The sequence below is a fragment of the Perognathus longimembris genome, chromosome 3 (assembly GCF_023159225.1).
Source record: "Perognathus longimembris pacificus isolate PPM17 chromosome 3, ASM2315922v1, whole genome shotgun sequence".
Classification (NCBI taxonomy): domain Eukaryota; kingdom Metazoa; phylum Chordata; class Mammalia; order Rodentia; family Heteromyidae; genus Perognathus; species Perognathus longimembris.
In genome coordinates this window covers 94,423,028-95,550,409 of record NC_063163.1, presented here as the reverse complement: position 1 = coordinate 95,550,409, position 1,127,382 = coordinate 94,423,028, and the positions used below count along the sequence as shown (strand labels likewise).

The window sequence follows — 1,127,382 nt, the reverse complement described above, 5'->3', positions numbered from 1 at the left end:
TTCCTGCACAGCTGAGATCACCCACACTCTCTACCGTGCCCTGCTTGTTTGTTGAGATGGCATTTCCCCAGATTTTTGCCTGGGATGGCCTCAAACCATGATCCTCCCAACATTTGAGTAGCTAGGACTCTATCTGTGAGCAGCCACACCTTGCCCTTAAATAAGGTGCATTGGAACCAAAGCATCCATCCAAGATTGTATGTGGTGCAGCGGGTGGGAATGGCTTGAGGACATGTGCTTTCCTCAGGGGAGGGGCTCCTCAGCAATGCTGATAATCCCGGGCCATATCTGGAATGACATATATGGCCATGGCCCAGGATGAGAGGCAGCTTCACTAGAGGATTGTCTCCTTTCTGCCTCTCCCCTAGGCTACAGGCTGCCAGGCTGGGTCATGACACCCAATTCCCAGAGCGCTGTGCCAGCCCCCACCCCTTCACTCCCAGACCTCTGCCTGAAGCCTCTTAAACCCCAGAGCCCCAACTTCTAGCAGCATCAGCTCTACCTTTAAGACATCTTGTGTCTCTGAGAGTTAAAAGCAACAACAAAAACACCTCCTTTTTAACAAAAGCAGGGCACTTAGTTCCATTTTTATTTGTGTGTGCAGTACTGGGGCTTGAACTCAGGGTCTTCACTTTAGCTTTTGCTTTTTTGCTCCAGGCTAGTGCTCTGTTACTTGAGCCACACTTCCGGCTTGTTGCTGGTTAACTGGAGATAAAAGTCTGCTTTGTCAATAGACAAAGGCCTAATATCCATCATCTACAGAGAACTCAAGAAACTAACCCCCTCCAAACCCAGTAAACCAATTATTAAATGGGCAAAGGAGCTAAAGAGAGACTTCACAGGAGAAGAAATAAAAATGGCAAAGAAACCTGAGGAAATGTTCAACATCCCTGGCAGTAAAGGAAATGCAAATAAAAACAACCCTGAGATACCACCTCACTCCAGTTAGAATGGCCTATACTCTGAACTCAGGCAACAACAAATGCTGGAGGGGATGCGGGGAAAGAGGAACCCTTCTCTACTGTTGGTGGGAGTGCAAATTAGTGCAACCACTTTGGAGAATAGTATGGAGGTACCTCAAAAAGCTCAGCGTAGACATACCCTATGACCCAGCCATACCACTCCTAGGCATCTATCCTGAACAACAGGTCCCAGGATACCATAAAGACATCTTCACATCCATGTTTATTGCTGCACAATTCACAATACCCAAAATATGGAAACAACCCAGATGCCCCACTACAGATGAATGCATCGAAAAACTGTGGTACCTATACACAATGGAATACTACATAGCAATTAGAAATGATAAAATAATGGTATTCACAGGGAAATGGTCGGATCTTGAACAAATAATGTTGAGAGAGACAAGCCTAGAACACAGTGAACAAAGGCGCACGGTCTCCTTGATATATGATTGTTGGGGGTGGGGGAGAACAGTAGAGATCAGGTCTGCAAAACCAAAAACTTCTCTTTTTTTTGGCCAGTCCTGGGGCTTGGACTCAGGGCCTGAGCACTGTCCCTGGCTTCTTTTTGCTCAATGCTAGCACTCTGCCACTTGAGCCACAGCGCCACTTCTGGCCATTTTCTGTATATGTGGTGCTGGGGAATCGAACCCAGGGCCTCATGTATATGAGGCAGGCAGTCTTGCCACTAGGCCATATCCCCAGCCCCAAAAACTTCTTTTCAAATCGTATTTCCACGTTTGGGTCAGCGACTTTACATTATGTATCTAAAACCAAACAATTACTAAACAAACATAAAAAGGTCTAGGACAGACCTATCAGAGGATCACAATAGCTCAACAGCTATGTACATATGATTATATAAGATGAGGTTAAGCAAAATGACTCCAAGAGAAAGAAACAGGAGGATTTTATTGTTGTCATTATGTTTAATATACTAGGTGAACTTCCTTTGGCGTACCCCATGTGGTTACTGTATATGATTTTGGTACACTGGATATTGTACATATGCTTACCTGAACTAGGGAAGGGAAAGAAAAATGAGGGAGGATATAATAAATATGACAAGAAATGTACTCACTACCTTATTATTTAACTGTACCCGCTCTGCACATCACCTTGTCAATAAAATTTAATTTTAAAAAAAAGTCTGCTTTGTCTGGCTTCAGACATGATCCTCAGATCTCAACCTCCTGAGGAGCTAGGATTACAGGCGCGAGCCACTAGCTCCTGGCTTCCTCTTTCTTCCTTCCTTCCTTTTATTTTTTGTTTTTGTTTTTGTTTTTGTTTTTGCCAGTCTTGGGGCTTGGACTCAAGGTCTGAGCACTGTCCCTTGCTTCTTTTTTTTTTTTTTTTTGCTCAAGGCTAGCACTCTACCTCTTGAGCCATAGCGCCCCCTCTGGCCATTTTCTATATATGTGGTGCTGAGGAATTGAGCCCAGGGCTTCATGTATACAAGGCAAGCACTCTTGCCACTAGGCCATTCTCCCAGCCCCGCCTTCCGGCTTTTTCTCTTTATGTGGTGCTGAACATTCGAACCCAGGGCTTTGTGCATGCTAGGCAAGCACTCTACCGCTAAGCCACATTCCCAGCCCCCTTCCTTTTATTTTTTATGGTAGTACTGGAGTTTGAGCTCAGAGTCTCACGCTTGCTAGGCTGGTGTGATATCACTGAGCTGTACCTCAACGTCTTTTTTTTTTTTCCTGATTACTTTTTTTTTTTTGGCCAGTCCTGGGCCTTGGACTCAGGGCCTGAGCACTGTCCCTGGCTTCTTCCCGCTCAAGGCTAGCACTCTGCCACTTGAGCCACAGCGCCGCTTCTGGCCGTTTTCTGTATATGTGGTGCTGGGGAATCGAACCTAGGGCCTCCTGTATCCGAGGCAGGCACTCTTGCCACTAGGCTATATCCCCAGCCCTCCTGATTACTTTTAGGAAGTCTCGCTTCTGCCTAAGCTAGGACCTGTCTATTTTATTTTATATTATTTAATTTGTGCCAGTACTGGGGCTTGAACTCAGGTCCTGGTGCTCCTGCTTGACTTTTTTGCTCAAGGCTGGTACTCTACTACTAGGACCACACCTCCACTTCCAGCCTTTTGCTGATTAGTTGGAGGTAAGGATCATGTGGTTTTGTCTACTCTGACTGGCTTTGAACTTTGTTGTTGTTTTTTTGGTCAGTGGGTCATGGGGCTTGGACCTACCTGGGCCTGGGCGCTGTCCCTGAGCTCTTCAGCTCAAGGCTAGTGCTCTACCACTTGAGCCACTGTGCCGCTTCTGGTTTTCTTGTGATTAACTGGAGATAAGTGTCTCATGGACTTTCCTGCCTGGGCTGGCTTTGAGTGGGGCTAGCTTTGAACCCTGATCCTCAGATGTCAGCCTCCTGAGTAGCTATGATTACTGGTATGAGCTACCATCCATCAGTTGATCGCCTATTTTAGACTTCCTAGCGTTTCTGGAACCATGGCACATGCCACCATGCCCAATTTCCCTTTATGGAGATGGAGTCTTGAGGACTTTCTGCCTAGGCTGGCCTGGAACCATAATCCTTCCAATCTTAGCCTCCAATATAGCTTGAGAAGACAGACATACATACAGCACTATGCCCAGCTATGAACTGAGAAGGGGTCTCAAGAACTTTTCATTTCCAGCTGGCCTCAAACCTCCGTCTCCCCATTCTCCAGCCTCCCAAGTAATTAAGACTGTAGCTACAAGCCATGGCGCCTTGCTAAGACAAGCAGAATTAGGAGAAACGAGGAGGATGTATGTCCACAGGAAATAGTCAATTCCAGAGGAACCTAAATTGCCACACACATAGTTCTGCACACATAAGAACTGGTCCCACATAGGCGAGGAGCTGAGGTCTCTGGGGATCTGAACACACACACACACACACACACACACACACACACACACACACACACACACACAGATCAGACTGGAGGTACCAGACAGACTCCTCCTCTGAGCCTGCTCTGAACTCTGAAATTCTCAGTATGGAGTTCTGTCCCCCTCCCTTGGTCAACCTAGCTTTGGCTGGGGGGGGGGGGTTGTTATAGTCCCCCAGGAAGGGAGGCTGGCTCTGCTAGGCTGGCATGTAAACTTGACTGTGGAGGGCAAGGGACTGGCCTGCTACCTCTGGGTCTGTCTGTCTGGTCTGTCTGTCTCTCTCTGGCCAGTACTAGGGCTTGAACTCAGGGCCAGGGCACCCTTCCTTAGCTTTTTTGCTCTAAGCTGGCTCTCTACCACATGAACCATGCATGCAGCTCCACTTTAGCTTCCTCTGGAGTCTGAAGGCTCGTCCGGAAAACACTGGAGCAGAAAGTTTCTCTTGGGAAGACAGCACCAAACTCAAATGTAGTCCTTTACTTATTTCCTGGCCTGTTTCTCCAAGCCCTGGAGGCTCATCTAGCTTGAGGGCTGCTTACTGGTTACGCAGGTACTGAGGCTCGAACTCAAGGGCCTAGGAGCTGTCCCTTAGCTTTTGTTTTTCCCCTCGTGGCTGGTGCTCTGCCACTTGAGCTATAGTCTACTGTTGGCTTCTTGGTGGTTCATGGAAGAGAAAGAGTCTCACACTCTTTTCTCCTTGGGCTGGTTGCAAACTATTGTCTTCACATCTCAGCTTCCTCTCAGCAAGGATTACAGCACCTCCATAGCACCTGGCTTTCTCCAGCTTTAGATTCCCATGGATTTCACACCACCATGTGTGCGTGTGCACAAAAGCATTTCAGGACTTTAGAATCGTTCAGTGGCTGAACTTAGACCCTGGAGCAGCAATGTCATCATTTGGAGCTGTGTAAGCTTCCCTTGAAGTCACACACTTGGGGGCGGGGGGCAGGGGTAGCAATGGCTCTTACTGCATCAGCTTCTCAGCGATTCCCCTCACAGAAGATCCCCCATGATGCCACTGCCCTGACACACCCTTTCCCCCCCCCCCCCCCCACACACACACACTGAATTCAAGCCACATGAAAGGATAGGAACGAAGCTATGGGAACCCAGGCAGAGGCTGGCTGGTCCCCTGGGCACAGCATGGTATTGAACTTGACATAGATCGTCTTGATAAAGAAAGCAACTGGAACAATAGGGGGAAAGCCAGAAGCTGGGGCTCATGAACAATCTATCAGGGCTCTTAACCCAGAGCTTTCCTGAAGGGAAAAAAAGCATCATTTAAAAAAAAACAAAACTATTTCACAGTTACTACAACCAAACAATCTGGCTTTTCTTGCTCTCCATTTTATTGGCCTCTAAAAGGTCTGTGTTTCTAAAGATTAGCCTTCACTGGGGGGAATTAAAAAATGGCCAGGGGGAGGGGCAGGTAGCAAATGTTAGTTTCTCTCTCACAAAGCCATTCTTTTTTTTTTTTTTGACGGTTCTGGGGCTTGAACTCAGGGCCTGAGCACTGTCCCTGGCTCCTTTCTGCTCGAGGCTAGCACTCTACCACTTGAGCCATAGGCCCACTTCTGGTTTTTTCTATATATGTGGTGCTGAGGAATCGAACCTAGGGCTTCATGTATGCAAGACAAGCACTCTACCACTAGGCCACATCCCCAGCCCACAGTCATTCTTTTGAACTCGCTTTGTGCAACTTGTAAAACCATGGTGTAGACTGTAACTTAAGTTGGAGAAAGGCTTAGAAATGATCTGTTGAGCCAGGTAGCTCCTAGCTACTCTGGAGGCTGCGATCTAAGGATGGAGATTTGAAGTCAGCCCAGGCAGGAAAGTCCCCGAGACTCTTCTCTCTCATTAACTACCAAGATAAGCTGGAAGTGGAGCTATGGCTCAAGTGGTGGGGTGGCAGCCATGAGTGAAGAAACTAAGGGACAGTACCTAGGCCCTGAGTTCAAGGCCCAGTACCAACACACACACACACACACACACACACACACACACACACACACACACACACATCTTTGAATTTCAGGGAGACAAAACAGGAATGGCCTCAAGCTGGGCTTCCTCTTGAATCACAAGAAACATATTTCTACCTGGCCCAAATTCCCAAGGAAACAGCAGCCAGCCTCCCACGTGGTAGGGGTGGGGGGCGGCTTGGGGGTGGGGGGACATCTATGGTAACACGCACCAGCTGTGCCGGCAGGAGAGATCCTGACTTTTTTTTTTCTTTCTTCAATCCCTGATTATTCATTGTGTGTGAGAGATGTTCTGAACTTCAATAATATACAAGAATTTCCCGAGAGAAAATATACACACTCATTTTTTTTGGAACCACTTCTTAAGACAATCGTTGGGCAAGCGAAGGTTCATTTGGAACCAGATAACACATTTGTGAGTCTGGAAGCATGGCTCCGACAACTAGATGCCATTACAATAGAGATGGATGGGTGTGTTTTATTAGTCTCCGGCCACACACAGGTGAATGGCAGCCCATTGTTAGTCAACGATTTCATATTCTTTTTACATAAATCAACGTGACGCCTTAGAAGACTGAATCTTGAAATCAAGCCGCCCTTTCCTATTTGGAACATTTTGTTGGACTGTGGCCAAGAACGCTGGATCAAGAGGCCCACAGGCACTTTACAAGGAGAGGCTCCCCCTTTACGGCAGGATGTGGCCATCATGACTCACCATTCTTGCCAAGAAGAACCCCAAGTAAGTCTTTGCATCAGTCACATTAATAGTGGCCGTGACATACAGATAATGGAGGTAATAAATGACTCACATTCTCAGGAGAGAAACATGCAGGAGAGGTAGATCAGTTTCCAGGGGCAGCCCAATGAGCTGCCACACATGGGACCAATACAGGTCATTTCTCACAGCTCTGGAAGTCCAAGATCAAGGTGTTGGCACAGTTGCTTCCTCCTGAACCTACTCTCTTTGGCTTGTCTGTGGCATCTTCCTGAATTTTCACATGCCCATGTCTTAATCTCTTCTTAGAGGGATGTTGGTCATAGCACGCAGGCCTACTTACATAACTAATTTTGAATGAGCTACCTGCCTAAAGACTGGGCATCAGGGGCTGGGAATATGCCTAGTGGTAAGAGTGCTTGCCTCATATACATGAAGCCCCTAGGGTCGATTCCTCAGCACCACACATACAGAAAAGGCCAGAAGTAGTGCTGTGTGGCTCAAGTGGCAGAGTGCTAGCCTTGAGCAAGAAGAAGCCAGGGACAGTGCTCAGGCCCTGTGTTCATGCCCCAGGACTGGCAAAAGAAAAAAAAAATACTGGGCATCAATGGTTCACACCCACAGTCCTAGCTACTCAGGAAGCTGAGATCTGAGGATCATGGTTCCAAGCCAGCCCAGGCAGGAAAATCTGTGAGACGTATCTCCAATTAAGTACATGGAGCTATCACTCAAGTGACAGAGTGCCAGCATTGAGCAGAAACTGGAAGTGGAGCTGTGGCTTGAAGTGACAGAGTGATAGGCTTGAGAGAAAAAGCTCAAGGACAGCATGCAGGCCCTGAGTTCAAGCCTCATGATAAATACAAAACAAAAGGCTGGGCTGGAGATGTGGCTCATGTGGTAGAGCGACAGTAGAGTGAGTAATCAAGGTGTGCCAAGGCCTTGGGTTCAAAACTGGTATATGGGCGCTGGAGGGGACTTCAAATATAGTCCCATGCCACCCCAATACTGAGAGATTAGAACTTCCACATATGAATGAGGGTGGGAGTGCAACTCAACAAAGAAACAGGAGAACTGTGGAAAATGTTGGCATTTGTTTGATGCTGTATAAGAAAACAGAAAGGAAGAAAGGAACAGATGCTGCCTAGAGAAAGTCAGAGAGAGCAAGGATATTAAGAAATGGAATTCCAGCTGAGTGCTGGTGGCTCAGGCCTGTGATCCTAGCTACTCAGGAGCCTGAGATCTGAGGATCACAGTTCAAAGCCAGCCAGGACAGGAAAGCCTGTGGGACTCTTATCTCCAATTAATCACCAGAAAACTGGAAGTGGTGCTGTGGTTCAACTAGTAGAGCTCTAGCCTTGAGCTGAAGAGCTCAGGGACAGTGCCCAGGCCCAGAGTTCAAGCCCTGCAACCCACAAAAAAAAAAAAAAAAAGAAACAGGATGCTGGTGGTTCATGTCTGTAACCCTAACTACTCAAGGAAGCTGAGACTTGAGGATCCCAGTTCCAAGCCAGTCTAGACAGACAAATCCAAGACTCTTATCTCCAATTAACCAATAAAAATGCTGTAAATGAAGCTGTGGTTCAGTTGGTAGAAAAAAGCTAAACAAGAGCACAAGACCCTGCATTCAAGCTCCAGTAGTGGCACACATAAACATTAATGGGCTTCTAGAAGAAACTCATTAGCAAAGTGCAGAGCTCAACGGTGAATAACAGGAACTGCCCAGCCCTCATCTTCTGGAAGGAAGCACTTTCTGTGGTTTTCTTCTGACCATGGGAAGGAAGGAGTGAGAAAAATAGCAATCCTTAGACTCCCATGGAGGCAGGAAATTCACCATTCTCAACTCTGAATGGCACCATATTCTCTTCTAGATTCACACCTATGGTGGACTTGAATTTCTAAATTAAGCTCAGGAAAAGGTGAACAATAATCACTAGAAATAAAATAGGCAGATGGTAACAATATACTGCAACGAAAGCTACATGAATATGGTTTCTCTCAAAGAAACATTTTTTTTTCTTTGAGACAGGGTCTTACTATGTAACTCCAATTTAAGGTCCTCTTGCCCCAGCCTCCCAAGTGCTGGGATTATAGGTGTGCACCACCAGGCCCAGCTCAAAATGCCTGGTGGGATTGTACTCAGCCCTGTGGTGATGTGAGATCACATATGGAATTTAGTTTTTCAAAGCTCTGGAGGTAAAATCAAGGTGTAGAAAGGCTGGATTCCTCCTAACAGGGTGTCAGTGGCTCACAGCTGTCGTCCTAGCTACTCAGGAGGCTGAGACCTGATGATTGAGATTCAAAGCCAGACAGGGCAGGAAAGTCCCTGAGACTCCTTGAGACTCCTTCCCCTCCCCGCCCCCCGCAGTCCTGGGGCTTGATCTCAGGGCCTGAGCACTGTCCCTGGTTTCTTTTTGCTCAAGGCTAGCACTCTGCCACTTGAGCCACAGTGCCCATTTCTGGCTTTTTCTGTATATATGGCTAGGGAATAGAACCCAGGGCTTCATGCATGCTAGGCAAGCACTCTACTGCTAAGCCACATTCCCAGTACCCTCCTGCCCAGAGACTCTTATCTCCAATTAACCACCATAATCTGGATGGAGCTGTGGCTCAAGTGGTAGGGTACCAGCCTTGAGCACAAAAGCTAAAGGAGAGAGAGCATCTAGACTCTGAGTTCAAGGTATAGTATTGGCACACAACAAGAAAGAAAAGAAAGGAAGGATGGAAGGAAAGAAAGAAGGAAAGGAGAGAAGGAGGGAGGGAGGGAGGGAGGGAAAGGAGGGAGGGAGGGAAGGGAGGGAGGGAGGGAGGGGAAGGAAAGAAAGAGAGAGAAAGAAAAAAAGAAAGAAAGAAAGAGGGAGGGAGGGAAGGAGGGGAAGGGAAGGGAAGGGAAGAAAGAAGAAAAAAGAGAAAGGAAGGGAGGGAGGGAGGGAGGAAGGAAGGAAGGAAGGAAGGAAGGAAGGAAGGAAGGAAGGAAGGAAGGAAGGAGAAATGTGGCTGTATCCAGCTGAGTGGGGGAAATGCACACATGCTTTGGGGAGACTGAGCAGGCACATATGTTTCAATCCATCCCTGGAATGAATCCCTTGAGTGCTGAGCAACTGTGCTATGCTAGCACAGAACTGGAGCCCTCATGTCCTGTTCTATCAAAGGCTGAACAGTGGCTCAGTGTTCCCCATGAACTCTCCCTGCCCCGTCCTGGGGCTGTGGGGCTGGCAGCCCTACTTCCACAGTGAACTACAGTGACAGGCATTGCACCTCATGACAGTAGACATGGGAGCTGCCAAAGACAGAGAAAAGGCCAAGGGCAGATGCCGATCACAGGCTCTTACCTCTAACCCTAGTTACTCAGAAAGCTGAGATTTGAGGATCACGGTTCAAAACCAGCCTGGATAGAAAAGAGTCCATGGAACTCTTATTTCCAATGAACCAGAAAAAAAGCCAGAACCAGAGCTGTGGTAATGTCAGTGGTAATGTCAGCCTTGATGGGGAAAAGCTAAGGAACAGAACACAGGCCCTGAGTTCAAGCCCCACTGGTGCACACATACACAGAAAGGAAGGAAAGAAAGGAGAAAGGAAGGAAGGAAAGAAGGAAGGAAGGGAGGAAGGAAGGGAGGGAGGGAAGGAGGGAAGGAAGGAAGAAAGGAAGGAAGGAAGGAAGGAAGAAAGGAAGGAAGGAAGGAAGGAAGGAAGGAAGGAAGGAAGGAAGGAAGGAAGGAGAAAGTCAGAAAAAAAATAAAGGCATCCATGGGCAAGGTTAATAGGTAGATACCAACATGGATAGGTAAGTAGAGAGTTAAGGTGTTAGAAAGATAAATACAGGTAAGCACTGGTGGCTCACGCCTGTAATTGCACCTACTCAGGAGACTGAGATCTAAGGATCATGGTACAAAGTTAGCCCTGGTAAGAAAGTCTAGAAAACCAAAAGGTGGTGCTGTGTTGCAAAGTGGTAGAGTGCTAGCCTTGAGTGAAAAAAAACTCAAGGACAATGCCCAGGCCCTGAGTTCAAGCCCCCAAACCAACAAAACCCCAATTAATCAGCAAAAACAAAACAAAACAAAACAAACAGAAATGGAGATATAGCTCAAGTGGTAGAGTGCCAACCTTGAGCAAAAAAGCCAAGCTAAATGAAGTCCTGAGTTCAAGCCCCAGAACTGGCACACACAGAAAAAGCAAGCAAAATGCTGAGACGTCATGGCTGCCCAGGTAGAGCGAGGCCAGTTGTCTGGGTGGAGGGGGCTAGTTTCAAAGTGGAGTTGCTGAGCAGCTCAGGACATGGGGACTGAGAACAGGCCAGCAACTGGTGTGACTCAGTCCAGAAGCTCAAACTCCTGTGGGGGAGGAGGAGCATACCGTAAAACATCACCGACACAGTGGTCAGCTTGGCACCTGGCCCTCTCTTCTAGAGTCTTCCCCCAGCACTGCTGGGCAGCAGGCTGCACGCCCAGCCTCCGGGAAGCACCTGGACTGTTATCACACGACTGTCATCATCGAACAGAACACAGCAAGTGAGCATCCGGGTGCTGAGCCCAAAAGCAACACAGCAGGGGTCCGGGAGAGGCCGGAACTGGACTGGCCACGTGCACTTTTACAAACATGGACTCTCTGTCTGCCTTGACCCCTGGGGGGGGGGGCAGTGAGGATGGGATGGGGGGAGGCACGTGAAGGAGGAGGGCTCCAGTCCACCGAGTTCCTTGCCTGTCCTGGGGAAGCCTCTCCGGGTCCCCTAAATCTTCCATAGTTTCAAGAAATCTAGAGGTGAGATAGGGAGGGACTGATGGGAAAGGGATGAGAAAGAATTTTCCAGAACATTGGAAATGTTCTGTCTCTGGATGGGATGTGAGTTCCCCAAGGGTGTCCACCTGTCAAAACACCTCTGAGAGAAACAAGGTCTGTGTGTTTCATTGTGTGACAGTTGTGCCTCATTTAAGACAAAGCAAAACAGAACACCCCCCCCCCCAACACACACACACATACTGTCCCCTTAGCATGGCTGTTTTCCACTACACAGAAAACAGCTCCCATGGTCGGGGGGAGGGTAGGGGGAATGGGAGCTCATGAGCACTGTTGGAAGGAGGAGAAAATGGTGCTGGCACTCTGGAAAACCATTTCGCAGTTCAGATCTTTAGACAGTGAAAACGGAAGCCTGGCACTGGTGGTTCGCATCTGTAATCTTAGCAGGAGGCTGAGATCTAGAGGATTGAAATCTGATGTCATCCTGGGCAGGAAAGTTCCACAAGATGCCACCTCTACAATAACCAGCAAAAATCTAGACTGGAGGTATGGCTCAAGTGGTAGAGTACCTACCTAGCAAGCTTAAGGCTCAGAGTTCAAACCTCAGGACTACAGATTCAAAAAAAAAAAGGCCCATTTTTTGTTTGTTTTTAACATTCTACAACATTGACCTTGAGGACATTATGCTCAGTGAAACACATAGGTATGTACAAAAGTATGTAAATAAATAAATAGATCTGCTAAGTCTGCCTCTAGACAGTAGAGTTTATCAATTTATACACACAGGAAGTAGAATGGTGGTGGCTAGGGACTGGAGCGAGGGAGACAAGGAGTCCATTTTCAGGTTTGTTTTATGCCAGTACTGGAGCTTGAGCTCAGCCCTCTACCACTTGAGCCACATCCTTGCTTCCAGCTTTTTTGGTAGTTAATTGGAGATAAGAATCTTACCAACTTTCTTGCCTGGGTTAGCACTGAACCATGGATTCTCCCATCTCAGCCTTCTGAGTAGCTAGAATTACCATGTGAGCTACCAGCACTTAGCTGGGAGTCAGTGTTTATTGTGCACAGAGTTTCAGTTTTGCAAAGCGAAGATTTCTTGTCATAATGAAATAAATAGGTTAATCTCTGCCCCAGCATTCTCTACTACCCCCCGCCACACACACCAAAGTGCTCAGTCTTGCTTCTGGTGTGACTGTCAAGGGCAGACAGAACATGCTACTCTGTCCTGGCCTTTCCACATCAAGCCTACCTCTTCACCACGTGACACCATGTGGGAGGTTAGACACACCCCCAGGGGTCCCCAAGGACCAACCCTAAGCCTGCTTCCTGATCAACTGTCTTGTAGCATCTGTGGCCATCCTAATGAGTCTCACTGCAGGATGTTGAACAAGAGGGGATGGGAAAATACAGAGCAATAGACAAGGGTATTTGGGTTAAAATATAATATATATATACATCTGAAATTCCATGGTGAACCACCTTGGCACAATTAATATATATACTAAAAAAAAAAAAAAAGATAAGAACTAGGCACCATAAAGCTATTGAGCTGCAAATTCCTAGAAGAAAGCTATCTTAAAGTCAGGCTCCACTCTGTGCTGTGCCTGGCCTTGGGAAAGACTGTCAATTAGCCCATTTGGCAGGACAGCTTGTAAAAACCCAGACAGCCAACTCCCTTGATAATCTTTGACCGTCCTAGAATGCCCCTAGCCCCGAGCCAATCAGCCTTCAGTCCGTACCCTAATTCTGCCCAAACACCTCAGGGTTTCCTCCCTATCTCAGCTGCGTCGGTGTAAAGGAATGAGGCCCGAGTTGCAGCTCGCCTGAATAAAGCCTTGCTTTTGCATTTCAGAAAAAAAAAAGAACTAGGCACCAGTGGCTTACTCAGTGGCTACTCAGGAGGCTGAGATTGTGGACCATGGTTCAAAGCCAATCTGAACAGGAAAGTCTATGACTCATTTCCAATTTACCACTAAAAGCTGGAAGTGGAGCTGTGGTTCAAATGGTAGAGCACCATCCCAAGAATAGCATCTAGGTCTTGAGTCCAAGGCCAGGGCCAACACCAAATAAATAAATAAATAAACAAATAAGTGACATGAGAATAGAATAAGTATTGTTGGGGTCAGGTACCAGGAGGAAAGGAGAGGATTAACAAAAGGATGAATATGATTGAAGTAATTTATTTGCTTATATGAAAATAAAACATTAAAACCTGTTGAGATTGTTTTAAGAAAGGGCTAGGCGCTGGTGGCTCATACCTATAATCCTGTCCACTCAGGAGGCTGAGTGCTGAGGATCAAGGTTCCAAGCCAGCCCTGGCAGAAAATCTGAGAAACTCTTTTATCTAAAATTAACCAGCAAAAGGCCGGAAATACAACTGTGGCTTAAGTTGTAGAACATCAGCGTTAAGTGGAAAAAGCAAAGAGACAGTGCTCAGGCACTAAGTTCAAGCCCCAGTACCAACACACACACACACACACACACACACACACACACACACACACCAGGAGAGAAGAAGTTGGGATAAGGAAGAATGATAAAGGAGGTGAGGTTAGTTAGAATATATTGGATATATTTGTATATGTATGTGGAAACATCACAGTGAAATTCCCCTATACAAATAATAGATGCTAATGAAAGTATCTCTTTTTTTTTGTACTGGTCCTGGGGTCCTGGGTTAGTGTCCTACTACTTTGAGCCACAGCACCATTTCCAGCTTTTTGGTACTTGTTAGAAATAAGAGTCTCATAGACTTTCTTGCCTGGGATGACTTTGAACTGAAATCCTCAGATCTCAGCCTCCTGAGTAGCTAGGATTACAGGTGTGAGCCACCAACACACAGCAAAAACTATCTTTAAAAAAAATGTTTTCCTCCTGATATCTCTCCCCAGATCTGGTCCTCCTAGTGACATTGTGGCTTATCTTTAAGAGATCTCAGCTAAGTCAGCTTCAGGAACAGGGTGCTCTAGCAGCTTCTGACCACATCCCTCCCTAAAAATCCTGCCACTACTAGCACCCACTTCCCCTACTCTGATTAGCCCCAAATGTTTGAAATACTGCCATCCACCTGGATTTCTGTCATCACAGGAAGGTGGGGGGGCTCCATGCCCAGCTCAGCAATCCTCCTTTACGAAGTGCTAGATTATAAGCATTCTCAGGTGTCCAGACCACACAGTGTCTGCCACAACTCAACCCCCTCATTGCAGACACAGAGGTCCTTCAACACCCAGAAACACACTGTGTGACTTCCATCAAAGCCTCCCTGGCACTGGCCTTTCCTGTTCTTTCCATGGGTCATGAAATCTGCCCCCCCCCACAACAATACAACAAGCATTGTAAGCTCCAGAGCCACCTGGTCTGGTGGCTGTGGGATCCCACCCAGCTCTGCGCCCACATCGAGGTGGGCCCATCGCCAGGGGTCATCTTGGATCAAAAAGTGAGTCCCTCAGTTGACACCTACAGCCCAAGAAGCAGGGTGCAGAAACCTAGGAAGTCCATCCCCCAGCCTTGACTCAAACCTGGCACTGAGGTGTCCCTCAGAACCTCACACCCTTGGCACCTTCTGCAGACCTCTGGAACACCCTACCCCAAAGCCACCTGCACCATTTCCTCAGGAAAGTAACCTGGGGGCTGGGGATATGGCCTTGTGGCAAGAGTGCTTGCCTCATATACATGAGGCCCTGGGTTCGATTCCCCAGCACCACATATACAGAAAATGGCCAGAAGTGGCACTGTGGCTCAAGCGGCAGAGTGCTAGCCTTGAGCAAAAAGAAGCCAGGAACAGTGCTCAGGCCCTGAGTCCAAGCCCCAGGACTGGCCAAAAAAAAAAATAGGAAAATAACCTGGAAGTGGTCCCAAGGAAGCCACTTCCCCCAGGAAGAAAGGCTGCACTCAAGCATGCGCTCTAAGGCTCCATGCACAGGTGCACAGTCCTGATGACACAGGGGACAATGGCTGAGAGATACCGTGGCAGGTTGTTTCCAGAGGTTCCCAATGGGGCAGCCTGGATCCCCAAGGATTCTAGGTGATCCTTGGGGAGCACCACCCTACACAGAGCCGTCCTGGACAGCCAGGCCCTTCCCCGGGCCAGAAGTTCCCACTCCACAGCTCCAGCCTCATCTTTCATTTCTTCACCTATGCACACCTATGACAGGTGTGTAAGGATTGCGTAGGGCCAAATAGAGCAGAATCTCCACATCCACCCATGTGAACATTAGGATCTGTATCATTAGCAAGGCGATGGTGACTCATATGTGTAATCCTAGCTACTCAGGAGGCTGAGATCAAGGTTTGAAACCAGCCCAGGCAGGAAAGGCTGTGAAACTCTTATTTTCAATTAACCACAAAAAAAGATGTGTGTGGACTTTTATGAATGGAATGAATGTCACTGAATGATCCATGTAAGACAGGCTAGAGGCCTGAGCGTACGTCAGTAGCAGAGTGCTTGCTTGGCACACATAAGATTCTGGGTTCTATCCCCAGCACCAAAAACCAATAACAAAAAAGCTAAAGTTAAGCTGGGTGCTGGTGACTCATGCCTGTAATCCTAGCTACTCAGGTGGCTGAGATCTGAGAATCCTGTTCGAAGCCAGCCTGGCAGGAAAGTCCATTGAAACTCTTATCTCCAATTAACAACTAGAAAACTGGAAGTGGCACTGTGGTGCAAAGTGGTAGAGCAGTAGTCTTGAGCAAAAGAGCTCAGGGATAGCACCCAGACCCTAAATTCAAGCCCCACAATAGGGGAGGAAAGCACTAATGTTTAGATATCTGTTTTGCTTTTTTTGTTTGTTTGGTTTTGGTTAGTACTAGGATTTGAACTTAGATTATTTGGCTTAGTGAAGCAGACATTCTACCACCTGTGCCATACCCACAGCCCTTCTTGCTTTCATTATTTTTTGGATAGTATATTTATGCCCTGGCCAGCCTGAAAGGCAATCATCTTATTTACACTTCCCAAGAAGCTGGGATGACAGACACATGACACTATGCTTTTCACTGGCTGAGAGGAACTTTTGAAGAACTTTCTACCCAGGCTGGTCTCAAGCTGAGGTTTTTCTTCCTGTAGTTACTTTTGACTACCTTTGTATGTGTGTAGGTGTGTGTGTGTGTGTGTGTGTGTGTGTGTGTGTGTGTGTGTGTGCTGGTCTTAGAGCTTGAATTCAGGACCTGGATGCTGTCCCTGAGCTTTTTTTGCTCAGAGCAAATGCTCTACCACTTGAGCCACAGCTCCACTTCTGGCTTTTTTGGTGTTTAATTGGCGATGAGAGTCTCATGGACTTTCCTACCTGAGTTAGCTTCAAACCTTGATCTTCAGATCTGTCCTCTGAGTAGCTAGGATTACAGGTGTATGCTACCAGTGCCCAGACCTATTTTTTAAAGAAGAAAAAATTATCTCGGGAAAAAAAATCTGGGAGCCTTTCCAAGGTCATGCTTAATTTTTTTTTTGGCTTCCTAAGCCAGGAAATATGTAGCTTTGTAACTGATTTATTCTGTTCCCATCTTATCAACACTTCCAAAGAACTGAAAACATGGAATTGGAACTCTCATAGTCACTGGGCAAAGATGAGGAAAAGATTAGAGAAGCCAGAGCCTGCCTAGACTCTGGACACAATTCCTGACAGCAAAGGCATGGCTGGTCCACACTACCACGGGGACAAGTAGGGAAAAGGAAAATTCTGTGATTCCCCCACTCTGTTCTGTCAGGGGACAAGGACACAGCCAGTTGCCATTCCACTCAGTGACGCCACTGGATGAGACTCTGGGATTGCCACCTTTGTCCAGATAGCAGCCCCATAAGTCTATCCAAACCATGCTACTGAGAGGCACTACCAAAGCCTAGACATGGAGGGTTATGTTGCTGGACTGCCCAAGCCATGATGCCACCCTGCTGGATGCCTCCTCTGGTCCCCATCCAGTTCAGGGACATCATGAATATCTGGTACCCAAATGCCCTATGAGTTGGTGCTAATTTGGGTCTAGCTTCCCTGTCCCTGTTCCCTGGCTCTCATTCATGCACTTCCCAGCTAAGCTGGCTTCTTTCCTTGAAGTCCCTGTGCCCCAACAGAATACCACATGTGGCCAAGCACTGGGGCTTATGCCTGCAATCCTAGATACTTAGAAAGAAGATCTGAGGATCGCAGTTCAAAGCCAGCCCAGAGAGTAAACTCTGTGGGATTCTTATCTCCAATTAACCACCAGAAATCTAGAAGTGCCACTATGGCTCAAAGTGGCAGAGTGCTAGCCTTGAGCAAAAGAGCACTGGGACAGCGCCCAGGCCCCAAGTTTAAGCCCTATGACCAACAGAAAAAAAAAAAGAAGGAAAGAAAGAAATCTACATATAAACACACATGTGCAGATCTTGACATATCACAATGACTAGCACTGGAATGCATGGATGGCTCAATAGGACCTCAAGCCCTGGAAGAGACAGAGGTGAAGAAGGCGCCTGAGCCTTCAGAGCCTTGAGAGGACTGACACTAAAACAAATGAACTTGCCTCAGGTTTCCAGGTACCTTAACATCTTTGGCAGAGCCATCTAGTCTTCAGAAACCCCATTCTGAAACCTAAGCCCAGTCAGAAATAGCTATTATCAGCTGAGAGCCATCTCTCATGCCTGTAATCCCAGCTACTTGGGAGGCAGAGGTGGGAAGATCAGAGTTCAAGGCCAGTCTAAGCAAAAGGTAAGTGAGACTGTATTTCTACATAAGCCAAAATGATGGTGTCCGTCTGTATTCTCAGCTACCCAGGAAGCAGAAATAGAAAGATCATGGTCTGAGGCTGATCCAGGCAAAAGTTCAAGATCTTATCTGACTAATAACCAAAGCAAAAAAAGAAAAGCTAGTGGAGTGGTTCAAGTGGTAGAGTATTTGCCTAGCAAACACAAGGCCCTGAATTCAAGCCCAGCACCACCAACAAGAATGCAATGGCTTATTAGTGAAGTTTCCTAAACCTGATTCATGTAGAAGAAAACCAAAGGCTAAGTAAGCATGTTGGTTTTTAGTTTTCTTTTTTGTTGTTTCCCATTGCTCTTTATGACAATGTGCCAGCTTAGGCCAAGGAACAAAGTTGGAGACCTTCGCCAACCCCGCCTGGCATTTGTGATAACCCTTTACAGAACAAGTTGAGCAGCAGAAACAGGAAAAACCAACTCTGAGCCTTTACATAAATATATATTCTCTCAACATCTAAATTTAATCTAGTAGCTAGCACAAGACTAATCAAAAGCTCTCAGCCAGGCAGAACGCTATCTCCACGTCCGCTGGCTTCTGTACAATGAGAAGCTTTGAACTGTTTATAATATAAAACAACAGAAGCCAATCACACAAGAACATAGTTATTCTGCCTTTTGAAGCTGCCTGCCGTTAAGTATTATACAGGCAGGAAGTCGAAATCTGTGCTTTGATTTGTTTAAACTAAATTAAACAGACCTGGCAAGTGTGCTTCCTCTTATTCAGGCGAAGTTACATGTGGTACAGGAGACCAAAAATATCAGGTGACTTGGAAATGAAGACATTGGTTTTTTTATAAGCAAAAAAGTAAACAAACACTGGCCTTTCCAATGCATTCAAAGGCCTGGCATTTGGGAAGCTTGAAGATGTTAAGTCACTCAAATAATGTGCCTCAAGATTTTTATTCTTCGGGTTTTTTGGTTTGTCCTAGGGCTTGAACCTGGGCACTGTCCCTGAGCTCTTTTCCTTCAAGGCTAATGCTCTCCCACTTTGATCCACAGTACCACTTCTGGTTTCCTGGTGGTTAATTGGAGATAAGAGTCTCATGGACTTTCCTATCTGAGTTGGCTTTAACCCACGATCCTTATAGCTCAGCCTCTTGAGTAGCTAGGATTACAGGCATGAGCCACCAGCAACCACAGTGCTTTATGTTTTAGAAGCAAGCTTTTCTTTTGTTTCCAATTTTAATTTGAGCCAGGTGCTGGTGGCTTAAACCTTTCATTCAAGTCAGAAGGCTGAGTTCGGAAGATCTTGGTCCAAATCTAGCCCAAAGAGACAAATCCAAGAGATTCTTATCTCTAATTAACCTGCAAAAAGCCAGAAGTGGAGGTGTGGTTCAAGTGGTAGAATATCAGTCAGCTTTGAAAACAAACAAACCTAAGAAACAGTGTCCAAGCCCAGTACACACACACACACACACACACACACACACACACACACACACACACACACACACACACCTGCCAGAGAAGAAAACAACTGGAATGGGTGTGCCAGGCAGCAAACGTGGAACCGGAGCAGGGAGCTGGAGGGGGTTGTCCTCACAAGCGACTTGCAAGGCACACCGTGTGCTCTGATTTTTGAGCAGCAGAGAGACAGTGAGAAGGGAGGAGCAGAGGCAGAAGCCCGGGTGGAAAGCGCTGTTACCTGTCTCCCTAGGGAAGATTTGACAAGAGCAATCCCAGATTCAAGCAGCACTGAGGGTGGGGCTCATACCTGGTCTGGAACCTCCTGATCCAGGTGTGCAGCTTGAGCACCCTAGCTTTCAGTCCCCTTCACCAGGTGTCAGGAGCAAACAGCAGGCCTGGGACCCTCTGGGGTCCTGTCAATCATGGCCTCTGTCTAGTAGCACAGAGCTGAGAGGAAGGTGGGGTAAAATCGATGTAAGCTGGAGCTGGATGGCCACTCTGACAATGGAAATTTGGGCTTGAGCTATTACTAGGGTTTGAACTCAGGCTCTCACACTTGTTATGCAAGCACTCTACTGCAGAGCCACATCCCAGCATTTTTTGGCACCAATTTTTAAAATTATTTATTTGGTCCTGGGGCTTGAACTCAGGACCTACGCACTGTCCGCAAGTTATTGTTGCTCAAGGCTAGTGATCTACCACTTTGAGCCACAGCGCCACTTCCAGCTTTCTAGTGGTGAATTGGAGGTAAGAATACCATGGACTTGGGATACGTTCTTTCACTTACTCCTTTCTCTTCGTGGACGCGACTGAGGAAGCATCGCTCAGGTGTCTCTTCCTACCCTCCTCCTGCCGTCATGTCTAAGTCCGAGTCTCCTAAGGAGCCCGAACAGCTGCGGAAGCTCTTCATCGGAGGGCTGAGCTTTGAAACGACCGATGAGAGTCTGAGGAGCCATTTTGAGCAATAGGGAACCCTCACGGACTGCGTGGTAATGAGAGATCCAAACACCAAGAGCTCCAGGGGCTTTGGGTTTGTAACTTATGCAACCGTGGAGGAAGTAGATGCGGCTATGAATACAAGGCCACACAAAGTGGATGGAAGAGTCGTGGAACCAAAAAGAGCCGTCTCCAGAGAAGATTCTCAGAGACCAGGTGCCCACTTAACTGTGAAAAAAAAATTGTTGTTGGTGGCATTAAAGAAGACACTGAAGATCACCACCCATGAGATTACTTTGAACAATATGGGAAAATTGAAGTGATTGAAATCATGACTGACCGAGGCAGTGGAAAGAAGAGAGGCTTTGCTTTTGTAACCTTTGATGACCATGACTCTGTAGACAAGATTGTCATTCAGAAATACCATACTGTGAATGGCCACAACTGTGAAGTAAGGAAAGCCTTATCAAAACAAGAGATGGCTAGTGCTTCTTCCAGCCAAAGAGGTCGAAGTGGTTCTGGAAACTTTGGCGGCGGTCGTGGAGGTGGTTTGGGTGGCAATGACAATTTTGGTCGTGGAGGAAACTTCAGTGGTTGAGGTGGCTTTGGTGGCAGCCATGGTGGTGGTGGATATGGCGGCAGTGGGGATGGCTACAATGGATTTGGTAATGATGGTAGCAATTTTGGAGGTGGTGGAAGCTACAATGATTTTGGCAATTACAACAATCAGTCTTCAAATTTTGGACCCATGAAGGGAGGAAACTTTGGAGGCAGAAGCTCTGGCCCCTATGGTGGTGGAGGCTAATACTTCCCCAAACCACAAAACCAAGGTGGCTATGGCTGTTCCAGCAGCAGCAGTAGCTATGGCAGTGGCAGAAGGTTTAATTGTTGCCAGGAAACAAAGCTTAGCAGGAGAGGAGAGCAGAGAAGTGACAGGGAAGCTACAGGTTACAACAGATTTGTGAACTCAGCCAAGCACAGTGATGGCAGGGCCTAGCTGCTACAAAGAAGACATGTTTTAGACAATACTCATGTGTATGGGCAAAAAAACTCGAGGACTGTATTTGTGACTAATTGTATAACAGGTTATTTTAGTTTCTGTTCTGTGGGAAGTGTAAAGCATTCCAACAAAAGGGTTTTAATGTAGACTTTTTCCTTTTTTTTTCTTTTCTTGCAGCCATGCTGTTGATTGCTAAATGTAATCTTCTGATCATGACGCTGAATAAATGTGTCTTTAAAAAAAATATCATGGACTTTTCTGCCCAGGCTGGCTTTGAACCGCAGTTCTCAGACTTCAGCTTCCTGAGTATCTAGGATTACAGGCATGAGCCACTGGCACCCAGCTCAGACACTATTTTTGAGAGGGATCTCAGGTCCTACTTGGGCCAACTCCTGAACCAACCCTATTTTCTGCTTTCCACCATAGTTTAGATAACAGGTGGTTTCATGCTTCTTCTGAAATACCATCATACAGATTGTACTGCCTTGGCTGGCTTGGAACTGTGATCCTTCCAATCTTAGACTTGCATGAAGCTGAGATGACAAACACCCCACCCCTACCATGTCCAACTACTGGTTGAAAGGGAGTCTCAAGAACTGTCTCCCAAGTAGGTCTTATTTGTTTGTTTGACAGTACTAGAGTTTGAACTCAGGGCTTCATGCTCATTCAAAGTGCTTGCTCCTAGCTTATGCTCTACCACTTTGAACCACACCACCAGCTCTCCTTTTTGTTCTTTTGGGGATGGACTCTCTGTAACTTGAACCTTGATCCTCCAGATCTCAATTTTCTGAGTAGCTAGAATTAGAGTCACCAGTGCTCAGCTGTAAGGGGGGCATTTTAAATAATGCTTACGATGAATATGCTTTGAGCTTTTGGTAACTGAGTCAGGTGATGGACTGTCAGTCACTTCAACATGTGACTAACTGGAAGCCACTGTGAGAACTATACACAGAAACTCAAATGGGGCCAGGGGCATCTTAGACCTTTCCCTCCAGGGTAGATAGTGTGGGAGTTGAGATCATGCCATTTGTCTGCCCTTTAAGCCTCATGGGTTCCCGCTTGCACTCATGAGAACGCTCTCTTCAATGGCTGCAGTCCTTGGAGGCTCTGCCCCAGGAACTTCGTTGTCAATGGGAGAAAGTTTAGGAGAAAGTTCCTAGAAACAAACAATTATTTGAGGCCTATGGGAAATGAGTGTCATTCTTTTTCTAGTTTGTTCCAAAAGTGATCATAATAAACCTTTCATAATTAAGACATGAGATTTAGAGAACCACCTCATGCCAGCAGCCCATGCTATTCAAACTAGAGAATAATACCAACATAGGCAGGAAATGACCCACCACCTCCCACGGGAGCGGGGAGGAGGAGAGGAGGGTTGAGGGAGTGGAGGGGGGAGAAGCCACATCACCTCTGGCCTCGGGGGAAGAGCAAAGCTGTTAGGATCTAGGAGCTGGAGAATTGCCTATCACACAGCACAGCATCTACGTGTGTGTGAGTGTGTGTGTGTGTGTGTGTGTGTGTGTGTGTGTGTGTACTGGGGACTAAACTCAGGGACACTGTCCCTGAACTTTTTTTGCTCAAGGCTGGCACTTTACTACTTGAGCCACAGCTCCACTTCTGGCTTTTTGGTGGTTCGTTGGAAATAAGTGTCAATGGAATTTGTCTGCCCAAGGCTGGCTTTGAATTGTGATCATCAGATCTCAGCCTCTTGAGTCATTAGGATTACAGGTAGGAGGCACCAGCATCTGGCTTGAATTTTATTTATTTTTGTGCTGATCCTGTAGCTTGAACTCAGGGTCTAGGCACTGTCCCTTTTTGTTCAAGGCTAGTTAGTGCCCTATCACTTGATTCATGGCTTCATTTATGGGGGGGTTGGGGAGGTAGTTAATTGGAGATAAGAGTCTTACATTCGTTTCCCAGTCAGGGAACCAAAAAAAAGAGTCTTACAAACTTTCCTTTCTGGACTTGCTTTGAACTGTGATTCTCAGATTTCAGCCTCCTGAGTAGCTAGGATTACAGGTATGAGCTACTGCTGCCCAGCTTTTATATTTTATTGTTTCGGTGTCAGGGATGGAATCCAGGGCCTGGTCCATGCCAATTGAGCTATGGCACCAACCCCTCCCCAAGCCAGCCATATTTTAAAATAAAATTTTCTATTGCCATGGACTTGTAAGTTTACCATGTGAGGCTCTCCAGGCCTCAAAGCCACTCTTTGAACAGGAAGAGGAGCCTTAGGGACAATGACACTGGTTAGCCTCTGTTCCCTTTGACCCAGCCTTTGTTCAGCAGGATCTTGAAGGAATTCGAACCCTGTGGCCAAAGGACCACCACTACAAACAACAGTGAGGACATCCAGGAGTGACTCTAGGCTCAGCCCACAATCAGGGTCACTCACACATTGTTTGTGGTTGACTCTTGCCTGATTCCCTCAGGACCTTTGCACATGCAATGCCAATGATGTCACAGGAAGTATGGGAGGGACAAACCCCTCAGCATTGGTGAGCCCTGCCTTCCTGTTCTCTAAGATAAAAGGACTGCGTAGCATGATGTGACAGTTAAAGGACACTTGCCATTCCATACTACGTGCCGCCCCCCCCCCACAGCATCCCTCCCCCTGTCTGTTTGCAGCATCACAGGTCTGTATATTCTTATCCTTGTGGGTTCATTTGACTCAGCCTCAGTTTCCGGTCAGTATCTCACTGTGTTGATCTTTGTTGTGCCAAATAAATCCAAAGAGATCCAGATCAGGGCTATAGATAGCAATATGTGCTGATTTTCAGGGATGACTCCAATTGGCATTTATGGTGACAGCCTGCCAGGTGCAATATGTGTGTGTGTGTTTGTCTGTCTGTATGTGTGTATGTGTGTGTCTCTGTTCAAAGCCAGGCCAGGCAGGAAAGTCTGTGAGACTCTTATCTCCATTAATCACCAGAAAACTGAAAGTGGAGCTATGGGTCAAAGTGGTAGAGCGCTAGCCCTGAGCAAAAAAGCTCAGGGACAGCACCCAGACCTTGAGTTCAAGCCCCACAAGAGACAAAAAAATAATAAATAAATAAATAAATATGCTCTCCAGGAACTATTAGAGTCACAATGATAGGCATGAAAATAAAGAATTGTCTCAGCAAGGCACAATTGACTTCTGCAGAAAGGTGCACCATTAGCCAAAAATCTGCCAAGCAAGCACTCAGAGCAGGCAGGCTGCTCCCATTGATCCCCCCCCCCTTTTTTTTTTTGCCAGTCCTGGGTTCTTGAACTCAGGGCCTGGGCACTGTCCCTGGCTTCTTTTTGCTCAAGGCTAGCACTCTACCACTTGAGCCACAGAGCCACTTCCGGCTTTTTCTATATAAGTGGGGTTGAGGAATTGAACCCAGAGCTTCATGTATATGAGGAGAGCACTCTACCACTAGGCCATATTCCCAGCCCATCACTGATCCCTTATACAGCAGGCTCCATCCTTCTGCTCACAATGGTTGAGCTCAGGTTCAGAATCTACTCATGATTGGCTAGTTTGAATAGGGTAAAATGCATTTACATAAGGTGATTTGAAATAAGATTAATATACAGAGGTAATCTCAAAAATATATGAATCCTCTGCTGTATCTTGAACAGCCCCAGGTATGTCTTACTTCCATCTTGAAAAGAAACAAGATTAAGAAACCTTATCTTTCTTTCTTTCTTTCTTTCTTTCCTTCCTTCCTTCCTTCCTTCCTTCCTTCCTTCCTTCCTTTCCTTCTCTCTTTCTCTCTTTCTCCAGTCCTGGGGCTTGAACTCAGGGCCTGGGCACTGTCCCTGAGCTACTTTGTGCTCAAGGCTAGCACTCTACCACATGAGCCACTTACAGCTTTTTCCGAGTAGCTTATTGGAGATAAGAGTCTCACAGAACTTTCCTACCAGGGCTGATTTCGAACCGTGATCCTCAGATTTTAGCCTCTTGAGTAGCTAGGGTTATATGTGTAAGCCACCATTGCCTGGCAAAGTCTTACATTTCAAAAACCCTTCCTTATCCTAAAGTGTTTCCTCTTTTCATGAACAAGAGCTAAGCAGGAACTTTTAAGCAACACACTTTGACAGAAAAGACAGTTTTTCTCATACCACCAAAAAACAAACAAAACTCAGGGTGGGAGGCATGGCTCAAGTGGTAGAGCACCAGAGAAGCAAGCAAGCCCAGTGAGCTCAAGACTCTGGGTTCAAACTCCAGTTCAAGAAAAAGTCGTAAAAAGGTCAGGTTTTGTTTTTTTCTTTTTCAGTACTGGATATTGAACTCAGGACCTAGTGGTCAGTCTTCCACTGAATCATACAACAGGATGAGAGTCTAGTGATTTGACTAAGCTGGCCTCTAGCTATCATCCTCCTGCCTTGAAGATAGGACTGGAATTACAGGTGCGCAGGTTTACATTTGTTGTTGTTTTTCTTCAGCATTAAGTTTAAACTCAGTATGAACTGTATCCAGCTATTGGTGAAGAAGGGGAATCTTGAGAACTGTTTTCCCCTAGACTGGCCTCAAAAATGTGATCCTCCCTATTTCAGCCTCCCCATAACATTGTCCCTTTTGAGATAAGTCATGGCCAGGCGGTGGCTCACCCTTTTCTCTGGGCACGTGTCATCTCAGCTGCAGGCCAGAAAAAAAAAAAAAAAGATTATCTCTTTTGAAATATCATTTATCTTTCTTTCTTTTTTTTTTTTTTTTTTTTTGGCCAGTCCTGGGCCTTGGACTCAGGGCCTGAGCACTGCCCCTGGCTTCTTTTGCTCAAGGCTAGCACTCTGCCACTTGAGCCACAGCACCACTTCCAGCTTTTTCTGTTTATGTGTTGCTGAGGAATCAAACCCAGGGCTTCATGCATACCAGGCAAGCACTCTACCACTAAGCCACCTTCCCAGCCCCTGCTTTATTTTTATTATAAAAATATACGGAGCAATTACAATGACATGAGTCAGGTAGGAATGCATTTCCTTTCAGATAATGTCTTCTGTTTACTCTCTTCCAGACCCTCTCCTTATTTTTTTTAAAGTTGATTTATTTATTGTCAAAGTGATGTACAGAGGGGTTGCAGTTTCATACACAAGGCAATGGTACATTTCTTATCAAACCTGTTATCTCTTCCCTCATTTTTCTCCCACTTTCCCCCTCCCTAGTGCCCCCTTCTTTAAAGGAGTGATTGCTCTAAAGAAATTGAGACCTGAGCAAACATCAAATCTTGCTGGTCGTATACAGTTTTCCTTGATGAATATATAGGCAGCTCTAAATCTGTGAGCTTTCGGTTGGGATCCATTGCTTCCTTTTCCTTGAAGTGATCAGAATTTCATGTCTTGGATGGTTGTTAGCTTGGGCATGGTGAATGAGCCTGTAACTGGAATGCTTGTCTAGAATGCCACAGCTCCGCCGTTGGAAAGCTCATGGCTTTTGCTTCCATGAACTCCTTCATCCGAGCAGGATTTCTGTAGTTATCTGGATGTGATTCGCAGATAAGAAATGTGAGCAACAGGATCTGGCTAGGGACTCATAGCCCAGTGGAGGGAAGGCTAGGGCAAACACTCGCCCAGCCGCCCACACCACTGATAACCCACCAGCCGTTCATCATCAACCCCATCCTCCTGCAGCGATTTTTCTTTTTTTGTCTTTATTGAAAAGGTGTTTACTGGGGGTGGGGAGTTACAGTTACATAATTGAAGTGATGAGTACATTTGTTTTTGTTTGTTTTGTTTTTGTTGCCAGTCCTGGGGTGTGGACTCAGGGCCTGAGCACTGCCCCTGGCTACTTTTGCTCAAGTGTAGCACTCTGCTACTTGAGCCACAGCGCCACTTCCGGCTTTTTTCTATGTATTTGGTGCAGAGGAATCGAACCCAGGGCTTCATGTACATGAGGCGAACGCTTTACCACTAGGTCATAGGCCCCAGTACGTCTGTTCTTAAACACTCTTACCCAATCCCTCATTTTCTCCCACTTACTCCTCCCTATCTCCCTGCCCCACCCCCTCAGGATTTTTTTATTATCTCATTGAAGTCTAGTCCCCTGCTGGCCTTTCCAGGCCCAAGTCTGGCATCATTAGTCTCTACTTTTGGTCTCTAGGAAAGCTTAGCTACCAGCTAAGCCAGTAGCTCACACCTGTAATCCTAGCTACTTAGGAGACTGAGATCTGAGAATCATGGTTCAGAACCAACCCAGACAGGAAAATGTGTAAGATTCTTATCTCTAATTAGCCAGCAAAAAGCTGGAAGTGGAGCTGTGGCTACAAGTGATAGAATTCCAGTCTTGAATGAAAAATGCTAACTTAAGACAGTGCTCAGGCCCTGAGTTTAAGCCCTAGTACTGATACACACAAAACAGAACAAAAACACCTGACTCTGTTAGGTCTGTCCGGGACAGCAGCCCCTCCTCACTTCTTTACCTTCCTGAAACCAGTAATCACCTGACTGTGAGTCAGCAAAGGACCCCAGATTCTGAGGTCACTTCCTCATCTGCTGAGGTCACATCCTGAACTACCCTGGTCACGCCTTACTGGGAAGGGGAGAGGTTCCCCAAGCTTTGAGATCACTTCTGAATCCACTGTGGTCCTGTCTCTCACCTTCCCTATATAATCAACAAAGGGTCAACCTGAGTCCCCTTTCTTTCTTTTGCTCTTCTTCTCTTTCTCCTTTCTTCCCCTCTGTCTCCTCACGCCTCCATCTTATGTGGGCTCTCCCCCCATAAACTCTTTTCTGCCACCATGTGGTGGGGCTCCTTTCTCAGCAAAACGTACATTCCCTATATACCTCGTATAAGTCGAATCATATAATATTTCTCCTGTGGGTTGGGCTCATTTTACTTTTTCAAAGTTTATGCATGTAGCTCAGTGGCAAAGCACTTGCCTAGCAAGTGCAATGTCCTGGGTTTGATCTTCAGTACCAATAAATAAATAGTTTAAAAAATCCAAACCAGGGTTCTGGGAATATGGCCTAATGGCAAGAGTGCTTGTCTCGTATACATGAAGCCCTGAGTTCAATTCCTCAGCACCACATATATAGAAAAAGCCGGAAGTGGTGCTGTGGCTCAAGTGGCAGAGTGCTAGCCTTGAGCAAAAAGAAGCCAGGGACAGTGCTCAGGCCCTGAGTCCAAGCCCCAGGACTGGCAAAAATAAAAAGCAAAACCAAACAAACAAAAATTCCAAACCAAGTTCATGGTGTGGCATGTCAAAATATTACTCCTCCTTGTTAAGGTTGAATAATAATGCATTGTATGTGTAAGGTTTGCTGAAAGGAGACCACCATGTGGTTCAGGCAGAAAAGAGTTTATTGTGGGAGAACAAACTGCAGGCCTGCGCAAGATGGAGGGCAGAGAGTGGGAACTAATGGTGGAGAAATTATATAGGCAAAGGAGGGAAGGAGGTGAGACCACAGTGGATGCAGAAGTGATCTCAGACCCTGGGAACCTCTCACTGTCCAAAGGAGTTGTAACTGGGGCTGTTCAGGAAGTGACCTCAGAGACTGGGTCCTTTTCTGACTCACAGTCAGGTGATTGACAGTTCTGATGAGGCTATCACTAAGAGGAGAGAGAAAGGAGGATATTCCCCCAATAGACCTAACAGTATGGGTTAGGTATGGTGGCTTACACCTGTAATCCCAGCTACTCAGGAGGCTGAGATCCAAAGATGGAGGCTCAAAGCCAGTTCCAGCAGAAAAATCCAAGAAACTCTTTGATAACCTACTCCAAAAAAAACTGGAAAGGGAAGCTGTTGTTCAAGTGGTACAGCACTAGCGTTGAGCTAAAAGGCTTAAAGGTAGCACCCAGGCCCTTAGTTCAAGTCCAATGACTGGCACAAAAAAAGCAAAAAGGGGGGCTGGAAATATGGCCTAGTGGTAGAGTACTTGTTCGATTCCTCAGCACCATATATATAGAAAAATCCAGAAGTGGTACTGTGGCTCAAGTGATAAAGTGCTAGCCTTGAGCAAAAAGAAGCCAGAGATAGTGCTCAGGCCCTGAGTTCAAGCTCCAGGACGGGCAAAAAAGCAAAAAGGACTGGGTGCATGGTTCAAGTGGTATAGCACTTGCTTAGTGGGGCTCTTAGTTCAACATTCTGGTACTGCCCCTCATTCCAATCCATTCTCTATATAGATCCCATTTTGCTTACCTATTCATCCCCCTCCCCCCCCCACACACACTAAGATCTTTCCACCTTTTGGCTCTTGTGAACAATGCAGCTGTGAATGTGTATGTGTGTGTGTGTGTGCCTGTTTGAGTCTTTACCTTCAATACTTTCAGTGTACATATATAGAAGTGGTATTACTAGATCATATGATGGCAGTATCAATTTTTTGTGTGTATGTGCAGAATATGAGGTTTGAAACCAGAGTCTTGCACTCTTGTCAGCTTATTGCTTTCTGCTTGCTAATTGGAGATGGAGTCTTGAGTACTATTTTGCCTCAGAATTGGCTTCAAATTTCAATCCTCTATCTCAACCTCCAGAGTAGCTAGGATTATAAGCATGAGCCACCGAGCCCTGCCTGGTTCACTTGTGAGAAACAACCATACTGTCTTTCACAGTGGTACATTATTTTACATTCTCACCAGCAAACACATGCTTGCAATTTGTCCACATCCTCATTATCACTTGTTATTTTCTGTATTCTGGTTTTGTTTTGTTTTGGTTTTGTACTGGAGCTTGCTCTCTGGACCTCTTGCTATCACTCGGCTTTTTCCGCTCATAGCTGGAGCTCTACAATTTGAGCCACACCTCTACTTCCAGCCCCCCCCCCCTTTTTTTTTCTGGTTATGTAGAGAAAAGAGTCTCTCAGATTTGTCTGCCTAGGCTGGCTTCAAACCGTGGTCCTCTGATCTCAGTTTCCTGAGAAGTTAAGATTATAGGCATGAGCCACTGGTGCCTGGCTTCTGGTTTTGTTGTTGTTCTGTTTCGTTTTTGTTTTTAGACAAGTTTCTTGCCATATAGCCCAGACTGGCCTCAAACTCGTGATCCTCCAATCTCAGCCTTCCAAGTGGTGGGATTATAGGCATGTGTCACCACACCCTGTCATCTTTTTTATTAGTAGTCTTTTTTCTTTCTTTTCTCTCTGTCTCTGTCTCTCTGTCTCTCTGTCTCTCTGTCTCTCTCTCTCTCTCTCTCTCTCTCTCTCTTTCTCTCTCTCTCTCCAATTTGAAATTAGAGCCTCATGTTTGCTGGAAAAGTACATTTGTTATTTTGAGATAGGGTCTCACTCTTTGCCTGAGCCTGCTACCTGGACTGTGATCCTTCTACTTTATACTTCGTGCTGTAGCTGGGGTGATTAGCATGTGCTACTGTTATAAATATACTGTCCAAGAACCACTGGAGTCACAATGATAGACATGAAAATAAAGCATTGTCTTGGCAAGGTAAAATTTACTATTGCACAGAAGGGTGCACCATCAGCCAAAAATCTGGCAAGGAAGCACACAGAGCAAGCAGTTTGCTCAGGAATTTATTGCTAATGCAGCTGGCCCCCCCTCCTCTGCTCACAGTGGGTGAGCTCAAGTTCACAATCTACTTGCAATTGTTAGTTTGAACAGGGTAAAATGTATTTACATAAGGTGTATTTACATGGTTTTTGAAATAAAATTAACAGTTCACAAGTATCCTCAGAATATACCCACACCTGCTGCTATTTCTTGAACAGCCTGAGGTATGTCTTCATTCCATCTTGAAAAGAAACCCGTTTAAGACAAAACCTTATATTTTACAAATCTTTCTTAAAGCAATTCTACTTTTCCTTAACAAGAGTCCAGAGCTGGTGGCTCACACCTGTAATCCTAGCTACTAAGGAAGCTGAGATATAAGGATCAAACAAGAACAAGCTAGGGGCTGGGAATATAGCCTAGTGGCAAGAGCGCTTGCCTCCTACACATGAAGCTCTCGGTTCAATTTCCCAGCACCACATATATGGAAAACGGCCAGAAGGGGCGCTGTGGCTCAGGTGGCAGAGTGCTAGCCTTGAGCGGGGAGAAGCCAGGGATGGTGCTCAAGCCCTGAGTCCAAGGACTGGCCAAAAAAAAAAGCAAGCTAGCCCAGAAAAGTCCCTGAAACACTTATCACAGGAAAAGCCGGAAGTGGAGCTGTGGCTCAAGTGGTAGAGCTCTAGCCTTGAACAAAAGAAGCTCAAAGACAGTGTCTAAGCCCTGTGTTCAAACCCCAGGACCAGCACAAAAATAAATAAATAAATAAATAAATAAATAAATAAATAAATAGTGAGCCAAGTTACTAGGTCAAAGCAGGAACTTTTAAGCAATTACACTTTGATAGAAAAGACAGTTTTTCTCACACTATCATGCCCAACATCTGCCGAGACAAGGGATCTCACCAACTGCTTTGCCCACACTAGGCTGGAACCTTGATCTTCCCAAGCTTCCAAAGTTACTGGGATGACAGGTATGAGCCACTGTGCCCAGATGGTTCAAATGATGTAGGAGGATCTCATGATTTTTTGCTATAACAGGCCTTGACTTTTGATTCTCTCAATCTCTGCCAAGCAGCTAGGATTGCAGGTGTGAGCTATCATCTTCTTCTTACCTGGGGCTTGAACTCAGGGCCTGAGCTCTGTCCCTGGCTTCTTTTTGCACAAGGCTAGCACTGTACCACTTGAGCCACTGTGCCCACTTCCAACTTTTCCTGTGTGTGTGGTGCTGAAAATTGAACCCAGGGCTTCATGCATGCTGGGCAAGCACTCTACCACTAGGCCACACTCACCACTCAGTGTCCAGCTTCTGATATTGGCCATTCTAACTGAAAGAAAGTGGACTCTCAGCGGTGTTTGTTAGTTTGGGTGGTTAGTTTGTTTTGGGCATCTCTCACATGCTGCTTGGACATCTCTGGAGAAATGTGTATTCATTTCCCTTTCCCATGTTTGAACTAGATTGATTGCTTTCCCATTGTTGCAGAATAGTCTGATTTTTTTTAAAATGTGTTTTACCTTGATTTGGCAGCTTTAGAACTGGAAAGAAAAAAAGATAAGTCATATTCAAAAGCACATTGTTTTTTATTTCTGTGCCAATTTTTTTCCCTCAGGCTTGTTGCTCTAACACTTGAGCCACAGCTGCACTACTGACTTTTTGCTGGTTAGTTGGACATAAGAGTCTCACAGAGTTTTCTGCCCAAGCTGGCTTTGAACTTCAATTCTCAGCCTCCTGAGCAGCTAGGCATGAGTCACTGGCACCTGGCTTGTGCCCCAATTTTAATAAGAGTAAAACTTGACATTCCATTTGAGTGCTTGGAAATATAGAGAAATGAGGTTTACATTTCTTTCCATAATTCATAAACTACTCCACAGAAAACCTTTCTTTAATCATGAAGGATATGGATAAAACAATTTGTGTGTAACCTTGAAATCAAATGCTTGACCGAGAGACATGGTTCAGCTACTGCTGATCCTGTGCCTGCCTGGCAAGCTCCAGGCCCTGAGTTCAAACCTAAGCAAGCAAGGAAGCAAGCAAACTAACAAGGAAGGTAGGAAGGAAGGGAGGAAGGAAGGAAGGAAGGGAGGAAGGAAGGAAGGAAGGAAGGAAGGAAGGAAGGAAGGAAGGAAGGAAGGAAGGAAGGAAGGAAGGAAGAAAGGAAGGAAGGAAGGAAGGAAGGAAGAAAAGAAGGAAAGAAGGAAGGTGAGCCCTGGTAGTTCACACCTATAATCCTAGTTACTCAGGAGGCTGAGATCTGAGGATCACAGTTGAAAGCCAGCCAGCCCAGGCAGAAAAATCCATGAGACTCATCTCCACTTAACCACCAAAAAGGGACTTAAGTGGAAGAGTACCAGCAAGAAAGCCAAACAAGGGTTGCTAGGCCTTGAGTTCAAGCCCCAGTACTGGCATGAAAGAAAGAGAAAAGACAGACAGCAAGCAAGCAAGAGAGTCTCCCACATTCCTTCTGTCCTACGACATACATATCCACACTCCTCTGTTCTCTTCTCTGGCCCCTTGACCTTACCCAACACCACAGCCCCTATGTAACACACAAGGATCATTTCACATGAGGCCTTCCTCTCGGCTTCAAAACAGACACAGGAAATGGAAACACCTCAGAGTTTGAAGCCGGTAGCCATGCCCCTGACCAGCACAGACAGGAAATGACCTCAGGAACACCTGTGCAGTGGCCACAGCCGGGCTGGTCCCATTTGGATGTCATATGGGGAGGTGGGTGGGGGTGGGGAAAATGGCCTCATATTTAGCAATGTCCCCCTCTAGGCTGGCTGCACGTGGGCCCTGGCAGGTCCTTTCATCCTGGGCCCTTCCTTCCAGAAGTGTGTGCATACAAGCCATACTTACGAGTGCCATGATAGATCTGGGATCTGCTTCTAATTAATCCATGGTGGGAGTGGAGGCAGGGGCTGGACAAAATGATTGGATAATAAATGAATTGGGACCTGCTGGGGCTAGAGAGTGGGTAATGAGGAGCAAGAGGTGTCACTGTACCCTTCTATTTCTGTCTGAATGTACTTTTCTATTATAAAACTTATTTTTAAAGGAAAGAAGACTCAAACTGGGCCAGGGGTTCATGTCTGTAATCCTAGTTATTAAAGAAGTTGAGCTCTGGAGGTTCAAAGTTTGAGTCTAGCCCAGACAAAAAGTCTAAAAGAAGCCAGTCACCAGTGGTTCACGCCTGCAATCTTAGCTACTCAGGAGGCTGAGATCTGAAGATCACGGGTTTGATCTTTTCAGCCTGAGCAGAAAAGACAGGAACTTCTAGTGTCCAATGAACCAGCAACAAGCCCTTTTACTGCATTACAGGGTCCTGGGGTCCCACAGACCTGCTACCCTGACCATTGCCAACCTCCCCCAGACCCCGCTCCAGTCCTCACGAAGCTCCCAGGGGCTGTTCTGACTCCTCAGGCCTCAACTGGCTCTGTGTCCTGTCCCTGATGTTTAGCCCTGGTTGCTCAGCCCTGGGAAATCCCAACATGGCCCCACCCAGGCAGGAAGAGAATGGACCCAGCCCAACTCTGATTAATCAACCTGAGCACAGATCTCCCAATCCTGGTGCTTAGTAGCCATGTCTGTGCTTATCACTTGGGACACAAATGGACACATGGACAAATGGACACATCCTGTCTGAGTTGAAATTAAATGATCAGAAGAGACAAATGGAGACTGACTAGAGATGGGCAGCTGCTAGGGCTTCAAGGAGAAATGGGTGTGGCTGCTTAATGTGTACAGGTTTCTTTCTGAGGTAATGCAAATGTCTTGGCATTCTCTGGTGGGGAGAGCAGCACAGGTCTCTGAAGATGCTAGAAAGTGCCAAGTGCTTAGTGTTGCTGGGAGGATTGTGTGATATGCGAACTATATCTTGATAAAGCTACTACATAACAAACAAAAATAGAGAAGCCCAGCCTGTAGCTCACGCCTGTAATCTCAAGAGGCTAAGATCTGAGATTCGTGGTTCAGAGCCAACCCAGGCAGGAAAATCAGTGAGGCTCTTGTCTCCAATTAACCAGCAAAAAGCTGGAAGTGAAACTGTGGTTCAAGTGGTAGAGTACTAGCCTTGAGAAAAAAAAACAAAAACTCAGGGACAGCACCTAGGCCCTGAGTTTAAGCTCCAAGACAGGCACAAAAACAAAACAAAACAAAAAACAAAAACAAACAAAAAAATGAAAAGAAAGAGAAGGGGAGAGGGAAGGAAGGGAGAGAAGGAAAGAGGGATGAAGAAGACAAACATGCATTTAAGTTTTGTTGTAGTTTTTACTCTGTGTGTGTGTGTGTGACTTGAACTCAGGGCCCTCACGTGCCATCCCTTAGCTTTCTCCATTCAAGGTTAGCATTCTACCACTTGAACCACAGCTCCACACCTAGCTTTTTTCTTCTTCTTTTTTTTTTTTTTTTTGCCCATCCTGGCTTGAACTCTGGGCCTGGGTGCTGTCCCTGAGTTTTTGTTTTGTTGTTGTTTTTTTTTTTGCTCAAGGCTAGCACTCTACCACTTGAGCCACACACCACTTCTGAGTAGTTTATTGGAGATAAGAGTCTCATGGACTTTATGGCCTGGACTGGCTTCAAACTGAGATCCTTGGATCTCAGCTTCCTGAGTAGCTAGGGTTACAGGCGTGAGCCACCAGCGCCCCACCACCCCCAGCTTTTTACTGGTTAATTGGAGAAAGAAGTCTCACAGATTTTACTGGCTTTGAACCATGATTCTTAGATCTCAGCCTCCTGAGTAACTAGGATTACAGTCATGAGCCACTGACACCTACCTTATACCTAAGTTGTTGTTGTGCACGTGCATGCACACGTGTGCACACACACACACACACACAAACCCAACTACATTAATATTAAGTTTAAGATGACCCTCAACTTTGCAAAGCAGCATGAGAAATCCCCTTTCTTGCCTGCCACTCCTAGCATCCTGCGTCAGCTGTCAAGGCTGTACTTGACCATTCCTCGGGGTTCCCAGGGTGTAAGGTGGCCTGCCCGAGGGGCTCTCATCCAGACAAGACCACCCCTGCTGTCCAATTCAGTGACAGATTCCGAGGACATGTCAGCCAGTGGAGAGCTCTGGAATGCTCCCTCCTGGGCTGACCCTGGGCAGCCTCCCGAGATACTTCTGGGCTGAGATCACCAGCCAGACCTCTGCTCAGTTTCCCAGCAGGAACAGTGATTTCGCACACGTCACCGAGGTACTCTGTTGAACATGCGGAATCTAGTTCTGGCAAGTGCCAGGGACTCTCGGAACTTTGACATCTGGTGGGGGGGGGGGGCAGGTGTCATTCCTATGGGACCAAGATTGTGACTTCTGTTGGCTCAGGAAGGGTGAGTCATTGCTAGAAGATTCCTAGTGTATAGCTCCTTGAATAAAAACAGGTTTTCCCCACCAGGTCTTCCCTCCTAGTGGTGTCTCCGGATTTTGTTAGGTGACACTCTGTCTAGGGTTCTGGCTATTACCAAAGTCTTAGGGAGTTACTCCTGACCTTATACACCTGCCAATCACCCTACCATTGAACTGGAAGCCCTACAGCCCTGGCCTTAGAGGATGTCCAGGTTGTCAGCCCCAGAGTCTTACTTTGTCGTTTCCCCCCACCCCCGGCCACCCCAACTTCCCAGCCTCTGTAACTTAGATGGCGTTGATGGATTCAAAATGGAGTCACTTATGTCCAACCTAGGCAAAATGCAGTTGAGGAAGGCAGTGAAGGGTGGGATCTCACTCAGAACTATCATAAGAATTTTTTTCAAGCTATAGCCTACTAGCTGCTTAGATGAACACTTTCCTTGATCATCTCTCCCATAAACCCAATGCAACCCTACTACAGCTACAGCTTTAAGAGTTTAAGTACCATGAGACTGACAGGCTACCTACTGAATTAACACCTGAATTTAAGTGTTACCTAGCAACTGCCACCACTCACTAGAGCTAGAAAGCCCCTGAAAATACAAAGATATCAATCCAAAGACTAGTTTGCAAGGGCTGAGAATGTGGCTTGGCTGTAGAGTGCTAGCCTAGCATGCATGAAGCCCTGGGTTCAATTCCTCAGCTCCACATAAACAGAAAAAGCCAGAAGTGAAGCTGTGGCTCAAGTGGTAGAGTGCTAACCTTGAGCAAAAAGAAGCCAGGGACAGTGCTCAGGCCCTGAGTTCCAAGCCCTCAGGACTGGCCCAAAACAAAACAAAAGACTAGTTTGCAAAACAATTTAGAGGTGGGGCCCTGTTGGCTCAAGTCTGTAATTCCAGCCACTCAGAGGTTGAGGTGTGAGGATAATTATTCAAAGCAAGACCCTGGAGAAAATCTTGTCAAACTCTTATCTCCAATTAATCAGCAAAAGAACAGAAGTGGAGGTGCATCTCTAGAGGCTGGGCACCAGCTTTGAGTGGAAAAAGCCAAATGAAAGCCTAAGGCCCTAAGTTCAAGCTCCACTGACAGTGTGTACACACAAACACACACACACATCCACATTATATAAAGAATAACAACTCAATAAAGAAAAGGCAGCCCAAGGAAAACTCAGCAAAGGATACAATTTTCTCTGGAAGATTACATTTAATTAATAAACTCACAAGTCATTAACAGAGCATAAAGTACCCAAGAAAACAACCTTCTTTACCACTCAGAATGAGAGAAAATTAAGAGTGAAAGCCAGAGCTAAACTGGACACTGGTGGCTCACGCCTATAATCCTTGCTACTCAAGAGGCTGAGATCTAAGGATCATGGTTCAAAGTCAGTGCAGGCAGGAAAGACTCTTATCTCCAACTAGCCACCAGGAAACCAGAAGTGGCTCAAAGTGGTAGAGCTCAGGGACAGCTCTGAGTTCAAGCCTCACAATAAAAAATAAAAAATTGAGGGCTACTGAAGGTATGGGGAAATAGGCCATGGATAACATCTGCTAGAACTCTCAAGTATGTGTTGCCTGTGACCCAATAATCCAGTTGGAAGAACCCAGCCTACAAAAGTACACAAAGAAGTCTATGCACATAAGCATGCTTTGTGCAGTACTAATAGCAGCTAATCATAAACAATCTGGATGTCCTTTAACAGAGAAATTATTGAATAATTAAGATATATCCAAGTAATTAAATAGTTTGAAAGTCTAGAGGAAACACTGGAAAATATGCTAACAGGAATTTTTTTTTTGAGGATTGGATTTTTAGAAGAGACCTCATAAATTTGAATTGCATTTATAATTGGAGAGAAAATATCTTCCAAGGAAACCATTTGCTGAGGTAATGGTATGTATGGTCCCATTCATGTAAAATACACAACTAGCTATATGCATGTGTGTAAATATAGGGAAAGGATCTGAATCTGTAACTACTGACTATGGTTTAAAAATGTTATGATGAGCTGGGTTCTGGTGGCTCATGCCCATAATCCTCAAGGGCTTGGGACTAAGGATTGAGGTTCAAAGGCACCCCGGCACACAAATCTGGGAGACTCTGATCTTCAAGTAACAATTAAAATGTAAGAAGTGAAGCTGTGGCTCAAGTGGTAGAACACTAGTCTTGAGCAAAAAAAGCTAAGGGACAGTGCCCTGGCCCTGAATTCAAACCTCAGTATCAGCATTAAAAAAAAAAAAAAAAAAAGCTTTGTCTCCAATTACATGTTGAAAGGTAGAACTTTAGGGAAAAGATTGGGTTGTGATGCCGGGCGCTGGTGACTTACACCAGTAATCCTAACTATTCAGGAGGCTGACATCTGAGGATCGCAGTTCAAAGCCAACCTGGGCAGGAAAGGCCGTGAGACTCTTATCTCCAATTAACCACCAGAAAATCAAAGTAATGCTGTGGCTCAAGTAGTGGAACACTAGTGTTGAGCTGAAGAGCTCAGGGACAGTACCCAGGCCCAGAATCCAAGCCCCACGATGACAAAAAAAAAAAAAAAAAGATTGGGTTGTGAAGATTCTGATCTAATCAATAGATTAATCCACATATGAATTCATTATTCAATGAGTCCATTGGTAGGTGCTGGAAATGGTGGGAGGTGTTGAGTGTGCCTTTGAAGGGTACATCATCTCCTCTTCCTCTCTCTGTCTCTGTGCCTTCTAGCCACCATGAGGTGAGCAGCTCTCTCCCACCACACACCACACAACCTTTGTCAACCAGTTTATTTGTGTGTGTGTGCCAATACTGGAGTTTGAACTCAGAGCCTTATACTCTTACTTGACTTTCTCACTCAAGGCTAGGGCTCTACCACTTGAGCCACACCTCCATTTCTGGCTCTTTTCTGGTTAACTAGAGATAAGAGTCTCACAGATTTGTGTGCCTGGGTTGACATCAATCCTCAGTCCTCAGATTTCACCTTCCTGAGTATCTAGGATTACAGGCATGAGCTACCAATATCTGTCTCTGCCACTTTTTCTTTTTGTTTGTCATGGCACTTGAACTAAGGCCCTGGGCACTGTCCTTGAGCTTTTGTTCTTAAGGTTAGCTAGCCTTCTATCCCTTGAGTTACAGAACCACTTCTGACTTCTTTAGAGTAGTTTATTGGAGATAAAAGCCTCACGGTCTTTCCTGCCCAGGCTGATTTTGAACAACAATCCTCATATCTTAGCCTTTTGGGTAGCTAGGATTACAGGCATGTGCCACTAGTGCCTGGCTTGCCACTTGTTTTTTTGTTTTGTGGTTTGCTTTGTTGGTTTGTGTTTTTTGTTTTTGCCAGTCCTGGACCTTGAGCTCAGGGTCTGGGCCACTGTCCCTGAGCTTCTTTTTGCTCAAGGTTAGCATTCTACCACTTGAGCCACCATGCCACTTCTGACTTTTTCTGAGAAGTTTACTGGAAATAAGAGTCTTGCAGACTTTTCTGCCCAGGCTGGTTTCAAACTGCAATCCTCAGATCTTAACATCTTTTTTTTTTTTTTTTTTTTTTTTGCCAATTCTGGGGCTTGAACTCAGGGCCTGAGCCCTGTCCCTGGCTTCTTTTGCTCAAGGCTAGCACTCTACCACTTGAGCCATAGCTCCACTTCTGTTTTTTTCTGTTTATGTGGTGCTGAGGAATCAAACCCAGGGCTTCATGCATACAAGGAGAGCACTCTACGGCCAAGCCATATTCCCAGCCCCCAAGATCTCAGCATCTTAAGTAGCTAGAATTACAGGCATGAGCCACCAGCACACAGCTTTCCACCTATACTTTTTAAAATCTTTTTATTTTCAAACGGTTCAAATGCACCATTACAGGAGGTCCAAGGGGTGCTGAAATCAAGAGTCAGAAATGAGCATGCTGTGCATTATGGGTGTTAGTGAGTTGTTTACTTCCCCACACAATCACTTTCTCACAGCGATCCTGGACCACACAGGAACCACAACGTAGAGGAACTGCCTCATACCTCAGGTGGTAAAGTTATTTGGCACAGTGCCGAGTCTCTTCCAACATGTTGTCACGCCCTTCCCCACCCGAGCAAACACAAAGAGATGCATCTCATCGAGTCACCTACTTGGCTGAACTGTGTACCTGTAACCTCCTGGGGAGCTTCCTTCAAGGGGCTTTTTCTCTCCTATACAGAATGCCTATGACATAAGCAAGAATGGCAAAAACAGGAAAGTTCATGCTTGCAGAGAGACCAGGAGGAAAGGCATGCATTATCATGAGGCAGAAATACATCACTTCCACCTGAAATCACAGGATGGCAATTAGGTCTGTGACTCCTTTGCCACCCAGAACTATAGTAAGGATGAGCATGTGCTCATCAAGAAACAAAGGAATAAACATGTTTATCTTGAATGACAGCACAAATCATTTCCCAGATGTGATTGTTGGCAGCTGATATTCTGGATGCCTCCAGGAATGGAGTCCTCGCCTCAGGCAAAGGCACCTTGTCTTAGCCAGGAAAAATAAGATTAAGGAATAGACTTTGTCCATAGGAAATAGTTAGAAAACACCTAAAAGGTTTTACAAAAATCTCAGTGCCAGTGGCTGAGGTCTGTGATCCTAGCTGCTCAGAAGACTGAGATCTGAGGATCGCTGTTAACCCAGGTAGGAAAGTCTACAAGACTCCATCTCCAATTAAGCAGCAAAAAGCCAGCCAGTAAGGTCCAGGTCCCTGAATTTAAGCTCTATGATATATCCAGAGATTTATTACAGCCAACAAAAACCTATCTACTTAGCAATGTGGAACACATGACCATTTCCAGGTGCCTTAGTCAGCTGGACTTATTTATCAGAAATCTGCATAAGACGCTAGGTGCCTTCCTACTCTGGTGGCTCATACCTGTAATCCTACCTAATCAGGAGGTTGAGATCTGAGGACTGAGGTTAATCCAGGCCTGGCAGGAAAGTTCATGAGACTCTTAACTCCAATTAATCACCAAAAAAGCCTGAAGTGGAGATGCAGCTCAATTTTAGAGTGCCATCCTTGAGCAAAATAAGCTAAGGGACAGTGCCCAGGCCTTGATTTCAAGACCCAGAACCTGTACAAACAAGAAAGGAAAGAGAGAGAGAGGCAAGAGGAAGAAGGAAGAAAGGGAAGAAGGGAGGGAGGAAGGGAGGGATGGAGGGAGGGAAGGAGGGAGAGAAGGAAGGAAGGAAGGAAGGAAGGAAGGAAGGAAGGAAGGAAGGAAGGAAGGAAGGAAGGAAAAGAAAATAAAAGAAGGAAGAAAGAAAACAGGGCAATGTGCCCAGCAGCCAAAAGTGAGGTATCTGAACTGATATGTGAAGTTCAAAGCCTGATTCTGCCTCTCACTAACTGAATGATCTTTAACTAGTTACTCTCCATACTCCTCCATACTCCAATATGACTCTAACTTTGTCCTAACTAGTAGGGTTTGCATATGAAGCATTTTCTCAAACGCTCGTGTCTTCAAGGCTGGGTCCTCAGAAGGTAGATCCAATCATGGAGGGGTGGTTTGGTCCTTGAGGGCTCTGCCTTAATAATCCACTGATTCATCCACTGATCAATAATTAATGAATTTGGGCTGGGGATATAGCCTAGTGGCAAGAGTGCCTGCCTCGGATACACGAGGCCCTAGGTTCGATTCCCCAGCACCACATATACAGAAAACGGCCAGAAGCGGCGCTGTGGCTCAAGTGGCGGAGTGCTAGCCTTGAGCGGGAAGAAGCCAGGGACAGTGCTCAGGCCCGGAGTCCAAGGCCCAGGACTGGCCAAAAAAAAAAATAATAATAATAATAATTAATGAATTTGATAGCGTTATTGGGGGAGGTGGGAGGTGGGGATTGGCTGGAGGAAGTGAGTCACTGGGGGTGTGCCTCTGAAGAGTGTCTTGTTCCAGGCCCCTTCCTGTCTCTGCTTCTTGGCTGCCATGAAGTGAGCAGCTTTCCTCCACCATGACCTTCTATGATGTTCTGCTTCATCATGGACTGATTGCTATGAATCCATGAGCTAAAATAAATCATTCCACTTTGTGTGTGTGTGTGGACACACACACCCACACTGATGAGCACACACACTGGTTTTGGGACTTGAACTCATGGCCTTGTGCTCTCTCTTTGCTTTTTTGCTCAAGGGTAGCACTCTACCACTTGACCACTTGAACCACACCTCTACTTCCAGCTTTTTTTTTTTTTTTTTTTGCCACCTGAGCCACAGCGCCCCTTCTGGCCGTTTTCCATATATGTGGTGCTGGGGAATCAAACCGAGAGCTTCATGTGTAGGAGGCAAGCACTCTTGCCACTAGGCCATATTCCCAGCCCTACTTCCAGCTTTTTATTTTAACTGGCTAGAGATAAGATTCTCTTGGGACTTTCTCAGATCTCAGCCTCTTGCGGAGTTAAGATTACAGGTGCCTAGCTCATTGGGGGTCTCCATGTTTAATTCTATATTTCCTATATGTTTCATGCTGCAGGCAGACCAGCCTTATCTTGACATCTACCACCTTGGCAGTTGCTTGGTAACTATTTGTGAATCACCCCAACATTGAGATAGGCCCTGTCATCCCATTTTGCATGAGTCAAGACCACCAACGCTTTATTTTTAGTGATGTAGTGAAAGGACCCCAGACCATAGCAAATCATTATACCTTTAGATAGCTTCACTGGGATTCCTCCAGGATGCCATGCACCTGATGCATGGGACTGAACTTCATTCTCCCTCCTCATCCATACATCCCCACCCCCCTGCTCCCCACACTGGTCTCCTTCTTGACCTGCTTATGCCAGCTCCTGCTCCTACTAACCACCACCTTGCTCAGCCCTACCCTCTCTTCCTGGCACTTCTGTGACCAGCTTTCCCTCACAGCTTCTCCTCTGTATACCTGCTCCATGAGATACTCTGATTCCAAATCTCTCCTTTCCTTCCCTTTCTGCCTCCCCCAGCAACCAAAGAGCTTCTATTTATGCTCCTTCTGTACCCACTTCTGATTTTCTAAGCACAACACAATTCCCTGGCTTTCCAGTTCTTTCCCCTTCTGTCCTAGGTTCCCATTTTCCTGAAGTTCAGATCTCTCCTCTGGGCATCTCTCCCTGTTCTTAGCTCCACTATGTCTTAAACAAGGATGCCTGTAATTCTCTGCATTGCAAGCATACATTACCTAGGTTTGTAGCCATTTTCCCTGTCCAACCAAAGCACTTTGAGGACTGAGATGAGTAAACTCTTTTTATCACCCCTTGCTCCTCCTCTTCTTCCTCTCCTCCTCCTCCTTCTCCTTCTTTTTGAACCAGTACTGGGTTCGAACTCAGGTCCTGGGCTTCTGTCCCGTAGCTTTTTCACTCAAAGCTGGTACTCTACCACTTGAACTACAACTCCACTTCTGGCTTTTTGGTAGTTAATTGGAGATAAGAATTTCATGGACTTTCCTGCCAGAACTGGCTTCAAACTAGGATCTTCAAATCTCAGCCTCCTGTATAACTAAGATTACAGGGAAGAGCCACTGGTGCCTGGCTTTGTATTTACTTTTTTTTTTTTTTTTGCCAGTCCTGGGTCTTGAACTCAGGGCCTGGCACTGTCCCAGAGCTTCTTTTTGCTCACGGTTAGTGCTCTATCACTTAAGCTACAGCACCATTTCTGGCTTTTTCTGAGTAGTTTCTTGGAAATAGAGTCTCAACAGACTTTCCTGCCCTTGCTAGGTTTGAACTGTGATGCTCAGATCTCAGCCTCCTGTGTAGCTCCTGTGTGAGCTACCTGTGCCTACCTGTATTTACTTTTTAATCTTTGGGTGTTGACTGCCTAAAGCATGCCTGTGTTTGTTCGTTGAGTTTGGGGTGTGTGTGCTGGTGTGTGTGCTGTGTGCTGGTAGTGGGGTTTAAACTTAGGGCCAGTGAGATGTCCCTTAGCTTTTGTGGTCAATGCTCGCGGTCTACAAGCCTTAGCTCTTGAGCCACAGCTCCACTTTGAGTTTTTTGCTGGTTATTTGGAGGTAAGAGTCTCATGGAGTTTTCTGTCCAGGCTTTGAACAGCAATCTTCATATCCCAATCTCCTGGGTGGCTAGGATTACAAGGATAAGCCATCAGTTCCAGAGCATGGCTGATAATTGAAAGGTTGCTAAGGATGCTCAAATAGACCCAGAACTCCATCATCCCAGACTACATTTCAACCTGGAGCCACCGGAGCCTGTCAGTCATCATCTAGAAAATCTCTCTGGAATCATGCTTCCTTCTCTAACCCACTCCAACCCCCAAGTAAGGGACCTCACGATTCCCGGAAGTATGAGGTTATTCTCCTTCCTCCAGCATTCCCTTTGTACGACCGCAGTTCCTGTCTGGCCCCAGCCAGAGTGACTTCACTCAGTTCCACACCTGGGCACCCCTCCCCGCCTTCCCCTCCTTCCCCACCTCCCCCCACCCCAGTCACCCCAAGAACGCACCAGGAACACCCATGCCAGGTCACCCCCCTGGGTAGGGGGTTCGCTGCATGACTGCCCCTCCTCCACGCAGCGCTCCCACTCCCCCCCCCGCCCCCCGCCCCACGCCCGCTGCCCGGCGCAAGCGCGTGCGGCCGGTCACTCAAGTGGCCGCCCGTTTCCTTCCATTTAATCCTGTGCAGTACTCAACGCGCCGAGCGCTGTCCTCGGCTGAACAATGGGGATCAAGAGCTCCGGGAAAGTGACGTGCCTGGCCCCGAGCCACGCTGGATCGAGATTTCCCGATTGGAAATCTTATTTATCCACCACACCGAGCGCGAGGGCAGCCGTGAGGAGCCGCGGCCAGCTGTTTCCGCCCGTCCCCTTTGTATTCGGTGTCCTCCTGTACTCCGTAGACGGGACTATGCTCTCTGCACAGCTGAGGGGAGAATGGCGGGGAAAGGTGGCCGCGTGGTTGTACACGTGCGTAGGAGAGGCCCAGCCCGCTAGCTCACCTCAGACAGGTAGCTAGGGAGCTACGGGGACCCGCGCGCATGCGCTGTCTGGACGCCGCAGTCCGCTACAAACCCAGACACGCCCACCCCCGGGCATACGCATGCGCAGTCGCACTTTCCCCTGTGCCCTCTGACTCCCAGACTCCTGGCTTGGTCAGTTGCGAAGTATACATCAGAGTGGGAGAAATGGCAAGACTTTGGGTGTTGAGAGAGGCGGGGGTGGCGCAGTAGCAGGGGTTTGGGGGGATGGAAGCACCCTGTCCTCTGTAGCTGGGGAGGCTGTGATGTAAGTGGAAAGAAGGGACATATCTACTGAGTGCCAGGAGGATCAGAGACTCCTGGGTCCCCACTCCACCATTCCTGTGTCAAACTGATGTGTTCTAGGGACAAACTGATGCACTCAGGGACAGGAATAGCTACCTCAGATTTTTTGCATGCTCTTTGTGAAACCTGAGTTGTTTTTGTTTTTTTTACACCTCAGGCCTAAATTGCAGGGGTTTTACCTGTCAGATCCAGCCATTTGCCCTTGTTCACTGAATAAAAAGGCAGAGAAAGGAGATTTATTACACGACACAGGCAGCCATGGGAAAAGAGCACTTCTGTTCATCCTCCACTGTATTCAGGGTACAGACATGAGCTATAGGTTTAAATAGACAAAGAACTGGGAGGAGGGGAAAAGAAGTATGCCTAAACAGTCCCAGTCCCAGTCCCAGTTGGAGCTCAGTTGACCATGATATCCGTCTTGGTTCTCTGAGGTTTTGAGAAGTTGTTAGAAGGTGTTATCACTGTCATCTCTTAAGGGGAGCCAACAAATCATTGTTGCCTGGCAACAAGTCACTGTTGCCTGGCAGTGGTCTATCCTGAGTTTGAGTGCTCTCTTCTTTTCAGGTGGATTTGCCTTTTGTCCCACAAGGATAGAAAGAAGCCATAGCTCGGCCAAGGGGCATTTTGTATTTTGTCAAAGATGCTTATCCATTAATCTTGACCTTCGTGGAGTCCCTAAGGTGACTGTAGAGGTCAGAAGGGCAAGGAAAGGGGGTACACAAGGTAGAGGATAGAGACACAAAAAGGAGACAAAGATAAAAGGGTGTGTGTGTGTGTGTGTGTGTGTGTATGAGTGCATGCACACACATGCACTTACCAATACTGTGGCTTGAACTACTCAGGGCCTGGATGCTGTCTTTTTTTTGGCTCAAAGCTACCACTTGAGGGCTGGGGATATGGCCTAGTGGCAAGAGAGCTTGCCTCATATACATGAGGCCCTGGGTTCGATTCCCCAGCACCACATATACAGAAAACAGCCAGAAGTGGCGCTGTGGCTCAAGTGGCAGAGTGCTAGCCTTGAGCAAAAGGAAGCCAGGGACAGTGCTCAAGCCCTGAGTCCAAGGCCCAGGACTGGCCAAAAAAAAAAAAAGCCACAGTTCCACTTCCAGCATTTTGGTGATTAACTGGAGACAAGATTCTGATGGACTTTTCTTCCCAGACTGGCTTCAAACCACAGTCCTCAGATCTCAACCTCCTCAGTAGCTGGGATTACAGACATGAGCCACTGGCACCTGGCTAGGGTTGTAGCTTTTATCCTGCCTTTAGTTCATTCGTGGGTCCTAGACACAAGTCACCACTTTCCAGTAAAAAGCAGTGTAAGTACCACTTACATTCTTCTCTCCATAATTATGTTTGTTATTCCTGTTTGATTTCAAACCGATAGGCAGCTAAACCATGGCCATTGTAAGTACAGCTTTCCTGTGCCTCTTCTCTGTGGAAAGGAGCACAGCGAGCTCGAGCCAGACTCTTGGAGTGAGACTGCAGTTCTCCGGCTCGCTAGCCCTGTGACCTCACGTCCTCTGGGCTCGGTTTCCGCTGCTGCAAAAGGTTAGTGATCCTACTTCACAGGGTGGGCTGCTGTGAAGAGGAAATGACTTAATGTGAGTACAGCGGGAGAGCAGGACCTGGTGAGCACCGAGCGTCTGGTTTTGGGTGATATTATGACTGTTTGTACTAGAACAGTGTGGAGCCCAGCGAGTGGTGGACATCTGTAATCCCAGCACTGAGAAGCCTGAGACACAGGAGAAGGGTATTGGAGGGCAGCCTGGACTACATAAGGGAGTTGCAGACGAGCCTGAGCCACAGAGCAAGAGTCTCAAAAACATAGCAAACGGGCTGGAGTTCAATTCTTCAGTACCACATAAACAGAAAGAGCCGGAAGTGGCGCTGTGGCTCAAGTGGTAGTGTCTAGGCCCTGAGTTCAAGCTCCAGGACAGGCAGAAAATAATAATAATAACAAACAAAAAACAGTTAGGCACTGGTGGCTCATACCTGTAATCCTAGCTACTCCAGAGGCCAAGATCTGAGTATGGCAGTTCATAGCCAACCCAAGCAGGAAGGTCTGTGAGACTCTTATCTCCAGTTAACTCACAGAAAAAGCTGGAAGTGGTGCTGTGGTTCAAGTGATAGAGTACTAGCCTTGAGCAAAAGGAGTGTAGGGATAGAGCTCAGGCCCGGTGTTCAAGCCTCAGGACTGTCAAAAGAAAACCAACCAAGCACTAGTGGCTCACACCTGTAACCCTAGCTACTTAGGAAGCTGCATTCAAAGGCTTGTGACTCAAAGAACATGTTAGTAGACAAATTAAAAAGATTTTTTTCTCCAATTAACCAGTAAAAAGCCAGAAGTGGAGTTGTGACTTAAGAGGTAGAGCTCTTCCCAGCTTTGAGTGGGAAAAAGCCAAGCGAGGGCGTAAAGCCTTTAGTTCAATCCCCAACACACACATACTCTCATGCACACACACACACACACACACACACACACACACACACACACACACACACACACACACTGGGCTGGGAATGTGGCTTAGTGGTAGAGTGCTTGCCTAGCATGCATGAAGTCCTGGGTTTGATTTCTCAGTACCACCTAAATAGAAAAGGCTGGAAGTGGCACTATGGCTCAAGTGTTAGAGCGCTAGCCTTGAGCAAAAGAAGCTCAGGGACAGAGTCTAGGCCCTGAGTTCAAGCCCCAGGACTGGCACAAAAAACAACCCCCCCAAAAAAATACACCAAGAGCTGTGGTTTTGGCTCAAGTGGTAGAGTGCTTTCCTGGCAAGCATGAGACACTGTTTTCAAACTTCTGTACACTATCACCAACACCAAAAGGAAAATATATATTATATTATAAATTAAATAGCATAGTCTATGTCATGAAGTATTTCCTGGAACTGATGGTTCAGGGCACAGGGTGAGGACCCAGAGGTCTGAGTAGCCCATGCTGTAAAGTGAGTCCTCAACGTAGAAACACAGAGCTGTTGATTGGAGAGCTGCTGTCCCAAACACCATCACGCTACCTTTGGCCAGCATGCCAGGAGGAACTATATGTACTAGCTTTCCTCAGCATCCTTGTGGGTATAGATTAGTAGGGAGGGATGTGTTGAGTTATGAAAATCAACATAGCTCAAGAAAGTACTGGGAGGGTCTTAGACACCTAAATAAAAGAGGCCAAGCTGGGCATGAGAGCCCAAGCCTGTAATCTCAGCCCTAGAGAGGCTAAGACAGAATGATAAGGAGTTCCTGGCCAGCCTGGGCTACATAGTAGGACCATCCATTTAGGAGATAGATAGATAGATAGATAGATAGATAGATAGATAGATAGATAGAGGCACTGGTGGCTCATGCCTGTAATCTTACCTACTCAGGAGATCTGAGGATCATAGTTAGAAGGCATCTGGAGCAGGAAGGTGAGTGAGACTCGCTCCCCGCCCACCTCCCACCCCCATTATGGGGCTTGAACTCAGGGCTACTATCCCTGAGTTTTTCTGCTCAAGGCTATTGTTCTAAACTTTGAGCCACAGCTCCACTTCTGGTTTTCTGGTGTTTAATTGGAGATAAGAGTCTCATGGACTTTCCTACCAAGGCTGGCTTGGAACCATGGTCCTCAGATCTCAGCTTCTTGAGTATCTAGGAGCCACCAGCAACCAACTCTTTGAAATTCTTATCTCCAAATAACCACCAAAAACCCCCAGAAGTGTAACTGTGGCTCAAGTGGTAGACTGCCACCCTCGAATGGAAAAGGGACAGCACCTGAGTTCAAGCTGTAGTACAAACAGAAAGAGAACGACATATAGACAGACAGGAAGGAGAGAAGAATGGGACAGAAAGAAAAAAGGAGAGGGGAAGGAAGAGGAAGGAAAGAAAACAAGGGAAGGAAAGAAGGGAAGGGAAGGGAAGGGAAGGAAAAAGAAGGCAAGGCAAGGGAACAGTTTGACCTCTTTGAATATTTTAAAGAGCAGCTTCAAAATCATCCAAATGTTCAGTTACATGCTGAAAGCCCCTTTCAATGGCGTGAGCAATTTGCTCAAAAGAGCGCCCCCAAATGTCATTTCATGGAATATGCTAATCTAGAGTGGCAGCAGAAAAAGGGAAGGAAGGAAGGAGCATAACAGGTGCTGGGTCTGTTACAGTGTTTAATAGCTGGGACCAGTTCCAGAATACTTTGGTAATACTTGCTGGAAATAAACCCAGCCCTGGTACCTTCTTAGACTTGACAGGTTAAAAAAATGAATTAAGAAGGTGTTCAGAGAAGCTCACACTATTTAAGATAATCTGGTAATGGAAAGTCCTTTTGGTAGGAGCACCTGTGAACCTAAGCTGGAATGAACAAGCTTGAGTGAGAAGTGTGTGCGCTACTATGGGTTTCAGGTCTGGGTGGCTCCAGCAGCAGTGACTGTGGGGAATGTCCACCCAGTTCTGTTCCAGGACAGCCAAGGGTGTGAGTCACACATGAGCAGGCTTCCAGAGCAAGTACAGGTGACTAAATTCACACTGAAAAAGGTCCTGGAGAACACGTGGAGAGAGCTACCTACATGACGAGTGGGCATCTCAGAGGCCAGTGAAAGAAACCGAGCTTCTAGAAGCAAAGAGGGATCATGTGTTACCTCTCCTTCCCCCGGCAGAAATCATGAGCTGACAGGGAAAGAGGGAAATAAGCAATCCAAACCAATGCAGCAGAGGCTTCCAGGAAGGTTGAGGGTTTAGAGATCAAACCAACAGAAATCCCCAGGCCCATAAGGAAGTGGATGGCAGAAGAGCTATGCCAGTTTTTGCATGAAATAGCAAATGGGCATGGTTTGACGTTCATATGCTGGTTTTTTTTTTTTTTAACTGATTGTGGGAAATGTGACTGTCCTTAGCTAACAGATAACTGGGCCAAAGTTCAACTACTTCCTGTTGTGCAGAACCATTTCTGTGGACTCACACTGATGCTCCCTGCCCCTCTCCCTCCCCCCCACCCCGCCTCAACTCCCTACCACCACCCCATCCTCCATTAATGGGATCTTTCTTCTACATGAGGACAGCCCTAGAGGTTTGTGTACAAATGTAGACTCATTAGAATATAAAAGATTGTGTCCCAATTCTAGTTAGAAAAGTGGACATAGCTGGGCACCAGCAGCTGATACACGCAATCCTAGCTACTCAGGTGGCTGAGATCTGAGGATCATGGTTCAAAGCCAACCCAGAGGGCTGGGAATATGGCCTAGTGGTAAAGTGCTCGCCTTGTATACATGAAGCCCTAGGTTCAATTCCTCAGCACCACATATATAGAAAAAGCCGGAAGTGGCACTGTGGCTCAAGAGGTAGAGCACTAGCCTTGAGCACAAAAGAGGCTCAAAGACAGGCTCTAAGTTCAAGCTTCACAGCCTCCCCCCCCACAAAAAATAAAAGCATTACTCATATCAAGTGGGATTTACAACAGGCATGTAGGATTTAACACACAGTCATACTTTACTGAGCATTCTGGGCTTCCTAATATTGCTGAAATGACAGGACCACATCCAACCCTGCTTCCTTATATTGAGATAGAGTCTTTTCTGCCCAGTCTGTCCTGGAACCTTGAGGCCTCCCTCATAGTTTAGGGTAACAGGTGTATACCACGACTCTGAGCTATTAATTGAGAAGGGCTACAGTAGGCTTTTTTTTATCTTCGTCATGTGTCTTGAACTCAGGGCACTGTCCTTAGGCTTTTTCACTCAAGGCTGGTACTATACTACTTCTGGTTTTCTGGTGGTTCATTGGAGGTAAGAGTCTCATGGACTTTCCTGCCTGGAATGGCTTTGAACTGGGATCTTCAGAGCTCAGCCTCTTGACTAGCTAGGATTAAAGGTATGAACTACCAGCGCCTTGCTTTTTTTTGTTTCTAAACTGGCCTCAAACCTTGAGCCTTCCATCCTGAGCCTCCCAAGAAGCAAGATTTATAGGTGTGAGCCAAAAGCACCTAGCTGGTTAACTGATTTCAAAAAACTCCTAACTACATTCAATGATGGGGGAAAAATAGTCCTTTCAACATATGGTTCTGAGGCCAGTAGATATTCATATGCTAAAGAACAAACTCTTAGCTCAGACCATATAAAAAATTAGTTCAAAATACCTAACTCTAAATGCTGTAAACAGAAGCCTGGTGGCTCAAGCCTGTAATCCTAGATACTCAGGAAGCTAAGAGCTGAGGATCGCAGTTCAGAGTCAGCCTGGGCAGAAAAGTCTATGAGACTCGTATTTCCAATGAATGAGTAAAAACAACCAGAAGTAGAGTTGTGGCTTAAGTGGGAAAACACCAGTCTTGAGTGAAAAAGCTCAGAAACAACACCCAGACCCTGAGTTCAAGCCGCAGGACCAGCAATAAATAAATTAATTAGTTAATAAATCTAAAGTTATCTTTAAGTAATTGTATATGAGGGTTTCAATTTAAATCAGTTTGTAAGTACAATATTGGTATTTTGGTCAATGTCACCCCTTCCCTGGTTCTTGCCCTTCCATTGCTCATTACTCTTACATAGATTTTCCCTTTCTCCTGGATTCCTACTGCTATCTTCACCTTGGTGAACTCCTGTTCATCCTTCTACACCCATTGTAAGGAGCATTGATTCTTTCCAATTTCATAGCTTTCCAGATAGGTGGCCGGGTCCTCTGTGCCCAGCCCTTCTTCATCCTTTGATCCCTTGTCACTTCAATCTCTATGGTCTGTTCAGTGCATGGGAGTGCTGGCAGAAGACAAGCAAACACACAATCTTCAGTAATCTCTACAATGTATGTGGTTGCTTGGTCTGTAGAAGCTGCAGACTCAGGCTCAACCAAGCCAGGGAACACCTAGCTTGCACCTCTTTTGCAAGGAGTATCTGCAAGAGGCAAATGGAAATGAAGATCCCCGTGTGAACATCAGCATGCGTTACCTGCAGGCCTCCCCAGAGGGGCAGGCAGGTAGGCAGGGCAGTGGACCTCATTCTCCGAGGACATCATGGCTGCCTGAGAGCAAAACCTGGGCAGGACTGAAAGTCCTGGCGAGAGCTTTCATATTCTTGGTGCAGTCTGGCCAATAGAGGTCTGGCTCTGCCTTTTCTCCTTGTTTGGACAGATGCTGAGCAGGGTCAGAACTGGGCACCAAGTCTTGTGGTCGGGACAAAGGCAGGAGAGCCAGATAGCATCTGGGGGCAAGCTCCTGGGAACAGTGGGGGTGCACAGGTTGCCTGCCCGCTGTTTATTGCACAGTTTCCTGCCCGTGTGCTGTAGTCTGGCGAGCTGGGGTGTGGCCACTACAGTTCATCTGAGGAAGGCAAGCAGTGGGAGAGGGCATCCTCGCCCAGCCCTCCCTGTGGATGCTGCTCACTAGGCCCAGCCGGAACAGAGCAGAGCACAGCAACCTTTATAACAGTGCGAAGGCATCAAAGATCCCAGGACTGGGTGGAAGGAAGGTCAAGACACTAAGTTCCCATGCTATTCCCTTCAGGTGGTTACTGCTAAGATGACTTAGGGGAATGTAGGGAATTAAAGAGGGAACAAGAGAATGAATATGGTCATTGTACTTTATATGCATATGAAAATAGAATAACTCAGGCACTCATGGCTCATGCCTGTAATCCTAGCTCCTCAGGAAGCTGAGATCTAAGGAAAGACTCTTATCTACAACTAACCAGCAAAAACCACAAGTGGAGGTGTGGCTCAAGTGGTAGAGTACCAGCTTTCGGGGAGAAAAAGCTAAGGCCCGGAGTTCAAGCTCTAGTACTGGTGGTGCCTGTGCATGTGCACACGTGTGCACGTGCACACACACAAATAATGAACACTTGAAATTGTTTAAGAAGAGGGAAGAAAGATAAAGAAGGTGATTGAGGAGGGGTGTTAAGTGGATACATGGTCACAGTAAAACTCTCTTTGTGCACCTAGTGTATGCTACTAACTCTTTCTAAAAAATAGGAACATACCAGTTAATTTAAAAGAAGACACGAAGGCGGAATGGAGTATTTCCAACAACTCCAAATGTATGTGCAATCACAAAAAATGTAGAAGGACCAATCTGCCAGATAAAGAACATGATCACATCGTAGAAGGGGGACTGTCTAGCTTTATGCAATATCTTAGTGCATTTTCTGTTGCTAGAATAGAATGCCTGACATTGGGTAATTTATGAAGAAGAGAAGTTTATTTATTTAAGCTCCAGGTTCTGGAAGCCCAAAGAGCATAGCACCAGAGTGTATTTGGCTTCTTGTGGGGGCCTTGTGTGGCTCCAAATCATAGCAGAAAGTGGAAGGGCAGGGGGTGCATGCAGAAGAAGCAAAATGAGTGAAGTAACATTGCTTTTCAACAACCTGCCGTGTGGTAATTAATACAGAACGACAGCATTAACCCATCTATGAAGGCTCTGCTTCAATAACCCAGACCCTGTCCGCTTCCAAAGCCCCGCCTACTTCTCAGACCCACCCATTGCCTATGCCCTGCCTACTGCCCAAAGCCTCCTACAGCTCATCCAGTGGCCCCTCCCCGCCCATCACCCCCTATGGCTCAAAACTGCTGTATTGAAAAGAGCTGGAGTTTTGGTGGGGATACACCACGTTCAAACAATAGCATGCAATTACAGAAACATTAAAATAAATGATGGTCAAAGGAGAGAAAGATAAACTGTGAGAAAAAAAAAACAACAGGCATTAGTTGTACTAACATCAGTTAAAACAAAATGTAAAGCAATAAAGCCAATGTTTATTTGTTAGAAATACAAATATCAAGCTAAGTTGTGTTAATAATAAGAAGAGAGGAGGCACAAATTTAAGACAAACAAAAAGGCAGGGTAAGCTGGGAGGTACAAGTAGTTCATACCTCTTATCCTAGCTACTTAGGAAGCTGAGTTGCAAGAATGATAGTTCAAAACCAGACCAGGCAGAAAAATCTGTGAGTCTCTTATCTACAATTAACAAGCAAAAAGCCAGAAGTGGAGCTGTAGATCAAAGGGCAGAGCACTATCTTTGAACAAAAAAGATCAGGGACAGTGCCCAGGCCCTGAGTTCAAGCCCCAGAACTAGCAAAACAAATAGGATAAGATGGGCATTGATGATGCACACTTATAGTCCTAGCTGTTCAGAAAGCTGACCACTAAGGATCAAAATTTAAAGACATCCTGGGCAGACAAATCATGGAGACTCTAATATCCAATTAATCTGCAAAAAGCTGAAAGTGGAAATGTGGCTCAGGTGATTGCCAGTCTTGAGAGAGAAAAAGCCAAGTGTGAATGGGAGACTCTGAGTTCAAGCTCCATTATCAGCACAGAACAAACAAACAGGGACATAAAAGACCTGGGGGGTTTTTTTGTTTTGTTTTGACATGAGGTCTCACTATTTTGCCAAGAATAACCTGGCACTCTTGTGCTAAAATGATCTCCTGCCTCCACTGTGGAATAGCTGAGACTCCACCTTTTCATGCTGCCATACCCGACTAGAAAAGATGATACAAGGATCAGGTAAGGTGGGTCATGCCTGGAATCCCAGCAGTTTGATACACAGAATTCATGACACCTCATTTCAAGTAATAAGCTGGCTATGGTGACCTGCATCTTCATTGCAGCTATGTGAGAGGCCGTAGGGAGAAGGACTGCAGTTTGAGGCCACTGAGGCACAAATATGAGACTGTATCTCAAAAATAATTGAAGCATAAAGGTAAGGAGGTATGGTTCACGTGTTACAGTGCCTGTCTAGCAAGCACAAAGCTCTAAGTTTAAACCCTTGAATTGACAGTCAATGAAAGATTTAACCATAAATGCATGACTGAATGTAAGAAAACTGTTGCCAACTTTTTGCCCAACAAATTTGAAAAAAAAAAAAGACAAAGGAACTGGGTTTCTTAGAAAAACAGTTTTTCGGAACAAGATGAATCCAAAAGAAAATTTTGTTTTTAAAAAAATGTGATTGTTTTTCAACAATTACAGCGATGTAATCAGTGTTTTGAAGTCCTCCCAAACACTTCCCCTGCACACAGAATGTTCAAGTAGCTTTATAAACAAATTCCTCCTTTCAGTCTTTTACCAATTATTTCAGAGATCAGAAAAGTAGGAAACACTCCCATTTCAGTTTTCAAGGTTAATATAACCTTGACATGAAACTAAACAAGAATAGGAGAAAAAAATGAAGTTAACTTGTAAATCTCCCTCACAAACAGATACACAGAGTCCAGTAATAGAGGACCAACATAAATCATCCAAGCTGAGGGAGGCTTGTTAAAAAAAAAAAAAAATACTAGGTTGCGCTAGGCACTGGTGGCTCACGCCTATAGTCCTAGCTACTCAGGAGGATCTGAGGATCACTGTTCAAAGCCAGCCCAGGCAGGAAAGTCTGTGAGACTCTTATCTCCAATAAACTACTCAGAAAAAGCTGGAAGTGGTGCTGTGGCTCAAGTAGCAGAGCACTAGTCTTAAGAAAAGAGAAGCTCAGGGGCTGGGGATATGGCCTAGTGGCAAGAGTGCCTGCCTTGTATACATGAGGCCCTGGGTTCAATTCCCCAGAACCACATATACAGAAAACGGCCAGAAGTGGCGCTGTGGCTTAAGTGGCAGAGTGCTAGCTTTGAGCAAAAAGAAGCCAGGGACAGTGCTCAGGCCCTGAGTCCAAGCCCCAGGACTGGCCAAAAAAAAAAAAAAAAAAAAGGAAAGAGAAGCTCAGGAACCATGCCCAGTCCCAGAGATTAAGCTCTAGAACTTGGAGATGGGAGGGGGGAGGGGGGAGGGGGAGGGGCTGGGGCTGGGGGAGGGGAGGGGGAGGGGCTGGGGGAGGCTGGAGAGGTGGCCCAATTGGCAGAGCATCCATCTAGTAAGCATGAGGACCAACTTTAAACCTCAGTACCACTAAAAGTGTCTATGTAAACATTCTAAAATCTAAAAAAATTAAACCTGATACAGTTAATAAAAACAAACCTGTGAGACTTATGGTCTCAAATATTTCAGATAAAGGATACTCAACCTGTAACAACAAAAAGGGGAAAATGCAGTAATAAACATAAATTTTTTAAATGCAAGAGCTGGCATTAGTGGCTCATGCCTCTAATCCTAGTACTCAGGACGCTGAGATCTGAGGATTGCAGCTCAAAGCCAGTCCTTGTGAGACTGTTATTAATTTTTTTTATTTTTATTTATTTTATTTTTTGCCAGTCCTGGGCCTTGGACTCAGGGCCTGAGCACTGTCCCTGGCTTCTTTTTGCTCAAGGCTAGCACTCCGCCACTTGAGCCGCAGCGCCACTTCTGGCCATTTTCTGTATATGTGGTGCTGGGGAATCAACCGAGGGCTTCTTGTACACGAGGCAAGCGCTCTTGCCACTAGGCCATATCCCCAGCCCCGAGACTTTTATTAATTAACCACTCAAAAACTGGAAGTGAACTGAAGGACAGAGTAGGAAAGATGCTAGAACTTATAGGCACAGGAAGGAACTTCCTGAATAGAGTCCCAGGGGCACAACAAATAGGGGAAAGACTCGACAAATGGGACTACTACAAATTAAAAAGTTTCTGCACAGCTAAGGACATAGCCACCAAAACAGAAAGACAGCCAACCATATGGGAAAGGACAGCAACAGCACAGCACAGCAACAGACAAAGGCCTAATATCTGTCATCTACAGAGAACTCAAAAAACTAAGCCCCTCCAAGCCCAATAAACCAATTAGGAAATGGGCAAAGGAGCTAAAGAGAGACTTCACAAGAGAAGAAATAAAAATGGCAAAGAAACATATGAGGAAATGTTCAACATCCCTGGTAGTAAAGGAAATGCAAATAAAAACAACCCTGAGATACCACCTCACTCCAGTTAGAATGGCCTATACTCTGAACTCAGGCAACAACAAATGCTGGAGGGGATGCGGGGAAAGAGGAACCCTTCTCCATTGTTGGTGGGAGTGCAAATTAGTACAACCACTTTGGAGAACAATATGGAGGTTTCTCAAAAAGCTCAATGTCAATATAGACCTACCCTATGACCCAGCCATACCACTCCTAGGCATCTATCCTAAACAGCAAACCCCAAGATATCAAAAAGACATTTGTACTTCCATGTTTATCGCGGCACAATTCACAATAGCCAAAATATGGAAACAACCCAGATGCCTCTCCACAGATGAATGGATCCAAAAAATATGGTACCTATACACAATGGAATACTACATAGAGATTAGGAATGGTGAAATATTGTTATTTGCAGGGAAATGGTCAGAACTTGAACAAATAATGTTGAGCGAGACAAGCCTAGAACACAGAAAACAAAGGGGCATGATCTCCCCGATATATGCTGTTAAGAAAGGGAGACGGAGAGACAGTAGAGACCAAGTCTGTGAAACCAAAAACTGCTTGTCAAATAGTATTTCCCACAGGATTGGGGCAGCGACCCAACAGTATGTAACTAAAAACCAAACCATTACTCAACACATAAAGGTCAAAAATTGACCTCCCAGTGGAATACAATAGCTCAAAATCTATGTATGTACGTTCATATAAGACTACTGTTGAGGGCTGGGGATATGGCCTAGTGGCGAAAGAGCTTGCCTCGTATACATGAGGCCCTGGGTTCGATTCCCCAGCACCACATATACAGAAAATGGCCAGAAGTGGCGCTGTGGCTCAAGTGGCAGAGTGCTAGCCTTGAGCAAAAAGGAAGCCAGGGACAGTGCTCAGGCCCTGAGTCCAAGGCCCAGGACTGGCAAAAACAAACAAACAAACAAGACTACTGTTGACATATTGTCAAATATCGACATTGCATTTAAAGCCCTAGGCAAATTTTCTTGGGTGCGGCCACGTGGCTACTGTATATGTTCTTGATACATTGTATATTGTATATATGTCTACCTGACATAGAGAAGGGAAAGAAAAACAGGGCGTAAGATATCACAAGAAATGTACACACTCCCCTACTATGTAACTGTACCCTTTTTGCATAACACCCTATCCAAAAAATTTGTGTTCAATTAATAAATAAATTAAATTAAAAAAAAAACTGGAAGTGAGGGCTGGGAATATGGCCTAGTGGCAAGAGTGCTTGCCTTGTATACATGAAAACCTGGGTTTGATTCCCCAGCACCACATATATAGAAAATGGCCAGAAGTGGTGCTGTGGCTCAAGTGGCAGAGTGCTCGCCTTGAGCAAAAAGAAGCCAGAGACAGTGCTCAGTCCTTGAGTCCAAGGCCCAGGACTGGCGAAGAAAAAAAAAGAAAAACTGGAAGTGAAGCCATGGCTCAAAGTGGTGGCCTTGAGCAAAAGAGCTCTGAGACAGCTCCTAGGCCCTAAGTTCAAGTCCTACAACTGACAAAAAAAAATCTTAGAAAAGAAGACAGGAAGAAAACAGGACCAGAACCCAGTAGAACAAACACCAATTCCTGTAGATTTGTGTCTGTTAGGGTTTTTGTTTTTGTTTTTGTTTTTTGTGTTTTTTTTTTTTTGCCAGTTCTGGGCCTTGGACTCAGGGCCTGAGCACTGCCCCTGGCCTCTTTTTGCTCAAGGCTAGTACTCTGCCATTTGAGCCACAGAGCCACTTCTGGCCGTTTTCTATATATGTGGTGCTTGGGAATCGAACCTAGGGCTTCATGTATACGAGGCAAGCACTCTTGCCACTAGACCATATTCCCAGCCTCTGTTAGGTTTTTTAAAGTAGGTAGCCAGTAAAGGGGAACACCACGCGGTATTCAGGCAGGAGAGAAAGTTTATTACCGAACTGCTGGCCTGTGGCCGAGATGATCCATGGCCAGAGAGACCCCCACCCAGCCCTGCCTTATATCTAGGGCAGGGGCAAGGTGTGTGGCCAGGTGGATTAGGAGGTGACCTCAGGGAAAGGGGAGGTAACTGCCTCCAGGTCTGCAGGTTACCCAGGTAACTGGGTGGAGACTTAATGAGGTGGGGGCATCTGCATGTAGCCCTCAGGGAGAGGACTTTACAGTGTCCTGATTTCTGGGGCACACTATGGTGGTAATGATTTGTGGGCTCCAGAGATCTTGAACAGCTCCAGCCCTGTGGTTGCAGCCCACAAGGATTGAGCTGGCTCAACTGTTTCAAGCAGATATTCCAAGTTTCTGGCACTTCCAATATCCTGGGGTCTCCAGTAGGTCAGGTTTCCTCCTCAGTTTCATCTAAAGCCCTCTCAGAGGCTGCCTCCGGGGACTCCAGCCCTGTCAGGCTTTCCTTTGAAATCTGGAGGAAGCCTTCATGACCCCACCATTCTTGCATTTTGTATATCTGCCAAACAGCATCACATGAATGATGCGCAAGTCTGTCAGCAGACCTGAAGCTTGCTGGACCCCTTTGAACCACAGCTACATTAGATTCCGAGAGCCAGGAAAGCTGAGTGTGGTAAGATGAACCCCGAGGATACATCAAGGTGGCTCAGTGCAAGTGGGGTGCCTTGGAAACATTCTTCTCAAGGGAAAGACTTCCTTTTTAAAAATTTTTTTAAATTAAACTTTTTTCTTTATTGTCAAAGTGTAGTACAGAGGGGTTACAGATTCATATGTAAGGCAGTGAGTACATTTCTTGTTCAACTTGTTTTTTATTTTGTTTTGCTTTTTTTTGTTGGTGGTGGTGATAGGTCTTGAACTCAGAGCCTGGAAGCTGTTCCTGAGCTCTTTTGCTCAAGGCTAATGCTCTACCACTTCGAGCCACAGTGCCATTTCAGTTTTCTGGTGGTTAGTTGGAGATAAGAATCTCATAGACTTTCCTGCCTGGGCTGGCTTTGAACCTTAGATCTCAGTCTCCTGAGCAGCTAGAATTACAGGTGTGAGCCACCAGTACCCAACTTCTTGTAATTCTTTTGCCTTCACATCTAATCTTACTGAGACTTCCCCCCCACCTAAATTTATGCCAGTCCTGGGGTACAAACTCAGCTCCTAACACTGTCTGTTAGCTTCTTTGGCTAAAGGTGGTCTCTACCACTTGAGCTACAGCTTCACTTTTGGATTTTTGCTGGTCAGTTGCAGATTTCTGCTTCAAACATCGATCCTCAGATCTCAGCCTCTTCAGTAGCTAGGATTACTGGGGTTGAGCCCGCCCCCTTGCTGAAATTGAATTATTCACATCTTGGCCAAGTGACTCTTCTAACTCAGTTTTTCCTTTTCTTTTTTTTTTCTTTCTTTTTTTAGATCTCTTTAGATACAAGTCCTTGTCCAGACAAGGCTTGCAAGTGTTCATTACCAGCATATAGAAATAACTTTTGGATGTTGATATTGAATCCCTGTTATCTTTATAAATTTAACTATTAGTCCTGAGGCTTAAAAAAATACATACTAGAGCCAAGATGCATTGTACTCATAAACTGATATGTTGATTTAAAACCCCTTTGTACAGCTAAAGATTAAAAAAAGACTCCATGGGAAATCCTACATAAACAACGATGTCATCTGCAAATGGGGATAGCTTTAGCATTTCCTTGCTGATCTGTATCTCTCTGGTTTCCTTGTCTTGCTTTTTTGCCAGGGCTGGAACTTCCAGGTTGATAATGAAGAGGAGTGGCAAAAAACCTCGTCCTCTTTCCTCTTTGGAGGAAAGGGATCAGTCTTTTAGCAAGTATGCTGTTTGCTTTACCTAGGTGCTCTACCATTTGAGCCATGCCTCCAGACCCCTTTTGCACTGATTATTTTGGAGGTAGGGCCTCACCTTATACATAGGCTAAGCTGGTCATTGATCTTTGCTTCCAGAGGATGACAGCTCCCACCCCTGTTCCAGCCACGGTGCTGGCATGGTACGCCACACAAGTGCCACTCTACCTAAGTCAAGCCATTCATTGAGATGGAATCTCAAGGATTTTTTTTGTCAGTCACAGGACTTGAACTCAGGCCATGGGCACTGTCTCTGAGCTCTTTTTTTTAAAATTCCATTTTATTGTCAATGTGATGTACAGGGAGGGGTGAGCTCTTTTGCTCAAAGCTCACGCTCTGCCACTTTGAGCCATGATACCATTTTTGGTTTTCTGGTGGTTAATTGGAGATAAAAGTCTCATGGAGGGGCTGGGAATATGGCCTAGTGGTAGAGTGCTTGCCTCCTATACATGAAGCCCTAGGTTTGATTCCTCAGTACCACATATATCCAAAAGGCCAGAAGTGGCGCTGTGGCTCAAGTTGGCAGAGTGCTAACCTTGTGAGCAAAAAGAAACCAGGGACAGTGCTCAGGCCCTGAGTTCAAGCCCCAGGACTGGAAAAAAAAAAAAGTCTCATGACTTTCCTGTCCTGGCTGGCTTTGAAGTTTAATCTTCACATCTCAGCCTTCTGAGTAGCTAGGATCACAGGCATGAGCCACCCGTGTCTGGCAGAATCTCCAGGATTTCTGTTTGCCCCCACTGATCTTGAAATACTAATCCTCTCCTCTTCGCCTTCCATGTAGCTAGGGTTACAGGCATGAGCCACCTTAGTCAGTTTAACTACTGAGAAATTTGAGGTGAATGGGCTTAAATTTGTTTAGTGCTTCTATGTTGATTGATATGATCATATGATTTTCCTTCTTTAATTTACAATGATCTTTTCTCTTTGTGCCAATCCTGGGCCCTTGAACTCAGCACCTGGGTGCTTTCCTGAGCTTTTCTGCTCAAGGCTAGTGCTCAACCACTTAAGCCACAGCTCTACTTCATTGTTTTACTGATTAATTAGAAATAAGAGATTCGCAGACTTTCTTGCCCAGACTAGCTTGGAATTGTGATCCTCATATAGGATTACAGATGGAAGCCATTGGTGCCCAGCTAATCTCTGAATATTGAACCCGTTCTGTATTCCTGAAATAAATTCCATTTAATCATGGCATGCCATGATTTTTATATATTGCTAAATCTATTTCATAACATTTTGTTAAGAATGTTTTTGTGCCAGACGCTACAGCTCACACCTGTAATCCTAGCTAATCAGGAGGCTGAGATCTGAACATTGCAATTCGAAGCCAGCCTGGGCAAGAAAGTCATGAGACTCTTATCTCCAATTAACCACTAGAAGACCAGTAGTGGCACTGTGGCTCAAAGTAGTAGAGCACTAGCCTTGAGGGGAAAAGCTCAGGGACAGCACCCAGGCCCTGAGTTCAAATCCTATAATTGACCAAAAAAAAAAAAAAAAAAGAATGTCTGCATTGCCAGATGCCATTGGCTCACACTTGTAATCCCAGCTACTTAGACAGATCTGAGAATTGAGGCTTGAAGCCAAATTCGGCAGACAAATCCTAAAGACTCTTTGTAGAAAAAAAATTATTGTAAAGGTAATGTATAGTGGGGTTACAGTTACATACGTCAGGTATTGAGGACATTTCTTTCTGAACAGCGTCATTTCTTTCCTCATTTTCTCCCAGTTCCTAAAGACTCTTATCTCCCTCATCAAGAACTTGAGACATCCTCAGCTGTTGTCTCCAGTCTTGCCGAAACCTAGACTGTCAGCTCTTGTCAAGAAAGGGCACTGGAAGCCAGGTGCTGATGGCTCATGCCTGTAATCTTAGTTACTGAAGAGACTGAGATCTGAGGATCTCCGTTCAAAGCAAGCCCAGGCAGAAGACTTAGTGAGACTCTTAATTCCAATTAACCAGCAAAAATCTGGAAGAGGAGCTGTGGTTCAAGTGGTAGAGTACTAGCCTTAAACAGAAAAGTTCAGGGACAGTACCCAGGCCCTGAATTCAAGCTCTAGTACTGGCACACAAAACAAAACAAACCCAAAGAAAGGGCACCAGGCAGCAATGCACTGAGAGGTTCCCCAAACATCTACAGGAAACTTCTTTAACTGTTTCAAAGCCAAAAGATAGAAAGAATGTTGTTGTTTTTTCATTTCCTCTGAAATGAAATCTGTTAACTAGAACATTTCCAAACCCCAAAGCCCAGGAACCTGCCATCCAGATTTAGATTGGCCTTGGAAGGTCAGCAGGTCCCCCTGGGGCAGGGTCAGCCTGCAGCTGCTCAAGATAAACTTTGCTTTTCTGCAAACTCAGGCCTTTCTCTCACACAATTAATGAGATCCTGCTGCACTTCCCCTGGGAAAGCAGAACAATAGCTGTGAATGAGCAGGTGGCCTTGACCAGGCAGCCTGGCCATCCCCTCACCAGAGAGCAGAGATTCATTGTCCCTGCACAGCTCGTCTGGGGCCTAATCTTGACCTTCCTCTAGGATTGCATATGTGTGTGTGTGTGTGTGTGTGTGTGTGTGTGTGTGTGTGTGTGTGTGTGTGTGTACTATCCCCAAAATGTACACCTGAACCTCTAAGATCTCTCTGTCTCTCTCCTTGAACTCAGGGCCCTGTGTTCCCCCTTGGCTTTTTCCCCTCAAAGCTGGCATTCCACCATTTGAGCAACACCCCCAGTTCAGCTTTTTGCTGGCTAGTTGGAGATAACAGTCTCTCATACTTTGATCTTCAGATCTCAGGATTATAGGTGTGAACTACTAACACCCCACTTTTACCCTTCCTCATGTTGTACTAGAAATTGAACTAATCCAGGAAATGATTATTCATTTATGATGTTTATTAGTTTATTTGTCTTTGGGAGAGTAAGGGGGGGCACAGAAATGGAAAGACAAAGGGTGAACAAATGCAGCAGTAATACTCATTAGACAGTCTGCTAAAAATGAACCATACAATTTGTGGATGGGGACAGGAGGGAAAAATAGGAGAGAGCAAGGGAAGGGGTGACATTGTCCAAAAAGAAATGCACTCATTATCTGACTTATGTAACTGCAACCACTCTGTGCATCACCTATTATTATTACTACTACTGATAATAAATTTTAAGAAGCAATTAAACTCAGCCTCACACTGTACCACTTGAGCCACTTCGGGCCCCACCCCTATCCTTTTGCATTATTTATTTTTCAGATAGGGTCTGGAGTTTTGGCCTGGAGCTGGCACCAAAACATAATCTTACTACCTCTGCCTCCCAAGTAGCTGGAATTGCAGGCATTCACCACCAAGCCCAGCCTCACATCTCCAGGATTTTGTACCAGCATTTCCCTCTGCTTGCCAGGAAATTCTTCCCTGTATCCTGCTGAAATGTCACCTCTTCAGAGGGCCCTTTACCCTTCTCTTTTCCACCTAGTAGATCGCTGGTAGTTTAGCATCAGTCCCTTAAACTTCTTGTGCTTTGGGGAAGACAATGCCCAGTAGGTGAGCCACTTGGAGCCACCCTCAGTCTGGGGAGGTTTTGAGGTGGGCAGGGTCAGCCCTGGCTGTTCTCTCCACAGTGGTCCTGGCTCTGCTTCAGGTTGGAGCCAATGGAATCAGAGATTCCACCACTGAAAGAGACGTAAGATCACGGGGGCCACCCTAAGGATGGGCTTAAAATGGTGAGCTTCATAGGTGGGCAGGTGAAAGGGGAGAGAGTTGGGCTGGTTGACATCCAAGCTGGCTAGAGGGGCAGCAGGGACTTTCCTGTGTGGGGTTGGGGCAGGATGAGTATCTCTGGATTCTCGTACATATAAAAAGGAAGGTCACCTAGCTTAGACTTCTGGGAAGTGTCCAGCAATGCAACTTAGCTGGTAAGCAAGAATGAAGCCAGGAACACACACCACAGACAGAAGAGGCTGGGAGTGGAAAATGGACAGACCTGCTCAAGGCCTGCAGGAAGGCATTTGGTCAGAAGGAGGGTGTAAGCCTAGCAGTTAGACTGTCCAGGTCCAAGGCTTACAAGGATATGTTGATCTGGGCTGCTCCCAGGAGTCAAGTGTGTGTGTGTGTACATGCACATGTGTGTGCACACACACACCAATACTGGACCTTGAACTCAGGGTCTGCACTATCCTGTAGCTTTTTCATTCAAGGCTGCCATTCTACTACTTGAGCAACAGCTCAAGATTTTTGGTAGTCCATTAGTGGCTAATTGGAGATAAGAGTTCCCTGTCCCAGCTGGCTCTGAATCACAATGTTCAGATCTCATCCTCCTGAATAGCTAGGATTCAGCATAAGCCACTGTGTGCCCAGCACGGAGAGAGTTCCTAATGGGCAATGTGAGCCATAGAGGGTTATAAGCAGGGTATGACCCAAAGAGAGACCTGCCAGGACAGGCCAGCTAGGTAATGGCTTCAGCAGCCACTCCAGGTAGATGGTGACTAGTAGGAGAGGAGGGTGGGGTGAGGGGGAGGGAGGATTGAAAGGATAAGCCCCAGGAATAGAAGGTTGGGATGTGGGAAGGGCCTGTGGATAGAAAAGGGAGCGGTTCTCACTGTCTCCTGAAGGAGGAAAGCAGGAAGCAATGTGGTTGCTAGAGCCACCTATTGGCAGAGATTGGATAAGGGCAAGGTGGGAGATCAGACTTCTCCCCAACCTAGGGCCCATCAAACTTGTCTGTATCACCTTCTTGTGTAGGAGAAACAAGGATCTAACCCTACTTCCTTTACCCCTATCAGAACCATCTCAAGAAGGAGAATTTGAGGGCCCAGGAGGGAAAGATTTACTAAAGTTCCAGCCAATATGCCTGCCCCCAATAATACCATGCTTTCTCTATGGAAGCCAGAGCACTTCGGACCACAGGAAAGAAAAAACAAAAATGTATCCGGTCGCCTCAGCCCAGGGCTGGGAGTCCAGACAGCTGGAAACAAAAGGGCTGTTAGGGAATAGAGTAGAGAAGGCTGGAATGGGACTGGTGCCCTCATGGGGTTGTAGGTTGGGGGACCTAGCGTCCCCACCCGAGCCTCAGGGGGCCCACAGCATCCACCCCAGTGGACCTTTCAAGAAATGGCTGGGCCATTGTGCAGAAGAATGCCCGGAAATCCCGCACCTCCCTCCTCCAGCGAGGATGGGGGCTCTTCCTCCTGGCCAGGAAACTCCAAGTTGGCTTCCGGAGGGCAGCTTGGGGGCTGGGGTGGTAGGGCACCACTGATATTGGTGAGAGGACAGGGCTCAGCCCTTCATGTTCCTTTGTGTTTCTCTTGTCTGAAGATCAGGATCAGAGTAGGCTGCCCAGGCAGGACGCAGCTGGGTCACTGACCAACATTGGCGCTCTCTTTCAAGCATATTGCCTGACACCTGATGTGGCTGGGTCTCAAAGGATAGGAGATGGGCAGATTACAGCAAGATATTCAGACTGACAAGATTGAGGGGCCTGTGAACAGGGGATCATTCAGAAAAGGTCCTTGTGAGATGGGCTTTGTACCCAGGGCCTGAGGCTTTAGGGGAGGCAGAAAACAGGTGGTGGTGGTTGGTGTTGAGCAGGACAGGGAATGAAGTGAGGATCTGGAGTCTGACTCTCACAGGCTTCCCTGATGTCTCTGTTTGGTTGTCCGGTTTGAGGACTGTAGTAGGAACTAGGGCACTTTGGAGAATGCCCAGGGCAGGCCTGGATATCAGGGTGGGCCTTCTAGAGGCCTAGGTGTGTTTATCTCACCTGAGCAAAGGACTTAGAGATCCCCTTACCTCCACTCCTCGCCTTGCTCCAGGCCTCTGCGCAGTGGTGTGGGGGAGAGGGGTTTGGTCTGGGATGTAGGGGATAGTGCAGGTGGGAAAGCATGCAGCTCCTAAAGGGAGAGAGATGCACGCAGGAGGGGTTGCAAGACCGCTCGCACCCACCCTAGATCAGCCCAGAAAGCATTCAGTGCTCAGCGGGCACTAGGACCGCGGTCCGTACCCTCCCACCCCCACCCCCACCCCCACTCCCAGCTCCCCAGCTGCTGGGCTGCCTAGAGTGGTCCTGGCTAGGGAGTTTCCCTAACTCCACCTGCCAGGGAGGTTCGGACTGCCCGCTGGCCTAGGGCGGGCTCACGGATTGGTTGCTCCAACCCAGGAGGTTGGCCTGAGGGGCAAGGGTCGGCCCACCGAGCCTTCAAATAGGAAGCCCCCAAGAAGCGCGAGCAGAGAGCAGACCTGAGGTGGTGCCGGCGGCAGCTTTCAGGGCAAATCCGTTTGGATCACTTGGACGCTAAGGCTCTAGGACCAGCGCGGCCGGAGCACCGAGCCACACCTTCAAAGTACTGTCGCGCGAGTGCGCGCGCGCGCGTGGGGACCAGGCCCCCCTATAGGGCCACCGGGCGCACCTTGAACTTTCAGCCATGGGGTCGGCAGCGCTGGAAATCCTGGGTCTGGTGCTGTGCCTGGTGGGCTGGGTGGGTCTGATCCTGGCGTGCGGGCTGCCCATGTGGCAGGTGACCGCTTTCCTGGACCACAACATCGTGACAGCGCAGACCACCTGGAAGGGGCTGTGGATGTCGTGCGTGGTGCAGAGCACCGGGCACATGCAGTGTAAGGTGTACGAGTCGGTGCTGGCGCTGAGCCCCGAGGTGCAGGCGGCGCGGGCGCTCACGGTGGGCGCGGTGCTGCTGGCGCTGGTGGCCCTGTTCTTAACCCTGACCGGCGCGCAATGCACCACCTGCGTGGCCCCGGGCCCGACCAAGGCGCGCGTGGCGCTCACCGGCGGCGCGCTGTACGCCCTGTGCGGGCTGCTGGCACTCGTACCCCTCTGCTGGTTCGCCAACATCGTGGTCCGTGAGTTCTACGACCCCACGGTGCCGGTGTCCCAGAAGTACGAGCTGGGCGCGGCGCTGTACATTGGCTGGGCGGCGTCAGCGCTGCTCATGTGCGGCGGCGGTCTCGTGTGCTGCGGCGCCTGGGTCTGTGCCGGCCGGCCGGATCTCAGCCTCCCGGTCAAGTACTCCGTTCCGCGGAGACCCACGGCCAGCGGCGACTACGACAAGAAGAACTACGTGTAAGAGTGCCGAGTACCGCGGGGGCCATGTCCCCGTAGCCAAGCCTGTGCGCGGGAGGATCGTCCCGGGAAGCCGCGCTTGCGCAGGACTCGGAGGGATGCTAGGCTTGGCGCACCGACCAGACCGGCCCGCGCCCGAAGCTCTCGGAAACTCAGAGCCCAGCCTCAAACCCAGGCGGACTTGAGGACTCAATCTGGTTTTGTTGCTTGTTTTTCACGCAGCGCTGGTTAGGGCATAGGAGGGGCTCTCAGATTGTCTGCGAGTGGGCACTAGATTGCCAATGCCAATTCCTACCCAAGATCTGGAGGATCTTGGATACTGCCTTACTTTCCATCCGCTCCTGCTGATCTAGGAGGGGGCAGATAGGAGAGTCGGAGATCCCCAGGCAGGGTTGCCGGAGGTGTGTGTGTAAACTGTGTTTCCTTCTCAGCGGGGGCCTAAACCCAAGGAACCAAAGAAATTGGCCTGGATTTCCTTGCCTCCCTCACCAGTAGTCCCCGTGCCCCACCCCCCATCTCCTCTTGTGGGCACCAGAGCCTGAACATGGGGTCCTTGCAACTTGGGGGCGGGGCGGGGAGATTAAGAATTTGCTTAGTAAATGGTTTGAACACTCCCACGGTCTCCTGTCCTCTGTCCACTCACCCTGGGCCCAGCAGACCATTCTCTCCCCCATCTGCCAATGCCCCATCCTCAAAGGGTCCTGTGGAGGCTCTCAGGGCTGGCCCCTGGGTCCTGTGAACTTCTACCCAGGCTGCAGGTGCGAGTTTACTCAGCTCCAATGAATTGCAAGGCAGGAAAGCCCCACATGGGGCCAGGAGTGGGATGGGTGGAAGCAGCCTTGGCCCCTGGTGTGGTGTTAAGTGGCCACAGTATAGAGCACCGTGAATCCAGGATGTGTGCCCAATCTAGCAGGTCTTGCTGCAGTCAACAACGTTGCCATGGGAAGAGGCCAGTTGCACAGTGTCTTGGGCTCTGCTCCAGGCTCTTGTCCTGGCTCCTTTGCCAGTCACAGCATGGCTCCGTACAGCAAGGTCAGTGCCCCCACCCGCCCCCCACCCCATGAGCCCAGTAGCCAGCCAGTTCTGCTGTTCACCAGCACCTTTGTCCAGGCTCTCCGGCTGGAAGTGCCTGGTGTGAGGGTCCCACAGGGGCGAGGTCTAGGAGCCAGTGTTGGGATGGGGGAAAGGGGGTCCCAGTGGGCAGGAGCAGGTCTGTTGCACCCCACAGCTCATTGTTTCCAGTCCATTTCTACCTTCTACAAAAGACCAGGGTGGGCTGGGGATATGGCCTAGTGGCAAGAGTGCTTGCCTCGTATACATGAGGTCCTGGGTTCAATTCCCCAGCACCACATATACAGAAAATGGACAGAAATGGGGCTGTGGCTCAAGTGGCAGAGTGCTAGCCTTGAGCAAAAAGAAGCCAGGGACAGTGCTCAGGCCTTGAGTCCAAGGCCCAGGACTGGCCAAAAAAAAAAAGAATATGCTTGCCTCATATACAAAAGACCAGGCAGAGGAGAGCAGTGGCTGGGAGAAGAGATGGCTAGTTGGTGTCCAAGCCAGCCAGCAGGAAGACTTGACACCTGCCCCCCCAGTCCTGACTTCCAGGGCTCTGCCCAGAACTGGCTGGCCTATGTCCAGTAACAGGGAGTATCCCAGGCCTGGCCAGGCTCCCCACTGTGGGGAAGCAGGAGAGCCCCAATGATCTAGGAGGCTCAGAGCAGATTCTAGAGATGGCACCAGGTGGGACATCCGGGGAAGTTGGACTTTCTGGTGGCTTGAGTTCCCCAAATGCAACCTTCAGGAACAAAGACTCTAACAAGCCTCTTGACTCGGCAAGGCCTAAATGGCAGCTCTGCCCTAGCTATGTAGCAGGAACCAAGATCAGCCAGGTTTGGGAGCTTGTGGTCCTAGAACCATGGCCCTGTGCAGGACTAGGGTGAAGGTCCCTATACTTGGCAACTGGCCCTAGCCAGGTAGGGGCCATCAGTGTCTGGACACAATGCCCTGGTCCAGCAATGTGGGGCCCAGGGTGCTTAGCTAGGAACTCATTCCACAGAGGGGCTCATTTTAAGGGCAGCTGGGTTTGAGCTTTTCTAAATTGTTAGTGGGCAGCTTGAGGGCCTGGGAGAGCCAGCCCCACCTGACCCATGCCAAGGACAGGGGCAAACACCAACTCATGTCTGGTGCCACCACTGCAGTTCAGAGGCAGAGGAGCTAGCATTCAATTCAGCTCTGAGCTCATTGTGTATGCTGCCCTTTCCCAAGGGCCTCCCCATCCACTGCATCCTCATTCCCAAGTTAGTTTTTGTGGACTTGTCCCTATGAACTTAAAACTGACCACAGAAAGATTGTATTGAAGGCTAGCCTGGGCTACCTAGCTGAAACCTTCTAAAGAATAAACAAACTCTAATCACTGCTGTCTTGAAGAACTGCCCAGTTGGCTGGGAGCTGGCATCTCAGGCTTGTAATCTTAGCTACTCAGGAGGCTGAGATCTGAGGATCATGGCCCAAAGCCAGCGGGGGCAAGAAAGTTCGAGACTCTTATTTCTAATTAACCATCACAAAGCTGGAAGTGGAGCTGTCTAGTAAGCGCACACCACATCCAGAAAACATACCACAGGAGGATTATGTGTTCAAGGCCAGTCTGGGATACACAGTTGAGACTTAACACCACACACAAAGCACCCAAATCACTGCTGCTGCTTTCAAGGGTGGCCCAGGGCTGCTAGCCCTTACAGGTATACTCTCCTCACCTTCTAACTCCCTCCACACTCATTATGCCCAGGGGATGTCTGGGAGGGGTGATCCCACCCCCATCTGGGAAGGCTTTGAGGCTGTAAAGGCCATGGGGGCAGCTGAGGTCCCATCCAGTGTGGACCTTCCTTCTGTGACCAGGTTGTGGATGATGCAGATGGCAGGCCTTGGGGGACATAATGTGTCCATTCAGAACCTGCTAGTCTAGTCAGGCCCTTCCCAGCCCGAGGCCTTCCTGTTGCTGTCTTCCTCTTCTGCACAGAAGCATGTCCTTGGTGTTTAGGGACAAGGGCACCTGGCTGGAGATAGATGGCAAGATGAGGGCTTTGATGTGTCTGAAGAAGGGTCCGGGGGGCCAAGGGGATGATGTTGTCAAGACCAGGAGAAAATGACAGACAGGAAGCCAGTCAGCTCCCGTTGAGCATGCTGGGTACTGTTGGAGACCAGGGCTGTAGGGCCCAGCCTCCCTTCCACCCACTTGCCTAGAAGTCTGGAGGGGAGAGTGGGGAGCCCTTGTCCCTGGGGCCGTTAGGGGTCTCATCCCTGTGCTAGAGTGGTGAGTGCAGGAACCAGGTTCCCCTGGACCCAAGGGAGGGTCAGAGTACACCTGTGCTGGCTCCAAACCCAGAACCAAGATGGGGAACCAAACCTAAAACAAACATTTTATTCCATTAAAAGGCACTGTTCAAGCATTTCAGACTATGCTCACAAGTTACAATCTAAATAAAAGCCAGTAGATATAAATAAGAAGGAGGTCATTTGGGAAGAAATCAAATCCTGCAAAAGAAAAAAATATATCACAAACATTTTAAAGCAATTCTGATGTTTCCCAAATGTAACCAGTTCAAGCGAGGCCTCTGCTGCTTCTAAGCAGCTTCATTTCAACCTTGGGGTATCTATGGGGTAAGAGCCACCGCTGAACCACTAAGGTGCCCTTTGCCCTCACTACACCCCGTGCTGGGTCTGAGAGTCCCCAACACTCTGGATCCCCACCTCCACCCTGGGGTCATCCTCTCACTGGAGAGACCTCCCAGTTGCTAGTCTTGCTGGGCCTCTCCCCACCTGTCCTCCAGCACAGAGCTCCTCCCAACTCCGCCAGCCCACCTGCACCCTCCCTGAGTACCAACACAGGTAGCAGCATTGGCAAAATCACTGCTTCCAGCAGCTCCCCTGCTGAGGAACCTGGTGCTGATTACAGTACCACACCTAAGTGAAGAAGGTATCAGCCTCATTCTCAGAAGCAGACTCTGTCTAGTTAGGAACCCGACCCAAAGCCACTGCTAATGACCTACAGATCTGGCTGAAGACCAAGAGCCCCTTCCTTAACATGGCCCTGTGCACAGGGCTACCCTAAGAGAGGTGCCTGTGGGGTGCCTGGAGCCTCCTAGATCATTCTGTACTCTAGCCTGAAGGCACACTAGCTGAGCTTTGGCAGGGATACCTGCCACATAAATAGAGTTTAGTCCTAAGAGAGAGGCAGGGCTCCATGTGGACATCCACTGAGAGACAGCCAGACACAGGGCAGGCTCTGCACAACCATTTCCCATTCTCCTCAAGAAAGAGGGATTGTGCCAGGCACGATGGCTCATGCCTATAGTACTATTCAGAAGGCTGAGATCTAAAGATCCTGGTTTGAAGCCAGCTGGGACAGAAAAGTCTATGAGATTCTTACCTCAACTTAATCAGCAAAAAGCTAGAAGTGGAGCTGTGGCAGAGAGCCAGCCTTGAACAAAAAGCAAGGGAACAGTGGTGTCCAGGCCCTGAATTCAAGACCCAATACTAGCACAAAAAAGAAAGGTACTCACTGGACACTATGTTGAAAATGAACTATATTGCTGGGTGACAGTGGCTCACACCTGTAATCCTAGCTACTCAGGAGGCTGAGATCTGAGGATCATGGTTCAAAGCCAGCCCGGGCAGGTGAATCCCTGCGACTCATCGCCAATTAACCACCAGACAACCGGAAGTGGTGCAGGGGCTCAAAGTGGTAGAGCACTAGCCTTAAGCAAAAAACTCAGGAACAGTGCCCAGGCCCTGAGTTTAGGCCCCACGACCAACCGGGGAGGGAAAAAAAGAACCATACAACTTATAGGTGGGAATGGAAGGGAAAAACTGGTAAAGAGCAAGGGAAGGGGTGTCATTGTCCAAAAAGAAATGTACTCTTTACCTGACATGTAACTGTAACACCGCTGTACATCATGTTTATAACAAACATTAAAAAAATTAAAAAAGAAAGAAGGAAGAAAGGAAGGGAAGGGAGGGAGGGTAGGAGAGAGAAAGAGAGAGACTGTGCAGGGCAAGAAGGCCTGGCTGAGGTGTCCTGTCACTGGTTCAGAACAAGCATCTCAGGGCAGCCACACTGATGAAGCCTCAGGCAGAGCTGACATTTTGTGACTTGCAGCTGGGCAGCTGCCAACAGCTTTGCATTCAAGGATCAGGCACACAAAAGCCCAAAGAGCCTACTCAGTGAGTTCCAGCTGGGGCCCAACATGAAGGTTGTGGGGCAACAGGCTCTAAGTGGTCTCTCTGGTCAGCGCCAGGCAGTCTGTGTGTTACACGTGTCTCCCACACGCGGTCCAAGCCCATGGTGTGGCCAGTGGAGGGTGAATACCAGGTCTTTCTTAGGGGATCAAAGGGACATAACGAAATTAGCTCCTTCAAAAACGCTTCATTGTGGCTCTGCTGGCAGTCACAAGATGGACATTCTTGGGAAAAATGTACTGGCCCCAAATCTCCTTGAGATCTTGCTCTGAGGTGAAACTCAAGTACAAGCCTCTGTTGAGGGAGGGCAAAGCCAGGAGACAGAGTCAGGCTGGGCCACCCAAAGACCCCACTATTCCCCCAGCTCACCCTCAGGATAGCAGGGAGACAAGAGCATCCAAGAACTTGCTCCGGTCCTCAGCTTTCAACTCAATTACTAAAGTAATGAAAGAAAAACATCTTGTGAGAAGGGAGTTGTGAGAAAAACAAGGCAGGGCACATGAACTCCCGGGCCCCACCCCAACTGAAGCAATCCTCTGCCACATTCCAAACTGCACCCGCTCTTCTTCCACCGCCTGAAATAATCTGGAATATTTGGCTTCAACTCGTTCCCACTGTATTTCATCCTCATATCTGCTGGCTGCACTGAGAGGCCCAATCCATGGTCTCTGGGCCAAGGGTCATTAAGGGCCAGCAATGACAGGCAACAGAGAGGGCACAGGGATGTGACAAGTCCTAGGTAGAGATCTGGACAGGGACAGGCCTTCCCACACTGTCCAGCACAGACACTCACTTCCATAGTCAGTGAAGGAGGCCCATGCTGGGGCAGAAGGCCATTTCAACCCTGCTCTGCCCTGTACCTTAGCATGTGTCCTCTTCTTAAGGAGGAAAAGACCTAATACAAATTGTCTGTGTTTTTGGAGGCTACCAGGCATGTGGATTCCCATTAGATGAAAAAAAAAAAACAACAGGCTCTGGAACTGGACTGGCCTGGTCTGAGGAGCCACTAGGCTGCTGGCTACCTCCCAGGAGCCCTCCACACTCCCCTGGCTCTCCAACTGGCCAGTGAAGCCAGGCAGCTTCCCGGCTGTGCAATAAAGGCAGCTGTAATCAGTCTTCCTCCATCCCAGGTATGCAATGCCAAGCAGGTCTGCTGCTCAGGGTGGTCCAGCACCAGGCAGTGCCACAGGTATGACAGATAGCCCTGCCACAAATAGCCGAACCAAGATGGACACAACACCAAGTCTCCTAGGATACTGAGTTAGAAATCAGCAGTAGCGAGATGTTATGAACTAAAGTGTGTCCCCCAAACCCCTATGTTGAAATTCTAATCGCTAGCATCTCAGAATAAAATTGTAATTAAAACCGAGGCTTTTGAAGAAAGCAAGGTGCTGGTGACTCATGCCTATAATACTAGCTACACAAGAGGCTGAGATCTGAGGACAGTGGTTCAAAGCCAGCCTGCGAAGAAAAATCTGTGAGATGCTTTTCTCTAATTAACTTAAAAGCAGGAAGTGATGGCCTGGGAATGTGGCTTAGTTGTAGAGTGCTTGCCTAACATGCATGAAGTCCTAAGTTCGATTCCTCAGTACCACATAAACAGAAAAAGCCAGAGGTGGTACTATGGTTCACATGGTAGAACACTAGCCTTGAGTACAAAAAGGCTCAAGGACAGAGCCCAGGCCCTGAGTTCAAACCCCAAGACCAGTAAAAATAAAAAAATACATATATATATATATTTTTTAAAAAAGCAGGAATTGGAGCTGTGGTTCAAGTGGTAGAACACCAGTTTTGAGTGAAAAAAAGCCAAGCAAGAGTGTAAAGCCCAAGTTTTGGTGCATGCACAAACACACACACAAAATCAGGTAGACTGAGTATGGTAGTTCAAGCCTGTAGGGCTTGAGAGGGTAAGGTAGGAGAATTTCCAGAACTGAAGGGAAGCTTGGGCCACATATGAGACTTGTCTCAAAAACAAGTAAACCAAAAAGATCAGGAAAGATAAATATGGCTAAACATAAGGCATGTTCTAAGCCATATTTGGGGAAGCTGTTGCTAGGCAGGGCTCTTCCACTCTCTGAGCTCATCCTGAGCTCAACACTGAGGCCAGTGTTGGTTGTCACATAGGAGATGGTGCTGTGGCCCCAGGCTCTGGCCTGTGGGGATAGTGTTGCCAACCTTGGGTCACCATGGTCCATGCTGCTATCTGTCCCACATTGGCAGATGATGCTGAGTGGTCTGCCTGGGCCCCTGGAACTACCAGCAGCCATTTCCCTAGGCCTGGTGGGAGAATGATGTCATGACGGGACGCTGAAGCCATGGCCAGGCTTCCAGCGTAGTCCAGGGCTGTTTCTATGGAGATGAAATGGCTATTGGCCAGGTGCTTCCAACTTCATCAGCTTGCCCCATTCAGGACAAATGCTAGCCAGTGCTAGTCTTGAGGAAGGTCAGATGGCAGAGGTGTGGCAAATGGCAGAGACTCTCACCTGAGAGGTCAAAATGGTTGTGCAGGGTGCGGGAGCTGGTGCTTTCTGCAGCCTTCTCAAATGCCCGCCCAAAAAAGCTGCAGACGTAAAACAGACGTGTTGGGAGACAGGTTATAGATCCTTGCCACCCTCACTCCCATGACAGACACTGGAGGATAGATTTCAGTTGTCACTCAATGGAAGGTCCCCGCCCCTACTGTCCCCAGGGCAAGTGGAATCCACTTACTTCTTCCTGTCTGAGCCATCTGTCTCTGGGGGAATGCCCACCATGGTGACTGTGCCCTGCTCCATGCTCAGGGGGGCAGCCATCACCAGTGGCAGCAGTTTGCAACGCCGGTTCTTTGTCTGTAAAGACAGATGCCCTCATTCACATGACCAGCCTTAGCAAGATAAGGAGCTCACTTGGCACCCAGGAGCCCTGACAGCCAGGCCACTGCCCCCGGAACTCCAGGAATGAGTACCAGAGGCCAACGTAACACTTTGACCCCCCAGCCTCTATTATGCCCTGGCTGTCCCTCACAACTCCTTCAAGTCCTGCTGTCCCTGGCACCTGTTCCAAGAGTTCCCCCCGTACCCCAGATCCTTCCTGTGTGGTGTGTGCCTCTAATTTCATGTGTTCCTGCCCCACATGGTCCCCTCCTACATGCACACTGCCTTGAGATGGAGACCCTGAGTGTCATACCCACAGCTCCACACTCTGCTACCAAGATGACCTACTGTCATCTACTACTGGGCTTTATGCAGGACTGAGGATGTCCCAAGATGCAAACGGGGATGGTAGTTGTTCTAAAATGGGGCCCAGTGCATGCTGGGAGCCAATCAATGCCTGACAATTAAATGTCTAGATCCTATAAAGTGGCTGCTTGCTCATCAGAACATCACACACATGGTCATGAGGAGGCTGAACTTTGAACCCAGGCCACAGGACTTCGAAGCTCATGTGGACATTTTGGCCATTTCCAGGTATCCACAGGAGATTGGTTCCAGAACTGATACCAAAATCCAGGGATGCTCAAGCCCAGGATCTATGTACATCATCTTGTACACTTTAAACTCTCTTTAGACTATACTTACTACAATGCCTGTACATCACTTCACCTGCATAGATGCAACCTAGTACTCCATGTACAATAAATTCACGTTTTGCTTTTAAGAACTTTCTAGATTTGTGGGTGTATGTGTACGCATGCTGGTATAGGGCTTGAACTCAGAGCCCAGGTGTTATGCCTTAGCTTTTCCACTCACTCTACCACTTAAGCCATACATTCACTTCTGACTTTTTGTTGGCTAATTAGAGATAAGAATCACATGGAATTTCCTACACAGGTTGGCTTTGAACCACAGTCCTCAGATCTCAGCCTCCTGAGTATCTAGGCTTATAAGGTGTGAGCATCTCATGCCTGGTTAGAATTTTTTCCAGAAAGTTGTTGTTTTTTTAAAATTTGTGTTGGGGATGGAACCCAAGGCCTCATTCATGACAGGCGAGTGTTCTACCACTGAGTTACATCCCAGCCTTTCCAAAATATTTTTGGTCTGAAGTTGGTAGAGTCTGAGGAAACAGAACCTATGGAGCCGTGTAATTATCCTCACAACACTCAGTCATGACTTGGACAGTGAGTGATGAAATCAGAGCTTGTGGGACATAGAAGATGAGTACAATACAGTCCAGAAAAAGCAAGGGAAGCAAGGGTGCTAGTGGCTCATGCCTGTAATCCTAGCAACTCAGGAGGCTGAGATCAGAGGATTGCGGTGCAAAGCCAGTCCAGGCAGGAAAGGCCATGAGACTCTTAGCTCCAATTAACCACCAGAAAACCGAAGTGGTGCTGTGGCTCAAGTGGTAGAGCATTATCCTTGAGCTGAAGAGCTCAGAGACAGTGCCCAGGCCCAGAGTTCAAGCCCCACAACAGACAGAAAAAAAAAAAGCCAGGGATATGAGAAAGCCTCACAGCTAGAGAATAGACACAGTAGCTCTCAGCTATCATCTAACTCCTAGAGCATGCATGGAGCTTTGGTTCACTCCCCCTCCCTGCTGGCCCTGCGTGCAAAGTTCCTCACCGAGTACACAAAGGACTTGAGCAGGTTTCTGCTGAGCAGGCTCAGGGAGGCAGGTTTGGAGAACAGCATGACATCTGGAGTGCCCTGTGTGGCAGAGTGCAACAGACAGTCAGAGGAGGCACTGGTAAGCACGGTCTGGCTTTAGGCAAAGGTGGCACCTGCAGGTGGGGGCCTGTGCCATGCATAAAGACAAGCCTGACCTCCATGAGGGAGCAATAGAGGAAAGGTCCCTGGGAGATGACGAGATTGGTACACAGGCAGCTGGCGATGGTTTGCTGGGTGGCTTGTAGCTGCTTCTTGGCAAGTTCCAGGCCCAGGTACAACTTATCCAGGTTACTCCTGAAAGAAGGCAGACATTTGGCTTGCTTGTCAAGAACTGCTGACATAATGCCAAAGTCAATGTTTGTCTCTTGGTTCAAGAAGGGATTTAGGGGTAACAGTTTATCTTCTTAGCTAGGCAACTGGCTTAAGCCTCTATTCTAGCTACCTGGGGGGCAGAGATTGGAGGATTGCTGTTTTGAGGCCAGCCCAGACAAAATACAACTTTGTGAGACTATCTCAACCAATGACTAGGCAAGGTGGTACCCACCTGTCATCACAAGCTACAGGGTAAATACAATGGCTGGGCATAGCGGCACAGTCTCAAATAGGAACAGTGTAGTCAGGTCATTCTGGGCATCAAGACCCTATCTTGAAAATGACCAACCCAAAAATTGTTGGGGGCATGGCTTAAGGGGTAGAATACCTGCCCAGCAAGCACAGGCTCTGAGTTCCAACCTAGTAGCATCAGGAAAAAAGAAAAAGGAAAAAGTTTCCCTCCTGAGTTCCCCTTCATATAATAGAAGGAAGGGTGGGAAAAGGTGCTGGCATCAGAAGACAGACTAAAGATCCCACAAAGGAGGTCTCAGGAAGGCGCTGGAGGGTTCTGACAGAAAGGAAGCTTGGGCAAAGGGCAAAAGGAACACAGGGACCTCCATCCCACCCAGAAAGACTGTTACTCTTCTATGGACGAAGAGAGAGTTCCCCTCTGAATACGTGACGTGAACTCTCTGGAGAAATAGCTTCTATCTCGAGCAGTTAGGAGTATGAAAGTGTCCTAGTCGACTTTCTGTCTGCCAAGACGAAGTGACGTTTTCCAGCTTGCAAGCTATGTCTAGACATGAAGGGCTCAGGCAAGATTCCTAAACACACAGACACCAGACCATTTGAGAAATACTTATGGACTTATGGACTGTTTAAATTTTTTTAAAGTTTTTAAAAAAAGTGATCCTTAGATAATTAGACCTAGTATCTTCAGAGAGATTCGGATGGCTCTAACATTCCTAAATCAAGAACAGGATACTAGGAAAAAAAATAATCAGAAATCAGCTGGGTGCCGTTGGCTCATGCCTATAATGCTGGTTACTCAAGAGAATAAGTCTGAGGATTGCAATTTAAAGCCAGGCCAAGCAGAAAAGTCTGTTAGCGCTTGGCTCCAATTAACTACTAAAAAAGTAGAAAGTGTAGTTGTGGCTCAAATGATAGATCACTAGTCTTGAGGGGGAGGAAAAATGCCCAGGATCAGGCCCTGAGTTCAAGTCCAGGATTAGTACCAAAAAAAAGTTAGAAAATGTGGAGATTAAAATGTTCTTCAACATCCATAACAGACATATGAATTTTAAAATGTAAGGCAAAAAGTAATCATTCTGAGACGGCCAGAAAGCAAGAATAAAAAACACAGATGCTGGGCTGGGAATATGGCCTAGTGGCAAGAGTTCTTGCCTCGTATACATGAAGCTCAGGGTTCGGTTCCCCAGCACCACATATATAGAAAATGGCCATAAGTGGTGCTGTGGCTCAAGTGGTAGAGTGCTAGCCTTGAGCAAAAAGAAGCCAGGAACAGTGCTCAGACCCTGAGTCCATGGCCCAGCACTGGCAAAAAAACAACAAGACAGATGCTGCTGGGTGCTGGTGGCTCCTGCCTGCAATCCGAGCTACACAGGAAGCAGAGATCTGAGGATCACAGTGCAAAGCCAGCCTGGGTAGGAAAGTGTTTGAGACTATTATCTCCAATTAGCTGCCAGAAAACCAGAAGTAAAACTATGGCTCAAAGTGGTAGAGCACCAGCCTTGAACAAGAAGAGCTCATGGACAGTGCCTAGGCCTGAGTTCAACCTCCAGGAATAGCCAAAAAAAAGGTGTGTGTGTGGGGGCGGGAATTAACATGGTGTTACAAGTCTGTAGTTCAAGCACTCTAGAGGCTGAGGTAAGAAGATCACGAGTTTGAGGCCAGCTTGAACTACATAGTGAGACTCTGTCTCAAAATGATATAGGCTGGGGACAGGCTGGCAGTGAATCAGGTGTACACCAGTCATCCTCACTCCTAGGGAATCCCAGCCACTGACCTCCCTCCCTATATACTGTGAGGCCGAGGACCACGCCCAGGACCTCCCAAATTGGGGGGGGGGGCAGTCCCCAGCCACACTCACTACCTGGAGAGACTGTCTAGAGCCTGGATAAAGTGATCCGTCCCTGAGCCATCCTTCTCGGGGTTCTCCATCAGAGACATGGTAGCAAAGACCACATCACTGGCCAGGAATTTATGCTTGAACCCAAAATGGATGCTGAAAGTCTGCACACGCATGTCTTTCATCCTGTCACAAAAGAAGTAATACCCTTGTCAATCTTTAGTCAAAGGCAAGCTCTCCCAGCCAGGTCAGGCCAGCAACTACCTGAATACTCCTTACAGGCCCCCAATAATTTTCTATGACGATTGTGCTTAGAGGATGATGTAGGTCAGAATACCAAACATGCCAGCCCTGCAGACCAGAGCAGCTGGCCACCTGCCTACAGCTGCTTGGTTGGCCTTGGGCAGAGCAATATAAACAAGCATGGAAATGGGGGCGTGGTCCCAGTAGGTCAGCTGGCCCAGGCAGGAGTAGCCAATCACAGGGGACTTAGAAGCACCTGACTTCAGGTGCTTTCCTCCCTGACTTCAGGGAGGAAAGAGATGGTCAGTTTTAAAGCTCCAGGATTTAAGGATCCTAAAACTTACAGGCATTTTTTTAAAGGTATGTTTTTTAAGCCAAAGAGGATTCCAAAATCTCCAGAATATGCTTGTTTATACATTCTTAGGCCTATTTATTTTTCGTATTATTTTTGGAATAGTTAAAACAGGAGCCCTAACTTTAAAGAAATTTAATTTTAAAAAAGTATTTACCCAAATTTGTTTGCAGATTCTTCTATCATTTCTCTTAAGTTCTCCTTCAAGGAGATGTCCATGGACTGAAACTTCTGCTTGACTTGTTTCAGGGGTAGGCTGGAAAGAGCAAGCCCATGTCACATGAGTGAGGTGGCAGCGACATCATGAGGACAGGAAGAAGCCTGGCAGGGAAACTGCTCAAGGCTAGCCAGGGATGTCCTGGCATGCGCACTCAGGCAGAATCCTAGGATCTAAAGGATTCAAAGAACTCCCAGTGCAATAGGCAACAGCTTTTTTTTGGTTTATTTGTTTTGTTTTTGTTGCCAGTCCTGGGGCGTGGACTCAGGGCCTGAGCACTGTCCCTGGCTTCTTTTTGATCAGGGCTAGCACTCTACCTCTTGAGCCACAGTGCCACTTCCGGCTTTCTTCTATATATGTGGTGCTGAGGAATCGAACCCAGGGCTTCATGTATACGAGGTGAGCACTTTACCACTAAGCCATATTACCAACCCCCCACCCCCCACTTTTTTTTGGTGGTGGTCATAGTCTTAAACTCATGGCTTGGATGCTGTCCCTGAGCATTTTTGCTCAAAGCTAGCACTTTACCACTTGAGCCACAACTCCACCTCTGGCTTTATTTGGTGCTTAAAAATGGAAATAAGAGGGCTGGGGATATAGCCTAGTGGCAAGAGTGCCTGCCTCGGATACACGAGGCCCTAGGTTCGATTCCCCAGCACCACATATACAGAAAACGGCCAGAAGCGGCGCTGTGGCTCAAGTGGCAGAGTGCTAGCCTTGAGAGGGAAGAACCCAGGGATAGTGCTCAGGCCCTGAGTCCAAGGCCCAGGACTGGCCAAAAAAAAAGGAAATAAGAATCTCATAGCTACTCAGGAGGCAGCAATTCAGGGATGTGGTTTGAAGCCAGCCCAGGCAAAGTCCCTGTAGGACTCTTATCTCTAATTAACCATTCAGAAACTAAAAGTGATGCTGTGGCTCAAAGTGGTAGGGCACTACTAGCCTTGAGCAAAAGAGCTCAGGAACAGCACCAGGCCCTGAGTTCAAGCTCCACAACCAGGAAAAGAAAAAAAAAAAAGGAACCTCAGACTTTCCTGCCTAGGCTGTCTTTGAACTGTGATCCTCAGATCTCAGCCTCCTGAGTTGCTAAGATTACTAGCATGAGCTACCAATACCCCCACAAATAGCTCCATTTTTACAACCAAGCGAGCCACAGCAAAGTGGAGGGATTTCTCCTAGGAGGTGGTCACAGTGGGGGTTCAGACCACTGTCGTCACTTACCCCATGTCTGCGAGGAACTCCTGAAGCCGCTTCTGCCCATGCACAGACCAGAGCTTGAACCTGGCTGCAGTGTAGCTGGTGTTGCACAGACTGTCATGGAGGGACCAGTGCTGGTAGAGGGCCAGGCAGAGGCTGGGCCAAGGTCAAGGAGCACATGTGGTACTTGCTTCTTGTCACCTGCTCTGAGATGATAACCTGGGCATATATGGCCTCACCTATGACACTGTGCTGAGGGCGCTCTCCTTGCTAGGGCCTGCCTGTACAACCAGGTGTAGGACTGCCCAGGCAAGGGTGCAGTGTGGGGACCTCTGTAAGGAGCCTGTGAGGTCGTGAGCACACACCAAAATCCCCCACTAATGGATGACGGAACTAGCTGGGTGCTGGTGGCTCATGCTTGTAATCTCAGGAGACTGAGATATAAGGATAACCATTAGATGCCAGCCCGGGCATCTCCAGTTAACTACCAAAAGGCTAGAAGTAGAGACGTGGCTCAAGTGGTGGAGAGACAGTCGAGTGAAAAAGCTCAGGGACAGCACCTAGGCCCTAAGTTCAATCCTTAGTACTAGCATGCACACACACAAAACCATGAAAAAATGATGAAGAAACTAAGCTGCAGAGGCTCTGAAGAGCTTTCTGACGGGCACAGAGAGCAGTCAGGGCCACATACACCAGGGACACTGAGTGGCAAAGGCTCAGGTGGCTATCCTGGCCTGCCCACTCCTGGAAAATCTATTTCTGTCCACCTACTGTCCTCCTTGAAGCCCCCATTCTTATATTTTTTTGGGGGGTGGGGAGGCAGGAGCCAGTATGGGGGTTTGAACTCAGGGCCTGGGCACTGTCTCTTAGCTTTTCTACTCAAGGCTGTCACCTTACCACTTCAGCCATAGCTCTGCTTCCAGCTTTTTGGTTAATTGGAGAAGAGTCTTTACAGGTTTTCCTGCCTGGCTAACTTGGCACCTCGATCTTTAGATCTCTGCTTCCTCAGTAGCTAAGAGCATAGGTCACCGGTGCCCATCTTCTTATTTAGCTTTTTTTTTGGTCAGTCATGAGGTTTGAACTTGGAGCCTGGGTGCTGTCCTAGAGCTCTTTTGCTCAAGGCTAGCATTCTACCACTTTGAGCCACAGCTCCACTTCCATGTTTTGAGTGGTTCATTGAAGATAAGAGTCTCAAGAGGTCTTTTCTGCCCAGGCTGGCATGGTTCTCAGATCTGAGCCTCCTGAGTAGCTAGGATTACAGGTGTGAGCCACTAGTGCCATCTTACTTCTCTTCTTACGCTTGTCCTTCACGGCTTGAGGCTCCCTGGGGGTGTAGCAGTGACTGCGGATGGTCTTCATCACAGGCAGCACCGCCACAGAACTCAGGCTGCCCTGCTTGCTTCTCACTCACTGGCTTCTTGCCGGCACTCTGTAGGACACTCAAATGCCTCCCGCCATCGCTGCTGCCTCTCCTGGGTCCTGAGAATGCTGTCCTCTGCCTCTGAGAACTCCCTGCAGCTTCATATACAACCAGCCTATCTACTCTGGAAGGCAAACATGCTATAAGCCAGACTGATGGGAGCAGGAGCCCTGAATAGTGTGACTAAGCAAACAGCACCCACTGAATAACACCAGAGGCAGGGGGTGCTGCTTGCACCCTAGGATCTGAGCTACAAGGATACTCATACTCAAAAGAGATCCGAGTACAGTCCACGGAGAGTGTGTTCTCCTCATCCTCGTTTCGGTGATTGTGCCGGGACACGTGCCGCTGCAGGATGCCAACATCTGTCACATACTTCATTCTAGAAAGAAAATGCCTCACGCTGGGCTGGCTCCCGTCCAGGCTCAGGGCCTGCCCGCCAAACAGTGTGTTTCTGCACAATTACTGAGGAAGCCTGGCCACTTCTGCACAGAAGCAAAGTAGCCAAGAGGACAACAGCCCACAGAAATAGGCAGGGTAGACCTGGAGCCAGAGCTCACACCTGTAATTCTAGCTACTCAGAAGGCTGAGATCTGAAGATATGGATTTAAAGCCAGCCTGGGGCAGGAAAATCTAAGAGACTCTTGTCTCCAATTAGCCACTAAAAAACCAGAAGTGGAGGTATGGCTCAAATGGTAGAACACCAGCTTGTGAGCAAAAAAAGCTAAGGAAGCCAGGTACTGGTGGCTCACGCCTGTAATCCTAGCTACTCAGGAGGCTGAGATCTGAGGATGGTAGTTTGAAACCAGCCAGGGCAGGAAAAGTCAGTGAGACTCTTAACTCCAATAAACTACCGAAAAAAGCCAAAAGTGGAGCTGTGGCTCAAGTCATAGTGTTAACTTTGATCAAAAAGCTGAGGGACAAGCCAGGCACCAGTGGTTCATGACTGTAATCCCAGCTACTTAGGAGGCTGAGATCTGAAGATCATGGTTCAAAGCCATCCCAAGTAGGAAAGTCCATAAGATTCTTATCTCCAATTAAAAACTACTCAGAAAAAGTGGAAGTGGAGCTGTGGATCAAGTGGTGGAGTGCTAGCCTTGAGCACTGAGAAGCTCAGGCCTAGAGCCTAGGCCCTGAGTTCAAGCCCCAGGACTGGCAAAACAGCAACAACAAAAAAAAAACAAAACACTAAGGGACAAATGCCCTGGCCCTGCGTTCAAGTACTGGCACAAGGAATAAAAAAGAGAGAAAAAAAATCAAAAAAAGAAAGAGGCAGTGAGGGCTCTGGGCTGGCGACATAACCATCCTTAGTATTAGATGTCTCTTGAGAATAGAACCACAGGGGCTGGGGATATAGCCTAGTGGCAAGAGTGCCTGCCTCGGATACACGAGGCCCTAGGTTCGATTCCCCAGCACCACATATACAGAAAACGGCCAGAAGCGGCGCTGTGGCTCAAGTGGCAGTGTGCTAGCCTTGAGCGGGAAGAAGCCAGGGACAGTGCTCAGGCCCTGAGTCCAAGGCCCAGGACTGGCCAAAAAAAAAAAAGAATAGAACCACAGAAGCATGGCCAGCCTACTTGTCCACACAGTTAAGTAGCCACACCTCCTAAGTAACAGGAATCTACAGTAGAACATGCAGATCCACGAAGGTACCGAAGTGCAATGGGGACAGGCAGATCCCTTGTTACCTGACACTCCTTGCCAGGAACAGAGCCCAGCACACATATACTGGAGTGTTTCTGTTATACCCCAGGCTGTCCACACACAGAAGGACTGGTAGACAGGGCCAATGCAGTGGTCCAGGCAGCAGCTGGAGCACTGAGGCTTGAGTCTTTCAAACTCCCTGGGCAACCTGGCAGCCCCCATCCAGACAGGGGAGGAGGACAGGGGAGATAGGACATAAGGAACACAGAGGTTTCGGCAAACTACAGGAAGAACCTGGGAACACATAAAGGATGTGCTAGGTGACAGACTAAGGATGGGTGTGTGGGTGCCCTGGGAGAGGTCAGCACCTTGGGGATGAGGTCCCTATCAGTTCTCTTCCTTACTTGATAGATAGATGATAGGAGATAGATGAGCCTCAGGAGGGACAGAGGACAGAAGATGTCCCCTCCCCACATCCTGAGAGGACTGCTTTTCAGCTCATAGTCAGAGCCCAACAGAAGGGGAGCCTGTCCTCAACATTGATGGGCAAAAAAAAAGAAGCTGCTTCATGACAGCCCTCCTAAAGTCCTCTAGAACTTTCTCCTTGGTTGTTATCAACCCCATACTCTCTGGAAGGACCCCCAGGGGCCTCACTTCCCCCTCCACCTTTCACTCAAAGTCCTCATCACCAAGCTCCAGCCCTGGCACCTGCCTCTCAGCCTTGCCCTAAGAACAGGACACAGCCCTTCCTCCCACCACTTGCGCCACCTAGTGGCCTCCTTGAGTAGTAAAGCAGCTGTAAGACCTTTGGTGACAAGGATTCAATCAATACGAGGAAGGTCGGCCATTCCCCAAATGATGAGGACCCAAAAGATGAGAGGACATTGCCTCTCATCTTTGCTGCAAGTTCAGGGACTGCCACACATCCCCACAGCACAGGCAGACCGGGGATGCTGACCCAGAGAAGTTAAAAACATATCCTTACTGGGTAATTTTGTCTTGCACCCATTGGTCCGTCAGTCCAACGATGGCCCACCTAGAAGGAGAAGAGGTGATGAACTCAGGCTGCCTAGACTTGGCAGAGCCTCTAGGGTGGAGCTAGGTGGAGGGAGGGGCAGCACAGGCTCAACACTTTCAGGAGACTTCTAGTGTGGCATGGCCTCCTGACTCATTAAGCCCATGTAGAATTTGCAAGCAATAACACTGAAACTTCTTTTCTGCTGTGAGGGCATTTAGGATTTGTACCTTCCTTCTAAAGAACCAGGGGCTAACCTAGGCCAAGTGAATCCTGGATGTAAGTGGGAACACAGGTTGGAGACCAGTGCCAAAGTAATGGTCAGACAGCCATAAACCAGACATGGGTAAGACAGAGCCAACAGGCACCTGCCAATATAAACAAGTTTGCTATGAAAAGAACCCCGACTTCGCTGGAAACCCAAGATAACATGGAAGACAGGCGTCAAGGTTCCTACTAACCTTTCTGGGGGTCCCTCCATGTAAGACTCCTACCTGAGGCCTGAGACAACTAGATGGACACATGGATGAGTAGTGGCTCACAACAGAGAGACAAAAACCAAGGACTAAACTGGTTGCCAGTGACTCACGCCTATAATCTTAGCCACTTAGAAGGCTGAGATCTAAAGATTGAGGTTTGAAAGTCCATGAGACTCTTGTTTGTTTTGTTTATTGCCAGTCCTGGGGCTTGAACTCAGGGCCTGAGTACCGTCCCTGGCTTCTTTTTGCTCAAGGCTAGTACTCTGCCACTTGAGCCACAGCGCCACTTCCGGCTTTTTCTATGTATGTGGTGCTGAGGAATCGAACCCAGGGCTTCATGTATACGAGGCGAGCGCTCTACCAGTAGGCCATATTCCCAGCCCCCATGATACTCTGATAGCTACCAAAAAGCTATGGCTCAAGTGATAAAGCTAAAGGACAATGCTCAAGCCCTCACAAAAACAAAAAACAAAAAATACCAAGGACTGGCAGAGGCCAATAGGCCAGCACGCTCACATCCTGGCAATGATAAAGAGCCCTTAAGCCCAGTGATAGCCCCACACAGCCCGAGATTCTGATTCCACAAAGATCAAGCCAGGCCATCTCCACATTCTTCTCACTTAAAAGACTGCATTTTGTTTCCAGAGTAGACCAAAGCTACAGTCACTGGCCTTGACCTACTAATTAATCTATGTGCTGAAGGCCCTGCCTGCAGGCTACAAAGAGAAATAAGAAGCAAGGATGGTTTTCTGTATGTGATTTTTAAGTGTGCTTCTGGGTTTGTAAGGATTGCTCAGATCATACTCCTTCAGCTACTTGAGTCTACTAAACACAGGCAATGTGTCAGGGGTGGGGAGAGGGTAGCTGCACCTGAGCTGCACCATCCATGATCTGAGTTTGTGTTAAGGCCCCAGAGCCTCACACTTGACCTGAGGAAGATGAGGGGCATGCATGATCCCAGTCAGGGACAGCATCTGCCTGGGATTCCCAGGGAGTACCATGTGGCTCTGACCTTAGCTGGTGGCAGGGATCTCAACATGGAGGAGGCACGGGGACTACCTACCACAGCATGTCATTCAGGTCCTTCGACATCATCCACGCCAAGTCAAACATCACCATGGCCGACTACAAGGAAATAGAGAACCCTGAGGGCAAAGGCAGTTGTGCTCACAGGAAAGCAATGTAGTATCTGAGCCAGCAGGGTCCTATACAAGTTCTTGGATATGGGGAGCACTCTTCAGGGAGGATTCCAGCCTGGCATAAGGAACAAGCTCACACTAAGGTGCAGTGAAGACGAAAGTAATGCAGTTGGTGAAGACAAAAGTAATGTAGTTGGTCTGCACATTCTCTTCCACTGTCAACTCTGTGCATCTTATCATGTGTAAGGGAAGACAGTGCCCCCCTGGTGGACAGTCCAGGTGCAGCCCTGGACAGGGACCTATATATCTCAGAGTGATGATGCCCAAGGCAGGCGCTGTCTTTCTGTCCTATACCTATACTACTCCTGTTGGGCTAGCAGCCTCAAATACATTCCCAGGAAGGCCAGTGAGGCAAGAGGGAGGGACCAAAGGACTCTGTAAGGAAGGTCTTTCCATTGGTGCTTTCCGTGACAGAAGCACTTAGTAACCTCTGAGAGGAGGGTATGGGTTTTTAAGAGAATGAGAGAACAAGTGTCAAACCAGAAGATTCCAAAGCCATGGGCTTCCTCAGGGACAGGATTTCTAAGGGGATTCTATCTGGAGGGAGACAGGTATCATCTCTGAGTAAATGCCAACACCCTCCAGAGACCCTTTTGCTTAGAATTGTCCATTTGCAAGGGCCGAGCAGAGAGGACCAAAGGATGACAAACGATGCTAATTAGGATGTGAGAAACACAGTGTGAGTTCAAGATCTAAGGGTAAAATTCTAAGACTGAATACAGAATGTTTTATTGCTAACTTATTTCCTAGGGCTACTTAAGGCCCTGGGTTCTGTTCAATACTAAGAATCAACACAGGCCAGGTGCTGGTGGCTCATACCGAGCTACTCAGAAGGCTTAGATCTGAGGATCAAAGTTCAAACCCAGCCAGGACAGGGAAGCCATTCTGGGCATCAAATCCTTGAGCCTCTCAACTCCAATCAACCACCAAAAAGCTGGAAATACAGCTGTGGCTCCAGTAGTGGAACACTAGCCTTGAGCAAAAAAGCTAAGGGACAGTGCCCAGGCCCTGAGTTCAAGGCCCAGTATAAGCATGAAAAAAGAAAATCAACACAGGTTTTCTAGACAAAATTGTTTCATAACATACATAATGTGCCATTGGGCAAGTCCAGATTTTATCTTCTTGATATAGATTTAATTTATACTTTACAATGAGCAAAAATAGTAACTGCTGAGCCAGGAGCTCATGTCTGTAATTCTGGCTACTCAGGAGGCTGAAATCTGAGGATCATCATTTAAAGCTAGCCCAGGCAGGAAAGTCTGTGAAACTTTCATCTCCAACTCACCAGCAAAAAGCCAGAATTTGATGTGCACTGGTGGCTCATGTCTATAATCCTAACTACTCAGGAGGCTGAGATCTGAGATTCAGGGTTCAAAGCCAGCCCAGGCAGTAAAGTCCATGAGATTCTTATCTCTAATTAACTATCAGGAAGCTAGAAGTGGTGCTGTGGCTCTAAATGGTAGAGCGCCAGCCTTGAGCAAGAGCTCAGGGACAACACACCCAGGTCCTGAGTTCAAGCCCCCCACCACTAACAAGAAAAAAAGAAAAGCCAGAAGTTGAGCTATGGTTCAAATGTAGAGCACCAACCTTAAGCAAAAATATATAAGGGACAGCACCCAGATCCCGAATTCAATCTCCAATACTGACACACACATACCAAAACAAACAAACAAACAAACAAGCAAAACCGTAAGTCCAGGCACCCTAAATCCCAAAGTCAACAACCATCTGTATTCTTTCTCTTCACAGGAGTAGAAAGTTCAGAGGTGTTGCACCATCTGCTCAAGGTCACACAGCCAAAGGCTATGCACTAATGATTCAAGCCAAAATGTTATGGCTATAAAATCTTTGTTCCTGGGCTGGGGATATGGCCTAATGGCAAGAGTGCTTGCCTCGTATACATGAGGCCCTGGGTTCGATTCCCCAGCACCACATATACAGAAAATGGCCAGAAGTGGTGCTGTGGCTTAAGTGGCAGAGTGCTAGCTTTGAGCAAAAAGAAGCCAGGGACAGTGCTCAGGCCCTGAGTCCAAGCCCCAGGACTGGCCAAAAAAAAAAAAAAAAAAAAAATCTTTGTTCCTTCCTCATGTTTCAGGACATTGACCCCCAGAATCACAACTTTAGAGTGAACTGGAACTTACCGATGTCCCGTGATACTCATACTGCTCATAGTCAAAGAGGATGTCTCTCCTGTAATGACAGAAAATGTGGGTCTCAATTAGAAGACAGGAAGCACTTATAAAAAACATTAAAAACCTCTTTGTCTTCAAAGAGATGCAAAATTAAACCATGGTACTATTTATTTGCACTTAATAACTCTCCAGCAGAATGTATACACAGAATACTGAAAAGGCAATAAAGTCCACACAAATTGCTTGTGACAATGAGTAGCAGAAAATGCCCTTGCAGGAAAAACAATATGAAGGAACAAGTAAGACACACCTTGCTGTGTGCACGAAGTTATTAACTGTAGCCTTATTTATAATGGGAAAATACTAAAAGGAATCTGCAGTTCAAGTAAGGAGTAAAAGGCTAGGTGTGGTAGCACACACTGGTAGTCCCAACACTCAGTAGTCAGGAGGATTATAAATTTGAAGCTAACCCAGGGTATGAAGGGGTATGAAGACAAGCCCCGCCTCAAGAATAGAAAGTGAAAACCTGTCTGTTCGTCCTTCCTTCCTTCCTTCTTTCCTCTCTTTCTTTTTTGGGGGGAGGGGTTTTAAAGATTGAACCCAAGCAGTTGGATTCTATATCATATTGAGCTCTGTAAGTATATATAATTAACACCTTAGCCAAAAATAAAACATTAAATAAAGAGAAATTGGCACTTAAGTACTAAGCAGTTTACAAAGGTTGTTCAAAACTATTGAAAATGGCTATATTTAGGATGCTGGTGACTCATGCCTGTAATCCTAGCTGAGAGAGGGAGAGAGGGAGAGAGAGAAAGAGAGAAAGAGAGAGAGAGAGAGAGAGAGAGAGAGAGAGAGAGAGTTTGAAATCAGTCTGGGGAAGAAAATCCAAGAGACTCATATCTTCAATTAACCATCAAAAAGTTAGAAGCAGATCTGTGACTCAAGTGGTAGAGTGCTAATTAGCCTTGAGCAAAAAAGCTAAGAGATAGTGTCCAGGCCTTGAGTCCAAGCCTCAGTAATGGTTATATGCTGGGTGCCAGTGGCTCACACCTATAGAATTACAGGCTACTCAGGGAGTGAGATCTGAGATCAAGATTTAAAACCAGCCTAAGGCAGAAAAGCCCATGAGACACTTTTGTTCTGGTTAAGGAGCAAAAGGCTAGTAGTAGCGGTATAATTCAAGTGGAAGAGTGCCAACTTCAAGCAAAAACATAAAATGAAAGTACAAGGCCCTGAGTTTCATGCTGGTACTGGCACAAGAAAACAAAAGAAAGAAAAAAGAGAGAGAGAGAATTATAGGCCAGTGTGGTGATACAGAGCAAGATCCCAACCCTTGGGAGGCTGAGGGAGGAGGACTTGGAATTTGATGACAGCCTGAACTACATAGTAAGACTGTCTCAAAAATATTTTTAGCCTTATAGTCAGGCCAAAAAATGCGCATGCGCATACGTGTGTGTGTGTGTGTGTGTGTGTGTGTGTGTGTGTGTGTGCTAGTATTGGGGCTTGAACTCAGGGTTGGCCTTAGCTTTTTCACTCAAAGCAGATGCTCTACTATTTGCACAACACCTCCACCACTTGGAGGACTTTCCTTCCAGAGCTAGCTTTGAAGATCAATTCTCTGCCCTCAGCCTCCTGAGTATCTAGGATTACTAGGTGTGAGCCACTGGCACCTGACCTTAGAAGCATATTTTGATTATGTAAAACATACACAACTCAGGAAGAGAAACCCACTCTCAGAATCTCTTTGTACTGTATGGTGAGCTAATGAGTTATTTTCACTTATCTTTTTATTTGTTTTTATTTTCCTTAAGTAGTTGTACAAAGAGGTTTCAATTTCATGTGTCTTTCCTTACTTTCTGAGTAGTTGTACATCATTTCCTTAAAGGAAAGGGTGAGTCCTGGGCTGGACGGCAGGGAAGGAGAGCTGGATGACCCCATAAGGCCTTAGAATTCCCCCACCCCACAATGCGGCATTGCTGCATGTTCAACTCATGCTAGAATAATGCTTCAGATATTCCCATTTTAAAGCCTTTCTGTTTGCCTTATATTTGCAACAGGGAGAGAAATTGTGGATACCTAAGCTTCTGTTCAGAGTTCTTTTCTTCTATGAAAACTTTTTCATAATTGGGATCTACTTATGATTTATGAACATTTTGTAAATAAAAGTATTTACATCTGAAAACTGGGACATCTGCTGTCCTCGTTACTCAGGAGGCTGAGATCCAGAGGATCTTTTTTTTTTTTTTGGCCAGTCTTGGGGCTTGGACTCAGGGCCTGAGCACTGTCCCTGGCTTCCTTTTGCTCAAGGCTAGCACTCTGCCACTTGAGCCACAGCGCCACTTCTGGCCGTTTTCTGTATATGTGGTGCTGGGGAATTGAACCCAGGGCCTCATGTATACGAGGCAAGCACTCTTGCCACTAGGCCATATCCCCAGTCCCCAGAGGATCTTTATTCAAGAGCAGCACAGACTGAAAAGTCCTCAAGACTTCATCTTTAAAATAACCAGTAAAAAGCTGGGCAGGAGATATGGATCAAGTACTAGAGAACCATCCATGAAATAAGCAAGCAGAAAGAGTCCCCGAGGTAAAGCCCTAATATTGGAAAAACAACAACAACAAAGAAAATCACAACCTAGGTTCTAGTGGCTCATATCTGAGGGTCTTGGTTCAAAGCTAGCCCGGGCAGAAAGATCTGTGAGATTCTTATCTCCAATTAACCAGCAAAAGGACAAAAGTGGAGGTATGGCTAAAGTGGTAGATACCATCCTTGAGTAAAAAAGGCAAAGAAGAGTATGAGGCCTTGAGTTCAAGTCTAAATCCAGCACCACAGGGAAAAAAAATGTCCCTACATCTGAAAAGTCCAGTGATAAGGCAAGAGCTGGAGGACAGCACCCCTTAGGAGCCACGGACGACCTGTGGGCCTAAACGACTGTCACTCCTGGGATCCTACTTGGAGCAGCTGGCCCTGATATTGTAAAGGAATTTCCCTAAGATAGAAAACAAAACAAACAAGGAGGCAAATAAAAACTGCAGGCCACATGCAGGAAACACAAAAGGTAGCAGAGGCACCAGGAAGCCCAGGGAAAATGCTGCTGACACTGAGAAGATGTAAGGCAGCCTTACCGTCGAGCCTCCCACTCTCTCCGCTGCCTTCGCTTCATAGTTCGCTCCACTATCTCCTTGGACAGGAACAAAGAAAACAGAAAGTCAAGCAAATGTACCACAAATGCATCCCCATCTGATATGGACCTGAGAAGGTTCCATCTTAGACCCCTGAAGGAAAATGAGACCACCTTTGGTGCCCTGAGCACAGCCTGCTTCTGGAAAAGTGAGAAGTGGAGTCATGGCAGGGATGGCTCCTTCTGCTGTCCTGGCATTGTGGACAACAGGGACAGAAAATCAGAGGACCCTAGATGCCCAATGCCCACAGCTCATTTGTGTGTGTGTGTGTGTGTGTGTGTGTGTGTGTGTGTGTGTGTGTGTGTATACAGGGGCTTGAATTCAGGTTAGGCCGCTGTTCTTACTCATCTTTTTTGCACACAAGTGGTACTCTACCACTTGAGCTACAAAGACAAAAGAGAGAAAGAGATCCAGAGTAAGTGCAGTGGGCTTGGTGTTACACACCTGTAATCTTAGCCTTCAGAAGGCTAAGCAGGATGATTATAAGTTTGAGGCTGAGATGTCTGGGCTTCACAGCAAGACTATACTTCAAAAATAAAAGCCAACCAGGCTCCTGCCATCCTAACTACTCAGGAGGCTGAGATCTGGGGACTGTGGTTCAAAGCATGTCTGAGCAGGAAAGTCTGTGAGACTCTTATCTCCAATTAACCACCAGAAAACCAAAAGTGGCGCTGTGGCTCAAGTGGTAGAGCACTAGCCTTGAGCTGAAGAGCTCAGGGACAGAGCCCAGGCCCAGAGTTCAAACCCCATGACCGACAAACAAAAGCCAGGTGCTGGTGACTCACTCCTATAATCCTAGCTACTTGTGACTTGAAGGCAGCCTGACTAGAAAACTGAAATATTCTCATTTGCAATTAACCAGCCAAAAACCAGAAGTGGAGATGTGGCTCAAGTGGTAGAGTGCCATCCATGAGTGGGGGAAAACAATCCATAGCTCAGAGAGGTCCAGTAACTTGCCTGACACCACAAAAGAAGAGACCAGAGCCCAAGGTCCGTTCCCAAACCTGCTCAGTCCACTTCTCACCACCCCAGCTATGCCAAGGGCCCCCCAGCAGGCTGATCTCTGACTTCTGGGAATATAGTTTCCCTAGAATGCCGCAACGGACCCAAACATACCTCTTCTAACCGTGTACGCTTCTCAGAAGGCTCAGACCCATCACTGTCATTTCCAGAAAGCTCTTCATCCTCTGCTTCATCCCGAAAGATGTCATCATAGGCGGGAACTTCAAGGTCATCATCTTGCTTAATGAGTAATTTGATCTAAGTTTCAAACAAAAGACAATCAAGTTTCTCCTTGAACACAGGGCTTTTTGCTTGCTAGGCTGGCAAGATACTGCTGTACCCTACCTATAACTGTTTCTCTGTTGGTAATTTTTAGGATAGGGTTCTGCTTCCTATCTGAGGGTGACATACCTACCTTTATGCTTCCCATCATTGCTGGGTGACAGGCTTGCACCAACCCAGGTTCTGTCTTTAGATAGTCTCTAGAACTTTCCTGGAATTGCAATCCTCTCAATTTCAGTTTAGGATGACAGGCATCCCCTACCACAACCAGCTATCAGTTAGGAAAGGATCTTGGACAGGGTGCTGGTGGCTCACACCTGTAATCCTAGCTACACTGGAGGCTGAGATCTGATTGCAATTTGAACCCAGCCTCGGCAGAAAAGTCTATGAGACTCATCTCCAATTAACCACCTGAATAACAGAAGTGGTGCTGTGGTAGAGCACTAGCCTTGAATGAAAAAGCTCAGGGACAGCACCTAGGCCCTGAATTCAAGCCCCATGACTGACAAAAAAAAAAAAAAAGGAAAGGGTCTTGCTTGGTAGACTGTTAATATACCATGTAAGCCACAACTGGGAAGTAGCTCAGTGGCAAAGGGCTTGCCTATTAAGTACAACATCCTGGGTTTGAGCCCTAGTACCAAAAAAAAAAAGGATCTTGCCAACTTTTCTGCTTTGACCAGTCTTGCACCATGATCCTTCCGTCATCTCAAGTATTCTCTTATAGCAGACTAAGATGTGAATTCTTTTTTTCTTTTGGGCACCAGTCCTAGGGTTTGAACTCAGGGACCTGGGAGCTATCCTTGAGCTTTTTCATTCAAGGCTAGCATTCTACCACTTGAGCCACAGCTCCACTTCTGTTTTTTTGCTAGTTAATTGCAAATAATAGTCTCGTGGATTACCCTGCTTGGGCTGGCTTTGAACAGTGACCCTCAGATCTCGGCCTTCTGAGTTGCTAGGATTACAAGTGTGTATCACCAACACAAATCCTCTTCTATGTAAGTGACTACAACTCCTAATTTATCTTAAGTGAAGTTAAGGGGTGTCTGATACTTTGTGAGTGGAAGACTCAGTCAAAGTATGCTTAGGTAGTTGCTCTGGGCTAGGGTACATGCTCAGTGCTCAGGGATTCTAAGAGTAAGCGCAGTAGTCATAGCTTACTAAATTCTAATCCCTCCCCATCTCAAGCCAAGCAAATACCACAAGTGCATTCTGCACATATCCAAGTATGTGTGTGCCAACTCTGAGGCTGAGGCTATTCCTAGTCCCACATGGAAGATGGACATACACATTGCCCATAAGACCAGGTATAATGATGTATATGGCATAGAAAAATACAAACGAGCTAAGGGGAGAGCATACAAGACAAGAGGCCAAAAAGGCCTGGGTACCTGTGTGTCATTGTACACGTTCACAACATTGACTGGCCTGTGGGTATCACATATGAAGAATATGGTATCTTCATCAGGCTGGAGGATATCCAGGAGGTCTACATTAGCTCCACAGTTGATGAGAATAAAATAACGGAACTGAAAAAAAGAAGGGCATTAAAGTAAGTGCACTAAGGAGGCCCCTTCCCCTTGAGGCCTCTCAAGCCCTAATGCTGAGACATATACTCAGCAGGTTATTTCTTTTCCAAGATGGAACTGTGAGGCAGGCTCTGGGGCTCTTTCTGCTTCTGAGGGGCATGCAGAAGCTGGCCAAACCTTGACCCTCTCAGGCAGAGGGTCAAGAAGCTAATGAGGCCTACACCAAGATCCCAAACACATAATGAGGTCTCTCTCTATATCTTAAATGTGTTGTGTCGCCTCACTAGGCTAATAGTGTCATACAAGTTTAGGTTTTGAACAATGCTCAGGCATCCCAAACTTCTTTTGTTTTTATTTTTGGTGTCCTATTCTGGGACTTGAACTCAGGACCTCACCTCACTTGGCTTTTTGTTGTTGTTTTTCAGGGCTCATGCTTTATCGCTTGAGCCACACCTCCACTTCTGTTTCTTGCTGGTTAACTGGAGATAAGAGTCTCTCTGATTTGTCTGCCTGGGTTGGCTTCAAACTGCATGTCTCAGTTCTCGGCCTCCTGAGTAGCTAGGATTACAGGTGTGAGCCGTTAGCACTCAAAATCTCACACATTATGGGCACGTAAATATGAAGTCCTTTATCAGACTCTTGATATTATAGCAAAATCATTCTTTATTAATACTCAACTGAAGTTATAACTGACATTCCCAGGGAGGAGTAATCTCTGCCAAAACTATCCTAGAAGTGGCCACGGACTCCAGCTACCTTTTTCCATGCTCCAACCTCTCTCCAAAGGGCCCATGATGTCCCATCTCTCATTTGGCCCCATGCAGTAGCAGGAGAATCTTAGGCAAAGGAGGAATATGTGTTCTAAGATTTCAAGTTGGAAATTAGGCTGTATTTTCTTGATGAAATGACATAAGATAGGGTATCTTAAAATGCTTTAGAAACAAATTAAGCTTAAAGTTAGGTACTGTCCACCTTTAATATCTTAGGAAAGTCCTGTGAGACTCATATCTCCAATTAATCACCAAAAAGTCAGAAGTGGAGCTGTGGCTCAAACAGTAGAATGCTACCTATGAGCAACAAAGCTCAAAGACAGTGCCCAGGCCCCAAGTTCAAGCCCTAGAACCTGCACAATTTTTTTAAACTGCAATTCAGTAAACAGATTCTAAAAATGAACCTTTCATACCTGTTCTTTATGTTCAAGAAATGCTGTCTCAAGTTCTTGCCACCCAGAAACTGGAACAAGTGTATATTCCACGTGGTCACACTGAAACAGGGTCTGGCAAGACAGTATTTTAAAGCCGATGTTATTTAGGATGTCCATAATTGATCTTGAAAGACACCAGAAACAAAAACAAAAACACAGAGAAGCCTCCCTCCTCCCTCCCGGCTCCGTTACGTCCTAACCGCCCGCCTCTCACCCCCCCCCCCCCCCGCCGTCCTTGTCCATCTCTTGGGACCTGCCAAGCTCACCTGTAGGATCTTGCAAGAGCACAAAGCGTCCACGTCCGACGCCACGAACAGGAGGACCCTCTGTAGGGGAATGAATGTACAGGCTATCTGAGCAATCCCGGCTTCCACCCACGGCCGCTGGCCCGCATCCCTGCCCCTCAGATAATGCTTCCAGCAAGGTCTTGGATTGGTTCTCACCTGGTTTTGAACCAGCTCGTAGAACTCCTTACGGAAATCCGACACGAACATAGCCACAGCAGCCCGAAAACCTACGCTCAGGCTGACATTCAAGCCACTCCACCCACCTCGCGGCAGTCAAACTCCCGCCAGATTATGCCTCTTCTGATTGGCTGAAATCACCAACCAATCGTTGCCAGCCTTTCCTCCTTTCTGATTGGACCCTACTGGAGGTGGGCAATTAGCGCTCCGCCCTTCGCGACTAAGAAAGTCCGGACTGTGGGCAAAAGAAACAACATCTCTGAGGCAGGAAGCCGAAGAACCTGAGACTCTAGTTTACCCAGAAATCCCCGCGCTCCCGCGGACATCTTGACTTTGGGAAGAGTCTTCTACCTCAAACAGGGAAACAAACTGCCCCTCTCCCCAAATACACTTCCAGTCATAGATTAAATCCAGATACGCAACGACAAAGGGAGTAAATTAGGTTTACAAAGGGAATAAGTTAGGTCCTCGGTCCAGTGTAAAGGCGGGTGGGTATGTACCATATGGATTACTTCCGCTCGAGTACCGGAAGTTATCCATCACTCTGGGGATCGTAGTCCTTTAGGAGAATGGGCTCTACCAAATCCGTTTGGAGGAGGGAAGTTACTACCACAATATGATTTTAAATGACTTAACATTATCTATATGTGGAGGAATGGAGTCTTAAACGCTGTGCAACACTTGTTTTTAAATAATCTCTAGATTTTAGAGCCTTTGCCTGACTTTTTGCCTTTCTCATCCGCCTGCAGGCCTCTGCATTCCCCCCCGCCCCCGGTTGCTGCGTCCGGAACTTCCGGTGAGAGACTCAGCTGTGAGCGGCGTCTGGGTCTCTGTGCGCGGCGGCGCGGCGGCTACGGCGTCGGCGGCAGCGGCTGTGGAAGGAATTCGAGGGTTGCTCCCCTAACGTTCTCTGGGAGAAGCGGCGTCTGCGAAGCGGTGTCCATCATGGTAGGCTGGGTAGGGGGTCTGTGGTCAGGGCTCACGCCAGGGTCTGGCAGACGGAACCGAACCGGACGATGGCGGAGATGCCGAGTCACTGGGACCTGAGTCCGGCCCGTGGGCCGTGGGCTCCGGAGAGCCTCCGACAGTAGGGACAGTGTTTTGACCACAAACTTTGTCTGCACTGCCGCTTGTCCTAGGCATGGTTAGCATGACTTCAGCTGCACTTGAACCCTTTGAGAGTAGAAAATAACTACTTTTTTGTGTGTGCCCATGAGTCTCATTAAGTGCTCTACACGCAACAGGTTGTATGTATGTATGTGTGTGTGTGCGTGCGCGCGTGCGCTTAAAATAAACTCAAAAGTTAGCTGGAAGGTTCCTGAAGGTGGGGTGGCATCGGCACCCTCCGTGGAGAATCCGTTGGGGGCTTCCAGATCTGGTGACAAGTTCTGTGATCTCTGCATCTGGGTTCATGTCTAGCACCTACAGCCTGCTCAACTACTCAGTATGCGCCTACTCACAAAAGGAAGTAGAGATTTGAAGCCAAGTCTATCTGGATTCAGAGCTGTCTCATTACTACTGTAGATGGCATTGTCTCCACCTTTAAAACAAGAAACGAGTATCATATTTTATCCTGAGTTGTCATTAAAAAAAAATTTTTAGTCCTGAGGCCTGAACTCAGGACCTGAGTGGTGTCCCTGAGCCTATTTGTGTATGCTCCAGGTTAGCATTCTACCACTTGAGCCACAGCACCACTATTGGCTTTTTCTAAGTAGCTTATTGGAGATAAGAGTCTAATAGATGAGGCTGGGAATGAGGCCTTAATGGCAGAGTGCTTGCCTAGCATGCATGAAGCCCTGGTTTCATTCCCCAGTACTACATAAACAGAAAAAGCCCAAAGTGGGGCTGTGGCTTAAGTGGTAGAGTGCTAGCCTTGAGCAAAAGAAATTCAGGGACAGTGCCCAGGCAAAAGTTTAATGGATTTTTCTGCCTAGACTTTGAACAATGATGTTCATATCCCAGCCTCCTGAGTACTAGGATTACAGGTGTGAGCCACCAGCTCCCCTGATTCTGAGTTGTTATATTTCTGCTTCCAAGTCTCTGGGTTTTTTGTTTTTTTGTTTTTTTTTTTGCCAGTCCTGGGCCTTGAACTCAGGGCCTGAGCACTGTCCCTGGCTTCTTTTTGCTCAAGGCTAGCACTCTGCCACTTGAGCCGCAGTACCACTTCCAGCTTTTTCTATATATGTGGTACTGAGGAATTGAACCCAGGGCTTCATGTATGCGAGACAAGCACTTTACCACTAGTCCATATTCCCAGCCCTCTGTTTCCAAGTTTCTATGTAACAAACACTCAGTGTCTGGGCAGTGTGTCTTAGGAAAGTCCCTGAGACTTTTATCTCCAATTAGTCACCAAAAAGGTAGAAGTGGAAGTGTGGCTTAAGCAGTACAGTACCAGCCTTAAAGGAAAAATATAAAGGACAGCTCCCAGGCCCAGAATTAAAGCTCCAGTATGAGCACACATACAAATAATCATTAATGAAGGAAAGAAAGACTTGGAGTCAGGCCCCAGGGAGGGACTGGAGGGTCAAAGCTGTGGAGTTAAGGGTGTTGCTTAAGGCTAAGGCCAGAGGATTAGTTGAGCCTAGAAATTTGAAACAAGCCTGGTCAACATAGCAAGACTCTACCTCAAGAAAAAAACACCCATTTGTTACATTTGTTCTGTCCTAATATCAGCCTCTCTTTCTTCTTTCTAGTTCTCTTTCAACATGTTTGACCACCCAATTCCCCGGGTCTTCCAGAATCGCTTCTCCACACAGTACCGCTGCTTCTCCGTATCCATGCTAGCCGGGCCTAATGACAGGTCAGATGTGGAGAAAGGAGGGAAGAGTATGTGCTTGTTTTTATTTTGAATAGTAATCTTTCCTGCCCTAAGTCTTCAAAGCTTGTATTCTTCCCTGTTACTCCTTACTTTGCATATGGGCTCTAAAAGTTAGCATTACATTAAAAATGTCACTTGTCCCCGATTTGCTTAAGTGGGCATAGGTGGTGGGAGTAGTGTACTAATTATGATTATATTTATGATTGGGAACCATTCAGTCCCTTGAATCATACTAAATTAAGATTCCTTACAAAAGGTCATTGTTAAATTCTGGCTACCCTAAAAATATTGTTTAAAATTTGTAAGAAAAAAAATACTGTATCCTGCCTTCAGTCTTTTTTAGAAATTTTCCTAATGTTTCTTAAATATTCTTTCCACAGTTATTATGCCACCCTCAGCCCTCGATCAACTCAGTAAGTATATTTTAAATGACTTGACAACTTAGATACTGAAAACAGGGACATCATGACACAGGTGACTTTTGTTAACATGTCAGGAATCATCTGTGGAGGGTACATGTCAGCAGAACCAAGGCTGTGAATGCCTGAGACAAGGCAATGATTGCTTACTGTCTAGGTCCCGAATGTTGGGCTACATCCAGGGCGATGAGGTATTGTATTCCCTGGGTTCTTCCACTTCACTTGTCTCTGGACAAGTAAAGTAACAGCTAGTTTCAGTAGCTCACACTTAAATCCAACTACTCAGTAGGTGGAGATCAAATGGACGAGGTTTAAGGCCAGCACAGGCAAAAAAGAAAAAAAAAGTGAGACTTCATTTCAACTAAAAAAAAACCCCAACAACAACTAGGTATTGTAGTGCATGCCTGTCATCCTAGCCATGTAAGGATCATAAATAGGAGAATCATGGTCCATGACAGCCCAAGTATATACTAAAGGATGGGCCAGAGGGATGGCTCAAATGTAACACCTATGAGACCCTGTGTTCAACCCCAGTGCCACCAAAGAGAGAAAAAAATATAAGAAGTCATAATTGGTAAAATACAAGGTCACTACTGTAGTTGGAGGAATGAGAGGCACAAAGGACTTAGGCACCTCAGAGTTTACAGATTGGGTTTAGGGAATCTGGACAGCACCTTGGAGTCTCTTCTAACTGCAGCAGTCACCGTCCAGCTTTCACCAGTAGGTGGAGCTTTGGGAGCACGGGACTCATCATCTAATCCCTAGGCTTCTGGGCTGCCATCATCAATCACCTTGTGATGGTAGGGGCCATTAGTTCCCATCACACTTCCATAAGGACATGTTTCCTGAGCTTCACTTCAGCTGATTGGCTCCCTTACACTTTTAGGGGAGAGCCCAGAAGCCTATTTTACCTCCTGATGCTAAAGCATTTACCTAGCCAGAGAACCTCCAGTCTGTTCCAGTGGCAGAGTCTACAAACTTCAGCCAGCAGCCTGGGTTTAGATCCTAGCATCGCCACTCCTGAGCTGACCCATTCCAGACATGTTACTTCTTCCCCATGTCATTTGCCTTCTAAATCAGGAGTGGGGAACCTTTTTTTCTGTCAAGAGCCATTTAGATATTTATAACATCATTTGAGGGCCATATAAACTTAATATTATCTAATCATGTACTGAATATTTTATGGTCTTATTGGCAAACAGAATGGACTGTCCCTCTTTCTACTACTAAAAAGAGGATGATAGTACCACACCCCTACTAAGAGGATGGAACAAGGTCCCAAACACCATTGGCAACTTTTCAGCCCTCCTCCCCAGAATCCTGGCCTCCTAACCTATCTCTGGCCATGCATTCTTTTCTCTACCCTCTTGAATGAACAGGCCAAAAGTCCTGTTTTGCTGCCTTCTGCCCTTCAGGCAGCCCTTGCCTCATGGACCACCGGGTTAAGGAGATGCAATGACCTTGCTGACTCGGTGCTGCCTAGATACTAGATACTGTCTCATCCCAGTCTCCATTCTGTTCCTCACCACTCCCATACCTGGTCTGGGCCAGCTTGCCTAATTACCAGTCATTCCCCAAACTGGCAGGGGGGTTCTTCATTTTTTTTGCTCAGGAAACCCCTTCTCCCTGGGTTTTCTCCTTGAACTGCAGGCCTGGTAACTGGCCTGTAGGCCTGGGTCTACAGGATCCCAAGAACTTGTCCCCTGTTCCTTCCTCTTCCCCTATACCCTCATGTTCCCAGAGCACCAGTAGCATCTGGTCATTCCCACTCCCCTTCCTAAATAGAAACCTTTTAAGTTAGGCATGTTTGTATGCACATGGATAGCATTTAAATTACGAATGAATGAACATGTCACTTTTTAGAATTTCAGTTTCAGGGAACCAATCTGTACCAAAGTACCTAGCTTTTCCTAAGTTCCTCCTGGGCTATGTGCTGTCTGTCTGTCTGTCTGTCTTTCCTCCTCTCCTCTCCTTTTCTCCCTCCCCCTTCCCCCTTCTTTCTTTTTTCTTTGTGCCAGTACTGAGGCTTGAGTTCAACCCTGGGTACTCTCCCTTTAGCTTTTCGTTCAAGGTTGATACTTTACTACTTCAGTTAATCTGCTGTCTTCTTGAAGGGAGTGATAGCATCCTTGTGTCACACAGAAGTGATTGGTGGAGTCATATACTCAAGTCTAGGGGACAAAGTCTAGAGTGACAAAAGGGCTCCTTCTAGTTATTGAGGACACAGATGTTCCCTACTTCCAGGGGCTGTGTCTGGGGTACCTACCTGATTTCTGCCTCATAACCTTTTTCTTCTTAGGCCGACTTAACATTACCTATCCCATGCTGTTCAAGCTGACCAATAAGAATTCAGACCGCATGACGCACTGTGGTGTGCTGGAGTTTGTAGCTGATGAAGGCATCTGCTACCTCCCCCACTGGGTAAGTGGGGCCTCCAGGGCATCTGGAGAGTCTGCAGTCCTTGGTTTGTTGTAGGGTGGGGGCCTGCAAGGCAGAGTTGCCCCCAGCACATGTGTGCATGTTAAACAGCCTTGCCTTTAAGAAGAGTGGCCTCAAGAGGTGGGGGTTTGGAACAGTGCGCCATGCTGTGCCTTAAAACGTACTGTGGCTGTGGATACTGATCAGGTTGACTTAGATGTCATTTCAGACATGGGTGCAGGCATCAAGGGCAGAAGATCTGGCAGAACTTGGCCTGGGGCTGAGGGGTACTTCAGAAAAGCCAGCAGAACTACTTAGCATTTGAGAGAGTAGCCCACAGTGGCAGGCATTGCACACATGACATTGAATCATGCTGTTCCATTTCCTCTTTTCTCCAACCTCCTTCCTATCCTTTCCTTTGTGCTTGAATTGTATCAGATGGTCTGAAGAGTCCACGGGTGGCCTGGGTGGGGTGAGGGACACAAGTGCTTCACCTGCCATACTTCTAGGTCCTACTGTCATCAGTAGAGTGTTTTGAGGCTCAGCTCACCTGTCAGTTCCTGTTGTGGTGTTCGCTTGGTAATGGTAGAGTTCTTCATAACTGGCATAATTCACAGGGGTGGCAGTCATGGTTATACTTAATTTTCCAAGGTTTTTCATTCAGCCTTCTTCCTTTTAGATGATGCAGAATTTGCTGTTGGAGGAAGGGGGCCTGGTTCAGGTGGAGAGTGTCAACCTTCAAGTGGCCACATACTCCAAATTCCAGCCTCAGAGCCCAGACTTTCTGGACATCACCAATCCCAAAGCAGTGTATCCTTTTGAAGTAAGAATGTTCCTGTGTGGGAGGGCTACCCGCCATTCTTCATCTTGTGGATTTTGGTTATCTTGTGCCCGCTTTGGCAATTGGTTTGGATTCTAGTGATTTTTTAAAAAATATTCACCTCCGGGGCTGGGGATATAGCCTAGTGGCAAGAGTGCCTGCCTCGGATACACGAGGCCCTAGGTTCGATTCCCCAGCACCACATATACAGAAAACGGCCAGAAGCGGCGCTGTGGCTCAAGTGGCAGAGTGCTAGCCTTGAGCGGGAAGAAGCCAGGGACAGTGCTCAGGCCCTGAGTCCAAGGCCCAGGACTGGCCAAAAAAAAAAAAAAAAAAAAAAAAATTCACCTCTGAGCTTGAAAGCAAGGCGTATTTGTTTATAATGGAAGAGAGTGGGCTAGTGTGAGTGAGGGACATACTGCATGTGGGCTATGCTCATGAGCTCTAGTTTAGCCAGGTGCCAGTGGCTCAAGCCTGTAATACTAACTCCTCAAGAGGCTGAGATCTAAGGATCATGATATACTTATCTCCAACTTAGCAGCAAAAAGCCAGAAGTAGAGCTAGGTCTCAAGTGGTAGAGGGCCAGCCTTGAGTGAAAAAGCTAAAGGACAGTGTCCAGGCCTTGAGTTTGAGTCCCCAGTACTGGCATACCGAAGACAGAGGAAGGAAGGAAAGAAGTACTGGCACACAAAAGAGCGAAAGGAAGGGTGGGCTGTTGCCTGCTGCATTGGCTGCTGCTCACTCTTCAGGCTCCTTGTGGGGAACCTGCTGATGACCCTTTTCTTTCTAATCTTGCCCTAGATATTATGGTTTGTATTGAGCACCCTTGCTGGCTGGTCCCAGATAGGGGGTGTGTTGGGCACTCTGCCCAATGCTCATTCAGTGGAGTCTTCCTATGCTGAGCATAGAGGAGGCATCCTGTGGAAAATGTGTTAAACTTGTCTTTCAGAGCTCTGACTTGGAAGTGCTCTTTGCTGTTAGTGACCAGAAGGGACCCTGCCACCCTGTGGCAGTAGCCTCTTCCAGTCTTCATATTGTTACACATTACAATATACAATTATCACAGGATTGTTTTCAAAAGCTCTTTCTGTAGTTAAAGAGTTAGTGGAGGAGACAGGGTATTCTTGTCAGCTGAGTTAGCCTGAAATTCACAATTCTAAATAATAAACAAGATGAAGGCAGACTTTGCATTTAATGGGGGAAGGTTCGGAGCCGGCCACAATATGTGTCAAGGTGTAAGTTATCAGCTTCATACTCAGAGACAGAGTGATCTGTGTTTGGGTTCTCAGCTTGAGGAGGCTCCTCCATGTTTGATTGGCAGTCCAGGTACTCCATCACAGGGTCACCATTGTAACAAAGCTTCATAGTTTTAGTACCAATAGGGCACTCTGCTTATCTAAAAGTAATCATCCAGCCCTCACAAACACATGTTTCTCATTAAAGGTGTGTGTTTTGCCATGTTGCCTTGACAGTACATGTCTGCAGATTAGAAAATGCATTGAGAAACTTTGCCTGTCTCACCACCGGGGATGTGATCGCCATCAACTATAATGAGAAGGTAGGTGAGCCAGCATGGCCTATATCATCAACAAGAGCCACCAGCATTGTCCATTCTGGTGTTTAAAATGGGGAAATGCTTTCTCAAGCAGTATATGCCTGGATTTTATCACATAATCACTGCCTACTGTTAGCTTTTGAAAATCTTGATAGGTTCACATTTAGAGCCCCAAGTCACTCAGCAACTCCACTGATTATATTTATATGTGAATAAGCTTATTGCTGTTTACTTAATCATTTGCAAGTGTAATGATTCTGCCTCTTAAAAATACCTCTAATCCTAACTATTCAGGAGGCTGAGATCTAAGGATCACGATTCAAAGCTAACTGGGGCAGGAAAATCTGTGAGATTCTTTATCTCCAACTAACCATCAGAAAACTGGGAAGTGGTGCTGTGGCTTAAGATGGTAGAGCATTAGCCTTGAGTGAAAGAGCCCAGGGACAGCTTGCAGGCCCCCAGTTCAAGCCCCACAACTGACAAAAAGAAAAAAAAATTTTCACTGGCTCACTATGATAGTGAAGGCTTGTGATTCCAGCACTTAGGAGGCTGAGGAACCAAGATTGCACATTAGCAATCAACCAGCACTGTATATTGAGATCAGTGCTCACTTGGCATAATCATGAGATCCTAGCTCAAAATACAAATAAAATGGACTTCACCTATTATCTGTAAGCTAAGAGGCACCAGGAACAGTCCAGCTGTGTTGTTTTCCTTGGCCCTGCAGTGGAGCCAAAAACTGATGGTCACCTTGGAAGTAGAGCTTGACTCTGTCTGAGCACATTACTTCCTGGGATTGCCTTGCCTCATGGGAGCCCATATTTTCTTTGAGTTAGTTTTCCTTTAAACAGCTACTCTTGGACTGATCCTTCCTGGTGCAGGTCTTTTTGAGTCTGAAGGCTTCTGTGTTCACCCCTGATTCTATGTTGCATAGATGTTTGATTCTGGACAATTTAGCTATGAAGTGAAACAACTGATGAGTTCCCACAAAAGTTAAGAATACACCCACTTTCTAATTGTCTATAGAACCTGGGAGAGGACAGAATAGCTGGAAATTCTGCCACTTAGCTGTCCAATACTAGGCATAGAGCACAGCGATGGTGTCTCTTGTCCCTTGTGACAGTGGATGATTGCCCCTCTTTGTGTTGCTATAAAGGCTGACCAGCATTCAGGAGTGACTCCAGCCTGCCTTGCCCTGAGCCTAGTGCTCAGCTCCTGCATGGCACTTTGGGGCCCTCAGATGGGAGCCCACCACTATGCTATAAGATCCTGTAGGGCTGTCAGTTCTCTTTTGCAGGATCTAGAGGCCAAGTATCCCTGTGTCAGTGTAAGGATCCAGCAGCTACTTATCTGACCATATCCTTATACTTGAGGCACTTAGTAACTGTAATCCTTTTTGGGTTTTTGTTGTTGTTTTGGTCAGTTGTGGGGCTTGAACTCAGGGCCTGAGCACTGTCCCTGGCTTCTTTTTGGTCAAGGCTAGCACTCTAGCACTTCAGCCACAGTGCCATGTCTGGCTTTTTCTATATGTGTGGTGCTGAGGAGTTGAACCCAGGGCTTCATGTATATGAGGCGAGCACTTTACCACTAGGCCATATTCCCAGCCTAGCCCTGAGCCTCTTTGTGTTCAAGGCTAGCACTCTACCACTTGAACCACAGCGCTCCTTCCGGGTTTTGAATGGTTTATTGAAGAGTCTTGTGGGGACTTTTCTGCCTGCACTGGCTTTGAACCCCTGTCCTCAAATCTCAGCCTCCTAAGTAGCTAGGATTACAGGTGTAAGCCTCTGGTGCCCAGTTAAGAAATGGTTTTGTATTGAGCTTTATATCTTGGGTGTTAGCTACTTTACTTGAACATTCTAAGTTTTCATAATTTTTAGGAAGTTTCACATTGTTGTTCATGTTAAAGTAATAATATTAAGTATAACTGTTAATTTGAAGATAAACAATACTACTGGTGGATTGGATGTGTGGTTCAAGTGGTTCAAATTTCAGTACCCTACTAAAAGAGATACAAGTAATTTTGAACATTAAGGAAGGGAGAGTAGATAATATTGAGTATACATAGAGTTGAAGTATGGGTTTGAATGTGCACTTAAGACCAAAAGGAGTGGGGGAAATGAGGGAGGAGGTAAAAAGTAGAACAAGAAATGTACTAATACCTTTCATATGAATCTGTAGCCCCTCTGTATCACACTTTGACAATAAAGAAAAAAATGAGGGAAAAAAGACCAAAAAAGGTTGCTTTCTTCTCTTTATTTTATTCTTGTCCATACTAGGGCTTGAACCTCAGCCTTGCATTCACTTGACTTACTTGCTTATGGATAGTGTTCTACCACTTGTGCCAGGTCTCCAGCTGAGCCTTTCCCTGTATTGGAGATGGAGTCTCCTCTGACTTTTCTGTCTACGCTGGTTTCCAACCACCATCCTATAGGTCTCAGACTGTTATGTAGGTAGGATTACAGGCATGAGCAATAGCCACCTGGCCTCATCATCATCATCATCATCATCATCATCATTAGCTTATAGTGCTCGAGATTGAACCCAGAGCTTTGTGTTTGCCAAACATCGCAGGTCCTATCTTTCTTCATTTTTTTCCTTCTATTTTTTGTTTTTGTTTTAGCAGAGATTTTTTTTTTTTTGTAAAGCAGAATTAAAGTACGGAGAAAGAGAGAAACATTTCCTGTTTTGCAAGTAAGGTGATTCCTTTTTTTTTTTCCTTTATTTGTGCTGGTACCGGGGCTTGAACTCCAAGCCTCATACTCTCATTTAAGTTTTTCTACTCATAGCTGAAGCCTCCAGTGGCTTTTGTTGTTGTTGGTCTTGGGGTTACAGTGTCCATTTGGTTCATTGTGTATTGTGTGAAAAGAGATAATTTGTCGGTGATTTTTCCTGCATTAAAGTTATGTAATCAGTAAAGTTTTACATATAACACATGAGGCATAGACATATAACCCACATAGTTAATATAGTGTTAAATTTTAATCAATTAAGCTGTATAAACAGTTACTGAAATGAACTCTAATTTAGTTAGGACTCCATTATTTAGGTAGTTAGAAGCCTGATAAAAATTAACAGAAAACAATTTTTATCTTGATAGAACAAGATGTTTCCTTTAACTCAAGTTATTTGCAAATGTCACTAAAAGCAAAATGCTTTAAGACATAGAATTAGCTGTTTTAACATCAGTCAGTGCATTAAATCTTGACCCTTAAAATTTTTGGTAACTTTTAACTTACAACCAACTTAACTAAGTTATGTAGGCAATTGCCTACATAAACTTTATAACCTCCATCTTTAATATACTTTTCTAGACCTTATACATTCTGTACAACTTCCTTTTAGCCTCTTGTTGTTGTTTTGGTTCTTGCTTGCTTTTTCTATTTTAGAACACTGTTTAGGACAGAACTTAACTTTTTAAATCCTTATCCAAAAACATTTTCCTTTTTTAATTTTTAATTTTTATTTTTTGGCCAGTCCTGGGGTTTGGACTCAGGGCCTAAGCACTGTCCCTGGCTTCCTTTTTTTGCTCAAGGCTAGCACTCTGCCACTTAAGCCACAGCGCCTCTTCTGGCCGTTTTCTAGATATGTGGTGCTGGAGAATCGAACCCAGGGCTTCATGTATACGAGGTGAGCTCTCTTGCCAATAGGCCATATTCCCAGCCCACATTTTCCTTTTTAACTTTCTTTCCCTAATACATATCCTCATAACTTCCTATATCTTTCATACTTAAGAAATATCTCTTGTATGAGGAATTTTCTTTTTGCGCTTCTGTGTGTGTGTGCGTGGGCACACGCCCGTGTGTGGGCACACATGTATGTGCTGCTCCTGAGCTTGACCTCAGGGATTGGGTGCTGTCCCTGAGCTGTTTATGCTTAAGGTTAATGTTCTACCACTTGAGCCATGGTGCTACTTGTGGCTTTTGGTGGTTAATTGGAGATAAGACTCTCAGACTTTTCAGCCCCGGCTGACTCCAAACCTGGATTCTCAAATTTCAGCCTACTGAGTAGCTGGATCCCATTTCTTTAGAATAGAATATACCCTAATGGTGAGTCACCAGGTTTACTAATGGACTCCCATTCTCCTTTCTTTTTGTACCTTATGAGAGGCTAGCCAGTTTCTGTCACCAGAGAATAGATGGGCTTCCCTCAGCTTCCCAGCTTCCAGGAAGCTAAAATCACAGGTTTTGATCCCTGCATGAAAAGAATCTCAAGGTATCTCACAATAAAGGAGCATTTCACAGGATTTTCTTCAGTATATAACAAGGCTAAAAGTAGGGAGAAATAGAAAAGAGAAACATTTCATGCTCCCCACAAAGAAATGGGATTTAAAGATCTCTTTTAATCTTTTTTGAGATAGTGTCTTGCTATTTATCTCGGGCTGGCCTCAAACTCTTATTAATCTTATCACCTCTTTCTTCTCAGTGCTGAGATTATATGTGTGTGCTATCATGCTCAGTCCCCATTTTGTTAATATATCAACAAATATAGTTCAATTAACTTATCTATTGGTGAGCATGCTGGATAAACACTATTATTAGCAATATTGGAGTACACATTCGTAAAATTTTTTCTCCTTATGTACGTAAGCTAATTATGCCCTTAGAATACATCCCCACACCTGAACTTTCTGAGCCAAAGTAGTCTTCAGTATTATGCAAAACTATGTTGTCTAATTGGAGCCTCATATGAAGAATGGCATTTCCAGAGAGCAGTAGCATAAAGGCAGCCTACGCCACAACAGCATTGGCCTCACACAGTGTCATGGTGTGACAGTTGAGAGCCTAAGTGACAGATAGTGTGGTCCCTAGTGCTGTCTCAACTGTCCATTTGATTTCTGTGTTCCTTCTACAGATCTACGAACTCCGTGTGATGGAAACCAAACCTGACAAGGCTGTGTCCATTATTGAGTGTGACATGAATGTAAGTGCCTTTTCCCAATTTCAGTGAGATCACATCAGGATCCTAGGAGGATGTGACATAGCCCCTGGTTGAAGAAGAGAAAGATACTCTTAGAATATCATGAGGAGTCCATTTACTTACCTAGTGATCGATCCCAGGGAGCTGTGATCTCAGGAGGCTGAGATCAACCCTGTCATGGAGGGAATACTTTGCTCACTGAGTAGGAGCAAACTACTGATGCACACAACTCCTGGATGCTGAGCAAAACAAGCCATTGCAAATAGGACATGCTGCCTCCTTGCATTTCTACGACAATTCTTTTTTCGTGTGTCCCAGTACTGGAGCTTGAACTTGAACCAGGGTGCTGTCCATGAACTACTTTGCTCATCGTTAGGGCTCTACCATTTGAACCACACCTCCACTTCTGGCTTTTTTGATGACTAATTGGAGATAAGAGTCTTAGGGACTTTCCTGACTGGATTGTCTTCAAACCGCTGTTCTTCAGATCTCACTCTCCCAAGTAGCTAAGATTATACTCCTAGCTCCATGACATGCTTTTTTTTTTTTTTTTGGCCAGTCCTAGGCCGTGAACTCAGGGCCTGAGCACTGTCCCTGGCTTCTTTTTTGCTCAAGGCTAGCACTCTGCCACTTGAGCCACAGCACCACTTCTGGCCATTTTCTGTATATGTGGTGCTGGGGAATTGAACCCAGGGCCTCATGTATATGAGGCAAGCACTCTTGCCACTAGGCCATATTCCCAGCCCCCTCCAAGACATTCTTAAGGCATCAGAACTTGAGAAATAGAAATTAGTAGTTATCAGGAAAATGGGGATCCTAGTGGTGTTGGAACTGTTCAGTACCTCAGCTGTGGTGGTAGATATACAGAATACAGAAAGATATCCATGGTGATGAAATCAGATAGTACCAATTAACATCCAACTGGGAGCTTTGTGTTAGCAGTCTGTCAGTGTTGATATTGTGGCAGTAAGCTATACTGTAGTTTATACAGTGCTGCCACAAGGAGAACTGGGGACGAAGGCCATCTTTTGGTGTTATCTCTTAGGACTGAATCCTTATCTATGAAGACAGATAAGGAAGTTGAGTGTGCCTCATCTCACTATTACCTTTCATCTTGGGATATAGGTAGACTTTGATGCTCCCCTGGGCTACAAAGAACCCGAAAGACAAGTTCCTCAACAGGAATCAGTGGTAAGTGCTTCCCCAGTCCCCTATCCCTCCCTGAATGTGCTTTTGGTCCAGTGCTTCTTTGTGTGTGTCCTTTGCTGGGGCTGACCCAGTCACATTCTGCTTCTCTTTCACTCTGCCCCTGAGGGATGGTGTGTCCTAACTGGAGAGACTGGGGGCATCAAAAAGCTGAGCACTCCTGCTGAGCAGCTCCCCTGTTTCTCCCTGTCAGGAATGCGAAGCTGACCATGGTGGCTATGCTGGAGAGCTGGGCTTCCGGGTGAGTACCAAGTGACGTGTTTTACTCTTTATCTCCTTAAACCACACCCCTGTGATGCTCTGAGGACATGAGCCAGGAATAGGCTATGAGTGCCTGTACACACACAAATTAGGGCTTGCTCCATTACTAGACCTTTTCACATGCACTTGTCCTAGAGTCCTAATGACCCTGTCAGATGGCCAGCTTTTCTTACTCTTTTCAGAACTTACTAACCTAGGCTGGATATATAGCTCAGTAGTAGAGCACTTGTATGTGCAAGGCTCTGGGTATGATCTCTAGCACTATAAAAAACAAAACAAATTCCATTTATAACCACAGAGTCAGAGTAGTACAGTAGACACACACACACACACACACACACACACACACACACGTTGTTATCACATTTGCTTTCTCTCTGTCTCTAAAAGCCTGTCATGTTTCTTTGCTGAAGCTATTTCAAAGCAAGCTGTAAACATGACTCGTGTGGCCGCCAGACAGGCTTCTTAGGAACCAAGTAGAAGTGGTGCATGTGTGGACACTGGAGTGCCAGTGGCAGTGGAAGAAGGCATGACTGAAAAGTCAGGAAGTTGAGACTGCACAGCAGTCATGGCAAAGCCTTAGTGCATCCAAAGGACCTCAAGTTGGGTGGTTCCTGCAAAAATCAACTCATCACTGGCTGCTGGCTGCCCCTGGCTCCCACAGCTCTTATGCCTCCGAGAAGTCGTGACTGGCTGGGCAGAGAGATTGCAGTTGCCAACATTGCAGTAGCTGGGGAGGCCCAGGGGATCTAAGTAGCACCCCAGACTCACATCCCCATAGCAATATCTGAGCATAGGGCACCTATGGGTGCACTTTCAAAGCTTCCCATACAATCATCCTCCTTGCTTTCATGTCTAGGCCTTCTCTGGCTCCGGTAATAGACTAGATGGAAAGAAGAAAGGAGTGGAGCCCAGTCCCTCCCCAATCAAGCCTGGAGACATTAAAAGGTAGGCCTGTCCTGGCTGTGCCCCTGCTGGGTATGTTCCAGTTCCATGGGGTAGAATATTCTCACTCCAGCTCTGGAGATAAAGCTTGGGCCAGCAGGTGGGCTTAAGCCCCTGTTTGTTTTAGAATGGTAGAATAGGACATGATTGGGTCCAGGAACTTTGACACCTGGAGATACAGGTTCTTTTCCCTGCCTCTTAGAGTTAAGTGAGAATGTAGCCTTTGCAGAGGGATCTGAAAGTCTCAGAACACAAGTCTTAGCCAGGTGCTGGTGTAATTCTAGCCTTTCAAGAGATCTGAGGATCATGGTTCAAAGCCAGCCAGGCAGGAAAGTTCACAAGACTCTTAACTACAATTAACTACTGAGAAACTTCCAGAAGTAGAGCTGTGGTTCAAAGTGGTAGAGGATTAGCCTTGAGCAAAAAGAAGTCAGGGACAGTGCATAGGTCCTTAGTTCAAGCCCCATGATGGACAAAAAAAAGAACATAAGCCTTGGTGTGAGCCGGACCCAGAGTGTAGCCTCCCACATCCACCTACTGTTTTTACAAAACTAGGACATTGTTTGCCTCTGGTTCCCTGCTAGAAGAATACTTAGGGAGCACAGCAGGGACATCCCTGTACCCCAGAGTCATTGAGGGGACACTGAACTTTTCTCTCTGTTCTCTTCACTGTCTAAAGCAAATTATAATCCTTTCCTCTTGGAAATAACATTTCTTCTTGTCTGTCTTCATTACAGAGGAATTCCCAATTACGAATTTAAACTTGGTAAGATTACTTTCATCAGAAATTCACGTCCCCTGGTGAAAAAGGTTGAAGAGGTGAGTTTATTTTATTGATAATGAGAAATAATCTCATTTTCTCCTGGAAGGCCTTTGAAGTGTACTAAATAAGAAAGTTATTGGCTCAAAAACATTGGAATTAAGTGAGAACATCTTTTTGTGTGTGTGCCGGTACTGGTGCTTGAATTCAGGGCCTGGGCACTATCTTGTAGCTCCTTTGCTCAAGGCTCAAGCTCTACCATTTGAGCCACAGTTCCACTTCCAGATTTGTGTGTATGGTTAGTAGGAGCTCAAGAACAATGCCTAGACCAGAGTTCAAGCCCCAGGACCAGCCAAAAAAAAAATGATTAGTACATAAAAGATAATATGAATGATCCTCAACTTACCATGGTTTAATGTAGGTAGGGCTTTTTCACTTTACAGTGACATTTACATGGTGCACAGTATAACCATACTTTGAATTTTGATCTTTTCCTGGGCCAGCAGTATGCAGTATGACCCTCTCATGATGCTGGACAGTGGCAGCTAGCCAGAGCTTCCAGTCAGCCTCACAATCCAGAGGGGAAACAACCTCATGAGTGCATTATATTAAGCTAGGGTGACTGGTAGGTTAGGTGTGTTGAATGCATTTTCCCCTTATAATGACCTTATCAGGACAGAACCCCTCCATAAGTTAAGGAGCAACTGTATATACAGACTGAAAACTTGGTTGAAGGCTCATAGTTGTGATTATGTGGCTTTGTTTCTTAGTGTAATCATTATTTGTATCTATGTTTCATTTCTTATTATGAATAATGCATAAGTAAGGAAAATAGGTAGGTGGTCCAGGAATTTACAAAATAAGACCTCCAGGGAGTTTCTGAAAATGCTCTCTTTTCTTCACACCCAGGATGAAGCTGGAGGCAAATTCATCGCCTTCTCTGGAGAAGGACAGTCATTGCGTAAAAAGGGGAGAAAGCCTTAAGTCAGGACTGTTGCCTGGTTGGAAATAAAAACCCATTATAACATATGGCTTTTAGTTACTGGTTCTGATGAGAGTGCTCTTACTTAAGGTTTGTTTAGAGCTTCCTACAAATTACCAGGTTTGTCCTGGATGTGGGGTAGCAGGCTTTCGTGGTTGAGTGCTTAATTTGGGGAAAGAGAAGGAGCTGTCTCTGAGGTCCCATAGATGGCTCCCTCCTCTACTTCATGCTGTTGGCTCAGGGCTCTCCCACTGCCTCAGCAAAGTTTCCATGTTTTTGGCAAAACCAGGGGACTGAACTGTTATGCCTTGAGGTGTTCTTTCTTCCTCTTTCTGTTTCCTTTTCCCATGTCAGTTACACAGATGTTGTCTTTGGCCTAGAAGTAGTTTAAGTAGACAGGTGCTCTAAAAATACTGGCTTTCCCACTACTCTTTTGCATTTAAGTATTGGAGATAAGATATTTTAATTTTATTTCCAAAAATGCACATCAGCAGGAAAATCCAAACGAGTTCAAATTTTTTAATATAGAAATTTTTTCACATAGAAGTAGTTGGCTCCTCAGTGAATCTGTCCTATAATAAAATAGCTCCATGAAGTCAAATGTGAATGTTAGAACAAATAAATGTTAAAGATGTTTCCTTTCCCCTACCCCCAGGTGCCACTTTATTTATTAAATTATCTAACATCCTACTGACCTGTCTTTATTTTTGTATGGTTTTTTTAAGTGCAGGAATTAAACACAGAGTCTCATAAGTACTAAGCATGTACTCTACCACAAAGCTTCTCTGACTATGTTTATTAGTTTTAATTTGGCCTCATATCTTCACTTCCTATAACATGAGGGTTTTTTTTTATTCTAATTGAGTTATTTCAAATTTGTTCCTTCAGAATAATTCTGAGTCAAGGATATCAAATAAAAACAAGCAGTGAGTAAAACTTAAATGGCCTCTTTGATAATGTGGATTGGTGGTCAGGCTTACACTAACCAAAAGTTGGAGGAAGGGGCTGTGGATATGGCCTAGTGGCAAGAGTTCCTGCCTCATATACATGAGGCCCTGGGTTTGATTCCCCAGCACCACATATGCAGAAAATGGCCAGAAGTGACGCTGTGGCTCAAGTGGCAGAGTGCTAGCCTTGAGCAAAAAAAGAAGCCAGGGACAGTGCTCAGGCCCTGAGTCTAAGCCCCAGCACTGGCCAAAAAAAAAAAAAAGTTGGAGGAAAGCCCATTATATGTGCCCCACATGCCCCATGCTGCTATTTGAAAATGTTCCTAGCAAGGACTCTTAAGTGCCAAAACTTACCCTTTCATAGACAGAAGGGTCTTACTCTGGAGAGTACTCACCTGAAAACATAGGCTCACACCTGTAATCCTAGCTACTTAGGAGGCTGAGATCTGAGGAAAAGTGTTCAAAGCCCTGTCAGGAAAGTCCATGAAAGTCTCATCAATTAACCACCAAAAAGCTGGAATTGGAGCCATTCTAAATGCTATTCAGGGCTGTAAAAGCTACTTTGACACAGAAATGGAGGGACAAAGGGTGAACAAATGCAGCAGTGGTATTATCACTAGACACTGTTGAAAATGAACTATATAACTTGTGGGTGGGGATGGGAGGGAAAAATTGGGAGAGAAAGTGGGAAGAGGTGACATTGTCTAAAAAGAAATGTACTCATTACCTGACATATAACTGTATAACCCCTCTTTATATCACCTTTATAACAAAAAGATTGACTAAAAGAAAAAGGAAGTTACTTTGAGGCTCATGCTTATAATTAGATATTCAGGAGGCTGAGATCTAAGGATTACAGTTTGAAGCCAGCTCAGGCAGGAAAGTGTGAGAGTCTTATCTCCAATTAACTACCAAAAAAAAAAAAAGCCAGAAGTGGAATTCAGCTCAAGTAGTATAGCTCCAGCCTTGAGCATAAGCTCAAGGACAGTGCTCAGGCCATGAGTTCAAGCCTCAGGATGAACACACACACAGGAGAAGCTGTTTCTTCAGCCAGGTGGGTGGTCCCAGGGTTCCAAGTGGCTTTAGTAAGGAGTCTCAATGATATATTCTTTAGGTCTGGACTGAGCACACAAACCATCATTATGGTCAGGCACCAGTGCTCAAGCTTATAATCCTAGCTACCTGATGGCTGAGATTTGAGGATTGAGGTTTGAAGCCAGCCCAGACAGGCAGATCCAAGAGACTCTTAATCTCCAAACAGTCAGCAAAAAGCTTGAAGTGAAGGTATATCTTAAGTGGTTGAACTCTAGCTTTAAGTGAAAAGGTTAATAAGAGCTTGAGAAGAGTTCAAGCCCAAGTATCTGCACCAAAACAAAACTATTGCTAATCATAGACATGGAACATAGTTTAGGGAGGTATGAAGTGATGTGGTGACCCACCACAGTAGGAGGTCTTGGTTTTGCAGGATCATATTGGCCAGGAAATTAGGCATAGTAATGTTACTGTGGGTCCTGGCCTTGGGCTTTGTGTTTCCAAGCCACAACTCTTGTTTGCTTTTGTTTAATAGTTATTTTTCCTTTCAATTTTGTTAATTTTATCTTTTTTTGTTTATGTGGTACCAAGGAATCATACCCAGGGCCTCATGCATGCTAGGCAAGCACTACCCCTAAGCCACATTCCCAGTCCCCACAACTTTTTTTTTTTTTTTTTTTTGGTCAGTAATGGGGCTTGAACTTAAGGCCTGGGTGCTGTCCTTGAGCTCTTTCTGCTCAAGGCTAGTGCTCTACCACTTTGAGCCACAGTGCCACTTCTGGTTCTTGAGTAAGTTAATTGGAGGTAAGAGTTTCATGGGGACTTTTCTGCCTAGGCTGGCTTTGAACTGTGATCCTTATATCTCAGCCCCCTGAGTAGCTAGGATTACACGTGTGAGCCCCTAGTGCCCAGCCCTACAACTCTTACTATACATTGAAACTCCTCCTTCATCCTTTGCTAGATGCATACTTCCCTGCCTGGACCAGCGATGAACCCCATTGCTTAACCTTCTGATGACAAAGAAGTATAGTTACTTCCAGCTTGGGCATGGTTGTTATTTTTGCATCCTGGTGTGCAACCAACTCTCAGTGCCTTCTTCATATTTGGTAGGTAAGCCATGTACCTCAACAGCAAGACCCCTGGTAATGTAGCTTTAGTCTGACCCAGAATTTCCCTGGACTGTCCTAGCTGCATAAGGAGCTCCCCTATGGAGAGCAATTGTATTGGTACTGCAAGGCATTTATGCCAACCCTCCAGCTGTCTCTGCCTTCATTGCTTCTCTGCTGAAGATGTCCTTTCCTCAGATGACACTCGTTGTTGGGGGTACCTATAGAATGTCATCCCATGCCCTTGGCTCTTGTTATTTTCTTTATTTTAAGGTCTGAGACTGGAACTTGAACTTGGTACACGATGCTTTTGTTCATTGGCTAGTGCTCTACCAACTAAGCCACACTTCCAACCCCTAAAGGGTTGGTTCCTTTTTCTTTTCCTTTTTTAACTCAGGTTATTTTGTGATTCACTTCCAAGTAGGCCCTCAGGCTAGGTAACTGTTGCTGCAGATCTAGTATGTATTTACAAAAATGAGCCACTGGTCACAAGCCAAGATACCATAATTGGACATCCATGTTCGTCACTGCACTATTCATAATAGTCAAGTTATGTAAACAGCCCAGATGCCCTATAAGTGAGTCCAGAGAATGTGGTATCTATACATAAAATTTTACAAAACCATTAGAATAGTATGTCATTTGCAGGCAAATGGATGGACGTAGAAAAAATGTTAAGTGAGTTGATCCTAGCTTAGGCAGACAAAGGGAACTTGCTTTCTCTAGATCTAGGATATATTAGGGCATGATAAAGTATACTGGACTCTAGACATTCATGCAAAATAAGACCAAAGGGGGAAACAAAGTTGCAATGCCAATGTGCCTCTGACTATTCAAAATGAACTCCAGGAAACACAAACAGCAATGGCAACAACAACAACAAAAAACCTGCCAGATAAAAAACTCAAAAGCTATCAGAACTAGCCTGGACCCTGGTTTTCAGAAGCAGTGAGCCACGTGTCCACATCTGGCCAGGCCTCTGGCCCCTGGTGACTCCCCGGCCAGGCCCCACTCTCCGCCCTGTAGAACACCTCGGGCTGTCTAGTGGCCGTATATTGGCGTTCTCAAGGAGGCGGGCGAACACGGCATTTTGGAGTTCATTGCTCATCGTATCTGTCCGTCATGATGCCTTCTCCTTTTTATTGGCTAGAGCAGGAGCGAGGCGTGGTTTGGCGGGCGCCCAGACATGGCGGACGCCGGCAGCTGGCAGGTGAGCACCAGGCGTTCCCTGGGTCCGGTCGGGCCTGCGGCCCCGATGAATCCCCACTCTTTGCGGGAAAGCAAATGGGACGGGGTCGCGGGAGTGGGTCTCGGCGCTCGTGTCCTGCTCAGACGCCATCTCTTGCCGTAGCCGCCGCGGTCCTGCGAGGCCTACCGGGAGGAGTGGGAACTCTGCCGCAGCGCCCGGCACTTCCTGCATCACTACTACGTCCACGGCGAGCCGCCTGCCTGCGCGCAGTGGCTGCGCGACCTGACGAGCTGTCGCAATTGGGAGGAGCGCCGGAGCGCCGAGGCCCAGGTGCGCCCAGTAGGAGGCCGGGACGCGCGGCCTTCTCTCCCGCTGCCCGACTGTGTACCAGATGGCGGGAAGGAAGGAAGGCCGACCCTCGGCCTGCGGCGGGACGTGATAAGCGCTAGTCGTTCTCCTGCCAGCCTTCACTGAGCCAGGGTTATTAAGGCCTACTCTGGAAAGGAAGAAGGCGCCGACAAGGCGCTGGTGTCCCACACCAGCCAGTAGTCCTAGCCACACAGGAGGCTAGGATCTGAGGGTCGCGGTTCGAAGCCAACTCGGACAGGAAAGTCCCTGAGATTCTCTAGCTAACCACTAGAAAGACACACGTGGAGCTGTCTCTGAAATGCTAGAGTACTATCCTTGAGGGTGGAAAATGCTGAGAGACAGTGCCAGGCCCTGGGTTCAAGCCCTTACTGTGGGGGGGAAAAAAAAGTTATGTCTGTATGAGCTGTTATATACCAGTATGGGAAAATAAAGAGGGCTTCAAAATAGGAAAATGGAGGTTTCAAAGAAGCAGTTCACTAATAATAATAACGAAATAGCCATATATCCTAGTTAAAAAGACATACTGGGAGGCTGGAGATGTGGCTTAGAGTGCTTGCCTAGCATGCATGAAGCCCTGGGTTCAATTTCTCAGCACCACATACATAGAAAAAGCTGGGAGTGGTGTTGTGGCTCAAGTGGCAGAGTGCTAACCTTGAGCAAAATGAAGCCAGGGGCAGTGCCCAGGCCCTGAGTTCAAGCCCCGGGACTGGCAAAACAAAACAAAACAAAAAAAAAAAAAAACTGGTTTTCGTTCATGAAAAGTCCAAAGTCTTAAGGGGGCGGGGGGCGGACTGCAGGGTAATTTTGCAGTATTTGTGGGTTCTAGCCAAATATCAAATGCATACAGTGGACCTCAAAGTTTTACTTCTGGAAGTTATCCCAGAGAAACAAGTGGATAACAATGTACAGTTCAATGACTATTCAAAGTGTTCATTGTGTCACTATGATAGTACAAAAACTGAAGGCATCCTAAATTTCAATGCTATACGTTTGACCAAATACCTTTTTCTACACAGGAGTACTACAGAACCATTAAAAAGAATAGATATGAGGGAGTGAAGATCAGGATACATTGTTTACAGTCATGGAATGTCACAATGAAACCAAACCTTCCTTGTGCAACTAATGAATGCTGTTTTTTTTCTTGTTTTTTTTTGGCCAGTCCTGAGTACTGTCCCTGGATTCTTTTTGCTCAAGGCTAGCACTCTGCCAACTTGAGCCACAGCACCACTTCTGCCTCTTTTTATATATGGGGTGCTGAGGAATCGAACCTAGGGCTTCATGTATACGATCATGTATAGGAGGCAAGCACTCTTGCCACTAGGCCATATTCCCAGCCCCTGAATGCTGATTTTTAAAAGGCGGAATAAAAGACATTCTTGGAAAGCTATCTACAGAATTTAGCAAAAGAAAAAAAAAGTAGGAGACTAGGCAGCAAAAAATTATTCCACCTCGAGAAATCTGACATCTCTTTCCATCTGGACCTAGAAAGGCATTGGGGAAGCTGTTAACTGCCACAGCAAGGATGGGACTCTGAAGGGGTCTTTCATTTCCTATTTCATTTATTTGGTGGTGGCTCATGGCTAGAGTTCTACCACTTGACCCACAGCTCCACTTCTGACTTTCTGGTGGCTAATTGGAGATAAAAGAGTTCCATGGGCTTTCCTGCTTCCACTGGCTTTGAACCTCATTCCTTAGATTTCAGCCTACTGAGTTGTCAGGATTGGAGGCATGATCCACTGACACTAAGCTCATTTCCGGTGGCTTTTTTAAACACAAATATTTTGTGTTTAGTACTATAGCTTAATCCTGGAGCACTTAGTTACAGTACACAAAGTTCTAGGTTCAATCCCTAGCACTACAAAAAGAAGTGAAAATAAAAATGACTTGCGACAATAGAGCTTGAATATAGACAGGCAAGTAGGTTAAATGATCTCTGTAAAGAGGTCTGCATTGCATCTGCTACTTATCAAGGGTCCATTGCCAGAATCCCACTCTGTCATACTACACTGCTGGGTCTGTCTGTGTGGAGTCAGTGGCTGAGAGCAGCTGGTGGGTTGCAGGATCCTAGCACACAGCCTAGCCCAGCCCTGTACAGGTAGTATGGCTTCATTTTCATCCTCATAGCTGCACCTTGAGACTGTTCTCCCTACTCAGTTCCCCTAGCCTCAGGCTTGGCAGGTGAAACTGCCTCAGACTCACTAAGCCTGCCCAAGTAAAGACCCAGGAGATGTTTTTAAGTTCCTGAAATTAGGATGATAGACACCACAGTTTCTCATATTACCTTATGAGAAACAATTATTTAGCTAGATGGGGCTGGGAATATGGCCTAGCTGTAAAGTGCTCGCCTCATATACATGAAGCCCTGGGTTCGATTCCTCAGCACCACATATATAGAAAATGGCCAGAAGTGGCGCTGTGGCTCAAGAGGTAGAGTGCTAGCCTTGAGCAAAAAGAAGCCAAGGACAGTGCTCAGGCCCTGAGTCCACGCCCCAGGACTGGAACCAAAACAAAATAAATAAACAAATTTAGGTAGATCGATGTGTACTAATATAATATGGAACAGCTGTAAAGGTATACTAGAAGCACTGTATACTTGCATTTGGATATCTGTATTCAGAAAGATGCTGAGGAGGTAGGTGGTATGGGACCATGACAGCACTTGGGACTTGGGGCACCTAGCTGTGAAGCAGGAAGTGACCACAGTCTTGTTTGCACAGCAATCTCTCTGTGAGAGCGAGCGGGCCCGTGTCCAAGCTGCACAGAAACACACCCTGGTATGGACCCTGAGGCAGAAGCCCCCTGCAGGATGGCACCTTCCTCTGCCACAAGAGAAGGATGAGTGATGAATGACCAGCACCCCTGTCCTTGCCTGTGTGGCTTCCTTGAGTTCTTCTTGTGGGGCCTGAAGTAGCCCTAAGGACTGTGCCTAGCCCAAAACCCTGCGATCCTCTGAGCAAATGGCCTGACCTGAAATATAGAACAGAACCTGTCCAGCCCTGCCTGCCATCCCTCATTTGCACAAGGGCATCTTGCCATAGTGATGCTCCAAAAGCTCATTCTGGCTTTTTATATATATGTGGTACTGAGGCATTGAACCCAGGGCTTCATGAATATGAGGTGAACACTTTACCACTAGGCCATATTCCCAGCCCACAACACTAGTTATTGTAAGTCCCTTTATTTCTAATAAGATGATTCTGATGGCCGCACACCAGGTGTCATGTGGGGGCCAGTGTGGCACGTGCCCAGCACCCTCTGTACTTCCTTCCTGGCCATATCTCATTCTTTGAGGCCAAATCATTGATCACTTTAGAAAGGCATATATTAATATCTAAGATTTCCTCTCAAATGTGTTTTATCCTATATGTTCTATGAAAGGAGGTGGGTAATGTACTCAGCATCTCAAGAGCAAAGGAGAATGTAAAGAGACACCTGGGGGCAGGGGGAGAGGTATGGAGTAATAGAGGGGGTGAATATGATCCAAGTATATATGCATGAGTGGAAATATTACAATGAAACCTCCCTCATTGTATAATAAATATGCACTAATAGAGAATGTGCAAAAATAAACCAAGAGCTAAGTTAGCCCAACCTGGAGGCAGTCTTCATATATCTAAGTCAAACAGGGAGTCTCCAACCTAGTGGTTAATTTAATAATGATCATTTCTAACCAATGGAGAGCAAGAAGTCTGCTGGGGATACGATACATACTAGTAAACACAGGGAAGGGCCGTCTGAATGTTGTAATCTGTGATATGAGGAATTGGGGCAGCTATCCTGGAATACTGGTTGGAGAGAGACTGCTAGGGTACCAGTCTGCACAGTCTGCACAGGCTCTGCCTGTGCAGTTACATTGCATCACATCCTATCTGTTGCTTGTTTAGCCCTGTGCTGTATGAAAGCTTTGTGCAGAGTTACAATGTATTCCCCTTTCACCAGTCTGTGGGAATATTCTGGTCCTCTAAGGTACTACTATTGCATTGTCACTCCTCCACCTATGCAACTAGCTCCACACCAACAGATCATCTTTCTGGACAGAATACTCCTGCATTCACCCTATCTTCATTTTTCCTTTTCAACGTTGGGACTCAAACCTAGAACCTTGGACACTAAAGGCACAGGTCTACCTCTACATTCAAATCTGATGCATACTGTTACTTGTAGCCCATTACCACTGAAACAAGTTTCACAAAGACAATGTTTATCTGTCCCCTGCAGCATATACACACTGCCATTTTCATCCCAGTCAGCCAAGGTCTCAGTCTTTTTTTTTTTTTTTTTGCCAGTCCTGGGCCTTGAACTCAGGGCCTGAGCACTGTCCCTGGCTTCTTTTTGCTCAAGGCTAGTACTCTACCACTTGAGCCACAGTGCCCCCTCTGGCTGTTTTGTATATATGTGGAGCTGGGAATCAAACCCAGGGCTTCCTGTATACGATGCAAGCACTCTTGCCACTGGGCCATATTCCCAGCCCATGGTCTCAGTCTTAAAACTAACAAGTTGCCTTCAACAAGTTTCTCCTGTAATGTTAGGGAAAGACAAACATGAAACACTGGCAAATATGAGTCTCAGGCTAAGGATGCAGTTCAGTGGCAGACCACTTACCTACCATGTGCTAGGGCCAAATTCAATCTCCAGCATTAAATAAGTAGGTCTAAAATATGGTCAGTGTTAGGAAGATAGGGTATACAAGCCTAACATAGAAATGTCTTCTACACTTTTTGTAGAAACTTCCTTAGTAAACAAGTAAACACTCTCCAATCCCATACCTACTATTAAAATTACAGGCCAGGTGCTGGTGGCTCACTCCTGTAATCCTAGCTACTCAGGAGGCTGAGATCTGAGGATTGTGGTTCAAAGCCATACCCGGCAGGAAAGTCCATGAAACTTTTATCTCTAGTCACAGAAAAAGCCAGTGGTAGGACTCCTAAGAAGCAAGGATTATAGACATGAGCAACCAGCACCTGAATTTTTTTTTTTTTTTGCCAGTCCTGGCCTTGAACTCAGGGCCTGAGCACTGTCCCTGGCTTCTTTTTTCACTCTGCCACTTGAGCCACAGCGCCACTTCTGGCCATTTTTTATATATGTGGTGCTGGGGAATCGAACCCAGGGCTTCATGTATACGAGGCAAGCACTCTTGCCACTAGGCCATATTCCCAGCCCCCTGAAACAATTTTTAACTAAGATGCCAAGACCACTCAATGGGAGAAAGGACCTTTTTTACTGTTTTGAAACAATCTTGCTATGTAGCCCACACTGGTCTAGAACTTGTGATCTTTGGCCTCAGCCCCCAGATTTAGGGGGATTTCAGGAGTGCAAAGCCATGCCTGAAGGTAACTCCCCCCACCCCCATAGGTTTGAACTCAGGTCCTTGAGCTTGCTAGGCAGGTACTCTACCACTGAGTTATACCTCCAGCTGTTTTGTTTTTATTCTCTCAAGGCTAGCACTTTACCAGAACTAGCACTTGAGCCAAAGCTCCAATTCCCCTCTGTGTGTGTGTGTGAGATTAACTGGAGATAAGAGTCTCTGGCTTTCCTGCTCAGGCTGACTGAGCTACAATCTTCAGATCTCAGCCTCTTGAATATCTAGGATTTGGGGTGTGAACCACCAGGACCTGGCTAAAGAGGGTATTCAAAGAGGTTGTAGGGTGCCAGTGGCTCACTCTTGTAATCCTAACTACTCAGGATGCTGAGAGCTGAAGAGCTGAGAGCTGAGAGCTGCCTGCCCAGGCAGGAAAGTCCATGAGACTCCTCTCCAATTAATGACAAAAGGCTGTAGGTAGACCTGTGGTTCAAGTGGTAGAACACTTGCCTTGAAGCATGAAAGCTCAGGACAGTGCTCAGGTCTAGAGTTTAAGACCTGGGGCTGGCATTCAAAAGGAAAAAAAGAAAATAAGTCTTAGCACCAGTGGCTACTTGAGAGACTGAACTGTGAAGACAGCTGTAAATACAGCTCTGGCAGAGAAGTCTAGTCTTTTTTTTTTTTTTTGGTGGGCCATGGGGCTTGAACTCTGGGCCTGGGCACTGTCCCTGAGCTCTTCAGCTCAAGGCCAGTGCTCTACCATGTGAACCACAGTGCCACTTCCAATTTTCTGGTGGTTAACTGGTAAAGAGTTTCATGGACTTTTCTGCCTGGGCTGACTTTGACCCATGATCCTCAGATCTTTGACTCCTGCGTAGCTAGGATTACATGGATTACAGGTGTGAGCCACTGGTGCCTGGCTGTGAGACTCTAATCTCCAATTTACCAGCAGAAGCCAGAAATGGAGCCAGTAGCCCAAGTAACAGATCACCAGCCTTCAACACAAAAGGTCAGGCAGGGGACACCACACAAGTCACCCTTGACTTCAAGCCAGAACTGACACCAAAATGTAAAAAAAGGAAAAATCTTGCTAGAGTCTAAGTTGTTTAAGCCTCCTAGCCTGGTGTTTTGTTATGGCAGCCTGAACAGATAAATATATTAACCATTAACAACAGTAAATAAAACACTGTGAGCTCTGCTTCACTCGGGCCTCATGCCTTCCTGGAGGACAGAACAGCTTTAATGTGTCCCTGGCTTGCTCTACTCTCTTAAATCCTTCCTCCTAGTTCCTCTACCTGTGCCACTGGGAAGGTACAGCTTCTGGCAAAATCCTGCACATGCTTCACTTCCACTCCAGAGTTCCTCTGTGCCTCCGCAGGTGGCACTTACACTGCACAACTAAAATCTTCCTTTTTTTTTTTAAACCTGTATTCCCTCCCATTGGGGAAGAAAGGCTGATGTCATTATCATTCTCATCAAAGTACTTGGCAGAGGGGTGGCATCTCTTGCCCCATCCATCTGCAGGTGAGTTAATGATGATTGTAACACAAGACAAAGAGATACTTTTGAATATATTTTTATTTGTAACCAACATGTCTGGAAAACAGATTCAGCCCTGGTGATCTGAAACAAGTTCAGTTCTACCTTTTGAATTCTTGCTGTGTGTATACTGTGGTGATGTCATTGTATTTGCCTTCAGGGGGTTGGTAGTTAGATATTGGTGGCGTGTAATATGGCCCTTCCCTCTCAAAAGGGAACAGGCTAGAGTCCCGCTTGACAGCCTCCTCGTAAAGCTCTGGGGACTCAAGTCTCAGTTCCTGGAGAGCTTCTTGCTGGGCTTCTAGCATGGATGCAATGGCATTCCTCTCTGCCTCATTCTCTTGCTGCTTGTACCGTGACCACTTCTTCAGAAGCAGAGCTCTCCGCTCGCTTTCCTCAAAGGAGAGTTCCTCCTGAGGCCGCTGTCTGTATACACACAAATCCAGAGATGTGATGCTGGGGTACCCACCTTGCTGGTATGGGCGCCTGTGTGATTGCACTTGACTCAACCATCCCACTGCGAGGGATAGTCAAAACCCAGGAAAAAGCAATGAAAATCTCCATTCTTAACATTAGCCAGCATCATGTATTTATATTACCACCATTTATCCTGCCACTTTGAAGTAGGTTTGGCCTCTGAATTGGTACAGGAAAGGGAAAGGACAAGGGCTGCATAGTTTAGGAAAACTAGAAACAAACTGTTTTAATACTTATATTTGTAACTAATCTTACAATAACACCTGCTAGCGGTAGGCCCTTAGCCTGAAGCACATTTTCAGATATAAGAGAACAATGCTGTCATTCCTATCTTAATTCTTTGGCTCTTCACGCATCTCCAAAGAAATAGATTAAAGGACTATTCCTTCCCTTCATTTCCTATAAAATCTTATTTTAAATGAAATAAAGGTTTCCCAGAAAAAGAAAGTACACGTCTGGGACAAATTAAGGAATAGAATGTTGAAAATAGCAGAAACTACAATTAACACTGGGGATCAAGGGCATTTGCTTTTCCACCAGGGAGGAAACATCTCTGAGCAAACTGTGGCACCACTTTCTCTGCCTCAGGCAGTCTCTTTGTCAAGGTGATACTGGAGAAAAGTGACATGCACATCAAAATCTCAGGGAGACATGAGCCTAGTTCAGTCTTGGAAAACACACACATGGAGTAGCTGCCTATTTGCAAAGCAACATGCTGTTTTATGATACATGCTTTTTGTTTTGGTTGTGGGGCTTGAACTCTGGGTCTGAGCCCTGTCCCTGGGCTCAGTTCAAGTCTAGCACTCTACCACCTGAGGCACAACACCACTTCTGGGTTTTGGTGGTTAATTAGAGATAAGACTCTCACAAACTTTTCTGCCCTGTCTCTGTGGTTTTAAACCATGATCCTCAGTCTGGGAATATGGCCTTGGGGCAAGAGTGCTTGCCTCCCATACATGAAGCCCTGGGTTCAATTCCCCAGCACCACATATACAGAAAATGGCCAGAAGTGGCACTGTGGCTCAAGTGGCAGAGTGTGCGCCTTGAGCAAAAAGAAGCCAGGGACAGTGCTCAGGCACTGAGTCTGAGGCCCAGGACTGGCAAAAAAACAACAGCAAAAAAACCCCCCATGATCCTCATATCTCAGCCTCCTGAATAGCTAGGATTACAGGTGTGAGCCACCTGTGCCCAGCCTTTTACAAAGAAAGAAAAGCGGCAGCTGGAGCCAGTGGCTCACGCCTGTAATCCTGTAATCCTAGCTACTCTGGAGATCTGAGGACCGAGGTTCAAAGACAGTCAGGGCAGAAAAATCCCCATGAGACTTATCTCCAATTAATCACTCAAAAACTGGAAGTGGCAGCATGGCTCAAGTGAGAGAGTGCTAACCTTGAGCACAAAGAGGCTCAGGGACTGAACCCAGGCTTTGAGTTCAAGCTCCACAATCGACAAAAAAAAAAGAAAAGAAAAAGAAAGCAAGTCCTCCTAATTCCGCATACAACACAACTGCAACACACACGAACTATGAGCATTCACGTGTTGGGACAGACTTCAGGGTTGCAGAACGAAGGCTCATACCATGTGCCATGGCCAAGATTACTCACACAAATAAGCAACAATCCTTAGCACTGAAATTCTATTAGCATCTGGCTAGGATTCATCAAATAACTGTCTGTTATGGTGGTGGTTGGTTTTTTTTTCTCCCTATTAACAGCCAATCAAAAGGTTCAAACCAGAAAAACTTTCTCCAACTCCCAAAGGCACAATCAAGAAGAAAATTCAAGACTATGGCCAAGTCAACCCTACAGAACTATTATCATTACAAGTGTGAACTTCAGCATGAACTACCTTAGGTTAAGGAGATTCCTTCACCCAAAAGACTGCATGCCCACAGGATAACTCTTACCTTGATTTGTCCAAGAACTTCAGGGGAATAATAAAATCTTCAATAGGAATTAGCTCTTGGTTAGCTTTTTCTAGTTTTCGGATTCTCTTTTTCAAACGGTCTTTTGCTGCCTGATCTTTTTTAGGATCTACCTTCTTCTTCTTGCGCAGAGGTTCTGCTCTAATGGACAAAAAACAAACTAAGGGTGACATTGTCCAAAAAGAAATGTACTAGTGGGAGCTGGGAATATGGCCTAGTGGTAAAGTGCTCATCTTGTATACATGAAGCCCTGGGTTCAATTCCTCAGCACTACGTATATAGAAAAAGCTGGAAGTGGCACTGTGGCTCAAGTGGCAGAGTGCTAGCCTTGAGCAAAAAGAAGCCAGGGAGGGGCTGGGGATATGGCCTAGTGGCAAGAGTGCTTGCCCCGTATACATGAGGCCCTGGGTTCAATTCCCCAGCACCACATATATAGAAAATGGCCAGAAGTGGCGCTGTGACTCAAGTGGCAGAGTGCTAGCCTTGAGCAAAGCCAGGGACAGTGCCTTGAGTCCAAGCCCCAGGCCTGGCCAAAAAAAAAAAAAGAAGCCAGGGACAGTGCTCAGGCCCTGAAAAGCCCCAGGACTGGCAAAAAAAAAAAACCAAACAAGAAATGTACTAGTTACCTGACATATAACTATAACCTCTCTGTACATCACCTTTATAACAACAAAAAAAATTAAAATTAAAGCACGCTAAACCAGACATTATCCTTTTCAATCTGAGTTCAAAAAGATCTCACCAGACTTTCTGGTGAGAATTCTGTGAGTGCTACCAAATCCAAAAAGGGGTACAAGGGTGTGAAGGAGTATTGAGAATAACTAAGGTCAAGTCTGATCTTGTGAGATTCAGCTGTGTCTCAGAACTGCCCTGAAAAGTGAACATACTGAACTGGAAATTTAGTGGAGACAAGAGTCATAAAGATTTTTTTTTGCCCAGGCTGACTTCTAATTCTGTTCCTCAGAGTAGCTAGGGTTACAGGGATGAGCCACCAGTGCTCAGCATTAAAAAAAAAAAATTGATATGCAGGTACTAGAGCTTGAATTCAGGGCCTGGACACTGCCCTTAGCTTTTTCATTCATGGCTGGCACTCTACCACTTGAACCACAGCTCCACTTCCAGCTTTTTGGTGGTTAACTGGAGAGACTCTTACGGACTTCCCTGCTGGGCTAGCTTTGGGACTACAATCTTCAGATCTTAGTCTCCCGAGTAACTAGGATTACAAGGCGTGAGCCAATGGGACCCAGCAATAACCAAATATATTTTAATATTAAAATGTACTGATTCAAGTTTCTGACAAGTGTCCAGAGCTCTAGGTGGAAATACCTTTACTCTTTGAACCTCTCCCATCCAGGGAGTCTGAATGAGCAGGGAAGATGAAGGCCCACCTGCTCAACTGTGCCTTTTAAAAATCACAAGATTCTCTTTAAAGCTAATTCACAGCTAAACTGAACTGGGAGAAGCTTTATTTTTTAAATTATATTTTAAATTTTTTTTGCCAGTCCTGGGGCTTGGACTCAGGGCCTGAGCACTGTCCCTGACTTCTTTTTGAGCCACAGCGCCACCTCTGGCTTTTACTATGTATGTGGTGCTGGGTAATCGAACCCAGGGCTTCATGCATGCCAGGCAAACACTCTACTACTGCTAAGCCACATTCCCAACTTTATAGGTTACAAATTTTGCTAACCAAACAAAGATCTTGATTTGTTGCTCACACTCCCAAAGCGGTCGGACCCACAACTGAATTTACCTCATGGGAATGAGTTCCCAGAAGGATAACAGTGAAGCTCGCTGGTGGGTATCTCTGATCTGTGTCCACCTAGTTCCAGGAAGCCTGAAGGAGAGAAGACTATGTATAAATATTCTCCCCGATTAACACCAGAAGATACATAGGCACAAAATCACAGTGCTCGCTAAAGCCGGGGCATTTTTAAGTATTACACATGACAAGGTCAAGGTGGAGAATTTTCAAACTACCCGTTCACACCACGTACCACTTGGAAGAGGTTTGTAATCGCAAAAATCTTAAGATTTTCACCCACGAGAGCCACAGCTTCCTGATCCTTGAGGTACCAATGGACCAGGGTGAGAGGAAGCATCGAGAGGCCCCAGCTGCAAAAAGCCAGCCCATGCCCTGGGCACTCTGCCACACAGCTAGCATTGGTACTCACCCGCTTGGCGGGCGAAGCGCCCGCGCGGCACACAGCAGCGCCGCAGAGGCCATAGCTTATCCAGCGAATGACCTACCGGCGACTTCCGGGCGCGCGCCCCGTGCGGGTCCGGCCTGCGGTGCCCAGACGAAGGTTCGACTGCCGCGCCGCCCCGGACTCTCGCGTTCCGGCAGCTAAACCAATCCTGGCCACGCCCCTGACGCAGCCCCGCCCCCGGGCTTCGCGCCGCGCGCCAGAGGGGCGTCCATCTCCGGCAGGCTTCCAGGGCCCTCCCCTACTACGGCGGGAGCGGCCGGGCTAGGCTCCGCCTAGGTTCGGTCGGCCTCCCCTGCAGTGCCAAAGGAAAGGCCGGGAGGTGGTCACCCTGCTCCACCCGGCCCAAATGTTCACATCTGTAAAAGCGACCCCGAGCCTCTAATAAATGCGTTCGCTTCAGTCTCCACCGCCACCCTTCGAAAGGCTGGCCTGCTCTTTTCCCGCATTTGTTCGAGTTTGGGGCGGCGGCCGAATGCCAGGTGCCAACACGGGGCTGGCACTTGGCAAGATGCCCAGTAGTGCGCGTTAATGTATGACGGAAGCTAGTTAATAAGCCGGACTCGGAACCAGCGAGGTGGAGCTGGTGACAGGCTGTCCATAACACCCCGGCACAGCCAGTTTTCTGGATAGCCTGTCCCGCCTCGCTGCAACTCCAGGCTCTGCTAGCCTGCCGCTGTCCAGGCCACTCCATTCCTCGGTCAGTGGCCGCGCCCGGTCTGCACCCCCACGCGGAGTCGCCCTGCGCTGGCTGCCCCCAGCCTGCCAAAAGAGCCTGAGCGGCACGGTCCGCGTTGGGAGCGGTTTCCCGCCGGGGCGATTTGGCAGGTGCGCGCCGTGACTTCCGGCGTTGCCCGGGAGCCGCCGGAGGAGGAGCGGCGCAGGGGATGCGGCTGCGGTGGTGGCGGCGGCGGCCGAGCGCGGGGGGCGGCTGTGGCGGCGGCTGGGGTCGCGGGCCGGCGATGGCGCGGCGGCGCTGAGGGAGCAGGGTGGGCGGCGGCCGGAGGGCGGGCGGCACGGGAGGAAGCGACGGCGGCAGCTCCATGGCCCGGGCGCGCTGAGGGACCCGGCTCTCGCCTCAGACCGGCGGCGGCCGAACAATGAAGCTCCTGAAGCCAACCTGGGTCAACCACAATGGTGAGTGCGCACAGGGGTCGCGGGGAGGCAGAGCCTGGAGTGGGCTCTGCGGCTGGAGTCGGGTTGGAGCCGCGCGCAGGCCCTGCCGGTCTCGTTCCCGGGGTGCGGGGTGCCTGGTGCCCGGTGCCCGAGCTGCGGATACGGCCGGAGCGGACTTTGTCCTGCGCGCCGAGGAGCCAGCGAGCCCGGGCACGTGCTTTGCAGCGACGTCCGCCTTCGCCTAAGGCATTGGCGCGGAGTCCTGCGCAGCCTGCCCACCCGTAGTCCGCGGAGGGGCCTCGACATGGCTCCCGGGCGCGCGACTGGGCACCGGCCCGGTCCTGCCACCCATCTGCACTGGCCAGAATGTGTTCCCATGGTCCTGAGTGTAAAACCGGGACGGCATCCCCTTGTGGCTCGGTGGAGACCTAGATCTGCGGGAGGAACTGTTACTACCATTGCCGAGGCCTGGAACTGGTGACAGTGCCCCCATTCGGGGGACTGTCGTCCTGGAATGGGAAGGCTCAGATCAGAGTCCTATATGGGACCACGAAAAGGGGCATCATGGCAACTAGGATTGGGGGCTAGTGGCCCCGTGTGACCTAGGGCAAGGCGCTTCCTTAGCTCTGCAGTAGTGACCTCAAAGAATCGCCCCCAGGAGAAGGGACTCATCCGCTCTAATTAAGACCTCGCTCTGGTAAACTGAGGTTGGTGGTAACTAGCAGTTTTGCCCTAGTTGTGCTTTCTTGGCAGAAGAGTTGGTCTTTGCTCCCCAGGGAAAGGAAGAGAGAGAGCCCCTTTCCTCCACTGACAATACTGGATTATTATCCCCAGGGGGCACGTCACCCCTTTTACAAAAGGGTCATCCTGATACGGTCTACTTTGTAGTGCAACTAGAGGGAGCTACAGTTTTCTTTTCTTTTTCTTTCTTTTTGCCAGTCCTGGGGCTTGGACTCAGGGTCCTGAGATCTGCCCCTGGCTTCTTTTTGCTCAAGGCTAACACTACCACTTGACGCCACTTCCGGCTTTTTCTGTTTATGTGATGCTGAGGAATCCCAGGGCTTCATGCATTCAAGGCAAGCGCTCTGCCGCTAAGCCACATTCCCAGTCCTACAGTTTTCTTTTAAAGGCAGGAGTAGTAGATGCTTTTTGCCTTTTAAAAAAAAATGTGGCGTTTTCATTTCCAACTTGATCCGAGGTTACTCTCGACTCCTACAACCAAACTAACCTCAACATCGGTCTTGTGAGTGGTGTGTGTGTGTTGTTGTTGTTGTTGCCGCCAGAAGTGCTATCCTTCCAACTTACTGTATTACATCATTTTCATTTTTCAGGGGTCAGGTCAGGTCATCTTTCCTCCCCCCCTCCCATGCTTATGAGGCTTGAACTCGGGGCCTAGTTGCTGTCCCTGAGCTTTTCTGCTTGAGGCTAGTGTGTTACTATTTGAAGCCACATTTCCACTTCCAGTTTTCTGGTCTGTAATTGGAGATAAGAGTCTCAGGGACTTTCCTGCCTGGGCTTCAAACCTTAATCCTCAGATCTCAGCCTCCTGAGTAGCTAAGATTACAGGCATGAACCACTAGTGCCCACCTCTCCCCCCCCCCCCCCCCCGCCACTTTTCTTGGTGTTGGTCTTGGGGCTAGAAGTCAAGTCTAGGTACTGTTGCTAAACTGTTGTGCCAAGTTGCAAGACCACCCCCAAGAAGACCACCGAGATTCAGACACTCCGAAATGCAAAAGCAAGGCAAGGGTTTATTTAACGAGCTGCCAACTCGGGCCTCGTCCTACCCACCGACACAGCGGAGGTTAGGAGGAAGCCTCGAGCTGTGATTACACAGGGCTTATAAAGGCAAAGAACAAGGTTACAACAATCAGCTGTGCAAGCAAGATTAGAACACAGGTACAAATCTGATTGGCTCAGGGTTCGATTCTAAAATGGGGTTCACGTGGTGGGGCCTGACTTCAAAGTCTGGCACCTCATTTCCCCCTTTTTCTTTTTGGTACCTTGGGAGCCAATCATGGCTCCATTCTGTCCATTTCAATGGCTTGCATGTCTAGGGGATGATATAGAGGTAAGGCATGGGCCAGTAGGGCCAAAAGTAGTATCCGAAAATAACTCTGGTCCCTCGGTTTTAAAGGGGGGCTGATGGGTGAAGATCATCCATCTTCTGTAACTTCTTCAGGCTGACTCAGGGGCGTAGACCTTACCTAGCCAGGAACCTATAACCTTAGTCTCAGTCTTGAGGCGAAGGCAAAGCGGCTGAGTTGGGTGCTTGGAGACCTCCCATGTTCCATCACGGTAGTTGTCATCCAGGGCAAAGGGGTCAGCTGGCCTGGCGTGGAAGCAATGAACCCAAGTGGCGATGCCGTCTAGGGTCCCTTCCACCGTGGTTCTAAGGAGTTTAGTCTCCTGGGTAGGATTTCTTTCAGGATCTTCTTAGCCACTACATTCGCAGTCTCATGCTTTGTTGGATAGACTTCAACTCATCCTGAAAAGGTGTCTACAAAAACTAGCAAATATTTGTAATTTCTGTGAAATCTACTTCCCAATACACACCTGGCCTATTCCCACAGAGGCGAGCTCCTTTAGTAATCTGTTGATTGGGGGCATTGGTAAGCTGACAGATCTTGCAATTTTTAACAATATACCTTTGCAGGCCTTTAACAGATCTCAATAAGGACACAATCTCAGGTCTACAAGCTTTACTAAACAGATGTATGAGCTTAAAATTCTCACTGCCAGTCAGGGCTTTGAGTAAATGCGGGGGGTGAGATTTTAATCTATCCTCTCATTTGACAAACTTACTCTTACTAACCACTATCACAGATGACTGGCAAATTCCTGCCCAGTAGACAAGCTTTCTTTCCTAAACAGATGTATCAGCTTAAAATTCTCACTGCCAGTCAGGGCTTTGAGTAAATGCGGGGGGTGAGATTTTAATCTATCCTCTCATTTGACAAACTTACCCTTACTAACCACTATCACAGATGACTGGCAAGTTCCTGCCCAGTAGACAGACATGGGCATTGGAAAGGCATGCTTACGAACTATTCTTCTAGGACTTCCCGGCTTTAACTTTTGAAAGGCCAAACAGGAGTGACTCTAGGATCTGACACCATCTCTGCCATCCAAGCAGTGGCTTACTGCCTCTGGATGCTCCATCACTTTTGTCCCAGGAGGAGTGACTTTAGACTTGGACTCAGGGCCTGAGTGCTGTCCCTCAGCTCTCCAGCTCAAGACTAGCACCGTACCACTTTTGAGCTCCACACAACTCCGTTCCCAGCCCTCTGCTGGCTGATTAGAGACAAGTCTCTCACAGGGACCTTTCTTTGCCCGGGCTGGCTTCGAACCGCAGATTCAGATCAATGAGTCTTATAAGGGGCCACTTTACTCCAATTATAAGCAACAAGGTGGTCCACACAGAAGTAGTTTTTAAGCATGCTCTTACCTGGAACTTATTAAGGGTCAGTATTAGATCTTGACAAACTTGTAAGAATCACCTGTGCTTCTCTGTGGGCCTGCTGGAAACTGTTACAAAAAACCAACAAAGAAGCTGGAATGGCAATTAAACATTTTGGTAGCCATAATTCTCCTTTTCTCACTTTGCAATAATTATTTAGGACAATTTTACTTCCAAATTTCTTCCAAAAGGCTACAAAAACAAAACAATTAATACAAAAGGAGGAAAACACACAGGCCTAAGAAAAGCTACGAGTTGGAGATCTCCCAAGCTAGCCCACAACCTCCTACAAGGGTGCAGAAGGAATGGACCCGAGTTGGCCCACAACCTCCTGCAAGAAGGAGTGGACCCGAGTTGGCCCACAACCTCCTGCAAGAAGGAGTGGACCCGAGTTGGCCCACAACCTCCTGCAAGGGTGCAGAAGGAGTGGACCCGAGTTACGAGTTGGAGATCTCCCAAGTTGGCCCACAACCTCCTGCCAGGGTACAGGAGGAGTAGACCCAAGCAAAAGCAAAACAGACAGACAAATTACAGGACAAGACAAATGAACAGCGCTGTTTTCTTACCTTCGGAGTCTGGGATCTCGGGGTCTCTGGGGCTATCCCGGACGAGCCCCCAAATGTTGTGCCAAGTTGCAAGACCACCCCCAAGAAGACCACCGAGATTCAGACACTCCGAAATGCAAAAGCAAGGCAAGGGTTTATTGAACGAGCTGCCAACTCGGGCCTCGTCCTACCCACCGACACAGCGGAGGTTAGGAGGAAGCCTCGAGCTGTGATTACACAGGGCTTATAAAGGCAAAGAACAAGGTTACAACAATCAGCTGTGCAAGCAAGATTAGAACACAGGTACAAATCTGATTGGCTCAGGGTTCGATTCTAAAATGGGGTTCACGTGGTGGGGCCTGACTTCAAAGTCTGGCACCTCAAAACTTCTGTGACCAAAGGCTTGCACTCTACAACTTCAGCCACAGCTCTACTTCCAGGGCTTTGGGTGGTTTATTGGAGATAAGTGTTTCAGACTTTCCTGCCTGGGCTGGTTTCTCTGGTGATCCTCAGATCTCAGCCTCAGTCACTGGCACCTGGCATTAACCTTTTCCTTTTGAAATCAGGGCAGTGGAGTTATTCTACCACATGTGTTCTGTCCCTGTGCTTTGCCTTGTGTGGAAGTGGTGAATATTCTCGTTCCCCTTGGTATTCCCTGCTGAACTCAGCAATCTTTCATGTAATAATTATATGATAAATATTAGTTCAAACTAAGAAAACTGAGGTTTGCATAATTATGAAGATTCAATTAGGTTTTTTGCGCTTGCTAGTGAAATCCTTAAACTTTAGTTGAGTTTCTCCTGTTTCTCTTGGAGAACATTTCTTGATGTAAAGCGTATACATCTTTCCTTGTAGAAGTGGACATATGTTATAATTCTAAACTGTAGCTCTTGGGATCAGGAAAGGAAACATTTTGTTATAAATTGTTTGCTATGTAAGTGAAAGTCTGGAGTAATTTATGTATTGAAATGATTTGCCTAAATCCGTTTGTGTGTTTAGCCTTTTCCAGACTTTTTCCTGTCTTCTATCATTTGATTTCTTTGTTATTTTTTTTTTTAATTTGGTCCCAGTCCTGGGGCTAGAACTCAGGGCCTGAGCACTGACCTTGAGCTTCTGTGTTCAAGGCTAGTGCTCTACTTGAGCCACAGCTCTACTCTTTGCTTTTTGGTGGTTAATTGGAGATAAGAGTTTTAAGGACTTTCCTGCCTGGGCTGGCTTTAAACTGTAATCCTCAGATCTCAGCCTCCTAAGATTATAAGCATGAGCCACTACTACCTAGCTTGAGTTCTTCTTTTTGATAATCTCTTTTGTAGGACTATAGTTGTAAGCTGAGTAAACAAAAGTATGTCAAGGGGCTTAAGCAATTATATAGACAGCAATGAGTGAGTGTGCAACCAAGTCAGCAGCCTGGTAGGAGAATGTTTGGCCTGTAGCCTCTCCATGAGACTAGAATGGAGCTTGAAAATACCTGCTTTACATGCTTCACTATTTGATTATAGAGTTCAGCTGGGAACAAATAAAGTGCTTTAGGAAATCTAAGAGTAATAATATCGAGGCTTTAGCTGGGTGGGATTTAACTTTTGTTTGTTTGGTTTTGTTTTTGTTGACAGTCCTGGGGCTTGAACTCAGGGCCTGAGCACTGTCCCTGACTTCTTTTTGCTCAAGGCTAGCACTCTGCCACTTGAGCCACAGCGCCACTTCCGGCTTTTTCTATCTATCTATCTATCTATCTATCTATCTATCTATCTATTTATCTATCTGTCTATATGGTGCTGAGGAATCGAACCCAGGGCTTCATGTGTACGAGACGAGCACTTTACCACTAGGCCATATTCCCAGCCCTGGAATTTAACTTTTTTAGACTTATTCTTTGTCAGTTTTCTTCCTTTTAAAATCTAAAATCAAACTTGGTCTCATGGAGTGGCTAATAGGCCTATTAGGAGTAAAATTCAGGGCTGGGAATGTGGCATTGTGGTAGAATGCTTGCCTAGCATGCATGAAGCAATGGGTTCAATTCCTTAGCACCACATAAACAGAAAAAGGTGGAAGTGGTGCTGTGGCTCAAGTGGTGGTAGAGTGCTAGCCTTGAGCAAGAAGAAGCTCAGGGGAAGTGCTTAGGACTGACAAAAAAAAAAGAAGAAGAAGCAAAATTCACTATTCTAGAGGTCTTAATGTTGGTGTTGAGCAGGCCTTTAATAGCAAATAGTAATGGGAACTGCTTCCCAGCCAGAGCCTCAATGGTAGGTACTAGCCGGTAAACTTGTGTTTCCTTTGGATGGAAAAGCAAAAGCTGTGCTGCTTTAGGAGCACATTATTGCACTGTCTGGCTTCCTTGTTCTCTAGTCTTGTTTCCTGTCTCCTTATGCAGCATAAGTGCACTGTTTCTATCATCTGAATCCAAAAAGGGAAGGAAAAGAAAGCTCAGTGCTTGTCTCCAGGGTGACAAGTGATCCATTCAGACTAAGTAGAGAGAAGGCATCTACAATAGTGCTGGTTAAAGTGTTTTGTTGAATTGCAGTCATACTTTGGTCTTCATTTTCTTAGCTGAAAAAACCCTAAAATAGGGTTTCTCAACCTCAGTACTACTGGACATTTTCAGGGGAGTAATGTGTTACGGGGTTGTTTAGTAATGTCCCAGGTCTCTACCCATTAAATGTCAGGAGTACTTAGCCTACTAATATTTGTCACAATGAAAAATTATCACTACATATTGCCAATGTTTACTGGTAAACAAAAGCGGGGAGGTGTCTGGTCTATAATTGGCTTACTAATAAATTGGTATCATTAAACTTTGCCTTGGATGTGGAATTAAACAGGGTTCAAGATGCTATCATTTTGTTTAGGGGATGGGTACTGGGGCTTAAGCTCTTGCTTACTTAGCTTTTTCACTCAAGGATAGTGCTTTAGTGCTTCAGCCACAACTCTGCTTCCAGCTTTGCTGGTTAATTGGAGATGAGAATCTCTTGGAATTGTCTGCCTGAACTGACTTGGAACCAAGATCCTCAGGTCTCAGCCTCTTGAGTAGCTAGGATTACAGGCATGAGCCATTGGCATATGGCCAAGATGCCATCATTTACTAGCCTAGATTCTTGGTCTTATATCAAAAGTGGAGGTTATGGTAAGATTGCATAAATGTGAAGACTCTTCTCTTCCAATTCACCCTATACCCAATATAAAAGAGTGTCTTAGCTGGGTACTGGTGGCTCATGCCTGTTATAATACTAGCAACTTAGGAGGCTGATATCTGAGTATTGCCATTTGAAGCCAGCCTGTGCAGGAAAATCCATGAGACTCTTACCTCCAATAAAACATTCAAAAAAGCTGGAAGTGGGATGTGGCTCAAGTGGTAGAGCACTAGCTTAGAGCAAAAGAAGCTCTGGGACAGCACTCAGGCCCAGAGTTCAAGCCCCAGGACCAGCCAAAAAAATGCTTTAAATTAAGATATGAGGGCTGGGAATATGGCCTAGTGACAAGAGTGCTTGCCTTGTATACATGAAGCCCTGGGTTCGATTCCCTAGCACCACATATGTAGAAAACGGCCAGAAGTGGCGCTGTGGCTCGAGGCAGAGTGCTACTAGCCTTGAGCAAAAAAAAGCCAGGGACAGTGCTCAGGCCCTGAGTCCAAGGCCCAGGACTGGCAAAAATAAATAAATAAAACAAAGATATGAAATAATAGCTAATAACATTTGTCATTTATATAGAAGTTACGTGCCAGGTACTTTTCTACCTTTTCTCCCCACTCCCAACTTATCCACATATTTTATTGCTTTTGTTACAGTTTTCTGGGCATCGTTCTATTTTAGATTTGTCAAAATAAGCTTCATTTCTGAATTAAGATTACAGTTGGTAACAGGGAATATGGCTTATTGGCAGAGTGCTTGCTTAGCATGCTGAAGCCCTGGGTTCAGTTCCTCAATACCACATAAGCAAAAAAGACTGGAAGTAGACCTGTGGCTCAAGTGGTACACTGCTAGCCTTGAACAAAACAAGCTCAGGGACAGTGCCCAGGCCCTGAGTTCAAGCCCTAGGACTAGCAAAAAAAAAAAAAAAGCAAGACTGGGCTGCGAATATGGCCTTGTGTTAGAGTGCTTGCTTCATATACATGAAGCCCTGGGTTCGATTCCTCAGCACCACATATATAGAAAAAGGCAAAAGTGGCACTGTGGCTCAAGTGGCAGAGTGCTAACCTGGAGCAAAAAGAAGCCAGGGACAGTGCTCAGGCCTTGAGTTCATGCTCTAGGACTGGCAAAAAAAAAAAAAAAAAAAAGACTGCAGTTGAGCTCTGGGTATGGGGTTTATGCCTATAATCCCAGTATTCAGTAAGATCATGAGTTCAAAGCCAGTGTGGCCATTAACAAGACTTTTTTTTTGGCCAGTCCTGGGCCGTGAACTCAGGGTCTGAGCACTATCCCTGGCTTCTTTTTTGCTCAAGACTAGCACTCTGCCACTTTGAGCCACAGTGCCATTTCTGGTTTTCTGATGGTTAATTGGAGATGACTCTTAGGGCTTACCTGCCCAGGCTGGCTTCAAATCTGGATCCTCAGATCTCAGCTTACTAAATAGCTAGGATTACACTTGAACTGGGTAAGAGTGCATTTCTTTTTGGACATTGTCACCCCTTCCCTCACTCTCTTCCAGTCTCATCCCCACTCATGGCTCTATAGTTTATTTTCAACAAGACTTTTTTTAAATAAAGATATACAAGTTCTGGGTGTACCTCACTGTAAAAGTAACTGGAGTTTGTTTGTTTGTTTGTTGCCAGTTCCTGGCCAGGCTTGGACTCAGGGCCTGAGCACTGTCCCTGAGCTTCTGCTCAAGGCTAGCACTCTACCACTTAAGCCACCCTGCCACTTCTGGCTTTTTCTGTTTATGTGGTGCTAAGAAATCAAACCCAGGAGCTTCATGTGGGGTAGGCAACATTACCACTAAGCCACTTTCCCAGCCCTGGATTTTTGATTAAGGTTTCTAATTTGTTTGTTTAGTAAGATCGATGGCTATGCTCATCACTAGGAATTTTTTCTGGAATTCTTACTTCTTTTTTTTTTTTTTTTTTTTTTTGGCCAGTCCTGGGCCTTAAACTCAGGGCCTAAGCACTGTCCCTGGCTTCTTTTTGCTCAAGGCTAGCACTCTGCCACTTGAGCCACGGCGCCGCTTCTGGCCGTTTTCTGTATATGTGGTGCTGGGGAATTGAACCCAGGGCCTCATGTATACAAGGCAAGCATTCTTGCCACTAGGCCATATCCCCAGGCCCTGGAATTCTTACTTCTGAGCAGATAGTATTTTTTTTTTTTTTGTCAGTTGTGGGGCTTGAATTCTGGGCCTGGGCACTGTCCCTGAGCTCTTGAGCTCAAGACAAGCACTCTACCACAGTGCCAATTCCAGTTTTCTGGTGGTTAATTTGGAGATAAGAGTCTCATGGACTTTCCCAGGCTGACTTTGAAAGGTGATCTTCAGATCTCAGCCCCCTGAATAGCTAGGATTACAGAATGAGCCTCTGATGCCCAGCAAAATCTGCACTTCTGGAATACCAATGCATAAGGAATATCTAAGCATTTTATACAAAATGTTTGTATATTATTTGCTATATTTTATATATTACATAGAATATTAGATAACTGATACATTGTGAATATCTTAATATGATACATTATACATATTTTACATGTATACACATAGACATTTTTTCAGTGCTAGTCATGGAATCCAGGGCTTCTCTTGTGCTAGGCAAGTTCTCTGTCATAAACTATTGATATGTTTTTGAGACAACCTCATTATGCAGTCCAAATTGCCCTCAAACTCTTGATCTACCTGCTTTGGCTTCATGAATGTTGGGATTACAGAAATGCACCATCTTATCTAGCCATAAATACGGTTTTTTACATTGAGTTTACATGATGAAATGCTCAGAAACTATTTGATGAGTTTTGACAAAAGGTTATATTCTATAACCTATTCCTTGATCAAGATAAGGAGTATTTGCATGTCCCCATGGATCTGTTGGAAAGGTAGAATCAAGGTGGAAAGTGGAAGGTAGAATAAGGGAAGATAGGATTGCTTCTGTGAGAAGAGAGTTGCTTTCGGGGGAGCCCACTGACATTGAAAGGGGCAGCTTTGAGAGGGAAGCTTCCAGATTCAAATGTAGACCAAGCACAGGACCATCCTTCAGCAGCCATTTGATGAGTGTAACCTCACTTACCTTCTCCTTTTGGAAGCACTAAAGCTCCACTCTAAAGCTGTTGTTAAGGAAAAAAAATATATCTGGGTTTAATGCTTTTAACTTATAAATTTTAAAATACTTTTCCTAATGATAAAAACAACATATGCTCAATTTAGGAAAGATTCAAAAATACAAAAAGAAAATGTGCTAAAACTACTTTAGAGCCAAACACTGGTAGCTCATTCTAGTAATCCTGACTACTCAGGAGGCTGAAATCTGAGGGTTACAGTTCAAAACCAGCCTGGGCCAGAAAGTTTGTGAGAGTTTTATCTCCAATAAACTACTCAGGGAGACTGGGAATGTTCCTTGGTGGTAGAGTGCTTGCTTAGCCTGCGTGAAACCCTGGATTTGATTGCTCAGTACCACATAAACAGAAAAGGCCAGTAGTACTGTGGCTCAAGCAGTAAAGTGTTAGCCTTGAGCGAAAGAAGCACAGGGACAGTGCCCAGGCCTTGAGTTCACACACCAGAACTGGACAAAAACAACTTCAGACAACGCTAGCACCTGGCTTAATTTATTCATTATTTTGTGGTGGTAAGTTTTTTTGCTCAAAGCTAGTGTGCACTATATAACTTGAGTCACAGCTCCACTTCCAGCTTTTTGGTGGTCAATTGGGGATTCGAATCTCTAGGACCCTCCTGGAGCTGGCTTCATACCACAACTCTCAGATCTCAGCTTCCTTAGTAGCTAGGATTACAGTCATGACCTACCAGCACCTGGCATGACTTGGTGGTTTTTTGTTTTTGTTTTGTCTGTTGTGGAGCTTGAACTCTGGTCGTGGGCCCTGCCCCTGAGCTCTTCAGCCCAAGGCTAGTGCTCTACCACTTTGAGCCACAATGCCACTTCTGGTTTTCTGGTGGTTAATTTGAGATAAGAGTCTCAGGAATTTTTCTGCCCAGGCTGGCTTTGAACTGCGATCCTCAGATCTCAACCTCCTGAGTAGCTAGGATTGAATTACTTTAAGACCTTACCAAATCTTGGGCTGTGAGCCCTCTTTTTAGTGTGTATTATCCCAGCAGCCCATACTTGCACAGATAGTAGGGTAGGTAAACTTGTTGCTGTGCATTTTCCCTTGAATCCTATTTTTGTTTTATTGCTTCCTTTACTATGGTTGTTTTTTAGCTACCAGCATAGTAATGTAGAGCTACATCTTACTTGATTAAGTCCTATAACATCTCTTTTTGGTTTTGGCTGGTCCTCATGCTTGAACTCAGGGCCTAGGCATTCCCCTTGAGCCTATTTGTACTCAAGGCTAGCGCTCTACCACTTGAGCCACAGTGCCGCCTCCTTTTCTGAGTAGTTTATTGTAGATAAGAGTCTCAAGGACTTTTCTGCCAGGGCTGGTTTCAAACCACAATCCTCAGATGTCAGCCTCCTGAGTAGCTAGGATTATAGGCATGAGCCACCAGTACCCTGCATTCCTATTGCATTTCTAATGAAAGTAGATAGAAGATACTGGATTTACAAAAATTCATACTGCAGGAAATTTTTGAGGAGTATCTGTTCTAGAAAATCTAGAATTAAAAAGAGTATGAAGAAACAGTGTTACCAAAATTTTATTATATAGCCAGGTACTGGTGGCTCATACCTGTAATCCTAGCTACTCAGGGAGGCTGAGATCTGATGATCACAGTTCGAAGCCAGCCCAGGCAGAAAAGTCCATGAAATTCTTAAATTATCAAAAAAGCCAGAAGTGACACTGGCTCAATGGTTGAGTGCTGGGTTTGAGCAAAAGAAGTTCAGGGACCGCACCCAGGCCCTGAGTTCCAGCCTGGCACAGAGGGGGGTGGGGAAGAAACAAAAAACATAAATGGTTATATGGGGGCTGAGAATGTGGCTTAGTGGTACAGTGCTTGCCTAGCATGCATGAAGCCCTGGGTTCAATTCCTTAGTAATATAAACAGAAGAGGCTAGATGTGGTGCTGTGGCTTAAGTAGAAGAGTTCTAGCCTTGAGCAGAAGAATCTCAGGGACTGTGTTCAAGCCCAGGACTGGCAAAAAAAGGGTGGGCGGGGTTTATATGGCTGCTACAGTTTCCTTCCTGTGTTGAATTTTTGGTCTTAGTTATCTGACACCCATGAACTGTCTGCCATTGTGTGGTGCTTAATAAGAAAGACTGGGAGAAGTTTTTGTGGTTGAGGCTGGTAGAGATAACAGCAATAGGTGGCTTTGTGAGTCAGCCAAGTGTGCTCCCCACCTACAGGCAGTTGATGAAATCTAAGCCCACAACTGGGTATCAGAAGCCTGCCTTCCAGAGATTAGGGTACCCTTGACACTAAAGGAAGTTTGGATTTCACACCTCTAGGCTTTTCTTCAGACATTCAAAACCAAACTTCCTGATAGGTTCTAAGCCACTGGTCTCAGGCACTAGAAGTGAATCAATGAATTAAACACACAATTTTTAAGCTGTTGGGGCTGAGGGTTTACATTCCAGGATATAGGTACATAGCAAGACCTCCTCAGAGGGAAGGGAAATGTATGTAGCTAAGAAAAAAAGTCAGATTAGTCCCAGGTCAGTTGCTTGTGTCAGGTTGGGGAAATAATACTTTTGTTTTTGCAGGTAGCTCAAGTTGGCTTTGAACTAGTAATCCTCCTACTTTAGCCTCCTAAGTACTGAGAATAGGAAAGAATGCTATTTTTGTACTGTGTGCCAGAACTGGTGTTCTACCACTTGAGGCACATCTCTACTTCCAGCTTTTTGATGGTTAGGTCGAGATAAAAATCACATGTACTTCTCTGCCTTGGCTGTTTTCAAACATCGATCCCCAGACCTCAGTCTCTTGAATAGTAGATTTACAGGCCACCTACACCTTGCTAGGAAGTATGTGTGTGTGTGTGTGTGTGTGTGGTTTGTGTGTGTATATGAGAGAGAGAGAGAGAAAGAGAGAGAGAGAGAGAGAGAGTCTTGGGGCTTGAACTCAGGGCCTGGGCCCTGTCCCTGGGCTTTTTTGCTCAAGTATAGTACTCTACCATTTGAGCACAGCTTTACTTCCAAGTTTTTCTGATAGTTAATTAGAGGTAAGAGTTTCACAGACTTTCCTGCTTGGGCTGCTTTGAACCGTGATCTTCAAATCGTAAGCTATCTAAGGTAGGGTCTTTAAAGTAGTATAAGCAACTTAGAAGTATGATAGGTTGACATTAGCAAAGACTTGAAGAGGGGTGTGGAAGGGAGTTAGTTACTCTACATGTCTGGAAGAAGAGCTTTCTGGGCTTTGGGGGTAGAGAACATTACAAAGCCAAGGGGCAGGAGTGTACCTGCAGTTCGGGACCAGAACCTAAGTGGTGGTGGGGATGGGCAGGTGCTGAGGGTAGAAAAGCCCTGGTTGATGTGTATATGATGTAACTGTCATGTAGAGCCTGTTGGCTTCTCCTTTTTAAGGATAATCTTTTTTTCTTTTTTTCTTTTTTTTTGGCCAGTCCTGGGCCTTGGACTCAGGGCCTGAGCACTGTCCCTGGCTTCCTTTTGCTCAAGGCACTTGAGCCACAGCGCCACTTCTGGCCGTTTTCTGTATATGTGGTGCTAGGGAATCGAACCCAGGGCCTCATGTATACGAGGCAAGCTCTCTTGCCACTAGGCCATATCCCCAGCCCTTAAGGATGATCTTCACTGTGCCAGGTAGATCGTGGATAGGACAGATTTGGATACGGAGATGAGTTCCACTCTCGTGCCTGTTAGCTAGTTATAGGACACATAGCTATAGTCACTACGTAGGGTATATTAGTGTGCTTAGATAACAGAGGGCTTGTTGCTGGTTGTAGAATATGTACATTGTGACCTGCACAAGAAAAAAAATCCGGTTTATTGTGACTTAAGTTGGTGTTTTGATATTTACCTTTATATTAACACACACAAACTTTATATAAGCAACAAGGCCTTATTTTTGTGTTTGTTTGGTAGTGCTGTTGTAACCATCTGTTGTAAGGTAAATCCAGTTGTGAGAAAACAGAGAAGCCACATTTTGAGAGATGGAATCGGGAATCTTTATTAGAAAGCCGACATCAGCAGGCAGACTCTTGTCTCAAAGACCTGCAGCCCCACACAGTGCCTGCACCAAGGTTTTTGGGGTTTTTTTGGCCAGTCCTGGGCCTTGGACTCAGGGCCTGAGCACTGTCCCTGGCTTCCTTTTGCTCAAGGCTAGCACTCTGCCACTTGAGCCACAGCGTCACTTCTGGCCGTTTTCTGTATATGTGGTGCTGGGGAATCGAACCCAGGGCCTCATGTATACAAGGCAAGCTCTCTTGCCACTAGGCCATATCCCCAGCCCTGCACCAAGGTTTTAAACACAAAAACCACATGCTTGCTGGGCAGGGACTCTCTACCACTTGGGCCATACTGCTAGCTCTTTTTGCTTTATTTTTTTAACTGAGTCTTGCATGTATGCCTGTGTCCAACTAGAACTCAGTCCTCCTATTCTGATATAGCCAACATGTCATGTGCACACCGCCATACCCAACTTTTATTGGCTGATACAGGATCTCCTGAACTTTTTTACCTGGTCTACTCTTGAACCACAGTCCTCCTAATCTCATCCTCTTGAGTAACTAGGATTAAAGGTATGAGCCTAGCATATTTATTTCTCTCTCTTTTTTTTTTGCCAGTCCTGGGGACTGGACTCAGGGCCTGAGTACTGTCCTTGGCTTCTCTTTGCTCAAGGCTAGCACTCTGCCACTTGAGCCACAGCTCCACTTCTGGCCATTTTCTATATATGTGGTGCTGGGGAATCGAACCCAGGGCTTCATGTATACGAGGCAAGCTCTCTTGCCACTAGGCCATATTCCCAGCCCCAGCATATTTATTTCTTACTAAGACCATTGTAGATGAGTCACACAGTTCTATGACATGTATCTTTTATGCATTTTTTGCCTATTTTTTGCCTATTTTTTTCTCTTGCCACTAGGCCATATTCCCAGCCCCACATTTTGCCTATTTTCTTAGTAACATTTTTTATAATATTACATTTACATTGACACAATCTGCCTATCTTACTCAGATTCCCCTAGTGTTTGTTATTTGTACTCATTTGTATATGTGTGTGTTGAGTCCAGTATAATTTTATTACCTGTGTATATTCATGTATCTGTCACAAGTCATGATGGCCAGCAGTTCCAACACTTTTTTCTCTTTTGTTTTTCTATGTTAGTCCTGGGGCTTGAACTCAGGGCCTTGTACTCTTGCTTGGCTTTTTCAGTCACAACTGGTGTTCTGCCACTTGAGCAATACCTCCAGTCTGCATTTATGTTGGTTAATTGCAAATAGTGTCTTTTGGATTTGTCTACCTGGCTAGCTTCAAGCCACAGTCCTCTGGATCTTAGCCTCCTGAGTAGCTATGGTTACAGATGTAAGCCATTGTTGCCTGGCTCCATCCTGACCATTTTATAAGCATAAAGTTCAGTAGTGTCACACTTTACATTGTCATGCAATCAATCACCAGAATTTGTCATCTCATAAAACTATACCCACCAAGCAGTAACTCTTTTTCCCCTCTTCACCCACCCGGACAACCACCATTCTTCTGTGTGTTCCCATCACTTCTAGATACTTGGTGTATGAACACAAAAGCATATCTTGTTTGTCTTTTGTTTGTCTGTCCTATTTTTTTTTGTCAGAAACCAGGAGTCGAATTCAGTATCTGATACTTTTACTTATTTATTGTTTAGCACTCTACCATCTAAGCCATGCCTCTAATCTCTTGCCCTATTTTATTTAACATAGTGTTTTTGTTTTTTTTTTTTGGCCAGTCCTGGGCCTTGGACTCAGGGCCTGAGCACTGTCCCTGGCTTCTTCCCGCTCAAGGCTAGCACTCTGCCACCTGAGCCACAGCGCCCCTTCTGGCCGTTTTCTATATATGTGGTACTGGGGAATCGAACCAGGAGCTTCATGTGTAGGAGGCAAGCACTCTTGCCACTAGGCCATATTCTCAGCCCCTAACATAGTGTTTTTGAGGGCTATCCATGTCATAGCATTTATGAGAACTTCTTTTCTTTATAAGGTTCAATTATATAGACTATCACATTTTGTTTAGGTTGAGATTTACCTTTCTATATGATATATTTTGTGTGTGTATGTGTGTAATCATTGCCCAAACCAATGTCATAAAACTTCCCCTGGACATTTCAGTTGCTTAAAACCACTCAGCTACTACAAATAATGCATCTATGAACATAGATGTGTAAACTTTTTCAAGACCGTACTTTAAACTTGTCTGGACATGTACTTAGAAGTGGAATTGTTGCATTATAATCATAGTTCTATTTTTAATTTTTGATGAACTACAATATGGTTTTTTGTAACATGTACTACTTTATATTTCAAAATTACATTTTCATAAGAGAGTTCTATTTCCTTCACATTCTTGCCAACATTAGTGATTTTATGCTTTGCTTTATGCCTACTGATGGCTGAGGTGATATCACATTATTCCTAACGATTAGTGATATTGAGCATCTTCTTCATGTGCCTTTTAGGCATTTGTCTTCCTTGGAGACATGCCTATTAAGTTCTGTGTTCATTTTTTAATTGGTATTTTTTGTTGTTGTTGAGTTTTAGGATTTTCTATATATTCTGAATATCATTCCCTTATCAGATACATTTGCAAACATTTTCTCCCATTTGTGGGTTTTCATTTCACTCCATTAGTAGAATTCTTCAATGCACAAAACTTGTGTGTGTGTGTTTGTGTATGTGTGTGTGTTCATGTGTGCATGCGCACAAGCGCACACATGCTGGTACTAGGGCTTGAAGAACTCGGTACCTTAGTGCCGTCCCTTAGCTCTTTTCTCAGGGCTACTGCTCTACCACTTGAACTAATTATACTTCCACGTCTGGCTTTTTGCTGGTTAATTGGAGATAAGAGTCTCATAAACTTTACTAACCTAGGCTAGCTTTGAATTGCTATCCTCAGATCTCAGCCTCCAGAGTAGCTGGACCACCATTGCTCAGCAGCTTGGAGATTTTTACTTAAAAAATATATTTTACTGTTATTATGAGGATGTGCTGAGGGGTTGCAGTCAGGAATGTGAGTCAAGTAATGAGTTTATTTTTATTGTTATTATAAAGATGTTGTACAAAGGGGATTACAGTTACATAACTCAGGTAAAGATTACATTTCATTTTGAACATTGTCATCCCTTCCTTTACTCTCTCCCTGTTTTTTCCTCCCATCCCCACCCACAAGTTGTGTGGTTTATTTTCAACATAGTGTCTAGTGAGTACAACTGCTGCATTTGTTCACCCTTTGGCCCTCCATTTCTGTGTCCCCCTCCTACTCTCTCAAAGGCAGAATAATGGGCAAACAAGACAAAAGGGAAAGAAAATAAAAACAACTTGGTTGGGAAAAAACTCTTGTTTCTGTTTCCTGGAGTTCATTTTGATCAGCATTATTTTATAAGATCAGAGGCATAGATGTGGTGCCTTTGTGTCCTCACCTATCTTCTTTGGTCTCACTGTGTGAATGCCTAGAGCCCTTTATAATTTACTATGTCCCGGAGTATTTTAAATCTAGCTTCTACATGGGAAAGAAAACCTGCGCCATTTGTCTCACTGAGCTTGGCTTGCCTCACTTAACATGATTCATTCTAAGTCCATCCATTTCCCTGCAAATGGCATAATATTCTTTCCAATGGCTGTGTGAAATTCCATTGTGTATAGATTCCATATTGGATCCATTCATCTATTGTAGGGCGTCTGGGCTGTTGCCACAACTTGGCTGTTGTGAATAGTGGAGCAGTGAACATGGATGTGCAATTGTCTTTATGATATCATGGCTCGTGATGTTCTAGCTAGATGTCTAGGAGTGGTATGGCTGAGTTGTAGGGAAGATCTGTGTGTAGTTTTTTGAGGAACCTCCAGACTACTGTCCAACGTGGCTGTACTAGTTTACATTTCCACCAACGGCACAATAGGTTCCTTTTTCCTCATATCCCCACCAACATTTGTTGTTCAAAGTCGTGATATTGGCCAATCTAACTGGGGTGAGATAGAATCTCAGTTATTTTGATTTGCATTTCTTTTATGGCTAGGGATGTTTGAGCCTTATATGTTTCTTTGCCATACTTATATCTTCTGAGAAGTCTTTCCTTAGCTCCTTTGCCCATTTAGTGACTTCATTTATTAGCTTTGGGAGGGATTAATTTCTTGAGCTCCTTCTATATTTTGAATATTAGGCATTTGTTGGATGTATTATTGGTAAAGATCTTCTCCCAGGCTGTTGGTTGCCTTTCTAGTTTAGTAACTGTGCCCTTTGCTGTGCATCCCCTTTTTATTTTGATGTAATCCTGTTTGTTAAGTCTCTCTCTGTTTGCTGTGCCCCTGGGACTCTTTTGAAAAAGTTTCTGTCTATGCCTATTAAATGAGTTCTAGTGTTTCTCCTACTCCCTCTTGCAGTAACTCCAGAGTTTCAGGTCTGATGTTGAGGTCTTTGATCCACTCTGAGCCGATATTAGTGCATGGGAACAAACTAGGATCTACTTTTAGCTTTCTGCATACGGATGCCCAGTTTTCCCAACATTAATTACTATTACCTTATATCTTTCAGCCCAGATTCTCACGGGCTTTCCTGCCTAGGCTGGCTTTGAACTGTGATCCTCAGATCTCAGCCTCCTGAGTAGAGAGGATTACAGACATGAGCCACCGATGCCCTCTCAGGTCAGCCTGGAGATTTTTAAATGCCCAAACCAGAGGACAGCAGGACCTCTAAGAACAAAGGACTAGCTGTTATCAGTTGCACCCTCCAACTTCTCTGGCATCTCCCTCTGCTCCATTTACATTTATGCCTTTGCCTTTCTTTCCCTCTAGGAATCTTTCCTCTGATACAAAGGAGGAAATTATTCTAGCTGACCTTCCCAGATCATCATTCCAGCTTTTTTATTGTAACTTTATTCCTTGCCAGATGGAAAGCATTTATACTGCTGTCATCAAATCAGCAAATTCCCAGCAATACACAGTGACCAACTGTAGGCTGTATGGATGGAGTGTCAGTGGGGTAGGAGAGCATGTTTGGGCTAAGGAGAAATAACCTGAAAGCCCAGCCTTGGAGAAGAAAGGGACTGCCGTGGGTATGCAGGAACAGTGTTCTGTCCAGAGTTAATCCAAAGAGAAGGTTGTCTGGTATTCCTAGGTCTGTTAAGTTACCTTTTGTTTCTGTTTCTATACAGAGGAAGTTGGGGGTGAACTCATCTTTATTATTACCATGCCACAGGAAAAAGTTCTCTATTTGGCCAAGCTATTAGATTCTTTTTGTAGGATCTTCTCAACAGACCCCTTTCTTTAGAAATGGGACTTTCCTACTGACAGAATGATGCCCAAAAAAGCTGCAGAGCTGTAAGGAGGCACTTCCAGCCAGTGCTGTGCTAACAGGATGCTTGTAAGGATGAATATGTCCTTACTACTTTTTTCAGATTAGGAAACTCTTATTTGAAGAGATTCAATAAATTATTGCAAGCAACACAGCTGGTAGTAATCTGGGTTGAGCTTTGAACCCAGAGAAGTTAAGACTAAATCCCAAACCTGTTCCCAACACTCACTTCCACCTTTTCCCAGAAGCTTGTGGCCTCTCTCCTCACCCACCTCCCCACCCCCGCCCCAGTTTTCCATACAGTTATTATGGAACCACAATGTGATCTTATTTAACGTTGCCATTTGCTACCCCAAAGGTATCTTTAGAGGAGAGATCTGAGCTCCTGAATGGGGCCTTGACAGGCTTTGCCCACCTCTCTTAAGCTCTGATTTGCAGCAGCACTTTAGGCTTACTTCCATGTTGTATGTTCTCTGCTTCAAATTCTTCCCAACTCTTCTGGTTGACTCCCTCCCTCTCAACCTTTGAGACTTAGTTCAGTTGTTTCTACAGGAAGCTCCAGGCTGAGTTAGGTGGTGTTCTACCACGTAGCTGTCCATTACTGAACATTAACCAGTGGGGTTATATCTTGTCATTTTTTTGTTTTCTTTCTTTTTCCAGAGTTGAGGACTGAACCTCCAGGTGGGGGGGGGGGGGGAGCTTACACTTGCCAGGCAGATGCTCTTTCTCTGAGCTAAATCCAGGGGGTTCATATGATTACAATTCTGGAAGCTTACTGGGGGCAGCAGCTATGCCAGATATGTCTTTACTTTCTCATTGCTAGCTAACCATAGGTACAATCTAGACATCCACAAAAGTGAATGGAGTAAGAAAGTATCCAGTTGGGGCCGGGAATGTGGCCTAGTGGCAAGAGTGCTCGCCTCATATACATGAAGCCCTAGGTTCTATTCCTCAGCACCACATATATAGAAAATGGCCAGAAGTGGTGCTGTGGCTCAAGTGGCAAAGTGCTAGCCTTGAGCAAAAAGAAGCCAGGGAACAGTGCTCAGGCCTTGAGTCCAAGCCCCATGACTGGCAAAAAGAAAAAAAAAAATCCAGTTGATGTGCAAATGAATTTGTTTGAAAGGACATGGGTCATACTTGTACCCATGCAGCCAACAGGCATGGTCTGCCTCAGTCTGCATGTGTTCTTGGTCAGCAAGGTGACTTGTGATGTGCAGGTATTTCTGACATGTTTCTTTTTTTTTTTTTTTTGCCAGTCCTGGGCCTTGGACTCAGGGCCTGAGCACTGTCCCTGGTTTCTTTTTGCTCAAGGCTAGCACTCTGCCACTTGAGCCACAGCACCACTCTGGCCATTTTCTATATATGTGGTGCTGGGGAATTGAACCCAGGGCTTCATGTATATAAGGCAGGCGCTCTTGCCACTAGGCCATATTCCCAGCCCCATCTGACATGTTTCTTGAGAAGGCCAATATCAAATACTATCTCACAGACTTATGTGACTGGAAAGCAGTCCAAGAGCAAATGATTGGTCCTCCCTGATGCCAGTTACAACAACTCATGCTCTATCACATAGAACTGCTTTGGTTAAAAAGAAAATGCCTTCCTCAAGTTGACAAGCAGAAAAGTAAACAATTGGCATTCTGGGTTATACCTTGTTTTAAGACAAGTTACCCTAAACCTTTCATTATAACCATTAGATATTTTGCTTATGATTCTGTAACTTGATGGCTTAAATGGAATGCTTCATCACTATTCTCCACATATCAGCTTGGGACTTCTTGAAATAATGTTTTTTTTTTCTTTTTTTCTTTTTTTGATTGACTATGGGGCTTGAATTTGGGGCCTAGGTACTGTCCCTGAGCTCCTTTTTGCTCAAGGCTAGCACTCTACCACTTTGAGCCACAGCACCACTTCCAGTTTTCTGGTGGTTAACTGGACATTAGAGTGTTAGGGACTTTCCTGCTTATGGGGTAACATCTTTTTGGTTGAAGCGGGTCACAGGGCCAATTCTAATTCAAGGGAAGGACATAAAGACAGGAATCCTAACAGGGAGCTGGTGGCTCATGCCTGTAATTCTAATTACTCAGGAGGCTGAGATATGAGGATTTAGGCTCAAAGCCAGCCCAGGCAGAAAACTCCCAATGAGACTCTTATCTCCAGTAAACTACTCAAATAAGCCAGAAATGGCACTGTGGCTCAAGTGGTAGAGCACTAGCTTTCAGCAAAAGAAGCTCAGGGATAGTGCCCAGTCCTAGAGTTCAAGCTCTAGGACCAGCAAAAAAAAAAAAAAAAAAAGAAGAAGAAGAAGAAGAAGAGAAGACAGGAATCATAGAGAAATCTAGCAGTCATTTCCTGTGTAGCCTGTGGACTTGAAGTGTCCCACATAGCAGCAGGTCCAAGGGCTTGTAACAAGTCATCAGGAATTGATGTGATTGCCCACACATGGTCACGCTCCCCCATTTTTTTTCCTCCTTTGGGCTCTGTGTGACTTCCCTTGCCTTCATAGCAGCACTAGATGGTGTCACCTACCTAGGCAGCATGCCATAATATTTAAAGCCTTAAGCTCTGGAGGTGGAAATCTGGATTCTACTAGCCACTATGAGGTACAGATCAGATGCTCAAGGGCATACCGTAGGCTAAAGAGGGTTGATTTTATCCTTGGAAAGGCAACAGTTCATGAGATGTTTCCTAGCATGGCTCTGGCTCTTCTTTTTTTTTTTTTTTTTTTTTGGCCAGTCCTGGTCCTTGGACTCAGGGCCTGAGCACTGTCCCTGGCTTCTTCCCGCTCAAGGCTAGCACTCTGCCACTTGAGCCACAGCGCCGCTTCTGGCCGTTTTCTGTATTTGTGGTGCTGGGGAATCGAACCTAGGGCCCCGTGTATCCGAGGCAGGCACTCTTGCCACTAGGCTATATCCCCAGCCCTCTCTGGCTCTTCTTGAAGGCACCTCCAGAGATTGGCTGGCCTCTGGATCTCCCGCTTCCTGTTCTGATTCTTTGCGCACTTAGAGAAGTCTCTTCTGAATTTTATCGGTACTGTTTTGTCACTGCCCCTGGTGTCTGGCAGTACTCAGCCTAGGTCTCAGCCCTGGCTACCGTACTTGGTCTCATAGCTCTTTATAGCTATGGCAGCAGTGGCACCTTGCATGATAATTCAAGCCTGGACCCACAACCCCAAATGTCCTTTCTTTCTTCTCAAGACTTTCCCATGAGGGACTTTTTCTTAGTTTGGATGGGTAGAAATGCCATTGTTTTATAGTTACTTCTCTCCTACACCCTCAGCCCGTAGGAAAATGTGGCACCCAAGAAGAACATGGGCATGCTGGCATAGACTTGGGTACACAGAAAGCACAAAAGCCCTTTTGGACTATCTTACTGTGCTTTCAAGGCTTCTCTTCTCTTACCTCAGTGAGTGCTGTTTTCTGTATTCCTCTCCTAAAGATTAAGAGAAAAGTAATTGGTATTGCTCCTATCCAGACTCTGAAGGAGGACTGACTCACAGGCTCTCTCCACCTCTAAGGGCATCTTCTGTCAGATCTGCTTTTTTGATGCTGTATGGGTGCTTATCTCATGAGCCCTTAGGATGAAAGGTCAGAATAGACTACATCTGCTATGGAGACTGAGTCTCCTGTCTTTGGGACAGTTTTGAGCATGTTGCATATGTGCTCCAGGAAAGTAGTGAGCAGCTGTATAACAGAACTTTATTGTTTCCATGGACAAAACTGGACCACTGGCTCTTTCAATCTGGAGACTGCCAGCACAGTGGCAAAGGGTCTGTCCTATTAGTTTTTGTTGATTTGGAATTCAGTTTTAGAGATGTTAGAACATATGATTTCCAACTTAGGATTTCTTTCTGCTTTTTCCCTGAGACATAGTAGAATGCTTGTAATTGGCATGTCTGTATTAGTAGCTTTGCTACTCGCTACACATAGCTAAAAGAAAAGTATAGTTTCCTTGTCTTGTGAAAGTTTGTGTCTCGTTTAATTGCACAGATGAGACTCTGGAAGATGTCTCCTGGGACCCATGCTGGGCATTGCCTTTGAATACCAGCACTGTATTTTCCATATATGCATGGGAACTCTGGCACAGCTTTACAGCCCTCAGACAGCTACAACTTGCTCCATTCTACCTCACTTGTCATGTGAGTCTGCAGCCAGTGCTCCTCATCCCACTGTCCATATTGCCTTCTTTTTGGTGACAGATTCAGTGAGCATCCTCAATTAAGAGATACTTGCAGCTGGGTGCTGGTGGCTCACACTTGTAATCCTAGCTACTTAGGAAGCTGAGATCTGAGGATTGTGGTTCAAAGCCAGCCTGGGTAGAACTTGTGAATCTTCTGTCTCCAATTAACACAAAATACCAGAAGTGGAGTTATGACTTAAGTGGTAGAGCACTAGCTTTGATCAAAAAAGCTCAGGGTCATGGGTCAGGGCCCAAGCCCGGAGTTCAAGCCCCAGTACGGTGTGTGTGTGTGTGTGTGCACGCACACACGCACAGATACTTGCAGTAGCCCTCTGCCTGATGCTCACAGTGAACTAATTTGTCTTTTAACAAATATTACTGACCTACTACTCAATAGGCACTAGGCTGGAGGCTGGAGATAAAGTGATGAACTCAACAGCAACTAATGTGCCACTTGCAGCTCTTGTATTCTTGGCCTTAGAAGCAGACCCGAGAGCTGGACCTATGCCCACCAGGCACAAGGTCCTTGGATTACTTTCCCCAGACTAATTGGTTTCAGGCTCTTACAGCATTCTTCCTTATGTGGTCCACCCTGATAGCCACAGACTCCTCATGCAGGTCTAGGCAGCCACAGCCATTTCCCCTGAAAGGAAAAAGTGACAGTGAACATTTAGCAGCCAGTAATAAAGCTGCAGCCAGACAAGATAATGAGAAAGTGATCTTTCTGTGGAATTGGATGGCTTTCAGGCAGTAGGAGCTTGACAAGGGAAGCAAGGACAGGCATTGGTTCTGCTCAGCTTCAGACAACCAGTCAGGAAGAACAGAGAATACCCCTCTGTCCAGGCTGCCAGACAAGTGTAGATCCATATTACAGGGAGGGAGATGTCTTCAGGTATGTACTCTTTTCACTAAGCTCTTGTGTAACTTGGAGGTGTTTTTTGTTTTTGTTTTTTTCACCAACAGTTCTTAGCCTTTACAAATATGTGTCCCTTGCTGGGTGCCAGTGGCTCATGCATGTAATACTAGCTACATAGGAGGCTAAGATCTAAGGATCACAGTTCAAAGCCAGCCTGGGCAGGAAAATCCACGAGACTCTTATCTCAAATTAACTATTCAAAGCCAGAAATGGAGCTGTGGCTCAAGTGTTTGGGTGCTAGCCTTGAGCAAAAAAAAAAAAGCTCAAGGACAGCACCAAGGCCCTGAGTTCAAGCTCCAGAACCAGGAAAGTGTCACTAGGAAGTAGCAGGCAAAACCTTAGAAGTCCTGTGTACTTCTAACACTTAAAAGTGCCTATTGGACTTTGGTTACTTATAGAGTTTTCCAACAGTAGATCTAACTGTAACCTTCTTTACCATGGATAGTTTATCTATAGCTATTATTTTGTCCTTGGCACAACAATTAGAGATATTATTTAAATAATATTTTCAAATTTTGAGTCTGTTGCCTTTCCTCCAGTAAATAAAAGCCAAGTTAGATGTGTGTTTTTCTTCATTTCCAGGCAAGCCGATTTTTTCAGTTGATATTCACCCTGACGGGACCAAGTTTGCAACTGGAGGACAAGGTGCGTTCATGGAGTGAACAAGGTTGAGCATCACTGCCCTGCCTTCCTGCTCTGCTTTTCCTGGTTGTCCATGGCTAACTGTTAAGAAATAAGTTGCTGATTTTCAACACGGATGTGACTCAGTATAAAACATATACTTATAATTTGTTACCTGTATAAGTTAGATAAAACCCTTTCTAGGGGCTGGGTATGATTTCACATGTCTAATAATCTTATCACTTGAGAGGCTGAGGAAAAAGTATCATGAGTTCGAGGCCAGCCTGGGCAACAAGCAAGTTTGAGACCAGTTGGGACTGTGTAGCAATTCCCTGTCTTGAACAAAACAAAACAGTTTGGCTGTAGTATAATCTCTATAAGCAATTTGATTGTCCTTACCATTCTAATTACTACTTATTGAATTAAAGTTAAAGTAACTATGTCATAATATCCAGGCTTACTGAATGTGGAGGATAGCCAGTAGTCCCTATCATCCCCATGGGCAAAGACGCTGTCCATGTTTTTCTTACCTAAAAAGGAGAAGGGATGGTTAAAATAGGAAGTCATGTATTAGGACCAGTTTTTAGACAGGTTCTACTGGGTTAGCAAGAAAATATACTGTGGAAAAATAAGAATTCCCACAGCATATAAAAATACGATCCTACTGTTGACAGCATATATTGGAATCTTTGGGGGCAGCTTAGGTCCATTTAGAAAAACAAAACCATTTTCCAAGCCAGAAAACCAAGATACTATATATAATGATTGGAAATAGCATTCCTACAGGCCCAGCCCCCCATGGCCTTTCTCTAGCCAAGCCTCCTCAGGTGGCACCTGATAGGTTGTGCCTGTGTGGGGGTATCTTCAAATCAGGTGTGGGGAGGGGTTAGCAGCAGATCCCTCTGCCTGGAGTCAGGAAACATGAAAGGGAATACAGAGAAGGCAAGGAAGACTTTCCTTTTCTGTGTGCTACAAGAAAAGCCTATGTCCTCATGTACAAGTGTTAGATTTAGGTGGGGAAACTAAAGTGTTTCTCCACCTTCAAGGTAGGCACAATCTCTTACCACCCAGGATAGTGGGGAATAATAAAGTCTAGGAAAGATCTTTAAGAAATATTTTTACATACTGGCCAAGAAGAAACTTCAAATGTTATTTCTTTGGCATGTCAATTTCCAGGCATTCATTGTGTTTTCATCATTTTATTATTAGTAAAGGAAAACTTAATAAGAGAAATCACTAGTAAATGCACAGATATAGTTTTCGGCAGAGCCGTGCATCAGCTTATGAACCATAGGAATCCTAAATCCCTTTTTTTGGTTGATCTCCCATCTATAGGTGACTTCAAAGGGCAGATAAGAAGGTAACAAGCCCTTTTTCCTGTGTTCAGGGCATTTCAAATCTGGGTCTCAAAGCGTCCAGTCAGCTCTGAAAACAGCCATGGATCCAGGCAGCACCTTGAAGGGGAGGGAAACCCTGGTAGGGACTGTGCTTTTCTCCTTGCTTCCTCGGGTGCACATGCACAGGCCTGAAAGGGTCCTGGGACGTTGACTTTCCATCCTCTTTAGTTTGCAGATGAGGAGTCTGGGTCCTGGGCAGGGAAGAGAATCCTTAGGGGCCCCTGGGAGACTAAAGGCCAGACCAGAGCTCAGTCCTCTCCTAATTTCTAGTCCAGAGTTCTTTTCATAAAGTCAAGCTGGCCTCGCTACTATTAAATCCATACTGTTTTTGGGTCCCCATGACTACTTCTTTTTCTTCATTTCTTCTGTAGTAAATTATATTAGTAATTCAAGCTCTGTCTCCTTAAATTAATTAGTTATGATTTATGGAAGCTCATGAGGACTTCCCATAGTTAATATTACATGTTAATATCAAATTTCTACTCCTTGCACATTAAGCAATTTCTGCTCCTTCATTCCAGGGCAGGATTCTGGGAAGGTTGTGATTTGGAATATGTCTCCAGTCCTCCAGGAGGATGACGAGAAGGATGAAAATATTCCCAAGATGCTTTGCCAGATGGACAATCACTTAGGTATTACAGAGTGGCCCTTTGCAGGCTTTGAGTGTTGGCAGAGTGCCCAAGGTTAGCACATGTGTTTGTAATTAGAAAGATAAGGCCCCGTGCGGCGGTAACTCCCCTCGGCCTGCTGTCTGAAGGCACAGATGTTGGCTGCACACCTGGGTGAGTTATTCGGCAGAAGACTCGGCCCGCCCACAGAACCATCTTTGGACAGTCTGCAGGTACCTCTGGTGATTTCCTGCTCATGAGTCGTTACTGCCTGATTCCATGGGGCTTTGGGTCCAGCGACTTTGACATAGTAGGGTTCTGGGGAAGGGTGCATAAAAGACAACTCACTCAATCAAATGTATCAGATTGGCTCTGTGTCACTCCGAGGCTCTCTGCCAGGACTCTTTAGGCTGTTGGACAGTGCCATAGTTTCCTTTCCTGCTGCAGTGCCTAAGTGGCCCACCCCTAAGATGCCCATTAGCAATTACTGGTCTTGGGATATCAGCTTCTTCCTCTGCTGTGTGTGTTCTTATCCTCCCAGTATGCCTCTCAGAGTTCTTGGGCTTGGAGCACAGCCAGTTGTTACTCTTAGACTGTTTGTTGCGTACAACTTTATTCATCATATTTCACATAACCCAAAGACAAGGCTGTGTGTGCTCCTGGAGGCTCTGACCTAGCATAGGTTTGAAGGATTTCTGCTGATCTTAATGTACAAGTAACGAATCAATCTGTTATGATGATAAGTTTGGAAAATCCAAATTTTAAAGGTCTAGCTCTGACAAGTGGAATTATAGGTTTACACTCTACCAGTCTGGTATGGAAAAGGCACATTGACATTTTAAGCACATGCTTTCATTTTGAGAATATTCCGCAGTCGGAAATGCATCTCGTCAATGAATCAGCCCTTTTGAAATAATTAGATTTATTACTCTTCATGGAAATAAGCCTCCCGTTGTCTGCTTCATTCACCGCTAACAATCCTCAGATTATGCATATTTGCCCCCTCCAGAACTGTTTTGATAATTTATTACAGCACAAATGGGTTAGTGCTTCAATGGAATTGTTTCTCTGGGGCTTTCACACGGTAGATGCCTTAAGTAGATTAGATAGATTTTATAAACCCTTTACATCTTGCCGAATTCTGCATAAAGCAAATGGGCATGACTATTGGATTTTCATCATCCTATTTTTTTTCTTCCCAGCATGTGTGAACTGTGTGCGGTGGTCAAACAGTGGGATGTATTTAGCTTCTGGGGGAGATGACAAACTGATTATGGTGTGGAAGCGGGCTACGTAAGCATCATTTTCCTTTCTTCACATTTAATTTTTAGAAGCTTCTTTGCTGGTCTTTATCAAAGTCACCTCTCCCACCCTTGTACTAATGTCCCTAGAGCTCCTACTTCTTAAGTAAAAAGAAGCATACATAGGTCAGGAACAGACGGAGAACTGGAAGGCTACTGGCCTGCCTGCTGTCCTGATCAGCTGCCTCCTTGTAGGGATACAGGGCCTTTACCTGGAAAGGAACAATTAATCCCCTCGAGTGTTAACATGGTGGATTCATTTGTTTTTTTCTTCAAATGAAATTTCACATGGAACCTAGCATAAGAAACAGCTAAAGAGGTTCTGATGGTATAAGGTATGAGGGAGACAGAACTCCACCTCCCTTCACCACTCCATTCTTTGGCAGCCCCAACTTGAGGCAGCCCTTGCCCTGCACCCAAAATAAGCTAAACATCACCTGGGGAATCATTTTCCTTTTCTCCTTAGCAGAAGAAGTTTTTCAGGGTGAGTCCTGAGACTGTCCTCCAATAAGTTCTTCATGTGACTCTTGACCACTCATGCTGAGCTATCAGACCCAGCATCATTATTCAGCCAGAGTGGCTCTGTGGCCATGGCTTTGAGAGCAGAGGCGTGCTATCTACTGGGTCCACTTGGCTGCCTCAGGAGTTCTCTGTGGGTTGGTAGAAAGCTTTATGAAAACAAACCCCTTTGCTCACAGAGCAAACCCTTTGTTCAAGTAGTTCTGAGCCTTGGTGGTGCCTGTCTTCATGTGACTGCTCATCTGGACAGAGTTAATGCTTGAGGCTTCCCTAGTTTCCCTGCCTCAGATTGTATTTCATTTATTGTTAGGGGACTTAAAGATGCTATTGATCTTTGAGCTCCTTGTGGTGGTGCACGGCTATACCCCTAGCTGTTAGTAAGAAAGCTGAAGCAGGAGAATTGCTTGAACCCAGGAGTTCAAGGCTAGCCAGGACAGCATAGTGAGACTCTTCCTAGGAAAAAAAAGATTTTTGCTGCTTTAAATAACCTATGAATAACATAGTGAACAGCTTGGAAAGGTTTAAAAAAATTACATAAGAGGAAAAAAAAATCAGTCCTACCATGGACTGCCATGGCTAATGTTTTAGTACTTTGGTGTATATCCCTCTGCTCTACTTCATGCATAGATGATATTCACATTACATGTGTATTTTCCTTTGCATAAGGGGCATCGTTTTGCATATGATGTTGTGTGGCCTGCTTCTTTGAGTTAATCTATTGTGAACATTTAACCTGTGCAAGACTGCAATGGTTGTGTAACATTTCAGTGAATGCATGGATAACTTCCTTATTCAGCCTCTTTTGTCATACAACCCCGTGCTTTCCAGCCATTGTCTGCTTTTGCTTTGTACTATCTGCCATGATAAGCCATGCTACAGGGAGTATTTCTGGAATGCTAGAGATACCTGTCTGACTCCTGTCTCATACAGGTACATCGGGCCCAGCACTGTGTTTGGCTCCAGTGGCAAGCTTGCCAATGTTGAGCAGTGGCGGTGTGTCTCCATCCTCCGGAGTCACTCAGGCGGTAAGTAGGACTTTCCTGTTGGGTGGGTAGGCCCTGGCATTGGCCTTAGATCAGCAGCACTTCTACTTTCCCTATGCTACCATTTGGTCCTAGAAGCAGCCCTGTATCTAAGCTGTCCCTTTTCATCACCATTGGTTACCAGTTTGTCCCTCGTGGTTTATGCAGTCACTGGTTCCTGCTTATCCCCACCTTATCTCCACGCAGTCCCCCGTCCCTACTCTTTAATATCTAACTTCCCACTTCCTGCATTTTAGCTTCCTGAACTGAAGTTAGTACCTTTATTTGTGGACTACTAAACCTGTAAACACACTTGATTCCTGAGAGACCATCCTGCAAGTCCCAATAAAGTTTCTCAGCCTGACCTTGAGTGTGTTTTCAAAAGGTCTAGTTTGGAAAGCAGCACATTGGAAAGAGGTACATTTCAACCTTTTTAGGTTGATGAGGAAAATTGGTCTATAGGAGTCCAAAATTCACCCATGAGGTACCAGATACCAGGAATACAATTTGGATAAGTACAATTTAGGCTTATTTCAGAAAATAAGCCCCCAGGAAAAGAATATAAAGGGGTTTTATTAATAAATAAAACAGGGATACAGCAATAGGGACAAAGGCTTGATGTGAATGTTGGCTCTTGTGGCCTTTTGTTATGGCTAGATCTTTACAGACAAAGCAGGAAGCATGCAAAATGAGGCTGGCCAAGTATGCCAGGCCAGGTCATAGAGGACTCAGATGCCTTATTAGCAAGGGTTTCCTTCATCATGAAAAAGACAAGGCCATTAAAAGCTTTGGAGCATGAAGGTCATTCTGACATCTTCTGTGGAAAGGAAGTTTTAGTGGTTCAGATGAAAGCTGAGAGGGCTTAGACTAGGCCTGTGACCTTTGGAAAGGAGATGAAGAGAACAAAGAGACTATGTAGACAGTATTTCAGAGGGATGATGTAGATTCTTGGCCTACTGCCTTCACATCCCAAAGTAGAAATGGATATAAACTGGTTTAGTGCTACTACAAATCTTTTTTTGAGAGAGATATGAGTGACACTTCACAAATAGAAAGACTAAATAAAATACATCTTTTTCCCAAGCTAGTATTTGCTCATCTACACTACAAGTATTTATTGAGCATGTGTTGTATTCCAGACCCTTTTCTGTTCTCAAAGAGTTTTCTGTGAGATAGAAGCCTATCCTGTTTATAAGAATTTTCTACTCATGTAGGAAATTTGATGATCCCTAGTGAAAAGGAGTCATAGAACTAGATGGTAGGTGCCAGTGAGTACAACAAGGAGAGGACACCATTGTGAGCATGGTTCTCAAAGTCAGGCCTCACTAAGATGACATCTGAGGCAAACTAGACAACATTACGAAGATAGGCATGTTGCCTTCTATATGGAAGGAGTAGCCAAAGCAAAGGCCTGAAGCATGGATGTGTGCTTTATATGCTCAAGGAGTGGTGAGAAGCCTGGAGACCATTGTGGGGGCTTCTCTGGTCAAGATAGAAAGGCTCAGGAAAGGTTGGGGCAGAGAAGTTGAGAATACCTGCAGCTGTTTATGGAGCAGGGTGATGGGGGGCTGAGGGCAGCAGTAGGATGACCATTGAGAAGGCTTCTCTAGGGCTGGAACTATGGCAAAAAAGAGAGAGAGAGAGAGAGAAGGCTGCTCAATAATCTAGAGGAGACAAACCTGTAGCTCAGATGGGAATATAACACAAAAATGAGAGAGGCCCTGACACAGAGTATGAAACCAGCAGAGTAATCAAGACAGGCTCATGCTCTGTGGCCTGAACAATTAAAAACATGTAGTTCTATAAGCTGAGATGGAGACATCTATTTGTTAGGAAAAATGTTTCCAAGTTTGGAAATGTGGAAAGTGGACATGCTTCACAAGCATTTAGAAACAAGTCTTGAGTACATGAGAGAGATTTGATGGGAACAGGTACATGGGGGGAGCCAAGGTCTAGAGAGATGAAACCAGCAAGAAAAGATGAAAAAAAGCAAGTGCAAATAGTGAAGACAATATTTGAAAGAAGAAAAAGCAGTGTGTTCAGAGGTAAATTAAGGACTGAGAATTGACTTTTGGACTTAGTGTAAAGGATGTGGCCTTGGCAGGTGTGATTTATGTTGGTGTCAGTGAGTCAAAGCCTACAGGAGGGTGTTCAAGAAAGAGTAGGAAAGGATATGGCTACATCAAATCAGGCTGGCTTTCTCAGAACTTGTGAAGATATGAGAGAAGGGGAAAAACAAACAATAGTGACATCTCATCTGAAGAGGAGAAAGGTAAAAATGTGGGCAGGGTTGGCAGACAATGGAAGAAATGCAACCTCAATGGGTTATACATGGCCTGACAGTGTTTTCATAGTGTTGGAGTTGAGAGTGAGCTGGAGCTGATGGAGAATGGGAGGACTGGAAGGAAATGAGATGGCAGGCAAGAGAAGGGGACATGAAAAGTCTCTGAACATGACCATGGGCATGAATGTGGTAGAAACCAAGATCATTAAAAGACAACGTGACTGGTACAGGTGGCTCACACCAGTAATGCTAGCTATTGAGGAGGCTGAGATCTAAGATCACAGTTCAAAGCCAGCCCAGAAAGAAAGTCTATAAAATTCTTAACTCCAATTAACCACCAAAAAGCCAGAAGTAGAGCTGTGGCTCAAGTAGTAGCACCCCAGGACTGGCATGCGCACACGCGCACACACACACACACACACACACACACACGCACGTGCATGTTTAAGGGAGAATTTCTAAGAATGGTATGGCGCACACACACACACACACACACACACACACACACGCATGTTTAAGGGAGAATTTCTAAGAATGGTATGAGGCTGGGAATGTGGCTTAGTGGTAGAGTGCTTGCCTAGCATGCATGAAGCCCAGGGTTCAATTCCTCAGTACCACATATGCAGAAAAAGCCGGAAGTGGCACTGTGGCTTATGTGGTAGAACACTAGCCTTGAGCAAAAGAAGCTCAGGAACAGCACCTAGGCCCTGAGTTCCAGCCCAAGACTGACAAAAAAAAAAAAAAAAAGAATGGTATGAAAGTAGGGACCAGAAATTTAAATTAAGTGAACACCAGGTTTCCTATGTGTGCCAATCCACAGCAAGAAGGAAAGACAGTGGTTTATACTATTTATTTAAAGAAAAAGTCCAAACTTGAAGTTCAGAGCAAAAATTGTCACAGGTGTAGATTTACTGTAAAACTGGACAGAGACTCCAAAGTACTAGATAGATTTTTAAAAAGTATGATGAAGTTAGATGAAGACACTAAGTTATAGGTTTTAGAGAAATAACACTGAAGGAAGCTACAATGTACCTAAGAACTTGGTGTACTATAGGGAATCATCATTTATCACAAAGGGAACAAATTCTCCCCACACTTTAAATACAGTAACCATTAAGCAGTTTGTGAATTAGGAGAAATTAATTTAGATCCTCGCTGGATACAGCATGCACCAAAATAAATTTAGAGAAATTAAAAAGGTGAAGGATAATCAAACCAAGAATTAGAACTGAATATCAGACTTCTACCAGAGGAAACATTTTTGTTTGTGTGTGTGTGCGCCATTACTGGGGCTTGAGTTCAGGGCTTAAGCACTGACCCTTAGCCTTTTTTTTTTTTCCCCCTCTTAAGGCTGGCACTCTACCATTTGTACCTCAGTTTCACTTCTGGCTTTTTCATGGTTAATTGTAGATAAAAGAGTATCACTGACTTTTCTGCCTGGACTGTCTTTGAACTGAGATTCTTAGATCTCAGCTTCCTGAGTAGCTAGGATTGTAGATGTGAACCACTGAAGTTTGGCAACATTATTATTATTACTATTATTATTACCTTTTAAAAAATTTATTTTATTAATGATATTTTGTTGACAAGGTGTTGTGCAAAAGGGGTACAGTTACATAATAAGGCAGTGAGTATATTTCTTGTGATATCCTACACCCTCATTTTTCTTTCCCTTCCCTAGATCAGGTAGGCATATATACAATATGCCTTTAATGCATATATACAATATTACCTTTAAGTAGTTGTACAGTAGAGTTTCAACTTAACATGTCATTTTATGAGTACAATGCATCTTGATTAATGTCATCCATTAGAGGAGACATTTTTAAGATTCACAGATAGGGCTGGGGATATGGCCTAATGGCAAGAGCGCTTGCCTCATATACATGAGGCCCTGGGTTCAATTCCCCAGCACCACATATACAGAAAACGGCCAGAAGTGGCGCTGTGGCTCAAGTGGCAGAGTGCTAGCCTTGACCAAAAAGAAGCCGGGGACAGTGCTCAGGCCCTGAGTCCAAGGCCCAGGACTGGCCAAAAAAAAAAAAAAAAAGATTCACAGATAGTAGAAAGATAGATTTTACTATGTTAAAAAGTCTTAGCACAGCTGAATGCCAGTGGCTCATGCTTGTGATCCTAGCTATGCTGGAGGCTGAGATCTGAGGATTGTGGTTCAACGCCAGCCCAGTCAGTGAGACTCATCTCCATTTAACCACCAAAAAAAAAAAAAGCCAGAAATAGAGCTGTGACTCAAGTGGCAGAGTGCTGGCCTTGAGCAAAAAAATACTCAGAGACAGTACCTGGGCCCTAAATTCAAGGCCTAGTAATGAGGAAAAAAAAACAGTATAGGAAGGTGAATTGATGAAACTTACAGTTCACGTTTGAAGTGAGTAAGAGCCCCTGTAGCTCATCCCTGTAATCCTAGCTACTCAGGAGGCTGAGCTCTGAGGATCATGGTTCAAAGCTATCCCCAGTAATCTAAGGAACAGCATCCAGGCCCTGCATTTAAGTCCCAATACCAGCACACAATTACTTCACTTAACTGAGTTCCATCTGACTATATCCTCTATGATTTAGTACTTGGTTACTATAATCAAGTTGTGGGATTTAACATGCCTACCCCTGTGGGACTTTTAAAGTCCTAGACAAGGTTTCTGTTCTCTTCATTTCTGTAGTCACTGCAGGCATGTATGTTGCAACCACTGCTCAGAAAGACGTCCCAGCATACAGTCATAAGATAGAAGGGGAAAAAAAAATCATCATTGCTACTAAGGGAGTTTGGTTTGGTTTTGATGGGAATACCAAAGCTTGAACTTAGGGATTGGGTATTGTCCCTTAGTTTTTTCAGTCAAGACTGGTACTCTACCAGCCTTCTAGACATTCCTACTCATGCTGGCTTCACATCAAGATCCTCAGATATCAGCTTCCTGAATAGCAGGCCAGAAGCTAGCAGGAACACTAAGTGATTTTTGAAGCAGACATTCATATATAGAAGTGAGAAGACATAAGAGTCTTTGTAAAGCATTCTACATAGTGTTAGGAGAACACATGCCTAAGAAATGTTTAGCCAGGCACTGGTAGCTCACACCCATACTCGAGGAGCAACGATCTGAGGATCATGACTCAAAGCCAGCCCAGGCAGGAAAGTCCATGAGACTCTTATATCTAATAAACTATTCAGAAAAAAGCCAGAAATGGTGCTGTGGCTCAAGTGGTAGAGCACTAGCTTTGAGCACAGAGAGGCTCAGGAACAAAGCCCAGGCCCTGAGTTCAAGTCCCAGGACCGGCCAAAAAAAAAAAGAAAGAAAAAGAAAAAAGAAAAAAAAATGTTTAAATATTCTGCCCAGGATTCCCATGCTGGGATATCACTCTCAGATAACTAATCAGAGTGTGGCATACACACAGTAACATGAAGAATGGGAACTGTTTAATGTTCAGTGTTGAATTAGTTCTTTTTTTAAAGTAATGGGTGTTCTCAATGATAAAGAATATAGAGGAAACAAAAGAAGCTCCAGAGATCTCATAGGCAGTTAGAGGAAGCATAGGGGAGCCACAAAGTACAATGAAATATTGCGAAAATCCATCAAGCTGCACTGGATTTTTTTGTTTGTTTTTTGTGAGGGTTTTTGCCATTCCTGGTGCTTGAACTCAGGGCCTGGGCACTGTCCCTGAGCTTCTTTTGCTCAAGGCTAGCACTCTTACCACTTGAGCCACAGCACCACTTCTGGCTTTTTTATGTGGTACTGAGGAATTGAACCCAGGGCTTCATGCGTGCTAAGGAAGCACTCTACCATTAAGCCACATTCCCAGCCCCTGAATATTATTTAAGTAAAAAATAAGACTTTAATGGAATTTTTACCATTTTGCTTAACTATATCTCTTTAAAAAGTGTATCCTTGGCATATACCCAGAACATCACAAACCAAGATACCATAAAGATACTTGCACATCCATGTTTATTGTTGCACTGTTCACAATAACCAAATTATAGAAACAGCCTAGATGCCCTACAGTAGATATGTGGATCCAGAAAATGTGATACCTATCCACAATGGAATTTTACACAGTCATTAGAAAGAATAATATTGTGTCATATGCAGGGAAATGGATGGACCTGGAACAAATCATGTTAAGTGAGATAAGCCAAGCTCAGAGAGACAAACAGCGTGTGTTTTCTCTCATAGATGGAAGCTAGAACTACCCATGATAAATTATACAAGATTCTATGCGTTCACACACAGTAAGAGCAGAGGAGGATACTCTTAGGAGAAGAACACAAAGATGCAATGCCTATGTGCATTTGATCATACAAAATAATTATTGAAATGAACTCCAGGAGATAGAAACAAGAAGTTTTTTTTCTTTGTTACTGTTTTTTGTTTGTTTGTTTTTGCCTTGTTTGTTCATTTATCTGTCTTGGGGGGAAGGCAAGGGGGGCACAAAAATGGAGGGACAACGGGTAAACAAATGTAGCAGTGGTACTCACTAGACATGGTTAAAAATGAACTATACAACTTGTATGTGGAGATGGGAGGAAAAAATTGAGAGAGCGTGAGGGAAGGTGACATATCCAAAAAGAAATGTACTCTTTACCTGACTTATATAATTATTACTCCTCTGTATGTCATGTTTATAATATCAATAAAGAAAAAAATTAAGTATAGGGAAAGAGCTGTATGTCTATTAACCTTACTAGACTCTGAAGTTAGAAGAATTATTAGTAAGAGGACATCCTTCCCACTAGAACTACATGATAGACCTGCTCATCTGATCTTTCTTGATACATTGATATGCCTTGTCCTGCTAGAGCAGTTCTACACACTTAATCATTCTAACCCCAGGAAGACAGAATTTTGTATTCTAATCCTCACTTTACAGGTGAAAAAAACTGATCATAAAGAAATGAGTGTGAATGATGACTAATTCTGGGGACTCAGTAGCAAAGAGATATTCTAGCAGCACCTTGGGAGATGATATCAACTGTACCAGCCAGTAGCAAAGCCTGAAAATGACTTCATTCAGCTAGTCAGTTCCTCTTGATCTAATTGTATGCCAGGTGTTCCACTAAGTGCTTTGGTACTTAGAAGTTTCTCTGGGAAAGGCCCAGTTAGGAAAGTGTTCTAATTCGTACCTAGGCTATGATTCTAATACAGGGCTACATCACCACATAGCCCACAACTCTCAACCACCTCTTTTGTTGCTTTAGCTATAAAAAGAGTGGGGTGCTGTAGCCTATTCAGTGTTTTATTGTGTGTGTTTGAGAGAGAGAGAGAGAGAGAGAGAGAGAGAGTGTGTGTGTGTGTGTGTGTGTGTGTGAGTTCTGGGGGTTGAATTCAGAGCCTTGCACTCTCACTGGACCTGTTCCCTCAAGGGCTTTACAAATAAAGTAGCTATGGTGATCCCAGGTCAAGCATCTTTAAGACATGAAACAAAGCTGCTAAGTACCCACTGTCACCTAAGTGCCAGTCAAGAAATCTCAACACAAACCCTCTGTCTTCTTCTAGATGTGATGGATGTAGCATGGTCTCCTCATGATGCCTGGCTAGCCTCATGCAGCGTGGATAACACTGTTGTCATCTGGAATGCTGTGAAGTTTCCAGGTCTGGGCTTCTCCCTGTTGGTTGCCAGCAGAGATATGCTGGTGCCGGTACTGCTGCCTGTTTGTGTCTGGAGCAGGGTATAGGTGTGGGAGACTGAGCTACCTGTCTCATTAATCTTGTATTATAGTGGCTCAGGATTTGTGTGTTATCAATAACCCTTTTTTTTCCCTCTATCAGTTACATTGGCCCTAAGTTTTTGGGTTTTTTTTTTGTTTTGTTTTAATGGGCTGTAGGGATTAAACTCAGGGCCTGGGAGCTGTCCCTGAGCTCTTTTGCTCAAGGCTAGCTCTCTACCACTTTCAGCCACAGCACCACGTCTAGTTTTCTGGTAGTTAATTGGAGATAAGAGTCTCATGGACTTTTCTGCCCAGGCTGGCTTCAAACCACATCTTCAGATCTCAGCCTCCTGGGTAGCTAGGATTACAGATGTGGGTGAATGGTGTCCTGTTTGTTTTATTTTATTTTTTCAAAAGATTATGCTAGGGCTGGGGATATGGCCTAGCGGCAAGAGTGCCTGCCTCGGATACACGAGGCCCTAGGTTCGATTCCCCAGCACCACATGTGCGGAAAACGGCCAGAAGCGGCGCTGTGGCTCAAGTGGCAGAGTGCTAGCCTTGAGCGGGAAGAAGCCAGGGACAGTGCTCAGGCCCTGAGTCCAAGGCCCAGGACTGGCAAAAAAAAAAAAAAAAAAAAAAAAGATTATGCTAAAGAAATTTTGAAAGTCTCTAACTTGAGTGTGCTGATCATGAGGATGCTATGAGAACAACTGGCCTTGAGAACCATGGCACTCCCACAGGTGCTGTGTACACTGCCTGCCACACAGCTGTGGCCACAACTCAGTTGCTGTATCTCTAAAGCCTTCAAGCAGACATAGGCTAACACAAGCCTGGTTTTGCAAACAGTGACTTTTTATTATGGTTAAAGTCATTATAGATTTCATGATTTGGCATAATTAATTTCTTTAGTAAGCCACAACCAGCATGTGTGGGGACAGTTGTAGGGACTGGTAGTGTTCAGAATACAAATCTTTATGAGGTGCTCTTATGCCTATCTTCAGCAGTAACTTAGAAGAGTTTCTCTGCTGGGTGCCCAGGGATAGTGAGGTCATAGCTGAGGTGGGGTGGTAGTGGGGGAGGCTGGCCAAGGAAAGCTCAAGTCTCTCCTTAGATGTCCTTTCCTTGGCCCACTGCAGCTCCTATCATCTTTATAGTCTTTTTTTTTCTCTATGACATGCCTGTTCAAATTTCTTCCACTATTTTCTTTGTAGAAATTCTCGCTACTTTGAGAGGTCATTCTGGCTTGGTGAAAGGGTTAACGTGGGACCCTGTTGGTAAATATATTGCCTCCCAAGCTGATGATCGCAGCCTGAAGGTCTGGAGGACACTGGATTGGCAGCTCGAGACCAGCATCACGAAGCCTTTTGATGAGGTAACTAGAAACAGCCCAGTTTGCCACTACTCCTACCTGACCTCTGCACAGGGGAAACAGGCTCTGCTGGAGACAATGTGGGTAAATAGACAATGTCTGGAGCCTGAACAGGCCACTTATTGTTCTCTGAAGTGCACACTCAAAATTGAAAAATGAAAAAATGTTTTTCTCTCTGAGGTGTTAAATGTACAACTTTGAAGTACAAAGAATTTATATATTTTAAATCTCCAGAACATTAGAGCTGTCCTTATTGCATTGGATACTAAAATTATGGTGTGTAGATAAAACTGCTTTTTGTTTGCATCAGTGAAGTTTGAACTCAGAGCCTTGTGCTTGCTGCTTGCTAGGCAGATGCTATGCACTGAGCCATATCTCCAGCCTTTTTTTGTGTGTGTGCTAGCTATTTTTGCAAAAAGGTCTTGCTTTCTTCCCAAATAAACACCTAAACCATGATTTTTCTCTATATTTTGCTTCATGCCTTAGCTGGGATGAGCTTCCATTGAGTGGAATATTGAAAACTTTTCTGCCCAGGCTGGCCGGGAACTGCAAGCCTCCCCATCTTAGCCTCCTACAGAGCTAGAATGGCAGCTGTGTGTTACAGTGCTCAGCATCTTTTCAAGTTCATTCCTCCAAGTAACTAGGAGTATAGGTGTTTACCTTGAGCTGCCCTATTGAACGGCTTGTTGATGGGAGAGAATGCATGGAGGGGACTAGACTGAAGTTCTTGTCTATGCTTATGACTCAGGCCAGCTGACTTCTTTCTTTGGTGGTGTTAGTTTAGTCTGCAAAAAGGTGGAGATGAGACTACAGTGGCTTCTATAGTATTTTATTCTCTTTTACTTGAGTTCTTATTTAAGTACCTACTTATATAAAGTACTAGATACAGGAAATTAAAGTGAATTGAGATAGGGCAGCTCTCTACTTTATGCCTATAGCCTTGTGGGAAGGTCAGCGTCCACAGGAGTTTTAAGTATGGCGAGGGCAGCATCCTGTGCAGTAATAGCACAGGAAGGGAATAGCATCAGAATGGGCTACTTGAACTAAAGGTCCTGGATATTAAGTTTTGTAGAAAGAATAAGTAATTGCCCACAGGTCAGGACTTACTCCAAGAAGAGAGTGAAATTGTATCTTCTGTTCTTCCCAAACACACGTAAATTGCTCCTGGCTGGGTTTATGAGTTCCAGATTTTACTTAGTCCTACTCTCCTTGCCTGAAGCTACCTGAAATTCCTCATAACCTTGACTTCCAGGCAACAGAGTTCCACGTCAGGAGAATAGTGCTTTTCTGCTGTGTCTGTTAGAGTTTGTAAAGATGGTACCAGCCTCTTCACCTTTGTGGTATCATCATCATGCTTTGGGTGAGGCAACAGCTTCCAGGGAGTAGTGCTACCTTCTATAATCACTTTCTGCACTACTGACCTAGGCTCCCAGTGAGCTCTGAGGGTGAAGAGGATGTTTTCTCTGACACAATATGTTCAAGGATTATATGCCAACACCTTGTACTGCAGTTCTCAAATGCTATGCAAAAGCAATGGGTCAGTGGCCAGATATATTTGGCCTGCTCAGTTGATGGTTTGATAGGGTGGCCTTCCTACAGATCCCCTCTGGGAGTATATTGTGCTGTTATTCCATGTTCTGTCCTGTGAAGGAGTAGAGGATACTATTGTACCATCTGAGAGGGTGGGCTGCAGCCAGACTGGAGGTGTATACCCCGTCATCATGCATTTATAAATCACAGTGTGACTTTATCCTTTGGGGTGAGAGTATTGGCCAGAGTTGGCTTTGAGCTCCTTTCCAGCTCAGATGTTTCTTTCAGTGTGGAGGGACAACCCATGTGCTGCGGCTCAGCTGGTCACCTGATGGGCATTACCTGGTATCTGCCCATGCCATGAACAACTCTGGCCCCACTGCCCAGATCATTGAGCGGGAGGGCTGGAAGACCAACATGGACTTTGTGGGACACCGGAAAGCTGTGACTGTTGTGGTGAGTATGCTTTGCCTCAGAAGTCCTGGCAGCTAGCAGTATAATCCTGAGTAGCCTGCTGCAGCAACCACATGTACCTGAAGCCTGGGATATGGGGTTCTCCACAAAGCTCCTCCCAAGACTAGCTACATGTGTACTGAAGCTAGGTGGGGATTTTTTTGGGGGGTGAGGTGGGCTGGAGAGGTTTTGTCAACTAATGAATATCACCCAGATCAATGTGTCCTTAGAAACATTGTAGCTCTTCACTACTTTCAGACCTACCCAATCACAAACCAATCTAGATACCCACAGAGTGCCTGTCCCCATGCCTAGCAAAGATAGTCATGTTCATCCTGTTCATTCAGTCTTGATGTAGATGAAAAGGACCAAGATAGCTGTTGATCTTTCTCTCATTCCAAGAATGTCTGTGACTCTGGGAAACTTTAGCTGAAGAGTGTCCTTAGGGTGCCCAAGGCAAGCTATTCAAATAATTTGTGAAAACTTGGATTTTTCTCAACATTGGATGAACAAACAAAACAGATTGGTGGGCTCAAATTGATGACAGTAAACGTTTATCTGAAACTTGATCAAATCTGGCTCATTATTAAACAGATGATAAGTATAGTATTTTGTATCTTAAGATACAAATTTTATGCAAATAAAATGTTAATTATTTCTCTTGTATTAGAGTCCATGTCAGATTTTGTTTGAAGCTAGAATCTTATTGCTAAAACATTTGAAAATCACTAACTCAGTTCACATAGTCCTCTGGTTTTCTTGTGCAGTCCTCACGGACACTATAAGAGTACTCTGGCATTTGGCAATTCACACCTGTAATCCTAGCTACTCAGTAGGCTAAGGATCTGAGGATTATATTTTGAAGCCAGCCCAGGCAAGAAAGTCTGTGAGACTCAGTTATCTCCAATTAGCCACCAAAAAGTTGTAAATGGAGCTGTGGTTCAAATGATAGAGTGCTAGCCTTGAACAAAAAATGCTCAGGGACAGCACCTAAGCCCTGAGTTCAAGCTCCAGGACCAGCAACTACCACCCTCTCCCCCAGAGAAAACTTTTCTAGGGCTGGGAATATGGTAGAGTACTTAACACAACAAAACTGTTCTACAAGAAAATGACACCTTTCTTCACTGGGGCCCAGTGAAGCTCTGTAAGAGATAGAGCTTCCTCAGTAGTAGAGACTAGAGCTCAGGGCATGAACCTCTAGATTCCATGTTTTCTAGCATCTGTGCACCACTGGCAATATGAAGTGAAAACCCCTCTTTAGAGACATCAGTCTCTAAAGGAGTTTCACCCTTCATTGTCAGAATTTGGGATTCCAAGAGCTTTCCTCTTAGTCCAAGAAGGCAGGAAATAACTCAGCATGTGCATCCTGCCTTTGGTAATTTGACATCCAGCTTACCTAGGTGCTCAGCTCCTTTAGGCTGAACAGCCAATTAAGGACACCATTGTCCATGCCCTGGTCCAGTAGGATTATGAGGGCCTAGAGCTAAGTAGATCTCTGCTAGATAACGAAGTGACTGTGAATAACAAACAATGAAAGGGAAGAGAAGGCTTCAAATGGTTCAGATCTCTCCTGACAGTGCCTTTGTTCTCCCTGAAGAGATGGAGAATGAGCAGATCAAGGTTCATGTGGTCCCTTTGGAGGTTCAGCTCCTCCCCAAGCCCTGAGACAGAGCTTGCTATATCAGAAGTTGAAAGGGTCCGGTCCAGCAGCTCCCATGCCCTCCACCTGGTTCCAAAATGGTGTTAAGTAACTTCACACTCTTATGTCAGCATTTACTCAGTCAATCTGCACATTTTCTGTCCTTGAGCCTCCATTGCATCATCAGCAATTGAAGACAAAAATCATACATGCCTAGTGCTGAGCTCAGAGGCTCTTTGAGGCACTCCCTCTTGCTTGCTGGGAGTTGGGTTGGAAGTTGTTTCTATGCTTGGGCGTAGGGTACATGCTTTGCTTTTTTTTTTTTGGCCAGTCCTGGGCCTTGGACTCAGGGCCTGAGCACTGTCCCTGGCTTCCTTTTGCTCAAGGCTAGCACTCTGCCACTTGAGCCACAGCGCCACTTCCGGCCATTTTCTGTATATGTGGTACTGGGGAATTGAACCCAGGGCTTTATGTATACGAGGCAAGCACTCTTGCCACTAGGCCATATCCCCAGCCCCCATGCTTTGCTTTTGATTACTTTTTTTAACCTTTGTTATTTGGCTCTAGAAATTCAACCCAAAAATCTTCAAAAAGAAGCAGAAGAATGGGAGTTCCGCAAAGCCCAGTTGCCCCTACTGCTGTTGTGCTGTGGGTAGCAAGGACCGCTCACTCTCTGTGTGGGTAAGCCATTTGAGTTTTTGCTGAAAGTTGGAAGCTTTGGGCTGATAGGTGGTAAACCTGAAGAGAGACCCACTGCTTTTCAAAGTCTTCATTGTATACTTAGACCTGTACCTGAGTCTCCTCCTCCAAACCTGCAGGCTGTCTTGCTGTGTAGGAAAAAACACTGAAAACCCGGCCTGGGCCCAGCCAGGAGTAGCTACTCTGATCTTCAGCCTAGGCAACTTTGTGTCTAGACTCAAGGAATACTCTTAGCAGTCATTGCCACAGATGGCATATTATGTTTCCTTCCTGTTAGAAATACTTTGAATTGATATATAATATTTATAAAATGTATTTACCTGAAATAACAGTTCAGTTACATTGTTATTTATGTTTTCAGTGTGACCACTGCCCAGAACACTTTTTGGTAGAAAATATTCCACTCCAGTTGTACCCAGGCAGCCACTCTTATAACCCCTCTTCCCATTGATAAGTTTTGCTTGCTCTTGAACTTCATATAAAATGTACTTATCAGCTGGGCACCAATGGCTCATGCCTGTAATCCTAGCTACTCAAGAGTCCATGATCTGAGGCACACAGTTCAAAGCCAGCACAGGCAAGAAAGGCCGTGAGACTCTTACCTCCAATAAACTACACAGGAAAAGCCGGAAGTAACATTGTGGCTCAAGTGGTAGAGTGCTAGCCTTGAGCAAAATGAAGTTCAGGGACAGTGCCCAGGCCCTGAATTCAAGCCCTAGGACCAACACACGCGCGCACATGTGCGCACATACGCACACACACACACACTACTTGTATAATGTTTACTTTTTTGTATCTTGCTTTTTTTCTAACTTAGCTTTTTTATGTGTATGTGTGCCAGTACTGAAGGCTAAAACTCAGGTTCTAGACACTGTCCCTTTGCTCTTTCACTCAAGATGACTGACATTTTACCACTTGAGCCACACTACTGGCTTTTTGCTCTTTTTTGTTTGTTTTTGTTTTTTGTTTTTTGGCCAGTCCTGGGGCTTGGACTCAGTGTGTAAGCACTGTCCCTGGCTTCTTTTTGCTCAAGGCTAGCACTCTGCCGCTTGAGCCACAGCGCCACTTCTGACCATTTTCTGTATATGTGGTGCTGGGGAATTGAACCCAGGGCCTCATGTATACGAGGCAAGCACTCTTGCCACTAGGCCATATCCCCAGCCCGGCTTTTTGCTCTGTAATTGCAGAAAAGCGTCTTTCAGATTTGTCGACTCAGGGCAGCTTTGACCCAGGATCCTGAGATCGTATCCTCCTAAGTAGCTAGAATTACAGGTGTGAAGCACTAGTGCCTTGCTAGCATAATGTTTTTTGAGATTTGTTTGTTGTTGCATTCCACAGCAATTTATTCCTATTTGTCTGTGTGGTGTTTGAACATAACATAATTTGCTTGTGCATTCTTTTGATGGATATTAGCATTGTTTCAGTTGTGAAATATGACCAAAGCTGATAACCTTTTTGTGGGCATATATTCTCTCAGCGTTAGGGATCCAATCCAGCCAAGTCTTCCAACCGAGCTATGTTCTCAGCCCTTTGTTTTCTTGAGACAAAGTCTTGGCTTTGTAGCCATTTTTGGCCTCAGATGCGAAATCTGCCCCCTAGAATACTGTGATTGCAGACATGCACTGCCATGCCCAACTTGCTTTCATTTCTCTTTAGAGACATACCTAAGAATAGAATAACTAAAATTTGGTTAAAAAAAAGCATCTGGAGGCAGGTGCCATTGGCTCATGCCTGTAATTCTAGTTACCCAGGAGGTTGAAATCTGAAGTTTGTGGTTTGAAGCCAGCCTGAGCACTCCAATTAACAACCAAAAAGTCAGAAATGGAGCTGTGACTCTGACGGTAGAGCATTAGACTTGAGCAAAAAAGCTCAAGGACAGCACCCAGGCCGAGTTCATGTCTTCCTCTGCCCCTGAGTGGGTGGGGTAGGCACAAAGGGACAGGAACACCAGAAAAAGGGGAGGCAGGGATATGGCTTAAGTCGTAGAATACCTGTCTAGACCAATGCAAGGCCCTGAGTTCAAACTTTAGTACGACCGCACCCCAAGAAAGAACAGTGATAGTTTCTAAGTTAGGCTTCTGAAGCATTAAGTTCCTTATCACCAAAGGCTGGTGTTGCACGACCTCTTGCAACTCCATATTGGCACCAAGTACATACCTACCACCTTTTTTTTTCTTTTTTTAAATTTAATTTTATTGTCAAGGTGATGTCCAGTGGGGTTACAGTTATCTACATAAGATAGTATGTTTCTGTCATACCTGTTACCCCCCTCTCATTTTTCTTTTTTTTTAACTTCCTCCCTCATTTTTCCCCTGCTCCCCCCCTCCCCTTTGCCCTCTCCCTGCCATGAGTTGTACAGTTGGTTTGCACCAAATGGTTTTGTAAGTACTGCTTTTGCAAAGGATAAAAAGACAAACCTACCACCTTTTTTAAGGTCTAACAAAGTACACACAGAGGATTATTTTTATTTATTTATTTATTTTTGCCAGTCCTGGGGCTTGAACTCTGATCCTAGGCACTGTCTCTAAGCTTCTTTTGCTCAAGGCAAGCGCTTTACCACTTGAGCCACAGTGCCACTTCTAGCTTTTTTGAGTAGTTTATCGGAGATAAGAGTCTCACAGAGTTTCTTGCCAGGCAGGCTTTGAACCACAGTCCTCATATCTCAGCCTCTTGAGTAGCTAGGATTACAGGCATAAACCACTGGCACTTGGCTCACACATAGGAATTCTTTAATTTTATTTTAGTAACATTTTATAAGTAGAATAGATTTGGGGTTGAAAGTTACCCACCCTATGGCTACATTTGTTAAAATATGTTATAGGAAATTCCACTGCTGTGTATATTATGCCTTTTTTTTTTTTTCCCTGTCCTGGGGCTTAAACTCACGGCCTGGACCCTGTCTCTGAGCTTCTTTTGCTCAAGCCTAGCACTCTACCACTTGAGACACAGCACCATTTCCAGTTTTTCTATTTATGTGGTACTAAGGAATTGAACCCAGGGCTTCATATATGCTAGGCAAGCACTCTACCACTAAGTCACTTTCCCAGCTCCCCCCCCCCTTTTTAAGGGCCCCGTATTCATTTAATATCCACTCTGAAACTTGAACCTGCCATAGTTGACAGTTCAGAATGTGCTCTTTTTAGGGCCCATTCATATTTCTTAGAATCTCATGTCAAGTGGTTGGTCACATAGGCCCAGATTTCTGTGGGATCTTATAGGCACATTCATGGGAGGAAGACTTCATCCCACTTAAGGATATGGAATCCAGATAGGAACGAGATTCTTGTACATAGATTCTAGATAGCTCCGACTGCAATCTCTTCCCTAAGACTGGGACAGTCATATCTCTTCCTTCCTGCCACATTAGTCTCAGGATATGGGGAGCAGGCTCAGCAACTTAGCACTTCAGAATTTTTAGCAGCACCCATAGAAGTTCACTGCCCTGTGAAAGAAGTGTTTTTCCACCCAGGCCTGTGGCTCAGGGCTGGCCAATTAGCTGAGTGTGAGAGCCCACTATAATTATGGGCATGTGGAGTTCAGGGTACATGCCAGCAACATTAGAATGACTACCTAGTGAGCATGTTACAAATATTACACAAACGTAAAGTATTTTCACTAGACATTCAGTGAAATGTTCATATGTTAAATGAAAAAGCAGGCATAAATATGTATTGCCTCATTTTGGAGAATACATTTTTTTTTTTTTTTTGGTCAATTGTGGAGCTTGAACTTTGGGCCTGAGTGCTGTTCCTGAGCTCTTCAGCGCAAGACTATCACTCTACCACTTGAGCCACAGTACCACTTCCAGTTTTCTGGTGGTTAATTAGAGATAAGAGTCTCATGGAATTTCCTGCCTGGGCTGGCTTTGAACCATGATCCTCAGATTTCAGGCTCCTAAGTAGCTAGGATTACAGGCGTGGGCTACAGGACCAAGCCCACATTATTTTTAAAAGATAGTTTATCAAAGTTTTAGTAGTATACTTTGGGTCTGAATTAAGGGCCATTTCTACTGACTGTTGTATGTTGTGAGCTGATTATATACTGCAGAGTAAGCGTGTTGATTTATCTAACTGGTTACACTTGAGCCTTGGATAATATGTATCAGAATTCCTTGAGCCCAGAGATGTCCTGAGTTCCCTCTGAAGCTACATTATCCCCTGTTCTTTTCATCCTCTTTGATTGTCCTCCCCAAGATTAGACCATAGTTCTTCAGATCTCCTACCTTATGACAGAGACCACCTTAGTATGCATATCCCTGGTAGGCTTTGGTTTCCATGGCTTAGGGTGTTGGCAGTTGATGTCTGGATTGAGTTGAACATGTCATGGGTTAGCATAAACTGCCCAAAGCTCCTGGGGTAGTAGAGTGAACTGAGCTGAATATACAAACAAGGGTTCACAATAATGACTTTAACCTTTGGTTCTTTTTCTAGCTCACATGTTTAAAACGGCCTCTGGTTGTCATCCATGAACTGTTTGACAAGTCTATCATGGATATTTCCTGGTAAGGTGGATTCTTGTTACAGTACATAGACTATGAAAGAATATGAAGCTTCCTGCCCCATTCACAGGTGGTGCAGATCCCATGGTGGAGTTTGCACACAATTCAACATCAAGACTGTCCTCTAGATGCTTTTAAAAATGATTTTAGAGATCTTGGGCACATATTTCTAGAACTAAAGATTTGCCATTGGCCTTTAGGGCTTGATCCTTGCCCCTCTTTGAGCCACTTGGCATGGTGCTTTCCTTAGCCACTTGCTCCCATCCTGCTTACAGCTGTCTCTTTCAGGACTCTAAACGGTCTGGGCATTCTGGTGTGCTCCATGGATGGCTCTGTGGCATTCCTTGACTTCTCCCAGGATGAGCTCGGAGACCCCCTGAGTGAGGAAGAGAAGGTAGGCTGGCAGCCTGGATGCTGCTGCATGCTTTGTGGCTACAGAAGTAGCCACAATCTGAGACCCCTTCCATGGGACCACTTTCTTGTGGGATATGCACACGTTGTTTAAGTATTATAGGGAGTTTGCTTGGTTTTTGTGATTTTTTGGGTTTTTTTGTTGTTCTTGCTATTGTTGTGTTTTGCCAGTCCTGGGACCTGAGCATTGTCCCTGGCTTCTTTTTGCTCAAGGCTAGCACTCTGCCACTTGAGCCACGGCGTCACTTCCAGTTTTTTCTGTTTATGTGGTGCTGAGGAATCAAACCCAGGGCTTCATGCATATAAGGCAAGCACTCTATCGCTAAGCCATATTCCCAGCCTCAAGGGAGTTTGTTTTTTAAAGATTGTAATTTTTGTCTTTGCAAAATAAATAATCTATTCAAGTCAGAAACAACTTTCAGAATTAAGAATAATTGGTTGGGCTGGGAATGTGGCTTAGCAGTAAAGTGCTTATCTAGCATGCATGAAGCCCTGGGTTCAATTCCTCAGTACCACATAAACAGAAAAAGCAGGAAGAGGTAGAGTACTAGCCTTGAGCAAAAAGAAACCAGGACAGTGCGCAGGCCCTGAGTTCCAAGCTCCAAGACTGGCAAAAAAAACAGAGTAATTGGTATTTCTTTTTGAAATGGTAATAGTCTCTCTCCTCCCCCTCCGGGAGGAAGTCTTTTACCCTAGAGAGAGCTGGAGTCAGTCCCCAGGGCTCCCTCTTCTTGTCACTTTCCCTAACCCATTGTCTGGTAATGACATAGAAGCAATTATAACTATAACCTTAGTCATTCTTAATATTTCCTGTGTGTCAGAGTCTGGGCCATGTGCTCTGCATGTATATTTCATTTAAATCACACCAAATCCTTAAGGAGAGGGACTTATGGATACTGGAGGCCGCACTTGAGGCCTTACACATGCTAATCAAGTGCTGTACCAACTAAGCTGTATTCCTAGCTGCAGTAGCTTGCTTTAGCAAGCCTATTAAAATTTGAGATTCACTGGTGCAGTTAACTGGAAGACAAGGATCAGGAGCAGATGAATCCATGGAAATCTGTATATTATTTTTCTTTTTAAAATTTATTTTATTTATTTATTTTTCCAGTCCTGGGGCTTTAACTCAGAGCCTGAGCATGTCCCTGGCTTCTTTTTGCTCAAGGCCAGCAGTCTACCACTTCAGCCACAGCAACACTTCTGGCTTTTTCTATATATGTGGTGCTGAGGAATTGGACCCAGGGCTTCATGTATGTGAGGCAAGCACTCTACCATTAGGCCATATTCCCAGCCCCCAGATTTTTAAATTTTTGTTATAATAAAGATGATGTACAGAGGGGTTAAAGTTACATAAGTCGGGTAAAGAGTACTTATTTTTTGGCAGTCCTGGGACTTGAACTCAGGGCCAGAGCACTGTCCCTGGCTTGCTTCTTTTTGCTCAAGGCTTACACTCTACCACAGCACCACTTCTGGCTTTTTCTATATATGTGGTGCTGAGGAATTGAACCCAGGCCTTCAGGTATATGAGGCAACCACAGTAGACCATATTCCCAGCCCCAAGTGTACATTTCTTTTTGGACAACGTCACCCTTCCCTCACACTCTCTCCCCGTTTTTCCCTCCCACACCTACCCACAAGTTGTATAATTCATTTTCAACATAGTGTCTAGTAAGTACCATTGTGCATTTGTTCACCCCTCCTGTGTCATACATTTTATTTGTATGTGGCATTCTTTGTATTATACCTTCTTTTTCTGCTCTGTATCTTTTCTCAATCTCCTTTTTCTCATTTAGCTTATTTCTGCAGTTCTTTTCACCCTAAATGCCAAAATAAAGAACTGAGTCATTGGGAAGGAGGGATCTTTACCTGTTTCATTGGTGAGGTAACCATACCTCAGAAAATAACATGGCTCTTTGCAAGACTATACCGTACTGTGATGTACAAGAACAGAAATAAAACCAGGTTGATTGCCTTTAAGCCAGGCCTCCTCTCCTCTGTGCTCTGCTTGCAGCAGTAGAGCCTGTGTACCCTTTTTGGAAGGACTTTGGGAAAGGCTCTACCTTACTTACCATGGAAATAGAAAGCTGTGGTGCCTACCCACAGACCCTTAGTAATATATCATATTTAATTGTCTGGAAGGACCTGTATGAAAGTACAGCAGGTCAGCACTCTCCATTTAGTGAAACTCTTGCTTTGAGGAAGCTTCCTCTTAACCTACTGTAGGACCTTCTCCAAAAGATATAAATCCCGTGAACATAGGCATCTGCCTTGTGCACTGCCCCTAAAATGGGGCCTGCCACCCTTTGTCTTTTTTTTTTTTTTTTTTTTTTTTTTTTTTTGCCAGTCCTGGGACTTGGACTCAGGTCCTGAGCACTGTCCCTGGCTTCTTTTTGCTCAAGGCCAGCACTCTGCCTCTTGAGCCCCAGCACCACTTCTGGCTTCTTCTGTTTATGTAGTGCTGAGGAATTGAACCCAGAGCTTCATGCCTGCTAGGCAAACACTCTACTGCTAAACCACATTCCCAGCCATCTCTGTCATTCTTTAATGAAAGGATAAGTGTCTCCATGGGCCACTGTACCCAACTTTGCTTTGTACCCCCTTAAAGGGTGAAGGTGGGAACCTATTAAAAACCCCATCTAGCTTACCATTTTCCAAATCACTGCAGGGTTTAAGAAACACTAGAGGGCTGGGGATGTAGCCTAGTGGCAAGAGTGCCTGCCTCGGATACACGAGGCCCTAGGTTCGATTCCCCAGCACCACGTATACAGAAAACGGCCAGAAGAGGCGCTGTGGCTCAAGTGGCAGAGTGCTAGCCTTGAGCGGGAAGAAGCCAGGGACAGTGCTCAGGCCCTGAGTCCAAGGCCCACGACTGGCCAAAAAAAAAAAAAAAAAAAAAGAAACACTAGAGGAAAAGCCAGGCACCAGTGGCTCATGCCTATAATCCTAGCTACTCAGGAGGCTGAAAGTCTGTGAGACTTTTATGTCCTGTTTACAACCAAAAAGCCAGAAGGGAAGTTGTGGTTCAAGTGGTAGACCACTAGCCTTAAGCACAAAGGCACAGAGATAGAACCCAAAGGTGGAGTTCAAGCTCTAGGACTTAAACCAAAAGGACAGGGGAGAGGGGGAAGAGGGAGAAGGGAGAGGCATTAGGAAAACGTGTAGATCCTGTCTTGAGATTCCAGGAGATGAATTTGGGGGGTGAGAAAAGATTCCTTTCTAAACCTAGGCCTTACAGGAATTATGTCAACTATCCTTCTCTAGCCCCCTTCCTGGGAAGCTGCAACCACCCATACCTTTCCAGGGTCTTGTGGTATAAAGCAGTTGCCTGTTCACTACAATTCATGTTCTGAGCAGAATCTGAATATCCTGAAGGTCATTTGTATAGTTGTTCCTCATCATATTTAGAAGCACTGTTCACTGTAGTATCCTTTGTACACTATTCCTGCTCTCCTTGGGTTACTATCTAGCTATGGCACAGGACTAATAAGGCATAAGAGCATAGGAGGGGACTTTTTTTAGCAGGTCCACAAGACAGTAGACAAGGACCTCCCAAACCTGCTGTGCTAAGCCTCCCTTGCTCTTTTCTTTTTTTTTTTTTTTTTTGCCAGTCCTGGGCCTTGGACTCAGGGCCTGAGCACTGACCCTGGCTTCTCTTTGCTCAAGGCTAGCACTTTGCCACTTGAGCCACAGTGCCACTTCTGGCCATTTTCTGTATATGTGGTGCTGGGGAATTGAATTCATGTATACGAGGCAAGCTCTCTTGCCACTAGGCCATATCCCCAGCCCCCTCCCTTGCTCTTAAAGACACTGTTGATTCCTGCCATAATAGCTGAGGTCTGCTAACAAGAACAGACTGGTTCTAATGGAGTGTTGAATGTCCTTGAAGTAGCATAAGAGCCTTAAGTTAGCAATATGGGCCCTAGATATCAGTCAAGATGGTATCCCTTGCCATATAGTCTACACCCAGACCATGTAGTGTTTTCTTAATAGTATTTCACTATTGTCCTCAGCTATAGATACATAGAAGCAGTAATATATCATGAGTGCTTGAGACTTCAAGAGTTATCTGGACGGACAGAGAGATGGGCAGGAAATGATAGAGAACTGGCCTCTCAAACCCTTCTACTCTTAGAGCCAGGAGACTGCACATTGCACCCACTGGTGGGTATCACTGACCATGGTGGTATTCATCAGCATGTCAAATCAACCTCTCCCTGCTTCCGGCAGAGCCGCATTCACCAGTCCACTTATGGCAAGAGCCTAGCCATCATGACCGAGGCCCAGCTCTCCACAGCTGTCATCGAGAACCCTGAGATGCTCAAGTACCAGAGGAGGCAGCAGCAGCAGCAGCAACTGGACCAGAAGACTGCCACAGCCAGGGAGATGGGCTCAGCTTCCTCAGTAACAGGTGTTGTCAATGGAGAGAGTCTGGAAGATATCAGGAAGGTGAGGGATTGTCCCACGTCACTGAGGATGAGGCAAAGGGAACCGGCAGATGGGCCATGACATAGGCAGTCTGAAGAGAGCACCAAGATGGGGCCCTAAGTACAAGTGGTGGTGAAGAGGGTGTATGTTGAGCCTGAGATATGACCCATAATCATCCAGGACCCGCTGGTCGTTGCTTAAAGCTTCATGGGGGTACTAATAGGGCTCAAAGCATCTTTACCACCTGGGCACCAGTGGCTCACGCCTATAATCCTAGCTACTCAGGAGGCTGAGATCTGAGGATCATAGTTCAAAGCCAGCCCATGCAGGAAAGTCCATGAGACTCTTATCTCCAATTAACCACCAGAAAATGGTAAGTGGTGTTGTGGCTCAAGGCAGTAGAGCACTGACCTTGAGCAAAAGAGCTCAGAGATAGAACCCAGGCCATGAGTTCAATCCCCATGACCAACCCAAAAATAAAAAAATAAGGCACCTTTATCAAAGACATCCTTGCCTCAGGGAAGTCAAGAGGAGGTCATCTCTTAAAAGGAATCCAAGTATTCACCTGTCTACCTTTCTAAGAAATTCTATGTGCTGCAATAGTAGTTGTTTGGCTCTACCCTCAAAAGACTTCTGTGCGCCTCTTCTTCATCTGGAAGCCTTCGCTTACTAAGAAAGTAGGGAGTTGGAGGTGGGTCAAAAACAGGACAGGAAATGTTGAACTCACCCAGAGAACTAAGCCATTTCCAGGAGTTTGTGTTCACTGGCAGACTTCCCCTAGGTGATTCAGACAGAATATGGGACTGGGAGCACTGGTGTTTGAGTTTAGTTGAGAAAGTCCATTTGAAAGAAAGTCACCAGTTTGGTGTGTGTCTCACAAAGGCCTTGGTCCTTTGGTCTCCCTTTAGAACCTCAGGCTGTCAGGCAGAGGTGGCCAACTTGGCATTTGCTTGCAGCTCTGGAAGTCTGCAGCCCAGCAGTCTGTGGTGCTGATCAGAGGTAGAAAGTGGAAGCTGGTTCAGCTGGGAGCTTTGGGAGCTTTCTTCACTGCGCAGGAGCATATTCATACTCTGATAAAATTGCTGGCGCTCTGAGTAGCTGGTTTAGTTAGCTTCCATGTACTCAAAAGGCTGTAGAAAGGGGAGTTAGAATACATTTCCTTAAAGGCCTTAATTTCACAAACCTATCATAATGAGGTATAATTGACATATAAAAAGGTACACATATTTAACATTTACTCCTTGGCCATAAATCAGACGCAGAAGCATAAATAGTACTGGTAGCACTTGTATGAGAAATCTAGATTAATCAAACTCACAGAGCAGATTAGAATGGTAGGTACCAGGGGTCTTGGGAAGAGGAAATGGAGGTATTAATCAAAGGGAACAAAGTCTCATTCAGTCCTGTTAACAGTCCTTTATCACACACTTAATTTGCTGAGTAGAGCTTATGCTAAATGTTCTTATCACAAAGAAAAAAAAAAGAAACAACTTTATTTTTTAATTTTTAGAGCTAGTTAGCAGAAATGTTTCCATTTATTCATTTATATGACTTTACTTTCCCAGAACCTTTTGAAGAAACAAGTTGAAACACGGACAGCAGATGGTCGGAGAAGAATCACGCCTCTCTGCATAGCACAGCTGGACACTGGGTACTCAGTCATTCACCAAACTTTCTGTGACCTTCTCTGGGAGGTCTTCCTCTCTCCTTTAGCCAGTTAGCACTTTCCTAGTTAGAGTTTTCACAGACTCCTGGGCCAACCTGACTCCTACAGTGTGGAAGAGTCTCCAAGGCCAGCCTTCCAGAGCTCATCCTCCTCCTAGAGTTCTATGCCCTTGAGTCCTATGGAAGGAGAGAGGCCTGAAACAGCCTAGGCCAGATTGCTTCCTCAGGCTAGGGCTCTTACTGCACTCACCGCTGCGAGCCACCAAAGAACATGCAGGAAAAGAAGTCACAGATTTTTCTTTTCTTTTCTTTCCTTTTCTTTCATTCTTTCCTTCTCCTTCTACTTTTCTTCTTTTCTTCTCCTCCTCCTCTTCCTCCTCCTTCTCCTTCTTTTAAAATATACCTCCTTTTCTGATTTTTGAAAGGTATGTAGGCACATTATTGAAATTTTAGAAAATAGTAAAAGCCCCCAGAGTATAAGCATTCTCCATAATCCAGTCTCTGTCAACATTTTAATGTCTATGTTTCAGTCTTAACCCTGCTTGTTCCTACCCTTGACCTTTTGTTCACTTAAGTGGTTCTCTGCAGCCTTTGCTTGCTGACTCTCCTGATTCCTGTCCCATGAATGCACCAGAATTTACTAAAACTACTTCTAAATCGCAGACTTGGAGTTTGTAACCAGTTTTTCTGTTACAAAAATTTTTGTTATTATAAATTAAGTCTTTGATCATACCATGACTGTTTCCTCAGAATAATTTCTACAAGTGCAGCTGGAAAAAAAGTAGGGCTCTGAGACACATTTGCTTGTGAGAGCAAAGAGCAAAAGTGTGGATACTTTCCTCATGTGCCATTGTCTCCATGTCTGTAGTCCTGCTTGCTTTTGTATTTTTGTTCTCCAGAAATGACATGTTGATTCAGAGGATAGTAACAACCTGTGGGAAAGCAACAGACGCCCATTGTCAAGGCACCTCACCATATGTTTTATATTAACAAGGCCAGCCATCAAGGCATCAGGAAGTCCTTCACTGAAACCATACACAGCAGTCCTTTGTACATTGAGCTCGTCTTCTGTGAGCTGTTCCAAATCTCCCTTGAAAGCTATGAGATATCATCTATATAGTATGCTCACCCTCCCTCTGAAGGCACAGAGGGCCCAGAGGGTAGATGCCTGGTCAGAATCAGGTCCTATGACTCCCTTTTTTCTCTGTCTAAGCCTTTTTATGTGTGTACCTGTCCTGGGACGTGAACTCATGGCCTGGACCACTATTCCTAAGGTTTTTGTGCCCAAGGCCAGTGTGCCACTTGAGCCACAGCTCCATTTCTGGCTTTTTTGTATTTAATTGGAGATAATAATTTCACAGACTTTCTTGTCCAAGCTGGTAATACTCAGATCTCACCCTCCTGTGTAACTAGGATTACAAGTGTGAGTCACTGGTGCCTGGGATCTTTATTCCCATTATGACCCTGTAGGAATAAGGTCACTGCCTAGCTCTTATTATTATTACCACATAACACCAAATGTGTGAATGAGCTGTGACCACTGCTGGACCAATGGCAATAAAGGGAGATAGGAGGAAAGGGATAAGGGGCTTCATGACTGGACTTGAGCCATTTGTTTCTGGCACCAAAACTTGATTCTTTGTGGGTGTGTGCATGCACACATATGCACCTGTGCACGCGCACACACACACGTGCGTGCGCACACACAGTAGGACTTGAGCTCAGCCTCAGGTTCTCATTCCACTTTTTCGCTCATGGCTGGTACTCTGTCACTTGAGCCACACACTCCACTGCCAGTATTTTGCTGGTTAATTGGAGATGAATCTCTCAGATTTGTCTGCCCAGGCTGGCTTTGAACCATGATCCTCAGGTCTCAGCCTCCTGAGTAGCTAGAATTTTAGGTATGTGCCACCAGCACCTGAATGATAGCTTTTTTGTTCTAAATGTTCTTTTCCTCTTTGGGTCCTGTGTTCAAACAAATAGCAACCAATTAGGAAAATATTTGTTAAATCAAGAAAGAGAAGAGGAACAAATAAATATGCAGAGTGATTGTCAAGAGAAAATAATCACAGATAAAGAATAAATCAAGAGATGGGTGCTGGTGGCTCACACTTGTAATCCTAGTTCCTCAGGAAGCTGAGATCTGAGGATTGCAGTTCAAAGCCAACCCAAGCAAAAAAGTCCCTGTGAGACTCTTTATCTCCAATTAACTACTCAGAAACCAGAAGTGGAGCTGTGGCTCAAAGTGGTAAAGCACTAGACTTGAGCAAAAAGAGCTCCAGAACATTGCCCAAGCCCTAAGTTCAAGCTCTCCAACTTGCAAAGCAAATCAAGGGTTAGAGTCATGGCTGAGGTGGTAGAATGCCAGTCAATGAGCCAAAAACGTCAGATGTCAAGTTTGACTCCTGTTTGCTAAAGGAAAAAAAAAAAAAAAAGAATAAGCTGAAGGGCCTGGAGTAAGGCTTATGTAATAAGAGTACTTCCTAGCAAGCACAAGGCCATGAGTTCAAACCCTACTACCACCATCCCACCCCTACCCACCAGAAAAAGAAAGAGAATAAAAAATGAGAACTTTCTGCTGCACACTGTGCAAATAAATTTGAAAGTTAATTTTTTTTTTAAGACAAGAACTCACAATGTAGTCTGGGCTGACCTCTACATTGCTATATGGCCCAGAAAATAAAATTGCTAAATGTGAAGAATTGTTACAGAAGAAAAATAAGACATTTGTCAAAATGTTAATTCCACCAAAGCTAAGCCATCAAACCAAGAAGACATTACAAGGAAAGTCTAACAAACTTTTAAGGAATAGATAATTAATACTGTCTTACATATTCTAATGCATACACAAAGAAGAACAACTTGCAAGCTTTTTATTTTGTGTTTGTGCTGGTACTGGGATTTGAACTACACTGTCCCTTAGCTTTTTCTCTCAAGGCTGACACTCTACCACTTGAGCTACAGCTGCATTTTCTGTTTTATTGCTAGTTAATTGGTGATAAGGGTGTCATGGCTAGTGCTGCCTAGGCTAGCTTTGAATCATAATTCTTTAATCTTAGCTTTCTGAATAGGATTACATACATGAGCCACCAGCACAAAATTACAAATTCTTCTGTTTCAAGAACATAATAAAGATAGTGGGGGCTGGGAATATGGCCTAGTGGCAAGAGCGCTTGCCTCCTACACATGAAGCTCTCGGTTCGATTCCCCAGCACCACATATATGGAAAACGGCCAGAAGGGGCGCTGTGGCTCAGGTGGCAGAGTGCTAGCCTTGAGCGGGAAGAAGCCAGGGACAGTGCTCAGGCCCTGAGCCCAAGGCCCAGGACTGGCCAAAAAAAAAAAAAGATAGTGGAACACTATCCAGCAGGCTGAGACAGGACGATAACTTGAGCAGGGGAGTTCAAGACTAGCCTCTGCAACATAGTAAAGCTCCATCTAAAAAGAAAAAAAAATAATAAAGGTTGACATAATAATTACAAATCTATGTTATATCTTAGTGTTGGTAGAAAACTAAATAAAACTGTAATAAGTAGGACTTTGCAGCATGTTAAGAGGTTAGTTCTCATGACCAAATAAGTTTTATTTCAGGGAAGCAAGTAGGTTCAGATTTCTGAGAAGTATGAGTTTAAGTCTACATATCAAAAGAAATAGGAACTGAAAAACAAAAAAGAAATTTAAAAAAAAAAGAAGAAGAAGAAGAAGAAATAGGAACCACTGGTACCCTGTAAAGAACATGAGGCACTCTGAGTTAAAGCCCCAGTACTGCCAAGGAAAATAAAGAAGAGGGGAGGAAAGGGGTAAAAAGAGAAAGAGAAGAATGATATGGGGCTGGGAATGTGGCTCACACTTAACAATCTTTTTTTTTTTTTTTTTTTTTTTTTTTTTTTTTTTTTTTTGGCCAGTCCTGGGCCTTGGACTCAGGGCCTGAGCACTGTCCCCGGCTTCTTCCGGCTCAAGGCTAGCACTCTGCCACTTGAGCCACAGCGCCGCTTCTGGCCGTTTTCTGTATATGTGGTGCTGGGGAATCGAACCTAGGGCCTCGTGTATCCGAGGCAGGGACTCTTGCCACTAGGCTATATCCCCAGCCCACACTTAACAATCTTAGCTACTCAGAAGGCTGAGATCTGAAGGACAGCCCAGGCAGATAAGTCTGTGAGACTGGTAGCTCCAGTTAACCACCTAAAATCTGGATGTGGAGGTGTGGCTCAAGTGGTAGAGCTCCAAACTTAAGTGAGAAAGCCAAGGACAGTGTCCAGGCTCTCAGTTCAAGCCCCAGTACTAGCACCAAAAAAAAAGGTGGTACAAAAGAAAAGGAGTACAAGAATCAATTACAGCTTCAAATGAAATACCTAAAATGTAACAAGAAAAGTAAACAAAGAAAAAAATTGAGGCAATTTCACTGTAACATGAGCCAATTACAACAAACCATAACTTTCATCAGAAATTTGCCGGTGGCTCAAGCCTGTCATCCTAGCCACTCAAAAAGCTGAGATATGAGAATCATGGTTTGAAGCCAGCCCAGAAAGGAAAATCCATGAGATGCTTGTCTCCAATTAGCCACCAGAAAACAAGAAGTGGAGCTGTGGCTCAAAGTGTTAGAGCACTAACCATGAGCAGAAGAGTTCATGGACAAGCCCTGAGTTCAAGCTCCAAGATCAGGGCACACACACACAAAAAAAGATTCAGAAAGGTAATTTTCAAGTTGTTTGGAAAAGTACATAGGAGAGCTCCAGTATTTGTGAAACAAATGTTATTCAGGGAAGATTCTCCTCACCAGCAGTTAAAACAGTGGGGTACTAACACATAACTAGAGCAGTGGGACGTAATAATTTCCACAAAAGACTCAAATATTAACACAAGGTTTGAAAGTCAGGTTCTGTATCCATGTTGAAACATCTGCTGATTGAATAGATGAGAACCAGCACTACCGCTACCTACCATGCTAGAAACTGGATTAAATCCTAATTTCAAAACTAGAAACATATTAACAACTCAGAGGTTGGTTGTTTTGCTTTTGTGTGTGTGTGTGTGTGTTGGGTGTGTGTGTGTGTGTGTGTGTGTTGTTGTTGTTGTTGTTTTTAACAGTCCTGGGGCTTGGACTGAGGGCCTGAGCACTGTCCCTGGCTTCCTTTTGCTCAAGACTAGCACTCTAGCATTTGAGCCACAGAGCCACTTCTGGCTTTTTCTGTATATGTGGTGCCAAGGAGTCAAACCAAGGGACTCACGCTTGCTAGGCAAGCACTCTACCACTAAGCCACATTCCCAACCCCTTAATGTTATTTTTGTTTTGTTTTGTTTTGTTTTTTGCCAGTCCTGGGGCTTGAACCCAGGGCCTGAGCACTGTCCCTGTCTTCTTTTTGCTCAAGGCTAGCACTCTGCCTTTTGAGCCACGGCGCCACTTCCAGCTTTTTCTATATATGTGGTTCTGAGGAATCAATCAAACCCAGGGCTTCATGTATACGAGGTGAGCACTTTACCATTATAGACCATATTCCCAGCCCTTAATATTATTTTTTGCTGACTAAAATATTTTTGTTTAAAATGTGAGTAGAGTCCATAAAAAAATATAATCTCAAGAGGTCAAAAACTTTCTAAGCAAAGTGCCAGTGGCTCATGTCTATAATCCTAGCTACTCAAGAAGCTAAGATCTGAGGATCCCTAAAAGCAAACCCTGGCTGACAAATGCATGAGACTCTTATCTCCAACTAACTGGCAAAAAGCCGTAAGTAAAGGTGTGGCTCAAGAGGTCTAGCACAAGCCATGGGCAGAAAGAAAAGCCTCAAGAGGGCTGGGAATATGACCTAGTGGCAAAGTGCTTGCCCTGAGTTTGATTCCCCAGCACCACATATATAGAAAACAGCCAGAAGGGGCGCTGTGGCTCAAGTGGCAGAGTGCTAGCCTTGAGCAAAAAGAAACCAGGGACAGTGCTCAGGCCCTGAGTCCAAGCGCCAGGACTGGCCAAAAAAAGAAAAGCCTCAAGAAAGTTTAAGACCTGGAATTCAAGTCACACTACCAGCATTTAAAAAAACACGACAAAACATTTTTTTCTACAGATGAGATGAAAATTTGACCACAAAGCTAGGTACAAGTGACTCATGCCTATAAAACTAGCTACTCAGAAGGCTGAGATCTAAGAAGCACAATTCGAAGCCAGCTCAGGCAGTAAAGTCCCTGACTCTAATCTCCAATTAATCACCAAAAATCCAGAAATGGACCTGTGGCTCATGTGGTAGAGCACTAGCTTTGAGCAAAAATGCTCAGGAATAGCACCCAGGCCTTGAGTTTAAGCCCTAGGACCAACATACATACACAGAAAAGACATTTTGCTTCATGCCTATAATGCTAGCTACTCAGAAGGCTGAGATCTAAGAAGAATAACAATTCAAATCTCCATTGTAGGCAGGAAAGTCCATGAGACTCATCTCCATTTAACCAGCAAAAAGAAGTAGAGCTATTCCTCAAGTGGTAGAACATAAAATTTCAAGGGACAGCACCCAAGCTCTGGCACCAAACATTATAATGATAATAAATTTTAGGTGGACTTGATATGCACCTGTAAATTCTAGTACTCACCAGATAAAGATAGAAGTTTCAAAATTCCCAGACCAGGCTGGACTAGTAAAACATTCTCAAATAATTTTCTTAAAGCTTCCCATCTATTGACAAGCAAAAATGTACCATAAAGAGTCATAGTGGGGACTAGGAATGTGGCTTAGTGGTAGAGTGCTTGCCTTGGATCCATGAAGCCCTGGGTTCGATTCCTCAGCACCACATATATAGGAAAAGCCAGAAGTAGCACTGTGGCTCAAGTGGTAGAGTGCTAGCCTTGAGTAAAAAGAAGCCAGGAACAGTGCTCAGGCCCTGGGTTCAAGCCCCAGGTGTGAGCTACTATCAACTGGCTTCATTTCCTTTTGGCTTTTCTGTATTCCAAATTATCTACCCTAAGAATATATTGCCTTGCGGTCAAAAAAAAAGTATAAAGTACTTGATATCTTAATTTCTTCTATGGAATTTACTTATAAATTACCTGGTACCTTATTTTCCTGCTGACTTTTGTTCTCACTTCACAACAGGGACTTCTCCACGGCCTTCTTTAACAGCATCCCACTCTCCGGCTCCCTGGCAGGCTCCATGCTCTCCTCTCCTAGCAGTCAGCAGTTACTGCCACTGGACACCAGTACCCCCTCCTTCGGCGCCTCGAAGCCTTGCACAGAACCTGTGGCAGCCACTGGTGCCAGGCCTACAGGTGAATCTGTCAGTAAGGACAGGTTAGTGAATGCCAAGGTTTGGTTCCTTCCTTCTCTTGGGAAAGTTCAAATTTGGACATTGATCTTTGAGGGTGAGAATTTCATTCTGTTCTCCATGATCTCTTCTGTTTAAGAGATAAAAAGACTAAATGCTTGATTTTAGGTGAAGTTCTCAAAATGGAAGGCTTGTTCAGGAGAGTCTGATTCAGAGCTCCTGAGCACTAGGGTATAAAGCTTGGGGCCCTGCCAGTGAAATGCCACCTGCCATTGTCCCACTTTTTCACAGATTCACATTGGTAGAGGCCTCAGGTTTCTGGGGCTTTGTCCTCCACTTTATGCTGTGAGCAAACAGACACTAAAATCAAATTCACTCCAAGGCCATGTCTTCTCTGAACTTTAATTTTGTTAAGAAGGCCAGAGGGAAAGCATGAATAGGAGGCAGGCATGAAGGTTTGTCCCATACCTGCTCTGGGTTGGACAATTCAGGGACTGAGCATCCTCAGGCCATATACTCGTAGCTTCTTGTCTACAGGAAGGGTGAAAACTGATGGGAAAGAGGCAACCACAGTGTTGCAGGGTATATTCTGGAATCCATTGGAACAAAGTGGCAAGCCATGAGAAGGGATTGGTATGTAGATCTCAGGCTTTTCAGAAGGGATCTTGTGTTACTACTGCCTCCTGCTCTGGGTTCTGAGGCAGGGCTGTGCAGGCACACTGAGCATCAGGGATCACTACTCTTAGGAAATTGGAACCCTAGAGGTGAAAAGAAGGCAGCAAAGTTAGACTCATCAGGGAGGAAGGGTGTCTGGGAGGGCTGAGAAACCTGTCCGGATTGGCCTACAAGTCATCAGGTCATGAAGGACAAGGAAAGTACTGTCTGAGATGACTAGGTTTTTGGTGTGGAGATCACATTACCTGAATGTGATCAGCAGGCTGATCCCAGTGGCATTAGGCCTCTCAATTCTCTCTACAGTAGAAGGCAAAGGCTGTGTGATGGGTACCTGGTAGAGAGTGCTGAGAATTTGTCATTGTCACAGTGACAGATGAGAGGGGCCACCCAGAAAGGCGGGGGGGGGGGGTTGGGGGGAACGTGAGAATAAAGTCCAGGAATAAGCTATGGCTTTCAGGACCCCAAATAGGGGATTTTCTTGTCATAGCCATCATGAAAGTGGCTAAGGCTGGTAGTTGAAGTGGCCGAGGTAAACTTACTGTAGTCTGGTTGTAGAGATCCAACTATATGGTTAGCTACCCCCAGAATCTCTCAGAACACAAGAGAAAAATGTGAATGCATTTGCTCATAACCTTTTCAGGTAGCCAGACTTCCAGGATATTTATATATGTGTGGTTTGTTTTTTTCCAGTACTGGGGCTTGGACCTCGGGGCCTGAGCACTGTCCCTGGCTTCTTTTTATTCAAGGCTAGCACTCTACCACTTGGGCCACAGCACCGCTTCTGGCCATTTTCTATATATGTGGGGCTGAGGGATCGAACCCCGGGCTTCATGTATAGAAGGCAAGCACTCTACCACCAAGCCACATTCCCAGCCCCTTTCCAGGGTTTTTACTTGTGAACGTCCTAACAAAAAGGAATAAATTTCACTTTTAAATTTTTTAAGGTTTTAGAAGTTTAATATTTGTATCCATTTCAATAGGCTCCAAACTATGCAAGTCCTAGACTTCTGCATCCTTTAGGTGTGCTAACTTACCTCCCATCTTTATTCCCCAGTATGAATGCTACCTCTACTCCTGCTGCATTGTCACCCTCCGTGTTAACGACCCCATCCAAGATTGAACCCATGAAAGCATTTGACTCCCGGTTTACAGAGCGGTCCAAAGCCACACCAGGTGCTCCTTCCTTGACCAGTGTGACCCCAACATCTGTTGAAAGGTAAAGTGTTGGATGCACAGGGCCCCAAGAAACCAGGGGTGGAATACCTCCTCTTTTACTTTGTGCCTCCCGCAGGGGAATAAGACTGCAGAGACCTGAAGCTCCCAGGAGGAAGGAGCTGCTGAAAGATGGGAAGGTCTTTATGACCAGAGCTTCTGAGTTCTTGCAATTTATCTATTTTCATTTTTGTTGTTATTTTTAGTTATAAACTGAGGACCTGTCCGCTGTCCCCGAACTTTTTGCTCAAGGCTACCACTCTACCCCTTTGAGCCACAGCACCCCTTCTGGTTTTCTGGTGATAAGTTGGAGATGAATTTCACAGACTTTCTTACCTAGGCTGGCTTTGAACTGCAGTCCTCAATTCTCCGCTTCCTGAGTAGCTAGGATGACAGATGTGAGCCAGCCCTAGCATGCAGCAGCAAAAGACATGAGCTGTAGTTCTTTTATTTCTTGGAGTTGCAGTAGAGCATCCTCCTGAGACAGCCAGAACATGTGTAGCCTCCACTGACACTAAGCTTTGCCATCTCATGGGAGGGGCCTCCGCAAGCTTGCCCTATGCCAGGGAGCTTACTGTGCATCCCAGTGAGTTGAGGGCTAATGGAGCTAAACAGAGGCTGTGCTACCGTCCTCACCTTCCTCACCTTCCTCCCACAAGGGCAGTAGAACTGTCTTTGGGAGATAGACCCCACTGAGAGGCAACTAGAGTTCTGTTTTTTGCCAGTCCTGGGACTTGAACTCAGGGCCTGAGCACTGTCCCTGGCTTCTTTTTGCTCAAGGCTAGCAGCATTCTACCACTTGAGCCACAGCACCACTTCCGGCTTTTTCTATATATATGGTGCTAGGGAATCGAACCCAAGGCTTCATGTATAAAAGGCAAGCACTTTACCACTAGGCCATATTCCCAGCCTGCAACTAGAGTTTGACTGCCTAGGACAGAAGCACACCAGCCTGTGTCACAAGGTGCCAAGTAGGGGGACATTGTTCAAAGATTCCCAGTAGATGTCCAGCAAGATAGGCATCATTATAAGATACTGTCTCAAACAGTATCTTGGGGCTAAAACTAGTTTACTTTTGAGTTTTGCTTGTTATCTCAAAAGACCTTGTCTGGGAATAATTGTTCTCCTTGGAGAACAGTCCCTAGAGCACAGTGTGGAGGTACCACCCTTCAAGTCTATCTAAGAAGTTGGTGCAGAACCCCGAACTTAATATTATCATGCTTACATTAATATAAAAAATTCTATATAATCTTTTTATGTAGCAATTTCTGTAGCAATAATGGATTTTCCTTCATGAAATACTTTGTTTATAGTCCCCAGGAGCTCTGTAAGTGAACCAAAAATGAGCACACTATGTGTACTGGGCTGGGAGCTACCCAACTGTTGGCCAGAGACCTTGAGTTTTAATGAGCATCACCAATTCATTGCAATCTTTGGCCTGAGCCATGTAGGAATTGAAACTTAAGTCACCAGCATAAAGTCAAGCCATGGCACAGATCCCTTGAAAGGTGAATATTAGAACATAAAACTGACAGGTGACCCAGAAATATGGCAGACAAGTTGAATGTCTCAGCCTGGCCTTGAGTTAGGCAGGAGTCCTGTTGAGATTATTACTACAAGCCTATTCTTTTGTAGATGTAGGATCATTTAATTGGGGTGGTTCTTCTTCTTCTTCTTCTTCTTCTTCTTCTTCTTCTTCTTCTTCTTCTTCTTCTTCTTCTTCTTCTTCCTCTTCTTCTTCCTCTTCCTCTTCCTCTTCCTCTTCCTCCTCCTCCTCCTTCTCCTCCTCTTCCTCCTCCTCCTCCCCCCTCCCCCCTCCCCCTCCTCCTCCCCCTCCTCCTCCTCCCCCCCTCCTCCCCCCTCCTCCTCCTCCTCCTCCTCCTCCTCCTTTCTTCTTCTTCTTCTTCCTTTTTTCTTTTCCTGTGCTGGTCCTGGGAGCTCTGGGCCTGGGCACTGTCCCTGAGCTTCTTTGACTCATTCTACTACTTGAGCCATGGTGCCACTTCCGGCTTTTTCTGAGGTAAGAGTCTCATGGACTTTCCTTCCCAGGCTGGCTTCGAACCATGATCCTCAGATCTCAGCCTCTTGAGTAGTTAGGATTACAGGTATGAGCTACCAGTGCCTGGCTCTTTCTCTTTTTGAGACAAGATCTCACTATGTAGTCCATGCTAGTCTGGAACATGCCATCCTTCCACCTTAGTGTATATCATACAGGCTCTGGAGTCAATGAACACTACCCATGTCATCTAGAAATCACCAAATGGGAATTTTGCTTTAGTTAACATCTAAAAGTATTTAGCAAAGATGCAGATCTACTCTCTCTGTGGGGACATTCCCTGTTCCCAGGGCATAACAGCATTCTTAATAAGACATCACCTATCTTGGCAAGGGAGAAAGAGCTGTTAGTGTTTGGATTTAGTTTAGAAAAAAGAAACTGCGTTAAATAAATAAAGCACTACCTAGATGAACAACCTAACATTCAGAGTAGCAAAACACATGAAGAAAAAAAATCCATTGAGTACAAATGTAAGGGATGGAATAAACTGCAGGTTTGACCTTTGGTAAATCAAGAGCTTTTTGAAAGGCACTTAAAATCATGAAAGATCAAAATATGAAACAAAATTAATACTCTGTTCCACATGTAATAACTAGTTCAATGTGAATGAGAGCATGTAAGAACTAAAACTATACAACTCTTCAAAGTAAATACAGAAATCATTGTGAACTTATAGTAGTTGACGGTTTCTTAGATATGATATACCAAGCACCTACAACTAATTTTACAAAGAAGGTAAGTGAGATTTCATCTAAATTGAAATTTTGGCCTGGTGGTTCATACCTGTAATCATAGCTACTCAGGAAGCTGTGAGCTGGAGGATCACAGTTCAAAACCAAAGAAAAGTCCTAGAGATTCCTTCTCCAGCTAAGCCATGCTGGAAGAATGCTGAAGCCATGCTCAAGTGGAAGAGCAACAGCTATGTGCAAGAAAGTCAAGCTCGAACTCAAACCTCTAAGTTCAAGTCCTGGTACAAGCCAAAAAAATTTCTTTTAATTATCAGAATGAAAAGACAACCATCAAAATGGGAAAAATATTTGCATATCACAACTCATTAAGTTCTAGGCTCTAAAGTAAAGAACTCTTAGAATTCCACCATGAAAAGACTAACATTGCCATTTAAGAGTGGGCAACAGGCCTGGGTGTTGGTGGCTCTTAACTGTAATCCTAGTTACGCACGAGGCTGAGATCCTAAGGATCATGGCTCAGAACTAGCCTACAAGGCAGACAAATTCATGAGACTCTGGTCTCCAATTAACCAGCCAAAAGCCAGAAGTGGAGGAGTGGTAAGATCCTTGAGTATAAAAAGCCAAGCAAGAGCTCAAGGCCCTGAGTTCAAGTTCTGGTGCATGTGCATGTGTGCTTGAAAGAGAGGAGGAAGGGAAGGGTAGGAAGGGGAGAGGGAGAGATAATGGGCAAAGGGCTTAAATAGTAATTGCTTCAAAGAAGATATACAAATAACCCATAAGTACATAAAAACAGTCCATATCATTTGCCATTAGAATGAAGTACAAATCAAACGTACACCCTCAAGGATGGCTGTAATCCAAAGATTAGATGGTCAGAGGCTGGGAATATGGCCTAGTGGTAGAGTGCTTGCCTCGTATACATGAAGCCCTGGGTTCGATTCCCCAGCACCACATAGAAAACAGCCAGAAGTGGCGCTGTGACTCAAGTGGCAGAGTGCTATCCTTGAGCAAGAAGAAGCCAGGGACAGTGCTCAGGCCCTGAGTCCAAGGCCCAGAACTGGCAAAAACAAAACAAAACAACACAACAAAGATTAGATGGTCAGATAGTATTAGTGAAGCTAGAGGGAATGTAAAAAAATCCAGGCTGTTCCTCCACTGGTAACATGTAACACAGCAATTCTGAACTTGGCACAAACCCAAAGGAGTTGAAAGTAGATATTCATGCAATAACTCCTACACAAATGTTCATATCAGGGGCTGGGAATATGGCCTAGTGGCAAGAGTGCTTGCTTCGTATACAAGAAGCCCTGGGTTCAATTCCTCAGCACCACATATACAGAAAAGGGCCAGAAGTGGCACTGTGGCTCTAGTGGCATAGTACTAGTCCTTGAGCAATAAGAAGCCAGGCACAGTGCTCAGGCCCTGAGTTCATGGCCCAGGACTGGCAAAAAAAAAAACAAAAGAGCTCAGAGACAGAGCCCAAGCCCTGTGTTCAAGCCCCACGGCCAATAACAATAACAAAAAACAAAACAAATGTTCATATCATTACTTTCACAAGTACCATAAAGTAAAAGCAATGCAAATCTCCATTGACTAATGGGCAGCTGATAATATGGCATATTCTTTCAATAGAATGGAGTACTTACATATGCTAGATCAAGGACAAACCTTGAAAAATGAAAGAAGCCAACAATAAAGGACCACATATTGTGTGTTATTTGTGTTTGTATGAAATGTACAGAATTAAATCCATAGAGAATGCATTAGTTGCCAAGGCCTGAGAGTGATTGCTGATGGATACAGAGTTCTTACAAATACTCTAAAAACTACTGAATTCTATACTTTGAAATAAATTTTATGGTACAAAGTAAGTAGAAAATAAAACTAGTAATACATGATCAAAAAAACACAAGATAGGGCTAGGAATATGGCCTAGTGGCAAGAATGCTTGCCTCGCATACATGAAGCCCTGGGGTTCAAGTCCTCAGCACCACATATACAGAAAAGGCCAGAGGAGGCGCTGTGGCTCCAGTGGCAGAGTGCTAGCCTTAAGCAAAAAGAAGCCAGGGACAGTGCTCAGGCCTTGAGTCCAAGCACCAAGACTGGCAAAACACACACACACACACACACACACACACACACACACACACACACACACACACACAAAAAAAAAAAAAAAAAAAAGATGCCACTGGCTTATGTATATAGTCCTAGCTACTCAGGCGCATCTGGGGATCCTAGTTCAAAACCAGCACAGGCAGACAAAACCAATTAGCCAACAGAAAGCCAGAGTGGAAGTATGGTTCAAGTTACAGAGCCTGACCAAACCCCAATACTCATAATATTGGCATTGGCTAATTGCCTGCCTTGCCCTAGATGAGATAAGTCCCTGATACAGTAGTTTCCCCTGTGGACAGGGCTGGTTATGGAAAGTAGAAAGGTTTTGGTCATGTTTCAAAATGGTTGTCCTAACAGAGTGGCTCACACCTGTAATCCTAGAAACTCAAGAAGCTGAGATCTTGAAAATCTATGAGCCTCTTATCTCCAGCTAACTACTCAAAAAAGTCAGAAGTTAGCTGTGCTCAAGTGGTAAACTAGCCTTGAGCCAAGGATGCTCAGGGATAGTGCCCAGACCCTGAGATCCATTCCCAGGACACACACACACACAAACACACAAAATAGTTTGTCCCCCACCCCTACCCCCAAGTTCAGAGGACACAGGAAATGTGTAGGTATCCTCCTACCACTGGGCCCCCAGGAGCTTGCCCACCCTTAGCCTCCAGCAATGCAACAGTTACTTAAATTCTCTTGATGGATTTAAGAAGTGATGTTGCTTTTCTGATTTTTAGTCTCAGCCTCCAAGTTCTTTGTGTGTTGGAGTAGAAACCAGAATTCCTCTCTATTATTTTTTCGCATTTTGGGAACAGTGTAGGTTTTGAATTATGAAACCATACGTTTATTGTTTATAAAATTATCAGTTATACATTTGTTATTTGAATTATCAAATTATTTGTGTGGACAGTCATGGGTGTCTATGTTTGCTCAGGTTGAAAGATCAGAACCTCATGAAAGAGCTGAGGCCCCGGGACCTCCTGGAGAGCAGCAGTGACAGTGACGAAAAGGCCCCCTTATCCAAGCCCTCTTCCCTGTCTAAGCGAAAACTTGAGCTGGAGGTGGAGACTGTGGAAAAGAAGAAGAAAGGGCGCCCTCGGAAAGACACCCGTCTCCTGCCTGTGTCCCTGTCTGTCCAGGTGAGGCCCATGGGAACCTGTCTACCTGGCCCCAGCTCCCTGGGCTCAGTGCTGGGAGCCATGCAAGCCCTGTTACACAGTCAGTATGGGACGCTATAGGAGCCAGCTGCTTAGACACATATACGGAGGAATGTGATAGGCCATGCTCTTTCACACCTGCCCTTCACCCACCCAGAGTCCTTAAACAGGTCCCCTAGTGAAGCAAGAATGCTCTAGGAGCAGGCCCAGCCTCACTTCTGAGTGACAACCCCTATAGTGTTGTTGTGGGGCTCAGACTTGTCTGGCTCTTCCAGTCTCCAGCTACCCTGACTGCAGAGAAGGAGGCTATGTGTCTGTCTGCACCAGCACTTACATTGAAGCTGCCTGTTCCAGGCCCCCAGCGAGCATTCACTCTCCAGGTAAGTGTGGAGACCCTTCATCTATCCCTCTCTCCTCTGGGGGTACAACTGTCTTGAGGACTGGGCTGCAGTGGCTCTCCATTCTCCTTTAGGAGACAATCATCGGGAACCTGAGTAATTGTCAGTTTTTTCTTTTCTTTTTCTTTTTTCCAGTCTTGGGGCTTGAACTCAGTGTCTGAGCACTGTCCCTGAGCTTCTTTTGCTCAAGGCTAGCACTCTGCCACTTGAGCCACAGCACCACTTCTGGCTTTTTCTACTTATATGGTACTGAGGAATCAAACCCAGGGCTTAATGCATGCTGGGCAAGCACTTTACCACTAAGCCACATTCCCAGCATTCTTTCTTTTCTTTTCTTTTTTTCTTTTAAATGATGCCATATTAGAGTTTGAACTTAGGGCCTGGGTTTTTTACTCAAGGTGGCGCTCTACCATCTTCACCTTTTTGGTGGTTAATCTGAGATAAGAGTCTCACAAAGGGGCTGGGAATATGGCCTAGTGGCAAGAGTGCTTGCCTCACATACATGAAGCCCTGGGTTCGATTCCCCAGCACCGCATATATAGAAAATGGCCAGAGGTGGCGCTGTGGCTCAAGTGGTAGAGTGCTATCCCTGGGCAAAAAGAAACCAGGGACAGTGCTCAGGCCCTGAGGCCAAGGCCCACGACTGGCAAAAAAAAAAAAAAGAGTCTCACAAGCTTTCTTGCCTGGGCTGGCTTTAACCAAGATCTTCAGATTTCAACTTCCTGAGTAGTTAGGATTACAGGTGTGAGCCACTAGTGAGCCAAATCTTAATGCAGGTAGCTTCCAGTGCCCCATCTTCATGTCTCTTTCTTTCTGTGCCTTTGCCCTTGAAGTCTTTTTTTTTTTTTTTTGGCCAGTCCTGGGCCTTGGACTCAGGGCCTGAGCACTGTCCCTGGCTTCCTTTTTGCTCAAGGCTAGCACTCTGCCACTTGAGCCACAGCACCACTTCTGGCCATTTTCTGTATATATGGTGCTGGGGAATTGAACCCAGGGCCTCATGTATACGAGGCAAGCTCTCTCGCCACTAGGCCATATCCCCAGCCCCTGCCCTTGAAATTTTAACAGCCAAGGATAGCCCTTACTATGAGCCTTTATCAGGCTGCTAAGGTCCTTGGGACTCTGGTGCAGAAGAGTGGAGCAGGTAGAAGTGAAGGAGACCCATGCACTTTGAACTTGCTTCTAATGTGAGCAGAAGCAAGAGACATCTCTAGTGATCAGTAGCTGAGAATTCTCCAAACACTTAGCCCTCCTCCATCTACCACCTTGAACTTTCCTTGGTTCGAGGATGTCTAAAAAGAACATGGCTCCTGGCTGTTGTCTGCTTGGCTTTTGACACTGAACATCAGTTGGTCAGCTTCCCAGCTGAGTCCATTTGGCACTGGACACTGAATTAAGCCCATGTCACAGGTCTAATGTCCTGTTATGCTAAGGAATATCATGTTGCCTGGTTTCATATGAGCACATCAAGCTCTCTGCCACAGACTAGACCTGCCTCCCAGAACTATCATGGCTCTCCTTGTACCAAATACTAGTCTTTGGAGATCCTTCAAAGTAGGGGCTGAAAGTCTTAGGTCTTCACTCCCAGCTCTGTCCCTGCTAGAGTCTTTACATTGACTTCTTGGACCAATCATTCCTCTGAATGGAAGCCCCCTTCCCTGAACATCTGTTACCACGTTGGTCAGCCAACTAGACTGTCTGTGTCTGCCCTGCCTCAGAGCCCAAGCCTCTTACCCATTCTGCGACCATCTCCTGTACAGTTCACTGTCTCATGTTGGCTTTCCTCCATCCAGGTGAGCTCTGACCCTTCCATGTATATCGAGGTGGAGAATGAAGTGACAGCTGTGGGAGGAGTGAGGCTGAGCCGCCTCAAGTGCAACAGGGAAGGGAAGGAGTGGGAGACGGTGCTCACCAGCCGGATCCTCACTGCCGCAGGCAGCTGGTAAGTGCAGGCAAGGGCCTAGCTTGCCATGTAGAGCAGGCACCAAGTGCTGTGCCGTGGGATGCTGTTACTGTCCTGCAGTAACAGCAGAGAACACCTCTGTGCAGCCTGTCAGAGAACAGCTTGCACAGAGGCTCACACTGGGCCTCCCTCCAGGCCAGCATGTGCTTTTGTCATCTCAGTGAAGTGTCACTGTACTCATAATCTAGATGGAGAACCTGAGCACTTCCTTGAGAGATACCCAAGCTAAGAGTCAAACCCTGATGGTTTCATTCACTTGTCTGGCCAGATTCTGAAGTCTCAACTTCCAGACTTGCCTTGACAGATTCTTTGCCTTGACCCCAGATTTTCATTTGAGGTACACAGGTTGGATTAAACTGTCCTCAGAGTCACTTCTTTCCATAGCAAGGTCCTAACAAGTCCTAACTCAGTGGTTAATCAGCCAAGGTTTTCCATGGGCTCTGTGAGCTCCATCCTCCTGTACTTAGCCTATAAGATGACTAACATTTTTCTTAAGTCCCTACAAACATAGAGTCAGTCAAGATCATGTGACAGACACTCTTAACAGGACAGTAACACCATGCTCCCTCAGAAAATCATTGATTTAATTAGACCTTCCATCGTCTTTCATGAGATCACATACGCATGCTTTTGGTCGTGTCTGCCAACCCGAACCTTAGGTCAGAATTTTCATGGGCTTCAGTGAGTTCATAGCATTAGGCCCAGAAGAACCCCCCCCCCCACCCCCATTCTAGAGGAATAGGACTTCCCTCAAGACAAGCACACCACGCTCCCAAATACCTATGCCTTGGGTGCTGCTGTGGGCTCCCACTTTCCATCTCAGGTTTCAAGGCAGATATCAGTCCCCCACTGGGGACCAAGGATTCTCTTGTGGTAACACAGCAGCCACTAAGGGGGGCCTGCTAGGAAATTTGTACCTCTCTTTCTTACGTGCTTGCCCACCCAGGCTCAGCCTGGCAGCTTTCTTTACAGCAAGCTGGCTTAAGGAGGCCCTGGCCTTCAGTGATAAGCAGACAGAACCCAATCAGAACACCATAAAGAGCTCCGTTGCTTCTGGGTCCTGCTTGGAGTTCTCTCTGATTCATACTTTCAAAACAGTTGGAAACAGAGGCTGGGAATATGGCCTAGTGGTGAGAGTGCTTGCCTCGTATGCATGGAAAGCCCTGGGTTCAATTCCTCAGCACCACATATATAGAAAAAGCCAGAAGTGACGCTGTGCCTCAAATGGTAGAGTGCTAGCCTTGAGCAAAAGAAAGCCAGGGACAGTGCTCAGGCCTAAGTCTAGTCCCCAGGACTGGCCAAAAAAAAAAAAAAACAATTGGAAACTAAAGCATATTACTTGCCTCTCCCTTCTGAGTATACCTAGGTAGGAAGAAATTGGCAGAGCTCTTCCCATAGCTGACGTTTTTGCTATGGGCCTATTAGGGCAGGAGCAACCTCAGCCATGCCAGCCGTGGATCCACAGGATAGAAGTCATTGGAGGAGATTCTAGGCTGTCTTCTGTGGTCAAGACCTCACTGCACTGGTTGCACACCTATTCTGCTGCTGGGTTTTGGGCTCCAACCTCCCCTGCACTTGTTGCTGATCTCAGAGGACCCTCACTGGGAGGGAAGTACCTCCTTGTGTTGGGCCTGACCGAGAACCTGGTGGGTCCTTAAGTGAGGTGTTGGGCAGTGTCTGACTCTCTTGGGTGCATGGTTGGTGTGTTCTATGGAATCTCATACCAGTCGTCCCCACTTCTCTCTGCCTTCATCCACAGAGACTGTCCTATAGTCACTCTGACCTCTTGTGATGAGAGAGGCTCCCTTCTAGGTGATCACTGATGCACTGGCTTTCCCTATCCCTGTGCCCCTTGGGCAGTGTTAGTGAGCTCAGGATGACACTAGTAAGGATGGCCCTATGTAAGCAGGAAGACAGAATTCTCCTTCCGATGAGATCCCAGGCAGGCCCAAAGCAAGGCAAGGCTTTGCACCTTCAAGTTCTGCGTCTAGCCCCCATGACACCTGCCTACCTCTGCCTCAACAGTGACGTGGTGTGTGTTGCCTGTGAAAAAAGGATGCTGTCAGTGTTCTCCACCTGTGGTCGCCGCCTCCTCCCTCCCATCCTCTTGCCTTCCCCCATCTCTACTTTGCACTGCACGGGTTCCTACGTCATGGCGCTCACTGCTGCTGCCACACTGTCGGTCTGGTGAGAAATAGACCCAGGGTGGGATGGGCTCCAGGCTGGGCAGGGCAGAGCTAAGCAAGTTCTTGCTCTCTGTGAGGCAGGTGACATGGTGGGAGCAGGCAGCCACTGGGTTAAATTGGCCACCCTTGTGGCCTAACGGCTGGAGAGGCTGTGCAAGGGGAAGGAAGACAACCTCCTTTCCCTGCTCATCCTTATGAGAGCAGGCCAGGAGAGATCTCACTGCCCAACAGCATGTGCCAGTGTCCTCAGGGGATTGTCAACAATGGGATGTCAGCTGGCAAAGGGGAGCCCCACTCTCAGTGTGGCTTCTCCCAAAGGAGGTGTGAACGCTAGAGTGGCCCTGGAGCTGTTACCCAGAACCTATTTTGTACTCTGGGGCAGAAGGCTAAGGACATATGGAACCACAGTACCTGGGCAGCCAAGACACTATAAAGTATTTATGTCAAGTGGGGAGTAATGTTTTCTCTGTTTTCCTCTTAGGGATGTTCATAGGCAAGTGGTTGTAGTAAAAGAAGAATCTCTACACTCCATCTTGGCAGGTAAGGCCTGCTGTGGGCTATCGTCTCCTTCCTGGAGCATGAATTGCAGGTCCAACACAGATAGGCTTCCTCAGCCTCAAGGTCTAGCCCATGGCTCCCAGGGGCAGGGCTATGCTCTCATAGAAAGAAGACACATTCTGTGGGTCCCTAAGAGGTGACAAAGATCCTGGTGGGGTTTAGAACTGCTCACCAACAGCACCAAGCAGCTCTCCCTAGTTGCCATACCCATTAAGGCTTGTTAGGGGATAGTGGGAGTCAGGGTCCAATATGTAAATGCTTACTGATCAGACCACATGGAACTTATTTCTGTGGTGTCCCCCCAGGAAGTGATATGACAGTGTCACAGATCTTGTTGACGCAGCATGGAATCCCGGTGATGAACTTGTCTGATGGGAAGGCATACTGCTTTAATCCGTCACTCTCTACGTGGTAAGAAGCCAGACCCCAATCCCTACCCCCATTGGATCCTTGGGAATGTCATTCTGCACTAGGTAGCTGAACAAAGGTCCTGGATCCTGGTGGTCAGGCCTGCCTGGCCCTGCTTCTGAGAGGTGGCTCCTGGACTGACTCTTAGTGACAGCCAGTACATGCCCTGCCATCTCCAATAGACGCTGCTGCCCCATGTGCAAGGGAGTCCTTTGACATAATTTTCTGGGGCCAGCTAATTACCTTGTACATTACAGATTTTTATTTGTGTGTGTGTGAGAGAGAGAGAGAAAGAGGGGGGGGAGGGAGAGAGAGAGAGAGAGAGAGAGTGTGTGTGTGTGTGTCCTGGGCACTGTTCCTAAGTCTTTCTGCTCAAGGCTAGCACCCTGCTGTTTGAGCCACAGCTCCACTTCTGGTCAAGGACTTTCCTGCCTGGGCTGGCTTTGAACTGCAGTCCTCAGATCTCATCATCCTGAGTAGCTAGGATCACAAGTTGTGAGCCACTGGTGCCTGGCTACATCACAGATTTTAATTTCTGTAAATTATATACCAGCCACTCCAAGGAATTCTTTTTCTCTGTCTATATCTTTGGTTTTTCAAACCCAAGGCTTGCTATTTTCTAGCCTCCTTTCTTTTTTTTTTTTTCCTCAGTGCTGGAGCTTGGGACTCAGGGCCTGAGCATTGAGCTTCTTTTTGCTCAAGGGTAGCACTCTACCCCTTGAGCCACAGCACCCCTTCTTAGCCTCTTTTCTGTAAAGATTTTCCAAGCACAAGTTTATATTCGTACTATGAGTTTAGTATCCTTGTTTTTTTAAAGAAAAAAATAAACCTCTACCACCAGCTTGCTTAAATTGTAACAAGCTGTATATTATGTATGATTACTTTAATAATGGAAACAGCAGGGTGCTGGTGGCTCAGGCCTGTAATCCTAGCTACTCAGGAGGCTGAGAACCGAAGATCGCAGTTCAAAGCCAGCCCAGGCAATAAAGTCCATTAGGCTCTTACCTCCAATTAACTACCAGAAAACTGGAAGTGGCACTGTGGCTCAAGTGGTAGAGTGCTAGCCTCAAGCTGAAGAGCTCAGCAACAGCACCTATGATCAGAGTTCAAGCCCCACAACCCACACACAAAATAATAATAATATAATAATAATAATAATAGGAATAATAATAAAGAAAGGACAGCTGAGTGTTGTGGTGCATGGCTATAATCCAGCACCTAAGGAAGTTGAGACAGGATGATTTAGAGACTGGGGCTAGTATGACCCTGACTTTTTCAAAGAAAAAAAAAATAGACATAATTGTTTGTTTGTTTTAAACACATTTGCAAAAACTCAACAGTTGTTTTATGGAGAATTTTTTTTAAGAGTGATGTTAAAGGGGGCTGGGAATATGGCCTAGTGGCAAGAGTGCTTGCCTCGTATACATGAGGCCCTGGGTTCGATTCCTCAGCACCACATATACAGAAAATGGCCAGAAGTGGCGCTGTGGCTCAAGTGGCAGAGTACTAGCCTTGAGCAAAAAAGCCAGGGACAGTGCTCAGGCCCTGAGTTCACGGCCTAAGACTGGCCAAAAAAAAAGAGTGATGTTAAAGGTCTCTCCCTTAGAATGAGGAAGAACTGCCTGCCAGGGCTATTGGAGAGGCACAGGATGGTTAAGGGCCTGGTATTCCCAGGCTGCTGCATCAGGCTTCACCCACATAGGCCCCTGGGTAGTCAGGACACTGTGAGCCAGGCCTCCAAATTACACCGTATGTATAGAGGCCCCTCAGTCATCAGGAATTAGGCCTGTAGCTGAAGTGTTCCATGAGAGCCCTGTTGGTGATCTTTCTTTGGGAAAAATTACCTGTCCGGCCCATGACTCAGAAACCTGCCACTGGTGGGCACCAATGTTGGAGGGCAGTGTCTCAGCCTCCCCTGGCAGGCCTTCTAGTTTTCCTGACCTCTGTTCTGCCTTTGCTTCCCCAGGAACCTAGTTTCTGACAAGCAGGACTCACTGGCGCAGTGTGCGGACTTTAGGAACAGCCTACCATCCCAGGACGCCATGCTGTGCTCAGGACCGTTAGCCATAATCCAGGGCCGCACCTCCAAGTACGTGAGCTGAGAGCCATGGCCACTGCCAGAACGGCTGCCCCTGAGAGGTGGCTGGGCCTGCACCCCAACTGCTTCTCAGCATGGGCAGAATGTCAAGTTGTGGACCCTCATCAAGTAGTACCTCAGGGGTGGCTGGAACACAAGCCTTACCACTTCAAAGGCCCAGGTGACAGTGTATGAGTGGTAAAGATCGATGATCTTTAATCTGTGATCTATGGTCTGTAATCTTTACCAGCTCTTTGGGCAGGGGGAATGGGCTACTGACCTGTTACTTCAGGGACCTGGATGGCACCTGCAGAGCAGGAAAATCCTAGAGTGCCAGGTAACCTAGCTGGGATGAGGATGGGCAGGTCAGCAGTCTGTGGCATCTGCCAAGAGACTGGCTTATCGATGGGAGGCTTCAGATATCCCACATGCCTTGATGTTACTCAAGCACATAGAAATGCTTGTGCTGTCCTGTGCCTCATCAACCCTGCTTTTTCTACAGCTCTGGAAGGCAAGCTGCCCGGCTGTTTTCCGTGCCTCATGTGGTACAGCAAGAGACCACGCTGGCCTACCTAGAGAACCAGGTGGCAGCAGCACTTACCCTGCAGTCCAGCCACGAGTACCGCCATTGGCTCCTCCTCTACGCACGGTACCTTGTCAATGAAGGTGAGATCAAATGTTGACAGCATTCCCTCCCTTCTCTGAGCCTTTCCTGAAAGGTCATGCCTGATGACCAGTAACTCCCTATGGCCCTCTAGCCTAGGCCGTCCCAGAACTCTCAGAGCACTTGTGTCCCCTTGGCAGCATCCCGTACAAAAACCAAGTGTGCTGGAGGAGGCAGCTGTACTCTTTGTGAAGTAACCTCTGGTCAAGACTCTCATCCTGTCTTAACAGCCATTCCTCTGACTGGGGCTAGGCCTGTAGGCTCTGGCATATGACAAGTCCTCCCCAAACCACTCCCTATAACCTGCACAGGCCCCATATCTAGTTCAAGTGTTTCTTCTACAGCCTTTCCTGGTCTTTTTACTTTGTTCTTGTCATCACCTTCCCCATTCTGATTATGAGTTAAAGGAAGAAAAAAAATCCAGGTGCCAGTGGCTTACACCTTAATCCTAGCTACTTGAAAAGCTGAGATCAGAAGGATGGTAGTTTGGGGCCAGTACAGGTATACACATGCAAGTCCCTTTTTAAACCAATAGCTGGCTGAAATTGGGAGGAACATACTTCAGGCCCAGCCTGGGAAGAAAAAAATCCTTAAGACTCTTCTCAAGGGAAGAAGCTGCGCATGGAGGCATATGTCTGTGACCCTAGCTATGACAGGAAGCAAAAAAAAAAAGGTGAATTGTTGGCCAGACACAAACGAGGACAGAAAAAGAAACCTCTCAAAAATAACTAGTGCAGCCAAGCACCAGTGGCTCATTCCTGTAATGCTAGCTACTCAGGAGGCTGAGATCTGAGCATTGGAGTTCTAAGCCAGCCCAGAAGGAAAGTCCATAAGACTCTTATCTCCATTAAACTACAAAACAAGCTGGAAGTAGAATTGTGGCTCAAGTGGTAGAGCACTAGCCTTGAGCACAAAAACTCCAGGACAGTGCTCTGGAATAGAGTACCTGCTTTGTACTTGGCTAGACAGATACTGAGTTAAAACCCCATTATCAAAAAGAAATACAGGGCTGGGGATATGGCCTAGTGGCAAGAGTGCTTGCCTCATATACATGAGGCCCTGGGTTCAATTCCCCAGCACCACATATACAGAAAATGGCCAGAAGCAGCGCTGTGGCTCAAGTGGCAGAGTGCTAGCCTTGAGCAAAAAGAAGCCAGGGATAGTGCTCAAGCCCTGAGTCCAAGCCCCAGGACTGGCAAAAAAAAAAAAAAAAAAGTACAAAAAATAATGGAGAATAATGTACCAAATGCCAACTTAAAATGACCCCTATAAATCTGCCCATGTGTGTTTCTCTATACATGTACTAACAACAGACCTTGCTGGTTCTACTCTCACGCCCCCACCCCTCCCACAGTGACTGCTCTCTCACCCCACCTATGTAGCTGCCCCAATATATGTGGTTACCAGTTTTCCTAAGTACTCGGCCTCCCAGGTCCTGGTATACTCTAGTCACTTCTTGGGCCCTGCACCCATTTCCCCCAGAAACACCTCCTTTTCAGCTTGCCCTTCCTGGGAGTTGAGCAGGACTCATCCTGATGCCCACGCCTAGGCCCTGCCTCCTTTAGGCCCTACCTCCTATTGCTCACTGTCCTTCACACATGCTCCAGTGTCTCCTACACCACACACCAGTCCCGACTCTGGATCCCGACTATAGGAGGAAGAATCAGGAGGTGAGATCCCATTCACTTTCCAACATTCCTCAGGTTCTTGCTTCTCTGTCTCCATCTATCCTTTCCTATGGCCAAAACCCTCAGACTGCCACCAGCCTTTCTGGCAGCTCCGCCCACGCTGCAGTGGGAGATACTTGACATTTTCACACTTGGTGCTACTATATAAAGATGGGCCTTACCATCAACTCATTCCTGCAGGCCACCTCTAGCCCTCCTTATCACCTCTCCTACCAGCTGGCCAGTCTTCTCTCAAATAGATCCCACCGCCCCACACCCCTCCTGCCACATTTTCCCATGTTTCACCTCCCTGGGCAGTTCATCATAGAACGTCCCACGTCTCATTTCTCCTGGGCCCAGCCCATGGAGAAGATACTGCATGTATTGTCTGGGACTTGAGGTGAACGGCAATAAAAAGTTGCTTCTGTTTTGATTGTGATATATATATATTATAAAACAACAGCATTGTCTTTTTATTTCTTTTTATAATGTGTTCCTCTTTCTGTTTTGTTTTGTTTTTGTTGTTTTTCTATAATTAGGGTTTGAATACCGACTCCGAGAAATATGCAAGGATTTACTGGGTCCGGTTCATTGCTCCACTGGAAGCCAGTGGGAGTCGACAGTAGTGGTAGGTGCTTCTTTCCTTCTTGCCACACAACTCCTCTTGACACATGAAGGTAGAGAGTTCTTTCTTTCTTTCTTTCTTTCTTTTTTTTTTTTTTTTTTTTTTTTTGCCATTCCTGGGCCTTGGACTCAGGGCCTGAGCACTGTCCTTGGCTTCTTTTTGCTCAAGGCTAGCACTCTGCCACTTGAGCTGCAGCGCCACTTCTGGCCATTTTCTGTATATGTGGTGCTGGGGAATCGAACCCAGGCCTTCATGTATACAAGGCAAGCGCTCTTGCCACTAGGCCATATCCCCAGCCCCGAGGGTTCTTTCTTAAGCTAAAGTACTTTGAAAGTTCTCCCCATGAGATTTCAAGCCCCCTGTCCTGGGTCCCACATTCAGTGAGAGGCCAGCATGCTGGCCACTCCATGACTAGACAGGAGCTGGGCTTCGGGACTTAGGAGCCTGGAAGCTCTGTTTCCCTCTGCACCTAAGGAAGCTGTCTTACATGGCACTGTATTTGGTTAGTGTAAGGAGAAAAAAATAATTGCCTGTTGGTGGGGCACACAGTCTGGTAGGGAGGCACACATAAGTAGAGGAGCCTGAGTTCTAGAGCTCTTAGAGTTGGCACAGAAGTGACATGAACTGAAAGGAAAACTTATGATGACATGTCTTCTGCAGCAGTCCCAAGAATAGATATAGGTGTTTAGGCAGTGCTGGCCTTGGAGAAGCTCAAGGAGACAGAAAGAAAGTATGTTTTGGCAGTAGAGCCAACAAAATGTGGTAGGCGTGTAGGTGGATAGGTGGGGGGGTTATGTGAGTGGAAAGAAAATCATGGACTTGGCATCAGTGCTAGATATTTGAGGTAGGGACAAAGTTAGTATCATTGGCAAGGAATGGGAGAAGCTATGGATCCAAGTTAGCACTCAGTTTCAGTCATTCATTCATTCAGTAATTACTATGTGGGCCCTGCTGTGGTCAAAATGTTGTAAGCATGGTACAGCCTCAGTTTGTTTGCAAGACCATCTAAGTTCCCCTTTTGTGGATCTGGTTTCTTGTGGAGAGAGACAGACTCAACATAAATAGAATACACTGGAAAAACATAGTGAAAAAAAATTAAAGAAGGCAAGGGGTTATAGAGATGAATGATTAAAAAAAACCTGACTGAGCAGAGACAGGAAAGGGGCGGGGGAAATTAGGCTTGAGGGGAAAACATGTAGGTGGAGGAAGGGGCAAATGCAAAGGCCTGGGGTAGGAGAGCTCCAAGAGCAAAGGAAATAGCTAGCAGCTCAGAGCAGCGATGAGAGAGTGAACAAGAGTGAACATTGTTGAAGTCAAGAAGGGTACAATGTCAGTTCTCACAAGCCCTTCAAGGCCTTGTGGTATACAGTAGCTACCTCTCCTTTAAATTTTAGTTCGCAGTACTTGTGTTTGGGCTCAGAATCATTCCTCTCAGATCCCTGCAGGTATTCTCCGGTAGACCTTTAGCTTCCAGTGCTGATTTCTATTGGTTTAAAAGTGTTTTGGGGGATTCTGTCGTCATTGTGTTGTTCTGGGCTGTTTATCGAATACAGGGTCTTACTGTGTAGCTCACCTGCCTCAGCCTCTTAAGTGCTACTATCACACAGGCTTGTGCCACTTCCTGATGTGGTGTCGTGAAGATTCTCAAGCTCTTAAGTCTGTATCTTTCTTTCACTTGATAGAAACATCAGTGATTTTCTTTCCTTCTTTCTTTGAGTATATCTCCTCTTCCACCCCCACCCCCACAAAAAAAGTAAAGCTGAGCACTGATGGCTGTAATCTTAGCTACTTAACATGCCTGTAATACCTGTAATCCTAGCTACTCAGGAGGCGGAGATCTAAGGGTTGTGGTTCAAAGACAAGCAAGGCAGGAAGGTCTGTGAGACTCTTATCTCCAATTAACCACCAAAAAAGCCAGAAGTGGAACTGTGGTTCAAGTGGTAAAGTATTAGCCTTGAGCAAAAAAGCTAAGGGACAGAGCCCAGGCCCTGAGTTTAAGCCCCAGGACTGGTACAAAGAAAAAAGCCTAAATTATTTTTTTATACCTTTAGTTCTCTACTGAATTTTTTTTTTTTTTTTTTTTTGGCCAGTACTAAGGCTTGAACTCTGGGGCATGAGCACTGTCCCTGGCTTCTTTTTGCTCAAGGCTAGCACTCTACCAACTTGAGCCACAGCGCCACTTCTGGCTTTTTTTATATATATATATGTGGTGCTGAGGAATCAAACCTAGGGCTTCATGCATGCTAAGTAAGCACTCTACCACTAGGCCATATTCCTAGCCCCTCTCTACTGAGTTTTTATTTAGCCTTTTTCTACTCAAGGATGGTAAATTTAGTTATTTTGTTTAGCATTTGTGTCCCTTTTTTGTGTATTAGAAACCCTAATAGATGTTTCTGTTACCTATTATATGTTTCTATTCTGTCTTGTCCATTGTCTTATCTCCTCGTGTTCCTGGCTATTTTTTACTGCTTGTCAAGGGCTCTGAAAATAGGACAGTCTCAGGGGTTTTACCTTCTTCCACAGAGCACTTTGACTTGTTACTTGCCACTTCTCAAGGTACCCACAGGTCTACAACCATATCAAGGGCAGGGGTTTGCTGGGCTGACTAGGACTTCAAGCTGGATGCTTCTAAGCACAGGAGCCAGTGTGCTCCCAGTTGACTTATCCCTTAAGCACCAGTACAAAGGTGAAAGGGGTAAGTTAGCAGGGGAACCCCTTTTCCCAGCTTTTTAGGCCTCAGCCCTAGCTTTGGCTCCCATGTGCTCTCAAGTCTGGTAGAAGCTGCTACCTGTTCTTGGAAACTACAAGCAAGCTACCTGAGTGAGTTACCGCTCGGTGTGGTCTCACCCGCTTCTTGTCTTTTCTAAACTGCCTGAAATCATTGGTATGCTCTCAGTCCCTGTACCCAGGATGGATACCTACAGCTCTAGTGGTAGCTGAAGTCCAACAAAACCAGTCATCCCAAGGCAGGTGGGGTCTTGTATCTTTGATTCTCTTGAGTTTTCCTGTATGGTCATCAAAATTCAAGGAAGAGCTGGGTGCCAGTGGCTCTTGCTTATAATCCTAGCTACTTAGGAAGCTAAGATCTGAGGATTGCGGCTCAAAGCCAACCCAGGCAGGAAGATTTGTGACTCTTATCTCTATTGAACCACCAGAAAACCGGAAGTGAAGCTGTGGCGCTAGCCGAAAGCAAAAAGAGAAAAAGCCATATATACACGGGGGGCGGGGGGGGGGGAGAAGACAGTGTCGGAAGTGGTGCTGTGGCTCAAGTGGTAGAGTGCTAGCCTTGAGCAAAAGAAGCCAGGGACAGTGCTCAGGACTGAGTTCAAGGCCTAGAACTGGCAAAACTAACAAAATAATAATAATAATCACCAAAAACAGGAAGCTTTGGTTTGAGTGTTAGAGTGCTAGCCTTAAGCACAAAAGAAAGGGATAGCACCCAGATCCTGAGTTCAAGCCCTACACAGGCACACACACACCCCCCCCAAAAAAAAAAAAGAAAAGAAAAGATTGAGCCAAGTGCCATTGGCGCACACCTGTATTCCTAGCTACTCAAGAGGCTGAGATCTGAGGATTAGGGCTCAAAACCAACCAGAGTAAGAAAGTTCATGAGAGTCCAATTAAGCACCAAAAAAGCTGGAAGTAGGGCTGTGGCTATAATTTAGCCCTGAGCACAAAAGCTCAGACAGCACCCAGACCCTCAGGACCAGCTCAAAAAAATAAAAGAAAACACACATTGAGGCCAGGTGCCTGTGGTTCATGTCATGTCTGTAATTCTAGCTGCTTAGGAGGCTGCAATCTGAAGATGAATTGGAAACCAGCCCAGGCTGCCTTGACGACTTACCTCCAATTAACCAGCAAAAAGCCAAAGTGGCCATGTGGTTCAAGTGGTAGACCACCAGCAGTGAGTCAAAAAGCCAGGCATGAGTACAAAGCTCTTGAGTTCAAACCACAATACTAGCACAAGAAAAAAAAAGAGAGAAAACAACTGGGTCTGTATGTCACAAGCAAACCTAAAACTCTCTTGATCCGTATACCTGAGGATGCTGAGATTATAGGTAGCCACCACTATTCCTGGCTACAGTAATATAGGTTTCCATAGTTGTCCCTGTGTTAAGCTCTACTGGGACAAAGTTATGTGTTATTTATCCTTTAGTTACAACTTGACTTTCCGGAGAAATGTGGGTGTTGTTGTTGTTGTTGTTGTTGTTGTTGTTTTCTGTTCACAATCCTAGGGCTTGAGCACTGTCCCTGAGCTTTTTGTTTGTTTGTTTTTGCTTTTTTCAAGTTGAGCCACAGCTCTGCTTTTCTGGCAAATTGCAATTAGAGGTCTCATAGATTTGTTTGCCCTGGCTAGCTTCGAACCATAGTCCTTCAAGGTCTCGGCCTCATGAGTAGCTAAAATTACAGAGTGCTTGGCTACTTTAAGAAATTTGTCTTTTAGGGTTTTCCTTTTTCTGTTTGTTTGCTTGTTGCCAGTTCCAAGCTTGAACTCAGCCTCACACTCTCACTTAGCTTACTTGCTCATGGCCGGTGCTCTACTACTTCATTTCAGCATTTTGCTGGTTATTTGGAAATGGAGTCTTATAGACTTTTTTGTTAGGTCAGGCATTGAACCATTGATCCACAAGTAACTAGGATTTCAGGTATGACCCATCATTACCCTACATCCTTTAGGATTTCCAAAAACAGTAAGCCAGAAACTGGGGGCTGGGGGCTCGTACTTATAATCCTAGTAACTCAGGAGGCTGAGATCTGAGGATCGAGGATCAAAGCTTAGTCCAGGCAAGAAAGTCTGAGAGACCCTTATCTCCAATTAACCACCAGAAAACTAGAAGTGGTTATGTGGCTTAAAGTGGTAGAATGCTAGCTTAAGGAAAAAGAAGCTCAGGTACAGGGCCCCAAGTTCAAGCCCCACCACCAAACACATACATACACTAACATAGACACATAAAAGAAGATAAGCTAGGCACTATTAGCTCACACCTGTAATCCTAGCTACTCAGAAAGCTGAGATCTGAGGATTATGGTTTAAAGCAAGCCCAGTCAGGAAAGATTGTTAGGCTTTACTTCTAGTTACCTGGGGGGGGGAGATGGGGGAGGGCAGGAGGAGCCAGAAGTAGGTCTGGGAGTGCTTGCCTAGCATGCATGAAGCTCTGGCTTCCATTCCTCAGCAACACATAAACAGAAAAAGCTGGAAGTGGAGCTGTGGCTCAAAGGTAGAGTGCTGACCTTGAGCAAAAAGAAGCTCAGGGACAGTGCTGAGGCCCTGAGTTCAAGCCCAGGACTGGTAAAAACAAACAGATTATGAAGGGTTTCTCTCCCCTTCCCATCTTTCCCTTTTTGTCCTCCCCTCCCCCCCTTCTCTTTCTCTCTGACAGGGTCTTTTGTAGCCCAGGTTGGCCTAGAACCCACAGTCTTCCTAACTTAGATTCCTAAGTGCTGGTATTACAGGCATGTACCACCATGCCCAGCAAGATCTTTTTTTCTAATATGTTAAAAATACTAATATATTGTGAGTTTGTTCTTTTTTTTTTTTTTTTTTTTGTCTTTTCTTTTGTGGTACTGGTGATCAACCCAGGATGTTACACTTGCTAGGCAAGCGCTTTGCCACTGAGCTACATGCCAGCCCTTCGGGACTTCTCTTGAAGGCAGAATCAGTACTCTACAGAGCCTTTCAGTCTAAGATTTTCACTTTCATCATATGAAGTCTTCTGATATTATCTCTTTACATATTTTCTTCTCCCTCTGTGGACCCTTTCTTTCATGCAGCTCATGGAACCCACTGCCACCCTGTCTGCCTCTACTTTGTGTGTGTGTGTGTGTGTGCGCGCGCGCGTGCGTGCGTGTGCGTGTTCCAGTCCTAGTACTTGAACTCTGGATCTAGGACTTGAGCCATCATGCTACTTTTTTTTCTGAGTAATTTATTGGAGATAAGAATCTCACAGACTTTCCTGCCTAGGTTGGCTTTGAACTACAAGTCTCAAATCTCAGCCTTCTGAGTAGCTAGGGTTACAGGCATGAGCCACTGGACCCCAGCTATCCTCAGTTCTTTTCAGTTCTTTGTAGCTGTATTTAGAAGTGTGTTGTCACATTTGGTTCCAAGTCTTGGGTTTCTCTTCCTGTTGCATTGTTGGGCTTACCACTTCCCCACGGAAGCTGCTCTCCACCTGTGCAGCAGAGAATCTGCCAGTCAGTGCATGCTGCAGCCAAGCCAATAGCACCTGCCAGGCACCAGGCACCTGCTCTCCCCTCGGCTTGACCTCCAGTGCCTAGAGAGTATCAGCTCGCGGAGCAGCGTGTCCTCCGTGTCCACCCTCCTCGCCTCAGCCCTGCTGAGACCCAGGCAGGCAGAGGATCAACACCTGCTTTTCTCCTTTACCCAGCACTGCCACTCCCCCACGTACATGCCCAGCTGGCCCAGCCCACCACAACGCTCTACCTGGGGTCATCACATGCGGAGGAATCGTTCTTGGCCTTCTGTGGTCTCACCAGTGCTGAGCCAAGAAAGTCCCCCATGATCTAGGCATCCTCCCCAACAGTTTCACTCAGCTGCCACTTTGTGTCCACAGGGGCTGCGGAAGAGGGAGCTGCTAAAGGAGCTGCTGCCGGTCATCGGGCAGAACCTCCGATTCCAGCGCCTCTTCACCGAGTGCCAGGAACAGCTGGACATCCTGAGGGACAAGTAGCCTGCCCTGGCCTCAGCTGCAGCATGGGCAGGGCCGTGCTCTCACTGCCGACAGTCGTCCCGGGCCAGCCCCCAGCTGGCCGGGCTGCAGTGGGATGAGGAGACACTGGCAGGAGATGGGCTGTCCTGGGCCAGTGCCAGGCTGGGCGTGCCCTGCGTCCTGGGCCTGATGTCCCCTCAAAGAGGGGAAGCTCATCCCTCCAGGGCCCTCCACAAGGCCGTGGGACCGGGGCTCTGCCCAGCTGCCTTGGGGCCAGCAAGGCCCTCCCAGGCCTGCTGTCTCCAGCTCAGTCCTGAGGTGGACACTAGCCCCTTCCACCACAGGGGCCACGCTGCTTCCACCATGACGAATGAGCCATTTGTGAGAGCAAGAACCCAGAAACATTAGGTATTACACAGTCAGCAGACTGACCTAAGACCTGTGTAAGAGGAAAGCTGTTCCAACACACGGACTATTTTTGTACTAGAATTTGCTAACTTGTAATATGGAATTTTCTTTGGCCAATAATCAGGATATCCCTATAAGTTACTTGGACATTGGTTACTTGTAGGAAATTTAAACTCTAATTATGACAGCTACACTGAAAAATAATTGTACTGAAATTAACTTGTCTATCTCCATTTGGTTTAATTTTTAAATGTTTGTAAAAAGAGACTTTTTTGGGGGATGGGGCAAGGGGGAGGGTAATTTCTTTTTTAAGTGTAAAATAAATGAAGACGCATTGGATACCAAACCCATCTGGCCTGGCCTGCCTTTGCCTTTGCCTTCACCTTCTAACATCTACTGGCCTCTGCACAGTGCCTCCTCGAGTGCACAGTAACAGAACGTTGGACCTGAAAGGACCTTGTTATGTCGTCTGGCCCCTCTTTTCCCCCCGCAGATCATCTCTTTCCTCATTTGGTTTGCCTGGTACCAAGGCTTGAACTTGGCCTTTGGCTCTCACTTGGCTTTCTTGCTCCCAGGTGACACTTGAGTTTGGTTCTACACTTCCAGCCTGGTTTTTCTACTGGTTAACTGAAAAATGAGAATCTCGAAGAATATTCTACCAAGGCTGATGTGGAGCCTTGATCCCCCTGGTCTTAGCCTCCTGAGTAGCTTGGATGATAGGCATGAGCCATCAGCACCCCACTACAAGTTCACCTCTCAACAGGGGGTCACTTCAGGCTCATCTGGAGCCGGCAGAGGACACCTCTGACATGATCCCCAGTGAGGTCCTAATGCTAGACTGCCACTGCATGCTTGGCCAGTTCCCAGAAAAAAAAAAAAAAATCAGTTAAGCACAAACGTGTGGTGATACAGACTTGTAACCCTAGTACTTCAGATGTGGAAGCAGGAGGGTCATGAGTTTTGAGGACAGCCAGGCTACAGAGACCCTTTCTTAAATGATGGGTAAAGCTAGGTCTTGCTTGGAAAGTAGATGAGACACTGATGCACATCAGAGGAGTCAGATTAACAGAACCTTCAGGGTGACCCTGGACCCCATCATTCACATCCTGCCAGCTACATGTGATCCTGCGTCTAGTAAAGGAACCCTAGACAAGGCCTGGGTGGCTGTGACCTCAGACATCTCCTTCCCTGTCTAGATCCCTTCTCCCTGCTTCACATGTCCCAGGTCTGGATGGGACCCAGAGACACATGCATACTTGCCCAACAATGCCTGCATGTGGTGTGTGGGCCCTGGACAGCAATAGAAGCTGTGTTACATAGGAATTGGCCTAAGGCACTGTCCCTGAATTTCATTTGCTCAAAACTTAGTGCTCTCCCACTTGAGTCACAGTGCCACTTGTGGATTTTTCTAAGTAGTTTATTGGCAAGAAGAGTCTCATGGGCTTTTCTGCCCAGGCTAGCTTACAGGCATGAGCCACCAGCACCTAGTGCTACCCGGGAACTTTCCTTGAAGAAGGAAAGTCTGAGACTCCTCCAATTAATCACCAGAAAACTGGAAGTGGCGCTGTAGTCCTAGTGGTAGAGCGCTAGCCTTGAGCTAAAGAGCTCAAGGACAGTGCCTAGGCCCAGAGTTCGAACCCCACGACCAGAAGAAAAAAAAAAATTGAGAACTTTGTGCAGCTTCTGTGTGACGTCCACCTGGACATCAGGACTGGCAGGCTTGACTAGGGTCCAAAGCTGCAAGCACCAAGCCCTCATTTTTTTTCAAAAGAGATGAGGGGAAGAAAACATTTGTTATAAGGACAAATGGATGGGATAGGCAAAGGCCTGACCTCTGGGAAATGCTCCCTTCAGCCCTGCCCTGGTTGCTCATGACTATAATTCTAGCAACTCAGGAAGCTGAGATCTCAAGATTGTGGTTCAAAGCCAGCCTGGGCAAAAATGTCTGAAACGCTTACCTCCAATTAACTAGCAAAAAAGCCAGAAATGGAGCTGTGGCTTAAATGGTAGAGCACCAACCTTGAGGAGAAATATGGCTTAGGGATAGCACCCAGGCCCTCAATTCAAGCCCCTAGACTAACACCAGAATAAAAAATTAAAAACCCAAGGACTGGGAATGTGGCTTAGTGCTTACCTAGCATACATGAAGCCCCGGGTTCAATTCTTCAGTACCACATAAACAGAAAAAACTGCAGGTGGTTGAGTGCTATCCTTGAGCAAAAAGCTCAGGGACAGAGCCCAGGCCCTGAGTTCAAGACCCAGGATAGGAAAAAAAAAAATGTTGGCACTTGTACTCTTAATGCTACTGTTAGGAGAGGAAAGAGAAACAAGAGGCCAACTTGCCAAGATGGACTGATAGAGGCTAGATCTACCCTCCTACCTGAAACAGCTGTTGAACCAGTCACCATTCAGGAAATGATACTTTCATGACATTGAATCTCGAGGGAAAAAGAGATAGGGTCACGAGGTAGCTCAGTGGGGCATTGCTTGTATAGCAAATGCAAGGCCCTGAGTTTGCTCCCAGCTTTACCAAAAGAAAAATAGACTGGCAGAAACCAGAGGTGGGGAGATAAAGAGTGACAAATTTTTTTTAATTAAAAGAAAAAAAAAAACAGCATATTATCTGGAGAGTTTCCATACCCCAAGAAAGGGGAGGCTGAGAGTCCACAAAAACCAAGGCAGCTATATCCCTGAACAGGAATTCTATAGCTAGCTGTGCAGGTCACATCTGTAGTCCTAGCTACTCAAGAGGCTGAGATTTGAAGACAGGGGTTCAAAGCCAGCCTGGGCAGGAAAGTCCCTGAAACCTCTTATCTGCAGTTAACCACTAAAAATCTGCAAGTAGTGTTTTGGCTCAAGTGATAAAAGCTGAAGAATAGCATCCAGACCATGAGTTCAAGTCTATACTGGGAGGGGGATGAAAAAAAATTTAAAAAGCCCTAGATTCTTCAGGGCAGCAGAGAACACGCTGCTGTGTGTTGGATCAGCACCTTGCATTGAGGACGCTACCATGTCAGAAAACCAATGTGTTCAGGCAAAGGGGCCATCTGGAAGGAAGAAGCTATGTGGCTCCGCTCAGCTGGGAATAGTCCCTTGCATGGAAAAAAAAAAGGGGGGGGGCATAACCATCGGCTTGGAGTAAATCCTTGGAAATGTTTGCCTCATACTAGAAAATAATGAAAGCACTATGCAGGATCCATCTAACAGGAAAGAAACGCAAGCCTCAAAGGACCCAAGAAACAATTATGTTGCAAAGATCAAGGAGAACATGAATCTTCAACATCCAATAAGGTACAGGTGAGACAGTTAACTGTGTCCAATAGCCAAAGATAAAGGCACATGTTAAACAGGGAGGAGGCTCTGGATGAAGGTGAGTAACCGTATATTCAATCCAAATTGACCAAGAATTTATACTCAAAATTAGCAGAGCCAAATGGACCTGGACATGTCCCTGAGCTGCTGCTGCTCAAGGCTAGCACTCTACCACTTTGAGCCACAGCACCACTCTGGCCTTCTGGTGGTTTATTGGAGATAAGAGTCTCAGGGACTTTCCTTCCCAGCCTGCCTTTGAACCGTGATCCTCAGATCTCAGCCTCCCAAGAGGCTAGGATTACAGGCATGAGTCACCAGCACCTGGCCCCATTTAACATTTTTACCATTTCACTATCTAAATTGGGTCTACTGCATCTTGCTTGTGGTATCTTATTTTTTTGAGAGGTTTCATTTTTCTGGGAAGAAAAGAGGTGTGCCAGAATATTTTTCTAACCTTAATAGAAACTGACATATAAGGGCACAGAGCCCACAGCATATTGCCCATGCACCATTGTCCACAGTGATGGCACACATCTTTCCTTCCACTAATCTGGATAAGTACGTATATGGAAGGGGCACCAGTGGCACACACCTGTAATTCTAGCTACTCAGGAGGCTGAGAGCTAAAGATCATGGTTTAAAGCCAGCCTGAGCAAGAAAATACATGAGACTTCAATTAATAAAAAATGGGGGGGGGGGCTGGGAATGTGGCCTAGTAATAAAGTGCTTGCCTAGCATGCATGAAGCCCGGGGTTCAATTCCTCAGCACCACATACACAGAAAAAGCTGGAAGTGGTGCTGTGGCTCAAGTGGTAGAGTGCTGACCTTGAGCAAAAGGAAGCCAGGGACAGTACTCAGGCCCTGGGTTCAAGCTGTAGTACTGGCAAAAAAATAAAAAGGAAGGACTGGGAATATGGCCTAGTGGTAGAGTGCTCACCTCGTATACATGAAGCCCTGGGTTTGATTCCCCAACACCACATATATAGAAAACGGCCACAAGTGGCGCTGTGGCTCAAGTGGTAGAGCACTAGCCTTGAGCAAAAAGAAGCCAGGGACAGTACTCAGGCTCTGAGTTCAAGCCCCAGGACTGTCAAGAAACAAAACAAAACAACTAAAAGTGGGGCTGTAGCTCAAGTGACAGAATGCCAGCCTTGAGCAAAAAAGCTCACAGACAGCACCCAGGCCCTGATTCAAGCCCTAAGACCAGAACAGAATAAGAAAGAGTGGAAAGAAAGAACGAAAGAAAGAAAGAAAGGAGGGAGGGAGGGAAGAAGGAAGAAAGAAAGAAGGGAGAAAGGAAGGAAAGAAATAAAGTGAGAGAAAAGAAGCAGTAAGGAAGGAAAGAAGAAAGACAGAAGGAAGGCAAGGCGGCTTTTCTCACCTAGAGAAAACAATAGCTTTTCTCACAATGGGGCACCTAGCCTAGTTAAGTTCATACAACAAACAATACAATAATGGGAGAGTCTAGGAGATGGAGAGTTGATGCTCAGATTTCAGAATAAAAAGAGCTGATGGTGGTGATGGGTGAGGTGGTGGGCTTAGGGCCTTGTGGTGGGCATGGGGATGCCTAGTGGCAGTAGCCGCACGGTTTGCATGTACTTACATCACTGCACGGCACACTTGAGAATGATTCAAGCAGAGTGCGGGTAGAGCTCAGTAGTAGACACTTGTTAGCCTGTGCCAGGCCCTGAGTCCATCCTCAGCATTGCAATGACTACATAAGCAAATAAATAATAAAATAAAAACAAGATGGTAAATTTGATGTTGGAATCACAGTTCTTGATGGGAAAACATCATCTTATGCTTGAGGTACTTTTGTCTTTTTCAAATGCACATACATACTCTTATATAAGGAATATAACTCGGCTGCTAAGGTTTTTCTCTTCTATTTTCTTTTTTAGCTGCTTGGTAGTGGGGCTTGATCTCTAGAGGATTGGAGTGAAATTCACACCCATTGCCCATATGAAAGGAACGAGCTCTCCCCCTATCTGGAACACCCCAAGTTCTCAGCCTGTTTTCCTCTGTGTCTACTGTTTCCTTCAAGATCCTTCTCTGCCTTGTCCAGGAATGGCAAACTATCAGGAGAGATATCTAGGCAGTTGGATTTAGTTCACCTGCAGCTTAGGAAAAGATATTTTATTTGAAACTTACCAACAAGCTTTTCCTAGTGTAAGGAGGGGCTTTGAAAATGAAGCCAGTGGAAGATAAGGACACAATTTAATTCAGGGACAGCTCACTTTCAGACTGCCCTGTGGACACTCCCACAAAGTATGCCCCTGCAGGATTGCTGTATTACTAAATGGGTGCCTAAGACTCTATATTTGCCCCTGTTAACTGTCAACAAGTTGAATTCTAAGTCAGGTGCTGGTGGCTCACGCCTGTAACCCTAGTTACTCAGGAGGATGAGATCTGAGGATCTTGCTTCAAAGCCAGCTCAGGCAGGAAAGTCAGTGAGATTCTTATTTCCAGTTAACCACAGAATACAGGAAGTGGTACTGTGGCTCAAAGTTGTAGCACTCTAGCCTTGAGCAAAAAAGTCTGTGGGTCTGGCCCCTTCTAACCAGCCTGAGACACCTTCACAGTGGAAATGCATGTGTCCTTAGCCTGACCGTTGCACAATAAACCCCTACTTAAGGTTTCATTGCATCTCTTACATCTACTTGAAATTATGAGAACAGCTGGGGCCAGATAGATAGCTGATGCCTATAATCCTAGTTATTCAGGAGGCTTAGATCTGAGGACTAAAATTCGAAGCCAACCTGGGCAGGAAAGTCTATGAGACTCTTTTCTCCAATTAAGCACCCCCCCCCCCCAATAAAAAAGCCAGAAGTAGAGCAGTGGCTCAAGTGGTAGAGCACTGGCCTTAAGCAAAAAAAAAAAAAAAAAAAAAACTAGGGACAGCACCCAGGCCCTGAGGACAAGCTTCAGGACTGGCACCAAAAAAAAAAGGGGGGGGGGGGTTATGGGATGGTGTTAGCCCAATAGCCTCCACTCATCTTAGCATGCTCTTTCCCCAGGCAACGCCAGGCCCATTTAGTAAATAGTTAGCTTCTACCTTCCTTTACCTTGAGATAGCACTCCTTTGGAGTAGCTATAGCCATACAAGGCAGCGAGATCCCCCCAAAAAACGCAGGTCATGTACAGGTGGCACTCCTTTGGGACAGCTATAACCATAGAAGGCAGCAAGCTCTCCCAAACCTCAGAGGTTATAAAGGTCACCTAACACATTAGCCAGCACTTCTCACCTCTCTTGTGAGAAAGGGTCTTGCCTGTCCCTTGGCTGGCAATAAACCTTTCCTTTGTTCTTATACCTGGATGTCTGTGTGGTTCTCTGGCAAAGTCTAATTTACTCTAACAGATGGCAATATTACACATGCAAAGATCTCTTTCCTCCAAAAACTGCCAAGTCACTATCCTTTGTTTCCTTAAGATCAGCCTACTGCCCTTACTATGAACTCGGCCCATATTTCCGGGAGTCATAGAAAGATGAAATTTTGTAACCATGCTCTCACTCTTGAGTGACCCCTGAACTGTGTACTTTCCCTTTCTTTGTTGAATTCCTTGGCTTGCTACTTCATTTCCCTGTGTGTCATCCTTCATTCCTATGCTGGAGATGTCAAACGTGGGGTCTTTACCTCCATAGCCATGATCACCCACCAGTAACAGTACTGGCTAGTGAACCAAGCCACTGCTAAGCAAGCGCCCTCTGCTGAGAGGGTGTGAATATGGCTGGCTTACTTAAACAACAAAACCAGTCTCCCTGGACCCCCAAGAAGAATGGCAGCTGTATGAGGCATGCATGCCCAGCTCCATACAGAGACCCAAACTGTGCCTTGATGGCTCATACCTGTAATCCTAGCTATTCAGGAGGCTGAGATCTGAGGATCAAGCTTCAAAGCCAGCCTGGGGTGGGGGTGGGGGGAAAGGCCATGAGTCTCTTCGATTCTTCTCTCCAATTAATCACACACACACATACACACACAGGACCAGAAGTGGAGCTGTGGCCAAGACCACTGCTTCAAGATGAAGCCAGAGCTAAATGCTTACTCCAGCATCCTGGGAGATGAAGCCCTGGACTGCAGAGTCTCCTACAAGCCAGCCCCACCACACTTACAGTCACTGATGACTGGGAACTGCGGCCTTGGATTGGACATTTTGTCCCTGCCAAGTCAGTGTGCACCTCCATCCGCAGATCTCACTAGCTGCTCGGTGATCACGCTGTTTCCACACGTCCCTGGACAATGCTGAGGACTGGGAGGGCAACACGGAAGTGTGGCGATCACAGGGGCCACCGCCTGGCCAGCTCTCTCTCCTTTGTGCTAGGGGTTTGGAATCCTGCTTGACCATAAACATCAGCTCAGTGGGCAGATTCCTCAGAAGATTACTTCTTTCTTTCCTGCTTTTCCTCCTTCTCTTTCTCCTTTCCCCCTCCTCCAGTTCTAACATTTCCTGGTCCTCCTTCCTCATTGGCAGCTGGAGTATTCCAGTGGCCTAAAGGATTTGATCAAAACCACTGATCCCAGACTCTGTGTGTGTGTGTGTGTGTGTATGTGTGTGTGTGTGTACCTTCAGGCAAATGTGACAAGCAAAAGCCAGGTACTGGTGGCTCATATCTGTAATCTTACCTACTCAGGAGGCTGAGATCTGAAGATCTTAGTTCAAAGCCAGCCCAGGCAGGACACTCCATGAGATTTTTTTGGGGGGTGGGGGCAGAGGGAGTCATTTGTGGGACTTGAACTCAGTGCCTGAGTGCCTGGCTTCTGTGAGATTCATTTTTTTTTTTTTTTTGGCCAGTCCTGGGGCTTGGACTCAGGGCCTGAGCACTGTCCCTGGCTTCTTTTTGCTCAAGGCTAGCACTCTGCCACTTGAGCCACAGCGCCACTTCTGGCCATTTTCTGTATATGTGGTGCTGGGGAATTGAACCCAGGGCCTCATGTATACGAGGCAAGCACTCTTGCCACTAGGCCATATCCCCAGCCCACTGTAAGATTCTTATCTCCAATAAACTACTCAGAAAAAGCTGGGGGCTGGGAGTATGGCCTAGTGGCAAGAGTGCTTGCCTCCTACACATGAAGCTCTCGGTTCGATTCCCCAGCATCACATATATGGAAAACGGCCAGAGGGGGCGCTGTGGCTCAAGTGGCAGAGTGCTAGCCTTGAGCAAGAAGAGGCCAGGGACAGTGCTCGGGCCCTGAGTCCAAGGACCAGGACTGGCAAAAAAAAAAAAAAAAAAAAAAAGGGATAGAGCACTAGCTTTGAGCAAAAGAGCTCCGGGACAGCACACAAGCCCTGTCCTTGTGTTCATGCTCCAGGACCAGCACACACACAAAAAGTGAAAAGCAGCTATTCAGTAGACAATAAGAACAGGCATGTTCCCAGTGCCTGTGTTACACACATACCTACAGACACAAACACATGTATGTATTCACTTCAGGTTTGTACCTACTACCTGGTACTCAGGAAGTACAAAGAGCTCTAATCCCTGTCCTTTTCTCTCAAGGCTGGAACTCTACCACTTGAGCTACAGCCTTACTTCTGACTTTTTTTTTTTGTAGTTAATGGGAGATAAGAGTCTCATGGAAAGCCAGGGACCAGTGGCTCACATCAATAATCCTAGCTACTGTGGAGACTGACAGCCAAGGATGGCAATTCAAAGCCAGCCCAGACAGGAAAGTCCATGAGACTCTTTTTTTTTTTTTTTTTTTTGGCCAGTCCTGGAGCTTGGACTCAGGGTCTGAGCACTGTCCCTTGGCTTCTTTTAGCTCAAGGCTAGCACTCTGCCGCTTGAGCCACAGGGCCATTTCTGGCCATTTTCTGTATATGTGGTGCTGGGGAATTGAACCCAGGGCCTCATGTATATGAGGCAAGCGCTCTTGCCACTAGGCCATATCCCCAGCCCCCATGAGACTCTTATCTCCAATTAATCATCAGAAAATCAGAAGTGGTGCTGTGGCTCAAAGTGATAGAGCACTAGCCTTGAGTGAAAAAGCTCAGGGACAGTACCCAGGCCCTGAGTTGCCAGGCCCCAGAATGAGTCTCATGGACTTTCCTGCCTGGCCTGGCTTTAAACCTCAATCCTCAGACCTCAGATCTCAACTTTCTGAGTAGCTAGGATTACAGGAGGTATGATCATCAGCGCCTAGCTCTAGGAGATGGACGGATACCGACCAGATGAATCATGGGAGGGCAGGACCAGCCTGCCTACATTTCAGCTATTATTTACTGGGGGCTCCAGTGACTGGCTTCTGGGTTAAGTAAGCCAGCATCATTCATAGAGCCAGCCTGGTCCCCTGTGTGTGCTTCCTCCAAGCTCAGCTGTGGAATTGCCCTCAGAGATGAAGCAGAGATTTGCAGGTACAAGACCTTTGTGGGCTTCTTTGGTGATTTTCCAGCTCGGAGGCCCCCTGTTGGCAGAACTTGAATGTCTCAATCAGCTGACTTCCTTTGTCTAGTCACTGTTTATGCCCTTGTGACAGCCCAGTGCCTCATTGGAGCTGGAGTGCAGTGTTGGGGCCACAGAGCAGACTGTGGCCCAGAGGGGAGTCCTGGGCCTCTTAGGCTCCTGTGGTTCAGGGAGCCCAGGGAGCCTAATCTCTCTCAGATACCCAGAGCACACAGTGGCTGCTGGATATTCTGGTTAGAGTGCCCAAAGGACAATGTGAGAACAAAACGCTGATTCTCCACAAAGAGCCTGGGCAGTAAGCATGTGGTCAGCTGAAGATCCCACCTCCCTCAGGTACCTGGACAATCTAGGGGATTTAATTCACCAATCGTCTAAGCTACTCAGGAGGCTGAGATTTCGGATGACAGTTGGAAGCCAGCTCAGCCAAAAAATGTTTGCTAGATTCCATCTTCAAGTCAGGGTGTGACTCAAGTGGTAGAGGACCAGCCTTGAGTTAAAAAAAAAAAAAAGCCAGAGCATGGCCCCGAGTTCAAACCACAATACCAGCACACACACGCAGTCAAGGACCGAGTTCAACCATTTTTATTTGTACTGGTCCTGGGGCTTGAACTCAGGGCACTATTCCTGAGATTTTTTTTTTTTTCTGATGACTTGCCTTGCGTACATGAAGCCCTGGGTTCGATTCCTCAGTACCACATATATAGAAAAAGCCAGAAGGGGCGCTGTGGCTCAAGTGGTAGAGTGCTACCCTTGAGCAAAAAGAAGCCAGGGACAGTGCTCAGGCCCTGAGTCCCAAGCCCCGGCACTGGCAAAAAAAAAAAAAAAAAAGAATAGTATTCTACCAGTTGAGCCATAGCTCCACTTCTGACATTTTGGTAATTTATTGGAGATAAGAGCCTCATAGACTAGACTTTACTGACCAAGCTGGCTTTGAACTGCGATCCTCAGATCTCAGCCTCCTGAATAACTATGATCACAGACATAAATCACAATTTCCTGGCTGAGATTCTTTTTAAGGCTAGAGTTCTACCACTTGAGCCATAGAGCCACCTCCAGCTTTTCCTGAGTAGTTTATTGGAGATAAGAATCTTACATAGTAGGGCTGGGAGTATGGTCTAGTGGCAAGAGTGCTTTCCTCCAACACATGAAGCTCTTGGTTCGATTCCCCAGCACCATATATATGGACAACGGCCAAGAGGGGGTGCTGTGGCTCAAGTGGCAGAGTGCTAGCCTTGAGCAAGAAGAGGCCAGGGACAGTTCTCAGGCCCTGAGTCCAAGGCCCAGGACTGGCAAAAAAAAAAAAAAAAAAAAAAAAAGAATCTTACATAGTTTCCTGCCCCGGCTGGCTTCCAACCAGATTCTCAGATCTCAGCCTCCAGAGTAGCTAAATTTGTAGGTGTGAGCCTCCAGCGTCCAGCTTTGGATTCCACTTTTATCTCTACTGAAATTATCTGCTTGTCTTCTGTCCACTTCTTTCAAGCCTAAGATGTTTCTTTGTGGGATATATATACATATATACAAATATATGTATATATATACATATATATGTGTGTGTGTGTGTTTGTTTGTTTGTTGTTCTGATACTGAGTCTTAAACTGGGGACCTGGGTGCTTTCCTTTAGCTTCTCATTCAAGATTGGGGCTCTGTAACTTGAGCCAAGAGTGGAACTTACATGTAAAAATTACTATTTTGTCAGACATGGGGCTTAAACTCAGGGCCTGGGTTTGTTGCTGAGCTTTTTATCTCAAGGCTAGTGCTCTACTATTTTGAACCACAGCACTACTCCCGATTTTCTGGTGATTACTTGGAGATAAGAATCTCATGGACTTTTCCTGCCCAGGCTGGCTTTGAACTATGATCCTTAAATCTCAGCCTCTTCAGTAGCTAGGATTACAGCTGTGAGCTACCAGTACCCAATTAGCTTCCAGATTTTAAATTGGAGATAAGAGTTTCATGAACTTTCCTGCCAAGGTTGACTTTGAATGTAGATCCTCAGATCTTAGTCTCATGAATAGCTAGGATTACCAGTGCACCTACCTATGCCTGCCTGCCTGCCTTCCTTCCTTCCTTCCTTCCTTCCTTCCTTTCTTTCTTCTTCTTCTTTTTTTTTTTTTTTTTTGGCCAGTCCTGGGCCTTGAACTCAGGGCCTGAGCACTGTCCCTGGCTTCTTTTTGCTCAAGGCTAACACTCTGCCACTTGAGCCACAGCGCCACTTCTGGCCGTTTTCTGTATATGTGGTGCTGGGGAATTGAACCCAGGGCCTCATGTATACAAGGAAAGCACTCTTGCCACTAGGCCCATATCCCCAGCCCCTTTCTTTCTTTCTTTCTTTCTTTCTTTCTTTCTTTCTTTCTTTCTTTCTTTCTTTCTTTCTTTCTTTCTTCCTTCCTTCCTTCCTTCCTTCCTTCCTTCCTTCCTTTCTTTCTTTCTTTCTTTCTTTCTTTCTTTTTCTTTCTTTCTTTCTTTTGCCAGTCCTGTGGCTTGAACTCTGGGTCTGGGCACTGTGCTTGGCTTCTCTTTGCTCAAGGCTAGCACTGTACCACTTGAGCCACAGTGCCACTTCTGGCTTTTTCTATATATGTGGTGCTGAGGAATCAAACCCAGGGCTTCATATATATGAAGCAAGCAGTCTACCACTAGGCCATATTCCCAGCCCTATCTATTTGTCTAGATATCCATCTATCTATCTATCTATCTATCTATCTATCTATCTATCTATCTATCTATCTATCATTTATTTAGCCAGTCCTGAGGCTTAAACTTGGTGCCTGGGCTCTGTGCTTGAGGTTCTTTTGCTCAAAGCTAACACTCTAGCACTTGAGCCTCAGCACCACTTCCAGCTTTTTCTGAGTAGTTTATTGGAGATAAGAGTCTCATGGACTTTCCTGCCCTAGCTAGCTTTGAATCCGGATCCTCAGATCTCAGCTTCCTGACTAGTTAGGATTACAGTCATGAGTTACTGGTGCCTGGCTTAGGTTACCATTTTTGGTGTACCCTTTATTCTGAAGCACTTTTAGATTTACGGAAGCTAAGGTTTTTTTGTTTGTTTGTTTGTTTGCCAGTCCTGGGCTCAGACTCAGGGCCTGAGAACTGTCCCTGGCTTCTTTTTGCTCAAGGCTAGCACTCTGCCACTTGAGCCACAGCGCCACTTCTGGCCATTTTCTGTATGTGGTGCTGGGGAATCGAACCCAGGGCCTCATGTATACAAGGCAAGCACTCTTGCCACTAGGCCATATCCCCTGGAAGCTAAGGTTTTGAATGTTTATGATAATCAACTTCAGACTTCATCATCTTGAGGATTTGCCTTTAGATTTGATACATGCTTTCCAACTTTCCTAAAAACATGGAACAATGAAAGACAGGGAATAAAGCTGGTTTAAGATTCTGTGAGGCTCTACCTTGGAGTTCACAGGCCTCAGACACTTTTCTCGATGTCCACAGGCTACTGGCTGCGCTGTGGGGTGAGCTCATGGGGACGCTAACTCTGCCCTTAGCCACAGCCATGGAGACTTTGTCCTCCCAGGTTCGGTGTGGCTGTTCCTTGTGTCTGTCCTGTTGACCTGCAGCCACCTCCTGATGGGACACTCCACTGAAGAGTGTCTGCTAGCAAACATTAATGACTCAGGCCTGCTGTGCTAAGTGTGTGCATCAGAACCTTATTTTGCTAATTTTCCTTACAGGAAGCTGAGTCTTAAGGTTACTCCAGCTTGAGCATTCTTTGTTCACTCAAACAGAAAATGGAGTTGGGTGCTGGTAACTCACTCTTGTAATCTTAGCTCCTCAGGAGGCCAAGATCAAAGGAACACAGTTCAAAGCCAGTCAAGGCAGGAAAGTCTGAGAGACTCTTATCTCCAATAAACTGCTTAAAGAAGACAAAGAAAATAAGCCAGAAATGGAACTGTGGCTCCAGTGGTAAAGCACTGATCTAGAGCACCAAAGCTCAGGGACAGTGCCTAGGACCTGAGTTCAGGCCCTAAGTCTGACACAAAAAAAGAAAAAGAAAAAGAGTGTCATAGACTTTTCTGCCTAAACTAGCTTTTAACTTAGATCCTCAGATCTCAGCCTGTTGAGTAGTTAGGATTTTAGGCATGGTTTGTTTAGACTTTTATATCTTCTTTGGTTCAGGTTTTTTTGTTTTGTTTTTTAGATTTTTGTCCATGGTGGGGCTTGAACTCAGGCCTGGGCTCTGTGCCTGAGCTTTCTGCTTAAGGCTAGCACTCTACCACTTTGAGCAATGGCACCATTTCTGGTTTTCTGGTGATTAATTGGAGATAAGATTCTCACAGACTTTCCTGCCTGGGCTGGCTTTGAACCTCAAGCCTCACATCTCAGCCTCTTGAGTAGCTAGGATTACAGAAATGAGCCACCAACACCTGGTGTTGGTTCCGTTTTTGTAGGATATGTATGTCTGGAAATCTGTCCATTTCTTCTGTACTTTCAAATGTACTGATTGGTAATTTTAAAAATATTTCCCTATGATCCTAGTGATATCTTCTGTGCTACTCCTTTGTGCTTCTATTTTTATTTATTTGGAACATCTCTTTTCGTGTGTCTGTCTGTCTGTGTCTGTGCGTATGCGCTGATCCTGAGGCCTGAACTCTGGGACTGGGTGCTGTCCCCTAGCCTTATTGCTCGAGGCTAGTGTTCTACCACTTGAACCACCCCTTGCAGCTTTTTTTCCCAGTTAATTGGAGGTAAGAGTCATGGATTTTTCTGCCTAGGTTGGCTTTGAACTGAGATCCTTAGATCTCAGCCTCCTTGGTAGTTAGAATTATAGGTGTGTGCCACTGGTGTCCAACTGCTCTGCCTCTTCTTCTTTTTTATATGAAACCACAGCTCTGGCCGTGGGCAGGAATGGCCGGTGGGTTTTGCCTCCTGGGAAACTGCCTGAGCGAATAGTCAAGGTGAAGCACATGGCTCATGTGTGAGGTTTGTGGGAAAGAAGGTGAGTTACTTAGCTATTGTGTTCTCTACTAGGTCAGTTCATGTTTTCCAAGGTCTGTGGATTTCTGGGGGGAGCATGGACAGGTCACACTTTACCACAGCCCTTCCCACATGGACACATTCTCCATGTTAAAAAAAAAACAAATTCTAGAGCTAGGAATGTGGCTTAGCAGTATGGTGCTTGCTTAGCATGCACAAAGACCTAGGTTAGATTCCTCAGCACCACAGAAACAGAAAAAGCTGGAAGTGACCCTGTGGCTCAAGAGGTGGAGTGCTACCCTTGAGCAAAAAGAAGCCAGGGACAGTGCTCAGGCCCTGAGTCCAAGCCCCAGGACTGGCAAACAAACAAACAAAAAAAGTATTTAAATGTTCAGTTATGCCTTTGGATTCCTCCCCTAAGGGTATCATCCTTTAGTCTGTGTGTGAATGTCTAGTGTCCTTATAACTTATCATGCCCCAGAGTATTTTATTTTATTATTTTTGTTTTGTTTTGTTTTTGCCAGTCCTGGGGCTTGAACTCAGGGTGTGGGCACCATCCCTGAGCTTCTTTTGCTTAAGGCTAGTACTCTACTTCTTGAGCCAATGCCAATTCCGACTTCTTCTGTTTATGTGGTACTGAGGAATCAAACCCCGGTCTTCATGCATGCTAAGCAAGCATTTTCTACCACTAAGCCACAAGCCCAGCCTATTATTATTATTATTACTATTATTATTATTATTATTATTATTGTCGGTTATGGGGCTTGAATTCAGGGCCTGGGTGCTGTCACTGAGCTTTTTTCACTCAAGGTTAGAGCTCTATCACTTTGAGCCACTGCCCCACTTCCAGTTTTCTGGTGACTGATTGCAGATAAAAGTCTTATGGACTTTCCTGACTGGGCTGCCTTTGAACCTTGATCCTTAAATCTCAGCCTCCTGAATAGGATTATAGATGTGAGCCACCAGTGCATGGCTTCTGGTATATTTTAGATCTAGCTTCTGCATATGAGAGAAATGTGCCATTTGCCTCTCTGAGATTGGCTTGCTTCACTTAACATGAATTGCTTTAGGTCCGTCTATTTCCCTGTAAATGACATATTCTTATTCTTTCTAATGGATGAGTAAATTCCATTGTGTGTATATACACACAATTAATCTATCTATTGTAGGACATCTGGTCTGTTTTCATAACTTGGCTATTATGAATATTTTTTTTTTTGCCAGTCCTGGAGCTTGGACTCAGGGCCTGAGCACTGTCCCTGGCTTCTTTTTGCTCAAGGCTAGCACTCTGCCACTCGAGCCACAGCGCCACTTCTGGCCATTTTCTGTATATGTGGTGCTGGGGAATCGAACCCAGGACTTCATGTATACAAGGCAAGCACTCTTGCCACTAGGCCATATTCCCAGCCCCCTATTATGAATATTTCTACCCTGGCTTTTTTTGATAATTGAAGATAGAGTCTCAAGGACATTCAACCAGGCACCAGTGGCTCACAGTCATCCTAGCTACTCAGGAAGCTGAGATCTGGAAATCGTGGTTCCAAGCCAGCTGAGACAAGAGAGTCCCTGAGACTCATCTCCAATTAACCACCAAAAAGCCAGAAATAGCACTGTGGCTCACATAGTAGAGTGCTATCTTTGAACAAAAAACTCAAGGACAGTGCCCAGGCCCTGAGTTCAAGCCCTAGGACTGGCACAGAATATAAAAAATAAAAGTGTCATGATCCTCTGAAATCTCAGCCTCCTAAGAGCTAAGATTACATCTGTGAACCACCAGTGCCTGACTTTTAGTTTTCTTTTCTACAAAGCAGAGTTATTGCCTTGTCTCCAGTCTTGGAGGCCCAACAGAGATGACGTGTGCGACATCTTCAGCACAAGACAGAGCTGCTGTCCTTATTGATAGTTCTGCTGGCACAGTGCCTGGTGCTTCGTGTCCTGATTCCTGGCCAGTGACCTTGCCTGTGCTGTCTCCTAGTGTAGCTCCAGTGAGGGCCTTGTACAAATGCCAGCACCTCCAGGCAGCCCACGTAGCCCTCCACATTCAGGATGACCGAGGTTTCAAATCTCAGAACCTTAGCCAGACATAAATACATGTCTCTTGCAGATACCAGCCTCAGAAAGACTGAGAGGAGAGTATGGTAGGCCATGCCACCCATAGGGACCTGGGGTGCTTTATGATATATGCTCTATGGGTGTGTTTAAAAGGGGTTGAGTGGGTAGACACCCTTGCCTCATGCCCATAATCCTAGCTTACCAGGAGGTTGAGATCTAAGGATCATTGAAGCCAGCCCAGATGATCAAATCCTCAAGACTTCTATCTCCAATGAACAAGCAAAAAGCCAGAAGTAAAGCCTGGCACTGGTGGCTCATGCCTGTAATCCTAGCTACTCAAGAGACTGAGGACTGAGATCTGAGGATTGCTCTTCAAAACTAGCCCAGGCAGGAAAGTCCATGAGACTCATCTCCAGTGAACCACTGGAAAACCAGAAGTGATACTGTGGCTCAAAGTAATAGACTGCTAGCTAGCCTAGAGCAAAAAAGCTTAGGGACAGTGCCCAGGCCTTGAGTCAAGCCCCATGACTACCACCACCACCACCAACAACAACAAAAGCCAGAAGTAGAGGTATGGCTCCAACTGAAGAGGGAAAGGACAGAGGAAGAAAAAGAGAAGAGAGAAAGATAGAAGTTGAGAATAAGCTTGTAGCAGTTGATGTGCCAGACCAAAGACCCCCCCCCAAGAAACCACCAAGGAGCCAACCTGATACAAGGACAAGAGAGTCGTTTAATTCAGCTGGAGCTGGTCCCACAACCGTCCATGGCAGTGGCCATGCAGTTGTGAGCACACTTCTTTGTTCAGCAGGGTTTTTATTGACCATGGTGGGGATAGCCACAACAATGGCTTTGTGATTGGGTGGGGGTTTGCGGGCTTACACCTGACTGGCCAAGTAAGCTGTCTCAGACTCATTGTCTAGGGGTGTGTTCCTAGGCCTCTGAGCAGGAGGAGGGGCTGGGGAGATAGTGGGAATGGAGTCAGCTTCTGTCCTCTTTTGTTGGCCAGATCTGACCCGCACATTACACAGTATCTCATGCCTAGCTACCCAGGAGGCTGAGATCTGAGGATTAAGATTCAAATCCAGCCAGAGCAGAAAAGTCCATGAGACTAACCACAAAAAGCCAGAAGTGGGGCTGTGGCTCAAGTGGTAGACCACTAACTAGCCTTGAGCATCAAAGCTCAGGGATTGTGCTCAGGCCCAGAGTTCAAGCTGCAAGGCTGGCAAAAAAAAAAAAAAGCTGAGAGTAATCATAGAGGGCTCCTCCCTACCTTCCTCTCTGAAGATCCCCTTGGGCTCTGCATAAGTAGGAGTCACCTAGACCCCAGCATTGCTGGGGGCAGCGGGAGGAGTTCCACGGCTCCTCTGCCAATCCCAGCTTGTCACGAATACTGGGCATGTTTCACAGACATCTAAGGACCCTGCTCTCACACACACCCTCTCAGACACTTAGGCCTCACAATCTGAACAGCAGAGCCTATGCCAGCGGTGGTCAGGAGGGCTGCGGTTGGCAAAGCTATTGAGTGACATCAGCCAGTGGGATAATGGCAAAAGATCAATGAGGAAAGCGCCAAGAGCTACAGAAGCCTGAACAGACCTTGAAAGCTAGGAGGACAAGCCTTCCTGATGACACAAGGGATGCCCACACAGGCCCAGCCCAGTGCACTGGGGGCTGCTATGTGGCTCACCCACAGCCTGAACACCCCCCTTTTTGGCTACGAGCATTCACATGTAATTGCATGCATTATTAATGCATTCACCCTGGAGAGGCCTGGAGAATCTGCTGCAATCAAGGCATGCTGATGATTTCTTTTGGTGTTGAGATAGATTCTAGTTCTCCATCAGAAATGGCATAAGTATGGGCTGGGAATATGGCCTAGTGGCAAGAGTGCTTGCCTTCTATACATGAAGCCCGGGGTTCGATCCCTCAGCCCCACATATATAGAAAATGGCCAGAAGCGGTGCTGTGGCTCAAGTGGTAGAGTGCTAGCCTTGAGCAAAAAGAAGCCAGGGACAGTGCTCAGGCCCTGAGTTCAAGCCCCAGCACTGGCAAAAAGAAAGAAAGAGGGGCTGGGGATATAGCCTAGTGGCAAGAGTGCCTGCTTCGGATACACGAGGCCCTAGGTTCGATTCCCCAGCACCACATATACAGAAAACGGCCAGAAGTGGCGCTGTGGCTCAAGTGGCAGAGTGCTAGCCTTGAGCAAAAAGAAGCCAGGGACAGTGCTCAGGCCCTGAGTCCAAGCCCCAGGACTGGCAAAAAAAAAAAAAAAAAAAAAAGAAAGAAAGAAAGAAATGGCATAAGTAAAGCCAGGTGTTGGTGTCTCAGGCTTGTCATCCTAGCTACTCAGAAGGCTGAGACCGGAGGATTGTAGTTTAAAGCCAGCCATCCCAGGCCAAAAAAAAAAAAGTCAGTGAGATACTTACCTCTAATTAACCAGCAAAAAGTTGGAAGTGGGGGCTGGGGATATGGCCTAGTGGCAAGAGTGCTTGCCTCGTATACATGAGGCCCTGGGTTCAATTCCCCAGCACCACATATGCAGAAAATGGCCAGAAGTGGTGCTGTGGCTCAAGTGGCAGAGTGCTAGCCTTGAGCAAAAAGAAGCCAGGGACAGTGCTCAGGCCCTGAGTTCAAGCCCCAGGACTGGCCAAAAAAAAGTTGGAAATGGCGGTATGGCTCAAGTGGCAGAGCACCAGCCTTGAGTGAAAAAGCTAAACAAGAGTGTGAGGTCCTGAGTTCAAGCCCCAAGTAAGAAAATAAAAAAGATGGTGCAGTGGAGTTATGGTGATATGCAGAAGCAGAGTAGAACTTCTGGGGTTTTCCCACCTACACTCACTCCTATTTCTGAGTACGGAGTTCTGTTACCAAGCCCTGCCCTTCTATTTGATTGCAGACTTCTGCTTACCAATAACTCATTTCTGGTGCTGTCTCCCGAGCTGCACCACAATGGGATGGTCCATTTCTTTTCAGCAGAAAGCTCGCTATAATTCCATGTGTTAGGAAAATGGAGGAGAAAGGGAGGAGACAGGCCGGACTCCATCTTCCACAGTCCAGGACTGTTTATTGAGATAGAGCAGCAAGGGACACAGCCTTTCCGCGGGCTTGGAGACTGTGTGTAAGAGCTGGGACAAGAGCTGGGTTTTATGAGATTTCAGCAAGGAGGCAGAGGTGAATGAAAAAGCATTAGGTCAAGGGAGGCAGGGGGCTTTTCAGCTAGGCCCACAGTGGAAAGTTTACAGCCAGACTTAGATAGATTGCCCTGCGAGAGTCAGACAGTCTGCACTTACCTTTGGTTGCTTGCCTGGTATCTGTACGCACCTGGGAAAAGAGAGTGGGAGTCAGTCCTTCATATTCTGTCTTTGGATACATAGAAAGAATGGGTCTAGATGGGTGCACCATGGAGTTATAAGAGCAAAGCACAGTGGCATCATCATGTCCACAGAAGAAATGTGTATGTCAGCTCTGCCAAGGCCACCTGAAAGGAGGCACCTTTAGAACAAGTTTTAAGCCAGGCACTGGTGGCTCACTTTTGTAATCCTAGCTACTCAGGAGGCTACTATCTGAGAATCACTGTTCAAAGCCAACCTGGAGAAGGAAAGTCTGTCAGAGCCTCATTTCTGATTAGCTAGCAAAAAGACAAAAGTGGAGGTTTGTTTCAAGTGACAGAGCACCAACCTTGACCAAAAAAAGGTAAGGGACAGTGACCAGGCCCTGAGTTCAAGCCCCAGTTTTGGCACAATGAAAATAAATAAATAGGGGCTGGGAATATGACCTAGGGGTAGAGTGCTTGCCTCTTATACATGAAGCCCTAGGTTCAATTCCTCAGCACCACATATATAGAAAAGGCCACAAGTGGCTCTGTGGCTCGAGTTGGCAGAGTGCCTTGAGCAAAAAGAAGCCAGGGACAGTGCTCAGACCCTGAGTTCAAGCCCCAGGACTGGTAAAGTAAACAAACAAGCATACAAATAAAGCAGTCAGATGCTGGTGGCTCAAGCCTGTAATCCTAGCTATTCAGGAGGCTGAGATCTGAGGATTGGGGTTCAAAGCCAGCCTGGGCAGGAAAATCCGTGAAACTCTTATCTCTAATAAACTACTCAGAAAAAGCTAGAAGTGGCACTGTGGCTCAAGTGGTAGTGCTAGCCTTGAGCACAAAAAAGCTGAGACAGACCCTGAGTTCAAGCCCTTGGACTGGCAAAAATAAATAAATAAAACAGGCCTTCCTTCCTTCCTTTGTGTGTGTGTGTGTGTGTGTGTGTGTGTGTGTGTGTGTGTGTGTGTGTGTGTGTGTGTGTGGCGGGAGGTGTTCAGGTCTTCAACTCAGGGCCTGGGCTCTGTCTCTGAGCTTCTTTTGCTCAACACTAGCACTCTACCACTTTGAGCCACAGCACCACTTCTGGTTTTCTGGTGGTTGGTTGGAGTCTCCTGAACTTTCTTATCCTGGATGGCTCCAAATTGCAATCCTCTGGTCTCAACCTCCTGAGTAGCTAGGGTTACAGGTTTGAGCTACTGCTGCCCAGCTCAGACAAAACAGGTTTTGATGGAACCGCCCTCCCCGAGGGCAATTTCAACAGACAGTTTATCAAACTGCTTTAAGGCTCTGATAGAGGTTTGCCCCTAGTTGAGCTAGCACGAACTGAGCAGCACACACAGTACTCTGTGAAACTGTGGCTTCTAGTTTTGGGTAGAAGAGGCCCTGTGGCTCCTGGCAATGGCTCCTGCACACCTTACACCTTCTGTAGTGTGTCCCAGGTGGCTTCTGCCAAAATTCCCCTGGGTAAGCACCGTGGAGTGCCTTCATCACTTTCCTCCGTTTATCAGCAGGCAGCTGGATCTGGTAAAGTGTTGCCTTTTTTTTTTTTTTAATCCCACATCAGGACTGGGCCTGTGTCACAGTGATTCCTTTCTCACCATAGTGTTGTCTTCTGAGCGCATGAAGACATCTATCAGTGCCTGCGACAGTGTTGACCCCATTGGCCTGACTCTGCAGCTCGAACCAGGAGCTAAGTGAATGAACATGCATAGCAGCCTCTGATGTGGATCCCCAGCACAGAAACACGATATGGAACCTGGTAAGAAGGACCATTCTATAAGGTCAGTGCCGCGCACCCCAGGTCCCTCCCACCCAGCCACCTCTCTGTGTTTCCTGAAGACTTAGAGGTGATAGTGGGGAGCTCACAGTCTTCCTGTTTCCAAAGATCCCTCTGTGAGCTTCAGGAGATTCTTGGGGGGACAGGGAGGTGAAGAGACTGATATTGAGGGGACATTTTTTAAAACATGAAGTGCATGTTGGGAGGGAATCTAAAGCCCCTTAAAAATTATTTGTGAGCTGGGCACATGTGGCTCATGGATATGATCCTAGCTACTCAGGAGATGAGCTCTGAGGACTGAGTTTCAAAGGCAGTCCAGGCAGAAAAGTCCTGTGAGACTCATCTTCAATGAACTAGCACGAAGCTGTAAGTAGAAGCAATTCAGGTGGTAGAGGGCTAGCCTTAAGTGAAAAATTCAAGTAAGAGCAAGAGACTCTGAGTTTATATCCCAGGCAGGCACAAAAAGAAAGGGGCTTGGGAGAATCTATATTAAACCAGGCTCTGGTAGCTTATGCCTGTAATCCTAGCTACTCAGGAGGCTGAGATCTGAAGAGCTGTTTGAAGTCAGCCCAGGCAGGAAAGCCCAGGAGACTCTTATCTTCAATTAACTACCAGAAAGAACTGGAAGTAGAACTGTGGCTTAAAATTGTAGAGCACTAGCCTTGAGCAAAAAAATCTCAAGGACAGCTCCCAGGCCCTGAGTTCAAGCCCTACAACCCACAAAGAAAAAAAAAACATATATTAAACTCATGTTCAGACATGAATGTGCACTAGTGAGAGAAGGCTCTGTCTTGATTTTAGACCTGACTGAGAATTTGGCAGTCGGGTTGGGCCAGATGGATGGATTGCCAAGATCCTGAAGGCACTGTGGCTCCCTGCCCCACCTGAACATCTCCCCAGTGGGACAAAGCAGAGTTGCACAAGGGGCCCTTGTGGAGGATGTAAAGTGGATTCCCAAGAGCTTCATACAGCAGGATCCCGGTGCTCCATCAGGCAATGAGCTTGAGTGGAGAGGCCTACTTCTCGTGGTCATCCTCAGGCAGGCCCAATTATCTTCCCAAGACACCTGTATAGCAACTAGCCCTCGCCCACTGGGCCCAGGGGCCTCACTCTTATGCCCTTCAGGCTGCAACACAGACCATCAAGTGTCAGACTTATGCTTTTTTTTTAAATGAAATTCTTTTTTTTTTTTTTTTTTTTGCCAGTCCTGGGGCTTGGACTCAGGGCCTGAGCACTGTCCCTGGCTTCCTTTTTGCTCAAGGCTAGCACTCTGCCACTTGAGCCACAGCGCCACTTCTGGCCACTTTCTATATATGTGGTGCTGGAGAATCGAACCCAGGTCTTCATGTATACAAGGCGAGCTCTCTTGCCACTAGGCCATATTCCCAGCCCTTAATGGAATTCTTGTCTCTGGGCCTGGGCACTGTCCCTGAGCTCTTCAGCTCAAGGCTAGTGCTCTACCACTTGAACCACAGTACCACTTCCAGTTTTCTGGTGGTTATTAATTGGAGATAAGAGTCTCATGGACTTTCCTTCTCAGGTTAGCTTTGAACTGCAATCTTCCGATGTCAGCCTCCTGAGTAGCTAGAATTACAGGCATGAGCCACCATCTCATGGCCTAATTACTTTTTTTTATGTGTAGGTCCTGGAGCTTGAATGCAAGGCCTGGCTACTATCCTGAGCTATTGTGATCAGGACTAGTGCTCTACTACTTGAGCCACAGCTCCACTTCTTGCAGGTTTGTTTTTTTTTTTTTTGTAGGTTATTAGAAAGAAGATTCTCATAGACTTTCCTGCCCAGATTGGCCTTAGGCGACACATCTCAGTGTCCTGAGGAGCTAAGATTACAGGAGTGAGCCTTTGGCCCCTGACTCAAATGGATATATCTTAAGCACTAATGGCACCACTCTACCAGTTCTGTGTTGGATCTAGCTTCAGGGGGGAGCCCTGACTGGGGTCTGAGCAAGTGCTGCCTCTGCAGCCCCTGTGGCAACCCAACATATGAACATTGCACCCAGTCACTGGAGCTGAGGAGAGCCGGTGCCTCCCAGATGCTATGTCTTCGTGGGCTACCTTAGGGCACTTCAGCAGTGCATGAAGAGGTCCCTCTCTGCCCTACCAGAAGAGAGCAGGTAAAGCCTCAGCTGGGTCTCCATCTCTGTGTGCAGGGAGCCCACTCTGTGCATTTGCTTTTGCTGTAGGACGATGCAGAGTCATGCCAATCCTGAGCTAGCCAAGAAGTTCTGCTGTGGAATCAGGCAAGCAGTGTGCCTTGAGCCCTGGAGTCTTCTCCAGGACTCAGCTTAAGTCTGGCCCAGAGATGCAACCCACGGATTTCACTGTGCCCTGCTTTACCCAGGTGATAAGGGCATGCCTATACAAAGTAGGTACTGGCCATACTGTGGCTCCCTTGTGTGGCTCAGTCAATCCTTGGTGCTGACTCTGGCTCAGGTTTGCAGGGACCTGGTTGCAAATCCACTTGAGATGAGTCCTGAGGGCCCACTCAGCCTGGCCCTGCCTTCTAGAATGGACTCTTCCACAAGTGGTTTTCTGTCCAGTTCTATGATGCTCTAGAAAAATCCCCTGGGAAGCCAGGTACCAGTGGCTCATCCTGGTAACCCTAGCTACTCAGGAGAATTGCAGTTCAAAGCCAGCCTAGGCACAAAAATCTGTGTAACACGTTTTTTTTAAATTTTGTTCAGTCAAGGGGCTTGAACTCAGGGAATGGGCCCTGTCCTTGAGCTTTTTCCACTTAAGGCAGCACTCTACTACTTTAAGCCACCCACATAGCCACTTCTGGGTTTATTGGTGGTTAATTGGAGATAAGAGTCTTTTTTTATTTTTATAATTTATTTATTAATTAAACAAATTTTTTGACAAGGTGTTGTGCACAAGGGGTACAGTTACATAGTAGGGCAGTGTGTACATTTCTTGTGATATCTTTTTTTTTCAAATTTTTATTATCAAACTGATGTACAGAGAGGTTACAGTTTCATATGTTAGGCATTGGATACATTTCTTGTACTGTTTGTTACCTTGTCCCTCATGCCCCCCTCCCTCTTGTGATATCTTACACCCTGTTTTTCTTTCCCTTCCCTAGGTCAGGTAGACATATATACAATACACAGAGTAGGGGCTGGGAATATGGCCTAGTGGTAGAGTGCTTGCCTCGTATACATGAAGCCCTGGGCTCGATTCCTCAGCACCACATATATAGAAAAAGCCAGAAGTGGTGCTGTGGCTCAAGTAGTAGAGTGCTAGCCTTGAGTGAAAAAGACACCAGGGACAGTGCTCAGGCCCTGAGTTCAAGCTCCAGGACTGGCAAAAAAAAACAAAACGAGGAAAAAAAATACACAGTGCACCAAGAACATATACAGTAGCCACGTGGCCTACGCCAAAGAAAATTCGCCTAGAGCTTTAAATGTAATGTCAACAATAGTCTTATATGAACGTACATACATAGCTTTTGAGCTATTGTGATCCACTGAGAGGTCTATTTTTGACCTTTATCTGTTGAGTAGTTGTTTGGTTTTAGTTACATAATGTAGGGTCGCTGACCTAAACCTGTGGGGAATACCATTTGACAAGAAGTTTTTGGTTTCACAGACCTGGTCTCTACTGTCTCCCCCTCCCCCCTCCTTAACAGTCATATATCAAGGAGATCATGCCCCTTTGTTTTCTGTGTTCTAGGCTTGTCTCTCTCAACATTATTTGTTCAAGTTCTGACCATTTCCCTGCGAATACCAATATTTCACCATTTCTAATTGTTATGTAGTATTCCATTGTGTATAGGTACCATATTTTTTGGATCCATTCATCTGTGGACGGGCATGTGGGTTGTTTCCATATTTTGGCTATTGTGAATTGTGCAGCGATAAACATGGAAGTGCAGGGCTGGGGATATGGCCTAGTGGCAAGAGCACTTGCCCCGTATACTTGAAGCCCTGGGTTCGATTCCCCAGCACCACATATACAGAAAATGGCCAGAAGTGGCGCTGTGACTCAAGTGGCATAGTGCTAGCCTTGAGCAAAAAGAAGCCAGGGACAGTGCTCAGGCCCTGAGTCCAAGGCCCAGGACTGGCCAAAAAAAATAAAAACATGGAAGTGCAAATGTCTTTTTGATATCTTGGGACCTGTTGTTCAGGATAGATGCCTAGGAGTGGTATGGCTGGGTCATAGGGTAGGTCTATGTTGCGCTTTTTGAGGAACCTCCATACTGTTCTCTAAAGTGGTTGTACTAATTTGCACTCCCACCAACAATGGAGAAGGGTTCCTCTTTCCCCGAACCCCCTCCAGCATTTGTTGTTGTCTGAGTTCAGAGTATAGGCCATTCTAACTGGAGTGAGGTGGTATCTCAGGGTTGTTTTTATTTGCATTTCCTTTACAGCCAGGGATGTTGAACATTTCCTCAGGTTTCTTTGCCATTTTTATCTCTTCTCTTGTGAAGTCTCTCTTTAGCTCCTTTGCCCATTTCCTAACTAGTTTACTGGGCTTGGAGGGGCTTAGTTTTTTTAGTTCTCTGTAGATGACAGATATTAGGCCTTTGTCTGTTCCCATATGGTTGGCTGTCTTTCTAGTTTGGAGGTTATGTCCTTAGCTGTGCAGAAACTTTTTTTTTTTTTTTTTTTTTGGCCAGTCCTGGGGCTTGGACTCAGGGCCTGAGCACTGTCCCTGGCTTCTTCTTGCTCAAGGCTAGCACTCTGCCACTTGAGCCACAGCGCCACTTCTGGCCATTTTCTGTATATGTGGTGCTGGGGAATCGAACCCAGGGCCTCATGTATATGAGGAAAGCACTCTTGCCACTAGGCCATATCCCCAGCCCTGTGCAGAAACTTTTTATTTTGTAGTAGTCCCATTTGTTGAGTCTCTCCCCTGTTGTGCCCCTGGGACTCTCTTCAGGAAGTTCCTTCCTGTGCCTATAAGTTCTAGCGTCTTTCCTACTCTGTCCTTCAGTAGTTTCAAGGATTCAGGTCTGATGTTGAGGTCCTTGATCCATTTTGAGTTGGAGATAAGAGTCTTATACTATGTAACTGTACCCTTTTTGCACAACACCTTGTCAAAAAATTTGTGTTCAATTAATAAATAAATTAAATTTTTTAAAAAAGAGTCTTATAGACCTTCCTTACTGGGCTGGCCTTGAACTAGGATCCTCAGATATCAACCTCCTGGGGGCTGGGGATATAGCCTAGTGGCAAGAGTGCCTGCCTCGGTATACCCGAGGCCCTAGGTTCGATTCCCCAGCACCACATATACAGAAAACGGCCAGAAGCGGCGCTGTGGCTCAAGTGGCAGAGTGCTAGCCTTGAGCGGGAAGAAGCCAGGGACAGTGCTTAGGCCCTGAGTCCAAGGCCCAGGACTGGCCAAAAAAAAAAAAAAAAAAAAAAAAAAAGATATCAACCTCCTGAGTAGCTAGGATCACAAGAGTGAGCCAACAGCACCAGCTTATATGAGACTTTTTTTTTGCCGGTCCTAGAGCTTGAACTCAAGGCCTGGGCTCTGTCCCTGAGCCTGTCTGTGCTCAAGGCTAGCACTCTACCACTTGAGCCACAGCACCACTTCTGGCCTTTTCTGTTTATGTGGTACTGAGGAATCAAACCCAAGGCTTCATGCATGCTAGGCAAGCACTCTACCACTAAGCCACATTCTCAGCCCCTTTTGTGAGACTTTTATCTCCAATAAATTACCCAAAAAAGCTGAAAGTGGAGCTGTGGCTCAAATGGTAGAGCACTAATCTTGAGCAAAAAAGCTCAGGGACCATGTCCATGCCCTGAGTTCAAGCCCCAGGCCTGACCAAAAACAAAAAATGAATAGGAAAGAAAATGTGGAAGGAAGGAGGGAAGGAAAGAAGGAAGGAAGGAAGGAAGGAAGGAAGGAAGGAAGGAAGGAAGGAAGGAAGGAAGGATAGATAATCCCCCGAGGAACTAAATGCCTGTAATCCTAGCTATGTAGGAGACTGAGAACAGAAGGATTGTGGGTTGAGGCTAGCTGAGGCAGAAAAGTCCTTGAGGTTCCGTCTTCATGAAGGGGAAGCTGGAGGCAGTGGTGTGTGTGTGCCTGTGGTCTTAGTGATAATAGGAAGCCTAAAAGGAAGAAGATCATGGCTCTGGTATGTGCCCCAACACTAAAACTCTATCCTAAAAATAGCCAGTGAAAAGCAAGGCTGAAGGCATGCTATCACACCAGCCTTAGCAAGCATGACACCCTGAGTTCAAACCCAGTACCTCAAAAAAAGAAAAGAAAGAAAAATCACCTGGGACAATGAGTAGAACGGAGCACTTGCTGACACAGCAGCTTGTTGAGAGCCCAGGGCTTCATCAGCAACAGCAGGTGCCAGCTGGCTGTGGCAGCTCCCTGGTAGAGCCTCCAGTACACAGCCTATTGAGCTCCATGTGAGCCAGGCTGTCTCTCCTTAGAGAACACCCACTGGAGTCTGGATACACAACTGATGGTGACCCTTTTACTGAACATGAGCATGTGACACATGCTGACTCCTTTCTAATAGATTTTTTTTTTTGCCAGTCCTGGGGCTTGAACTCAGGGCCTGAGCACTGTCCCTGGCTTCTTTTTGCTGAAGGCTAGCACTCTACCACTTGAGCCACAGCCCCACTTCTGGCCTTTTCTACGTATGTGGTGCTGGGGAATTGAACCTGGGGCTTCATGCATGCTAGGCAAGCCCTCTACCGCTGAGCCACATTCCCAGCCCCTCAATAGATTCTTATTGGGTATCAAACATCCCTTAGGGAGTCCCTGTCTGGAACCTAGATTTAGCCATTGTCCAAAGATCTGTATCAACTGGCCCAATTCCTTCCTTCCTTCCTTCCTTCCTTTCTTCCTTCCTTCTCTCCCTCCCTTCCTCCCTTCCTCCCTCCCTCCTTCCTTCCTTCCTTCCTTCCTTCCTTCCTTCTTTTCTCTCCTTCCTTCGTTACTTCCTTTCTCCCTCCTTCCTTCCCTTTCTCCTTTCCTCCTTTTTTTCTTCCTTTCTCCCTTCTTTTTCTCCTTCCCTCCCTCCCTTCCTTCTTTGGTTTTTGTGCCAATACTGAGTCTTGAACTCAGGACAAGGGCACTGTCCCATTTTTTTTTATTCAAAGCTTAGCATTTTACCACTTAAGCCACAGCTCCACTTATGACTTTTTGCTGATTAATTAGGGATAAGAGTCTCATGAACTTTCCTGTCCAGACTGACTTTGAACTGTGGTCCTCAAATCTCAGCCTCCTGAGTAGTGAAGATTACAGGCATGGGTCACCAGTGCCTGGCCACTTTCTTAGAATGCTTTCTTGCCTGTCTACCCATGCCCTGAGCCTGCCTCAAGTCAAGTGGGGGCCTGAAGCCAGTCCTTCCCAGGCTTCTTCTTTTTCTTTTCCTTCCTTCTTTCCTTCTTGTTGATGCTGGCACTTGAACTCAGATTCTGGGTGCTGTCTCTGGGCTTTTTTGCTCAAGGCTAGTGCTCTACCAATTTGAGCCACAGCTCTACTTCTGGTTTTGGGGTGGTTAATTACAGATAAGTCTCACAGACTTTCCTGCCTGGGCTGGCTTTGAACCACAATCCTCAGATCTCAGCCTCCTGAGTAGCTAGGATTACAGTTGTGAGCCACCAGCTCCCTAGCCATGCAGAGGCTTTTTGCTGAAGTGTGAGGGAAACAAGCCTCCATAGCTAGTATGGACTAGAAAGAAAAAGGAGCAAGGGGCTTGCAAGACCGCTCTGGCCTGAAGAGCTCACATTAGTGACTCCAGAGTCGCCCTCATAGAGATCATTCAGGGCCACTGCTCTAAATGGGCACAGGAGGCTGGGATTGGATCCCATCCCATAGCATGTCTACTTGTGAGGCTTCTGGTGACTTTCAAAAGCTTAAGGTAAGGACATCCTTGGTCATCTGGACGGAACTGCCCAGGGGAGACAGATTGGATTTACCAAGATTCCAGATTCCTCCTGCTGGGGATGGCACATCCATCCCTTCAGGTGTCTTGGCCAAGTGGAATTTGCCTCGGGCACAAACTGCTGGCTCCCATGAGTGAACTGCTTTTCCCCTCCCTGTGCTGCCTTGGCCTGCAAGTGGTTCCTTTCAGAGGCCCTGAGTAATAAAGGCCACACGTGGCCCTAATCTCTTCCTGCCCTATGGATTAGCATGAGAGGAACTCAGGCCCACCCACACCTCAGAGTGTGTTCCTTGTCTATGTGGATGATGTTTATCCTTGGCCAGCACTGTAGCCACACAATTAACCCAGGGTTGTCCCAGGATTCCCAGACATTGTCACTAGCTCTGGGAAATAGTATTGCCATTCATTGGGCCTGTCAAAGTGGAACAAATCACACCTGTAATCCTAGCTACTCAAGAGGCTGAGATGTAAGGGTCATGGTTCAAAGCCAGCCTGAGCCAGAAAGTCTATGAGACTCTTATCTCAAATTAAGCACCAGAAAACTCAAAGTGGCCAGAAAACTGAAAGTGGTGCTTTGGCTTAGAGTGGTAGAGCCTTGAGCAAAAGAGCTCAGGGACTGCCTACAGCCTGAGTTCAAGCCCCAGGACTGACCGAAGGGGAGCAAAAAGCAACAAGGGTTTCCCAATTGGTGATGTAGCGGCCTTGCTTTCCTTTCTGCTGAAACTGGGATCCCACAGAGTCAATGCGGCAGAGCTAGAAAAGTGAGGTCCTGAACAAGAAAGCCATGACCCCTCCTGACAGGAAAGATGGGCTGGAGCCCAGCAATTCATCTGAAAGATCTGCAGGCCAGGGGCTGGGAATACGGCCTAGTGGTAAAGTGCTCGCCTTGTATACATGAAGCCCTGGATTCGATTCCTCAGCACCACATACATAGAAAAAGCCAGAAGTGGTGCTGTGGCTCAAGTGGTAGACTGCTAGCCTTGAGCAAAAAGAAGCCAGGGACGGTGCTCAGACCCTGAGTTCAAGGCCTGGCACTGGGGAAAAAAATTTACAAGCCAATTTATTCCTTCCTTCCTTCCTTCCTTCCTTCCTTCCTTCCTTCCTTCCTTCCTTCCTTCCTTCCTTTCTTGCTTTCTCTCTCTCTCTTTCTCTCTTTCTTTCTTTTGCCAATCCTGGGGCTTGAACTCAGGACCTGGGCTGTGTCCCTGAGCCTCTCTGTGCTAAAGGCTAGCACTCTACCACTTGAGCCATGGCGCCACTTCCAGCTTTTTCTGTGTATGTGGTACTGAAGAATCAAACCCAGGGCTCCATGCATGCTAGACAAGCACTCTACCACTAAGAAACATTCCCAGCCTCCCCCCTCCCCCTATAGAGGGAGCTACAGGCCCCCAGCTGAGGCCTCAGCCAGCAAACCCAAAGGACAGACTATGGGGCCATTGTGTGTTCCCTGCTCCTCCCTCACCTCGGCCCTGGCTCAGGGCCAGAGGAGTTGGCAAGGCACTGGACCTGATTGCTCCAGATCCAACATTTTGGAAGCAGGGTGCTATGGTCTTCTTCCTCTCTCGGGCTTGTTTGGGGGACTCCTAGTGGCTTCGTTGCTGCTTTCCTGTTAGCATAGCTCCTCCTCTGAAGGTCCCTCATGGCACCAGCTTACCCTGTTCCCTGCCCGGCCTGGGAACAATTACTGTCCTCCAGGGTGGAGTGTCCCAAGTGTCCAGTGACGAATCTCTTGGGACCACACAGACTCCTCTGGCTAGGAGGGGTGGGCAGCCAGGGCTGGCTGGCTGGCGACAGAAGTGGGCAATGTCCAGAATGCCGTCCCAGCCCTGAGGATCCATACACAGTGGTATCTGTGTGTCCTGAGGACAAATTGGAGCTCAAGAGTCATCACTGCCCACGGCCACAGTGCACTATTGAAGTGTGGGGCTGGAGAAGCCACCAAGGCTTCACCAGGGCTCTACAGGATGCTTCGTCTCCACCTCATCCCTTTCCCTGAATTGGAGATGGCATAGGGTGTGGAGTGGACTGCTGGAGTGTCCTCAGCATTTCACTCCTCTGGAGAGCTCCATGGTGAGGCCTACCATCCCAATGTTCACTGAGAAAATAGGACTGTGCTGCTCAGGTGGGGGTACTGATGGGCATCTAACTCTTTTTATGTTTTTTATATTTTTGGTGCCAATCTTGGGGCCCAGGTGCTCTCCCCAAGTTTTTTTGTTGAAGGCTAGCAATTTACCACTTAGGCCACAGGTCCCCTTACAGTTTTTTAAGTGGCTAATTGGAGATAAGAGTCTTAGGGACTTTCTTGCTCACACTGGCTTCAAACTGTGATCCTCAGATCTCAGTTCCTTGAGTAGCTAGGATTACAGGTGTGAGCTACCAGCAGTGAACCATATCTTATATTTGAATCAGAATTCTCCTATTGCTCTTTTTCTGCCTGTATACTCCCTATTTTCTAACACCTTTCAGTGAGATTTCTTTTTATTTTCTTTTGTTGTTTGTGGAGCTTGAACTCAGGGCCTGGGTACAGTCCCTGAACTTTTTTTTTTTTTTTTTTTTTGGTCAGTCCTGGGGCTTGGACTCAGGGCCTGGGCACTGTCTCTGGCTTCTTTTGCTCAATGCTAGCACTCTACCACTTGAGCCACAGCGCCACTTCCAGCTTTTCCTGTTTATGTGGTACTGAGGAATGGAACCCTGGGCTTCATGCATACTAGGCAAGTACTCGATTGCTAAGCCACATTCCCAGCCCCTTTCCCTGAACTTTTGCCCTCAAGACTCTACCACTCTAGAGCTCTACCACTTTGAGCTACAGCTCAACTTCTGGTTTTCTAGTGGTTAATTGGAGATAAGAATTTCATGGAGTTTCCAGCCTGGGCCGGCTTCAAAATGAGATCCTCAGATCTCAGCCTCCTTTAGGATTACTGATGTGAACCACCAGCACCTGGATTTCAGTGATTTTTTTTATATCTGCATCAATTTGGGTCTTTGAGATTTTATTTTGGAAGGGGATAACTGTGGATTGAACTCAGTTGTCTCATGCTTTCTAGGCAGGGGCTCTACCACTTTAGCCTCTAGGTTCTTTTGTCTTGTTATTTTCAAGCCTGGACGTCAATCCTCTTACCATGCTTCCCTGGGTTGCTGGGGAAGATAAGGCATGTGCACAGCCCTAGAATGAGATTGATTTACTTGAATTATTATACTGCCGTCCCTCAATCTCCACCCCCCTCCCCCAAGTCGCTAAGATTACAGGTTTAAGCTACCACACCCTGCTTTGAGATTTTGTTCTCTGGAGACCAGCTTGTCTTCTAGACCACCTCTAGAGAGGATGTTACACTGTAACCTCCAGCAAGTTGTCTCCCTGCTTCAGGCTCAGCAGATAGGACTGATCCTAGCCATCCTACTCTGTGCTCTCTGGGCCCCTGGCTACTTGGGGTGGCCTGCAAGCAAACAGCTCCCTCTTCCCACAAACACACAGGCAGCAAGAGCCTGGCTCACTGTGAGATCCTCCCCCTGCAGGCCGGCAGCTGGCACTGACAGCAGGCCCTGTGTGGCCAGTCCCTGCAGGTTTTCCTTATGGTTATCCTTCTGGCTCCTGGCTACACTCCGCCTCCTTTGTGTGTAATAGGCACCCAGTATCCACACCCCTCCTCTCACCAGTGATTAACTTCTCCACAAAACGTGGCACTCTGGAAGCTGGAGGACTGGGAGTAAGAGGCAGGACATCTGGATATTATTTATTTTTGCTGAAGCCAGTGATGGCCTCTGAGTCATCATCCCAGAGCCTGAGGAGGCCAGGGTGGAAAAAAAAAAAAAAAAGAAAAGGACTACCCAGCAGGAGACGGACCCTGCCTCTAGGCCTTGGACTGGAGCCAGGCATTGTTAGGAAGGTTCTAATCTGTAGGGATTTCCAGGAGCTCCTGGGAAGGAGCATGAGAGAGACAGAGAGAGAGAGAGAGAGAGAGAGAGAGAGAGAGAGAGGTGGGGGGGAGGGAGGGAGGGCGGGAATACACACTCCCACCTGTACTGGGAGCTTGAATGGATTTTTTATTTTATTTTTTGCTGGTCCTGTGGCTTGAACTCAGGGCCTTGGCAGTCACTGAGTTTCTTTGTGCTCAAGGCACAAAGGCACTCTACCCCATGAGCCACAGTGCCACTTCTAGCTTTTTCTGAGTAGTTTATTGGAGAGTTAAGAGTATCACAGACTTTTCTGTCCAGCCTGGCTTTGAACTGTGATCCTCAGATCAGATCTCAGTCTTCTGAGTAGCTGGGATTACAGGCATGAACCACCAGCACCCAGCTTTAAACAGGTTTTTAACTGGAGGTAAGGGTCTCATGGACTTCCCTGCCTGGGCTGACTTTGATCCACAATCCTCAGATCTTAGCCTCCTGGGTAGCTAGTGCTACAGGCATAAACTACCAGTGCCTGGCTGCTATCATGAACATTAAAATGGGTTTATCAAGGCAAAGCTGTTGTTTTTATGGGTGCTTATGTGGGTAGGGGGAGACAGGGCCCAATTTACTAGGTCTCACAGCCTATTAAAGATTTGCTGGGGCCTCCTGGAGGAAGGGAGGACCTGCGTCTACCCAGAAAAGGTCCCTAGGAGAATGCAGCTGGGTTGTATTTTAATATTCTCCTGACCAAGTTCGGAGCAGGAGGCTCTCAATTTGGGGGTGCAGGGTGGTAACCACACAGTCCCTTGGGGTGTCCTCAGACAGCAAGGGATGGGGCTGGTTGCCTGGGTCTTGGGGGAAGTCCCCCGCCTCCAGGCTCTCGGGGAATCCGGTCCCTCGTGGCTGACCTGGGCTACAAAGCCATCTTCCTCCCTGAGAGTCCCGGCTCAGCTCCGGGCGGGTGGAAGCTGCACCTTGACCCACAGCTCCGCGCCCGGGCACAGCCCTGCCTCCCGCAGACCACGCCCCCTGCCGCGCCGCGCTCCGCAAGCCCCCAGTAGCCATTGGCTGCGCTTCGGTCCCGCCCCGACGCCTGCCTAGGAGCGCCCCGCCCCAGCCTCAGTTTCCCGGCCGGCACGGGGCGGGGAGGGGGCGGGGCCCTGCTCAGGCCACGCGGGGCGGAGCTCAGGAGCTGACGAGGCCGCCCCGCCCCCGGGACCATAACCGGTCACCGTCGCCGCCGCCGCCGCCGCCGCCGCTACCTCCCCGGTACCCAGCGCCCGAGGCTCGGACCCCAGGCCGACGCCGGGCGCCCCGCCTCCTGCCCGCCATGGCTGCGCCCCGCGCCCCCCGCGCCTTGGCGGCCGCCGCGCCGGCGTCCGAAAAGGCCAAGCTGACGCACCCCGGGAAGGCGATCCTGGCAGGTGGGCCCCCACCGGGACGCGAACCCCGGTCTCAGTCGCCCCGCCGCGCTTCCGGGTGGGCCCGGGACACCGAGGCCCCGCCCCACTTCCGGGTAGGGCGGGGGTTGGGGGGCGTGGGGGGCGCGGCCCTGGCTCCCACCCGGCGAGTGGGCTCGCCCCGCGGGTCGCCCCTCGAGACCCCGGGGTGGGAGCGTGGGGACCCAACCCGGCCTCCTCGGCGCTGTGGACGGCGGCGGCGCCGGGCAAAGTCCGCGCGGGGGAGGGGCTGGGCCCGCCGCCTGGGGCGTCTGCGGACCGGGGTGCCCTGACCCCCCGCAGGAGGCCTGGCGGGCGGCATCGAGATCTGCATCACATTCCCGACCGAGTACGTGAAGACGCAGCTGCAGCTGGACGAGCGCTCGAACCCGCCGCGGTACCGGGGCATCGGTGAGCCGGGGGACGGGGGGGCGGCCGCGGGGCGGCGGGTGGGAGCGGGCGGCGGGCATCGGCGAGCCCCAACCGCCCCCTTCCCGCCCCCTTCGCAGTGGACTGCGTGCGGCAGACGGTCCGCGACCATGGCGTTCTGGGCCTGTACCGGGGTCTCAGCTCCCTGCTGTACGGCTCCATCCCCAAGGCGGCCGTCAGGTGAGGCCGGGCTTGGCCCTGGGGCTGCCCACGTGAGGGGCTCTCGGAGGTGGGCCCCCTTCCCTTACTCCATCCCACCTCACCCCCAGGTTCGGAATGTTCGAGTTCCTCAGTAACCAAATGCGGGACTCCCAGGGACGGCTGGATAGCACGCGCGGGCTGCTGTGTGGCTTGGGCGCCGGCGTGGCAGAGGCCGTGGTGATCGTGTGCCCCATGGAGACGATTAAGGTGGGGAGGGGAAGGGTGTGGGAGAGGTGATTAAGTCGAGACGGGTGCGGTGGCAGATTACAGTGGGGAGAATCTCCAATAGGGCTAGAGGTGCAGGGGAACTGGTGGGGAGGGTCTTCTGTGGACGCAAAAACAAGACACACATTCGTTACTCAAACTGTGGGAAAGAGCAGCAAACGTAGTACTGTTGAGAGACGCCTTGGCCGAGTAGGCCACTAGTGTCCTGAGGCCTCCTGGGTTGGTGTTTCTCGGATCTGGCCAGATTGGCTCTTTGTGAGGGAGAGAGACGCACCTCCCCCCACCCCTCATACCCCCCACACCCCCGCCCCAGCCTCCCAGTGTAGGCCCTTTGCCTTGGAGGCAAAGGGCCAAGTATACCCATCAAGTGGAGGCCTGGAGGCCAGCTCCTTTGCTTCCCTCACTCTCAGGTGAAGTTCATCCATGATCAAAATTCCCCCAACCCCAAGTACAGAGGATTCTTCCATGGGGTAAGGGAGATCGTTCGGGAACAAGGTGAGCCACTCCTGGTCAAGGACTGTGGGCAGGCTGGCACTTTCCCTTCCCTCTCCCCATCCCCCAGCTGGGTCCTGGGAGGCACCACAGTGACTCCATGCCTTCCTGTCTCCAGGACTGAAGGGGACTTACCAGGGCCTCACAGCCACTGTGCTAAAGCAGGGCTCCAACCAAGCCATCCGTTTCTTTGTCATGACCTCCCTGCGCAACTGGTACCGGGGTAAGTCTGTACCCCCCAACCCTGCCTCCAAATACTGCAAGCCAGGCTTCGCCCTTTGTGCTTCACCCTTATGGAGAAGGGGGACTGTCACCGGCCCTGCTCCAGGATTGTCCTCAACCCTCAAACCCTCCCCTCCTTTTCCTTCGTAATCTTCTCTGACCTCAGTTCCTCTTCACATCTAGGGGACAATCCCAACAAGCCCATGAACCCACTGATCACAGGGGTGTTTGGAGCGATTGCAGGGGCAGCCAGTGTATTTGGGAACACACCTCTGGATGTGATCAAGACCCGGATGCAGGTAGGGGGAGCGCCCTGGGAAGGTGGGGAAGGGTATGGCTTGAGACAGGAGCTAACTTCTGAGCATTCTGGCTCCTGCAGGGCCTGGAGGCACACAAATACCGGAATACATTGGACTGTAGCTTGCAGATCCTGAGGAACGAGGGACTCAAGGCGTGAGTAGAGAAGGGACAGGACTGTTGTCCCCACTCCAGCCATCCTGCTCCAGGCTATCTTCTTCTAGGCCTTGGTGTTCCTCTTCCAGTTTCTAGGGGGAGGAGTGCTTTTTTTTTTTTTTTTTTTTTGGCCAGTCCTGGGCCTTGGACTCAGGGCCTGAGCACTGTCCCTGGCTTCTTCCCGCTCAAGGCTAGCACTCTGCCACTTGAGCCACAGCGCCGCTTCTGGCCGTTTTCTGTATATGTGGTGCTGGGGAATCGAACCTAGGGCCTCGTGTATCCGAGGCAGGCACTCTTGCCACTAGGCTATATCCCCAGCCCCGGAGGAGTGCTTTTTTAGGGATACTATCCTTCCTCCACTCACTTATCCCCCTCCTCCACCCAGATTCTACAAGGGCACTGTCCCCCGCCTGGGCCGGGTCTGTATGGATGTGGCTATTGTATTCGTCATCTATGATGAGGTGGTGAAGCTGCTCAACAAAATATGGAAGACGGACTAAATCCAGAGACTGGGGGGACTATCCCAGACGCTCCAGACCAACTCCCACCACTGTGTCTCTTATGATTCCAGTGCAGTTGTGCCAAAAGGACCCCTTGTCCCTTGAGCTCCGTGGCGTGGTCTGTTTGTGGTGGCCATCATGTGTTCCATAGTGCTGTGTCTCCCCTGTGGTCTGTACGTAGCATCACCCTTGTGTCTATGTGTCTAGCCCAGCCATGGCAAGTGCCCCTCTGGCCTGTGAATCTGTGCCCACTTATCCATGTGCTTGTGAGCCATGTACTTGTGTTTTGTGTTCTGTGTCACATGGCCCTGTGCCCCACTACCCAGGGTGCCCGTGTGGCCTAGGTCCTCGGCCCTGTAGCCATATTCCGGTCACAGTCCGGTGCCTTCCACCCTGGGTGGCAGGAGCACCCTGCTCTCTGGCCTACCACAGCTGCCTCCGGGCTTCAGCCTGGCCTCACCGCATTCCAGGGGCTACATGCCCCCTGCTTCTCCCGCCATTGGCCTTAATTGGCCCTCGGGCCCTCCCTCCGCCCGGGACAGGGTGGCACCTGCCACTCTTAGGACCACCCTGCCAAGGCAGAATAAACCGGATCCTGTTGTAGTTCCTGCCCCTGTGTCCATCCCTTTTTGGTCCCAAGTTTGTGGGGAGCAATGATGTCCAAGCCTCCCCAGGGAGGGTTATCTGAGAAAACTTGAAATAAGATAGGATGACAGACAATCCTAGTGTCCACTCTGAACAAGGCAACCACAGCCACACTATGAATTTCCCAAGAGCCCAAATTAGGTAAGTCCAAGGATTTAGGGCTGCTTCCAATCTTCCTGTGGGAAGGTCCTTGGTCAGCTGAAGGGGATGTTTCCCAGGCCTTTGGATAGTCATCAGAGGGACAGCACAAAGAAGCAGAGCAGAGGCTGGGCCTGGGGGAGTACTTTCAGAATCTGTAACCCTTCACCTTCCCCTGGGGAGGAGCCCAGGAAAATCAGGTACAGAGCTTCTCTTACCCCAGCCTGTGGGCCTCGCCTTCCCCTGGGGAGGAACCCAGGAAAATCAGGTACAAAACTCTAACCCCAGCCTGTGGCATGGCCCACTTCAGCCCCCTCAGCTGGTGAAATGGGCTTTATGCAGGGAGGGACATGTGAGGTGCTTGAGGCCCTCAGTGGTAAAGTCAAGACATCCACATTGTCCTGAGGATGGGGGAGGGGAGTGCCTTCTCTGTTCCTTCCCTCAAAATGCCAGGCATGCCTAGCTAGTGACTTCTGGGTGCCTCACTGTATTCCCTTGGACCTCAGGGAGTTATCCTGCCCTTCCTCTCCCCCGCCCTCCCCCACCCCGGAGTGTCTGGAGTGTCCTGCCAGGTCCAGATGGGAGCCAAGCCTAAAAAGTTGCAGAGCTCTGAGGAGCCTGGCTGTTCCCCCTCCCTACTCCCCCCCCCCCTTGGCCCCTTTCAGAGCCAAAAGCTAAGCAGAGGATCCCCTACACAGGATGCCACCAATTCATGTTCCGGGTTGTGTAAGTGGTAGAAACCTTCCTGCTCAAGTGCCTCTGTGGGGAGAAGGCAAACAAAGATTGGCTGTGACCTAGGATTCTCTGGCCAGCAGGAGCCTCTGGGCAGACAAGTCCCATTGCAGGAGCCATGGTGGAGAATGAGTGGCACCAGAGGCCTCACATAGGCAGCCGTGTTTCCCTGAAGTGCAGGGCTGGCATGCAGCAGAAGAGTCAGGTGCAAGACAAGGTGCAGAGTGCAAAGGGTCCTGGGCAGATCGGAGGGTCCGGTGTGGGCTTGAGATGAGGTGCACAGTAAGCACAAGGTGTTGGAGGGAACTTCAGGCAGGTCACTACACAGCCTGAATTCTGGTACTTAGACTATGTGTTCTCAACAGACTTCCCAATCTGCTGCTACAGAGAGGCCCCCTGTAACCTGCCCACCACAGGGCTGTCTTTGCCTCCTCCTTCCCTCTCTTGCTCCACCCCCCCCCGCCCCCAGCCCTACACAAAGAGCTTCTCTGTCCCCATGACCCAGGCCTCAAGCTTGGCTGTGGGGGTGGATTCAGCACTGTCTGGCTCTGGGCTCCTCCTGGGGCTTGCCCCTAGGCTGCAGTACCCAGGAAGTAGAGAGGATGGAGGCAGAGTCAGGTTCAGACTTTAGATGCCCAGTTTGCTGTGTGACTTTGCACAAGTCACCTAACTGCAACCTTGGGGGGCGCGGGCAGAGCCAGTTTGGGGGCTTGACTCAGCTTGGGTGCTGTCCCTGAGCTTTTTGGTTCAAGGCTAGAGTTTACCACCTGAGCCACAGTGCCACTTTCAACTTTTTTGGTAGTTAATTGAAGATAAGAGTCTCACAGACTTTACTGCCTGGGCTGGCTTCAAACCTTGATCCTCAGATCTCAGGCTCCTAGCTAGCTAGGATTATAGGCATGAGCCACCAGTACCTAGCTTAACCTCAGCCTCTTAATCTGAGAAATGGGGTTACTAGAGAATTGCCTCAGTTAATGAGGTACTTGGCTACATGCTTAGCCCAGAACAAGCTACTAAGGCATAGCTTTCTCTTGCAGTTGCAGATTTTTTATAGTATCCCTATTCCAGTAGCTGCCAAGAGGGAACCCCAAATCTCCAGATACCTCCAGAGAAGCCAGCCTTTCTCTGCACACCTACATAGGAAGGGAAGTGCTTGTTCCCATTCCACCTCCATAAGAAAGAACAAGGCTACACAGGGCCGAGGTCAGGGTTCAGGATGATGTGTCTACATCTCCCTGAGACTATGCCCAGAACCTGGCTCCCCTACTCAGGAGAAGTAGGGGCCCTATCATCCCCAGGACCCCCTTGCCTGTGTCTTGAAGTTTAGGGTGGCCATCAGGTAGCTCAGAGATGCTGACTGGACTGAGCCTGATTCCCCAGGACTGAGTGCAGAGGAGCCATTTGCCCTGGGAAGCCACAGCGTAGGCTGTATGCCCTGTCATCTGAAGGAGGCAACCTCAATTCTGTGAGGGGAGGGTGTTCACATGCAGGAAAGAGTTGGATGCACCTCAGGGTTGGAGGGAAAAGAGAAAGCCCAGAGCAGCTGGAGAGACAGACAGGGCTCTGGAAGAGCCATCTGCACTTAACCAGGCTAGAGAAGAGGATGATGGTAGGAGCCCAGCCAGATCCAAGGCCACTTGCTGGGACCAATGCCTGCCCATATAGCAATGGGGACCAAGGAGCTAAAAGATACAGGTTGTCTTTCAGTGAATGTGGAGGCAGAAGAGGCTCCAAATCCTGCTTGGGGCATTATCTCTCCACACACCACCAACCACTAAACTAGAGGCAAAGCCAATGCTGGAGAGAACCTCTGGAGGTGGCTGGGTTTGCCTATGGGGGGGGGGGGTGCATGTGTGTGTGTGTACTCCAAGTCAGTATGTTCTACCACAGCCACATCCTGAGACCAGCTGGAAGTCACAGTCAGCCTCCACTCAGCTTAAGAAACTTCCAACGCTTGGCACAGACAAGAGCCTGTTAACCTCAAGCACAGTGCCCAAGAGAGACAATGGCCACAGAGACTAGGGCAAGGGTCAGAGCTTGTTCAACATCCAGCCCTGCATTCAGTACTGTGGAGCCGAAGATGGGTGGCTGCACCTCCCAAGCTGGGGTCCCCACACAGCTGTCCTTCTCTGCTATCCCAAATTCCTTGAAGCTTCTCTTAAAGCTGCACAGGCAGCTCTGGGATTTTTTTCCCCACATGTCCCTTGTGCAGGTAGTAAATGACAAAGCTTGGTACTTACAAAACTTAATCTTGACAAATGGGTTTCTTTTTTTGTTGCTGGTTGGTTGGTTGGTTGGTTTTTGCAGTGTTTGAGGACCAAACCAGGGCCTTTGTACATGCTAAGCACGCAGTTTTCTACTGAGCCATACTTCCTAAACCACCACCACCACTCCACCCCCATATTAAGAGAATCCTGGAGGGCTGGGAATAAGGCCCAGTGATAGAGTGCTTGTCTCACATACATGAAGCCCTGGGTTCGATTCTCCAGCACCACATATATAGAAAACAGCCAGAAGTGGTACTGTGGCTCAAGTGGCAGAGTGCTACCCTTGAGCAAAAAGAAGCCAGGGACAGTACTCAGGCCCTGAGTCCAAGGCCAAATAAAAAGAGAGAGAGAGAATTCTGGTTTTCCAGCTCTATCCCTCTCAGCACTCATAACAAGCCCAATTTTGGTTGAATAGTACTTTGTTGCCTTTTACCTTTTTTACTGTGTTTCAGAGTCACTGGAAAGGAATCTTGGAACTTTAGGTAAAACATATAATTAGGGGTCTGAGGCACTCCTGATCTCAGATCTGAAGATCTAAAATCAAGGATTGGGCACATCTGGGATCAGGGACGGAGATTCAGGCTTTGGAGAGGACTGGCCTGAAAGCATGAAAGAGAGCCACAGGAAAGCCCAGGGAGCATTAGCCAGATATCAGTGGCAGATGCCTATAATCCTAGCTATTCAGGAGGCTGAGATATGAGGATCTTGGTTTGAAGCCACTGGAGTAAGAAAGTCCGTGAGACTTAATCTCCAATAAACCACCAAAAAGCTGTAAGTGGAGTTGTGGTTCAAGTGGTGAAGCACCAGCCTTGAGCAGAAAAGGTTCAGGTCCTAAATTCAAGCCCCCGTGCCTTCTCTCTCACACATACAGCCCTGGAGCAAATATCCCCGAAGGCAGTCTCCCTGCAGCTGTGTGGCAAGCCCTGACCCCTGGACGCTCCACAATGTGGCCCTTATACAAGGGTCTCCTTTGAGGAATTGGCCACGCTCATCTATCCCGCATTTCATCCTCTGTTGGCCGGGTTTAACCTGAAGGCATTACCTGAGTGGCCCCACTCGGGTCGAAAGAGTGTCACCTCCTGAAATTACCGCAGGGGACACACCATATCACCCTTTGAGCTCCGCAGTTCTGCCCCAGTGCCTAGTGGCGGAGGCTCACTAGCTCGCAGAACAGTGCTGCCTCCTGACACTCCTGAGCTGGGGGATGGGAGGCGCGGTTTTCCCGAGCTGACCCGGCTGGGCCGCCCAGGTTCTCTGCCAACCTCAAGACGGCTCGCACAGGCCGGTCGCCCACCAGGACCCTTCCCCGACCTCCGAGTCACCTCCGGGTCATCTTCTTCTCTAAGTCTGGGAGGCTCCCCCAAGGATGAAATCGAGGGGTGGGGTGAAAAATAAGATAACCGCGATGGTGACCAGGGAGCCAATCCTACGGGACAGACCAGGGCACAGCAGAAGAGCCTGGAGGAGAGTCACCTCCGGTGAGGAGATCTGGGCATGGTAGCCGACAGGCCCGCAGGTGGAGGGGGAAGCGTAGATGGCCCCACCTCTGAAGGAAGAGTCCGGTTTTACTGGCCACTTGGACCGAAGAGACATGCGAAGCTCACCGCTTTCCTCGGGGGCCCAGACAATTCAGGGCCGCCGTCGGGACGGCGCGCGCTTGATGGCGTCACGAGGATGCGCCGGGACGCGCAGAGTCGCGCACGCGCTCTGCCTGCGATCACAGGCACTGGAGCTGCGCGTTTCCGACTCCGGCTGCCAATGCGACCCGTGGCTTTGGCCTTCGGTCAAGAGGCTGGGCTACCTGGAGGCCCCTCGGGCACTCCCACCACTCCTTGGGTCCTTGGGTTCCATCGCGAGACCCCTCTCCTGGCCTTGCTGTGCTTGGTCAGTTTAGCCACCGCTGTCCACCCTCAGGAGTCCCTGATGGCGCCTCTCTGGACGACCGGCTGCCAAGCTGGAGGCCGCTCAGGGCCCTACTGGCGCGCTAGCTCGAGGAAACACTTTCCAACCTTCCGCCTCAACCCTCCCCCTCCACTCCAACCGGAGGTGCCGCCTCATCCCAGCGCCGGACTTCTCCACGCCCCACTGACATGGCTATTTTCTCCCACGATGCTCTCCTCCTCCCACCCTCTTTTTGCCCCGTGACTCCTGTGTAAATGAGGAGGCCTGTTCCTCTTTCCCAAACTGTCCCTTCATTTGGTTGTCTTTCTGTGCCCTCACATCCAAGCTCCCAGTTGGTTAACAAACAAACAACAACAAAAACTGGGGCCTGTGATGCCTCTCCCCAGTTCGTGCTGAAGGAGGGAAGCCTTACACTGAGTCATGGGCTCTCCCCACCCCCCACCCCTTGTTGATTTATGCCTAGTGTTTCTTTATTGCTCCAGGGCCTCTTGTTCTCAGCCTTTGGAGAGGAGATGGGGCCTCTCCAGTGCTACCCAAATCCACCCAACCCTCCCCGCCAGCTGCATTGCTCAGATGAGAAAACCCAACTGGTCATAAAGGATGAAGACACTGTCTCAGCCACTACAGCCCCACCCTGCCTGGGAAGATAAAGGGGCGGGGAGGCTGTGGGTGGTATCACAGAGGCCCTGACAAGAGTAGGTCAATCAACACCTTCAGTGACCCATACCCTGGGAAGGAATCTCAAGAGAAAGCCAAGGTAGCTTTTGGGTTTGTCATCAACCACCTAGCTTGGCAGCCTGCTTCCTCGGCCAAGCGCTGTGTTCAGTTAGAGGGGTAGAAATGTCTCCTTTTGCCTGGGACAGGAAAGGGTGGGGCTGTTTTCCCCAGATGATGACCCAGGAAGGCTACTCAGTTCACACTTCTGGAATTGTAGAAGCGACTTTGGCTGGATGACAACCGGGGAAACTGAGCCCTGCTGCCTAGACTCTACTCTGAGGTGTCCCCAACCCAGGTGATTTCGGCTCTTGCGTTCTCTGGTGACAATTGAGCGGCGAAAGCAGATTAACCCGGGTGCTAATCCCCCCTAATGGTTTCAGAATCCTTGGCGCGAGGAGCTAAGCCGGCCTTTCTCCGCGGCTGCTGTCGGCCCTCTCTGCGGCGTGCGCCTGAGACTGGGCCGATACTATCTCAGCCAGCCCGGCCTCGGACTTGCCGCTAATCCCCGCGCTCGCTTTCTTCCCTTGCCTGCCCGAGATCGGGCCGATTGGCGTTTGATTATGGCTGCTATCGAGGGCCCCTTTGTGCGATTGGCCCTAAATCCCCTAATTCCGTGATAAAGGCGGCATTAGAGAGAGTTTGCTGTAGAAAAAGGCACCGGCATGAAAGAAAGCAATCAGGGGAATACTGAATGGCCTCGCCCGCGCGTCCTCAAGCAGCCACAGAAAAGGGAGCAGGAATGGGGGGTGGGTGTCAGAAGAGGGGGGTAGCATGACCCAACGGAGGCCATCCTGGGATCTGATTTCAGCCTCGCTCTGCTTCTTCTGAAGTTCTGAGCCGTGGTATCGGGGACTGCTTTCCACTTCTGCTTTGGCAGTCTATCATTTGGCTTCTAAAACCCCCTGGACTCAGATGCAGAGAGCTGGCTATCCACCTGGGCCCCACCTTTGTTTTGTGTTGTAATAGGGCTTAAAATCAGAGCCTGAACGCTGACCCTTAGCTTGAGCCACAACTCCACTTTCTAGTTAGTGGTTAACTGGGCATAGAATTTCACAGATACTGCTGACTGGACTGGCTTCAAACTCCAATCCTTGGTTCTCAGCGTGTTGAAAAGCTAGGATTACAGGCATGAGCCCCTAGCAGCCAGCCTGTCCTCACCTTTATGCTTTTAGAACCTTGGTTCTGGCTTCACTGCTTTACCTTTCAGCCTCTGAAGTCTAATAATGGCTGCCCTAAGGCTTATTCTTTTACCACCCCTGGTTCTCCAGCATCCCCTGCAGGTTCATGCCCTGTCTTTTGGCACTGACTGCTTTGACCAGACCGGACTGGGAAAAGCAGCCAAGAGGAGCTAGAATTGTCCCTGGAGGGTATACTAGGAAGAGGGGCGGTAAGCAGGTGGGGTTACCAGGAAAGTCTCTCTGTAGAGGGTCCCATAGAGACAGAACAGGCATGATGGCAGTTCACTGGACAGGTAGTAGGCAACCAAACGTAGGAGGAAGTAAGTGACTGGCTGAGAGACATGAGATGGCAAAGAGCAGGAAAACCATTGACCCTGGAGGATTGAAACAAGGATACCCCAAGCTTGAACTCCTGTCTGTAGAGAAGATGTGATCACTCGAGGTTCACCTTGGGGAGTGGGGTTAAGAGAGAAAAGTTGCTAAAAGTGGGTTAGAAAGCACTGGAGAGGGAGAGACACATGTGGCAGCATTGAGATAGCAGTAGCACAAAGAGAGCGAAACTGGATGAGACCAAAAGGAGGTGAGTAGAAGGGGGAGTGTCCAGCATAATTATAGTCAAGCAGGGGTTATTCATGATTGACTCCAAGGGTTAGCAAGGTTTTTCCAAGACAAGAAGGTAAATTTCAGGGTCATTCACCTGGATGAACAAGTGTATATTTACCAAGAATAGGAGCCAGGCGCTTGTGGCTCACACCTATAATACTGCTGTTTAGGAGGCTGAGATCTGAAGATTGTGGCTTAAAGCCAGTCTGGGCAGGAAAGCCCTGTGAGACTCTTATCTCCAATTAACCTCCTGAAAACCAGAAGTGGAGCTGTGACTAAAAGTGGTAGAGCACTAGCCTTGAATAAAAGAGTTCAGGGACAGTGCCCAGGCCCTGAGTTCAAGCCCTACAACCACCACCAAAAATAAAAATAATAAACAAATAAAAGAATAGGAGTTTAAGTATTCATCTAGGTGAATAAATGGGAATGACTGCCATTTGCCAATGGGTACAATTGATGGGTGTACACAGGTGGCCCTGTCCTCATCCATCTCCTTTAGTGATCCTCCAGCTGTTGAGAGCTGACTGCTGAAGACTGCCTTCATCTTGGGGTGGTGTGTGTATGTGTGTGTGTGTGTGTGTGTGTGTGTGTGTGTGTGTGTGTGTGTGTGTGTAGCACAATAGGAGTCACACAACAGCCTTCCAAGCCTGGAACAGAACTTTGCCTATGAGTAACTAAGTGAAGCTCAAAAGGCTCATCTTGTAGCCAGGTGCTATTGGCTCATGCCTGTAATCCTAGGTACTAAGAAGGCTGAGATCTAGGATCTTGGTTCAAAGCCAGCTTGGGAAGGAAAATCCATGAGACTCTTATGTCCAATTAACCATCAGAAGACTGGAAGTGGTGCTCAAAGTGGTAGAGTGCTAGCCTTGAGCTGAAAGGCTCAGGGACAGCACCCAGACCCAGAGTTCAAGCCCCATGACTGACAAAAAAAGAAAAAGAAAAAGATCATTTTTTATTTTCCCATAGGGTAGTTCTATGTCTGCCTCAACACTTTTTTTTTTGTCAGTCATGAGGCTCAAACTCAGGGCCTGGGAGCTATCTTGCTCAAGGCTAGCACTCTACCACTTTGAGCCACAGTGCCACTTCTTTTTTTTTTTTTTTTTTTTTTAGGCCAGTCCTGGGGCTTGGACTCAGGGCCTGAGCACTGTCTCTGGCTTCTTTTTGCTCAAGGCTCTGCCTTGCTCAAGCACTCTGCCACTTGAGCCACAGCACCACTTCTGGCCATTTTCTGTATATGTGGTGTTGGGGAATCAAACCCAGGGCCTCATGTATATGAGGCAGGCACTAGGCTCTTGCCACTAGGCCATATCCCCAGCCCCCACTTCTTATTTTTTGATAGTTCATTGGAGGTAAGAGTCTCACAGACTTTCCTGCCTGGGTTGGCTTTGAACCTCGATCCTCAGATCTCAGCCTCCTGAGTAGCTAGGATTACTGGCATGAGCCACCAGCATTTGGCCTGCTCCTGCAGTTCTGAGTAGAATTACAGTCATTCCTCGTTATATCATGTATCACTTATTGTGGCTTCATTGTATCACGGTTTGTTTTTTAAGTATGTAAATAGTGATCCTTCACCTATCTTGGGAGTTAAGTTCCAGAGACACACACACAAAATAGGTGAAAATCTGCAAAGAAGCAATAAGTAAATGGTGATATAGCAAGGGATGACTATCTACTGTTCCTGAGCTTTGTTGCTCAAGGCTCTGCTACTTGAGACACAGCTCCAGTTCTGGCTTTTTTGGTGATTAATTGGAGGTAAGAGTCTCATAGACTTTCCCTCCTGGGCTGACTCTGAACCACAATCCTCAGATCTCAGCCTTTAGATTAGCTGGGATTACAAGTATGAGCAAATGGCACCTGGCTCCTATGATTGCTTTAAAAGAGCATTTGTGATACTTGGTAAAGGCAGACCTGGGGAACTGATTTCTCCCAAGAGAACACTTTCCCAAATAAGTCATTTGAACAAGAGTCCACATCAGACTTTGCTTCTTAGGACCTTGACCTTGACAGCTGACATCAGGAATGGGCAGCCCTAATCACCAAGGCTGACTATAGTGGTACTTATTCCTTTTTTTTTTTTTTTTTTGCTTTGTTCCAGTACTGGGGCTTGAACACAAGGCCCGGATGCTGTCCCTTAGCTATTTCTCTCAAGGATGGTGCTCTACCACTTGACCACAGCTTTACTTACAGCTTTTTGGTTGTTAATAGGAGGTAAGAGTCTCCTGAGCCAGGTGCTGGTGACTCACCTGTGTAATCCTAGCTACTCAGGAGGCTGAGATCTGAGGATCACAGTTCAAAGATACCCTGGACTGTAAAGTCGCCAATTAACCAGGCCCTGAATTCATACTTCATGACTAAATAAATAAATAATCTCAGATTTGTTTTCTGCCTTGGCTGGCTTCAAACCTTAATTCTCAGATCTCAGCCTCCTGAGTAGGATTATAGGTGTATGCCACCAGTGCCCAGCTCATCTATTTATATTGAAATGCTACACTGTACCTCATAAGCACATATTTACTACATGTCAGTTAAACATATGCACTTATTAGTTTAAAAATATTTTTTGGCCTGGCACCAGTGGCTCATGTTGATAATCCTAGGTACTCAAGAAGCTGAGAGCTGAAGTTTCAAAGCTTGAAGTTATCCCAGGCAGAAAAGTCTTTGAGACTTTATTTCTAATTGACCAGCAAAATGATGGACTGGAGGCATGTCTCAAGTGGTAGAACACCAGCTAGCCCTGAGTTCAGGTCCCAGTAGCAGCACACAAATTTTTCTTGCAGTGCCAAGGACCAAACCAGTGGCTTTGTGCATGCTGGGCACTTGCTCTACCACTGAGCTGCATTCCCAGCTTCTCTTTTTTTGTTTTTTTCTGTTGGAGGTGGTGATGGGTATGGGGCTTGAGCTCAAGTACCTGAGCTGGTTTTTGCTCAAGGCTAGTGCTCCACTTTGAGCCATGGCTCCACTTCTGGTTTTCTGATGGTTAATTGGAGATGAGTCTTACAGACGTTCCTGCCCAGGCTGGCTTTGAACTGTGATCCTCAGATCTTAATCTCCTGAGTAGCTACTAGGATTATAGGCATGAGCCACGAGCACCTGGCTCCCATTTTTTTAATTTAAAAAAGTCAGAGAGCTAAAGGTTCTTGCTTAGTTTGTTTGCTTCAGGCTAGTCCTCTATCAGTTGAGCCACACCTCTATTTGGAAATGGTTTGTTAGATGTGGCACCAAAAACACAAGCAAGCACAGAAAGAACTAAATCAGACTTTTTCAAGATTTAAGTGTGAGTGTGGATGTGTGTGGATGTGTACATGCATGTCCATACTGACGTGTGAACTCAGAGCCTTGTGTTCTCCCTTACAATTTTTGCTCAAGGCTGAGCTACCCCTCCACTCCTGGCTTTTGAGTGGTTAATTGGACATGAATCTCACAGACTTTTCTGCTCAGGGTTGGCTTTGAGCCACAATCCTTAAATCTCACCCTCCTGAGTAGTTAGGATTACAGGCATGAGTCGCTGGTTCCTGGCTGTTTTTTGCTTTCATGATGGAAGCAAGAGAACTAAATCTTGGCAGGCATGTTTGAAGGATCACAGTTTGAAGCCAACCTGGGCAGGAAGGACTGTGAGACTCTTTTTGTTTGTTTGTTTGTTTGTTTGGCCAGTCCTGGGGCTTGGACTCAGGGCCTGAGCACTGTTCCTGGATTATTTTTGCTCAAGGCTAGCACTCTACCACTTGAGCCACAGCACCATTTCTGGCTTTTTCTGTTTATGTGGTACTGAGGAATCCAACCCAGGGCTTCATGTATGCGAGGCAAACACTCTACCACTAAGCCATATTCCCAGCCCCGTGAGACTCTTATCTCCAATCAACCACCAAAAAGCCACATGCAGAGTTGTGGTTCAAGTGATAGTGCTCCAGCCTTGCACAAAAATAATGCTAAAAGAGCACAAGGCCCTGAATTCAAACTTCAGTACATATGCACATATGCGCACATATACACACAGTGAAAAACATCCCATACAATGGGAAAAATATTTGTAAATTATGTAATAGGTATGGGACTGGTATACTGCATATATAATGAACTCTCACAACACAGTAATGAAGCAATAAAGAGAGCCAGGTGCCAGTGACTCACACCTGTAATACTACTCAGGAGGCTGAGGTCTGAGGATCTAGGTAGGAAAGTCTAAGAGACTTTTTTTTTTCTGATCCTGGGGCCTGAACTCAGACCTGGGCTCTGTCCCTGAGCCTGTCTGTTCTCAAGGCTAGCACTCTACGTCTTGAGCCACAGCACCACTTCCAGCTTTTTCTGTTTATATGGTACTGAGGAATCGAACCCAGGGCTTCATGCATGCTAGGCAAGCACTCTACCACTAAGCCACATTGCCAGCCCCATGAGACTTTTTTATTTCCAATTAAACACAAAAAGCTAGAAGAGAAGCCATGGCCTAGAGCATAAAAGCTCAAGTCCCAGAATGAATTTAAGCCCCAGGATATGAGAGAGAGGTGTGGTGGCGGGGGGGGGGGGGGGGGGGGGGGGGGGGAGATCAGGTCTCTAGGACCAGTGGTTGGGGATATACTGGAAAAGCAAGTTACTGCATCCGGCTCCTATGTGAGAATGGTACCACAGGCCATATGGGGGTGATCTAAAGGACCTCAACTTTGAGTAGAGCCCGGGATAGGAAAGGCATCGGACAACAGGTTTTGGCTGTAGCTCTAGCATTCCTAGCCTGTCCATGATCTGACAGAGAAGAGGCAAATCTTAGAGCAGAATGTGTGTGTGTGTGTGTGTGTGTGTGTGTGTGTGTGTGTGTCCATCTTGGGTCTGAACTGGGCACCTGGGTGAAGGACTTGGCTCTCCCCTCTTGGCCCAATTGTTTTATGTATCTAAAGTTGGAATATGAAAGATTGACCCCCACCCTATTATCTCAGATGCATCCAGACCCCAAGTATGTGCAGATGTGCAGGCAGGACAATCCACCTAAGCCTGGCTGTAAACATTCCATTGTGGGCCCAACCCAAAAGCTTCCCCATCTCCCAAGATCCAATGGCTTTTTCATTGTCTGGCTACTATCCCATGAAAAGATCAATTCCTTTCATACCTCTTTGAAGTCTACAAGCCTGCGGGATGCTGGGGTGGTGGTAGGGGCTCGTTGTTCCTCAATAAACAGTCCTAGGGGCAGAAAGATGGGGTCTGGCCTGTTTTCTTCCTTTGGCCTCCATTTTCCTAACACTGGGCACTGTCCCTCAGCTCCTTTAGCTCAAGGCTAGCACTCTGCCACTAGAGCCCACAGCTCCACTTCCTGCTTTGTTTGGTAGTTTAATGAGGAAAAGGGTCTCACAGACTTTCCTGCCCGAGGTTGGCTTGGATAAGTGATTACTGAATCTCATCCTCTTGAGTATCTAGGATGACAAGCCTGAGCCACCAGCACCTGACTCCCAAACTTCTTCCCTGGGGCTTGAACTTCGATCCTCAAATCTCGTCTTCCCGAGTAACTAGGATTACATGCTGGAGTCACCACACTCAATTCCATGTGCTTATTTTGTCAACTAACGTGGTAAATTTGATTTTTTAAACTGTGTTTTCGCACCACCATCAACTCAGAGCATAGTTTCTCCTCGCCACAATAGAAACTGAGTAAACAGCGTTGGGGTTCACCGGCGCGATCAGGGGGCTGCCAGGGTCGGGGCGTCCCAGAGGCAACTTCGCTCCATTCGAAGAGGAGATGCCGGGCTCTGCCGGCGGCGGGGAGGCCACCCTCGGCGCCCTCTTCCTGGGGTCCCCCGTGGGCGATTGCCGCCCCTCCTGGACGCCAAGCCCTCCCCGCACCGCGGCCAGCCCCCGCGCACCGAGGCGGAGCCGGCTCTCCCTCCACCGCATTCGGGGATTAGCGCGCGCCTGGCCCCGCGGCGGGATTAGCCCGCGTGGACTCCGCATCCGGGCCGGGGATTACCGCGCGCTCCCTACGACGTATATATGCCCGTGGCGGCCGCCCCAGGGTTGGGTGGGCATGGCGGCGGCGACGGGGGCCGCTCCGAGCCGCGGGGGGCCCGGGCGGCCCTGCCCCTTCTCCATCGAGCACATCCTCTCCAGCCTCCCGGAGCGGAGTCCTCCGGTTCGATCCGCCCGGCCGCCGCCGCCCAGCAGCCGACAGAGCCCCGCCGAGCCCGAGGAGCCCGGGACACCCGAGGTTGTGCCGTGCGCCTGCTGTTGCTGCTGCGGCCCCCGCGCGGTGCAGCGCCGACCCCCGGAGGCGGCCGCGGGGCTGGGTGAGTGGGCGCGGGGCCGGATCGGGGGACTGATCGGGGGACCTAGCCCCTGAACGTGACGCAGTCGGTGGAGACCTCAGTCCCTGCGTGGGCTCCTTACCGCTCCTTCGTCCCCAACACAGGCTCGCGTTTGTCGTGGCCCTTGAGGCTGGGCCCCGCGGCTCCTTCGCCCTTGGCAGCACCGGCTGGAGGTTCCGGGACGCTGTCCGGTGCCGCTGGTCCCGGCCCGCAGCGACGCACGCGACGCCACCGCACCATCTTCAGCGAGGAGCAGCTGCAGGCGCTCGAGGCGCTCTTCGTGCAAAACCAGTATCCAGACGTGGGCACGCGGGAGCGCCTGGCCGGCCGCATCCGCCTGCGCGAGGAGCGCGTGGAGGTGAGTGTCCCGCCCCGCGGGGCTGCGTCTCTGAAGTTTCTCCGATCGCCTTGATTGCTCGGCCGAAGCCCGATCTGGGAGCTGTGAGGCCCGTCGCGGGGGAGGGAGAGGCAGAGGCTCCCGGGTGGCGCGATCGGGGCGCAGGGCCAGTGCCTAGGCGGGGGTGGGGGGTGGGGGTGGTGGGAGGGTGGGGTGGTGGTGGTGATACTCGTTAGCTGTCAGAGCAACTGCAAAGGTAGGAACGGGCAGTTTTCTTTACCTTTGTTTTAAACCTCCTCACGCTAAAAGAGGCATTCGTTCACGTTCCAGATTTTTTGGGAAGTTCAGAAATGCACAAGTCTGCAAAGAGGGGTCCCGGTTGACGCTAAGCAGACTCTGGGAGGGTGGGAAAGGGATTCCCATTCAATCCCGGCGCCACTGTCAGCATCTGCCACGGATAAGGGCAGGTGGCAGCCAGGCCCTGGCGGTCCACATCTGTAATCCTTGCTACTCAGGAGACTGAGGTCTGAGGATCGTGGTTTGAAGCCAGGCGCGGCATTCCACGAGATTCTTAGGTCCCCTTAAACACCAAAAAGCAAAAAGCTGGGAAGTGGGGCAGTGACTCAGTGGTAGAACACCAGCTTTGAGCAGAAAAGGCCAAGGAACAGTGCCCAAGCCCCGAGTTCAAGTCCCAGTACTGGCATAGACACGGAAGGTAGCACTCACCCCTGGCTGGCCACACCCTTATCTTGACCCTTTGACACTCTCTCTGGAACCGGTAAGATTGGGCCCCGATCCTGGAAGCCTGAGCAGTCCCCTCTTCTTCCCTCCTTATTCTTAGGTTTGGTTTAAGAACCGACGTGCCAAGTGGCGACACCAGAAGCGGGTATCATCGTCTTCAAGACTCCTGTCAGGCCCTAAGAAAGCTCCCAAGGACAGCTGCTGCTGATCCCCCAAAAGCCACTCTGGCCTTGGCTGTGACCTTTGGACCCCACACAGAAAGAAGCCAGACCTCTCTGATGAACAAGGACTCTAGGAGAGGAGCAACCTCCTCCAAGAGTCTCCACACCTTCCTGTCACAGGAGCTCGTGCTGGTGTGCGCGCATTTATGTGTGACAGAGACAACTACCCTCTCAAGGGAGGGCATGCTAAGCACCTGGGTGCCCTCTCCTCCCGGAGGACAGGAACCAGGAAGATTCCTTTGTAGGTAGAACAGGGGCATGGAACAGGTTAGCCTCCTCAATACCCACTGCCCAGGGAGGCATTGACTCCACCCCAGGGCAGGAACCATTGCTTATCAACACAGGGCCCAGAATCTTCCCCAGTGGCCTCTACTCCAGGGCATGCTGATCTCCTTTTTCTTCTCCTGTAGTCATGGACCCCCTTTGATACTGGATCTGCATCATTTGGACTCACTGTCTCTTCAAATTTCCTGCACTAGGCTGTGACCTCTGCACCTGCAGAATAAGGTTGGAAGTAATTTCCAGCTTTTCACCTGCATCTTAGTCTTTGAGCCCTGCTGATACCACGAAACACACAAAAACTACAACTGCCACAAAGGCAGTCCAGAGTTCTATATTCACCCGAACTCCATGTCCACACCCAGCTGGTAGCTGACCCTCCTCCCTCCTTCCTAGGGTGTTATGTGTGTGAAGACTGGGGTGTTTGGGGAACACAGAACAGTGAGTCATCTGTATCCCATGCCAAATGTCCTCCAGCAGAGTAAGGTAACATAGACAGTGGCAAGGTCCCCTGGGGGCTACTGACCTGCTTCATGAATACAAGCCCTTGGCATCCTCCTTCTAGGGATTTCCATGCCATCGTAGGCTGGGGCAAGATGAGGTTGGATCCAGGAACTCCATCCCTGCAACTTTGGAAAATGTTACCCCCTTCCCTCTCCCATCCTGGCTAGTGGGCCCCAAAGTTCCCAATGCCCCATCTGGCCTGGACAACTCATTCTGTCTCCTTGAAGGTCCTGGTGAGTGTGGGTAGTATCTTTAAGAGATACAGGAACCAACATCATAGATCTTGGGACTCTCAATGTCTGGCTAGTTTGGATATCTCTTAAGTTGGCATGTGTCCCCCAACCAAAGCTACCCCAATACTGATGGGTGCTGTCACTACCATCTCCCTAGGACACACCATTATGGCTGTCACAAAACCCTTCTAACTGAAGGCTGACTTTGCCTATGAACACTGTATAGTAATGGAAAACTATATCCTGGTCAGTTTCCTGGACGCTGGGATGCTCAATCAAACTAGTTTCCAGGCGACTTGTTCTCCTTAGCTGAACAGTCATTTGTCATCTTTTAGGGCAATTGTGGTCAACCAACCATGTCAGGTGTGTCTGAGCTCTACTTTCCAGGCTCTACTGCCCTTCTGAATTGTCTCCTTCCTTTCCCAACTGCTCTTTGGTTGCTGACCATCCTCCCCCCACCCACAAACTACCATTAATGCAGACCTCTGGAAGCTTATCTCCTCATATTCATTCTCTTCTTGGTTTATCTTTTCCATCCTTAGCTCCAATTCTATTCTCTGCCACATTTCCATTTCCATCTCCAATCCAGGACTCTCCCTTGAGTTAGATACTTATGTCACACTGCCCCCCAGACTACTCCACTGGAAGTCCACAGGCTCCTCGGGATCACCTTGTCCATAATGAGTGCTCCCTGTTCAAACCACATGCACGAACTGGAGTCCCCCTGTCCATTATATCTGGTCCAAGAGCAATTCAATGTTACTTGAAAAGAAACACATCATCCCAGAACCCAGTTTCTTTCCAACTCCAAATGCACCAACCATCACGTTTCACCTTGATGAAAAAGTCATGAGCACCTCTCAGCCTAATTATGCCTTTTTGGCAGCATCTCATATCTCACTGCATTCTATGTGTATCCCAAAGTCTGCGTTGTAACTTCCCTTGCTCCCTCCTACCACTAGACTTTTGAATAAGCTCTTTACATTCCTTCGTCCATTGCAATGCATTGATCTTTTGGATTCACAGTCACTTTCTGTCCAGGAAATGTCCTCTGATTTTCCCCACTAGATAAAGATTCTCTAAGTACAAATTCTGCTTGCCTATTACAACTGCAGTTTTACATTTCTGGGTTTGTCTTCTCCACTGACTGAACTGTCAGCTCTATGGAAGCAGTAACATCATCACAGTCCCCGATGAATCCCAATGAATCAAGAGGTGGCTGCATATCTAAAAGCAAAGTTGAATTCAATCATTTGGGGGGCAGAGGTTGTTGGTTTGTAATAATTCATAATCTCCCTTTAGGAAGAACTTCCTGAAAAATGCTTGGTAGATTTCTGTTTCATTTCAATGAGAAATGGCCCTTTTGTGGGAAGACCACTCTGAAATTTAAAGGGGGTAATCTCTAACCAGAAATTTCTTTACTGAACAACCATCTTCCCCACTTTACTTCTCTTTTGTTATAGTGTTCAAGGAAGAATTAGCTTACTCTTTTTTCCTTGCGTAAAGTTTGGAATTCGTATGTAACCACGTTTTCTGAAGAGAGCGTTTTTGTTAATACTATTGAAGTGCATTGAGTGATTATTTGCGAGAATTTGGAAACCCAAAACCTTTTAGTGCTAAAATTTAACAGTGTGACCTATATGTCAAATAGCCCTCACAACAGCGCCCCATTGCGTCTACAGCCCAGACAACGCAAGGAAGGGAGAAAGACTACAACTCCCATAAGAGCAAGCGTCCTCGTGACGTCACACGAAGCGACATCGGTCATTAAAAAAAGTGCTGTTTTCCCATTGGTTAGTTGGCGTAGGCGCCTGCGCATATGTTGCGTTCCCGCTCCCGCCCCCAACCTTGTGACGCGCTTGAGTCGCCCGAGTAGTTCTGGGATAGCGATGGGGACGCCGGGCGCTTCGGCTCGGGCTCTTTTGCTGCCCGCTGAGTCCCGGCCCCCAAGGAAGCGCGCGGCGGGTGACACTGGAACTGCGAGGAGCAAGCAGAGGGTCCTGGATGAGGAGGAATATATCGAGGTATGACCTCACTGCGAAAGTCGGCGACTTCCGGGTCCCTCCTCTGTTTGGCACTCCTCTCGGGTCCCTGCATACCCATCAGCTTGTGGAAGTGTTAACAATTGATTCCAGTTAACTAGTGCAGAGGGGAATTTCCTTACTTTGGGGAGGAACTAGCTGGAGAAACGAGGGGGAGGGGCTGTTCTGTTGTATGTGGTAAGGATCAAGAAAGCAAAGTTTTCCATTAAACTGTGTCTCAAAAGGCTGATACGCTTGAATGATGATGGCAAGAAATGACTTTCTAGAAGGCAGTGACAACAGATGTAAAGGCCAGGAAAGGGGGTTTCATGGAAATCAGATGCTATTGTGATGGTGTCTTTGAGTGGGTGGTCCACGGATGCCCCTCTTAGTAGGAGTTGGTTGTCGCTGGGATTGGAGGCAGCCAGTTTTTTTTAACCAGGCCTGGGCTTGAACTCAGGGCCTGGGCACTGTCCCTGAGCTTCTTTTGCTTAAGGCTGGCTACTCTACCCTTGAGTCACAGCTCCACTTCTGGCTTTTTTTGTGTGTGTATGTGGTACTGAGGAATCTAATGCAGGGCTTCATGCATGCTAGGCAAGCACTCTACCACTAAGCCACATTCCCAGTGTTGTGCCAAGTTTCAAGACCACCCCCAAGAAGACCACCGAGATTCAGACACTCCGAAATGCAAAAGCAAGGCAAGGCTTTATTTAACGAGCTGCCAACTCGGGCCTCGTCCTACCCACTGACACAGCGGAGGTTAGGAGGAAGCCCCGAGCTGTGATTACACAGGGCTTATAAAGGCAAAGAACAAGGTTACAACAATCAGCTGTGCAAGCAAGATTAGAACACAGGTACAAATCTGATTGGCTCAGGGTTCGATTCTAAAATGGGGTTCACGTGGTGGGGCCTGACTTCAAAGTCTGGCACCTCATTTCCCCCTTTTTCTTTTTGGTACCTTGGGAGCCAATCATGGCTCCATTCTGTCCATTTCAATGGCTTGCATGTCTAGGGGATGATATAGAGGTAAGGCATGGGCCAATAGGGCCCAATGTAGTAACCAAAGGGCCTGTCACCATTTCTTACAAGAATAGTCTCTGTACCTCTGTTTTGCATGTCTCTAGTTTATCCTGCCTCATCTTCCCAAAAACAACTCTGGTCCCTTGATTTTAAAGGGGGGCTGATGGGTGAAGATCATCCATCTTCTGTAACTTCTTCAGGCTGACTCAGGGGCGTAGATCTTACCTAGCCAGGAACCTATAACCTTAGTCTCAGTCTAACTTTCTTTTCTTGAGGCGAAGGCAAAGCGGCTGAGTTGGGTGCTTGGAGACCTCCCATGTTCCATCACGGTAGTTGTCATCCAGGGCAAAGGGGTCAGCTGGCCTGGCGTAGAAGCAATGAACCCAAGTGGCAATGCTGTCTAGGGTCCCTTCCACCGTGGTTCTAAGGAGTTCAGTCTCCTGGGTAGGATTTCTTTCAGGATCTTCTTAGCCACTACATTCGCAGTCTCATGCTTTGTTGGATAGACTTCAACCCATCCTGAAAAGGTGTCTACAAAAACTAGCAAATATTTGTAATTTCTGTGAAATCTACTTCCCAATACACACCTGGCCTATTCCCACAGAGGCGAGCTCCTTTAGTAATCTGTTGATTGGGGGCATTGGCAAGCTGACAGGCCTTTAACAGATCTCAATAAGGACACAATCTCAGGTCTACAAGCTTTCTTTACTAAACAGATGTATGAGCTTAAAATTCTCACTGCCAGTCAGGGCTTTGAGTAAATGCGGGGGGGGGGGGGTGAGATTTTAATCTATCCTCTCATTTGACAAACTTACCCTTACTAACCACTATCACAGATGACTGGTAAATTCCTGCCCAGTAGACAGACATGGGCATTGGAAAGGCATGCTTATGAACTATTCTTCTAGGACTTCCCGGCTTTAACTTTTGAACGGCCAACAGTAGTGACTCTAGGATCTGACACCATCTCTGCCATCCAAGCAGTGGCTTACTGCCTCTGGATGCTCCATCACTTTTGTCCCAGGAGGAGAGACTTTCGACTTGGACTTAGGGCCTGAGTGCTGTCCCTCAGCTCTCCAGCTCAAGACTAGCACCGTACCACTTTTGAGCTCCACACCACTCCGATCCCAGCACTCTGCTGGCTGATTACAGACAAGTCTCTCACAGGGACCTTTCTTTGCCCGGGCTGGCTTCGGACCGCAGATTCAGATCAATGAGTCTTATAAGGGGCCACTTTACTCCAATTATAAGCAACAAGGTGGTTTTTAACCACCACCACTTTAACAAGTAGTTTTTAAGCATGCTCTCTTACCTGGAACTTATTAAGGGTCAGTATTAGATCTTGACAAACTTGTAGGAATCACCTGTGCTTCTCTGTGGGCCTGCTGGAAACTGTTACAAAAAAACCTACAAAGAAGCTGGAATGGCAATTAAACATTTTGGTAGCCATAATTCTCCTTTTCTCACTTTGCAATAATTATTTAGGACAATTTTACTTCCAAATTTCTTATCTAGAAATGTATTCTTGATTTCCAAAGCCTTTTTAACACTAACACAACACTTTAGCTTTTATCTGCATCGGAAAAACTGAAGCTCACAGGCAATCTGAAACCAGGTGCCACCCTTTGCTTACGGGCTGCTTGTTCCAAAAGAGCCTCTTTTTTTTTTTCAGTTCCAGTTACTACATGGCATGAAGACCTTTGAATTTAAACTTAGTTTTGCATCATACTGCAGTCTTGAACATGTTCACACTCACACATGCACACACACATACATTTTACAAAAGGAGGAAAACACACAGGCCTGAGAACAAGAAAAGCTACGAGTTGGAGATCTCCCAAGCTGGCCCACAACCTCCTACAAGGGTGCAGAAGGAATGGACCTGAGTTGGCCCACAACCTCCTGCAAGGGTGCAGAAGGAGTGGACCCGAGTTACGAGTTGGAGATCTCCCAAGTTGGCCCACAACCTCCTGCCAGATAAGCAGAAGGAGCAGACCCAAGTACAAGGTGGGCGGGTTGAGTCTCGTTTAGGAGGCCCTCCTGGTCAGTTCCAGCCAAAAACCAAACTGACTCGCGCCCTACAAGTATAAGCAAAAGCAAAACAGACAAACAGACAAATTACAGGACAAGACAAATGAACAGTGCTGTTTTCTTACCTTCGGAGTCTGGGATCTCAGGGTCTCTGGGGCTATCCCGGACGAGCCCCCAAATGTTGTGCCAAGTTTCAAGACCACCCCCAAGAAGACCACCGAGATTCAGACACTCCGAAATGCAAAAGCAAGGCAAGGCTTTATTTAACGAGCTGCCAACTCGGGCCTCGTCCTACCCACTGACACAGCGGAGGTTAGGAGGAAGCCCCGAGCTGTGATTACACAGGGCTTATAAAGGCAAAGAACAAGGTTACAACAATCAGCTGTGCAAGCAAGATTAGAACACAGGTACAAATCTGATTGGCTCAGGGTTCGATTCTAAAATGGGGTTCACGTGGTGGGGCCTGACTTCAAAGTCTGGCACCTCACCAGTCCTGCTAGTTTGATTTTAGATTGGTTAAATATGAGACGACGAACAGGGTGTAAGATATCATAAGACATGTACACACTGCCCTACTATGTGACTGTACCCTTTTTGCACAACACCTTGTCAAAAATTGTGTTTAATTAATAAATTACAAAAAAATTAAAAAAATATGAGACGACGTACAGATTTTGCAGCTCAAGAGCAAGATGTGGCTGGAGGTGACGACAGGAATTTCACTGGTGGTGGTGGTGGTGGTGGTGGTGGTGGTGATTGCTTGAAGTCACTCAGGAGGAGATTAGAAATAAGCTGGGCCTGGGTGGCTCACGCCTGTAAGCTACTCTAGAGGCTGAGATCTGATTACCTCTATTTGAAGCCAGCTGGGGCAGGAAAGTCTTGACATTCTGATCTCAAATTAGCTACAAAAAAAGTGAAGCTGTGATTCAAGTAGTAAAGCACTAGCTTTGAGCACAAAAGCTCAGAGAAAACTGGGAGCTGGTGACTCACACCTAACCCTAGCTACTTAGCAGGCTGAGATCCCACCTGGTTCAAAGCCAGCCTGAGCAGGAAATTCTGTAAGACTCTTCTTTCTTTCTTTTTTTTTTTTTTTTTTTTTTGGCCAGTCCTGGGGCTTGGACTCAGGGCCTGAGCACTGTCCCTGGCTTCTCTTTGCTCAAGGCTAGCACTCTGCCACTTGAGCCACAGCACCACTTCTGGCCATTTTCTGTATATGTGGTGCTGGGGAATTGAACCCAGGGCCTCATGTATACGAGGCAAGCACTCTTGCCACTAGGCCATTTCCTCAGCCCGAGAGACTCTTATTTCTTATAAACTACTTAGAAAAAGCTGGAGGTGGCAGTGGAAGTGGTGCTGTGGCTATCACCTTGAGCAAAAAGAAACTAAGGGACAGAGCTCAGACTCAAGAGTTTAAGCCCTGGAATGGACACCATAAACAAAAACACATAGCTAGAAGAAAGGTGGCAGCATCCACATTGGTCTCATTTGTGTGTGTGTGAAGCTGGAGCCAGCAAAGGAGAATTAAAATGATGAGTTAGTGGGAAGAAAAGCAATATTAGATGTTGCAGCAAAGCTACAGGGATGTCAAGTTGTTTTCCCAAGTGAGTGCTTGTTAGCTCCCTCACTTGAGCTCCCATAGTGGGTAAACATGCTGAAAGAGGTGGGGCAGGGCTTTAGCAGGCAGAAGAATAGTGAACTACGAGGCAGGCCACTAAGGCCACTCACTCTGCCTTTTTTTGGCGTTGATCTCTCCTGATAGGGCCTCCAGATGGTCATCCAGAGGGATTTCTTTCCTGATGTGGAGAAGCTACAAGCACAAAAAGAGTATCTGGAAGCTGAGGAGAATGGAGACTTGGAACGCATGCGCCAGATTGCTATCAAGTTTGGTTCTGCCCTTGGCAAGATGTCTCGAGAACCCCCACCACCCTGTAAGAGGATTCTGTGGATTGGTGGCAGAAGAGAACAATCTTTGAGTGTCACTACAGGCTCACTTTTATTTCTTGTCTTTCCCTAGATGTGACTCCAGCCACATTTGAAACCCCTGAGGTACATACTGGCACTGGAATTGTGGGCAATAAGCCCAGGCCCCAGGGCCGAAGCCTAGAGGATGGTAAGCGCTTACTCTTTTGGTCACATGGTTAGGATCTGAAGCCCTCAGGAATGGTCCTGGGGCTGCAGGTCACGTTATCCCTAGAGGGTCTTCTGGCCTAAATAGTAACCTGTGGGATTCAACAGCACTGGCCTAGAAGCTGAAAGATCTGGGTCTAGCTTCAACTGTGAAGGTGTTCCTTTATTCACTGTGTATCAGCCTCTTCCCTGTGGGCTGTATGGACATTAGAGGGCTTCTTTCACTGCTGTCTTCTGAAGATGCCTGGGGCCCTTGTGCCGGTTTTACATTGGTCCTTTCCCTCAGATAAATAACATGCTTTGCTCTTTTTTTTTTTTTTTTTTGCCAGTGGGGCTTGGACTCAGGGCCTGAGCACTGTCCCTGGCTTCTTCTTTTGTTTTTGCTCAAGGCTAGCACTCTGCCACTTGGCTTTGCATTTTCTTTTTCTATAAGTCTCCACTCAGATATCTGTTCAGGGAAAATGTTCCTGACCTTTCTGTGTAAAATTGAAACAAGCTTAGTGTGCTGCTTTTTTTTTTTTGCGGGGGGCGGGGAGGGGTTGTGGGGCTTGAACTCAGAGCCTGGGCACTGTCCCTGAGCTCTTTTACTCAAGGCTAGCTCTCTCTACCATTTTGAGCCACAGCCCTTCTTTCAGTTTTTGAGTGGTTAATTGGAGAAAAGAGGCTGGGGATATGGCCTAGTGGCAAGAGTGCTTGCCTCGTATATATGAGGCCCTGGGTTCAGTTCCCCAGCACCACATATACAGAAAATGGCCAGAAGTGGCGCTGTGGCTCAAGTGGCAGAGTACTAGCCTTGAGCAAAAAGAAGCCAGGGACAGTGCTCAGGCCCTGAGTCCAAGCCCAGGACTGGCCAAATAAATAAATGAATAAATAAAAATTGGAGAAAAGAGTCAAAGGCAGCTTGGGCTGGCTTTGAACTGTGATTCTCAGTTCTCAATTTCCTGACTAGCTAGGATTACAGGTGTGAGCTACCAGCATCTGGCTTTTTTTTTTTTTTTTTAACATTGTCTCATTGTTTTGCTTTTTTAAAAATAAAATTGTAGGACATAAATTTGTGTGTAGCTGGGCACCTGTGGCTCATTCCTGTAATCCTAGCTACTCAGAAGGCTGAGATCTGAGGATTATGGTTCAAAGCCAGCCATTCAAAGCCAGCCCAGGCAGGAAAGTCCGTGAGACTCTTCAACAAACCACTCAGAAAACTGGAAGTGATATTGTGGTTCAAGTGGTAGAGTGCTAGTCTTGAACCCCACAACTAACAACAAAAGTGTGTGTGTGTGTGTGTGTGTGTGTGTGTGTGTGTGTGTGTACTGGGATTTGAACACAGAGCCTTAATGCTGTCCCTGAACTTCTTTGTACAAGGCTAGCACTCTACCACTTGAACCACAGCTCTACTCCTGGCTTTTTGATAGTTAATTAGAGATAAGAATCTCACAGACATTTTTGCCCAGGCTGGCTTTGAACAATGATCCTCAGATTTCAGCCTCCTGATATGGTGGTGTGAGCCACCAGTGCCCAGCTCAGACATATTTTAGAAAGATAAATATCTTAACCTAATTAGCATCTACGCCAAAATGAGAAGGGACTTGGACTTGCTTCACATCTGGAGTAACAAGTAGTGTGTGTAGACCTTCACAGATACAGGTAGGGTAGATGAATGAGTTGCCTTCAGCACATTCACTGGGGCTAGAGACACAAAGGTGTATAGGAGACATGCTAGCTTTAGCAGGAAATCTCTTTAGGGAAGAGCATCCTCTTTTAAGTGGGATTTCAGCTGAGTCAGTTGATCTTTTGGTCATTAGAAGAATTTTGTTGCACCTACAGGTGAGCAAGATACTTGGTTCTTTCTTGTCTTTTTTTTTTTGGCCAGTCCTGGGGCTTGGACTCAGGGCCTGAGCCCTGTCCCTGGCTTCTTTTTGCTCAAGGCTAGCACTCTGCCACTTGAGCCACAGCGCCCCTTCTGGCCATTTTCTGTATATGTGGTGCTGGGGAATCGAACCCAGGGCCTCATGTATACGAGGCAAGCGCTCTTGCCACTAGGCCACATCCCAGCTCCATCTTTCTTGTCTTTTTTTGTTTGTTTGTGGGTTTTTTTTTTTGGCAGTCCTGGGGCTTGAGCTCAGGGCCTGAGCACTGTCTCTGGCTTCTTTTTGCTCAAGGCTAGCACTCTGCCATTTGAGCCACAGTGCCCCTTCTGGCCTTTTTTTATATAAGTGGTACTGAGGAGTCGAACCCAGGGCTTCATGTATACGAGGCAAGCACTTTTGCCACTAGGCCATATTCCTAGCCCCTGTTCTTTCTTTTAAACCAGGTTCTAGTCTATATTATATTGTGTTAGTACAGATGTGCAGTGTGTTCATACATGTTTTCTGCTTTCCAGCTCAAGCTTGCTGCCAGTCCTTGTTTTTAGAACTTGCTTCTCAATTGAAATGCAGGATTCAAGCAACAGATCTATGTGTGTGCATGTGTGCATCTGCCAGTACTGGAGCTTGTACCCCTGTTCAGTTTTCTCACTCAAACCTACTTGAGCCATAGCTTTACTTTTGAATTTTTGTTAATTTTGAAATAAGACTCTCATAGTCTTTTCTTCCTGGACGGGTTTTGAACCTTGATTCTCAGATCTCAGTCTCCTCAGTAGCTAAGATTACAGGCATGAGCCACCAATACTTGGCTAGCTTCACAGGGCTTTGTGATGATTCTTTTCTATTTATAAATATGCACCCTGTATTTTAGTAAATCTTGGAGTTCTTTCAGTATCTAAGTTGTAAATACCATTGTTATTCATGTTTACAAATGAAGAAATAGGCTCCTTCATGGAGTAACTTCTGTAGATCTCAGTGGTCAGTGGTAGAATGGAGCTGGAGTCTCTGTGTGTGTGTCAGTCAGTGTCAGTCTTGGGGCTTGAACTCAAGACCTGGATGCTGTCCCTGAGCTTTTGTGCTCAAGGCTAGTGTTCTACCACTTGAACCACAGCTCTACTTCCAACTTTTTGGAAGTTTATTTGAGATAAGAGTCTCATGTACTTTCCTGCCAGGCTGGCTATAATTCTCTTAGTTCTTAGCCTTCTGAGTAGCCAGGATTTCAGGTGTGAGCCATCAGTGCCCAGCTCTCGCTTCTCTTTCTTTCTTTTTGTTCTTTTGTGCCAGTGTTGGGGCTTGAACTCAGGGCCAAGATGCTGTTCTTTAGCTTTTTCACTTAAGGCAATGAGCCTACCATTTGACCATAGCTCCACTTCTGGCTTTTTGGTGGTTAATTAAAGATAAGAATCTCACAGACTTTTCTAGCCTGGTTGGCTTTGAACTGCAATCTTCACATCTCATCCTCCTGCATAGCTAGGATCATAGGCATGAATAACCAGCTCCTGTGTGTGTCCTCTTCCTAACTCCAGATCTCAAACTCATCCCCTGCTCTACTTTGCAGTTTAGCATTTTGCCAGTGGTCAAGACTATCAGAACAGAAGAGAAAGATCTTCAGGTGATCCCACTAAAATTTGCAGTACTATCTTTGGAAGGATGGTACTTTCCTCTTTGAGGGTACCACTTCTATGGTAGCTGGAGTGGTTGAGGTTATATTCTAAAATCTACAAGCCCTGAACCATATGATCTTGCCTTAGGGTTAGCTGGCATACAAGTTCCAGGAAGGGAAGAAAATTAGGATAAAGAAATCCCAGGGAGGGAAAGAGAGTTCTCAGGGCTTAGAGTGAGATCCTTGGGATGAGCAAATTCTAGTGACCAACAGCTGCTGAACTTTGTCATCAAAAACTCTTGCATTGGGGCTGGGGATATGGCCTAGTGGCAAGAGAGCTTGCCTCGTATACATGAGGCCCTGGGTTCGATCCCCCAGCACCACATATACAGAAAACGGCCAGAAGTGGCACTGTGGCTCAAGTGGCAGAGTGCTAGCCTTGAGCAAGCCAGGGACAGTGCTCAGGCCCTGAGTCCAAGGCCCAGGACTGGCCAAAAAAAAAACCTCTTGCATTAATGCCTCTTTCCTTCCAGATTGAACACTTTTCTTGGCATCTAGCAGATGAAAATGCTGCCCAGGCTGCCACAGAGTGCCCCACGAGAGTTCCCTGGGCCTTTGGGTGTGGGTAGATTGTACATCTGTGGGGGTATCATCTAGCAGAGGCAGGGATTTTGGTTCTGCTTTTGGGTGCTGTGATTCTAGGGTCTGGGTACACTGGCCTCTCTTCTGCAAAGTGGGGTTTAAGCCGTGATGGTATTGTGTTGCCCCCACCTGCAACCCCTGAATAGGAGAGGCTGGAGAGGAAGAGGAGAAGGAGCCACTTCCCAGCCTGGATGTCTTCCTGAGTCGTTACACGAGTGAGGACAATGCCTCCTTCCAGGAGATCATGGAGGTAGCCAAGGAGAAGAACCGAGCCCGCCATGCCTGGCTCTACCAAGCTGAGGAGGAGTTTGAGAAGGTATTTCTGGCGGTTGGGGACATAGTTGTTCTCTGATGGGATTGAGGAGTCCCAGGGACACAGGTGCAATGCCTAGTGACTCTCCTGACCTCCACTTTCCCCCATGTGATTGTAGAGGCAAAAAGATAATCTTGAACTCCCATCGGCAGAACACCAAGCCATCGAGAGCAGCCAGGCTGGTGTGGAGACCTGGAAGTACAAGGCGAAGAATTCTCTCATGTACTACCCAGAAGGTAAGCAGCAGGGGCCCAAGGGGCAGGACAAGGAGCCAAGGGGTACAGCTATCTGTGCTTGGCTCTATTAGGGAGTTGCTGTCAAGAGTTTGCCGGGGTTTTTTTTGTTTGTTTGTTTGTTTTGTTTTGTTTTTTGTATGTTCCAGCATAGTCCTAAGAGCTAGGGTTGTCAGAGTGTGTATAACTGAATAGTATAGGCCTGGTTTGCCTGGTTGGGGTAATGAGTTCCTTCCAGCTTTATCCAGGCTTTGTGGTTGTGTGGACTCTGAGATAGGCTAGCTAGAGATGCTTCTGTTCAGTTGGAAGTATCTTCCTGAAGAAAGAATGTTTGTTTTTTGTATTAGTCCTGGCTCTCGAACTCAGGGCCTGGCCACTGTCCTTGAGCTTTTTTGCTCAAGGCTAGCACTCTGTCACTTGAGCCACAACATTTTTGGGTGTTTTATTGGAGATAAAAGTCTCTCAGACTTTCCTGTCTGGCGACTTCAAGCCGTGATCCTCAGATCTCAGCCTCCTGAGAGTAGCTATTATGTCAGGTGTGAGCCACTAATACTTGGCTTTTTTTTTCCTCTCTCTCTCTTCTCTCCTTTTTTTTTGGCATGAGACTAGGACTCAAACTCAGTACTTGAGGCTTTCACTCACTGGCTGGTGCTCTACAAACTGAGCTACGCCTCCAATCTTGGAAGTGTTCTTGACCCTCAAGCCACACAGCTGCTGATATTGGCTATCTACTGCTATCTCTGCTTCCTCTTCCAGGTGTCCCAGATGAAGAGCAGCTTTTCAAGAAGCCCCGGCAGGTGGTGCATAAGAACACACGATTCCTCCGGGATCCCTTCAGCCAAGCCCTGAGCAGGTCCCAGCTCCAGCAGGCAGCTGCCCTCAATGCTCAGGTAAGCCAGCAGAGCCAACTGTGGGCTGGGGTCACATGTGGCTGGGCTGGTTGTGGGCAGGCATGACCATCCTGTCTATCCCCTTTAAGTTAGAATTGTCCTTGGTGGGTGGAGTTAAATAGGCAGAAGTACCAGAGTCACTGTGTAGCAGGGCCCTTTATATCTTCTCAGCCTGTACAGGTTCACCAAGACAGTGCCAAGCCAAGGGCACTATGGTCCAGATCCATGTCAGCTTCTTTGACATCAGGGCCCAAGAGAATAGAAGCTTATGAGAAACAGCCCAATCTCTGTCTGCATACCGCCCTTCAGGCCTGATTGTAGATAGACAATGGGCTAGGCCAGCAAAGGAGAGCAAGTTGCTAGAAGGGAGCCTGACCCCAGAGGGCAGGCCATGGTGGGACAGTGCTTGTGGTGGCAGTGTGAATCAGTATGGGAGCAAGATGAGTACTTTTTAAATAGTGACTGTGGCGGTCATGGTTACAGGGTTGGTAGCAAGAGGTGGAAAGACTTAGACACAGCCCACACCTGTCTTGTTAACATTGTACTCAGGCTGTGGGTACCAGCACTGCCCTGGATGGGTGATATAGGGGACCAATTGCTTGGCTGTCCACTCTGACAGGTCCTCAAGGTCTTTTTTTTTTTTTTTTTTTTTTAATAGTCCTGGGGCTTGAACTCAGGACTTGTGTGCTGTCCTTGAGTTTTTTTTGCCCAAGGCTAGTACTCTACCACTTGAGTCACACCTCCACTACTGGCAGTTTTGGTATTTATTGGAGATAAGAGTCTCTTGGACTTTTCTGTCCAATCTGGCTTCAAACCATGATGCTCAGATCTCAGCCTCCCGATTAGTTAGGATTATAGGCATGAGCACTGGCACTCAGTCCTCAAGGTCTTTAGAGGGTGGGATGAGATCCTTCTTTTTCCCTAAGTGGGCTGCCCATCCTAGAGCTCCAATTTTGTCCTGAGGAGGGGAAGTGTTTCCAACGACACCTCTGTATCTGCTCTACTAGTTGAGGAGAGTCCCTCTGATGATATCCTTTCTGGTTGTTCCAGCATAAACAGGGCAAGGTGGGCCCTGATGGCAAGGAGCTTATCCCCCAGGAGTCTCCTCGAGTGGGTGGATTCGGATTTGTTGCTACTCCTTCTCCTGCACCTGGTGAGAAACGGATCAGGTACCTAGGCTGGTTGGGGTTGTGGGTGGGCTGGACACACAGCAGACCTAACCTGGGATGTTAGGGGTGCTGCGTTTTGTTCGGGACTTGTCAGAGGGTTCCCTGTAGGGAGAGAGCTCTGGGTGCTGGGCATACAGCCTTCCTACAAGGTGGTCTTGGGGGCCTTTGGTGCAGGGGCCACCCCTCTGTCCTCCATGCTGTGCTAGTTGCTACGAAAGGGCTAAAGCATGTGGAGGTGCAACAGGATTAACCTGAGTTCTAGGAGGTGGAGAGTCTATTGCATCTCTTCCCTTGGGGGTGGTATGACTTCTAGCAGTTTCCGTGGTCCAGTGCTAGGATAAGGTCCAGCTAACCCCGTGTCCTTAGGCACTTCTGTTTTGGGTCAGCTGAGAGTGAGTTAGCATTCCCTCTCAAAGGATAAGGAAGAAGATAAGGGAAGGAGAGAAGAAGGATGATAAGGGAAGGAGAGAGGGCCAACGTCTAGCCTTGATGCTACCTAGAGTACACAGAGGTAACTGGCTCTGGTAGTGGGGAGGTCACAGGGACCCAGTGGGATCCCTAGCCCGAGATGACTGTGGGCTTTCCATCTGTAGGTGTGAATGAGTCTCCACTGATGACCTGGGGGGAAGTTGAGAACACGCCCCTGAGAGTCGAAGGGTCAGAGACACCCTACGTGGACAGGACCCCAGGACCAGCTTTCAAGGTGAGTTGTGAGCAAGGGTGAGAGTTGGTGTGGGTGCCTTAGGAATCAGGTGCCTGCTGCTCAAGACTGAGCATAAGAGGCCGAAGCAGGCCCTTGTGATGGGCCACACACTGGTGCTTTGGAATGTCAGTGTGCTGCATTCGATGGTGGTCTTTCAAGGAGGACTTGGTGGAGTTGGCTGATCTTCCTTAGGGCTTTGGAGGCCCAGGGTCCATTCACAGATGTGGCAGGACAGCCCCACAGATCAGAAGCTTCATTTGCCTTGCAAGCCTGAGAGCCTTGGGACAGGGTTTGCGTCCTCAGAAGGTTGTATGCTGGCACAGCAAGGCCTTGGGTTACAGAACACTCACCCCAAATGGTGCAGTTCAAGCCCAGCATTATAAGAGTGAGTGAATGGTGTATGTGAGCCAAGGGCAGGTAAGGAAAGCTCCTTATGGATTGTGCATTGTGTGATGACCCTGGGTGCCTGGAGGGGTGGGAAACTGATGACCTTGGATAGCAACATCAAGAGTGAGTGGGCAGGTATGGTCCGGAGATGTGTGTGGAAGACTAGACATCTGAGGCTGCTGGGTGTTTGCCAGTGAGACTGAATTGACTGGGTTTGGGGGGGAAGAAGGGACTGCTAAACCCTCCAGGTGCTAGGTCACGTTGGTGGTGTTGCAGAGGCCATTTGTGAGTGACATTGCCTACTTTAGAGACCCAAAAGAATCAGGCGTAGAATCTGGAATGAATGCACACAGGTCTAGTTCTAGTTCAATGACTGGGTCAAAGGTCAGTCATTTAAAACAGTCCTTTCAAACATCGGTGATGATCAGTTTGAGGTGTGCTGGGAAGAAAGATCACTTGGTTAGCAGTAGAAGCAGAACTAGAGCAACATAGTTTTCATAAAGAAAACCGCTGGCCAAGCATTGGTGGCTCATGACTGTAATCCTAGCTACTCAAGAGACTGAGAGCTGAGGATCATGGTTCCGTGCCAGCCCAGGCAAAAAAGTCTATAGAACTCTTGCCTTTAATTAACTGCCAAAAAGCTTAAGTAGAACTGTGGCTTACATGGTAGAGGGCTAGCCTTGAGTGAAGAAGTTAAGGGACAGCACCCAGTCAGTCTCTCTCTCTCTCTCTCTCTCTCTCTCTCTCTCTCTCTCTCTCTCTCTCACACACACACACACACACCCCTACACCTCTCTCCCTGGTGAAGTGGCTTATACTTACAATCCCAGTTATTCAGGAGATATCAGGAGGATCGCAGTTTGAGACCAGCATGGGCAGAAAGTTAGTGAGATTCCATCTCCACCAATAAGCTGTCATCCCAGTTACACAGGAAGCATTAGTAAGAGGATGGCAGCCAGGGCAAAACCATGGGACCCTATTTGAAAAATAGTCAAAAGAGATTAGGGACTTAAGTGGTAGAGCACCTGCCTAGCAAGTGTTTAGGCCCTGAGTTCAAATCCCAGTACTGCCAACAACAAAAAGAAAAAAGAAATCACAAACCTAGACTTGGACTGCAGTGCTGAGGAGAACATCAGCGCACTGACAGTTTGGCCTGTGCTGAAGAGCTAGGAGCCTCCCCCTGCAGGGCACTCTGGTTCTTCCTCAGAGCAACTCATAAGTGTACTACATACCTACACAAACGAATAACCACAGCAAACCCAGGAGAGGAATAGCTGAGACACCTGTGCTATCAAACATTCAATTTATTCTATGGTAGCATGGATGAAAACAGAATAAAACCTGTTGAATTGTCTTATTTTTTTTCCAAATTTTTATTATCAAACTGAGGTACAGAGAGGTTACAGTTTCATACATTAGGCATTGGATACATTACTTGTACTGTTTGTTAGCTCGTCCCTCATACCCCCTGTTGAATTGTCTTAGGGAAGGGATTAAGGGAGAGTGATAGAGTTAGATTGGATGGAATACATTGTATATATACATGAGTGGGTGAAATCTTTCACTGTGTAACTAATGTATGATAATAACAACAAAAAACATGTATTACAATCCTAGATCTACTACCTACTAGCTAATAGCAAAGGAAATTCTGGCTTGACCCTGGTGACTCACACCTATAATTCTTATTGGTATCTTGTTTCTTTTAATGGTTTTGAGATAATTTCTGAGAAGCTAGATTCTGAGACCAGGGCATTTTACATGACTCATTGTTACAAACAATTTGTATGGGTTTTATTGCCTTCCTAGTGTTGTGTGTACACTTCCTTCTGAAGCATTAGTAAGAGCAGACACCATGATTTAATTTGCATCTCTTTGAAGACAGGAAGATTTTAGCAGTTTTCCAAATGGATCCTTTCTTGCTTCTATTAGGTTATTATGGAAGGCACACCATTGGGGGACTTTTATTTTTGTTGGTAGTGGGGCTTGAACTCTGGGCCTGGGCACTGTCCCTGAGCTCTTTTGCTCAAAACTAGTGGTGCCTACAGCACCACTTCCAGTTTTCTAGTGGTTAACTAGAGATAGGAGACTCACAAACTTTTCCTGCCTGGGCTGTTTTCTAACCGTGATCCTCAGATCTCAGCCTCCTGAGTAGCTAGGATTATGTGAGCCATTGGTGCCTGGCCAGCGGGACACACTTGGGAAACACAACTGGAGAAGTGATGGTGGGTTGCTGGGATCATTAGCCCAGAGGAAGAGGCTAGTGCTCATATTAGCTGCTCTTCTTCTGGGTGAGGGATTGCCTGATTGTGAGTGGCAGGTCCAGTACAGACATCCCGTGTCTACTTCCTTGTAGATCTTGGAGCCAGGACGTAGGGAGCGGTTAGGCCTGAAGATGGCTAATGAGGCAGCTGCCAAGAACCGAGCTAAGAAGCAAGAAGCTTTGCGGAGAGTGACAGAGAACCTAGCTAGGTAAGGAGCAGCCAGACCCTTGATTGAGCTGGCAAAGGTTGGACTGGTTTTTGCCCTGACCCTACTCTACCCACCCCCAAGCCATGTGGACACACGGTCTTTATGGCACTCACTGCCATAAAGGTAGCCACATGTGAAATAGGCTGTGGACCCTTCATCTTTTTTCCTCCATAGCTTCCTTAGCCCATCTTTAAGAGATGCCTCGAAACCCTTTGCCCCACCCTGGGACCTTGTCAGCCTGTGGAGTCAGTGTTACCATTCCCCTCTTAGAGCTCTGAGATGTTTAGGATCCACCCACAGCCAGAGGCAGCATGGTCACTGACCTCAGGTTTGACCTTGCTGTGTGCCAGGCTGCCTGGTGTCATCTTGAGCTGTAAAGCACCATGCCTCTGACAGGCTCTTCTGGAAGGGCTGTGTGCCAGGCTGCCTCGTGTCATCTTGAGCTGTAAAGCACCATGCCTCTGACAGGCTCTTCTGGAAGGGCTGAGGGATTTCTTGTGTAGGCAGTACCTAGCCCACTTAATCCTGCTTTTCTCTCTCATTCCTCTACCCCAGCCTCACCCCTAAAGGCCTGAATCCAGCCATGTCCCCAGCCCTACAGCGCCTCGTGAACAGGACAGCCAGCAAGTACACAGATCGGGCCTTACGAGCCAGCTACACACCATCCCCAGCACGCTCTGCCCACCTCAAGACCCCTGCTGGTGGGCCACAGACCCCCACGAGTACACCAGCCCCTGGCTCTGCCACACGCACACCCCTCACACAAGATCCGGCCTCTATCACAGACAACTTGCTACAGCTCCCTGCCCGGCGCAAAGCCTCAGACTTCTTTTAAAGCCAGATCCAGGCTGAGCTTGTGGATGCTTATGGAGCCTGCAGGGCAGCTATCAGGACACTCAGCAGAGGACTCCAGACTCTGGGGACCCAGGCCCAGGCCAGAGGTGGAATCACAGATACAAGGCACTGTGTCACAGCCATGATTGCATGGAACATACATCCACTTCTAAGTACAGCACCTCTGCTGTTCCCCAGGACCTTCCTGAAACTTTTCTATTTAATTCCTGCCCGAACTGTCATTAAAAAATAGAAGGCATAGTCTGGCCAGGCTCCCTTCTATCCTGTTCCCTGAATGGGCCCTGGGGCCTACATTGAAATCCCAGGATCTCAGGACTTAGGGCCTGGAGGCAAGCACTCCTAGGGGACAAAGCTGTGAGTGGCTGAGGGAACTGCCTTCTAAGCTGAGCAGAGCTCACATGTGCTTCTCTCTGACCCTTATCCCTGCTTCCACAGTGATGTCTTTCTGCTTTGAAGAAGGATGGAGCCCTTAGAAGTTGTACGCCTCCTGAAGTGGCACTGTGGCTCAAGTGGTAGAGTGCTAGTCTTGAGCACAGAAAGGCTCAGGGACAGAGCCCTGGCCCTGAGTTCAAGCCAGGGAAATAAAGCTGTACCCCTCAGGGTCACCTGAGTTCTGTTCCAGCAGGGCCTGGCCTACTTGGTTTGCTGGTCACAGGCCAGGTCCTGCATATGAGGTCCCACACAGCATGAGTCATTTCCTTGTGGCATTAGCTGTCACCTACCAGCACTTGGCTTCCAGCTCATCATGTGCAGACTAGGCTGTTTCCACCGTCCTGCCCTCTTCTCTCCCACTGCTCTTGGCTCTGTTCACTGAGCTCTGAGGCCTGAGCCTTACTCTACCCTGGGCCACAGTGTAAAAAGAATTGGGGCCAGGTTCTCTGCAGACTCAGTAGTGCCATATGCACATATCCAATGTGTACTTGTTGGCTGAGGGCAGGTTGAGGATGCCAGTGCTTGGCCTTTAGGTGGGTGGTAGTCAGCTGGGCCCATGGGATTGCTGTTTATAGAGCTGAGGGGCCCCCTGCCCTCTGGGCTTAGCTTGATCCAACACCATGGTCTAGCCCAAGCCAATGTCTTCAGGCATCAAGTGTGTGTGTGGGGGGGGGGTTTTCACAGGTTGTGCCCTATGGATACCTGGGAGCTTGTGCTCAGGGGGCTTTGGTCTCACCTGGCTGCTTTGAGCCCTGTGTGTGCTGTGTGCTCCAGTCTTCCTGCATTGGTTCTCACCCCTTCCCTGAGCCCTGATGTTCCCTGGAAGCTAATCTGGGGCCAGATACCTGCTATCTGTCTACAGCCTCTACTAACACCCACAGTGAGTTCCTGTGGTCTTTTAGGGTAGGGGCTTTTGCCTCTTAGGGAAGGTTGAACTTGAACTCAATGGAACCCATCAGAAGTGGAAAGCAGAGAAGAGGGTTATCCCAAGTGCTGATTACTTACCTCAAGCCCATGTGAGGAATGTGGTTTGAAGAGGTTTAGTAATAGGAAAAATGAGAATGGTGCAGCACCATTACCAAGGGCTGTTCCCTGGGGCTTGCAGACCCACAGGGTGAGGAGGGGTGCCCATAGGGAATGGTGGGGGGTGAGGCTGTAGCAGCCAAAGGACACCAGTCTCAAGCCCCCTGGGTTAGGGGAGGCCCTTGAGCAAGGGGCTGTGTGGGCTGCTATACTGCATGCTGAGGGAGAGGCGTGGAACTGCCTGGCAATGGAGGCCTCTGGAGAGAGAGGGCAAGTCCGAGGCAGGCAAATGAGAGCCTAGTGAGTAGACCATGATAAAGGTCCTCTCCTTGCCATAGAGGCCTCACCATGAATCTGCCTATGCCTGAGCACTGGTCCCTGGACCCCTACACTGGAGACACTCCGCGCTGGCTGAGTCCTAGAGAAAAAGACTCCTCACTGGGCACTCTGGATGCTTGTATACACTTTGTGGTTTATTTGGTGGTCAGTAGGTAACGTCTTTGCTACTAAGTGGAAGAAAGCTAATAGAACGTAATCAAAATAGTGGTTTAATTGACAGATTTTACTTGTTCCTTGCACCTGTGCCTTCTTCAGCTCCTACCTGCCTACTTAGTTTTTATGTGAGTGCCATGTGCACCATGCCCCCCCACCTCCCCTCCCCTGGGGCCCTGTCCACCACTAGGTGCTTGCCTTCCCCACCTCAGCTCCGGGGATGTGATGGTCTTTAGCTCTGGAGGTCTCGGCCAGCCTTTCCTCCATTCTGTCCTCATTCTCAGGTGCCACCAGCAGCCGGTGCTGGGTTTTGGCCCCCAGTTTGTGATCAGGCCGGTGTTCGGGTCTTGAGCCTGGCCGGGTATCCAACTTGCATTCAGCCCGGTACTTGCCCTCTCCCTCCCTCTTGAAGGAGGCAGAAGACATGGCTTTGGGTTTGGGGGGCTGCAGCCAGCAGTGGCTGAGGATCTCATCGATGTGCAGCCGCCGGTTCACATCGGGCTGCAGGATGCGGTAGATGAGGTCCTTGCACTCGCCCGTCAGGTTCTTTGAGCGGGGGAAGTCCACACGGTGCTCCTTCTGAATGCGCAGCATCTTTTTGATGTCAGAATCATCGTAGGGCATGGAGCCACAGACCATGATGTACAGGATCACGCCAAGGCTCCAGATGTCATACACCTTGGGCTGGTAGGGGATACCCTGCAGCACCTCGGGGGCTGCATATGCTGCTGAGCCACAGAAGGTCTTGCTGAGGACAATGCGCCCACTCCCATCCCGCAGACAGCGCTTGGAGAAGCCAAAGTCAGACAGCTTGATGTTGAAGTCTTTGTCGAGCAGAAGGTTCTCACACTTGAGGTCTCGGTGGACGACATCCAGGTCATGGCAGTACTTGACAGCAGAGGACAACTGGCGGAACATCTTGCGAGCCACATCCTCATGCAGGGCTCCTCTGCACTTGATGAACTCAAGCAGGTCACCCTGGACGCCCAGCTCCATGACGATGTAGATGCGCCCATCAGAAGTCTCGAAGATCTCATAAGTCTTGATGATGGAGCGGTGGTTGACAGTTGCTAGGATGTCCATCTCCCGAGGAAGGAATCTTTCTACGAAGTCAGTGGGTGTTTTCTTGCGGTCGATGATCTTAACTGCTACGTTGAACTTAAGGCGCTCAGAGTAGGCGGATTTGACTTTTGCGTAGGAGCCTTTGCCTAGATTGATTCCCACGATGTAACCCTTCTTCCTTAGGACCGCGGCATCGTCCATGGTGCCAAGAGCGGCCGGTGCCGCTGCCTTCTACATTTCTTCCCCACACGGGCCGGCAGGCATTGTCTTCATTTCCCCTGTGGGGAGGCGTCTGGCTGGGGCTGGGCTTGGACTTGGAGGGGTGGAACGCTCAGCATTGTCGCCAGGTGACTTCAGCAAATGAAGTCATAAAGCCAGGCTGCCTGGAGTGGGGACTGGGCTGGGGGGAATGAGGCCTCTAGAACCCTAGAAGCCAGGCTGCCCTGGAAGGAGCACCCCCCCTCCCCTCCCACTGGAATGAAGCTGGCACCCAGGCCTGTGGTAACCCTCTCTGCTCCTCTTTCTTGCTGTGGCTTCCCCAATACCAGTTAGGTCCAAGGGGAGGTGGCCCAGGTCCAGCCAGAGTCCCAGCTCCATTCCCATTTCCCTCTCCAAGCTCTGGGAACTGACTCTGCATTGGTCCTCTTCTCACTAGGACCAGTTTCCTGCAGCTGCTTCAGGGGTATGGAGAAAACCCCTTGTAGAGTTAGTTTGTATCCTTGGAATCAATGGTGCTTGATGCGGTCCAACCAGGCTAGGGGTGGTTCCAAGCCTGTTAAGGACACATCTCTAGATTTGGGATGAGGAGCCAGCAGCTCTTTGGACTAGTGTCCTGGGCAAGGTAAATTGGTGGTGGGGGCAGGCAATGAATGAATGCCAAGGGATGTGCAGAGGCCCCATCTGGGTGGCCCAGGGTCCAAGCAGGCAGGTCCATGTCCTGAGGGAGGCCCAGGCACAGAGAATGGATTGGGGAAGTGCTTGCATAGTACATGACAGGAGGGAAGAGAAGAATGTTGTCTTTTTTTTTTCTCTCTTAAGTAATGGGCTACTATTGCACAACCCAAGTCCTATTTTAAGGTGGTCAGTGTCAAAACGCGAACATAATTGGCTTTGGGGTGGGTCTGGAAGCCAGTACTGGGACCAGGTCTGAAGAATCTGGACTTCTGTGGGTCAGAGGGAACCAGGCAAAAACCAGTCTGGATCTGGTCAGTGGTGGGGAATGGAGGGGCTGAGTGTTGACAGCACTCATAAGCATTGCACGTGAACAAACTTTGAGTGGTGCGGGGCATCCATGTAATCCCAGCACTTTGGATGTGCGCAGTGCACAGGGGTTACTCTCAAGACGCCCTTTTGTACTCCATGCATGTATATTGGCTTTGGAAAATAGCATTATGTGTGCCTTGATGGCCACTTATCCATCACAGGCATCCTGTGTCTGTGGAGAGCTGTCAGGACAGGTGAGCCAGTGGTGCTGTGTTCTGAGGGCAAGTCAGGAAGACAGTTTCTATGAGGTGATTGGTGAAGGGGAGAAGGGGTGGTAGAGTTCAATAAGAAGGGGATGTAGGGGGCTGGGGATATAGCCTAGTGGCAAGAGTGCCTGCCTCGGATACACGAGGCCCTAGGTTCGATTCCCCAGCACCACATATACAGAAAACGGCCAGAAGCGGCGCTGTGGCTCAAGTGGCAGAGTGCTAGCCTTGAGCGGGAAGAAGCCAGGGACAGTGCTCAGGCCCTGAGTCCAAGGCCCAGGACTGGCCAAAAAAAAAAAAAAGAAGGGGATGTAGGAGCCCAGGTGCAGATCATGAGCGCTTTAACAGGTGGACGCAGTAGGCAATGCTGTGTCCTCATCCAAAGCTTACACTTGGTGAGCAATGCTCTAGACACTGCTCATCCCCAGGCCCTTCAGCACCAACTGTGTGCTCAACACCTGGAGCATGTAAGGCACACCCTGTATGCTGCCAGACTGAGAGAGAATGGATAGGATGGGCTGGTGCCCCCGTGGTGACAACTTGCCAGCAGCACGTCCCTCTGGCTCCATGGCATTTGTGGTTAGTAGCTTAGCTTGATGCATTCCTTTCTCCTGGGCATTTACTCCTTTGTGTTCTAGAAGGGACTGGCTGTTAAGAGCCTCAGTCCAGGTTCTTGATACGTCTCCCCCACATTCTAGGCACTCTGAGTGCTCTGTCTGGGGCATCCCTCCTCTTATGGATACAGTTCCCTCAAATCCTGCTTTTGCCCAGGACAGTGTGTTTGGTCTCTGGTTCTCAAGGGATATGCCAGAGGGTCAGGTTGGCACAAGCAGAACTGCTAAGGACATGGCATGGGTAGCTTCATGTATGAAGCCCTGGGGTACCTGATGAGTTCCAGGGAGAGGGTTAGATCAGACTGAAGACCTCCAGGGTGACTCCAGTGTTGGGAGGCCTGTGGGCCAGAAGCCTGCCTGCTGAACTCCACTGCCCTCCAAGCTTGGCTTTCCTACTGACGCATCCATCCACAAGCATTTGAGGATCTTGTTTTAGGTGCGGAAGGACACTGATAAGCTAGAAACAGCCATTCCTGGAGCCCAGAGGCCAGGGAAACAGCAACACACCAGCCAGTGTTGAGTGCAAGATGGTAGCTGTGCCATGGTACAGAGGGTCATGGGAGTGGTGAAGACACAACCTGGGATTGAGCTTCAGGAGGCTTGGGGGTGGCTGAAGTCCGAGGAAGCAGCCAATTGGAGGATGAGGATGGATAATGCTTGTAATGGTGTGTGGGTCACCTTGTGGAGGGGATATGAACAGATCATGGGGCTATAGTTTTAAGGTTTTGGTCCTAAAGCCTCTGAGGGCCCCTAAAGTGATGAAGCCAGGGCTAAGCAACCCACAGTTGTCCTGCAAAATGACATCTGTGGAGGCATAGGCTTCAGTCAGCTGACCTGTTGCTCCAGTGCTGTGCGCTCCTTCACGTCACCTGTAGAGCACATGGAGGGGGTGTAGGTGCTCCTTTTGTTGGGATCCTGTTCCACTATGAGTACAGGGCTCTTCCAGGGTTCCTCAGGGCCTGTTCTGCACCTGGATCCTGGGCAGTCAGGCCTGCCAGATAGAATTCACAAGAGCAGGCTGTGGAGCACTGGTAGCCACCTTCAAAGGACACCATGGAGGCCATGGCCCCTGTTCTGTTTTGTTTTTATTTGTGTTTAGTGGGTTGTAGGACTTGAACTCAGGGCCTGGGAGCTGTCCCTGAGCTTTTTCTGCTCTAGGCTAGCACTCTACCACTTTGACCCACAGCACCACTTCCAGTTTTCTGGTGGTTAACCAGAGATAAGAATCTCATGGACTTTCCTGCCCAGGCTGGCTTTGAACCATGATCCTCAGATCTCAACCTCCTGAGTGGCTAGAATTACAGGCATGAGCTACTGGCGGCAAGCTTCTTTTAATTTTTTTTTAATGTGTGTTAACACCCCCCCCCCCCGGTCCCCATGAGGTTGTGAAGAAAAATGGGCCTCCATATCAAGGTGAGGACCACCTTGCAACATGGTACAGGCAGGGGTAGTGGCACATGGCAGCCAGTGGTGCCAGTGTAGGTCAGACACCCATGGTGGCTTTGTACTGAGCACAGACCCAGGGCCACTTTGTGAAGATGCCTGTCATACTTGCTTCCTAACTCTGACAAGGATGTCACCCCAGGGGACCAGCTGGGATTTGGGGGTGGGGGAGGGACCAAAGTCACATGAGACTGTGGGATGTGCTGTTCAAACCAGTGGGGCCCCTCATGAATCCTGGGCAGGCAACTCAGCATTGTTGAGAACTGAGTGTTGGCTTGATGTGGTGGAACATCCTATGGCAGATAGCAAACAAACCCAGTCACCTCTCAGGTCAGGGAGCTCAGAGGGAGTGCATGGCTAGACCACATGTTCTCTATAGTCTTCCCCAACCCCTGCTGTCAGGCTGGCTTATGTGGATGGATGTACTAGTGTGATGACTATATATCTGCCTGGCCCCTCATCCCCAAATTCAGACAGCTCTAGTTCTTCCAGGCCTGCTACATCTGCAAGCAGCCACCTCCTTCCCCTCTTCCTTTTTGTGCCAATCCTGGGCTTGAACTTAGGGCCTGGGACCTGTCTCTTAGCTTTTTTGCTCAAAGCTGGCATCTATCACTTGAGCCACAACTCCACTTCCAGCTTTGTGATGGTTAATTCAGAGTCTTACAAACTCCTGCCTGGGCTGGTTTCAAACCAGTATCCTCTGATTGCAGCCTCATGAGTAGCTAGGATTACAGGCAGGAGCCACTGGTGCCTGCCCACACCACCCTTTTTGGTCTGTCCTCTCCTTCCCTCCCCCCACATCCTTCTCAGTGAGGTTCTACCCTGCTTTCTGCCTCTCCAGCTTCTGACTGGTGCAACTGCCTCAGCCTGAGGCCAGCATCGGAGTTGGGTGCACTAGGATGTATTTTCCTACAAGTGAGGATTTGAGTGGCAAGCTAGGTGGAGCCCAAGATTATAGTTAGATGGGGAAAGACATTCATTCACCTTAGGGTCTGCACTAATATAGTGATTTATTGCTGCTTTAGCCATGTGAGTTACAAGTTCAAAGGGAGAGAGAAAAACACGAAAAAAATAGCGGCTCATCCGGGACTGTCCACCTTCTTTGGGTTGTCCCTTGACTTCTTCCTGGCTCAGGCTTCAAGCCAGGAGTCCTGCCTCGTTCCCTGCTGGCCCCCTGGGCCCACAGAACCTCGCTAAGTCTCTGGAGGTTGTTGGGGCGGGACTTCCTCTTTCTCCCTGGGCAGCTGCTCACTGCTTAAGCCCAGGGGCTCTGACTGCTTGGCCACGTGTGCTGCATCTTCCTCGGGTTTTGTCTCAGGCCGGGCCTCTTCCCGAGGTTCCACCTTGGTGGCGGATTTCTTCTCAGAGCCAGGTTCAGGGGTCCATGAAGGTTCAGTGCCCCGGGAACTCTCCCCCTCCTTGTTGATGGCCGCAGAGGATGACAAACCTCGTGCCTTAGGCTGCACCCAGCAGTGACTGAGGATCTCATCGATGTGCAGTCGCCGGTTGACATCTGGCTGTAGCATGCGGTAGATGAGGTCTTTGCACTCTCCTGTCAGGTGCTTGGAGCGTGGGAAGTTGACACGGTGCTCCTTCTGGATGCGTAGCATTTTCTTGATGTTGGAGTCATCGTAGGGCATGGAGCCACAGACCATGATGTACAGGATCACGCCAAGGCTCCAGATGTCGTACACCTTGGGCTGGTAGGGGATACCTTGCAGTACCTCAGGGGCTGCATATGCTGCTGAGCCACAGAAGGTCTTGCTTAATGTTAGGCGGCCACTGTCGTCCCGCAGGCAGCGCTTGGAGAAGCCAAAGTCAGAGAGTTTGATATTGAAGTCTTTGTCGAGCAGAAGGTTCTCACACTTGAGGTCTCGGTGGACGACGTCCAGATCATGACAGTACTTGATGGCTGAGGAGAGCTGGTGGAATTTCTTGCGAGCATCATCCTCTTGCAGGGCTCCCCGGGTTTTGATGAATTCGAGGAGGTCACCCTGGACCCCGAGCTCCATGACGATGTAGACCTTCCCATCTGATGTCTCAAAGATCTCGTAGGTCTTGACAATGGAGCGGTGGTTTAGCATGGCCAGAATCTCAATTTCCCGGGGAAGAAATTTCTCCAGGAAGTCCGTGGGGGCTTTCTTGCGGTCGATGATCTTGACCGCCACGTTGAACTTCAGGCGCTCAGAGTAAGCGGATTTGACTTTTGCGTATGAGCCCTCTCCCAAATTTATCCCCATGATGTAGCCACGTCGCTTCAGGACGGCAGCGTCATCCATGGTGCCGGGAGCGCCCGGTGCCTCTGAGGCTGCCCTCTACATCCCTGCCAGACATGGGCCAGCAGAGTCCTCATTTACACTGTGGACAAAGAGTCCTTTGGGCTGGCCGGGCCTGATGGCCCTGCCTCTTAAGACTCCAAGACTCTAGGATAGAACATTCAGCACTGTCTCCCAGGTGACTTCAGTGGGTGAAGTCACAAAGGAAGAGTAGCCTGGGGGAATGATGCTCTGGCCTGAGCAACTAGGACTTAGAATCTTGGAAGATCTGACATTGGGTTGGAGTGGACTAAAGATCCAGAGTGGCTTAGTGCTTGCCTTGCTTGACCTGAGGTATAAGGGGGATGTAGGTGACATGAAATTTTGCCAATGTTCCTGAGCCATGAAGCCAGGACTGCTTATGGAGTAGTTGCTAATGACTGCAATCTAGATCAATCCAGGGAATCTAGGCTCTGGGGTCCTATCAGGGTTCCAACAGGAAACAGAAGACAATACTCAAAAGTGAGAGCAGAATGTAAGGAAGAAGGAGTAGAGAGAGTATGGAGCAGGGTACTTGAGAGAGGCAGTGGCCTTTGGTGGGAGGGAAAGAGCCAGCTGCCATCACCCTATGGGACAGTGACAAGGTAGTCCTTGATTTCTTTTCCCTTTCTGCTCTTGACTCTGTCTATATAGGCAGCACATAGCAGGGTTGAGAAGGATAAAGGTGAAGCAGGAGGCACAGAAACACCCTGTCCCGTGGTTGCTGCAGCTTGGGAAACCATGACTCTGCCCTGTTATGTGGTTTGGCTGGATTTGTCACCTCCCTATGCTTTTTTTTTCCTCACCAGAACCTTTGCTGGCCTGCTTCTTACTGTGGCTCTACAGGGAGATGACTGGCAGGAATTCTGCTCTTGGCTGTGAGTCAGGGATAGGGACCTACCCAGCGCATGTCCCTGGCTAGGCTACCAGGGAAGATTTAGGACTGGAACACTGCGGGGAAGGGTCAAAGGTTGAACCTGGATCCTGAGCTGGGCACTGACAGATGCCCCTGATAATGCTCCAAAAAAGATGCAAGCCTCAATGGCAGCACTGGAAAAAACAATGGTTTCTGCTGCCTGGGGTGCCCCTCTGTTGTGACAGGACCATTGTTTCGCTCCTGTCCTGAGTCAAATGCTGGGAGCATAGGAGCTCTTAAAGTTCTGGACTAACGTTGGAATTGACCTTGGCCTTGTCTACTTATGGTGAGCATGTGTCCGTCCCTCATTCACATGATCCCAAGTGTCACACGTTGGAATCCTGGGAGCTTCAGGAGGATAGGCAGGAGTGAGTCAAGAGATGGAGGTGAGTCAGACTGGGCTGTGTCCCCAGCAGCTTTGGCCTTCTTTCCCCTTTTTCTTTACTTTTTATCTTTACCTTCTCTAGCCTGGACCACCCACTGCAAGGCCCATGTGCATGGCTGGTGGTCTTTCTCCTGGACAGTTTGTTTCTCCTACTTGCTGAGGATTTGCCACCTGCCCTCTCTCCTCCCGTTTCACCACAACAGCCTGAAAGTCAGCACTTGGAGCTCTGTTCTCAGTGAATGTAGCCCCATTTCTACCCAGGATGTCCTTCATGTGTGTAGGTAAGTCCTTCCTTCACAGAAGGCCAGCTTTGCTTCTGTCTCAAGGATCTGGGCTTCCCTGGGATCTCTCTGAGTGATTATGTCCCTTTAGCCATTTTGACACGTTTTCCATTTTCTGTGCAGGTGAAGCCACATCTACCCCTTGCCCTGGGGACTTCCGCCCTCCCATTTTCTTCCTCCTCCGTAGCAATTCGTCCTCAGTGAAAAAACCGGCTTAGGATGCACTTTGGGGGTACTGGATGGGACCTGGGCCCGCAGGTGTGAAGTCCCTTCGCATTTCCAGGTGCTGCTCGGCCACTTCGGTTTCTCACTACCGGGAGGCCCCACTCTGCCCGCTCTGTGGCCCCACTTGGCCCCGCCCCCAGGCTGCGGCCCTTCCGGTGAAGGCCGTCTGCCCCCACCTCTGCCCCCGCCCCGCCTAGTACCGTGGGACCCAATGCCTTAGCCTAAGCTCCGCCCCTCAGCCCCACCTCTCGTATTAGCCAATGGTACGCTTCATTGCTAATAGTCCCGCCTTCCCCTCTGGGTCCGCCCCTTAGTCTCCGCCCTCTGCTGTCCCGCCCTTAGGCCTCGCCTCTCCTGGGTCCTGCTATTCGGGCCCCGCCTCCCTGCCCGGTGCTCATTGGCTGCGCTGGCGTCGCGGGAAGGAGGCGGGGCGGCGCGGGCCCGAACAGGACGGCCGCCATCTTGCGTGGAGTCCGAATAGGAGCTCGAGGCGTCGGGCCTAGAGTGCACGCAAGTCCGCGGCCCTACCTTGCTGTGACTCGGTGTCGCCGCGGTTCTTCTGGCTCCTTCGCCCGCCATCTCTCCGTGTCAGGCCCAGGCCCGGCTCCTAAGCCCTCAGCCCGGCCCGGTCCGGCCTCCCCGCGGGGTTACGCGGCCGCCTCGGGGACGATGAACGGAGGATAAATGGTGCCCAAGGCAGACAGCGGTGCCTTCCTGCTGCTCTTCTTGCTCGTGCTCACCGTCACCGAGCCGCTGCGGCCAGGTGCGCGGCGCGGTGGGGGAGGTGGGGCGGCCGGGGGCGCGGCCGGGGGCGGGGCAGGACGGGCGGCCGGGGGTGGGACCCTGAGTCGGGGCCGGGGTCGCCCCGGACCTCTTTTCCACCTGCCCACACATCTAGCAGGCTCTGCGTCCAGCTGGGGATGGGGTCAGCCAGGTTTGATTTGCTGCTGGCCACCAAGCGCGAGGGGCTGTACCTGGGTTCGGAGCCCCTCGCACGCCGTGCCTCTCTGCCGTCGAGGATGTTGCTTCTGGACCCACGTCCACGGGGCACTGACTGCTCTGGGAGCCACAGGCCACTTGCTGCGTCTGTGGTTTACCTTTCTGCCGGCCGGGCCTGGGGGTTGAGTGGAGGGCTTGGGTACCGTGAGCATCTCTCAGAGGCACCTGGTTTCTCAGGCCCAATTATGGCCTCGTGCCATCCTTTCAGTCCTGGACAGCAGTGGCTGGGTGGCATGTTGTCACCAGTAAGGCGCTGCACCAGAGAAATCCTCACATCACAGAACCTGGCCCAAAGGAGGTACTAGGAGTCCTCCAAGCATCGTGTGCTGAGGGTCTCAACGTTTCTGAGAGTGCCAGGCACTTGTAGTGGTTCCTCTGTGTGAAGTGATTAAATGCTTTTGGAACTCCCCCTTGAAAGTTATTGTGTGTATGTCGCTGGTGGGGAAGCTGAGGGCTTGTTTCTACCTATTTTGGATGCCCCTTAACTGAGCCAACAAAACTAACCATCCCAAAGACTGATCTTCATGTATAGGAGGAAGACACAGGGCCATGAGCACTGTATTTTTAGGGGCTGGTAAAAATGTTTTATAATTGGCAGAAAAAAATTAGGAGAAAGAAAACGTGTTAATACAGTTATCTCTGTGCCATTTCACTGGACAGTACAGTTCTTACTATTTTTTCTTTTTTTTTGGCCAGTCCTGGGGCTTGGACTCAGGGCCTGAGCACTGTCCCTGGCTTCTTTTTGCTCAAGGCTAGCACTCTACCACTTGAGCCACAGCATCACTTCTAGCCTTTTCTATATATGTGGTGCTGAGGAATTGAACCTAGGGCTTCCTGTATACGAGGCAAGGACTCTTTGCCACTAGGCCATATTCCCAGCCTCAATTCTTACTATTTTTTAATGGAGGAAGGTTCTTGTGAAGGTAGAAGCCACGGTCATCTTTTGTGAGTGACACTAGGCTGGGTGTGGGAGCACAGGTGTACACTCCTGTTGTGTCCTGGTGAGCACACCTAAATTGCACCTTTTACCTCTGTGCCTTTGTCATCTGCATGGAATCTCTGCCTCTTCCCCATTGTGCCTACCTGGTGGCCAGAGCCCTAGGCTCATGCTCAACCTGGACAGACTCACCTGGGCTCCCTGAATACAGCGGGGTGCTCACTTCAGCTGAATTGTCTCTGCCTAGTAAGTGACTGAGATTGTGAAATGGCTTTGGTAGGAAGCCAGGAAAAGAATGTGGATAGGGATGCCATATAGACTTTCTAGAGATAGAGCAAATGGGTTTGAGGGTTCTAGTGGTTGGATTCTTTGTAAACATATATATATATATATACACCTGTAGAGAGATAGAATGTCATCCTGTTGTTTTCTGGGTCCCAGTTTTGCAGATGAGGTCACTGAGCTTCCAGATGAAGCCCTATACTATTCTGTCTTCCTTGTACCTCTGGCTCCACGTCCAGCATCACCTGCCTAAATCACAGAGATGACCAATGTCCCTAACTCCCTTTCTCTTGCCAGTCTATTCACATATTCTGCCACCTGACCTGAAGCAGTTGAGAAGTATAGGTGAGTTCTTGCTACTTGTTCTTCACTAGGGATGGTCAAATGCAGAGAACACACCCTCCCTTTGGGAGTGTCCAAAGAAGAAGAAGCTGCGTATAAATCAGTCATGTATTCCTGTGTTTATACTCATTCTACCCTTGAGTGTGGATAAGCAGATGACAGGTACACAATGGGAAAGTTCTAGAGAGACCTCAATGTGGTACCTAAGTAGGACAAGGAATTTATTTGCATGGCTCCTGGAGAGGAGATGAAGTTATATTTTTCTTTTGGTGCCAGTACTGGGGCTTGACTTGACCTGGGCATTGTCCTTAGTGTTTTCGTTCAGGGCTAGTCCTTTTCCACTTAAACCATAGCTTCACTTCCAGATTTTTGGTGGTTAATTGGAGATGGGAGTCTAACTGACTTTCCTGCAAGGCTGGCTTTGAACTGCAGTCCTCAGATCTCAGCCTCCCGAGTAGCTAGAATTACAGGCATGAGCCACAACGTGCCTGGCAAAGTTATCTTTTTAATTCTCCATAGCTCTCTAGACCAGAAATTTGCAATAGCCTCCTGGTGTAGTGTCTTCAGTTGCCCTGAAAAACTGAGGTGCTCCAACTGGCCCCTTGACTTTCTTGGACAAGAAAGCAGGTATCACTCTTAGCCAGACCTTTTCTTTGTGTGCGTGTCTTTTACTTCCCGAGAATACAAGGCAGGAGTCTGTCTGTCTGGTGCTTTCTAGAGGAAGGTGCTTTTCCAGTCTTGGTATTTATGCTGTCTGTCAGGATCCTAACTTTGAACAATATTTTGGAGGTACTGGTTAGAACCTGTGAGGCAGGTGGAGTGGGTGCCCTCTGACTCCTACCCTGAGGACAAGCCAAATTAGTTTGGGCTCCTCTCTGGTGCAGATCAGAGCTTTCAGAGTTAGGGGATCGGGCAGCATGTATGTACAGAACTTGACTTTACCAAAGCTTATTTCTTTTTCTTTCTTTTCTTTTTTTAAAAATACTTTTCCTGGGGTTTGAACTCGGGGCCTGAGTGCTATCCCTGGGCTTTTTTCCTCAAGGCTAATGATCTACTTCCAGCTTTTTGGTGATTCTTTGGAGATAAGAGTCTCATGGGCTTTCCTGCCTAGGCTGGCTTTAAACCAACTGTCCTTAGATTTCAGCCTCTTTGTACCTTAGGATTATAGGCCTGAGCCACTGATGCTTGGCTCCTAAGTTTGTTTTTAATGTACATTTGATGTTGGTTGATTACAGATGTGTTATGTGTCAGATCCTGTTCTGAGCATTGTTACATATTGATCAACTCTCAACTGGTCCCTGCTAAACTGTTATTTGCCCCATTTTACAGATAAAGAAATTGAAATGTAGAGCACTCATAAAGCTGTGACTCCGATGTGATTTTAACCTTAGGAGTCTGGCTAGTCCTGTGAGTATGCACCCTTGTCTGGGTCCCTGTCCATTCTTGCTCTGTCTTGTCTATCTTTGTCCTCAGGAGAACCTCATGTTATGCATTGAACTATTTTAACTCCCAGCAATGGAGCCTTCCCAGGTAGCCTCTGCCCCCTGATAGGTATCAAGGGTTCTCTACATGGATCTGAATACTGTGGTCTGAGCATATCTCCTTCTGTGGTTAGTCATATTGATCATGGGTGATGTGTGTTGTAGCTTCTTAAGCAGTGGCTAGAAAGAGAGGTCAGGACCTCTGAAGTAACTGACAATGAGTTGGGAAGGACTACTCTGGGAGCCACTGACTATCTTAGTAGACTTTTTTCCCAACTGTGGGAATGAGTTAATTGCTCATCCTAAAACTAGATTTTTCTAGCTTTAATTGGGAAACAGAATCATGCCACGTATCCAGTCATAGCTCTGGTGACCCCATTATACATAGCTGAAGAAACTTGCCTTCTCAGGAAGGCTGAAACTGAAAGACCCTGTCCCTGCTGATCATTTAAGAAGTCTGTGAGCCAGGCGCTAGTGGCTCATGCCTGTAATCTTAGCTACTGAGGAGGCTGAGATCTGAGGATCATAGTTCAAAGCTAGCCTAGGCAAGAAAGTCTATGAGACTCTTTTTTTTTTTTTATGATACTCTTATCTCCGAAGTAAGTGGCACTGTGGCTCAAAGTGGTAGAATACTAACATTGAGCTGAAGAGCTCAAGGGCCCAAGCTCAGAGTTCAAGTTCCACAATGGAGCTGGGGGGGGGGGGGGGAAGGTGTGTGCTCCCCAGGGCCTTCTAGTGAGGAGCAGGACTCACTGCTATCTTTCTTATATGGCCTGCAAAGCTAATTGGGAGAGGCAAGTGACTTAAGATCACACAGCTATGAGGAGTACAGTTTGGGTCTCTTTAGGGTTCTTTGCCACTGGAGCACACAGTTCTTTTTCATGTGGAGTAGCACATAACTAGCAAGTTGTCACAAGTGGAAGGGGCTGGAGCTCTGGTAGATCTGGACAGTTGAGCCTGCACTGGTCTTACTGAATGCTTCTTGGGGTTTGAGTGCTTTCTTGTACAACCCACTGTCCTCTCTTTATAAAATTGAGATTAACAACTGGTCACTGATGGTTCATGCCTGTACTCCTAGCTACTCAGGAGGCTGAGATATTGGGATTATGTGGGCTCTGGGGATGTGGCTTAGTGGTAGAGTGTTTGCCTAGCATGTATGAAGCCCTAGGTTCAATTCCTCAGTACCACATAAACAGAAAAAGCCAGAAGTGGTGCTGTGGCTCAAGAGGTAGAGTGCTAGCTTTGAGCAAAAGGAAGCTAGAGATAGTGCTCCGGCCCTGAGTCCAAGCCCCAGGACTGTCCCCCCAAAAGAAATCCTTTATTTGGAAATACTTTCAAATGCATTGAAAAGTTTCGAGACTAGAATTAATTCAGAAAGCATTCTTTTACTATTTCACCTTTTGTTAGCATTATACATTATTTTGCCTTGTCTCCTCCCCACCATGTATACACTTAGATATATCCTGAAACAGTGTTTTTCTTGAACTAGTGAAGAGTAAATTGCATCCATATATCATGGCCCTTGACCCCTGATCATGTGAGTCATTGCAGGGAGAAGGAGGTGGTTCCTACCACTTGTCACTAAAACCTGCTCTCTGCCAAGCAGTGCATTATGTCAAATACAAAGACTCTGAGGGCATAGGAAGTCCTGAAGGTAAAGCTTAGGCTGGCCCAAGTGTAGTCAAGGAAGCATCTATATATTAGGGTTATTATTTGAGTTGGTTGTTTGGGTCTTAGGAATGAAGACTGCTGCTGTTGACTACCTGTTGTTGGGCTGTGCTTTCTTATTCATTCTTGGGCCAGGCCTAGTTACAGATATTTTATCCCAGTAATGGATATTTTTCATACCATTTTAAGTGTTTACTGAAGGTACCAAATGATTAGGTACTCTTAGCACTAGTAGAAGTTATTCTAGATGTGTGTGTCCTATGAGTGATGGAAGATGATCTAGAACTACTTGGGTCCTTTTAGCATGGGAAGTGATCTGTCTGCACATGTGTGTCCTCTTAGTGGAGGGAGATGATTTAGCTCTTAGAGTAGTGGGATGTGATCTAGTCCAAAGTGGATTCTCTTAGAAGTAATGGCCAGTAATCCAGCTGTGTGGATCTTCTTAGCAGTGGTTGGAGGTGATCTAGCTATCTGTAGGTTTTCCTCAGTGATTGTAGTGACCTAGTAGTTGGTTTTCCCCTTCTGGACCTGACCTTCAGAGAATTCCTTTGCCTACCTTTGTATTTGGCTTTTGGAAACATAGTAGTCCTGTTTGTTTTCTTCACTTATTCCTCCCTCCCTAACCTTACTGGAGCTTGAACTCAGAGCCTCTTACTCTTGCTAAGTTTTTTTGTTCAAGACTGAGGCTTGAACAAAAGCAAAAAATGAAAAAAAATTAGAGTCACACCCCCATTCCTGGAGGGGTTGGGGGTGTGGCTCGTGGTAGAGTGCTTGCCTAGCATGCATGAAGTCCTGGGTTTGATTCCTCAGTACCACATAAACAGAAACCTGTGTGACTTGCTGAAGGTCCCCAAAACAGCCACCATGCTTTTCAGTGCTAGGATTGTTCACATTGACAGTTTTGGTTTTTTTTGCCAGTCCTGGGCCTTGGACTCGGTCTGAGCACTGTCCCTGGCTTCTTTTTTGAGCCACAGCGCCACTTCTGGCCATTTTCTATAGGGCTTCATGTATATGAGGCAAGCACTCCTGCCTCTAGGCCATATTCCCAGCCCTGACAGTTCCTTTTTATTTGTTTGCTGTTTTTGTTGGTCACAGGGCTTGAACTCAGGGTCTGGGTGCTGTCCCTGAGCTTTTTTGCTCAAAGGTAGTGCTCTGCCAGTTTGAACCACAGTGCCACATCCAATTTTCTGATAGTTAATTGGAGGTAAGAATCTCATGGACATTCCTGCCCAGGCTGGCTTTGAATCATGAACCTAAGGTCTCATCCTCCTGAGTAGCTAGGATTATAAGCGTGAGTCACTGGTGCCCCGCAACATTGGCAGGTTTTCCTTTGTTATATTCCAATGTATCCCTTTGACCTGCTCAGGCACAAAGCTGGCAGTCAGAAATCAGTTTACTGAGCTGTGAGCTGGTGGCTCATGCCTGTAATCCTAGCTACTCTGGAGGCTAAGATCTGAGGATCCCCATTTGAAGCTAGCCTGGACTGGAAAGTCTGTGGTACTCTTATCTCCAGTTAATCAAGAAAGGCAGAAGTAGAACTGTGGCTCAAGTCGCTGAGTGCTAGCTTTGAGCAAAAAAAAGCAACAACAAAAGAAAAACAGCAAAACATCTCAGGGGCAGTGCCCAGTCCCTGAGTTCAAACCGCAGGTTTGCACACATAAAAAAAAAACAAAAACCAGTTTACTGAACAAATGTACAAATATATATATATACACACATATAGAGAGAGAATATATTTATAAAGCATATATATATATATATTGTCAATTGTGGGGCTTGAACTCAGGGCCTGGGCACTGTCCCTAAGCTCTTGTTGCTCAAGGCTAGTGCTTTACCACTTTGAGCCATAGCATCACTTCCAGTTTTCTGGTGGTTAATTGGAGATAAGAATCTCACGGACTTTCCTACCCTGGTTGGCTTTGAACCATGATCCTTAGATCTCAGCTTCCTGAGTAGCTAGGATAGACTATATTTTGGCATGAAGAATAATAGCTTCTTTTGGCTAGCTGGCTTTGCAGCTGCCCTCATTAAGGGTGGTAAGGAGGATGAGGGCCTTGTGGCCATTCTGTAAGAATGTCAGGGGTGGAGGAGCAACAGAACCAGCTGTCCTGGGCTTCACACTGGAGATTTCCCTTTTGCTGTCTGATGGACTGAGAGATAAGAAAGGCTAGGGCTCTTGCCAATGTGTATGTATCCTCCCTGAAGTTGAGCAGCTCCAGTGGGGGTGGGTACAACTCCAAGGGGGTGGGGCTGAGAAGCTGATGGGATAATTGGACTTCTATGCTAGACTTGCCTGGCACCTGTGCTTAGGAACAGTGCTGCCCCACAGGAGGTTTTTTGGCTAGCTTCTCCTGGTTAGCTCATGTTTCAGATCATGATTGAGTGCCAGCTGGGTGTGAGGGCTACATACACATTCTCTTGGCTTTCTCTCCCTTAGCCTGCAGAAGCTGTTGTCTGTTATCCTAGACTGTTTTTCAGCCTTAGTACATGCTCATGTCCCTGCCCCTTTTGGTTCTCCCTGTAGACTGACTTTCGCTGTTCTCTGGCCAACAACCATCAACCTTGCTTGTCTGTCTTCCTCAGTGAATTGCTGCATATTGGGCGGGATAGGACTGAGGTCAGGGCCCTGCTCTGTATGCTTACCTGACAATCCCTGTCCCCCTTTTTCTCTGCCTCAGAAGAATTATTCCCTGAGGAGCTTGCCTTAGCAGTTTATCATATTTACATGTGTGCTGTCTCTATGTGTGCATATTCATGTGCACTTTCAGTGCAGTAACTTTCTAGTAGCAACAACCATGCCAAATACCATCTCACATGAAAAGGAATCAGTCCCCAGTGCTCCATGACAAGCTAGGCTGGGGCAGGAAAAGTATGAAAGATATCCAGTAATAAAGATGTTCAAATGGATGACAACATGTGAGGACGCAGAAGCCATCCTGAAGGAATTGTACTTGCCAAACCAATCATAAGCATAAAAAGGAATGACAGAGTCAAGTTCTGGTGGCTCACACCTGTCTATAAGAGGCTGAGATCTGAGGATCACAGTGAGACTTCTCTCCAATTAACCACTAGAAAACCAGAAGTGGCACTGTAGTTCAAAGTGGTACAGTGCTAGTCTTCAGTAAAAAAGAGCTCAGTGACAGAGTCCAGGCCCCGAGTTAAGCCCACAACCTACAAAAAATAAAAATAAAAAAGCCAGGCAATGGTGGCTTATGCCTATAATCCTAGCTACTCAGGAGGCTGAGATTTGAGGGTCTCAGTTTAAAGCCAGCCTGGGCAGGAAAGTCCATGAGATTCTTTTCTCCAATTAGCCACCAGAAAGCCAGAAGTGGTGCTGTGGCTCAAGTGGTAGAGTGCTAGCCTTGAGCTGAAGAGCCCAGGGACAGCGCTCAGGCCCAGAGTTCAAGCCCCAAGAACACCACCACCACCACCAACAACAAAAAAAGTGAATGACAGTAACCAGTTTGACACATTGTTTAAAAACAATGTGTGTCAGGCACCATTGGTTCATGCCTATAATGGTTCATGCCTAGCTACTCAGGAGGCTGAGATCTGAGGCCTGTGGTTCAAATCCAGCCTAGGTAGGAAAGTCTGTAAGACACTTTATCTATAATTAACTACCCCCCCCCCAAAAAAAAGGACAGAAGCAGAGCTGTAGTTCAAATGGTAGAGCTCTAGCCTTGAGAAAAAGAAAGCTCAGAGACTGCTCCTAAGACCAACAAACACACACATAAAAAAATTGTGAATCCACTAGGCACACTAATATAAACTTATAGTTACTGGGTAGAAATAAATTACTATGGTTTTGCTGCTGCTGTTTGTTTTGTTTGTGGCAGTACTGGGGTTTGAGCTATGTGCCTCACACTAGCTAGGTAGATGCACTTACTTCTGACTTCTGAGCCACACACCTCCAGCTAATCCTAATTAACTAAGTGGGATGTGGATATCTGGGATCAAGGCTAGCCTGAGGCTAAAATTTTCAAGATTTTTAAATTTTTCATTGTTATTATAAAGGTGATCTATAGAGGTCTTAGAGTTACATAAATCAAGTAAAAAGTGCATATGGGGGCATTGGTTGTGGGGTTTGAGCTGTCCCTGAGCTCTCTTGCTCAAGGCTAGCACTATACTACTTTGAGTCACAGTGCCACTTTTGGTTTTCTGGTAGTTAATAGGAGCTAAGACTCTCACAGACTTTCCTGCCTGGCTGGCTTTGAACTGTGATCCTCAGATCTCAGCTTCCCAAGTAGTTAGGATTACAGGTGTGAGCCATCAGTCCCAGTTAAGAGTACATTCCTCACTCTTCCCTGGTCTTAATACATTCTTTTTTTGTTGTTGTTTTGTTTCGAGCTCTGTTTTTAAATTAAATTTTATTGACAAGGTGATGTACAGACGAGTACAGTTACATAATAAGGTAGTGAGTACATTTCTTGTCATTTATTACACCCTCCCTCATTTTTCTTTCCCTTCCCTAGTTCAGGTAAGCCTATATACAATATCCAGTGTACCAAAATCACATACATTTTTGTATAATTTTTAAAATTAAAAACAAATCCAAGCGGGGCATTGATGGCTCACATCTGTAATCCTAGCTACTCAGGAGGCTGAGATCTGAGGGTTACAGTTCAAAGCCAGCCCAAGCAGGAAAGTCCATGATACCCTTATCTCCATTTAACCACCAGAAAACCAGAAGTGGTACTGTGATTCATTTGGTAGCGTGCTAGCCTTGAGCTGAAGAGCTCAGGGACAGTGCTCAGGCCCAGAGTTCAAGCCCCACGATTGACAAGACAACAACAAAAAAACAACCCAGAAGGTCCAGAGACATAGTTCAAGTGATAGAGTGCCTACCTAGCAAGTGTAGGGCCCTGAATTCAAGCCCTGGTAGTGCCAACCTCCAAATTAAAATACCATCATAACCATTTTTAAGTGTATAGTTCTGTCATGTTGCCATGACAGAAACTTAGAAAGTTTTCATTTTGCAAAAACAAAACACTGCCTATTGAACAACTGTCTCTCCTCTTCCTTCACTCCTGGTAACTACCAGTCTGTTTCCTATATCTGAGAGTCCAGCTACTTTAGATACCTGATACATCATACAGTATTTATATACCAGATGTATCATATTTGCCTTTTTTCCCAGTAAGCATAATGGCATCAAGTTTCAGCCACATTGTATTATGAAGTATAGCTCTGTGTGTGTGTGTGTGTGTGTGTGTGTGTGTGTGTGTATGTGTGTGTGTGTGTATGTATATGTATATTTGTCCTGGTAACAGGACTTGAACTCAGGGCCTCATCCTTTACTACTGGAGCCACACTTCCAGTCCCACATATTACTGATTAATTGGAGATTGAGTTTCACAGACTTTTTTTGCCCAGGCTGGCTTGGAACCTCCATCCTCCAGGTCTCAGCCAGGCATGGGTATGAGCTCCTGGTGCCTAGCTTCAGTGCTATTTCATTGAACATGTTTACCGCATTTTGTGGTAATTCACCCATGGAAGGACAGACGCTTGGGTTCCTTCCTCCTTTTGGCTATTGTAAACAGTGCCACTGTAAACATTAGAGTAAATTTGTGTGTGTGTGTGTGTGTGTACATGCGCGTACATGCATGTGTGCTGGTCCTGGGGCTTGAACTCAGAGCCTGGGTACTGCCCTTGAGCTATTTTGCTCAAGGCTAACACTGTCACTTGAGCCACAGCTTCTTTTCTGGCTTTTTTTGGTAGTTTAGTGGAGATAAGTCTCACAGACTTTTCTGCCTGGGCTAGTTTTGAACCTTGAGCCTCCTGGGTAGATAGGAGTATAGACAAGAGCCACTGTCGCCTAGCCAGAGTACAATTTTTTTTTTTTTTTTTGGTCAGTTGTGGGCCTTGAACTCTGGGCCTGGGCTCTGTCCCTGAGCTCTTCAGTTCAAGGCTAGCCATTTACCACTTGAGCCACAGCGCCACTTCGGTTTTCTGGTGTTTAGTTTGAGATAAGAGTCTTACGGACTTTCCTGCCCAGGCTGGCTTTGAACGGTGATCCTCAGATCTCAGCTTCCTGAGTTGCTAGGATTACAGGCATGAGCCACCAGCACCCAGCTAGAGTACAAACTTTTAAAGGACTCTATACTATTCCCTAATGACATACCATTTTATATTCCTATTATTAATGCACAAGGTTTTAGTTGTTCTACATGCCCTCATTAGACCTGCATAATGGAATGAGAAAATGTGTTTAAGATTTAGAATATTTTCCAAGCACTTGGTACACCAAGTGAAACAAAATAAACATTCAAGAATCTGGTTCTAGCTGGGCATTTCAGGCTCATGCTTGCAATCCTAGCAACTTAGGAGGCTGAGATCTGGAATCTCAGTTTGAAGCCAGCCCAGGCAGACAAAAGTTGAGAGACTAACTCCAATTAACCAGCCAAAAAGCCAGAACTGGAAGTGTGGTTCAAATGGTAGTGCACCAGCTATGAACAAAAACACTGAAAGAGCACAAGGTGCATGCACGCACACACACAAACCCATTTTGCTATGGTGGGTATTCTTATTGATGTGAATGGGTAGTACTGTATTTGGTGATCAGCTGTCAGGGGAGTGTTAGATGAACTCAAGGCCTTAAATTTTCACTCTTCTTATCACTAATGGCCATCCTACATTACTTGAACCATATTTCTACTTTTGGCTCCCCCCCACCCCCCGTTTAATTGGAGATGAGAGCCTCTTGGATTTGTCTACCCAGGCTGGCTCCAAATCTTAATTCTCATATCTCAGCCTTCTGAGTAGCCAGGATTGTAGGTATGAGTGACCATCCCCCATCCTGCCCCCTCTTCTTGTGTTGGCCTTTTCCGAGTTTCTGAGCTCTCTTTTCTCTCCCATTGAGCATCCACAAATTAGAAACTTACTGAAGAATTTTTTTCTTGAAGAGTATCATTCACTTAATGGACATGCTTGAACCTTGCCTGTCTTGCCTTCTATGATTATATCTTTTGCTTAGGGCAGATTTAGGAAACCTTTGAGGGGGAGGAGGGGAGACTTTGAACTCAGTACTTCATGCCCTTGCCTGGCCTGCTTGCTTAGGGCTTGTGCCCAGCCATGCTTCCAATCTGGCATTTTGCTGGTTAATTGGAGAGAGAGTCTTGTAGACTTTTCTGCTAAAGCTCCCTTCAAATTGCAATCCTCCAGGTCTCATCCTCTAAAGTAGCTAGAAATATAGGTGTAAGCCATCCATGCTGGGTTAAAGGCCACCCCTCACCCCTCCTTCCATACTAGGGCTTGAACTCATGGTCTGATGCTGTCTCTTTTCTTTATCTGCTCAAGGCTAGCACCCTCACTTGACTTACATTTCTGTATCCAGCTTTTTGGTGGTTAATTGGAGATGAGTCTCATGGACTTCCCTGCCCTGGGTTGGCTTCAAACTGCAATCCTCAGATCTCAGCTTCCTAAGTAGTTAGGATTATTTATAGGCATGAGCCACTAGTGCTCAACATAAAGGTTACTTATTTTAAACTTATTTCTTTTGACTGACCTGTCAAAGAAGAAGCTATAGGACAAATGAGTCAATAGGTTCATGAGTATCTGTATAGGTGGTTATAGGTGATGGTCATTGCATCTCTTAGATATAGAAGATGCTTGTTATTTATAAGGAATGAATACTTCCATTTAGCTCTGTCACTTTTTTCTGGTGTGACATTTTCCAGTGTCATTCTTTTGGTTCCCTGACCTAGGCCCTACCTAGAGGCCCTACCTCTACCACTGTGATGGCAGAGCTGCTAGATCTCCAGTGACAGAAATTGAGGAACTCTGGTCCCTGAGGTGGAGTCATTAGCCAGGTTCTACTTGCCTGGAGGTATATAGAAATAAGTCACAGTTACTAAAAGTACTATTGCCATCCAGGGAGCCTGGTTAAAAGATGCTGAAGGCATTTCAAAACAATAGCAGGTGTGTTTATGTTTTCTAACATCCCTGGTCCTGTGGTCCCAAACTGTTGGCCAGGCACCATGCCTCCTGGTTCTCTTAACACTTCATCCAGCAATCACTTCACAGAAGCTGTATACTCCTTAAGCTTTCTGTCTTCTGTCTCAGCAAAGAAAATGGTCAGAACTGGAAAATTTTGACTCATCTTACTGTGATGTAGTCAGAACTTGAGATATTCTGCTGGGAGAGCTCTGCTGAGAGTAATTAGAAACAGGCATTTGAGTGAAAGAGCCTGGCTTCTAAGGCCTGTTCTGTGGACTAACAAGACTGGATGAGTGCTTCGATAACTAGAAGAACCTCAGGCCCTCTTTCCTTTCTGTTAGCGAAACTTACAGTTCTTTCATGTTTATGAATTGTGTACAACACTCTGCTTTGAACGATGGGGCCTTCTGGGTGGCAATTGCCTGGATGGATGGACCCTGAATTCCTTCAGTTGGATGTTGAGTTGCTGGTGTCCTTGGGGCTGTGACCTGGTGGCTGGAAGAGCAAAGAATGTCTAGACTTCCAGGTAGCAGTAGCCATCATCAGGCTGCTCTGTGGATACTCATAAGGAGGACATGCCATGCAAAGGGTGATCTGGATTTTTTTTTTTTTTTTTTTTTTTTTTTTGCCACTCCTGGGGTTTGAAATCAGGGCCTGTACACTGTCCCTTGCTTTCTTTTGCTCAAGGCTAGCACTTTACCATTTGAACCACAGCGCCACTTCTGGCTTTTTCTGTTTATATGGTGCTGAGGAATCGAACCCAGGGCTTCATGTATGCTAGGCAAGCACTCTACCACTAGGCCACATTCCCAGCCCTCCTGGAAATATTCTTAGCCACAAAATATGCAAAACTAGCACTGTTTAAGTAGTTTTCTCCTTTGGGCTTCCAGAACTCCTAGGGAAGTCAGGAGGGTGGGCAGAGCAGGGACAGTCACCTTCATATTCTACAGATGCAGGAATGGAGCCTGATATGGACAAATAGTTCCTCAGTCCAGGAGCTGAGGCCTGTTGTTTGTCTTTTGATGGTTCTAGAGCTTCTTTCCAGCTGGTCTCTCCATATGTCATTCCAAGAAGCTTCAGAGGCCAGATAGTTACTTGTAAGCATACTGGCAAAGAAGTGGTAGTGACCAGAAAACTACAGAGGTTGAAGTGGAAGAGTTATGAGGAATTCTAAACCAGAGGACAAAAAGGTGGGAAAACCTTGGGAAAAAGCTAGAGGTGATCCTGGTCCTCATTAAAGCATGAATACTATAATGCCCTTTTGAGATGGTGGGGAGTTTGTAATATGATGACATTCAGTTCTAGAATGATCTGCGTACCATTCTGAATGCCTGGCCATGCTTTTCTCTCTTTCCCAGTCTGACCTCTCCCTGATCTCCCCAGTCTGCTATGGACAGTAGGTAAACATTCTGATGTTGCTGTCTTGTTTCCAGCTGCATCCCGTCTTAGAGCCATAGCATCCCTTCTCAGAGCCATAGAGTACTATCCACCTTCCCTATTTGGCAACCCTTGTTTAGGCTGCACTGCCATCCACTGGCCTGCCCCAGGGTCTCTGGTGTTTCTGATGCTGTTTGTCAGTCTCTGTTCAAGGCTCTTCTTCAGCTTCTTACATCAGGACAGAGGTGACAGCAGGGTGCCCTTGTTGCCTGTTTTAGATTTTTGTGTGTGTTTTAGTTATTTGTGTTGGTGACAGTGCTCTTTGTTTCTTTAAAGGTGTCCTGAGAAAAGACTACCGGTCCAGGTTCTGGGGTGTTGGGTACATCCTCGCATCTGTAGTTCGCCTCCTATTGCTGTATGGCCACTTGGCCAGGAGACCCAGCCCACAACTGTTTCCAAATCCTTCTGCTTCCCCCGCCCCCTCTCTCTTTTCCCTAGGACTTAAACTCATGGCCTGGGCATTGTCCCTGAGCTTCTTTTTGCTCAAGGCTAGCACTGTACCACTTGAGCCACAGTGTTACTTCTCGCTTTTTCTGCCTATGTGGTACTGAGGACTTGAACCCAGAGCTTCATGCATGTCAGGCAAGCACTCTACCACTAAGCCACCTTTCCAGCCCCTCCAGTATCTTTTTTGCAGATGTACTTTGCAGAGAAGGTAGATTGTAAGCTGGGGAGAGATCTGACATAAGCACCTGCTAGATCTGTCCCAGGTAGAATGTCTGGACAATAAGAAGGTTCACTGCTCAGCTGGGAACAGGCCAACAGGGACCCTAGGATTTCCTGGGACCACCCTTGCAGGGTGTGGATGGCCACCACTTCAGGTGTAGAAGGCTACAGCTGAGACATCTCATTCCACCATGGTGGACCCCATCTGAATGGGCTGTGGGTAGTGGGAGGAGGCCAAGTAGAACTTTCTCTTCTATTTCCCTGCTGCAGTTTTTTTGGTTGCTTTTGTGATGTTAAGTGTATACATATGTACTTCTGCTAATACTCTGTCTTCCCCTTGGACAAATGTTGAAGAGAAATCAATTCCAAACAATTTAGGCAGCATACTAAATTTTATACAGTAATTTGAGACAGCTCAGTTTACATAATTTAAAATGAGGCCAAGGCTTGCTGACAAAGAAGAAATTGAATCTAGAGAAATCTAGAGAATCTGTATTGCAGTAACTCCTGAATTCCACAGGACATGAATCCTCCATTTCCCATGCATTGCATAGTATAAAGTAGTAGTTTTCCTAGTGCCCAGAGGCCTCCAGGGCATTGCTTACCTTTTCAGGGGATCATGAAGAAAATTATTATTTTCATCATCAGTGGCATTTACCTCTTGAAAGTATACAGTAGCATTTTCAGAGACTACATGACATCATTGCCTCATGGTATATTCTTGAGAATTCTCTTTCTTTTATCTCTATTTTTAATTTACTTATCTGGTACTGAGGTTTGAACTCAAGGCCTCAGGCTTGCCTGGCTTGCTTCCTTAGCTGGTACGTACAAGCCACACCCCCAACTGACTTTTTGGTGGTTATTTTAGAGATAGAATCTCTAGGACTTTTTTCCCCAAGATGATTGAACTGAAGTCCTCCAGATCTCAGTCTCAGCTATAATTACAATTATGAGCAATCAGTGCCTGGCTTCTCTCTCTGTCTCTCTCTGTCTCTGTCGGTCTCTCTGTCTTTCTCTAACTCCTCCCTCTACCTCTGTCTCTCTCTCTGGCTCCTCTCTCTTTGTCTTTTTCTTTGTATCTGTCTCTGTCTCTGTCTCTCTCTCACCAGTCCTGGGACTTGAACTCAGGGACAGCCTGAGTTCTGTCCCTGAGCTTCAGCTTCACTTTCAATTATTTTGGTAGTTTATGGAGATAAGAGTCTTACAGACTTCCCTGCCTGGCTGGCGTCAAACTGTGATCCTCAGATCTCAGCCTCTTAATTAGCTAGAATTATAGTTATGAGCTACCAGTGCCTAGCCTCTCTCTCTTTTTTTTCACCTAAAACAACCATTTCAATCATTTTGTATACAATCTATCAGCCTTAAACAATTCACCATATTTTAAAATGAATCTTTACATATTTAGATTAAATTCTATTAGTATAGTGTAAATTGTCATGTTTCATGTATTTTTTTTTACTTGGAACCATACAGGATTTATTTTTACTTTTTTAGTGGGTTTCATTTCTATTACTATGTTTTTGGTCAGTCCTGGGGCTTGAACTCATGGCCTGGGCGCTGTCCCTGAGCTTCTTTTGCTCAAGGCTGACACTCTGCCACCTGAGCCAGGGCTCTGATTCAGCTTTTCCTCAATAGAGGATTGGGGGTAGGAGTGTGAGAGGCGCTGTTCCCGCCAGCCCTGCTTTGAATCTCGGCTCCCGCAGGACCCTTGGTGTGGCCTGCTGAGTACCGCAGGCCAGGCAGTGCCTGCTTCCCTCTCCCAGTCGCTGCTATGGCCTTGGCCGCTGTTGCTGCCCTGCCCTCCCGCTGTCCCTGCTGCCTCCCGCCCAGCCCTGGCCGCCGGCCGCTGTCAACCAAGGCCGCTGTTCCTCCTGCCAGGTCCGGGCTGCGGGCTGGCGGCCTGTGCCCAGGCAGCGGGCCGGGGAAGAAATGCAGCCGGCGTCCCGGGAACCTCGCCATCTGCCAAGCACAGCGTCAATCAAGTGCCCGCTTGCGGGGACCAGGCTGGGACAGAACCAAACAGCACTCCAAGGAGGGACGGCCAGGGCTCCGGGGTGCTGCTCCCTGCTTCTGCCTCTGGAGCTGCCATGCTGAGCCCGCTAGCCTCTCTCTTAAAAAAAAAAAAATCTTATTATTGAGGTGTTGTACAGAGCGGTTACCATTTCCCAAGTCAGGTAATGAGTACATTCCTTTTTGGACAATGTGTATCCCTTTGTCTGCTTTCCCCCAGTTTCCTTCTCCCATCCCTCCCTGCCCACAAGTTGCATAATTCTTTCTTTCTTTTTTTGCCAGTCCTGGGGCTTGAACTCAGGGCTTGAGCACTGTCCCTGGCTTCTTTTTGCTTAAGGCCAGCACTCTGCCAACTTGCACCACAGCACCACTTTTGGCCTTTTTTTTTCGCCAGTCCTGGGGCTTGAACTCAGGGCCTGAGCACTGTCCCTGGCTTCTTTTTGCTCAAGGCTCGCACTCTGCCACTTGAGCCATAGCGCCACTTCTGGCCTTTTCTATGTATGTGGTGTTGAGGAATTGAACCTAGGTCTTCATGTATACAAGGCAGCACACTCTTGCCACTAGGCCATATTCCCAGCCCCAATTATTATTATTATTATTATTTTTTGTCCAGTCCTGGGCCTTGGACTCAGGGCCTGAGCACTGTCCCTGGCCTCTTCTTGCTCAAGGCTAGAACTCTGCCACCTGAGCCACAGCGCCCCTTCTGGCTGTTTTCCATATATGTGGTGCTGGGGAATCAAACCGAGAGCTTCATGTGTAGGAGGCAAGCGCTTTTGCCACTAGGCCATATTCCCAGCCCAATTATTTTTCTTTTTAAGAATTTAAAAGAAATTGTGAGCCGGGCATTAGTGGCTCAAACCTGTAATCCTAGCTCCTCAGGAGGCTGAGATCTGTGGATTTTGGTTTGAAGCCAGCCTGGGCAGGGAAACCCATAAGACTCTTTCTTTCTTTCTTTCTTTCTTTCTTTCTTTCTTTCTTTCTTTCTTTCTTTCTTTCTTTTTTTTTGCCAGTCCCGGGGCTTGAACTCAGGGCCTGAGCACTGTCCCTGGCTTCTTTTTGCTCAAGGCTAGCACTCTGCCACTTGAGCCACAGTGCCACTGCTGGCCGTTTTCTATATATGTGGTGCTGGGGAATCAAACCCAGGGCCTCATGTATACAAGCCAAGCACTCTTGCCACTAGGCCATATTCTCAGCCATAAGACTCTTTTATCTCCAACAAATCACCAAAAAGTCAGAAGGGGAGCTGTGGCTCAAGTAGTACTAGCTTTGAGCAAAAAGCAGTACATGACAAAAACAAACAAACAAACAAAAAAAAACTCAGGGACAGTGCCCATGCCCTGAGTTCAAGGCCCAGGACCAGCACAAAAAGAGAAAAGGAAAGAAAAGAGGAAGGAAGGGAGAGAGAGAAGAAAAAAAAGAAAGAAGAGAAAGGAAGAAAGAAAGAAAAAATTTGATCATGGAACCAATGGAACAGTGATACTCACAAGACACTATGTGGGAAATGAACTTTACAACTTGGAGGGAAGGGGAGTTGGGGGTGGGGAGGGAAAGTGGGAAAAATGAAGAAGGGGGTAAACAGTGTTCAACAAGAATTGTACTCATTTCCTTATGCAATTGGAATCCCTCTGTATATCACCTTTACAATAAAAATTTTTTAAAGAAATTGTGATTAAATACACATCATATAAAAATTTAGCATTTTAACTATTTTTATCTTCTGTTTGGGCTTATACCTAGGGCTTACATGTTAGGTAATTATACTACAACTGAACTACACATCCTAGTCCTTAACCATTTTTTATTTTTATTTATTTATTTATTTATTTATTTATTTATTTATTTATTTATTTAGGCCAGTCCTGGGGTTTGGACTCAGGGCCTGAGCACTGTCCCTGGCTTCTTCTTGCTCAAGGCTAGCACTCTGCCACTTGAGCCACAGCGCCACTCCTGGCCATTTTCTGTATATGTGGCGCTGGGGAATCGAACCTAGGGCCTCATGTATACGAGGCAAGCACTCTTGCCACTAGGCCATATCCCCAGCCCTCCTTAACCATTTTTAAGCCTACAATTCACTTTCCTGCCTGGGCTGGCTTTGAATCACAATTTTCATATCTGAGCCTCTTGAGCTAGTATTACAAGCATGAGCTACTAGCACCTGTCTCTAGCCATTTTTTAATTGAATAATTAGCTTTTTTTAATTGTCAAGTTGTAGTGGTTCTTTATTCTAAGTGTTTGATACATGACTTACAAATATTTTCTCTCTATGAGTTTTTTTTTTTTTTTTTTTTTTTTGCCAGTCCTGGGGCTTGAATTCAGGGCCTGAGCACTGTCCCTGGCTTCCTTTTGCTTAAGGCTAGCACTCTACCACTTGAACCACAGCACCACTTCTGGCTTTTCTGTTTATGTGGTGCTGAGGAATCTAACCCAGGGCTTTATATATGCTAGGCAAGCACTCTACCACTAAGCCACATTCCGGCCCCTCTATGAGTTGTTTGTTCACTCAGTGATAGTGTCCCACAATATGCAAAAGTCTGTATTTTTCATGAAGAGAAGTCTACATTGTCTTTATTTTTTCTTTTGTTGCCTTTTGGTATTATATCCAATAATTTTTTTAAGTTGAACATCAAGATGTATTCTCCCTTATGTTTCACATAAGTTTTATAGTTTTAGCTCTTAAATTAGCTCTTTGATTCCTTTGGAGTTATTTAAAAAATTTTTTTTTTAAATTTTCGCTTATCCTGGTGTTTGAACTCAAGGCTTGGGCTCTTTTCCTGAGCCTCTCTGTGCTCAAGGCTAGAGCTCTATCACTTGAGCCAGAGCACCACTTCCAGCCTTTTCTGTTTATGTGGTACTGAGGAATCGAACCCAAGGCTTCATGCATGCTAACCAAGCAGTCTACCACTAAGCCACATTCCCAGCCCCTGGAGTTAATTTTTATATATGGTTTTAAGTGAGCACAATTATTGTCTGGCATAATTGTTGAAGCCTGTCTTTTCCTCTTGAATGGTATGTTAACGAGCTTTTTATCACTGACCAAATACCTGAGGGAATTTACTTGAGTTATTTTGGCTCATGATTTTAGAGGTTCTAACCCAAGGTGGGTTAGGTTCATCACTTGCCAGGGGCAAGACAGTCTCATGACTGTGAGAGTGTATGTGGCAGAAGAGTGTCATTTTATGGCATCCAGAAAACAGAGAAAGAGGAAGGAGTGATGGGAAAATTCCAGTGACCTACTTCCTCCAGGTAGGCCCCACTTCCAGGAGTATGCAGCTGTGAATGAGTGCCCTTGTGAAACAGGCTCTCCTCAAATAGTGCCATCAGCTGGGGAATGTGAGCCTTTATGGGAGGGACATCACATCCAAGCCACAGCAGATAGGAACCTGTAGGTAGAATTATGGACCATGTTGTCATTTTCTGTTAAGTCTATGAGTGTGTCCTGGGCACTGTCCCTGAGCTCTTCATCTTAAGGCTAGCGCTCTATCACTTGAGCCACAGCGTCCCTTGTGGTTTTCTGGTGGTTAATTGGAGATAAAAGTCTCTTTCATGTACTTTCCTGCCCCGGCTGGCTTTGAACCTCAGTCCTCAGATCTCAGCCTCTTGAGGTAGGTAGGATTACAGGCATAAGCCATTAGCATCTGGCACTTGTCACTTTCGTATGATGGCCTAGTAAGATGTAGGTTATTTCATGAAGTGCTAACAGTTCATTGGCTAGGAAGAGCTGGCCCACTGTTCGTAGTACAGCGAGGAGAGTCAACACACAAGTGGCCTGGTACAGGGCCCTGGCAGCACCGAGGGGAAGGGTGTCTCCCCTCCATGCCCCAGCCACTTGGAGGAGTAGTCTAGCCAGGCTACCTGCCCCTTTCCTGCTCTAGCATTAGCTCCCATTACCTCACAGAAGGTATGTTTGGACCAGCAGAGGGCAAATGGCTATCCTTAGTCTAGGTTAGGCTTGTACTCTGTGGAGTGAGCAATTCCAACAGTTCTTTCCCACCCCCACCCCACTTTTTTTTTTGGTGTATGCCAGTCCTGGGGCTTCTTGAACTTAGGGCCTAGATGCTGGCCCAGAGTGTCTAGAGCCTTTCGCTCAGGGCTAGTGTTCCACAGTTGAGCCACAGCTTTACTTTAGCCTTTTGATGGTTAATTGGAGATAAGAGCCTCATGGGCTTTCCTCCTTGGGCTGGCTTTCAGCTGTGATCCTCAGAGCTCAGATAGGATTACAGGTGTGAGTCACCATTGCTCAACTAGAATATTATTTCTTACTCAACTATTTCCTGAAACAATTGAAGGTAGCACCTCAAAACCTGTCTAAGCCTAGTATGCAATATGCCTGAGGAGATTTGAGGGCCTAAAGAGCCATGAAGTTGCCTTGACAACACTGTAAGAGAGAGAGAGAGAGAGAGAGAGAGAGAGAGAGAGAGAGAGAGAGAGAGAGAGAGAGTGAGTGAGTGTGTGTGTGTGTGTGTGTGTGTCTCCTAGGCCTTGAACTCAGGGCTGGGGCACTGTCCCTGAGCTCCTTTGGCTCAAAGATGGGGCTCTACCACTTGAGCCACAGTGCTACTTCTGGTCTTTTCTGAGTCGTTTATTAGAGATAAGAGTCTCAGGGACTTTCCTGCCCAGGCTGGCTTTGAACCGTGACCCTAAGATCTCAGCCTCCTGAGTAGCTAGGATTACAGGTGTGAGCCACCAGTGCACAGCACATTTTTTAAAAACAAAATTAGAGTGGACACTTAAAAATGTTTTGTTACAGGGCTGGCTGGAAGCATTACGTAAGTGGTAGGGCATCTGTTTAACAAGTACAAGGCCCTGAATTCAATCTTCTGTATTGCCAAATAACAACAAGAACAAAATGTTCTGTTGCTAATTTTTTCTACCCTTTTTTTCAATAGTTGGGAAATTTAGAAAATTTTATGATTTGTATTTCTATCATAAAATTTAGATGGAGTGGCTCAAGTGGTAGAGTGCTTAGTCTTGAGCAAAAGAAGCTCAGGCACACAGCTCAGGCCCTGAGTTCAAACCCCAGGACTGGCAAAAAATAAATGCATATAAATATAAATATATTGGGCTGGGAATGTGGCTTCGTGATAGAGTGCTTGCCTAGCATGCATGAAGCACCGGTTTTGATTCCTCTGCACCTCATAAACAGAAAAGGCCAGGAGTGGTGCTGTGGCTCAAGAGGTACAGTGCTAGCCTTGAGCAAAAGTAAGCCAGCCCCAGGACTGGCAAAAAAAATTTTTTTTCAGATGGAATACTTTTTTTGAGATAAGGTCTCACTATGTAGCCCAAGCTGGCCTCAAATTCAAGGTTTTCCTGCCCCAACCTTTACAGGTATTCAACACTGCCTGGCTTGAGTTAGATTTGTATCTAAATATTAAGTAATATAACTTGAATAGTGTGTTGCTGTTCTTTGCATATAGCACTTAGAATAATTAAAACTGAATTGCAGATAGTTTATTAGTAAGTACATGGTTTCAGCTGCAGTGTAAATTCACTTGAACAGGAGACAATAATCAAGTCAAAAGAATAAATATTTACTAGTCATCAGAATATTTATTGCCATTTGAGCTGTCACATAGAAATCCATAATCACTCAGGGGACAGATCTGTGAAATCATAATATATTTAATAGCAATTAATAAGGTGAGAGCTGGGAATGTGCTTAGTGGTAAAGTGCTTGCCTAGTATGCATGAAGCTCTGGGTTTGATTCCTCAGTACCATATAAACAGAAGAAGAAGCCCAGAAGTAGTGCTGTGGCTCAAGTGGTGGGGTGCTAGCCTTGAGTAAAAGAAGCTCAGGGACAAGTGTCCAGGCCCTGAGTTTAAGTCCCAGGACTGTCAGGGGAAAAAATGATATTGTAATTTTTTTTTAAGAAAAATTTTAACAATCCTGGAAGCCCTAGGATACCTTGGGAAGCATGGTGTGTTTCACGTACTTGAATTGTTAGGAACACAGACTGATTCCCTCATCAAAGGCTTTGTTTGCATCTATGGGGACTTAGGGTCAGGGCTTATGAGGGAGACCTGGCTCACCTGTTTTAGGGGAGGCAGCTTGGTTTTCCCAGATGAGGAAGCAAGTTGTGCAGTTTTTTTTTTTTTGTTTGTTTGTTGTTGTTTTTTGGCCAGTCCTGGGCCTTGGACTCAGGGCTTGAGCACTGTCCCTGGCTTCTTCCCGCTCAAGGCTAGCACTCTGCCACTTGAGCCACAGCGCCGCTTCTGGCCGTTTTCTGTATATGTGGTGCTGGGGAATCGAACCTAGGGCCTCGTGTATCTGAGGCAGGCACTCTTGCAACTAGGCTATATCCCCAGCCCCAAGTTGTGCAGTTTTGATGTAATCTTCATAAGGGTGTTTGTCAGTGTCAGGCAGATCTAGGCCAACAGCACTAATCTTGCCCTTTCAGCCTAATCATCATGTTTTCAGTATACCTCTGTTGTGGAAATCAGTGAACTTCAGTCTTCTTTAGGGTAGGTTTTTGTTTCTTACATTTTAAATTTGTTTCATTTTGACATTTTCATGTGTGTATGTAATGTACTTTCATCATATGCATCCTTACGATAGGTGGTTTTTGTTTGTTTTCCCAGTCCTGTAGCTTGAACTCTGAGCTTAGGTGCTGTCCCTGAGTTTTTCTGCTTAAGGATAATACTCTACCTCTTGAGGTAAAGCTCCACTTCCGGTTTTTTTGGTGGTTAGTTGGAGATAAGAGTCTTGTATACTTTTCTGCCAAGACTAGCTTTGAACTTCAATCCTTAGATCTCAGCCTCCTGAGTAGGCAGGATTAAAGGTATGACCCACCAGCACCCAGCCCCTGTACTCTTTTGTAATTTCTTCCACCACTCTTCCTTTCCTGACCTCCTTGGTTGTCATCATAGATGAATGATTATTTTTTAGACATTTACATAAATGGTGTCATATAGTAGAAACTTTGTGTGTACTGAGGTTTGAATGCAGAAGTTTGTGCTTGTTTGGCATGCACTTTACATTTGAACCATGTTCCCCTTCCCCTGTGTACTTACTGTCTCCTACTCTCCCTCCCACCCTCCCTCTTTTTCTCCTCCCCCACTTTTGTGCCTGTCCTAGGATTTGAACCCTGGGCCCCAGCCATGTCCCAGAGCTTTTGTGCTCAAGGCTAGTGGTCTGTCAAGCCACACACAGTTCTACTTCTGGCTTTTTATTCGCTAATTGGAGAAAAGAGTCGCATAGACTTTCCTGCTCTGGCTGGCTTTAAACTGTGATCTCAGATCTCAGCCTCCTGAGTACCTAGGATTACAGGCATGAGCTACTGGTATCTGTCTTCCCCAGCTCTTTTTGCTTTAGTTACTTTTCATATCACAATGCCCAGCTTATCTCACACCTTGCCTTACAGTCATGGTCCTCCTGATCCCTGCATTCCAAGTAGCTAGAATTTCAGATGTGATCTACTATAGTAGCAGGAACTCTTTTGACTAAGCACTGGTTTCTTTCACTCCTTTTGAAATGCATCTGTGTGGTTGCATGTATCTGTTCATTACTGGCTTTTTTTGGGGTTTTTTTTTTATGCCTGTCCTGGGGCTTGAACTCAGAGCCTGGGTGCTATCCCTAAGCTTCTTTTTCTCAAGGCCAGCATTCTACCACTTGAACCACAGCTCCACTTCCAGCTTTTTGGTAGATTATTGGAGATAAGAGTTTTATGGACTTTATTGCCTTGGCTGGCATCGAACTGAGATCCTCAGATCTCAGCCTCCGGTGTAGCTACCAGCACCCAGTTTTGGAATGAGTTTTTTTTTTTTTCCACTTTTTATTTGTTAGCTTATTTGCTTGGGTTGGGTTACTCTGGACACATTCATCTTTAGCACATTCTGTCTCAAGGAACAGGCTTTAAACAGTATACTTCTGTTTCTCTTCCAGATTTAGTAGTAGTGTCAGAATTGGACTTAGACATATGTTGTAAACCTCACAATGCTCACATGCACATTTTGCTTTAAATAATTCTAGGCTGGTAGTTTTTTCCTCTCAGAACTTAGTGCTTCTTTAAGTCGTGCTCTTCCTAGAGTGCCATTCCTATCTCATACTACATACTTGTTGATCCATCCCTTTCCTTAGAAACCTTGTTTCACCCCCACCTTTAAATATTCCAGAGCCCCTTGGTTGGAGATGGTTGTCTCCTTCATGTTGTTTTGGCATATTGTTTGATTGTACCATCATGACTTCCTCCATTTTCTCTGTCAGAAAGGTATGCAGGGCATGTCCCATTTTGAGTTGATATTGGTGTGAGGTGACAAACGGATCCAATTTTAGTTTCCTACATGTGGACTTCCAATTTTCCTAACACCAATAAATGACAAGGCTAACTTTTTTCCAATGTATTATTTTTGGCTCTCTTGTCAAAAATCAGACAATTTTATTTCTGAGTCTTCTAGTCTGCCATTGGTTTTTATGCCAGTACCAAGCTATTTGTTTTTGTTGTTTTAATTATAGCTGTTTAGTAGTTTGAGATCTGGAATTGTGATAATTCCAGCAACTGCTTTTTTGCCTGAAATTACTTTGCCTATTTGGGGTCTTTTGTGGTTTCTTTGAATTTTTGGATTGTTTTAACAGTGAAGAATGACATTGGTATTTTGATGGAAATTGCATTGAGTTTGTAGATTACCTTTGTAGTATGGCCATTTTCAAAATTATCTATCCATGAACATAGCAGTCTTTCCATTCCTGGTGTTGTCTTCCATTTATTTCTTCAGATTTTTATAGTTTTCACCATCAAGGTCTTTCGCTTCCTTGCTTAGTTTTATTCATATATATCTTCTTTCTTTCTTTTCATCAGTCATAGTGCTTGAATGCAGAGCCTAGGGGCTGACTCTGAGCTTTTTTACTCAAGGATAGTGCTCTACCAACTTAGAGTCACAGTACCACTTCCAGTTTTCTGGTGGTTAATTAGAGATGAGAACTGAGAATTGCAGTTTGAAGCATCCCAGGCAGGAAAGTGAGCCACTGGTGTCTGGCTTGAGTAATTTTATTTTTTTATAATTGTTCAATTTTGTTGGCAAGTATAGACCAGAAATTGGCCTATAGCTCGTTCATATTCTCTCTCTCTCTCTCTCTCTCTCTCTCTCTCTCATTATTGTAATGATAATGTACAGAGGGGTTGCACTAAAGAGTACCTGACTGAGGCTGGGAATGTGGTAGAGTGCTTGCCTAAGCATACATGATGCCCTAGGTTCCATTCCTCTGCACTACATAAACAGAAAAAGCTGGAAGTGGTACTGTGGTTCAAGTGGTAGAGTGCTAGTCTTAAGCAGAAAGAAAGCCAGGGACAGTGCTGAGTTCAAGCTCCAGGACTGGCAAAAAAAAAAAGTTCCAGACCGGTACTCATACTCCTCAGGAGCCAGAGATCTGAGGATCACAGTCCGATGCCAGCCCAGAAGGAAAGTCCGTAAGATTCTTAACCTGTGATGAGCCACCAGGAAACCAGAAGTAGCACTGTGGCTCAGAGTGGTGGTACACTAACCTTGAGTGAAAAAGCTCAGGTACAGTGCCCAGGCCCTGAGTTCAAGCCCTGTGACTGACTGGAAAAAAAAAAAAAGTACATTTCTCTCTCAGATTTTTCCCTCCCATCCCACCCACAAGCATAGTGTCCAGTGAGTACCACTGCTGCATTTGTTCACCCTTTGTCTGTAGTTCTCTTTTTTTGTTGGGTCCCTACCTTATTTTGAGATGAATGTAATACTGGTTTCAGAGAATAAGTTTAGTAGTGAGCCTTCTGTTTCTACTTCATAGAAAAGCTTGAGGAATACTGGTGTCAGTTTTTCTTTAAAGGTTTCATAGAATTTAACTGTGAATCCATTGGTACCTGGACTTTTCCTTGTTAGGAAACTCTTACTGGTTTCATAGAATAAGTTTACTAGTGAGCCTTCTGTTTCTACTTCATGGAAAATCTTGACGAATACTGATGTCAGTTCTTCTTTAAAGGTTTCATCGAATTTAACTGTGAATCCATTGGTACCTGGACTTTTCCTTGGTAGGAAACTCTTTAATACTTCCTTAATCTCATTGCTTGTTATGTCTGTTTAAGTGGTTTATATCTTCTTGGTTCCACTTAGGCATCTTATATGTCTCTAGGAATTTATCCATTTCTTCTAGATTTTCCATCTTTCTTGAGTATAGGTTTTGAAAGTAGTCCCTCATAACCCTTTGGATTTCTTTGATGTTTGTTGTAATGTTTCCTTTTTCATCTCTAATGTTGTTGATTTGGGTCTGTTCTCTCCTTTTATTCATCACATTAGCTAGGTGTTTGTCAATCTTTTAATTTTTTTTTAAAGAATCAGCTTTTTGTCTCCAGCCTCAGGGGTGGAACAAAGTTTCATGACGTCTCTTGCCTACATGAGACACTTACCTCTAGTGGTGGTGGTAGGGGCTCCATCTCTTAAAGTTCCACAGAACCTTCTTCATTCAACACCTACATGATAGTAAGAGCCACACTGCACTGCTGTGACTTTGTAATGTTCTTGGCCCTCCTTTGACTGAGAATATACAGGCCATCCCAAGGACAAGGGCTATGGGCAGCTGTCTAATCTCTAGCCAGCCTTGCCCGAATTGTGAGTGGCATGGTCTTACATTCCAGGTTTATTACGTCTACTGCTACTTCCTCAATGGTCTCTTACCCTTTGGTTCCACAGAGCTGCGGTGCAACCCTGGGCAATTTGCCTGCCGGAGTGGTGCCATCCATTGCATCCCCCTCCCGTGGCAGTGTGACGGCTTAGCAGCCTGTGAGGATAAGAGCGATGAAGCTGACTGTCCAGGTGAGTGTGTGGAGTATGCCCATGGCCCACTTGTTTATCCTAATTGGTGAACATGAAAGGTGGAAAGGTCTGACCTGGTAATCTGCGCTATCTCTGCCTCTTTTTTTCAAAAGCCAGATTCCTAGCATAGGCCCTCAGAACTCAATGGGCTGACAGGGCCTGAGGAGGGAAGTGAAATGATGCCAACACTGGGATCTTGTGACTCCTACAGGTGTGTGCCCTGGGTGCCTCTCTGGCCTTTTCCTTGCTCTGGCTCTGGCTTGAGTCCTGATCATTGTGTCCTTGCAGACTGGACTTGGCAGCCTTGGTGTGGGCTCCTAAGACTGTTTGACACGGCCACAAAAAGTCTCAACTATTTGTTTTCAGCTTGGGATATGTGGGAAGGATAGCTTCTTCTGTGTGGATGTGTATGTGGATATGTATGAGATACACATACATGCACATGTTTCAAGATCATAGATGGAGGTGGGCTCTGGTGGCTCACACCTGTAATCTTAGCTTCTCTGGAGGCTGAGATCTAAGTATCATGGTTTGAAGTGAGCTCAGGTAACAAAGTCCACCACCAACAACAAAAATGATCATAGATGGTTTTCATAAAGATCAAAGAAGAAGCCTAGTTTTATCCCAATTCAAAAATTGTAGTGCTGAGCTTTCTAGCTTGACTTTCAAATCGTCTAGCTAGTATAATTTATCGGTCTGATTTATTTATTTATTTATTTTGGTGGTGGTGGTGGTCGTGGGGCTTGGACTTGGGGGCCTGGGTGCTGTCCCTGAGCTTTTTCTGCTAAAGGCTAGTGCTCTACCACTTTGAGACACAGCTCTACTTCCGGTTTTCTGGTAATTAAATGGAGGTAAGAGTCTCATGGACTTTCCTGCCCAGGATGTCTTCGAACCACCATCCTCAGATCTCAACCTCCTAAGTAGCTAGGATTACAGATGTGAACCACCAGTGCCCAGCTGAATGACTTATCATTCTTTTCCCTTCAGTGGCTCAGCTGAATTGTTTTCTTTCCCCAGCACATTAACAGTTGCTTAACTGCATGCTTCCTTTATTTCATTTTGCTTTCCTGAAATTCCCTTGTTTTTGTTTCTGTTTGGACAGACCCTGGTACCTTTCAAAGCTTGCCTCAGATCTTAGCACAGTGAGAAAGTGTTTCTGTTCCTCTGGTTGAGTTGGCTTTTGCTAGCACTTGATCTGTTCTCACATGTCATCTAGAGTCATTAGTTTTCCCCATCTGTGGGGCTCATTCTTGATCTCTTCTTCCAGTTCTAGTTCATAAGCTCCCAAGTACAGGAGATTTCCCTCTTCCTATGAGACCTGGCCTAGGACTAGAAAGTGTGCCCAGGCACATCAGGGAGGGTGCCTAATAGAAGTTACCAGTTGAATTCAGCACAGTTCTTTGGGCTTCTAAAATAAGGCACAGAGCTGGGAGTGGTGGTACACAGTTGTAGTTTCAGCTACTCAGGCTGACACAGGAGGACTCCTTTAGCCTAAGTGTTTGAGTGAGGCCAGACATGGTAATAGAAACAATATCCTATCTCTTAAAAAGCAGAAGGAGAATGCCAGATTCCAGTGGCTCACACCTGTAATCTTAGCTACTTGGGAGACTGAGATCTGAGGATCTCAGTTCAAAGCCAGCCCAAGCAGCAAAGTCTATGAGACTTTTATCTCCAGTTCACCACCACAAAACTGGAAGTGGCACTGTGGCTCAAAGTAATACAGTTGCTAGCCTTAAGCACAAAAGCTCAGGGACAGTGCTCAGGCCCAGAGTTCCAGCATCAGAACTGGCAAAAAAAAAAAAAAAGGGAGGGTGGCATGGTTGAACTAAAATTGAGTGCAACTTAAAGGGACTTCCTGAATATCCTTTGAGCCTTTCTCCCTGTAACAGGTTAGACATGTGCTTTTCTGAGGAAGGATATGAATTGGTTGTGGCCTGGGAGGACCCCTTTGGCACTTGCTCTGTATCTGAGATTTGTTCTTTGAGTTAAAACCCAGAAAGAGTGGACTTCCCAACACTTGGCATAAATGCTTCATGGTTGGTCATCCTGGTGACGAGTATAAGGAGGAAAAAAAAAAAGGCCATGTGTGGACAGCCCAGGGCTGTTGTTAGGGTTATACTTTATTCCAGCCTTTCAAGTGAAAATACTGCTTATTTTCTGTTCTGTTCTCTCTCTCTCTGTGTGTGTGTGTGTGTGTGTGTGTGTGTGTGTCCATCTGTCTGTTCATCTTAGGGTTTTAACTTAGTGATTGGGCATTGTCCCTGAGCTTCTCTCACTTGAGCTACAGCTCCACTTCTGGCCTTTTTTGGGGGGTAATTTATTGGAAATAAGAGTCTACCATACTTTTCTACCTGGGCGGCTTGGAACTGTGATCCTCCGCTCTTAGCCTCTTGGATAGGTGTGAGATACTGATGCCCAGCTTGGCTTCCCTTTTAAGACTGTGTATAGTAACTTTATAGATACTATCACAGACTCCACAGACAGTGGTGGTCATACTTGTGCTTGTTGCGCTTCAAACCACATGGCCTGGCACAAAGGAAGCAATAGCTCTTCACTTACATAGACACTGCTCTCGCTCTAATTTTTTTTCCAGTCCTGGGGCTTGAACTCAGGGCCTGAGCACTGTCCCTGGCTTCTTTTTGCTCAAAGCTAGCACTCTACCACTTGAGCCACATCACCACTTCTGGCTTTTTCTATATATGTGGTGCTGAGGAATTGAACCCAGGGCTTCATGCATGCACTAAGCCACATTCCCAGCCCTGCTATATTTTTAGCCTGACAGAAAAATGCTGAGAGGCTACAGCCCATAGTACTCAAAACCCTCTGCCATGTTTTTGGGCTATGAGATGAATTTCAGGAAATGGTGGAAAGGGAGCTAGAGGTGGAAAGTTTTCTTCCCTTGGATTAGAGTTGCAATGGTTTTCACATTCCCTTACTAGTCAGCTATCTCAGAGCTAGTGAGCACCTGTGATATTGACAGCAATTTCCTGCATTACAGAAGCCGTAGCTATATCTGCTTAAGTATAGAATGTTAGTGATGCTCACTCTACTTGTACTGAGGGCCTCATATTTGCTAGGTAGACACTCTACCCATCAGTCTTGCCTCCAGCCATTTTGTATTGGTTATTGTAGGGTCTTGTTTCATTCCCAGGCTGACTTGGGCTGCACTCCTCCTTTTTTTTTTTTGGCCAGTCCTGGGCCTTGGACTCGGGGCCTGAGCACTGTCCCTGGCTTCTTCCCGCTCAAGGCTAGCACTCTGCCACTTGAGCCACAGCGCCGCTTCTGGCCGTTTTCTGCATATGTGGTGCTGGGGAATCGAACCTAGGGCCTCGTGTATCCAAGGCAGGCACTCTTGCCACTAGGCTATATCCCCAGCCCCTGCACTCCTCCTTTTTATGCTTCCTAGCATTGCTGGAGAATTACAGGTACACACAACTTCACCTAGCCACTGTGCTTTCCCTGTAGCTAGAACAACAAACATGCAACACCATGCCCAGGCATTGGCTGATGAGATGGAGTCTCATAAACTTTTCTTTTTTTACCTGGGTGGCCTCAAAACTAAGTCCTTTGATCTCTACCCCTTAAGTAGCTAGGATTACAGGCTTGAGTCAACACACTAAGCTTTCTTCCTCTTGTGAAACATGTAACTCCCTGTACTAAACCATGTTGCATTTGAAATGCCTAGCATGATTCTGTTTTGCCTGTGGAACCACTTTTTTTTTTTTTTTTTTTTTTGCCAGTCCTGGGGCTTGCACTCAGGGCCTGAGCACTGTCCCTGGCTTCTTTTTGCTCAAGGCTAGCATCTACCTCTTGGGCCACAGTGCCCTTTGGGCTTTTTCTATATATGTGGTGCTGAGGAATTGAACCCAGGGCTTCGTGCATACTAGGCATGCTGGTGGCTCATGCCTATAACCCTATAATCATGAGGCTGAGATCTGAGTATCTCTCTGAAGCCAGCCAGGGCAGACAAATCTGAAACACTCTTACTCTTCAATTAACTAGCAAAATACTGGAAGTGAAAGTGTGGCTCAAGTGGTAGATGGCCAGCTGTTAGTGGGGAAAAACAAAAAAACATGCCCAGATTGCAAGCCCTAGTACCAGCACACACACAAAAAAGAATTTCCTAGAAAAATCAACAGGATTTGATTAGTGGTTAGACATAAAAACATAACTTTTACCAGGTGCTGGTAGCTCCTGATAATTCTAGCTGCTCAGGAGGCTGAGATCTGAAAATCAGGGTTCAAAGTCAGCCAATGCATGAAAGTCTATGAGACTCTTATTTCCAATTAACGAATAGAAAACTAGAAAACTGGAAGTGGAGCTGTTGGCCTAAGTGGTAGAGGGCTAGCCTTGAGCAAAAAAGTCTCAGGGACAGTGCCTAGGCCCTGAGTTAAAACCCCATGACTGACAAAAAACCAAAAACTATTGTTTTAAGACTGCAGTCAGATACCAATTTACAAATACTTAGATTGGCAAAAAGTAAAAGGGTTTGTTAAAAGCAAATGTTAGAGGGGATGAGCCTTTCATTTGAAAGCTCTTCTCAGGGGTTTGGTGGGCCTTCCTCTGCTGTATACATCAGAGGTACTCAGAGTCCTGTGGGTAGTACTCCTGGAGGGTCAATCAGCTGGAATGTTTTGCTTGGATGAGGCAGATTTTTCTTGGGGTCTATAGTTTGGGCTTCAGGGACCTTGGTAAAATAATTACTTGGGTTTATCTCCCCTCTCTGAATAAAGAACCCTAACTTTGAGCTCAACTGGTGTTTCAGCTAGGAGACTTCCTGTTTTGTCTTCTCTCTAGTAAATCATCAATGGTTATGGGGAAGGACCTGGATATGTCTAGCTGCTCATCCACCACCACCACCACCACCACCACCATCACTATCTTTTAATATGAAGGATTACAGATATGCACTCATCACCTTTACCTAGACCCACCAGCTGATCATATTGTGCCACAGTTTTTCTGTGTGTTCCTCCCCCCCTTTTTTTTTTGGCCAGTCATGGGACTTGAACTCAGAGCCTGGGCACTGTCCTTCAGCTTTTTCTTTCTTTCTTTTTTTTTTTTCTCAAGGCTAGAGCTTTACCACTTGAGCCACAGCAGCACTTCCAGCCTTTCCTGTGTATGTGGTACAGAGGAATCCAACTCAGGGCTTCATGAATGCTAGGCAAATACTTTATCACTAGGCCACACTCCTGGCCTGTGTGTTTTTCTTAACTCAGAGTGTGTTAAGGATACTATGGCATTTCTCCTAGATGCTCTCATCTAACAATGTGAATGCAGTTTGCACATATAAGAAATTTACTATAATATCATTCATATAGTCCAAATTTAAGCTTTTTTTAATCCTAAACTTACAAGTTTTTAAAAATTTGAATATGTGGCTTAGCAATAGAGTGCTTGCCTAGCATGCATGAAGCCCTGGGTTCGATTCCTCAGCACCTCATAAACAGAAAAAGCTGGAAGTAGTGCTGTTGCTCAAGTGGTAGAGTGCTAGCCTTGCGCAAAAGAAATCCAGGGGCAGTGCTCAGGCCCTGAGTTCAAGCCTCAGCAGTGGCAAAAAAAATTTTTAAATCTGTGATTCATGCAAGAATTACATACTATATTTTATTGTCTTCTTGTTTAGTTTCTTTATTTTCATTTTTTATTTTTGCCAGTCCTGGGGCTTGGACTTGGGTCCCGAGTCCTGTCCTTGGCTTCTTTTTTGCTCAAGGCTAGTGCACTCTGCCACTTGAGCCATGTTGGGGTCCATCTTCCCCCTTGATGGAAGGGGCTTGATGCACCTCCCCCAGCCCTGGGGAATGCGGCCCTTCTACCCCCTCTGGACTGGAATCCAGAGGAACCGGTTGGGCAAACAGCCCCCAACCTAGCCAGCCCGGCGCGCTCGAGTGACGTTAGCCCTTGGGGGTCAGGTGATACCTTTCAGCCTATCGACATCCTGGCCAAACCCCTCCCTCGGAATCATCTCCCCTTGTCCTTCTCTCAATAAAGTTAGTTCGCTCTAAGAAGCTAGCCCCGTAGCATATGTACGCCAGCGTCCAGGGAAAGGAGGCGGACACAACTACGGCAGGTCACGTGCTCGTCAGGTCAGAGCGACCCCCACGTCCCACTCTAACTTACCTGCAGGCCAAGGGTTAGGGGAGAGGACGAAAGGAGGGTGGAAAGAAAGAAGAGTCCGAGCCGGGAGGGGCAAAAAACCCCAACAGAGCCACAGTACCACTTCTGGCCTTTTCTATATATGTGGTGCTGAGAAATTGAACCCAAGGCTTCATGTATATGAGTCAAGCACTCTTGCCACTAGGCCATATTCCCAGCCCTGTTTTGTTTCTTTAACCCAGAAGTCTTCTACAGTTACTATTGAGAGTAGATGAGGGTAGAGGTGGGTGTTTCATGACAGGTATATACATACACATACACACATATGTATGTAGAATATATGCACCTGTTTCTGCGCAAATAAAAATTACACACACACGCATTCCCACCCCCTCATACTGGGGCTTGCACACTATTCTTGAGCTATTTTTGCTCTACCACTTGAGCCACAGTTCTACTTCTGGCTCTTTGCTGGTTAATTGGAAATAAGAGTCTCACAACTTTCCTGCCTAGGCTGACTTTGAACTGTAATCCTCAGCGTGCGTTCCTGTGTGTGTCCTTGTGTGCATGTGTATGTGATGGTCCTGGGCCTCAAGACTGTCACTGAGCTTTTTTGTTGAAGGTTAGCACTCTACTACTTGAGCACTTTAGCTTTTTAAAATTGCTAGTCTCATAGACTTTCCTGCCTGGGCTTGCTTCAAACACCAATGCTCAGATCTCAGCCTCTTCAGTAGCTAGGATTACAGGCATGAGCCACCTGGTGACATTGATATATTTGAAGAGTATAGGCTAAGTTGTTTAGTAGAATTTCCTTAGTTTAGATTTGTCTGTTTGCTCACAATTTTTTTGTATTAAGCAGGAAGCTACATGGCTCTCTGGCCATTGCTTGGGTTTGTTTCATTAATAATGTTGGACTTTCTTAATTGACACTAGAAGTTAGTATTGTGGATGTTTTCCCTCTGTTGTATTAAAAAGCAGTTGTTGAATAGGCAATGAGAAAGTAATGCATAGGGTAGTGTTCTATGTGTGCTCGAATCCCCTCACAACAAGTTGTGTTCGTTTTTGTCTACATTCTCTACAACAGTAATGGTTTGAAACCTGTGATTTCTGTAATTGTCACACACACACACACACACACACACACACACACACACTCTACATCTTATAAGTGACACTCTGTTTTGTTTTGTTTAGACAAGACCTCAGTATGAAGCCCAGATCTCTCGATCCTTCTGCCTCATCCTCTTGAGTGTTGGGATTATAGGTATGTGCCACCACACTTGGCAATGATACTCTTTTTATAAAAAGCTTTCCTACTTCCTCTTCATTGCTTTCTGGCAGTACAGGTACTTTAGGTTCATCTTATATCTTACCTGCCCCAGCATGGACTCAGCCATTCTCCCCTTGCACTCCCCTCCCCAAGCATGCTCCCATTATGGGGAGTGGTATTGACAAACACATCTCAGTGTTAGCTGAGCTCATTTTTACTGGGACATATGTTGTGTTGTCTGTGATAGAGCTAAACATCTTTTCTTTTTTATTATTAGCTCATATTTATTGATCCATGTGATTCTTTTCTGCACAAGATTTCTTACCTCCCATTTCATATTTGTGCCTCCTTTTTCCACAGTGAGATCCTGGTCCCCACATCTTCCATTTGATTACAAATTTGGCAAATTCCACAATGAATGAAAAATAGTTTTGAGATTATACTCGTCTCTCTGTATCTACTGATTCCACATCTGAGGATTCTTCCAACCACAGACCAATAATATTTGTAGAAAATATTGTGCCTTTAGTCAACATATACAGACTTTGCTCCTTGTCATCACTTCCTAAACAATATAGTCCAACAGCTGTTCATAGCTGTTATGTTATAAGTCATCTAGAGATGATTTCCAAGTATACAGAAGGATATAGGAAAGTTATATGCAGATACTATACCATTTTATTCAAGGACTTGGGGGTTCTTGGACTTGGGAGTATTATATAGGAATGAGGATACTGGGACAATCCCCAATTCTGAGCAGTGACTGTACTGTACTACAATACCACTGCCCCTAACAAACCAGCTAAGTCAATTTCAGAAGCTATATTTATAGATCTTTGTGATGTTAGACTATTTCCTACTAGAAGTTTACAGTTACAGTTCTTTATTTAAAAGTCACTAGAAATCAGTTTTCTTCTTTGTGATGTTAACATTTGGGTCTTCTTGTTTGTATTTGGTCACAGGACATGAGATGACACGTTAATTCAAAGTTTTGAGCTGTGATTCATTTACCATAAAAGTCACTTCTTTAAGTAATACACCATTACCTTAAAAAATTTTTTTTTATGGTCATGGGGCTTGAACTCAGGGCCTGGGCGCTGTCCTTGAGTTTCTTTTGCTCTAAGGCTAGCACTCTGCCACATAAGCCACAGCGCCACTTCTGTGTATGTAGCACTGGGGAATTGAACACAGGGCTTCATACATGCTAGGCAAGCACTCTACCACTAAGCCACATTCCCAGCCCCATGTTTTATTTTTTAAGTATATTCACAAGGTTGTGTAAGATATTTAATTTACTTTTGGAATATTAAAAAATATAGGCAACTGGGTGCCGGTGGCTCATGCCTGTTGTGGTTACTCAGGAGGCTGAGATCTGAGGATTTGAAGCCAGCCCAGGCAGGAAAGTCTGTGAGACTCCTGTCTCCAATAAAACTACTTTAAAAAGCCAGAAGTGGCACAGTGGCTCAAGTGTTAGAGCACGTGCCTTGAGCAAGTGGAAGAGGTGGAAGAAGCTCAGGAACAGCACCCAGACCCAGAGTTCAAGCCCAGGACTGGCTTAAACAAACAGATAAATTATATATGGCTCAAAGATGGTGGTGCATGCCTATATTCCTAGCTATGTGAAAAGCATAGATTGGGGAGAATATGTCTGAGGCTAGCCCTGGGCAAAAAGTGAAACCCTACTTGAAAACTAAAAGCAAAAGAGGATGGGGCATGGCTCAAATGATGGAGGCTGCTTAGTAAATACAAGGCCCTGAGTTCAAACTTTAGCAGCACTCTGTCCCTAGAAAAGTGTGTGTGTGTGTGTGTGTGTGTGTGTGTGTGTGTGTAGACAATATCCAAAAATTAACTAGAAAACATTTTCTTAGAATTTCTGACTCCTATATGAAAATGTCATGTGAAACATCCTAATAAAAATGTTAAATAAGCTGGGCACCAGTGGCTCATGCCTGTAATCCTAGTTACTCAGGAGGCTGAGATCTGAGGATAACAGTTTGAAGCCAGCCTGGGCAGAAAGTCATGAAACTCTTAATCTCCAGTTAATCACAGAAAAAGCCAGAAGTGGTGCTGTGGCTCAAAGTGGTAAAGTGCTAGACTTGAGCAAAAGGAGCCCAGGGACAGTGCCTAGGCCCAGAGTTCAAACCCCAGGACTGGGGAAAGAGAGAGACAGAGTAGAGGGAAAGGGAGAGGGAGGAGAAGAGAGGTCATAGGGAAAAGAAAAGAACTTGTTTCCTTTCTTGACCCTTATTGTGCCCCTACTCATAAGATAAGAGTAACTTAATTTTATTAGTTTTTAGCTTTTCAGTTTTTCTCCAAAATAAACACATCAAATACATGTACACATACATATATCCTCCCCCCCTTTTTTTCGGTTGGTCATGGGTCTTGAACTCAGGGTTTGCACACTATCCCTGAGCTTTTTCAATCAAGGTTAGTGCTCTATCACTTTGAGCCACAGTGTGCCACTTCCGGTTTTCTGGTGGTTAATTGGAGATAAGAGTCTCATGGACTTTTCTGCCCAGGCTGGTGTTGAACTGCAATCTTCAGATTTCAGCCTCCTTAGTACGCAGCTGCCCATTCTTTGTAATATCAAGAAGCATCTTAGAGGTCCTGGGAATATGGCCTAGTGGCAAGAGTGCTTGCCTCGTATACATGAAGCCCTGGGTTCGATTCCTCAGCACCACACATATAAAAAAATGACCAGAAGTGGAGCTGTGGCTCAAGAGGTAGAGCCTTGAGCAAAAAGAAGCCAGGGACAGTGCTCAGGCCCTGAGTCCAAGCCCCAGGACTGGCAAAAAAAAAAAAAGCATCTTAGAGCCTGTGAGTGTAGCTCAGTGTTAGAACATTTGCTTAGCATGGCCAAAACATAGTTTTTGTTCCCTAGTACATACATACACACAAAAAAGTTTTATAGTGTGATTTTTACAAAGTGTGAATTACACTATGACTATTCTTGAAATTTCTTTGTGTTAGTTCCAAGATCTTAGCTCCTTTTTGGAGAGGGGGTTGATACTAGAGTTTGAACTCAGGCCTCATGCTTAACTAATAAGCACTGTATCATTTGAGCTATACCTCCATCCTGACTTTTTGCTGGTTATTTTGGAAATGAAGTCTCCTGCACCTTTCTGTCCAGTCTGGCCTTGCACTTTGATCCTCCACATCTAATCTTTCTGCGTATACTAGTACTATAGAAGTGAACTACATATAGCTAGCTTCCTCCTTTTTTTTTTTTTGCCAGTCCTGGGGCTTGGACTCAGGGCCTGAGCACTGTCCCTGGCTTCTTTTTGCTCAAGGCTAGCACTCTGCCACTGGCCATTTTCTGTATATGTGGTGCTGAAGAATCAAACTCAGGGCTTCATGTATACGAGGCAAGCACTCTTGCCACTAGGCCATATCCCCAGCCCACTTCCTCCTTTTTTTACAGCTACTTTGAACTCCACTTCAAGAGGCTACCATAACTTCAGTCTCCTGTAGGGGAGCCTTTCAGTTGTTCTCATTATTCTGCTGTTAAAAATGATACCAGGGGGCTGGGGATATAGCCTAGTGGCAAGAGTGCCTGCCTCGGATACCCGAGGCCCTAGGTTCGATTCCCCAGCACCACATATACAGAAAACGGCCAGAAGCGGCGCTGTGGCTCAAGTGGCAGAGTGCTAGCCTTGAGCGGGAAGAAGCCAGGGACAGTGCTCAGGCCCTGAGTCCAAGGCCCAGGACTGGCCAAAAAAAAAAAATGATACCAGGGGCTGGGAATGTGGCTTAGCAGTAGAGTGTGCTTGCCTAGTATGCATGAAGCTCTGGGTTTGATTCCTCAGTACCACATACACAGAAAGTGGCATTGTGGCTCAAGTGGTAGAGTGCTAGCCTTGAGCAAAAGAAGCTCAGAGACAGTGCCTAGGCCCTGAGTTCAAGCCCCAGGACTGGCAAAAAAAAAAAAAAAATACCAATATTGCCAAAAAAAGAAATGCACTCATTACCTAACTTTTATGAAATGGTAAGCTCTTTGTATAACACCTTAATAATAAAATTATAAGGGGCTGGGAATATGGCCTAGTGGCAAAAGTGCTTGCCTCGTATATATAAAGCCCTGGGTTTGATTCCTCAGCACCACATATATAGAAAAGGCCAGAAGTGGCACCATGGCTCAAGTGGCAGAGTGCTAGCCTTGAGCAAAAAGAAGCCAGGGCGTGTTGTTCAATGTCACCCCTTCTCTCATTCTTCCCCCATCTCCCCTCACATCCCTGACCTCCAGTTACATAGTTCAGTGTGTATAGAGTGTACATTGAGCACAATAACTGTATTTGCTTACCCTTCCTTCCTCCATGGACATGGTTCAGCTTCCTAGTCTTCATTTTGTTAGACAGTTTGTTCGTTGCTCAAAGGAGTTACATCATTGAGTTCCTCCCCTAAGTATATTTTTAGTTGATTTGTATGTTTATGAATATAACCCTGGATGTTATCACATATGTTTGTATTTTAGATCTAAGTCCACATATGAGAGAAAGCATATGTCTTCTCTTGGAGCATGACTTACTTGACTTAGCATATCTTTTGCCCTAGGCCCATATCTTTCCCTGCAAATGACATGGTATTATTATTATTTCTGATAGATGAATACATTTCTATTGTATACATATATCACACACACAAAAAAGAAGCCAGGACAGTACTCAGGCTCTGAGTCAAAGCCCTCAGACTGGCAAAAAATAAAATAAAATAAATTAAAAAATAATAAAATTATAAAGAAAAAAAGATGCCAAAACAACACGAAGACACGCAACAAAAAAAGATAATCTCCAGATACCAGTGGTTCATGCCTATAATCCTAGCTACTCAGTAGGCTGAGACCACAGGATCAAGGTTCAAAGCCAGTCCAAGCAGGAAAATCTGTGAGGCTCTTATCTGTAATAAAGACCACTCAAAAACAAAACAAAACAAAAAAACCCAGAAGGGGCTGGGGATATGGCCTAGTGACAAGAGCGCTTGCCTCGTATACATGAAGCCCTCGGTTCGATTCCCCAGCTCCACATATACAGAAAATGGCCAGAAGTGGCGCTGTGGCTCAAGTGGCAGAGTGCTAGCTTTGAGCAAAAAAAAGAAGCCAGGGACAGTGCTCAGGCCCTGAGTCCAAGGCCCAGGACTGGCAAAAAAAAAAAAAAAAAACCCAGAAGTGGTATGAGACTCTTAAGGCTAATTAACCATAAAAAATCTGGAAGTGAAACTGTGGCTCAGGTGGTAAAACACAGAATACACACACACACACACATACACACACACACACACACACATCAATAGACAGATGAGAGGGAAGAGAAATAGATTCTGAGAGCAGGTGGGAGCAAGTGAGAGGGGAGTGTACCTGGGAGGAGGATAAAAAAAATTGAAGCTGGGAATATGGCCTAGTGGAAGAGTGCTTGCCTCACATACATGAAGCCTTGGGTTTGATTCCTCAACATCACATATATAGAAAAAGCCAGAAGTGGAGCCGTTGCTCAAGTGGTAGAGTGCTAGCCTTGAGCAAAAAAGAAGCCAGGGACAATGCTCAGGCGCTGAGTTCAAGCCCCAGAACTGGCACAAAAAGAAAGAAAATTGAAGCTGGGCCCCAGTAGCTCACACCTATACTACTCAGGAGGCTGAGATCTGATTATCATGGTTTGAAGCCAGCCCAGGCAGGAAAGTCTGTGAGACTCTTATCTCTAGTAAGACTACTCAAAAAAAGCCAGAAGTGGCATTGTGGTTCAAATGTTAGAACATTCTCTTGAGCAAAAGAAGCTCAGGAACAATGCCCAGGTCCAGAGTTCAACCCTCAGGACCAGCAAAAAAGAAAATTGAGGGGCTGGGAATATGGTCTAGTGGCAAGAGTGCTTGCCTCCTACACATGAAGCTCTCGGTTCGATTCCCCAGCACCACATATATGGAAAACGGCCAGAAGGGGTGCTGTGGCTCAGGTGGCAGAGTGCTAGCCTTGAGCGGGAAGAAGCCAGGGACAGTGCTCAGGCCCTGAGTCCAAGGCCCAGGACTGGCAAAAAAAAAAAAAAAAAAAAAAAAAAAATTTGAATATTGTCAAAATAGACTATTCACTATTATGAGAATGGAACAAGGAGGAAACCTGTTAGAAAATATGTTTCTTGAAAGGGTGTAGGAAATGTGATGGGTGCGGTGAAACTGATTATAGCTGTTAACATATATGGGACTGTAACAGTGAAATCCTTCCACATAAAATTGATATAAGCCAATAAAAAAAACGAGGCTTCAGGCGCCAGTGGCTCACAACTTAATCCTATCTACTCGGAAGGCTGAGTTTTGAGGGTCACAGTTCAAAGCCAGCCTAGGTAGGAAAGTTCATACTATGATCTCCTATTAACTACCAAAAAAGGTAGAATGAAGTTGTGCCTCAAGTGGTAGAATGGTAGCCTTGAGCAAAAAAGCTCAGGGACAATGCTCAGACCTGGAGTTCATGCCCCAGGACCAGCTTACACACACACAAAAAGATGCCAGAGTGAACAGTCTTTATATATATATTTATTCACGTTTTCCCCCCTGAATTGTTGGAATATATCTTTCCTATAGATTGCTAAATGTAGTATCACTGGGTAAATGTATTTGTAATTCTGTTAAGTATTGCTAGATTTTATTTTCTACCCATCTTTTGGGCTCAAGATTTGGCTTAATGTGCTATACTAGAGTGATCCATTTCAAGGCTGGTTAATTTCAAGGCTGGTTAATTGGAGACTTGCCTGTCTGAGGTGGCTTTGAACTAACTGCACTCTTCAGACCTTCCTAGCTTCCTAGCCATTCAGCATTTTCCACCAGCCTTCTGTTAGTCTGGTTTCCAGGCTTCGAGCTATCAGCACCCACATGTGTCAGTGCCCATGTGACTAAGGAAACAATCTCTCTCAGTGACCTTTTCCTCTTCCTCTGTCCTAGATTCATCTTGTGAGCAGTTTACCAGGTACTGAGTGTGGTTTGGGGAACTTGCCAAGATACAAAATGAAATCACAGGTCTTGCTCCATTGAGCAGACAGAGGGAGATGTGGAATTTAGATAGAGTGAAATATGCTTTAGCAATACCTGAGCTTGTCCTACATGTGCCTGCCTTTGCCCTTTTCCCACTGCTGTAGAGTGCTTTTTTTTTTTTTTTTTCCCTCACCTAATTTCCTGTCTGAAGTCTGGCCATGGCTCAAAAGCTGCAGGGGCTGGGGGTGGGGGAGATAAGCTCTTCCCTTCCCTAGCCAGCTCTTAGACACCTGTACCAGTAACCTTCCTCTGCCTGCCTCCTGTGTCGCAACTCATCCGTAGGGCAGGATGCTTTAGGACAAGAGATAGGATGCTCAGTCCTGGAGAGCAGCATTGAATCAGGCCTGTCTTTGTGATGGGCTGTCTCCCATAATAGTGGCAATAACCAAGGTCCATTACTAGGTTGGAAATCACTGAATTCAGCACAAGGGTACTTCACTAACTCAGTGATTTCCAGTCTAGTAACAAGTGAATTCACATGCCTAAGGGAAGCATGAAAACACTTGTTGCTGAGTAAGTGAGGGAAGGAAGCAAAGGTGTGAGTATCCTAGCTATTCAGGTAGTAGAAATTGGGAGGATTGAGGTTTGAGGCCAGCTTGGGTTTTTAAAACCCTATCTCAACAAATAGGCCAGCCTTGGGAATACTTGCAGGCTATCCCTCACCACATTTCTAGTCTTCTGTCTCAGGCAGAGCCTACCTGCTGGCAGGTGCCTTGTCTTTCTGTCTCACTGCAGACCACGTTTTTCGGTCATGGACTTGACCTTGCTCCAGGTGCCTTTTACCTGTGCAGATGGAGTGATAGGTGGTGGACTCAGGAGTGGCATCACCTCTGGCTCTCTGCAGTTCTATGGCCTTGGATAAATCACTTTACTTCTAATATGCTCCTCACCTTTGAGATGGGAAGACAGTGGTTCTCAGACCTCCTGGGGGTTGGAAGACTCCAAAAGAGACTGGAATTAAAAAAAGAAAACCACCTGCAAGTTATTTTTGGAGCATACTACATAAAACTGGAATACCTCTTCCATCCTATGCATGCTGTTCACATTGTTCAAATGTATATTGAGGCCCACTGCTTACTAGGATTTGCCAGATGCCAGGTACCTTGTAGCCAGATGTAAACATACTAGGCCCTGGCCTGGAATCTCCTGCAAGCCTCAGCTAAACAGGTGGCGCAGACCTAGTGACTGACAGTGCAAAGAAGGGGTGCACATTTGCTTCCCCCTTCACAAAGGAGGAGGTAAGGGTGAGGAGAGGGTACCCCGGGCTTGGACAGAGCTTTCTTACCCACCATCTGTGAGATTGGCACTGCTGAGGACTGCAAAGCAGGAATGACAGGCCCTCTGCTGTGCTAGTAGTATTTATTAGAAAATACAATGAAAGAGAGACCCTTCGTTTCATAATAGCAATTAAAAAAAGAGAAAGGCAGGTCTGGGCACTAGTGGCTCATGCCTATAATCCTAGCTACTCAGGAAGCTGAAATCTGAGGATTGCAGTTCAAAGCCAGCCCAAGCAGGAAAGTCTGTGAGATTCTTATCTCCAGTTAACTACCACAAAACCAGAAGTGGCACTGTGGCTCAAAGTGATAGAGTAATAGCCTTAAGCACAAAAATCTCAGGGACAGTGCCCAGGCCCTGAGTTCAAGCATCATGACCAGCCAAAAGGAGAGAGAGAGAGAGAGAGAGAGAGAGAGAGAGAGAAAAGCAGCCAGGTACCAGTAGCTCACACCTGTAATACTAGCTCTCAGAAGGCTTCGATATGAGCATCACAGTTCAAAGCCAACCTGGGCAGGAAAGTCCGGGAAATGGCAGAGCACCAGCCTTGAGCAAAAAAGCCAAGAGACAGCGCTCATGGCCTGAGTTCAATATCCAATACTGACACAAGTAAGAGAAAAAGGAATACTGACAAGGTATAATTCTCATAAGAAGCACATGTAACCCATTTGTTTTGGGCAGCAGCATCTTTTTGGAGATCCAAAGTAAACCAGAACAAATTGACTCTGCTGCCACACCCTGCCTCTCTCTATCCCTAACCCTTTCCAGCCCTAAGTAGTGTGAAGTGAGTGGCTTTTAAACTTGGCACTAGCTGAAGAACTGTCAGGCTATGTCCTGGCTGTCAGACCAGTGGGGCTTACAGCACACATCTTTTTGCTTTCAGAAGTAACCGGGGAGGCACGTCTTTACCATGGGAAGGAGGCTGTGGATCCGAGACAGGGGCGGACCAGAGGAGGCGACCCCACGCACTTCCACTCAGTGAATGTGGCACAGCCTGTCCGCTTCAGCAGTAAGTTGCAGACCTGCCCCAATCATGATGCCCACTGATGTGTAGTGCACCTCAAACTTGGAGCCAAAGACTCAGCCCCATCTCTCCCATTGCATTATGAGAGGTGGGGTTGTTTCCTAAAGCAGCTTGAAGATGTTGGGAGGAGGCATGAATGAGGCAGCATGGTGACTGGAGCAAGGTCATCCAGCTCTGGAGTAGTAAAGTGAGACTTGTACTCAGGCTCCAAAGCCATGGCAGCATGCAGGCTGGCAGCCCTGGGAAATTTCATAGCTAGCTGTGCTGTTTACTTTTATAGATGAGCAATCAGTTCTGAGAGATTAGGTAGAGCTGACAGTCCACATGGGAAGTCTGTCTCTCTCTTTAATTTTAAGTAATTATTGAATAACCTGTGATGTTAAATTTTGAAAGGAAAATAACAAGGTTAAGGAGGGCAGGAAAAGCTTTATGCTGAGCATACATGCTCATGATGAAGACCTGCCAGGATTGAGGCAGGAAGAACTGACCTTTACTTGCCTGCTGCAGAGCATAGAGGTCTGATCCCCTAGACACAGCACTGGGGAGCATCTCAGAGAAACTTTGAGGTGCTAGCCTCTGCTGACCAACCCACAGCCTTGAGCTAGACTGAGCCATAGTGGTTCTGTGGCAATCTGACTCTGTCAAGAGTAAAGAGGCCTTGGAAATTCACACACCTGCAGGCCTCAGCACTCCTTTTGGCTCTTACCCTTCAGAGAGCCTCAGTTCTTTGTCTATTGAGGACTTAAGGGAGGGGGTGTTCAGGAAGAAGGCATCTCGTGCGTGTGAAGGAATCTTTGCAGTAAGTGTTACCCTGTTCGCACCCTCAGTTGGCACACCAGTCCTATAGCATTATGCTACTGTCTCTTCTAGGGCTGGCAATTAGTCTCACACAGCCAAGTGTAACCAGCCAAACCTTAGCAATGGTGCTATCCAGCTTTCTCCTTACACAGAGTACTGTGGACATGCCTCAGCTGCTCAGGGCCCTAACTTGCCATTTCCTTCCTATAATCTCTGTGCCTTGGTTAATAAGTCACAAGTATACACATTTGTATAAAATCAGCAAAAGCTGGATGCCAGTGGCTCACACCTGAATTCTTAGTTACTCAGGAGGCTGAGATCTGAGGCTAAAGTTTTGGACTACCCAGGCAGGAAAGTCCATGAGATTCTTAATCTCCAGTTAACCACACAAAGCTGGAAATGGAGCTGTGGCTTAACTGGTAAAGGAAGTGTAAGCACTCCAACCCTAAGTTCAGATTTTACAACTGGACACACAAAAATAAGTAGATAAGTAAAATCAGCATAAACTCATAAATAAGAAACTTTACAAGGTCTATAGCACTTAAATGCATTTAAAAATAGCATTTTTTTCTTTTGTGCTAATCCTGGGGCTTGAACTTAGAGCCTGTGCACTGTCCCTGAGTTTTTTTTTTTTTTTTTTTTGGTCAGTCCTGGGCCTTGGACTCAGGGCCTGAGCACTGTCCCTGGCTTCTTCCCGCTCAAGGCTAGCACTCTGCCACCTGAGCCACAGTGCCCCTTCTGGCCGTTTTCCATATATGTGGTGCTGGGGAATCGAACCGAGAGCTTCATGTGTTGGAGGCAAGCACTCTTGCCACTAGGCCATATTCCCAGCCCTGTCCCTGAGTTTTTGTGCTCAAGGCTAGAGCTCTACCACTTGAGCCATAGCTTCACTTCTGGCTTTTTGGTGATTAGAGTTTACTTAATTGCTAATTGGAGATTAATTTCATTAGTTAATTAATTGCCCAGGCTGGCTTTGAACCACAGTCCTCAAATCTCAACCTTCTGAGTATTTAGGATTATAGGCATGAATCACAAGAGCCTGGCTAGCTTTATTATTATTATTACAACTGATTTTGCTAAAAGTAGATATCCTTCAGTATACTAATAGGAGGCATTGTAACATGTGAAAGTTATAGATTCCATAAAGCAAACCAGTCACTTTGTATCTGGTAAGCTAGACAGTATAGCCTTCCCTTTTCTTGGGGCAGGTTGACAAAGTGAAAAGATGCCAGCCTGTCTGAGGGAGACAAAGTTCTAGCTGGTTCTTTCCCCAGCTGCAGCACCCTGAGGCCTGACTCAGGAAGCAGTTGGCTTGCTGGCAGCAGAGGCAAGGATTCTAGGCATCAGGCTTATTTCCTGCTCACTCCCAGCAGGGTCTCCCTGAGAATATGTGGAGTATATGTGCTGTTTTGTTACCAGATTTGATCAGAGACTGAAATCTGTATAGAAATAACTCAGCAGCTGTTGACTACTGAGTAAATTAAAAGACCTTGTGGACATGGGACCAATCACTGAATGTACATCATGGGTTCAACTTGTGTCTGATAGAAACTTGAACATTTCTACAAGTATGTGACCATGGGAGCACAAGCTTGTCACCCTGATCCTCAGTTTCTCTAGAATGCTATCTGAGAGGTCTGGTCCTTACACAGCACATATAACTTTGTTTCTGAAGTCAAGATCCTAATTTTGGGGACAACTCCCCTTCCGACCTTCATGTTTCCTAGGGAAGTGCCCAACAGGGTGGCACCACTATGAAGGCACGGCTAGCTGCTACCGGGTCTACCTGAGCGGGGAGAACTACTGGGATGCTGCACAGACCTGCCAGCGTGTGAACGGTTCCCTTGCCACCTTCTCCACTGACCAGGAGCTGCGCTTTGTTCTGGCTCAGGAATGGGACCAGCCAGAGCGAAGCTTTGGTTGGAAGGACCAGCACAAGTGAGTCCTGGGGGATTGGAGTTGGTTCACCACTGAGCTTTGTGTGGACGTCATGATGGACCTGGGGGTTTGTGAAACAGATGATGGTTTGCTGGACTCTGACTTGTGGGACCATGATCAGTTCCTTTCATTGGTCCCCTTCTGTAGATGCAGCTGCATTTAGTGAGTATGGCCAGAATGTACCAGCCTGTATCTAAAGGGATACTCACTTGGGCTTTATGAGTCTGGTGTGAAGGGTGCACCAAGAGATCTAGGTTCCAAGAGCTTTTCAGAGCTCTCCTAGCTCTGTGCTCATTTTGTTCATTACTCTTAGAAACCTCAGGATCCCAGGGTAGGTGACTGGACACAGTCTTACCCTGAGAGCCATAATTCTAGCTCTGGATCCCCAGGCTCTGTGCATAGAAATGACATCTGTCCACACATCTTCCTGGACCAGCATTTGGGTTGTTTATGGGACAAGAACATGCTGAGGCCTGCAGTGTGCCACCTTGGAACTGTACAATCCCATGCATGCTGCTAGGGTTGGTGGCTGGATAGTGGCAGCCAGTTGACGTCCTATTTGAGACGGAAGCACAACTCTGAGGCATCCAGAAGATGCTCAGAGCCAAGACAGGTGGACAGAGGGCCATTTCAAGACATACTGGGTTTCATGTCCAGTTACATCCTGTGTGATGCTGCTGTTTCTCTTTATATAGACCATATGCTGTTTCTCTTTATATAGACCATATCTGCCTGCGAGTCCACCCGAGAGGCATTAGCCAGTATATGGAAGCCACTGGTAGCCATGTGTTGAACAGGCTGAGGACAGGGGAAACAAACTTGCTTAGTGCTTATAGCAAATCCCACTGGGGGCTTGAGGCAGGCTGGCTGTGTGTTGGGGATTCAGCTTGGCCTTGAAAGGGGAAGGGCAATGAGAGTGCTCCCAAGACGCTGCCCTTCCCCCAGCTCTAGGGCAATGTGGAAGTAAGCCACACCTATCTCCTTCTGGGTCCGGAACCAGAAGGGGTAGCTTTGAGAACGTCCCCCCTCCTTCTGGCTTCAACCAGAAGAGAAGCCCCCGCCCCTGGGGGCGAGCACATGTTGTCATCATGGCGGCCGGAGACCAGAGGCCCGGTCCTTGGGGGGCTGTGGTCTCTGCCCATAGAGGAAGTTCCATGACATCACCGTGATGGACAGTCCATTAGCCAATCGTTAATAGCCCCTTTCCTCCTCATCTCTGCTGGTATAAACTGTTAGCCCCTCCCTTGAATAAACCAGAACATCCTTTGAGAGTTCTCCGGGACACCCACGTGCCCGTGTCTTCCTTGGCGGGTATGGGGGGGTCTCGCGACCACGCGCCAACTGAGGCTACCCGTGGCCTCCACTCACACAGTTAATTCCTTACTGGTCAGGGGGATGTGAGAGAGGGGCAGAGGACCACACACGGAAGAGGCAGAGAAGCCCAAGACCACTACGTAGATGGAGGGTAGAGCGAAGCCCGGCAGCTGTGTGCAAAACCAACCGGTGCACAAGTCTTTAGCCAACTTCGTAGTGAATATGGATAGGTTTTTGTTTCTTCATTAAGATGTAATTTACATACAATGCAGCCCATTCCTTTAGATTATATTGTTCTGGGGTTTTAATGTATTCAAAGTTATGTTCCTAGGCTTTGTGTCTATTAAAAATAAACTTGTGGGACTGGGAATATGGCCTAGTGGCAAGAGTGCTTGCCTCCTACACATGAAGCTCTCGGTTCGATTCCCCAGTACCACATATGTGGAAAACAGCCAGAAGGGGCGCTGTGGCTCAGGTGGCAGAGTGCTGGCCTTGAGCGGGAAGAAGCCAGGGACGGTGCTCAGGCCCTGAGTCCAAGGCCCAGGACTGGCCAAAAAAAAAAAAAAAAGAATAAACTTGTCATGGCTTAAAATGTATAAGCGTCATGGGTTTAGCTAATAAAAACAGGCTTAGCATGGATTATTAGAGGTAAAATGTTTTTTGGCCTATATATTTATTGTTTAGAATTTTAATTTTTTCTGTTTTGTTTTTGTTTCTTTATTTTGGTCCAAGAGTACAACTAAAACTCAATTCCTGATGCTTTAGCTCATTGGCTAGCACTACCAACTGAGCCATGCCTCCAACTCCAAGAGTTAAATGAATCTTAGGTTGTACAAGTTCATTTTTTCAGAGGTGAAACATGGACATGGAGCTGGAGGTGTAGCTCAGTGGTACTGTCCTCACCTAGAATGCATGAAGCCGTGACTTCAGTCCTTACAACCAAAAAATATAAACACAAGAACAAATGAGTAGATAAGCAGCTTTGGTACCACTACACAAATAAATGAAAATATCTAGTCCTGGTTGGATGCCTCTCTCCTGGTGCTGAGGTATCTCTTTCTGTTCCCTGCAGACTGTGGGTTGGCTATCAATATGTCATCACTGATCGGAACCACTCCTTAGAAGGTCGCTGGGAGGTTGCATTCAAAGGTAAGTCTTTTTGAGTTTGAAATTGAAGAGCAGCATACCACTCCTGGATATATACCCAAAAGAGTCAAAATCAGCTACGTAGAGACCTACACATCCATGTTTATCAGACATTATTTATAATAGTGAAATTATGGATTTAGCCTCAGTAACCATCTGAAGATGAATAGATAAAGAAAAATGTGGTTTATATACACAATGGAGCTTAATTCAGCTGTTAAGAATGAAATGAATGAAACCAAGCACCAGTGGTGGATTCCTGTAGTCCTAGCTACTCAGGAGGTTGAGATCTGAAAATTACAGTTCAAAGCCAGCCCAGAGATCTGAAAATTACAGTTCAAAGCCAGCCCAGGCAGAAAATCCATGAGACTCTTATCTCCAGTAAACTACTAAGAGCCAGAAGTGGTGCTGTGGCTCAAGTGGTCGAGCATTAGTCTTGAGTACAAATAGGCTCAGGGACAGCACCCAGACCAGACTCTGTGTTCAAGCCCCAGGACCTGCCTCCCCCGCCCCCACCCGGAAAAAAATTATATGCATCTATGAAAATACGGTGAACCCCCCTTGTTGTGTACAATTTCATAAACACCAGTTGACTTTAAAAAAGAAAAAGGAACCACGTACCCATGGCTCACACTAGTAATCCTAGCTACTCAGGAAGCTGAGATCTAAGGATCACAGTTTATTTTATTTTATTTATTTATTTATTTTGGCCAGTCCTAGGCCGTGAACTCAGGGCCTGAGCACTGTCCCTGGCTTCTTTTTTGCTCAAGGCTAGCACTCTACCACTTGAGCCACAGCACCACTTCTGGCCATTTTCTGTATATGTGGTGCTGAGGAATCGAACCCAGGGCCTCATGTATATGAGGCAAGCACTCTTGCCACTAGGCCATATTCCCAGCCCAAGGATCACAGTTTAAATCTAGCCTGGACAGGAAAGTCCATCAGACTATTATCACCACTTAATCAAACACAAAAAAAGCTAGAAACAGGGCTGTGACTCAAATGGTAGAGCACTAGCCTCAAGCTGAAAAAGCCTAGGAACAGTGCCTAGGCCCTGAGTTCAAGCCCAGAATCAGAGGACTTTGCAGGGGTCTCCCCTACTCCTACCCACTATTTCCTGTCATGTTTTCAGGACAAAAAAATGTTGGAAGAGATAGATACATTTTGTTACACACTGTAAACATGCATGGAAACATCACTTGATATACCACTATATGTACAATTTTAATGTATCAGGTAAATTTAATGAGCTTAAATTTGTTTTACATGGATAATAAATTAAGCTGCTGGTATAGCTCAGTGGCAGAATGCTTACCTGGCATCTGCAAGGCCCTGGGTTTTAATCTCAGTAACACACACATGGAATAAAAAAAGACTTTGGAGTATATAAGTGAGCATTTAAAGAGTTCTGTTGACATGGACTAAGGACAGACTTTTTTTTTTTTGCCAGTCCTGGGGCTTGGACTCGGCCTGAGCACTGTCCCTGGCTTATTTTTGCTCAAAGCTAGCACTCTGCCACTTGAGTCACAGCACCCCTTCTGGCCTTTTTTATATATGTGGTGCTCAGGAATTGAACCCAGGGCTTCATGTATAGGAGGCAAGCACTCTTGCCACTAGGCCATATCCCCAGCCAGGACAGACTTTTTAGGTATAGAGAAGATTTACAGGTGTTAGAGGTGTGGCTTTGTTGATAGTGTGCTAGCCAGTGAACCCTGCTCTTCCTGAAGGGCCATGGAGAAAGGCAAACAGCTGGGGAGGTAGGTGTCTAGGAGTCATTGCCAGTGCAGTGCGGAGGAGAAGCCTTGCGGAGGAGAAGCCTTGCCTTCTTTCACACCTCATATTCTTTCAGAACTCAGATTCTTAACACTGGTCATCAGCCTTGAAGTCTCCCTTCCAGTTATCATTCACTTAGTACTCCATAGTCCCTCATGCACCTGCTGGAAGATCCCTTTCTCCTCAGCTCCAGCCCTTCCTTCATGCCTCTGATTTGTCACAGCCATAGTCCTCATCAAGGAGAGCCCTCATCCTCTGCCAACACTCACCACCCCAGTTCTTCTCTCCAGTCCCAATGCTGCTTTTCTTTTTGCTCCCACTGCGATCCCTTCCTAGGATGCTCCTGCCCATGGTCAGAGACCACCAGGTCTTGATTGTGCCTGGAAATTTGGCAGCAACACGGTTTTGCTGGCCACACCAGCCTCAGTTGCACAAGCCGTGTGACTTCCAGCAGGCATCTCCTTCCCTATTCCAGTCTGCACTTTGGGCAGGTAGGGGTTGCTCCTATGATGAGCAGCACAGTCAGCACCTTGGACTCTGGTCATTCACAACGTCCATGGGCAGATACGATGCACACATGTAGATGAGGTTTTCCACCTGGAAGTGAGGTTTTCTGTCCTTTTACTCTTGTGGCTCTATGTGGCCTTGTTTTAGGGTCTTGTAGGAACCCAGCCCTATTGGATGCTGGAGCCACACTCCAGTGTCCTGATGGTCATTTCTGGCACAAGTAGTTGTGCTCAGGAATGCTGGGTTGGCAATTATCCTCAGTCCTGAATACTTGTGGTTTGTTGTTGTTTTTTTCTTTTTTGTCAATCGTGGGGCCTGAACTCTGGGCCTGAGCTCTTCATCCCAAGGCTAGCACTCTACCACTTGAGCCACAGTGCCACTTCTGGTTTTCTGGTGGTTAATTGGAGATAAGAACCTCACAGATTATCCTGCCCAGGCTGGCTTTAAACAGCCATCCTCAGATCTCAGCCTCCTGAGTAGCTAGGATAATAGGCATGAGCCACCAGCACCCAGCTCTTGTGTTTTTGTTTGTTTGTTTTTGTCAGTCCTTGGGCTTAAACTCGGGGCCTGAGCACTGTCCCTGGCTTCTTTTTGCTCAAGGCTAGCACTCTGCCAACTTGAACCACAGTGCCACTTCTGGCTTTTTCTATATATATGGTGCTAAGGAATCAAACCTAGGGCTTCATGTATACGATGCAAGCACTCTTGCTACTAGGCCATATTCCCAGCCCTGTTTTGGAGAGAGAGAGAGAGAGAGAGAGAGAGAGAGAGAGAGAGAGAGAGAGAGAGAGAGAGAGAGAGAGAGAGAGAGAGAGTGTGTGTTTTGTTTTGTTTTTAAGGTAGAAAGGAGACCTCATTTTTTTCAGTTAAAAAAAAAAAAAAAGAACAAAAAACAAATAGTGGCTGGGCCTGATGGTGCTTGCCTGGCTGTAATCCCTGTAACTTCAGAGGCCAAGACAGGAAGATCTCAAGTTTGAAGCCAGCTTAAGCCACATAGCAAGACCTGCCTGTGAAATATATATGTGAAGGGGCTGGGAATGTGGCTTAGTGGTAGAGTGCTTGCCTAGCATGCATGAAGCCCTGGGTTCCATTCCTCAATACCACATAAACAGAAAAGGCTAGAAATTATGCTATGGCTCAAGTCAGTGCCCAGGCCAAGTTCAAGCCCCAGGGGATCGAGGGGGGGAGGGAGAAGAATGTGTGTGTGTGTGTGTGTGTGTGTAGAGAACATAGGAATCAGTTTTTAAAGGAGAGAGCCTATCCAGGGATTCTTGAGGAAAGACAGTGTGGGGTGCAGTGTATTGGTGCAGCCCCTCTCTGAGCATCAGTGTAACCCCTCCAGATGGTGTTGAAGAAAGTCTCCAGGGAGCCAGCCTAGTCCTCTGCCTGTAAACCTGTCTCACACATGAGGCAGGCAAGATACTAGCCCAGGTGCCCTATAAAGGTGCCCTTGCCATTCAGCCAGGATAGGCCTATGCTTCCTGAAAGCCAGTCATCTTGCCCCTGCAGCACAATCAGCCTCAAGACATGACAGCAGTTGGCAAAGTGAGATCTGTGTTTACTGCTGGGAGGAAATAGATCAAGAAAGTGGGGATTCCTGGCAATTACTGTGTCCTGTGGAAGGGATAGATCACATTAATGTTTTCAGGAATGAGCTTAAGTTGTTTGGTCATAATTCTGCTTTCTGAGAAAGGTAGCATTTGTATTAATCTGTATTGGATTAGAAAAAAGAAATCTTGGTGGCCTAATCTGAAAAAGTTGTTAAAGGCTAGCAGTCCCTTCCAAAATCATGCCCCATGAGTGTGTTTCAGATCACTCAGTGGGAGCTAATTAAATGGCAGTTTGCCCTGAACTGGGACAGTGTCCTAGGGAACCAGTACTTTGCAGGTGACACTGGCCAGCTAATGTCTCAGAGGGCTGTTAGAACTTAAAGTTCTGCCCTTGTAGCACAGGTGCATGGAGAATTTCTGAATACTCCATTTGTTTACTGAGTGTGTTAGTTTTTCATCATTGTGACAAATTCCTGAGAGAGATGACTTAAAATGTTCTAGTGCCTGGTGCTGACTTCCAGGAGGTCAAGGGGAATGGTTGGGCATACCTGTAATCCCTGCGTTCAAGAAGTTGAAGCAGGGGCTGGGGATATAGCCTAGTGGCAAGAGTGCCTGCCTCGGATACACGAGGCCCTAGGTTCGATTCCCCAGCACCACATATACAGAAAACAGCCAGAAGCGGCGCTGTGGCTCAAGTGGCAGAGTGCTAGCCTTGAGCGGGAAGAAGCCAGGGACAGTGCTCAGGCCCTGAGTCCAAGGCCCAGGACTGGCCAAAAAAAAAAAAAAAAAAGAAGTTGAAGCAGGAGGATCACAAATTCAAGGCCATCCTGAGTTCCATAGTGAGATTCTGTCTCAAAAAACAAAAGAAGGTTATACTAATTTATTGTCAATTACAGTTTTAAGGATTTCAGGCCAAGGTTGACTGGCTCCATTGTTTTGGACTAAGCAAGGCACAGTAGAACATGGCTGCAGGAATGTTTAGCAAAGGCTGCTCAACTCATAATGGCCTGGAAGTAGAGACAGCAAGGACCTCAGGACAAGAAACAACTTCTAAGAACATGCCTCTAGTGACCTCCTAACACCAACTGGGGCCTACCTCCAAAAATTTCTACGACCTCCCATCAAAGCCATCAAATTATAAATCATAATCCATTGGTAAAGACCTATCCCTCATTATCTAATCACTTCTCAGTGATTGGATCTACTAGCTGGGACCAAGTCTTCAATACATGAGCTTTTTGGGGAACACTTCCTACCTAAACCATAATCCTGGGTGTTGGTGTCTTAGAAAACATCCCCTTTCTGTTCCTTCAGCACGAGCTTCTGCATTTTAATCCAGTGTTTATTATTCATGCTGTTGTTCTGACTTTAGCAAGCCTAGAATATCACCATCTCACACCCCTTTTCTTGGGTTCCTCTTGTCACCAGGATTTTCTGTTTTTGTTTTTGTTTTTGTTTTTGGTGCCAGTCCTGGGGCTTGAACCTCAGGACCTGGGCACTGTCCCTGAGCTTTATTGCTCAAGGTTAGTGCTCTATCACTTGAGCCACAGTTCCACTCTGCCTTTTTGGAGTAGTTAATTAGAGGGGCTGGGAATGTGGCTTAGTGGTAGATTGCTTGCTTATTACTATGCATAAAGCCCTGGATTCGATTCCTCAGTACTACATAGACAGAAAAAGCCAGAAATGGCACTGTGGCTCACAGGTAGAGTGCTAGCCTTAGCAAAAGAAACTCTGGGACAGTGCCCAGGCCCTGAGTTCAAGCCCCAGGACTGGCAAAAAAAAAAGTCTTAAGGATTTTTCTGCCTGGGCTGGCTTTGAACCTTGATCCTCAGATCTCAGCCTCCTGAGTAGCTAGGATTACAAATGTGAGCCACCATCACCTGGTAGGCAAGATTTTCTTCTACCTATGTTTGTTGAGGCCCTCTGAGGCCCACTATCTAGAGCTGACTTCCAGGAGGTCACAGGAATTATGGAGCTGGAGCCACAGGGACTACTACCATCACTTAGTGGTCAATAAGCTCTTTGGTTGATGGTACTGTTGACACTGTAGTCCCCTTGAGGACTGCATGTGGAATGGTTGCTAATGTTCTGTTGTTGCCAGTCCCATCATTTGTTTCCCTTCCAGGCTCGTCACAAGTGTTCCTTCCACCAGACCCCATCTTCACCTCTGCCATGTCTGAGAATGACAACGTGTTCTGTGCCCAGCTGCAATGTTTCCACTTCCCCACCCTTCGACACCACGACCTGCACAGCTGGCATGCTGAGAGCTGCTATGAGAAGTCTTCGTTTCTGTGTAAAAGAAGTAAGTTCCTGGAGCCTGCCTTCTCAGAAAACCATCAGGGCCCTAGGGTCAGCCTCTGCAAGCTGCTCTGAGGTAGAACAAACCCAGCTGGCCTTTGTAGCTCTGTGGCCTGAGCAGCTATGGACATCTCTGAGCCCCTAGTTTTCTTTCCTGAGTTAGAGACCATAATTCCTACCTTACCCACTGGTGTGTTGTTAGGAGATGAATTGGAACTAGTGATCTAGGACTTAGCAATCCCAGGGTACCAGTGAGCATCTGAGTCCCTCCATCACCTCTCCTGTTTCTCCATGAATCCTTCCCTCAGCTTTTTTCTTTGCCTTATCTGGATAATTCTTTCCTTGGGTTGTGGTATCACAGTCACCCAAAATCCACATAGAGGCTCTTTTAGCTCTTGGGGTTTATGGTATGGTTGTGCCACCCAAAGGCCAAACTTAGCACCCATGCATCTGCAGTGGGAGTAAGAAGGATATAATCAGCTTTGGCAGCTCTTGATAGCTGCTGATGTAGGAATCCTGTTCAGCTAATGATCTCGGCTCTTCTCAAATGGACCATCCTCCCTCCCCTACTGATAGACCACATTTCTGTCCTCATTCTGACCTTTGGCTCTCTGTCAGTCCTGTGTCAATGTCACGGTTTGATCCATACAATAGCTTATGATGGATCTCAGTAGCTAGCATTATTTCTCTCTTTGTGACAATTATGTTGCCTTTTCTTTACCTTTCCCTCTTCTAAAATTCTGTATGAATGTTAGGATTTTTTAAAAAAAACTTCTCTATTCTTTTAGTGTGTACATTTTCCTATATTAGTGTAGATAGGCTATTTCAGGTTTCTTTCAAGACTTTTACTTCTTTTCTACTCTTCCCCAGTGTTAAGTTCTCTGACCTGAGGTCTTGAGCACAGTTGATCAAATAGGGTAGTGTGAGCAACTTAAAACATTGTACCTTTAGAAGTAAACATTAGACATGCTTTCTGTAGCATTTTAGAACAAAAAAGGAAAATATTTACATTTTCAAGGTAAAATCAAATCTTATTTTTTATATTCTTAGTTGATATAACAGTAGTTTGATCAAAATAATAACATATTTGGAAATTATAGGTAATAACGTGAATAAAATAAATAATAGTCATATTATAAGGATGGTGAAGTAAAATGAGAATATTTTGCTACCGCCTTCTGTGATAAACCTTCCTTTTTTTTTTTCCACCCCCCGATGCCAATACTGGGGCTTAAACGCAGGACTTAGGCACTCTCCCTTAGCTTTTTCACTCAACACTGATGCTCTGCCACTTGAACCACACCTCTACCTTCAGATTTTAGGTGGTTAATTGGAGATAAGAGTTTCACAGACTTTTCTCCACAGGCTGCCTTCAAACCAGGATCCTCAGCTCTCAGCCTCCTGAAATAGCTAAGATTACAGGCATGAGCCACTTTTTTTTTTCTTCTATAATATATCTTTATGAGGTTTAAAAATTACTTTTGTAATACTTTGTAATGGGCTGGACACAACTATCCCAGCTACTCAGGAGGCAGAGATGAGGAGAATTTAAGTTCGAGGCTAGCTGGCTGTTGGTGTATCTCAGGAGGTTTATTCAGGGGGCTAAGATCTTAGGATTTTAGTTTGAAGCCAGCCTAGGCAGACAAATCCAAAAGATTTTTTTTATCTCCAACCATTATCCATTACCTCTGCCCTCACTTCTCCTGAGAAGTGATTTTTTTTGTTTTTAAATATAATTTTTTTTTTATTGTTAAGGTGTCATACAGAGGGGTAACCATTTTATAAGTCAGGCAGTGAGTACAATTCTTTTTGGACAGTGTCACCCTCTTCCTTCCCTTAGCCCTATTTTCTCACTTCCCACAAGTTTCATACTTCATTTCCACATATGTATACTGAGTGCCATAACTGCTTTTGGAGAAGTGATTTGTTAATCTTATTGGGGTCTTCTTGTAACTAATCATTTTCTGTTTGTCAGACTTTTAGCATTTTTATTATACTGTGTTTGTGGATTTCTTTTTTCTTTTGTGGATCTTTTACATATATCCTATTGTTAGACTACTTGTTGCATTTCCCGGATATGTAGATCTTTGTTTTTTAATTAATTTGACTATTCCTTTCTGCTTCTTTCTTTTTGGTACTCCCATTTCTTATGTTGTGTTCTTAATAATGTGCTATGCTTCTTTGATGACTCTTTTCACTTTCTTCATTCTTTTCTGTCATTTACAGTAGAGGGTAATTTTAGGTGCCTTTGAATTCCTCCAGGAATTCCTAACCACATGGGTGACTTAGATTTGACAGTCTTAACCTAGACACAGACCCATAGTTGTGAGAAATCTTGAGTCCTTTTCAAGATATCTCCACTGCATATGGAGACTGGAACAAGCTTTAATCTCAAGTACCTTTGCCTCTCACTGAGAAAGTGTCCCTTCACCTCTCCCCAGGCATCTGTTATGTCAGCCTGACAGACATAACAAGGCTGTAATTGTTCCTGTTTTCCTATTCTATTCTCATTTCAGTTTACTCCATGTGTCTCAGCTCCAGAAAACAGTCTTCTAAAGCATAACCTGCAGCTTTTTTGGCAACACATCTGATTTTAAAATGGTTAAGTGTTCATAACAGCTGCAATTCAGGAAATCTCCCAGATAAACTACTTAGTCAACTTAAAAGCAAATGCTCATCAGGTACTAGTGGCTCATGTCTGTAATCTAACTACTTAAGAGGCTGAGATCTGTGGATCATGGTTCAAAGCCAACCTAGGCATGAAATTCCTTTTTTTTTTTTTTTGCCAGTCCTGGGGCTTGAAATCAGGGCTTGAGCACTGTCCCTAGCTTCTTATTGCTCAAGGCTAACTGGCATCTACCACTTGAGCCACAGCACCACTTCTGGCTTTTTTCTGTATATGTGTTGCTGAGGAATCGAACCCAGATCTTCATGCATGCTAGGCAAGTACTGTACCACTAGGCTACATTCCCAGCCCCCCAGATGTGAAATTCTTATATCGAACCACCAAAAAGCTGAAAGTAGAGCTGTGACTCAAGTGATAGAACACTAGCACGAAAGAACAGGGACAGTGTCCAGACTCTGAGTTAAAACAAACAGGAAAAAAGCAGCTGGGGGCTGGGGATATGGCCTAGTGTCAAGAGTGCTTGCCTTGTATACATGAGGCCCTGGGTTCGATTCCCCAGCACCACATATACAGAAAACGGCCAGAGGTGGCTCAAGTTGCAGAGTGCTAGCCTTGAGCAAAAGGAAGCCAGGGACAGTGCTCAGGCCCTGAGTTCAAGGCCCAGGACTGGCCAAAAAAAAGAAAAAGCAGCCAGGTACTGATGGCTCACATCTGTGATCCTAGCTACACAGGAGACTGAGATCTGAGAATTGAGAGTCAGAGTAAGCAAGGGCAGGAGAAAGTCTGTGAGACTCTTATCTCCAATTAAGCCCCTGAAAACCAGAAAAGGCTGTGGCTCAACGTGGTAAGGCACCAGCCTTGAGGAAAAAGAGCTCAGGGACAGTGTGCAGAACCTGGGTTCAAGCCCCATGACCAACAATAACAAAAAAAGCAAATGCTTTTGCAGGATCCTTCACTCTGGAATATGGTGTTATCTGTCCTGGCTCCCTGGGCTCTGTGGGTTCTACTTGCTGTGACTGCTCTGTTGTAGCAGTTTGTTGCAGTGTTTGCTCTCAGACAATACAATAGAACAGCATTCTAGCTCTTAGAGGACTCTCAGACATCTGGCCAGTTATGCTGTTCCCTCTAAAGGTCTAGTGAGGCGGGGGAGAGCAGGGGATGGTGGCTAATTTTACTCATTTTACTAATAGTGTACACCTGTGCCTATTATAGGTCAGACATGTGTTGACATCAAAGACAACGTGGTGGATGAAGGATTCTATTTCACTCCCAAGGGGAACGACCCATGCTTGAGCTGCACCTGCCATGGAGGGGAACCTGAGATGTGTGTTGCAGCCCTCTGTGAGCGGCCCCAGGGTTGTCAGCAATACCGTAAAGACCCTAAAGAATGCTGCAAGTTCATGTGTCTGGACCAAGGTGAGACTGGTGGGAAGGAGTCAGCCCCCTTCTTCAGGGCCAGAAACTAGATGCCCTTTTACTTTTCAGACAACCACTGCCAGCACAGTAGAGCAGATCTACAGCATTATAGCCCAGGAAGGACTTTCAGACATGACCTGGCCAGCCTGGCAAGATTCACAACAGCTCACTCCACCTGACACAGCAGCAATGCCAGAATTTCCTCCCATAGCTGATTCAGAGGCTTCATCAACCAGTTTGCTTATGTCCCTGACCCCTGTGACTGCCACCCTTCACATTGTGTTATTCCTACTCAGGCAGCAGATTCCATTCATGAACTTGAATCTGAACTTGAACTTGAATTTGCACCTGATTGTTCACATACCATCTACAATTGGAAGCTTCAAACCTCTCTTCTCTTTTTAAGATTCAAAAGGAGACTTGCAGTTTATGTCCACGTTTTTTCCTTTTTATCATGGCATGGTGTAGAGAGTGTAGTAACAATTGTTCTTATGGTGGTCAGTGTGTACTGATAGACTCTTCAAGAAGAGATTCAGTATTACCTTCAGTTTGAAGATTACAACTCCTCACCACTAGGTGGTGCTTTAAGTAGATGCTAAACGGGATTCTGGTTTCAGGATGCCCCTCCCTCTTCCATTTACAACAAAAGAGCTGCAGGGGACAAGGTGTCTAGTTTGTGGTAGCACACTTACCTACCCTTCAAATAAATAGAAGCCCGGTGCAGGTGGCTCACACCTGTAATCCTAGCTACTTGGGAGGCTGAGATCTTAAGATCACAATTCACTGCCAGCCCCGGCCCAGGGAAGGAAAGTCCTTGAGACTCTTAGGTCCAATTAACCACCAGAAAAATGGAAGTGACGCTGTGACTCAAGTGGTGGAGCCAGTAGTCTTGAACTGAAGAGCTCAAAGATAGTACCCAGGCCCAGAGCTCAAGCCCCATGACTAAATAAATAAATAAATAAAATATAAATAAACAGGTGCCAGTGTCGCATGCTGTAATCCCAGTTACTCAAGAGGCTGAAATTGGAGGATCATAGTTCAAAGCCAGCCCAGGCAGAAAGTCTCCATGAGACTCTTATCTCCAATACTCAAAAAAACAAAAACAAAAAACAACAAAACCCAAGTGGCACAATGACTCAAGTGGTAGAGCCCTAGCCTTGAGCACAGAGAGGCCCCCCTGGGCCTCAGCACCCAGGCTCTTGAGTTCAAGCCCCACAACTTGCAAACTAAGTAGATAGATAGATAGATAGATAGATAGATATAGTAGAGTCCAGCTCCCTGGGCTCATCAGCACCCATGGACACCTTATATGGCATACTTCCTTGCTATACACCTGAGATGCTGTCAGCTCTGTGTGGATTCAAGTGCCAATGGAAGTAAGAATCAGAAGCATGAATTTGTTTCTCTCTGGGTACCACAGTATGAGATTGATGCAGTAGAGACTTGTGGAAGCCCCTGAACTCATAAATCCTGCAAAATGGCAGCTTAGGCAAGCTCTATCCCCCAGGGGCTCTGTGGAACAGAGCGCTATTGTATGAGGTGTCAACAGTGAAAGCTTCCATGAATAGTTATCAGTTATCACCAGCCTCCTTCACACCAGGAAGGCTACTGAGTGGAAGAATAGAGCCATCCTTCAGAGGCTGTGTCTGAGGCTTGGTAGAAGTGGGCTCTCTGGCACATGTACCACTAGACCTGTGCAGCTGATGAAGTCATATCCACTGAGAAAGCCCAGAGGCCATGTTTGCAGGTGAGCCCCACTAGGATCAGGGAACTTGAGATCAGTGAAGGTGGTCACTTGGCCTTTTCCCTTTCCATAGAGCAGACAATTTTCTGCTCCTGTAGGGTAGTAAAATAATAGTGATTGAGTGCCTACCATGTTTCTGTGCCCCTAGCTATATCACTCCAACACTCCAGCTCAGTTACCATCTATAGGAGTCAAATTCTGTCTTTCACAAACCATGTCATCTGGGTTCCTCATTCCATTTTTTTTTTTTTTTGGAATTTTCCCAGTACTACCCTTCTGTTCTGTCTAGACTTTGTAAAAATGACCAAGATTAGAGAGGATGGCCCATCTATGGCATATGTAGCCTCTTGGGCCTGCCTAACCCAAGGATTTCTCAGTAGAGAGGTTCTCAGTGCATCTGGATGAGCCACTTTGCTGCACAGTTAGAACAGCTTAGGCAGAACCCACTGTCTGTGAACTGGCTATGTTTCTACAGACCTTTTTTTTTTTTGCCAGTCCTGGGGCTTGGACTAAAGGTCTGAGCACTGTCCCTGGCTTCTTTTTGCTCAAGACTAGCAACTCTACCACTTGAGCCACAGCACCACTTCTGGCTTTTTCTGTTTATATGGTGCTGAGGAATTGAACCCAGGGCTTCATGCATGCTAGGCAAGCACCCTACCACTAAGCCATATTCCCAGCCCTCCATAGACTTTTTACTCTCCCAGAGGTCCTTTCCTGGAAAGTGCCAAGGAACAAGACTTTGCAACCAAAAGAGGAAAAAACTAGGACTAGGATATCTCTGTTACCTTCAAGGGTATTTGCTTTCACCTCTCCATTGAGCATTTACTCAAGGCAAAAAGGAAGCCATGTCAGAAGGCAGGAAGAAGTGAAAGGCCTTCAGATTGGAGGGGTAGAATTAAAACCAGATAGTGTGTGTGGGGGGGGTGAGATCCAGGTACATGACCTTTGATCTCTGCTGACCCTCCCTACCTGCTGTCTTCTTTCTAGGAGTCCAGGGCTGCATTGAGAAACAGCTATGTCATGGGTCCCCCTGGACCTCTGGATTGACCTGGGTCCTGAGACAGGTTCTCTTCTTTATGCCTGACTGCAACTGGCTTCTCTTAAGAGATGCTTCTTCTGGTCCCCATTGTGGAAGGACTGTTTGGACCTTGACCATGTCCTTGAGATTATTTTAGAACTCATAGGAATTAGTCATCGCAATGGGGCTGCTTTCTTAGTTGCTTCTCTGGGAACTCTGAGCTGGCTGCCAATTAAAAGACATGTCACTAGTCTCTTGGGCCAATGGCTTTCTTCCCAGGAGCAGGAATGAAATGTTCCCTGGTGGAGGTCAGAGGCCTGGAGAAAGCAACTAATTAGTGAGCAGGTGTATCTTTTTCACACGTGTACTTTACGAGTGTCAGCAACAAATGTAGCTTTAAGAGATACTTCCTGGTCACATAGGAAAAGAGCAGTAGCCAGCTCTGGCCACCTGTGTTGTGGAGTGAGGCAGGGGCGACTTAAGCGCTCTGAGACCCACTTTCATGTGGGTCATGAAGTATTTTTCAAGGCTGGCTTTGGGGTATATGCTTGCTTAAAAATAGCCTGCTTCCTTCTTGCTGAAGTTCAGTAGGGTCCTCCTGCTTTCAGGAGCTGACAGGCAGCTCCTCCCATTGAAGCTTGTCATCAGTCTGTGACATTGTGTGAGTCACCAATATCATCTAGGTTGAGAGCAAGTGGAATTTTAGTCACAGTGTAGGCACTTAGCAGTATAAGTTCCCTTCTTTCACATCACTCTTCTAACATAGCAGCTCATGATTGACACCTAAGGAAACCCTAGTATGGCTCAAAGCAGGACAAGGTATCACTTCTATCACCTGCCATACTGACCTGGGCATATTAGGATATCAATCAGCACCCCTAAGCTCTACTCTCACTAGGTGCCAGTAGCACCCTTTCTCAAGCAGTGATTACCAAAAGGATGGGGGGATGGGTGGGGTGTTGGAAAGGGGTAAGGAAGGCTCTACAGCCTGGATCTGTTGCTTCTTAGCTCCTGGCCCAGCTGGAGGTCAGTTTGATGGCCTCTTCCCTACACTAGCCCAGCAAAGACATACAGCTGGTGCCACACTAGCCCCTCCTACACCCGCATAGGTGCACAGGTGCACTACATGAGCCGGAGAGAATTTCTTCATTGTGCACCTGTGGGGAAGGCCAACACTGATTCCCAGTGTTCAGCTTCACCATTGTGGCAGTGCTGGTGTGCAGTGGAACTGTTTTCTCTACTGTGGCTTGCTAAAGAATGAGGACACATTCACAGCTGAAGTGGATGCCCATTTGTGAGCAGTCCAAATTGACTGTCCTTTGTGAGCCTTATCCCTGACAGTTGGAGGGACAGTTCCTGGGGGAAGCCCAGACTGCTCTTTGGATGTCCTCCCCTTCTCTCACCATCATGTCCTGGCCTCTGGCATTTCCTCCCCGTGCTCCTCTGTAACCCATCCATATACAGCACCCACCTGGACCAAATTCTGCAGGGACATCACAGTCCACATTGTCCATGGTCCCATCAATGAAGGGCTCCGCACTTGGGGATAGGGTGCTGCCTGGCCCCACCCCGAGTCCTTCTCTCTGATTGCTGAACTTCATCCTTCACAGCACAGTGGGCCTCAGATAGCAAGCAGCTGGCCCTAACTGTCCTTTGTCTTTCTCCTTTGGTCCTGCTTCCTTGTTTTGGGGAATGCACTGGGCATAGATAAAAAATAATGTTGGGACTCACATCTGTTTCTTAGACATGTAAGCAAGGGAGGCAGGTATGGTGACATCATGCCCTATTGAACAAGGAGGGCACAGACAGTGACTGGTGTACATATGGCCTTGCACCTGGAGAAGCAATGGGGCCTTAGCAGGAGTGTTGCACCCCAGCTGCACTTGCATACACAAGTGCTTATGCTTGGTTCCCTAGAAATTCCACTCTCAGGATGGAAGTCTCCACTTGGCTTGCTTAAGTGACAGATGGAGGGACATTTGCACAGGAGCTCTTCAAAAGAAACTGCTCAGAGAAAACCTGCCAAGTGAGGCCTGGTGAGCAGGACAGTGGCCCCCACAAGCAGCACTTGTGTGGAGTTCCTTTTTCTGCTTTCTGTGTCATTACAGTATTCTGTATTTTGAGTTTTAGTCCACCCTCCAGCTTACGATTCTCAAGTATAGCAGTGTCCTTCAATGTGAGCTTGTCTTCATGTGTCTTGCTAGGGACCAAGCCCAGGGCCTCATGTATGTTAGTATTTGCTCTACCACTGAACTGCACCTCTAGCCCTGTAAGGTCTTTTTCTCAGAGCCGCCGGCTTCCTTCCTCCTCACAGACGGCAACAGCCTGTTCGACTCTATGGCCAGCGGAATGCGCCTGGTCGTCAGCTGCATCTCCTCCTTCCTCATCCTCTCGCTGCTGCTTTTCATGGTTCACCGGCTACGCCAGAGGCGCCGGGAGCGCATCGAGTCCCTGATCGGAGCAAACTGTGAGTGCCCTCTGAGGGCCGCAGCAGGGGGCCTCTCTGGGTCTCAGGACTCCCCTGTCCTGGGTTATACCCCCTCTTAGGAAGAGGGTAAGACAAGGTGCAGTAGTTTTATTGGTGAATGAGTTAGAGAGGAAGGGGATGGTGAGCCCGTCTGTGTTGGTGGAGAATGCAGGGGTGTCCCTGGGGAGGCAGAGACACAGGTAAGCACTTAAAAAAAAAAAAAAAAAAACCCAAACCAAAAACTGTCCATGGCTGAAATTAGAGACAGGCCCTCCATCTTCTGACCCTTGAACCACTTTTTGTTTTTGTTTTTTTGGCCAGTCCTGGGGCTTGAACTCAGGGCTTGAGCACTGTCCCTGGCTTCTTTCTGCTCAAGGCTAGCAGTCTACCACTTGAGCCATAGCGCCACGTCTGGCCGTTTTCTATATATGTGGTGCTGGGGAATTGAACTCAGGGCTTCATGTATAGGAGGCAAGCACTCTTGCCACTAGGCCATATTCCCAGCCCCCATCTTCTGACCCTTAAAGCTGAAAGAACAGTCTTGTTCATTAACATAGTGATGTCCCTTTTCAATGACCCAAGCTGTGAGTGGGGGCCACCAGCCAGAAAAGCTCTTGCCACCAGCAGCCACACCAGGCAGCTTGCATAGTGTGTCTAGCCCTCTTTACCCTCTGTTCCTCAGCAGGCTTCTCTGCAGTGTGGGAGTGGGGGCAGGTGTGCCTCCCTCCGTCTCTGTGAGGGAGCTTTGATGTCTCCTAGAGCACCTAGGCTGAGTGGAAATCTCGCCAGTTTTCAACCATGAGCAGGAGCCTTCCTCCTGAGCCTCCTTCAGGCTTCCTGAGCTCCACAGTGGGTAGAACCCAAAGGCATTTGAGGGTTGGACACCAAGAAGGACATTAGAGCCAGAGGGTGTGGCAGTCCTAAGACTTGCTTTGTCAGTGAAGGGACAGGACAAAGTGACAGATTGCCTATGGGTGAGGGGTAAGGGCACATTGGTGAAGGAAGCAGGGATGGGGTGGAGGAGTACAAGACCCTAAACTCAAGGCCTTGTGCTTGCTAAGCAAGCAAGTGCTCTACCACCTAGCCCTTTTTATTTTTACTCTTCAAATAGAGTCCTCCTTTTTGCCCAGGCTGGCATGCACTGCCATCTTATTTATGCTTCCTATGTTGCTGAAATAATAAGCCCCATGCTACCTTGCCCAACATTTTATTGCTTGAGAATAGGATCTTTTGGGTTGGGTTTTTTTTAACTGTATTTTTTTGTGTTTTCTTTTTTGGTACTGGGGATCGAACCCAGGACGTTGCACTTGCTAGGCAAGCGCTTTGTCACTGAGCTACATCCCAGCCCAGAATAGGATCTTTTTGCCTGGGCTGGCTTGAGCCAGAATCCTCCCAGGCTCAGCCTCTCAAGAAGCTGGATTATAGACATAAGCTACCAAGTCGGGCTCCAAATTAGGCTTCTTATGTGACATATGGATGTCCATCTGGTTATAGGAGTGTGGCACTCTGGTGGCAGGCTCAGTCTTGGGAGGGAGGTTTAGGAGCCAGGAAGCCTGCCTCCAAGTCATATATTCTACCCCTGTTTCTCACTCTTCATGATCCAGTGCACCACTTCAACCTTGGCCGGAGGATCCCTGGCTTTGACTATGGCCCAGATGGGTTTGGCACAGGCCTCACCCCACTGCACCTTTCTGATGATGGGGAAGGTGGGACTTTCCACTTCCATGACCCTCCACCTCCCTACACAGCTTACAAATACCCAGACATCGACCAGCCGGATGACCCACCTCCCCCTTATGAGGCCTCCATCAACCCTGACAGCGTGTTCTACGACCCTGCAGGTACCTGCCACCCCAGGGAGGGCACAGGGGACACAGTCATCCAGTTGTCAGTCATACTGAGCCAAGACCACTGGTCTTTTTGAGCTCCAGAGACCTGGGCACCCTTGTTTCTTTTCTGTCCTTTTGGTTTTCCCCTAAGGGCTCTTCCCAGGATTGGTCTTACAGAAAGAAATTGGCCTCTAGTACATGGGACCACTCTCTCCTCCCTCCCCGAAGTACCTGCTGAGCAGTTTTCAGCGCCCACACTGCCCAGCTTTGTGAAGCAGTGGGGAGCCAGGCCATGGTGTACAGTGCTGGCCCTGACCTAGACCAGAGATCTAGTCTCTTAGCTCTATAGACTATACATATATGTGTGGAAGGGTGAAGAGACACTGTTGGGAGAGTCCCTCATATAATAACAGGAAGAAGCTAAGGAGGTAGGCCAGTTGCTTGAGTGTTTTGTAGTTTCAGGGACTGTGTAGCTAAGAAGGAACATCTAGTATGTTCCCTCTCTACCCACTTAGGATGGGAAGGGTAGGGGGGTCAGAGTGAGATAAACTACCAGAGTGGCAACAGGTCTCAGACACTATAAACCACATTGTCAATTAGGGAGTCTGTGGAGAATTGGCCAGGGGAAAGGTGCATTAGCAGAGCCTCTTTCTACCAGCTTTCTGAAGCAGCACATAGTAATGGGCAGTTAGCAAGTGGATTGCCTCTCCCCAAACTTCCTTTGAAAAAGCTCTCTGCTGATGTCTGTGCCTCTCACACTGGCTGCCTACTCCAACATGGTCATTGGTATAATCCAACTGAAGCCCTGAGTGTGCTGTCCCTGGCATCCCGTGTTCCTGCCTTCCTGCTGATTCTCACCTCCTATTGTCACTGTGCCTCAGCGTCCTGAAGCTGTGATGCACAGAGAAGCTATGCTGCTTTGTTCAGGGTGTGCAGGTCTGAACGTACAGGCCTGTGCATCTACTGACCCCAACCCCCAGGGAGCAGCGGGCACTCCATGGCCCATGTCAGGATAGCCTTCTCCCCAGTCCTGAGGACTAGGGGGTCAACCCAGCAATGGTAGGAGTGTTCAGGCAAGGGTATCTCCCAGTCTGCCCAGCTCTACTGTGTCCACTTGAGAGCCCTTATTTGCTTCTGACACCCCTTTATCTCCTGCAGATGACGATGCCTTTGAGCCTGAGGAGGCTGGCCCACCAGCCCCAGGAGATGGTAGCATTGAAGGTGCATTACCCAGGTGCCTGGAGCAGCCTCTGCCTCCTGCTGGGACCTCCCTGACAGACCTGGAAGACTCCACTGACAGCAGCAGCACCCTTCTTATGCCCTCTGATTCTTCACAGAGTGGTAGTGCCCCAGCTGCAGAGCCACCACCAGGAGGCAGCCATCACAGCCGTGGCTCCCTCAACACTGTGGTCTAGACAGCCCAGCCCAGCCCAAGGCCCCAAATGGGCCGGGAGCATCTCTTTGCTGTTGAGAAAACATCCATCCCTGCAGGAAACTTGGAGGGGCCCTGGGACAGCCTGGATCCCTCTCTACTGCCACTCTTCCACCAGTGAGCCCTTGTGTACATAGAGACTGCGGCCGGTCTCCCTCTTAGAGGAGCAAGCACCTGCACTGAGTTTCCTTGAGGGCTTCACAAACATGCATAGCTGTGGGTCACTGTCTCTTTAAATGGCAGAAGAATGGCAAATGCTGTCCATATCACACATTTCAGAGGAAGGGAACAGGAGCTACTGGGCCATGCTCAGCCCAAACATCTTGGGTTGACTTGCTCACTGCAGCGTGCCACTGAGGTAATGCGGCCAGCCAGCCAGTCACCAAGAAGGCACTGGGCCGAGAGTGGGTGATGTGTGGAGATCTCTGCAGTGTCTCCTATGGTGGCTGCCCTGAGGGGTGCCTGCAGACCAGCGCTGTTGATGCAAGGGGTGTGTTCCATGTAGACAGCCTGAGAGGCTGCTGTACAGCTTCCTCTGGGGATGGCCTCTAGAGTAATTGGACATTGAGGTACTGAGGAGGGCTTAGAAAGAAGTGGATCTCACTGCCCTCTCTAGCTGGGCCTTGCAGGCCTGGCTCCATAACAGGAGGCCCCAGCCCACCCCTCTCATCTCCATGGCATTGCTCTGCATGGCTCCCCCAGGAGTTGGGACCTCTCTGGAGGCCTGGGCAAGCTAGCTCCTTTTGTCACACTCTGGAGCCCTGAGATCTTGCCGCCTGTTTAATGGCCCCAGGTCTGAGACCTTCTCCCCATCTTGTTTGTGCCATAAGGGATTGTTTTATTGGGGGAGGGGTGGCAAAAAGAAGCATCGGGGCCCAACCATCTCCACCACTGGGCCCAGTGCCTAGTGGCCACATGCACGCTTCCCCACCCCCCTGCAGCTCTGAGTGTGGGGACTCTGTTGCCTGCTGCAGGCAGTGGTCTTGTCTCCTGACATGAACCTTTAGCATTTCTGAGGTTTGGAGATGAAGCGGGTTCTGTGCGATTTTTAGCACATCCATATCTTTTCTACATTGAATGTCTGGATCTTTTCTTTTGTATGTGTCCATGTGTGTCTATTTGTGGCCAAATGTTTCCAAGTAGTGGTGGCTCCCAGGAACACAGGCTGGAACCTCACTGTATGGAGTCAGCTGTTTCCTTGTGGGCTGCTCTGCGGCAGCAGCAACCATGTCTGAGCCTTTGCCCTTGGCAATGGTTGCTAAGGAATCTGGATAGGAGGGGTGATGATGCGGGCAGTCGTGTGGTGCTCACATTCTCACACTAGTTGGAGAGTCCAGAACTTCATCTCAGAGTTGGCAGGAGCTTTGTGGTTTGTCACTGAGCAGCCTGTCCCTGGGCTTGGCCCATAGGAACTAGATGCTGCTGGCAGTACTCCCCTTGCCAAAGGGCACAACTTCCTTCAAATCACGGCCACAAAAGCCTCATCTTTACTGCTGAGGACATGCCTGTGCCATTGCTGGGTGCTGGACGGCCAGGCTCCAGAAGGGCAGACATGTCTTACTAGTGCCCAGAGATGTTTGAGGGTCCTGAGGGCCCCCTAATGAGAGCCAGTGGGAGCCTGGCCCCACATCTGAGAAAGGCCTTACCAGGCTTCAGCTGTTTATAGGGCAAGGCAGCTGGCAGGTGTGTGGAATGGGAAGCTTCCTCTGGGGACCTAAGGACAGACACATAGGAGGCACTGAGGAAGGGGTGGCTCGCTTCAGGACTGGCCAGGGTTTCTGTCCAAGGTGTTCTCAGGGTTGCCTGGTGATTCCCCTCCCCTGGGGAGCATCAAGCCTCCCCAGGGGGCTCAGCCCACTGGCGCTTGAGGCCAGTCAGAGGGACCACTGCCCATTGCAGCTCCAGGCATGGGGATCTGCTCATCTGTCCTTACCTTGCCATCCTGTCTGCTACCCTCTTGAGATCTAATTGGTCCCAAGGCTAGTGTTTGCAGTCTTGTGTTCTTGTGAGAGATGTGCCCAGTGCCAGCCCCAGAGGGACAGGCCAAACCCCTGGGAGGCCTCACCCATGGACTGCCTTGCCACTGTTTCTGAGGCCAGGTGCCCCCTGACCTGCCCAGAGGTGGAATTTGATACTGTACATTGTCTCCATGCCTGTTTTTATGTTTTCCTTTCACTAAGGGTTTTAGTTTGGGTGTATTTTTGGTCGGGTTGGCACTAATCCTTTTCTTAAGATGCTGTGAGAACCATTTCATCCAAATGCCAAATAAACCAGTTCTGGAAGCAGCTTGGTTGATCCTTGATGTGAACCATCCCCCATGGTGGCAGCAGGTGGGGCACCATCTTTTAGCTGGATTCTCCTGGAGTTTACAGGCATCTAGAACAACCCCTGATGTCCTTGGGCTAAGGACCACACGGAGCTCAGCTTGGAGCCTCTGAGCAAAGTGTGCGGCAAGAGGGGTTGGCCCTGTGCTCAGCTGTGCCCCCCGGCACCCAAACCCTGTGCCTCAGAGAATGCTGCTTCACGTGGGGTCCACACTGTGGACTTCACATTCTATTTAGGCTGTGTGTTATCTGACGAGAGCCAGTGTAGAGGAAGACTTGGGACTTCACCTAGCCCCATTTCTTCTAACCTCCATCCTGGTAGCTGTAAGTATCCCCCCCACCCCACCCCACCCCTACAATCCAAACTACCTTCCTCTCTGGGGACTTTTCACACCTGTCCTGAAACCCAGCCAGGATATCCATAGGTCTCAGAGGATAGGGGGGTGGCTACATTAGAGACCCCAAGACCTGGGATAGCATATGCCTCTACCTCCCTAAATTTTGTGATGTTTATGGGGCTCAGGCCCTCTGTGGGACTCATCTCTAAAGTGGGCTGGGCATTCTTGCTCTTCTAGCAGAGCCCTGTAGCTCTAGAACAAGCAGAGCCAGTGATGGGCTTGACTTTACTGGGGCACAGTTGGAGCTGTGTCCTGCAGCACACAAAGCTGAGGCCACAGGCCCAGCTGAGTTGTGGCTCTAAAGCACTCTCACAGGTTGGGCAAGTGGAGCCTGGTGGAAACTAATGGGATTCTTGGACTCTCAGGCTCTACTCTCTTATTCTACTGCTGCACTTCCAATAAAACATACCTAACTCATGACACAGGAGGGAAGAGTCCTGGGTGACAAGTCCTAGGAGGGAACCTCAAGCTCACCTCCCTAACCTCACTTTTCTCCCCTGGAAGAGTCTGTGATAGGCCAGGCTCTGCCACATCTAGGCTGGGTGAAGGTAATAAACTGGAGGCAGGATGCAGAAGGGGTTAAAGGTGAGGAAGAAATTTGAGCCCTTTGACAGAAATTTCATTACTTCATCTCTTTGCTCGAACATATTTGTTGGGTCTGGCAGGGGTTCCCTGTGCCCTGCCAGTATCATGGACCATGCCTGAATCCCTTCACTAACACTGGAAAAGCTGGACCGCTGGCAGTTTTCCCCAGGGTGGGTGGGATGTCAGGGCCTTGCATGTTCAACACAAGCACTCTTACTGAGTTGCACAGGACACTGGGAAGCTACACCTACCTCACCAGCACTATAAACTGCAAGCCAGCCCACGTTGAGCTGACACCACAGGCACAGGGATGTGCAGTTGCAGAGCTCTCTCCGGGCCTGTCTCTCCTGGACACATTGCACAGCAGAGGAATCAGCCTGTTTTCCAGGACAGCCACCCAGAGCCCAAGTCTCCTGTGTGCAGGGGCAGAGCAGGAGGGCAGGAGCTTCCCCCAGACCCTTGGGTAGGGGAGTTCTTGAAAATAGACATCAGTAGGAAGGAGGCTGTGGTCTTGGGATGGGGTTGGTGTGAGAAATACCCACATACACCCTTCCATCTTTGCCCCTGGTGACTTACCCATTTCCTTGCTGGTGACTTTAGCAAGTCACCCCTGATCCCATCTCCATTTCCTCCACTATAAATGAGAAGGGTAGGATACACACACACGATTAATTATGGGCTTTATGCGGGCTTGCAACACATGCTGGCCTGTAGCCCTGGGATCAGAGTGCATGCCTAGTGAGTTTAGAGCCCTCCCTGGTGGCTCTGCTTGAGCACCACTCACACCCACCCTACCCAGGGCGGTCCCCAGGTAGCCACGCCTCTAGCCCACCCCACTAGTGAATATGTAGCAACTTCATTAGCAGGCTGGTTCCAAGGTTTTCCGCCACTTTCTGGTTCTCCCAAGTCATAGCTGCTGTGGCACCATGCGGGCCCTGGGTTTCCTGCTCCCTTTCCTTGAGGTGCAGCTGGTGGTGCGATCAAACTCTGAGGGTGAGCACCGTGACCCTATCCCTCTGGTCTCCAATCTACCCAACCCTTTGGTGCTCTCTGCCACCCACTGGGTTTTACTGGTGGGAGGGGGAGGGAGAGGAAATTTCAATGACTGGAAAGCAGGTTCTGACTCCTGGGCTAAGCCTGCTTCCCATTCCTGGACCCTGGGGATCGGGCTTGAAGAAGATTCAGTCTCTCAGCACGCTCTCCTGCTCACTGCCTGCAGGTGCCTGGTGCTACGACTCCCAGGACCCAAAGTGTGGTAAGGACAGTGTTGTATGAAGCTGTGTGAGATCACTCTGTCCTGAAGCCACTAAAGGGGTTCAAACATGGTTATCACATTTCTAGGGTCTCTGCAGGCCCACTTGGTGTTCCATGTGTGTGACTGTTCTTTGTGTGTGTCCTCATCTGCTGTGATGCCCACTCCTCTTACTAGTCAGGGTCTTTGAGCCTATTAGTGAGGACCCAATGTAGGTGTGTGACCATGAGCCAGATTCTCCTACTCTGTCTTGATGTGGGCCAGTGGGTCTACAGACTTAGTGACTAGGTCAGATGTAGGCAAGAGGTGGGGAAAGTGACCTGTCCAGGTATATGGAGGGAGAAAAGAGGACTTCCCCAAGCCTAGGCTATTTTGGGGGTGCGTGGTATCCATTCTCTGTGTATCCCCATAAACATCCCTGATATCCCCCCCTCCCATACAAACTTCAGATCTTATTTCCTTAGGCCCCACCCACTGGAAAGAACTAGCTCCTGCCTGCGGGGGCCCAGCCCAGTCTCCCATCAACATCGACCTTCGCCTGGTCCAGCGGAATACCACTCTAGGGCCTCTCATCTTTCGAGGCTACAACTCAATACCCCCAGGCCCTTGGACTCTAGAGAATGATGGCCATACAGGTCAGCATCCTGGAGTCAGGACCTCCCCTACCCCACAGTCTATGGTAGGAACTTCACACAAGCTTCTAAGAACTCCCATGGCTACACAGGGATCGGCACACTCGCACAGGAGCTGAGATAACATACAGAGATCAAGCTACTCACAGAGGTTAGGAACCTCTATGAGTCACTGATCCCCACAGTGGGCTTAAAAGCTCTGTACATCAGTGAGGACCCCTCCCATAGGAATCGAAGCCTCCACAAACAAGGCAGAACTTTCACATACAGTGGCTAATACATTTCTCCCCAATAGGTGTCAGAATAAAAACTGGGTGAGCACTGAGCTTACTCCTATAATCCTAGCTACTCTAGGAGACTACAATCAGGATCACAATTTGAAGCCAGTCCTAGCAGGAAAGTCTGTGAGACTCTTTATCTCTAATTGACCACCAAAAAAGTAGAGCTGTGGCTCAAGTTGTAGAATGCCATCTCTGGGTGGAAAAATAACTAAGGGACCATGCCCAGGCCCAAAGTTCAAGCCCCAGGCTTGACACCCAAAAAACAAAATTGACTGACTTTGGCCCCTGAAGACAGGACACACCCAGCAGTGGGGATCTCCCTCCCCTCAAGATCAGTTCATCTGAAGAAGAGTCTCAGTCCCTCCACCCCCACCACCATACAGCCAGAGCCATCTCCCTCCTCTGCCCAGCTAGCAAGCATTTCCCACAGCTGGTGGTCCTGAGTTCAAGGGGTGGAGGGATACCATATCATGTGTACTCCCTTCGCTTTAGTGCTACTCCACGTAGATGCTGGTCTGCAGGACCACCTGGAGATCCGGGGAGCAGGGCTGCCCTTGCCTGCCTACCGGCTGCTGCAGCTGCATTTCCACTGGGGAGCCTGGAGGCACACAGGCTCCGAGCACAGCCTGAATGGGCAGCGGCACTCCATGGAGGTAGGATGCTGAGGGGGGTGGGGGGTGGGACTGCATGGAGCTGAGGGAGGTGGGAGAGGGCAGCTAGGCACCTCCTTGGTCTTCACCTCCATAGATGCACCTGGTCCACATGAATATAAAGTTCCAGAGCGTGGCGGAAGCACGAAGGCATGCCAATGGGCTCGCAGTGCTGGCAGTGCTACTGGAGGTGAGAGGGGCCTGGGGACTCCATGTGTGTTTTCAAAAAGGGGTTCTATAGCTGGGCTTAAATGGTTCACACCTGTAAGCCTAGCTATTCAGGAGGCTGAGATCTGAGGATTGAGGTTCAAAGCCAGCCTAGGGAAGGAAAGTCTATGAGATTTTTTTTTTTTTTTTTTTTTTTTTTGCCAATCCTGAGGCTTGAGCTCAGGGTCCTGAGCACTGTCCTGAAGCTGCTTTTGCTCAAGGCTAGCACTGCTTCCAGCTTTTACTGTTTATGTGGTACTGAGGAAGCGAACCCAGGGCTTCATGCATGCAAGGCAAGCACTCTACCACTAAGCCACATTCCCAGCTCCCCAATTTTTTTTGGCGGGGGGGGGGGTCAGTTGTGGGGCTTGAATCTGGGCCTGGGTGCTGTCCCTGAGCTCTTCGGCTCAAGGCTAGCACTGTACCACTTTAGCCATAGCACCATTTCCTCTGAGACGCATCTCCAATTAACCACCAGAAAACCAGAAGTGGCACTGTAGCCCAAAGTGCTAGCCTTAAACAGAAAAGCCCAGGGACAGCTCCCAGGCCCTGAATTCAAGCCCTTGACCGACAAAAGAAAAAAAAGCCAGAAATGGAGGTGTGGCTCAAGTAGTAGAGCACCAGCCTTGATCAAAAAAAAGCTAAACAAGAGCAGGAGGCCTTGAGCTCAAGCCCAATACCTGCACAAACAAAACCAAAAAGGGGGCTCTAGTGGGGCAGAGGGATCAGGGGTAGGCCTTTGGAGTCTGTAGGGGTAGTGTGAAGGGTGAGTCTTAAATCTACAGAGTGCTAGGCACCAGTGGCTCACACCTGTAATCCTAGCTACTCAGGAGACTGAGATCCTAGTTTAAAGCCAGCTCAGGCAGGAAAGTCTGAGACTCTTATCTCCAGCTAACCACCAAAAAGCCAGAAGAGGAGCTGCGGCTCAAATGATAAAGTGCTAGTCTTGAGCACCTGGGCCCTGAGTTCAAGCCTCAGGATGCACACACATGTGCACACACACACACATACACACACACGATGTATAGGGTCTGTGGAATTTAAAGGATTCTGTTGGGAAGGGATAAGGGAAGGTGGCTCTAGCTAGGTCAGTGAAGGTGTAACCCATCATCCCTGGAGGCTTTCCTCTAGAAACTTCCCCGACCCCCAGAATTCCCATCTTTGGAGACCCCTCATTCAGAGCCCCTCATTGAAATTCCCCTCCCCAGGAACAGGACGTTGACAACCCCAGCTTCTCTACCATTGTGGCCAGCCTGACAAATGTATCTCTACCAGGTGAGGAACAGCACACATTTGGGCTGGACATTGCTGGCGGTGAAGGGTGACAGCATACGAAGGGGGGGTTCCAATCTCCTCTCCTCTTCCCTATCCAGGGGTCTCGATGAATCTGACACCTACCTTCCCACTGGCCTCATTACTGCCAGGTGCCTCCGGGCTCTCCAGATATTACCGCTACTTGGGGTCCCTGACCACCCCGGGCTGCGAGCCATCAGTGCTCTGGACAGTCTTCGAGCATACTGTCCCCATCGGACGTTCCCAGGTGAGGCCAGGGGCACTGACCACTGACCACCACAGTAATCCAGGGCCCTCCTGCTCGCAGCACCCCCCCTTCCCTGCCTATGCCCTCCTCATCTTGACCTGTCTTTGCCTTGAACCCTCAGGTAGCCCAGTTCCAGACTGTGCCCCAGACCCAGCTACCAGGTTTGCACCCCAGGCCACTCACAGATAATTTCCGCCCCCAGCAGCCTCTTGGAGGTCGCAGGATCTGGGCCTCTCCAGGAGCTTCCATCCGAGGTGCAGCAGGTCTGTCCTCCAGCTCCACTCAGGGAGGGTTGCACTGGGTTCTGCTGGGTTTGGGACTCAGCCTGTGGCACTGACATGGCCCCTAGGATCCAGGCATGACAATAAAGAGGGCTTAGAGTAATTCTGGCATATTGTTACTGGGGAGAAGGGGCTGGGATGGGATGAGTTGCCTCCCTCCAGGGAGGATTCCTGCGCCAATCCCTGTACCTCAGTTTACTATCTAACTAGGAGACCCCTGGGAGAGCCACCCTTTCCCCCACCACAGCTCAGTACCCTCCACCCAAATCTCCTGCTCTACCCCTAGATTCCTTCCAGAGTTGTCTGGTAAGATGGGAGAAAAACATCTGTCAGTAGCTCACATCTGCAATCCTAGCTCCTTAGGAGGCTGAGATCTGGAAGATCAAGGTTTGAAGCTAGCCCAGGCAGAATCTGTGAGACTTCATCTCTAAAATAGCAGAAAGCAGGGCTAGAGATCTGGCCATGAGCAAGCAAGCTGTGGGACAGCTTGAGTCCTTGAGTTTGAGCCACAGTACTGACAGAGAGAGAGAGAGAGAGAGAGAGAGGAGGGATGAGAAACAAAGGGGGGAGGAAAAGAAAGAACCATCTTTAGCTGGGCACCAGTGATTCATTGTGATCTGAGGATCAAGATTCAAAGCCAGCCTGGACAGAAAAGTCCCTGCGAGATTCTTACCTCCAATTAACCACTCAAAAACTGGAATTGGAGCTGTGGCTCAAAGTGGTAGAGCACTAGCCTTGAGCAAAAGAGCTCAGAGACAGCACCTAGGTCCTGAGTTCAAGCCGCACAACCACATACCACCCACCACCAACAAAATGATCCACTTTTATTCCAAGGTTATACATTTTATTTAAAAACCAAGCTGGGTGACCAATCTAGGGATAATATGCCCACTTAAATGACAACCTCAGGATGGGAAGTAAGAGGTTATTGGTTCCAGTCTTCATGGTGGTCCCGGCTGCACTGGGTTGCTGGGTCCTGGTGATGGACAGCTGGCCAAGTGGGGAAGCGACCCGAGTGCCCTGTGCAGTCTGGGAAGTAAGACTGACAGAGTGACACTGTTGAGAGATGCTAGTTTGTAAGAAACTGGGGTAAGTGTCCCTTGTGTCACTGCTCAGGAAGCTGAGTCCAAAGGACATAGAGTAGCTGAGACTGTCCAGTGAGAGGATGACACTGGCAGTCAGCAGAATAAGGCGAACTAGATAGGCTACCGCCCCGTGGTCGGCCTGTGGGGAATGTGTCCATGCGCTGGGGTAGCACTGTCTTCGGGTCACTCTGCCTCCGCCACCCACTTGCCCCTGGCATCCATTGCACAGTGTGTGGAGGTCTCCAATCCAGAGGCTGTTTCCTCCCTAGAACTTTCTAACTTGTAATCACAACACCCCACCCCTAGGAGTCAGATTGCAGACCCCCAGGCCGTGCCTGCTGCCCCATCCTGCCCCCACCAAAAAAAAAGGGGGGGGGGCTCTACGGGCTTCTTCCGGCCGACACTCAGTTTCCACCGGTGATCATCAGCCCCTGCCTGGTAGAGCCCTTCTCACCCCGCGTGGCCGGCAGCTTTTGTCCCCCACCCTGCAAGCGCACAAGCGCTGGCTGGCAGCCCCCGGAGTCTCCCTTTCAGCCGTGGAGAGGGCAGATGTGTCCATTTGCCCCTGAGGATACTAGAGCCTGTGGGCTAGCGGCAGCTCCCCCTGCGGCTCCTCCAGATCAGCCCCACGTGTGGCCGTCCTCAGTCTCCTCCTCCTCCTTGCTGGGCTCCGGGTGGCACTGGGGTTTTCTTATGGCTCTTCCGTGCCGGGACTCGATTGGCTCCGCCGCCGTCGTCGGCAGGGCCATCAGGGGTGTCGTCCGCAGGTTTCGTGGCTGCGGCCAATGCTAAAGCATTGACGGTTCCTAGAGCCCGCAGCAGGGTGGGGCCGCGGGGCGCGGCGCGGGGAGCCGCCCGGGGCTCGCGGCGCGGGGCCGGCGGGGCCTGGGGCGGCAGCAGCGCGCGCAGGGCGTCCAGCTCGGCCCGAAGCTCCGCGCGCAGCGCCTCGAGCCCCGCGCCCAGCTCGGCGCGCACGGCCGCCAGGCCTTCCTGCAGCCGCCGCTCGCTCACCTCGAGCACTCCCGCGGGGTAGGTGGCCCCGCCGCGGGGCTCCCCGCACACGGAGCACACCGAGCCGCCGCTGCGCGCGTCCGTCCTCTCCCCGACCCCCGCTGCGCCGGCCCCCGCGCGCTCCACCACCCGCAGCAGCCGCGGCGCCTCCGCCCGCGCCGCCTCGGCCCGGAGTTGTCCCCGCAGGCGAGCCAGGCGGCCTGGGGCCCGGATGTCCTCAGAGACTACTGGCCCATTGGGCTGCGAACCGGGGTCCCGTCGGCGCCCCGCGCCTCGCCGCAACGCTTCGCTGGCACCATAGGCGCTGCGCGCTTGAGTCCACGAGCGCCCGGGCTCCGCCGCCATCCTGCGCTGCCACCTCCCCACGACTGCCACCAGCACCCGACCTGTCGGGGAGCCCCAACCCGCAGCCTAGCGACCGACCCCGGGGGGGCCCCCGGGTGAAGAGCCCTGGAGAGGACCTCTGGGACGGCTGTGGGAACGACCAAGGTCCCCAAGGGAATCCAGCCTGGGGCCCGGGGAACCCCAGCAGAGCCAGGCCCTAGGCAACTGGGGTTCCAGGGAGCCCTAGGGGGCCAGGCCGATGAGAGTGGGCATGGGTGTGTAGACTTGCCCACTGGGGCCACATATGAGGCTCCGGCTGGTTTTTGGAAGGGATGACAGGACATGGCTGCAAAACTCAGGCACCCCCAGACTGGACTGAACCCCAGTTCAGATCTTCTATTAGAAGCTGCCATCGCCATTGTAGAGACCACACAGACCTCACTGGCTCAGGGTTATCACCTCCCTCCAGATGGACGCTAGACAAGCTCTCTGCCTCTGAGCTACACCTCCAGTCCAGGCCTCTCTAAAGGCCTCCTGTGTTCACACATGGCTGCAGAATTCCATCTTTGTCTGCCCTGCCAACTTCCTCAGACCAGATGTGCCACAGGGCTCACTAATGTTGCCCAAGGCCAGACAGTGGTGGCTCACGCCTATAATCCTACCTACTCAGAAGGGTGAAAGCTGAACATTGTTAGTTTGAAGCCACCTTGGGCAGCCAAGTCCAAGAGACTCATCTCCAATTAACCCACATAAAGCCAGAAGTGGTGCTGTGTGGCTCAAGTGGCAGAGGACCAGACTTAAGTGAAAAGGCTAAGGGACAGTGCCCAGGCCCTGAGTTTAAGCCTCAGTACCAGCAGCAAAAAATAAATCTGCCGAGGTCCTAATGTCTCACACCTTTTTTGTCTCTTCTTTTTTAGTACTGGGAATTGAACCCAGGATGTTGCATTTGCTAGGCAAGTGCTTTGCTACACAGCTACATCCTGGCCCTGGCTTTACTCTTTTTAAACTCTCCTAACTCAGCAACAACAACCTTCAACCCTCTGCAACTTTGCATAGGCCCCTGATGCCCTTAACCATGATTGTCCCCTGGTTCTCATTCATCCCACAGAGGCTTGAAGTCTCTCTCTCTCTCTCTCTCTCTCTCTCCCTCTCTCTCTCTCTCTCTCTCTCTCCAGTCTCAGAACTTGAACTTGGCCTGGGCTCTGTCTCTGAGCTTCTCTTTATTTATTTATTTTTTTGGCCAGTCCTGGGCCTTGGACTCAGGGCCTGAGCACTCTGCCACCTGAGCCACAGCGCCCCTTCTGGCCGTTTTCCATATATGTGTTGCTGGGGAATCGAACCGAGAGCTTCATGTGTAGGAGGCAAGCACTCTTGCCGCTAGGCCATATTCCCAGCCCTCTAAGCTTCTCTTTTGCTCAATGCCAGCTCCTTACCAGTTGAACCACAATTCCACTTTTGGGATTTTTGGGTAGTTACTTAGAGATAAGAGTTTCATGGGCTTTCCTGCCTGGGTTAGCTTTGAACCCCAATCCTCAGATTTCAGCCTGTATAGCTAAGGTTACATGTGTGGACCACTGGCACTCAGCTTCCAGAAGCCTTTCCCCACAGCAGGTAACACAAGTCCCTTACGCAGCACATGTCACAGCCTTTTCAATTTCATTTTATTATCATTCAGTTGGTGGTCCCAAGGTTTGAACTCAGGGATTCAAGCCTGTTCTTCTTGTTGCTCTCTACCACTTGAGCCATGCCTCTAGCCCTGATTTTTACTAATTATTTTAGAGATGGAGCCTAGAGAATTCAATCACAAGCCTTTTGTTGAGATAGGGTGGGGTTTTGCAACATTTCCCAGGCTGGCCTCAAATTTTTGGACTCAAGTGATCTACTTCAGCCTCTTGTGTAGCTGGCTATTCACCCACACAGTAGGGGCTCTGAACCCAGGACTAGGGTAGCCTGATGGGAGGCCCAGGACCAAGTTCTGGGAGTTTGCCAACTTCTCTCTTGTCCTCTGGCCAACTGGTCTACCTTCTCAGCCAGGCATCTAGACCTCCCAGAGCCCCTTACTCCACCCTGTTCTCTCACTGCCTTTGTTCATACCTCTGTGCATGCCATCATGGTGGGCTGTGAGACCCTCTAGAGGGCAGTATCCCTCCACCAGGCATGTTGTTCACACTGTATACACCCTAGGGGCTAGTTAGGACTCTGGGTGCTCTGGGCCCTGGGGCCTCCCCAGCAAACTGTGAGGAGGGAGGGACTGGCATGGATCCAGGTGGGCTGGATAAGGAGACTGTTAGACAGCCAATGAAACCTAGGTCTCTAGAGGGCATGGGGGCTGGCCACTCTGGAGTGTCTGGCTATGCGTATGTAAATACAGGGGACTATGGGATGCTGTCTACTTGTTTTTGGGCAGTCACTGCAGAAAGCCCCTGACTCCCCTTAACTTCACTCATTCATTCATTGCAGCTGTCTGGAAGATGCAGAGGGGAGATGAGAATTTGGTGTTCTGTCAAACTCTCCTCCCCCATTCCCGCTGAGTCACCTGCTCCTCCTGGGGACTTCGGCATCTGGCTTTGTGGATCCCTAGAGCCTCATTAACCATACCCCCACACCAGCCCTAATGCCTCAAGAGCCCTGGGTCCTTCCACAGGTCTGCTGAAGTCAGGCTCTGTAACCCAGGGGCTCTGCCATGGGTCATCCTGCACCCATGAAATGCAGGAGGATCCAAAGGTCACAGGATGGAATGGGTGGTGTAGGAAAGACTAGGTTTGCAGACCAGCAGATGGGAGTGTGAGAAATCAGAGGGACCTTGGCAGGGGGCAATGGCTAGTTTGATCTCAATGCTCTTGTCTAGGAGGTTTATAGACAGGCTGGGATACAGGCTCAATCTTTTTTTTTTGGTTAGTTATGGGACTTGGACTCAGTGCCTGGGCACTGTCCCCCGCTTCTTTTTGCTCAAGGGTAGCACTCTGTCACTTGAGCCACAGCACCATTTCTGGCCATTTTCTATATATGTGGTGCTGAGGAATCGAACCCAGGGCTTCACGTATATGAGGCAAGCACTCTTGCCATGTTCCCAGCCCTGTCCCTGAGCTATTTCACTCAAGGCTAGCTCTCTACCACTTTGAGCCACAGCTCTACTTCCTGTTTGCTGGTGGTGTCACAAACTTTCCTGCCCAGGCTAGCTTTGAGCTGCAATCCTCAGATCTTACCTCATGAGTAGCTAGGATGACAGGTGTGAGCCACCAGCACCCAGCACAGGCTGAATCTTTGTGATGAGTTCAAGTTGGGCCTGCAGATGCGGGGCCTCACCCTGGTGGCAGTGTCCCAAAGCCACGGATTGCACAGGAAAGAGGGATGGTGTGAAGTGGGTTAGTGACAAAGAAAGAAGGCAGATACCAATTTGCCCAGGGAAACACTTGTGAGCTCCATCTCCTGAGTTCTAGCTCTTCTCTAGTTCCTTCCATGGCCACTCCTCCTTGTGGGTAATTAGTAGTCTGGGATGAACCCTAGGGATAGAAAAACCCTGGGCCAGTTATAATCATATTGAAGCTCCTAAGCATCCTTAGCCTACCCTTTGCACAATTCCCCTCCATAAGGTTTTATGCCTATGCTTTACACCTCATACATACACAAAACTCTGAGAAGGCATCCTTGTACATGGCAGATACTTTCCCCAAAATCTACTAAATCATTTCCTTCATTTTCTTAAGATCAGCCCACAATTACTATGAACTACTTCCATATTTCCTGAACACTAGAAAACCGAAAAAGGTTTTGCCACATGCTTGGGTTTTTTTTTTGTTTGTTTGTTTTTGCCATTTCTGTGGCTTGGACTCAGGGCCTGAGCACTGTCCCTGGCTTCTTTTTTGCTCAAGGCTAGCACTCTACCTCTTGAGTCACAGCACCACTTCTGGCCACTTTCTGTGTACGTGGTGCTGGGGACTTGAACCCAGGGCTTCATGTATGCAAGGCAAGCACTCTTGCCACTAGGCCATATTCCCAGCCCATCACATGCTTGTTCTTGAACTACTTAAGGCCCACTGTTTTCCGTTGGCATTTTACTCTTTCTGTTAAACTCTTTGTGGGGTGTGTGTGTGTGTGTGTGTGTGTGTGTGTGTGTGTGTGTTCAATTGTTTGAGATGCCAAGAATATGGGATTTTTACTTCCATGAACACACGTGCTCCACCAGGCTTTCCTGTCCTGCCTATAATATTCTCCTTCATGTTGGAGCTGAGTATTCACCTGAGTAGACCCCTTTGAATGGTAAATAGCCTCTGGAGGACGCTGACTAGAACGCCGACTGACAAATGTGAAGCAACACATCTAATAGGGATTCTACCCCTCTCCTGCTTGGAGATATTTGACCTCTAGTAAAGAAACCCTGGGAGTTAAACCTCCTAGGCTTAGAGGTAGCCTTTTATTTGTCCATGAGTCAGACTCTAGCAATCCAATGGGTCTTCTACCTGGTTGTGATAAAATGCCAGCAGGTCCTGGGTCTGACAAGGGGATACCTGATAGGTCCCTAGGAATTCCTCCATACTAGTCATAGGGGGATCCACTTTCCTTTCTGGAGCTGCCCTCCAGAAGTTTCTCTGGGTTAGTAATAAGGGAAGCAACCCCTCCCCCACTGTCTAGACTTACTGATCTTCCAGATTAGTAATTGAGATTCTACTCCACCTTTCTGGAGCTGCTTCTCCTCCAGGGATGTAACGGGTGTTGCCCTCCCCACTTGCCTTCTTCCCTCCTAACATTATTCTAGGATACCCTGCCCCTCTTCTGGGTCAAGGTATAAAAAGCAAGTGATCTTCCAACCTTTGTTAACGAGTCAGACCTGACTGACAAGCCTCTACTGCACCTCGATTGTGAATGATTCATGGAGAAAAGTACTTACGTACTAAATGGAGAATGAAAAGCAGGAAGTTCAGTAGTTAGCCAGAAGGAAGTCATAGAGGTAGTAAAAGTCCTCCTTAAAAATAAAAATAATTCCCAGGGGCTGGGAATATGGCCTAGTGGCAAGAGTGCTTGCCTCCTACACATGAAGTGCTCGGTTCGATTCCCCAGCACCACATGTATGGAAAATGGCCAGAAGGGGCGCTGTGGCTCAGGTGGCAGAGTGCTAGCCTTGAGTGGGAAGAAGCCAGGGACAGTGCTCAGGCCCTGAGCCCAAGGCCCAGGACTAGCCAAAAAATAAATAAATAAATAAAAATAAAAAATAATTCCCAGGTTTGAGTAACCTCAAAGCATTCAAAGTGACAATGGCCCAGTATTCATTTCTAAGGTCTTACAAGGTTTGGCTAGGACTTTGGGAATTAACTACCCAGAACTCTGCCTGCAGACACCAAGCCTCAGGGAAAGGTGGAAAGAACCAACTTGACTAAATTGTGCCAAGAGAACTCAGAAAATGGACTCATTGTCTTGTTTATTTGCCCTGATCAGAATAGGAAATACTTTTAGGCCTGACACTCAACTCAGCCTTTCTACAGTGTTATGTGGCAGACTGTTATCCCACCAAAAGCTTTCTTGTTGGTCTGGAGGTAGAGGGCTTGGATAAAACACCAGAGGAAATCCCCCCCGCCACCATACACACACACACACACACACACACACACACACACTCTCTCTCTCTCTCTCTCTCTCTCTCTCTCTCTCTCTCTCTCTCTCTCTCTCTCTCTCTCTCTCTCTCTCTCTCTCTAGAAGGAGCTAACGGACATCTATTTCTGTGAGCCACTAGAGGACCTGAAACCCCTTTTCAAAGAGTCCAGGAACTCCTCTGTGTCTTAAGTAATGAGAAACCCAGAGGCCCTAAGGCACCCCTTGTTTTGGCTTGTGACTGCCCTATGTGCCCTTCCTGTCGCACTGGACTGGTACATAAGGAGTTACTATTTCCCTCTGGGGGAATTCTTCCTTCTGCTTAAAGGGGCTCCTCTCTGGTGACCCTCACAACCCTCTTTCTCTTCCCCTGTGGCCCCAGCACTGCCACAGATACAATTACAATCGCAGCAACAACTTTCAAGCTAACAGATGACTGGATCTGTGGGAAGGACCAAATAGAGATCATAGAATACTGTCTAAGACTACGGGGTCTTAGACACCAATTAAAGAATTAAAAAGGCAGGGAAGGGTTTACAGTAGACAGACAAGTTTACTTAAAAGTAAAAGGAAAGCAGTGAAATAATAGACTCTCTGTGGAGAGGTGCTCCAACAATGGTGGTCCAGAATCTCTTTGGTCTCATTAGATAGACCGTTCCTGGTTTCCTCCCTCCTCAAGAGCATATTCTTGGTTTGATTTGTTGAGAAGTGGTCCTGCATTATGGGAAGTCTTGGGATTGGTTGTTCTGCCTTGGAGCATGCGTGAGGAAGGGGTCCTCATATAGGTAGGTATGGGGGGAGCCTGGTCTGGGCACTGTCCCTGAGCTTTCTCAGCTCAAGGCTAGTGCTCTACTACTTGAGTCACAGCTTCATTTCTGGCATTTGGTGATTTATTGGAGATAAAAGTCTCATGGACTTTCCTTCCTGGGCAGGCTTTGAGCCTCCATCCTCAGATCTCAGCCTCCTGAGTTGATAGGATTACAGGCGTAAGCCACTGGTGCCCAGCTTAACCTATCAGATCTTAAATTTCTCTTTCTCTAACTCTCTGGCAAAAGGACTCCTGATGGCATCTTAGTAAAGAAAGCCTTGGGAAAGGAACTGAGGAAACAAAACTGGTGTCATCTGCATAAGAAAGGATTTGGAAAGTAAAAATTGTCTTAAAATGTTTGTTCCAAAATAGAAAAAGGGAGGAAGACAAACCCCAGAAAGTATGAATATGCAGCAGACAGTATGAGTATGTCTTTAAAAGATAAGGCTTAAACCAAAGTTCACTTAAGTGTTTGTTTATGTCAAAGTCCTTCAAATGAACACCTTTTAACTCAAATACCATTTTTCCCTGTTCAATACGTAAACTGCCTTGGGTACAGAGCTAAAAGGACACCAACTCTCGAATTCTTCTTTGTAATCACAAAGGCTAGTGACACCTACAATATCTTAACTTCAATTAGTATCCTAAAGTGTTATATTCAATCAAATGTAATTATATTTCTATTTGATCTCCTTGTTGCTTTAATTGGAAATAAAAATGGGTTTTTGTGGCAAAGATTCATCTGATCTGAGGATTGTAGTTCAAAGCCAGCCAGGCAGAAAATTCCTTGACTCTATGACTTAATTAACCAGCAGAGAGCCAGACTGGAAGCATGGCTCAAAAGACTCTCATCTCTAATTACCCAGCAAAATCCTGGAAGTGGTGCTGTGGCTCCAAGTGGTAAAGTCCGAGCCTTGAGCAAAAGTGCTCAGGGACAGTGCCAAGGCCTTGAGTTCAAACCCCATGGCTGACAAAAGAGATGCTAACTGGGATAAGCCATCCCAGCAATGAGCATCTAGACCCCTGGGACAAAAGCAAATACTGGAGTAAGAGGGGGTGGTGTCACATCCTAAATGGAGTCGCCCTTTCAAAATTACCCAGAGCCAGGAAATCAAAAGAGAAATAGTTCATAAGCTTGCCCATGTACTGTCCATACCTGACTACCTTCTAACTGGACAGGAACTTACATTCTTGCCTTTGTTACCTGCTATTTACAAGAAGTGATCAAGGCCTCTCACTGGCCAGTTTACCACTCCATTCCAGCCCTAGCTTCTGACTGGTTATGGGCTTATGCTCCCAATGGAACGTCGCTGGCTGTGGCCAGGGTGTGGTCTCCAGTGTCATTCATATCAACTGGTCCTGCCACCTTGTCAGCCTTTTGCCTAATCTCACCCTTTTCAGGTTTCTCTATAACAGGATAACAGCCCTCACTCACTCGCTCTCACCTGAGAGCAAGTCAAGTCCATCCTATTACTGCAGGCAACTGGGGGCTTCGCTTACACCGCCCTGCCCTGCCCAGTGCAGACCTGAACTCTGAAGACCCCAGCCCCAGTGACTCCTGGACACCACCATGTCAGCGGGAAGTAGCCAAAAAGACAACCGCCAAGCCCTTTCCTTGGTCTCCCCTCTTTGCCCAACTTTTTTTTTTTTTTGCCAGTCCTGGTCCTTGGACCCAGGGCCTGATCACTGTCCCTGGCTTCTTTTTGCTCAAGGCTAGCAGTCTTCCACTTGAGCCACAGCGCCACTTCTGGCCATTTTCTGTATATGTGGTGCTGGGAATCGAACCGAGGGCTTCATGTATGGGAGGCAAGCTCTCTTGCCACTAGGCCATATCCCCAGCCCCTCTTTGCCCAACTTTTTTGTTGTTGTTTTGGTGTGGTTTTTTTTGCCGGTCCTGGGCCTTGAACTCAGGGCCTGAGCACTATTCTGGCTTCTTTTTGCTCAAGGCTAGCACTCTGCCACTTGAGCCACAGCGCCAGTTCTGGCCATTTTCTATATATGTGGTGTTAGGGAATCGAACCCAGGGCTTCATGTACACGAGGCAAGCACTCTTGCCACTAGGCCATATTCCCAGCCCCACAACTTTTTTTTTTTAATGTATCTAAAGACCCTATATGAAGGACTTGCCTCTCACCTCTCAGTCTAATCTTTTTTTTTCTTCAAATTTTTATTATCAAACTGATGTACAGAGAGGTTACAGTTTCATATGTTAGGCATTGGATACATTTCTTGTACTGTTTGTTACCTTGTCCCTCATACCCCCCTCCCCCCCTCCCCCTTACCCTTTCCCCCCCTGAGGTGTTCAGTTCACTTACACCAAACAGTTTTGCAAGTATTGCTTTTGTAGTTGTTTTTCTTTTTTTACCCTGTGTCTCTCAATTTTGGTATTCCCTTTCAATTTCCTAGTTCCAATACCAGTATACACGGTTTCCAATATACTCAGATAAGATTACAGAGATAGTGTAGGTACAACCACAGGAAGGTGATACAAGAACATCATCAATAATAGAAGCTACAGATACACATCATTGCAGCACAATTTGTCATAGCGAGAATCTGGAACCAACCCAGATGCCCCTCAGTAGACGAATGGATCAGGAAAATGTGGTACATATACACAATGGAATTTTATGCCTCTATCAGAAAGAATGACATTGTCCCATTTGTAAGGAAATGGAAGGACTTGGAAAAAATTATACTAAGTGAAGTGAGCCAGACCCAAAGAAACATGGACTCTATGGTCTCCCTTATTGGGAATAATTAGTACAGGTTTAGGCAAGTCATAGCAGAGCATCACAAGGCCCAATAGCTATACCCTTATGAACACCTAAGATGATGCTAAGTGGAATGAACTCCATGTTATGGAGACAATTGTTATATCACAGTTGTAACTACTTTCAACGTCCCATGTATATCAGTCTAATCTTTTTCTGTATCTAAAGGTAGAATATGAAGGATTGAGGCCTCCATATTCCCTAGGGTCAAGCAAAGCCCCAGGTGTATGCTCATGTGCTTGTCCACAGGCAGGTCATGCCAACAGTCTTGGCCCCCACGAGACAAGGGCGGGAGCATTCCACTCTGGACCTGGCCAAGGACATCGCCGTTGGTCCCCAGGAGACCATAGCCCATTTTTTTATTTTCTGTTTCCTTGTTAAGGCCTATCTATATATAAGCCCACCCCCAAATCCAGTCCCTTGTACATCCTCAAACCTGCTGGAAGGTCTGGGCCCCTCACTGGCAATAAACAGTCTCACCTGTTGAGGATTGAGTCCGGCCTAGTCCTTTTTCGTTCTCCTCCATTTTCCTAACTCCCTCCAGTTTTCTTGTAGTTAAGTGAGATAAGAGCCTCATGGACTTCCCTACCCGGGTTGGCAGGATGGTCAGATCTCAGCCTCCTTGAGTAGCTAGGATTACAGTTGTGAGCCACCAGTGCCTGGCTCCCTGCCAGTGCTTGGCTTTTCCAGGAAGCAGATCTACCCTGGTAGCTCCTTGTACAGAGAGGGCTACTTGGGCCAGGTACGGTGGCAGTGAGGGGCGGTGGGCTGTGCGATGTCTCCCCACCCCCCCTGCCTCCAGCTCCGTACATTCAGGCAGGACCTCCTTCTAGGACCCAGGGCCTCTTGTTCACTCATTAACCATGCGGGAGGTGCTCCCAGTAGGCAGGGGTCTGAATGGGGCAATCTTCCTGGGGGGGCAGTTGTTCGTCACTCCTGGTTACTATTGCACTCTGTCCTGGAAACCACCAGGATCAGGAAAATTTGTTTCCCAGAGCCTGAGGGCATCTGGGAGCCAGGAGAGTACTCAACCATGTTTAGGGAGCCTTGAGGGGCCTCCCGGGAGAGGGCAACTGCCAGTGGGGGAGGGAGCAGCAGGGAAGCAGCAGTTTCACAGTCTCCCTGCCAGAGGCCCTGGAATGAAGAGGCATGTCTTTGTCTCTCTGACCACCAAGCTGAGCCAACCCAGTTTTCAGAGAGGCAGGGTCTGGATGGACAGTCAAAGCTAGCTCTGGGGAGCAGGGGAAGGCCTGAGCATTGAGCTGGAGGGTGATCTTTGAACTGGCTGGTAGAGAACCTCAAGGAAGCTCTGGCTGGTGCAGAAGACAGAGTTAGCTAACCTTGTTCTAATTTCTGTTGGGCCTTTTAATTCTTTTATTTATTTGTTTGTTTTTGCTGGTGGTGGCTTGAACTCAGGACCTAGGTGCTATCCCCGAGCTTCTTTTGCTTAAGGCTAGTGCTCTACCATTTGAGTTACAGCTCCACTTCTAGCTTTTTTTGTAATTTATTAAAGATAAGAGTCTCACACACTTTCCTACCCAACTGGCTTTGAACTGTTTTCTTCAGACCTTAGCCTGCTGAGTAGCTCGGATCGCAGGCATGAGCCACTGGCACCAGGTAATATATATCATTTTAAATTTCCCTGTTGCCTCGTCTCTCCATCCTGTTTCAAGAGCTCTGGATGAGTCTAAAATGGTCAGGAGATGGTGAGGACAGCAGAAGCAAGAAAGTGGGCAGGAGTGTGTGTTCAAGTGACAGGCAAGAAGGTGGGGGGAGTGTGTGTTCACATCGCAGGCAGGTTTATCAATGCTGGAGACCCAGCCTCTTGGACTCTTGGGCTACAGATAGGCCTTGTTCAAAGAAGCAGTCAGAGCCAGGTGCTGGTAGTTCACGCCTCTAATTCCAGCTACTCAGGAGGTTGAGATCTGAGGATTATGGTTCAAAGTCTTCGAAGCTAGCCTGGGTAGGAAAGTCCATTAAATTCAGAAAAAGCTGGAAGTGGCCCTGTAGCTCAAGTGGTAGAGGGCTACCTTTGAGCAAAAGAAGCTCAGGGACAGTGCCCAGGCCCTGAGTGTCAGGAGGAGGAGGAAGAGAAGGAGGAGGGGGGTGGGGAAGTGACTTGCTCCATGCCTTATGGCATGGTCTGGGGCTTCCTATGGGGCTGAACTTGGAGCATTCTCCCTCTTTCGTGCCCCTGGGCCCTGGCACTGTTTGTTCCCCCAGCTTCTTGTGGCGCTATTGCTGTCGACAGAGGTCTTCTCTGGGACCAGGTGGCTCTGCAGGGGTGGTAACTCATTACTCAGTAATGACCTTGTCTGACTTCTTAATGACTTCATTAACTGGTAATGGCTTTGTTTGCCCGGTCTTGGCGTCAGCAGCCGTACCCCCATCTACCCCAGGAATGTCTGGACTGAGGTGGCTCTGACCAGTCCATGCCACGGCCAGGCCATGGGCCTCAGCTCCTACAACCTGCCCCAGAGGGACAGGGGCATGGGACCATCAACATTTGTGTGGGCTTTGAGGGGCCAGATGTAGCTCCCAGGGGGACAACTTGGGCTCCTGACAGTCCCCTCTCAACTGCAGAGCCATGCAGATAAGCAGGTAATGCCCAGATCTGCCCACCCCACCACGGATGAGGGTGGTAGAGCTCCTTCGCTTGCTCAAACTTGATGCAAACCCATCACCTACACCTTCTAGGCCCATCTATGCATTTTTCTTTAAAATCCAGTTTTAGCAAGAACTCTGCCAAGTTGTTTAGCCCAAGTCCCCACCTCCTACCCTTCCTCCCCCATTAGCCAACCCTCCCTACCCAGCAGGCTCCGGGGCCTCCTCCATCCCCCAGGTGATGTCTAATCGCCTGGCCTGCCTCCAGCTACAACTCCCCAAACCCTGATGTCTCCCCTCATCCACTCCCATCACTGCCCAGCCCCGCTCCCCGGCCCTAAGTTCCCTTCACCCATCCATGTCAGAGTTGAGTACCATCTCTCCCCGCTGTGAGACTCCATTACCTCAGTTCCTGCTTCCTTCATGGTGGATCTGAGTGAAGTCTTCCTCGCTGTGCTTGCTTGGACGAGTGTCATTCCATTGATTTCCTTTTACCATGGAGACCAAAGAACATCAGCACGTAAGACAGCCACTGGGCAGTGTGGAGCCACCTTGGAGAGCTATGCCATGCCAGCAGAGGGGTCTTTCGTGGCTCCCCATCCCCCCCCCTTGCCTAGGGGGCTGAAGTCCCTGGGCCCAGGCCATCTCTAAGACGACCAGACCCTGGAGAACCTTGTTTGTTCTGCTGGGTCAACCTGCCCTGCGGCCCTCACTGCGCCCTCAGTGACAGTGACATGACCTCCTGTCCACATGCCAGTCCAATCCCACTCAGGGCCTTGTGCACATTCTGTTCCTGAGGCCGGGGCCCCGCTCCCCCTCAGGGGCCTCCTGCGTCCGTCCTCTGCCCTTCTCCAGGCCGGCGCTGTGTCTCACTGCCTGGCACGCTCTCCTCTTTGTAATTCTTCCCGACAGTGTGGTCTTTGTCCTCCCTTAGCTTTGGCTTCCAGGCTTTGGTGAGGACAGGGACTTCCTTATGTTCTGTGCCCTCTGGGAGAGGAGCTGGCATGACACATACATATCAGGTACTGTCTAGGCCAAGAGCTGGTGGCACATGCCTGCAATCCTAGCTACTTGGCAGGAGGCTGAGATCTGAGGACTATGGTTTGAAGCCAGCTTGGGCAGACAAATCTGAGAGTAGTCCTCCTATTCCTCCTTCTTTCTTTTCTCCTTCTTCTTTACCATAGGGCTTGAACTCAGGGCCTGGGTGCTATCCCTGAGCTTTTTTTCTCAAGGCTAACACCCTACCACTTTGAGCCAAAGCTCCACTTCCAGTTTTCTGGTGGCTAATTGGAGATAAGAGTCTCATAGACTTTTCTGCCCTGTCTGGCTTTGAACTATGGTCCTCAGATCTCAGCCTCTTGAATAGCTAGGACTACAGGCACAGCCACTGGCCCCCGGCTTTCATTGCTTTTCACGTTTTGGGGCTTGTTTAGGGATGTGTTGGGCCTCTCTTTCTCATCATGGAGCTGAGCGGTGGGGGCTGGCTGTACGTCCAGCTTGTGCTTGAAGTGACTGCGCCTGCGCAGGGTCCTCCCCAGCTCATTTGGGGTTTGAAACCCTCCGTCTTCATTTTGTGGTTGGAAAGCTGAAGCTTCACCCACAGAGAGAAGGACTCTGTGACCCCACCTATGGGTGTTCACAGCAGCAGAGCTTTTGCCAATTCCCCCCACCTATCCCCCTGAATCCCAGTTTGAGCCATTTTGCCTTGGTGGGTGGGAGTGAGGCAGAGCAGAGGTAGTAGACATGGAGCTAAACTTTGGATCAGATCTGTATCAGTTCATAGCAGACATTGTACATGACCTTGTAACTAACCCCCACCAAGGTCTTTTCTCTCCATCTTCCTGTCTCCAGTCTTGAAGGTAGTTAATTATTCTCTTTATTATGTGTTTATTGTAATGTGATAATGCATAAAACACTACCTAACAGCTACCTAAGGTAAAAGCATCCATAACAAACACCTATGAACCAGCTTCTTAATGGTGAACCACCCTTTAGTGTTAATGGCTGTTATGGCTGTTCTTCCTCTCTACAGGGACCTGCTTGCTTGTCATGATTTACTCCTGTGTGTGTGTGCATGTGTGTATGTGTCTACATTTGCTTGTCATGATTTACTCCTGTGTGCGTGCATGTGTGTGTATGTGTGTATGTTTGCTTGTCATGATTTACTCCTCTGTGTGTGTGGGGGTGTCTATGCATGCTTGTTATGATTTACTCGTGTGTGTGTGTGTGTGTGTGTGTGTGTGTGCGCGCGTGCCAGTTCTAGGGCTTGAACTCAAGGCCTAAGCACTATCCCTGAGCTTTTGTGCTCAAAGCTAGCTCTCTACCACTTGAGCCACAGCTCCACTCTGACTTTTTTGATAGTTAATTGGAGAGGAGAATCACAAGGACTTTTCCTTCCCTAGGCTGGTTTTGGGTTTTGGACTGTAATCCCCATTCAGCCTCCTATTTCAGCTATGTTTTTGTTTTTGTTTTTTTTGCTGGCTACTTTGGAGATGAGTCTCACAGGCATTTCTGGCCAGACTAGCTTCAAACCTTAATCTTCCAGGTCTCTGCCTCCTGAGTAACTAGGATTATGAGTATATGGCATCTGGCTTCCCTGGCTTTTTATAGATTTGTTCCTATGTGTGTCACATGTGGCTTGATTCTACGTGTTCCTACTGAGTGTGGATTTCATTGTGTGGCTGAAGTTCATTTTCACCACTGTATAACATTTCAGTGGATTAATTTATTCTATCGGTGGACTTTTGCATCACTTCTGTGTTGTTTTTTCTTTGTTTGTTTCACTCATCTTCTAGAGCCTATATGTGAATTCCTCAGAATATATTGAGGAATGGAATTGGTGTTTTGTAATTCATGTAAATATTAGAGAAAATGGCAAGTTGTTTACCAGTTTCCAAATTTATCAGTGGCATGAAGGATATCAATTCTTTATCTTAATTTTTTTTATAACCCAGTACTGAGGGTTGAACTCACACTTGGTCTTACTTAGGTTATGGCCTAAGCCCTTTCCTTTCTTAAAATTTGTTTCTGAGATAGGGTCTTGCTAACTTTGCCTAGACTGACCTTGAATTCCTCATCCTTCTGCTTCCACAAAGTAGCTGGGATTACAACTACGAATTATCATACCTGGCTGCAAGGATGTCTTGATAGATGGCCTCTTCAAGTTTGAATCCTGACAGAATTCTGTTTTGGGTTTTTTTTTGTTTTTTTGCTAGTCAAGTAGGTATAAAATGACATTTCGATTAAAAAAAATTTCCTCTACTGTTTAGTATCTTTTAGATGCTTACTAATCACTTATGGCTTCTGCTTTCTGCAGAAGTGCTCGTGACTTTTTTGTTTCCATTGTTATTTTGCTTACTAAATTGCACTTTATTTCATTAAGATAAGACTTAAGGAAAGCACAATGACTGGGTGTGCTATCCATGCCTGTCATTCCCAGTGGCATGGAGAAACTTAACTAGGAAAAACTCAGCCCAGGCTGGCTGGGGCATAGAACAAAAATGACCAAGGCATGGCTGGGTGCTGGTGACTCACGCCTGTAATTTTAGCTTTTCAGGAGGTAGAGATCTAAGGATCATGGTTCAAAACCAACCTGGGTAGAAAAGTCTGAGACTTTTCTTTTTTGGCAATCCTGGTGCTTGGACTCAGGGCCTGGGCACTGTCCCTAAACTTTTTTGCTCAAAACTAGTACTCTACCACTTTGAGCCACAGCGCCACTTCCAGTTTTCTGGTGGTTAATTGGAGATAAGTGTCTCATGGACATTCCTGCCCTGCTTTGCTTTGAACCGTGATCCTCCTGAGTAGCTAGGATTATAGGCATGAGCCACTGGCACATGGCTCTAGAACTGATTTTTGTGCTGGTTGTAAGCAAGAAATTCTATATTACCTTCCTTCCTACCTTCCTTCCTTCCTTCCTTTCTTCTTCTGGAAACTGGAGGCATTCTTGGGGTTTACCTTATTTATCTTCTATACTGATACATGAAAGTACCCAAAGAAGTACTAGCTTCCAAAATTACCAGGTGTTTCACAGCTTCTTTATTTATATTTTGTCCATTTGTTGTATTTTATTTATTCACTAATTGCTTACAGGGCTGAGGCTGCTTGCTAGGGAAGCACTCTCCCACAGAGCTACAATTTCAAGTTTTTTCTCCTTTTACTTTTCTGAGTTTAAAGCCAGGACTTCTGCTTGCTAGGTAAGAGCGCTGCCTCTTGAGCTACCCCTGCAGACAATGACTTTCACATTTTTTAGAAATGTAATTTTATCGTTACTAATTAAGGCATTGTACCGATGGGTTAACAATTCAGGTAATATGTACATTTCTCTTTTGGACCATGTCACCCCTTCCTTTGCTTCTCCCCAGTTTCCCTCTCCCTTCCCTGCTCTCAAGTTATACAGCTCATTTCCACAGAAATACGGAGTACCATGACTGTATGTGTTCACCCTTCCTCCCTCTGTTCCTGCGCCCCCCCTTAGCCCCTCCCCCCAAAGAAACAGAAAAAGAAAGTGTAAAAAAGAAAAAAGTATACAGGAATTATAACAACAACAAATAAATAAGCAACCTTTAATATTTTTAATCCCCACCACCACCGCCAGGGCTTGAACTCAGGGCCTGGGCACTGTCCCTGAGCTCTTTTGTTCAAGGCTAGCTCTCTACCACTTTGAGCCACAGCTTCACTTCTGGTTTTCTGGGTTTAATTGGAGATAAGAGTCTCACAGACTTTCTTCCCAGGCTGGCTTTGAACTGCAATGTTTTTTGTTTTGTTTTTTCTGTTTATGTGGTGCTCAGAATTGAACCCAGGGCTTCATGCATGCTAGGCAAGCACTGTAGCGCTAAGCCATATTCCCAGCCTGAACTGCAATCTTTACATCTCAGCCTCCTGAGTAGCTAGAATTATAGGTGTGAACCACCAGTGCCCAGCCACCCCTCTCTCTCTCTCTCTCTCTCTCTCTCTCTCTCTCTCTCTATTTTTTTATTTTTTATTTTTTTGGCCAGTCCTGGGCCTTGGACTCAGGGCCTGAGCACTGTCCCTGGCTTCTTCCCGCTCAAGGCTAGCACTCTGCCACCTGAGCCACAGTGCCCCTTCTGGCCGTTTTCCATATATGTGGTGCTGGGGAATCGAACCGAGAGCTTCATGTGTAGGAGGCAAGCACTCTTGCCACTAGGCCATATTCTCAGCCCACTTATGACCTTTTCTGTTTATGTGGTGCCAAGGAATCCAGCCCAGGGCTTCATGCATGCTAGGCAAGCACTCTACCACTAAGCCACATTCCCAGCCCCACCTTTCACATTAAAAAAAAAAAGTCTAGCTACTCAGGAAGCTGAGATCTGAAGGTCACAATTCTAAAACAACGCAGGCAGACAAATCTGTGAGACTCCAATTAGCAAGCAAAAAGCTGGAAGAGGAGGTATGGCTCAAGTGGTAGAATAGCCTGTCTTGAGGGGGAAAAAAGCCAAGCAAGAGTGTGAGGCTCTGAGTTCAAGCTCCAGTACTTCAGCCTGTTTTCATATACAAGGAATAGTTCTATCTACTCCATGGGCCAGTGCTAACCCAGATTTTTTTGTTTGTTTGTTTGTTTGTTTTGGCCAGTCCTGGGGCTTGGACTCAGGGCCTGAGCACTGTCCCTGGCTTCTTTTTGCTCAAGGCTAGCACTCTGCCACTTGAGCCACAGCGCCACTTCTGGCCATTTTCTGTATATGTGGTGCTGGGGAATCAAACCCAGGGCCTCATGTATATGAGGCAGGCACTCTTGCCACTAGGCCATATCCCCAGCCCGCTAACCCAGGTTTGTATGTGACAGAGCGAGACTTGTTTTTTGGTGGAAATTCAATGTCTGTAGTCCCTGTTACCACGTGACTGCTGGCTGGGCCTGTGTGGCCCTGTGTCTGACTGGCTGCTGCCTACCCAGAAGTCCACAGGATCCCACTTTGCCATCGCCAGAGACACATCTGACACGGACCCTGAGTTTTCTCCCTAGTTGCAGCCAGCACCACTGGGCCTGCACGCCACCACCGTCTGTCTCTAAATCCATGTAAGGCTTAGGGTGGAGATTTCCCTAATAGATTTTACTTTGATTTTTTTTTTTAATCCTCGACAATCTAAATTGAGATTGTTGATACAGGCTGCAACACCATCAACTTCTGCCCGAGTAGCAAGCTAAAACCAGGCGGACTAGTACCCAGGGCCATGGTGTGAGTGTGCCCCCTGATGGTTGGTGTGTTGGAATTTAATCTTCACTGTGAGGAAGGAAGGGGATGGAAACCATAGTGTTTATTTAGTTAGAAGTGGGGGCTTTGGGAGGTGATTAGAAGGAAGTAGAATGGCCAGAGGGAGCTCTTTATGATTGAATTACTGACAGCTCTATTAGGAGAGTTGGGTGCCAATGACTCACACCTACAATCCCAGCTACCCAGGAGGCTGATATCTGAGGCTCATAATTTGAAGCTAACCAGGAAAGTTTGTGAATCTCTCTCTGTGTCTGCCTCTCTCCTCTCTCACTGAACATAGGTCCTGGGTGCTGTTCCACTATACCAGTTGAGTCACAGCTCTACTTCCAGCTTCTACACGTACAGCTTTTTGGGGGTTAATTGGAGTTAAGAGTCTCACAGACTTTCTGCCCAGACTGGCTTTGAATGATGATCCTCAGATTTCAGCCTCCCGAGTAGCTCGGATTATAGGCATGAGCCATTGAAACACAGCCCTATTAATATATTCCTTCCTTTCCTTCCTTCCTTCCTTCCTTCCTTCCTTCCTTCCTTCCTTCCTTCCTTCCTTCCTTCCTTCCTTCCTTCCTTTCTTCCTCTCTCTCTCTCTCTCTCTCTTTCTCTCTCTCTCTCTTTCTCTCTGTTGCTTTCTTTCTCTCTTGATTTCTTTCTTTCTTTCACCAGTCATGGGACTTGAACTTAGGGCCTGGTCACTGTCCCTGAATTTCTTTTGTTCAAGGCTAGCATTCTACCACTTGAGCCATAGTGCCACTTCCAGTTTTTTCTGTTTATGTGGTACTGAGGAATGGAACCCAGGGCTTCATGCATGCTAGGTGAGAGCACTCTACCACTAAGCCACATTCCTTGCCCTATTTCCTTTTTTTTTTTCACTGTATGTCTTTTGTCTTTTTTTTCCTCCTTTGGTACTAGGGATCAAATCCAGGATGTTGCAACTGCTAGGCAAGTGTTGATCCACTGAACTACTTCCCAGCCCCAGTACCAACACAAGAAAATGTTAATAGACCCATATATTGTTTTAAAACATGAGTTGAATCCAAAGTAAATTTGCAACAGAATGAAAAAATATGATTTATCCAAATAATCCATTTCTGAGATCTAATTTGTTGTTCAATTTTAATATGTACCACTTTTTTTTTTGCTTTGGTTTGAGCCTGAATTGATTCCTGAAAGCCTGCATTTTGGTTAGAACTGATTGAAATAAGATAACTATTTTTTAAGAGTATAATAGTTTTTATATTAACTTTAAAATAGCAGTCTAAGGTCCATCTTTTATTTCTTTTGCCAGTCCTGGGGCTTGGACTCAGGGCCTGAGCACTGTCCCTGGCTTCTTTTTGCTCAAGGCTAGCACTCTACCACTTGAGCCACAGTGCCACTTCCGGCTGTTTTCTATATATGTGGTGCTGGGGAATCGAACCCAGGGCTTCATGTATATGAGGCAGGCACTCTTGCCACTAGGCCATATTCCCAGCACCACCACCCCCCCTCCAGGTTCTTTTTGCTTAAGGCTAGTACTCTACCACTTGAACCACTGCACCATTTCCAGATTTTTCTTTGGTACTAAGGAATTGAAGCCAGGGCTTCATGCATGCTAGGCAAGCATTTACCACTAAATCACATTCCCAGCCCATAGAGTGCTACTCTTGAACAAAAGCTCAGGGACAGTGCCCAGGCCCAGAGTTCCAACCTCAGGTCTAGCAAAAAAGAATAAAAAAAAAAGAAAAAAATGCCACCTGTAAGCAAGTTTATTAACTTACCTTCTAGCCCTAGGCTAGTTAGGAGGTAACAAGATGGTGCAGACCTGTGTCTGCTACTGTATTGCCACTATGGCTGCTATGGACTTGGCTGCTGGTAAAAGTGTGCCAGCCCAACCATGACAGCAGGATTTTTTTGCCTGTCTTGCTGAGTCCATGATCATTGATTTTTCCAAAGGATTGTCATATGAAATATATATGCCATGTAATAGCATGTAAGCATAGAACAAAGAACACACAAACTGGAATTTTTTTTCTCATGGGAGTCCCCAGAGGCTGAAGGCGGTGAAATCTGTTTAAAAAGCTATCCTAAACTAGTGAGAATGTCCTTAACTTTATGATGGCTGAAAGACAGATTTGCTCTGATCTTTAATCAGCAATACAAAAATGAGAGTGAAATACTTACCCTCAGGGCACAGAGTGGAATGGCTAAATCTTCAAAGAGTTAGAGTAGGAGCTGCAGAGAAAGCAGAATTTGAGCCACTTTTTTGACTAGTCACAGACAGGCTAGTCCTATAAGGTAGATGGGAAAACCTGTGTAGCAGGTACTAGAAGAAGAGGGGTCGGGTAAGAAACCAAAGGTCTATACAGGGTGGAAGAGTGGTACACAAGAGATCTGGGTATCATCTGAATGCCATGCACAGGACAAGACAGATCTATTACCTCTTCTGCAGGTCCAGATCTTGCAGAAGTGACATGACATTCTGGGCACAAGGGGACTTCGGGCTGTTTAGAGGCATTATGTTGGAAAATGTCAAATATGGGTTGGGAATGTGGCTTAGTGGTAGAGTACTTGCCTAGCATGCATGAAGCCCTGGGTTCAATTCCTCAGCTCCACATAATCAGAAAAAGCTGAAAATGGCACCATGGCTCTAGTAGTAGAGTGCTAGCCTTGAGCAAAAGAAGACAGTACCCAAGCCCTCAGTTCAAGACCTAGGACTGGCAAAAAAAAAAGTGAAAGAAGAAAGAAAGAGAGGAAGGAAGGAAGGAAAGAAAGAAAGAAAGAAAGAAAGAAAGAAAGAAAGAAAGAAAGAAAGAAAGAAAGAGACGCGTTAGATACCAGAAACACACAAGAAGAGATCTGGGTCGGAAACAAGAAAGCAGGAGACTCTAGGTAAACGGAAAACGTCTGAAGCAGTTCATCTCAACCCCAAATAGGAAGAAGGGAGACACTGAGTTGTCTTACAGTAGATTGGAGTCAGAAATAGATATATTTTATGAGTCAAGAAGTCATCCAACTGATGACCCCAAAATATTACCAGAAAGTTAGCACTGCTATCTACCTCAATCCTTGCACACAGAAAAGAATTCAGAGAAATCAAATGTAGGGGCAGGGAAGTTTTTTAGGAAACGAGTACACTTTCAGTAGCCTGAAAGAGGGCTCTCTCTAGGGTGACTCTTTGTCATGATTGTGTCAGTACTAAGAACACCGTGCAAGCCTGGTGCCAGTGGCTCTAACCTATAATCTTAGCTACTCAGGGGGCTGAGCTCTTGAGGATTACAGTTCAAAGCCAGGCTAGGCAGGAAAGTCCATAAGACTTTTATGTCTAATAAACTACTCAGAACAATCCAGAAGAGGCGCTGTAGCTCAAGTGGTAGAGCACTAGCCTTGAGCACAGAGAGCCTCAGGGACAGTGGAACAAAAACAAAGAACCAGGGTGTCAAGGTTGGGCCCACCATGCAGACCATCCTTTCTAATGAAGGTGGGCTGTGATCCAGGGCCACACCTGGGGCTATCTGTCCTGTAGGGGCATTCTCCCCAGGTCTCAGATCTGTGGATTGGCGGGGGGGGGGGGGGGGGGGGGGGGGCGGGGGAGGGGTTGGCAATGTGGACAGGATTCCTGGGAAACTAGAGGGCTGGCTGGTCTGTCAGTATTCCTAAGACTAGGGGCCTAAACCTTTCCTGCAGGAAGATATGAGAGCCCACTCCTAACCTAGCAATGTGGAAGGAGACAGGCAATGCCATCCTTATAGATACCCATCTCCTACTCTTGCGAATGGACCCCCAACGCTGCCATCTGCAGGAGCTGCCTCCTTAGGGATGCTTAGCTCTGTATCAAGCAAGGAGGGCTCAGAGCCCACGCTGCAGTGCCTCAAACTACATTTCCCAGAAGTGTGTGCTTCTCCGTGACCCAAGCTCCATCACCCTCTTGGGAAACAAGCCGGGCGCTGTACGGGGCGCAAAGGCTTCTGGAAAATGTAGTTCCCATCCATCATGCGCATGCGCATTTGTTGGGGGGGCACTGGGCTGTTCTTTGTGGTGGTCGCTCGTGCTTTCGTGGGAGTGTGGTTGGCTGGCCGGCAGGCTGGTCCTTCGGATGATCTTTCTGCGGGCCGTGCCTCTCGTCTGCTGGCCCGAAGCCTGACTCCATCTCCCCAGTGTTCTTCCGAGGAAAGAACGACGGGGTGATGGGGGCGTGTGTGGTCTGCAGAGGGGGAAGGGGTGTGCGTCTAGTTTGGGGTGCCGCGTGTCGTTGAGCGCGCCAGCGGCCCGCGACGCCGCCCTGCAGGCCAGGCCGCCCTCCCTGCGCCCGGGCCGTGCGCCCCTGCGCCCCCTGCATCCCGCGGCCCCGCGCCCCCGCCTGTGACCTGACCTGGGACCCCGCGAGGTTACAGACCTGCCCACTCCCCCCGAGGTCGCCATGAAGACCCCGGCCCCGACGCTGGAGGAGACAGGTATAGCTTGGCCCCCGTGGTGAGTAGGTTTGTGGGTTTGCTTCTGAGATTGCCACACACCATGTAGGTCAGAAGCACCAAAAGATCTGCTTCCTCCTGAGCAGCCATCTGTCCCCACTGTCAAGCGTGAAGTGTGGAGAACGACCCTGTTTTACTCATTTACTAAAGTTCCCCGGGGGAGGGGGAAGACACTGAGAGGCAGAATCACACCTTGATGCTAGACTAGGTTGTGCCAGATTTGGGGGCCCTCCCCCCCCCCCCCCGGACCTGCCTCCTCTCTGATTCCTCACTCTTGGCAGGGATGGGTGGGCAGATCTGACCCATTTCTTGACTCCTTCTTCTGTCCCCAGACCTTTCTGTTCAGGACCCTGCTCTTTTCCCCAAAGAGAATCCAGAGGATAAGTGCGGTAGGGGTCTCCTGGAAGCCAGACCTGAGGTGAGTAACATTGTTCTTTCCTTCTTCATAAAGAGGATGGGCACTTTCCTTGTCCATCTCTGGATCTGCAGGCAACCATTGCCCCAGAGCTAGCATCCTGTCCTCTTGAGTGGCAACAACTCTGGTTGAAGATAATTTGGATTCCAGCAGGTGGACACGAGGTGCACACTCCTTGCCAGCCAGATTCCGTCCCCTGGGCCCTGGAGGTCCAGGAGCTGTGTTCAGAGCCCTGAGAAGTGAATGTAGTATGAGGTCACTTTGCTCACCTCTGCTGTCAGACAGGACCTGGTGCAGATCCAGAACATGTTGGGGGAGCTACCAGGATGGGATCTGGGGTGTGCATGGAAGCACTGGGGTAAGAGTGATGGCAGGGGTACGATCCTGAGCCACAGGCTCCTGGAGGTTTAGAGAACCTGCAAGGTTCTACTAGGAATTGGCCATGAGCTCTGCTGCTAAGTGTGGCATAAATTCTCCCTTTGGCAAGAAATAATGGATCATACCAGGGTTAGAAGATTGATGATCCTTTGATTTTTTTTTCTTTGTGCCAGTACTAGGGCTTGAACTTGGGACCTGGGCACTGACCCTTGTCTTTTTCACTAAAGGCTGGTGCTCTACCACTCGAGCCACAATTCTACTTTTTCATAGTATAGAGTGTCATGGATTTTCCTGCTGGGGCTAGCTTTGCACTGGAGCTTCAGATCTCAGTATCTTGAGTAGCTAGGATTACAGGAGAAAGCCACCAGTGCCTGGCTACTTTGAAGGTTTTTTTTGTTGTTGTTGTTGTTGGTGGTGGTGGTGGTTATGGGGCTTGAACTCTGGGCCTGAGCACCATCCCTGAGCTCTTCAACTCAAGGCTAGTGCTCTACCACTTGAGCCACAGTGCCACTTCCAGTTTTCTGTTGGTTAATTGGAGATAAGAATCTCACAGACTTTCCTGCCTGGGCTGGCTTTGAACTGCGACCCTCAGATCTCAGCCTCCTGAATAGGTAGGATTACAGGCATGAGCCACTGGCACCCGGTTTTCTTTGAAATTTTTTATGTTTTGGAATTCTCAACCCTAGAAAGCCCAGGGTCTCTCCCAGTCACCTGTGGACTCTAGGGCTCCAGCATAGCCAGGGCCACAGTATCCATTTAGCTCTTACTTCCAGTACAGAAGGTGGGGTAGGGGTGCAGGTCAGTTCTCAAGCTCCCCACCTGCTCCCAGGCCTCAACCTAGCCATGTTTAGTGTGCAGAGCACAAGCTTTTTGTGCTTCAGAGGCTGGCCCATGTTCATGTTCACTTTGTTCTCACAGGGCATTCATCTATGGCTTCCTTGAAGCAATCTGGGACCCAGAGTCCCTCACATCCTGGGTGAGTGAGAATGTGTGTGTGTGTCATTTCAGGAACCAGTGACATTCAGGGATGTGGCTGTGGACTTCACCCAGGAGGAATGGGGTCAGTTGGACTTTCCTCAAAGGGCCCTGTACCGGGATGTCATGCTGGAGAACTACCAGAACCTTCTTGCCCTTGGTGAGCCAATCCCCCTCCCTCCACCAAAGCTGAGCTTTGCGCTCAGCTTCCTTCCACGTGGTCGCTGCTACAGAGGATCCTTCAGCAGGAATCCTGGTATCCTACATGGCATGACTTAGGAAACATGGTTTCAGCCTCAGGACAGGTGGGGCCAGGGGCTCAACCATACCAGAGGTTCCCACAGTGCAGCTGGTAGCTGACAGCATCCTTGCTTGGAGCTGTGATGGCACCAGCCCAGGGATGGTAGTGGGGAGGAAGCTCTAGGAGGGAAGAAAGGTGGGACCCAGGGTACTTTTTTTTTTTCAGTTGTGGGGCTTGAACTCTGGGCCTAGAGTGAGGTACTTAAAAAAAAAACACGTTTATTTTTATTTTCATGTTAGGGCCAGGGTGTTCTCCTTTAGCTTTTTCACCCAAGGTTGGCACTTTACCACTTCAACCTCAGCTTCACTTCTAGCTTTTTGGTGCTTAGTTGGAGATAAGAGTCTCGTGGATTTTCCTGACCAGGATAGCTTTGAACCTTGATCTGCAGAGCTCAGCCCTCTGAGTAGCTAGGATTACAGGTATGGGCAACTGGTGCCCATAAAGATACTTAAAACCCATCTGCCCTGGAACTTTCCTTAGGAGATAAAGGGAAGATGTTCTCAGAGTGTACCCTGTGCATTGGGTGTGCCTGTTAGACAGGCACTTTGGGGCTCAGAGGGCTCTTGTCCTTTAGAGATGGCACATCGTTTGCAGTACCTTGTCATTGTCCAAGGGTCACCTGTAAGCTCAGCTGGGCCCCAGAGCTGCAGCCCACCTAGTGCCACCCCTTTCTCCCCATGAGCAGGGCCTCCGGTCCACAAGCCAGATGTGATCTGCCACCTGGAACGAGGTGAGGAGCCATGGAGGGTGAACAGAGAAGTCCCCTCAGGGATATGTCCAGGTGAGCAGGGGGTCACAGGGTGACAGTCTCCTTACTCCTCACACCACCCCCACATACGTGGCCCTCCCCATCACAGTTACCACTTCCTCACTCCCACTGCTCTAGACCCATCTGTATCTTCCCCATGCCCTGATAGACCCTCCCCCCATCCCCTCAATATGTATTAAGCACTAGCTGTATGTCAGAAACTATGCTGGGAATACAGCAGTGAGCAAAACTGGCTAAACAAGCACCTGCCCCTGATGGTGGGAGGCAGAACTACAGCTGTCTTGGAGGGTTATTATGCCAGTCCTGGGTCTTGAACTCAGCACCGGGGCACTGTCCCTTAGCTTTCTCCACTCAAGGTTAGCTCTCTACCACTTGAGCCATAGCTCTACTTCCAGCTTTTTGGTGGTCAATTGAAGATAGGAGTCTTAAGGACTTTCCTGTCTGGGCTGGCTCAAAACTGCGATTCTCAGATCTCTGCCTCCTTAGTAGCTAGGATTATAGGCAGGAACCACCAGTGTCTTACTTACAGCCATGTTTGTCTGAGGTGCCCTGCCCTCCGACTGAAAGGGTGCCATGGGCAGGTCAGAGCAGGAGAATGGCATGGCTTTTTCTTGTTTCTCTCTCTTTTTTTTTTTTTTTTTTGGCCAGTCCTGGGCCTTGGACTCAGGGCCTGAGCACTGTCCCTGGCTTCTTCCCGCTCAAGGCTAGCACTCTGCCACTTGAGCCACAGCGCCGCTTCTGGCCGTTTTCTGTATATGTGGTGCTGGGGAATCGAACCTAGGGCCTCGTGTATCCGAGGCAGGCACTCTTGCCACTAGGCTATATCCCCAGCCCTTGTTTCTCTTTTTAAAAAAAATTTTAATTTATTAATTGAACACATTTTTTTTGACAAGGTGTTGTGCAAAAAGGGTACAGTTACATAGTAGGGCAGTGTGTACATTTCTTGTGATATCTTACGCCCTGTTCTTGTTTCTCTTTTTAAAGACTTCTGAGTTGGTTAACAAAAAAAAAAAGAATTAATGGCCAGGTGCTGGTGGCTCACGTGTGTAACCCTAGCTACTCAGGAGACTGAGACCTGAGGATCGCAGTTTGAAGCCAGCCCTGGCAAGAAAGTCTGTGAGACTCTTATATCCAATTAACCACAAAAAAGCTGGAAGTAGAGCTGTGACTCCGGGGGTATAATGCAATCTTTGAGTGAAAAAGCTAAAGGACAGTAGCCAGGCCCTGAATTGCGAGCATCAGTACTGGAACAAACACACACACATGCACACGCACACACACACACACACAATGAGAAAATAAACCCAACTTTGATTCTCATCCTAGCTGCTAATCACCTCTTTTCCAAAATTACATTCTTTTTTTTTTTCTCAAATTTTTATTATCAAACTGATGTACAGAGAGGTTACAGTTTCATACGTTGGGCATTGGATACATTTCTTGTACTGTTTGTTGCCTTGTCCCTCATGCCCCCCTCCTTCCCCCCCCTTTCCCTCCCCCCCCCAGGTGTTCAGTTCACTTACACCAAACAGTTTTGCAAGTATTGCTTTTGTAGTTATTTCTCTTTTTTTACCCTGTGTCTCTCAAATTTGGTATTCCCTTTGAATTTCCTACTTCCAATACCAGTAAACACGGTTTCCAATATACTCAGATAAGATTACAGAGATAGTGTAGGTACAACCATAGGAAGGTGATACAAGAACATCATCAATAATAGAAACTACACATACACATAGGACGTTGAAAGTAGTTACGACTGTGATATATCAATTGTTTCCATAACATTCTTTTTTTTTTAAAGTTCAGTTTTGTTCAACTAATAATATGTATCCTAAAAATTAGGATAATACAGAGTATTGAAATTCCCCACTGTCTTTTTTTTTTTTTTTGGCCAGTCCTGGGGCTTGGACTCAGGGCCTGAGCACTGTCCCTGGCTTCTTTTTGCTCAAGGCTAGCACTCTACCACTTGAGCCACAGCACCACCTCTGGCCATTTTCTGTATATGTGGTGCTGGGGAATTGAACCCAGGGCCTCATGTATATGAGGCAAGCACTCTTGCCACTAGGCCATATCCCCAGCCCCTTCCCCACTATCTTTCCACTCAAAGATAACCATATATTACTTCACCATTTCCTCTCACCTGGTCCTCCATACAGCCAGCCCTCCACCTGTGCAGGTTTCTTTACCCTTTTTTTTTCTTCTCTTTTTGTCAGTCTTGGGGCCTGAACTCAGGGCCTGGGCACTATCGTTGAGCTTTTTTTGTTCAAGGCTAGTGCTCTACCACTTTGAGCCACGGCACCACTTTCCATTTTCTGAGGGTTAATTGGAGATAAGAGTCTGGAGGGGACTTTTCTGCCAGGGCTGGCTTTGAACCATGATCCTCAGATCTCAGCCTCCTGAGTAGCTAGGATGACAGGTGTGAGCCACCAGCACCTGGTGCTTAAATATTTCTTTAGACAAATTTACATCTGCACAGGATCTGGTATGGCCACCAGGCAGTCCATCACTGAGTGACATTGTATCTTGACCCCCAGACTCCCAGAATGTGACTCTTTCTCAGCCCCTTTGGTATGCAGTTTAGGCTGCTCTTTTTGGGGGCATCACCTTGGCTTCTCCATCTATCTGGGTCTTCACATCCTCCCTAGCTCCTTCCGGTTTTCTCCTCTTTCCTTCCTTCCTGATTCTGCGCATATATTACCCTGGGTGTCTCCTCTGCATCATAGATTCAAGCCTGTTGTCTTTCTTGGGGTCTCCAGTTGGGATTCACAGGCCTCCCTTCCCCCTGCTCACAGAAAACTCCCTTCTGGATCTCTTACAGACTGGGAGCCCAGGCCTGCGATGAAGGAGGAGGGCTCTGCCCAGCAGAATAATCGCAAAGCACAAGTGGCCCAGGCGTGGCCGCAAGGGCCCAGCCTGGACGGGGTACGGGCCTGGGAGGTCCAGGTGGACACTCCATGGAGAAGGGACGCTGTGCCCCGAGGGGACTTCACCCCCCAGGAGAGCTGCTGGGGACACGGTGGGTCTGGGGAGGGTGCCCCCCGCCGGTGTCCCCGCGTCACCACGCCCAGCGTCCTTGCCAGAGGACACGCACCTGTCAGATGCCCCACAGCTGCCCAGAGCACCCAAGGCCACCAGCAAGAGCGCCCGGGCACCAAGGATTTGCGATCGGGGGGTGTACCAGGGCGGCGGCGCGGGGCGGGCGCCGGCGCGTTCCCGTGCGCCGAGTGCGGCAAGGCGTTCCCACGGAGCGCGGCCCTGGCGCTGCACCGGCGCTGGCACCGGCGCGAGAAGACGCACACGTGCGGGGAGTGCGGCAAGGCCTTCCCCTGGAGCGCCAGCCTGGCGGAGCACCAGCGGCGCCACAGGGGCGAGAAGCCGTTCCCGTGCGGCGAGTGCGGCAAGGCCTTCAGCTGCCGCTCGTCGCTCAACGTGCACCGGCGCCTGCACACGGGCGAGCGGCCGTACAAGTGCGGCGCCTGCGCCAAGGCGTTCAGCTGCAGCTCGCTGCTCGCCATGCACCTGCGCGTGCACACCGGGGAGCGCCCGTACGCGTGCGCCGAGTGCGGCAAGGCCTTCAACCAGCGCACGCACCTCACCCGCCACCGCCATGTGCACTCGGCCGAGAGGCCGCACCAGTGCGGCACCTGCGGCCGCGCCTTCCCCTGCCCCTCGGCCCTGGCCGCCCACCAGAAGACCCACAGCGGGGCCAAGCCGTTCCCGTGCGGCGACTGCGCCAAGGCCTTCCGCAGCCGCGCACGCCTCGCCCTGCACCGGCGCAGCCACACCGGGGAGAAGCCCTTCCCCTGCCCCGAGTGCGGCAAGGCCTTCAGCTGCCACGCGTACCTCGCGGTGCACCAGCGGATCCACAGCGGGGAGAAGCCGTTCCAGTGCACCGACTGCGGCAAGGCCTTCAAGTCCCACGCCTACCTGGCCGTGCACCGCAGGGTGCACACCGGCGAGAAGCCATTCGACTGCAGCACCTGCTGGAAAGCCTTCAGCTGCCACTCGTCGCTCATCGTGCACCAGCGGGTCCACACCGGGGAGAAGCCCTACAAGTGTCCCGTGTGCAGCCGGGCCTTCAGCCAGAACCACTGTCTGATCAAGCACCAGAAGGTCCACGACGGGGAGAAGGCCTTTCGGTGTCGCCAGTGCGGTGAGGCCTTCGGCTGGAGCGCGCACCTCCTGGAACACCAGCGGCTGCATGCCGCCCCGCCGAGAGGCCCTTCGCCCTGCAGCTGGGCCGCCACCTGCTGAGCACCTACTACGTGCCTGCAGACCTGCTAGGCACCGAGGACACGGGTGGTCGGGATGTGGAGCCCATGAATGCCCTGGAGGTGGCCAAGCTCTTGTGTGTGGTGCAGCCGCCACCCAGCAGGACTTCACCACCGGGAAGTAAGGCCAGCAGTTAGAGAGGATGGCCTTGGTCATGCCCTATAACTACAGGGCCGACCCCCACTGCAAGGCCTGGCCTTTGGGTCTCTGATGGGACCCCACAAGCCAGGATCCCAACCCCTCGCTCCCAGTTAGAGCTGGCCAGTTCCTGTCTCTTCCATCCTGTTTTCTTGGATGGGGCTGGAGGTCATTAATGAAGGGGATGGCAGTCTAGCCCGCAGACAAAAAAAAAAGTCATACTGGGAAGCTGTGGCTCACATCTGTAATCTGAGCTACTCGAATCGATCAAGATTCAAAGCTAGCTGGGCCAGAGAAGTCCATGAGATTCTCATCTCTTAATAAACACACACAGGAAAAGGCTGGAGGTAGAGCTGTGGTTTACGTGGTAGAGCGCGCTTTAAGCAAAAGATGCTCAGGGGCAGTGCCTAGGCTCTGAGTTTAAGCACACACACACACACACACACACACACACACACACACACACATACAAAAGAGGGAAGGAAGGAAAACATGTCAAATGCGCACTCCTTGAACAGTTTTATGGTTCCCATCAGGGAATTCCACACACCCCCCCTTTTTTTTTCTCTGCATGTCCTGGGGCTTGAACTCTGGGCCCCAACACTGTCCCTGAGCCTCTATGTGCTCAAGGCCAGCACTCTACCACTTGAGCCACAGTGCCACTTCCGGCTTTTTTTTGAGTAGTTTATTGGAGATAAGAGTTTCATGGGGTACTTTTCTGCCTGGACTGGCTTCAAACCCACAATCCTTAGATCTCAGCCTCCTGAGTAGGATTACAGGCATGAGCCCACCGGTTCCTGGCTTCCTCCACTTGGTTTGTCAGAGGGGAGGCCCCTCCATAGGCCTCAGTAAGGCAGTTGGCCTCATGCCATCCTGCAGTGGGTTATGGGAACAGAAGCCCTCCTCCACCCCCAGGAAGACCATATAGGTGTTCCACCATTTAAGATGGAGTTTGTCCTGATAAACCCATTGTAAATTGAAAATATGTTTTGTGTGTGCACCTGTATTGGGGTTTGAACTCAGGGCCTGTGTGCTATCCCATAGTTTTGGTGTTTTTTTGTTTTTTTTTTTTTCCTTTTTGGCTCAAGGCTGGCACTTTGCCACTTGAACCACTGCTCCACTTCTGACTTTATGCTTAACAGAACAACATGGTAGTATATGATTGCTTACCCTCATGACCATGTGACCCCAAGAGCTGCAGCTCAACAATACTGCCCAGCATTTTAAGAGACTCAAAGGGCCTATCACTAGCTCAAGAATAAAACAGTTCAAAATATGGTTTCTATGGAATGTGTGTCACTTGAACACCATCATAAAGTTATAGCATTAGAAATTGAACTATCGTAAATCAGGTTTCATTTATATTAATCTGAATCAATCTATGTCTACCTAATCCTATGCAAAGATAAGCTGCCTTTCTCTGTGGTTGTAGTTTGGTTTTTGTAAAGCGTGCTATGGCTAACAAAAAAAAAAAGTGCTATAGCTAATAAAAGTGCTTTTCTGTGACCTTTTTTAAATTACAGAGACAAAGTAACCATGTTTTAGAAAAGTGTAACTTGGGCTGGGAATTTGGCCTCATAATAGAGTACTTGCCTAGCATGCATGAAACCCTGGGTTCGATTCCACAGCACCACATATACTGAAAAAGCCATAAGTGGTGCTGTTGCTCAAGTGGTAGTGTTAGTCTTGAGCTCAAAGAAGCCAGGGACAGTGCTCAGGCCCTGAGTTCAAAAGCCCCAGGACAGGCAAAACAAAAGAAAAAGAAAGAAAAGTGTAACTTAAGAAAAATGAAACACCAAGAATTCTTTGCACTTTATGTTTTTTGTGGGGTTTTTTTGGGTTTGTTTGTTTTTTTTGCCATTTTGTGGGGGTTCAAGCCATTGGGCTTGAGCTTGGAGTCTGGGCACTGTCTCTGAGCCACTGTGCTCAAGGCTAACGCTCTACCATTTGAGCTATTGCGCCACTTCCACCTAATTCTGAGTGGTTTTTGGAGATGAGTCCCTAGGAGCCAGGCACCAATGGCACAGTCCATGAAACTTATCTCCAATAAACTACTCAGCAAAAGCTGATAGTGGCACTGTGACTCAAGTGGTAGAGCGCTAGCCTTAAGCAAAAAGGAGCTCAGAGACAGCACCTAAGTCCAGAATTCGAGACCCAGGTCTGGTAAAAATAAAAAATAAAAAGATTTTAACAGAATTTTTCTGCCTGAGCTAGCTTCAAACTGCAATCCTCAGATCCTAGCCTCCTGAATAGCTAAGATTACAGGTGTGAGCCATGGGCACTGGCTTGCTTGCCTAGCCTGCCTGCATTCCTTCTTCCCTCCCTCCCTCTCTTTCTCTCTCTCTCTTTCTTTTTAAAAATTTTATTGTCAAGGTGCTGTACAGACAGAGGGGGTTACAGTTACATATCTGTCTTTCCTTCCTCCCTCCTTCCTTTTGCTTCTTCCTTCCTTTCCTTTCTTCCTTTCTGTGCCAGCATTTGAATTCAGGGCTTCATTGGTTGCTCAGCTGGTACTGTACCACTTAAGCTATACCACCAGCCCTGCTTTTTTATATAAGTTTTACAGTACTTTAATGATTGTATTGGATCCGAGCATAGTGGTGCGGACCTCCGGCTACTTGGGAGGCAGAGATAGAAGGATCGGGGTCCAAGCCTGGCCCAGACTAAAGCACAAGACCCTATCTGAAACAAAACAGCACAATGGGCTGGAGACATGACCGAAGTAGTACAGCACTTGCCTGAGTTCAAACCCCTGCACTGCCCTCCAAAATGGTTTATAGATTATTTTTTCTTTATTCACTTAGCTCTGTAGCAGTCTTTTTCCCAAACAACTAAATGTCCTTGTTATAATTGTAAATGGCAGCATAATAACCTGGCTTATTAGATAATCTTTTCTTGTATGTACAAGTTATTTTTACTACTTATCATTATTGTAAGTCATTCAATGAGCCTCTTTTGCATTATACTTATGTATGTGCACACAAATGTGTGCCCATATCTTCACTTGAACTCAGAGCCGAGTTATACTTGAGTAGATTTCTAGAAGTGAAGATTTTGAGATAAAAGAATGCATATCTTAAGGAATTAAGGTATATTATTTGGTTAAATGCTTTCCATTATTCAATTGAAAACATGTATGTATACAATCCAAATTGAATTACGGAGAAATCAGTTTCAGAACCAGGTCTTGGTATTCATGCCTGTCATCCTAACTGTTGGGAGGCTGAGATCTGGGAAACTGTGGTTCCATACCATCTCAGGCAGAAGAGCCCCCTACACTCCACCTCAAAGAAGAAAAGCTGCCTGGGCCAGGGCTCATGCCTGTGGTCCAGCTTGGTCAGTGCAGCATGCACAGGTGCTGTTAGCGTCCTCAGGTGCCCGTGCCCTGCCTGGCCTCTTGCACGTAGGCCACACGGTGACAGCCCCTTTCTCCATGACAAATAGGAAGAGTCACATGCTGCAGCTGCATTCATTCCTATTATCACATTCATTCCTCTTACAGAAATTAAAATGGAAGTCACTTGTGGGTCCTGGATGGCATGCCAGCTCTCTGCCCTGTCACATGCGAACACAGTCGGCTGAAGGTAGCACCTTGGATAACCGATGGGACTGAACATATTCTTGTTCCTGCTCTTCCTTCTTAAAAATTGTTTTAATATACCTTTTGTACCTTCCAAAGGAATCTTGTTTTTTGCTTTGCCCAGCTTTCTTTTTGTGGTAGAATATACATCACATAAAATTCACCATTTTGACTTTTTTCTTGCAGGGGGGTGGTGGTGCATGCTGGGGTTTGAACACAGGATCTTGTGCCTGCTAGGCAGGTTCTCTACCACTCGAGCCATGTCCCAGCCCTTTTTGCTTTCATTGTATCTCATATGAAGTCTCATATTTAGAAGACCCGGATTGAGATCCTGCTGTGTATACTTACCGAGTAGCTGGGATGACAGGTATGGACCACTACACCCAGCTTTTTATTGCAGAGGGGGCAGTATCTCACAAACTGTTTGCTTAACCTGGCCTTGAACATTGATCTTTTCCATCTTAGCTCCTTCAATATCTAAGCTCACAGGCATGAGCCATGTGCTCATCTTATTTTTTCACTTTTTGTGCTGGTACTGGGGTTTGAACTCAGGGGCTGGGGCACTGTCCCTGAGCGTTTTTGCTCAAGGTTAGCACTCTGCCACTTTGAGCTCTAGTGCCACTTCCAGTTTTGGGGGTGGTTAGTTGGAGGTAAGAGTTTCATGGGGACTTTCCTGCCTAGGCTGGCTTTGAATCACGATCCTCAGATCTCAGCCTCCTGAGTAGCTAGGATTACAGGCCTGAGCCACTGGTGCTCAGCAGAAGCTAATTTAGCTATTTTAAGTGCATAGTTTACATTAAGGGCATTCATCACTTTTTTCAGGAAGTTTTCATGATCACAAACTGAAACTTTCTCTACTAAACCTTAGCTCCCATCCACAGCCCCTGGAAAGAACAGTTTTACTTTCCATCTGGAAAAATTTGACTATTTAGAGTAGCTGGTAAAATAGTCTTTCTTTGGGGGCTGGGGAGATGGCCTAGTGGCAAGAGTGCTTGCCTCATATACATGAAGCCCTGGGTTCAATTCCCCAGCACCACATATACAGAAAACAGCCAGAAGTGGCACTGTGGCTCAAGTGGCAGAGTGCTAGCCTTGAGCAAAAGAAGCCAGGGACAGTGCTCAGGCCCTGAGTCCAAGCCCCAGGACTGGCAAAAAAAAAAAAAAAAAAAAAGTAGTCTTTCTTGCCAAGAGCTGGTGACTCACACCTGCAATCCTTGCTACTCCGGAGGCTGAGATCTGAGGATCACAGTTCAAAGCCAGCCTGGGCAAGAAGTCCATGAGACTCTTATCTCCAATAAACTACTCAGAAAAAGCAAGAAATGGTGCTGTGGCTCAAGTGTTAGAGCACTAGACTTGAGCAAAAGAAGCTCAAGGGAAAGTGCCCAGGCCCTGAGTTCAAGTCTCAGGACTGAGAAAAAAACAATCCTTCTTCTCCTCCTCTTCCTCCTCCTCTTTCTTATTTTTGTGTCAGTACAGGGCCTCACACTCTTGGTTAGCTTTTCCACTCAAGACCAGTGCTCCCCCACCCGATCCACATATCCATTTCTGGCTTTTTGCTGGTTAATTCAAAATAAGAGTCTCTTGGATTTGTCTGCCTGGGTTGTCTTTGACCCAAGGTCCTTTGATCTCAGCCTTCTGACCTGCTGTGGCCATCCTTCTTTTACTTACCATAAGGCGCATCCAAGTAGTAGGTATGAGAGTTCCCCCTCCTCTTAGGGCCGCCACTCTCCTTGCTCTGGTGCCCACCAGGTGGAGAAGGCTGGTGCTGGAAGAACTCTGAGGAGGCCCATTTGTCTCCAGCAATATCCAGTAAGGAGACATCCAGGTTCCAATGCTCTTCATGCACAAGGTGCTCAGAATCCTCTTCAATTTTTTTTCTTTTTTCTTTTTGGTCAGTCGTGGGCTTGAACTCAGGGCCTGGACGCTGTCCTTGAGCATTTTCACTCAGAGCTAGTGCAAAGGGCTGGCATGTAGCTCAGTGGCAAAGCACTTGCCTAGCAAGTGCAACATCTGGGGTTCCATCCCCAGTATCCTCCCCCCAAAAAAAGACAAAAAAAAAAGCTAGTGCTCTACCATTGTGAGCCACAGCACCATTTCTGATTTTCTGGTGGTTAATGAGTGATAAGAGCCTATGGACTGTCCTACCCAGGCTGGCTTTGAACTGCCATTCCCAGCTTTTAGCCTCCTGAGTAGCTAGGATTACAGGTGTGAGCCACCAGCACCTGGCCCTTTTGATTCTCTTTTTTTCATTTTTTTATTGTCTAAGTTCTGTACAGAGAGGTTACAGTTTCATACGTAAGGCAGTGCATTTCTTTTTTTTTTTTTTTTTTTTTTTTTTTTTTGCCAGTCCTGGGGCTTGGACTCAGGGCCTGAGCACTGTCCCTGGCTTCTTCTTGCTCAAGGCTAACACTCTGCCACTTGAGCCACAGCGCCACTTCTGGCCATTTTCTGTATATGTGGTGCTGGGGAATTGAACCCAGGGCCTCATGTATACGAGGCAAGTACTCTTGCCACTAGGCCATATCCCCAGCCCGGCAGTGCATTTCTTATCCAACTTATTACCTCCTCCCTCATTTTCCCCTGCCTTCCCCCCCCCCCGCCCTGTTTGATTCTTACACGTCTACTGGTGTACACGGGGTCTTTTTTTTTCTGGTGTTGGAAGGAGCCCAGGTCTTTCGCTTGCTAGGCAAGCATTGTTTTACCCTCTGAGTTTTGTCCACAGTTCAAATGAGCAATATGTTCATCCAAGATTTCCTGGCACCTCGGGTTATAGCACGTTCATGCAAATCCTTCCCCTTGTCTTCTGGCTTCTCCACCTGGATATGCCTACCCTAGGAAATAACTTGAGCCAGGGGCCCCACACCTGCTCAACAGGCCCCTCTTGGCAATACAGACAACAAAATTGTATGACATTCAGCACAGGCCTTGGTACCCAGTATTGGCTAAGATGTTGCCACATATAACCACTAGATGGCGCCAGGAGTCCATTTCTACATCACTTGCTAGTTTTCACCCACATTTCAAAGGCTGTCTAAACCCGCAAGGATGTGGGAGGCACCAGAGGCCCCAGTGTGCCCCAGATGCCCACCTGAGCCTCCAGAATGAATGCTCAGTGCACACATCTTGCCTCCCAAGAGGTTTATTCGACCGTTAACAAAAGGGCTGAGGATATGGCCTAGTGGCAAGTGTTTGCCTTGTATACATGAAGCCCTGGGTTTGATTCCCCAGCACCACATGCACAGAGAACGGCCAGAAGTGGCGCTGTGGCTCAAGTGGTAGAGTGCTAGCCTTGAGCAAAAAGAAGGCAGGGATAGTGCTCAGGCCCTGAGTTCAAGCCCCAGGACTGGCCAAAAAAAAGAGGTTCATTTGACCATTAACAAAAGAAAAAAACGGGAATGTTGCCCTCACAATCACTACTCAGCAACCCTGAAAGATTTCTGCGAATCTCTGATCAAAGCTTGTTTCTAGCTCCATTATTCAGCCCAAGGCTATCACAAACCAAGGAGATCCATGACCTTATTCTGACTTAGAATTTACCCCTCTTTTGTGCTGTGCTGGGGATGGTACCCAAGGCCTCGCACACACTAGGCATGTGTTCTATCCCTGGCTCCCACTCCAGCCTAACCAACTGCTTGACAAACAACCAGGTGAGTGACCTCCGGCCTGCAGCTAGCCTCATCCTGTTGATGACATCACCCAAGGTTGATGCTGCCCGCCCAGCACCCATGAGCTCATTTCCGGGGGGGAAACCACCCACCATTCCATGTCCTCCTCTACCCCTGTCAAAGGTCTTTCCCACCTTGATATGCTGTCCTACTGTCTCCACTTGTCCTCCTTCTGCCCCGTACCATCCATTCTCCACATATTCGTTCACTGACCTTTTTGGGGAGAGGAGGAGAGGGACCCTAGGGCTTGAATTCAGAGCCTGGGCACTGTCACTTAGCATTTTTTCTCAAGGCTGGTGCTCTATCACTTAAGCCACAGCTCCGCTTTTGGAGATTCAAGGGAGTCTCACAAACTTTTCTACCCTGTCTGGCTTTCCATTGTGATCTTCAGCTCTCAGCCTGCCGAGTAGCTAGGATTACAGGTGTGAGCTTCTGACGCCCAGCTCACCTACCTTTTGCTTCTTTTGCTGTCGGCTCGCCAGACCTGTGCTCTCCAAACCCCAACCCTGACACACCACAGCTTTCTCAGGAGGATCCACATGCGTGGAACAGGCCAGGTTTGTTTGCTTTGGCCAGTCCTGGGGCTTGGACTCGGCCTGAGCACTGTCCCTGGCTTCCTTTTGCTCAAGGCTAGCACTGCCACTTGAGACACAGCGCCACTTCCGGATTTTTCTATATATATGTAGTGCTGAAGATGAGCCCAGGGCTTCGTGAATGCAAGGCAAGCACTCTACCACTAGGCCATATTCCCAGCCCCCAGGCCACGTTTTGAAGCAAATGACTTACGTCTATTGCTTTCCTATGCATATTGCATCAACTCCACCCTCATGACTGTGCAACTCTATCCATCTATTCAGCTGGCCACAGCTCCAAACTGCCTCCCCAGTGTTTATAAATTCTGTGCGTGTGTGTGTGTGTGTGTGTGTGTGTGAGTGTGTGTGATGGTGGCACTGGATTTGAACTCAGCTTTGTACTTGCTTGTTGTGTTGGTTCAGCTGGCATTCTGTGTCCTGCTTCCAGCCCTGGTTTTTGTTGTTTGTTTTTTGTTTTTTGTGCCCATACTTGGGCTTGAACTCAGGGCCTGGGCACTGTCTCTTATCTTTTTCACTCAAGGCTGGTTTTCTGCAGCCTGAACCACACCTCCACTTCTGGATTTTTGCTGTTAATTGGAGATAAGAGTTTTTGCACACTTTTCTGCTTTGGTCTCTTAAGTATCTTGTGTTACAAGCATGAGCTACCAGCTCCCAACCAGCACTGGTTTTAGTTGATTATTTTGGAGATGGATCTAGCAGATTTTTCTGCCCATGCTGGTTTCAAACCTTGTTCCTATGGGTCCTAGCTCTCTGATTAAGATGACAATAGTGAGCCACTGGCTACTTGCATAAATTCTTTAATTGATCTAAGTTCAAAATAAGCAAGCAAACCACATACTCTGTAGTCTCTCACTAACGGACACAAGACCTGTCTAAGCCATAAGCCTTTAAAAAGATCATCAAATTGGGCATTGGTGGCTCATACTTATAATCCTAACAACTCAGGAGGCTGAAATCTGAGGATCCCAGTTTGAAGCCACTCCAGGTAGCAAACCATGACACTCTTATTTCCAATTAATCATCAAAAAATACTGTGGCTCCAATGGTAGAATGTTAGCCTTGAACAAAAAAGCTCAGGGCTCTGGGGTCTGGTCTGGCCAAATCACATTGATGAGTATTTGGGGTTGGTGGGCAAGGGGGAGGGGGAGAGGGAGAAGGAGAGGATGGAACCAGCTTTTTCTGTATTTTATATTCTTCAACATGTAACCAATCAGTATCTTGTTAATATAGTCAGCCAAGCAATTGGAGGGGGGGTGGGGAAGCTCAGGGATAGTGCCCAGGTGCTGAGTTCAACCCAGGATTGGCGCGCGCGCACACACACACACACACACACACACACACACACACACACACGGATAATCAAGGAAGTGGAGCTATGGCCCAGGTCCTGAGTTTAAGTCACACAAGGGAGAGAGAGGAAAAAAAAAAAGATCATCACTCAGACAACTCAAAAGAAATTCAGATTGCCTGGTTATTTGGGAGATATGGAAAAAGAATAATTGTAGGGTTTTTTTGGTTTTTTTGATTTTTTGTTTTTGTTTTGTTTTTTAGGTTGTGGGGCTTGAACTCTGGGTCTGGGCGCTTTCCCTGAGCTCTTCAGCTCAAGGCTAGTGCTCTACTTAGTGCTCTACTACTTGAGCCACAGCACCACTTCCAGTTTTCTGGTGGCTAGAGTCTCACAGACTTTCCTGCCCAGGCCGGCATTGAACCATAATCCATAGCTCTCAGCCTCCTGAGTAGCTAGGATTACAGGCAAGAGCCACCAGCACCCCGTACCATGAGATTCATATATCCAACGAAACACCAAAAAGTCAGAAGTGAAGCTGTGGCTCAAGTGGTAGAGTGCTAGCCTTGAGCTAAAACAGGCTCAGAGATATCACCCAGGCCCTAAATTCAAGCCCCAGGACTGGCAAAAAGAAAAGAAAAAAAAAGTACTTGAAAACAAATTGAAAGCAGCAATGACTGGAGGCATGGCTCAAATGGTAGATCACCTGCCTAGCACCCTCAGATCTGGCATGCTGCCAACAATGGCTCACATCTGTAATCCTAGCTACTCAGGAGGCTGAGAGCTGAGCATTGTTGTTCAAAGCCTGGGCAGAAAAGTCTGCAAGACTCTCCCTCTACTTAACCAATTTAAAAAAAAAAAAAGCTGGAGTAGAAGCAGGATTCAGATAGTAGAGTGCCAGTGGTGGGTGAAAAGGCCAAATGAGAGCTCAAAGCCCTAAGTTCAAGCCCCAGTATTGTACACACACACACACAAATCAAGTTTTCATGATGCTACCTAGAAACAGAACAAACAAGGATGAGAAAGACACAGTGAGGAGCGAGCCTCTCAGGGAGGGCCCCTCGCTGCCACGCCAGGGCTCCCAAACTGCAAGAAATACACCAGACATGTTTTATTCACAGTGAGTCTGGTCCTTTAGGTTTGGCCATTTCTCAGAGCACAGAATGGAGGCTTCACATCCGTGATTTTGTGAATCACAGGACTCGACTCAGTGTGGCTGGGTTTAGAGGATTGCATATGGGCCTCCACCGTGTATGAGGGGTGGAGGTCTGTTACAATAAGTGGGTTTCAGAGGAAATGCTCACTTCTGGGCTGTGTGTACTTGTTTCCAGGGTGTGTGTGTGTGTGTGTGTGTGTGTGTGTGTGTGTGTGTGTGTGTGTATGTGTGTGTGTATGTGTGTACATACTAAGGGCTTCAACCCTGGACCTGGGAGCTGTCCGTCAGGCTTTTTTTCTCAGGGCTGTGCTCTACCCCTTGAGCTACGACATTTTTTGGTGGTTACTTTGACATAAGAGTCTCCCAGAGGGGCTGGGAATATGGCCTAGTGGTAAAGTGTTTGCCTCACATACATGAAGCACCACATAAAAAAAAAAAAGCTAGAAGAAGTGGCGCTGTGGCTCAAGTGGCAGAGTGCTAGCCTTGAGCAAAAAGAAGCCAGGAACAGTGCTCAGGCCCTGAGTCCAAGCCCCAGGACTGGCAAAAAACAACAAAAAGAGTCTCAGGGAGTTTCTTTCCAGCTGGTATCAAACCTCAGTCCTCACCTCCTGAGTAGCCAGGATTACAGGGGTGAACCACCAGTGCCTGGCTTCTCTGTTTGCCCATGGGATGCATGTGCTTCTTGGTGATTGTGCCACACACTTTCTGTGTGCATGCACTCATTTTGCAGAATGGTGTGTTGCTGAATGTGTAAGTGGATGTTTTGTGTGTGAAGGCCTGTTAGCTGATATAGAGATGTGTTTGGTCAGAGTGTTTGATCTCTTTGTTCCATGTTTCTATCTGGTGTTGATGGGACCAGGGTTTTTCTCTTGTTTCAGTGTGTCAAGAATTGCATATAAGGGCTGGGGATATTGCCTAGTGGCAAGAGTGCTTGCCTCATATACATGAAGCCCTGGGTTCAATTCCCCAGCACCACATATATAGAAAACGGCCAGAAGGGGCGCTGTGGCTAAAGTGGCAGAGTGCTAGCCTTGAGCAAAGAGAAGCCAGGGACAGTGCTCAGGCCCTGAGTCCAAGGCCCAGGACTGGCCAAAAAAAAAAAAAAAAAAAAAAAAAAAAAAGAATTGCATATAAGCCAGGCATCAGGGACTCATGTCTATAATCTTAGCTACTTAGGAGGCTGAGGTTTGAGGATCAAAGCCAGCCCAGGCAAGAAATCCCATGAGACTCATCTCCAATTAACCACCAAAGAGCCAGAGATAAAACTGTGGCTCAAGTGGTAGAGTGCTAGCCTTGAGCAAAAAGAAGCCAGAGACAGTGCTCAGGCCCTGAGTTCAAACCCCAGCACTGGCAAAAAACAAAACACAAACAAATAAAGGACTACTTGAGCAAAAATCTAAGGAATAGCACCCAGACCCTGAGTTCAAGCTCCAATGCTGGTACAAAGAAAAAGGAAAGAAGAAAGAAAGGAAGAGAGAGAGAGAGAGAGAGAGAGAGAGAGAGAGAGAGAGAGAGAGAGAGAGAGAGAAAAGAGAAAGAAAGAAAGAAAGAAAAAAGGAAGGATCGAGTGTGTGTGTTTCTGGGAATCTGTGTGTCTCAGGCAGATAGGCCATTTGTGTGTTGTTTCTGGTTTTCACCAGTCCTGATGAGGTATGTATACTTCGATACGTATTTGTCTCTTTATTCCTATGTTGTCTGGATAAATTGTGCAATGTAGTGTGTGGCTTTTCTGTTTCAGTGAGTTGTGTTTCTTTGTTTCTTTGGGTCCAGTTGTGGGGTGGGGGTGGAGTCCTTGGTGTGTTGGTTTCTGTCTTTCTGGGGTTCTGATAGTTTGTGTGTATGAATATGTGTATTTCAGGTTGAGCACATTGATGTTTCTGTAGTGTGTGTGTGTGTGTGTGTGTGTGTGTATACAGGGTTAGCAACTACTGGTTTGGCTGTGTGTGTATTGTGGTGTGTGTGTGTGTTGTGCAACACAGCCTCTCTGTGTGACATGGGCCTCCGTCTGTGCTGGAAAGCAGGCTGGGCCCAGGACCCTCTCCAGTCCCACATTCCTTTGTGCTCTGTGCTACGAAAAAATATTTGCGTTTTCCACGACTCATAATTTTTCCTCCTCAATCGCTACCAGATGTGGGTCCTGTGGTCCTGTCCCCATGACAACGAAGGTTCCAGCAGCCGCGGTTCCCTTTTGTGGCGCCTGCCCCGGGAGCTGGCATTGCTCTAGTTCCAAGGGGGTGGGGCAAGCCCACAGGGTGGGGAGGGCAGAGATGGTGGAGGGGCCCTCGTGGGGGGAGGAGGCTGCTTCTGGAGGGGAGTCCCTGCTCTGGGAAGTACTCACGAAGGAGCTCCTACAGACTGAGCTGCAAATGCTTGGGGGGCTTCCAGGTTTGAGAGAGAAAAAAAAACTGGACTCCCCAAATAATGCTATTCCAAGCTTTGGAAGAGAGAGCCCAAGCTAGGGGTCTGGGGTAAGAAAGAGGCATGGATGACATGATAGCTCAAGAGGGGGGCATGGATGACATGATAGCTCCAGAGGGGGGCATAGTCTGGCAAGGGTGGAGCCTGAGCCACTGTGCTGCCCAGCCCCACAGGACGGTCACTGTCCTGAGCTTGCTGAGTCCAGCTGAGCATCTGTCCCATCCTGGCTAACTTTGTGCCTGGGTCTTTAACCCAAGTAGCCCACATGGCCTGGGGCCTGAATGGATCAGAGGACAGCCAGCCACGGGGCCACAGCTGAGAATGTGCCTCACTGGCTCAAGAAAAGCTGTGTGACCCAGAAACAAGCAGCTTGTGATCCACACGTGCTGGCTGACCAAGCCAGGCACAGGGACTGCTCATATGGCCCCTGCCTCATGGCAGGAGGCCCTTTCCACTAAGGTGGCTGAGTCTCCCTATCAGGGGTCAAGGTGACCTCATGGGCTATCTGACTATATGGCACGCCTGCTGCCAGGAGCTGGCACTGGCGGCTCATGACTGCAATCCTAGCCACTCAAAAGCTTGAGATTCTGAGGATTAGTGTTTGAAGTCAGCCTAGGCAGAAAAGTGATTCTATGAGATTCTATCTCTACTTAACCAGCAAAACTGTCAGACCAGAGTCATAATTCAAGTGGTAGTGCACCAGCTGTAAGCAAGAGAGTGAGGGGCTCTGAGTTCCAAAGAAAGAAAAGGAAGGAAGGAAAGGAAGGAAGGAAAGAAGAGAGAGAGAAAGAAAGAAAGGAAGAAAGGAATGGAAAGGAAGGAAAGAAGGAAGGGAGGAAGAAAGAAAGGAAAGAGGTGGCTCTTCAGAAAGGTACAGGAGGGAACAAGGAGGAAGACAAATAATCAGAAGATGACCAAGGGGCTGGGAATATGGCCTAGTGGCAAGAGTGCTTGCCTCCTACACATGAAGATCTCGGTTTGATTCCCCAGCACCACATATATGGAAAATGGCCAGAAGGGGCGCTGTGGCTCAGGTGGCAGAGTGCTAGCCTTGAACGGGAAGAAGCCAGGGATGGTGCTCAGGCCCTGAGTCCAAGGCCCAGGACTGGCCAAAAAAAAAAAAAAAAAAGAAGATGACCAGGCCAGAGTAAGGTCTGGTCAAAGCCTCTTGAGTAAGTGAAGTGGGGAGTTGGCGGGATGGGGAGTGGCTCTGGGCCAGGCAGGCTCCCTGCCCCCCCCCCCCCATCTCTCCAGAAGGCAGGGGCAGCCAAGGAGTTTCCGGTTGAGGACAAGGAGCTCATTGAGAGGGACAGCAGGACCCCTTGCAGCAACAGACCTTCTTGTTTATGCCACATGAGGCCCAGCTGGAGGCTGCAGCCATGGCCCACTGGCCTCTTGGCCCTGGCCTCTGGCCCACCCCCAAACAGCTCTGACCTCCAAGTTTAACAGCGACAGTTTGTGAGAAAGGCACAGATCAGAAGCAAGCCCCACCACCTGTCCTTTCCAATCAAGGGTCCCTGCTTCTTCCATCTGCTGTAATCCATCCTTCCTCCCAGGCAATCAGCTCAGGACAAGGCAGGCCTGGGCAAGGGCCCCATAAACTTAGCAAACACATGGACAGCGCACTATCCATATGAGCCATGGAGATCCACACAAGGGTGCCAAGGCTAGATTCAGAGGAAAGGGTCCTGGTAATATGAGTTCAGGACACAAAAGGTTACATGCAGGGTTTTTAGTGGGACATCTTGGCCAAAGTCTGAAGGAAGTAAGCAATCAGAGCACAGGGAGGGGTGGGGAAGGCACTTTATTAAGAAAGCTTTGGCTGAGCCCCTGCCAAGAGGAGCCCATCCTGGGGCTCCCAGATGAGACGGGAGCAGCCCTGCCGGGGGCCTATAAATACATCTCCTCAGGCCACTGGAGTCACTCCTGGGGTTTCCAAGACATGTGGGATGGTGGGAGGCCATCAAAACCAGCTCGACAGCCAAGGGACAAGGGATGGGGCACAGGAGAGGGGGGAAGTGAGACAGGCAACAGGGCTCCAAGTCGCCTAAGGAGCAGAGACCAGCCCTCCTCCCCAGACTGGTCAACCAGATGCCCTGTAGCCCAGTCAGTGGTAGCCTCTGGCTACCGACTAGGAAAGGAACCGCTAGCCAGCAGCACCAGGCCCTGGCCAATGAGAGGCAGCCGGGGCAGAAGGGCTTCCGGGCTCCGCCAATGAGTACTCTTGGCCTGTAGGTGGCGGTCTCCAGGCAGAACCCTCCTGGACTTGGCCAATGAGACACGGGTTGCTCGAAGAGCTCTGTAATTCGGCCAATGGGAAGGGAACAGCCTGCTAAGGGCCTGTCAGGCCTCGAATAATAGGATGGGGGCTGCTGCTCCTGAGCACTGCTCCAATCGAGAAGCAGCTGCTGGAGCCCGAGCCAATCAGTCACAGCCTCCCGTCCTGCTACTCGGGGTCTGGGCCAATGAGAGGCTGTCAGTGCCCAGGCCGCGTGGGAAACGCGGGGGCACCGAACTCAGGGCGACAAGCATGGTGCTAAGCCGGGGGAAGAAGCTTCGGGCGCGTGGGGGCCCGACACCTGCTACAGAGTGGGCGCGCCCACCCTAACCATCTCTCCCGCCGCCTCCCTGCTCTTCTTGCGCGGCGGCTTCTGGATGGGAATCTTCTTCCGAGGGGTCTCGTTCGCCGGCGTGCCCGACCCTGCCTTGTCTGGCTCTGTAACCTCCGTCGCGGGAGACGCGCGGGCCGGCGAGGTGGGCGGCACTGACCGCTTGGCCTTCTGCGGCGGCGCCGGCTTCTCCCGGGGGCCCTGTGCTCCGAGGGCTCCCTCCGTGCGACCCAGACTTCGAGTCTTGCCGCGCAGCTCTGCCGCCAACATGGAGGCGGCCTCGGGCGCGCTGCGCGGGGGGCCACTGGCGTCCGTGGATTCCGGAAGACCGGGTCCGCGACCCCGCGCTCGAGCCCGGGGCGGTGAGGGAGCGGCCAGACCTGGCAGCTCCTCGGCCAGCCCCGGGGGCCGCGCCGACGTGTCGCTGGGTGTCCGTTTCCTCTTGCTGGGACTGGGCGCAGCCTCCGGACCCGGAGGGGGCGGCGAGGGCGCGCGGGCCGCGGCGGCGCCGCCGTGCTTGCCGTGGATCCAGGACACTTTGGGCTTGGTGGCAGGGTCGGGTGGCGGCGGCTTCCTGCGCTCGGGCGATGGCGAAAGCGACAGGCCCCCAGCCTCACCTTGGGCCCGGACCGGCCGGGCCTCGCGCCGGGCTACGCGGGCGTAGAGCGCCCCGCCCGGCCCCTCCACACTGGACGCCGAGCGCTCGCTGTCAGACGACGCCGGGAGGGGCGCTGCTTCCTCGGCGGACGCTCGAGTGCTCAAGGCCGCCGGGGAAGGCGCCGGCGCATCGGCAGGCACGGGTGTGGCCTCAGGTTCTCGGCTCTCCGTTGCGGCCTCTAAGGAAGGAAGAGGGCCGATCACCACCTCCAAAGGTGACTTTCCCTCTTCCTAAACCAGAGCTGGGCTGTCGCTGTGGCGCCCTGGCATCCAGGCGAGCCTGGCACGCACATGCCACCAACCATAAACATAGTTCAGAGTCACAGGGGGTGTTACTGACTGCTGGAGGAATGATGGACACATCTTCTGGGCTGAAGCCCAGACTTGAGCAGATTTGGGGCCTGTTCCCCACCACACCCCCAACCTCAGGAGCCGACACCATCAAATTTGACCTTCCAACATTCCCAAAGGAAGTCCACATCCTTCTTTAAAAAAAAAAAAAAAAAGGCTCCAAGATTAGGCACCTGCCCAAGGTCATTCACTGTCATGGTCAAGAGAAAAGACAGTCAGCATCCCAACGATTCAGTCTTTAGGTCAGTGGGCTGGAGGCTGCAGGCAAAGGTGTGTGTCCCTTTACCAGATGGATCCACTTCTATCTCCTCTGCCATGCCCTATCCAAGCCCAGAAATTTCTGTCTGGCTGCCCCTAGAGGTGAACTTGGCCTATGACTAGTGACAAGAGAGTCTACTTATCTCCCCAGGCCCCAGTCCAGATGGTTGCTGAGCAGCACAGAGTCAGGCCTGCAGCTGCAGCTCTAGTCAAGTTCCCAGCATCACCTAGGTCTCGCTCTCACCTTGTCTGCAACCCTGTTCCACAGAGACTTTAGGAGAGGAACATTTCGCTCTGCTGGAAGGATGCTCAAACAAGACCGTACTCACCCTCATGGGGGACACAGTACACAGGGCCTTCGTCTGTGGTGTCAAAGGACGAGAAGGAGGCTCGGGAAGACCAGGAAGGTGAAGGTTGTTCCAGTCCTGAGGGTGGTTCCAGGAAGCTGCAGTTGAGTGTGTTGTCCAGGTCGTGATGAGCCACTGGGGAAGGAGTGAGGCAAAGCTGCCAGGGGCTCAGCCTTGCCCCTGTTGGTACTCTCATTAACCAATTGTGAATGAAATGATAAAGATCAGCTCTGCTGTAAGACTGCAGCTGGGAATATGGCCTAGTGGCAAGAGTGCTTCCCTCGTATACATAAAGCCCTGGGTTCGATTCCCCAGCACCACATATATAGAAAATGGCCAGAAGTGGCGCTGTGGCTCAAGTGCCAGAGTGCTAGCCTTGAGCAAAAAGAAGCCAGGGACAGTGCTCAGGCCCTGAGTCCAAGGCCCAGGACTGGCAAAAAAAAAAAAAAAAAAAAAAAAAAGACTGCAGACAGGGTGAGAAACTTAGGTAGGGATAGCAGCAAAGTAGAATTAGAGAAGGGACAATGTAATGATGGAAGGCATGTGTGTGCATCTGGGGAGCTGGAAAAGGTTGGACTGGAGTGCTGGATAAAGGTCAGAAAGAAACAATTGGAGTTGGGTGCTGGTGGTGTGGACCTATAATCCCACCTACTCAGGAGGTTTCGATTTGAGGATCAAGGTTCAAAGCCAGCCTGGGCAGAAGTTTGTGAGACTCTTATCTCCAGCTAACCAGAAAAATTCTTGAAATGGAGATGTAGCAGAGTTACAGCCTTGAGAAAACAAAAAAGATAAGCAAGAGTGCCAGGCTCTGCATTCAAGTCCTAGTACCAATTCACACAAACAAAAAAGACAGGTGTAAAGAATTGGACCACCAGAGCTTGGAAGCCATGCTTTGGAGTCTATTTTGTGGAACTTAGGGAATCTTGAAGCACACCCTTTTGAGCCCCTCTCAGCCACCTGCACCCCCCCTTCAAGGATGCAGACCCCCACAGTGATGAATGCCAGAGGTGGGCTGGCTGTCTCCGACCTACACAGATGTGTCCATAGATGCCACATTGCTGTGTAAACCAAAGGATTTTTTTCCCTCAGCTGTCTCCTTCACCTCCTAAGAGCCTGAAGCCTCCCCCATCTTCCTTCAGAAACAGTGCAGACACATAGTGGTGGGGAGGGCCGGCCAGTGTGCCACTTTCCCAGAGGCGCTCAGAGCACCGGTGGGGATCCAAGCAGAAGGGTGGGTCTTGGGCCAGAACATTTCCATTCCTACATCCCTGTAGGCCAGCTCCTCACCAAGATGTGTATATAGTCCAGTCCTTCAGCCAGGTTGCCTGCTGGTCCTGTCATCCACACAAGGCTAATGCAACCACTCACTGCGCCCCAAACCTCCCCCCTCATGCACCTGCTTTGACATCTAGGACTCCTGCCTTCCTCTCTGGCCATTCCCCCCCCCCCCCCGGGTCACACTTCCAAGCTCACCCACATCAAAACTCAAGGTCCCCCCTCCCGTACATCACCTTTATAACACTTTTTACTAATGAAAAAATGAAAGAAAAAAACCACAATTTTTTAGGAACGATAAAGAAAAAACCCTCAAGGTCCCCCCACTTCACCTTATCCCTGGAGTCCCTTCACATCTATTTCCCAGGAGCCCCCTGCGCCGGGAAATGTTTTCTCCTGAGACCCCGCACTCTCATTCTTACCTACGACTTTGGGCAGCTTTTGCCTGCGGAGCGGGATTCGGGGCAGCTTCATGCTGATGCGGCTGAAGCGACCACACAGGCGTTGCGGAGCCTTCTTCCTACCGAGCGAAAGCTCCCTGCGGGGGCAGGGCCTGAGCGAAGGGGAGGGGCTGGAAGGGGCGGCTCGACCTTGCAGGGCGCTAAGGGTGGGGCTGAGCTAGTGGAGGGCTGGGCCGTGCCCCAGGGGCGGGGTCTGGGCCCAGCCAGTGCCGGCAACACCTAGGAGGAGGTGTGGCCTGAACCAAGTGGATGGGGGAGCGGAGTTTGTCAGGCCTCACCGACTCACGGGGTCCTTGCCGCGGCAGGCGCAGCAGCAGCCAAGCAGCGAGAGCAGGAGGCCCAGGAGCAAGGTGAGCAGCGCGCCCGCGCCCATCACGCCTTTGCGTTGGTTGGTTTCTGTGGGTGTACCAGGTAAGTGTGGGTGCCAGCATCCCTCAAGTTCCCTAACCCGATGTCCCTCATGCACTCACCCAAGCGGCAGGCACCAGTGACCGGGTCGCACGAGTCCTCGTGGCAGCTACAGGCCTGGGCGCAGTCCACGCCGTGGAGCCCGGGCGGGCATGTTACGTTACAGCTGCAAGGGCTCTAGGTCAGACCGGGCCACAGAGATGCCTCCCTCCCTTCTCCCAGCCGCTAGCGGGCCCTGGCCTGGCTATCCAGCTCCATTGTGTAACGAATGAAGCTCACTCCTTCCTGCGGCCAGGCACACACTGGGTGATCAATAAGTGGGAAGCGAATGTGGGTGCCATCAGTAGGAGCCGGTCTGGAGGATGGGGCGCGGCCACCCAGCCTCAGGATGTATCTGGAGCTAATTGTTGTGTCAGTGTCGACTACTGGCTAAATGGGGATCCTTGTCACTGTAGGCGCCATGTAAGGACAGGAAACCTACCCCCAATCTGCCACTCCCTAGTTGAGTTAGGTGCGAGGGCGGAGAGCCCAGCCTGTTCCACCTTGTCTGGCCCTGAGGTCTGGCTCGAGCCCCCGGTGTCCGGTACATACTTTCTAACCCCTATGGGTCCCAAGGGCACTCACTGAGGCCCGTGGACACCAGGGCTGCAAAGGCAGCGCCCGGACTGGAAGTCACAGTGGCCGCTGCCGCAGTCCGCGCACACGAAGGCACAGTCCTCGCCGTAAGTGCCGTTGCTGCACTTGGTCTCACACCTTGCCACGAGGGGAAGAAGCGTCAGCGGAAACCGAAGCCAGAGGACCCCAAACCCAGAGTCCTCCGCGGAGGGCCTTCGGGGGAGTAAGGCGGGGCTTGGTGCGGGGAGGTGGCGCGTCTGGATCGAGGGAGGCACCGGCTGCTCACCGGTCGCCAATCCAGCCCGCGTTGCAGCGTGTGCATTTGCCGGTGACGTGGTTGCAGGCGTGCCCGTCGCGACAGGGCGGGCAGCGGTGCTCGCAGCCCTCCCCGTAGAAGCCGGTAGCGCAGGGCTGATCGCATTTGGTTCCGTTCCAGCCTGGCTCGCAGGTCAGGCAACGCCCCTCGGCTACGGTGCACGGCTGCTGGCCTTTACACTGGCCGCACCTAGGGCGGGGTCAGGAAGTGGGGCGGAGCGGGAACCCCCCTCGTCCCCGCCCCCCTCGGCGGCCCGCCCTTTCCTCCTCGGCTTTCCCGGCAGGGGGGGTGGGGTGGGGGAAAGGACCCTCCTCCCCACGCTTACCGGCGGCGACAGCCCAAGCCGTAGAAGCCAGCGGGGCATGGCTCGCGACAGTACTTGCCCCGGTAGCCCGGCTCGCAGGCGCACGTGCCGTCCACGGGGTTGCAGCGGCCGCGGAAGCACTGGCAATAGCGATCGCAGCGCGCGCCGAACGTGCGCTCGCGGCACTGGCAGCGGCCGCTCTGCTGCTCGCAGGGCGAGGAGTTGCAGGCGCACTGATTGTTGCAGCTGCGGCCCCACCAGCCCGCGTGGCACAGGCACGCGCCGGTCTGTGGGTCGCAGCGCGACGTGGCGCTGCAGTAGCAGGCGCTGGCGCACTGCGGGCCCCACCAGCCGGGCTCGCAGCGGCACGCGCCGGTCCGCGGGTGGCACGTGCCGTGCTGGCACTGGCACGCATGCTCGCAGCGCGCGCCCCAGCGCCGCGCGTGACACGTACACTGGCCTGTCACGTCCTCACACTGCCCGTTCGGGTGGCAGCTACACCGTTCCTTGCAGTCAGGGCCCCAGAATTGGCGCGGGCATTCTGCAAAGACGCGGGAATGGGAAGCCTCCACTTGCTGCGTGGACGGCGTCCCCGTCCGCACCTTCCGGTCCGCACCCTCCCGCCGTCCCTTCAGGGGGACTCAACGCCAAGACTTGCAGCCTCAGTGGAGGGAGACCAGACTTCGCTCCACCCCAGCCCAACCCGCCTCCTCGTCTAGACTCCGCCCCATCTCTCTCGTCGGCAGCGCACGGGGCCCGGTACCCTCCCCACCCCGCGCTCACTGGTATCGCAGTTGGCACCGAAGTAGCCGTGGCGGCAGCGGCACTCGCCCGGCCTCACGCACACCTCGTTCTCGGAACACGTGGAGTTGCCTTCGCACACCGCTGCGGGAGGACACGGGCCGAGCTGCAGCGCATGCTCTCCCACCTCGAACTCCCACCCCCAGTTCCCAGGATGAAAAACTCACCGATCCCACACTCGTCCCCCTGCTGCCTCCAGCCAGCGCAGCACGTGGGCACCTGGGATCTGTGAGCCAAAAAAGGGCGACTAAGCTTGACCTGACCTCCTTCTCCCTACACCGGCTTCCCTAATCCTCATCTGCGGGGGGGTGGGGGGGGTGAGGGGGTACTTCCTCCCCACCCTCCAGCCCCCACTCCCAGCCAGCCTCTTAGTGGCCTTCCTGGGTACTGCCTTAGGAAGGTAGATGTGGTCTTGAGGTGTGCTGGGCACTATTACAGGTGCAGAAGACTCACAGTGAATAATACACACTAATTTTGGGGCTCAGGAAGTAGACACTGGGCAGGAATGAACAGCACCACAAGCAGCTCACCTCCAGTCCTACCTACAAGGGCTCCCCATCCCACCTAACTCCTCTGTGCCCTCCTGCAGGCCACTGGGCTGAGGAAAGGAGTCCGGAGTTCCAGAAGGTGCAGCAGGAGGGGCGGGGGTGGCTAGAGAGCAGATCCTAGTCTCAGGACCCCTGAAGAGGGGTCTAGGGCACCTCTTAAGGCTAGGGTCTGGCCAGATGGGGGTTAGTGACTCAGATGTGAAATGGCTGGGAGGGTACCAGGACCAGCTGAGCCAATGGACATATGTGGATGCCCAGGTGGGGCTTCAGGGTGATGGACAGCCTCTAAGCAACATGGCTCTGGACACAGTGAGACATTCTTTTTCAGAGGAGTCTCCTGTCAGGGGGCAGGGGTTCACCCATCTGCTGGGGGAGTGGGCACAAGAGCACCTGGGGGATCTCCATGGGCATAAGGTATAAGTAAAACAGGGCCTGGGGTGCCGGGGTAGGAACTTGAAGTGGAGGAAAGGGAGATTGATGAATCTACTTGTATTTATTGTTTTATTACAAAGTACTTGGTGTTATATTACTCCGTAGAAGATCTTGGGTTGTATTGTTTTGGCCATGCTGGAAGTGGGACCCAGGCCCCATGCATGCTAGCACGCATTCCACCATTGAGCTACATACACCCTCAGCTCCTAGAAGGCAATTTCTTCTATCGGTCTATATCTATCTATCTATTTTATTTTTTCTTGTGCCAGTCCTGGGGCTTGAACTCGGGGCTTGGGTACTGTCTCTGAGCTTTTGCTAGTACAGAGCTTGAACTCAGGGCCTGAGCACTGTCCCTAGCATATTTTTGCATTCCACCTCTTGAGCCACAGCACCACTTTTGGCTTTTTCTGTTTCTGTGGTGCTGAGAAATTGAACCCAGGGCTTTATGTATGCGAGACAAGCACTCTACCACTAGGCGATATTCACAGCCCCTGAGCTTTTTTTTTTTTTCCCCCTCAAGGCTAGCAACACTTTACCACTTGAGCCACTGTTCCTAATTATGGCTTTTTCTTTCTTTCTTTCTTTTTCTCTTTCTTTCTTTTTTTTGAACTGGAGATTGACTGGACATAAAAGTATCATAGACTTTCTTTCTTTGTTTTTTTTTCGTTTTGTTTTGTTTTGTTTTGTTTTTGCCAGTCCTGGGTATTGAGCTCAGGACATGAGCACTGTCTCTGCCTTCTTTTTGCAGAAGGCTAGCACTCTACCACTTAAGCCACAGCGCCACTTCTGTTTGTTTTGTTTTTGTTGCCAGTCCTGGGGAGTGGACTCAGGGCCTGAGCACTCTCCCTGGCTTCTTTTTGCTCAAGGATAGCACTCTATCTCTTGAGCCACAGAGCCACTTCCGGCTTTTTTCCATATATGTGGTGCTGAGGAATCGAACCCAAGGCTTCATGTATATGAGGCGAGCACTTTACCACTAGGCCATATTCCCCCCAGCTCCACAGCACCACTTCTGGTTTTTTCTATTTATGTGGTGCTGAGGAATTGAACCCAGAGCTTCATGTATACGAGGCAAGCACTCCACCACTAGGTCATATTCGCACCCCTCATAGACTTTTTTTTTTTTGCCAGTCCTGGGCCTTGGACTCAGGGCCCAAGCACTGTCCCTGGCTTCTCTTTGCTCAAGGCTAGCACTCTGCCACTTGAGCCACAGCGCCACTTCTGGCCATTTTCTATATATATGGTGCTGGGGAATCGAACCCAGGGCTTCATGTATACGAGTCAAGCACTCTTGCCACTAGGCTATATTCCCAGCCCCCTCATAGACTTTCTTATCTTGGCTGGCTTCAAACTTTGATCTTCAGGTCTCAGCCTCTGGAGTAGCTAGGATTATTGGCATGAGCAACCAATACCTGGCCTAGAAGGTAATTTCTAACTACAGTATTTCAGAATATCGTGGCTTCTGAAGCCACACCAGATGCCACATGAAAAACCATGCTAGTTGGAGAGGATATCTGGGGACTGAGGATATCATGGAACTGCCCATGTTTGTTTGTTTGTTTGTTTTGGGGGGGTGAAGGCTGAAAAAGGACGGCCATTGAGGCTGCTGGTTCCCAGAATCCCATCAGCCACAAAATTTTGCCTTAGTCTTATAAGAACATAGCCTCCATTTACACTTTAGAGAAATCTAGAACCAAGATGTGATGGGAGGGGGCCTGGAGAGCTGGATGGGTAGGAAGGGCTGAAAGGAAAAACTGAAGCTACCTTCACCATGCCCTGTACACTCCACACTCCCACCCAGACTCCAGATGCCTCCAACTTAGGATAATTGCAATACTCTGGATAGGGTTCTGAAGCACAAGAATGGTCCCTCACCAAAAGAGCCACTTCTCTAGGCCAATTGTGTGACCTGGTAAACAGAACCAATAAAACACTGAACCAGGGGTTTTATTTTGTACACACACACACACACACACACACACACACACACACACACAGGAAATCATAGACAAGAACATAAAAGAGGCCTGGATTTTCCTACCTTTATTGTCCCACCTACCCAGTCCTGACCCAGAGGCTCCAAACAACACACTTGCAGAGACAGAACCTACCAGCCCATCCTCCTCTCACTTCTGCCTTATCCTTGGTCTCAAGATGGAGATCTTCTACAGTTGTTCCTTTTTTAAGAAGCCCTGCCAGATGACCTGCTAAGGTGGTACCCTCCCCTGGATAGCCTGATATGGGGTGCTGTGACCAGGAGCCTGCTTTTATGTCCACACTCAACTGAATTTGATATCCAGGTCTGTGGCATGTTATGTGACCTCAACGAGGAAGCTTAGCCTCCCTGAGGTGCATGTTCCTTAGCTATGAGAACATGGCTTATGAATTTGGAGAAGTCAACTGCAGTGTTGAACATCTCTTCCCCCCCTTTATTGTCAAAGTGAAGTACAGAGGGGTTACAGTTTCATATGTAAGGCAGTGTGCACATTTCTTGTTCAATTTGTTACTTCCTCCCTCAGTGTTTCACATCTTCTAAGAGCTCTGCCATGGCTGTGGTTTGTGTGATTATCTGCTTTCTAGCCCATGCAGACCCTGGGAGTTCTGCAACTTGGCTTCAGGAAGCCTCTGAGGGCTGATGGTCATTCTCAGCAGTGCTGGCATCCAGGCCTCACACAGCAGAGCTGACACTACCAACAGACAGAGCCTATTTGGGTTCACCAAACACAAGAGTTTCCTTGGAAAGACTGACACTGAGGTTAGGCTGGGCTGGTAGGTTAAGTGATTAAAGATTTTTTTTTTTGCCAGTCCTGGGGCTTAAACTCAGGGCCTGGACACTGTCCCTGAGGCTCTTTGTGCTTAAGGCTAGTGCTCTACCACTTGAGCCACAGCGCTTCTTCTGGCCCTTTCTGTTTATGTGGTACTGAGGAATTGAACCCAGGGCTTCACGCTTACTAGGCAAGCACTCTATCACTATGCCACATTTCTAGCCCTGACTAAAGATCTTAGGAAGATGAGGTGGAGAGGAAAGCTGGTGCAGGGTGCATTTCCAACTTGTTTTCTAGTTGTGAGACTTAGGAGCCAGACCACAGCAACAAGAATGGCAGGCTGTGGGCTGCCCCTCTAGAGACCATTATACCTGCCGTGATGCATATATGCTGGGATCTCATCTGAGATGTAGCTCACTGCATCAGCACATAGCCCCGTTTGCTCCCTAATCAACCACAGAGGTTTTGCTACGAGCCATGCAGCCTCCTGAGAACTCCCCTAACTGACTCTTCCTGTCCCAGGACACCTCTTCTCTGGTTCTGTCCCAATCATCCCATCTCTCTTGTCTTCAGTTCCATCTACCTTACCTTCTTCAAGGAATTTGCCAGGTCACTTCAGAAAACAATGTCTTAGAGATCTCCTTGATGCCAGACTTGCAAATCCAACTGTCTACTGGATAATGTCACCACAGGGAAAACTCAAGAGTGTCTCAAAACTGACCTCTGTATTCCAAGTCTTTTCCATCTCAGGTCCAGATTGGGAGGCCAAGAATTCTAGGAGGCACCCCTGACTCCTCTCATGTCCTCTCCAGAGCCATTGAGAAACACTTGCTTTCTCTTCCTAAGGGGGGGGGAGGGGCTGATTCTCCCTTGCCCTCTCCCTCTCCCAGCCTCTAAAGACCCACCGTCCATTTTCATCATTTCTGTGGCTTCTGGCTGACCCCAGCTTCTACCCTTCTGCTACCAGGGTGCCTGCCACCTAGAAGCCAAGCCTGGTCAGAACCACTGGCTTCTGAAAACCTCATTTGACCCCAGGCCTCAGAGAAGACATCCAGGTCCTCAAACAGTGGGTGAACTGTGGCTTCCATTTCTCCTCCACTATTTCCCTGGGCTCTGTAGCCCCAAGGCTCCTTACTGTGACCCCAAGGAGCCTTTGGGTTGGGACCTTGTCTGGAACACAACTAGGGTGTCCCTCCCCTCTAGATTTGTGTACTCACCACCATTTCAGTGGATCTCCCCAAGTCACTGCATAGAAAGAAGCACCCCAAATTCAATAACTCTCCCCTAGTCCTTGTGAGATGTCTAGACCCTCTTGCTTCCTGAGCTGGTAGTCTCCTCTGCTTCTGGCACAGAGGTTTGGTATCTGCTACTGGGCCTTCAGTAACCCAGGCTCCTCACCCAGTAGGTGCACAGAATTCTATTGGCTGAGTGCAAGCCCCTCTCTCCTGCCACAATAACAAAAGGGAGGGGCTAGAACCGAGGTAGGCAGTGTCCAAAGTGACTGTCTTTGTTGGGAGCCCTCCCCTTCCCCCACAAAGCCACAGAAACTCCTACTCTCCAAACTCCTCCATGAAGTAATGTTCCATCACCAACCCCATTTTACAGATGTGGAGCAAAGCCCAGAAAGCTGAAAGACTTGCCCAGGTCCACAGCAGCTGGGAAGAACTAGCACCGGGATGTGATTGTAAACCCGGGCTCTTGGCTACATAAACAGCCCGGCGACTTGGGGAGGTCATCTGGCAGGGGGACCCGGGGCTTTGACGGATCCCACGCCCCAGCTCCCAACAGCTCCTACCAGATCCCCATCCCCGGACCGGGCCCCGTGGCGGGACGAGGCCTGGGCGCGTAGTCAGAGCCAGGCGACCAACGCGCCCTCCCCCTCTCCAGGCACGGCCCCGCCCGCCACCGCTGCTGCATTCCTGGGGCTGGGGAGGCCCGGGAGGCGGCGGCGGCGGCGTCGATGCGAAGCAGATGGCGAGCCAGGCCGGCCCCCGCCTCGGAGGCGGGGCTCGCAGGGGGCGGGGCCTGTGCGCCTCCAGACCCCAGTTCGGAAACCCCGCGCGGCCCTCGAGTAGCCCCTTGTCTACCTTGATTCCCCCACTCCATCCTCCCCCCCCCCCCCCGCCCAGCCGCTGGACTGGACCCTGGCCTTTCCCCGCCTTCCATCCAGAGCGCCCGAGGGGATCCAGCCCAGCGTCCCACTGTTCCTCTCCAGCTGCCCCCGGGAGCGGCGCCCCTCGACCCCCACCACCTCGCCTCCTCGCCCCGGTGCAGATACCCTTGCCCGCGCCCTGGCCTCGCACTCCGGTGCCCACTTCTGGCGCCCTGCCCTTGGCTTGGCTCATCACGAAAAGCCCTCCAGCCCGCTCTCCTCTGGGCCTGTCTGTCCCACACCCGCTTTCCCAGTCGGCGCCTCCTCGTAGCAACCCACCTCCGTGTCGCCCCTCCACGCGGCTCCTGTCGCCACCCTGGGAGTCGCAACGAGTCCACATATTCTCCAGCCCCCCACCCCACCCCGGGTCCAGCACTGTCCCTTTGGCTTCCATTTCTGAACTCTGTCTCTACGATGCTCACTCCCATCCCCCCCCCCCCGCAGTCATCCTCCCACCCGCACCCGTTCTTCCCAAAAACAGTCTTCACTTTTGCTCAAAACTTTCCTGGCTCCTCTCACCCCACTCGTGCCCAGAGCCTTTGCACATGCTGTTCCTTCTGCTTGAATGCCTTTTCTCTCCCTCTCCCCCAAGGCCTTCATAACCCAGCCCCCCCCCCCCCCCATGGCATTGGTTATCCCCTCAGGTGACTTCGGGTCCTGGGTATCCTCGGATGCCCCGTCGTGACGCAGGGCCCAGGCTCTGTCTGGAACGAAGCCAGGGTCGGCGAGGGTGGGTGACCGAAGGGGCCCACGCGTGTGACATGGGGACATCCAAGGCGCCCCACCACCAACCACCGATGCCTAGCGCCACCAGCTCCCCACCCCCCAGTCCCGAGCTTCTCCCTCCTGCTCCCCAGCCGGGCTGAGGTCCTACCCGGGCAGGCGACACACGTTGCGGCCTCGCGGGTTCAACTCCTGGGGCGTCGCGGGGCAGGGCAGTAGCCAGAGGAGCAGCAGCAGCGGCGGCAGCGACGGGGGCGACAGACCTCGGGCTCCCGGGCGCCGCGCCGGCCCGGCCCCCCGGGACCCTGCGCCCTCCATGCGGCGCGGGGCAGGCGCGGGTGGGCGCGGGTGCGGCCGCAGCGAGAGCGGCCGGAAGCGGAGTGCGAGGCCGGGCGGGGGGCGGCAGGAGGGGCGCCGGGCCGGGCAGGAAATTCCACATCGGCTCCCTGATCCTGGGCCAGCCGCGGCCGGCCAGGCGGCAGCGCCCGCCCCGTGCGCCAGACCCCACCCTCCGGCCGCGCGGCCGCCCCTCCGCGCGGCCCCCACCCCCACCTGGCCGCTCACAAACTTAGGGGCGAACTTGGAGGAGGCCCGCCGAGTGTTGAGGGAGGGAGGGGCAGCGGTGACCCGCCCGCGGAGCCCCTAGTTCCCGCTCCTTTCCTCGGCCTCCCGGGACATCCACGGGAGCGGCCGCCCCGGCGCGCTCACTGCGCGGCCCAGCCCCGGGTGGGGAGGGGGTGGGGGGACATGGCGCGATGCCCCCCCCCACGCCAGCGTGCCTAGGAACTGGCCACGGGGAAGTGGCCCCGAAAAGCCTCTGGCTCCTGGGAGCGAAGCCATTGTGGTTCCCCTGTGTGCGGTCAGCTTGTGTACTGGGGTTTGAACTCCGAGTGCGCAAAGAATGGACTGAGTAGGATGCTCCAGGCCTGAGGTTAGATCTGGTCTGGACCAGAGGCCTGGGAAAAGAGGGTCTCTGGCAGGGGGACAGACGGGAGAGATGGAGGTAGAATGGCCTAGCTATGGGCTCTAACAGAATATGGAAGGTACAGGCAGAATAAGGGGACAGAAATGAGACCCAAAAGCCAGCAGCCCTGGTCAAAGGTGAAAATGAACTAGGGGAGCCCAGATGAATGCTGCTGGAAAAGGCTATTGCCTCCTTCCCCCCCACCCCCCACCCCATGGAGAGGTCCAGATGGCAGAGTGGAGGCTGGAGAGTGGAAACCCCTCCAATGAAGCCGAGTGGGTTCACAGTAAGGTCACAAAATGGGTTAACTTTTCCTGGAAAACAAACAAACTGGGTTTCACTCCCCAAATAACTACTAGTCAACCTTATCAGGAAAAAGGAGACCAAGAAAAACTTTAGTCATTAACTTCTCTAGTCAGTAACCTCTTTTCAGATTTGTAGGAGCCAAGAGTGTCCAGTGACCTTAGATAAAATCCAGATGCTTGTCGGAGGAGCTACTTACTACAGAATTAGTGACAACCATGGTGCCCACCTGGCTGTGGTAAAGAGAATCCCTCAGGTCCCTTACTTTAGCTTAGTGCTGAGACCCCTGGGAAAGAAATAAAGAACTCTAGAGTCAAAACTCCTTGTATTCCATCTTGCCCACATGGGATCAGTAAGGGTCTCCTGCCTCGGGGCTCTGCCTAGGTGCTATCCCTGAGTTTTCTTGCTCAGGGCTAGCATTCTGCTACTTTTGGCTTTTTTTTTTTTTTTTTGGCCAGTCCTGGGCCTTGGACTCAGGGCCTGAGCACTGTCCCTGGCTTCTTTTTGCTCAAGGCTAGCACTCTGCCACTTGAGCCACAGCGCCACTTCTGGCCGTTTTCTGTATATGTGGTGCTGGGGAATCGAACCCAGGGCCTCATGTATACGAGGCGAGCTCTCTCGCCACTAGGCCATATTCCCAGCCCCTACTTTTGGCTTTTTGCTGGTTCATCGGAAGTAAAAGTCTCATGGACTTTCCTTCCCTGGCTGGTTTCAAACCACAGTCCTCAGATCTCAGTCTCCTGAGTAGCTAGGATTACAGGAATGAGTCATGGATACGCTACTCTGTCACTGTCTCCTGAGTCAGTGGCCTCAGAGAAGTGGATCTTTTAGGTTTACAACAGCATATGAAGAGGAGCTGAGGGCAAAGCACAAGCCCAGGAGCAAACTGAAGAACAGCCGAGCTCTGGGGGTGGGGGAGATCCACACTGGGCCCTCAAGGCAGGGAAATGAGAAGCACCAATGACCCCTATGAGCAATCAGTTTTAACAAAGGAGAGTTTGCCTTTTAAGACTGAGGGTGAGCCAGAGCAAGAAGTGAGAACCTGGGGCTGGAGATATGGCCTAGTGGCAAGAGTGCTTGCCTTGTATACATGAAGCCCTGGGTTTGATTCCCAGCACCACATATATAGAAAACGGCCAGAAGGGGCGCTGTGGCTCAAGTGGCAGAGTGCTAGCCTTAAGCAAAAAGAAGCCAGGAACAGTGCTCAGGCCCTGAGTCCAAGGCCCAGGACTGGCAAAAAAAAAAAGTGAGAACTTGCTTTCTCTTGAGTAGCAGGCACATACAGGTTAGAAGCCCTGCAGAGGGAGTGTAGAGAGTGTGGCTAGAGGATAAAGCTTGGAATCAGAACAGGCCTCAAAGCCATGGGCATAAGTGGCTGGCTGAGGAACAGGGCGGGGAGTAGGGAAGCTAGGGCTTGTCACTCAGTCCCTTAGTTGGGCTGGTGCAGGAAGGAGGCAGGGTGAAAAGGGAAGGAAGGGAAATCCTTCCAATGTGGTCATGAATGCAAACACTTCTCTGGGACAAGTAAACAGTCCAACCACTTCTGGGCAGCTCAGCCTGGGCACAGCCCTGACCTCAGCAGTGCCCTCCCAGGCTGGGGGCCCCTCCCTTCGGTCTTGATGCCAGCGGAGGCTCACAAGATTCATGTTGCTGCAGTCTGTCCTGGGTAAGCACTGCTTTTATAGGCACTGACCCTCTGGGCTGAGGCCTTCATCTCAGCTAGACCACGTTCATGCAGAGACACCACAACTCTTGTTCATTTTACCCCTTCCCAGAGATCTACTCCCCCACTCATCCCTGATGTCTGTGAGGGACAGGACCTGAATTACACCCTTATCCCACCAATCATACATTTTCAGTGGCTCAGATCTCCACTTATGCCTGTCATCTAGTTCGCTCCAGACAAGGGCTGTCCCCAAGCCTCCTCTCAGCCAGAGTCTCCGGATTCCATCGTAGACATCTTGCAGTGGCTGCTGACTTGAGGTGTCACTGGCAGGCTCCTAATCTGTCACTGCCATCATGTCAGCCCACACCCCCAGCAGGAGACTAAGCATAGGCAGGATATGGGTTCAGCCCCTGCCAGGCTTGGCTCCAGATGGACACGAGGGTGGAGAAACTGTAGGCCCACAGGTGCTCACAAAGGACTGATCATTGAGCAGGCAAACTAAAAAGCCCAGTACTGGCCAGGTGATTCTAGCTAGATGGCTTCCAAAAGGAGTTGGGCTTGAATGGTAAAAAAAAGGTTTTGCATGAGAGGAGAGCCTGAGAACCTGGCCACAGTAGAAGGCCTAGACTGGGCTGCGTAGGCCTAGGTGTGGAAGGAGATAATAGCCACGTACACTGAACAGGGGCTCTAGATGTGACAGTGGCAGTCTTGGCTGCTATCTAGCCTCTGCCAGAGCACTCTTCACCTTCCTATGTTCCTAAGATCTCAGCAGGAGTCAGCACTGATTCGCCACCCCAGTGCGTGCGAGGTATGAACTCATGTTTCTTCAAGACCTAAGAAAGTGAGGAAGGTTACACAAGCTACCTCAAGAGCAGCCTCTATCCCACAGCCCTTACTGACCAGAAAGGAAAGGCCAGAGCTTGTTTCTCCACTAAACTTCTGTGACAGAGTGCCAGTGTGAAGACCCACGCTCTGCTCAGCTGATGGGAGAGGACAGGCCTTAGGAAGTCTCCATCATGTGCGAAGTGGGGTAGAAGCCTGCAGGTGCAAGACCCTGTAGCAGGCAGGAGGGGAAGATGTTCAGATGGAATAAAGCTTTGTGTGGCTCAGGGCCAAGTGGCTACTGGTGAAGGTGGTACAAGCCATCTGTGTCGGGACACGGGCTATGCCTGATGGCTCAATGAGGGCCTACAGGCTTCACAGGTGTAGCCTTGAGACAGAGAATGTGCCTGAAAGTCATCTGGTAAACCTCAGGGAAATGTAGTCAGGATGTGGGGAGAGGCCCATACGAGGTGCCCCCTGTCAGGGCTGTGCTCATGTTCTCTTCCAATGACCCACTCTGCTTCCCTCCCCAGGTGCTGAGACTCCATTTGTAGACTGTCAGGGTAGGATTTGAATTGCCCTGCCCCACACAGATGTAATTTTTGTAGTTCTGGGGATTCAAACCTTGGGCCTTGCACATGCTAGGAACGTGCTGTACTACTGAGCCCCAACCTCAGCCCGAGAGAGAGCGCGCGCTAGAGAGAGAAAGAGAGAGAGAGAGAGAGAGAGAGAGAGAGTGTGTGTGTGTGTGTGTGTGTGTGTTTAGTCAGTGGGGCTTGAACTCAGGGCTGAGGCGCTGTCCCTAAGCTTTTTTGCTCAAGGCTAGTGTTCTACCACTGGGAGCCCCAGCACCACTTTCGGTTTTCTGGTGGTTAATTGGAGATAAGAGTCTCACAGATTTTCCTGCCCTGGCTGGCTTCAAATCTCAATCCTTAGGAGCTGGGAATATGGCCTACTGGTAGAGTACTTGCCTCATATATATGAAGCCCTGGGTTCGATTCCTCAGCACCACATATATGGAAAAAGCCAGAAGTGGTGCTGTGGCCCAAGTGATAGAGTACTAGCCTTGAGCAAAAAAAAAAAGGCCAGGGACAGTGCTCAGGCACTGAGTTCAAGTCCCAGGACTGGCAAAAAAAAATCTCAATCCTCAAATCTCAGCTAAGTAGCTAGGATTATCAGGTGTGAGCCACTGGTGCCTGGCTTCCCTTAAGGATTTTTAACTGGAGTTGGTTAAGAAGACTGGTGACCTAGTGGGTCCTCTTGGGGAGGACCAATCACAGCCTTTGGGAACATTTCTCTTGTAATAAGCTACAGCCAGAGTCTGCAGTAGCCTACAACAGGCTGGCCAGGGGCAGAAGTGAAGAAAGGGTGGCAGGACCCACAGGTGCCAGAAGTTCAACGGCCCTGGTTGGGAGAATTCCTCGCCAGACAAAGTGTTCAAACACCAGGCAGGGCAGTATCCTGCCCCCAGAGCAGGGCAGGTTCCAGGTTTCCTAGCGACCCCCATTCAGTCTGGAGAGTGTGCTATACTTCCCTCCGAGGCAGGGAGGTAGGATCTTGACCCCCTGCCATTCAGCCCAGGCAAAGCCTGGCTCCCAAGTCACAACCATCCCCCAGGGCAGCTCTGACCCTGACACCTATGCTCCACTGTACTGAGTGGGAAGAAACCCAGGCTGTGACCACAGGAAAACAGCTAACATCTTTTGTGTAATGCTTTATTTAATTTATCAACAACACGGGATCAGAAAAACTCAGCGGTAGGGATCTCCACCACTAGAATCAGTCCCAAGTAACTTTATGCACCTTTGCTCCTTCCACCCCTGGGAGTGCCCAGTCCCTGAAGGCCCTGGCTGCTGGTGTGCTGGCAGCTACAGCTACTCACCAGCCACTCTGTTCACAGAAAGAAGGGCTTTGGCCCTCGTCATTTGGGCTGCCAGCCCCCAGGACCTCTTGGAGAAGCAACCTTCTCAGCCCAGTAGGGACCAGATCCAAGGGGAGGGGGGAGGCCAAGACAGCTGGTGACACAAGTCCTCTTGGGCTGTGAGGAGGAAAGGTCGGGTCACTCCCTCAAAAGACCAAAACCTCTCAGGAACATTTCCCATTGTAACATAATTCACAGCCACAGAGTCAGCAACAGGCCTCATATGCAAGGTTGTCAAGGGCTGGAGTGAAGAAAGGGTGCCAGGAATGATAAGCCCCAAGGGCCTGGGAAAGGACCACCCACCACCCCAGATTCAGGTGCTCTGGCCCAGGCCCCATTGGCCTGGCTGCCCACGAAATCCCTGCCACCCCTCCCCAATGCCAGGCACCAGAGCCCTAGTCCTCGCTGGAGTTGTCAAACTCCTCCCAGTCTGACACACTCATCACTTCAGAGGCGAAGTCTGCGTCACCCTGGCTGCGGTCAGGGGTCCCACGAGGGGGCTCACGGAGCAGGGAGCGGGGCAGCGTGAGCACACAGGCTGCCAGGCCTGAAATGGAGTTGTCCAGCTGGGGCCCCTCCTCCCAGCAGTCCTTCTCCATGTCATAGATGTGCACGTAGCCCGTTCGGCTGCCACGGTTGTGAGAGCGGCCACCCAGCACGTAGATCCTGTTGTCCAGCACGGCAATGCCAGGCTCACCATGCCCAGCCGGAAGTGGGCAGACAGATGACCACTGCCCAGATGTGCAGCTATAACAGGCCACCTGCAAAGTCAAGGCCAGGGTCAACTGGGCACTAGCTACCAGCCCCCACTTCTGTCCAGGCAGCCTTAGTTACCTGCCAGTTTCTGACAGTCCACTAGAAGACTAGGATAGGGCCAGTGGTGAGACTATCGCAGAGAACAGGCCCACTGCAGCCCTCATTTGGAGCAGCACCTCTGGCCCTCAGGCACAGCCAGCCTTCCTCCAGGCTACCCATCCCAATGGCAACCTCTTGCTCCCATGTGTGGGGGCATCTCCTCCCAACATGTTCTGAGGAACCAGCTTCTCCCTGCTCCACAGGAAGACACAGAGCCCACTGAAATGTGCTCACCACCCCCTCCCCCCGCACTCATCACCAGTGGGGTACATATGGAAAGAGTTACTTGCTGACGAATCATGACCATCAACCTTCTCTTCTCTTCAAAATTCTCCCAAACTGTAAACAAAGACTTGGAAAAATGTCCGACCTACTTGCAAGACCAAAATGTCAACCATTAACTAGCAACCACTGGAAGAAAAACATCACAAAACCCAATGCTGGTGGGCAGTGATAAAGCCACACTACTTTGTGACATGGCAGGAAAGGAACTTTCCAATACATATTAAGAGACAGATCTGGTGTGGTACACAGCTGTAATCCCAGCACTCTGAAGTAGAAGCAGGAAGTCATGAGTTCAAGGTCAACTTAGGTGACAGAGCAAGACCTTGTCCTCCACAAAAAGCTAACGATAGGGGCTGGGAATGTGGACTAGTGGTAGAGTGCTTGCCTTAGAATGCATGAAGCCCTGGGTTCGATTCCTCAGCACCACATAAACAGAAAAAGCCAGAAGTGGTGCTGTGGCTCAAGTGGTAGAGTGCTAGCCTTGAGAAAAAGGAAGCCAGGGACAATGCTCAGGCCCTAAGTTCAAGCCCCAGGACTGGCAAAAAAAAAAAAAAAAGAAAGAAAGAAAGAAAGAAAAGCTAACGATACAGGTCAGCCTGTACCTCTGCCTGGAACCTGTGGATATTGCCTTGCATGGCAAAAGTGACTTTGCCGGTGGGATTAGGATGTCGATTTTGAAGTAGGGGTAAATTTTTAGGTTGCCCCATTTACTGTCAGTCCCTAGTTTAGGATGGTTTTGGCTTACAAGTTTTCAGCTTCTTGATGGTGCAAATATGATAATGCATTCAAAAGATATAATACCAGTACTGGAGCTTGAATTCACAGCCTCAGTCTTCTGGTTAGCTTTTTTTGCTCACAGCTAGTACTGTACCACTTGAGCTACACCTCCACTTCTGACTTTTTTTTTAAAGGTTAATGGGAGTTAAGATCTCTCTGATTTATCTGTCCAGGCTGTCTTTAAATTAAGATCCTCAAATCTCAGTCTCCTGAGTAGCTAGATGCTTAGTAGTGTGAGCCACCAGTACATTTTATGTGCTGGTGGTACCTGGGATGGTGCACTCTCAAGATGCAGGGCAGAGGGAGTGAGCTGTAGCTTCCAGTAAGCCGGTCTGTCTCAAGGAAATCATCTGAGATGCCAGGACACTGTACTGCTAGGCTATGTGGCTCAGTACAACAAACCCATTTCTTTATGGTAGTATCAGGGTTTGAATTCAGGGGTTCACACTTGCTAGCAGGCATTCTACCACTTGCTTGAGCCATGTCTCCAGCCCCCTGGAGAATATTTTTTAATAGGCTCTCACTTTCTTTGCCCAGGCTGGCTTGGACTGTGCTTCTCACCATAGCTAGGTGCATACCTCCATGATCAGCTTTTACTGGTTGAAATAGGGTCTTGCAAACTTTTTTTTGTCAGCCATGGGGCTTGGACTCAGGGCCTGGGTGCTGTCCTTGTGCATTTTTTTTTTTTTTTTTTTTTTTTTGCTCAAGGCTAGGAGTTTACCACTTTGATTTTTTTTTCTGGTTTTTAGGTGGAGACAAGAGTCTCACAGAGTTTACTGCGTAGGCTTGCTTTTGACTGTGATCCTCAGATCTTAGCCTCCTTTGTAGCTAGGATTACAGGTGTGAGCCACCAGCTCCCTCTTGCAAACTTCTTGCCCAGGCTGGCCTAGAACCTCAGTCTTCCCAATTATAAGCACAGAACAGGACCTCCTTCTACTTCTGAGGTCTGTGAAATTATATGCATTCACAATGGGGATGGGGTTACGTTCTGATAGCCCTATGGTAAATGGAGAATACCCTAGCTCAAAAATGTGTTTGAGCTGGGAATATGGCCTAGTGGCAAGAGTGCTCGCCTCATATACATGAAAAGCCCTGGGTTCAATTCCTCAGCACCATATATATAGAAAACAGCCAGAAGTGGAGCTGTGGCTCAAGTGGCAGAGTGATAGCTAGCCTTGAGCAAAAAGAAGCCAAAGACAGTGCTCAGCCTCTGAGTTCAAGGCCCCTGGCAAAAAAAAAAAAGTTTGAGCTGGATATAATGGTTCACTCTATAATCCTACCTACATAGGAGGCTGAGATCTGGAGGATTTCAATTCAAAGCCAGCCTAGGCAGAAAAGGCCATGAGCCTCCATATCCAAAAAGCAGGACTGAAGACATGGTTCAAGTGCTGGAGTGAGTAAGCAATCAAGCCAAGCAAGCACAAGTCCCTAGTAGTGGAAAAAAAAAAAAGTGGAAAGGGGAAGCCAGGCAGAAGTAAGAGGAAGTAAGGGAAAGGGGCCCTGGACCTATTCTGGCTGGCTTTGAAGATGAAATGGCCCTGAGTCCAGAAGTCTCTAAAAGCTGACAGCCAGCAAAGAAACCAGAGCTTCTTCCCACAGCCACCAGTGCCACAGCCTGAGTGAGTAAGGATCCTCCCTAGGGTCTCCATGAAGGAAACGCAGCCTGATACATCGTCTACCTTCTTTTCAGTCTGCCAGACTTAGGAAGAATAAATGTATGTGAAGTTGCTAAGTCCGTTGTGACTCATTATGGCATGAAAAGAAAACTCGGAGGCTAACCCAGGTTCTCCAACCCCATCCCCCAAGTTTCTGAATCAGGAGTCTGGAGTGGGGTCTGAGAACCTGCTTTCCTAAGAAAGCTGTTCCAGGTTAAGAGATGCTGCTGATCTGGGAACCACACAATTAAAAAAAACACTATGGGGGGCTGGGAATATGGCCTAGTGGCAAGAGTGCTTGCCTCCTACACATGAAGCTCTCGGTTCCATTCCCCAGCACCACATATATGGAAAACGGCCAGAAGGGGCGCTGTGGCTCAGGTGGCAGAGTGCTAGCCTTGAGCGGGAAGAAGCCAGGGACAGTGCTCAGGCCCTGAGTCCAAGGCCCAGGACTGGCCAAAAAACAACAACAACAACAACAACAACAACAACAACAAACCACTATGGGATCCTATACAGAGAATCCAAAATACTTGAAAAGCTCTTTAAAGCAGATATTACTCATGTGATGTGAGACCCGGCCAGTGCCACATCTGAAGCGTGCTCACAGCCACTTGGAGGGTGGGGGAAGGTGGTGGTTATTTAGGCTGAACATTAAACGAGAATGCCCCAGGCAAGGGTCAGTGAGAGAAACATACCAGGATTTTTTTTTTCTCTTTTGTCAGAGACCAGGACTTGAACTTGGGATCTGACGATTATCACTCACTGGCAGGCACCCTACCACATGAACCATACCTCCAAACCCTGGGAGAGTCTTTGTTTTTTTGGTGTTTGGGTTTTTTTTTTTTTTTTGCCAGTCCTGGGGCTTGAACTCAGGGCCTGAGCACTGTCCCTGGCTTCTTTTCACTCAAGGCTTCTTTTCACTCTGCCACTTGAGCAACAGCGCCACTTCTGACTTTTTCTTTATGTATTTCTATTCATGTATACAAGACAAGCACTTTACCACCAGGCCATATTCCCAGCCCCCCTGGGATAGTCTTCTGTTTGTTTTACCATGTAATGGAGTCTTACTATATAGTCCAGGATGGCCTCAAACTTGCAATTCTCCTGGCTCTGCTTCCCAAGGGCTGGGATCACAGGTGTGGACCACACCTCACTTGGGGTGCTCTTTGAATACAAATAGGCAGCAAACTATTCATAGGTAGAGACAGCAATCCTGTGATGCAGAGGCCCAGGTCTAAGTGCTTTTTCCTCATCCTTCATTACACTTTTGTGTAAACCCACAGAATGTGTAAAACCAAGACTGAATGTCACATGAGCTATGGACTTGGGATGCTAGTGTGGCAGAGAGTTCACTGACTGTAACATGTGTCATATATCTTCCCTCCTCCCCCGCCCCCCCCGGCCAGGGTAGAAATACTACAACAGAAGACTTAGGTGTCCAAGGGGTCAGGAAACACATGGGGACTCCTTGCACCTTCCACTCCATTCACTGTGAATCTTAAACTGCCTAAGTGGGCATCCTCAGCTCCAGCTCACCTGGTGCACGTCCCTCCTGTAGCTGGCATCATTGTTGCTGCCCCCAATCACATACAGCTTGTCGAAGAGAGAGGCCATACCATGCCAGGCACGCCGCACAGGCCCATCAGCCAGGGTGTGCCAGATGTTGCTGCCTGGGTCATAGCAGTGTGTTTCTTTCAAGTAGTCCTCCCCTCTGCGACCACAGGTAATATACATCTTCCCTTGCAGCGTGGTGCCTGCATGGGCGTACACCTGTGTAGAGCCACCAAGAGAGCAGGGATGGGCAAGAAGACAGCAAATAGAACATACGGGCAGTCCAGAGGCTGCTAATCGCAATCTCACACTGCCTGAGCACACTTAAAAGTCTCACCACATCTGGACTTGCTTTTCACATGATGGGGAGAATGCTCCCAGGATTCTGGCTGGAAATATTGTATTACTCACTGACTCAACCTCTTTCCAAGGGGGTAGGGGGCAATCCATCTACACCTAGAGATTAAACACCATCTTTGTCTTCCCTTTGCCCTTTAAGGAAATACGTGGATTCCAGAAGAAAAGAAATGAACCCTTTCCAGAGCCATTAGGGAGAAAGCCTGAGTTTATGGGCAATGATGACCTCAGCGGACTCCATTCTTCCCCTATTCCAGTGGCCAAGTAACCCTTTATCCCCGCTGACTTGGCTTTCCAGATTTGTCTATAGATAGCATCTATAGACTCAAAATATGATGTGGTCAGGAAAGAAATAAGATATGAAATCAAATACAGTTGAGGCTCTGTACCTGTGGGTTCCTTAACTGTGAATTCAACTAACTAAAGATCAGAAATAGTCAAATAAACATATTGTATCTGTACTGAACATGCATAATCCTTTTTGTCATTATTTCATAAATGTAACAGTTATTTACATAGTAATAAGGAGGATGTGTGCAGATTTTATGTAAATACTGTTAATTCAAATCTAGAATTGTGATAACTCCAATGTTGTTTTGACTAGGATTGTTTTTGTTATGGTGGGGTCTTTATGCTTCCATCTAAATTTTAGGACTTATTCTCCTATTTTTTTTGAAGAATGACAATTAGGATTTTTTTTTTTTGCCCATTCTGGGGCTTGAACTCAGGGCTTGGGTACTGTCCCTGAGCTTATTTTTGCTCAAGGCTAGCACTCTACCACTTGAACCACAGCACCACTTCCGGCTTCTGTTTATGTGGTACTGAGGAATTGAACCCAGGGCTTCATGCATGCTAGGCAAGCACTCTACCACTCAGCCAGCTTCCCAACCTGACAATTAGGATTTTGATTGCACTGAATCTGTAGATTGCTTTTGGCCCTATGGCTATTTTGATATTATTTCTGCCAGTCCATGAGCATGGAAAGTCTTTCCATCTTCCAGTGTTACTCAATTTCTTTAAGGTTTTACAGTTTTTTTTCTTCGTTGTTGTTATTTAGTTTTTATTTTTGTATGCTGGACCTGGGCTTGAACTCAGGGCATAGGCGCTGTCCTTGAGCTTTATCGTCCTACCACTTGAGCCACAGCTCCACTTCCAGCTTTTTGATAGTTAACTGGACATAAGAGTCTCATGAACTTTCCTGCCCAGGCTAGACTTTGAATTGTGATAATCAGATCTTAGCCTCCTGAATCACTAGGATTACAGGCTCATGCCACTAGCACCCAATGGTTTTATAGTTTTAATTAGAGAATTCTTTCCTTTCTTCAGTTAAATTTATATGTAGATGATTTATTTATTTATTTTGCCCATCCAGGGGCTTGGACCCAGAGCCTGAGCACTGTCCCTGGCTTCTTTTTGCTCAAGGCTAGCACTCTGCCACTTGAGCCACAGTGCCACTTCTGGCCATTTTCTATATATGTGGTGCTGAGGAATCGAACCCAGGGCTTCATGTATACAAGGCAAGCACTCTTGCCACGAGGCCATATTCCCAGCCCCTAGATGATTTATTTTTTAGGGCCACTGTAAAGATAATTGTTTCGTCTTTTTCTCAGCCTGTTTCATTATTGGTATACAGAAAAGCTATGACTCTGAGTGTTGATTTTATATCATGATACATTGCTGAAGCTGTCTATTAGATCTATGTTTTTTTGGTGGAATCTTTAAGGTGTTTATGTATAGGATCATATCATCTGCAAAGAGTGATAATATGATTTATTCCTTCTCTATTTTAATCCCTTTGATTTCTTTTGTCTTATTGCTCTGGCTAATAATTCTAGTACTTTTTTAGTTAAAAGGCAGAGAGTGGACACTCATCTCATTCCTGACTTTAACGAAAATGATTTGTTTTTCTCTCTTTAGTATGATGTTGACTATACTTGTCATATGTAGCATTTGTTAACTTCAGGTACACTCCTCTTATTCCTTGTTTTTTCAGGTTTTTATCAAAAAAGGATGTTGAATCTTGTCAAAGCCTTTCTCTATGTTAACTGAGATGACCATGTGTATTATTATGTGCCTTGTATGTATTGATCCTTGTATACTGGGGATAAAACCAACTTGATATTTCTTCCCCTTAAATCTAATGGAGAAAAGTTTGGGGAGTATTGGTGGTAGTTCTCCTTTAAAAGTCTGGAAGAATTTGGCAGTGAAACAATTTGATTTTAGACATTCTTTTTCTTTTCTTCTTCCTCTTCCTCCTCCTACTATATCCTAAATCTTATTCATTTAATTCTCCCTCTCCTCTTCTTCTCCTCCTCCTCACTTTTCTTTTTTTGATAGATTATTACTGTTTCAATTTCAGATTGGCTTATTTCTGATTGGTCTAGTTTTGGTGGGCACATGTATCTGGAAATATACCCACCCACCCCCTAGATTTTCCAGTTTATTTGAATGAAGCTTTTCAAAGTGATTCTCTGAATTTCACTTTTGTTGTTGCTTTTGTTGGTCCTGGGGCTTGAACTCTGGGCTTGGGAGCTGTCCTTGAGCTCCTGAGCTCAAGGCTAAAGCTCTACCACTTGAACCACAGCACCACTTCTGGTTTTCTGGTAGTTAATTGGAGATAAGAGTCTCATGGACTTTCTTGACCCTGGCTGGCTTTGAACCTTGATCCTCAGATTTCAGCCTCCTGAGTAGCTAGAGATTACAGGTATAAGCCACTGGCACCTCGATTTTCACTGGTATTTATTATGGTGGTTCTTACCACCTCCCATTCTTTTTCTCTTTTTTTTCTCTCTTGATTTTGGGTTTTTCAGTTCCTTCTTTTGATCAAATTAGCTAAGAGTTTAACAATATTATTTTGTCTATTTATTTTTTGCCAGTCCTGGGGCTTAAACTCAGGGCCTGAGTACTGTTCCTGGCTTCTTTTTGCTCAAGGCTAGCACTCTACCACTTGAGCCACAGTGCCTCTTCTGGCTTTTTTCTATATACATGGTGCTGAGGAATCGAACCCAGGGCTTCATGTATACGAGGCAAGCACGCTATCACTAGGCCATATTCCCAGCTAACAATATTATTTATTTTTTCTAAGAATCAGTTTTCTGTTTCATTTATTTTTTTTTTCTGTCAGTGGTAGGGCTTGAACTCAGTATGGTCTGCATACTGTCTCCTGAGCTCTTTTCCTCAAGGCTAGTGGCTCTACCACTTTGAGCCATAGCTCCACTTCCAGTTTTCTGGTGGTTAATTAGGGAGAAGATTCTTATGTACTTTCTTGCCAGAAGTGGCTTTGAACCTCAATCCTCAGATCTCATTCTCCTGAGTAGCTAGGATTATAGGCATGAGCCACCAGCGCATAACATGATTTTTTTTTTGCTATGTTTTGTTTTGTTTTTTGCTAGTCGTGGGGCTTGAACTCAGGGCCTGAGCACTGTCCCTGGCTTCTTTTTGCTCAAGGCTAGCACTCCACCACTTGAGCCAGAGAACCACTTCTGGTTTTTTCTATATATGTGGTGCTGAGGAATCGAACTCAGGGCTTCATGTATATGAGACAAGCACTTTACCACTAGGCCTTATTCCGAGCCCCTTCGTTTTTTATTTTTCCTAGTCTCAATTTCATTCAGTTCTTCCCTAATCTTTATTGTTTTGGTCTGCTAATTATGAATTTGGCTTATTCTTATTTTTCTATGTGCTTTAGTGAATCATTAAGATATTTGAGATCTCTCTCTCTCTATCTCTTATTCTAGTGGGATTTGAATTCATAGCTTCACTCTTGAGGATGATAGTCTTACCACTGAAACATACCTTAATTTTTCCCTCTACCCACCTTTTGTGCCAGTCCTAGGGCTTGAACTCAGGGTCTGGGTGCTGTCCATGAGCTTTTTCTCAAGGATAGCACTGTACCACTTGAGCCACAGTGCCACTTTTTACTTTTCTTGGTAATTAATTGGAGAGAAAAAATCCCATGGACTTTTTTTGCCAGGGCTAGCTTCAAACCTCTATCCTCAGATCTCACCCTTCTGAGTGGCTAAGATTACAGGCATGAGCCACCAGGGCCTGGTTTGGGTCTTTCTTTTACATCTTTTGGTTGTAGAGTTATACCATTAACATTTAGTTTTAATATTGAAAGGAATGTCCTATTTCTTGTCACTTTGTTGCTTTCATGATGTTAAATTCTTACCTTCCTCTGATTTACTCAACTAGTGAGGTTTATTCCTTTCTGTACTTTGTTTTTGTCTTCCTCTTCTGTGTGGAGTATTCCTTCAAGTACTTTCTGTAGTGTTAGTTTTGTGGTTATGAATTCTTTAGTTTTTGTGTATTGTGGAAGGTTTTTATTTCTCCTTCAGTTATGAAGGACAGTTATCTTTCAGGGCTTGAATTACATTTTTCCCTGCCCTCCAGGCATTTAAGAGTTTGTGTTGAGAAATCTACCTTTATTCAAATGGGCTTCCATGTTAAATGTCTTGTCACTTCTCTTTTGCAAATGTTCAGTATTCTTTGTTCTGTATATTTAGTATTTTAACTATATGACTTGGTTTGTTTATTCTCTGATCTTGCTCATTTAGTGTTTTATAAGCCTCCTCTATCTGGATTTTAGATAAGTATTTTTCTCACAGTTGGGGAAGTTTTCTGCTATGATTTTAACATAGGTTATCTATATCTTTAGTTTGCATCTCTTCTACACTCATGACTCATAGATTTAGTCTTTTGGTGGTGTTCCAAAAGTCTTACAAATGCCATTTTTTATTTTCTTAGTGTTTTAAAGATATTTTTGACTGATCTTCAATCCTTGTTTTTTTTTGTTTTTTGCCAGTCCTAGGGCTTGAACTCAGGGACTGGTCACTATCCCTAAGCCTCTTTGTGCTCAAGGCTAGCACTCTACCACTTGGGCCATAGCCCCATTTCTGGCCTTTTGGGTAGTTTATTGGAGATAAGGGTGTCACAGGGACTTTTCTTCCTAGGCTGGCTTTGAACCACATCCTTATATCTTAGCCTCCTGAGTAACTAGGATTACAAGTGTGAGACACTGGCACCTGGCTCCCTGCCATTTTTTATGTGACTACTGAGCTCTTCATTTACAAGATTTCAACTTGATTTCCCATGATTTCAATATCTTTACTAAATTCCTCTTTGACATCCTACATTGTTTATTTTGTTCATCTGTTTCTTTTCTTTTCGGTGGCCTTACACTTTTTTGTTTTGTTTTTGGCTTTTGCTTTGTTGTTGGCTGTGGGGCTTGAACTCAGAATCCAGGCTCTGTCCCTGAGCTTTTTTGCTCAAAGTTAGCGCTCTACCTCTTTGAACCACAGCACCATTCTGGTTTTCTAGTGGTTATAGAAGTCTCACAGATATTCCTGCCTGGGATGGCTTTGAACCTCAAGCCTCAGATCTCAGCTTCCTGAGGAGCTAGGATTACAGGCATGAGGAACCAGCTCTGTTTTGTGTGGGTTTTTTTAAATGTAATTTTATTGTTATTATTAAGGTATTGTAAAGAGGGGTTACCATTTCATAAGTCAGGTAACAAATACATTTCTTTTTTGGACAATGTCACCCCTTCCTTTGCTTTCCCCCAGTTTCCCCTCCTGTCCATGCCTACAAGTTACTGTTCATTCTCTACATAGTGTATACTGAATAGCATGATTTCATTTCTTCCTTCCTCCCTCTGAGCTCAAGAAAAAAAAAAAACTCAAAGCAAACACCACCACCAACAACAAAGAAAAGCCCATTATCCCATTTCCTGGAATGGGTATGTTTTGTCTTCTAGACATGGGACTTGAACTTGGGGTCTGGGTGCTGTCTCTGAACTCTTTCGTTCAAGGTTAGTGCTCTACCACTTTGCACCACAGTGCCACTTCTGGTTTTCTGGTGGTTAATAGGAGATAGTCTTATGGATTTTTCTGCCCAGGCTGGCTCTGAACCATGATCCTCAAATCTCAACCTCCTGAGTAGCTAGGATTATAGATGTGAGCCATCAGCGCCTGACTTGGAATTTGTTCTGCTAAATAGTATTTTAAATGTTACACTTTTGGGTTATTTTCTTAAGGGTAGACTAAATGGCATCTTCCTTCAGTCCGACAGTGTGAATGCCTGGAGTCCTGTATAGATTATCATGGCCAGTTATATTTTAGACTTAGCTTCCACTTAACATGATTTGTTCTAGGCTCATCCATATTCCTGCAAATGACATCTTATTCTTTCCAATGGTAATGTATATGTACCACATTTTATTGATCCACTCATCTATTGGAAGGCATCTGGGCTCTTTCCATAACTTGGCTATTGTGAATAGTGCAACAGGGAACACAGATGTGCAGGTGTCTTTACTGTATCCTGACCTGTATTGTTTGGGGTAGATGCCCAAGAGATATGGCTGGGTCATAGGGAAATTCTATGTTTGGTTTCCTGAGGAACCTCCAGACTGCCTTTCAGAGTGGCTTACATTCCCACCAACAGTAAAATAGGGGTCCTTTCCCTCCATCTCCCTACCAGCATTTGTTTTTCGGATTCTTGATGTTGACCAATCTAACTGAGGTAAGGTGGAATCTCAGTGTTTCAATCTGCATTTCTCTTATGTGAGCTTCATACTCTTGTTTTCTTGTTCATGGCTGATGCTCTAACTACTCTAGCCATGCTTCCAGTCTGGCATCTTGCTGGTTAATTAAAGATAGTCTCAAAGACTACTACCTGAGCTTGCTTTTAATTATTATCCAGGTCTCAGACTCCTGAATAGCTAAGATTATAAACATGAACCAATTGCACTGGTTATATTGTTATGTTCTAAGTAGAGGCTCACCTTATTCCCAGACTGTGATTCTCTTACTGGCACATCTTCATGTCACAGAGGATGACAGACATACACCAATGCATCCAGCCAATAGCTGAGATAGTCTTCTGAATGTTTTGCCCAGGTTGGCTTTGAAATACAATACCCTGATTTCCTCTCAAGCAGCTAGGATTATAGGCTTGAGCTAAGACATTCAGCATGTTTGACTTTTCTTTGAGTTCACTCATTTGTTTGTATCCCCTTTGAATTTGTTCAACTGCTTAGACATATATTCAACTTTACTAATCATTCTTGTCATTGTTTGAAATTTCTTCTTCGCTATCATTAAAGTCCTTTATTGTAGAACTGTTGACCTTTGAGGGGAATTTGTTATTTTGTTTATTCATATTTTTTGTGTGTGGTGGTCCTAGGGCTTGAACTCAGGGCCTAGGTGCTCTTTTGCTCAAGACTAATGCTCTACCATTTGAGCCACAACTTCATTTCTGGCTTTTTGGTAACTAAATGGAGATTAGAGTCTTATGGATTTTCCTGCCCCTGCTGGCTTGAACCATAATTCTCATATCTCAACCTCCTGAATTGCTAGGATTACAGTTGGGAGCCACCAGCACCCAGCTTTTATTCTAAAATTTCTTGCCTTTCTGCTAGGATTTACTTATCTGGGGCCTAGACTTTAGGTTAGAGGTTTAAATCTGCTATATCCTTTTAGTGGGTGATTTCTTGGAGATTACATAAGACTGGGTAGTGGCTTTATTGTGTTGTATTTTCTTTTTAATTGGTAGGGTGCAGACCCCTTCTTTACTCCCAATGAAGAAGCTTGGTTGCAAAAGCTACCACAGTTGATAAGTCACAACCTTGTGTTTACAGCAATCTCTAATAAAGACCACTAAGGCTCCAGTATCTTTAGATCAATACCGAAGCAAAGGTGCATCTCATGATCTAGAGAGAACTTGGTTAACCAAGGTAGCAATAGGAAGGATAGTAGAGATAAAATTAATGAATAATTATAGATGAAGCTAGATTAGATTAGATTAGACAGGGAAGGAAGGGTTGGCAGCCAAGCCAAACAGAAGAAGTTAATAAGAAAGCAGAGTGAGATAAGTGGAAAAGATCTGGTTAATATGTTCAGAGGGGAGAAAAGAGAAAGAAAACTAAACAGATAAACATACACATCAAAACTAAAACACGGGGCTGGGAATGTGGCTTAGCAGTAGGGTGTTTGCCTAGTATGCATGAAGCCCTGGGTTCAATTCCTCAGCACCACACAAACAGAAAAAGCTGGAAGTGGCACTGTAGCTCAAGTTGTAGGGTGCTAGCCTTGGGCAAAAAGGAAGCCAGGGACAGTGCTCAGGCCCTGAGTTCAAGCTCCAGGACTAGCAAAAAAAAAAACAAAACACCTAAAACAAACAAAAAAGAACAATTGATGGTTTGGCAATTTAGTTACTAGCTAGATGGAGGACTACAGATAAAAGAAAATATGGGCAAGAGAACAATTCTAATTGTACATCTTCTATGTATATAAAAGTATAAATGGGGAAGAGCAAGGGAAAGAGAAGAAACGGAAGAGAATGAAAACGGAAAAGCAGGTGTCATGGATTAGATATGATGACTTCAGAGAAAAGTGAGGGAAAGCAGAACTAAAATGCAAATGCAAGGCAGAGGGAAAAATTATCTATATTGGATATAAAAAATCAATACAGACAGACAAACTAATAAATAATTTAAAACAGCCAAACCAAAAGAACAACAAAAATCTTATGTCAAGCAAAATGTCATTTTCAATTGTTCCTATGTACATGTGTATGTGAGTATATAGACCTCTTTCTAGGGTGCAAGAGGCTGTGAATATTGCATGACTGAAACGAACTGAGTGGGAAGGCGCTAACCCACTCAACAGTCAATAATTGAAACTTAGGGCTGGGGATATGGCCTAGTGGCAAGAGTGCCTGCCTCGTATACATGAGGCCCTGGGTTCGATTCCCCAGCACCACATATACAGAAAATGGCCAGAAGTGGCGCTGCGGCTCAAGTGGCAGAGTGCTAGCCTTGAGCAAAAAGAAGCCAGGGACAGTATTCAGGCCCTGAGTCCAAGCCCCAGGACTGGCAAAAAAAAAAAAAAAAAAAAAAAAAAAATTGAAACTTAGGGGCTGGACCGGAAGGTTGAACACTTGGCAAGCCTCAGGCTTCATTGCTGCCCTGGCTTTAAGCAATGTTGAGCCACTCCTGACCTAGGAGGGAGGGGCCTCCGACAATTCCAGTGTCCAAGTCTTCAGTATCTCAGCTGTAGACCTGGCTGCACTCCCCCACAACCCACTAGAGCGGCTGTTACACCCATGCCTCTGCAGCATGCCTCCAAAGAGAATCCTAAGCCTCCGTCACTGATCTCTTCTAGGAATATCAAGCAGCCACCTCTGGAATCTAAGCTGTCAGTTTCAAGTCCCAACAGCTTAAATTTCTCTGTGGGGCCCTGTCAGATACTCTCCCTCTCTTCACCTCACATTCAATTTCTATGTCAAGGTGTTCCCAGATTCCTTGAGCTGTGATGTTCTCAGGCCCCCAGAGTAACTCCAAAATGCTCTCAAGAGAGCATCTTACCATCGCCCCTCTAAAAGGAGAGATTAAATGTTTTTCTTTCTTTTCTTTTTTCTTTTTCTTTTTTTTTTTTTTTTTTTTTTTTTTTGCCAGTCCTGGGGCTTGAACTCAGGGATTGAGCACTGTCCCTGGCTTCTTTTTGCTCAAGGCTAGCACTCTGCCACTTGAGCCACAGCGCCACTTCTGGCTTTTTCTATATATGTGGTGCTGAGGAATCCAATCCAGGGCTTCATGTATGTGAGGCAAGCACTCTACCACTAGGCCATATTCCTAGCCCTTAAATGTCTTTCTTTACCCAGGCTAGCCCTAGAATAGTCACTGTCTCACAAATCCCTGTACTTGGATTAGGGCTTTCAGGCTTTTTCCCCCCCATAGATAGAATTAGCAGTCATGTTGCCAGTGCCATCTATTTTATTTTAGCTCCATCTCACTTACTGCAGTTATAAATACTGACTTTGAATGTGGTTAATGATAGTCTCTCCTGTAAGGGCTGAAAACTCATTAGGGGTGGGGCTTGTTATTTTTGTTACTACTAGATCTCTAGGATTTAGTATGTGGGAACTGGTTAGCAGCACATGCTAATGGAAGGTGAACTGGCCATTAGGATGAAGCTGGTTGAGGGCCATGGCTGCCCCTCTGTGGTCAAGAAGGAGAACTGCAACTGTCTTCAGCACAGACAATGGATTTCAAAAGGGATCCACTAGGCCTCAAGGGTATCCCAAACTTTTCCATGAAAAGCTTTCACCTTTCTCTAAAACTGGGTTAAGGAGTGCCCCTTCAAAAAGGCCTCCTTTCCCCCAGAAAGTTGAGGAGCAAGGGGTAGGCCCTGACTGGAAGTCCATAGCTGCCTAGAGGAAGAATGATAGGAATCAACTTGGAAAGTGGCAGGAATGGCAAGAATGGGCTAGGCTAGCAACCTAGGTAGAGGAGTTGGATGGGGGGGTGGGGGGGTGGGGGTTGGTCCAAGTCCTGATCTACTGGGATTAAAGTCTCTGTCCCAGGGGCTGGGAATATGGCCTAGTGGTAGAGTGCTTGCCTCCTATACATGAAGCCCTGGGTTTGATTCTTCAGCACCACATAAAACAGAAAAAGCCAGAAGTGGCGCTGTGGATCAAGTGGCAGAGTGCTAGCCTTGAGCAAAAAGAAGCCAAGGACAGTGCTCAGGCCCTGAACCCAAGGCCCAGGACTGGCAAAAAAAAAAAAAGTCTCTGTTCCTGGGGAAATTGAGCAAGGGTAAAGGAATATGGCAGGCAGTGAAAAGTTCTCAAAGGCCAGGTCAGTGCTCACATTACTCTGCCTCTGGAGGGTTTGCGATCCCCAAAGGTGTCATCTTGTAATAAGTGCTTTGCATAAGTGCTTTGCTTTCACCAGCAGAATGTGCCTTCTATTCTCATAGGCTGGGCCTTGGGAAACCTTAGACCAGTAAGACTTCTTCCTTTCTGGGATCCTATACTAATTTGGGGACCAGGTTCAAGTACCTCAGAGCTATAGCATAAATGAGAAGTGCCTCCCTAAAGCATCACCTCTGATAATGAACATAATTTTAAGCATCTCCAAATTGGAACAAACCAAGGTAGTATTATACAGGCTATATGTCTTTTTTTTGGGGGGGGCAGTCCTGGGGCTTGAACTCAGGGCTTGAGCATTGTTCCTGACTTCTATTTGCTCAAGGCTAGCACTCTGCCAACTTGAGCCACAGCACCACTTCTGGCCTTCTATATATGTGGTACTGGGGGATCAAACCCAGGGCTTCATGTATATGAGGCAAGCACTCTTACCACTAGGCAATATTTCCAGCCCTATACGTCATTTTTAAAAATATAAAACATGAAACGTCAGGGCTAGGAATGTGGCTTAATGGTAAGAGTGCTTGCCTAGCATGCATGAAGTCCTGGGTTCAATTCCTCAGAACCACATCAACAGAAAAAGCTGTAAGTGGTGCTGTGGCTCAAGTGGTAGAGTGCTAGCCTTAAGTAAAAGAAGTCCAGGGACCGAGCCAAGACCCAGGCATCATAAAATAAAACTTAGTGGCATAAATCATCTCAATGATAGCTGTTGATAGAGAGGTTAGGGGCTGGGAAAGAGAAAGCAACAGAGAGGTTTTTGTGGGTTGCTGTTTTTTTTTTTTTAACAAAACATAATATATACATGCATGAAATAACAAAGTAAAAATTCCTTGGTATAATTAATACACACTAAACAAAACAAAACAAAATGATGAGAAAGTAAACCAGGTTCTGTTACAGGGTTGGTACCAGTGGGAGGGAGTTGTTTTGACAAGGGAAGTAACTGAGGATGAATACAGTTGAGGTTTGTATGTAGGAAAATAGAACAACAAAACCTGTCAAAACTGTTACTTAAGATACACTAGGCGGGGCTGGGGATATAGCCTAGTGGCAAGAGTGCCTGCCTCGGATACACAAGGCCCTAGGTTCGATTCCCCAGCACCACATATACAGAAAACGGCCAGAAGCGGCGCTGTGGCTCAAGTGGCAGAGTGCTAGCCTTGAGCGGGAAGAAGCCAGGGACAGTGCTCAGGCCCTGAGTCCAAGGCCCAGGACTGGCCAAAAAAAAAAAAAAGATACACTAGGCATGTATGGAAATGATACAATGAAAGCTCTCCTTATACAACTAGTGTGTGCTAATAAAAAATAAATTTTAAGAAAGGATAAAACTTCATTTTTATGGATTCTGGAAGGTCTCATCCTCCTCCGAGGGGCTTGTGGAGCAGACGTGCAAGCACAGGCCTGTGAGTCAGGCTGTTGAGAGCCCTCCTCTTGCTCAGGATCCCTCCTATTTGACATTTCTGGAAGTGTTCATGCTAGTGAGCTAGCTAGGCTAGTGGACAGTAAGGGGGAGCCTCTTCTCTACATGGAGCTACTGGGTTAAACAGCTTACTTGGCCAGGGTGGTACTACAGGCCTCCACATGTGAGACTTAAGAGGAGAGCATCATTCTGAGGAAGGCAGCTCCTCCCCTGACTTCCTGGCTGAGCCTTGGTAAGTCCTATATCACACACAGCACAAGATCTTGGGAAGGATGTGGGGGTCTCTGCTCAAGGCTCTGTGCCCAGCCTGGGGAAAGCAATCTAGCAGAAGGCCTCTCCTGGAGGGCTTCCTTACCTCTCTCTTGAGTGGAGCCACATAGGCCCAGGAGTTGGTAGCAGGATCATAGCGCTCTACCGCATTCAGGTCATTGTGGTAGTCTCGGCCTGCCACAGCATAGATATACCGGCCCACGACACACACACATAGGTCTGCGTGTTCCTGCTGCAATGACTGGATCTGGAACCAGCGGTTATGCCTTGGGTCATACCTTTAAGGAACAGGAGGACAGCATGTCACTGGCCTGGAGGGCAGCTTGATCTTCAGGGCCCACACTTCCTATTCCTCTTTGTCCCTTCTTCCAGAGCCCATTCTGAACATCCCCTCCCAACTCACCAGAACACACTGACCCAGAGCTACACTAGAAGGTGCTCCATAGCTGAGCACAGAAGGCTTGGAAGACATGGTTGGAACAGCCTGTGTTTCCTCCCATGATGCTGGCTCCTTTCAGGTATATCCTTTGGAGTTGTTTAGAGCTTACTCACTTGCCAACCCCAGGCTGCCCAAAGGCTGTTCCTACAGCCACCCGTATGTCAATTGTCCCCATTCAGGAAGATTCCTTACCTATAGCCTCTCACTCAGATAGGCACATAGGCCTCCCATAATATTCCATCATATATGGATGGTCTGCTCAGGTACACCCCATGAACAGTACATGCCACCACACCTAGTTTTACCACTATTCATAATAGACCCCCTTCATGCATCTGAAATAACCACCATCCCTGTTCCCTGTCCTCATGGCTTTCCTGCCTCCATGATTATGGTGTCCCCTCCACTCTACCCCTAAATGTTTCCCTTCTATGGAAGTGGGCAGGCTAACTTCCACCTGAACTGTGGGCTCTTGAGGGTAGGATGCTGTGGGAATCCAAGGTCCTACTGGGGAAAATATATGGGGCTGGCTACAGGAGGCCCCAAAAGTCTGTCTGGGCCCAAAAAGTCTCCTGGCTATGGCCACCTAGGGAATCATAGGCTCAAACTGCATGGAGAAGGGAAGGGGTACAAGGCAAAAAGGTTACTGACCTTGCTGACATATTTATTTAATTTTTTATCAGTTATAAGGCTTGAACTCAGGGCCTGGGCACTGTCTCTGATCTCTTTTTGCTCAAGGCTAGTGCTCTATCACATTGAGTCAAGGCTCCACTTCTTTTTTTAAATTAAATTTTATTGACAAAGTGTTGTGCAAAGGGGGTACAGTTACATAATAAGTGAGTACGTTTCTTTTTTTTTTTTTTTTGCCAGTCCTGGGGTTTGAACTCAGGTCCTGAGCTCTGTCCCTGGCTTCTTTTTGCTCAAGGCTAGCACTCTATCACTTGAGCCACAGCGCCCCTTCTGGCCTTTTCTATATGTGGTGCTGAGGAATCGAACCCAGGGCTTCATGTATACAAGGCGAGCACTTTACCACTAGGCCATATTCCCAGCCCAAGGCTCCACTTCTAGTTTCCTGATGGTTAACTGGAGATAAGAGTCTCACAGACTTTCCTGCCCGGGCTGGCTTTGAACCATAATCCCCAGATCTCAGCCTCCTGAGTTGCTAGGATTATAGGTATAAGCCACCAGCATCTAGCCCTTGCTGACATCTTAGTGGGACTAGAGCCCCCTCTCCACCCCTTACTACAACTCATTTCCTAACACCTAGGCCAATAGCACTCCTTTCACAATCAGTGCAACTGTTTCCAAGTCACAGTTCTTCCTTCTTCTCCCTTCCCTATTGTTGCTAAAATAATTAAATAAATAAAAAGAAACCTAGCTGAGTACTGGTGGTTCATGCCTGTAATCCTAGCTACTCAGGAGGCTGAGATCTAGGGATTATGGTTCAAAGCTAGCCCATGCAGGAAAGTCTGTGACAATTTCATCTCCAATTAATTAGCAAAAAGCCAGACTTGGAGCTGTGGCTCAAGAGGTAGAACATTAGCCTTGAGTACAACAAACAAACAAACGAAGCCCCCAGTACCTGTGCCCACATGAGCGCGCATGCACACATACACACAAACAAAACAACACCATCTATTACCCAAGCGGAGATCATCATCTACCCCCTGCACAGGCCCCAGGCCACCCACCCCCAGAACACCTAGGCTGTCCTTCCTCTCCTTTGCTACTGTCATACTTCTGCTTGCACAGGGCTTCCATTCTCCCCAGGGTGATCTCAGACACCCAGAAATGCCAATGCCTCTCATTACTCTGTTATTTTGATCCACTCTGCAAATGCCTCCCAACCATCTTCACTTGTCTGCACACCTTTGTTCAACAGTACTGTACCCTCTTCTTTCTGCTCCCACCAGCAACAACAAACCTCCTGCTTTCACATTCTAAATGCAACAACTGAGCCTTGCACCTGAGGCCCTTCACACAGACCAAGTCTACCCTGTTCTTTCCAGCACTCACTGTACCAGGCTCAGCATACTGCCTGAGGGCCTCTTTTCTCTCTATGCTCAAGCCTGGAACTCTTCTAGACATACATGGAGCATGCAGGCTGTTGGGTATACAGATAACCTCAGAGCTATGAGGTGCCAGGATCTGTGAGCTTGAAGCTCTCCAATCTCACTCCATAACCCATGTCTAGCCACCAGCAGCTGCCCAGCTCTTGACCAAGGCTTCTGGCAGGTACAGTCTCTTTCAAACAATAAGAATGAGTCTGACTTCAACTGGCTCCAAGGAGAGTAACTCTCCAAAGAGAGTTTCCTTTGCCCTATGCCCTGTGCCCTGTGTGCCCTGTGCTGTCCAATAAAGAGATCAGTTTCATTATTTACCCAAAGTACAACTTAGATGTGCCCTGTAGCTGCTGCTTCTTGCCTCTGTCTCTTGGATGGCCCCACCTGGGGCCAGGAAACAGGGATCTCAGGATATGCAGCCACCAAAAGGCAGAAAACCCACACATGGTTAACAATGACCTGTTTAGTTAGGCATCATTTTCAATCTGTTTCCTCATTTGCCCAATAGGATAGAATTGCCTGCCCCAAAAAATCTGGCTCCTAAAAGAGCCAGGTACATGTATATAATCCTAGCACTTAGGAGACTAAGGCAGAACGACTGTAAATTTATGGCCAGCTTGGATTGCATAGAGATCTTGTATCAAAAACTGCCAAGTCCCTTAGAAACAAAGGCTGTCTAGAGGGATCATAAAGACAAGGAACACAAAAAGGGTCCTTCTTAATTTGTGGTCAGAGTTCACTTCTGCTTTCCTGGGCCTCTGGATATCATTTGATTTGGGTAGCACGATCTGTTATGAAGAAAAGGAAGACTCAGGCACTGCTGGCTCATGCCAGTTATCCTAACTACCCAAGATGCTGAGATCTGAGCATTGTGGTTCAAAGGCCAGGCCAGGCAGGAAAAGTCCATGAGACTCTCTTCTCCAATAAACTACTCAGAAAAAGCTGGAAGTGGCCCTGTGACTCAAGTAGAAGGTGCTAGCCTTGAGAAAAAAAAAATCTCAGGACAATACCCAAGCCCTAAGTTCAAGCCCTGGGACTGGCACCAAAAAAGAAAAAGAGAGAAAGAAAAGGGAAAAGGAAGGATAAGACTACTCACAAGGAGAATGGCAACAGTGGCTCATACTTATAATCCTAGCTACTAAAGAAGCTGAGATCTGAGCAATGAGTTTTAAAAGCCAAAAGTGGAGTTATGGCTCTAGTGGTGAACCTTGAGAGAAATAGCTAAGGGACAGTTCCCAAGCCCTGAGTTTAGGGCCCAGTGTCAGCATGTATGCACATGCATGCACACATCACATGCATACACATGCACGTGTGCACACACACACACGTACTCTCTAAGCAATCACTTGTTACACTGTAAATATACCCTTGTTACCCAAAGTATATGAGGCACGGTGCTCAGTGTGGGGATCCAGAGAGAAAGTAGAGGACAGAGCCCTGCCTTCTGTAGAAGGAACAGGCAAAGGAGGTGGGGGAAAAAGTGCCCCCTCTTCCTTTTTTTGATTTGCAGAGCTGAGGATCAAAACTGGGGCTTCAGGTATGATCGGCAAGTACTATCATTGAGCTACTCCCTCTGGCTTTTTATTTTGTGTTGAGACAGGGCCTTTCTTTTTCTTTTCTTTTTTTTCCCTGCCAGTCCTAGGGCTCAAACTCAGGGCTTGGACACTGTCCCTGAGCTTCCTCTGATCAAGACTAGTGCTCTACCACTTATGCCACAACGCTTCTGGCTATTTTGGTAGTTTATTGAATATAAGAATCTCACAGAGGGCTGGGAATGTGGCTTAGTGGTAGAGTGCTTGCCTAGCATGCATGAAGCCCTGGGTTTGATCCCCTAGTACCACATAAACAGAAAAAGCCAGAAGTGGCACTGTGGCTCAAGTGGTAGGGTGCTAGCCTTGAGCAAAAGAAGCTCAGGGACAGTGCCCAGGCCCTGAGTTCAAGCTCCAGGACTGGCAAAAAATAAAGTCTCACAGACTTTCCTACCTAGCTTGGCTTTTGAACCTTGAACCTTGATCCTCAGATCTCAGCCTCAGCTAGGATTATAGGTGTGAGCCTTGAGACAGGGTTTCAGGACAGGTTGGACTTGAACTTGTGATCTTTCTGCTTCATCTCAAGTAAGAGATTTAAAGTATGAGCTCTGGGTGCTGGTGGTTCATACCTATTATCCTATCTATTCAGGATGCTGAAAACTGAAGATCTAGGTTCAAAGCTAGCCCAGGCAGCAAAGTTCATGAGACTCTTAGCTCCAATTAATCACTAAAAAGCTGAAAGTGGAGCTGTGGATCAAATGGTAGAGCTCTAGCTTTGAGCACAAACACTCAGGGACAGTCCACAGGATTGTCCCCCAAAAACAAACCAACAAAAAAAGCACGAGTCATCACTCAAGGCACAATTGTTCTTTATAATGACAGGTCCCACAATGAAAGAGAAAGGTAAGTAGACAGAGAGACCTATCAGTCAGAAGAGGCTGAAGAGGGAAGAGTTCTTTTCCCCTCACCAAGAAAGGCCCCCCGGGGGCTGGGGATATAGCCTAGTGGCAAGAGTGCCTGCCTCGGATACACGAGGCCCTAGGTTCGATTCCCCAGCACCACATATACAGAAAATGGCCAGAAGCGGCGCTGTGGCTCAAGTGGCAGAGTGCTAGCCTTGAGTGGGAAGAAGCCAGGGACAGTGCTCAGGCCCTGAGTCCAAGGCCCAGGACTGGCCAAAAAAAAAAAAAAAGAAAGGCCTCCTGATAGGGTATTTATAAAAAACTTGAAGGACAGTGGCATGAACCAGGCAGGTCTAATTAGGGCCCAACAGTCCAGGCTCACAGAGACCCCACCAAATGTGGATGTTTGCTGTCTTCCTGAGCACTATACTCCTTTAAGTACATGTCTCTCCTCTTTGGTTTTTATTCTAGCACATGTCGCCTCTCCTATCCAGAGGAGACAAGACACTGCCTGCTTCTGCTTGCTTCCTTTTGGTCTCCTATCCTCATATTTCTTGGGCTGAGTTCATTTGGACCTTGTGCCTTCAATTTTAAGGAAACACACACTCATGCCCACACACTCAAGTTAGACATAACCCGTTTTACAGATTTATTTCCCTCCTGTGTCCTGTATCTGACCTCTTCTACTTTACTGAATTTTTCTACTTTGTCAGAATAGAACCTCAAGTAGCATTTTTTTCTCATAAAAATTAGCTTTACAATTTTAGGGGGACAAAAAAACAATGCTGGTGGTATTATAATTCCCAAACCTCAAACTCTACTACAGAGCTACAATAACAAAACTGGCTTGGTACTGGCACAACAACAGGCCAGAAGATCAATGGAACAGACTAGAAGATCCAGACATAAAGCCACATATTTACAGCTATCTGATATTTGACAAGAGAACCAAAAATATTTGGTGGGAAAAATGATAGCCTCTTAAATAATTGATGTTGGGAAAAGTGGACGTCCATATGTAGAAAACTAAAATTGGATCCTGTAAGTCACCACATACTACTGCAAAATGGTGTAGGAGAAACATTAGGCACAAACAGGAACTTTTTTTGAAGAGTCCCAAGGGCATAGCAAATAAGATTTGACAAATGGGATTGCATCAAAATAAAATGTTTCTGCACAGCAAAGGACATATTTACTAAACTAGAAAAGACAGCCAACAGAATGAGAGATCTTTACCAGCAATACATCTGACAAAGGCCTAATAAACAAAATATATAAGGAGCTCAAGAAATTACCCCCCCCCAAACTAATAAACCAATTAGTAAATGGGCAAAGCAGCTAAATAGGGACTTCTCAGAAGATGTGAGAATGGCAAATAGACAGATGAGGAAATGCTCGACACTCTTGGCCATATAAGAAATGCAAATCAAAACGACTTTGAGATTCCATCTTACTCCAGTTAGACTGGCCAACATCTAGAATTTGAACAACAAATGCTGGTGGGGACCTAGGGAAAAAGGAACTCTATTGCACTGTTGGTAGGAATGTAAAATAGAACAACCACTCTGAAAGGCAGTCTAGAAGTTCTTCAGAAACTAAACATAGAGCTTCTTCCCTATGACACAGCCATACCACTCTTGGGCATCTACTCAGAACATTACATGCCAGGACAGAGTGAAGACACACATCCATGTTCATTACTGTGCAATTTACAATAGCCAAGTTAATTCATAATAGTCAAGTTATAGAAAGAGACTAGATGCCTTCAAACAGATAAGTGGATCGATACATGTTGTTCATATACACAGTAGAATTTTACTCATTCAGTAAAAATAAGATTATATTATTTATAGGGAAATGGATGGACCTAGAATAAATCATTTTAACTGAGGCAATCCAAACTCAAAGAGACAAATGGAACAAGTCTGGAAGCAAGATCTAAAGTGCAACTGAACATAATAATTTATATAGGACTCTAGGCATTCACACACAGTCATAGGAAAGGAAGATACTCTTTGTTTAGTTTTTTTTGCCAGTCCTGGGGCTTGAACTCAGGGCCTGAGCACTGTCCCTGGCTTCTTTTTGCTCGAGGCTAGCCCTTTGCCACTTGAGCCACAGTGCCACTTTGGGCTTTTTCTATATATGTGGTGCTGAGGAATCAAACCCAGGCTTCATGTATACAAGACAAGCACTTTACCACTAAAGGAAGATACTCTCATGGGAGAAACCCAAAGGCATAACTCCCCTGTACATTTAAAATACTATTTATTGAAACAAATTCCAGGAAATAGAAACATAGGTTTATTTTTTTGCTGTTGTTGGTGGTGGTAGTGGTTATTTGTTTTTGCTTTTGGGCTTTTTTGTTTTTTGCCAGTCCTGGGCCTTGAACTCGGGGCGTGAGAACTGAGCACTGTCCCTGGCTTCTTTTTTTTTTTTTTTTTGCCAGTCCTGGGGCTTGGACTCAGGGCCTGAGCACTGTCCCTGGCTTCTTTTTACTCAAGGCTAGCACTCTGCCACTTGAGCCACAGCGCCATTTCTGGCCGTTTTCTATATATGTGGTGATACGAGGTAAGCACTCTTTGCCACTAGGCCATATCCCCAGCCCCCCTGGGCTTTTTTTTTTTTTTTTTGTCCTTTTAGGGAGAGCAAAAGGGAGTATATAAATGGAGGAAGGGTAAACAAATGCAGTTGTGGTACTCAGTATACACTATGTAGAAAATGAACTATGCAACTTGTGAGCAGGGATGGGAGGGGAAAACCGGGAGAACACAAAGGAAGGCGTGACAGTGTTTAAAACAAATTGAATTGTACTGATTACCTGACTTAAGAAATGGTAACCCCTCTGTACCTTAATAATAATAAAAATTATATTTAAAATTTAGTTTTAGTAACACATAAAAAGGTATAAATTAGTTTGAGTCACTGCTTGACTGCATCCCATAAAATTCCTAACATGCAATGTGACAGTACTTAAGAGTCTTTGGGGGGAGGAGAGAGGCGGTAATGAAGTCTTTTTTCTTTTCTTTGGTTGGTCATGGGACTTGAACTCAGGACCTGGGCACTGTCCCTGAGCTTTGAGCTTTTTCACTCAAGGCTACCACTTTGAGCCACAGTGCTACCTGTGGTTTTCTGGTAGTTAATTGAAGATAAGAGTCTCATGGATTCTCCTATCCAGGCTGGCTTTGAACTCCAATCCTCAGATCTCTTGAGTAGTCAGGATTATAGGCATAAGCCACTAGTGCCCAGAAAAGTCTTTTTAAAAAAAAAAAAATTACTGGGCTGGGAATATGGCCCAGTGGTAAAGTGCTTGTCTCGTATACATGAAGCCCTGGGTTCGATTCCTCAGCACCATATATATAGAAAAAGCCGGAGGGGCTGGGGATATAGCCTAGTGGCAAGAGTGCCTGCCTCGGATACACGAGGCCCTAGGTTCGATTCCCCAGCACCACATATACAGAAAAACGGCCAGAAGCGGCGCTGTGGCTCAAGTGGCGGAGTGCTAGCCTTGAGCGGGAAGAAGCCAGGGACAGTGCTCAGGCCCGGAGTCCAAGGCCCAGGACTGGCCAAAAAAAAAAAAAAGAAAAGAAAAAGCCGGAAGTGGTGCTGTGGCTCAAGTGGCAGAGTGCTAGCCTTGAGCAAAAAGTAGCCAGGGACAGTGCTCAGGCCCTGAGTTCAAGCCCCAGGACTGGCAAAAAAAAAAAATTACTAGGCCTCCTACTTGCTTGCCTATCTAGTACTCCACTACTCAAGCCATGCCCCCAGCCTGGCCTTTATGTTGGTTATTTTGGAGACAGAATCTCCAAGACTTTTCTGTTAGAGCTAACCTTAAACTATCATCTTCCAAATCTCAGCCAGGACTACAGAAGTGAGATACCAGTGACTGGCTGGTAGTTGGGTTTTGAAGGTGTTCCCAGGATCGTATTAATGCCTTTGGAAGAGAATGAGACTAGAACTCACTATTTCTACCACGTGAGGTCACAGAAAGAAGGTACTAATAACTGGCCAGAACCAAGATCTTAGAATCCAGGTTGAGAAACAAATGTTTGGTAGTTAAGCCTTCCAATCTTTGGTACCTGTGATGATAGTCTGAATAAACTAAGATACTCATTTTAGTCCAGGCATTGGATTGCAAAACCATTGTAAACTTGGAGGTGAAATCTAGAGTTGGTCAAAAATATTCTAAGTTCTTAAATCTGGTTCTCGTTCAATTGTTTTTCTTCTGTATTTCCAGGACTTCAAATATTTCCGTGATGTAATGTTTTAAAGTCTACTAAAACTTAGGCATTTCCATGGATATTACTATTTGAAAATATACCTAAGAAAAAAGCCAGGCTATTCTTTTAGGTAGGAGCAGGGCCTATGGCAACATGGGACTGGCTACCAGGCACAGCACATACTCAGTGTTCACTAGCTCACAGGGCCATAGCTACGGAAAAGGTAAAAAGAACGATGTAGGTAAATGCTGTAGTTTGGATGAGGGTCCCCCAATGGTTCACCTGTAACAGCCTGGTTGTAAGGTGGCAGTATTAAGAAGTGTTGTAGGGGCTGGGGATATGGCCTAGTGGCAAGAGTGCCTGCCTCATATACATGAGGCCCTGAGTTCGATTCCCCAGCACCACATATACAGAAGATGGCCAGAAGTGGCGCTGTGGCTCAAGTGGCAGAGTGCTAACCTTGAGCAAAAAGAAGCCAGGGACAGTGCTCAGGCCCTGAGTCCAAGCCCCAGGACTGGCCAAAAAACAAAACAAACAAAAAAAAGAAGTGTTGTAGACTTAAGAGGTGAGGCCTCCTGGAAGGTCCACAAATCACTGGGCTATAAGCTAAAAGGGGACTATTGGTCTCTGATCTCTCTTTATCTTTCTCTGCTTTCTAATTCAAGATGTGACTTCCAGGTCTAATATGTACTCCTGCTATTGTCCTGACAGAGGCCAAATCAGTGGATATACCTTCACGTGCACATGCCTGATCATGAGTTAGTACCTAGATCAGGGCTTCTGAAAGTGGCTGGCAATCTCTTTTTCTTCTCTCTCTCTCTCTCCCTTGACTCCTCACCCTCTCTCTTTCTCTTGCTCTATGCCACCAACCCCCAGCCTGTAGGGTGGAGAAATGTCCTAGATGTATCACAACATAACAGAGAGGCCCTTGGAAGTCCACTGTGCTGAGGCTCTGGGGACCTGACCCACTGTTCCCCACAGTCCTGGGACGTGGATCCCTGGTATCACAGTCTAGTCAGCTGATAAATTTGGAAGTATCACACAGGCCAAAGCAGTCCAAAAAAAATCCTGCTGGAAAATTGCCTTCTTCTAGAGGACCTTGTGCCCACCAAGCTGACTAGAGGGCTAGAAAAACGTTTAGCAAGAACTCAGCTTTATTTGTTGGCCTTTCTCAGTCTTCTTGGCTGAGTGAGCTGTGGGCTCAAGCAACAACTGGAAGATATCCTGTACCACAGGGCTGGTGGTTAAAATAGAAGAAAGAATACAGAAGACTATGCCACAGTGGAGCTCTAGAGAGAGCAAGATAGCTCAGTGGTAGACTACTTGCCTAACAAACACAAGGCTTTGCGTTTAAATTCCAGTGCCCCCCCAAAAAGATAATTTTTGATGATTAAATTAAAAAGTGAGAGCAAGAAAGAGGCAGCAGCAGCCTGTCCCATCCAGCTCCCTCCTGCTTTCTATTGGGCTTCTGTTCTTCTACTTGGCCAGCCAGAGAGCCCCATTTTACTGACAACTGCTCCTCCCCCACAAGGCTGGAAAGTAACCCTGGTACCCTTTCTGTATCTAGTGTGGTCTGAATTTTCTGAATTTATCTGGATGTTATTCTACAAAAAAAGCTGCACCCCTCCCATGTAAAAAGCTGATAGTGAAACCACAACTGAGGCAATGTGCCCTTCAAAACATGTCCCCTGACCAGCCCTCTTAACTTATATAACTCCCGCATCACCTTCAGACAAAAGTGCTAAATTGCCCTTTCTTACCTCCAACATCGGGACTCGGCTCGGAATCCTTGGACATTGTTGTCCCCTCCAATCAAATACACGAAATTGTTGAGCACTGCAATGCCCTGGTTGGACATGCGGGGGGCCAAGGAGGCTGTGAAGTGCTTCCACTCTCCTACCATGGGGTTCAGGTACTTGGCTTGGTCACTGAGGACTGTAGATGGCGTGGAGTGAATGCCCCCAAAGCCCACAACACACTGGAAGTCTGAGCGCAGCTCTGTCTGTGGGCCCTGCAGGCTGGGCTGCAGGCTCTCATTCCGGTGGTACATGAGGGCACTGGCCACTGTGTCCCTCAGTGGGCTGGGGCCCAGCTTGTCATGCAACCGCTGCAGGACCTCAAATTCCATCAGGGGAAATCGCACAGTCTCGAGGAGCTTGGGGGGCTCATGCAGGGAGATCTGGTCAGCCTGCACCTGCTCCAGGGTGTAATGGTAAAGCAGGGCTCCCTCATATACCTCGGTCTCACAGGCCACCTCCAGGCGATTGCTGCTGAGGAGGGAATAGACCTTCTCCAGGGGAAGCTGGCGGTATTTGTCAGTCCGTGAGAAGGCCACAAAGTTTTTGAGGATGTAGGTGTCCAGCTGATCTGTCAGGCGGCTCAAGTCAAAGAGCTCTGCTAGCCGGTAAACATCGAGGATGTTTTCCTCATCTACCCAGGACATGAGAAAATCACAGCAGAAATGGATAATTTCTGGAATCTGCAAAAGAGGATACCCATTCAAATCTGGGCTGGAGAATAGTGTCTGAGGAGGAGAGAAAGGATGACAACAAAAATATAGCTGGGTATTACATATCTTGCACAGCTGGGTGACCCCTGTGCAGGCAAATAAGGGGGAAGCTCTCCTCAACCACACCCAGCCTGTTCTGACACACTACAGATGACTGGGGCTTACACCTTGCAGACTGATTGGGTTTAACCTTGGCTTACAAATGTGACATGTTCTTAATTTAAGTCTGTTTCCTTCCCTTCCCTCACCCTTTTTTTTCTTTTCTTCTCAGTTTCCTTACCTATGAAACAGAAATAAAGTAGGACTATGCTGAGAATGAGTGCACAGGAACTACCTGGCATAGAGGAAACCCTTGATATATGTCAAATGCCCTTTATGTCAAAAGCACTAGCTCTCCAGGGAAGGAGGAAACAGCACGAACCATCACTATGACACACATCCCTGATTTGGAAGGGGTCTGAGAATACTTGCTCTAACCCTAGGGCTTTCTAGGAAAGCCTGCCTCTTCAAAAGTATTGGAACCAAAAATATACCCAGCTTTTTTGCCTGCCAGACCTCTGCAGCTGAAGCCACAAGCTCAACACCATCACCAGGCCTCCCCAGGCCAGACTCCATGCCATTCACCACTTACATGCTCAGAGCTGCAGCAAGGTACTACTTAACCAATGAAATCTGGGCATGGTATCAGGTACCTGTCATCACAGCTCCAAAGGAAGATCATGGTCCAGACCAGCCCTGGAATAAATACTAGGTCATATTTGAAGAATAATAAAAGCAAAAAGGGCCAAAAGTGTGGTTCAAGTAGTACAATGCCTGCCTAAGGCCCTGAGTTCAGATTTTATTATCACCCAAAGTAATTTTTTGGAAATAACACATTGCATCTCTAATTAAATGGATATAGACTCCTTTAATACCATTATTCCCTAAACAACACAGGGAAATTATTTACATAGCATTTATATTGAATTAGCTATTACAGTAGTCCAGAGATGAATTTTTAAATGATGTATAGATTATATGAAAAATTTATATGAGAAACTTGAGCATCCTCACATTTTGGTATTTACAGAAAGTCCTGGAACCAATCCTGTAACATCTCAAGGGACACTGTGCTGACTTAGCCAACATCATCAACAAAGTAACCACTGGGAGGTTTAAAATCTGTTTTCTTTTCTTTTCTTTTTTTTTTTTTTTTTTGGCTTGTCCTGGGGCTTGGGACTCAGGGCCTGAGCACTGTCCCTGGCTTCTTTTTTGCTCAAGGCTAGCACTCTACCTCTTTGGCCACAGTGCTACTTCTGGCTTTTTCTGTTTATGTGGTGTTGAGGAATTGAACCCAGGGCTTCATGCATGCTAAGCAAGCACTCTACCACTGAGCTACATTCCCAGCCCAAAATCTGTTTTCTTCTTAACTCAAAAGAAACCTCACACCTATAATCCAAGCCACACAGGAAGCTAGCTGTTTCCCCTAAGATGGCCTCTGCAGCACTGGGGAAGATGCCTGATACTCTCACACACAATGGCCAAACCAACAAAGACAGCCTGTACATCTCTAAGCTGATGCTGAGGGAAAGGAGTGTTGGAAAGATGGTTTGGTGTCAGTGTGCATGAGTGACACATGGAGAAAGAGGAGGAGACAGAAATGGAGAATGGGAACTAAGACAAAAGAGAAGGAAAAGGAAATGGAGAGCAGAGATATCTTACAAACAAAGCTGGAGAGGATGACTTGTCCAAACTTAAAGACAGGGAATGGTAGAAGGGTTCGAGGAGCCTAAGGTACTGAGCCTAGGGCATTGGTAGAATGGTTACAGGACAGGAAGATTGAGGGAAGGGTGGCAGGCCTAGAAGGAGATGGAGGGTAAACCTCAACCTCACTGGAGGAGATATTCTACAGTATCTAAGGAGAGACAGCACTGGGAGGCCTGAGAACTAGATGAGGGTCCCAAAGTGACAATGATAGGGAGGTGGGGACAGAAAAAATCATTTCTGAACCAGGAACATGGGTAAAGCCTTCTGTTATAAAACCTGCCCTGACTCGATGCCATCCACCCCTCAAGCAAGTACAATAAAGTCAGTTGTAATCAGACCAACCCAACAAACACATTATTGGAACCTGGGAACAGGACATTGAGCTAAGTGGTACCTCCATACATCTCCCAAATAGCTTTTCCTATGACTTGAGTCATAGCTTGGAGCACACAATCATCTGAGGGAAAAAGCCAGAATGGTGAACTCAGTATAGCATTTCCTTTCACTTTCAAAAAAAAAAAAAAGGGGGGGGGAGAAGAGGTAACTCAACCTAGACTAGGTCTCTGATTTACAGCTCAAAAGCACTAGCAGGCCTAGCCTTCTGTGACTGTACCCACACTACTGAGATTCAACAGTAACTTCCAAAACCAGAATATACCACTAAAGCTCAAAAACACCTTTGACTTGTTAAGGAAGGCAAGTGTTTGAAAAAGAAAACTGTTTTAAAAAGATAGGGCCCTGTCTGGTGATGTATGTCTATAATATAGCTACTCAGAAGGCTGAGGCAGGAAGATTGTGAGGTTAAAGCCAATATAAGGGCTGGGAATGTGCTTGCCTAGCATGCATGAAGCCCTAGGTTCAATTCCTCAGCACCACATAAACAGAAAAAAGACAGAAGTAGCGCTGTGGCTCAAGAGGTTGAGTGCTAGCCTTGAGCAAAAAGAAGCCAGGGACAGTGCTCAGGCCCTGGGTCCCAAGCCCCAGGACTGGCAAAAAAATAAAAATAAATAAATAAAGCCAATGTAGGTATATAGTGAGACTGCCTCAAAAACAGAATGAGGGGAATAGCCAAACAGCGTGCACCTGCAAGCCATTCAGGCTTAGAGAGGGTCAGCACTGCCAAACACCACAGCACACAAGCTATCTCAAAGAAGCCCAAGAGCCAGTCCACTTGCCTCCTTTCTCTGTGGATATATTTTTTTTCTGGAAGGGAGATTAGGCCATAAGGAAGCAACAAGAGTAAAGGGTTGAGGCAAAAGAGGAGGCTTGGCCAGGGGTACTGGGAGCTGCTTTGCTTTAGCTCCCAGGGCTCAACAGAAAGACACCCGTCCCACCTCACAGCATCCTTCTGTTTGGTACCCTGGTCTTATTGATGCACTTCACGTTAGTGCAACTGCTGATGAACAGCACAGGTCTGCAAAATCACTCCAGGGGAATGTATCTGCCTTGCTTGACGAGGCAAGCCTCACCTGAAGCTGGCAGGCAGCAACCAGAGTTTCCTGCACGTTGCTCAGGTTGAGCTCTAGCTCAGAGGTGTATATGAAGTGCAGGATTTGGCACATGGCATTGTAGGACACACCGTGGATCAGGACCTCTTCCTGCTCCATCTCCTTCAATCCCCCAGCAAACATCCCTCTGCAAAGCAAAGAGACAGGCAATGGATTACACCAGTCAAAGAACATTCAGAGAGGACTACGTGCAGGTAGCAGGGCTGACAGGGGAATGGGCTGGCTGGAAGTGTGCCTGGTAGATTGCTGAGTACTGTGTGCTCTGAGTAAATCAGCGTATGGAAAGAGCCTGACCAAGCCTGGGCAACCATCCTAGAAATTGCCTGTCTCCCTTTCTATGGGCCCCATATGTGCCCTATGAAGGCAGGCCCAATCCCAGCTTGCTTGCTGCTTCATGCACAGGAACAGCTCCTAGGTCAGCAGCCAGCACCTCCAGAGTATGTTAGAAAGAATATGTTAATTAATGGGAAACAAGTAACAAATTTCATCTTGGCAATCATTTATTTAAGGAGTGCCTACTGCTAGGCAGGAAAGGCATCCCAGGTGAGGAGACAAGTGCACAGGTCCCATGGCAAACAACATGGCATTTAAGACACCCAAAACACGAGGACATAAGCAGGAAGTGAGGCAGGGCAAGGCAGGTGAGGGCAGTACCTACTACCTCTCGGTCCGTGTAGGATGTACACTGAAATCCCAGCTGGACTCTGCTGCAGGGGAATTTCACAGAGTAGCCAGAGCTGATGATTTGTTGGCCTAGAACAGAAGGCTACAGAAAGGGCTGGAGAAGGGTTGGCCTAGAACAGAAGGCTACAGAAAGGGCTGGAGAAAGGGCAGGAAAAACAGGTGGGAGTGACCCAACTGTCCTTGTGGGTGAACCTGGTCCTGAGGAGGATAGTGTAGCTGGAGAGGTGTAGCTGAGACAATCCTGAGGTAAAGAGAGAGGACCTGTTAACACAGTGATTCCAGAGGATGAGCGGTACTCTACTGGATGAAGCTGCAGGACAGACAGGGGAGGATTCACGAGAAACTGGTGTAGATGGGACAGTTGGAAGTTGTTATTGCACAGCCAGTATGAGACATCTGTGAGACATTAACAAAGTGGAGCCACTGACTAGGTATTATGAGGTAAGGAAGGGCAGGTGACCAAGGCTGAAGATTTATTTGATTATTGCTATATGGTGCAGGGGTGGAACCCAAGGCCTCATTCTTGTATTCTACTACATACCTCCAACCCCAGGTTTACACCAAAGGTTAAAATGACTGCCAGCAACTTGGAGATGGCAGAGTGCTACTTGTACATTTTACTTGTGTTTTGACCAGGTAACATACATGTAACATGACTCAAAATTCATAAAAGGCTGTGGTAGAAATCCTGATGACTCAGCTCCAAACCTTAAATCAGTTCCCTCCCAAGGCAGTGCCACTCATTAGGTGCAGCTGTGTTCTTTTTACTTTTGTTTACACTTAACAATATATCTTGGAAGCCAATCCTTACCTGAACACAGCTTGCCTTTCTTGCAAAGGCTGTCAGAATTGATTTAAATCTCTCTTCTTGGGGTACATTCAGTTTACATTCCGTTTACTGTTTTATTACACACTCACTCCCAGAATCTGCAATCTATACCTGGTAGATTTAATTCCCATTAATGCAGCCACTGGGTTAAAAGAGTTGGCACATTCACATAATGGTGCTGCCCACATGCTCTCCTTACATAATTCACCACACTGAAGACAGGTACCCACCTCCCATTCCATCCTCATTGTTTAAAAAGGTAACTGGCTGTAACTCTGCCACTATAATGGGAAGAAACCTTATTAGAAATGGGATAGAAGATCTCATCATAAAACTTGGTGAAAGTAGCTCACACCTATAACCCTAGCTACTCAGGAGACAGAGATCTGAGGATCACAATTCAAGCCAACCTAGGAAGGAAAGTCTGGAGACTCTTATCTCTAATTAACCACCAAAAAAAAAAAAAGCCAGAAGTGGAACTGTGGTTCAAGTGGTTGAGCAGCAGCTTTGAGGGAAAACCAAAATAACAATAAAAACAACTACGGGACAGGAGGCTGGGCACCAGAGACTCCTAACTACTCAAGAGGCTGAGATCTGATGTCTGTGATTCGAAGCTAACCAAGGCAGAAAAGTCTATGAGACTCTTATCTCCAATTAACTATCCAAAAGCCTGGTAGTATGTCTGTGGCTCTCAAGTGGTAGAGCACCAGCCTTGAGCACAAAAGCTCAGGAACAGCATCCAGGCCCTGAGTTCAAGCCTCACGTCTGGCACACACACACACATACACGACAAAAACAGTAGAACAAAAGACAAAAACACTACAGAACAATGTCCAGGACCCCTGAGTTCAAGCCTCAATACAGAGAGAGAGAGAGAGAAAGAGACAGAGAGACAGAGACAGAGAGAGCAAATACAGAACTATGTTGAAAATAAACTATACAACTTGTGGGTGGGGATAGAAGGGAACAACTGGGAGAGAGAGGGGGAAGAGGGTAACATTGTACAATAAGAAATGTAATGTAGGAACTGGGAATGTGGCTCAGTGGTAGAGTGCTTGCCTAGCATGCATGAAGCCCCAGGTTTGATTCCTTAGTACCACATAAACAGAAAAAGCCAGAAGTGGAGCTGTGGCTCAAGTGGTAGAGTGCTAGCCTTGAGCAAAAGAAGCTTAGTACCCAGGCCCTGAGTTCAAGCCCCAGGACTGGTGAGGGGAAAAGAAATGTAATGTACTCATAACCTATGTAACAATAACCTTTCTGTATATCACCGTTACAATAGCAAAAAAAAAAAAAAGAAAGAAAGAAAAAGGAATTATATGATCTCAAAAAAAATAATTTCCTCATGTGGGTAAGAATCTATTTTCTTTGCTGAACATTCTAGAATCTGCTAGTTTTCTATTTGACTCATTAAAAATAGTTGCCTTTTTCTTTGATTTTTTTCCCCCCACTTTTAAAAAAAGTTCATTGTGGGGTTTCAACTCAGGGCCTGGGCCCTGTCCCTGAGCTCTTTTGCTAAAGGCTAGCACTCTACCACTTTGGCCACAGCTCTACTTCTTGTTTTTGAATGGTTAATTGGTGATAAGAGTCTCACCTGGACTTTTTTCTGCCCCGGCTGGCTTTGAATCTTGATCCTCAGATCTTAGCCCCCTGAGTAGCTATGCTTAAAGGTGTGAGCCACCAATACCCTGCTTTTTCTCTTTTTCTGCTTTTTGATTTTTTAAAAAATGTCTGCCATGGGCTGGGGATATGGCCTAGTGGCAAGAGTGCTTGCCCCGTATACATGAGGCCCTGGGTTCAATTCCCCAGCACCACATATACAGAAAACGGCCAGAAGTGGCGCTGTGGCTCAAGTGGCAGAGTGCTAGCCTTGAGCAAAAAGAAGCCAGGGACAGTGCTTAGGCCCTGAGTTCAAGGCCCAGAACTGGCAAAAAAAAAAAAAAAAAACAAAAAAAAAACTGTCTGCCATGTGGAACGTTGATTTGGGTTGTTCAGACTGACTTTGAACTGTGATCCCCATATCTCAGCCTTCTGAATAGCTAGTATTATAGGCATAAGTCACTGGCACCCAGATGTTTTTTTTTGTTTTGTTTTGGGTTTTTTTGGCCAGTCCTGGGCCTTGGATTCAGGGCCTGAGCACTGTCCCTGGCTTCCTTTTTGCTCAAGGCTAGCACTCTGCCACTTGAGCCACAGCGCAGATGTTGTTTTTATTTTATGGAGATAGGGTCTCATAGGTAACCAAGGTTGACCCACAAACTCAATATCCTTCTACATCAGCCACCTGAGTGCTTGGATTATAGTAGGAACATATCACCACTACGGGCTGTCTTTTTTTGTTTGTTTGTTTTTTGTTTTTTTGTTTTTTGTTTTTTTTTGGCCAGTCCTGGGCCTTGTACTCAGGGCCTGAGCACTGTCCCTGGCTTCTTCCCGCTCAAGGCTAGCACTCTGCCACTTGAGCCACAGCGCCACTTCTGGCCGTTTTCTGTATATGTGGTGCTGGGGAATCGAACCTAGGGCCTCGTGTATCCGAGGCAGGCACTCTTGCCACTAGGCTATATCCCCAGCCCTGTCTTTGTTTTTAATGTAGTCAAATTTAGCATATTTTCTTGCTACTGAGGTTTTTTTGTCTTTCACGGGGCTTAAACTCAGGGCCTGGATGCTGTCCCTGAGCTTTTTATTGAAGGCTAGCATTCTACCAATTTGAGCTACAGCTCCACTTCCGATTTTCTGGTGATAAGAGCCTCATGGAGTTTCCTGTCCAGGCTGGATTTGAACCATGGTCCTTAGAGCTCAGCCTTCTGAGTAGTTGGGATTACATACAGTGCCCTTGCCACCAAGTGTTATGAAAAGATCTTCCTTCTAAGATTATAGTAGAAAACATTGATGTTTCCTTCTATTTTACTGTTTAATCTTAAATACTTAAAGCTGGGTACCAGTGGTGTATGCCTGTAACCCTAGCTACTCAGGAGGCTGAGATCTGAGAATTGTGGCTCAAAGCCAGGCTAGGCAGGAAACTCCATGAGACTCTTATCTCTAACAAGGTACTCAAAAAATCTGGAAGTATTGCTGTGCAAGTGTTTGGAGTGCTCACCTTGAGCAAAGGAAGCTCAGGAACAGCAAGCACCCAGGCCCAGAGTTCAAGCCCCAGGAGAGGTAAAAACAAACAAACAAACAAAAAAGCACTTGAAATGGCTTATCAGTAGTAGGGCATGTATTAAGCATAGGTGAAATCTCTGGGTTTGATCTCTAGCACTGGAAGTTGGGGGGGGGGGGGTGCTAGAGGTTCATGCTTGTAATCCTAGTCATACTTGTGATCCTAGCTATTTGGGAAGCTGACAACAGGAGGATAGCAATTCCAGACCAGCCAAGGCTGAAAAGTTATTGAGATCCCCTCTCAATCTATAGCTGGCACACAGAGTTCCTGATATATTTTTTTTTTATTTTTGAGCCTCCTAGTTTTTTCCCCTCTATATTTCTATCTCTTCTAAGAGCAGAAAAAAAGCATGGCTATAGAATCAGTGCAAAGAAGACCCTCTTCCTCTAACAGAGGTTTTATCACAATGGCCTCAAGTAACCCAATATGTAGGTTCCTAGGCATGATATCACCATGGCCTAGAGCTGTTATACATGTAGGCCTCTGGGAATCATGGCCTATTGTCCTGAGAAGACTTGCATGTGAACAGCAGACTTGTTGTACCCCAGAGATTGTGCACTGGAATGGACACAAAAGGGCTATGATACATGAAGAGCTCATACAGGCTAGGTGGAGCCTCCGATTGGGTTTGGAGACTAACATGTCCCACAGGCTGTCCAATGATCTCAAAAGTCATGTACCTCTCTCCTAGAGATACCTTATTAACCTTTGCACCACACACCTAGGATGTACCTTCCTTGAAGGCCCATCTCATCTGAAAGGAGCTCTACTTATCTTCTTCTTCAATATGCCTTTGCTATTTTACTTTTCCTCTGTGTCCATGGACTCCTTCTTGGAGACCACAGAGACAAAGATCCCCATCCAGGCATTACAGTTCATTGGTATCACTTCCACTAGAATCAAATATTGTAGCTTTATAGCATCTCCACTATAGTTTAGGACTAGTCTCTTTTTTTTTTCTTCCAGTAGGTTGTGAGGCTTGAACTCAGGGCCTGGACACTGTCTCTAAGTTTTTTTGCTCAAGCCTTGCACTCTACCACTTTGAACCACAGCTCCACTTATAGTTTTCTGATGGTTAATTGGAGATAAGAGTCTCATGGATTTTCTTACCTGGGCTGGCTTCAGACTGCAATCCTCAGGTCTCAGCTTCCTGAGTAGCTAGTATTACAGGCACGAGGCATCAGTGCCCAGTGAAAGCAGTTTTAAAGGTGTAGATTTTGAAGATTCTCATCTGATAAGTTGAGGGCAGGCTGCTGTGAAGTGTGTATGGTGGTCTGTTCTTATGTTATCTGTAACATTTTACTGAAATTCAAAAGTTTACATTGGGGTCTGGGAATATGGCCTAGTGGTAAAGTGCTCGCCTCATATACATGAAGCCCTGGGTTCGATTCCTCAGCACCACATATATAGAAAAAAGCCGGAAAGGGGCACTGTGGCTCAAAAGGTAGAGTGCTAGCCTTGAGCAAAAGGAAGCCAGGGACAGTGCTCAGGCCCTAAGTCCACACCCCAGGACTGGCAAAAACAAACAAACAAAAAACAAAAACAAGGGCTGGGAATATGGCCTAGTGGTAAAGTGCTCGCCTCATATACATGAAGCCCTAGGTTCAATTCCTTAGCACCACATATACAGAAAACGGCCAGAAGTGGCGCTGTGGCTCAAGTGGCAGAGTGCTAGCCTTGAGCAAAAAAGAAGCCAGGGACAGTGCTCAGGCCCTGAGTTCAAGCCCCAGGACTGCCAAAAAACAAAATGAACAAACAAACAAAACCAAACAAACAAAAGTTTACATTGTGTAACAGTGTTCTGAAATTCATTCCTTCTGAATGAAGCATTGAAATCATATTTAACATGCTCTATTTCTTAATATTATATTAGTTATACCCAAACTGATAAGCAATTGAGCCACAGCTGCACTTTTGACCGTCTGCTGGATAATTGGAGATAAAAGCTTTTTGGACTTTCCTAACCCTCTGACTTCAATCTGCAATCCTCAGATCCTAGCCTTCTGAGTAGCTAGGATGATAGGCAGGAGCCACCAGTGCCCAGCTATGACTGACTCTCTTTTTATTACTGTTGTCTTTACAATTTCCTGACCACTGCTTGCATTTTTCACCCGAACTTTATAGAAAACCACCTTCACCATAAACCCTCTTGGGAACATGGTTAATATCTAGATTAATGTACAGATGCCATCTTTGCAATCTCTATATGTCCAGCCATGCTTAGGGTCTCTTTGGAAGCCTTGTAAGTCATTTTTCTACAGACCTGGCACATGTGTGGTAAGTTTATTGCCAGACCTTATATTCTACATGTAGCTAGCCCCTTGAGCCTTCCTCATGCACTCTGAAGCTGTCTGGACCTTCCAGAGCTGTGCTATTATACACAAGTCCTTATGCAATTGCCTTGCCCACCACCTGCAGGATCAGGCTTGCAACCACAGTTTGGTGACACTGGAAGCACAATCCCTTGAGCAGGGTATGGGCACTTGGATTGTCACAAATTCTACCATCTTAAGAAAAGATCCGGGCTGGGGATATAGCCTAGTGGCAAGAGTGCCTGCCTCGGATACACGAGGCCCTAGGTTTGATTCCCCAGCACCACATATACAGAAAACGGCCAGAAGTGGCGCTGTGGCTCAAGTGGCAGAGTGCTAGCCTTGAGCGGGAAGAAGCCAGGGACAGTGCTCAGGCCCAGAGTCCAAGGCCCAGGACTGGCCAAAAAAAAAAAAAAAAAAAAAAAGATCCACCTGGATTGGAGGTTTGGCCCAGGTGGTAAAGTTCAAGTGAAAGGAAGCAACAAAAAGTGAGTTCAAGTCCTAGTCTCAGACAATTGAAAAAATTCATTGAATAAACCTTGATTGGACCTTGAATGGAGGAGATAGGGAGGAGATATAAATGAGACATTTGGAGATGACCAGAAAAACCTGAATATCACAAAAGCATTAAATGATTATTTTTACTTATAATTGCATTACAAATAATCCTCAGAGAGGATACACATCAAGCTAGTGTTCTATCATTATATAGCCATTCCCCACCTTAATTTTTTTGCCATAATTTCTGTTACAAATATGTAGTTATATATATATATATATTAGAATTAAAGTATATTATATGGAAATATCACAATGAAACCCCTTTATAAAATTAATATTTGCTAATAAATTAATTAAATGTCCAACCTGATACAGTAGTTCACAATTGTAGTCCTAGCTTATTAGGAGGTAGAAACAGGACAATTCCAAGTTTGAGGCCAGCCCAGAAAAAGTAAGACTCTATCCCAGAAACAATAAGAACAGCAACAAAAAAGATCTGTGTAACATGCCTCAAGAGGTGCAGGGCTTGGCTGGGTACTATTGGTTCATGCCTATAATCCTAGCTACTCAGGAGACTGAGAGCTGAGGACTAGGGTTTGAAGCCATGGGGGCAAGAAGACCATGAAATTCTTATCTCCAATTAACCACTAAAAAGACAGAAATGGGGCTCAAGTGGTAGAGTTTTGCCTTAAGCAAAAAAGCTAAGGGAGGGCTGGGAATATGGCCTAGTGGCAAGAGTGCTTGCCTCATATACGTGAAGCCCTGGGTTCGATTCCCCAGCACCACATATATAGAAAATGGCCAGAAGTGGGGGAAAAAAGGTTACAATGGTAAAATAAAATTCCCAGGGGTTGGGAAATGACGTGGGAGGGTAGGATAAACTGATCCTTCCCTGAATATACATTTCCACCTATTCAAAAAAGTTGTTTTTATTTTTGCTTTTGTTCTTGGTTTTGTTGTTGTTGTTTTGCCAGTCCTGGGGCTTGAACTCAGGGCCTGGGCACTGTCCCTGAACTTCTGTTGCTCAAGGCTTGCACTCTACCACTTGAGCCACAATGCCATTTCTGGCTTTTTCTGCTTATGTGATACTGAGGAATGGAACCCAGGGCTTCATGCATGCCAAGCAAGCACTCTACCACTAAGCCACATTCCCAGCCCCTCAAAAAGTTTCTTAACTATAGAAATGGATGTTCAAGGCTATCATATGCTTGTTAACTGTGTCAGTAGATGTACACAGATACTTGCTAGGTCACTATTGGTCGATTAACAATATGCATTTTAAGGAAGATTCTCTAACACAGAGCTATATGTTTCTTTCTGGGAAATGCCACCTTGCTAAGGTCTAATGCTCTGTAAGTTCTATTAAGTGCAGTTGAGCTCAGAAAGATAAGAGTCCCTCTGAGGATTTTAACAAAACCAATAAGCTACAGTTTTATTTTTCTGTTTGGAGTTATCTGCCCAATTTTGATGTCAGTGTTATACAAGATGATGTAAAAATTTTTGGAACCCTTTTTTTCCCCCCTCTGGTCCTGGGACCTGAACTCAGGGCCCTGGCACTGTCCCTGAGCTTTTATGCTCAAGGCTGGTACTCTACCCACTTGAACTACAGCTTCACTTTCTGGCTCTTGGTATTTAGTTGAAAATAAGTGTCTCATGGACTTTACTGCTAAGGCTGGTTTTGAATTGTAATCCTCAGAACTCAGCCTCCTGGCTTCTTTTTTTTTTTTTTTTGGCCAGTCCTGGGCCTTAGACTCAGGGCCTGAGCACTGTCCCTGGCTTCTTTTTGCTCAAGGCTAGCACTCTGCCACTTGAGCCACAGCGCCACTTCTGTATATGTGGTGCTGGGGAATTGAACCCAGGGCCTCATATATACAAGGCAAGCACTCTTGCCACTAGGCCATATCCCCAGCCCCCTTTTTTTTTTTTGAGAAAATATCAATGATATCACCGGGGCCAAGCATGTGGATACAGGCCTGTAATTGCAGATACACAGAAAGCAGATATGGAGGAATCAAAGCTGGAGGCTAGCTGGAGCAAAAGGTTCCTGAGACCCTAGGTCAACCAATAAAAAGGTGTACCATGGTATACACCTGTCATCACAGTTATATGGGAAACATAAATAAGAGGATCATAGGCCAGGCCAGTCAGGCAAAGGTGAGACCCTATTCAAAAAATAAAGAAGGAAAAAGGACTATAGGCATGGATCAAGTGGTAGAGTAACTCCATGGCCTGGGGGGGGGGGGGGGGGGAAAGCTGGTCATGGGCATAGTGGCACATGTCTGTAATCCCAGGTATAAGAGAAGAAGTATGAGGATAGTACAGACCAGCTTAGGCAAAAAGGTATGACACTGTATCTGAAAAATCACAGCAAAAAAAGGCAGGGGGTATAGCTTAAGTAGAAGAGCACTTGACAAGTAAGTCCAAGTCCCTGAGTTCAAACCCCAGTACAAAATAAATAAATAGCATTATAGTCTATTCCTTGAAAACGATGACTAGGGCTGGGAATGTGGCTTCACGGTAGAGTGCTTGCCTAGCATGCATGAAGCCCTGGGTTCGATTCCTCAGCACCACACAAACAGAAAAAGCTGAAAGTAGTGCTGTGGTTCAAGTGGTAAAGTGCTAGTCTTGAGCAAAAGGAAGCCAGGGACAGTGCTCAGGCCCTGAGTTCAAGCCCCAGGACTGGCAAAAAAAAAAAAAAGTATGACGACTCTGGAAAATATCAAGACTTTGTACATTTGTAGGGAATGTAACTTTTTTTTCTCATGGCGGAGGTGAAGTCCTGTCAACTTAAATTTTCTAGTGGTTAACAATTTTGTTTCGTTTTTCAAAATCACAGGCATCAACTTAAAATAGTCTGTGTAATTCACAGATGGTATGTAAACAAAGGGAGGAGATGACTCAGGGGACCATATACAGGAAAGAGCTCTTTGGTCTTACATCACTGAGCCATTTCCGGTTTTCTGGTGGTTAGTTGGAGATAAGAGTCTCATGGACTTTCCTGCCTGGACTGGCTTTGAACTGGAATCCTCAGATTTAAGCCTCCTGAATAGCTAGGATTACAGGCGTAAGCCTCCAGCACTCAGCTGTCACCTGGTTCTTATTGTTGATATCTATAGCTGGCACTGGATGCTCTCAACAATGTTAATTGTCAAGTAACAGTTACCTGCTATGTCCTTAACATTGAGTTATGAATTAAAAGTAGTACTGTAGTACCTAATATTCCTTTAAAAAAACTTTCAAAGAGCCTATCAATTTTTCTGTTATTGAGGCTTTTAAATTGAAAGCTGATGGTTAGTCTTGCACCATTTTTTTGTCTAGTGTGTATACTTGAATGGTTGTGGAGTTATGAAAGATTAGAGACAATTTGAGTAAGTTTTCTTTATAGTGTAAAGCTTATGAGCTAATACAGTCTATATTCATATTTTCCCTATGTGTCCCCACCTGTAAGATCTAGAATAGAGTATTTGTCAACAGTTAGTCTCATTGATAGAATATAGGTGAGAAAATAGTTCATTCCTTTTTTATTGTTGTTGTTGCTATTCCAAGACCAGAACTTGAACTCAATACCTGATACTTTGCTTACTGGCTGGTGCTCTACCAACTGAGTCAAGCCTCTAATCTCAAAATAGTTCATTCCCAAGAAGCTCAGAATAAACTGGGGTCTAGAACAGGATTACATTGAAACTCTTCAAGTGACTAGAGCCAAAAAAAAATTTTTGGTACATGTAAACTCTCCATCCTTCATTCTACTTTAGACTCTAGATAGGCTCTTCTTTTGTGTTAAATCTTCTATAATTGCAAGATCGCTCAACATGGTTCTATCTACTGAGATGAAAAATTAAAGTTGATTAAAAAAGGACAAAGGAGAGCAAGGGAAGGGGTAACATCATCCAAAAAGAAATATTCTCATTACCTGACTTACATCATTGTAGTCCCTCTGTTCATCACCTTTAATAAAAATAGTAAAGTTAATTTAAAAAAAAAAAGGATGCCAGGCACCAGTGGTTCATGCCTGTTATCCTAGATACTCAGGAGGATGAGATCTGAAGATCACAGTTCTGAGCCAGCCTGGACAGAAAAGTCCCCATGAGACTCTTATCTCCAATTAACTGCTCAAAAACTGGAAGTCGCACTATGGCTCAAAGTGGTAGAGCACTAGCCTTCAGCAAAAGCACTCAGGGCCAAGGCCTTGAGTTCAAGCCCCACAACTGACAAACAAACAAAAAGGGAAATAAATCCTACAACTTGAAAGTGAAGTCTTGTTCTTGTACATGATTTCTGTTCTTAAAAACTAATTCACTTAGTAAGTAAACTGGACAAAGCTAGCTGTCAGGTCCTGTCTCCCTTTACTGGATCCTCAGGGTTCAGCATGTGTCTTTCTAGATCTTCCAAGCCTCCATCCTATCCTGTGCCTCTGCTCCTTGTCAGTAGACACCCTGTCTTGCCTGTAAGAGGCTGTATTAGACAATGCAGAAGGGAATGCCACTTTCAGCAATAACCTGCACCATGTCTCAGCACATGGCCCACAGGACCAACACCTATACAGGACTGCGGAGCCCCAGGCCTGAGACCAACCAACTCCAAATGCCCTTCTCTCTACTCTTGCTCATGTCAGGTATTATAAACCTTTTAAGGGCAGGGTTGTGTCTCAGTGGGTTATATTCCTAGGACTGAGGAGGAAAACAAAAACCCTAAACCGGGAACTAGAATGGGATGAAATGGGGCTCCATAGCCCTAGTTGTCAGTCCTCCCTCTTGAGACTCGTCCCTCCCACTCAGTGAAAGGAGGGTCTCAGCAACCTTCTCAGGTCCAAAGCTGTGCAGACAAAGGGGGAAAATGAAGTATAAAAATTTATTCATGTAAGAACTAGCTATTACTGGACATGGTAGTTCAAACCTATAAGCCTAGCATTCAGAATGGAGAGTCAATGCTACAGAATGAGAACTTGTCTCAAAAAACAAATTTAAAAACTCCTATCTACTCAAGAGGCTGAGACAAAGCAGATTTGAGTTTCAAAGCCAGAATCTAGTCTAGGAAGAAAAGTCCCCAGAGACTGGTTCTTCCCAGTGTGTCAAATGCTGACATGAGGTCATACAGGAAGCCATGAGAAAATACTGAGGGGGTTGCAGAGCCCACTGGGAGTGCCAGAGGCTAATATCTGAGGATGGGAGAGATGAGCTGGAGAATGCGTTGTCAGGGAAGGGGTGACTCCAAACATCATATAGCTGTGTAAACAACGTATAAACAGTAACAACAACAAAAACCTGGCTTTTGGCTATTTCAGTCCCATTAGAGGACTGACCAGGGCTCACATGTACTCCCTTGGTGGTATTAAAATAATGAGGAAAGAGAGCTATTGAAAAACATGGGATAAAGTATTATAATATATTTTTAATTGTATGGTATGTGCATGAAGAGAGAGAAAACAATGTAGCAATGTTAACAACTGATACATATAGATTTCTTTTTTTTTTTTGCCAGTCCTGGGGCTTGAACTCAGGGCCTGGGCACTGTCCCTGAGCTTCTTTTGCTCAAGGCTAGCACTCTACCACTTGAGCTACAGAGCCACTTCTGGCTTTTCCTGTTTATGTGGTACTGAGGAATCAAACCCACCGCTTTATACATGGTAGGCAAGCATTCTACCACTAAGCCACATTCCCAGTCTGATTTAATATTTTTCAAAATGAAAATGGGGATGGAAACCGGAGTAAAGGAAAAAAATAAATATATTTTACACCAAAATATGTTTGCAGCAAAATGATTCATTTTATGAAATGTTGCTGAGCATGACTATCTTTTGAAGAAAGAATATGACCAATAAACAAGACAATTCAAAGAAAAACTCCTTCTGTGTCATACTTGTTGACTGAATCTCCACAGCAGGCAGCAGGAAAGGCTCCAGGAAGTGTGGGAATCAGCTACCATTGGTGCCAGCCAGCACACCTGCCTCGCAGAGGCAGGATCACCTGTTTTCCTATCTTTATTAAAAAAGCAGGTGTGGGCAACTCACCTGAAGTAGTCGCAGGATGCAGCCAACAGGATACGATGGGCCTCAATGTGTCTCCCTTCTACCACCAGGACAACATCGAATAGGATCCCACTGTCCCGGAGAGCCAGAAGTCCCCTGAGCAGGGCCTGGGAGTGCTGTGTGCTTCGGTAGGTATTGTTGGCACAGTGTGGGTTGGAGGGATGTGTAGGCAACTTGCACAGCTGGGTGAACTCCTGTTCCTCCGCCATTTTGACAGCCACACCAGCCCTTACCACTGTGGCCCTATCAGCTGGCAAGATAGAGGGAAAAGGGAGTGAGCAGTCAGGCAGCACACTTACTACACACCACACTAGCTAACTCTGTACTCCAGGGTAGTTGCTGCTATGCCTCCCCGCAGCTCACCTGTGCCTTCCCTATCACTCCAAATCCACTAGCCCCCTGTCACCTCAGCTCTGATCCTACTTGGCCTTCATCCCATTTAGTCTCCTTCAGCACTGCAGTAAAACAGAAGGGTTCTGAGCCAGTTATGGTGATGCTTGCTTGCAATCGCAGCTACTTGGGAGTCGGAGGGAGAGTATTTCAAATTTGAGACCAGCCTGGGCAACTTAACAAGACCCTGTCTCATAATATAAAAAGGGTTAGAAGCCAAGCACTGGTGGCTCCTGCCTATTATCCTTGATACTCAGGAGGCTGAGATCTGAGGACCCTGGTTTGAAGCCAGTCCAGGCAAGAAAGTCCATGAGAGACTTTTTTTTCTGATTAACCACAATAAAGAATGGAGTAGAGCTGTGGCTCAAGTGGAAAAGCACTAGCCTTCAGCACAAAAGCTCAGGGACATAGCCCAGGCCCTGAATTCAAACCCCAGGACCAGCACATACACACACACACACACACACAGACCCTGGGTTCAATCCTCAATACCCAAAGGTGGGGGAGGGGGAAACAAGCAACCTTCCTCTCTCCTACAACAACACTTAGGGTCTTCATTGCAGAAATAGAAGCATAAAAATGCTAACGTGGTCAGGAGATCCAGACCCAGAATTGGAGCTCTCCTTTGGGAGGTAGAGGCCAGATTAACATTTCCAGCAAGTGCCATTTTTTTATGAGTCATCACAGTGATTTGGACTACACCTGGTACATTTGAGATCATCTACATTTGACTGGGGATATGGTTCAATAATAGAACACTTGCCTAGCATACACAAGATCCTGGACCAGCATGAAAGGGGTGGGGGAGGGATAATATTGCATCATCACTTTCTTTGTTGTTAGTTGCGAGGCTTGAACTCAAGGCCTAAGCACTGTCCCTGAGCTTTTTTGTTCAAGGTAAGTGCTCTACCACTTTGAGTTACCACGCCACTTCCAGATTTCAGTTGGTTAATTGGAGATAAGAATCTCCAGCTGGGCACCAGTGGCTCACGCCTATAATCCTAGCTACTCAGGAGGCTGAGATCTGAGGATTGAGATTCAGAGTCAGCCCTGGCAGGAGTCCAGAGTCCATGAGTCTCTTATTTCCAATTAACCACCAGAAAACTGGAAGCCGCACTATGGCACAAGTGGTAGAGTGCTAGCCTTGAGCTGAAGAGCTCAGGGACAGCACCCAGGCCCAGAGTTCAAGCCCCACAACCAACAACAACAACAAAAATCCCTAATTAGGATTTTCCTACCCTAGCAGGCTTCGAACCACAATCCTCAGATCACAGCCTCCTGAGTAGATAGGATTATAGGTGCGAGCCACCAACACCTGGTTTTTGCATCACATTTTTAAGTTCAAAAGTACCTTCTAATAATCAAATCAACATACTTTTAAAAAACTGCAAAGTAATCTGAATAGGAGCCTTGGAAACCCAACTAGGAAAACAAACCTACTATAAGCATCCTTTTGTCACACTAGGAACAAGTAGACTAAGAACAAATCAAACTGAATGAATCAGCTACAAGCAAATCAGAATCAACTGTAAACAGCCAGCCAGGGAATGGCAGTTGATTGGCCTAAGACTGATTGCATGGTCTGTTGGTCACCTAATAATCATGAGGCCATGCACATAAGACCACTTTCCCCTCCTCAATTCCCTTCTGTATCTGTATTACTTTTAATAATAATGAAAAACAGGTCCTAACATAAAACTGAACACTCAGGACACATTTCCCCCTCATTCTCCTCTTAGGCCTGCATGCTTTGGACCCTCTACTGCCTTTCTGCCATCAAGATGTACTCAATTCTCCCGGACACCATTTTCAATTCTCCTAGTGCTTCCTGGACTCACTAATCTTTCCCAGAAAGGCACTAAAGATGGCTAGAGTCAAAATGTCTACCCCAATAACCACTTCTGCATTGGAATTCTCCCCTATCTAGAAACTCTGCCCTACAGTAATTTCCTTCCCCACCTTTTCACTTCCTTGGATACATTCTACTGAGTCCATCCTTTCTCCAGAGCCTTTCATTCCAGGCACACTACCAGCTCAGTGCCTAATCCAGCCCATTGGTCTATTTTCATCAGTGGCACATGTATGAGTTTAACATTTTCTTTTACTTTTTAAGTCTTGTGCTCTTCAGACCCTCTGGTTCTGACTCCTCCCTCTTATTCAGAGAGTCACCCTCTTACTCCTCAATTGGCTACCTTGCGGTAGCACAAAAATGATGTTCCAACTTGTTTCCCTAACTCTTGCCTAATCCTCCTCAGATCTTCTGTCTAGACTGCATGGAGATCACACAACACCCCCAGGAGTATACCAGCTGTCTTCCTAGATACTGGCTTCCCTTGTAACCTCATTTAAAACCTCTTTCAAGAACTTTCTTCTGCCCAGTCACTAGCTGGTGCTTAGCCCAAAAGAGATATTTGTCATCCCCTCAATACTTTCAGTTCCCCTCCTAGGCCTCTCTCTCACAACCCTGTATTGGTCACAATCTAGCTTCTACCCCATTACCTTACTGGGAATACCAGAAATATTCCCTACCCCACTGGAATCAGTCTCATCTATACACAAGGAAATTTAGGCTCCTGCAGGGCTTTGTCTCACAAGCATCTCAAAGCTCCTATGGCCACATTTGCTACCCTTGGCTTCTATCCCCAAACCACAACCAACCATGGAGTGGTGGCAGACTGCATCAACAGGCACCAAGTTCTCAGGCAGGGTCCCCACATCTGTGAACATAATGAAGCATAGCAACCCACCTAACCCAGGGAAGGATAGATGATAGCTACTCTCTGAACACCCATCGCAAGAATAAGTATGAAGCTATGTGCTAAGGGTTCATGTCTGTAATCCCAGATCCTCAGGAGACTGAGATCTGAGAATCAAGATCCAAAAGCCAGCCTGGGCAGATAAGACTCTTGTCCCCAACTAACCAAAAAAGAAAAGAAAAAGCTGGAAGTGAAAGTGTGATTCAAGTGATAAAGCACCAGTTGTGAGAAATAAAAAATGAATACTGTAAAAAAAAAAAGGCTACTTTCTTGGGCATGCAAAGCATTTTTACCATTTATCAAGCACAATTAAAGGAATTTAGTTAGGTGTGGAGTAGGGCATAAGACAAAAGGACAACAAGTTTCTTGCTAAGAAGGAGAACAGTCTTAGAGTGCAACAAAATTCAAAATATCACATGCACAGCCAGAAGTCTTGCCCCAAACCCATAATTCCAGCACTCAGGAGGCTGAGACAGGAGGAACACAAATTTGATCTTGCCTAGGCTACACACTAAGACCTTGTTTCAAAAAAAAAATTAAGATTGTCTACCATTGACTACCACCAAAACATCTGTCCTTGAGTGAACACATATTGGGTCCAGGAAAGTTAGCCAAACCACAGGCAACAGTTAAAATGAGCAAACTCAAGATCTAGCTATCAAAGCTGAAAAAAATATCAGAGCCACGGAAAGAGCAAACAAGTTGCAGAATGTGTATAGTATAACTTCATTTTTATCAGTCTTTTAGAATGATAAAGGTCAAATTTGAGGTCATAATTATCTCCAGGAAGGAAAAGGGAATTTTAAAAAGACAGATTGTGGGCTGGGGATATGGCCTAGTGGCAAGAGTGCCTGCCTCATATACATGAGGCCTTGGGTTCAATTCCCCAGCACCACATATACAGAAAACGGCCAGAAGTGGCGCTGTGGCTCAAGTGGCAGAGTGCTAGCCTTGAGCAAAAGGAAGCCAGGGACAGTGTTCAGGCCCCGAGTCCAAGCCCCAGGACTGGCCAAAACAAAAAACAAAAAAACAGAAAACTATTGGTTAAAAAGACAGATTGTGATCTGATATTATTTCCTAAGTACAAACTGGTGTGGTTTTTGTTGTTGTTGTTGTTGTTGTTTGCCAGTCCTAGGGCTTGGGACTCAGGGCCTGAGCACCGTCCCTGGCTTCTCTTTGCTCAAGGCTAGCACTCTACCACTTGAGCCACAGCGCCCCTTCTGGCCATTTTCTATATATGTGGTGCTGGGGAATTGAACCTAGGGCTTCATGTACATGAGACAAGCACTCTTGCCACTAGGCCATATTCCCAGCCCAGTACAAACTGTTTAAGTGAAATTCCCATATGTATTTCTGAACGTGTAATACATTTACATGATTCAAAAATCAAAAGGCAAACAAAGGTATATTAAAACATTTAAACTGTCCCCCTCTTTTGCCCCAACAAGATCTTCTCCCATTGAAAGTTATAATTTCTCCAGATGCCAGTGGCTCACACCTGTAATCCTAGACTATGGTTTGGAGCCAGCCCAGGCTGGAAGACCCATAACACTCTTATCTCCAATTAACTACCAGAAAGCCAGAAGTGGAGCTGTTGTTCAAGTGATAAGAGACCTAGCCTTAACACAAAAGCTCATGGATAGTGCCCAATCTCTGAGTTTAAACCCCAGGACTTAAAAAAAAGAAAAGAAAAAAAAGCTTGGCAAAAAAAAGAAAGTTACAATTTCATCTTCCAACACACCTGTCCAGAGGGCAACCATGGAGAATAGATACAGAATATCTATACTATATAGATGCGGTATACTGTTACCTAGCAATGGACATACAATAGTCCTCTCCTCTCCCTTTACCATTCCCTTAGCATTTGCATGTAACCACAAATCCCTCCCCCAGCCCATTGTACAGATAAACATGATAAACAACCCTAGTGAGCCATTTTGATTTATTCCCATTGTTTGTTATTACAAATAAATTGTGCACTAAAAATCATTTAGAAGAGCCATATTTGCAGCAGATACCCGAGGGAAAAAAAATCCTTGATACAGAATTGCTGGGCCATTTTTATGTATATTTGCCACTTTTAAATGGCCACTACAGAATTGTCCTCCATGAAAGCTGTGCCAATTAGTCTCCCACCAGCAAATCACAGAAACACAATTTGGACAACTTTCTAGCTCATCAAGAATGTTTCTTTAATATCTTTGCTAATTTAAACCAACTGTCTTTCAAACTAGTGCATTTCTGTAATGGACAAGGTTTTGTAAAATAAAGAAGTAGAAAGGTATCAATCACACCCTTCTTTATTCCTTCTAGATATCTGTCTATTACAAGCAAACAAACAAAAAAACTCTCTTAGGATCTCACTTGCTGGCATCCTCATCTACATTTTCATTTGACAGAGTTACTCTATCTTGAAGTCCTTTTTTAAGCCCTTCCCCAACCACAAGCACCTCCGAGCAAGGTCCCTCCATTCTGTACAGTTCAAAGCTTTAGGGAAAAACAGAAAGGACTTTTTCTATCTCGGCTACAAAGTGAAGGCAAAATTGTTTGTTTGTTTTTATAAACATAGAAATAAAAATGAAATGCATTTTAAGAAATTTTCGACTCAATACCATTTACTGAGTAGATAATCAAATGTCTGCTCTCAACGACCCCTAGTCCTGGACTGTATACAAGGTCTTAGACAAGGTAATGTGAACAGTTTGTGAGGAGCAGAAAGAGAGGGTGGGTCCTAATTTACACAGGGAGAGCTCTCAAAGAGGGGACCATCTGCACTTGAGTTAACAGACATCAGATTGGGAGCATCTTGAATACTCAAAGCCAGGCCCCTCAGCGGCCTGGAAGGGGTGGGGGTGGGGGGACTCAGGGAGGAGCCCAGGGCAGAGATAGAGATGCCCCCGCTCCCCCCCCCCCCACCCTGTTTTCTGGGCCCAGGTCCGTTTGTTCAGCTAGCGCAGGATCTAAAATACGTAGGACCTCAGTGCCCGATGCCTCAGTACCAGGCGGTTATGCACTGAAAGCGGGATCTCTGTCGTCAGCGTTTTGGACCAGGTGATTTAGCACTGACAGAGGGATCTCTGTCGTCACTCAGAAAACCAGGAGAGACAGCGGGGCCTGGCGTCCGCGGCTGCAGCCCTCAGCCCCACCACCCCCAGTTCTGACGCGCGGCCGAGGAAACTGAGGCTCCACAGGCCAAGGTCAGAGGTCAGGCCAGGTGACAAACCTGGACCAGACCCACCCGCCTGTTGCAGGTCCCACCCCAGCAACGCCTACGGATGGGAGGCCGGGTAAGGCCACACTCGGACCCGCCACGGGCGACAGAACCTGACCGGAGGCGACGAGGCAAGTCTGCCTGCAGCGGCGAGGAGGCCTCAGACCCCTCCCCTCCCCCCAGCAAAGCACCAGCCCCGGGTAGAACGTGCCCGGGGGTCCCTCTTGCCTCGCCCCCCGCCACGTCAGGCCGTGGGCTCCTGTCAGGCCGCTACCTCCCGCGCCTCCAGCCCTCGCTCGCCCTCACACACCTCGCGCTTGTCCGGGACCCCGCACCCATCACCCTGCCTGCAGCCTCCGGCAGCCCGAATTCACCACAACCCGCCCACCCGGCAGCCCACACAGCCCAAGCCTCGCAGCTGACCTGCTGGCGCCGCAAGCCGAGGCAGCTCTCGTAGGAGGCGGGGGTGGGGCGGGGCTTCGGCAGTCACATGGTACCGTGCGCGTGCGCGACCTCAGGCCTGCGGGAGCCGCCGGGGCGGGGCGGGGCGGGGCAGCAATGCGCGGTGCGCACCTACCTGGCACCTAAGTGCAGGGATTGGCGATCCTGCAGCGCTTTGGGCGTCGCTCCACTCCGTGGCTCTTGAGGAGATCTGCCCCTTGCAAGCCGGTGTCGGCACCTGACACCTGGCGGAACAGAAGGAATGGATGAGTGAATAAAGGAACGGATGTCGCTCCCTTAATCTCTCTTTAGCTCTGTCATCCTCTCCTGCGCCTTGGCTCCTCCAGCTTCTCTCAGACTTGTCCTTGAAAGATCGCGCTCCCCCTGCTGGGTGTGGGGGCGGTAGACAGCACCGACGTTTCTGTTTTCCAAGATTCTGGCTGGTGTAAATCTGAGTCTCAACCCCAAAGCCTGTCACCAGCCCCCCCTGAGGAGGATTTTAACATTTATTTGTCTCTGTTTCTTTTTGTTTTTATTTGCTCCAGAGGATCCCATCTGGATCCAAGGTTGCAGCTGCAGAGCTTCCTTATATATGGAATCAGGCTGGAGTGTCCCACACAAGTTTTAAGAATTTATGGATAGCTACTCAAGAGGCTGAGATCTGAGGATCACACTTAGAAGCCAACCACTGGCAGGAAAGTCTGTGGGACTCTTATCTCCAATTCACCACCAGAAAAACGGAAGTGGCACTGTGGCTCAAGTGGTAAACCGCTAGCCTTGAGCTTAAGAGCTCAGGGACAGCACCCAGGCCCCAGAGTTCAAGCCCCACGACCAACCAAAAAATAAAAATAAAGAATTTATGGAGAAGGGAGCTGATGGCTCACATCTGTAATGCTAGCTACCCCAGGAGGCTGAGATCTGAGGATTGCAGCTCGAAGTCAGCCTGGGCAGAAAAGTCCATGAGATCTTATCTCCAGTTAACCACCAAAAAGTCAGAAGTGGAAGTGTGGCTCAAGTGGTAGAGTGCCAGCCTTGAATGGGAAATGCTAGTGTCCTCCCCTACAATTCCAAAGTTGGAATATAATGCCTAGTATTACAGATTAATATGAAATGTCCTTAACAGAGTTATGAGCTGAAGATTTAGTCCATCTCTGGTTCTTTTTGAGTAGGTATGTACTGGTACTGGGGCAGTTGTGCCAAGTCACGAGACGACCACCAAGAAGGCCACCAAGACTCAGACGTTCCGAAATGCAAAAGCAAGCAAAGGCTTTATTCAAGCGAGCTGCAACTCGGGCCTCATCCTCCCCACCGACACAGCAGAGGTTAGGAGGAAGCCCCGAGCTGTGATTACACAGGGCTTATAAAGGCAAAAAACAAAGTTACAACAATCAGGTGTTCAAGCAAGCAAGATTAGGACACAGGTACAAATCTGATTGCCTCAGGGCTCGAGGCATTCTGGGGGCAGTTAAAGTTAAGCATTGCCAGTGGTTAGAGTTCTTGACCGACTGGGCCCTAATAAGCTTGTCCTGGGTTTGCTCACAGGGCCTGCTTATCTCAGGTTCACGTGGTAAAGTGGGGTTCGCGTGATAAAGTGGGGCCTGACTTCAAAGTCTGGCACTTCATTTCTCCCTTTTCTCTTTGGTACCTTGAGAGCCAATCATGGCTCCATTCTGTCCATTTCAATGGCTTGCATGTCTAGGGGATGATATAGAGATAAGGCATGGGCCAATAGGGCCCAAAGTAGTAACCAAAGGACCTGTCACCATTTCTCACAAGTACAGTCTCTGTACCTCTGTTTTGCATGCCTCTAATTTATCCTGCCTCATCTTCCCAAAAACAACTCTGGTCCCTCGGTTTTAAAGGGGGGCTGATGGGTGAAGATCATCCATCTTCTGTAACTTCTTCAGGCTGACTCAGGGGCGTTGACCTTACCTAGCCAGGAACCTATAACCTTAGTCTACTTTGCCAAGGGACTGCACACATCAAACTGGATAGGACTCCTGCTTATTACACTTGGGAAGTCACTTATTCAAGTTCGGGTCCGAGTGATCTGGCACATCCCAGTTGCCTGTGGCCAGATCACATAAGTAAGTCTGGCCACCAGGTTCCTAAGGGGGCTTCCTTAGTTGCTAAAATAAGGGGGTCACCCCACTTTGGAGTGTGCTGCCAAAATAATTGGAAAGGCTGGTGAGTGTTAACATCAACATTAGCCAGGGTAGCAAGGAAAGAAGGCAAAAAGAAAATTATAACAATATTCAGTCTAACTTTCTTTTCTTGAGGCAAAGGCGAAGCGGCTGAGTCGGGTGCTTGGAGACCTCCCATGTTCCACTACGGTAGTGGTCGTCCAGGGCAAAGGGGTCAGCTGGCCTGGCGTAGGAGCAATGGACCCATGGCGATGCTGTCTACCTTAGTCATTAGCACTACGTAGGGTCCCTTCTACTGTGGTTCTAGGGATTTGGGGTTATGCCTCCGGAGGAACACCCAGTCCCCTGGTCTGAATAAATGGGGGGTAGGGACAGAAGCAGAATCATATAATGCCTTAAGTTGGGGCCACATATTCTTGTGCACGAGCTGCAAATAATCAAGTTTACACAAAAATTCAGCATCATCCAAATCAGCAAGCAATTCAATCTGAAGGCTAGGGATAATGGGCGGGGGGTACCCGTACATTATTTCAAAAGGAGTAAAGCCAAGCTGATAGGGAGAATTTCTTACTCTAAGCAGAGCAAAAGGAAGGAGTGACACCCAGTCTGCGCCAATCTCTAAGGCCAATTTAGTTAAGGTCTCTTTTAGAGTTCGATTCATTCTCTACCTGTCCTGAACTCTGGGGTCTATAAGCACAATGCAATTTCCAATCCGTCCCAAGTGCAGCAGCTATTCCCTGACTTACTTTTTTTTTTTTTTTTTTTTTGCCAGTCCTGGGCCTTGGACTCAGGGCCTGAGCACTGTCCCTGGCTTCTTCCCGCTCAAGGCTAGCACTCTGCCACTTGAGCCACAGTGCCGCTTCTGGCCGTTTTCTGTATATGTGGTGCTGGGGAATCGAACCTAGGGCCTCGTGTATCCGAGGCAGGCACTCTTGCCGCTAGGCTATATCCCCAGCCCCCCTGACTTACTTTTGAGACGAAGGCCGGTCCGTTGTCTGACCCGATGGTGGATGGGAAGCCATACCTGGGTAGGATTTCTTTCAGGATCTTCTTAGCCACTACATTCATGGTCTCATGCTTTGTTGGATAAGCTTCAACCCATCCTGAAAAGGTGTCTACAAAAACTAGCAAATATTTGTATCCAAATTTTCCAGGTTTAATTTCTGTGAAATCTACTTCCCAATACATGCCTGGCCTATCCCCATGGAGGTGAGCTCCTTTAGTAACTTGTTGATTGGGGGCATTGGTGAGCTGACAGGCCTTGCAATTTTTATTTGTTTTGTTTTTGTTGCCAGTCCTGGGGCATGGACTCAGGGCCTGAGCACTGTCCCTGGCTTCTTTTTGCTCAAGGCTAGCACTCTACCTCTTGAGCCACAGCGCCACTTCTGGCTTTTTTCTATATATGTGGTGCTGAGGAATCGAACCCAAGGCTTCATGTATACGAGGCGAGCACTTTACCACTAGGCCATATTCCCAGCCCCCAGGCCTTGCAATTTTTAACAATATCTTCAATAAGTTGATTTCCTTGTCTAATTTTTACTTTGGAGTGTCGGAGCAAGTCCTGCATTCTTCGGGTTCCCATGTGAGAAGCTCGGTGGATTCTCTTAAGGATCCCCTTACCCAGCCCTTGTGGCAAGATAAGTTTCCCTTCACAAGTTTTCCACCAGTCATTGTTTCCTTCTCTGTTCGGGGTTTTGTGAGCCATGGGATTTTTCTTTATCCACTCCAAGTCTTCTTGGGAATACTGGGGCACAGGAGGCAAAGCTTGTGGCCCTGGGTCTACTAGAGTCAATACCTCTGTTCACATAGAAGCTTGACATTCTTAGCAAACCCAGGTATCCACAGCCGGCAAAAGCCTGCTGTTGCTGTTCCCAGGAACTCTGACTTGTCTAGCTGATTTAGGCACCGGGATTTTCAGCACAGTCTCTTTACGTGCATCTGACAGCCAATGCTTGCCCTCTCTTAATATGAAGCCCAGATAGGTGACTGCAGGTTTACAAATTTGTGCCTTTTAACATTCTAGTTTGTAAAAGCTTTTTCCTGACTGGCTGGGGAACTGGTCTCTGATGACCTAAAAAAAATTACCTTTGCAGGTCTTTAACAGATCTCAATAAGGACACAATCTCAGGTCTACAAGCTTTCTTTCCTGAACAGATGTATCAGCTTAAAATTGTCACTGCCAGTCAGGGCTTTGAGTAGATGCGGGGGTTGGGATTTTTAACTATCCTCTCATTTGACAAACTTACCCTTACTACCCACTATCACAGATGACTGGCAAGTTCCTGCCCAGTACAGACATGGGCATTAGAAAGGCATGCTTACGAACTATTCTTCTAGGACTTCCCGGCTTTGATTAACCTTTGAAAGGCCAGACAGGAGTGACTCTAGGATTTGACACCATCTCTGCCATCCAAGCAGTGGCTTACTGCCTCTGGATGCTCTATCACTTTTGTCCCAGGAGGAGTGACTTTCCATTGGACTTGGACTCAGGGCCTGAGTGCTGTCCCTCAGCTCTCCAGCTCAAGACTAGCACCCTACCACTTTGAGCTCCACACAACTCCGTTCCCAGCACTCTGCTGGCTGATTAGAGACAAGTCTCTCACAGGGACCTTTCTCTGCCTGGGCTGGCTTCAAACTGCAGATTTCAGATCAGTGAGTCTTACAAGGGGCCACTTTACTCCAATTAAAGCAACAAGGTGGCCCACACAGAAGTAGTTTTTAAGCATGCTCTTACCTGGAGCTTATAAAGGGCCAGTATTAGATCTTGACAAACTTGTAGGAATTACCTGTACTTCTCTGTGGGCCTGCTGGAAACTGTTACAAAAAACCTACAAAGAAGCTGGAATGGCAATTAAACATTTTGGTAGCCATAATTCTCCTTTTCTCACTTTGCAATAATTATTTAGGACAATTTTACTTCCAAATTTCTTATCTAGAAATGTATTCTTGATTTCCAAAGCCTTTTCACTAACCCAACACTTTAGCTTTTATCTGCATTGGAAAAACTGAAGCTCACAGGCATTCTGAAACCAGGTGCCGCCCTTTGCCTACAGACTGCTTGTTTCAAAAGAGCCTCTTTTTTTTTTTTTCTTCAGTCCCAGTTACTGCATGGCATGAAGACCTTTGAACTCAAATGACAATTTTTCCTTAATGCAAGAATTACAATTAGAAATACTTAGCCATTCAGCTTTCCAATATATTAGTGAGAAACTGGCCCATTTTGCCATTTCTTCCTACATACATAGTTAATGAGAGTTTACTTCTATCCCCATTAGTTTAATATATATCCTTTTACATCCAAATTTCTGACACTTAGCTTTGATTTTTTTAATTAAACATTTTTTAACTATAGTTCCTCTTTAAAACAATGCAATAATCCTTTAAAACATTTGGTAATGCCCAAACTTGATGACCATTTGAATTTAAACTTAATCTCACTCAATTTTACATCATACTAACAGTCTTGAACATGTTCACACTCACACATGCACACACACACATACATATTCAAAAGATCTTAAAGCGCGCAGAATAAGCATTGGCCGTACATTTTCCAGTGGCAAGAGGTATTTTGTCAATCTTACTCCTGCAACACCCAAATTTTAAGACAAAAACCTTCAACAAATGATTTTAGCATTCTCCAGCCTCATTTTCCAGGGCTTGATAGTTTTATTTATTTATTTATTTTGCCAGTCCTGGGCCTTGGACTCAGGGCCTGAGCACTGTCCCTGGCTTCTTTATTAAGCTCAAGGCTAGCACTCTGCCACCTGAGCCACAGCGCCCCTTCTGGCCATTTTCCATATATGTGGTGCTGGGGAATGGAACCGAGAGCTTCATGTGTAGGAGGCAAGCACTCTTGCCACTAGGCCATATTCCCAGCCCGGCTTGATAGTTTTAGTAAAACATTTTTAGTCTTAGTAAAACATTTTAGCACACCAAATAATTTTCTGCTTAAGAAGGCTGGGTGGGGTTCCCCCCAGAGTTCTTTTTGCGGACACTCACACCGATTGTGAGCTGTCGCCTGTACATCTCATGCAGGTTTGACACAAAAGAGACTGTCAGACTTACAAACACAGACAACAGCGCTGCATGGTGGGGTCACTCCCCACCACCTGCGGGTGGCTTGGGCTGGCCCCATGTCTGCCCCTGTCAGCGGCGGGTGGCGGCTGCGGGTCAGGACTCGGGGCCGACGCCTCTGTGTCCTGGGCTGCCGGCGCCAGGACTGGTCGGGATCCTCCAGAGCGGAGGGCACAGCTGAAACATTTTAAGAAAGGCCGAACCCAAGCTGGAGTGTCCCTGTCAACTAGTTCCTTCCAGGTGTCTGAGCTATCTCCTTGACCTCCCTCCAGTGAGCTAGGGTCAAATCTAGGGGGCTAGATGGAGGTCCCCAGGATAGAACGTTACCCATAGCTCTGATCAGATGTTTAGTTCAAAAGGTTACAAAAAACAAACAATACAACACACAGGCCTGAGAATAAGAAAAGCTATGAGTCGGAGATCTAGGTTGGCCCACAACTAGAAGCAGCAGGAGCAGACCTAAGTTGGCTCACAACCTCTGGCAAGGGTGCAGGAGGAGTGGACCCAAGTGGACTCAGGTAAGAGTGGAGAGTCTCCTAGGTTGGCCCACAAGCCTCCTCCTGCTAAGAAGCAGGAGCAGACCTAAGTTGGCCCAACCTCCCGCAAGGGTGCAGGAGGAGTGGACCTAAGTGGACTCAGTCTGGGGCGTCCCCCAGTCTCCCCGGGATTGCTGAGTAAGCACGTCCGCTTCGACAACCCCTTAAAGAACCCCTTTAAGGGCTGGGGATATGGCCTAGTGGCAAGAGTGCCTGCCTCATATACATGAGGCCCTGGGTTCGATTCCCCAGCACCATATATACAGAAAATGGCCAGAAGTGGCGCTGTGGCTCAAGTGGCAGAGCAAAAAGAAGCCAGGGACAGTGCTCAGGCCCAGAGTCCAAGCCCCAGGACTGGCCAAAAAAAAAAAAAAAGAACCCCTTTAAGAAAAAAGCAAAAGCAAAACAAACAAATTACAGGACAAGACAAATAAATAAATGAACAGCGCTGTTTCCTTACCTTCGGAGTCGGGGGTCTCGGGGGTCTCTGGGGCGATCTTAGACGAGCCTCCAAATGTTGTGCCAAGCCTCAAGACGACCACCAAGAAGGCCACCAAGACTCAGACGTTCCGAAATGCAAAAGCAAGCAAAGGCTTTATTCAAGCGAGCTGCAACTCGGGCCTCATCCTCCCCACCGACACAGCAGAGGTTAGGAGGAAGCCCCGAGCTGTGATTACACAGGGCTTATAAAGGCAAAAAACAAAGTTACAACAATCAGGTGTTCAAGCAAGCAAGATTAGGACACAGGTACAAATCTGATTGGCTCAGGGCTCGAGGTATTCTGGGGGCAGTTAGAGTTAAGCATTGCCAGTGGTTAGAGTTCTTGACCAACTGGGCCCTAATAAAGCTTGTCCTGGGTTTGCTCACAGGGCCTGCTGCTTATCTCAGGTTCACGTGGTAAAGTGGGGTTCGCGTGGTAAAGTGGGGCCTGACTTCAAAGTCTGGCACTTCAGGGCTTGAACACAAAGTCTCCTTCTTTGAGTGTGGCTTTCTGTGCAAGAATAGCAATCCACTTTTTTTTGGTTGGTCATGGGGCTTGCACTCAGGGCCTGAGAGCTGTTCTGAGCTCTTTTGCCCAAAACTATGTTATACAGAAATTCACATTTTGAAAGGTTGAATTGGGAGTCTCTGTTAGAAAGCCTGCAACTGTGGGTGGACTCCTGTCTCAAAGACCTGCAGCCCCAAATGCAGCTTGCACAAAGCTTTTAAAGACAAAAACCACATGTTTGGGGTGGAGACCTAAGCCCAACAGAAGCAGACCAATCAGGGGAATACTTAGGGGTGAGAAAATCAAACCTTTTAGGGAAACTGGGGCTAAACAACCTGACATCTGCAATTCAATGAATGGCCTATCTCACCTCTAGGCTTTTCAGAACTGGGTGAAAAGCCCCCTCCACTACTCAAGGTACCAGGATGGCTGTGAGAATGTTATTTAGACCCAGTATCCTTTCTTTTTAAATTAATTTTATTTATTTTTTGTTTATGTGGAATTGAACCAAGGGACCACATGCATGCTCGGCAAACACTCTACCACTAAGCCACCTTCCCAGCCCCTCCCCCCCTTATCTCCAATTAACCACTCAAAAACTGGAAGTGGAGCTATGGCTCAAAGTGATAGAATGCTAGCCTTGAGCAAAAGAGCTCTGGGACAGCACCCAGACCCCAAGTTCAAGCCCCACAACCAATAAATAAATAAATACATAAATCGGGGCTGGGGATATGGCCTAGTGGCAAGATTGCTCGCCTCGTATACATGAAGCCCTGGGTTCGACTCCCCAGCACCACATATACAGAAAATGGCCAGAAGTGGCGCTGTGGCTCAAGTGACAGAGTGCTAGCCTTGAGCAAAAGGAAGCCAGGGACAGTGCTCAGCCCCTGAGTCCAAGGCCCAGGACTGGCCAAAAAAATAAATACATAAATACATAAATCCTCTGAGGCCAACTGATTAAGCATTTTAAGAGCAAAAAACGATTAACTGTATGAGATGTTTAATCAAAGGCAAACACACTGAGCCAAATCTCAACCTACTTTTCCACTATAAATACCTGTGATGTTAGAGCCACACCTGTTATCTGATGTGCCCACACATAATTCTGGGTTGTGTACTATCCTTTTTTAATCCTTCCTTTGTTTATTAATAAACGTTTTTGGTTTCCACCCCAGTGTGTCCTTAAATTCTTTTTTTTTTTTTTTGCAGCATCACAAACTTCACAAACTTGGTACACTGCCCCCCCCCCCAAAAAAACCCCCAAACATGTGGAGGTCTCCTTGGTGCTGCTGACCTCCCTGGAGCATCACCATTTCCTGTTCTGGTTAAGCAATTGCTGAAAGGGTAACTATGCAAAAGAGAAAAAGGTTAGGACTGGATGTTGAACACAAAGATAGAGGGATAAAGCTGAGAGATTGAAAACAATACAAACTATCTAGACACTTCATTTCCCCACTTCTCATTATACTAGTTCAGGAACATCCACCAACTACCTATCTAAACTACCCTTACGTCAGCTTTGTGACACGGTACTGGTGGCTCATGCTTATAATCCTAGTTATCCAAGGGGCTTAAAATGTTGAGATTAATGTTTGAAGCCAGCCCTGGAGGAGAAAGTTCACAAGATCCTATCTTAGCAAAGAACTAGTAGTGCTGGCACACTCCTGTTATCCTAGCTATTGAGAAATCTAACATAGGTGGATTGAGCCCAGGTGCACATCCACGTAGGAAGCAATACTATATCTCAAAATAATTTGGCCATGGGCTGGGCATATGGCCTAGTGGCAAGAGTGCTTGCCTCGTACACATGAGGCCCTGGGTTCAATTCCTCAGCACCACATATATACAGAAAACGGCCAGAAATGGCGCTGTGGCTCAAGTGGCAGAGTGCTAGCCTTGAGCAAAAAGAAGCCAGGGACAGTGCTCAGGCCCTGAGTCCAAGCCCCAGGACTGCCTAAATAAATAAATAAATAAAATAAAAATAATTTGGCCAGGTACCAGTGGTTTATCCCTGTAAGCCAGAAGTAGCGCTGAGGCTCAAGTGGTAGTGCCAGCCTTGAGCAGAAGAAAACTGAGAGCTAGTGCTTAGATCCTGAGTTAAAGCCTCAATACCAGCACACACATACAAACAAAAAATACAAAGAAAAGAAGATATACATATATAATTGCTTATGTATTTACATCATGTATAGTTTTATGAATATATTTTATATAATATATATGATGTGCAGTATTTATCATTCATAATATGTGAATATAGTATATCATATATACTATATTAATACAATCTATAATATGTGATATTCATAAAGCTATATAATATAAATATATTATAATAAATATTATATGTATGATATTCCTAAAACAAGCATCTGATAACTTTTTGACTCACATCTTAAGTCTCTGAATTCAATGCAATGATCTGGTATTTCCAGATGTCTACAATCAAGAGCTAAAGGTAAATCAAAGTTCCCATTGGGAAGTAGCAGCTTGAGATATACATAAGTCCTGCTTCCTGAATGGCCTCCAATTGCATTGTTAAAAGATCTCTCTCCTCTCTCTCTCTCTCTCTCTCTCTCTCTCTCTCTCTCTCTCTCTCTCCCCCCCACCTCAACCCCCCAACCCCGCTTTTGGCCAGTCCTGGGGCTTGAACTCAGGGTCTGGGCACTGTCCTGAGCTTCTTTTGCTCAAGGCTAGCATTCTACCACTTGAGTTAGTGCCACTTCTGGCCTTTTCTGTTTATATGGTACTGAGGAATCGAACCCAGGGCTTCATGAATGCTAGAAAAGCACTCTACCACTAAGTCACATTCCCAGCCCATCTGCAAGGTTTTTATCCCAATCCAAGCTGTCTTTCCTCCTTGTCAAGGAGTTAGGCTCACAATTAATTACCTAGGTTAGAAAGGGGGCTATTCTTTAATTCTTATCAAAGGTTACATTTTTCTCATCACAGCTGGCTGGGAGTGGGGCTGGGAACCAGCTGGCTGATAGATACAGATGGAGGAGGTTGACGAGATCAGCGGAAAGCTCAAAAGGGGTTTTATTCCTTTTAACTCCATTGACAAAGATTTATCTTCCTAACATGGCTAGTTGGTCACAAACAGTACAGAAAATAGTTACAATTGAAGTAAAAAAAAAAAAAAGCAAATGATTCCAGGAAATATCAATTCTTAGAAATATCAATACAGAAAATGGAGGCAGTTTAGTTTGACAGAAAAGACTGCTTTTTCTCCGGTCTGTGATGTAGTACAGGAGCATTAAATAACTCATATAGAGGATACCTGGCAGCAGCTAGTAACAGTTCAATTAAGGTTCTATAAACGAATAATTCCATTTTCAGGTCTTTGTATTAGAGAAATATCACAAATGGAAAGGAAACAGCATAATGAAGGATGTTTATTGCAAAGGAGTGTGTGTGAGTGAGAATGATTTATATTTTTTGTTTGTTTAAGATAGGATCTTTCTAGGTAGCTCAGACTGAAACTAATGGGCCTCCTTGCCAAGTATGATGGCACATCTCAGAAATCCCAGTACTCAGGAGTCTCGAAGTAGAAGGATTCTGAGTCCTATAAAAATAAGGCTAGAGCTGGGTGCTGGTGGCTCACGCCTCTTAGCTATTTAGGAGATTTAAGTCTAAGGATCACAGTTCAAAGTCAATCCAGGCAAGAAAATCCATGAGATTCATTTTTTTTTTTTTTTGCCAGTCCTGGGGCTTGAACTCAGGGCCTGAGCACTGTCCCTGGCTTCTTTTTGCTCAAAGCTAGCACTCTACCACTTGAGCCACGGCGCTACTTCTGGCTTTTTCTATATATGTGGTGCTGGGAAATCGAACCCAGGGCTTCATGTATGCAAGACAAGCGCTCTTGCCAAAGGCCATATTCCCAGCCCCTCCATGAGATTCTTTTTTTTTTTTTTTTAAATATTTATTTATTTATTATTATTTTTTTTTTAGCCAGTCCTGGGCCTTGGACTCAGGGCCTGAGCACTGTCCCTGGCTTCTTTTTGCTCAAGGCTAACACTCTGCCACTTGAGCCACAGCGCCACTTCCGGCTGTTTTTCTATATACGTGGTGCTGGGGAATTGAACCCAGGGCTTCATGTATGCGAGACAAGCACTCTTGCCAGTAGGTCATATTCCCAGCCCCTCCATGAGATTCTTTTTTTTGCCAGTCCAGTGGCTTGGACTCAAGGCCTGAGCACTGTCCCTGGCTTCTTTTTGCTTAAGGCTAGCACTCTGCCACTTGAGCCATAGCGCCACCTGTGGCCATTTTCTGTATATGTGCTTCTGGGGAATTGAACCCAGGGCTTCATGTATATGAGGCAAGCGCTCTTGCCACTAGGCCATATCCCCAGCCCATGAGATTCTTATATCCAATTAACCACCAGAAAACTAGAAGTGGCACTGTGGCTCAAAGTGGTAGAGGGCTAGCTTTGAGCAAAAGAGCTCAGGGACAGCCCCAAGGCCCCAAGTTTAAGCCCTACAATCAACAACAACAACAAAAATGGGGCTGGAGAACTGATTACTAGTGGCTTACATCTGTAATTAATCTAACTATTCAGGAAGTTGAGATCTGAGGATCACAGTTTGGAAACAGACTGGACAGACAAAGCTGAGAGATTCTTAACTTCTTTAACTATCAAAAAGCCAAAACTGGAGAAGTGTCTCAAGTGGTAGAACACCAACCTTAACCAAAAAAGCTCAGAGACAGTATCCAGGCCCTGAGTTCAAGCCCCAAGAAAGGCACAAAAAGAAAAAGAAGAAAGAAGGGGGGGGGAGAGGAGGAGGAGGAGGAGGAGGAGAAGGAGGAGGAGGAGGAGGAGGAGGAGGAGGAGGAGGAGGAGGAGGAGGAGGAGGAGGAGGAGGAGGAGGAGGAGGGGCAAGGAGGAGAAGGGAGGGAGGAGGAAGAGGGTGAAGAGAAGGAGGAAGAGGGACTGGGAGAAGCTGAATGATAGAGGAAATGAGGTTGACAGTGAAACATGGAAAAAATTATGGAAATATAACAATGAAACTCTCCAGTACCTCTACCACTACCACTACCATGTACTACTACTATTACTACCACTACTACTACTACTAATAATAATAATAAAGCTTTGAAGATTAAAGCCATCTGCAGGTAAGACTGTCTCCATTGAGATGACCTATAACTATGTCATGTTAGCAAACAGAATTTGACTACTAGGAAAGATGAGATTGCCAGTTAACAGCATTGTTTCTTTCAGAAACTTCCCGAGAACTCATTTATCTAAACAACAGCTATTCAAAAGTCCACCTCTAAGAACAAGGACAGCTCAACTGGGCTTCTTCAAGGACAGCTTATACTTTAGGGCCATTTGTTTTGTTTTGCTTGTGGTGATGTGGTTGGACTCAAGGCCTCTTACCTAAACTCTACAAGAGCCATGCCTCCAATCCCTTTGGGCTGCTTTCAAATCCTCTGTCAGGTTCAGACATTCAAAGAACTGCCCTGAAAACTATAAATACCCTGCTTCTCCTGTACACATTGTATTCATTCTTTCACACTCAAAAGCCACAATAACTTTTCCTCCTCCTCCTCCTCCTCCTCCTCCTCCTCCTCCTCCTCCTCCTCCTCCTCCTCCTCCTCCTCCTCCTCCTCCTTTTTCCTTCTTGTATTGGCTTTGATTACTAGTTGCTGGATAGCATGACCAAGTGTATTTATCCAGGTCAGAAAGCATAAAGATCACAGGTAAGAGCCACTATTTTGAATTTTTACTCCATGCCTTGTATAAGTATGAGAAATACATTTGCCAATTCAAGCTCAAAGAAAGGACTTGGAGTCACAAAGTACAAAAGAAAGGAGATCTCAATGGTTAATGGTAGTCTTGCAAGATCCGGAATCTGTTGGGTGGGCATACCCAGAATAACTACATTTTATCTTCTCAGTATTCCAGTTCATCTCCCCAGCTCTTCATTAGCTGAATATTACAGGGTGTACAGTTTCCTGGCCATCACCTATGTTTAATTATTTTCCACTGTTTTCCCATTATTTTACTTCTTGGGATTGGTAAAATTTTAGGAGGGTCTCTATTCCTCTTTGTAGTAGAAAGGCTTCAGAGGTATGTGCTTTCTGATACATAGACAGTTTTTACTTATTTTCTCATTTCATTGTGGTCAATCCTTCCCCTAGCTAGCTGACCCCCTTCTAATAGCCTGTTTGCTTAGGAACCTTCCAGGTGCATGGAATTTTGGGAACGGCACAGTAGCAAGATGTTAATTCTTTATATAAGCAAGCTCCTAGTAACTTTCCACTCAGGGTAAGATACTTTGTCTTGAGAATAAATCACCAGGGGCTGGGGACATGGCCTAGTGGCAAGAGAGCTTGCCTCGCATACATGAGGCCTGGGTTCAATTCCCCAGCACCACATATACAGAAAACGGCCAGAGGTGGTGCTGTGGCTCAAGTGGCAGAGTGCTAGCCTTGAGCAAAAAGAAGCCAGGGACAGTGCTCAGGCCCAGAGCCCAAGGCCAGGACTGGGGAAAAAAGAGAATAGATCACCATTGACTTTTGTTTCCAATAGTGTGGAATAGTGTTTTTCTTTTTTTAATCTCATTTTTTTTCCTACTTTATCCTGTCATACTGAAATAAGTCCTTATTTATATTTCTATCTTGTGAGACTGTTTCTGCTAAGACTCTCTGGAGAAACTTTATAGGCACCAATTAAAGTCAAAAGCCACTCTGAGGGCTGGGGATATAGCCTAGTGGCAAGAGTGCCTGCCTCGGATACACGAGGCCCTAGGTTCGATCCCCCAGCACCACATATACAGAAAACGGCCAGAAGCGGCACTGTGGCTCAAGTGGCAGAGTGCTAGCCTTGAGCGAGAAGAAGCCAGGGACAGTGCTCAGGCCCTGAGTCCAAGCCCCAGGACTGGCCAAAAAAAAAAAAAAAAAAAAAAAAAGCCACTCTGAGTTATTTTTTTTCAGGCAAGCTATAGCAAACTTTGCTTATTAACATATTGAATGTAGGGCTGGGAATATGGCCTAGTGGCAAGAGTGCTTGCCCTGTATACATGAAGCCCAGGGTTCAATTCCCCCGCACTACATATATAGAAAATGGCCAGAAGTGGAGCTGTGGCTCAAGTGGCAGAGTGCTAACCTTGAGCACAAAAGCTCAGAGACAGCATCCAGGTTTTGAATTCAAGTCTCAGCAAAAAGAAGCCAGGGACAGTGCTCAGGCCCTGAGTCCAAGCCCCAGGACTGGCAAAAAAAAAAAAAAGATACATAATATTAAACTGAGAATTTATGGGCTGGGAATGTGGCTTAGTGGTAGAGTGCTTGCCTACTATGCATAAAGTCCTGGGTCTGATTCTTCAGTATCACATAAACAGAAAAAGCCAGAAGTAGTGCTGTGGCTCAAGTGGTAGAGTGTTAGCCTTGAGCAAAAGAAGCTTAGGGACAGTGCACAGGCCCTGAGTTTAAGCCCCAGGACTGGCAAAACAAAACCCACACAAGAATGCCCCAAATCATTTGTGTCGGAGTATACTCAAATCTGAGTATACCATTGACATATTTTGAACTATGATTTTATTTATTTAACTTTTGTTTGTTTGTTTTTGTTTTTGTTGGTCGTGGGGCTTGAACTTTTGAGGGCTTGATGTATAGTTCAGTGGTACTTGCCTACCATGTGAGGCCATGGATTTGATCTCCTGCATTCCCCCACATAATCATCTTTTACATGTTATCCTTAGTTGTATATATATTTGGCCATGATATAATTCTACAATCAAAATAATAATCATCAAGATTTCAGTTAATTAAGAGTTGTTAGGGGGCTGAGAATATGGCCTAGTGGTAGAGTGTTTGCCTCGCATACATGAAGTCCTGGGTTCAATTCCTCAATACCACATATATAGAAAAAGCCAGAAGTGGTGCTGTGGCTCAACTGGTAGAGTGCTAACCTTGAGCAAAAAGAAGCCAGGGATAGTGCTCAGGTCCTGAGCCCAAGCCCGAGGACTGACCAAAAAAAAAAAGGGAGTTGTTAGTAGCCAGACACCTGTAATCTTAGTGACTTGGGAGGCCAAGAATATCAAGATGGTGGTTTGAGCCAACCAACCTAGGTAGAAAAATTTTGAGAGACCTTTCTCAACTCATAGCTGGATGTGGTACCATACACTGGTCCTTAGGTCTTTGGAAAAATGCCTTCGGAGGGGAATGTAAAAACCTCACATGAACTCTCTCTTTCCTCCTGTTTGAGCTAAGACTGTGACATGAGATGCTTAAGAACTGTTCTTATTTGCTAAGAAATACTAACTCCTTACTTGGGTCCATGAATTAGCTGGGAATAGGATAAAGGCTGGCATCCCAGATTCCTCCATTTTGTCTCTTTTGCAGTCAAGGCAGCCACCTCAGAGCCCAGAAAGAACCTGACTACCGGATGCCACCTCTATGTCTGAACATATATACAACATATATATATATATATACATATATATCATATATATGTATGTCATGGGGCTTTAACTTGTGGTCTGGGCACTGTCTCTGAGCTCTTTTGCTCAACGCTAGCATTCTATCACTTTGAGCCACAGTGCCCTATTCAATCTTCTGGTGGTGATCAGAGTCTCACAGACATTTCTGCCCAGGCTGACTTTGATCTGCAATCCTCAGATCTCAGCCTTCTGAGCAGGATTACAGGTGTGAACCACCAGTGCCCAGCTCTGAACACATCTTTTCTCATCTCCTGTCCTCAATTCTCCCTTTATCCAAGGTAAAGGTCTGTTTCTACCCCTTCCCCCACACAGGTGGCCTAAAGATGTATACAAGTGCTGGATTCTCATGGATTCATGGATTTGTCTATCTGGGCTGGCTTTGAATTATGATAGAATTTAGCCTCCTGGGTTGCTAGGATAAGGCAAGAGCCACTAGTGCCCAGCTCAATTTTTTTTCCACAAAAATCAGCTTAGATAGCAACTTAAAGTGTACAATATAAGTGGTTGCACCATTACTTTGTGTGTGTGTGCAGGTCCTGGGGCTTGAACCCAGGGCCTAGGCACTGTCCCTGAGCTCTTTTGTTCAAGGTTAGCACTCTGCTACTTTGAGCCAGAGCTCCACTTCTGGTTTTCTGGTCATTAATTGGAGATAAGAGTCTCACAGACTTTCCTGCCCAGGTTGGCTTTGGACTGTGATCCTCAGATCTCAGCCTCCTGAGTAGCTAGCATTATAGGCATGAGCCACCAGCACCCAGCCTTACTTCTGGCTTTTTTTGTGTGTGTGCTTAATTGGAGATAAAAGAATGTCATGGACTTTCTTGCCTGGGCTGGCTTCAAACCACAATCCTCAGATCTTAAGAGGATTATAGTGTGAGCCACCAGTGCTGGGCATACTATTTCATAAATATGTGAAAAGCTAGAAAACATTGAACGGGGTATTTTTAAAGGGTAAATTATATGGCATGTTAATTATATTATAAAAAATGCACACTGGGTTACAGATAGTGTAACTGACCACTTTGGTCAGTGTGAGGCTAAGAGGGTAGCAGGATTTAGGATTTTCAGAGCTCAAACCTGTTCATTTCTGGATAAACCAGGACAAACTGATCTTCCTAGGTAGTTTTTAGGCAGTCCACACTACCAGGGCCAACCAGATTGGTTGCTCTTCATCTTGTAAACCACTGAAGTTGCAGATCTCCATCTTCTCACTTTCCTCCAAGGGATACAGAAGTTCAACGTGGAAAAACATTTATTCCCCTAAAGTACTGTCATGAGTCTGGAAACCCTACGATCCGGTGCAGCTCACTGGCCTCCACTGAGCAAGTGTATCTGCTCTTCACAATCTCCACAAATAGAGTCATGGGTGGGATCTGAGATTCTAGGTCAAATAGAGATTTGGAGGTGGCAGGTAAGTAGTTGCAGGAAGGTGGAGCCTAGTACTTAATAGGGCCTAGCATAAAATAATAAGGCTAGAACACAGTAGAGGCGCAGACTGCAAGAGTCCAGAATTTTATGAGGGCAGCACCAGGTCTTCCACATAGCCACCATTTGCACCAGTCCGAGGATCTGAAGTTGCAGCCACGCTAGACACCTGAACAAGAAGCCGGGAGACTGGCCTCTTGGATACTAGGCGGTGCTAAAAGGCCAAGCGGAAAGGGCGGGATCAAGACAGCCCCTCGGCACAGCTGGAACTCCATTTCCCATAGGATCTTGCGCGCGACTCAATTTCCCACAATCCCTCACGCTTCCGGCACGGGCGCAGAGCCGCGGACGGCTTCCGGGTTTGGGCCTGGCGCTGCGGTAGAGGCGACCGCGGTGGACAAGAGGAAAGCTCCCTGTGAAGAGTGGGGCTACCAGTATGGACGTTTCGGGCCAGGAGACCGACTGGCGTAGCGCCGCCTTCCGGCAGAAGCTAGTCAGTCAAATGTGAGTAGGGGCCCCGGGGTGGGGGTAGGAGGGGGGTGGCTGGACCTTCCTCCCGGGGCGGGCGAGGTCCGAGGTGGACCGACGTCCCGGGAACCTGCGGCGTCTCGAGGGCGCCCAGAGACCTAAGGTGACGGGGACCGGCCTGAATCTCAGGGTGTGGCCTTCGGCTTTCTGCTCCATTCTTTGCGGACTAGGATTGCTTGTTAGCTTTTCTGGGGCCGAACTCTTGCAACCAACGAGCTCTGGCTTATGAGTCATCGTCCTGAGCTTTCTCATTCGTCGTTTGTGTGCTTTGGGTGCAGATTTTCCCCTGCTTTGATTTACACTGAATACGGAAAGGGAACGAAGCGATCCTTAGTGGGGTTAGCAGTCTACGTGATTCGTGGGGTTTTTCTCCAAAAAAAAAAAAAAAAAAAAAGCGCATCAGGATGAGAGGGAAAAAGTGGAGGAGGGCACATTGAAGATGCAGTTGGGAGGGTAAGGATTTGGGCATTCGGGAAGGAGACTCATCGGACCCATCAAAGGAGTATGAACTTTGCCAAAGGCGTACAGACAGGAAGCTGCTGTCAGCGAACGATCATGGGTTCTGGAGGAGGGAGTGAAGAGCTGGGGTTAGTGCTCCCGTTCCAACAGAACTCCAGCCTGTTCGCCAACTGCTTGTTTCACTTAGCAGCTTTTACTAAGCTTTCTGTTGGGTTGTGCTCATCTGAAGACACAGCCCCTTCCCACAGTAAATAAAGGAATAGACACAGTACAGCCTTGCCAGTGCTCGTTATAAGCATGCTGAAGGGGTAAGTTAGCTTTAGTAAGCCGGGAGTAGCCTGGCGGAGTATGTGAGGAAAAATTGAGTCTTAAAAGGACCCATGGGAATCTGAAGGGCCAAAATCCTAGGCGCGGATTGGAGAAATGTGACCACTTACTGCACAAAGGACCTTGTTGAAGGCTGAGTTCTGGGGTCGGGGAATAATGGAATGAGGATGTGCAAGTACTGGCGAAAAGTGGTAGGGCTGTTTATGTTAAGGATTTGAACCTGTACTTGGTGGCATGTGGTCTGTTTTGAAGTGGCAAAATGCCAGTGTTGGGAAGATTTCCCCAGTCCCCCTAGGTGAGTAAGAAGAGAGACCAGTAATTTGGGAGTTTTTGCTCTTGGAGACATGGCTCTTATGTATGTCCCCATTGCTAGATCTATCATAACACTCGATAAAATGGTGTGGGATGACTTAGTCCAACAGGATAGATAATAAAAGGTGGCCTTAGTTGTAGAAACTGAAAGAGGAAGACAGTTGTCAGGGGAAGGGGAAAGTGTGAACAATAATGACTGGATGGATGGGGGTAGGGCGAAACAATGTGGAAGGAAGGAAGCTTGTCTGAATGCTGGGGAAAACTCCAAAGGGAGGAAGGAGTGGCCCTGCCACAAAATTACCTTAGGGCAATTGTGCCGGACCTTGCCGCATCTGCTAGCCACATCTGCTAGCCGAATCTGCAAGCAAGTGTTTTATCTAATCACTTGTCTTATCCCTGGGTGAAATCTTGAGCGATAACATACTCCTGAATTTCTGCTGGAAAGGCCCTGAGGACAAGGATTTTTCTGGGGAAAGCCCAGGACTGAAGAACTTGAAGAATGAGTTTGTCTTGACCAACAATAAGGAGAGAGGATTGAGGTAGTGTTAGGGCTGCTGAGAAGATTCCAGTTTCTGGATGAGATTGGCACTAAATAAACTTCATAATTCACCTTCTTTATTCCAGGAAATGCTCTCTTCTCTCTGCCAGATATTGCTGCTAGCATGTTTTCCTGTTGCTACAGTGACAAATTACCATACATTTAGCATCTGAAAACAACATTGTTTTTGTATTTGGTCATTTCTATACATCAGAGGTTCAGGTAAGCTCTTGCTTATTTGAGTCTCCTGCTTAGAATATTACAAGTTAAGATGTTGTCAAGATATGCTTTTTGTTTGTTTTCTTCTGGTAGTAGGGCTTAAACTCAGGGCCTTTCACTCTCAGCTTTTATTGCTCAATCTGTTCTCTACCACTTGAACCACATTTCCATTTCTGGATTTTTTGCTAGTTGTTTGGAGAGATTTGTCTGCATGGGCTGGCACTGAACTACAATCTGCAGGTCTCAACTTCCTGAGTAGTTACGATTATAGGTATGAGCCACCAGCATCTGGCTATTGGCAAGATAGATTTCTTGCTGGAGTCCCTGGATTAAAATATGCCTTCAAGTCCATTTACCTTCCTGACTAAATTCTGCTCTTTGCACTGAGGTGTCCTCTTTCCTTCTTTCCTGGCTGCTTGCCAGGAGTTGTTTTTTTTTTTTTTGTTTTTGTTTTTTTTTCCAGTCCTGGGGCTTGAACTAGGAGTCAGTTTTTGTTCAGATTGTTCTTCTCATCTTTCTGTGGCCCTTTCTAGCTGGTTCCTTTATGACATTTCTGACTTAAGCTAGAGAAAATTTCTACATTTTACAGGTCAGTTTAGAACTGGTCATACTCAGTCATAATGTAGCATATTCATACATTTCAGAGGTTAGAGATTGTATCCCTGAAGGGGAAGGGACATGTTCCTATCACAACTTGGTTGCTTTCTAATGTATTGTGGGTGTTTTCAATTCTGAAGTTTCTCTATTTCCTCTCCAGGGTTCACTTTCTTCATCCCTTGATTGTGTTCTAGGGTTTAAAGAATATTTGTTTTAGGTATGCCACACATTCATTGTGACTTTCAGTACTTATGCTGTTGCTCAAAGTTGGCTGCTTGAGGAAGCACTTTGAACTCAAATGATTTATAGTAGGTGAGAAATGAAAGCACAGAATGATAGTTCAGTGACAAAACACATGTATTCCTGGATTCAATAGTTAACACGGCTTTCAAAAATGAATAGCAAGAACCTCGGCGGGGGCTGGGAATATGGCTTAATGGTAGAGTGCTTGCCTAACATGTATGAAGGCCTGGATTTGATTCCTCAGTACCACATAAACAGAAAAGGCCAGAATTGATGCTCTGGCTTAAGTGGTAGAGTGCTAGCCTTGAGCAATGAAGCTCAAGGACAGTACCCAGGCCCTGAGTTCAAGCCCCAGGACTGGCAAAAAAACAAAACCAAAAAGAAAACCTGGGCTATTCCACCTGAGGGGAAAGCCATATAATCATCAATTTGCTTGTCTCTACTTGGCCCTTGAAGATCTACCAAGAAAGAGCCTAGGAAACAAGGCTTAAGAGCATAGGCTGATCAAGTTTCTAGCTCCCACTGAGAAAAAGTGATTTTGTGTTGGGGTTGCTTAGAAGAGTCACAGTAAACTCAACAGCACAAGTGGGGAGTTTCTGTAGTTTTCTTTGTCTTCTATTGTGACTGCCTTTCTGGGCTTTTGTGTGTGTGCATGTGTGTGTTCACATGCCAATCAATATTGGAGCTTGAATTTAGGGCCTCTCGCTCCTGCCTCCTTCCAACCCCTGCTCAAGGCTGACACTCTTCTACTTCAGCCATACCTCCAGTTCCCCTTTTGAACTTTTTAGAGTGCTACTTCTCTTATTTTTCTCTGATAGTCCTTCCTCCCCCAGCAGCACAAGTGAGGGTGATATGCAATCCAGGGGGCTTGTGCCACTCACTACTCACCAGTGACATAGCGTTACCAAAAAAACTCCAGTTGCTGAACTAGGCCCTTACCCTGGCCTCATTTATCCTCTTATATTTCTCATCCTATTCCACTCTGTCTTTCCACTTTTATTTGTGTACATATTATTGGAATTAGAGTTGGGTGACTTAGTTCAAAACACTTTGTGTGTGTGTTACTAGAGTTTGAACTTGGGGCTTTGTACTTGTTAGGCTTAGACTTTACCACTTGAGCCACATCCCTAGCCTCCTTACACTTAAATTTTTTTCTTTTAAATTTCTTGTTGTGGTGGTACCAGAAATTGAACTCAGGAATTCTCACTTTTGTTCACTGCTGGATCTCTACCACTTGAGCCATACCTCTAATCCAGACTTTTCTGCTGAGAGACTGGCTTTGAACTTCAATCCTCCAGATCTTAGTCTTCTGAGAAGCTAGGATTATAGGTATGAACATAGCTTTGTTTCCATTTGAAGGTGCCAAGCTCTTTCTTTGGTCTCTCTATCTACTTACTTGTTTATTTGTTTATAGGGCCAGAGATTGAACCCAAGACCTTGTTCATGCTAAGCTTACACTTCCCACTAAGCTACCTCCAGTTCCTGTTCTCTTTCAAAACAATGTATTATCAAGTATTTAAGATATTCAGAAACAATATTCCCCACCCCCTCGCTGTTGTCTTGAGAAGCTCCTTGTCTTCCTTTAGGTGTCTACTTCAGTATCAAATACTCAGGATCCTTTTCTGCCTCACTCCACTCCAGCCATGCCTGCAGTGAGTCACCCCTCTAATAGGTTTTAGTCAGCTCCTTTTAGTTTCCTATGGGACCCCAGTACTCTGTAGCATAGAAGAATGCAGGAGGGGGCTGGGAATATGGCCTAGTGGCAAGAGCGCTGGCTTCGTATACATGAAGCCCTGGGTTCGATTCCCCAGCACCACATATATAGAAAATGGCCAGAAGTGGCGCTGTGCCTCAAGTGGCAGAGTGCTATCCTTGAGCAAAAAGAAGCCAGGGACAGTGCTCAGGCCCCGAGTCCAAGGCCCAGGACTGGCAAAAAAAACAAAACAAAACAAGAAGAATGCAGGAGGAAGCCCTGAGGGGCTACCAGAGTCCCCTCATACTACAGTGGCATTCTTTACCTGAGCTATTATGTGTTGTAAAGTTCTGGAACCCTTTTTCCTCACTTGTTAGCTGAGAAGACTTGGACACTATTTAACCTTTCTGAAATGATCCCTCATCTGTGAAATGATAGGAGTCCATAGGAAGGACAATGAATAAGTTTCTAGCTGGGTGCCAGTGCTCATGCCTGCAATCCTAGCTAATCAGGAGACTGAGGTCTGAGGATCTCAGTTCAAAGCCAGCCCAGGCAGCAAAGTTTGTGAGGCTCTTATCTCCACTAAACTACCAAAAAAGCCAGAAATGGGGCTGTGGCAAAAAGAGCTATGGGACAGCACCCAACCCCAAGGTTCAAGCACCAGAACTGGAAAAAAAAATTTTGTGTGAGCTATTGCAGAAGTCTGAGGACTCTGTGTGAGCTCTCTAATGCTTCCTCCTGTATCCTTGCAGGGAAAGGAGATTCGTTATCCTTGATCAGTGAAGCCGATACCCCAAGTCTGCCTAGGGACTTGACTGTTAAAGAAATTTATAGGGGGCAAGTAAGAAGAAAACAGTTGATTTAGATCAACACTTCACTGAATACCTCCTCTCACTGTAGAGACGTTGGGACTAAGGTCCCCTTATTGCCCCTGAGTAGTGCTTTTGGGGGCTTGGGACTTCCTCAGGAGATTGCTGGGTTAAGGCTAGCATGTCTGTTGACTTCAGCTCCTAGAGAACAAATGTATGTCTGTTGTAATAGTGCTATGTCTGCTATAGAGTAAGTTTGCAGAAAATATGTACATAAGGAATGAAAGAAGAAAAAAAAGACTTCCTCATTTCCTCACATTTCCTGCCTTCCTATTCTTGAGGCTTTTATTCCTTATACTCCTCAGTTTATCAGATTATACTTACATTACAAGTAAGTAAATGCTTGTTGAGCTAACAAGTAAATGTTTTTTGAGAAGATACAGTTAGGGAAGGACAACTCTGTATTGGTGTAGTGCCAGAGAGGCTGGAAGGAGCATGAGGAAAAGCCAAGGCAAACAAGTAAGCCACCTGTTCGGATGAAGCTCCTAGGGAGATGTGAGCTCTAGGTTTCACACCTAGAATTTGGCTTGGACCACAAGCAGAAAATCAAGTACTTTTTAGGCAGAAAGAAAATAAAGCAACACAAGGTGCAAAGAAAACTAACAAGGAAATAGCAGCTTCTCATAGCCTGGGAGGCCTTCACTTGAGGGATGGGAAGTAGCATTCGTAGACTTGCAAGTCCAGATCCTGCTTGTAGGTCCTTGCAGGGCAGAGGACAGGAAGTCTTTTTTTTTTTTTTTTCTTTTTTTGGTAGTCCTAGAGCTTGGACTCAGGGCCTGAGCACTGTCCCTGGCTTCTTTTTGCTCAAGGCTAGCATTCTACCTCTTGAGACACAGTACCACTTCCATCTTTTTCTGTTTATGTGGTGCTGAGGAACTAAGCCATATTCCCAGCCCCCCCACCCCCTAGAAGTCTTTTTTTTTTCTTTCTTGTCAATGCTTTTTTTTCGAACTGATGTACAGAGAGGTTACAGTTTCATACGTTAGGCATTGGATACATTTCTTGTACTGTTTGTTACCTTGTCCTTCATACCCCAAGTCATACCCCTCCTCCCCAAGTCTTTTTTTTTTTTTTTGCCAGTCCTGGGACTAGGACTCAGGGCTTGAGCACTGTCCCTGGCTTCTTTTTGCTCAAGGCTAGCACTCTACCACTTGAGCCACAGCACCACTTCTGGCCATTTTCTATATATGTGGTGCTGAGGAATCGAACCTAGGGCTTCTTGTATGGGAGGCAAGCACTCTTGCCACTAGGCCATATTCCCAGCCCCCAAGAAGTCTTTTTTTTTTTGGCCAGTCCTGGGGCTTGGACTCAGGGCTTGAGCACTGTCCCTGGCTTCTTCCCGCTCAAGGCTAGCACTCTGCCACTTGAGCCACAGCGCCGCTTCTGGCCGTTTTCTGTATATGTGGTGCTGGGGAATCGAACCTAGGGCCTCGTGTATCCGAGGCAGGCACTCTTGCCACTAGGCTATATCCCCAGCCCCCCAAGAAGTCTTGATCAAGCTTTTTCTATGGCTTTTCTGTTCAGGTCTCCCACCAGTCTAAGGCCATTTTGGCCCTTATTTTCTAGCAGGGAGGTTGCTGAGTCCCCTTGTCTTGTTTATAGCCTGGTGGCAGTTTAAGTGTGTGTGTAACCCATCTCCAGCACATGTGCTCCTTGGGGCCAGGCACTGTGTCCTGCTCATCTCTACAGCCCCAGTGCCCTGCTAGTGCTGCTCCTGATCGGTAACCCTAAGTGATTGTTGAGTCTCTAGACGAGTAGTAATATGAATGCAGTAACATGAGTTCTCAGTCATTTGCTCAGGAGTCCTGAGCTTTTTCAGCAACAGTGACTCACATGTATACGGGCCTCTATGCCAAGACCTGTGGCAGGAGTAGACTTTCGTTGACTTTACCTCTTCATGCTTGCCCTAACATTAGTCTGTTTTGATTTGTTGTTTGGCTTTGTGCTAGTACTGGGGCTTGAACTCAGGGCCCTTCACTGTCAGCTTGGTTGCTCATGGCTGACCCTTTGCCACTTAAGTCTCATCTCCAATCTAGCATTTTACTACTTAATTGGAGATGGAGTCTCTCAGATTTTTTTTATTTTTTTGGCTAGAACTGGCTGTGAACCACAATTTCCAGGTCTCTACTTCTTAAGTAATTGGGATTACAGGTGTAAGCCCCCAGAACCTAGCTGGTTTATTTAATTAATTTATTTATTTGAGTCAGTGTATAACCATGTAGGTGAAGCTGTTCTCAAGCTTGAGATCATCCTGAGTGCCAAGATTATGAGTGTGTTCACCACTCCCAAAGTTAGATGCACTTATTCCCATTTGAAAAAATGAGAAAACTGAAGATTCAGCTAAGTGCACTGGGGGAAGGAGCTGCTATTTGTAATTTTAGCAACTTCCATTGGGTCATTAGACCCCAAAGAGTGGAGGAAGAGCTAGTCAATAACCCCCCATTAATCTTTGACCCCTGCTACAGCCTGTCCCTGAACCTCATCACCAGCTTTTGTAAATGACTCCAGCCACCTATTGCTGCTGCATATCCATTCCTGCTAGATGAAAAATGGTCCTAATTTTTGTGTCCCTAGTTGATTTTATAGTTTGCCTACATTTTCATGTGTGTTACTGCTAGCCAAGATAACTACCCAATAGGTAAGCTCCATCACCATGTGATCATGTAGCTGTGGCTAAATGAAAACCTTTGCTGGGTATTCTGAGGTAGAAAGGGCAGGGACTAAATGATTAACCACCTGTTACTGTCATGTCAGGGCCCAGAAATTTTTACCCCCTTGAAAGCATTCTTTGAGCTAATATTTTCAATTACATACCTAGGGAAAATTTTAAGTAATCCTAATGCATTTTAAAAAAGACCTTTATGTCCACATGCCACTCGGCTTCAGCAATTACCAATTATTGTTTCTTATAATTGACATTCTACCAATTGTTTGATTCTTAGGACCTTTTAATGACTGCCAACTGCTATGGATTGTACTCTGAGTCTTGATCCTTTCTCCAGAGTCTGTACTTGCCTGCCCTTCACTCCACGGGGCATCCTATCAGGCCGCCTGTGGATCCTCAAATGAACTCAGCTCTTGCCCCTGGCTGTTCTGAATGTAGCTGTTCCCCTGATTGAAAGACCCCATTCTTCCTGCAACTGAGTGTGCAGACCTATTCCCAAGAGACTGAGCCTCCCTACCCTGCCCCCTGCTTCTGCCCACACAATAGGTAAAAAGGTACCAGTTTGCCTTTGGATGCTTGGAGATTAATCTGAATGCCTCAGGGAAGAGACAACATGATTGTTTTTGTTTTGTTTTGTTTGTTTCGCCAGTCCTGGACCTTGGGACTCAGGGCCTGAACACTCCCTGGCTTCTTTTTGCTCTAGGCCAGCACTCTACCACTTGAGCCACAGCACCATTTCTGGCTTTTCCTATATATGTGGTGCTGAGGAATCGAACCCAGGGCTTCATGTATACGAGGCGAGCACTTTACCACTAGGTCATATTCCCAGCCCCAGCGTGATTTTTTTTTGAGTTAGTATTGATTCCCGTATGTTTTTGAGGATTAATGGGTCCATCAGCACAGGTTTTCAGAGCACTCATGTGGGCCTGTTTAGGTATAGTGGTAATGGGGGCTTACCTATTTTTTTTTCCTTTATTGTCAAAGTGAAGTACAGAGGGGTTACAGTTTCATATGTAAGACAGTGAGTACATTTCCTGTTCAACTTGTTACCTCCTCCCTCATTCCTCCCCCCCTGCCTCCCCGCTCCCCACCGCGGGGGGGGGGGGGGTGTTCCCTATTGAGGGTAGTTATCTTTGGTTGAGATAGCAATGATACACCTGGAGATGCAGGCAAGCCAATCAATCATAAATTAGGACCATTTTTTCCTAGCAGGTCTTGGCAGTACTCTTTATTCTGATACCCTTATAATGTCTATTTCCTTAGGCATTTCCCCCAAGACACAATATAGGAGGGGATAAGGATGACAGATCATCTGAGAAGAGGAATGTTTAAATAAATGATCAAGGGAGCTTGGTTAGCTTAACTATAGATGTGCTGCTGGTGACATTGACCTGGGATCTTTTTTTTTAATACCATCCTGGGGCTTGAACTCGGCCTGGGCACTATCCCTTAGCCTTTTTGCTCAAGGCTAGCACTCTACCACTTAGCCATAGCTCTCTCTACATTTGGCTTTTTCTGGTTAACTGGAGATGTAGAGGCTGGCTTTTAACTATAACCCTCAGAACTCAGTCTCCTGAGCAGCCAGACTTACAAGCATGAGCCACCAGTGAGCACCTCTGACAGCACCTCTGATAGCTCTTCAGAATGAGTAAATATCAGCAAGAACAGGCTGAATTTTCTTACTCATCTTTAGCTGGTCATAAGTGATTTCAGTTTATTTCTCTTTGCAGCTTTTTTTTTTTTTTTTTTTTTTTTTTTTTTTTGCCAGTCCTGGGCCTTGGACTCAGGGCCTGAGCACTGTCCCTGGCTTCTTTTTGCTCAAGGTTAGCACTCTGCCACTTGAGCCACAGCGCCCCTTCTGGCCGTTTTCTATATATGTGGTGCTGGGAATCGAACCCAGGGCTTCATGTATACGAGGCAAGCACTCTTGCCACTAGGCCATATTCCCAGCCCATGCAGCTTTCAAGATATAACCTAAGCATGTATATTTTTGTTAAAAATGAATATATGTTCCTTTTGTATTTTGAACCTTTTAATGAAATAGACCTTGTCTGTGCTGCAGCTAGTTAACTAGAAAGTAACCCTGTAGGCCCTCAGCCTTACACCATCCTTCTAAAGTATCTTTTAACTTTTCTACCTCTGAGGAACTTCAGGCTCCTTTTTTTAGTCAGAAATTGCCCTTCCACCTGATTCTCTGTCCTGTTGGCATGAGAGCCCTGCTCCCCACCATGCCTCTGTGGATATAACACCCTGGTGAAACTTTAACCTTGGCCTCATCCCTGTCCTTAGTGACCCTCGGTGATTCAGCCCCACTATGATTCTTTTTCCTTTTTCTTTTCTTTTCTTTTCTTTTTTTTTTTTTTTGTCATCATGAGGCTTCAACTCAGGGCCTGGGAACTGTCTCTGAGCTTTTGTACTCAAGGCTAGCACTCTACTAATTTGAGCCACTTCCAATTTTTAGACTGTAAATTGGAGATAAGAGCCTCATAGACTTTCCTGCCTTGGCTAGATTCCTAGCTTTGAACTGCTATCCTCAGATCTCAGCCTCCTGAATAGCTAGGATTACAGGTGTGAGCTACCAGCACTTGGTTGGTTCTTAATTTAAGAGTTTATATAGAGACCTCATTGGGTATATTCTGACATGACTTGAAACTCTTTTCTGCTGTATTACACTTAGGCAGTGGTTGGTTTCTCCTGTAACTTACTAAGATTTGGGCTTAAGATTTTTTCTGAAGGGGGCTGGGGATATGGCCTAGTGGCAAGAGTGCTTGCCTCGTGTACTTGAGGCCCTGAGTTCAATTCCCCAGCACCACATATACAGAAAAAGGCCAGAAGGGGCGCTGTGGCTCAAGTGGCAGAGTGCTAGCCTTGAGCAAAAAAGAAGCCAGCGACAGTGCTCAGGCCCTGAGTCCAAGCCCCAGGACTGGCCAAAAAAAAAAAAAGATTTTTTTTCTGAAACTGAGAGAGAGCAAAGGAAGAGGAGATATTGTCCAAAAAGAAAGGTACTCTGGCCAGGCATCAGTGGCTCATGCCTGAAGTCCTAGCTGAGGAAGCTGAGACCTGAGGATCATGGTTCAAAGCCAGCCTGAGCAGGAAAGTCCTAGAGACTCTTATCTCCAATTAGCCACCAGAAAACTGGGAGTGGAGCTGTGCCTCAAAGTGGTAGAGTACTAGCCTTAAGCTGAAGAGCCCAGGGACAGCACCCAGACCCAAAGTTCAAGCCCCACAACTGACCCCCCCCCAAAAAAAGTACTCTTTATCTGATTTACGTATCTGTAACCTCTTTGTATATCACCTTTATAATAACTTTTTTTTTTTTTTTGGCCAGTCCTGGAGCTTGTACTCAGGGCCTGAGCACTGTCCCTGGCTTCTTTTTGCTCAAGGCTAGCACTCTACCACTTGAGCCATAGCAGCACTTTTGGCCGTTTTCTATATATGTGGTGCTGGGGAATCGAACCCAGAGCTTCATGTATACAAGGCAAGCACTTTTACCACTAGGCCATATTCCCAGCCCTAATTTTTTAAAGTTCAAAAAGAAATTTCTGGGCTGGGAACGTGGCTTAGTGGTAAGAGTTCTTGCATGAACTAGCATGCATGAAGCTCCTGGGTTCGGTTCCTCAGCACCACATAAACAGAAAGAGGTAGAAGTGGTGCTGTGGCTCAAGTGGTAGAGTGCTAGCCTTGAGCAAAAACGAAGCTCAGGGACAGTTCCCAGGCCCTGAGTTCAAGCCCCAGGACTGGCAAAAAAAAACAACCAGCCAACCAGGACTGGAGGCATGGCTCAAGGAGTAGACCACCAGATATGACAAACAAAAGCTGAGAGCGCAGGCTCTGAGTTAAAAGTCCCCCATACCATCACAAAACAATAACAAGAAAACAAATAGCCAAGGACAGTGCTCAGACCCTGAGTTCAAGCCCCAGGACTGGCAAAAAGAAAAAAAAAAAGAAATTTCTGGCTCATGCCTTTAATTGTAGCTACACAGAGATGTAGGAAGATATTGGGACTTAAACCATTACCAGTTCGAAACCAACTTGGACATTAAAGTTGTGAGATTCTGTCTTCAATTAACCAGCATAATGCCAAATTAGAGGCATGTCTCAAGTGTTAGAGGGCCAACCATGAGCAAAAAAGAAGAGAGCAGAAGATTGAGTTCAAGAACCAGTACTAGCACAAAAGAAAAAATCATTACCAAGCTCTAGTGGCTTATACCTATGATACTAGCTAGTCAGGAGACTGAGATAGAGAATCAAGGTTTGAAGCTAGCTTGTGAGACTCTCTCCAAAATAACCAGTAAAAAAGCAGGGCTGGTGTCATTGCTCCAAGTAGTAGAACACCAGATGGTCAAGCAAATGGAACAAGTTTGAGGCCATGAGTTTAAACCGTGGTGTTTGCAACAAGATAGATAAAATCTGAGGCATCGCAAACCAGTCTTGGATTTTTTTTTTTTTTTTTGCCAGTCCTGGGCCTTGGACTCAGGGCCTGAGCACCGTCCCTGGCTTCTTCCCGCTCAAGGCTAGCACTCTGCCACTTGAGCCACAGCGCCGCTTCTGGCCATTTTCTGTATATGTGGTGCTGGGGAATCGAACCTAGGGCCTCGTGTATCCGAGGCAGGCACTCTTGCCACTAGGCTATATCCCCAGCCCCCTTGGATTTTTTTTTAATAGTGCCATTCCCAGGACTTGAACTCTGGGCCTGAGCACAGTTCCTGAGCTTCTTTTCCTCATGGCTAGCATTCTACCTCTTGAGCCACAGTGCCACTTCCTCAAAGCAGTCTTAAACTCAAGATCTTCTTGTTTTCACCTTCCCAGTGTTGGATTATAAGTACCACCTTGTCTGCCAAGAAATAGATCTAAAGACAAAGGGAACTGAGTTTCCTAGCCTCTGGGAAGACTTGCTAAGCCTTGGGTACAACCCTAGATCCTAAAAAGGAAAAACAAACAAACAAAGGGAAGTACAGGCTCTCTCTAAGTGGTTCTATTTAATAGGTAAGCAAAATGAGTACTGAATGAATCCTAGAGAATAAAGACAGCATCTCACTATGTACTCCATACTGGTCTCCTGCTTGGGTCTTTCCTGCCTCAGTCTCCTAAGTGCTGGGATTTCAGGTGAGCACAGCCATGCCTGATTCCCTGATCCTCTGATCTACTCTCCCTCCCTCCCTCCCTCCCTCCCTCCCTCCCTCCCTCCCTCCCTCCTTCCTTCCTTCCTTCCTTCCTTCCCTTTGTTCTGGTACTGGCTTAAACTCCAGGCCTTGCTCTGTGTGTGGTGTGTGTGTGCGCGCGTGCACGTGCGTATGCACGGGTTTGCAAGCCAGTACCAGCATCAAAGCTAAGTACTGGGCCTGGCACCCATGGCTTATGCCTGTAATCTTAACTATTCAGGGTGCTGAGATCTGTGGATTATAGTTTGAAGCCAGCCCAAGCAGGAAAGTCCCATGAAACTTATATCTAATCACCAAAATGCTGGAAGTGGAGCAGTGGCTCAAGTGGTAGAGTACTAGCTGTCAGTTAAAAAAAAAAAAGCTTAAGGACAGGGCTCAGGCCCTGAGTTTTAGCCCCAGGACCAGCACAGGAAACAAAACAAAACAACCAAAAACCACTTAGGTAGTTTTCTGTTTTTTGTTTTTTTTCCTCAAAACTGGAAGAGCTACCACTTGAGCCACAGCTCTACTTCCAGCTTTTTGGTGGGTAATTGGAAATAAGAGTCTCATGAACTTTCCTGCCCTAGGCTGGCTTTGAATCAAGATCCTCAGATCTTAGCTTTTTGAGTAGCTAGGATTATAGTCATGAGTCATCAATGCCCGGCTTTGCTCTCTTGCTCAGAGCTAGCTCTCTATTACTTGAGCCACACCTCCAGTCTGGCATTTTGCTGTTAATGAAAATGGAGGAAGTGGCGCTGTGGCTCAAAGTGGTAGCTCAGGAACAGCACCCAGGCCCAGAGTTTAAGCCCCAGGACTGACAAAAAAAAAAAAAAAATGAACCAAGTACTTGGCTGGGCACTGGTGGTTCACTCCTGTAACCCTAGCTACTCAGGAGGCTGAGATCTGAGGGTCAGCCTGGGTAGGAAAGTCCACTTATCTCCATTTAACCACCAGAAAACCAGAAGTGGCTCTGTGGCTCAAAGAGATAGACCATTAGCCTTGAGTAAAAGAGCTCAGGGACAGCTCTCAGGTCCTGAATTCAAGCCCCACAACCCACAAAAAATAAATAAGTAAATAAAATGGAGTCTCTCAGACTTTTCTGCCTCATCTGACTTTGAACATGTCTTCATGTCTTAGCCTTCTAAGTAGCTAGGATTATAGGCATGTGTCACTGGCACCTGGTCTCTATTCTGCTTCTATGGGCATGGCTGTGGTTATCTCTTATGGCAGATATGCTCTTTCTGAGTTGTGCATGTAGGAGTGGAATGGAGCCTGGTCAAGAGGATATGGCTTTGAGCATATTGTGAATAGTTTTCCTAAGGGAGTACCAATTTAATATCCCTCTAGCAATATGGGAGTTTCATATTGGTGTCAGCACCTAGCATTATCAAGGCACAAACAAACAAAACCCTTAGGTTTTTTTGTTTTGTGTTGAAAATATGTGCCTTGAACTCAGAGCCTGGTGCTCTAGCTTGACTGGCTTGCTCATGACTAACAACCACCACTTGAGCCATGTCTCCAGTCTAGTATTTTGCTAGTTAATTAGAGGTGGAGTCCCACTTCTATACCTAGGCTGGCTTCAAACCCACATCCTCTGATCTTAGCCTTCTGAGTAGCTAGGATCAGGTATGAGCCACTGACACCCAGCAACCTTATTGATTTAGAGTGCACATTCAAATTTCAGACCCCTCTGGAAATAGTGGCACTAGAATTGGAAAATATAGTTTTAGGACACAGAAAAGAGAGTCTGTAACAGTTTTAGGACACAGAGAAGAAAGTCTACAAGGAAAGGAGAAGGTATGATGTGTTGACTCTATGTCGGGGGGTGGCGGGTAGTGTGCATGCAGGAGCTTGCAGAGCAAAGGAGGAGGAAGACAGGTATGCATTCCTGTAGGGAAAGAGCCCTGACTACTGATTTTGAAATGATATGGGGAGTGGGTGGCATTGCCAACTCTTCCTAGGAGACTTGGCCAGCAGCCAGTTGTACAAGAAGTAGGCCTGAAAAATCAGATCCCCAAAGGAGCATGAATCTTCCTTGAGGTCAGGGTGAAGCCTGTCTGCCCAGTTGGAGTGGGCAGAGCTGAAAGTCTTAGAGTGGTGGTGTGGCAGATAAGAGCAGATGTGGAAAAGGACTGTGGGATCAGAGGCTGGGCACATTGCATCTAGGCCACCAGTCTCAAAAGAAGCTGCTCAGCATCTGCAGCAGACTCCGTCCTGTCTCCTCCTCCTGTTTGGGTTAGTATCAGGGCTTTGGGTGTAGTGCTCTATTCCCTTCTAGATAACATTGTAGAGGACTGAAAAACAGGAAGGTGTTTTCCATAATCTTTCCTCCCAGACGTGGCTAGTCCTGACATATTGATATACTGCCTCCAACCCTGTGTTTGTTTATAACTTTATATGAGTATCCATTAATAAGTAGATACATATACATATATACTTTGTAAGTAGAGCCCACTCCACCTAGAACTAAGCTGTATGTCCGGTTTTGAGTTGGGGGTTTCTCACAGCTCAGGCTGTGTTCTTTCCCTGGGTGGGCTCTGGCTGGTGGTTCCTGTGTGCCCACAGCCTGTGTTCACAAAAGGTGTGGATCATATGTGACCATTCCACCAGCTTGAGATAAGAATTTTACTTTTATGAGCAAAAGTTCCACTGTGATTTCTTGTTTTAGCATTTCCAGAAGTAAAGATAATAGAAAAGTGGTTTCCCAGAGAGTTAACAACATATGGCCAGTGTTTGTTTCGCCCACTCATCCCCCTCCCCCTCCTGAACTATTTTAAACTGTGTTCTAGACACCATCTGATTTCAACTGTGAGTTCTTGAGTACAGATCTCTTCTAAAAGCTGGGGCTCCCCATCTCAACACCACAAAACCATGTGAAACAAGCATTTCCATAATGTCTTGGGCTAGCAGAGCACACCCCTGTCATGTGCTTGCCTGGTGGCAACTTTGCTAGCTGGAACTAGGGAGGGGTACAGTTCCAGGCTAGCACCAAAATAGAGACTACAGGGCCCCTTCAGCTCTCCTAGTTCTTTTTTGGTAATGGGTATGGAACCCAGGACGTTGCACTTGCTAGGCAAGCACTGTGCCACTGAGCTACATCCCAGCCCTCTCCTAGTTCTTTTAAGGTCAACCAATTTATTGAAGTAAATGTCAGAAGCTTGTGTAGTCTTTTGAACCAGCTCAAATAAGCTTGTGCCATTTTAAGGACAGTGGTCTCTTCTTCAGATTACCTCTTTAATTAATCTCCTTCATTGGGAGTTCTTGGGAAGAGGACAGCTTAATTGAACAGCCAAGAAAAGTGTGAAGAAAAAAATGTGTCAAGTCTCTGGAATTGGTATGATTAGAAATTTTCTCTCAGAAGTACCAAAATACCCATTCGTACATGTAGGTGGATAGATAAGTAGTAGTAGTTGTTGTTGTTGTTGTTGTTGTTGTTGTTGTTGCCAGTTCTGGGGCTTGAACTCAGGGTTTGGGTGCTGCCTCTGAACTTCTTTTTTGCTCAAGGCTAGCCCTCTACCTCTTGAGCCACAGCTCCACTTCTGGCTTTTGCGCCACTTCTAGCTTTTTCTGTTTTATGTGATACTGAGGAATTGAACCCAGGGCTTCATGCATGCTAGACAAGCACTCTACCACTAAGCCACATTCCCAGCCCGATAAGTTTTGAGATATTTTTATCTTGTGTGTGTGTGGGGGGAACCCATATATGTTTCTTTTAAAAGTCAAGGAACTAGTATTCTAGTGTTTGCTAACATTTGCTATCAAAAGAAAGGGATATAGTAGGGATATAGTTTGGCAAACATGCCAGCTACTTGTGAGGTCCAAAGGCCAGGTGTTTGCTTCAGTTACTGTGGGTATCCAAACCAATTAGTGTCTCTGTTTCCTCACTCAGAGGTGAAACACCCAGGCACTGGGGCAATAAATTAGCTGCAAGATCCTTAGAAGGCTAAAGGTGGTACACGATGCTCTGGAGACCCAGTGACAATCAGAATCAGGCTTGTGCTAATGGAGGATGGGCTTTTCCACCTGGGATGTTAGTTAGGCATTGGAGCTGCAGCAAGAGGACATCTCTCAGGTGTGGGTGGTATGTTTGTTGGCCTCACTCCCCCTGAAGTCGCTGCCAGTCAACTCCTACTCTGTGACTATGGGGCTAGCTGGAGAACTTTGGAAAGAATATATGGTAGAATTCTGGGGATATCCCTGGCGGTCAAAATTGCTGGCAGAAGATGTTTTTTTTTTTTCATGTTGACTGGCACAGGAAAGTTAAAAGTGAATCAGAGCCAGGAATGGTGGTGCACTTCTATAGTGCTAGCTCCTTGGGAGGTAGGGACAGAAGGATAAAGAATTCAAGGCCAGTGCAGGCAAAGTTAATGAGGCCCTATCTTATAATCATAAATACATGTCAGGTGCCAGTGATACATGCCTATAATCTTAGCTACTTAGTAGGCTGAAATCTAAAGATGGAGGCCAAGAGCCAGCTTGGGCAGAAAAATCTGAGAGAGTAAGAGGCCCTGAGTTCAAGCTCTAGTACTGGCACAAAACAAAAATGTATGTCTAGTTTTCTGTGTCTCTGTTGCAATTAGTCCACACTTTTCTGCAGTTAGTGTGGGTCAGGTCACTTAGTTCTGTGCTTTCTCAGCTTGGTAGAATTTTTTTTTTCTTCCTGCTGCTACTAGGATTTGAGTTCAGGGTCTTGTCACCACCTCCTCCTCCTCTCCCTCCTCCCTCCTCCCTCCTCCTCCTGCTGTCTGGGGCTTGAACTCAGGGCCTGAGCACTGTCCCTGGCTTCCTTTTGCTCAAGGTGAGCACTCTACCACTTGAGCCACAGTGCTACTTCTGGCTTTTTTCTATATATATGGTGCTGAGGACTCAAACCCAGGGCTTCATTCATGTATACAATGCAAGCACTTCACCAGTAGGCCATATTTTCAGCTCTGGGTCTTGCCTTCTTGCTCATCCTTTTCCACTTCTACTTTTAGCTGGCACTCTACCATTTGAACTATACTTCCACTTCCATCTTTTTGCTAGTTAACTGGAGATAAGAACCTTTTGGATTTGCCTGTCCAACTGGCTCCAAACCTCAATTCTCAAATCTCAGCCTCCTGAGCAGCTAGGATTATAGATGTGAACCACTGATTCCTGACAGCATAGTGGATTTATTTTCCCTCTAGTTGATGTTCTTCTAGGGAGTAATCCTCTAGTTGTGTCCTGGTACATTACATTTAGTGTAAAGTGGAATAGCAGGATCCAGGACAGCAGACAAGAAACTGGGCAGCCTGGGCTTCTCCCTTGAATGCCACAGTGGGCTTGAGCATCTGAAAGCACAGAACACAGGACATGTTTTCCTTTCTCCTTGTAGATGTCTGATAAAAGGTGGTAGGTTTCTTTCTTTTTTTTTTTCTTTTTCCTTTTTGTTGTTGTTGCCAGTCCTGGGGCTTGAACGCAGGGCCTGGACACTGTCTGAAGTTTTGTGCTCAAGGCTAGCACTCTACCATTTGAGCCACAGCTCCACTTCTAGCTTTTTTTTCTTTTTGTGGTTAGAGAGTCTCACAGACTTTCCTACCCAGGTTAGCTTGGAACTGAGATCCTTAGATCTCAGCCTCCTGAGTAGCTAGGGTTGCAGGTATGAGCCACCAGTGCCCAGAGATTTCTTCTCTATTTTTGTTTTTCTTTTTGCCAGTCCTGGGACTTGAACTCTGAGCCTGATCGCTGTCTCTGGGCGCTTTGTGCTCAATGCTACCATTCTACCACTTGAACCACACTGCCACTTCTGGCTTTTTCTGTGATTAATCAGAGATAAGAGTCTCAGGGACTTTCCTGCCCCAGCTGGCTTCAAGCCACAATTTTTAGATCTCAGTCTCCTGAGTAGTTAGGATTACAAGGGTGAGCCACCAGCACCCAACTTGACTTCTCTTTTTAATATGTCAAAATCTTTCTTTCCTCAAAATTTTTTTCCTTTATGTGGCCTACTTCTGATAATGTACCTGATAATGTATAATTTTGATTATAATTATGATTTATTTTTAAACACATAGGGTAAAAGGTCCCATATGCAAGCTTCTGAATCTGTTAGATGGTGAACAGATTCTGTACATGCTGGTAGCAGTTTGCCAGGAAGGTCACTTGGGTATGGTGAGCACCTGAACATGAATGGCCACTCCTCCATCATCCTCTTCTCAGGAGGGAGATTTCCTGGCTTTCCTGCAGCTAGAGTGAGCAGAAGGAACGCTGAACAACACCAGTGCTGTTCTCAAGGTGTGCTGGGTCCTGACCACAGCCACTCACAGTTATTACCTGAGGTCTCAGAGTGATTAAGGGAGGATCTGACATAAGTCCAAGTGAGACTTGGGAGGAGGATACACAGTCAGTGCCCAAGAACTGGAGAGGGTGGAAGGGCTCCCAGGGGCAAAGTACAATATTAGCAAAGGCAGAAATGCCTTGTTTGGCTTGTCTTCTATTTTATGGCACATGATCTTCAGGCTGTAATTAGGAGCAAAGCCTTTTAAAAATAGGGTTTGCAGGACTGAAAACAGTGCTCAGAGCATCTTGGTTTATGTTTTAGGCATCAAACATGAAAGGGGTATCTGAACAGCTGTCGTGGAGAGAATGTGGGAATGACAGGGCACAGAACTTGCCCTACACAGCCCTGGTGCCTGGCTGCAGGAAAGCCTTCCTCTTCCTCAGAGCAGCCCCTCTATCATAGTGCTTAGCAGAGCTGGCCTCTGCTTCTCAGTTTCCTGCTGTTAAGGAGTATGTTCTAACTCCACAGTATAGGCTTGTTTGGGGGCTCTAACCAGGTTGATGCTTTTCAGACTCTGAGTCATTAACAGTTCTCATACCAGCCATGTTACTTGTGATGTTACCCAGGCACGATAGGACAGGCCTTATCCCCAGCACAAGCCCTGGCATCGGATGTTTTTCACCCCCTCCTCACTAAGTATGTTTCTTTGGCACAATTGCTAATTATGGTTGTCCCACCATCTCACAACTATTGCAATAAGCTGTGTGCTGCATCTGGTCTGTATGCATACACCAGGCATCTTTGCTGTGGTAGAGATTCATTGTCTCCTGGGGCCTGCTAGTCTACTGACTGTAACAAAGGTGGCTGGCAGCAGCCAGGACTGCTTTCAAAAGCCTGACATAATATTCAATAATTGCATAGACGCCATCTGCTGCTATGTCCCCCTTAGACTCCAATGTACCCCTCTTCTTTGTTAACACTTTGTACCCCTCTTCTCCCTTGTTAACACTTTGAAAACAGCTTTCTTTGTCAGTTCTGTTGAAAATACTCAGTGACTTCTCAGAGCCAACCAGGTGATGTCTCCATTTCCAAGGTGGTGGGGCACCTGCCCCCAAGCCAGCTTCAGCATAGCATACCAGGTCCTCACTAGTGCTCCCTCCACCCCCGTGCATGCCTCTATGCTGCTTGCCCATAACTCTGATCCTTTACTTCATGTGGGCTGATGCTTTTATTATCCTACATCATTATTCTCGAGTCTCTTGTGGCCCCAGAGGCCTTTCTCACCTGGATTCCTTGCAAGCAGGAACCCGTTGTTGGCTCTTTACTTGAGTTCAGGCTTCAGGAAGCAGATGAGGAGGTGGGAACCTGAGCTCTGCTTGTTAAATGAACAATCTAGAAGTGTGATAGGCTAGTATTTATTGTATTATATTGTCTTTCAGTCCTCTTTCTGTGATTTTTGGGAACCATGGGCCTGATGCTGCAGCTCTGTGTCCAACATTCTTCAGTGCCTGGGATTGGTTGATTTGTGTTTGGAGAAGTTAGAGTGCTTTTGAGCACAGACAGGCTTGACTGGGTTTATTCTCAGAACTGAGGCTAGAGAGCCCTGGCATACTGTTTGTTTGTTTATCATAAAACCTAGTACTGGCAAGACAGGCAGGGAGGAGACCCACCCTACAGGGAAGAATGAAGGCTGCAAGCAGAATAGAGCAGCCAGTCCCTTAGGAGACAGGGGCCTGGTTACAGAGTTCAAGCCTCATATGCTCTTTCCTTTCTAGCAGATATACTTTTTATATGTGTGTACACATGTGTCAGAGGCACAGCTTGTACCACTCTAATTCAAGGGGAGCTCTGCCTAGCTCATGTGTATAGTTGTTTATCTCTGGAGCAACAGTGTAACAGAAACCTTTAATGGGATTTCCTATGTTCACACTTGGTCAATTGTCTCCTCCTTTCCCACACTAGAAATGGTTGACGTTTGAGTTGGTCTCTTTGGTCACATCGGAAGACATATATTATTCTACATAGGGACTGAGGGATGACTTCTGTGGCCTGTTTACAGAAGAGGAATCTGGAACTAGGCTTCCACTTAGCTCAGTGGCAGGGACTTCTCACAGGCCAGGAGACGGGGTCTAATACATACTTGATTTTGTGCTGATTGTGGGCAGTCTTTAGGGATAGCTCCTCAGCCTGCTTATGTCAGGAGCTTCCATTTTGCTTCATGGTAACCACTTTTCCATTCTTTCTCATGGTCCTGCCCTTTTTCTGCCCAGGCTCAGCTTCCTGACATTTCTCTACTAAGCACTTCTCATTGCATGCATGCTGGGGACAACTCCTGTACTACCTAAGGGCAGTTGTTGTACAGGACAGTGGTCAAGACTCCTGGAAGCAGATTTACTGGTGTGTGTAACTCTCTCTCTCACTCACTTTTATTTTATTTTATTTGTATTTCAGTGAGGATGCCATGAGGAAAGCTGGTGTGGCCCACAGTAAATCTAGCAAGGATATGGAGAGCCATGTGTTCCTGAAGGCCAAGACTCGGGTAAGGCCCTGTAAAATGGAACTCCTTAGGAAGAGGGCCTGGGAAAGGAGTATTATAGAATCTGAAATCCCTCTACTGGGGTCCTGGGGGGTGGGAAGGTTCTCTCTGGGTCCTCCTGTGTGTCCATGCAATGGGAAGGACACCTTGGTTATGGGCCTTGGACCTAGTCTGGACCTCACTGTTGGCCTTTGCTGTTTGTGGTCAGCCACAATAAGTCCTGTTGAAGGAGATGCATTGTAAGAACTGGCTCCAGGGCTGGGAATGTGGCCTCATGGTAGAGTGCTTGCCTAGCATGCATGAAGCCCTGGGTTCGATTCCTCAGCACCACATATATAGAAAAAGCCAGAAGTGGCACTGGGGCTAAAGTGGCAGAGTGCTAGCCTTGAGCAAAAAGAAGCCAGGGACAGTGCTCAGGCCCTGAGTCCAAGCCCCAGGACTGGCAAAAAAACAAACAACAACAAAAAAAAACTGGCTCTACCCTTGACCTCAGCGTCAACGGGCTCCTCCTTGAGCCCCATGGGGCCCTGATGCATGGGTTAGAGAAGGGTTTCTCTGTTTAATGAGGCAGGAAATGTTTGTTAAGGTTGAGGCCTGGAACATCCCAGGTGGTGTAGGGACAAACTACTCGGAAAAAGCTGGAAGTGTGGTGCTGTAGCTCAAGTGGTAGAGCACTAGTCTTGAGCACAAAGAGGTTCAGGTACAGTGTCGAGTTCAAGCCCCAGGACTAGCAATAAAAAGAGAAGAAAAGCAAAAAAGAACTGGGGGTGTGGCTCAAGTGATAGACCACTCATCTAACATATGTAAGCCCTGAGTTCAAACACTATTACCACTCTCCCTCACATTTATGGCCAGAGATGTTGAACATTTCTTCATGTGTCTCTTGGCCATTCTTATTTCTTTCTCAGAGAAGTCTCTCTAAGTCTTTAGCCCATTTATTAATTGGCTTGTTGATTTTTTTGAAGGATTTTAATTTTTTTTGAGCTCTAAGTATGAGGCCCTTGTCTGATGCATAGGTGGTAAAAATTTTCCCTCTTCTCTTGGCTTTCTATTTATCTTGCTAGCTATGTCCTTTGCCATGCAGAAACTTCAGTTTGATGCAGTCTCATTTATCCAGGCTTTCTTCAATTTGTTGTGATTCTGGATCTTTACTAGGAAGATTTGACCTGTGCCTAGGAGCCCTAGTGTTTCTCCTACCCATTCCTGTAATATTTTCATGGTATCTGACCTTACATTGAGGTCTTTGATTTATTTTGAATTGATTCTGGTGCCGAATGATATATAAGGATCTTGCTTCAGTTTTCTGCATGTGAATAAATAGACAATTTTTCCAGCACCATTTGTTGAAGAGACTGTGTATCTTTCAACCTCTGTTTTTGGCTCCCTTATCAAATATTAGGTGGCTATATATCTGTAGGTTTATTTCTTGGTCTTCTGATCCTATTAGTATGCCAATTCCAAGCTGTTTTGTTGTTGTGTTGTTTTACTTACTATAGTGTTGTAATAGAGTTTGAAGGTTGGTACTGATATTCCTCCAGCACTGTTCTTCCTCTTAAAAATGGTTTTTGCTATTTTGTGTGTGTGTGTGTGTGTGTGTGTGTGTGTGTGTGTGTGTGTGTGTGTGTGCAGGTACGCACGCACGCACACATGCTAATTCTAAGACTTGAACTCAGGGCCTGGGTGCTGTCCTTAAGCTTTTTTTACTCAAGACTATTGTTCTATCACTTGAGCTACAGTGCCACTTCCAGTACTGGGCCTTGAACTCAGGGCCTTGCCCTCTTTTTCTTTGTCAGCTGCTGGGCTTGAACTCAGGGTCTGGGCACTGTCCTTGAGCTCTTCAGCTCAAGGCTAGTACTCTACCACTTGAGCCACAGTGCCGCTTCTGGTTTTCTGGTGGTTAATTGGAGATAAGAGTCTCACAGACTTTCCTGCCCAGGCTGGCTTTGAACCTGGATCCTCAAGTCTCAGCCTCCTGAGTAGCTAGGATTACAGGCATGAGCCACCAGCGCCTTGCCCTTCCTTGAAGTCTTTTGCTCAAGGCTAGCACTCTTATCACTTAGAGCCACATCCCCACTCCAGTTTTCTGGTGGTTGAACTGCAATTCTCATATCTCAGCCTCCTGAGAAGCTAGGATATAGACGCGTAAACCACCAGTGCTCTGCTGCCCTTGCCCTCTTGCTTGGCAAACTCACCGCTGATGTCATACCTCTTTAGCCACACCTCCACTTCTGGATTTTTGCTGGTTAATTGAATAGAGGTAAGAGTCTCATGAATGTATCTTCCCAGGTTGGCTTCGAACTGCAATTCTCAGATCTCAGTGTCCTAAGTAGCTAGGATTACAGGCACAAGCCACTAGCACCTAGCTTCAATTTCTGTTGTTTTTTCTACTGCTCAAGCTCCACATGGAGGTGAATGCCACCTAGTATAGTTGAGGACCTTCCTACCAGGGGCATTGTAGGAGAACTTTCCAGGTTGGTATTGCAGCCTGGACACAATTGTACCTGCCATGCTCCCTAAGACCACATTTGAACAGCTGTGAAAGAATTTTGTTAAAAAGTGGGACCCAGAACAAGGAGAGGAATGGGGAATGGTGTTTTCTCTGCTAGGATACTAGGAGGAGCTGGGAGATTTTACATCATAGAGGAGGGAGATACTCTTCCCTTGGAAACCTAATAAGGTTGTAGGTCTAGAAATGCCACCTTTAAGGGAACCAGGGCACTACTGGGCATTTCAGGTTGTCAAGGCAAGGCAAGTCCTTAGTATTCTTTTCTGAAGGAGTTTATTACCAAGTGGTTGATGTTCTCCAAGTTGAAGCTCTTTCTGTTCTGACAGTGGTTCCAGGTCTCATAGCCAAATCCTATTTGCAGCCTCTGATGTATTGTGCCCATCAGGCTATGTTCTTCATGTGTGCGAACCCATTTGTTCCCCATTATGCCGTACAAAGTGTGTAGACTCTGTCCAGTGTACAGACAAGGAAACTGAGGCACGCAGAAAGTAACTGCCTGCCCAGAATGTCACAAGGCTAGTTAGAAGAGAACTGGGATATGATATTTCAATGTCATCTGTCTAAGTGCCTCTCTGCGCCACTTCTCTGACTGATGCCATCTGCCAAAACAAACAATATCTTGACACTTGCTTTAATCACTGAAGATTTAATTCCTGTGGATGGGACTCCTCTGTCTAAAGTGGGCTGAGGGAAGCACAGGTAGCTGGGCCTAGGCTCTACACACACAGGCCAACTTTCTGAAACTTCAGGGAGATTGACATCTACTAACTCAGAAGGCAGCCACGGGTCTTGGCACCTGTCAGCACTTAAAAGGGGCAATGTGGAGAGATGCTTATTACAACTGGATGCATTTTCCCTTTTATTTTAAATATGGACCACTTTACAGATATGCATGTCATATATGCACAGGGGCCACACAAATCTCTGAATTGTTGCATTTTTAGTCTATCTGCTGCCGAAGCAAGCAAGAATTGATGCATATCCTATGTTTGTTTTGTTGATCTTTTAAAATTAATGTGGCTTACTGGTAGAGTGCTTGCCTAGCATGCTAGCATGCATGAAGCCCTGGGTTTGATTCCTCAGTACAACATACACGGAAAAAGCCATAAATGTTGCTGTGGCTCAAGTGGTAGAATGCTAGTCTTGAGCAAAAGAAGCTCGGGTTCAGTGCCCAGGCCTTGAGTTCAAGCCCCAGAACTAGAAAAAAATAAATAAACCTTAAACTGTCCTTCCTTGTTATTATCTATGGAATATCCTTAAGGATACTAGAATCCACAGGTGCTCATATCCCTTCTATATAATAGTTCACTATTTGCATAGTATCTATTTATATCCTTCCATATATATTTTTTTATTTTATTTTTGCCAGTCCTGGGGCTTGAACTCAGGGCCTGAGCACTGTCCCTGGCTAATTTTTGTTCGAGGCTACACTCTGCCACTTGAGCCACAGTGCCATTTCTGGCTTTTTCTATATATGTGGTACTGAGGAATCGAACCTAGGGCTTCATGTATACGAGGCAAGGACTCTACCACAAGGCCATATTCCCAGCCTCCTCCTATATTTTTTAAATTATCTAAATTACTATCATACCTAATCCAATGTAAATGCTATGAAGTAGTTAATACTGTATTGTTTAGGGAAGAATGATGGAAAAGTGTGTATGTTCTGTATAGACTCAGTTTCTGAAAAGTATTTCCTGTGTGAATGCAGAAGTGGTTGATACAGAGAGCCAACTGTGTTACACGCATAGTTTTTAACATCATGTTATGCAAAAGTAATATGTATTTCTGGCTTGCAGTTTAAAAATAACTGGTACAAAACTGAGCCCTGGCTGGCTCCGCCATCTTGGGGTCTGTGGAGGCCTGCTGGGAACAGGACTTCAAAAAGGTGGGGCTGGGAATATGGCCTAGTGGCAAGAGTGCTTGCCTCGTATACATGAGGCCCTGGGTTCGATTCCTCAGCACCACATATACAGAAAATGGCCAGAAGTGGCGCTGTGGCTCAAGTGGCAGAGTGCTAGCCTTGAGCAAAAAAGAAGCCAGGGACAGTGCTCAGGCCCTGAGTTCACCGCCTAGGACTGGCCAAAAAAAAAAAAGGGCAAAATGTCTGGAAGGCCATTTTTGCTGGCTATAAGCATGGTCTCCAGAACCAAAGGGAACACATGGCTCTCCTTAAAATTGAAGGTGTCTATGCCCAAGGTGATACCCATTTCAACTTGGACAAGAGATGTGCTTATGTATACAAAGCAAAAAATAACACAGTGACTCCTGACGGCAAACCTAACAAAACCAGAGTAGTCTAGGGAAAGGTAACTTGTACTCATGGAAACAGTGGCATGGTTCATGCCAAATTCCGAAGCAGCCTTCCTGCTAGGGCCATTGGACACAGAATCCATGTGATGCTGTTCCCCTCCAGAATTTGAACTAATGAAAATTAAGTAAAGTAAATCTGTGCTCTTGAGGGAAAAAAAACAACACTCTGAACCCTGGGTCAATGTGAAACTGGGGATCATGGGGGCTGAGAATATCAAAAGTTGATGGCCACTTTGCACAAATCACAGAACACCCTCAACAACCTTCTAGTCAGCTGGAAAAGAACCAACAAGGTGCTAGCCTTGAGTGAAAAAGCTCAGGGACAGCACCCAGGCTCTAAGGTTAACACCAACATGCATCTGATAAAGGAGATACTTTCCTACTGTCAGCCTTTCTAAGAGGCCTCAAAAGCCCAAGGACCTGCCTGGTGAGAGGTGGTATCAGCTTCTATTTACAACACTTACAGGCTGAGGCAGAAAGAACATGAGTTCAAGGCCAGTATGAGCTACATAGTAGCAATTTCTAGACCAACAACTCTATAGAGAGACCATTTTTTTGAAACAGAAAAAAAAGTTGTAGTTACAGCTTTTCTCCAACTATGCATATCTATTCTGCTCTACTGTCTTTTGATCAAGGTCAATTACTTGCCTAAGAGTAGGAATTAAGCTGGTAGCCCTGCCTTGAAATTCTAACAACTTAGGAGGCTGAGATCTAAAGATTGCACTTGGAACCAGCCTGGGCAGGAAAATCTATGAGACTCTTATCTCCAATGAACCAGCTAAAAAAGCTGAAAGTGGAGCTGTGGCTCAACTGGTAGAGCACTAGCTTTGAGCAAAATAGCTCAGGAACAATACCCAAGCCCTGAGTTCAAGCCCTAGTACCAGCACACACACAAAAAAGAACTTTGACCCTCCTAATCTCAGCCTTCTGTACTGCTTGAATGACAGGTGCTCACCACTGTGCCCAACTATTAGTAAGGACATCTTACAAACTTTTTTGCCTAGGCTGGCCTCAAACTATTATGCTTCCAATATCAGCCTCCTGAGGAGCTAGGGTTTTAGGCATGAGCTGCTGAGCCTGGCTCATAATACACTTTCTATGAATCTTCATTTTTAAGCATTCTGTCTGCTTGCATGCTTGCCTTTTCCAATCTGAATAACCAAGAAATTCTAAATTTAAGTACAGTTTCTGTTTGGCTTAACAGTTTTACTCTCTATTGTCTCATTCCTTTTACATTTTACTACATAAAACAAGAAGGTGCCAGGCTAACCTTCAACCTGATTGGAAACCTACTCAGCCAAATAAGCAAGTTCACTACTTATTATTTTGCCTTCTATAAACTATGGAACATAATACAGCTAAACTTTGACAGTGTCTAGCAAGATGATCTTTGCTACTGTTTCCAATAGTGTGTTCCTATTTCCTCTGCATTCTTCTGAGAATTAACATTATTAATATTTCTACCAATATCTTTTGTGGTGGGAATGGAGGGAGGTTTGTTTGAAGTGCTGGGAATTGAATCCATGGCCTCTGTATGTTAAGCAAGTGTTCTACCACTGAGCTATATCCCCAGCTATATCAACATTCTTTTTTTTTTTTTTTTGCCAGTCCTGGTGCTTGAACTCAGGGCCTGAGCACTGTCCCTGGCTTCTTTTTGCTCAAGGCTAGCACTCTCCCACTTTAGTCCTTTTCTATATGTGTTGCTGAGGAATCAAACCCAGGGCTTCATGTATATGAGGCAAGCACTGTGCCACTAGGCCATATTCTCAGCCCTCATCATTCTTTTTGATGGCATATGTGTTCCTAAAGATAATCTGAATTTTCTCACACCTTTCAAAACAATTCCTCATTCCCTTTAGATGACCAAATAACATTGTAGCAAATGCATACAATCACTTGATAGACAGGTCTTTCACTTGAGACAGAGACTAATATCATCCCTATTTCTATCAACAGCCTGTTTAAGGCAATCTGGTCCTTTTCTCTTATGCCTCTCAGAATTCTTCCAATGCCTTCTCATTATTCAGTTCCAAAGCCACTGTCAAGTTTTTAGGTACTCCATTCCTGATAACAGTCTTGCCTTGTTTCCTAACACAAGTAAGAGTTACTTGTAGTAGAAATTACTACTGTTTGGTTGCTTGAAAGAACAGAATCTTGGTCTCATTCTCAAAGCAAAAAGTCCAAAATTAATGCCCGACCACTGGATCAAAATCACCATGTCATTGCTGACATGGTGCTCTCCCTTAGGGCAGCAGTCTTGGAGAATCTTCCTTGTACCTTCCAGCTTGTAGCTACTGGTGTTCCGTGGTACATAGCTGTGTTCTCTGCTCTTTCCATCTTCTCTCTCTGAGTGTGAAATTTCCCTGTTAGGATACATTTGATTAAGGCCTAACTGGACAACCTAGGCTAATCCCCTATCTCTTTTTTTTTTTTTTTTTTTTTTTTTGGCCAGTCCTGGGGCTTGGACTCAGGGCCTGAGCACTGTTCCCTGGCTTCTTTTTGCTCAAGGCTAGCACTCTGCCACCTGAGCCACAGCGCCACTTCTGGCCATTTTCTGTATATGTGGTGCTGGGGAATTGAACCCAGGGCCCTCATGTATATGAGGCAGGCACTCTTGCCACTAGGCCATATCCCCAGCCCCTAATCCCCTATCTCAAGATCCTTAATTTAAACAACTCAAAGAGTAAGTAACAGGTAACATTTGTAGGTTCCAGGGAATTGGACCTAACATATTGGGGTCTGTTACTTAACAAATGAAAGTTGATTAGTTGGTTGTTTATGGCCAAGGATTCTGTAGGGGGAACTGAGCTTCCTTTTGGAGTGTTGAAAAAGTTCTAAAATTGACTGGTAATAGAGCACAACTCTGAATATGCCAAAACAATATCTTCCCAAACTCTGCCCACTTTGTTTTGCAATGCTAGGATCAACCTTAGGGTCTCACAAATGTTAGGTGTGCACTTTACCACTGAGCTGCATAAAATGATATACTTTAAATGTGTGGCTTTTATGGAAGGTGGATTGTATCTCAGTAAACCTACTCCATTTTGAAAATAGAATCAGTGAAAGTAATGGGAGAACAGGTCTGTCTGTCCTCCATAGCAGGGCAGGGCAACATGGTTTCTTTGGATATAGAGAGGCAGAGGACACTGTTGGAGCTTCCTTGTATGAGGAAAGCCTAGGGTTTCCTAACAGCTTGCCTTTCTGTGATCTGGGGTATGAAGATACTGGCTGCGATTACAGCTGTGCGTGATTACACTTGGTTGCTATATTTTAATATCTATTAGGAGAACTTTTAGAGAAACATAAAATATCTAGTCTGGAATACAGTTACCATGGTTTGATAGGCCTTCTCATGTCCATATCCCTTCTTTTAAGTGTCCAAGGAAGATCCTAGCCTTCATACCACTGATCTCTGTGTACTACACAGTTGTTTACACATTGGACTTCCTTCAGTTTCTCCTAGTGGCCAGCTTATTTGAATCAGAACCCAAATGGGCATCTGCTCTTCCCTCAGGTTCTCATAATAGGTTGAAGTACAGTGATAAAAATGTTCTAGGGGGCTGGGAATATGGCCTAGTGGTAAAGTGCTCACCTCATATACATGAAGCCCTTAATTCCTCAGCACCACATATATAGAAAAAAGCCGGAAGTGGTGCTGTGGCTCAAGTGATAGAGTGCTAGCCTTGAGCAGAAAGAAGCCAGAGACAGTGCTCAGGCCCTGAGTTCAAGCCCCAGGACTGGCCAAAAAAAATGTTCTAAAAGTTGATTGTGATGGTAGTATCCAGATGAGGGTCTACTGTCTTCCACATACCCCTCATGGCCTGTTGAAGGAACAGTGCAGCAGTGTTGTGGGCCTTCTAGCACAGCCTGAAGCCTCTGGAGCTAATACCTGACTCACTTCTGCCTGCCCCTTAGTTGTGAACTGAATGGGAGATGGAAAGAGGAGAGTGGTGTAGTTGTAACCAAGAAGGTATCTGGGGTTACCTTCTCTTGGTACTTCTGAATATCATAGTTGTTTGGAATTTGGGACCTTACTCTTCCCTTGTGAAGCTCCCCGTCATCACCTGATAGTTCCATTGTTTAAGGATTGAATGCTGGCTCTTCTCCCACATTTATCACATTTCTATAGAGTCTTCTAACCCAACACGGTGGTGTATGCCTGCAGTCCCACCAGCTTGGAAGATGGAAATAGGACGATCACTGTTTGAGGCCATCACTGTGAGACTCTATCTGAAAGACAAATTAATTTTAAAAGATACAGGTCACGGCTTATGTGTTAGGATACTTGCTAGGAGGCTGACTTCAATTCCCAATACTATCCTTCCCCACCCTCACCCCTGTGCGCACCCTCAAAAAGGTGTTTTCTGTCATCAACAGACGACTTGGCTTTTTCTTTTCTTTCTTTTGCCAGTGTTGGGACTCAGGGCCAAAACACTGTCCCTTCTTTTTGCTTAAGGCTAGCACTCTACCTCTTGAGCCACAGCGCCATTTCTGGCCTTTTCTGTTTATGTGGTGCTGAGGAATTGAATCCAGGGCTTCATGCGTGCTAGGCAAGCACTCTACCACTAAGTCACGTTCCCAGGTCCACTTTTTTCGGGGGGGGGGGGGGCATGGGGCTTAGACACTGTCCTTGAGCTCTCTTTGCTCAAGGCTAGTCTCTACCACTTTGAACCACAGCTCCACTGCCTAGTTAACTGGTAGTTAATTGGAGATTAGAGTCACATAGACTTTACTGCCTGAGCTGGCTTTGAACTGTGATCCTCAAGCCTCTTGTAGGTAGATTAATAGGCTTGGGCCACCAGCACCCTGCTGACTTGGCTTTTTGTAGCATTGTTTGGAGTCATAAGGAATGCTCTTAGGGATCTTCTCCCACACACCCCCTCCCCCCCAGGAGTGCCATGGGTGGACTCTCTTCCTTTGAATAACATCCTGACCTTAAGGGCTGCATATCTGGTGTTTTGGTCATTGCAGTTCATTTTGATGTTTAAGATGGCCTCATCCTTGCCCAGTGTTAGCTCTTTTTTTTTTTTTTTTTTTTTTTTTGCCAGTCCTGGGCCTTGGACTCAGGGCCTGAGCACTGTCCCTGGCTTCTTTTTTTTTTTCTCAAGGTTAGCACTCTGCCACTTGAGCCACAGCACCACTTCTGGCCGTTTTCTAGGGCTTCATGTATAGGAGGCAAGCACTCTTGCCACTAGGCCATATTCCCAGCCCCCCCTTCCACCCCCCGGGTTAACTCTTAAACCTTTCTGGTCACACTGGAGGCTCTTCCCATGACTCTCTTTTGCTGTGGCATCTAGGGCCAATATTGTTGCTCCATGGAGCCCTGAGTCCTTGTGAAGGCAATGCAGTATGAGTGCTGCCCTACCGGTTGCTTTTGAACCTAATTGTGAACAGAACTAATAAATAACATGAATTTGTAATTTTGTTTTTTATTTTTCTTGTTTTGTTTTTAGATAGGGTCAAACTGTGTAACGTAGATTGATTGATGTGTGTGTGTGTGTGTGTGTGTGTGTGAGAGAGAGAGAGAGAGAGAGAGAGATGGGGCTTGAATTCTGGGCCTGGGCTCTGTCCCGGAGCTCTTCAGCTCAAGGCTAGCACTCTACCACTTTGAGCCACAGCTACTCCCAGTTTTCTGGTGATTAATTGGAAATAAGAGTCTCACAGACTTTCCTGCCCAGGCTGGCTCTGAACCAAGATTCTCAGATTTCAGCCTTCTGAATCGATAGAATTACAGATGTGAGCCACAGGCGCCCAGCTGCACAGATTGATCTTGAGCTCATAGTTCTCCTTCCTCAGCCTCCTAAATGCTGGGATTGCAGGCATGTGCCAGCATGCCTGTCTACAACACTGTTTCTATAGTAGCAACAAGAAAATTCCATAATTTCTCTGTAATATTTCCAAGTCCAATTAACCGTAGAGTTTTTACTTCTGTCATTTTTTGTTTTTTGTTACTATGAATGTTTTGGCTCCTTATGTCAATGCTTGCTTTACTCTTAAGTAATTTCAGGGTAAACAGGTTAAAATTAGCACTCATGACAAGGTGTAGACTAAAAGCTTAAGATTCCATCACATCTCTTCTTGTTCTTAAAATGTCTTACTTATACTGGGAACATGCAGTTTGGCTTTTTGTTTCCCTTTTAAAATGCAAAAAGGCCTCTCAAAAATAATCCTACCACCAACTTTATATCAGACTTGTTTGTCTCAATTTATTTTGAGGTTTTAGGAATCACATGTTTTTCTTCGGATTCTATTTTGTTGTCTTAGTAATGAAAGCGTTACATGATTTCAAAGTGAAAATTAGTAACAGTAGGTTTGGAAAAGATCCATTTATAACTCAGTTCTTGATAGTTGCTGTTTACTTATGATTGTGGTTTGTCCTTTCAGTAGTTCTTTTAGCAGGCCTAAGTAATTGTGTTTTAGATTTCTCAGGTCCTGTATGAAAGATTTGGTGTTTCCCTCCTGCTTTCTCCTTCTGCAGCTTACTCCATGACATGTCATTGAGCCTTTGTGCAAGTCACAGGCACCAGTGGCTCACACCTGTAATCCTAGCCATCTGGAAGCTGAGATCCAGACACTTGTAGTTCAAAACTAGGTAGGTGCTCTACCACTTGAGCCAAGTTCCCAGCCCTAAGAATTGTAGTTCAGAACTAGCCCATACAGACAAGTCTATGAGACTCCCAAATAGCCAACAAAATAGCCAACAAAAGTAGGGCTAGAGGAATAGCTCAAGTGCAGCCTTGAATATATGTATATAGCCCTGAATTTGTTAGATTTATTACCTTAACTGAAGAGACACTACCAAACTGTTTTCAGACAGGAAAGAGAAGTTTATTCCTAATGGCCTGCCCCCAGGGCAGGATGGAGACACACAGAAAAAAGGGGCAAGCACCTGCCCTGCTAGGGTTTAAGTAGGGAAGGAGCCTAGGGAAGATGTGACCACACCTGATGAGATGTGACCTCAGAGCCTGGGAACCTCCCCGTCTGGAGAAGCCGTGTGTGACCCAGGACGTGACCTCAGAGAAAGGGGAGGTAACTGCCTCCGGGTGTACCCCTTAGGTAATGCAGGTGCTGGGCGGAGACTTAAATAGGGGGGGGAGGGGGCATCTCGTGCAGATTGACCCAGGAACTGGCACTGAGGCCTTCCCGGGCAGATCTTCCAGAATTCGAACTCCCCCCCTCCCCCCCCCCAAAAAAATTAGTACATATCAAGCAATAGTTGAAAGTTTATAAAGCTCTTTTCTCTGTCTTTGTCATTCGTGGGGCTTGAACTTAGGGCCTGGGGTCTGTCTCTGAGCTTTTTTGCTCAAGGCTAAATGCTCTACCACTTTGAGCCACATTGCCACTTATCGTTTTTTTGATGGTTAATTGGAGATAAGAGTCTCATAGACTTTCCTGCCCCGGCTAGCATCGAACTGCAATCCTCAGATTTCAGTTTCCTGAGTAGCTAGGATCATAGGCGTGAGCCACTGACACCTGACTTTATAAAGCCTTTTCTATGTGTGTAGTAGGAGGTCCTAGGGATCAAACCCAGAACCCATGGGGTCATACACTGAGCACATGCTATGCCACCAAGCCATATCTCAAGCCTGTAAATCAGTTTTAACATTTTGTTTCTCATTCAGGCATGTCAGTAGTAGTTGCCTCATTGGGTGGTTGGAAGAATTAAAAGTATTAATATAGCTGGGTGCTGGTGGATCACACCTGTGATCCTAGCTACTCAGGAAGCTGAGATATAAAGATCACAGTTGGAAGCCAGCCTGGGCAGGAAAGTCAGTGAGACTCTTATCTCCAATAAACTACTCAAAAAAAGCCAGAAGCGGGGCTGTGGCTCAAGTAGTAGAACACTTGCCTTGAGCAAAAGAAGCTCAGGGGCACAGCCAGGCCCAGCAAAATAAGTAAATAAATAAAAATTAAAAGGCATCAATACATACGAAGTCTTTGTAAATCTTTCTTTTTTTTTTTTTTTCTTGCAGTCCTGGGGCTTGAATTCAGGGCCTGGGCTCTGTCTCCGAGCTTCTTTTGCTCAAGGCTAGCACTCTACCACTTGAGCCACAGTGCTACTTCAGGCTTTTTCTATTTATGTGGCACTGAGGAATGGAACCCAGGGCTTTATTCATCCTAGGCAAGCACTCTACCACTAAGCCACATTCTCAGCCCCCTTTTAAATCTTTTAAGTAGTTTCCAAAGGAGTTTCAAATCAACCTATCAGTTTATAAGTACAATGCATTTTCATCAATGTCACATCTTCCATGGCTCTCCACTGGTCTCTCCCATACACTCAAGTTATGTGGTTCCACTTTCACATATGTACATTGAACATAATGGTTGTATTTGGTCACAAAGTTTTTACAGCTCTTCCTGGTACTTGTTACTTTGCCTGCTCTTGCTATAGGTTATCATTTATAGTCTTGTAATATCCAGCTTTAGGTGCAGCCTGGATACTTGAGGTTTTGATAGTGAGCAGAAGAGGTGGAGTGAGTCCTTTTTCTGGGCTGGCTTAACAGAGCTGGGGTGCTTTGGAACAGAAGGGAACTCCATTACCTCTGTCTGGGCCTTACCCAGAAGCCACATGTAGACTTAGCTGGCTCTAGGGTTCTCTTTGCTTCGGTGTTATCCCTGAGCTTCCTGTGGTTCTCCTGCTGTCCATCTGACACACCATCATCCTTCAGGGACCAGGTTTCAGCAGATACTGACTATGGGGGGCTCCTTCATTCCTGGCATGTTGTGTGGTTTCAACCCAGAAGTTGGGAGTGCTGACAGAACCTCTTCAGTGCTCTGTGCTTCCATGCAAAGCACTCCCTGTCTGCTATTTTGTGATCTCTCAGTACCTTGAAGACTTAACAGGACAATCAGCTGTATGTACAAGGCAGAAAGCACAGGCTTTGCCCTTCTTTGCTCCCCTGCCAGAAGGATGAGCATTTCCATGGAGGGAAGAATATGTCTCAGAAATAAGATTTTACCCATATATCCCTTCACTGACCACAGGGCATGGTAGTAATTTTTTTTTTTTTTTTTTTGCCAGTCCTAGGGCTTGGACTCAGGGCCTGAGCACTGTCCCTGGCTTCTTTTTGCTCAAGGTTAGCACTCTGCCACTTGGGCCACAGCGCCACTTCTGGCCATTTTCTGTATATGTGGTATTGGGAAATTGAACCCAGGGCTTCACATATAAGGAGACAAGTACTCTTGCCACTAGGCCATATTCCCAGCCCCATGGTAGTAATTTCTATGGGAAACCAAATAATGCTATTTTGGGGTGTATAAAGGACAGTCAGTAAGGCAGACCCTGTTGGGCAGTTTGAAAAACATGGCATGTGGTGGCTTTCACTTGCCACCTTCAAGTGGTGCATGGCTCCCTTTGCCTGTGTGGTCAGCAGAAGAGCACAATTCTCAGCAGGCACAGCTAGGGGCACTCCGTGCAGATTGGCTGCACATATTACGTCAGCAGGGGAAAGGCAGCAACAGGCTGAGCATGAAAGTGAAAGCACTTCCATACCAATAGTAGAGAGGCAACAGCTGCCTGCATCTGCTTCTGAGAGGCTCTGTGCTCGCAGGCTAGCTCCTGAGAGGAGACTTGAGATGCCTCTTCACCTTCTCAACTGAATGCCCTTCCTATTAGGTGGAGTAGCTGCTTTTTGGAGGCCCTCAGTACCCTTCTTGCTTCTTTATTTCCTTGTGTCTTTTATTGACCTCCAAAGAATCACTGGCAGGATGGATTCCAGAGGAGGCTGAGCTGAGCAATCTCAGTCAGGCCCAGAGGACAGCAGGCATGCAGGAAGAGCCTCAGCTGGGTGGCTGGGCAGGGTGAGGGAGTTGGGGAAAAGAATCACATGATTGTGCTGCTCATTTGGGATTAAACTGCTTCCTGTTTTTATTTTTAGGACGAATACCTTTCCCTGGTGGCCCGACTCATTATCCATTTTCGGGACATTCGTAAGTAAGATTTCACATTTCTGGGTTTTCCTGATCTCTCTAAGAAGCCAGCTCTGTTGCTGTGTGGTGAGGTTTTTCTGGGCAAGGCTTTCTGAACAGGCTGTATGAATTAGAACATCTGTCTCCATTTGCCTGCTTCTGGGAAGCTCCCCACTGTGCAACATTTGATTCCATATTACCACACCCTCCCCAAAGCATCAGCCTCAAAAATGCAAATTCTGAAACAATGGAAATACTGGCCTCCAGGTGGTCTAAAGTGGGCTCCTATTTTCACTTGTCCACTTTGTTTTCCTTTGTATAGGATTTTGCTGTTTTCTCTAGGCAGTTCTTACACAGTTTACCCTAGAACAGACACTTCCTTACTTAATAAATGGTTTTATTGGCCTGATCTAAATGTACATTTCTGTGAAATTGGAAGCTTTTGGGGTCAGCTTCTTAAGTCTTCACTACTTGCTCTTTGCCTTGTTAAAGGGTCCTTTGTGTATTATGGTGGCCCCCCTTTGATTCAGAAGACTCTGCTTTAGTGCTGTCAGCCTGGTGAGGCAGCAGCCAGCTTTTCAAAAATGAGTTTTCAAAAACATTGCTCCCATGGCTGGGAATGTGGCTTAGTGGTAGCATTCATGAAGCCCTGGGTTCAATTCCTTAGTACCACATAAACAGAAAAAGCTGGAAATGGCACTGTGGTCCAAGTGGTAGGGTGCTAGCCTTGAACAAAAGGAAGTCAGGGACAGTGCCCAGGCCCTGAGTTCAAGCCCCAGGACTGGCAAAAAAGCAAAAACAAAAAAACAAAACCAGTGCTCCCAGATAGATGCAGCCTATGAAGGGAACCTGGGCTGGAAGCCATTCTGGGTTTTAGCCAGCTGCCTTCCTGCCCACCCTCGTTGTGTAAGCACTGGGGACAGGCTTCTCTTCATACCAAGCCCTTCCCCTATGGTTTAACAACAGTTTGAATGTGGGTTGTAGAGGCAACTGCAGCTTTAACAGTCATTGAGGGAGGCAAAGGGGGACATTTGAGAACCCTATAGCCCAGTTGGGGTTTGTTCCACAGTTGTTTTTTGTTTTTTAACCAAAATGGACAGCACAATAGAATTCAGATGCTCTCTCTTTGGGGTGTTCAGAAAGACCAGAAAAGTGTAGGAGAAGGAGCCAGAACCTAGAGAATATGTAACCAATGATGTCTCAGCATGGACTCATGCCATCCTCCTTAGGACAGTGGCTTGTTAACTCACACAGCCCATAGTTTGATGGATTTACATGAAAGGACTGAGTAGAACAGTCTGGGTCACCAGCTGTTGGGTCACTTCTTGTCTCATTTCTAGGTAGGATCAGTTCAATTTTAACAACTGACCTCTGTTTGGATGCCTACAAAACTGATTCAGAGAAATATATATTCAAATAAGATTGCTTAGCCCGGATACCAGTAGCTCACACCTATAATCCTAGCTACTCAGAAGGCTGAGATTTGAAGATCAAGATTCAAAACCATCCTGAGCAGAAAAGTTCATGAGACTCTTATCTCAGATGAGTCACAGAAAAAAAACGGCACTGTGGCTCAAGTGGTAGAGTATTAGCCTTGAGCAAAAAGGAGCTTACATAAGCACCCAAAGCCAAAGTTTAAGTCCCATGACCACCACCAACAGCAAAGTTAAATAAATAAATAAATAAATGAGATTGCTTATTTGATTTTTTTTTTGTGTGTTTTTCTGTAGATAACAAGAAATCTCAAGCTTCCGTCAGTGGTAAGAGTTTTTCCTTTTGAAAAAAAGTATTTTCAGAAAGCCTCGTTTAGAGTGGCAGGAATGGGAAGTACACTCTTCACTAGAGGGCAATAGTCAAACGATTAAAAAAAATGACCAGCCCCTCCCCAGCCTTTCCTCTCCCCTGTCTTCCTACAAACTGAAATCAGTGATGCCTCTCCATCCCGTGTCCTCTGACAAAAGATTATAAATACTCAGAAAGCTGTTCATTCATTACCTAAGAGTTGTGAGCTCTCTGGAAGAGAATTATCATGATATATTTAGTGTAATAATATAGTAGCATGTCATATGGAGTATGAAGTTAGAAAATTTGTGAGTTCAGAAGTCTTCCTACTTTAATTTCAAGATTCTTTTTTTTTTCTGCCAGTCTTGGGACTTGAACTCAGGGCCTGAGCACTGTCCCTGGCTTCTTTTTACTCAAGTCTAGCACTCTACCACTTGAGCCACAGAGCCACTTCCAGCTCTTTCTGTCCATGTGGTACTGAGAATCAAACCCAGGGCTTCATGCTAGGCAAGCACTTTACCACTAAGCCACATTCCCAGCCTTTTGTTTGTCTTTGTTTTCAGTGCCAATCCTGAGGGATGAATTTAGGGCTTGGGCACTGTCCCTGTGCTTTTGTGCTCTGGGCTAGCTCTTTACCACTTGAGCTTTACTTCTGGATTTTTGGTGGTTTATTGTAGATAAGAGTTTCATGGGCCAGTTTTGAACCACAGTGCTTAGATTTTAGCCTCTTGAGTAGCTAGGACTATAGGCGTGAGCCACCAGTGCCCACTTAATTTCAAGATTTTATTACATAAGAGGAATTATGTCAACTTATCTCTTGTCTTGGCTTACTGAGCTGCAGATCCAGGCTTACTGGCAGTGAGGCCCTGGGTTCAATTCCCCAGCACCACATATACAGAAAACGGCCAGAAGTGGCGCTGTGGCTCAAGTGGCAGAGTGCTACCCTTGAGCAAAAAGAAGCCAGAGGCAGTGCTCAGGCCCTGAGTCCAAGGCCCAGGATAGGCAAAAAAAAATAAAAAAAATAAAAAATAAAGGCTTGTCAGGCTTACTGGCAGATCTGTAGCCTGTCAGAAAGGGTTTGAGGACTGGAGTTATGGCTCAGTGGTACAATGCCTGCTTGCCTAGTATGCAAAAGGCTATGAGTTCAAACCCCAACAATACATAAATAAATAAATGGCATCATAGGTTGTATGGCTGAAAATACTAGATGCCCCAGTCTGTATAGGCCCGTCGGAGCCAAGGCTGGGCAAGACCAAGTACATGAGGTCTAGAGATTGCCTGGGTTCTGGACAATAAGATCACTGTACATTACCTAATTCTGTGGTGAGGCCACACCTATCCATAGATAACTGCTATGAATTGTGATGGTGGCATCATGTTTCTTGTGCTTGGTTGTGGCATTGCTCACTGAGCTGAGTATGCTGCCTTGGGGCTTGTGAACACAACTTTTCCCCCTCAGTGCTGTGTGGAGCCTTTTCCCACTCCCTTAGCCCGTCGGGTATGCTGCTCTTGGCATAGAGCCATATTGGAGCAGTATCCTGCAAAGATTTGGCAGCCAAGGTAGTGCCTTGGTATATCAGCCTACTTGTGGAGAGTATCTGCCTAGCCTCTGCCCCTCCAGCTTCTCTGATCTGACCTGTGTGATCACCCAGTAGGAAATCTGGATAGCCAGGAGGAGCATGACTGCCAATTGCACTAAAAGCCTGTATCCAACTTTAGTTTAGCTGTGCACACATCAAAGGAATTGTCACTCAGTACTTTGGTACAGGCTTATCCAGGGGCATAGGGTATATTCTCTACTCTCAAGAGGCTCATCTTTTGACAGCAATGACTGACATGCCCAGAGTCCTATCTCCAGTATTTAGAAGGCTCCAGGACTCTGGCTTTTGCCACTTGGGGTTTTTGAATAGGTGAAGCCTGTGGGTCAGAGGAGGTCTTGCCCCATCAGCCTCATACCTATGCTACTGCCCAGTTCAAGGTGTTATCCTGTGACTCTGTGCCCTTGTTCTCATAGATCCCATGAATGCACTGCAGAGCCTGACTGGTGGACCTGCTGCGGGAGCTGCTGGGATTGGCATGCCGCCTCGAGGCCCAGGACAGTCACTGGGTGGGATGGGTGGCCTTGGGCCCATGGGTCAGCCAATGCCTCTCTCAGGGCAGCCACCGCCTGGGACCTCAGGAATGGCTCCTCACAGCATGGCTGTTGTGTCTACAGCCACTCCGCAGAGTGAGTACCACTCTTCCTGAAGGACTTGTTGGCAGGCAAGGCTGCCTTTTATTCCTGTGTTTACAGTAGTATGGAGAGAAATCATGGAGAAGCCCTAGGGAGTTTTGTCTTGTGCATGATGGTTATAAAGAGAAAAAAAACCTCTTACGTCCTCTTTGAGCTACCAGAAGGGTTGAGTGATACTGGGCTCACCCTACAGGGTGAGGGGAGGGTAGGGAAGGCTTAATGAGGTTGAGGAGGGCTTGTGTTTTGTCACTGAGATAGAAACATTACATTCCAGAGGATTCTTAGCCATCAGTGCCATGATGGGTCCTCATGTTCCCACAGTCTTTGTTCTGATGCCTGAGGGATGGCTCTTTTGACACTGCTCCTGCCCCTGGGTCAGTGCTGGCTATGGCTCAGAGCCAGGCCTTCATCAGGCTCTCCTTCCATGAAGGAGGGAGGTGCTTTGCCCTCTTTGTGCTTCATTATCCCTGCACACTCTGCCCTGGCTAGGAGTAGGCTGGCTTTCTTTTTATCATCAGTTTCTATTTTATAGTAAGAAATGGTTTTGAAATGTATTGGTTTAGGGTGTCCACATGAAGCCAGATGCTGGTAGCTTATATCTGTAATCCCGGCTCCTCAGAAGGCTGAGGTCCATGGATGGACATTCAAAACCAGCCTAGTCAGGAATGGCCATAAAATTCTTATCTCTGGTTAACTACCAAAAAGCCAGAAGTGGGGGCGGGGGTATGGCCTAGTGGCGAGAGAGCTTGCCTCGTATGCATGAGGCCCTGGGTTCGATTCCCCAGCACCACATATACAGAAAACGGCCAGAAGTGGCGCTGTGGCTCAAGTGGCAGAGTGCTAGCCTTGAGCAAAAAAGAAGCCAGGGACAGTGCTCAGGCCCTGAGTCCAAGGCCCAGGACTGGCAAAAAAAAAAAAAGCCAGAAGAGGAGCTGCAGCTCAAGTGTCAACTTTGAAAAACTTAGGAGACAGTGCCCAGGCCCTGAGTACAAGCCCTAGGATGCTCACACACACAAACATACAAATGCTTACATGATTAATTCTCCTAAACCTCTCTTAAAGCACTTAGTCAGAAGTTGAGTGATGAAGCTCTGGTATCCTGCCCACACTCTCCCAAGCCTGACCCTAGGCCACATCCTGTTTTTAACTTCTATGAGGCCTGGTCTACTGGGTGGCACTAGTTGAAAGTTGAAGTGGTTCTCAACTGTATCCTGTTGCTCTCTCTGTCAGGACCCTCTCTGCATTGACTCCTTGCCTTTTGGTCTTCCTGAAATGGATTGTAGTACCCAGGGATTGTCTCTTCCTAATGCCTTCTGTAAACACCAACACATGATTAAGGGCAATTCAGGCTTTTACTCAGTGCCCAAGAAGGTAAAGCCTAGGGCAGAGGCTTTGCCAGGGAGTCTCAGAAAGCAGGCTTGGCCAAGTACTGGTGGCTCACACATGTAATCCTAGTTACTCAGGAACTGAGGATTACAGTTCAAAGCCAGCCCAAGCAGGAAAGTCTGTGATATTCTTACCTCCAATTAACAACTAACAAAAGCCAGAAGTGTGGTAGAGTGCCAGCCTTGAGCAGAAAAGCTCAGGGATAGTGCCCACGCACTGAGTTCAAGCCTCAGGACTGACATACAAAAAAAGAAGTGGGGGGCTGGGAATATGGCCTAGTGGCAAGAGAGCTTGCCTCATATACATGAAGCCCTGGGTTCGATTCCCCAGCACCACATGTATAGAAAGGGCCAGAAGTGGTACTGTGGCTCAAGTGGTAGAGTGCTAGCCTTGAGCACAAAGAAGCCAGGGACAGTGCTCAGGCCCTGAGTTCAAGCCCCAGGACTGGCAAAAAAAAAAAAAAAAGCAGGCCTGGAGACACTGGCGGTAGTTTCTAGCTGACACTAGTTAGCTATGGTAGAAAGTTACATAACCAATCCAGATAACACTTTCTACCTGATCTCTCTGTCTGATAAATGGGAGTTGTTGGGGTTTGTTTGTTTCTTTTAACTGCCCTCAGCAGCCTGAGAAGCTGTGACAGTGGCTTTGCCCTACAGTCTAGGCAGTGTGTATGACGATCTAGGGCTGCATCTCTTTAAATCCGGATCTCTTTTTCCAGCCCAGCTCCAACTCCAGCAGGTGGCGCTGCAGCAGCAACAGCAGCAGCAACAGCAGCAGTTCCAACAGCAGCAGGCTGCACTACAGCAGCAGCAGCAACAACAGCAGCAGCAGTTCCAGGCACAGCAAAGTGCCATGCAGCAACAGTTCCAAGCAGTAGTACAACAACAGCAGCAGCAGCTTCAGCAGCAGCAGCAGCAACAACAACACTTGATTAAATTACATCATCAAAATCAGCAACAGGTAGTAGGTTTCCCTGTTCCCACAGTGAGTCTCTGTCCCACAGTTGGTGAGCCCAGGAAAGGTGTCAGGCCTTGGTACTAGATGTGGGGACTAAAACCGTCCTTCTTCCATGGGCTTCCTGAAAAGCATAGGAGAGAAGACACTGCTGGGTTGGGAAGATGATGCTACATAGTTCAGGAGGTTCTCTCAGATGACACTTGGCTCTGTGTTGCAGATCTACCATATGCCATGAGGACTGGAAGCCATTCATATTAAGAATTAACTGAGTGCTGCTGGTGCACACCTGTAATCTTAGCTCAGGGGGCTGAGACATGGAAAGATCATAGATTAAGCCAGCCTGAACAGAAAAGTCCACAATAATACATCTCCAGTGAACCAGTAAAACTACTAGATTAGAGGCATGTCTCAGGTGGTAGAGTGCCAGCCTGTGAACAGGAAAAGCTAAGCAGGAGCATAAGACCCTGAGTTCACGCTCCAGAACTGCCATGAGAAAAAAGGAAGCGAAAAAACAAAGACATTAACTGAAGCAAGAAGAACAAGAAGGGGCTGGGGAGATAGCCTAGTGGCAAGAGTGCCTGCCTCGGATACATGAGGACCTAGGTTCGATTCCCCAGCACCACATATACAGAAAAACGGCCAGAAGCGGCGCTATGGCTCAAGTGGCAGAGTGCTAGCCTTGAGCGGGAAGAAGCCAGGGACAGTGCTCAGGCCCTGAGTCCAAGGCCCAGGACTGGCCAAAAAAAAAAAAAAAAAAAAAAAAAAGAAGAACAAGAAGGGATTCTGAGATTCAGTTTTTCTTGGAGAATATATGTGCCTTCAGTTTTGTTTCTGCTGCTCTTTGGTGCAGTACCAGTTCAACTCCAGGTGTTTGTTAGGGCAGTGGCAATGCACCTTAGGAGCCTTGCTGGTCAGAAGCGGCTTTGTCTTCACATGGTTTGTGTTCAGAGGTTAGATATGTTCGATGTCTGTCTTCATGGCTGGTTGAGGAAGAAAAGATCCAAGGGAGCCTGCTGGCCCTTGGATCTTAGCAGTTCCTCTCCCAGAGCTGACAGTAAATCTTTGGCCTTGCTTGCTCTCCTCATCATGTAGAGCAGACATTGAGATCCTCATGAGGCTCATACTGCTGACTTCTTACTCTACTCTAAAGTAGCATTGGAAAGACTACAGAATTCTGCAGTTGTCCAAGCTTCTAACTCACCTGCTGTTGGGCTGTACCTATTCTTTTACCTCTTACCAAACCTTACATATTTCCCTTAAGCCATCCCAGGGACAGACCAGTCTATTGGCCAAGGCACAGGCTCACAGTGACTGGAAGATGGCTGGCATGGGCCTCAGGGGCACAGAGCCCTTCTGGTAGCTATGCTTTCTTCCCTGTGTGAGAGGCCAGCCAGTCAGGTCTTCCTGAAAACTGGGTTTATGTCTCCAACTGAGCTTCCTGGGGTTGAGGATGGCATAAGGAGCAGCTGGAACTCCAGAGGCTTACAGGTGGTAACCCAGTGCTATTGTTCTGTTCTTAGATACAGCAGCAACAGCAGCAGTTGCAGAGGATAGCGCAGCTGCAGCAACAGCAGCAGCAACAACAGCAGCAGGCGTTGCAGGCCCAGCCACCAATACAACAGCCTCCAATGCAGCAGCTGCAGCCTCCCCCTTCCCAAACCCTCCCTCAGCAGTTGCCACAGTTGCATCACCCACAACACCACCAGCCGCCGCCACAGACGCAGCAGCCCCCTGTTGCTCAGAACCAACCACCACAACTCCCGCCACAGTCACAAAGCCAGCCTTTGGTTTCACAGGCTCAAGCTCTCCCTGGACAGATGTTGTACACTGCCCAGCAGCAGCTGAAATTTGTGAGTACCTGAGGCCCACTGTGGAACACATGCTTCTCTCCCCATGGTGTTGCATATAGCCAGTGGCTCTGCTAGCAGCAACTCCTTTGAGTTTAGGAAGGTTTCTTGATGCTGTGGGATCAGGAAGCCTCTCCCCATGCCAGCCTTCACATGTGGCTCCATAGCACAGGCCAGCAAGAAAACTACTTCCACATGCTACACAGAGGTTCACAAATGTGTGGCTATGTGGGAAGTTTTAGTAGTATCTGTTGGGCATCAAGGTGGTAATGGTTAGGTTGACACATAATTTCACCATTGGGAGGATGTGCTGGATATAAGGTGTCCATAGTGCTGTACTTATTGCTGGGAGCTATCTTCTATGCCAAGATTTTTTTTCTTTTTCTTTTGTGCTGGAAATTAAAACCAAGGTCTCACCTAAGTGAAGCGTGTGCTTTTGCACTGAACTACACTTCCAGCCCTGAGCCAGGTTATTTTAGCCTTGTCATTACCATATTTTTGAGAGGCATAGTCAAACAAAATACTATTTCTTTTCAATCTCATTGTACATTTGTATACAAGATGAGACCTATTTTAACAAAGGACAGAATATTGCCACCAAGACAGAGGTATCTGTGAACAAGGTCCATTTGAATATCCTTTGAGCTCCTCTTGAGTTTTGTGGCCTTTTCTATTTGTGATTCATTGACTGGCATAGGGACAAGGCCCTTGCCTGAGCTGAGTGAGAGGCCTTGCAGAGGCACAACATCCTGGGGTGTCGTGAGGAACGTATATGGTCCCTCACTTGCCACCTGAATCTTTGTATGCTTCTTGGTGAGCTGTGCTTCTTGTGGGGATTGGCTCTGGTATCCACAAATGTCTAGGGAGGAGCTCCTTGTTTGCACCTGGCCAGGATGTGCCCTGTCCTTGTGGAGGCTTCTCCATGTGGTGGTCCCACAGTTGTCTACTTTTCCTGCCTCACTCTGTTGCCACACTCATCTTTCCAACTGAGCCTGCTACTGGCTGGCCAGCCCTGGTTTCCTTCAAGGTGTCTGGGCTCTGAATGAGACTCTTGTGAACTGTCAGTGTGTTTCGCCAGAAGGATGAGTGAGCAGGGCTGTGGACTTAGCTTTGGAAACCATCACTTTGCTCCTGTGATGGTTGGTGTGATGAGTATGTGGAGAATCCCAGTGGAGTTCTCAATGCTGAATCCCAATGCAGTTTCTCTCCAGAGTTGGGGAAGTGGGGCTTGGCCTTGCAAACTTGACATTTCTGATGACTTTATGGGACCAGGAATGGAAAGTAAAGTAACATCATAGTCTGAAATCATGATAGTCTCATCTCCCACCTCAAAAAAAGCCTTATCAGTTCTCACAGCTCCCACACAGGTAGTGGACACTCTGCTCGCTGCCCTTGGTAGCTCCAAGTTGCATTCTCCATTCCTCCCTCAAGGTCCGAGCTCCGATGGTGGTTCAGCAGCCGCAGGTGCAGCCCCAGGTGCAGCAGGTACAGCCCCAGGTGCAGCAGCCGGCAGCAGTGCAGACAGCTCAGGCTGCCCAGATGGTGGCTCCCGGAGTCCAGGTGAGGGCATTGAGAGCCAAGGGCTTCTTTAGTCACTAGCAGGTGCATGTGCAACCAAGCACAAAGTTCTACAATGAGGGTTCTGGTTGGATTAGGGCCCTTCCTGCTCCCACTATATCACTTAGTCTCTGGGACATAGTCTCAAGAGAAGCATGCTGATGAAGGGGATGGAGGTAAAACTGTCAGCTTCCCTTATCACTGGACTAAATGACCTGTGCCCTGCACTAGAGTTCCTGTGTCACCTGCCCAGATGTGGCTTGTGTGAATGTAGCACAGATTTGAAGTTTGTGGCCAGGGCAGGCTAGCCACATGTGCTGTTAAAGTGTGTCCTCAAGCCTTGGAGAGGTGACTTCTTTTGGTCTGTGCAGAAAAAAGGCATGGGTTTTAAATTGGTACAGTGGTGGGACATAGTGCCTGCCCTGCCAGTGGAATTTGCTGGCCAACTAGGAAAGGGAAGAACTCTTTTCTGGTCTGTTGAGTTTGAAAAGCAGGCAGCTAGGAAATGGGCAATATGCAACTGGCATGTTCACAAGCTGCTAGCTTGAGGAAGTGTATGCCCTGTGGCTTGGCTCGTATCTCATCAGCTATCAGAAGCAGGATACTTCCTTCTGTGTGTGCTCAGAACCCTGTACTAAACCAGTGTGCAGGGCATAGCTCTTCCTACCTGCCTGCTCCATAATCCCCTGCTTTGCAGGTGGAGGCCTGTTCTGCTAGCATGGGACCAAGCTCAGCCCTGGGCAAGTTACCTCTGGAGCACATACCTTGTGCTGCGTTGAGGGCCAGTGGCAAATGAAGCCAGTGGCTTGGGTCCTTTCTGTTCAGATGGGGACCATAGAAAGATTACAGGTCCAAGAGTTAGGGAGAGTGGAAAGCAGTCACTAGTTTGGTTTATTTCTAGTTGCGTGCCAATACCAGGACTTGAACTCTGTGCCTCACATCTTTCCTCAGCTTTTTCACTCACTGCTGGCACACCTCCACTTCCAGCTTTTTTCTGGCTGATTAGAGATAAGAATCTTGAGGATTTGTCTGCCCAGGATAGTTATGAACTTTTGATTCTCGGTGTTCATCCTCCTGAGTAGCTAGGATTGTAAGTGTGAACCATTGAAACCCAACATGGGTCTAGATTTTTGAGGACTGCATCATCAGTGCTTTAAGGAGCATGGTACACAGACCTGGGGCACATTGTGCCTTGGGTTACTGGCAGTGGGATTGCAAGCACTGGTGGCAGAAGCCTCATTGATTCTCCAAAGCCCAAGAACAGGCTATCTGCATCCATATTCTGATTTTTGGTCCAGATGTAACACCTCAAGATTCAGTCCTCCTGAGGGTATTCTTGCAGTCCTTTATCTTGCAGTGTCAGTTTAGTGGAGCTGCTTGGCCAACATGTGATAGGCAAGCATTCTAACCTTTACAGCTTTGTTCTACTAAAAGCAAGGTTCTGGAGTGTAGCTAGTTTGCTTGGATGTGACAAGCCCTCTTTGCATTCATGGCCTTCCATTGAAACCATAGTTGCCATAGTGGAGAGCTGCTCTGAGCCATAAGCCTTAAACAAATGTATAGTAACACAGAAGAAAGTGGAAAGAAGTTAGAGAAGCAGCCTAGAATAGAAGAAAACAGTTCAATGTCCTTCCTGGTTCTTACATTGTTAAAGTGTCACTGCCCATAAGGGTTTTTTGTTTGGTTGGTTTTTTGTTTTGTTTTTGTTTTGTGTTTTGCCAGTCCTGGTGCTTGAGCTCAGGGCCTGAGCACTGTCCCTGGCTTCTTTTTGCTCAAGGCTAGCACTCTACCACTTGAGCCACAGCGCCACTTCCAGCTTTTTCTATATATGTGGTGATGAGGAATTGAACCCAGGGCTTCATGTATACAAGGAGAGCACTTTACCACTAGGCCATATTCCCAGCCCCTATAAGGTTTTATATGCAGTGTCTTCCACATTACTGTAGAAGTGAAATGTTTTCTTGTATATTAGTTAGCTTTCTGTTACTGGAACAAAATGCTTGAGATAATAAATATATAAAGAGGAAAGATTTATTTTGGCTTACAGTTTTGGAGGTTTCAGCCCATTGGTCTCTTGGCCCCTTTGCTTTTGAACTGGTGTTGAGCAACACATCATGACAAGGAGCATGTTGTATAGCAAAGCCTCTCACTTTATGGTAGCCAGGAAACAAAGGAGAGAGAGACTTTATTCCACAGTTGTCTTGAAGGTCACACTTCCAGTGACTCAAAACCTACTAACTCCCATTTCGTATGTAAAAGTTTCTACCAACTTTTAGAAGTACCAAGTTGAGAGCCAAACTTTTTTTGTTGTTTTGTTTTTGTCTTAGTCCTGAGGCTTGAACTCAGAGTTTGAGCACTGTCCCTGGCTTCTTTTTGCTCAAGGCTAGCACTCTACCACTTGAGCCACAGTACCACTTCTGGCCTTTTCTATATATGTGGTGCTGAGGAATTGAGCCCAGGGCTTCACGTATGCAAGGCTAGCACTTTACTACTAGGCCATATTCCCAGCCTGAGCCAAACTTAAGAAACTATTTTGCAGGTTTGGAGGTTGAACCTAAGACCTTGGTGTGCTAACCAAGCGTTTTATTATACCTCCAGCCCAGGACCAAGCTTTTAGTACGTGATCCTGAGAGGGACATTCCAGATCCCAGTAAAGCATCCTATAATTAACCCCTGGCCAACATCATCATTATCGTCATCATTATTGCTGGTCCTGGCGCTGAACTCTGGGCCTAGGTACTGTCCCTGAGCTTCTTTTGCTTAAGGCTAGTGTTCTACCACTTGAGCCACAACGCTACTTCTGGCATTTTCTATGATTAGAGATAAGAGTCTCACTGACTTTCCTTCCCAGGCTGGCTCTGAACTGTGATCTTAAGGTCTCAGCTTCCAGAGTAGCTAGGATTACAGGCCTAAGCCACTGGCTCCTGGCTCTGGCCAACATTATTTTGAATGACTGTAATATACTGTAAGTGTCTCCTAATGTCCTTAAGTGTCATTTTCTTCTTAAATCCCTCCCCCACTTCTACCCGATAGCCCAGTTTGAACTCCGCCTCACCCTCCTTTTTGTTCATGGCTGATACTCTACTCCTTGAGCCATTCTTCCAGCCTCACTAGCTAGAGATGGATTCTGGCAGACTTTTGTGCCCAGCCTGGCTTTGATCTTCCTGAATTTAGTCTCCTGAGTAGGTAGGATTACAAGTGTGAGCCACAGATGCCCTATTGTCTTCTTAGACTTGATCAGTTGATTGATTGATTGTGGTACTGGGGTAGGAACTTAGGGCCTCACATTTGCTGAGAAGCTCTTTACTGCTGAGTCATGCCTTCAGTCCTGTTTTGCACTTATTTTTGAAATAAGCTCTCTCTTCCTACCCTGGTATGCACTTGGACTGCAGTCCACCTGTTTTAAGCTTCCTGGTGTAGCTAGGATGAAAGATGTACTTCACCAAATCTAGCTTTCCTTCCTTGAGACAGAGATTCCATCTCAAGCACTTTTCTCCCTCAGCTAGCCTCAAACCACAGTCCTGTTCTCAGTCACACAAGTAGCTAGGATTGCAGACTTACAGATTGGACCTATCACAAGTGATACATATCTTAGTGCATAGTTCTCAGAAGCAAGACAGTGGTGCCAGGTGCTGATGGCTCCTACCTGTAACCCTAGCTACTCAGGAGGCTAAGATCTGAGAATCACGGTTCAAGCCAGTCTAGTCAGGTAAGTTCATGAGTCTCTTATCTCCAATTAAAAGACAGAAGTAGAGCTATGACCCAAGTAGTAAACCCTGTCCTTGAGCACAAAAGCTCAGCAACATTCATCAGGCCAGAGTTCAAGCCCCACAACCAGCCCCAGTACTGGCACCAAAAGAAAGAAAAAATTAACCCTGACCTGGATTTCTTTTCTTATTTTTTTGCCAGTCCTGGGGCTTGGACTCAGGGCCTGAACACTGTCCCTGGTTTCTTTTTGCTCAAGGTTAGCACTCTGCCACTTGAGCCACCGCACCATTTCCCACGTTTTCTGTTTATGTGGTGCTAGGAATCAAACCCAGGTCTTCATGCATACAAGGCAAACACTCTGCTGCTAAGCCACATTCCCAGCCCTGGATTTCTTTTGTCTAATGTTTTATGTGTAGTTGCTAAAGGGGTGGGGAGGAGATAGTAGATCACGTGCAGAAAGATTTACTAGGACCCAACAAACTTCTCTTTCTTGCCAGTAAACCAAGATGATGCTTTAATCTTCCAATCTTCTGTTCTTCTAGTATGTGAAAACTTGGCTATGACAAGTCACAGGTTTCAAAGAATTACCATAAAAGAAAGACATCTGTTACAAATGTGCACGTGACATAGCTGGCTGATGGTTGTCCTCTGGTTGGGTCTTGGCCATCCTCAGAGGACTCCTCTGTTCTCCCTCTGAGCCCTTCTGCACAGGGGACATAGCAGGGAGAGCTGGGAGATGGCCTGGGCTGGGCTGAGAATTTTTTGAATTCTTTGAGAGTCTTTTCTGGATAGCTGTGTCCTGGGAGTAGTGAAATGTCATCACTTGACAATGAGTTAGTGCTTGATGGCTGCCTGGCTCCTCTGATCCACTGAACATTGTTGATGTGTTTTCTTCTGTAATCTCTAGTTACAAGAAAATGAGCTTTTCCCTGTCTGGAATTCTCCCTTTTTAAATAAACCATTCAACAGTAAAGTAGATTTAGGTTTTTATTCCTTCTTAATTTTCTTCTTCCTGAATAACATTCATGTTCATCTCGTCCACTTGACTTCCAGTTCTCTCTTATATAAAGAGCTCTGTAGAAGGATTCCTGATTGTGGTCACTAGTTGTGAGAGCACACCACACTGTTCTGCCAGGTGCCCCGGAAAGAGTTTCAGCCCCTCCCACAGTGCAGGCAGTACCCTCATTCCCCTTACAGTCTCCTTTGTGTCTGACAGTTGTTTAGTGGGCCTTGCTTTCTAGGGATTAAGCTGGGCTCCATCCCTAGAGCCCAGAGTAAGGGTGGCAGGACCCAGAGCCATGGCAAGTGCAGCCTACTGTGTCTTTATCATTTAAGAAGTAGAAACTGACAGGGGAGATATCTTAGTTGGTACTGGAGTTCCTGCTTCTATAGTCATCTTTGATGCTTAGGAATAGATCTGACTGGTATCCCTGTGGAGGAGACCTTCCTCATAATAGAAAAAGCCCACCAGGTAGAGGTCTAGATTCTCCTGCCACCCTTGACTTCTGTTACTAGTTATGAAAGAAAACCAGTTTCTTTAGAACCACCAGGACCAGGAGTCCCAGATAGACCTAGAGGAGACAGGATTTGGGTTTGTGCTCAGAGAAGGAATGGTATGGTAAGCAGGCTTACCAGGGCTCCTTTCCTATTGTAGTGATGATTGACTCTTCTCATAGCAAGCCTTGTTGGCATGGACTCTTTCCAAGTCTGCCCCAGGAACCTGATCTCCCAGAGCTGCCTCAGTCCTGGAGGGCTGGCTCTTAGTGCTCTGTGGGCCACAGGATTCTGCTCTGTGGGCCACAGGATTCTGATCTGTGGCTGGGACAACCAACACAGGAGTGTGGCCAGTAAGAAAGAAAGGTCTGGACGCAGCATTCTTGGTCACTTCTACATTCCTGATGTCTAGCTGCACTTGGAGCTGCTATAACCTCGAACACGTCAGCAAGCCTCCCCTCTTCCTGGGCTGCCTGAGCTGCCCGAGGGTGCCTCACTTTGGCCCTCTTCCTTGACAGTCTGCACAGCCCCACCTGCCATGCACTGTGATTCTTGTTGCGATCACCTTGTCTGTTGTCCCTCTGTCCTCAAAGATGATTGCTGAAGCCTTGGCCCAAGGTGGGACGCACGTAAGAGCCCGGTTCCCGCCCACCTCCACCATGTCTGCCATCCCGTCGAACTCCATCTCTTTGGGCGGACAGCCCACAGCACAGGTATTTACGGGCCGGGTGGCGCACAGGGCTCGGCCAGGAGCTTGGGGTTCCTCTGAGCGCCTTTGTAAAGCGCACCTGTCATCATTGGTGACTTCCTTCATGGTGGCTTTCAGAGTGCCAAAGCAAGTATCCTAACTTTTTTTGTTTGTTCAAGTAAGGCTAAACTCAGTTGGTATTTCTTGTGGGGCTGTGAATAAGTCTGGGGGTTTGGGGGCTTTTGGTGGTTTTTCCCTTCCTAGTTTAAAATAGTCACAGTACTGGTATTTTTGTGATAAAATAAAACAGAAGCCAAGAAAATAGTTTGACTATCTTGGACTGTGTTTTCTAATGCTGTGGTCACTATGTGTAGCTACTTGCACTTAAATTAATTAGAATCAAATAAAGCTAATAATAAGTCTGTTCCTCATGGCAACAGTTACATTTTGAGTGCCTCACGGCCCTGTAGAGAAGTGGCCTGGCTGTTGAACTGATCACAGGAAGTGGCCATTGTGTAGAGGGTGGTGCTGGCCCAGTGGGTAGGGAACTGGACCCACTTATGAGGTAGATGGAGACTCTGGGAACCTTCTACCTTCCCATTATCATGTGAAGTCGGACTTGTCCCAGCATGTATTCTTTTGTTTAACAGTTGTCACCCATGTTCTGTGGGCCTAGTGATTCTGAGGGGCCGAGAATAAGATGGGCTTGAGGTTCTTTCATCATAGAGGCTGGACATTTTAGTGAGTTTATCATGAAAACCTCAAATACACCAAAAGGCCCTTAAAATTACTTTTCCTTTGCAGGGAAGTGCTGCTGTAAATCTCGGCCCTTTCTTGAGGGCCTAGCTATAGTCAAACCCTGGGCACTGTGGTGTGGCAGACATTGTGTAGCTGCCTCCAGAGGAGCTGTGGCTGAGCTCCCCTGGAAGCCACAGTGTCAGGTGGGACTGTGGTGCGAGTGAATGAGCAGTAGCATAGAGAGCAGGACTGACTTGAGGGAGTGACATATACCAGGCTTTCATGTTGAACAGGTTGTAGTTCAAACCGAGAAGGGCCTGTAACTGACATGTTGAGGATCAGGGCTCAAATGAGACTGAACACGCCTGCTTCTCAGTAGGATTCTTCATCAGAACACTCCCGATGGTCTGAAGACATGACCTGGCTGGCTAGGCTTTTGCATGCTCCTAGATGAGCTCTCTCACCTCTGAAGCTACAGATTCCAGCAGTGCCTAGTCTGGACTGGGGTTTTTCTTGCCATACTGAGGTGGAATGGCTCTTCACCATCCACCTAATGGCCAGTATTCCCACTGGGATTTCTCACAGGAACCTTGCCCCTCTCACCTGCTCCCAAACTCATTCCCTCCTATATCCAGCCTTCCTGGCCTCCTGCACATCAACTTTGTCCTCAAGTAGTGCCAACTAAGTAGGCCTTATTGTGTTAGATTTCCCAGCCCAAAGGCACACAAGTTAGAGGGGAGAAGGATTAGAGAAAAAGATAAAGCCAAAATAAAGTTAGCACGTGGAAATTTTTGGCTCATCCTCATCGTGTTTTGTGTCTTGAATGATGAGTTAATGCTGGAAAATAGCAGCTGACTCTGTGCACACTTTCCTTCCCCCATTATTACTTGTGGATAGCTGAAGTTGTGGGGTGGGGTGTAGAACAAATGTAGCAGTATTAAGTAAACAACTCCTATTCCAGCAGTTTATTATAGCCAGAGGATTTATAGACACAAGGAACTCAGAGTTCAGAATTTGTTTGGCTTGTCCTAAAATAAGCTTATTTGTGCCTGCCTGCAGAGAGGAAGGAAGCCCTGAGGATAGTGCACAGGAGGGAGAAAAGTTGATGGAGAGACCCCTGCAGTGGAAGCCTCCCCACGGCTCAAATAATGTTCTTCACCTGTCTGCTCCCACAGAGCACTCCCCTCTGCTGCCTCCACATGGCCTACAGTACCAGGCATGCCTGAGGTCTGAGCCTGTCTCCCCAAGCAACCCCTTACACATCTGGCTGTGGGGAACCTCTGAGCAGGGGAACTATGACCCAGGTGTTCAGGACCTCAGAGGCCCCACGGCCCTGCATATTGGGCTGTCTGTTTGCCATACTAGTTAGCTCCAGAAACAACACAATTACTTCAACTGGTTTTCAGTTCAGACCCTCTTAAGGAAAGCGTCAATCTCAGGAATGCTCTCCCAGGGACTGAGAGAACACACGCTAGGCAGCGTGTACAGTGTCCTAGATTGAAAAATCCTCAGCACCACACAAACCAATTTTATTTATTTACTTATTTATCTGGGAGCTGCTCCATTCCTTGTCTACCAGGTCCTCTGGGTACAGCCTGCCCCCTGCTCAAGCTTTCTGGCACCTTCTGATCTCAATACGTCCTTCTAAGCAGGTCCCAAGGCTGCCATCTTCAAGAGAGGAACTAACTAACATACTGCCTCTCTGGTTTTGTTTTTCCCAGTGGCAACAACTGAGTTCAAGAAAGCAGGCTAGCAGCAGAAATGTAGGCATTCTGCCACCTCTTTCTGAAACCTGTTAGTGTCTTGATGTCCTAAGGCTACGTTTCAGGTCATGGACCCCATCAACCATGATTGGAGAATACTTAGAGACAGGAGTATCAGATACCATGTGCAGCAGAATCCAACAGAGTTAGCAGAGTCCCTGTCCCAGGCCTCCACTGGCTGCTGTGGCAGGCAGCACTAGAATGGGGGCACGCTTCTCTGCCAAGAGTGAGGGACAGTTACAGGGTATCTGACAGTCCAAAGAGAGCTAGAGTTCATGTGACAGCCTTTCCTGAAGTTTCTCTGTGAGATTAGCCTTTCTGCTTTGCTGCCCAAGGCTGCAACCCCTTCACCCTCCCTGCCCCCATCTGGGTGCATTTTTTGCCTTCTGATCTGGCTGTACTGCGTAGCCCACATGGCACAGTCCAGGCTTTTGTGCAGGGCCCCTTTCCCAGGAAAGGAAGCAGGGTGTGACACTATCTCTGAGACATTGGTAGTTGTGGATCTTGGACTACCCTATGACATTAGCAGTGACTTTCAGCAAGTCACCTCTTTCTGAGCTTTGTTGTCACCTGCGATTCACAGTGACATGTTCAGGGCTTGTAGCCGGCAATCGAGTTCTTCCCTGAAATATGGGCTCTTCACATCTTGTGCCTTTTGCTAGCAGCTGTGTCCATGCCCAGTACATTGGTAGAGCAGAACCAGAGACAGCATGAAGGGCATCTCCCTCCCTACTGGTCTCATTCCTCTCACTCCTGGGGACTGGGTCTCTTCCTCCCACATACTGCTCCCTGGGCTAGTTATGTCTACAGATGAGTATTGGGGACCAGGTGTCTGTTGGGACTGACTCAGTGCTGAACCTCTGAAGGGCCCTCCAGAGTCCTGGTTTCCTATTCAGAAAGTCAAAGAGTACTCTTGGATTGTTTTCTCTCCTGTTGGAAGTCTCTCCCCAGTGCCCATCCTTTAGGACTGCCTCTGGGCCATCCAGCCCCAGTGAAGTACAGAAGAGACTTAGGAGGTGAATGGCTTCCCAGATGTGTCGTGGAGAGGTCTCCTGTGTGAAGAAATCTGTTACACATTAAGACATGGGAAGCTTCCAGGATGTGCTGGGGGTGAGGAGAGAAGTATGACCAAGCTCCCTCCACAGGGGAAAGGTGCTTCTCTCTGAGGGCATGACTCCACATAGGCCTGGGTGTTCTACCTCTTTGAGAGCAACCAGCTGCCTTTCCCCATGTCTTAGATCACAGCCTCATATCTGAGGGCAGCTCCTTATCTTCCTGCCCTGTACTACCAAGAGCAGAGAGCAGTACATACCCCATGCCCCCCTGGCTGGATGCACAGAGAAGCACTAGGCTTTAGCCACAGACCAGGCCCGACTGTCTCCCTTCTTAAAAGAAACAGCTGCTTGAACATGGCCTGGGTACAGGTGAAAGAGAAGGGGTGACAGTATGTCTTGGGACTGGAAAGGGGCTAGGCTAGCAATTCTTTGTGTTCTTTATATTCTTTGTTTTCCTCGGTACCATCTGTAATTTTCTGCATGGAAATTTACTACTCTAGGATTGTGTGAGCACATGGATTGATTTTACAGCATATTTTACAGCATATTTTCTAGTGTGGGGGACATACGCCTGAGCTAGTGTCCCCAGGACCCAGTGTACCCCAGCACCATGAGTGTGTTGGACCTGCATGGCAGAAACCTGCTACAGTTACTCCACTCAACACAGAGTAGTCCCATGTCTGATGCTAACACAACATGCATCTCCACTCAGAGTGATGGGGCCCAGCAGCCAGAGGCCTGTGTTCTCTTTGTCTTCTCCTCCCCTCGCCTTCCATTGCCTCCCCTCTTCTAGCTTTTTCTCTCCTCCCCTCTCTTCCCTTCCATGTAGAGTTTTTTGTTTTGCTTTTTGTTTTTTTTTTAATCACAAAGTAATAGAAACAGTTGATTCTATCTGTTACTCTCACTGGGCTAGTGGCTTTGCTTGGGGGAGCACAGACCCAGCCGTGTGGAAAGTGCCTGTGGGGGCGGGGGTGCCCTGTGCCCCCAATGCTGCCTGCCACCGGGGTGCACACATCGTGGGCTGTAAGGCAGCCTCCACTTGCACCCTGGTAGTCACAGTCATCCTTAGCCAGCACTCCTGCTGTGGCAAAAGGGTGAGTTGGGGGAAAATGTGGAACTGTGGCCTCAGAAGTGTATCAGTGTCCAGGAGGCTCTCAGCTGGCCCCTCAGAAGGAAGGCTATGAAGGGGTGCTCAGCAGGTTGAGTAATATGTGGGAGATGCCATCTTGGGCCCTTGACAATCTCCAGAGTCTTGCAAGGCCTCCCTCAGGATGGTCCCTTGTGCCGGTCAAGGGACCAGCACAGCTGTCACCTTGTGCTTCTCTGCTGGGAGGAGTAACTCGCCAGACAGACACTTGGTTTCAGCTCTTGGGGTTCATGGGTGAAGTTGGAGATTCCCTGGCGCTAACCCTGGTGCAAGCAACCCCATTTGGATCATTTGGGATGCAAACTAAGGAGCAGGGAGGAGCCAGTGCTGACAGGCCCGGCCTCTGAGGGGTCGAGGCCTGCATTTCTGGAGCTGAGCCATACACTGAGCTGGGCTTCCTGACAGTCACTTGCCCTCTCAGTGGGCTCTGCCATCCAGAGAAGGTACTGCATGAGGCCAGAGCAGGTGTCACCTGTGTGCTGGCCTCCTTGGACATGCAGTGCAGGCTCCAGTTATATAGATCCAGATGGACCGAGTATAAGACACCATGTCTCCACCAACCAAAAACCTTATTGGGATAGAGGACTTTTGTCACTCGCCTTGTTTGAGGGGACCGTCAGGCTGGTGGCTTGGGAGATCGCATAGAAGCTTGCAAGAAGACTGACCCATGGATAGTGGAGCAGGGCCTTACAAATCCACAGACAAGAGCATTCCTGCATGACACGAGGCCATTGCATTCCCAGACCTTCCTCTTTCCTATGCCCCCATGCCACAGAAACAGGGGAATAGCCATGGCTGTCCAAGCCCAGAGTCCTCGTGTCCTCCACCAGGAGGCCAGGCCATCCTGCCTAGTATTCCTGCCATTCCCTCGGACACTGTACCCAGAATGGGTGCTTGTGCCTGGGTGTGTATGGGGGCAGCATCTGAAAGGAGATAGTGGTATGGGATGAACTGCAGAGGACAAGTCTGTGGGTGCAGTGGGAAGCCGGGAGCAGGTGGCCATGAGCCGGCTGAGCCCCTCCACTTGCAGGTCAGCCAGAGTGGCCTCACCATGCTGTCCTCACCATCACCGGGCCAGCAGGTACAGACCCCACAGTCAATGCCTCCTCCTCCCCAGCCATCCCCGCAGCCCGGCTCGCAGCCCAACTCCAACGTCAGGTAGGCTGATCAGGGATCCCCCTCCTTGCCCAGGCCCCTGGGCAGGCCTGCCCAATTACCCCACTCAGACCTACTTTCTTTCATTTTACTGCAGCTCTGGCCCTGCCCAGTCTCCCAGCAGCTTCCTACCTAGCCCCTCCCCACAGCCTTCACAGAGCCCAGTGACAGCCCGTACCCCGCAAAACTTCAGTGTCCCCTCACCTGGACCTTTAAACACCCCTGGTAAGCTGGACCTTGGGCTGGGGTGGACATACCACAAGGTGCTAAGAGTCACCCTCTCCATCCCAAGCTTGGCAGGGGTGCATGAGCTCTTGGACCCTTCAGAGCCTCTGCACCCCACTGAGGGTTGGCGGAGAGCCAGTCTCACCTACTGTGTCCTGCAGTGAACCCCAGCTCTGTCATGAGCCCTGCAGGCTCCAGCCAGGCTGAGGAGCAGCAGTACCTGGACAAGCTGAAGCAGCTGTCCAAGTACATTGAACCCCTGCGCCGCATGATCAACAAGATCGACAAGAATGAAGGTGAGACTCGGTTGGGCACAGGGCCTTGTGAATGCCCAGGGCCCTATGTCTCAGTATCCCCTCTCTGTCCCAGACAGAAAAAAGGACCTGAGTAAGATGAAGAGCCTTCTGGACATTCTGACTGACCCCTCTAAGCGGTGAGCTTGGCCCTAGGCCCTGAGCAGGAAACAGAAGGTTCCCAGGGCTTGGCAATGTAGGCTTAGCAAAGGAGCCAGCAATTCTCTGGCCCCCCCGACAGAGGCTCCACATAGGGGTCCTGCTATGCTTCAAGCCCAGACCTCACTTCCTTCAGCTTTCACTGTATTCAGGGCTCCTACTGTGACCACCTTGCTTCCACCCTGTGGCCATCACAGTCTGGCTCATCAGGCCATTCTCCAGGACCTGGTTTGTAGTGGCCTTGCTGTCACCTGCCCTGATAGGCTAGCTTGGTCGCCCCATGTTCAGCAGGACCAGTTGTCATATGTGATGGTTATGGTGCCTGTGAAAAGCACATGGGAGGAAGTGGCTAGTCAGGCTCTAACCCCTTCTGCCCGCCAGCCTCATGCTGCTCTGAGCACCGGGCTTGGGGAGCACCATAGACCTGTGCATGCAGATGGGCCTTCTGTCTCTGCCTTACCTCAGCTCAGATCCGCTCCCTTTCCAGACACTTGTCCCTGGTTTGCATACTTGGGGAGAATGCCAGTCACTGCTGAATGAACCTGTTGGAGCTGAACAATCCTCCAGGCCCTCTTGGGTTGATCCTTCATTGGAGTTACAGGGATTGGCCTAGAAGAGGCTGAAGTCTTTTTAGTGTGGCCTGGGAGTGGCTGGGAGCCTGGCTGGGTTTCTGTGCTGTGGCCCAGGAGGTCTGGATCAACACCCAAGTGTTACCTGCTTCCCTGCCCACCCCCTCCCTGACACAGGAGGACAGCCCACATGTTCTCTCCCCTCAGGTGTCCCCTAAAAACCCTGCAGAAGTGTGAGATTGCCCTGGAGAAACTCAAGAATGATATGGCAGTGGTGAGTAGAGCCCCAGAGATGTACACATAGCCTAGCTTAGCTAGAAGGAGCCTTTGTGCAAGGGCCAGTGTGCTATGGAGAGTGAGGACTGGAGATCACCCTTGGTCTCCATGGGTGTTCCTGCTACCTACCCTGCATCTGCTGGGGAAGGAACCTGGGTGGGAATGAGGCTATTGGGACAGGAGTGCGTCCAGAACTACTGCAGGAAGCTGCTGGGATGAGGAACCTGGGATCTGGAAGACCTTGTCAGGATGCATTGAGGCCACAAGCCCAGGCTCCTTGTGACCTTGCCCATTCTGTTCCCAGCCCACCCCCCCGCCCCCACCAGTGCTTTCAACCAAGCAACAGGACCTGTGCCAGCCACTCCTGGATGCTGTCCTAGCCAACATCCGCTCTCCGGTCTTCAATCATTCCCTGTACCGCACATTTGTGCCTGCCATGACAGCCATCCATGGTCCACCCATCACGTATGTGGGGCTGGGGCCGGGCCTCATGGTGGGTGGCAGGAGGGCCAGGGCTGCCTATAATCCTGTCACCATGGTCCCCCACCCAGGGCTCCTGTGGTGTGCTCCCGGAAGCGAAAGCTGGAGGAAGATGAGCGGCAGAGCATCCCCAACGTGCTCCAGGGAGAGGTGGCCAGGTTAGACCCCAAATTCCTGGTGAACCTGGACCCTTCCCACTGCAGTAACAACGGCACTGTCCACCTGATCTGCAGGCTGGGTGAGTGTTGAGGCAGGGTTGGGTGTCTTAGGAGAGCAAGACCTAACTTGTAGCCCCAGGGTGTACCCTCCTATGCCAGGCCTTCAGAATACTGGTACTTGCCAGGTGCTGGTGGAGGCTCATGGCTTTAATGCTAGCTAGGCAGGAGGCTCCAGCCATAGGACCAAGGTTCAGAGTCAGACAGGGCAGAAAGTTTACTAGGCATCGTAAATGTGGAGGCATAGCCCAAGTGGTAGATTGTTGGCTGAACAAGGGAGTTGAGCAAGAGCACAAAGGTCGCATACCAGCCTGTTGAGCCGCCTCCTCTGTCCTCACTCCTTCCTCAGCTTCTGTTCCAGAAGTGACTCTACTTGTTTGAGACTGTGGGGGGGACTGTGGCAGCACCCCTGGATACCCATCTTCACAGGCCACTCCATGGCCCAGTGTTCAGAAGTCCAGGAGACATCCAGACTGTACAGCGAGATCAGGAGCAGGACTATGTGGGTCAGGGCTTGGACCAGATCACAGGTGCAGCCTTGTGTGTTGCAGATGACAAGGACCTCCCCACTGTGCCACCGCTGGAGCTCAGTGTACCCGCTGACTACCCTGCCCAGAGCCCCTTGTGGATCGACCGGCAGTGGCAGTATGGTGAGCCACGCGGAGACGCCTGGGGCCCGGGCGCGTGAGGCCAGCTCTGTAGGCCGGGAAGACTTCTCTGTCCCTCCTACCTCCCCTGCACAGGCAGAGGTCACCTGGAGACAGCCTCCGCCCTCCCTGCATTGTGTCCTTCACTCTGTCCCGTGACTCCAGGAAGCTGTTCGATAGGGGAGGGGTGAGCAAGCCCATGACTACAGGGCAGACGCAGCTGCTCCTGGCAGCCACTCTGTGGTGCTGACACAGCCGCTGCCAGGTGCGTGGGCTCTTGATGACCCATCAGAGGGAAAGATGAGTCCCCCTGCTACTCAGGCCTGGCATTCAACAGAGCTGGGCTGGGGCCCTGACAGTGTCACAGAGCAAAAGCCAGGGGCTCCAGATCCAGGTCAGATTCCAGTTCTTCACTGAATTTGAGACTGTGAGGAGAGCCCAGCTGCCAGGCGGGGGCAGGAGACCAAGACCAGGGCAACTCCCCAGACGTGCTTTCTGACCCAGGGCTCAGGTGCCGCTATCCTTGCGGAAGGCTCGACACTCACCAACTCACTGCTCTCTTGCAGATGCCAACCCCTTCTTGCAGTCGGTGCACCAGTGCATGACCTCTAGGCTGCTGCAGCTGCCCGACAAGCACTCAGTCACAGCCCTGCTCAACACCTGGGCACAGAGCATCCACCAGGCCTGCCTCTCTGCCTCCTAGCCAGGACCCGTGAGGACTGCCTGCGGCCTTGCAGGGCTGCAGACCCACACCGCCTGTTGAACATTTCTAGGTGTTGGCTTCCTTAGAGCCTGGGATTAAGTTAGCTTTCCTGCTTTTATCTCCTGTCTCGGGGACCTGCCAGACGTCTCCCCATACTTGTGCAGTACAGGGCCAAGTAATGAGCTGGCTGCACAGGGAGTGAGGGTCCTCCTAGAGAACATTCTCCCTGTGTTCTCGCCAGGCTCTGTCTACTCAGCAGCATGAGGGAGAACTCGGGGTCTCATCCAAGCATTGTGTGCTAGAATACATTGTACTCGTTTTTATAGGAGACTATGGAAGACACAAGAAAATCTTAGGACACAACTCTCTGCTCAGTGCCGGCTGAGTTCAGGCTGTGCCACTTGTGGCACATGGACCACATACGGGGACACTCCTAGACGCAGGACATGGGCTTCTGTCTGGAGGGCCAGCCACCGTGAGGGATGGTCACCAGCAGGGCCTACTCATTGCTGTGAGGGAACAGGGGTGTCTGGGAGCTTGACCCCTGTGTCACTTGGGTGAGGGTGCTGTGTCCCTGCTGTGACCTGTTGTTGGGACCCAGTGTCCTCAGAACACCCACTTTCCGCACCAACCCCCAGAACCTGTGGGCTTCCTTGAGGATGGCCCCCCCGGGTCACTTGCCACACGGGCAGCGCCAGCAGCCCTGGTGGTGAGTTTTCCCTTTTTATATGTGCACTACTCTGTTCTATGTGGTTCTTAAAATAAATTTATTATTCCTGTGTTTGTTCTTCACTGCATCTCATCTTCCCCCAAGCCAAGGCTGCTGTCAGCATCAAAGATCACGACCAGTTGGGCCCAGCATGCACCACACCTTAGCTCCTCCTTAGGTCCTTTTTTCATTTAGTTGTGGGGCCTGGACGCTGACCCTGAGCTGCTTTCGCTCAAGGCAGTGCTCTACCCCTCTGAGCCACAGCACCACTTCCAGTTTTCTGGTCATGAATTGTAGATTAGAGTCTCAGGGACTTTCCTGCCTGGGCTGGCTTTGAACCTCGATCCTCAGATCTCAGCTTCCAGAGTAGCTAGGATTACAGGCGAGAGCCACCAGCACCTGGTTCCTGTGTCCTTTTTGTCAGTCTGGTTTGTACCCAGGCCAGATTCCTGCTGAGGTTCATGGAATACCACTGGAGTGGACCCAAGCTGACCACCTTGATGTGATGTATGCAGTTGCTGTCGTGGAGCAGGAGGGGTGGGGCAGCTAGCTAGAGAGGACAGCCCTCCTTGGCGGAGGCTTCCAAGCACAGAGAGCCCAGCTGGACCCTGGTTGGCAGCAAAGGACAGGATCGCACCTGCAGGAGTGCCGGTCTGGACAGGAAACTCAGTGATATATGCCTAGAAGGCCATTCTTGGGCCAACCAGGAGACCAGAAAGCCACCTGGCCACCAAGAAGGTAATGTGTGGCTGTGCTGGCAGCTTTCCGCGGGGGCAGTCATCAGTTCAGGGATGAGGCAGCCTTGCCTGTCCATTCCAGACTAGCAGGACCCTGGATTAGGGATAAATGGCCAAAAGGAGACCAATAGCTATGAGGCAAGGAAACTAGGTGAAACAAGCTTTATTTTCTGTTTTCAGCAGAGAATAATGTGCTTTTGTGTAAATGGAGAATAGCCAAACAATAGTGAGAAAATAGTTTCTCAGCTCTGAGATTAAGTACTTTATCTGTCATGGTTTTTGTCTCCCGGGATGGAGGGGCTGAAGTCATGGAATAATCCGTGTGAGCTGTGTGGAGAGGGCAGCCGAGTTGTGGGGTGCTGGCTCAGAGCACAGAGCGATGCAGGCGCCGGTTCTGCACCACCTGCAGCCGCTTCTGCCGCTCGGCGAAGTTGCTCTTCAGGCTCTGCTTCAGAGCAGGCAGGATGCCTCGCTCCGCCGCAGGCATTGGGCTCAGAATCAGGCTGCAGGTATGGAGAGAGGCAGCCACCATGAACAAGCAAGCCTCTACAACGTGTGGGTCTGGAACGCAGGCTTTCTAGGGAGCCAGCCTCCTCCCTGTGGGCACCAAGTGCAGGGCCACCCACTGTCCCATGCCAGGGGCCTCACCACTTCTTAGAGATGCCCTTGGTAGAGACCTTGGGGAACTGCATGGCCTCCTGGTCCCTGGGGAAGGAAGACGGCAATGAGCCAGTGTTGCTTGGTCCTATAGGGTGAGGGCTGGGCACAGAGACACTCACTTGAGAGAGCTAGGCCCAGCCTCCATGACAGCCTTAGTCCTCTGATTCCCCTCCAGGAGAGACTTGAGATGCTGCAGCTAAAAGGCAGGGAAGAGAGATACGGTGGGATGCATGGTGAGGCCCACACTGGTGCAGGTCCATTCCCACCCAGGCCTCACCTCTTGGGCCTGCAGAAGGTTGGCATTCCACAGCTGCCGGATGACCACCTCGCACTGCTGCACTGTGGTGGGCTTGCGCAGGTGTGGGGGCAGGCTCAGGGAGGCAGTCACCCCTGTCACCTGCTTTCCCCTGTGCTGGCCCCCAACCAAGGTTGCCACTGAATTAGAGATCTCCGCTTCCTCGTCTCTGAAACATCATTACAGCAGCCCGGAGGTGACCTGTAGCTTAGTGTAACCACCTACCTGCCACCCTCCCCAGAGTGCTGCCCATGCCATTGTGGACGAGCAAAGGGAGGAAGGCCCTGCCCTCTGTCCCATGAACCAGGGTAATCTAGGACCAGCCAGGACCAGGGTCAGATAGGGGTTGAGAGGAAGATGGCTAGTTGCCAGGCTACCCTGGGCATAACCCTCCCAGCAGGCTTCTCAGGAGAGTTTTAGGATTATACAGAGAAGCAGGCCAGGTGCTGGCCTTCACAGCATCAGGGAGTTCTCAGGAATTCAAGAATCAGCAGAGCTTGGTTCCCTCTGTCTTGCTGGCTTCTGCCTTCCAAAGGCTGCCTGTGCCCATTTCCAGTCTTAATCAGGCCCAGGAACCCAATATACTGTGTACTTGGTTTAAAACAAGCAAACAAAACAAAAACGGGCTGGGAATATGGCCTAGTGGCACAGTGCTTGCCTCGTATACATGAAGCCCTGAGTTCTATTCCTCAGCATCGCATATATACAAAAGCCAGAAGTGGCACTGTGGCTCAAGTGGTAGAGTGCTAGCCTTGAGCAAAAGGAAGCCAGGGACAGTGCTCAGACCCTGAGTTCAAGCCCCAGGACTGGGGAAAAAAAAAAGCCATACTAACTAGGAAGCCAAATTACTTGGTTTCTTCTGAGAAAGTGGTTTGAGGCTACCACTGGTTCTCTTGACTCAGGCCCTCACAGGGTCCCTGCGTGATCCCCAGGAAAGGGGAAGAAAATGGTACCCATTAAATAGGGCCTCAGGCCAAACACCTCTGCGAGCCCAGTGGAATCAGGCCTATGGGGGAGGAGGCAAAGCTGTCTGCTGGCCCAAGGGGGAAAGCCCATGAAGTGCCAGCCTGGGACCTTCCTTTGGGGTGCAGCCTGGCCCTAGGGAGCAGGAAGCCCTTACTTGGCCTGGATCTGCACCCCAGGGACTCTGTCCAACTTGCTGCTTTGAATCATGGCAGCACCGAGTGGCTGTTCTTCTGAGTCCATCTTCTGAGAGATGTCAATTTTCAACTCTTGTTTCCTGCAGGAGCCAGGCTGGGGCCTGGTCTTGGCTTGAGAGTTAGCTGCAGGGCAGACCCAACATGTCCAGTCACCACAGGCCTCGAGAGCTACAGCCCTGGTTCTTTAGGATTGGCCACTGGAGCCCTATCCTTGCCTCAGTGTAGCCCTCTGTAAGAGGAAGATGGAAACTGTCCCTGTGATGTCGGTTAGGAGGGTGACTGACTCCTGTGGGTAGTTGCTGTAGAATGTTTCAAAACACAGTAGTTGGAAGCTGGCCTCCATTTTGGGTACAGTGAAACAAGGAGAGGGCTAGACCCTGCCCACACATTCGTTCCCCAGGCTCATTGCTTAGTAGCAGGGCAGGGACTGCTGCTGGGACGATAGCAGGGGGGCAGAAGAAATGTCAAAATGGCCACAGGCCAGTGATCCATGGCCGGGCTCATCCCACCTACATCCTGCCTGCTGAGGGGACACAGGCTAAGCAGGGCTTCTGCTAGGCAATTGCTATATATCCTCCTCCCAGGAATACCACAGCAGAGAGCACATGGAGGCCATTCCTGCTGTACCTAACAGCTCATTGTCTTGCTCTGGCTGGGCCTGCCATGGCACCTTTGTGCCCTACGCTGACACAGTTACAACTTGGCTGCCTTTTGCTAGAGTAGCCTACCACTGGACCATAGTTGCTGTGCTTCCCATTCCAGTTGGGAGCATTAGCTCCACCCCTACGGCATCTTGACCCCCTTTGGCTGCCCTTGTGCTCCCAAACCTCAGGGGCTTGCCCAAGACTTGGCCTGACAGAACCACTTTGAGCTTGCAGTGTTCTGCTTAACACCCCATGCTGGCCATGCAGCCCCGGACCTCAGCAGAACATTCCCCCAGCGTGGAGCACAAACAGTTGCCAATCTACTCACTTGATATGGATGAGTTGGAAATGGACTTGTTGGACTGAAGGCTTGAGGAGGAGATGCTTCCTGCTGGAAGGAACACAAGACTCAGCCCAAGACAGTGGCAGCTCACCTATGCTTACCATCTGGCCCTGAGTGTTGGTTCAGATGTGGTAAGGCTGTGTGCTCCCTATGATATCCCCTTAAGGCAGTACCAGACCCAGCACAGCACCCCCAAGAGAAGAGACCCCTGGTAAGACTTCCTGAGGGACCATCCAGAACACACAGGAAGCCTATACCAAAGGAGCATCCACTACTGCTGGTGAACATGGCCTCTCTCTCCTATCTGGGCAGAGCCTCCAGGGCTTGCAGGGCTGGAGCCTCCCACTCTGTGTGTTGCTCAGAGCAGCTTGCTGGGGGCTGCTCTGCCCTGCTGGAAAAAGGGGCCTCCTACCAAGTGGCTCCTTTGAGACTTCAGGAAGGGAAAGCTGTGGGCAGGCCTGTCACAAGGACATTTCTACCTGGCATCTTAGCTAGTCAAATCACTTGATGTCCACACTGTAAGAAGCGAGCCAAGGAACTCAACTGAGGCATCTCTGGGTGGGGTCGCCATGAAGATGAGGAGTGCTTTAGACATGGGGTTTGCAGGTCTTATTCTCTGCTTCCTCATCCCCAATCCCTAGAGTTTGGCAGGAAGGATTCCCCCTAGGAAAAGTGCACTGGCTGGGGTCCAGGCTAGCCATAACAGCCAGGTAGAATTTACTGGGGGTGGTAAAGCCCAACTGGACTTGTCCCAGGGCCCCTTCCATTTCAGGAGCTCTGCTCCAGTAAGGGCAGATCTTCAGGCTCCCCAATGCTGACTACTGCACAGGGGCTCCGAGAACATGGCACTCAGCTATGGCTGGAGTAAATGGCATCAGTTCCTAGTCCCCAAAAACAGGCCTGACTGAGCAGCCAGATGGGCACAGGGTTTGGAGGGGCTGCTATGGACAGTGGTAACTTGCCACCAGGCCACTCAAGCTCGGTTATACCTTTCTTTTGCGGCTTCTGATTCATTATTAGCTTGTATTGGAGATCTGAAATCAAGCACATACTCCGGTTACTTGCACAAGGAAGACAAAGAAAATTAGACATGCCCAGTTTCTGCCTACTTTCTCCCAATCGACCCATGTCTCAGCTGTTGACCATGCTGATTGGATTCAGTTGTGGGTCCAATCGGCTTTCTTCCACTAAACCTTTACCTTGGGTGTTCTGGGCAGAAATGCCTCTGGATGTTGCCTGTCATCCCACATCATGGCCCTCATGTGTTCTGGGCACCCATTTCTAGGTCAAGTCCCCAGGGGACAAGATGGATAACTCAGATGATAGCTCCCGGGTGAATATGAACAATACAGGGGTCAAACAGTAGCTAACACAGGGCTAGTACGGTGGGGCATCAGGGACTGGATAAGATTCTAGAAAGCATGGGGAAGGGGCTCCATCCCCATAATAGACTCCTAGCCAGGGACTCCTTGGCACTTCAAGTACAGACAGCACAGAAAGCAGGAGGGCAAAACTGATGCCTCAGGTGGGCAGAGGAACCCTAGCTACCATGAGTGGGTTTAGTTTGTGACTGAGCTTTACACTTTCCTGAGTATGTTTAATCCTCTAAAAATACTTTTTTGGGGGGCGGGGTGGCAGTTATGGGGTTTGAACTCAGGACATTGAGCTTACTTGCTTTTGCTCTACCACTTGAGCCATGCCTCCAGCTCTGGGGATTTCTTTTTTTCTTTTTGTCCAGGCTGGCATTGAACCAAGATTCTCCTGAACTCAGCCTCCTGAGTTGCTAGGATTTACAGGAATAAGCTATGGACACCCAGCTCTATGTACACTTTACCCTTTATTTTTCTTTTTTTCTCAATATTAGTGTTCTACCACTAGATCCACAGCCCGCTTCCAGCTTTTTGGTGGTTACTCAGAGATAAGCGTCTCAGAGACTTTCTTGCCTGGGCTGGCTCAGCCTCCTTAAGTTGCCAGCGCCAGCCACCAGCACCAAACTTCTGTGAAACCTTTTTACCATTAGGGTGGTCCGACCCTGCAGAGCCAGCTTCGAAGAGTGGTGTGAGTGGACCCGGTGAGCACAGCGCAGAGCTGAGGAGCAGGGCGAGGAGGCCAGCAGGCCCGCGAGAGGCAGCTGCGCAGTATTTTCTCCCTGTCTGTTCTGGAGTTCGTGTGCTGAGGGCTGCTGGCTGCAGCAGGCCTGGGCAGTCCGGGTGTGGGGAGCCGGGAGCAGCTGGCCTCACCTTTGTTCTCCCGTTTCAGGTACTCGATCTCCTCGTGGAGCTTGACCAGCGTCTCGGAGTGCTGCTGCTGCAGGAACTGCAGGCTCTTCTCCAGATCCAGGACCCGCTTCTGGGCTTCGATGAACCCCAGCTGCCCGGACTGCTGCAGACCTGCGGGCGGGCGCGGGCGCGGCCGGGAAGCGCTCCTGGAGCTCGAATTCGAGCTGACAGGCCGCGGTGCGGCCATCACCTACGCGTCTCTCCAGTCGTCCTGGCCGTCCCTGCCACCGCCACTGCACGCCGCAGCCAGCTCAGGCGCCTAGCTGACCCGACTTGGCTCCGCATCGCCATGGGAACGGGCGCGCCCTCGGGGGCGGGGCCGGGGCGGGGCCTGCGGCCGCGTTCTGCCGGAGCATTTACACCTGCATTAGAAAGCACAGCTGCGGATTTAGCTCAGCGGAAGAGCGCCTCCCTGGCAAGTGCAAGGCCCCGAGTTCGAGTTCAGACCTCAACTCTGGTGGAAAAAAAAAAAAAAAAACTATGAAAGAAAGCTATAAAAGAGAAGTGTTGGCGGCTGCTGCTGATAGTTCGCTTTGTCCATTGTAACTAGCCCCATTTTGAGTAGGATATGGTTCTTGGCACACAAAAAAATCAACTTCCAATCCAGTTGCAGAATGGGTACCAGGGCTGGAAATATGGCCTAGTGGCAAGAGTGTTTGCCTTGTATACATGAAGCCCTGGGTTCGATTACTCAGTATATAGAAAAAGCCGGAAGTGGCGCTGTGATTCAAGTGGCAGAGTGCTAGCCTTGAACAAAAAGAAGCCAGGGACAGTGCTCAGGCCATGAGTTCAAGCCTCAGGACTGGCAAAAAGAAAAAAAAAAAAAGAAATGTAGGTAAAATAGAAAAGAGGCCAGATTGTGATGAGTGCCATCCCAGCTACTTAGGAAGCAGAGATGGAAGGAGCACAGACTCAAAGCCAGCTGGGCAAGATGTTGTTTTTTTGTTTGTTTGTTGCCAGTCCTGGGACTTGAACTCAGAGGCCTGGCAACTGTCCCTGAGCCTTTTTGCTCAGGCTAGCACTCTACCACTTGAGCCACAGCGCCACTTCTGGCCAGCTAGGTTAAAAAAAAGCCCTATTCAAAAACTAAAGGAAGGGGGGCTGGGAATATGGCCTAGTGGCAAGATTCCCCAGCACCACATATATGGAAAACGGCCAGCAGGGGCGTTGCGGCTCAGGTGGCAGAGTGCTAGCCTTGAGCAAAAAGAAGCCAGGGACAGTGCTCAGGCCCTGAGTCCAAGGCCCAGGACTGGCAAAAAAAAAAAAAAAAAAAAAAACTAAAGGAAGGGCTGGGAATGTGGCTTAGCGGCAGAGTGCTTGCCTAGCATGCATGAAGCCCTGGGTTCTATTCCTCAGTGCCACATAAATAGAAAAAGCCAGAAGTGGTGCTATGGCTCAAGTAGTAAAGTGCTAGCCTTGAGCAAAGCTCAGGGACGGTGTCCAAGCCCCACAACTAGGAAAAAAAAAACAGCCTACAGGAAGCAAAAAGTGCTGGAGTCATTGCTTGAGAGGTAGAACAACTACTCAGGAAGTGTGAGGTCAAGTTCAAACCCTAGTACCACCATCTCAAAAAAAAAAAAACAAAAAAAGTCAGGCACCAGTGACTCATGCCTGTAATAAAAAGACAAGCTAGCTGTAATCTAGCTACTTAGGAGTCTGAGATCTGAGGATTAAGGTTTGAAGTAAAAATAAGCAGGAAAGTTCTTGAGACTCTTATCTCCAATTAAGTACCAAAGAGCTGGAAGTTGAGCTTTGGCTTAAGTAGTAGGGCACTAGCTTTGAGCAAAAAAAGCTCAGGGATAGTGCCCAGGCCCTTGAGTTCAAGCCCCAAGACTGGTACCAAAACCCAAACAACTGAGTGACTACACACAAGAAACAAAAGGCAAGGGAGAACTGAAATAGGAGCAGCTTTTTCTCTTCTCCCTGAGGGCTTTTTTTTTTTTTTGCCAGTCCTGGGGCTTGGACTCAGGGCCTGAGCACTGTCCCTGGCTTCTTTTTGCTCAAGGCTAGCACTCTGCCACTTGAGCCACAGCGCCACTTCTGGCCGTTTTCTGTATATGTGGTGCTGGGGAATTGAACCCAGGGCCTCACGTATACGAGGCAAGCACTCTTGCCACTAGGCCATATCCCCAGCCCCCTGAGGGCTTTTTTTAGTTAGCTAGACTTCAGTCAGGAAGACTCCTCTAACTCCTTACTGGTTCCATAAGGCAGAGAGGATGCAGTTTGGTAATCGCTGCTGAAAATCTAAGGAATCCAAGAGGAAATACTGGGAAATTTGGAGCCACAGGGGGTGAAGAGTCAAACACAATAAACTCTTCTCAAATCTTTGGCTGGTCCTGACTCATGCACATGCAGATAGGATTATGGGAAGACTAGAAGGCCAAAATCACAAAGCAAATGTTACCTGCTGCTCTCCTAAAGGATCAGTCCACATTGGAGCAACTGCAGAGAAGCTGCTGCAGGTGCGCTAGTGGCACAAAGATCCAAGAGGGGAGTGGAAGAAGCTATGCTGCTGCTCATGCTCATCTAGTATAGAGCAGTTACCAAAAGCCCCTCCTCCTTCTCCACCATGTAAAACCAGGTGGTGGTACACACTAGTCCCTACAATAGGGAGGCTGAAGCAAGATCGCTTGAGTCCAGGAATTCCAGACCAGCTTGGGCTATTTAGCAAGACATACATTTAAAATTGAAACCAAATGCCAAGCCAGGTTGTGGTTCATGTTTGAAATCCCAGCTTGTGTGTGTGTGTGTGTGTGAGTGGGGGGTAAGGGTGATGGATGGGAGTAAATGGCAGGAAGATCTTGAGTTTTCCAGGTCAGCCTGGGATATACTGCTTCTAAAAAATAAAAGTGCCAGATGGAAATATGGCTTCATGGTATTCTTTTTTTTTTTTTTTTTGCAAGTCCTGGGGCTTGAACTCAGATTTTGGGCGCTGCTCCTGAGATTGTTTTGCTCAAGACTAGGGCTCTAGCACTTGAGCCACAGCACTACTTCTAAATGTAACTTTTTTTTGGCCAGTCCTGGGGCTTGGACTCTGGGCCTGAGCACTGTCCCTGGCTTCTTTTTGCTCAAGGCTAGCACTCTGCCACTTGAGCCACAGCGCCACTTCTGGCCATTTTCTGTATATGTGGTGCTGGGGAATTGAACCCAGGGCCTCATGTATATGAGGCAGGCACTCTTGCCACTAGGCCATATCCCCAGCCTGAAATAAAGGTTTTTTTTTTGTTTTTGTTTTTTTTTTTGTTGTTGTTGTTGTGGGGTTTGAACTCCAGATCTGGGCATTAGCTTTTGTGCTCAAGGTTAGTGCTCTACCACTTTGAGCCACACCTTCGCTTCCGGCTTCGTGGTAGAGTGCTTGCCTAGCATGCATGAAGCCCTGGGTTCCATTCCTCAGCACCATATAAACGGAAAAAGCCGGAAGTGGCGCTGTGGTTCAAGTGGTACAGTGCTAGCCTTGAGCAAAAAGAAGCCAGGGACAGTGCTCAGGCCGAGTTTAAACCCCAAGACTGGCAAAAAGAGAAAAAAAAAGACCCCAGGACTGGCAAAAAAATAAAATAAAGCAATAAAATCGAAGTCTTTTATATATTTTGTCAGTGGTGGGGCTTGAAATCAGGGCCAGGGCACTGTCCCTGAGCCTTTGTGTTCAACACTCTTAGCACTCTACCACTTGATCCACAGCACCACTTCCGATTGAGTGGTTAACGGGAAGAATCTTACAGGGACTTTTCTGCCAGGGCTGGCTTCGAACCACAATCCTCAGATCTCAGCCTAAGTAGCTAGGATTACAGGCGTGAGCCACAGGTGCCTGGCCAGAGCTATTTTTTTTTGTGTGTGTGTGTGCCAGTTCTGGGCCTTGGACTCAGGGCCTGAGCACTCTCCCTGGCTTCTTTTTGCTCAAGGCTAGCTACTCTGCCACTTGAGCCACAGTGCCACTTCTGGCCATTTTCTATATACATGGAGCTGAGGAATCGAATCCAGGGCTTCATGCACTCTTGCCACTAGGCCATATTCCCAGCCCCCAGAGCCTGTTTTTAAAGCTGGAATATGGCTTAAGTCAATTCTGGATAGGAATAGAAGTTGATTGGGAAATCATTTGGTCTATTTTGGTCCCTTTACACTTAGGAAATTGTGTTTTCTAAGAATTCTGGAGTCGAGCCAAAGGCAGCTAAATTTCCAAGTGATGGCTACACTTCTAGGCTAGGGGTCTGTCTTAGGGGTAAAAGGTTCTTCTAGCATCTTCAAGGCTCTAGGTCCAATTCCCAGGCCAGCAAAAAGCAAAAAATAAACAATCCATGTCAAATCAATAGAGTGACTAATGGGCTGATCATTCAGAAAGGATCTGACCAGGGACCTTTTAACTTTCAAACAGCTGCTCAAGGCGCCTCTGGGTGAGATGCTGCCCTGAGGCTGGTTAGTGCAGGTCAGTCCCAGCTTGAATCTCCTGGATGCCAAGGAGACAAAGCATGTTCTAAGAGGCCCTCTTTTCATATTAAAGCCAATTCTGATCTGTTGGACACAAGGTAAAATTCACAAGACTCAACACCACCACAGGGCCGCCTTCTACTTCATTGTCTATCTGCCTTGGTTTGCTGCTGCTGTAGAGTCATCCACCCTGGGAGAGAAACACAGAATATCCAGACAACCAGGCTCCACCATCACGTATGCCCAGCGGTTTCTGCAGTTCCCAGTTGCTCAGAGACCCTGGGCAGGGTGAATCAGTTGCTAAAACTTGAACCCAGGCACCAAAAGACTCAGAAGCAAGAATGGTTTTATTCTGACCCACGGTGAATTACAAATTTGGGGTTGGCTTTTGGTCATGCCCCCAAATGTATTCTAAGATTACTTCATTCAAAATACAAAGCCCAGCATTTGCAACTTGAAATTATTTTTTTTTTAAATCCCCCCCCCCGCCCCCGCCAACCAAGGCTTGGTTTAAAAATCATCATTGAGATGCATCTGCTGGCATGTCATCCGCAGGACGAAGGAAGGAGGCTTCCATGACAGTGATATGTTGTCATATACTATGAATGTCAGTGTTATCAAAAAGTGACTAGTCTTTGGACACCTGGTTTTACTGAGAGTACAAATAATGCTTCTGACCATCTTTGGTTGCAGGTAGAAACTGGCAGGATGTGACTCCATGGACCCTGCCGCACTGCTGTGCTCGGACAGCCAGGCCCACCTGCTGCACGCTGTTCCTTGGCTGGACCCCGAGGAGGGTCTACATGGTCACCTCTTTGGGGGTGGGGAGGTGGCAGAGGTGTAACATTGTCCTATTACACCTGGGCCTGAGAGGGCTTCCCGGAACTCAAAAGTGGAATTCTATGGCCCAGCCATAGAATTTTGCCAAATGTGGCAAAATCTAGATTTGCGGTTATGAAGCAGTAGTCATTATCTAACCTTCTCAGGAATCTCTTAGAAACGTTGATTCTTCCTTGGAGTGGATGCTGAGTGTCTTGGTTATTTCATAGGGTAAGGAAAGGTCACTCGTGGATATTTCTACCTCTAGGACTGCCACAGAGGAAAGATTAAGGCTGAGCCAGTTCCTTGAAGGTCAGGCCTCAAGTCAACTGTGGGCATGCTAGCCCAAGCTTTACCTGGAAAAATCCTAGAAAGGTTAGAAAGGCCTGAAGAAACAGCTCAGCTGCTTGTGGGGCTATGGGCTTGAAGGCCATGGCTCATAAGCACGTCCCATTGCATGCCAAACATGCACCACTCTTCCTCCTCATTTCAGTTTCTTCTGACCACCCCACTACTGCAAGAAAACACTCCCAAGAAGCCCAAATATAACGATGCTCTGATTTGGAAGCAGCATTCCAGGACTTCTCAGGCCAGGGAAGGGGTAATGCAGCAAATCCGGCTGCTCTACATTGGAGTCGGGGGCCAAGTGTCAGAGCTGGTGCAGCTTTCCTCGCTCAGTGAGCAGCGTCATGGCCATGGCATAGAGGAGGTAGCCCAGGACGAGGAGCAAGGAGCAGGGCAGGGGACCGATGCAGAACAGAGAGGCCACAAAGAAGACTGACAGGAGAGAGAGCAGTGTTCGGTAGCTGCCCAGGAAGCGCAGGCTGAGCCTAGGGCCTCTGGCATAGCTGGTTGCCTGTCTCCGCCCCACAGGGCTCAGCAGGTGCCTGTCAGCCAGTGCAGGCTCCGTGAGGTGGTACCGACAGAAACTGCCAAGGAAATCATCTCGGGAACACAGAGCAGTCATCTGGCCTGCAAACTGAAGCACAAACAAGGACTCGCTGGTGATGATGACGGGGAGCGGAGGAGGTGGGGGCGCAGCACCCTCCCTCCTAGCCCTCTCCTGGGACTCAGTGGTGATGCTCACAGTCTCGTTCTCCACCCAGGCTGCCCATGGCCTCCAGGATCACATGGAATGTAATGGTGAGGAGGCTACCCACTTCCAGAAGCAGCTAGGCTCCCCCGGTAGCCCTGTGCCCACTAACTCTGTGATTGATGGCGGATGAGAGACGGAAGAGCGCTCGGACAAGGCTGGCAATCTCATAGCTCCGGATGGGCTGCAGCTCTGAATCCCCCTGGTACTCAATTTCAAACCTTCGTAGTCCGTTGATAATCTAGAAAGTAGGGACAGCTCTGAAAATACATCTGTTTACTAGAGGGAGGGGGAAGTGAGGGCTGGTCACATGGTACCAGATGCCCCTTGGGAACTTGGGTCTTTTACCTGGTAGCGGCCCAGGGGTGTGAGGATGAGCCCATCCTCCCCCACAATGCAGTCTGGGAGCTGCTTCTTCCCATTCTCGTCCTGTGTGGTCCCTAAGGCGAGTGTGAGCTGGGCGAGCTGGGATTCACTGAGCTGTCAAAGAAAAACACTTCTGCTTTCAACTACAGGGTGGAAGGAGAGTCTTTACCCTATAGACTGCCGGCAGTGACAACAAAAGGACAGAGACCCGATACCCAAGGTGCAAGCTTTCTCTCTCGGGACAAGAGAGAGCCTACTGGAGCCATGTGTGCAGGTGGCTGGCCATTAGCTAGGCAAAGAGTGAATCCCTTTGGGCGGGGACTTCTCATATAAATCCTAAAGTTCATACTCGGAATATCTGGCGCAGGTACTCCAGGGCCTTCTCTAGATACTCGTCTGTCTTGCGGATGCTGTCCTGGCCCATCTCATCCAGGTCATTGGCTGGGTAGTAGCTGTTTGGGTCTGTGGGGCAGAAGCCTAGCCACGACCATGACAGGAAGGAGCGGCCAGCTGGGCTCTCCACACACTGGTCAGAGATGGACTTGGCAGTCTGTTTGGCCTGTGTGATGAGCTGAGCAAGGCGCAGGACCTGCGAAGGAGGCACGGGCAGGTCATCCACAGGGGGGTCCAGGGGGCACACACCCAGACGGGCAGTAATTAGCATGTCTTAGTTGTACAAGGGAGGTTCCATTTACACACATGTATCAACTCCTTTCTCTAACAGGGCTCACTATTACTTTTTTTTTTTTTTGCCAGTCTTGGGGCCTGAACTCAGGGTCTAGCTAGGCACTGTCCTTACCACTTCAGTCATAGCGCCACTTCTGTTTATATGGTACTGAGGAATTGAACCCAGGGCTTCATGCATGCTAGGCAAGCATTCTACCACTAAGCCACATTCCCAGCCCCTTGTTCCATTTCTTTATGTTGTGGTGCTGTCTGAGAGCATGAACTCAGGGCCTGGGTGCTGTCCCTGAGCTTTTTTGTTCAAGGCTAGTGGTCTACCACTTCAAGCCACAAGGCTGCTTCTGGTTTTCTGGTAGCTAATTGGAGACAAGAGTCTCATTGTCTTTCTTACCATTTCCTGCCCAGGCTGGCTTCTAACCAAGATCCTTAGATCTTAGCCTTATCAGTAGATAGGGTTATAGGTGTGAGCCACCAGTGCCCAGCATTGTTCCATTCTTGCACATTCAAACAAGCTATTGCCACTACCACTATCTGCATCTCCTCTCACAAACCTCCCATCTCCTTAGGTCATCTTTAAGATTTTATTTTGTTGCCAGTTCTGGGACTTGAACTCAGGGCCTGGTTGCTGTCCCCTGAGCCTTTTTACTCTAAGCTAATAAAGTTCTACTACTTGAGCCACAGTTCCATTCCCAGCTTTTTGGTGTTGAATTGAAAATAAGAGTCTCAGACTTTTGCTTAGGCTGGCTTTGAGCCATGATCTGTTGGGGTCAGCTGCATCTTTAAGGGGCCACAGCTGACCTCAGCCTGTCCCTCCCCTTCCTGTCTTTAATAGGAAGAGAAGGAAGTCTGACATCACTTGAGGGACAGCCCCTTGGGACCAATCAGGGGCCCCTCTCTTGTGCCCGCCTTTGGGGTATATCTGGGAGGCTCCTCATTTGAATAAACAGAAGCCCTAGAGGTTTTCTCCAGGGGCCCGTGCATCCAAGTCGTTCGTGGCGGTTTTGGGGCACCCTGCGATCACACGCCACCGAGGCTACCCGTGGCCATCGCTCCCGCGTGAGCGATAATGGACCACCCAGGAAGGGGCGGACAAGCCCCTTCCTCCTCCAAGCGAGGGGAGGTAGAGAGAGAGCCCACAATGATCCTCAGACCTCAGCCTCCTAAGTAGCTAGGATTACAGGTGTGAGCCATGGATACCTGGGCTACCTTTAACTTTTATTTACTTATTTTTGGTGGTGGTACTGGGGTTTGAACAGCTCTACTAATTGAGCCAATCCTCTAGCTCTTTTTGCTTTATTATTATTTTTTAATAAGGTCACATTTCTTGCCTGGCACAGCTGAGACCATGATTTTGTTTATGCTTCCTACATAACTGGGAAAATAGTGTCACTGAACCCAGCTTCTTCTTCCTTTTTTTTTTTTTTTTTTTTTGGCCAGTCCTGGGGTTTGAACTCAGGGCACTGTCCCTGGCTTCTTTGTGCTCAAGGCTAGCACTCTACCACTTGCGCCATGGAGCCACTTCCAGCTTTCTCTGTTTATGTGGTGCTGAGGAATCGAACCCAGGGCTTCATGCATGCTAGACAAGCACTCTACTGCTAAAAGACATTCCTGAGAGCCCAGCTTCTTATTGGTTGAGGTATTCTTGCATACATTTTGCCTAGGCTAACCTACAATCACAATTTTCTCAATCTCAGCTTTCTGAACAGTAAGGATTACAGGCCAAAGCCACCACACCCAGCACTGAATGATGTTCTAAATGTAAAAATTTCTAATCTCTCTCCCCCTCCCCCTCCCCCTCCCTCCCTCCCTCCCTCCTCCCTCCTACATGGCACTGGTGGCTCATGCCAGTAATCCTAGCTACTCTGAAGGCTGAGCTCTAAGGATCACAATTCGAAGCCAGCCCAGGCAAGAAAGTCTGTAAGATTTTCATTTCCAGTTAATCACCAAAAAGCCAGAAGTGAAATTGTGGTAGAGTGCTAGCCTTGAGCACAAAAGCTCAGGTCCTGAGTTTAAGACACAGGATTGGTGAAAACATGCATGTGTGTATACACTCATACCCTCCCCCCAAAAAACCACCCAAACTTTACTAGAGAAAACAGTGAATGGAGAGAGGGAACAGCAGCATTTACTCAACACCCAAGCTTCCCCTCCCTCCTTTTCTGAGCTCAGGCATTCTCCCTGATTCTACCAATCCCCATAGCCTCAGTGACCCCATGCCAGCGGTACCTCTGATCACTCACCAAGGTCCGGACCTCAGGCCCAAACATTGGGGTGTACTTGCAGTCCTGACCCTCCAGGCTGTACACGTGGCTCTTCACCTTGAATGAAGCATCAGTGACAGCTGGTGGCCATGGTGATAGGAAGCTGCCAGTCACCGTGGGAGCTGTGAAGAGCCGGTGCTGGCGGTGGGGAATGACGAGTTCTGGCTCCAGGAACAGCTGCTCACCTACAAGGCAGGATACAAACTTGGCACCTGATTCCTAGGGAAGAGTGCCTGGTGCTACTGGCAGGAGTCTGAACACTTCCTGAGGTCTCAAGTGCTATGCACCCAAGGCCCTGTCCCAGCATTGTTGCAGAGGCTCATGGCCAACAAGTGTGCAGAGCTGGTGGCCTGAAGACTCAGGTCCCAGTGCTCAGGGAGGCTCAGCAGGGCCAGCAGAAAGGTAAGCACCAGAAGAGAACAGAGGCCAATGCCTTAACAGAGCTCAGATAAAGGTATACCAAGGGACCAAGATTACCTCCTACACAGTATAATGGGTCAGTAGAGGAAAAAAAGCCATTTCAGAGGAGCTACAGCTCTGGTTAGCTGCTCCTCCTTTTGGTACAGTGGAGCTTCCACTTGGCACCCCCCTGAGCAGAGTTCAGCTGAGTTCAGAGACTTCACACAACATGGATAGGCTTGAAGTCCCCAGACCACTCCTGTTCCACTATACTGCAAGCCTTTGGAATTCACAGGGTCCCTGGTACCTCTCTAAGTGCCACTTCCCACCGGATAGGGGCAAGGCCCAGCTTAGCCAGGACAAGGCCTGCCTCACTAACCCAGAGCTAAGGACTTACCTTTCTGAATCATTTCAGCCAGGTTAGGCTGGGCAAAGACTTTAGCCACTCGGAAAACCATAAGTGCATTCTTGGGACTGACCAGGTCTGTGCGGAGCGCACGGTTCAGGAAGCCCACAAATAGCTTGGTATACATCAGCAGGTTCTCCTGCACAAATGGCGCCCTGAGGACCAGAGTGGCAGATCAGGGAACAGACTGGGCAGAGGTAGGGATGTAGGGGCCACAATGGTCTACACCTTCTGAAGCCTTTGCTCTTCTCTGGGCTCCTAGACTTTTCCTGGCCAAGTCTTTACAAAGACATTACAAACGGCAGCTCAAGAGGCTGGGTGGCTGGAGGTCAGGAAAAGAGAACAGGGCAAAGGCCAGCAACACCGTAGCCCCCAGAGAATGAAAGATCCTCAAGGATAAACCCCAGAGCCTGTTAGAACAGAGAGAAGAAACAGCACAGGAATACAAAAGGGAAGGCTTGGGTCCAGGGAAGGACAGACCTCTGGTGGGAGCCTGGAGATGGTCAAGAGGAAGGAACAAGTGGGAGCTGGTGGGCATGCCATGCTGGTGAGGAAGGGCGGAGGAGGGTTTAGAGTAGATCAGGACATTCACTGGAGCCAGGTTAGGGTAAGAGGAGGGAGAGAGGGCACAAGATCACCCACTGTTTCCTTAGAAATTAGATCCCATTTGACCAGGAAGGACTAGCTGTGTATCCACTCTGTAGGGCCTGGTGGGAGAAGAGCCCAGGAGACCACCAGGGCAAGGGCTGGGTCGATTGAAGCACAAGCTCAGTGCTTGGTGTCTACCCACCAAAGCAACTTCTACTCAGAGGAGCCAGTGGAATGGCTGGCAGGGAAGGCACCAGGGACTCACCATTTCTCTGCCACGCACCGGGGCTGGGAATCGCTACATTGAGCCTGCTTCTCGGGTGCGTACCTCCATGGCTGCAGGTAGCTCAACCACATCTCCAGAACCTGGTAAGGAACAAAACATGTGCACCTTGAAGGTACAGGGGGGCCTAGTGGCTGTATAGTGGACTCTGGGCTTTTAGCCACATCCTTTGGTGTTCTGTAGCTTGGCTTTCAGGGGTAGCTCAGGAAGGAAGGCCTGGGCGTTTGCCAGGTGTGGGAGGGACACATACACCCTTATGCTAGGCTCTGAGGAGCCAGGCTCCCGGGTACCTGGGGCAGCTGGGGGCAGCCAGGAGCTGCCTGGCACAATAGCTGTGTAGGGAAGGGCTCTTTGGTATCCAAGATCTGGCAGGATGACCATGGTCCACCAAGGCCTCCTTTCCTAGGCTTCTGTGGTAAAAGCTACCCCCCTCCTCACGTGCTCAGCCCTCCCCAGGTAGAGGGCCATAGCACAGGCCAGGAAGGTGCTTACGGCTCTGAAGGACGCATCCAGGGGCCAGTGACCGAAGCAGTGCTGCAGGAAGACATAGAGCTTCTGATGGACAAAGCGTGGCACAGCAGCCCTGTGGGAACAGGAAGGTCAGTGGCTGCCACTCACATGCAATAGGAGGGCTGTTCCCGCTTAGCCCTGGCTGGAGGCTGCTCTGCCAGCAAGGGGGCTAGACCCTCCCTGGAGGGAAGCCAAGGTTCTTCAGAGGAAAACACAAGGTTCACAGAAGTCACCAACATCCCAAGTGTCTACAGAATGCAGGGGGTAGTCAGTGTTGATTCCTTCACAAGCTTCATCTCAGCCCCCCACAAGTCACCTACTGGGCTGACCCCAGGTGGCTTGAAGGGGTCAGGCCATGTGAGCCCAGCCCTCCTTCTGACAGGGGAAGGAACTGTCATCTGTACAATGCTGCTGCCGTTGCCTTTCAACTGAGGAGGGAGGGACAGCACAGAGTAGTGAGATGGGGTTTCTCTGGCCAGCCGGCTGTGGCTACACGGAGGTCTAAAGACAGGTCTGGAGGGAAGGCTTTGGGAGTGGAGCTGCTGCCTTTGGAGCTGAGATTCATATTGACTTGAGTGAGAGGAATAAACAGGACCACAAAGGCCAAGGCCTAGGATCACTGCCTGCCCCTCCCCTCATCCCTGCTGAGACCTCATGTGCTTTTGCTTTACTTCCAGCTTTTTTGGTGCTTAATTGGAGATAAGAGTTTCACAGACTTCTTGTCCAGGCTGGCTTTGAACTGTAATCCTCAGATTATAGCCTCCTGAGTAGCTAGGATTATAGGCATGATCAACCAGTGCCCGGCCTTCATGTGCTCTTTGGGCAACAGGGTCCCTCATCTTACTACCATGCCCTGGGGAAGGTTAGTGGGTGTCACTGAGGACAGGGAATAGAAAGCCTCAAACCCAGTCTCTTCACACTCACCGTTTAAACTCCTCCAGGGGGCTGGTGGCATGGGAGTGAGCAGAGGGTGAGGTCTGCTCTGGCTTCAGGCTGTTGGCAAAGGCATGAAGGTGCTTCAGCAGCAGGCGGACCACCAGCACATGCTCTTCGGTGGGTGCAAACGACTCCTAAAGCGGAGAAGGAGGGCATCAGGGCAGAGGAGGTCTGCTGTCCCCAGGGCCCAGCTCTCATCACATCCCTCCCCTGACCAGATGCTCCGCTCCCTTACAGGGGGAACAGGCCAGGCTAAGAGGGCCTCCCAATCCTGGCAGCACCTGGTAATTAGTGGATACGCCTCATGCAACTGGGTCTCAACTCAGGCTGCCTCACAGCACTGAAGCACTTGGTCCAGCCCACCCAGTGCAGCTGGCTAAATTAGACAAGCCTGCAAGTGCTTCCCTCTGCACTTTAAGCCCCAACATTGGGCCATGTGCCCTCTGACCCTGTTACCCATGCTGAGTCTCAGGATCCTGTCCCCCCACCTGGCCAGCCAGAGGGTAAGAACAGGGGCAGACTAGAAGCCCACCCAAGCTCTGGACCCAGGGCTGCCTGCCTGCCTCCCAGGAATGTGTGGAAAGCTCACTGGGGCTCACCTTGAAGAAGTAGGAGTGTCTCCTTTCTCCCCAATTCCTTCTCCAGTCATAATCCCAACCCTTCCCACATGGTTCCCCCATCCTTCACATGGCCAGATGCGGGGGCTCAGCCCTGGGCATCACTTTTTCTGCTGCCAATGGATCTGTGACCAGCTCAGGTCCCCAAACAAGAACACCTTCAAGGCTGTGAGATGAATTTGCTGAGCAACACAAATGCAGGCTCTGTGAGGCCAAGACCGAAGAGCAAGCCTCTCCTCTAGCCAGGAGGATCTCCAGCCAGTCACCACTAGAGTGCTCATGTATGCCTTGGGGCTGGGAGCAGGGCTATCACCTGAAGGCAGAAGCAACACACACTCCTTTCCCTGCTTAACACCCCCCCACCCCAAATCTTAACATACTTTGTGTTATTCAGGTTCACAAAGCCCCTCATTCCCTGGTACACTGCAGGGGGCAGCAGACCATGCAGACTACTGCCTTCAGTACCATCTACTAAGGCCTCCCTGCCACGAAAAGCCACCCTCCCCTCCAAGTCCAGGTGGCACACTTCACTAGCAGAGCTTGAGGAGGGAGCTGTAAGTGGGAGGCTGTTTTCTTTTGGCTACCTATAGTCTTTATAAAATGAATTTGCATTTGCATTGTTTTTGAAGGGAAAAAGGGACAAAATACAATAATAGTTTGCTTCCTCTGAAGCTCATGTTGAAACTGAATAAGAGAATGAGAGGTAAGGCCAGGTGGGGCCTTTAAGAGGCAACTGGGCTCTGTCCTCATGAACGGGTTATCTTAAGAATAAGTCTGCTAAGGAAAAAAGAAGCCAGCTTGGTTAAGATCTCTTTTTAAATTTTCATGGTGCTAGGAAGAAACCCAAGACCTATTCTCTTATGAGGTATGCACTCCCTTCCCCATTCCTTTTTGAGACAGTCTCAATATGTAGCCTGCTGAATGCTCCATCCTCCTGCTTCTAGGTCTCTCCCAGTATTTCCTGTTTCCTGCCAGGGGTTCCCCCATGACCTCAGGACTGTAGAATTTTATTATTAATGACAGGAAGTAGCCTGGGATATACCATAATAACCTGAATAGTGATTAGCACTAAGAGAAGAGCATGACACACTGTCATCTCCAACTCCAGCAGCCTCCCTTCCCTTCCCTTCTGACTCTCCCAGCCCTGGCCTGAGATCTTGGGTGGTGATGTCAACTCTTGGCTCAGGAAAAAGGCAAGGCCCCCAAAGATCTAGCAACCCACCTCCTCATGGTGTACCTGTACCACCTTGCTTGGCTTCTGTGGAGGTTCTGGCAGGGCAGACTCTGGCTCTCACCACTGGCCATCACACAGTACCCTCTCAGCCTACTTCCTGCTAGTTCTTTCTCAACTTCCCATTGCTCCTGCTTTAAACCAAACCTAGATTCATGCAGAATCTAGGGCTACAATTGTCCTTAGCCGCCAACTACTCACTTTCTTCCTTTCTTGCCCCCCCTTTCCCACTCTGTACTGTTGAGAATTGAACCCAGGGCCTCACACATTAGGCAAGCACTCTTACCACCGAGCAATATCCTCCTCTATCTCCCACTCCTTTCAATTTCTAAGGACATATCATCAATCTGCAGCATTTCCCACTTGGTGCACCTTCTCCACAGTTCACCCTCAACCTCTCTTTCTACGGGGCTGGGATAAGGGCAGATGTCTTCCTAGGGATGCTGCTCAGTGCTCGGCCTTCCTCTTCACTGCAGCTTCTGCTTGAGAAGCCCATCCCATACCACCAACATGACTGGCCCAGCCATGTTTTCCCTCTGTGATCAAACTTAGGTTCAACTGTTTGTGGGCTCCTTCCCAGGGTGAAATGGACAGAGACCTGGCTGGGAGCACAGTTCCATGTTTCTGCTGTTTCTCACCAATCATCTAATTGCACATCAGAGAGGGTCTGCACTGTATTTCACTACCTCAAATCTATTCACATTATTTGTCATTTCTCCTCAAATGGACCACAAGCCCCAGGAGGACACTGCTTGCTCTCACGTGCCTCTGGAGGAGTCTGTAAATGACCTGAGATCTTGGGCTCAAGAGTAAGAGGCCAGGCCCTGGATGGACTGTCAAAGACTAACAGTCACTGGGCTCTGGGATGGGGTGGGGGTGGGGGACTGGGCAAATTCTCCCTTTCCCTCTGATATACACACAGATCTGGGCTTGGCTGCAGGCTCCAGGCTGGGTGATAACTCTGGACCGGACAGAAGCCAGACCATTCGACCATTCACAAGTTCCCAGGCTCTGAGCGCTGAGGGTAAGTTGGGTCACTGCAAAGTTTCCTCCAACACCTGAGACATTTCTGCTATCTAGGAGTTCAGCCAGGATGATTTTCCAACACTGTAGGCAGCTAGGGTCATATGCCTCACTAGTCTGCCCCAAACCAGATTAGTATACAGCCAGAGGCTAGGCCAGGTTGAAGCTAACTCTCTTTCCAACACATAGTTTCACTCTGCTCAGAACTAGCCTCTTAGTTGCCTACAGCAGGCCCCACCAGAACCTTGCTCTGGCACTGCGCAGTATGCACACTGTGCTCCTGCCTTGGGATGGGGAAAGGGGGAGGGACTCAAGAGCAGCCAGTACTTGGTAGGCGTGGAGGGCCTGGAGGCTGGGTTGGGCAGGGCTGTGGAGGGCGCTGGAGACACTGAGTCGGTAGTGCAGAACCTCCAACTGAGAGACAACACACAGAGAAACCAAGGAAAGGCAAGGGGGTGAAGGACAAGATAGGGTGGGAAGGGTAAGAGGGGATGGGAACAAGACAGGGGAAGGGGAAAGTGAGGAGAGAAAGAAAACAGTGAGGAGCCCAGAAGAAAGAACAAAAGAGAAAAACAAAAACAAACAAACAAAAACAAAAACAAAAACAAAAGTACATCAGTGACAATCCAAACCACCACTGCCCCCGCAGCCTCAGGCAGCAGAGCGCCCCTTCAGTGCCCAACAAGGCCTCCCGGTGCAGATGACCACAGGCAGGCCACACTGGGCATCCTCTTGCAAGCTGAATCAGATGGATGCTCAAGGTCACCAGGGAGGCCCCTTGATGCTGGGTGCTGGAGGGCTCAGCAGCTCTGAGGTCAGTCCAATTCTGTTATTCCACAGGCTCCTACACTCCTGCACAGCAAAGCCCATCAGACCCCTAGGCCCTTACTAGGATATGCTGCTGGCTACGGAGGCCTAGAAAGCCTCAGAGCTTAGAAAATGAATTTGAGGAGCCAGTTCCAAAAGGACTCTATTCAGAAAAGAAAAATATGTATTGTCATTTCTCCCTATACATGGGTTCTACATTCAGATTTGAGCAGCTTGAATAAAAATATTTAGGGCCAGTTACCAGTGGCTCAGGCCTACCATCCTGGCTACTCAGGAGGCTGAGATCTGAGGACTGCAGGTCATAGCCAGCCCAGGCAGGAAAGTCTGTGAGACTCTTACCTCCAACAACTGCCAAAAAGCCAGATATGGTGCTGTGGTTCAAAATGGTAAAGAACTAGTCTTGAGCACAAAAGCTCAGCCCCAGAACCAAGCCATCCCCACAAAAGAACTGCAATCAGGTGCTGGTGATTCACACCTATAAGAAGGCTGAGATCCGAGAATCTCTGTTCAAAGTCAGCCCAGTCAAACACATCTGGTAGACAATAGGGAAGAGATTCCAATAAACCAGCAAAAAAACCCAAGGTGGAACTGTGGCCAAAGTGGTACACTGCCATGAGTGAAGAAGCTGAGTGTCAGTGAGGCTGTCTGTCTTAAACGTGAGATTTTCTTGTCATTATTCCCTAAAGAAACTGGCTTAGCAATATTTATAGATATTTATATAATAATATTTATATAATAAATGTTTATACAATACTTATATCAGATTTGATGCTGTAAGTAATCTAGAAATGACTAAAAACATATGGGAGATATGCTTGGAGGCTATATCAAATACACACCCACTTTATGTAAGGATCCATGGATTCTGATAGTGTGTGTGTGTGTGTGTGTGTGTGTGTGTGTGTGTGTGTGGTGGTCCTGGATTCTGATAGCGCGCGCGCGCGTGTGTGTGTGTGTGTGTGTGTGTGTGTGTGTGTGTGGTGGTGGTGGTGGTGGTGGTCCTGGACCTAGTCTCCCACTGAGTACAAAGGAATGACTATAATTTAGCAGACTCCCATGAGTTGTCTTGAGGGAAGAAAATCACCAAATTGGTAGGTATCTGATACAATTACTCTAATAATTTTAAGATGGTATAGAACATTCATAGGATATGACCAATTCTAATATATCTAAAATCCAATCAATGTCCTTTCCATAAATGATTTATTCAGAACTAAGAAGACTGGACAGTTTTCTAAGGGTAGCACAGAGCTGAGCACAGGCACAGTCTACCAGGCCACCCTGAAATTGCTAAAGGTGGGAAGATAAGCCTCTTTAACCTCATCAAGATCTATGCCCCCAAACATACAGAGCTCCCAAGCGAAGGAGCCTCTAAGCAATCTGGCCATAGCCACACACTCCACAGGCAGCAGGGGTGACAGTCCAGCTGGCATGCTGTCCAACCCCCCCATGCCAAGGCCCTACCTCCTGCAGCCCCTTAGCCTGCTGAAGCACCCCTTCAGGACAGCCCATATCCTGCCCCTCAAGGGCTGTGCCTCCTACCCAAGCAGCATACCTGCTAGCTTCCCAAAGTACAGATCAGAATGTACTTGCTAGAAGATGAGGAGATTCACAGCAAGGCAGCAAAAGCCCCTCCCAGCCTTCCTGTGTGCCAGACCCAAGCCCTGCAGCAGCACCCAGGGAGGAATTGGGAAACTCCCTACTCAAGTCTCCTCCCTTTCCTATGGGAACACAGGACAGGCCCACAGTCACTTGTAGGTACCCAGGACCCGGGATGACCATGGAGCGGAACCTCTGGTGCTATGTTTTCCTTTTCTTTTTTTCCCAAACTTTTATTTATTTATTTATTTTTTGTGCTGGTACTGGGGCTTGAACTCAGAGCCTGGGTGCTGTCCCTGAGTTTTTTTTGCTGATGCTCTACCACTTGAGCCACAGCTCCACTTTGGGTTTTCTTGCTGGTGCATCATAGGTAACAATCTCAGATTTTCCTACCCCAACTGACTTTGACCTGCAATCCTCAGATCTCAGCCTCCTGAGTAGCTAGGATTACAGGCATGAGCCACCAGCACACAGCTGGGTGCCATGTTTTCTGTAGCTGGAAATCAGGCTAAGTGGGGACAGAAAAGGATTTCTGTAGGGCAGGTGTAGTGCAAGCCCTTATAACAAACAATAAAGGGCCTTGGATAATGGGAGCTTCTACAGACATCCTCCTCAGCTCCGAGCCAACTAGTTTCCTTGAATTTTGTTTTCTGCCTCAATAGGAGGAAGCAACAGGCAGAACCTCACTAGGTGCCCAGTCCTTCTACTGCCAGTCACTCTACACAAGTCTTATCTATCTCATGGCCTGGCCAAGAGGAAACAATTGTGGGAATACAGGGAAGGCTTCTCACTCTCTGAGCAGGGACAGCCTACTGATCCTTCCCCTGGCCCTTGAAAGTAAAATTATCTTCCACCATTTGAAGATAGCAGGGGTAGGAAAATAATACAGCAATGCAGCCCTGCCTCTGCTTAGCAATGCTACATGCACAAGGCTGAGTGAACTTCCCAGGCCCCAGGGCTGGGGCCTGGAAACCAAGCAGGAAAGCCCAGCCAGCAGACTGCCATGTATCAACCAGGAACATGCAGGAAGACTGTGTTGGAAGCAGGAAGGGCACAGCAGACAGAGTTTTTGTGTCTAAGAGGCCCAAGAGAAATCTTTCAGCCTCTCCCTATTTCTCTACTCCAGCGTGAGTCCCAGGACGATGATTTAGGGTACCTAAATGATGGCTAAATGATGATGGACCAAACCCCAACAATAACAGCAGAGAACTGGGCTGGCAAGGCCTCTGCAGAATCAGAGACAAGTTACAGAATAGCCTTTTCTTTCTTTTTTTTTTTTTTTTTTTTTTTGCCAGTGTTGGGGCTTGGACTCAAGGCCTGAGCACTGTCCCTGGCTTCTTTTTGCTCAAGGCTAGCACTCTGCTACTTGAGCCACAGTGCCACTTCTGGCCTTTTCTATATATGTGATGCTGTGGAATTAAACCCAGGGCTTCATGTATACGAGGCAAGCATCTTGCCACTAGGCCATATTCCCAGCCAGGATAGCCTTTTCAAATTGAATTCTATATTCATTCTCAATGAAGTCCACAGTGAGAAACTTAAGCACAGAAGCCATAGGCAGCAGATTATGCAGCCGTTGCCTTGGGTAGGGCCCCCGTGTGTATGATTTAAGCTGTTTCACAGTATGTGAATATAACTATGACTATAAACACCCACCAGGGCACCCACTAACAGAACAGGTCTGTTCTTTGATAATGAGCCCAATGGAGTGTCTACCCCAGGAAGAGCAACACTGGAAGGACTCTGCCACCTCCACACCTTGGTAAACAAGTGTGTTGTCCAGGGAAGGAAGGGGAGAGGCTGAGAGGTGGGGAGAAGGGGAAACAAGAGGAAAAGGCAAGCCAGGCTGATGCAGGAGGGTACCAGGCCATCCACTGTAAAACGGATGCTTGCTAATATTCTAGAGTAGATAAAGGCAGTGAGGGTGGAAAAGGTTCAGATCCACCACAGTGTGTGTGTGTGTGTGCGCGCGCATGCGTGCGCGCGTGTGCATGCACACGCATGCATGCAAGTATGTGTGCTTCTGTATAAGCATGGACCACTTGAGAGCATGATGGCACACAGAGGAACTGGGACATGACTCCCAGAGACAGCTATAACTTCCTCTGCCTCAAAACAAGAGCACCAGAACCTCAGCCATTCCTGTTGCCAGGGAGGAGCCTTGGAAGCTACCGAGGGAAGACCCCAGAAAGCACAGTCCTCCAGGGCTCAAGAGCCTATCTCTTGGGATGCAAGCCCCTCATAGGGCTGGAGGAAAAGACTCACCTTGTATTTGGCATCCAAGTGAGGAGTGGAGGGTGGGCTTCTGACTCTCACTATGCAGGGTAGGACAACTAACTTATACTCAGGACAAGAACTAGAAGGCTGGCCAGGGCTAGAGGCATCAGATAGTAAGAACCATGGAAACATACCTTGGCATGAGGAGACTGCATTTTCTGGTACATCTCCAAGGAATAATGATGAAGCCACATTTCAACAAAAACCTACAAAAAAGCATCAGCTGGTCAAATCATTCAACAATGAGGCTGCAACCACTCAATGGGGGAGGATTCCAACCCGTCATCCACATGCCAAACAATGAAGTTAGAACCTTCTCTCTTACTGTATAAGAAAATTAAGTCAAGACTTTAAATAATGTTCTGAAAAAGATATACAACTCACCACTGAGGTGAAAATATGCTTAGCATCACTGTTAGGTAAATATAAATAAAAACACTGAGCTGTTAGTTCATATCTACTGGGGCATCTAACATCTAAAAAGCAGAAAATAATCAGGTACCACTGACGTACATCTGTAATCCTAGCTACTCAGGAGGCTGAGATCTAACGATCAAGGTTCAAAGCCAGCTCGGGCAGAAAAGTCTCTGTGAAGGCTGGGAATATGGCCTAGTGGTAAAGTGTTCGTCTCGTATACATCAAGCCCTGGGTTCGATTCCTCAGCACCACATATAAAGAAAAAGCCAGAAGTGGTGCTGTGGTTCAAGTGGCAGACTGCTAGCCTTGAGCAAAAAGAAGCCAGGGACAGTGCTCAGGCCCTGAGTTCAAGCCCCCGGACTGGCAAAAAAACAAAACCAACACCCCGCCCCCCCAAAAAAAGAGAAAAGTCTCTGTGAGATTCATATCTCCAGTTAACCACCAGAAAACTGCAAGTAGCACTATGGCTCAAAGTGACAGAGCACTAGCCTTGAGCAAAAAAGCTCAGGGAAAACACCCAGGACCCCGAATGCAAGTCCCATGACTGGCAAAAAAAAAAAAAAAAAAAAATTCCAACATTTAGATTCACCCTCAAGTTGACAGGATATCTTTGGGACTCACAAAGAAGGTGGCAGGCTGAGCAGTTTGTTTTTAATAGAAACAAGAGACAATTCGCCTTGTTTCTCACCTGGAGGAGAGTTTCTGACCTCCAGATCTCATGGGAAGCAGGATCTGCATTCACAGATGTCTGATGAGAGATGTGTCGCTTTAGAAGGCTTATGTGGTGGAGGCCATAGGAGGCAAAGGGCATGGCTGGTGTCCTGACAGGAAACACAGAAACAGGCTTGAGTTAGGGACTACTGCTGGAATTGTTGTCCAGAAAATCTGAACATCAAAATCAATGATAGTAATAACCGATTACAAAAGGTAAACACAATGTATTATAAAACCATTGTTTAGCAGTCTGATTTGGGCAGGACATGACAGCTCATGCCTGTAACCCCAGTTACCTGGGAGGTGAAAATAGGAAGACTGTGGTTTGTGGCCAGTCTGAGGGGAAAAAGTTAGAAACACCCTATCTTAAAGAACAAGTTAAGCATGGTAGTGGTGATGCATGCCTGTGATATCAGCTAGAGAGGTAGCATAGGTAGGAGGATCAAGGTCCAAGACTAGTCCCCTGCAAAAGCGAGACCCAATCAGAAAAATAAAGCAAAGAAAAAAAAGAAAGAACAAAAGAAAAAAGAAAAAAAAAGGGTTAGGGACATGGCTAAAGTGGTAGAGTATCTGCCTAGCAAGCATCGAGAACCCAAGTTCAAACTGCAATACCACAAAAAAAAAAAGAAAGAAAAAAGGGGGAAAAAATCTGCCTGAGATCAATGAGCTAATGATGACATACTCTTGATATATTTTTCCACTAAATCCTCAAGTTTAACTTAGGTTCAAAGTGCAGATGTCACTTTACAGTGAAAAACCTGGCTGACATCTCAGTGACAAAGCTCATGCCACTCAATAACGGGGCAAAAGGACACAAGGCTCTTGGCTGGTTGCCTCGAAAGGCCCTAGTGGAAGGCCCTAGTGTCACCACTGTGGTGCTCCTGCTCACAAAGCCCAAGCTGGGCCTGGTCATGAGTAAACATAAGGCCGTCTAAGTAAAGGAACGCACCTTTGGAGAGGTCAAAAGGGGTAAAGACCAGAAGTCTGAGAGTTTGTTCCAGATCAAAGAGCACTAGAGATAACTCATGTACGAGCCAGTCTGTGCTAGATCTCAACCTAACAACAGACATGAGTGGGGTAGCTGCTAGTGATCCCAAACAGGGTCCGAAGACACCATGGTGGCTTCACAGTAGCACCAGCTTCCTGATGCAGACAGAAGTACCCTGGTCATGTTGGAGAATATGCAGCCTTCTACAAAGTATACTGAACTACTAAGAGGTTCTGAGGAGCCAGGAGTGGTGGCTCAAGTCTATAATCTCAGTACTCAGGAGGGTGAAGCAGGAGGATCATGAGTGTTAGGACAGCACACCTAGAACTTGCTCAAACAGCCCGGGAAACCCAAACGAACCATATACTGTGCAAATAAATGGAATAAAAGAGAATAAAAGAGACACGGGAAAATGTCAAAAAAAATCAGAAAATAGGAATGAAAAAGTATGTGAGAACTATGCCCGGTAACTTTAAGTATGATGTTATTTCAAGATAAAAAAGTTAAAAAGGAGCCAACAAACCCAGCCTAGCTGACTTTAGCATCCGAAGTGTGCCTTCGATAGAGCATGAATCTACCCCAACTTGAGGTCTTTCTTGTCAGCCACAGTATCACAGAGGCAACTGGGCCACCAGCTACTGTTTCCATGTAGGCAGCCCCTCCCTCCACCCAAGCTTACTTCTCTCTCTGAGGGCATCTGCTCACATGGCTGAATTACAGGTGAACAAAGACCACTAGCCATGGCTGAGTTAGCATCAGAGCCTAAATGCTGCCTCCCAGGGCCACAACTGGGCCAGTGAGACCACAGAAGGGGTTAAGAAGCTCAGGTAGATGCCCCTCTACAGATGAATGGATCAAAAAACTGTGGTACCTATACACAATGGAATACTACATAGTGATTAGAAATGATGAAATATTGGTATTCGCAGGGAAATGGTCAGAACTTGAACAAATAATGTTGAGTGAGACAAGCCTAGAACACAGAAAACAAAGGGGCATGATCTCCTTGATATATGACTGTTAAGGTGGGGGGAGGGGAGGACAGTAGAGACCAGGTCTGCGAAACAAAAAAAACTTCTTGTCAAAGGGTATTTCCCACAGGTTTGGGTCAGCGACCTTGCATTATGTAACTAAAACCTAACAACTACTAAACATAAAAAGGTCTAAAATAGACCTCTCAGTGGATCACAATAGCTCAAAAGCTATGTATGTATGATCATATAAGTCAAGGATAAGCAAACTCTATTGTTGACGTTATATTTAAAGTTCTAGGTGAATTTCCTTTGGCGTATGCCATGTGGCTACTGTGTATGTATGTGGGCTATGTACCCACCACCTCAGAGAACCTATCGAGAGTGCCCAATTCACCCTAGAACTGAGGCTGCTGCTGAGCCATGGGATGTAGCCTGTGTGGCCTGGCACAAAAGGTTCTTCACTCAAGGCCTCCCCCTCCAGCCCACACAGATGTCCCTCCTCCTCACCAAGGAGCTTAGACAGTCTGCAGTGAGCACTGCTACCAATAGAATACAAACCCATTTCCACCCCAGAGCAAGGCCTCATTAATGAAGGCAGAGACTGATAGCCTCAGCCCATCAAAAATTAAAACACAGGGGCTGGGGATATAGCCTAGTGGCAAGAGTGCCTGCCTCGGATACACGAGGCCCTAGGTTCGATTCCCCAGCACCACATATACAGAAAACGGCCAGAAGCGGCGCTGTGGCTCAAGTGGCAGAGTGCTAGCCTTGAGCAGGAAGAAGCCAGGGACAGTGCTCAGGCCCTGAGTCCAAGGCCCAGGACTGGCCAAAAAAAAAAAAAAAAGAATAAAAATTAAAACACAAGGGCTAGGAATATGGCCTAGTGGCAAGAGCGCTTGCCTCCTACACATGAAGCTCTCGGTTCGATTCCCCAGCACCACATATATGGAAAATGGCCAGAAGGGGCGCTGTGGCTCAGGTGGCAGAGTGCTAGCCTTGAGCGGGAAGAAGCCAGGGAGGGTGCTCAGGCCCTGAGTCCAAGGCCCAGGACTGGCCAAATAAATAAATAAATAAATAAATAAATAAATAAATAAATAAATAAATAAATAAATAAAACACAAGACCCTTTCCTGTCTATGCTAGGGCAGGTGATGCTGAGAAATAAGGCATAAGTAAAACCGGAAAATCTCATACAAAGGGTGTCTAACTGTCTCAGTGGGCAAGGCCACTGACCAAGCCATTCTTTTGTACAGGACTAGGCTTTAATAGCCAAGACAGCCTTACCTGGGAGCAGGTGAGGGGCTGGGACCCCCTAGACTAGAGGACAGTGGTGGGGGAACGCTGCCTTCAGTGGGCAGGAACCATGACAGGTATCTGTCCACCAGGATAAAATATGCACAATCTGAAGTACGGACATGGAGGGAAGCAGGCAGTGGCTAGAAAATCAAAGCATCATTAGTGTGTGCTCTGGGCACCACCCTGGCCTCCCCGGAGCACTTGCAGCCTTGGGGATACGCCTGGCCAAGGCCCCCAACCGCCCCCCCCCCCCCCCCCGCCATGGGATGTGGTAGAGCAAGCTGCATTCAGATAGATTCCTTCTGTACCTTTTGAGTGATGAAGCTCAGGGCAAAGAAGAATATGTAGTACTCGAATGGATCTGGTGGCAGGGTCAAGGAGCAAATGCAGTGCTGGTGGGCTACCCTGTCATGTATGCTGGCCCACCCACAACCTCCCCACCCTCAGGCCACCAAAGGATACTGAGAGCCAAGTTCAGACCAAGACCACCAGTGGTGGGAAACTGGACCTTGTTGTGGTACAGAGGGCTGTCAGGGAGGACGCGCTCCTGGATAGATGCCTTCACAGGGCCCTGTAAAGAGTTAGTAGGCTTGTGGGCGGGCTCCAGCATGGTACAGCCCCTTGGGAAGGATGAGGAAGACTTGCACTTGCCTCAAGAGGTTGCTGTTTTGAGCTCCCCCACTGGGTTGTATGACATTACCAAGCAGCACCACTTTATACTTGGGACAGTTAAATAAGTCAGCCTTGGATTAAAGGTTTGTTTTGTTGGTCATGGGGCTGAACTCAGGGCTTGGGCACCGTTCTTGAGCTTTTTTGCTCAAGACTAGTGCTCTACTACTTTGAGCCACAACCCCAGTTCTGGTTTTCTGATGGTTAATTGGAGATTAAGAGTCTGACTTTCCTGCCCGGTCTGGCTTTTTTGTTGTCAGTTGGAACTAAGAGTCTCACAGACTTCTCTGCCCTAGCTGGCTTCTACTATAATTCTCAGATCTCAGCCTCCTGAGATTATAGGTATGAGCCAAGAGTATAACTCAATGGTAGAGCTCTTGCCCCATCATGCATAAAGCCCTAGGTTCAATCTCCAATACCACAAAATGAAACATCAGACCTGCCAGCCTGTGAGGAATTCCTTTCTTTGGGCAGTGCTTAGGCAAAATAAGATTTAGAATTTTTCCTATCATTACAAAAACCTGCAAATAGCAAGGTTATTCATGTTTTTTTCCCTGAAAGAATGGATATAAAGAGCAAGGAAATGGGTCACATGGTCCTGTGGCTACCCAACCAGGGTCAAGCAAGGCAGCATGGTACCTTTTCCACTGGCAGAATTTAGAATGACCTTTTTTTAAAGTGACTATTTGGCCTGTCACCAGTGGCTCATACCTGTAATCCTAGGCTGAGATCTGAGGATTGCAGTAGAAGCCAGCTAGAGCAGGAAAGTCTGTGAGACTCTTAGTTTCAACTGACCACAAAAAAGCTAGAAGTAGAGCTGTGGCTCAAGTAGTAAAGTGCTAACCTTGAGCAAAACAAGTTAAGGGACAGGGCTTAGGCCTTGAGTTCAAGCCCTAATACTGACACCACAGGAAAAAGAAAAGAAAAAAGGAAAGTGACTACTGATTGTAATGTTTCTTGCACCCTAAATAGGCACTGCCCACTGGCACCATTTCCCCAAGCCCTTGCCCTACTCACTAAAACAGCCTCTGTTCTGGGTCCTCTGCCCAAGTGCCACTCTGTCCACTATGGCTTACTTACAGGGAGGTAGGAAACAGGAAAGTCAAATTTATAGTCTTCAGCTTGAAGTTTATACACCAACTTCATCATTGGGCCACTGAACATATTATTTTGAAAAAGAAAGAAAACAGGACACATGAACTGCAAATTGTCTTACTCTGATTCCTTCATAACTTTAAGAAACAAAGTGATTTCAAATTGAATCAGTATGTGGAGGTAGTTAGCCCCTCTCAGGCAGTTATCTACCTACCCTGGATCTAGAAACTCCATTGCGATGCCATATTCCACAGGGTTTACACGTCCCTGCAGGCAGCGGAGGTTCCAGCCAATGAGGACGCCATCCAGGCTGCCAAAGATGTTCTCTACTAGCCATGGGAAGATGGAATGTAGCTCCTGAAACAAGGCACAGCAAAGGTTCAGATATACTCCCAAGGGCAGCTCCCACTCCTGTCTCAGCTCCAATTCTACACCATATACAGGCATGCCTGCCTTCCCCTGCAGAGACTGCTGTCTGGTCTGGTGCAAAGGTGAAGAGCTGCTGTGGCTCTTCTATTGGATGACATGATACACCAAGCATCATCATTTTTCAGCCTTGGATTAAAGACTTTCTTTTAGGGGCTGAGGGTGTAGCTCAGTGATGGATCAATTATTTAGTATGCACGAGGCCCTGTGTTTGATCCCTAGCACCACAACAAACAAAAACTTCAGACTGAAGGACTAGTTATTAAGAGATAATTTATATGTCTGCACTGGGACTTGAACTCAGGGCCTGGGCACTGTCCTTGAGCTCTTTTGCCCAAAACTAGCACTCTATCACTTGGAGCTATAGCACCACTTCTGGTTTTCTCGTGGTTTATGAGAGATAAGAGTCTCACACAAACTGTTCTGCCCAGGCTGGTTTTGAACTGTAATCCTCAGATCTCAGCCTCCTGAGTAGCTAGGATTACAGTTGTGAGCTTGTCCCTTAGCTTTTTCACTCAAGGCTGGTAATTTACCTTTTGAGGCACAACTCTACTTCCAGCTTTTTGCTGGTTAATTGGAGATAGTCTCATAGACATTCCTGCCTAGGCTGGCTTTAATTTCAGTCTCCTGAGTAGCTAAGATTACAGGCATGACTCACTGGTGCCTGGCAGAGAACGTTCTTTTTAAGTCAAAGGCCTGAAGCCTGTCACTTACTGTTGTCCAGCATTAACTTTTCCAGGTGAGCTTCCTGGGCTGGACAATTCCCCATTTGAATTAAGTACATATTTTCAAAGTATTTCCATCAGAGCATCTCACTACTGACATCTTGGGCTGGGTACTTTTCTGTTAGAAGGGGCTGTATGCATTGGAGGATACTTTTAGCATTCCTAGCTTCTACCTACTACAGAATACTAAGAATATAAACATGCCCCAGAGAGATTATGAAAGAGATATACCTTTGCTGGAAAATCCTCAATGACTTTTACCAAATCTTGGCAGCGCTGTGCAAAGGGTTTATTTATAGCATCAGCTTTCAAGCTAGCCTAGAAAGACAGAGTGAAAAACATCATGAACACATTTTCTCTGCTTTTTTGTGTGTGTATGGGAGAAGAGGGTTGTGTATGCTAGTAATGGGCCTTGAACTGTGCCTGGGCACTGTCCCTGAGCTCTTCTGTTCAAGGCTAGCACTCTGCCACTTGAACCACAGCTCCACCTCTGGCATTTGGTGATTAAGTGGAGATAAGATTCTCAAGGACATTTCCTGACCAGGCTGGCTTTGAATCACAATCCTCAAGTCTCAGCCATCTGAGTAACTAGGATTACAGGTGTGAACCACCAGTGCCTGGCTGCTTTGTGGTTTTTAAAAGCAACAGAAAAATACAACCATTGGCCTTGTCTCTAGCACTTCATGCATCAGGTGCTGCATGCGAATGATCCAGATGTTAACAGAAGAGACAAGCTGAATTTCTATCCTATCAAGACTAGTAGATCTCAGAGGCCCTCCCTCAGGCATCCCAGAGTTCTGTGAGTTATCAAAATGATAGTAACCTCCACCAATCCATGAAGGGGCTCAGTACAAGAGACAGCACCACAGCTAGGACAGGACCTTTCTATTGTGCAGGACACCTCTCACAGTCTACAAGTACTAAGTTCATACACAATTACAAACTTCCTACCATACTACTCATGATTAGATCACTGTAATAATCAGTGAAAAAAAACCCCTCCCCCCAAAGTGAGGGCTATATAAGTCCTTTCCTATCTTAATCATAGGTAAGCAACCTACTGGATTATTACTTTAAGAAATAAGACACCATAGAAACTACACATGGCCTTGGTCAAAAGTAAATACTAATCAGGAAGGCAATCAGAACAAGAACTGAAACAGCCTGGTCACAGGATACAGAGGAAGTATCCTGACTCTATAGAGAAATAGCTTCTGTGAAAATGGGTTAAGATCAGGAGACACCAGAATTTCAACAGCTGTGCTTTGTCCAAGGATATCTGATGCTTGTCCATTTCCAAATGAAGGTGATGGCATAGAGCCTGTTTAGGCTATGGGTCAAGTCTTTTGGCTCTAGAAGACTGTCCTTCCAAATAAATGTTTACAAAAAGCACTTTCTGGAAACTGCAATTTAGAACATTCTTTATCTACATGTACTTTACACTCAATTCTCTAACATCCCATTTAATACTTAAAATCAAATCCTGGTTGTCCCCAGCATGGCAGTGCCCTTTAATCCTTCACTGATGACAGCTGTTTTGACCACTTGAATGCTTCACACATATATGACTTTACAAGTCATGGACATTCCGATATATATCCTTTTAACTTGCTCCTCCTCATATTCTAGTAAGTAGGAGAAACACCATTTGAAGCAACTCTTTTTGTAGATGAGAATCAACTCATCTGTAGATCAGAGGCTGAATAAACTCAAGATCTTGCACTAATAAGGAGGCAAAGTAGAGCTTAAGAATGCTAATCTCAGGTTAGAAACTCAAGTCCATTGTTATCTTCATCGTATGCCCTAAAGAATATAGCTGGTAGAGGGTTTCTTCATAATTGTGAAAAGAACTCTGAAGTCCCTCAGTTAAAGTACTGTCATAACTGACAATCCTGTAGGTGGCTGATATTTACCAGTAGGAAGCTGGGCTGCTGCAGGTGAGGGAATGCCATAGCAGTCTCCCGTAGAGAGTTGATAACTGTTGCCTTAGGAAACCACTGTTGAAAAACAAAGACAAAACTCAGTATCTGAGGGAGGGATAAACGGTAAACAAATGCAGCAGTGGTATCCACTACATACTATGTTGAAAATGAACTGTACAACTTGTGAGTGGGAATGGGAGGGGAAAACTGGGAGAGAGCGAGAGAAGGGTGACATTGTCCAAAAAGAAATGTACTCTTTACCTGACTTATGTAACTGTAACCCCTTTGTACATCACCTTTATGATAATTAAAAAAAAACTCATGTGCCACACAACAGAATACTAGGCAATTTCACAATGCCCAGAACCCTTCTGTAACTCAGCCCATACTGCACTGACCATTCCCTTGTTTACAGAACTGCCATTTTCACACAGTCTAGATAGCCAGTTTCAGAGCTAAAGTTTGTGATGGTGAATCTTTGGTGATGTTTGCCTAATACTTGCTAGATAACAGGACTGGTTCTGATGGATTCCCATATAGTTCTTCATTTAATCCTTAGTGACAGGAAGAATTTTAAAGATAGTTCCCAGATTCTTATCTTTTGGTAATTCATTCACTTATCCAGATACTGTAGCAAAAGGATTTTGAGATGTAATTAAAACCCTAAGTCATTAGTCCTTAAGGTGAAGCAGTGTCCAGATGCAAATTTCCAATTCCCACTGGACTGTGCCAGCAATCTTAATAAGCTTGGAAGACATTTTCCTAGAACCTGCAGACAAGAGCAAAATTGCCAACACTTGATTTTGATACCCTAAGTAGAGAATCCAGCTGAGTCTGCCTGGACTTCTGACTATAAAATTACAACATATGGGTGCTGTATTAGGCTGCTATTTGTTACCTAAGAATAAAAAATGTATCTTCACAACAACCTGATGAGGTCAGAATGAAGGAGGACACAGACAAGAAGAAGCTAAATCACTTGCTGCCACCCAGCTAGTAAACAGCAGAACCAAGACACGAACAACCTGACCCCCTCCCAGACTGGTTGGTAAAGCATATCACCAGTGCTGTGCAATTAATGAAAGTAGGGGAAGGACCACACTCTGCCAGAGGAGCCTTTGAGCTAGCGAGCAGAAAATTAGGAATGGCTCTCCAGATTCCTACCTCTCTGCCCAACCTGCTCAGAAATAGAAAATAACCACTATTGGACTGAGCAAAGAAGCCCACAGAGTTCCACTGATGAGCTAGTAATGGTTTTCTTGGCACAGCCCTGCCCACCAAATGAGACAGATGCTGATGTGGCAACTGACTGTGGAAGGAGAGAAGCTGGTTTTAAGGAGGAGGTAGACACAGTTGAGGTATTGATAGGAGAGAAAATTCTTTGCCACCTGAAAGAGGAACACTACCTGTTACTGCTGTTTCTCCCACCCACCCTCCTCTGAATACTGTGAACCCGGGCTTCCTTTCTCCCTATCCTTTCAACACCCAACTTCGTTTTCTTTCTTTTTCTTTTTGTCGGTCCTGGGGCTGGAACTCAGGGCCTGGACTCTGTCCCTGAGCCGCTCTGTGCTCAAGGACAGCGCTCCACGAATTGAGCCATAGCGCCACTTCTAGCTTTTTCTGCGTACTGAGGAATCGAACCCAGGGCTTCACGCACGCTAGGCAAGCACTCTACCACTAAGCCACATTCCCAGCTACAACTCCCAATTTCTTCAGGGGATGTTTGTTTTCTTTCTATAGTGTCAGTCCTAGCCCATGGCAAGCAGGGCAAGTTTTTCCGCGCCATTGCCGAGACCTCCCTCCAGCTGCTTTTTCAGAAGCTATAGCATGCCTGTTTATTGCTTTAAAAAATCATACGGAGTAAAATGTCGAGACTTCTCTATTTCAGAGGAGGAAACTTAGGCTCAGAGAAATTCTATTACAGAGTACAGAGGGTGGAGCCAAGACCCACACTCGGTTCTGCCGCTATCACCGCTAGCAGAGCCTAAGGCTCAACTTGAACTTAAAATCATCCTCTCAACTCCTTCAACGAACGTTAACCGAGCACCGCGCACCTACCACGCTGGGGTGTGCAGGCCGCTCGCGGTGGTGGAGTAAAGGCAAGGCCCCTGAGGGTAGCATGAAGGCACAGCCGGGGCCCTCGGCTCCCTCGCCGCCCGGCTCTGGCAGAGTGGCCCGGGCCCGGCCTGATTGCTGGGCCTCGAGAAGGAATGGAGACGGCTGCGGCGGGGGTGCCTAGGAAGCTGCCGCGGCGCGGGGCCGACTCACACGCGGTTACACCCCACCCCACTCCCCAACTCACCTGTGGGACTGCTGGCACAGCGTCCCTGAGCGCTGGGAGCCGCCATTCCGCCACCCAGCGCCGAATTGTCGTCATCAAGCTGCGCGCTGCGTCACGCCCCCCCAGCCCGGCGGGAAAAACGCCCCTGCCTCTTGGCCCGCTATCAAAAGGCGCATGCGCAATACGAAGGCCGGCCCACGCCAGGGAGGCGGGCCGCTGTAGAAAGTGCACGCGCAATGCGAATAACTGCGGCTCCTGTGAATTTACGCAGTTTACCTAGCGTACAGTTTACGCACGCGCATAACTAGCTACGGCTTATAAACTCCGAGGAAATGCTTCCTTAGCGACGAACCCTAGCGGAACAAGTACATACTACAATGAATGTCCTTTGTCCGACAGACATTTGTTGGGTTCTGGGCGTTCCGCTATGTACGACTACCTAACCGAACGTGACCAATGCAGTCTGGCAGGGAACGTTTGATCGCCAAGGAGAGGACCTCTGTTTTCCACCACAGCATCCCCACGCCTGACACGCTAGGTGTTCAGTACACGTATAGGGTTCAAATGACGACGTGGAGGTGGCTCGAGTTCGCGGCCCACGGGGCGGGGACGGCTCGTCTCTGCCGAGACGTTGTAGGGAACAGGGTGGCGAGTTGCGGCCGATAGGGGGCGCGGTGGGAGCGCCGGGCGAGCTGGGTGGGCGGAGCCGGAGCCGGGGCCGGGCGGGATGGGTGGGCGGGGCCAAGGGGTGGGCGGGCTGGGCGGGACCAGAGCCCCGGGTGGGCGGGGCCAGGCGGGCGGGGTGGGCGGGGCCGGGTGGACCGGATCCGGGCGCGCGCGCTTCCGCGCCGGCAGCGCCGATGGCGGCTGCGGCTAGCGGTCCCGCGCACGGGGCAGTCGCCGGAATGGAGGCCACAACCTTGCAGAAGCTCGCGCTGAGGCGGAAGAAGGTGCTGAGCGCCGAGGAAACGGAGCTGTACGAGCTGGCCCAGGCTGCGGGCGCTGCTGTCGACCCTGACGTGTTCAAGTGAGCCGTGTGGCACGGGTGGGGGCTTCGCGCTGGTCAGAACCACCCGCGCCCCCGTAACCAAATCCCCTGCCCGATGGTTCCGTAGAGCCCTCTTGTCTTTATTGGGGGCTTCAGGGACGTGGTTCCCGCTGTGGTCAGAGCAGGCCTCTGCCCTGGGGTGGGGAGGGTTCACTGAGCACGGCATTTGTTCTCTCCAGGATCCTGGTGGACCTGCTGAATCTGAACGTGGCCCCCCTCGCCGTCTTCCAGATGCTCAAGTCCATGTGTGCTGGGCAGAGGCTAGCGAGCGACCCCCAAGACCCTGCAGCCATATCTCTGTCCACCTCCAGCATGCCAGAGACCCGAGGTCAGAGCTGGGCCCTATTGGCAGGGGTGGCTGGACACAATATATCAGCTTATCCCTGGATAGCCAGGTCTGTCTGTCCGTCTCATCCTATTGCCATCAGGGACCTTAGTTTGGCAGCCCCTTCGGGGAGGGCACTCCCAAAACAGATGGGGATGGGTGGTCCAAGCAGGCTAGCGTTTGTTTGCTCAGCTTCTTCCAACCTCTTCAAGCATGCCTTCCTTGACAAACATGGAGGGTGGGGGAGTGATCGCTATCATCCTGACATCACAGCCTCCACAGAAGCACTCAGAAACTGCGCTTGTCCTTCCCTCTGACCTCTTATCCACCCAAGCCAAGTCCTATCTTGGGACTGGGCCAAGCAGAACTTCCCTCCAAAGATTGTAAGGATTACAGGACCAATCGAGACTACTCTAGATTGCAGAGTAGAGCCTGTGTGAACATGCAGGTCTGAAGGGCTTCCTTGTTCTAGTAATCATAACTGAGAATGAGCAGGTGCTGACCACCAGACAATGTCATGGAGGAGCCTCTTTGGTCCCTGTTCGGACTCACCCATTCAATATTGCCCCCCCCCCCCCGTGTTGGGCCCTCTTCTAGGCAAAGGGAAGGAGGTCAGGGCTGACAAACCCCCCTTGAAAGCACCCATACAGGCTTCAAGGACAGGCTGGGCCATGGGGAGGATTACCAGGACCCTCCCAGGTATCTTCACTGACCCGCCCTCTGTCTACTCTCTTTGTGTTTCTCTCTGACCTCCAGAGGCCTACTTTCTCTCTGCCAGGAACTGTAGTCCCCCTGCAAGGCCCTCCTATTCCTCTGCCATGCGGCCTGCAGCCTCTCCAGTTCTGCTCCACTGTCCAGCTGCCAAGCACTCGCCTCTTTCTCCAGGGGCCCCTGCTTCCCTCCGGTTCTCTTGCTGCCTGTTCTCTCCTTTCACAGGTTGCGTTTATTGGCTTATCTCTGGGGGTTGGTGTGCTCTCGTTTCCCTCAAACCACCAGTGGCCCTACAAGGGCCAGGGAAGCATTCAACTGCAAAGGTAGAACCACAGAGGTCATCTCTGCTACACAGCTTAGAGCCAGGCCGTGTTGTTTGAAGAGTTTACCAGAGACATAGTATATCAGACAGTTTAGTCAGATACCAGTGACTTGTGGTTCAGTGGCTCATGCCTGTAATCTCAGCACTCAAGAAGCTGATATGAAGATCACACTCTAAAGCCACCCCAGGCAAGAAAGTCTAGGAGACTCTTATCTCCAGTTAACCACCAAAAGCTGGAAATAACCCTGTGATCCAGGTGGTAAAACACCTGCCCTGAGTAGAAAAAGCTAAGGAACACTGCCCAGGCCCTGAGTTTAAGTCCTAGGACGAGCACCAGAAGAAAGAGCAAGGAAGGGAGGGAGGGAGGGAGGGAAAAAGAAAAGAAAAGACACTTTACCAAAGACACTGTATTTGTAGACTGTGCAGTTGGCCTGCTGCGAGGCGAGGAGACCAACAACCCCCATACTCCATAGATGAACTCTGATGGGAAAGACTTTGAGGCTATAAAGGCCCACCCAAGGGAAGGAAGAAAAGCCATGGATAAGACAGCATGGGGTGCTGTTAGGAACACGGCCTCAAGTTGGAAAGCCATCTGGCCTCTTGGGCACTGATCCCTACCTGGGTAGAAGGTCTGGAAGACAATAGATGGAATAGTTGCCACCCTTGCCCCCAGCTTCCTTGGCAAGAGCACAAGAATAACATGCACTTGTGCTTTAAGTCACACATGTAAACTGAGCCCTCTTTCTTGCCTCATTTCTGGCCTGAGCTACCTTCCAGGTGGTTCCAGGAGCTCATAGCCAGGGTGTGTCAGTCCCCAGGGGTGTTCTGATTGCACCCCCTTCCTCCCCTCCAAAGCTGTAGGTACCCTAAGGCCCAGGAAGGGAAAGAGAGCTGACAGTAGGCTGAGATGAGGAATCCCTGGGCCAATTTACAGGGGAAGAGAAGACCAGAAGAACTAGGCCTAAGGTTCCCCTAGTTCAGGGGATAGTGCTACTCAGTAGTTCAGTGAGCACAAGCATATCTCAAGGATTGGGGGACACACCTTTGGTCACTGAGAGAGGTGGCTGGACAAACTAATGGTGATGGGCATGAGAGGAGCTTCACAGCCCCCAGAGAAAAAGGGTAAAGCAGGTGAGGGGCACAAAGAGCTACTTGGGTAGGGCCCTGCAGCCTGCCAAATGGCATGGTGGGGCAAGGCAGATAGGCAGTGTAGTGGCCTGGGTTTTGTGTGTGTGTATGTTTTATGGCAGTTCTGGGGTTTGAACTCAGGGCCAGAGCCCTGTCCCTTAGCTTTATTTTGCTCAAGGCTGATGCTCTAACACTTGAGCCACAGCTCCACTTTCAGCTTTTTGCTAGATAACTGAAGATAAGAGCTTCTTGGACTTTTCCTACCCAGCTGGCTTCAATCTGTGATCCTCAGATCTCAGCCTCCTGAGTTGCTAGGATTACACGTGTGAGCCACCAGCGCCTGGCCTGCGTTGTGTATTATGTCTTGCCTGACCTGGGGCAGAAGGAAGGAAGAAGGATGGGAAGTCAGCAGGTACATAGGGGTGAGGCTTTGGGAGCATAGGCACAGAGAGGGTTGGGAGGATTGGGGCACTGTATGAATGATTGGGAGCTCCAAAGAAGGTGGGAGGAAGCACCAAACAGAAGAACCAGGAGCAGCCTCACAGAGTTGGCTCTCAAGGGCCCAGCCATAGAAGCATAGCCCAGACAGATCATGATGGTGGGAAGACACAGAACCCCTGGAGAGATGCTGGGGGTGGTGCCAGGGGACCTGTAGAAGCTGGTTAATAGGGAAGAGGCAGAAGTGGCTTAAGCCAGGCCACAAGCCACCAGATGAGACACAGGAATGGCTGAAGGGATGCCTGGGAGGCAGGGTAAGATGAGCTTCCTCTCATCCAGTAGAGGGCCATGGCAGTGTGCTGGGGAAGTTGCTGGTGCAGTTTGCTTTTGAATGAGCGCTCACTCAAGGAGGAGCTATTGTCTAGAGCTTGTGCCTCTGGCTCCTTAGGGGTCATGGATTGTGTCTGGCAAGTCTTCTCAGATTCAAGATGGAGACATCTTCCCTACCCTGCCTCATACCCACCCCCCGGTCAGTACCAGAATCCATGTTTAACCCTACCCATCACTTACTTCAAGAAACCTCTGCTTCCTGTGCAGCCCCTACACAGAACATGCTCTGCAAATTCAACTCGTATTTTGCTTATTAAACTTGACATTATTTTTTAAAGTCTAAGGTAAGAAAATAAGAGGAGTAGCAAAGTGATCCATTTATGGGGATGTGACGGCCTAAGATGACAATGTGAATTTATTTTATTTAAAAATTTGGGGGCTGGGAATGTGGCTTGGGGGTAGAATACTCACTCATCTAGCATGCATGAAGGCCTGGGTTCGATTCCTCAGAACCACATAAGCAGAAAAAGCTGGAAATGGCACTGTGGCCGAAGGTGGTAAAGTGCTAGCCTTGAGCAAAGGAAGCTCAAGGACAGTGCCCAGGTCCTGAGTTCAAGCCCCAGGATTGACAGGAAGGAAGGAAGGAAGACAAAACAAACAAAAAATGTTTGTGGTGGTACTGGGGCTTGAACTCATGCCCTTTTTCTCCCACAACTGGTACTTTTCACTGGAGCTACTTCCATTTCTAGCTTTTTGCAGGTTAATTGGAGACAAATCTCTCAGGTTTATATGTCCAGGCTGGCTTTGAACTTTAATCCCCAGATCTCAGCCTCCTGAGTAAGTTAGAATTAAAGGCGTGAGCTACTGTGTCCATCCACAGTGGGATCCCATAGAACTCAGGGCATGGAGTGGCTACGGGGTAACAGCATACAGACCACAGACCACTCTAAGCTGCGTCTCTAAGCTGCATCAAGCACAGCGGTCCATCTGGATACCTGAGCCCCAACAGAGCAGGGGGAAATAAGACCTCAAAGACACAGAACAATATTGCTGGTAAGGTCTATGGCCATTAAGGGCAATTAAGTTTAGGAGTGTTCTGTTTACAGAAACTAATCCCCCCTCCCCCCACTGAGGGTCATCTGGCTTCAACTCAGGCCTGGTGCTGTCCCTGAGCTCTTTTTCACTCAAGGCTAGGCCTCTACCATTTTGAGCCACCACTCACTTCCAGTTTTCTATTGGTTAATTTGAGATAAGAATCTCTCGGACTTTCCTGCCCAAGCTTCTTTCCTCAGATCTAAGCCTCCTGAGTAGCTAGGGTTACAGGCATGAGACACCAGTGCCTGGCAAACTAAACATTTTTAAAAACATAAAAGGTGATATGTAAAGTGTGAAAAATGTGTCTCCCGTGACTATGCTGTCCCCAAAGGGAGCCATAACTCTAATGTCTCTAGTGTAGTCAAGGCACACAACCTGCATTAGCATGCAGTAGTTGTCAAAGAACTGTCACCAAAACACAAATACAAAGGCTTGGGAGTATATATTGAAATAATGTTTTTAAATAATTTTGAAATAATAATATAGTTATATCTTGTATCTATGGGCAATTGGTTTCATGAACCTCACGAGTACCAAAATCTAGATGCTCCAAAGTACCAAAAGCTAGATGCTCCAGATCTTATATAAAATAGCATAGTATTTGCATATACCTTATATTGGTGATACTGGGGTTTGGACTGTGTATGCTGGTCCTGGGGCTTGAACTCAGGGCCTAGGTGCTATCCTTGAGCTAATTTTTATTTTATTTTTTTTTGTTGGTCGTGGGGTTGGACTCAAGGCCTGGGCACTGTCCTTGAGCTTTTTTGCTCAAGGCTAGCACTCTACCACGTTGAACCACAGCGCCACTTTCAGTTTCTGGTGGTTAGTTGGAGATAAGAGTCTCATGGACTTTCCTTCCCCAGGTGGCTTTGAACTATGATCCTCAGATCTCAGCCTCCTGAGTAGCAGGTGTGAGCTGCTTTTACCTTCTTAATAATGCCTGCTTGTCAGCTGGTTGCCATTGGCTTATGCCAATAATCCTAGCTACTCAGGAGGCTAAGATGTGGGGTTCATTGTTCAAAACCAGAGTAGGCAAGAAAATCCATGAGATTTTTATCTTCAATTAACTACCCCAAAAGCCAGAAGTGGAGTTGTGACTCAAGTGATAGAGCACTAGACTTGAGCAAAAAAGCTCAGGGACAGTGCCTAGGCCCTGAATTCAAGCCCCAGAACTGGTGCAAATAAGTAAGTTAATAAATAAATAAAATGCCTGCTGTCTGTGTTCCCACAAGGTGGCACTCCCACCAAGAAATGATAAAAGCATCCTGGGATGACCTACAAAAAAGGATGAGAGAAAGATGGCACTCTGGCTTCTTTACAAATCTAGTTGTACTCTAGCTGCCTGTCCCACTGGCTGAGTTTACAGGGGATAGTGTGTTGGGCCTCACAGAGGCCACTCTAAAAGGCATTCCCTGGCAGGCACCAATAGTTCACACTTGTAATCATGCCTGCACAGGAGGCTGAGATCTGAGGATCATGAATCAAAGCCAGCTCTGACAGGAAAGTCCCTTAATACTCATCTCCAGATAACCAAGCCAGAAGTGGAGCAGTTGCTCAAATGGTAGAGCACAGGTCTTGAGCAAAAAAAGCTAAGAAATAGCACCCAGATGTGAATTCAAGCCCCAGTACCAGCCCCAAAATAGAGGGTCACAACTTGGCTTGGCCCAATCCCTCACCTCAGGGACTCCCCAAATGATGGCTGACAGGTTGGTGTGTCTGGGGGTTTGCCTCTCTGAGGTAATTATTCAAGGATCTTTTAAATCCATATGCACAAAGGCATTTCGCAAAAAGACAGGAATTTAACAGATAAATTTCTTATTTTCAAAAGATGTAGATATGTATCATATATTTATAGAATAGTAGTACCACCTATGTGTACATACAGAGGCCAGAATGCTGGCTTCAGGGGCAGGAGGAACAGGGAGTTTTGAAAGAGAATGAAAAGGAGTTTCGACATTTCTTTGGTGCAAGGAATGTCCTGCAGGAACAGGGCCTGGGATTATCACTTGCTACCAGCCTCCCACATCATCTGACCTTAATAACCCCACCATGGATAAAATGAGAACACCTGAACCTGTGTCCCTACTAACAAAAGCATGCCATTCCTGAAGGGTCCAAGAATCATGTAGAGCTGGATATTTTGGGGGCGTGTGTGTGTGTGTGCGCATGCATGCATGCATGTGCGCGCATGCCCATACTAGGGCTTGAACTCAAGGCCTAGGTGCTGTCCTTTAGCTTTTTCCCTCAAGGCTGGCATTCTACCACTTGAGACACAGCTCCATTTCTAGCTTTTTGCTAGTTAATTGGAGATGATTCCCTCTTGCCCAGGCAGGAGGGACTCAGATCTCCGCCTCCAGAGTAACTAGTATTATAGACATGAGCACGTGCCCAGCAAATGGCTGTATTTTGAAGTTGGTTTTATTTGCCTTCATGCATACTAGCTCTCTACCATTGAGTTGCACACTATGGTTTGTAGTTGCATTGGTTTCCTTTTTCATGTTGGGTTTATCAGCCGCATCCCATTTACCGATTGGCATTATTTGCTCTTCTCTACTTCCCTGTCCCTTCGTTTCCAGGTCCTGCTCGGTGTCCTGAGGGCAGGGGGCAGGAAATTCAGATGTGTGGCAAGCTAAAAGCAAACGGGCTTCAGAGTCAGGCCTAAATCCCACACCTGCCTTGCTCTTTAGGCCGTGGGGTGAGTTGGGCATGACACACTCATTGAAGAAACCATGTGGGTACCTGAGCACCCAGGGTTAGACCTCACATTCCTGGCTCAGCCTGCTGAGAGACTGTGACCTACCAAGAGGCCACCGGCATACTGGGGGAGTCACTGCAGGGTGACAGGGTACCCATGGGCGATCGCTTAGCAGTCCATGGAGTCTAGAATAATGGGCATTTGTCATGACTGCTCTCTTTTGTAGTATTCATGAATAGTATACTTATTTATAGTACTCACGAGTCACTGCACCCAATATCACTCTACCACATGCTCCTGTCCATCCACCTCCTTGGCTCTGGTGGACCCATTACTATGTCTTTGTTGAGTCAAGTGTGCATGAGCACTTGAATGTGAAGCTCAGGGAGGAGTAGGGGAAAAACCAAAGGAAGACAAGGCCAGGCACCAGTGGTTTACATCTGTAATCCTAAGTACTTAGGAAGCTCTGAGATTTAAGGAATGCAATATGAAGCCAACTTGAGCAGGAAAGTCCTTGAGACTTTCTAGTTAACCAGCAAAAATCCAGAAGTTAGCCAGGCATGGTGACTCATGCCTGTAATCCTAGTTACTCAGAGTCCTCAAATCTGAGGATCATGGTTCGAAGCCATCGTGGGCAAGAAAGTCCGTGAAACTCTTTTCTCTAGCTAACCATCAAAAAGCCAGAAGTGGAGCTATGGGTTAAGTGGTAGAGCACTAATACTGAGCAAAAAAGCTCAGGGACAGCTCTAGGCTATGAGTTCAAGCATCAGGACCAGTAAAGAAAAACAAAGCCAGAAGTGGAGCTGTGGCTTGAGTTCAAGTTCCAGTACCAGCATACACACACAAAATCAAACATAAAACAGGAAGATAGGGACCAGCTGTCAGTATTGCAAATAGGTCATCACAGTAACCTCACCTCATTGGGTAAAAATTCCCTCACTCTCTGAGGAGGTATGTTTGAGAAACCCTTGTAAGGAGGGCCATCTTCTCTGTAGGAATTGAGAGATTCATAGCTAGGATTCAAAGCATGGAAAGTGAGATAGAAGAGCCCCTGGAGGAGCCTAGGTGTCTCAGCCAATGACAGTGGCAATGGTGAAATAGAAATGACCTCAAAGACCACCTGCTTGCCCATTTTCTCCAACAACTCACTATTTCCTATTGCAGGCTTTGTGACTTAAGTTGACAAAGAGTCGGGGAACAACTGTTGTTCCAAGACTGAACCTGAGATTTGGGTCACCCCAAAAGCAGAGGCAGAGCGTTCTGGAAAAGACAGTCCCAGATAGTCCTGGGTAAGGCCACTTGGGATTCCAAAGAGAGAAGCACTAAATGGCTGGGTGATTGGTAGTGATTAGGAGAACTTAGAGGACAGGGGTTTGCAGCAAGCCCTGGAGACAGGGAGGGAAAAGATTGACTGGATGTGTCTGCAAAGGAGGGAGTCAAGATAGAATTGTGCAGACGCTCAAGGAATTTGGCTGTGGTGGGGCTATTTCTATATAGTGAACAACATGTTTGATCTCTGAGTATTTCAGACAGCAACCTAAACAAGTTGGCCAGTATTTTTAGCATATTCCCACCCTGGTTTAATGCTCAAGCCTACAGGGGAAAACATGTAGCTGTCCAGATCACAGCCTGGGTTTTTGAGTCAGGATGAGGAAAAAACAATGAGGAAGATGCACGGCAAAGTGGGATAGGTGCCCTGGTCAGTGTCACAGGGCAAGCTTTGCAGGTTAGGACACCTGAAGCTCTCCATCCATGTAGGAAGAATTGTGGCCTTCTGGTTAAGTTGGCTCCAGGCATGTCTTGTCCCCACAAGATCCTCTCAAGTCTTATAGATGCTCTTAGCACTCTGGACCTAGGAGCCACCCCTTTTTTAATTTTTGTGCTGCTCCTGGGTTTGAACTCAGGGCTGAGGCACTGTCTATGACTGTTTTTGTTTAAGATTAGCACTCTTTGTCACTTGAGCCACAACTCCACTTCCTTCTTTTTGCTGGGGAATTAAAGGTAAGAGTATCATGGACTTTCCTCTTCAATCTGTCTTTGAACTGTGATCTTCTGATCTCAGCCTCTTGAGGATTATAGACTTGAGCCCCTAGCACCCAGGTTATAACCACCCCCTTTTAAAATGAAGCTCTAGGGGCTGGGAATGTGGCTTAGTGGTAGAGTGCTTGCCTAGCATGCACAAGCCCTGGGTTCAATTCCTCAGCACCACATAAACAGAATAAAGCTGGAAGTGGTGCTAGGCTCAAGAGGTAGAGTGTTAGCCTTGAGCAAAAAGAAGCCAGGGACAGTGCTCAGGCCCTGAGTCCAAGCTCCAGGACTGGCAAAAAATAAAAATAAATAAAATGAAGCTCTATAAGAGTTTTTTAAAAGTCAAGTCCAAACGTGGCTGCAGATCTTTCTGGATATCTTTCTGAAAATAAAAGGCTAAGGCTAAGGAGAACTACAAACCAAAGAATTTGTTAACCAGTGCACTTGGGAATGACTGCCTGAAAATCCTTTTCAAACACTCAAGGCCGGGCAAGAGCCCCTACACTGAGTCTAGCTAAACCCTAGTGCAAGAGGCATGGCCACTGTACTTCAGGAATATGCTTGTAAGCAAGAGCTTCCAGAATCAGAAATTGGCCTTCAGTCCTTGGTGACTGCTGTGCTTCCTGCCTGTGGGCATCTGCTGAGGCCACTGTGGTGGATGGCTTTAGGTGAACGTGCAATTGGGGAGCCATGAGCACATTCCTTCTGGTGTCTGCCAAAGGTCCCATCATGTAGGTAGTGTAGGGCAGACTAGCCAAACTACATTCCCAGAATGGACAACCTGTGTGTGCTTTGAAAGCATCTGCTCTGTCCTTGGGACACTCCTCAGGGGCGTCGTACAAACTGTCAAGTGTTTTTCTATGGCTTACTAGTTTAGGCAGTTCTGAGCCTTAGGACTCTGGGCTGATATGAGATCTCCAGCTGGAACAGCTTGAATGCTAACAGACCGGAAAGTCACTCAGGAAACAAACACGGTAGGTATTCTGCATCTAACAGCTGTATTCTGTGTCTCTCCAGGCAGAAACAAAGGCGGCCCTGCTCTTGGCACACCCACCTTGGGAGAACGCAACAGCAGGGAAGGATCCAGCCAGCGGATGCCTCGTCAACCCAGTGCCACCAGGCTACCCAAGGGGGGTGGGCCTGGGAAGAGCGCCTCTCGAGGGGGCACATAGGACTGGAGCAGAGCCTGCAGGCCACAAGCCTGTGGGCATGTCTTTCCATTACATTTCTGAAAGGCTGAATTTGTTCGTTAGATATTCTCTATCACTTTTGGCCATATTAAAGCACAAAGACTTAGAATCAATTGTTTACTAATCTTCGTCATGCGATAGCCAAACTAAGGAAGTCAGCAACTTCATCTTGTTTTGGGAGTCTGAGAAAGTATGCCATCTCTGGGTCTTTTATAAAGAAACCGCCGTGCTGCCCTTGGAGTGGAAGGCTCCCAGAAAGACCAATGAGTGCCAAGTTGGCCATGTGGGCCCTGAGGGGAGCACTGCCTGCCGGTGAGCACACAGTGAGGTCAAGGCTGTGTGGAGAATTCACTCTCTTCCCTCACTCACATGTCCTGACCCTCCAACTTAAGTCCATGTTAGGGATTTTGTGGATATTTCTCACCAGACCTTAGATTTAATCTTCTATTTCTATATTCTTAAGTCAGTCTTGCTATATATAGCCCAAGCTAGCTTTATACTCAGTCTTCTGAGTGCTAGGCTTGAAGACATAGCTACACTCTCAATCTATAATTATAATGGAGTCAGCATGTTTCATCAATGTAGAAACCTTCAAACAGCATCCAATAGAGAAAACCTAACTCAATTGTATGTGTGTGTTTTGGGTTGGTTTTTTGTTTTTTGTTTTTTTTTTTTGGTGGTCCCAGGTTTGAACTCTAGGCCTGGACACTGTCCCTGAGCTCCTTTAGCTCAAGGATAGCACTCTATCACTTCAGTCACAGGGCCACTTTCAGCTTTTTCAATGATTAATTTGAGATGAATCTCATGGACTTTCCTGCCCAGGCTGGCTTCAAACCACAATCCTCAGATCTTAGGCTTCTGTGTAGCTAGGATTATAAACATGAGCCACTGGCGCCCAGCTTTTCAGTTTTCTTAAGAGTTAAGAAATCTAGGATATTGGAAGTATTAATTCCTTGAGGCCAACTCCACTGAACAGTGCTTTCCCAAGACCCTCTTCAGTGGCGCTTATACCAGCTTTCTATGTTGCTTGGAGAACTTGTCCATTCTGTGGGCAGAGACAGGCAACAGGAGATTTGGGGTTTATGCAGAAACTTTAATCGCAAACAATTCGAAGTCAGCCATGCTGATAAGTGGCAGGAGTCAGAGGAGAGAAACACCTGCCAACACCCTGGCTCTCAGTATTCCTCCCCTTCTTCAGCCTCTGCTTCCACGGAATCCACGCCAACCTCTTCATAATCCTTCTCCAACGCTGCCAGGTCCTCCCGGGCCTCGGAGAACTCCCCTTCCTCCATGCCTTCGCCCACGTACCAGTGCACAAAGGCCCGCTTGGCATACATGAGGTCGAACTTATGGTCCAGGCGAGCCCAGGCCTCGGCTATGGCAGTGGTGTTGCTCAGCATGCACACGGCCCGCTGCACCTTCGCCAGGTCTCCCCCAGGGACCACAGTGGGGGGCTGGTAGTTAATGCCCACCTATAAGAGAAGAAAGCAAGCAGCCCATGAAGCCTATATCAAGCCCAGAAGTGGTACCCACTGTTTCTTAAACAGAAGACACTGTAGGTGCACTCCCATGACTGGGGGAGAATCCTTGGTGCCGCCTGCAAACAGGCTTGGGATTTCCTTTGTGCTAAGACATGGATCATGACAGCAGGTGGATAGGTCCTGAGAGGGTAAATGCAGGGAAAGAGGAGCCTTGGAGTTGGGTCATTCTGGCTGGGTCCCAAGTGGCATGAGAGCTGTGTCCCAGCAACTATGTCATTTGATAGGTGCCCAGCAGAGCACCTCTGAAACATATGCCCTGCCTTATATTCTTTGTGGGTTCTTTCTTCCACAAACTTCAATAAGATGGCAATGAATTTCTGTACTAGAAACCTCCAGTTTAATACACTCCAAGTACTGAATAAAACAGCAGGGCCCCCAGAGAAGACTGTCCCAACCTGCTGATTACCAAGCAAGCCTCTAAGGCGGGCAGACAAATACAAAGGTGACAAAGGCCAGAGGTGATAGGAAGCTGCTACCATAGTGTCAGGAAGTAACCTACTTTGGCGATAAGCAGGGGCAGAGGTGGCACTGAAGAGACCAAATAGCAGACATTCCAAGTTTCAGAATCAGGAGATATGCACTGTGTAGGGTCAACGAGACCCAGGAACAAGCTAACTTGTTTGCAAAAGGATTGTCTACAAATTCCAGGATTAAGGTTCTTTATCACAACTGTTCGACCTACCTAATGTATGACAAAGCAGCCATGGATAATCCCTAAGTGAAGGAATGGACAGGGTTGCACTCAGTCCAAACCTTAATTGAAAAAATGAGCTATTCTGACAACCATGCTATCCTCTATCTGGAAGATGGTAACCAGGGGGCTGGGAATATGGTCTAGTGGCAAGAGTGCTTGCCTTGTATACATGAAGCCGTGGGTTTGATTCCCCAGCACCACATATATAGAAAGCGGCCAGAAGTGGCGCTGTGGCTCAAGTGGCAGAGTGCTAGCCTTGAGCAAAAGGAAGCCAAGGGACAGTGCTCAGGCCCTGAGTTCAAGGCCCAAGACTGTATGTATGAATGTATTTGTGTGAATGAATGTGGTATATACATACCACCCCCCACACTTACACCATTACACAAATCACCAAAATTTTAATGGAATTCTTACATGTACTAGCCAGCTGCTGGTGGCTTACACCTGTAATCCCATCTACTCAGGAGGCTGAGATCTAAGGATCACAGTTGAAAGCCAGTCAGGGCAAGAGAGTCCATGACACTTTTTTTTTTTGGCCAGTTGTGGGCCTTGGACTCAGGGCCTGAGCACTGTCCCTTGGCTTCTTTTTGCTCAAGGCTAGCACTCTACCACTTGAGCCACAGCGCCACTTCTGGCCATTTTCTATATATGTGGTGCTGGGGAATCAAACCCAGGGCTGCATGTATATGAGGCAAGTGCTCTTGCCACCAGGCCATATTACCAGCCTCCATGACACTCTTATCTCCAATTAACCACCAGAAAACTGGAAGTGGTGCTGTGGGTCAAAGTGGTAGAGCACTAGGCTTTGTGCAGAAAGAGCTCAGAGATAGTGACCAGGCCCGAGTTCAAGCTTCACAACTGACAAAAAAATAATAAAATTGAAACGACACACAGGTTAATGTCCCAAAAGGATGAGGGCTATGATTCTGCAGGTCTGCTGCTTACTGACAGGCATAGGGACTTCCCACCACCCAGACCTACCTTAAATCCAGTCGGGCACCAGTCCACAAACTGGATGGTGCGCTTGGTCTTGATGGTGGCAATGGCCGCGTTGACATCTTTGGGGACCACGTCCCCGCGGTACAACATACAGCAGGCCATATACTTGCCATGCCGAGGATCACACTTGACCATCTGATTGGCTGGCTCAAAGCAGGCGTTGGTGATCTCAGCCACCGACAGCTGCTCGTGGTAGGCTTTCTCGGCCGAGATGACCGGGGCATAGGTGGCCAGGGGGAAATGGATGCGGGGATAAGGCACCAGGTTGGTCTGGAACTCTGTCAAGTCCACGTTCAGGGCCCCGTCGAACCGCAGGGAGGCTGTGATGGACGACACAATCTGCCCGATCAGACGATTGAGGTTGGTGTACGTGGGACGCTCAATGTCCAGGTTGCGCCGACAGATGTCATAGATGGCTTCGTTGTCTACCATGAAGGCACAGTCGGAATGTTCCAGAGTCGTGTGGGTGGTCAGGATGGAGTTGTAGGGCTCCACCACAGCTGTGGAAACCTGGGGGGCTGGGTAAATGGCAAACTCCAGCTTGGACTTCTTGCCATAGTCCACTGAGAGCCGCTCCATGAGCAGAGATGCGAACCCAGAGCCGGTGCCGCCCCCAAAGCTGTGGAAGATGAGGAAGCCCTGCAGGCCCGTGCACAGATCCGCCTGTGAGGAAAACCACGCCACACCATACCATGTGAGCCAGCGCCTGCACCACCAGCCAAGCTCCCTCCCTTCCCTCTGCACCGGCCTGAGGACCCACACCCTGGACATGGAGACCTGTGCACCCTCAGCTGGACTCCCGATGCCAGTCTGAGAATAGTAAAAGTGACCCATCCCCAGCCCAAGGCCCCATTCTCCCCACCAACCGCGTCCACACGCAGCCTCCCGCGTGCCGTCCCTACCAGCTTGCGGATGCGGTCCAGGACCAGGTCAACAATCTCCTTGCCGATGGTGTAATGGCCTCTGGCATAGTTATTGGCAGCGTCTTCCTTCCCGGTGATCAGCTGCTCTGGGTGGAAGAGCTGCCTGTATGTGCCCGTGCGCACCTCGTCTGCAGAGAGAAAGCGTGTGCTGAGGCTCAGGTCCCTCTGCGCACCAGGAGGGACAGCTGGCTGGCGATGGCTCAAGTCAGCACAGCGCACACTGTTCCTCCTAGGTCAACAGTGACTCCCTAATGTTGTTTGTCTTCATTTTCACTTCTTTTTCTCCATTTGTTTGTTTGGTTGGTTGAGATGAGGTCTGGATACATAGCCCAGACTAACTTAGAACTCCATAGGGAACCTAGGACTAGGATCACAATCCCCCCAACCAAGGCCCCCAGGTGCTGGGAATATAGGGGTGCACCACCACACCAGCACACTAAAGCAATCCGTCCCTCTAGGAAGCTAAAGGCAGCTCAGTACCAATGCCAAATGGAGTGCTCTTACTTGCTCACACGGGTGGCTGGACAGAAACTGACTTTGTTTGACCTGCAACCACCACCAAGGGAGGAACTTACAACTCCTTCAGACACTGGGCACATACAGGTCATTGTGACTAGCAGCGCCCCATGTGGCCTGGGTCTCACAGGCTGTAAGGGGGGACATGCTTTCTCTATCTCTTCCAATCTGGAGGAACTATAGGGATGTTCTCTGCTGCCTCATAGCTAAGAGCCAGCCAAGAGTCCTGCGCCACCACTGCAGCATGAGGGGGAACCAACCCTCTGCTCCTGCCCCCAGAGTCTGCAGCAGCCCCTGACCAGCGAGAGGCAGCGGGAGGGACTCTTGGCCTATCATCTTCCTGAGGGCACAGCGGCTTCCTTTGAGGCCAGGGCTTCCTAAGTTAGGAGCCTGCATCCCACAGGCAGCAACCTTTCAGCTTCTCCCCCAACAATGTTAGAAGCCTCGGGCCACATGTTCCCTCCTCTCTACAGAAGGATTCCAGGGGCCTGCGTGGGGTGAGTGGAGGTGTTCCTGCCCTCCCAGGAAGGCCTCCCTCCAGGGCTAGAGCACCTACCAACCACCGTGGGCTCCAGGTCCACAAACACTGCTCTGGGCACATGCTTGCCGGCCCCCGTCTCGCTGAAGAACGTGTTGAATGAGTCATCCCCACCACCAATGGTTTTGTCACTTGGCATTTGACCATCGGGTTGAATTCCATGCTCCAGGCAGTACAGTTCCCAGCAGGCATTGCCAATCTGGACCCCTGCCTGCCCCACGTGGATAGAGATGCACTCGCGCTGGAAGCCAGAACACAAACATGGAAACCTTTATCTTCAAAGCAACTGATATGGCACAAAACGTTAGTGAGATTTTGTTATAATTGAGTGTTTAGACTGTATTTGGGTTCATAAAGAGCTCCTAAGACAGCACACTTTGACTCCCAGTGGGTTGTTTTTTTTTAATATCAAATCACAGGCCTATCCAACATGGATACTTGAGCTATGAACAGGAATAGCCATTATAAATTCACCTTCTGAACAATCAGCAAAATATGTTTGAAATTAATATAAAATAAGTAGACAAGCAATTCAAGGACTAGATTATCCTACCTTAAGTAATGGTTTAGAAAATGAGACATGATTTATGGAATAACAGCTTTATTTTCTTCTCTTTCTCTCTCTTTCTCTTTTCTTTTGGTAGAGCCAAGGATCCAACTCAGGGCCTTGCTAGGCAAGTGCTCTCCACTGAGCTAATCCCCAACCCAGTAATAACAACGTTTCAGAGAATTGTCAACAGGAGAACAGTTTGCTTATCCCACAGAGAAGGGAACAGTGTACCCCCATGATCACCCCAGACCTCCTGCAGAGCTTCTGGGCTGCTGCAGAAGAAAGGTAAACAAAGCTCAGGCATCTCCCTAGCTGAAGAGAAAAATGCTACTTCAAGGAGGCTGAACAGCTAGAAACCACAGAACAAAGCAGACAAGAGACAGCTGGAAAAACTATTGTGCAAATGAGAGGCTGCCTAGCTAGTTGTGAGGAAGCTGATGGCACCAGAGCAGGGGCAGGTGGAAAAATCTCTCGAGTTCACACAGTATGGGGAAAAGCTTCAGATTCCCTAATCACCTTTTAACTTACACAACACTGAATGAGGTCCTTACTAGTAGGGCCAAATGAGGTCTAAAGGCTGTTCTGAATCCACACAAAATAAAATTAAAAAAAAGCTCCCAGCTATGGATAGGGGAGGTCTCAGGCAGAAGGATTGAAGTCCAGGACTATCTAGGAAAAAAAAAAAAAGAACCCACAAGGCATTGGTCACTCATATCTGTAGCAGTGACTGATATATGAAGACTGAGGTTCAAACTAGCCTGACCAGAATAATCTGAGACTCTTATCTCCACTTAACACGCAAAAAGCCAGAAGTGGAGGTATGGTGCAAGTGGTAGAGCCCCAGCCTTAAGTAGAAAACGTTGAGCAAGAGTGTGAGGCCTTGAGTTCAAGTTTCAGTACTGGCACATACATACCCAAAAAACTCAGATCCTGTTTGAAAAACAACTAATGTCAAAAGGGATGGAGGTTTGGCCAGTGGTAAAGTGATGATGGCTCATACTTATAATTTTAGCTATGAAGGAGGCTAAGAGCTAAAGATCAAACTTAGAAGACAATCCAGGCAGGCCAATCCAATTCAACTAAATACTGTGAATTTGAATTTTTGTGTATATGTTTATGTGTGCCTGTGTGATACTGGGAGATGGGGGAGGGAAAACCCACAGCCTTGCACATATATATTAGAAACATACTCTATCATTAACCCAAACCCCTCTCAACCTACTATTAACTTTTTTTGTGAATGCCAGTCTGAGGTTGAACTCAGAGCCAGGACAATGTCCCTTAACTTTTACAGTCAACACTACAACTTACTACTTGAGCCACAGCTCCACTTCTATCTTTTTGGTGGTTAATTGGAGATAAGAGTTGCATGGCCTTTTCTGCCCAGGCTGGCTTCAAACCACGATCCTCAGATCTCAGCCTCCTAAATACCTAGGATTACAGGCGTGAACCACCTGCTCCTGGCTCAGATTAATTTTTATTTAGAAACAAGGTCTTATTTAGTTAACACAGGTTGCCTTTAAACTGAGATTTCCCCCTGCCTCAGTTAGGTACTTGAAAATAGCTGGGATTAGAGACATACACCACAATGCCTGGCTATGAACTTCTGAAGTCATTTAAGCTTTTCAAATTGAGAAGACCATGCCTTACCAATAAAGAATGCATGAATAGATCTTTTTGTTGTTGGTGGTGGCCATGGGACTTGAACTTTGGGCCTAGGCACTGTCCCTGAGCTCTTCAGCCCAAGGCTAGAGCTCTACCATTTGAGCCACAGTGCCACTTCTGGTTTTCTGGAAGTTAATGGAGATAAGAGTCTTACAGACTTTTCTGCTGGGCTGGCTTTGGACCTCAATCCAAAACAGTTAAGATTACAGATGTGAGTTACCTGTGCCCTGCTCTACATTTAAATTTTTTGAACTGTTCTTATAACGGCAATATACAGAGAGGTTACGGTAACATAAGTCAAATAATGAGTACATTTCCTTTTGGACAATGTCACCCCTTCCTTCACTCTCTCCCAGTTTTTCCCTCCCATCCCCATCAGCCCTCTCCCTCCATTTTTAAAGACCTTTGCTTAAAATAGCAGCTCCGAAAAATGATAAAATACACAAATTTATTCTAATTCCAAAGGTTGGGAATTTTTTTTTAACCAACTGGGTAAAAGAAAGTACTTTCCCTTTAGGTTTAGAATAATTCACTTGCAAAAAAAAAAATAGTTAAGAGACTTGATTCCATGCTGTGCCCTCCCTCATCCTCCCCCTAATGTCTTGAAACCAACGTGTGTGTGTGTGTGTGTGTGTGTGTGTGTACACACGCGTGCTGGTCCTGGGGCTTGAACTCAAGGCCTCATGCTCTCACTAGGCTTTTTTGCTTACAGCGGGGACTCTACCACTTGAGTCTCGCCTCCAGTTCCAAAACCAACTTTTATAGAAAGAAAATGCCAACATAAGCCTGAGTTATTGCAGTTATATATCTTGTGTGGTTTGTAAGCTACCAAACTATATAAACATTACTTTGAAGAGAAAATTGAGATTGAAATGACTGGCCATCAGCTTCAATTCACTGGGGACAAGTGAAATGAGCTGGACTATGTAAATTATTGGAGAAGGGCCTCTCTCAATATAAGACCATCTTTTATATGCACTAATTTTAAATGTGCACACATAATGACCGAGGTGTTAATTGCATTTAATTGATGTGTAAAATGATCAATGTGTCAGTCCAATTATCTAGTAGTCATCTATGAGCTGGTGATATAAAAATGAACAACTTGTCAAGTGTTGATGGCTCATACCTGTAGTCCTAACAACTCAGGAGGTTGAGATCTGAAGATCTCAGTTCAAAACTAGCCAGAGCTGAAAAGTTTATGAGACACTTATCTCCAATTAACCACCAAAAAGCTGGAAGTGGAGTTGTGGCTCAAGGGTAGAATGCCAGCCTTGAATGGGAAAAGCTAAGAGATAGTGCCCAGGCCCTGAGTTCAAGCCTCAAACTGGCAAAAACAAAACAAAAAGGCAGAAGCCATCTGTCTTGGTGGCTCACACCTTTAATCCCAGTAAGGCAGAGATAGGGATCCTGGTTCAAAGCTAGCTCGGGCAGAAAGTTATGGAAAGCCCCTCCCCTTTATTTGTGGAGGGGGAGCCTCCCTTGGCTCATGTCTGTTATCCTAGCTGCTCAGGAGGTTGAGATCTGAGGATCACGATTTGAAGCCAACCTGAGCAGGAAAGTTCTTGAGACTCTTCTCCAATCAACCACCAAAAAGCCAGATTGGAGCTGTGGCTCACATGGTAGAGTGCTAGCCTTGAGCAGAAAGCTAAGGGACAGTGCTCAGACCCTGAGTTCAAGCCCTGGAACACACACATACCCAGTGTGCATGCACACACACGCACACACACACGGAAAAAACATGGTCACATTTCCCAGCATGTGCCGTTTCTTATCCATCTTATGTTGAAACCTGATTTATAAAAACAAAAAAACTGCCTGTTTTTGTAAATTCTGATTTTTTCGCAAACCACTTTGAATTGCTTTGGAAACAGAAGCTCGAATGAGATGCTGGCTGGGACCAGGACGGCAGGGAGAAAGCCGAGGGCAGCGGGCACCTGCTGCGGGCGCCTAGTGCCACCGCAAACTCACGCCACCCGGAAGCGTCCTGCACAGCCTTGCCCGCTCCCAGTGGCCACAGCAGGTTCCGCACAGCGCTGCCGCCCTTCCCAGCCCGCCCCAAGTCCCGCCAGCGCACCGCTTACCATGGTTTCCTCCCGGTAGCACACCGCGTTCTCACCTCCTCTCCGTCGGACGCCACGTGCCCAACCGCCTGGCGCCCCCGCAGCACACCGCGTCCTGATTGGCTCACGGCCTGCGCGACTACTATTGGTTCTCACGGCTTTAGGGCGGACCGTAGGTTTAAACTTCAATCTTGATTGGCCACCTACCTTGACCGCCAATCTGTTCCTTCTGATTGGTTGTAGTTTGCGGCTCAAGGGGTGACCTCTGATCTTTTGAGTCCTGTGGTGGCACGCAGAAGTGGGGCCTATTGAGAAGCCGAACACGAAATAGCCAGGAGGCCAAGAAGAAGCTCTGCTTAGGGGAGAGGGGCAATGTGGGGCCCCACATGTACATCGCTTGTAGAAAACGCACATCGTGAATCCTAACTACTGGAGAGGCAGAGATGGCCGCTATCATGGTTCAAGACGTACCCAGGAATAAAAAGTTCGTTTAACAAGCCTGGCGCCCGATGCACATGCCTGTGATCCTAGCTCCTCTGGAGGCTGAGGTCTGAGGATCGTGGTTCGAAGCTAGCCCGGGCAGAAAAGTCCCAGCCATACCACTTCTGGGCATTTACCCAGAACATCGCAAGCCAGGGTATCACAAAGACATTTGCACATCCATGTCCATTGCTGTACTATTCACAATAGCCAAGTTATGAAAACAGCCCAGCACTCTAAAATAGATGAGTGGATCCAGAAAATGAGGTACTTATACAAAATGGGATTTTACACAGCTATTAGAAAGAATTATGTGGGGTTTTTTTTTGCAGGAAAATGGATGAACAAATCATATTAAATGAGGTAAGCCAAGTTCAGAGACAGAAATGGTGCATTTTTTCTCATATGGGGAGGATAGATACACTGGGAAATATATATATATATATATATATATATATATATATTATACAGGACTCTAGGCATTCACACACAAGTGCCCAAAGGAGGATACTCTTAGAGGAGGAACACAAATGTGCAATGCATATGTGCTTCTGATCGTATAAAATAATATTTATCAAAGTGAACTTCAGGAAATGGAAATGAGTTTTTTTTCTCTTCACCACTGTTACTGTTTTCTTTTTGTCTTATTTGTTTATTTGACTTTGGGAGGGTAAGGGGGCACACAGAAATGGAGGGACAAAGGGTGAGCAAATGCAGCAGTGGTACTCACTAGACACTATATGGAAAATGAACTGTACAACTTGCAGATGGGGACAGAAGGGAAAAACTGGGAGAGAGCAAGGGAAGGAGTGACACTGTCCAAAAAGAAATGTATTCTTTATCTGACTTATGTAATTTAACCCTTCTATACATCCCTTTTATAATAACAATTTTTCAAAGAAAAGATTCCAGCTGGGTGCCAGTGGCTAATGCCTGTAATATACTAGCTACTCAAGAGACTGAGATCTGAGGATCACAGTTCAAAGCATGTGAGTTTATCTCCAATAAACTACCAAAAAAAAAGGCTGAAAATGGAGTTGTGACTCAAGTGGTAGAGTGCTACTCTTGAACAGAAAAGCTCAGGGACAGCCACAGACCTTCACAAAAGAAAAGAAAAGGCCCCATTCTTTCAAGTAACCAAATACCTGATAAAAAGAGAACATGATACACAAGAAATTAATAAGAAATAAAATCTTTGTTTTTCAGGCAGATCATATAAAAGGTAAAGAAAAATGTTTCATAACTTTTTTTAGTATGTGGAGACTAACACTCAAGATTTAAAAAGTAGGGGCTGGGGATATAGCCTAGTGGCAAGAATGCCTGCCTCGGATACACGAGGCCCTAGGTTCGATTCCCCAGCACCACATATACAGAAAACGGCCAGAAGCGGCGCTGTGGCTCAAGTGGCAGAGTGCTAGCCTTGAGCGGGAAGAAGCCAGGGACAGTGCTCAGGCCCTGAGTCCAAGGCCCAGGACTGGCCCAAAAAAAAAAAAAAAATCAAGATTTAAAAAGCAAAACGCAATCTGTCCTTTTAGAGGCTGGGAGGGTAGCTCAGGTGATAAAGTACTAGTGGTTTTAAGATCCTGGATTCTATCCCCAGTTCAGGAGGAGGAAGAGAAAAGACAAAAACAAAAATGCTGTTCTCTCAGTAGAGAAAACCTCAGTTTTGCATCAGTTCAATTTTTATATTAAAGCCCATTTTCAAAAATATTTTAATTTGGTTTACTTGACCAATTAAGATCAATTGTGTGTGTCTGTGTGCCTGTGTGTCTATGTGTGCATGCTGGTTCTGGGGCTTGAATTTAGGGCCTAAGTACTGTCCCTGAGCTTTTATACTCAAGGCTTAAGCTCTGTCACTTGAGCCATAGCTCTACTTCTGCCTTTTTTAGTGTCTAATTGGAAATAAGAATTTCATGGACTTGGCTGCCTAGGCTGGCTTCGAATTACTATCCTCAGAGCTCAGCCTCCTGCATAGCTAGTATTACAGGTATGAGCTGCTGGCATCCAGAAAGATCATTTGTTTTATTTTCATCCTCTTCAACACTTTTTGTGGTACTGGGACTTGAACTCAGGGCTTTGTCCTTGATACTGACTACCTGAGCTATGCCCTCTAGCCCTTCAAAGAATTCCTTCTTGTATATTTCTTCTGATGGTAGAAATTTGCAAAGGAAGGGATAGTGAAAAACTTCCCCCTCCACTCACCAGTAGGGACTACAGACAGAATCCAGTAGTGTTGACTTTGTAGAAAATTCTTTCTTTCTTCTGGCTTTGTCAGTTTTCCCAGAATCCAGTGCCCAGGGGGAATCATCTTCCTCACCAGAAGCTGTGGGAAGCAGTGAAAGAAATTCCATTTTCTTTCTTTTGAGAGTCCCAGCTGAGCCTAAGAATTAAACTTGCATAAGGCAGAATAACAGAGGAAAAAAAATTCAAAATTACTTGACACCAGTTTAATGTGGTACAGGAGTCCTCAGATGCATATAAAGGCCTCAAGAAGTAGCTACTTCTATACTCAATTGGGCAAAGAATAGTGGGTTATGAAGAAGCAACTAAACTATGTGGAAGGCTTACGGATAAGAGTTATTTTATTTTATTTTAGCAAAGGCTGTACAAAATTCTCTCATGTTAAGTTCTTGACCTTGAGAGTAAGGATGGTGTGTCTTTCACATGGGAATTTCATCTGCTTCTAAGAAATAGCAAGAAAGTGATGACGATTGTTCCATATCTATTGTTTCTCTGGTACTTTTAACTTAACTCACCAATATACCAGAGTAACTTTATAAAATTCATTGACTCTATTTTTTATTTAAAGTGTCTTTTAGTTATTTTAGGTACTAACCCATAGGATCTGGAATTTTCACAGAGGAGATAAGATGATAAAGGAAATAAACATAAAGACCATATATTGCAAAAGAATGAATTGAGCATTGAGGTACACATCTGTAATCCCAGCACTCAGAAGGTAGAAGCAGTAGGTAGTGAGTTCAAGGCCAGTCAGGACTATATAGCAAAAAGAGTGAAAGAAAAAAGGGAAGAAAAAAGAGAGGAAGGGAGGGGGAAAGGGAAGGAGAACAAAAATAATAAAATGGAAGTTTGGGGATGAGCTCAGTAAGCAGAGCATTTGTTATATATGCATAGGGTCTTGGGTTCCATCCCCAGTACTACAGAAAAAAGAGAAATAGATAAAGGAAATACTGTTTATAAAGACATAGGTGTGGTAAATAGGAATGTGAACTGATCAGACAGTTCTCAGAAGTACAAATGGCTTATAAAGAAAAGTTAACCAGGGCTGGGAATGTGGTTCAGTGGTAGAGTGCTTGCCTAGCATACATGAAGCCCTGGGTTGGATTCCTCAGTATCACATAAACAGAAAAAGCTGGAAGTGGCACTATGGCTCAAGTGGTAGGTAGCATGCTAGCCCTGAGGGGGGTGGGGGTGGGGAAAGAAGCTCAGGAAATGCATTTAGGAAATTTTTTCCTCTGACCGAGTGTTAGTCGAAAGGAGTGAAGCTGAAACTATAACCAAGGGAGGCATTATGCCTCCAGAAAAGTCTCAAGGAAAAATACTACAAGCCACGATAGTGGGATCGGGCTCTAAAGGAAAGGGTGGAAAGATTCAGCCAGTTAGGGGGTGGACGTTCTTGGGAAGTATGAAATGGCATGTGAAGCTGCCCATTCCATGGAAAAGTTCTGAGATCTTTCATCATGTAAATAATTTCCCTATCTCCTTTTTATAATAAACTGATGGTAACTAAACTAATGATATCCATTGTCTCTAAAATTTAATTTCATTGTTCTGGTATAAAAATTTCCAAATAAAACATGTAAGTGGAAAGAAAAAAAAAAAAAAAAGCTCAGGGACAGTGCCCAGGCCCTGAGTTCAAGCCCCAGGACTGGCACATACAAAAAAAGTTTACCATCACTAACCATGAAGAAAATGCAAATCAAAAGCCAATGGCTCAGGTCTATAATCCTAGCTATTCAGGAGGCTGAGATTTGAGGATCGCTGTTCAGGAGCCAGATCTAGCAGGAAAGTTTATGAGACTCTTATCTCCAAAAGCCAGCAAAACGAAATGGAAATGAAGCTGTGATTCAAGCAGTAGAGCATTAGCCTTAAGGAAAAAACAACACCAAGACCCTAATTTCAAGCCTCACATGTACCACATGCACACACATTGTTAAAAAAAAAATATGTTCTGGGGCTGGGGATATGGCCTAGTGGCAAGAGTGCTTGCCTCCTGTACATGAGACCCTGGGTTCAATTCCCCAGCACCACATATACAGAAAACGGCCAGAAGTGGCGCTGTGGCCCAAGTGGCAGAGTGCTAACCTTGAGCAAAAAAGAAGCCAGGGACAGTGCTCAGGCCCTGAGTCCAAGCCCCAGGACTGGCCAAAAAAAAAAAAAAAAAAAAGTTCTGGATTTGAACAACATCTCCCTCTGCCACAATGGGTTTAGTAAAATATATTTCTCTGGTTCCCTATTCCTCTTTGCTCTTGCAGATAAGAAAGGATATGGTCTAGGTTTTACAAGGATCAGGAAAGGTTTTGTTTTGTTTTGTTTTTTGCCATTCTTAGGGCTTGAACTCTGGCCCTGGGCGCTGTCCCTGAGCTTCTTTTGCTCAAGGCTAGTGCTCTACCACTTGAGCCACAGCACCACTTCCAGCCTTTTCTGAGTAGTTTATTAGAGAAAACAGTCTCACAGACTTTCCTGCCCAGGCTGGCTTTGAACTGTGATCCTCTGATCTCAGTCTCCTGAGCCACCAGCACGTAGCAGGGAAGGTATTTGGAAAACCAGAAGTGGGCTGCATTCAGGTATCCAGGGTCAGTTTTTAACATACAGGCTGCAAGAACTCTTGAGAAGGAGGAATTCACCACTAGCAAGGGATGGAGCAGATGGGAACAAAAGTTGCTATTGTCAGGGTTGAAGTACAAAAAGAGCTAGGCACCAGTGGCTCATACCATAATCCTAGCTATTCAGCTCTGAGGATCGAGGTTCAAAGAAGCCAGCCCAGACATGAAAAGTCTGTAATTCTCTTATCTCCAACTAACCACCAAAAAAAGCCAAAAGTAGAGTTGTAGCTCAACTGGTAGAGTGCTAGCCTTAAGCAAATAAAACTCAGGGACAGCATCCAGGCCCTGAGTTCAAGCCTCTGGACCAGCACAAAAAAGCCACAAGTGGAGGTTGTGGTTCAAGTGGTAGAATCCCAAACTTCAGCAAAAAGGTAAACAAGAGAACAAGGTCCTGAGTTCAAGCCCCAGTACCATCACATATGCGGTCTCACACACACACACACACACACACACACACACACACCCCACATACACATGCACAATTAGTGGTTCCCAGGAACTAGGGGAGGGCAGGATGAACAGGTGGGGCACAGGGGGTTCTTTAAGGCAGTGAAACTATGTGACAGTCTAATCCTCTATAGCTGACGTGATATGCTTACCAGAACCCATAGAACTTTGATGCAACATAAAGTTCAAACCTAATATATACTAGGGACTGTGGGTGATAACAATGAGTCAATGTAAGTTCATCCGTTGTGACAAATGTGCTGCTCTGATGCTAGATACCAATAGTGGACACGTTGTGTATCTGGGGCCGCACGTCGATGGGAACTCTCTGTACTTTCTGCTCAATACTGCTGTGAACTCACAGCTTCTCTGATAAAATAAACTCCATTAAAAACAATCATTTGGCCATAAATGTAAAGGTTTATTTCTGGATTTTCAAGTCTATGTTATTTATTTCTATGTCCACCCATATGTCAGCACCACAGTATTATAATTTTGTAGTCAGTTTAGAGATCAAGAAGTAGGGATCTCTAATACTGTTCTTTTCTTTGCCATCTCTTTGTTGTTGTTTGTGTTTTTGCCTTTTTGGTGTCGTCTTGGGGCTTGAACACTGGGCCTGGATGCTATCCCTGATTTTTTTTTTCACTCAGTAGCACTCTACCAACTAGAGCCACAGCTCCATGTTCCATTTTTTGGTGGTTAATTGGAGATAGACTTTCCTGCCTGAACTGGCTTAAAGACGTCGTCCTCAGATCTCAGCCTCCCGAGTAGCTAGCATTATAGGCATGAGCCACCAACTCCCAGCTTCCTTGCCATATCATATGAATTTTGAAATCAGCTTGATAATTTCTTAAAAATACACAGGATTTCTTGTTGTGTTTGTTTTGTGACAGTCCTGGGGCTTAAACTCAGGGTCTGGATGCTGTCCATTAGCTTTTCTCAGCCTCCTGAGTAGCTAGGTTTATATGTATAAGCCACCAGCTCCCAGCCAGAATTATTTTCTTAATTTTATTTCAGGATAGTTCATTAGTAGCGCACAAAAACACAACTGATTTGTGTACACTGATCTTATATATAACAAACTCTGCAGAATTTGTTAGTTTTAATATATTTTTGTAGATTCCTTAAAAAAAAATATATATATATATTCACCTGTAATTAGAGCTAGCTTTACTTTGTTTCCTATCAGGTTTCTTTCTTTTGGTTTAGTTTGTTGGCAGTACTGAAACTTGAACTCATGACCTTATACTTCCTAGGCAAACTCTAATACTTGAGCTACGCCTCCAAACCAAGTTTGTGTTTTTATTCTCTCTCTCTCTCTCTCTCTCTCTCTCTCTCTCTCTCTCTCTCTCTCTCTCTCTGTGTGTGTGTGTGTGTGTGTGTGTGTGTGTGTGTGTGTACTGGGACATGAATTCAGCTTGGGTAGTGTCTCTTAGCTTTTTGGCTAGCAGTCTACCATTCGAGCCACAGCTCCATTTTTGCCTTTTTTTTTTTTCCTGCTGGTTAGTTGGAGACAAGAATCTCACAGACTTCTGCCTAGGCTAGTTTTGAGCTGGGATCCTCAGACATCAACCTCCTGAGCAGCCAGGATTACAGGTGTCAGCCACTGGCACCCAGCTGTTTTCTATTTTCTTTATCCCTTAGAATGGCATAATTCACTGATTTTCATGTTAAATCAACTTAGCATTCCTGGATTCATGGTATAGGGACTGGCATGAAGTACCCTGAACTCTAAAGAGCTGCTATTCTAAAGAATTGCTGTTGGGGGTCCTCCAGGACTTGCTAGGTGGTCCTAGGTTAGGAGAGGCTGTGTTGGCATCAAAGGGGCTTTGAGGACACGCAAGCGCGCACACACACACACACACACACACACACACACACACAGAGGTCTGCAAGCTGTCCCAGGAGGTCAGCTGCATGTCTCCTTATAAGATATTATCTGTAGCTGGAGGAGGCTCAGCACAGCCTGCCCAAGCTCTGCCATTTCATAGCATTCTCACACAAGGCTACACTTTCTTACCAACGTGTGAGGGTGGCTTCCAGCCAGCCCATTGTAGCTGAGGAGTCAGGGGATTGTTCAGGGCGGGGCTTAGCCAGACCTAGGTCCTCAGCGCACTGTGCATGCAGGAAGGTACTTTCCAGACGCCCACCCCGCCCCTACCCCGCACATCGCTGGACCTGGACCTTGGCCAATCACGCCTTTGGTTGCGTGGGATGAGAGAGACACCTTAGGACGCGAGCGACCTCTGGTCTTCACGGGTAAGTTGTGCGTGGCGGAGGTGGTTTAGGTGTGTGATGGCGGAGGAGGGGGAGGCTGGGCCCCCTTCCCCCCCCACCCCCGCTCCGGGGATGGGGGGGCGGGGACGGGACGGTGTGCAGCGATCCAGCGCGTTGGAGGCGGGGGCGGGCCCTGCGCGCAGGCGGCGTTGGTTCGCTGGCTGGCGGGGGCGGGCACTGCGCGCAGAGCCGGCGGTGGCTGCGGTGGCTGGCGACAGCAGGTGAGTCGTGGCGGGGTTTGCTCGGGGTTAGGCTGAAGCTCAATCGCAAGCAAAGACTGTGGTGTCTGGGGACAAGGGCAGTGCGCCTGGCTAGTGGGTAGCTCCCGGCGCAGGCTACGACGACGAGGCGGCAGCTTGTAGGGGTTCGGGGCAAGTGCGCCGCGAGCCTCCAGATCTCCAGATCTGGGGCCCCGGCTTTCCTGGCCTGGTGAGCTGATATTCCAGCCTGGCAGCAGGGGTTGGTGGTGGAGGTGATCGGTTCTTCTGGGAGGCCAAGTGGCTTGGGCCACGCCCCGACTGCCAGAGCCGCTCCCGTTCCGGGTCCTGGAGGCCCAGCTCCTCCCAAGCCTCTCATTTCGTCTGGGGCTTAGAGCTCTGATCGATCATGGACCTGCTCCCAACCTTTCTCACTTTCTGGGGCCACTTCTTTATTTTCAGTGCCAGATTCGCAGGCGCCTAGGTCAGGCTCTGCCCTGCCCCCTCCACTGCCCAGGAGGCTGACAGGATCTCCAGGCTTCCTTGTGACTTCCCATCTCTGTCATCCCATCCTTGTCTTTGAGTACACCCTCAAGTGCAGGCGTCCTGGATCCCCCGCCCCCCTCGTGGAGTCAAGAGAGTGAACCCAGGGTGGATAATCCAGAAGAGACACAAGGCTAGCCAGGACCTGACTGGACAACCTGTCATTTCCCTCTGGCCCTCCTAGGTCCCAGCACCATGGCCCGGGGACTGTTCAGCACTGCCAGGCTGGCTCAATTATGCCAGAAGCTGAATCGACTGAAGCCACTGGAGGACTCCAGCATGGAGACATCTCTGCATCGCTGCCTCTCCACACTGGACCTGACCCTGCTGGGTGTGGGTGGCATGGTAGGCTCCGGTCTCTATGTGCTCACAGGCACTGTGGCTAAGGACATAGCTGGGCCTGCTGTGCTCTTGTCTTTTGCTATAGCTGCTGTGGCATCCCTGCTGGCTGCCCTATGCTATGCAGAATTCGGAGCCCGTGTGCCCCGCACGGGCTCTGCGTACCTGTTCACCTATGTATCCATGGGTGAAGTGTGGGCCTTCCTCATTGGCTGGAATGTGCTTCTGGAATACCTCATTGGAGGTGCTGCTGTGGCCCGTGCCTGGAGTGGCTATTTGGATGCCATCTTTAGCCACAGCATTCGCAACTTTACCGAATCTCAAGTGGGTGCCTGGCAGGTGCCCTTTCTGGCTCAATACCCAGATTTTCTGGCTGCTGGCATCTTACTTGTGGCTTCTGCCTTTGTCTCCTGTGGAGCCCGAGTCTCTTCCTGGCTCAATCACACTTTTTCAGCCATCAGCCTAATTGTCATCCTCTTCATCATCATCTTGGGCTTTGCCCTGGCCTGTCCCCATAATTGGAGCCCTAAGGAAGGTGGCTTTGCACCTTTTGGCTTTTCTGGCATCATGGCAGGCACCGCTACCTGTTTCTATGCCTTTGTGGGTTTTGATGTCATTGCTGCCTCCAGTGAGGAGGCCCAGAATCCACGGAGGGCTGTACCTATGGCGATTGCCATCTCTCTTGGCCTGGCAGCTAGTGCCTATATCCTCGTCTCCACTGTGCTAACACTCATGGTGCCCTGGCACACCTTGGACCCAGACTCTGCCCTTGCTGATGCCTTCTATAGGCGGGGATACAGCTGGGCTGGCTTCATCGTGGCAGCTGGCTCCATCTGTGGTAAGTGACTCTTTTGAATAAGGTGGGAGGGAGCAGGGCAGTGGGAGCCTGACCTCCAGAGCTTTTCCATCCAGGCTGGATGGAGTGCTGTTCCCCACAAATTGTCCATGGAATGTCAGCTCTGAGCATAAGCTTACAAATCCTTTGGGGGCAGTGTCACTCAGCTCCCTTCAGATTCTCTAAACTGGAATGTTCTATTTGGGGGGGGGGTGACAATCCAGCATCCCCAAACATTTATACTCACTCTCTAAGAACCTAAATTCATGTCCATGTCTCCAGAGAGCCCCCTTAGGCCCCTGCCCCTCCAATAGCAGCCCTTGATGAGCTCCTCTGCCTTACCGAATGCCCCCTTCCCAACTCTGCTGCAGCCATGAACACGGTCCTACTCAGCAACCTTTTCTCGCTGCCCCGCATCGTCTATGCCATGGCCGCTGATGGGCTCTTCTTCCAGATATTTGCCCGCGTACATCCTCGGACACAGGTGCCTGTGGTGGGGATATTGGTGTTTGGGGTCCTCATGGCTCTCCTTGCACTGCTGTTGGACCTGGAGGCACTGGTCCAGTTCCTGTCCATTGGAACTCTACTGGCCTATACTTTCGTGGCCACCAGCATCATAGTACTGCGCTTCCAGAAGGTTTCTCCACCCAGTTCCCCAGGCCTGGCCAGCCCTAGCCCCACAGCTAAGAAGTATGACTCGTTTGCTGATCACATACAGCTAGTGGGTTCTGTGCAGACCTCCATCCCTGAGCCCGGGCAGCTGCGGCCATCCCTAAGGCCCTACCTGAGCTTCCTGGAGGAATACAGCCCTGGACCTGCTGTGACTTGGGCCCTTGGCATCCTGGTGGCCTCAGCCATTACCCTAGGCTGTGTGCTAGTCTTCGGGGACTCAGCTCTGCACTTCCCTCGGTGGGCCTACATCCTGCTGCTTGTGATCAGTGGTGTCGTGTTCCTGCTTAGCCTCCTTGTCCTGGGGGCTTATCAGCAACAGCAACAGCGAGACACCTTCCAGGTATTTCCTCTGTCTAGCACTAGCTCTTTGGCCCTGCCTCTTCTGTCATCCTACAGATAATAAAGGGTTTATGGGGCTGAGGGGGTCGATCTAGCCTCTCTTACCCCCATCTTTTTGCATAGTAAGGATCCACAGGTATCCAAAGACTGGGGTAGAATTTCTGTGAAATCAGGCCCTGGGCTAACAGATCCTGCAGCCCATCTTGCCTTACTTTTATACCTTTAGATCCCCTTGGTGCCCTTGACTCCAGCTCTGAGCATCCTCCTCAATATCTGCCTCATGCTCAAGCTAAGCTACCTGACTTGGCTGCGTTTTGCCATCTGGCTGCTGATTGGTGAGTGAGGTCAAGCTAAGAGGCACATTCCCCCAAGTACTGCATGGTGTGGGAGGAGCAGGGACAAGGCAGGGCTGGGATCTGGCCCTCAGGCTCATTTCACATCCCCTCCCTCACTACAGGACTTGCTGTGTATTTTGGCTATGGGATCTGGCACAGCAAGGAGAACCAGCGGGAACCACCAGAGCTGACCACTGCACACTATGTAGTATTCCCCAACGGTGGCCTGGAAGAGACTGTGGAGACGGTGCAGCCTGCTAGCCAGGAGGCAGCCCAGGAGTCTGGCTGCATGGAGTAGCTTGGCCTATCTGTGAGGCCCACTGGCAATTTCCCTGCATTCCTCACTTCCTTGAGAAATAAGAAGAGCTGGGGCTCCACTTGCCATGGACAACTTGGGTTTGCAGGCCTGCTCAGGATGGGGTAGGGATGTTCTCAGGATCTTAGAACCCACCTGACTTAGGTACTGTGATGCTATCTTTTGTGTGTGGGTATGTGCACAAGTGCTGGGGCTTGAACTCAGGGCCTGGGCATTGCTCCTTAGCTTTTATTTCCCTCAAAGCTGGCATTCTACTACTTGAGCCACATCTCTGCTTCTGGCATTTGAGTGGTTAATTGGAGATAAGTCTCATGACTTTCCTGCTCGAGCTGGCTTCAAACCAGGATCCTCAGATCTCAGGCTCCTGAGTAGCTAGGATTACAGGTGTGAGTCACTAATGCCTGGAGAGCTGCTGGTCTTTAGGGATGGGCCTTGGCTAGTGCTGGCATGGTAGACTCTTTGTCTAGTGCCTTCCTATTTATTAGCACTTCTGGCTACCTGGACAGGTGAGGGAAGAATACGCAGGGAAAAGGTCCAAGGGACACATAATAATAACTATTCTATTGGCCATGTGGCCAGCCAACATGTACTGTGGTCTTCTTTTTTATTTTTTGCTGGTCCTGGGGCTTGAACTCAGGGCCTGAGCACTGTCCCTGGCTTCTTTTTGCTCACTTTTTTTGCTCACTTTTTGCTCACTTACCACTTGAGCCACAGTGCCACTTCTGGCTTTTTCTACTTATGTGGTGCTGAGGAATCGAACCCAGAGCTTCATGTATACGAGGTGAGCACTTAACCACTAGGCCATATTCCCAGCCCCAACTGTGGCCTTCTTTAGGCACTAAGTTCCTATGCTTCCCCCTTTCCTCTCAAACCAGGCAGTTGTTCCCAGTTCACAGAAAAGATAGCGAGGCTCTGTAAAGGTATCTCTGGGACAAGGACACAGCTAGATTTGGGACTAGGAGTCATCCTCATGTTGGATTCTCTATCCCAGGTGAGGAAAAACCCATGACAAGGGTGGAGTGAGCTCCCCATGTCTAGGGGTAGATTTAGGGAGTAATGGCTGGGCCTGAGGGAGGTCATTCAGAAAAAGCAGTGATATTCAAGGGACCTTTTGGTTTTTTAGGGCTCCCAGAGATCAGAGCATGGGCTCCAGGCCCACTTAGGACGCATCTGGACACAGGCATATTTCCATAGGACCCCTCCTCTCCATGCATATACCTTCATGGCACAAATGGCTACTCCAAGGTAATGGAAGTGGTAACTACTTGCAAGCTCAGGCCCAGCCACAGCTTGCTCTTGCTGTCTCTCTCTTTATCCACTTTGCCAGGGCTTTCAGATAAAGCCTTTGGAGTTTCTGCTGCTACTCAGTGCCTAGGGCAGTAGTGCCCATGGAGATCTGTGCTCCAGTGGGGCACAGATGAAAGCTGCACATGAATGTACATGTGCACCAGTGCCTGGGGCTGCCCCTGCTACCTTTCAGCTTGAGTACAAAGAGGGAGTTTCTAGAAACACCCTAGCCCATGTTATATACATAATTCCACTGGGGTCCTTATGGCTATGTCCATTTAGCCACCCTGTCCCTTCCCTTCCCTCCCTGGAAAGGCAGGAAGCTGTTGGTTTTGGAAAGCTTTACTTCAGTAGTGACATCAACTTTCTCTAGATCCTGGGAACAACCAGGTACATGTGACCGGCCTCTGATCACCGGGCCTTGGGATCCATACCCTCCCGCTCTAGTTCCCTGGAGTCCTCCTCCATGAAAACCATTGCTCTGGATACCAAGAGGCCGCAGAGGTGCTGAAGCTTTGGATGCCACATGATTCCAGATGTTAATGCAGCTTCAGTGCCAGCACAATTCTGGTGGCCAGACACTCATGAGAAAGCAGTAGTTTACTGAGCTGTGGGTATTTCCAAATCCCTGCCTCACCTTGGGCCTAAGAGAGGCTTGGCTTCCTGTAGCCCTATCCTTTCCTCCTCACCATGGCCCCAGGACATGGAAACAATTTCCATCAGGCAGAATTTGAGCTCCTGCTGGAGAATTTCAGAGCCAGAACTTGGCAGGACTTAGTTAGGGCATTGCTTGCAGCATCTGTACTCTACCTGGGGTCAGAGTTACGGCCTTTTGCATGCAAGGGCCTCATCGCAGCATGGGCAGCTGCCTAAACATGTTCCTGAATGTGAGCTAAATGGCAATAGTCAGGAAAGAGGCTATGCCTCAGAGATCCATAATAATAACTGTCCCTCTGGCCACATTGCCAACTACCATGTACTGTAGCATTCTTTTAGCACTGAGTTCTTACCTGCCTCTTTCTCTCCCCTAAACTAGACAATGGTTCCAATGACAGCAAAGATATTGAGGCCCTGCCAAGGTAGCTCTGGTACAGGGACACAGCCAAGACTTGAGACCAGGAGGCCTTCTCAAGCTGGGTCTTCTGCCAATCTCAGAGGGGAGCTGCATTTTCTAGAGGTACACTCTCCTTACTCCATGGACCCCAATAAACCTGGTATTCAGGATCCGGGTTGGGGTGGGGGTGGAGGGCCTCTGAGGAGATAGACAGAAGATCCCAAAGGACCCAGTGACCACCATCTCAACCATATTACCCTCTCCTTGTCACAGCCCTCTGTAGCCTGAGAGAAGCAGCAGGTGTTTACAGATTGAACAGATGTGGGCCCTCTACCCATGATGCCTTGTGGGGTACTCTGGCCTCTCTCTACCTCTGTGGCTCAACTGTCACTCCCCCCCCATGTCTTTAAACAAAACTGGCTTCTTTGTCCTCCCAAGTAGCACCCTGCCAAGGCTGGACTTAGTCTTCTTGGGAGTTCAAAGGAGGAGTCCCCCTCTCCAATCTTACTGTGCTTCCTCTGTGAGCCAGTCCCCTAGCCCTCAACTCCTAACAAGCAGAGAACAGCTACAGGCCTTGGGAATAGACAAGGCAAGTGGTTCTGGAGCCCAGACAGGGCCACCCTCACATTTGTTTCAGGATGCCAAAAGTAGCGATGTGAGGGGCAAATGCTGGCACCATCTAAGGCAGCTGGGCATCCGGGCTCGTGGGTGGGAAGGCTGGATTTGTCTGTGCAGGGCTGGCATTTGCTTTGGGGGCTTTTGCCTACAGAAAAGAAAAACCAGCTGATCAGGGATCTGGTTACCATCCCCAAAGTGTGATAGAAGCCAGTGTCCAGACAGAATGACCTTGGCTTTAGGACCAACACAGGCCTGCAACTCACTTCCTCATACTTCGTCCTCCAGTAGAAGTGGGCTTCTCTATCCACATATAGCAACAGCAAGTCACAGAGGAAGGTGACCTGGGAAAGGTAGAGCCCATCACATCGCAGCTTCCAAACCTACCTTTCCACCACCGTCTTGAGATGCAGCATGCAGACCCAGGCAGGCACTCACACGCAGCCAGGGCAAACCCATAGTGATTAGACTCACCACACCCAGCAAGGCCGCTCCAGTGCCCACTGTGATGGCTGTGGGGACCAGCCCAAACTTCCCTGCCTAAGAGAGGCTTAGGCTGAGCCTTTTAGACCATGACTGCCCTCCCAAACTTCTTCCAGGCCCATCTGTCTGAATCACCGACCCTTACCTGGCCAGTAACAAGGATGTCAAAGCGGATCCCATAAAGTTTGAGCAGACTCCGGGTCTCCACGCCCGAGGCCTCCCACCAGTGATTGGATGTCCTTGGGTGGAGGAAAGAGGGCTCTGGTGTTCATGCTGACTATTCCCTGGGCCTCAGTCTTACTTATAGATTGACTTGCAGCCCAAGCCTCAGTCCTGGGTCTTGGCCCTAGATAAGTGCTAAAGACAGGCCAGATGTGTGGCAGAGTTCTCTGTCTATGGATGAGACCAAAAGACAGCAGGAGTTGGGAGGAATGGGTGAAAGAAAGCATCATGGTCAGAATGGGGTTGGGGCAGGCCGGGAGCTGTCAGAACCTTGAGGCAGGAATTCATTTTTACCCAGAAGTGGGGCAGAAGAGTCACCTAAGTTGGCTTCCCAGAACTCAGGAAGAAGGCCTGGGTAGAGAAAAGTAGGGCTGGCAAATCCACAGGTAGGAGGAGAGGGAACAGAAAGCCAGGTCTACAAAGTGTCAAAGGGCTGAGGAAGTCAGGAAAGCCAGGCCAGACAGGACTGATGAGTTGCGTTAAGTGTATGTGGTGTGTGTGTGTGTGTGTGTGTGTGTGTGTGTGTGTGTGCATGTTTTCCTCTGTGATGACAAAGTGACACAAATAGCAGAAGGGTCTCAATGGGTATTACTTAAATGACTCAAAGACATAATAAATGCAATTTAAGATCCTTGAGTGTGCTAGGCACTGGTGGCACATGCCCATAATCCTGACTACTCAGGAGGCTGAAATCTGAGAATCACACTTCAAAGCCAGGCTGAGAAGAAAAGTCTATGAGCCTCCTATCTCCAGTTAACTACCAAAAAGCTGGAAGTAGAGCTGTGGCTCAAGTGGTAGAGCATCAGCCTTGATGTAACAAAGCTAAGGGACTGGACCTAAGACTTGAGTTCAAGCCCCAGAACTCACACACACACACACACACACACACACACACACACACACACACACCTTGAGGGCATCTTCAATTAGAAAGCACAAACATTTAGAACTATTATTGGCACTGCTGTAGAAATACAAATATTAGATTTAATTGGCCAATGTCCAGTTTCTTGGGTGTGACAATTGGTTGGCACTCTCAGGGAAGGCCCTTGTGCTCACAACAGTGTTGAAAAGGGTGTGTGTCAGGGCTGGGGATATAGCCTAGTGGCAAGAGTGCCTGCCTCGGATACACGAGGCCCTAGGTTCGATTCCCCAGCACCACATATGCAGAAAAAGGCCAGAAGCGGCGCTGTGGCTCAAGTGGCAGAGTGCTAGCCTTGAGCGGGAAGAAGCCAGGGACAGTGCTCAGGCCCTGAGTCCAAGGCCCAGGACTGGCCAAAAAAAAAAAAAGAAAAAAAGAAAAGGGTGTGTGTCCATTATCTGTCACTTATTTTCAATTTTTTTTCTTGCTTTTGTCTTCGTTTGTACTAGTACTAGTACTGGGGCTTGAGCTCAGTGTCTCCCACTCTTGTTTGGCTTTTTGCTAGCACTCTATCATGTGAGCCACAGTTTTACCTGTGGCTTCTTGCTGGTTAATTGGAGATAAGAATCTCTGGGCTGGGGATATGGCCTACTGGCAAGAGTGCTTGCCTCATATACATGAGGCCCTGGGTTCAATTCCCCAGCACCACATATACAGAAAATGGCCAGAAGTGGCGCTGTGGCTCAAGTGGCAGAGTGCTAGCCTTGAGCAAAAAGAAGCCAGGGACAGTGCTCAGGCCCTGAGTCCAAGCCCCAGGACTGGCCAAAAAAAAAAAAAAAAAAGAATCTCATGGAATTTTCTGCCCAGGCTGGCTTCAAACCATACTCCTCAGCTCTCAGCTTCCTGAATAGGTGAGATGACAGGCTTGGGACACTGATGCTTAGCTTTTTTCCCCCACTCATACTAGGGTACTCAAGATCTTATGCTTGCTCCACTTGTTTGGCTGACACATTACCACTTGGGTCATACTTCCACTTCAGCTCAGCTTCCCTCCCACCCCCAAATACCAAAACTTGGCTCTCATTTGGTTTTTCAGTTAGAGTTAGCATTCTATTGAGCCACACCTCCAGTCCAGCATTTTTAAATTTTTATATTATATATGTGGTACTGAAGAATCAAACCCAAGGTTTCATGCATGCTAGGCAAGCACTCTACCACTAAGCTACCTTCCCAGCCACGTCCAGCATTTTTTGATAGTTAACTGAAAATGGAATCTCATGGACTTTTCTTCCCTGGCTGCTTCAAACCCTGATTGTCAAGAATCAGGTAGCTGAGTAACTAGGATTACTAGCATGAACCACCTAGCTACTTTCAGACACTTCTGTTTGTTTTGTGTTTTACAAGGCTTATAATCAAACACCAGGCCTTATATACCCTAGACAAGCATTTTACCATATCTCCAACCCAAAAGGATAGCTACAGATTATTTTAAACAGGGAAGGAAAAAACAAATGTGACAAAATGTTAAAAATAAAACAAACCTAGTGAATACAAATGAAGGGCATATGGATGTGCCTGATACTAACCTTTGAACTTACTACAGATGGTTTTGGGGGGAAATATTTAGATCAAAGCATTAAGAGAAAATAAAAAAAACCCAAAATGCCTCTTTGCCATAAAAGGGAGATGTTAGGAGCAGGATTGGGTGGAAGAGGAGCCAGGCCTGCTGGAGTCTGGAGGAAGAGAGACTGTTTGGACAAGATGTGTGGCCAGATGGAGCCTGGGCTGGAAAATAAGGGCTGTGAACACCCACTTCTTCCCCTGGAAGCCCCCTAGGCAGAGTAGACCTAGTGGGAGTCTGTCCTGGAAGCCAGAGGGAAATGGGTGGAGGGATGCTTGCCCCAGGAACAGGAAGCAGGCACTGGGAGCCATACCTGAAGTTGTAACCCCTCTCTTGCAGCTGGAAAGAGTAGCGAGGCCAGCAGTCAGTGTCCCCGATGTCCAGGTTGCAATCCCAGTGGACCGTGATGCCTACAGCGCCACCCTGCACACAACATATCTCTGCTCCCACTGGTGGGTGGGCCTGAGGTCCTCTCCCTGAGCCCTTCAACATCCCAAACCTTGAGAACCCACCAGCAACGCTAAGTCATCGAAATCGGCTCCAGCTGCTGCCACAAGGTCCCCAATGCGGAACACTGGGCAGTAGGGGCTGGAGTGTGGATCGTAGCGACAGTGCTTGAAATAGGCGGTGTCCCAAGTGTCCAAGGCATTGGTCCTGGGAAGGGGCGGGGCTAGGGAATTAGATACGACAGGGAATATAGAGGGTCTGGGCTCAGCCAGAACCTGACCATGCTTACTTGGAAAAGTTGAACTTGCTAAAGGTGACAGTGTTTTTGATGAACAGCGTAAAGTTCTTGGCCTGGACCAGCAGGGGCCTCCTGTAGGGAGAGGACATATTAGAAAGATTTTGCCCACCTTGGAGTCCTTCCTGGGAATTGGGGGAGACTTACATGGGCACGGCTCTGCTCTCCACAGGGCACCAACTCCGGATCTCACAGGTACTGTGGGTCTCATTGAATACCACACACTGACCTGTTTTTATGCCTAAAAAAAAAAAAAACACAATGAACTCTAGGTCCTCAAGGGCATGGGGAGAGTACAAGAGAAGCTGTTGGCAGAACAGGGCAATGCTAGGACGGAAGCAGTAAAGTCTGCCTTCAGGACCACCCAGGATTTCCTCCTTATTGCTTTCCCCAGGGGAGCTGCTGGAAGACGGAGCTCACACTTACCATGGCTATGTGTCCCAGTCTCCCCTTCAGGGCAGTCCTCTTGGGCCCAGCAGTTAGCCAGTGGGACAGAGGGGTGCTGGTGTAGATGAGAGACCCTAGTTACCAATAACTCAGGAAGAGATTGCTCTCCTCTACAACTCAGCCCCAGACCACAAGGACACACCTCTCCCCTACAGATCTCCCAGGATGCCCTGGGGTTAGAGGCTCATGAGAAAACACACTTTGGAAGGTACAAATAAACAGAGATTAGAGGAGGGAGTGACACCCAGCTGCAGCTGCCCTCTGATCAGATAGGGAAACAAGGACACCTTGTCCTGGTGGCAGAAGTGAGGTGCTTCTCTGGTACAATTTGGACAACAGAACAGAAAGGTGAAGGGACTTTGGCAAGGCCAAGTTCATGACATTCAGAATGCTAGCATGGAGGCAAGAGGGTATAGCCAATAAAGAGCAGGACCCTGAAGTCATAGGGAAGTAAGACCTCCCACATTTCCTGGGGGCCCATAATTTTATCTAGTCACTTCCCTGCTTGAGCTTCTACCACCAGAGACATTCATTGTCTTCACAGGGTCAAAGTTATAAGTGATTGTCCCTAGAGGAAGAGGGTAAGCAAGAGAGCAAGGCATCCTGGAGCTTCAGGAACTCTTACAGGGCCTTAGCTCCAGGCAGTGGGAGGCTGAATGAATGGAAGTAACTACTCTGCTTTTCCGTCCCTGCCTATGTCCGTGTATGTCCCTTCTCTGTACCATAACTGCCACCATCTCCTTCAAATCATTGTGTCTCTAACAGGACTGTACCCTGTAATCTCAGTGGACCAAAGTAACGCTTAAGAGATGAAATGCCATCCTATTGCCCTCATCCTGGCTCCCTTTTTCTTCCATCTTTCCTTCAACCTTACCCCCTTAGCCTCTGAGATATTGAAATAGCCTCTTCTACTCCAGTCCATATCAGCTCCTACCCCATGAATCATCATGTAAGCCTAGACAGAGGCTCCTCATCTCACCCAACCAGAGCCTGTGCCCAGGCCTCCTTCTCTGTCTCAACATTCTGCTCCAGCCACATCTACCTTCCCTTTAAGAAGCTGTTTGGGAGCTCACACCTGTAATCCTAGTTACTCAAGAAGCTGAGATCTGAGTATCACTGTTCGAAGCTAGCCCCAGCAGGAAAATCTGTGAGAGTGTTATCTCCAGTAAGCTACTCAGAAACAGCCAGAAGTGGCACTGTTTACCACTCAAATGGTAGAGCACTAACCTTGAACACAAAGAGAATCAAGGACAGTGCTGAGGCCCTGAGTTCAAGCCCCAGGACTGGCAAAAAAATTAATTTTTTTTAAAAAGAAGAAGCTCCTTGGGATCCCTCTGCCTTATTGTAAGATCTGCCACTGTGGCTGGCTTTTGGTTGCTTCTGGAAGTATAAGGGGATGGAGTTTTGCAAGCCAAGCACAGATCCTGGCTTTGGGGGGAAATGAACAAGGGTTTGCAGAAGGATGAAACACCAAAGAGCACTGAACATGTATTAAGAGAGATCAGAAGCCAGGAACTTGTGGCTTTCTCCTGTAATCCTACCTACTCAGGTGGCTGGGATCTGAGAATCATGTTTGGAAGCCAGCCTAAGCAGGAAAGTCTGTGAGTCTCTTAACTCCAATTAACCACCAGAAAACCAGAATTGGAGCTGTGGCTCAAAGTGGTAGAGCACTGGCCTTGAGCGAAAAAGCTCAGGGATAGCACCCAAGTCTGAGTTCAAGCCCCATGGCTGATTAGTAAAAGACACAGGGGCAGGTGTGTGTCGGGGGGTGGGGGATCAGGGTACTAAGAAGAGTCAGTTAGCTCTAGTTAGCTTCAGGAAACCAGGTTGTTGGAGCAATGAATCCCACCCAGCATGACAGTTTTATGGAAAGAGCCTGATTCCTCAGACATGGGCAATGAGGAATCCCATAGGTTCCAAAACAGTCAAGTTCATGTCTCTAGCACAATTTCAACACAGTCTACAGAGGGAACACTAAATGGACATCTTTAAGCATCCAGAAAGGGAGAAGATACAGTGTGGGCCATGCAAAGGTAAGCACATCCTTTGTGAAGATGCCTCCCCTCTTTTGTGGGTAAGGGCCAACTATGGACATGTGAGATCCCCTCCATCCATAGTGGGACCATCCACAGGGACAAACATCTGGACAGTCATCCTCCAGCCCAGCAAATGAGCAAATGGTGGACTTGATTAAAGAAAAGTGTTACCATGGAGATAGAAATCCACAGTTATATTTTGGATACCAACCATTCAAATCTATATAGAGAGGAGAACCAGTGTGCTATTCTCTGACAAATGCTAAATCGCTTGAGGGGGGTGGAATGGTGGCATTTCAGGGAGGAGTATCTGCATTTCTAGATGAGAAATGGCCAAGAACAAGTTTGGCTCACTTGGAATGAAAAGTGCCTAGACATCAACCTGATTAAAATTCAAAGCTTGCATTTCAAAGCTGATCTAGACAGATAAAGTCAGTAAGGCTCTTAGCTCCAATGACAGCAAAAAGCAAGAAGTGGAGGTTTGGCTTACATGATACAATGCTAGCCTTGAGCAAAAGAAGCCAAGCAAGAACCGAAAGCCCTGAGTTCAAACCCCCATACTAGCATACGTAAGCACACACAGAGTACCAAGAGATCATAACTGAACCCAAACTCATCCTAAGCAGAAGTGTGCTAGTTTACCTCCAAAAAAATGGATGCTGCCTTGGGACACAATAATAAAGACTAGACAGAGAAGGGGATGAGTTCGTCCCCTTTGTAGCCTGTTATGAGATGCCATCTGAGCCTGAGCCTGGCTTTGGGCATTATGCTAAAACCTGGAGAGTACACACAGGCAGGGCCAGAATGGAAAGGGAAGAGCTAGTACTCAGAGATGTCAGTGCTGTCACCCACAGGCTGAGTGGCCTTGAACATGTGACTCCATTTTACTGAACTTCAGTGATCACTCCCATGAGACTCAGCTCCTACTAGGTAGGGTAGATATGAACCCTAAACAAGCCTGGGTGCCAGGGACACACTAAGCACACACTGACTCTTTAGCCACTTGGGAATGAGGAAGGAGATGTGGCTGGTGATCCAGGACTGGTGGAGGAAGTGGGGACCCACTGGGAGGTTCCAGGAAACCTTACCTCTGGGCATCTGCCTTGAACTTGAACTGGTGTCACAAGGAAGTTGGTCACCAAGAAGAACACGTTCTCTCCCTAGGAGATAAGTCTCAAGGTTGGTCTTGGCTAGGCTCCTCTGGCTGGAAGAGTCAGAAGCTCACAACCTGGTTTAATTTTTTTTGTGCTGTTACTGGGATCTGAATTCAAGGCCTAGTGCTTATTAGACAGGCACTAGTTGAGCCACACCCCAGTCCTTTGTCTTTCAGTTTATTTTTTTCAGATAAGGTCCTCTACTTTTTCCCAAGTAGGCTTGGAACCAAGATTTTCCTGCCTCTACTTCCCAAGTAGTTGGCATTACAGGTATACCTTACCACACACAGATTATTTGCTTTGCAATGAGAGGATTGAACCCAGAACCTCTCACATGAGAGGACAGTGTTCTACCACCCCGACCCAGGAGCCTGATGTGTGTATGTATATGTGTGTGTGTGTGTGTGTGTGTGTGCACTTGTATACTATTACTGGGATTTGAACTCAGAGTCTGTGTACTATACCTTAGTTTTTTTCCACTCAAGACTACCATTCTACCACTTGAGCCACAGCTCCACTGGCAGCTTTTTGGTGGTTAATTGGAGGTAAGGGTCTCATGGACTTTCCTGTCTGGCAGCAGCCTGGTTTTTGAGGGAAAAGGTCTCTACCTCACCTAGTCACCAACCCCACCCCCTACAAGACATCTCCAGGGAGACAGGAGGAAGTAACTATTGGAGGATAATTGGGGTTCTGTCTGCTTCTGAGCCCAGGAAACCTTATGTCTGTTTGTTTGTCTGTCTGTCTCTCTCTCTGTCTCTCTAGGTTTCTCTCAACACACTTTTTCAGCTGGTTTTCTACCACATGAACTGTGCCTCCAGTTGATTTGCTGGTTATTTTAGAGATGGAAGCTCATGGACTTTTCTGCTCAGGTTGGCTTTGAACTATAATATTTTGAATCTCAGCCTTTAGAATAGCTAGGATTACAAGTGTGAGCCACTGGTGCTCAGAGCCATCTCTTTGATACAAGTTATTTCTCATATTTACTTGCATTCCCTCAACCTCCCTAGGCACTGTAGATAGAGGTGAGTTGAGGGCTGTGCGTGACTGGCCTCATGTCCCCAGTGGTGGCCCCAAGGGACCCACCTGTGGTGGCTTTACAAAGTCAGCCACATCCCAAAGCCGGTTCTCGAGCTCTTTGATCTGTGTCACAGAAACCCCTTTGAGTTTGGTAATGACAGAAACATGAGGGTCCAAGTCTCTCTCCTGGTAGCCTTTCTTCACAACGAGGGCCCACCTGGGGAGATGAAGGACAGGGTGCTATCACCATGGCACTAGGCAAACAGTGGGGAGAGTGAGTCCACTTGACTCCCTCTCCAAACACCCTATAGGCTTTCCCCTCTGCATCTAGGGTCCCTTCCTCCTCTCTGCCCTCCCCTCTCATTCCAGATGACCTGAACAAGCTAGAAATCCCAGTCAGGCTTCAGAGAGCCAGCACCATCCAATGTAGACAACTTTTTTTTTTTTTTTGGCCAGTCCTGGGCCTTGGACTCAGGGCCTGAGCACTGTCCCTGGCTTCTTCCCGCTCAAGGCTAGCACTCCGCCACTTGAGCCACAGCGCCGCTTCTGGCCATTTTCTGTATATGTGGTGCTGGGGAATCGAACCTAGGGCCTCGTGTATCCGAGGCAGGCACTCTTGCCACTAGGCTATATCCCCAGCCCCAATGTAGACAACTTTTACACAACCACTTTCCATCATCCAATGTCCCCACCCCTACCCCACTCTCACCGCTTAGACTCAGTTCACTTTTTTTTTTTCTGACATTAAGAGTTTGAATTCAAGGACGGGGCATGTCATCTCCACCGTTGTTTGTTGTTGTTTTTTTAAACTCAAAGTTAGTGTTTTATCACTTTAGCCACAGCCCCACTTCTGGCTTTTTGCTGATTAATTGTATGAGAGTTTGCCTGCATCGGCTGTCTTTGAACAGAAATCCTCAGATCTCAGCCTCTTAAGTAGCTAGGATTACAGGCGTGAGCCACGGGCACTTTACCAGCTACCCACTCTCCCCCAGCTTTTTTTTTTTTTTGTTAGTCCTGGGGCTTGAACTCAGGGCCTATTATGCACGGTCCCTGAACTTCTTTTGCTCAAGGCTAACACTCTACCACTTGAGCCACAGTGCTTTTTTGTATGTGTGTTTGGGGGGTAATTTTTAGAGATAAGAGTCTCATGGACTTTCCTGCCTGGGCTGGCTTTGAACTGTGAGCCTTAGCTTTCAACTTCCTGAATAGCTAGTATTATAGGCATGAGCTACCAGCGTCTGGCACCAGCTCCCTTCTTAAAGACCTCTTTTACCCCCCAGCTAGAGCTAGTGGTCTTTTGGGGGCCTTCAGTGCTCTAGTTCTCATGAATGTGAGTGATTAGCACCATCAGGGTCCCTTCTGGACAGGAATGGGGATGCCACCCAACCTGGGGCTGGGGACAAAGCCCTGAAAAGAAGGCAGGTGGGGACACATCTTGTTCTGATGATATCTGAATAAACAAATATTTCTCCTTCTGCCTACCCTGCCACTTCCCTCCCCCACTCCCGCCACTTCCCCACCAGCATCCTGGTTCTTTAAAAGCCAAACTCCCAACCCTCAGCCCCACAAAACCAACCATGATCCCTCCAGGCAGCCTGGCCAAGATTTCCCTCTTACCCCACCACATAGGCCACCACTCCGAGCTGAAGCAGTCTCTGCAAGATGCCCACCTTCCAGTTCCGGGTCATCACATACTTCTCTGTCTTATAATCCAGGAGCCCCTGGGCTGCTGCCGCCCCTAGAAAGCCCATGCTTCTAGCTCCTGCTGTCAGCTACATATGAGTCAGCATAGCAGCTGCAGCTAGTACTGAGCTCTGGAGGCAGGACCGGCGCCCAACCAGGCCAGGCCACACAGTTGTTAAAGGGCCACCCTCCAGGGCAGAATCCAGCTCTGGGCTCAGTCCCAAGTCCTATCTATCCTGGGCCTCCCGTTCTCTCCAGAGTCCCTCTGCCGGAAGGACATACCCAAGCTCTCTAATGCCACTTCCTTTTAGGGTAGGAAATGATAAATGTAAGCGCTGTGATAGGTCTTTATGGGGCAACAGAAGCCCAAGGAGAGTTAGAGATGGTCATGAGCTAATACTTGCAGATCTTACATTCTTGCTGGAGAAGTGGCTCTGACTCCAGAACAAAGCCTGGGTCTATGGCAGAGCTACTGGAGTCAGAGAAGAGCTTGTAAAAGCTTTGAGAACACTCCACAAGCTCTAGAGTCAGGAGTCAAGGCGATATAGAAGTGAACTATAGAAGGGGTGACATTAACCAAGATTTATTGTACTCATAATATGACTTGTGGAATTGAAACAAATCCTTTGTACAACTACTTTTTTTTTTTTTTTTGGCCAGTCCTGGGCCTTGGACTCAGGGCCTGAGCACTGTCCCTGGCTTCCTTTTTGCTCAAGGCTAGCACTCTGCCACTTGAGCCACAGCGCCACTTCTGGCCGTTTTCTGTATATGTGGTGCTGGGGAATCGAACCCAGGGCCTCATGTATACGAGGCAAGCTCTCTTGCCACTAGGCCATATCCCCAGCCCCTGTACAACTACTTTAAAATAAGTAAAGCCAGGTGCCAGTAGCTCATGCCTGTAATCCTAGCTACTTAAGAGGCAGGGGTCTGAGGACTGCAGGTGAAAGCCAGCCCAGGCAGGAAAGTCCATGAGACTCTTATCTCCAACTAACCACCAAAAAGCTGGAAGTGGAACTGTGTCTCAAGTAATAGAGCACTAGCAGTGTACACACACACACGTAAATAAAATGGGTGCCCCAAAGGTGCCCAGCCCTGTGTATGGCAGTGACCCCGCGCACGTTTGTCCACCCTGCTCCATGTTGGTGCAGGTTATTCCCGGCTTCTATGGCGACCGGCAACTTGGGGTTGCCCAGGAGACCGCTGCGAGGGTGGGGTGGGGGGTGGGGGGGGGCGGGGCGGAGGTAAGAAGGAAAGAGCTGCTACTGGTTGCAAGGAACGCCTGTTGTCTATGTGCTGCATTCCATTGGTCGGCGAGGCTGCAGGGCCCGCCCACATTCCCGGGCAGCCTTCCAAGCGTGAGCGCGGCGGTGTCTCCAGCGCGGTGCGGGCAACTGAGCAAGGGGCCCAAGGATGGAGGGTCCTGCCGAGAGAGCTGGTGAGGATGAAGACCTGGAGGAAAAGGCGATGGCAGTCGCTGGACCTCTTGCAGAGCTCGGAGAGGCTGAGGACAGTTTGGACACTGATTTGGACTCGGACCAGGAGACGGAAGGTGCCCCTGGGGCCGGAAGAGCCAGGCTAGACTCTCACCTTGAGAGTTTCTCCGGCGTGGGTGGAGGGAGACAGGCTGGGGCTGGAGGGGGCGCCCTCGCGGTAGTCACTGGCACTTCGTGCCCTCTGAGCTCCTCTCCTGGGGACAGATGCCCATGGTTCACCCCTGTGATCCTAGCCACTCAGGAGGCTGAAATCTGAGGATCCAGGTTCAAGCCAATCTGTGCAGGGAAGCCCATGAAACTCTGCTTCCAATTAATCACCCCAAGGCGGGAAATGGAGATGTAGCGCAAGTGACACAGCGCGCAAGCATTGAGCATAAAAAGCTAAGGGACAGGTGCCCGGGGCCTGAGTTCAAGACCTGACACTAGAGGGGAGAAAATGAATTCTACCTTCAAGAATTCTCTTCCCAATAGTACAGATGATGATGATGATGATGAGGATGATGATGATGAGGATGATGATGATGGTGATGATGATGATGATGCCCTGGTATCTAGAACAATTACATGCCAGACCCTGCCAAACATCCTGAAATAGGTTCAAGGCTAGGAAAACACAGTCTACAGGAAAAACTAAGCTAATAGATGTGTAAGGTTTAGAATTGTTTCAGCCCCCCCCCCCACATAACCTTAAAATGTTCATAAAACATTGTGTGTGAGAGTGAGGAACATAATACACTTTGGCATCGAGCAGTGACCTAATTCTGGGGAAAGAGTTTGCTTTCTCTGTAATATGAAAGCAATAGTCCCACTAGCACAGGAAGAAACTGGCCACATAAGGTAATGGAGGGCTTATTCCTTGTCTCTTACCAGGCATCCATGGGCACAGAGAACTGGCCAAGGATCCTCTCTGCTTGAGGTCTTGTCAGACCCATAGCCTTATGCCTGCCTCCAGCTTTCTTCGACAACGGATTGCTGAGGAATTGAATGTTCGTCATCGTAGTCTAGGGCCCCAGGTACCTATAGAGGGACACTGGAGCCAGGCTTAGAGAAGAAGGACTTGGGATACCATGGCCTTGCATCTTCTTGAGTCCACTGCACATACTCAGCTATCCTCTGTGTCAAGTATGGGACACAGGATGGAGGCTGTAACTGAGATCAGTATAAGGGGTGGGGAGGATGAGGGCTCCTACCTGCTTGAAGGTCAGGGAGGACTCCAGAAAGCAAGATCTGGGTGGAGCCAGGAGGGAGAAACAGGTGTTCCCTGGGAAAGGGAAGGTTTTCCAGTTAGAAAGCATGGTGTGCACTGAACCCTGGGAACCTGGGTCAGATGAGTGGGCAGCCATGTTTGGAGCCCTCAGCTTTGAATGGGCCCAGCCCTCATGCCCCTCTGTTCTGTGCCAGGGGGCTCAGGCTGTAGCTTCCACATTGGCCGCCAATCCCTCCATCAAGAGGTTGGATCTTCGAGACAATGGACTCTGTGGGACTGGTGCTGAGGTCCTGGCAGCTGTCCTGAGTAAAAGCAGCAGTATCTGTGGTAGGTACTGAGCCTGGGATGGTGGCTAGTTTGAGTCCTCTCCTTCCTCCAGGAGTCTCTACAGGACCTTTGTACTTGGGCATTACTAGTGTGGCTGGGGCTGTCCTCACAAGGTGGGACACAGGTTGAGTTAGACACTCTTGGGGGTACAGCCAAGGCTGGAGGCCACTCTTCCCCTGATATGCCACAGTCCACACATCCCACTTGTCCTCCCCTCACCCCTACACCGGGTGGACTCCCAATGCCTGATGCAGCGTGGGATACACAGACACAGAGGGGCAGTGATGGACAGGATGCACCCAAATGCCAGCTCTGCCACCTAAGAAAACCGATCTATGAAATGACCCCAACCATCCTGTAGCCCTAGGACTTGTGCTCAGCAAGTATGATGTGGTCTGCAGATAAGATGAGACAAAACCAGGCCTGGGAATATGGCCTAGTGGTAGAGTGCTTGCCTCATATACTTGAAGCCCTGGGTTCAATTCCTCAGCACCACATATATAGAAAAAAACAGAAGTGGAGCTGTGGCTCAAGTGGTAGAGTGCTAGCCTTGAGCAAAAGGAAGCCAAGGACAGTGCTCAGGCCCTGAGTTCAAGTCCCAGGACTGGCAAAAAAAAAGAGTCATGCTATTTTGGGGCTGTGAATATGGGCTAGTGGTAAAGTGCTCGCCTCGTATACATGAAGCCCTGGGTTCGATTCCCAAGCACCACATATATATATAGAAAAAGCCGGGAATGGCGCTGTGGCTCAAGTGGCAGAGTGCTAGCCTTGAGCAAAAAGAAGCCAGGGACAGTGCTCAGGTCCTGAGTTCAAGCCCCAGGACTGGCAACAAAAACAAAACCAACCAAACAAGATGAGACAAAACCAAGACAAGGCACATAAGGGCTTCCTGAAAAGACAGCTGGGCCAATACTGCTAGTTCCTGGCAATGTGGCAGAGAGAGCTTCTGGATAGGATATGATGGTGCTAGACACCCTTCAACAGGGGGGTCCCACCCCTCTTCTGCATTGTTCTTCACAGCCCCACAGGTAGGTGGTTTTTAACCCTGTGACAGGCTCAACTATATTCAGAAATTGGGAGGTCAGAGACCCCAAGAGATCTAGCCAGTAGGTGGCAGAGATGCCACTGTGCTACCTCCAGACCGTTCACCTGCAAAGCCCCTTTTTCTCTATCACGAGCCTAGGATGGAGGGAAGTGGAGGAGAACTGTGCCTGACTGAACAGTGGTGTTGGTCCTCCAGATGTGGACCTGTCAGAGAACCAGCTAGGAGCTGCAGGGGCCCAGGCCCTCTGTGCTGCCCTGGCAGAGAACCAGACTGTGCAGAAGATACAGCTGGCAGGGAATTGTCTGGAGGAGCAGGCGGCTCAGCACCTTGCAACATTCCTGCTGGCCCAGACGAGCGTGAAATCCCTGGACCTCAGCTATAACCATCTGAATGACCGAGCAGGTAATCTGTACTCTGGGCTACCATGGGACTTGAAATATTTCTTTTTGTCAGTTGTGGGCTTGAACTCGGCGCCTAGGTGCTGCCCTTGAGCTTTTTTTGTTCCTTTTGAGCCTCAGTGCCACTTCCTGTTTTCTGGTGGTTCACTGGAGATACGAGTCTCACAGAGGGCTGGGAATATGGCCTAGTGGCAAGAGTGCTTGCCTCCTACACATGAAGCTCTCGGTTCAATTCCCCAGCACCACATATATGGAAAACGGCCAGAAGGGGCGCTGTGGCTCAGGTGGCAGAGTCGTAGCCTTAAGCGGGAAGAAGCCAGGGACAGTGCTCAGGCCCTGAGTCCAAGGCCCAGGATTGGCCAAAAAAAAAAAAAAAGGTCTCACAGACATTCCTTCCGAGGGTGGCTTTGAACTGTGATCCTCAGATATCAGCCTCCTGAGTAGCTAGGATTACAAGTGTAAGCCACCAGCACCCAGTGGGACATGAAACTTTATTGTTCTGTTAGTGGGAGAGAGAGTTGGCAAAGCTACATTCTGAATATGCCAGAAAATATCCATGTACCATTTCTGCTTCCCAAATCCACCTTAGCCCACTCTTCTCCTACTCTCTTCATCTCAAGAATATCTCAGGCTGGAAATATGGCCTAGTGGCAAGAGTGCTTGCCTCCCATATATGAAGCCCTGGATTCAATTCCCCAGCACCACATATATAAAAAATGGCCAGAAGTGGCATTATGGCTCAAGTGGCAGAGTGCTAGCCTTGAGCAAAAGGAAGCCAGGGTCAGTGCTCAGGCCCTGAGTCCAAGCCCCAGGACTGGCAAAAAAAAAAAAAAAAAAAAAAAAAGAATATCTCCTTGCTCACTGTTCACACTGATTTAATGACCAGAAACATGGCTGTAAATAAAAAGTTCCTGGTCTTCAAGAAGGAAATGCTATGGGCCCAGGTGAATTACAGTGACGTGCTCCTGAAATCCCAGCTCTTGGGGAGGCAAAAAACTGGAAGGTTGCAGTTTGAGGCCAACCATGGCAAAAAAAATCACTAAATTTCTGACTACAGATCCTTTTTTTAAAATAAGTCAGGGACAGTGGCATATGTCCACAATCCCAGCTACTTGGAAGATTACAGGCAGTTGGAATAAAGGGGCTATAAGCTAAGGCCTGCCAATGCAGCGCAACCCATACGTGTGTATACAGGAGGTAGGGCGGAACCTGGGGAGAACAAAGTTTTTTTTTTTTAAAGGCTTTTTGGTTTGTTTGTTTTAGTGTTCTTTGTATTGTTATATAAAGGTGATGTACAGAGGTGTTTGCTTTGTGAGGCCAGTCCTGGGGCCTGAAGTCAGGGCCTTCTCTTGGGCTTTCACTTTTTTTTTTCTTCAAGACTGGCACTCTACTGTTTGAGCCATAACTCCACTCCCAGCTTTTTGGTAGTTAACTGGAAATAGGAGTCTCATGGGCTTTCTTGACTGGGTTAGCTCTGAGCTGTGATCCTCAGATCTCAGCCTCTTGAGTAACTGGGATTACAGGCATGATCTAGCAGTGCCTGGCTAAAACTAGACTATTTTGTCCTTGCAACGGGGATGGGAGAATATTCTTGACGCCTTGGAGGGGTGACAGAGTTAGGTGTGAATCTTTCCCTACTCAATCCAGAGCAGCAGTAGTATCTACCTCATAGGTAGGGTTGCTGCAAAAGTCACAGAGAGTGGGCATGAAGAAGAAAAAGCTTCTTACCTTCGGATCCCACAACATGGGACCACACTGCCCTTCCCTCCAATCCCTAAATGGACCTGAGGAAGGAAAACATACCCATATTTGAGAACCTGGAGCTATCAGATCCAATGCTGCTCAGAATTCCAGGCCTTACAGAGGCAGTGCCAAGAATCCTTGCTACTGTGCAGGGAGCTCTCCAAGGTCCTAAAGGTATTTGCTGCCAGGCAAACCAGGCAGGCTGCTAGGGGAGCATCCTGGCTTAGTGCTCTAATTAGTCCATTTATCTATCTATCTATCATCTATTTATTTGACAGTTGTGGGGCTTAAACTCGGGGCCTGGGCGCTCTCCCTGAGCTCTCTTGCTCAAGGCTAGCGCTTAGCCACTTGAGCCACTTCTGGCTTTCTGGTGGTTAATTGGAGATAAAAGTCTCACAGACTTTCCTGCCTGAGCTGGCTTTGAACCAGGATCCTCAGATCTCTGCCTCCTGAGTAGCTAGGATTACTTGGCCCTCCACTATTTCTTGAACCATCTAGGACATGTCATAATTCCACCTTGAAAAGAAATCAGTTTAAGACATAAATCTTGCATTTGAAAAATCCTTTCTTATCTCAAGGCAGTTCCTCTTTTCCTTAACAAGAGCCAAGCCACCTGGCCAAAGCAGGAACTTTTAGGCAATACGCTTTGATAGAAAAGACAGCTTTTCCCACAGCCTGCAAAGCCCTTCAGCCTATCCCAAATGCCCTTCAATCTCTCATTCCTGGCCTCATTGCACCTGCTTCCTCACCCCCACTCCAGCTCCATGATTGGGTGTGTCTACACAGGTGTCTCTGCCTTTCTGCTCTTTCCTGTGATTCCTGTCCATTATGCCTACATGCATGGTGGTGCCAGTTCTATCCAGCAGACACTGTGTCAGGAAAAGAAAATTACTTTAGACACACAAGTGTGGTCAAGGGAGAGTTCCAGGACAGACCAGAGTTCTCGAGCTTTCTTTTTAATGGATAAATTGTCCCATAACTTGGGCAGTTTTGGTTCGTTGAACTAAGGGTCCATTCCAAGGAGTAGATATCAGGATATCAGGATGTTCTGTACACGAGGCATACAGGAGAGAACAGACATTCCTCTTGTGTTTAGACAGAATTACGGTGCTATGTCAAGCACGCAGAATCTTGTGTCTTTGCTCGAACACAGGATAGAGCAAACAAAGCAGCAGCCTAGTGTTAGCATCAGGCTTTCTCCTCACACACCATCCAATCATATTTTCTGTACTCCGTCATAGCTCCCACAGGACTCAAGGGTCCCTGAAAGATGGATTTCTCAGTTTAAACCTCCATTTCCCTCATTTTCTTGATCCCACAAAGACTGTCACTCTGCTCTTAACCCCCACGTGTAGTTTACAAGTGCTTGCACCTCAATTTGAGTTCCTTTCTGCCCAATTACATGTGGATTCCCTGAGTGTGGAGCAGGCCCATGGTAGGTTCATGTTAGCAATCCTCTTGCCTAGCAGAGACTCTGGCCACATATTGGCATCAGTATTGTTTTTGAGGGGCTTTCACAGAATGACTTGGTGTTTCTGAAGGAGAGATCCTTGGGCCAGCCCTGGCAGAAAATACTGGACTCACTGAGCTTAACATAAGCTGGAACCACCTCCGAGGCTCAGGGGCCACAGCATTTGCCAAGGGACTGGAGGTATGAGACCCTCATTGAATCAGCCCCTGGGGCATGTCCTTTGAAGTGGGTGCTCTCTGTCCCAGCTCCTTGTCTCTGAACTACTTCAGAGAGAAACCTTGTGGCTTCCCCCCTCCCCCCTCCCACCCAGAACTGGGGCTTGATCCCAAGGCTCAGACACTCTTCCATAGCTTTTTCACTCAAGGTAGGTGTTCTACCATATTTTGGTGGTTAACTGGAGATAAGAGTCTCACACACCTTTCTTCCTGGGCTGACTCTGGGCCACAATTCTCACCTCTCAGCCTCCTGAGTACTTAGCCACCAGCACCTGATGAATCTTGGGTCCTTTAAGCAGACCTTAAGGGATGTTTGGTGACTTATTTATTGGCCACATTTAATGGTCACTGTGCTCAGCCAGATAGCAGTGGCTCACAGCTGTAATCCTAGCTTCTCCCGAGGCTAAGATCAGAAGAATGATGTTCAAAGGCAGCCCACGCAGAAAAGTCCATAAGCCTCCATCTCTAAAATATCCAGCAAAATACCAGATTGGAGGTATGGCTGAAGTGCTAGCAAAGCAAGTAAGCTGAGCAAGCTTGCAAGGCCTTGAGTTCAAGCCCTGATACTGGTAAAAAAAAAATACAAACCCAAAACTCCACTCTGTTCAGTTCATGTCTGTTACTTAATGTCACGTCTTCTCTAGACATTCAACACATTCTGCACAGTCTGGTGATGAGCTTATTGTTGACATACATGGGTGCTTTCCTAACATGGTGTCCCTGTGTCCTTGAAAGGTTCTCTCAAACAACTCACCTTTACTCTTCCCTGGAAGCCTTTCCCCTCTAAAGCATGTCCTTTATCGGGCCTTCTCAATTCTAAGACTGGGGTTCCCTGGATTTTTGCCTTTTCTGCCTGGGTTCATGGCTTTTTCTTTGTGGGGTCTAGGCAAACATCTTCCTGAAAGTCCTGGACATCTCTTATAATGGCTTTGGAGACTCTGGTGCCTCTGCAATAGGTGAGGCCCTCAAGACCAACAATGTGCTGGAGGAGCTCAACTTGAGGTGAGCACAGGGGTGCTGCTTTAGGGACTAGGGCCATGCCAGCCTCGCTGCTATTCCATTTGATAACTGGACCTCCACAGGTTAGCCAGGATGGAGCTGGAGCCACAATCCCAGAACACCCAATTCTGTTCTTCTCACTTTGTTTGGTTTTGGTTTTTTGCCAGTCCTGGGACGTGAACTTGGGGCCTGAGCACTGCCCCTGGCTTCTTTTTGCTCAAGGCTAGCACTCTGCCACAGCACCACTTCCGGCTTTTTTCTATCTATGTGGTGCTGAGGAATCAAACCCAGGGCTTCATGTATACAAGACGAGCATTTTACGACTAGGCCACATTCCCAGCCCTTGTTCTTCTCACTTAAGATAATTGTGTGGTGTGTGTGTGTGTGTGTGTGTGTGTGTGTGTGTGTGTGTATACCAGTCTGGAGTCTTGAACTCAGGGACTGGCCACTGTCCCTGAGCTAGTGCTCTACCACTTGAGCCACACCTCCATTTCTGGCTTTTTGCTGCCTAATTGGAGACAGTAGTTTCAGGGATTATCCTGCTTGAGCTAACTTCGAACTCTACCTCCTGAGGAGCTAGAATGTCAGGTATGAACCATTGGAGTCCAGTTTAAGATAATCCCTTATACACTGACCCAATCCCTTTAGTTCAGATCACAAATTTGTGTGCAAAGCATCTTCAGAGGGCCTGGTGGAGAATGGGCATCAACAACAGATTTACTTCCACTTGTAAGAGTCTAGTCTGGGTGAGTAAGGCACAGCCCTGAAATTGCGGGCATGCTTTTCTCAGCACAGGACTGCTGAGGGCCGACTGTGTGTGCAGTGCTTCTCTCTCAGCAGATAGTGGAGTTCAAGGTAAGACTAGTGGAAGGGAAGAGGCAGGGACCAGACAGGTCATAGGTGGCTATGGTGGAGCCCCTTGCTAGGGACTGACCCCTGAAGACACAGAGGCCTTCTTTTCCTCCCTAAAGAAAGAGCCAAGGAACTCTGGTGGCTCACACCTGTAATCCTAGCTACTCAGGAGGCCAAGATCTGAGGCTTGTGGTTCAAAGCCAGCGCAGGCAGGAAAGTCTGTGAGACTCTTATTTCCAATAAACTACTCAGAAAAAGCCAGAAGTAGTGCTGTGGCTCAAGTGGTAGAATGCTAAAAAAAAAAAAAAGGAAAAAAAAGAGGCTCAGGGACAGCACCCAGGCCTGAGTTCAAGCCCCAAGACAGGTAAACAAAAAAAAAGAAACGAAGGAAAGAAGGAAGGAAGGAAGGAAGGAAGGAAGGAAGGAAGGAAGGAAGGAAGGAAGGAAAGAAGGAAACCTGACAGGATAATGATTACTTGAAATTGGGAAAGGTATGAGGAAGAAGGTGGGAAAAGAAAGGCTAGGTTGTTTTCTCTCTCTCTCTCTCTCTCTCTCCCTTTCTCTCTTTGTGTGTGTGTGTGTGTGTGTGTGTGTGTGTGTGTGAGAGCTTCCACATAGAACAGGAAACCTGTGATACTTGCCTTTCTATGTCCTGCTTATTTCACTTAATATTTTGTTTTCTAGTTCCACCCATTTGATGCAAATGGTATAATTTTATTCCTATTTATGGCTAAATAATACTCCCATGTACATATAATCCACTGTGTGTGTGTGTGTGTGTGTTAGCAATGGGGCTTGAACTCAGGACCTCATATTTTTACTTGGCTTTTTTGCTCAAAGCTGGCATTCTACCACTTGCGCCACACTTCTACTTCCATTTTCTTGCTTGTTAATTGGAGATAAGAGTTGTTTGGTTTTGTTGTTGTTGTTGTTTTTTGCCAGTCCTGGGGCTTGGACTCAGGGCCTGAGCACTATTATCCCTGGCTTCTTTTTGCTCAAGGCTAACACTCTACCACTTGAGCCACAGCGCCACTTCTGGCCATTTTCTGTATATGGTGCTGGGGAATCAAACCCAGGGCTTTGTGTATACAAGGCAAGCACTCTTGCCACTAGGCCATATTCCCAGTCCTGGAGATAAGAGTTTTAAGAACTATTTTGCTCAAACAGTTTTGAACCAGGATCCTCAGATCTCAGCCTCCTGAATAGTTTCAATTACAGGTGTGAGCCACTGGCTCCCAGCTCCCTCGTTGTCTTTATCCATCCACTGATGGGTGCTAGGCTGATTCCATATTTTAGTTATGATGTCTTTTTTTATTGCAGCAACAACCGCATCTCTATGGTGGGAGCTCTGAGCCTGGGGCTGGGCCTCCAGGTCAACCAGACACTGAGGATTCTTGTGGTAAGCAGTAGCCTGAAGGAGGAGACCCCAGTCCAGACCTGCCCTATGCCCATCCACACAGACCCCTTCCCACCTCTTTCTACCCACAGATGAGGATGAGAAGAAGTGCACACAGGCTATTGAGCCAGTCCTGGTTTTCCCTTTGTGACTACTTCTCCCACATCTGCCGGTCCATGCTGGATCTCCAGTGTGATCCCAGAAGCTCTCCACAGCTCCTGCTGCCCTCCTTCCTCCTCCTCTGCTGGAACAGCCCTAGCTTCTCCTTTTTCCCTGAGCTTCCTGGAGACTTGCAAACACCCAGAGTTGGGCAGCTCAGGGCCACCTACCTGAGGCCCATGGGCCTGGCAGGAGTTCCCTTCCCCAGGGTTGTAGCTGGGGAGGGAGCAACTAGGCAGTGCTAAAAGCAGAAGATAGGGAAGGGAGGAAGCCAGGGAGGGTGGAGCAATGGAGGCTACCATGCCCACAGCATGTGCCCAGGGACAGTATCACCAGCTAGGGGGTGGTATCTGACTCTGCTCCCCATCCCCAGATTTTCTATAATCCCCTCATTAGCTCTCTGGCCCCCATAGTGATCCCAGATTTTCTTTTCAAGCTTTGATGTACATTTCCAGCCACCAGCTGGATGGTCGCCCAAATGAACACAATTTTTAATGAACTTGTAACCCATCGGGGCTCTGGGCTCTGACTATTTTCAGTTCCAAGTTCACAGCTCTTACCTCTGCTGCTCAGAATTCTCTGCATGCATACTGGAATGCACCCACGCACCTTTGCACGTAGGACATGCCCACACACGTGCAGGCATGTGCAATTCTTTTTTTTTTTTTTTTACCCCTGGTTTTGCTCTTGCTGAGCAGTTCGACGCCCAGCTCCATTCACCTGTCCTGTAAACTTCAGAATTCTATTCTCCTCTCAAGTGCTGCTGATGCTTTCTCTCCTTGAGTTCATCACACTAAGAAATGTTGTGTTCCCCCCGAACAGTTGTTTAAGGGCCAGGTCCACTAGATGAGTGCCTAACCAGTGTCCACTCCCTTCCTCTCCCCCCCACTCAGCTCCCTCACCGACACTATCCCTCACAGACAGACCTGCAAGGACGCCACAGTGCATGTGGTCCAAGACATAGATGCAGGTTGTTCTCTGGTCTCCCTGGGCTCCTCTTCTCGTTGTCTGTGTCTCTCTTAGGTGTCCAGGAATCCCATGAGAAGTGAAGGCTGCTTTGGTCTCCTTAAATCTGTCCGGAACAACCCAGCCTCTACTCTTGAACTGCTTGATTTCTCTGTAAGAGCTTCTCATGAACTTCATCTCTGGCCCTCTCAAAAACCCTGTGAGTTATCATCACTTCCATGTTAGAGGAATGAAGTGAGAAAGTTAGAGAAAGAAAATGCCCTGCCGTGATCCACTGTGTGGATCAAGAAGCCACTTCTAGCCAGGCGCTGGAAGCTCACACCTGTAATCCTAGCTACTCAGTAGGCTAAGATCTGAGGACCATGGTTTGAAGCCAGTCGGGGCAGGAAAGTCTGTGAGACTCTCATCTCCAATTAGCCATCAGAAAACCAGAAGTGGCGCTGTGCCTCAAGTGGTAGAGTGCTAGCCTTGAGCTGAAGAGCTCAGGAACAGCACCCTTGCCCAGAATTCAAGCCCCACAACTGACCAAAAAAAGAAGCCACCCCTACTTTGTGGGGAACACCGGCCCAGACTCCTGGCATATGAGGCAGTCCTGAGGGCCAGGATGTAGATGTAGGCCGCTCCTTAGCGAGGTCCCTCGGAGCTCCACCCTGATGGACAGCTCAGGCATCAAATCCCAGCCCCTACATAGGTGGACGTATCCCTCCCCTTCCACCGCCCCCAACCTGTGTAACAGATCTTTTCCTGGATTAAACGGGTTTGGCGCCCACCGGCTTCGAGGCTGCCTGTTTATCCTCTGTGGAGAAGGGGGCTGGGTGGTGGTCTGTCAGCCCCCACACCCTCTTCCTGGACCCCCCCGCGTGGGGTACGCTTTCCTGACTCTCCTGAAGGACAGGAGAGCGCGGGAGGCTACAAACCCCCGGCACGACTTAACTCCTGATCTGAACAGGTAACATTTCTGAGGTCTCACCTTGGGCCCCTGCCGAGGTTCCTCTTCTGAAGAGAAGATGTGGAGGGCAGTGGCATAGTGCTCACTGTCTACAGGTGTTTACACCTCCAGAGTCTGCACTTACAAGGCTGCTCTTTTCCCTGCCTCTATCCTGGGGCATGTACCGCTGCAAGGGGACTGTGAGACAGGAAGGTTAACTTTTGTATCTGTGAGGGAAATGAGGAAAAAAAAATGTTTCATTTTGCCAGTTAATGGGGTTTGAACTCAGGGCCTCACACTCTTACTTGGCTTTGTTGGTGGTGGATAGTAGTGGTGGTCATACAGCTTGAACTCAGGGCCTGGGCACTGCCCCTGAGCTTTTTCACTTAAGGCTAGTGCTCTACCACTTAAGCCACAGCTCTACTTGTGGTTTTCTTATGGTTAATTTGTAAATAAGAGTCTCTTGGAGTTTCCTACTCGGACCCGCTTTAGATTGTGATCCTCAGATCTCAGCCTTCTAAGTAGCTATAGGCATGAGCCATCAGCGCCTGGCTCACTTAGCTTTTTTGCTTAAGACTGATGCTCTATCACTTCTGGCTTTTTGGTCATTAATTAGAGATAGGAGTTTTACCATCTTTCCTGACCTGGCTGGCTTTGAACCATTATCCTAGCAAGAAATATTTTTCTCAAAGGAAAGAAGTACTGAGCACCAGTGGTTCACACTTGTAATCCTAGCTACTCAAGAGGCTGAGATCTGAGGATCACAGGTCAAAGTTAACATAGGCATGAAAGTCTGTGGGATTTATCTCCCAATTAACTACCAAAAAGCCAGCAATGGAACTATGGCTCAAGTGGTAGAGCACTTGCCTTGAGCAAAAAAGCTCAGGAACAGCACCGAAGCCAAAATTTCAAGCCTAGGACTGGCACAAAAAAAAAAGAAAGAAAGAAAGAAAGAAAAAAGGAAAGTAAGAAAGAGGGGGGGAGGGAGGGAGGGAGGGGAGAAGTTAGGGAGGGTGTCATGCATCTGTCATTCCAGCTACATAGGGAAATCTGAAAACAGGCAAATCATCCTACAAGTGCATGTCCAGTCAGAATGCAGGACCCTATTCCAAAAACCACCAGGCAGAAAAGTCCTGAAGTTGTAAATCAGAGGTGGAAGGCCTAACTCACAAATGCAAAACCCTGAGTTCAACTTTGTTTTTATAATTCAATAGAATTTTTTTTGAAAAGACAAGGGGTATACTTGAAGTAGTAGAATTAAACCGGGAGGGCCTGGGTTCAATCCCTACTATTCTCCCCTAACCTCCCACAAAGAATGCAATTGTGCCCGTCCCTAACTGCCCTCCCTTCCTTCCCTTCTCTGTTTTAGTAATTTGGGGAATAAGAAATTGTTGGGGGGCTGGGGATATGGCCTAGTGGCAAGAGTGCTTGCCTCGTATACATGAGGCCCTGGGTTCAATTCCCCAGCACCACATATACAGAAAATGGCCAGAAGTGGCACTGTGGCTCAAGTGGCAGAGTGCTAGCCTTGAGCAAAAAGAAGCCAGGGACAGTGCTCAGGCCCTGAGTCCACGCCCCAGGATTGGCAAAAAAAAAAAAAAGAAATTGTTGGCTACAGGAGAAAAACTGCTTAGTGGAGCTTCTTGGAGAGCTGTGTATGCAAAAAAAAAATAATAATGGAGTTCTCAGAAAGGAATAACTGGGGCTTGGAGTATGGCCTAGTGGCAAGAGTGCTTGCCTTATACATGAAGCCCTGGGCTCGATTCCTCAGCACCACATATATAGAAAATGGCCAGAAGTGGCGCTGTGGCTCAAGTGACAGAGTGCTAGCCTTGAGCAAAAAAGAAGCCAGGGATGGTGCTCTCAGGCCCTGAGAAAAGAAAGAAAGGAATAACCACTGCTTGTAATGTCTCTCCTTAGGATATCCAGGTAAACAGAGAATTTGATGACTTCGCAAGCTCAGTGAAGGTAATTCTTCCAGGGCTTTGCTTAAAGACTGGCTCTCCCAGACCAGAGTATAAAAAAGAGTTGCTGCCAATCTTCAAACCATCATCACCAGCATCTAACCACTAAATGACTGGAGCAAGGCTTCTTCATTCATCTCCTCCAATAAGCCCCTTCACCTTCCACATTGTGGGCCATTTGACTCATGACACTGTGCCTTCCTCTCTGCCCTGCTGTCCTTGCTGTAATCTGGGCTGTCTCTCATTCTTTTTTTCTTTTTCTTTTCTTTTGTGCCAGTAACGGGGTTTGAACTCAGGGCCTCATGCTCTTGCTTGGCTTCTTTTGCTCAAGGCTGATGATCTACCACTTGAGCTTCACCTCTACTTCTGACTTTTCACTGGGTAACTGGACATAAGAATCTCATAACTTTTCCTTGCCCATGCTGGCTTTGAACTGAGATCCCCAGATCTAGCTTCCTGAGAAGCTAAGGCTATAGATGTGAGCCCCCAGCACCCAGCCTCTCATTCACTCTTGTAACACAAGGCCCTGATATGTGCTATATTGAGCTGGACACAAGGCAAAAATGTCCCTGTCTTGCACATATTCATGTACTGACAACTTGGCAGATGAAATAAAAGGAAATAGAAACAAAACAGAAGTGCAAAATTATCATTCCCAAACTCCACTTGCAACAATGCAGACAATCACAACCTTTTTGGAAGACAGTTTGTCACTGAGCTTTAAGCCTGCCTGTGACCTTTGATCCAATTGTTTGACTGACTATTCTGCTCTACAGAAAAAAACTGGAGATGCATAAAATATTAATGTCTGCCAGTCACGGTGAGGCATACCTGTATCCTAGCACTCAGGAGGTAGCCACAGGAGAATCATGAGTTTGAGGCTAGTTTGGACTACATAGTGAGACCCTGTTTCAAACAAGCAAGAAAAAAAAAAAAAAAAAGGAGGGATAAGAAGGAGAGGCTAAAAAATAGTATATACAGGATGATTTTGATCAAAGGACATTATATACATGGATTTAAATACAATTACTTTATGCTACTATTGTGTGTGTGTATGTGTGTGCCAGTCCAGTTTTTGGCAGTTAATGGAGATAAGAGTCTCATGGGAGTATGGGTGCAACGGCCCGGGCCCTGGGAACGCCCCGGCAGTGGGTGGAGCAGGTAGGTCCCTGGTGGCCTGCCGGCCAGGTGCCAGTATGGAGGGGAACCAAGCCCAGTGGGGAAGCCCGGTGGAGGAGCGCCGGCTGCGCGGGTCCTTGATGATGACAGATTTTGAGGTACTTCTCGAGTCTCTGTGTAGCTGATAGTCTGGATGGTGAGATGGCCAACAGTGTCAAAACCTTTCTCTAGGGGCTGGGAATATGGCCTAGTGGCAAGAGCGCTTGCCTCCTACACATGAAGCTCTGGGTTCGATTCCCCAGCACCACATATATGGAAAATGGCCAGAAGGGGCGCTGTGGCTCAGGTGGCAGAGTGCTAGCCTTGAGCGGGAAGAAGCCAGGGACAGTGCTCAGGCCCTGAGTCCAAGGCCCAGGACTGGCAAAAAAAAACAACAACAACAACAAAAAAAAAAACCTTTCTCTAGGCCCTTGACAGGGGACTCAAAGACTCCATCTGGGGTATTTGTACTATCTCAAAGCTAGATGCTCAAATCCAACCAAAGAGAGAGGAACAGCAGCGAAGAAGGGCAGGCAGTGTCCTGGCTCAGAGGAGAGAGCCCAGAGTATGGAGCGGAAGCAAGAGTGAGCCATGCATTCTCGGTAGATTTTTCCAGGGCTGTGCTTGGAACGGCAGAGTGTTCTGGTTCAGTCTTCTCTTGTTTTATCAAGTCTTTATCCCTGTGCTTCAGTCAGTTAACAGCCTGAATTATTGGTGATCCATCACTGCATGGAGAAGTTTGATCATGGCTGGAGTTCTTCCTCACATCAATGTCCAGTGCTCTTTGGGTGCTCCTCCTGTTCGTGCTTAGCAAAGTTGTGAATGCCACTTGGTTTCAGGATATTGGTGACCTGGCATTTGAGGTATCAGGGAGGAAGCCTCATCCACTCCCTAGTGTCAGCAAAATCATTGCTGATATGCTCTTCAACCTTTTGCTGCAGGCTCTCTTCCTTATCCAGGGGATGTTTGTAAGTCTCTTTCCCACTCATCTTGCTGGTCAGCTGGTTAGTCTGCTGCATATGTCCCTTCTCTACTCACTGCACTGCTTTGAACATCATTGGTTCAATGAAGGAATTGAAATGCACCAGCGATTGTCAAACTTAGAACGGAACTGGCCTTACTACTTTGGATTTGGTTTGCCCTTGGCTTTCCTCACAGCAATGCAGTCCTCATACATTATTAGTGGCTGCCTCTTCTCTGTCCTCTTTCGTTTATTCATTATCAGCGACAAGGAAGCAAAGACCCCTGGAAAAGCATACCTTTTCCAGTTGCACCTTGTCTCCTTGGTGATGTTCTGAAGCAACAGACTTTTCCACAAGACAGTCTACCTGCAGTCTGCCCTGAGCAGCCCAACCTCTGCAGAGAAGTTTCCTTCACCGCATCCATCTCCTGCTAAACTGAAGGCTGCTGTAGGCCACTGAGTTGCCTGCTGTTCAGAAGGGATGGGTGGGAGTGGATGGAACCCACAGCAGCTCTTTTCTCTGTTCTCCCCCCTGCCAGGGAAGGCAGGACCCACTCTGCCAAGGGCCCTCTGCATAGTCTCTTCTGTTTGTGGAGTTTGAATTTTTGTCTTTGGTGCACATAGAGCAGTATCTTCTTGACACCAGTATGTGGATTTTTACCACCTTCATGAGTCTTAAAGGACCACAGCTGTTTTCTAGCGTTTGCCAGCCCCTATGCCTGAATTTGAATACTTCACTTTCCTTTCTGTGCCATTTACCCTCCCATCTCTCCCTCCTGCCTTCCAGCACCCTTGGATGAATGGGTTTTATTTATAATTCTAGCTGTGTATTTTGTGGATTTGTTATTTTTGTTGTTTTTTGGTGACGCACATACATTGAATGTGGGAGGTATAGGAGCATCTCAGTTGCTCCTAGTAACTTCTTTTATAGCCATCACTGTCTTGTTTCTTGTAACTCAGGTTAGGTTTTGGTCTCTCTTGCTCTACTGCAAAAAAGAAAAAGACAAATAAAAGAGCCTGAAGAGATGGGCCAAAAGGAAAGATCTCACAGCCAAATCAGCTGTTTTGAGAAAAACCTTTCTTTCTTCCCCTTGAAGGAGAAAAAGCTTTTTTTTCACTGGTACTAAAAGTTCCCTAATTATGGGAAGATACCAATTCTGGACAAGTGCCACTGCAACACAGAATGCTCAGAGAAACTGAACTTTTCCTTTAGGGAATAGAAATTTACTATTGGCCACTGCCAGGTCAGACTGGTATTTCAAAAGATTATGAGTGCTGCAAATAGGAACTGAAGAGTAAACTTATTAAACCCATTAAGCCTGTGACTGGTGATGTTTTCCTGTCGCTTTAGGAGACTAAATATGGGGTGGGAGGGCAGATGTCAAAAACTTGTACAATTTTAAAGTGTCACAATTACATATGAGCTGGTTTCCCACAAGTGTGTAATGGTTGAATTTACAAATCATGAACTCAAGATTTATGTATTCATAGAGCACAAGACTTTGTCTTGAATTATAATTTTGAGAGATGCACTCTGAGAAAAGTTCTGTGAGAATGTTTTTGTTACATGATTATAATCATATATGTGTCTTATGAAAGACTGGGATTGCTGGATTCTTTTAAAGTGTATATATACATCTGTGCTTTATATTTAGGGAGGGAGGACGATCCTAAGTTTCAGTGTGTTGAACATATCATTTGTTAAGCCTAAGGAAGAGATTAGACATCTGGTTTACAGAAACCTTTACTCTTTCTTCTTGTTGTTGTTGTTTTGCCAGTCCTGGGGCTTGAACTCAAGGCCTGAGCACTGTCCCTGGCCTCTTTTTGCTCAAGGCTAGCACTCTGCCACTTGAGCCACAGCGCCACTTCTGGCTTTTTCTATAATATATATGGTGCTGAGGAATTGAACCCATGGCTTCATGTATACAAGGCGAGCACTTTACCACTGGCCATATTCCTAGCCCACCTTTACTTTTTTTTTTTTTTTTGCCAGTCCTGGGGCTTGGACTCAAGGCCTGAGCACTGTCCCTGGCTTCTTTTTGCTCAAGGCTAGCAATCTGCCACTTGAGCCACAGCGGCACTTCTGGCCGTTTTCTGTATATGTGGTGCTGGGGAATTGAACCCAGGGCCTCATGTATACGAGGCAAGCAATCTTGCCACTAGGCCATATCCCCAGCCCACCCACCTTTACTTTTTTTAAGCTTAGATTAGTTATACATAAGAGGATTTCATTGTTCCACTTCCACATGTTTACAAGTATTCCAATCACTCTCACCACCTCTTTCTTGCTTCCCAAAACAATAAACAATCTTAGCATGTTCAAAAAAAAAAAAAAGAGTCTCATGGACAACCCTGCCCTGGACTGGCTTTAAACTGTGATCCTTAGATCTCAGCCTTCTGAGAAGCTACTATCACAGGCATGAGCCACCAATGTCCAGCTTTAAATATATTTAAATAAAAGAAAGAAACATTTTTAAGTAAAAACAAAGCTACGCTCTGATGGCTCATGCCTGTAATCCTAGTAATTTAGGAGGCTGAGATCTGAGCATTGCAGTCCAAAGCTCTGGGCAAGGAAAAGTCCATGAGACTCTTATCTCCAATTAAATAGCAAAAAGCCAGAAGTAGAGCTATGGCTCAAGTGGTAGAGCACCAGCTCTGAACAGAAAAGGCTAAATAAAGGAGAGTGCCCAGGCCCTGAGTTCAAGCCCCAGTACAAGCACTAAATAAATAGAGAAAAGGTTTTCAAAGTAGCAAGAGATATGAAACTTCAAAAAAATTGGATGTCTACAAACCAGCAAGAAGAATCTCTGGGTCTTCCAGCCTCCAAAACTGTGAGAAAATAAGTTTTTGTTGTTTCAACTACCCAGGATATGGTAATTTTAAAATGGAAATGGTGAGCTAACATACAGAAGGATTTGCTGACCTGGCCAAAAAAAACAGGGCTGGGAATATAGCCTAGTGGCAAGAGTGCTTGCCTCATATACATGAAGCCCCAGGTTCCATTCCCCAGCATCACATATATAGCAAATTCCAGACGTGGTGCTGTGGCTCATGTGGCAGAGTGCTAGCCTTGAGCAAAAAGAAGCCAGGGACAGTGCTCAGGCCCTGAGTTCAAGCCCCAGGACTGCCAAAAAGAAAAGAGAAGAAAAGAAAAAGAGCCGGGAAGATAATGCATGGTCTTCTGGTTTCCCCAGCTTCCTGCAGAGCACACTGCCCAGTTACCAGGTGCTGGATGGTAATGGCTTTTCAGCACCAGAGAAAGGGGCAGAAGAGGAGGAAGGTTCATGTATTTTTGGCTGTATGGTGGGAAGGCTTCTTGGAGGTAGCATTGTTTTCAAAGACTGAATAAAAATGGGAGGAGGGGCCATATACAGTGTGGTGCATGCAAAAATCCCAGGTACGAGGGAAGGCAGAGGTTTGAAGGTTAGAAATGTGAGCCTGGCCTGGGCAAATATTGTCAAGATTCCGTCTCAACCAACAAACATGACCAGCTGCACTCCTGCGATCCCTGTCGTCCTACGAGGTAAGGAGGGTCGTGTTCCTGGCCCAGCCAGGCAAAACTAAAGACTGTATCTGAAAAAACAATCTAAAGCAAAAAGTGCTGGGGCATAGTTCAAGTAGTAGAGGACCTATCTAGCAAGCACAAGGCCAAGTTCAAACCCAGTGCACTCCCTCCCCACCCACCCCGCCGAGGGGGGGTGGGAACCCCAAACAGCTCTGTTTCTAGCCTTTTGGTAAAGCCGAAGTGAAGCTGTGGCTTAAGTGGTAGAGTGCTAGCCTTGAATAAGATAAGCTTAAGGACAGTGCCCAGGCCCTGAGTGCAAGCCCCAGGACTGAAACGAAAGAAGAAACGAGCCAGGCACCGATCACACCTTGTCATCCTAACTACTCTGGAGACTGAGATCTGAGGATCGCAGTTCAAAGCCAGCCCGGGCAGGGAAGTCCATGAGACTCTTATGTCCAATTGACCACCAGAAAACCTGCAGTGATGCTGCGGTTCAAATGGTAGAGCGCTAGCCTTGAGCTGACGAGCTTCAGGGACAGTGCCCAGGCCCAGAGTTCGAGCCATAGGACCGAACCAAAAAAAAAAAAAAAGGAAGACAAGAAAAACAAAAAGAAACTAGGGCCTGGGTGTCTAAAGTATTGCCGGCAGCATTTAGTGTTTTGCACTTCAGAGCCTTCCATGCACGGTACGATCACTATTGGGCACCCCAACTAGGCAGTTCCATGGACAGTCTTGAACGCGGGGTCCCCGGGGCCCTCCGCGACTCTGTAGCCTTCCCGCCCAACTTGAGTCCAATCAGAAAGCTCCATGACTTAAGCGGAACAATAGCCAATCATAAACAGGAGCTAGAGCTTCTTCCCGCCGCCCAGAAGCTCTGGACCAATGAGCACCTCGTAGCGAGGTATAAGAGCGCCGCGGCGCTCGTGGTCTCCGCAGTTGAGCGCGTGGCGGCGGTTGAGGACGGGTGGTGAGTTGGTGCAGCGTTGTCGGAGCATCGTTCACCATGGTAAAATGCTGGGGCTCGGCCAAGGGCTCGGCAGTGGGCAGTGCAGGAGCGGAGGGACCCCCAGTGCCTGGAGGGGGGGGCCTTGGGGTGGACAAGAGCCTCGAGAAGGAGTCTGTGGGAGGGAGGAAGCCGTGTGGCTCAGAGGGCTTTTCCCGAGTGTTGTTGAGGACAGATGTGTTCGGAGGGCAGATGTGACGCCTGGGGCACAGATTGCAAGTGCCCGGGGTGAAGCGCGCCGCCAGCGCCTGCATCGCCCCAGATTCGGGCTGCAAGGGGCGGGGGGGCGGGGAGGGGAGAGTTTTTGTTTCAAGGAGTGTGCCACTAGGCCTCAGCCTCCTTGATAATAAACAATAGCATTGGATTCCAGAACCCGGAAAGCGGGGAGCTCCAAGTCCCTTTGTGTGTGGCTAACAACAAAGTTTGCCACATTAGAAAGTTAAAGGGCCGGGGTGGGGGTGGGGGTGGGGATATGGACTGGTGGTTTACCCTAACTACTTAGGAGGTTAAGATCCTGAGGCTTGGGACAGGAAGCCAGCTCCAGCAGAAAGGTCCTCCAGAGTCCATCTCTAAATTAACTAGCAAAATACTGTTAGGAGGCATGGCTGAAGTGGTGGAGCACCAGTCGAGCAAGCGCGAGTGATGCCAAAAAACAAAAACATGAGAACTTTAAAAATACTTAAAAAAAAAAAAATAGAGTCGGCTGCCAGTGGCTCACAGCTGTAATTCTAGCTATTTAGGAGGCTGAGATCTGAGGATCACAGTTCTAAGCCAGCCGGAGAAGGAAAGTCCGTGAGACTTTTATCTCCAGTAAACCACTCAGAAAATGTGGAAGTGGCGCTGTGGCTCAAGTGGTAGAGTGCTAGCCTTGAGCACAGAGAGGCTCAGGGACAGTGCCCATGCCCTGAGTTCAAGCATCAGAACTAGCAAACAAGAATAACAAAAATGTACATATATACTTAAAAGTAATATGGGTTAGCATATATAAGAAGTTACATAAGTCTGAATACCCAAAGATTGTCCAGGCTTTGCTTGTGGTTTTGGGCTTTTTGCTTTGGGTTCTAGTACTGGGGCTTGAATTCAGGGTCTGGGTTCTGTACCTTAGGTGTTTTTTTTAAGGGTTGTTTTATTTTGGTGGGGGGGGGACTTGAACTCAGGCCTGGGAATTGTCCCTGAGCTTTTTGAGCACTCTACCACTTAAGCCACAGTGCCACTTTTGGTTTTTTCTGAGTAGTTCATTGGAGATAAGATTCTCTCTGCCTGGGCTGGCTTCTAACTGATCCTCAGTTCTCAGCCTCCTGAGAAACTAGGATTCCAGGTGTGAGCCACCAGTGCCCAGCTTGAAAAAATGATTGCTGTTTGTTTCTGTTGTTGTTTTTAAGAGAAGAAAAGTTTATTTTGGCTCATGGTTTCACAAGTGTCAGCTCACCTTGGAAGGGAGGATGTAATGGAGCAGAGCAGAACACCTCATGGCAGCCAGGAAGAAGAGAGGGCAGGAAGTAGATGGCAGAAGAGGGAGAGAAGTGAGGGTGATTGAGTTGTGTTTTCTTTTCATTCTGATCAAGGGTGCTGTGTTACCTTGATCCTGGCTGAGTTTCTAACAGTTTTTTTTCATGTATGTTTGTGCGCCATTAGCACAAATATTAGCACAGTGGAAAGGATTGATTAAGGTGCGAGTCCCTACTTTGAAATTGGCTTTACTGCCTAGGGGCCTAGGAACAGCACTGAGGACTGTTTGGGGTAGTCGATTAGTAGAAACAAAACGTCATCAACTGTAGAAGACACTGCTTTATATAAAGCAAAGGAGAGCAGGAAAGCAGAGCTGTTTGCCGATTTGGTGGAAAGAAGTGGTTCTCTGGGTAAGAAAACAAGGTCATTTGCCAAGAATATAGAGAAGAATACATGAGATTAAACTGGTTTGAGCAGAAAAGTTCAAGGATGGCACCCAGGCTCCCAGTTCAAGCCCCAGGACCTGGATACTCACATACACAGAGAAAGAGATTGGTCTGGAGTTTACCTTTTAAATTAAAGGTCAAAGTTTATTTTTTCTTTTTGGTTACACGGATAGATCCAGGGAACCTTGTGTATGCTAGGTGAACACTACCACTGACACATTACCATTCCCCAAATAATTTTTTTCAGAGGGCATAGAAAAACTAAAGAAATAATAAGTTTTCCAGGCACCAGTGACTCATACCTGTAACCCTAGGTACTCAAGAGGCTGAAAACTGAATATCATGGTTCAAAGCCAGCCCAGGCAGGAAAGTCTGTAAGACTTGCCTCTAATTAATCACCAAAAAGCTAGAAGTGGAGCTATAGCACCATTCTTGGGGGGGTGGGGGGGTAGCTAAGGGATAATACCCAGACTTTAACTTCAAGCTGTAGTACAGGCAAAACAGAAAAATTAAGTGTGATAATTCACATGAGGTTGGCAATAATGAATTTGTAGTAGCTTTTACTTAGAAGCAATGATGAATTTATAGTGGCTTTCACTTAGAAGCAAAAGATGTTCCTGATGCTTGGATTGGTTTCATTGATTAAAGAAAGACAGAAATGGCCGCGCAACCTGAACCTACCCCATCTTATGTATTGTGAGTGTTAGTGATGCATTCCCATTCTGGAAGACTGGGCTCCTGTGTTGTCACTTAGTCATCGCTGAGCACCAGTGGCTCGTGCCTTTTAATCCTAGCTACTCAGGAGGCTGAGATCTGAGGACTGCAGTTCAAAGTCAACCTATACAGGAAAGTTAAACTGGAGCTGTGGTAGAACACTAGCCTTGAGCACAAAAGCTCAGGGACATTGCCCACGCTCTGAGTTCAAGCCCCAGAACTCACACATACACACACAAATTTACTTCATGCACTTAAATTTTACAGTTTTTGTTTGAGCAATGCAAAAACAAAACATTAGGGAAACTCCCAGGACATGAACAGATTCTAAGAACTCTAGCCCATAGGTGGCTTGGTATTTATAGAAAAACTGAAGTGACGCATAGAAGCTAGCTGCCTACAAGCTTATAGTAGTTGACACTGGAGAGGCTCCTAGGACTGAATGCTCTGATCTCCCACGATGTAGGGGAAATTGATCCATTATACTGATACTTTTTTATGCCTGTACAGACTGAGATTTGGTTCTTTAAAAACAGGACTTTAGATTCTTTCATTGTAGGTCATAATTACAGTAGAAAATATGCTCTAACTTTAATTATTTCTATGTATTTGTAAGGATGACTTAAAATTGAAGATGAAAATGCCTAGTGAGTTTACAGTTAGGCTCCCAGCAAAAAAAATAGGTTGTTTTATTCAAAATAAATGCTTTGAAGAACACCTAATAAGGTACCATTTATTAGGGCATCAAAAGGGTTACAGACATAATCTTGTTCCAGCACTTGACATGCCCAGGAGTCATTGTACTCCTTCACTTGAAAGAGAAAGAGGAGTCTGGGAATGTGGCTTAGTAGTAGACTGCTTGCTTAAGATGCATGGAGGGCTAAGTTTGGTTCCTCATAAACAGAAAAAGCCAGAAGTAGTATTGTGTCTCAAGTAATAGAGTGCTAGCCTCGAACAAAAGAAGCTCAAGTGTCCAGTGTCTAGGCCCTGAGTTCAAGCCCCAGGACTGGGTAAAAAACAAAAGAGCCAAGTGCCGGTGGCTCACGCTTGTAACTCAGCTACCCAGGAGGCTGAGGTCTAAGGATCTCTGTTCAAAGTCAGCCCATACAAGAAAAGTCTTTGAGATTCTTACCTCCAGTTAACCACCAGAAAACCCCAAGTGGCGCTGTGGCTCAAAGTGGTAGAGCACTAGCCTTGAGATGAAGAGCTCAACGACAGCACCCAGGCCTAGAGTTCAAGCCCCACAACCAACAAAAAAAAGAAAGAGGAGGTAGTATTGACTATATGAATCAGTGTGTTGACTCAAAAGCTGGGGCAATGGGCTGAAGATGTGGTTCAACATTTGCCTGGTGAGTGTGAGGCCTGGAGTTTAAAACAACAGTACTGGAAGAAAAAAATGAGGCGATCTGGGAGGGAAGGAGTACCCTGACCAAACTCCTCCAACCACTCTCTCGTGCCATGAAGCAGAGGCCGGGGAGTGAAGGGATCTTGTGGTGCTGGCCACAGGCAGGTGAGCACCTGCATCCACTTGTGAGGGAATGGAATACATAAGCAGGAGGAGCTGTGGCTCAAGTGATAGAGCACCAGCCTGGAGCAAAAAAGCTAAGCAAAAGCATGAGGCCCTAAGAGTTAAGCCTTGGTACCTGCACCAAACAAACAAAAAAAGAATACATCTATAGTAACTATCTGGGCTTGGCCTGCTTGACCTGAGATTTGGTCCAGGCTTCCTTGCTGGACTATTATCCTTTAGTCAAGTCACAGTCAACACTGATTATATATTTTTCAGTGAGTTACTGTGATTTAACTGCTGGAAGGAGTTCCTTATTGACAATAAATGGTTTCTGAGTTTTAAAAAAGATGGTGTCATCACAAACATTTAGATACTTGGGCTGATTACCACTTAACAGGATAGTTTAGAGCAAATAAGTTTATAAAATTATTTATTTGGGGGCTGGGGCTATGGCCTAGTGGCAAAGTGCTTGCCTCCTATACATGAGGCACTGGGTTCAATCCCCAGCACCACATATACAGAAAATGGCCAGAAGTGGCGCTGTGGCTTAAGTGGCAGAGTGCTAGCCTTGAGCAAAAAGAAGCCAGGGACAGTGCTCAGGCCCTGAGTCCAAGCCCCAGGACTGGCCAAAAAATAAAAAATAAATAAAATTATTTATTTGATAATACTAAGGTATGAACTCAAGACTACCTGTTTACTATGCAGATACAATATCACTAAGCCACACCTCCATCTCTTATTTACACTGGTTATTGTTATTTTTCCAGTACTGGGGCTTGAATTCAGGGCCTGAACTTCTTTCATTCAAGGTTAGCACTCCATCACTTGAGCCACAGCAACACTCCCAGCCTTTTCTGTTTGTGTGGTACTGAGGGATTGAACCCAGGGCTTCATGCATGCTAGGAAAGGACTCTACCACTAGGCCACATTCACAGCCCTGCACTGGTTATTTGTGAGATAAGCTTTGCTTCATATCCATGCTGGCCTCGATTTTCAGATCTCCCTATTTCAGTCTCCAAAGTAGAATTAATTCATGAGCTTCTGATGGTAGGTTGAAAGTGGGAGGTTTTGATGTTTTCATTTTATTTTTGTGGTGTCTTTTGTTTTCATATTTTTTGCTTATACCAGTTACACAGTGAGAAAGATTTCATTGTTACATCTCCATACATGATCCAATTATATCTTTTATTATATTTGCTGCCAAAGCAAGCACAGAGTCACCATGCATATTAGCATTGTATTCCAATCAGTTTTGCCTCCTCCATTACAATTCCCTGTATCTGAAAGTGCAGGGTGTTTTTTTCTTTTTGTTTGTTTATTTGGTGTCAGTCAAGGGGTTTGAATTTAAGGCCTGGCCATCAGGCTGTTTGGCTCAAGGCTAGCACTTCACCACCTGAACCACAGCTCTAATTCCAGCTTTTTGTTGGTTAAATGGAACTAAGACTCACACTTTCCTGCCCCAGCTGGCTTTGAACCACGATCCTTAGATCCCAGCCTCCTGAGTAGTGAGGATTACAGGTGTGAGCTACTGATGCCTGGCCCCAAAATTTGGTTTGGAAATAAAAGTTTGAGAAAGTTCTAGACACTGCCCAAGCACTGCCCAAGACTGTGTATGGTGTTTTGCCTACCTTATAATTGTGGTTGCTTTGAAGATAAAGGTTTCCATGTTTGTGTTCTGGCTTCCAGCGCGAGTGCATCTCTATCCACGTGGGGCAGGCAGGGGTCCAGATTGGCAATGCCTGCTGGGAACTGTACTGCCTGGAGCATGGAATTCAACCCGATGGTCAAATGCCAAGTGACAAAACCATTGGTGGTGGGGATGACTCATTCAACACATTCTTCAGCGAGACGGGGGCCGGCAAGCATGTGCCCAGAGCAGTGTTTGTGGACCTGGAGCCCACGGTGGTTGGTAGGTGCTCTAGCCCTGGAGGGAGGCCTTCCTGGGAGGGCAGGAACACCTCCACTCACCCCACACAGGCCCCTGGAATCCTTCTGTAGAGAGGAGGGAACATGTGGCCCGAGGCTTCTAACATTGTTGGGGGAGAAGCTGAAAGGTTGCTGCCTGTGGGATGCAGGCTCCTAACTTAGGAAGCCCTGGCCTTTCAAAGGAAGCCGCTGTGCCCGCAGGAAGATGATAGGCCAAGAGTCCCTCCCACTGCCTCTCGCTGGTCAGGGGCTGCTGCAGTGGTGGCGCAGGACTCTTGGCTGGCTCTTAGCTATGAGGCAGCAGAGAACATCCCTATAGTTCCTCCAGATTGGAAGAGATAGAGAAAGCATGTTCCCCCTTACAGCCTGTGAGACCCAGGCCACATGGGGCGCTGCTAGTCACAATGACCTGTATGTGCCCAGTGTCTGAAGGAGTTGTAAGTTACTCCCTTGGAGGTGGTTGCAGGTCAAGCAAAGTCAGTTTCTGTCCAGCCACTCGTGTGAGCAAGTAAGAGCACTCCATTTGGCATTGGTACTGAGCTGCCTTTAGATTCCTAGAGGGACGATTGCTTTAGTGTGCTGGTGTGGTGGTGCACCCCTATATTCCCAGCACCTGGAGGCCTTGGGTGGGGGGATTATGATCCTAGTCCTAGGTTCCCTATGGAGTTCTAAGTTAGTCTGGGCTATGTATCCAGACCTCATCTCAACCAACCAAACAAACAAATGGAGAAAAAGAAGTGAAAATGAAGACAAACAACGTTAGGGAGTCACTGTTGACCTAGGAGGAACAGTGTGCGCTGTGCTGACTTGAGCCGTCGCCAGCCAGCTGTCCCTCCTGGTGCGCAGAGGGACCTGAGCCTCAGCACACGCTTTCTCTCTGCAGACGAGGTGCGCACGGGCACATACAGGCAGCTCTTCCACCCAGAGCAGCTGATCACCGGGAAGGAAGACGCTGCCAATAACTATGCCAGAGGCCATTACACCATCGGCAAGGAGATTGTTGACCTGGTCCTGGACCGCATCCGCAAGCTGGTAGGGACAGCACGCGGGAGGCTGCGTGTGGACGCGGTTGGTGGGGAGAATGGGGCCTTGGGCTGGGGATGGGTCACTTTTACTATTCTCAGACTGGCATCGGGAGTCCAGCTGAGGGTGCACAGGTCTCCATGTCCAGGGTGTGGGTCCTCAGGCCGGTGCAGAGGGAAGGGAGGGAGCTTGGCTGGTGGTGCAGGCGCTGGCTCACATGGTATGGTGTGGCGTGGTTTTCCTCACAGGCAGATCTGTGCACGGGCCTGCAGGGCTTCCTCATCTTCCACAGCTTTGGGGGCGGCACCGGCTCTGGGTTCGCATCTCTGCTCATGGAGCGGCTCTCAGTGGACTATGGCAAGAAGTCCAAGCTGGAGTTTGCCATTTACCCAGCCCCCCAGGTTTCCACAGCTGTGGTGGAGCCCTACAACTCCATCCTGACCACCCACACGACTCTGGAACATTCCGACTGTGCCTTCATGGTAGACAACGAAGCCATCTATGACATCTGTCGGCGCAACCTGGACATTGAGCGTCCCACGTACACCAACCTCAATCGTCTGATCGGGCAGATTGTGTCGTCCATCACAGCCTCCCTGCGTTTCGACGGGGCCCTGAACGTGGACTTGACAGAGTTCCAGACCAACCTGGTGCCTTATCCCCGCATCCATTTCCCCCTGGCCACCTATGCCCCGGTCATCTCGGCCGAGAAAGCCTACCACGAGCAGCTGTCGGTGGCTGAGATCACCAACGCCTGCTTTGAGCCAGCCAATCAGATGGTCAAGTGTGATCCTCGGCATGGCAAGTATATGGCCTGCTGTATGTTGTACCGCGGGGACGTGGTCCCCAAAGATGTCAACGCGGCCATTGCCACCATCAAGACCAAGCGCACCATCCAGTTTGTGGACTGGTGCCCGACTGGATTTAAGGTAGGGCTGGGTGATGCAAAGTCCCTGTGTCTGTCAGCAAACAGCAGACCTACCAACATATCCTGGTATTGATTATCTCTAACTATACTGATTATGCATTGGACAGACTTCAAATTTATTTGTAAATTGTAAAACCCCAAGGAGATTTTACCAAGCTGTGAATCTCATAGGGTAATGACGGCAGACCTCAAAAATTCATAAGTAGAAAGTGAAACCTTTCACTCTGTGTGTCTGATTACCAAATGTTTAGAGTTGAGTAGCCTTTTCTTTCAGTCAGTGAGGCATCTGCAAGGTGATATCCAAAGCAGCTTTAGTTGAGGGCATGGGGAAATGCTATGACTTACTTGGTTTCCTTTTCTAGATGAGCCTCTAGTTTTTTCTGCTTATAGGAAGGCTGTTTTACAGGGAAGTATACATCATAGCCTCTCATGTTCATATAAAAGTCTGTAAGCAGCCAGGTGCAGGTGGTTCACACCTGTAATTCTAGCTACTCAGGAGGCTGAGATATAAGGATTGCAGTTCAAAGCCAGCCTTGGGGCTGGGGATATGGCCTAGTGGCAAGAGTGCCTGCCTCGGATACACGAGGCCCTAGGTTCGATTCCCCAGCACCACATATACAGAAAACGGCCAGAAGCGGCGCTGTGGCTCAAGTGGCAGAGTGCTAGCCTTGAGCGGGAAGAAGCCAGGGACAGTGCTCAGGCCCTGAGTCCAAGGCCCAGGACTGGCAAAAAAAAAAAAAAAAAAAGCCAGCCTAGACAGAAAAGCTCCCATGAGATTTTTATCTACAATTAACTACTCAAAAACGAAGTGATGCTGTGTCTCAAAAGGTAGAGTGCTATCCTTGAGCACAAAGAGGCTCAGGGACAGGGCTCAGGTACTGGGTTTTAGTGCTAGGACACCAAAAGAAAAAAAATGAAAAAGGTCTCAAGGTTTTTCCTGCTGGGTTTGGCTTCAAATCCTGATCCTCAGATCTCAGCCTCCTGAGTAGCTAAGATTACAGGCATGAGCCACCTGTGCCTAGCCTTTTTCATGTGTTGTAATGTATGGGTCTATAACTGAAGTGTTACCCTATCCTGGACATTCATTTCCAGTTTGGCCATCATACTGACTAAAGTACACATTTTTGTTGTTTTGCCAATCCTGTTGCTTGAACTCAGGGCCTGAGCACTGTCCCTGGCTTCTTTTTGGTCAAGACTAGCACTCTGCCACTTGAGCCACAGCGCCACTTCTAGCTTTTTTATATATGTAGTGCTGAGGAATCAAACCCAGGGATTCATGTAAATGAGGCACAGTCTACCACTAGGCCATATTCCTAGCCTTGAAGCACACCTATTTTTTATATATGTTGCTTTGTACTCTTCTGTGGGTAAATCCAAAAAGAGCGTTAGGGTTAAAAAATATTAGGCAGGGGGCTGGGAATATGGCCTAGTGGCAAGAGTGCTTGCCTCCTACACATGAAGCTCTCAGTTCAGTTCCCCAGCACCACATATATGGAAAACGGCCAGAAGGGGCACTGTGGCTCAGGTGGCAGAGTGCTAGCCTTGAGCGGGAAGAAGCCAGGGACAGTGCTCAGACCCTAAGTCCAAGGCCCAGGACTGGCCAAAAAAATATATATATTATGCAGGGCACTGGTGGTTCATATCCATAATCCTAGCTGGCTAAGAAGCTGAGATCTGAGAGTCCCAGTTGTAAGCTAGCCCATGCAACAAAGTCCATGAGACTCTTATTTCCAATTAACCACCAAAACAAAACAAAAACCCAAAAGTGGAACTGTGGATCAAGTGGTAGAGCTCTAGCTTTGAGCAGAAAAAGCTCAAGGATGGCATCCAGGCCCTAAATCAAACCCTAGGAGATACCTCCCCCCACCACACATACACAAAGCCATTAAATGCTACCATTTCTGAGGCCAAAACTAACTTGTGTTCTCCTCTTTGGGCAGGTAGGCATTAACTACCAGCCCCCCACTGTGGTCCCTGGGGGAGACCTGGCGAAGGTGCAGCGGGCCGTGTGCATGCTGAGCAACACCACCGCCATAGCTGAGGCCTGGGCCCGCCTGGACCATAAGTTCGACCTCATGTACGCCAAGCGGGCCTTTGTGCACTGGTATGTTGGCGAAGGCATGGAGGAAGGGGAGTTCTCCGAGGCCCGGGAGGATCTGGCAGCGTTGGAGAAGGATTATGAAGAGGTTGGCGTGGATTCCGTGGAAGCAGAGGCTGAAGAAGGGGAGGAATACTGAGGGCCAGGGTGTGGCTGGCCACAAACCCTGGAACTTCTTCCCACCTTAACATTACAGAACATATTTACTATTAAAATTTCTTTTGTTGAGACATTATTTGTGAAAGGATATTTCCCTGGCCATCCCAGAGGACCATGCAGAGATAATCACAGACAGAAGAAGGTTCATAAGGAGGTTATTAGTAGGGCGTAGTTCCCACGGGAGAGGGAGCTACGTGTTTGCTCCTTATCCAGGTGGCAGCTTCTCCCTCTGGGGGTAAAGGGGAAGTATGTAGGTAGTGAGTAGGAGTGGCTTATTAGGTATGGGTGGATCGGGGTTAGTGGGAGTAGCTGAGGACCTGAGGCTAGGGAAATGCTAACATTTTTCCTGTGTGCTTCACTTGGGCAAAGCTTTAGTCCATACTTGTATGCTGGAAGTTAATTTGTCTTGGAAAAAAGGTTTTTATCCCCATAAAATTGTCCAGTTAAGACACCTGGATGTAGGAATTTGGAAAAATACTTGAAGCATTAAGTCCTTCACTATACATGACGGGCATGAAAGTAGCTCCCCCCTCCCCCCCAGTCTTGGGGTGGTGCAGCCCCTCGCCAGGGGTCTCGTTCCTGAGGGGGTACAACAGAACCACAGCGTCCCCTCCAAAGCCTGGCAGTTCTGACCGCGGGGCCTCCAGCCGTCTTCCCCCTCGCCCGGCTCGGGAGTGGGGTTGGAGCACGTGGTAGTAGCCAGCTAAGGAGGCTTCTGGGGTATGGCCGGCCCGCACAGGCCTGCCCGGGGGTTGACAAGTCACCCGGGGGCCGGAAGATGACCCAGGCCAGGCACAGCACGCGCGGCCCAGCGAGCTGGGGCAACAGGCCGGAAGTGGACATGGCCACCGCCGCTCAGGCGACCTCAGGCCCCGCCTCCGGGGCGAGCGCCGCCCGGTCTGGAGTCTCTATGGTACCGACTTCCGCCGCGGTCCACACCTCGCGAGACCTCGGCGGCGCAGCAATGGCGAGACCGTGAGTGCCGCTGACGGGAGCGAAGAGGACGGGTTGGGACAGGGTTGGGACGAGATCGGGTAGCCAGTGACCCTACGGGCCTAAACCCTTTGAAACGGAGTGGTGGCGGGGGGCGCGAAACCACTCCGCCAGCGACCTAGCTCCCACCCCTTCCCCAGATGCCGCGTCACTGCTCCGCCGCCGGCTGCTGCACACGGGATACGCGGGAGACGCGCAACCGCGGCATCTCCTTCCACAGGTCAGCGTGCGTGTGTGCGTGCGGGTGCGTGAGAGCGCGTGAGGGCGGGTGAGGGCGTACGTGCGCATGCACCGGTGTAGTCCGCTGCTTTTGGTCGTGAGTGCGCATGCGCTCGGTCCCTTCCTCAGGCCCAAGTGAGGCTTGAATTTGTAAGTGGGAGGGTGAAAGGGGCAGTCCGGGTACCGTGGAATCCGGCCCGAAATAAAAGCTGGGATGTGTAAGACTTAGACTTACTGACCTCTGACTCTTTCGTGTTAGATGACGCTGAGCAAGCAAGCTGCTTTCCTTCTCGAGACCTCAGTTTCGTGTCTGTGCCCGGGTGGGGGTTGCTTACCCGGCAGGGTCGCGGGAGTCTCCCGGCAGCATGCCTTGGGAGATCGTGGACATCATCCTGAGCCCAGGGCTGCCAGCAGCCTGGTGCTCAGGGTTTGTGGCTCTGCAGACTTCCCAAGAAGGACAACCCAAGACGCAGTTTGTGGCTGGCCAACTGTCAGCGGCTGGACCCCAGCGGCCAAGGCTTGTGGGACCCTTCCTCTGAGTACATCTACTTCTGCTCCAAACACTTCGAGGAGACCTGCTTTGAGCTGGTGGGAATCAGGTGGGCCTTCTCACCAGCCAGCATTGGGGCAGAGTGTGGGGCCATCCGAGCAGCGGAGTGATTGGGCATTTGTGTTCTGAGGAGGCCCTTGAGCAGTTTCCCCTGGTTCCAAGGGTGCTGTGTCCTCTTCCCCACACTGTGCCAGGGACACTAGAGCAAAACAGCTTTTCCAGGGGTCTTTGATGCCCAATCCTCCAAGGAAACCCAAGAATTCCTCTTTGGATGGTCAAACTCAGTGGGTGGTTTGCCACCCACCTCAACTTAGTCCTGTCTTGTTAGAAGATCAGCAGAACTCTCCCTGATTTGGCATTTTCCTAAACTTACTGTTTGTGGTGTACCTTCTGGCTCTTATAACCCTAATATTAAGGAACCCATGCTGGGGTGTTAGCAGTACCTTGGTCCCTTCTCCAACTCATCTAGGCTTCTTTTCCCCACAGTGGTTATCACAGGCTGAAGGAAGGAGCAGTCCCTACCATATTTGAGTCTTTCACCAAGTTGCGCAGGACAAACAAAGTCAAAGGGCACGGTTACCCACCTGGCCCACCCGATGTCAGCCGTCTCCAGCGTTGCCGGAAGCGGTATGTGTTATAGGTGGGGTGGGGGAATATTCATTGTTCCCACCCTGAGGCTAAGGCACTGGGCTTAGGGGTGGGCTCTTGAAACAGGATCTGGCAATTCCTTAGTCTAGCCTCTCAGTTTCTTTCTCTTCCAGCTGTTCTGAAGGCAGAGGGCCCACAACTCCATTTTCTCCACCTCCTCCTGCTGATGTCACCTGCTTTCCTGTGGAAGAGGCCTCAGCACCTGCCACTTTGCCTGCCTCTCCAGCTGGGAGATTGGAGCCTGGCCTTAGCAGCCCCTTCTCAGACCTTCTGGGCCCCTTAGGTGCCCAGGCGGATGAAGCAGGATGCAGTGCCCAGCCCTCACCAGAGCCGCAGCCCTCTCCTCTTGAGCCACGACCTGTCTCCCCCTCAGCCTACATGTTGCGCTTACCACCACCTGCCGGAGCCTACATCCAGAATGAGCACAGCTACCAGGTGGGCAGTGCCCTGCTCTGGAAGAGGAGGGCTGAAGCAGCCCTTGATGCCTTGGATAAGGCTCAACGCCAGCTACAGGCCTGTAAGCGGCGAGAGCAACGACTACGTTTACGTCTGACTAAGCTGCAGCAAGAGCGGGCACGGGAGAAGCGGGCACAGGCAGATGCCCGCCAGACTCTGAAGGAGCACGTGCAGGACTTTGCTATGCAGTTGAGTAACAGCATGGCTTAATGGGCCAATCACCAAGGCTTTGATCCTTGCTCACAATTGCCTGGAAAGGGACTTGATCTGAACTTACTCAGCAGACCAGCCAGCCAGATGCTGTTAATAAAATGGATTCTAGAAAGAAGCCCTACTGTCTGGCTCAGCAGAGGATACCAAGCTTGTTCCCCCACACACAGTTCCCACAGCCCTAGGAGAGCTCAGACCCTAGGGACCAAGCTTTTGCATATGGGTTTCTGAGAGCTTTGTTCTTGCATACCTCTCAATGCCACACAAATAGACAAGTGAGAGCCATTCCTGTCCATGCATTTCCATGACCCACAGCATCCTCTGAAACCACAGGATGGTATGGGACCAGCCATAAAAACAGTCCAGCTGGGTTCTGGTAACTCAGGCCTGTAATTGTAGCTACTCAGAAAGCTGAGATCTGAGGGTCACAATTTGAAGCCAGCCTGGGCAGGAAAGTTTTGTCAGACTTATCTCCAATTAACCACCAAGAGCCAGAAGTGGAGCTGTGGCTCAAGCAGTAGAGCACTAGTCTTGAGCAGAAAAAGGCAAAGGGACAGTATCCAAGCCTCAAGACACACAAAGTCAAACCAGTATTTTTCACAGAAGTCTTAACTGCCTTTTTCTTTTTCTGGCAGTACTGAGATTAAACTTAGGGTTTTTGCCATGCTGGAAAAGCACTCCGTTCCTTGAGCTGCACCTTTAGCGCTTTCATTTGAGATAGGGATCTTGCTCCCTTTGCTCAGGCTAGCCTCAAATTCAAGTTCCTCCTGCTACCTTTTGAATAGTTGGGATTATGTGTATACTGCCATGCTCAGCCATGACACTGCACAAACCCGTCTCCCTGGCAAGTCAGGCTAGCCCTGCATTGCTCACCATGGGGCCTGGCCCCATCAGCAAGGGGGTCGTGATGACAATCAGCTGACCTGGTGCTATGCTCTGTAGGTAGCAAGGCCCCAAGAGAACTCTTACTTCTTGGAAGTATGGAAAGAGGTGGATAGATCTTGGAGGCAGGCATGTAGTTCCTGGCTTCTCTTTTTTTTTTTTTGGGGGGGGGGGGCAGTCCTGGGGCTTGGACTCAGGGCCTGAGCACTGTCCCTGGCTTCTTTTTGCTCAAGGCTAGCACTGCCACTTGAGCCACAGCGCCACTTCTGGCCATTTTCTGTATATGTGGTGCTGGGGAATTGGACCCAGGGCCTCATGTATACGAGGCAAGCACTCTTGCCACTAGGCCATATCCCCAGCCGGCTTCTCATTTTTCTTCAACCCAAGGGAACCTAGAAGGGCTTGTGGTATCTTTGACTATGGGAAACAACCAGCTCCATATCCTCTCCTGCTTGTCCTTGGCTTCATAACCCAAGGATCCCAGCTGAGTGTGTATACCCACAGCTGTTGCTCACTGTTAAATGTTTGTTTTGGTCGGTCATGGGGCTTGAACTCTGGGCCTGGGCACTGTCTCTGAGTTCTTCAGCTCAAGACTAGCACTCTACCACTTGAGCCACAGCACCACTTCTGGTTTTCTAGTGGCTAGTTGGAGATAAAGAGTCTCACTGACTTTCCTGCCTGGGCTGGCTTGGAACTGTGATCTTCAGACCGCAGCCTCCTGAGTAGCTAGGATTAAAGGTGTGAGCCACCAGCGCCCGGGTCGTTAAATTTGCTTTTAAGGGCCCTACTCATGTAAAATAATTTATATCATGTATAGGGGAGAAAAATCAAAGGACCAGTTACACGGTTGGCAAGAAGCAGGGTTTATAGGTTCGGGCTGGCCCTTCCAGGAGGGGTTTCGATGAGGCTATCCCAAGAGATGTGGTGAGGGCCACACCTGAAGGTCATGACATATGGATCTGCCTGGCTGTGCACTGACAGCCTCCCGCCCTCATAGGAACTGCCCCTTACCTTAGCAACTGGCCTCAGCTCCTGCTCTACTCTTCCTTTACCTCTTAGCTTGTCTCCTAGCAGGACACTTCTAGTTTGGCTGGCTTTATGGATCTGCTATCTTGGCTAAGGGCATAGGGACACTTGGGGCCCCACAGCAGGGGCTGCAGCTGTGGCCCATTTGTGTGGAGCATGGCCAAGAAAGGAAACAGCCAGAAGACCTGAGAGATTTCTTCCAAGGTGAGTTCCAGCTTCCTGGCAGACAGGACAAAGGGGTTTCTGCATTCTTTTCCCAGAAAGGCTAAGCTTTGTCTGCTACATGAGGACAGATTCACATAGGACCTGCAATGGGAGGTTGCTCTGGCCTATCCTCAGCTCCCAGCCCAGGCAACAGGGGAGACCCTTCCTTAGGATCTAACAGATGCAAGAGTGAGACAGTGTAGTTCCCACTTGGGGCTCAAGAGGAGAGGGACCCACCTGGCCACTTCCCATAGCCACTGTCCCCTTTGTGACTGAGTGAACCCATGTTGATGACAAGATGTTGACAGCATGAATAGAGACCAAGGCAAGACTGGCTGCGCCCACATCTAAGTGTCTGCCAAGCCATGGGTCTGCACAGCTTGATGGCCTAAGACCAGCAGTGGAGACTGCCAGAAGGCATGTGTAGGTAGCATTTAATGGAGGCGTGTCTATGACAATAAATACTTGGGGGCAGGGGGAATCTCTGCTGATGTCTTTCTGGAAACTAGACCCAGCCAGCTCAACTTGGCTTCCCTGTGGACTGAGAATAAACCATAGGACTCTTAACTCCAGATCTACCATCACTGGTGCCCATTTGTGAGCGTTCAGTCAGAATTCCTTACAGACTAGGGTGAGTTGTTTATCCTAGGTGGTAATTCTGGCGAGCTCCCTTCCTCTCTCCTAGAGAGAGGCCCTGATAACAGGACCCAATGCCTGAATCCACAACACACATAGACCACAGGAGCCAGGCTGAGCCTTCCAAAGCCCAGGCCTGACCCCAAGGACATACCCGCAGCCTCTCCTCACTGCTGGGTGGTATCCCAGTTACGAAGCCCTGGCCTTGCACTCAGAAGAGGTTAGCCGAAGGCAGGGGGTGCTGCTTCACTATCCACTCCCTGTGAGGCCTGCCTTATTCTCAATGAAATAAGGGGGTCCCCTGTACCCTTTGACTCTCTCAGAGCTCTGGGCACCCTGGATCTTGGCCCCAAAGGTATGGCCACTCCGCAGGCACAGGTGTGGTCAGGACAGTCTGCAGTGCACCAAGCAGGCAGCTTATCATGCTCCATACTGGTGGGCCCTCAGATGTCTGCACCCAGCTCTGCACACTGCTTGTCAGAGATGTGGGAGGCCAGGGAGTCTATGATGTCCAGTAACAGCTGCTGGCTGAGGGACCGTAGTGTGGGCAGCTTGGAGACCTGCACAAATGACCGAAACAAGATGGAATCAGACTCATGTAAGGGACAGGGCAGGCAGCTGATTCTTGTTGGAGCCCAACCTGCTCAGAGCTGGGGGCTGGCTCTGAAGCTGAAGTGAGCAGTGGCCAGTGCAGAGGCAGCTCTGCTTTGGCTCCGCCCTGTGCCCACACCCACTGGGACTTGACAGGGAGAGCAACACTGAGAACCAGGGTGGGGCCTGACCTTGGTGAACTGGTGCACGATGATGTGCAGACAATGCCGCTTCATGTCCAGTGCCTGGGTCTTATCAGCTGCCTCCAGGATCTGCAATGGCAAGAATATAAAACACTGTCCCAGCTCACCCACCACAATGGGGAGGCAATGCCTATGGGCACCAGGGGTGCTACCTGCAGCACGTTCTGCACAGTTACGTTCATCTCCAGGTTCTGCTTACAATATGCCTGCAGCCGGTTGTTGTAGAAGCCATAATAATAGGGGGCTGCAAACAGGTAGCTAGGGGTGGGTTAAGGAGCTGCCAGCCAGAAGAAGCCCATCCAACTAACTACCCTTCCCATCATCCCCCGGGAAGGTGCTGCCTGAGCCTTACACTCAACTACGCTAGCCCTCCAATCCAGAGAGCAAGCCAGAAACCAGAGTCTCTGGCTTCTGAACCACTCAGAGGTTCAGAGGACCCAACCAAGATTGAAACAAAGAAAAACCCTCTGTTTCCTACATGCTCATTTACAGAGCCACACTGGTCAATGGGTATCCTTACACCCATGTTCAGACTCCACTGAAATGAAAGATGAGAAATGACTCGTCTGCTCACCCGGCACACAGAACAATAACTAACCCATTGTTCCACCCATCCTGGCTACAAACCCCTCCTGGCTAGCTGCCCACTTGCTTCCAGGGCTCTTGGAAAACACTAGGCTCAGCACCAAGCACTGGAAAATCCTCCAAAGTGAGACACTAGGCCATAATCGCCTTGCAAGACAGAACAGCCGGGCCCTGACAGGCTAATTTCCTCCCTGGTGACCTTGGAGCACTCTTGGGGTATAAGGATGCAGTGAGTCCTCAGGTGGCATGTTGACCTCGCCGTAGTAAATGTAGCGCAACATGGACTCAAAGGCCTGCCTGCTGGGCACCATCTCCCCAATGGAGATGTTCACCTGCCCATCCTCGGGCATGAAGGACCGGAACATAGCCTCGAAGTAACTGCAAATAGGGTGAAAGACATTCACATCTTAGGTGAGCAAAGCCAGCATCATGACCCTACCCCCATCCCCCACACAGACCCTCAACCCACCTAGAGCGAGCAGCTAGGATGGCCTTGTGGGCTGGCCTTGGGTGGCCATCCAGTAGCAATGTGATGTCACAGAACTCTGCACCTGCTCCCTCCAGATATGCCTTCATGTCCTGGATTAAAGATGTGCCTAGGGGGTGCGGAGAGATCTAAGCAAGTGGCCCTACTCCCCAACAGATCCTGAGTTAAGGGGCTGATTTATATTCCAGCCTGAAGTGGTAGCCATTCCACCATGGCCACCATCTCTCCACACTGCCCTGCACAAAGCTTCTCCACGCCAGAATGTGCTACCAGCTTCCATTCTCTTCTTCCCTCAGCTTCTCAGGCTGACTGAAGCAGCCCCTAACATGGCCTTTAGCCCTGCCACCTCTAAATCTACATGGCCCACTGTGCCCTCTTCCCAGCTTCATGCTGGGCTTCCTTCCAGGCCCTATTGAGTGTTCTGAGGCCACGCTGGGTGTCATCAAAAGCCAGTGGTCAGCAGAGGCTCCAAAGAGAAAGAGGAAGAAGGGGCCTGTGGTTTCCTTTCCAGACTGGGTAGAAAGAAATAAGAGGAGCAATCACACCTGACTCTCCAGCTAGAGCACTATCCAGGTCACACCCAGATTGCTGGTACAATCTGCTCTGCAAAGCCTTGTGGGCTGGAGGATTCTTCAAAGAAAACTGCCTTGCCTTTGTCTATACCTGCTCTTGTGCTCAGGAACACTTGGGGCATAGTCACGACACCCCACCCCACCCCCGCCCCAAGGGCCTGACAGGCAGGTGCTCTTCATGGTTACTTAGTCCCTACCCAAGATGGACCCCATCCCTCCCAAATTCCAGGACAGAAACAGGGGTCACTTACCAATGTCCACAGGCTGATCTGAAGGAGTGCGAGGGGGTGGCTGCTGCTTCCGCCGCACAATCTCCACAATCAGTGGGGAGGAAAGATGCTCAAACTCCTTCATCATGATCACCTGGTTGAAGTGGGACTCCTTCACCACGAAGTTCAGGCAGTGCTCCTGGGACAGACAGGCCCAAGCAGGCAAGCAGGATCAGGCCAAGGGACCCAGGCTAGGCAGGGAGCTTGCAATGGGGAGCAGGGTAAGCACTCAATGTGAGCACTTCTCCCTCCCTCCCAGGGGAGCCCAGGCCGGCAGGCACTCCAGCTGCACCTTGAGCTGTCCTAGCTGTAGCTTGGCAGCACTCTCACACACCACCAGCACATTCTGCAAGTCCACGGAGGCCTCAATGTACTGGCGACACAGCTGCTCCAGGCGGCTTAGCTGGAAGCTCAGGGCCAGTTTGTACACGTCCATGATGAGCAGCACATCCTCCACGTGGCCTACACATAAGAGCCCCTGAGAGACCCGAGCGGAGGGCCTGGGACGAGGGCCCAGAGCTCCCTCCTTAGATGAGTGTGGGTCAGAGCTGCTAGGTGGCAGCTGGGCCACTGATTGGCTGCTGTGACCAGAGACAATGGTGACAGAACCTGTGCCCAAGGTGCTCATCTGTAAAGCAGGCCTAGCAGCACCTGGCCTCCCACTCTGCTGACCACTCCCACCCACAGACCACTCAGACCTTTCCGTGGGTACTTGATCTTGTCAGTGTAGAGGAACTGCATGAGCACCTCAAAGGGCCGGGCCTCTGCCTCCCGGATGGCCACGCGCAGCAGGGTTGGACGTGCCCCCACTACGGCTGCACCAGGGGCCTCCCTGGGAGTCACGGTCACCTCTTCCTCCAGCTTCTGAGGGGAAGAAGGAACTCAAGAAGACCCGAGGACCAACAGATACAGCCAGCCAGCCAATGAGGGATTAGGGAAGGACTTACCTGGGCCAGCCACTCCCGTGCCTGTACGATCTTCCGGCGAAGCCAGCGGCTCCGCGCAGTGACAATGGCCACGTGGCCCTGAACACACTCCTCCTTCTATAGGAAGGAAAACATGTGGGTGAAGGGCACAGGACCCTGCCTCAGGCGGGGACTACTGGAGCACCAGCTTTGCCTCTGAGGACCCATGCTCCCACCCTGCAGGCCTGGGGAGGGCACCCACCTCCCCCAGCACGAACTCCACGTCACAGAATTGCCGGCTCTCCCACAGCCGCCCGTAGTCTTCATGCAGTGTGCACTTAGGGTAACAGGAGAACTGTGGAAGGAGACCCCAGTGTTGCCTGTTGGTTGTCGCTGGGAACAGGGTCAGGAGACAGGCAGGCCTCACTGGGGAGAGGGAGCAGGACTGTCCCCTCCGTCCTGTGCGAGGAGGGGTTCCCACTGCCACATGTGCCCACAGGGGCCAGTCTTTGGCAGGGCTATGTTGTCTCCACTCTATACCTGGTACCCAGGTACTAATGCTGGCCTTGTCCCACATCCCATCTCTCCAGAAGATTGTCCCTGGGACCCCTGTTCTGACCATCTTCTCTTCTAGGCCTAGTAGGGGGCTGCCAAGGGAAGCCTCTACTATCATTGCCATAACCTCCTGGGGAGGGGGGACCTGAAACCCGCACTTGGCCTAGCTCCCTCCACTGTTTCTGCTAAGAGCTCCCCGTGTGTCCCCACCCTGCTTTGAGGCTGAGACTCCCCCAACTCCAAGTGTCATCTCAGCCTGCCCTCAGTCTAAAATCCCCCACCCCCCTAGACTTTGGAGAAGCTTCTGTCTTCCAGATCTGGCCAGCAACAAGCACCGCTGATCAAGCCCCACTTCTACCTTCCCACCCTCTAGGCCTCCTCTGTTCCCTTTCTCTGGGGTCCAGCTACCCTAGCAGGCCCCACAGGTCCACAAGCTACACACCTGAAACCTGTACATCTCCCCACTACGGATGTTGTTGTCCACCGTCCCCCCAAAGATGTACATGGCGTCGGAGATGACAGCAGCTGCGTGGAAGAGCCTCCCACTGGGCAGCTGGGGAGGACAACAGAGAAGAGGGTGAGGCCGCTGTCAGTGGGGCTGGCTGGGGCCAGGCTGTGAATGGGGACCTGGCTCCACCTGGCAGCAAAGGGGAAACTAAAGCACCCCATCCCTGGGGCAGGTGAGCTATGAAGACCCCACAGGGAGCAGAGTACCAGCCCAGGCTGCTGCTCTGGCCCCAGAGAGCAAAGCCTGGGATCCCAGGGCCCTGGTTTGTCCATCAGGATTTGGGCTCCAAGAGCTGTGCCTGCTTCACTATACAGACCACTCCAGCTCCAGCAAGCCTTTCTGGGCTTTGGCCTGGACTTCTATTTGTGGGAAGTTGATCCCATCCTGCTGCAGAGGTTGATGGAGCCTGTGCTAAGGGTCCCCAAGCCTTACTTCTGATGCCGGCTGGGAAGGCTGCTTGGCTGAAGTAGTACCAAAATCCAAGCCGAACACATCTCGGGACTTCTTAAAGCCACCTCGCTCCTCGGAGGTCAAGGTGGGAAGCTCCTCGGAAGCAGAAGCCCGCTCAGGCACCTCAGCCCCACCAACCTGGTGGCAAGAGAAAGGAGGGAGGGTAGGTGACAGTCAACAGGGGTCATGAAGAAGAACCACAGGAGGAGGGCTGCAGGACAGCCACACAGGAGAGGATGAACGGGATTGTCACACACCAGGCTGTAGGGATGCAAAGACCAGAGGGCCGAGGGGCAGACCTCTAGGGTGAAGAGCCTCAAGAGTTCTGAGCCTACTTTTCTAGGGCTTTCTGGAGGCCTGAGAATCCCTGAGGTTGGGAACCTGGGAAGGAAGCCATTCATCCTCCAGTCAGTGGGGTCAGGACACTCCTCAACCCTGCCGGGTACTCCTACCCACCCCAACACCTGTAGCTTGGCAACACATACCTCGCTGTCAGAGCTGGGCTGCACCACTTCCCAGGTCTGGAAGTCCACATCATAGCAATGAAGCTCGTTAGGCAGTGTGTTGTCAGCCGCACCCCCAAACACATAGAGGTGGCGGTCAAAGGCCACCATGGTGTGACCATACCGCCGCTGTGGGGGTGGCGGGGAGCCCCGGAGCAGGTGCTCAGTAGGGATGCGTGTCCACCTACGGTACATGACAATGAATCAATACTGGCATAGAGGCTCTGCTTCCTCCTACAGACTCCCCCCTACACCCCCCCCCCCATTTAGTCTAACTGTGGTCTCTGTGGAGACCAGCCCAGGGTACAAAGGCCTGAAGCTATACCCTTTGCCAGATGTGTGTGCCCAGCATCCCTTGCCCTATTTATTTAGCTCTGCAACCACCCCTGACCAGCTTCACACAGCCCACTATGGCCCAGGACAGGAGGTATGAGGGCCCTCAGAGACAGGCCCACTTTGGAACTCTGGCCCAGGCCCTATCTTGCTGAACTATAGGTATACCCAGAGGGACCTGCAGGGGGAGCCACATATCCTGGCTCCAGGCCGAATGTTTCTGTAATTTGTGGGAGCTTGGGAAGACAGACAAAAATGACTGCCACACGTGCATGGACATTAATCGTGCTCCTCACGAAATCAGGACACTCACGTCTTATCCTTGAATTCGAACTGGAAGAGGTTGTTGGTTATCTTGGCTCCACTCTGCCCTGAGAACACAAACATCTTGTCCCTGCACACAGCCACAGGGAAGTTGCAGCAAGATGGTGGGATCTCACCACTCTGGGCCACCTGGGACAGGGGGTACAGTTCAGCCAGGGCCTCAAGGAACCTTGGCTCACACTTGCATGTACTTTTTCTTTTTCTTTTTTTCTTTTTCTTTTCTTTTCTTTTCTTTTCTTTTTTTTTTTGGCCAGTCCTGGGGCTTGGACTCAGGGCCTGAGCACTGTCCCTGGCTTCCTTTTGCTCAAGGCTAGCACTCTGCCACTTGAGCCACAGCGCCACTTCTGGCCGTTTTCTGTATATGTGGTGCTGGGGAATGGAACCCAGGGCCTCATGTATAAGAGGCAAGCTCTCTTGCCACTAGGCCATATCCCCAGCCCCTGCATGTACTTTTTCTTAGTTTTTTCACTCAAGGCTGGCACTCTACCACTTAAGCCACAGCTCCATTTCTAGCTTTTTGCTGGTTAATTTGACATAATCTCTTGGACATTCCTGTCTTGGCTGGCTTTGAATGGAAATCCTCATATCTCAGCTTCCTCAGTAGCTATAGGATTACAGGCGTGAGCCACTGGTGCCCAGCTGGGAACTTTATGGTTAAAACTTCTTTTGTAAATGAAGGTTCACAGACTAATATTTTGCTGAATGGCTAACAGTCTCACCTCATGGGCCCAGATTAAAGCTGACATCATCAGAGCCTAAAAACCAACATTTTTGCAAGGGAAAAAAGGCAATGAGCAGAACACTGGGTAGCTAGTGCTACCTTTATTATGCTCAAATAGGAGTGAATTAGAATGCTGGGTGCTGGTCGCTCATACCTATAATCCTAGCTGAGATCTGAGGATCACAATTCAAAGTCAGCCCAGGCAAGGAAGTCTGTGAGACTTTTATCTCCAATTAACCACCAAAAAGCCAGAAGTGGCGCTGTGGCTCAAGTCATGGAGTGCTAGCCTTGAGCAAAAAAGCTTAGGGACAGCACTAAGGCCTAGAGTTCAAGTCCCTGGATTAACACACACACACACACACACACACACACACACACGAGTGGATTAGACCAAGATTACATCTGTTCATCACATATGGTACTGTGTTTGTCCAGGGCTCAGACCCCACCCCACCCCCACCCAATGCCACTTGGGATGTTGCGCACATTATAAAACTGTTCTACCACTGAGCTACACTCTGAAGCCCAAAGCTGCTGTCTTTAGTCATCACCCAGTTGCTACTAGAGTTGACTGTGTGGCTTAGGAGGAGATTAGGGAGGGAAGGAGGAAGTCTGCATTTTGGCAAAGGGAAGAAACAGCCTCTGCCACACAGTATCTGGTTTCTGATGACCCCTCACCCATGTCTATACCACAACTCCCTTACCTCCTCCCAACACGTGAGTTCCCGATCCTGGAGGCCAATTGTCCACATGTCATTCAACCTACATCAGGACAAACAGGTTAAAATCCTTTAGGTTTTGCTGTCAGGTGGGCCTGGGCCTGGCCAGGATGGATGTGGGTCAGGGGACTCCTGGGTAGCCATGACATAGGAGCATCAATGGGAAGAGAGGCACTTCATCAAAGTCCTGCCATGCCAGGTCTTCTGCACATCCTGGACAGAATGCAACAGGGCTTGCCCCTACTCGGTTGTCCACCCAGGGTGGGGAGACATCAATGGATAGCACAAAAACTGCTGCCACCACCCCTGTTACCCCTCCTCCATTAAGAACTTCTGTAAAGGGCTGGGGATATAGCCTAGTGGCAAGAGTGCCTGCCTCGGATACACGAGGCCCTAGGTTCGATTCCCCAGCACCACATATACAGAAAACGGCCAGAAGCGGCGCTGTGGCTCAAGTGGCAGAGTGCTAGCCTTGAGCGGGAAGAAGCCAGGGACAGTGCTCAGGCCCTGAGTCCAAGGCCCAGGACTGGCCAAAACAAAAAAAAAAAACAAAAAGAACTTCTGTAAAGCCAGAGTCTATAATGAGCATCTGCTACTTTTATAATCAGAAATAAATACTCCAATAAAATGACCTTTATGAAATAAGGAAGAAAAACATCCCTGAAAAAGCAGATAGCTAGGGCTGGGGCTGAAACCCACTGTTGCTGTCTCTTCACCAACTTGCTGAACCTCCTCCCTAAACTCCAGAGTATCCTCATCTGAAGGGGTCCCCATTTAAGGGACCATAGGGCTAGCTGGGGCTTCACTCAGTAGACTCACATTTATTTGCCCTAATTCCAGAACCCTTCCTGAGAAACCCCCAAGTGGTGCTCAACATTTACAAGCCAACCTTTCCCAGTCTGAACCCTTGAATGCCCAAGGGCATTGGCTCTGCCCAACAGTACACTCAGAGATGGGTGCACAGATCAGGTCACTGCCTACCTGGCATTGCCATCATAGCCAGCGAAGACCCACAGCTTGTCACTGTACACAGTGGCCCCATGGGCTGACCTGGCAACTGGCAACCTGCAGCACAAGGCAGAAAGCAAGAAAGGTTTCCAAATGAGCCGATGGGACCCCATCCACCTGACCCCGGGGCTGAGGGGTGGGGAAAAAAGCAACAGCACCATATGCTGATTTCAAGAAGTCTGAGTAGCAGCTGAATAAAATATATGGATGTAGCCAGACACTCAGTGGCTCACACCTGAAATCCTACCTACTTATGAGACTGACATCTGAGGATTGTGGTTCAAAACTAGTCTGGGCAGAAAAGTCTGTGACATTCTTTTTGGTGTGTGCTAGTCATGGAGTTGAACTAAGGGCCTGGACACTATCCCTGAGTGTTTTTTGCTCAAAGCTACTGCTCTACCACCTGAGCTACAGCTCCACTTCCAACTTTCAGGGAGTTTATTAGAGATAAGAGTCTCCCAGACTTTTCTGCCTGAGTTGGCTTTGACTGTAATCCTTAGATCTCAGCCTGCTGAGTAGCTAGGATTATAAGCGTGAGCCACCAGCACTCAGCTTAAGTCTGTGAGACTCTTATCTCCAACTAACCACCAAAAATAAATAAAATAGGGGCTGGGGATGTGGCCTAGTGGCGGGAGTGCCTGCCTCATATACATGAGGCCCTGGGTTCGATTCCCCAGCACCACATATACAGAAAATGGCCAGAAGTGGCGCTGTGGCTCAAGTGGCAGAGTGCTAGCCTTGAGCAAAAAGAAGCCAGGGACAGTGCCCAGGCCCTGAGTCCAAGTCCCAGGACTGGCCAAAAACAAAACAAAAAAAATTAAAATAAATAAATAAATAAAATAAACCTGAAAGTGGTGCTGTGACTCAAGTGGTAGAGCCTTGAGAAATAAATAAATAAATAAATAAATAAATAAATAAATAAAGGATAGTAAGTACCTAAAGCTCTGAGTTCAAGCCCCATTACCAACACAAGAATACATAAATAAAATGAAATAAATTCAGTTGTAGGGCTGGGGATGTGATTCAATGGTAGAGCACTACCTAGCATGTGCAAGGCCCTGAGTGCAATCCCCAGCACTGGTGGAAAAAACAAAAAGAAGATGCCCATACAAACACAACATCCATTCTCATCTGGGTGTCTTCTGAAAGAAGAGGAGCTAGATAGAGCAGGGAACAGAGGTGGGCAGTGAGAATTCATGTCTATCACGGCTTCCTGTCTGCTGAGTGCTCTTGGGCCTCTCCCAGGGTCAGGCTGTTAAGTATGACAACAAAGTCTCTCACCGCCCTTCAATTTTCCATTCTGTCCACTGGCCAGTTGCAAACTTGTATTCAAAGAGATCATTTTTATTCTTCAGGTTAGAATTGGAATAAATGTCTCCAGTGTAGCCTCCTAAGTAGAGAGAGCAAGAGTCACATTCCGAACATTACCAATGTCTTCAAACACCTGGTCTTGGGGCCACAGAAAACTCACAAACTGGGACTCCATGCACAAATCTTTTGGGCACAACTGCCTACCTGCTGCCCTGCCTATGCTGGGCTCCGGAGACACAGAGTTGAGCAGGATGTCATACCCTGCCCCAGCCATCACAACCCTGGGAGCTGGGGACCAGTGAGGAAAAGGACCTCCCACCCAGCAGAGAATTTCAGAGCAGGCTAGTGGACTGAGCAGAGGTGTGGCCAGAGAACACATAGCAGACAGAGAATATGAAGATACCATGTCGGGAGGGGTGGCAGGAAGACAGGGTATCTGCAAGCCCAGGTGAAGGCCAAGTGCTACTTACCAAACACAAACATGCTGCTCCCATAGACAACAGCTGAGTGGTGATAGCGGGGGGCTGGTGGGGTGCCAGTTGTAAAGGCTCTAGAGTAGGTACAAGGGTGAAGTCAGTAGGGGTCAGCCAGATGGTCCATGCCCCACCCACCAAGGGATGACCTTTCTTCTCACCTTCTGGCTTTCTGGCTTCCATTTATGTATGTATGTATGCATGCATGCATGTTTGTTTTTTTTTTAATTGTTGGTCATGGGGCATGAATTCAGGGCCTGGGTGCTGTCCCTGAGTTTTTTTGCTCAAAGCTAGTGCTCTTTGAGCTACAGCTCCACTTCTAGTTTTTTGGTGGTTAACTGGAGGTAAGAGTCTCATGGACTTTCTTGCCCAGCCTACCTTTGAACCAGGATCCTCTGATCTCAGCCTTCTGGGTAGCTAGGATGACAGGCATGAGCCACTGGCACTTAGCCCTTTTATTTAATTTTATTCTTTGAAATAGGGTTTTACCATGGTGCCCAGCCTGGTCACACACACTTGTGGGCTTAAGCAATCGTCCAATCTCAGCCTCCCAAGTCACTGAGACTACAGATGCACAAGAGGATACTTCTGTGTTTTCAAAGGTAATACCTTTCATTATAAGTACTTCCAAAATATCAATACAAAACAAATCAAAGCAACAGGCATTAAAACTCTTCGAAAATCCAACCACTAAAAACTACTACCAGCCAAGCACGGTGATTCATGTCTATAATCCTAGCTATTCAGGAGGCTGAGATCTGAGGATCTTGGTTCAAAGTCAGCCCAGGCATGAAAGTCTTAGGACTGGCACACACAAATTACTACCAATACCTGGAGGTATATGATCCATACTTCTCCCTCCATATTTATTTTTGTTTTGGTTTGGTTTTTTTCCAGTCCTAGGGCTTGAACTCAGGGCCTAAGCACTGTCCCTGGCTTCTTTTTGCTCAAGGCTAGCACTCTATCACTTAAGCCACTACTTCCGGCTTTTTGTTTATGTAGTGCTGAGGAATCAAACCCAGGGTTCATGCATGGTAGGCAAGCACTCTACCACTAAGCCACATTCCCAGGCCCATGTGTGTTTTTTTCTTAGATCAAACTTTTTGAGAAAAATGAGGGAAGAGGTAACAAGTTTGACAAGAAATGTACTCAGTACCTTACATATGTAACTGTAATCCCTCTGTCCATCACCTTGACAATTAAATTTTTTAAAAATCCATTTCTCTGGCCTCAAAATTCTCCTGCCTCAGCCTCCTCAGTGTTGAGGTTACAGGTGTATACCATCATCCCTGGCTACAATTACGCAATTTTTGTGTATGCCAGTATTGGGGCTTGAACTCAGGGCCTAGGCATAGTTCCTTAGGTTTTCTACTCAAGGCTAGTACTCTACCACCTGATCCACAATTACACTTCTGGCTTTCTGCTAGTTAATTGGACATAAGTGTCTTGTGGCTTTCCTGCCAGGGCTGGCTTTGAACTTTGATTCTCAGATTTCAACCTCCTGGATGGCTAGGGTTCTACTGGTGCTGGCCATGTAAGTAATTTTTTATTAAGATTGTAAAGAATTCAGTGATTTTTATTTTTTTACAACTGAGCCAAAGGTTGGAGATGTAGGTTAGTGTAGAGTACTTGCCTAGTATGCACAAGGTTGTGAGTCTGATCCTCAGTGCTAAAAAGGCTACTCATTAAAAGTTAGCTGTGTTATAAAGTTGACTGTGAGTGAAAAGGAAGTCACTGCTGCCCAGAGCACTGCTCCTGGGCAGGAGTGGGTGATGCCCAGTGGGGAAGGGTTCTGGATAATTCTCCTGAGGCCCAAAATACTCCTCTGCCAAATGAGACCTCACCCCAGAGGGCTGCTGGAAGCCAAGAGGATGGCCTACAGACCAGAGCATGGCAGCACAAGGTATGGGCCTGTGTTCTTGTGTAAATAGATGGTAGAGCTCAGGAAGACCAGTATCTCCTGCCCCTTCAGCCCAGTAAATCCCTGTAATCTATGAGCTGCTCCCAGATAGGAATGCTGAGCTGAGCGTAAAGGGCAGCTATCTCTTATCCAATGCCACACAACTGAAGAGGGCATCTGTGAGAGGGTGTTGGAGAGGGTTTGTATGCTGTCCACTGCCTGTGCAGATCTCCTGACAGAGGATGGGCCACATTGGGCAAAGACAAGACAGGAAGCACTCTGCCAGTCTCTGGGTGACACTCTTTACGGGCCCAGAACCAACCCTATGAAAGCTCATTAGTCAAAGCTTATCCTTGCCCAGATCAAATCCCATAGCAGCTCCTGACCCAAGAAAAGGTCTGGTGACTGAATTTGGGGATCTACAACTGGACCAAATAGCCTCCCCCCACCACTTAGTTAATAGGACTTAGAATAAACCACACTGGTGAAGGTACAGACACGCAGGAGAGGGAAGAGAGCACTGAGAGGCGATGGGCTTGACACCCAGGGGCCCTGTCTCTCTTCCATGCTTCTCTCTGGCTCTCCATGATGAACTAACTCTGCACTGGATTCTGGGAGAAATGGCAGAGTCCTGGCAAACAAGGGGGGCTGCCTACCTGCACCAAGAGCAGTCCTTCACATCGAACCGTAGGAGGTCATTGAGCATTGTCTTTCTGAAAAGCAGTCAGAGAGAAGGTTGCATTGGCTAGGTATGCTTTGTTGGATATTGTCCCAGGGCATATCCAGGGATACAACCCTGAAGAGGGGCACAATATGTATCCAGGGGGCGGGGGTGGTTGGGTGGAGAAGGCGATCAGCAGGAACAGCCAGGCTGGCTCACTAACTCCTGGACCTAGCCAATGCCAGGCAATCAGCCAATAACCAAAGGGCAGAAGTGATGACCACAAGGAAGCTCCCCAGTTGATGTGAGTACTGCCACACAGGCAGAAGAGAACACAGGCCTTGCCTAAGCAGAGATGATAGATTATATCCAATATCTGTGTGCTTTAGGGGACAAATGGAGGTGATCAGAGACCAGGGACCAGGGGAAGTCCTTACAAAGAGCATCAGAAGAGAAGGAAAAAGTATAGGAAGGAGAGACGAAAAAGGCTGTGCAGAAGGAGGGCTGAAACACTCTAAATGTACTGAGGCAATCAGGGCAGCCCAGGGCCACAAAGGGACAGGGCAGAGGAAGTGTGTTATATAAGTATATAAGCCTCACCAACAGTCATGAGGACTGGGATTTTAATCAGAGAGGTGGGGAGACATCACAGGGTTATGTGCTGAGAAAGAACACACTCTGACTTGCATTCACAAATGGGTCACAGTGCCTGCTCTTAGGAAAAGATTGTGGAGATGGGTTATGTAAGGGGATCAGGCCCTTCTGCCCAGTCTGCAAGTCTTGATAGGGTCCTGACTATCCACCGTGTCCCAAGTCAACAACCTCTTCACCACCAGGACCAAGGCTGCTGTGACCTTCCTGGGCTTTGGGCTAGGTACTGGGACTGAAAGGAGGTACTAGAACTTATGATGGGTAGGATAAACCCTCAGCACAAGGAAACCAGCCACAAGTTAACTATGAATGGAGTATGCCCACCCACAGAATGTCAGGTCATTTCCAGAAGCTTATCTGCCAGGGGTTTATCGTAATGCAAGAAAACCTTCATGACAAGTAAAACATGCAGAAAATAAATAAAGCTGTGTTCCCTTTATCATTTGGCTATAAGGTGCACATATGGACAAAGTTCAGAGGGAAGGGTAGGGAAAAAAGAAGAGCCTCTGGTAGGCTGGGCACTAAGTAAGGGTGGATGTGTTTCTTTCAAGGCTGCCTACCCCCTTCAGAATAAGAAATGTTTCCAAGTATTGAACATGTGACACTCATGCTCAGTGCTGAGAGCCTAGAGGGCAAGATCTTATCCTTATCGTGATCTGGGAGGTAAGTTCACAGATGTGAAAACTGGGATTTTTAGTTCTTAGCTAATGTCTGGAAGGATATAGTGAATCTCTGCAGGCTAGTCTCAGACCACAAGGCTTCTCTCTACAGGGTCTAAAACCCCAGATGCTCAGACTCACCCATTGTCTCCACCAAAAACGTAGATGGCATCCTTATATGCCACCACCGTGTGCTTGCTGCGCCTAGAATGAAAAACAAAAGGGGGAGGGGGGTGGAGAGTGCTGAGGCCAGTACCCAAGTAGGTGGCATCCAAGGAATAGAATTGCACGTGAGTCTGCCACAGATGGATGACACCTCTCCATTGCCAAGATGTGCAAATGAAAACCCTAAATTACTCTCAAGGAACCTACACGTGGGGATGTCTGACACCCCCGTGGATTTCCCACCCCACCGCAAAACTCGTGGAATCCGAACTGGACACACAACACAACAGTTCTAGTACCCTGCCCAGGGTCCCCACCTGTGGGACTTGCTCCCCTGCTCCCGGCCATCACTAACTAGCCTATTACCAGATCTCACTCCAAACCAACACCTCGGGACCTCGCCCCTAGACCCCGCCTTGGAACCGCCCCAAAAGACTTCCCCGCTCCCCGTGTCCGCATAATTCCCTCCACCTCGCCATACCGAGCACCCACGAACTCGTCGCAGGGTGGGAGGCGCCGCCAGCGATGCACTGTTTCGAAGGGCCCGAAGTTGAGCGTCAGGTACTCAACACTGTCTGAGCAGCTGTGGTCAAAATCCACACTTGGGGCTACTTTGGAGCGTGCCCCACTTGTCAGGGCCCCGGCCCCTATCGGGCCCCCGGAGCCACCCGGCCCAGCCATCTCGGGTCCACTCCGGGCTGGCCGCCCGGTCCACAGGACTTGCGGCCACCGCCCCGGCAGCCCACAAGGACCACATTTCCCAGAAAGCACTGCTCTAATGGCGTGGCACTTCCGGCCAGTGCCCCACTTCCGGCATTCCGCACTTCCGGGTAAGCCTAATAATTATGGTACCGCGGCCCATCGCGGAGTCTGACGGCCGAACTTGTGGCGAGCATATAACATTCCGGGAAGCCTTTCTGGACAAGTAAACGCGGCGTCCCAACGCTGGGACTTTCCAGACGCTGCCAGCCTCACGCCACCTGCGGGCGCTCTGCGGCTGCGGGCCCAAGGTTCCCGGCATGCCTTGTATCTGCGCGTAGCTACCGCTTGGGTCTTCCGTTGCTCCCAGCATCCCAGATGGAGGGTTCCGAGGCCGACGGCAGTGCGACCCTCCTCATTCTGCTGGACCCCCTCAACCCGCGTCCCACACGGCTCCCCTCGCCCCAGACTTGGAAGTAGCGTGGCGCGGAGCCCCCTATCTAATAGCATACTTCGCTTCTTCCCCTGTGAAATAGGTTCAGAAAGTTCCGCCTGTATGAGAAACATGGTGTGTCCGGACCTAGATCCCCAAAAGTCTGACGTGAACTGCCTTCGATCTATGAGGAAGCTTTTCTTTTTTCTTTTCTTTTCTTTTTTTTCTTTTTCTTTTTTTTTTTTTGGCCAGTCCTGGGGCTTGGACTCAGGGCCTGAGCACTGTCCCTGGCTTCTTTTTGCTCAAGGCTAGCACTCTGCCACGTGAGCCACAGCGCCACTTCTGGCCATTTTCTGTATGTGCGGTGCTGGGGAATTGAACCCAGGGGCTCATGTATAAGAGGCAAGCACTCTTGCCACTAGGCCATATCCCCAGCCCCTGGAAGCATTTCTTATCTCAAGCCCCTTTCATGTGCCGTAGAAGGATCTACCTGAAGCCCCATTTCTTCAACATCCTGATCCAAAAATCTCTTACTAGTTTCCCCTGACCTTGCAGACTGGAGGGAATCTGTTGCTGCCTCCTGGGTACTCAGATGCCAAACTTCCTTGGTTGTGCTTGCTTTCCTTATGATTTTCTTTGTCCCTCTTGAGTTAGCTCAATTACACTGAGAGTCACACAGATCTTCAAATGTGTGCATTTTAATTTTAAGATAATCTCTAGCATGTCATAGGGACCCCTTGGGGACCAGAAGAGGGAGGAGAGACAGAGCCTGTCCTTTTTGAAGTACCAGCTGCCAATGGCAGCTGCGGCCTTGGGGAATGAACATCTTCTGGAGGCATCAGCGACCTCTCTGAAGGGGAGCCAGGCAGTTAAAGGCAAGCATTGAGAGGGCTCAGATTCTACCCTGGGGGATGCTGGAAAATTGGAGATTGGCACCTGTCCCCCAGGCTTGGCTTCTGACCCTGGTGCTCCAGCATGCCTGCCCAGGTCCACTGTATGGGAGCTCAGGATCCTTTCCCAGTGAGCCAAGACATGTCGCCAGTCCTGCAGGAATGAGGGAAGGAGAGTCAAAGCAGAAGAGGGTAGCTTCCCCATTCTGGGCACTGTGAACAGCTGACTCTTCTATGATAGCAAGAGGACTGCTCTGTGCCAGACCCTGGTGCCCAGCAGGGAAGTGTACTTGGGTAGAGGAAGGGTAGATTACTGGGTGGAGGTTCTGGGATGAGGTGGGAAAGGCTTAGAATGATCAGTAGGAAGGATAGAGGACACACGTACTTGCTGTGCAGCATAAACAACCTTTGCGAAGGCAAGAGAGAAACAGAAGGCCAGGAAAAGAACATGTCATTCATCATGTCTACTGTTGGTTCTCCATTGTTTCCAGCTAAAGGCCTACCTATCCCATGGCCTCCAGCCCCATAGTATTCTTTTTCCCCCAGTCCCTGAGAACTTTCCTCTGTACACATTAAGCCACAGGGTGGGCTGACTGGCACCAGGCTGGGTTGAAGGTAATGACCAGTGCCTGATGCTTACCAGACTCCAGACAACCATCCCATACCTCTGTGCAGGGAATATCCAGAAACATCACTAGCTGCATTTCCCCATTTGGCTACTGCTAAGCTCAGCATGGGTTAAGAGTTCAGATTTGGTGATCACCCAAGCAGTGAGCCTTGACCCCTCCCTACAACATTGGCCTTGTTCTGGGTTACAACTCCCTTTCTTTCTGCCCCCTATAAGCACACATATCCATCCTACTCACACTCCATGCCCCACACTACCTAGTATTCCTGGAAACCTAACTTGAAGGGTACCAAGAGTTAGAGGAAGGGCCCTGGAAGACTGGGAGTAGGGAGGCAGCTGCTGCCAGGTTAACTGGTGAGCCAATCCTACAGGAGACTTACTCCCCCATCCCCAAGGCCTCCCACACTCACTCCACCTCCCGCTTCCGGATGGCACGGCCTGAGGCGAGCACCTCAGCCACCTTGGATACGATGGGATCGTAGTTCATGCTGGCCACGGCGATCACTTCGTCACCTCTGTAGAGAAAGGGTGGCTGGACCTGAGGCCTGCTTAGAGCAGGCCCTCCTTTTCTTGCTCAAGGCTGGTGCTCTACCACTTGGGCCATACCTCCATTTTCATGGCCATGTCAATCTTGAATATTGGCACCCTCCTGTCCACCAGGAACTTGGGGAGGGATCTTGCCCAAGGCAACAGGATCCTGAGCACCCATTCCTCCCTGTCCCAGCCTAGACTTTAGCCTCCCCTAGGGAGGCATCAGCCCTCAGCAGCACTCAGGGCTTGTGTGCCTTTCTTTTTTAAATGCACCTCAAAGAACTATTGGGAGGATAAAAATGTCTGACCAATGCATAGTAGTAAGCGTTCTCATTGCCCCTCACCTTTCCTGCCCAGTTGCCCCCTATTGCCACTAGGTCCACCTTTTGGCTAAGCCTCTCCCCCCCCCCCCCCCTGCCCAGGAGGAAAACTTTTCTGGGATGTCTCCCTTCCCCACCGGGCTCTGGCTTCTTCGCGCCCCTGCTTCACCCATTGTGCTCACTTGGTGTAAAAAGCCACAAACTTCAGCTCTTCCAGATCCCCCTGGATGATGACGTCGTCAAAGCCTTCTCCGTAGCCTGTGGGCCAGGCAGGTGGGTGGCGCCCACGTCGGCCAGGGCAGCGCATGGGGGGAGGGTCACCACTGCTCCCCACCTATACCCTCCGAACTCGCGGCTGGCACCCTCCCTGCTTCCGTGCACTTTTTAGGTACAGTCTAGTTACACACACACGCACACACACACACAGAGCTCCAGGACCCTGAGATCTTGCAGGCCCCGCCTCTACCCTCAAGCCCCGCCCCTAGACGTCCTAAGCCCCGCCTCTTGCGAGGCCCTTGGTTAGGTTACCTGTGTAGCGAAGGCTCTTCCCGAACATGGCCGTCCACAGGTAGGGCACAGTGCTGATCTCCGCCTCCTGCGCCAGCATGTTCTGGGCTGCCACGCGCCCTGCGGGACCCAGAGCTGTGAAAGCTCTGACCCTTGCCTTCGCCACACCCACACTACCTGCCCCTGCGCTGGGGGGAGGGGGGGGGCCTGACAGGTGTGGCCACTCCTCTTAGACTCCTTAGAGATCAAGAGGCGCATCTTGCTCAGGCCAAGGCCCACATGCAGGTGCAGCTGATGAATACAGAGGGGTACACCTGACTGGAAAATTTGAATGATGTGCCCTAGGTTTTGTTTGGGGGTGTGGGACAGCTCCTCTATTTCAACTGTGCCCACTGGCAGCTAATCCGACACATCAGGTTCAAGGAAAGAGAACCAATGAAATACAAAGGTCTGGGACGCAGAAACCAGGAGGTATGCAGCACCTAGAAAGAACAGCATGGGTAGCTCCCTAGTTCCTGTAAGACCCCACTAGACTCCATACTTGAACATATATATGAGAACCCACCCCCTGTACCCACCTGCCCAGTTAAATTCTAAATCCTAATTATAGTTTGCCAAGTAAGCCTTTGCTTCCTTACAACCCACCAGCAACTTTACACCTTGAACAGAAATTCCAGGAGTGAGGTTTCAGATAGTAAACCTTCAGCTACTGATGAAGGCAAAAGGAAGTCCCTCGTTCTGAACTGAGAATCTGGCAGTCCACTCTATGAGACCTTGATCTGACTAATTTGCAGGAACCTGCAGCTTAGGGGCCTAGATCAGATATATGTAGTAGGTAAGGCTCAGGCTCAGGGAACTTGGTGGCCACTAAATATGGCAAGGGGAAGTGTACCCAATGAGCTGGGCTAGACAGCTGCCCAAAGAGGTCTGCACTTGGCAAATGAATTCACAGACAAAGTCCAGTGGCCAAAGGGAGACAGGCTTTGAATGGGAAGCTGGCCTACTATTCTCTCTCTCTCTCTCTCTCTCTCTCTCTCTCTCTCTCTCTCTCTCTCTCTCTCTCTCTCTCTCTCCAGGGTGACTGCAAAGGTTGGTCTGCAGAATATGTTTTCTTGAGAAAAGGAAAAAGGACTAGTGGAAAGATACCCAGTAGTTGTGCCTGGTTAAACACAGTATTCAAAGGGCATTGGAGGGAGGTCTCTGGAGATGGACCACAGGGCTTGCTCAGTGTACTGACTTGATCACCTAGAAGAGGCTGGCCAGACAGGCTGCCACAGAACACAGGATTTATTATCCCAGACCAGAAACTCAGAAACTGAGGCATGAGTCTGGAGGAGGCTGAGCTCCTGGGATAGCCACTCACCCCTTTACATGCCTCAGAACTGGCCATACCTTGGGCATGAGCCATCTGCCAGTGTGGGATGTTCACTTTCCGGTTATTCCTCCAGGCAAGGGGAAAGGTGACAGCATCACCAGCAGCAAACACACCAGGAACATTGGTCTGCATCATCTGTGGGGAGAGAGACCACCAAGGCTATCTGGGTGGGACAGGGGCCAATTCAGACCTCCAACCACCTCTAGCTCAGCCCAGCCTCCATGCCGCCCCACCCCCACCCCGGCCCACTCCACAACCCCACCTTGTTGACAGGAATGAAGCCTCTGGAATCCAGACTAATGCCACTTTGCCTCAGGAAGCCTGTGGCGGGGACCGCACCTAATGGGACAGAGGCCACTGGGTCTACACCCTGGTCCGACCCTCAGTGATATCAACAGCCCACATCCTTCATCTGCTGTACTTGCCCCAAAGTGATCATCATAGCTGCCCACCTGGGGCCTTCATGCATCTCTCCCCTCTACACATACCCCCTGACTCCCTACCTCCCATCCAACTTCAGGATCACCTCCTCCAAGAAGCCCCCAGGGGACAGTCATCTGGCCATACCTTTCCAACTTTGTGCTGCTACCTTCCAGTTTTGCTCCTCCCCTCCCCTCCCCCAACTGTCACTTCAGCTTTAGTAGGAATCAGTTCAAGGCTTGTCTATGTCCTGCAGCTCACACAGGGCAGGGAAGGGCAGGGAGTTGAGTAGCAGTCTGTAGCAGTCATTTGGCACATGCTCCATTCCCGGCCTGGCCCAAGTAAGTTAGGTACATGATTCCCAAGGAAGTGGGTACCACTGAAGTCTTCATCTTATAGATGTGGAAGCTGAGGCTCGGGGAGTGGGGGAGGCAAGTCTAAGAATGTGTGATGGCTCTGCTCATTTGTATCTGCCTACCCACACTCACCAATGCCCACCACACAGACATCAGCCCGCAGGACCTTGCTGCTCTTCAACACGACCTCCTTCAGCTGTGGGGAGTGGAAGGAGGTGAATAGGCGGGCCTTACCTCCAAGCACAGGAAGAGGGTTGGGACATAGTGGTGAGGAAAGATAAGAGCCCACCTTTCCCTCCTGGGCCCGTAGCTCTGACACCTCTGTCTGCATGTAGAACTTGACCCGATTGTTCTCGAACATCTACCAGGACAGGTAAACAGGTAAGTAATAGGTGAGAGCCCCATTAAGGGCTGGGCTGGCCACTCAGTGTTTCTGAGGGGCCACATGCAGGTGTAGGCTAACCTTCATTAGGGCACGACCAACCCTGGTCCCCAGGAACTTCCGGAAAGGTGTCTCTTCCAGCTCCACCACGGACACAGAATGGGCCTTCTCTGTCAGGTAGGCGGCCACTTCCATCCCTGTGGTAGTGGGCAGGAGTGGCAGAGCTGCCAGGGACTGGCCATGCTGGCCTTCCCACCACCATCAACAGCATCAGCCACTCACCTAGGAAGCCAGCTCCCACAACAACAGCATTTCGGCCCCGGGCCAACCTCACCACACGATTAGCATCCTCAGGCGTCCGGATGGTGAACACGTTCTCCACCTCTTTGCCTTTGCAGCTCAGGGTCTTAGGGCTGAGAGGCAGCAACCCAGTGAAACCCTCTTGGCCTACCCAGTGTCCCAACAGAGGCAAGGGGTATGTCCTCCCACCTGCTTCCTGGTGCCAGCAGCAGCTTGCTGTACTCCAGCTTGAAACCATCCTTGAACACAACTTTCTTGTTTCTGACGTCTACAGTGACCACCTAGAATATCCACCCCCAGGGCAGAGTGAGTTCTGGGCATGGCCCTGGACCTTACTGACCACTTCCAGATCACAGCTATGCTCTGAAAAGCTATCCTGGGCCTTCATTTTTTAAGCCTTGGGCATTGGCTGCCCCTCAAAACCTGTATGAAGACACCCTCTCCAGCATCGATCAGATCATCACCACATCCTGGGACTCTGCCTGTGCCCACGATCCCACCAAGAAGACCTGACAAATCCCTGGTAGTCCTAACTAACCAGGAGGCTGAGATCTGCAGTTCAAAGCCATCCCGGGAAGAAAAATCCACGATATTCTTATTTCCCTTCAGTTAACCAGTTTGTAACTCAAGTAGCAGAGCACCAGCCTTCAACAACAACAACAAAAAAAGGCAAGCAAGAGCTCAAGGCTCTGAGTTTAAGCCCCTAGTACACACACAAAAAGGCCTAGTATTTTGAATGATATCTGTGCAGTAGGATCAGAAGACAGCAACCCTCTCCTCAGGCGCCTCCATAGCCTCCTGCACTTGACGGTTGCCATTAACCCCCTTTATTAGCATATTTCCTGCCCCTAACCTCATACCTGGGCTTCCGTGAGCACCTCGATGCCGTAGGCCCGGAAGAACTCTTTGGGCCTCAGGGCCAGCTGCTCAGGCTGTGCATCCAGGGACTGAAGAACATAGTTAACTTGAGATAGTGCCAGGTGGCTATGCTTCTCCTTTCAGCAGAGGACACAGAGCCCAGGGAGACTGAAGCCAACCCTGGGTCACATGGAGGCTGCTAGACAGAACTCAATAAACCCAGCTCTTTTCAGGGTACCCCAGATGGGCCTGGTTTGAGTGGAAAGGGGCAGTTGGACATGTCCCTAAGGATGACAAGCCAAGTCCTAAAGGAGCTTGACAGGGACCCAGTAGGTTAGGGATCCAGGTCACTGTGACCCTCTGGTCCCCACTGTCCCACCTTGCTGAGCTTGGGACGGTCATAGGGCAGGTGCCGGTCTAGTGTGCACAGGACGATCCGGTCTGAGAAGCCCTCCTGCCGCAGTGTCTCCGCACACACCAGGCCAGCAGCACCTGGAGGAAGGAGACTGTGCTCCACGATCCACTTCTCTCTCATCCTCTACCCCCAACCTGTCCCTTATGACTACCACCAACCTGCACCCACAATAAGCACGTTGGTACTCCCGCTGTGCCCAGCACTTGGAGAGATGCACTTGGCCATCACCTTGGTCCTTCGCTGCAGCTGCAGGGCCTGGGAGTGGCAGGATGATGGAAGCAGCGGAAAACTCGGGTCATCCTGGATGACCAGGTCCTGCTGCTCCAGCCTACTCTCATGTCCATCATGCCTCACTCATGTTCTCTATTCCCACACCAGGTTTCCTGCCCCCAGATCCTGTGCACACTTCCTTTTGTCTCTCCTTCCTTTCCTTTCCCCACCCCCTTTCTCCTATTTGGGGTGTGTGTGTGTGTGTGTACGCCCATCCTTGAACGCAGGGCCTGAGTGCCATCCCTTAGCTTTTTCTGCTCAAGGCTAATACACTGTCATTTGAGCCACAGCTCTACTTCAAGCTTTTTGGTGATTAGAGATGTGTCTCAGACTTTCCTGCCCAGGCTGGCTTTGAACTGTGACCCTCAGAGCTCTGTCTCCTGAGTAGCTAGGTTTACAGGTGTGAGCCACCAGCACTCAGCTCTCACTGGTGCTTTTCTCTGAGCCAAGATGCCCTGCCTGCCTCTGCCTGAACCCTAAGCCACCCCTTACCTGCTTGCTGGCCCGAATGTACACCTTCTCCTTCTCAATCTTCACCTGCAAGAGCATCAATGCTCAGGACCAGTCTATAAGGTGTTAACCAGGCATGACTCTGTACCCCCCAGGCTTTCATTAGGTATCCCAGCCCCACCTGGAACTTGTGCAGACTATCCAGGCCTGGGAAGTCTTCCAGATCTCCGGTACTTATGTTGAAACAGGCACCATGCCAAGGGCAGCGCACCCGGCCCCGGGATAGCACGCCTGGGGGATGGTGAGGCAGATTGGGGCAGGGACTCCTCTCCAAGGATCCCTAAGACCCAGCACTTACTGGTGCTCCGCAGTAATAGATAAAAGATGCTGGGGTTAGGGGGGAGCCAAGCAGGCCTAGTGGAGTAGAGTCAGGGATGGGACTACCCAGCTTTCCACATGCACCCCAACATCTCACCTTTCACCAGGGGTGCGCCATAGTGCGGACACTTGTGGCCTAGAGCATGGTATTCTCCATTGTCTTTCACAAGCAGCACCTTCCCCCAGCCCAGCTCCACTTCCCGCATCCTGGAGAAGGGGTTACACGCTGAGATCAGATGAAGGACACCTGATGGCACATCCCCCTATGAGTGCCTACTTCAGAGTTCAGACTTCCAGGGAGCAGGCCCGGATCAGAAGCCCCTCCCCACCTCCCACCCCAGCTCACCCCTCATCCAGAGCCTCCATCTTGCCCTCTGACACCCTCCCAGGCCCAGCACCCACTGGCCATTCTCCAGATCCTTGACATGACAGACGGCAGCCTCCACGCAGTCCTGAGGACCAGGGTAGGGGTGCGGGGCAGGCAGACGCTCCTCTGTGTGGAAATGGCGGGCAGTGCCATTGCCCTGGTAGGCCCGGGGGCTGCCCTTCCCTCCTGCTGACAGCTCCTCTTTGCCTCTCTCCTTCTCAGGCAGCACCACTTCAATCTTGAGCTCCACTGTGGGCAGGGCCAAGCCATGAGCCCCTGGTGCGAGTGCAGGACCTTTGGCCCTGCCCCTCCATCTCCCCTCCAAGCCCTCTGCATCTCCAGAAAACAGAGGAGGGACAGCAAGCAAGGTCTTCAGGGTCTATTTGAATTTAACTCTGTATCTTTTCTTTTTTTCTTTTGCAGTACTGGGAGAGGAACCCACATTAAGGCAAAAGCCGTACCACTGATCTTTACTCCCAGTTTCTAGTGTTTTCTTTACCAATGGTAAAATTAGTGGAGGGTCACAGACCAGGGCTCTTTTCACCCCTAAACTGTTCCTTCCCTGGAATCTTTGTGAAAGAATCCTTGATGCTGTCTTATCCTCTGATGGATAAATATGATGTACCTGGAATCTCAGAGACATATTAGGGAATGACTCCTGCAAACAAAGGGCTCAAAACACATGGGCTGGGGGCTGGGGATATAGCCTAGTGGCAAGAGTGCCTGCCTCGGATACACGAGGCCCTAGGTTCGATTCCCCAGCACCACATATACAGAAAACGGCCAGAAGCGGCGCTGTGGCTCAAGTGGCAGAGTGCTAGCCTTGAGCGGGAAGAAGCCAGGGACAGTGCTCAGGCCCTGAGTCCAAGGCCCAGGACTGGCAAAAAAAAAAAAAAAAACAACACATGGGCTGGGAATGTAGCTTAGTGGTAGAGTGCTTGCTTAGCATGCATGAGGCACTGGGTTCGATTCCTTGGTACCACATAAACAAAAGTAAATAAATTTAAAAAAAGAAAGACAAGCAGGGAATCTGGGTGAGGAAGTCCAGTAGCCACTGCTTACACACACACACACACACACACACACACACACGTGCGCGCATGCACACATGCACACGCACACACACTGCCACCAGGTGCTGGGGATTAAATCAAGGGCCTCATATGTGCTAGGCAAATGCTTACCACTTTAGCAACTCCCCCAGCCATTTTACTTTAGGTACTGGGGTTTAGACCTAGTACCTTGCTCTTGCTAGGCAGGCACCCTAACACTTGAGTCACTCTGCCACCCCCTTTTTCATTTTTATTTTTGCCAGTCCTGGGGCTTGAACTCAGGGCCTAAGCACTGTCCCTGGCTTCTTTTTGTTCAAGGCTAGCACTCTACCACTTGAGCCACAGCGCCATTTCTGGCTTCTTCTGTTTATGTGATGCTGAGGAATCGAACCCAGGGTTTGCTAGGCAAGCACTCTACCACTAAGCCACATTCCAACCCCAAACCCTTTTTTCATGTTAGCTGTTTTCAAGATAACACTTCATGTCTGGGTAGGTCTGGACTGTGATCACCCTGTGCAACCTTTAATCAAGATGAAGTCTTGAGACCTTTTTATGCTCTGGCTGGCCTTGAGTCACAATCCCACAGTCTCTGCCTCCTAAATGGTGAGGATTACAGACTTGAGCAACCTTGCATTTTGGTTTTGAGACAATGACACACTACTTTGCCTTGGCTGACCTAGAACGTCCTTTTGCTCAAGTCTAGCAGTCTACCACTTGAGCCACAGCACCACTTCTGGCTTTTTCTGTTTATGTGGTACTGAGGAATTGAACCCGGGGCTCCATGCATGCTAGGCAAGCACTCTACCACTAAGCCACATTCCAGCCCCCCTAAGCTTTTTTGCTCAAGGCTACTCTACCTTCTGAGCCACAACTCCACTTGTTGCTTTTGGCATTTTATTGAAGATAAGAGTTTCACAGGCTTCTTCTCCAGGTTGGCTTCAAACCATGATCCTCAGATCTCAGCCTCCTGAACAGCTAAGATTACAGGCATTGATCACTGGAACCAGCTTTGTTTTTGTTTTTGTTTTTTGCCAGTCCTGGGTCTTGAACTCAGGGCCTGAGGACTGTCCCTGGCTTCTTTTTGCTCAAGGCTAGCACTCTACTACTTGAGCCATAGCGCCACTTCTGGCTTTTTCTATATATGTGGTGCTGAGGAATCGAACCCAGGGCTTCATGTATATAGGGTGAGCACTTTACCAGTAGGCCATATTCCCAGCCCCCACCAGCTTTGTTTTTTTAAGACAGGGCTTCACGACATTTTCCTGGGCTGGCCTCAAACTCACAGTCCTCTACCTCCCAAGTAGCTGGAATTATAATGCACCAGCACAAGACCGCACCTTGCTGAACGTGTGTGTGTGTGTGTGTGTGTGTGTGTTTACTGTGAGCAGTGTTTTCTCCCCTCTTCCCTACCCCTCTCAAGGCCATGCCTTCACTTTCAGCTTTTTGCTAGTAAATTGAAGATAAGAGTCTCTTGATTTATCTACTCAGACTGTCTTCAAACCTGGATTTTTAGATCTCAGCTTCCTGACTAGCTGGGATTACAGGAGTGAGCCACCAGCACCTGGCTCAGCTTCTTAAAATAGTCGTTCTTATCAGTTTGGGATCCATTCATCTTTTACCAAGTCCTGGATTTGTGACGTCTTCCTATACAGAGTCTGGGGCCCCCAGGCACTACACATGGGCAGCGGGAATGTGCCGACCCCCACAGGCCTCTCATGTGCCCCTGGGGCCTACTCTATTTGGAGACTGTTGTGTTCTTCATACTTTCCTGCATTTGCCAAATTCCCTATGACGTGCCTGGAGTATTTTTCTAATTAGAAGGGAACAATAAACAGAATTTTTAGCAGCCATAATCCGGCCTCCTGGAGCTGCTGAAGAGGGAGTGGGGAGGGGGAACATGGAGAAGGAGGAAGCTGAGCTCCTGGCACAGCATGGGCTGATGTGGGAGCAGGAGGTTCCTCTCTCAGCTCCCAAGGCACTAGCACCGGCAGGCTGCTCCTGGCTTCCTGCATCCCTCCACCTAACATGGCTGCTGAGTCCTGGCTTTTACCCACCCATTTTCCTCATATACTTGACTAGGCTGCCATCCTTCCTGTCCCTGACTAGTTTGTACACTACTCAGACACAGCTGCTTCTGCTCCTCTGGCTGTCCATCCCTGCATGTCACCCCTCCATGCTGGGCTCATCCCCCAACCCAGGCCAGGCCCCTTTCCCCATCTGCATGTCCTGACCCCCAGCTCAAGCCAAGGCACTGCAGGGGAAGAAAGGAAGGTCAGTCATTTTACTTGACCCTGGCAGGGAGTACGAATGTGCACAAGGCCACTAGGTGGCTGTGTCCTGTAGAGGCTTTTCCTCCATTTCCACACTTGATGTCATGGTGTTAGAATGTTTTTGGAAGAATTAAAAAGAAAAATACTTAAGGCTCAGCTGACATCAGGGAAGAGAGCTGTGGGAGTCCACAGGAACTGCCTGGCAGGGGTGTCAGATGATGCCAAACCAAGCTGCTCCCACCCTCCACTTTCTTCCAGAAGGATCCACAGTGCTCCTGATGCAGCCTTGCAGGATGGCATTAAGTCAGGAGCAGCCACAGAAAGGTGGGGAAGGAGGGTGTCTCGGCTCACACATAACCAGATCAACCTCAGCTCCATGATTCCCAGCTGCCTATAAGACCCTGCCTTACTCTTTTGGGCCTCAAGATTCCTTAGTTAGCTGGGTGCTGTTGGCTCATGCCTGTAATCCTAGCTACTCAGGAGGCTGAGATCCAAGGATCGCTGTTCAAAGCCAGCCCAGGCAGGAAAGTCAGTGAGAATCTTCTCTCCAATTAAACACCAGAAAACTAAAGTGGCTAGAATGCTAGCCTTGAGCTGAAGAGCTCAGGGACAGCACCCAGGCCCAGAGTTCAAGCCCAATGACTGACCAAAAAAAAAAAAAAAAGAAAGAAAGAAAAAGAAAAAGATTCTTTAGTTAAAAATGAAGAGGAGAGGCAAGGGGTATAGCTCAGTGACAGAGACAGAGTCCATGCTTAGCATGCATAAGGCCCTGGGATCAAAACAGCACATTATCCAACACACAAATACACAAAAATCCAGCATCCATTTACTGGTTTGGTGTAAATATATACATATATATTTCTTTTTTGTTTTTTTTAAAGCTTTATATTTATTTCTTCTTCTTCTTCTTATTATTATTTTTTGCCAGTCCTGGGCCTTGGACTCAGGGCCTGAGCACTGTCCCTGGGTTCTTTTTGCTCAAGGCTAGCACTCGGCCACTTGAGTCACAGCGCCACTTCTGGCCATTTTCTGTATATGTGGTGCTGGGGAATCGAACCCAGGGCTTCATGTATATGAGGCAAGCGCTCTTGCCACTAGGCTATATCCCCAGCCCCTATTTATATTTATTTTATTTATAGGACTCATATCAATGGAGAATCTTGTATTCAACAATAAACAGGCATATCGCAAGTGACATTCTGTAGGAGAACCAAAAGATGACTGCAACAAAATAAACTAGACACTTGCATTATATATTCTTTATACAAACAGTCAATATTTCTACTCCATATGTATATATAAAACATAACTCCATATATATGTATATATGTATGTATGTAGATAGATAGATAGATAGATAGACAAAGAGTAGAAGCTTAATGGGTATAACTGGGAAGAAGGAGTATGTTTTGGTTTGTCTTGATTCTGAGAATTGAACTTAGGACTTCTCACGTGTTGAACACTCACTCTACCACTAAGCTACACCCCAGCCCTGGTAATAGCATCTTATTAACTAGCTCTGAGCCTCCTAAAAGCCATAGTGAAAAGCAAAAAAGCCTCCAGGTACCACTTTTGGCCTAATTGTGTGTGTGTATATATGTATATATACACACACATACAAACACACACACACACACACACACACACACACACACACACACGGGGCGGGTTGGGGGTAGGGAAGGTGGGAGAAAAATGAAGGAGGGGTAACAAGTATAACAAGAAATGTACTCACTACTTTATGTATGTAACTGTAACCCATCTGTACATCACCTTAACAATAAAATTAAAAATTTCAAGAATAAGTAAAAAAAAAAATGGGCTGGGAATATGGACTAGTGGCAAGAGTGCTCGCCTTGTATACATGAAGCCCTGGGTTTGATTCCTCAGCACCACATATATAGAAAAGGCCAGAAGTGGCGCTGTGGCTCAAGTTGGCAGAGTGCTAGCCTTGAGCAAAAAAGAAGCCGGGGGGGGGGGGGGGCTGGGGATATAGCCTAGTGGCAAGAGTGCCTGCCTCGGATACACGAGGCCCTAGGTTCGATTCCCCAGCACCACATATACAGAAAACGGCCAGAAGTGGCGCTGTGGCTCAAGTGGCAGAGTGCTAGCCTTGAGCGGGAAGAAGCCAGGGACAGTGCTCAGGCCCTGAGTCCAAGGCCGGCCCAGAACTGGCCAAAAAAAAAAAAATTAAAAAAGACGAGAGGGAGAGCAGGAGGGACAGAGGGAGGGTTGTCCTGCCAGCTTGGATATTGTAACAAAAGATAGAAGAAGGAAAGTGGGCTCTGGTGGGCTCTGGTGGGCTCCTAGACTTTAGGGATGAAGGGAAAGAGGGGAGAGAGAGAGAACACCAAAGCTGCCTATGGTCCTAAGCAGGCCAGCTCTTTGAGGTCCTTTAAAAGAACCTACAACTGAGCATTGGTGGAACCCTAGCTACTCAAGAGGCTGAGATCTGAGGATTGCAGTTTGAAGCCATCTCAGGCAGGAAAGTCTGTGAGACGCTTCAATTATGCAGGAAAAGCCAAGAAGTGGGGGGTGTGGCTCAAGTGGTAGCGTGCCAGCTGCAAGCAAAAAAATGCTGAGTGAGAACATGAGGCCTTGAGTTCGAGCCCCAGTACTGGCACACACACACACACACACACACATACACACACACACTCACTCAGGGCCTCCTGTCAGCCCAGCAGTCCCACAGGTGGCCAGTGTGTGGCCCGCTGACCTCCCCCTGTCCACTCAAGGTGACAGACATTGAGAGGGGAGCCACTGATCAACACGCATTGTGCTCATAACCTGACATTTTGAATTGAAACCCCTCTGTACAACTACTTAGAGATAATAATGATGGACCTTATTTGCTCAGGGCTGAGGTAGGGTGGAGAAGCAAACCCAGCCTAATCCTAGGTTTCCATGGCACAGCAGTGGGGAGAGGAGGAAAAGAGGCTTCAAGGGCAGGGGCGGGCAGGCTATCTGCCCAGCAAGACATCACAGCTCTTCTCCCTCCCCCAGGTTCTCCTTCAAACCCAGGAAAAAGGAGAAAAGGCTCATAAGTTCCAAGGTAATGGAGCCGATGGGTATCAGGTAAGGGGATCCGGGGCACACTGGGTGCAGATGGGTGGAGTACTAGCTGGGCTCTAGAGGGCTCCCCAGATCTCATAGCTGCATGTCATAGCTGCATGCCTTGCCTCTCTGGATATTGTGAAGAGGGAAAAAGGAAAGTGGGGACTCAAAGGGTAACGCCACAGACATCATCTCCAATGGAAGAGCAGTTCTCCATTTCCTTAGCACCCTACAGTGGCCCCTTCTGTGGGCTGAAGCCATTAGGGCTAGGCAGAGCTGGGCGTTTCTGTAGTTAAGGGATGATATCCAGAGAGGCTGAGATAGCAGTCTAGGCTCACACAGCCAGTGAATAAGGCAGGTAAATAAAGACAATGGAACTGCTACAGTATCCTGGCAGCAACTTAAGAGAGGTCAGGGTGGGCAGGCTCATCATGTAGAGGGAAACTGAGGCTCAGAGAGGTCATGCCATAGCTGAAGACATCCATAGAAACCCCCTCCCTCACCAACTTGGCAACAGGAGGTGTCCTCTCCTCCCACTTCAAGGAGGATCCAGCTACTATTCCTGCCCCGGGCACCCAAGCCCTAAATAGAGAGGGGCACCTTGCAGAGGGGGGTCCTGAAGAACCTCTCCAGCCCCCCACCCCTTCCCAGCTGACAGCGCATTAACATTCTGGGATCCTGCCTAGCCTGACCTACTTTGGAGACTGGCGGAGTGCAGGGGGGAGGGGAGGAAGGTAGAGGACTAGGGAGGGTGGTAGAGAGAAGGAGGAGGAGGCTTAGGAGAAGAGGAGGTACCTGGCTTGGGCTTGGAGAAGCAGCCGCCCATGGCGAGGGGCCTGGGGACTGGAGGGCAGCAGAGCACAGATGGTTGGACAGTCGTCGCCAGAGGCCTAGGGTGCCTCCCATGGAGCTGGGCCCCTCACGGCCCTTAGAAATGCTGGAGCGGCCATCCCAGCTGGAGCTGCCTCAAGGACCTGCAGGGGACACTGGAAGGGGCAGGACAGGGCTTGGGGGTGGGGGAGTAGACACAAAGACAGACTAGGAGTTTCTGGGAGAGTTGCATGTAGGGAACCATAAAGAACACCTCTCTTTCAGACCCTCTAGGCTCAGCCCCTCCTCTGAACAGGCGATGTCCACTGACAGGAGACCCCTCTAGGCTCCAAAGTGGGCCACCTTCTGCCCAATCCCATAGCTGTTCTGTCTAGAAATCCCCCCTCCCCCGCCAAAAAAAATACCAGCCCACAGCTTCCCTTCTCCAAATCCCATAGCTCTGAGACCCTTCATTTCTCCAGAAGGCCATCAATGCTTGGGTAAAACCTGGGACCCCTTGAAAAAGCCTCCTAGACTTTCCACCAATGAGAGTGACACAGGGCTGTCCCTGGTGTCCACCTCCACCCTGGATGGTGGCCTCTAGACACCCACCTCCTCCAAAGGTAGCCATTGTTCCTTGCTCCTAGCCCGGTCATGACAGAGGCTGCCTTGGAAGGCAGGGCAGGGAGGGCAGGGGTCCAGGAAGCAGCACAGCCTCCATCCCCTCCTCCTAGTGGAAGTTTTGGCCAGGAGGGGCTGGGGGTGTGGGGCTAGGCCAGTCCACTGGTCCCCAAGGAAACCCAGCTCCATGGTGAACAAGTGGGCGGCCAGCCCAGGACTAATGGGGTTGGGGGAGAGGGAAGCCAGGCAAACAGCCCTGCCATAGCCCATGCCCAGCAGCCATAAGGCACGGCCTCCTCCATCCCCTTCTGTGGTGGTGGGGTCATGTCCAACAGCAGATGGAGAAACTGAGAAGGCAAGGTCTTGCCAAGGTCAAGCGGCAGGTGTGTGTCAACCCCTACCTACCTTAGGTCTAAGATGGGCAGGGTTCTAGGGGGCACCCATGTTACCCTAAGGCCTTGCAAGGCACCCGCTGGGGGATGGGGCACCTAGGCAGGAAAGATCACTGCAGCAAGGCTGGCCTCAGGGTCACAAGGTGGGCCTTCCAGACGATGGGGCTTAAGAGTGGACTTTGGAAGGCTCAGGACAAAGGCATTTGCTGCCCTGTTTACAACGGACTTTTCCACATTCCATCCTTCTGCAGCCCTCGGTTTCCCCTGGAAGTTTTTCCGGAGATCCCAGGGAAGGCTGCTGTTGAAGGATGCCTGAAAGCCAGGGGGCTGAGAAGAAAGTAGGGAAAGGCCCACTCTCGCCTGGCCCTTGGTCTTACCTGCCTGTTAAGGGGAGGAGGCACCGGAGCCACTTGGGGATGCCTTAGCTCTTTCTCTCACTTGTCATCCTGTGTATAAAACTGAGTTGCCAGCAGCCCCTTTTCCCTGGGCACCAGGAGCTCTGGCTTAGATCCTGGCTTCACTTGTGGCTCAGCCCTGTTCACCTCCTTGCCTCAGACCTTACCTGCTAGGTAGAATCTAGTCCTACTGAGGTGGGGCAGAGGGGGGGAGGGGTGCCCCCCTCCAAGGATCTGGCCAGACTTCCTTTCCTTCCCAGGTGTCCAGGGGTTTAGCCTGGAAGGAGATTTGGTGGGGTCTTTCACCAAAGGTCTTTCACGCCTTTCACCTATTGTGTGCAAGGATAGCTTGGAGCCCGGTGGTCCCTGCTTCAAAGGTGAAGGTCTTTGCCTCACTCTGATAGGAGAGGCGCCCAAGTTTTGCCTAGTGCCGTGTGTGTGGCTCACAAGCTGTCCATTATCGAAAAGTTCTAACAGTGCCCAATGCTAACTGCCAATCAGGAAGCCTGTGTCCTGTCCCCCCCTCACAGAAGTGCCCATGCTGGGGGGGGGGCAGGGCTTCCAGGCCCCCTCCCCTCCGCAGGGGTGGGACCGGCAGGAACTTCCTTAGCTCCATCGGTGGGAGCCTCCTTCCTGACCCCATTCCTTCATCGCCGGGAGTAGGGAAGCCTCCTTCCTGCCCGGCCGCAGCGGCTCCGGGAACGCTCGGGGATGGCGTCCGATCGCCTGGGTCCCGGCTTCGAGCTCCCCCGCGGATCTCCGGTACCAGCCTGCTGTCCACTCTCCCTGCTTTCGCACGTGCAGTTCCCCGGGTCTGGGAAGCGGTTTCCAGACCGCTGCATCCCGGCCACCCCGGCCTCGCCAGACCCCAGCACCCCGGCCAGGGGGCCCGGCGCACAGGAGGGCTCCGTGGGGAGCCCGGGGGATGGGGGAGGACAGCGGGCTAGCGGGGACGGGGAGGAAGAAGAGAGGGAGCTCCAGACCCCGTGGGTCCATCGAGTCCCAGCTGCTGATCCTCTCCCCCCCCCCGACCTCCCCCCGACGCATCGACCCCGGGTCCGAGACCCACGAGTGCGCGCTCTGATCCGAGGCGCGGGGATGCGGGGCAGGGGCGGGGATGTAGGGGCCGAGGTCCCGGGGCCGGGGTCCCCGGAGCGGGCGCTCACCTGGGCTCGCGCGCGGGCCTGGGCTCTGGAACCGCTCGGGGCCGCGGCCGCTGGGGGAGCAGGGCGGGGGGGTAGGGGGGGGGGAGGAGCGGGCGGGGGCGGGGCTGGCGCTGCGGCCGCACTGCGGCCGGGAGGGAGCCGCGGCGCCCGGCCCCGCCCCGCCTCGCCGGGCCCGGCCCCGCAGGTGTGTGTGGGGGGTGGGGGTGTCGGGGTCAAGGGTCACACCGGGCCGGGGACAGGACTAGCGGGGAGCGGTGAGGGTGGGGTAGACGTGGATCTGCGTTTTCTGAGATCCTAGAGTCCACCCCCCCTCCTTCCCCAGGGGATACAAGCTGGGACCTGGGACCAGTCTCAGGGTCTTCCATTGGTGGGTGACATGGGGCAAGTTGAAATGTGCTTCCAGGAGAAAACTCAAATTACAGCCCTCAGCAGCTCTCTCGGAGACCTCCACCCACTTCAGGAGTTGAATCTCCCAAGTTTTCATTTCTTTTTTCTTTTTGCCAGTCCTAGGGCTTGAACTCAGGGCCTGGGCACTGTCCCTGAGCTTCTTTTGCTCAAGGCTAGCACTCTACCACTAGAGTCAAAGCACCACTTCCAGCCTTTTCTGTTTATGTGGCACTGAGGAATTGAACCCAGGGCCTCATGCATGCTAGGCAAGCACTCTACCACTAAGCCACACTCCCCAAGTCTTCGTGTGTGTGTGTGTGTGTGTGTGTGTGTGTGTGGTTTTGATCAGTCATGGGGCTTGACCTCAGGGCCTGGGTGCTGTCCCTGAGCCTTTTTGCTCAAGGTACTACACTACCTTTCGGTTTTTAGGTGGCTCATTGAAGATATGTCTTATGGATTGTCCTACCTGGTTGGTTTTTAACCAGGATCCTCAGGTCTCAACCCCTTGAGTAGAGAGGATTACAGGTGAGAGTGGCCAGTGTTCAACTTTTCTTCTTTTCTTTCTTTCCTTCCTTCCTTTTTTTTGAGCCAGTCCTGGGCCTGAACTCAGGCCATGGGTGCTGTCCCTGAGTTTCCTTTGTTCAAGGTTAGCACACTGTCATTTGAGCCACAGTGTCACTTCTGGCTTTTTCTGAGTAGTTTATTGGTAATAAGTGTCTCATGCACTGTCCTGCCCATGTTGGCTTCCAACTGCTATCCTGGATTACAGGTGTGAGCCACCATGTGCCCAGACAGACACACCCTTTAATTTGGTTCCCAGCACCTGGGGGTTGCATTGCTTGATCTGCTCATCTTTTCTCCATCTCGGTGTGGCTGTGATCAGGTGGAACTTGTCCCTCCAGCACAAGTGACTCACATTAAGGTCAGTGACTTGCACATACTGTTCAACACATGGGACCCCACTAGTTCTGCTGGGGAAGGCAAGTGCTACCCTCTACTACACCCAACTTGTTTTTTAGATGGGAAGGTGAGGCAGACTGGGGCTTACCCACCAGCTGGATCAAGGCCCGAGCGTAGCTTACAGTTCCGTACCTCTGATGTGAAGCTCTTGCAGGGGGGGCCAGTGTGAAGACAACCTGTGGCTTGAGTGTGCTTTCTATGGTGTGACTGTGGCCACTGCCATTGGAGAGGCCCCATCACTGGGCAGATGGCTTAGCTTGGGCCCAATGCCCTTGGCTTCTAACCAGCCAGTCTGTTCCACACACCTACTGATCTTGCCTCCCTTTCTATTCCACCCTAGCTAGAAAGATACTCTGTCTTAAAAATAACCATAGATGTAGCTTTTTATAAATTTGTTCTTTTATTTTGTGAGACAGGGTAGCCATAAATAGCCCAGGCTGGCCTAGAAGTCAAGATCTTTCTGCTTCAGCCTCTCCTGTAGCTTGGATGTTAGGGTGAGCACCCCCAAACCCAACTCAACAGTAAAGGATAAGCTTGTTATTTATGATAGTTCTAAGTCATGAACTCAGAGTCTCAAGCTCTTAGCTTTTTTGCTCAAGGCTGGCACTCTACCACTTGAGTCATACTTCCACTTCCAACTTTTTTGCCTATTCATTAGAGATAAGAATTTCATGGATTTATCTACCTGGGCTGGCTTCAAACTTCAGTCTTCAGATTTCAGCCTCCTGAGAAGCTAGGATTACAGGTGTGAGCTACCAGATCCTGGCACTAAAGGATAAACTTTTTTTTGGCCAGTTCTGGGCCTTGGACTCAGGGCCTGAGCACTGTCCCTGGCTTCTTCCCGCTCAAGGCTAGCACTCTGCCACTTGAGCCACAGCGCCGCTTCTGGCCGTTTTCTGTATATGTGGTGCTGGGGAATCGAACCTAGGGCCTCATGTATCCGAGGCAGGCACTCTTGCCACTAGGCTATATCCCCAGCCCACTAAAGGATAAACTTTAAGTCTTCACAAATAACCTAAGAAGGAAGCTTCTCTTTTTTATCATCTCCTTTTTGTTGTTGTTGTTTGTGGGGCTTAAACTCAGGGCTTAGGCACTGACCCAGAGCTTTTGTTGCTCAAGGCTAGTGCTCTACCACTTTGAGCCACAGCCCTACTTCTGGTTTTCTAGTGGTTAATTGGAGATAATAGTGTCACAGACTTTCTTACCCAGGCTGGTTTCAAACTGCAATCCTCGGATCTCAGCCTCCTGAGTAGCTAGGATCATAAATAAGCCACCAGCACCTATTTTATCATCTCCATTTTAGAGATGGGGTAACTGAGATCAAAGAGGTTAGTGGCTGCACAGCTGATAGGAGGTAGAGCTGAGACTTGAACCCTGGAAGCTGGTTCTGTTGTGCAAATGTTGGATGTAGAGATATGGTAGGAGAGGAGAGACCCACGAAAGCTCTGAGACTGGTACCAGGTCTTGAACTCCAGGTTTTGCATTCTCTTGAGGTTTTTCTGCCTAAGGCTGTTGCTTTGCCACTTGAGTTATACCTCCATTTCTGATTTTTTTGCTGGCTAATAGGACATAAAAGGTCTCATGGACTTTTTTTGCCCAAGCTGGCTTCAAACCTCAATTTTCAGATTTCAGCCTCCTGAGTAGCTAGGATTAAAGTGTGAGTCACTGATGTCTGGCCTGAGGATACTTCGGGAAAGGCAACGTTCCTCAGCCTATTGGGATATGGCAAAGGTAGAGTTGGACTCCCTGAGGTTGCAGCAATGAGCACAGCTTAGGAGAGAGGCTGACACTTAGGCACCCCCAGCCCTGGAGTACCCCTGCCATGCAGCAGGCTTTTTGTTTTTGTAACCTCTTTACATTCTCCCTTAATTCTTCTGTCACCCACTCCCTTCATTGCCAAGCAGGGAGTGCAGGATATCCTTTTTCAGTAAGCTTTGCTTCCATAGCTGGCTTTGGGGCTAGCACTGGCACCCCCTGGAGGCCAGTGTGAGGGTCAGCATGGCCCTCAGTGAGCTTTACAGCTGTGGTATGGGGAGGGGAGTGTGCGCAAAACTGGGGCCTATTTCCTAAGACTGAGGATTTCCAGATGGAGCAACATCAGTTTAGCTGATCTCCAGAAAACACTGAGGGGCTGACATAGTATAGTGGGGTTGAGTGGTGCCCACAGCTACATGGCAATGTTCTAGGAAAGCATAAGTTAGATCCCCAAGCTGGGACTCTTACTCCAAGCCTCATTTCCTGCCTCTGTCCTTCGCTTCCTGCCTTGTCCTGGCTACTGAGGCCCAGCCACTCCCCAAGGCTAGATCTGTTTTGTTTTGTTTTGTTTTTTTTTGCCTATGGCCTGAACTCAGGGCCTGAGCACTGTCCCTGGCTTCCTTTTGCTCAAGGCTAGCACTCTACCACTTGAGCCACAGCTCCATTTCTGTTATTTTCTATGTATGTGGTGCTGGGGAATGGAACCTAGGCCTTCATGTACATGAGGCAAGCACTCTACCACTAGGCCATATTCCCAGCCCCCCAAGGCTAGATCTGTCTACACAGGACTGATCATTCTCTCACCTATGGAATTCTCTGGGCTTTCTGCATGCCAGACTACTTCCTGCTCTGCCAATCTACTCAGACCAGCCTTGGTGCTTCCCAAGTTTCTGATTTAGCTACCTATGCTGTCTTGTTCTGTGATAACCAGTCCTAATTTCCATCTTCATGAAGAGAGGTTGCAGGAACTGAGGACAGATGGGACCATAGGAGTTCACCAGGAGAGGAGGTTAGCCTGGAAGAGGGAGCAGGGTGGGCAAATGCAAGAGGAAAAGTAGCAAATTCCTAGGAACACAGAATGAACCAGTCCAGTTGGCTGGGCACTAGGTTCTGGATAGGACTGGAGAAAGAGAGAGAGAGAGAGAGAGAGAGAGAGAGAGAGAGAGAGAGAGAGAGAGAGAGAGAGAGAGAGAGAGAGATTGGCATCAACCAGTACACCCTCAATAGCAGATGATCTAGTACAAATGGCCTCAGTCTATAGGGGGTTTGTATTAGCATTATAAACCTTTTTTTTTCTTCCCTCCTTCTATCTTTTCTTCTTTGTATATAAACATTTTCTTATGTTTCTTGTGAAAGTATAAATTGAGGCAATCTCTATGGAGGACTTTTCTTTTTTGCCAGTCCTGGGGCTTGGACTCAGGGCCTGAGCACTGTCCCTGGCTTCCTTTTTGCTCAAGGCTAGCACTCTACCACTTGAGCCACAGCTTCACTTCCGGCCTTTTCTGTTTATGTGGTGCTGAAGAATCGAACCCAGGGCTTCATACATGCAAGGCGAGCACTCTACCAAAGCCATATTCCCAGTCCTGGAGGACTTTTTTTTGTATGTATGCCTGTCTTTGGGCAACAACAACAGCAAAGAAAACCGCTCAGTGCCTACTTGCTATCCCTTAGCTTTTTCACTCAAAGCTCTGCCACTTGAGCCACATCTTATGGAGGATGATTTGACAACAGTTCTCAAATTTGTAAATACTCTTAAGTATTTGACTCAGTAGTTTCACAGGAGACCCTAAGGTGTGTGTGTGTGTGTCTGGGTGTGTGCACACATGCATGTACATAAATGCTGGTCTTGGGGCTTGAACTCATGACCTGGTACTGAGCTTTTGTGTGAGTACTCAACCACTTTGAGCCACAACTCCACTCCAGGTTTTTGTTTCTGTTTTTTGTGGTTAATTGGAGGTAAGAGGCCCACAGACTTTCCTGCCAGGTCTAGCTTCGAACTGTGATCCTCAGATCTTGGTAGCTATGATCACAGGCATGAGCCACTGCTGCCCACCAAGAGCCTGTTTTAATGTATCTGACTGACCACTGGTGATTGGAAAGGAACATCCTTAGGGGATCATTAAGTAAGTTGTAAGACACCATCTTATGAAATACTAATACTGTACAGCAGTGAAAAGGAATGTAAACATTTAAAATGCTACTCAACAAAAATCTGTAAGATACATTAGGGGAATAAAGCAAGGAGCAAAACAGCAAATAATCTATGCTATTTATGTGTAATAAAAAGTGCTTAGGGGGCTGGGGATATGGCCTAGTGGCAAGAGCGCTTGCTTCATATACATGAAGCCCTGGGTTCAATCCCCCAGCACCACATATACAGAAAATGGCCAGAAGGGGCGCTGCGGCTCAAGTGGCAGAGTGCTAGCCTTGAGCAAAAAGAAGCCAGGGACAGTGCTCAGGCCCTGAGTCCAAGGCCCAGGACCGGCAAAAAAAAAAAAAAAAAAAAAAAGTGCTTAGGGGCTGGGAATATGGCCTAGTGGTAAAATACTCGTCTCGTATACATGAAGCCCTGGGTTTGATTCCTCAGCAATGCACACACACACACACACACACACACACACACACACACACACACACACACATATATATATATATATATATATATATATATATTTAGCCAGAAGTGACACTGTGGCTTAAGTGGCAGAGTGCTAGCCTTGAGCAAAAAGAAACCAGGGGGCTGGGAATATGGCCTAGTGGCAAGAGTGCTTGCCTCGCATACATGAAGCCCTAGGTTCGATTCCTCAGCGCCACATATATAGAAAATGGCCAGAAGTGGCATTGTGGTTCAAGTGGTAGAGTGCTAGCCTTGAGCAAAAAGAAGCCAGGGACAGTGCTCAGGCCCTGAGTTCAAGCTCCAAGACAGGCCAAAAAAAAAAATCCAGGGACAGTGCTCAGGCCCTGAGTTCAAGCCTCAAGACTGGCAACAAAAACAAAACCAAACAAACAAAAAATGCTTACAGGGTATATCTACTTATGTGTTACAGAATAACTCTAGAAAGATGTATAACTTAGAATAGGAAAAGGGAAACTCTGGGGAGTGTAAAAGACAACTGTGAATCATTAAATATCCATCTTCCTCCCCGCCCCCCCCAGTCCTGGGGCTTAAACTCAGGGCCTGTACATTGTCCCTGAGCTTCCTTGTGGCTCAAGGGTAGCACTCCATCACTCTGAGCCACAGGACTACTTCCAGCTTTTCCTGTTTATGTAATAATGAGGAACTGAATCCAGGGCTTTATGCATGCTAGGAAAGCACTCTACCACTAAGCCACATTTCCAACCCAAATATCCATTTTTTTACTGCTGCATCCTGTGGATTTTCTTTTTCTTTTGTGCCTGTCCTAGGGCTTGACTCAAGGCCTGGATTCTGTCCCTCAGCATTTTCCTTCAAAGCTGGCATTCTTGGGCAGGGTTACTACAAGTGTAAACCACTAACGTTGGGCTTGGGGAAAGTCTATCCTCCAAGCTTGAAGCCAATGCAGAATCTCCTATATTCCTTGAGCTTAGGGGAGTTGCAATTGACCCAACATTCCTGGAAGGCTGGCATGGGGCCTGGGTCTCCCTCCTTGCAACCCTTTTCCCTGCTCCTCTTAGTGCTTAGTCTGGAGGCAGTCTCTCTTTGCTGGGCAACTCTGGCACCCATGTACAAGCTCCTTTCTCAGGAAAGAAGCTTGCTTGTTTTCCAAGCTGTCCCCCTTGGGTCTCTGCCCTAGCCATCACTCCAAGTCTTCCCTCGTCGACCAAGGTGCTCCCTTATTTCGGTACTGGCAGAACTGCACGCTCCCGCTTCCCCTCCCTTTCTGGAACCCAAAGGCCCCAGCTGTTTATGGGCGAAAAAGAAAGCCTTAAGAGGGCAAATGCAAAAGCCCTTGGGTTGCGGTTGTGAGAATGGCCTGCTGTCTCCTGCCTCAGCTCCTCCCCCTACTGGGACCTGAGAGAGACCCTGTGGGCAACAGATGTGCGGGCACATGGCAGCTGCCAGATTCCTGAGCTTCTGGGAAAGGTCAAACCCATTCTGGTATCTGAAAGCACGACAGAACCCCCAGAGACATTGGCAGGGGGTAGAGCTTGGGTGCCCTGCCCCTCCAGCCAGGCTTCTCCCTTCACTGCACTCTTTCCTGTGCCATGTCTCCCTTTCCTGGACTGGGCACTAGAAGTAAAAGGGGTCTAGGATCGTGGAAGCCCACATGCCCTACCAGATAAGCACTGAGATGATCTTCCTGGGAACCCATAAGCAGGGCTGTGGTCTAGATTATGCTGTGGGGTTTCTGAGCAGACATGGGTTCCCAGTGTTTGGAGGTTCCAAGCCTGAACTGCACTATTTTATGTATGTCCTTATGGGCCTTGGATCACCCTTCTCCCATATGAAAAAAAAAAAAGGGTGGAGTGTGAGAGGAAGTAGAGCAGTGCCTGAGGCCAGAAGAAAGGAAACAGCCTTTGCAGTGTGATCAAGACAAATTGAATGGTCCCCAGCCTGCAATGCCAGCTGCTCCCTCAGCTAGGCAGCCAGGACGTCCTCCTGAACCTGCTTGGGCTCCGTAGTTGGAAGATTTACATCAGATGCCTGCAGAAAACAGCCCTCTAAAGAGCATCACACATACCAGAAGACTGCAACAATGTCAGGTTATAAGTCAGCTACAGTCTCTGTCACAGCTGGAGAAGCCCCTCCCAGAATGCCAGGTATTATGTTGGAGGTATCAAGTTGGTGGCTTAGTGGTAGAGTGCTTGCCTAGTAGACACAAGGCCCTAGGTTTCATTCCTTAGTACCACATAAGCAGAAAAAAAAGCCGCAAGTGGTGCTGTGGCTCAAGTTGTAAGAGTGCTAGTCTTGAGCAAAAAGAAGTCCCAGGGCTAGCAAAAAATTAAAATAAGCTATTTAGGAAGCACAGATCTGAAGGTCTGGGTTTAAAGCCAGCCCAGGTAAGAAAGACTTCTGTTAGCCACCAAAAAGCCAGAACTGGGGCTGGGAATATGGCCTAGCGGCAAGAGTGCTTGCGTCCTATACATGAAGCCCTGGGTTCGATTCCACAGCACCACATATACAGAAAATGGCCAGAAGTGGCGCTGTGGCTCAAGTGGCAGAGTGTTAGCCTTGAGCAAAAAGAAGCCAGGGACAGTGCTCAGGCGCTGAGTCCAAGGCCCAGGACTGACCAAAACAAAAACAAAAACAAACAAAAAGCCAGAACTAGAACTATGCTAAATGGTAGAGCACTAGTCTTGAGCAAAAACAAAAACAAAACTCAGGCACAGCACCCAGGCCCTGAATTCTAAGCCCAGGACCAGGGGGCTGGGGATATGGCCTAGCGGCAAGAGTGCTTGCCTCGTATACATGAGGCCCCGGGTTCAATTCCCCAGCACCACATATACAGAAAGTGGCCCTGTGGCTCAAGTGGCAGAGTGCTAGCCTTGAGCAAAAAGAAGCCAGGAACAGTGCTCAGGCCCTAAGTCCAAGCCCAGGACTGCCCCCCCCCCCAATAAAAAAACAAAGCCCAGGACCAGCACAAAAAAATGAGAAAAAAATTTTAAGGGGCTGGGAATTGCCTAGCATGTATGAAACTCTGGGTTCAATCCCTCAGTACCACAGAAACAGTAAAGGCCAGAAGTGGTGCTGTGGTAGAGCGCTAGCCTTGGGCAAAAAGAAGCCCAGGGACAGTCCCCAAGCCCTGAGTTCAAGCCCCAGGACTGGCAAAATAAAATAAAATAAAAGTGCTGGAGATATACAGAAAATGGCCAGAAGTGGCACTGTGGCTCAAGTGGCAGAGTGCTAGCCTTGAGCAAGAAGGAGCCAGGGACAGTGCTCAGGCCCTGAGTCCAAGCCCCAGGACTGCCCCCCCCCCCAAAAAAAAAATAATGCTGGAGAGACGTCATATCCTGCCTGGGATAAGACTGCTCTATTTCCGTAGGCTTCTCAGTAGTTCATGCTCAAGAAAAACAGCAGAAGCCTGGGTGTCTAAAAGGAAAATATTGTTTCTCCATGGAGGTGCAACACATGGAAACTTGCTTCACACTCAGAAGGCTGAGACCAAGCAGGAAGTTTTTCTATGGTACCCACCATTTCCACACTGCTACAATTTCTCTTTTGGAGGAAGGTCCTTTACGTGTGAATTTTGGCAAGGGCCACTCTAGGGCAGAGGTGGCGGCAGCAGCCTGGGTGGCTCTGAGCAGTAGGAGGGGTTTCTCTAGTGCTTAACTTGGGAGGCTGTGGCTGGTGGGGACTGAGGAGACACTGAAACACTGAAGCCGCTGCCACCACCAGCTGATGCAAGTTTTATTGAGCAAATGTACAATCAGGACATGGAAACAAGGGTGTTGATGCTGGGACCAGGAACGTAAAATCGAATACAAAAATAAAAAGGCACTAATCTGTTTAGAAAAGACACTCGATGTATTCTAAGAATATAAGTCATTTAATACTGTTAATTTTATAGCACAAAATAAAACAAGCTATGATCCCCAAAAATAATTTTAAAAGCTTACACAGAAAATATTATTGCCTGAAGTTTATGATCTTTAAGTTACAGGTCAAAAGAGTTTTATGTTGTTGTTTTAAAACACACAGTGAAGACCGTCTAGAAGCAAGGCCACTGTTCCTCCTGCAGGGACGATCCTGTCTCAGAGAACTGTCCTTCTACTCCTTTAGAATACACAACCAGCTCAGTGTCCACACTGATAGCAGTTACCAGGTTAGGTTCTCTGGTCCCAGAGGGTGGAGTTTGAGGCAGAGCTCAGTGGTGTCCACAGAAAGCATTAGTCTTAGGTACTGTGTTAAAACAATCAAGAATTCACTCATTTTAAGAGGTTAATGAACATAATATTAAAGGATTAAATTATAAACACCTGGCACAAAAACACATCATCCCTTTTCAAAAAATAAATGTTCATATTCCTCTGAGCAAATGTTACAAGAGCAGTGGCCGTCGTCTCAGGCCTGCCTTGTCTGTAAACAGCTGTAAAGGCCGGCACAGTGCCAGGGTGTGAAGCTCCAAGGAGGGCACAGTGGTCCTTTCCTCCTTTCCGTGAGCACAGAAGATGTGGAGTCTGGGTGACTAATGTCATCCAATGGCAGCTGGTCAACATATCCTCACTGTTAACCACATCATCAGGTGGTAGCATGCAGTACAGAAATGGAAAGGATGACTCCTGTGATAGAGGTTCTGCCCAGGATCAACAGGTTTTTAAATAAACTGTCAATGCCCTCAAACTCATAATTTACTTCCTTCCCAGGCCCAAAACCATAGTGAGCTGATTTGCTGTTCAAATATTTTCTACACCACAGCAGAGCAGACCAAGTAGCAATGAACAATCATTAAAAAAGCTACCCCAACGTCAAATGCACACTGTTCTCTGAAGCATGGATGTTCTCTCAAGATTAGCGGAGGCTGATTTTTGTGCTTGGGCACAAAGCTGAGCAGAAGTGCTGCCTTTTTTTTTTTTTTTTTTTTAAATGTGTGTGCTGGTTCTGGAGCTTGAACTCAAGGCCTGAGTGCTGTCCCTACCACTTGAGCCACAGCTCCACTTTTAGCCCCCCGCCCCGGTTAATTGGAGAGAAGAATCTCCTGAACTTTTCCTGACCAAGTAAGTAGGCTTTGAACTGTGATCCTCTGATCTCAGCCTCCTGAGTAGCTAGAATTACAGATGTGAACTACTGGCACCCAGCATTGGAAACCAGAATTTCCTTGTCTGAATAAAAAACTGATCAAATCAAAGAGCTTCTACTTTTGGCACATATTTTGACAGTTCAGAACTCAACTCACTTTGGAGCTCTGAATCTCCTGAGAAGCCTTGGAGAATTTTTTTGTCAGTCGTGGGACTTGAACTCAGGGCCTGGGCACTATCCCTGAGCTCTTTTTGCTCAAGGCTAGCGCTCTGCCACTTTAGGCCACAGATCCACTTTTTTTCAGGTGGCTAGTTGGAGATAAGTCTCATGGCCTTTCCTGCCCTACCTGGCTTCAAACCACAAACATAAAAGACTGTCTCCAAATTTTAAAAGGGCTGAGGGTGTGGCTCAGTGGTAGAGCACTTGCCTTATGTGAAGCTGGTGTTCAATCCCCAGTAAAAAAGAAAACCAAACCAAGGGTTCTGTGCCCTTTGAACAGGGCACCCATTCCCCTTCTGCTAGACACTTCACGCACTTGCAGGTGGCAAGAGCAGGGCTGAAGCAGGTCACTGTTTGAAAGGCAAGCACACTGTTGGTTGGTGCAGCATAGGGACTCTTGTCACATGCTCACCACTTGGGGGCTCTAGGCTGAGCCTGCATTCAGAACAAACCCACAACTCAATAGATCTAGCAAAAAAAAAAAAAAACCAAAAAAAAAAAAACACCTCAAAAACAAAAATAATGAAACCAGTAACTGCAAGGAACAGTGTTGTGCAGGGGATGACTGCCCTTCGCTCTACTTAAGGAGAGCTGATCTATAACTTTTTTTTAGGCAAACAATAGACAGTGGTATTTTTTCCAAGTATTGTCTTGTCAAGGGAAAACTCAAGAATTCTCTAAATATGGCAGTCATCAGTTTAGTAGAATATCAATGTAAAGAGAAAATGATACAAGTAATGGAAAAAGTAATGCAATAGGTATTTTGCTGGTATGTCACTACAATATATTGCTCTAAACCTTAAAAAAAAATCCAAGAGCCTCCAGAGAAAGTGCCATAGTTCCAACAGGTGCTTTGTAAATGCTAGAGCTATTCACTAGTTCACTGCTACATTTCTGCTGTATTCACTCTGAGTAGAAGCCTAACTACAGGGTCCAGAAGGGAGAGCAGAATGAACTCCATAAGGATTCCAAAACTTTAGTCTGCTGTGTACAGACTTGAAGGATTGAGACACTAGTCACATACTTGCACCAATGGACTTGTATAAATAAATCTCTTTTAGCTAACAAGAAAACACTTTAACATCAACAAACCTACAAATGGTTAACAGTAACTTGGTTTAGGGTTTTTCCTAGTCGCTGTAACATTAGCCTAGACCTCAAGTGCATGAACCAAATTCCACAGCCAATATTTCCTTTGCTCAGGACCATCACAAATGCTTAATACTGTGGAGGCAGCAACAGACATCTTTTTCTCTGACAGCCTGGGGAAGGCTGGGCCTGGGCAGGGAGGACTGTGTGGGTTTCAGAGAGTAGAATTAATCCATCCATTTTTAACTCAGTCCTGGGGCTTGAACTTGGGGCCTGGGCACTGTCCCTGAGCTTTTTGGCTCAAGGCTAGCACTCTACCACTTTGAGTCACAATGCCATGTCTGGTTTTCTGATGATCAACTGGAGATAAGTCTCACAGACTTTCCTGTCCAGGCTGGCTTTGAACTGTGATTCCCCAGATCTAGCCTCCTGAATAGCTAGGGTAGGCATGAGCTACCTATGCCTGGCTAATGAGTAAAATGTAATAATCCAATTTAGTGATGCTTTGGTTAACCCCAATATAAACCACCTACATTTTTATTTTATTTTTTTGCCAGTCCTGGGCCTTGGACTCAGGGACTGAGCACTGTCCCTGGCTTCTTTTGCTCAACTAGCTCTCTATCACTTGAGCCACAGCGCTACTTCTGGCTTTTTTATAGGTGGTGCTGAGGAATCGAACCCAGGGCTCAATCTAGGCAAGGCAAGCACTCTACCACTAGGCCATATTCCCAGCCCCCACCTCCATTTTTAAGGAAATTTAAGTCCTTAAAGGGATGCTTTCACAGAAAAGCTATCAAAAAGCTGGCTCCATCCCTCATTGCTCCTATAACTGGTGAACAAAGGGAGCAGAGGCTTTCCCAAATCGTCATCCATTCTGATGCTTCTGGGAACAAAGTAATCCAAGAGGCTGTGCACCCAGGTTGGCACACCATGACTGCAGAGAGAGAGAGAGAAAAAGAGAGAGAGAGAGAGAGAGAGAGAGAGAGAGAGAGAGAGAGAGAGAGAGAGAGAGAGAGAGAGAGTGTGTTGTTTGCCATGTGGCAAAACAAGGTACTGTTGGCAACCAAAATGAATAAAGGCCTCCTCTGCTTCAGGGTTGTTCTTTTCGTATTCCTTTAGTTACAGCAGCTTCAGTTTAGAAGCTCAGAGGCACATATTATTCCTTGGACTATCACAAAAAAATCCAACCTGCTACTTAAAAATCTGTCCAAGACACATAAGTCTAATTAGTCTTCCAAAACCAAACCAAAAGAAAACAAAAGGAAAGCCAGATTTAGGGATTTCAGGACAAAATTCTCTCTTAAAGTTCATTTCCTGTTGTCCAAAGACAAAAAAGGTGGTGGTGGAGCCACTGCTTTGTGGAACAACAACACGCAGGATCTCACCATGGCCTCAAGCTTTTCTATGACAGAACCAGTCCCAAGTACAAACAGGGCAGTGATGAGAAGACTCTCTCCATGTCTACTTCTCTCCACTTGTGTGCTTCCACCAGTATTTCCAGTTTATGATTCAAAAGAACTCTAAAATTGGCTACTCTTCAACAAGACTACTATGATACACAAATGCCAGGAGGCAGCCACTGTGTGCATTCCAAATGTGTATGAGAGACCTTCAGTCTGCAGAAAGCTGGACTTCGGTCAGCAATGCAGTGTAACTTCCCTATGAGAGAGAACGCTTTCCCACTTCAAAGGAGACTATGACAGGCAGAATGATGAAGCAGCAGGGAACAAGGCAACAGCAATCACTCATTTTCATCTGGGTTTTGAGGGTCAAAAATTTTGACATGGGTAAAAGGGAAAAGCCCTTTGCGCCCATTCACTTCACCTTCCCACTGGCCATTTATATTCATTCTTGTGACTTTCACAATGTCACCCACCTGTAGGAAAAAAGAGAGAAAAGTTAGTGTAAAACAAGAAAAAAAAGTTTATATTAGCCAAGTGCCAGTGGCTCAACCCTGTAATCCCAGCTACTCAGAGGCTGAGCTCTGAGTATTGTGGTTCAAAGACACAGCCCCTGTGAGACTCTTATCTCTAAAAAAAATACTCAAAAAAAAAAAAAAAAGCCAGAAGGCGAGGCTGGGTATGTGGCTTAGTGGCAGAGTGCTTGCCTAGCATGCATGAAGCCCTGGGTTCGATTCCACAGCACCACATACACAGAAAAGGCCAGAAGTGGCTCTGTGACTAGAGTGCTAGCCTTGAGCAAAAGAAAAGAGGCTCAGGGACAGCACCCAGCAACACACACACACACACACACACACACACACACACACACACCCATATACAGACCACCAGCACATGAAGTCCTTCAGGCAGTAGCTGTAACTGCTGCATTGGAGGTAGGAGTTCAGCTCAGAGCCCTGGGCTATGTTCTATATTGTGTAATTAGAACATAAATAAGGGTGTGGGGATATGGCCTAGTGGCAAGAGAGCTTGCCTCGTATACATGAGGCTCTGGGTTCAATTCCCCAGCACCACATATACAGAAAACGGCCAGAAGTGGCGCTGTGGCTCAAGTGGCAGAGTGCTAGCCTTGAGCAAAAGGAAGCCAGGGACAGTGCTCAGGCCCTGAGTTCAAGGCCCAGGACTGGCCAAAAAAAAAAAAAAAAGAATATAAATAGGACAAAAGTTTATATCCTCTTGCCCAATTAGTTGGACTATGTAGAAAAGATATATAGGAAATCATGTGATAGTACCCACCCATAATTCCAGCAGTGGAAAGGCTGAGGCAAGAGGATAATGACTTGAGGCCAGCCTGGGTTACATTAAGAAACTGTTATCAAAAACAAAACTCCAAACAGGTATGTGTTGAACACAAGTTACCCATGTTTGTAACCCTTCCTTGCTGCTCAGGAGGCTGAGATCAGAAAATCATGGTTCGAAGCCAGCCCCTGCAGAAAATTCCTCCTTAAGATTCCACTTCCAATTAACCAGCTAAAAGCCAGGGTGAATGTGAGGCTCAAATGGTAGAATACCAGCAAGTGAGTAAGCAAGCAAAGTGAGATACTGAGTTCAAGCCCTGGTAACAGCATGTATAATAACAACCCCAAAAGGTATGAGGTAGCCAAGGTTCATGTTGTAAACTTTGGACTGTGTTAGGACTGGAAAACGAATATATTGGCTACATAACTGAAGTAAATTGCTCTAAGTCTCGGTTTCCTTCTGCCATTGGAAGGTTCCTAGAATAATTAAACATATACAGGCCCGTAAGCCAGAAGACTCTGGGAAGTAAATGAGAGATTGTTACCTGGGTAAGATCCCTAAGTGGAGCCCAGTCCCCACCTCATCACTGATGCCTCTGGTTTCTAGGGAAAAGTTGGATCAGTGTGGAGAAACAAGGTACTGCATTAACTGATGGTTTTTTGTTGATTTTGCTCAAGGCTAGGACTCTGCCAATTGAGCCACAGCGCCACTTCCAGCTTTTTCTGCTTATGTGGTACTGAGAAATGGAACCCAGGGCTTCCTGCATGCTAGGCAAGCACTCTACCCACTAAGCCACATTCCCAGCCCTGATGTGTTTTCAATCTGTCTTTTGTTGCTGCTGGCTGCGGGGCTTGAACTCAGGGCCTGGGCGCTATTGCTGAGCTTGTTCGCTCAAGGATAGTACTCTATGACTTTGAGTCACATCACCACCTCTGGTTTTCTGGTGGTTAATTGGAGGTTAAAGTCTCATGGACTTTCATGTGCGAGCTGGCTTCTAACTTCCATCCTCAGGTCTCAGCTTCCTGAGTAGCTAGGATTATAGTTGTGAGCCAATGGTGCCCAGCCAGGGCAATTCTTATCCTCAAAGAATTTCCATCTTTGTTGCAGGTTAGACAACAATCCACAGTATCATCTTGACAGATAACAATACAATATAAAAAGTAGCAAGTGGAAGAAAATCAGCATTGAGTTAATATTGTAGAGAACTTGAGCAAGGAGTTATTATTTCCACAGAGGGAACTTGAACCTACAGATGAGTAAAAGAACAGCCTAGGAAGAGAGAAGGGTCACTTAACACTAGTGCTTCATTTTGGCCTTCCAGAAATTACTTTGGGCTGGGTCCTTCTGCCATGACCACAAAGAGAAGGAAGTGGACCAAAAGTAGAGAAATGATGTATGGGGCAGAAAAATGGTTGTGAAACGATCATTTTAAGACTCGACTAATAGTAGCCAGCTCAGTCCAGAAGGAAGCTATTATCTCCAGAGAATGGTCACTCTCAAGGTCAATATCTGCTATCAATTTAGATTTTGAAAATACATACGGCTTCAACATCTGGAGCAGAAAAATGCTCACTTGTGCATCAGACCATTCTTAATAGAGCCAAGAGATTTGTCTGGCAACTTCTTTCTAGGGCAGGCACATTTGGTAGCACTCAATAATCTGACAAAAAGGTCCTTCTAGGCTCAGCACAGTTGGTTCATGCCTATAATCCTTGCTACTAGGAGGCTTATATCTAGGATTCTAGTTTCAAAGCTAGCCAGGGAAGACAAATTTCAAACTCTTATCTCCAATTATCTTGAAAAAAGCCAAAAGTGGAGGTGTGACTCAGTGGTACAGCATTAACTTTAAGCAAAAAATGCTATGCTAGAGTGTGAGGCCTGGAGTTCAAGCTTCAGTATTGGCATATACACACATGCACATATTTGTACACACACATACACACAGAAAAAGAAACCAAAGCCAGCTGGGGTAGGAAAGTCTGTGAGACTCTTATTTCCAATTAACCACCAGAAAACCAGAGGTGGCATTGTGGCTCAAGTGGTAGAGTGCTAGCCTTGAGCTGAAGAGCTCAGGGACAGTGCCTAGGCCCAGAGTTCAAGCCCCATGAGCCAGGCGCCAGTGGCTCATGCCTGTAAAATGGAGCTATAGCTCAAGTGGACAGTATCCAGGCCCTGATTTCAAGCCCTAGGACCAGCACATGCACACAGGCATGCATGCACACACACATATACACACACGCACGCGCACACACATACGTGCAAGCGCGTGCACACACACATTCACAATACCCTTTACAAATAATTATTTCTTATTCATAACCCAACAATATGATATGCTAGTAGGAATACTAGAGGGAAAAAAGAACCTTCCAAGCATGTTGGCAGTGTCTATAATTCAAACTACTAGAGAGGATAAGAGAACCTCTTGGAATGACATTGTCTAAAAAGAAATGCACTTTTTTTTTCTGCTTCAGTTTTGGGGCTTGAATTCAGGGCCTGGGCACTGTCAGTTAATGCTCTATCACTCTGAGCCACAGTGCCATTCCCCACTTTCTGATAGTTAATTGGAGATAAGAGTCTCACAAAATTGGGTGCTTAGTGGTTCACACCTGTAATACTAGCTACTCAGGAGACTGAGATCTGAGTTCAAGCCCTATGGCTGACAAAAAAAGTCTCACCAACTTTTCTGTCCTGACTGGCTTCATTAGATCAATCATCAGATCTCAGCCTCCTAAGCAGGTAGGATTACAGGCGTGAACTACCGATACCTGGCTACTTAGGATGTTGAGATCTGAGGATTGTGGTTTGAAGCCAGCCCAGGGAGCAAAGTTCCCATGAGATTCTTATTTCCAATGAACCACCTCAAAAAGCTGCAAGTAGTGCTCTGGCTCAAGTGGTAGAGGGCTAACCTTGAGCACAAAGAGTCTCAGGGACAGCACTCAGGCGCTGAGTTCAAGCCCCAAGACTGGCAGAAAAAGAAGAAAAAGAAGTTGGAAGATCAGGAGGATCATGTTGTTTAAGGCCAGCCCATGCAAAAAATAAACTGGGTGGGGTAGTATGCACCTGTGGTACTAATTACACAAGAGACCATAGATAGGAGACTGATGTCTGGGACTGCTTTGTAAAACACTACCTGAAAAATAACTAAAACAAAAAGGACTCAAATGGTAGCGTGCCTGCCTAGCAAGTATAGGTGCAAAGTTAAAACCCCAATAATTCCAGAGAATTAAACAAACAAAATACCCAACAAAGAATAAGTGGATCAGGAAAATGTGGTGTATATATATATACACAATGGAATAATATTAAGTCATTTGCAGGGAAATGTATGGACCTAGAAAAAATTATATTAAAGTCAGTCTCAGAGAGAGAAATGGCATACATTTTCTCTCATTACATGGAAGCTAGATCTATATACAAACATATAACATACATGGGGTTTTATGTATATACACACAAAAAAGGGTTGAAGGATGGGGGAGGGGGAGTCCATTGGGAATCCAACTCTTGAACAACTAACAACTATTTAACAAAATACCAGGAAGCAGAAACATGTTGGGAGGGCAGCAATGAATGGAGGAAAGGTAAGCAAATGTGGTCCTTAGTCAATATACTTTATGTAACTGAATTACATATCTGGAGGGTAAGGGATAGAAGGGGAAAAAATGGGGGAGAATGATGGAAGAAATGACATTAATTAAGATGTATTATATTCATAATGTCTTATGGACTTGTAATCCCTTTGTACAACTACGTATTAATAATAATAAAAAGGGAAATTGCTGATAATCAGTTTTGAGACAGTTATTTCATGCCTAAAATGAAGCTAATGCAAAAAAAATTGTTAATCTCTTCAGCTTAACTCCTGTGATATAGCAAAAGCCTAATTTCCCTGCTTTGCCTCTTGCCACTTTTGTTCTTGCCAGATATGCCCTATGTGTTCACCTATTCACCTATCTACCATTACTCAGGGTAGAGGTAGGGGCAGAGTCAGTCTCCTTCATGTAAATTCTGATATTTTACCCAGCTACCTTCTACCTATCTCTCAAAATTCTAGTCAAGTCCTGTAGGCAGCCTTTCTAGACCAACAGTTACTTGTACCCCTACCCCAACTCATCCTGATAGTCATACTGCTAGTGATGTGTTAGCTACATGAATGGATAATCAATAAACTCTTGTGCCAACTCTAACATCAACTCTTTCAGAGTCTTTTCGGTTAGGCTCGGAAGACTCAAGTAACCTGGTTGGGTACCAGTGGCTCACACCAGTAATCCTAGCTACTCAGGAGGCTGAGATCTGAGGATCATGGCTCAAAGCCAGCCCAGACAGGAAAGTCTGTGAGGCTCTTTTCTCCAATTAACTACCAGAAAAACAGAAGTGGAGCTGTGGCTCAAAGTGGTAGAGTACTAGCCTTGAATGAAAGAGTTCAGGGACAGTGCCCAGGCCCTAAGTCTAAGCCCCACAACTGAAAAAAATAAAAATAAATGTGCAAAATAATTAGGGAGACACAGTTCACCTAAGCCTTCTCTATTATACTATCAAGGGGAATAAGCAAGCCCCAATTACTGGGACACTTTGTCCTACTTGTCTCAGGGTTTTCTCATTTAAATTTTAATACTTTTCCTGATAACCTAATTGCAGCAGTCCCAAGAGAATTGTTTTTTTTTAAACAAGATACCTTACTATTCTAATAGTCTTAGAAGGTAACATAATCATAGGAACATTTAAATAGCTAAGAATTTCATATGCACACGTCTTAAATACATAGAATAAGAAATAACGTAAGTAGTGTGGCAAAGGAGTACTGCTTGGCTCTCATTTACACATACTCTATAAAGAGCTAAACAAAGCTAGCAGTTCTCTTTGGAGAACTGATCTAGTGTCATGAGAAAGCTCAGGTGCCAAGACCTCTCTCTGGGGTATGATAGATCAGGGGAGTTACTTAATGGCCAAGTATGTAGGTTATCTTAAAATATACATAATTAACTAGGCTCTCTTAACTCCTGGCCACTCATCAAGCTCTAAGCAATCCCACTTCAATACCTGATGATCCTCCCTACAGCCCACATGCCAAGGAGCACTCATATAGCAGATACAGGTCTCTAAATAATCACAGAATAAGATCCAGTAAAAAGATGCCTGGAATTCTTTTGTTTTTGGTCAGTCATGGGACTTGAACTCTGGGCTTAGGCACTGTCCCTGAGCTCTTCAGCTCAAGGCTAGTGCTCTGCTACTTGAGCCACAGTGCCACTTCTGGTTTTTCTGGTGGTTAATTGAAGATAAGATTCTCAAGGACTTTCCTGACCAGGCTGGCTTTGAACCACGATCCTCAGATCTCAGTCTCCTGAGTAGCTAGGATTATAGGTGTGAGCCACTGGCACCCAGCCAGATGCCTGGAATTCTGACTAGACATCCCAACCCTAAGGTTCCATTCCTTTGTCAACAATGGGTGGTCTATAACAGATGTGAAAATGCCCCCCAAAAAGTTGAAACCATGATGCAAACTAGAGGGTGCTAAGTCCAGAGAATCTATGCTATCCTAAAGTGCTAAGATGTGGACCAAGCCAGAAGTATACTTGTATGCAGGGACAGGTTTATGTGGGGTAAGAAGGCTGGAGAAAATCAATATAAGCAATTTACACTAGCTTGGTCTTTAGTTTCTTTCCTCATTTCTTCTATTCCTTCTGTTCTTTCTTCTTGCCTTGTTTTCTTTTTCTTTTGGTGGTACTAAAGCTTGAACTGAGGGCCTTTAGCTTGCTAGCTAGCACTCTACCACTTTACCTACCCTCCTTATCTTTCTTTCTTTTTTGCCAGTCCTACGGCTTGAACTCAAGGCCTGAGCATTGTCCCTGAACTTCTTTTGCTCTAGGTTAGCACTCTACCACTTGAGCCACAACGCCACTTTCAGCATTTTCTGTTTATGTGGTACTGAGGAATCAAACTCAGTGCTTCATGCATTCGAGGCAAGCACTCTATCACTTCCTAGCCCTCACTCTTTCCTTATAGCCAACATGAAAGGGAGGTGCAATCACTGAGTCTGAAACCAACTTTCACCTATAATTCACATAACTTATAGCTAACTTTCAGCTGCATGCAGGCTGTAGCATAGATTACATTTTGATTTTCTGAAGCAATCAACTCCATTACTTCATCCCTGTGTGCATGAGTGCTCTCTCAACTTTCCCCCTATTTTGACCTTGGGATGAATACAGAGAATAGTAGTCAACAAACTTAATTTCAGTTTTACTAATATATATGCAAGTTGATTAAATATTAAAGGAAAGTACTGGATGATAATCACATTATAACAATACTTATTTAGCACTCTGTGGTGACAAAACATCTTTATAAGCATCTTTTTTTGTTGTTGTTGTTTTGTTGCTGGTCCTGGGGCTTGAACTCTGGGCCTGGGCACTTTCCCTGGTCTTCTTTTGCTCAAGGTGTGTGCTCTACCACTTCTGGCTTTTTAAAGTAGTTTACTGAAGATAAGAGTATCAAAGAGTTTCCTGCCCTACCTAGCTTCAAACAGTAATCCTCAGATTTCATCCTCCTGTAGTTAGGATTATAAGCGTGAGCCACTAGAACCCAGCTTACAAACATCATTTTACTGGGTTTTCAGAACAGTCTACTGAGGACAGTTTAACCTGAGAAATGTACATTTTACAGGTCAGGGCACAGAAGCTCAAAGGTGGTGTTGGATCTTGAACTCAAGTCCTTTTACTCTTGCTCAAATTTTTTACTCATACTTCTAGCTATTGCTCTGCCACTTGAACCATGCCTCTACTTCCAGCTTTTTCCTTGTTAATTGGAGATAAAAATCTCTCATATTTGTCTGTCCAGGCTGGCTCTAACCTCAACCATTAGATGTCAGCCTTCTGAGTAGCTAGGATTACACATGTGAGCCACTAGTGTCTGGTCTGGCAAGCTCAGCTTTTATTTTTTTTATTATTATTATTTCTTTTTTCCCAGTCCTGGGCCTTAGACTCAGGGCCTGAGCACTGTCCCTGGCTTCTTTTTGCTCAAGGCTAGCACTCTGCCACTTGAGCCACAGCGCCACTTCTGGCCATTTTCTATGTATGTGTGCTGGGGAATCGAACCCAGGGCTTCATGTATATGAGACATGCACTCTTGCCACTAGGCCATAATCCCAGCCCCAAGCTCAGCTTTTAAGATGGGTATTCCTAACATTTTGTCCTGGCTGGCCTCGGACCACAATCCCCTTGTCTTCAAGTCACCCAATCCCCCCATATTTTGATATCGTAATATTTAAGGCCCATCTAACTATACCTATTTATACTTCAATTAAAAAAAAAAAAGCAAGATACAGTCAGCCCTGGCAGAAAATTCAAGACACTCTTATCTACAATTAACTAGCAAAAATGCTGAAAGGAGATATGATTCAAGTGGTAGACCACTAGTCGTGAGCAAGAGTGCCATGGCTCAAGTGATTGAGCGCTAGCTTCGAGCAAAAAAAGCTCAGGAACAGTGCCCAGACCCTGAGTCAAGCCCCAGTACTGTCGAAAGCAAGCAAGCAAGCAGGGTGCTGGTGGCTCACACATGTTAACTGTAGCTACTCAGGAGGCTGAGATCTGAGGATCACGGTTCAAAGTCAGCCTGGGCAGGAAAGTTCATGAGATTCTCATCTCCAATTAACCACCAGAAAACTGGAAGTGGAGCTGTGGTTCAAGTGGTAGAGCACTAGCCTTGAGCTGAAGAGCTTAGAGACAGTGCTCAGGCCCAGAGTTCAATCCCCATGACTGATGAGAGAGAGAGAGAGAGAGAGAGAGCGAGAGAGAGAGAGAGAGAGAGAGAGAGAGACAGAGAGAGAGAGACACAGAGAGACAGAGAGACAGAGACAGAGAGAATATGTGAGCAAGGGCAAGCAAGTTAGCTTACTAAGAACTTAAGGCCTGGAGTTCAAACCCTAGTACCACCAAAAACAAAAATAAGGGCTGGAAATATGGCCTAGCGGTAGAGTGCTTGCCTCGTATACATGAAGCCCTGGGTTCAATTCCTCAGCACCACATATATAGAAAAAGCCAGAAGTGGCGCTGTGGCTCAAGTGCTAGCCTTGGGAAAAAGAAGCCAGGGACAGTGCTCAGGCCAAGTTCAAGCCCCTGGACTGGAAAAACAACAACAACAACAAAAAATACCAAACCTCCAAGTACTGGTGGCTCTTATCTGTAATCCCAATTACTCAGGAGACTATGATCTGAGGATCATGGATTGAAGCCAGCCTGGCAGAAAAGTCTGTGAGACTCTTAGCTCCAGCCAACCAGCAAAAAAAGCTAGAAGTAGAGCTAGGACTTAAGTAATAGAGCTTTATTTAGTTTTGAGTGAAAAAGCTAAGTGTTTCAAGTCCTGCCATCATGAAGTTTGTACTCATATATACATCATATACACAGTCATTTATTCAGGCTTATCAGTTGTACCCAACACCAAACATCTACTTTTTATTTTTGCCAGTCTTAGGGCTTGAACTCAGGGCCTGAGCACTGTCCCTGGCTTCTTTTTGCTCAAGGTTAGCACTCTACCACTTCAGTCACAGCCCCACTTCTGTCCTTTTCTATATATGTAGTGCTAAGGAATCAAACGCAGGGTTTCATGTATATGAGGCAAGCATTCTTGCCACTAGGCCATATTCACAGCCCCAAACATCTACTTTTTGAGATACACAGTCCTCATCCAATAGGTTCATCAGCATTTATCTTCAGAGCTTTTTTCTTTAGTATTTTAGTAAGCCACAAAGATGCTAACTGGAAAAAAGTTACTATATGATTTTGCCTCTAAGTAGATCTTTGCAATCATTATCTTCTCTTACTGGAAATAAAATCAACTATTTTGAAACTAAATCTATGAGGCTTTGGAAGCAGAAAAAAAAAAGCCAGTTGGAGCAGAAAAGTCTGTGAGACTCATCTCCAACTAACTACCAAAAAGCTGAAGAAAAAAAAAAAAAGCTGAGGATTTGGGAGAAACAACAAACAGGAAAAGATAATAATCAGTAAAAACACCATCAGTGCATCTTAAAAAATCACCACTTTGGAAGTGGCGCTGTGGCTAAAGTGGTAGAGTGCTGGCCTTGAGCTGAAGAGCTCAGGGACAGTGGCTAGCCAGGCCGAGAGATCAAGCCCCATGACCAATCAAAAAACTACCTTCTCTAATTCCCATGAATATAACTAAGCAAGCAAGCCATTACTTTGCCCAACCTAAATGAAATTAATAATGAAAACCTAATATCCAAGGACCATAAGGTCAGTCTCAATAGCTTTTACCTCTAATGCCAAGGCAGTCTTGTCATAAGCACAGGGTACTCTTTTCTGGATTGCTTTTGCAAACACAGGTCCGTTCTGGGTGGATGGCAAAGCATTGATTGCTGCGCCAGGAGTATTGGAAACTGCAGGTAGAGGAGTTGTGGTCTGAGGTTGAGCATATGCATGAGCAGGTTCTGGGATACCATAACTGTTGGAATTCCTATTTCCATGCTTTCCATGAGGTGAAGATCTCACAAGCTTTTCAACATAAGGAACAGGAATCATCCCAACCCGGCCATCCTTGTTCCGGGCACTCCACCACTGTTCTTCAGGCTTCTCAATTATCACCAGGATCTCACCCTTTTTAAAGGGCAGGTCTTCTGCATCATTTCCAGGAAAATCATAGAGAGTCCGTACATATTCCAGATTTTCTTCTGCTGTTGGCAAGTTGGGGGCTGAGACAGATCCCATTGGTGGGCTTGGATACCTTAACAGAGAAAGAAAATTACCCTAGAGAAAATTCTTATTTTATATAGTGTCTGTGTAATTTAAGTCATTCTCCTATGTAATGATTTCCTTTCTTGTATTCTCAGTAGTTAAGTTCTGTCACACCTCTGTGGTCTGTATTATAACTATATATGTATATATATATGTGTGTATATGTATATATACATTCCAAATCATATGAACACACACAATCTGTACTTTTTTTCTGCCAGTCCTGGGGCTTGGACTCAGGGCCTGGGCACTGTCCCTGAGCTTCTTTTGCTCAAGGCTAGCACTCTACCACTTGAACCACAGTGTCACTTCCAGCTTTTGCTGTTTATGTGGAACTGAGGAATCAAACGTAGGGCTTCATGCATGCTAGGCAAGCACTCTACTGCTAAGCCACATCACCCCCCCCCCACCAAGTCTGTTCTACAGAGACCTTTTGTTTATGCACATATGTCTGAACTAAGTATATTTTTAAATTCTCAAGCTCAAAAGCTGTCTTTTTTAGGGGGCTGGGGAGGTAATATTGGAGTTTGAATTTATGGCCTCTAATTCTTTTGACTTGCTTGCTCGACTGGTGCTCTGTCACTTCAGCTATGCCACTAAATCCAGTATTTTGTTGTGTTTTTGTTTTTTTGGTTGGCTGTGGGACTTGAACTCAGGGCCTGGGTGCTGTCCTTGAGTCCTTTTACTCAAGGCTAGCCACAGTTCCCCATCCAGTTTTCTGGTGATTAACTAACTCGCTTTCCTGCCCAGGCTGTCTTTGAATCTTGACTGTCATATCTCAGCCTTCTGCATGGCTGGGATTGCAGGTGTGAACCACCAATGCCCAGCTTTTGCTGGTTATTTTGACAAGTCTCAATGAACTTTTCTGCTAGGCTGCCCTCAAACTGTGATCTTCCAGATCTCAAAAGTAACTGCCTTCCTTTGGACCTTGTCACAACGATCACACTCCTCCTCCCAGCCCTAATCTAATGGCTCATATCCTATACATTACCCTGGTAACACCGATGACAAAGCCTTTGCCACTGGTTCTCAAAATATAAAACCAGAAGAAGGCTGGGAACATGGCTTAGTGGCAGACTACTTGCCTAGCATGCATGAAGCGCTGGGTTCTATTCCTCAGTACCACATACACAGAAAAAGCTGGAAGTGGTGCTGTGGCTCAAGTGGTAGATTTCTAGCCTTGAGCACAGAGAGGTTCAGGGACTCTGCCCAGGCCCTGAGTCTAAGCCCCAGGACTGGCAAAAATAAATAAAACTAGAAGAAAACTTTAATGTTCACCAAAACAAATTCCACATTTCTTTCATCTTATACAAAACTTACTACATAACCATTAAACATCTGTGGGGCTGGGAATGTAGTGGTAGAGCACTTGTACAGGATGCATGAAGCTCTGGGTTCGATTCTTCAGTGCCATATAAACAAACAAAAAAGTGATGCTGTGACTCAAGTGGTAGAGTGCTATCCTTGAGCAAAAGAAGCTCAGGGACAGTGCCCAAGCTCTGAGTTCAAACCCAAGGACTGGCAAGTTAATTAAGTAAACAATTCTGTGAAAGTTTCATTGAAAAATTCATAGGCAAGAGTTCTCATGTAAGCAACAGCCCACAGCCACCACTGCCTTCCTGGTACATACAGATTTAAAGTATATTTGCCTGTAGAATGCACGTTCCAAATCAGCTACAAAACTATAGTTCCATCTGGGACACCAGTCCTTGCCAAACATGCCCATGGCATGGGTTTGGTCCCTAGCACAGTATAAAACACAAAATAAAACAAAAAAACAGCACAGTGCCTGCTCATCAGCAATATTCTACATAAAAGTATTACGGAAGTCTTTTCATTGCCTAAGAAATGTTCTAGAAACTAGCAAACATACTGTTTTGAGAAAAATTTACTTTCCCCACTACATTTTTCTGAAGCACTGAAAAGGGCGGGGGGGCACGAGAGGAAAACTGAAAACAAAAGCCAATGTGCTTCCTTACTGATGGCACACTCTTCTATACAGAAGTCAACTTTGCCTTGCTAAGACCAAAAAAAAAAAAAAAAAAAAAAAGTGGGCTGTGACTGTAGCTTAGGGGCAGAGTGCTCGCTTAGCATGCATGAAGCCCTAGGTTCGATTCCTCAGTACCATATAAACAGAAAAGGCCAGAAGTGGCACTGTGGAGCAAGTGGTAAAGTGCTAGCCTTGAGCAAAAAGAAGCTCATGGACAGTGTCCCACCCCTGAGAGCGAGCCCCAGGACTGGCAAAAAAAAAAGGTGGGGTGGGGGGGGGGGGAGCTGGGCACGGGTAGCTCATGTTGGGGATAACAGTCTCACCGATTTTTCTGTCCAGGCTGACTTTGAACCAGGAACCTCAGATCCTCAGAATACTTAGGATTACAAGCATGAACCACTGGCATCCAGCTCCACAGAGCCCTTTTGAACACATTTCTCCTCTCTTTGTACTAGAGACTGAACCCACAGTCTTGAGCATTCTACACATGCACCCTACCACTGAACTACAGTCTAACTGGGGTGTAATTCCCTGAGCTTATTTTCTCTATATTGGAATTATTAGATTAAAAAACATGAACACTTTTTATGGCCCTTGGTATATATTACTAATTGCTTTCTAAAATTTGGCAAAACCTGTATGTTTCTTTAATGTAAATAAACTTCAAAGGCCTTGTTTCTCATTAGCCAAGAGTAAATGCTTAATATCCATCCATCTGAAAAATGACAGTAGGAGCAACAATAGTGAGTTAAAACTTATTATTTACTTACAGTGATTCTAGATACTGTTAACAGTATTTTTTCTAGATTGCAATGGAACTTTCACTATATAGTTCAGGCTGATATCAAACACACCATCCTCCTGCCTCAATCTCTTTAGGACTGGGATTACATTCCTCTCACCACATCCAGTGGTTTATAGCTCACAACAATCCTGGGTAACAGACTGTTATCCTCATTTTATTTATTATTTACTTATTTTTAATTTTTGTTGGTCATGGGACCTGAACTCTGGGTCTGGGTGCTGCCTATGAGCTCTTCAGCTCAAAGCTAGTGCTGTACCACTTGAGCCACAGTGCCATTTCCGGTTTTCTGGAGGTTAACTGGAGATAAGTCTCATGGACTTTCCTGCCCTGGCTTCATGCATGAAGCTAGGCAATCATTCTACCATTAAGCCACCTTTCCAGCCCTATTATAGTGTTTGCATAATTAAAGATAGTTCTAGGGCTGGGGATGTGGCTTAGTAGAACAGGAAGCTCTGGGTTTGACTCCTCAGCACTATATACTCCAAAAAAGCAGGGAGTGTCACTGTGGCTCAAAATATCAAGAGTGTTAACAACAGCTGAGGGATAGTACCTAAGCCCTGAGTTCAAGCCTCATGCCACCATTACCCCTCCCAAAAAAAGTAGTAATAACCATCCTTAATTCCATTACACCATACAAAAAAAGCATCTCTTAAGTCTGGCTCATTGGCCCAATGCCTGGTTTTATAAATTAAGTTTTATTAGTATGCAACCCAGGCCCTTGATTATACATATACATTAGTTATAAATGATTTTTTCACTATAAGGACATTGTTGAGTAACTGGAACATAACTATGCCTAAAATCCTAGCTATTCAAGAGGCTGAGCTCTGAGAATCAAGGTTCAAAGCTAACCCAGTGGAAAAATTTGAAGACTCTTATCTCCAATTAACTAACAAAAAGTGGGAAGTTGGCTGGGTGCTGGTGGCTCACAACTATAATCCTAGCCACATGGAAGGCTGAGATCTCAGGATCTCAGTTTGAAGCCAGCATCCAGCATGGGCAGGAAAGTCCAAGAGACTCTTTTTTTGGCTAGTCCTGGGGTTTGAACTCTGGGCCTGAGCTCGGTCCCTGAGAATTTTTTTTTTTTTTTTTGGCCAGTCCTGGGCCTTGGACTCGGGGCCTGAGCACTGTTCCTGGCTTCTATTTGCTCAAGGCTAGCACTCTGCCACTTGAGCCACAGCACCACTTCTGGCCATTCTCTATATATGTGGTGCTGGGGAACTGAACCCAGGGCTTCATGTATGCGAGGCAAGCACTCTTGCCACTAGGCCATATTCCCAGCCCCCTGAGAACTTCTTTTGTTCAAGGCCAGTGCTGGACCACTTGAGCCACAGCACCACTTCTAGCTTTTTCTGAGTATTTTTGGAGATCAGAGTGTCATAGACTTTCAGCTGGCTGGCTTTGAATCATGATCTTCATCCTCAAATCTCATCCTCCTGAGTAGCTAAGATTACAGGTATGAGCCATCAGTGGCTGGCAACTGTGAGACTATTATCTCCAATTAATCACAGAGAAAGCTGGAAGTGCTGCTGTGGCTCAAGTGGTAGAGTGCTATCCTTGAGCAAAAGGAGCCCAGGAACAGTGCCTAGGCCAAGTTCAAGCCCCAGGACCAGCCCCTCCCCCCCAAAAAAAGTGGGAAGTTGCAGGTGTGGCTCAAATGGCAGAGTGCCAGCCGTGAGCAAAAGCCGAGTCGAGTAAGAACGTAAAGTCTGGAGTAAAGTCCCAGTATCGATATCCAAAAAAAAAAAAGGAAAGAAGGCTTATATGCTTATGTTTTCTCTACTACTATACCACATAAAGATCTTTAAGCTTAATGCCAGCACAGATATCAGTAAATTTGACACTAAATCAATCTAAACAGCTAATGACCCTGACAAATTAAAAGCCTTCCATCCCATACTCATTGAACAGTGTCTTACTATTCTAGCCTATGTTGACCCTTAACTCACCACCCTCCTAATCTGTTTCAGTCTCTAGTTCTAGGATTACAGGTGTGCATCACCACATCTGGCTATCTTGCCCTTTGTGTTAGGTCTCAACATTTAAAGAAACAGGAATCAGCCAAGGGCTGGTGGTTCACATCTGTAATCCTAGCTACTCAGGAGGCTGAGATTTGAGGATCGTGGTTCAAAGCCAAAGCCAGCCCAGGCAAGAAAGTCTGTGAGACTCTTATCTCCAATTAACCACCAGAAAACTGGTAGTGGTGCTGTGGCTCAAGTGGTAGAACTCTAGCCTTGAGTTGAAGAGCTTAGGGACAGTCCCAGGCCCAGAGTTCCAGCCCCACCACTGACAAAAAGAGAGAGGGGTGGGGAGAGGGAGGGAGGAAGGAAAAGAAACAGGGATCATGCTAATTTGAAAATTCCATGAATTCTCAATTATTTTGTTCCTTGAATAGGTTTGAAAATAGCAACTCAATTCTGGCAAAAAAATAAGAGTTGGTGGGGTTTTTTGTGTGTGGCTTGAACTCAGGGCCTGGTTGCTGTCCCTAAGCTATTTTTTTCTTTTGCCAGTCTTGGGAGCTTGAACTAAGGGCCTAGGCACTGTCTGTGAGCTTCTTTTGCTCAAGGCTAGCACTCTACCACTTGAGCTATAGTGCCACCTTAACTCTGTTTATGTGGTATGAGGAATTGAACCCAGTGCATGCTAGGCAAGCACTCAACCACTAGCCACATTCCTAGCCCGAGTCCCCAAGCTTTTTTGCTCAAAGATAGTGCTCTATCACTTGAGTCACAGCTCTACTTGTAGCTTTCTGATGGTTAACTGGAGGTCATAGTCTCATGGATTTGCCTGCCTGGGCTTAGAACTTCAACTCTCAGATCTCAGCTTCCTGAGCAGCTACGATTACAGCAATGAACCACTGGTGCCTAGCTGAAAGAGTTTTAAGTTAATCCAAACAGTCTGATAGACCCACTCATATTTCTCACTTTCTTGTGCCATGGTCCATGCAACATTCTGAGCAACAGGATTTTCTTCCTATGTATGTAATGATAATGACTTCTATCATCTTTCGATGAAAAGCATTCTCAATTTCACACATAAACCACATATAAAGCCAGGCATGGTGGCACATGCCTGTAGTCCTAGGATTCAGGAGGCTTAGGCAGGAGAATCTGAATTCTAGGTCAGCCTAGTGTTACATCCAGAATTCAAGACCAACCTAATCTACATAAAAGCAACTATGCCAAACAAAAAACAAAACCAAAAACAAAACAAAATGAAAAATCCAGGTTCAGTGGCTCATCCTATAATACTAGCTACTTGGGAGGCAGCTATCAGGACTGATTTGGGAATAGCCTGGGCAAAAGAAAAGTATGCCTGTTTACTCACTCCATTCCCCCAAGTCTTTTTCCTTTCAGATTTTGTTTTGTTTGGGGTTTTACTTTTTTCTTTTTTTTTTTAATCTCTGGATATGGGAGTGACAGTCAGAGCTGGCCTGGACAGGGGCTGCAGGTGGCCCTTGAGTTGGGAAAATGTTTGTGTAAAGGCACAGAGCTCTTTATTTTTCTTTCCCCTCCCTCCCCTCCACATCTTGGAAGGAGCCTCAGTTTCCCCTGGAGCCTTCCTCCCTGGCCCCTGGAGGCAGGTCCGCTGCTCTGTTTCTCCTCCCTCTTATTTTTCTCACAGGCTGTTTGATCACCGATTGAGTGAGGAATGACCTATAGATTGTGAGATTTTGTTTTTGTTTTTAATGTTTTTTTTTGTTGTTTTGTTTTGTTTTGCCAGTCCAGGGGCTTGGACTCAGGGCCTGAGCACTGTCCCTGCCTTCTTTTTGCTCAAGGCTAGCACTCTACCACTTGAACCCACAGTGCCACGTCTATATATGTGGTGATGGGGAATCGAACCCAGAGCTTCATGTATACCAGGCACTAGGCCATATTCCCAGCCCTGAAAACAGCTTTTTATTTATTTATTTATTTATTTTTTGCCAGTCCTGGGCCTTGGACTCAGGGCCTGAGCACTGTCCCTGGCTTTTTGCTCAAGGCTAGCACTCTGCCACTTGACCCACAGCGCCACTTCTGGCCGTTTTCTATATATGTAGTGCTGGGGAATCGAACCCAGGGCTTCATGTGTAGGAGCCAAGCACTCTTGCCACTAGGCCATATTCCTAGCCCCAAAACAGCTTTTTAAAAAACAAAATATTGAGCAAGGTGCTGGTGGCTCATACCTATAAACCTAGCTACTTTAGAAGCTGAGATCTGAGAATTGTGTTATCTCAACCGGGGTGTGTGGGGGTGTGTGTGGGGTGTGTGGGGTGTGTGGGGTGTGGGGTGTGGGGTGTGTGTGTTGATCCAGGGGCTTGAACTCAGGCCCTGGGCATTGTCCCTAACCTTTTTTTTTTGCCAGTCCTGGGGCTTGCGCTCAGGGCACTGTCCCTGGCTTCTTTTTGCTCAAGGCTAGCACTCTGCCACTTGAACCACAGCACTACTTCTATATATGTAGTGCTGGAGAATCTAACCCAGGGCTTCATGTATACGAGACAAGCACTTTACCACTAGAGGAAGATACTCTCATGAGTTACAGTGCCACTTCTGTCCTTTTCTGTTTATATGGTACTAAGGAATCAAACCCAGGGCTTCATGTATGCTAGGCAAGCACTCTACGACTAGGGGACATTCTCGGCCCCTCTCTCTGAGTTTTTGTTCAAGGCTAGCTCTACCACTTGAGCCATAGCTCCACTGAGTGTTGTTTTTTTGTCGTTTGTTTGGTTTTTTGAGTAATTCACTGGAGATAAGGTCTCAGACTTCCCTGCCTGGGCTAGCTTCAAACTGCAATCTTCAAATCTCAGCTTACAGGCCTAACAGGCATGAGACAACAGTGCCCAGCGGTTTATTCTTTCTGTAGCATTTATTTTGTATTTTATTTAGACTATCACCTCCATGAAATTTTAAGTCCTACAATGGAAAAAGTATGTCTGTCATCCATCTTTCCCAGCACCTACATTGGAATATAATTCTCTAATATAAGTATTTGAATAAACACTTAAAACTAGAAAACATTCCAAAGGTTGGAGGAAGAGAGTATTACAGTTCATTGGCAGAACACTTGTCTGGGGCAAAAGAGGCAAGGGGTTCAATTCCTAGCACTGTCAAAAAATAAAACAAAACAAACTACAGCAGGACTGAGGAGAGAACTCAGTAGTAACCCTGAATTCTATCCCTCGCTCCACCAAAAAGAAGAAAAACAAAACAAAACATTCTAATATAAAGGATCAAGCTCCAGGACTGGCAAAAATAAAATAAAGGATCAGGGCTGGGAATATGGTCTAGTGATAAAGTGCTCGTCTCTTATACAAGAAGCACTGGGTTCGATTCCCCAGCACCATATATATAGAAAAAGCCAGAAGTGGCGCTGTGGCTCAAGTGGTAGAGTGCTAGCCTTGAGCAAAAAAAGAAGTCAGGGACAGTGCTCAGGCCTTGAGTTCAAGCCCCAGGAATGGCAAAAAAAAAAAAACAAAAAAACAACAACAATAAAATAAAGGATCAAACTAGATCAGTATGAGCATCAGTCCTTACCCTTGTGTCAAAGATGCTATAGTTAATAACTTCAGCTAAGGAAAAAAACAATGCTAAGGAACATACAACTGATTTTTTTTTTCTTTTGATCAGTCATGGAGCTTGAACTCAGGGCCTGAGCCCTGCCTCGGAGCTTTTGTGCTCAAGGCTAGCACTCTACCTTTTTTTTGGCCAGTCCTGGGGCTTGGACTCAGGGCCTGAGCACTGTCCCTGGCTTCTTTTTTTTTTTTTGCTCAAGGCTAGCACTCTGCCATTTGAGCCACAGCACCACTTCTGGCCATTTTCTGATATGTGGTGCTGGGGAATCGAACCCAGGGCCTCATGTATATGAGGCAGGCACTCTTGCCACTAGGCCATATCCCCAGCAGCACTCTACCATTTTGAGCCACAGCTCCACTCCCAGTTTTCTGGTAGTTAACTGGAGATAAGAGTCTCACGGACTTTCTTGCCCAACTGGCTTTGAACCATGATCCTCAGAGCTCAGCCTCCTGAGTAGCTAGGATTACAGGTGTGAACTATCAGCACCCAGCCATATAATTGATTTTAAAAACTCAGTTTTTTACCTATGAAAAATTAAGCCAGAAAGGGGGAGGGAGGAATGAGGGAGGAGATAACAAATAGTACAAGAAATGTACCCATGGCCTTACGTATGAAACTATAACCCCTCTGTACATCATTTTGACAATAAATATTTTTTTAAAGCCTGAAAAAAAAAGTTAAGCCACTTAACTGTCTCTTGTGATTCAAGTGATCCTCTCACCTCAAACTGCTGAGTAAAGGTGAGCACTACTGTGCCCAGCTTAATCATTAGCTTTCTGTAAAAAAAACTAATATGGGGCTGGGGATATGGCCTAGTGGCAAGAGTGCTTGCCTCATGTACATGAGGCCCTGGGTTCAATTCCCCAGCACCACATATACAGAAAATGGCCAGAAGTGGTGCTGTGGCTCAAGTGGCAGAGTGCTAGCCTTGAGCAAAAAGAAGCCAGGGACAGTGCTCAGGCCCTGAGTCCAAGCCCCAGGACTGGCCAAAACAAACAAACAAACAAACTAATATGTTAAATCTGATCCATGAATTTCAGGCTTAGAAATGACATGTTAAGATTCAGCACAACAGGGCTGGGAGTATGGCCTCATGGTAGAGTGCCTTGCAAACAGGAAGCTCTGGGTTCAATTCTTCAGCACCACATATATAGAAAAAACCAGAAGCAGTGCTGTGGCTCATGGGGTAGATTGCTAGCCATGAGCAAAAAGAAGCCAGGGATAGTGCTCAGGCCCTGAATCCAAGCCCCAGGACTGGCCAAAAAAAAAAAAAAAAGATTCAGCATAACAAAGTAAATCCTGTCAAGATCCAACTCAACAAACTTGTGATCATCTTTAGAGATACCAGGGAAAATGAAAAACAGCAACATATCTTAGGCAGAGGGCACAGACTGAGCAGAAACAAGTAAAGCTGAATATGAAGGAGAGGGCCAGGGAAAAAGTATTATTATTTGTGAGCAGACCAAGAACAAAAGGATTTCAATAGGTAAAGAGAGAGGTAGAGTGAGGCAATCAATCAATGAAAAGGGAACAGCCCTGAAAAGGTACAAAGGTATAAAGGTGGTTACCAGGGAGTAAGGGGTCATCCTAGTAGAGATGGATTGAAGGATGAGAGGGAACAAAGACAATTTACATTTGGCATCGGAGAAAACTCATGTATGGAAAATTTAGATTTGTGAATAATGGAAAGCCACTACAGCAAATTCCTTTTTCTCCCTTTAAAAGAAATCAAGCCAACTCAAAGTACCTGTCACCAGGCACGAACATTTGTCTTGCATACAACACGCTTAATAAAGGCCTGAAATTAATTATGTAATCCACTTTTACAAATTACAGACAATTTAGTTAAACATATTATCAATCTCATTTACACTTGCTGAGGACCTATCCAACCCCTAACACTGTGTTCAAAGTTACATTGTGTTCAGAGTTAATTGCATCTACCAGCATTTGCTAGGACCTGCTAAGTTTCACTAATCAGATTCTTGGAGTCATGATCTTTGTTACACAGAATTTTATTTGTAATGTTTTCTCTGCTCATTAAATTCTAAGTTCAGCAATTAATCTTACAGTCGTTATACTATCACAGCTTTGTTTCTTCACTCTACCCCACTGAAGTAACTCATACTTTTGGCATCCTTAATTACAATAGCTTTTTATGTTTAAAGTTCATAATACTTCCTTAGCAATTCCATAAAGTCAGAAATACCTTTTGAACAACCTACATCAACCCTGAATCCTTCTAAAATAGGAATTTAAGCCAAGAGCAAGTTGCTCACATCTGTAATCCCAGCTACTCAGGAGGCTGAGATCTGAGAATCATTGTTCAATGACAGTCTGGGCAGGAAAGTCTTATCTTCAATTAACCAACAAAAAGCCCAAAAAGGAACTGCAATTCAAGTGGTAGAGCACCGCTAAGGAACAGCATCTAGGCCCTGAGTTCTAGAACCAGTACCATTAACCAAAAAGGAGTGTTAAGAAATAAATTAGGACGTGGCTATTGTATATGTTCTTGGTACATTGTATATTGTATATATGTCTACTGACCTAGGGATGGGAAAGAAAAACAGGATGTAAGATATCACAAGTAATGTACACACTGCCCTACTATGTAACTGTACCCTTTTTGCACAACACCTTGTAAAAAAAAAAACACCTTTTTTTAAAATTAATAAATTACAAAAAAAAGAAAGAAAGAAATCAGGGGCTCGGAATATGGCCTAGTGGTAGAGTGCTTGCCGTTTAACAGGCATGAAGCCCTGGGTTCAATTCCTCAGTACCACATAATCAGAAAAAGCCAGAAGTGGCGCTGTGGCTCAAGTGGTAGAGTGTCCTGAGTTGAAGCCCCAGGACTGGCAAAAATAAATAAATAAATTCTAGTTTTTTTTTTTTAAAAATCTTAATTTTTCAACTGAAACTTGGTATCACTTAAATAAATCTGATAAAACATTCACTGAAGCAGGGCTGGGAATATGGCCTAGTGGTAAAGTGCTCACCTCGTATACATGAAGCCCTGGGTTAGATTTTTCACCACCACATATATTGAAAAAAGCCGGAAGTGGCGCTGTGGCTCAAGAGGTAGAGTGCTAGTTGAGCAAAAAGAAGCCAGGGACAGTGCACAGGCCCTGAGTCCACGCTCCAGGACTGGTAACAAAAACAATTAAAAAAAAAACAAAAAATATTCACTGAAGCAAATTAAAACATAATCAAATAAAATAATGTATTTTACTTAGGGTCTGGGGGCTATCCCTGAGCTGTTGTGCTCAGCACTTGAGCTACAGTTCCACCTCCTGCTTTTTCTGTTTATGTGGTAGTGAGGAACTGAACCCAGGACTTCATGCATGCTAGGCAAGCAAGCACTCTACCACTAAGCCACATTCCCAGCCCTGATTGTTTTTTATTCTATTTTGAGACAGGGTCTCCTTATGTATGTCAAAGCTGGCTTCAAACTCATTATCTTCTTGCCTCAGCCTCTGGAGTGCTTAGGTTATAAATGTATACTATCAAGGCTGTCTTAACTTCGGGTTAACTTTTAAAACATATGTTAAACCACTAAACCTAATATATAAGTATATTTGAAACTTAACTGGTATAGAATTAGGTACCACTCCACCTTGTCAAGCAACCACACTACCTCTAGTGTACCTGGGGGGAGGGGAGATACGTATTTTCCTAAAAATGTGCTCACTCAGGCCAAGCACTTTCTCTTTTCTTTGCAATTAACGGTCCACTTTGCAACTAAAAGAGGTGCTGCTTCAAATTTGCCATCAGAATATCAATATATAGTTCTGTTATTCCACTTAAAGGTTTTTGTTTCTAAACGCTAGGGCACTTTCATTTTGGCAAATGTTGTAAAGACTGTAGCCCAGTTCTTAACAACCTGCAGTTGGGAGATCTGAAGGGGATCCCAAAACCTTAAATAATATGCAAACTTGTTAATGTGAATGTTCAATGGGCTAGGGAAGACATGACACGGCTGTCTTCGGAGTCCCAAAGTCTATGATCCAAAAGGGTACGGTTTTTTTTTTATCAAAAAAAAAAAAAAAGCTCTTGCTATGCAACCATCGTAAATATTTTTTAGAAGCATACTCTCATCCAGTGGCCCAGATCCTGAGATTAGCCTTCTCTTAAGAAGGCCTTTTGGTTCGGAATGGGGAAAATGGGTTCAATTCCCCCACCAGCTCACCCTCTACCCCGTGTCTTCGACCCACCCCTTTCGCGACACTCCTCCCTGGCTGGGCAGGTTGCACACCCCAGAAGGGCAAGGGCTCGCGCCGTACCTGGGAGCTGGCTCGATCAGGGTGGTGGTGTCCAGGTAGTGGATCTTGTAGAACTCCAGCAAGGCCGGCAAATGGTCAAACTCCTGGTCTCCGATCTTAAAACGGCGGTTGGGCAGGGAGTTGATGATGTAGTGGGAGACACGCGAGTTCTCGGACACCGACAGCACATAGTCCCCAGGGCAGGTGGAGGAGTCCCGGACTAGGAACATTCCGTGGCGCTGGCCCTGGAGCCGAGTCTGCGCCTCCTGGCGAGACACCGGCCCCATGTACCAGGCCGAGCGGTCTGAGGAATCGAACCTGGCGGAGGACATGGTGTTGGGACGGGTCTGGGCGGCGACGGCTCTTGCCTAGTCTGGAAGCCTTAGCCGGCAGCGGGCTCAGGAGCAGAGAAAGGACCTCTTCACACCCTTCGAGGCGAACTTAGAGAGCTGGGCCGGGACCTTCCTCTCGGCTCCTGGTCCGCAGCATCCTCTGCTGCCGCCCGCCTGCTCCGGGAGCGCCGCGCGGACAGAGTCGGCCCGGGGAAAGAGGGACAGAACCCAGGGGTCGGGGTGGACGAAGCCGAGCCGTAAGCGGAGGCCGCCCGGGGGTAATAGGGCAGCCCGGAGTACCGAGGTGGCTTTAGTGACTCCCGGCCTGGAATGTATAAGCTCCACAGCCCCAAAGGTCTGCACTGACCCTCGTCGTCACAAGAAAGCACCAGACTGCAAGAAACGTAGCGACTCCGGGGCAGTTTTGCCGAGCCCGCTCCCAATAGCCACAGCAACAAAATGGCGGACGTGGGAGAAGCGGCCGGCCACCTCCCACTCCGCTCAGCGATCTCCGTCTGCGCACGCGCCAAGTCGCAGCTCCCAGAGGCTGACGGGGCCCTCCCCATGACGTCTCTCAGCATAGCCAATCGGAAGCGCGGTGGCGAGGAAGGGAGGCGTGGGGCACGGGCGCACGCTCCCGCGTTCCGGGAGGAGGTCGAGGAGGCGGTGGTGGCGGGCACTCCCTTCCTGGGCCACGGAGTGCCGCCGGGGGCGCTGCGGCCGCCGGGTGTTCTAGCGTTGGCAAGAAAACAGCTGGAGCCGAGAGGGAGCGGCGTTTCGAAAACCTACTTCTGGGAACAAAGCGTAACGTGCTTGGCTGATTGCCAGGCAAGGAGGCGTGGTCCTGACCTGGCCTTCCCAGGGGCTGGTGGGAGGCTCAAGGGCGGACTAGCCATGATGAGCCCTCCGGAAGGGGATGACCCAGTGGAGGGGGAATAGGTTGCTGAGTGACACGTGCCCCAGGGAGCTTAATTGACCAAGGAAAGGGATCTTGCATGACTCTCTTTGGAGAGGCAAAGGTTGATTGACTGGATTAAGTGGTCTTGGAAGACTACAGTCTGGCCTAACCCGAACATCGTGGGTTTTATTGCTGCCAGAACAATGTAAATGCCACTCAAGCATGGCTTGAGGACTTGGTTTGTTGGGGATTCTACCTGCGTCGCCAGGTAATTTCCTCCCATTTCCCTTTGCTTAATCAGATCTAACCCTGCCCTCCTACTTCCTCCATCCACACTGCAATGTAAATTTCAAGAAGCAAGATATCTGTCCGCTTTGTTCACCTTTGTCTTGTCTGCTTTGCGGTTGTTTGTATGCCCAGATATTTGTTGGATAAATGACTGTTGTGCAAAATCAGGCCTTTGATGTTCGATTATTGATAACATTCCTGAATTGTACTGACAACAGGGCATCCATGGCTCATTGTTGTGCCAAGTCGCAAGACCACCCCCAAGAACACCACCGAGATTCAGACACTCCGAAATGCAAAAGCAAGGCAAGGCTTTATTTAACGAGCTGCCAACTCGGGCCTCGTCCTACCCACCGACACAGCGGAGGTTAGGAGGAAGCCCCGAGCTCTGATTACACAGGGCTTATAAAGGCAAAGAACAAGGTTACAACCATCAGCTGTGCAAGCAAGATTAGAACACAGGTACAAATCTGATTGGCTCGGGGTTCGATTCTAAAATGGGGTTCACGTGGTGGGGCCTGACTTCAAAGTCTGGCACCTCATTTCCCCCTTTTTCTTTTTGGTACCTTGGGAGCCAATCATGGCTCCATTCTGTCCATTTCAATGGCTTGCATGTCTAGGGGATGATATAGAGGTAAGGCATGGGCCAGTAGGACCCAATGTAGTAACCAAAGGGCCTGTCACCATTTCTTACAAGAATATTCTCTGTACCTCTGTTCTGCATGTCTCTAGTTTATCCTGCCTCATCTTCCCAAAAACAACTCTGGTCCCTTGATTTTAAAGGGGGGCTGATGGGTGAAGATCATCCATCTTCTGTAACTTCTTCAGGCTGACTCAGGGGCGTAGACCTTACCTAGCCAGGAACCTATAACCTTAGTCTCAGTCTAACTTTCTTTTCTTGAGGCGAAGGCAAAGCGGCCCAGCTGGGTGCTTGGAGACCTCCCATGTTCCATCACGGTAGTTGTCATCCAGGGCAAAGGGGTCAGCTGGCCTGGAACTTATTAAGGGTCAGTATTAGATCTTGACAAACTTGTAGAAATCACCTGTGCTTCTCTGTGGGCCTGCTGGAAACTGTTACAAAAAAACCTACAAAGAAGCTGGAATGGCAATTAAACATTTTGGTAGCCATAATTCTCCTTTTCTCACTTTGCAATAAAACAATTAATACAAAAGGAGGAAAACACACAGGCCTAAGAAAAGCTACGAGTTGGAGATCTCCCAAGCTGGCCCACAACCTCCTACAAGGGTGCAGAAGGAATGGACCCGAGTTGGCCCACAACCTCCTGCAAGGGTGCAGAAGGAGTGGACCCGAGTTACGCGTTGGAGATCTCCCAAGTTGGCCCACAACCTCCTGCCAGGGTACAGGAGGAGTGGACCCAAGTTGGTCCACAACCTCCTGCCAGATAAGCAGAAGGAGCAGACCCAAGTACAAGGTGGGCGGGTAGAGTCTCGTTTAGGAGGCCCTCCTGGTCAGTTCCGGCCAAAAACCAAACTGACTCGCGCCCTACAAGTATAAGCAAAAGCAAAACAGACAAACAGACAAATTACAGGACAAGACAAATGAAGAGCGCTGTTTTCTTACCTTCGGAGTCTGGGATCTCGGGGTCTCTGGGGCTATCCCGGACGAAACCCCAAATGTTGTGCCAAGTCGCAAGACCACCCCCAAGAACACCACCGAGATTCAGACACTCCGAAATGCAAAAGCAAGGCAAGGCTTTATTTAACGAGCTGCCAACTCGGGCCTCGTCCTACCCACCGACACAGCGGAGGTTAGGAGGAAGCCCCGAGCTCTGATTACACAGGGCTTATAAAGGCAAAGAACAAGGTTACAACCATCAGCTGTGCAAGCAAGATTAGAACACAGGTACAAATCTGATTGGCTCGGGGTTCGATTCTAAAATGGGGTTCACGTGGTGGGGCCTGACTTCAAAGTCTGGCACCTCATCATGTCTGTAACCTTCATTGCTCAGGAGCATATCTGAGGATCAGTTCAGAGTCAGCTAGGGTAGAAAAATCCATATAAAATATATATGCATACACACACACTTACACTTGAGAGCTGGGAATGTGGCTTAATGGTAGTGTGCTTGCCTAGCATGCATGAAGCCCTGGCTTCCGTTCCTCAGTTCCACATAAAAATCTATAAGTCACCCAAGTGGTAAGCAAAAGAAGTTCAGGGATAGTGCCCAGGCCCTGAGTTCGAGCCCCAGGACTGGCAAAAAAAAAAAAAGTATGTATATATACTTGGGCAGGTTGAGGTCTGAGTATCAGGGTTCAAAGCCAGCCTGGGAAGAAAAGTCCCTAAGACTCTTATCTCCAATAAGCCACTCAAAAAGGCCAGAAGTATGGGGCAAGAGTGCCTGCCTCATATACATGAGGCCCTGGGTTCGATTGTCCAGTACCACATATACAGAAATGGCCAGAAGTGACGCTGTGGCTCAAGTGCCAGAGCAAAAGTGTCTTGAGCAAAAAGAAGCCAGGGACAGTGCTCAGGCCCTGAGTCCAAGCCCCAGGACTGGCGGCGGGGGGGGTGGGGGGGGGGTGGGGGGGGTGGGGGGAGGCCAGAAGTAGTACTGTGGCTCAAGTGGTAGAGCACTCACCTTGAGCAAAAGAAGCTAGGGGAGAGGGCCCAAATCCAGAGTTCAGGCCCCAGGACCAGCCCCCCCCCCAAAAAAAAAGTGTGTGTGTGTGTGTGTGTGTGTGTATTCTTGGGTCAGGTGCTTGTGGCTTGTGCCTGTAATCCTAGCTACTAGGAGGCTGATATCTGAGGACCGCTCTTTGAAGCCAGTCCAAGCAGGAAAATCCATGAGACTCTTATCTTCAATTGACCACCAGAAAAACGCAAGTGGCGCTGTGGTTCTAAGTGGAAGTCAATGTTTAGCACCCAGGCTCTGAGTTCAAGCCCTATGACCAACAAAAATAAATAAATTATATATATATATATATATATATTTGTGGGAAAAAGGCAAACTCAAAAATATATACTTAGAGAGCAGTGCTGAAACCTTCATGCAATAGGCAAGCCCTGTAGGTACCTGGATACAGGAGGGAGAAGTCCAGAACAAGGCCTGTGCTGCCTGTCAGTCTGCCATCAGCACAGCATGCCTCCAGCATGGGTCTAGGGGCCAGTGGGGACTGGTCAGGGAAGACTGGAGACATGGGGATCTGTAAGACCCCCAACCCTCTCTCAAGAGTGAGAACTGATTTCAGCTCTGACCCAGGGGACTTTTCTATGGATGGACCCTCTAAAAGCATTGTGTTAGAAATGAACACAACTTTGCAGGGAGGGAAGTTGGGAGAGGAAAACCTGGGAGAGAATGAGGTAGAAGTCACACCGATTAAAAGGAAATGTATTGTTTACCTGACTTATGTAACTGTAATTCCTTTGTATATCACATCTACAATAAAATTATATATATATATATGAATACACACACACACTTGGGGAAGATGATGGAAGTGAAATCACTGATGAAAATTCATTGTACATGGGCTGAGAATGTGGCCTAGTGGTAAAGTGCTTGCCTCATATACATGAAGCTCTTGGTTTGATTTCTCAGCACCACATATATAGAAAAGGTCAGAAGTGGTGCTATGGCTCAAGTGGTAGAGTGCTAGCCTTGAGCAAAAAGAAGCCAGGGACAATGCTCAGGCCTTGAGTCCAAGCCCCAGGACTGGCAAAAAAAAAACACACAAAAAAACTCATTGTACATATAAATGGACATGTGAATTAATACCCCTTTGTACTACTACTAAAAAAATAAACATTTTAATGAGTTTTCAAAAGGCCAAATGCTACCAGTGAGACTATAATTCTAGCTACCCTTGGGGCTGGGAATATGGCCTAGTGGCAAGAGTGCTTGCCTCCTACACATGAAACTCTCGGTTCAATTCCCCAGCACCACATATATGGAAAACGGCCAGAAGGGGCGCTGTGGCTCAGGTGGCAGAGTGCTAGCCTTGAGTGGGAAGAAGCTAGGGACGGTGCTCAGGCCCTGAGTCCAAGGCCCAGGACTGGCCAAAAAAAAGAAAGAAAGAAACCTATAATTCTAGCTACCCAAGAGGCTGACATCTGAGGACTATCCAAAGCCAGCACCAATAGACAAATTCATGTGTGGGTGTGTATTATATATAACATAATATTTAAAAATATATAAATATTATATATATATGACAGGATAGAAATGTAGCTTAACTTGTAAAGCACCAGTTGTGCACAGACAAGCCAAGGCCCTGAGTTCAAGCGAGGTACTGGCATAAAAGACACAAAAACCCGGGGCTGGGGATATGGCCTAGTGGCTAGAGTGCTTGCCTCCTATACATGAAGCCCTGGGTTCGATTCCCCAGCACCACGTATACAGAAAACAGCCAGAAGTGGCGCTGTGGCTCAAGTGGCAGAGTGTTATCCTTGAGCAAAAAGAAGCCAGGGACAGGGCTCAGGCCCTGAGTCCAAGCCCCAGGACTGGCCAAAAAAAAAGACACAAAACCCCCTAAGATTTATTAATCCCATATCTCCTTGGTTTATTCGATCTTTCTTTCTTTCTTCCTTTTTTTTTTTTTTTTTTGGCCAATCCTGGGGCTTGGACTCAGGGCTTGAGTACTATCCCTGGCTTCTTTTTACTCAAGGCTAGCACTCTACCACTTGAGCTACAGCGCCACTTCTGGCCGTTTTCTGTATACATGGTCCTGGGAATTGAACCCAGGGCTTCATGTATGTGAGGCAAGCACTCTTGCTAATAAACCATATCCCCTTCCTTCCTTCCTTCCGTCCTTCCTTCCTTCCTTCCTTCCTTCCTCCCTCCCTCCCTCCCTCCCTCCCTCCCTCCTCCCTTCCTTCCTTCCTTCCTTTCTCTCTCTCTTTCTCTTTCTTCCTTTTTCTTTCTCTTTCTTTCTTTCTTTCTTTCTTTCTTTCTTTCTTTCTTTCTTTCTTTCTTTCTTTCTTTCTTTCTTTCTTTCTTTCTTCTTTCTTTCTTTCTTTCTTTTCCAGTCCTGGGGCTTGAATTCAGGGCCTGCACACTATCCCTGAGCTTCTTTTGCTCAAAGCTGGCACTCTACCACGTGAGCCACAGTGCCACTTTCAGCTTTTTCTGTTTGTCTTGTACTGGGGAATCAAACTCAGGGCTTCATGAATGCTAGGTAAGTACACTACCACTAAGCCACATTCCCAGCCTATCATGTGAATTTTTTCATTTCAACTTCCTATTTGCTGTCAATAGCATAGATATTTTTCTATTTTTTTAAATTTAATTTAAAAAAATTTTGGGCTGGGGATATGGCCTAGTGGCAAGAATGCTTGCCTCATATACATGAGGCCCTGGGTTCAATCCCCCAGCACCACATATACAGAAAATGGCCAGAAGTGGCGCTGTGGCTCAAGTGGCAGAGTGCTAGCCTTGAGCAAAAAAAAAAAAAGAAGCCAGGGACAGTGCTCAGGCCCTGAGTCCAAGCCCCAGGACTGGCTAGAAAAAAAAATTTTTTTTTTTGGTGGTCCTGGGGCTTGAACTCAGGGCCTGAGCTCTGTCCCTGAGCCTCTCTTTGGTCAAGGCTAGCACTCTACCACTTGAGACACAGCACCACTTCTGGCCTTTTCTGTTTATGTTGTACTGAGGAATTGAATCTAGGGCTTCATGAATGCTAAAGGGAAGCACACTACCATTAAGCCAAATTCACAGCCCCCATTTTACTCATTTTTAAGCTTAAAATTTGAGTCATCTTTTACTTAATTGAAGAATTTAGTAATAACACCTAATTTACATGATGCTTTCAATTCACAAAACTATATAGAATACAAGGATCACAGTATACACTTGATTTATAGATAATCCAGAAGCTCAGAGAGGTCAGTGGTTTCCAGTTACGTAATTTGCAAAGAGGCAATTTGTGCGCGTGCACGCACGCGCGTGTGTGTGTGTGTGTGCTAGTACTGAGCCTTGAACTCAGATTTTTGTTCAAAGCTGGTATCTAACACTTGAGCTAGGCCTCTACTTCCAGCTTTTTGCTAGTTAATTGGAGATGAGTCTCTTCAATTTGTATGCTACAGCTGGCTTCAAATCTCTTTGGCCATTCCTAAAGATTGAACTCATGGCCTGGGTGCTGTCCCTGAGCCTCTTTGTGCTCAAGGCTAGTGCTCTACCACTTGAGCCACAGTGCCATTTCCAACCTGTTCTGAGTGCTTATTGGAGATAAGACTCTCATGGACTTTTCTGCCGAGCTGGCTTTGAACCCTGATCCTCAGATCTCAACTTCCTGAGAGAATTACAGGCATGAGCCCCCAGCACATAGCAATTCTTTCCATCTTAACTTAGGCCTTTGTATTTGAGGTTATATTCCTGTATTTTACTGTGATATATTAGTTCACATTGCCTATAATTTGGTCCATTGCCTATGTTTGGCAGATAGGAAAACTCAGGCCCTTCAGAGTAATTTTTTGTATATGCAATTTTAACTCACAGCTTTGCAATAATGCTTTAAGCCCCCATTCAAAGCAAATTCTAGTTTCAGAGAATGGATAGATTTTCTCCTCAGGTTGAATTTCAGAAAATATCACTAACTTGCTGCCTAACTTCCATGTTTCCTTAAGAAATGTATGGAGGGCCTGGGAATGTGGCTTAGTGGTAGAGTGCTTGCCTAGCATGCATGAAGCCCTGGGTTCGATCTCTCAATACCACATAAACAGAAAATGCCAGAGTGGCGTTGTGGCTCAAGTAGTAGAGCACTATCCTTGAGCAAAAGAAGCTTAGGAACAGTGCCCAGGCCCTGAGTTCAGGCCCCAGGATTGACAGAAAGAACGAGGAAGGGAGGGAGGGAGGGAGGGAGGGAAGGAAGGAAGGAGGGAGAGAAGGAAGGAGGGAGGGAAGGAAGAAGAGAGGAAGGAGGGATTGTTATCCAGCCAGGTGCTGGTGATTTACACCTGTAATCCTAGCTACTCAGGAGGCTGAGATAGGAGGATGGAGGTTCAAAGCCAGACCAGGCAGTAAAGTCCATGAGATTCTTTTATTTATTTATTTATTTTTGCCAGTCCTGGGGCTTGGACTCAGGGCCTGAGCACTGTCCCTGGCTTCTTTTTGTTCAAAGCTAGCACTCTGTCACTGAGCCACAACGCCACTTCTGGCTTTTTCTGTATAGGTGGTGCTGAGGAATCGAACCTAGGGCGTCATGTATATGAGGCAAGCACTTTTGCCACTTGGCCATATTCCCAACCCCATGAAATTCTTATCTCCAATAAAGCACTCAAAAATGCCGGAAGCAGTGCTGTGGCTCAAGTGGTAGAACACTAGCCTTGAGCACAAAGAAGTTCAAGGGATAGCACCCAGGCGCTGAGTTCAAGCCCCAGGACTGGCAGAAGAAAAAAAACAGAGAATTATTAACTCTTGTTAAAGCAGGGTGACATGGAGGATATTACCTATTTTTGTATATATTGTAATTTTTTCACAATAAAATATTTTTCTGTTAGCCTTCTTTTTTACCTGTGACAAATACCAGGAGAAAAACAATTTAAAAGGAGGCAGAGAAGCCTAGCATGGTACACACACCTGTAATCCCAGCTATTTGAGAGGCAGAGGTAGAGAGGATTATGATCCAAGACTGACCAGGCAAAAAGTAGAGACCCTCTGAAGATCATGGTTCAAAGCCAGCTGGTTCATCAGACTCTTTATCTCCAATTAACCACCAAAAAGCTGAAAGTGGAGCTGTAGGCTCAAGAGGTACAGTGCTAGCCTTGAGCAAAAAAGCTCAGGGACAGTGCTCAACCTCAGATTTCAAGCCCCATACTGGCACAAAGGAAAATGAAAAAGAAGAGGAGGAGGAGGAGGAGGAGGAGGAGGAGGAGGAGGAGGAGGAGGAGGAGGAGGAGGAGGAGGAGGAGGAGGAGGAGGAGGAGGAGGAGGAGGAGGAGGAGGAGGAGGAGGAGGAGGAGGAGGAGGAGGAGGAGGAGGAGGAGGAGGAGGAGGAGGAGGAGGAGGAGGAGGAGGAGGAGGAGGAGGAGGGGGAGGAGGAGGAGGAGGAGGAAAGGAAAGAAGAGAGAGAGAGGAGAGAGAGAGAGAGAGAGAGAGAGAGGAGAGAGAGAGAGAGAGAGAGAGAAACAAACTTTGGCTTATAGTTTCAGTGGTTTTCAGTCTGTGGTCAGCCAGCTACATTGCTAAGGACCTGTGTGAGGACCTGTGGTGAGGCAGAACATCATGGTGGCAAGAACATATACCAGAGCAATTATTCCTTTCATTGCAACCAGGAGGTGGAAGAAATGTTATGCTGATGGCCTTCCTCCATTTTCCCCTATCAGTCAGATCTCCAGCCTATGGGATGTTGCTACCCACATTCAGGGCAGGTCTTCCCCTCCTTAGTCATTCCTGGATAGACCTCACAAGGCACACTCAGAAGTGTGCTTTTAATATTCTAGCTGTCTCTTAACAAAATTTGACAACCAAGACTAACCATCATGACTTTATTCTTTTTTATTTTTTTTTTGCGAGTCCTGGGGCTTGAACTCAGTGCCTGGGCATTGTCCCTGAGCCTCTTTGTGCTCAAGGGTAGTACTCTACCACTTGAGCCATGGTGCCACCACTTCAGGCCTTTTCTGAGTGGTTTATTGGAGATAAGCATCTCATGGACTTTTCTGCCTGTACTGGGTTCAAACCCTGATCCTCAAATCTCAGCCTCCTGAGAGGCTAGGAGTATAGGCATGAGTCTTCAGCACCTGTCTCCTATCTCCAACTAACCACCAGAAAATCAGAAGTGGAGCTATGTATCAAGTGGTAAAGCGCTAGCCTTGAGCAAAAGAGCTCAGGGACAGCACCCAGGCCCTGAATTCAAGCCCCACCACCAACAAAAAAAAGTATCTAAAAATCCAAGTGATGACAAAACTAAAATTAGTGGATATAAGCCTGAAAGAAAACAAGGGTTTTATAACACATAGGGTTTGGTTTTTTTTTTATTTTTTGTTATTATAAAGTGATATACAGATCAATTACAGTTACATAAGGAAATGAGTACATTTCTTTTTGGACAATATCCCCCTTCCCTTACTCTCTCCCAATGTTTCCCTACCATTCCTATCCACAAGTTGTATAGTTCATTTTCTACATAGTGTCTAGTGAGTTCCACTGTTACATTTTTTCACCCTATGTTCCAACACATAGGGTTTCTAACAAAGTATTTTTTTTTTTTTTTTTTTGCCAGTACTAGGACTTGAACGTGGAGCCTGGGTGTTGTTCTTTAGCATTTTTGTTCAAGGTTAGCACTATGCCACTTGAGCCATAGCTGTACTTCTGGCACCATTTTGGTGATTAATTGGTTGTTTGTTTTTTGCCAGTCCTAGGGCTTGAACTCAGGGCCTGTGCACTGTCCCTGGCTGCTTTTTGCTCAAGGCTAGCACTCTGCCACTTGAGCCTGCCACTTGAGCCACAGCACCACTTCCAGTTTTTTCTATATATGTGGTGCTGAGGAATCAAACCCAGGGCTTCATGTATATGAGACGAGAACTTTACCACTAGGCCATATTCCCAGCCCTTTGGTGATTAATTGGAAATGAGCATTTCACAGAGTTTTGTGCCCTGGTTAGTTTAGACCTTCAATCCTTAGATCTCAGCCTCCTGAGGACCTAGGTGTGAGCCACCAGCGACCTCATCATGCAGGTTTTTTAATTTTTTTTTTTTTTTTTTGGCCAGTCCTGGGCCTTGTACTCAGGGCCTGAGCACTGTCCCCGGCTTCTTCCCGCTCAAGGCTAGCACTCTGCCACTTGAGCCACAGCGCCGCTTCTGGCCGTTTTCTGTATATGTGGTGCTGGGGAATCGAACCTAGGGCCTCGTGTATCCGAGGCAGGCACTCTTGCCACTAGGCTATATCCCCAGCCCCGGTTTTTAAATTTTTTATCTTGCTTTGCTCATTAAGACTCCTATCTTCTAATTTACACAACAAAAAATGCAGGCGGAGATGTGGAGAAAAAGGAACCCTACTGCACTGCTGGTGAGAATGTAATCTAATACAAGCACTCTGGAAAGCAGTCTCGAGGTTCCTCAAAAAACTAAACATAGACATTCCCTATGACCCAGCCATACCACTCCTAGACGTCTACCCTGAGCAACAGGAACCAGGATATGGGACAAGGACACCTGCACCTCCATGTTCATTGCTGCACTGTTCACGCTAGCCAAGGTATGGAAACAACCCAGATGCCCCACAATCAATGAATGGATCCAAAAATTGTGGTACCTATATACAGTAGAATTTTACACAGCTATTAGAAAGGATAAATTCATGGCATTGACAGAGAAATGGATGGAACCAGAACAACGCATGAGAGTTTTTCTATAGTCACTATTCCCTAATATAAGTTATATATACATATTTTATATATATATAGTGTATGTGTGTGTGTCTGCACGCGCACACGCGCTAAGGATGGAACCCCTAGGTCTTGCACATGCAAACACTGTGTAACTAAGCTACATTGCCCAGCATTCTACATATATTTCTAGATTTATTTCCTACAACATAAAGGAAGCTCACTGCCAGGCACTGGTGGCTGTAATTCTAGCTACTCAGGATTCCACTTTGAACCCAGTCTAGGCACACAAATTTGAGGGACGCTCTCTCTCTCTCTCTCTCTCTCTCTCTCTCTCTCTCTCTCTCTCTCTCTCTCTCTCTCTCTCTCTCCCCCCCCACCTCTCTATCACTTATGAGGCTTGAACTCAGCTTGGGCTTTGTTCCTAAGCTCTTTTACTCAAGGCTAATATTCTACCACTTTGAGCCACAGCACAACTTCCTGTTTTCTAGTAGTTAATTGGAGTTAAGAGTCTCATTGCAACTGGGCTGGCTTCGAACCATAATCCTCAGATCTCAGCCTACTGAGTAACTAGGATTACAGGTCTGAGCTACCAGCTCCCAGTTCTGAAAGATTCTTGTCTGCAATTAACCAGCAAAGATGCTGGGTGTGGAGTCTCAGTAGTCAAGTCAAATAGTAGAGCATCAGTGTCCAGGGAAAAAGTTAAGTGACAACATCCACGCTTTGAGTTCAGCTCCAGTACTAGGAAAAAAAAATACAAATAATAAAAAAAAAAGAAGCTTGGACTGGGAATGTGGTTTAGTGGTAGGGTGCTGTGATCCTTGAATCTCAGTCTCCTGAGTAGCTGGAATTATAGGAGTAAGCCAATGGCCCTTGGCTCTTTAATTTTTTAATTTTCTTTTCTCTTTTTTCTTCTTCTTTTGTTTCTTTTGGGGGAGGAGAAAGAGGGGTTGGTTGTGGAGCTTGAACTTAGGGCCTGGGCACTGTCCCTGAGCTCTTTTTTGCTCAAGGCTAGTACTCTACCATTTTGAGCCACAGATCCATTTCCTGTTTTTTTTTTTTTGTTTTTTTTTTTTTTTTTTTCCAGTCCTGGGTCTTGAACTCTGCCAGGGCACTATCCCTGAGCTTCTTTGGCTCACAGCTAGCACTCTACCACTTGAGCCATAGCGCCATTTCTGGCCTTTTCTTTTTATAGGGTTCTAAGGAATTGAAACCAAGGCTTTATGCATGCTTGGCAAGTGCACTCTACCACTAAGCTACAGTTCCAGCCCCATTTCCTGCTTTTTGAGTGGTTAAGTGGAGATAAGAGTCTCAAGGGGACTTTCCTGTCTCAGCTGGCTTTGAATCATGATCCTCAGATCTCAGCCTTCTGAGTAGCTGACATTACAGGCATGAGTCACCAGCTCCTGGCTTCTTTTTTTAGTTTTCTTGAAAGTAGGTCTGACTGTACCACTCAAATTTGTTTTGAACTACTGGGCTTAAGTTGCTTTCTTATCTCAGCCTCCAAAATGACATTAGAACTACAGAAGCCACCCTTACATTTTTCTCCCCCACCCCCTTCCTTCCTTTTTTTTTTTTTTGTTCCAGTCCTGGGCTTGAACCTGGGACCTGGGTGCTATCCCTAAGCTCTTTCATGCAAGAGTAGCACTCTACCACTTTGAGCCACAGCACCACTTTCAGTTTTCTGGTGGTTAATTGAAGAGAAGAGTCTCATGGACTGTAGTGACCCCACTAGCTTTGAACCCTGATCTTCAGATCTCAGCCTCCTGAGTAGCTGTGATTACAGGCATGAGCCACCAGCTCCTGGCTATGTTTTTTTTTTTTTTTTCTAAAGTAGTTTTTTTTCCCCTTCTTTTTGTGCTGGTTCTTGGAGCTTGAACTCAGGGTCTGAATGCTGTCACTGAGCTATTTTCTCAAAGCTAACACTTTCATTTGTGCCATAGCTTTGTTGTGCCAAGTCGCGAAACCACCACCAAGAAGACCACTGAGACTCAGACATTCCGAAATGCAAAAGCAAGGCAAGGCTTCGAGGTGCAACTCGGGCCTCGTCCTACCCACCAACACAGCGGAGGTTAGGAGGGATCCCTGAGCTGTGATTACACAGGGCTTATAAAGGCAAAGAACAAGGTTACAACAATCAGGTGTTCAAGCAAGCAAGATTAGGACACAGGTACAAATCTGATTGGCTCAGGGTTTGATTCTAAAATGGGGTTCACGTGGTAAAATGGGGTTCACATAGTAAAATGGGGCCTGACTTCAAAGTCTGGCACTTCGGGGCTGGGGATATAGCCTAGTGGCAAGAGTGCCTGCCTCGGATACACGAGGCCCTAGGTTCGATTCCCCAGCACCACATATACAGAAAACGGCCAGAAGTGGCGCTGTGGCTCAAGTGGCAGAGTGCTAGCCTTGAGCGGGAAGAAGCCAGGGACAGTGCTCAGGCCCTGAGTCCAAGGCCCAGGACTGGCCAAAAAAATAAATAAAAATAAAAATAAAAACAAAGTCTGGCACTTCAGCTTCACTTCCAGCTTTTTGGTGGTAATTGGAGGTAAGTCTCATAGACTTTCCTACCCAACTGGCTTTGAACCTGGATCCTCCAATTTCAGCTTCTTGAGGATGTAGGATTTACAGGTGCCCAACTGTAACTTTTTTTTTTTTTTTGCCAGTCCCAGGGCTTGAATTCAGGGTCTGGGCACTGTCCCTGAGCTTCTTTTCCTCAAGGCTAGCACTGTACCATTTTGAGCCACAGTTCCACCTCTGATTTTTTTTTTTTTTTATGTGGTACTGAGGAATCAAACCCAGGGCTTCATGCATACTAGGCAAGCACTCTACCACTAAGCCACATTCTCAGACCTTTCTTTAACTTTTGATAGCACAAAAATGTTTAAAGCAGCTTATTATTACTTCCGATTCCAAACAGTTATCATTGAAATGATTGTCAGTTATCATTGAAATGGTTTTGCCACAGTATATGTTATACATATAAGAATTATTTTTCCCTATCATTTTAGGTTGAATTCATTAAGAAACATAAAATCTATAGCAAAAACTTAATTTCAAAGCTACTAATAAGCCAGACATCGGTGGTTCCTGGCTATTAATATTAGCTACTTAGGAGGCTGAGATTTGAGGATAAGATGGTGGTTTAAAATCAGCCCAGCCAGAAAAGTCCATGAGGTTCTTTTTTTTTTTTTTTTTTTTTTTTTTCCAGTCCTGGGCCTTGGACTCAGGGCCTGAGCACTGTCCCTGGCTTCTTTTTTGCTCAAGGCTAGCACTCTGCCACTTGAGCCATAGCGCCACTTCTGGTCGTTTTCTATATATGTGGTGCTGGGGAATCAAACCCAGGGCTTCATGTATACAAGGCAGGCGCTCTTGCCACTAGGCCATATTCCCAGCCCCACAACTACCAATTATTCAGTAATCATGGTTTACAAGGATTCTTTTCTCTTCTGAAATCAGTTTTGGCCCTAAGCCAAACAAAACAAAAAAATAAGTGGGGCTGACAATGTCGCTCAGTGGTAGACTTCCTGCTTAGCTTTACAAGGCCCTTGGTTGAATCCCCAGCAGCAAAAACTCAATAAAAACTTTATTGGGCTGGGAATATGGCCTAGTGGCAAGAGTGCTTGCCTCCTACACATGAAACTCTCGGTTCCATTCCCCAGCACCACATATATGGAAAACGGCCAGAAGGGGCGCTGTGGCTCAGGTGGCAGAGTGCTAGCCTTGAGCAAAAAAGAAGCCAGGGACAGTGCTGAGGCCCTGAGTCCAAGGCCCAGGACTGGCCAACACACACACACACACACACACACACACACACACACACACACAAAAAAAAAAAAAAAAACCACAACAACTTTATTGTCCATAAGCTATTGAAGTGTGATGTAGTAGGACAAGTCAGCAAATTCAGCTTTTGTTTCTGACAAATTCACTGACCAAAGGATCATTAAATATGAGAACAAATAAGGTTCATGTTGACACTTCTAGTTCAGTAAGAGAGGATCGATGTAAGTATTCTAGCTGGGTGTGGCAGCAGATACCTGCATCTGAGCACTCAGAAGCTGAGACAAGAGCATCATGAATTTCAGGCTAGGCTCAACTACATAGGAAATCCTGTTTGAAAAAAAAAAAAGGAAGGAAACATTATTATAGTTTTTATGTGTTGACTGTACTGAGAGCTTACTTTATTTTATTTTACTTTATTGGTGTGTGTATGTGTGCACACCAGTAGTGGGGCTTAAACTCAGGGCCTTGGCACTGTCACTTACTTTTGTTGTTGTTCAAAGATACCACTTGAGCCATAGATTCACTTCTGGCTTTTTGCTGGTTAATTGGCAAGAAGACTCTCATGGGAGCCCCATGACCAACCAACCCCAAAAAAAATATGTTTAGCTAGGCACCAGTGGCTGACACATATAATCCTAGCCTTAAAAGAATGAAACTCAAGCCAGTCATGGTGACATACAGCTGTAGTACCTGCTACTCAGGAGACGGGGGCAGGTAGATTGGCTTAGCTCAGAAGTTTTGCTTGGGCAAATCTGAATATCAAAATAATTTTTTTTTGGCAGGGCTGGGGCTTGGACTCAGGGCCTGAGCACTGTCCCTGGCTTCTTTCTGCTCAAGGCTAACACTCTACCACTTGAGCCACAGTGCCACTTCCAGCCTTTTCTGTTTATATGGTGCTGAGGAATTGAACCCAGGGCTTCATACAAGGCAATCACTTTACCACTAAGCCATATCCCCAGCCCTCAAAATAAACATTTAAAAATACAGTCATTTTTTTCCATTCCTAGGGCTTGAACTCGGCACCTGTGCACTATCCCTGAGCTTCTTTTGCTCAAAGTTAGCGCTCTACTACCTGAGCCACAGCACCATTTCATCTTTTTCTATTTATGTGGTACTGAGGAACTGAACCCAGGGCTTCATGCATGCTAGGCAAGCACTCTACCACTAAACCACATTCCCAGTCCCATTTTCTTCTTTTGATAAAAATAAGTGTACAACGGCAATTTTTTCAAGTTTACTTTATTGATGTTTAGAGGTCATATACAAGGGGGTTACCTTTACATACATTAAGTAATAAGCACATTTCCTTTCACATAGTGTCATCTGTTCCCTTGTTGTCTCCCATTCTCTCACTCCCATATCCACCCATGAGTTGTATAACTCACTTTCATCAATGTCCAGTGCACTCCACTGCTGCACTTTTTCACCCCTTTCCTCTGATTCTGAGCCTTTCCCCAACCTATCACAGATATGCACTCAAGTGCACTGTATATAAGGTAAAGAATACAGTCATCAGAAAAAAAATTAAGAAAAAGTCCTTTGTTTCTGTATTTTTGGAGTTTGTTTCAGTATGTATATTCTTTTATATACATATGAGGAGGTATGTGGGTATTGCACCTTTGTGATTCTCTCCTAAGTATCCTCTTCTGGTCTCACTGTATGTGAGTATCCAGAATCCTGTGTAATTTGTTATATCCCACTGTGTTTTAGATCTAACTTCCACATATTAGGGAGAACACGCACCATTTGTCTCTCTGGTCTTGGCTTACCTCACTTAACATGATTTGTTCTAATTCCATCCAATTCCCTGCAAATGACATTATTTTATTCTTTCCAATGGCTGTGTAAAATTCCATTGTATATAGGTACCACATTTTTTGGATTGACTCATCTATTATGGGGCATCTGGGTTGTTTCCATATCTTAGCTATTATGAATCGTGTGGCAACGAACATGGGTGTGCAGGTGTCCTTATATCCTGGCTCATGATGCTCAGGGTAGATGCACAGTGTCATTTTTCTTTTTTTTTTTTTTTTTGCCAGTCATGGGGCTTGAACTCAGTGCCTGAGTAAAGTCCCTGGCTTCTTTTTGCTCAAGGTCAGCACTCTACTACCTGAGCCATAGCACCACCTCTGGCTTTTTCTGTTTATGTGGTACTGAGGAATTGAACCCAGGGCTTCATGCATGCTAGGCAAGCACTCTACCACTAGGCCACATTCCCAGCCCCACAATTTTTAAAATATAATTTATTATTAAGGTGTTGTATGGAGGAATTACCATTTCATAAGTGAGGTAATGAGTACATTACTTTTTTGGACAATGTCACCCCTTCCTTTGCTTTTCTCCAGTTTTCCCCTCCTATACCTGGCTACAAGTAACAAAGGTCATTTTCCACATAGTGTGTACTGAATAGCATGATTGAACTTTTTTCTGTCAGTCATTGGGTTTGAACTCAGGACCCGGGTGCTGTCTCTGAACTATTTTGCTCAAGGCTCGTGCTCTACCACTTTAAGCTATAGCTTCACTTCTGGTTTTCTGGTGGTTAATTGGAGATAAGAGCCTCAGACTTTCCTGCCCCGCTGGCTTTGAACTGTGACCTTCAGATCTCAGTCTCCTGAGTAGCTAGGATTACTGGTGTGAGCCACCAGCACCTGGCAGCATGATTGAATTTGTTCACCCTTCCTTTCTCCCTTTATGAGTCCCCTTTCCTCCCTCAAAAGAAAAATAAAAAGCAAAAACACACCACCATCAACAATATCAACAAATAAATACCATGTCTCCATTTCTTAGTAATGTGGGAAGCTAGGTTTGTAGCTCAGTGGTAAAGCATGTGCATAGCATCCATGAGTCCATACGTTTAATTCCCAGGATCAAGATCTGAACAATAAGCCAAGTGATGGTGACCTACATACATAATCCTAGCTACTCTGGAGACTAAGATCTAATGATCAAGGTTCAAAGCCAGCCTGGGCAGAAAAGTCAATGAGACTTATCTCCAGTTAAACACTAACAAAAGCCAAAGTGTAGGCATATTTCAAGTGATAGAGAACCAGCTTTGTGGGAAAAAGTGAGTTCAAGCACCAGTACTGGCACACCCACACACAGAAAGCTCAACAATAGGACTAGAGGTATGGCTCAAATGGTAGACCTAGCAAGTGTGAAGCCCTGAATTTAAACTCCAGTACTGCAAAAATAAAAACAAAAGCCTCTCAACAATAGCAAATTTTAAAATAGATAATTCAGCTGAGCACCAGTGATTACATCTGTAATCCTAGCTAACAAGGAGGCTGAGATTTGAGGATGGAAGTTTGAAGCCAGCCCAGGCAGAAACATCTGCCAGAAGCAGAGCTGTGGCTCAAGTGGTAGAGCATTAGCCTTGAGCAAAAGCAGCTTAGGGACAGTACCCAGGCCCTGAGTTGAAGCCCTAGGACGCGCGCGCGCGCGCGCACACACACACACACACACACACACACACACACACAAAGGCAATTCATTCATCATTTGTATGGTTCAATTAGCAAAGTGACACCATGGTATTTGTTGAGATTTCTTGTTCCTACTTCATCTGTTGGGCACTGTAGGTTACCATTTCTGTTCACCTCTGACTTATTTAAGCCAGTATTTTTGTTGTTGGTGGTGGGGCTTGAACTCAGAGCCTGGGTTGAGCCACAGTACTACTTCTGGTTTTTGAGTGGTTAATTGGAGATAAGAGTTGCATGGAAACTTTTCTGTCCTGGCAGGCTTCGAACTGTGATCCTCAGATCTCAGCCTCCTGAGTAACTAGGATTACATACATGAGCCACCAGTGCCTTAGGCCAGTATTTTTTTTAATACATGTCAAAAAAAATCTTAGCTTCCCTCTTTTTTTCCTCTTTCTCTCTTTTTTCACTGTGTACTATTATGTAGTCTGATCTTCTCATTATGTAGTCTGAAACTCATAATCCTTCTGCCTCAGCTTTCTAAGTGCTTGGATTACAGAGGTATACAACAACACCTAGTCTATTTTCTCCTATCTTATACTAAATGAAATATACCTACCTTTCTGCAACTTGGTTTAATAAGAGCTAGGGTAAAGTAAGGAACTGGGTCTAACAATATGCATTAATAACACAGGACAGTCTTTGAATTACAAATGTGTCTTGAGTTGTTAAGTTCCAGAAAAGTCTTCCCAGAAAAGTCTAAGGGAAGATTCCTTTGATTTCCCTTGTGTCCACATTTGATTTGCTTTTGTTTATATTTAACACCTTTATTAGGTTTAAGTGTCCTTATCTGGTTTTCTTTGATTTTGTTACTTTTTTTGTGTGTGTGTCCATGGAGGGGCTTGAACTCTGAAGGCCTGGGTGTTGTCCCTGACCTGAGCTGGTTAGTTCAAGGCTAACACTCTACGACTTGAGCTACAGTGCCACTTCCGGTTTTCTCGTGGTTAATTGGAGATGAGTTGCTCTGATTTTCCTGCCTGGGATGACTTGAACCTTGATCCTCAGATCTTAGCCTCTTGAGTGGCTAGGATTACAGGCATGAGCCACTGGTGCCTGGCTTGCTTTTGCTACTTTTGTTAGGATAAACTCTATATACCTGATGTGGTTTGGGGGTTGTATAAGCTTTGTGTTAGTTACATTTTGGGCTGCTAGTCTTTGAGACAAAAGTCTATCAGCAGCCCACCTATTCTCCAATAAAGATTCACTTTGGTCTTTTAAGTGGTGGCTTCTCTGTTTCTTGTGAATGAGTTCCCTACCATAGGTTGGTTAGGGTTGAATTTAAACTGTTATAATGCTCTGAAAATTTGTTTAAATAAAAATTGAGTACTACAACAATGTAAATAAAATGGAATAATATATCCTGACTCTATTTCCATAACAATATTTGGAGATAATCCTTATTGTTTCTACATTTACATCTTACATCTTACTGCACTGTGAAGATATAGTATAGTTTATTGAACTAGTTTTTATAAGTATATGTATGTATACACACACACATATATATGTATGTGCATATATATATATATATATATATCTTTTGTGTTCAGGGATAGCTCTCTAACAGTTGAGCCAAAGCTCTACTTCTACTTCTGGGTTTTTGCATAGTTAATTGGAGATAAGAATCTCATGGTCTTTCCCACATTGCAGGAGTAGCTAAGGTTACAGGAATGAGCCATGGTGCCCAACTTGTAAATATAGAGTTGCAAACTCTTGTTAACAATACTACAATACATGCCTTTGTCCCTATATCATTTCATATATATGCAAGTATTTTTATTATGTATTTATTTTTGTCAGTCCTGGGGCTGACTCAGGGCCTGAGCACTGTGCCTGGCTTCTTTTTTTTTTTTTTTTTTTGCCAGTCCTGGGCCTTGGACTCAGGGCCTGAGCACTGTCCCTGGCTTCTTCCCGCTCAAGGCTAGCACTCTGCCACTTGAGCCACAGCGCCGCTTCTGGCCGTTTTCTGTATATGTGGTGCTGGGGAATAGAACCTAGGGCCTCGTGTATCCGAGGCAGGCACTCTTGCCACTAGGCTATATCCCCAGCCCCTGAGCCTGGCTTCTTTTTGCTCAAGACTAGTACTCTACCACTTGAGCCACAATGCCATTTCTGGCTTTTTCTGTTTATACCATACTGAGGAATCAAACTCAAGGCTTCATGCATGCTAAGCAAGCACTCTACCGTTAAACCACATTCCCAACCCTATACAAGTATTTTTGTAGGATGAATTCCAAAATGTAGAATTGTACAGCAAATGATGCATACATAATATAATTATATATAAATATGATTATAAAGACTATACAATTACTACTGCAGCATTGTAGAATGTCTTTCCCCCGCCCAGAGGAACTCCAGGCCTTGCCCTTGCTATGCAAGTGCTTTTCCACTGAGTTAAGTCCCCACTCCGAGAGTGCCTTAAGCTGTGCATTGTAGCACACACCTATGGTCCCAGCTACTCAAGAATCTGAGCTGGGGCAGGAAAGTCTGTGAAACTATTTCCAATTAATCATCAAAACGCCAGAAGTAGATCTGTGGCTCAAGTAGTTAAGTACCAATTTGAAAGGATAAAGCAAAGAAAGAGAGAAAGACTGAGACAGAGACAGAGACACAGAGAGAGACACAGAGAGGAGAGAGAGAGAACAAGGCCAGTATCAATCCAAAACTCCAAAACCAAAACCAAAAAAAAAAAAAAAAAGAATGTGAGATGAGGGAAATTCTTTTTTTTTTTTTAAGGGACAAAGGATTTATTTTGATTCATTACTTAAAAGGATTCTGTTCTCAGTTCCTGAGACCCATGCACTGGACAGAACATGACCACAGTGGGAAAATGAAGCAGAGAATTACCATACCTCCTAGCAGCCAGGAAGGAGGCTGAGGGAGACACTGAAAATGACAGAGAGAAGGGAGGGAGGAGAGGGGAGGGAGAAGGAGGAGGAGGGGAGGAAGGAAGAGGGAGCACAGAAGAGATTCCTGGTAGAGCCTTCAAGGACATACCCAAAATGACCTGTTTCCTCCACCCAGAAGTCTACAAGTGTTCCACAACAGCCTAGTCCACTGGGGACAAAGTTTTAAAAGCAGGAGTCTACTGAGAATATTGCATTATCAAAACAAAGACACACTAATATATTCTATTAAGCAAATTAAAACACACTAGATACGCAGGCACATGTGAAACTTTTTTTTTTTTTTTTTTTTGCCAGTCCTGGGGCTTGGACTCAGGGCCTGAGCACTGTCCCTGGCTTCTTTTTGCTCAAGGCTAGCACTCTGCCACTTGAGCCACAGCGCCACTTCTGGCCATTTTCTGTATATGTGGTGCTGGGGAATCGAACCCAGGGCCTCATGTATATGAGGCAGGCACTCTTGCCACTAGGCCATATCCCCAGCCCCATGTGAAACGTTTTTGAAAATGCTTGGTATCTTGACATTTGGTCATTGATTTCTAATTTTAAAAATATACATGCATCTTACAGCAAACTATAATGCTATTTAATAATATACTTTCTAAGTACCTTCTGTCACTTGTAAAGATATGCTCATCAGTAACCTGAATATAGGTAATTTGAGAAGGTATATTGAAAAGCACACTTTTTCCACATTATTGAAAATATTACACCAGTGACTACTTACATAAAATCGGTAAACTCTTTCATTAAGGAGCTTCTCATTTTGTTTCTTTTCTTCTATTGATTCTTTGGGCTTGAACTCAGGGTTTGTGTGTTGGGCCTGAGCTCCTTTGCTCAAGGCTAGCACTCTACCCCTTGAGCCATCGTTTGCACAGCTGACTTTGGGGCAGTCAGTAAGAATCACATAGACTTCTTGCCTGGGCTGGCTTCAAACAATAATCTTCTGTTCTCAGCCTCCTGACAAGCTGGGATTATATATCTGAGACACTAGGGCCAGGCACTTTAGATGTGAATGATAAATGTTTCCATATATTTTATGTAAGTTATCTCAGGGCTATCATGATGATTTGACTTAGAGGAGCTCCCACCATTACTCTGCCCAAAGGAGATGTTTAAGGACAAACATCAGGAGTATTCTTAGGGCCTGCCCAACAGACATGGTAACACCCATGTACTGAGGACAACTGAGGAGCCCCTAATGCCTTAGACTGCATACCCGGGCACTCACCTTTGATATAGTCGTGGCATTCCTAGACACTTGGGAAGGAGAGAAATCCCTGTGCTGTGTTTCTCAGCACATTTGGGGATTTCTGCTAACATGAAGAAGTTGGAAATTATCTCAGTGGGAAGGATATTGAAGGAAGGGATGGCCTAAAGTATGGGCTGAATATCTTCCCACCTATAAAGGAGTTCAGATCCAATGTTCTGGTTTAAACTTGATGATAAAAAGTAGAACAAAATAAATGTCAAATCTTCTCAAACTAGTCTCTCAATTATTTGAAATCTGTATTCCTAATTCTTTTTTTTTTTGGCCAGTCCTGGGGCTTGGACTCAGGGCCTGAGCACTGTCCCTGGCTTCTTTTTGCTCAAGGCTAGCACTCTGCCACTTGAGCCACAGCGCCACTTCTGGCTTTCTGGCCGTTTTCTGTATATGTGGTGCTGGGGAATTGAACCCAGGGCCTCATGTATACGAGGCAAGCACTCTTGCCACAAGGCCATATCCCCAGCCCTGTATTCCTAATTCTATCTGCAAATTAGGTTCTGTCTGGTTGACCTTTAGTTTGGATTGCATGTCATTCAAATCTACATGTGATGATTCCTTATTAATTGTATGCAATCTCACTATTGTACATATATATTCATACATATCTATATGTTGTTTAAAGACACTTTGACATCCAATAAATCAGAAATGACTCCAGAGGGAAATTCTTTATGCTCAAGAAGTTAAGACCAGTCTGAAACATGGTAATACCTCATCTCAAAAAAAAAAAAATTGGGGCTGGGAATATGGCCTAGTGGTAGAGTACTTGTTTTGTATACATGAAGCCTTGGGCTTGACTCCTCAGCACCACATATATAGAAAAATCCAGAAGTGGCACTATGGCTCAGAAGTGGCAAAAAAAAAAAAAAGTTGGGGGGCTGGGAATATGGCCTAGTGGCAAGAGTGCTTGCCTTGTATACATGAAGCCTTATGTTTGATTCCTCAGCACCACATATATAGAAAAGGCCAGAAGTGGCGCTGTGGCTCAAGTTGGCAGAGTGCTAGCCTTGAGCAAAATGAAGCCAGGGACAGTGTTCAGGCCGTGGGTTCAAGCCCCAGGATTGGCAAAAAAAAAAAAAAAAAAAAAAAAGTTGATATTCCTATAGCCTCAATAACAGTGTGTGTAAGAGAGTGCTGGGTTTATGTGGCAATGGCTTGATACAATATATTTCTGATGTGGGCAAGGCAACATTCTTCCTTATGGTGAGTCAACCATCCAGGCTTCTGGAAGCGCTACCATCCCCAGGCTAAACCAAATGGAACATTTGACCTCTTCCCTCAGCAGTTGAATTTGGAAACTAACTGGAGAGTCTCTGTAATTTACTAGCACTAGCTATTAAATCCTTTAGCCCAGATGAAACATGTTAATTTGTTCACCTTTCATGGAACAGAATGAATCCCATGCCAAGCTTTAATTCACAGGAATTGTATTCTCTATAACCTCAGAAGTAGAGTATTGTATGAATTGAGAATTGCAAAATTGTAAAAATTGAGAACTGGTAAATTCTTTTTTTTTTTTTTTTTTTTTGGCCAGTCCTGGGCCTTGGACTCAGGGCCTGAGCACTGTCCCTGGCTTCTTCCCGCTCAAGGCTAGCACTCTGCCACTTGAGCCACAGCGCCGCTTCTGGCCGTTTTCTGTATATGTGGTGCTGGGGAATCGAACCTAGGGCCTCGTGTATCCGAGGCAGGCACTCTTGCCACTAGGCTATATCCCCAGCCCCTGGTAAATTCTTATATCCAACTTTTTATATTCTATTCCTATGACCAATTTGTTACATTCCTGCTAAACTGAAAAGTGGAAAAAATGTCCACAGTAGCTCAACATGACAGCACCCAGGCCCTGAATTTAAGCCCTACCACTGCCCCCCCTCCACCCCAGGAAAAGAAAAGAAAAAAGTTGTCTCATATTTGGCCATAGAAAAAGAAAAACAAATAAAAAAAGACAAAGGGGGAAATATAGCTAACTTTCACTATACTGTCTTGTCTTCAATAGGGTAAAGTCTACTAATGATTTAGAAAGCAGACAAAAGGCTGTAACCAAATTTTAACTTTGCTAAAAAATCATGGAGACTGAGAATGTGGTTTAGTGGGGGAGTTTGATTCCCCAGTACTACATAAACTGTGTGTGTGTGTGTGTGTGTGTGTGTGTGTGTGTGTGTGTGTGTGTATTTTGCCAGTCCTGGGCCTTTTTTGGTATATGTGGTGCTGGGGAATCAAACCCAGGGCTTCATGTATAGGAAGCAAGCCCTCTTGCCACTAGGCCATATTCCCAGCCCCCCATATAAACAGAGAAAGCCAGAAGTGGTGCTGTGGCTCAAGTGGTAGAGTAATAGTCTTTTTTTTTTTTTTTTTTTTTGGCCAGTCCTGGGACTTGGACTCAGGGCCTGAGCACTGTCCCTGGCTTCTACCCGCTCAAGGCTAGCACTCTGCCACTTGGGCCACAGCGCCCCCTCTGGCTATTTTCTGTATATGTGGTGCTGGGGAATTGAACTCAGGGCCTCATGTATAGGAGGCAAGCACTCTTGCCACTAGGCCATATCCCCAGCCCACTAGAGTGATAGTCTTGAGCACAGGGAGGGTCAGGGACAGAGCACTTAATTCAAGCCCCAGAATTGGCCAAAAAAAAAAAAAGGATTTAAAGATCATGGTTGGGCACCAGTGCCTTATGCCTGTAATCCTTAGCAATAACTGTGTTGAGGCAATAACGGTGTTTTTTATATCTCCGAACACAAAGTCTGTAATGTAGCATAGATGCTACAGAGATGTTCGAAGTTCACCCAGACAGGAAGTAAGACTCTTATTAATTAACCATTAAAAAGCTGGAAGTAGAGTCCTGGCTCAAGAGACAGAGCACTAGCTCTGAGCTAAAGAAGCTCAGGGATAGTGCCCAGGCCCTGAGTTCAAATACCAGGACTGGAACAAAATAATAATAATGTTTATAGTACAAATATGGGTAAAGAATAGGCCTAAGAGGCTGGGAATATGGCCTACTGGCAAGAGTGCTTGCCTCGCATACATGAAGCCCTGGGTTCAATTCCCCAGCACCACATATATAGAAAATGGCCTGAAGTGGCACTGTGGCTCAAGTGGCAGAGTGCTAGCCTTGAGCAAAAAGAAGCCAGGGACAGTGCTCAGGCCATGAGTCCAAGGCCCAGGACTGGCCAAAAAAAAAAAAAAAAAAAAAAAAAGAATAGGCCTAAATACATACAGTACAGATCCAAATTTTATAGAAAGCAAGCCCCAGTATTACAAAAAGATTGTAGACTAAGAACAGAGAATGAAGCAAGCCATAGATATCAAAGAATTTACTCACACTAGAAAGACAGCACTGAAAAGGGGTGCAGCAATTGCTGTGCTAAAATTTGATGCAGACCTTTGAACCAAAAACACATCCAGGGTTGGGGATATAGCCTAGTGGCAAGAGTGCCTGCCTCGGATACACGAGGCCCTAGGTTCGATTCCCCAGCACCACATATACAGAAAACGGCCAGAAGCGGCGCTGTGGCTCAAGTGGCAGAGTGCTAGCCTTGAGCGGGAAGAAGCCAGGGACAGTGCTCAGGCCCTGAGTCCAAGGCCCAAGACTGGCAAAAAAAAAACAAAAAAACAAAAACACATCCAGTCATTTAGAAATTAAATCAAAGCCAAGTGCCCATGGCTCATGCGTGTAATCCTAGCTACTCAGGAGTCTGAGATCTGAGGCTCACAGTTCATAGCCGGCCTGGGCAGGGAAAGTCTGAGAGACTCTTATCTCCAATTAACCACAAAAACCCTAAAAGTGGAATGTGGCTCAAGTGGTAGAACAGTCCAAGAACAGCATCCAGGCCCTGAGTTCAAGCCCGAGTACTCAACAACAATAACAAAACCAAACACACACACACACACACACACAACATCAAAGTTAACCTATTTTATAGGTTGGTTTGGTGCATACATGCAAGTGTGTCTGTGTGTGCCTGTGTGTGTGCATATGTGTGTGTATGTGTGTGTGTGTGTGTTGGTACTGGGGCTTTAACTCATGGGCATGGGGTCTGGGTGCTTTAGCTTTTTTGCTCAAGGCTGGAACTCTGCCACTTGGAGTACCACACATCCACTTGTGGCTTTTTGCTGGTTAATTGGAAATAAGAGTCTCTTGGACATGTTTGCCAGGCTGGCTTCAAACCTTCATCCTCAGGTCTCAGCCTCCTGGTAACTAGGATTAACAGGCATGAGCCACTGGCACCTAGCTAAGAAAAAGTTTTTCTTAGTGCTTATTACTCTACTGAACTGCATACCACCAGGCAGAACTATACACTTTCACTTTTGTACCTCAAATTCTGGCTTCCAGAAGATACTCAGTTCAAGTACAGTGAGTTTATTCTCTCTCTCTCTCTCTCTCTCTCTCTCTCTCTCTCTGTGTTAGTCATGGAGCTTTGAACTGCAACCCTCAGATCTTAGCTTCCTCAATTGCTAGTATTGTAGGCATGAGACACCAGCACTTAGTTTACAAGCAATATTCTATAAGCACTTTGAAAGACTCTCATACGAGTTGAAACAGAGCTATAATTTTATGTATTTACTTATTCTGCACTTGGGATTGAATCTAGGGTGTTGAACTTGCTAAGTCAATGCTGTAATTCTTGAGTACTATCCTGAGTCATTTTGCTCTTTACATATTCTTATCTCCATTTCCAAGTAGCTAGAATCATGGATATATACCACTATACCTGGCAATAAATCCATAATCTATCCATCCATCCATCCATCCAAGCATCTATCTACCTACTTTGTGTGTGTGTGTGCTATTGGGGATTGAACTCCAGGGGCCCGGGTGCTGTCCCTGAGTGCTTTTGCTCAAGGCTAGCACTCAATCACTTGAGCCATAGCTCCACTTTTTGGTGGTTAATTGGAGGCTCTGAGTTCAAGACCCAGGCCCAGCATCAAAAAAAAAAAAAAAAAAAGAAGAAAAGGAGGAATTTTCAGCTTATGGTGCTGGAGGTTGGCAGGTCAAGGAACCACATACTGGAGGGACTTAAAACAGCAAACTTTTATAGACATTGATTTAAGTCCAATGGCCAAACTTGACATTAGAGCACAAAAGCAGCCAAAATGATATATAAATTAGATGTTGGGTTTCCAATAAAATGACATGTGAACACAGACAAGAAATTCATTCTTTTTTTTTTTTTTCTAGTCCTTGGGCTTGAACTCTGGGCTTGGGCACTGTTGCTGAGCTTCTTTGCCTCAAGACTAGTGCCCTACCACTTGAGTCACAGTTCTACTTCTGGCTTTCTTTCTTTTTTTCTTTCTTTCTTTCTTTTTTTTTTTTTTTGCCAGTCCTGGGCCTTGAACTCAGGGCCTGAGCACTGTCCCTGGCTTCCTTTTGCTCAAGGCTAGCACTCTGCCACTTGAGCCACAGCGCCCCTTCTGGCCGTTTTCTGTATATGTGGTGCTGGGGAATTGAATCCAGGGCCTCTTGTATACGAGGCAAACTCTCTTGCCACTAGGCCATATCCCCAGCCCCCTGGCTTTCTTTCTTTTGGTGTGTGTGTGGGAGAGTTATTGGAAATAAAGTGTCTTAGGGACTTTCCTGTCTGGGCTGGCTTCAAACTGTAATCCTCCAATCTCAGCCTCATGAGTTGCTAGGATTACAGGCAAAAATCACTGGTGTCCAGCTAAACTTTTTATCTTTATTTTATTTTTTTGCTAGCCCTGGGGCTTGGATTCAGGGCCTGGGCACTGTCCCTGGCTTCTGTTTTGCTCAAGGCTAGCACTCTACCTCTTGAGCCACAGTGCCACTTCCAGATTTTTCTGTTTATGTGGTGCCGAAGAATCGAACCCAGGGCTTTATGCATTCTAGGCAAGCACTCTACCACTAAACCATATTCCCAGCCCCCTGCTAAACTTTTATTCTTTTTTTTTTTTTTTGCCAGTCCTGGGACTTGAACTTAGGGCCTGAGCACTGTCCCTGGCTTCTTCTTTTTTTTTTTTTTTTTTTTCCTCTCAAGGCCAGCACTCTGCCACTTGAGCCACAGCGCCACTTCCAGCTTTTTCTATATATGTAGTGCTGAGGAATCAAACCCAGGTATATCAAACTCATGTCTATGAGGCGAATACTTTACCACTAGGCCATATTCCCAGCCCTAAACTTTTATTCTTTATAAATTACTCAAGTCTGTGGTACTCAGTGATAGCAATAGGGAATGGACTAAAAAAGCTGACTCAGTCTTTGTGTTGAGCCACTGTACCAGATGAGAAGGGGTACCATTTACTGAGCTAGACCACTGGGGAATAGCAAACAAATGTAGAAGTCTTGATCTTGCTAAAGAGGGAGCCAGAAGATAGAAGACAGGCTGGAAGAGCTCTCTGACCGCACAAGAGAGTTTTTAACTCACTTTTTCTTTTTTCCCTATAGTGCTGGGGATTGAACCCATTGCCTCACACAGGCTAAGCATCTACTACCATTGAGCTATAACTCCTGGGTAGGGGCTGGGAATGTGGCTTAGTGGGAGAGTGCTTGCCTAGCATGCGTGAGGCTCTGGGCTCAATTCCTCCACACCACATAAAAAGAAAAAGCCTGAAGTAGCACTGTGGCTCAAGTGGTAGAGTGCTAGCTCTGAGCAAAAAGAAGACAGGGACAGGACTGTCAGTAAATAAATAAATAAATAAATAAATAACCCCTGCCCAGAGGGCTTGTGAGTGGGGTTTAAAGGACCTAACATGCCAGGTGCTGGTGGGTGACACCTGTAATCCTAGCTATTCAGGAGGTTGAGCTCTGAGGATTGAAGTTCAAAGCTTGACCTAGGTAGACAAATCCAAGAAACTCTTATGTCAGAAAAAAAGGTGGCAGAGGTGTGGGGGTCAAGTAGTAGAGCACCAGCTTTGAGTGAAAAAGCTAAGGGACAGCACCCTAGGTCCTGAGTTCAAGACCCAATACACACACACACACATACACGAGACCAAATACATGAAGATTCAATAAGGACTCCTGTCAACGCTTTGAAAATAACTGTGTAGGAGACAGATTTTGATGTAAAAACAACTTCACATTTTATTTCCTGGAATATGTCCATCTGTTGAGTTGAAGGCTTGGATGATCCAACTTGATCTGACATAAATTGGAACAGACCCCACCCATCTCTGCCAAATGAATGCTTTTAAAGATTGGCTTATCATTTTGTACTCAAGACAATGCATTCATCAGAGTAGATGCTTAACAACAATGGTAACTTCAAAAACAATCCTGCAAGAAAAGGCTTCTGTAGGTAAAACAGATTTGTACCAAATTAGTGTAGTATACACTTAACATTACATATTTACAAAAAGGGAAAGAAATTAAAAATGAGCTTCTCTCTCTATATATATGTTTTTTCTTGCCTTTTGAGTTAAGATCAGGTCTCATTTCCTACAGAATATAAAAGACAATGGTAACTCCATTGCTGTTAAGTTATAAATTACTAACTGATAGAAACAGTCTCCTTCAGAGGAAAATGCACTTTTTTTTGTTAGTAACCCACTTAGCATATAATGAATCTAAAGTTAGAAAAGCCACTTTTATGAAGGCACAGTTTGTTTCCAGGTCAACTGTGGACATGGAAATCTGTCTTGAAGATGATCTAACAAGAATGAGTGCCATGGCCTCATCTGGGGTGCCAAAGCTTGTCCCACAGACAGCCTCAGTCCTTACATGTCTAGTTTAGATGCTTTCTGATCCCAACTGTCATGTGATAGAGATCCTGGACCTCCCCAGGTTTTCTTTTGTTTTCTGTGAAAATATAAGCTAGTTTGCTTCACAAAGTAGCATCAGTAACCAGTCTTTTGTGGGTTTAGGAGCAGATGAAGACCCAGAAGGAAGCTACAGGCAGGCATCAAAGCACAAGGACTGACTCTTAGCCTGAAGACTTACAGGAGGGTCTGAAGGAGAACAGGGCAAAATAGGTAAGAACTTCTAAGGTGTTATAGGAAGACAAGATTTCAAGAAAAGTGAGGGCCACTTTTCTTTCATGTGTTTAAGACTAAAAAGCAAAACAAACCCAAAATAAACCTGGGTACTAGTGGCTTATACTTGTAATCCTAGGTACTCAAGAGGCTGAGATCTGAGGATCTCAATTTGAAGCTAGTGGGCAGAAAAGTCTGAGATACTCTGAGAGGAAAAAAAAATGTTGGAATGAAGCTGGGTGCTGGTAGTTCACACTTGTAATCCTAGCTACTTAGGAGGCTGAGATCTGAGGATTGTAGCTCAAAGCCAGCCCAGGCCAGAAAGGCCCTGAGACTCTTATCTTCACTGAATCAGCAAAAAAGAGTGGACCTGTGGTTCAAGTGGTGGAGCATCAGCCTTGAGCAAAAAAGCTCAGGGACAGCACCTGGGTCCTGAGTTCAAGCTCCACCCAGGCCCTGAGTGCAAGCCCCAAGACCTGTAATCAAGACTTGGCTCAAGTGGTAGAGTGCCAGGATGAGTGAAAAAACAGAATGTAAAGCCCTGAGTTCAAGTCCCAGCACAAAAGAAAAAAACAAAACCGACAAACCCAATTAAAATAGCCCACTAAAATAGAAATGGGTTAGGGATTGACTTCTTTAACAAAAGAAAGGGAAGGTCCATAAAATATTACTTTGCTTCAAGATAGAGAGCTCATAATGCAAATGGAAGTCTACTCATAAGAACAGTTAGCAGTGGCTTTTAATGTACTTATTTAGGGAGAAGGTATAGTGATTAATCTCAAAGAATCTTTGCCTGGTAGTAATAAAGAGAAATAGAACTATAGATGGGCTAGTCTGTATTATCCTTTTCCTTTTCCTGGTACTGGGATTGAGATTCAATTCCTCTGGCTTTCTTAGTGAATGCTCTACCACTGAGCTACATACAACCTAGTCCAGCTCTGCATTCTGGTTTCCTGTTTTTGAGCAGTCTTTATATGAAAGAGCCTCATGAATTACTGTTTGGGCTGGGTGTTACATTTAACATTTTCGTTTGTGCTGGTGGTATAAATGAAATGGTAGAGCATCGTTTACTAAGTGTGAGGCCCTGAATTCAAATCCAAGTACCATTTTTTCACATTATCCATAACACCATTGAGTTTACCTGATTAAATAAACGAACAAACAAAACAAAATATGTCTTTACTTTTAATCAAGGCCTCACCATTATAGGATAGATGATTAGATAGAATTCTTGAGGTGACTAGCACATGTTATGACCAGGGTTTACAGGAAGCTATATTTGCCCATGGAGGCTGTTCCTATTGTTAGGAAAGTTGAATATTGTGAGATGAGAACTTTTACGAATTGCTAAACAAATTCTAACATGATGTTATCCTCATGCTTGCTTGCTTCCTTCCTTTCTTTCTTTTAAATCACAGTGTTATAGATTGAAGCTAGGGCCTTGCTAATGGTAGGCGAGGACTCTTTTGGTGATCAATACCTCCAGCTGATTATAACTCTTTGAAGAGGCTTGCTGTGCCAGGAGCTGGTGGCTCACACCTGTAATCCTAGCTACTCAGGAGGCTGAGATCTGAGGATCACAGTTCAAAGCCAGCCTGGGAAAGAAAGTCTGTGTGATTCTTATCTCCAGCTAACTACCAGAAAACCAGAAGTGGAGCTGGCTCAAAGTGGTAGAGTGCTATCCTTGAGCAAAACAGCTCAGAGACAGCGCTCAAACAGCTCAGAGACAGAGTTCATGTCTCATGACTGACAAAAAAAAAAAAAAAAGAAAAGGCTTTCTGTGCTTTAAGAGACTATTTATAGGATGTAGAGTCCAAAGGAAAGCATGAAGAAAGGGCCAATACCCATAGACTAACTAGTACTGTGTCTTTTGGTGAAAGGCACTGTTACTTATATTAGTTTCTGACCTGTCTTGTTATTAAAATCAGTTCTTTTCGCCATCTTTAAAGTATTTTAAGTAAGAAAAAAGTTCAGAGATTTATGGTTCCAATTATTTTGTTGGAGGCACTGATATAAATCAATTTTAATGCACCAGTCAATTTTATTTCTATTTCTTTGATTCTTAAAAAAAATGTTATGGGGGGGCTGGGGATATGGCCTAGTAGTGGCAAGAGTACTTGCCTCCCATACATGAGGCCCTGGGTTCAATTCCCCAGCACCACATATACAAAAAACGGACAGAAGTGGCGCTGTGGCTCAAGTGGCAGAGTGCTAGCCTTGAGCAAAAAAAAAAAGAAAGAAGCCAGGGACAGTGTTCAGGCCCTGAGCCAAGCCCCAGGACTGGCCAAAAAAAAAAAAAAAATGTTATGTAGCCCAGGCTGGCCACTTTTCCAGTAGCTCAGGCTGGCTTAAAACTTGTGATCATTTGGGGCTGGGGATATGGCCTAGTGGCAAGAGTGCCTGCCTCATATACATGAGGCCCTGGGTTCGATTCCCCAGCACCACATATACAGAAAATGGCCAGAAGGGGCGCTGTGACTCAAGTGGCAGAGTGCTAGCCTTGAGCAAAAAGAAGCCAGGGACAGTGCTCAGGCCCTGAGTCCAAGCCCCAGGACTGGCCAAAAAAACAAAAAAAAACAAACTTGTGATCATTTTGCCTCTGCCTCCTAAATGCTGGGATTACAGGTACATGCTGTGAGACGTGGCAAGATATCCATTTTAATTATTGCTTGTAAATGTTTCCTTCTACAAAATAAAAGGGATGAACAAACAGCCTAGTTAAAATCGTATCTAGGTGTTTTGATGTTGTTATTTTCCTTAGTCAAATTCTTGGTTTTGCTTTTGTTTTTGCTAGTCCTGGGTCTTGGACTCAGGGCCTGAGCACTGTCCCTGGCTTCTTTTTGCTCAAGGCTAGCACTCTGCCACTTGATCCACAGTGCCACTTCTGGACCTTTTCTATATGTATGGTGCTGAGGAATCAAAACCAGGGCTTCATGAATATGAGGCAAGCACTCTTGCCACCAGGCCCTATTCCGAGCCCTAAGTCAAATTCTTTTACAGAAGATCAGCAGCATTTATGGATTACCAGTCCCAAAACTGGTGGCAGAGAACCAAGTGATTCAAATGTCACTTTGTAGGAAGTGCAGAAGACTGAGTGGAAGTCAGGAGACCCCAGGCACTAAATAAGCACTGCCATACTGAGGTCTGGCAGTGGTAACTCTCAGAGGGGCAGAGGACTCAGGAGAGGAAGACTACTGCTTGATCATGTCTAAGATACTCCATTCTCACTACAGGGCTCTCATCAGTCAACCAGGTGGCTTTGAGCCAGTGGAGAATCTGTTGCCAACTACAGATGAAGTGAATGAGATGACAGCAGGTAGAGAGACAGGGCTCAAACGTCTTTCTAAGCATGCTGCTTTGAGCCTTCCTACAATGTGTGCCAAGGCTAGAGGGCAGGAAGAGAAGGGTGATATTTGTCAACAAAAGACTAGTCAGGCACTGGTGGCTCATGCCTGTAATCCTAGCCACTCAGGAGGCTGAGATCTGAGGATCACAGTTCAAAGCCAGCCTGAGCAGGAAGGCCCGTGAGACTCTTATCTCCAATAAACTTCACAGAAAAAGTCATAAGTGGCACTGTGGCTCAAGTGGGTGGGTCAAGTGATAGAGCGCTAGCCTTGAGAACAAACAGGTTCAGGGACAGCACCCAGGTCCTGAGTTTAAGCCCCATGACTGACAAAAAATAAAAAGAAGAAGCAAAGAAGGTAACATACTCCTTTCTGCATTTATACCGATCCTTTTTTAGGGGGTAGAGAAGATTTTAGTATGCTTAATATGTGTGTGTGTGTGTGTGTGTGTATGTGTGTGTATCTGCATGCATATGTTACAATTTATATATCTTACACAAATGTGTGGAAAGGACCCTCCTCCTGTAAACCCAAGGTTCCTTAATGTGAGAAATTCAGTAAATGAGGATATAGAAATGGCTATTAAGACTGAAATTCTATCCACATCTTTCCATCCATTAATGAAAGTGAGAAATGTAACTTCTTTACTCCTTTAAGCCCCATAAGTATGTGGAGCTCAGAAGTTGACTAAAATCTTTCAGGAAATTCAGCTGAAAGAATTTTGGCAAGTGTTGGCCTTAAGAAAAAGTGGGAAACACAGCTCTTCATTATAACAACAACAACAACAAAATCTCTTAAAATTCACTCTATTAGGACATATGCAAACACGTGTTAATTACATACTAAATAATAAGTAAAATTTCTTAGGAATTTAAAGAGAGATCTTTTGAAATCTTTTCATCACCATGGAGTGGAAATCCACTTCTGTCTTTTAGAGTTGTCGAACTTTTCTTTCTGTGCCTTTTATATTGATATCTAACTTGTCCACTTTGGTTGTCAGTCGGTCCAGAATGTCATCTTGCTCCTCGATTTCTGTCTGCATTCCCAGGGCTATGTCCTTCAGACGGCCCAGCCCCATAGACAGCTCATCTGTGAGAGAAGGGAATGACAGGCAGTACTGAGTGAGAGTAATCATGGCATCTAGAAAACGTATCCTACCTTTTCCAGGTGCTTAGCAACATGTGGGTTACTGAGTCCTCTCCACCTTAAGACAGGGTAAGTTTGAAGGCTTTAGTTACATTTTCTAAAATATGTCGAAGAGAAAAGAATATCTATTACTCACTAAAAAATAATGCGAGCCTAATGTAGAAGCCATTATTCATCCCTCCCCAACACTAATCCTGCCCATATGATCCTTGAACTCAGAGTCCTTTCTTGCTCCCCCTTCTCTAGTCCCTGCTAGCAGGCTCCAAAGATACCAGGGTTCTCAGCCACTCTTTCTCTTGATTGAGGACAGGGACTCTGGATTTCTTTTTTTGGGGGGTGGGGGTAGGGAGGGGTAGTTTCCTTTTTTGTGTTGCCAGCATTGATGCTTGAACTCAGGGCCTAGGTGCTATGCTATGCTTTTCCACTCAGAGCTGGCACTGTACCACCTGAACCACAGTTCCACTTCTGGCTTTTTTGGTGGTTCATTGGAGATAAGCATCTATCTCATGGGCTTTCGTGCCATAATCCTCAGAGCTCAACCTCCTGAGTCATTAGAATTACAGGTGGGCTGGGGATATGGCCTAGTGGCAAGAGTGCCTGCCTCATATACATGAGGCCCTGGGTTCGATTCCCCAGCACCACATATACAGAAAATGGCCAGAAGTGGCGCTATGGCTCAAGTGGCAGTGTGCTAGCCTTGAGCAAAAAGAAGCCAGGGACAGTGCTCAGGCCCAGAGTCCAAACCCCAGGATTGGCAAAAAAAAAAAAAAAAAAAAAAAAAAGAATTACAGGTGTGAGCTTGGCCCTATGAGTTTCTTTCAAGTGGCCAAATCACAGACACAGCTTCTGCCTTGGAGAGGTCTTGGGCTCTGGATGACCAAGTTGAGGGGACGGAAGCAAGAAATGGCTATCTGGGGCTTCCTTGGGCTCTGAGGGTAAAGGGCAGGCGGGATTTGGAGATGCCTGAGAATTTAAGAGCACAGAGATTGGTTCTTCCTCTTCTGTTGGTACCCTGGAAGCCATCTCTCTGGTAGCCTGGGACACGGGTCTAAAGTGCTAAGATATTGGGCACGATGGCATGCGTCTGCCTACTCTGCAGACCAAGTGAGGATGGCTTGAGCCTAGGAGTTTGAGACTAACTTAGGTAACACTGTAAGACTCCATATCTCAACAAAACAAAACTAAAGGCTAACAACCCCCATCCCCCCCAAAATATAGTTCCCTCCCCCCTTTTTTTAAATGCTGGACCTGGGGCTTGAATTCAGGCCTGGGCTTTTCTGCTCAAGGCTAGTGCTCTGTAATTTAAGCCACAGCTTCACTTTTGGCTTTTTGGTGATGGTTTGGAGATCAGAGTCTCATGGAGTTTCTTGTCCAGACTGGCTTCAAACTGTAATCTTTTTTTTTGCCAGTCCTGGGGCTTGTACTTAGAGCCTGGGCACTGTCCTTGAACTTTTTGCTCAAGGCTAGCACTCTACCACTTGAGCCACAGCACCATTTCTGGCTTTTTCTGTGTATGTGATACCGAGGAATGAAACCCAGGGCTTCATGCATGCCAGGCAAGCACCCTACAACTAGGCCAAACTCCTGGTCCTCAAATTGCAATCTTAAGATCTCAGCCTCTTGAGGAGCTAGGATCACAGGCATGGGCCACCAATACCTGGCTTTGGACTCTGTTTTAAGTCAGTACTGAGGCATCCACGAAGAGTTTTTGGAAGACTTCCCACCTGATGTGTTTTGAAAGATCACTCCCAGGGCCATGTGAGCAATTTGCCAAGGTAAGTTCTAACTTTTTTTTTTTTTTTGGCCAGTCCTGGGCCTTGGACCCAGGGCCTGAGCACTGTCCCTGGCTTCTTTCTTTTTTTTTGCTCAAGGCTAGCACTCTGCCACTTGAGCCACAGCGCCGCTTCTGGCCGTTTTCTGTATATGTGGTGCTGGGGAATCGAACCTAGGGCCTCGTGTATCCGAGGCAGGCACTCTTGCCACTAGGCTATATCCCCAGCCCAAGTTCTAACTTTTTTTTTTTTTTTTGGCCAGTCCTGGGCCTTGGACTCAGGGCCTGAGCACTGTCCCTGGCTTCTTCCCTCTCAAGGCTAGCACTCTGCCACTTGAGCCACAGCGCCGCAAGTTCTAACTTTTAATCAGGCCTGGTGCTTTCCTTCATGCTTATCAGGGTCAGCTTGTGGAGCCCTTCCACCAATCCTCAGGAGCATTATGTCACAGAGGGGAAATATAGGGCTCCATGTGGCTGAATAGGGAGGATGAAACAAGTGGTTGTATCCAAGCTGTATTTAAACCTCACAGAGACTTGAAGGTCTCTGCTGCTGTCAGGATCCAAGCCAGCAATGGAGATGGTTGAGCTGGGCAGAATACAACAAGGAGAAAAATGGATGGATTCCTGAGATAGCAAGGCAGTGAGATAGTCATGATGCTGGGTGGGGTTTGGGTGGCTTGGGGCACATGAGCTGTGCTTGGCATACACTGCCTGGAGGAAGAAGTAGATTATAGAGGCTCTACAGCTCGCAGTCTTACCTAGGTTGTTGTCAATCTTCTGGTGATAGGCTCGGAGGTGTACATTCTTTGGGTAAGTCTCGTTACTTACAGAACCAGGCCCATCAAGGACAGCATCTGAATTTAAAAAGAAACACCAAAAGAATGGTTAACTGGGGGCTAGGAATATGGCCTAGTGGCAAGAATGCTTGCCTCGTATACATGAAACCCTGGGTTCGATTCCCCAGTACCACATATTTAGAAAATAGCCAGAAGTGGTGCTGTGGCTCAAGTGGCAGAGTGCTAGCTTTGAGCAAAGAGTAAGCCAGGGACAGTGTTCAGGCCCTGAGTCCAAGCCCCAGGACTGGCAAAAAAAAAAAAAAGAATACTGATGTCCCTTGAAGTGCTGCTTCATGAAAGTGTGTGTGTGTGTGTGTGTGTGTGTGTGAGAGAGAGAGAGAGAGAGAGAGAGAGAACCTACAATGTTGTACATACTAGGAAGCATTCTACCATTAGCTATACCTCCAGCCCCATTACAACATTGATTGATTGATTGATTGTGTGTGTGAGTGTGTGTGTGTGTGTGTGTGTGTGTGTGTGTGTGCCAGTACTGGGGCTTGAACTCAAGGCCTAGGTGTTCTTCCTGAGCTTTTTTTTTCCTTAAGGCTGGAGCTCTACCACTTGATCCACAGCTCCACTGGCAGCTTTTTAGTGGTTAACTGGAGATAGGAGTTTCAGAGACCTTTCTGCTAGGGCTGGCTTGGAACTGGATCCTCTGATCTCAGCCTCCTGAGTATCTAGGATTACAAGCATAAGCTAAAGGTGCTCAGTCACAAAACTGATCTTAATCTGGAAAGTTCATGGAAGAGATGAAGTAGCTGATTCTCGGAGCATGCAGAGAGTCAGAGATGGGAATACGTACAAGACACCAGGGAAGAAGAATCCTGGGTGGGTGAAGGGCTGGAGGACAATGTTCCCAGGAGAGCAGCAGAGAAAGACTCCAGCCTTCCCCTCAACCTATCTATCACCTGGCTAAGTGATACAAATCCTAGAAACAGCCCCATACAAATAACAATACAACAGAGAAATGGCATCAATGCAAAACTACACAGGCCCACGGACCTGACATAGAACATAGACTGTCTGATTTTTACTTTTTAAATTTTGGTTCTGGGATTGAACCTAGGGCCTAGGCATACCCTCTACCACAGAGCTATCCCTCCCATCTTGTCACTTCTTCCTTTTTTTCCCTCCTTCTTTCCCTTTCTTCTTGAGACAGGATCTTGCTATGTCACTTAAGCAGTCCTCCTGCTTCAGCTTCCTAAGTAGCTGAGACTACAAGTGTATGTTACCATACCTTTTAAATTTTAAAAATTAAAGATGTTAAATGGTGTTAACTGGGCACTTATGGCTCACTCCTGTAATCCTAGATACTCAGGAGGCTGAGATCTGAGGATGGAGGTTCGAACCCAGCCAGGCAGAAAAGTCTATGAGATTCTTATCTCTAACTGACCACCAGAAAACTGGAAGTGGTACTGTGACTCAAGGAGATAAAGTGCTATCCCTGAGTCAAAGAGTTCAGGGACAGCGCCTAGGCCCAGAGTTCAAGCACCATGACCACCACCACCACCAACAAAAGAGCTCAGGGATAAATGAAAACACACAAATGAAAATTCCAATCCCTTAAAGTTATGCGTTTTTTTGGGGGGGGAGTAGTGGTGGTGCAGGCTCTTTCTCTCCTTCTGAGAGATATTGAGGATAGTTTCTTGGGTCCTTTGTGGTTTATTTAGCTTTCTCACATGGTTTACATTTTCAGAATGAACTGTATCCATTTAGTATGTCCTGAGCCTAGGTGATTTCTCTATCAGGTCTTTCCTTTTTGTTTTATATATATATATATATATATATATATATTTTTTTTTTTTTTGCCAGTCCTGGGCTTGAACTCAGGGCCTGAGCACTGTCCCTGGCTTGTTTTTGCTCAAGGCTAGCACTCTGCCACTTGAGCCACAGAGCCACTTTCTGCCTTTTCTCTTTTTTTTTTTGCCAGTCCTGGGCCTTGGACTCAGGGCCTGAGCACTGTCCCTGGCTTCTTCTCGCTCAAGGCTAGCACTCTGCCGCTGGAGCCACAGCACCGCTTCTGGCGGTTTTCTGTATATGTGGTGCTGGGGAATCGAACCTAGGGCCTCGTGTATCCGAGGCAGGCACTCTTGCCACTAGGCCATATCCCCAGCCCCTCTGCCTTTTCTCTTTATGTGGTGCTGAGGAATTGAACTCTGGACTTCATGAATGCTAGGCAAGCACTCTACCACTAAGCCACATTCCTGGCCCTCCTTTTTGTTTTATTAACTAACTTTTCTTTTTTGGTACAGTCCTGTGGCTTGAACTCAAGAGTGTGAGTATTGTCTCTGAGCTTTTGTGCTCAAGGCTAGCACTGTACCACTGGAGCCACAGCTCCACTTCTGACTTTTTGGTAGTTAATTGGAAATAAGAGTCTCATGGACTTTCCTGCCAGGGCTGGCTACAATCCAGCATGTTTCCCTATGTTCTTTCTTTTTTTAAAATGCTGGTTCTTGGGCTTGAACTCAGGGTTTTTCACTCTTGAGCTCAGGGCTGGCACTCTACCACTTGAATGATGCCTCTAGTTCTGGCTTTTTTGGTGGTTAATTGGAGCTAAGAGTCTCTTGGATTTGCCTACCTGGGCAGGCTCCAAATATTGGTCCTCACATCTCAGCCTTCTGAATATCAAGGCTCCAATATTTTTTTTTGACAGTCCTGGGGCTAGAACTCAGGGCCTCGGTGCTGCCCCTGAGCTGCTTTTGCTTAAAGCTAGCACTCTACCACTTGAGCCACAGCACTATTTCTGGCTTTTTCTGCTTATGTGGTACTGAGGAATCGAACCCAGGGCTTCAGGCATGCTAGGCAAACACTCTACTACTGTGCTACATTCCCAGCCCTCCCAAGTTCTTAATTCACCCTCCAGGCAGAGGGAAGAAGGAAGGAAACAAAAAAATCCCAATGTAACTCCTTTCCTTCCTTCCTTCTTTCCTTCTTCTCTTCCTGTCATTTATTTTGTGCTGGCACTGGGGCTTAAAATTATGGCTTGGGCACTGTCCCTTAGCTTCTTTGCTCAAGGCTGGTGCTCTACCACTTAGGCTTAGTTCTGGAATTTTGCTGGTTAACTAGTGTCTCTTGGATTTGTCTATCCAGGCTGACTTCCTACTGCAATTCTCAGAATTCAGCCTTCTGAGTAGGTAGGATTACATGTGTAAGCCATTTTGGTTCCCCAAGAGCATATTCAGCCTGTATGGCCTGTCACCTAGCCACTGCCTGACACTGCTGAGAGTATTCTGTCCCCACATCCCTCAGGGACAAAGAAGGAAATTTCTCATCCCAGGACCCAAATGTGCACGTGTACACAGATCTCTACTCACCAACATCATCCAGCTTTCTGAGGTTTGGGTGGCTGGCCTGGTATTTTGCCTCTTGTTCTTTACTTGTACTTATAGCTTCTTTCAATCTGGATAAAAAGAAAACATTTGTGAAGCAAAAACATCAGTGTTGTCAATCTTTTCAAGTGATGCCTGTGTGTTGATTAGCAAACTAAACTAAACTCCCGACAAACTCCTGTGTTAAACTCCTGGACAAAATAGAAATCTGAGCAGCCCCTCCCAGGGGCACTGTGGGCTGAGGAACATAACTGCTTTAGAAGCACAGCTGGGATTTGAACTTACTGCCTTGTGCTTACTAGGCAGGTTTTCTACCATTTCAAGCATACCCAGCACCCAGGCCTTGAGTTCAAGCCCCAGTCCTGACACATATACACACAGAGAAAAGGTTAGCTACTCTATTCATCTTTCCTCTACCTCCCCTTTCTGGGGTCGCAAGAAAGGGGTCTCCCTTCTATAACTTCCTCAAGGATGTGCTCTCACCAGGCACTGGTGGCTCCTATAAAGTCCATGAGACTCTGATTTCCAATTAACTACCAGAAAACCAAAAGTGGTGCTGTGGCTTAAGTGGTAGAGCACTAGTCTTGAGTGGAAAAAACCTCAGGAACAGTGCCCAGGCCCGGTGAGTTCAAGCCCCAGATCAACCAAAAAAAAAAAGTGGGGGGGAGCTGGGAATATGGCCTAGAGGTAGAGTGCTTGCCTAGAGTACATGAAGCCCTGGGTTCAATTCCTCAGAACCAAATATACAGAAAAAGTCAGAAGTAGCACTATGGCTCAAGTGGCAGAGTGCTAGCCTTGAGCAAAAAGAAGCCAGGGACAGTGCTCAGGCCCTGACTCCATGCCCCAGGACTGGCAAAATAAAACAAAACAAAAAAGAATGTGCTCTCTTAAAGCTGTGACTCCTGCCTTGTTAATGGTAGGGCAGAAGGTGGGTGCTTAGGACGCACAGAGGAAGAAACCACTACAAAGCTGTGAGATTAACCCCAATAAACCTTTGGGTAATGATTTAGCACCTCTGTAAGCTGTTTCAATGAAGTTTTGCTTTTTCCAGTTGGATGTAGTGGGGTACGCCTGTAACCTCAACATTTGGGAGGCTAAAGCAAGAGGATCACAGGTTTGAGGGCAGCCTAAGCTACATGGTGAGTTCCAGTGAGACCCTATCTCAAGAAAATAATTTGGGATAGGATGTAGCTCAGTGGCAAAGCAGTTGCCTAGCAAGTGCAACGTCCTAGGTTCGATCCCCAGTACCAAAAAAGAAAAGACAAAAAAAATACAGTTAAAAAAATCCAACCAAAAAACAAACATTTTTGCTTTCTAAATAAAATTTTTCTAAGCAACGTCAAGAACATTGTTACCACTTAGTGGGGCTGATGTTTGGGTAGAAGGCCAGCTAGGGCCTATAACATTGGGCACTTTGGGGTTAATCTCACTAAAATATGACAGCTGCTTCAATAAGGTTTCAAGTTTTTTGTTTATTTTTTGGTGCCAGTCTTGGGGCTTGAACTCAGGGCCTGGGTACTGTCCCTGTGCTTCTTTTTGCTCAAGGCTAGTGCTCTACTACATGAGCCACATAGCATCACTTCTGGCTTTTTGGTAGCTTAATGGAAATAAGAGTCTCACAGACTTTCTGGGCTAGGCTGGTTTTGAACTACAATCCTCAGATCTCAGCCTCCTGAGTAGCTAGTTTTATAGGCATGCACCTCTAGTGTCCAGTTTTAAGTTTTTGCTTTTTTGGTTTTTTAAATTATAAAGGTGATATACAGAGGGGTTACCGTTTCATAAGTCAGGTAATGAATTCCTTCCCTTCCTACTCTTCTTTCCCTTTCCTCCCTCCCTCTCTCCCTCCTTCCCTCCTTTCCTTCCTTCCTTCCTTCCTTTTCTGCTAGTCCTTGGATTCAGAGCTTGAGCACTGTCCCTTGGCTTCTTTTTGCTCAAGGATAGCACTCTACCAGTTGAGCCACAGTGCCACTTCTGGCCTTTTCTGTTTATGTGGTGCTGAGGAACCAAACCCAGGGCTTCATGCATGCCAGGCAAGCACTCTACCGCTAAGCCACATTCCCAGCCCCATGAGCATATTTCTTTTTAGATAACATCACCCCTTCCTTTGTTCTCTTCCTATCTCCACCCTCAAGTTGTATAGTTCATTTTCAACATAGTTTCTACATAGTACCACTGCTGCATTTGTCATCCTATGTCCCTTCATTTTATTTTTTTTTTGCCTGTCCTGGGGCTCAAATTTAGGGCCCAGGCACTGTCCCTGAGCTTCTTTTGCTCAAGCCTAGCACCCTATCACTTGAGTCACAGTGTCACTTTGGCTTTTTCCATTTATGTGATATTGAGGAATGGAACCAGGGTTTCAGGCATGTTAGGCAAGCACTCTACCACTAAGCCACATTCCCAGCTCTGTCCCTCCATTTTGGTATTCCCTATAGCCCCTCTAAACACAGAAAAATGAAAAAATAAGACACAAAAAAAAGAAAAAGAAAAAAACCCTCTGTTTCCATTCCCTGGAGTTCATTTTGATAAAAATTATTTCATGTAGTCAGAGGCACAGAGGCATTGGCACCTTTGTGTTCCTCCTTTGGTCTCACTGTGTGTGAATGCCTGTAGTCCTGTATAATTTATCATGTATTTTAGATCTAGTTTCCACATATGAGAGAAAACATATGCCGTTTGTCTTTCTGAGGTTGGCTTACCTCACTTAACATGATTTGTTTTAAGTCTATCCATTTCCCTGCAAATGACATAATATTATTATTCTTTCTCATGGCTGTGTAAAATTTCGCTGTGTGGTCTTTGGAACCACATGACTTTAAAGGCTTTTATGGCAGTGTCCAGTGATGTAATTCTCCAGGAGCCCCAGGAGGGGGCATATAGGATGTGAAAGAAACTAACCCATGGGAACGTGGCTGGGAATGTGGCTTAGTGGTAGAGTGCTTGTTTTGCATGCATGAAGCCCTGGGCTTGGCTCCTCAGTACCACATAAACAGAAAAAAAAAAATGGAAGTGGCCCTGTGGCTCAAGTGGTAGAGTGCTAGCCTTGAGCAAAAGAAGCTCAGGAACAGTGCTCAGGCCCCAGGATTGGCAAAAAAAATTTTTAAAAAGTTCAAGCCCCAGGACTGGCAAAAATAAAATAAAATAAAATAAAATAAAAAGGAAAGAAAGAGAGACCAGCAAATTTGAAGATGAAGCTGAAGCTGAGACCAGCAAGTCTGAAGCTGAGACTAGCAAGTTAGAAGCAATTTAGCAATATCTTGTCTCAAAATAAAGTAAAAATAGCTGGACACCAATGATGTACAACTGCAATTCTAGCTACTAAGGAGGCTAAGATTTGAAGATTGAGGTTTGAAGCCAGCTTGGGCAGAAGCTCCAATTAACCATTAAAAAGTATCAAGTGGTAGAGCACTAACCTGGAGGGAAAAACTAAAAAATAACATCTCTACCCTGAGTTCAAGCCCCAGCACTATCACAAAAAGGAAAAAAATAGGTTGAGGATGTTAGCTCAGTGTAGAGTGCTTACTTAGCATGCACTTACTTAGCATGGCTTCGCTTCCTAGTACTAAAACCAATGAACAGGCCAACCAACCAACCAGCCAGCCAGTGTTGCCAGTTTCCCAGGGGATTTCTCTGCTTCTAGGTTTGTGCAAGGGAGATGTCACAGTCCAAAGCAAATGAATATCTTACCATCTCCTTTGATAGAGGTTTAGCAATCTTGAAAACAAAGCTCCTAAATCCAAACTGTTCCAGACACTGAAATATTTTGGATGATGTGCTGGTACTCAAAAAAACTTTTGCACAGGTTGCCCATGCTTGTAATCCTAACTCCTCAGAAGGATGACATCTGAGGATTGTAGTTCAAAGCCAGCCTGGCCAGGAAAGTCATGAGACTTTTACGTTGAGACTTTTTTGGTGGTTAACTGGAGAATTAACCACCAGATAGCTGGAAGTGGCAGTAAGGAATAGTACCCATATCTTCAGTTCAAGTCCCACTATTGGCACACAAACTAACTTTTGAGTTTAAGAGTATTCCACATTTCACGTTTTTGGATCAGAGATACTTACCAAAATATACCCAAATCTGAACAACTCTAAAATATGAAACATTTCTGGTTCCAGGCAGTCCAGGAAGGGGATAGTCACACTGTATCCTGAAACATAGTCTTGCTAACTTGGTAAGTCAGGTCTCAAACTTAAATACTCTACTACTTGAGTGGCACCTCTAATTCTTTTGCCTTGCTTACTTTTCAGGTAGGGTTTTTACATCTAAGTTGGCCTGGACTGTGGTTCTCCTATTTATATTTCTTGCATAGGTAGGATGACAGGCATGTCCATCATGCCCAGAATTTCTTTTCTTTCTTTCTGTTTTTTTTTTTTTTTTTTTTTTTTTTTTTTTTTTTGTGTGTGTGTGTGGTTTGGAGTTTGAACTCAGAGCCTTGAACTTGCTAGGTAGGCCCTCTACTGCTCAGCCTTGCCTCTAGCTCTTTTTTTGTGTTGTTTGTTTTTTAGATTGAGTCTCTCTTTGCCTGGGCATGTGCCTGGCCTTGGTGCCACCTATTTTATGTTATTTGCTATAAGTAGGATGGCAAGTGCATGCCACTATGCCCAGCTACTAGTTAAAAGGAGGGGCAACTTTTCTGTAGGGGCTGACTTCAAACTTGGGTCCTCCTAAAGTTTGCCTCCTGAGTAGATGGGATTACCATGCCTGGCTCTGTAAAGTGACCCATATTTGTACTGATTAAATGTCTCAAGATGAATGTTCTCTTCCAAAGCACAGGAGTCACAATGACTGGAGCAGGATTTTTTTTTTTGCCAGTCCTGGGGCTTGAACTCAGAGTCTGGACACTGTCCCTGAGCTTTTCTTTTCTTTTTTTGAGGCTAGTACTCAAGCCACTTCAAGCTTTTTCTATTTATGTGGTACTGAAGAATCAAACCCAGTTCTAGTTCTAGTATGCTAGGGGAAAGCACTCTACCACTAAGCCACATTCCCAGCCTGTTTGTTTTTTTTGTTGGTCCTGGGGGCTTGAACAGGACCTGGGTGCTTTTTTTGCTCAAGGCTAGTACTCTACCAGTTGAGCCACAGCATTACTTCCAGATTTCAGGTGATTAATTGGATTTTCTCGAACTTTCCTGCCTTGGAACCATAATCTCGAACCATAATCCTCAGATCTCAGCCTCCTGAGTAGCTAGGATTACAGGCATGAGTCACTAGTGCCTGGCTTGGAGCATGAATTTAATACAGACTTTTTCTTGTGTGTATTGTTACTAGGGCTTGATCTCAGGGCCTCAGTACTGTTCCTCAGCTTTTTCACTCAAGGCTAGCACTCTACCACTTAAGCCATAGCTTCACTTCTGGGTTTTTGCTTTTTTTTTTTGGCCAGTCCTGGGCCTTGAACTCAGGGCCTGAGCACTGTCCCTGGCTTCTTTTTTGCTCAAGGCTAGCACTCTGCCACTTGAGCCACAGCGCCACTTCTGGCCGTTTTCTGTATATGTGGTGCTGGGGAATCAAACCCAGGGCCTCATGTATACAAGGCAAGCACTCTTGCCACTAGGCCATATCCCCAGCCCCACTTCTGGTTCTTTTTTGGTGGTTAATTGGAGATAATTGGAGGTAGGAGTCTCAGGGACTTTCCTGCCCAGGCTAGCTTCAAACCACAATCCTCAGATGTCAGCTAGATTACAGAGCTAGGATTACAGGTGTGACCTACCAGTGCCCTGCCTTTCATTAGCTTTTAAATAAAGATTTTCTCAGTGTTAAAAAAAAAGCAGCAATAGCATTTTTCTTCTTATAGCATGTATGAATCTCCCTACAGTGTTCCTGGATACTATGAAGGCAATGACAAGGCCTACAAGTCTTGCCTACTCCCAACTAAGAAAGTCTATACCTGCTACTTCATATCCAAGTGGCTGAAGCTGTACTCACCTGCTGCTGGGCTGGGGGATGAGGGTGCCGTTCTGTTCTGGTACAGTCTCTGCTGGTTTGGATTTGAAGTAATTGACAAACCCTCCAAACATACTCTTAATGTTGTTGATGTGTCTCTGACTGGTCTTCAAATCTTGATCCATTTTGTCCACCATTTTCTCTGTGCGTTCTAGGGCTCCTCGCTGTCGGACCAGTTCCTGGGGAAAACCAGAGGCAGTGAGTGGCATTATACTTTTTTGTAATTCCCCTTAATCAGACCACAATGGGCCCTTTATAAACCCTCAGGGAGAACATCTGAAGACTGATGACATCATCTGAAGACTGATGACATCATCTGTAAGAGGTAAGTTATCCTTTCTGTTTTTTTTATTCTTTTTTTTTGGCCAGTCCTGGGCGGTGAACTCAGGGCCTGAGCACTGTCCCTGGCTTCTTTTTTGCTCAAGGCTAGCACTCTGCCACTTGAGCCACAGCGCCACTTCTGGCCATTTTCTGTATATGTGGTGCTGAGGAATCGAACCCAGGGCCTCATGCATATGAGGCAAGCACTCTTGCCACTAGGCCATATTCCCAGCCCCGTAAGTTATCCTTTCTGACAACATATTCCTCTGTTTCTCCCCACTACCCTGCCTCTACTTGCTTTCTTTGCTATTGTATCGCCTTGCCTGAGAGGCTGGTTCACAGGACCCAGAGGGATGGTGTATGCCTGTGGGTCAGAATTCAGAGCCTCTTTATCTCTTCCAGTCCTACCACTCTTGGCAGGCTTGGATCCGGCAATGTCTCCCCTCCCACAGTCTGGTACTTGTATTCTTACTGTTCAGATATAAGGGTTTTCAATGGGCTAATGAAACCTACAGCCTTAGCCAAATCTTCAAATTCTATTTCATAGGCTAGTGTCCTTTCTAAGTCCTAATGTATGATTCTAGCCCATCAGCTTTAAGATGTCAGTCTTGTAACAAGAGTGACAAGGCCTTTGCTCATGTTACTTTTTTCATCTGGATACTTGCAAAGCTCAGTCTTCATTTGATTTAAGCTACCTTGCAAAGCCACTTCAGACAAGTAAGCCCCAAATATCTCTGAAATGGAACTCCTTTCAATAGCCTTCTGGTCTTCATCTGCTTTGGCTCTGTCTGTTTTGTTTGTTTTTGTTTTTGCCAGTACTGGTGCTTGAACTCAAGGTAGGGGCATTGTCCCTTTGTTGTTTTGTTTTAGGCTAGTGCTATACCACCTCAGCCACAGCTCCATTTCTGGCTTTTTGGATTTTCCTGCCTAGGCTGGCTTCAAACCATGATCCTCAGGTCTCAGCCTGCTGAATACCTAGGATTATAGGCATGAACCACTGGCACTCAGCTAGTGGATAAAAATTTAAAATCTATTGTATAGGTAAAAAGCTGAAATATTGGGCTGGGGATATAGCCTAGTGGCAAGAGTGCCTGCCTCGGATACACGAGGCCCTAGGTTCGATTCCCCAGCACCACATATACAGAAAACGGCCAGAAGCGGCGCTGTGGCTCAAGTGGCGGAGTGCTAGCCTTGAGCGGGAAGAAGCCAGGGACAGTGCTCAGGCCCTGAGTCCAAGGCCCAGGACTGGCCAAAAAAAAAAAAAAAAAGCTGAAATATTGCCTTGAATTTACCATTAAACTCTGTTCATCTTAACACTGAGCTAAGGAGTTACACATTTAAAAGTGTTTTAGCACTGTTTCCTTCACTGTATCAAATGTTAAAAACCTCTAAAAAATAATAATAATTATTATAAATATTATATTTTTGTCAGTCTTGGAGCTTAAACTCTATGTCTGGATGCTGTCCCTGAGCTTTTGTACTCAAGGCTAGTGCTCTACCACTTGAGCTACACTTCTGGCTCTGAACCATGAGGCCTGCAGGCTCCTTTGTAGGTAGGATTACAACCATGAGCTCAAATACGGGGTGTGTGTGTGTGTGTGTGGTTGGTCATGGGGCTTGAACTCAGGGCCAGCTTCTTTTGGTCAAGACTGGCACTCTACCACTTGAGTCCCAGCTTGACTTCCAGCTCTTTATTTATTTGTCTCCAGTTTTAATTGGAATCTCACAGATTTTCCTGATTGGGCTGGCTTTGAACTTCAATTCTCAGATCTCAGCCTCCTGAGTAGCTAGGATTATAGGTGTGAATCATCAGTACCTGGTTCATTTCTAATATCTAGTTCTAGCTGATTTTTCATGCTGTGGACAACCACTGAATTTAAAATGGGAAAAATGGGGCTGGGGATATGGCCTAGTGGCTAGAGTGCTTGCCTCGTATACATGAGGCCCTAGGTTCGATTCCCCAGCACCACATATACAGAAAATGGCCAGAAGTGGCGGTGTGGCTCAAGTGGCAGAGTGCTAGCCTTGAGCAAGAAGAAGCCAGGGACAGTGCTCAGGCCCTGAGTCCAAGCCCCAGGACTGGCCAAAAAAAAAAAAAAAAAGATGCTTGATGCTCATAAACTAACATATTGAATTAAAATATCTGTACAACTACTTAAAAAAATAATTTTAAAAATGAACACATAGTATCAACAAAAAAAAAAAAAAAAAAAAAAAAAAAAGGGCTGGGGATATAGCCTAGTGGCAAGAGTGCCTGCCTCGGATACACGAGGCCCTAGGTTCGATTCCCCAGCACCACATACACAGAAAACGGCCAGAAGCGGCGCTGTGGCTCAAGTGGCAGAGTGCTAGCCTTGAGCGGGAAGAAGCCAGGGACAGTGCTCAGGCCCTGAGTCCAAGGCCCAGGACTGGCCAAAAAAAAAAAAAAACAAAACAAAAAAAACAAAAAATAAAATGGGAAAAATGATCAGTTACAGTTGGGAAGTGGCCAGGGTTTGTTGTCATACTGAAGGGAGGGAATGAAGAGACAGACTTTGAAGTCAGGCCCCACTTTACCACGTAAACCTGAGATAAGCAGGCCCTGTGAGCAAACCCAGGACAAGTTTATTAGGGCCCAGCCGGTCGAGAACTCTAACGACTGGGAATGCTTAACTCTAACCACCCCTAGAAGGCCTCGAGCCCTGAGCCAATCAGATTTGTACTCGTAATCTTGCTTGCTTAAACACCTGATTGCTGTAACTTTGTCTTTTGCCTTTATAAGCTCTGTGTAATCGCAGCTGGGGGCTGCCTCCTAACCTCCACTGTGTAGGTGGGTAGGACAAGGCCCGGGCCACGGCCCGCTTGAATAAAGTCTTGCCTTGCTATTGCATTTCGGAATGTCTGAGTCTCGGTGGTCTTCTTGGTGGTGGTCTCGCGACTTGGCACAACATAAGGGGACTCATCCGGGATAGCCCCAGAGACCCCCGAGACCCCAGACTCCGAAGGTAAGAAAACAGCGCTGTTCATTTGTTTTGTAATGCGTCTGTTTGTCTGTTTTGCTTTTGCTTATTTCTTGAAGGGGTTGTCGAAGCAGACGCGCTTACTCGGCAATCCTGGGGAGACTGGGGGATGCCCCAGACTCTCCACCCTTGAAGGGGGACCTCTGGAGCCCCGCTTTCAACTTGAGTCCTCTCCTTCTGCACCCTTGCAGGAGGTTGTGTGGGCCAACTTGGGATATCTCCAGTTTTTCTTTTTCTTGTTCTTGTTCTTGCCTGTGTTTTCCTCCTTTTGTATTGTTATAGTTGTTCAGTCCAAAAGGCTACAGAAAACAAAACATCTGATCAGAGCTATGGGTAACGTTCTATCATGGGAACCTCCATCTAGCCCTCTAGACTTGATCCTAGCTCACTAGAGGGAGGTTAAGGAGATAGCTCAAAACCAGAGTGTGAACATGTTCAAGACTGCAGTATGATGCAAAACTAAGTTTAAGTTTAAATTCAAATGGTCATCAAGTTTGGGCATTACCAAATGCTTTAAAGGATGATTGCATTGTGTTTATTTTTTTTGGCCAGTCCTGGGCCTTGGACTCAGGGCCTGAGCACTGTCCCTGGCTTCTTCCCGCTCAAGGCTAGCACTCTGCCACTTGAGCCACAGCGCCGCTTCTGGCCGTTTTCTGTATATGTGGTGCTGGGGAATCGAACCTAGGGCCTCGTATATCCGAGGCAGGCACTCTTGCCACTAGGCTATATCCCCAGCCCCGATTGCATTGTTTTAAAGAGGAACTATAGTTAAAAAAAATGCTTAATCAGAGCTAAGTGTCAGAAATTTGGATTTAAAAGGATATATATATATTAAACTAATGGGGATAGAAGTAAACTCTCATTAACTCTATGTATGTAGGAAGAAATGGCAAAATGGGCGAATGTTTCTCACTAATATATTGGAAAGCTGAATGGATAAGTATTTCTAATTGTAATTCTTGCAGTAAGGAAAAATTGTCATTTGAGTTCAAAGGTCTTCATGCCATGCAGTAACTGGGACTGAAGAAAAAAAAAGAGGCTCTTTTGAAACAAGCAGCCTGTAGGCAAAGGACGGCACCTGGTTTCAGAATGCCTGTGAGCTTCAGTTTTTCCAATGCAGATAAAAGCTAAAGTGTTGTGTTAGTGTTAAAAAGGCTTTGGAAATCAAGAATACATTTCCAGATAAGAAATTTGGAAGTAAAATTGTCTTAAATAGTTATTGCAAAGTGAGAAAAGGAGAATTATGGCTACCAAATGTTTAATTGCCATTCCAGCTTCTTTATAGGTTTTTTGTAACAGTTTCCAGCAGGCCCACAGAGAAGCACAGGTGATTCCTACAAGTCTGTCAAGATCTAATACTGGCCCTTAATAAGTTCCAGGTAAGAACATGCTTAAAAACTACTTCTGTGTGGACCACCTTGTTGCTTTAATTGGAGTAAAGTGGCCTCTTGTAAGACTCACTGATCTGAAATCTGCGGTTCAAAGCCAGCCCAGGCAGAGAAAGGTCCCTGTGAGAGACTTGTCTCTAATCAGCCAGCAGAGTGCTGGGAACGGAGTTGTGTGGAGCTCAAAGCGGTAGGGTGCTAGTCTTGAGCTGGAGAGCTGGGGGACAGCGCTCAGGCCCTGAGTCCAAGTCCAGTGAAAAGTCACTCCTCCTGGGGCAAAAGTGATGGAGCATCCAGAGGCAGTAAGCCACTACTTGGATGGCAGAGATGGTGTCAGATCCTAGAGTCACTCCTGTTTGGCCTTTCAAAAGTTAATCAAGGAGGAGAAAGATGGCACCGACAGAGTAGGGAGGCACCCCGACTCGCTCCAACTGAATAGCGAGCTGGGAACTCCAACACCCAACACCCCATCAAGAACCTAGCAAAACCAGCAGCCAGAAGCAGTGGAGAAACGCAGGAAAACAAAAAGGAGCAAAAAAGAAGAGCCCAAAACCTACACGGAGCCGGAGAATCTCCGGGGCACCCTCCCCCCACCAGCCGACCCTGGCCCAAACAGGGCCAGGCTGGGAAAGGGGAACCTGGCGATCGATCGGCAGACAGGCTGCCGGGAGTGCAGAATCCAGATAGCGGGAGACCCCAAGGTCATTAGGGAGGGTGCGGACCAAGACACACAACAGCAGTGACGAGAAGTTCGGGTCCACACCGGGTTCAGACAGGGGAACCCAGAGCGGCAGGAGGGAACCGGGGAAACCAGCACGACACTTCGCCAACCCCTGAGGGACCAATGGCTGCACGGGACACACACACAATGCAGGATCAGTGAGTTCCCTATTACCCCCTCACCCAACAGGAGACCTGCTATCAGAGACCCAAGCCCTACAAAGAAGCTAGATCTCCCTCCCTCCCCCTCCCCACCCCATGGGAACAAAGAACCCCCAAATCAGGCGGGAAGCTCCCTTCGGGTGCTGGGAAGTCAGTTTAGCAGGGGAAGGGTGGAGCAGCCCCAAGGCCCCACAGGTTCCTGAACGGGGCGGCCGGCAGGGCAAGCCCCACCCGAGGCGCCTGGACCTTGCGGACTCTTACAACTAAAATCACAGGCGCCGGTGGGCAATACCAGCACAGCAGGGACACCTGGGCGTGATCATGTACCCCCCCCCTCCCAGCGGAGGCGAGGTCTGAGGGTGCTAACCCACACCCAGACAGTCGATCCCACTGGGCCGCACACATACCGCCCCCCCCAACGGACTCGCAGGAGGGCACAAACACAGCCCAACAACCCGGGGCTCGCTCTGGGAGGCATACCCCGCTAAAGTGGCTGTTGTAGTGGACGCACAGCGCACAGGAGGGCAAGGCCCCCCCCCCCTCTGGTAGGCGTACAAGGCACTGGTGGGCGGGGCCACAGCAGCAGCACCTGCTGCGTACACACGCCTACACAGGAGGGAGGGAAGAGCTACAAACCAAACCTGAGAAGCCATCCACAGATCTCCAGATGCACAAATCACAAAGAAACATAACACAGTTCATCAAAGGGCAAGCCAACTCGCCAGCTCCAAAAAGCAGCACGACTGAAGAGGAGATGGAGACTAAAAAAGCAAATGAGGCCATGTTAACAGGAATGATGGAAAGCATCAGAAATGAAATCAGAAAACAATTCCAGGAGTTTAGAGCGGAAATCTTGAAGGACACCCAGGAAGCCAAGAAAGAAATGGAAGCAAAAATGGATACAATGCAAGCCTGCTTTAAAGAAAATCTCCACATCCTGAGAATTGAAATGCATGAAAAAATAGATTTAAAATACAACTCTTTAAAGGAAGAAATGTCCACCATCAGAGCTGATATGACAACCATAAATAGCTCTCTGACATCCATAAACTCCACAATTGAAACCATATTTTTAAAAATGTGAAGAAAAATGTAAACTGATGTAAAGGAGGTACTGTCATTTTAATTAACCTATATTTAATAGCTTTTCCTTCTGGACTTTGCAAAGCCTTCTTGGTAAACACATTGCAAAGCATTACCTGGGAGGCTTGGCCTCCTTGTGTGTACTGTACTGTGCAGACATGAAAAATAAACCCGTTTACTGTGTATTTGTAAATAGCCTGGCCATCAGGCCATTTCCAGCCAATAGTCACATCCAGTGCAGCTCTGCACTGGAGACTAAGGGTGTGGTTTGTAAGTATGATCTGTAAAATAACTGGGATGAATTCCCATGTACACCTGTGTAAATAGATTTGTTAACTAAAATGTACTTTAAGATAAAAATCTGTAAATAAATGATTTATAAATTGGAAAAAAAAAGTTAATCAAAGCCAGGAAGTCCTAGAAGAATAGTTCGTAAGCATGCCTTTCTAATGCCCATGTCTGTACTGGGCAGGAACTTGCCAGTCATCTGTGATAGTGGGTAGTAAGGGTAAGTTTGTCAAATGAGAGGATAGTTTAAAATCCCAACCCCCAGCATCTACTCAAAGCCCTGACTAGCAGTGAGAATTTTAAGCTGATACATCTGTTCAGGAAAGAAGGCTTGTAGACCTGAGATTGTGTTCTTACTGAGATCTGTTAAGTCATCAGAGATCAGTTCCCCAGCCAGTCAGAAAAAAGCTTTTACAAACTAGAATGTTAAAAGGCTACACTGAGGTAGCCCAAAAAGAAGTCTGTATAGTTGAAAGTTAAAATGTTGAATGTAATTTCCAGTTTGGAGTAAAACTCCTAATGGACATCTGATCCTGCAGCCCCTTGGTAAAATAGACTAAGGTTATAGGTTCCTGGCTAGGTAAGGTCAACGCCCCTGAGTCAGCCTGAAGAAGTTATAGAAGATGGATGATCTTCGCCCATCAGCCTCCCCTTTTAGGACCAAGGGACCAGAGTTGTTTTTGGGAAGATGAGGCAGGATAAACTAGAGGTATGGAAAACAGAGGTAACAGTATAGACTGCACCTGTGAGAAATGGTTACAGGCCAAGCCGCCTATGTTGTTTAAAGAAAAAAAAAATCCTAGCCTCATTGGAAATATCTGATTTAAACTTATTGCCCTGGAAAAATGACCCACGGGCCATTGATTGCCTAAAGCTGTCTTGACTTTCAGTAATGTGCCAGCCTGCAAAAGCTAGTGTGCTTAAGAAGGAATCAGGATGGGGGCTGGGGATATGGCCTAGTGGCAAGAGTGCCTGCCTCGGATACACGAGGCCCTAGGTTCGATTCCCCAGCACCACATATACGGAAAACGGCCAGAAGCGGCGCTGTGGCTCAAGTGGCAGAGTGCTAGCCTTGAGCGGGAAGAAGCCAGGGACAGTGCTCAGGCCCTGAGTCCAAGGCCCAGGACTGGCGCAAAAAAAAAAAAAAAAAAAAAAAAAGAAGGAATCAGGAAAATACTAGGAAATTTGACTAAAGTTAGGCTTTAGGTTAACTTAGGTTAAGCTTCTCTAACCAGTCTATGGAGAAAGTTGCAGGTAACCCAGAAGGTGTGACATTCTACTGGAACCACTGGGAGCCACTGCTGCCTGACACCACGGCCCCTGCCCATTGCATTTGAGTGAGGATCAAGGAGAGAGTCTAACAGTCATCTGGAAGAATCTACATCTTCAGATCAGACTCTTATCATACGCAGCTGGTTTCTGCTGGAAAGTGCTTTGGATCTGCTGACTAGCTCTATTAAGAAAATTGGAGGGGGCTGGGGATATGGCCTAGTGGCAAGTGTGCCTGCCTCATATACATGAGGCACATATACAGAAAATGGCCAGAAGTGGCGCTGTGGCTCAAGTGGCAGAGTGCTAGCCTTGAGCAAAAAAAGAAGCCAGGGACAGTGCTCAGGCCCTGAGTCCAAGCCCCAGGACTGGCCAAAAAAAAAAAGAAAAGAAAAGAAAATTGGATATTGTAAGAAATTTTCAAGCAGACTGGCCTGCTGCTAAATTCAAAGCATGTATGACAGGCTGGAGAGTCACTTCCAGGCAATACCTGGGGTGGGAGGTGTGTCCAAGAGTATTAAATGTGTCCAGATGGATTAGGGTGTGACCTCAGAAGAGAGGGAGGTAACTGCCATCAGGTGTGCCAGGTACCAAGGTAACTGGACAGAGATTTAAACTGCTGGGGGCATCTTCATGGAGCCCTCCTGGGGGTGAATCTTACAGATGCCACTGGCCAACCTTAGGCACTTGGAGGAACTGGAAACTGGAGAATTCCACTCTAGAATAGTTGGCTCATGATACAGAATATAAAATATAGATATAGAATAGTTAGCTTATGATAGTTGACTCTGGTCTGGCTTCTTAGGAGCAGCCTGTGCGTGGAGTCACAGTAAATTGCCTTGATGTAGTTGAGATAAACCGGAAAATGTAGACAGTTTAAAACTCTAGCAGCAAAGAAGCCCCAGGAAATATAAAGAGGAAGGTTAGTATAGAAAGCCTTGGAGAAAGGGATAGAGAAAGGGTTTCCTCTGGATAAGAAAGGGATTTAAAAAGTAAATTGTCATGGGCTGGGGATATGGCCTAGTGGCAAGAGTGCCTGCCTCGGATAGACGAGGCCCTAGGTTCGATTCCCCAGCACCACATATACAGAAAACCGCCAGAAGTGGTGCTGTGGCTCAAGCGGCAGAGTGCTAGCCTTGAGCGAGAAGAAGCCAGGGACAGTGCTCGGGCCCTGAGTCCAAGGCCCAGGACTGGCAAAAAAAAAAAAAAAGTAAATTGTCACAGAATGTTCCAGTAAGTCACTGATAGTGTGAGGAAGTAAAAGATGGTGTGAGTGGGGATATGTTAAATTTTATAAGACACAGATTATAAAACTATATAAGGAAAGACTTTAGAGAGAAAATAATGTTTCCTTTAGATTAAAAGGTTTTGGCATGTTGAAAGTGAGAAAGACAATCCCTAAAGTGAGTATGTAACAAATGGTAAAGTTGGTATGTAATCAAATTGGCTATAATATAAATAGGGTCAGAATTGGGGCTTCGGTGTAAAACTATGTTTATTTGTCGCATTTGTTATGAGTTTTTATGGTATTGCGGGCACAATTCCAATCTATCCCTACCGATTCTCAGTCAGAATCAAACTAAGCAAGGAGAACCACGATTGGTTCTCAAGTTACCTATCAGAAGGGGGGAATAAAGGGGGAAAATGAAGAGCCAGACTTTGAAGTCAGGCCCCACTTTACCACGCGAACCCCACTTTACCACGTAAACCTGAGATAAGCAGGCCCTGTGAGCAAACCCAGGACAAGTTTATTAGGGCCCAGCCGGTCGAGAACTCTAACGACTGGGAATGCTTAACTCTAACCACCCCTAGAATGCCTCGAGCCCTGAGCCAATCAGATTTGTACTCGTAATCTTGCTTGCTTAAACACCTGATTGCTGTAACTTTGTCTTTTGCCTTTATAAGCTCTGTGTAATCGCAGCTGGGGGCTGCCTCCTAACCTCCACTATGTAGGTGGGTAGGACACGGCCCAGCTTGAATAAAGTCTTGCCTTGCTATTGCATTTCGGAATGTCTGAGTCTCGGTGGTCTTCTTGGTGGTGGTCTCGCGACTTGGCACAATACCAGCAGAGAGGTCATGGTTTCCCTGACAGCCAGTTCTTCCTGGCATGACTAATCTTACACCACCATTTCCCCTGCCCTCCTCTATAAAGAGTGTGGAAGGAGTAAAAAAATCGGTGACAAAAACCTTTCCCAATTTTCAGTGAGAAGTAATATCTCACTTTCCTTCTATTTTCAAGTGACATATTGTCTCAGACTATGTTACTGTGCTGACTTGGGGAGAAAAGCACGTTATCTTTTGTTTTTTTTGGGGGGGTGACTGTCTAACTTTCTTGCTCAAGGCTGTCACTCTACTACTTGGGCCACAGTTCTACATCTACCTTTTTTGGTGGCTCACTGGAGATAAAGTGTCACAGATTTCCCTGCCTGGGCCTGCTCTGAACCCCAATCCTTAGATCTCATCCTCCTGAGTAGCTAGGATTATAGGCACGAGCAACCTGCACCTAGCAAAAGCAGGTATCTGATGCATATATTAATGATGGAAGTAAAGGGATAGGTGAGTGGGCTTGTCCTGCAGGTAAGGCTGGAAGGCCAGAGAGGAAGTGCTACTCCCCTACCAGGAAGTTTCTGTGTGTTGGAAGATGTTGTTCATTGGATATCACAATGTCAGCAATGCAAGAGGGCTTTCTGCTAAAATGCTGCCCAGAAGGCAAAGAAAATCACTGGACTCAGCATGCTTGTAACTTAGTTCCAACCAACAAGGAAGAGGGCTTGGCAGAGCCAGGGAGCTGGTGGTTCATTCCTGTTATCCCAGCTACTCAGGAGGCTGGCATCTAAGAATAAGGGTTGGAAGCCAGTTCTTTTCTTTTCCTTCCTCCCTCCCTCCCTCCCTCCCTTTCCCTCCCCTCCCCTCCCCTCTCTCTTTCTTTTTTGTTGTTGGTGGTGAGGCTTGAACCTTGGGCCTGGGTACCATCCCTGGCCTCTTGATCTCAAGGTTAGCCCTCTATCACTTGAGTCACAGCACCACTTCTGGTTTTCTGGTGATTAATTGGAGATAAGAGACTTATGTTCTTGCCCCATCTGGCTTTGAAACACGATCCTTAGAACTCAGCCTTCTGAGTGGGTATTACAGGCATGAGCCACCAGTGTTGGGCCCAATTCTTTTCTTTAATAAACCAGCAAAAAACTGGAAGTAGAACTGTGACTCAAGTGTTAGAGTACTAGCCTCGAGAAGAAGCTAAGGGATAGGGGCTGGGAATATGGCCTAGTGGTAAAGTGCTCGCCTTGTATACTTGAAGCCCTGGGTTCAGTTCCTCAGCACCACATATATAGAAAAAATCCAGAAGTGGCGCTGTGGCTCAAGTGGTAGAGTGCTAGCCTTGAGCAAAAAGAAGCCAGGGACAGTGCTCAGGCCCTGAGTCCTGGGCCCACGCCCCAGGACTGGCAAAAAAACAAAACAAACAAAAAGCTAAGGGATAGTGCTCAAGTCCAGAGTATAAGCCCCCATACCAGGCCTCAAGCCTTTCTGTCCTGAGGTATGCTCACATCCACTATAAGTGGGCCATATCACCAGGCTCTGGTGGCTCATGCCTGTAATTCTAGCTACCAAGGAGGAGGAGATCTGAAGATAGCAGTTCAAAGCCAGCCCAGGTGGGAAAGTCTGTGAAACTCTTATTTCCAATTAACCACCAGAAAACTGGAAGTGGAGTGATTGGCAAAAATGAAACAAGAAGTGGGCCATATCATGTCTTCTCCGGGGTGGCTGTAAGAGGAGTAAGTTTTGGAACATCCCTCATCCCCCCCTCCCCTCTTCACTTTGGGGAAGGATGAGTACACAGTGATTACTTAGCATTACTACAGGTGAGGAGGTCTCCTTTGCCCTCATTCCTTGAATTCTGCAAGGAGTACAAAAGTTAGATGGGAATAACAAAAGATCAGAGAGCTGGGCGCTGGTGGCTCACACCTGTAATCCTAGCTACTACAGAGGCTGAGATCTGAAGATCATGGTTCAAAGCCAGCCTCAAAGCCAGCCAAGAAAGCCCAAGAGACTCTTATCTCCAACAAACCACCGGAAAACCAGAAGTGGTGCTGTGGCTCAAAGTGGTGGAACAGTAGCCTTGAGTTGAAGAGCTCAGGAACAGCGCCCTAGGCCCAGAGTTCAAGCCCCAGGACCAACAACAACAAAATAGATCAGAGAAAGGATTTGATTGGACTGCTGGTCAAGGGATGAAAGAAAGAGAAAAACAGAGATATAGATAGAATTATTTTTTTCAATTCCTCTTTGGCTGTTTTTTTTTGTTGTTGTTGTTTTTTGGTCTGGTCAAATAGAGTGATTCATGAGGCTGCAAGGGGAAACAGAAGGTAGGTAGACAAAGACCCTTTGAGAGCACTGACTGCTTCAGGTGAGATGATGTCCACCAGGCCTGTCGTGTTCAAGGTCTCTGAGAGGACACGATGCTATAGGATTCTTGAAGGCACAAAAGCACCCACAGAGGTGCTGAGAGACCACTGCCCAGGTATTAAAAAGCAACTACTCACTTCCAGGTACCCTTCGAGGTGCAGGAACTTTGGGTGGGGAGAAATAACACATCTCCCAAATCTCTGTCCTGATAGTGCTTAGTGACATAAAGTTGCATTGTGGTGCTAGGAATTGAAGGCACAGGACAGGCCTTTGCTTTACTAAGCTTAGTCTCATGGGAAAGATAAGGGGGAAAAAAGCTATTATATTCACATGGGGCAGCTCTTCTGCCGGATAGTCCTACGCAGGAGGGTGGGAGAAAGATTCCCCTACTAGTTTAAGAAAGTTATGTGTTAGAGAGGGTTCCTGGTAACATTCGAGGAGAGAATGAAAGCTGAGAGGGCCTGGGGGGAAGGAGGGAAGTCACACCTGTAATCCTAGCTACTTAGAAGACTGAGATCTGAGGATCAAAGTTTGAAGTCCACCCAGGTGGAAAAGTCCTCCAAAAGCTGGACGTGGATGTGTCTGAGCTCCAGCGTTGAGCGGGGGAAAAAAGCTAGAGACTGTGCCCAGGCTCTGAGTTCAAGCCCCAGAACTGGGGCAAAATAGATAGATAGATAGATAGATAGATAGATAGATAGATAGATAGATAGATAGAGGGCTGAGAGGTTAGAGAGTCTAAAGAATGGGGTAGGGAAGAAAGCATGGGACAGAGGGTGCAACATGCCAGCCTGGGACAGCTGAGGAACTGAGAGGGGAAGTAGACTGGTGGGACAGCTCTGAGGGGAAAGGGTGGAGACAGCCAGCAGGACCTGGCAGAGAACATGGGGGGAAACAATGCTAAAGCCTTTCTAGGGAAGTGTCTGCCTTGTTCCTATTTAATATCAGATGAAGCTCATTTCTCCTGATGATAAGGTTCTCATACAGAACTCATAATTAAACTCGGGAACAAACAGATAAGTATATAGATATAAATCTGGAGTTAGTAAACTTAATCTCAAAATTTGAAATGTATCACCATTAGGCCTCGCCTCTCCCAAGGGAGCAGGCATCCACCAGGCAGGGCACCTGTGTGGAACACACTTAAACCTGAACTCTGCCTGAAGTAGCTGTAAATCTTAGGATATATGAAAACCTGCTAGGCTGGGTGCCAGTGGCTCACACCTGTAATCCTAGCTACTCAAGAAGCTGAGTTCTGAGGATTGTTGTTCGAAGGGGGCAGGAAAGTCTGTGAGACTCTTATCTCCAGTTAACCACTAGAAAACTGGAAGTGGCACTGTGGCATTTAAAGCCCTAGGCGAATTTTCTTGGGCACAGCCACATGGCTACTGTATATGTTCTTGATACATTGTATATTGTATATATGTCTACCTGATCTAGAGAAGGGAAAGAAAAACAGGGTGTAAGATATCACAAGAAATGTACACACTCCCCTACTATGTAACTGTACCTTTTGCACAACACCCTGTCCAAAAATTTTGTGTTCAATTAATAAATAAATTAAAAAAAAAAGAAAAAGCTCAGGACAGCACCCAGACCCTGAGTTCAAGCCCTACAACCAACAACAATAAAGAAACATCTGCTAGGTTGGGTTTTGTAGCTCAGTTGTAGACTATTTGCCTATTATACATGAGGACTGGGTTCTGTCCCCAGCATCGCCAAAACCAACCAACCAACCAAAAAAACCCAACCAAAACCCCCAACTCACTTAGGGCAAAGGTGATGATGCTGGTGTCACTGATTTCACATGTGTGGATAACTGGATTGAGCAAAGGTCTGAGTTGTCTACACATTCCAATAAAAGATCTGGCCCTTGCCCAGTTTCTTGCCCTTGGAATACCTGCTTGATAAGAGTGTCTCTGTTTACTTGAGTGATTTAGCTAGGCTAGTGAGTTTAGGTTCACAAGGTGACTTATGATGGGGACCATGGGCCTTCTGGTTTCTGGAACTGAGACCAGATAAGCCTATGTGAGATCCCTAAGTAAGATACTGTGGAAAAGGCAGGTCAGGCAGGTAGAAAGCCAAAGAAGAGATGGGTAAGAGATGCCTCCTCCACAGCTGACCTTGAGAAACCTATAGGGGAATTATTTAATCTAGTAGCTGTCTTTCTGCCTCTAAAAGATTTTTTTTTTTTTTGCCAGTCTTGGGGCTTGGACTCAGAGCCTGAGCACTGTCCCTGGCTTCTTTTTGCTCAAGGCTAGCACTCTGCCACTTGAGCCACAGTGCCACATCTGGCCATTTTCTATATATGTGGTGCTAAGGAATTGAACCCAGGGCTTCATGTATGGGAGGCAAGAACTCTTGCCACAGGCCATATTCCTAGCCCAAGATTTTTTTTTTTTATATGTGTGTGGTATATGCCAGTATGGGGACTTGAACTCAAGACTTGGTTCTGTCCCCTACCTTTTCAGTCAAGGGTGGCACTTTCCACTTGAGTCAAAGCTCTGCTTTCAGCTATTTACAGGTTAACTGGAGATAAGAAATGCATAGACTTTTCTTCCCAGGCTTGCTTTCAATGGCCATCTTCGGATCTCAGATTCTTGCATAGTTAGGATTATATGTGTAAGCTATTAGCTCCCACTTGTCTAAGCTTTTACTAAGAAGTTTGCTGCCTCAGAATCACTATGGGCTGCTTGGGAGGGCTACCTCTGTTCAGCACAGCACTTGGCTGAGAATGGACTATTCGAAGATCAAAGTAGGAGGGCACACTCTGCGGCAGTGTGTCTAATTTATGGGGGCATCAAAATAGATTTTCTTGATGGCCAATGCTTGGGCTACGAGAGTGGTGTTCTTGTCTTTTCCACTTTGCTAAATGCCTGGCATGGCTTCAGTGCCTGCTGTCTGCTACAAATATGGAGATGGGTTGTGCTGGCTAAGGTAGTTTCAGTGTTATGTGTGAATTCTACTAAATCTCCATTTCACTGAAGTTGCCATGGCAGCCATTTGAGCTTGGGCTATTTTCTTCCCCCTAGGTTCTGTTGAACTGAGATTCCAGGCCTCAGAAAATATCACTAGAATACGCTAGGCTGATAAAAGGGAAGCTGTGTCTCACGCAAGTGGGGATCTCTGGCAGGCTGGTGAAACCATATATAATAATCATGTCCTGGTTAGAAGCCAATGGTGCAAAGCACCCCAACCCCTTGCATTAGGGGACAGGCCGCACAAACAGAAGTCACCTGCTTAATTGAACACAACACTGCCAAACATGGCAGGCGTAATGACTCAAGTCTGTAATCTTAGCTACTTGGGGGGTAGAGATTGGGGGATGGAGGTTTGAGGCCAGTTCAGGCATAAAAGTTTGTGAGACTCCATCTCAACCAGTGGTTGGGCACAATGGCATGTGCCCATTATTCTAGCTACAGAGAAGCTCAAATAGGAGGATTATAACTCAAGGTAGTCTGGGAATAAAGTGAGACCATAACTGGAAAAATAATCAATACACAAAGGTGCTGGAGGCATGGCTCAAGTGGTAGAGACCTGCCTAGCAAGCACAGGGACCTAAATTCAATCCCCAGTAATGACAAGAACTAAAACGAACAACTACAACAAGCCAGGCATATGTGGCTTACACCTGTAGTCTTAGCTATGCAGGAGGCTGAGACCTGAGGATCGAGATTCAAAGCCATCCCAAGCAGACAAATCTGAGAGACTCATCTCTAATTAACCAGCAAAAAAGTCATAAGTGAACATGTGACTTCAGTGGTATATGCCAGCCTTGAGAAAAAAAGTTAAGCAAGAATGTGAGGCACTGAGTTCAAGCCCTAATAATGGTTCTCCAAATAAGCAAAAAACAAAAACTATGCATATAACCCTCCCACCCAAGAGCTCATTACATATAACTGAAGTAAAATCTCATTAAGCATTGTGCAGATCAGAATTTAAGTTAAAATGAAGAGTTAGAACTATGTCTTTATATACAGAATATGACACTGAAAAGGCCGAGGTTAACTATCTTAGGGAAAGAAGGAGGCTAAGGTCGGGGGTGGGAGGACATCTCACACCCTTTTGTATATTTTGATCTTTGAACCACGTGAATGGTGGCAGTGGAGATTAAATTCAGGGTCCAGTACTTGTTAGGCAAGAGCTCTATCACTTGAGCCATACCATTTTTGCTTTAGTTTGTTTTTTGGTAGGCTCTTGGTAGGAGGCTAGCCTCCTACTGCTTCCTCCTGCCTATTCCACTTGCACTCTTGATTACACCATGTAATCACAGGGTGTACCACCATACCCTGATTGGGTTGTTGTTTTTTATACTGGTTCTGGGGCTTGAAATCTGGGCCTGGGCACTGTCCCTGAGTTTTTGTGCTTAAGGCTAGTGCTCTACCACTTGAGTCACAACTCCACTTCCAGCTTTTTTGATGGTTAACTGGTAGCAGTTTCATGGACTTTCCTGTCTGGGCTTGCTGAGTAGCTAAGATTATAGGTATGAGCCACTAGCGCTGGCTCGGCACCTTTGCCTTTTTTGTTGTTGTTGTTGTTGTTTTTGGCCAGAGCACTGTCCCTGGCTTCTTTTTGCTCAAGGCTAGCACTCTGCCACTTGAGCCACAGCGCCATTTCTGGCCTTTTTCTATGTATGTGGTGCTGAGGAACTGAACCCAGGGCTTCATGTATACGAGGCACTCTTGCTACTAGGTCACATTCTCAGCCCTGCTTTGGTTTTTTGAGATAGGATCTTGTTAACTTTTTGCCTGGGCTGGCCTTCAGCCCTGATCCTCTCATCTCACTTTTTGAGTAGTAGGGATTACAAGTATGTACCACTACAATCTCTTCACAAACATTAAACTTGAGGAAAAGAAGAAATAAATCATGCTTTTGAAATAGATGAAGAGACGCATGCCCTACAAGTCTGTCTAGAAGTCTCCTTGCATGCTCTGAAAAGTGTTTATCAGGTCAGCCAGGTGGTATCTGCACTGTCCTGACTACTTTTCTGTCCTTTGATTTTTATAAGCTGGGCCAGAATCCTTCTTAGAAACCAACCTTGCTAGGTTACACAGTAGGATAATAGAAGTTCTCCTTTGGTAGAGGTAACTTGACTAGGTAATTTTCCTACTTCTACCAAGCTGGGATTGAATTGTGCTCTCCTGCAAACTCCTAATCTTCTATAAAACTCTGTTCTGTGTTGGCATGTTTCATGTGCTGGGTATCCAGCAGGTATCCATCTAGGTTAATCAAGGGACTGGAGGTTGTGGGGAGCCACACTATGCATGGATAGCAGAGGAGTTTAGTTTCTCCAATCCCATCAGAACACTGAAGGGAAAGACAGTGATTCAGAGACAGTTTGGATAGTACTGAGTACTACCAGTGGTATGATGATCATTCCTGACTACCAGGAACTGATCTCTCAGTCATGGAAAAATACAATGTGTAATAATGCTGGTGAGAGAGCCTATCACCTGCCCAGATAGTCATCTCATACTGTAGCTCTCTGAAAACATTCAGGCCAAGCCTCCTATGCCTCTGTGCTCATAGTCTGTACTGCCTAGAGAAGGAGGACTTCTGGGGCACCATGGGGCATGATAAGCACTATTTGTATCACAAAATTCACATCCTATATGTATTGACTCTTCTGAGTTAACTGACAAGACCCTCCCCTCTGGCTTCCTATGGCTCCTAAACTGCCTTCTCTTTTTCCTTCTCTGATCACATCATGGTCTGCTTAGGAGCACTGTTGCCAGGCTAGTTCATATTCCTATGTTCTTTGAAAACATCCCTCATCCTCATTTCACTTCACTTGCCTACACCTCAGCCTTGAAAGCCACATTCAAGTTTATCCTCTGCTACAATCTTTTAGTTTGTAATATTCTGATTTCTTATTTTATTTTGTTCTGTGTCCAGGTCCCCACCACCCTCGGAACCCTCAATCAAGTCACTTGCTCATAGCCATATGTATTTGTTTTTTTGCCAGTACTGAGGCTTGAGCTCAGGACCTGGACACTGTCCTTGAGCTTCTTTTGCTCAAGGCTAGCACTCTACCACTGGAGCCACAGCACCACTTCTGGCTTTTTCTGTATATGTGGTACCAAGGAATCAAACCCCAGCGCTTCATGCATGCTAGGCAAGCACTCTACCACTAGGCTACACTCCCGGCCCCAGATGTAGATGTTTATACCTGTAATCTTAGCAATCCAGAAGCTGAAAGAGGAGACCTTCAAGTTCAAGGCCAGCCTGGAATACACAGTAATACTCTTTTGCAAGAAAAAGTGACCTGAATACCAGGGCCCTAAAACATCAAGTGATTTCTCTAAATCCAAGCTAGACTTTCCATTTGGACGTTTTTATAAGACTCTAGTAAAGGGGCTGGGAATATGGCCTAGTGGTAAAGTGCTCGCCTCATATACATGAAGCCCTAGGTTAGATTCCTCAGCACTACATATATAGAAAAAGCCAGAAGTGGCGCTATGGCTCAAGTGGTAGAGTGCTAGCCTTGAGCAAAAAGAAGCCAGGGACAGTGCTCAGTCCCTGAGTTCAAGCCCCAGGACCGGCAAACAAAACAAAACAAAACAACAACAACAAAAAACCTCTAGTGAATAGGAGCTATATGAATCCTAAGACAAACTTCCTTAACAAGGCAAGGCAAAAAATAATAAGGGACATTACCAACCAGGATAGATTATCAACTGGGAGAAAAAGGAATGGAAAAACTACCCCAAGGATACTAGCCGCAGTAGAGAACAACACAGATGACTATTTGAGAAGTTAACCAATACATCTAATGCCTGTCCCAAACCTGAAATAATCAGGTGTAAATGAACATTGCCAGAGAAGAGTTATGAAGACTAGAGAAGGAAGACAGTAGTTCCAACTATTCATTGCAAAAACACATAAAATTATTCTTAGCGGATATGTCATTAATTTATTGATTTTTTTTTCTCTGCCTAAACAAAACTGAGATGAGAATGGGGTGTTTAAGGATAGTGTTCACTGAGACCCTTAGTTTGAAATCTGTGGATGAGGAGTTGACAAAGATCAACTGGAGCACAAAACGGTCACAACCCACACACTGTCCTGGTAGGATTTGGCCCTACACTCAAACAAACACAGGATAGGGCTTACTCAGGCTTACTCAGTAGGTGTCAGGACAGGCATCTCAGACTTCAGTAGTCCCAATGTTGGGCAAAGGAGGAACTCAAGGCTCATTTGCTACCATGCCTCAGGGTGTCACCTGGCACCAGTAGCTTTGTCCTGTCCCCACTCTTTCTGGGTCATGCACCAAGGGCTTTGCCCAAGAAACTTTGTTAAAACAACAGCAGCAGCAGCAACAACAACAGCAAATACTCCATGTCTCTCAGTTTTCCTGCTGTTTGGAGTTTTTACTCACTTGGACAGAGTTTACCTTTGAACTAGGAAGGGGTGTCAACTCTGCTTACAGAGTCTCGGTGTAAACTGCCTTTTTTTTGCAAGTACAGCAGATACGTATCTTTTTACGTATTAGCAGATTATTACGAACTATCAAGTCACTGGTACGAGAACCTATAATAGGCAATTAGAATATTTTTCAAAAGGCCGTGAATAAAACATTTCTTGATCACATTCGACAATGATGAGACTGACCAGTTCGGCCCAGTCCTACCCCAGGCTCACCTCAGAAGAGGCGACCCCGACCTTCTCAGACTCGTACATGAGGGACAGAGACCTGCTGGTGCTGGCGGCCGTGGCCTCGGCCCTGCGCAGAACCTCCTGTCGCAAGTACTGCTGCCTGTCCATAGGAGCGTCGTGTCCACTGGGGAGGTCGCGATTGTCCGTCCATTGGGCTGGCTTGGCTTCCTCGTCCTCCGCGTCATCGTCGAAAGGATTGTAGCTTTTCGGGTAGGCAGACATAGTGTCAGCTCTGGTCTCGAACGCGGAAGGAGGAGGAGCGTGGTCTCCGGCCGCCTAGAGACACGCCCCGTCAGTCGACTGAGCTGCAGCCGCGCGAGCTCCTTCCGCTGGTGTTGCTCCGCAGCCCCGCCTCCGGAGCCAACCATCGCTGCCGACCTCGGGGGGAGACCACGTCCGGCGCACGCTGCCACAGCCTACATCCTGGGTCCGCCCCTCCCCACTGCAGTGGGACCGTCCCGTGACCACGCCCCACCGGGCGCCTGCAACACAGTGATCACGTGTCCGGGGAAGCCGGATGCGCCTGCGCCCGCGACGCCAAGTCGGGCGCTCGCAGGCCGGGTGTGGAGAGCCGGCGGGCATCGCCGTGGCGCCCACGACGATGGCGGCAGCCGCGGCCCGGGGAAGTAGTAGCGGCTCCGGCACCAACTCCGGGTCCGGCGCCTCGCGGGGTTTCTATTTCAACACTGTCCTTTCATTGGCCCGCTCCCTGGCAGTGCAGAGACCGGCATCCTTGGAGAAGGTAACCTCCGCTGTTTCGGCCGCGGGCTGACAGGAGGCGGGATCTGGAGTGGTAAAGCGTGGGCGCGACGAGGGTCTTTGGGAGCCCGAGTTGGGGAGTCGCGGGCAGCTTGCGACGACCAACGGGGAACTCCCGAGTGGAGCAGTCCGCGAGGAGCGTGTGGGGAAGGGTCTGGTGAAAAGAGGGGCCGAGGGGTCGTGCGGGCCAGCGGGGGACCCTTGGGATGTGTGCGTGCGGTGCCGAGTTACGGGATGGGCATCTTGTGACTGGGCTGCGGCGGTGTCCCGGATTTGGACGCCGTGAGGAGCGGTGGGCTAAAGACCAGAACCAGAAGGTCCAAGCCGGGGGGCTCTGCTTCCAATTTCCCTGGGTTTCACCAAATGACCTTGGGGAGATGTTCCACTCGTGTCACTAGGGGTGCTTTTGCCCGTTTTGCCCACTTCACTGGTTTGTAATGAAGGGCTGATGGAGCACTGTATCCCAAAGTGCTTTCTGACTACGCAGTACTATTCTCCGAGGTTGGGGTCGTTAGGTTGGGTAAAATGTGTATTTGGGGAAGACATAGTGGCGTGATGAAAAGGTGAACCGTCTGTGGGCTGTGGGCAGAGAACTGAACCCGGGGTTGCTGCAGAAGAGAGCGTGGTGTCAGAGGAATTCTTATATAGATAGAAGGTGAAAGGCTACCTTAAGGTGCGCCTGGGATTGTGGAAAGAACACAAATATAGGATGTTAGGGTCTTACCTACATTTGGTCTTTTTGTACATCCTCTTGGAAAAGTTACTTTAACTCTCAGAGCTTCCATTTGTTTGTAAAATGTGGTAACTTGTGGGGGGTGTGTGTGTTGATTTCTAGGGCTTGAACTCAGGGCCCCTAAACCTTTTTTTTTTTTTTTTTTTTGGCCAGTCCTGGGCCTTGGACTCAGGGCCTGAGAGCACTGTCCCTGGCTTCTTCCCGCTCAAGGCTAGCACTCTGCCACTTGAGCCACAGCGCCACTTCTGGCCGTTTTCTGTATATGTGGTGCTGGGGAATCGAACCTAGGGCCTCGTGTATCCGAGGCAGGCACTCTTGCCACTAGGCTATATCCCCAGCCCCGCCCCTAAACCTTTTTACACAAGGCTAGTGCTCTATTACTGGATCCACAGCTCCACTTCCGAGTTTTTGGAAGTTAATTGGAGGTGAGTCTCACTGACTTTGCTTCTTGGGCTGGTTTTGAACCTTAATCCTTGGGTCTCAGTCTCCTGAGTAGCTAGGGATTACAAGCCTGGACCACTCAGGGTACGAGGCATGATTCTGATTAAATGAATTCAAATATAAAGTGTCTGGCCCAGTGCTAGGTACAGAATAGGTAAGCATTAAGTATCTGCTTTCTTTCTCACCAATGTTATGTTAGCACTAAAGAAATAGGGTGGTTTGTCCACTCAACTTTCTGGAATGGAAAAAGGATCATTTTTGACATGTCAAGAGCAGCAGTGACTACAGACCTGCCTGCAAGCAGTTAGGAGTGGTTTTGTGCCCTGGGGATGGGGAAAGCAGTGAGCATGTTTTAGGCACTTTGGCAGAGTGACTTTGTTTGGCCTTGTGCATTTTCAAACTTGATTTTTATCACTCACTTGCAAGGTGAGCAGATCCTGGGAGACTGATGCCAACTTGACTTCTAATTAAGAGGGAATATATTCTGTACACATTGGCCTGAGCATATAATCCCAACTTCTGGGCCAGGAGGATGCTTGAGCTTAGGAGTTTTGGGCCAGCCTTGGCAATATATAGAGATTCATTTCCTCTCTCTCTCTCTCTCTCTCTCTCACACACACACACACACACACACATACACACACAGATTTGGGTACTTAACTACTCAGGAGGCTGAAATTTGAGGATCTCAGTTCTAAGCTAGCCCCCGGCAGACAAAACTGAGAGATTTATCTCTAATTAGAGAAGGCTGGCTAATAATGGACAACAATGTCGGTTTACTAACAGACCCATTCCAACTAGCTGGCACATTCTCTTCTTAGCATAAGACCAACAAGTATATCAATAGTTTGATTGTTAGATTCATGGAGAAATGAGTAACATGAATTGGAAGTTTTTAAAGAAGCAGATCCTACAGCTCTAGCAGTGATTAAGTACCCTTTCCCACTCAGTAACTCTGAAAAGGCACATTGAGTTCAGTTTGCTTTCTACATTGTTCACTAGTCAGAACATTATGGGAGCTCTGAGTGTAGCTCACTGGTAGTGTGTGCTAAGTAGAGCTCTTACCACAAGTGAGACCTTACATATAATTCCCAGAAAAAACACACACATACACACACACACACGATTTTATAATTGCAATATAGTTAGCTTTGTTTCTTGTAATTGCTCAAATTATCAAGATTGCTGTGAAAAAACTGGGAGAGAGGGAGAGAAGGGGTGACATTGTCCAAAAAGAAATGTACTCTTTACCTGACTTATGTAACTATAACCCCTTTGTACATCACCTTTATAATAACAATAAAAGTTAAATAAAAAAGATTGCAGTTTATTTTTCAATTAGTTAATGCTGCCTTATGTTGGTAGCTCCCTAACACCACATACTTTGGAAAGTATTTGATCTTACTAGCAATATTTATCATCACTCATTAGCAGAAAAGTTAATCGAACAGGTCAGAGACTCTACTTATTGTCTTTTATAAGAACTTGCAAGATTGGCTCATGACCAGCATATGGGAACTTGATACTTGAATGTTTTCTTCCATTCTCTGATAAGCCTGGTTCACTGTGCCTAAACTGTATATATTATATAATTTATGCAAAACACCTACTTTCCTTCTGGGAAATGGTACCTATGTGACCATACCCCAATAAAACCTGTGTTTTGAGTCTTTATTAAACTTCCCTGAACACAAACATTGCACCAATATTATTGCTTTTTTTTTTTTGCTGTTGTTGTAAGGAACAAACTTGTTTACCCTTATAAAATGGAGAGAATGTAATGAAGTCTTTGTGTCTTTTTCTCTAGATATGACCTGTGTCCTTCTCCCTTGCTGAAAGCCTTTCACTGTAATAAAATTTAGCCAGGAGCACAACTATACCTATTCTTAGAGACCCCCAAGACAAGTTTTGTGTTTGTTTGTTCTTTCCAGTTCTGGGACTTGAACTCAGAGCCTGGGCACTGTCCTTGAGCTACTTTTGCTCAAAGCTAGCTAGCACTCTATCACTTGAGCCACAATGCCACTTCCAGGTTTTTCTGTTTATGTGGTACTGAGGAATTGAACCCAGGGCTTCATACATGGTAGCCAAGAACTCTACCACTAAGCCACATTCCCAGCCCAAGACAAGTTATTTTTGCAGGAGGCTTCTGTAGGTAGCCAATCTGATGAAATAGTGAATTCCTCGCATTTTTATCTAAGATTGTGATAGGGATCATTGTTAGTATTTAGTCCTATACTATATGTCTGCTTATTGCATTGCCTTCCTTTAAACTATTGACAAGAAGCTTTTAGCATTCTTAGTGGGGAAAATGTTTCAAATTTTTTAAAGAAATTTCTGATCACCCTCTTGGGATAGCAAAGAGAGATTTAAGGGGTGGATAAGTGTTGAAAAATCAACCTCTCACATCTTTTTATTTTTCTCTTTTTTCTTTCAGAGAGAGAGATGTCAGGACTGAAAGAGGCTTAGAACAGATAGAGTTGGCCTAGGGAAGGCTCAGCTTGCTGGGCTCGTAGACCTGGTAACATCTGAGTTCAGATATTGGTAATTCAAGCAACTGACATGTTTTTAGTGGCACTTGAAACATCTAATGACATACTTTCCCTACCTTTGTCCTTCTACATGCCATAGTTGTGTTTATATGTTCTTGCCACTCAACTCTAATCCCAGGCTATATGTGCCATCAAGCCTAGTACAACTTACTAGGCTTTACTTTTTCCTATTTATTTTACTCTTCCATTCAGAAAAATTTATTGAGCTACTCTTGTTTATTAATATGTGCTAGTCCAGGTAAATAGCCCTAATTTAGTGGTGCAGAAATTCAGTAGCAAGTCAAATTTGTTGCAAGTTTGTTATTTACTGAGGTATCCTAAGCCTGTAGTCTTCGGTCAAGTTCAGATATTTAAACCCAAGATATGTGGACATTTTTCCTCCAGGTCATGTCTTAGCTTTGAACTTTTCCTATTGGGCTTCTCCTAGAGGCTTGCCCCTCGAATTGGAGCTCACCACACCTCAAAAATCACTTTCTGAGAAGCCCTCTGGAACCAAGCTCTACTCTATTCTCAGCCCTTTCCCTCTGAGTTGATGAGAAAAACAAGAAGATATGGTTTTCAACATGGGAATCTTCATACACATCGATTTACAGACTTCTACTTTCTCATGGACTTTCCTTTCCCAGCTGGCTTTGAATGGCCATCCTCAGATCTCAGCATCCTGAGTTGCTAGGATTACAGGTGTGAGCCACCAGTGCTTGGTTCTGATTTTCTTTTAGCCTGCTAATTTTGCTCTAGTTTCTTGGTCTCACCTGCCTTTAGAACATTAATTGAGTTGCCCCTACCAACTTCCTCCTAGCTGTCTTGGTACACTTCTTCTGCTTCCAGAAAAAATTGTTAGCCTTGCCTTCCTCCACTCCTCTGTACTGGGGCATACCTGTGTAGCCCCTGATCCTGGGTTATCAGAGTCTAGATCAGAGCTAGCAATGAAAGCAGCATTCCTTGCCTTTCCATTCTACTCCCTACCCTCAGCAGGCTTTGATCAGTCTTTTCTTTATGTCCTAGAGTGACCTCTCTTTTTTTCTTTAGTCAGAATGCCAGAATCCCTAGGTGTCTTAGCTATTGATTGGCTATTTTTTTTTGGGGGGGGGGGCCAGTCCTGGGGCTTGGACTCAGGGCCTGAGCACTGTCCCTGGCTTCTTTTTGCTCAAGGCTAGCACTCTGCCACTTGAGCCACAGCGCCACTTCTGGCCATTTTCTGTATATGTGGTGCTAGGGAATCGAACCCAGGACCTCATGTATATGAGGCAGGCACTCTTGCCACTAGGCCATATCCCCAGCCCTTGATTGGATATTTAAATGGCACTGTGGCATTGGGGCCAGCCTGAACCCTCCTTGGTATATATACATGTTCCAGAAGATGTAAACTGGATGTCCAGGGAAGAAGACTTTAGACTGGTCTGCGGAGTAAAAATCAGGAACAGTGCCCAGGCCCTGAGTTCAAGGCCCATGACCACCACTAACAACAAAAAGAACTGAAAGGGTCCAGCACCAGTGGCTCATGCCTGTCATCTTAGCTATGCATGAGACTGAAATCTGAGAATCGTAGTTCAAAGTCAGATGGGCAGGACAGTTTGTGAGACTTTCTCTCCAATTACCAAAAAGCTAGAAGTGGAGGTGTCACTCAAGTGGTAGAGCACCAGCCTTGAGTAGAAAAAGCTAGGAAACAGTGAGTAGGCCCCAAGTTCAAGCCCCACTACTGGCGTGTAAGTGCATGAGCATGCATGCGTGTGCACATACACAAAATTAAAAGGGAAGTAACTTTGACTTAATTCCTATTTTATGCTATTTATATGACAAGAAATTAGTTTAAGCCTCTTTCTAGCACAAATAGAACTATTACACTATTCTTACTATATAGCATTGAAATAGTTGTGATCATTTGGGTCAGTTATAAGATAAATCTAACCTGTAATTTTGCATTTCTATTGAAAGGGGATTAACAAAGTTTAGTCAGGATTAGTGAGTTGTATATTTCTGGCCTCATCAGAGCACCTTTTCCTTTACATTTGCAGTGATAACAAGGCAGCCCAGTTGGTCAATGATGAGCATATCAAGGAGTGATGGGGGGCTGGCAGAATTTTTGCTGCAGGATCTGCAGAATTGGCTCCATTACTTTTGGAGTGTCTCTAAGTGCCACTGCAGTGTGTCCCAGGGCTTGGAAGGTGTGGTCAGGAATCAAGTGAGCGTCCCTATGAGAGGAATAGGAGGTAAGGACAGCCTGGGCACAAAAGTCCACAAGACTCTTAACTCCAGTTAACACAAAGCTAGGCTAAAGGCATTAGCAACTAGGATGATAGATGTGAACCACTTGTGCCCAGCTGTTTTTCTTCAGCTTTTGTCTCATTACTTGTGTATAGTCATCTGTAGATGACCTATGTGCATCTATAGAAAACCAAAAGAGCTTATTAATGAAACAAGTATCAGGGCTGTTTTTAGGAACAGTTATTATTTCACTGATAGTTATAACTCTGTGTAGCATGCCACAGTTGCCTTTGTCTTTCACGATGGTTCTGCGTTACTTAGAAAGTGTTAACTTAAATTTTGTGTTTTCTAAAATAATAGTATACTTGGGAAATAAACCTTCCCTGCTTGCTTTGCATTGAACAGACATATGTCCATATCTGATGCCTGGTACCCTCATTCAAATGGCAATATTCTAGTAATACTTGTATGTTTCTCAAGTTTTTGCACAGAAAAATAAAACAAAAACCCTGCCACTAAATCTTAAAGCTTAGTTTTTAGTTTTCAGTGGATTCGATTTTTTTAAAGGACTCCCAGAGGTTTCAAGTAACATTAGCTGCACTCTTAAAAAGTTGTGTAATTTGTGAGCTTTGTTAATGCTATTATCGTGGCTTTCTTTTGTTGGTTTTCTGCTTAGTCATCCAGACTTTTGAGGGTTCCTTGGTTTAGCCTTTTCTTCATGGAGATACCTGTACCTTGGATCAGGGTATTACTCTAAGTTCTTTTTTGTGTGTGTGCCAGAACTGGGACTTGAATTCAGGGCCCAGGTGCTATCCCTGAACTTTTTGCTCAAGGCTAGCACTCCACTACATGAGCCACAGCTCCATTTGTGGCCTTTTGGTTGTTGGTTAGAGATGAGAATCTCACAAAGTTTCCTGCCAGGACTAGCTTTGAATCACAATCCTCAGATCTCAGCCTTCTTAGTGGCTAGTATTATAGGCATATGCCACTGGCTTCCAGCCCATAAGTTCTTAACAAAGTCTAAATAAGGTATTCTTGTAGCTTCCCTATGCTTTGTTGACTTATTGAACTCCTCAAAATGGCAGGAAGAACACTGTGGATTTATTGTTATTTTTTATTTTTATTTTTTGCCAGTCCTGGGGCTTGGACTCAGGGCCTGAGGACTGCCTCTGGCTTTTTTTGCTCAAGGCTAGTACTCTCCCTCTTGAGCCACAGCTTTTTCTGGCTTTTTCTATATATGTGGGGCTGAGGAATCGAACCCAGGGCTTCATGTATGCAAGGCAAGCACTCTACCATTATGCCGTATTCCCAGCCCCATGTGGATCTTTTTTATATGTGTGTGATGATGGAGTTTGAACTCAGGGCTTGTGTTTGCTAGTCAGGTATCCTTTGAGCCACGCTCCCAACCCTATGGATCCTTCTTATAAATAGAAATAACCTTTATCTATTACTAGCAGATTTTGAGCTTCATGATCTTTGATAACCATAGCCCCCTAAAATTAAGTAACTTTTCCTTGAGTTTAATTCTGAAAAAAATACTTTAATGGTATTTTCATTTTGAAAGAGATTATAGTGGAGTTTTTTTTTTTTTTTTTTTTTTGGTGGTGGTGTTTGTGCTGTCCTTGGGCTTAAACTCAGGGCCTGGGCACTGTCCCTGAGATTTTGTGCTCAAGACTAGCACTCTACCACTTAAACAGTAGCTTCACTCCTGCTTTTTGCTGATTAATTAGAGATAAGAGTCTCCTGGATGTTCCTGCCCAGGCTGGCTTCTGACCACTATCCTCAGATCTCAGCCTCTGAGTAGCTAGGATTACTGGCATGAGCCACTAGCACCAAGCAGCAGTGTTATTTTTAAGACTTTGAGGGCTGGGTATGTGGCTTAGTGGTAGAGTGCTTGCCTAGCATGCATGAAGCTCTTGACTTGATTCCTTAGTACCACAAAAACAGAAAAAGGCAGAAGTTGCCCTGTGGCTCAAATGGTAGAACATAGCCTTGAGCAAAAGAAAGTCAGGTATAGTGCCCAGGTTCTGAATTCAAGCACCAAGACTGGCCAAAAAAAAAAAAGGAAAGAAAAAGAATTTGACTTCCTTAGTGTCTGATTCATTTTGTTTGTAGAATAGAGATGAGTAATATTTACCTAAAGAGCTATTGTAAGGAATAAGTGAATTAACAAACCTGTTCCCTGTAGGTGATTAAGCTTAGTAAGTGTTAAAATTAGTTCTTTCTTACCTGATGTGTGGTGACTTCCATAGAGCCCAGGATCAAATCTTCTGATGTTTTTCTCATAAGAGTTTCCAAGGGCATTTTCAGACTTTGTGCCAGTCTTTGAGGGGCCTTCATCATTGCACATGTGTGTGTGGGTGCGCGCGCGTGCGCGCATGCTTGCAAATACATCTGTATGTATGTGTTTTTATGTTGCTGAGAGTTCTACCAAGGCCTGTGTACATGCCAAGTAAACACTACACTGAGCTATAGTCCCTGTGGAATCTTGAGTTATATACTAGTTGTTGTATAGTTTAAGTTTTGAAAATCCCATTAGATTGTACCACTTGAGAAGGAGTGCTATTATTACAAGTATGAGTCACCACATCAGGCTTTTTTCTTTTTTTCTTTCTGTACTAAAAGTAGCAGTGTAAATGATTTAAAATTAATTACAAAAACCCTAAGACATTTAATAAAAGTGGAATAACCTATTTTTCCTGCTATTGGCTTTTGTTCCAAAGGTCATACCTGAGAAGTATTGAATAAAATAAAAATAGAATTGGATTCAGAAGATTGCTGTACTATTTTAATTTCCAGTTGGTTGAATTTACAGAAATATTTACAATAGAAAAAAACTTCTGATACTCTCTGTTCTGCCTAAAATGAGAGAGGTACTTTTTTTGTACTACTGGGGATTGAATCCAGACACTTATAGGGGGCAAGTGCTCTACCACTTGGGCCATATCTCAGTCCGGGGGAGGGATCCTTTTTTCACCCACCCTGGTTGTTTTTCATCTGTAGTAGCAAGTGCAGTGCCTCACATGGCTTATGTGCCCAGTAAATAGAGAATGAATGTATCGAAAGCATATTGACTTCGTTGACACTCACAGAAGCCATGTGAAGCACATTATTGAGGGGCAGTTAGCATGAAAAATGTGATGTAATGTGAAAGAGTTCTGACTCCAGTTGGTATTTGTGCCTTTGTACCAGTCACATTACCTCCTCTAACCCAATATCTGCTGGTAGGCAGAGAAGCTGAGGCTCAGTTGTTCAATTGGTCTGTGCCAGAGACATAATAGGATGCCATATCTTACTCCATAGTCCATGGGCTTATCACTCAGTTCAAAGTTCCCAATATTAGATTTATTTATATATATCAGAAAAACCAAAGCTTGATTCTTATCTTGTCCCTAAAGAAATCTCTAGAGACAGAGAAAAACACACAGAGCAAAGATATTTACCTTTCAAGTGTGTCTAGGCACAGTGGCATATATCTGTACTTCCAGCTACTTGCAGGGTTGAGGTAAGAATACACTGAGTTTCGAATTATTTGCTTACAGTCATTCCTAGAAGGAACTTGGTTAGGACAAAGAATATTGTTTTTCTTTTTTCTTTTTCTTTTTTTTTTGCCAGTCGTGGGGCCTGAGCACTGTCCCTGGCTTCATTTTTGCTTGAGCCATAGAACCACTTCTGGCCTTTTCTATACATGTAGTGCCGAGGAATCAAACCTAGGGCTTCATTTATATGAGGCAAGCACTCTTGCCACTAGGCCATATCCCCAGCCCCAAGAATATTGTTTTTCTTCTCTAAAGTTGCTTTTCTTTCTCTTTCTTTTTTGTCTGTCTTGGGGCTTGAACTCTGGGCCTGGGTGCTGTCCCTAAGCTCTTTGTCCCTAACCTCTTCAGCTCAAAGCTAATTCTGTACCAGTTGAGCCACAGCGCCACCTGTGGTTTTCTAAGTGGTTTTGGAGATAAGAGTCTCATGGGCTTTCCTGTCCAGGCTGGCTTTGAACTGAGATCCTCAGATCTCAGCCTCCCGAGTAGTTAGGATTATAGAAGTGACCCACTGGCACCCAGCTAAAGTTGCTTTTCTTTTCATTATTATTATTATTGTGCCAGTCCTGGGCCTTGGACTCAGGGCCTGAGCACTTTCCCTGGCTTCTCTTTGCTCAAGGCTAGCACTCTGCCACTTGAGCCACAGCGCCACTTCTGGCCATTTTCTATATATGTGGTGCTGGGGAATTGAACCCAGGGTTTCATGTATACGAGGCAAGCACTCTTGCCACTATGCCATATTCCCAGCCCCATATTATTCTTTTTTATTTGTCTTTTTAGAATTTAAACATCCAGGTACTAGTAGCTCATTCCTGTAGTCCTAGCTACACAGGAGACTGGGATGTGAGGATTGTAGTTTGAAGCCAGTGCAGGCAGAAAAAATCTGAGACCTTATCTCTAATTAACCAGCAAAAAGTTGGAAATGGAGATGTGGCTTAAGTGATAGAGAATCAGCTGTGAGTGAAAAGACCATATCCCGGTACTGGCACCAAAAAGGAAAACATTCAAACTAACAAAAGCAATTTGCTTTCTTCTTTTCATTATATTATTAAAAAAAATCAGTAATGAGGTTTTAACTCAGGGACATGTGTTTAACAGGTAAGCACACTACCATTTGTGAGCCACACACACCCAGTCCTCTTTGTTTTGTTTTGTTTTGTTAATAGGGTCTCTTATATTTTTGCCTGGTCATGCCATGACTATGATTCTGCTATCTACCCCTCCTGTGTAGATGAGATGATAGGCACATACCACATCCAGTGCAATTTGCTTTCTTTTTTATTTATTTTTATTTTATTTATTTAATTTTTTTATTATGCTGCAAATGGTTTTAAAAATGGCATTGGCAATTTGTTAATGCAGTTGCAGGGCAGATTCAAGCAATGTACAACATACTGTTAAAATATGCCACATTGATCATATGAATGTCAGTAAATAACTTTTTTGTTGAGTCTTCTGTAGAATATAAGGTCCGGGCCTTATAAAAGGTTTCTCTCATTGCTTTGTTCAGTTCTTTCTGGCCTAGATGTATTTAAGATTTGTACTACCTATGCTTCTATTTATGCAAGTCAAGTTTTCAGTTCCTTTTAGAAATCTGCTGTTAGCTGGGTGCCTAGTGGCTCACACCTGTAATCCTAGCTACTGAGGCTAAGATCTAAGGACTGCAGTTCAAAGCCAGCCCGAGCAAGAAAGTCTGTGAGACTCTTATCTCCAATTAAATACCTGAAAACCAGAAGTGGTGCTGTGGCTCAAAGTGGTAGAGCACTAGCCTTGAGCTGAAGAGCTCAGGGACAGCACCCAGGCCCAACCAAAGAAAGAAAGAAAGAAAGAAAGAAAGAAAGAAAGAAAGGAAGGAAGGAAGGAAGGAAGGAAGGAAGGAAGGAAGGAAGGAAGGAAGGAAGGAAGGAAGGAAGGAAGGAAGGAAGGAAGGAAGGAAGGAAGGAAGGAAGGAAGGAAGGAAGGAAGGAAGGAAGGAAGGAAGGAAGGAAGGAAATTTGCTGTTGCTTAAAGCAAAAAAGATAATACAAAATTTCCAATATTGTTCAATAAGTTGCCAATTTATTACCTGCTTCAACATATCTATTAACAAAAGATATTGCTGGGAAGTCCTTACCACATGTAGTGCAGTTAAAAGCTCTACTTGAGGTGTACTCCATTTGGTATTTAAACGAGCCCTTTTACTGTAGATAGGTATTGGCATGGGAGTGAGAGCTCCCACTTACTGTACTATATACTGTCTTTGTATCAAAGCATAAGTGTTAGACATTGACCCTTACCTCTTCTCTGTGTACAATCATTTTAGTCCTCAGCCCATGCTCCTCAGAGTATATATATTTTGGAGGCATGTATATGATGGTTTTAGCAAGTGGGAATATTGTTTTATGATTCTTTTTCTTTTTGCCAGTTCTGGGGCTTGAACTCAGGACCTGGGCACTATCTCTGGGCTTCTTTGTGCTCAAGACTAGCGCTCTACCACTTTCGCCACAGTGCCACTTCTGGCTTTATCTGTTTATGTGGTACTGAGGAATTGAACCCTGGGATTTGTGCATCCTAGGCAAGCACTCTACTACTGAGGCACATTCTCAGATTTTTATTTTCTTTTATTTTGAGATAGGATTTTGCTATATTGTCTAAGTTGACCTTGAGATTCTTCTGCCTTTGCCTCCCAAGTATTGAGATTCCAAGTGTATGTATCTCACCATGCCCAGCTCAATGATTTAAAACCATTTTTTTCTTCTCAATAGTGGGGATTGAACACAGGGCCTTGGGCTTGCTATTCAAACCCTCTACCACCTGACCCCTGCCTCTAGACCTTTTTAAATTTATTTTTGTGTCTTTAAGACAATTTCATAGCTTCTTTAGCCTGGGGTAGTTTCTGTAAATTCTCCTGTGCCATCTCCTAGTTAGCTGAGATTCAAACCCACTACACCTTGCCTGATTTTTTGTTTTGTTTTTGTTTTGGCAGTTCTGGGGATTGAATTCAGAGTCCTGAGGTAGCTAGGCAGGTATTCTACCACTTGAGCCAAAATAGGGTCTTGCCTTATGCCTTGCCTGATCTTCAGAACTCTTATTTGTGTTTCCCCATGTTGTTAACAGGCATATACCATGAGATGGAATCTAGTGAACATTTTTGCCTGGGCTGGCCTCAAACTCCAGATATTGCCATTTCTGTTTTCCAGATTATTGGGATGACAGGCTTGCATAACTATGACTGACTGGTTTTGTTTGTTTTATTTTGTATGAGTACTAGGACTTGAACTGAAGACCTTGAGCTTTTGCTTAGCTTTTTTCACTCCAGCTTAGCCAACTTCCACTTCCAGATTTGTGTGTGTGTGCATGTGTGTGTGTGCGCGTGTGTGTGTGTGTGTGTGTGATGGTATTGGAATTTGAACTCAGGGCCTAGGTGCTGCCCCTTAGTTTTTTTTGCTCTAGGTTGGTGCTGTGCCACTTGAGACACAACTCCACTTTGGGTAGTTAATTGGAAATAAAAGTCTCACTGAACTTTCATGGTGGGGCTAACTTTGAACTGCAATTCTCAGGTCTCAGCCTTCTGATAGCTAGGATTACAGGAGTGCCAACACTTGGCTCCCATGATTTGTTAGTTCAAATAAAATAACCATTTATTTGGGTATGTGGACATTTATAAGACTGGCTTATTCTGAATGTGGCCTTATATTTTTGAAGCTATTTTTTAAAATTTAATTTTCTAGGTCCAAAAGTTGCTTTGCATGTGTCCAGTAGATTTCCATGGCATCTTCCAACTAGATGAAAGACGGAGAGATGCAGTGATTGCATTGGGCATTTTTCTTATTGAATCTGATCTTCAGGTAAGTCTTTACTAAATTTAGTATGTCTTCAAGTATAAAGAAGTTATGAAGAGAATCTACATTTGTATGTGCTTATATTTACTTAATGCGATAGGAAAGAATTTTAACCTTGTGATTTTATTTATTTTGTAGAAAGTAAAACTTTTTTTTTTATTTTTTTATTTTGCCAGTCCTGGGGCTTGAACTCAGGGCCTGGGCACTGTCCCTGCTCAGGGCTAGCACTCTACAACTTGAGCCACAGCGCCACTTCTGGCTTTTTCTATTTATGTGGTACTGAAGAATCAAGCCCAGGGCTTCATGTATGCCAGGCAAGCACTCTACCACTAAGCCACATTCCCAGCCCAAGTTAAACTTTTTCGAGGAAGTAATAGTGTGTCTTCCAGAACAGGCTGAAACACACACACACATACACACACACACACACACACACACACGTATGTATATATTTTTTGTTGTTGTTTTGTTTTGTTTTTATGGCCAGTCCTGGGCCTTGAACTCAGGGCCTGAGCACTGTCACTGGCTTCTTTTTGCTCAAGGCTAGCACTCTGCCACTTGAGCCAAAGTGCCACTTCTGGCCGTTTTCTACATATGTGGTGCTGAGGAATCGAACCCAGAGCTTTATATATATAAGGCAAGCACTCTTGACACTAGGCCATATTCCCAGCCATAGGCTGAAACATATTGCTCAGTTAAAAGGTATAATTTTTTTCCCTTCCAAAGGACAAAAATCACTTAAGATAATTCTGGCATAATGCCATCTTTTTAGAAACTGTGATAGAAGTAACTTTTTAGAGTATATATACTGTTGTTTGTTGTTGTTGTTTTTGCTTTGTGCTAGAATTGGGGCTTGAACTCAGGGCCTGGGTGCTGTCCCTAAGCTTTTTCACTCTACCACTTGAGCCATAGCTCTAGTTTCCACTTTTGGGGAGTTAATTAGAAATAAGATCTTGTGTGGACTTTCCTGCCCAGGCTGGCTTGGAACCATGATCCTCATATCTCAGCTTCTTGAGTAGCTGAGATTACAGCAGTGAACTGTGCTTGGCATTAAATGTATTTTTTTTCTTTTTATTTTTTTGCTCAGGGCCTGGGCCTTGTCCCTAAGCTCTTTTGCTCAAGGCTAGTGCTCCTCTACCACTTTGAGTCATAGCACCATTTCCGGTTTTCTGGTGGTTAATTGGAGATAAGAGTCTTACAGACTTTCCTGCCTGGGCTGGCTTAGAATCATAATTGTCTGGTCTCAGTTTCCTAAATAGCTAGGATTGTAGGCATTAGCCACTAGCACCAAGCTAAATATGCTTTTTTTTTGGGTTGTGGGGCTTGAACTCTGGGCCTGGGTCCTCTTCAGCTCAAGGCTCTTCCACTTCGAGCCACAGCACCACTTCCTGTTTTCTGGTGGTTAATTGGAGATAAGAGTTTCACCGACTTTCCTGCCCAAGTTGGCTTTGGCTTTGAACTGTGTTCCTCAGGTCTTAATCTCCTTTTTTTTTTTTTTTTTCTTTTTTTTTGCCAGTCCTGGGCCTTGGACTCAGGGCCTGAGCACTGTCCCTGGCTTTCTTTTTGCTCAAGGCTAGCACTCTGCCACTTGAGCCACAGCGCCCCTTCTGGCCGTTTTCTGTATACGTGGTGCTGGGGAATCGAACCTAGAGCTTAATGTATGGGAGGCAAGCTCTCTTGCCACTAGGCCATATCCCCAGCCCTCTTAATCTCCTGAGTAGTTAGGATTATAGGTGTAAGCCACCACCTATTCTAAATATACTTGGATAGAGATTAAAGACCAGCTTTTTAACTACTACAGAAAAATGGCTTAAGTGTTGTTTTCATTTTATTTTTTTATTATTTTTTTAATTTTATTTTTTAATATTTATCAAATCTAATTGAAGCAAGTGATTGATTTTTGGATGTAGACTTTTATGATTTGTGAAATCCAGATTTAATCATGCTATGCTAGAAAAATGAAGATGTTATGTATTTGAATATCTATCTTAAAAAGTATATATATCCTTAAATTTTACCATAATAAACATCAATGTTTTTGATCAATTACTTTTTTTTTTTTTTTTGGTGCTGGTGCTTAAGCCTGGTGCCTTACATCTTACGCTATACAAACATTCTACAATTGAGCTCTACCCTCTGGGAGCTCTTGTCCGAGGGTTATTTTTATATTTTCCTTCTGCTGTGATGGCTTGAATTCAGGGCCTTGAACTCACTCATCTTGCTTGCTTGGCTGTCACAGTACTACAGCTTGCTTCATTGGTTAACACTCTATCATTTGAGCCATGCCTCCTGCTCAGCTTTTTTTTGTGCTGTCCTAGGACTTGAACTCAGGGCCTAGGTGCTCTCCCTGAGCCCCCCGCCCCCCTCATCAAGGCTAGTTCCCTACCACTTGAGGCACAGCTCCATTTCTGGCTTTTTGGTAGTTTAGTGGAGATAAGAGTCTCACAGACTTCCCTGCCCAAGCTGGCCCTGAACTGTGAACTTTCTATCTCAGCCTTTGGAGCTAACTAGGATTAAAGGTAGAACCACTGACACCTGACTCCATACAATTTTTGTTGGTTTTTAATTTAATTAAATTTTATTTTATTTATTTATTTGTTTGTTTGTTTATTTATTTATTTTGCCAGTCCTGGGCCTTGGACTCAGGGCCTGAGCACTGTGCCTGGCTTCTTTTTGCTAAAGGCTAGCACTCTGCCACTTGAGCCACAGCGCCACTTCTAGCCTTTTCTATATATGTGGTGCTGGGGAATCGAACCCAGGGCTTCATGTATACTAGGCCATATTCCCAGCCCCTTTGTTGGTTATTTTGGAGATGGAGTCTTGAAGACATTTCTTTCTGGATTAGTTTTGAACTACTAACTTCCAGATCTGTCTTCTAAGTAGCTAGGATTACAGACATGAGCAACTAGCACTGACTGTCAGAAAATTTATAGTGTGGGGGGGAGCTGGGTTTTTTTTTTTTTGTTTTTTTTTTTTTAGTATTAGAGTTTGAATTCAGTTCACTAGGTAGGTAGGTACTTTACCACTTGAGCCACTCTACAAGCTTGTTTTCTGTTGTTTATTTTTGAGATAGGGTCTCACTTTGTGCCCAGTCTGACCTGGATTGTGATCTTCTTATTTGTCCTAACCCGCATCCTCTAGTCATTCCCCAGTAGCACCCAACCATTAGTCAAGACATAGTCTTGCAGCTGTGTGCTAATGGTACATTGCTGTATACTCACCCACCCAGCTATTCAGGAAGCTGGGATCAAAGGGTCAAGGTTCAAAGCCAGCCTGATCAGGAAAGTCTATGAGACTCATCTCCAGTTAACCATCAGAAATCCAGAAGTAGAAATGTGGCTCAAGTGGTAAATCTGGTGATTTGGAATGGAAAAAAACTAGGGGAGAGTTCCCAGGCCTTTAGTTTATACTAGAACCAAAAAAAATATATATATATTTTTAAAAAAGATAGAGTCTTGCAAACCTTTCTGGTCCAACCTGTCCTCATACCGTGATCCTTCATCTTTCCCTCCCAAATAGAATTATAGGTTTGAAACCCTAGTCTAGCAATTATTATTATTATGCATGTTATCTGACCAACATTATAACAGAAACCAAAATTAGATACATAGCTGCATTTTAGTTTCCTTTTTACATTTAGTTTTTTTAGCTGTATTTATATATAAATGTGAACAGAAAGAAAAATATTTTTTCCTTTTTTTGTGTGTGTGTGTATGTGTATATTTTGTGCTAGGGATGCAACCCAGGCCTTGTGCATGCTAAGCAAACACTTTACCACTAAACTATATCATTGGCCCCTCTTCTTTTCTATTTGGCAAATCCTTCATAAATATGAGATGAATTAGAGAGGGAAGAAAGGAATTTTTAACTACTCTTTAAACTTGAAAATATTCTTTGGCAATTTTTTTTTTCTCTCTGTGGAAGCTTGAATTCTTGGCTTTGTGCTCTTGCTTGGCACACTTGCTTATGTCTGGTAATCTAACACTTGAACTATGCCACTAGTTCAGTTTTTTGCTAGTTGATTATAGATGGAATCACATGGACTTTTTTGTCCTGTCCAGCTTTGATCCACAATCTTCCAATCTTATGGATAACAGGAGCAAAGTGCAGCATGCTTCCTCAGCTCTTTGAGAATGCCCTAGTTACTGTCATTCTCTTGGTTCACATGATGTTGGCATTGCACTTCTCTTTCCAGTGCGGTCAGTATGTTGGCTTTCTTTGTGTACAGTCCCTGGGCTACCCTGGCAGCAATGTGGCCCAAGTAGCAGAGGTGGTCTTATTCATTTTATACTACTAAAGTTATCACAGTTCACATGGGGAAGAACCACCTAGGGTGACAACTTTTACACGGGATATATAATGTTTTTGTGCATCTTAGTTATTACTAGGATCTCAGACAGATGTTCTAGCCAACTTAATATCATTTATAGGAACTTTTTTTTTTTTGTTGTTGTTGTTAATGAAAGGGCTTGAACTGGCCTGGGCACTGTCCCTAAGCAATATTACTCAAGGCTAGTGCTCTACCGCTTTGAGCAACAGCTCCACTTGTGGTTTAATTGGAGATAAGAGTCTTACAGAGTTTCCTGCCTGTGCTGGCTTTGAACCATATCCTCAGATCTCAGCCTCTTGAGTAGCTAGGATTGCAGGCGTGAGCCTCTAGTGGAACTTTTTTTTTTTTTAAAGGAATCTGTATTTTGATAGAACTTAGAAGAGACACTGTCTCTACTCCATTGAGGACCAGTTAGGGACACTTGAAATCGGAGGGCTAAGCTGGAAGTGATGATACATACCTGCAATCTTAGTACTTAGGAGGCTGAGTTAGGCAGATCATGAGTTTGAGGTCAGCCTGGGCTTCATAGTGAGACCCTGTGTCAAAGATAAAGATAAAAGAAAAGATTAGGGCTGGAATCCCTGAAGACTGGTTCATGCACATATCTGGGGACTTACCTCTGTGTATCTGACTTTGCTAGGTGACCTGGACCTGGTCATAATGTCATGTCTAATGTCTTGAGAAAGAACCAAGCAGAAGCTGCATTGCCTTCTCTAATGTCACTAAGGGACTCCTTTTCAAAGGGAGATGAATTAAATTCCATTTTTGGTTGCTAGGAATATCAAAACTTGCAGGATTGTTTTTAAAACCATCTCCTGAGTTTTTATTTGTTTTATAATGTCAAACATCATTACCCTCTGGAACATGCTTATCTAATCCTCAACTGGAGCAGCTATATATAGGGGAAGTAGCCTCCCAAAAAACAATGTTGGAAGACGGTGGAACTGTTTATTATTGGCCCATTTGGAAGTGTGAGGAAAGTAATTTTTTCATTTGGCTGATGTTGGCCATGAACTCGTGTCAACGTGAGAGGCATAAGGGGAAACATGAAGCAGACATTTTTACAAAGGAAAGATAGGGATATGAACAGAAAAAAAAAAAAAAAACCATCCAGCTGAGATGCTTGTGATGAACTCTCTTTTCTCCAGTCTTCAGGATCTTATCCCTGGGACTCCTGGGTGGTTTGGGTGATATCTTTGTCCCTCTCCCCGAAGGCATCTTTAAGTGTGTATATACATATACATTTGGAGAATGCCTACCAGGAGGCCATTCCCCAGCCACTCACCAGAGGAGGCCTAGACACTCAGCTCCAGAAGGCAGGTTTAGCTATTTTCTTCAGTCTCCTTGGTGTAGGCTGATGTGATATCTTCTGGACTCTGCTGTGTGTTGCCATGTGTACTTACTGAGTGCTTCTACATTATCTCTGGAGAATTTTGAGATGGATACGGATATATTCATATGGTGATGCTTTGTTTTGAGTTTAACCTGTGCCAAAAATCCTGTTGTTACTTATTACATTTATTATTTTTTCCCCAAAGCACAAAGAATGTGTGGTTCCTTACCTTCTTCGACTTCTCAGAGGTCTACCAAAAGTGTACTGGGTTGAAGAAAGCACAGCTCAGAAAGGTCGAGGTAATTTTATATAATATGTTCACGGAATGCGAAGACAAATAGGTTCAGCATCTCTAAGGATCAAGTGTTGATTTATATTAACACGCCAGTTAAAACATACTTAACGGGCTGGAGATATGGCCTAGTGGCAAGAGCGTTTGCCTCGTATACTTGAAGCCCTGGGTTCGATTCCCCAGCACCACATATACAGAAAATGGCCAAAAGTGGCGCTGTGACTCAAGTGGCCGAGTGCTAGCCTTGAGCAAAAAGAAGCCAGGGACAGTGCTCAGGCCCTGAGTCCAAGGCCCAGGACTGGCCAAAAAAAATCCCAAAAAACAAAAAACACACTTAACTGTTCTCATTCCCAGTTGTGTGACAGCGACCTGCCTGTGGCATGTGGGCTGAGTATCCTGTTGTCAGGAGCTCTGGACAAGGAAGGGAGAAGGCTGCAGCTGTGGATTTTTGTTTTGTTTGTTTTGTTTTTTTTGCCTCTTCTGGAAGAGCAAGCAACTTTTTCAGGAACTTTTCCTCCTATACCATTGGCCAGAATTGGCTATATGCCCATCATCAGACCACTCAGATTGCCCTTAGATTACATGTTCTAAATGGATGGTGGGGACTCAGTCACAATGTTCACTATAAATAGTTTTATTTTATTTTGTTGCTATTACATTTTAATTAAACTTTGCATCGTTAGAAATGGGCTAATTCCATTTGTATTTCTGTTCAACTGGTATTTTATTTAGAGACAAAGTGAGATAGTCTTTGTTCCTCCTCTTCTCCATTGCTCTCCCTCCTTACTTTACTCCTCCTGAAATATTCACACGAGTCTACTGTGAGTCAAGGGTTGTACTGAGAAAACACTTAGAACTCAGATGTTCTTTTATGCCAATTACCAAGGCTCCAAAATGAGCTTGGAATATCTCTAGCCTTTTAAATCTCTGAAAGGCTTCATATAGTATTTTGGATATAGCCATAAAATAGCCACTTGTTCACTATGGAAGTGGCTCAGTGATACAGTGTTTGTGTAATAAGAATGAGACCCTATGTTTGGCCCCAGTGCTATTAAAAAAAAAAAGGTAGAGGGACACAAACAAAGACAGACACTTCTCTTTCTCATTGGTGGCACTGCAATAATTTGTTAGGTAGGCTAATGACATATTTTGCTGTTATAAACATCCTGCTTTGGCTATGTTCCTCTTTATCTTTGATTTTCAGTATTTCCAGTGACTTGCTATGCCTAAAACTCATAGATCCCAAATTATACGTGTGTTCCACAATTTGAAGGACTATAGATTAAGTAGAATGCTATTACCCAAAAGGTAGATGGCTGTGTCCAGCATTGTTTCACCCAATCTGAAGACAAATGGACACAAGTAGTTTTTTGTTTGTTTGTTTTTGTGCCAATGCTGAGGCTTGAATTTAGGACCTGGGCCAACCTGCGGCTTGGACTCAGGGCCTGGGGAACCCCCTCACCCCCTCTGAGCTTCTTTTGCTCAAGGTGAACACTCTACCACTTGAGCCCCAATGCCACTTCTGGCTTCTTCTTCTTATGTGGAACTGAAGAATTGAACTCAGGGCTTCATGCATGCTAGGCAGGCACTCTACCATTAAGCCACATTCCCAGCCTCCCTTAGCTTTTTTTGCTCAATGCTGGTGCTTGCCACTTCTGGCATTTTGGCAGTTAATTGAAGTCTCATGAACTTTCCTGCCTGAGTTGGCTTTGAACTGAGATCCATAGATCTCAGCCTTTTAAGTAGCTAGAATTACAGGCAGAAGCCAACAGCACCTGGCTCAAGTAGGTTTTAATTACAGAACAAAGATAACTTTCATATGCATGTATTTATGTTAGAATGAAAGCTACAGCATTATTTAAAATATTGTTAGGGGTGAATAAATTCCCAGGATTTTGTGTATGTGTACACTGGGGATGGAACCTAAGGCCTTATATGCCAAACCTGTGTTCTACCACTGAGCTGCACCCTCTGCTTTTTTAAGTTTCCTATTTGAAAGTAATAATTGGTGTTTTTCTTTCTTTTTTTTTTTTTGCCAGTCCTGGGCCTTGGACTCAGGGCCAGAGCACTGTGCCTGGCTTCTTTTTGCTCAAGGCTAGCACTCTGCCACTTGAGCCACAGCACCACTTCTGGCCGTTTTCTGTATATGTGGTGCTGGGGAATTAAACCCCAGGGCTTCCTGTATATGAGGCAAGCACTCTTGCCACTAGGGCCATATCTCCAGCCCTAAAATAATTTTTTAAAAGAAGCTTTTAAAGAATAAACAAAAACTTTGGAAGCTCTTATTAGAATTTTCCCTGTTTGCCAAAACAAAGCAGAAAAGAAAATATAAACATACTGTTCTATTTAAAATAATGTTGATATGTATTTGGCAATTGTCTTTCATGTGCTAATTGGTCTCTGTCAAGATTGATTTCTCAGGCTGGGAAGGTGGCTTAGTGGTAGAGTGCTTGCCTAGAATGCATGAAGCCCTGGGTTCAATTCCTTAGCACCACATAAACAGAAAAGACCAGGAGTGGCGGTGTGGCTCAAGAGGTAGAGTGCCAGCTTTGAGTACAGAGAGAGAGGCTCAGGGACAGAGCACAGGCCCTGAATTTAAGCCCCAGGACCAGCAAAAAAAAAAAAAGAAGATTTCTCACTTTTATTTAGGAAATAAAAAGTAGAAACTGCCCTGTTGAGAACTTGTAATCTCAGACTGTAAGTTGACTCAGAAAGCATTTAATAAGTTTATTGAACCAAAGCATCCTATTAGAAAAAGAAAGGTAGAGGAATGTCTCAGCAATCATGTGGCCATATCTGTTTTATTGAGACACAGTGAAGGTAGTCAGTAGAAGTTGGTAAGAGAAGTTGTAAGAGAGGAATATATGTTGGCTTAGTATCTTGTTTCTGATAGTCTGATTCCTGTCTTCACATCTCTCAGGTGCCCTCCCTGTTGCAGAGAGCTTCAGCTTCTGCCTGGTAACTTTGCTGTCTGATGTGGCTTTTAGGGACCCCTCACTTAGGGATGAGGTAAGTGTATCTTGTGCATGGCTATTAGATCAAAAAGAATCCCAGAGTGATGAAAAGCTTGAAGTGTGGTTGAATTGTTTGTGTTGATTTTATTTCATATTAATTGTAGACCTAAGAACTGTTTCATGCTTGCTTTTCAACTTACAGTATTTTTCAGAATCTCATGAGGATTTTTTTCTTTTTATTTTTTTATTGTTATTATAAAGGTGTGTACTAAGGGGTTACAGTTACATAAGTCAGGTAAAGAGTAAATTTCTTTTTGGCCAATGTCACCCCTTCCTTCGCTCACTCACAGTTTTCCCCTCCCATCCCATCCACAAGTTGTATAGTTCATTTTCAACATAATGTCAGTGAGTACCACTGCTCCATGTTCACCCTTTCTCCCTCCATTTCTTTGCACCCTCCTTACACTTCCTAAGACAAAGTAACAAGACAAAAAGAAAGGAAGAAAAAGCAGCAACAAAGAAAAAAAAACCTCTTATTTCTATTTCCTGAATTTCACTTCAATAATATTTTATATGATCAAATGCACATAGGCATTGTGCCTTTGTGTTCTGCTCCTAAGAGTATTCATGTTGAATCTTTTATTCAACATTCCTCAAAGCCATATAAGGCAGGCAGAAAGAGATAACGAGAGCCTATTTCCTTCTAGATCGAAATTATTCACAGAAGGGCATGTTAGGTAGCCAAAGCTTTTTACCTTGAGTACTTTTTTGCTTGGAAATGTTGCTAACATGTGTTTCATACTTTCTTTTTAAAGAAAGAATAGCCAGGTGCTAGTGGCTCACACCTGTAATCCTAGCTACTCAGGAGGCTGAGATCCAAGGATTGTGGTTTAAAGCCAGCCTGGGCAGGAAAGTCCATGAGACTTTTATCTCCAATAAGCCACCAGAAAACCAGAAATGGCTCTGTGACTCAAGTGGCCTTGAGCTGAAGAGCTCAAGGACAGCACCCGGAGCCAGATTTCAAGCCCCACAACCAACAAGAAAAAAAAGAAAAAGAAAGAATGAGAGTTGAGCATGTATAATCCCAGCAGAGATTGAGAAGGTCTTAGTTTGAGGCTAGTTAGCAAGACCCCACCATAACAAACAAGCTAAGTATGATGTGTCATGTCTGTAATCCCACTTGTGTAGGAGATAAGGTCTGAGGCTGGCCAGAGCAAAAAACACAAGACCCTATCTGAAAAAAATAAAGAAAAATGGGATGGGAACATGGCTCCAAGTGATTATTTTCCTAGCAAGCATGAATCAGTGAATTTAAGTCCTAATACTAGTCCCTGCCCCAGCCCCAAAAAAGTGGGGGAGGGAGAAGAACACCATCACAGTTTAAGTTTTTTCTTAGATTTATCATTTAAGAGCAATGGTGAGCAGAGCTAGGGCTTTTTAGTCATGAAAGGAGGTAATTTGGGAACTTACCATCTTTAAGAGAATATGGAGGAAGAAATGGTCCCAAGGGCCATAGATAGAAGCCCCTAGAGGTCATCATGAGTCCCATTGCAAGTCCAGAGAGGGACAGTTTCTGTACATGATTTTCATGGCTGGCCACTTGGCATAGCTCATTGTAGAGAGGCTTATGGTGTTCATCAGAATTATGTCTAAAGCTTCTTCAAATTTTGATTGAGTTTTGTTTGATTTATCTGATTCGTTTTATAAATTTGTTTATTTTCCTTGCTTTACTCTTGCAGATTTTAGAGGCACTTTTGCAGGTTTTACATGTCCTTTTGGGAATGTGCCAGGCCTTGGAGATTCAAGAGAAAGGTATGATTATAAATCTTTACATTTTTTTCCCCTGTCCTCTCCCACCTCCTCCCTTCTCTTTCCTTCTCCTTTTATTTGCACCCTCCCCTCCATTTCCCTTCCTTCCCCTTCTTTTCCTGGTAAGTCAAACTTCTTTGACTTGTGGGTTTTTTCCCACTAGTCTTTGCTTTTTTCTCTGGTACCTAATATGCACTTGAAACATGAAAATTTTATGTTTGTTATGTATGGTAAACTGAGAGGCTGCTTGGGATCACGTGCAGAGTCTTTACACAAATACCAGGTGCCTTTAGAAATAATTTCACTATCCTGAGTGAAGTATAAGTGATTTAGTTAATTTTTTCACATTAGTGTAAATAAGGCTACCAATGTGATATTAAATAGTCATGAAACTTGGTAACATGACCCAGCTATATTACTGATTTTAATGTGCCATGTATAGAGCAAGACCTTTCAAGGCAAGCAGCTTTGATGGAGACCCAGACTGACATTATTGGTAATGACAGACTTAAAATATCATTATATTAGCCCTCAGAGTTGACCCTGTTACTTTAGCTTATTCTCAACCTTCACAGTTGTTAGTGGGTGGATTGTGAAATGTTAGCCAGTGCCACAAGTTAGTACGGTATGATTCTTATAGGTGAACTACTCTGGTGACATTTTCCCTTGGTCTTCTAGAATACCTTTGCAAGTATGCCGTCCCGTGCCTGATAGGAATATCACGAGCATTTGGACGTTACAGCAACACAGAAGAGTCTCTCCTCTCAAAGCTCTTTCCCAAAGTCTCTCCTCATTCTCTTCGAGTCCCAGAAGAGCTTGAAGGCATTCGTAGGCGATCCTTCAATGACTTCCGCTCTATCCTCCCCAGCAATCTACTGACAGTCTGTCAGGAAGGCACCCTGAGGAGGAAAACCAGCAGTGTATCCAGCATCTCTCAGGTAGGGCTGGACTTCTGGGATAAGAGCCAAGGAGGAAGGATCTCTTTAAGTGCTCATATGAAGAAAATACCACTTGCATATAATTTGAGAAACTTGAGCACCAAAGATTCTCACTAGAATTCTTTTTTTTTTCCCCTTTTTTTCTTTTTGTGTCTGTACTGCAGCTTAAACTCACTAAACTTTTTTGCTCATGGCTAGTGCTCTGCTACTTGTTCCTTACAGCTCCAATTCTGGCTTTTTGGTAGTTAATTGGAGAAGAGTCTCATGTCTGTGCTGGCTTTGAACTGAGATCTTCAGATCAGCCTGCCTAGTAGCCAGGTTTTCAGGCAGGCATGAGCCACTGGCTACAATTCTTGTAATATAAAGAATTTCTTTGCACTCTTTAAAAAAGAATTTTGTTTTATTGTTTGTTTGGTTGGTTGGTTTTGATTTTTTTTTTTTTTTTTTTTTGCCAGTCCTGGGCCTTGGACTCAGGGCCTGAGCACTGTCCCTGGCTTCTTCCCGCTCAAGGCTAGCACTCTGCCACTTGAGCCACAGCTCCGCTTCTGGCCGTTTTCTGTATATGTGGTGCTGGGGAATCGAACCTAGGGCCTCGTGTATCCGAGGCAGGCACTCTTGCCACTAGGCCATATCCCCAGCCTGGTTTTGATTTTTTGAATCAGAGACTTGCTCTGTTTTATCCCAAGCTAACCTGGAATTCTCTGTGTAATCCAGACTGGTCTCAAATTTGTGATCCTCCTGCCTCTGCCTTTTTACTTTTTTTTTTTTTTTTTTTTGCCAGTCCTGTGGCCTGAACTCAAGACCTGAGCACTGTCCTTGAGCTTCTTTTGCTCAAGGCTAGTGCCCTACCACTTGAGCCACAGCACCACGGGCATCTTCTGTGTGTGTGGTACTGAGGAATCCAACCCAGGCTTTGTGCATGCTAGGCAAGCACTCTACCACTAAGCCACATTCCTAGCCCTGCTTCTGCCTTTTTAGTGCTGAGATTGCAGGTATGTACCACCATGCTTGGCTCCTTTTTGTTCTTTTTTTGGTCAGTCGTGAGGTTTGCACTGTGGGCCAGAGCACTGTCCCTGAGCTCTTTAACTTAAGGCTAATGCTCTACCACTTGAGCCACAGTGCCACTTCTGGTTTTCTCATGGACTTTTTTGCCAGGGCTAGCTTTGAAGTGCGATCTTCAGATCCTCAGATCCTCCTGAGTAGCTAGGATTACAGGTGTGAGCCATCAGCGCCCAGCAATTGGCTCCTTTTTAAGATATGTTAGCACTTTCACATGTATACCCTATATTATACATGTCATAGCAGTTAGGTGCTAAACTCTGTTCTGAGTAGGAGATAATTCATGTTCTCAAAGTATGTAATTGAACTGGGCAAAGTGGCACATGCCTGTAATCGTAGCATTTGTGAGTTAGATGCAGGGGAATTGTGAGTTTAAGGCTCACCTAATCTATAGCAAGACTCTGACTCAAAGAAAATAAAGCAAAATTGAAAAAAATATATAATTGAGAGTTGGGGTGTCAGTGGTAAAGTGCCTGAATATTATGCAAGAGGAACTGGGTTGTATTGCACTGAAAAAAAGAAAAAGAAAAAAAATATATTAGACTCATGAAGAAGAGGTAAAAACACTAAGAAAAATTCAGATTCGTAATGAAGAACAAATATATATGTCTGGCACAGACTATTCAGTGATATAGTATATAGGTATGTAGTAAGAAAGGCTTTAAAGAAGAGGAAAGGCTTAAACCAGTATTTTCTGTACAGTTCTTGGACTGACAGAAGCAATCTGCTAGGAACCTGATCTATATCAGCTTGTGTGTTATAGGTCAGCCCAGAACGTGGTATGCCCCCTCCCAGTTCTCCTGGAGGATCTGCCTTTCACTACTTTGAAGGTAGGTTTCATCTCTGCCAAGAATATTGATTTGGTACTTGGATAGCACACTCACAGTGACTTCTCTTGATGTTAAGGGTACTTAGAAATTAATTTTGTTTTCATTTAAACTTCTCTCTTTTTCTCTCTCTCTCTGCATTTCTCCCTCTGTTTCTGTTTTTCTCTCTTTATCTTTAGTACTGAGGGTCAAACCCAGGGCCTTTTTTTGGCTATAAAAACTGCCGGGGGAAATGAGGGAGGAGGTAACAAGTTGGATAAGAAATGTACTCACTGTATTATGAATGAAACTGTAACCCCTCTGTACTTCACCTTGATAATAAAATTTTAAAAAACAACAACAACAATTGTGTCTAGCCAGGTACCAGTGGCTCACCCTTGTAATCCTAGCTACTCAGGAGGCTGAGATCTGAGGATCACAGTTCAAAGCCAGCCTGGACAGAAAAGTCCACGAGACTCTTATCTCCAATTAACCGTCAGAAAAACCAGAAGTGGTGCTGTGGTTCAAGTGGTCGAATGCTAGCCTTGAGCTGAAGAGCTCAGGGACAGTGCCCAGGCCCAGAGTTCAAGCCCCATGAGTGACAAAAACCAACAACAACAAAAAAAACTTCTATTTTACTTCAATTCAGTCCATTATTTCTAATCACAAAACTATTTCTGACATTCCTCAAATTGAGCTTGATTTTTAGGACTATTTATCGATAATTGAAACTTCTCTCATTCTACATCTATATTTTGAAATAAATTATTTATGACTTAAGAGCATATTAATTTGAATCAGTGATTGACATGGTTAAGGCATTATTTTCTCCCTTCTCTCTAAATAAAGGTGCATAGATTAGGGCCTCTTTGTATATGTTAGGCAAACACTCAGGCACTGAACTATAACCCTAGCTTTCAATTTCTTTAAATTTAGGGTTTGTTTCTTGCTGGTACTAGGGTATTAACTCAGAGCCTCAAGCTTGCTTTGCTTCCTTTCCTGCTCTACCAGTTGAGACAAACCTCTTGTCCCATTCTTTTTTTTTTTTTTTTCCCTAGTACTAAGGCTTGAACTCTGAGCCTAGGCACTGTTCATTTTTGCTCAAGGGTGGTGCTCTCCCACTTGAGCCACACCTCCATTTCCAGCTTTTTTGGTGGTTAATTGGAGATAAGAGTCTTACAGACTTTTCCTGCCTTGGCTGGCTTTGAACCTGGATCCTCAGATCTCATCCTCCTGAGTAGCTAGGGTTTTAGGCATGAACCCCTGCTACCCAGCCCAACCCAGCTTTTTGCTAGTTAATTGGAAATGGAAGCTAGACTTTTCTGTTGGGGCTGATTTCAAACTATGATCTTCTGGGTCTCAGCCTTCAGAGTAGCTAAGACTACATATGTGAGCTTTCTGTGTCCAACTCATTTTCAAATATTTTGTACTGCCAGGTGCAGGTAGCTCGCGTCTGTAATCCTAGCTACTGAGGAGGCTGAGATTTGAGGATCGTGGTTCAAAGCCAGCCCAGTCAGAAAAGTCCGTGAGATTCTTATGTCCATTTAAACATCAGCTGTGGCTCAAGTGGTAGAGTGCTGGCCTTCAGCAAAAGAAGCTCAGGGACAGTGCCCAGGCCCTGAGTTCAAGCCCAGGAACTGGCAAAAAAAAAAAAGTCTTCCAGTTAAACACCAGAAAACCAGGGCTGGGGATATGGCCTAGTGGTAAAGTGCTCGCCTCGTATACATGAAGCCCTGGGTTCGATTCCTCAGCACCACATATATAGAAAATGGCCAGAAGTGGCGCTGTGGCTCAAGTGGTAGAATGCTAGCCTTGAGCAAAAAGAAGCCAGGGACAGTGCTCAGGCCCTGAGTCCACGCCCCAGCACTGGCAACAAGAACAGAACAAATAAAAATTTCAAAAAAAACAAAAACACCAGAAAACCAGAAGTGGTGCTGTGGCTCAAAGTAATAGAGCGCCAGCCTTGAGCTGAAGAGCTCAGGGACAGCACCCAGGCCTGGAGTTTAAGCCCCCATGACCAACAAAAAACAAAACAAAAAAAATCTATGGTATATATGCAATATAAATATATTATATATAGTACTTAGAAGTAATTTACAGATGCCTGCTGTCAGAATAAAACCTGACAACATTGATTTTTCAGGTAGAAGGACTAATTTTAGATACATATATGTTTAAGGCCATTAAGTTCATAGATAATGTTAAAGGACATAGTAGCCGGTTGTGGTGGTACATGTCTGTAATCTTAGCACTTAGAAGGTTGAAGCAGGAGGATGGTGAATTGCATCCTAGCCTTGGCTACATAGCAAGACTTCCTCTCAAAGAAACAAATGAGCAAACAGAATGTTGTCATTTCTTTGTATGGGGCTTTGCTAGTGGCAAAATACTATCACATAATTACTATAGTTGATTCATATGCATACCCTGTACCATTTCAAATGCATTACAGTTTTCTCTATCTTTGAGGGAAATCATGTCCAGATTAAGTGATAGGAAATAAGGAAACAAGAACCCTGTGCTTCATAATATAGTCTGTTCCATTTTTGATTGATACTATTTGCTAAAAGAGCAGCTCCCAAGAAGATAACTGAGAGATCTGAAGGGAATTTTTTAATTTTTTATTATTATAAAGGTGATGGACAGGGTTGGAAATGTGGCTTAGTGGCAGAGTGCTTGCCTAGCATGCATGAAGCCTTGGGCTTGATTCCTCAATACCACGTACACAGAAGAAGCTCGAAGTAGCGCTGTGACTCAAGTGGTAGAATGCTAGCCTTGAGCAAAAGAAGTCAGGGGCAGAGCCCAGGACTAGCCAAAAATAGAATAAAATAAAATAAAGGCAATAGACCGAGGCTATAGTTACTTAAGTACATGGCTTTTCTGCTAGGCCGGATTTGGACCATGATCTTCCTGATTATCTAGTATTATAGGCATGAGCCACTGGTGCCTATCTTATCAATTATTTGATTTGGGGTTCATACTGTTATTATAAGCATATATTAATTATACCAAGGGGCTTCATCGTGACATTTCAACATGTGTTACAATGTATTCTGATCAGCTTCACCCCCTCCATCACTCTCTGGGCTCATGTTGCTAATAAGCATCAGAAGGTATTTATATGGTAAAATTTTTCCTCATTGTTTTGGGGGGAGGGGTGCTATTGGAGGTTGAATTCAAGGCCTTACCTTCGCTAGGCAGTTACCACTTAAGCCACACCCCAACCTCCTTGCTTTACTCTCATTTTGGGGGATGAGGTCTGATTTTTTTTTTTCCAGGCCAGGCTGGACATCAATCTTCCTATTATAGCTGAGTGGGCAAGTATGCTACACCATGCCCAGCTATTAGTTGAGATGACATCCAGCTGTTTTTGCTTGGGCTAGCCTAAGTAATCCAAATTTCTGCCTCCTGAGTGGCTAGGGTCACAGTTGTGAGCCTCTCTTAATTCTTTGTATTGTGGAAAAACGCATATAAAAATCTCCATCTTAGCTGGGCATCAATGGCTCACACCTGTAATCCTAACTACTCAAGAGGCTGAGATCTGAGGATTGCAGTTCAGACCCAGCCTGTGCAGGAAAGTCCAAGAGACTTTTATCTTCAATTAACAACCAGAAAACCAGAAGTGGCACTGTGGTTCTAAGTGGTAGAGCACTAGCCTTGAGTGAAAAAGCTCAGGGACAGCACCCAGAGTTCTAGCCCTACAACTGACCTAAATAAATAAATAAATAAAAAGCAAGGAATTGGGAGTGTCTGCAGAAGCAAAATCTATGCCTTTGTTGTTTATGAGGGAAATCCTTTTGAAGAAGTGTCTCTGCCATGTATGGTCATGTCTTTCTGTTTTTTTTTGTTTTTCTCACCCAGCCTCTTGCCTATCAGATGGGTTGTCCCTGGAACCTGAATATTACTTCTTCACCATCAGCTCCAGCTTCTCAGTCTCACCCCTGTTCAATGGTGTCACCTACAAGGAGTTCAGTATTCCATTAGAAATGCTTCGGGAACTCTTAAACTTGGTAAGTAGTCAGCTGATGGATAACTGGACTGAGGTGAATTGCTAGTGTTTTTCTTGAGGCAGTATCACATTCATAGTTCTCCTGTTTGAATATCACAAGGGCTAGATTGTAGTTCAAAGCCAGCCTGGGCAGGAAAATCTGAGATTCTTATCTCTAATTAACCACCAGAAAACTGGGAGTGGCTCTGTGGCTCAAGTGGTAGAGTGCAAAGAGCTCAAGGACAGCACCCAGGCCCAGAGTTTAAGCCCCATGACTGACAAAAAAAAAAGAAAAAAGAAATTATAGGTGTGTACCACCATAACTGGTAGAGAGAAACTTGAGGTGCAGGTTGAATATCTCATTCAGATTCCTTGAGACTACAAATATAAATGGGGTTCTGCTGTATTGCCAGTCGGATCTCAAACTCTTGGGCTGAAGTGATTCTCTTGTCTTAGACTCCTAGGTAGCTGGGTCAAAAGGCACATGTCACTTGTACCAGCTTACACAATATTTAAAATAATTGTGTAGGGGCTGGGAATATGGCCTAGTGGTAGAGTGCTCGCCTTGTATACATGAAGCCCTGGGTTCAATTCCTTAGCACCACATGTATAGATAAAAGCCAGAAGTGGCACTGTGGCTCAAGTGGTAGAGTGCTAGCATTGAGCAAAAAGAAGCCAGGGACAGTGCTCAGGCCCTGAGTCCATGCCCCAGGACTGGCAACAAAAACTAAACAAATAAACAAATAAAATAATTGTGTATGTGTGAGCCATTACGTGAAGTCAGTGGATTTTTCCACTTTTGATAGCAGGTTGATGTTAAAGATGTTTTTTATATTTTGAACAGGAATATTCTGCCTGTATAATTACTTCCAACTATAATTTAGAAGTTGTGAATTAGTAAATTAAAGAAGGAAAGAGGAGAGCATTACTAGTACCATACATTACCTTTGCAGGTAGTCCTCACAGCAAGCATGTCAAGGAGGCTCCAGCAAACCCATTTAGAAGTAAAGACATCAGTGTTGGGGCTGGGAACATAGCCTAGTGGTAAAGTGCTTGCCTCATATACATGATGCCCTGGGTTCGATTCCTCAGTACCACATATTTAGAAAAAGCCCAAAGTGGTGCTGTAGCTCAAGTAGTAGAGTGCTAGCCTTGAGCAAAAAGAAGCCAGGGAGAATGCTCAGGCCCTGAGTTCAAGCCTCAGGACTGGAAAGAAAACAAAACAAAACAAACAAAGACATCAGTGTTAAGTTTATTAAGGATGTACAGGCCAAGGGTAGGGTTAGAATCTGTCCAACATTCAGATTCACACATTAAGTACAGTGCTTTTCTGTTATATCTGAGAGCTGTCAGGGGTTTCTCTGTTTGGATTAATACAAAACCTGAGACTTTTCTTTCTTGAGTATCTTTGGATGATCTTGAAGTAACATCAGAGAAGGGTTGGTGTCATTGGCAAAGTCTTGAATAGATGGGTATTTGGTCAGATCAAGGGATCTTGAAGTTATTATGATAAAACCGGATAGCTCAATATAGGTTTGATTTTTTTTTTTTATCCTGAAGATGACACCCAGGGCCTTTATACTGGGCAAGAATTTACCACTGAGGTACTTTATTAGCTCAGTACAAGATTGAGTAGGTAAGAGTGACAATATCAGGCTCTAAAGATTACTTTCTGTTTTGGAAACTATCAAAAGTGTGGAGCAAGTACTCTAGAGAGCAGCCATCTCTACTCTGGGTAAGGGAACAGAAATTATTCAAAGATTTAAGAAGGTATTAAAGCCTAGAGGATAGGGCTGCGGTATAGCTCAGTAGTAGAGAGCTTACCTAGCATGTCTGAATCCCCAGCCCAGGTAGGAAAGTCTGTGAGACTCTTATCTCCAATTAAACACCAAAAAATCAAAAGTAGAGGTGTTGTTCAAGTAGTAGAGCCCAATCTTGAGTAAAAAAGCTATAAAGATAGACAGGCCCTGTGTCCAGTCTGGCTTTTTGCTGATCAATTAGAGATAGATTCTCAAGGACTTTTTCTTTCTTGAGTTGGCTTTGAACCATAGTTCCCAGATCTCATCCCCCTGAGTAGCTAGGATTACAGGCATGAGCCACTGGTGCCTAGTTTAATTTGTTTTTTAAGGCAGTTTGTATTTTCTCAGTTTGTATTATCATGATCATTTTGAAAATGACCTTTGTCAATTATTATAATTTCAGAAAATAGGCAATTAGATCCCTTGCTATACTAACTGCTTAAAAACAGATGAAAAAAATTACTGCTATCAGGAACTTTGTTGTGGGGCTGGGAATGTGGCTTAGTGGTATAGTGCTTGTCTATCATGCATGAAGCCCTGGGTTCAATTCCTTAGTACTACATAAGCAGAAAAGGCTGAAAGTGTTGCTGTGACTCAAATGGTAGCTTGCTAGCCTTGAGCAAAAAGAAGCTCAGGGACAATGCCCATGCCCTGAGTTCAAGCCCCAGGACTGGCAAAAAGAAACAAACAAACTTCACTGGGCATGAGAGTTCATCCCTATAATCTCAGCTCCTCAGAAGGCTAAGGCAGGGGATCCTTTGAGCCCAGAAATATAAGGCTAGCCTGGGCAACACAGCAAGACCCCAGACCCCACAGAGACAAAGGGAAAAAAATACAAATAAGTACATAGGTATTGAGGCTGAAGAAATAGTTCAGTGGTAGAGTACTTACAAGGCCTAGGGTTCCATCCCCCATACTATCACCACCCCTCAGCCTCCCCCATCCCCCCAAAAATAATGTGTGCACTAGTCTGTGTGCCTGGTCAGCTTTGGAAGGACCAGTGTGTCAGGCCTCTAGGAGGAGAGCAGAGCCCTTACCACTTGAGGACTGGCATCCTAGGTGTCTGAGAATGGACTGGGGCAGATGTTCCCATAGGTAGATTAACTGAGTGGATGATTGTCAATGGTACCTGCAATCTGAACACTCACATCTTAGAGATGGAAATATATCCTTTGTGAATTTGAGTTGGTTGGTTGGTTTGTAGTGTCATTCATACCTAAGGTAAGGAAATAAATCCTTAGTGATGCTATAAGGGTGCTTTATGCATTCAGCTTAATTAATATACAAAATATCACTGGCCTATCACATTTTGAACCACATTTAAAAAAAATGTTTGGAGATGTAACCTGGGGCATCTGGCCTGCTAGGTACATACTCCACCACTCAGCTACAATCTACCCCTGTAAAGGTTCTCGTTGTTGTTGTTGTTGTTGACGGCGGCCATGGGGCTTGAACTCAGGGCCAGGATATTGTTCCTGAGCTCTTTTGCTCAAGGCTAGCGCTCTACCACTTTGAGACGCAGGGCCATTTTCAGTTTTCTGGTGGTTAATTGGAGATAAGAGTCTTATGGATTTTCCTTCCCTGGCTGGCTTTGAACTGCCATCCTCTTAGTCTCCTGAGTAGCTAGGATTACAGGCATGAGTCACTGGTGTCTGGCTTTTTGAGGTTTTCATATATATGTCAACTAGGCTTATGCTTAGGTGGAAGGAGCTAGCATTCTTGTCTCTTTCATTGTGTCATTTACTTCCTTTGTCTCCCTGACAGGTGAAGAAGATTGTTGAAGAGCCTGTTCTCAAGTCCTTAGATGCAATTGTGGCCAGTGTGATAGAGGTACGTCCCTTCTGAGAACATTAGCATAAGATTAGCTTGACTTTAGCATCTGTAGGGAGAAATCAGAAGTTTGTGTGAGAGTTGGAGTGAAAGGAGTTTTCCAGTGAGTTTTCAGTTTATTTTAATGCTAGTCCCTTGCCTGCTCTGCTTGGCTCTTAAATACATCACCTCACAGTGTTGCTAACTGGTGGTCAGTGTCTCCATCCAACTAATATGCCCACATCAAGCACTGTGGAAACTGAGGGTCCAGCCTCAGTCTAGTTCATCTTCCTTGCCCCTTTAGTGCTTCTAAGCTGTTTCTCCAGGCTGAGAGCTGTACTTCCAAGGCACATTCAGTCGCTTTCTTTTAAGTATAAAGGGATATATCTTAGTAACTTTTGTCTTTAATGTATTTGGAACCAAGGCCCATAGCTTTATTTATGACACAATTATAAGTTGGTACTGGGAAGTCTCAAAATCTCAGTGAGATTCAACTCTCAAAATCTCACAAGAGGGCTGGGGATATGGCCTAGTGGCAAGAGTGCCTGCCTCATATACATGAGGCCCTGGGTTCGATTCCCCAGCACCACATATACAGAAAATGGCCAGAAGTGGCGCTGTGGCTCAAGTGGCAGAGTGCTAGCCTTGAGCAAAAAAAAAGCCAGGGACAGTGCTCAGGCCCTGAGTCCAAGCCCCAGGACTGGCAAAAAAAAAAAAAAAAAAAAAAAATCTCACAAGAGCGGGGCACTGGTGGCTCACTCTAGTAACCCTAGCTACTCAAGAGGCTGAGATCTGACGATCACAGTTCAAATCTAGCCCGGGTCAGAAAGTCTGTGAGACTCTTTTTTTTGCCAGTCCTGGAGCTTGGGACTCGGGACTCAGCCTGAGCACTGTCCCTGGCTTCTTTTTGCTCAAGGCTAGCACTCTACCACTTGAGCCACAGCGCCACTTCCGGCTTTTTCTATATATGTGGTGCTGAGGATTGAACCCAGGGCTTCAAGTGTTTACCACTTGGCTATATTCTCAGCCCCCGTGAGACTCTTATCTCCAGTTTGCCACCAGAAAACTGAAAGTGGTGTTGTGTCTCAAAGTGGTAGAGCGCTAGCCTTGAGTGAAAGAGCTCAGGGACAGCACCCAGGCCCTGAGCTCAAGCCCCACAACTAAGAAAAAGGAAAAAAAAAAAAAAAAAAGCTTACATAAGCCAGGTCCCTCATGGCCTATTTGACACACTGATTCTTTGTCATGGCTAGGTCCAGGTTCTATGTTTAAGCTGGTATGATTTCTCTGTCCTGGTTTTGAGACAGACAGTGGTTGGTACCTTTGGGGCTAAAGTATAAAGCAGGAAGTGAGCTTTCAGGGACTTTTCATAGGCTGCAGACTGTGTCTCTCTCCTCTGCACCTACCTTCCAGTGAATTGTTGGCAGATATGGATCTATATGATGACAATGGTTTGCTCTGGGCTGGTCTGTCTGTCTGTCTTTTTTCTTTGTCGATCGTGGGGCTTGAACTCCGGTCCTGGGCTCTGTCCCTGAGCTCTTCAGCTTAAGGCTGGCATTCTACCACTTGAGCCACAGCGCCACTTCCAATTTTCTGGTGGTTTAATTGGAGATAAGAGTCTCATGGACTTTCCTGCCCAAGCTGGCTTTGAATAGTGATCCTCAGGTCTCTGCCTCCTGAGTAGCTAGGGTTACAGGCATGAGCTACCAGCATCCAGCTGGATTGGTCTTGACGAAGGAACTCAGTTTTGCTGCGTGCCAGTGGCGCATTCCTGCAATTCTACTCAGCTACTCAGGAGGCTGAGATCTAAGAATTGCAGTTCGAAGCCAGTCTAGGCAGAAATGTCCATGAGACTCTTATCTCCAATTATATACCAAAAGCCAGAAGTGGGGCTGTAACTTACGTGGTAGAGCACTAGCCTTAAGCACAATAGCTCAAGGACAGCATCCAGCCCTGAGTTCAAGCCCCAGGACTGGCATACACACAGAAAAAGAACATAGTTCCTGTAACTCCATGTTGCAGTCTGGCATTTCGTACCTTGTTTTTAACCTTTATAGGTGGTTATCCTAGTTGTTCCATCTCTTTTCATTAAGAACTGAGCCTGAAATGTCAGAGACTTCTTTCCTTTTAACAGTATATGATCATATATGACTGGAGACAGACCAGGAAGACTAGGGCTGACAGCTGGTCTACACATTGACATCTAGAGACTTGTTGGACCTTTCCTCCACCTGTAATGAAGAGTGTCAGTATGGGTCCAAAAGAAGAGTTGGTACTCCCTGAGAAATCCCCCTTTAGGGCTTCTCAAGGCTTTTTTGTTTTGTTTTAGTGGTACTGGAGTTTGAACTCGGGGCCTTGTTTTTCCCAAGTGGACACATATAACACTTTAGTCATACAACTAGCACTGATTTTTGCTGGCTTTTGTTTTTTGTTTTTGTTCAGATAGACTCTTGTTTCCTGCCCTGGCAAGCCTGGCTGGGTACCAACCATTCTTCTCTGTTACTCACACAGTATTGTCCTTATTCCTACACTCCTTCTTTGGCCCTTTTAAATTAGAAGTGACACACTGTTGTTGTTTTTGCCAGTCTTGGGGCTTGAACTCAAGGCTGGGTACTGTCCTTGAGCTTCTTTTGCTCAAGGCTAGCACGCTACCTCTTGAGCCACAGCGCCACTTCTGGCTTTTTCTGTGTATGCAGTGGTGAGGAATTGAACTCAGGGCTTTATGCATGCTAGGCAAGCACTCTACTGCTAAGCCACATTCCCAGCGTTAAAGTAAAATTTTTAATGAGTTTTTCTTTTTTCTCCTTTTTTTTTTTTGTACCAGTACTGGGGCTTGAACTCAGGGCTTTGTGTTTTCCCTTGGCTTTTTTTTTTAACATACACAGCTGGTGTTCTACCTCCAGTTCTGAGCTCTTGCTGGGTAATTGGAGATAAGAGTCTTGAAGAAAGCCGGGTATTGGTGGCTCACACCTGTAATCTTAGCTACTCAAGAGGCTAAGATCTGAGGATCGTGGTTCAAGAAAGTCCATGAAACTCTTATCTCCAATAAATCACAGAAAAAGTTGGTAGTGGCACTGTGGCTCAAGTGGTAGAGTCTAGCCTTGAGCAAAAAATAGCCCAATGATAGCACCCAGTCCCAGAGTTAAAGCCCCACAACTGACAAAGAAAGAAAGAAATCTTGAATATTTGATTGTCAGGGCTTTGTACCTTAAATCTTAGCCTCCTGAGTAGCTAGGATTACAGGCATGTGCCCTTTTCATCTAGGCCAAAATGAGTTTTAATTTTAAAATGCGAGCTCAATCTGAAGTGTCTTGATTATAGAGTCCCCCTCCAGTGATGCACAGATTTAATCTCTTGATCTGGTACCCCTTGGCTATCTTTTGCTTCCTCCACTTCCCAAGTCCCTGTTAAAGCTGATGATGGTGGGCTGTCAGCAACAGGAAGGTAGTTCTTCCTCTCACGGTATAGATGGCTCCTCTTTGCAGCCATTAATGTATTGCATGAATATCCTATTTTCCTTGGGCTTTTGCTTAAGTGGTTGAAGAGAATAAAGTGAGTGATGAGTCATATAAATATAATAGTTACTTCTAGGACTTTATACATGTAAAGCCAAGTATAAGGCAAAAGGCAATCAGAAAAATTTCTGCTCTTTTTTTTTTTTTTAACTGTTTCAATGCTTTATTAACTGTTGGAAACAAACCCATCAAACCAGAGGTGATGACATCCCAGAGGCCAAGTTTCTGCTCTTTAATCATTTTTTTTTTTTTTTGCAGGCCAACCCCAGTATTGATCTCTATTATACAACCTTCAGCGACCCCCTCTACCTGACCATGTTCAAGATGCTGCGAGATACTCTGTACTACATGAAAGGTGAGGATGGTTGATAAGTGTGAATGAATGTAGAATGTTGAGCTCCCTGACTGATATTGAAAGCTGGTGCTTGCTTTGTGCCTTTTGAAAAACACATGTGAAAGCCAGGAATTCAAGCTCAGCCTAAGAAACACAGCAAGATCTCATCTCAAAACAAAAAACAAACAAAAGTCCACATATGAACAACATAGTCACATGACTTATGTTATTTTTGGGGGGGGGGCAACAAAAATTGTCCATGAGGGCTGGGAATGTGGCTTAGTGGCAAGAGTGCTTGCCTCGTATACATGAAGCCCTGGGTTCGATTCCTCAGCCCCACATATATAGAAAATGGCCAGAAGTGGCGCTGCGACTCAAGTGGCAGAGTGCTAGCCTTAAGCAAAAAGAAGCCAGGGACAGTGCTCAGACCCTGAGTTCAAGGCCCAGGACTTAAGAAAAGAAATTGTCCATGACTTTATGATTCTATTTCATGACTCTAGTAGACTCTAGTACTGTGAGTGATGGCATAGTTTCTTCAGTAGGCTTTTTCCTAAGCCATTTTGTAACATATACATATTACATTATTGGAATTTTTGTGTGTATGCTGGTTCTGGGGCTTGAATTCAGGTCCTGTGTGCTGTCCCATAGTTTTTTTGCTCAAGGCTAGTGCTCTACCATCTTTAGCTACAATAGGATCTTGAGATTGTCTGTCCAGGCTGGCTTCAAACTGTGATCCTGATTAGTTAGGCCTGTTATTTTTTTTAAATTAATTTTTCTAAGTTGTCCTATATAAATGACTTCATTTCGTCATCTCCTGGTCCCTTCTGCCATGCTAACAGAGATCTTAGTTCCCATACCCAGTGAACCTTCTCCATCTAATAACATTCCTGGCCTCTATTTGGCAGACTTAGTTTTCTGGCTCCTTTCTCTGTCCTCCTATACCTCCTCCCACTTGAGCCACTGCCGGGCTAGATTTACCTCCCCCGGTGCAGGGATGCTAAGCTTACTCCCTTATCAGTGCTCCCCGTTTCACCCTCTCCCCTGGGCACCTGACCCGCAGGCGGCCAAGGTGGAGCGAAGGGACATGGGCAAGCCTAAAGTGCACGTGGCCGAACGAGATCCCCTTTTCCTCCCTCCTTACCCACCAAGGAAGCCAGGCACAGACGGATCTCGGAGACGCTTTGGAGAGCAATCTGATTTAATCGGGAGGGGCTTACAGTAATATGATGATGATGAGGATTGAGCATGAGCTGGCGATAGGCTGGCGAGCTTGTCCATCCAAAGCAGCTCCCAAGGACCTCCCTCATGGGCCAATGTCACTTCCCATAGTACCGCCCTCTGGGCAAAGCCCACGAAAAAGGGAGCACACTTGCTCGCTGGCGCAAGGTGGGGGATGGTCTCAAAGCTATCCCTTCTGGTTCCGGACCCAGAAGGAGATAGGTGTGGCTCACTTCCACACTGCCCCAAGGCTGGGGGAAGGGCAGCATCTCAGGAGCGCTCTCATCGCCCTTCCCCCCTTAAGGCCAAGATGAATCCCCAACAAGCTACCCCTTCTCAGATTTCTTTTCTACCTGCATTCATTGTTGAGCTTCTTGACCTCTAGCTTCCTCTATCTTTGTGTTCCTTTTTTTTTTTTGCATGGGGCTTGAACTCTGGGCCTGGGCACAGTTCCTTTGCTCTTCAGCTCAAGGCTAGCATTCTACCACTTCAGCCACTGTGCCACTTCTGGTTTTCTGGTGGTTAATTGGAGATAAGAATCTCTGGACTTTCCTGCCTGGGCTAGCTTTGAACTACAGTCCTCATATCTCAGCCTCCTGAGTAGCTAGGATTACAGTGTTAGCCACTGGTGCCCAGCTTTCATTAAATTTTCTGTTACTTTTTTGTTTTGTTTCTTGAGACAATGTCTCCCTATGTAGTTTACACCGGCCTTGAACTCAAGAATTCTCCTCTCTTTCTTCTTCTAAGCACTGAGACCACAGACATGTGCACTTAATGGATGTAGTTTTCACATGTTCAGTTTAGATATTTTAGAAAATAAAAAATAGAACAAGGTATTCAAAATATGTAAATTCAGAAATCTTAATTGTTTTATATATATAAATATGTGCACATATATCTTTATTTGTGCATTAAACAAATGTTTTCCTATGCTCTTTCTTCATGCCATTAAATATTTTCCACAAACATTTTGTTGGCCACATAATATTCTATCATATATATACTATTATCCCAATCTAATTAAGAAGGCTTCTAGGAAACTGTCAAGGTCACAGCAATTAGGGTTTAGGTTCACTTAGGAAGGATGTTAGCAACAACTCAGCTTCCAAGTCCTCCCGCCTGTGTTGTGTGTTCCTGATTTTCTCGATTGGCCTGACCTATGCCTGTTATAATGATTCTGTTGAATTCCCTAGGCTTCAAAGATGAGAATTATGAAAAATCTACAAATTTGAATTAGTGTTCTGAAAATCTAGGGAATTCTTTTCTTCTTTTTGTCTTTGTCATGTAACTAGCCATCTTTTTTTTTTTTGGTGCTGGTTCTGGGGCTTGAACTCTGAGCCTGGGTGCTGTCCCTTAGCTTTTTTGCTCAAGCCTAGAGCTCTACCACTTTATTCACAGCTCTACTTCCAGCATTTTTGGTAGTTAATTGAAAATAAGAATCTCACAGCTCACAGCTCAAGCTGCCTTTGAACCATGATCCTCTGATCTCAGCCTTCTGAGCATAGCAAGGATTACAGATGTGAACCACCTATATTGGTATTTGGCCGTCGTTAAATAGATATATCTCATTATGGAGTTTTTCTAGTAGTCAATTAAACCAATTCCATTCATGATATACATCTCATGTATTTCAGGTATTCAAGTTATAGTATATTGACTGCTTAAAACAAGGTAGAAGTAGCTGTGGCTCCAAGTGATAGAGCACTAGTCTTGAGCAAATAAACTCAGGTTCTGAGTTCAAATCCCAGGTCTGGCACTTAAAAAAAAAAAAAAGCATGTGGGTAACTACAGCTCAATAGAGCTCTTGCATGAAGCCCTGTGTTTAATCCCTAGCATCCAAACAACAACAACAAAAAGAAGCATGGTTCTAACTTCCTTGGGGATTTTATCTGTCTGCCTGGTAATATGTATATAGAAAAACTAGCCAGTCTGCCTATCCATGCTCTTCAGTGTTCTTAGAGCCACATTTTGTTAGAAAAAGATCAGTGCCATTGATCTGGCACTGGGTTCTGGTAAAGTTTTATTTCTAGCTGAGGCCACCCTTCTTTCCTACAGATCTTCCTACCTCCTTTGTGAAGGAGATACATGATTTTGTGCTGGAACAGTTCAACACAAGCCAAGGAGAACTCCAGAAGATTCTTCATGATGCTGACCGGATCCACAATGAACTGAGCCCCCTCAAACTGCGCTGCCAGGCGAATGCTGCTTGTGTGGACCTCATGGTGTGGGCGGTGAAGGATGAGCAGGGTGAGTTGCCTGCCTGTCTGGCACTGCAGACAGCCAGATTGTCTTCCTTGTCCTGTGAGCTCCAGGGATACTTTCTTTCCAAAGAGGTTTCCAAAATGACTTCTGGAACACTTGCCTGTTTCTGGCATAGTCATTATGAATGGCCACTTCCCAAGCACTTGCAGCATCAGGTCCTGCTATAGCTTGAACATTTGCTGTCCTCTGCTATAGTAGAGGCCACTGGATCTAAGAAGAGGAGAAAGCCAAGGCCACAGGCCTGTGTTTTTTTCCAGTGCTTCTTGCTGGTTCTTTAGGCTTCCAAGTGGAGAGGTAGAGGCTTAGAGCGGCTTTTTCCAGGATTAGAGAGAATTGGGAAGCATTCTTTTTCTTTCTTTTTTTTTTTTTTTTTTGCCAGTCCTGGGGCTTGAACTCAGGGCCTGAGCACTGTCCCTGGCTTCTTTTTGCTCAAGGTTAGACCACTCTACCACTTGAGCCACAGTGCCACCTCTGGCTTTTTCAGTTTATGTGGTGCTAAGGAATTGAACCCAGGGCTTCATGCATGGTAAGCAAGCACTCTACCACTAAGCCACATTCCCAGCCCGGGAAGCATTCTTGCAGGGTAAATGCTGTGGGACAAGAAGACTTAAGGGTTAACAGAAGACAGTTACACAGAGAGCAGTACAGAATGCCTGCCTCTAAACCTCCTGTTGCATAGCTTCTCCTGTTAATAAACCTGCAACAAATGTTTCTCAGGGGTTTAATTGAATTGAGTGATTAGCTAGTGAGAAGGTATTTTGTGAACATTGGACTTTGCTAATCTTTTGTACCCCTTTCTGATTTTGAACTAAGGTGCAGAAAATCTTTGCATCAAACTTTCTGAAAAGCTGCAGTCCAAGACATCCAGCAAAGTCATCATTGCCCATTTGCCCCTGCTTATCTGCTGCCTGCAGGTTAGTGTCTCTGGTGTTTGAGATTCTTGATTCCCATACACAAGGTGTCTCTCTTGTCATGGTGTTCAGTCTGTAGTTGGTACTTCAAGCAATGAGTCTAATATGGACTCAGGCCATTAAGTGAGCATTGGCTCCCTCTATAGGATATTGGAGTTTCTGCAAGTGGTATCCAGGACACTTGCCTTGAAGAGAGCACCAGTTCTTCCTCTGTTGTGAGGCTGCCCTGCATGTTCTGAGGCCACCAGAAGGGTTAGACACCATGAGAAGTCATAAGCCATAAGGCCTTATGAGAAGATGTATTTGTCACAGTGCTGTTGTGCACTCCTTGACATAGTTCCCGCTAATTCTACACTGGCCATTGCTTAACAAGCAATTTTTTTTTTTTTTTGTCAGTCCTGGAACTTGGGGTCTGGGCAATGTACCTGAGCTTTTTGCTCAATTCTCAGCCACAAGCACATTTTTATTTTATTTTTTATTTTCCAGTCCTTAGACTTGAACTCAGGGCCTGGGCACAGTCCCTGAGCCTCTTTGTGCTTAAAGCTAGTGCTCTACCACTTGAGCCATAGTACCACTTCTAGCCTTTTTTGTTTATGTGGTACTGAGGAATCGAACCCAGGGCTTCATGCATGCTAGGCAAGCACTCTCCACTACGCCATACTGCCGGCACTGTGTTTACTTCTTTTGGAAACAAATCAAGATATAAAAATGTGCTTGTGAGGGCTGGGAATATGGTCTAGTGGCAAAAGTGCTTGCCTCCTATACATGAACCCCTGGGTTCGATTCCCCAGCACCACATATATAGAAAACAGCCAGAAGTGGCGCTGTGGCTCAAGTGGCAGAGTGCTAGCCTTAAGCAAAAAAGAAGCCAGGGACAGTGCTCGGGCCCTGAGTCCAAGGCCCAGGACTAGCAAAAATAAAAAAAAAGTGGTTGTGAGGGCTGGGAATGTGGCCTAGTGGTAGAGTGCTTGCCTAGTATGCAGGAAGCCCTGGGTTTGATTCCTCAGTACCACATACACAGAAAAAGCAGGAAGTGGTACTGTGGCTCAAGTGGTACAAGACTAGCCTTGAGCAAAAAGAGTTCAAGGACAGGCCCTGAGTTCAAGCACCAGGATTCACACAAAAAAAGAAGTGAACACATTTAACAGTCTATGGCCTACATAGGGAAAAGTCAACACCATCCCCCTTCCTTGCCTTTGCTTCATGGGCAGGCAGCCTCTGGGAGCTTTGACCTTAGAAGTTTTGATCAAACTTGGACATGAGTAGTGTTAAGGTTCTCACTTCTCAGGGTCCTCTTAGGGTCCTTCCTGGGCTACATGATGGTTGATGGTGTGTTGCAGGGTTTGGGCCGCCTGTGTGAGAGGTTCCCTGTAGTGGTGCACTCAGTGACGCCATCCTTAAGAGACTTCCTGGTCATCCCATCCCCAGTGCTGGTGAAGCTCTACAAGTACCACAATCAGTACCACACAGGTAATAGAAGACTGTTTCTGAAGCTTGTTGTATTCAGCACTCATTCCCTGTGTGCTCTTGAGACCCTGTGATAGGAACCACTAATCACACAAGTCCCACACAAATTCTTGTGACTATACTTTGTCTCACCCCTCCTCCATGCCTTTCCTTCTGTCTTTCCTTTTAGGTGCCCCATTCCAAGCTCTTAGGCCTTCTCTACCTCCCCAGTGAAGGTCCCTTTTTGGTCTTTTATTACTGTTATAGTCTGTGAGCACTGGCTACCTCAGTGCTTGACTAGGAGCTTCATATATACAACCTCATCTGGTCCCTCTCACTATCAAAGCTGCACTTATTCATGTGGGTTCTTGTCACCACTTCTGAATGATTTATTAAGAAATTGCTGATTTTACATAGTCACCCCTTTATAATCTATTCATCCTTTTAATTTAACACATTCCTTTCATCCTTTCTTGTTGGTCTTAGAATTTCTTGTTTAGAAATGTTTGGTCAGATGTTTTGAGAATGCTTGCTTTTTATTTTTTTTGGCAGTACTGGGATTTAGGTTCAGGCCCTCAAGCTTGCTGGGCAGATGTTCGACTACTTGAACCATTCCTCAGTCCTCTGGATGAATGTGTTCTTTTTACAAGGTTAAAAGTGTTGTGTTTCATTTTATTTTTTAATTAAGTGGTGTTTAAGTGACAGAGAAAGGGGTTGGAAAGTTAACAAATCGGACACAGGTTTTAATTTTTACATCTAGTTGCTGGCAATGATATAAAAATCAGTGTCACCAATGAACATTCTGAGTCAACCCTGAATGTCATGTCGGGCAAGAAGAGCCAGCCATCCATGTATGAGCAGCTCCGGGATATCGCCATTGACAACATCTGCAGGTAGGAGACTAAATAGAGGGAGATCTGTTCTGGAAAGAGAGAAAAGTATTTTAGACAGAGGTTTATTTTTACATAAGGGTATTTGTAAGTTTTAAAGTTTGTTTCTGATCATTTCAAAGCATGATACCAGCACCATAAATAAGTAAATTGACTTATTAAATTTAATAAACAAAGATTTCTTCCTTTTCCTGATCAGAAAAATAGCAAAAGTATTTACTAGAGAAAGTTTATAATCGATAGAAAGAAAAGAATGATCTGTCAGGCCCTCATCCAAAATAACAGGTTGGCATGTTTTCTTTTTCTTGTGTAATATTTAATACATGAGAGAGAGATTTTGGTTTTAGTTTTGGTTTTTGCTGGTCATAGGGCTTGAACTCAGGGCCTGGGCACTTTGCTCAAGACGAATGCTCTACCACTTGGAGCCACAGCTCCACTTCCAGATTTTGAGTGGTTAATTAGAGATAAGAGTCTCACCAATACTTTTCTGCCCAGGCTGACTTTGAACTATGATCTTCGGATCTTATCTTCCTGAGTAGCTAGGATTATAGGTTTGAGCCACCAGCGCCCAGCAAGAGATTGTTTTAAAAAGAAATTTTATTGAATACCTTTTGCTTCTTGGATTATTACTGTGTGAACTCTTGATCTCCCAATTTGAGATTCAAATCCTTTCCTGTTGTTTGTTTCACTGGGTCTTGAACCCTCAGTCTTCCTTCCCCAGCCTCCTTTGTGCTGGGATTATAGGTATGCAACATCATGCCTGACTAGAAAGCCAGATACGTTGATTCCATGAAAATGTGTTTGTCCTCTTTTGAGCTGGGAATGTGGCCTACTGGTAGAGTGCTTGACTAGCATGTATGAAGCCCTGGGGTTGACTCTTCAGCACCACATAAACAGAAAAGGCTGGAAGTGGCCCTGTGGCTCAAGTGGTAGAATGCTACCCTGAGCAAACAAAAGCTCAAGGATAGTGCCCAGGCCCTGAGTCCAAGCCACAGGACTGGCAGGAAAAAAAAAAGAAAGAAAGAAATGAAAAAAAAAGTGTCTTTTTTAACTCTGACTCCTCACTTTCAGAAGCTAATTTAGGACAGTAACTCAGTCTGGCTCAGAAACCAAACAGATGAGGGAGTGAGAGATTTTATGTTCTTAGAGGTTTTAATTTTTTTCCTTTTTTTATAGCATAAGCATTACTGTTTACTATGAGAACTTTGATGTAGGAACTAAAGATGTGTAGCTCAGTGGTAGACCATATATGCTTAGTATTTACAAAGGCCTCAGTGTCAACCTCAGCAATGAAACTAATAATAACAACAGCAAAGCCCATGATACATAATTATAATTAATGCTCCCTTCACGGTCTTAGGACCATCTGTCTTTTGAATCAACCAGTTAAAGAATAGTAAAGGGGCTGGGAATATGGCCTAGTGGCAAGAGTGCTTGCCTCGTATACATGAGGCCCTGGGTTCGATTCCTCAGCACCACATATATAGAAAACGGCCAGAAGTGGCGCTGTGGCTGAGTGGCAGAGTGCTAGCCTTGAGCAAAAAGAAGCCAGGGACAGTGCTCAGGCCCTGAGTTCAAGGCCCAGGACTGGCAAAAAAAAAAAAGAATAGTAAAGGGAATTTAAAATTGTACCTAGAGTGAAACTGATATTTCTTCAGAACAGTCAAAAATAATGTAGTGATTATTTCTGCCTTGATATTTTCAAGTGAGCAAAATCAGCAGCAATTCTTTGAATTTATTGTACATAATGATTTTTATTCAGATTCTCAGGATATGTACTTCTGAACAGTTCTTTAAATGTTGTTGATTTGAGAAAAGGAAAAGAAAAAACAAAACCTGATCTCATTGTTTTGATGCCTAATGGATGTCCTCCCTGTTTAGGTGCTTGAAGGCTGGCTTGATGGTGGACCCAGTAATTGTGGAGGCGTTCCTGGCCAGCCTCTCCAACCGACTCTACATCTCTCAGGAGAGTGACAAGTATGTTTCTATCCCTTAGGGCAGCCAGTTATTCTTAGCAGGCCCGGGTAGGGCCTGGCATGGCATTGCGCATGTTGGATCTCTTTACTCATCACAGGGTATAGGCCTGTTGTGTTTATCGCAGGTTTAAGGTAAAGCCTACCTCTTAGTGTACATTCCCGACTACTGCATGAAAGTTGAGAAAGATCCTTGTCCTCCAGCCTAGTACCCAGGGCTTTGTGTTTCTGCTGGTGGTTAAAGATCCTGGCTGTCAGTCAGATGAATTCTTTATCAAGGCTGTGGGGAAATCAAGGTCTAGAGGTAGCCTCCAAGTTTTATTTTGCTATTTCATACCAGGACTGTTCCTAAAATGCCTCTGTCCTTACCTCCTATTCCTCTTATAGGGATGCTCACTTGATTCCTGACCACACCATCCGAGCCCTGGGACACATTGCAGTAGCACTTAGAGACACTCCGAAAGTAATGGAGCCAATTCTGCAGATCCTGCAGCAAAAATTCTGCCAGCCTCCCTCACCCCTTGATGTGCTCATCATTGACCAACTGGGCTGTCTTGTTATCACCGGAAATGTAAGGAATAAGGCGCTGTAATGAGACCAGAACCATACAACTCACTGATTCTGGCTAAACCTTGGAACCCTCCTTCCTCTAGAAATGTAAAATTGCAGAGTAGATTTATCTTATAACTGACCCAAATTATTACAACTATTTTAATGCTATATAGTAAGAATAGTGTAGTAGTTCTACTTGTGCTAGGGAAAAAGAGGTTTAAACTAATTTCTTGTCATATAAATAGCATAAAATAGGAATTAAGTCAAAGCTACTTCCCTTTTAACTCTGTGTGTGTGTGTGTGTGTGTGTGTGTGTGTGTGTGTGTGTGTGTGTTGGCACCTGTGTGTATGCGTGCCTGCTAGTAATGGGCTTGAACTCAGGGCCTACTCTTTGTCCTTTATTTTTTTCTACTCAAGGCTGGTGCTCTACCACTTGAATCACACCTCCACTTCTGGCTTTTTGGTAGTTAATTGGAGATAAGAGTCTTAAAGACTTTCCTGCCCAAATGACTTTGAATTATGAGTCAGATTCCAGCCTCATGAGTAGCTAATAGGTCCAGGCATGAACCACTGGTGGTAGTCCCTTTTAGCTCTTAATTTGAGGTTTCTCTCTCTCTCTCTCTCTCTCTCTCTCTCTTTTGTTGGTACTGGAGCTTGAACTCAGGGCCTCAAGCTCTCGCTCAGCCTTTTCATTTCACAGTTACTTTTCTGTTAGAGCCATGCCTCCAGTTCTGATTTTTTGCTGGTTATTTGGAGGACATAAGAGTCTTAAGGATTTGTCTGCCTGATCTGGCTCTGAACTGAGATTCTTAGTTCTCAGTCTCCTGAGGAATTAGGATTATAGATACAAGCCAGGTATACTTAAGGTTTTCTTAAAGCTTTAAGAATGGGTGCCTTTGATGATCTTTTATGGCCTGAGATTCTGAGCTTTCTCTTTGCGTGATGACAGAAGAAGCCTTCTCCATGTTTCTAGGAGGGACATCTGGAGGCACAGCTTGGTGACAACACTTTTTGTTCTCTTCCAGCAATATATTTATCAGGAAGTGTGGAATCTCTTCCAGCAGATCAGTGTGAAGGCCAGCTCTGTTGTATATTCAGCCACCAAGGATTACAAGGACCATGGCTATAGGTAATTCTTCTGTACCTTCTTAGTACTTCAGGTCCTGACAGCAGTATTTAACTCCCTTTGAGAATGTGTGATTTTGGAATTAGTTGTTTTTTTTGTTTTGTTTTGTTTTGTTTTTGGTCAGTTCTGGGGCTTAAACTCGGGGCCTGGGCTCTGTCCCTGATCTCTTTTGTTGAAGGCTAGTGCTCTGCCACTTGAGTTTTATAGCATCACTTTCACTTTCTAGTGGTTAATTGGAGCTAAGAGTCTCACGGGTTTTCTTGCCCAGGTTGGCTTTGAACAGTGATCCTCAGATCTCAGCCTCCTGAGTAGCTAGGATTACCTGTGTGAGCCACCAGCACCTAGCTCTGCAATTAGGTTTGTGTTTTTTTGTGTTTTTTTTTTTTTGGCCAGTCCTGGGCCTTGGACTCAGGGCCTGAGCACTGTCCCTGGCTTCTTCCCGCTCAAGGCTAGCACTCTGCCACTTGAGCCACAGCGCCGCTTCTGGCCGTTTTCTGTATATGTGGTGCTGGGGAATCGAACCTAGGGCCTCGTGTATCCAAGGCAGGCACTCTTGCCACTAGGCTATATCCCCAGCCCCTGTGTTTTTTTTTTTTTTTAATAAACTTTTCTTCTTATGAAAGCTTTGTGGTACAAATGAATGTGCATACCAGGCAGGAGATGAAAACACACGTATGATCACTATACATCTCAGTGCACATGGCTTCAGTTTCTCCCCCTTTCTTTTGAACAGGCCCAACCTGCACACACAGTTGGCCTTCTTCATGGAGCAACATGTCATCCTTGTCATAGATGATTTTTGTATGTTACTTTTAATGGCTGTGTAGTATACTATTGTACAACTATGGAAAGATTTCTCTGACCAGGCCCTAGCTTGGATACTGGGTAGTTTTCTAGTTTTCCTGCCAGCAAGAACTAATAGCTATGAATCTGTGAGCATCTTTTTTTTTTTTTTTTTTTTTTTGCCAGTCCTGGGCCTTAGACTCAGGGCCTGAGCACTGTCCCTGGCCTCTCTTTTTGCTCAAGGCTAGCACTCTGCCACTTGAGCCACAGCGCCACTTCTGGCCGTTTATATCTGTGATGCTGGGGAATCAAACCCAGGGTTTTATGTATAGCAGGCAAGCACTCTTGCCACTAGGGCATATTCCCAGCCCGAGCATCTTTGTTTTTGTGCTGGTCCTGGGGCTGGACTTGGACACTGTCCTTGAGTTTCCCGCCCCCCCCCCCCCAAAGCATAGCACTCTACCCCCTGAACCACAGCTCCACTTCTGGCTTTTTAGTGGTTAATTGGAGATAAGAGTCTCATGGGCTTTCCTGCCTAGGCTGTCTTCTAATTGGGATCCTCAGATCTCAGCCCTCTGAGTAGCTGGAGTACCTTTTTCATAGCTACCATTTGCTGTATAATTTTTGACCAGTCACTGTACTGAGGTGTCCCTATGGGTTTTTTGAGGGTGTGTGTGTGTGTGTGTGTGTGTGTGTGTGTGTGTGTGTGTGTGTTTGAAGTCAGGACCTGGGCACTGTCCCTGAGCTTTGTTGCTCAAGGCTAACATTCTACCACTTGAGCCACAGCTTTACTTCTGGCTTTTTGGTGGTTAGCTGGAGATGAGTCTCATTCACTGTCCTGCCCAGACTGTCTTTGAACCTCAGTCCTCAATCTTAGCCTCCTGAGTAGCTAGAATTACAGGTACAAGCCACTGGCACCTAGTTTTTAATTCTTCCCACCTATGAAGAGAGAATTATTATACTTGTCTTACTTAGGAGGAAAGACTTAAGCAAGTCAAGAGCATGCATCATGGAAGTGGCACAGCCTGGCTAACTCCAGGCCCACAGAAGCCTGTTTTGAGGCATGGATTTATATGAAGTAGTTGGCCCTAGAGCATTGAGCATTTCCTGCATGTTCCCTGTTTTTTAACTCATCAACTCGGAGGTTAGGGATCACTGCAGGAAGAAGCTGGTCATTAAGTGAAAGTTTTGTGGGTGTTAAATAATAAGTTCAGGTTGCCTATAGTTTGGGGGAGAAAAACAGGGCCCAAGCAGGAAGTATCTTGGAGTGAGTACTTCCATTTTCACCCAGGCATTAGACCCTTGACATTTCAGAGGAAAGCGTTTTGAGCCCTTTATAGGTTCCTGGTATACAGTCCTGGAACTTTGTCCCCTCACTGCACCTCAAAAGAGAGAGGGCTAGAGTCATCGCTCAGCAGGTCACTTTTTCTAGGGGATTATTTATCAGGAAGATGACATGTTTATTACCTCCTGAGAGTGCTTTGGCCTACAGGTGCATAATGAGTCTGTCTGGCTTCACCAGGTGTCAATTTGCTGTGCCAACTGCCAGACACAGTTAACAGCCACTGTTATTTTGCTCTTTCCTTTAGGCACTGTTCCCTGGCGGTGATTAATGCCCTGGCCAACATTGCGGCCAACATTCAAGAGGAACATCTTGTAGATGAGTTGCTTATGAACCTGCTGGAATTGTTTGTGCAGCTGGGGCTTGAGGGAAAGCGAGCCAGTGAGAGGGCGAGTGAGAAGGGGCCTGCTTTGAAGGTAAGGAGATTGTAGCAGCCTTTTCCCATCAGCACTTCTGCCCAGCTGCCCCAAGCTGAGTTTGTTGAAATATCACTTTTTTTATGCTTAGTACTTCACATATGCTAAATAATATGTATCCCACCAGTGACCTAATAGCTCCCCCAACCCTCTGTTTGGTGATTTAAATATATCTGGAAAGAACAAGAAAAATGGGGGAGGGGAAGAGTTATCTCAGGGATGCTAGCAGAGTTTGGAAGAGATGACTTCCTTTATCAGACTGCATCTGTCTCATGACAGCCACCTCCCCCAGCCTAGCATGATGGCAGCCTAGCATGAATTCTGTCCTAGACCACTCTCTCCCTTCTCTTATGTGTTATGAAACAACATGTGGGATGTCCTTTAGACCTTATGAACAATATGAAAAGGACCACATTTTACCTCGTTTCAGGCTCTCCCAAAAAGGCAAGCCCTAACCAGATGCCAGTGACTCACGCCTATAATTGTAGCTACTCAGGAAGTTGAGATCTCAGGCTTAAGGTTTGGAGTCAGATCTAGCCTTGAGAAAACAAAAACAAAAACCCCTCAGAGACAGTGCCTGGGCCCTGAATTCAACCCCCAGGACTGGCATTTTAATTTAATTTACTCAGGTAAAGTCATTGATGACATTTTTATTTTGTCAGTCCTGGGGCTTGAGCTCTGGGCCTAGGCACTGTCCCTCAGCTCTTCAGCAGAAGGCTAGTACTCTACCACTTGAGCCACAGTGCCACTTCTGGTTTTCTGGTGGTTAATTGGAGAAAAGAGTCTAACAGACTTTCCTGCTGGGCTGACTTTGAACTTGCTCAGATCTCAACCTCTTGAGTAGCCTAGATTGCGGGGATGAGTCACTGGGACCTAGCTTTCATAATTTCTTTAAGGAATCCCAGGTTTATATAACACTGTCCTTTTTTTTCTTTACATTCTTCATTTATTTAATTTTCAACACTTAAAGAGCATCTGTGTGGACATTATTAGGCTTGGAATCTTTCCCAGGCCGAGTTATTTAGGGCATGATCACATTCATCAGCTTGACCCCAAGCACAGCCAGAGCCAAGCAGAACAGGAAAAGCTTCAGAGATGAAAAATGGGCTTTAAAAATTAAGACAACAGGGCTGGGAATATGGCCTAGTGGCAAGAGTGCTTGCCTTATCTACATGAAGCCCTAGGTTCGATTTCCCAGCACCACATATGTAGAAAATGGCCAAAAGTGGCACTGTGGCTCAAGTGGCAGAGTGCTAGCCTTGAGCAAAAAGAAGCCAGGGACAGTGCTCAGGCCCTGAGTCCAAGGCCCAGGACTGGCAAAAAAAAAAAAAAAAATTAAGACAACAGAAAATTCCAATTTCTAAAGAGCAATAAATTATCAGAAACACTGAGTTGGCTGTAGAAGCAGTAATGAAGTAATTCTAAGACAAAAGACAGTAAACAATGAGTTGAGGATCATTAAAAAAAAAAATCTCAGAACTGAAGATTTCAAACATCTTTCCATGTCTATACGCCTCCCACCTTATCCCACCAGTGTTAAGATTCCCAGCACATGGCATGCTGCTTCTGAGGAAACTGCTCCTATTCTTTTTTTTTTTTGCCAGTCCTGGGGCTTAAACTCACTGCCTGAGCACTGTCCCTGGCTTCTTTTTGTTCAAGGCTAGCACTCTACCACTTGAGCCACAGCGCCACTTGTGGCCTTTTCTATATATATGTGGTGCTGGGGAATCGAACCCAGGGCTTCATGTATATGAGTCAAGCACTCTTGCCACTAGGCCATATTCCCAGCCCTGCTCCTATCTTTTTTAAAAAATAAAAGAAACATATTTGTCAATGACATGAATTCTGTTCTTTTCTAGGCTTCTAGCAGTGCAGGGAATTTAGGAGTACTCATTCCTGTGATAGCTGTGGTGAGTATATGCTAATTGAATTGCTTAAACTCGTGATACTGCATTTGTGTTTTGAGTGATGCACACCAAATTCCTTAGAGAGACCCTGTTTTGAGACCCCATTGATTTAATAGAATCACTGTTTTGACCACCAGCAGATCTCGGTGCCAGCCATATACACCTCACTCTCTTTTCTCTATGCCCTGCTAACTGACTCGGTCCCCTGTTCCCACTGTTCCCCATTCCTAGGTCTGAGTCTTTTTTTTTTTTTTTTAACCAGTATTGGGTTTGAGCTTAAGGCTTTAGACTTACTCAGTAGTCACTCCACTTTGAGCCATTCTTCCAGCCTAGCTTTTTGTTATTGTTGTGTTGTTGGTCGTGGAACTTTAACTTGGCACGGGTGCTGTCCCTGAGCTTTTTTCCCTTAAGGCTAGTGCTCTAACACTTTGAGCCACAGCTCCACTTACAGTTTTCTGGTGGATAATTGGAGATAAGAGTCTCAAAACTCCCTGCCCAGGCTGGCTTTGAACCTGCTATCCTCAGGTATTAGCCTCCTGAGTTGCTAGGACTGTAGGCATGAGCCACTGGTGCCCAGCTAGCACAGCTTTTTGCTGTTATTTTAGAGATAGATTTTCATAAACTTTTCTTTCTTTCTTAACTTGCTTCAAACCTTGATCCTTTGATCTCAGCCTCTCACATTCTTTATTGGTGCCTCTGACTAATGCAGGGCCTGTCCTTGCTTCCATTCCTTTCTTGGCCCCTTCCTATGAGCCACAGTCTTGGAGGCGTCTTGTTGGCACTCAGAACTATAAAACTGCCGGGCACTGGTGGCTCACGCCTCTAATCCTAGCTACTCAGGAGACTGAGAGCTCAGGATCATGGTTTAAAGCCAAGACAAGAAAGTTCATGAGACTCTTATCGCCAATTAACCACCAGAAAACTGGAAGTGGAGCTGTGATTCAAGTAGTAGAGTGCTAACCTTGAGCTGAAGAGCTCAGGGACAGTGCCCAGGCCCAGACTGACCAAAAAAAAAAAAATGATAGAGCTGCAGCCTTCGGACACCACTGTGGACACAGGCACCACTGCGGCCTCTTGCCCACAGCACCACTATGTTGGAGAGCATGTTTTCATCTGATTTTATCCCACATCCACTGCTTCCCAGATGACCTTTGTAGAGGTTGTTTTTCCCATTCCTAGTCATTCCCAGCTGCAATCCTGAACTGAGGTCCCAGTGTTCTGGTATTTGTGTCCATCTCTTATTTTCTCCCATCTACTTAGCCCACTTTCTAGTCTTTCCTTGAATTGGCCTTCCTATTCCTTCCCATTTCACCCTACAACTAGTAGTTCAAGTCTTGAGAACTGACATAGTGCACTGACTAGGCCCACCTTACAGCAGAGCTATGAGGATAGCCTATAGGTCAGGAGGTTGGACAGAGAGGTAAGGGTGTGGGCACAGATACACAGCTTTCTTCTTCTTCTTCTTCTTCTTCTTCTTCTTCTTCTTCTTCTTCTTCTTCTTCTTCTTCTTCTTCTTCTTCTTCTTCTCTTCTTCTTCTTCTTCTTCTTCTTCTTCTTCTTCTTCTTCTTCTTCTTCTTCTTCTTCTTCTTCTTCGTGTGTGTGTGTGTGTGTGCCACTCCTAGGGCTTTAACTCACAGTCTGAACGCTGTTTGTGAGCTCTCTTTGCTCAAGGCTAGCATTCTGACACTTGAGCCACAGCTCCACTTCCAGCTTTTTGATAGTGTCATGGATTTTTCTACTTGGGCTGGCTTTGAATGATGATCCTCAGATTTCAGCCTCTTGAGAAGCTAGGATTATCAGTGTGAGCCATCACTGTCTGGCGCCTCTCTCTCTCTCTCTCTCTCTCTCTCTCTCTCTCTCTCTCTCTCTCTCTCTCTCTCTCTCTAGACAGGATCTTGCTGCATAGGCTGACCTGGAATCCAAGACCCTCCAGGCTTTGGCTTCTTATTGCTAACATTTCAGGTCTGCATTACTATGCCCAGCTGATCCCTCCCTAACTTAGTGAAGCAGTTTATATGTTGACACCAGTCAGAGCGCATCATTGTACTATTATATAATAATATATAATTATTACATATAATTACTAATAATAATTACTATTATTAATCTTCAATAGCAGCCAAACACCAGTAGCTCACTCCTTTTATCGTAGCTATTCAGGAGACTGAGATCTGAGGATCACTGTTTGAGGCCTACCCATGCAGGAAAGGCTGTGAACTCTTTTGTTTGTTTTTTTTTTTTTTGCCAGTCCTGGGACTTGAACTCAGGGCCTGAGCACTGTCCCTGGCTTCTTTTTTTTTTTTGGCCAGTCCTGGGCCTTGGACTCAGGGCCTGAGCACTCTCCCTGGCTTCTTCCCGCTCAAGGCTAGCACTCCGCCACTTGAGCCACAGTGCCGCTTCTGGCCGTTTTCTGTATATGTGGTGCTGGGGAATCGAACCTAGGGCCTCGTGTATCCGAGGCAGGCACTCTTGCCACTAGGCTATATCCCCAGCCCCCCTGGCTTCTTTTTGCTCAAGACTAGCACTCTACCACTTGAGCCACAGTGCCACTTCCAGCTTTTTCTATATATGTGGTGCTGAGGAATCGAACCCAGGGCTTCATGTATACAAGATGAGCACTTTACCACTACGCCATATTCCCAGTCCCAAGGCTGTGAACTCTTATCCCCAAGTAACCGCCAAAAAGCTGGAAGTAGAGCTGTGGCTCAAGTGGTAAAGCGCTGGCCTGGAGCAAAGACGCATAGAGACAGTGCACAGGTCTTAAGTTCAAGCCCCAATACTGGCATATACACACACAAAACCTTTATTAGTAAAATGTCATGCATGTGTTTTGGTGTAATTTCAAAGTCACCTTTTTTCTACCTATTCAAGGTCCTTTTTGCTCTTGTCCCTCTCATCAATATGTGGCTGATTCTGGAGGGGGTGAGTTTATAGCAGTACAGCTCATCATGATGAGGTACTTGAGGAGACAAAAGGCTAGGCCTGCAATGCCATGAACTGTAGCTGCTTGACTCATGGCTTTCCATGGTACCCAAGAAAATTACCAACTTCCAAGTGTGCCACCAACTGTTTTCCTTTGAGATTTTTCGGGATTGCGTGTTTCATGGATGCCTCCATTGGTTAATTGTTGTTGGGTTTGTTTGTTTTTTTTACTCATTCTCTACTATTTAATTTTTAGAACAAATTTTCTACTTTATAATTAATATTGGTCAGTGTGCAGTTGCCTTTTAGAAGTGCCATTGTATGCAGGCCTTCTGTTTGGCCTGAAAGGAAAAGTGAGGAGCATGAAGCCTGAGGTACTCTGTGGAACTGTTGGAGTAGGGACAGGGGACTGGCAGATTCCATTTTGGAACAAAGTTTCTTTTTGTCAATCCTGGGGCCTGAACTCAGGGCCTGAGCACTGGCCCTTACTTCTTTTTCTCAGTGCTAGCTCTCTACCACTTGAGCCACAGTGCCATTTCTGGCTTTTTCTATATGTGTGGTGCTAAGGAATTGAACCCCGAGCTCCATGTATGCGAGGCAAGAACTCTATCACTAGGCCATATTCCCAGCCCCTGGAACAGTTTTCAGCAGGCAAGAAAGATGCTTGAGGTGACACGGAATCAGTGAGTTCTGAGATCTTTGGATGTCAGAATTCTATGGCTCATCTTCCTGTGAATTTTCCATGTGTGTTTAATGATGGTTATTAAAAGTTTAATAAATGCATATAAAAAACTTGCCAGGGCCACGTGCCAGTAGCTCATGCCTGTAATGCTAGCTACTCAGGAGGCTGAGATCTGAGGACCATGGTTCAAAGCCAGCCTGGGCAGGAAAGTCCATGAGACTCTTATCTTAAATTAACCACTCAAAAACTGGAAGTGGTGGGCTGGGGATATAGCCTAGTGGCAAGAGTGCCTGCCTCGGATACACAAGGCCCTAGGTTCGATTCCCCAGCACCACATATACAGAAAACGGCCAGAAGCGGCGCTGTGGCTCAAGTGGCGGAGTGCTAGCCTTGAGCGGGAAGAAGCCAGGGACAGTGCTCAGGCCCTGAGTCCAAGGCCCAGGACTGGCCAAAAAAAAAAAAAAAAAAAAACTGGAAGTGGTGCTGTGGCTCAAGAGTTGAAGAACTCAAGCTCCACTACCAATAACAACAACAACAAAAAAAAACAACAAGGAAAAAAAAAACTTGCCAGAGATACTTTGGGCTTTTAGGGAGCATTAATAAGTAAAATTGGCTGGGAATACTAGATTTTAGGGTAACAAGGGCAGGGTTGAACTCCAAGTTGGTTGTGCATGTGGGACACTGTGATTGCCTGAGCCTCACCACACAGGGTCAGTGTAGGCTTTACCATTATCAACAGTAGCTTACACCAGAGCATGCTTCCTCAGGTAACTCCAACCTTTTACATGAATAGAATAAGCATTATAGTCTTAACAAAAGTTAATGGTTATATTATGGGGGAGGAAACAAATATTTGATTTTGTTGCTCAACAAAGAGCACAGGGATCATGGATTCTCCCATTTGCTTTGTGGTTACCCCTTGGACCCTCTGAGAAAAACTGATTTCCATAAGTGGTGTGGACCTTTTCATTTTGTTATTGCTTATTTTTATTTTAGTGTTTTATACATTTCTTTCTTTCTTTTTTTTTTTTTTTTTTTGCCAGTCCTGGGGCTTGGGACTCAGGGCCTGAGCACTTTCCCTGGCTTCTTTTTGCTCAAGGCAAGCACTCTACCAGCTTGGGACTCAGGGCCTGAGCACTTTCCCTGCCTTCTTTTTGCTCAAGGCAAGCACTCTACCACTTGAGCCACAGTGCCACATCCAGCTTTTTTTTTTTTTTTTCTGTTTATGTGGTGCTGAGGAATCGAACCCAGGGCTTCATGCATGCTAGGCAAGCACTCTACCACTAAGCCACATTCCCAGCCCCTATACATTTCTTTTTTAAGAGAAAAATATGTACTCTGTGTTTGATCATTAATGGCATAGGGTCATAAGTTAGTTTGTTGAGTAAAAGGGTCCAGGAGAATTCCAGTAAGAAGCCTAGATTTTGGTTCTAATGTAGTTGTTTCCCTAATCAGTGACCTTGGGAACCTGGACAGTAACTGGCAATCAGGTTGTGTGATCTCTGAGACTCCTTCCTATTTAGATTTGATTATCTTAGTCTTGTAACTCCAGCAATGTTTTTTCTTCCCTCCTCTATAAAAAAAAAAATATTATCTTCGGGCTGGGGATATGGCCTAGTGGCAAGAGTGCTTGCCTCGTATACATGAAGCCCTGGGTTCAATTCTCCAGCACCATGTATACAGAAAATGGCCAGAAGTGGCACTGGGGCTCAAGTGACAGAGTGCTAGCCTTGAGCAAAAAGAAGCCAGGGACAGTGCTCAGGCCCTGAGTCCAAGTCCCAGGACTGGCAAAACAAGACAAAAAAAAATGGCTTTTCAAAAAAAATTATCTTCATATAGTTATACAAAGGATTTTGATTTAACATGTCCATTTAGCTATACAGTGTCATCCCTTCCATCGCTCTCTCCCCATCCTCTCCAGAAATATTAAATTACACAGTTATATAGCCCTCTGTCAAATATTTTGAAAATGCTTAAAAGACCTATCTGAGACTTAGAGACCTCACCTCATTCCATTGTTTTAAGGTAGTAATATAGTAAGGTGTGCCCTGGGCTTAAAAAAATATTCCTATACTCAACTGAAAACAGATAGTTGGTAGCTGTTGTGGCCTTGAACAGGTTACTTATTCTCTCGGGGGCAGTAGATGAGATTTGTGGATTAGCATTTCCTAGGTTATGGACTCTTTTGTAAACTTTGCATTTCTTTTCCATAGAAACACAGCTATGCTCAAGATTTTTGCTTGTAACTTCAGGCAGTTAAATGTGACAAGCCCATTCTGAATCCCCTAGGTAGGAATCCCTAGAGGATAAACTTTATTTTTGTGTATTTGTGCTGGTACTAGGGCTAGAACTCTGGGCCTGGCCACTGTACCTTAGCTTTTTCACTCACAACTGGTGCTCTACCACTTGAGCCATACTTCTACTTCTGGCCTTTTGATGGTAAATTGGGATAAGAACCTCACAGACTTTTCTGCCTGGGCTGGCTTCAATTCAAACTGTGATTCCAGACATAAAATCCTTGTAGCTCCACAGTAACTCTGCAAAGTAGGTGCTGCTCTTATCCTCATTTTATAGATGAGGATGCTGAGGCACAATTTGCTCAAAGGCTCCTAGCTACTATATGTTTGAGCCAAGATTCAAAGCCAAGCAGCCTGGTGCAGAGCCTGTGATCTGAATTAATATTCTACTGCCTTAAGAACTGGTGGGCCAATTTCTGACAGAGGGAATTGAAAGGATTGCAAGTAGATGGAAGTGAACAAAAAGGTTGGAGAGCTCTGCTCTGTACAGTCATAATGGACCTAGACTTACTGGCTACAAAAGAGGTTGAAAGTAGGATGATCACTTTTTGTGAAAGTGGGCAGACACAGCGGAGGGCTAAAGACAGAATTGGTTAGTTGGTTGGTTGGTTTTTCTTTAGAGATAGGTTCTCACTGTGTTGCCCTGGCTGGCTTCTTAGCCTCAAGAGAACCTTCTACTTCAGCCTCCCGAAAAGCTGGGACCTTACATGCACAGGGAGGATGCTTGGAGTGGCACCAGCTTTTAAAGACAGTTTTTGAGATAACTGTGTTTAGAAAATGGAAGGAACAAAAGGAACTAGCAACAAGATGAAAAATAAAAGACAAGCACTTGAAAAGAACAAAGTAAATTGGGGGAAAAAAAGAAAGAATGGGGTCATCCGCAACAAAGGGAATAAGAAACTGTGATTAAAGCCTGGTGCTGGTGGCTCACACTGTAATACTAGCGACTCAGGAGGCTGAGATCTGAGGATCATGGTTTGATGCCAGCCCAGGCAGGAAAATACATGAGACTTTCATCTCCAAATAACCACCAGAAAAACAAGAAGTAGCCCTGTGGCTCAAAGTGGTAGAGCACTAGCCTTGAGTGTTCAGGGACCGTGCCCAGGCCCTGAGTTTAAGCCTCACAGCTGACCACAACAAAAAAAAGAGGCTGTGATGGAGAGATTGGGCCTCAACCCTGATCTGTCCTTTTTGGTAGAGTACAGGAAATTACGAAAGGAATAGGTGAGGAGGCTTATCAAGAAAAGCAGGCTCTGGTTCCCCTTGTCTGGATTTAGGTCAAATTCTGGGCAAATCACTTACCCCCTATGAGTTTCATTATAGATTATAACAATATGGACCTTCTAGGTTTGGTGTGTCCTCTGTGATTATACCGGGCAGGCATACCCATGCAATGACAGTGCATATACATGCAGATAAGTGCTCAGCACTCCCTTTCTGCTGCTTGGATTACTGGTATTGGCCTTATTAGATCAAAGTCTTTTTTTTTTTTCTTTTGCCAGTCCTGGGCTTGAACTCAGGGCCTAGACATTGTCCCTGAGCCTTTTTGTACTCAAGGCTAGTGCTCTACCACAGCGCCACAGCGCCACTTCCAGCTTTTCCTGTTTATGTGGTACTGAGGAATTGAACTCAGGGCTTCATGCATGTTAGGCAAGCACTCTACCACTAAGCCACATTCCCACCTCTCAAAAGTCTTTTGTGACATGACTCCTTGCGTGATCCTGGAGTCTGGTGAACCTTCCCTTAAGCCCCATCCCCACGAGGTACTGTAGCTGTGTCTTGGGCAAGTTTCAGAACCCTTGTCTTCCTGACTTATAAAATGGGGAAAAAAAGTTTCTGCCAAGCTGTGGAGGTTAGAAAGCCTTCATCCACAAAGCTTATGACTCTTGCTCCCCTCACTAAAATGCGACTTGAATCTTTTATTCAGAGCAACCCTTTTGGATTTTGAATGCCTTACCCAGGTAGTGAATGACCTAGAAATATAGTCCTTGGATATTGCCTGCTCTGCAAATAGATCCACTGCATAGCACCACATCCAGGATATGAAGGGTAAAGGATATGTCCCCATCTAAAGAATGTGTGGGCCTCAGGACTTGTGCAACACTTTAGAACACTGAATCTCAGGAATTCCATGCAGACCTTGTACAGGCTTCAGCCACACCCTTCATTCTCATCCTGAGAATGTGCCCTGCTATATAGGTTGTTAGTCTTTGTGTAGACCTTTGTTGTTGTTCGTAAGGATACTGGCCTTTGTTATTTGAGTTTCAAAAAGAAAATAGAGGCCATTCCCTGGTGGCTCAGGTCTTTAATCCTAGCTACTGGGGAAACTGAGATCCGAGTGGTGGTGGAGTGCTAGCCTTGAGCCAAAGAACTTACCCAGGCCCTGAGTTCAAGCCCCATAACCACCACCACCACCAACAACAACAAATAGAATTGAAACAGATAGACAGCAAATATGACTATGTTTATTTATCTTAGAAAGGAAGAAGTAGCAAAGTATATATGCTGCCCTCTGGGTAACAGTGAGGCAACAGGGGGGGCACAGTTGATATTTACATGGATATGTAAGATTGGGCCTTGACAGAATTAAGTTCCAATGCCCAGGGCCCCGAACCTAGTTGGATGGACACTTAGACACCCTCTTTGGGAGAGGTAAGAAATTTGTCATGTGAGTCATTTCTTGCTCTGTTCAAATGAGGGACCTGTATGAGAAAGGCTTCGAGTACGAGAGCAAGGATAGGGCTGTTGGAATGCCCAGGAAGGAGGTGTCCAGGCACACTTTATCATTTTACTGTGAGGAGGTGGTAGGAAGGTGAAGCAATCTGTCTGTTGTTCAGACCATCTAGAGAACAGCTGACTCATCGATTAGTTACACTAACTCCACTGGACTTACACCATTGTTTCCTGTGCAGAATTGTCCCCAAGCTTCTCAGTCCTTGGCAAATTTCATGAATTCACATTGGCAGCCTAAACCTCAAAAGTCACGATGCCAAACTCTTTGTCCTCATTGGGAAACAGAATCAGACAGTACCCCCAAAACACATCAGATGCCCAGACTGCTGCCACTAGGGCCTAGTAGGGTTGGCCACTCTTCCCATGAAGAGCAGACAACTGGTGCGGTGCTCATACACCAGGAACAGAAAGGGGCGGTCAACAGTGAAACGGACTTGGGTGGACAGTGGCATGAAACCCACCGTGGTCACAGCAGCAGCTTGGGTGCCCTCTTCATTCACTGTGATGGTGCTTTGATGTTTGAACTGGAAATTGGAAAGGAAAGGTGTCAGATTCTATAGCATTCTCTGAATGCTTTCTCATTTAGAGGAAAAATCCAGAGACCACATAGAAGTAAAAAATCACAGCTTGTCAAAGTTAGCCTTGAAAATATTTCTCATCACCTGGTTAAACTCTTATGTCCTATCATAAATACTTACCTCCAGACTCTAAAATCACATTCACTCCTGGCCATGCCTAGTCTGAGAGGCATTGAGAATCTAGACAGCTCCTTCAGCCCCTGCATCTCCTCCTCAAAAGTCTGGGGTATATGCCCACCAAGGATACAAGCCTGGATCTGCCACTACTTTTGGCCTGGTGTTTACTCTGTTTTGCTCATTGCCTGTTGTTGGCTTGTTAAGTTAAATAAGCTCAATGTAGTGCAGTTTCTCTTTGTGTTGGATGGTCTTTCATTATTCTGCTGGGCACAATAACAGTTATACACATTGGAGTACATTTTCCTTTGCTAGAGCAGGAGTGGGGGCATACTCCAAAGCTGCTTCCTGTGACTATCTGCTCACTAAAGACCTGACAAACACTCCATCTCCTCTAGTGGATACCTGCAGAACTGAGCCCTTTGTATGCTGCAGCCATGCCCTGTAAAGCCTGAGCACCCTGATCTGGGAAGTAAGACTGGGTGGTGGTGGGCTTGGAAAGATGGGGAAGTTCAGGCTGTGCTGAGGCAGAACCTGAGGACCAGTGTACATGAGGGAGCAATTACCAGGTCAATGGTGATCCTTTGGTCTGAGATTCCTGACATGTTGCCATTCTTGTCAAACAGCTCAGTAATCCCCATGGACTTCAGGGCCTCCACGAGATTATAGTTCTTCTCCAGCTTGAACTTAGGCAGAAGCACTTCTCGAGTTCTAGTTGGAAAATAAGTTACAAAATAATCATACTTTTCTATTCTTGTTAAATGTGTACAGCCTAGGCACTACATAAAATTGAGGTTTGGCTTTCTCTGGCATCAAACATTTACTTTGGTAACCAAGGAGTTGACCAATACCTAAAAAGAAGAATTGGTGTCTTGTGCCATAATCCCTTTACTCAGGAGAGGAAAGCCAGAACTTGGGGGGGGGGGGTAATACCTTAGAGATAGAACTGCTTGCCTAACATGAACAAAGCCCTGGGTTCCATCCCTAGCACTGCAAAAAATAGTAATATTTCATATGCACACCAGACAGTGTTAAACATTCTCTGTCCTCACCTCACATCATTCCATCTCTGACAAGGTGAAGAGAGACAGTAATGCCTGTGGGGCCAGTTTTAGCATTTTGTGAGGGATAAAAGAGATATAAGATGCAATTGGATATAATTGCTCTTCTTAAGAGTGAAGTTGTAAAAAAAAAAATAGAGAGAAAAAGAAAAACAGTAAACGTGATACAAGGAGCTGCCTAGCATGCACAAGGCCTTGGGTTCCATCTCCAGCACCACCCCACAAAAAGGGGCACATTAATATCTGAATGACTAGAGGGGGGCATGGTGAGAGATGGAAGGGATCATTGTGTAAGCAAATGTTTGGAGAGAATTTTTGTGTGTGTGCATAAAGGTAATACATTGATACTACTCAGTAGTCTCTTTTGGGGAGGGAATATGAGGCCTTGGGTCTGGTAAGAGTATGGGGAAGGGGCTGAGTAGGAAAGAGAGAAGGTGCTAAGCAGACCAGACTTGGAAGCAGGGAATCTGTGGGCAGAGCTAAGAAGATTGCTGGCTTCTGTGGATAGAGGACCACAGAGAAGAGGAGAATGGAAACAATAAAGGGAATGCTGGTCTGATGGTCAGTGCACAAGTGGACAAGGAATGGAACCAGCAGGCTGATTTGGCCTTGCTGAGGTCAGTGGATGCAAGGAATGTTAGGAAATATGTGGTACAGAGGGATCTTTTAAAGAAAAAGTCCATAGGGCTTTATAACTAGTAGTATATTTGGGGAAATTGCCTTTATGTAAAAGATCTGTTTTGTTTTGTTTTACTTTTGTTGTTGTTGTTGTTTTTAAATGGGGGGTGGTATTGAAACAATACAAACAGTAGCCCAGGTTAGCCAGGAACTCCTGCTTCTACCTCCTAAATACTGGGATTGCACGAGTGTGCCACCATGGCCACACTGCTTCTGAGTCTTGTGCATTTGTTTGCATTCTTGTCCTGTAAGCAGCCTTAAACTAGGCTCATTTCTCATTATGACCCTAGCCAGTTTCCAGTAAAACAGACATGTGACCAAGCTCTCCATTCTTTCTGATATGGTCCAATAATAACCTCAGAAAATAATTAAAATCGGGGCTGGGGATATGGCCTAGTGGCAAGAGTGCCTGCCTCATATACATGAGGCCCTGGGTTCGATTCCCCAGCACCACATATACAGAAAATGGCCAGAGGGGGCGCCGTGGCTCAAGTGGCAGAGTGCTAGCCTTGAGCAAAAAAAAAAAGAAGCCAGGGACAGTGCTCAGGCCCAGAGTCCAAGCCCCAGGACTGGCCAAAAAAAATAATAATAATAATAATTAAAATCAACAGTTTCAACTATAGAGAATACTCAGGCTAGAAAAAATTATAAATAACAAGTCCTCAGAAGGTTAGGAAAGCCTTATAATTTCCTAGGTGCAGAAGGAGACTGCTAATCTTTGTTGGACCCCTCTTACATTCCTGACATTACCTTGACCATGGTAAATAATGGTATGAACTCCACTTTAGGTCTGATGGAACTGGGGCTCAGAGCCACTTAGCAAGCACATGGTAGGGATAGGATTATTTTCAAGCTCACTCTAAACTACTTCTACTACCTTCTACTACTGCTGAAACTCCCCTGTGTAGAGTAGATATGTTGTTCATGCACTGTCTCTCACTGAGCAAGAAATTGGAGCTTAATTAAACAAGAGTAGCCTGTATCTCAGTTTTTGGGTAGTTTTTCACACTTCCCTCTTTAAAAAAAAAAAAAAAAAAAAAAACTGATGCCAGGCACTAGTGGCTCACGCCACTAATCTGAGCTACTCAGGAAGCTGAGATCTGAGAATTGTAGTTCAGAGCTAGCTGGGGCAGGAAAAATCTGTGAGATTCATATATCCAATTAACTACTAGAAATTCTGGAAGTGGAGGATGGTTCAAGTGATAGAATGTTAACTTTAAGCAAAAAAGCTCTGGGACAGTGCTCAGTCCCTGAGTTCAAGCCCCAGACCAGCACTGGGGGGGGGGGGGGGGGGGCGGGGAATAACTATCATTTTAGTGATCCTAGGAGCTCAGGAGAATAAACACCCTTAAAGTACCTGTTTGTCATGCTTTTCTGCCATCTCTCCACCACCTGTGGTGTCAGCTGGGCTTCAAGAGTTTTCATCCCTGACAGCTTGTGTGGGACCACAATTAGCATGCTGATGCCCCCCACATATTCCAGCTGGAGAACATCACAGTCAAGCTCCTGGTCATTTGCTGCAAGAAAGTTCCCCTTGGTCTGCATCATGGAGACTTTGACCACCTCTCTCTCATTCAGTCGGAAGTTGTGATTGTGTGTCATTTCCACTGGGAATTTATTCACCCAGGTTCCTGTTAATCAAAAGGAGTAGAGCAGCTGTTAGAACATCATTTGGGCTTGGAAGTGGAGCTGTGGCTCAAAGTGGTAGGGTGCTAGCCTTGAGCAAAAGAGCCGTACCCAGGCCCTGAGCTCAAGCCCCACGTCTGACCAAAAAAGAAAACAACTTCATTTCACCCCTGTGCTGGCATCTCAGTACCTTAGAGGGTTCTGTAGGGCCCATCTCTAGAACTAGGTTGGACTGAGAATTTTCATTTCTAACAAGGGAAGTTAACAAGAGGGATTAAATAGACTAGGCCTCCTAGCTGTAGGCCTCCTAGCTGTAAAGTTGGTAGCTTAGAGTTTCTCTCTGCCCTACGTTGGTAGCTTCTGGCCCTTACACTGATTCTATAGCAATTGTGAGAATATGCAAGTTATGTAGTGCTGTGTCAGCATTATCTCTGTAAATTTGGTGCAGAGCTGTGCATCCAGGAATAAACCCATGTCCATCTTAGCAATAAGATGCTTTTACTGGGGCTGGGAATAGGGCCTAGTGGCAAGAGAGCTTGCTTCATACACATGAGGCCCTGGGTTCGATTCCCCAGCACCACATATATAGAAAATGGCCAGAAGTAGCGTTGTGGCTCCAGTGGTAGAGTGCTAACCTTGAGCAAAAGGAAGCCAGGGACAGTGCTCAGGCCCTGAGTCCAAGGCCCAGGACTGGCAAAAGAAAAAAAAAAGTTTTGACTAATAATGATTAGTGACTAGTTGACAGTTGCTGACATGCCAGCCATTTACCTAGTCACTTTCCCTGTATTACTGCATCTTGTCCTTCTAGAAGCTATTTTTATCCCTTTTTTGGGGGGGGAGAGAGGGCTGTTGTGGAGGGTATATGTGTTCGTGCGTGCGTGCGTGCGTGTGTGTGTATGTTTGTTTTACTGGGGCTTCAACTCAAGAACCTGAGTGCTTAACCACTTGAGTCACAGCTCCACTACTAGCTTTTTACTTGTTAATTCGAGATAAGAGTCTCATAGACTTTCCTGCCTAGCCTGGCTTTGAACTGCAGTCCCCAGATCTCAACCATCTGGTAGCTAGTATTACAGGTGTGGGCCACTGCACCCTGTATCTACTCTATCCTACAGATAAGAAAACTGACACAATTCAATAACATATTTAAAGTTTTGAGCTGATGAGTTGAACAGCCAAATGATATAAATAGTAGGTATCAATGTGATTGTTAACGAAGAGATAGATAATAAAATAACTGAAGTCCTTAAGAAATAGGCTTTGTTATCTCCACTGCATATTGCAATTCAATCACATGATATGGAAGGCTGTTTTTATGTCAGTCATGTACTCTACTTAGTTTCTCATATTTACATGTCATATCCTCAAAACAACGATAACAAAAAAAACAACAATGAGGTATCTGTGGAGGAGGTTTAATTACCAGACAGTTCCAGTCTGTCTAGTTGTAGCTCAGCTGCCTTCTCTGAGAATTAGGCCAGGTAGCTGCCTATGGTGTGGACATTATCCTGTGCAGTGCAGGGTACTTAACAGCGTACCCTCTTGGATACCATCAGTGCTTCCCTCTTCCCTCAGGCTTCAGTAGCCACAAATATCCCCACACCTGCCCTGGACCCCACCAGGCATCACTATTCCTCCCAGATCTGAGGGGAAGCCCATCTAAATATTAACAAGTAATTCTTTTTTTTTTTTGGCCAGTCCTGGGCCTTGGACTCAGGGCCTGAGCACCGTCCCTGGCTTCTTTTTGCTCAAGGATAACACTCTGCCACTTGAGCCACAGCGCCACTTCTGGCCATTTTCTATATATGTGGTGCTAGGGAATCGAACCCAGGGCTTCATGTATACGAGGCAAGCATTCTTGCCACTAGGCCATATTCCAAGCTCATTAACAATTAATTCTAATACTGAAAACTAAACTAATAGTAGATGGTTGGGAGCTAAAAATGAAGATTATACTTCAAGAATCTCCTCATCTTTGAGATCCATTCATGAAGGACCCATTGATCCCTTCTAATACCCAGCATGACTGTTCCAGTGGGATAGGGAAAGGCAGCTTATATGTTTACCACTTTTACACTTTGATGTGACATAAATTACTATGTCTAGAGATAAATTAAGCATTAGATCCAGTAGCTCATGCCTGTAATTCTAGTTACTTGGAAGGCCAAGTTCAGAAGTATTACAATTTCAAGCTAGCCCTGAACAAAAAAAGTTAAGAAGACTTTCTCAATGAAAGAAGTATAATATTGTTACATATTTGTCATCCCAAGCAACATAGGAAGTAGATCAAGGTCCCAGTCAAAAACCTTATCTTGGGGTCAGTTGGCAAAGCACTTGCCTAGCAAGTACAATGTCCTGGGTTCTATCCCTAGTACCAAAAAAGAAAAGAGAAGAAAGAAGGAAAATTTCATATCTCTGGGGCTGGGAATATGGCCTAGTGGCAAGAGTGCTTGCCTTGTATACAAAAAGCCCTGGGTTCAATTCCTCAGCAGCACATATATAGAAAAGGCCAGAAGTGGCGCTGTGGCTCAAGTGGCAGAGTGCTAGCCTTGAGCAAAAAAAAGAAGCTAGGGACAGTGCTCAGGTCCTGAGTCCAAGCCCCAGAACTGGCAAAAACAAAACCTTATCTCAAAATAATGTAAAAGGCTGGGAATATGGCCTAGTGGCAGAGTGCTTGCCTCATATACATGAAGCCCTGGGTTCGATTCCCCAGCACAACATATATAGAAAATGGCTAGAAGTGGCGCTGTAGCTTAAGTGGCAGAGTGCTAGTGAGCAAAAAGAAGCCAGGGATAGTGCTTAGGCCCTGAGTCCAAGGCCCAGGACTGGCAAAAAAAAAAGCAAAAAAGGGCTGGAGATGTGGCTCAAACATAGATTGCTATGTGAGGCCCTGAATTCAAATCTGCGCCACTGAGGAGCCTAGGGATAAGTGGGGAAGAGAAAGAAAGACACTAGTCAGGCCTAGTCACTTCTCCACCCCCAGGGCAGCAGCAGAAAGGGCTTCCTCTTGGAAACTCTAGTCAGGGCTAATACAAAGGCATCAGATAACTCGAGGGTACCTGTCAAACTACAAAAATGTCTTCCACTGAATTGTTTGTTGCTAGGCATAGGCTAATTGCTCAAAATAAATTTCATTTAGTAAATCGTACATGTTTTGTATTGTGTTATACTAAACTCTAATTTCACTCAGAGGGATTCTTAGGAAAATCTCAAGTTTGAAGCCAGCCTCACTACATAGCAAATCCTTGTCTCAAAGAGAAAAAACAAATTCTGCAAATCTGTGCCACACTTTATTCTTAAGATTTGAGGGGTCCTGTGCATTCCTGTACTGAGTGAGATAGAACTTCTTAAAAAGTGCTCTACTTGCCTGACCCAGAACAGTTGCTTAAGAAATAGTGGCTTACTTTCTTACACCCCCCCCCCCCCGACCCCATCCCACTCATTAGTACAGAAATATCCTGAAAAGAATCTGTGGTGTTGATGTCAGCTGAACAGCTCCAGACAAATTTCTTCCTGCTTCTGTCCATTCCTGCTTACTGATAATTGGGAAAGAAAATGAAGAAACTCAAGTCTAGGCTGGCCAAATGCTACGAAAGGGTACCCTGATAACCAAAGTGGCCTCACATGTGGTAAGATCTAGTGCACATATAAAGCATAGTTAGGGCTCAGTAATGAAGAACTGGGTACCTGTGGCTCGTGCCTGTAATCCTAGCTGCTCGGGAGGCTGAGATTTGAGGATCGTGGGTCAAAGCCAGCCTGGGCAGGAAAGTCCATGAGACTCCAGTTAACTACCAGAAAACTGAAAAATGATGCTGTGGCTCAAAGTGGTAGAGCACTATCCTTGAGTGAAAGAGCTCAGGGACAGCACTTAGGCTCCTGAGTTCAAGCCCTAGGACTGGCAAAAGAAAAAAGAGTATCTTACAAGTTTGCTTTGAGACTGATAAAGCTACTTCTTACCTTTAAAGTAGATACAGTTTAGAATCATCATCTGGGTAGTGGGGTCTATATTCTCCAGAGCTTCTTTGATGAAGCCCTTGGTCAGCTTCATAATGTGATGGTTTGTTTTCGATATGAAAGCAGGGTCTGAGAAGTCAGCTGCCTGGGCCTCAGCAAAGTAAAACTCTCTCACCTTAGCTTTGAAGTCATCCAGGATAGGAAACTGCCTCTGGATGTAAAGATCATTGACTGACCTCAGTGTGTATCCAAAGTTCCTCCTGAAGAGGCGATGAGTTAGCTTGCGGAATAGATTGTGAATGGTTGTGATCTCATACTTGGTGCTAGCATTAACAAAGTCTTTAAAATGCAAAACCGAGTGTACTTGTTCATGGGTCTCTCCTCTCAGGCCTAAGGAAATCATGCCCATGGCAGTAGAAATGCCAACAGGTGCTATGAAGATATTATCAAAAGTGTTGACCTGGTCCTTCAGTCCTCGGTAAAGGTTGAAGGCAAATTTTGCATTAAGGATGTTAAGACGCTGGATTCGGCTCTTGCCTTGGAAAAGCTGCAGGATGTTGCCTTCACTCAGTTCTGAGTCTGTTGGGGAAACAGCATCAATGATGTAAATGTAGTCATCATCTTCACTGAATAACTTCTCCAAGTCCAGGTAGTCATCATCTTCTTCCCCCTCCAGAATCCAGTCATTGGTCACCGTGTTTTCTTTGTGGAAGTCAGCAGGCAAAAGGGGCATGCTCAGGTTTTTATTACTTAGTGGATCAGCAAGGCCTATGCTGCCTCCACACACACACATGAGGATGACAGAAACAAGAAGCGGGCGGAATGGGTACTTCATTTTGGCAGAGTTGAAGCTGGGAGGGAAAACAGACAAGGTTAGAAGCAGCCTGACCGTCCCCTGCCCACCCTGTTTCAGAGTTCACACTGTAGATAGCTTAAGGTCTGCATATGAAGAAAATCTGATAAAGGTAGATCCTATGGGATCCATAGATCCTAGAGGAGAATCTTTTCTTTAAAGGTTTAAAAGCTTTGTAGATTCCTGGGCCTCCTAGGAGAAGTTTCTTTCTTTTTTATTCATTCACCAAACATTGTCTTCTATCTTCAGAAAGCTCTTACTAGGCTATAGAAAACAAAGGTCTTCCCCCACTGACAAATGAAAGAGTTAATCTTGTCCGGTGCATGCACAGTAAATAGAACTCTCAAAATAGTGCTTGGAAAGCACTGTGAAGACAGGAAAGGGGGTGTGGTTTATCTCATGGGTTGGATAGGGTGGCCAGAGTGTTGGGGCTCCACTAAGAAGAGTTCCTAAGTTCGAAGGGAAATTTCTGGTGGAGGACTCAATCTTGTCTGTAAGAGTCAAACATTTCACCTGTAGGAAGGAGATGTTGGAGAAAAGTGCATGTGACAGTCTTTTTACTTATGTGTTTGTTTGTTTGGCCAGTGTTGGGGCTTGACCAATACTTAAGGTTAATGCTTTACCACTTGAGCCACAGCTTCCCTTGAAACTTTTTGGTTATTAATTGGAGATAAGTATCTCACAGACTAATGCCTGGGCTGGCTATGAACTGCAGTCCTCAAATCTCAGCCTCCTGAGTAGCTAGGATTACAGGAGTAAGCCACTAGCACCTGGCTGGGCTAAGCTTATGAAAACAGATAAAGATATTTGAAATCAGAGGAATAATTTAATATTCATTTGTGTAAAGTTGAAATTTGTAATACTGTGGCCTACTGAGATGAGTCTGGTGGTCTGTCTCTCCTGACAACTCTATAGAGTCTTTTAGTAAAGTTAGTTCTGTGACTTATCAGGAGAAACAAAATCTTTCCTGCTTTATTGCTTCTAATCTCACCAGGTAGACAAGGCCTGTCAGATATGCTGTTTATGTATATGAGGTAAGTTGCTAGCTCATCTAACCAGGTTAGCTTATCTTTATTTACTCATCCTCTGAGTTCAAGGAGGATTTGGCTTTGCTTGTCAAGTCCATGATGCCTATAAGATGGCTTTATCTTGTTCTGTCTTTATACTTCTCAGGTATTAACTTGTTCAGAGTCGATAATCTGCTATTTGATGCTTCCTTATAAGTGTTTATAATGCTGACCCAGGCAGGTCAGCCACTTTTGATCATCTCAGAAATATGAATTGTATTGTTTGTTACATACCTATGGCCATTTCCTATAGAATATCCACTGCCACTCTAGGCTGGCAGTTACTACACTTGATTAGCTTTGTTAATGCTGATAATGTGTATAGTGGTGGAGCCTTCTGTTAATATCAAGCAGTATATAATGTACTTTTTGTAACTTCAGACCTCTCCCCACTTTACATATCAGGAGATATTGAGCCTTTTGTTGCTGTTACTAGTAAGTGCTGTGGTTTAGGTTGGATGTATAGGTTAGTGCTAGAGGGCTTGCCTAGTATGCCTAGGGCCAGAGTTCCATATCCACCACCACAGTGAATGAGTGAGTGAATGAATGGATGGATGGATGAATGAATGCAGTGTCTAGACTTGAATTAAATTGGTTGAATACCCCTCACCATAGCTGTTCCATGTCAAGTGCTTTGCTTTGTTCACTCTAGAGTGCAGGATTCTTCTAGTCTTCCTAGACTTGAGGAATAGTTGCTGCCATTGTTTCTGAGTCCTCTTCCTTTAGTACTATTAAAATAGTATACTCCAGCACTGTTTTAGTTACAACTGAGAGACTTTTGAATTGCACATTGTGTAGAAAAAAAGATCACATAGTTTCTGACTTTGAGTTGTTTTTGCAACCCTCCCTCCAGGGCCGGGAATATGGCCTAGTGGCAAAAGTGTTTGCCTCGTATACATGAAGCCCCCAGCACCGCATATATAGAAAATGGCCAGAAGTGGCACTGTGGCTCAAGTGGCAGAGTGCTAGCCTTGAGCAAAAAGAAGCCAGGGACAGTGCTCAGGCCCTGAGTTCAAGTCCCAGTACTGTGAAAAAAAAAAAGGAGAGAGAGTGTCCTCCATTAGAAAGTAGAGTTAAAGATCCGGGCACTGGTGGCTCACACCCTTAATCCTAGCTACTCAAGAGGCTGAGATCTGAAGATCCAGGTTCAAAGCCAGCCTAGGCAGAAAGTCTGTGAGACTCTTAACTCCAGTAAACCACTAGAAAACTGAAGTGGTGCTGTGGCTCAAGTGGTAGAGCGCTAGCCTTGAGCTGAAGAGCTAGGAATGTGGCTTAGTGGTAGAGTGCTTGCCTAGCATGCCTAAAGCCCTGGGTTTGATTCCTCAGTACCACATGAATTTAAAGTGGTAAAGGGATAGCCTTGAGCACACAGAGAGGCTCAGGGACAATGCCCAGGCCCTGAATTCAAGCCTCAGGATCAGGAGAGAGAGAGAGAGAGAGAGAGAGAGAGAACACTCAACAAAAACTAACTTGAATTTATAAGGGTTCAAGAAAACAAAGGTGAGGCCAGATAGGGAGCTGCAGTGAAGATAGTCGTTTGCTAATCCTGGTATTGACAAAGTATAACTAGAAACTTATGCTGTGCTCCTACATTATATTGTGAACAGCCAAAAATACTTTTCATTATTTCCTTACAAGAGAAAGGAAATTGTCATGATATTTTCTGTGGATTAGCAATTTATAAAGAATTACTTCCCAGTGTTTTGTTGTTTAGTATAATACAAATTGTCTAAGGCATATAACTGTGGAACTGGAGTACATAGTCTCAACATGTAGCCTAGGCTGGCCTCAAACTCAAATTCGTCATTCCTCAGTGTCCTGAAGGCAGGGATTGCAGGTGTATGCCAGCACACCTAACTTCCAATTTGAATAATGTGATGTAGATATAATGCTTTGATCTCTGCCACAGTTCTTATTCCAAATTTGTCTCAGTACTATAACTAGTAGGAATTGATAATAAGGGGGGAAAACATTTTTCCCACCGCTTAGGATACAAAGCTTCTGAATAGTCTTTGATAAAGGAACCAGTTGCCTATGTCTAAACATCAAAAGTAAAGGTTTATTACAGTTGAAAATTATAGCAATGAGACTTACCTCTGTACTTCTGAGAAGCGGCTTTACAGAGATGCAATCAGCCAGGGTCGCTCGCAGGCTTTCAATGTGAACTTTGGTGCCGAGCTGTTGCTGTGTATTTTCCAAAGTAAATATGTCCCAATTCAAACACTCCTCATCTCGCATGGTCAGCACAACCCCCCTCAGCTATATCTTTGATCACTGCTTAGTGACTGGCAGCTCCCAGGCTCCAGTTGGTCTGTTGCTGAAGCTTTGGAAGTGACTGCCACTGTGTCAACATGCACATAACAGCCTTGGTGCAGAAACATTCCCTGAAGCCAGCACGTAATGGAGGCGCTGCTCAGTTCTGGGGGCCAGTTATGTGAGGAATAGCTACAGTGCCCCCGTCTTCCTCCTATGGGATGATCACAGCATCTGACTAGCCTCTGCAGCAGACATGGCTGGTTTGGCTGCTAGGCAGATATCCCTATCCTTACACAATCTTATTCCTTAGTAAAAATTGAAGGAGCAGAGTAAGATTGGGTGGTTAATGGAATTAGGAAACTATGGCATATACCTTTCTTCAGTCAAGGGTCACTGTGTTCTTCACTAGAATCTACAGTCCAGCTCTCCGGTCTGTTGTGAGAGGAATAGAGGAATATTACTGAGCTGAGATTTCCAATCCCAAGTCAACTTAGGCATTCACAGGAATCTAAGGGCTAGAGTAACTGGGGTGGGGGGGAGTGTTAGAGCTTGAACCCAGAGCCTTGGGCTTGCTATCCACATCTTCAGCCCTCCTTTACATGGGTTATTTTTGAGATAGAGCCACTTCCTGGTCAAGGATGCATCTGCACCACAATCTGTTTACACTCTCCATGAAGCTAGAACAACAAGCATGTGCCACCATGTTCGGCTGCTATTAGTTGCGAAGGGGTCTTGTGAACTTTTTTCTTGTTTCTCAGAGCTTTCCTTGGTCCTACCAGTCATACATCAGTGTGGGTGACATCCTGCTACTCAGAGAGGCTCTTCCCTGTGTCCAGATTCCACTACAAGTTTTCTCACAATCTCCCACCACTTCAATCACATCCCTTTTTCTGAGTGCCAGCACCTGATCATTAAATGCTCTCTATTCTCTCTCAATGCTCTCATCCCTGGCTTTGGACTCCTTATTGCAGGCCAAGCTGTCTCCTCTCTTAAGTAAGCTTTACTGAAAGTCAAAACAGCTTCTCTGAGAACTACCCCAATGTTTGTTTGTTGTTGTTTGACTTCCTGCCTCCCAGTTCATCAGAAAGCCCTTTGAGTACAGACCAAGGCTTTTACCTCCAGGCCCAGTACCTGGCTTACCTTATAGGTGAATGAATAAATGAATGCACTGCTAAATGGTAGAATAACTGAGAAGTTTCACCCACTGCTCAGTGTGCCTTAGTCTACCCAGTGTGACTGGCTGAGTCTTTTGAGAATGCTCATGAAGAATGAGTCTACTTGATTTTACACTTAGGGTTTTGTGAACAAATAACCTTTTTCTTTTTCATACCAGCTTACCCGACGATTGCCACCCATCAAGGAAGCAAAGCCTCGGTTACAGAAGCTCTTCCGGGACTTCTGGCTGTACTCTGTACTGATGGGATTCGCTGTGGAGGGCTCAGGTAGGAAGTGAGTTCTCTCCTGGGAATGACAGAGTATGGAGTGAACATAGGCTGACCTGGGACTCGTCCTAATTATGAATGTTCTATATGAAGATATTTCTTCCCACAAGTATTTGCAAACAATATATTGCCCAAATGGACTTTAGGGTACTGAGAATGCCACTTTCCTTAAGGGAAAAAATGCTGCATAAGCTAGGTAACATACCCATTTCTATGCCCTATTTTGGGAATAATTATCTCAATAGTACCTTGGACATTAGAAATTGCCAGTTGATCCTAAGTCTTTCTCTTTCCTCTCTCCTCTCCCTTCTCCTCTCTCCTCATCTGTCTGTTTCTCTCATGCTGGGCTTATGGAATCCAGGATCTCACCCAACCCACGCTGGTCAAGCACTCTCCATGGGTTGTACCCCAGACCTTGTCTCACTTATATTCTCTCCCTTACAGGACTCTGGCCAGAAGAGTGGTACGAGGGTGTCTGTGAAATAGCCACCAAGTCACCACTGCTCACCTTTCCCAGCAAAGAGCCACTGCGATCAGTCCTCCAGTACAACTCAGCCATGAAAAATGACACAGTTACCCCTGTAAGGACTCTTACCTGTTTGCTAAAGTGTGACATAGTTAGGACAAGTCCTCTCAGTGTCTATAGGCTCATGGTGCTGACTACTGAGACTTATGAAGAGGTGTCCTCATGAATGTATGAGTGTATTTTTTTTTTTAATTCAGGCAGAACTGAGTGAGCTCCGAAGCACCATCATCAACCTCCTGGATCCTCCTCCTGAAGTGTCTGCCCTCATCAACAAGCTAGACTTTGCCATGTCTACCTACCTCTTGTCTGTGTACCGGCTGGAGTACATGAGGTACACGAGCCTCCTCCTCCCCACATAGCTTCATTGGAGCAGAATTTTAAATTTTAGTATCCTTCCTAGCACCAGTGGCTCACACTTATAATCCTAGCTACTCAGGAGGCTGAGATCTGACAATCATGGTTCAAAGCCAGCCTGGACAGGAAAGTTCATGAGATTCTCATCTCCAATTAACCACCAAAAAGCCAGAAGTGACCAGGTGGTGGTGGCTGACACCTATAATCCTAGCTCCTCAGGAGACTGAGATGTGAGGATTGTAGTTCAAAGCCAGCAAAGGCAGAAAGATCTAATCTCTAATCTCTAGTTAACCACCAAAAAACCAGAAGTAGAACTGTGGCTTAAACCAGTCAGTATGGATTGAGTGCTTCTGCTGAACCAAGGGTGACATATGGTGACATACTCTTGAACAACATGTAAGGCTGGCCCTCTTGTATGCTCATTGTACAGATGAGGAAACTAAGACAATGAGAAATTAAGCAAATGGCTTAAGACAGGAATACCTAATGTATATGGAAACTCACAATGTTGTCTTCAGGAGGCTGGGAATGTAGCTTAGCAGTACAGTGCTTGCCTAGCATGCCTGAAGCCCTGGTTTTGATTCTTCAGTACCACATAAACAGAAAAAGCCAAGAGCGAGGCTGGGAATGTGGCCTAGTGGCAAAGAGTGCTTGCCTCATTTACAGAAAGCCCTAGGTTTGATTCCCTAGCACCACATATATAGAAAACGGCCAGAAGTGGCGCTGTGGCTCTAGTGGCAGAGTGCTAACTTTGAGCACAAAGAACCTTGAGCAAAAAGAAGCCAGGGACAGTGATCAAGCTGAGTCCAAGACCCAGGACTGGCAAAAAAAAAAAAAAAAAAAAAAGCCAAGAGCGGTGCTGTGGCTCAAGTTGTAGAGTACTAGCCTTGAGCAAAGAGGTGCCAGGGACAGTACCCAGGCTCTGAGTCCCAAGCTTCAGAATTGCCATGGGAATGTGGCTTAGTGTTAGAGTGCTTGCCAGGCATGCATGAAGCCCTGGGTTCAATTCCTCAGTGCCACATAAATGGAAAAAGCTGGAAGTGGTGCTGTGACTCGAGTAGTAGAGTGCTAACTTTGAGCAAAAGAAGCTTAGGGACAGTGCCCAGGTCCTGAGTTCAAGTTTCAGGACTGGCAAGAAAAAAAAAGAGAGAAGGGAGGGAGGGAGGGAGGAAGGAAGGAAGGCAGGCAGGCAGGCAGGAAAGAAGGAAAGAAGGAACGGAACTATGCTATGCTACCTCTTATAAGTGAAAGCCAGAAACAGCAGCCAAATAAATAGAGGGGGAAAATGACTGATCTCTTCACCATGCCCTGTAGCATGTAATCATATAGCTCCTTTGGGGCTTCTTTCCAAAGAATACTTTTTCAAAGAAGAGCTTAGGGATGTAGCTCAGTGGCAAAGTGTCTGCTTAGCAAATGTAAGGCCCTGGGTTCAATTTCCAGTTTCACGAATAAAGAGACAGCAGGGGCTGGGGGGAAAAGGGGGGAAGAGGAAGAAAGGATAAGAGGGGAAAGGACAGTTTTTATTTTTTTATTTTTATATAAGATTTTATTTTTTGCTATAAAAATAAAAATATCTACAGTGCATGGAATTAAAAAAACAAAAAGGGGCTGGGAATATGGCCTAGTGGCAAGAGTGCTTGCCTCGTATCATGAAGACCTGGGTTCAATTCCCCAGCATCACATATATAGAAAATGGCCAGAAGTGGCGCTGTGGTTCAAGTGGCAGAATGTTAGCCTTGAGCACAAAGAAGCCAGGGACAGTGCTCAGGCCCATGACTGGCAAAATAAATAAATAAATAAAAATAAAAGAACAACATCTTGCAGTAGCACAGAAGATAGTAAAGGTGAAGCCTTTAGTGCCTTTAGCTTCTAAAGCCTTTAGCCCTAAGCCCCAGAGATACCCACTGATACTGTTTTCCCCCTAGAAATTTCATCTGCATAGGCAAACATATATATTCTATACATGCATGCATAGGCCTTTACGAAACCTTTTATGAGGAGGTCACTGTACACCTTGCTCTTAATAGTATGTATCTTATGTTTTCATCTTCTTTTGGCACCTCTGTGTTGTGTCATTAAATGGGTATGCTTTGGTTTATGTCACCAGTCTCCTGTTAATGGACAGTCAGAACTGTTGTTGATAATCTCTGGGCATTTAGGAATTTACCCTTCAGGCAGGTGGTTGTTGGTGGGACTGCTGGCTTGAAAAATATAGGCATGTTATGATAGATGGTGCACATCACCCCCTACAATGTCCAAGTCAGTGTGTGCTCCTATAAATAACAGAGGGGGTCCATTACTCACAGCAGTGTCAGATCTCTGATAGGGAGAGCCTGAATTTTTCAAAGTTTATTTATAGCTATTCTCCTTGTTAGGGTACTGCGTTCAACAGATCCTGATCGCTTCCAGGTAATGTTCTGCTACTTTGAGGATAAAGCTATTCAGAAAGACAAATCTGGTAAGCTTTTTATTATGATACCTTCATGATGAATTGAGTTTTAATAGGATAAACATAAATACTATTTTCTATTTTCTGCCCACATGGGGAAAGTAGTTTTATGAACTTATGTCCTACATTGAAAAGATTAGCATAAAATGTATTACCTTTAGGGGCTGGGAATGTGGCTTAGTGGTAGAGTACTTGCCTAGCATGCAGAACCCTAGGTTTGATTCCTTAGTGCCACATGAACAGAAAAAGCCAGAAATGGCGCTGTGGCTCAAGTTGTAAAGTGCTGGCTTTGAGCAGAAGAAGCTGAGGGACAAGTGCCCAGGCCCAGAGTTCAAGGTCTAGGACTGGCAAAAAAAAAAGTATAACTTAAAAAAAATATGTCTTTCCAGCTCTGCCACTGCTGCAGGAGCCCCCAAAATAGAAGGAGCCCACTGTCTGTGCACAGGTGTGCTCAAGCGTACCGATTTCAGTTCCCAGACCATTCTCTGTCAAAAGGAACCAGAGCTCCTCAGATAGTCATTGATAGACCTGGAGCATCTTGATCTTGCCAGAGAGCAGTTCCACTTAAACGTCAGGAGCACCTTGAAAGACCAAGGAACTAATTTAAAGAGACTCCTAATGGACAAATAATTATAATTTGGATGTAAATATAATGTTTTATTGCTTTTCTTTATGGAAATAAATTTAGAGTTTGAAAGGCATGAGTGACACTGTAAAAAGAGCAGTTTAATATAATGTAGAAGATATTTGTAAGTTCAAGAGAAGGGTGAATGAATACACTAGGAGGTTTTATATGTGTGTAATAGATATATATGTATATACATATATATCTATTACACACATATAAAATATATACATATATGTATATACATATATACATATATGTATATACATATATGTATATATACATATCATATATAGTTGCCCTTTAAATAAAATGAGATAGTAGTTGTACACATCCTCAGATTTAAGTCAGCTCTAGATGACTTAAAAGAGCTAAGACATATCATGGCTCATGCCTATATCCTAGTTACTCAGGAGGCTGATATTTGAACATTTCAAAGACAGCCTGGTCAGGAATGTCTGGGAAAGTCAATGAACCCTTATCTCCAATTAAGCACTCAAAAAAGCTGTAAGTGGAGCTGTGGTTCAAGCAGTAGAGTGCTAGCCTTAAGCAAAAAAAGCTCAGGGACAGCATCCAGGCCCTGAGTTCAAGCTCCAGGACTGACACAAAAAATAATAAGAAGAATAATAATCCCCAAGACACTATAAATTATATTTAAACAGTTGTAAGATTCCCATACTATTTAGGGAATATGACAATGAGAAAAAAATCTATGTTTAGTACAGGTGCACAATTTTTCCCTATTGCTTTTGATCTGTGATTGGTTCTCAGATGTAAGTATATATTCTATCCCCAGTAAGCTCTTATGAAATAATGATGTGGTTCTTTTTATATACACAAGAAAGAGGAACTATCAGGAAAGAGACACACAGTCCAGGCAAAAGTCTAGCAACAGGAGAAATAATCACACCTGGTCTCAAAGAGAGTCCTGGTATAGATATGGCATCTGGTAGGTTATAGACAGAGGAGTCCCACAGAGCAACCACTTAAACGTCTTTCATGAGAACCAGGCATGGTAGTAATCACAGCACTCAGGAGGTAGAGGCAAGGGCATCTCAAGTTTGAGGCCAGCTAGCTGTATAGGCTTTTTTGTTGTTGTTTTTACGCCAGTATTGGGGCTTGAACTTGGCATGGGCACTGTCCTCAAATCTTTTTTGCTCAAAGCTACTACTCTACCACTTGAGCCCAAGCTCTACTTCAACTTTTTGATGGTTACTTGGAGCTAAGAGTCTTGGGAAGCCTGCCCAGGCCAGCTTTGAACTGTGATCTTCAGCCTTCTGAGTGGCTAGGATTACAAGTGGGAGCCACCAGCTCCTGGCTGTTTTGTTTTTCTTTTTATATGTGTGTTTGCTTGTCATGGGGCTTGAACTCAAACTGGGTGCTGTCCCTAAGATTTTTTTTGTTCACGGCTAGTACTCTACCACTTGAGCTACAGTTCTACTTCTGGCTTTTTGGTGGTTAGTTGGAAATGGGCTGGCTTCAAACCATGATCCTCACTCAAATCTTAGCCTCCTTAGTAGCTGGATTATAGGAGTGAGCCACCATCACCCAACTCACTCTATGTCTTAATTAGAGAAATGTGATTAAATTTATAATTGTGTTTAAACATTCAAGGGAATTTGGTAGAATCCACCTTTTGATTAATGTGTGGATAATTTTTAGGAATATGATTGATAATTTTTTTTTTTTTTTTGGCCAGTCCTGGGGCTTGGACTCAGGGCCTGAACACTGTTCCTGGCTTCTTTTTGCTCAAGGCTAGCACTCTGCCACTTGAGCCACAGCGCCACTTCTGGCCATTTTCTGTATATGTGGTACTGGGGAATCGAACCCAGGGCCTCATGTATATGAGGCAAGGCACTCTTGCCACTAGGCCATATCCCCAGCCCGATAATTTTTTTAAATTTTTATTTTTTTGTCAGTCGTGGGGCTTGAATTCTGGGCCTGGGAGCTGTCCCTGAGCTCTTCAGCTCAGGGCTGGTACTCTACCACTTTGAGCCACAGTGCCACTTCTGGTTTTCTGGTGGTTAATTGGAGATAAGAGTCCCACAAACTTTCCTGCCCAGGCTGGCTTTGAACTGCGATCCTCAGATCTCAGCCTTCTGAGTAGCTGTGATTACAGGCATGAGCCACCGGTGCCCGGCTGATTGATAATTTTTTTAAGACTAACAAATTTAGTATTCATAAATTACAACTAGTAGTGAGCAGTCCTTTTTATGCTGGAAGCCACTGGCACGTTGATGAACCTACCAAGTTCTTGCAAGATCATTTCCATGCAGTTCTGTGACACTATTTTTGTCTATGGTTGAAAAAAATTCCATGCTTGAAGAAATCAGGCATTTTGAAAAGTCATCCCAGAGCTTCTGAGCTGTTCCTTTTATCAGACTTCACATCTGTTAAGTCTTTTGCAGAAGCATTTCCATTGTTGCAAAACAATCAAGAAAGCAGGTGCATGGTTTTGTTTTTGCAGCTGGGAACCAGTAGGACTGGCAATCTTTTACTGGCATTCAGGGGAGGATTAAAGTGATATAAGATCCTGTTCAAGGCCAGGGGTGAAAGGTCTAGCTAGACAGTTTCTGTGAAGGAAACCTCTTCCAGATGAGGGGTAGGATACATGAGAAGGGAGGACATGTTCAAAAGAGTCACAAGCACATGCCCCAGAACATGGGGGGTAGAAACTTGTCCACTGTGGGCTAATTAACTTGCCTCCTCCACCCATCATTTGTACAGATGTACAGCATTTGTTTATGTTGCTTCTTGAACAAGACAGTTGGGTTATCTTGAAATACTTTAGTTCAAGGAGAGCAAATAAGCAACAACAACCACACACACACACACACACACACACACACACACACACACACTAAAGCTACCAACTCCTAAGAGACCTAAGAACCTGGCACCCCTAAGAACCAGCTCCCCTAGAGAATATCTCCAGATGGAACCAGATTCTTTCTGAAGCTAGGTTCTTACCTGCCCTTCTCTCGGAGCTCTGTTTTTCTGTTGTTGTGTCATCTGGAGAAACTAAGTGGTAGGTGGTTTACTGCTTAAAGATACTCTTAATTTTCACAGAACAATGTCTTCTACATACGTTCAACACGATTACTTTGGTTCTGAACATACATTTAGGTTAAACCAAAAGGTTGCAGCTTAGAACTTACAGGCCAGGAAGGAACTTCCTGAATAGAGTCCCAGGGGCACAACAAATAGGGGAAAGACTCGACAAATGGGACTACTAAAAATTAAAAAGTTTCTGCACAGCTAAGGTCATAGCCACCAAAATAGAAAGACAGCCAACGATATGGGAAAGGATATTTACCAGCACAGCAACAGACAAAGGCCTGATATCTGTCATCTACAGAGAACTCAAAAAACTAAGCCCCTCCAAGCCCAATAAACCTATTAGGAAATGGGCAAAAGAGCTAAAGAGAGACTTCACAAGAGAAGATATAAAAATGGCAAAGAAACACATGAGGAAATGCTCAACATCCCTGCTAGTAAAGGAAATGCAAATAAAAACAACCCTGAGATACCACCTCACCCCAGTTAGAATGGCCTATACTCTGAACTCAGGCAACAACAAATGCTGGAGGGGCTATGGGGAAAGAGGAACCCTTCTCCATTGTTGGTGGGAGTGCAAATTAGTACAACCACTTTGGAGAACAGTATGGAGGTTTCTCAAAAAGCTCAATATAGACCTACCCTATGACCCAGCCATACCACTCCTAGGCATCTATCCTAAACAGCAAAACCCAAGATATCAAAAAGACATTTGTACTTCCATGTTTATCGCGGCACAATTCACAATAGCCAAAATATGGAAACAACCCAGATGCCCCTCCACAGACGAATGGATCAAAAAAATATGGTACTTATACACAATGGAATACTACATAGCGATTAGTAATGGTGAAATACTGTTATTCGCAGGGAAATGGTCAGAACTTGAACAAATAATGTTGAGTGAGACAAGCCTAGAACACAGAAAACAAAGGGGCATGACCTCCCTGATATATGACTGTTAACAAAGGGAGATGGAGAGACAGTAGAGACCAAGTCTGTGAATACTGTATATGTTCTTGATACATTGTATATTGCATATATGTCTACCTGACCTAGACAAGGGATAGAAAAACAGGTCGTAAGATATCACAAGAAATGTACACACTGCCCTACTATGTAACTGCACCCTTTTTGCATAACACCTTGTAAAAAAATGTATGTTCAATAAAAAATTTAAAAAAAAGGTTGCAGCTATTTTTACTCATCTCTCTTAAAAAGAGATGAGAAGGAAGTGCCTTCACAGACATTCATGAATTTTCAAAACTGACTGGGAAAAAGTATATTAATTATCTAAGCATCCCTCAGAGAAGAAGGAAGGTCTCTTACCCCTCTGTGTAGGTATTTGCTAAGCCTTACTATGTGTTACCCCTGGCTGTGCAGGAACATGAGACCTTCAGCCTACTGTCTGGCCTACCAACTACCCAGTTAGTATACTAGTAACCCAGAATTAACTTAGGTGCCAGAAGGGGGCAGCTTTTATTTAAAAAATTAAAATCTCCTTAGATGTTACCTCAATATAGTGATTGGCATCTAACCAATATAAGGAACCTAGCTCATATATAAAAAGCCATATGTGTGGCAAATATTACACTAAACACATACCCCCAAATAAGATTTTACCTATTCAACGAAGTCTCACAAGGCAAGAAAGTAGTCTTGCAGGGCACCAGTGACTCATACCTGTAATCGTAGCCACTCGGGAGGCTGCAATCTGAGGATCATAGCTCAAGGCCAGGCCAAGCAGGAAAGTCTGTGAGACTATTATTTTCTGTAAACTACCAAAGAGCCAGAAATTGAGCTGGGACTAAAAGTGGTAGAGCACTAGCCTTGAGCACAAAAGGTCAAGGATAGCTCCCAGGCCTGAGTTCAAGGACTGGAAAAAGCAGACTCCATCTATTTTTGGTATCCATCTAGTATATACTACTCACTATTTATATTGCTGAGAGCTGTGTCCTTGTAACCCTCATATTTGTAAGTAACCATGAAAAAAGCCTCTGTCTTGGGCTCCATTCTGGTCCTGGGAGTACAAAGCTAAAAGCACAAAAAGGTCTCTGCTTTTGGTTGAGCCATCTGAAAGGAACCTGATAGAGGAATAGTGTTGGAGAGCATGAAATGGCATTTCCATACAGTTCTTTCACCCATACTGTGATTCTCACTCTTAACAGTAAGCACATCTCTTGCTTAGGTCTTGGTTTCTAACTGCCATATTTCTCCATGGAGAAATAATTGACTCCAGGGAGGCTGGGCCAAGGGAAGTAAAAAATGAGCCTGGAGTACTTTCTAGAATCTCTTATCTGAATTGCTTTGGGCCTGAAGTGTTTGGAATATTTGCATAGATTGTATTGGTTGCATGTGCCTAATCCAAAAACCTAAACAGCTTAAATTTTGTTTTGTTTTTGTGAGAGCCTTGGGGCTTGAACTTGGGTTCTAGGCACTATCCCTGAGCTTTTTCATTCAAGGCTAGCACTGCCACTTGAGCTACAGCTCCACCTCTGCTGTTTGGAATTTTCAGATTAGGGATGCTCAACTTTACCAGGAGGTGAAGATATGCCAAAAGAAGTAAAAGAAAGAAAAATCACGTGAGATATGTCAGGACACACGAGCCAACCTGAAAATGCCCAGTGGTCACAATTGAAATTATTGGAACTGCAGAACAGTAATATTGGACTATAATTCAGTCAATAAAACATCTAAGAGGGGCTGGGAATATGGCCTAGTGGCAAGAGTGCTTGCCTCATACACATGAAGCCCTGGGTTTGATTCCCCAGCACCATATATATAGAAAACAGCCAGAAGTGGTGCTGTGGCTCAAGTGGCAGAGTGCTAGCCTTGAGCAAAAAGAAGCCAGGGACAATGCTCAGGCCCTGAGTCCAAGGCGCAGGACTGGCAAAAAAAAAAAAAAAAAAAAATCTAAGAGCCATACTGATTATTGAATAAATTAAAAAATGAGGTAGGAGGGACAGCCAGGTGCTGATGGCTTATACCTGTAATCTTAGATACTGATTGTCTTGAGATCTGAGGATACTGGGCTGGGAATATGGCCTAGTGGCAAGAGTGCTTGCCTCCTATACATAAAGCCCTGGGTTTGATTCCCCAGCACCACATATGTAGAAAACAGCCAGAAGTAGCACTAGGCTCAAGTGGCAGAATTCTAGTCTTGAGCAAAAAGAAGCCAGGGACAGTGCTCAGGCCCTAAGTCCAAGGCCCAGGACTCGCCAAAAAGAAAAAAAAAAAAAAAGAGAGATCTGAAGATCCAAGTCCATGAGACTCTTATCTCCAATTAACCACCAAAAAGCCAGAAGTGGATCTGTGGCTCAAGTGGTAAAGCACCAGCCTAAGGGACAGAGCCCAGGCTCTGAGTTCAAGGTCCAGCACTGGCAGAAGTAAGGATATCATAGATCCTTGGTATAATGCAAAAGAAGAAACGTATCTATCGTACAAGACAACTAAACTGAGAGACTTTCTACAAAATACTTGTGTCCTTCAAAAGTTTCAAGGTCGGACTGGGAAGTAGCTGAATGGCAAAGCACTTGCCTAGCAAGTGCAACATTCTGGGTTCGATCTTCAGTACCAAAAACGAAAAGACAGGGCTGGGAATGTAGCTTAATGGTAGAGTGCTTGCTTAGCATGCATGAAGCCCTGGGTTCGATTCCTTAGCACCACATAAACAGAAAAGGCCTGTAGAGGTGCTATGGCTCAGGTGGTTAAGCACTAGCCTTGAGCAAAAAAAGCTCAGAGACAGTGCTCAGGCCCTGAGTTCAAGCCCCATGACTGGCAAAAAAAAAAAAGTTTCAAGATCATCTAGTTGAAAAGCAGAATAAAGCTGCCTATAATCCTAGCTACTCAGCAGGCTAAGATTTGAGGGTTTGAAGCCAGCCGGGTAGGAAAGTCTGTGAGACTCTTAGCTAACCACCAGAAAACCGGATGTGCCTCTATGGCTCAAGTGGTAAAGCACTAGCCTTGATCTGAAGAGCTCAGGGACAGCACCCAGGCCCAGAGTTCAAAGCCTATGACCAAAAAAAAGAGAAAAAAAAAAAAAAAAAGAATGAGGGGCTGGGAATGTGGCTTGGTGGTAGAGCATGCACGAAGCCCTGAGTTCAATTCCTCAGCACCACATAAATAGAAAAAGCCAGAAGTGGCACTGTGGCTCAAGTGGTAGAGGCAAAAAGAAGCCAGGGACAGTGCTCAGGCCCTGAGTCCAAGCCCCAGGACTGGCAAAAGAAAAAACAACAACAACAACAACAACAACATAATGAGGCATCAACATAGATTTAGAAGAGACCACAAGACATGATGAGCAAATACCACATGGTATCCAGAATAAAGCGTGAAGTTTAGGAACAATCTTGTATCAGTGTCTTTCTCTCTGTTTTAACAACTATATCTGGTCATAGCAGACCTCACTATCCCAGAAAGTCAATGAAGGATGCATGGGAACTCACCTTCCTATGGCAAGTTTCAGATCATTTCAGAAGAAAAACGATAGGATCAGTGTCCTTCTGTGGCTGAGTCTGACCTGTGGAAACTTCTTTCTCATTTCAGGGATGATGCAGTGTGTGATTGCTGTTGCTGACAAAGTATTTGATGCCTTCCTGAACATGATGGCAGATAAAGTAAGCCTTGCCAAAGCACGAGCATGTGCATGCTAGAGGCACACAGGGGCGCCATTGTACTTCTCTTGTGACTTTAGGCTAAGACCAAGGAGAATGAAGAGGAGCTGGAGAGGCATGCCCAGTTTCTGCTGGTGAATTTCAACCACATTCACAAAAGGATAAGGAGAGTGGCTGACAAGTACCTGTCTGGTCTGGTAGATAAGTAAGTTCCATTTCCTGCTAATGTATGTATATAGGCGTTTGCAGTTTGAAATGCAGGGGAAATTGACCCTGACAAGCAGTCCAAACAACTAACAACGAAAACTCTGTTTAGGATGTCACAGAGTTTGCTGCAGCCTGAGTTTTAGTCTGGAAATTCTGTTCATTCTGAGTTATTGATTGATGTTACTTAGAGTACTCTTGACAAGACACAACCTGCTGTCTCCCAGCCGAATACCCAGCCAGAGGGACCCAAGTTAAATCAGTGTCCTTTGGGATTTTTATGAACAAAAGCTGGCACTGGCCTCTCCTCATTGTTTGTGCTGGGAGCCAAAACAGACTCATTCCCATACTTATAAAACCGTCAATGGTGGGCTGCACCATTGTCCCTGAGGTGTCAGAACCAAAGATAGCCAGCACCCACACTGAACCTGCCTGCGGCACCCCAAGAGTATTTAGGAGTTCATGAGCCTGCTACAGATGCTTCATGCCTGGTCCAGACAAGGTGAATAATCAGGATGGGTCAAGAGCCAGCAGGGGCTCTTAAGAACAAGTCTAGCACACATGTGGCATGTATCTGATCCAAGCCTCTCTAGCAGTGGGTCAGGGATGATTTATAGCTATCCAATGGCAGGCAGCCTCTGTGGGTGTCATACAGATACTATTATTTACCATCTAATAGCAAATAGTAAGACTAGGAGACTTGCTTAGGAGAGGGAGGAGTTATAGACCCAATGTCAGGTCCAGCAGGCTACCTCAGGCCTTCTCAAGCCGTATCTGAGAAATGGAGAGTGGGGAACTGCCTGGGAACACTGCTGAAGATCCAAGAGAGAATGAATACTCTGCCTCTTTTTTTTTTTTTTTTGGCAGTCCTGGAACTTGAACTCAGGGCCTGAGCACTGTCCCTGGCTTCTTTTTGCTCAAGGATAACACTCTACCTCTCCAGCCATAGCACCACTTCTGGCTTTTTCTGTTTATGTGGTGCTGAGGAATTGAACCCAGGGCTTCGTATATGCGAGGCAAGCACTCTACCACTACGCCATATTCCTAGCCCCCAGTACTCTGCCTCTTTGTACAAGGGAGTCTGCAGAATGGACCCCTCTATCAAGGTAGTGCTGATTCCTTCAAAGGTTAACCTGGGTCCTGACAGTCTATTTCTGGTACAGGTTTCCTCATTTGCTCTGGAGTGGGACTGTGCTAAAGACCATGTTGGACATCCTGCAGACCCTGTCACTGTCGCTGAGTGCTGTAAGTATCCCCCAGTGACCTAAGTCTGGCTAACATACCTGCTGTCTCCCCCTGTGTTTTGTGGTATATTCCTCCAGTGATATACCTGAGCCAAGTTTGTGAATTGGGGAGGGGTTGTGCACAAATTGCACACTGGAATCGCCAGGAAGTGGCATCAAGTTTGAAAATCCCTAAATGACACACATGGGAAGGGGTGGCAGAGGTGTTGTTGCCTGTCAAAAACTTGGCAGTGGCAGCCTCGGGAGGATGGATTGGAAGGAGTACTCTCTGTTTGCAGGATATTCACAAGGACCAACCTTACTATGACATCCCCGATGCCCCCTATCGGATCACAGTTCCTGATACATGTGAAGCCCGAGAGGTAGATCCTGCCCAGTCCCCTCATTCTCTGAGCACATTAGACAGGTGCAAGTGTATATTAGGTCTCTTGGTCCCCGTTAGATGTATGAGTGGCTTGACCTCACGAGTGATATGGGATCCTGCCACTGAGAAAGCAGGTGACTCATCCTCTTCAGGCCTATGAGCTCCACTTAGCCACTGTGACTCTCAGCTAGATTATTGCTTTAGCTGCTAAGGAGGTTTCCAGCCACCACACAGTTGACAGCCCCTCAAATCCACATTTAGCAAAGTGTGATTTTTCAGGTGAATTCACTCTTTGCAGCCACTCTGAGGCCACTATCCTTGGTAGGCAAACACCCCTCACTGTTTGCTCATGTGGTCTTCTCCTATGGGCACATTCCTACTATAGCTTTGGGTCCACATTCCTCTTCTTTTAAGGATACCAGCTAGACTGTGTCAAGGCCACACCAACAACCCTTTAATCACCTTTTGAAAGCCCTTGTCTCCAAATGCAATTCCATTCTTAGATACTGAGGGAGGCAGATATAGTTCAGCCTGTGGCAAACACTTAACAGCTCAGATGGGCTGACTTCAGTTTGTTGATAAGCAGTCTCTCCCACTTCCAGAGCATTGTGAAGGACTTCGCTGCACGCTGTGGGATGATCCTGCAGGAAGCCATGAAGTGGGCACCCACAGTTACCAAGTCCCACCTACAGGTACTTTCTCCAAATCTTCAAAAGCTCCTTCTAGCAGTGCAAAGAGCTTTTATGTAGGCACAGAGAACTCAAAATACAAACAGCAGTCATATGAATATGCCTGAGAATAACAGATGCCCAGGGAATGTTCCTATTAGAAGTGAGGGTGGGGGTTCGCCAGGGCAAGAAGAAGACAGGTGGCTGTAAAAATGAGTGGGCCCAGGCTGATCACTCTCTCGTAGCAAGTGAGATTCCATGTCTATGGAAGGACTTCAGGCTGCTTACAAGATGGACAGGAATGATGTGATGGGAAGGGAAGCTGCCAGGAGACCGCAGCAACTTCCCAGGGTGGAGAACATTGCGTACATCTGCACTTGAGTGCCAAGCCTTGATGTGGGCAGAGGCAAAGTGGGGCACTTATGTTCCAGTAAAATTTTATCTAGAGAAAATGAGAAAACTGATTTGTTTGCAGGTCTAAAATGCAGGTGACTGGGGCTTGGAATGTGGCTTAGTGGTAAAAGCGCTTGCCTCGTATGCATGAAGCCCTGGGTTTGATTCCTCAGCACCACATATATAGAAAAAGCCAGAAGTGGCACTGTAGCTCAAGTGGCAGAGTGCTAGCCTTAAGCAAAAAGAAGCCAGGGACAGTGCTCAGGCCCTGAGTTCGGCAAAAAAAAAAAAAAAAAAAAAAAAAAAATGCAGGTGACTAAGAAGAGAGCCAGTGTTCTCGAGTCTGTCAAGCAGAAACAAAACAAAATTTTACAGTATATGAAAAAATTGCCCTAAATGGATCAAAGAGAAAGAAAAACGCCACTGGAAGCAATCTAGAAGCTTCTAGAGTTGACTTCAGTAACTTTTTTTTCCTGGTACTGGAGCTTGAACTCAGGACCTCACTTTGTCACTGCTGGTGCTCTGCCATACCTCCACTTCCAGCTTTTAGTGGGTGTTTTTGGAAATCAGAGTCTCAGAGTTGTCTCCATGTTTTGGCTCTGAAAATCAGTTCTCAGATCTCAGCCGCCTGGATAGGGATATGGCCTAGTGACAAGAGTGTTTGCCTCTTATACATGAAGTCCTGGGTTCAATTCCCTAGCACCACCTGTACAGAAAATGGCCAGAAGTGGCGCTGTGGCTCAAGTGGCAGAGTGCTAGCCTTGAGCAAAAAGAAGCCAGGGACAGTGCTCAGGCCCTGAGTCCAAGGCCCAGGACTGGCAAAAACAAAACAGAACAAATAAACAAAAAAACAACAGATTTCAGTCACCTGAGTAGCTAGAATTATAGGCGTGAGCCATTGGTGCCCAGTATTTAAAAAGTATTAGTAAAAGTATGGTAATACTCTTTTAGTGTTTAATATTTTAGTATTACCAAAAGAATTTAGTAATACTTTTTAAAAGAAGATGAGGCCAGCGCCAGTGACTCATGCCTGTAAACCTATCTACTCTAGAGGCTAAGATCTGAGGATCGCTGTTTAAAGCCAGCCTGGGCAGGAAAGTCCGTGAGACTCTTAACTCCAATAAACCACTAGAAAACTGGAAGTGACGCTGTGGTTCAACTGGTAGAGTGCTATCTTTGAGCTGAAAAGCTCAGGGACAGTGCCCAGGCCCATAGTTCAAACCCATGACTGACAAAAGAGAAAAGATGAGTTCTTGTCAGGTACCAGTGGCTCACCTATAATCCTGGCTACTCAGGAGGCTGAGATCTGAGGGTCGTGGTTCAAAGCCAGCCCAGGCGGGAAAGTCCCTGAGACTCTTATTTCCAATAAACCACCAAAAAACTAGAAGTGGAGCTCTGGCTCAAGTGGTAGAGCACTAACTAGCCTTGAGCCTAAGAGCTCAGGGACAGTGCCCAGGCCCAGAGTTCAAGCCCTATGACCAAAAAAAAAATGAGTTTCTTGCTTACTTTTTGCCTGGACCAGCCTCAAAGAATGATCCTCCCAGTCTCCAGCTGAACCCAACCAGTGTACTTCCTCTTTTTTGTTGTTGTTGTTTTGTTTCTTTCTTTTTTTTTTTTTTTTTTTTTTTTTTTTGGCCAGTCCTGGGGCTTGGACTCAGGGCCTGAGCACTGTCCCTGGCTTCTTTTTGCTCAAGGCTAGCACTCTGCCACTTGAGCCACAGCGCCACTTCTGGCCGTTTTCTGTATATGTGGTTCTGGGGAATTGAACCCAGGGCCTCATGTATACGAGGCAAGCACTCTTGCCACTAGGCCATATCCCCAGCCCCCATTGTTTTGTTTCTTGTACTGATCCTGGAGCTTGAACTAGGGTCTGGACAATGTCCCTGAGCTTTCATGCTGAAGGTTTGCTCTCTACTACTTGGGTCACAGCTCTACTTCCTACCTTTTGGTGATTAACTAAAGATGAGTCTAATGGACTTTCCTGCCATGGCTGGCTTTGAACTGAGATCCTCTGGTCTCATCCTCCTGAGTAGCTAGGATAACAGGTATGAGCCAGTGGCACCTAGGATGTACTTCTTTTTTAAGCCTGGCCATTAGCCATTCCACACCACACTGCCTGTATACTGGCAGCAGGAGTGACACTAGCATATCTTTGGCAAGTAGCCACTCTGGGAATTGGGACTTATCCTCGTTTATAAATGGACAGTAGCCAGTAAGAGAAAGGCTTGACCTTGCTGACAAATAACACAGCTAGTAAGTAAGGGGCAAACCCAGAACCAAAACCTACTGTTTGCTCTGCTACTTCAAACTTATAGTTTTAGTTCTCCCTTTATATACAATAGAATAAATAGAATACAATCGTTTTCCCCTTTAAATACAATAGAATGTTTTCTTCTAATTTCAGGAATATCTGAACAAACATCAAAACTGGGTATCAGGACTGTCTCAGCACACAGGACTGGCCATGGCCACTGAGAGCATCCTTCACTTTGCTGGCTACAACAAGCAGAACACAACTCTTGGGGTATGTGAGAACCTCTTGGGGAGCATTAAACCCTTAAACTGTGAGAGCAGCTTTGCATTGTGGCGAAAGGATACTGAAGCTTCTGTGTAGCTTTTCATATAAGGCTCCTTGACAGCCATATCCCACACACATGTAGGGTATGTGTGATGGCTGTTGACAGATGGATATTGGGTAATACCCAGGTCCAAAGAAGTAGCTGTTTAAATGAGTATTTCCTTAGTGTGTGAGCAGGATAAGGGGAAGGGCTGGTGGTACCAGAGTTTGAACTTAGGCCTCATACTTGCACAGCTGGTGCTCTACCATTTGGCTACAGCACTTTCCCCCAGGAGTCAGTCTGGTGTAGTCTCTGCCTGCAGTACCTGCTCCTAAGTGGAGTGATACATGGAGGTACAGAGGCTAACCTCTATACAGGGTCAGAGGCAGTGCTGAAGAGGCCTGTCTCACAGCTCTCATACTTTCCATCCTGGAGCCTTACCATGAGGTTCCTATAAGACACTGGCCTGGGGCTGGGAATATGGCCTAGTGGTAGAGTGCTTACCTAGCATGCACGAAGCCCTGGGTTCAATTCCTCAGCACAACATAAGCAAAAAAGCCGGGAGTGGCGCTGTGGCCCAAGAGGTAGAGCAAAAAGAAGCCAGGGACAGTGCTCAGGCCTGGGACTGGCAAAATTTTTTTTTTAAAAAGCAAGACACTAACCTGAGCAGATGCGACCAGCTAACAGGACACAGCACCTTAGCCTGGGCCTCTTCGTGATTTGGAGGACACAGGCCAGAGGAAGAACTCTCATACTGAGTGTTTTTGACAAATGTACAGTACTAGGTTTTAGCCAACTCATCAGAGGTTTTGCCTAGGAGATTTTATTTTTTATTTATTTTATTTATTTTTTTTGGGGGGGGGGGGCCAGTCCTAGGCCGTGAACTCAGGGCCTGAGCACTGTCCCTGGCTTCTTTTTGCTCAAGGCTAGCACTCTACCACTTGAGCCATAGCGCCACTTCTGGCCATTTTCTGTATATGCGGTGCTGAGGAATCAAACCCAGGGCCTCATATATACAAGGAAAGCACTCTTGCCACTAGGCCATATTCCCAGCGCCGAGATTTTATTTTTTTTTAAGTTTCTTTTTTTTAAATTTTTTTATTGTCAAACTGATGTACAGAGAGGGTACAGTTTGATATGTTAGACATTGGATACATTTTTTTTTTTTTTTTGGCCAGTCCTGGGCCTTGGACTCAGGGCCTGAGCACTGTCCCTGGGCTTCTTCCTGCTCAAGGCCAGCACTCTGCCACCTGAGCCACAGGGCCCCTTCTGGCCGTTTTCCATATATGTGGTGCTGGGGAATTGAACCCAGAGCTTCATGTGTAGGAGGCAAGCGCTCTTGCCACTAGGCCATATTCCTAGCCCCAGAGAGCCTTTTTTTTTTTTTTTTTTGCCAGTTCTGGGGCTTGGACTCAGGTCCTGAGCACTGTCCCTGGCTTCTTTTTGCTCAAGGCTAGTAGCACTCTGCCACTTGAGCCACAACGCCACTTCTGGCCATTTTCTATATATGTGGTGCTGGGGAATTGAACCCAGGGCCTCATGTATACGAGACAAGCACTCTTGCCACTAGGCCATATCCCCAGCCCCTGGATACATTTCTTGTACTGTTTGTTATCTCCTCCCTCATTCCCCCACCCCCCAGGAGATTTTAATCTTTGTCCTCAGAAAGTTATATTTACACAGTGAAACCAAAGGAGGATACTCTTAGTGGAGGAACACAAAGATTCAGTGCCTCTGTGCCTACCATTATGTAAAATAGTATTTATCTAAATGCACTCTAGGAAGTGGAAATGAGGGTTTTTTTTTACTTTTTGTCTTGATGTTCATTTATCTGTGGTTGGAGCAGTAAGGGGGAACACAAAATGGAGGGATAAAGGTTGAACAAGTGCTGAGGCACTGATTTCAAACCCTGGAACTGGCCCAAAATTAATTAATTAAATTAAAGTAGGTGGGAACCAGGCACCACTGGCTCATGCATGTAATCCCTACTACTTGGGAGACTGAGAGAAGCTGCAATTTGAGCCTACCCTGGGAAGAAAAGTTTGTGAGACCCTATCTCAAAAAAAACACACACAAAAAAAAAAAAAAACAGTAAGCCAGGTGCTGGTGGCTCACACCTGTAATCCTAGCTACTCAAGAGGCTGAGATCTTAAAATCGTGGTTCAAAACCACGACAGGAAAGTCCATGAGACTCTTTAGCTTAGTTAACCATCAGAAAACCATGAGAGGGGTTATGGCTCAAAGTATACAGTGCTAGCCTTGAGCAAAATAGGTCAGTGTTGGGCTGGGGATATAGCCTAGTGGCAAGAGTGCCTGCCTCGGATACACGAGGCCCTAGGTTCGATTCCCCAGCACCACATATACAGAAAACGGCCAGAAGCGGCGCTGTGGCTCAAGTGGCAGAGTGCTAGCCTTGAGCGGGAAGAAGCCAGGGACAGTGCTCAGGCCCTGAGTCCAAGGCCCAGGACTGGCCAAAAAAAAAAAAAAAAAAAAAATAGGTCAGTGACAGTGCCCAGTTCAAGCCCCTGACTTCAAGCCCTACAACTGGGAGGGGAGGGAATTAACAGCAAAGACGTAAGTAGAGGTATGACTCAAGTGGTAGAAAGTAGAAAGTTACTCCATCAAACACAAGGCCTAGCCCTGAATGCACATCTTATTACCACAAAAAAAAAGTAGCTGGCTTCTGTGGATTTCTGGTAGGTGATGCTAAAAGGAAAATAAGAGAAGCTGTCTTTTTAAAGGTATGTTGTAAGGGCTGGGAATGTGGCTTAGTGGTAGAGTGCTTGCCTAGCATGCATGAAGCTCTGGGTTTGATTCTTCAGTCTCACACAAACAGAAAAAGCCAGAAGTGGCACTGTGGTCAAGTGGCAGAGTGCTAGCCTTGAGCAAAAGAAGCTTAAGGACAGTGCGCAGGCCCTGAGTTCAAGCCCCAGGACTGGCAAAGAAAAAAAAATGTATGCTGTAGGTAGTGAGGGAGGTGAAGATGGAAGGCTGAGGCTGAAGCAGAAATTACATGTGCGTGCATGTGTGTGTGTGTGTGTGTGTGTGTGTGTGTGTGTGTGTGTGTGTGTTGGATAGGGAGTTGGAAAGATTTTTTTCCTATTCTGCGAGTTGCCTTCATTCTCAAGGAAAATTTTATGCCTTCTGCTGCTATCAATTCAGAAAGTGTGTTCTATTGGATATTTTATAGGCCTTGGTAGCTTTTGCCCTTGCCTTCAGACACCTTGAGTCACATTTTCAAACTTATAGTACAAACTACCTTTCAGAATAACCAGAAATCATTAAACATACCAGTCCATATATGCAAAACCTGCTTTGGGGAAGGAGTCATATCTCCTCTTTAATTAGATCTTATGAGTATGGAAGTAATACTTTCTAGAAAAAAATTCTACTGCATCTGACTTTAAAATAAGGTAAGAGGGCTGGGAATATGGCTTAGCTGTAGAGCGCTTGCCTTGCATGCATGAAGCCCTGGGTTTAGTTCCTCAGTACCACATACACAGAAAAAGCTGAAAGTGGCGCTGTGGCTCAAGTGATAGAAGGCTAGCCTTGAGCAAAAGAAAAAAGAAGCTCAGGGACAATACCCAGGCCCCGAGTTCAAGCCCTAGTACTGGCAATAAATAAATAAGGTAAGCTTGTTTGTTGTTTTAGTCTTGAATATACCAGTCCATATATTGAAAACAATAAGGAAATGCCTATTTGACTACCTTTTTGGACTTTGGTATCACTTGATTCCCATCTATCAGACTCTATAGAGGATATTTTTTCATTAATTTGTCAACACTGAAGATTTTCTTGTGTGAGTGTGGTGGGGTTTTTTTTGTTGTTTTGTTTTGCCAGCCCTGGGGCTTGAACTTAGGGCCTGGGCACTGTCCCTGAGCTTCTTTTTGCTCAAGGCTAGAACTCTACCATTTGAGCCACCGTGCCACTTTCAGCCTTTTCTGTTTATGTGGTACTGAAGAATCGAACCCAGGGCTTCATGCATGCTAGACAAACACTCTACCATTAAGCCACATTCCCAGCCTTTGTGTGTTGTTTTATTTGTGCAAGTACCAGGGCACTGTCCTTTAGCTTTTCTCACTCAAGGCTGGTGCTCTACCATTTGAGCCATGCTCTACTTCGAGCTTTTTGGCGGTTAATTGGAGATAAAAATCTCGTGGATTTTCCTGCTCAGGCTGGCTTCAAATGAGATCCTCCTATCTCAGGATTACAGGCATGAGCCACCTGTGCCCAGCAACTGAAGACTTTTAATAGTTCCTAGATCTGAACTTATTAATTACACTATGGTTTAGCTAAGGTAAACAAAAGGATAAAATGATGTTCTGATAAAATGATGTTATTTGTCTGTAGGCAACTCAACTAACCGAACGTCCAGCCTGTGTGAAGAAAGATTACTCCAACTTCATGGCATCCTTGAATCTGCGCAACCGCTATGCTGGAGAGGTGCTTGTTGGGGGAGGTCCTGCAGAGCATCTTGCTCTGATATGCCAGTTGGCCTTTCCCAGGGAGTGTGGATGAGGGATATGAGCAATGTGGAATTTACTAATCTTGGAAGTCTGAAGGATATGGGTCCCTGGTACTCATGACATTCTGGAGCCTTTATAATAATTACCTGTTACCCTCACAAGATGTGTGAAGGCATTCTTTTCTTCTGGCTTTTTTTTTTTTTTTTTTTTTTTTTTTTTTGCCAGTCCTGGGGCTTGAACTCAGGGCCTAAGCACTGTCCCTGGCTTCCTTTTGCTCAAGGCTAGCATTCTGCCACTTGAGCCACAGCGCCACTTCTGGCCATTTTCTATATATGTGGTGCTGAGGAATCAAACCTAGTGCTTCATGTATACGAGGCAAGCACTCTTGCCACTAGGTCATATTCCCAGCCCCTCTTCTGCCATTTTTTTAGGGGTCATAAACACATGTTGGTCGTTTGCTAAGATATACATACCGTGATTCTAGTTTTATAGATAATCTGAGGCTCCTGGAGTTCAGTAGGTTACCAAAGTCACACAGACAGGGAGAGATGAAGGACTTCACATTGAGGCTTTACACTCACCACATCAGCCTGACCAAATCACTGCATTTCTCTGGACTCGGTTTTCTCTTCTACAAAACTCAGAAGCTAACTAATGTCATTACTAATGTCTCTGGCAATTCTTAAAAATCCGTCAGGCCTAATCTGCCCAGGATTATCTCCTCCTGAACATTTACTTGCTTATTCCAGTGACCACTTTCTCTTTCCTGCCACAAGCCTCAGCAGCCACTGATCAAATGCCGGGAATTGCTCTGAAAGTTCTGTCTTGTGTCATGTCGAGTACTCTGGTGGCAGTTGGAAGTCTATCTTTGGAGTATAGATTTCAATTTTGGAAGGACTCATATCTCCTTTACACTCAAGTCTTATGAATAAGAAAGTGACACTTTCTGGGAAAATATTTTTTTCAAAATAATGAAACTGACTTTATTGTTTGAGTTCTAGTTCAGGTTCATGTAGTCCTGCCATGAGTCAGACCCTGGGCTTAGGGCTAGATACAAAGATGAGAGGCCAGGTTTCCACCCTCAGGGAACACCTCTGCTTGTATTTCCAGCAGAGAAGTTCTTTTAGAAATGCACACTGAAATGATCTGTAGTTGGGACAGTGAGGCCCTCACCCATCTATTGTGAGTGTGGTGAGGTGGGTGCCAGGGCTTCCTTAGTGCATGTCTCCTGTGCAAGACTGCTGACCAGGGAGTGTGCTTTTTTGCAGGTGTATGGAATGATCCGGTTCTCAGGTGCCATAGGCCAGATGTCTGACCTGAACAAAATGATGGTCCAGGATTTGACTACAGCTTTAGACCACAGTAATCCCCAGCACTACACACAGGCCATGTTCAAGCTGACTGCAATGCTCATTAGCAGCAAAGGTACTGCACAGAAGCTCCATATAATTAACTCTAGGTTTGCTTCTAAATGAATGTTTGCCTTAGTGATCCTTAATAAGCTGGAGTCCTGGCTAAAGAAAGTTAGAGCTCCAGGACCAGACCCAGTGGCTCATGTCTACAATCCCACCTACTCCTGAGGCAGAGATTAGGGTAAATGAGGTTCAAGGCAAGTCTGGGCAAAAAAGTTTACAAGATCCTTGTTCACCTCTAGCTGGACATCATGCTGTAGACACATGTAATCCAAATTGTACAGGTGTATATAGGTAGGAAGATAATAGCCTGAATCATAGTAGGCTGGCCCCCAACAAAAATACCAAAAAAAAAATCTAAAAAATAGCTAAAGCAAAAAATAATATGTAGGGGCATGACTCAAGTGTTAGAGTACCTGCTTAGCAAGCTTAGGCCTAAAGTTCAAACACCAGTAACACAAGAAACAGATGGAGGGAGAAAGGGAGAAATCTAGTTAACTAACTAGCTACTGGAGCTCCTCAAGTAGAGACCTCTGTGTCATATTGCCAGAGAAGCCATATTCAGATCTAGGCAGGGTTACAAGCCTCTAAAGAATGTGTTTGGTTCTAGATTGTGACCCTCAGCTCCTCCATCATCTGTGTTGGGGTCCCCTCCGGATGTTCAATGAGCATGGCATGGAGACTGCCCTAGCCTGCTGGGAGTGGCTACTGGCCGGCAAGAATGGAGTGGAAGTGCCGGTAGGACACTGGCCCGTGGGTTAGTCCTGAGGATGGGTGGGCTAAGAGAGGGGAAGAGGCTGTCCTGACTTGCATGGAGACCACAGGCAAACTCCTCACTCTCTTAATCCTTGTTCTTCTTTATATAGTGTGTTATATATTGTATCATTTGTGCCTGACCACACAGCCATCATGGGAATAGAAAGAACATAGTGTGGGGCTGGGGATATGGCCTAGTGGCAAGAGAGCTTGCCTCATATACATGAGGCCCTAGGTTCGATTCCCCAGCACCACATATACAGAAAACGGCCAGAAGTGGCGCTGTGGCTCAAGTGGCAGAGTGCTAGCCTTGAGCAAAAAGGAAGCCAGGGACAGTGCTCAGGCCCTGAGTCCAAGGCCCAGGACTGGCTAAAAAAAAAAAGAAAGAATATAGTGTATGTTAAAAAGTATGATGCTGCCAGACCACCAGAGTCTCATACCTGTAATACTAGCTTCTCAGGAGACTGAGATCCAGAGGATCACCATTCAAATACAGCCTGGGCAGAAATGTCCCACAAGACTATCTCCAAAAATAGCCAGAAAAGGCTAGGCTAGAGGTATGACTCAATTGGAGAACACTAGCCAAACAAGCAAGCCAAGCAACCAGATGCTCTGAGTTCAAATTCATACATACATACATACATACATACGTACATATATACATACATATGTGAAATTTATAGGGCAGTATTTTCAAAGCTTGTAAGGTTTGTAGCTCTGAATTCCCTAGGGATCTCAGCATGGCCTACCCCAGGGGTCCTCTTGTCTGTCAGGGCCTTTCGCCAATACTATTACCTATCCCAACCCTGACACCCCCAGTCTAAGTGGATTCCTCTAGTCAACTGCCCCCAAACTCTATGTAATTAGCTAATCAGAACATCCAATTTGATAGATACAGGTGCCACCCACCTGGTCACCCACCTTCATTAATGTAAATGCCAGTGTCATACTTCCCTCAGCTCTACCCAAATTCCTCACAGCTATCTTTGACTCCCCTTCCATTTAGTGTATTGTCAGCTTTACCTCTTTTTTTTTTTTTTAATGTGTGTGTGTGTATGCTGGTCCTGGGGCTTAAACTCAGGTCCTTACTCTCTCACGTGTCTTTTTCAAGCTGGTGCTCTACCACTTGAGCCACAATTCTGCTTTCTGCTTTTTGGTGGTCAATTGGAGAAAAGAGTCTCATGGACTTTTCTGCCCAGTCTGGCTTAGAACTTCAATCCTGGGGCTGGGGATATGGCCTAGTGGCAAGAGTGCTTGCCTCGTGTACATGAGGCCCTGGGTTCAATTCCCCAGCACCACATATACAGAAAATGGCCAGAAGTGGTGCTGTGGCTCAAGTGGCAGAGTGCTAGCCTTGAGCAAAAAAGAAGCCAGGGACAGTGCATGTATGAACCACTGGAACCTGGCCGATCTTTACTTTCGTTTTTCTTCAATCTTTACTTTCGTTTTTCTTCATACTTTCCTTAGTTTCTAAATTGTATTCAGTAATTTAAAAACGAAACAGTAACCTCTTTCTGTGCTTCCTTAGAGATGCTAACTTTTTTTGCTTACAGTTTATGCGGGAAATGGCAGGGGCCTGGCACATGACAGTGGAACAGAAGTTTGGCCTCTTTTCTGCTGAGACAAAGGAAGCAGACCCCCTTGCAGCATCAGAAGCAAGTCAGCCTAGACCCTGTCCCCCTGAAGTGACTCCTCACTACATCTGGATTGATGTATGTACCTGTCCCCTCTGCTCCCTGAGCTCAGCTATGCTCTGTCCCCTCAACCTTGGGGACCAGGACTTCACTTGGGATGTGTGGTCAGCCAGCCTGAGGATGCCTGATCTGCAAAAGAGAGTGACTGTCCCAGCCCAACCTACCAAAATACTGGCTCAGAGCCTCTCCTCAGCTGACTACATCAGCCCTGAGGTCATGCTGGCTTCGCTCCCCCCAGCATCACAGCATGTTTTCCCTCTCATCTAGTTCCTGGTGCAGCGGTTTGAGATCGCCAAGTATTGCAGCTCTGACCAGGTGGAGATCTTTTCCAGTCTGCTGCAGCGGTCCATGTCCTTGAACATTGGAGGGGCCAAGGGGAGCATGAACCGGCACGTAGCAGCGATCGGACCCCGCTTCAAGTGAGGACTCCTCTTCTAGGGGCACCCTGAGTTCTGTTGCTGCTTTGGGGAGAGGGAGAGAGAGAGAGAGAAAGAGAGAGAGTGTGTGTGTGTGTGTGTAGTGGATCATATCAGGTGCTTTTATATTTGTCATGGTGCTTTTATACAGTATTACACTGTGTGGAGTAAAGGAAGAGCTTGTGGAAATACCAATTCCCTTCCTCATTGCACTAAGGCAGTAAGCTTCTGGCTGGTTAAAGATCCCTCCATACTAGCCCTCCCCCCTTTACCATCTTCTGGGCAGATTCTATGGCTGGCACCTAATGTCTGTATCAACCCCGGCACAGTGGAAGCCCTGGCTTCTACTATGCGTTCTGTCTGCCCCTCCCTAAGCTCTAGACTCATGTCCCTGTCTAGCCCACTGACTGCCCACCGGGGCTGTGTTTCTCAAACCATCTGCTGGGAAGAGCTGGTTCTCTCCATATTAATACACCATCTGTCATTGATCTATACTTTTATAAAATGCAACCAAAATGAATTACTAGAAAATGCTTCGCACTGACCATCTGTTCAGTGAACAGCCCTTACCTAGAGGGTCAATGCATTGTAAATTACATGCAGAAAAATTGCCTTGCCTACAATTTGCCCTCCTCCTGTCCTCCTGTGTAGCCAGATGCCCTTTTGGTTGCCCTGCAACGGGTCTGGCTTCTCTTCTTTTTATTTCCACACTGTCAACTTCTCCATCTCCACTCTTCATTTGGAGCACACCAGCTGCCACATTGTGCCTCCCCTCCCTGGGGCTTAGATTAGGAATGAACGCTATGCCTGTGCCTGTGGCTGGCACAGATAGATGTAGGTGGCCTTTTTGTGTCCTGGCCCTCCTGCCCAGCCTGAATCCATGATGCCCCCAGCACCCTGAGCCTTGGCTCCTACAGCTACTTCCCCTGGACCCTCGTCACCCTACTTCTGCCACAAGAGAAGCTTCTCAGAGCCCATCTCACTGCCAGCCTTCCAGACCTCTCAGTTGCTGCTCTCAGTTGTCCTGTTGGGAGAGCCATCATAGCAACCAGATCTGTAGAATTTCTGCTGCTTTTTATCCTGTGGAGATTTCTATGTCTCACTCACCAAGAGGATTGGGTTTTGTTTTTTAATCTTTCTTGGACTGTGGATATTGCTTAGTCATAGAATACTTGCTTAGCATGGAGGAGGCCCATGATTTGACAGCCCTCCCTAGCTCTACACAAACACACAAATTCCTGAGTCCTTGTAGGTAGAAGAAATGCGTTGACCTATAATCATCTGTGTCATGTTTGGGTCCAGGCTCTGCCATCCACAGGCATGTCCTGAGCTCAAGGGCTCAGCCCTAGTCCAGGTCCCAGCCCCAACTCAACTCTAGGTTTCTCTCTCAGACTTCTGACCCTGGGGCTGTCTCTTTTGCATGCTGATGTGGTTCCAAATGCAACCATTCGCAACGTGCTTCGTGAGAAGATCTACTCGACTGCCTTTGACTACTTCAGGTACTCACTGGTCCCAGGTGTGATGTGCCATGTGCCCAGCATCAGCCCCACCCCACACAGTGCCCCCTCATCCCAGACCCTCACAGACCTTCTGTGAGTGACCTCTTCACAGAAGAATATGGTTCCCCTTGTTCATGTTCACATCCTCATTATTCAGCAGCCCTAGCACTGTTAGATTTAAATACCCTCCATCTATGCCTTGATTTTGTACTGAGGTTCATCTTCCCAATGAAATACATGCAAATTTTCTCTTGGTACAATTGGTTTAAGAGGTGAAGTACAGAAACACAATGGCCCTCACCTGTAGTCCCAACTATTTTTGAGGCTAAGGTGGGAGGATCACCTGAAACCAAGAATTTGAGACCAATCTGGGAAGCATATTTGATTTCAAAATAGAGAAGCTGGGCACCGGTGGCTTACACCTGTAATACTAGCTACTTGGGAAGTTGAGATCTGAAGATTGATGTTCAAAGCCAGCCTGAGGGCTGGGACTATGGCCTAATGGTAAAGTGCTTGCCTCGTATACATGTAGCCCTGGGTTCGATTCCTCAGCATCACATATATAGAAAAAGCTGGAAGTGACGCTGTGGCTCAAGGGTAGAATGCTAGCCTTGAGCAAAAAGAAGCCAGGGACAGTGCTCAGGCCCTGAGTTCAAGCACCAGGACTGGCAAAAACAAAGCCAGCCTGAGCATACAAACCCAAGAGATTTATCTCTATTTAACCAGTAAAATGCCAGAAGTGGAGATGTGGCTCAAGTGGTAGGATGTCAGCCTTGGTTGAAAAAAGCCAAGCAAGAGTACAGGGCCTAGCCAGACACGGGTCACTCATGCTTGTAATCCTAACTACTCAGGATGCTGAGATCTAAGGACTGTGGTTCGAAGCCAGCCAAGGCAGGAAAGTCCATGAGACTTTTTTTTAACAAGTCCTGGGGTTTCAACTCAGGACCTGAGCACGTCCCTGGCTTTTTGCTCAAGACTAGCACTCTACCACTTGAGCTATAGTGCCACTTCTGGCTTTTTCTATATATGTGGTGCTGAGGAATCGAATGCAGAGCTTCATATATATGAGGCAAGCACTCTACCACTAGGCCACATTCCCAGCCCTCCATGAGATTCTTATCTCCAATTATCTACCAAAAAAGACAGAAATGGAGCTGTTGCTCAAGTGGTAGAGCACTAGACTTGAACAAAATAGGGAGAGCACCCAGGCCCAGATTTCAAGACCCAATAATGGCACAAAAAGGGAGGGGAATTGAATGTATACTTATTCTGTTAATGTAAATGGTTCTTGTGCACACACACAAAAAACTATTATCTGCCCACTGAATCTTTGTACGTATAGGCTTTGCTGTTGTTTCTAGATAGCTCAATTGTCATGATCTACCACAACCCACTACTCAGCCACAAGCTGTAGACATTGCAAATGGTGGTGATGGAGTGGGTAAGAGAGGGCTCTCAAAACCACCACACCTGGGGCTGGGGATATAGCCTAGTGGCAAGCGTGCCTGCCTCGGATACACGAGGCCCTAGGTTCGATTCCCCAGCACCACATATACAGAAAACGGCCAGAAGCGGCGCTGTGGCTCAAGTGGCAGAGTGCTAGCCTTGAGCGGGAAGAAGCCAGGGACAGTGCTCAAGCCCTGAGTCCAAGGCCCAGGACTGGCCAAAAAAAAACCACCACACCTTCCCAGGGGAATCAGTGTTCAGTTGGAACTGTTAGTGATGTCCCTGAAGCTAATCTCACCACTTATATCCCTTCTTACCATAATATATATGACTAGTCTCTGATCTATAACTAAACATGCTTGACTCATTTATTCTCTTGTTTGAAGTTGCCCCCCAAAGTTCCCTACACAAGGAGAAAAGAGGCTACGTGAAGATATAAGCATAATGATTAAATTTTGGACTGCCATGTTCTCTGATAAGAAGTATTTGACTGCCAGCCAGCTTGTTCCTCCAGGTAAGCATTGCCCTGGGAGTACAACTGCTCCTTGAGGGGCAGACAAGACGGGAGTGCTCTGTGTATAGCACTAGAGGAGCCAGACAGGACAGCAGGTAGGGCCTAGGTGAGTCCTGGCCTTGGCCATGCTGTATGCACATCACTGGAGGCCCAGTGCCTACTTGGCTTCTCCTTTAGCCCAAGCTGAGGCACATGACAAACACAGGAGGCCTGTGAGCTGACACCTCCTCCTGGAACCTCTCTCTATTAGTTAAGTTCATAGATGCCCATTGAGTAGGCTAGGGCCAGTATACTCAGATGAATGTGTCATGGTCCACTGTCATCTGTCAGGAAACAGACAAATGAGGTATCCTCAGTAGAAGGACCATGGAAGCACCTGTTGACTGGCACTAGGCCCCAACCAGATTAGTTAGGTAATCTGAAATGAGCCAGTTTGAAAGGATGTGTTAGGAGCCAGCCAAGGTAGATAGGAAGAAAGAGCTTTCCGGGTTCGGAAAACAGTGCTCCAGGAGAAGCATTGAAGTCCTCACTAGCAGCAAACCTCCAAAAGGAAGTCCTGGTCCTCATTCCTCTAGCACATAGCTAACTACAAACTACACAGTCAGAGGGAAGGAAAGTCTCTAGCAAACCCACAAATAGCCTATTTCCAAGGAAAGGAAAGGGTAATTGAAAAGATTTTCAAGGCTTCTTTCTGACTCCACTTACAACAAGACAAACAACCTGTATGATCTGTGTTCACAGATCCTCAAATTCCTACTGCAGCAAACACAACATAGTGCTATGACTTAGCAACAAAGTGGCATTGTTTTATTCTCTTTTAAAGGTTAGGAGGGATCCAAGCATTGGTGGCTCCCACCTGTAATCCCAGCTACTCGGGAGGCTGGGATCTGAGAATCATGGTTCAAAGCCAACCCAGGGGTTGGGGAATATGGCCTAGTGGCAAAAGTGCTTGCCTCGTATACATGAAGCCCTGAGTTCGATTCCTCAGCACCACATATATAGAAAAAGCCAGAAGTGGCACTGTAGCTCAAGTGGTAGAATGCTAGTCTTGAGCAAAAAGAAGCCAGGGACTGTGCTCAGGCCCTGAGTCCAAGCCCCAGGACTCACAAAAAAAAGACAACCCAGGCAGGAAAGTCCTTGAGACTCTTTTTTTTTTTTTTTTTTTTTTTGCCAGTCCTAGGCTTTGGACTCAGGGCCTGAGCACTGTCCCTGGCTTCTCTTTGCTCAAGGCTAGCACTCTGCCACTTGAGCCACAGCGCCACTTCTGGCCATTTTCTATATATGTGATACTGGGGAATCGAACCCAGGGCTTCATGTATACGAGTCAAGCACTCTTGACACTAGGCCATATTCCCAGCCCTCCTTGAGGCTCTTACGCCAATTAACCACCAAAAAAAAAAAGCTGGATGTGGATCTGTGGCTCCAGTGGTAGAATACTAGCCTTAACCAAAAGAGCTCAGGGACAGTATTAAGAGCTCAGGCCCAGAATTAAAGGACCAGTACTGACACAAATTTAAAAAAGGAAAGAAAGCTAGGATGACTATGATCATTTTTAGGAAGCTTTCTATCTAGAATGGTTAGAATAAAAAAATTGGAAAGCTTCCTGTTTGAAAAGGTTCATTCTGCCAGGTCCACCTCCATTCATTCCAGTGCTGCAATGCATGCCTGATCTACCAGTTGCCTTATCTGCAAATTCAGGTTTCTCTTTGTGATGTCTTTTCTGGAGCTACCTCATTCCCAGAGCCAATGGTATGTTTGCCCACAGATAACCAAGACACTAGGAGTAACCTGGACATAACTGTAGGCTCTAGGCAACAGGCCACACAAGGCTGGATCAATACATACCCCTTATCCAGTGGCATGTCAACCATCTCCAAGAAGTCAGGTGAGTGAAGATTTGCCACTACATCTGTCAAATCTGTCTCCCTCTCTTGGTGGCCTGGTAAACACTCAGATGGAGGAAAAGAGCAATAGAAGACAGCTGCTTCTAGAATCTAAGACATTGGGCAGGCAGTTGGCCTCCAAGACTATACTTGTGCTTTGTCTTTCCTCTCTAGGCATGTCTAAGAAAACTAACCGGGGCTCCCAGCTGCACAAGTACTACATGAAGCGCAGGACACTGTTGCTGTCCTTGTTGGTAAGGCCCACAGCCATAGCTGCTGCCTACCACAGCACTCCAGGGCAGAGGTGGCATGTGGACATCTGGAGAAGGTACATTGACATTTGTGTCTGGTCTCACCAGGCTACTGAGATTGAACGTCTCATCACTTGGTACAACCCACTGTCGGCCCCAGAGCTGGAGCTGGACCAGGCAGGAGAGAACAGTGTAGCTAATTGGAGATCCAAGTACATCAGCCTGAGCGAGAAGCAGTGGAAGGACAACGTGAACCTCGCCTGGAACATCTCTCCTTACCTGGCCGTGCAGCTACCAGCCAGGTAGGCACCCGTGTCATCCCACTTCACCAGAGGTCCATTTCTGGGTTGCAAGTGCCAAGAAGCATGAAGTGTACCCCTCTAAGGATATTTGGAAAGCTGTTAGGCAGACTAATCCTCTAACCCAAGACAATCATCAGGTTTTCGATTTAGAATTATATTGTGACCCTTATGATCTTGTCACACTCCTGTCTGGGATGCCATAGCCCGTGAACCCTAAGGTGGCATCATCAGAGTGAACTGAGGACCGCAATGTGTGGAGTGAAAGCCGCAGCTCCTGGGAAGTAGGCTGAAGAGAGAAGACTTGAGAGGGTTTGGGTTTGTGGACAGATGCTCTCTTTCAGTGCAAGGCCACTCAGGAGGCAAGTGCTGCAGCCGATTGCCAAGTCCTGGGAGCTCTCCGGTGGAGGCTTGCACAGGGACAGAATGATTGGACTGATGGTAGTGGAGAGAGACTACCGTGGCTTCTTGTGGTGTTGTCTTATCAGACTGTTCTAAGCTCTTGTGGATGCATTCAAGGGCACGCAGGTGTTTCTTATCTTAGAACCCAAATTTGCCCCTTTACGACCTCTTCCTCTTTCTAATCCTAATCTGATCTTCAGGAGAAAGATCACAGGAGAAAGATTTTCCTGAACTGATTCAAAGCACTTAGTTTCTGGTAATATCTCTTACATGAGAATGGACTGAGACACTAACACGTAGATTGTTTGCTGCAGAGGACTAGAGCAAGGGGCTGTGGTCCTAAGTAAAAGCAGGCTTTCTAAAGGCAAGGACTCAAAAAGTAGCATAATTTCTCACAGATGACCTATTATTAATGCTAATACTTTTCTTTTTCTTCTTTTACTTTTCTTGAGACAGTGTAGCCCAGACTGGCCTCGAACCTGCAGTAGTCCTGCTGCATCCTCCCAAATATTGTGATGTTATTATTTTTCAAACATTTGTGTCACACTTACTAATATGGAACCTTTAGATATCACTTATATTGGTCTAGAATTCTCCAGTTGAGTGTTTTCCTCTAACTTCCTTCCTTTGGCAGTGAGGTAGTTGTCTGGTAAGGCCATCCCACCCACACCCTCTGTGCACTGTAGGTTCAAGAACACAGAAGCCATTGGGAACGAAGTGACACGTCTTGTTCGGTTGGACCCAGGAGCCGTTAGTGATGTCCCTGAAGCTATCAAGGTAGTATAGCCCACACCCAGGGACCTGTGTTCAAATTGCATCTCAAACTTCAAGTAATGCCTGAAAACTTTTTTTTTAAAAAGCATGTATTTGTTAACTATTTGTTACTGTAACAAATACCTGAATAACTTAGAAATACTGAAGGAAGGAAAGGTTTGTTTGGGCTCCTGATTTCAAAAGGTTGCTTTGCTCAGCCCCATGCACTTGGGCAGATCATCATGATTATCAGAGCATAGGAAAGGAGGAGGAGAGCTGGCCTCAGGTGGGGCTTAGTGTGCTTACATGGAGAGATGAAAGACGGGCTTCATCAACCTGGGAGGCAGCCAACTCTGTGGGCCAATCTTAGAACACATCTCACCCTGTTTTGATTCATCCTGATCACCTACTAGCAGACAGAAAGCAGAGAAAGGGAACATAGGAAGGGGTCTGGACATGATACATAGCCCTCAAGGACATGTCCCACCAGTGACCCACTTTCTCCAACTAGGCTCTACCTACTTTTCACTACCTTCCATTAATGCCTTCATTTTATGAACCTTTATCAAGGGATTAATCCACTCCTTGGGTCGCAGCCTGTGATCGTCCTTTCAGGAAATTCCCCCATAAACGTACTCTGAGGTGGGCTTTAGTAATCACCTGGGCCTTTCTCAACCCAGTCAAGTTGTCAATTAAGATTAACCATCAGGGGCTGGGAATATGGCCTAGTGGCAAGAGTGTTTGCCTCCTATACATGAAGCCCTGGGTTCGATTCCCCAGCACCACATATATAGAAAAGGCCAGGAGTGGCGCTGTGGCTTAAGTGGCAGAGTGCTAGCCTTGAGCAAAAAAGAAGCTAGGGACAGTGTTCAAGCCTCAGGACTAGCAAAGAAAAAAAAATATTAACCATCACACCAGATGGTAGCAATTATCTAGTAATCTTCAGTGATAAGAATTTTTCTAACTTTTAATATGTAGTGTTATGTTTATGGAGGGAAAATATTTTATATTCTGCAATCTAACTAGATTATAACTATAATTATGCTGTTTCACATGATGTGCCAGAAGCTTTGTTTTTGTATTACAAGGATCATCACCTTTTGTAGCCATCTTTGTGGCGTGAGGGATGGGCTGGGTATATCCAGAGGGGCCCCAAGGGACTGCCTGACCATGCCGTCTCCCCACTTGCTCCCTAGTTCCTTGTTACCTGGCACACCATTGATGCTGATGCACCAGAGCTCAGTCACGTGCTGTGCTGGGCACCCACGGACCCGCCCACAGGCCTCTCCTACTTCTCCAGCATGTACCCTCCACACCCTCTCACAGCGCAGTATGGGGTGAAAGTTCTGCGGTCCTTCCCTCCGGTGAGCCCAGGGCAGCTAGAGCTGGCCTCAGGTGGGGCTTAGTGTGCTGAAATGGAGAGATGAGAGACAGGCTTCACCAACCTGGGAGGCAGCCAACTCTGTGGGCCCATCTTAGAACACACACGTCTCATCCTGTTTTGATTCAAGTAGTTAGTTGTAAAGATGAATTTGGTTCACATTTGGATTTGGTTTTTAAGCTTTAATTAGGTGTTTGAGTCATACTTACGTTTAGTTCCCGAAGTGAGCAGATTCCTCAGTGCCCCTGTATCTTTTACCCTGACAGTGAACTGTCAGAGAGCTCAGGGTCCTCATGACAGTCGTGAAGCAGGGCGGGGGAAGGAGGAAGGTGGTCTGTAGGATGTTCTGCAGCCCTGGCACCACACAGTCTGCTCTAACAGCCATTTTCCTGAGTGAGCTCCTATGATAGGCAAGACAGTCTTTGCCCTTTTTGTATTTTTGATCACCATCGTGTGTTTTCAAGCCCTTGGTCATTTCACTTGCCGTCCTCTGGGCCTTCCATAGTTCTCAGGCCCACTATGGGACTTTAGTGCCGGTCATTGTTATGCAAGGTCATGAAATATCACCTGCGTTGGCTGTTCAGACATCAGAGATGACAGTCATTCTTCCTTTTCTGCAGGATGCCATTCTGTTCTACATCCCCCAGATCGTGCAGGCACTCAGGTATGACAAGGTAAGTGTCCTGGTGGAAGCCATTCTTTCCTCTCAGATCTGTATCTAGTACTCCATGTATTCTGATACTTGGAATCAAACAAGTAGCCAAAGAATTCTGGGTCATTTCAGTGGGGAAATAGCATTGAAGTACACTAACCTGCTTACTAAGTCTGCCATTAAGTTGGTCTTCCTTTCTAAGCCTTTTCATCCTAGAAAAATGCATCATAAGGGGCTGGGATGTAGCTCAGTGGCAAAGCGCTTGCCTAGCAAGTGCAACATCCTCGGTTCGATCCCCAGTACCAAAAAAGAAAAGACAAAAAAAAAATGCATCATAAGATTATACTAATATTTTAATTCAAATTAGGATTATAAGATTTTCTTAACTATTCATTTTATGTTTGAATATTTTAATCAAAAATATTGGTTGCTAACTACATTAACAAATTACTTTTTATTTTATCCTACTATATAATGTTTGGTAGTTCCAAAATAGTCCCAGGACTGGGAATATGGCTTAGTGACAGAGTGCTTGCTTCGCATACATGAAGTCCTGGTTTTGATTCCCCAGCACCACATATATAGAAAAAAGCCAGAAGTGGCACTGTGGCTTAAGAGCTAGAGTTCTAGCCTTGAGCAAACAAAAAGAAGCCAGGGGGCTGGGGATATAGCCTAGTGGCAAGAGTTCCTGCCTCGGATACACGAGGCCCTAGGTTCGATTCCCCAGCACCACATATACAGAAAATGGCCAGAAGCGGCGCTGTGGCTCAAGTGGCAGAGTGCTAGCCTTGAGCGGGAAGAAGCCAGGGACAGTGCTCAGGCCCTGAGTCCAAGGCCCAGGACTGGCCAAAAAAAAAAAAAAAAAAAAGAAGCCAGGATAGTGCTCAGGTCCTGAGTTCAAGCCCCAGGACTGGCAAAAAAAAAATAGCAGTGCCACCATGAAAAATGGTATATACCTCTAATCCCAGCCACTCATGAAATAGAAGCAAGAGAATCTTTTTTTTTTAATTTAAATTTTATTTATTTAGTCAGTTGTGGGGCAGGAACACTGAGCCTGGGTGCTGTTCCTGAGCTCTTCAGCTCAAGCCTAATTCTCTACTACTTTGAGCTACAGTGCCACTTCCAGCAAGAGAATCTTGAATTAGAGGCCCATCTAACTTAAGTTATTGAATGCAACCTTGTCTCAACTCAACCAAGTTGGAAACATCTGTCCCACAGAATACCTTAATAGACAGGATGAGAGGCCAGTCCACCTTCAACCTAGCAAGTACATGGTCATCAAAAACTGGAGTTACCAGATGAGTAGGAAAAGAAGATAGGAGGGGCTAGGAATATGGCCTAGTGGCAAGAGTGCTTGCCTCCTATACATGAAGCCCTGTGTTTGATTCCTCACCACCACATATATAGAAAACGACCAGAAGTGGCGCTGTGGCTCAAGTGGCAGAGTGCTAGCCTTGAGCAAAAGGAAGCAGGGACAGTGCTCAGGCCCTGAGTCCAAGGCCCAGGACTGGCAAAAAAAAAAAAAAGAAGGAGGAGGAGGAGGGGGAGGATAGGGGTTTGGTTTTGTTTGTACCATTACTGGGGCTTGGACTAATGCTCAACTTGTTTACTCACTACTATACTATTTGATCCATTTCTCCATTTCCAGCTTTTTGCTGGCTATTTTGTCTACCCAGGCTAGCTTTGAACCTCAGTCCTTAGATTTCAGCATCCTGAGTAGCTAGGATTATAGATAGGTACAAGCCACCAGCCCCTTGCTAGAAAGTAGCTCTGCATAAAATAAACTTTCTAGAATCTGTCTGTCACTTGGAAACATTGTTCTAAACAACCCAATTCCAAAGGAGCTTTTGGTACCCAGCCTACTTGTTTCTTGTACTTGACAACAGCAAAAACTGGTTTGAGAGTTGTAATTCTGAAGTCCACATAGAGGAAACAGGCAACAAATGCTAACCCAGGCCTGTATTGCAGAATTACCTCCCTGGGTCCCAGCTTCCCATCTACTAGCCTCCTAGAATGTGACCTGGTTGCTGATCTGGACTTGCCATCATTCCAGGAGAGCTCACCCACACAAAGTTTGGAGCCCCAGAGCCAAGCATTGGGAGTTAGCTCTTGTACTGGGGTAGGAAGGGAACTCCAAGCCTGGGCTGACAACCACCTTGCCCTCTTGCAGATGGGGTACGTGCGTGAATACATTCTGTGGGCAGCATCTAAATCTCAACTTCTAGCACATCAGTTTATCTGGAACATGAAAACTAACATCTACTTAGATGAAGAGGGACACCAGAAAGACCGTGAGTATTTTCTCCTCTTCTCTGGCTTCTTTCCCCATCTTCAACACTTTCATTGGCTATCCAGGGCCTCCATGGGTCTCTGGGGCCTTCTGCAGTGCTGCCCTCTGGTAGACCACTCCCCTTCGCATCCCTTGGTTACTTCTCAGCACTGAACACACAGGCAACAGGTCCACCTTCACAAATCCTGTGCAACCCCCACTGTAGATACCATCCTGTAACCCCAGGCTGTGTGAGAGCCCCAGCCAGGGGAGCTGACTGCCTGCTCAGAGCTGTCCTGTGACTAGGAGAAGAAGAGCAACTGGCTTGGGGAGCCTCTGGCCCATCACACTATTAAAAACAATTGAGTCTTCAAAAAACTTGGGGTTTTGTGGGTATAGCTATTAGTACTAACCAGGATTATAAATTATCACTGAAAGGCTGGGAAGGTGGCTTAGTGGTAGTGTGCTTACCTAGTATGCATGAAGCCCTGGGTTCGATTCCTCAGAACCACATAAACAGAAAAAGCCAGAAGAGGTGCTGTGGCTCAAGTGGTAGAGTGCTAGCCTTGAGCAAAAGAAGCTCAAGGACAGTGCTTAGGCCCTGAGTTCAAGCCCTGGGACTGGCACCAAAAAAAAAAGTAAGAAATTATCATCGCAGAATGTCTAAACTTTAACTCTATTACATATTAACATAAATGACATCTTTTGTCTGACTTAAGACAAAGAAGAAGTGACAATAAATAAATAAATAAATAAATAAATAAATAAATAGTAAAATAAAGGTCAGGAGATTACCCAAATCTGACAGGTGTGAACATGTTTCATAGTATATACATATAGCATACATATACCACATAACATTATGGTCAGTGAAATGTTATGTATATATAACACTGTTCCCATGAGATTATAATGGAGCTTAAAAGTAGTTATATCCAGGCACTAGTGGCTCATGCCTGTAATCCTAGTTACTTAGAAGGCAGGAAAGTCCATGAGGCTCTTATCTCCAATAAACCACCAAAAAGTAGAAAATGAAGCTGTGCTCAAGTAGTAGAGCACCAGCCTTGAGTGAAAAAGCTAAGGATCAGTGCCCATACCCTAAGTTCAAGCTCCAATCCAAAAATTTTAAAGTTATAAAAATGAAATTCCAGGGCTGAGAATTTGGCTTAGTGGTAGAGTGCTTGCCTAGCATGCATGAAGCCCTGGGTTTGATTCCTCAGCACCACATAAGCAGAAAAGGCTGGAAGTGGTGCTGTGGCTCAAGAGGTAGAGTGCTAGCCTTGAGCAAAAAAGAAGCCAGCTTAGGCCAGGACTGGCGAAAGAAAGAAAGAGAGGGAGGCAGGGGGAAGAAGAAGAAAGGGAGGAAGAAAGAAAGAAATTCCATGAAAGTAAGAAATTCTAGTACAAGTAATGTATCCAGTGCCTAACGTATGAAACTGTAACCTCTCTGTACATCAGTTTGATAATAAAAATTTGAAAAAAAAAAAAAAAGAAATTCCATGAATAAGAAGTGGAGATGTGGTTTAAATGGTAGAGCACCAATTGAGCAAGTAAAAGGCTCTCAGTTCAAGCCTCAATACCACCAAAAAAGAAAGAAGTCATGGCTCTGGTAGAATTTAATAAAATTAATAATTATTAATTAATTAAAAATTAATAATTATTGCTTCACCAGGGGCATTTTCTGATGACAAGCAGGCAGTAGGAGGAAATGTGACCATGGTGCACATGGCCACTGCTTCTAGCTCTATGCAGGCACTCTTGTCTTTTCCCACAGTGAAGGGGAAGTTGGAGCAAGTGGTAGCCTCATACTCTGTCCCTCGAGGGCATTCCACACAGCACTAGGGCCTGGGGGCCGGTCCAACACTTAACGGCTGGTCCTGAGGTGCCTCTGCAGTGGCCGAAGTATTCTACAGGAACTCAATCAGCAAGATACAGAGAAGCCACATTTTGAGAGGTCAATTGGGAGTCTTTATTAGAAAGCAGGTGACTGCGGACAGACTAGCCTTCCAAAGAACCTGCAGCCCTTAATGCGGTTACTACAAAGCTTAGATAGACATAGCCCATATCAAGGCAAATGTCACATGGTATGGGGGCTGGCAAAGCTTGTTCTATGAAGCAAGCTATCTAGGGGGAACAATAAAGGACAATCAAGGGCAAGTATTCTCTGGAACAAAACTTTTCCTGGAGCTTAACAATTCATAGCACACCTGCAATTCAAAGAATATCACCTCTATATTGCTTAACAACCCACAACACAGCTGCAGATCAGAGAAAGTCCTATATCAGCTCTAGAGTTCTGGGAACTGGGTGAACATTCCCCATCATCTGTTAAGATGCCAAAATGGCAATGAGGTCAAGATGGCATTACTTAGATCCAGTATCCATAATTCAGAAGGAGCTCAATAGCTTTGTTTTCTCACCAGCTGACATTGGCGATCTTCTGGAGCAGTTAGTAGAAGAGATCACAGGCTCCCTGTCTGGCCCAGCCAAGGATTTCTACCAGCGGGAGTTTGATTTCTTTAACAAGATCACCAATGTGTCAGCCATCATCAAGTAAGTACAGCACTTTAGAAACTATCTTCTGGGGCTGGGAATATGGCCTAGTGGCAAGAGTGCTTGCCTCATATACATGAAGCCCTGGGTTCGATTCCCAAGCACCACATATATAGAAAATGGCCAGAAGTGGCACTGTGGTTCAAGTGGCAAAGTGCTAGCCTTAGAGCAAAAAGAAGACAGTGCTTAGGCTCTGAGTCCAAGCCCCAGGACTGGGGAACAAAAATAAAAGAAAGAAAGAAACTGTCTTCTAGGGGTGGCTCATTCAGTACCTTCCACTTGTTGAAATTGGCCTAGTAGCTTGCTTTACTTGTTTGGGGTGTGTGTGTGTGTGTTGTGGGACTTAAACTTAGTGCCTAGGCACTATCCCTGAGCTTTTTTGTTCAAGACTAACACTCTACTACCACTTTGAGCTACAGCACCACTTCTGGTTTTCTGGTTGTTAATTGAAGTAGAGTGTCTCATGGACTTTCCTGCCCAGGCTGACTTCAAACTGCAATCCTCAGGTCTCAGCCTCCTGAGTAGCTACAGGTACTGAGTAGTACAGGTGTGAGCCACCAGCACCCAGCTGAGAAAGTTGATTTCTTTAGGCTCTTGGTTTTGAAGCTTTCAATCCATAGTCCACTAGCCGTGTTACTCTTGGGCCCGTAGCAAGGCATCACACAAAGGAAGCTGCTCACCTCATAGCAGTCAGAAGACAGAGAGAGAGGAGACTGGTGTCCCACAGGAGACTGGTGTACCCCTTTAAGGGTACACCACCCATGTGTCAAACTGAAGACCAAGCCTTTAACACATGGAACTTTCCAGATCAAGCTATAGCAGAAGGCACATTTTCGGGCATCATCTTATGACAGACATGTGACCCCAGTAGTTGCCTCTCATCCTCATGCTAAGGCCAAAGTTCTGAGGGTCCCAAAGTCATGCAGTGGCTCAAAGGGGTAGAGGTAGCATTTGAGCCAGAACTGTGGGACCAGAGTCAACTGCCCCCCCCCATACCTTAGGCAGCAACACACATACCCACACATAGGTGAAAGGCAGAAACAGAAAACAGTGAGGAGTGGAAGTCACCAGCATTTGTGTGAATGTCTCCTGATAGTTGGGCCTGGCAAGGCCTTTGGGAGGCACTGGGTATTCAGTGAGAAGGGCACCTAGACAGGAGTGGTCCTGATGTGTCTCCCAGAGGCCCAAGAGACAATGGAGTATTTCTGTCTTGTTTCTCAGGCCCTACCCTAAAGGTGATGAGAGAAAGAAGGCTTGTCTGTCAGCTCTATCTGAGGTGAAGGTACAGCCAGGTGAGCAGCCTCTCGGGGCAGTGTAGAGCCCATGTGGAGACAAGGGTTTGGCCAGCCACACCACACAAGGGTGGTACTAGAAGGGACGTGCTGGAAGGGACGTGGAGGCTGCCCATGTGGAAGCTTGCACACCAAATCGAACAGGCCCCACACAAGCCCTAGCATGTGTAGTGGCACCTGGGAAGCTGAGGCCCAGAGTGACCGCCTGGAGGAACATCTCCTGGGATGGGTGGTTTATTCACTGGATGTCTGGGAAGATCTGTGAAGGATCACAGAGTTGGGGAAGACAGACCCACAACAATCCACAGAATAAATCATTGGTGCCACAGGCAAGGAGCAGACATCCCTTGGCAAAGCAGGGATAACCATAGGCAGACTGTGTACATGAGGTCCGTTAAAACTGGTGTGAACTTCCTGTGCCTTCATTCTATCCTAGGCTGCTACCTACCTAGCAACCCCGAGGCCATCGTGCTGGACATCGACTACAAGTCAGGGACTCCCATGCAGAGGTGGGTGCCTGCTTCTGCCCACCCCTTCCTGATGCTGCCTTACATAGGTTTGCTGGGCTTGGGGTTTGAACTCAGCACCTATAGATTGCTAACTATGCAATCTACTGCAGAGCTACACTGAACCCTCTTTTTCACTGGTTATTTTTTATATATAATTTTATTATTATTAAGATGTACTGAGGGTGTTATATTTTAAATAAGGTCTCACCTCTTACCTACTCACGTGCCTAGACCAAGATTTCACCTATTTTAGGCTTCCTGTACTTGCTAGGATTACAGGCATGAATCAAAGTAGTTTGTATTTGCCTCATCACATGTGCCATATTATTTTGTTCTTTTCTTTTTAGTGCTGCAAAAGCCCCATATCTGGCTAAGTTTAAGGTGAAACGATGTGGAGTGAGTGAACTTGAAAAAGAAGGTCAGTGAGCACTTCTGCTAAAGCCAGCTGCTTTAGGCCTGCCCCCCTATATAAAAGATGTCTGTCCATGCATCTGCCCATTCAGAGATGGCAGGGAGCATGCGCAGTGACTAACCTTCCCACTCTGAGTATCTGTCAGTCCAAGTCAGCTGGCCCATGCAGGAGGTTCCCTCTTGAAGCTGAGTAGCATGTGCTTTTCTGGGGTAGTTTACAAATCCTCATGGCCTGGGTGTGTATGATCTCTGGACGCAGGAAGTATGGCATCAAGGCATGCGGGCCCCCAGTTCCTCCAAGGGTTCTAGGCAGGGCCCTCCACTGCCTCTTCTGCTTGGAGTGGCCTCACAGCCCTTGGTGGTAGTGGCAGCCTTTCCTTGGCTTGCGACTGCATCCTTCCAGATCTCCCTGACTTCTTCATGTGGCATCTCTGCCTTGGGTATCTATATTCAAACTTCCTTCTTACAAGGACACCAGTCATTGAACTAGACACCCAGGTCTTACCCAGTATGACTTATTTTTTACCTCTACAGAGACTAAATTTCCAACAATATCCCATTTGCGATTTGGGGTATGAATTTAGGGGGGCACAATCCAGCACAGGGATCTGGCTGTACTGGCCGGTGTGGAGACATGCCTTCCATAGCCTTGCCCATATTCTGATCCCTGAGTCCTCCCTCTCTGGCTGCCATTGGGACCAGGAAAAGTGCATCGAGGGGCTGGGGATATGGCCTAGTGGCAAGAGTGCTCGCCTTGTATGCATGAAGTCCTGGGTTCGATTCCTCAGCACCACATATATAGAAAATGGCCAGAAGTGGTGCTGTGGCTCAAGTGGTAAAGTGCTAGCCTTGAGCAAAAAGAAGCCAGGGACAGTGCTCAGGCTCTGAGTTCAAGGCCCAGGACTGGCAAAAGAAAGGAAGGAAAGAAAAAGGTGCATCGGTTGTAAAGGGCCCTGGCCCCATCATTCTGCCTGCTGACTTGGGATGTTTCTTGGGTCCCTTAGTCCCCTAGGGCTTTGTGCAAGTGATCCTCAAGTCCCCTGAAGTTTTTTCCAGGTCTCCTCAGAAGCCTCTCACTGCCCCAGCTAACAGGCACTGCCTCTGCCCCATCCCCAGGGCTGCGCTGCCGCTCAGACTCCGAGGATGAGTGCAGCAGGCAGGAGGCTGACGGCCAGAAGATCTGCTGGCAGGCTGCCATCTTCAAAGTGGGGGACGACTGCCGGCAGGTAACAGGGCTAGGCTAGCAGCACCAGGCCCTCTTTCCCCAAAGAAGTGAATCTCACAAGCAGACAGCCACTTCTCCCCATTCGGTTCAGATGCCACCAAGTGAATTAGGGCTTTTGCCAAACAGGATTCTCTATCCAGCCCCTCCCTGCCTTTCTACCTCCAATGCCTATCCAGAGGGACATACCTGAGGAGGGCAGAGCTCAACTTACTCACACACCTTTGCAGTAGTGTAGCCTCATGCTCAGTGTGCCAGACTCCAGTTGTGGCCAGCCCCTTCCCTTACTAGCCCTTGGCCTCTGTGCTGTATGACCTTTGAGGGCCTCTGGGAGGTGTGTAGGCTAGGTGGTGAGACCGCCAGATGTCATCATCTCCTATGTCATCCCTCCCAGGATATGCTGGCCCTGCAGATCATCGACCTCTTTAAGAACATCTTCCAGCTTGTTGGCCTGGACCTTTTTGTTTTTCCTTACCGGGTAGTGGCGACTGCCCCTGGGGTAAGTTCCCTAAGCAGGAGTCCGGCAAGGGGCCTGTTTCCTCCCACCTGCCATTCCTCAAGGCTCACTCTTCCTACTTCGGGCCTAGTGTGGAGTGATTGAATGCATCCCCGACTGCACCTCCCGAGACCAGCTGGGCCGCCAGACAGACTTCGGCATGTATGACTACTTCACTCGCCAATACGGGGATGAGTCCACCCTGGCCTTCCAGCAGGTAGCCGGCAGGGCCTCCACCCTGGTCACCCACCTGCTATCACCTGTCCCTCACCTCTGCTGCTCCTCTGAGTTCTCCTTTATGAACCGCTAAAACTAGATCACCCCAGAAGGAAGTGAAACCCTGAGAATGGGAGGAAGGGCCTGGCTTACTGACCAGGGCTCTGGCTCCAAGGTGGGGCACAGCTGGGGGGTCATCTGCAGGTCCCTGAGCCATTGTGAGCTCACACTTTCCACACAGGCACGCTACAACTTTATTCGAAGCATGGCCGCCTACAGCCTCCTGCTGTTCCTGCTGCAGATCAAGGACAGGCACAATGGCAACATCATGCTGGACAAGAAGGGCCACATCATCCATATCGGTCAGCCGGGCCACAGCGCCACCTCCCCATCCCCTCAGCCCACAGGAGGGGCGAGCCTGCTATGACCACCTAGCCATGTGGGTCAGGGTGGGCATCAAGTTCAATTCTAAGGCCCAAGCATGTTAGCCCTCAGGCCACCCCGCTGTAGAGCAGACCCAGGTGGGCAAAAGGAAACCAAGAGATGAGTTGCGGGGGGTGGCAGCCTGAGCTTTGGGGGGCTCCCACCTCCATTTCTCCCCCATCTTCCAGTGTTTGGTGCTTCCCCACAGTCTCCAAGAGAATGCGGCCTCTCATGGTGTGATAGTTCATGGGATCTGAGTCCTTTCCTGTCTTTGACCCCACACATCAGCCCCGTGACAGGCTTTGGGATTTTGCAGACTTTGGCTTCATGTTTGAGAGCTCCCCGGGTGGCAACCTTGGCTGGGAGCCAGACATCAAGCTGACAGACGAGATGGTGATGATCATGGGGGGCAAGATGGAGGCCACACCGTTCAAGTGGTTCATGGAGATGTGCGTCCGAGGCTACCTGGCTGTGCGGTAAGCCCTGGGGCAACAGGTGGAGGGCATGGGGTATGGTGAGGACAGCCCCTCAATGCTGGAGAATTGGGTAGAGAAAGAGAACCCCTCGTCTCTACCTTCTCTTTGCTCCCTGTGCCAGACATCTCTCTCTGGGCTTTCAGCCACATCCTGCAGTCTCCCAAACTGAGCTCACCTGCCCCACACCCCCTCAGCCTTAGGCCTCCCCTTCTGAACATCCTACCCACCCTTTCACCACAGCCTGAGCACCACCTGCATCCCGGGCTGCACTCTCAAGACTTCCATTGTCCTGGCATCACAGCGCATGTCACTTAGCCAGGACCACACAGCAGGGTGTGGTACTCAGTACTGTAGTCCTGTACAACAAAGAGGGTTGTAGCATCTTGGGGTAGGGGGGATTGAACAACCCTAGCAAAGCAGTGTAAAGGGCTGGAGGCCCCAGGTCACACCTGTGGATATCATGGAGGGAGAGGCAGGGGCAGCTGGCTCAGGCTAGCCTGTTTTCCCCTCATCCCTCCCCATCTCTCCACAGACCCTACATGGACGCGGTCGTCTCTCTGGTCACGCTCATGTTGGACACGGGCCTGCCATGTTTCCGAGGCCAGACAATCAAGCTGCTGAAGTAGGTTCCTCAGTGGAGAGGCAGGCCACATGGGAAAGTTGATCGTGGCTGAGGCTACCCAGACATGGGAACCTTCTGTGTGGTGGGTCATGTCCTTGGAAACCAAGATGGCCACCAAACCATCTTTGCAGGATTGTCCCAACCATGTGCCCTTTAGTTCCTTAAGGCCTGGGCCCTGGGGTTGTAGTAACTTAGCTCCCCTATGCTTAGTTCTCCTCACAGGGCCACTCAGGCCTGGAATGTGCTGGGAAACCAGGTACTTTTTTCAGCTTTTGGCACACAGACTCTGGTAGGTACCTTTCCAGGCCATAGCCCTTAGCTGAACAAATCTCCACAACCGCTGAAGTCCAGTGCACAAGTGGACCCCTCGCTGCGAGGGGCATCGATCAGCAGCAGTACAGCCCTACTTGTCTCTCCCCAGACACAGGTTTAGCCCCAACATGACGGAGCGGGAGGCGGCGAATTTCATCATGAAGGTGATCCAGAGCTGTTTCCTCAGCAACAGGCAAGTCACCCCTGGGCCCTCTTCCCTGCTCACCAAGCACTAGCAGGATTGGGCCCGAAGCAGGTGACAAGGCTTCTGCTGTCCCTGAGCGGCCCCCCTGTGGGAGACCCATGATTACTTAAGCCTTGGTGAGAGCTGTCAGGGGGCAACAGGTTCTGGTTTAGAGCATCTGGGGGAGGTGCTGAGGGGAACACCTAGAAGAGGTGAGAGGCAGGAAGTCAAGCTCACTTAGGGCTGGACTTGAGACCCAGAAATGCAGGGCCAGTAGCAGGAAGGGGACTGGTGGTTACTCCTGTTAGACCCCATCTATAGAGGCTGGTGTGGATGATAGTCACATGGCTTTGGAATGCCTGGTGTAAGCAAGAGGAAGGCAGCTCTGACAAGTGGGAGAGGGAGCAGCTCTAGGAATCTGGGGTAATCCACAGAGGGCGCCCCTGAAGATGAGGGAAGGAGGCTGAGCCACTCCACACCCACAGTAGGAGGCTGAGAGGGGGGCGGTGGCCACCTTGCCTACAAGAGCTGCCAGGTGAACTGGTTGCCTGTGGCTTACGCCTAATCCTACTCAGCAGGCTCAGAGCAGAGGATCAGGGTTTGAAGCCAGCCCAGGCACAAAAGACTCATCTCTAATTCACCACCAGAAAGCTGGAAGTGGTTCTTTGGTTCAAGTGGTAGAGCACCAGCCTTGAGCTGAAGAGCTCAGGGACAGAGCCTAATAAGGGCAGTGTAAAAAGGGCAGAGCAGAGGCTGAGAATCTGGCCTAGTGGTAAAGTGCTTGCCTAACATATATGAAGCCCTGGGTTTGATTCCTCAGCACCATATATATAGAAAAAGCTGGAAGTGGCACTGTGGCTCAAGTGGTAGAGTGCTAGCCTTGAGCAAAAAGAAGCCAGGGACAGTGCTCAGGCCCTGAGTTCAAGCTTAGGGTTGGCAAAAAGGGTGGGGGGGAGCAGAGCAGGCTCAGCAGGCTCCTATGCATGGAGATGAGAGAGAAGTGGGAGCTCAGAGCCAGCATGAGGACACCAGGGGAAATGGCCAGTGACCTCTTGAGGGTGTGAAAGCAGTCTTCTAAGATGAAGTAAAACAAGCCCATGAGTTGAGGAGGGCTGAGAGTGAAGGGGCCAGGTTGAGGTCCAGGAGCTGGGGGCAAAGGAAGATGAGTAAATACCCTCTCATTTTGTCCCCTTGGTCTTCCAGGAGCCGGACCTACGACATGATCCAGTACTATCAGAATGACATCCCCTACTAAGGAGAGACTTTCTGAAGTCCAGCCCCTCTCCCTGAGCCACCCTTCTGAAGCCTCCTCAAATCATGGGGCTTGTGAGCACCTCCGCCCCTTGCTGCCCCCAAGAGGCCCCACCTGTGGTCACTGGGTGAGCTGCCTGCAGCCCAGCACCTCACCCAGCAGGGTTGTTTTATAGTAAAAAGAACCCCAGCCCTCAGATGCTGGCAGCTGCTCCCTCGGCACGGCATGGCATGAGTATGGCACTACTTCGGTGACACCAGAGAGACTGAGTCGACAATCGTGATGGTGCTTCTGCACACAGGTGTGAATTGTTTGCACTGGACACATTCCCTACCTGTCTTATTACATAGGTACATGAAGTATTTTCTTGTGTATAAGAAAAAAACAAAATTTACGTGCAACTTAACCAATGTGTACAAAATAAAAGCCCCAAAATGTGCTGTATTGGAAAGTGCCTGGCTGGGTTAATGGCATCCAGAAGGCACAGTGGGTGAGGACGGGTCTAGCCAAATGCCCAAAAGCTAGAGGCTCCCACCCCATGTCTTCTCCAGGGCCAAGGACCTCCACAGTCCAACGTGGAATTAGGTCTCAAATTTCACACTAACAAAAACAACTAAGCCAGGTGCTGGTGGTGGCTCACTTGTAATCCTAACGGTAGGAGACTGAGACTTGAAGAACAAGGTTCAAAGCCTGCCTGGGTAGAAAAGTCTAAAAGATTCCCATCTCAGGGGCTGGGAATATGGCCTAGGGGCAAGAGTGCTTGCCTCCTACACATGAAGCTCTCGGTTCGATTCCCCAGCACCACATATATGGAAAACGGCCAGAGGGGCGCTGTGGCTCAATGGCCTTGAGCAGCACCATTTCGGGTTTTCTGGTGGTTAATTGAAGGTAAGCATCTCAAGGCTGGCTGGCTTTGAAGCACAATCCTCAGATCTCAGCCCCTTGAGTAGCTAGGATTACAGGTGTGAGCAACCAATGCCTGCCTTAAAAATAGCTTCTTTAGAACACATGAATCCATACACAAATTTACTACCACCCATAATTTAAAAAAAAATTATCTTCAGAGAATGCAAGGTAGAAAGCTTCTGTAATCTGAGCTTTTGCGAGGTATAGGCAAGAAAATGTCAATTTAGCCTGGGCAACATATGGAGACGTGAAAAAACAAAATAATGTAGGGCCTGGTTCAAGTAATCTAGCACCTAAGACCAACAAGACTCTGTGTTCACACCCCAGAATCTAAGTGAAAAATATCAATCGGCATTTGTGTCAGATAAAGTCCAAGGAATAGTTTCCACTAAGCTAGCTGGTGCCTGTGTCTATAATCCATTCTTTATCTCCAATTAACCTCCAAAAGCTGGAGCTGGAACTGTGGCTCAAGTGGTAGAGGTTTGCCTTGAGCAAAAGAGCTCAAGGACAGTGCTGAAGGCTTGGTTCAAGTCTCAGGACTGGCACCAAAAAAAAAAAAATTGGTAAAACAGACCTAAATATAAAAACATTTGAGAAGGGGCTGGGAATATGGCCTGGTGGCAAGAGTGCTTGCCTCGTATACATGAGGCCCTGGGTTTGATTCCTCAGCACCACATATACAGAAAATGGCCAGAAGTGGCGCTGTGGCTCAAGTGGCAGAGGGCTAGCCTTGAGCAAAAAAGAAGCCATGGACAGTGCTCAGGCCCTGAGTTCACGGCCTAGGACTGGCCAAAAAAAAAAAAAAAAAAAAGAAAATTTGAGAAGTGTGAAAAGATAACTTGTGGTCAACCTCTATGAATACTAGGGTACTTGTAAGTAATAATGTCAAAGTCCATTTCCTAACAAGTGTTAACATCTGACAAAAAAAAATCCTGACGTGGAGATGTGGCTCAAGTAATATAGCACCAGCCTTGAGCCAAAAAGGGTCACTGCCCAGGTCACAGTGCACGTGCACACACACACAATTTCCACAAAGCAAAACATGCCACATAAATAACAAAATCTCCTGGTGGCTCTGTACTACAATGTGAGGACCACAGTTTGAAGCTAGCCCAGACTGGAAAATCCATGAGTCCATAAGACTCTTCATCTCCAGTTACTACCAAAATGCTGGAAGTAGAGCTGTGGTTCAGGTAGTAGAGCACCAATGCGCACACACACGCACACACACACACACAATTTTCCACAAGGCCAAACATTCATAAAAAAAAAAATCCTCCTGGGATATGGCTTAGTGGTAGAGTGCTTGCCTAGCATGCATGAAGCCCTGGGTTCGATTCCTCAGTACCACATAAACAGAAAAGGCCAGAAGTGGCTCTGTGGCTCATATGGTAGAGTGCCAGCCTTGAGTCAAAAAACAACAAACACCTCATGGAGAGTGCCCAGGCCCCAGGATCTGTGTTCCCCGCCCCCCCATCCACTGTAGCTCAGCCCTGTAATGCTACCTAGTCAGGAGGCTGACATTTGAGGATGGAGGTTCAAAGCCAGCCCAGGAAGGAGGCGCCCTGAGTTCAAGTACCGGAGCAGGCAACTAGCTAAATAAATAGCCCAGGCGCACACGGGAAAGGACACACGGAAGGGAAGTGCAGAATCAGAAACGGCTACCCAGGACTCGGGCGTTCTGAGCTTAGGTGCCAGGGACGGCGGCTGGATCCCAGGGGACACAGGCCCCATCGCGGTCTCCCCACTGCGCGCGCCCCAGAAACTACACGGGAGACTAGAGATGCGTGCAGTGGGCGTGATGTGCACTAGGCAGGCAGCAGCCCGCGCACGCGCAGCTCGAGCAGCGGGGACAGCGTGTAGCGCAGCCGGCGGAAGGAGACGTCCGCGCTAAGGCCAGGGAGGTCCGGGAGGCCCTGCAAGTCGGGATTCGCCAGCACCACGAAGAGCAGCGGCAAGGCCAGCAAACCGACCGGGAGCAGCAGCGCCGTCTGCAGCGTGCCCAGCGCCCACAGCCTGCCAAGCACCGGCGGACACACAGATGGGCAGCGGCCACGAGGGGCACCGAGAGGGGGACTGGAGCCCACTCACCCGCCGTCGGGCTCACCTGAAACTCTCCGCGCCTCCGAGCAGCCGCTTCTACAAAGAAGGAGCGGCGTCCGGGTCTCTCCGGCAGAGGCCGGGACCCCCCCGACCCCCCCCCCCCCCGCTCCAGCCCGCCTGAGCCCACCGGCCCCGGTCCGTGCTCACGCAGTCGGCCCGGGCCACCTCCTCCATGAGCGAGCCGGCGCCGGCCCGCCACCGACGGGGCCTCGAGCGCCGCCTGCGGGACGGACACGGAAGTGAGCCACCTGCCGCGGCCACCTCCCGCATTCCCACCCCGCACCCCTCTTCCCGGGTCCCTTACACCTCTAGGCCGCCTCGCGAAGCCTCCAGCGCCGCCGCCGCCTCCATCACCTTCCCCTGCAGCTCCTGGAGGAACAGGCGTGAGGGGTGGGCCCAGTGCGATCAGAAGCCACTGGTGGCTCACGCCTGTAATCCTGGCTACTCAGGCGGTTGAGGTCGGAGGATCGTGGTTAGCGGTAGTGCACTTGCCTAGCATGCATGCACCCCTGGGTTCTATTCCTCAGCACCACATACACAGAAAAAGCCAGAAATGGCGCTGTGGCTCAAGTGATAGAGTACTAGCAGAAGCAGTGCAGGGACAGTGCTCAGGCCCTGAGTTCAAGCCCCAGGACTGGCAAAAAAAAAACAGCCTGCCCGGGTAGGAAAACCACATGCGACTCTTCTCAATTCATCACCACCTTCCTTTCCAGCGCCAGCTCTGAGCGGAAAAGGCTAAGGGAAAAACTCGGGCCCTGAGTTCAAGGCGCACGCGCACACACACGCACACACAAACACACGCACACAGTGGCCGGTTCTCAGGGAGGGCGGGCGCACCTGCAGGACCCCCGTCTGCTCCTGGAAGGTGGCCCAAGCTTCCTGGGTCCGCTGCACTCCCTGGGGTGCGAAGTCTTGGTTAAACTTGAAGGGCCGTCCTCCCTCCACAACCCCCTCCCTCTAACCCACACTCCACTCTCTCCAGAAGCCTCCCCTCTTCCGACCCCGGCTCGGCTCTCACCTGCCTCAAGGCTTCCGCTTGCGTGGCACGCTTGGCCTCCGCCTGCTCCAGCTGCTTGGTCCCGAAGGATCCGAGAAATGTCAAAAGCCACAGGTGCAGTTCCGGGACCTGGGAGCCACTCACCGGCTCGACGCTCCACTATCCCGCCTACGGCTCCGCCCCCACCCCGGCCCGCCTCCGTACCTGCGTCGCCACCAGCTGGGCCTGGAGTTGCTGCTGGCTCAACTGTTCGCCGCCGTAGTAAAAGAGCTGGGGACCAGGCTTGTGAGAGCGGAGCTTGCAAGGGCGTCTTGCGGGACAGGGAACTGCCATCCCATCCCCGGACTTACCTGACTGGACAGCTCCTCCCACTGCTGCTGCAGCTGCCGGCAGTGAAGCGTCTGCCGGGAGGATCCCGAGCGCGGTCGGGATCTCGGCCGGCCCCGCCCACCCGCGGCCCCGCCCCACCGTTGGCCCCGCCCCCTCTAGGGCCTGAGCCCCGCCCCCACCAGCTCTTGCTTGTGCTGCTCGGTCTCTTCCAGCAGCCGCTGCGCCCGCTCCACACGCTCCCGCGCCACCACCCGTGGGTCACGGCGTAGCGCCTGCGCCTCTTCGATGCTCCTCTGCTGCAGACTGCGGATGAGAATTGAGAGTGCCACGGGCAGCGCAGCGTTCGAGGCGCTCGGGATCCCGCCGCTCCGGACCCGACCCGCCTCCCGCACGGTCCTTGGGGTGTCGGACCAGGGCTGGCCACGAAGGGTGGGCCAGACACTCTGGGATGCCGCCCCACTCGGCGCCCTCGCCGGCAGGGCCGGCTCTCACGCACGCACGCGCCCGCCCGACCGCCCCATCCGGCCGCGTCCCCCGCGCACCTGCGCTCGTACTCGCGCAGGTCCTGCAGGCGCGCGCTGAGGCTCTCGCTCTCGGCCTCCAGCCCGCGCACCAGCTCCTCCAGCTCCTGGTTCCGCAGCCGCCCGTCGCGGTTGTCCTTCTGTAGCTGCAGCAGCTCCTCCTGGGATTCGGCCATGGTTCCGGGACTCCGTCTCTCCCGGCTCTTCCCGGGTCGCTCGCTGGGGGAGCCGGGGCGCGTTCGGCGTCACAATGGACGGCAGGGGGCGCCCCAACGCGCTCGCGCCACCCCAGCCCCACCCGACGGTGCTGCCTGAAATTCAATCAACTATAACTGCTTTAATAAAAGGTTAATGGAAGCCCAGTAAACGGTTAATAGACTGCTAAAATCAAACGCAGGCAAACCAACGCAAGATTACTTTCCCCATACTGCAAACGGTACCTGTTAAACCAACCCATCTTCTGGAAAATAACTAGGAAGAGCCATAAACATGCCTTAAAAAAAAAAAAATTTAATAGGGCCTGGCTTGTGTAGCCCAGGCTGGCCTCCAGCTCTCAGTCCTCCTGCCTCAGCTTCCCAAGTGCTGGCAGCATAGATGTGCTCACACAGGCCCAACTCCGGTTCTTACCTTTTGACCCGCTGACTCCAGCATGTCATTCTGCTTGTTTTTGTCAATGCATGACAAAGTGAAGGTGGGAAAATAACCCAGGATTTAATGAAAAACGAGATTCAATGTCTATTGCACATGCATGCATTTATTTGTTTTGCCAGTCGTGGGGCTTGAACTCTGGGCCTGAGCACTGACCTTGAGCTGCTAAGCCACAGCGCCACTTCCCACTTTTCTGTTTATGTGGTGCTGAGGAATTGGAACTTAGGGCTTTGTGCATGCTAGGCAGGCACTCTATCACATTCCCAGCCCACATTTTTTTGGGGGGTGGGGCTGGGCCTGGGCACTCTACCACTTGAGACACAGAGCGACGTCCAGCTTTTTCTGAGTAGTTTATCCAAAAGAAGAATATCACAGATTTTCCTGCCCCCACTGTCTTTGAGCTGTGATTCTCAGATGTCAGCCTCCTTAGTAGCTAGGATTAGCTAGGAGTAAGCCACTGGTGCCTGGCTCTTTCACATTTTATATAAAAAAAATCCTGATTGATGCCTATCACTCACACTTATAATCCTGCCTATTCAAGAGATTAAGATCTAAAGATCACAGATTGAAGCCAGCCTGGGCAGAAAAGTCTGAGAGACTCTTATCTCCACTTAATCCCCAAAAGTTATAAATGGAGCTGTGGCTCAAGTGGCAATCTCTAGCCTTGAGCACAAAAGCTCAGGGACAAGCAGACAATTCAAGCCCCAAGACTGGCAGGGGCTGGGGATATGGCCTATTGGCGAGAGAGCTTTCCTCGTATACATAAGGCCCTGGGTTCGATTCCCCAGTACCACATATACAGAAAACAGCCAGAAGTGGCACTGTGGCTCAAGTGGCAGAGTGCTAGCCTTGAGCAAAAAGGAAGCCAGGGACAGTGCTCAGGCCCTGAGTCCAAGGCCCAGGACTGGCTAAAAAAAAAAAAAAAGACTGGCGCGCACACAGACACACACACACACAATAATTTGGGGCTGGGAATTTGGCTTAGCGGTAGAGTGCTTGCCTAGTATGCATAAAGTTCAGTTCCTCAGCACCACATAAACAGAAAAGGCCAGAAGTGGCACTGTGGCTCAAGTGTTAGAGCACTAGCATTGAGGAAATGAAACTCATAAACAGTGCCCAGGCCCTTAGTTCAAGCCCCAGGACTGACCAAAAAAAAAAAAAAAAAAATCCTGGGCTGGGTGCCAGCGGCTCATGCCTGTAATCCTGGCTACTCAGGAAGCTGCCCAGCCCAGGCAGGAAAGGTCATGAAACTCATCTCCAATTATTCACCAGAAAATTGGAAATGGTGCTGTGGCTCAAGTGGTAGAGTGCTAGCCTTGAGCTGAAGAGCTCAGGGAAAAGCCCAGGTCCAGAGTTCAAGCCCCATGACCAACAATTTTTGAAAAAGTCTCACATATTTCCTGCCAAGGCTGGCTTCAAACCACAGTCCCTAGATCCCAGTCTCCTGAGTAGCTAGGATTGCAGGCATGAGCTACCAGCACCCAGTTTAGACTTAATTGAAACGGGGTCTTCTGCTGTGTAGCAAAGGCTGGCTTGGAACTGTCCTTCCTCCTGCCTCAGCCTCCAGAGTCCTCAGATTACAGGCACATGTGTCTGGGTGTGAAAAAAGAAGTTTGTGGGACTTATTAGAGGGGAAGAATGGATACTTTGCATTATTTAATCATCTGCCTTGGGAACAAAACATTTTTGTCCATATAAGCTGAATATGAAATGCCCTCAGTGTCACATGTTGAACACTTGGTCCTCAGCTGGTGGCCCTATTTTTGGTAGTTGTAGACATTTTAAGAGATAGAGCCTAACTGGAGGAAATCACTAGAGGCTTGTGTGTGTGTTGTTGCACATGCATCCATGCACACACAGGCACACAAATGAGCACACCAATACACAGGCCTGAACTCAAAGCCTCATATTCTTTTTTTTTTTTTTTTTTTTTTTTTTGCTAGTCCTGGGCCTTGGACTCAGGGCCTGAGCACCGTCCCTGGCTTCTTTTTGCTCAAGGCTAGTACTCTGCCACTTGAGCCACAGCGCCACTTCTGGCCATTTTCTGCATATGTGGTGCTGGGGAATTGAACCCAGGGCCTCATGTATACGAGACAAGCACTCTTGCCACTAGGCCATATCCCCAGCCCCAAAGCCTCATATTCTTGCTCTTCTTGCTTGATCACAGCTGGTCCACTACCACCTGTGTCTTGCCTTCAGGCCGGCATTCTGCTGACTAATTGGAGACAAAGTCTAAGGACTTTTCTCCCCTGGCTGGCTTCAAAACGCAATCCTCCAAGTCTCACCCTCCTGAGTATCCAGTATTACAGGTGCGAGGACCACGCCTGGGTTTTCTAGTGGCCATCGGGGCATACGTGTGGTAGAGGCTGAGCTTATTTCCACATGTCCTTTGATTTAGTTAGAGTGTGACCTATTTGGAGACAGGGTCTTTCCAGAAGTAATTAAGATTTCAAAAGATGGGGACTTGGGGATGGCTGAAAGGTGGAGAGGAAAGCTCAGAGTTCCAACCCCAGCACCGCACAAAAGAAAGGCCCACTCACTCTTCTAGAGCGGCCATGGTGCCATATATCTCACCTGTGTTGCTAGATGCTTCTGCCTGCACGGCTTCTGGAGTCCCACCTGATCGCCACTTTTCTCAGCTCCTGCCTCTCCATCGTCCTCCTAGAGCTGCAGCTTTCCCAGGCCCTTGTCACACCCCACTGACAGACACCCAGAAGCTTCCCCACAGAGGAGGAATCAAGGCTCAGCAGCCAGCCGGGCTGCCCACCTGTAACTGCCTGAGATATATAAGTGGACCATTTCAATCCCTGAAGGTGTGGCGAACAGTTCAGATGGCAGCCTCAGGTCACAGGTCACAACAGGAATGCCGACCGAAAAGCCAGCCTGGAAAGCCCAGTCCTAGATCAGGAAGGTGATAGGCAGGAACCAAGCGGACAGAAACCTCCTGACCTTGGAAGTCACATTCTACTGGGAACGGCCTGGGCCCCACCCTGCTCCCAGTACAGGGGGAAGGGGGAAGCCCCTCTCTAACTCTACCCAGATACACCCACAGCTTTCCTGGAAAGAGGGCTGGTGTGTGTGTGTGGATGTGGGCGTGCGCATGCACGCTCACTGGTCCTGGGGCTTGAACTCAGGGCCTGGGCACTGTCGCTGAGCTTCTTGTGCTCCAGGCTTAGCATTCTACTACTTGAGCCCCAGCTCTCCCTCCACCTCCAGCTTTGTTCTTGTCACTGTTGTTGGTGGTGGTTTTTGTTTTTTGTGTAGAAGTTTGTTGGAGGTAAGTGTTTCCTGGATTTTTGTACCCAGGCTGGGTTTGAACTTTGGTCCTCAAATCTCAGCCTCCCACATAGTTAGGATTACAGGTGTGAGCCATTGGCATCCAGCTGGCTTAAATTTTTGCTGGTTAATTGGAGATAAGTCTCAGACTTAGTGAGGCACAGGAGGCTCACACCTGTAACCCTAGCTACTCAGGAGGCTGAGATCTGAGGATCATGTTGAACCATGATCAAAGCAGGAAAGTCCATGAGACTAATTTCCAATTAACCACTAGAAAACTGGAAGTGGTGCTGTAGCTCAAGTGGTAGAGCACTAGCCTTGAGCTGAAGAGCTCATGGACAGTGCCCAGGCTCAAAACAGAGTTCAAGCCCCACAACGAACCCCCCTCCATCCCCCTCAAATCTCAGACTTGGGTCTGGGAATCTGGCCTAGTGGTAGAGTACTTGCCTAGCATGCATGAAGCCTTGGGATCCATTCCTCAGCACCACATAAACAGAAAAAGACGAAAATGGTGCTGTGGCTCAAGTGGTAGAGCTACCTTTGAGCAAACAAACTCAGGGACAGTTCCCAGGCCCTGAGTTCAATCCCAGGACTGGCAAAAAAAAAAAAAAAAGTCTCAGATTTGTCTGCCTAGACTGATTTCAAACCATGATCCTCAAATCTCAGCTTCCTGAGTTGCTAAGATTACTAGTATAGGGCTGGGGATATAGCCTAGTGGCAAGAGTGCCTGCCTCGGATACACGAGGCCCTAGGTTCGATTCCCCAGCACCACATATACAGAAAACGGCCAGAAGCGGCGCTGTGGCTCAAGTGGCAGAGTGCTAGCCTTGAGCGGGAAGAAGCCAGGGACAGTGCTCAGGCCCTGAGTCCAAGGCCCAGGACTGGCCAAAAAAAAAAAAAAAAAAAAAAAGATTACTAGTATAAGCCACCAGTGCCCAGCTTCACTCATCACAACAAAAACATGTTGTTTTGGGTTATGGGGCTTGAATTCAGGGCCTAGGTTAAGTGCCAGACTTTGAAGTCAGGCCCCCCACTTTACCACGCAAACCCCACTTTACCACGTGAACCTGAGATAAGCAGCAGGCCCTGTGAGCAAACCCAGGACAAGCTTATTAGGGCCCAGTCGGTCAAGAACTCTAACCACTGGGAATGCTTAACTCTAACCACCCCTAGAATGCCTCGAGCCCTATCAGATTTGTACCTGTGTCCTAATCTTGCTTGCTTGAACACCTGATTATTGTAACTTTGTTTTTTGCCTTTATAAGCTCTGTGTAATCACAGCTCGGGGCTCCCTCCTAACCTCTGCTGTGTCGGTGGGTAGGACGAGGCCCGAGTTGCAGCTGGCCTGAATAAAGCCTTGCCTTGCTTTTGCATTTTGGAACGTCTGAGTCTCGGTGGCCTTCTTGGTGGTCGTCTCACGACTTGGCACAACACTAGGCACTATCCCTGAGCTCTTTCATTTGTTCAAGACTAGCGTTCTACCACTTTGAGCCACAGCACCATTTCTGGTTTTCTAGTAATTAGAGATAAGTCTCACAGACTTTCCTACCCTGGCTGGCTTTGAATCTTGATCCTCAGTTCTCAGCCTCCTGAATAGCTAGGATTATAGTCATGAGCCACCAGTACTTGGCGGCCAGAAAAAAATATTTTTAATTGGAAGAACACTCCTGTAAGTAAGCATAAAAGCTACTCAATATAGGATCGCCACTTCCGCAGTACTCAAGCTCACATCAGCCTGCACTGTGGTGTGTGGTATGCTGATTTCCTTAGGAGAGACTCAAATCTTAGACACTTTTTTTTTCTTTCTCTCTCTCTTTCTTTCTTTCTTGACAGTCGTGGGGCTTGGACTCAGGGTCTGAGCACTGTCCCTGGCTTCTTTTTACTCAAGGCTAGCACTCTACCTCTTGAGCCACAGCGCCACTTCTGGCCTTTTCTGTTTATGTGTGCTGAGGAATCGAACCCAGGGCTTCATGTATGGGAGGCAAGCACTCTACCATTAGGTCAGATTCCCAGCCCAAATCTTAGACACTTTAGCCAGAGTTGTCAAGCCCTATTGCCATTTGCCCCACTTCCAAGTTTCTAGAAGACAGGCTCCCTGTGGCGGCAGGGAGGTGAGGGCAGCTGCAGCAATCCTCTCCCCATGGAGAACCTCTCTCCTGCCTAGCTTGGAGAGAAGACATCTGTACATTTTCCAACCAGTTTTATTCTGTTGCAGTCTGCCAGCCTGTCCCCAGGGTCCACCTGTTGCAAACTACTTATCTACCATCCCTCCAGGAAGGAAGGAAAAGTCTGAGAACACGGTCACCTAGCACACTGGACTGTTTGAAGGAGCCATGAACCTCTACCCACTCCAAGCTGGGCCCTCTGCCACCCAGCCAGCTGAGTATGCTGGGACATGGGGTTTAAGGGGAACAGCAACTGCCCAGTGTTGCCCTCTCGCCATCCGTGTCACCACATCAGACTCCCGTGACTCAGCTAGAGAGGCCTGCGAGTGCTCAAGGAATTCCCACCTCTTGGAGCTGTACAAGCCCAGATCCTCGCCTGGCTGAAGCCCCGTGCCACCAGGCTAGCACCTCTCAGCGATGGACCACAGGGCTCAGGAATGGACCTCGTACTACTCCTCAGACATGTCTACCTGCCCCAGGCCCTATGTGTCTGCTCCTCCCTCAGCCCTGCACTCACATTACTTTCTTTGGGGCTCACCCCAATACAAATATATTGGGAAAGTGTTTCCTAGCCACCAGCCCAGCTCCTGCCCAGCACAATGTCCCTGTGCCCGGGGCCCTCACAACTGCCCATTCACGAGACCTCCGTGAGGACGGCACATGGCACATAAGTCGCTATCAGATGGACAAGTGCACTGCCTGCAGACAGAGACCTAGCATCTTTGTTTTTCCCCTTTGTATAAGTAGTATTGGGGCAGGAACTCAGGGCCTGGGCACTGTCCCTTCACTTTTTGTTCAAAGTTGATACTCTACCACTTGAGCCACATCTGCACTTCAGGCTTTTTGGTGGCTAACTGGTGGCTAAGAATCTCACAGACTTTCCTACCTGGGCTAGCTTCATACTGCAGTCCTCAGAACTCAGCCTGGTGAGTAGCTAGGATTATAAGCACGAGTGGCTAGCACCTGGCTAGGCTGTTTCTATGGCCTATCTCTAGGGCTTTGCTACTGCATGCCGCCTCAGGCGTCTGGTGCCAGGGAGCCTGTGTCCTGTGGCTCTGCCTGACCACCTTTCCCCAGCGCAGATCCCCCTCCACTGCTCAGTGACCTCCCTGTTTTCCACCGCTGCCCAGCTGGCTCCTTCCTCTCATGCTGGACTTGGAGGCCCAGACTGGTGTGGGAAAGGTGATCAAATAACACAGAACTGGTGACAAGCCAGCAGCCTGGAGGACCGCAGTCCAAGCTCACAAGTTCACACTGAAGACCGTACACACCTATATATTCTAGGATGTTGGAAAGGTGACCAATGTGGATGCCACCTATTACCTCACAACCCAATGCAGGAGAGGAAGCACACAGTAATCATCAATGGTGATATTTTGTAGCTCAGCACCTAAGAATTTTTATTTATTTTGCCAGTTATGGGGCTTGAACTCAAGTCCTGGCACTGTCCCCGAGCTTCTCTTTCCTGGGGCTTGAACTCAGGGCCTGGGTACTGTCCCTGCTTCTTTTTGCTCAAGGCTAGCACTCTACCACTTGAGCCACAGTGCCACTTCCAGCCTTTTATGTGTTCACTTAAGAGTCACACAGACTTTTTCTGACAAGGCTGACTTTGAACTGTGATCCTCAGATCTCAGCCTCTTCAGTAGTTAGGATTACAGGCATGAGCCACTAGTGCCTGGTAGAACTTTTTTTTTTGCCAGTCCTGGGCCTTGGACTCAGGGTCTGAACACTGTCCCTGGCTTCTTTTTGCTCAAGGCTAGCACTCTGCCACTTGAGCCGCAGCGCCACTTCTGGCCATTTTCTGTATATGTGGTGCTGGGGAATCGAACCCAGGGCCTCATGTATACGAGGCAAGCGCTCTTGCCACTAGGCCATATCCCCAGCCCCAGAACTTATTTTTTACTGTAACTAACCCCTCTGTATATCATCTTTATAATAAGAAAAAAATTTAAAAAATTTTTGTCTATTCTTCTTTTTTTTTGGCCAGTCCTGGGGCTTGGACTCTGGGCCTGAGCACTGTCCCTGGTTTCTTTTTGCTCAAGGCTAGCACTCTGCCACTTGAGCCACAGCGCCACTTCTGGCCATTTTCTGTATATGTGGTGCTGGGGAATCGAACCCAGGGCCTCATGTATATAAGGCAGGCACTCTTGCCACTAGGCCATATCCCCAGCTAAAAGAATTTTTTGTGACAGTCCTGGGGCTTTAACTCAGGGCCTGGGCACTGTTCTTGAACTTTTTTGCTCAAGGCTAGCACTCTACCACTTGAGCCACAGCTCCACTTCTGGCTTTTTGGTTGTTAATTGGATAGGTCTCCCAGACTTCCCTGCCTGGACTGACTTTGAATCTCAATCCTCAGAACTCAGGCTTGTGAGTAACCAGAATTACAAGCATGAGCCCCTAGCATCTGGCTGCCCTTGAGCTTTTGTGCTCAAGGCTGGTACTCTATCACTTGAACCACTTCTAGTTTTTGGTACTAAAGTGGAAATGAGTGGTTTAAACCTTACAAAAGAAAAAACAAACACTGGACCTTGGTGTGGTGGCACATACCTGTAATCTCAATACTTGAGATGCTAAAGCAGAAAAATCTAGAGTTCCAGACCAGCCTGGACTACATAGAAAGCAAGGAGCTAGGGATTTAGCTCAATGGTAGAGTATGCTGTGTCTACAAAATATGAGACACTAGCAGGTTCTATACTCAAGACACACACACCAGCTGGGTGCTGGTGGCTTATACCTATAATCCCATCTGCTCAGAAGGCTAAGATCTTGAAGGTTTTGGGCTGAAGCCAACCTGGGCAGCAAAGACTTTTTCCCATTTAACCACCCAAAAGCTAGAAGTGGAGCTGTGGCTGAAGTAGTAGACCTTGAGTGAAAAAGCAAAGGGACAGAGTCCAGGCCCTCAGTTTAAGTCCCAGAATTGGGACTTGAGAAATAAATAACCAAGACAAGACAGGCACTAGTGGCTCATGCCTGTAATCTAACTACTGAGGAAGCTGTGAACTGAGGATCAAGGTTCAAAGCCAGTCCCTGAAGTCAAATTTCAGACCTAGCTCCAAGTGAAGATGAGAACATGGCTCAAAGGGTAGAGTGCAAGCCATGAAAGAAAATGCTGCACAAGGCTCTGAGTTCAAGCACCAGTACTGGCAGAATCTGCAGGTATGGCTCCAGCCGTAGAGAGCCTGTCCAGCAGATACAAGACATCAAGTTCAATCCCAGTGCTGATTACAAACTTAAATCAAGCAGAACTTACCCTGGCTCAGAGTAGCAAGGCTCGAGTCTGTCTGGAAGTCGCCATAGTGGAGCTCATTGCGGCAGGCACAGACACTGCAAGTCCACAGTCACCTCAGTCTAGAATGCTGACCACCACCCTTCCTGGCTCTATCCAGGTTCCTCTTCCTCAGTGCCCTATCATCATGGGTTCTTGCCTGTGGTCCCTAGAGGTTGAGAATTATTCTCTTTTCAACTGTCCCTCCTTTACCCTGAGGTCAAGTGGAGGAAAGCAAAAGAAATACCTTCTCTAACTCCTCTTCCCCAGCCCAATCCTACTGCTACAGGAGTTCTGGGGACTGGTTAGGCCTCCTCAGCCTTGTCATCTGGCCCACACTCAATCTCCTGTGATCTGCTGCTTCCTGATGACCTCAGCCAGCCCAGACTAGGTCTGCCTGGCATGGTGCTGACAAGGGTAGTTTCACCAAGCACTCTGGCTCACACTTGCAGTCTTAGCTGCTCAGAAGGCTGAGATCTAAGGTTCCAAGGGCAGGAAAGTCCATGAGACTTTTATCTCCAATTAACCACCTGAATGACAGAAATGGAGCTGTGGCTCAGCTGGTAGAACACTAGCCTTGAGTTGAAAAAGCTAAGGAACAGTGCCCCACCATGGAGTTTTAAGTGGAAAAAAAAAAAAAGGCTAGTTGCCTGGCCTAGACCCCCCTTCCCCCCAAAAACGCCAAAAAGCATGTCCGGTGCCCCAGCTGAAAACTGGTGGACAGATGCCAGCCCATACACCAGATCCCACCCTCCTGAGACTTCAACACGTCATTCTGCCAGGGAACCAGCCACAATGAAAGAGGCCCTATGCCATTTAAGTTTTCCATCAAGCTTTTAATGAAAAGATCATAAAATAACAGTTTCTCATCACTGTACATTAAGACTGCACACTTCTGAATGGAGATCAGTCGTCGGTCAATCACTTTTTGTATGACACTGGAGGGCTGCATACCTGCAGCTCTGACCTGAATTTTATCCTAACTCTCAAGGGATGTGAACTCAATGTGATGAGTGACAACGGCGGTGGCCAGTACAGGAGTGCGATCCTGGTGTCCCTCCCTCTCTTTGGGAAGGGTGTAAAGTAGGACATGATCCCTCTTCCAATTCCCATTAAACAAAACAGCTATAACCCAATCCCTTCCCCTCCCCCTCGAGGTATTTGCAAATGAGCCAGAGCCCAATCTAGGGCCCCTGGGGGGGGGGGCAGGGGGAAGCAAGTGATGGGTAGGGCAGAGAGGCTCCCCTCAGCACCTGGCCCCACAGGATCCTGCCAAGTGGAGGGGGGACCCTGGGGACCCTCCCTGTCCCATTTGAGGTCTGTTATGCAGCATTTTTGAGGTCAATAAATTACAGCAATAAATAGTAAGGTGAGGTAGGGAGAGGGGTTTCTGTAGAAAATTAAAGTGGGCAACTGAAGCTGGGGGCATCCTAGGAAGGGGGTCCTGGGCAGCCTCAATTCCCACAGCTCCCCCCATCCCATCTGGAATGTCAGACTGAGGCTCTGGTCAGGTCCTTTACCATTCCCTCATTCCTGGCATCCACTTCACAGGTTCAGTTAATATGGAGCCCAAGGTGACTGGGGACATGGAGGACCTTGGTCCCTTCAGAGGGCCATGGCAGTGCTAGGCGCCCTGTCTGCTCCTCTCCCAACATGAGCTTCTGACTTGGGCCTGGAGGTAGGGCAGAGCACTTGTTCTCCTAAGCTCTGCCCTTTGGGCTGCCCAGGCCTCCCCACTGCCCGCAGCCCCGCCTGATCGCACTCCTGCACGGGGCCTGAGGTCCAGTGAAAAGCATCGGCATGAGGACAGCGGGTGAGGAGCCCGGCGCCCTCAAGTAGTGACGGACCAGAAACTCCCCCCGGCAGTATGAGGTCGGGAGAGTCAGTTTGGGTCTAGATTGTTCGGTTCACAGGCTGAGGTGTATGGCTATGCTGCAAGTCTCTGAGATTCTCATTTGCTTAAAGGTTCATCTTTTTTTTTTTCTTTTTTTTTCTTTTTTGCAATCCTGGAGGAGCCCTTGCAGTGGCTCGGTCCTGTGGGAGCAGGCGGTGGCAGAGCCCAGCCTGCCACCACCAGCTTGTCCCAAGTCTGAGAAATAAATACATTCATCACTGCACAAACATATTGATACAAAAACAACACTGTTGAGAGTGTTTGCACCGTCTGTGTTGGTAAGGACCAGGTCCCATCAGCCCTTCACTGGCTGAGGGGTACAAGGGGGACAGACCCACTGGAGTCAAATGAGCTGTGCAAAAGTCCCCGCTTTTTGGCTTCAGTGAGACCCTCACATCAACCCACTCCCCAAGGGTCACGAGCAGAGCAGCAGAGGGAACTCACCTCCCCCTTGGGGCCAAAGCCCAGACTCAGGTCCTGTGGCCAGAGCTGACAGCCACCCAGTATGTACCAGCTGGCAAGACCGCTGAGGTCCAGCCAGCAGGCCTGAGGCTTGGTCAGCACAGGCCCAAGCTCTTTGGTGCCAGCTGGGCTCGGAGAGGCCCTGGGATTGGGGATGCGGGCCCTGGGGAGTGCAGGGAGGCGTTCACCTGTTCCCTGGCCCTACATCTTGCCCACACGCTGCTCCAGGGCCGACTCAGGACCCCCAGCAGGTGAGGATTCCCTGGGACTGGCCTTACAGCTGCTGAGGTCTGAAACTGTAAAAGTTTATGTAAACAATGAGATAAATATATTAGTATCTTTCTTTTTTTTTTCTGAGCCCACTGAGGTTCCATACTCATTCAAAATGTGCTTTGGTTTAAAAAATAGGTTTTGTGAATTTGGGTATGAGCTTTTTTTTTTTTCCTTTTTTTTTTAAATCATCATTCTTAAGTGACATCTGCTATTTTCTGTTTCCTGTTTCTCCGAAACATTCAGGAATTAAGTGACTAAAGCAGAGAACTGTTAAGCCGTCTTTGCCCCTCACAGCCTAATTTCCTTGTGAGGCTCTTTACACACACACACACACACACACACACACACACACACACACACACACACATTCTCTCTCTCTCTCTCTCTCACGGAATCAAAGGAAAAGGAAACAAAAACCAAGTGTTGTGTTGATCCCACCCCACCCCAATCACCCATAACATCTTAAATAGGAAAACTAGTGTTTGCTTTCTCATTAAAATACAGAAAAGGCTTGATACAATACTAAGGTGGGTACAATACTATGTCGCACAGACACTGAGTGAGGGGGCTCTGCTCCCAGTCCCTGAAGTTTTGTAGATAGAGCAATCACCTACTTTCCAGTCACCTCACAGATGCAGCTGCCCATGGTGGTGGTGGCCACAGAAGCCACCGGGTGCATGCACCATTCCCATATGGTACTGCGGTACAGACTTTGTGTCATGTGGCTTTAAGTGCTGATAGGGTGGGGGTGGAGCCCGGGTGTTTACTCAGTTCAGGCGCTCAACTGGCCTTTGCTGGAACTGAGATCAGGGGTCTAGCCCTCCATCTCCTATCTGACAGGGAGGTGAACCGGCTCCGGGATTGGGGTTACCACATGGAGGGCTAACCAAAAGCCTTTCTGTGACTCTATTCCCTCATTCCCAGAATACACCACTTAGCACCCAAGGCCCTGAACTTGGCTGTTTTTACTTGGAGGGTCTCCGAAGGGGTGGGATAGGGGATGACTCTGAAATATTTTGGTCTGAACTTAAAATTGAAAGAAAAAAGTAGGAAGCAAAATGAAGATAAAGCCTGCTGGCCCAGTCCTGTGGCTCAGCTGGCCAAGGGCAATGTAACCAAGCATGGAAACCATGGTTTGGCCTCGAGCCTGACTAGGACCCATGCAAGTATCTGAGAAACCCATGGTATGGGGCAACTCATTGGGCTCAGACAAGGCTGAGCCTGTGGGTGTGACCAACTCTCATTAGAGTGGCCAGGAGTGCTCAATGGTGCTATTCCATTCCCTGGTCCTGTGGTGGGCTCCTGACCACACCACATGAGCCAGGAGGGGCTTTGGCTCTCTCCAGCTCCAAGCAGAGACAGGATGGGGGGGCTCACTTCCACCATATCCTGGCCCTGGCAGGAGATGCTAACCACAGCTCTCTCCTTATGGCTCCTGCTAAGTACTTAGGTGCCCAGCACCTGCCCCACACTCAAGCACAGCTAGTAGCAGTTGACAACTTGGGGCCCAAGATGGTGTCTGGAGCTGACCTGAGCCCAGCTTATTCCCACCAGAGAAAAAAAGCAACCAGCTCACCCTCAACTGCCAGTCACCAAAGTACTATACTGTTGTCATGAATTCAAGAGGTAGCAAAAGGTCAGAAGTCTCTCCACCTTGCTCAGTGAGGAAGGAAAGTGAAGCATCTGTCCACACGCACAGTGCACACCACACTCACCCACACATGCACAGAAATGAAAAACACAAGTACCGACGGCCTTGGCAGCAAGCCCAGCTTCCCCCGCCCCCCAAACCTTCCAGTTCCAACATTTCCATCAATGTTACATGGGGGGAGGGCTCTCGATTCAAAACAAAACAAAAACAAAAACAAAAACATGTACCTCTAGACAAAGAATATTCCTTGAAAACTATAGGAAAAACGTGTTCTCCTGAGGCAGCCCCAACAGGGCTCAGGACCAGGAAAGCCTTTGGGCAAGAAGGGCTTCTGGGGCCTGGAGATGGGCTCACTGATGTGTCCCATGGCACCAGGGCTCAGGGAAGGGGCAACAGGCAGGGGCAGCTGCCCCAGTTACATTCAGTCTGCAGACCCAGGCTCAGCCCCAATGAGGCAGAAGGAAAATAAACTATTGTTTGTTTTGGTTTAAAAAAAAAAAGAAACCAAAATTAAAAAAAAAAAAGTGAAGGGAGATCAGTAGGAATTAACAGCAACACAGGCCCAGAGGGCTCTTTAGTTGTAGAGAGGTAGGCGGTGGGGTCACCCTGACTATCCCAGCGCCAGAGAACAGTGCCACCCTGGCTAAAGGAGTGAAGGAGCTGCCCCCAAGCACCTGCTCCCCAGAGCCAGGGTCACAGACAGACACAAGCACACTTGCACGCACACAGACACAAGTCCCTGCCGGGTGGGGGCCTGCTCCAGACACCACCCATGGTCACAGGAAACAGTGCCTCACTAGCATGAAGGGGATCCCCTCTCCCTCTTCTCCAGCCCAGCCTGAAGGAAAGGGGCCAGGTCCCAGAAAGTCCCATATGACCCATTCCCACCCGGCTCTACCACAGCCCCCACAAGGCTGGAGCAAGAAGTGGGATGGGGAGGTAGAATGGTCACCACCAGCACCAGGCATGGAGCTGGGCCTGCAGGCTTCTCTCCTCTTGGCTTCCCTTGGTACAGACTGTTGATTAAAGCTCTGGGTGTGGGGCGGCTGGGGCAAAGGGGCTGCCAGGAGAGCCTCCCGCTGGACCTCAGGCTCAGCCCCTCCCACCGCACCTACTGGCTTCTCCTTTGCTGGGTTCCCAGGTGGCAGGTCTGCAGAGGGCACCCCTGGGTCTTTGGCTTTTAGGAGGGGGAGGTGTGCATACGCAGGTGGCTGATGAGGTTGCGTTGCTGGGTGAACTTGCCCCCACAGAGCTGGCATTCATAGGGCTTCTCGCCTGAATGCACGCGCATGTGCTCTGTGAGGCGGTACTGGCGGGTGAAGCGCATGCCACACTCATCACAGGCAAAAGGCTTTAGGCCTAGGTGGCTCCGCATGTGGCGTGTCATGGTGCCACGCTGGGTGAACATCTTGCCGCAGATATTGCAGGGGAAGGGTCTCGTCAGCCAATGTGTCTTCTCATGCTGCCGCAGGGTGGCAGGGTCCTTATAGGTCTTCTCACAGACTGAGCACTTGAAAGGCCGGGGCTCTGCTGCGTAGGCTGTGCTGGGCGCTGACAGATCCTCGGCCTCCTCCTCTGCACCCCCACTGCCCGTCTCATAGGCCCCCTCCTCCTTGATGAACAGCTCCTCCTCTGTGTGTGTCTCCACATGAGCATTGAGCTGCTCAGAGCTAGGAAAGCCCTTGGCGCAGGGAATGCACACATACAGGTTGTCTCCATATGGCACGGTCTCATAGCCCTCCTGCCGGTACATGTAGTGAGTGCCAGCATGGCCACTGCCCCCCTCACTCCCACTCTGCCCACTGTCTTCACTCCCTTCCTTGCCATTCTCCTCCTCCTCCTTGCAGGGGTATGGGGGCTCCCCATAAGGCCCACTGGGGCCAGCAGCACCACTGGCCAGAACACCATTGGGAACTGCATCCCCAAGCCCCTCGCTCTCTTCACCAGGACAGGGGCCCTTGGGCCCCATTTCTCTCCGTTCAAAGGGAGACCCAGAACAGGCTCCTTCTTGCTCCATTCCTTCTTTCGAGATGAATGGCGGAGGCTCTTCCGAGGCTGTCCACCTGGCCCCTCCAGTAGGTTCAGGTGGTTGTCCTCAGTATTTTCCAGATCCATGGGCTCATCAGGGGTGCCCCCCAGCTCCGTATAAGAGGCACTGTTGGCAACAGGTGGGACAGAGGCTGACGGGGGTGAGTCGTGCTGGCTGTCACTCAGCTGTGCTGGGTCATCAGGGGTAAGATGGGGTCCAGGAGTTGTGGGGGGCAAAGGTGGGCTCTTCTTGGACAGGTCTAGGCCCAGCTCCTGCTCACAGCCCCCGCTACTCCCATTAGTGCTGCTGCCACAGCCCCCTAAGCCCACTTCCCCACTAGCTGAGCAGAGCCCCCGGCCCAGGCTGTGTGTGCTCTCCTGGGCGGAGCTACCCAGAAAGAGCTCATCATCTGAACCTTTGGGCTGGGGGAGTTCCTGGGAGGCATGGTGCCCCTTATGTCCATCCACAAGCCCAGGGTATCGAGCCTGGATAACAGAGGCTGTGGACAGTCGTTGGCTGCGGGGCGTCCGCCCCATGCCAGCAGCCCCTACCCGTCCAGGACCAAAGGGCTTTCCTGCTCGCTTGAGTTTGCGCCGGCAGAGGGCTGCCAATTCAGGTAGCTGGAGGTAGCTGGCGGCAGTAAGGAGAGTGCTGAAGTTGGGCTCGGCTGGCTGGTCACTAGGCAGCAGCTTGCCTGTGTAAATGAAGTCTAGGATCTGCTGGAACACCGTGGAGCTAACCATGTCCGTGTCTAGGCTGATGAGGTTGTCGTGCAGGACCAGGGACTTGAAGTAGATGCTGCTGGCAGCCAGGACATTTTTGTGGGCCCGGAAGACAGAGTTCTCCACCATGATGATGACATCACACAAGAAACCCTTCGTTCTCTGCTGGTTCAGTTGTAGCAGGAGCTGCTTTGAATGACTGGGCAGCTCCATGTCGGGCCCCATGTCCCTGCGCCCTGCCCACGGGCACCACCTGTGGGCAAAAACAAGCCTGATTAATTTGCACAGGGGCCCCGGGGCAGAGTGCAGTCCTCAGGAGCACACAGGGGGCCTCTGGACTGAACTGGCAGATGGAATCCACACTCAGTCCCACTTATTCAACACAGCTTTCCCTGTGGGCAGGCACCTTCCGATTGTTACCTCACTGAGGATGCAAGCTGTCTGAGAAAGGACAGAGCCCCCACTTATGAGGAAATGGAGGTGAGCATGATGAAGATGCTAAGCAGTTAAACTTGGGTTTGAATTTGACTTCATGCCTCAGGCTACTGCCTCCATACTAAAAGAAGGCAGGCAATCACAGGCATTGCTAAGCAGGGGAAGTAAAAATGGCCAGCAGGTGGCAATGGAATTCAGAGAACAAATGTAGCTCTAGGACAGCAGGAGCCCTGAGTGAACTGACCAGTCCTACCTATATGCAGAGCCATAGGGCTGGTCTCCCCAGCTTTCTAGACCAGCCAGAAAATCTGATTTTCAAGAGTAATTTCCCTATGTTAAAGGGTTCTTATAAAATACATTCTGTGAGGTGGCCAATTAACTCAGTTAGAATGTGGTGCTAATAAAACAGACTGAGTTACTTGGGCAGTGGTGGCTCACATCCATAATCCTACCTGCTCAGGAGGCTGAGATTCGAGGATCGAGGTCTCAGCCAGCCTAGGGAAGACAAGTGCACGATATTTTTACCTCCAGCTAACCAGAAAATACACTGTGTGAGCTAAATCAAACTCATCTGCTAGCCTCTGGTTTGCAGTCATTGCTATACATTGAAATGTTCCCTACAGCTTCTTCCTTCTCCAACTATTTGGGCCTTGCCCAAGTAGAAACTGGGTATTGTCCCAGCCCCTGGACTTCCTAGACACTGCCCTTTCCAGGAAGGGCTGCTGCTGTCTGGGCTTGGGAAAAGCAGCCAGCTGGCCCCTACCAGACAGACTGGTACAGACACTAATTAAGGTCATTAAGTAATAAACATGCAGATGCCTCTGGTCTCTAAAGGAACCTGTCAGGCCGCTGACCCAGCGGTGTGCAGCATGCATGTGGGGTCTGACCAAGCTTCCCACCTCCCCTCAGCCAAGCAGGGAACCCCGCAGGGAGGACAGTGAGGGCAGGGAAGTATACCATAGGCCTTTGAATGGCCTTCCCAGGACAGAGGTACCCAGAACATTACTCAAAGCTGACCTCAGTCCCAACCCACCTCCCAAACTAAGAGCAATGGCAATGCCAGCCCCATTCTCTCATAGTAGAGGTCACTGAGTTCAAGCCTGGGAATCCTTGCTGGCTGCTTGAGCAGAGGCGCCCATTAGCCTCTATGGAACAGAAGATCATGGGGTTGGGCACATTCTCCACTGACTCATGGCTGTCAGTCAGTAATGGGGTAGCAGGGCCCACTCTACCCCTCCCACATGTGCCTTACCATTTAGAATTCAATCTGTAAATAGCTCAAATGTTCCTAACTTCACCACCACTACCCAGACCTTTTGTCCCTACCAGGGTATCTTCTACACCATATTCTCTCCTTCCATATTACAAATGCTCACCCCAGCCAGCCTGCCTCTGCCCTTATTTGTAGACAAAGAGAAACCATAACCATAACATCCACACTACTGTTTCAGAGCTCATGGTAAGCACCTGGTGGAACACCTTGGAAAGGTTCTACCTGTTCCTTGTTCTGCCCCAGCTGAAGCAACTCAGAAGGGCACTCAGGGGCTGGAGACTTTTGGAACCATACTTCCCCCACTCTCTGCTCCTGCAAGCTGATTGAAGAGGGAACAAAGATTTGGCTTCTGTGTGGTGCCACAGTCACCAGCCCTGGGCTTGCTCTGTCTACTCTAGGATGCTGGTTACCCTGAGCCTGGCAAAGGGATGAACAAAGAGCAGAACCCATGTGCTCACAGCAGCCCCTTGTCCTGGGTGAGCCTGAGCCAGAGCAGCTGGCCCCAGGCACCCAGCATGCTGTCCTAAACTGTGAGCACAAAGGACTATAGGCCAGGGAGAAGCCTAGCCTTCCGGCTGTGGGCTGCCCAGAAAGCCCCAGGGGCAAGAGCAGGCTAGAGATCCTCCCTCCCCCAGGCCTACCGGAGTGCCAGGGGCCCAGAAACCATGTGAGCAGCAGCCAGCGGGGGTGACTTCCTTGAGCACGTGGACTTCCTGGGGGCGCATCAATGCCTGGTCACCTAGGGAGAAGAAGACAGACTACTAAGATAGGTACCAAAGGAAGGAGAGGGTCCATCAAGGAGAGGCACTGGAAGTCCTACTCTTACTCTCCAAAAGACCTATGATCTTCTGGGTGGGAAACCCAGACCAGGGGCAGGTCTGAGAAGCTGGGTAGCAACTAACCCCCAATACACACTGGAGATTTAGGCTAACCCAGGTCCACCTAGGTCTGGAAGAGGCTGGTGGCAGGCACACAATTACAGGCAAACCGAGGGGTATAGGAGGCTTGGGCAAGACCCTTCCTAGGCTGGCTACATTTACATAACAAAGGTCAAAATTGGAGCCACTTGTGCAAGGGCTATTTATAAGAACCAGTCTCAACCGCTTCCCGGACCCCCTCCCTCCCCCCCCCTACTTGGCTACAAGACCTCCCCCTTTGAGGCCTGAGGGCTCACCCCAGCAGCAGGCTTAGTTTTTCAATACCAACCCACGAAAGCCACTGACAGCTGCTGCCAGAGGAAGGTAGGCGCTCTCCCCCCTAGAGCTCTGAGTCCAGCAGGAGGGAGTCCTGAAACTCTGGGACCCTACATTTCACACAGGCTAGCCTGGTCTCCCTTGGAAAGGAGCCAGAGTTGGGGGAAGGGGCCTTCAGCAGCTTCAGACTTCCCCCCACCCCACCCCCAGGGCCAGAGAGGCTCAGCAGGTCCCTCAGGAATGTGGCCAGACCCGGGGTGCCGGCCTAAGGCTAGGAGGCCTGGCTTCATGCTGCCAGCTGTCTCTTCAGCCCCCTTGCACAGCTCCCCTCTCTGGGGGAGGGGAGAGCCGAAGGGAGGGGCACAGACAGAGATCTCACCAAGGGCCCAGAGAGCTGTAAAATCAGTCCTAAAGATACAAAGGACCAAAAAACTCGACATTGGTAAGAGCTGGTCCTTGGCCCATTACCCAGACAAGAGGACAGCGCACAGTCAAATCTTGAAAGGGGAACAGAGGTGCGATGGGTTCTGAAAACCACAGAAGGCCTACAGCATACAGCTAAGCCAGACAGATGCCCACCACACAGCCTGTGCGAGCTGCTCTTCTCCTGGTTCATCTCTCCACCTGGGCTCAGCCAGAGCCCTAAGATACTCAGTAAACTCTGCACCAGCATCTGCCAGTCCCTGCAACTAGGGGCTACTACTGCTCTTGATCAAGGTCAAGCCAGTTACTAGACACTATGCAGGAAGTAGGTGGCAGAACGGGATGTGCGAACACTAAGAACCTAGGGAAAGGAATGCTTTCTAGGAGCGCCCACTGCCTGGCCATACCTTCAATCTTCACCAGCCTGTTAGGCAGAGTAACTAAAGGTCTCTGGGCCAGGGGAGGCCCTCTTTCCGCTGAGAGTTTACAGCATGCATTGATTGCTCTTTTCTCCTCAATCCAAATGACTGTGGCCAGGGATCTCTATCCTACCCATTCTCCATTGGGCATGGAAGCAACAAGCATCTGCCTTAAAAGGGCCACATCTTGGGTTATTGCCAAGGACCTGGCAACTTAGCTATGGGTGTCAGCCCAGGAAAAACCAGAGCATGGGCTGGTAGCCCAGCCCTAACAGGAGCCATCTAAAGATGGGAGAAATGTGGACACAGGCTAGAACTTGAAATGCAAGGCAATGGGACAGAACTTTCAGGAGGCCCAGAGAAGAGTTGAGAGATGTGGCACAGAAACTCAGCTCTAGGCTTCCCCTGTGAGCTGGCTCCAGCTCAGCTGACCTCAGAAGACAAGGATCAGCTCGCTCTCCCATAAGCATAAGTTGGTGGAAGGAAGACAAAGACTGGGCTACCTTCTTAGGCTCCTCACTAGATATGTCACCTGTTCTTCTTTCTCTCCATCTCCAACACAGAAAAATCAAAGATATATATATATATATTATACACACACACACACACACACACACACACATATATGGAGATATATATGGACAGAATCAGGAACTAGACAGGGGCTGGCAAAGCACTGAGATGGCCAGTCTGAAGGGAGCCAGGTCAAGCTTGAGGATCAAAATTCAAAATCTGAACAATGCCAGACACCAGTGGCTCACGCCTGTAATCCTCACTACTCAGGAGGCTGAGATTTGAGGATCCATTTTAAAGCCAGCCCAGCAGGTAAGTCTATGAGACTCATCTCCAATTAATCACCAGAAAACCGGAAGTGGTGCTGTGGCTCAAGTGGCAGAGCACTAGCCTTGAGCTGAGGAGCTCAGGGACAGCGCCCAGGCTCAGAGTTCAAGCCCTGCGACCAACCCCGCCCCCCCCCCCAAAAAAAATCTGAACAATTTCTACTAAACGTTATCACTTTTGTATCAATGTAACATGTTCATTTGTACAAGTCAGTGTTTTTAGATGAATACACACTTTTAGAATCCTTAAAGAAAACAGCTGGGAATGTGACTTAGTAATAGAGTGCTTGCCTAGCATGCACGAAGCCCTGGGTTCAATCCTCAGTTCTACATAAACAGAAAGGGCTGGAAGTGGCCCTGTGGCTCAAGAACACCAGCCTTGAGCACAGAGAGGCTCAAGGACAGAGCCCAGGCCCAGAATTCAAGCCCCAGGACCGGGGGCATATACAGAGTCATTGGCTGAATAACTAACCATTCAGGGAGAAATTAAATCAGAGCAGGATTTGAGGGGTGAACTGGCACTAGACAGAAGAAACTTTCTAGACCAAGGGCAGTTCTATCTTGCTCAAAGTCTAGATGAAGGTAGATGTACCCTCAAATGTCATTAAGCTTACACTTAAGCTTTGGATATGTCATTGTATAGAAGTATCAAATGAAACAAACCATTCCATTTCAAATGAAATCATCATCCAAGCCCAAAGAGAGGTTTTTGACAAAACACTCCTATCTCAGCAACTCAGCACAAAGTCTCCCCTTCTCTCCTGGACAGCAGCTAATCCTGAGTACGCTCTGCCATATGCCCTGACACATGAGCTTCATCAGTGGACTTTCCCAAGCTGGCAACCCAGGAGCCCACAGGCTGCCCTCTTCATGACAAAGAGGATCGCACCGCTCATCATCATCACACAGTTCAACTAAGCCTCTGCTCCAGCACCTAGCTCCACATCTCCACAAGGAAAGAAGACCCATGATGGGTCATATGCAGTGGGAATCCCCACTCACTGTTGGTTTTTAGCTCATTCAGTGCTGTTTAACTTCAACTTCAAAACTTTTTTTTTGTTTTTGTTTTTGGCCAGTACTGGAGTTTGAACTCAGGATCTGGGTGCTGTCCCTAAGCTTCGTTGTGCTCAGGGCTAGTGCTCTACCACTTGAGCCACAGCACCACTACTGACTTTTTCTGAGTAGTTATTGAAGATAAGAATCTCCTACACTTTCCTGCCTAGTTTGGCTGCAAACTATGATCCTCAGATCTCAACCTCATGAATAGCTATGCTTACTAGGGTGAGCCATCAGCACCCAGCTCATTTCTCAATTCTTAAGGGCTCCTAGGAAGCAACAGCTCTGAAAAGCAGGGCAGCAAAAGTAGTACTGGTCCTGTCGTTCATGTGGCTGACTAGGCCAATCTCCAGAGAACAAATCAAAGCCCCAGAACCCCTACCCAACTTCCTTAAGCGCCAAAGACCTCCAAATCCACCCCACAAACACACAACGCCCCATTAGCCAGTGATGATGACAGATGACAGACTTGACTTCCCAATCTTACCTCAGTCTCCTGACCCTCAGGAAGGAACTCCAGTGGGGAACTCACCCACCCCACCAGGGAGTGAGGGGGAGTCCCCACTTGCCTTATCAGTCCATGTGGCCTTTGGGGGGCTGGTGGTGATGGGGAAGCTGGACCGAGCCACTTCAAAGCTTATCTTCCCAGCACTCTACAACCGGAACATGCTATGGCCCAGAACTTTTCCAAGACTATGAGAGGTTCTAAGATGAACTCGATCCTTGCTTAAGCATGAAGTTGAGAACTTCACCCCTTCCAATGGGTGCTGCTCCCAACTCAGCCTGGACACCCACCTTGCCCAGAGCCTTAGTCTTCAGAAACTGAGCACTCAGCACTGCTCTGATTCTTGGGCTTCTCTCAGTGCTTCTCTCTGAACACCAGATTGGCAGCCCAGCCTCTGAGACAAGAACACACCCCACACCCACCTCCAGGCCCAGGAAGGACCAAACTCAGGGTGTGGTTTCAGGCCACATGATTCGCCTCACCCTTCTCCTACTCAATGCCTAATCCCTGAAGGCAGGAATGAGCCCTCCTGGAGGCATGCGAGGGCACCTGGACTGGAATTCCTCATGTCTCACACCCACCCAGGAGGCCTGGTGAAAAGGGTAAAGGCCAGGGAAGGGGGCCCACGTCATTCAGCCCTCCAGAGGACCTTCTCATCCTGCCCCTCCACCCTGCCTGCATCACTCACATCCCCAGAAGGGCAGTTCCTGCAGGAGGCCTGGGGCACTAACAATCAGCCCACCCTAAGAAGGCTGCGAAATAGCAGCCTTCTTACACCTTAACTACCCCAAGGAGGTTGGTTCCTTGGAAAAAATGCCTAGCCAGAAGTAAGAGTGAAATAGGAACCCTCCAGCTGGCACTGAGACAAGCTGCAAGTGCCAATGCCAGGTGGGAGGGGCACATCATGCTAGCCAAGGATCGCCACAGGGCAAAACGCAACCACCAGGCAGCTTCCATACCCCAAAGGTTTAAGCACATATGACTAGTGTCAGAGAAGGCTCTGAATCTGTCACTGCTGCCCCTAAACCTGAATGTGAAGGCAATATTGGCCCAGTACCCAGACCAGTAGTACCACTCCTATATGATCACCTCAAGCTCTGGGTGTGGCTCCTCCCAAGTCATGAAAGACTGCCTAAAAAGGACAAAACAGTTCAGGATTCAAAACGAGCCCCCAAGGCCCAGGCCCAACCATGAGCCCAATCACAAGCCCAGGACTCCACTCAGTCTTCCAGTCTAGAGTACTCTCTCTATGGCCCAAGTAAGGAAGATTTCCAGTCTAGAGTACTCTTTCCATGGCCCAAGTAAGGGAGATAAGCACTGAACAGGTCTGATATCATTGGAGCCTCCTGTAGGCCCCAGAGGAGTTATATACATTTTCAGTTGCAGACAAAGTAAAGTTCTTGGGGGTTAAAGAATTTGTTCACCAACATGAACAAATAGGTAGCAGAGGACCCAAAGCCTGAAGTTGTAGTCAACTTTCCCCACTTCACTATTAGGGAGGATATTGAACTGTCTGGCTGCCTCTACACTTCAGCACCCACTGAGGAGCCTCATCTGGGCAGTGTTCTCCTTGAACTCATGGGCAGGGCAGAGAGAGGCCAGCTGGTAGAACCCTTCTACCAAAAGTGACAATGTTGGCCCCAGCCATGCCTCCTGGCTTTGGGGGCCAAGCTGTACCTACTACTCCCTTGGAATCACCCTGACCTCCTCAGTGACCTCCTGCCCTGCCCCTTAGGCAGGGGTTGGTGATAGGTGTGGCTCCCTGCTCTGGGCAGGCCTAGCCATGTAATCCACCGAGGTCTTGGATGCTGGCCAGTCCTCCTGGCTCTCCTCCCAGACTGGCCTCCTGGAAAGCAACAGGCTCAGAGAATGCCAGGAGCCTGGCCCTCACTTTGTTGCAGCTTCTGCAAAATCAACACTTAGGTTGCACTATATGTACTGGTGATACAGTGATGTGGACCCAACCTGGCCTCCTCCTACATGCCTCAGGCCAGCTCTGTTTTCCACTGGGAGAGACAGCACTCACCCCAGCCAGACAACCTACCTAAGCCTGTCCTGAAATGCCAGAGGATCCTATGAGTAACTTCTTTAGTGTATATATGTGCCAGTACTAGAGCTGTAACTCAGGGCACCAGGCTCTCCCTTGGCTTTTTCCAAAAAGGCTGGTGCGCCACCATTTGAGCCATATCTCCACTACTTACTAGTAGTACTCCAGTACTGCTACTACTAGTAGCTTCTTGGTGTTCACTTTAGGCTGAGCGCTGCCTAGGCCCCTGACCATCTGTCCCCAAGTGCGGCTTCCTCTTGAGAAAAATTCCCCATCACAAGGAGAAGGCTATAAGGCTGCGGTGAGGGAGGCTGGTAGCAAGGTCCCACACTATACCAGTCTCTGGACCCCCAACCTTGCTTACCCTAAAGGTAGAGCCTTCCTTTGCCCTCCCTTAACCATGCCTAAAAAGATTGGGGCCAGGATCTTGGGTGTGTCCAGGAGGGCCCCAGGCCTGGCCCAGTCTGGCTGGGAGTTCTGAGACAGGTTGAGGCCATGCCTGCTGCTGGGGAGGACAGATGAGTGCTGCTTGGATAAGTGGAATAATAATTTAAGACTGTGACAAGTATTACAAAATCAAGCTTATTTCAAACTCAGTCTCAACACTGCCCTGGCACCAGGAGAGCTTGAGCTATATAGATTAAAAAAGAAGATTAAAGAAACAAGGAAAGGAGCCTTGGGAAGCTCATCCCAGGCAAGGAAAACATAAGAATTCAGGAGGCAAAACAGTTCGGGGTGCAATTCCTCTAGGCCTCTCCAGCCCTAGTCTTCCTGCTTTGTTTTGTTTTGTTTGTTTTTTTAACCAGTCCTGGGCCTTGGACTCAGGGCCTGAGCACTGTCCCTGGCTTCTTTTTGCTCAAGGCTAGCACTCTGCAACTTGAGCCACAGCGCCACTTTCAACTTTTTCTTTATATGTGGTGCCAGGGCTTCATATATATGAGGCGAGCACTCAACCACTAGGCTATATTCCCAGCCCATCTTCCTGCTTTGGTTTGGCCCAAGGACTAGCACCATCATCACTAGGAGCTCCTTAGAAACACAGATGTTAAGGCCCTAGACCTACTAGCCAGAGCCTGCATCTTAACTTCTGCAGAGCCAATGTGTGGAAAGGAGCTGAACACCTGAACTTTTTACTACTTTTTACAAAGCAGCTGGGTGCCACTAGTGGTTCACAACTATAATCCTAGCTACTCAGGAGGCTGAGACCTGAGCATCTGGGTTCAAGGCCAGCCTGTGCAGCAAAGTCTGAAAGATTACCTCCAATAAACTACTCAGAAAAAGTGGCACTTGGTAGAGGGCTAGCCTTATGCATAAGCAGCTTAGGGACAGAGCCTAGGCCCAGAGTTCAAGCCCTAGGTCTGGCAAAAAGAAGGAAGTAAAGAGAAGGAAGAGGAGGGGAAGAAGGAAAAGGAGGAAGGGGGGAAGAAGAGGAGGAGGAGGAGGAGGAAGAGGAGAAGGAGGAGGAGGAAGAGGAGGAGGAGGAGGAGGAGGAGGAAGAGGAGGAGGAGGAGGAGGAGGAGGAGGAGGAGGAGGAGGAGGAGAGGAGGAGGAGGAGGAGGAGGAGGAGAAGGAGGAAAGTCAATCCTCTGTGTACAGTGAATGCTCAGCTGAAGAGTCCTCAAGTGTTAGGAGAAAGCCCCAAATAGGAAGACACAATTCCCATGTCACAAGCCCAGCCCAGCTATAAATGGTGGACCTAGAACACAGTCAGTGAGGCACCCTGGGTACTTTAGAGATAGGACAATGGCAGGGGGCAGCAGGTGAGAAATCTGGGCAGCTAACCATGCCTGGGTGCCACACAGAGAAGCAGCTCCATAGGCTAACAGTACAGTTCAGTAGCAGACCATTTACCAAACATACTTTAAAGCCTTTGGTCCCCAGGGAGAGGGAGAGGGAAAGGGAGAGAGGGGGGAGGGGAGAGGAGGGGAGGGCGGGCTGTGCAAGGAAGACAACCAGAGAAGGTGCAGCAATGAATACAGACATTCCATAGGCAAGGAGTTAAAAGGGCACTGGAAAGCCTGAGCTGCCCAGCTGGAAGGGACTATCAAGATCATCTCACCTGCCTGGGGACATCCTTCAAATGAGATAACTGAGCCCCACAGGGAGGCACATGTCACAGCTGAGTCATGAAGCTACAGCCACTTACCCCAAGGCTCTGAGAGCCAGACTCTCAAATTCCATATTTCAAAATCAACTGTGGTAGCTAACAATTTCTTAGGCCAAGTAGGAACTCTACAGAATTAAAGGATAGCTTAACAGCCCTTTCCCCGACACAAAGACTAAAGCAAGCTGGTATTCAGAAACCAGTAGCAGGGAAACTACTGCTTGCTCTTACTTCTGGATGGACAAGATGAGGTGGCCCGCAAAACAGCAATCAGCAAAAACATAAAATATTCCATAAAAAATTTGGAGTATAAAAATAAAACAATGAAACTTGTTGGTTGAAATGGTTTTAGGGAGGGGAAAGGGAGTGGGGCACTGTTGGCTCACACCTGTGAAGTTCGAAGTTGACCTGGGTAGGGAGTCCATGACATTCATCTCCAATTAACCACTAACGAGTTGAAAGTGGTCGGCCCCTAGCCTGTAATCCTAGCTACTCGGGAAGCTGGGATCTGGGGATCATGGTTCAAAGCCAAGCCTGGGTGGAAAAGTCTCCGTGAGATTCTTATCTCAAATTATCCACCAGGGGGCTGGGGATATGGCCTAGTGGCAAGAGTGCTTGCCTCGTATACATGAGGCCCTGGGTTCAATTCCCCAGCACCACATATACAGAAAACGGCCAGAAGCGGCGCTGTGGCTCAAGTGGCAGAGTGCTAGCCTTGAGCAAAAAGAAGACAGGGGCAGTGCTCAGGCCCTGAGTCCAAGCCCCAGGAATGGCCAAAAAAAAAAAATTATCCACCAGGAAATGGGAAGTGGAGCTGTGGCTCAAAAGTGGTAGAGCACTAGCCTTGAGCAAAAAGAGCTCAGGAAAAGTGCCCAGGCACTGAGTTCAAGTACACCAGTGACAAAAAAAAAAAAAAAAAGCTGGAAATGATCAGGCCTGTATTTAATGGCTCTGAAGGCTGAGATCTAAGGATGATTTTTGAAGCCAATCTAGGCAGCAGTGTGGGACTCTTTAACTCCAACTTAAAAGAAAAGCTGGAAGCAGGGCTGGGAACGTGGCCTCGTGGTAGAGTGCTCACCTGGTATGCATGAAGCCCAGGGTTCGATTCCCCAGCACCACATGTACAGAAAACGGCCAGAAGAGGCGCTGTGGCTCAGGTGGCAGAGTGCTAGCCTTGAGCACAAAGAAGCCAGGGACGGTGCTCAGGCCGAGTCCACACCCTAGGATTGACAAAAAAAAAAAAAAAAAGCTGGAAGCAGAGCTATGGCTCAAGTGGTTGAGTGCCAGCCTTTAGTGAAACTGCTCAGGCACAATGTTCAGGCCTGAGCTCAAGCCTCCATACCTGCACACACAAAAAAGCTGGAAGTGCAACTGTGGTTCAAGAGGTACAGCCCTAAAACTAAGGGGCAAGCTGGGCACCAGTGGCTCACTCCTATAACCCCAGCTACTCAGGAGGCTGAGATCTGAGAATTGCAGCTCAAAGCCAACCTGGGTAGGAGAATTCATGAGATTCTTATCTCCAATTAACCACCAGAAAACCAGAAGTGGCAGTGTGGCTCAAAATGGTCAAGAGCCAGCCTTGAGCTAAAGAACTCGGACAGCGCCCAGGCCCAGAGTTCAAGCCCCACGACTGACCTCCCCAAAAAAACAACAACCAAAAACAAAAGTAAGGGACAGTGCTCAGGCCCTGAAGTCAAGTCTCAAAATTGAGTGGGGGGGGGGGGGGGGTAGGGGGAGGAGAGAAGATGAGGAAGAGAGGGTGAGTTTGATCAGCATATATTGTATGCATGTATGGAACTATTACATACAATAAGACCCACCTTGTATAACTAATGTATGCTAATTTTAAAAAATAAAGCAAACTCCAAACTAGATAGCAATCAAGATTCTTAATGAGCTAAAAGAGTAAAAGAACAATACCCAGGGACAAAAGAAAAAAACAAGGTATTTTATCATAAGACTTTTAAAGGGTAGGGATACAGCTCAGTGGAACAGTGCTAGTCTAGGCATGTTCTATCCCCAGCAAAACAAATGAACAAAGACCACTACTGCTCCCAGAAAATATAAGAACTGGCACCCAGGTACCAGTGGCTGATGCTACAGTCCTAGCTACTCAAGAGGATGAGATCTGAGGATTGCAATTGGAAGCCAGCCTGGGCAAGAGAAAGTCTGTGAGACTCTCATCTCCAATTAATCATCAAAAAAGCTGGAAGTGGGGCTGGGGATATGGCCTAGTGGCAAGAGTGCCTGCCTCATATACACGAGGCCCTGGGTTCGATTCCCCAGCACCACATATACAGAAAATGGCCAGAAGTGGCGCTGTGGCTCAAGTGGCAGAGTGCTAGCCTTGAGCAAAAAGAAGCCAGGGACAGTGCTCAGGCCCTGAGTCCAAGCCCCAGGACTGGCAAAAAAAAAAAAAAAAGCTGGAAGTGGAGCTGTGGCTCAAGCAGTAGAGCACGAACCTTGAACACTTAGACCACAAGTTCAAGTGCCAGAACCAGCTCAAAGAAAAAAAGGGAGAGGGAGGGGGAGGAGGAGGGGGAGGGGGGAGGGGGAGACACAGAGGGTAAACAAATGCAGCAGCAATGGTACTCACACAGACACTATGTTTATGAGCTGGGAAATGTGGCTTAGTGGTAGAGTTCTTGCCTAGCACACACAAAGCCGTGGGTTCAATTCCTCAGCACCACATAAACAGAAAAGGCCAGAAGTGGCACTGTGGCTCAAGTGGCAGAGTGCTAGCCTTGAGCAAAAGGAACTCAGGGACAGTACCAAGGCCCTTAGTTCAAGCCCCAGGACTGGCAAAGCAAAAAAAAAAAAAAAAAAAAGACTAGGTTGAAAAATAACTATACAACTTCAGGATGGGGAGGGAAAAACTGGGAGAAATCAAGGGAACAGGTGGCATTGTTCAAAAAGAGACTTTTCCTGATTATAACCCCTTTGTATATCACCTATATAATAACAATTTAAAAATTAAATTTAAGGGGCTGGAAATATGACCTAGTGGTAGAGTGCTTGCCTCGTATCCATGAAGCCCTGGGTTCGATTCCTAAGCACCACATATACAGAAAAAAGCCAGAAGTAGTGCTGTGACTCAAGTGGTAGAGTGCTAGCCTTGTACAGAAAGAAGCCAGGGACAGCGTTCAGGCCCTGAGTTCAAGCCCCAGGACTGGCAAAAAAAAATTTTTAATTAAAAAAAATGAATAAACAAAAGCCCAGAACAGCTGCTAATTTCATATTGTTTGTTTTCAGGCTTAAAACTTATTTCTGAGCCAAAGAAGTTGGACACAAAGAAAACTGAGGTCTTGCTTCATTTATGCAAATTCAAAACCAGACAGCACCATACTGCCTAAGGAATAGGGGGTGGGAATCAAGTGGCTGAAAAGAACACAGAAGAGGATCCTGGCATTATTTATCATTCTGATGCCCTGTGTTCACTTTTAACAAATTACTGCAGCTGTCCAGCTGTGAATATTTTTTTCCCCAGAGGCTGTATTTCAATTCCAAAGACAGGATCAAAACCTTCTGCAAGGGAAACAGAAGTCTACTTGGGCCAGATTACCAAGTGGATAGACCTCCCCTGAACCTCCATCTAATAACAATCACAACACAGGAAGTGGGACAGTGGCAGGACAGTTGGCAAAGTGGCAAAGTCTAAGATGGTGTGTCTATCCTGAAAAGGAAACTCACATGAGCCAACAGGGAACCCACAGGAAATAGAGACCACATGGATATCTTACTTAGGAAAGTCAGGTCTTCAATCTAAAACTGAAAATAACATAATCATGGTTTCTTTTGTTTGTTTGTTTTGGGGTTTTGTGTGTGTGTGTGTGTGTGTGCATGTCAGTACTGTGGCTTGAACTCAGGGCTTGTGCATTATCCTCAATCAAGCTCTTTTGCTCCTTAAGGCTAGTAGTCTCTACCACTTGAGCCACAACTCCACTTCCAGTTTTCTGATGGTTAATTGGAGGTAAAGAGTCTCATCAACTTTCTTGCCTGGTTAAATTTCAAACTGTGGTCCTCTCAGATCTTAGCCTCCAGAGTAGCTAAGATAATGGACCTGAACAACACCATCAGCACCCAGCTTATGATAATATTTTTAAATCTTAAGGTCAAAGTGATATTTCCAAAGAAGTATCCTCAAATCCTGGAAGGCAAGCCTAAGGGAGAACAGGAAATTTGGAGCTGAACGGTCTCAAACAAGACACAGAAGAACACAAGGTCCTGTGGCAACTGCCTAAGTGTATCAAAGAGAGGAAGCCAAGAAGAAAATGAACAAACCTCTCAGAGATTTATAGTCAAAGGAAGCTGCTAGGGAGAAGGAAGTACTCCACTTTGCTCTCATGTGAAATCAAGATCAGATCAACCACTACCACCAGCAAATGAGCCTCAAATGGCTCAGGAGCTATGAAGCCAGATTAGGTATAAGAAGGGTTTTGTTTTTGCTGCTGGGTTTTTTGTTTGTTTGGTGCTGGTACTATGGCTTTAACCTAGGGCCTAAGCGGTCTACTACTTCAGCTCTAATTCTGGCTTTTTGGTGGTTAATTGGAAAGAAGCGTCTCAAAAACTTCCTTGCTGGGACTCATTTCTTTCGAACTTTGATCCTCAGAGCTCAGCCTCCTGAGTAGCTAGGATTATATAGGCACGAGGCACCAGTGCTTGGCACCTAGCAAGTCTGGTTTTGTTGTTTTGTGGGGCTTGAACTCTAGGCCTGGGTGCTGTCCTTGAGCTCCTTGGCTCAAGGATAGCGCTCTACCACTTGAGCCACAGCGCCACTTCATTTTCTGGTAGTTGTAGATAAGTCTCATGGAGGGCTGGGAACGTGGCTTAGTGGTAGAATGCTAGCCTAGCAGGCATGAACAACCTTGGGTTTGATTCCTCAGCATCACATATACAGAAAAAGCCAGAAGTGGGCACTGTAGCTCAGGTGGTAGAGTGCTAGCCTTGAGCAAGAGGAAGCCATGGACAGTGCTCAAGCCTGAGTCTAAGTCCTAAGACTAGCAAAAAAAAACAAAAAAACAAAAAAAAGTCTCATGGACTTTCCTAACCGGGCTGGCTTTGAAAAGCAATGCTCAGATCTCAGCCTCCTTAGTAGCTAGGATTATAGGTGTAAGCCAACCTGGTAAGAACCAAGTTTAAGCATAGAAAATGAACAGTCATGGGCTGGGAATATGGCCTAGTGGCAAGAGCGCTGGCCTCGTATACATGAAGCCCTGGGTTCGATTCCCCAGCACCACATATATAGAAAATGGCCAGAAGTGGCGCTGTGGCTCAAGTAGCAGAGTGCTATCCTTGAGCAAAAAGAAGCCAGGGACAGTGCTCAGGCCAAGGCCCAGGACTGGCAAAAAAACAAAAACAAAAAAAAAAAAGAAAAGAAAATGAACAGTCACTTCTCTGCCTCTCAGAGCATAGCTCAGGATGTAAAAGTAGGCTACTTCGGAAGCAGCAAAAACAAAAACACTGAAACCATCCAAATGATCACTCCATCATCTCCTCTAGTGGGAGACAGGAACCACAGCCTCATACACACCGGTCAGATTTCCAGAGTGTACAATGCCCGGGGTTCTGTGTCCAGAAAGCACAATCCCAGCCAAAACAAGTCATCTAGAATTTCAGGATTCAGACAGATGCAAGAAATGACAAAGATGGCTTAGTAAGGTATCAGTCAATAAGTGATAATGAAAAAGTTTTAAAACAAAAAGGAAATGCTGAAGAAAAACTAGAGAATGATTAACCCACAGTTCAGAAGTGGTAACTTGTATAGGGGACAGGAATTGGCCATGAAGATGCTGATGTCCAGGGGGCTGCAGGAAGGATTTTGTTTTTTCTTGATGGTGACCTTAGGGTTCAAACACTCAGGGCCCAACAAATGCTGACCCAGAATTTGCTCTACCACGTGAGCCATGCACACAGAGCAGCATAGGAAGTTGCTCTTGACCTGGCACAAGGAGAAAATGTTCTGCTTAGTGGAGTACCTACTATTAAAGCATAGTGGCCTTTCCAATATTTATCTTACATTATTTAAGATGCATGTAGGTATTGACATGTAATGTACATCTTGTAATAGCGTTGTAAATTACTTCTTAGAGCTCGATCTCTAAACCTCTTAAGGAAGTTCAGCCTGCTTTGTAGTAAGTTCCAAAACAAAGGGGGGAATGGGAATGAAGCCTTCCAGATCCGGATAGGAGCCAAGAGGCTAAAGCCAAAGAACACTCTGAAAGCATCTATGAGATCACCAGAAGCCATAGCAGTGAACAACTACAGCAATGATGCACAGATTAAGGCTTTGAGGGATTCAGTTCCCCCAAGCGATAATTCAGTATCACCTTGTCCTAATAAACACAAAGCAACAGAAGCCAGGGCCTCCACACCAAGAACACCTGTGCCTAACTCAAAGGACCTTCCTATTGCAAGGACTGCATGAGAGGAATGGCAAACACGCCAAGTGAAAATATCACCTGAAGCCAGTGGCTGTAATTCTAGCTACTCAGGAGGCTGAGATCTGAGGATCTGGGTTCAAAGACAGCCCAGGCATGAAAACCCATGAATGAGACTCTTTTATCTCTAATTATTAAATGCCAAAAAAAGCTGAAAGTGGAGCTGTGGCTCAATATAACCTTGAGCAAAAAAAGATCAAAGACAGTGCCCAGGCTCTTGAGTTCAAATCCCAGGACCAACACACACACACATCAAAATCAAACTTTAGACCACATAATTCAGTGGTAGAAAAATTGTGTAGCATGCGGGGCTGGGAATATGGCCTAGTGGTAAAGTTCTTGTCTCGTATACTTGAAGCCCTGGGTTTGATTCCTCAGCACCACATATATAGAAAAAGCCAGAAGTGGCGCTGTGGCTCAAGTGGCAGAGTGCTAGCCTCGAGCAAAAAGCCAGGGACAGTGCTCAGGCCTTGAGTTCAAGCCCCAGGACTGGCAAAAAAACAAAACAAAAAAAAAAACCAGAGAAACTGTGTAGCATGCATATGGGTTTGAATTCAATCTCCAGCACTAAAAAAATAAAATTCAACCCAAGATTAAAACACAACTCTGGCCTAGTCATTGAAAGGGCCCTACCTCCTGATTAAAAATCTAATCAACCCTGAGTTCTCTTTCTCAAATATCCATCAAGTCAGTCCTCTGCTTAGAGCTTTCAATGGGTCCTTGGTGACTGGGATGAAGTCCAAGCTTTGACCTGGCATACTGATCTCATCCCAATCTGGTGCCAGGCCCCCTCACTCATTGTACAATCTCCTTCTGGGAAGCCCACACGCTGTGTCCTCTCTCCCCTGCTCCTCACCTAGAATCAGCACTAGCTGCCAGATGCTTTGCACTTTCCCTCCTGCCCATACCAGCACTCAAAAGTTAAGAACTCTATGTCTCAATCAGGCACAAGCATCGCACTAGAGTAGGTACCATTTGTTAAGTAAGTAAATGCCAGCCAGGAAGAACCGAGGTTGAGAAGAGTCAAGATGAATTAATACATCACCATTCCAAAAATCACACTTACACTTGTTGTTTGGAGGAAGGGAGAAGGGGGGTGGAATTTTTGAGATTATATCATAGGATAGTCACAGTTAATTCCAACGCAGGGCTTCATACTCTCATTTAGCTTTTTCTGCTCAAGACTGGCACTCTACCATTTAAGCCACACCTCTACATTTCAACAGTTGCTAACTGGTGATAAGAATCTCATAGATTCACCTGCCTGGGCTGGCTTCAAACCAGGTTCTCTAATGCTCTTGAGGGTTTGGGGTTTTGTTTTGTTTTTTATCAGTAGTGGGGTTTGAACTCGAGGTCTGGGTGCTATCCTTGAGCTCTTTTACTCAAGGCTAGCACTCTACCACTTTAAGCCATGGCACCACTTCCAGATTTCTGGTGGTTAATTGGAGATAAGAATCTCATGAACTGGGCTGGGAATATGGCCTAGTGGCAAGAGTGCTTGCCTCGTATACATAAGGCCCTGGGTTCAATTCCCCAGCACCACATATACAGAAAATGGCCAGAAGTGGCGCTGTGGCTCAAGTGGCAGAGTGCTAGCCTTGAGCAAAAAGAAGCCAGGGACAGTGCTCAGGCCCTGAGTCCAATGCCCAGGACTGGCGAAAAAAAAAAGAATCTCATGAACTTTCCTGCCTGGGCTTACTTCAAACCAAAATCCTCAGATCTCAGCCTCATGAGTAGCTAGAATAACATGCGTGAGCCACCAGCCACCAGCATGTTCTTGAGTTTTTGACAGGAGCGTATCAAACCTTTCTTCAACTTCCTAACTCTAAATACTAAGTTATGTCAATACCCAGACAGCTATACTGTCTCTCCTGGACATAAACAATAATGCAGAGCACTCATCAACAGCAGAGCACCCTTGGGAGGTACATATCATGGGCAGTAAGTGTCAAGATGGGGCAAAGGCCAGTAACATAAAGGCCAGTAAATTCTAAGTATTATGATTGGGTCCAGGATCTACAAACTCTTTGAAAAGGGTTGACATAATCATCTCCATTTTTTTTTCCTTTAGCAGTACTGGAGATTAAATACAGGACCTAGAGCCTGTTAAGGAAGAATAGGAAACCATGTTTCTAGCTCTTTTGCTTTTAGTTTATTTACTATTTTGTGGTAGTGGTCCTTGGGCTTGAACTCAAAAGAGTCTGGAGGCTGTCCCTAACCTATTTGCTCAAGGCTAGTGCTCTACCATTTGAGCCACAACTCTACCTCGGGCTTTCTTGGTAGTTAATTAGAGGTAAGAATCTCTTGGGCTTTCCGGCCCAGGCTGGCTTCAACCCATGATCCACAGATCTGAGCTTCCTGAGTAGCTAGGATTACAGGCATGAGCCACTGGCACCCAGCTTTAGTTTATTTTTGAGATCAGGTCTTGCTGACTTTGCCCTGGCTGGCCTCAAATGGTAGTGAACTGCGATCCTCCTGACTTCGATCTTCCTGATTCTGCCTCCCAACTGTCTGAAATATTTCAAACCCAGTTTATAGATAAGGAAAATGAGCCCTTGCAGGGTGCCAGTGATTCATACCTATAATACTAGCTACTCAAGAGACAGAGATCTGATGATCAAGGCTTGAACCAACCTAGGCAGACAAATCTCCAATTAACTAGCTAAAAGCCAGAACTAGAGGCATGGCTCTAGTGGAAGAGCAACAGATATGAATGGAAAAAAGTGTGACAGATGGAGGCCCTGAGTTCAAGCCCCAATACCAACAAAGTGGGGGAGGGGAAGGGCACAAAGAGGTTGAGTCCTCTTTCCATTAAAATACCAAAATCATGAGTGAGAGGTCTAGAAAACCAAGAGTAAAAGTTTGAAATAAATAAAAGTTCCATTTCAAATGGCACCTGTGACTCATGCCTGTAATCCTAGCTATTCTGGAGGCTAAGATTGAGAATTCCAATTCATAGCCAGCCCAGGCACAAAAGACTTTTATTTTTGGCCAGTCCTGGGGCTTGGGGCTCAAGGCCTGAGCACTGTCCCTGGCTTCTTTTGTTCAAGGCTAGCACTCTACTACTTGAGCCACAGTGCCACTTCATGTATGGTAGGCAAGCACACTACCACTTGGCCACATTCTTAGCCCCAACACAAAAGACTCTTATCTCCAATAAACTACTCGGAAAAAAGCCGGAAGTGGAGCTGTGGCTCAAGTGGTAGAGCGATAGCCTTGAGCAAAAGAGCTCAGCACAAAAGCTGAAGACCTAGGAACAGCACCCAAAAAAAATTTTTTTTACATCCCTGAATACTCCTAAGAGCAGAGCCAGCAGAAACAGTTACAGGATCTCCAAGTGCCTCTTAACTCATGGACAGACCAGTAATGTCCCTGAAAGCAGCATTGCCCCTGCCCTGTTTCTGCAGGCTGTGGACCCATGGGCCCTGTGCACCTGGAGGCAGAGGGGGCCAGTGGAGGAGGGGTGATACCAGGAAGCAGGATGTGCACGCTGCCTGCTGGGGGCATGAAGTCAAAGTCCCCTCCTAACCAAAGTAGCTAGGCAAGACCTGCTTCCCTTATCAACATCAACACATGCATGGAATGTGGGACTTTGGAAACAGTCCTCTCCCCTCAGCCTTCATGGGGGCTGCCTGGGGCTCACACCTGGGCTTCTGGGGCTCAGATTCACCTACTACAGCTAAAGGACAACCCAAGTCTCATACTTGACTGCCTGGAGGCACTTCAGAAGGCCATGGCTGACTTGGTCCCCCTCTCACTCCAACCCTTTGAGCTCATTTACCAAGAGAGGCCACGCTTTCTCTGGCACTAATACCTCCATAATACCAATGGGTGCAGTGCCTGAATTCTTATTTGCTCATAGTGAAAGAAAGCCAAGAGAAGGGAGGGCGAGTGGTTCTGAGTTCACCACAACACACCCATACCCACACTGTCCAACAAGCATCTCCTGTAGGTGTTCAATAAAGGCACAAATTTCCATGGAACAAAGATTCTAACCTAGCCAGACACTGGGTGGCTCACCCCTATAATCCTAGCTACCCAGGAGGCTGAGATCCCAGGATCAGGGTTTGAAGCCAGCCCAGAGAGGAAAGTCTGGAAGGCTCTTATTTCCAATTAATCAACTGAAAACTAGAAGTGGAGCTGTGGCTCACAGTGGTACAGCACTAGCCTTGAGCAAAAAAAGCTCTGGGAGAGTACCCAAGTTCTGAGTTCAAGCCCCACAATTTACCAAAAGAAAAAGGTTCTAACCTGCCACAGGGATGGATCTGTGATAAAGGACAACAAAAGTACTATCTCTGCCCTCTGGTCCACCCACTACACTAAAAATGAAAACTTCAGCTGTCCTCCTGCCCAAACACTACTCAAAGTAAGGAGCCCTCATAATTTTGTCCAAGGCATCCACATATACCTCACTGCCTGAACTTACGAGCTATGTGACTAGACTAAATACCATCTTGGAGGCACGTGTAAAACAAGATATTGACAATATAATCAGAATACAGAAGTATGTTCTGAGGATTAAATTCAGATGTAAAATGTACCACAAGGGGCTGAGAATGTGGCTTAGCAGTAGAGTGCTTGCCTAGCATGTGGGAAGCCTTGGGTTTGATTCCGCAGCACCACATAAATAGTAAAAGATGGAAGTGGTACTGTGGCTCAAGTGGTAGAGTGCTAGTCTTGAGCAAAAAGAAGCCAGGGACAGTGCTCAGGTCCCCAGTTCAAGTCCCAGGACTGGCAAAAAAAAAAATAGTACCACAGGCTGGGTTTAGGTTAAGAGCTCAAAATGAATGCCCAACACCTCTTCTGCCACCACTTTTCTAGCACTGTCAGAAGGTCTATGAGAACCATCCTCAGTTCTCAAGCAAAGTTCATAGAACACTCACCAGAGGGCTGGGGATATAGCCTAGTGGCAAGAGTGCCTGCCTTGGATACATGAGGCCCTAGGTTCGATTCCCCAGCACCACATATACAGAAAACGGCCAGAAGCGGCGCTGTGGCTCAAGTGGCTTGAGCGGGAAGAAGCCAGGGACAGTGCTCAGGCCCTGAGTCCAAGGCCCAGGACTGGCCAAAAAAAAAAAAAAAAAAAAAAAAAAAGAACACTCACCAGAAAGAAACCACCAGCTGCCTTCTGCCTGAGATCCTGGGGAGGGTTGGTTGGGGTGAAAAGGCAAAAGAGTTAAGGCATGTATCTATTCCCAAGACAGCTTGCTTCCAAGACAGGATCCCTAGAGCCCACCTTCCAAATTTACCAAAATGCCCAGAGCACAGGATCACAAAGAAGGCCTGTGTCCCCACCACATCCCTCCTCTACAGCCCCTATCCACCCAGGCTTCTCTTTCCACCTGCCACTTGGAAAGCTACCCAACAGATGTGAACTTAACCCCAAGTACAAACTATAAGGCCTGTCCCAGCAAAGGTGACCAAACTGAAATGAAGCTTTGCCTCTCACACACCCTTTCATAGTCCCTCCTCCTCTTCCCTATTAGTGACTTCAGACTCCTTGTTCATGTAATGCACCCTAGGAAAACCACCTCAAGGACCAAGTTCCTCTCTGCCAGGAACATCTAAGCCAGAGGAAAAGAATAAGCCAGCAGTCCCAGAAACCCAGACACCCCGTCACTTCAATTACAGCAACACTGTGCTTGTCAGGGTGCCACCTAGAACCCAAACTTCAGAATGTAAACAGAAAAGCAAGCCAAAGCAGGTACTGGCAGCTCATGCTTATACCATCTACTCAGGAGGCTGAGAGCTGAGGATCGCAATTCAAAACCAAAACCCCGGGCAGACAATCTTGAGATGTATCATCTCCAATGAACCACCAAAAGCCAAAGTGGTACAGAACAATAAAGCTAAGCAAAAAGCCCACTTTTGCTATGTGCCTGATGTTCTGCTAACAAAAAAGAAAATGTCTAATATTCTATTGTCTCAGAAGGCAACTGCTGACCCTACTGGACATTCACAGCCAAGCAGCTCTCAGCATCCCCGTAAATGCACTGGCCTCCTCAGCTTCATTGGCTCACTATTCACCACTTGCTTGACTTGGTTGGTTACCAGCAAAAATACAGCACCTACCAGAGTAATGGTTATCAAACCTAGCCACACAATCTGATTTCACTGTAGGAAACCAAGGTATCTGAGCCCACCCAGGAATGTACTGAGCTCCTAGAAAGTCAGATACAGCCAAGGTTTCAGCCCAGGAAGCAGGGGCACATTCATTGAATGTGCAGCCTGTGTTCATCATTCAAAAAAACTCTCAGGGCTGGGAATGTGTCTTAGCAGTAGAGTGCTTGCCTAGCATGCATGAAGCCCTGGGTTCAATTCCTCAATACCATATAAACAGAAAAAGCCAGAAGTGGTGCTGTGGCTCAAGTGGTAGAGTGCTAGCCTTGAGCAAAAGAAGCTCAAGGACAGTGCCTAGACCCTGAGTTCAAGCCCCCATCCTGGCTAAAATAAATCTCTAGGCAGACCACAGAAGTCTCCACTTCTTCCTTCTCATTTATGAGAACTCACCAAGGGCTTACCATTTTCCAAGGCAGCAGAGTAAGTAAGCTGCAAAGGCCACAGGATTAGGATTGGTCCTCCTCCTTAAAGAGCCCAAAAACTAGGTGAAGTGGCCAATGAGTCGGTGCTGGAATGGGAACCAACAAACAGAGCAGTGTTGGACTAGGAACAGCCCCTCCCCACACTTGCAAGAGAATCCACTATCCCAGAGGTGGATTTATTCCCAAGGAACAAAGCCCAAGGTTCCAGAACAACATAGGAAATGCAACCTAACAAAGGTGCCCATGACAGAGCTAATGGTCCTTACATATCATCCAGGACAGTCGAATTCCCACAAAACCCGCTCCTTGATCACTCTGGGAATAGCCACAAGATAGATGGGGAGACCAGGCAGAATAGCCTGCCTTTCCATACCCTGCTCAACCACACCCTTTTCACATCCCAGTGTGGCTCACTTTCAAACAGGAAGCAAACACCTACTATATGCTGCTATTTAACACACGCACAAAAGCAAGGTTCATAGGAAGACAGTGGGCTGACCCATCCCTACTCATCTAGGAAGTTAAAGGAATCTCCAAATCCAGTCCCCTCTTACCTCAAAGTCACACTCCCTACCCCTAACCAATGGGTTAGGTTATTACAGGGAAGGTCCACTGTCAGAAGGAGTTCCATCAGGCCTAGCAGCCTTCCTCAACATCCCAGGAAGTCTGTAGGGTCACTCTCCCCACTCAGTCTAGTCATGCCCTCCTAGGACCTTCCCCTCAGTGTTGGGGTAGGGCCTAGGACCAGCTCCCTTATCAAGCTCACTGGGAGCCCACCTCCACCCACTTGCTTTTCTTGCTTTGCCACTCCCAGCTAAGGCTGGGCTCAAGGTGAGCAGTCTCTCCTTTGGGCTCTCTCAAACCACCACCACAATTACCCTTCTCTTAGGGCAACCTTTCGTGTGTGTGTGCGTGTGCGTGTGCGTGTGTGTATGTGTGTGTCTGTCTGTCTGTCTGTCTGTCTGTCTCTCTCTCCAGGAAGCAAACTCTAGTAGTGCCTTTTAGACTCAAAACTGGACAGGCTTGTTTGCAAGCCCCTAACGGAACCAGGACTTATCTTAGGAAGGGGTCTCTCTGCCCAACCCCTCCCTGGTAAGATCTCTCATCTCTCCAGAGATCATGTTATATGGGACCACATAGGCTCTGGAGTCAAAGGCAATTACCTTCCAGCCTAAAGTTATTTAACCTCCCAGTCGCATTCATTGGCTGAAAGAAGAGACTCCTGCTAACCTAGAAGGAAGGTTTCTGAGAAAATCCCCAAGTGCCTCATCACTCTGCTGAGTCTGTGAGCACCAAAGAACAGAGAACACAGGTCTAGTCACAGAGGTCAAGCTCAGAAAATGTGGCTTACACCAGTAATCCCACTCTGGAGACTAAAATCTAAGGATCCAGGTTTGAAGCCAGTCCAGGGAAAAAGTTTGTGAGATTCTTCTCCAATTAACCAGAAAAAAAGCTGGAAGTATAGATGTAGTAAAATGCCAGTCTCAGCATAGCTTTTTTTTGGCCAGTCCTGGGGCTTGGACTCAGGGCCTGAGCACTGTCCCTGGCTTCTTTTTGCTCAAGGCTAGCACTCTGCCACTTGAGTCACAGCGCCACTTCTGGCCATTTTCTATATATGTGGTGCTGGGGAATTGAACCCAGGGCCTCATGTATACGGGGCAAGCACTCTTGCCACTAGGCCATATCCCCAGCGTAAAATGCCAGTCTTGAGCAAAAAAAGCCAAAGCTGCTGTACACTGATGGCCTATGCTTGTAATCCTAGCTACTCAGCAGGCTGAGATCTGAGGATGGTGGCTCAAAGGCAGCCCAGGAAGGAGAGTCTGCGAGACTCTTATCTCCAATTAACACCAGAATAATGGAAGTAGGTTGGTGACTCAATGGTAGAATGCTAGTTTGGAGCAAAAGGACCCTATATTTAAAAAAAGAGGCTGGGGGCTGGGAATATAGCCTAGTGGCAAGAGTGCTTGACTCGTATACATGTAGCCCTGGGTTCTATTCCCCAGTACCACATATATAGAGAATGGCCAGAAGTGGCGCTGTGGCTCAAGTGGCAGAGTGCTAGCCTTGAGCAAAGAGAGAAGCCAGGGACAGTGCTCAGGCCCTGAGTCCAAGGCCCAGGACTGGCAAAAAATAAAAAATAAAAAATAAAAAATAAAAAGAGGCTGGGAATATGGCCTAGTGGTAGAGTGCTTGCCTCACATATATGAAGCCCTGGGTTCAATTCCTCAGTACCACAGATGTAGAAGAAGCCAGAAGTGGCGCTGTCGCTCAAGTGGTAGAATGCTAGCCTTGAGCAAAAAGTACTCAGGCCCTGAGTTCCCCAGGACTGGCAAAAAAGAAAAAAGCCAGGTACCTGTGGTTCACACCTGTAATCCTAGCTAGTCAGGAGTTTGAGATCTGAGGATTGAGGTTGAAAACCAGCTCAGGCAGGAAAATCTGTAAAACTCTCATCTACAATTAAGTACCAAAAAGCCAGAAGTGGAACTTTGGTTCAAGTGGTAGAGTGCCAGCCTTGAGTGAAAAAGCTGAGACAGGGTCCAGGCCCTCAGTTCAAGCTCCTATGCTGATGCGCATATACATACACACAAACCAACTGTTTCGACCTCCAACTGCAACCCCACATGGCATCCTGGACTTAACTCTAGTCCACAACAGGCCTCTCCCACACCACATGTCTGTTCTAGCCCTTATCACTTCATCTTACAATCACTTGTTTGCCTGTCTGTTTTCATAGGCTGAGCTCTGGAAGACACACATGGATGTAAACTCCAATTCTGTTCCCAGTTTAGTCACTACACACTGAGGTACAGGAGTTAGTCACTGTCCTTGTTTGAGGCTGAATAAAGAGTAAATAGCAGAGCCAGTCACACTCCAGACTTCCTGATCAAATCCAGTTGTCCCCTCACTGCTCTGCAGGGGTCTGTTCAGCCTGGCTCCAAAGAGCCAAAAGGGGAGGAACCTGATTACTTCTTCAAGGGTGGAAGTGGATTCTCAGGCTGACACCAAAAGCCCAAGAAGATCCCTCACTCTTCTAAAGATCAGTTTGGAGGTGGAGGGGGCAGTGGCCCTTAGCCCCAGGGACAAGAGCAAGTATTGGGTGGAGCCAACAGCTCAAGGTCAACAGGACAAGCAAAAAGGGCAGAGCCACAGGTCCCCTGAGTAAACTGAACTTTATTCCTTCCTTACTCCTCTTAACTTTCCAGAACTGCTCAGCTAGTCATTCTCCAGGGCTTAGCTGCTGATTAAAAGGCACCCTCCACCCTCTACCCTACCCCATGCCCTCAGAGCTGATCCTGATAGACAGTAAGGACTCATAGGAAGACAGCAGGTTCTGCAGTTCAATAATGCAAAACCCTGTTGCTCTGAGTCTACAACAGCTGACTTCAAGTGGACTGGAGGCTATACTTATTAACAAAATGAGAAATCTGATCTATGGAAAGAAAACACTGCATGAGGATTAATCCAGGACTGCAGCTTGTGGAGAAGGCTGGGCTGCTCGCCAAGACCAGAGAATGAGGACAGAATCAAGCCTACCTGTCCCCAGAGCAGTTACTGCACAGCAGGACAGAACACATCACCTCTGCTCCACCTGCACCGCTTCTCCTTCCAGTAATTGCAGCAATCATTTTGGTTTGGCTTTAATTAAAAGCCCAGCTCCCTCAGGCTGCTTCTTCCTCTATACAGAGCCAGCATACAGTGGGAGATTTTTTCTTTTCAGGAATCACTCATAAAAGCTCAGTGACTAATCTACAAGCCCCAACAACTGGCAGGAAAACACTACACAGAGGAATTCTGGGCACAAGGCTGCACTGAGGTCAAATAGCCAGAAAAGCTGTGCTACACAACACCCCAAAACTCCAGGAGCCAAAAGAAAGCAGATCAACTTCCTCAAGTAAGGCAAGCAAGGCAGGCAAGCAGAGCCTTTGAAAACTTCCTCCCAGCCCAGTAGGGGCCCAGAGATTTCCATTAAAAACCTCAACTGCACACTGAAGGCATGGTACTCTTCAGAACCCTAGGCCAAAGGCCTCAGTTCAACCCACCCCCTCCCAATATTAACCTCCTATCCTCCTCTTTGGTGTTGAGAGCCTCCTACACCAGCAATCTCACCATACAGCTTTGTCTCTAGAGGCCAGCCTGAGGCTGGCCCATCTGCTTTTCCAGACTACTCTAGCAATACTGCTCCACACAGCATACACTCTCTTCTTGAGCTGAAGCAACTAAGCTGCCACATGGTCTGAACTCCTGAAAATATCTTATTGATGGTTAGGGAGTCCAGACACTGGCAGATGGGAATGGAAACTAAGAGGCAAATCAGGAACCAAAGAAGTAGTAACTGCTAGACCCAGAAATGTCTTCGTTTGTATGACCCAACTCCATCCCTCCCTGTGGTCCCTGGGAGGGAGCCCCAAGTTCAGCTTAAAAGCTGAGGCCTTCCACTAGGACAAGAGGCACAGCAATCCCCACAGTCAACAATCCACCGCCACAGGATTCCTACCAGCAAGGCTCTGCCCCTCCCCCCCCCACATATGTCAGAGGGGTGGCCTCTCTGGGTTACACCCCTCCTGCTGTTGGGGGTTGAGAAGCTGGGAACACAGCTTTCCAGATGTGTCAATGCCTACTAGAAAAGGCACTGGGGACATAGAAGACAAGATTTTTTTGGGTGTTTTTTTCTTTAAACTTCTACATCCCTCTTCAGGTCAGGATCAGCGTCAGGGTCCAGCAGTCCCCAGACAGTCCCAAACTGTTCTGGGTGGGGCCGCTGGGAGCACTATCAGGCCTCCTTCCCTCCTGTCAGTCCCTAAGTCACTGCCCACCCCTCCCAGGGTGAGGCATTTTCCCCCCCAAACACACTCACTCAGGTCTGTGCGAATATGAACCATCTTGAAAGATAAACAGTGACAAGCTGGGGCCCCTTCAGCCCCCTCCCTCAGCCAGCCTATCCCCTCCCCCTGCCAACCGCCCCCCCCTCTCCACTTCCCTCCAAGCCCATCTCTCTTCCTGCCAAGCGGCAGCCTTACAAGGGAGGTCTGGGGGCAGGGCAGCAAGCCCACCAGCTGCAGAGCCTGGACCTCTGGGATCAGCCCCTCCAAGCCCGACCCTGCCCCTCTTCCTTCTCCGACAGGTCTTCCCGAGGTGAAAGGGGAAAGAGGACAAGGGACCGCAAATAGTACAGGACCGCGCAGTTCTGGAAATCGCCAAAACGCCCGGCGTGGGGCGGCCGCGGGCGCACAGCCGTTTGCATAATGGGAGCCCTGCCCGCCTGTCAGGCAGCGGAGCTCGCCGGACGCAGCTCGGATTAGATTGCTAATGAAAAGGCACAAAGAGCCGGCGCCCGCTAGCCCGCCGACCCCTGCTCCGCAGGCCCGCGTCCAGGCCTGGCGCGGCCCCGGGGGCTTTGTGCCCTGGGTCCCCAGCTGCTGCGGCCGCCGCCGCTGCGGCTGCTGCGCCCCGCCGGGCACCCGTGCCACAAAGCCTGGGCCAGCTGGGGGTCCCGCGTGCGCCCCCGCCCAGGCCCGACGGCAGCGCGCGCGCCCTCCACACGCGCAGCTCTCCTGTCGCCCAAGCGCACGCGCGCCCACGCCCCTCTCCACGGGGGCGCGCCCGACCCCGCAGCCCCCGTTAGTGTCCTCCTCCCACCCACCCCCGCCCCAAACACTCCTGGCCGCCCCTCACCTCATGTGCGGCGGCGACGGCGCTCCGACCGCCCGTCGGCCAGCCGGCCCTGCCAGCGGCCCTTCGTCCTCGGCGCCCGGCCCGCGCCGCCCGCGTCCGCCCCGTCCGCCCGCCGCTGGCTCGGCTCGGCTCCCCGCCCAGCGCGCCCCGAGCGCCTCTCACAGCCGCCCGCCCGGCGCCATCTTGGAAGCTTGTGACGTCGGCGCCGCCCGCTCACCCCTGACCCACATCTGAATGGGCGAGCGGTGGGGCGGGGATAGGGGGGGTGGGTCCATCGGAGGGCGGGGCCTAGGGGACGGGGCGGAGCCTGCCAAGCAGTCCGAACGCCTGGGCGGGGCGGGGCGGGGTGGGGCGGGACTGAGGGGGGCCGCGAGTCGGCGCCGTGGGGGAGGGGCGCGCGCGAGAAGCCCGGGACCCCGAAGCGGGACGTCCAGCGACACCCCAATCCAAGCACCAGAGGAAGACAGTGACATCGCCCCCACCCCGAGAAACTGGGACCGCGCAGTCCGGGGCACTGAGTCCCTACACGGTCCCCGTGGGCCCCTCCCACAGACCCACACTCAGCCCCTCACACTGAAGGTTGGACCCCCCCCCCACCCCACTCCCCGAGCCTGACCCTGACCCTTCGGAGGCCCCCTTTCAGAAGTCTGAAGAAGTCTGCTCCCCACGTCCCCAGACACCTTCCCATCCCCAGAGCCTCGGTTCCTGCAGAAGCCTCAGTCTCCAAAGCTCCCCAGGGCTGCGAGCTCTCAAGTCCGACTTCCAGGGGAGACCAGGGCCGCTTGTGCCCGCCGGAGAAGGGGAACCTCAAAACCCCTGACCCTAATGCCCCCTGGGGTCCCCACTCCCGCACCTCTGCAAGTCGGCCCTACCTGCTCCGAAGGCGCAGAGGTCCGGAGCACGCTTCCTCAGCCAGCCCCTTCCGGTGACCACAGCCCCTCGCAGGCCCCAGGGGTCAAGCGGCGCGCCCAAGCTGGTCCACTGGGACCCAAGGCCTGTGGCATTCACTCGCATGGCCTTCTAAGGGGCTGGGGCTGGCCGTGAGTCATGGTCACTTCTATAAGGAGTTACTTAACTGACTTCCCTCTACTTTGAACGCCAAACAAAGGGACATAGGAAGCCGGGCGCCCGTGGCTCAAGCCTGCAAACCTAGCTACTCAGGAGGCTGAGATCTAAGGATCTCGGTTCAAAGCCCGCCCTGGCTGCAAAGTCCCCGGGACTCCTATCGCCAATTAACTACTCAGAAAACTGAAAGTGGTGCTGTGGCTCAAGTGGTAGAGCACTAGCCCTGAGCTGAGTTCAAGCCCCACAACAGATAAAAAAGGGGGGAGAGGGACATAGCACTAATGAGATATGAGTTCAGAAAAGCCCCACAACTGCTTAAATAGAGAAATTGTGACCTAGCCCCAGTTAAGCTCCAAACCCAATTTAATAACCCTTAAAATGGCTAATTGTGCAATCATTCGTTCTTAATTCATACATAAACTTAATGTCTTCCCAGGACATTTCTTAGACTTAAAATTCTAAATTCACCTTGGACTAATAGCCAAAAAACAGCTATCACCTTCCCCAAAATATAGAAATGAAGGTAGACTTGACAGATACACAAATTTGAACCTACTGCAGTGAATTCAGCCCAGAATACAAAGCTTGGAAACAACCTTAGAAAATGGTAAGAACACAATAGATGAAAAGGAAACTATTCAACAACTGTATGAAAGAAAATATCAAACATTATAAAGAAGAAAAAAAGCATTTCACAAACAGAGCTCAGCAAAGGACTCACTACTTGAAAGGAATTATGGGGGGGAAGGCCAGCTGTTCTTTTAACAACAACAAAAAATTAAAGCTATAAGAGAATCCTAAAATTCATATGTAAGCTCACACACAAGAAAGACCTTGAATAGCTAAACGTATCCTGAGCAAAAAGAGCAGTGCTAGAGGCATCAAAATAACTGATTTCTAATTAAGCTACAAGAGTCATAGTAAGAAAGAGAATGGCAATGGCACAGAAATACACAATAGACCAATGGAAATAGGATAGAGAACCCAGAAATAAGTCCATGCAGCTACACCCATTTGATTTTTGACAAAGGTGCCAAAAACAAATGTTTAAACGAAAAGATAGCCTTTTCAACAAATTGTTCTGGGAAGAGTGAATATCCACAAGTAGAACACTTAAACTTCATTTCTGTCTCTAACCCTGTACAAAAATCAGTTATGGCTGGGAATGTTGCTCAAGTGGTAGAGTGCTAGCCTTGAGCAAAAAGAAGCTCAGGGATAGTGCCCGGGCCCTAAGTTCAAGCCCAGGACTGGCAAAATAATAATAATAATAGTTAATGGATCAAAGAGCTAAAACTTCGAAACTACTAGAGGAAAAAAACTTCAAGATATAGGCATAAACAGTGACTTTCTGATATGATTTCAACATAGAACATAACAGTAAAAATTGACAAATGAAGGTTACAGTGTATGTGTGACTGTGTGTGTGTGTGTGTATGTGTGTACACACTAGTCCTGGGACTTAAACTCAGGGCCAGAGATATATCCCTCAACTTCTTTGCTCAAGACTAGTGTTCTACCATTGGAGCCATAGCTCTACCTCAGGTTTTTAGCGGTTAATTGGATATGAGAGTCTCATGGGCTTTCTTGCGTGAGCTGGCTTTGAATTGAGATCTTCTAATCTCAGCCTCCTGAGTATCTAACCCTGCAAACATGATACACCAGTGCCTAGTTTGCATTGAATTTTTTTTTTTTTTTTTTTTTTTTTTTTTTTTTTGGCCAGTCCTGGGCCTTGGACTCAGGGCCTGAGCACTGTCCCTGGCTTCTTCCCGCTCAAGGCTAGCACTCTGCCACTTGAGCCACAGCGCCACTTCTGGTGCATTGAATTTTTTAAAACATAATTTTATTGTTATTACTAAAGTAGTGTATAAATGATATAAGTGTATAAGTCAGGTAATGAGTACATTTCCGTTTTTGGACAATATCCCCCTTCACTCCCCCCCACATCCCATTTTCCCCTCCCCTCCCTACGTTCATTGGATTTTATTTTATTTTCTTTTTTTGTTGCTCTTGGGCTCCAACTCTGGGCCTGGGCTCTGTCCTCAGAGTTAGCACTCTACTACTTAAGCCACAGCACCACTTCCAGTTTTCTGGTGGTTAATTGGAGATAAGAGTCTTACGGACTTTCCTGCCCAGGCAGGCTTTGAAGTGCAATTCTCAGATCTGTTTTATGAGTAACAAGAATTATAAGCATGAGCCACCACCGGCACCCAGTAGGTTTTCTCTTTCTTTCTTTCTTTCTTTCTTTCTTTCTTTCTTTCTTTCTTTCTTTCGTTCGTTCTCTCTTTCTCTCTTCTTTCTCTCTTTCTCTCTCTTTCTTTCTCTCTTTCTTTTCCTTCTTTCCTTCTTTCTTTCTTTCTTTCTTTCTTTCTTTCTTTCTTTCTTTCTTTCTTTCTTTCTTTCTTTCTTCTTTCCAGTCGTGGGGCTTAAACTCAGGGCCTGAGCACTGTCTCTGGCTTCTTTTTGCTCAAGGCTAACTACCTCTTGAGCCACAGTGCCACTTCTGGCTTTTTCTATATATGTGGTGCTAAGAAATCGAACCCTGGGCTTCCTGTATGTGAGACAAGCACTCTACCACTAGGCCATATTCCCAACCCACCATTGGATTTTTAACCGTCTGCATAACCAATAACAAAAGTAAAGACACATTCTATAAAATTGAAAAAATTCTTCTCAGCTATTCATCTGACAATAAATTAACACTCAGAATATACGCATGTGTATATATGTGTGTGCATATATATGTATATATATATATGGTATTATGATGTACAACTGTAATCCCAGCACTTTAGAGCTGAAGCAGGTAGATCTTGAGTTTGAGGCAAGCCTGGACTATATAGCAAGAGAAGAAACAGAAAGAAAGAAAGAAAGAAAGAAAGAAAGAAAGAAAGAAAGAAAGAAAGAAAGAAAGAAAGAAAGAAAAAAGAAAAAAAGGAAGGAAGGAAACAAGCAAGCAAAAAAGGGGCTGGGAATGTGGCTTAATGGTAGAGTGCTTGCCTAGCTTTCATGAAGCCATAGGTTCGATTCCTCAGTACCACATAATCAGAAAAAGCCAGAAGTGGAACTGTGGCTCAAGTGGTAGAGTGCTAGCCTTGAGCAAAAAAGCTCAGGGATAGTGCTCAGGCCCTGAGTTCAAGCCCCAGTTCTGGCAAAAAAATAAAGAAGAACGGCAGGAAGGAAGGAAGGAAGAAAGGAAGGAAGGAAAGGGAGGAAGGAAGGAAGGAAAGGGAGGAAGAGAAAGAAGAAAAAGGAGGAAAAAGATTAAACACTGGAACAACAGTCTAATCAAAGAATAGGCAGGTAGGTGAACTAAATAAACAATGAATTGTCAGTAAATATGAGCCAAATGCTGGTGGCTCATACCTATAATCCTAGCTACTCAAAAGGCTGAGATGTGAGGATTGTGGTTCAAAGCCAGGCTGGGCAAGAAAGTCCATGAAACTCTTATCTCTACTTAACCACCAGAAAACTGGAAGTGGCACTGTGGTTCAAGTGGTAGAGTGCTAGCCTTGAATTGAAGGGCTCAGGGACAGCATCCAGCACCATAGTTCAAATCCCACCACCGACTAAATATGTGAAAAAATATTCAACACCTCTATTAGGGAAATGCAAATGAAGACTACACTGAAATTTCATCTTACCCTAGTCAGAATGGAAATCATTTAGCGAACAATAAGAACTACTGAGGAGAAAACAAAGCAATTACTAAATGGGCAAGGGAGCTAAAGAGAGACTTCTCAGAAGAAGTAAAAACAGCAAAGGAACACATGAGGAAATGTTCAGCATCCTTGGCAGTAAAGGAAGTGTGAATAAAAACAACACTGAGATCCCACCTTACCCTAGTCAGAATGGCCTGTATTCTGAACTCAGACAACCACAAACACTGGCCAGGATGCAGAGAAACAGGAACCCTACTGTACTGCTGGTGGGAATGTAAACTAGGACAACCACTCTGGAAAGCAGTCTGGAAGTTCCTCAAAAAACTAAACATAGACATACCCTACCACCCACCATACCATTCCTAGGTATCTACCCTGAGCAACAGGAGCCAAGATAGGACAAGGACACGGGCATCTCCATGTTCATTGCTTCACTGTTTCACAGTGAGACCAAAAGAGGACAACCTTGGGAGAAAAACACCAAATAGTAAGACCCAAGCACCTCTTCATATGTACAAAAATAATATACAGACTGCAAAGAGCTCCAAACATAAGGAAACAATCTTAATCTGTCATCATTTTTTAGTGAGTCTATATTCTTTACCTCATATATGGTACATACCCATGCACATCTGAGGGAGGGCTGGGAGGAGGGCACAGAATGAGTAGAAAGTGCGTGAAAAAATGCAGCAGAGGGACCCAACAGCTGCAATGGTCATTGACAAAAGTGAACTAAGCAACTCAAGGGTGGTGATGGGAGGGAGGAAATGAGAGAGAAAGAGGGAACAGATGATACTAAGCAAAAGGAAAGAAATGTACATATCACCCAGTCTGGAGGAAATAGTTTTATTGTTAATGTTTGTAGAGTTCATAAACTTTGTAGGTTAGAATGATGATGTTCATCATGGTGAAGGTTAAAATGTGTGCTGTGAAATTGATGTAGTTACTTAATCTCAATGAAGGGGAAAAAAATAAAACTGAACAACAAAAAAAAAGAATGAGGAGGAAGCAGGAATGTCATTTACAAAGAATGGATTAAACTAGAGATCTTCCTGTTAAAGCAATTTAAGCCAGACTCAGAAAGATAGATATCATTTATTTTCTTTCATATGCAGAGAATTAACACTTAAGAAAAGACAAAAGTGGGACATCAGTGGCTCACTCCTGTAATCCTAGCTACTCTGGAGGCTAAGATCTGAGGATCCTGGTTCAAAGCCAGCCCAGAGTTCAAGCCCCCCAACTAACAAAAAAGAAACATTCCTTGCTGTGTGTATTTCCTGTAGCAACTTCCTGGTGAGGAATGGCTCCTGTCTCCACACTGCCCATTTTTCTGTCCCTTTGTCGCCTCACAGCCTCTCAAGCAACGAGGCATGCGCCCAGAAAAGACCACATGCTCATTCAATTAATAGTGATTGTCACTAAGAGTGAGATGGGTACCATGATAGCAGTCATGGGGACAAGAAAGGAAAGGAAAGATGTAGGATGGGGACAGGAGAATCAACCAACTTGGTCTGGGAGCCAAGGAAGGGGCCTTGCCTTCTGCCTAGCATTTGATCTTTCTTTTGTCTTGCTTTTATTTTTTTTCACTTCTTTTCTTTTTATTTAATTTATTTATTAATTGAACGCAAATTTTTTTTTCTATATATGTGGGGCTGAGGAATGGAACCCAGGGCTTCATGTATATGAGGCAAGTACTCTACCACTAGGCCATTTTCCCAGCCCTTGATCTTTCTTTTTTGGTTTTTAAATCACAGTACTGGAGCTTGAACTCAGAACCAAGATGTTCTCTCTTAGCTATTTTGTTCATAGCTGACATTCTACCATTTGAGGTACAGATCCACTTCTAGCCGCTGCCTCTTCCTCCTCCTCTTCCTCCTCCTCTTCCTCCTCCTCCTCCTCCTCCTCCTCCTCCTCCTCCTCCTCCTCCTCCTCCTCCTCCTCCTCCTCCTCCTCCTCCTCTTTTTCTTCTTTTTTTTTTTGTGGGGGGGGCATGGTGCTAGTCCAGGGGCTTGAACTCCTCAAGGCCCGGACATTGTTCCTGCATTTCTTTTGCTCAAGGCTAGCATTCCTATTGGAGCTACAGATCCACTTCTAACTTTTTTGGTAGTTTATTGGTGATCAGAGGCATCAAACCATGTTGCTCAGATCTTAGTCTCCTGAGTAGCTAGGATTATAAACCTGAGTCACCAGTGCCTGGCCACTTCCAGCTTCTTGGTGGTTAATTGGACATAAAAATCTCATAGATCTGGGTGCCAGCAGCTCACGATGGAGGCTGAGATCTGAGGATCAAGGTTCAAAGCCAGGCCAGGCAGGAAAGGCCATGAGACTCTTATCTCCCATTAACCACCAGAAAACCAGAAGTGGCACTGTGGCTCAAACTACCAAAAAAATTAAAAAACCTAACAGAGGTCTGGGAATGTGGACTAGTGGTAGAGTACTTACCTAGCATGCATGAATCCATGGGTTCAAGCCTCAGTACCACATAAACAGAAAAAGCAGAACGTGGTCCTGTGGCTCAAGTGGTAGAGTGCTAGCTTTGAGCAAAAGAAGCTCAGGGACATGCCCAGGCCTTGAGTTCAAGCCCCAGGACTGGTAATAAAAAGAATCTCATAGATTTTTTTCCTGCTTGTGCTGGCCACTTGAGTACCTACGATTATAGGCATGAACCACCAGCGCCTGGTTCTAGCTGTTCTTACTCATCTTTGAAACATTGGTTTTGACCTCATTGGTCTATGTGCTTCCTGACTCTTTCTAACCTCATTAGACTGAGCTTTGTGCAAGTCAGGATTGTTCTTTTTTCTTTGCTACTGTAGCCCAGGAAGGCAGCTTCATGGTTGACATGATTTTGGTACACATGTGAACTGACAGGTAAGAACCGAAGGACAAACCTGAGTGGGAGGTAAAGGGAGGCCAGATAGAGAAATAGCACATTCAAAGTCCTGAAGGAAGAAAGGGCTTTAGAGGGCACTCAGAGAATGTCTGCCAGAGCTGGGGCCAATCTGCAGCATGCAACCATGGGCTCTAATAAGAGCCCAGAGGTGAGACGCTTTAGCAGCTCAGCATCTGGGGCTTTTATCCCAGATACTGCCACAGAGCTCTAAGCAGGCCAAGTATGAGCAAATAGGTGATGGAGCAGAAAAACAAAATCCACCAGTAACCCAGGGGCCAGGAAGGCAAAATAAACCAGGTACTGGTGGCTCATACCTGTAATCCTAGCTTCTCAGGAGGCTGAGATCTGAGGATCGCAGTTAGAACCCAGCCCTGGCAGGAAAGTCCATGAGACTCTCATCTCCAATAAACTACTCAAAAAAGGGGGAAGTGGTACTGTGGCTCAAGTGGGAGAGGGCCCACCTTGGGCAAAAAAGCAAAGGGATTGCACTCGGGCCTTGAGTTCAAGCCCCAGTACTGAAGGGGAGGCGGGTCAGGAAGACAGGCAAACTAGTCTTGGAACCCTAGCCAAAAGCTGCAGACAGTAGTATAGACACCAGACAAAGAGGCCTAGAAGGGTGAAAATTTCTCCAGTTATAATTAGCCAAGACAAACAGGAAATGTTGGCAAGCATCTATAGTTCCTGCTAGGGAGCTTTGGCTACTCAGAGACTAGATCACTTAAAACCAATTTTATTTTCTTTTGTCTGTGTATGCTAGTGTCAGGGCTTAAATGCAGGGCCTTAAGCTTTTGTACAGTTTTCTTGCTCATTGCTGGCATTCTGCCACTTGAACCACACTTCCAGTCTGGTACTTTTCTGGTTATATATTTTTCTTGTAGCTGGATTTATATATCTTATTTAATGTACAATAGAGATTGAGTCACAGGAACTCCATCTGCCTGGGCTGGCTTTGAACTGTAATCCTCAGTCTCCTGAGTAGGTAGGATTACACACATGAACTACCAACACCTAGGCCCAGGGTTGTGTTTGAGGCAAGCTTGAGCAGCACTAAGAGGCTCAAACAGGAAAGTCAGCAAGCACTAAGCCCCAATGGCTCATCCTGTAATTACTCAGTAGGCTGAGATCTAAAGATCATTGTTTGAAACCAGCGCTAGAAAGGAAAGACCAGAAAATGCCTATCTCTAACCAACCAAAAGCCAGAATTAGAGCTGTGGCTGAAGTGGTAGACAGCACTGTCCTTGAGTGAAAAAGCTAAGAGACAGTACCCAGGTCCTGAGTTCAAGCCCTAGTACCATCACACAAAAAAGTCAAACCTAGCTGGGCACCAGTGGCTCATACCTGTAACCCTAGCTACTCAGGAGGCTGAGATCTGAGCATCACAGTTGATTCAAAGCCAGCCTGGATAGGAAAGCCCATGAGAGTCTTATCTCCAATTAAGCACCCAAAAAAAGCCAGAAGTCGAGCTATGGCTTAAGTGGTAGAGTGCTAGCCTTGAGCAAATAAAGCTCAGGGACAGCACCTAGGTCCAGAGTTCAATCCCAAAGACCAGCGCCAAGCGGGGGGGGGGGGGGGGGGCGGGGGGTAGGTGGGATTAAAAAAAACTCACACTAGAACTGTGGCTCAAGTAGGGTTCTAGCCTTGAGTTTAAAAGCTCATGGCACCCAGGCCCAGATTACCCCACCTCAGGACACCTATATATCTCCATATATGATAAAATAAAATGTCTATGATCTACCCTCTTTTCCCCCTGCCTCTTTTGCTCATAAACTCTCTCATTTGTGTCCTGTTTTCCTCAGGCCTATACCTCTTGCCTCCATCAAGAGATTAGCAGGGTCTATTCTAGGATTTATTTGCAGAATGCTGAGGCCCTTGTATCTCCTGGCCCAGGGCAAAGAATAGGTAAAAGGTGGGAGAAGGGTGTTCCTCTGAGGTGGGAAAGTGAAGATGAAGACGATGACTGGCAGGTTTGTGTTTCAGGGAAAAGCTCCTGGGGAAACAGTTGGTTAGGGATATAAATCCTAGCCATGTCACTGATTTGCAGGCTATCCTAGAACTGACTTCTATGGGTCTCTGTTTTTCTACCTGTGTAATGGGGCTCAGAACCATACTACTCCATTGGCTGTGTGAGTGTAAGATAATCCCACAGACAGGGCAGGCAGAAGCTCCCCAGTGCCTCAGTAAATGTTGGAACAGAAGAGAAATGGGTACATCAGGGGGGATAAAAGCGGGAACAAGATTAGGCAATGCCTAGTTTCCCTAGCAAGGTTGCTCATCAGTAGTGAGGGGCTGGAGGACCAGATCTTCTAGCTAAACTGGTAAACACAGTCTTAGGGGCAAAAGAAGCTCTTGGTGGCTCTAGCTTTGGCATTATAGGACAGGAAATTGACTAAAGGTGCCTAGGTTATTACATGGAATGCTCAAATTCTGACTTCCCAGTATTCTCTGAGGAACTTTCCTCTATCATGAGAGTCCAGTAGGGCCTCTACTGGAAGTGGGGGAGGGGGCTATCTCCCTCATGACCAGGACACCAGGAAGCCCCCAGGGCTGACACCGAAGCCACTAGTCACAATCACGAGGGAGGCCAGGCTAAGCTCAGTAGCCCTTATCTCCACTGACCTTGTGGAGGCTGACCACTCCCTCCTTCTGGAAAATGTGACCCTCTGCCCTGTCTGAGGCCTCTTTCTCCTTAAATCCTGAGGCTTCTAGGGTGAGCCTTCAGCAACCTAGGTCTATTTCCTGGCCAGCCACCTTGGGGTGCTTTCTGTAGCCCCAGCCCCCATCCACCTCCAAAATATCTCTACCTGAAGTCCCTTGGGCATCTGACTCAGCAGGTCTGTACCTGCTTTGGTCCCCCCTCGAAATGCATCTCTGCAGAGAACGCAGTTCAGCTTGCCAAAGCCTGACTGCCTGCCACTCCCCAACCCTTCCCCCCAGGGTACCCACCCTACCAACTTGAATTCCTGACCCTCCCTCTGCTCTCCTCCTAGATCTAGGCCCTCTCTGGGGGGGGGGGGGGTGGCTGGAACAAAAATCCTTCAGATAAGGGCACTGGGGGCTAAGGGATATATCTGAGCCCTATCCCTGAGCTCCTTTTGCTCAAGGTGAGTGTGCTTCATGAGCCACAGCTCCACTTCCGACTTTGTCTGTGATTGATTGGAGCTAGGTGTCTCTCATGGACTTTCCTGCTTGGGCTGGCTACGAACTGTAATCCTCAGATCTCATTTTCCTGAGACTCTGTTTATGAACTCTTCAGTTCAAGACTAGCACTCTACCACTTTGATCCACAGTGTTACTTCCAGTTTTCTGGTGACTAATTGGAGATAAGAGTCTCTTGGGCTTTCCTGCCCAGGCTGGCTTTGAACCAGGATCCTCAGATCTCAGCCTCCTGAGTAGCTAGGATTACAGGGGTAAGCCACCAGTGCCTGGAAAGATCTCTTTTTTTGACCCCAAGTTCCCCAGCTTTCCCATCTATAAAAGCCACTGTGAAAGGCACTCTGGATATGACTGGTCTGAGCAAGAAGTGAGCTAAGGCACCGGAGAGGAGGACTCAACAGCTGTCAATTCTCCAAGGGAATCCAACTATGGAGAACCCAAAGGCTACAAACACATTCTTGGGTGATCGGAGTCACAATAGAGTTGGCAATGTTCGTAGATTAGGAAAGGGTCAGTTCACAGCCCCAGGTGTTGATTGTGCTCCATATTCAGAATACCTACATTGAAGATGTGTGGAGCCAGGCACAGTCTGATGGGGGAGGTGACAGCTGAGTAAATGAGTAATTCTATGGTAAGTGATCAAGCCTGGGGGCTGTCCAAGCATGTGGGAGTGGCAGTTAAGTCCAGGAAAGGAGGAGTGGGATAAATACAACTTCCCGAAAGAGATGATAAGGGGTACTTTGAAGGGCTCCTTGGAGTGATTCAACTAAAGGGGTGTGTGTGTGTGTGTGTGTGTGTGTGTGTGTGTGTCCTTAGCTTTTGCATTCAAGATTGAAGCTCTACTACTTGAGTCACAGCTCCACTTCTGGCTTTTTGCTGGTTAATTGGAGATAAGAGTCTCTTGGATTTTCCTTCTCAGTCAGGCTTTGAACTGCAGTTCTCAGATTTCAACTACCCCTGTAGCTTTGATTACAGGAGTGAGCCATCAGCAAACTGTGGAAAGGCTAATTATTATTTATTTAGTCAGTTGTGGGGCTTGAAATCTGGGCCTCAGAGCTATCCCTGAGCTTCTTTTGCTCAAGGCTAGTGCTGTACCACTCTGACCCTCAGCACTACTTCTGGTTTTCTGGTGCGTTAATGAGAGATAAGAGTCTCCCAGACTTTCCTGCCTGGGTTGACTTTGAACCTTGATCCTCAGATCTCAGCCTCCTGAGTAGTTAGGATTAATGGTGTGAGCCACAGGCACCTGGTGGAAAGGTCAATGGGGGGGGGGGGGAAGGCGGGAGAAACAGACTGAGAGTCAATCAACAAAGGAATGAGCAGGGTTACACAACTAGGAAAGGGCCAAGATTCCAAATAGTCCCCACCCCATCATGGGCTAGGGAGGAGATGTCTATTCCCCAAGAGGGCATATTCTACTCTGGGAACCTTAAGCAAAGGAATGTGGTCAGAGTCAGTAAGACAGGTTAGGGATGGGGGCTGCTGCTACTTGATTAGCATGCTCTAGGCCCAGTGTTTGTTCCCCAGGATCACCAAAGACAAGAAACACAGAACAAAGCCATTCATTGGTAGTTCATGCTTGTAATCCTAGCTACTCAGAAGGCAGACATCTGAGGATCCTGGGTGGAAAGTCTGTGAGACTCCTGTTGTTGTTTGCCAGTCCTGGGGCTTGAACCCAGGGCCTGAGCACTGTCCCTGGCTTCTTTTTGCTCAAGGCTAGCACTCTACCATGTGAGCCACAGCACCACTTCTGGCCTTTCCTATATATGTGGTGCTGAGGAATCGAACCTAGGGCTTCATGTATATGAGGCAAACACTCTTGCCACTAGGCCATATTCCCAGCCCCTTTGTGAGACTCTTATCTCCAATTAATCACCAAAAAGCCAGAAGTTAAGCCTGTGGCTCAAATGGTAGAATGCTAGCCTTGAGCAGAAAAAGCTAAGGGACCAGCACAAGGCCTGAGTTGTTGTGTTTTTTTTTAAAACAAATAAGGTTAATATTCCAGACTTAGTCAAGCAGGCACAACCAGGCCATCAATCATAAAGTTTACTCAGGATTCCAGAAATCCTATGAGAGTGTAAAATGCGATATCCAGGTATCAAAGTTACATGTTTTCATGGGGAAGGTGGACAGGCACTGTGAGCAGGGGACAGTTGGTAAGTCATTCAAATATAGAGCGTGCGTGTGTGTGTGTGTGTGTGTGTGTGTGAACAGACACCCACTGTGGGCCCCCACTCCCCACCACCTAGGATAGAGAAAAGTGAGGCTGAGCTTGGAAGGCTGGCTGGACCTATGGAGCCAACTATAATGTAAATAGTGCCACCATAACTTCAGAATCCTACAGCATCCACAGTCCTAGAGGCTGAGGCAATATGCTTGGTTTCACAAGACCAGCCATGGTCCAGAATGTTCTACCATTGCTGGGACACCTGACTCCCAGACCCACACAGTCTCCTTTAAATCCCGCTTCCACCTGAGACAGGAAGAGGGGGGGCCAATAGGAATATTTATTTATTTATTTATTTATTGATGCTAGAAATGAAATCCAGGACACTCATAAAGTAAGTGCTTTATCACTGAGCTACACTGTACTTCTACCACGAGACCCTCTGGACCTTCTCTTTGTTGTGCCAGTACTGGATTTGAACTCAGAGCCTCAAGCTTGCATTTGGCTTCTTGTCTCAAGTTTGGCACTCTACTTCTCCCTCTCCCTCCCCCTCCCCTCCCCTTCCCCTCCCCCTCCCCTCCCCCTCCCCCTCCCCCTCCCCCTCCCCCTCCCCTCCCCTCCCCCTCTCTTTCTCCCTCCCTCCCTCTCTTCCTCTCCTTCTCCCTCTCCCTCCCTCCCTCCCTCCCCCCCTCTTTCTCTCTCACGGTTCTGGGGCTTGAACTCAGGGCCTAAGTGCTGTCCTTGAGCTTTTGTGTTCAAGGCTAGTGCTCTATCACTTGAGTTACAGCTTTGCTTATGGCCTTCGGGGTAGTTTATTGGAGATAAGAGTCCCATGGACTTTCCTGCCCAGGCTTGCTTCGAACCAAGATAATCAGATCTCAGCCCCCTGAGTAGCTAGGATTACAGGTGTGAGCCACAACTTTAAAAAATATGTCCTTTATATTCTTGGTTGTTTGTTTATTAAGATACAGTCTTCCTATGTAACCCAAGCTGGACTTGATCTTGCCTCAGGTTCCTGATGCTGGGATTATAGGAGTATACCACTGTGTAGGCTTCACATTGAGTTCTTATGAAATGTTCAGATTTTGTACAATGACTGAAATGGATGAGTTCGGCTTCCATTTTGGAAAATGTATAACAGCAGATGAGATGGATGGTCTAGAGGTCTCCAAACAGAGGTACATAGACTCAGTGATTCTTGGCTGACCTCTGTAGACTCTGCCCTTTTGCCCACTCTATAGGCTGCCCTCTGGCCAGTCAGGCTTCCGTCCCCTTCAGTCCCTTCCTGGGCTGGTTTGAACAGGCTTTAGCCTTTAGATCATGTGGTCATCCAGGGAGGGGCCACAGCCAAGCATCTGCTTCCTTCCTTACCTGCCTCTGTCCTTGAGAGAGCTGCCTATCTTGCTGCACCAGTGTGGCTTTTCCTTGCTCCTGCTTAACATCATAGGTTCTTGGGGCTCCCAAGGAAGTCAAGCTCAGTACCGAACCATATTTCCTTATCCTAGTCCCCTAGAAAGTGTTCCATTCATACGGTGTGCATAAAATAAACTCAACCCTGCTGTGTGCCAGTGGCTCAGACCTGTGATTCTAGCAACTCATGAGGATGAGATCCAGTCCAAAGCCAGTCCAGGCAAAGTCCATGAGACTCCTATCTCCTATTAACAATGATGAAGATGTGGCTCAAGTTGTAGAAGACCGGCCTTGAGTGAAAAGCTAAGGGACAGTGCTATGGGCCTAAGTTTAAGCCCTAAGTTAAGCACACACTTAAAAAAAAAAAAGAAAGAAAAGAAAAGAAAGGAAAAAGTGCCAATGGCTCATTCCTACAAAACTCTAGTTATTCAGGAGGCTGAGATCTAAGGATTAAGGTTTAAAACCAGCCTAGTCAAGGAAGACCATAAGACTCATCTCCAATTAACGAGTAAAACGCTGAAAATGGAGCTATGGCTCAAGTGGTAGAGGACTAGCCAGGAGCAAAAAAGCTTAGAGACATCACTCAGACCTTGAGTTCAAGCCCCAGAACCAGCACTAAATAAATAAACCCAACCCTGACACAAATGAGAAAACAGGCTCAGCTGAGGTTCCCTCAGCTGTCCTTTAGCAGGCTAGCATTTGCCTCCATGGCATTTGTACCATGGCTTCATGGCCTGGTCTTCCAGTCTTACATTTCTTTTTTTATTCACCAAAACTTCTCATGGTCTCTGAGATTTAGTATTTAATGAGGTTCTGAAGAGTGTAGCTTAGGGTCAAACTGACTAGGCCTGACACTGGCCCCTGGTCCTCTAGAATGATGGTTCCTGTCAATTTGTGGGGTTACTCTCAAAAGTGCTCTGGAAACTGGGCACTGGTGGCTCATGCCTATAATCCTCGCAACTCAGGAGGCTCAGATCTGAAGATGGTAGTACAAAGCCAGCCTGGGCAGGAAACTCCAAAAGATTTTTTACCTCCAATTAACCACCAGAAAACTGGAAGTGGCACTGTGGCACAAAGTAGTAGAGTGTAATTCTTGAGCTGAAGAGCTCAGGGACAGGGCCCTGGCCCTGAGGTTAAGCCTCTTGAACACACACACACACACACACACACACACACACACACACACACACACACACACACACACACACACACACACACACACACACCTGGGGCCGGGAATGTGGCTTAGTGGTAGAGTGCTTGCCTGGCATGCATGAAGCCCTGGGTTCGATTCCTTAACACCACATAAACAGAAAAGGCCAGAAGTGGTGCTGTGGCTCAAGTGGTAGAGCACAAAGAGGCTCAGGAACAGAGCCCAGGCTCTGAGTTCAAGCCCCAGGATCAGTCCAAAAAACAAACAAACAAAACAAAAACCCCACAAAAACATAGTGTTCTGAATTTCAGACCTTCAAGCTAAAATAAAGTGTGTGTGTGTGTGTGTGTGTGTGTGTGTGTGTGTGTGTGATGGTGTAGGGGGTTGAACTTAGGCATAGGCACTGTACCATAGCTCTTTCGCTCCAGGCTTCTGCTTTACCACTCACCACAGCTCCACTTCCAGGTTTTGGTGGGGTTTTTGTTTGTTTGTTTGTTTGTTTGTTTGTGTTTTTGGCCTGGGGCTTGAACTTGGCCTGGGCACTATCCCTGAGCCTCTTTGTACTCAAGGCTAGTGCTCTACCACAGTACCACTATGAGCTTTTTTTTTTTTTTTTTTTTTTTGCCAGTCCTGGGGCTTGGACTCAGAGTCTGAGCTCTGTACCTGGCTTCTTTTTGCTCAAGGCTAGCGCTGTACCTCTTGAGCCACAGTGCCACTTGCAGGCTTTTCTTTTTTTTTCTTCTTTTTTTTTTTTTTTTGGCCAGTCCTGGGCCTTGGACTCAGGGCCTGAGCACTGTCCCTGGCATCCTTTTGCTAAAGGCAAGCACTCTGCCACTTGAGCCACAGCGCCACTTCTGGCAGTTTTCCATATATGTGGTACTGGGGAATTGAACCCAGGGCTTCATGTATACGAGGCAAGCACTCTTGCCACTAGGCCATATTCCCAGCCCCACTTGCAGCCTTTTCTGTTTATATGGTGCTGAATAATTGAACACAGGGCTTTGAGTATGCTAAGCAAGCACTCTACAGCTAAGCCACATTCCCAGGCCGTACTTCCAGCTTTTTTGTTTATTTGTTTTTTTGTGGGGTTTTTTATTGTTGTTGTTGTTGTTTTCTGCCAGTCCTGGGGCTTGGACTCAGGGTCTGAGCACTGTCACTGGCTTCTTTTTTGCTCAAGGCTAGCACTTTACCATTTGAGCCACAGTGCCACTTCCGTTTTTTTCTGTATATGTGGTGCTAAGGAATCGAACCCAGGGCTTCATGTATGGGAGGCAAGCACTCTACCACTAGGCCATATTCCCAGCCCCTATTTCCAGCTTTTTTGAATAGTTTATTGGAGATAAGAGTCTCCTGGGACTTTTCTACCCAGGCTGGCTTCTAACCATGATCCTTAGAGCTCAGTCTTCTGAGTAGCTAGAATTACAAGCATGAACCACCAGTGCCCAGCTTGGTGGTTAATTTGAAATAAGAGTCTCAACAAGGGGCTGGGAATATGGCCTAGTGGCAAGAGTGCTTGCCTCCTATACAAGAAGCCCTGGGTTCAATTCCCCAGCACCACATATACAGAAAATGGCCAGAAGTGGCGCTGTGGCTCAAGTGGCAGAGTGCTAGCCTTGAGCAAAAAGAAGCCAGAGACAGTGCTCCCGCCCAGAGCCCAAGGCCCAGGACTGGCCAAAAAAAAAAGAGTCTCAAAGACTTTTCTGCCCTGGCTGGCTTCAAACCTGGATTCTGAGAGTTCAGCTTCTCCATAGCTAGGATTATAGGCATGACCCACCATTGGCCAGCTCAAAAAACAATTTCTTGCTTGCCTGACACTACAATAAAGCAAACTGATGTATGTCTGTTTCGGCTTGATGGAACCTACACAACAGAGAAACCTAGGTATTATGCCAGGTGTGGGTGAGGGCTACAGAGGAAAATAGGGTGGGGAGCAGGAATGAGGGAGGAAAGCAATGCCTCATAACTCTGACACCGTAAGCTGTTGGGGAAAAGGTGAGTGGTTCGGTGCAATAGTGAGGGCAGATTGTGAAATTAAGTAAAAAGTTGGCTGGAGCAAGGTGAGGTAGCCTGTCTCTGTAATTCCAGCTATTTAGGAGGTTTAGGCAGGATGATCTCAAGATGGAGGCCATCCTGGGTAACTTAGCAAGACCCAGTTTCAAAATAGAAATAAGTAGATAAATAGGACTTGAGCTACAGCTGAGTGACAAACTGCTTTTATAGTATGCACAGGACCTAAGTTCAATCCCCAGTACTGATACCAGGGCTGGAAAGGTAGGGAGAGGCTTGTTGAATTATCTTTTCTTTCTTTCTTCCTTCCTCCCTTCCTTCCTCCCTTCCTCCCTCTCTCTTTCTTTCTTTCTTTCTTTCTTTCTTTTTTTTTTTTTTTTTGCCAGTCCTGGGCCTTGGACTCAGGGCCTGAGCACTGCCTCTGGCTTCTTTTTGCTCAAGGCTAGCATTCTACCACTTGAGCCACCACACCATTTCTGGCCATTTTCTATATATGTGGTACTGGGGAATCGAACCCAGGGCTTCATGTATACAAGGCAAGTGCTCTTGCCACTACGCCATATTCCCAGCCCATCTTTCTTACTTTTTTTTGTCCATGTGCTAGGCTTGAACTCAGGCCCTCCCATCTATCTTAGGTGTTTTTTTTGCCAGTCCTGGGGCTTGAACTTAGGGCCTGGGCTCTGTCCCTGAGCCTCTCTATGCTCAAGGCTTATACTCTACCATGTGCCACAGCACCACTTCCAGCTTTTTCTGTTTATGTTGTATTAAGGAATCAAACCCAGGGCTTCATGCATGCTAGGCAAACACTCTACTACTAAGCCACATTCCCAACTCTAGCTTAGCTTTTTGATGAAGGCTGGTGCTCTGCTACTTGAGGCATACTTCCACTCCCAGCTTTTTTGCTTGTTAATTGGAGATAAATCTCATGGAGTTTTCTGTCTGGGCTGGCATCTTAGCCTCCCAAGTAGCTTGGGTTAAAGGCCTGAGCCTTTTTTTTCTGGTCCTGGGGCTTGAACTCAGGGCCTGAGCACTGTCCCTGAGCTCCTTTTGCTCAAGGCTAGCACTCTACCACTTGAACCACAGCACAGCTTCTAGCTTTTTCTGTGGTTAATTGGAGATAAGAGTCTCTTAGACTTTCCTGCCTGGGCTGGCTTCGAACCTCAATCCTCAGACCTCAGCCTCCTGAGTAGCTAGGATTACAGGAGTGAGCCACTAGCACCCAGCTGCATGAGTTTATTTCTATGAGGTACCTGGAGTACTCAGTTTCATAGACACAGCTAGGTATGGTTGAGCAAGACAATCTCTTTTTTTTTTTTTTTTGGCCAGTCCTGGGCCTTGGACTCAGGGCCTGAGCACTGTCCCTGGCTTCTTCCCGCTCAAGGCTAGCACTCCGCCACTTGAGCCACAGCGCCACTTCTGGCCGTTTTCTGTATATGTGGTGCTGGGGAATCGAACCTAGGGCCTCGTGTATCCGAGGCAGGCACTCTTGCCACTAGGCTATATCCCCAGCCCGAGCAAGACAATCTCATTAGTCTTCATATGGAGACAAGAGGATCTAGAGTTCAAAGTCAGCTTAAGCTACATGATAAGACTTTACCTCAATAAACCAAGGAGACTGTGATCTGGAAGATGGTGGCTCGAGGCCAGCCTGAGTAGAAGAGTCCTCAAGATGCCACCTCCAAAATAACAGCAAAAAATGGGCTGGAGATATGGCTCAAGTGGTTGAGCACCAGCTGAACAAGCAAGCTGAATAGGCATAGGTGAGATACTAGAACTGATTTCCAAGAAAGAAAGAACAAAAAGAAAAAAGAAAAGAAGAGAAAGATAAAGGGAGGAAGGGAGGGGGAGAGAGAGAGAGAGAGAGGAAGGAAGGAAGGAAGAAAGGAAGGAAGGAAGGAAGGAAGAAAGAAAGGAGGAAAGAAAGAAAGAAGTGACCTGGGTGGTGATGGCTCAGGCCTGTAATCCTAGCTACTCAGGAAGCTGAGATCTGGGAATCACAGTTCAAAGCCAGCTCAGGCAGGAAAAGACCATGAGACTTATCTCCAACAAACTACTCAGAAAATAACAAGAACTAGATTTGTGGATCAAGTGATAGAGTGCTAGCCTTGAGCAAAAAAGCTCAGGGACAGCACCCAGGCCCTCAGTTCAAGCCCCAGGACTGGTACAAAAGAAAATGTTTTTTTTGGTTTGTTTTTAAAGTTAAATTGCCAGCTCCAGTGGCTCATGCCTGTAATCCTAGCTACTCAGGAGGTTGAGATCTGAAGATCATGGTTCAAAGCCAGTCTGGCTAGGAAAGTCCATGAGACTCTTTTCTCTAGTTAACCACCAGAAAACCGGAAATGACACTTTGGCTCAAAGTGATAGAGTGCTAGTCTTGAGCTGAAGAGCTCAGGGACAGCACCCAGGCCGAGAGTTCAAGTCCCAGGACCAACCAAAAAAAAAAAAAAAGTTAAAAAGCCCCATGACCAACCAAAAATAAACAAACAATAACAACAAAATGGTTTTAACCGTTTTACACCTAATGGTATAACTCATTGCTAGAGTGCTTGTCTAACATGTGCAAGATCTGGTGTCTGATACTGGGGAAAAAAAAGTAGAATTGTCTCTTGGTTTCTCATGCCCAATAATGCTGTCAGAAGGGTGTTGTCTTCCCAAATGTAGCCAGAAATGACTGGAAGAACCTTGAAGCACAGTAATTGGGACTACCAGCTAGCTAATTCTATGTGAGGTTAATGTTTGTCAGAAGCTGGGGTAGAAGTGAATATTATTGTTTTGTGGATACAATTTCAGTTTGCAAAATTAGAAGTTCCAAAGAACGTTTTCGGTTGCACAACAATGTGGATATAGTTAAAACACTATTAAGCTGTACAGCTAAAAATGATGGCTCATGCCTGTAACCCTAGCCACTCAGGAGGCTGAAATCTGAAGACTGAGGTTGGAAGCTAGCCTGGGTAGAAATGTCTTTGGAATTCCAATAACTACCAAAAAGCCAGAATTGGAGCTATTGTTCAAGTGGTACAGCACTAGTCTTGGGCAAAAACAGCTGAAACAATGACCAAGTCCTGGGTTCAAGCCCCAGAACCAGCACACACACACACACACACACACACACACACACACACACACACACGATCTATCACTGGTGCTGATGGCTCATGCCTGTAATCCTAGCTACTCAGGAGGCTGAAATCTGAGAATGGTGGTTCAAAGCCAGACCAGGCAAGAAAGTCCTTGAGACTCTTATCTCCATTTAACCACCAGAAAACCAGAAGTGGTACTGTAACCCAAGTGGCAGAGTGCTAGCCTTAAGCAAAAGAGATCAGGGACAGGGCTCAGGCCCCAAGTTTAAGCCCCTTGACCAACAAAAAGAAAACAGAAAAAAGGATCTTCAAAATAACCAGCAAGAGGCTGGGAATATGGCCTAGTGGCAAGAGTGCTTGCCTTGTATACATGAGGCCCTGGGTTCTATTCCCCAGCACCACATATACAGAAAATGGCCAGAAGTGGCGCTGTGGCTCAAGTGGCAGAGTGCTAGCCTTGAGCAAGAAGAAGCCAGGGACAGTGCTCAGGCCCTGAGTCCAAGCCCCAGGACTGGCCAAAAAAAAAAACAACCCACCAAAATAACCAGCAAAAAGAAGGTCTGAGGGCTGGGGATATAGCCTAGTGGCAAGAGTGCCTGCCTCGGATACACGAGGCCCTAGGTTCGATTCCCCAGCACCACATATACAGAAAACGGCCAGAAGCGGCGCTGTGGCTCAAGTGGCAGAGTGCTAGCCTTGAGCGGGAAGAAGCCAGGGACAGTGCTCAGGCCCTGAGTCCAAGGCCCAGGACTGGCCAAAAAAAAAAAAAAAAAAAAAAAAAAAAAAAAAAGAAGGTCTGAAAGTGTGGCTCGACTGGTAGAGAGCAAGGAAAAAGCCAAGCAAGTGCATGGCCCTGAGTTCAAACCCTAGTATTGCCAAAAAGAAAAAGTCATTAAAATAGTGCCTCTTTTTTGACATGCTGAGTATGGAACCTAGGATTTAGTGTGTTATAGACAAATGGTCTACTGATCTATATCCCCATCTCCCATAATGGCACATGCTTTTATTAGGCTTTCCCATACTCTCCCCCTCATCCCCACCCCAAATGAACCCAGGTCTTTAGGAATGCTAGGCAAACTTTCTATTGCTAAGCCACACCCTAGCCCCTTGGTTTTAAAAACAATTGTGAAAGGTGTTTTTCTGTGACCATTGGGCGGAAAGGAGAAGTGGTGGCTGCCCTCAAGGGTTGGTGATGAAGTCCAGTGGGCTGAGCTGGTCTGGGTTCTAACCCCTTCTTCCCCTAGGCCAGCCACAGAACCTGTCTGAGAACCTGTTTGAGCCTGTTTTCTCATGGTAGAAATGGGTCTCTTCAGAGCATCCGAGGGAATCTTGGTGGCACTCAATTCATGGGGACTGCAGTGGCTTCTTCTTTTCCCTGAGTCCTGTAACTTTCAGTTCACAAGTGAGTCTAGACATGAACACCACGGCTCTTCATGTCGTTCGTTCTCCTTGAGGTCCAAGCAGCCATGTATATGTCAGGTTGGGATATCTCTCAGTCAGGCCTTTACCTTTCCTATTCCCACCTTCAGCCCCAGGACAATAGACCTCTAGCCCCAATTCACCAACTTACTGTAAAACCAGCAGGTCAGGCTTCAATGCTTCTGTCCCAGGGGTGTTATTGTTCCAGGCTGTTCTGGCTACATTCTGGAGGGCAGGATCTGTGTGTGTGTGTGTGTGTGTGTGTGTAGGTGCCAGTGTGTGTGAGGCTTGAACTTAGGGCCTGGTGCTTTTGCTTAGCTTTTTGTTTTCTCAAGGCTGCTGCTCTACCATGTGTCCCATCTCCACTTCCAGCTTTTTACTGGTTAATTAGAGCTAGAGTCTCTAAGATTAGTCTGCCTGGCTAGCTTCAAACACCAATCCTAAATCTCAGCCTCCTGAGTAAGATTAAGGCATGAGCCACTGGTATCCAGTTGGTAGTATCTCTCCCTCCCTCCCTCCCTTCTTTCTCTTTTGTTGGTCATGGGGATTGAACTCTGTGCCTGGGCACTCACAGTTCCTGAGCTCTTTTTTTTTGGCCAGTCCTGGGCCTTGGACTCAGGGCCTGAGCACTGTCCCTGGCTTCTTTTTTGCTCAAGGCTAGCACTCTGCCACTTGAGCCACAGCGCCACTTCTGGCCGTTTTCTGTATATGTGGTGCTGGGGAATCGAACCCAGGGCCTCATGTATACGAGGCAAGCTCTCTCGCCACTAGGCCATATCCCCAGCCCCCCTGAGCTCTTTTGCTCAAGGCTATTGCTCTACCACTTGGGCTACAGGGCCACTTCCAGCTTTCTGACGATTAACTGAAAATAAGAGTCTCAGGGACATAGCTAGGTGCTGGTGGTTGATCACTTCTGTAACCCTAGCTACTCAGTAGGCTGAGATATGAGGATCATGGTTCAAAACCAGCCTGGGCAGGAAACTCTATGAGACTCTTACCGCCAATTAAGCACCAGAAAACTGGAAGTGGTGCTATGGCTCACGTGGTAGAACACTAGCCTTGAGCACAAAGAGGCTCAGGGATAGTGCCCAGGCTGGTTCAAGCCCCATGACACCCCCCCCCAAAAAAAAAAAATCTCAAGGACTTTCCTGTCCAGGTTGGCTTTGCACCATTTTCCTCAGATCTCAGCCTGCTGAGTAGCTAGGATTATAGGCATGAGCCACCAGTGCCTAGGTCTCTTCCTTTTTTTTTTTTTTTTTTCCTTCCTTCCTTTTTTTTTTTTTTTTGCCAGTCCTGGGTCTTGGACTCAGAGCCTGAGTGCTGTCCCTGGCTTCTTTTTGCTCAAGGCTAGCACTCTGCCACTTGAGTTACAGCGCCACTTCTGGCCATTTTCTATATATGTGGTGCTGAGGAGTTGAACCCAGGGCTTCATGTATAGGAGACAAGCACTCTTGCCACTAGGCCATATTCCCAGCCCCTTCCTTCCTTTTCTTTATTGTACCAATTTTTGGGCTTGAACTCAGGGCCCCAGCACTGTCCCTGAGCTTTTCTCTCAGTAGAGCTCTACCATTGAACCACAGCCCCACTTTTTGGTAGTTAATTGAAGATAGGAGTCTCATGAACTTATCCTGAGCTGGCTTCAAGTTTGGATCCTCAAATATCAGCCTCCTATGTGTAGCTAGGATTGCAGATGAGAGCCACTGGCACCTAGCTAGCAGTGTCCTTTTAACAGAGTTCCCCATGTGGGGAACATGGGGATGTGGGAACAAAGGATGAACACCACTTCTTTCTATCTACTCTCCTAGAAGGAAGCTATAGAAGGCCACAGGAGGTACAACCACCTCCTTGAGTTATATTACAACAAGTATTAGGGCTCCTTTGAACCTCAGTAGTCTTTCATAAAGTGGGACAATTAGATGTCTTCCCAAGGAATCCCTTACAAAGCAGCATGGGGAACCAGCCGCTACTCAAAAGGAACGCTTAACTGGGAGACACAAACCCTACCCTCACCTAGGCCCCACCAGTGACACAGCCCTAGCACTGGGACTTCTCAGCCCAGACTCTTTGTGAGACTTTCTATGGCCAAACCAGTCTATTCTGAGCTGGGTCCACCCTAAAGAACTATATTTTCCCTTTTCCCACTGGGAAAACATATCTGCTATACTTGGATAGAAGAGTGAGGGGAAAAGAGGTGTGTTCATATTTCCTTTGGTTATGCTTTTACTTCTAGAATATTCTCTTTTTTTCTATGAACATTTTAATGAGGGGTTGAACATAAAATAGAAATAAAATAACATTTTGATTACTTTTTTTTTGAGATGCATACTTTTCTTGAGACTTTCATACAAGGCAATGGGTGAATAATGTTAACCTGCTAAAGAAAACACTGATCACAGGCAAAAAAGCACTTCTTCAAATACATATCAAAGTTACCAACAACTTTGAAACAACTGGTCAAACCTTTCAGAGAACTGGCGTGTTTTGTTTTCTTTGGGAAACAACGCAGACTTCAGCCTTGCTGCTCTCAGAGGCTAGTGGAGATTTGGGAACTGCCACCAGTTTAACACAGTGGTACCTGGAGTGAATGTTGCTTATGGTGGTAGTGAGGGGGTTTCGTGTGAGGGTACATGTGCCTGTTTTTCTAGAGGGGCATGGGAGCCAGAAGCTACCACCCTGAAAGGAGCTATGCTCACTTTGCATGGAGAGACAAGTCATCCAGCAGATGGGCAGGAACCAGACCCCTGTGGCCACTAGATTCCCCATAATAGAATCCCTTATCATCCACCGGCCCATAGACAGTAACCATGTCCCCTGCCCTTAGTGTCAGCTTGCCCTTTGCCCGTCCCCCTGTTCTCTCATCCCTAGGATTATAGTCCAGGGCTGCCACCATTGTCTTTGAGGTCCACAGGGTAGGTGATCTAGAGTTCCTTTGGGGCATTAGTAAGGATCCCTGGGGGGTGGTGAGCTTCTCAAAGTCCTCAAAGTGCCCTTGTGCTGGCAAATGCCAATTTCCATCAGTCAGCTCTGTGCCTACCTCCACCTCCATCACAAGGTGCCCTGGGATATTGCCCACTTTTCCATTGTACTCGCCATGGTAAAAGCCATGGGGGTCCTGGGATCCCCTTACTCTCAGCAACTGTCCTTTTTGAAAGGCCAGCTCCTCCTCTGCAGCCTTAGGATTGGAAGACATGACCGAGGGGTTATAATCAAATAGGGCCACAAAGATCCTTGCTGGAACGTGGGCCTCTGATCCCAGTGGTGAGGTACTACCTCTGGGCATTTTAATTACTTTGTTGGATGGAGCTGGACATAGGACCAAGCCAGGTTCACAGAGCTGGAATTCTCTCTTATCCCCCAGAGCCTGTCCTTGCCCACTCTGGGGCTTGACCGTATTTCTCTGATCTGTTTTTCCTGTATGCCAAGGATCCAAGCACTCTACCTTCTCTTCCTCCAACACTTTGTGGAAGTTGGTGGCATATTTCTGATTAGCACCCTTCTGGGGAGGTATAAACATGTGGCCATCATGCTTTTGCTTGAGTGCCTTCTCAAGGGCAGCTTTCTCCTGATGTGGCTCTTTCCTGGGCCCACGCTCAGGGGACAGATGGCTGACTCCTGATGCAGCACTTCTGCTGTTGTTCACGTGCTGGTACTGAGACTTGCCAGTAGGGAGAGGTGGTCTGTGGTTATAAGGACTCTTCTGAAAGGGCAGGCTCTTTCCACAGCCCTTCTTGGCCTCAGTAGGCTCCTGGGCTTGCTTGCCAGCCCCTTTTGAGATTAGGCTGGACATTGGAGAGGACTTCCTTGGGAGTACTTCCGGGAAAACTTCTAGAAACTTGGCCTGAGGCTTCTCACAGCTTTTAGAGATATAGGAACTAGTTTTGCTATTTTGTGAAGCCTGTGCCAGCTTCTGATGACAAACAGGGAAGGTGACTCTGCAAGTGGATGGGTCACTACAGGTGTAGCTGAAAACAGGGGTCTCTAGTAATGAATAATAGGTGAAGTAGTCCTCAGGGATCTGAGCTGGCACGGAATCCAGGGACTCACCATAAAGTGACATGGTTCTCACCGAGACTTTCTGGCATGTAAGGGGCACCTGGAATTGGGAAAGTTCTAATAGGGTGCTTCCAGCAGTGGCATCAGTAACCTCTGCAACCTTGCACCCATCTGCATACACAGCATAGCCAGTGACCTGCACTCCATTGGAGGACCCCGCTGAATCAATGGTCACAGGGAGCCAGCTGACCACTAAGAAGCCTGGTGAGGCATGGTTTTCAACCAGCACATCCAGTGGAGGGTCAGGGGGTCCTGCTAAGGGTGTGTTAAAGGTGATTGTGGAGGATATTGTTTCCCAGAGCACCTGCAGCAGGTCAGTAGGCAGCCGCACTTCCACCCTCACCTGGTACCGTGTGCCAGGATGTAGGCCTTGGAAAGTATAGCAGCTCACACCTGAGGGGATCAGAGCATGCTCCAGGTCATCAAGGTATACTACATGGGGGTGCCTGCTGCCAGAGATCCAAGTGATCTCAGCTGATGTAGCGGTGACACTTTGCAGGTGAAGTTTCATGGGGGCCACACAGAGCCCTCCTTTGGCCTCGAGAAGGGGTGTGGAGAAGCCCTGTTCTCTTATACTCTGTGGTGAGCCCAACCAGCAGGCTTCTGTCTTCTTCTCCAACATCTCTACTGCTATGTTTTGCCCTTTATCTATGGATACCTGGGCTTCTCCAAGTGATAAGCTCTCTTTCTTCAAGGCTTTGTTTTGCTCAGCTGGTAGTGCAGTGGGGCTAAGGTCAGAGGCCTTGAGTAGTAGGCAGTCCAAGGTGGGGCTGTCTGGAATCTGTTCCACCAAATTGGAAGGAACCAACCCCCGACTACCATCCTCAAGCTCCCCTTCATAGAAGCCATCCTCATCCATGTCCCCAAAGACATACACATAATCCCCAGCTGTGAGGGGCAGCTCCACCTCGGGATGCTCGTTGGGTCCCTCAAAGGGGTTGTAGTTATATCTAGCCAGGAAGATCTTGAGCTTGGGGGTGGTCAGAGCCTCAGAGGCTCCTTCTTCCAGAGAAGCAGACACACTGTCTGATTCTAGATCATCCACTTCACTAGCAGTGTCTCTGTCCAGAGTAAAACAAGATGGTACTGTGGCCCACAGGGACTCCATTTCTGAAGAAGAGTTTGACTGGGAACTAGTTTTCTTGGCTTGGGCTCTGGAGTCCCGAGGTTGACTAGTAGAGTCTTTGTCTGCCATTAGAGTGGCAGTAGCTGGTTCTCCAAAGGCAAGTGGTCTTTCCTGCAGTGAGAGACAAACCAAAGGCTGTTTCTGTTTGTCTCTGCTAGGTAGTGACTGTGCACGATCTTCAGGCCCTGGCTTAAACTTGGGCCTTTCACTGCCCCTGGTCTGGCACTCTGGTGCGTGGGAGGTTTCCTGTGGCTGCTGGGGAAAGTGGCCAGCCTGACCTTGCAATGCCTGCTTCTCCTTCTGGGCAGCCTGAAGGTCCTCCAGGGCCGTCTGCAGGTCATGCTGCAACTGCTGTTGTCTGTCTTGCCCGTGCTCCGCCTGTTGCAGCAGCTGCCCTGCTAGTAGGTCTGAGGCATCTCGTGCCTGGCGTGCACGGCCCAACTGCCCGCTCACGTCTCTGTTCTCCGCTGCCATCTTCTGCACCCAGTCGGCCTGGGCTTGCAGTCGAGCGTTCTCCTCGGCCAGCCAGGCGCCCTTGCGCAGCGCCGCCTGCAGCTGCGCCTCTGCATCTTCGCCTCGCCGCTGCGCCGCCGCCGCCAGCGCGCTCAGCTCTTCGCATTCGCGCCGCCTTGCGTCGAGCTCGCGCTCCAGCGCCAGCACCTGGTTTTGCGCCTCCTCGCAAGGTGGGCCCTGGCCGCTGGCCTCCGCCTCGGCGCCGCCCTTGCCCTGCTGCTGCAGCGTCAACTGCCTCTGCAGGCGCAGCACTTCTCGCTGGGACTCACGCTGCAGTCGGTCTAAGTCGCTGACGTTGAGCCACGGCGCGCGGGGAGCGCCCCCTTCCGGATGCGGGGTGCTGCTGTGGTCCGTGGCCACGCGCGCCTGAAGCTGGTGGCACTCCCGCCGCAGCTCTTCGATCTGTTTGTCCTTGGCCAGTAGCGCGCTGGCTTGTTCTGACAGGTCCCGGGTGCGCTGGCGAGCGAAAGCCTGGCACAGCTCCATGTCGGCGCGGCTCTCACCTGGGACAGGCGCGCTCAAGGTCCGTAGGTTGGTCTCCTGAAGCTTGCGGGCACGGTCCTCCAGACGCCGGGCCAGGCCCGTTAGCTCCGCGTGCTTTACCTTGAGCCGCTTCACCCTCTCATCGGTCTGGTCCGAGAAGCCTGCGCGCCGGAGTTGCTGGTTCTCCTGGCGCAGACCAGAGCAGCGACGCGACAGCACCTGCAACGCCTCCCTCATCGTCGAGTTCTGCTTCACCAGTTCGTTGTAGTCCAGGCCCAGGGGCGAAAGGGTCAGAGCTTCACAGGGCCGGTTCCCGGAGCCTTCTCTTCCACCCGGGTCGTTCGGTTTCCTAGGTGCTGGTGATGGCAGGGGCGGCAGCGAGGGACTAGAAGAGCTTGGGATGGAGGCGTCTGTCGAGGAGGCCAGCATTTCCGATTCAGGGGGCTTGGGGGAACCCAGGGCGCTGTCGAGCGAGCAGGAGCGCGCTGTTGCTAAGGAATCCAGGGAGGTGGCGCGAGCGGGGAGCAGATCTTCTGGGGAACTGGAGCACACCGCGGGCACCAGGTCTAGAGAGCGGGAGCGAACGCGGACGCCATCGCTCAAGTGGTCGAGGGACCCGATTCGACCCGCGGGCTTGGAGGTACAGCGAGCGCTGCTCCCGGTTTCTGTGAGTCGATCTTCCGAGGGCGGCACGGTTTGGGGATCCGGGGACCCCGGCAAGGCCGGCTGCCAACGGAAGTGCTCTAGGATGTACTTGAGGAAGAGCTGGCGCTCCAGGTTGAGCGCCGCCTGCAGGTGGCGGATGCGTGCGGCTTGCTCGCTGTCGTTCTCCCAGCGCAGTTGCGCCAGCACTTCTTGCAGGCGACAGCGGCACTGCGTGGCGGCCATCTCCCGCGCCCCCGTGCGGCTGCAGTAGCCGCGGTTCACCAGCTCCTGTGCCAGCTGGCGTTGCAGCTCTCGGGCCTGGCGCACCACCCCGTCGCGCTCGCGATGCAGCAGCTGTTGCAGCTGCCGCAGTTCGGCTTCCTTCCAGCGTAGCAGCTGCCGGATCTCGGCCTCGCGCTCGCGCTGCACCTCCTCCTGCAGTTGCCGCATGTCCCGGAAGCGCTGCGCCTCCCACTTGGAGCGCAGATGGTCAGCCAGCTGCTGCCGCTCCTGCTCGGCCGACTCCTTCAGCTGGCGCGCCTGGGTGGCGAAGTGCCGCCGTTCCGCCCGCCCGCGAGCGCGCTCCGCCTCCAGTTCTCCCCGCAGCTTCTCCAGTTCCCGCCTCTGCTCCTCCACCACTGCTGCCGCTGGGCTGGGGCTGCCTGATTTCTTGGGCGACGCACGGCCGCCACCCAAAGGGGTGGGCGAATCTTTGGTCATGGTGGCCGCACCCCACCCAGACCCCTTGACCTCACCTGGAAGGCCACGGTTAGCCAACGGCCGCCGCCCCGGCCCCTGGCCAACAGCCCCGCGTGCCCCTTCCGGTGATCCCTAGAGTCCCCGCGTGCCCTTTCCGCCTCAGGGTGGGCCCCCAACAGGTGCACCCCCACCCCTTCCCAAGGGTCTCTCCCTCAGCCAAGTGCCTCTCCCAGATGCCTAGGCCGGTGCTGAACTCCCTAAGACCTCTGCTCAAACTGACCCCTAAATCATCCTTGGATTCCTAGGGGTATTGGGCGGGGCGGGGGGGCGGGGGTTCACTGGTTTCCTGATTCATGACTCTCGGGTCCAGCCCCGGACACTCTTTGAGACATTTGGCAATCTTTTCCAGGCCTAGGTGCTTAAGGAGAAGAGTTGGGTGCTGCTTCAGAACCTGGAGGAAGGCACTGGTGGGTGTTTGGGTCAAGGCTGGAGATGGGATGTGTAAGCATTCCTGACCTGGTCATGACAGGGGTTCAGGTAGTGTGTTTGACAGCTTGTTTGAAAATTACAGCAAGATGTGCCTAAACTTGGGAGTGAGCCCTGGGCTCTTAAAACAACTGGTGATTGTACTCCACCGTGCCTACATTGCTGGAAGGGTTTATAGACCCATGTAGTACATACATTATCTTTTGAAATTTCTTATGCCTACTTTACAAATGAGAAGTCTGAAACCTCATGCTTGGCTGGGTTTCAGCTGAGACAGAGGAAAAGGGCATCTGTGAAAGTAAAAGAACTGACATATGGTCTTCCCCCACTCCCTCTCTCCTTCCTTCTCTTCCTCCCTTTCTCTCTCTCTCTCTCTCTCTCTCTCTCTCTCTCTCTCTCTCTATCTCTCTCTCTCTCTCTCTCTCCTAGACATGGGGCTTGAACTAAGGGCCTGAGTGTTGTCCCTGAGCTTTTTTGCTCAAAAATAGTGCTCTAAGTGCTCTACCATCTTGAGCTATGGCTCTTGGTGGTTATTTGGAGTTCAAAGACATTCTTGCTCAGGCTGGCTTCAATCCTTGGACTTTCTATCTCAGCCTTCTGAGCGCCTAGGATTACAGGCATGAGCCACTGGTACCCACTCTGGACCCATAGTTTTCTTTGTTTAATTATCCAATGGTGTAGGTAGAACTGATGGTTTTGTTTTCGTTTTTGTTTTGTTTTTTTTGTCATTTCTGGGGCATGAACTCAGGGCTTGAGCACTGAGATTCACTGGCCCTGAGATTCTTTTGCTCAAGGATAGCATTCCACCACTTGAGCCACAGAGCCACTTCCAGCTTTTTCTGTGTATGTGGTACTGAGGAATCGAACCCAGGGCTTCATGCATGCTAAGCAAGCACTCTACCACTAAACCACATTCCCAGGCCTATTTTTGCTTTTAAATGTATCAGATTCTCCATAACTTTTTTTGCCCTGGCTGGCCTTGAATGGCAAGTCTGATCTGTACCTCTTGTGTAGCTGAGATTACAAGGGAGAGACACCACTCCTGAATTTCTGACACGTGATTTTTTTTTTTTTGGTTCATCTTTGTCATCATCCAGTGAAGATGCTGAGAGGTAAAGAAGCCTCACATATTTACCAAGTGTGAGTATGGACTAAAATTTGCAAAAATCTTGGGATGGGAATGTGGCTTAGTGGTAGAGCGTTTGCCTAGCATGCATGCAAGCCCTGGGTTCGACTCCTCAGCACCACATACACAGAAAAATCTGAAGTAGCACTGTGGCTCCAGTGGTAGACTGCTAGCCTTGAGCAAAAGAAGCTTAGTCCAGTGCCCAGGCCCTGAGTTCAAGCACAGGACTGGCAAAAAAAGAATTACTCAAGAGGGGCACTAATTGTTCATGCCTGTAATCCTAGCTATTCAGGAGGCTAAGAGCTGAAGATCACAGTTCAAAACCAACCCAGGGAAGCAAAACCTATGAGACTTACCTCCAATTAAGCACCAAATAGCTGGAAGTAGAGCTGTGGCTCTAATGGTAGAGAGCTAGCTTTGAGCACAAAAGCTCAGTTACCCAGGCCTTGAGTTTAAGCTCCAGTATCAGAACAAAGTATTAAAAAATAAGAGTTACTCTAAAGCTGGTCTTAGGGGCACATGACTGTAATCTCAATACTTGGGACACTAAGGCAGAAGGATTGAGTTTGAGGCCAGACTAGACTACACAGTACATCTCCCTTCCAAACACAAGAGTTGTATTATTTGAAGAGATATGCTATGTGAAACAACAGTATAACTATTTGCAAGAGGTTAGTTTGCAAATCCTTGGTTAGAAGTCTCCCTTATTTTTTTTTTTTTTGCCAGTCCTGGGGCTTGAACTCAGCACTCTACCACTTGAGCCACAGCACCATTTCCAGTTTTCTGGTGGTTAATTGGAGATAAGAATCTTGTGGACTTTCCTGTCCAGTCTGGCTTTGAACCATAATCCTCAGCCTCCTGAGTAGCTAGGATTACAAGTGTAAGCCACTAGTGCCTGGCCACATTATCAGACCATATCATCTGTTTTTTTTTCCCCCAGAACTCTAGATCCCTTGGATCACAGGATCTGGGATCCTTGATGATTTAGCTTACATCTCTCTCTGTCTCTCCTCTTCCACCCTGGCCTGGCTGCCATTTCTGCTGTGCTATTAAAGCCCTGAGCTTGGCAGAGCTTGCCTGACCTTGGAGAAGAGCATGGACTTCATCCCAGAAGGCTTTAATCTTCTGGACACACCTTCCATCCACCTCCCCTGTGTGTGTATGGGCGGGGGTGGGGGGTGGGGGAGACAAGTACTAAGGCTTGAACTCAGGACTTGGCTCTTTTTTTTTCCCTAAAGGCTGGCCCTCTACCACTATAACCACAGCTCCATTTCCTGTTTTTTTTTTTAATTGTTTAATTGGTGATAAGAGCCTCATGGAAGCCAGGTACCAGTGACTTAAGCCTGTAATCCTGGCTACTCAGGAGGCTGACATCTGAAGATTGGGGTTCAAAGCCAGCCCTGGCAAGAAAGTCTGTGAGACTCTTACCTCCAATTAACCACTAGAAAACCGGAAGTGGCATTGTGGCTCAAAGTGGTGGTAGAGCACTAGCCATGAGCTAAAGAGCTCAGGGACAGTACCCAAGCCCAGAGTTCAAGCCCCATGACTATCCCCCCGCCCCCAAAAAAGAACAGTCTCATGGCCTTTACCTTCCTGAACAGGGTGGCTTCAAATCTTAGATCTTAACACCATGAGTAGCTAGGATTATAAACATGATCAGCCATAGGCTACTGACTGTCCTCTCTTATCTTTGTGTTGATCTGTCTAATTTTCTGCTGTTTCCTAAATGCCTAGAGTAGTATCTGACTCATTTCAGGAGATTTGTACATACATATCCACCATGGTGTCTTTCCTAGTACCTTCCCAGTATGCTGTGAGCTACTTGAGAGCAGGGTGCCATTGGACTAGCTTCCTCTCTGGACCTTATTCTGAGGCCTAGAGAGTGTGCACTCCAGATTTTGGGCTGATCAAAGGAAGTATAAGGGCCTGAGACCAAGAGTAAAAAACAGCAGGGGAGGCAGAAGAGGCTACATGTGATGGGAGGTTTGGGAAGTGATACGGAAAGGACAGGTGTAAATGAGATCTGGCTGAGAGGAGGGGGCCTGGTGTGACCAGAAACCAGCCCTTCTGGCTGGTTTAGAAAGGCCCCCAAGGCCAAGGATACACTGGGCTGCTGGTGGCTCAGGCCTGTAATCCTAGCTACTCAGGAGACTTGAAATCTGAGGATCATGGTTTCAAGCCAGCTGAAGCACATAAATCTGACTCTTACCTTCAACTAATGAACAAAAAACCCCTAGTAGAAGTATGGTTCTTAAGGGGCAATGGTGATATATGTGGTCTGTCATTGAAATGTTATGTGGTACATGGCTATCTGGACATATTTACCTATGAAAAAGTTTTTTTTGTGTGTGTGTGCCAGTACTAGGGCTTGAACTCAGATCCTGCTTTTCCATTCCAGGCTAGTACTTTTTAAGCATTTGATCCACAGCTCCACTTCCGATTATTTTTAAATTTAATTTTATTGTCAAGGTGATGTACAGAGGGGTTACAGTTACATACGTAAGGCAGTGAGTACATTTCTTGCCAAACTTGTTACCTCCTCCCTCATTTTTCTCCCTCCTTTCCTCTTCCTTAATTCCCTCCCCACCAAGTTGTACAGTTAGTTTACAGCATATTGTCTTGTAGGTATCACTGTTGCATTGGTTCACTCTTTGTCCTATGTCTCGTCATTTTTCCACTTCTGATTTTTTGGTAGTTAATTGGAGATAAGAGTCTCATAGACTTTCCTGCCCAGGGTGGCTTTGAACTGCAATCCTCAGATCTCAGCCTTCCATGTAACTAGGATTGTAGGTGTAAGACACCGGCACCAGTAAGAAAGTATCAATAGTAATTAAAAATGCAATAGGACAGTTAAAACACTAAATTTAAAACATTATTCCAGGGCTGGGAATATGGCCTAGTGGCAAGAGTGTTTGCCTTGTATACATGGAGCCCTGGGTTTGATCCCCAGCACTACATATATAGAAAATGGCCAGAGGTGACTGTCACTGTGGCTCAAGTGGCAGAGTGCTAGCTTTGAGTAAAAAGAAGCCAGGGACAGTGCTCAGGCCCTGAGTCCAAGGCCCAGGACTGGCAAAAAAGAAAAAAAAAAGAGATCTGAGGATCCAAGTTCAAAGCCAGCTTGGTCAGGGAAGTCCATGAGACTCTTATCTCCAGTTAACCACCAAAAAGCCAAAAGTTATTCTAATCTTAAGCTTTATTATAATTATTATTTCCCAGTCCTGGGGCTTGAACTCAGGGCCTGGGCATGTCTCTGAGCTTCTTTTGCTCAAGGATAGCACTCTACCATTTGAGCCACAATGCCACTTCTTTTTCTGTTTATGTAGCACTGAGGAATTGAACCCAGGGCTTCATGCATGCTAGGCAAGCACTGTACCATTAAGCAACATTACCAGCCTGTGAGCTCTTTTGCTCAAGGCTAGTGCTATACCATTTTGAGCTACAGCACCACTTCCAGTTTTCTGGTGGTTAACTGGAGCTAAAATTCTCACAGGCTTCCTGCCCAGGCTGGCTTCGAACAGTGATCTTCAGGTCTCAGCCTTGTGAGTAGCTACAATTATAGGCCTGAGCCTGACTACACTGTTTTTTGCTGTTTATTGGAGATGAGACTCTCACACATTTTCCTACCCAGACTATCTTTAGACCACACTCTTCAGATATCGCTCCCCTGAGTAACTAGGATTGCAGGTATGAGCCACCAGTGCACAGGCCTTTTATTGTGTTTATGTGTTTGTATGCCAGTCCTGGGCCTTGAACTCAGGACCAGGGTTCTGTTCTTGAGGGTTTTATTTTCCCTGTAGGTTGTAGGGCTTGAACTCAGGGATTGAGTATGGTCCCTGAGTTCCTTTTGCTCAAGGCTAGTGATTTTGTAGTGGTGATTTTCCAGTGGTTAATTGGAGATGAGGTTCATGGAGGGCTGGGAATGTTGCTAAGTGGTAGAGTGCTTGCCTAGCATGCATAAAGCCCTGGATTCAATTCCTCAGTACCACATAAGCAGAAATAGTGCTGTGGTAGAGCACTATCCTTGAGCTGAAGAGCTCAGGGACAGTGCCCAGGCCCAGAGTTAAACCCCCCCCCCCAAAAAAAAAAAGTCTCATGGACTTTCCTGCCCAGACTGGCTGTGAACTGCTATCCTCAGATCTCAGCCGTCTGTTTTGTTTTGTTTTGTTTTGTTTGTTTGTGCCAGTCCTGGGGCTTGAACTCAGGGCATGGGCACTGTCCCTGGCTTCTTTTTGCTCAAGGCTAGCACTCTACCACTTGAGCCACAGGGCCACTTCTGGCTTTTTCTATATATGTGGTGCTGAGGAGACGAACCCAGGGCTTCATGTATATGAGGTGAGCACTTTACCACTAGGACATATTCCCAGCCCAAATTGATGTTTGTTTTGTTTTTGTTTGTTTTTTTGCCAGTCCTGGGGCTTGAACTCAGGGCCTGAACACTGTCCCTGGCTTCCTTTTGCTCAAGGCTAGCACTCTACCACTTGAACCACAGTGCCACTTCCTCAGCCATCTGAATAGCTAGGATTATAGGCATGAGCCACCAATGCCTGGTCATGCAGTTATTTATATTTATATTTATATTATTTCTTTAGTGAGTCTTCATTGAGAAGTAGATCATTATAGTCTCTCTTTCTCCCTGTTTGTCTGTCTATGTCACTCTCTTTTTCATTTTTTTCTTGGTTGGTTATGGGATTTGAACTTTGGGCCTGGACACTGTCCCTGAGCAGTTCAGCTCCAAGGCTAGCATTCTACCACTTAAGCCACAGTGCTACTTCCTGTCTCTCTCTTTTTATACAGGGTCTAGCAATGTAGCATAAGTTGTTTTTTTTTTTTTTTTGCCAGTCCTGGGCCTTGAACTCAGGGCCTGAGCACTGTCCCTGGCTTCTTTTTGCTCAAGGCTAGCACTCTGCCACTTGAGCCACAGCGCCACTTCTGGCCATTTTCTATATATGTGGTGCTGGGAATCGAACCTAGGGCTTCATGTATACGAGGAGAGCACTCTTGCCACTAGGCCATATTCCCAGCCCCTAGCATAAGTTTTTTATGAATTACTGATCTTCCTGTCTCTGTCACCAGTGTGTTGGGATTACAGATGTGTATTACCATACCAGGTTCACAGTCACCTCATCATCTAGTTTTGTTTGTGCTGGTCCTGGTGCTGGAACTCAGGGTCTGAGTACTGTCCCTGAGGTTTTGTGCTCAAAGCTAGTGCTCTACCACTTGAACCACAGCTCTACTTCCAGATGTACCAGATGTTGGGTTTTGTTTTGTTTTTTTTTTTTTTGGCCTGTCGTGGGCCTTGGACTCAGGGCCTGAGCACTGTCCCTGGCTTCTTCCCGCTCAAGGCTAGCACTCTGCCACTTGAGCCACAGCGCCGCTTCTGGCCGTTTTCTGTATATGTGGTGCTGGGGAATCGAACCTAGGGCCTCGTGTATCCGAGGCAGGCACTCTTGCCACTAGGCTATATCCCCAGCCCTTTTTTTGTTTTTTTTCCCTCCAACTGGAAGTAAAAGTCACACCAGCTTTCCTGCCTAGGCTGGCTTCAAATGGATGATTCTCAGATCTCAGTCTCCTAAATAACTAGGATTACAGGTGTGAACTACTAGCACCTTCCCACCATTTAGTTTTCATTTCTTCCTTGCTCTTAGCAGCAATGAAAATAAACTTAGGGGCTGGAAATGTGGCTTAGCCGTAGAGTGCTTGCTTAGCATGCCCAGAGCCTTGGGTTTGATTCTTCAGCACTACATAAACAGAAACCAGAAGGGGCGCTGTGGCTCAAGAGGCAGAGTGCTAGCCTTGAGCAAAAAAGACAGGGACAGTGAGTCAGGTCCTGAGTTCAAGCCCCAGAACTGGCAAAAAATAAAATAAACTTAGTTGAGCCAGGTGCTGATAGCTCACACCTGTAATCCCAGCTACTCAGGAGGCTGAGATCTCTGAATTGTGGTTCTAAGCCAGCCCAGGTAGGAAAGTCTGTTAGACTTTTATTTCCAGTTAATCAGAAAATTGGAAGCAGAGCTGTGGTTCAAAGTGGTAGTATGCTTGTCTTGAGCAAAGAGCTCAGGCACAGTACCCAGTCCCTGAGTTCAAGCCCCATGATGCACAAAAAAAAGAAAAAAAGTGGGGCTGGGGATATGGCCTAGTGGCAAGAGTGCTTGCCTCGTATACATGAGGCCCTGGGTTCAATTCCCCAGCACCACATATACAGAAAATGGCCAGAAGTGGCGCTGTGGCTCAAGCGGCAGAGGGCTAGCCTTGAGCAAAAGGAGGCCAGGGCAGTGCTCAGACCCTGAGTCCAAGCCCCAGGACTGGCCAAAAAAAAAAAAGAAAAGAAAAGAAAAAAGTTTGTTACTCAATTATTTTTTACTATAAAAGTGATGTACGGTAATGAGTACATTTCCCCCCCCCCTTTTTGCCACCACCAGCATCATAATGAGTACATTTTAAAAAATCCTTCCTTTGCTGTTGGCTCCATAGCCTCCTCTTTCACAGCTTAGTGAGCTCCTTTCCTGAGCAATACCAGGACCATTAAATAAGGGCAGTAAATAATAAGCCTCCACCTCCCTTTTACCTTGAGATGGCACTCCTTTGGGGCAGCTATAACCATATAAGGCAAGAAGATGCCCTTAGAGTGACCTTCAGGTTTTTCGGCAGCTGCAAGACCTGCCACTTGGGCAACAGCCATAAATCCTAGCCCACCATGATGAAGCCCCAGGTCCACACATCCACACCAGGGTCTCTGCCTCCCAAGCAGGTCACCTCAGCCAATAGATAGCACTTCTCTCTTGTGAGAAGGGGTCTTGCAGATCCCTTTGTTGGCAATGAACCTTTTCTTTGTTCTTTGTAATATGGATGTCTGGGTGGTTTCCTGGCGAAGTCTAATTTACTCTAACACTTGCTCTCTCCCAGTTATTTATTTATTTAGCCGGCTGTGGGGCTTGAACTCAGGACCTGGGCGCTATCCCTGAGCTGTTTCACTCAAGGCTAGCACTTTGAGTCACGGCGCCACCACTCTCAGTCTTCTGGTGGTTCATCGGAGACAAGGGTCTCACGAACTCGTCTTCCCAGGCTGGTATCTCAGAGCGATCTTTGTATCTCAAGCCTCCTGAGTAGCTAGGATAACAGGCCTTGAGTCACCGGTGCGGTGCCGGGCCAGTTATTCAATTATTTCGTGAAAATTAAATTTCACAGTGCACCTACTGTGTGCCGGCTATTGTAATGGCCATCGGATTACATACTCCACAAAGGCTGGGTTTTCATCCACGTGGTTTACCAGAGTCCGGAGCACACTTCTCCGGCGCGGTGGCGGCACACAGTAGGTGCTTCGCCCTTACTGGACGCCCCGCCCCGCCCCGCCAGCCCCTCCCCCGCCCCTCCCCTCCAGGAAGTGCGGGGGCTCAGCCGCCGGGCCCGCCGCAATGCATTCTGGGAAAGCAGCAGCACCAGATTCAAGATGGCGGCCAGCAGGAGGCTGATGAAGGTAAAAGCCATTCTCCGGCGCCGGACAGGCGGGGGGCGCCGTTCCTCGCCGGGAGTCCTCACGGCTGGCTGGGGCTTCTCCGAGCGCCGCCATCCGGCTTCCTTTTCTGTGTGGCCCCGCCATGTCGCCAGGCAGCGTGCGGGTTCGGGGAACTAACGGGGCCGCCTAGGCCTCAACCTGGGCGGGAGCGCCAGGCCTCGCTGGGAACGGCCGCTGGCCCCTTCCCCCAGCCCGGGGCATCCACACCGCGCTCCTCCCACAACCCAGTCGTGTGTCCCCCGTCGCGGCGACTGCGGCCTGGGCCAGGGACGTCGTTGATGTGGGGTTCGGCCGGGAGGTCCCTAACCGGGCACCAGCGAAGAAGGCCCGAGCGCCGGAGCCCCGGCCGAGAGCCCGCGCCGCGGAGACGCCCCGCCCTGGGCCACGGCCGTCGGACTGGGAACCCCGTTCGGCCGGCCCGCAACCTGTGCGGCGGGAGACTTGGGAGGCCGGAGCTGGGGAAGTAAGGAGGAGGGAGGGTGGCTAAAGTTAGGTCAGTTTGTTTGGTGAGTTGTTTGAAATTGTGGTGGCTTCTAGCAAACTGTCGCTTTGGCTGTAGAGTCACACAGCGGGCAAGTTCCAACTCCAGGAAGGCGTGGGGTCGACCTCCAATCGTGGCTTGGTTCTCCTTGGTCTCCCTCCTTGGCCACCACTTAGTCATCCCGATTTCCTTTCCCTGATGAAGCAAAGTGACATTTTGGGGGTGGGGTGGGGTGAGGGTGGGGGTGGAGATTGTTTTCTGTTGTTCGTATCAAAACAAGCCAAAGTTTATAAAAATAACTTTGTAAACGTACTTTGGATCTTGAATACAGCAGGGTGCCTTTTGGCTAATTGGCTCCTTTGATGAGGAACACAGGTGCAAACTTGATTTAGTTCTTCATTTGCCGACGTCCTGGGGAGTTGTCTCGAGGACGTCGAGTTGGCTGCTCGATAGTGCCGCCGAGCTGCCACCGGGCTGAAAATACAAAAGGCCCGTGAGTTGGTTCTGGAGGGCACCTGAAGGGCTGGATTCCTACTGGATACTGAAAGGAGCAGTTCTTGGTAGAACTAGACATTGAGCTAGTCACAGCCTGTAGGCTTTCCTTCCCTGGGATAATTTCCTTCCTTTTATTCACTAAGGGAAAGAGCAGACATTTAACTTTATAGAACCAGAGTGGAAGTGAGCACAAAAGAACAATCAGTAGACCCTAGGCTTCTCATCGTGATGCCAGTGACATCACCCCACCATTTACCTACTTGAGAACTGCTAATAACATTGCTCTACTCCACAAATGGTGTCATTCATCAAGTCTGTGGATTTGACTTCAGGAAGATTTTATGCTTGCATCCTTTGCTTTATAATGTTACAGAAATTTTTTGAATCCATATACCCCTTCTCCCTCACTCAGATGCCCTTTTGTTTTGTTTTCTGCCAGTCCTGGGGCTTGGACTCAGGGCCTGAGCATTGTCCCTGGCTTCTTTTTGCTTAAGGCTAGCACTCTTGCCACTTGAGCCACAGTGCCACTTCTGGCCTTTTCTATATATGTGGTGCTGAGGAGTCGAACCCAGGGCTTCATGCATATGAGGCAAGTACTCTTGCCATATTCCCAGCCCCTCAAATGCCCTCTTGTAAGAACACTCTTTCCAACTCCCCTTTGTAGACACAAGTTCTTTTTCTAAAGCAAACATGTAATTGTTTTGTTTTGGGGTTTTGTTTTGTTTTTGGCTTGAATTCAGGATATGGGTGCTGCCTTCCCTCTGCTTTTTTGCTCAAGTGCTCCAACACTTTGAGCCACTGCTCCACTTGTGGTTTTCTGGTGGTTAATTGGAGGTAAGAGTCTCTCAGACTTCCTGCCCAGGCTGGCTTTGAACAGTGATCCTCAGATCTCAGCCTCCTGAGTAACTAGGATTACAGACGTGAGCCACCAGCAGCACCTGCCTACCTCTGTGGTTTTATTGTTTGCAGTAATCCTAAACACTGTGTGTCATGGAAGACCTTTCTTAGGCTGAAAAGCATTCTGTACAGCTTCAGGTCCCATCCTTTATTTAGTTTCTCACTATTTTTAACACCTAATTGCAGTCTTTACCATTTTTCCACCTTTTATTTGTCCAGTTCTGTGCTTCATATTCTTGATCAGGTGTAGTTCTCCCTTTGAAGTCCATCTTGTAGATGAGAAAAGGGATTGCAGAGATTTATTGGTTTGCCTCAAGGTACCCAGCAAAGGAGAGTGTAAGGTGTGATTGAGATAGATTTCAAACAAAGCTTTCTAAAATGGTATTTACTTGCTATGTGCTCTCTCTTTGCACATGCTCTTTGCTCTACCTGAAAAATGCTAGCTTTTCCATTCTTATCCCTACTAGGGAAGTCTTAGATTCAATTTTAGTACCACCTACTTTGTGAACCCACCATCTGCCCCTCAAAATGAGTTGCTTCCTTCTTTGTGTGATTATAACACTTTGTTTCTTTTTGAGCATTTATTTGATTTACATTATCTACTTACCTATAGGAGATTCCAAAATCATGAAAGGCAGGGATCTTGTCCCTTGTTCTTATTTATTCGGGGATCTCTATAATTTAGGCTTTCAGGGGTAGAGGGATAGGATGAGAAGTTAAGTTTTTTTTTTGTTTTTTGTTTTTTGTTTTGCCAGTTTTGGGGCTTGAACTCTCAGCCAGGGTGCTGTCCTCAGGCTCCTTTTGCTCACGGCTAGGGCTCTACCGCTTTGAGCCACAGCGCCATTTCCTGTTTTCTGGTGGTTAATTGGAGATAATAGTCTCACAGGACTTTCCTGCCCAGGCTGGTTTTGAACCATGATCCTCAAATCTCAGGCTCTTGTGTTGCTAGTATTACAAGCATGAGCCACTAGTGCCCAGCAGAAATTTCTTTAAATTCAGTAGTGTAATTCTGACTATGTTACTGGTCGTTACTGTCTCTGAGGGTCTTTGTAAACCTGACTAGTTAAAAAAGTCAAGAAATAAAACTGATGCAAGTTGATAAATTGATCTTGTGGGGTGAAAATAAAAGATTTTCTTTTTTTTCTATTTTGTTCATGTGGGGCTTGCTTGGGCTTGCTTGGCTTGCTGGGCTGGTGCTCTACCACTTGATGGATACCTGCAGCATGACTTTTTTGCTGATTATTTTGGAAATGGAGTCTCTTTAAGACTTCTTTCCATGCTGCTCTTGAACCTTGATCCTATGGATCTCAGCATCTTCAGTAGCTAGGATTATAGATGTGAGACTCCCATGCCTAGTAAAAAAGGAATTTTATTTTTTATTGTTATAAAGATGATGTACAGAGTGTTACTGTTACATAAATCAGGTAAAGAGTACATTTCTTTTTGGACAATGTCACTCCTTCCCTTGCTTTCTCCCAGTAAAAAAGGAATTGTCACTGGGTGCTGGTCGCGCATGCCTGTAATACTAGCTACTCAGGAAGCTGAGATCTGAGGATCACGATTCAAAGCCAGCCCGGCTTTGGAACTCTTATCTCCAATAACTACCAGAAAACCAGAAGTATGGCTCTGGCTAGCTTTGAGCAAAAGAGTTAAGGGACAGTGCCCAAGCCCCAAATTCAAGTTCCACAACTGACGAAAAGACAAGTAATTATCATTGGCTGAAAATTAGGAGTACAGTGGTGCTACAGGCAGAACAAACATATATGTCAAATCAAATTAATTACAACTCAAAAAAATCTTTTCCAGGACATTTGTTAGGAAAAGTTTCTCTGTAACAGTACAAGTAATACATAATATTAAAAGTGCTTTAATCTGGGGCTGGGATTATGGCCTATTAGTAGAGTGCTTGCCTTGCATACATGAAACCCTGGGTTCAGTTCCTCAGCACCACATATGTAGAAAAAGCCAGAAGTGGTGCTGTGGCTCAGGTGGCTGAGTGCTAGCCTTGAGCGAAAAGAAGCCAGGGACAGTGATCAGGCCCTGAGTTCAAGCCCCAGGACTGGCAAAAACAAAACAAACAAAAGTGCTTTGATCTTACCTGATTGAGAAGTTATTTCAGGTAAAGTGCTCTAAGATGATCTAAAATGAAAGTTTTTTTGTTTTGTTTTGTTTTTAGGGTAAAATATTAACTTTCGTCTTCTGGCTTTTTCTGTTTATGTGGTGATGAGGACTAGAACCCAGGGCTTTATGTATGCGAGGCAAGCATTCTACCACTAGGCCATCTTCCCAGCCCCAAGATTAACTTTCATTACAGACCAGTTTTTATGAATTACAATGTTAATAAAATATTAACTACATTTTATATACAAGCAGCTAGTTCAGCATTGATGACAACACCACCTAGATTGTAGCCATTGCTTCAGTGGTCAGGGAAGTAGCTACAAAACCAAAAGCAAAACCTCTGTGTGTAGTTAAGGGAAATTGATAGCCAACTGATTTTTTTTTTTTTTTTTTGCCAGTCCTGAAGCTTGAAAACTCAGTGTCTAGGCATTGCCCCTGAGCTTGTTTTGCTCAAGGCTAGCTCTCTACCACTTGGGTCACAGCGCCACTTCTGGCCTTTTCTGTTTATGTGGTACTGAGGAATAGAACCCAGGGCTTCATTCATTCTACCACTAAGCCACATTCCCATTCCTGATCATTTCTTAGTAGCCTCATACTACACACATCTCCCTTAAGGCCTCTCTCATTGAGTTGCTTCCAAGAAGGGCTTTTCTAAGAGGGGAAATTTGTGGGTTTAGAGAGAGGGAGGTAACATTTCATTAGTTATTAGGGCATAGTTATTGAGAGAAAGAATTGAGCACCATCTTAATGCTACTTAAATGTTCACTCAGAAATGCTCATTGGTACACTTGTCTCAGTACATGAACACATGGAGTAGGAAGAATAGTTAAGTAAGAATTTGTTCTTTGGTGGGCTGGGAATGTGGCTTAGTGGTAGAGTGCTTGCCTAGCATGCAGGAAGCCTTGGGTTCGATTCCTCAGCACCATATATATAGAAAAAGCCAGAAGTGATGCTGTGGCTCAAGTGGTAGAGTGCTAGCCTTGTGCAAAAGCTAGGCCCTGAGTTCAAGCCCTAGGACTGGCAAAAAAAAAAAAGAAAGAAAGAAAACTTGTTCTTTGGAAATTTTTGAACTAAGGGATGAACTAGTTTGTTCTTGAGTATAGGTTTATGTTTTCCTAGATTGGGTAATTAACCATAGAGCACTTAAATATGTTTGCTGGATGTGTTAGGAGGTAAGGGGAGAGCTGGGAGTTGTACAGATCTATAGTCTCAACTACCTGGAAGACTGGGTTAGGAAGATTGCTTGGGCCTAGAAGTTCAAGGCTAACCTGGATCCCATATCAACAAAAATGCTGGGTACCAGTGGCTCATTCCTGTGATCCTAAACTACTCAGAAGGCTGGATCTGAGGATTGCAGCTCAAAGCCAGCTGATGCAACAAAGCTCATGAGACTTATCTTCAGTTAACCATCAAAAAGCTGAAAGTAGAACTGTGCTAAAATGGTAGATTGCCAGCCTTGAGCCAAAATTTAAGGGAACTGGGTGCTGGTGGCTTAGGCCTGTAATCCTACCTATTCAGGGGCTAAGATCTTAGGATCGAGGTTCAAAGCCATCCCTGGCAGGAAAGTTTGTGTAACTCTTAATCCCCAATTAACCAAAAAGCTAGAAGTAGAGCTGGCTTAAAATTTAGGGATGGCATGTACACATACACATGCTCACATGTGGGCATGCTCGCACATACACACATACACATAAAATCCACAGTGTTAGAAATTGAAACCATTTCCTTGTGCATGCTAGGTTAGTACTCTGACCTGACATTGGGCTGCAGTCTCCCATCTCTTCTTCCTTCCTCCTCCTCCTCCTCCTCCCCCTTCTTCCTCTTTTTCTTTCTCCTCCTGTTCCTCCTCTCCTTTCTCCTCAAAAAAAATTTTTTTTTGGCCAGTCCTGGGCTTAGACTCAGGGCCTGAGCACTGTCCCTGGCTTCTTTTTGCTCAAGGCTAGCACTCTACCACTTGAGCCACAGCACCACTTCTGGCTTTTTCTATATATATATATGGTGCTGAGGAATTGAACCCAGGGCTTCCCTTATGCAAGGCAAGCACTCTACTACTAAGCCATATTCCCAGCCTCCTCCTCCTCCTCCTCCTCCTCCTCCTCCTCCTCCTCCTCCTCCTCCTCCTCCTCCTCCTCCCTCCTCCCTCCTCCCTCCTCCCGCCTCCCTCCTCCTCCCACTCCTCCTCCTCCCCCCCTCCTCCTCCCTCTCCCCCCTCCTCCTCCCTCTCTCCCCCCTCCTCCTCCCTCTCCCCCCTCCTCCTCCCTCTCCCCCCTCCTCCTCCCTCTCCCCCCCCCCCCCCCCGTCAGTTGTGGGACTTGAACTCGGCCTGGGCACGGTCCCTGAGCTTTCTGCTCAAGACTAGCATTCAAATCACTTTGAGCCATAGCGCCACTTCCAGTTTTTGAGTGGTTCATTGGAAATAAGAGTTTCACAGACTTTCTTGTCTAGGCTGCTTTCAACTGTGATCTTCCGCTTCAGCCTCCAGAGTACTGGATGCACTACCTTGCCTGGGCTCTGGTCTCCCTCTCCCTCTCCCTCTCCCTCTCCCTCTCCCTCTCCCTCTCCCTCTCCCTCTCCCTCTCCCTCTCCCTCTCCCTCTCCCTCTCCCTCTCCCACTCCTCTCCCCTCCCTCCCCTCCCCCTTCCCTTCCCCTCCTTCCCCCTCCCTCTCCCCCTCCCTTCCCTCTCCCCCCTCCCCTCCCTCCTCCTCCCTCCCTCTCTCTCTCTCTTTTTTTTTTTTTTGGCCAGTCCTGGGCCTTGGACTCAGGGCCTGAGCACCATCCCTGGCTTCTTCCCGCTCAAGGCTGGCACTCTGCCACCTGAGCCACAGCGCCCCTTCTGCCCGTTTTCCATATATGTGGTGCTGGGGAATCAAACCGAGAGCTTCATGTGTAGGAGGCAAGCACTCTTGCCACTAGGCCATATTCCCAGCCCTCCCTCTCTCTTTCCTAGTCCTGGGGCTTAAAAGCTAGCACTCTACCACTTGAGCCACTGCTCTTTTTGGTAGTTAGGGATAAGAGTCTAAAGGACTTTTGCTGTCTGTGCTGGCTTCAAACCAGTATCCTCAGATGTTGGCCTTCTGAGTATCTAGGATTACAGGTGTGAGCCACCAGTGTCTGGTGCATGTGTACGCATGCGTGCCTCTCTCTCTCTCTCTCTCTCTCTCTCTCTCTCTCTCTTCTTTCTTTCTCTCTCTTCCCCCTCCCCCCTCCCTCTCCCAGTTCTGAGGCTGGGGCTTGGCTCAGGGCCTGAGTACTGTCCCTGGCTTCTTTTTCCTCAAGGCTAGCCCTCTACCACTTGAGCCACAGTGCCATTTCTGGCTTTTTCTGTTTATGTGGTGCTGAGGAAATGCAGGCCTTCATGCATGCAATGCAAGCACTCTACCGCCAAGCTAGATTCCCAGCCCCTCCTACTCTCTTTTGATATAAAAATATTTACAGTCTGGTATACTGGCAAGTAATTCTAGCACGTAGGAGGCCTAGGTGGAAGTATCATTAGTTTGAAATCAGCCTGGGCTACATAGCAAGTGTGAGGCTACCCTAGGCCAAATAGGGAGACCTTTTCTCAAAGAAGAAAGAAAACATTTACAAAGTGTACTACTAAGCCAGGATGTAGTGGCACATGCCTTGTAATCCCAGCACTCTGGTGGGTAAGGCAGGAGGGTTCCATGTTAGGGTCAGCCTGAGCTACTCGTGAGAGAGCTAGAAACAGAGACAGAACAGTTGGAACAGTTACTGGGAAAGAGGATATGTGCAATTATTTGAGACTCACCCGTCCCTCCCTCCCTCCCTCCCTCCCTCCCTCCCTCCCTCCCTCCCTCCCTCCCTCCCCCCTCCCTTCCTTCGTTCTTTGCCAGTCATGGGTCTTGAACTCAGGGACTGGGCACTGTTCCTGAGCTTCTTTTGCTCAAGGATAGAGCTTTACCTCTTGATCCACAACACCACTTCTGGCTTTTTCTGTTTATGTGGTGCTGAGGAATCAAACCCAGCCACCTTCCCAGCCCTTCGGATATAGATGTATCCTAAGGACAAAGAGAGAGAGAGAGAGAGAGAATGTGTGTGTACATATATATGTATGTATATATATATGAACAAGAACACTTGTTTTACGTTTGTTGTGTTTTTTTCTGATCTTGCTTCACTTAAGAAAATTGCAGCCCAGAGCCGGTGGCTCATACCCATAATCCTAGCTACTCAGGACTCTGAGATCTGAGGATCATAGTTCAAAGCCAGCCCAGACAGGAAAGTCTGTGAGACTCTTTATCTCCAGTTAACCACCAGAAAACTGGAGTTGTGCTGTGGCTCAAGTGGTGGAGCTTTAGCCTTGTGCTGAAGAGCTCAGGGACAGCATCTAGGCCCAGAGTTCAAGCCCCATGACTGGTCAAAAAAAGAAAGAAAGAAATACAGCATTATTAAATCAGATCACTTGAAAGTATTCTTACAGTATTGAGTAGTATTACTCAGTGTTGTAGATTTATTTGTTTTCTTTGTGTTACAAATGGCTTGGGTAGAGTGCTAGTTTGTTAGCCTTGTTCAAAGAGCTCAGAGACAGTTCAAGCTGCCTGAGTTCAAGCTTTACAACTGACCAACGAAATAGCTTAGGATGTTGGAGTATCATGTATGAATGAGTACTCAAGAGGAACTTGGCAAGGCAAAAATTAATTCTGCAGAAGGGTGCATCACCAGCCCCAAATCTGGCAAATAAGCCAATTGGGCAGGCTGCTGCTCCCTTTTTATCCCTAATCTAGCAGGCTCTGCCCCTTTGCTCAGACTGAGATCAGGTTCCAATCTGCAAAAGGATGTGGCTCAATTAACAGGATGTAACTAAAATTCTAGGAGCTTGTCACAGGATATTTTAATTAAACTTATCAGGAAAAAGATGTAACTGTAATGTAATGAACAAGGGCCAAAACCACCTGGCCAAAGCAGGAACTTTTCAGAAAAAGTTCCCACAAGACTGATAAAAAAAGAAGCAATCTACTTTGATGGGAAAAGTCACTATTCTCACATTTGCTATAACAACAAATTGAGAAAGCTCAGATTCCTATAGAAACATTCCTCCTGATCCTAGATTCTTTGATACAGCACATTAGAATTTTCCTTGGACTGGTGCATTTTGTTTTGTTTTGTTTTTGCCAGTCCTGGGGCTTGAACTCAGGGCCTGATCACTGTCTCTGGCTTCTTTTTGCTCAAGGCTAGCACTCTACCATTTGAGCCACAGCACCACTTCCAGCTTTTTCTATATATGTGATGCTGAGGAATCGAACCCAGGGCTTCATGTATACGAAGCGAGCACTTTACCGCTAGGTCATATTCCCAGCCCCTGGACTGGTGCATTTTAAGTGTGAGTTCAGCCTGTCCCGGTTTCTCTGATCCCTCATTTTCTCCTCCTGCCTTGCTTTACTTAGTTAATGGTCACTTGTCTACTCAGTGGTTCAAAACCCCTTAAAACTCTGGGGAGCCATCTGGATGCTCTAGATACCTGCCAGATTCTGCTGATCTGTGTCACCTATCTCTGTTCTCTGCCTGTCTTCTCTTCATCTGCTCTGTTGCTGCCGTAGTTCAGGCCTTCCACATCTGTAAAGAGCTATCTGCACATTCCTCGGATTCCTTACTAGTCAGCCTGTCCTTTGCTGCTCAGCAGTGGATCAGAGTTGTGAGTGGTGTGTGGAGTTTGAGGAGAATATGTCTGCTCAGGACCTGCATACAGAGATTGGACTGAACGTAATAAGGCAGTGTGAGGCTGAGAATCAGACTTAAAAGTCCACATCCTTAGCATCTTTCTTTAAGTCTGAGCTTTCTCTCTCTCTCTCTCTCTCTCTTTTTGGGGGGGGCCGAACTCAAGACCTGAGCACTGTCCCTGGCTTCTTTTTGTTCAACGCTAGCACTCTACCACTTGAGCACAGCGCCACTTCTGGCCTTTTCTATATATGTGGTGCTGAGGAATTGAACACAGGGCTTCATGTATATGAGGCAAGCACTCTACCACTAGGCCATATTCCCAGCCCTAAGTCAGAGCTTTCTACCTTCTTGTCCTCTCCACTTGCCCATGGAATCTCCCAAAGGGCATGATTTGCTCATTCTGGATCTTTTGTGTATGTATGTGTGAGTATGAGTTCGTGAAACAGTACTGAGACTTGAACTCAAGGCTTTGGTACTATTCCTGAGTTTTTGTGATCAAGGCTAGTTCTATACCACTTGAGTCTCAACACCACTTCTGGCTTTTTGGTGGTTGGTGGCAAATTAACTCTCCACTCTCCTTCCTTGGCTGGCTTCAAATCTCCATCCACAGCTGGGTGTCTATGGCTCATGCATGTAATCCTAGTTACTTCTGAAGCTGAAATCTGAAGATTGTGATTCAAAGCCAGCCTGGGCAGCAAAGCCTGAGTCTCTCAGTTAACTACTAAAAAGCTGGAAACGGCACTGTGGCTCAAAGTGGTAGAGCTCTAGCCTCCAGTACAAAAGATCATAGACAGTGCCCATTCTCTGAGTTCAAGCCCCAGGTCTGGCGCACGGGCACCCCACCCCCCCCTCAATCTTTGGATAGATGTCAGCCTTTTGAGTAGCTAGGTTTACAGCCTTTGCTCTGGATCTTTTGATTCTTTTTCCCCTCCCCCAACCCAGGACCTTGTGTATGCTAGGTGAGCATCCTACATAGAGCCACAGCCTCAGTGCAATGTCCCTGTCTCTTCTCTGTATCAGAGTGACTTTTTGTCTATTGAGATTCAGTTCAAGGGACATTTCTCTGGGAGAATTTCCTCCTTTGAGCAAGTCAGCAAGGAAGAAAAATGGCATGCATCTGGAAACAAGAAATCCTGGCCTGTCTGTTGTGTTTGTAGTATTTGTCAACAGCATGGTGGCATCCAGGAGAGGAAAAGATTTCTACACACACACATTGAGGAGGAGATGGAATATGGCCTCACACCTTTAAGTATGAATAGAATTTCAGTAGTAGTAGAAGAGGACAGCTTCCTGGTGCTACTACAGATGTCTCTAAATAATCTTGGTCTGCTTGGAATATAGACTGGTGAGGTTGAGTTTCTCTCATTCCAGAATGACTCTGGGCAGTGGTTTAGCAAGATACCTTAAGGAGCCCCAGAAACCATCTGCCAGCTCCCCCAGTGCATCCTGCTTCTGTCTTTGTGCTGCCCTCTCCTTTGTTTTTAGTTAGGCCAGCCCCTGAGGTGCTTTACAGAAACACTGGGGAAGTGGCCTAGTTTTACTTGAGGTTGGCATGTGTAATGTTTCTGGCTCTTATGGAACTAGGTGCTTTCCACCTATGGGTGGGGTGGGGGTGGGGACAGTCTTGGCAAGGCCAAGTTGGCTAGCCAGCCTCTGGAAGAGATGTTATAAAAGGTGATGCTGGGGGCTGGGAATATGGCCTAGTGGTAGAGGACTTGCCTAGCATACATGAAGCCCTGGGACCAGTTCCTCAGCACTATATATGTAGAAAAAGCCAGAAGTGGTGCTGGGGCACAAGTGGTAGAGTACTAGCCTTGACAAAAGCCAGGGACAGTGATCAGGCCCTGAGTTCAAACCCCAGGACTAGCAAAAAAAAAAGAAAGAAGTGATGATGACTTTAAGGCAGGTGGCAGAGGTGATATAACCTTTAGATTTCAGTTATTCCCTTCAGAAGTGGCCAGCTTCCTATTTATTTTGCCTACATGTGTCTCTTAGCCAGCCTCAGCCTCTTAAGGAACACAGATAAACCTAAACCTAACTTCCCCTTAGTAAAAGGGGAAAGAGCCAGGTGCTGGTGGCTCATGACTGTAATCCTAGCTACTCAAGAGGCTGAAATCTGAGGATGGAGGTTCAAAGCCAACACAGGCAGGAAAGTCCAAGAGAACTTATCTCCAATTAACTACCAAAAAAGGTGGAAATAGAGCTGTGGCCCAAGTGGTAGAGCAGTAACCTTGAGCAAAAAAGCTCACAGACAGTGTTCATGACCTGAGTTCAATCCCCAGAGCCAGCACAAAAGATGGGCAAGGGGGAGACTTTCATTCATGGCAAAGATATTGAGATGGAGACAGTTGTGTAGTAATTAAAAGCTTGAGTTTTGGAGTTTGAATCTTGGCTCTGCAATATCTTATCTGAGTAAGTTAAACTCTGTGCCTCAGATTATTTCATCTATGTGTGTAGGTTAAGCCAATAACATATATCAAGTGCTTTGAGGAATATTTGGCATGTATCGATACACCTATAGATAATCTTATTGAAAGTGAGCACATTATGTTCCAAGGTAGTAAGACAAGCCTGGCAGTAGTGGGGAGGGTTTAGAGGATGGAAAGGAAATGATTTTGAAAAGGTAGGTGGGTGGGGTGATGGTGGGCTTGCTTGGACATGATCTTGCTTAGTGCTTTACTCCCTCTGAGAGTACCTGTCTTGTATAATTGATAAGAGCAGATACAGCTAGGTTCCTTTGTTTAACAGTATTTACTTAAAATTGAGAGCTCCTGACCTCAAAACGAGTCTCCTTAGTATTTCAGAATGTTATCTTTTGTATTTTCCTTTCCTGTTGTGAATGTATGTCCAGGGCAGTGATTGTCATCGTGTACAGAGGTGTGAAAGAAACTCTCCTAATGAGTTGTTGGCAATTCCAGAAGTCTCTTGTCTACTCTTTGATCCTTGAAGCAAGCAGTAAATAAGTTTTGCTGGTACTGGGGCTTGAATTTATTATCTAGGTGATGTCCCTTAGTTTTTTTGCTCACTACCACATGAGTCATAGCTCTCTTTCTGCCCCCCACCCCCCCTTCCTGGGCTTGACCTCTGGGTCTGGGCACTGTCCCTGAGCTTCTTTTGCTCTACCACTTGAGCCACAGAGCCACTTCCACCTTTTTCTGAGTAAGTTATTGGGGATCAGTGTTTGATGAACTTTCCTGCCTGGGCTGGCTTCAAACCATGATCCTCAGAGCTCAGCTTCCTGAGTAGCTAGGTTTACAGGCATGAGCCATCTGCACACCCACCTCCTTCCAGCTTTTTATGGTTAATTGGAGATAGAGACTCACAGACTTTTCTGTTCAAGCTGGCTTAGCTGAGATCTTTGGAATTCAGCCTCCTGAGTAGCTGAAACTATGGGTGTGAGCTACTACTGCCCGGCTAAAGCTTGTCGGCTTGTTTCTGGTGGTTGTTGAGTTTCTCTTTTTGACTTGTGTCACTAAAGTCTCTTTAGAATTCCAGAACTGCTATAAGCCTGGGAGAGCAGATGCTGGTGGCCTTCATTTACAGATGAGGGAACTGAGACTAGTGGTAGACCCAAGCCCATTGTCCAGGTGTTCCTGCTCTTAGTGCCACACACCAGTTCAGATAGCTACCGTGTTTTGTGTGTGTGTGTGTGTGAGCGTGAGCGTGAGCGTGCGTGTGCGCTCCACCACTTAAGTCTCAGCTCTCCTGTACTTTTGGTGGTTACTTGGAGATAAGAATCTTATAGACTGGGAATGTGGCTTAGTGGTAGAGTGCTTGCCTACCATGCATGAAGCTCTGGGTTTGATTCCTCAGTACCACATAAACAGAAAAAGCCAGAAGTGGTGCTGTGGCTCAAGTGGTAGAGTGCTAGCCTTGAGCAAAAGAAACTCAGGGACAATGCATAGGCCCTGAGTTCAAAACCCAAGACTGGCCAAAAAAAAAAAAGGTCTTACGGACTTTTTGTGCCTGAGTCAGTTTCAAATGGGGATCCTTAGATCTCAACTTTCTGAGTGACTAGGGTTACAGGTTTGAGCCATGGGCACCCAGCTCTGCTTTTGGTTTTAAGGGAGGGAAACAGGGGAGAGAATAGCAAGATTCATTTCAGGTTAGGTTTTTTTGTTTGTTGTTAGTTAATTTTTGTTTTCTGGTTGATTATACTTTTCTATCCTTCATCATCATGCCAGATTATGCCTCCACTTTCTTAGCATAGTTTAAAAGTTCTTTTTTGACAAGTCCTAGTTCAGTAGGTGCATTTCTTTTTTTTTTGGCCAGTCCTGGGCCTTGAACTCAGGGCCTGAGCACTGTCCCTGGCTTCCTTTTGCTCAAGGCTAGCACTCTGCCACTTGAGCCACAGCGCCACTTCTGGCCATTTTCTGTATATGTGGTGCTGGGGAATTGAACCCAGGGCCTCATGTATACGAGGCAAGCTTTCTTGCCACTAGGCCATATCCCCAGCCCTAGTAGGTGCATTTCTAACCAGAGCAGATGCTAATGTCAGAGCCAATACTTATCATTGGGCTTTATAAAACCTTCTTGTGAGGAATTGGCATACAGTTCTGTCATGGTAGAGGAAAGGGTATAACTGAGAAGTTGAACAGCCTTTTTAGCCCTTTCCAAGGTGGTCTGTAAGTATGTCAGTGTATCTGTTCCTTGTGACAACTCAGCACACACAAACCTAAATGTACAGAAGGAGTGGTTTTCTGTCTCTTGTCATGCTGGGGATGGAAACCAGGGCCTCCAGTGTATTAAAGTAAATGCTTCCTCTGACCTACATCCCAAACCCCTACTATGTGTTTTACATGGACAGTTTCCATGCTGCTTATTTGTCCTGGTTTCTGGGTCTGTTTGGGACAGAATTGAAGTAGGTGGTGTCCCAGGCCTTGAGGAGCTCTCAGTCTGGTGGGTGTGCTGGACTTTGCAGTGAGTAATGTATGTCAGGAATGCCAGGCACACCTATGTTTAGATGAAGATGGAAACACATTTCAGGAGCAAGGCTTGTGGGAGGCTGCCTGTGTGTAGAGCTGGCATGAGAACTTGCTCAGTTGAGGCCATAGCCAAGCTTGCCCAGGGTATTCCTCCCTCTCTTGCTCCCTCCTATGATTCTAGGAATTTTTTTGTGAAGCAGATGTTTTACTAGCCACACCTCTAGCCCCTCTTTGCATTGGTTATTTTTCTGGGCTAGCTTGGACTGTGATCCTACTTGTACTTCCATTTGTCTCAAGCATGTGCCACTGGTTCCACCATGTACTTCCCCTGTAGTTGACATAAAAGGATATACCATCATACACAGTCATTGGTTGAGAAGTCTCATAAACTTTTATCCTTGTTATCTGTCTTCCAAGTAGCTAGGATTATAGGCTTGAGCCACTCTAACAGCTATAGCTATATGTTTGGGTTCTCTTCAATCATGTCCTTTTGGAATGACCTCTGAGGAATAGCCTACCTGCCTAGTACTGTGCTGTGGTAGAGTAACAGGGACCTGAGTTTAGATGTTGATTTCTGCCTTAAGATACTCTTGTTGATTTCTGTCTTAGGATACTCCTGATCTTGGCTTAAGCCACCATGCCTGACTATAGAAATAATCAAACTAGATAACAATAAAAAAGTAAATATAAGACACAGTAAGAATTCTTCGTTTCTGCACAGGGGGGCAGTACTAGGGTTTCGAACTAAAGGCTTCACATTTGCTAGGCAAGTTAAGTGGTTTACCACTTGACCCATGCTTCCAATCCATCATACCTCCTTGGTTTTGTGTGTAAGTATGCCAGTAATAAGGCTTGAAATCAGATCCTTACACTTTTGCTTGGCTTAGCTTTTTTACTCAAGGCTAGCCAGTTCCAGCTTCTTGCTAGTTAATTAGAGATAAGAATTTATGAGGTTTGTTTGCCTAGGTTGGCTTTGAACCATGATCCTTGATCTTAGCTCTTGAGTAAGCAGGTAGGATTATAGGCATGAGCCACCACTGCCTGGCTTCAGGAATCACCTTTAAAATAGAAACAATTCAGAATAACTTCTGGGTTTCTATTACCTCAAACTTCCTGCATTCAAAAGGACTTTTACTATTGCTTCCATGTGTCTAGCTCAGTGGGAATGTTTTGTCCCCTCTGAAAGAATTTGTCCCAGCCATCCCAGGGGACCATGCGGAGATAGTCACAGACAGAAGAAAGTTTATAAGGAGGTTTATTAGTGGGGCCGTATCTCCCACGGGAGTGGGAGCAATATGGCGTCTGCACCTTAATCCAGGTGGTTGCTTAAATAACACTGGGGCTGAACTAAAGAGGAAGTAGGTTAGGTCTGAATGGTGAGTGGGAGTGGCCCATTATAACTCTTGGGCAGGGAGTTCAGGTATGGGTAGAGCTGGGGGCTATTAGGGGCAGAGGACCTGAGGTGGGGGAAATAACTCCTCCCCCTATATTTTTTTTTTCTGCCATACTGGGGCTTGAATTTAGGGCCTTGCACGCCCTCTCCCCAAGTCATGGGGCTTGAACTCTGGGCCTGGACAAACTTGAGCTCTTTTGCTCAAGGCTAGTGCTCTACCACTTTGAGCCACAGCTCACTTATCCATGAAATAAGAGTCTCAAGTATGTCCCTGCTGAGACTGGCTTCGAACTGCAATCCTTAGATCTCAGTCTCCTGAGTAGCTAGGATTACAAGCACCAGCCACCAGCGCCCAGTGGCCTTTCACTCTTGTTGGGCTTTTTTTTTTTTTTTTTTTTTTGGCCAGTCCTGGGGCTTGGACTCAGGGCCTGAGCACTGTCCCTGGCTTCTTTTTGCTCAAGGCTAGCACTCTGCCACTTGAGCCACAGCGCCACTTCTGGCCATTTTCTATATATGTGGTGCTGGAGAATTGAACCCAGGGGCTTCATGTATAGGAGGCAAGGCAAGCACTCTTGCCACTAGGCCATATTCCCAGCCCTTGTTGGGCTTTTTTGCTCATTACTACCAGTCACTTGAGTCACACTTCATTTTTGTCATTTGTCCATTTTTGTTAGAGATAAGAGTCTCAGATTTGTCTGCCTTTGAATCTGAAGCCTCAGATATCAGTTTCCTGAGTAGCTAGGATTATAAGCATGAGCCCCCAGTGCCTAGGGGATTTTATCCTTTAAAGTTAAAAAAATATTAAGTGCTTATACATAGAGGTTACAGTTCTATCCATATGTCAGGTTATGAGTACGGTGCATCTTTGATCAGTGCCACCCCGTCCGTTGTTCTCCACCACTTCCCCCTCTGTCCTACACTCAAGTTTCATAGTTGAATTTTTACATAATGCACAATGAATATAATGACTGCATTTGTTCATTCTTCCTCTCTCCATTCATGTGTGCAGCTTCCCCCCTTTTCTCCCTACAAACATGTTGTTGCTCTCTGGTATTCATTTTGTTAACTTCCACATATGAGAGAAAATATGTGCTTTGTTACTTTGACCCTGGCTTAATTAACATAATTTTTTCTAGGTCCATCCATTTCCTTGTTTAAAAAAAACCACTCATTTTAACAGATAAATAAAATTCTATTGTTTATGTGTATCACATTTTCTTAATTCTCTTGTAGGGCATCAAGGCAATTTCCATAATTTGGAATTGTGATTAGTGTGGCCCAAACATGGTTCTTTTGTAAAATTGTTATTTTTTTAACTAGTTGTACAAAGGGAGGTTTTATTTCTTTTCTCCCTTGTCAGTCCTGTGGCTGGCCTGGCCACTGTCCCTGAGCTTCTTTTGCTCAAGGCTAGCACTCTACCACTGGAGCCACTGTTCATGTGGTACTGAGGAAGTGAACCCAGGGCTTTATACATGGTAGACAAGCACTCAAGCACTCTACCACTAAGCTACATTTTCTCTTGAACTGTAGTAATGAGGATTAGGGCCTCAGTTTCTTCCTTGCTAAGACTTGGGTAGCATGGGTGTGGTGGTTTGTGGGTGTACCTAGAGAGCAGTTCTCAGTCATAGGCCCCAACCCCTTAGGAAGTTAGTGCTGTAAGTCCTAGATGAAATCTTGAGGACCAGCTAATTAATCTCTGTCCTCTACTCCTCCCATTGTCTCTCTGAGAGTATTAGACAGCTCCAGACATGCACCCTGACTCTGGGCCTGGGTGCTATCCCTGAACTTATCTGTGCTCAAGGCTAGTGCTCTAGCACTTGAGACAGCATCATTTCCAGCCTTTTCTGTTTATGTAGTACTGAGGAATAACCAACGACTTCATGCATGCTAGGCTACCACTAAGCCACATTCCCAGCCCCACAAGACCTCTTTAGATTTCCACCATACACTGCTTCTGAGCTGAGAAAGGGACCTCATTTTGAGAAGTTACTCTTTTTTTTCCCGCCAGTGCTGGTCCTTGGACTCAGAGCCTGAGTGCTGTCCCTGGCTTCTTTTTGCTCAAGGCTAGTACTCTGCCACTTGAGCCACAGCGCCACTTCTGGCCATTTTCTATATATGTGGTGCTGGGGAATCGAACCCAGGGCTTCATGTATAGGAGGCAAGCACTCTTGCCACTAGGCCATATTCCCAGTCCCAAGAAGTTACTCTTCTTTTTCATGTGCTACTACTTGCCTTGGCTAGGAAGCCCTGCTCTCTCCTTCCGGAAGGTATGATCGAGTTGGGTAGTTCTGCTTTCCCTTAAGATCATTACTTGATTTGTCAGCATCATGCCATGAGACATGAGCATCTGGCCCTATCAGATTTACTTTTGAGCAGAACAGAAACAAACCTTTGCAGGAACATTTTTTATTTTTCTATCATTATGAGTTTTATTTATTTTTCTTTGTTGTGTGTGTGTGTGGGTGCCCCTCCTGGGGCTTGAACTTACAGTCTGGGTACTGTCTCTAAGCTTCTTTTGCTCACAGCTAGCACTCTGCCACTTAAGCCATAGTTCTACTTCTGGCTTTTTTGATAGTTTAGTAGAGATAAGACTCTTAAAGACTTTTCTGCCCAGGATGATTTTGAACCATTGATTCTCAGTTCTCACCTACTGAGTAGCTAGGATTACAGGTGTAATACACTGATACCTAGCAGGTTTTGTTTTTGTAAAAATACATCCACAGTAGCATCTTAACCTGGGCATTTTCAAGCCATCTCTTGATACATTTTGAAGTTACAGACATCTGCACACTTTATCCCTAAAGATTTGAGCATGCATATCAGTTACAATTAAAACTATATCCCCCCCCCCCCATGTGCAGGTTCTGGGGCTTGAACTCAGGGCCTGGGGTGATGTCCCTGAGCTTCTTTTGCTTAAGGTTAGCATTCTACTATTTGAGCCACAGCACCACTTCCGGCCTTTTCTGTTTATGTAGTAGTGAGGAATCAAACCCAGGGCTTCGTGCATGGTAGGCAAGCACTCTATCATGAAACCACATTCCCAGCCCTGAGATACGGTTTTGTTGTGAAGTTCAGGCTGACTTTGAACATGAGAGCTTCTCCCCCCTGAATCTGGGAGTATAAGTATTCTCCATCATACCCAGTTATAGTTCTTTTTTTTTTTTTTGGGCCAGTCCTAGGCTTGAACTCAGGGCCTGAGCACTGTCCCTGTTCTGCTTTTGCTCAAGGCTAGTGCTCTACCACTTGAGCCATAGCACCACTTCCGGATTTTTCTGTGTATGTGGTACTGAGAAATAACTAACCTAGGGCTTCATGCATGCTAGGCAAGCACTCTACCACTAAGCCACATTCCCAGCCCTCAGCTTTTCTTTTTAACTGTTTTTTGTTGTTGTTGTTTTGGTGTGTTTTTTTGTACTGGGGATGGAACCCAGGACGTTGCATTTGCTAGGCAAGTGTTTTGCCACTGAGCTACATCCCAACCGTCAGCTTTTGTTTGTCTGTTTATGTGGTACTGAAGAATTGAACTATGGGCTGTACATGGTAGGCAAGCACTCCACCACTAAGCCACATTCCCAGCCTGGTTTTCCTTTTTCTATCACAGCTTCTTGAACTCAGCTTCTTTGAATTTACATGAATTTCTTTCCATTCTTTCCCAAAGTGTTTATCAGGACCTTTCTCAATTATAGGGGCTTGTGGGGACAGTTTTGCCTGACTGTTTGACACCCCCCCTTCCATGGCTTTAACTTAGCGCTTTGTGCTCATGCTTTTTTGCCCATGGCAAAGCCCTGTTATTTGCGCCATTCCTCTAGCCTTGTTTTTTCCCAATTAATTGGAGATGGAAATTTTTTTTTTCTCTATCCTGGCTGACTTCAAACCACTATACTCAGATCTCAATCTCCTGAGAAGCTGGAATTATAACCACTTGCTGAGGGTTTGCCATCTTGAGAACATGAGTCATTCTAACTTTCTGAGTCTCAGATCTTTAGGTAGAAGCTTTACCATTTGAGCCTACGCCCAGCCTGAGTCTCACAAGTTTAGATAGAATCTACCTTTTTTTTTTAAAAAAAAAAATGAATAGAACCCATCTTCCCTTTAAATTTTCCTGAATGGAGAGGGCATGATCAGTCGTTTAGGCTGAATATTCTTGCCTTGGAGCTATGTTGTAAAGTATAGGACTTAAGTATTCTGCCAATGGTCCTCAGCTGAGACTCTAGAAGATATTGGGAAGACTAAGATGATATCACAATGGCTTGCTTGCATCTGTCTCAGGGACAGGGCTCAGGATGCTTAAGTATGCTGTCATGGTCCAGATGCTGTTGACACCCTATTGAGAAATCCAGTACTGTAGGGTAGCCAGCATTCCCTGAAGATGACACATTTGCTTCTCTGTTTCAGTTTCTCTCATTTCAGTCAGTTCTTCTTTGTTGGTTACAATTAAGCAAAGGCATGGCTCCAGCCTTCCTGAGCCAAGGGAGAGCTGGAGGCCCTGAGTTCAGGCCCTGGTACAAGAACTAAATAAAGATTACACAAAGGAGGTTAACAACAAAGTAAGTTAAGAGTTTATATGGTCCTTCCATCTCATCAGGGTTGCTTTTCCACAAGTGGGAGACATGAGGGTCCCTCCTTTAGTAGTCTGGCTTTCATCTTTATTCAACTGTGTACTTGATATCACAACATGAATTGGTGTTTTCCCTGCACCCAAGAAACAGGGTTTGTTTTGTTTTGTTCTTCTCTTCTGTCCTCCTCCTCCTTTTTTTTTTTTGCTAGTCCTGGGCTTGAGCTCAAGGCTAGGGCTCTTCCCCTGAGCTTCTGTTGCTCAAGTCTGGCACTCTACCACTTGAGCCACAGTACCACTTCTGGCTTTTTCTGTGTATGTGGTACTGAGGACTTGAACCCAGGGCTTCATGCATGCTAGGCAAGCACTCTACCATGAAGCCACATTCCTAGCCCCCCCTTCTTATCTTTCTTTTTTCCCCTCCCATCCTTCCAACCTGTCTTTTCTTCCTTCCTGCCTGTCTTCCTCCTTTCCCTCTCCTCCCCTCCCTTACCCTTCCCTCTTTTCCTCCCTTCCTTTCTTTGTGCCAGTATAAGGGCTTGAACTCAGGGCCTGGGCACTGTCCTTTAGCTTTTTGTATTAAAAGCTGGATCTCTACCACTTAAGCTACAGCTCCACTCTGGCTTCTTGGTGGCCAATTGGAGATAAGTGTCTCATAGACTACAAGCTTCAGATCTCAGCCTCCTGAATAGCTAGAATTAGAGGCTTGAGCCCCTGATTTTGGCTTTCTGCTTTTTCTTGAGCAGGATAAATTTTTGTATGTGTGCTGGTCCTGAGGCTTGAATTCAGGGCCTAGGCATTGTCCCTGAGCTTTTATGCACAAGGCTAGCACTCTACCACATCAGCCACAGAGCCATTTCTGGCTCTTTTCTGTAATTAGTTGGAGATAAGATTCTCATGGACTTTCCTGATCATGCTGGCTTTGAATTATGATCCTCATATCTCAGCCTCTTGAGTAGCTAGGATTCCAAGTGTGAGCCATAGGCGCCTAACTAGAGCTCATATTAATATTCTCTCTCTCTCTCTCTCTCTCTCTCTCTCTCTCTCTCTCTCTCTCTCTCTCTCTCTCTTGTGCTAGTCCTGGGACTTCAAATAAGGGCCTTTTGCTCAAGGCTTCTTTGAGTCACAGTGGCACTTCCAGCTTTTTCTGTATATGTGGTTGTACTGAGGAATTGAACCCAGGGCTTCATGCATGGTAGGCAAGCACTGTATCATTAAGCCACATTCCTAGACAGGAGCCTCATTCAGTCTTAAGCAAGTGCTTTACCTCTTGAACCATTTCCCATACACCTCAGCCCTTTTTGCTTTTTAGTTAGTTTTAAAGTAGGATCTCATGCTTTGCCAGTCTAGACTGTTATCCTCCTACTTTTCCTCCTGTGTGGCTAGACTGACAGACAAACGACATCACACTTAGCTCTTTGGTTGAGGCCTGGTTCGCCTCAAACCATGATCTACCTGATCTATATCTCTGCAGTGGATTACAAGTGTGAACCACCATGCCTGGACGTTTTTTGGCCCTGATGTTTTGTTGTTTTTTTTAAAATTTTTTCAAGTTCTATCCTCTTCTACCCCCTTCTGTGTTTAGTTTAAAGCATTTTAGTAGTTTGGTGGAACTCAGACCATAAGGGCTATGATATCTTCTCTCCATAGCCAAGAATTCTTAGTTATCTTGAGCCAAGAACCAAGAAGCCAAAATAGAGTTTTAGTATTCTATTTATAGAGAATCTTTCCTGTGCTAGATCCTTTTTTCCCCCTCTTGAAGTCCCAGCTTCCTAGCTATTCACTAACATTGAACAAATGTCTGGGCCCTACTATGAATCCTTAGCAGTGCTGGGGCTTCCTGATCTGCGATCATTCCTACCTCCAGGGAGCTGACGTTCTATTTGGGAAGCAGATAGAAGTGCCTTTGCTGAGTTTATCTAGACTTTATAGTCCTAGGGAGGATTTCTGGGGAGTCATAAGCATCAAGCTACCAAGATGGTAGCTTTCATGTTGGAGTGGTGTTCAGGTTCTATGCTTTCTTTGTAGAGGAGCCAGTAGATGCCATCCCCTGCTACAGGAGGCCACAATTACTGCCATTAGTGCCATTCCTTCTTTTGAAATGGATTTGTTGTGGGCCAGCCATACTGGTTCACATCTGTCATTCCAACCTATTTGGGAGGCAAAAATTAGAAGAATTGTGGTTTTAGGCCAGGTTGGGTAATATGTTAAGTCAGCCGCGTGCTGGTGGCTCACACTTATAATCCTAACTATTCAGGAGGCTGATATTTGAGATTCGCGGTTTAAAGCCATCCCAGGCAGAAAAGTCCATGAGGCTCATCTCATATTAACCACTAGAAAACCAAAAGTGGAGCCGTGGCTCAAAGTGGTAGAGCACTAGTCTTGAGCAAAAAGAGCTCAGGGAGAGTGCCTAGACCCTAAGCCCAAGCCCCACAATGACCCCCCCCCCAAAAAAAAAGGTACAAGTTTCCATCATGATGGCATACTTGTAATACCAGCTGCTAGAGAGGCTTAGGAGGATCATGGTCCAAAGCTTCCCTAGTAAAGAAGTGTGACCAAAATCAACCAAATGAGCCAAAGGGCTTGGCACACAGCTCAAGCCCCAATACCCCATCCTCTCCCAAAGAAAGGACTCATTGATTAGTGTCATAGTACCTCTCTCCTCCTTGTGCCACTTGTTAAAAATTTCAACCTCCACCCACACTTGCTGGGCTAGAATTTCTGGGACTGAGTCTTAGTCCAGGTGATTGTGGTGGGCACTTGGGTTGACAAGTAGTGAGCATTCTGTGGGAAAACACTTGCGCCTTCCACTTGCCATGAAACTCCTGTTCTACACATTTCTTTAATGTGGACTAACCCCTACTCTCAACTCAGTACTGTAACACTGACTTCATCTGCTTCCCCTACCTTGGAGGTATTATTCTTTCCATGTAGCTATGTCTATGTAGCTTCAGTGTGCCTTACAAAATGCTGCTGTGTGATTGGAGTGTGGGGTGTGAAGAACCTTTGGGCCTAGTGACTACAGTGGGGGCTAATAAATTGTCTCCATACCATTGTGAGCTGTGGCTCTGCTCAAGAAGGTACTTTTTCCTACTAGAAGAGGTATGGGTTGGCAGAAACAGGGCCCCACTGGATGATGCTAAATTGTAGAAGAGACACCATCTGAGAAATTGGGGCAGTTTGTCATGCCATTGGATAGGAGCCTTGGTTGAGGCAGTGTTGGAGTGGCACTCAACACCCATGAATTTGAGTTTGGAGGAATTTTGATTATGTGATGTAGGTGGGAGGGTGTTATACTGACTGGCTTGTGTCATGATGACTGCTTGTGTTGGGGAAGCAGTGGTAAAAGTCAGACTTGGTACCCAGGGAAAAAAGCAGGAGACAGTTCTGAAGATATCTCAGACCAGGTTCTGAAGTAATAAATCATGACAGTTTTACATTCTGGGTGAAATGAAAGGGCATTTGCCCCCATTGACTTTACACACACACGCACACACACACATACACACATGCACTCACACTCATATTTGTGGGGAGTCTTACTGTTTAGTGTGTTTTCCCTTTCATTGCCTGCAACTTTGGGTTTTTTTACCCTATTGGCTGCTGAGACAATCAAAGCTCACTGATGTTTTCCTATTCCCACCCCATCCCATACTGGATGATTGTTCTCTTTGCTTGAGTGGAGTTCTGAAATTGTAATCTTGTATAGGGAATGTGTGGGTTTATGTTTGTCTTCGTTTGTTTCCTAGTTCCCAGGTTTATTTGTCTCTACATTTTTAGCTTTCAATGTATGGTCAACACTTAATAAATCTTGACTGGAAGAAGACAGGTCTGTAGCACCTCAGGTTAGACTCTGCTGTATATTTGCCCTGTGCAGGTACTGGTTTTATGTAGACAGTTATGGTGACCAACCAAAGAGAAGTCATGTGGCCACATAAACATAGTTCCCCTCAATTTGATGGGTTCACCAAGATGGGCCAGGGTCTGGGGCAGGGTAGAAGCAATGATGTCACAGAGGGGACTACTCCAGCTCCATGCCTCCTTAACTTGGCTAGGCTTAGTTTAGTCCTCATTCTCAGATGTCATTAGTGATGTTCTCACCTGGTTTAATATGAGGGAGTCAGGAGGGAGCTTAATATATGGTTCTTTCCCTTATTTGACACCCCTTTATGCTTTGTTAATCAACAGGAGCTTGAAGAGATCCGCAAATGTGGAATGAAAAACTTCCGTAACATCCAGGTTGATGAAGCTAATTTATTGACTTGGCAAGGGCTTATTGTTCCTGTGAGTATTGAACACTTCCACTTCTTATCAGATTATTCTTTCAGGTGGTGTGCTGCTGCTGCTACTAAGTAGTTTATAATCTGGGCAGCCCACAGATGTACAGAAATGGGCTATAGATCCAGGGTGACAGGTGAATGTAGCTTTGGGCTCTTGAGTAGAATCATGGCTTAGCATTGGTTTTCTATAATTCTAGAAGTCTTTGAGATTTTCAGGTCTGGATATCAGATCTGGTATCAACACAGAGAAGTATGTATCCATGCTCTGCTTGTCTCCTATCTTCCCTAGCTTCTGGATGGTTGGCCCTATTTATCAGGCAGATATTTCTTCCTCTGGCCTCTCTTGGGAGAGCATCAGCGTTCCCATCTAGATCTTTTGGTTTTGCATCTGTGTCTCTCACCTTCTGGATACTTTACTCTTGTTACCCTCTAACATGTGACTTCGGTTTGTCTTAAATCCCTCTTCCCAGTTGCCTACTTGTTCCCCTCACCCAGTGCCTTTTCAGGGGCTTCTGCCTTTGACAGGTTTGAGTTTCTTCTAATGGAAGAGCTTCACTACTTTCATCCTCAGTACTTACTGTCCTGATTTTGTATCTCCTCTTTTCTCCATCCTTTGATTTCCCTCACCCTTCCAGAGAGTTGCTCTGTACTTAACTTTTGTGCAATGCTCATTTTTCTTATTCTCCTGAAAATGCTTCATCTTAATTATGCGAGTGTTTATAAGTACCTAACCCTTGCTTGCTTCCAGAACTTTGAGCCTTTGGTAATGTAAGCCAATTTGCTACTTGCTGGCCTTCTGCTGCTTTTTCCTCTTAAACTTGGGGTTTATTAGTCTCATGTTTCTCTCCTGTTTTGCCTGTGGTAACAAACATAACAGCATATTAGCTATTATGTTGTATAAAGATGTCTACCTCTCTGTCTCCATTCTCACTTTCTCTCCCAGAGCTGTACCGTTGGTTTACCAGGTGGCTTCACTTGGATATTGCATAGCCTTCTGTTTGCGTGTACTTGACCGTCTCTTCCTTTCTTGTTACTCCACCTCCACATATCTTCTTTCCCTTTTCTTCACTTTTCCCACCTGAGCCATCCTGCCATTGTTAACCATAGAATTGTTTCACAAGGGCAGATTGACTCCTTTTCTGAGTTAGAATACATGCTTGCTTACTGTACATACTTAATACTATTACTACTGCCTTCCTTCTTTTTTGTGCGAGGATTGGGCCTTGAACTCAGGGCCTGGGCACAGTTCCTTAGTTTTTTCATTCAAGACTGATGTTCTACCACTTGAACCACAGCTCCACTTCTGGCTTTTTTGTTTTAGAGATTAATAGTCTCTTGAATTTGTCTGCCTGGACTGGCTTTGAATCTCTATACTCAGATGCCCAGCCTTCAGAGTAGCTAGGATTCTAAACATGAGCCACTAGTGCTCAGCTAATACTTGCTTATTGCTTCTGGTTTGTGTTTTCAGAGGAACTTGAATAACAATGACTAGATTAATTTTTGCAATCTATTGAATAACTAATAGAGGTGCTGCTTTTTTCTCTTTTTTCTTTCTCTCTTTCTTTTCCAGTCCTAGGGCTTGAACTCAGGGCCTGGGCACTGTCCTTGAGCTTCTTTTACTCAGGGCTAGCACTAGTTTCTTTTTTTGTTATCCTTAGGTACTTATACAAAAGAGTTGTGTCAATTCTGCATGTCAGTTTGGGAGTACAATGCATCTTATATCAGTGTGCCACCCCTTTCATCATCCTCCTGCATATCTCCCAAACCCACCATCCCCTTCTACTAGTTCCATTTTCATATTTTCATGATTTTTTTAAACTTTTTTTTTTTTTTGTCAGTTGTGGAGCTTGAATTCAGGGCCTGGATGCTGTCCCTCAGTTCTTTTTGCTCAAGGCTAGTGGTCTATGACTTTGAGCCACAGTGCCACTTCTGTTTTTCTGGTGGTTAACTGGAGATAAGAGTCTCAAACCTTCCTGCCCAGGCTGGCTTTGGATCTCAATCCTCCTGAGTAGCTATGACTATAGGCGTGAGCCACCTGGCTACTTTTTGTTATTATTTTGGTTCTACAAAGAGATTACAATTCTGTAAGTTAGTTTTCTCTTTCTCTCTGTCTGTCTCTTTCTTTTTCTCTCTTTTTCTTTCTTTCTCTTTTTTTTTTTTTTGGTAGGTTGTGGGGCTTGAACTCTGTGCCTGGGCTCTGTCCCTGAACTCTTCAGCTCAAGGCTAGCGCTCTGCCACTTGAGCCACAGCACCACTTCTGGTTTTCTGGTAGTTAGTTGGAGGTAAGAGTCTCAGACTAAAGAATTCCCCCAGAACTCCTACATCTGATAGTCTTGGCAGCATAAGCAAGATCTAAAATCGATATTCTAAAACCAGCAGCTTTTTTATGGACAGGATAATAAGAAAGAAAACAATTTCATTCATAGTAGCCTTAAAAAAACAAAAACAAAAACCTAGGTATAAGCTAAGGAGGTGAAGACCTCTACAGAAAAACCATAAAACTTACAAACTGCGGAAGAAACTGAAGACACTAAAAGTAAAACCTTCCATGCTCACTAGCAGAATTTGTATTGTGAAAATGGGCCAGACTACTGAAAGCAATTTACAGATTAATACCCATCAACACAAACACCCATTAAAGTATCTTTGTCAGCTGGGCGCTGATGACTCACACCTGTAATCCTAGCTACTCTGGAGGCTGAGATTTGAGAGGATTGCGGTTCAGAGCCAGTGGGGCAGGAAAGTCTCTGAGACCATTAACTCCAGTTAACCATCAGAAAGCCAGAAGTGCATCAGTGACTCAAAGGGCCCAGGCCCTGAGTTCAAGGCCCGTGATGGGGTGGGGGGGAGGGAGGATACCAATGTCATTCTTCAAAGAAATAGAAAAATTTATATGTAAGCATAAAAGACATGATATAGCAAAACTAATCCTGAGCAAAAAGTATAACATAGGAGGTGTCAGAATATCCAACTTCAAACTATGCTACAGAGCCATAACAGAAGCAACATGGTATAGCACAGAAACAGAGAGGTAGACCAATGGAACAGAATAGAGAACCCAGAAATAAAACCACACAGTGGGGCTGGGGATATGGCCTTAGTGGCAAGAGAGCTTGCCTCGTATACATGAGGCCCTGGGTTCAATTCCCCAGCACCACGTATACAGAAAATGGCCAGAAGTGGTGCTGTGGCTCAAGTGGCAGAGTGCTAGCCTTGAGCAAAAGGAAGCCAGGGACAGTGCTCAGGCCCTGAGTCCAAGGCCCAGGACTGGCCAAAAAAAAAACCACACAGTGACAGCTATGTAATTTTTGACAAAGTGAAAAAATACACCAGAGAAAAAAACAGCCTCTTCAATGAATAGTGATGGGAAGACAGATTATATGTAAGAGCTACAACTAGTCCCCTGTCTCTCACCTTGTAGAAAAATCTACTCCAAATGGATTGAAGATCTAAATGTAACATAAGAAACTATCACAGGACCTACTGAAAACTTTGAAAGTTGACTAAAAAAATAAGACAAGTGGGAGTTCATCAAATTAAAGATTCTGTACAGCAAAAGGTAGTGAAGTAGGAGACAACCTATAAAATAAGAGGATTGTTTTGTTTTGTTTTTACCAGCTATTTAATGGATAGTGAATGCTTTTTTTTTTTTTTTTTTTAAAGCCAGTCCTGGGGCTTGAGCTCAGAGCCTGAGCACTGTCCCTGGCTTCTTTTTTTTGCTCAAGGCTAGCACTCTGCCAGTTTGAGCCACAGCACCACTTCTGGCCTTTTCTCTATATGTGGTGCTGAAGAATCGAACCTAGGGCTTCATGTATACGAGGCAAGCACTCTTGCCACTAGGTCATATTCCCAGCCCCCAATCAATGCTTTTTAATAGCATATGCTAGTTTTAGAAAGGAGGTGTTATTGTGACATTTATACACTTGTATTCAATGTACTCCCAATCAGCCTCACTTCTTCTGTCTCCTCTATCCTACTCCCACTTCCCAAAATAATTTTAGGAAGGTTTCATTGTTTTGTGTTTTTTTTTTTTTTTTTGCCAGTTCTGGGCCTTGGACTCAGGGCCTGAGCACTGTCCCTGGCTTCTTCCTGCTCAAGGCTAGCACTCTGCCACCTGAACCACAGCGCCCCTTCTGGCTGTTTTCCATATATATGTGGTGCTGGGGAATGGAACGGGGAGCTTCATGTGTAGGAGGCAAGCACTCTTGCCACTAGGCCTTATTCCCAGCCCGGTTTCATTGTTTTATTTCCATGCATGCAAATAAACCATATGGATTATATTAATCTTTATTCACCCTCTAAATTAGCCCAACCACCTCAGCTTTTAATCATTGGGGGTGGGGTGGGGTGTGTGTGTGTGTGTGTGTGTGTGTGTGTGTGTGTGTGTGTGTGTGTGTGTGTGTGTGTGTGTGTGTGTGTGTGTGTGTGGTCTTGGGGGCTTGAATTTAGGCCTTGGGTACTGTCCTGAGCGTTTTTTGCTCAAGGTAGATGAGATATGAAGATTACAGACCTGAGGATTGCAATTCTAACCCAGCCCTGGAAGGAGTCCATGATGTGAAACTGTTACCTCAAATTAATTTGCAAAACAGCTGGAAGTAGGCTGGTGGCTCAACTGGTAGAGCACTATTCTTAAGCAAAAACAGCTCAAGGACAGCACCCAGGCCCTGACTTCAAGCTTTAGGACCAGCCTTTCCCCCTCCCCCCCCCAAAAAAAAACCCCCACAAAAACAAAAATTGCCAGTATCAAGATTCCACCCTGAAGATTGAAGGAAACAGCCCAGTGAAGCTCAGTTTGTTCTTTAAGTTAGAGAGTCTTGCTATCTTTTTGCCTAGGCTTACCTTGAATATCAGCCACCACACCTGGCTAAGAATGTCATTATAGTAAATAGGAAAGCTGAGTATTTACTTCCTTCCATGAGCTCTTGTTTGAACTCTTGGTCCCCAGCTGGTGGGAGAAGTAGATCTCCAGGATAGGACTTTGAAGGTTTTACCTGACCCAGGTTCCTTCTTGATTTTTTTTTTTTTTGGTTGTTATTTATGAACTCAGAGCCTGGGCACTGGCCTTGAGCTCTTTTACTCAAGGCTAGCACTCTGCCACCTTGAGCCATGGCATCACTTCTGGTTTTCTGGTGGCTAATTGGAGATGAGAGTGTCACAGACTGTTCTGCCCAGGCTTGCTTTGAACCATAATCCTCAGATCTCAGCCTCCTGAATAGCTAGGATTACAGGCATGAGCCACCACCACCGGGCTCTCTGCTTTTTGTCTAACATTAAGTGAAAATTTTGCCAGAAGCTCCCACCATAATGATCTACACAAGCACATGAGAACAAGTGACCACAGGTTGAACTCTGAACCATGAGCCAAAATAAACCTTTCCGTCTTTACGTTGGATTGTTAGTTATTTGATTACAGTGACGTGAAAGTACACTGAGTTTTAGAAAATAGGCTGAAGCTGGGTGTGTTAAGACAGGCTTATAATCTCAGTAATTTAGGAAGCCAAGTGGGAGCACCTTTGAATTCAAGGGGTAGCTGGAAAGATGTAGAGAGAACCTTATTTCATAAAATAAAAACAAAGGGATTGGTGGTTGTGACTCAAGTGATAAAACAATTATGTAGCAAGCGCAAGGCCATAAATTCATACCAAAGCAACCAGCATGAATGCTAGGTGTGGTGTTTTTTTGTTTCTGTTTTTTGCCAGTTCTGGGGCTTGAACTTGGGGCCTGAGCACTGTCCCTGGCTTCTTTTTGCTCAAGGCTAGCACGCTGCCACTTGAGCCACAGTGCCACTTCTGGCCGTTTTCTGTGTATGTGGTGCTGGGGAATTGAACCCAGGGCTTCATGTATACAAGGCAAGTACTCTTGCTACTAGGCCATATCCCCAGCCCCAGGTATGATGTTTCATACCTGTAGTCCCAGCACTTGGTAGGCTGAGGCAGGAAGATTATGAGTTTGAGACCTCCTTTTCAGAAACCAGAAGAAAACCCAAGAGAGAAAGGAAAAATGAAAAATTGAATGAGCATGTCAGCTTATCTGGGCAATCGCTACCATAGCCTTCTTTCCCCTTTAGGTTTTTCCTTCAGCCTCCAGCTGCTGTCCCTTTTTTTTTCTGGGAAGAGTGAGCCATCCATTAAAGCAGAAGATTAATTTACTCAATAGCACTGTATTGTTTTACTCTTTTATTTGTGTTTTTTTTTTTTTTTTTTTGCCAGTCCTGGGCCTTGGACTCAGGGCCTGAGTCCTGTCCCTGGCTTCTTTTTGCTCAAGGATAGCACTCTGCCACTTGAGCCGCAGCGCCACTTCTGGCCATTTTCCGTATATGTGGTGCTGGGGAATCGAACCGAGGGCTTCATGTATACAAGGCAAGCGCTCTTGCCACTAGGCCATTTCCCCAGCCCTTATTTGTGTGTTTTTTGGGCTATTAAAAATGGCTACCTTCATGGTACTCACAAATGCCATTGTGAATATCACTGACTTGTGGACTTGTAACGAAAACTTGCCTGAGTTTGTCATTTGGATATCTGTGACAATGGTTGTATAGTAATGTGACTTTATTCTCTCCTTTTCTATTAGCCTGTGGCAGTCAGTGTGATATACTTGACTTAAAGCACTTGGAGGACTTGGCTCAGCATAAAAGGACCTTTGATGCCCTGTGTTAATTTTCTGCCACAAAAGAAGGAAGGGGCCAGGTGCTGATGGCTCACACCTGTAAATCTAGCTACTCAGGAGGCTATGAGGATTTGAGGATCTCTGTCCAAAGCCAGTCCAGGCAGGAAAGTCAGTGAGATTCTGATCTCCATTTAACCCCCAGAAAACTGGAAGTGGCTCTGTGGCTCAAAGTGATAGAGCACTAGCTTTGAGCTGAAGAGCTCAAGGACAGTACCCTGGCCCAGAGTTCAAGCCCCGTGAACGACAAACCCCCACCCCCCCCAAAAAAAAGAAGGAAGGGCTCTCTCAACTTTGGTTTTGCCTCCAGGAGCCCTGAGAGGCTCTGTTCCTCCTTTTACCAAAAGCTTCATTTATAATTTAAATCACTTGCCAGGTTGGGAATGTGGCTTAGTGGTAGAGTTGCTAGCCTTAAGCAAAAGAAGCTCAGGGACAATGCCCAGGCCTTGAGTTAAAGCTCCAGGACTGGCCAAAAAAAATCACTTGCCCCTTTCTCTGTGGTTAGGGTAAGCTCAGTTAACCTCTCACACATCTTGTCTTTCCATTTTCTTACAAATGATACTTTGTTTGCCTTTATTGCTAAATGATAATTATGTTATATACCACATTTTAAAAAATTCTGTAACTTGGATATTGTGAATAGTGTTATGTGCATGGTGCATAGGTATGTATTAATTGTAGGCTTTCATTCCTTTGGGCAAGGCTTGTCAATTCTGGACCATATGGTAGTTTTATTATTTTTTTGAGGACACTCCATATTGACTTCATAATGGCTGGATTTGTTTACATTCCCAACAGCATTTGTTTCTTGTAACAGCTTTTCTAGCTTTTTTTTTTTTTTTTTTGGTCAGTTGTAGTGCTTGAACTTAGGGCCTAGGTGTTGTCCCTGGGCTCTTTCACTCAAGGCTAGCGCTCTACCACTTTGAGCCACAGTGCCACTTCCAGTTTTCTGGTGATTAATTGGAGATGAGTATCTCATAGACTTTCCTGCTCAGGCTGGCTTTTTACCATGATACTCAAATCTCAGCCTCCTGAGTAGCTAGAACTATGGTGTGAGCCACTGGTATGTGGCTAGCTATTGGTTTTTGATGTTCTTGGTGTTTGAACATAGGACCTAGTGCTCGTTTAAGCAGGCACTCTACCATTTGAGTCATACTCATAACCCTCAAAATAGTTTTGATTTGTATTTCTTTTCTTTCTTTCTTTTTTTTTTTTTTTTTTTTTTTTTTGGCTAGTCCTGGGCCTTGAACTCAGGGCCTGAGCACTGTCCCTGGCTTCTTTTTGCTCAAGGCTAGCACTCTGCCACTTGAGCCACAGCACCACTTCTGGCCGTTTTCTATATATGTGGTGCTGAGGAATCAAACCCAGGGCTTCATGTGTAGGAGGTAAGCGCTCTTGCCACTAGGCCACATTCCCAGCCCTGAATTGTATTTCTTGGGTAGTTAAAGATGTTGAACATTTCTTATGTATTTATTGACCATTTGTCCAGTTCTTATGCCCATTTATTGATTGGATTATCTGTTTTGTTATTTTGCTTTCTGTTTGTTTTAAGGAGGTTGAGACGGAGTCTCTGTTGCCCTGGTAGTGGCTGAGACTCTTGTAACTTTCTTTTTTTTTGGCCAGTCCTGGGCCTTGGACTCAGGGCCTGAGCACTGTCTCTGGCTTCTTTTTGCTCAAGGCTAGTACTCTGCCACTTGAACCACAGCGCTGCTTCTGGCCATTTTCTATAGATGTGGTGCTGGGGAATCGAACCCAGGGCCTTCATGTTTATGAGGCAAGCACTTTTGCCACTAGGCCATATTCCCAGCCCTCTTGTAACTTTCAATCTCGTTGCTTGTTATAGATTTATTTAGATTACTTATATACTTTTGGTTAAATTTTGGTAGGATAGACATGTTCTTCTGGATGTTCCAATTTATTGGAATGGAAGTTTACAAGCCAGTTCATGCCTGTAATCCTAACTACTCAGGAGGCTGAGATCTGAAGATCACTGTTCTGTTCAAAGGTAGCCTGGGCAGAAAAATCCCCATGAGACTTTTCTCCAGTTAACCTCTCAAAAACCTGAAGTGCGCTGTGGCTCAAATGGTAGGATGCGGGCTGGGAATATGGCCTAGTGGCAAGAGTGCTTGCCTCCTATATATGAAGCCCTGGGTTCAATTCCTCAGCACCACATATATAGAAAAGGCCAGAAGTGGTGCTGGGGCTCAAGTGGCAGAGTGCTAGCCTTGAGCAAAAAGAAGCCAGGGACAGTGCTCACACCCTGAGTTCAAGTCCCAGGACTGGCAGGAAAAAAAAAAAAAAAGATCAAATGGTAGGATGCTAGTCTTGAGCACAAAGAGGCTTAGGGACAGTGTCCAGGCCCTGAGTTTAAGCCTCACAACCAACAAAAAAAGAAAAAAGTTTACAGAATACTCTCAGATAGTGAAAAGGGAAAAAGAACATAAGTAACTTTGTAATATACTGCAAATATATATATATATATATATATATATATATATATGAGAACAGCGTAGAGAAATTCAATGAAAACTGTTGATCAACAGGGAAAGTGGAGGTTGTGGAGAAAGAGAAATAAGACTGTCAGTGGTTGGGTACTAGCAGGAAGAGGTCAGGAAAGTTGAATATCATAAAAATAGATTATGTGCACTGAAACTTGTTGGGGATTTTTTTTTTTTTAAGGAGAAAAGGGGATAGGTAGAATATTGATTACATGTTTCAAAGCCAGCCTGGGAAGAAAAGTCCCTATGACACTCTTATCTCCACTTATAGCCACTCAAAAACTGGATGTGGGGCTGTGTCTCAAAGTGGTAGAACGCTAGCCTTGAGCGAGAAAGCTCAAGGACAAAACCCCCTTGAGGGGTTCAAGCCCCATGACCCCTTCCCCCCCCCCCCCCAAAAAAAAAAAAGCCAGGTGCTGGTGGCGCACACCTGCAATCCTAGCTACTCAGGAGGCTGGGATCTAAAGATTGTGCTTCAAAGCTAGCCCTGACAGGAAGGTCCATGAAAGTCTTATCTCCAGTTAACCACTAGATAAACTGGACGTGGCCCTGTGACTGAAGTGGTAGAGTGCTTGCCTTGAGCTGAAGAGCTCAAGCCCAAGCTCAAGCTCTAGGCCCAGAGTTCAAGCCCCACACCAACCGAAAAAGAAAAAGTCTCATGGGCTTTCCTGCCTGGTCTGGCTTTGAACCTTAATACTCAGATTTTAGGCCCTGGGTAGCTAGAATTACCAGCATAAGCCACTAGCGCCTAGCTTCCTTGTTCTTTTTGTGAGTGCACACTGGACCTGGGCACTGTTCCTGAGCTTTTATGTTCAAGGCTAGTGCTCCACTACTTTGAGCCACAGCCCCATTTCTGGCTTTTTGGTAGTTAATTGGAGATAAGTCCATGGACTTTCCTTCCAGGGCTGGCTTTGGACCATGATCCTCAGATCTGAGCCTCCTGAGTAGCTAGGATTACAAGTGTAAGCCACTGGCACTTGGCCTCCCATTATTTTTTTTAACAAGCTAGGAGATTAGAAGTTATTAAAAATATTAATAATTAATAAAAAGGGCTAGGGAAAGCTGGGCACCAGTTTATTAAAGGAGAGGAAGCTGAGTAGTTTAGGGGTCTTAAGCACTCAACTTACTTCCTTTGTCAGGCCTCCAAATGTGGGTAATGACAGCATCTGCCTCTGAGGGTTTCTGCTGGAGACATACTGTGAGATGGGACAGAAAAACACCTGTGATGTAGCACATTCCTTGATAAACTTTGGTCATCTTATTTATACCACACATGTAAATTAGCTTTCTGTTACCATAACAGACAGCTGTGCTAACAGGTATGTACAATCATGCCCAGTTAAAATAAATGTTTTTCAATTAGTCTTTTTTGTTCTCATAGATTTGTTTTAGTGTAACAAGGTAAGGGGTGGGCGAAGGGGTGCTCTGTACACAAGAAACCAGTCACTTACATAAAGGGAAAGTGGGTAGCAATTCTTCTGGATTTATTTATTTTGTCAATTGTGGGGCTTGAATTTAGGGCCTGGGTACTTTCTCTGTGCTCTTTTGCTCAGGGTTAGTGCTCTACCACTTGCAGCCACAATTCTACTTCCAGTTTTTGAATGGTTAGTTGGAGAGTTTGATGGGGATTTTTCTGCCTGGGCTAGCTTCGAATCACGATCCTCAGATCTCAGCCTGGTGAGTACCTAGGATTACAGGTGTGAGCCATCAGCGTCTGGCTGCAATTAATTTTTACAGGGATTGAACTACACATGCCATGCATATGCTCTTACCAATGAGCTATATCTATTGTTCCTTTCTTGGAATTTAGACATGGACAGAATGCATTTTTTAATTTATTTCCATACTCAACTGTCTTGTTCACTGGAGATGAAGATGTGAAATAACAATGTAAAGAAAACTGCGACCCTGACCCCGGTGTGGAAGAACACCCTCCCCTACCCACATGTACCTACTGCCCCAAATAAGAAATGACCAACTATTGAGGAGTAGCCAAGACAGTGATTAGGTGACAAGGGAAAGTGACAAGAACTCTAGAGAAGCAGTGAAGAGACAGTGTGTTTGCTGAGAGGGCCCAAGGCAGGGGCTAGATGAGTCTTGTCTTCCATATTAAAATGTATAAATGTAAAAATAAGCTGTCTTTGTTCCACTGCTTGCTGCCAACATTGAATTGCAATCAGACCCTCACCCATCAACTTCTAATAATACTGCACTATTAAAGGGTTCAAGTGAGCACCTTGTTTGCTGAGTGCCTTGGGGGTCCTTGCTGTACGTCAGGATTGTCCATGGCCTGTCACTACATATCCTTTGAGGTTGTCATGTTGGTTGTACTGTGCCCTCACACAGCACTAATTATCATCTATTTATTGCTTCCTTTCATCAGGTCTGATGGCCTTTTGCTACACATCCATGTTTGTTTGCTCTTTTTTTCCCCTGTTCCCCTTCCATAGTAGTGAGTTTTCAACTCAGGCCTTGCTCAGAGCCTTTTTGCTCATAGCTGACACTGTTGATCCATGTTACTAGTTCTGACTTTTGCTGGTCAATTGGAAATAAATCTCTTGGATTTGTCTGCCTGGGCTGGCTTTGGATTGCAATTCTCAGATCTCAGCTTCCTGAGTAAAGTAGGATCATGGGCATGAGCCAGTGGTACTTGATACATCCATAGTTTCCATAGTTTTAGTGGCTTCCAGGGTACTCACTTGCTGTGTGTAGCCCTTGATGCAAGTCAGCTCCAGCTGGACATATTCCTTAGTCCTTGAGTGCAAGCTCAAGTAAGGTGTAGCAGGCAGCTCAGTTGCTGTAGCATTTGAAAACTTCTGGGTACTGTTAACTGCCTCCTATGTAGTACTTCTTGGCCCAGAGATAGTCTCTTTTCTTTTTTCTTTTCTTTTTTTTTTTTTTTTTGCCAGTCCTGGGGCTTGGACTAAGGGCCTGGGCACTGTCCCTGGTTTCTTCCTTTCTTTCTTTCTTTCTTTCTTTCTTTTTTTTTTTTTTGCCAGTCCTGGGGCTTGGACTCAGGGCCTGAGCACTGTCCCTGGCTTCTTTTTGCTCAAGGCTAGCACTCTGCCACTTGAGCCACAGTGCCACTTCTGGCCATTTTCTGTATATGTGGTGCTGGGGAATTGAACCCAGGGCTTCATGCATGCTAGGCAAGTACTCTACTCTAAGCCATATTCCCAACCCAGATAGTCCCTTTTCTGAAAGCACTTCTTGCCCTTGTCCTACTTCAACGCTAGGTTGAGGTTTATTAACCCCTTTTGTTCCTGCAGTATTTTGTCTAGCTATTGGTACTTTTTTTTTCTTATTTATTGTCAAAGTGATGTACAGAGAGGTTACAGTTTCATACGTTAGGCATTGGATACATTTCTTGTACTGTTTGTTACCTCCTTCCTCATTCCCCCCTCCTCCCTGTTGGTACTTTTTGTTGTTGTTGTTAGGCTTGAACTCACTGTCTCTGAGCCTCTTTCTGCTCAAGGCTAATAACACTCTGCCACCTGGGCTACAGTGCCACTTCTGATTTTTCAGCGGTTAATTGGGGATAAGACTCCCACTGAGACTTTTCTGCTGGGCTGGCTTCAAACTCCGATCCTCAGATCTTAGTCTCCTGAGCAGCTAGAATTACAGGCATGAACCACTGATGCCCACCAGTTCTTGGCACTTCTTGAACACATTAGGGGTTCAGTGCTCTGCCAGAAACTTGTTTCAGGAGTGGATTAACATCCTTGTGCTTCTTTGAAATAGGAATTACACATTCAAACATAAAACTTAGGCTTATGCTTGATAGGCTTTTCAGTTCTCTCCCTACTCTTATGGCCTTTCAGTGTTTCTGAAATCTATCATAGTCGCCATTTTCAAAGCACACCCCTGTTTAATTGGAAGTGTAAATCATATTGGTGTGGTCCAATTTCCTTAGCTTTGTCATAATGCTTTATTTAGTGTAGGCCTTTTGTAGGCTTCATTCCCTAGCTCTTTTTCTTTTAATGCCCATTTCTTCTTTTTTTTTTTTTGCCAGTCCTGGGGCTTGAACTCGGGGCCTGAGCCCTGTCCCTGGCTTCTTTTTGCTCAAGGCTAGCACTGTACCACTTGAGCCACCTTGGTATTTCTGGCCTTTTATTCTATATAAGTGGTGCTGAGGAATCGAACCCAGGGCTTCATGTATACCAGGCGAGCACTTTACCACTAGGCCATATTCCCAGCCCCTAATGCTTCTTATTCTCTGGATGAGTTACCATTGGCTCTGGTTTGGTCTCTTTTTGGTGGATGGGAGCTTAAAAACCTCTACCACCTCATTCATATTGCCCAGGTCAACCCCAAGGGAGGATACTGAAAATGGTCATGATTTAGAGATCTTTCATGCCCATGTCTAAGGCTTGTTTCATAGTTAATCTATCAGTTCCCTATAATTAGGTTCACCAAGTGTCATCCTTGTCCTGGAATCACCAGCCTCTAGGATAGATTAGGCATGCTAAAAGAACTCATACATTTCCTCTCTGCTAGCCAGCCCTCCTAGTCTCTAAATGCTTTGAGCTCAGAGTTATTTGCTTCATATTTTAAGTCTCATAGGTTCACTTGGCTTCTTCAAATATGTTTAAAAAACGCAAATGTTGGGGCTGGGGATATGGCCTAGTGGCAAGAGTGCCTGCCTCATATACATGAGGCCCTGGGTTCGATTCCCCAGCACCACATATACAGAAAATGGCCAGAAGTGGCGCTGTGGCTCAAGTGGCAGAGTGCTAGCCTTGAGCAAAAAGAAGCCAGGGACAGTGCTCAGGCCCTGAGTCCAAGCCCCAGGACTGGCCAAAAAAAAAACACAACAAAACGCAACTGTTGCTTCCTTATAGCCCTTGCTTCAGTTAGGCTTTAAGTCAACAGTTTTGTAGCTAGCTATCCTTATTATAAGCCGTTTGGTAGTCTCCTTTCTTGGCATAGGCTGCATACAGAGTGATGGCTGTAAAGCACATGATTCTTTGAGATATAATTCAGTTGCTTCAGAGTAGCATCATAACACATCATCAGTGTAATCTTCACTCAGGGCCTTATTGCCCTTCTCTTAGCTCAATTTACCTGTTCTATAATTGGCCCAATCAAATCTGTCCTCTCTGTATTCCCAAGCCTGAATGAGGTTTTTAAAAATACATGTTGACGGGCTGGGGATATAGCCTAGTGGCAAGAGCGCTTGCCTCATATACATGAAGCCCTGGGTTCGATTCCCCAGCACCACATATACAGAAAATGGCCAGAAGTGGCGCTGTGACTCAAGTGGCAGAGTGCTAGCCTTGAGCAAAAAGAAGCCAGGGACAGTGCTCAGGCCCTGAGTCCAAGCCCAGGACTGGCAAAAAATAAATAAATAAATAAATAAAATAAAATTTCCATGGGCAAGATATAGTTAGTTACACATCGCTAATTTCAGAAGTCTGATACAGGAGGATTGTGAGTTTGAAGTCAGACTCTACTACATAGAGACCCTGTCAACAACAACAAAAACAAAACAAATATCAAGCCAAATCTATGATACAATAATATTTGCTTAAAGGAGTTCAGAGCTCCAGAATTTTTTAAAAATGGGTAACAGAAAAACAATAGGCTTCTGAGAAATAAAACTTTATCTCTTTGGTGAATTTCATGTTAAAACATTGCTTCAGCTTTTTGTTATTTTTGCTAGTACGGTGGGATTTGAAGTTTGGGCCTCACAGATTGCTTACTGGATTGGTACTCTACTACTTGAGCTAGGTCTCTAACCCAGCTTTTGCTAGTTATTCTGGAGAGTGAATCTTGAGTACTTTACTGCCCTGTTAGCCTTAAACCATAAACCTCCAGATGTCAGCCCACTGAGTTGTTAAGATTGTAATCAATTATACTGGTATGAGCCATCAGCTCCTGGCTGTAGCCTGAGTTTGAGACATAGTAATAAACTCAGATTTAGTGTTCTTCTATTCTATACACTATTCTATACACATAGATCCCACAGATTGAGGACTCAGTACCCCCAAACACTTCCCCTCTGAGATGACCATCATAAGTCCTATGTTGGGTGTTGTGGTTTTTTTTGTTGTTGTTGTTTTTTTTTTTTTTTTTTTTTTAACCAGTCCTGGGCCTTGGACTCAGGGCCTGAGCACCTTTCCTGGCTTCTTCCCGCTCAAGGCTAGCACTCTGCCACCGAGCCACAGCGCCCCTTCTGGCCGTTTTCCATATATGTGGCACTGGTGAATCGAACCAAGAGCTTCATGTGTAGGAGGCAAGCACTCTTGCCACTAGGTCATATTCCCAGCCCCGTGTTGTGGGTTTTTGAGACCTCCCAAGTGCTGGGATTACAGGCAGGTACTCACTAAGCCGATCTTCTGGCTCTAAGTCAGGATTTCCACAACCCCTTTCCTGGTTTGATTTAACTTGCTCGAGGGCCTCACAGAAGTATAAAAATGTTTATCAGTTTCCTGTAAGGAATATTAACAAATAATATAGATAAGAGGGGCTTGGAATGTGACTTAGTGGTAGTGTGCTTGCCTGGCATGCATGAAACCCTGGGTTAGAAGAGAGATTCTGTTTTCAGTGGTCACTCTCAAGAAGTTATAAGTTGGGCTGGGAATGTGGCTTAGTGGTAAAGTGCTTGCCTACCATGCATGAAGCTCTGAGTTCAACTTCTTAGTACCACATAAACAGAAAAAGTCAGAAGTGGTTCAAGTGATAGAGTGCTAGCTAGCCTTTAGCAAAAGAAGCTCAGGGACTGAGTTCAAGCCCCAGGACTGGCCAAAAAAAAAAGTTATGGAGGCTGGGAATATAGCCTAGTGGTAAGAGTGCTTGCCTTGTATACATGAAACCCTTGGTTCAATTCCCCAGCACCACATATATAGAAAACGGCCAGAAGTGGTACTGTGGCTCAAGTGGCAGAGTGCTAGCCTTGAGCAAAAAGAAGCCAGGAACAGTGCTCAGACCCTGAGTCCAAGGCCCAGGACTGGCAAAAAAAAAAAAAAAAAGTTATGAATCAGATACTGTAGTGTCTATGTATGTCTTATCTCTGAGGCAAATTCCTAAAAACTTGTGTAATAATGGTTTTCTACAAAAAGCATGTTTACTCATTAATGTTCTGTGTAATTTCTAAACATCCTTCCCATGGGACAAATTTAGCTCTAAAACGTCAACACTTCTCTCTCGGGGTTTATTTAAGTCTTTACTCAGAAGACATACCCTGTTTTAACTTTGCACACATTTGCCAGAAATCACTCAGTTACATCTGAAATATTGTAGAGAAACCCCGTGGTGTAACTAATACAGACTTAAAAATAAAGAATGACAGGAAACTAAAATAGGCTCAGATTCAAAGATGGCACTAGCAGAAACAGGACAAATAAGGAAGAGGGTAAATGAGAATAAATGTGTAGTTTATTTGTATGTATGAAAATAGAACAGTGAAATCTATTGAAGTTGTTTTTGGGAGTGGGAAGAGTAATAGTGGGATGAGATTGGTCAGGGATATATTGTTTACATGTGTGGGAATGCCACAAACTCTCCTTTTACAACAAATGTACACTAATTTACAATTTAATTTACACTTAACTACACTAAAACTGTTACCTGGTTAGATGGTCATTCTTTTTTGGGGAGCAGAGGACAGTACAGGGACTTGAACTTGGGACCTTTAACTCTTGCTTGGCTTTTTTGTTCAAGGCTGTCAGCCACTTGAGCCATCCCTCCAGTTCCAGTGTTTTGCTGATTATTTGGAGAAAAGAGTCTCGCAGATTTATCTGCCTGGCTTGGCTCCAAACCACAATCCTCAAATCTCAGCCTCCTGAGTAGCTGGGATTGCAGATAACCAAACGGAGCTGCTTTCTGTGAGATTTTTTTAAAATTAAATTATATTGACAAGGTGTTGTGCAAAGGGGGTACAGTTACATAATAAGGCAGTGAATACATTTCTTGTGATATCTTACATCCTCATTTTTCTTTCCCTTCCCTAGATCAAGTAGGCATATATACAATATCCAGTGTACCAAAATCATATACAGTAACCACGTAGGGAAATTCACCTAGGAAATTCACCACAGGAAATTCACCTAGAACTTTAATTTTGTGTGATTTTGACCATGTGTCAGGCATGTTGGTCTTGATAGTCCTTATTTTTCATCATCAACTTTGTGTACAGACTGTTATTACCCCTTTTTTACTGGTGTTCAGGAATGTTCTTAGACTTGACCCAGATAAGAAAGTGCCAGGCTGAGCTTTCACCTGCTAACTAGGGCCTTGGCCTTGTTCACTCAGGTCTTAGTACAGAGAGCCTGGCAAACAAATGGTAGCAGAGGAGATGGTCAGTCCTACATGTTGAGTGAATGCATTTAGATCTTACCAGTCAACACTCAGGAAAACTATCAAAAACACGGATTTCTCATTAACTCCTTGGTAACAGACTTTCACTTATCTGAGTAGAGCAGTTTTGGGTATATAAACAGAACTAAGTTTTGGGATGTTTTAGAAGTTATTGGGATAAAAATACTGTCTACTCCATTTTTCTTAAGTAGTGCCCTACACAGACATACTTGAACTATTTCTAAGTACTGTCAAAACCCACTGCTGGACCCAGGTTGTTCTACCTTTCTGTGGAGATTGACCTAGCAAAGGTTTATACTTTCTCCAGGGTCCAGTTCAGGTCTTGATGGGTGGTCTCAGTAGCCCTGAGTACACAACACAGTGCCTGCTTGAAGCCTCTTGACTTGCTCTTGCTGTCCCTTTCCTCAACATAGCCTGATTTTCTGTTCTTTAAGGTCCCTTCTCAGTGTTTCTTTTCCCTTGCTAGGAAAGGAGATTTCCTCAGCAGAGGAACTGTGTTAACTGGAGAGTGCCCAATTAGGCCAGGGTGTGAGGAAGCAGGCCGAAGTGTGTGACTTGCTAAGATTACTCCTGGGCTTTTGGCAGAACTTGGTTAGATGTGTGTTTGGTGTGACTCAGGAAGACATTCCCCCCCCCCCGCCCCCCTCCCTCCCCGCCCAGTACCAGAAAGGTGGTAAAAACTAGGGCTGCTGACCAAAGCCTGTAATTGTAGCTACTCAGTAGGGTGAGATCTGAGGATCAAAGTTCAAAGCCAGCCCAGGCAACCCAAGCAAAAAAATCCAAGAAAAAAATTTTTTTTTCAATTGTAGGGCTTGAACTCAGGGCTTAGGTGCTGTTCCTGAGTTTTTTCTCTTAAGGTTAGTGTTCCACTACTTTGCGCCACAGTGCCATTTCCAGTTTTCTGGTGGTTAATTGGAGATAAGATTCTAAATGACTTTCTTGCACAGGCTGTCTTTGAACTGTGATCCTCAGATCTCAGCTCCTGAGTAACTAGGACTACAGGCCTGAGCCCCTGGCACCTAGCTCCCAAGAAATTCTTTATCTTCAGTTAACCAGAATAAAGCTAGAATTGAAGGTGTGGCTCAAATGGTAGAGTGTCAGCTGAGCCAAAAAAAAAAAAAAAAGCCAAGTGTGCCAGCACTGTTTTTCATGCCTATAATCCTAATTATTCAGGAGGCTGAGATCTGAGGATCACAGTTCAAAGCTAGCCTGGGTAGGAAAGTCTATGAGACTCATCTCTAGTTAACCACCAGAAAACTGGAAGTGACATTGTGGCTCAAGTGATAGAGTGCTAGCCTTGAGCTGAAGAGCTGAAGCCAAGTGTTCAAGCCCCATGACCACCCCCTCCCCCCCAAAGAAAGTGAGAGCTTGTGGCCCTGATTTCAGGCTCCAGTGCCAGCATACACTTAACAAAAAAGCAGTATGCCAAATTCCTGTGGCCTACATTTATAATCCTAGCTATTCAGAAGACTGCTATCTGAGAATTGTGGCTTGAAGCTAGCCCAGGCAGGAAAGAAAGCCTGTGAGACTCTTAACCTCCAACTAACAACCAAAAAAATCTGGAGGTGGACCTGTGGCTCAAGTAGTACACACACACACACACACACACACACACACACACACACACACACACACGAGGACTTCTTCACATCTCAAGAGGTAGGGTGGGAGAAAGAGAAAGGCAAAAGGTCTCTTTGAAGCCAGCCTGGACAGGAAAGACTATGAAACTCTTATCTCCAATTAACCACCAGAAAGCTGGAAGTTGAGCTGTGTCTCAGTGGTAGAGTGCTAGTCTCAGGCAAAAAAAACTAAGGAACAGTTCAAGCCCCAGGAACTGCACACACAAACATGTGATAAAGACTGTATACTAAGAAATTAGAAGATTCTGTAATAGGAATATGGTTCTATTGAGAAGACCAGAATGCACTGGGAGCATAGAGGTACAACTGCAGTATTTCGGAACGGGCAGGATGGGGAACCTTTTTTCTGTTGAGAGCATTTGGATATAACATCATTTATGGGCCATATGAAATTATCAGGACAGACAAGAGACCAGGGGGCAGCCGATGAGAAGCCATATCTATACGGTCATGTACTAAGTGGTTTTGTGAGCTTAAGAGGCCCTCCAGCCATTCTCTGCTCCTAATATGGAGCTTTGTACCAAAGCTGGACCTAGAGGACATGATCTTCATTAAAAAACAAAAACAAAAAACTTCCTTATCTACACAGACCTACTATAAGCCCCTCCTTTTACTTTAGAGTGGACAGTGAATGAAAATTTGCATCAGGGCTGGGAACTTGGCTTAGTGTGGACAGCGTATGAAGATTGGGCATCGGCTGGGAATGTGGCTTAGTGGTAGAGTGCTTGCCTGGCATGCATGAAGCCGTGGGTTCAGTTCTTCAGTACCACATAAGCAGAAAAGGCTGAAAGTGGCGCTGTGGCTCAAGTTGTAGAGTGCTAGCCTTGAGCACAGAGAGGATCAGGGACAGAGCCAAGGCCCTGAGTTTAAGCCCCACAACTGCCCCCCCCCCAAAAAAAAAAAAAAGGGCTCAGAGGCAGTGCCCAGACTCTGCATTCAAGCCCCAGGATGGGCACCAAAAAAGGAAGGAAGAAAGGAGGGAGGGAGAGGAGGGGGGAAGAGAGAGAGAGAGAGAACAAGAACAAGTTTATTAAGCATCAGTGGTTCCTGTCTATAATCCTAGCTGCTCAGGAGACTGAAATCTGAAGCCAGCCAAGGCAGAAAAGTCTGAGATTCTTTTCTTCAACTGGAGCTATGGCACAAATGGTGAGGACCAACTAGGAGCAAACAGGTCAAGCAAGAGCTTGAGGTCCTGAGTCAAGCCCCAGCAGGCACACACAGAGGAAAAACACATATGGGGGAAAGATACTAAATAGCTAATTTACAAATGAAGATATAAGACAAGGTATGAGGGCTGGGGATATGGCCTAGTGGCAAGAGAGCTTGCCTCGTATACATGAGGCCCTGGGTTCAATTCCCCAGCACCACATATACAGAAAATGGCCAGAAGTGGCGCTGTGACTCAAGTGGCAGAGTGCTAGCCTTGAGCAAAAGGAAGCCAGGGACAGTGCTCAGGCCCTGAGTTCAAGGCCCAGGACTGGCCAAAAAAAAAAAAAAAAAAAAGACAAGGTATGATATGTATATCTGTGTAGTCTCAGCTATTTGAGAAGCTAAATGGAAGATCAAGTGAGCCTAGCAGTTTAAGGCCACTTTGGGTTTAAGCAACATGGTAAGACCTCCCATGCTGTGTCCTCCCATAGTAGGAGAATATAGCAATGTTTCATAAGGACACTGATTTCATCATAGCCTCACTTCAGTGGCCCCAACATTCTAATTCCACATTTCTGATTTGAGTGAGGGGGATTTTTTGTTTTGTTTTGTTTTGTTTTTGGGTTTTTTTTTTGGCCAGTCCTGGGGCTTGAACTCAGGGCCTGAGCACTATTCCCTGGCTTCTTTTTGCTCAAGGCTAGCACTCTGCCATTTGAGCCACAGCGCCACTTCTAGCCGTTTTCTATATATGTGGTGCTGGGGAATTGAACACCAGGGCTTCATGTATAGGAGGCAAGCACTCTAGCCACTAGGACATATCCCCAGCCCCTATTTTTGTTGTTTTTTTGTTTGTTTGTTTTGTGCCAGTTCTAGGGCTTGAACTCGGCCTTGAGCTCTTGCTCAGCTTTTTCACTCACTGCTAGTGCTTTACCACTGCAGCCACCTTTTTGCTAACTGAAGAGTTTTGCAGACTTTCCTGCCCAGGCTGGCTTCAAACCAAAATCTTTATATCTCAGCCTCCTAAGCAAATAGGATTATAGGCAAGCCTGGTGTGATTAAGTTTTTTTGTTTTTGCTAGTCCTGGGGCTTGAACTCGGGGCTACAGTGGCACTTCTGGCCTTTTGGTACTGAGGAATCCAACCCCGGGCTTCATGCATACTAGACAAACACTCTACCACTAAGCCACATTCCCAGCCCAGTGATTAAGTTGTTGTTGTTGTTGTTGTTTTCCCCAGTCCTGGGCCTTGGACTCAGGGCCTGAGCACTGTCCCTGGCTTCTTCCCGCTCAAGGCTAGCACTCTGCCGCTTGAGCCACAGCGCCACTTCTGGCCGTTTTCTGTATATGTGGTGCTGGGGAATCGAACCTAGGGCCTCGTGTATCCGAGGCAGGCACTCTTGCCACTAGGCCATATCCCCAGCCCCCAACAGTGATTAAGTTTTAAAATCCAGTTAGGTAGGGGTTTTTTGAGGGGAGGGGGATCAGTTGTGGGGCTTGAACTTGGAGCCTGGACTCTTTCTCGTAAGACTAGTGAGTGCTCTACCACTTGAGTCACAGATCCAGTTGAGTCCACTTCCAGTTTTTGAGTGGTTTATTGGAGATAAGAGTCTCAAGGGGACATTTCCACCCTAGCTGGCTTTAAACCACAATCCTCAACTCTCAGCCTCCTGAGAAGCTAGGATTACAGGTGTGAGCCACCAATGCCTGGCTGGGCTTTCGTTCATTAATTGGAAATAAGAATCTTGGATTAGGGGCTAGGAATGTGACTTAGTGGTAGAGTGCTAGCCTTGAGCAAAAGAAGCTCAGGGACAGTGCCCAGTCCTTGAGTTCACGCTGCAGGAGGACTAGTTTAAAAAAAAAAAAAAAGTCTTGATTTGTCTGTGTTAGCTCACTTCAAGCCACAATTTTCAGATCTTAGCTCCCCAAATTAGATAGGATTATAGGTGTGAGTCACTGGTACTAGCTGTTGTTATTTTCAAGGTAGGTCAACTTTTCTGACTGGTCTGTCCTCAAACCACAATTTTTCCATTCTCAGCTTCCCAAGTAACTGGTATTGCAGATATGGGCCACTAGTGCCTCTCTTAACAAATATTCAGAGGATGTAACCTATGAGATCATAGCATCTGCATAAAGTTGTTTTTTTTTTTTTAAGTTGTCAAGTGCTGGTGACTCACGCCTACAATCTTAGCTATTTAGGAGGCTGAGATCTGAGGATCCTAGTTTAAAGCCAGACCAGGCAGGAAAGTCTGTGAGACTCTACCTCCAATAAACTAGTCAAAAAACCTGGAAGTGGTGCACTGTGGATCAAGCCTTGAGCAAAAGAAGTAGTTCAGAGATAGCACCCAGGCCTAGAGTTCAAGCCCCAGGACTAGGGGTGGAATAGTCCTTTGCAGAGCTTACTGGACACCTTGTTTTAGAAATATTACTTAATTATTGGGTTTTTTGGAAGCAGAACTTTAACTGGTACAACTTTAGAAATAATCTTTCAAATGAACAATAAGAACAGTTCTGTCTTTACCACAGCTATGTGAATTACTATGGTGTGTTCATTTTACTTTCCTTTCTTTCATTCCAGGATAACCCTCCATATGATAAGGGGGCCTTCAGAATTGAAATCAACTTTCCAGCAGAGTACCCATTCAAACCACCGAAGATCACATTTAAAACAAAGATCTATCACCCCAACATTGATGAAAAAGGGCAGGTCTGCCTGCCCGTCATTAGTGCTGAGAACTGGAAGCCAGCAACCAAGACTGACCAAGGTAAGATACACCCTCCTGTCTGCCTTGGATGAGGCTTTTTGGAGGATGCTACTGTGGAGATGAGGCTTGAGAATCCCTTCTATTGCCATACCAGCCATAGTCCAGAAATGCTACCTTACCAACGCAAGTGCATGTAGAAGTACAGCAGAGATCCCACCTATTTTAGGGGGCTATATTATCTTGGTTGAAGTGTTGGCCTAGGAAGATATTGAATTGGCCCTTCTCTGGCTGCTCCATTGGCCCACTAGGACATAGACAAGAAGAGAGAGTGGTATTTAATCTTGGCTCATGGGCTAGGGGTGTGGCTTAGTGATGGAGTGCTTGCATAGCATACATGAAGCCCTGGGTTCGATTCCTCAGTACCATATAAAAACAGAAAGAGCCAGAAGTGTTGCTGTGGCTCAAGAGGTAGAGCACTAGGCTTTGAGCACAGACAGACTCAAGAACAGAGCCCAGGCCCTGAGTTCAAGCCCCATGACTGGCCAAAAAAAAAAAAAAAAAAAGGTTGGCTTATGCAACATTGAGCATCTAAACTTGAACTTGGACTTCATAAAGCAGAGAGGGAACCAAGCGTGGTGGCTCATGCCTATAATACTAGCTACTCAGGAGGCTGAGGTCAAGGTTAGAAATCAGCCCAGGCAGGAAAGTCTGTGAGACTTTATCTCCAATTAACCATCAGAAAACGAGAAGTGAAGCTGTGGCTCAAAGTAGTACAATGCCAGTCTTGAGCATACAGGGATAGCACCCAGGCCCTGAATACAAGTCCCACGACTGACCAAACAGGTTGATGAAGGCATTTCAGGCTAACAGATCCTGTGGTTCTGAGTGTGTGTTTTGAGGGAGGGAGCAAGGTTAGACTTGAAGGCAGCATTTCTGGATGAAAATACATAGTTGGCTATAATAGGCTTAGAACTCTCTGGAACTGAGTATGGTTGTGTGTCTATGTGTCTGGGTGACACAGTCACGCTTATTTTTAGGTAAAAGTAATTGTCCTGTGGAAGTAACAAAACTTTATTATGGACCCTAGTTTAATTTCAGGCTCTTTATTTTGACGTCTTAGCCCAAATAACTGAATCAACATGAGATCTGTTTAGATTACAGAATGGATAGAAATAGCCTTGGCCAGGCTGCAGTGAAGTTTTTCAGTGATGGAGGCAATTATTTTTTGGTGGAATCCCTGCAAGATAGAGTTGAAATCCTTTCACAAGAAAAAATGGAGTCTCACACCTTTTGGAATGACCTCTATAAAAGCCATAGTTCTCTCACAGCTGAGTAGTTGATAGGTATAATTGCTAGATTCCCAGTCATGGAGTGATCTCCAGTGGGTTTGACATTTGATAGTATGGAACTTGATGTTTATGATGGCTTGATTCAGTTCTTAGTGCACCAGTCTGGTGTTCTTATGCACAGATTCTTAGTTCTAGTGGAAGTCTGTAACTGTGTTTGCTCATGAGTGTTTTGTCAACCAACTCCTAGGGACCTTACCTAAGGGCAATGTCTCTCTACTTAGCCATGTCTGTGGGGAAGTTCTTCCAGGCCAGGCTGCTTGTTTGGACAAGATGTGTGGCAAGTCTGAAGGAGGGGTATGCAGGATAAGAGGTGGTTATAGAAGCAAAGCAGGTGACCACTGGTGCCGAGCTCCCTTATTGCCTACTCAAAGCTCACTTGAGCCAACTTGTTCCAAACAGTTGCTGTCCTAATCATGCTGCTGCTTCTACTTGCCAGACCTTAATATGTTCAGTATCCCTGTTTTTCTAGCCCTAGTTCCTGACTTCTATTCAACCATCATCATCCTACAATGCCTTGTGGTTTTTCTCATTCATTTCCTAAAGTTTTGAAATACATATGCCACCCTCTTCCTTTGATCAGCCCCTGGCACTTTTCCTAACATCTGCTGGGTTTTCTTTTGTCCTTATAAATTTTGGCATTCCCATTGATTACTCCTTGACCCTGTAGCCAACCATTACTTGAGATTTTCTATATAAAACACAATTGGTAGCCAGGCTCCAGTGAGTCACGCCTGCAATCCTAGCTACTCAGGATGCTGAGATCTTAGGATGGTGGTTCAAAGCCAGTTCAAAGCCAGCTCATGTAGGAAAGTCCATAAGACTCTTATCTCCAATTAACCTCCAGAAAACCAGAAGTGGCACTGTGGCTCAAGTGGCAGAGTGCTAGCCTTGAGCTGAAGAGCTCAGGGACAGCGCCCAGGCCCACAACCCACACACACACAAAGTACAGTTGATATTGAAGCCCACTCAATATTGAATCTTCTTATTGCAGACAGCACAGCAATAAAATTATATGAAGAGAAAAATTAAATCACATCCATCAGTATATATTCAAATCCACTATATACTATTATCTTTTTTTTTTTTTTGGCCATTCCTGGGGCTTGGACTCAAGGCCTGAGCACTGTCCCTGGCTTCTTTTTGCTCAAGGCTAGCACTCTGCCACTTGAGCCACAGCGCCACTTCTGGCCGTTTTCTATATATGTGGTGCTGGGAAATTGAACCCAGGGCTTCATGTATACAAGGCAAGCGCTCTTGCCACTAGGCCATATCCCCAGCCCTATATACTATTATCTTATAGCAAATAAGTATGTAAGATTTAGAAAGCACTCAAGTAGTATAATAAACAGGGTAAGTCTATGATACTCTTTTTTTTTTGCCAGTCATGGGCCTTGAACTGGGCCTGAGCACTGTCCCTGGCTTCCTTTTGCTCAAGGCTAGCACTCTGCCACTTGAGCCACAGTGCCACTTCTGGCCGTTTTCTGTATACATGGTGCTGGGAATTGAACCCAGGACTTCATGTATGTGAGGCAAGCACTCTTGCCACTAGGCTATATTCCCAGCCCCTTAAACAGGGTAAGTCTAATTATACTTCTTAGCACATTCCATAGACGGCTCTAGTGTGCCTTTGCAGGTGGAGGAAGGTACCACTGATGTAGTATGAGAATTGAAGCCTGGATCTCCGCAAACAAGCAATATTGTTTATGTCCTCTATTATAAATGAACTGTCTCTAAGAACAAAAAGGAGGAATTTTTGCAAGCTTTTTTTTTGGTGGGGGGGGCAGTCTTGGGGCTTGAACTCAGGGCCTGGGCACTGTCCCTGAGCTTCTTTTGCTCAAGGCTAACACTCTACCACTTGAGCCACAATGCCACTTCGAGTTTTTTCTATGTATGTGGTACTGAGGAATCAAACCCAAGGCTTCATACATGCTAGGCAATTACTCTACTACTAAGTCACATTCTCAGCCACCTTGCAAGCTTTATTTTCTAATAATATAGTCAAGAGGTGAGCAATTGGTGGTAGGGTGGACATTACTGAGGCTTGAACTTAAGGACTCATGCTTGGCTCAGGTAGGTACTCTACCATGGAGATAGAAGTACTCCTCCACCCTCATTTTTTCAGTGGTTGTTTTTGAGATAGGATCTCACTTTGCTTCCTGCTGCCTGGACCTCAATCTGCCTTTTAGGCTTTCTATCCTAACTGTGATGACAGGAGCATATAGCCATGCCTAGCATGTTTTGTTGGTTTCAGTTTGAGGTTGTGTGTGTGTGTGTGTGTGTGTGTGTGTGTGTGTTCGTTCTGGGATTTGAGCTTGAGGTCTGGCGCACTGTCATTGAACTGTTATGTTTAAGGCTAGCATTCTACCACTTGAGCCATAGCTCAGCATGTGGCTTTTTGGTGGCTAATTAGAGATAAGAGTCTCACAGGTTTCTCTGCCCAGGCTGGCTTTGAACAATGATTCTCCGAATGTCAGCCTCCTAAGTAGCTAGGATTGTAGTCATGAGCCACCAGTGCCCAGCATGGTTTTTTGTTTTTTTTTATCAGTCCTGGTGCTTGAACTCAGGGCCTGAACTTTGTCCCTAAACTTCTCTGTGCTCAAGGCTAACACTCTACCACTTGAACCACAGAGCCACTTCTGGCTTTTTTTTTTTTCTGTTATGTGGTACTGAGGAATTGAACCAGGACTTCATGCATGCTAGGCAAGCACTAAGCCACATGTCCAGCCCTCCAGCATGATTTTTTGTTTTGTTGTTTGTCTGTTTGTTTTTTAAGTGAGTCTTGCTGTGTTTTCCAGGCTGACCTTAACCCCTAAGCTTAGGTGATCCCCTTACTTCAACTTCCCTACTAGCTGGTACTGTATATAGAAAGTGTAGAGGCATAAATACATACATCAGACATGCCCACCTTAATGTGTTTTTTAAGTGTCTACATTTTGAAGGGGGAAAAATTGCTTCTGAGGAACATTTGGTACAAGGTCAAGAAACTAGGCCTAAGACCTGAGTGGAGTGCACCTCTGAGTCTTGAGACACTGAGGTAGGAGGATTGAGACCAATCTGGACAACAAAACAAAACAGTCTTAGAAATGAAGAAATAGGGACCAGACTATTGTAGAATACGATAAATACACTTTCCTGTATGTGAAAAAAAGATGAGGATAAGATAATGGTAGTGGTTAGCCTGAAAGATAGTTGTAGAGCTAGCTGTCAGGGTTCGCTCTGGCAAAACTAAGTTCTGCTCTGCTGTCATTAAAGTTTAGCTGAGGAACCAGAAATATAACCAAAAAAGAAACAAAGAATGGATTTATATCATAAAATTACATTACATTTCTTTCTTTCTTTCTTTTTTTGCCAGGCCTATGGCTTGAATTCAGGGCCTGGGCACTATCCTTGAGCTTCTTTAGCTCAAGGCTAGCACTTCAGTTTTTTTCTGTTTATGTGGTACTGAGGAATTGAACCCACGGCTTCATGCATGCTAGGTAAGCATACCTCTAGCCTTCACATCTAAATTTTTTTAAAAAATTTAGGCTGAGGGCTGGGGATATGGCCTAGTGGCAAGAGTGCTTGCCTAGTCAGCACCACATATACAGAAAATGGCCAGGAGTGGCGCTGTGGCTCAAGTGGCAGAGTGCTAGCCTTGAGCAAAAAGAAGCCAGGGACAGTGCTCAGGCCCCGAGTCCAAGCCCCAGAACTGGCAAAAAAAAAAAAAAAAATTAGGCTGAGACTGTAGTGGTAGAGTGCTTGCCTACCTTGCATGAAGCCCTGGGTTCAATTCCTCAGTACCACATAAACAGAAAAGGCTGGAAATGGCTTTGTGGTTCAAGTGGTAGAGTGCTAGCCTTGAGCAAAACATGCTCAGGGACAGTGTCCAGGCCCTAAGTTCAAGCCCCTTGACTGGGGGGGGGGGGGTAAAAATTAGAATGGAAGTAAAATGAGTTCCTAGGGAAAAAAATGAAATAGGCAATCAACTTGGAAGGGGATTATCTTTTTAAAAATCAGGTGCGAATAACTAAATGGTGTTATATTAATATATTAGGTGCGAGGATAGTCACAGAAGTAAAGAGCTTGAACATTATGTAGCAGGGTGAGCAGGAAATCCTGAAAGCTTTTAAGTATCCCTCACAATGCATTTGGCTTGCTCTTAGTCCAGTGAGGTTTCTGAAGTACTAATGAGGCAATAATTTTTCTATTTTAGACAACATCTTTTTTTTTTTTTTTTTTTTTTTTGCCAGTCCTGGGCCTTGGACTCAGGGCCTGCACACTGTCCCTGGCTTCTTTTTTGTTCAAGGCTAGCACTCTGCCACTTGAGCCACAGTGCCACCTCTGGCCATTTTCTATATATGTAGTGCTGGGGAATTGAACCTAGGGCTTCATGTATACGAGGCAAGCACTCTTGCCACTAGGTCATATTCCTAGCTCCAACCTCTTCTAATCATGAGAAAATATAGGGAAGCCACCATACATTGTTGCTTCTCGGTGTATGTGGTTCAGGTTTCCATGCTTAAAGTCAAGAACAACTAAGGAAAGGGAGCAATCTGACATTTGTTAGTGTTAGAAAAGCTTGACATGCACAGAAATACACATGGCTAATAAGCCAAGGGTAGGGTTTTAAAGAAGCATGGAGTGGAGATGGTTTGGGGAGAGATGTGTTTCCCAGTGTGATTATGGACCTGCTCAGGCAGGAAGTGAGGGAGACCTGGATATGCTTTTTATTTTCTATGATGCTGGGCCTCATACCTACTGTGCAAGCACTCTAGCATTGAGATATACTCCTTATCCTATTTTAATGTTTAGTAATGCATGGCTTCTGTGTATGGCAAATAAACAAGATTTTTTATATCAGTCACTGACATTTCCCTGCCTCTGAAAAATGTATTTAAAGGCTAGGGATATAGCCCTGAACTCTATCCCTAGTGTGCCTTTAGCACACTGCACACCTCCATGATGTGATTTTTTTTTTTTTTTTTTTTTTTTTGCCAGTCCTGGGCCTTGGACTCAGGGCCTGAGCACTGTCCCTGGCTTCCTTTTGCTCAAGGCTAGCACTCCGCCACTTGAGCCACAGCGCCGCTTCTGGCCGTTTTCTGTATATGTGGTGCTGGGGAACCGAACCTAGGGCCTCGTGTATCCGAGGCAGGCACTCTTGCCACTAGGCTATATCCCCAGCCCCCATGATGTGATTTTTGGAAATGCAATGAATGGTTACTTTGGCCAAGAGCTGGTGGCTCATATCTATATTTCTAGCTACTCAGGAAGCTGAGATCTGTGGATCACAGTTCAAGAGTCCAGCCCAAACATGAAAGTCCATGAGATTCTCATCTCCAGTTAGCCAGCAAAAAGCTGGAGTGAGCTGGGTGCTGGTAGCTCATGCCTTTTAATCCTAACTACTCAGCTGGCTGTGATATGAGAATCACAGTTCAGAGCTAGCTGGGGCAGGAAAAATTGTGAGACTCTTAGCTCCAAATAACCACCAGAAAACCCCAAGTGGCGCTGTGGCTCAAAGTAGTAGAGCACTAGCTTTGAGCAAAAGATCTCAGGGCCCTGAGTTCAAGCCCCGGTACAACATAAACAACAACAACAAAAGTTGACTGTATGCAAATATTAGGCTAACCATGCATCACAGTGAAAAAGTAGAAACAAAATGTGTTCATCATATCTGTTTAGTCAAAGTGAGGATAAAATGTAGAAAGGAGGATCTTGAAACAAAGAGACAAACATACTTCCTTGAAAGGGTACTGCATGTTGTGAGTATGAGGAGGTATCTACTCTGAAGGGTATTGAGACTGAATTAGACAATCAGTTCTGGCCTTCATAAGACCTTCTGAGTTCTGGCATCTTTCTACTCTTCAGAGCTCACCCTTTGTGCCAGCTACCCATCTTTCCTACTCATCCTGGACCCTGCTAGCCCTACACGTTTGCCGTGTCCACCTGGGCCCATCATGATCACATGAGCTCTCTGATGACTTCTACTACTCACGTAGTGACATTAATAGGCAACAGTGGGGATAACTGACCTGTTTACCATGCTTCACTCAGCATCTGTTGTTACTGGTTATGCTTCTGCATAACTAAACTAGTATTTGTGTTTTACTCCATTTTTTTTTGTAATGATAGATGCAAAGCATGGGTCAGGAGAGGAATCTGCAGCATCAACATCCAGAGAGGAGAGGCACCTTTGACCTGGAAACTTGTTAGTGGGAAGTAACACGGAATTGTCAGTACCTGTGACATTGACAGTCTCATGTCACTGATAGTTGTCAATCTCTCCATAGTTGGATGAAGTATACCAACTCATTTTACTCACACATTCAGAAGATTCGTGGTTTCTCTAGGATGAGCTCATTGCACATGGACAAGTGCAGCCCTGTTATACCCTCCTTCCTTCTCCTGTTCAGTCACTGTGATTGAAACGATCTTGAGCTGTGTACAGTACTTACCTGAGCACATGCATTACCCAGTCTGGATGTGAGAAATGACTGTGTGGGTGGCACGTTCACTCACTGTCTCCAACGTGCAGAAGGCGAATAGGAGTGACCAGGGCCAGAGAATCCCAAGGTGTCAAGGCAGGAAGGCTTCTAATGCTGGCTGTTTGTTATCAGTCACTTTTTCTTCTGATTACAGAGGAATGATAGGTCGGATTCTGGTGATCAAATTTTTAAATAAGGAGAGGCTATTTTTTCTAAAATCACTTTGTTAGTTCTTGTAGAAGTCAAGAGTTTGTTTCCTGAGATCAACAGCCTCTTGTGCTCTCTGAGTCTGTTCTAACCCCCGATGCCTTGTCCTTCTCTTGGCAGTAATCCAGTCCCTCATAGCACTGGTGAACGACCCCCAGCCCGAGCACCCCCTCCGGGCTGACCTAGCTGAAGAATACTCTAAGGACCGTAAAAAATTCTGTAAGAATGCTGAAGAGTTTACAAAGAAATATGGGGAAAAGCGACCTGTGGACTAAAATCTGCCGAGATCGATTCCAGCAAGTGTGAACAGAGACCCCGAGCAGTGCATTCAGACACCCCGCAAAGCAGGACTCTGTGGAAAATTGACATGTGCCACCGCCTGGCGTTCGCTTGTGGCAGTTACTAACTTTCTACAGTTTTCTTAATCAAAAGTGGTCTAGGTAACCTGTAAAGAAAGGATTAAAAATTTCATATGTTCTAGTTCTGCTTTCTTTGTTTTAAAAATCACTGCTTCAATCTACTTCAAAAGAATGGTGTTTCTTTTCTTGTCCAAATTTACCCCAAATCTTCAAGTTAGTCCAGAAAGTTGGAAAAAAAAAAAAAACCCAAAAGGTTGTGGTTCCTTTTCCTCTCCTGCCCTAGCAACTCCCACTTTCTTGCATTTAGTTTATTTTTCAAGTAATTCACTTTCCCAGGCCCAAGTCTTATCTCCTCCCTCTACAAAGTGGCAGTGGTGGCTTTTCTTCTGTCACACTGCCCTGTGGGAGCTGGTTCAGACTTTTCCTGATACCAGTTTATAACCTCCTTTTTAAAAACATATTTACAAAACAAGCAAACATCCACACTCCATGCACATACCTCTTCTCTTTTAAAAATAATAATTAATAAAAATAGAAAGGCCTCCCAAAGAGAAGCCCAGCTCCTATCTAAATTCCTGGTTGTTTCCACAATAATGTGGATTGAATGGGCAAAAGCTCCACTGTTTGTATGTGGCCAGGTCTGTGGTGACCCCGGAGGGAGGGCCTGCCAGTTGAGGATGCTATGCACTTGTGTGATGAATTTCTCACCAGAAAAGCTCTCAAAGATCAGCATCCCTTCATGCAGCCATGTTAGAAGATCCACTGGTCATCATAACGCAAAAGCCAGAATATCCTTTTGAAGTTCCAAGCTCCTCTACCACCGAGCTCCTCTATCATCTGAATGTGCCACGGAGCTCTCCAACTCAGTGCGGCAGTCCTACCACAGCCCTCCCTTGGCAGATTTGACCCTTTGCAGAATTGGAATTGGTGGGACTTGACTTTGTAGCCAGCACTAGTCTGGGGTCGCTCGGGTTCCTCTTGGCCTCTTCCTTCGGAGCAGCTGCCAGCCCAGCCCGGGAACAAGATGGCCTTCCCTCTCCCTTTGGACTCACAGCCTTTGCAGAGTCAAGCTCCACTTGAAGCTCACTCAATACCCTTTCAATGTGTTTTATATTGTTTTGATTGCCTTTTTTTTGTAGAAATAAAAATTGACCTTAGAATTTATCGTCAGATGAACTTTGTAAGGAGTTGAATGTTAATGTCTTTTCAAAGCAAGTGGGACTATCCCTGAAACAGTAGCAAATACAATGCACTCTGACACCCTGCGGAAGCTGACAAGCATTCGCCCAACCCTGTATCACCAACTCTGCTTCTACCACTGGCGGCTTCCCTTCTCGGCTTCTGGGGAGACTAGATCCTGTGGAGAAGACAACTTCCAGAAACTTTGCTCTCTGTTATATCTTTAGTTCTAGAACTTGAGGTCTTCCCTGGCTCACAGATGTGTAAGACAGCTCTGGCTTTCATCTGTGCAGAAGTAAGAAGTTTTGTGGGTCAGGCAGCATAATACTGTCTCAAGCACGCGGCCCTGCGATGTGGAAATGAACTCAGCTTCTTTAGTCCTAGGTATGCAGGGGACAGGTTGCTGGAGACTCCCTTGTTCCCAATTGGCAAGAGCACTGGGCTATAGCATTTCCACATCTTTTGTCTCTTCACTAGCAGAAAAGTGATCATGGATTTTATTTCACTTACACTCAGATTTGTAATAAAATGCCAAATTCTGTCAGAAGCTATCTAAACAAGCCACCATTTGTTCTTGTTGCTCCTCTGAATCTAGAAATATTGCCATTCCTGAAACTCCTGTTGCTTCACATTTCTGCCAACTTAGTTCTGCCTGCCTGACACTCCCTCACTGCTCTCTGACCCCCACAGGAGGGTACCGCTATGCCGGCAGCCCCTCAGGGACTCTTGTCTTCCCTGGCAGCAGAGGCCTGGCTTTGGAGTCAGTGCAGTGGGTATCCCTCCCTGGGCCTGTGTGTCCTGGGCTCCTCCTTGCCCTGGGTTAGGCTTTGAGCAAGCTGGAGGCAGCCCTGGCTGCTCTAAAACCCAAAAGCCGGATCCTCTGGAGAAGGGGCAAGCTGTGGAGCAGCCATCCACCACTGACCCGTGCTGCCTCAGGAATTCTCATCTGCCTGGTTCCTTGAAGTGCCCTAGGTCCTCGCCCTGCCCCTTCCACAGTGGCGGAGAATAGGCTTTCTTCTAAGATGCTGCGATCCCATTCTGCTGCCCTTAATAAAAATGCTCTCCAACACTGGCTTGGTCATGTTGCCTTCTTCCTTTAGGGTTGGGCATTACCAGGGCCTGTGTCCTTGGACAATGGGGAAGGGTGACTGTGCCTCTGATCTGTCCTTCCCAACCTTTCCAAAGAAGTGGCATAGGTGTTCTGCTTCCCCAGGGAAGCAGATGGGTGAAGAGTGATGATACAAATGTGAACCACTTCCATTTAGCAGAAGGGAAAGTACCCTGAGAAGGGTGGCTTGATCAAGGTCCTTAACTAAAAAGTGTATGCTTGAGGGTATAGCTGGGCCAATTCCCTCAAGGATTCCAGCCAGAAACAGTCCAGAGTCTCCCAGACAGCTAGCACTGCCAGCAGTAGGGCTTACTCAGCCAGACCCATGAACATTTTTTGGTCAGGCCAAGTTTTCTACTTGGAACTGGACATCAGATGAGACCACAACTGCATGTCTTAGGAAAGCTTTCTAATGTGTCATTTTTCCCAGGGGGGAAAATAAAGGCCCTTTCCTTTGGCCATAGATGGGTTCTGCCACACACATTTTTGCCCTCTGTAGTGGTGCTCCAAGTAATGACAAAGGATACCTGCCTGTGTTTTTTACACTGACTCATAGGTGGTCCCACCAATCAGCGTATTACCTCCCCCAGAGGTCCCTGTGTGTCTAGACTTAGCCACAAGTTTCCCACTAAAGTCTGAAAAACTACCTGTCTTCTAACTCTTGCTATTTTCTGGCCTTCGCACTCCCAATAGTTTAGGGGGTTGGGGTTGGTTTGATGCTTCTGAGAGAGTTTCAGTACATAGTACATGGTGGTGTTGAACTTGAAATCTTCCTGCCTCACACTTATAAATGGAATTGCAGGCGAGTGCTATCCCATCTGTCTTTTCTTTCCCCCAGTATATTGTTTAGCCTGAAATAAGCATCTAGCTCATGACTGGTTCCAGTTGGATCCTGGCTTGTCACCATATGTCCTAAAGGCCCTTTTGGCCATGGGGTTCACAATGACCTCATTGCCAAATGAGCAACTCTGAGCACTTGGACATTGATTTGGCAGTGCATCTGTGCCTACATACAGTATTCAACCCAGGCAAAGAGGAAGCCAGAGCTGGTACTGGTTCTAGAGCCTACTTGGCTCTAGTCTTCCTTCCTGCCTGAGTCAGGGCAAAGCTAGGGCAAGAGACTTTCAGTACAGCCCAGTGCCTGGTCTAGGCCATACCTGGTAAATTGGCCATTTCCTGATGGGTTAGAACAAGTTCCTTAAGACTCCTGGGAGAATCCAGAGGACCAGGGATCCCCTTCTGGAGAGTCTTTTTGACAGGGTTAGGGATGCCCACATCTTTGACCTCATACATTATTGTAGGCTCCCCATTGTAATTGGATCACACTGGCTGTTTACTGTGTAGGCCAGGCTGGGTTCTAGTAAGAGCAGACCTTTCATGCTTGAGCACTAGAAGTCTAGAATAACCATTTGCCTAAGTCATTCAATGTGTGCAGAGGACTCCTCAGAAGAAATATGCTCATGCTGGAGGGGCATGGCTCAGTGGTAGAGCACCTGCATAGCAAATGCAAAGCCTTGAGTTCAAACCCTAGTACCAAGAAAAGAAAAAAAAAGATCTTGCTTTGTGTGTGTGCCAGTCCTGGGGTTTGAACTTAGGGCCTGGGCACTGTCCCTGAGCTGCTTTGCTCAAAGCTAGTGCTCTACCACTTGAATCATAGCTCTACTTGTGGCTTTTTTTTTTTTTTTAAGGAGTTCATTGGAATAAGTCTCACAAGTCGGGTGCTGGTGGCTCATGCTTGTAATCCTAGCTTCAGGAGGCTGAGATATAAGGATTGTGATTCAAAGCCAGCCTGGGCAGGAAAGTCTATGAGACTCCAGTTAACCACCAGAAAACCAGAAGTTGAGCTGTGGCTCAAAGTGGTAGAGTGCTAACCTTAAGCAGAAAAGTTTAGAGACAGCACCCAGGCGCTGAGTTCAAACCCCATGACCAACCTCTCCTCCCCAATTTTTTTTTTTAAGTTTCATAGACTTTCCTGCCTGGGTTGGCCTAAATCACAATCCTCCATTCTCAGCCTCCTGAGTAGCTAGGTTTATAGGCATGAGCTGCTATACAGATCTCGCTTTTTGACAGTTAATTGGAGATAAGAGTCTCATGGTCATTAAATTTCTCATGTCCCCACTTTACAGACTTAGTGGTAGAAGTGGCAGAGCAGACCTTTAAGTGCTCATTCATTTATTTGACATGGGTTCTGTCCTTAGTTTCATCATTCCCTTTCACTAGTGAGGTGGGCCTTGGTCACCTGATTTTCTTGCGAATCTCCCCATTCCTGAATGCTCACACTCAGAGAGCCAGTCTCAGCCTCCATCACTGCTGATCTCCCCTTGGGTAGTCATTCCCGCAGTTCCCTCTGAGCATCTGTGCAGACTCCTGTTTCTCCAAGCCTATCTTCTGTTTACCCACACTTCTCTCCCAAACATCAGAACCAGGTGCCTTCTGCTCTGAGCACTCCATAGCAGAACCCTTCTGTTGGGAGCTGCCTCTGTGGCCACATCCCTCCCTCCTGCCAGCCCCAGCCAGCAGCCTGCTGCTGTAACTAACCAGCACTGCCACTAGACTGACTAAAGCCAGGAGGCAAAGCCTACACAACAGCAGGGACCCAAACTCACAAGTCCTTTAAACAGGCATAGAGGAAGTAGAAAGGGTAGTGTGGTTGCCAAAGTCAAGGGCAGGTTAGGAGGGAAGATGTATATGCAGCTAGGAAACAGCTGAAAGCTGAGTGCAGGTAGCACACCTGTAATCCTAGCTGCTTGGGAGGCTAATATCTGAGGATCGCAGTTTGAAGCCACCCTGGGTAGAAAAGGCCCTGTGAGACTCTTATCCCCAATAAACTACTCACAAAAGCTAGAAATGGCGCTGTGACTCAAGTGGTAGAGGGCTATTCTTGAGCATAAAGAGGCTCAGGCCCTGAGTTCAAGCCCCAGGATGGGGGGGGGGGGGAGCCTATTTTAGGGGACTGGGAATATGGCCTAGTGGTAGAGTGCTTGCCTTGCACACATGAAGCCCTGGGTTTGATTCCTCAGCACCACATATATAGAAAAAGTCAGAAGTGACACTGTGGCTCAAGTGGCAGAGTGCTAGCCTTGAGCAAAAAGAAGCGAGGTCAGGGACAGTGCTCAGGCCCTGAGTCCAAGCCCCAGGACTGGCAAAAAAAAAAAAAAAAAAAAAAAAAAAAAAAAAAAAGCCAGACATAAGGCTGGGAATGTGACTTAGTGGTAGAGTGCTTGCCTAGCATGCATGAAGGCCCTGGGTTCGATTCCTCAGTACCACGTAAACAGAAAAGGTTGGAAATGGTGCTGTAGTTTAAGTGGTAGAGTGCTAGCCTTGAGCAAAAGAAAAAGCTCAAAGACAGTGCCCAGGCCCTAAGTTCAAGTCCCAGGACTGGCCAAAAAAAAAAAGCCAGACCTAGAGATGTGTAGAGTACCAGCCATGATTAAAAAAGCTGAGCAAGAGCACAGGCCCTGAGTACTAGGACAAAAATAAAAAGGAAGGAAAAGAAATGAGACAAGAATCATATGCTATCTCCTTTTCCATCCTTCAGAGTGGGACAGAGGACTATGTCCAGACTCCCTGTCATTTGCCTATTTGTTCCCTTCATTTCAGGGTCTTTGATCCAATAGACCTAAGGGTCTATGTTCAAGGGACCATATATGACCAAGCCCAGTTAGTAATCCCAGGTTCTTCTTTCTTTCTGTCGGCTGTGGGGCTTGAACTCAGGGCCTGGGTGCTGTCCCTGAGCCTCTTTGTGCTCAGGGCTAGCGATTTACTACTTGAACCACAGCACCACTTCATTTTTGAGTGATTAATTAGAGATAAGAGTCTCACAGGAACTTTTCTGCCTGGTCTGGCTTTGAAGGGAAATATTCAGATCTCAGTCCCCCGAGTAGCTAGGATGAGTAGGTAGGATGAGCCTAGCTACGGTGAGCCACAGGCACCAGTCTAATCCCAAATTTTTAATTCCACAGAAGACTGCCCTTCCTAGAAAACAAACACTTCTATGAGCGTGCAGTATATATATAGACCTGTGCCTTAGAAAGGCTTACTTATAATGTGATCTTAAAAAAAACAAAAAAGAAATTGAGGTTACCAGGGCTGGGAATATGGCCAAGTGGTAAAGTGCTCACCTCATATACATGAAGCCCTGGGTTCAATTCCTCAGTACCATATATATAGAAAAAGCTGGAAGTGGTGCTATGGATCAAGTGGTAGAATGCTACCCTTGAGCAAAAAGAAGTCAGGGACAGTGCTCAAGCCCTGAGTTCAAGCCCCAGGACTGGCACAAAACAAAACAAAAACTGAGGTTAGGGCTGGGAATATGGCCTAGTGGCAAGAGTGCTTGCCTCATATATATGAAGCCCTGGGTTCGATTCTTGAGCACCACATATATAGAAAAGGCCAGAAATGGCACTGTGGCTCAAGTGGCAGAGTGCTAGCCTTGAGCAAAAAGAAACCAGGGACAGTGCTCAGGCCCTGAGTCCAAGCCCCAGGACTGGCAATAAATAAGTAAATAAATAAATATTAAAAAAAAAACAACTGAGGTTACTGAGGGCTGGAAGGGAATATAGCCTAGTGGTAGAGTGCTTGCCTTGCCTGTCTTACACTTGATGCCCTAGGTTTGATTCCTCAGCACCACATATATAGAAAAAGCCACAAGTGGCTGGGAATATGGCCTAGTGGCAAGAGAGCTTGCCTCATATACATGAAGCCCTGGGTTCATTTCCCCAGTACCACATATATGGAAAAAGGCCAGAAGTGGCGCTGTGGCTCAAGTGGCAGAGTGCTAGCCGTGAGCAAAAAGAAGCCAGGGACAGTGCTCAGGCCTTGACTAGCAAAAAAAATAATAAAATTGAGCTTGCTATATGTCTCCCCCCAAAATAGACGAGTGAGATGACAATCTCCTATTCCTAATCCTTCCCCACACACCCCCAAAAAAGAAGAAAAGCTGAAGCTGGGGAGGGGTAACACTGCTCATTACTTATGTAACTGTAGCTCCTCTATATATCACCTTTCCAACAAAAATTTAAGAAGAAGCTGGGCACTGGTGGCTCATGCTAGCAACTCAGGAGGCTGAGATCATGGTTCAAAGCCAGCTCAGGCAGCAAAGTCTGTGAGACTCTTATCTTCAATTAATCTTCAATTAACTGCCCGAAAACCAGAAGTGGAGCTGTGGCTCAAAGTGGTAGAGCACTAGCCTTGAATAAAAAGGCTCAGGGACAGCACCAAGGCCCATGACCAACAAAAAAGAAAAAAGGAAGCCTTGTCAGGTGCAGTAGCATGTGCCTGTCCCAGCTACTTAGGAGGCTTGAATCAAGGAGTTCAAGGCCAGAATGGGACACCCCTCTCCATGTCAAAATCCAAACTGAAAACACTGAAACATGAACAAAACTAGAATGTAGAGATGCTTTTGCTTATATTTTCTGAAACATTTTCTTTTGGTTTGGGCCACAGAAGAGTTGCTCTATATCCAATCTCTTTTTGTGAAAGTTTTCTGTGCACTATTTATAAACCACCCAAGTCTGAAAGATACAGTTATTCTTTTATTAACATTCATTATCCATTGCCCCTGAGCAATCAGTTTTGACAATGCAACACGAATTGGCTCTGCAGGCCCTAAGTCAAGATGTCACAAATTGCAGGCAGGCATAAGCAGCGGCCCCAGAACTATTTACCTCTCTGAGCCATATGAACACAGAGCTGGGCACAGAACTGGCAGTGTCTTACCCTGGGAAGTCAGACTGCTCAAAGTCCTGTTTCCAGGTTGTGCAAGAGCTTAATCTTGACCATTTCCTCTACACTTAGGGGCAGTGGTGCTTAGCTGGGTGCTGGTGTCAAGGTGAAGGCTCCAGGATAGATTCCAGAGTTGGCTCACAAGGAACTCCTTCCTCAGCCCACTTGGAGTTCAGATCATCAAGAGTACAGAGCTGTATGCTCTCCTGGGCAAGCTGGGTCTTCAGTGTAGGTTCAGTGAGGACTTGGAGCTCATGCAGCCGCTCCCAAGAGCAGGAAAAGGCGTCTGGGCCCTCACCACAACCCCCGGATGGAGGCACACTCGGGTAACCTGGGTGGACCATCAACTCCGCTGTCAGAGGCTTGCCCGCTGGAATATCTTCCAGGGCTCGCGCCAAGGCCCCCAACAAGCGATGAGCAGACATGTGTCGGCCACAAGTGCTCAGGCCCACGAAGGCATCAGTCCACCTGTGAGTGCCAGGACAAGAGCTGCAGCAGGGCGAGGCAGACAGCCGGGCAGAACTTGATGGGGGCAGCCAGTGGATGTTTGACCCATTTCCGGGGTAGGAAAAGAACCAGGCCAGGCAAATAAACGCCCTGGATCCCATGGCGGGGAGAACCAGAGGACTGGAGTGGGAAGGGGTGCTCACCGCAGGCCGTGTCGGGAGAAGGGGCCCACGGCGGCCCGGGCATCGCGCTCCACAGTGCTGGCAAAGGTGTGCGCCGGTGTTTCCAGCCAAGTGCAGCTGTCCACGCCGCGTTCCACCGGAAGCCGTGTGAAGCGCACCCCGTAAGCACGCAGCACCTCAGCAAACACCTGACACACGCCTGCTGGAGGATCAGGTTTAGGGAGGAGCAAAACTCCTCACCCGGGATCACCACCCCTTAAACATGGGAGCCGCAGTCCACACACCTGGGAGCACGTGTATGTGCTGGTGCGCATCCACGTGCGTGGGGGCTCTGCCCAGCATTTCCCAGAAGCGGCTCACTTGGGCCTCTAGCTCCTCCCGCACCTAGGGGGAGAGGTACAGACACCTTAAGCTTCCAGGTGAGCTACAGAGGGTCTCCTCTCTGTGCTACCGGTGTGATTGCTCCAGTGTGGGAATGAGGAAGTAGCGCTCTTCCCCCTAACGAATTCTTGGTACCCTCTGGACTGAGCTTTGGGGGTCATCGTGCGCCATCTTCCTGCAGGCGCGCCGCCGCACCTGGGGCAAAGCTATGTCTCCGGCTGCTACCGCCTCCCGGAATCCCATCTTGCCAAGGAAGAAGCCTTCCGGGTTGAGCAGCGACGAGTTGCCGTGGCGGGCTGGGCCCACCGGGCGGCCCTCGGACAGGTTGGCGTGGAGGCCCGTGGGGATGCTGTACCTGCGGGCGGAGCTCGAGCGGGAGCACAGGCAGCCGCCAGGCCCCCCAGACCCACCCGATCCTGTAAGGGGATCGTCCTCACCTGCGGGCCAGCTCCGCCGCGCTCTCGGCCGATGTGCCGTTGACCAATAGGGACACGCTGGTCACGGTTCCTGCCAAGAAGGCCGCCAGGATGCCCTCATCGCGTCGCGGGCAGTAGCCAAAGTCATCCGCGGTGACCACCAGCTGCACGCGCGGCCAGGCCATGATCGCGGGGAACCCTCCGCTCGACCTAAGGGGTGGAGGCTGGACACCTCCGGCTCAGCGCTTACAAGCAGCAGGAGGCCCCGCCCCGACGCTCACGCCCAAACTCGGCTTCGTTATCGCCATCTAGTGGTTCTTGGCGGGCACTGCAGCCACTCCGCCGATTGCTCTCAAAGATCCAATACACCAGTGTCTATAGCATCCCAGAACTTTCCTTGACTACAAAACTGAAATTTGAAGACAGAGAGCAAGCGAGCGACCGAGCTAGAGAACGCCAATACTAGAGCTTTAACTCAGAGCTTGGGCACTATCCTTTAGCTTGTTTGCTCACTGCTCCACTTCCAGCTTTTTGGTGGTTAATTGAAGAAAAGAGTTTAACAGATTTTCCTGCCCAGGCTGGCTTCAAACCGTGATCCTCAGATCTCAGCCTCCGGAGTATCTAGGATTACAGGCTGGAAGAACCAGCCCCTGATCCCTTTTCCTTACTTTTATAGTAAGATCTATGAGCTTTTTCATTTAGTTATTTTATTTAAAAGTTGTCTATTGTCCTTTGCTAATGTTTTTCTAAGCATTAGAAGCAATGAAATATAAACAATACAATATAATTTTATTATTAAGGCTACTATGGGACTGGGAATGTGGCTTAGTGGTAGAGTGCTTGCCTAGCATGCATGAAGCCCTAGATTCGATTCATCAGTACCATATAAACAGAAAAGGCTGGAAATGGCTCTGTAGCTCAGGTTGGTAGCCTTGAGCAAAAGAAGCCCAGGGACAGTGCTCAGGCCCTGAGTTCAAGACCCAGAGCTGGCCAAAAAAAAGAAGGGGAGGCTATGATTTCTTAAGCCAGGTAATGAGGACTTTTTTTTTTTTTTCTGTCGTGGGACTTGAACTCAGGGGCTGGGCACTACTGGCCCTGAGCTTCTTCACAGGAGCTCTACTACTTTGAGCCACAGAGCCACTTCCGGTTTTCTGGTGGTTTATTGGAGTCTCATGGTTTACCTGCCCAGGCTGGCTTTGAACCTCAATCCTCAGATCTCATCCTCCTGAGTAGCTAGTGTTACAGGCATAAGACACTGGTGCCAGACATGAGTGCATTTCTTTTTGGATGTGACCCCTTTATTCGCTTTCCAGTTATCCTCTTCCATCCTTGCCCACAGTTACATAGTTCATTTTTCACATAGTATCTACTAAAAGGAAGCTCTTTTTTTGTCAGTCATGGGGCTTGAACTCAAGGCCTGGTCTCTGTCCCTTTTGTTCAAGGCTAGTGCTCTACCACTTGGAGCCACAGCTCCACTTCTGGTTTTCTGGTGGATGATTGGAGATAATGTCTCATGGACTTTCCTGCTTGGGCTGGCTTCAAACTGGGATCTTCAGGGCTGGGGATATAGCCTAGTGGCAAGAGTGCCTGCCTCGGATACACGAGGCCCTAGGTTCGATTCCCCAGCACCACATATACAGAAAACGGCCAGAAGCGGCGCTGTGGCTCAAGTGGCAGAGTGCTAGCCTTGAGTGGGAAGAAGCCAGGGACAGTGCTCAGGCCCTGAGTCCAAGGCCCAGGACTGGCAAAAAACAAAAAAAAAAACAAAAAAAAAAAACTGGGATCTTCATATCTCATCCTCCTAAGTAGTTAGGATTACAGGCATGAGCCACGCCTGGCAGGAAGCCTTTTCTTTTTCTTTTTTAAAAATGTACTTTATTATTATAGAGGTGATGTATAGAAGGGTTACATTTATATGAGTCAGTCATCTAAGAAAGCTTTTTCTTAGTTAAAAATTCTAAGCAAGAAAATAAATGACCACTTATATCAATGTTTCATCTGAGAAATCATTAGACCTCGATACTGTCTCCAGTTTATAACCTCACTTTTTTAAAGGTTGAACATATTTATTACTGTGCCCATTCTTAAAGTAACCAAAGAAAAATCAGTTTAAAATGCCCAACTGTCAGTCCAGGCAGTATTGACATTTCGGCTTGACTGGCTCATGGAAGAGCATAAATATGTGGGCATCTGGTGCAATTCCTTACAGACCCAGCTTGCTTCTCCTCCAGTGTCTTCTCTTGAAGTTGTACCTGATTTTGTTACCAGTTTTCATCCGAATCCACTGGGGAATGGGGCGATTTTGCTTTTGTTTCTTGGCCAGAAACTGCTTGATTCTGAAAGTCTTGTGAGAAGACATGATTAGAAGCACAGATATGGGGTTACCACGATGGCGAACAAAAGCTAAAGAGCTATAACCTCACTTTTTGCCCCTTGTAAAAAAAATCTTTATCCATGTTTTCTGATAATCATTATGATAGGCAGTTTTTATTGTAATGAGGCTATCTTGATTTCTATGGAAAGTATAGCATTTATTTGGGCCCAACCTATAAGATTGGTAGTCTCACTCCCATTTTTACAGATAAACAGAGTCCAAAGAGGAGGTGTGTGGTCATCACTACTGAGTGGTGGAGCTGAGATAGTTTTCTGCAGCTCTGAGCCTGTATCCTTTGTCTGATCCCCTAGATCAGGGCAAAGAGGACAAAGTAGAACTTCAGAATTATAAACATCACTGGGTCTTGTAAGGATTGAAGGCCTCAAAGGGCCCTTCAACCTAGATTTTTATATAAAGACTGCTGTGTTCCATCATAGTGATTGGAAAGGTGAAACTGACATTAAGCCTCTCTGCATGCTAGGTAGTGTGAATATTAGAAATTAGAGATAATTGCCTCAGTTCCTGTTCCAAAGGAGTACCATCTGGTAGACAAATAAGTAAAAAAAAAAAAATTATATGGGGCTTCTCTTACAGTTCTGTGTGTATTGTATGAGGATTTTATGTAATCCCCAAACTCCCACAAAGAATAATGCTCAACCCTTTTCAGATGAGTTCATGCTCAAATTGAATCATACTAGCAAAAACAGCAAAGCCAGGAGTTGAAGCTTAGGCTATGCCTGAAGGCCAGGACTCTTTATACTGTTCCCTGAAAGACTGGGGTCATAGACACTGGATGTAGACGGAAAGCAGCGTAATGACCAGGGAGGAACTGAGGAAAGTGTTTATGTCAGTGGTGGGGGCCTTAGCTTTTGCCCTAAATATGATCTGAGCCCCAGCTTCATAGCCCCTTCTGGGAGGACAATGCTGGAGTATCAGCCATTCTCAGCTCTCGGTAGCTGACAGAAGTGGGCCTTCCAGAGCGTCCAGTGAGAGGAGGAGCCAAGAATGACCACGCCCCCAACCATTGTGTCGGGGGAGCTAGTGAGAAAGAGATGTGCTATTATCCAATCAGGACCCTGTATGTAAATGAGCAGGCGAGGGAGGCTCTTGGGCGATTCTAGCCACTCTTTTCAGTCTGCACGGATCGAGGAAACCCGATCCGAGCTCAGTGCGGCCTGGACTCTGGTGAGTGGTCAGAATGCCAGGGCGACCCTGGTCTGGGAGGAGGGAGGATTGGACATATACCCAGACCCAGGGTTGGTGACTCTGAAATGGGACAGTTAGCAGAAGCCTGGGGGGTGTTGAGCAAAGGAAGGGCCCGATGCACCGAGGACACAGGGTGTGGGGAACAAGGGCCCTTAGGGCCACCAGAACCATGAAGGACCGTGTGGATTCTCATGCCATCTTCCTCCCTACCCCCCCTCCCCGCCTAGAGGAGTCCTTGGCTGTGCTGCCAGCCTAAGAGAGAGGAAGCAGGGAAAGCTTGTCTACAAGCATCATGGCTAGCTACCACCGCCAATCCGGATACCTGGCCGACGATGAGGCTGGCCACAGCACTTTTGTGGCTCGGGTAAGTGTGCCCAGCAGACCACCACCTCCTTTCTCACTTTTGACTTTCTCACTATTGACTCTCCTCACTGGGCCTCTTAGTGAAGCATTTATGTAGTGTTGACCTCTCTATGTCTGCCTGCTGCATCCTGATCATCTTCCATTTCCTGTGCCCCTCTTGATCATCTTCCATTTCCTGTGCCCCTCTGACACAGCCAAGGCCTAGGACTCAAGTTGGATAGCCAGGGATCAAAGGCTCTTGTTGTACAACAATGAATACAGAATTGGTAGCTCTGAATGAATTAAGGGATGGAGAACTGGGTGCTGGTGGCTCATGCCTCTAATCCTACCTAGTCAGGAGGTTGAGATCTGAGGGTTGCGATTTGAAGTCAGCTCAGGCAGCTCTTGTCTCCAATTAACCACCAAAAAGTCACATATGGAAGGGTAGCTCAACTGGTAGAGTGGCAGTCTTGAGGGAAAAAGCCAAATGAGAGTGCAGGGTCCTGAGTTCAAGTTCCATTATTGGGTTATGCGCATGTGTGCATGCACACAGACACATATACACACACAAAAGCTGAGAGGGGTTCAAAATTTCCCATTCATACCCTATGTGCGTACAGAGTCCAGTTTGCTTTCAGACCCCCAGCCTCACTTTATAGATGAGGAAATTGGACCTCAAGAGGGGGTACTGTGGGCACTGTCACCCAGCCTAAAGATAACAAAGATGCCGGGCTAGATTTACCTCCCCTGGTGCAGGGATGTTAAGCTTACTCCCTTATCAGTGCTCCCCTTTTCACCCTCTCCCCAGGGCACCTGACCAGCAGGCGGCCAAGGTGGGGTGCACGTGGCCGAACGAGATCCCCTTTTCCTCCCTCCTTACCTACCAAGGAAGCCAGGCGCAGACGGATCTCGTAGCAATCCAATTTAATCGGGAGGGGCTCACAGTAATATAGTAGTGATGACGAGGATTGAGCATGAGCTGGAGATAGGCTGGCGAGCTTGTCATCCAAGAGCAGCTCCCAAGGACCTCCCTCATGGGCTAACGTCACTTCCCATAGTACCGAAAGGGGAGCACTCGTGCTTGCTGGCGCAAGGTGGGGGATGGTCTCAAAGCTACCCCTTCTGTTCCGGACCCAGAAGGAGATAGGTGTGGCTCACTTCCACACTGCCTCAGGGCTGGGGGAAGGGCGGCATCTCGGTAGCCGGGAGTGCTCTCCTTGCCCTTCCCCCCTTAAGGCCAAGATGAATCCCCAACACAAAGACAAGCATCCTAACCTAGGATTGAGTGTGTGTGTGTGTGTGTGTGTGTGTGTGTGTGTGTGTGTCTGTCTCTCTCTCTCTCTCTACTGGGGCTTGAACTTAGGGCCTGGTTGCTGTCCCATACTTTTTCACTCAAGGCTGGTGCTCTGCTCTACTACTTATGTCATAGCTTTACTTCCAGGTTTTTGGTGATTTATTGGAGATAAAAGTTTTGTGGATTTTCCTGCCCTGGATAGTTTTGAGCTGCAATCCTCAGATCTTAGCCTTCTAAGTAGCTAGGATTAAAGATGTGAGCCAAGGGCTAGGAATGTGGCTTAGAGGTAGAGTGCTTGCCTAGCATGCATGAAGCCCTAGGTTCAATTCCTCAGTACCACATAAGCAGAAAAAGCCAGAAGTAGTGCTGTGGCTCAAGTGGTAGAGTGCTAGCCTTAAGCAAAAGAAGCACAGGGACAATTTCTAAGCCCTGGGATCTAGCCCCAGGACTGGCAGAAAAATAAAGATGTAAGCCATCAGTGCTCATTGGGTTAAATTACTTCTTTCTTTTTTTTTCCAGTCCTGGAGCTTGAAGTCTGGGCTTGGGCACTATCATTTCCCTTGAGCTCCTTTTGCTCGAGGTTAGCACTCTACCATTTGAGCTACAGCGGCCACTTTAGCTTTTTCTGTCATTAATTTGGAGATGAGAGTCTCACGGACTTTCCTGCCCAGGCTGGCTTCAAACTACAATACTCAAATCTTAGCCTTCTGAGTATCTAAATTATAGTCATGATTCTCCGGTGCCTAGCTTAAGTGATTTTTTTTTTTTTTTTTTGCCAGTCTTGGAGCTTGAACTCAGGGCCTGGGCATTGTCCCTAAGCTTCTTTGGCTCAAAGCCAGCACCCTACCACTTGAGCTACAGTACTACTTCTGCTCTTTCTGTTTATGTGGTACTGAGTAATCAAACCCAGGGCTTCATGCATGCTAGGCAAGCACTCTAACCTCTAAGTCACATTCCCAGACCCTTTAGTGACTTTTTTTTGGGCCAGTCCTGGGGCTTGAACTCAGGGCCTCAGGGCCTAAGCAATATCGTTGAGCCTCTCTGTGTTCAAGGCTAGTGCTCTACCACTTGAGCCACAGTGCCACTTCCAGCTTTTTCTGTTTATGTGGTACTGAGGAATTGAGCCCAGGGCTTCATGCATGCTAGTCCACTAAACAACATTCCCAGCTCCTTAAGTAACTTTTAATGTGCAGTTCCAAGGCTGGAAATACTTAGTGATGGAGCACTCACGTTAACATGCTCTTAAGTCCTGGGTTCAGTCTCCAGAACCACCAAAAGAAAAGTCATTTCACTGCTTAGTCCCCAAGCAGCTCCTACACTTTAGGAGTTCCCCGGGGACAACCCCAACCCCTTGCAGGGCATCTTGCCCACTGTGACAAGCCTGTCTACTCAGGTGCAGCCCAAGAAGCCATTGTTGCCAGAAATGGGGCCAGCCTTCAAGCCAGGTCACATGCCACATCCACCATCAGTGAAGGGCAGTTCAGCACACCGAAGGCGCCGCCTCGACCCGACTTGCCCCCAGGCCTTTGGTGGCTTCCTGGATTTCCTGACTGAGGGCCAGATACTGGACAGCCTGCAGTCAGTGGTGGAAGAGGCAACAGAGCGTATGGCTGGCATGAAGACAAACACTGGGGTACCGCTGGTGGAGGTGCAGGACCCCGTGGAAGTGCCAGCTCCTGTGCGGCGGCCAGGACCCGACCAAGTTTCAGCACCGTGCACAGGCACCGTGCTCAACCCACCCTCTGCACTGGACACCTCAACAATTACCCATCCTCTTCCAGCTCCATGTCTGATTCCTATCCCAACCTCAAAGCTGGCTGTTTGGGCTTCCACTTCCGGGACAGTGACTTGGATGTCCAAGACTCCCTGCCATTGGTAAAGGACAAACTCCTGCTGGAGAAAAGCCTCAAGAGAATGCAACGACTGGAGAACAAAGGGGTGAGATCTGGGGCCACAGCTTGGGGTGAGTTGGGGGTAGACCCAAATCTAGGGCTTGGGTCAAGCCTGGCTTGCATGCTCCAGAATGCCTCTTAGAGTCCCTGTCTCTCTTGCAGAGAGGTCTGAGTCAACGCTATTCCCAGGGGTACTCTCAGCTGTGGAACCTGCCGACCAACAGCCAGTGGACTCGGGAGCAGTCCCTGCCCTGGTTCTCAGAGCTGCTGGGCTCCAGAGCAGGCACCCCTGGGGCATCAGAGCGGGGATCTGGAGAACATGAGTTCATATTGCCCAAACGAGAGTTCAAGAAGATGAAGTCCTTGTTGAGCCAGTCAGCATCCTTTGATCTGCCACGCTACTGCTCACTCCGTGAACCTCATCGCACTTTGGATTTCCTGGCCAACCAGCACCTCTTCCCAGCCCTGCAGAGTGTGATCAGCCAGGCTGTGGAAAAGCTCAGCAGTGCCCGTCGCCACAATGGCTGCCCTCTCTTTTATGGGAACATGGAGCCCAGTCCAAAGCTCCCAGTTACCCATCTGCTGCAGCCAGACTTTAAGATGGCTATACCCACCGACAAAGAAGACGCTGATTCCTTTCCTACCAGAGCCTCCAGCCCCAAGACACCTTACAGGAAAAGCAAGACCAGACGGGTCTCCCCCCTACCTACTGCCCAGCTGGCCACCAGATTCAGGCTCAAGGTGACACCCACAGAAGAGCCCAATGTCCCCAGGCCCTTGTCCCACCCCATGCAGGGGATACCTAATTCAGATCCCCAATTACCCAAATCACCTGTGGGCCTGGACTCCAGCCAGAGGGCCTAGCTCAGGCATGGCCACCATATCACCCTTCCCACCCCTGGGATCACAATAGAGGCCTCCAGCCAGGGTTGCCTGTCAGTCATCCACTTGCCCTTTCCTGCCTGCCTCCCCTTTCCTCCATAGTCTTCCACTCTCCTCAGTGAGGAGTGTCTCCCATTCCCCAAGATTGCCCTACTCTCCTCTTTGGAAGGAAGCATCTCTCCCTCTCCTCGTTTTCCCCATGCTCCTGTGGATAAGGACCATTTCCTCTTCTCCCCATGTTATCTTTGATCCCTGCCTTTTGTCTCCTCTTCACACACTTCACTGTCCAGTGTAGGGCTAGGAGTCTTGGGGAAACATTTGGCAAGGGAGTACTCTTTCATCCACCACTACTAGCAGACACTGTTACTTGCCAAAGTCAAAGTCTCCTGGCTTTCACTGTGGAAACCTCTTGGATACAGTGCAAGCTTTTGGGGGACTAGGAATCCTGGCTTAACTACTATCAAGTATTGTCAAAGACAAATAAAGGCTCTTCTTCTTTCTTCTTCTTCTTTGTTAAATCCTGGGTATTTTTTAACATCTGTTTGTGAATCTTGGAGGTCCTCCCACATGGAAGAGGGTCCTGCCCCTCGTGGACAGCAACCATTGTCCAAAGCAGGACCTAAAATCCTGTATCCTAGGGTTTACTTACCTCTAACTGATTCAGGACAATCTGATGTCTCTGCCCTCCTGAGGGAACACTGCTTAAGAAGGTAATGTGGAAGATATAAGTGGTCTCACCCAGTGGGTCTCCAGCATTCCTCCAGTTCTGCCTTCATTTCGCAGAGCCTAGCTATGCTTCCCTCTGAATAAGAGGTTTGGCATGAGCTTGCCAGTCTATCAAGACTTAGGTTTACTGACACTGATGGAGGCCACTGGCCTTGCCCAAGGCCCAAGGGGAGAGGCAGAGGAAATAAGAGTAATAGTTGGCTGTTGAATATGACAGCATGGCAGCTGCGGTGGAGCTGTATCCTGAGTGTGGCAAGCAGGGCTTGTGTGGTGGTGATGGGCAGGGGTGGTGGGAGAGGGGCTGAAAAGGAAGGTGCTGTGGATGTGATGGGTGTCACAGGACAGCAAGAAGGGCAAGTCTGACAAGGGGTGACACATCTCATTTTTCCATTCCTTGATTGCTGTGCAGAACACCATCACCAGGTTCTCCAAGAAGAAACCACTGCCCTCCATCTTGTCTGAGACGAGCATAACAAGCCCTTGGCAAGAAGAACTCACCCATCTTTTGACTGAAAAAGCTGTCTCCTTGCTCATCTACAAGTACAAGTTCGAGAACAACCTCAGAAAGCAACTTGGCTTCATCTCCTTTCCTGTCACCGAGGTTCTCATGGATATTTTCCTGGGCTTCAAGAAGGTGAAGGGTTCCCACATCTGCCTGTCCTCGAAAATTGACTGGAGCTGCCTGTTACACAAACTAGAGGAGGCTGAATTAGAACAGCAGGCCTCGATGCATTCCTTGAAGCAGGCCTCAAAGCAGTCCTTGAAGCAGGACTCCCATACAGCAGCCAACCTGCCTGACACCTCCCAAGAGGTTACTACTCAGCAGGAAACCACTGAACCCAGCACACAGTCCATGCATCAGCTTGAGCCAGTCACTGACATGAGCCAGGAACAGGTTGCCACGGAGTCCCACAATGAGTTGCCAATTTTCCAGCTGCTCAGTCCTCGTGGATCTATTGAAGTTGAGGAGCACACACCCTCAAGCTTGTCAGAGCCCAACCTCTCTCTGTTCTCCCTCATCAGCAAGGGCTCTAAAGTCCACAAGTCCAAGGAAATGGTGAACGTGGAGGACAGTAAAGAGAGTGAAGAGGAGAACCAGTTTGAGGTTGAGGAAGAAGAAGCCTCTGAAGATGAGAGCCTCCCTGAGCATGCATTAGAGGCTCTGATCAGCTCCTTGGACATGGGCCATGGTGAACCCCCATGACATCCCTGGAAGCCACGCCCAGTCCTCCATTCCCTGTTGCTGCTGCTCCTCCATCAGAGTAGTTGCTCACCCAGCCCCCCCTGCCCTGAACAGAGGTCAGGATGGACTGAATGCTCATGAGGAGTTCTGTTGACACTCTCAGGGGAACAAATAAGAGAGAAAAAATAAAATAAAATATGTATTGATGGAGCCGAGTCATTTCAACTAGCCATCTCATCATCATTTTCCTTGAACTTATGCCTCTTCCCTTGTGTTAAGTACCTTCAAGTTGGGTTAGCCCTAGCTGCTGGTCTTTGAGAGAAGCTAGTAGTATTCTTACCCTGAACTTCATATGCTCTGCCTTGGAGCTAATTGTTTTGCTTTATTTTGTTTGTGCTGGCACCAGGGCTTGAATTTAAGGCCTGAGTACTGTCCTATAGCTTTTCTTTCTTTTTCTTTTTTTGCCAGTCTGGGCCTTGAACTCAGGGCCTGAGCACTGTCCCTGGCTCCTTTTATGCTCAAGGCTAGCACTCTGCCACTGGAGCCACAGTAC

The 1,127,382-nt window shown here is 47.0% G+C and overlaps 40 protein-coding genes, 1 long non-coding RNA gene, 1 other non-coding gene and 3 pseudogenes across 74 annotated transcripts; 22 read left to right on the top strand and 23 right to left on the bottom strand.

The window, feature by feature from the left end:
• Positions 1-20,200: 20,200 nt before the first annotated feature.
• Positions 20,201-21,144, top strand: LOC125349376 (annotated as a pseudogene).
• A 45,935-nt stretch (positions 21,145-67,079) lies between these two features.
• On the top strand, positions 67,080-68,531 carry Cldn5 (claudin 5). Its single transcript, XM_048343467.1, has one exon. It carries the CDS (start codon positions 67,265-67,267, stop codon positions 67,919-67,921), a length of 657 nt encoding a protein of 218 aa, XP_048199424.1. The 5' UTR covers positions 67,080-67,264; the 3' UTR covers positions 67,922-68,531.
• Positions 68,532-71,321: 2,790 nt separating this feature from the next.
• Positions 71,322-98,154, bottom strand: Cdc45 (cell division cycle 45). Of its 3 annotated transcripts, XM_048343460.1 has the most exons (19): positions 97,669-98,151; positions 97,492-97,551; positions 97,205-97,297; positions 95,884-96,021; positions 94,328-94,471; positions 93,155-93,210; positions 90,041-90,089; positions 87,764-87,825; positions 86,192-86,242; positions 83,825-83,944; positions 82,167-82,298; positions 80,889-80,987; positions 80,161-80,322; positions 77,891-78,029; positions 77,691-77,774; positions 75,862-75,980; positions 75,636-75,712; positions 73,522-73,588; positions 71,322-71,448 (listed from the first exon to the last, which is right to left on the bottom strand). In XM_048343460.1, the coding sequence occupies exons 1-18, from the start codon at positions 97,717-97,719 to the stop codon at positions 73,524-73,526; spliced, it is 1,701 nt and encodes a 566-aa protein (XP_048199417.1). In that variant the 5' UTR covers positions 97,720-98,151; the 3' UTR covers positions 71,322-71,448; positions 73,522-73,523. The 3 variants fall into 3 exon arrangements, with proteins under 3 accessions (XP_048199417.1, XP_048199419.1, XP_048199418.1); XM_048343462.1 differs by lacking the exon at positions 77,691-77,774 and having other exon boundaries at positions 97,669-98,154; XM_048343461.1 differs by lacking the exon at positions 97,492-97,551 and having other exon boundaries at positions 97,669-98,153.
• Positions 98,155-98,472: 318 nt separating this feature from the next.
• Ufd1 (ubiquitin recognition factor in ER associated degradation 1) lies at positions 98,473-114,833 on the top strand. Of its 2 annotated transcripts, none has more exons than XM_048343463.1 (12): positions 98,473-98,637; positions 100,383-100,515; positions 100,888-100,920; positions 103,226-103,347; positions 104,024-104,154; positions 105,650-105,722; positions 110,571-110,639; positions 111,762-111,827; positions 112,036-112,083; positions 112,963-113,051; positions 113,786-113,867; positions 114,718-114,833. In XM_048343463.1, exons 1-12 carry the CDS (start codon positions 98,635-98,637, stop codon positions 114,790-114,792), a joined length of 924 nt encoding a protein of 307 aa, XP_048199420.1. In that variant the 5' UTR covers positions 98,473-98,634; the 3' UTR covers positions 114,793-114,833. The 2 variants fall into 2 exon arrangements, with proteins under 2 accessions (XP_048199420.1, XP_048199421.1); XM_048343464.1 differs by having other exon boundaries at positions 98,521-98,637; positions 100,383-100,489.
• Positions 114,834-119,038: 4,205 nt separating this feature from the next.
• C3H22orf39 (chromosome 3 C22orf39 homolog) lies at positions 119,039-122,533 on the top strand. Its single transcript, XM_048343466.1, has 3 exons — positions 119,039-119,085; positions 119,227-119,394; positions 122,154-122,533. Exons 1-3 carry the CDS (start codon positions 119,062-119,064, stop codon positions 122,277-122,279), a joined length of 318 nt encoding a protein of 105 aa, XP_048199423.1. The 5' UTR covers positions 119,039-119,061; the 3' UTR covers positions 122,280-122,533.
• Positions 122,534-126,095: 3,562 nt separating this feature from the next.
• On the bottom strand, positions 126,096-131,009 carry Mrpl40 (mitochondrial ribosomal protein L40). The gene is made up of 4 exons (XM_048343465.1): positions 130,844-131,009; positions 130,423-130,506; positions 128,655-128,813; positions 126,096-126,700 (listed from the first exon to the last, which is right to left on the bottom strand). Exons 1-4 carry the CDS (start codon positions 130,894-130,896, stop codon positions 126,376-126,378), a joined length of 621 nt encoding a protein of 206 aa, XP_048199422.1. The 5' UTR covers positions 130,897-131,009; the 3' UTR covers positions 126,096-126,375.
• Positions 131,010-131,612: 603 nt separating this feature from the next.
• On the top strand, positions 131,613-219,805 carry LOC125349369 (protein HIRA). 5 transcript variants are annotated; one of them, XM_048343457.1, is made up of 25 exons: positions 131,613-132,013; positions 157,184-157,246; positions 159,141-159,251; positions 160,430-160,520; positions 161,978-162,072; positions 169,855-169,950; positions 171,218-171,378; positions 173,194-173,361; positions 175,565-175,678; positions 180,127-180,197; positions 180,483-180,588; positions 184,833-185,051; positions 186,596-186,681; positions 193,771-193,965; positions 195,669-195,830; positions 201,618-201,822; positions 202,116-202,220; positions 204,029-204,177; positions 206,224-206,385; positions 206,866-206,924; positions 207,248-207,353; positions 209,317-209,439; positions 209,930-210,093; positions 212,298-212,386; positions 218,956-219,805. In XM_048343457.1, exons 1-25 carry the CDS (start codon positions 131,977-131,979, stop codon positions 219,070-219,072), a joined length of 3,054 nt encoding a protein of 1,017 aa, XP_048199414.1. In that variant the 5' UTR covers positions 131,613-131,976; the 3' UTR covers positions 219,073-219,805. The 5 variants fall into 5 exon arrangements, with proteins under 5 accessions (XP_048199414.1, XP_048199413.1, XP_048199412.1 ...); XM_048343456.1 differs by lacking the exon at positions 218,956-219,805 and adding an exon at positions 212,687-213,534 and having other exon boundaries at positions 131,828-132,013; positions 212,298-212,435; XM_048343455.1 differs by lacking the exon at positions 218,956-219,805 and adding an exon at positions 212,688-213,534 and having other exon boundaries at positions 131,828-132,013; positions 212,298-212,442.
• A 34,429-nt stretch (positions 219,806-254,234) lies between these two features.
• Positions 254,235-257,563, top strand: Slc25a1 (solute carrier family 25 member 1). Its single transcript, XM_048343453.1, has 9 exons — positions 254,235-254,423; positions 254,742-254,849; positions 254,948-255,047; positions 255,137-255,275; positions 255,704-255,788; positions 255,904-256,008; positions 256,191-256,306; positions 256,387-256,460; positions 256,846-257,563. The coding sequence occupies exons 1-9, from the start codon at positions 254,330-254,332 to the stop codon at positions 256,958-256,960; spliced, it is 936 nt and encodes a 311-aa protein (XP_048199410.1). The 5' UTR covers positions 254,235-254,329; the 3' UTR covers positions 256,961-257,563.
• A 13,583-nt stretch (positions 257,564-271,146) lies between these two features.
• Positions 271,147-272,869, top strand: Gsc2 (goosecoid homeobox 2). Its single transcript, XM_048343454.1, has 3 exons — positions 271,147-271,405; positions 271,528-271,781; positions 272,602-272,869. Exons 1-3 carry the CDS (start codon positions 271,147-271,149, stop codon positions 272,707-272,709), a joined length of 621 nt encoding a protein of 206 aa, XP_048199411.1. The 3' UTR covers positions 272,710-272,869.
• A 2,725-nt stretch (positions 272,870-275,594) lies between these two features.
• Positions 275,595-292,308, top strand: Ess2 (ess-2 splicing factor homolog). The gene is made up of 10 exons (XM_048343452.1): positions 275,595-275,762; positions 280,570-280,738; positions 280,825-280,920; positions 285,188-285,357; positions 285,473-285,590; positions 286,344-286,477; positions 287,528-287,630; positions 288,240-288,349; positions 291,093-291,208; positions 291,764-292,308. Exons 1-10 carry the CDS (start codon positions 275,628-275,630, stop codon positions 292,041-292,043), a joined length of 1,431 nt encoding a protein of 476 aa, XP_048199409.1. The 5' UTR covers positions 275,595-275,627; the 3' UTR covers positions 292,044-292,308.
• Positions 292,309-293,436: 1,128 nt separating this feature from the next.
• On the bottom strand, positions 293,437-295,599 carry Tssk2 (testis specific serine kinase 2). Its single transcript, XM_048340941.1, has one exon. It carries the CDS (start codon positions 295,271-295,273, stop codon positions 294,197-294,199), a length of 1,077 nt encoding a protein of 358 aa, XP_048196898.1. The 5' UTR covers positions 295,274-295,599; the 3' UTR covers positions 293,437-294,196.
• Positions 295,600-299,583: 3,984 nt separating this feature from the next.
• Tssk1b (testis specific serine kinase 1B) lies at positions 299,584-301,641 on the bottom strand. Its single transcript, XM_048343448.1, has one exon. The coding sequence runs from the start codon at positions 300,875-300,877 to the stop codon at positions 299,792-299,794; it is 1,086 nt and encodes a 361-aa protein (XP_048199405.1). The 5' UTR covers positions 300,878-301,641; the 3' UTR covers positions 299,584-299,791.
• A 1,478-nt stretch (positions 301,642-303,119) lies between these two features.
• Positions 303,120-374,034, top strand: Dgcr2 (DiGeorge syndrome critical region gene 2). Of its 3 annotated transcripts, XM_048343447.1 has the most exons (11): positions 303,120-303,462; positions 331,101-331,223; positions 338,511-338,580; positions 347,753-347,878; positions 350,419-350,629; positions 353,016-353,092; positions 359,045-359,221; positions 363,056-363,259; positions 368,309-368,488; positions 370,093-370,329; positions 371,476-374,034. In XM_048343447.1, the coding sequence occupies exons 2-11, from the start codon at positions 331,206-331,208 to the stop codon at positions 371,730-371,732; spliced, it is 1,557 nt and encodes a 518-aa protein (XP_048199404.1). In that variant the 5' UTR covers positions 303,120-303,462; positions 331,101-331,205; the 3' UTR covers positions 371,733-374,034. The 3 variants fall into 3 exon arrangements, with proteins under 3 accessions (XP_048199404.1, XP_048199402.1, XP_048199403.1); XM_048343445.1 differs by lacking the exon at positions 338,511-338,580; XM_048343446.1 differs by lacking the exon at positions 338,511-338,580 and having other exon boundaries at positions 303,122-303,462; positions 368,336-368,488.
• On the bottom strand, positions 333,997-334,965 carry LOC125349365. The gene is made up of 2 exons (XR_007210505.1): positions 334,608-334,965; positions 333,997-334,390 (listed from the first exon to the last, which is right to left on the bottom strand). It is a non-coding gene; the product is annotated as an uncharacterized LOC125349365 (long non-coding RNA).
• Positions 374,035-375,900: 1,866 nt separating the features above from the next.
• On the top strand, positions 375,901-380,000 carry LOC125349363 (carbonic anhydrase 15-like). The gene is made up of 8 exons (XM_048343449.1): positions 375,901-376,049; positions 376,276-376,311; positions 376,773-376,943; positions 377,714-377,874; positions 377,969-378,061; positions 379,287-379,353; positions 379,452-379,618; positions 379,740-380,000. The coding sequence occupies exons 1-8, from the start codon at positions 375,983-375,985 to the stop codon at positions 379,953-379,955; spliced, it is 978 nt and encodes a 325-aa protein (XP_048199406.1). The 5' UTR covers positions 375,901-375,982; the 3' UTR covers positions 379,956-380,000.
• Positions 380,001-380,696: 696 nt separating this feature from the next.
• Fam246c (family with sequence similarity 246 member C) lies at positions 380,697-382,613 on the bottom strand. The gene has a single exon (XM_048343450.1). The coding sequence runs from the start codon at positions 382,338-382,340 to the stop codon at positions 381,627-381,629; it is 714 nt and encodes a 237-aa protein (XP_048199407.1). The 5' UTR covers positions 382,341-382,613; the 3' UTR covers positions 380,697-381,626.
• A 22,095-nt stretch (positions 382,614-404,708) lies between these two features.
• On the top strand, positions 404,709-412,033 carry Znf74 (zinc finger protein 74). The gene is given in 6 exon segments (XM_048340940.1): positions 404,709-404,742; positions 405,093-405,178; positions 406,562-406,688; positions 407,515-407,610; positions 410,417-411,807; positions 411,810-412,033. Coding segments are annotated over 6 exon segments (1,932 nt in total). The 3' UTR covers positions 412,008-412,033.
• A 14,459-nt stretch (positions 412,034-426,492) lies between these two features.
• On the bottom strand, positions 426,493-440,183 carry Scarf2 (scavenger receptor class F member 2). 2 transcript variants are annotated; one of them, XM_048343443.1, is made up of 11 exons: positions 439,879-440,183; positions 433,275-433,333; positions 433,090-433,191; positions 432,328-432,847; positions 431,973-432,191; positions 431,696-431,824; positions 431,134-431,237; positions 430,942-431,059; positions 430,625-430,755; positions 428,910-429,062; positions 426,493-428,150 (listed from the first exon to the last, which is right to left on the bottom strand). In XM_048343443.1, exons 1-11 carry the CDS (start codon positions 440,043-440,045, stop codon positions 427,288-427,290), a joined length of 2,565 nt encoding a protein of 854 aa, XP_048199400.1. In that variant the 5' UTR covers positions 440,046-440,183; the 3' UTR covers positions 426,493-427,287. The 2 variants fall into 2 exon arrangements, with proteins under 2 accessions (XP_048199400.1, XP_048199401.1); XM_048343444.1 differs by having other exon boundaries at positions 430,625-430,740.
• Positions 440,184-445,176: 4,993 nt separating this feature from the next.
• Klhl22 (kelch like family member 22) lies at positions 445,177-498,527 on the bottom strand. Of its 3 annotated transcripts, none has more exons than XM_048343440.1 (7): positions 498,482-498,527; positions 491,684-491,951; positions 478,158-478,323; positions 474,194-474,912; positions 463,372-463,564; positions 450,515-450,748; positions 445,177-446,164 (listed from the first exon to the last, which is right to left on the bottom strand). In XM_048343440.1, the coding sequence occupies exons 2-7, from the start codon at positions 491,908-491,910 to the stop codon at positions 445,799-445,801; spliced, it is 1,905 nt and encodes a 634-aa protein (XP_048199397.1). In that variant the 5' UTR covers positions 491,911-491,951; positions 498,482-498,527; the 3' UTR covers positions 445,177-445,798. The 3 variants fall into 3 exon arrangements, with proteins under 3 accessions (XP_048199397.1, XP_048199398.1, XP_048199399.1); XM_048343441.1 differs by lacking the exon at positions 498,482-498,527 and adding an exon at positions 498,369-498,470; XM_048343442.1 differs by lacking the exon at positions 498,482-498,527 and adding an exon at positions 489,587-489,621 and having other exon boundaries at positions 491,684-491,820.
• A 17,934-nt stretch (positions 498,528-516,461) lies between these two features.
• Med15 (mediator complex subunit 15) lies at positions 516,462-579,061 on the top strand. 7 transcript variants are annotated; one of them, XM_048343426.1, is made up of 18 exons: positions 516,462-516,614; positions 538,391-538,478; positions 553,173-553,224; positions 554,934-554,963; positions 557,000-557,212; positions 559,323-559,564; positions 561,082-561,411; positions 562,840-562,968; positions 568,761-568,880; positions 574,589-574,716; positions 574,811-574,938; positions 575,100-575,234; positions 575,308-575,371; positions 576,167-576,233; positions 576,540-576,700; positions 576,787-576,953; positions 577,482-577,580; positions 578,144-579,061. In XM_048343426.1, exons 1-18 carry the CDS (start codon positions 516,547-516,549, stop codon positions 578,278-578,280), a joined length of 2,358 nt encoding a protein of 785 aa, XP_048199383.1. In that variant the 5' UTR covers positions 516,462-516,546; the 3' UTR covers positions 578,281-579,061. The 7 variants fall into 7 exon arrangements, with proteins under 7 accessions (XP_048199383.1, XP_048199386.1, XP_048199385.1 ...); XM_048343429.1 differs by lacking the exon at positions 557,000-557,212; XM_048343428.1 differs by lacking the exon at positions 562,840-562,968.
• On the top strand, positions 541,407-543,404 carry LOC125349726 (annotated as a pseudogene).
• LOC125349772 lies at positions 541,846-541,949 on the bottom strand. The gene has a single exon (XR_007210584.1). It is a non-coding gene; the product is annotated as a U6 spliceosomal RNA (small nuclear RNA).
• Positions 579,062-579,874: 813 nt separating the features above from the next.
• Positions 579,875-585,374, bottom strand: Ccdc74b (coiled-coil domain containing 74B). Of its 2 annotated transcripts, none has more exons than XM_048343435.1 (8): positions 585,069-585,374; positions 583,818-583,862; positions 582,814-582,876; positions 581,802-581,964; positions 580,664-580,850; positions 580,506-580,582; positions 580,375-580,431; positions 579,875-580,229 (listed from the first exon to the last, which is right to left on the bottom strand). In XM_048343435.1, the coding sequence occupies exons 1-8, from the start codon at positions 585,292-585,294 to the stop codon at positions 580,091-580,093; spliced, it is 957 nt and encodes a 318-aa protein (XP_048199392.1). In that variant the 5' UTR covers positions 585,295-585,374; the 3' UTR covers positions 579,875-580,090. The 2 variants fall into 2 exon arrangements, with proteins under 2 accessions (XP_048199392.1, XP_048199393.1); XM_048343436.1 differs by having other exon boundaries at positions 582,814-582,873.
• A 4,484-nt stretch (positions 585,375-589,858) lies between these two features.
• Positions 589,859-617,111, bottom strand: Smpd4 (sphingomyelin phosphodiesterase 4). Of its 2 annotated transcripts, XM_048343424.1 has the most exons (20): positions 616,978-617,111; positions 614,667-614,750; positions 612,985-613,071; positions 611,817-611,959; positions 611,588-611,663; positions 610,301-610,409; positions 610,147-610,199; positions 609,827-609,978; positions 606,555-606,687; positions 605,584-605,655; positions 601,073-601,159; positions 597,863-598,008; positions 596,921-597,011; positions 596,411-596,511; positions 595,549-595,712; positions 594,732-594,937; positions 592,157-592,396; positions 591,790-591,921; positions 591,554-591,682; positions 589,859-591,327 (listed from the first exon to the last, which is right to left on the bottom strand). In XM_048343424.1, exons 1-20 carry the CDS (start codon positions 617,050-617,052, stop codon positions 590,998-591,000), a joined length of 2,610 nt encoding a protein of 869 aa, XP_048199381.1. In that variant the 5' UTR covers positions 617,053-617,111; the 3' UTR covers positions 589,859-590,997. The 2 variants fall into 2 exon arrangements, with proteins under 2 accessions (XP_048199381.1, XP_048199382.1); XM_048343425.1 differs by lacking the exon at positions 601,073-601,159.
• A 666-nt stretch (positions 617,112-617,777) lies between these two features.
• LOC125349356 (mitotic-spindle organizing protein 2B-like) lies at positions 617,778-628,379 on the top strand. 2 transcript variants are annotated; one of them, XM_048343438.1, is made up of 4 exons: positions 617,778-617,983; positions 618,184-618,332; positions 619,086-619,265; positions 628,094-628,379. In XM_048343438.1, exons 1-4 carry the CDS (start codon positions 617,817-617,819, stop codon positions 628,246-628,248), a joined length of 651 nt encoding a protein of 216 aa, XP_048199395.1. In that variant the 5' UTR covers positions 617,778-617,816; the 3' UTR covers positions 628,249-628,379. The 2 variants fall into 2 exon arrangements, with proteins under 2 accessions (XP_048199395.1, XP_048199394.1); XM_048343437.1 differs by lacking the exon at positions 619,086-619,265.
• A 974-nt stretch (positions 628,380-629,353) lies between these two features.
• On the bottom strand, positions 629,354-633,718 carry LOC125349353 (tubulin alpha-3 chain). Of its 2 annotated transcripts, none has more exons than XM_048343433.1 (4): positions 633,496-633,718; positions 632,403-632,551; positions 631,483-632,163; positions 629,354-629,738 (listed from the first exon to the last, which is right to left on the bottom strand). In XM_048343433.1, exons 1-4 carry the CDS (start codon positions 633,614-633,616, stop codon positions 629,442-629,444), a joined length of 1,248 nt encoding a protein of 415 aa, XP_048199390.1. In that variant the 5' UTR covers positions 633,617-633,718; the 3' UTR covers positions 629,354-629,441. The 2 variants fall into 2 exon arrangements, with proteins under 2 accessions (XP_048199390.1, XP_048199391.1); XM_048343434.1 differs by having other exon boundaries at positions 632,436-632,551; positions 633,496-633,628.
• Positions 633,719-645,984: 12,266 nt separating this feature from the next.
• Positions 645,985-649,593, top strand: Slc7a4 (solute carrier family 7 member 4). Its single transcript, XM_048340939.1, has 5 exons — positions 645,985-646,027; positions 646,731-647,723; positions 648,092-648,732; positions 648,958-649,066; positions 649,189-649,593. Exons 2-5 carry the CDS (start codon positions 646,742-646,744, stop codon positions 649,362-649,364), a joined length of 1,908 nt encoding a protein of 635 aa, XP_048196896.1. The 5' UTR covers positions 645,985-646,027; positions 646,731-646,741; the 3' UTR covers positions 649,365-649,593.
• A 621-nt stretch (positions 649,594-650,214) lies between these two features.
• On the bottom strand, positions 650,215-662,782 carry P2rx6 (purinergic receptor P2X 6). Of its 5 annotated transcripts, XM_048343421.1 has the most exons (12): positions 662,540-662,782; positions 660,989-661,139; positions 659,840-659,911; positions 656,695-656,770; positions 656,416-656,509; positions 656,263-656,343; positions 656,039-656,180; positions 655,840-655,949; positions 652,967-653,060; positions 652,813-652,878; positions 652,605-652,682; positions 652,310-652,486 (listed from the first exon to the last, which is right to left on the bottom strand). In XM_048343421.1, exons 1-12 carry the CDS (start codon positions 662,671-662,673, stop codon positions 652,403-652,405), a joined length of 1,182 nt encoding a protein of 393 aa, XP_048199378.1. In that variant the 5' UTR covers positions 662,674-662,782; the 3' UTR covers positions 652,310-652,402. The 5 variants fall into 5 exon arrangements, with proteins under 5 accessions (XP_048199376.1, XP_048199377.1, XP_048199380.1 ...); XM_048343419.1 differs by having other exon boundaries at positions 650,215-652,682; XM_048343422.1 differs by lacking the exon at positions 652,813-652,878.
• Positions 662,783-664,015: 1,233 nt separating this feature from the next.
• Lrrc74b (leucine rich repeat containing 74B) lies at positions 664,016-677,877 on the top strand. Its single transcript, XM_048340725.1, has 9 exons — positions 664,016-664,154; positions 664,969-665,111; positions 665,500-665,632; positions 666,873-667,079; positions 670,360-670,469; positions 671,391-671,506; positions 673,676-673,754; positions 674,934-675,029; positions 677,725-677,877. Exons 1-9 carry the CDS (start codon positions 664,016-664,018, stop codon positions 677,875-677,877), a joined length of 1,176 nt encoding a protein of 391 aa, XP_048196682.1.
• A 1,211-nt stretch (positions 677,878-679,088) lies between these two features.
• On the top strand, positions 679,089-680,516 carry LOC125347999 (annotated as a pseudogene).
• A 9,771-nt stretch (positions 680,517-690,287) lies between these two features.
• Positions 690,288-694,719, top strand: LOC125349348 (tubulin alpha-3 chain). Its single transcript, XM_048343418.1, has 4 exons — positions 690,288-690,423; positions 691,324-691,472; positions 691,712-692,392; positions 694,332-694,719. Exons 1-4 carry the CDS (start codon positions 690,303-690,305, stop codon positions 694,626-694,628), a joined length of 1,248 nt encoding a protein of 415 aa, XP_048199375.1. The 5' UTR covers positions 690,288-690,302; the 3' UTR covers positions 694,629-694,719.
• Positions 694,720-695,586: 867 nt separating this feature from the next.
• Positions 695,587-697,839, top strand: Thap7 (THAP domain containing 7). 2 transcript variants are annotated; one of them, XM_048343416.1, is made up of 5 exons: positions 695,587-695,623; positions 695,782-695,861; positions 696,304-696,459; positions 696,897-697,037; positions 697,172-697,839. In XM_048343416.1, the coding sequence occupies exons 2-5, from the start codon at positions 695,782-695,784 to the stop codon at positions 697,722-697,724; spliced, it is 930 nt and encodes a 309-aa protein (XP_048199373.1). In that variant the 5' UTR covers positions 695,587-695,623; the 3' UTR covers positions 697,725-697,839. The 2 variants fall into 2 exon arrangements, with proteins under 2 accessions (XP_048199373.1, XP_048199374.1); XM_048343417.1 differs by lacking the exon at positions 695,587-695,623 and having other exon boundaries at positions 695,844-695,995.
• Positions 697,840-700,253: 2,414 nt separating this feature from the next.
• Positions 700,254-715,776, bottom strand: Lztr1 (leucine zipper like transcription regulator 1). Of its 3 annotated transcripts, none has more exons than XM_048343410.1 (21): positions 715,507-715,776; positions 715,002-715,064; positions 713,546-713,602; positions 710,987-711,066; positions 710,487-710,595; positions 709,179-709,262; positions 708,183-708,240; positions 706,747-706,886; positions 706,083-706,284; positions 705,580-705,735; positions 705,082-705,192; positions 704,347-704,439; positions 704,127-704,222; positions 703,878-704,043; positions 703,472-703,641; positions 703,162-703,318; positions 702,321-702,447; positions 702,080-702,229; positions 701,419-701,524; positions 701,255-701,335; positions 700,254-701,032 (listed from the first exon to the last, which is right to left on the bottom strand). In XM_048343410.1, exons 1-21 carry the CDS (start codon positions 715,704-715,706, stop codon positions 700,916-700,918), a joined length of 2,523 nt encoding a protein of 840 aa, XP_048199367.1. In that variant the 5' UTR covers positions 715,707-715,776; the 3' UTR covers positions 700,254-700,915. The 3 variants fall into 3 exon arrangements, with proteins under 3 accessions (XP_048199367.1, XP_048199369.1, XP_048199368.1); XM_048343412.1 differs by having other exon boundaries at positions 703,162-703,273; XM_048343411.1 differs by having other exon boundaries at positions 703,878-704,040.
• An 832-nt stretch (positions 715,777-716,608) lies between these two features.
• Aifm3 (apoptosis inducing factor mitochondria associated 3) lies at positions 716,609-732,061 on the bottom strand. 2 transcript variants are annotated; one of them, XM_048343415.1, is made up of 19 exons: positions 731,779-732,061; positions 724,640-724,853; positions 724,335-724,444; positions 724,041-724,150; positions 723,902-723,946; positions 723,298-723,394; positions 723,104-723,216; positions 722,727-722,813; positions 722,056-722,147; positions 721,849-721,979; positions 721,648-721,763; positions 721,474-721,545; positions 721,317-721,380; positions 720,671-720,747; positions 720,426-720,543; positions 719,055-719,153; positions 718,709-718,784; positions 718,086-718,190; positions 716,609-717,201 (listed from the first exon to the last, which is right to left on the bottom strand). In XM_048343415.1, exons 1-19 carry the CDS (start codon positions 731,807-731,809, stop codon positions 717,162-717,164), a joined length of 1,797 nt encoding a protein of 598 aa, XP_048199372.1. In that variant the 5' UTR covers positions 731,810-732,061; the 3' UTR covers positions 716,609-717,161. The 2 variants fall into 2 exon arrangements, with proteins under 2 accessions (XP_048199372.1, XP_048199371.1); XM_048343414.1 differs by having other exon boundaries at positions 721,317-721,545.
• A 15,381-nt stretch (positions 732,062-747,442) lies between these two features.
• On the bottom strand, positions 747,443-772,327 carry Crkl (CRK like proto-oncogene, adaptor protein). The gene is made up of 3 exons (XM_048343409.1): positions 771,510-772,327; positions 758,406-758,871; positions 747,443-748,310 (listed from the first exon to the last, which is right to left on the bottom strand). Exons 1-3 carry the CDS (start codon positions 771,818-771,820, stop codon positions 748,176-748,178), a joined length of 912 nt encoding a protein of 303 aa, XP_048199366.1. The 5' UTR covers positions 771,821-772,327; the 3' UTR covers positions 747,443-748,175.
• A 34,441-nt stretch (positions 772,328-806,768) lies between these two features.
• On the bottom strand, positions 806,769-839,579 carry Snap29 (synaptosome associated protein 29). Its single transcript, XM_048343407.1, has 5 exons — positions 839,265-839,579; positions 818,981-819,177; positions 813,046-813,131; positions 809,654-809,749; positions 806,769-807,067 (listed from the first exon to the last, which is right to left on the bottom strand). Exons 1-5 carry the CDS (start codon positions 839,499-839,501, stop codon positions 806,910-806,912), a joined length of 774 nt encoding a protein of 257 aa, XP_048199364.1. The 5' UTR covers positions 839,502-839,579; the 3' UTR covers positions 806,769-806,909.
• Positions 839,580-839,810: 231 nt separating this feature from the next.
• Pi4ka (phosphatidylinositol 4-kinase alpha) lies at positions 839,811-962,930 on the top strand. 2 transcript variants are annotated; one of them, XM_048343403.1, is made up of 55 exons: positions 839,811-840,021; positions 853,213-853,329; positions 859,192-859,285; positions 862,199-862,287; positions 863,972-864,044; positions 864,720-864,979; positions 866,802-866,868; positions 870,703-870,851; positions 874,393-874,458; positions 878,208-878,304; positions 881,557-881,748; positions 882,577-882,677; positions 884,015-884,144; positions 884,881-885,013; positions 886,892-886,987; positions 887,371-887,554; positions 888,561-888,664; positions 891,034-891,202; positions 893,062-893,112; positions 915,262-915,370; positions 915,815-915,951; positions 916,094-916,227; positions 918,626-918,708; positions 926,927-926,997; positions 927,075-927,199; positions 928,362-928,443; positions 928,721-928,804; positions 929,409-929,498; positions 932,272-932,391; positions 936,776-936,868; positions 938,160-938,316; positions 938,914-939,041; positions 940,613-940,771; positions 941,021-941,172; positions 942,561-942,668; positions 944,501-944,628; positions 946,394-946,513; positions 946,686-946,765; positions 946,871-947,064; positions 948,150-948,240; positions 949,413-949,580; positions 950,218-950,271; positions 952,420-952,540; positions 954,942-955,071; positions 956,293-956,363; positions 956,800-956,872; positions 957,220-957,290; positions 958,400-958,509; positions 958,900-959,004; positions 959,093-959,218; positions 959,459-959,579; positions 959,957-960,116; positions 960,649-960,738; positions 961,160-961,243; positions 962,438-962,930. In XM_048343403.1, exons 1-55 carry the CDS (start codon positions 839,881-839,883, stop codon positions 962,487-962,489), a joined length of 6,294 nt encoding a protein of 2,097 aa, XP_048199360.1. In that variant the 5' UTR covers positions 839,811-839,880; the 3' UTR covers positions 962,490-962,930. The 2 variants fall into 2 exon arrangements, with proteins under 2 accessions (XP_048199360.1, XP_048199361.1); XM_048343404.1 differs by lacking the exons at positions 839,811-840,021; positions 853,213-853,329; positions 859,192-859,285; ... (1 more) ...; positions 863,972-864,044; positions 864,720-864,979 and adding an exon at positions 862,195-862,198.
• Serpind1 (serpin family D member 1) lies at positions 901,348-915,255 on the bottom strand. Of its 2 annotated transcripts, XM_048343406.1 has the most exons (4): positions 909,756-911,282; positions 905,533-905,806; positions 903,003-903,147; positions 901,348-902,268 (listed from the first exon to the last, which is right to left on the bottom strand). In XM_048343406.1, the coding sequence occupies exons 1-4, from the start codon at positions 910,585-910,587 to the stop codon at positions 902,077-902,079; spliced, it is 1,443 nt and encodes a 480-aa protein (XP_048199363.1). In that variant the 5' UTR covers positions 910,588-911,282; the 3' UTR covers positions 901,348-902,076. The 2 variants fall into 2 exon arrangements, with proteins under 2 accessions (XP_048199363.1, XP_048199362.1); XM_048343405.1 differs by lacking the exons at positions 901,348-902,268; positions 903,003-903,147 and adding an exon at positions 913,767-915,255 and having other exon boundaries at positions 905,444-905,806; positions 909,756-910,603.
• A 2,190-nt stretch (positions 962,931-965,120) lies between the features above and the next one.
• Positions 965,121-968,033, bottom strand: Tmem191c (transmembrane protein 191C). Its single transcript, XM_048343408.1, has 10 exons — positions 967,365-968,033; positions 967,002-967,125; positions 966,843-966,893; positions 966,697-966,762; positions 966,514-966,567; positions 966,333-966,392; positions 965,800-965,864; positions 965,643-965,715; positions 965,500-965,531; positions 965,121-965,408 (listed from the first exon to the last, which is right to left on the bottom strand). The coding sequence occupies exons 1-10, from the start codon at positions 967,517-967,519 to the stop codon at positions 965,201-965,203; spliced, it is 888 nt and encodes a 295-aa protein (XP_048199365.1). The 5' UTR covers positions 967,520-968,033; the 3' UTR covers positions 965,121-965,200.
• Positions 968,034-978,598: 10,565 nt separating this feature from the next.
• Hic2 (HIC ZBTB transcriptional repressor 2) lies at positions 978,599-1,012,848 on the bottom strand. Its single transcript, XM_048343402.1, is given in 4 exon segments — positions 978,599-982,972; positions 982,975-983,981; positions 986,078-986,175; positions 1,012,675-1,012,848. Coding segments are annotated over 3 exon segments (1,848 nt in total). The 5' UTR covers positions 986,104-986,175; positions 1,012,675-1,012,848; the 3' UTR covers positions 978,599-982,157.
• Positions 1,012,849-1,037,366: 24,518 nt separating this feature from the next.
• LOC125349330 (RIMS-binding protein 3A-like) lies at positions 1,037,367-1,042,217 on the bottom strand. The gene has a single exon (XM_048343394.1). The coding sequence runs from the start codon at positions 1,042,215-1,042,217 to the stop codon at positions 1,037,367-1,037,369; it is 4,851 nt and encodes a 1,616-aa protein (XP_048199351.1).
• Positions 1,042,218-1,051,204: 8,987 nt separating this feature from the next.
• Ube2l3 (ubiquitin conjugating enzyme E2 L3) lies at positions 1,051,205-1,108,673 on the top strand. Its single transcript, XM_048343399.1, has 4 exons — positions 1,051,205-1,051,285; positions 1,076,057-1,076,152; positions 1,098,991-1,099,177; positions 1,107,255-1,108,673. Exons 1-4 carry the CDS (start codon positions 1,051,259-1,051,261, stop codon positions 1,107,407-1,107,409), a joined length of 465 nt encoding a protein of 154 aa, XP_048199356.1. The 5' UTR covers positions 1,051,205-1,051,258; the 3' UTR covers positions 1,107,410-1,108,673.
• Positions 1,108,674-1,115,334: 6,661 nt separating this feature from the next.
• Positions 1,115,335-1,117,382, bottom strand: Ydjc (YdjC chitooligosaccharide deacetylase homolog). Its single transcript, XM_048343396.1, has 5 exons — positions 1,116,952-1,117,382; positions 1,116,710-1,116,869; positions 1,116,418-1,116,517; positions 1,116,155-1,116,332; positions 1,115,335-1,115,972 (listed from the first exon to the last, which is right to left on the bottom strand). Exons 1-5 carry the CDS (start codon positions 1,117,113-1,117,115, stop codon positions 1,115,606-1,115,608), a joined length of 969 nt encoding a protein of 322 aa, XP_048199353.1. The 5' UTR covers positions 1,117,116-1,117,382; the 3' UTR covers positions 1,115,335-1,115,605.
• Positions 1,117,383-1,118,989: 1,607 nt separating this feature from the next.
• On the bottom strand, positions 1,118,990-1,119,298 carry LOC125349337 (60S ribosomal protein L39-like). Its single transcript, XM_048343400.1, has one exon. It carries the CDS (start codon positions 1,119,287-1,119,289, stop codon positions 1,119,134-1,119,136), a length of 156 nt encoding a protein of 51 aa, XP_048199357.1. The 5' UTR covers positions 1,119,290-1,119,298; the 3' UTR covers positions 1,118,990-1,119,133.
• A 114-nt stretch (positions 1,119,299-1,119,412) lies between these two features.
• Ccdc116 (coiled-coil domain containing 116) lies at positions 1,119,413-1,127,207 on the top strand. The gene is given in 6 exon segments (XM_048343395.1): positions 1,119,413-1,120,489; positions 1,120,738-1,120,874; positions 1,123,540-1,123,831; positions 1,123,834-1,124,084; positions 1,124,201-1,124,779; positions 1,126,056-1,127,207. Coding segments are annotated over 5 exon segments (1,989 nt in total). The 5' UTR covers positions 1,119,413-1,120,489; positions 1,120,738-1,120,802; the 3' UTR covers positions 1,126,851-1,127,207.
• Positions 1,127,208-1,127,382: the final 175 nt, after the last annotated feature.

Excerpts from the sequence above, each read along its gene's own strand:
- Lztr1 (XM_048343410.1), bottom strand. The coding sequence starts at position 715,706 with ATGGCTGGGCCGGGTGGCTCCGGGGGCCCGATAGGGGCCGGGGCCCTG. Across the intron at positions 715,065-715,506 it reads GACGAGTTCGTGGGTGCTCG|GCGCAGCAAGCACACGGTGG; the intron begins GTATGGCGAGGT and ends TTTTCATTCTAG. Across the intron at positions 704,223-704,346 it reads TGGAGTTCGTGCTGGGGGAG|AAGGAGGAGTGTGTTCAGGG; the intron begins GTGGGTGCCCTC and ends TCCTTCCTATAG.
- Aifm3 (XM_048343414.1), bottom strand. The coding sequence starts at position 731,809 with ATGGGCGGCTGCTTCTCCAAGCCCAAGCCAG. Across the intron at positions 722,814-723,103 it reads ACCGTCCCAAGCTCAGCAAG|TCCCTGGATGCACAGCCTGA; the intron begins GTGGGACAGTGG and ends TATGTTCTTCAG. Across the intron at positions 722,148-722,726 it reads AGGTGCTCACGGAAGCCCAG|GTGGTCACTGTAGACGTCAG; the intron begins GTATGAGGTTAG and ends TGGATATTCTAG.
- P2rx6 (XM_048343419.1), bottom strand. The coding sequence starts at position 662,673 with ATGGGCTTTCTAGGGGCGGCAGCAGCCCAGGGGCTCCTGGATTATAAG. Across the intron at positions 656,344-656,415 it reads GAGAGCAGAGCCGTGCCCAT|GAGGCCCCTGCTGGTCCAGG; the intron begins GTAAGTCTCCCC and ends CTCTCCCTACAG. Across the intron at positions 656,181-656,262 it reads AGCAAGTTCAACTTTTCCAA|GACCAATGCCTTGGACACTT; the intron begins GTAAGCATGGTC and ends GCCCCTTCCCAG.
- Smpd4 (XM_048343424.1), bottom strand. The coding sequence starts at position 617,052 with ATGACGACAATTCGGCGCTGGGTGGCGGAATGGCGGCTCCCAGCGCTC. Across the intron at positions 606,688-609,826 it reads AGCCCCTCACCTGCTCCCAG|GACACCAGCCATGCCCTTTG; the intron begins GTAAGGCTGTCT and ends GTTTCCTGTCAG. Across the intron at positions 598,009-601,072 it reads AGGCCCTCCACGCCTACCAA|GAGTCGTTTGCACCCACCGA; the intron begins GTACTGGCTGCT and ends TCTCCGCTTTAG.
- LOC125349356 (XM_048343438.1), top strand. The coding sequence starts at position 617,817 with ATGGCGGCTGCGGCTAGCGGTCCCGCGCACGGGGCAGTCGCCGGAATG. Across the intron at positions 618,333-619,085 it reads CAGCATGCCAGAGACCCGAG|AGGCCTACTTTCTCTCTGCC; the intron begins GTCAGAGCTGGG and ends TCTGACCTCCAG. Across the intron at positions 619,266-628,093 it reads CCTGTTCTCTCCTTTCACAG|GCAGAAACAAAGGCGGCCCT; the intron begins GTTGCGTTTATT and ends GTGTCTCTCCAG.
- Serpind1 (XM_048343406.1), bottom strand. The coding sequence starts at position 910,587 with ATGAAGTACCCATTCCGCCCGCTTCTTGTTTCTGTCATCCTCATGTGT. Across the intron at positions 905,807-909,755 it reads AAACTGTATCTACTTTAAAG|GAACCTGGGTGAATAAATTC; the intron begins GTAAGAAGTAGC and ends TTTGATTAACAG. Across the intron at positions 902,269-903,002 it reads AAAGGATCACCATTGACCTG|TTCAAACATCAAAGCACCAT; the intron begins GTAATTGCTCCC and ends TCCAATTTCCAG.
- Klhl22 (XM_048343440.1), bottom strand. The coding sequence starts at position 491,910 with ATGGCGGAGGAACAGGAGTTCACCCAGCTGTGCAAGTTGCCTACACAT. Across the intron at positions 450,749-463,371 it reads TGGCTCCACTCAAGAGAGAG|GTGTACGCCCATGCAGGCAC; the intron begins GTAAGGAAGCCC and ends GGCTCTACACAG. Across the intron at positions 446,165-450,514 it reads ACAGGAGGGACGTGCACCAG|GTGGCCTGTTATAGCTGCAC; the intron begins GTGAGCTGGAGC and ends TTGACTTTGCAG.
- Cldn5 (XM_048343467.1), top strand. The coding sequence starts at position 67,265 with ATGGGGTCGGCAGCGCTGGAAATCCTGGGTCTGGTGCTGTGCCTGGTG.
- Crkl (XM_048343409.1), bottom strand. The coding sequence starts at position 771,820 with ATGTCCTCCGCCAGGTTCGATTCCTCAGACCGCTCGGCCTGGTACATG. Across the intron at positions 758,872-771,509 it reads CTGATCGAGCCAGCTCCCAG|GTATCCAAGCCCACCAATGG; the intron begins GTACGGCGCGAG and ends TTCTCTGTTAAG. Across the intron at positions 748,311-758,405 it reads AGACTGCCTTGGCATTAGAG|GTGGGTGACATTGTGAAAGT; the intron begins GTAAAAGCTATT and ends TTTTTCCTACAG.
- C3H22orf39 (XM_048343466.1), top strand. The coding sequence starts at position 119,062 with ATGGCGGACGCCGGCAGCTGGCAG. Across the intron at positions 119,086-119,226 it reads CGGACGCCGGCAGCTGGCAG|CCGCCGCGGTCCTGCGAGGC; the intron begins GTGAGCACCAGG and ends CTCTTGCCGTAG. Across the intron at positions 119,395-122,153 it reads GCCGGAGCGCCGAGGCCCAG|CAATCTCTCTGTGAGAGCGA; the intron begins GTGCGCCCAGTA and ends TTGTTTGCACAG.
- Ube2l3 (XM_048343399.1), top strand. The coding sequence starts at position 1,051,259 with ATGGCGGCCAGCAGGAGGCTGATGAAG. Across the intron at positions 1,076,153-1,098,990 it reads GGCAAGGGCTTATTGTTCCT|GATAACCCTCCATATGATAA; the intron begins GTGAGTATTGAA and ends CTTTCATTCCAG. Across the intron at positions 1,099,178-1,107,254 it reads AGCAACCAAGACTGACCAAG|TAATCCAGTCCCTCATAGCA; the intron begins GTAAGATACACC and ends TTCTCTTGGCAG.
- Tssk2 (XM_048340941.1), bottom strand. The coding sequence starts at position 295,273 with ATGGACGATGCCGCGGTCCTAAGGAAGAAGGGTTACATCGTGGGAATC.
- Cdc45 (XM_048343460.1), bottom strand. The coding sequence starts at position 97,719 with ATGTTCGTGTCGGATTTCCGTAAGGAGTTCTACGAGCTGGTTCAAAAC. Across the intron at positions 94,472-95,883 it reads ACGTGTACAATGACACACAG|ATCAAATTACTCATTAAGCA; the intron begins GTACCCAGGCCT and ends TTTGAAACTTAG. Across the intron at positions 80,988-82,166 it reads GAGTTCCTCGCAGACATGGG|CCTACCCCTGAAACAAGTCA; the intron begins GTAAGTGACGAC and ends TGCTCTTTCCAG.
- LOC125349363 (XM_048343449.1), top strand. The coding sequence starts at position 375,983 with ATGCGGGCCCTGGGTTTCCTGCTCCCTTTCCTTGAGGTGCAGCTGGTG. Across the intron at positions 376,312-376,772 it reads CTCCCAGGACCCAAAGTGTG|GCCCCACCCACTGGAAAGAA; the intron begins GTAAGGACAGTG and ends TTATTTCCTTAG. Across the intron at positions 377,875-377,968 it reads GGCAGCGGCACTCCATGGAG|ATGCACCTGGTCCACATGAA; the intron begins GTAGGATGCTGA and ends TCACCTCCATAG.
- Tmem191c (XM_048343408.1), bottom strand. The coding sequence starts at position 967,519 with ATGGCCGAATCCCAGGAGGAGCTGCTGCAGCTACAGAAGGACAACCGC. Across the intron at positions 966,568-966,696 it reads CCCAGCTGGTGGCGACGCAG|CAGCTGGAGCAGGCGGAGGC; the intron begins GTACGGAGGCGG and ends TTCGGGACCAAG. Across the intron at positions 965,532-965,642 it reads AGGTGGCCCGGGCCGACTGC|AAGCGGCTGCTCGGAGGCGC; the intron begins GTGAGCACGGAC and ends CCTTCTTTGTAG.
- Tssk1b (XM_048343448.1), bottom strand. The coding sequence starts at position 300,877 with ATGGATGACGCTGCCGTCCTGAAGCGACGTGGCTACATCATGGGGATA.
- Scarf2 (XM_048343443.1), bottom strand. The coding sequence starts at position 440,045 with ATGGAGGGCGCAGGGTCCCGGGGGGCCGGGCCGGCGCGGCGCCCGGGA. Across the intron at positions 433,192-433,274 it reads GGGGGACGAGTGTGGGATCG|CGGTGTGCGAAGGCAACTCC; the intron begins GTGAGTTTTTCA and ends GTCCTCCCGCAG. Across the intron at positions 429,063-430,624 it reads AAAGCTGCCCAAAGTCGTAG|TGGCTCATCACGACCTGGAC; the intron begins GTAAGAATGAGA and ends CTCCTTCCCCAG.
- Ufd1 (XM_048343463.1), top strand. Across the intron at positions 111,828-112,035 it reads TTCCTCAACAGGAATCAGTG|GAATGCGAAGCTGACCATGG; the intron begins GTAAGTGCTTCC and ends TCTCCCTGTCAG. Across the intron at positions 112,084-112,962 it reads CTGGAGAGCTGGGCTTCCGG|GCCTTCTCTGGCTCCGGTAA; the intron begins GTGAGTACCAAG and ends TTTCATGTCTAG.
- Gsc2 (XM_048343454.1), top strand. The coding sequence starts at position 271,147 with ATGGCGGCGGCGACGGGGGCCGCTCCGAGCCGCGGGGGGCCCGGGCGG. Across the intron at positions 271,406-271,527 it reads GGAGGCGGCCGCGGGGCTGG|GCTCGCGTTTGTCGTGGCCC; the intron begins GTGAGTGGGCGC and ends TCCCCAACACAG. Across the intron at positions 271,782-272,601 it reads TGCGCGAGGAGCGCGTGGAG|GTTTGGTTTAAGAACCGACG; the intron begins GTGAGTGTCCCG and ends CCTTATTCTTAG.
- Lrrc74b (XM_048340725.1), top strand. The coding sequence starts at position 664,016 with ATGGAGGGTCCTGCCGAGAGAGCTGGTGAGGATGAAGACCTGGAGGAA. Across the intron at positions 665,112-665,499 it reads ATCGTAGTCTAGGGCCCCAG|GGGGCTCAGGCTGTAGCTTC; the intron begins GTACCTATAGAG and ends GTTCTGTGCCAG. Across the intron at positions 665,633-666,872 it reads TAAAAGCAGCAGTATCTGTG|ATGTGGACCTGTCAGAGAAC; the intron begins GTAGGTACTGAG and ends TTGGTCCTCCAG.
- Dgcr2 (XM_048343445.1), top strand. The coding sequence starts at position 303,384 with ATGGTGCCCAAGGCAGACAGCGGTGCCTTCCTGCTGCTCTTCTTGCTC. Across the intron at positions 303,463-331,100 it reads CACCGAGCCGCTGCGGCCAG|AGCTGCGGTGCAACCCTGGG; the intron begins GTGCGCGGCGCG and ends TTGGTTCCACAG. Across the intron at positions 370,330-371,475 it reads CGTGTTCTACGACCCTGCAG|ATGACGATGCCTTTGAGCCT; the intron begins GTACCTGCCACC and ends TATCTCCTGCAG.
- LOC125349353 (XM_048343433.1), bottom strand. The coding sequence starts at position 633,616 with ATGCCAAGTGACAAAACCATTGGTGGTGGGGATGACTCATTCAACACG. Across the intron at positions 632,552-633,495 it reads CCTGGAGCCCACGGTGGTTG|ACGAGGTGCGCACGGGCACA; the intron begins GTAGGTGCTCTA and ends TTCTCTCTGCAG. Across the intron at positions 629,739-631,482 it reads GGTGCCCGACTGGATTTAAG|GTGGGCATTAACTACCAGCC; the intron begins GTAGGTCTGGGT and ends CTTCTCTTATAG.
- Fam246c (XM_048343450.1), bottom strand. The coding sequence starts at position 382,340 with ATGGCGGCGGAGCCCGGGCGCTCGTGGACTCAAGCGCGCAGCGCCTAT.
- Thap7 (XM_048343416.1), top strand. The coding sequence starts at position 695,782 with ATGCCGCGTCACTGCTCCGCCGCCGGCTGCTGCACACGGGATACGCGG. Across the intron at positions 695,862-696,303 it reads CGCGGCATCTCCTTCCACAG|ACTTCCCAAGAAGGACAACC; the intron begins GTCAGCGTGCGT and ends GTGGCTCTGCAG. Across the intron at positions 696,460-696,896 it reads TTTGAGCTGGTGGGAATCAG|TGGTTATCACAGGCTGAAGG; the intron begins GTGGGCCTTCTC and ends TTTTCCCCACAG.
- Ess2 (XM_048343452.1), top strand. The coding sequence starts at position 275,628 with ATGGGGACGCCGGGCGCTTCGGCTCGGGCTCTTTTGCTGCCCGCTGAG. Across the intron at positions 285,358-285,472 it reads CTGAGGAGGAGTTTGAGAAG|AGGCAAAAAGATAATCTTGA; the intron begins GTATTTCTGGCG and ends ATGTGATTGTAG. Across the intron at positions 288,350-291,092 it reads CCCCAGGACCAGCTTTCAAG|ATCTTGGAGCCAGGACGTAG; the intron begins GTGAGTTGTGAG and ends ACTTCCTTGTAG.
- Ydjc (XM_048343396.1), bottom strand. The coding sequence starts at position 1,117,115 with ATGGCCTGGCCGCGCGTGCAGCTGGTGGTCACCGCGGATGACTTTGGC. Across the intron at positions 1,116,518-1,116,709 it reads GAGACATAGCTTTGCCCCAG|GTGCGGGAGGAGCTAGAGGC; the intron begins GTGCGGCGGCGC and ends CTCTCCCCCTAG. Across the intron at positions 1,116,333-1,116,417 it reads GCACATACACGTGCTCCCAG|GCGTGTGTCAGGTGTTTGCT; the intron begins GTGTGTGGACTG and ends ATCCTCCAGCAG.
- LOC125349348 (XM_048343418.1), top strand. The coding sequence starts at position 690,303 with ATGCCAAGTGACAAAACCATTGGTGGTGGGGATGACTCATTCAACACA. Across the intron at positions 690,424-691,323 it reads CCTGGAGCCCACGGTGGTTG|ACGAGGTGCGCACGGGCACA; the intron begins GTAGGTGCTCTA and ends TTCTCTCTGCAG. Across the intron at positions 692,393-694,331 it reads GGTGCCCGACTGGATTTAAG|GTAGGCATTAACTACCAGCC; the intron begins GTAGGGCTGGGT and ends CTCTTTGGGCAG.
- LOC125349337 (XM_048343400.1), bottom strand. The coding sequence starts at position 1,119,289 with ATGTCTTCTCACAAGACTTTCAGAATCAAGCAGTTTCTGGCCAAGAAA.
- Slc7a4 (XM_048340939.1), top strand. The coding sequence starts at position 646,742 with ATGGCCCGGGGACTGTTCAGCACTGCCAGGCTGGCTCAATTATGCCAG. Across the intron at positions 647,724-648,091 it reads GGCAGCTGGCTCCATCTGTG|CCATGAACACGGTCCTACTC; the intron begins GTAAGTGACTCT and ends ACTCTGCTGCAG. Across the intron at positions 649,067-649,188 it reads TGCCATCTGGCTGCTGATTG|GACTTGCTGTGTATTTTGGC; the intron begins GTGAGTGAGGTC and ends CCCTCACTACAG.
- Snap29 (XM_048343407.1), bottom strand. The coding sequence starts at position 839,501 with ATGTCTGCCTACCCGAAAAGCTACAATCCTTTCGACGATGACGCGGAG. Across the intron at positions 819,178-839,264 it reads TCGGGGTCGCCTCTTCTGAG|GAACTGGTCCGACAGCGAGG; the intron begins GTGAGCCTGGGG and ends GGTTTTCCCCAG. Across the intron at positions 813,132-818,980 it reads ATCCCCCAGCCCAGCAGCAG|ATTGAAAGAAGCTATAAGTA; the intron begins GTGAGTACAGCT and ends CTTTTTATCCAG.
- LOC125349369 (XM_048343455.1), top strand. The coding sequence starts at position 131,977 with ATGAAGCTCCTGAAGCCAACCTGGGTCAACCACAATG. Across the intron at positions 132,014-157,183 it reads AACCTGGGTCAACCACAATG|GCAAGCCGATTTTTTCAGTT; the intron begins GTGAGTGCGCAC and ends CTTCATTTCCAG. Across the intron at positions 193,966-195,668 it reads GAATCTGTCAGTAAGGACAG|TATGAATGCTACCTCTACTC; the intron begins GTTAGTGAATGC and ends TTTATTCCCCAG.
- Mrpl40 (XM_048343465.1), bottom strand. The coding sequence starts at position 130,896 with ATGGCCTCTGCGGCGCTGCTGTGTGCCGCGCGGGCGCTTCGCCCGCCA. Across the intron at positions 128,814-130,422 it reads TGGGAACTCATTCCCATGAG|AGCAGAACCTCTGCGCAAGA; the intron begins GTAAATTCAGTT and ends TTTGTCCATTAG. Across the intron at positions 126,701-128,654 it reads AAGTTCTTGGACAAATCAAG|ACAGCGGCCTCAGGAGGAAC; the intron begins GTAAGAGTTATC and ends GTGTGTATACAG.
- Med15 (XM_048343426.1), top strand. The coding sequence starts at position 516,547 with ATGGACGTTTCGGGCCAGGAGACCGACTGGCGTAGCGCCGCCTTCCGG. Across the intron at positions 538,479-553,172 it reads TCCTGAAGGCCAAGACTCGG|GACGAATACCTTTCCCTGGT; the intron begins GTAAGGCCCTGT and ends TTTTATTTTTAG. Across the intron at positions 574,939-575,099 it reads TGGACCTTTAAACACCCCTG|TGAACCCCAGCTCTGTCATG; the intron begins GTAAGCTGGACC and ends TGTGTCCTGCAG.
- Pi4ka (XM_048343403.1), top strand. The coding sequence starts at position 839,881 with ATGGCGGCAGCCGCGGCCCGGGGAAGTAGTAGCGGCTCCGGCACCAAC. Across the intron at positions 941,173-942,560 it reads GCGATCGGACCCCGCTTCAA|ACTTCTGACCCTGGGGCTGT; the intron begins GTGAGGACTCCT and ends TTTCTCTCTCAG. Across the intron at positions 960,739-961,159 it reads CAGACAATCAAGCTGCTGAA|ACACAGGTTTAGCCCCAACA; the intron begins GTAGGTTCCTCA and ends GTCTCTCCCCAG.
- Ccdc74b (XM_048343435.1), bottom strand. The coding sequence starts at position 585,294 with ATGGCCGCACCGCGGCCTGTCAGCTCGAATTCGAGCTCCAGGAGCGCT. Across the intron at positions 581,965-582,813 it reads TTCCAACTCATCCATATCAA|CTAACTCTCAAGCCAAGACC; the intron begins GTGAGTAGATTG and ends TCTGCCCTGCAG. Across the intron at positions 580,432-580,505 it reads GCTGGGCCTAGCTCTCTCAA|GGACCAGGAGGCCATGCAGT; the intron begins GTGAGTGTCTCT and ends TTCCTTCCCCAG.
- Slc25a1 (XM_048343453.1), top strand. The coding sequence starts at position 254,330 with ATGGCTGCGCCCCGCGCCCCCCGCGCCTTGGCGGCCGCCGCGCCGGCG. Across the intron at positions 254,850-254,947 it reads GCCGCGGTACCGGGGCATCG|TGGACTGCGTGCGGCAGACG; the intron begins GTGAGCCGGGGG and ends CCCCCTTCGCAG. Across the intron at positions 255,789-255,903 it reads GGAGATCGTTCGGGAACAAG|GACTGAAGGGGACTTACCAG; the intron begins GTGAGCCACTCC and ends TCCTGTCTCCAG.
- LOC125349330 (XM_048343394.1), bottom strand. The coding sequence starts at position 1,042,217 with ATGACCAAAGATTCGCCCACCCCTTTGGGTGGCGGCCGTGCGTCGCCC.